Below are 1,153,433 nucleotides of genomic sequence, written 5' to 3'. Positions count from 1 at the left end.
TTAAAATTCGCAATTGCTTCTTGATTACTCCCACCAAACGCTGCACACCTCCGGAGTCAACTTCTTAGGCCCATTTGTTCTACATGTTGGCCATCTGAGTCGCGTCCCGAGTTATTTTTCCATTTTTCTTAAATTTCCGCTTCATTATTGCCCAAAATCTTGGAAAATTTAGCCAAAACTGTACGGGACCTTTATGGGCTTTAATGGAAGTTAGCACGCGGTTTTTGAACCATTCTTCCTGGTATAGCTTCGAGTCCATCGTCTTATTCGTCACTAATACTTTGGTCTTTGCTCTGCAGCTGCATATCCCTTGCCGAGTCATCAGTTTTTTTGGCAAATTTGTCGATAAAGGCAAGCTTAAACTTCACAGGAACATTTTGGTGTAGGTTTCATCGTCGATGAGTAGGCATCCTTGGTACTTCGTCTAAACTTGCTGGTTCAATTTCCAAGCTCTCAACAACTTTTGGTTCAGCTTGCGGTCATATGCCCCATTACGACGCTTACTTTGAGGCACTCGATCCACGCTCTTTCGCTTCTTGAAACGTTTGATGTGATTCCGGGTTCTAACTGGACAGAACAGTCATGTACCCAGAGGGGAGGGGGGGGGAGGTGCGAGGGGCCCTGGCCTCTCCCGAAATCAAAAACATATAATTATTCAGAATGTCTCAGATATTTGTGACAGAAAAGACAGTAAACGTAATGAAATGTAATACAATATCAGTTCCAGTGAAAAGTTTAAAGTGTATGTGAAAAACAGCCGTAAAAAGCACATCGAGAATACATAAGCAATCTTCAGTAACATTATTTTTTAATCTTTAGTCCCCTCCCGAAATGAAATCCTGGGTACGGGCCTGGGGCAGAACGTTAATACTATAACACATTTCATTTGAATGTAATATGAGCCTTTAACACTAAATCTCTCACACACCCCAGACCACACGCACTTAACAAAAACCCATAAAGAACACTTCTACTAAAAACCTAGAAACCTACATAAAATAAAAACATTACCTACATGAAGGCAACTAAAATATCAACACTTGCACGTTCCGGTGACCCAGCGAAAAAACGCCGTGGTCATAAAATTCGACTACAGAAACAAGGAAGCATCAAGTTTCAAATCGTCATGTCATTGAAGTTAACAGAAAACAAAACCACAACAGCCTGTGTCACTTCCCTCTTCTTCACGTCCCTCATGTCCTACAATCGATACAAGTCAACACGACCTAGAATAACAGTAACTCAAGAACACACACTAACACTAACTCAAACCGACACTCACGAGAATAACCCAACATGCTATCGCCCTCTCCTCTCCGTATCATACCCGCTCACGCTCATCAAGAAGCTTTACTCACTCTCTTACCCACAAATTATACAATGGCCGACACGATACAACGAGTCCCATTGGTTAAACCCGATTTACATTGCGCGTTCTAACTCTTCCTTCCGGATTGTCAGTGATTTCAATTGTAAAAACTAATTAGCTAGGCTAGGAGAGAATAGACTATATAAGTTAACGAACTGATAAAAATAAAGCAATCTTAATCTCAACTTTAATCAATTCTCATGAATCTAAGTTAGTGAAAATCGATTCAGTAATCTCTGAGAAAATGAAATGTGCTCCGTTTTAAGAATTTCATAAATCGAAACAGTTTTAGAGGAATTCATAGTTTCAACAAATTTAGAGGAATTCATTGTTTCTCTGCACCTTCGAACTCATCACCCCGTAATTCCAGAACAGGAAGTCGGACTCCGATAAAATAAGTCCTTTTATTTGAATCGGAGCTTCCGGAGAAAACGGCACTACCGGAACTGGAATCCGAAGACCAGTGTATCAGAAATCGTTCAAAATTTACCGGTCTCTTTTGAGATTGTAAGATCTTTCATTTGATTTTACGCTTATGGAAATCGGTTCAGCCATCTTTGAGAAATCGGAGTGCGTTCCAATTAAAAGTGTTCGATCACTATTTCCGAAACTGTCGAAACCGAAAACCGGGTTCAATACATATCACCCTGTTCAGGAAATTCAAGATATCTTTAAGAAACACACGGGCTGAAAAGTCCTGGGCCTACTATCAACTATCTTGAGAAAGGAAATACCATTAACAGTGAATATATAGCATTATTGAAGCGTTTAATACTCAAACTCTCGGGTAGGGATTTTCAACGAATTTATTTTTTCAAAAAATCATAACTCTTGATACCGTTGATCAATTTCGATGCGTCCAGTGTCAAAAAAACTAGATTTTCTTCTAGTCCATGCTGACTCATACGGAACCGCAGCGGTCCAAAAGTTCCAGAGTTATTCCAGTTCTGCCGTTAGAAGTATGTTATGAAGGTGGCAAAAAGTAGTTGATCAAACAGCTCTAAGTGGAAAGTATTTTGAATTTACATCAAAATCTCGAAAATATGCAGATCAACTAAACTGGAATTCCCAAATTAGTTTTGAAAGTCTTTTAAGAACTTGAAAAGTCCTGAGATGAAATGCCATGTCAAATTTTATTCTATGGCACAATTCTATGGAACCACAATCAGGCCCGTACCCAGGATTTCATTTCGGGAGGGGCCCAAAGATTAAAAAATTATGTTACTGAAGATTGCTTATGTACCTAATTTTCGGTGTGCCTTTTACGGGTGTTTTTAACAGACACTTTAAACTTTTCCAATGGAACTGATATTGTTTTACATTTCATTACGTTTACTGTCTTGTTAATTCTGTAACACATGTCTGAGACCATCTGAATAATTATATATCTGTTTTTGATTTCGGGAGGGGCCAGGGCCCCTCGGGCCCCCCCTCTGGGTACGTGACTGACCACAATCCGGATTTACCGGAATTGGATATTGCATTTTATGAGCTCTAGTAAGTCCTTCACATTTTATACAATTTCCGTATTAATCCCATACTTATATAAAATGTTATGTATCAAAAACTTCTAACGGCAGAACAGACATACCCCAACGCGATCTGGAATAAATCCGGTGTTTTTGGACCGCTGCGGTTCCGTATGAGTCAGCTTGGACTAGAAGAAAATCTAGTTTTTTTTACACTGGACGCATGAAAATTGGTCAACTGTATCAAGAGTTATGATTCGATGAAAATCCCTACTCGAGCGATTGAGTGTTAAAGACTAAAATTGTAAAGAAATGGCAAAGAAAAAAGTTTGTTTTATCAAGACAACGTACCGTGTCACAAGTCAATCAAAACAATGGCAAAACTACATGAATTGAACTTCGAATTGCTCCCACATCCATCGTATTCGCCAAAAAATGCTCGCCGGTAGGAAATTTCGCTGAAACTGAGGCCTATTTTGAGGCAAAAGATAAATCGTTTAAAAAAAGTGGTGTTGAAATGTTAAAGCGGCGCTGGAACGATTGCGTTGCTTTTAATGAAAATTACGTTGATGAATAAAGTTAATTTTGAACCAAAAAAATCGTGTTCCCTTTGTTAGGTCCGGAACTTTTGAGCCCATGTGGTAATAGTACTTTTTTTAACCTAAGTTGTGAAAATCAGTGCATTAATCTTTAAAAAACGCTTGTGACAGATATTCAGAAACTTTGTAGCCATTTGAATCTAAGGTTGTGAAAATCAGCCATATTATTTGTTACACATACACTCACAAACCGAGTTTCACAAGCTTATGCCGTTTTTCATTGAAAAACACTGGTGGAGTGGATTGCTCTGATTTTGCACTTTCGAGCTTGCATTTCTGTTCGACGGTGTTTCATTGCCATTTCTGCTCGAAAGTGCAAAATCAGAGCAATCCACGCCACCAGTGTTTTTCAATGAAAAACGCCATTAGATTCAAATGGAAGGTCATACGATATCATACGGAACTCCTAAATTTTGTCCGGATCATTGAAAAAAAACACCCGGGTTGGTTGTACTGTTGACGTAGCACCAAATACACATAAAAATACCCCTAGGTCCCATAAAAAAGAATGGCTATTGAACGAACAAGCCCACTGTTCTACTCAGCTTTGACAAGTGAGTGTTTTTAGAAAAAAAATTGCTTTGACAAGTGAGTGTTTTTAGAAAGAAATTTTCTCACATCGAGCGTGTTAACAGAATGTGCGAGAAATTCTCACATAGAGACTGACTAAATATGAAAGCATCAGTCGAAAAGGTGAGTGGATTCAATATTTATGAGGTAAAATCGATCTATTTCATGATTTAATACCGTATGCTATCAAAATTTTCGCAACCAAAGTTTTTTTTCGTCATTTTCAAAATGTCTACCGATTTCGGTTACCCCCAGGGTGTTCAGTTACCGGTACCCCATTTTTTTAGATAAATCGCGAAAAATGGTCTGTGATATCAAATTTTTTAGTTATCATGTAAACCTTTTTTCGTCTAAAGGCTCCTTACAGACTTTTGAAACTTCGATTGTTTGCAGACATTCGTCAGAAATTACAGACTTTTGAAAATAAGCGCGATCTTTTCGTTTTTGCTAGCTAAACTTATTCTATTACCTGACATCTCGGGTGATATGCAACACGTGGACAACTTGACGGCTTCAAAACATCCGTCATATAAGTAAAAACTTTGGTTCTCTGGTTCTGTTAGCCATGGTGACTTCATAAAAATCGTCCAAGTCAAGGAAAATGTACTTTAATGTACTGAATAATGCCATTAAACGTTGCTTAGTAGATAAGAAGCCAATAAATTCAACTGCAGTAACGTATTCAATGCTGCGAACCCGGTGGAAGACCGGCCAAATCAAGACCAAAGGCGCGACCATCCAAATCAACGGCCAAGAGAGCCAAGGCGAACTGACCATCAGACAATGAAGACTTTTGTCCAAAACGCCTCCGAAAAGAATAAATTACGTTTTTTCTTTGAAAATTTGCAGTTTTTTTCTTATATTTTTCCATTTTCAGTTAAATTTCTTGGGGTGTCGGTAACCAAACATCTATTTTGGAATGGCCAAAATTCATCACTTTACTAAATTGATAATAAAGTTTTTCAATCGCTTGAAACAACTAAGTTTCTTATTCAGTTGTTAGCTAGGGACTTCAGCTTTCCATTGAAGTATAAATGTCCGCATAATGTGCACTTAGTCAGAATTTATAAGCTTAAAAGAAAAGGGTGCCGGTAACCGAACACTCTCCCCTATATACTCTTTAAAATAAAAAAAAATTTAAAACCGGTCTTTTAATTAAAGTTAAGATTGAGATATGGAACCAGAAATTCTCAAATATGATTTACAAATGATTGAATTTCGTTAAGTAGGAATATAACCTTTTTTAGTAAAATTGATCCATTCAAATAAAAATACCTCAGCATCAGATAAAGCCTTTGGCAAAGAGCTATCATACACTTGATCAGTTTTCGAACCTGTTATTCCAATTTTTCACGAGAGAATTTCAAATTCAATTGTTTCTGAAGCAGCTTCCTTCACCCGATTACTAGCAACGGTAATTTTCAAAATATAAAACAATGTCTAAGGAAAGGCATCGATTTATTTATTTCCTTCAGCGTCACTCTGGTTTTAGACACATTAGTTATGGGTTCGTATTTTCCTTCGGGTTTCTTAAGCCTAGTGAACTGGCAATCGGAGTAAAGCTATTTTCTACAGTGTAAAAAAAAGCAAAATAGGCAGACAAAACTCCGATATTAATAAATTTTGTTATTCAGAAGTAAAACAATTGTAATAAGTGAAAATGCTTCACCTGGAAGAGATCGATTATTTCCACTAACTTTTGGCAACACTTATGGCAAGAAACACATGCTCATAGCACAGAAATGCAAAGTGCTTACTAGGTTATCGATGTTAAGAAAGTCCGATTTCAATATTCTTTAGGAAAACCTCACTTATTACCACGTCGTCTGGTTTGTCGAAATAAACCATAGCTAGTATTTTTTAGCTTACTTCTTCTTCAGTGATCAACGACCTACTCCGACAAAGCTTTTTACATCTGCTAATACGATAGCTATCGACAAGTGAAACCTGAGGATTTTGCTAGGGTAAAAGCTCGAACATCGTACACAAACTTCCGATTGTGTGAATAATTGGATGTAACGTTTTGGGTAACTTCTGAGCGGGATCGACAATTAGATGCTGGTAAATGATGTTTGAAATCGATTCAAAATCAAAGATGGCGGCAGGAAGTAGGGCGCCAGTCCAAGTCAATTGTTAGTTTGAACCTTGACCTAGAAGAAGTCATTAGATAAAAAAAATAGCAACATACAGAATTTTGATGGCTCTTTTTTGTGAAGGGTTTTCTTTTTACGCGATTTCCTTCGTAGCTTTTTCACAAATGGGCTGTACTAACAGCTACAAAAATAGGCACATACAATGTTCTGATGTCGATTATTTCATTTCGGATTTGCATATCACAACGAAAGAAACAATTTGAAATTATTTTGAAGCTGTACGAGATTCATTTCGGCTTCCAGAAGGGCCAAATTGTGAAATTTTTCACGATAATAAACACTGCTCGGATTACTTTTCTCGAACGCTAAGCAGCCAAATGGTGGCTTTATTTGCACTCATTTGGTGCGAATTTTGCACCGCGAAAAGTGTGTCCGAATCAGTAGTTCAATTACTTTTTATTTTCATATTTATTGGATGCGGGTGCGACCAATTAATGTTCAAAAGATGGCCATAGCAACTTTAGGTAAACATTGTTGCTAAGTTTACCATGTCACAGTTGAAGAGAAGAATAGGCTATACTAAAAAAACAATCACTTCATAGTTACGTGAAAAGTTATACGAACAAAACCGGCATTGTTGACATATTATTTTAAATAAAAATCACAACTCTTCTGCATTGTAGTAAAAAATTTCAATTTAGAAAGGTTTCTCGTGAATTTTCAAACTACTTACACTTTTAGGACTCACTGTTCGCCATTTTCAAAATCGAATTTTTCACTCTGAAAATTCACGTGGATTGTTTGAAGTTTGGCGATTCACGTAAACCGTATGTGATGATTCTATTCATGTTCGCATAACGCATAACATTCGGAGTAACAAATACCTGAGGGTATATGTTACTAAGTTAAACCTCGCGAGACGTCAGACAACATATCCAAAGTCAACGAATAATCGGTTTCCAAGTAATTTTGATATACACATTGGTACAAAAAAAAACGAAGTACTCTAAAGACTGTCCCAGAAAGTATGGACGCAACCAAAAACCGCTGCCATCTCGCAATGGTTCAGAATCTGTCAATTTTTATGGCTGCGTCCTATTGTTTACACTCTTCTCTAACCACTTGTGCAGTTGTTCATTCGTTTTCATTAGTTTATTTCGAATTGCGTGGACTTTCAGCAGAACAATGTCGAAAAATTGTGTACAAATGGTGCACAGAACGCAAACTGTCACTGAGAAAGATAGTGAAAATGGAAGGAGTAAGTGAAAAAGCCGTGCGAAATACAATCAGGAAGTTCGGGGAGGATAACACCTTTGAGAATAAACCGAAAACTGGTCGAAAAAAAGGTACTGCTAACCCTCAGTTGGATAAACGTATACTGAAGGCGTTCGAGCAAAAGAAAAAGGTTTCAGTTCGGGATGTAGCCAAAAAAGTGGGCACTTCGAAGTCAAATGTTCTTCGTGCTAAAGAACGTTTGAATCTTCGAACCTATAAGAAGCAGAAACAACCAAAACGTAGTCCGAAACGAGAAGCATCGATCAGGCCGAGGGTTCGAAAGCTGTACAATACGATTCTTGCTGGAAATTTGAACTGCATAATCATGGACGACGAAACCTACGTGAAACTCGATTACAAATCCTTGCTGGGACCACAATATTTTACGGTGCGAGAAGGGCAAGTGTTGAACCAGTCCGAGACTTCGATTGAAGTCGAAAAATTTGGTAAGATAGCTATGGTCTGGCAAGCAAATTTGTAGCTGCGGTAAGATTTCGAAACCCTTCAAAGAACAGTGAAATATACATCAAGGAATGTTTACAAAAACGACTTCTACCCATGATTCGAAGCTATAAGGATCGTGTTGTCTTCTGGCCAGATCTTGCTTCTTGCCACTACTCAAAATCAACGGTAGAATGGTATACTACCAAAAATGTCACTTTCGTCCCAAAAGACATGAATCCACCAAATTGCTCACAACTTTGACCAATTGAGGAATTTTGGGCATTAACTAAGGCACGTCTTAGGAAACATGTCTCGGCAGCCGAATCCATTCAACAGTTCGAAAAAGATTGGAAAAATGTGTCAAAACTTGTCGCCAAGAAATCAAAGCGCGTCCATACTTTCTGGGACAGTCTTTAGCATCATACGAACTCCATCAGCAATAATTTTTATTACAATTTACAATTACAATTACAATTACAATTACAATTCAACATAATCAAGTGCCCTAGAACCGCACAACACATAACGATAACGATTCAATTCTAACAGAAGCATCATTTCACTGGACATTCGATCCTATGAACTTGAAATAAGATTACAGATTACAGAATCGGTCCCAGCAGCAGCCGTAACATACGTCGCATCAAATCCCGTTATTTCCAGTAAGCCCTTTCAAATGTAGATCATTTCACACCGGTTTGTTGTGCAAACAGTCAGCGCATCATCGGTGCCATCGGAACCGGTTCAATCCTGGAAAGTAGATTTGCTTACCGAATGATCTGCCACACGAGCGGACAACTGTTTTGTTTATACGATCCGGATCGAATGCATGATTCGAGCACGAGCCCTTTAACTGATAAGGGGTGGCCAACAGTTTTCACCAACTCATTGTTGTCCATTGCTTTGACGCCGGTAGTTGCTAGGACCGGGAGAAAAAGCGTCAATAACTGATCGACTGATTGAAGCTTCGAACCGGTATAGGCAGGCTTATAATCTAATAGTGTTTTTGATTTTCACGCTTTGTTCAGTTTTGCCAGTTGGTTGTTTTCAATTTAACTTCGCTACCGTTAAATGATGAAGATTAAATTTCTTTCAGAAGTGTACTACACAAATTTGATCCACGAAATCATTGGCTTTTGTTGTTCAATTATGAGAAAGGACATTGGGACGACGACGACGACGACATTCTCGTGAACTTGAATAGCGTGTAAGTGGCGGTTATCTTATATGGTAGAGAAATAGAATGATAGTAGAAAAGTTGAAAGCAGTTTGGAGAATGCGAATATTTTTATTTTTACAATCCTCGCGGTGTTTACGTACAAATTCAAAATAGGTCGAAAGAGTTCAATCGCTGGCACTCACAAAAAAAGCTGATATTCTCCTGTAAATCAATCGACGGAACGCCGAAGCAAAATATTAGGTAATCTGTTCTATTCGACCGAGTGTATCAATGTGCACGCTTGTCTGTTTACGCTTGTCCCGTCCGACTTCCGACGGGTCCGGTGTCTGGTGAAAGCATAATACGGGTGCTCGCCCTGCACAACCCTCGGTGAGACGAAATTGATAAGGTGTATTATATTACAATTATGTTTGCCCCGAGAAGCTATATAAATGATGGCCTTTCGGTAGGTTAGCAGATCAGTCGACGGGCAAGTTTTCAATCGCGAGGATCATATTCGGTGAAGTGCCGCAGACAGTGACGGAAGAGTGACACCGGAGCTCAAGCCCAGTAGTTTAGAAGAAAATGAGTGCTCAGAGTGATGCAACGCAAGCCAAAGCAAATGGACATGTTAGTATCGAAGGGGATCCCGGATTAGGGTTAAATAAGTAAGGCAGAAAAGTGAGGAATTATGCGCAAATAGTTAAGAAAAAAATATGCTTCTCCGGTGTTTTGTGCAATTCGATTATCCTTCGGGAATCTGGTGTTCCTTGAATTTTAGTTGTGTTTAACTCGTGTCCTAGCGATGGTTATTTAACAGAAGTCGTAGTTTTCAAAAAAAAAAATTCTAATTTGATTTATTTTATCGAAGTATAAGCTAAAGTTTATACTTCGCTTGTGGTTAGTGTCGATAGTGGTTCCTATGTGGCTAAAAACAGCACCAAATTCAGCTGTACCGGTAGTATAAAGTTACAATTGTTTAGCGAACGATGCACTGTTTATAGGAAATTGTTTTTTTGTACTCCGCCTTCAGCAAAATTAAATTTAAATTATTGGTTTTGTTGTTCCATTGGTTGCCGGTGAACTTTCTCTGGATCCGACTTCCGGATCCGAAACAACTGAATTAGATGAGTTGATACATCTTAAAATACTGAACTGCATTCCATGTGACAGGGACCAAAATTAGTCTCAATATTCTGCCAATTGATTGTTCTTATTACCTGATTCTCTAACAAACTTCCTTTTTTCATTCATAGTTCACGTAAGAGATGAATCTGTGAAGATCTCCGCTGCTTACGAAAAGAGCATTATTAGCACCATTAGATGGATTAAATCAAGCTGTTTTAACTGGATCTCGTCATAACCTTTTCCTTGGATGTGCCGCTCCTGAAGCTCCTCACCCGATTTTCGTCACACTAGAACCCGCCACTTTCTGTTATACACAACGAATCTCGATTCGTCCATTCAGAGAACTGAATTTGAGAGCTCTACGGGTTTATCAGCATCCTAAGCAAACTTAAGTATTTTGGCTTAGTTTGCCCTGCTGGTACGATGGAGCTTCATTCCCTTTACTACGGGACGACGATGAACATTTAAACCATAAACTAATAACTGCAGGTTTTTTATTAAAATCGTCGAGTTCTTCCTAACATCGCGCATAATTGAGCATTTTCAGGGTAGCGAAATAGTAGCGCGCATGCACGGAATGCATAAGAACGCAGGATCGAGTCCTGTCTCTGAGCGTATCTTTTTCTAAAATATCATCTTTTATGTTTCCACTCAGTCATTGCAAAAACTGGATAAAGAAACAAATCGTTCTGCATCCCCGAAAGAATGCCGAACGATCTGCAGGTGTCAAAATGAACAGTTAATAAAACCTCCAACCCCCGAAAGGAATTGGAGATATTACAAAAGCGACACCATTCTGCATTCCCGGAAGAATGAAGAGTGATTCGCAGTATGTATGAACAGAAGTCAATTCGGTACCCCTTAAGGGATGCCAAACAATCTGCTAAAGCCTTTTAAAGTCAATACAGAAAAAATTCGTTCACTCCAGGAAGATCGATGAATTTCTCTGAGTATAGCTCCTTACCACATTGGATGAGAAACGATAGAATATCCTTTAATTTTAGCTCCGCATACATAGACTCAACCATGTATGGACCAAAAACCCGGATACGTAGTTGCGTTAATGCGGAAAAGTTACACATCAAATGATATGAAGTATCGTGATTGCGTTCAGAGATGTCTATCTCCTCTGTGTGACGAAGAGCAAGTATAATTTCTCCCCTCGCACTGACAACATCAACGAGAGTCTTTCTCCTTCACACATATACATCACTGTTATATAAAGTGTGTACGCATCATGAGAGCGAATGTTTATTTTTTTTTTAACTCGAGCACTGGTTCACACTAAATTACTAGAGCAGAGCTCTGAAATTCTCTGAGGTGGATGAAGATATTTTCTCCGAAGTCTACACGCCGGTTGAGGACTCTGGTATACGGTTCGCATAAGAGAAGCGTGGGGCACCAGGTCGTCATCTGATTGATGTCTTTGACAACCTTTCCCATTGCCTTGAGTCTCCTCTTCATGATTGCCCAGTATTTCTCAACTGGGGGCAGTTGGGTGGGTTAAGGTTTTTCGGAACAAACTGGATCTCTTTCTCTGCATACCATTCTTGAACGACTTTGCTGTAATGACAGCTTGCCAAATCTGGCCAACACATTACGGGATAATCGTGGGATCAAATGAACGGCAAAATTCGTTTTTGGAGACACTCTTTTTGGTACAGTTTCGATGTCATTGTCTTATTTGTAACGAAAACTTTCGTTTTTTTGCCACAGCTGCAAATGCCCTGCCAAATCATAAATTTTCTTGCAAATTTGTCGGCAAAAACAAATTTAAATTTGGCTGGAACATCCCCTCGAGTCGTTGCCAGGTAAAATTTTTGACCTTGGATTTGCCCGAAGTCAGCCTTGACATAGGTTTCATCGTCCATTAGAAGACACCCGTCGAACTTGGTCAGCACCTGGTCATATAGTTTCCGAGCACGAATTTTTACCACACTATTCTGTTTTATGGTCCGATTTGGCTGTTTGCTATATCGATACGACTTGATTCCTTCCCGGAGTCGAGTTCCCCTCACGGTACTATGGGCAGAACCGAATTTTCTGGCCAAATCACGGTCCGACAGATTAGGATTCCTCTTATTCGTCTTCAAAATTTTACCACTCAGTTTCCGGTTGACAGTTCCACTCCGACGATTGGCTTGAGGCTTCCGAATCGTCGTCAATGTTTCCTAATACCGTTTGATAACGCGCCATACGGTATTTCTGGGCAATTTCAGCTGTTTTGCTAGCCTAGATGCAGACCACAATGGATTTTGCAAATAACAGTGCAAAATTTTTGTCCCTTTTTCGGCTTCCATGTTGATTGTTTACAAAGTACAGTCCATTTGCGGAATGTCAAAAATCATACGTGAAGCTGACAAAATTCCCGACAAGAACTTCAAAATCCGTCCACCAGGAGCGCAATATGAGCAAAAGTTTGTTCCAATTCTAAATGAAGCTTTATCCCGCATAGCGTTTTGGCTACCTGGGCAGCCATGAAGACCAGACGGCTACTAAAATTGATTCAGTGATGGTTGTCAAATCCAATTTGACAAAACAAAGTCGCCTATATCTAAGTTAGCCGAACGTTTTCATCTTCTCACCTTCGCTAAAAATGTCAAAGATTTCAATGTGGATAAATCCTGGTGGATACGGTTGTATCGTTTGAGTTGTATATCTGGCAACGGTGAGGTAGTCGGTCACCAGAATGTCTGCCAGCCATATTTTCCCAGCTGGCAGCGTTTAGTCAGCCATCTGGCAGCCATGCGTATGCAGGTATTAGTAATAATTAAAAATAAACTCATTCATTATGAATGATAAAAATGAAAGCGCATTTTTTACTTACTGTAAAAACCTAAAAGTTGCAAATAAAATCTACTATATTCATCGAAGTAATTTTAATGTTGATTGTAAAGCAGGTTTTAAATTTTTTTTTGAATTTTGAATCATTTCGGAATAGGTTTAACGAAGGGGTATGCTGGTTCTTCATTTTTCATGTTATAAAACCTTATAAAAAACTGTTCACTTGGCAGCAATATGATCTTATAATGGTTTTCAGAAGGCTTTTGTAGAGTTTTCAGTTTCAATGCAAGAATTATGGTGTAACACTCAAGCTACAACTTTTTACTTGAAAATGTTACTTGAGATTAATTTACAGCAAAATGAAATTAAATATGTTCGTCTTCATAGTGTTTGCTAAAAAATTGGCGGGGCAACAATTTTTGAGTTCGCCTCGGGCGCCAGAAATGCTCACTACGGCAAAGCACTATTGAAATTAACAATTTTCAAAAGATGATTCGAAAAACAAAATATGCAATATCAAACTACATTGTTACCGACGATATTGACAACACTTATTCTACCACCCCGCAGTAATATTAATTTCAACAAACTTACTCAATTTCAACCAATCACGAGCTGGTCCGAAACTGGTTCGGAAAGTGGATTAACAATTGCCAGGTCCTGTCCTAGGCCATGGCAACAGCTCATCAACATAGACGGGTATGTAATACCTGACATTGTTAAGCTCAACGCACTGGGCTTTGTTATTTTCCTGCTCGAACATGACTGGCTAGCTACGATTCGTGTTCTTTCAAAAACTGCACGTAGATTGAGCCATCCCATTTGTTCAACTGTAGTTCTTAGTTCAGCATGCTTTTTTGTCTTCAATTCTGTTTACTGAATATTAAATACTGCACTGAATGGAGTCAATAACAATTGCCATTGGTCAAAACTTTGCTTTTTGTACTTGCGGCTAGTGCATCTCAAGATCCACTTATTGTTCAGAGTACTCTATTGTTCACTACGCTGTATTGAATTTTGTTTATATCACCAGGACTGCAGCTGCACATCTTCTTCAATCAAGCGTAAGCGAGCTTGAACCCCGCAGTTTTATTAAAAGTTATACCCTACGGCATCCTTCCCGCAAGAGAAAAGACCATTTTTTCCAATCTGCTTTTTTCGTTAGATTAAGAATTTGTTTTTTTATTCATCTGCTGATTTCTATTTTACTGTTTCAATATATTCAAATAAATAATTAGCTGGTCGTTTCAACAAAACACTTCATGTAACATACAATAAACGAAATTTCTTGTTTATACTTCAAACTACATTAAACAACGACATCAACTACTAGTGAGAACATAAAAATCCCCAGTTTAGAGGTGCAACAACCACTCACATTCTCTTAGCTGATTTTACTTTTCGTAGAATGTGAGCCGATGTTATTGTCACTGGAAACTGACTACCCGCTATATTACGAAAAACAGTTTCCGACGTGTTGATTGATTCACTTTTTCTTATCCTATAGCTCAACGGATCCGGTGGTCACACGGGCGACCTGAAAATAGCCATTATCGGACAGAGCAACTTTGCCGCGGAGGTGCTGGAAGTGCTGCTCGAACATCATCACATCGTGGTAGGAGTTTTCACGATCGCCGACAAGGGAAATCGGGAGGACATCTTAGCCACGACCGCTCGCCAGTATGGTATTCCGGTGTTCAAAATCTCCGCCTGGCGACGGAAAGGCGTTCCGATTCCGGAGGTTCTCGACAAGTATCGATCGGTGGGCGCTAACTTGAATGTCCTTCCGTTCTGCAGTCAGTTCATTCCGATGGAAGTGATCGACGGTGCAAAACTTGGAAGCATTTGTTATCATCCTTCGATATTGCCCCGACACCGTGGAGCGAGTGCTATTTCGTGGACCTTGATTGAAGGAGACAATACGGCCGGATTCTCGATCTTCTGGGCCGACGATGGACTGGATACGGGACCGGTTTTACTGCAGAGACAATGCCCTGTGTTTGGTGAGGATACTCTGGATTCGCTGTACAAAAGATTCCTTTATCCAGAAGGAGTGACTGCTATGGCCGAGGCAGTGGATATGATCGCCGAAGGAACAGCACCGAAGATACCTCAAACAGAGATCGGTGCCACATACGATCCGGCTCTGTTCCGAGAAGAGAATCAATATATCAACTTGAATCAGTCGGCAGAGCGAATCTTCAACTTTATCAGAGGATTGGATTCGGTTCCCGGAGCGTTGGCAGTTATCGAGGGAGAAGATGGAGTTGAGAGTCCTGTTCGTTTGTATGGTGCCTCAATGAGCGCCCCGGTGGTGCTGGACAATGCAAAACCAATTCGTTTCAAGGGAGCTGCTGGGGATGCATTCGTAGATCGAGACGGGATTTTCTTAACCGGAACCGACGGTCGATTAGTTAAGGTAAAACGGCTGAAAAAAGGCAGCAAGATGATTCAGGCCAGCCAATGGTTCTCACAAGCCGGGAAGAAAGTGGTCCCGCTAGTGCTGGATGAGCGAGAACTGGAGATGGAAAGTGTTCTAAGAAATATATGGAAAGCAATTCTGAAAGTGGAGATCGAGCCAGATACTGACTTCTTTGCATGTGGAGCGGGATCAATGGACGTAGTACGACTAGTGGAAGAGGTAAAGGATGCTCTTGAAGTTCCACTGGAGAATGAAAATGTTTTCATGGCTCCGGCGTACGCCGAATTCTTGAATGAGGTCGTTACCAGATCACGTAGTGGAACTAGCGATGCTGGAACGGGACCCGAATACGAAGCAGTTGTGATACGCGAGAACAAGAAGGTAATTTCTGTTCCCACTCAGATGTTTGTCAACGGACAGTTCATTGATGCAAAGAATCGTAAAACTTTGGATATCGTAAATCCGACGACGGAAGAAATCATCTGCAAGGTAGCAAATGCATCCCCCGAAGACGTGGACTATGCAGTAAACTGCGCTTACCAAGCATTCAAGGGGGTGTGGAGTCAGGTTTCAGCTAGGGAGCGAGGACAGCTGATGTACAAACTGGCTGACCTGATGGAACAGTACAAAGAGGAGCTAGCAACCGTGGAATCGGTGGATTCAGGAGCAGTCTATACGCTGGCCTTAAAAACCCACATCGGCATGTCGATCGATGCATGGCGCTATTACGCGGGATGGACGGATAAGATCGAAGGTTCAACGATTCCGGTCAATCCGGCTAAACCGAACCATGTATTGACCTTCACCAAGCGGGAACCAATAGGTGTTTGTGGATTGATTACTCCTTGGAACTATCCGTTGATGATGTTGTCATGGAAGATGTCTGCTTGCATAGCGGCCGGAAACACGGTCATAATTAAACCGGCCCAAGTTTGTCCTTTGACGGCTCTGAAGTTTGCCGAACTGACCGTCAAAGCTGGATTCCCACCCGGAGTTATCAATGTAGTAACCGGGAGTGGATCGGTAACGGGTCAAGCCATATCTGAGCACCCTCTGGTACGCAAACTTGGTTTCACCGGGTCTACTCCAATCGGAAAGGTTATTATGACATCCTGTGCAGCATCCAACATGAAGAAGTGCTCGATGGAACTCGGTGGAAAAAGTCCATTGATTATATTTGCCGACTGCGACCTCGATAGGGCCGTTCGACTCGGAATGTCCTCAGTGTTTTTCAACAAAGGAGAAAATTGTATTGCCGCTGGACGGTTGTTCGTGGAGGATAAAATTCACGACGAATTTGTACGCAAGGTAGTCAAAAATATTAAAACCATGACGATTGGGGACCCGCTGAATCGAGCGACAGCACATGGACCCCAGAATCATAAGGCACATCTGGATAAATTGGTGTCGTACTGTGAAACTGGAGTGATGGAAGGTGCCAAGCTGGTCATTGGCGGTAAACGAGTTCCGAACAGGAAAGGGTTCTTCTTCGAACCGACCGTATTCACCGACGTGGAAGATCGCATGTTCATAGCGCAGGAAGAATCCTTTGGACCGATAATGATCATTTCCAAGTTCCACAGCAGCGATTTTGATGCCTTGGTGCAAAGGGCTAACAACACTGAGTTCGGATTGGCAAGTGGAGTTTTCACGAAAGACATCCAAAAGGCTTTGCTATTTGCGGAGAAGGTCGAAGCCGGAACAGTATTCGTGAATACGTACAATAAGACCGATGTCGCGGCGCCGTTCGGAGGCTTCAAACAAAGTGGCTTCGGAAAGGATTTAGGTAAGATTGAAAGTGTTTCGACTGGGGCAATAAATAAGTTGTTATTTTATTTTTCTGTTTTCAGGCAAAGAAGCTTTGAACGAATATCTCAAAACTAAATGTGTTACAGTGGAGTACTAGAGCACATCCTGTGGATTGTGTAGACTATACCAAATCTGGAGAGAGGCTTTAAAGTATGTGTTTGAGAAACGTGCTTATTAATTACGATAAAACATTACTTATTATAATAAAAATAACGATATTTTTAAATTATCAGCTCATTTAATAGAAAATCATTCTCTCGTTTATTCCACATCACTAGCAGCATCGCTTCCTGACTTCAAATATGCAGGTTTCGATTCCGCGTCTTCCAAATCCAGTGTACTGGAAACCGGATTGCCAACTTTAGTGTCAGTACTTTTGCTATCTTCGTGATTTTCGACTTCTTCCCAAGCCGTAGTTTTATCGAATACTTCAGCTGAATTAATTTTAATACTTTCCTCAGCTTCAATAATTTCTATTTCATTGGAATAGGATTCTTCACCGTTGGTACAAATGCTCGCTTTGCCGCTTAACTCAAGATATTCGTCGAACATCTGGTTCGATAAACGACGCTCCAATTTCTCACGTATCTTATCAAGGTTGACTACTGTGCTGGTTTGCTCTTGGTGCATGTTGTGACATTGAATAAACTGTCTGAACTTCTGTATTATCGGGTGTGCATTTAGGTTGATATTCTTTCGGAAATCTTCAATATCGTCGAACCGTTTCCAATACTGATCAACGCCAACAGTGAAGCACCCAACATCCGATGGGTTATCCGAAAGTTCACCAGCCGCTTCCGTCACTATATTGTAGAGTTCTTCTTCGGTCAGTTGATCAATTTCTTCTTGAATTTCTAGAAATTTTCGATAAACCGGATCCAAGGTTAACACATTATTCATGGTTGGCTTCAATTCGGCTTCTACAAAAGGAACCGGTTTTGGAGCCGCCAGAAGTTCCAGAAGTGTATGATCTGGTCGCATAAGTGTTGTGGGCTCATCTTCACTAGAATCTTCCGAGGCAGATTCGTACGAATCACTGGTCTCAGAAATAGACTTGCTGGAGGATGAATCGTTAGCAGCATGGATTATTCTATCGATGACTTGGTTAACTTTGACCGTATGGTCATCCACATCTGTGTTTTTTTTCAATTCAGCTACCGTAGATGAAATGCGTACCGGATCCTCGACAAGATCTCCCTTTTCCTCGCAAGAATTGTCTACGGCAACTTCAAACGGACAGCCAATCTCATTATTTTCGATATTCTGATGAACAACTGTTTCTTCAACACTTATCTGACTGCCACTGTTTGGGATAATTGCTTCAATGTTGTGAAAGTTAGTGCCCTCATCAATACTCAGAATGAGCTCATCGATTTTTTGTACCTTCGCACTTATTTGTCCATAGTCCTCCATGATGTTTTCAAGCTGCTCGTGAATTTCATCAATTTGCGAATTATAACGATCCCTCTGGGCGGCTACTCTGTCAATCAAACCCTGAAGTTTTTCCTGGTCCTTTCGAATAACTTCCATTCTGTAATTACTAAAGTCATACTTCGTTCCACAGATTGAAAACTGTTGTTGCTCTAGATTCATAGCAACAGTTGAGTGTTGTTGGAGTAACCGATCAATGAGTTTTTCTTTCGATTCCGCTACTTCCTTCCGAGCTTGTGCGATTTTTGACTCATTAGAGTTTTTCTCCATGGCCTTGAAAACACCTTCATACACAAGTGGCTTCGTACGATCAGGCGAAGCTAACCGAGATCGAATTACTTCCGAGTCATCTTCCTGTTCCTCAGGCTTAGGATCCAAGATATTTACGGAACGGAAAAATTTCTTATAATCATCAATGTAATCAGCAATTGATTTCTCTTTTTCTAAAGATTTCGGAAAGCAATTCACTGGTTCTTCGTCTTCTGAATCCGTAGAAGAAATAGACGGATCGGATTGGAAATTTATTGCTAGTTTGCGGTTCTTTTTCGGTATTATCTTGTCGTACATGTCGTTGCTGTCGGAGGACTCTGCATCCGACGAGTTATTATCCTTTTGTTCTACATTCTTATTTGAAACGCTAGACGATTTCGAGTCCGACTCATCAATGTTTGAGTTTCCGGTGTTTTCAAGAGCAGATGGCTGTGTATCACCATAACTAATTAGCTCCCCTTCTTTGGATTCCATGGAGATCGAGATTTCCACATCGTTTTGGATAACCACATTCAAAGTATCATCTTCCAGGTCAGCTTTCTTTACATTGCTTTTCTTTTGTTCCGCAGGTGAGAGAACTTCTTCTGAATCTTGACTCATTTCAATTACTGAGGAAATAGTATCGTTTTCGAATACACACTGAGAGACTACAGGGCCTTCTGATGGTTCCTCAGCAATCAATGATCGCAAAGGTTTAATCAACTCCAACGGATGTCTTTTTTGAACATATTCCTCCTTTTCAACATTATAGTCGTCTGAATCAATTTCCTCGATTAGTTTCTTCTCCTTTTTGCGTTGGAAATTATTCTGATCCGATACAAACTGATCTTTTGATGCACTGCCACTCACATCTGCCGTAGTTACATCACCACCGAATTCACTAGTCAGTAGCGGATCTTTTTTCGGGGCGAATCGTTGAAAGATACTAGTCGAACCGGCGGCACTTGGTTGTTCGCAAAGTAAACGATCCACCTCATCCCATGCTTGTTCGTTAGTTTTTTCGTTGATTTCCAGCATCGTTTCGGAGTCCTCACCGGGTTTGCAAGAATTGTCATTCTCTTCTTCGTCGCTACTCGTTTTCAGCTTAAATATTAATTTTAGATTAATTGCAGTTACTTTGAATAAATTGTTATTTCAAATAACTCACCAGTTCTGGTTCACCATCACCCCGATGTCGCAAACGGAGTGTAGCTAGAAAAATATAAAGAAATATTGAATGAAGATACAAATTATGGCGAATGTCGAGATGTTTCAATAGGGTTTACTCTACTATCTGAAAGATGTTCTGAAAATGTAAAGTGACGTCTCGGCTCAGTATTATTTGCAAATTATCATGAATTGGTTAACTCCAGAGCAACGCTTTCAAATCGTGGAAATTTATTTTCAAAATCAGTGTTCAATTAAAACTGTTTATAGAGTACTTCGTGAATTTTATGGTGCACATAATCGTCCGTCTGAGACCACCACACAGTGGTTTGAATCGACAAAGACGTGAACTTAATTCTCTAGCTGCTAAAACGTTGATCCGATATACATAGTTTCTTTAGAGAACTCATTCACAAAACTATACCTCGTCTTTTGATCACAATAAAAAATGTGCAAAGCCTACTACGATAAAAGGTCATTTCAACAACTTTTTTCCCTTAAGAGACAGAAAAAAGATGTCTTCTACAAAGTTTTAGAACTTCTAACGAGAAAAAACTTTGCCGAAAAAGCTATAGGTCTAACACATATAGTTTCGGATATATGAAGCATTTTCGTTTGAAAACCACTTAAAATCACTTTTTTGTACATAACTTTTTTCGCAATTATTTTCAGTGTCTACTATGTTCGAGACAATTACTAAAACCGTAAAATTACACATATTTGTTTTCAAGACTGTGCACGGTTTAGACGTACCATTACCAGTACGCCCAAAAACATAGTTTAAATTTAAGTCTTTTGAGATTAATTTTTATGTGTTGAAATGTGTAAGTGTAGCCTGCTTGAAAGGCTGAATCCTTTTTGTAAAATCATGTCATTCTACGAAATACGTTCTTATGAATTAAGCCATACACTGAAAAAAAATAAGAAATTCACACGATTTCTAAATAAATAGTACTATGAAATGGACATCAGTTGAATAAAAAATTCGATTCAAAACCATTCTCGATGTAAAACTAAATTGGAATACATTAATTTCAATGAATATGATCGTTTATTTATATTGACGATTGGTTTTACTTTTAAAGTATATTGAAAAATGAAGCACAGTGAAGTAACTTTATATTAAATTTCCTGCTCCAAATATGCACTGTTGGTGTTGGTGAGAGCAGCACTGCATATTATTTTTAAGAACACAAAAGATTTGGTTGATAATACAAATGCTGGAGCATTTGGTCAATGATAATATAACGTTACATACAGGCGTACACGGTATCAAATCAAATTATGTAAATTATGAGTCTAGACATTTTTTAAAAAGAGAAATGCCTGAACTCGAGTATAAAAACGTGCACAGACTAAGAATCAAGAATAATAATTAACAAAAAAAGATTGTTTGGTTTTAGGGAATTTGTAACTAATCCGTTGCCTTACTGCAATTCTATTACATTTTCTACTGAAGTCGGTTATATCTTGCGATTTTTTTTGTGATAACGGTCAATAAGACACCTATCAACATTCACTTTGAAGAGGAATTCCGAAAGACTCGGTACTCGCTGAGAGTAAGTCATAATAATAAGCTACAGTGAAAAGTCTTCTTATTCGTCTGGTGTTAAAACTAATGCTCTATTTTTTTATACCTCGACTGCAATTTCTTGCACAAGTTATTGCCTGAAGGTAACTTATCGGTCGATATCACAAATAACGCGTGATATGAAGGCCACGCTACGAAATTCGTAGACCAGACGATGATTATGACTTCAGCTTATTCAATGCAGTGAGCATATCAGCGTTGGTGAACTGGATGTTATTAAGGCTTAGTACATCACAAGAAACATCTCTTAGACCGGTCTCCACCTGTGCTGAAGTAGACGGAACAGTTTCAAAAACACTTGAAAAGTGTTTAGCGAACAGCTTGCAGATTTCACCAGACAAACTTGAACTTTCATTCCCAAGAGTCATTATGGAAGGAAGACCTTTCTCCTTGCGCTTGTTATTCACAAAAGACCAGAAACGTTTTGGGTTTTTTGAGTAGTCAATGAAGATTTAGGGTTTTTTGCACATTTCACTACATTACTCCGGAACCGTAGGTTGAATCTTGATGAAATTCAATGGCAGTCAATGAGCCAATTCGACCATTTATTTTAATCTAAGTTTATGGAAATCGGTTTTTTATAAGAGATACTCTCATTAAGGCCTATTTGCGTACAAGCTTTACGTGGTCGATTGAGCTGAGTTTTCAGCTATTTTTTTTTGTATTGCATCTCGTTGTCAACCTTTTTCTAGGGGGAGAGGAGCTTCCATTTCTCTCCTGCGAGGATTGAGGGGCAGTTTGTTCGTGGTTCGTCTCGTCATCCATTGCCGTGGTATTGTTGTTGATTTCGTTGCTAGTTGTTGTAGATGCGCCTTGTTGTACATTGTTTGCAGTTGCTGGTTGGTTGGATGGTAAGCTGTTAACTGCAGCTGGTGTACTTTGTTCTATAGGGGTTACGTTGGATGGTTTCGTCGAAGGGGATACTTCACTGTCGTTGATGACTGTCACGGGTGTACTGGGGTTGCTTGGGGTTGGTGTGAAGGAAGCACCGTTGTCCTTTGGTGTGCTTGTCTCCTTGTCCAGTTTATCATATGGCTTACCGTAATGAACAGCTTTTTGGCAATATTGACATTGGTAGCCATCTGATTGTCATAGGTAACAAGTGATTTGCACGGGATTCTTGTATCCTGACCGAAAGTTACATAAGAAGGTATAGTCCTTTTCAAGCGCATGCGTAACAAACATACGCCATGTAGAATACCGGGGAAAAAGTTCTTCCACTTTTCTTTTTCGATAGAGAGAATCTCTCCGTATTGGGGCATAGTTTTACGAATATAAGGATCGATGACGCTTGAGGGAAGATTATGCACACGCACTTCTATAGCACTATCTTCCATATACGAGGTCTGTTCAAAAAAGTTCCCGGAATTTTTTAATTGCGCGCGTCTGGAGAGTCCGGTGGTCAATTTTTTTTTTATTGTGTTGGTACATATGTCCCTAATGTATGGTGAAATTTTCAGCTGTATTCTTGTAGCGGCTGGTGTAGACGTGTTTTTTTGAGCTCGGCGATTTTTGTTTGTTTAAACAATTGAAGAATTGAAGAGTCAAAGAATTTGTATTAAATTTTGCGTGAAAAATGAAATAAAGTGTAACCAAGTGTGCGAAATGTTACAGAGAGCCTACGGTGAGTCTGCTATGAAAAAAACAAGTGTTTACGAGTGGTATAAGCGTTTCCAAGATAGCCGCGAAGACGTTGAAGACGACGAACGCTCCGGTCGACCCAGCAGGTCAATAATCGATGAAAATGTGGGAAAAGTGGAAAAAATGATTATGGATGATCGCCGAATCACTATTAGGGAAGTTGCTGATGAAGTTGGCATATCAGTTGGCTCATGCCATCATATTTTTTTCAAATGTTTTGGGCATGGAACGAGTGGCAGCAAAATTCGTTCCAAAACTGCTGAATTTTGATCAAAAAAACAAACGCTTTTTTGGATAAAAACAAGACTTCAATCATGCCCCAACCTCCTTATTCACCAGATATCGCTCCGTGTGATTTTTTCCTGTTCCCAAAGTTGAAGAGACCCATGAAAGGACAGCGTTTTTCATCGATTGAAGAGATAAAGGCAGAATCGCTGAGAGTGCTACAGAGCATTACAAAAAGTGACTATCAGGGGTGTTTCGAAGACTGGAAAAAACGCTGGCATAAGTGTATTATATCTAGGGGGGGTTTACTTTGAAGGGGACCATATAGATGTAGATGAATAAATAAATATTTTTTAGAAAAATGAGAATTCCGGGTACTTTTTGAACAGACCTCGTATACTGGAATGTTGTTCTCGTGCTCCACATAATGCTCCACATAATGCACATTTTTATTTACTCTTGCGAATTGAATTGCATCCAACTCTTTGTAAAACTGGATGTAAACAACATTATTTGTCTTATTGCATTGAAGTAAATGCACACGTTCAATGTCAAGATGCACTTGCTCCTTAAGCAAACCTTCAAGTTCTCGTATCGAAGGTCGAATTTTGCACTGCCTGAAGTCAACAATAATTGTTTTCTTTCGTGTCGGCGGTAGCTTCTGTTCGTTTGGTTCACTCATTTCGAGGCCGTTCTATTCTTCACTACACAATACTGTACTTGGTTTCTTCCGTACCGAACGTAAGCGGTTTTGTTTTATCGACTGACTTGGATGAGATGTGAGAGCGAACTGGTGGAAATCGGTTTACTGATCTCTGAGAAAATTGAAAGCACGAGACCAGCCATCTTCGAGAAAATAGAATGCACATTTCCGTTATGAAAGTTGTTTATTTTTAAGAGGAATAGGATTTGAATTTAAGAAAATTGATAAAATCTTTGTTGGAATCGATAGAACGATCAATATAATTTAATGTTTGAAGATGATTTCATGCAAATGTTGGTCGTGGCTCCGGTTTAGATGACCCATGCACATGGTCCAATTTCGGCACACTTTTTTCAATATATCGGCCGGTATTTGACATATGACAAATTCGCTAAATCACACGATCTAGACGGCTAATTGATGGGCCCAAAACGTGAGATAAACTGTTCACCGAAGGTGGCTCTCAATTTGGTCATTGTTTCGCGTACCGTGTGGGATGTGGCACCGTCTTGTCGAAACCACATGTCAGGCACGTCCAATTGTTCCATTTTGGGCAAAAGCAATCGTCAATCATCACACGGTAGAACTCGCCATTCACAGTAACGTTCCGCCCATCGTCGCCTTTGAAGATGTAAGGCCCGATGATGCCACCGGCTCATATTCCACGCCGAAAAATGATTTTTTTGGGATGCATTGCAATGCTTTTGGCTGGTCTTCACTCCGGATGCGGCAATTTTTATTTGTTGACGAGTCCATTCAACCAAAAATGATCTTCGTCTCTGAACGCAGTTTTTCAATAAAAAAGAAGATAACCGAGCACGAATTTTGATAGTAAAATTCAATAATTTGCAAGCGTTCGTTCGTTCGTAAGTCGATTGATGATTAAATTATAGACAAAACTGAATAAGTTTGATAATGACACAAGACACGATTTACGCAGATCTGTCAAAATCAGTGTTGCCAAAAAATATCAGCTAAAAAAATCACCCTTTATACTTTTAATTTATGGTTTGAAATGTTAAACACACGCCATCCTGTAATTCTGGAACCGGAAGCCGGATCCGATAAAATACAGAGCAGTCTATGGGACTGTAAGACCAGAGCTGCAAACTGTCAGTCATGTCAGATGACCTTGACAGACTGACTAAAATCATCGTCAACTGTAATCGGTACGGTCAATGTGTCTGTCAAATGAGATACTCGATAGTTCTATGACCAAGTCGAAGTATACTCAGTCAAAGACAGACGACTTTTTTGTTTTCTCTCTCATTCTCATATTCCCTGTTGAAGTAAAAAAATTCCATGAGAGTACTAACATAAACATAAATTGATACAGTTCATTGTTCTTTGCAAAAAATCATAGGACTTCGGAGTTTATTGGTGTAAATGAATATAATTCAATGTTTATGCTGTTTGATTAATATTTAGTCACATCGTAATCAAGCAGTGACAGGAGAAATGAAAATAATATCAATCGCATCGGCAATCAATGAGCGTCCTGGTGAGTTATCAAGAGAATTTAAGTTATGACTCCGGGTCTAAATAAAACTTATAAAACTAAAGTTATGACAGATCGGCTCTCAGACGCTCAATATATGATGATTGGTAGAGACCATTCATTGGAGCCTAAGTTTGAAGAAATCGGAGCAGGCGTCCCTAAGAAAATGTGGTGAGTTTCGTTTTTAAGTTTTTGTCGATTATTTTCGGCACTTCCCGAACCGGGAGCTACGCGCCGTTATATCCGATATAATATGATATAACTTTTTGCCTGCAATTAACAGAACAAGCACAATATAATGACTATATGACATACTCTTGAAATTGTAATTTTTGTGCCTTATGACCCAGTAATCCCAAAGCCGGAAATCGTATCAAGATAAAATTCAATAATACTCTATGGGATCTCAAGAAAATCAAGTGCATATTTTTAGTGCATATACACACAGAAATTTTACGATATATAGAGTATGAAACTCGTTCTTTTACAATCTACAATGCTCTAACTACTAGCCCCATTCATAATCAATCACTTCTTATAAATATTGTCATGTATCAAATTAGCTCGAATGGCACTTGTTTGTCGTTGAAAATTTGTTCGTGAAGTCCAATCACTTACAAGAAGTCAAGCACCGAGTCTCACAATTTTTCTTGAATTAAAATAAACATTTACCGTTGATGCTTCGGCGAATCTTCTTCTGCTCATCCCGTTTCCATCGTTGATGTTCCTTCCGTTCTGCGTCATAACCACCGCGTTTCCTACAATTTAACAAAATTAGAAGCATCCAATAGCACCAGGATTAATTGGAATAATCATATGCTATAATGTCGTTTGATAAAAATATAATTAAGTGAATTGTTAGAATTTTTTTCAATCAAATCACAATCAAATAAATATTAATCGATTGCTTTTAACTCGGCAAAAATTTGGTTGCAGAAAAAAACAACAGAAATCAAATATCCAACTTTAAGAAGTTCTGTTGGATATTTTTTTTTAAATTTTAGTGTATCATCGGTGGCTTGTACCAAACGCCATTATATCATATGGTAGCATTTTCGTAGAGTAACAATTACTAACCATGCTACGGCACAGGCTCGGTCACGATCCATTACTGGACGAGAATCTAGATAGGTTAGCGATTTCTGAAATGACAACAGTGTTAACAGTTTCATATCTTCCCACATGAAAAAAAACTCACACATTCCAGAATCAACGTCTTTCGGTAGGATGGAATGTCGTTTACAACGGGATTCCCGGTCATGGTTAGAACACGGAGCTCCTTCATGTCACCTAAAATCTTCAAAGCAAAGCATACATTATTTGTCATTGTCAAACCTGTAACAGAAAACAATAACAACCTTTACAACGGCAATATCTTCAATTCGGTTATGAGAAATATCCAGCACTGAAATAAAGTCACAATAGCGTAACTGCTCAAGACTATCCGCAGTTTTCAAATAGTTATGCGATATGTTTAGCGTGTTGAGAACGGGAAGTATTTCTGGATGCATAACAAAATTAGTAATATGAACATTACTGGCTTTTTGAATATTTACCGTGACCGCAATTCTCAATCTTGTTGATGTGATTATGGGACAAATTGAGAGTATCCAGTTTTTTGCAGTTATGTAAATTTTCCATTTTCTAGAAAGATGTTTGAGTTCAAATTCAAAATTCCACCCCCGGATGGTGACAACAAACTTACGGTGATGAGATTATTCTGCAGATATAAACATTTCAGTTCAGTCTGAGCCTCCAACCCACTGATGGCCGAAATCGCGTTGCACTCCAACCACAGACACTTGAGACCGACATACTCTTCAAGCGATTCTATTGCGTTGTATCCTGAGTTGGTGGTGAAAATTTAACATCTCTTGATACGTCATCAATGGTTCTATCGATTACTCACCTGAATAATGCAAATATAGGATATCGTTCAGACGAGGCGTGACGTAAAGCTTATTTTTCTTGCACGAATCAACAATGGACTTTTTGGTCATTCTGATGGGAAGAAATCCGATTTCAATCAACATTTCAAATAAAACATTTATCGACTTACCTCCTAGGACCAAAAGAATCCTCAACGCACTCGCGAACCATTTTCAAGGCCGATGGTAAAAATCTATCCCAAGCTTCTCGGCCGCCACGTAATGTCTTATTTACTGAAATGGAAAATAACAAATCCGTCCGTTGTCATGAGCAACCCCCTCGGTCTATGATTCTATGAGGCACGTGCTGCCATGCGAAAAAACATGCGTTATAGCTATGTTGGCGCCAATCAGCGACATTGTGGATACAGTAACGGTGGTTACGATCAAAGTGGCAAGCTTGAATCGACGAACCGAAAAAAGCTGCCATCACCTTAAAAGCTTCCGTATCACAAACGACGGAGCTTAATTTGCTTTGAGACGGAATTCGAAGAAGCGTTACTCGTATTGAATGGATTGTTAGATGCGATTTCATTTTTTAAGAAGAAAGAAAAACAAATATTTGGTTCAGGTTTTGTCCAAGAACCGACAAAAATCAAAATAAACTCAAACGGGTACATGAAATTTTCGAAATCGAAAAAATAATTTTGATGCCAAAAGGCTTAGAATTGCATGAAACGTCGAGATTTAATGTCATCTCGAAAAAAATTTTTTTTTTAGGCAGCGCTAGTGAGCATATAGAGTTTTAAGCTTTTATAACTAATAATGAGAATGGTTTTGAAGACTGATGTCTTCGACATAGCTTGTGGCAGAGGTGGAAATAAGCCCATTTTGCGCACGAAAATGTGAATCTAGATTTCCGATTGTGAATCAAAAAACCGAACACCGTGAATTAAAAAATTGCGCAACAAAACTAAAATTGAAATTATTTTCTAAATTGTGGAAACTGTATGTTACACAGAGTTGCATCAGACCTTATGCATGCCGCTCTCTTTTTATTGTGCTTAGACAAATTTGTTCTCTTTCTTAGAAGACAACCAACGCAAGCGAAGAACTTTAGCTGCTCTCTCAAAAACTCGTTCAAGCATTTATGTACCGCGGCAGAAATGAATGTACAACGCTTCGTACGTTCTCAGCGCATGTAACCAAGAACGAGGTTCGAGTGCTCCAGTTATATGAGAGTAAGCAACGCAACCTGTGCTAAATAACTCTCCGATAAGTCCCCGATCACAATATAACATTTATACAATTTTGTAAGAATAATAAACCCTACATATTTTGAAAGTTGTGATCTATGATACTTGTTTAATTACTTTGCTTGGCGTACGACACAATTGTTAATAATTAGGTTTGTGAAAGCGGGAAAAAGTATCTGTGACTATTCAATCATTCTAAAGCTTTTTTTTTATCTACTTCTTGAAAATCCTGGTGCGATCTTACCCAACATCACCTTAAAATTCATTCAAAATTGTTTGCATGGTCATACATTAAACCCATTTAAATATCATCTTGAATTAAATATAGTAATCATGTTAGTAATTTTATTCATATTAAACTACTTTTAAAGCCTGATAACATCAATAATTGGAGTAATTTTTTACAATTTTATGAATAGTGATTCCGAAAAATATTTGAATAGACATATATTATCGAAGATAGAAACATCTGATTTCTATACAATTAGATTAAAATGAAAGGTTCGTCATCAATATTCAGTATTCAAAAATCTTTTAGATCTCAAACAACATGTAGGTTAAATAGTGGGTTGCAAGCACAACTGTTTAATTAATACAGCAAACGACTTTGAATCGTTTGCGAAATATATATATTGGTCTAAAACTCTAAAATGGAACTGGTATTGATCAATTTTCACGAATTTTGATTCAAAAGAAAGTTATTATGAATAGAATTTCATTGAGATCCAACTTCCGATTCTGCAATTCCTGAAATATGAGGTTTTTAACCTTATGCTCATTAACCTCTCCGGATCAGAACAACTCCGCCAATAAAATTGAAATTGGCATATAAATGAACACAAAAAGGTTATAAATCTTCAAAAATGCTCTCATAACAGTTCGGCTGAAAAGTTCGTATCGTTTAATAGAAACACACATTTTTTTGCCAAAATTCGTTTTTATTATTCAACATAATTGCCATCAGAGGCGATACAGCGATTATAGCGATCTTCCAACTTTTCGATACCATTTTTTAGTACGATTTGTCCTTTGCCTCAAAATAGGCCTCAGTTTCAGCGATTACCTCTTCATTGCTTCTAATTTTTTGTCGACTTACTTTACTATGGGGCGCCTTTTCAAAATTACCCGTATGGAAGAATGGGCAGAACTTAATCGTGAATATCTCGACTTGTATTAATGGTAGCAACATAATTCTTTCACCATTTCATCAAAAATATGATCAGGAATTTAGGATAATATTTTGAACAATGTGAGATAACTACAAACAACTCAAAAATTAAGTTTTCTCAAAATTTGAAAATAATGCGGAAAACTCTTTACTTTCGCTTGGATTTTTCGCGCAAGGACGACGATTTTGAGGCAGTCAGGCACATATCTTCAACTGAATGCGTATAAAAGGGAAACCGTGGTCGAAAATCGATCATTTCTTTTCGTGCGTTCGGTGGAAGCAGACGTCGTGGGAGTTGAACCATCAACCAGCTGCGACGGAGAGCGCACCTATTGCGTGGTTAAAACCTCAAACGCTCAGGTAGCAACTCTCATTTGCTTTTCGGTAGTCGTAACGAGAAGTTCAAATTTCAGATATTAGTTCCGCAATATAGGTTTAGTATTCAGAGCCTGCGTGCTGAAACTGTATTCCGGAACTAATTTCAGTTTCGAAATTGCAGTTCTAGAATTCAAACTGGATTCTGAGTCTGTTATTGGTTCTAAATTTAGTTCTTGAACTCAGGGTCCAGTTCTTTATTCAAGACTTCTTCTATTCGGTTCTTTTTAGAACCATAATAATACTCGTAAAGAATTATGCGGAGATTTACTTTACTGTACTTTATACAACTCATTCTGGTAGTCATGGCGGTCTTCAAGTTTCAGAGCTTAGTTCCGGAATATGGGTTTAGAATTCAGAGTCTGCGTGCTGAATTAACTCAACTCGTCACTCTTCATCACGAACGCTTTCATAAAAAGTTCTTTTCAGAGCCACCATTTTTTATTATAACTATACTGCTTATTTCATAATATTTAATTGCGTTTCAGAATGTTTAATGTAACTAATATGTAATTTAGTCTAGGCGCATCGTTTAAATTTCTAGTAATGAAAGAGCACAGATAAAAATATTTTGTGAATTTACATCTATTTTCATGCACATATTTAGAGCAGGTAATTAAACATAAAGTTACTGTACAATTCTGTAGGTTTCAATAGAATTTAATCGCAAACTAAGCGTTAATTGAAAGATACAGTTATATTCATTGAAAATTCAACGCAATCCAATTTAGTTTTGCATCGATGAAGGTTTTCAATCAAAATCTCGATTCAACACATGTCTATTACATGTTACTAATGATTTACATGTCGTGTAAATTTCATTATTTTTTTCTGTGAGGGGAAAGTTGCACAATTCAAACAATCGATCAATTACCAATTCGAATTCGGAAGCATAAATAAAGCGTGTCATATTCGTATTCACGACATCCAGTTATGTCTCTGACATTACACACCCGTACTTTTTTTTACCAGCGAGCATTCTCTTGATGTCTGAGAACAGGAAAAAGTCACTGGGGGCCAAATCTGGAGAATACGGTGGATGAGGGAGCAATTCGAAGCCCAATTCGTTCAATTTCAGCATGGTTTTTCGTTGTTGTTTTTGATCGATTGTGAGCTCCCGCGGTACCCATTTTGCACAAAGCTTTCTCATATCCAAATATTCGTGAATAATATGTCCAACACGTTCCTTTGATATCTTTAGGGTGTCAGCTATCTCGATCAACTTCACTTTACGGTCATTGAAAATCATTTTGTGAATTTTTTTCACGTTTTCATCGGTAACAGCCTCTTTTGGACGTCCACTGCGTTCATCGTCTTCGGTGCTCATATAACCAGTACGAAATTTTGCAAACCACTTACGAATTGTTGCTTCGCCCGGTGCAGAGTCTGGATAACACTCATCAAGCCATTTTTTGGTATCGGCGGCACTTTTTTTCATCAAAAAGTAGTGTTTCATCAACACACGAAATTCCTTTTTTTCCATTTTTTTCACAATAACAAAAGTAGCTTCACTCAAAATGCAATATCTCACAAACTAATAATCAGACAGCTGTCAAATTCATACACGTATCTTTTGAAGGTTGGTACTAACTGAAAATGGTATGGATTTAATTCTAGTGGCGCCCTCTCATAGAAACGATACGAACTTTTCAGCCGATCTGTTACATACATTTAAAATTACCATCTATGTCTAATAAATAAACAGAATCAGGAATATTATCAAAAATTATTGCGAGTTTGATTTTTATGCACATTTGATAGAACATTTTGTTGAGAATCTACGAATAGTTTAGGCATCATTTTGTCAAATTTTTGCATTTAATTAGAAAGCAAAACCCATATGTAGAAGATCATGCAGTTGAATTCTTGAATTTTACAGGCAATGAAACTGTTAACTTCGAAGACACTCTTGAATCAGGGCTGGAAAAATCAAGAACAAAATATCAACAAACCGTAATCACTAGCGAAGATGATCGCTTGTGATCTTTTCCAATGAAGGTCACTAACGATCTGATCTTGTTAAGATCAGTTGATCAGTGATTTTTGGATCACATCGATCAAAATCAATATTGATCTTCCATCATACAAAATCGGTAGTGATTTTGAGCTACTATTACCACTGATTCCTGTAAGATCAAATCACTGGACGATTCGATCAGCTCCGAGCATTGTAGAAGAAAATCACATATGAGCAAGATCAGACATGAGTGCCGATTGATTTACGTCTAAAATCGTTGAAGGGTGTGAAAATTAGTGACAACAGTAATCCTACAGGAATTTTTAACTAAGGATAACGCGTGTCAATGAGGCTTTTTAAAATCGTGGAAATTTGTTTGTTTTTTTTTTATCTTTGGAAAGTTTAGTAGTGGGTGATAAGGAATATTAAAGGAGCATGTGCATCAATGATTTTTGTCAATTTTTATGCATAAGGCTCAGTTTGTAACTTTCAGGAATGCTCTTTCAACAGTCCTTATCGCCAGAGTTGGGAAAAATACCGGTTTGATTACGGCACGTTTACGTTTCAACATATGTTCTCGTTTGATACAAACCGTGTTTAATTTCGCCACCTATTGTTTAATTCGCAATAAAATGAATACTAGTCGAAGAGAAAAGAATGCTAGATGTAGGTTTAATGAAAATAATCAGTTTGGATCGCACTCACATTGATAATGTAAATTTTACAGTTCTCAGTGCGCAATGCAAAATTAGTAAAAAATATACCGCACCAAATAGTGATAGCGGCAAAAAACTTTGTTTTACTCCCAGCTGGTTAATGCTGATGATAATGTTCATGCAGTATTTAGATTAAACCCAATAAAATGCTATTTGACATGAATTTGATTTTTAGAAGTAACAGGAGCGCATCATTTGGCGCAGCGTTTGAATTGGCGTAGCAATCTTCTGCATTCCTGTTACTTTTGTGTAGGATATTCAAGCTAAATAGAGTAATATTAATCAGTTGCATGGAACGCTTTGTGATTGGATTTTTCTTATCATTATAATTATTATTCATTGCAGCATGTATACATTAGCAGAACGGGTAATGTGGCAACTGTGCCGCTGGAGCAACAGAAGACGGTCAATTCTGAATGGTACACAACCGTCTGTTTGCTAGGGATGGTACTCGGAAGGTCAAGTATCGATACCTAGGGTATCGGGATACCCAAATTTTGGGTATCGATACATGGTATCAAAAGGCGATAAAGTATCGATACCTGTAAGTATCAATTGATACTTACGCAGCAATCATTTCGAAATAAAATAAAATTGTCCACTGTGGCATTATTTTATGATGTACAGAAAGGTTTCTCCATAAATTTGTTGTGCCACTAGTATACGCATATTTCTTGCCACATAGATTGCACTTCGCCTTTCGTAACTTTTGGTCCACGTCAAAGAATTTGCGCAAGCCACTGTTGGAGTGTTGGAGCCATCATGATTTCACATTTCACTTTTTTTCTCAAAAATTTTCATGTACTAACCCTTATGTCAGTACACGAATACTACACTAAAAGCCAATTCCTATTGAACATTTATTAGTTTTGTTGGTTTGTGTAAAAAGCACATATTTTGTTTCTATTTCTTCGGCTCATCAGTGCTAAGCTTGCGGTTTAAATTGAACTACTAGGTGCAAGATGACCGTTCAATTTGAACTGCTTTAAGCACTGATGAGCCGAAGGCAAAACGCAAAGAAATAGAAATAATTGCTATTGCTATTACGACGGGACCAGGGACGGACGGAACGGAAGCGCCAGGCTCGCGCATGTATTGGTATGACGTGGACTAGCCGTCGTTGAAATTCGTACTCGACAATCTCGCGTCGTCCCACAGGCGCACTGAGAGAGAGTGCAATGTGTGAGAAAAATTGAAATGATTGAATTCTCTGAGAGTATGGCCTTTATGTGTGTATTTTGTTGATAGCTTTCGCTCATTTCATTCTCTTTCAGTGCACTTGTGGGACGAAGCGAGATTGTCGAGAACGAATTTACACGACGGTTAGTCTATGTCATACCAATCTATGCACGAGCCTGGCGCTTCGTCGAATCCGAAGAAAAAAAAAAGTTCCATTGGGGACGGGTATAGCGGGATGGGTTAATCGATGTCTTTCACGCAGCTCACCTGGGTTTGATTCCTAACCCCGCACATAGCCTTAGAAAGTTTTTCTGGCCCGAAGAGACGAATGACCTTAAGGTTGAAGTCTCTATAATTGAAACAAAAAAAAATCCGTCGTAATGGGAATTGACTTTAATCTGTTCCGATACTGTAAGTATCGAGACCAAAAGTATCGATACTAACGGTATCGCTCTGATGCGATATCGATACCAAAAATACCCGATTCTTGAAACAAAGTATCGATACCTCAAAGTATCGACTCGGTATCGGACATCCCTACTGTTTGCGTGTAGTCTTTGGAGAAATTCGCACAATGAACAAGAGAAGACGAATCATCCTCCATCATGACAATGCGAACTCTCACACATCAGCTCAAACCAGCGCCTTTTTAACGGCCAAAACGTCGAATTGATGGGTCGTCCACCGTACAGCCCTGACTTCTCACCCATTGATTACTTTTTATTCCCGCATAACAAGAAAATATTGCGTGGTCAACGATTTTCGACGCTAGAACGTTGGAGTATTCAAAAACCATGTTTTTAAGGTACCATCTTCACAGTGGCAAAAATGCTTTTCTGATTGGTTCGAATGCATGCAGAAGTGTATCTCGATCATCATGGAAAAGCTTTGAAAATACAATAAAGCCAATGCTTAAAATCATGGTCAAATATTAGATTACATTGATCGTTATATCGATCCCAATAAAGATTTCATCGAATTTTGTGTTTATTTTTTTGAAAATCAGATCCTATACCTCTAAAAAGATCACCCTTTATTATCATTTTTGGAATTCCACAAAACTTTTGCCTCGTAAGCCTTAAGAAAGTGAACAGCAAAACGATATCATTATGCGACTTCAATTTAAAAATTGATGAGAAATTAATCAAATTAAGATTACAATCTGATCTGATGCTATGATAATAAGTTTTCAATTTGTTCTCGTTTTGATGTTTGACTTTGCTCGGACATGCCGCTTCATCATACAACAGATTGAATCACTTAAACTGAATGTGTTTACCTAAATATTTCACTTCACTGCAGTTCCGCTATATCTGAGTACGTTCAAAGTGACTCCCTTATTAAAAATAGGTGCCATGCCATTAATCAACGCTGGCAAAGCCAACACGCCAAATGAATATAAATGGGCTTGGTACGTCGCTTGGCATCCTTTGGGACGACAGATAAGTAATGGCAACAGGAAATTAGTAGGCTTATGGTACTATCTAGATCAACCTGTGAAGCGAAAGGAAAGAAAAACTAAAATGAACAGACGATTGTCAGGATGTTCGATGGAAATTGTGCTTAATAGCGTTTTCATGACCGACAACGGGAATGTCGCATCTGAGAACAATAATTGGAAAAAAATATTGATTCGTTTGAAAAACTACCCAATCGTGTCTGGGATTGAAAAAAAAACTTCTAACCAATGGCAAAATACAAAGTGGAGAATTCACTGTTACACCCAAACCTCGGTTTACGTAATAATCGGGACTACGTAAATCGAATTATGACGTATTAAAAGTTTACGTTATGTGGAATTTTCAACGTAAAAAAAGTTTTCCTTATGTATATGTATTATTAGATATGTATAATATACACCGAAACCTCCATTTACGAATTGAACGGGAGTTCGTAAATGGAGGTAGTTCGTAACAAAAGTTTACGTTATTTGGGATTTGGTTCGTAAAAAAAGTTTACGTTATTTGGAATTTACTTCGTAAAAAAAGTTTTGTGTAATGAACGTGGAAACCCCCAATCACATGGTCATTTTCGGAACGGATGTGATAAGTGGGTGCAAGAAAATGATGTTTGGGGTCGGTTCAAAATCCAAGATGGCGACTTCCGGTTTATCGATATTCCTTAAACATTCTTACAATGTGAGTATTTTCGAACCGGAAGTGATGAATAGATGACGGAAAACGATGTTTGAAGTAGTTCGGAAATCCAAGATGACGACTTCTGGTTTGTCGATATTCTTGAAATTCAGAACCACCTCAAACACCGTTTTCCGACATCTACTCATCAATCCCGTTTTGAAAATATCCATATTGTAAGGGTTTTCATAGAATATCAATAAACCGGAAGACGCCATCTTGGAATTCAGAACCACCTCAAACATCGTTTTCCGACATCTACTCATCAAACCCGTTCCGAAAATACCCATATTGTAGTAATTTCCATGGTATATAAAAGAGACGGAAACGATTTTCATTGTATGCAAAAACATCTTTTTACGAAGTAGGTTCGTAAATAAAGATTACGTTATTTGGGATTTTTGTCGTAAAAAGTGTTACGTAAAAAGAGGTAACGTAAAAAAAGTTTACGTTAACGGAGGTTCGGGTGTAATACTTAATTGAACATTTGGAAGAAAAATTAAGAAGTTTACAACCATTTTTAAAACCCTAAAAAATTTCGTGAAACGAATTTTAAAGTTTTAAAAATTGCTCTCAGTAGTCTCTGTAGTATAAAAAAGAACAGAGCATTGGCAGTGCAACGTAAACTTAACTCAATTCCCCATGAGATACCAAAACCCCAAAGCTATTTTAATGTTGTTTGACCTAATGTTAAAAGCTTAAGTTCAATGTGTATCGTTGATTATTATTGACAAAATATCGTTTATTGTGACAAAGAAAATAAATGAGAAAATAAAACTTGACACATGGAAGCGATATTGTAGTCTCAGCTGCTTCTCTACGATATGAAGCCTCAACTATTAAAGATAACGAAGAATTCATTCCGATTGAACAAGGCGGATAATAACCGCAAATGGACATAAATCACGACGGGTGTCAGAAAACAATAAAAAAAGAACCAACGAACAATCAGCATACTGTTGGTGGTTCACACTGCCCTAGTTCACCGGTAATTGACACTCAACTAACAGTTTGTTTTTCCCCCTGTAGTTATTGTAAAACTACCGCTATTAATTTGACGATAATTGATCACATGACTGCGTGCACCGGTCCGGAGCAAGCGATCGATGGCGACATTGTATATTGTACTTTCCATACATTGTTCAGCGCGCCCTTCCTCCTGTAGGCTAGCTGATCTCGTTTCGCAAATTACTGTTTTCAAGGGTTGCCTCTGGTCCATTTCCATTCAGTTCAACCTCCAATCGATTCATACGCTAATTGATACTCTACAATGATGACGTAGGTAAATGCAGTTGAAGATCAATTAACATTCGGTGCAGTAAGTTATGAAATAACAGCGAACAGATATTTTCTGTAGAACGGAAGACATGTACTAACTTATTCGATCCGACGCATTCTGGGTGCATAGAATGTTTATCTCATTTGCACAACTGCCAATTGTATGGAAACAACACCAACAAACTGGAACAATTTCCAGACAAACTTCAAAAAAAAATTTACATCATCACATTGAATGACGGTTAGAAATTACATATCACCCTGTAACTTCGGAACCGGAAGTCGGATCCAAAAGAAATCCGAAAACAACCTATCAAACCACAAGCCTTATCGTTTGAATCTATTGTCGTTTTCGCTTGAGAAAACTGAAATTGACCCAGGGTAGTTTCATCAAACAAACACTTTTCACGTGAAGTCCAATTCACCAGTTCATTTCTCGAAATAATATTCTTGTTGAAATGTTCTTTCAATAAGTCGAATGTTTCGGCCGCAGTATGGCAAGTGGAACCATCCTGTTGCAACCACATTTCGTCCATATCCATATATCGAAGATATGGCAACAAAAAGGCATTGATCATAGTTCTGTACCGATTTCCATTTACGGTAACGCGTTGTCCTTCCTAATTTTTAATGAGTAAGGACCGATGATTCCACCAGCCCATTCGCGACCTAGAAGGAACGGTGCTGTTATCTATGAAAGTTTAATCTGTGTGTGAAGTGAATGTAAACAAAGCAGCGTATTTTATCACTGAAGTTAAATTATTTAATTCTCTGTTTTCTAATTTGATGTTTTGTGCGTTGAAGTACGAAATTGTTTAAATGATTCTTTTTTAGCCATTAACAGATCGGCTGAAAAGTTCGTAGCGTTTCTATGAGAGGGCGCCACTAGAATTAAATCCATACCATTTTCAGTTAGTACCAACCTTCAAAAGATACGTGTATAAATTTGATTATTAGTTTGTGAGATATTGCATTTTGAGTGAAGTTACTTTTGTTATTGTGAAAAAAATGGAAAAAAAAGGAATTTCGTGTGTTGATGAAACACTACTTTTTGATGAAAAAAAGTTCCGCCGATACCAAAAAACGGCTTGATGAGTGTTATCCAGACTCTGCACCGGGCGAAGCAACAATTCGTAAGTGGTTTGCAAAATTTCGTACTGGTCATATGAGCACCGAAGACGATGAACGCAGTGGACGTCCAAAAGAGGCTGTTACCGATGAAAACGTGAAAAAAATCCACAAAATGATTTTCAATGACCGTAAAGTGAAGTTGATCGAGATAGCTGACACCCTAAAGATATCAAAGGAACGTGTTGGACATATTATTCACGAATATTTGGATATGAGAAAGCTTTGTGCAAAATGGGTGCCGCGTGAGCTCACAATCGATCAAAAACAACAACGAATTGATGATTCTGAGCAGTGTTTGGAGCTGTTATATCGAAATAAAACCGATTTTTTTCGTCGATATATAACAATGGACGAAACATGGCTCCATCACTTCACTCCGGAGTCCAATAGACAGTCAGCTGAGTGGACTGCACGCGATGAACCGAACCCAAAGCGTGGAAAGACTCAACAATCGGCCGGTAAGGTTATGACGTCTGTATTTTGGGATTCGCATGGTATAATTTTCATCGACTACCTTGAAAAGGGAAAAACCATCAACAGTGACTATTATATAGCGTTATTAGAGCGTTTGAAGGACGAAATTTCAAAAAAACGGCCTCATTTGAAGAAGAAAAAAGTTTTGTTTCATCAAGACAATGCACCGTGTCTCAAGTCGATGAAAACCATGCTGAAATTGAACGAATTGGGCTTCGAATTGCTCCCTCATCCACCGTATTCTCCAGATTTGGCCCCCAGTGACTTTTTCCTGTTCTCAGACCTCAAGAGAATGCTCGCTGGTAAAAAATTTAGAAGCAATGAAGAGGTAATCGCTGAAACTGAGGGCTATTTTGAGGCTAAGGACAAATCGTACTACAAAAATGGTATCGAAAAGTTGGAAGATCGCTATAATCGCTGTATCGCCTCTGATGGCAATTATGTTGAATAATAAAAACGAATTTTGGGAAAAAAAATGTGTGTTTCTATTACACGATACGAACTTTTCAACCGAACTGTTACAACATATTGTGCGGTGTATCGTAGCTGGTATTTCGGCAGTATAAAGCGGAAAAAATTTCTCTTCTGGCACTAGTAATCTGAATAGGTAAGAAAATATTTGATTTTTTTGACAAAACAACTATTCTTAGTTAATCTAATGCAGCAAACCAGTGCATTACAATACAGAAGAAGGTAATTGAGAATAATTAAAGAAAATTTTTTTCCGAATATTGTAGATCATGGATCTGAAAAGTTGCTCGAATGGGCTTGCAAAAACATTTCCTGACAGTGTTTGTTATGCTGATAAGAACAACAAATGCAAATTGTTGAGCCAAATTGTATGTTATGATTGCTAAAAATAAGGTATCGACCGGGTATATCGATTTCATCATGTGAAATGAAATAAACGATGCACAAACAAACGTGAAATAAACGATGCATAACATAGATTGAACGACTCAGATACGATCCAACGAAAACTGCTAGGCAATAAATTTCGTTCTCCCAAGTAAGTTTCAATTATTGTTCTAACTCAAATTCAGGCAACTGTTCGTTTTCTGTTCCCAGGTGTGAACCGTAAAACTAAATGAGTAATTCTGAGGACTGCTTCTGTACCCGTTGCATTTATCGATTATCGTTCAATGCGTGCCGCCAATTTGTTTACTTATGTATTTATTAAATATCTGACAATAAAATATACTTAATGAATAAATCCCAAATGTCCTCAAGCCTGATGTTATCGGTTCGGAATATCTTAACGCCGTTCGTTGTAATCTCGTTGGATGTCAATCATTCTATAGAGTCGAGTTTCTGAAACATATAAAATGTTAAGAATTTTGTGATCTTAAATACGGATATTAAAAAAAACCCCTAATAAATGAATCAAAACAGCCATCACATGTTTGCATGTTTATTTACTTGCTTTGAAAGAACATGAAAGTAACCAAGCAGAAAGCTCACTTCTAGTGCAAACTTTTATTGCGTGCGGCTCGATAGTTGGAGAGAAGGACTGTAGACAAGTCGAAAATAAGACAAATCCATCGTTGTAGATCTCTTCTACTCCAACTAACTTAACGGTTTACTCCGGCAGCGTAGATGAAAGCATCCGACAAGTTCATCAACATAGTGCACGTATCACCTTTTGAAGGCTCCTAAAGGTGAATCGAAAAATGCTTTATTATCACATTTCAAATGAACACTTCGACGAAAAATTTGCACCACAAATAGAAAACATGCAGTTTTAATGCAATTCAAAGAATTTTAAAAAATAGCAGTAGATTTTCATTCATAAATATTGTTCGGAAATTATATTTACTTTTTCTCACATACCGATCACTTGTTTTCTACAAGAGAAAATAGACATCACTCAAAGCGATTATTTCCAATTTATTTACTGAATTAGTATCTTCAAAGTTTTTGAGAAACACTAGTACTTACCATTGCAACCAGCAAAACTAAAATCGAAGAAAACGGTACGTTTGAAAATTTATCACTTTTTACTTTTGCTTGTTTACTTCCACTTCACACACATAAGCTCTCAAACTCAACTTCGTAGTCGCGGATAGACCGCACCAAACAGTATTTTTATCAGGGTGCATTCTTGGACGGCGTGTGGAATATCTTTGCTACAAATACGGCAATTTTGGAAATTACGTTCTTCATGGAAGTCTCACACGGACGATTTTTGTGCACCATAAAATTCACGAAGTGCTCTATAAACAATTTTTAGTGAACACTGATTTTGTAAATAAATTTCCATGATTTAGAAACATTGTCCTGAAGTTAACCTATTCATGATGATTTGCCAAACAATACTGTGTAGAGACGTCACTTTACACTGTCAAAAAACTTTAGGACTTTACACTGTCAAAAAACTTTAGGACTTATTGAAAAAACAAACCTCCTACAAAAAACAATGACAGTAGTACACACCTAGAAAAAATCAGGTAAATTTTCGGCTTCTGAAATCGACACCGAAACCTGATCCGATCCTGAGTCGGACAGGTATAGGAAAAGATATGATTGTCGGGTTCCAGTCGGGTATGGGTACTGATTGTTTCATTTTCAATCGGATTCTGGTTAAAAAATTTGGTCTGGTTTCGGGTTTTTTCGAGTTTCGAAACTTTTTTCGGGTTCGGGTTGGGTACGGGAAAAAATTCTAATTTCCATTTTATTGGGTACGAGTCGTGTTCAAGTTTTGGAAAATCAATCTTTGGTTCGAGTTGCGTTCGGGTAAATGTTTTTTATTTTCGTTCTGGTACGGGTCGAGTTCGGGTTTGAAGAATTGCTTACCCGACCATCTTTACAAGCGTCAAAAATGGTTTGTTTACAGCAATTTAACAGGGACGGCAAGTTACACAGATTTTTGTATCGTGCATGTAAACCGTCCCGAGTTGGCGTTTCAATGCATAGGGCGCTGGTCTTACAAACCAGTTGTCGTATGTTCGAGCCCCGACCTGGAAGGATTCGTAGTGTCAGTAGAATCATAGCACCAGCCATGCAATGGTTTTGTACACTCTGAATCGGCTGTGAAGTCTGTTGAAACAGAAGGTCAAATTCCACTACAGGAATGTTATTCCAAGGCTTTGATTGATGTAAACTTCACAAATACATAGTCCTAACAAAATGCTGAGCATTGAATAAGTTATCGAAATATATACATAAATAGACGAAGATTTCAACGACGTTGAAATTCAATTCGACGATTGTCAGATCGACTTCAAGTAAAACCAACGGCTTAAATAATTAAAATAGATTTTTTCCCATAATAATATTTTTACCTCAAAAATAACAATATGATTCCTAAATATATCCAAACATTTAGTATTTTTAAAACTACATGTGATTGTAATTCGCTTTGATTCTTAATGTATTTATTCAAAGTCATTATGTCATTATTACGATTGTTGGAAAGGCGGAGTATTTTACCCTATTACATAATGTGCACCTATAACTTCTGACTAAGTGCACATTATGCAGACATCTATACATCAATGGAAAACTAAAGTCCCTAGCTAACAACTGAACAAGAAACTAATGCCGTTTTTCATTTAAAAATACTGGTGGCGTGGATTGCTCTGATTTTGCACTTTCGAGCAGAAATGCAATATTTTGACGGTGTTTAATTGCCAGTTCTGCTCGAAAGTGCAAAATCAGAGCAATGATTGAAAAAACTTTATTATAACTTTAGTAAAGTAATAAATTTTGGTCATTTCAAAAAAAGGTGTTCGTTTACCGGCACCCCAGGAAATTTCGCTAAAAATGGAAAAATATAAGTAAAAACGTGATTAATCCACCTAGCAGTGAGATGATACCTTTTTTTTATCAATCCGCATGTGTTTTTTGCATGGATATTCTTAGGTTTTTTAGTTCTCATGACATTATTTTAATTATCGTCGTTTTAAACAATTTGAGATTTTAATCACTCATTACCCTGTAATGTCGACCCGCAAATCGTATCGAATTTCAACCTTAACGTGTGACAATCGATTGAACATTCCATGAGATGTCGAAGTAATTTCCACTTCAGAGTTTTTCGTTATTATTTATGGTACTTCCAGAGCCGGTATTCAGTAACTAGCATAACCCAAAATGATTCATATGGCCATAAATTAATACGCCCAACAATTTACATCTTCTATATCGGTATGAATTTTAAAAACTCATCATCTGTAATTCCAGAATCGGATAAAATTCACCAATTTTGTATGGGAACTTAAGTTCCTCAATTAGTTTTTGTTTTTGAAGTTCGATTTGGCCTTTTTGAGAAAATGATTGAGCTTAGAGAAACGGTTCGATACTGGAACCGGAATTCTAGAATCGGTGTAGCCGAAATCAGTTTAATTCACCTGAGGAGTGTGTAGACATCTTTGAGAAATTGTGGTGCGAAAATATTTGGGGGTACATTCCGAATCCAAAAACGAATACCACTTAAACTGAAATAAATTTATTTGGTAATCGACTATCCAAATCTCCAAACCCGATAAACCTGATTAATTTATGTGAAATGGACATTTTTTTACTAATCACCCTGTATCTCCTAAACCAGAAGGTGGCTGCTGCCATCGCCTAGCTTACATGCCATACTCGAAGGATTTTGTTGCCAAAAACGAACCATGCTAAAATCGGTCCGAGGCAAATTGTCATGAAAAAGGATGATGTACACAGTCTTTTTGTTACTTAGAAACAATTGTATGTAACAGTATAAAAAATCGTGTTTCACGTTGCTCCCAAGCATTGCTTTGTCATACAGCGCTCAAAACTCCTACTGCTGGAATAGAGGGAAAAGTCGCTTATACAAAAATGTCGATATCTCCGTTGAAAATGGACGGATTTAATCAATCTATGGCTTGTTGGATAGCTATTACCGTGTGGAAGTATAGAAACATATTCTGTTTCCAAGGTCAAGTGTGACAGATACTGTCAAAAAACTAAAAATTTTGACATAAAACTTCATATACTTCAAAAAGTAAACATCCGATCTCAAAACCATTCAATAGCGTTCTGGGTGACGTAGAGTCCTTTAATTTGCGACTAGATCAAAATCAGTCCAGTCATCTCGGAGATTTCGACCTCTTAGTTGACAACACACATACAGACACACACATACACACACGGACATTTGTTCAGTTCGTCGAGCTGAATCGATTGGTATATGACATTCGGCCCTTCGGGCCTCGGAAAATTTTTCTAAAGTTTGAGCGAATTCTATACCTATTTTTTATATATATAAAAAAGGTAAAACTTCAATTATTCAAAGAAAAAACGAAATTTATTCTTTACGGAAGCGTTTTGGACAAAAGTCTTCATTGTCTGATGGTGACTTCGCCTAGGCTCTCTTGGCCAATGATTTGGATGATGGTGCCTTTGGTGTTGATTAGACCGGTCCTCCACCGGCTTCGCGGGATTTAATACGTTGCTGCAGTCGAATTCATTGGCTTCTTATCCACTAAGCAACATTTTATGGCATTAATCAGAGCATTAAAGTTCATTTTCATTGACTTGGACGATTTGTTTGAAGTCGCATGACTAACAGAGCCAGAGAACCAAAGTTTTTACTTATATGACGGATGTATTGAAGCCGTCAAGTTGTCCACGAGTTGCATATCACCCGAGATGCCAGGTAATACAACAAGTTAAGCTAGCAAAAACGAAAAGATCGCACCAAACAGTCGAAATCAGTTCAAAAGTCTGTAAAAAGTCTTTAGACGAAAAAAGGGTTACATGATAACTAAGAAATTGACAATTTTTCGCGATTTGTAGAAAAAATTGGGTACCGGTAACTGAACACCTTGGGGTGCCGTTAACCGAAATCGGTAGACATTTTGAAAATTACTAAAAAAACAAATTTGGTTGGGAAAATTTTGATAGTATCCGGTATTAAATCACGAAATGGATCGATTTCACCTCATAAATATTCAATCCACTTACCTTTCCGATTGATGCTTTTCAATTTATGATACTTTAAAAAATGCCATAAAAAAGTAAATCTACATTGCACCTTAAAGCTCTTAGGTTAATAAGAATACTTATGCCTATGAATTGTATAGAAAACAAAGCAGCCAGTCGTGGAATTTTACTAAACCAATTATTTAGGCTGTGAACCATTTCGCGGTTAATTTTAACTTTTGGTGAAAATCTGACACTCGAGTGGTTAATTTGATGTTGTCAAAAATAACCCTGCTCGAGAGCATGGTTATTTTTGACAGATCGATAGTTATTTTCCAACAATGAAAAAAATCTCGCAATGAAAATTCTAATACTAATTCTTTAGTTGAAATTATTTCCAGTGGAAAATAAACCCAAATAACTTTCCGTCCGTCAAATTTTGAAATGGGCCACAGTTTTAGTCAAATTTAACTACTCGACACCAAATAACCACTCGAGTGTCAGATTTTAACCAAAAGTTAAAATTAACCGTGAAATGGTTCACAGCCTTAGTATTTTTTCTGATTTTTGGTATGTATGGCATGTCCATTTTAATTTATAAAATAAACCCCCACACATCAATGACTACGGGCGACTCGAAAACAGTCTCTTTCGTCGTCAATATGAGAAAGTTGAAAAATTGATTCGGTTACATAACTTCTTCCCATACATCAGGATCATGGCATGCCAGTGCAAAGAAGAACAAAGACCGTGGCTTCGCACAGCGTTTCGCCAGAAGAACCCTTCAGAAGAGCGACGGAAACGGCGAAAAATTATTTATGAAACAGCACGGCTGCCTTTTGTGAAGGACCTTCAAATTGAGCATTAATTATGAAATACGGCTTTCCGTACGACACCAATCGGATTCCCGCTGGTTGCATCGAACACGAACGAACGGAAAAAGCTGTATTTATTCAAACCTTCTATGTTGCTGTTGTTGTTGTTGTTGTTGTTGTTATTGTTGTTACTGGTGTTGTTTTGAATTGTGGTTTTCCCTGAGACACTCCCCCCGGTCCGCCTTGCTATGAGCCTATGTTTGTCCTCCAGAAGTCGGGATAAGGACGTGAGCAAATGGCACAAACTCACCGTCGCCCAACTAACGGCCGCAGTAACAGCTGAGGTATGACGTAATGAATTTTCTTGCGAGAACCTGCTGGAGAGCGCGTGGACCTCGTCGAGAGGAGAATGGATGGATGAAAATTTGAAAAAGATGACGATCAATTTGTTACACAATCAAATCTACTGGAAACGTTCTCATTCGACAGCATGGAAATCTCACTGGAATGCGCTCACGAGTGAAAACTGAGTGGGAGAGGAATGTGTTTCGTGTAGGAAAACTAGTTCTTTCGACAGGCGATGAAAACTTGATACTTCGGAGAGCCTCACTTGCATAGAGAAGTCGGTTCTATGTGGTCATAGTAAACGCGGTTATCCTTTCTTGTGCGTTCTTCAGTGGTTCAGTGATTCTGGTGAAAAATTTTGCTACCCATCATAACTCGTATGCATTTGATTCACTTTTCTTCGTTGTCCTAAACAATTTTGTTCGTCTTCTGGAAGGTTCCAACCGTGAAAGGTTGACTACAGCATGATGCAACAAATCGGTTAAGGGTGAAGAAAAGTGTATAGCACGATTGATTTTTTCCCTTTTCCTTCTGGTTATCAACAACAGAAATCAATTACGTTTCGCAAAATTTTCACCCGAATGATCCGAGCAAGTGGAAGAAGAAGGGGACCATTGGACTAGCAGTGCTCGTCGTGAAACAAAAAAATAGCTCCCCGCTGAGGAACAGAACACCCGAGAACAGATTAGAAAACAGGATCGAGGACACACGCGCTATCCCACAAACCCGACCGACAGTCTACTTCACCGCACGGATCACCAGGGGACTCCACGGAAATTTAACTTTCCTTCCATCACGGTGTTAGTATCCGCAGCGTCGATCGAAGTGAAGGCGCATGCGGTCTGATCAGTTTTGCGCGAATTGTCACGAAAAGCCAGTAACGAAAATTCACCCATTCCCAAGTCCCGCACACGGGTTTCTCGATATACTCGCCTTCCAGTACGTGTATGCAGTGATGGTTCTCCGCTCCGCTCTCTTCCACGAGCGCGTGATTTCCAGACCAGGAAGCACGAGAGTGCACAGTAGGCTAGTGTGTGTTGTGGTTGTGGTTAAAACAGTTCGGATGCAACTCCGTGCAACTTTCGCAAAGTGATGTGAGTGGAACGAGTTCGGGAGTTTTGCAGGCGGTAATCAATGTCATGAAGAGTAGCTCAGATTTTGTTTCACCATTCGTTATTCATTTTCCCGATTATATTATTTTATGGATTGAATTGATAAGGAAATTATCGAATCAACACGGCCAGACGACATGAAATATATCTTCAAAAATTGGGAAATTTAATTTCAAAATAACAACAACATCAATTAGTCTCTAATGTATTGTTATTCAAGAAAAGTTTACTCAAATAAGTTTCAAACGCTCATTGAAAGTGCATGAATTATAAAATCAGTGGAAGTAAAATGTTTTTATGGAGACATCAACTCATACACAATATACCCAAAATGATGTTTCCGATGATCTATCTATATTGGGAATCAAACAACATCTGTCGCCTATAATTTAGCAATATTTATTAAAACATTAGGAATTAATTAAAAACGTAGCGTATTATTCGTTCGATTCGTTCAAAAGTCTCTAACTTTCTATGCTTTTCTGGTCAGGACCGCCGAGAGAAAATACGAGCCTGGGGAATCAAATTTCATTTGATTTTAGGGTAAACAACATGAAACATCTTACTACGTCCGATGCTCCAGAACCTGAGGACCATCTGAGTAAATTCTGATACTATGGAAATGCTTAAGAGATGTTCCAAGATCCAAGAACTACTTGGAACATTGTCCTTAGGGACTACACTGTGTCACAGCAAGAATTACAACGGCTAATGCAATTTTTATTCGTGGTTCATACTTTTAGAACCACACATTGTGTACTTGTTTATTTATAGCTGCTCCAGGTATGTTCTCAGTAGTCCAACAACTTCAGTGAACACAGGTTTTAAGATCTATCTACACGAGCAATCAACGGCTTATGAATAAATTTGCGATACTGTTCATTGTCGGCCCAGGTTGGCGGTTCAATGCATAGGACACTGGTATTAAAGCCAGTTGTCGTATGTTCCAGTCCCAACCTGGAAGGATTCACAGTGTCAGTAGGATCGTAGTACTAGCCATGCAATGATTCTGTACGCTAAGAATCGGCTGTGAAGTCTGTTGAAACAGAAAGGCCAAATTGCACAACTAGAATGTTATGCCAAGACTTTACTTGCTCGTTGTCGTAGAGCTACATATTGCTTACTTGGGTATTTTGATCTTTTCTCGGTACATTCTCAGTCGTCCAAGAACTTCAGTGAAAACAGGTCTTAAGATTTACACGGGCATTCAGCAATTTATGTTCATTCAGCATTTTAGTTCAATGCTGTTCATAATCGTAGAGCTACATACTGCTTACTTGGGTCTTTTGATCTTTTCTCGCATGTGGTATCACGAATATGGACCGACAACGGTAAGTTCGCTACTGCCGTTATTTTTAGGACCTGAACTTCAGGTAGTTTTTGGATGGCCTAGAGCAATCACAATTACTTTATTGATCGAATATGGATCTAGAACGATAAGTTCGTTACTGCACTTTGTTACACAGGTAGATCTTAAGGCCTGAAATCCAAGCAGTTTTTGGATGAACCAGCACTTTCTCATAATTCGTCACAATGATTCCATAAATTGATCTAGACCCAACGAGTGTGGAACACAATCAAGAAACTTGCTAAAGTCATCGGTTACATTGGTAGACCTTAAGGCCTGTTCCGAGGAGGTTTTGAATGAGCGAGTTCTTCTACAGATCTTATCACAATTTTCTGTAAATAGTCCCATGAGTACATACCACACTCAATAGTCATATAAAAGTCATCCGTTGAGTGATTATATAAAATATCTGTTCTCAAGAGAATTCTGGGATGCCCAAGATCTTATTTAGATACTTCGAAACTAAACAATCTATCAGGTGTACAACTTTGCTTCCGCCGTTTTCCGATAGGTGGCTGTACCGGTTGAGGCTGGTTAAAATACATAGATGATAATGCCTTTAAAGTGAGTGTGCACAGTGCCTAACAAATTGTCATCGTCGTTTCAGTGACAGTTGTTCTTGTTTTCGTATCATTCACGCTCGAAAATGTCTGTTTATGTGCCCAATTCTCGCCATTTGCGGGAAGTTTTACTTTTCTGTTACAATTCGAAAAAAATGCAACTGAAGCGCATCGAATGCTTTCAGAAACTTACGGTGATGCTGCTCTGAGTAAAAGAACGTGTCGGGAGTGGTTTCAATGTTTTAAAAATGGTGATTTCGATGTCGAAAACAAACATGATGATGGAAGAGAAAAAACCTTCAAAGATGAATAACAATTTACTACGAGCTCTTAAAACCGGGTGAAACCATCACAGGAGATCGCTACCGAACGCAACTGATGCGCCTTAGTCGCGCGCTAAAAAAAAAGCGGCCACAGTATCAAGAGCGACATGGCAAAGTCATCCTCCAACACGACAATGCTCGGCCTCACGTCGCAAAAGTGGTCAAAAAGTACCTGGAAACGCTGAAATGGGAAGTCTTGTCCCGCCCGCCGTATTCCCCAGATGTCGCCCCTTCTGACTTCCACCTATTCCGTTCGACGGCACACCGTCTGGCAGATCAACATTTTCAATCCTTCGAAGAGTTGGAAAAACGGATTGGATAAGGAGACGCTAGCGACGGACTCCTTTTTTCGAGCCGGGATCCGAAAATTTCCGGAAAGATGAGAGAAAGTTGTCGCTAGCGACGGACAATACTATGAATAATACATCTGTAAGCACTTTTTCGCAATAAAGCTTTAAATTTTGGACAAAACGGCGGAAGCAAAGTTGTACACTTAATAGTACTATACATTTCACAATATTCAATTCCCTGAAGCATGGTAGATAGTTTTGCATATGTATATAAATTTAAATTTTCACCATTTTGCAAATTCGCGTAAATTAAGTTCGCACAAATTGAGGTTTTAGTGTATTATGAACTACAAATAAAAAATTTCTTAAAATTTTGTGGACATATCAAATTAAAGGTTTTTCAAGGTTGCGAACGTTCCTCATTAAATTCCGTACAGACGACAAGTTTTGACACATTTTTCCAATCTTTTTCGAACTAAGATGTGCCTTCGTTAAGTCCCAAAATTCCATAATTGGTCGAAGTTGTGGGCAATTTGGTGGATTCGTGTCTTTTGGGACGAAAGTGACATTTTTGGTAGTTTATCATTCTACCGTTGATTTCGAGTAGTGGCAAGAAGCAAGATCTAGCCAGAAGACAACAGGATCCTTGTGGCTTCGAATCATGGGTAGAAGTCGTTTTTGTATACATTACTTGATGTATATTTCGCTGTTCATTGAAGCAGTGGTGATGAAGGGTTTCGAAATCTTACCGCAGCTACAAATTGCTTGCCAGACCATAGCTTTCTTACCAAATTGTTCGACTTCAATCGATGTCTCGGACTGGTTTAACACTTGCCCTTCTCGCACCGTATAATATTGTGGTCCCGGCAAGGATTTGTAATCGAGTATCACGTAGGTTTCGTCGTCCATAATTGTGCAGTTCAAATTTCCAGCAAGAATCGTATTGTACAGCTTTCGTACCCTTTGGTTCGGTTCGGTTTTGGTTGTTTCTGCTTCTTGTAGGTTCGAAGATTCAAACGTTCTTTAGCACGAAGAACATTGGACTTCGAAGTGCCCACTTTTTTGGCCACATACCGAACTGAAACCTCCTTCTTTTGTTCGAACGCCTTCAGTATACGTTTATCCAACTGAGGGTTAGCAGGGTCTTTTTTTCGACCCGTTTTCGGTTTATCCTCACCGAACTTCCTGATTGCATTTGGCACGGCTTTTTCACTTACTCCTTCCATTTTTGCTATCTTTCTCAGTGACAGTCCGCGTTCTGTGCACCATTTATACACAATTTTTTGACGTTGTTCTACTGAAAGTCCACGCATTTCGAAACAAACTAATGAAAACGAATAAACAACTGCACAAGTGGATAGAGAAGAGTGTAAACAACAGGACGCAGCCATAAAAATTGACAGATTCTGAACCATTGCGAAATGGCAGCGGTTTTTGCTTGCGTCCATACTTTCTGGAACAGTCTTCATGTTTTTTTACCTTTTTTTATATATATAAAAAATAGGTATAGAATTCGCTCAAACTTTCGAAAAATTTTCCGAGGCCCGGAGGGCCGAATGTCATATACCAATCGATTCAGCTCGACGAACTGAGCAAATGTCTGTGTGTGTGTGTATGTGTGTGTGTCTGTATGTGTGTTGTCAACTAAGAGGTCGAGATCTCAGAGATGGCTGGACCGATTTTGATCAAACTAGTCGCAAATGAAAGGTCTCCCCGTCACCCAGAACGCTATTGAATGGTTTTGAGATCGGATGTTTACTTTTTGAGTTATACGAAGTTTTATGTCAAAATTTTCAGTTTTTTGACAGTATCTGTCACAATTGACCTTGAAAACAGAATATGTTTTCAGACTTAGATTCCGCACGGTAATAGCTATCCAACAAGCCATAGATTGTTAAATCCGTCCATTTTTAACGGAGATATCGAATTTTTTGTGTAAGCGACTTTTCCCCCATATTCCAGCAGTAGAAGTTCTGAGCGCTGTATGGCAAAGAAAGGCTTGGGAGCAACGTAAAACACGATTTTTTATACTGTTACATACAATAGTTTCTAAGTATCAAAAAGACTGTGAACAGCATTATTTTTCATGACATTTTGTCTCGGACCAATTTTAGCACGGTTCGTTTTTGGCAACATAATCGTTCGAATATGACATATTGGAAAGATGGCAGTACTTCCGAATTCTGAACAATTTCATAATTATATTGATTTAAACTGCTTACAGCAATAAATGCTGGAAGAACAAAACACCCATATACCATTTGAATCAGCTCGTCGAGATCAGCAAATGCGTATGTGACAAATAATTTCACTCAATTTTTTACCTTTTTTTCGAAGATGACTCAACCGTTTTCTACAAACTCAGATTCATATGAAAATTCGTATGCTCCTAAACAAGGTTCCTGAATTATGTTTGGATCCGACTTCTGGTTCCGGAACTACAGGATGATATGTGAAAAGAAATTAAAATTGTATAACTCATTTTCCTCGTAGATGGCTGAACCGATCTAAGATTCAAATGATATCTAAGAATCATCTAAGATTTGCTGATTTGAATAGTCGACAACCAAATAAACTTATTTCAGTTTTAGTGGTATTCAGTTTTCGATTCGGAAGGCACCTAACAATTTAACTCGTACTACGATATCTCAAAGATGTCTATACTTTCGGAAGGCACCTAACAATTCAACTCGTACTACGATTTCTCAAAGATGTCTATACTGATTTTTAAACATATTGAAACAAATGTAAACTAATCAGGTGAATTTGTCTGACTTCGGCTACACCGATTTTCGAATTCCGGCTCCAGTATCGAATCGTTTCTCAAAGCTCAATCGTTTTCTCAAATAAAGCCAAATCGAATTTCAGAAAAAAATTCAAATTAAAATAAACTTATAGTCCCACACAAAATTAATTAATTTTATTCAATGCTGACTTCCGTTTCTGGAATTACAGGAGGATGAATTTTTAAAATTCAAACCGATATAGAAGATGATAATCCCGAAAAGCTTGAAAGTTGGACTCAAAACTATTGCAATTTATTCGTCATATGGCCATACGAATCGGTTTGGTTTATGCTGGTTCCTGAATACCGGCTCTGGAAGTACCTTAAACTACCGTAAATTCTAAAGTGGAACTCACTTCGACATATCATGAAAAGTTTAATCGATTGTAACCTTTTTAAATAGAGTAATGAGTGATTAAAATGTTAAATTGCAGCTTAAAACGACGGTCATTAAAATAATGTCATGAAAACCGAAGAATATTCATGAAAAAAACACATGCGGATTGATAAAAAAAGGTATCATCTCACTGATAGGTGGATTAAGCACGTTTTTATTTATAATATTTTTAATTATGAAGAATAAAAAACAATGTTAGATATTCGAGTTTCGGTGCCCGAGGGAATTCTCTCCTTTCCACGGCTTTGTTTCTGGTACATCTAATTAGGTTGATGGTGACATTTATATCAACGTGTAGTGAAAATAGGTTTTGATTGTATGATAGCATATCCGTCTTTGCAGCTACATTTATTTCCGTGACCTTCTCCAGCCAATTTCTACAAATTTACGTCATTTACTGGTTACATCCTTGTTCGATTGCACTCGTACTTGGCCGTGGTCATTCAAGTAAAGGCTGTTTTAAAAAGTGATCACCAGGTAGCAATTCTCCTGTAGAGGCACTTTAAGAAGCTCAGTATGGGAGTTATGGGTTCTTGCGTTAGAGCTTCCATACAACGTTGATTTTTAACGGATTTCTACTTGTATGCTTTACACAGCGGAATGTTATTTACATCCTTCTTCAGTGTATCGGTTTGATAAGTTTATTGAAAGAATGCTGCAGTGAAGTGACTTTGTGAGAGTGTAATGACGTGACATAGTGGAATTCAACGGTACAACAACAGTACTTTTTTTCCTTTTTTATTTATCACTTCTGGTCAGTCAGTTGTGGGCAGAATGTGACAATTTCTAGTAACTTCACTTTTGTCGGTTCGGATAGTAAATGGCAAACGACCTTTGCCTTTACTTTCTGACATATCAGAGACTCGGATGACTCGTATCGCTAAGATGCCTAAGTTTGACTCCTCTGGTAGAAGGCAAAAGTTTAGCTACGAGAAACCTTCTGCTTACTTAAAATGACCCTTGTCACGTCTCACTTTTCCGCACTTTATTCTTCACATCCTTGCTCTTCCTTGAGTATTATGGCTTTATAATTTCATATTCTTTCTCTTCTTATAATCTCTAGTTAGTTTGATATCGTTAAAAAACCGGAAAAACAACAACAGTACTATTAGTGATAATAATCTAATAACAGCTCAAACAGAAATTTAGTGAATTTTTATTAGCTTGGATGTCTGTTCTCTGTGCCTCAGGGTAGTCCTCTTAGATCGTTCTTCTTTTTAATTTATCTAAACGATTTAAATTTTTCGATAGAATGCATGAAGCTATTTTTCGCGGACGATTTTAAGCTGTTCAACATCATTGAAAACACTGAAGACTGCATATTTTTGCCAATGCAATTAAACAACCTTTCAAACTGGTGTGAAGTCAACAAGACGATACTAAACCTCTGTTATCTCATTCAGTCGCAAACGCTCGACCGTGAACCTCGATTATAATATCTCAAATACAGTTTAAGATCGAAGATCGTCAGTCATGGATCAAGGAGTTTTATTAGATTCTAAATTGACTTTCAAGGAGCACAGAGAATTCATTATTTCTAAAGTTTCTAGTCTTCCTGGGTTCAGTTTTCGTATTTCCAAGAACTTTGACGGTATTTACTGTCTGAAAGCACTCTAATGTAGCTTGATACGATTGACTTTAAAGTATGCATCTGTCGTTTGGTCAGCATTTTACCTGGAAGTCTCGGGCCTAACAAAGAGAACAGAATTTTTTGGTTCAAAATTAACTTTATTCATCAAGAGCAACTTCCAGCGCTGCTCTAACATTTCAATACCACTTTTGTAGAACGATTCATCTTTTCCTCAAAATAGGCCTCAGTTTCAGCGAAATTTCTTATCGACGAGCATTTGTTTCAGGTCCGCGAACAACCAGTAGTCGCTGGGAACCAAATCTGGCGAATTCGGTGAATGTGAGAGCAATTCGAAGTTCAATTCTTGTAGTTTTGCCGATTGACTTGTGACACGGTGTGTTGTCTTGATGGAACAATTTTTATTCCATTGCCAAATGCGGTCGTTTCTTTGCTATTTCAGCCTTCAAACGCTCCAATAACGCTATATAATATTCACTGTTAATAGTATTGCCTTTATCAAGATAGTCGATAGATATTACAACATGCACATCCCCAAATACCGAGTCCATAACCTTTTCAGTCGATTGTTGTGCGTTTGGGCGCTTTGGGCGTGGTTAACCAGTTACTGTCGACCCTGATGACTACCGTTTTGATTCCGAAGTTTCATCCATTATTACATATCGACGCAAAAATTTCGGTTTGTTACGTTTAAATATGGCCAAATAATTCTCAGAATCATCAACACTTTCTCGTTTTTGGTAAACAGTGAGCAAACGCGACTCTCACTTTGAACAGAGCTTCCTCATAGTCAAATGATCAGTGAAAGATAAAGTCAACACGTTCTTTTGATAACTTTACGGTGCCAGCTAACTCACGTTACTTTACTTTTCGATCATTCAAAACGATTTTGTGGATTTTATTCATGTTTGCTGGTATTACCGCTTCATTTGGACGTCCAATCCGTTCTGCATCATCGGTGTCTCGACGACCACGTTTGAAGTCAGCAAATCAACGTTTTATTGTTGTTTCTGATGAAGCGAAGTCTTCATAATACGTTTCAAGCCATTGTTTTGCTTTTTTTCCCATCAAGAAGCAGTGTAAAATTAAAACGCGAAATTGTTTTTGATCCGTTGTTCTGAAAATAACAAAAGTAGCGTCACTCTTAGCACAATAACTCAGAAAGTAATGAATAGAATATTAACTGAAAAAGGGGACTACAATAAAACTAGCGCCATCTATGTGTTAGGCCAGGGACTTTTCAGCCCATGTATTATATGTACAATGTGTGATTTTATCGGGTTGTCATCTTCAGTATTTGGAGTGCAGACTCTTCACAGGATTACTCAACTGTAACTAGAACTGCCCACTAAACATTATGAATCGCCAACCCTAGCTTCCCAGTACCACCGTTAGGTATCAATTCGGAGAGGAAGTCAATCGGAGCTCGGAGCTATCGATAAGTCACGTAGCAATCTACTCGTCTAGCCCTCGACAAAGGATCTAGATTACACCGGCGGAAAGTTTCCCAACGAAGAAAGCTTTCCCGACACCAAATCTCGCGTTACACCACGCGGGATACCCAAAGAAGTTCCGAGGTGATTCCGGTGATTGGAACATGGCTTCCGGTTCACTGGCACCCGACGACTCGACTTCGGTGCTGTGACTACTACCCGGCAGGTCCCTAACGAAAGATCTAACCTACACCAACGAAAAGTTCCCCGACGAAGGAAGTTCTCCTAGAATCGACGCTTACGATAACCGTGAACGAATCGACCGGAAAGATGCCTGAATCGATCCAGTGATTCCGGTTGAAGGAAGGCTTCCGGTTCAATGGTACTCCGACTTTCCTAACCGAAACTACGTCTACTCGTCTAGTCCCCGACGGAGGACTACACCGACGGAGAGCTACCCGACGAAGGAAGTTCTCCCGAACCAACGCTCATTCGTTGCAGTATACCCGCAATCAGGAATGTCACGGTCGACACTGCGTCCCAATTCTCGGCTCGGTGGACTTATTCTGTCGTCAACATTTTGTCTGGAGAGCCAGGACAGGTAGGGGATGTCGCGTGGCCAAACCTGTGCTGGTACCACCTGAACCAACCGGGGTGTATGAGGAATTGTGTCAGGGCGAAGTTCACTTCGCCGGGGGATTTATCGACCCTTCCGGAGACGATTGCAATGAGTCGATGTGTCCACCTGCCATTGGTTGAACTGTCCCACTTCCACTGCCACTCGCGTAGATAGGCAGCTTTGAAGGTCTTACGCATGCTTCGTCTCCAGTAACCGTACGGTACGTGTTGATTACGCTGAGACACATCAGTCGATGCATGCTCTCAAGCATCTGTACGTTCTACTCCACGTTGAGAGCCGAGGACCGTACCGGGCTGCCGTAACTTCCTGTTCCAATTTTCGACTATTAACCACAATTATTTCGGTTTTGAGGTACGCAAGTTGCAGTTTCTTGCTACGCAGTCAGTCCTCCGCAATACCAACCGAAAGTGATGCACTCAGGTTGACCTCCTCGATGAATTCTCCGTACACTGTCAGTGTGACATCTTCCGCAAAATTGACTATCTTGAAGCCTGGTGGGAACCTCAACCGCAGTACGCTGTCATACATGAGGGGGCCCAGGACGGATTCCTCTGGTACTCTAACCGTGATGGGGTGCTGCATGTGCTTTTCTCGGTTTCGTAGAGCAACACTCGGTTTTGGAAGTAACTTTTCAGGATGTTTCCCAATGTTCATGAACGTACGCTCGTCCAGACATCTTCAGTATTACCTTCTGCGTTTGTAGGGTGGCTCCATGACAGCAATCTATGCATTTAATGACTGTAACAATCTTCGATTTCAAAGACCTCTTTCTGTTCTTTGTTCCTTCTCAAAGAGAAAGTCTCATAGTGGAAATGAACGAATTGGATGCTACCGGGTATTGGTGGCAAATTTGGAAGAGAAAAACGCCTTTCAATTAAATGAACAAAGTACTGATAAATTTGAATTGAAAGCATCGCTTAGTGTTGCCCCTTTCTTGAATGATACTTATACAAAAAAAACCAAAGACACTAATAAGCCACGCTCTCAAATCTTCTTGGAATTTTATCCAATCTACTTTACTCGAAGTGGCGAAAACTATTTAAAAATATTAGACAATGTACCTTTTACGTTTCGCGTACAAGTACGATAGAATCACTACCAACGCTATAATAATGGCATTGAAAACCTAACACAATGTCGTCGTTGCCAAGGCTTTGGACATGAATAAAAAAAATTGTCATACGCTGCGTGAGTTGTAGTTATTCGCAATGAAACGATGTCTGTCGAATTAATTTTGTTGTTGTGATAGAAATTATACATCCAATTACTTGTCACATTTCGACGGACAAAAAAGAAATTTGATGCTTAGATAACAATGTTCCAATGTAGAATCATTAAATTTAGTGAAACATACCTAAAATTCAGTAAACCTGCTGTCAGGCCGTGCTCATGTGGCACCAGTTGGTTCTAATGTACTTTTTACCAAGCATTTTTTGTTGAATGGCGTTTTGCTAACAATATTATATTGAATTAAAATTTTAACAACGAATCATTCAAATGAATTTAATTGGAATACTCGAGCGCACAAGAATTTCTTAATTTTTAGAAATATTTACAAAATTCATATTGCCATTGTGGTTGGAACATTTCTTAAGGTAATTCACAAATTGAAAAAAACAAGTCTACGAACTTAGGTGGTTAATTGATTTACTGTTATGGTGGTTGTCTAACTTCAAATTAAGAATCGAATTTTACTTTGACATTTTTATTGCTGCGATAAATTTAGCTTTCCATTGTGCTGATGAGTGAATAAATTTCTTTGAAGATAATTTTCAAAGACTCACAAAGTATTGATCTAAATTGCTCATACTAAGAGATCTAAGATGATAAGCCTACCTCATGAAATAACCGACAAGGTAATCGGAATGGGCGACTACTCCAGCAGGTGTCAAAAGACTACGACTGATCTCATGAGATGGTTGAGTATTTTTTTTAATCTGACTTCCAGATTCGGGTCAAAGAATGCGACAAAAGTCATTCAATCATATGAATGACAAGTGAATTGAGGGAATTCGAATAAATGACAATCAATTTGTTGTTCTAATTGGTTGTTGATCTATTAAACTCATTTCGCCTTTCCCTATTCCTTGTTGTTAATGTGGTAGAGTACCATGATCAAAAAAGGATCGGAATTTTCATTTTAAAATTCCCGCGCTTGTCCAATCGGTAAACTTTTATTCTCTCAACGTTGGCAACACTTTTATACACATTCTGTCAAATTTTGACGCATATCGTACGATTAGTTTTTGTTTGGTGTCTATACAAAGAAGTTGAAAAATTTTCGTGTGGCGATTTTTATAATGGATGAAAATTTAGAACAACGTGCGTGCATCAAATTTTGTGTTGCAAATGGATTTAAGTGTTCCGAATCGTTGAAAATGTTAGAAAAGGCCTTTGGTGAATCGTGTCTAGGAGGCATACGAGTGGTATAAACGCTTCAAAGGTGGTCGTACAAGCTTGGATCATGATGAGATCCCTGGCCGCCCAACAACATCTGTTACTGAAGAAAACATTGAATCGGCGAAGCAACCCGTGTTGAAAAATCGTTCTGTACCGATTAGAGAGATTGCTGTGTTGTTGGGCATCTCTTATGGATCAGCCGAACACATTTTAACAGATGTTTTGGGTTTGAAACGCGTCGCTTCTCGGCTGGTGCCAAAAAAGCTGAATTTCATTCAAAAACAGCGTCGTGTTGATGTGGCCAAAGAGATGATTTCCAACGCAGATAGTTACCTCACATTCATCGAATGCATCATAACTGGTGATGAGGTGTGGATCTTTGAATATGACGTCGAAACCGCACAACAGTCGACCGAATGGCGCTTCAAAGGCGAGCCGAAACCATCTATTATAAAAATCGCCACACGAAAATTTTTCAACTTCTTTGTATAGACGCCAAACAAAAACTAATCGTACGATATGCGTCAAAATTTGATAGAATGTGTATAAAAGTGTTGCCAATGTTGAGAGAATAAAAGTTTACCGATTGGACAAGCGCGGGAATTTTAAAAGGAAAATTCCGGTTCTTTTTTGTAGGAAGTAGGAAGAGATACCGCACTTTTCTTTAAATTAAAATAAACAGGCCGTAACAAACCGTTGCAATGTAAATAGTACAAAAAAAATCAATGATAATTATATTAAATTATTAGCCACAAAAAAAGTTTTTGTTTTGGGAGAGATTTCGCTTTGCAGGGTGATATACCACTCGTGAACAGAGCTGCCAACTATATTTTTTTGAATATCTGTATTTGGCGGAAAAATCAATCTGTACAACATCTTTCTCCTCGATAAATGTATTAAGAGCGGACTGGTTTTGAGATTTGAGAACAAAAAAAGGGCCGAACAACCTGGTTCACCACTGTGGAACCAAACACAAAAATTCAAAATCGGTATTTATCTGTACCAAAAATGAAATATCGGTATTTTAAGAAAGCATATCTGTATTACTGTATCGAGTCCAAAAATCGGTATGGTTGGCAGCGCTGCTTGTGATTTAATTCGAGATGGGTAAGGCAAGAAGAATGCACTCCTTCTTGGTTAAAAAATATGACAGTGTATGTATTTTTGTTGTTCGTGAACCATTTTCAAAGAATAATAAAAATGTCTACTGTCGTTCTTCGACCCATTTTACTATTTTCGGGTGACCACATTAGCTTCGGGTAAGCATTCTGCATGCCGTAAATAAGAAACAAAACATTTTTCTGTCAATTGTTTTATTATTTGATGCATTTCACGTCATGCGTTTCTGATTCAAGTCATTCCAAATGTTTTTGTTCAATACCATATTTTTGTCGTGAATACGACTTACTTTACTATGGGGTGCCTTTTCAAAATTAGCCATATGGAAGAATGGGCAGAACTTTATCGTAAATATCTCGACTTGTAAAAAAGGGCAGCAACATAATTCTTCTTCTTCATTTTACCATTTCATCAAAAATATGATCAGGAATTTAGGATAATATTTTGAACATTGTGAGATAACCACAAACAACTCAAAAATTAAGTTTTCTAAAACTTTGAAAACAACGCGGAAAACTCTTTACTTTCGCTTGGCTTTTTCGCGCAAGGACGACGATTTTGAGGTAGTCAGGCACATATCTTCATCTGAATGCGTATAAAAGGGGAACCGTGGGCAAAAATCGATCATTTCTTTTTGTGTGTTGGTTGGAAGCAGACGTCGTGAGAAAGATTTATCATTTGCTTTCCGGTCGTCGAGCGATATCATCAACCAACAGCGATGCCAACCCTACGGATTTATCCGTAGATCTACGGATTTCAGTGGTTTCTACGGATCTACGGATGAGCCTTTTAAAATCTACGGATTTTTCCTTATCTCTCCGGAAATTTTCAGATTTCGCATCATTTCTCCAGATATCTACGGAGAATTATAAAATCGCGCACTTTTTTCTGATAACGGCCAATAAATCTGTCAACATTCACTTAAAAGAAAGATTTTGAATGATTCGATGCTCACTAAGAGTCATTCATAGCATTAATTAAAACGAAAATGTTTTATCTTTCGTCTGATGTTAAAATCAATACTTCAAAATTCCTCAATTAAAGTTCATCTATTCGTCACCGATCACTCATTTTTGGAATCCGGTGTTTATGGCTTAAAGCTTCAAGCTGTTAATTTTAAATTTACGAGTATAGGTACACTTGAAACTGAATCTACGGATTTTACTGCAGGGAAAGTTAGTACAGGGTGGCAAGTGACCGGGAAAATCGGGAAAACCGGGAAAAAGTCGGGAATTTGGTTTTACCGGGAAAAACCGGGAAAAAGTCGGGAATTTTAGTGCAAATCCGGGAAAAAATATACTAGTCCTAATCTTAGTAACGATTTTCAGCATCATGATTTTCCTGATACAACAAATGAAAAGATGAAGGCCATTTTGTGTTTGAGCTAGGAGTTCAGTACAAGTTTGGAAACTTCTTATTTTTCCTCACAGGTTCAATCCATTGAAAATGGTGCCAACACCTCAGCAATTTTAATTCAAAAAGCGATTTCTTAGTTGGCATCAATAACAGCACAATGAATGCCCATAATGAAAAATAAGGATAATTTGGATACTTCTGCTGGATTTCTATTAAATCTCGACAAATATTAGAAAAGATTCCAAGTGCAAATGACAGTTTCTCTTTGTTTATTTTCTCTTTCAATTATTACTGTATTTTCCAACATTTTATTAACAGCAGATCGAAAGTTGATAGTTTCAGTCGTTCTTCTATGCAAAGTGTAAGATAGTATGATTGCCTATAGGACCATAATAATCGAAAGAAAGAGCAAAGAAAGAGGAACTGTCATTTGCACTTAGGACCTTTTCTAGTGTTTTTCTTCAAATTTCAGAATAAGTATGCATAATGGTAAAAGTAACATCAAGTAACATGTTTGATAATTTTTTTAAGAAATCTTAGGAGCCGTGTTTTTAGTTGCCAGCCAATAATTTCCCTAATTTCACTCAAATTTGTCTCAGTAATGTAAAATTGTGACAATACTTGTTTAGTAATCTTGGTATTGATTTCAATTGTATTCACAAAATCGACAGAGCTGTCGACTTTCATTTTATCCACCGTTTACAAGGAGTATTTGATTTCCTTCTTTGACAGTCGATGATAGGAGAATCAAATTTAGATCATCTCAGTCACTAGAGGCAAAGATGGTTGTTGTTTTTCCAAAGTGACAAGCGTACATTTTAGGAATTCTAGAAGGATTTTGTTCTCTCGCCAAAATCCAACTCTGAAAGAATATGTTGTTAGCAATGGTCTGTCGTCCTCATGTACACCTCGTGCACTGCACAACTGGTCAAATAGGCTCTATGAGAACTTGTATGCACACATTCAGGAGAGGCTTCAGTGGCTTATGCTTATGACAATTGAAAACAAATTGCTGTCTCAGTTGCATCGTCGAAACGGTTCTGATATCATACCGTATAAGCAGTGCACAACCCGTATATTTTGTCACGAGACGCCACTGGTTGTTAGAAGTAATCGGGTTTGAGGGAGGAGTGTTGTGCTTTAGTTCATTCATTTTTAATTTTCAACCCTATATTATACCAAACTAAAAAATATTGGAATAATTAGAGATGGTCAGTCCCCGTACGGTCCAACAGAACTAGTTTTCCTCGAAGATTGAGTAAACTGGAGTTCTTTATTGAAGAATGATAGCTCCCTGTTCTTCTCAATAGAATAGTCTTTCTAAACGTTTGTTGGTTTGAGTAATCTGGTAGAATTTCGCGAACTTTGAAAATGTATACAAAAGAGAATGATTATTGGTAGAACGAATGCAAAAAGACTTTATTATTATTGAATCTGTTAACTACAAAATATAATTTATAGCTCTCATATTATTTTCGAAGAAACATACAAAGTTTCAGAAAAACGAAAGAACGGTTTAATAGAACTAATTCTTTCGGTACAACTATCAAGATTTCAACAGTTATTTGAAATTAACGGTTTCTAGAATACACTCCTAACTTGTATAAGTTTTAAGAAGGACTGATTTTCCAGATAGCCTTCAAAAGACTGATTCAGTGGTAGTCTTGAAAAAAATTGAATAGTTCGTTTAGACAAACTGTGGATGAGAGTTTTAATCGTAGTTCCAAGGAGATAACCGAAAAATACTTATTTCTCAATGTTTTTTTGGACATGTTAAAAAACCGGGAATTTTTAGTCTCGCGCACCGAGAAAACCGGGAAAAAACAGGGAAATTGAAATCGCTAATTCACTTGCCACCCTGTTAGTATCACTGTCAACTAACAGCGACGCAGAGTGCACCTTCTGCGTGGTTAAAACCTCGCTCAGGCTGCAACTCTCATTCGCTTTCCAGTCATCAAGCCGAGACTTTGAGTCTGCTCTTAGTTCTAAATTTAGTTCTTGAACTCAGGTCCAGTTCCTTATTCCAGATTTCTTCTGTTCGATGCTGCTTAGAATCATAATAATACTCCCAAAGAATTATGTGACATTTTACTGCAACCCATTTTGGTAGTCGTGGCGAGAAATCGTCTTCAAGCTTCAGAGCTTAGTTCCGGAATATGGGTTTAGAATTCAGAGCCTGCGTGCTGAACTGGATTCTGGAAAAAGATTCCGGAACTGATTTCAGTTTCGAAATTGTAGTCTACTAAAATCCAACTGAATTCTGAGTCTGTTCTAAGTTCAAATTGTAATGTAATATTCAAATTAAATGTTGGATTGATTTATATACGTATGAACAAGAAATTTCCATCATGCAAGAACTTTTTTTACGCGATTATTGTTAATTAAATCTAAAATTGGGTTATTGCAAATCAAACGCGCAACAAAAAGGAGCGCAAATTGAGATTTTAGTGTACCGGAAATAATGTCAAAAGTTCCAAAACGGAACACACTTCATTTTCTCAGAAACTGCTGAACAGATTTTCACAAGCTTAGATCTAAATGAATTGTTGTATGGTCCCGTGAGCTGCTATTGAATTTAGTCCACATCCGACTTCCAGTTCCGGAACTACAGGGGAAGTGTGTTTGAAATTTCAGATCGTCATTTAGAGTGAACCTGATTTTATTTGTAATTTATGCTAGTTTACGTCCCAGCGACCATTTCCGTTTCTATACCATGAACAGTTTTTGTGGTAAAAAAAATGAGCACTTCGAAGTCAAACGTTCTTCGTGCTAAAGAACGTTTGAATCTTCGAACCTATAAGAAGCAGAAACAACCAAAACATAGTCCGAAACAAGAAGCATCGATCAGGCCGAGGGTTCGAAAGCTGTACAATACGATTCTTGCTGGAAATTTGAACTGCATAATCATGGACCACGAAACCTACGTGAAACTATTATTATATTATTAAATATTATACGGTGCGAGAAGGGCAAGTGTTAAACCATTCCGAGACATCGATTGAAGTCGAAAAATTTGGTAAGAAAGCTATGGTCTGGCAAGCAGTTTGTAGCTGCGGTAAGATTTCGAAACCCTTCATCACCACTGCTTCAATGAACAGCGAAATATACATCAATGAATGTTTACAAAAACGACTTCTACCCATGATTCGAAGCCACAAGGATCCTGTTGTCTTCTGGCTAGGTCTTGCTTCTTGCCACTACTCGAAATCAACAGTAGAATCGTGTCAAAACTTGTCGCCAAGAAGTCTGTACGGAATTTAATGAGGAACGTTCGTAAAAAGGTGCGCCAGCTAGTCTACAATGGCTAAGTAGCGAATGTTCAGAATAATATTCTGTTGTTGTAGTCTAATATTATCAGTATATCGAATAAAATTTAAATATCTAACACTTGTGAATTATTTTTTTTTTTTTTTTTTTACTTTTTTATTTATGACTTCTGGTCAGTCAGTAATTTTTACTTTTTCGGTTTTTATAACGATATCAAACTAACTGGAGATTATAAGAGGAGAAAGAATATGAAATCATAGAGCCATAGTACTCAAGGAAGAGCAAGGATGTGAAGAATAAAGTGCGGAAAAGTGAGACGTGACAAGGGTCATTTAAGTAAGCAGAAGGCTTCTCGTATCTAAACTTTTACCTGCTTACTTAAATGACCCTTGTCACGTCTCACTTTTCCGCACTTTATTCTTCACATCCTTGCTCTTCCTTGAGTACTATGGCTCTATGATTTCATATTCTTTCTCCTCTTATAATCTCCAGTTAGTTTGATATCGTTATAAAAACCGAAAAACTTGTGAATTATTTATAGCGAAATCAAAGTGCGTCCATACTTTCTGGAACAGTCTTTATCACAGTAATTTTCATGATAATATGTGTAATATGAGAAAGGCGTGGATTCCTAATCAACTTAGCATATCAAAACTATTTCTCTTTTTGATACTTGTAAGAAAATTTTGTTATTTTATCTACTAACGAGACCAGACTTATATCAGCAGTTGTTACAAAAACAGCTTTTTGTTATAAACTTGTTACGTCTTGATGATCGGGTTAAACAGGTTTTCATCTGCCGTTTTTCACTGAAAAGCACTGGTGCCGTGGATTGCTCTGATTTAGCACTTTCGAGCAGAAATGCAAAATTCTGACGGTGTTTCATTGCGATTTCTGTTCGAAAGTGCAAAACCAGAGCAATCCACGCCACTAGTGTTTTTCAATGAAAAACGCCAATTGAAAACCACTGGTACCTTGGACTGCTTTGGTTTAGAACAAACGGGTAATCTTCTGCAAAACCTGAGCAATCCACGAAACCAGTGTTTTTAAACGAAAAGCGCTATACGACTTCAATAAACGCAACGCCTGCATCGAATACGGTTGAGTTTTTCGTCCGGAGTCTATGTTCCGGGGTTTTAGCTACGGGTTCACGAATGCCAATAAACTGTGGAATGCCATTATGAGTAATGGTTTTCTAAAAGCTGGAAAATGTTCACCAAATTACCCAGCCCATATTTGTTCGTATAGATGAGTAATAGCCTCTTTGGTCGCTTCTTACTCCGTTTCTCAATTGCGGAAACCCCGAAAGATATGGCCGTGTGAGATAGGTTCGTATGAAAAGATTAATATCGTAATGCTATAGAATTTTATCCGAATTTACGGGTTTGTGATATAATATTTATACAGAAAAAAAAAACTTGTATCTAGCACTACAAATACTGGAACCAAAAATGATGAATATATTCCGTTTCCACCAAGCATCGGAATAAAGTTATTTACCCAGCAGCATCGATCCTAGAAACGGGAGCAGTAATCACTCATCAGCCAATCCGATGTTTTCATAAACCCATTTAAAACAGTGCAATTATTCTGATTGAATTAATACTATCGAAATTCTTATCTTTCTCACCACCCACCGCTAGACGCCTTCTTTCTCTCTCAGTGTGAACTGCAATAAAGTTGGCACAGAAAAATTTTCATCTCTTATTTTTTTCTCTCGCTCTCTCTCTTTCTTTCATTCTCGCTCTGGTTACCAATATACTACTCTCAACTCTCGACCGAAGGCATGCTAGCATTGCTAGATTGATTGAGGGGGGAGCACAATCATCCCCACGTTGGGAGTACGCTCGCACTCGAATTCGCCAGTTTAGCACCAGCCATCGGTTGGTGAAGCTTGTCCAGTAGCTGACTGGCTGGAAAGAGAAATCCGAGAGAACCGAAGAGTGGAAAATCTGATCGCTAAACTAAGGACTTGTCGCATACTTTCGCTCGTTAGTCCAGTGGAGTTCGTGCTGTGCCGTGCTGAAGAGCAGACCTGGAATCGCGAAGGCTCTGTGAAGTTATAACGCAAGGACAGGTGAATGTTGGGGGTGCTGGAAGGTGGTTGGGTTGGAAAATTTAGTTTGCTGAAGTGCTCTAATTATAACGGGAAACTGCCGAGTGAAGCAAAGGATTACGACACTAAGCTAGAGAGCTGCGGTGTTATGTGAATAAGCGAAAAAAATATTATATATATTAAGCGGATGCACGGGTAATTAAGGACACTGAAAAAGTGAGAAGGAAAATTCGCTGGAATGCATGGCAGGTGATTGCGAGGAATGTGTGAGTGATTTGGATGATTTCGGAGTGAGCGGTATGAGAACCTTTTTGACCCACGTTACTGGAGAGTATCTTTGTGAAGAATTTTCGTTACTGGCAGATTGTTACATAAAAAGTTGAAAGCGGAAAATCGAACAGAATTCGAGCGCACGAGTGTCAAATTTCACAGCTGTGTTCAGATTCATGATCTTAGGGAAGATTTTGTTGGTTTCTATTTGCAGTATCGGATGCTGGTTTTGGTAAGGAAGTGAACAGTGGGAATTGGTGGACAGTGGTCACATAACAAACCGGACCCGAAGATTTCACGCGTTCGGTAATAGCCCTGCACAGGGAACGGTTGTCTTCTCGCCTTGCACCTTAGTCCAGGAAGGATTTGCCAGCTTGAAAGGGCATCATCATGGCCGATAAAAAAGTAGCGGAACAATACTATGCCCCACCCGAAAAACTGGGCAAATGGGAAGGATTCAGTAAATTCATCTGGAATGGCGAGACCAGCCAGTGTCTTGGCCGAACTGGATCCAGTTGGGGTAAGTACTAACTGATCAAATAATACAAATTTTCCTCCGATACGGATTGGGAATCTAATTGTCCTTCTGGTACTGGAATTCGGCCATCTTGTTTTTCTTACCCCTCTTTTGAGGGATGCGCTCTCTTACGTTATTTTTCTCTCTCTCTTCATACCATTCGACATTTAGGTTAAGGCAATCAGCTATCGAATATCCTTGAACCACGCTCTCACAGCATAGGTTTTCTCTCGCATCCGTTCGACTTCACTCTACTTGCTGTCAGATCCCTTCTAGAGAAACCACCGTATGCGAATACACCGATTACATAAATTATTCGATTTATTTAGATTGTTATCACGGAAATTGGATCCCGCTTTCCATTTTGTGGAGCATCAATTTATTCCAAAGAATGTGTTTTTAACATAATTCTCCTTATGTTGACGGTTTTGTTGATGCAAATTTGTGCAAGTGAAATGATGAAAAAGGCATTTACCGCAGCCAAAAATCAATACAGTGCTTAAACTCACTGCTCATTAATAACTGCAGATACTCATCGAGTTTCTTTCCATTATGGAACAATCTCAATTGGCCTTCGAAAGACAAATTTCCACCAGCCTTGCGAATGCATCATCCCGAAAAAAAATACCGATTCAAAAGGAAAACAATTTTCCAGTTATATAACCCCAGTGTCTCCGATTTTTACCACACACTTTGGGGCAAACATCCTGGATCAGTGGGTTGGGAAAAAATTCGAAGCACTAGACAACTATTCTACCACACCACCGTTAGATTGAGACTTTTAGGCCATCCCTTTGTCTCGGTGGGTGGCCCTTCCCAGCAGCTAGTAGACAGAAGCAAAACTGCAGTTGATTTTTTTCTTCTTTTGTTTCGTTTTGTACTCGCCTGTTCTGCCCGCTGTTCGATGCGCTAATGGCATTAGAGCACGCGTCCATCAACAGGAAACTGCAGCTCTGTGTAGAGCTTTGTGAACTTGGACATATGTTTGGAGTGGCGAGGGCGAGAGCGGAACTGAAACTAGAATGACAGGTCGAAGAAAATTTTTTCCCGTTTCGAAGGGTGTATCGATTTTTGTGTCGTTTTCGGAACAGCGTGGTATAAATATTTAGTGGGGGGGAGTATTTCTCGTTTCCTCGCCCAGATTGCTTCCTTCTTCGATGTTTTCGCCTGGTGCCACTCCATTGTGCACTGTTATATAACCAGCAGGACTAGCTGCGGTGAAAAGAAACAGCAATTCCGGCAGCTGATATGGGAATGGTATTGGCACGGGGGAAACTATTATTTTCATCCACTAGACTGTAAGGTCTAGTTTTTATGGCCTGAATAAAGTCCGACTGAATGGTTTGCCCGGTGGGGTTGATCTAGGAAATGGGACAACAATGATGGAAGCGAAGTAATTTGCTGGTACAACGAATTTCACGAGCCATATGTTTGGTAAGTCAGGATTGAAACAGTTGAATGACCAATTTGTGGACAAGATAAAACGTTTTAATTTACCAAAACTAGGATCACATATAGACAATGTAGTTTTCTTGAATTTTCTACAGTTTATAAGCCTAACATCTTTTACCGACGGATAATTTTTAAGACCTCTTCGATAATTCTAAAGCCCATTGGTAGCTCTCGTTCCCTGCATTTACAATACTGTTGTTTACTGAAACTGGCCAACGCAAGAGAAACTCGAGAAACTATTCAATTTATCATTGCACTCGTAGTTCGTCATCTATTCAACTGCTTCGGGGAAGTGGTAGCCATCGTTGTTAAACATAACCTAACTGAGTTTATGTTTCAGACCATTTTATTCATTCGCTGCTTCCAAATATTTCGTACTATTTATTCAGATTGATGGACCCTACTAGACGAAAGTTTTTTGTCCCTTATAGACGAAAATTTTTATACCCTGAAAATGACGAAATGAATTTTCGAAACGTTGGCCAGTAACGCTAAATTAATATTTGACGAATGATTAAATTGACCGTATTTATGCATTTATTTTATTTCATTCTCATTTTTATGTCCATCGGATACAAAAATTAAAATGGACAGGATGCGAAAAAGCCCATGTAAGTTGACCATTAATACACGGATTCTAGTCCATTTCCGGGACCATGGTTAAGAAATCATAAAAACATGTCTTCTCATTAGATTATACCCATTACTGAAAATTTTACGAGCAAAATGATTCACATTGTGAATAATAACTCATCTTCCATAAAAATTTTCATGATTTTAATCATTTTTCTCATATCATTAATAATAGGCACGATCTCAGGAGAAGACATGTTTCGTGATTTTCATAATTTCTGGATCATGGTAGTGGCAATGAATTTTTATTCATGTAGTCATTATGAATAACACCGTAAAATAAATACTTCAAGGACAACAGATCGTTTAATTTTTCCAAAACTACTAGATGTTTCTCCGAACTCGAACTAACCGAATTTGATTTTAGAACGATTAACGGGGGGAAGACAGATTGGAAAATTGACATGTGAATTCAATTACGTAATGAAAACCGCGACAATTTTACGGCAGAGACGGATTCTTCTAATCAATTGGGCTATCACTTCATGTATTTTCATATGCAGGGTAGTTTCAGTGGTAAAACAATTTCCCCGGCTTGGAGTTAGTCATGGGTTCGGGTCCCATCTCTGCGGTAACATTTTCGTAGTTGTCATTACATAATTGCATTCGCATGTCAATTTTCCTATCTGTTTTCCTGATCATATTTACTTTTTAACTTATCACTTAATAAATGACTCTTTTCCTAGAGCATGGAAATCTTCATTTCTTGTAACAATATTTAAATCTGGTGCAAAATCTAACATTCGGAACTACCATGGAATAGCCATTATCTCATGCATTCCAGAATTGTAAACGAAAAACTTTTACATCAACTTAAAAATGTAATAACAAACAAACAACATGACTTTTTTAAAGGCCGCTCAACTACAACAAATCTCTTAGAATTTATGACATTCACTCTGAATGCAATGGACGCCGGCAACTACGTAGAAACTCTTTACACTGACTTTAGCAAAGCCTTCGATCGTATTGACATACCATTACTTCTACACAAACTACAAAAATATTGCATAAAACATACTCTTCTGGAATGGCTCAAATCATACTTAACGAATCGTGTACAGGTAGTCCGCTTCCAAAATATTCTGTCTGAACCAATTAATGTAACTTCTGGCGTACCTCAGGGTTCTCACTTAGGGCCTCTCCTTTTCATTTTACATATAAACGACATTTCCTTCATACTCAAAAATCTGAAAGTGCTTATATATGCAGACAACATGAAACTCTTCATGGAAATTAAAAATATCAGCGACGCTGTAATATTCTAGAACGAAATCAATCTATTCCACATTTGGTGCTGCAAAAGTCTACTCCAACTCAATGTAAAAAAATGTAACTCAATAACTTTCAGTAGGAAAAATGAAACTATATCCACAAACATACATCTATAAAATCAACTTGTAGAAAAATGTAAAATTGTAAGAGATTTAGGCGTAATCTTAGACTCCAAGCTCACATTTGTGGAACACTACAGTACACCCATACACAATTAAATTATTATACACTACATATGTCAGACCTATTTTGGAATATTGCAGCCTAGTATGGAATCCATACAATATTATTCACGAAGAACGCATCGAATCTACTCAAAAACAATTTCTTTTATATGCACTTCGTAAATTAAACTGGACAGCATTTCCTCTACCATCATATGAAACACGCTGCATGCTCATTAATATTCAAACACTTAAAGAACGCCGCGACCTTGCAATGCCGTTTTTTATCAGCGACATTATTTCTCAATGCATTCAATCACCTTCTTTATTATCGCAACTAAATTTTTTATACACCTAGCCGTCAATTACGAACCAGGAAATTATTTTTAGAAAGAAACACTAGAACAAATTATGCAAAATATAGCCCAATCAATCGTATAATGCGCCACTACAATCAATATTGCGAACATCTTGACCTTGGTATGTCCAAAAATGAAATGAAAGCACATCTTAGTCGTAGAAATAATGCGTAGTATCTAAGTAAATATTGTAAACCATTTATATGTAGTCTACATTTGCTTGACGAAATAAATAAATAAAAAAAAAACTAGCCCAAGACGGCTCTACGTCTGAACCAGGATACTGAACCTGGAATTCTGAACCTTGATACTGGATCTGAAACAGAGTTCAGTACCTGGATAATTGATCTAAATTCTGGAGTAAGACCTTGATTCTGAATGCAAGACATGAATTTTACACCAGCATACTGAATCTGAACTTTGAATCTGTATCAGAATTTGGCCATGACCTGCATTCTGCTCTTTAATTCTAGACCTGGATTTCGGTCCTAAATTCTGAATCTGTATTCTTACCTCGAATTCTGGATCTGTATTCCTAGCCTGGATTCTACAGGGTCCGCCATGTAACTTTTTTTTAAACATGCTTTTAAACACAAACGTTTCATCCGATTTCAAAATTTATTTTTTCATATTAAAGTACAATCCTTCCGGTTAATTGTGGAATATAATTTCATTCAAATGGCTGCCTCGGCTGGCCTTGCAGCCATACGGTCCAGTTTTTAGTACATTTTCGATTGGATGCAGCTTTATTTCAGCTATGGCTGCACGAATGTTGTCCTTCAAGGCTTGAATTGTCTCTGGCTTGTCCACATAACACTTATCTTTGACAGCCTCCCAAAGATAATAGTCTAACGGCGACAAATCACAGCTCCGAGGCGGCCAAACGACATCCGAATTTCAACTGATAATTCGATCTTCGAAGACTGTGCGCAGAAGATCGATCGTAGCGTTGGCTGTGTGGCACGGAGCGCCGTCTTGTTGGAACCAAATGGTGTCCAAGTCTTCCTCTTCAAGTAACGGGAAGAACCAATCGCTAATCATGGCCCGGTAGCGCTCGCCATTGACCGTGGCGACGGCTCCTGCCTCATTTTCGAAGAAAAATGGCCCAATGATGCCGCCAGACCAAAATCCGTACCAAACAATCACTGCATGCATCGGCTTCTCCATGATAAAGTGCGGGTTTCCCGTCCTCCAAATGCGACAATTTTGCTTATTAGCATACCAGCCGAGATGAAAATGTGCCTCATCCGAGAAGATGAAAAATCGACGTCTTCTTCAAGCTGATTTTCAAAGTAAAACTGCACTATTTTCACGCGTTCCTCAAGCGTATACACAACCATTTACGTTCAGCGGAAGGATAAAACTAAGTTTCTGTCAAATCAGAAGTGACATTAAGGTCAATGTCGAAATAACTGCTAGTTAAAAAAAAAGTTTGATGGCGGACCTTGTAGAACTGAGTTGAAAATGAATTCTTGAATTCAATTCTGTACCTGCATTCTGAATCTGGATAATTGAACTGAACTCTGGACCTGGACCTGGATTCTGAAATTTCAAACTAAATTTTGCACCTGCTTTCTGGAACCGAACCTAGAAATCTAGAATAAAAATTCTGAGCCATAGTCTGAATTTTGTTATTCTTAACTTGAATTCTAGCTCTGGTTTCTAGCATTGAATTCTGGATTCTGAGCCTGAATTATTAGCCAACATTCTTAACCCGAATTCCAAACATGGATATTGGAACAGGAATATGTTAATGGATCTTAGAACCGTATTCTGGACCTGGATTCCGGAGCTGAATTCTAAACCTGCATGTTCAATAATGGGAATCAAATGGAATAGAATTTTAAACCTGAGTTTTGAACCCGTAAAGGAGTTCTGTACCTGGATAATTGATCTAAAAACTGGAGTAGGACTTCGATTCTGAATACAGAACCTGTATTTTACATCTGAATTTTGGATCTGAACTTCGAATATGGATCAGAATTCTGTGTCATGACCTGCATCCTGCATTCTGAACCTGAATAAATAATTTTGACATCGTACTTTAAACGACGGTGTTAATTTTTCTTGAATCCGAAGAATTTTTGGTAGGAGCATAGGATCTTTCATTTGAACCTAAGATTGGGAATATCGGTTCTGCCATCTCTGAGAAAAGTAAGTGAGATATTGTTTTCGAGTATATGACTATACTTACTCTTACTCTTTCAGTCGTAGACCACGAGGGTCTCTGCTGTATACAGGAGGCGTCTCCATTCAACTCGGTTCATGGCTGTTCGCCGCCAGCCTTGGTAGCAGCGAAGGGTCCGCAGGTCGTCCTCAATTTGATCGATCCATCTTGCCCGCTGCGCGCCTCTTCTTCTTATACCGGTCGGATCATTATCGAGAATCATTTTAACCGGGTTGTTCTCCGACATTCTAACAACATGCCCGGCCCACCGTAACCGCCCGACCTTGGCTGTTTGGACGAGGGTTGGTCCTCCCAGCAACTGGTGCAGTTCATGGTTCATTCGCCTTCTCCACGTACCGTCTTTCATCCGAACTCCGCCGAAGATGGATTTTTGGTATTTTTCGGTCTGTTGGTCAGGTGATCTCCAGGTAGCTTTGTGGATATCCTTGCGGGGAAAGAAGGTGCTTCTGACTACCATTCCTTGGGAGGCAGCAAAGTTGACACACCGTTGGCCGTTGTATTGGATGCGGCATGCAGGCTGTTCGGCCTAATTACCGGTCGGTACATGGCCTCCCTTCCTATCTGGGCATTCATGTCACCGATGACAATTTTGACATCTCTGCGTGGGCAGCCGTCATAGGTTTGTTCCAGCTGCACGTAGAATGCTTCTTTCTCGTCATCGGGTCTCCCTTCATGTGGGCAGTGCACGTTAATGATGCTATAATTGAAAACACGGCCTTTAATTCTCATCTTACACATCACTCGCTGACGCATCTTGCCCAGCACTATAAAGCCAGTTCCCAGCTCGTTCGTTGTGCCACAGCTTTGGTAGAAGGTAGCCGCTCGATGTCCGCTTTTCCACACCTTCTGTCCCATCCAACAAAGCTCCTGCAGCGCTACGACGTCGAAGTTGCGAGGATTCAGTTCGTCGTATATTATCCTGTCGCAGCCCGCGAAACCTAGCGACTTGCAGTTCCATGTTCCAAGTTTCCAATCGTAGTCCTTATTTCGTTGCGTGGGTCTATGCCGATTGTTCCGGGTCGTATTCTCTCCTGTATTATTCTTAATAGATGTTTTACGAGCGGCTTATTAGGCCTACGCCAACCCCCTGTTTCGCCGGAGGATCATCGTGCTTGCTCTGTTTAACGTCCCAACTAGCACTAGAACGATCCCGTTGGTGGGGTTGCCACCTTGGATTTAGCTGGACGGGATACAGCATTTCATACTCAGCCGCTGGATACCAGAACAGACGTTATTTGAAACCGCTCCTAACATGGAGTACAGACGCTCCGACATCCTCTAAAGAGGACCCCCTTCCCTGTCAGCATACGACCAAGATCCCACCGGGGTTGGTTACCCGATCTTTCCTATGGTTGCTCGTACCCCAGCCGGCACCGCGGGAGGTAGGGATAGGAGTTAATGTTATCTAAATAACATTAACGCAAGTAATATTTCGGAAAGAAATACTATTTTGTAATTCAAGGTTTAGTTTCTTTATCATTGTTTTCATTACGTATGTAATGCTGTGTTTCTGCCACTGGTATGATCATATTCTCGTGTCTGCTAGTTTTGCGTTCATTTCAAACGAATAAATTTTGCACAATTTTTTTGAATGTTTTGATTTTTTTTTTTCATTGTTTTTCTATAACTAAAAAAATCTGCACATACTGACCTGAAAATTCACGAGGCAGCCAAAACTATGCGTACTAGTCAGAAAACTACAAGGATCAGCCTCATGGGGTTGTTCGAGCTATTGATGTGGAACAAGGCAACTAAAATTTCTAATGATCGACACTTTCAATTAATCGTCACACTTTTGAATCCGCAAATGCACGAGAATCTGCTTAGATTGATCTTTATTAGGAACTAACACCGAACACGCGAACCCAGAATATAGACTCTATTTGTCGTAATTTGTATTTGTTTTATAGCCGACGAAGCATACCAATTAAAGCTACAAATCGTTTCATGGCACTTTTTGCCTTGCTGTGTAGCAATAACCTACCTCCAGCATGCTACACGTAGGACTGAAACGTTAGCTAAAATTTTGCTTATATTTATAGCTTCGCGTGTTTCCAACCAGCGATGCCCTACGGATTTAGCCGTAGATCTACGGGTTCTTGCCTTTTCTACGGACCTCTTGAAATCTACGGATTTTGCAGTATTTCTTCAGGTATCCACTGGAAATAATGAAATCTCGCTTTTTTTTCTTCTGAAAACAGCCAATGATCCATCTGTCGAGTTTCACTTTAAAGAAATATTCTGGAAGACGGCGCTAGCGAAATTTTCGTTTTGTTGATTTCAATACTCCAGAAATTACTCTTCAAAGTTTACGGGCAGGGTTAAATAAACGACATAATAATATTAATTTTATGCAAATATAGCAGTTTGAGTACACCTAAAATCCAATCTACGGATTCCACCTCAGGGAAAAATGGCATCACTGCTTCCAACAGCTTCGCTTTTGCATCGATTGACCAATCAGAGCGATGCTTTCACTTTGATATATCGCTTACTCCTTCAAAACCGTCGACTATGGCAGGGATATCCGGTATGCCGGAGATTTTTTGCAGACAAAATAGGTGTCTAGCTATTAATCAACATTTCAATGATATACAATTAAAAATACATGGCTATGAACATTCAAATCAATACGTAGAAATATTTCCAATCAAATGGTGACATAATATTAATAATTGATACAAAATTGACTGAGCTGTGATTGTTCAAAACCTGACCACATCTCTACGTGTATTTTTCTTGAGTTTCTAATTTGCACCCCTATATAGAAAACAAAAATATGTTCCACATTAAAATTATTTTTTACAGCAAGTCTCTCTATTCAGCTTATCATTTTTTGTCTTGTGAAGAACAACATTTGATAACTTTTTGATTAGTTGCACAATTGTTACTCCCATTTAACAAGTAGATGTGAAAATTTTTGCCGAACTTCTTTAACAGCTAGTGAAACATGAGCAAGTTGGTGATTAGCTGCACAATTGTTTCAGATGTACTTAAAGTTGTTCTACAGTTATTTTTTCGGTAGTATTGTGAAACTTAACAGTGATAAGTTGCATAACCGATTTAAATGTATTTAAAATATTTCGGAACATATCTAACAAAAATAACAATTCAAAAACAGCTGTAGAACATCTTGAAATTTCGATATGTTATATTGGATACTTGGGTAAGTGTATGACCTTCAGCCAATACAAAATAGGCTTTTAAATATAGTAGCTGGGGATCCAACAACAGTGACATTCAGATACTTCTGAATATCAACAAAATCCAAACAAAACTATTTCTTGTTTAGAAAGATTTTTCAGAAATAAATGTATGAACCGATTCTTACCAAATTGTTTGTGCTTCAGTAGAATTATAAAAACATCGTTGAATCAATCTGCTATCTACTACTATGGACACTTTTCTCTTATCATTGGACTGGATGTCTCTACTATCAAACAGCGATTGTAATTCTGCAGTATCGACTTGGGCACACATTATTTTATACGCCATTGACCAGTACATACCGAAAAAGACACAACGTGAAGCACTGCATCCCCCTTGGTCGAATTCCACCCTGAAAGGCTTTAAATGTGCTAAGCGATCCACTTTGAAAAAGTTGACCAAAAATTGTTCACTCCATCTCAGATCGCACTATTCGTATCTAAATCATCGCTATAAACGGTTGAATAAGACTCTCTACCAAGCATATCAACATCGGATACAGAGTAGTCTTAGGACAAACCCAAAAAGTTTTTGGCACTACGTTAATGAACAGTGTAAAGAAACGGGATTCCCAACTCACATGTCACTCGATGGTGTTCAAGGAACATCATTTGTGATCTCTTCCGCAAGCACTTCAGCAGTGTTTTCTCTGTCGAACGTCTAAAGGATGAACAGACCGCCGAAGCATCCCGTAACGTTCCTCTGCTTACTCCCATAGGTCCTCATCCCAATATTACGACGGCTGTAGTGAGCAAAGCATGTTTTAAGCTGAAATCATCTTTCAGTGTGGGTCCAGACTGCAGCATTCCATCTGTTTTACTGAAAAAATGTTCTAGCAGTCTGCTAGTTCCATTATCGATATTATTTAACAACTCCTTAAAAGAAGGAATTTTCCCCGACTTATGGAAAGAATCATACAGTTTTTAAAAAAGGACACAGAAACGAAATTTCCAATTACCGAGGAATAGCGGCGTTATGTGCAGTATCTAAATTATTCGAACGGATTGTCTTGGACTTTATTACGCATAACTGCTCAAATTATATATCCGAGAGCCAACACGGTTTTATGCCGAAACGATCTACATCTACAAATGTTGTATCATATACTTCGTTTATCATTCAATCCTTACAAGCACGACTACAAGTAGATGCCATATACACCGATTTCTCTGCGGCTTTTGATAAGATAAATCATCAGATTACCATTTCCAAATTAAGTAGACTTGGTTTTAATGGCTCTTTTCTGAGCTGGCTTAGCTAATACCTAATAGGGCGCAAAATGTCAGTGAAAATTGGTGACTGCTTTACATCACCGTTTGCTGTCAGCTCCGGATTTCCACAGGGTAGTCATCTTGGACCATTCATATTTTTGCTCTACTTAAAAGATTTAAGTACTTTGCTGAAATGCAGGAAATTATCCTTTGCTGACGATTTCAAACTCTTCCATTTAATCAAAAATACCAATGATGCTATATTTCTGCAGTCACAAAGGGACATCTTTACAAATTGGTGCAGAGTAAATTGAATGACTAAAAACGCCTCGAAATGTTCAATTATGTAGTTCACACGAAAACACTCAGTGGTAAAATTCGACTACTCTATTTCACAAACCGTTCTTAAAAGAGAATCGTTCGTTAAAGACTTAGGAGTTATCCTGGATTCAAAAATGAACTTCAAGCAGCATGTGGATTACACAATCAACAAAGCTTCTAAGTTACTCGGATTTATTTTTCGTGTTACGAGATGCTTCGAGAATATACATTGCCTAAAAGCGCTATATTGGGCTATAGTTCGTTCTACACTCGAATACGCAGCTGTTGTTTGGTCACCTTATTATCAAAATGATATTCAGCGTATAGAAGCCATCCAACATAAATTCATTCGTTTCGCGCTTCGCAAACTTCCTTGGAGAGATCCTCTAAATCTTCCGACTTACTCAGACCGTTGCAAGTTCATAGGTCTCGATCTATTTTCTGTTCGTAGAGACGTGTTTAAGGCAACTTTCGTCGCAGATCTGCTTCAATCTCGAATTGATTGTTCTGAACTCTTACGCTTACGAAGTCTAGTCAATAGTCGCCGTCGTGTTCTTCGAACTTTTCTCCGTCTTCCTTCCGCTAGAACCAATTACGGTCACAACGAGCCTTTCGTTAGTATGTACCGTCTATTTAATCGTTGCTCAAATGCTTTCGATTTTCACTTAACTCATAACAGCATAAAGAATTTGTTTCTAAGATTTTTGTCTCACTAGCTATTAGTATTGTATTAGTATTAGTATTAGAGATAAGAATGGTGCTGTGTGTAGTAGTAACCAAGGTAATTTAAGGAAATGTATAATTTGGATAATTATAATCTGTTGGTACAAAAGATGAGAGGTTTTATGCCTGCTGGAGAGTGAGCTAAAATTTGGTGATGCTCAGCTCCAGTGGGCTTTTCCCTGCTCCAAATAAACAAACAAATAAACAAACAAACAAAATTGTCATCGAAATAGAATATAAATTGTTTCGAAATTCTTAAGAGGGGTGTTGTATGTTATGGCAGGAATACTCAATACTTTTGCCATTACTTTTTACTACATTAGCACATTCCTAACCATGCATACACTAATAGCAATTCTACAATCAGCAACAACCGTCCAAAGTACCTAGAAACAGCATCATCCAAGCAACGAAATCGCATATTGTCATATATTTACATATTCGTAACATGTTTTCCTTCATGTGAAGTAATCGAACACAAATAGTCTACGTCAGCAGAAAACACGCACATTTCGAGTAACGGTCGGTCGGTCGTCAACTCGTCAATCGACCGTCAGCAATATTTAAATGAGTAATCCATGTCTTTTCACATCAACAGCAACTCAGCAAGTGCTGCGAGACGCAACTGTTCCAATATTAAATTGAGCAATATTGCGAAATTCAACTCCTCTTCAGAGTAAAAAAAAACCTGATCGCTAAGGAGTTCATTGAACAAATTGAAAAACACATGTATAGAAAATAACTCGTTAAAAATTCGACTCATTTAGCACGATGTGTTGTGCCGATAAGGAAGTCGCACGCGATGCGGGATGTTGACTCACCATAACGCAACGGGTTCAAATTTTGCTGTTATAGAATTTTCGATGGGTGTATTTCGTTAGCAACCGAAACGCAGATTTATATTCACATAGTCGGCCATGCGCGGAGAAATTTGGTTTGAATTTTAGAATAGATAAAAACTGTAGCTACTCATAGTCATTAATTATACTCTCCGTATTTCATCTTGATAACCATTCCCATATGTAATGGTGCAATGAAATTGATTGTATAAGCTCATGTTAAACCTTTAGTCAAAGATCAGATATCAACTACCACAAATCTAATCTTGCCATATCGTCAACGACTCTTTATGATACAATATTTACTATAGGAATGGTGACTGGCACACGATACGGTAATAAACATAATTGATCAAAGTTATTGGAACCAGAATGCTTTACAACTTAAGAAATAAATTATTATAGCTGATGTTGTTACTGAATTCTGTTGGATTTGCAACAATTTAAAAAAAATGATTTTGATGTACAAGAAAGGTTGCACTTCGCCGGATGTCAATTAAAGTGATCGACATTTCCGTAAATACTAACATGTATCCACTTATTTTTTCAAACGGGACACAAATTGCAAAAATTTTCGACCGTCCCTTTGCGACATTCAAACACTATCCAGCGCGCGTGCGTTTTTGCTATAAATAACTCAAACTGCTTTTCGAAACCACCCACTACAGTTGACGTTGGATTCAGTTGCGATTTAATATTCGTTTCCAATCGTCAGGAAGTAAATGTGAGTTTTATGACCGAACCTGCCTGAATTCGCCTTCAGAACTGAATAGCATACTGCATTCTTTGGTCGGTGGCAAGACTGAGCTTAAGCTTAGCGATTCAACTGCAGCTGTAAATGATATTGATTAAGGATATTCATTCAATATATAGCTTTGGAATACGATGAGCAAAATAATTGATACCAATGGACTGTTGTTGAAAACAATCTAAAACTGCTATAAAGGTAACCTTGACAGAACCTAACCTACACAGTAAAAATATCTGCAAATTAAATGTAAGCAAAGTCTTGTCATTACATTCCTTTTGTGGAATTTGGCCTTTCTGTGCCTTTCTTACTGACACTATGAATTCTTCCAGGTCGGGGCTCGAACATATGACAACTAGCTTGTAAGACCAGCGCCGTATGCATTGAACTGCCAACCCGGGTGACACAAATTAAATGTAACGGAATCTCAATGCTGACTTAAACAGTGAAGACGGAAATGAGTATTAGATTTAATTTTTCATTAAATGTAAAATAAATTTCCGAAAATCTATTCACATAATAATATTATGTTTGTTTCCTATCAATTTTCTGTGCAGCGTGCGCTTTGAAATAGATAAAACTCATTTTTCTGTCTATCAACTGAATTTTCTGTCATGATCGATTGATATTCGCATGTTTACCACGGTGTTTTCACTTACACTTTTAAACAGCTCATTATGAATTTATATATACACACTAAAAACATTGAATTTCACAAGTGACTTAATCCCTCATACGATGTAATTCATAAAGACCTAATTCATCAAATGACGGAAAATTTCATTTTTAATGCATTAATGCTAAATGAGTATGGATTTTACTGGTTTCGACTGTAAGTTGCATTCTGCTAGCAGATGTGTGCTTCTGTAGATCAGTCGATTAACAGATGTACTTTGTGACCCAATGACTGTCGGTTCCAGTCGCGGCGGTCGCTATCAGAATTCTTTTTTTTTTTATTTCAATGAGTTCATGTCATGGAATTTTAGACATAATATTGAATGTTCTTCTACGTAAATTTGCCTGAACTGCGACGCTCCATTTATGTGCATCTAATAAGATGTAAAATCACAGAGTTTTTTTCGAAGTGTGCACTATTTACCTAACTAGCAGAGATGTGCCTTTGTGGCTCAATGGATACAAGAACGCTCTTTGTGATCAAATGATTTTTGCTTCATTTTTTCCCAGTCGTTACCAATCATTTCAATTTTAGCCTTTTTCTATAGAAAGGTATTAAAATTACTGGAAAACCCGACTTTCGAACGGAGCCTTAGAGACCCATAGTGTTATATCTCATTCGACTCAGCTCGACGAAATAAATGTCTGAATGTCTCTGTGTGTATGTATGTGTGCGCACCATTCAACAATTTTTTTCGCACTCGCACTGGTTCCAGAGGTATAATGGTATAAGTGATGTAACTGACAAAATGCGTTAGTTTTTCGCGCTCAATTTTAACGAAGATGGTTCAACCAATTTCAACAAACTTAGGCTCGTTCGGAAGCTACATTTTTTTAAATCTGAAAATAATGCAGCGTAACGAAACGATATTTCAGCTGAACCAATTTTGATAAAGTATCTTTGAGAAATGGTTCAAAACCAATTGACCTAGATAAAATCTTGTGAATTTACATCTTCTGAAACCGGCACATTCAAGCCCCAAAAATGATTCATTTTTACAGTGGATCTCACACATATTTAATGCATTTCGACATATTTTTAAGTGCTCAAACATGGTAGTTTACACGCTTGCTCGAAAGGCTGGGTATGTTTGATACAGTTCCATACTTTGGTGAAATTGAGTGCACTTCTTTGTCACATACACATTTTGCGTTTGACAGCTATCAGTGGTTTGTTTTCATGTTCATTCTGTATCATTCCATCCTGTTCCATGTTATTCTTGTATCATTCCATTAGGTTTTGCACGAACATAACATAATCTCACAAAATTAATCAATTTTGACAGCTATTAGAGGTTTGTTTATGTGCTCATTGCTTCATTCTAATTTGAATACGTGTTAATAGATTTGTAAACAAACCACTGATAGCTGTCAAAAGGTGAACTTGATTCATCGGCAGTTCATTGGTAGTTCATTCGAGTGGTCGTCGTGCAAAACCTAATTAGATTTTACACGATGACGACTCAAATGAACTGCCGATGAATCAAGTTCATCTTTGACAGCTGCCATGTGTTTGTTTTGTGTTGCAACTACAAATTAAAAGTAGAAAAATGATTTAAAAGTTGAAAAATGCTAAAGTGCCTGATAGAAACGTGTTCAAATCAAATTTATTTTTGACACAGTGTGTTTGTTTTGATTTGCGACTGCAAATTAATAAATGAAACATGACGAAAAAGTGCCTGTTGAAAACGTGTTCCACAGTGAAAAGAACTAAACAGATTGCCCTGTATGTGTTTCCAGCATCAAGGAGCGATTCATGTATGAATCTGTTGAGTGTGAGGCGACTTGCAATTCAAACCATGAACCTCTGATGAACTTTTTAACTGTGAACAAATACACGTCAACTGTCACTCTGTTCACTCTGTTCATTTTGTGAGGTTATGTCATGTTCGTGCAAAACCTAATGGCATGTTCGTGTAAAACCTAATTAGATTTGTTATCGTCACAAATGAACAAGAAATCATCCTTGACAGTTCAACGGTACTGTTTACAAACAAGCTTAAACAAAATCGAGAAACACATCTCAAACAATCATCTTTACACTTCACAACTAGCCACTGTTATTTAATAAATCTCTGAAATGAACCGTATCGAATCGTTAACAAATGTTCTGAAACTTTATTTAGGTAATATGAACCGTGAACGGTCTCATCCGTTTGTCAACAGACAAACATAAAAAAAAGTCTGTTTACAAACAGCAACGCTGAGCTTTCAAAATGTGTTCATCCGATTAAGGTTAGCATTGACGGTAAAAAACTGAATTGTTAAAGCAGAAGTGACATTTAACTCCGTTGCATTTCTTCTCGAAACTGTGTGGACGTATTTCAAAAAAATTCTATCCATCAGTTTTATATCGCACGGTAAAGAGTGCACGTGAGCTTGTAGAAGCGATCATGCTCTAACACTTCAAGCATTGATTTGTTTTAGTCTTATTAAAGTGTAGAGCCGACTTTAGCCAGTTTTAAATTTGATCAGATTGGGGAAATGGCATGCAACTAGAACTATGTAATTAAAACCGCGAGAAAGCTACCGGAGAGACGGGACTTGAGCCAGTAGCTAGCTCCTATCCGGGGGAAATGTTTTGCTAATTAAACTACCCTGCATATGAAAACACATGAAGAAACACCCTAATTGACTAGAAGAACCGAGCATGCTTCGCTATTCGTAAGACATCACTGCGGTAGTGAGAGATGCGGAATCTCTATCGTCATATGAGGGAATATTGTATAATATTCTTATACAGAAAATAAAAACTATCTCTAAATCTAGTAGTGAATAGTAGAATAATTTGAACACTTTAAATTTTTATACCATTATATTCCACTAAATTAATTTTTTTTCAACGCCACTACAGCTTCACAAAAGTTACTAAACTTTCACAAAAGTAGAGTTATATTGCAAATACGCGTATTGTGGAATGTTATTTATAAAAGTGTTCAAAAACTATGCTACAAATATTTCTCAATCATCAATCAGAATAAAAAGTAAAATTACATTTGTTAGCACTTAAAATGTCCGAGTCTGACGTTGAATCACGGTTCCGGAATCGAAAATGTGCTTGATTGCTTCTATTTGTGTGGATTTCGAAGAGGATGAAAAAGCTCGGTTTCTATGAGCCAACTATTCAGTGAAATCATCCTCAAATGACATCTGTTAGTCATTGAATTGTGAGTTCGTTATAACATTTATATGATATCCGATAGGGTTCGATTATAATAACGTGGCGCATGAGTTTGCGCGAGCGTGTTTGAATTGAATGCCACAAACCTATTAAAACAATAATTAATAAAATTCCCTGCCACGATCGCAGTAGTCTTTTCGTTGGGCCAGCACTGTCGCCAGTTGTGTCCGTCCCAGTGAACAGGGGAATTTATTTTTCTTTTTTCAAGTAATCAAGTACCTCATACAGACAGAAGTGTAATCTCCGCCAGGTCGGGTAATTCTATTTGTTAACAATTGATGATTTTCTGGTCGTGATAAAATTTGCAAGCCGGTTTTTACCAGAGAGGCCACTCATGAAATCGTTTTTCATTCACCAGCAGAACGCGCTGTCGATGACATATGACACTTCGTCTGGCCTGACGAGTCAGTTATCGGTCTGTCGTTCGAATCTCCAGCTGAATGCTTTCTCGGCGGCGACTGGCCTTAATTAATTCAATGGAGAAACAATCAATATGTATTAATGTCAATTGGAATAGGTATAAACATGCCCATTGGTGCAATTTTATTCTGTGTTCTGCAAAAACTTCTATCAAAGCAGATTTAAAAAAATAAATAAGGAGCCGTCATTGACTATTAGCATAAGTCAGTAAAATGATGAAAAAAGTTAATGCTCGACCGATCGAGTCCAGCAGCAGCCACATTTTGGTGCCATTGAGAAAGTTATAGCAATGTCAGTTTGCTTAATTATCCTCAATGATGATGATGATGATGGGCGGTGATGTTTTATAAATAGAGTCACGACTGTGTCTTGCTACGATACTGAACATTTTCTTTCAGCACGATCCTAGTACAGTCGAATATTGCTCACACATTTGTGACACGTGGCGACTGCCATTTGTTTGATTTATTACGTTGAGGGATACACTTTTCACCTTACGGAACAGTTGTTGTACGGTACGAGGTATTCAGACACCTTCCGGAGTGGTTCCACTCATTGTATAGGCAAATTCATTTCTATACTAGATGAATACATTATTTGAACTGGTGCAGTGGTAGAATTCCTACATTGTATTATTTTTTACAGCTTTTGTGGTAGGATTGTTTGTTTTGAAAACACATTGCTCAAGTAGTTGATGATATTTTAGGGATTGAAAACAAGTGAGCAATTCTAGGAATGGGTAGACGAAAAAGTGACAAAATCAGAATCGACCTTCTCCGATTTGGATGAAACTTTGCACATGGCTTCAGTATAGCAAACCATAAGTTTTGAACCGATGGAGAGGTCAATCCGACCTACGACTGATTTTTAAAAAAGGGTGTATGTATTTTTGCATTTTACAAAAATTGCCTTTTTCAAATCGTTGTAACTCGGAAACCGTTAATTGTACAAAAAGTTGTAAAAGTCCAGGAAGAAGTTGTAGAGAATCGATTGGGCACTCTAAAAAAAATATACACTAAAAAAATGATTTTTTTTCTCAATAATTTCAAAATGAATCAAAAAAATTAAATTAAAAAAAAATCAGGGTTTCGATTTTTTTTCGTTAATTTTTATTTTAAAGCTCTTTCTAAAACCTACAGATTGATGGCTATCCCATCCGTGCCTTTGGAAAAATGAAAAAGTTGCAGCTAAAACAATTTACAGATATATTCGAAATTTCAAGTTCTCGTTGAAAAATAATCATTTAAACAGTGGAATATTATTCTACAGGTTAAAGGCAATAAATTTGTTCATGATATCCTTTCTTCTAAAAGTAGCATTTCTTGAGATACTTGGATATTTAATTATAAAACCATTTTTATATTTTCATGAATTGTTTATTTGCTTGCTATAACTATAATTATTACATGTACATGATTAATTCTTAATTATATTTAAGGTTTTAGTTTTTTTTAAAAATTGTATGAGTACTACGTGCATCGTCATTCGAGTACAGTCTTGTGACGATTGTGGTTTATGAAATCGGAACGAAAGAATGGTATTTCTGTGTGCCTGGAATCATTTCGGTATCCTTAAAAACACTACTCCACTCGGTCACACCCCGTTCATATTCTTCTTGTGACACGTAACAAAAAGACATGGTCGTGAATGCATCTCGACGTCTCTGCTCTGCCCATTCATATAATTGTTTTGCAGTTGTGATTGGGTGTTTATGTAGTTTAGCCAAGCTTTCACGTCGTGCCATTCGCTTCAAATTACCCGCGAGTGCATCACATGGTCCTTTACCATGAGAAGTTGCAAAAAAAATGCCACTCAGCATCAATGTTATACATTGATTTAAATTTACAGAGACACACGCAATTTTTTTCTGTTTTTGTACTGCGCGGCAGCTCCGTCAGACATAAATATTGCTTCTTTAATTTGAATTTTGTCTTTCAAAAATGACATTAAGTGTGAAATAACCACTTGAACCGCGATGCTATCGTGTTTAAGCACTTCTGAAATCACAATGACACTTAAATGTTTAAGCTCTTCTGATTCTCTATAATAAATTTCAAACGGATGAATGGTTGCTTGATCATTGCTCCAATAGTGGCTTTGAACAGCATCCTGAAGCACAAATGAAAAATTTTCTGAAAAATCATAAATTAGATTTTGTCTTTTTAAGAAAACAGATTGATGATTTTTATTAAAATCACGAGTCACAAGTTTTTCTAATTTTTCGCAAAAATATGCTGCAAATTCTTCTACTGGTTTGACAAATTTCTCTAGATCACATCTGTCAGTAGAAACCCATTGTTCAAATCTTATCTCAGTCAAATCACGTTTCTCGAAATTGTCTAAAACGCTGCTCTCCAGATCTTGTGTCGCTGGATAACTTTTGCATTCACGGAAGTAGCAGGATTTTTTTGATTTTGATTTTTTTTAAATAATAATTCTTAAAATCATATTTGAAATATTTTTTAACAGTATGAATCATTAATGAAACATTCTCATGGATTGTGCAAACACATATGTTATGTGAACCAGAACTTCCAAGCAACTTGCAGTGTTTTTGTCTTAATGCTGCAAATAAACTAAATCCAATATTTCGATCTGGAAATTTCTCCATATAACCCAAATAAATTTCTTTCAATGATGAATAAAGCAATCGTTTTTGTTTGCGTTCACACTTACCATTCATTTTGACTGTGACGCAATCTCTTGTTCCCGGCATTACTCTGCTGACGTCATCGCTGTTGAAATATTGAAGCACCTCGTTTTCTATCGTTTCGTTTCTGCTGCGTCCCGTTTGTTTCTTGGCTTTTTTTCGTCCGCTGATTCTCTTGCCTTCGACACAATGGCCCTTTTTACCGTTCTCACTTCCACTTTCACATTCACTTCACTTACATGTCACTTCACTTGATTTTCCCTATTACCAGTATCACGCATAGTGAAGTGATCACTGTAATGGAAAAAACTTATTTTTTCAACAAAATGTTGGTGGCGGGATGTTCATAATGACATCAAGTTCATCCAAGTAATTACTTTTGTCTCTGACGCGATTTCCGTAATAAGAACCTACATTCACTTCACCCAATTTTCACCGTGAAGTGATACCGATAATAAGGGTCAATGTATTTGTTTGCCTTGAATTGGGTGGCTATTTTCTCCTTTGACCACGAGATTGGCAAGACTGACAACAAACGCACTTTTTCATTCCTAGTGCAATCAGGCTTAGCAAACTGCTCTATCATTTTAGTAATCACTTCATCCAACTCTGCTGCTTTCGTTTTGAGTAATTCTGGATCTTCTTCATCCGCCGGGAACCCGAATATTTGGTTTTTGATACCTCTTGAAATATCCAAATATTTTTCTTCGGCGTTCTTCGTTGATATCGGGGACACGTTGATTCCTGCGATGCCCTTGTTGAAGAGTTCAATGTTGTGTGCTCTTGAATACTCCGCCGCGACTGATGCTTCAGAAGATACTGAGTTGATTGAAGCTGCTGAAGGTACTTCCTCTAAATCGTATTGCAATGTGGATGGTTGTGGTTCCATTGTTGACTGCCATTCTGTTTCCGACGTATGACTCTCCTTATAAGCCCGCCTACGACAGCGTTCACAAATGCTTAACGTGGTATTCAATTTAACCTTGCACTTTTGAACTTCTAATTTTCCAATTATGGTTTCGGTTAATTGGAAAAATTTTTCGGAACACACAAAACCAGGAAAAGGTTTACAACACTTTGGGAAAACCATATTGTAGTATTGTAACTGTTTCGAAAGAGATTTGTTAAAAACTGATGTCTGCTCTAAGATGCATAGCTAATTATATGTGAAACAGGTAGAATTTAGGTAAGCAATTCGCCGGTACGTACGTTGGTTGTAAACAATAGGTAGTCAACTGGCACACCTCTTTGATTCTACATGTGTTTATTCGTTTTGACGTAGTTACGTTAGTTCTACTGTTTAAATGATTATCTTTCAACGAGAACTTGAAATTTCGATTATATCTGTAAATTGTTCATTTTTCAAAAGGCACGGTTTTTTCTCAGTGTATATTTTTTTAGAGTGCCCAATCGATTCCCTACAGCTTCTTCCTGAACGCCATTTTTGTACAATTAACGGTTTCCGAGTTATAACGATTTGAAAAAGGCAATTTTTGTGAAATGCAAAAATACATACGCCCTTTTTAAAAATCAGTCGTGAGTCGAATTGACCTCCATCGGTTCAAAACTTATGGTTTGCCATACTGAAGCCATGTGCAAAATTTCATCCAAATCGGAGATGGTCGAGTCTGATGATGTGCTAAACATTTCTGGAATTGCTCAATTGTGTGTTAAATGACAAACAAGAAAATAATTCGTATATTCAAAATGCATGAGTAAGTTGAAAAATTGACGTAATTGAATGAAGTAAAATTTCGCGGTCACAACAGACTCACCTGGAACTTTTTCGATTGGATTCTGGCAAAGCATAGAAATAACTTTCTTATAGACTACTGGGAATTTTCTAGGAAGCTCTTCAGCAAACTTATGTCGTTTTCGCTTGATACCAAACCAAACCCAGTTTCCGCCCTAACTGCTGTCAAACCGTTTGTTTGAAGCTAGTTTCGAATCTAGTTTCAACGTTGTTGAACTGAAAATCGACTCGGTTTCCAACCTATTTTTATATATGAGGTTTGTACAAACCCCCGTTGCTAAGCGCGAAGCCAACACAGTTTCGTGAGAAGTGTTTGTTTGATGAAACCGCCCCGCCCCAAAATTCAACGATGTTAACCTGTTAACCGATCGAAGCGCCGTCTGCATGTGATTGTCGGTGTTATCGGATTTCTATGGAATGTGTGAAAGTTTACAAGCCGATCGTGTCATTCAGACTGAAGGTCTAGGGTTGGTCTGCAGCGGACCCATTCGCAAGAGTTTTTATTTTATTTTCATTAGTCGTGTTTCATCTCGTGTTGCTGACAGCAGAGCGAGCAGGAGAAAAGGGATACTGCTGAGATCGTTCCTTGGAGATATTTTATATTTTTCTTACTTATTATATTTATTCTGAGTATCGAAAATCAGGTTTTGTTGAGATCATATTGTTTACCAAAACATATTCGGAACTCTTTCCCTCTCTACTAACAAATCTCCTATCCCGTGATGTTCGTGGAGATACAGTGGTACCTGCGGTCTCTAGAAACAACGAGTATCTGACTAACATTCCTTCCTTTCCCTCAGTAGCACAGCCTTTGGTCGTAGCCAGCGTCGTTATTGATCATTTAATAAAAAGTTAGGAGTGAATGGGTATGTAAAGAGAAAATGATTTGCTTCTCCCAAGCTTCATTTTCTTGGTACATTTCCACTCAATCAGTCAATCACAAAGTGCAACTACGGGCGATCTAGTTCAGCTCAGCTCAAGTTTGCTCATCACGAAATCGTTTTATTATCCCGCCACTTTATATTATTCATTGAATCAACCCCAATTGGTGTGCGAATATGTCACACTCTTATTTTACAACACCTAATCCACAAAACTGAAAGCCCGATTTATTTATTTATCCTCGGTAGATCCGACGAGAGGAAATAACAAATCTAATACATTTACTACCGGTTTAAAACAAGGAAATTAACAATAAATTCAATAACATCGAAAATGTAGCATCCGAACGTTTCCACTAGCAATTGCATTACATAATCTCGGGCAAAAAAAACTCAATTTCCCTTCAAGTGCACAATCGTGACGAGCTAACTGTTCCTCCCAGCTATGAGTAAAATGCACCCATGCAAAGACTCTATGGACATTTGGAACTGGCTTTTGAAAAGATGTAGCAATCTATAGCAGTGGTAAGCCGGTGGTTTCTGTTTCGTCATGTGATCCTGGAATCTGTTTTTTTTTTTGTGCTGAAAGGAAAACCAATGCTCTCATACATGCATATTTGTGCGCCACCACTTCACATACACTATACAAACAAATTCCGGAAGTTGAAGGTGGTACATGGCCGTTCTTGCGCATGCATATACCGTTCTACATTGCACGGCTTCCCATCCTGCGAGGAATCAGAACCATGTTTCGCCCTTTGCTCTTTTTCACTCACATTTGCCTACAAAAGCTTATGGAGGTTGGTAATCTGAGTAACCTCACCCCCACCATGTCATAAGTTTCATGTCATCTACGTAGTACAAAGCTCTTTCAGAATATTAGTTCTGAAATAGACAAACATAGAGGTTGATGGTCCTCCTTGCGGTACTTGACGAGTGTATCGTACGGTACTCGCTTTCTAGTCCACGAAACCACTTTCTGACGCTTATGTATAGGCATTCTGATTTGCTGCTATGCAAACCGTCTTCAAGTTGGGCCGATACTCTGTTGGGGGATATCGAAAGACAAAAGCATGAGGTATGTACAAATTTAGCACACCAAACTCTGCTTTAGGAATATTATTTTCAGCTTCATGATTTTGGACCACTATACTCTGTGTTGACGAAAGCAAAACAATGTATGTATCAGAAATAGTAATTTCGGCTGCGAAATGTTCGGAAACTTCTAGTGTACGAGCCCCTTGTTTGCTTTTGATCGTCTTTTCACATCCCGGAACCCGCGAACTTTGTATTTTCTGAATTAGGTTGGTTAAAAAGTTGGCACAACCAATTGAACAATCCAATCAGCGTGGTCACCACGAGATAGCGTTATGGTGATTGTTTTGACATATCCCATGCATTTAGAAAAATGTTTGACGAATTTTTCAATTTACTTGAGTTTGAAAGAATGCAGATGGCAAAACCTTACAAATATGGGTAAGAAAAACAATTATTCACGTGTTGTCATCAAACATATGATTTCAAATTGTCCTATACTCTTGACAATCTCGGATGAAATTTGAAATTTTCAGTTCACATACAGATTTGATTTAGATGATAAAACATGAGTAAATAGAGTAGTCATAAAACTTTTGATCATAATTTATCAATTAATCTCAAAATCCAACCCAAAAAAACAAAGAATATCCCAGATATGAAAACAGTAATCAACCTCACTTCTTCGAATTTGGTATTTCATGTTACGATTTCTCCATAAATATCAATCAAACATACCACGAAAAGTTACTGAATCATTAATGATCGATTTTTTACCAAATTTTCAGACGTTTTTGTATGTTAGTATGTTGATGACGTGTTTTGTGATCAAATGTTTATCGGTGCGAGTCGGGCTGTTGCTATCGATTTTTTGTTTTTTATTTCATTCAATTTGAAACCATGTTATTTTTAAATTACGTAATTTTACTTGTTCCTGAAGATGTGCATCTTATAAGATGTAAAATCGCAAGTTTTTTTTCGAAGTGTGTGGATATCGTAGATCTCTTTTCACTTAGACTCGCACTCCAGCGAGAGTTGTAAGGCAAATTATTCACTAACCGTTTTTTCGCGCATTGATTCGTTGTTGAGAAGTCATCGTACTCAGAAGTGTCGTGGTGAATTCTTCCGCCTTGTTAGTCTCGCACTCATCTCTGTTCAGATGGTTGGAACTGTTATTACCTGTCTTGATCCGGGTCAACTTAAGTCTATCATAATTGCAGAATATTATTTGTTCACGATAATGAGAATGCTAGCAGTTGATCAAACAGACTTACCTCAAATCAAGTGATATTTTGAGTATATATTTTATGTCGGGCAATTGATCAAGTTCAAAGATCAAATGGCTGTGACTTTTGGTTTCGGAGATATGATTCTATTAGTGACGTAACCGACAAAAAGCGTTGTATTTATACGCGCTCAATTTTCTCAGAGATGGCTGAATCGATTTTAACAAACTTATGCTCGTTTAAAAGCTACTGTCGGGTCATTGATCATGTTCAAAGATCGGCTGTGATTATTTGTTCCAGAGATATGATGGTATAAGTGACGTAACCGACAAAACACGTTGATTTTTACCGCTCTTATTTTGAGATCACCTCTAATTTCGTAAAGTGACCACCGGAAATCTTCTCTGGAATATTTCATCAGAAAATAACTACGTAGTGCCAAGCGAAAATGTAATACGTAAATGACAGTTGTGTAGCCGTATTTCGGTGAAAGTTAACAAATATTTAGAAATTTTGGCAAACGCATTTGCAATTACTTACAGTGAGTTCCTCAGAGATGGCGTAACCGATTTTCACAAACTTTGGTTCAAATAAAAGATCCCATGGTCCCATACAAAACTTCTGAATTTCATCCGGATCCGACTTCCGGTTCCGGAATTACCGGGTGAAGAGTGTTGAAAGTGTGTATACCGTCACCTAAACTGCCCATACTTTCATTATCAGTCCCACATGGAGGATCGACGAGATATAGACCACGGAAGCAACGGCAATAGTGGTTACAAACTCTAAAATAGAACTAACTCACTCACTAATTTCTCTGCAATGGATGACCGTTTTTTACAAACTTAGGTTCAAATGAAAGGTCTTATGATTCCATACGGAACTTCTGATTCTGTCTTCCGTTTCCGGAGTTACAAGGTGATGAGTGTTCAAATTTTCGAACCGTCCTATAAAGCGTGCGTAAATGCCGTGGTACAGAAAAAAAACCACACCGCCTCAACGAACAAAGCACACTGTGAGCAGTGTTCGATTTTGTATACGCTGTAAAGGAAACGAAAACCAATAACGAAGTTCGGGTTTAAAAACACAAGCAAATCCATCGGCACCGAGCACACATGAGCCCGAATTTTCAACCGTTCTGAAAAATTCAGGATTACGATGTAGACATGAATGCCTCTTACCGGTGTGTGATTTTGATTGAACACGGTGCTGATGTTTCATAACCACCTCACGAGATGTGCGATCAAAAGAAAGAGAGAATTTCAATGGATTCAAGTATGTTTGAAACGACATTTTCATCGGAAATGTATGCTTAGCGATCTATACAAAATGTTTACAGCTGGTAGTACACACTTTAAAAAAAAAACCCTGTGATTTTACATCTTATTAGATGCACATAAATGGAGCGTCGTAGTTCACGCAAATTTACGTCGAAGAACATTTAATATTGTGTCTAAAACTCCATGCATGAATTCGTTGAAGTAAAAAAAGAATACTGATAGCAACCGCCGCGACTTGAACCGAGAATCATTGGATCGCAAGTACGTCTGTTAATCGACTGAGCCACAGAAGCATACATCTGCTTCGTTGGTAAAAGGTACATTTAAATTCATACAGTCGCACCTGCTAGCAGAATGCAAGTTACAGTCGAAACCAGTAAAATTCAAGCTATTCTAACATTAAGTCATTACAAATAAAATTTTACGTCATTTGACAAATTAGGTATTTATGAATTACATCGTATGAGGAATTAAGTCACCTGTAAAATTCAAAATTTTTTAGAGTGTACATACAGTAATACCGTACCGGTGGTGTAGTGATATCGATGAAAGCCGTAAATAATATTTACATCCATGCTGTGGCCAAAATTGATTAAAAATCCAATCTCAAAGCAAGTTTCATGTAACTCATTCAAATATAATATCCTTTCTAGCATGAATTTCATATACAAAAGTAATATAAGTGCAGGATTTAGCTTGATTTGACTGTTTTCGAATAATTGGTTCAATTGAAATAGAGCATTATAGGTAAGCCAAACAACTTTGATTAAAGAAAAGACTTTGTCTCTATAATTAATATTCATAATGAATTTTTTTTTTAGTTGTTATTGGAAATGACACAAATTCCATAAACTAACCCGAAAATTTCTCTAGCATGCAGATTTTATTAGCTTATAGCCAAATCAACTAACTGTGACTGAACCGATCGAACTTTGATTCAAATAAATATCTTATTACCCTATTGAATGAGGCTGAATTGTATCCGGTTCCGACTTTCAGGGTGATGAAAGCTAAAAATGTCTAACTTTTATATAGTTTACGACACAAAAAAGTAGGAAATTTTTGCAACAGTTTGTAAAACTATTTGAACTTGTAGGCCTGGCTATTTAATGGCCCTAATAACTCCGGAAACAGTTATTTAAAATGTCCAATATAAAACTAGCATCGATTTCTCGTGGAACGGTTGTGAGAATTACATTACCATTACACCACTAGGTGGATTGTAACAGGTTTTGTGTTACGAAATGCTAAATCTTGGTGTTATTGCAAGAAATATTGGCCATCAGGATTACAATATTCCAGTATATTATCCAATCAACATACTAAAAAATGTGTCACTTTTATCAATACATTTTCGTTTTATATGTATTATAAGTTCAATTTTTGCTCTCTTCAGATCAACCGGAACTCACCTACCGGAATGACCAATTCTTAGTCAAAATTGTTCTTAGTCAAAATTGTTTACAAAAATTTTCTAACTGGTCATAAACCAAGACCTACTGTGATCCTCAGTTTGTTTTCTACGAAATGGGCATTTTAAAAATCAAAGATGTACAAAGTTTAGACTTTTGTTTCCATTTATTTTCAAAAGATGACTCCACCGGTAGATGTCGCCCAAGTAGCAAATGTAACTTATTGAAATTTCAAGAGGTTCTACAATTGTTTTACAATTGTTTTTTATGTTAGATAAGTTGAAAAAGATTTTCAAATATATTAAAATCGTTTGTGCAACTTATCACTATTAAGTTTTACAATACTACCCAAAAAATCACTATAGAACAATTTAAGGTTCATCTGAAACAATTGTGCAGCAAATCACCAACTTGCCCACGTTGCACTAACAGTTATAGAAGCTCTTCAAAAATTTTCACATCGTCATGTAAAAACGAAGTAACTAAAACAATTGTTCAACTGACTGTCATAATTGTATCCGATTAAATATATGCCGAAATGGTTGTTTATCTCTTGTGAAGAAAAAAATAGTGAATATATACTCTCCGCAAGGCAAAAAATGGCAAGCCGCACCACAAAAGTCGAGTTCACTAAGATGAATGACTAAACTGTATTGTTGTTCAAGTCAATTTTAGTTTGATAAAAATAAAAACAACTATTTTTTTAAAAATATAAACAAAATTTTTTTATTATTTATATTTTTGTTTATATTTTCTTTTTTCAGGTGAAATAAATCATTACGTTGGGTGAACCATTTTCTTTTCAACACACTGTTATCCTCGATGCCATATTGGAAAATATTGAAAAAAAAAATTCATTTCAAGATTTTTCAGATTAATTGAAACATCAATATGATTAAAATGGTCTGAAAAGGTGTATGAATGAAAAAAAATTGAAAAGAATAGATTGTTATTTTCATAGAAACTGATGTGCAATCATCAAAACACATACATTTAAAGGCGCTTGAAAATTTCAGGCGTACAAAGACATGTTTCACCATAAAAATGCAGTTCGTTGTCGATTTTCTATTTACTAAAACATAATAGATAAATTCTACAATATGTAGTATTACCATTTATTTATGTGCAGAATATTTTTAAAGTTCCATGTTTGTGTTACGAGCAGTTGTCAAATGTGAAACTTAATTATTAGAGATTATGTTCGCTTTTTTTTGTAAACATCAATTCAATTCTTGTTTACATTACGTAGTAGTTTCCATGAGTTTCACAATTGTTTTTTCGCTGATTTAATTTCTGCATTTGTAATGGGATCGATGCATGAGTTTTTGTATCAGTTGCACAATAATTGTGAATAAATGTTCGTAACAACGGAAGAACTTAAAGATATGTTGCACAACAAAGAAAAATTGCGCTTTTTCCATAGCACAACAGTAACAAGAATAGTAATATTTATAAACTTATTTGATAAATTGCACAATCAGTACAAAAATACAGGACAGTAACTTAACGTGCTACTTGGGCGGGCACAAGTGTCAGATTTCATGTGTGGTATTAGAAGCCAATGTCATCAATAGGGTTTGACATGACTCATAACTGACCAAGTTGTATATCAATTGAGTAGATATTGGTGACATTTCTTACTCAAGATCTCACTGAAACTTTGCATTATTTTTTGACAAACACTGCTATGATAACTGTCATCCGAAAGTAATAATGGCCAATACAATGAAGCAATGACCTAAATTGTTCGAATTTTCAAAAGACATGATACGCAGTCGTCTGATAAAAGATTTTATTAGGCTCGCTATCGTTGGATGCGAAAGGTCTTTCCTCTTCCTCGCTGTAAGAGTGTTTTTTCCCCCAGGGGTTTTCCATGGCGGTACCCTCCCACATTTGAGAATGAAGCTGCTAGATGACAGCTCACACTTAACACACACGTCAACCCATTCATTTCGATATCGGAGATGCCCTCCAGTCTGACGAGATCAAGCAAGGAAAGAAACGGGAAAAAGGTTATGTTTACTGAACTGAATCAAATGATTCGCTGCCATCGTCGTGAGCATCCCGGAGTGTCCAGTAGCCCGGAGGAATCACATCCCGGGTAGTGACAACACATGGGAACGCAGAACGAGCAAATGAGCCACTTTAGACACTTGAGTAATCTAATTAATGTTGCATAGTGACACTTTCGTTATGTCGGCACTGGAACTAGCGGACAGGGAGCGTGTGCGAGGAAGATAAATTGCTTCGACTAGGTGACGAAGGAAAATTATGTTGGCTTAACTGGTACGCTTTTTAAGAATAAATAGGTAATATGAGGGTCTGCAAGTCCTGTTCGTAAAGTTTTAATGGGATGGTGATCAGTGCAGAGCAAGCTGAACAGCGAAAAGAGAATCGTAATTACCACTGTCGTAATATGAAATGACGCACAAACATCATCGACGTATTTTAATTGACAGGAGAAATGTCAAATTCGTGCGCGCCAAAATAGCAGCACTACACACCCATACAACTGACATGATGTGTTGAATGTGATGCCGTGCGATGGCGTTGTTGAACTGATTGTTATTTCACTCCAAGCTGACAGGGTCTCATTTCGAGCATATTTTAAATCGTAATAGGATATTCAACAAAAATACGAAATAAGATATTAACGCCGATAAAGCAGAATTTCATAATCCTTTTCGTTCGATACATCGAAAAATACTTTTTTATTTATTCCGTTAAGTTCCAAATCATTTTTACGGACGTCGGTGAAATTTTACTGCCTTCTAAACAGCTGAACATTCAGTAATCAGTTCAGTAAAAGTTTCATTTGCTGAATGATCGGTAGAGTTACACGGAATTTCGATCTGTCATAATTCTACTGACTTCTTCATCATTCAATACCGACATTCGGAGAAATTTACGAAACAACCCTCAAATATTTAACCGTCTTGACCTGTGAAGTAAAAGAGAAATCAGAAATAAAAATTTGTCGAAAACCCCACATTATCAGATCCGAATCGATTCCGAATCAATTCCGAATCGGCGAGAAATTTTCATTCGGAATTCCATGTGGAAATCATGTGGAATTCCGAATCAATTCCAACTCCAGTGCAACAACCGATTCCGAATGAATTTCGCCTATAACCGGTTGTTTCGGAAATCTGTCGGAATTGAGTGAGAAGATGCGGACTGAATTGTCAATTTGTCTTCTTCTTCTTTCCCAATTTTGCATGTTTTCGTGCTGATTTTCAGTTTAAATTGAAATGAAAATATTACATAGCTGAATATACACATTTAAATCTTAATGTTTTTCGGATACACATAACTAGTAAATAACCAGTTCTTCTTAGAATTCCAACATAAACGGTTGAAATTCGCAGGAAATTAATAAAACGACCTACATTAGTCAGCATCATCCATTCCTCTAGCTGGACTGTAATGAAATGGCTTAAGTCGCCTAAATTTTACACTAACACATTCATAAAATGAGCGAATATTCAATGACATTTATAATGTCACTGTCAATCGGGTTGATCGAGCAGCCAATTCAGGCGAAAATTCTAGCACTGAACCGATCGAGCATTCAAAAAACATGCAGTCGAGTAAGAATTTATTGCGCATCCCGTCATTTCGATAATGTGGGAATGTGCCGAAGTTAGGCCGAAGTGTCCCACATTAGATTTTTTATCGTGACGTCACAAATGAACAAAGATTTATTCTTGACAATTCAGCGGTACTGTTCACAAACAAGCTTAAACAAAAATCGAAGTACACATCTTAAACAATCGTCTATACTCTTTGCAACAAGTCACTTTTATTTAATAAATCTCAAAATCAAACCGTATCCAATCGTGAACAAATGTTTTAATACTCTATTTAGGTGATATGCACCGTAAAAGGTCTCATCCATTTCGTCAACAAACAAACAAAAAAATGTCTGTTTACAAACAGTACCGCTGAACTGTCAAAACGTGTTCATCCGATTGAGGTTAGCAGTGACGGTAAAAAACCTAATTATCGAAATGACGGAATGAGAAATGAATTCTTACTCGACTGTTCAACTTTTCAGTGTTAGAGTTTTCGCCTGAGTTGGGTGCTCGATCAATCCGATTAACAGTGACATTATTAATGTCATTGAGTTTTCGCTCCTTTTATAAATGTGTTAGTGAAAAGTTTGGTGATTTACGCCATTTCATTACACACCAGCTAGAGGAATGGATGATTCTGTACAGAAAAAAATGTGAATTTCACAGGTGACATAATTCATAACTTCTTAATTTTCCAAATGATGCAATATTCCACTTGCAAAGAACTTCACACGATCCGAGTGTAATTTGCACTCGGCTACTGAGTGCCGGTGTATGCTGAAATTCTAAGATAACTAGTTATTTACTAGTTCTGTATATCCGGAAAAAATGAAGATTAAATTTAAATTTATCAATCATATAAAGTTTGACAGTTCATTCCGCATCTTCTCAATCAATTCCGATAAATTTCCGAACCAGTCGGTTGGAGACGAAATTCATTCGGAATCGGTTGTTGCACTAGAGTTGGAATTCATTCGAAATCCCTTATGATTTCCACATGGAATTCCGACTGAAAATTTCTTGCCTATTAGGAATTAATTCGGATCTGATAATGTGGGCAGTCTTGTATGGCTAAAATCCGGCAAAATTAGACCCGTAATAACCGCTAGGCGAAATTCTCTGCCGGAAACGATTGTTGCATTGTTTCCAGACTCTTGCCGGAATTCTGCCAATATTCCGGCAAAACATTTTTTTTTTCAGACCCTTCCAGGCGTCTGGAGGGAAATGGGCCAGGCACATGCCAGCAGGTTGTACTACTTCCGATATTTTCATTTGGTTTCAAAGCCCTAAACGAAAAAATACTCATCTTCATTATACATTTCCAAATTAATTTCAGATTTAATTAGCAGATAGCGAAATCAGGAATGCATTCATTTATGAGAAATTACGCACTTCAACGGAAAAAATTCGGTGTTTAGTTGTTTAATGTCTTTGCTTAGTTGAGAGCGGAATGGGAATTTAGTTATTAATTATACGTTATTTAGTTAGTAATTATACGAGAGGACTTTTGTATTGTGAATTGCATAATAAACTGGCTCAGTAACCTAACCCACCTAGCACAATATCCACCAGTTAGCAAAGAAAGAACTACACGGAAAAGCCAGCGATCGCAAAACAACTAAAATATTAGTTGTTTTCCTGATTTTGATTGATTAAAGTTTGGTACAACTAATCGGCTATTGTTTTAACTAATCTGTCATTTTTGATTTATGGTGCTGGCAGCTTAGCAACGACACCCAACAAAGAATCGCCCCACAAACAAGTAATGAAACGTTTCAGTTGAGCAATGCCTAGCACCCTGAGCGAACAATGAAACGTTTCAATGAGGTGTCACTCGTGCAATTGAGCAAAGACACAATCCCAGCAACGTTACTTGTATGCATGAAAGCAAAAAAATGTCTCAGTTCTTTCTACCAATTATTCAGTTATTTTAACTTAAGACGCCAATTGCAATGAATATTTTTTACTGTTAGCCTCTTCGGGGGCAGCTAATCGTTCACTGCTTGAACAACGAAATTTTACCTAATTAACTGCTTATATCTTTATCACTAAAATCACAAAGGATATAGAAATGCACCAAAAGATTACAATTCTCAAAAGGAAACTCACCAGAAAAATGGTCACAGGGAATTTGGAAAATTTTTCTTCACTTGCAGAATGGCTCCCAGGTAAACCTAATGCTACAGATACACTTTCAAGAAAATACAAATAGTGCCACTTCACTTTGGGAGCAAATTATTAAGCGTTAAGCGGTTTTAATAACATTGACATGAACTGTCCTAGAATACATTACTCTCAGATGAAATAAAATCATTTATACTGTAGGAATATCTATTTAAAACATGGAAAACTTGTTTTGCAATTAACTGATATATTCTTCTGCATACTTTCACTTACATAAAACGACCACAACGTAACTAACATAAATGACGTTCATTTACCATTGAAAATTTTCAATATGAACCGCTTCTGGTGAAATGAAGAGGTTTTTTGTTCTGCGTTTTGCTGTCTTCGTTCTCCGCCAAGTGACAGCATTTGAATACAACATTTTCGGTTACCTGAATGGTTATGTCAAAATCAACAGATATGTTAGTTAAATCAACAACATTTTAGTTGAAACAACCAGGGCGTGAAACAACAATTGCAATATTGCAATTTTGTGATCTGCGGGTTCTCCGTGTACACACTTAATTATTTTTATCGAACTCAGTAATATTTTTACCGACTTTTTCTCAGCTGAACGAACCGCAATCAGTTCAGTAATTTATTTATTGACGAACGTTCCGTAAAACTGAAGTTTGTTCGAACTGTCATTTTTCACTATACTGATCAGTAATTTGTGATGAGGGTTCGGTAATATTGTATTGTTTTGTCAGCACGGGAAGATAACCGAACGTGTTCTCAAAAACAACCAATTAGTTCAGTTATTCGTACAGTTCAGAACAGTATGAAATTGATATTGAATATTTACTTCAATGTTTGAAATTTCGGAAAACACACACCGAAACAATTGAAATTCAAATGCATTTTGTTATTTATTTATTATATAAACATTTTTCTATAAAATTAAATCCAAACTTCGTCGAAAACATTCCCCAGTTGTTGTAATCGTTCCGATTCCAAACAGATTATCTGCAAGGTGGCTTTTACAGTGATCGCGCCAACAAATAGCTTCACCACCAGTTTTATAAATTACATTCGAAAATCTGGATTTATTTCGGGAAACGGGTCATCAACCTGAAATAACACAGATGTAATATAAATTTAAATATAATTTATATTTATATTAATAGTGATTGCGGATATGTAAAGAGACATGTCGTCCAAGCCTTTCTACATAACCGAAAACTGACTTCCGACAGAAAAAAAAACAAGTGATTGCATCCATTTATTGTTAAGATAAAATGTTGTAGAAAGAATTATATTACTTACTGAATGCATCCAGACATTGAATTTGCTCAAAGCTCCAATTTACTCACTTTGCTAAAATTCAACTAAAATACAAAATGGCGTGCTAGGTATTCCCGTATATCAATGGAACTCGGTAATTTTTACCAAACGATTCGTTGAAAGTTGATAAACTGCTGATCGTTCCGTACTATTTCTGTCAAATTTACCGAATTATTTCAAAGTGCAACCTCTTCGACAACAGAGTTTCGGGAAAAAATTATGCGGAATACGTCAATTTTTATAAGAATAGCGGACAATTCGGTTCTTTAGCTCAAAGTGATGATTTTTTCCGCAAAAACAGTACCGAACTGAAAATCCGAAAATAAGTTTGTATGTGATAATTTCAATAATAATGCTGGTTGCAGGAATTACATCTATTTCAATTAAATATTAGCATCACGTTGCGCTAAATGAAAATGAAAGTAATGGGAGAAAATTATAACAAAACAACAAATTGAATTGATTATTTCAAGGTCGAAATTTCAATGGAAAAAAATCCATAATCAGTTCTTTGGTATCGATTACCTGGTTCTTAAAAGAATGGATTAGTTCAATCTCTTCGATATGTGCAATTTTGATGGCATTTCCGTCTAATGCGTCTTTTCATTCCCAGGTCTTTGCTAAATTCCATTTTATCCATGAAAGTTTCGGTTCCTGTCGAATAACGATGATGCTTCTCGTTACTATGGCTAGCAACTAACTTGACTCGTTACCTTTTGTTATGTTCTTGCATTGTAAAATACTGTTCTTAATTGTTTATTGAACAATCCAATCAGCGTGGTCACCACGAGATAGAGTTATGGTGATTGTTTTGACATATCCCATGCATTAAGAAAAATTTTTGACGATTTTTTCAATTTACTTGAGTTTGAAAGAATGCAGATGGCAAAACCTCACAAATATGGGTAAGAAAAACGATTATTCACGTGTTGTCATCAAACATATGATTTCAAATTGTCCTATACTCTTGACAATCTCGGATGAAATTTGAAATTTTCAGTTCACATACAGATTTGATTTAGGTGATAAAACATGAGTAAATAAACTAGTCATAAAACTTTTGATCATAATTTATCAATGAATCTCAAAATCCAACCCAAAAAACAAAGAATATCCCAGATATGAAAACAGTACCCAACCTCACTTCTTCGAATTTGGTATTTCATGTTACGATTTCTCCATAAATATCAATCAAACATACCACGGGATGTTACTGAATCTTTAATGATCGATTTTTTACCAAATTTTCTCACGTTTTTGTATGTTAGTATTCGATTCATAAGAAAAAAAAAATAAAAACCCTGCATTTTTTTCGAATCTTTAAGCAAAATCTGAAAATTATCACCATCGCTTAGTTCAAAGCTCGCCACTCGTGCAGCGCAGCGATCGCAAAAAGAGTTGGTTGGATTCTTCAATATATCATTCATTGTTTGTTGTCATGTTTTCTGTGAAAATGCAGCTGTTTTCATTCAATTGAATAGTTCCACATCAAATAGGCAGCATCACAAGTGGCCTCCAGATACCGGTTATGATTTTTCTTCTAATTTCCTGACAAATTGAAACCCATTAATCTTTGCTTTCTTCACCTTTATTTACAGCGAAAATTCTCTTATTCTACTTCGTCTTCTATGCGATACTGATCGGATTTTTCGTAGCCATGCTGGCGGTGTTTTGGCAGACGCTCGATATGAAAATGCCCAAATACCAGCTCACCGAGTCACTAATAGGGTCGAATCCAGGTAGGTGTAAATATCAGTAAGTGTAAATATTAAAGCTATCATTAATAGATGAGATGAGATTGATTTTATTCTATGAAAACTTCGTTTTTTTTGTTTGTGTTGTCTTATCGACAGGCTAGGATCATAGTTGATCCATCCCACCGCAAACTGCTTTACACATGGTCTGTCGAAAACAAATTTCAGATATCTTGACAAAAGTTTTAACATGACATAACAATGGGTCAAAATCTATTTTCATTATTAAAAAAACAAGACTCTTTGCAAGCGTATGAGTAATGTCAACAATGTGTGCGAAAAATCAAATACCCACGCTTTTTTTCCTGATTTTAATCAATAAAAAACAAACAAATCAGTTCATTCTGCTTAGAATTGTAATTCCAGAAAAGCGAAAATCTTAGTCTAAAACTTTTCCGTTTTTCTGAAAACTGCTCGAAAAAAGTTATTTCGGTTCCAACTTACTTCCACTAACACATTTGATTAGCAACTATTATTTTTCCGGAGAACTGCTTTTTTAACAAGCATTGAAGCAGTGTAGCTAACTTTTTTATTAGGGAATTAAGGCTTACATTTTGCATAGAATGTAAGAAATTTACCATCAATCCTTGGTGAAAATTGATTGAAATTATAGCAAACTGATTGAAATTTTAGTGTGCCGTCACTCGCATACAAATACAAATTCAAGCGGTGCCAGAATTTTTATTTTGTATATCTCTGATTTTAATTTCCTATACTTCCTTGCAAAAAACAGGAATTTAAGTATCATTTTGCTCGAATTATTAGTTTTTGCAACAATTACGAAAGCACATGAATTTGATTCTAATTAAAAGTATCGTTAATAAATCATTCCAATCGATGGCGTAGTATCTGAACTCGAACTTCTATTTGCAGGTCTGGGCTTCCGGCCTATGCCCAAGGAAGATAATGTAGAGAGTACACTGATTTGGTATAAATCATCCGACAAAGGAAACATTGAAGCTTGGACCAAACAGATTGACGAGTTTCTGGAACGTATGTATCTGTGCTTTTTTCAATATGACATTGCAGAAGAATGGTTCAAATATCTTCATTTTTCCAATAGCATACCTAACTGAAGAGGACAATCGCGTTGATTGCTCGTTCGATAGCCAACCGCCAACCGGTAAGGTCTGCAAAGTTCCAATGAATGAATGGGGTCCCTGTACTAAGGCGAACCGATTCAACTTCAAGAAGAAGAGCCCTTGCATATTCCTGAAACTGAACAAAGTAAGTTTTCTCCGGGGGTGTTAAAAAACATTTGCTCAGTTAACGTTGTTCTTAAATTCAAGATCTTTAATTGGATCCCTGATATGTATAACACCACCGAACATCTGCCGGAAAGCATGCCTGACGATCTCAAAGAACATATCGGATCGGAGCTTGGCCGTGGTGACAAAAACGTAAGTTAGAAACCTTCGATTGGCCCGGGTGTGCTCCAGCGACTGATTTCCTCTCATTGCAGGCCAACATTGTTTGGGTATCATGCGCCGGTGAAAACCCCGCCGACAACGAACACATCGGCCCAATAAATTACATTCCGCGTCGAGGATTCCCCGGATATTATTTCCCATTCAAGAACATTGATGGCTACCTGCCACCGATTGTCGCGGTGCACTTCGAGAGCCCCAAAAGTAAGAATTGATTGTATATTTCATTGACACTCGCTTAAACCTATTAGGTTTCACAAGATGACATCTCGAATGAACTCGTAATGAATAAAGTTCATGTTTGGCATGTACGGGTGGTTTGTTTACATTTTCATTAACACGTATTAGGTTTTTTACTGTTACTGCTAACCTCAAATACAATAATAATACAAATTAGAATGAACCTGTAAACAAGCCACCGTCAGCTTAAAATGATGTTCATTCACCGAATTTTGTGAGGTTATTATTTGACACGTAAGCCAAATTCATCTTTGACAGCTATCGGTGGTTTGTTTAAACTGGAATGACAAGAAACACAACGGAATGACACAAGACTAACATGGAACGGAATGAACATGCAAACAAACCACTGATAGCTGTCAAACGATGTTCATTCAGTTTATTTTGTAAGGTTATGTCGTTTTCATGCAAAACCAAATTAGGTTTTTTATCATGACATCAAAAATGAACAAGCGTTTATTGTTGACATTTCAGCAGTGCTGTCTCCATGTAAGGATTGTATTGAAAATAAGCTATCCACACATTTTTCTTTCGAATTATGATAAAAAAAGATATTTTATTCAAACTAAAAATTGATCCTTTATTGTACGAGGTTAAACTTGAGCATAATGAAAACCGGATGAAATTTAAGTTATTCCTTCACGAATTTTCGAACTTTTGATCGAACGCTCTTCATCAAGTTCCGGACAAGTGTTGCATCGCATTTTTTGGACGCTTGAGCCCAAATTTTTTTGAACTCCTGCATGTTCCCAGCTGCCTTACCAGTCTTCTTGAAGACGCTCTTCACGATTGCCCAGTAACGGGTCGAAGCTGAGGGCAATTTGATGGATTGATATTTTTCCCAACGAAATTTATACCCTTTTCCGCAAGCCAATTGATAGTGGTTTTGGCATAGTGAGCCGACGCTAAATCCGGTCAAAACAGTGGAGGTGTACTATGCTTCTTATATAAAGGCAGCAATCTCTTCTGGAGACACTCAGATCGATAGGTTTCTGCATTTATAGTTCCGGTAGTGTAAAAATTGGTTGACTTCAAACCACAGGAACATATTGCTTGCCATACCAGTACCTTTCGACCGAATTTCTTCACTTGAATCGACCTGTCCGCATAGCTCACATCCTCCCCAACGACGACATTAAAGTATTGTGGACCTGGAAGGGTTTTTGAGTCCTCGTTTACATAAGTCTCATCGTCCATTAAAACGCATGCATCCGGACACTGCAAAAGACGCGAATACAATTTCCGGGCCCTTGTTGCTGCTCGCTTCTTTTGTTCTACACTTTGTTTCGAGATTTTCTGCTTCTTGTAGGTCTTCAGGTGATTTCGCCTCTTGATTCGCTGGATCATTCCGACACTCGTTCCTGCTTTTTTGGCCAAATCACGTATTGACATTGATTTGTTCTTCATGATTAGAGATACGACTTTCTTGTCCAGTTTCGGGTTGGAAGAGCCGGGTTTTCTGCCTCTTCCTGTTAGCTCATCCAAAGAATAGTGTTCCCCAAACTTATTAATGATGGTTTTAACACTGGAATGATGAATTCAAAGCCGCTTCTCTAATTTTTGCATAGTAATATCACTTAGCCATTTATCCAGAATCTTAATTTTCACTACCTTTTCAATACGCGACATTTTGATAACGCAGAATTTCAACCGCACAAACAAGTAAACAAACGAAAGCTGATAGCCAAACGCACAGCTTGCTGTGATCTGAGCATAAAAAACCATCACAAATACATGCGTACAACATAAATGTATGTGGATAGCTTATTTTTGATACACTCCTTACTTTGCCTTTTGTCTGTCTTATGCTAAACCAAGTTGCCTTGTTAGTATGTAAACAGTACTGCTGAGTTGTCAAATAAATTGAGGTTAGCAGTGACAGTAAAACAATCTACTGGTAGCTTTGAAATGACGTTCATCCTGTTCATTTTGTGAGGTTAGGTAATGTTCGTGTATAACCTAATTGCTTCCGTTGCAGCTGGTGTTCTCATCAACATCGAATGCAAAGCCTGGGCTCGCAACATCCATTTCGACCGAGCGGACCGAAGAGGGTCCGTCCACTTCGAGCTGATGGTTGACTAAGAGTCGCGGCCATCGTCCCTAATAGCAGCTGGCAAGAGCAAAGCAGGTCGTAGAAGATGAGTAAAGGTGCAGGCGAAACAACACAAAACCTGGGCAAACAGAAAATCGAACAACAAAAGCAGCAGAAGAATTACCGAGACACTCCCGCAGCAGAAAGAACAATGACTGCAATTAACAACATGGGGAGCAGATACATTTAAACGATTATTAATTGATGAATATTGATTGAGCGTAATTTAAGAATGTGAATGTGTCATAAAGAAGGAGTAAAAAATCGGAAAAGTGAACTCTACAAAGCATGAAAACAAATTTAGGTGCGATCAATAATTAATTTAAATTAAAACATAAATTAAACAACGTAGACACTAAACAAGAACTAAGAGAAAAAAAGCGCGAAACATCATCTCGTTTAGGACGGAAATAATAAATAAATAACTAATTAATACACAAAACCAATTGACACATGTACAGCTCTTAAGTGTATACTCATAACAAAAATCGCGAAACAAAATATCCCAAAACCATAACGAATTACTAATCAAAACGATTAGCTCAGACAAACAATGACAGAATATTTCAGAGAAACAGTGTTTGGAATGATATGATGGAACCATTGACTGAGAAGCTGAATAGAAACTACTGCAAAGAATATAAATACACTTTGACATGCAAACTGACGGTCAGACGGACGTTGACGAATTCTTCTAAATAAATAAGGCTAGCGATGGCAGGTGTACTCGTTTCGGAAGTATTTTAGAGGTGGTTTGAAAACGCTGAATCAGTTTGTTTTCGAATCCAGAACTGTGTACAAACGTGAGAATTTAAACAAAACCAAAAAAAACAAATCGGTGTAAAGATCGGCAAGCTCGAAAGTAGGATGAGAAAATATAGTTTTGTTTTTGTATAATTCCCACAAAATGATGTCAAGCTTTTATAGTGATTTAGCAAAATAAAAGTCAACAACATGCTAGCCGTAAAAGAATATCGATATATTTGTGATGCGGGCGAAATCGGATATACATATAAAATGAATAGTTTGTTTCTCAGTTTCATATTGCAAAATGTCAATACATTATAATATGAAGAAGTAAAAATCACAAATGTATCTTCGCGAAATATCAACAAAGCAACGGCTAATACACGAATCTTATAGGAGTAACAATTGATCTAGCAGGTGAATAGTTGCTAACTAGAGAGAGAGAGATAATTAATAACTAGTGCAAACAAGCAGTCAAAAAATCATCTGAATCAGAAACACGTTTAAGGGCCTCTTTCTATTCTTACACTCACTGCCCAACAAAAAATAAACATAAAAAAATGCCCAAGTAAAGACATGTTCATGACCTTACTGTAAAAAGTAAAATTGACTTAACAAATGAGCAGAATTAAGAGTGGAAATAAAACAAATAAAAAAAATATAATTTGATGTAATTTAAATTTAGGATGCAAAATCGGATGCATAAAAAAGTAAACAAATAAACTTGATCGTGTAATTAGGTACTTCGTCTTTAATAAAAAAAAATCTTAGATTTGAGCAAATGAGTGTCACACGACCGGGGGTTGTTCGTTTTCAGGTGGTAGACCCGCTTGGTTTCAAGTGGTCCGTCATTCTGGAAAGGATTCAAACCCGGTCACAGCATGGAGCACAACGTGTTGTCTCCTGCACGCCTCCAAGTGGTCGTCATTATATGGTGTCCAGAGAAGCTGACTCGAGCATGTGAACGAATCTCAGAGGCAAAACTATTTAGTTTGCAAATAAAAAACAGTTGTTAAAGGTATTATTAAAAGCATATTGGAGAAAATTGATAGGAAAAATTGACAAAACAAATACATTACAAGTTGAGCCTCGTATTAATAACACCTAGCGAAAACAGAAAGTGGGCGGAATAAGAAACACAAGAAAAAACATCAAACAAAACAAAAACAAAGCTATAATTGAATGTTATTAATAGTGCACCCTGGCATTCTGAATGTGTTGACCTGATTCTGTTCATTTGCAACGTTCGCTTCCGTCTCGTTTTCTACCAAGAATTAAGATGACGTTAAGGCATACTTCATGGCAATTGGTGTATAGTTAACTGTTTCCACTTTAAGTCAGATAAAAATTCAGTCACTCATTGTTGTTCTCCTATTTTCACTATTTATTTATTAGTAACGACTTAATTATTCGTGATCGACAAATATAAATTAAACTGTTCCTTCATATGTTTATATTTTACCAGATATCAGTTTTTGCTTGGGTAACGTGTTCATATATCGAATACTGCAAAGAAACAATTTAATAAAGTTGATGAATCTGTTTATGTAACACATAGAATAACTGTAATGAACGAATAACTAAACGATAGTAAAAACACACAGCAAAAATGAGAGAAAACAATAGAATACCACACCGTGGTATCCTTACTTTTTGAGCTTAGGCTGAATAGTTTTATATGAACTTAGTAAATATTTTTAAAATAAACGAAGTAATCTATTGAGAAGGAGAACTTTATTTTAGTGAAATAATGAGTTGTTTGGATTATATTGAGGATGCTACCGAAAATAACATTTATTACAAGTGGTATATAAAATTAATTGTGGCTAAATTAATAGAACTATTTTATGTTATTTCTACATTTACCGCTGAAATAAAACGTGTTTAAATAGCTGAAAATGTGTTACAAACTGGAAAGTATACATATAGTAATGACAGCTCGAAAAAACATTAAACAGTGAAACTGATTGTTACATTTAAACTACAGTAGAGATAAAGCAGATTATTATGCTCCCGTATAGAACATGCAACAGCTACACTACTTAAAAAAAATCCAGTTAAGGCAAAGGAATCAGATAGAGTTTTACTTAGCAGGTCGCAGGGTAGCGTCGCTTAACAGGCAAACCACAATATGCAAAAAAATAAAAGCATTTAAAGGGGTTCTTAACGCATAACATAGTTTCATTCACCTACAACAACAAGCTATTAAAAAAAAAACACCCACCACATACACACGATTACAGCTAAACGTAAAATATGGAAAATATGAAGAAAAACATACTAAAAAATAAACAAAAACAAGCAACAATGTAAAGTTATTATATCTTTTTAATGAAAAATTATTGAAATAAAAATCGAAAAATCTATAGATACGATTTCTTAGTTTGATTGATAGTTGCTGCGAAATCAATTCAGTCTTTGAGTTAGTGTTCCTACAACCAGAAATCAGTAGAGAGAGCAAAAGATATACAGGCTCACATATGAACTGTGTGTAAAATTCCCACTTAGAAAAAAACGTTCAACGGTGGTCCTTCATTGGTCCAATACGTTGGATCATTGGTCCAATGAAAGTCCAATCAATCGTTCAACGGGAGGCCAACACGGGTCCTTCGTTTGCCGATTTTAAAACAGACCGTTGAACCGAATGATTTCTGAAGTTTTCTCCACTTATTTGTTTAAACTAACAATACATACCTGCACAATACTTCTACTTCACGTAGAATAACAACAAATTTTCTTTCTATGTAAAGGTAACACTTAATTTTCACACTATTTTTGCAAGAGAAAAAACAACAACAAACCGTTCCAGCAAATTGAACGAATATTTCGTGCAATATGTCGTTCAACAAGCGCTCAAAAATCAACAAAATTGAACGGTCTGCTGAGAGGGTTTGCTCATTCAGCGTGGCGAACACTTGCAGATGTCACCACAATCGGCACGGATTCATTTTAATCAGATGTTTGTTTTGAAGAAAACGTTTAGTTGAAACAGCTTAATAAAATTTTTCTAAAACACTCAATTTTGGGTAATTAATTCTTGCAGCTTTATTAACTAAAGTATTCAACATATTCTATTTGAGAAAAATAATAACATACATAAGTATCCAAAGATTCGGTGCTATTCTCAACCAACATAATCAATATTCTCGTCCATATCACACTTCGTGATTTCAGGCTTTGTCTTTGTATCATCCAGTGATTGTTAAATGTACTCGTATACTTTCCGCATTGACAGGACTTAAGAACAAATTGAACTTAAATCCTATTTAAATTAATAATTTTGAAAATATGACCCGAAAAATAAAATATTCAATATCAAGCTACATTGTTACCGACGATACTGACAACACTTTTTCTACTACCCTGCACTAATATTGATTTCAACAACTTGTACTTACTAATGTCAATTTCAACCAATCACGAGCTGGTCCGAAATTGGTCCTAAAAGTGGATTAACAATTGTCAGGTCCTGTCCTAGCTGTTGGTTAAAATGACGAATTTATTTTTGTTTTATTCCGATCGAATTCTCGTGTAATTTATGCGAAATGGAAAAAAAGTTACCTTTAACACTTGAGGAAACCGTGCGATAAGTGTTTAAATTGTTGTAGTTTGAATATTTCTGTAACAGGCAGGATGATTTTGTTATCGTTCCGGATGATCGCGGCGAATAATCGAGTAGGTGGCAGTAGTGTGTCCAACGTATAGCAAATCTGGAAACACTATTGCCGCCTACTCGATTACTCTTGTACTACCACGATAAAGTGCGTTTCTTGCACTACCACGGAAAAGTTTTCTTGCATTAACACGAACAAGTGCGCATTATTGGGACAATTGAAGGCCGATATCACCGCGAAACGGCCTCCCATGTAGCGAGTAGAAAAATCGTGTTGTCAAATAAATGTACACAAGAGAATTGCAACAAAGACTAAAATCAACGATTTAAGGTGGAAATTTCTTCCCCGTCCACTTTATTCGCCTAATTCGACTCCCTCGCGTAATTATGTGTTTTGCATTATGTGTATTTAGCAAATATTTCAGAAAAATTACATTTCCGGCAGGATCAAAAAGTTGGAAAACACTGGAATAAATGCATTGGCCTAACAATTCACTGAAAAGCTTTTGTTTTTATTTCCGAATCGCAGACAAGCCCTTTCATTTGAATTTTAGTTATTGAAAACTGGTTTAACTATCTCTGACAAATCGATGAGAGTTTCTTCTTGGAGTTTTCTATTTCTGCTTCTGAACCCGAATCCGCAAACCGGCGCAGTCTACGTAAGTTTGTATGGCCATCAATTAGCAAGACCAAAAAATTTGCAAAAAAAAATAATAGTTTTAAGGTTAAAACCTTTATAATTGAAACAAAATACAATCGAGATCACCCGATCTGACCCCAACAGGTTTTTTTGTTGGGCTATTTGAAATCGATGGTATACGCTGATAACCCAAGAACCATAGTTCAACTCAAAGGCAACATCCGACGTGAAATCGCCGCCATATCGACCAATACATTGGCCAAATCGATGGAAAACGCCGAAAAAGCGATTTTGGATGCTTTCTGACAATGTTTCCATAATGTTCAGCATCTATTTGATTTTAATATCAGCAAGTAACTACACACTTATAGTCAAATATGTCAATGTCTAATCACAACAATAATACATAATACATAAAACTGGTTTCAAATTGTAAGCACTTATAATCCTGTATCTCCGGAATTGGAAGCCGGAATCAGGAAAAATTGAATAGAAATAAAAGAAAAACTTAAACCTTTCTTTTGAATCTCATCTTTTATTTGTGAAAATCCTGTTCTTTGAGCAATCGATGTGAGTTCCGTTTTGAAGGCTTAAACTGCTATTTCTGATACTTTCCAATGATATGTTAAAAACTCTGTAAGCCCAAAACTGGAAGCTGAATTCGGACAAAATTCAATTGAAACAAATGGATCTATAAGATCATTATTTAGAATCGGTTCTACCTTTTCAAAGAATATTGATAACACACTATTTTCAATTTTGGTACCAAGCACCCAGTTATTCCAGAACTGTATGTCGGATCAGAATTTCATTACCAGCAGACGATGGAATCACAAGACCTATCATTTGAATCTAATGTCGTTTTCGCTTGATGAAAATGGTTTGAATGGCCTTATTTTGGCACTGAATTTCACCTTAACGCCTGTTCATACCAAACATTTTATAAAACTCCAATTTCGAATTATGTACACACTTATTTTCGGATTTTCAGTTCGGTAATGTTTTTGCGGAAAAAATCATCACTTTGATCTAAATAACCGAATTTTCCGCTATTCTCATAATTATTGACGTATTCCGCATAATTTTTCCCGAAATTCGGTTGTCTGAAATACATGTACCGAAAACTTGGTAATTATGTACCGAGCAGTTTGCACTTTGAAATAATTCGTTAAATTTGACAGAAATAATACGGAACGATCAGCAGTTTATCAACTTTTAACGAATCGTTCGGTAAAAATTGCTGAATCTAACTGTTATACGTAAACATCTAGTACGCCATTTTGTATTTGTATTTTGTAGTTGAATTTTAGCAAAATGAGTAAATTGGAGTTAATTTTGAACAAAGTTCAATGTCTTTATGCTTCGTTATTCGTACTGTTCAGTAAGTAATATAATTCTTTCTACAACATGTCATCTTAACAATAACTATAAAAACTAAAGTGTTTAACTATAAAAGCCACATTGCAGATAAACTGTTTGGAATCGGAACGCTTACAACAACTGGGAATGTTTTCGACGAAGTTTGGATTTTATTTTATAGAAAAATATTCATATATAAAATAAATAACAAAATGCATTTGAATTTCAATTGTTTTGGTGTGTGTTATCCGAAATTCCAAACATTAAAGTAAATATCCAATATTGATTTTATACTGTACTGAACTGTACGAATAACTGAGCTAATTGGTTGTTTTTGAGAATACGTTCGGTTATCTTTCCGTGCAGAATAAACAGTATAATATTACCGAATCCTCATCACAAATTACTGATCAGTATAGTGAAAACTGACAGCTCGAACAAACTTCAGTTTTACGGAACGTTCGTCAATAAATAAATTACTGAACTGATTGCGGTACGTTCAGCTGAGTAAAAGTCGGTAAAATATTACTGAGTTCGGTAAAGGAAATTAAGTGTGTATGGTTATCTCATACTATTGAATATTTTATCATTAATTGCTGACCATATTTTCTATGATATGGAGAAAAAATTATGTTGCTGCTTTAAACACAACAAGAGATATTCGCAATTAAGTTCCACCCATTCTTGTACAGGGTAAATTTTGAAAAGACACCCCACAGTAAAGCAAATCGTATTAACGACAAAAATGGGAGCTTCTAACAATAAACTCGTGTAGACGAATACCACAAATTAACGACACTAGATATTGAAAAACGTCCAAGAATATGGTTTGGATTTTATGGAATAGCTTATTACATTGGTCAAATGATATTTTAACATGCGGTAAGTTAGAAACGGCAACAATTTGAATTGACAGAGCGGTGAACGACCGAAAAGGTTAAAGCCGGAGTAGAATAGACGACATGAAAGAAAAATTAACAGAAGAGAACTGGTCACACTGTATTAAAGTTCATTCTAAAGCTGTCAACAATTTATGCGCTGTCATCAGCTGATATCGTTTTTTGGCTGCGTTCGGTTGATTGTTCGTGAGATTGCAACCTGGTGAGTGTGGACTTGTTTCATTTGTTATTCCACTTCTCACCAACGTCGCTTGCGGTTTCATGGAAGGAAGAAGAGAGAAGGTGAATAAATCCTTCTTGTTCTAGTATAAACAGCACATCAGTTAGTTCTCACATCATAATTCAGTACTCAGTGAGAAGACGGTGTGGAAACTGATCTGATAGCTGCGTATTTTATTGGTGCTTTGTACTGCATATATTTAAAGCCAGTACAAGGAGGCGTTTATTAGCTGCTTCCAATCTTCCAGGAGATCGGTCTTATCGCAGTGAAGTGTACATAAGTTACTGTAATCACCACTAATCAAAATGAAGGCGTTCGCAAAATGTACGCTACTGCTGATGGCAGGACTAATTTTATGCAGTGGTAAGTACCATGATTTGGTTGTTCTTGTTGTGTAATATTGTATTTTGACTCAATGATTGTCTGATGCTTCGATTTAAAATTCTTGAGACTAGATTGTTTTCAGTAATTTACTGACCTCGAACAGCTTTACGTTCGAGACCCTTGACAAACTGTAAAGGTTATACTAATTTTCTAATATGGCTTCCACCCGTATGAATAATACCTATCAGTCAGAAGAGAACAAAGAGCTTTGATAACTCAATATTTACGCTTTACAGATTTTATGATGTACGTAGTTGACATGAAGTTTTGAGAGCTTATGAAAATTGATTACAACGCGAAAATCCTTGTAGACCGGTTTCAGTTTAGCAAAAAAAAAATGAAACAAATTGTATTCTCAGTAACAAAAAATTTGATTTACTCGCATGAACAGTGAAACATGGTGATGCATGATTGTTGAGATTAAAATTACATAGCCTCAGCTGTTATTGAAATATGGAAAAAAATCGAAACTTGAAGAACGCAACTCGTGAATCATTGTTCGTCATATTATGAGAATGTATTTATTCGTATATTTGCTTTTGACATTGAAAGTGCTGCCAGAATATTTGAAAATTTCAAGTTGTGATTGAAAATATACAAACATACAGTAAAAAATTTAATAGTACCAATAACCAATTACTCGACTTCCAATCAATGAATTGTGATAAAATCAAGTACGATATATTTGCTTCGGCTCTAAGAAGCAATATCGTAGGAAAAAGTAGTTCGAAAAATGCCCAATACTGCTGTTATAGCGACGCGAAAACTCGAAGCCAATGCATCCTAATTCCATCTTACTCTTGAAGTCAATATCTTAGACGCTCAGCGGGTCGTGGTTGAAAAATTCACTGCTCCGAAAGAATCTTCCATTCTAAAACTTTGCCAGGATTGAGTCAAATCCTAAGGCTTTTTTTCAACAACAAACATTAGGCCCCAGTTTGATTTTTTTTATATTTGGTAATAAATTTTTAACTTTCCATTCAACAAACAATAAAGTTGTCTTTTGTGTAATCGCTTATACGAAAGCTAAGGAAAAGATGCACATTTCATGTCTTGGACGAATTTTTGTATTTTTATTAGATTGTTCAGTATAATCATTTCTCGAAAATTTCACATATCATATTGAAATAAAAAAATACGTATCGAATATTTTTGAGTTCTCAACCGAAAAGAAATAGTTATATGGAAAAAATTGTGTAGAATGCTTCGATTTATTATTCAAACAGTTTTATAATTTTGTTAATTGTTCTCTACGCACTCTCTACAGGAGATATGAACTGATGTGCGTAGTGAAATTGGAAACTATTGTTTCTATTGATTGCAATTTATACGTCGAAAAAAAAAATAAACCCCGGTTTATTGAAACTAAGAGATAATATACTATAAACGGTAGTCTTGTTCTCACGTTCTCCAGCATTGGCTTTCTCGTGCGAACGGGCGCAATATTTATGTTTCGCTGTGTTTATGACCCTTCATTGCTGTGAGCTTAAACTTGCTGACGTTGTTATCTTTGTATCCTACTTTGCTCCTGCTTGATGAGAGAAGATAGAGCAAGTGTGAAGTTTATTCACTCCGTGATATGACGAGTAAAGATAAACATCTTCCAAAGTTTAGAAAGCGATTCATGCTGCTGAAGCTGGAACTAAAAATATGTGACAAACAAGCTGGGTGAACTGAGCTGAGACTAGTCTTATCAGCGAATGAGTCCCCTCGCTTTGAGTTCAACCGATATTTCTAATAAGTGCTGTGATAGGCTTTAATTGACCATTCTTTTTTTTCAATTTCATTTCATTCCTCAGCCCAAATTCCTGATACGGCCGGTTCGGGCCCTCATGAATCCACCACCACTGAAAAGCACCGGAATACAACCTCAGCATCAACGACGACTACGACTACTAGTACATCTACAACAACAACTACTACAACCCCGGCACCAACGACTACGAGTACAGCCAAACCGACCACAACACCGGCACCTACAACTACTGCAGCACCACCAACAACAACTACCGCTGCTCCTTCAACAACACCCGCACCCGCTCCCGGACCTATGCCAGAGTCCGAAGTAGGTACCTGGGTTTACACCAACGCCACCACCAACAGGACCTGTATATTGACGCAAATGGCACTGCAGCTCAACGTTACCTATTTGAATACCAGTAAGTAACCCACACGGTTTTGTACGTTTTCGTTTTCAATTCGGCTGTATCTTGAAGTTCAATTTGAATCTCGTGTAGAAGTAAAAAAATACCCGGTGCTCAATTCCAATTGTTGTAGCATGGTGCTGGGCAATTCTTGCATTACAATTTGACCATTTTATTGTATGAAGGACCAAAAACGGAATGGGTTTGACCAGTTACAAAGTTCATACTAATTGTCTCGCAACCATTACTATTCTTAAAATCAAATGTAAACGATAAAAAACTTCGAAGAAATTCTGAAGTTAGACTTGCCGTGGATACTCATCATTTTCCCGATGGGAGAAATATTAAAACATGAAAACATTCAATTTCGTCTGAGTGTAATAAACAATTCCAGAGTGTAATAAACAAATTCACTCATGGCGTTTTCGTTTTTAATTTGCAATACACCGGTGCAGTGCTACACTGATGTCGTTTTCGTTTTTAAATTGCACTACACTGGTGTAGCGAAAGCTGCACTGAAACCGTTCGTTTTTACCAATTGCACTACACCAGTGCTACACTTTTTCTGCAACGATACCACTGGTGTAGCACTCATCAAAAGTTTGGTGTAGCTCTGTGCAATGGAATCGTTTATTGTAGTCAATGGTTACTGTTTATGTTTTCGTCATTTTTGTTCGTTTATTCATGCCTCAGTGTAGCACTGCACCGGTGTAGTGCAAATTAAAAACGAAAACGCCATGAGACATCAATAAACGAACACAAATGACGATAACATAAACAGTAACCATTGACTACAATAAACGATTCCATTGCACAGAGCTACACCAAACTTTTGATGAGTGCTAAACCAGTGGTATCGGTGCAGAAAAAGTGTAGCACTGGTGTAGTGCAATTGGTAAAAACGAACGGTTTCAGTGCAGTTTTCGCTACACCAGTGTAGTGCAATTTAAAAACGAAAACGACATTAGAAAAATCTAGCCTACTTGTTTCATAATACATCACTCAATAAGACGTGTAACTAAACAAGAAAAATACTTGTTTTTGCCGAGGTTTTTGCCCAAAATCGATTATATTAATAAATGCAACACAATTATTCCAACGCTTCTTCAATTTCTCGATACCGTGCTTGTAGAAAGATTTGTGATGAATTTCTTAACGGCGAGCATTTTTAGATCTGCGAATAGTCTGTATTCACTGGGGGCCAAATCTGAACTATACGGTGGATGTGAAAGTAATTCGAAGTTTTATTCGTTCATCGTTGCCTTCGACTTGTGTTATGCCATTGGATGCTTCGATTCACCGACTGCAGGCTACTGCAGTGATGATGATGATCGTTTCGATTCCGCAGTAATTTTATGGATCCATATTTCATCCATTGTAACATATCGACGCAAAAGACATGATTCAAAACTTGTAAACACGGCCAAACACTGCTCTGAATTATCAACACGATATCTTTATGGCCTCGGTTATCTCATGCAAGTTCAATTTACAATTAGATCTAACCAATTCGTAGAATTTTTTTATGTTTTCTGCAGTACGATTAGAACATTCACCATCATCGATGTCTGTTCCATCACGTTTAAATTTAGCAAACCAATAAACAAATAGTTCTTTCCGATGTTGCAGAGCCCGGATTCTGTACATTTTTCATTTATTTGATGTGAATACGCCTTACTTCACTATAGGGCATCTTTTTAAAAATCGCTCTTTGGTAGAATGAATAGATCTTAATCGTGAATATCTCAAGTTGTTCTCAACTGAATTCAGTTGAGAACCTAGATTCGGTCCGACTGAATTATGAACTTTATTTGATGTTCAGAATCTAGTTCCAGAAAAAAAGGTAAAAACTAAGACTTTGGAACTGAATTCTTATTTCAGATTCGTGGACTAGATTGTATGAACTCTTGAATAGATTTTGGACTCGAATCCAGTTCTTCAATTCAGGTTCGGAATTCGAGTTCTGAATTCAGTTTTAGAAAAAAAATTCACAACCTTGATTCTGAAAATGAGTTCAGTTCTAAAATTCTAGAGCTAATTTCATGAGCTGAATTCTTGTTCAGGATTCCAAACCTGCATTTTGCAACTGAATTCTGAGGTTTGAATGCAGCTCCAGAATTCAGTCCTGTTCCAGGATGTGAATAAATGGCAAAAAGTGCTCAACAGTTGTAAACATCGGTTGAATTCTGCAAATCGGCTCTTTTTAGAACCATTAAAATACTCCCAAAGCGCTATGCGAAGTTTTTCTACGCTGAGTATTTAAACTTAAATAAAACACATGCCAAATTATAAAAGGGTCATTTTTTTTATTTGGTAGATAATTTCATGGCATTTTACATTTAAGTATGATTTCGGGCATACGGCCGCCACGACAATTTTTCACTAAAGTCATTCTGAAGGTCCAATTTTCGATCAATTGTCAAGCGTATTTGATGACGAATTTCAGCTATGTCACATTGAATATTGAATTTCAGAGCATCAATCGTTAATGGTTTATACATATAAACCAATGACTTCACGTATCCCTACAAAAAATAATCGAGTGCCGTTAAATCACACGAACGCGGATGCCAATTCACCGGTCCATTTATCCAAATAATGTAATCGTTGAAATGTTTTATCAATAAGTCGATAGTTTCGGCTGCAGTACGACAAGTGGCACCATCTTGTTGGAACCACATTTCGTTCACATCCATATCTTTAATATTTGACAACAAAAATTCCTTGATCATGGTTCTGTATCGATTTCCATTTACGGTAACGCGTCATCCTTCCTCATTTTTGAAGAAATAAGGACCGATGATTCCACCAGCTCATAGACCGCATCAAACGGTACCTTAAACACATGGGCTGAAAACTCCCGGGCCTAACAAACAGAACACGATTTTTTTGGTTCAAAGTTAACTTTATTCATCAACGTAATCTCAATCAAGAGCAACGCAATCATATACCAATACCAATACCACTTTTGAAGAACGATTTATCTTTTGCCTCTAATTAGGTCTATGTTTAAGTGATATCCTCTTTATTCGTGAGAAATTTCTTACCGGCGAGCATTTTTTTCTGGTCTGCGAACAGCCAGTAGTCACTGGGAGCCAAATCTGGCGAATACGGTGGATGTGGGAGCAATTCGAAGTTCAGTTCCTGTAGTTTTGCCATTGTTTTGATTGACTTGTGACACGGTGCGTTGTCTCGATGAAACAATTTTTTTCGTTTGCCATATGCGTCGTTTCTTTGCAATTTCAGCAATCAAACGTTCCAATAATACTATATAATATTATTTAGTATTATTGGAACGTTTGGTATTTCCTTTCTCAACATAAAAACACACATCTCAAAATACCGAGGCCATATCCTTTCCAGTCGATTATTTGGACGAGGTTCACCAGTTGCTGTCCACTCAGATGACGATCGTTTTCATTCCGGAGTGAAGTGATGAATCCATGTTTCATCCATTGTCACATATCTCGGCAAAAATTCTGGTTTATTACGTTTAAACATGGCCATACACTGCTCAGAATCAACGTTGTACACCTTTTTAGTAGAAGAATTCAACATTTTCTTGTATTTTATGACAATATGTTCACAAATGTGTAGCGCTTTTGAACTACTCATCTTTCTGGATCATTACAAGATGTAAATATTTTTCTAGTTGATACCGAGCATTAGAATAATACACCAATCTTCATAAGTTTGCTGACCTAAAAAACTTTTGTGATAGAGCTGCTATTTTCTAGAACAGCTTTCATTGACAATGACACTTAAGTTCAACAGATAGTAATCAACATATTCAAAACATCCGAACATTTTCTTCATTTTGAATCAATGAACGTAAACGGGAAGACGATGAAATGCACCTAAGTGCTGCAATTATTTCGAACAGCACTGTATTCTCTCTCTCGATCTGTTTTTCGTTGGCAGTGACGGAAAATAACGTCCATATGGTTTTCTATTTTCAGTGAAATAATCTTATAAATGAAGTAATTTACAAAATGTGTGGCTCGTTCGATTTAGACAATTTTGGGCTTGTTCGAAATCCTCGAATCAAGTATAAAACGGCCTTGGTGTGCACTTCCGGTATTGAAAATATAACCGAATAAGTGGCTTAACCGATAATCTGCACGCTTTTCTATCTGCTCACTTCATATCGACATGCTGCAACGAGTGCTGTGATCAAATGTTTAATTGCTGATTGCGATCCAGACTGATTTCACGAGCATGCGTGTGTGTATTAAGAAAAGGACTTAATAAACGAAAACTAACACCACGTAACATAGTTATCGATCGCAGAGAACCCCCCAAGTTTGTTTTGGAAATTTGCGACCGGTTGGTTTGAATAACAACATCAAACGTCGAGACTCCTTTAGCAGACTTTCGCCAAGGGGAAACAAAGTTTCACTTTGTTTATATGCAATCCGGGTGCGATAAGGAATGGGTGATATATTAGAATGAACTGCAAACAAAAATATGCATACGACAGCGAATTGACTCATCACTTGCATGTACGTGCTCGAAGGGAGGATGTTTCATCATTTATCGTTAGTTTTTTTTCTGGGAAGAAGTAACACCGTTTACTGATATGCCCCATGTGAGTACTAGGCTTAAAGTGCCTCTGTAATACATAGAATAATATGCAGTGGAGTGGATTTCCGGGCGAAACTTTGGCACTACATTTCATTCCGTGCGGCCTTATTTGATACGGATCCTGAGCTTCCGGCGTTCGCCAGATTTACAAATTGTTGGGTTAGCTAGTACTGAAGTAATGGGAACCAAAGATAATTTAGTAAAGTAACGTATTAATAGAAGCACAAGTACAGTATTTTTCCATTCATTGTTCTTTATTACACTATATCTGTATTCAACAATTTCGTTTCTTGAAACCCAAATGGTAATGTAGGGCTTAAAGGTTTGTAAACGGAGAAAGAGGTTGTTTACAAGGTTGACCTTGTAACCGAACGTTGATGATGATTTCCTATCGATTTTATCGTTGAAATCATCAGAAAAAAATGTGAATAATCCACCTAGCAGTGAGATGATACCTTTTTTTTATCAATCCGCATGTGTTTTTGCATGGATATTCTTAGGTATTTTAGTTCTCATGACATTATTTTAATTATCGTCGTTTTAAACGGCAAATTGAGATTTTAATCACTCATTACACTGAAATGTCGATACTGCAAATCGAATCGAATTTCAATCTTAACGTGTGATAATCGATTGAACATTCCATGAGATGTCGAAGTAAGTTCCACTTTAGAGTTTTTCGTCATTATTTATGGAACTTCCAGAGCCGGTATTCAGGAACTAGCATAACCCAAAATGATTCGAATGGCCATAAATTAATGCGCCAAATAATTTACATCTTCTATATCGGTATGAATTTCAAAAACTCATCATCTGTAATTCCAGAATCGGATAAAATTCACCAATTTTGTCCTTTAACTTGAATTTTTGTTTTTGTAATTTGATTTGGCTTTTTAAGAAAATGAATGAGCTTTGAGAAACGATTCGATACTGGAACCGGAATTCTAAAATCGGCGTAGCCGAAATCAGTGAAATACACCTGAGGAGTGTGTAGACATCTTTGAGAAATTGTAGTGCGAATTAAAATTTGGAGGTACATTCCGACTCCAAAAACTAATACCGTTTAAACTGAAATAGATTCATTTGGTGATCGACTATCCAAATCTGCAAACCCGATAAACCTGATTAATTTATGTGAAATGGACATTTTTATACTAATCACCCTGTATCTCCTAAACCGGAAGTTGGATCTGACTGAAAAACAAGATGTTTCATAGAATCTTAAAACTTTTCATGTGAAACTTAGATGATTCTTAGATTTCATTTGAATCTTAGATCGGTTCAGCCATCTACTAGAAAAATGAGTTACACAGTTTTATTTTCGTTTCACATATCATCCTGTAGTTCCGGAACCAGAAGTCGGAACCAAACATAATTCAGGAACCTTGTTTGGGAGTATACTACTTTTCATATGAATCTGAGTTTGTAGAAAACGGTTTAGCCATCTCCGAGAAAATTGAGTGAAATTATTTGTCACGCACGCATTTGCTGATCTCGATGAACTGAGTCGTATGCAGCGATGCCAGATAGTAGTAGTGTCATTTCCGTAGATTGGAATTTAGCTCGGAAGCTCTCTCATCTTTTTTTTTGCTCGTCAGACAAAACAAGTTTCCGTAGTTCTCCGTTGATGAATTAAAATTTCCGTAGATTTCCGTAGAAAAAATCCAATTTCCGTAGATTTTGTCTACGGATCCGTAGATCCGTAGAAAATGTTCGAATCCGTAGATCTACGGAGATTTCCGTAGATCTGACATCGCTGGTCGTTTGGTATATGGGTGTTATTAGATTTTTTATCGTGACGTCACAAATGAACAAAGATTCATCCTTGACAGTTCAGCGGTACTGTTTACTAACAAGCTTAAACAAAAATCGTGATACACATCTTAAACAATCGTCTATACACTTTGCAAATAATCACTTTTATTTAATAAATCTTAAAATCAAACCGTATCCAATCGTGAACAAATGTTTTAATACTCTATTTAGGTGATATACACCGTAAAAGGTCTCATATATTTTGTCAACAGACAAACAAAAAAAAGTCTGTTTACCAACAGTACCGCTGAACTGTCAAAATGTGTTCATCCGATTGAGGTTAGCAGTGACGGTAAAAAACCTAATGTTCTTTCAGCATTTTATTGCTGTAAGTAGTTTAAATCAATATAATTATGGAATTGCTTTCAACTCGAAAATGCTAAAATCGGTCCGAGGCAAATTGTCATGAAAAAGGACACGATCTTTTTGGTACTTATGTCGTTTTTCATTGAGAACACTCGTGGAGTGTTTTGCTCGATTAGTGCACTTTTCGTGCTTTTCGGGGCAATTCGCGGGCAACTATTTTGCACCCGTTTTCTTTTCAGAGCAGCAAGCGTGCAAACCAAACTTTACAAAACCGTTTCATTGATCAACTGTCAGGGCAAAACACTGGCACCGAGCGAGTGGAATCAATGAAAAACGACATTAGAAACAATTGTATGTAACAGTATAAAAATTCGTGTTTCACGTTGCTCGATTTTCACAAACTTAGGTTCAAATGAAAGGTCCTGGGGTCCCATGTATAATTCCTGAATTTCATGCGGATCCAACTTCCGGATCCGGAAATATAGGGTAAAGTGTGTTAAAAATTGTATCACTTAAAATGGGGAAAAACCTTAAAAAAAATTCTAAATCGACCTCAAATCTTTTCCAATTGATAGTTTTTATCAGTAAGGAGTGTATCGAAAATTAGCTATCCACATACATTCGTGTTGTACGCAGGTATTTGTGATGTTTGTTTATGTTCAGATCACAGCATGCTGTGTGTTTGGCTGTTAGCTTTCGTATATTTACTTGTTTGTGCGGTTGAAATTCCGCGTTTTCAAAATGTCAATACGCGAAATGAAAATTAAGGTTCTGGACACATGGCTAAGTGAGAAGGGTATTACTATGCGAAAATTGGCGAAGCGGTTTGAAATTCATCATACCAGTGTTAAAACCATCATTAATAAGTTTGGAGAACACTATTCTTTGGATGAGCTACCAGGAAGAGGCAGAAAATCCGGTTCTTCCAACCCGAAACTGGACCAGAAACTGGACTGGTATCTCGAATCATGAATAACAAATCAATGTCAATACGCGATTTGGCCAAAAAAGAAGGAACGAGTGTCGGAATGATCCAGCGTATCAAGAGGCGAAATCACCTGAAGACCTACAGGAAGCAGAAAATCTCGAAAGAAAGTTTAGAACAGAAGAAGCGAGCAGTAACAAGGGCCCAGAAATTATATTCGCGTCCTTTGCAGTGTCCGGATGCATGCGTTTTGATGGACGATGAGACTTATGTAAAGTAGGACTAAAAACCCTTCCAGGTCCACAATACTTTACTGTCGTCGTTGGGGAGGATGTGAGTGATGCGGACAGGTCGATTCAAGTGGAGAAATTCGGTCGAAAGGTACTGGTATGGCAAGCAATATATTCCTGTGGTTTGAAGTCAACCATTTTTTACACTACCGGAACTATAAATGCAGAAATCTATCGATCTGAGTGTCTCCAGAAGAGATTGCTGCCTTTATATAAGAAGCATAGTACACCTCCACTGTTTTGGCCGGATTTAGCATCGGGTCACGATGCCAAAACCACACTCAATTGGCAAGTTCTGAATTCAGTTTTTGATCTCGATGAATTCGATTTGCGAATTTGGTTCGGAAACTCAAAAACTGAAACTGAATTCTGCACCTGGATTCTGGAACTGAGTGCTTGAATTCTGAAACTGGATCTCACACGTCAACTGATTTTTGAACCTAAGTTCTGGAACAAAAATACAAAAATCTAAATTGGTTCAGTTCCAAAATTCTGTTTCTGTTCCCAAATAAAGTTCCAGAATTCCAAGACCTGTCCAAAATATTATTCCAGAGTCCCGATCCAGAATTCAAATCCGATTCCTGGATTCAGTTCTATAATCCAGATACAAAATTTAGTTTCAGTTTGGACCTGGAAGTTCTAGATCATGAATCAGGAACTGAACACGGTCCAGATATATGGTGATTTCTGGCCCGACTGCTCTTTCTCATGTGTAGTAAATGCACTCGCCGGTGCGCAACATCGAAGAAATTGAACAATCTTTCTGAGTCGTATTTACGTTATTCGGGTATGTCTCTGATATTACTCATCTGCATTTTTAGTCAACCCAATTCTTGAACTAATCAGGGGCTCTACACGGAAGTAATTTGGAATCTTTGTTTAATGAGTTAGTTACAATATATAGTTATAGTTATAGCCCATAAATTGGTAAATGATAATAAATCCCACGCATTCTATTGGATGACATATGCTGATTTCCCATTTACTTTGTTTTTTGTTTCCAGCTGGCAACGCAACACACGCGTTGTACAACGTACCGAAAGATGCCCGAGTTGTCAATGGATCCTGTGACTCCGAATCGCAGTACATCCTGCTGGCTTGGAATCCCATTTCCTTGGCTTCCAGTACACTGAACGTGTCCTTTAGCTTGAATGTCACCGAACACGAGTTCACCCTTTCCAGGCTGACTTTCAACCTCGTCATCTTTGGCAGCTCGTTCCCGAACGCTAAAGGTATACTCTAAAGCTTGAAACACCGTCAAATTGCACATTCGGATTTTACCCTTTTAACCATTACTACATTCTAGATAACCAAACGATCACCCTGGTCAACGAACAGCCAATGTTCAAGACACCGATGGATATGTCCTACCATTGCAACCGTGCCCAAAAACTTAACCTCACTTCGGTTGACCCGGCGGGATTAAACTCGACGGTCACCGTGTCGAAGCTGCAGGTCGAAGCGTTCCACAACAAGGCCAATGCCAAGTTCTCGATCGCTAAGGATTGCGATGCGATGGACACGCCGGACATTGTTCCGATTGCCGTCGGAATTTCGTTGATTTTGCTCATCGTGATCGTTCTGATTGCTTACCTGGCCGGTCGTCGTAGCACCCGATCTCGAGGTTATGTGAGCATGTAAATCTTTCCGGTCAACGCTATCCTGCTCGACTGTCAATCTTAAGCTGCTAAAATTGATGCCATCTCGCCGTTTTCTTTCTTTAGTCCTTTTGTTTTGAAAGCAATCGCTCGTTAACATCGGCGAAAAATTAACGTCTTTCTGCAGAAGAAATGTTATGAAATGAAATGAATTCGTTTTTTTTTTCTCTATGGTTAAATTCTATAACAAGCAGCAAACACGTCCGGTGTTACAGCATTCTCCAATATCCAGGATAGTTAGTTGTATTGAAATCTTATTCTACCGCAGTACGAAGAGAGAACATTATTCTTGCATTAAACACAACATTCTAATGTTTCACTTTCGAGTTCCATTGCATCAAGAGAAAAACTACAAACCAAAAAAAAAAGAATTAAGTATAGGTAAAACGAATGACAGAAGGATTGAGGGTTTAGGAACAAAAAAAAAATACAATTAGAACGACAAACCAATAAAAATCTGTTTATAAAATACTTTCCTGTAGTTGAATAGTGTAATTTTTATGATCAATAAAGAGCAACAAAAAGTCTATTGGTAAAACGTAGAATAACTGCCCATTCGATTCGTCTTAAAGCACATGCGCCGAAGAGAATTAGCTTAAAAGGCAACCTGCCGACAGAAGGCCAACCGCTGCCACAATCTCTCTGCGATGATGGAAGCCGTTACGTTTATTTTTAGATCCACTAGACTTGGCTACGCATTTTCCATTTTCCTAGTGTCAACCATAGAAGTAACAGCGGCGATAGGTGGAAGTGTTTTTCCTGAATGGAAAAGTGTGTTTTTCTGAAGCAATCAAAAACATCGATCAACATTTTACATACATTGTAAGTAGTTCTTTGGGAACAGTTACATGACAAAAAGAACAAATTTAAAACGTTTTCCGGATTAGAAAAGTGAGAATCCTACCTCGTGTTGCAATTTTCACTCATTGTATTGCAGCACAATTTCACCGGAGGAGGTTTGTCTGCTAGAACGCGATTGTATTAGTGCAGTGACGAAGAATGAAGTGTAGTGTGTGAATGTTTTGTTGTTTCTTCTTCATTTAATGTTTTATTTCTTCATCGTAATTCAAACTTAAGCTTACATTTCATCCGTACTTTCTTTAATTACTGGTTCCTAACTAATCGCATCAGTTTATTTCAAAGAATCGATTTTTTTAATAGATTTGTTTTAGGACCTCTGAATTCTCGGTGATGATACGGGAAGCTACGAGGTGAAATTGTGAAGGATATTGAAAATATTATTTCCCATTGTTTGAGACCGGACCTCTTTTCAAAGTTTTTATTTATGCTCATTTGCCGTAGGCTACAAGTTGACCGTTTATACGTGCATAAACGTGCTTAATCCATCTAGCAGTGTGAGGATACCTTTTTTTTGTCGGTGCACAGGTTTTCTGCATCAATAATCGTTTTTCCCTCGAACCGTGCTAAAATAAATCGAGCCAAAATACTACGCTGAAGAGTACTGTATTCAATGTTTCAATCACTCAGAAATGATTGTATTGTAAATTGTGTCTAATTTTGATTCCAAGCAAGTGTCACTTCATCGTTCTTCGTTCAACACTCCAACTATTAGAATATGATGAAAAAAGCGCCTCGAGACTGGTGTATCTTTTAGTTCGGACTTTGCTCTCCAAAATGGCCCAAAGAGATTCGATTCAAATGAAGTCAAGGCAAAAGGTGGTCATATCGAGCAAAAGTGAATTGATTCTGAATTTTGTATTATTTTTACACATTTTGTACTTTGAATTAAGTAAAAGTAATTTTCCAAACTGAATTTATGGCCTTTTTAATTGGTTACACTTCGAGTGCCGGACCCTGTACTTCTCACTTAACATAATTAAAACCACAAAATTTATATTGAAAACATGTATGATTGGTGGTTTATGGTTTCAAAACCAGATCTAGAAACGGCAATGAAAAACGACGTATACCCAACTAACCAAAAGTTCGGATGAAAGGGACTGATTTGGCTTAAGCAGCTCTCAAAGTTAATCAATAGCATTCTAAGCAACCCATTTTTTAAGTAATTATCCACACTTGAAAGTTCGCGCGACGCAGCGGAACGAACTTCTAAGCTGCTTCTAGAATACATTGTTCAGCTTCTATGCAGCGAAAAAGTTCACGCGGAATTTGTTCTGTACTTTCAAGTTGCTAAAAGTACCACGTGCACTCTTAAGCAGCGAGAAAGTTCACGAGGAACTTGATCTGTACTTTCAAGTTCTCAAAAGTTCCGCGTGTACTTTTAAGCAGCAAGAAAGTGGACTTTTTAAGTAATTGTGGAACTTCTGGTTGCTTGGGTTCTTGCATCTTTAAATTCGATAAGAATGATCGTGATCGCAACTCAAACCATGAGTTATGTTCGAAGAGCTTATGATACTAAAATGGCAACCTCATTTTAGTCTCTGTCTAACATATCGTCTCCGTTTAACAAAATTAAATACTAAACTAATTTTAAACATTTCTATTTTTTTCAATGTTGAATCGTTGTTCACATTATTAAAGGCAGTATTCATAATTTTCTTAATATCCGAGCTCATTTTCAATTCTGATATTTATTTGTATTTTTGAGAAAAAACAAAATATACAATTTCGGATTTATTGATTTCCAGTCCCTATCGATTGTTGCACTTGAGTCAGAGTCCAGTTAGAAATCGTAATGAATTTCATATCAAATTACGGACTATTCAATTGGATACAATTCCTTATCGATTGAGATTGGTGAAAAACTGCCCGAAGAACTGCACGTAATTGATGCCCCTAACAAAATTCAGAGTTACTACTGGCATCACTTGAAGTTCATTTCTGTTTTTAGCATTGTAGGCGGCTCTATCGAATCAAAACAGAAATTCATTTTTTGTTTTCGTGCTTTGTTTTGACAGAAATAAGGAAGCCGCACGATAAGTTCAGCTGTAGTTAGTAGTGTAAATCGGTAAATATTTTACAAATTTATCGAATCAATTCGTTTCAAATGCTATCGAAAGATTTCCTAACGAAATGCAGTGAATCGTGAGGCTAGGCGAGTGTTAAAAATGTGGCAATTTTGAATATTGTTATTCAAATATGTCTAAAACTTTTCGTATTTGGTCATAGTTTTCCGGCATGATTCGAAATGTCAATTACTGAGTGGGAATTAATTTTACCATATAAATATATATGCCGGGTGTTGAGGCGGCCTCCACTACATGTGTCTATAAATCTTGCGATATATGAGGCAAACATCCAATATTCCCCCACCTTCTACAGAACAGTATAGCACTAATCCAAGCTTTTGCGGTATCGATTTAATAAAAACGGAGGCTAATAAGGGTTTTTTCTTTGTCTAGTTTAATTTTGTGACTCCAGAAACAGAAGCAGCAGAAATATGGAAGCAGCTAGCAGTACCGATCGGCATCCGGCAGAGCTGAAGAAACAGATGCGTGAGGACAAACAGCGTGAAGCCAAGATCCAGGAACAGGTATCAATGTTACTCGTTTAATTATTAGATGCTAGATTTAACACCAAGATAGCTCTAGATATTTAGATTTAACATTATAATTGAAGTGTACGTAATTAATGCAATTACCTTATTCACCAGCTGAACAAACAACTAAACGGCTTATCGCTGGAGGAGAAGTTCAACCTCGTCCACAAACGGTTAATCGATGCAGAGAAAGAAAACAAGAGACTGACCACGCTGCACAAGCAGTACGAACGAAGTCTGGAAGCAAGCAAAAAGGAACGCGAGAGTATGATTCTGGAGCATAGCAAAGTGGCCATGACCAAGAGCAAACTGGAACAGCTGTGCAGGGAACTGCAAAAGCAGAACCGGATGATCAAAGACGAAAGCATGACAAAGATCAAGGAAGAGGAAGAGAAACGCAAGGAAACACAGGCCAAGTTTCAAAAGTCGCTGAACGAGATACAGTCCGTTATGAACGAAAATAACGAGAAAAATCTTCAGTTGAAGGAAGACAACATGGAAATGGCTAAGAAGTATGTTTGGGGAATGAGAATAATAGGCCATCAGTTTAATGAAAAACTTTAATTCTCAGATTCAAATTTATCCTTGAACAGTACGAGTTGCGGGATCAGCAAATGGACAAAATGAACAAGCAGATGGATTTGGTGACTCAGTTGAACGAAGCAAAACTTGCAAAGGCTCAAATGGAAGCCAGTGCCGAGAAGGAGAAATTTTTAGCGTAAGTTTATGCTTTATTGCAGAAGAATATCGATTTACTCTTGTACATAAATAATTCCAGAGAGAAAGAAATTATTATCACTGAGCTGACGAAGGTACGAAAACAGCTGCAAGATTTGCAAATGGTTGAAGTCCACCTGAGAGAACAAGTTAATATGTATTCCGATAAATATGGGGAGTTCCAGGATTCGTTGAAGAAAAGCCACAACATTTTTGTCGGGTATAAGGGTGACATGGAAAAGGTAACGTAGCAAAATTGTTTCAAAGAACAACTAAAAATAGTGCATTCTGTTTTACATAGATGTCGAAAAAAATTAAAAGTTTAGAAAAAGAAACATCTACTTGGAAGTCCAAATGGGAGCGCAGCAATGCCGCACTGCTTGAGCTTGCTTCGGAAAAGCAGATTCGCGATGAGCACATCATGAAAACGGCCCGGCAGTTATTCCAGTTGCAGAAATTGTGCCGGACGCTGCAAAATGAACGGACCGCATACTTTGGGGCACTGAAAGAGAATAACATTGAAGTGCCGGAAATTGTCGAAGTTCCCTGTCAAATGCCAGAACCGGAGCCAGTTGCGGCACCCTCTAAGAAGGAAAATGATCGATTGGAGATAATGACAAAAAATTGCTCAGCCTTGAAGGAAAACTTGGCTGCCCTCCAAGGACAGTTGAGCGCCATTCAGTCACAAGCTCCTGAAGCGAAAGCTTCACAAAATGGAGAGCTAATGACCGGCTCGAAACCTACATCTGACACCAATGGTCAGCAGCAGCAGCAACAACAAGGTAAAAAGAACAAAAAAGATAGGAAGGGAAAAAATGTGGCAACCTCGAAAAAATCTCTGATAAATGAAGAGAAACCGGAAGAGAAGCAAACCGTTGTGGTGAGCGAAGAAAAGGCGGCTGAGGAAAAGCCAGCGGAGAATGGTGTTGCTTTAACCAGTAACGAAGACACCCTCCAAGTAGATAAAAAGACGGAAGAAAATGAGGAACCATTGGAGGTGAATTCTCCGGAACCGGAAAATGAAAAGCACTCAGAAACACAAGAAGAGGAAAAGACTGTTGTTCCCGCCGTTGAGGAAGTGACTGTTAGTACGGAAGCAGTGTTATCAGTAGACACTGCGGAGGTACTTCAACAGACAGTCACAACAATTGCGACGTAGACAATCAACATCATACCAGCCAGACTGTGTTGTGGTTTAGGTTCGATTATTTATTTTGTTTTTTAAATTTGTGTATTTGTTTTCACGACATCATCTTCACGGTTTCGCAGTAGCCTTGTGAAGTAAGAAGCTTTCATTATCACCAACAGAAAAAAAATTCTTCGTTTGTGTAAGTTTCTATTTCGAAGTAACTCGTCCACGTTTTATTCTCCGATCATTCAGATATTATCCAATACATACAAAGATTTATTGATAAAAATCAATTCGATTTGTTTATTTTCTATTTATTACATCCTCAAACAAACTTTCTTTAACATTCTCACTGCTATCGCTCTAGTTCCCCCTGAGCGGTTAGTGGATGAAATCGAAATAGTCACATAATTTGGATGGGGATATGGAGAATTCAAGCAAGAAGTTCTATGTGTTGAGGGGAAGAAATCAATGTTTACATTTCTCTTATCGTATTGTCCCACAGCTTGGATTCATCTTCCTGTTCTGGAATTACAGAGTGACGAATATTAATATCTTCAAGTTCAAAAATGTGGTTTCATAAGTGACGATGCAAAAAGAAGTAAATATGTTTAAACTATTCAGTAAGCTCTTCTTGTTTGCTAATTATTTGTCTAACGAATTAAATTCAAATATAACGAATTCGGAAGCACCAGAAAGAGCGATTAAAATTTTTCAAAATATCACACACATCGATTTCTCAGAGATGACTGAATCGATTTTAATATACTTATATTCAAATAAATAGTCTCAGTCCTAGTCCCATATGATTTTATTTATTCCATCGAGATCCAGCTTTCGGGTTTGGAAATGCAGGAAGACCATTGCTTGAACATTTCAATTCATCATCAGAAGAATCGATGAACAACAGGAACCAACGGTTGCGGTCTAATACTTCAAAATTGAGCTTACATAGATTTCCCAGAGATGACTAGGACAATTTTCATGAATGAAAGAATAAATTCAGGTGAAAGGGCCTAAGGTTTCATAGATTTGTATGCTGTTCAAGCCAAATCTGAATTCCAGTTCCGGAACAGGGTACAAGGAGCCCGGTACCTCTGCTTTAAAAATGCCCTCTCAGCAGGCCATTCAATTTTGTTGGTCTTTGAGCGCTTTTTGAACGACATATTGCACGGAATATTCGTTCAATTTGCTGGAACGGTTTGTTGTTGTTTTTTCTCTTGCAAAAATAGTGTGAAAATTAAGTATTACCTTTACATAGAAAGAAAATTTTTTGTTATTCTACGTGAAGTAGAAGTATCGTGCGGGTATGTATTGTTAGTTTAAACAAATAAGTGGAAAAAACTTCAGAAATTCTGCAGTAAAACTAGTCCAACGGGGCTCCAACTCCTCATGTTAAAAATGGCTCAACAATGGACCTCTGTCTGCCGGGTTTGTTGAACGAAAAAAATGGCATTCGGTTCAACGGTCTGTTTCAAAATCGGCAAAAGAAAGTTCCGGTTTGGCCTCTCGTTGAACGATTGATTGGACTTTCATTGGACCAATAATCCAACGTATTGGACCAATGAAGGACCACCGTTAAACGTTTTTTTCTAAGAGGGTGATTTGAAAGCAAATCGGGTGGAAATTTTGATTAATATGTAAGACACGCGAAAAGCGCGAGAATCAAGTTTCTTGGGATATGGGATCTGATCGAAATTATAATCAAATAATTTACTTATTCCAAGCAGAAAATAGACAATAACTCTAAAAACAGTCTCTCGTAAATCGGCTGGCACTTGTTGAAGTCAAGAATGTCTGATCCAATAATGACGTCTCACGGACGGAGATGTGTTTCGAAAACTCGAGTAGATATCCCTGAAGGGAATGAGAGGCATCATGGCATTTGATAACTTCACTACAGAGCTATTGGGTAGCCCTTGACGATGATATAATATGACGTCTGCCTGTCGCAGCACTAAATTTAGTGCCAGAATTTGTGCACCCAGTTCCGGTCGGCGCAAATCCATAACGAACTTTGTAACATTAACTTGATGTATCTTCCAAATTTAAATTCGTTCCAGTACATGATCAACTGTTAAACCTGGTTCTGTTAAAGGATAATTCTGTAATTCGGAGTGAATAAAAATGTTCAATACTATCTAAAAGGTTACTTTCAAACTGCTTACAGTGTCGTAAAATTTCAAACTTTTCTGGAGCACGTTCTGGAGACGATCACTGATTGGAATATTTCGCACAGAATTAGCCATATTGTGTCTGCAATCTATCGTCTTCAAATTTTGTATTTTATCTCTATCTTCTTCAGAATAATGAATGCGCTAATGACACAACTGTTTCAAAATTTCCTTAAATGGTTTGTTTATTTTTTATGGGGCTCCTTAGTAACTAGTTCGTAGCAACTAAAACAGTGTTGTTCAAGATGATTATTTATATCATTATCAAGGGGTCGCTGTATTTGTGATAATCGCTCATGAACACGATTTATTCTGATTTTTCTTCAGAGTGCCTGGTCATGTCGTCGGAGAAACTCTCATTGGTTTATGTCTTACCTTACCAAACAGCTATAGGCCTGGGGTGTCCTTTGCTGTATCAAGCATACGACTCCACATAACCCGGTCCATGGCTACTCGTCGCCAGCCACTCAAGGCACGGATGCTTCTGAGATCACCCTCCGCTTGATCGATCCACCTTGCTCGCTGCGCTCCTCTTCTTCTTGTACCAGTCGGATTAGATTCAAGAACCATTTTCACTGGGCTGTCGTCCGACATCCTTATGACATACCCAGCCCATCGTAGACGTCCGATTTTAGCTGTCCGTACGATGGGTGGTTCTCCTAGCAGCTGTTGCAATTCGTGATTCATACGCCGTGTCCACGTTCCATCTTCCAACAATTGGTCTAATGAACGTTTTGTAAATGGTCAATTTCGTGCGGTGGCGTACTTTTCTCAATAGAAAGGGTTTTTCTGAGTCCAAAGTACGCACGGTTCCCTGCCAAAATACGTCTATGAATTTCTCTGCTGGTGTCATTATCGGCGGTCAATCAATCGTCTATCAATATTCGTGGTGGGAGGCGTAGTGTTTCTTCTCTAGAACCTCTTCCTCTCATGTATTTTGTTTTCGACGCATTTATGGCCAATCCGATACGCCTAGCTTCAGCTTTCAGTCCGACGTAGGTTTCCATTATCTTCTCAAGGTTACGTGTCACAATATCAATATCGTCAGCGAAGCCAAAAAGTTTTGCGGACTTTCGGAAGATCGTGCCACTCGTGTCGATCCTCGCTCTTCGAATCACACCTTCCAGGGCAATATTGAACAAGATACAATAGTCCATCACCTTGCCGTAGTCCTCTCCGAGATTCGAAGGGACTCGAGAGCGTCCCAGATACTCGGACGTAGCACATCACTCTATCCATCGTTGCTTTGACCAATCGCGTCAGTTTATCCGGGAAACCGGGATTGTGTCGAATGCCGCTTTAAAGTCAATGAGTAGGGATACGTGGGTACGTTGTATTCACGACACTTCTGGAGTACTTGTCTTATCGCGAATATGTGATCCGTAGTGGCGCGGGCTCCAGTAAATTCCGCTTGGAACGGCCCTACGAATTCCTTAGCTATTGGTGATAGACGACGGCAAAGGATTTGGGAGAGTACCTTGTAGGCGGCGTTCAGCAATGTGATTGCGTGGTAATTGCAACAATCTAGCCTATCGCCCTTTTTGTAGACGGGACATACCACTCCATCCATCCATTCCTGTGGTAGAATCTACTCCTCTCAAATCCTAGAAATCATCCAGTGCAGCGCTCTAGCCAGTGCCTCTCCTCCATGTTTGAGCAGCTCGCCTGGTAACTGGTCATTGCCCGCGGCTTTGTTGTTCCCCAGCTTGCCGATCTCCTCACTTATCTCCGACAGATCAGGTGCTGGGAATCTGTCGTCGGCTGAGCGTGCACCCAGATTGATTCCTGTGTCGTTCTCTGTATCCTATGCTTCGCCATTCAGATGCTCGTCATAGTACTGCTTACACCCGTCGATCCTCTCACGTTCGTTCGTGAGAAGGTTACCACTGGTATCTCTGTACATTTCGGCCTGTGGTGTGAAGCCTCTACGTGACCGGTTCACTTTCTCATAGAACTTCCATGTGTCATTTGCGCGGTACAGCTGTTCCATCGCTTCGCGATCTTGGTCTTTCTGGTGGCGCTTTTTCTTCCGGAAACCCGTATTCTGTCTGTTCCGCGCCTGTATGTATCGTTCTTCTTCCGCCCTTGCGCGGTGTTGCAGCATCCTCGCCCTTGCTGCATTCTTCTCTTCGACCAACTGCTGACATTCGCCGTCAAACCAGTCATTTCCTCGATTCGATAACCTCGTACCTAGAACGGTTGCAGCAGTGCTACTCTCGGCGGACCTTATGTTACTCCAGCCGTCTTCAAGAGTCGCCGCGCCAAGCTGCTCTTCCGTTGGTAGCACTTGCGCCAGTTGTTGCGCGTATTCCTCTGCAGTACGAACGCTACGTAGCTGCTCGAGATTGAGTCCCGGCGTTCCTGTGCGACGAGTCTTGTGCACCGTCGATAGTTTTGAGCGCATACAAACCGCGACAAGGCAGTGCCGATTATTCCGAGTCGTATTTCTTTCTTGATCGTACGTAACATGTGTTTTCCGGGCGGCTTGTTAGGCCTGCACCAACCTCCTGTCTCGCCGGAGGGCCATCGTGTCAGCACTGTTTAGAGTCCCACTCTGACACAAGGACGGTAATCAGTCGCTCCTAACATGAAAAACAGACGCTGTTTCGAGCCGCCCCAACATGGGGAACAAACGCTCGGGTAGGCTCGCGAGAAGGCCCCTTCCCTGTCAGCATACGACCAAGGTCCCACCGGGGTTGGTTACCCGATCTTTCCTATGGTTACTCGTACCCCAGCCGGCACCGCGGAGAGGTAGGGATAGGAGTTACTGGACAAGAGGCTAAAAACCACATTGAGGCCTGAATTGCGCATTGGCCAGTCGTTTACCAACCAATCATTGGTTTATGTGACCTTATGAAATGTTGACGTCGATGTATGTCAGAGTGAGTGCGATACGATCGGTCAGTAGTCGCTTCGCAACGCATCGAGTTCACTCCGACATACTTGTCATTTTTCTGCTGAACTTGAGTGGACGGAGCTCTGTCGCGCGATGATGATGTGATGTGTTGTCGCAAAACTTTCGAGTTAAAACCACAAAAAAACAGTAAATATTTTCAGTTAGATCCTTTTGTCGTAGGACTTTAAATTTTATATTGCCACATATCGTAATCTCAAATCTACGGGCTTGGCGACTAGATTTTACGGGTACCAACCAATAATTGAAACCTCAATTGATTTGCAAAATGTTGTCGACGAGACAAACTCACTCATAGTGGCAGCAGACTTGTCCATTTCGGATTGTTTGATTTGAGGTTGGGCTATAAACAATGAAGCGGACAGGCCACCCGAATGAAAGTTTATGTTCAAATGACAGCATAAGAAAAGTGTGCGCTTCCTTTCTAGGGACAGCTATCAGCTATGCCGTGAGTTTTGGATCAATCGGATACCGGAATGATTCTACAACCCCTCATATCAAATCAAATTCGATCGCTTTATTTATGTTTTTAAATACCATTCATTCTACAGCGGTTAAGAGAAAACCCCAATTTTGAACACATGCTATTATTATTCGCCATCTGTTGCAGGCATTGTTCAAACGTAGATCTACCGATTCCGACTAAATATCAAACTTGTTAGATTTATGCTATTGTATGTACAAGTTTTAGGCATTTAATCGAACCTCTCTAAATCTAAATGTAGCGCTTCGTTAGACAATCTACAATCAAACCAATCAATTACGCATTGAACGCAAGGGCAAATTTGAATAAAGGTTGATTCGAGCGCACTAGGTGTTCTAATTCAAAGGATTCCCCTGTATATGTAAGCTAGCTCAAACGTAAAAACTACTTTCTACTTTCTATGTTGCCGTATCCGTCAGGCTTACGGGTGTTTTCGGTATACAAATTCGATTCGTTAGAGACGTTCGTCAATTTCTTACTCGTCGATATGCGGTTATAGAACTTTCGTCTAACTATGGGTGCTGAATCAACAAGCAATTCAGAGTTGTTCACACAGGAGTGTAGAAAGCAATCCACAGCTAACTGGCTATCGAATATCAATGCTACGAGCTACGGAATATTTTAGGCTGAAATTGACGGTTATACATAAGCTACTACTGTAACTAGAAAATTTCACATTAGCTTTCATACTACTAACTCTACAAAATGTGTTCTATTATATGGAGAAACACCGTCTGTTGTTTTATTTCGTTAGAATTTATTTTCTCTGTTGATTGAAATTTGGGATTCATCGTGGTTTGCACAACTCCGGCTCTTCAAACGCGGGTCGGTGGTGTTCCCAGATAGGGGATGCGCTTCGGGCTGGGCGTGTTGGTTATCCACTGCCGGCGTGGAATCTGCTGACAGTCGGAATAGGAACGATCTGAACAAAGCAACAAAAAAAAAACGAATTAGTTTTGTTCGGAGTTTTTTTTGTTCTTCAGAATTGTGAATCTCACCTCTAAACTTCATTCCCTGGGATTCGCTAATGATGGCAGCCAGTGCCGGATGTTGGTAACGCTCGCGGGATGCCGCCGTTCCATTGCCATTGATGCTACTGATGCTGTTTCCGTTGTAGTGATGCCCATTGTTGTTGTTCAGCCCGTTGATGTGATGCTGTTGTTGTTGTTGTTGATGTTGTTGATGTAGCAACAACTGATGATGCAGTTGGTGGATGTTTCCATTGCTACCGATATTTCCCTGCTGTAGGTGAGCGTGATGTCCATTGGTGATGTGATTGTTGTTATTATTGTTGTTGTTATATTTGCTCTGCTCGAAAAGTTCGGCTCGGATCGAACGGATTGAGTTCTTGTTTTCCTCTGCGTTGTTCCGGGCGCGTAAAATTTTCTGTTCCTGTACGCTGTATCTACGAAAAAATACAAGGTTATCTGAAAAACGCATTCAAGACATTGGCAGGACTTCTTTACCTTGATCCGTAGCTGTTCGTGTTGTTGTTGTTATTATTGTTGTTAAGGAAACCGTGACGGATGCTGTTCGCCGGTGAGACTAGCGTTCCTCGAGAAGAGCTGATTCCGGTATCAGTTGTTTTGTCCTTGTTCAAGCTTTGGTTATGATGATTGTAGGCCGCAACTAGATACATATTGTCCCGACAGCTGGATGGACGGTGAGTTGAGGGCGGTGTGTCGAGGCCACTATCACAGGCGGAGTAATCCAAATCAGTGAGCACTAGCGGGATTCAGCGGGATTTACTTTTTTTCGATGTTCTAAAACTACAAAATGATACTCACGTGAATGTCTCTTGGCGTCGTTTCCGGCCGGTCCCAACGGGCGTCGATAAAGGTCATCATTGTCTCTGTAGCGTCCCCCACGACGCAGTTCCACTTCTTCATCTTCGTCGTTGATGATGTAGGTGCTGTTACCGTTGATGAAATTATCGGACAGTTTCTTAAGTGGCGAGTACGGGAATCCATTGTAGATGCTTCCACTATGGCTGCTGTAGCCGTTGCTGGAATTTCCCAAATGGTTGTGTCTCACGTTCGGAACCTTCTTCGGAGTGGAATGGTTCGTCAGCATTCCATTTGCCAGACCGTTCTCATTTATGGCACTCAGGTCCGGTACCGAGTCCGAGTGCAGGAAGTGCAAGTGGTTCAGATTGGTAGATGTTTTGTGATGTCGTGACATCAGCCAATCCTCGATGGCTCCCGAGTAGGTTCCTCCCAGGCCCAGATGATTGCTCTGCAGTGAGGCATGCGATACCGGAGCAGCCAGCGACGCACGTGAACGTGGTCCTTGCGTTAGCCGCAGGGCACGACGACGCTCCTTGCTGCTCAGGGTACATTCCTCCAGTAGCTCGAACCAATCTTCCAGACCCTGATCGCAGCGCAATAACACGCGACCTTCTCGCGAGCCAAGAAGCAAGCCGATTGCGCTGTATGATCGTCGGTTCAACCACTCGACCTTCTCTACATCTACCAATTTAATCTGGAATAAAAAAAAACAAGAAAACAAAAACGTGGGTGGGTAATGTCACAGACATAACTGGAGGACGTGAAAACGATTGAAACTAATATGATTCTTTCGTATTTCCGAATATCAACAAATATAGATTTTACAGGTGACAGAGTTCTACAAACGATACAATTCACAACTACTTAATTTTACAAATGACGCAATATTCCACTCTCACAGAATTTTACATGCTCCGATTGTACTCTGCACTTGGCTACCAAGTGCCGCTGTATAGATTTATATGTATCAATAATTCAATGAACAGATATGAGCCCTGTGGTTCAGTCGAGTAACCGATGTGCTTGTGATTTAATGTTTCTCAGTTCAAGTCGCGCTGCTTCTTTCGATGTTTTGTTTTTTTTTTTCATTTCATTCGAATTCAAGCCATGTAATTTTCAAATCACAGAATAATAAATATTCTTGAATATAAATTTGTGTGAAATATGACGCTCCATTTATGTGTGTGGCTGCTCGGCCATTCATGGAAGTTGACCATCAATGTCAACTTCCCTCTCTGAGCAGCCTAGATAGCCGTGTAGTGTCGGTAGCGGTTTCCCAACTGGCTAACTGTTGTAGACAGTGGCCGATCATTGTAACCGGAGGAATTAGCACCAAATAAAACGTACACTTTTTACGGAACAATAACTCGTGTCTCTGCTTTATTGCGTAGTTGATTTATCTCTATGTTTGCATGCAAGAGTGGGAAGTTTTGACAGGTGCCAAGATGCATTAGAAAAGGTAATCACAAAAGTGGTAAATTTATAACAGCTCTTCCCCCCTAGCAATTGAAATCTGAAGTAAACGTATCAAATTACAAATCAAGCCTTCTCGGTGGTCTGATGATTCTACCCGATCTTCTTGGAGAATGGTCGTTAATTGGTACAGCAGGATTCTCCAGAACAGTTCTCGATACAGGGAAATTCTCAGCAACCTGGTTCTTCTTATCCTTAACGGGCAACGATCGTACAGTAGGTATATCTTTACTGGATGAAGGTACACAGGGCGTCACATACTCCGTAGAAGCAACATTCAGATTTTCGGCTTCGGGTCCTGTACTGTCGTCTTCAGGAACAATTATATCGTACACGGTTCGGTTTGTAGTTAAATTCGGACTAACCTCTCGCAGCTGGTCGATGTGTCGCTTCCACGTTCGGCAATCGTCCAGTTCAATATTGTAATGCAGCTCACCAAGTTTTTCAGTGACCACTCCGTACTTCCATTTAGTTTTGTCCACATAATCTCGCGCTGCAACTCTCGTCCCCTCAGGAAGACAACGAACTTTTCCTTCAACGTCCTTCGAAACAGCCGCAGTATTTGGAATCGTCAAATCAAGACGAGAACGAATTTGTCGGTTGAAAAGCATCACCGATGGTGATTTCCCGGTCGCAGGATGTACTGTTTTCCTGTAACTCAAAAGAATATTGCATAGCTCGGCGTGCATCATAGTTTTATCGCATCGTAGACTCTTAAGTTTTGCCTTAAGGGTTTGAATAAACCGTTCAGCTTGCCATTTGTCGCAGGATGATAGGGCGCACCCATCTTGTGGTAGACTCCATTTATTTTGAGGAAACGTTGGAACTCATCCGATGTAAATTGCACTCCGTGATCGCTGACTAAAATAGATGGTATTCCGTACGTAGCAAAGTATTCCCAACAAATTTGAATAATCGTCGCAGTTGTGATGTTATTCAGGATTCGAACTTCCGGCCATTTTGAATATGCGTCTACCAGTACAATGAAATAGGTGTTCATGAACGATCCAGCAAAATCGACGTGAACTCTCTTGAACGGTTGTCTTGCAACCTTCCAACAGTGTGTCGGTACTTTGGCGGGTTCAGCCCTAGTGGACTGACAGTAACTACGACTTCCGGTGAAACCCTCAACGAGTGAACACGTCGTATCGTGTTAGTGCGGTGAAAATTCGAGTATTTCGCGAGAAAGAAAGGATTTTCATCCGTACTTCGGTGACTCCACGTTGTCACATAGCGAGGGTTTCACTTGTAGTCCAGTGAAAGGAAAGTCCATTGGACTATAAACGAAAGCTAACTGGCAATATAGCTAAATCGCTGTGCCATCAATCGGCGTCATCTCAAGTGAGGTGACGCCACCAGAAGTGAAGAAGAAGAAGAAGACAGTAACTACAATTTCGCACCATATTCTCTATGTCTTTATCGACTCCTTCCCACCAAACGTATCCCCGAGCCAGAGATTTCAGTCGGCATGTTCCGAAATGCGTGGAATGTAATTCAGCAAGAACCTTTCCTCGCAGACTTGGTTGAACGTAGACTCGTATTCCTCGCATGAAACAGTTCTGTTGAAGCGTAAACTTTTCTTGATCAACTCCGAAACGATCTTTTGGTTCAACGGTTCGGCCACTCCGCAAACCTTGAACCAAAACTTTCACATTCTGATCCGTAGAAGTGGCTTTCGATAATTCCTCTATGGTCAGCGGTAGCGTCTCGATTATGTTGAATTCAAGTAGATCAGATTCTTCCACTATATTTTTAGGAACTTGTTGTTTCAGCGGTAATCGTGAAAACGCATCAACATTGCAGTGCTTACTCGTCGGCCTGAGCTGTATGCTGTTATTAATAGACTGTAAGAATGTTGCATAATGTTGCATCCTTAGCGCAGACATCTTTGGCAATCCTTTTGTATCAGAAAAGATCTGCTTTAACGGTTCGTTATCCGTAATCAGCGTGAATCTTCTCCCGTACAGGTACTGATAAAATTTTCGTACACCGAAAATTATCGCGTATGCCTCTCGATCGACTTGTTTGTAGGCTTGCTGTGTAGCATTCAGTGTTTGAAAAGCGTATTGGATAGGGCTCTCCGAACCATCCTCGTACATATGGCTTAGTACAGCACCGACCCCGTATGGCGATGCGTCTGTAGCCAGTACTAGCGGCAACGTTGTATCGTAGTGAACCAGAAATTTGTCCGACTGCATTTCTTGCTTAACCTTGTTAAACGCTTCCTCGCATTGCTTCGTCCAAACAAAAGGCACAGTATTCTTCAGAAGATTGTTGAGGGGGTATAACATTGTACTTAGATTCGGAAAGAATCTACCGTAGTAGTTCACTAACCCTACGAATGATCGTACTTGATCCTTATTTTCCGGAACCGGCATGTTCTGGACAGCATCAATTTTCTTTTTGACTTTATGAATCCCCTCCTTGTTGATTAGGTGCCCACAGTATTTCGTTCGCAAAGAACTGGCATTTGTCCAAATTTATTCGCATGTTGTATGAACTCAGCCGCTTCAAAACATCTTGAAGTCTTTGTAAATGCTCAGTATCATTCGAACCGGTGACACGTATATCGTCCAAGAAAACCGTAACGCCAGGTATCCCATTCAGTACTTGTTCCATCAAACGTTGCCAAATGGCAGGGGCCGCCGCAATTCCATACATCAACCGTGTAGGCCGATACAAACCCTTATGTGTGTTCAAGGTTAGTATCTCTTGATCATCCTTTTCGATCTTCAGTTGTAGATAGGCCTGACTAAAATCGATCTTCGTAAACTTTTTGCCACCAGCTACGTTGACAAAGAGTTCCTCAATCGTCGGCAATGGATGATCGTCGACTTTCAGATTCGGATTGACCGAGATCTTATAGTCGCCGCATAGCCTCACTTTATTATTAGATTTCATCACTGGATCAATGGGCGTTGCCCACGCACTATGGTTTACTTTCTGTAACACACCATTTTGCTTCAAATAGTCAAGTTCATCCTCAACAGCACTTCGTATCGGAAATGGTACTGGTCGTGCTTTGGTGTACACAGGATTCGTAGTAGAAGTGAGTACCAGCTTCGCAGATAATCCACGGATTCTTCCAATCGACGGGTCATACAAATTCGCATATCATTCAACTAACGATTTCACAGCTGCAGGCGTAACACTCGGTAAAACAGCAGCAGCACAGACTGTATGTACACCGGCATAAGCAATATTCTGCATCTCTCGCATCCACTGGCGTCCCAACAACGGATGTTTCTTCACATTTGAAACGTGACTCGGCAATGAATAAATTTACCGCAGTACTCTGCTCTTACATTCAGCATTCCGTCGATATTGATTCGTGTATTACAGAAGCTAACGAGTTCCAAGTTTGATGGTAGCAATTTGTCGGCAGCAAAATATTTCTTCTTGTCCTCCCTACTAACAATCGTAACAGGAGCTCCAGTATCGACCTCGAATCGGATGACAGTATTGTTGACATTCATTTCCAACCAAAATTTGGAGGCATATGACTTGCCGTTTCCCTCCATCTTGCATACTTCATCCAACGTAATAACTTCATTCGTACACTGGCTATCATTAGAATCAGTATCGTCCAGTAAGTGAGCTTCATGTTTCTTTTCCTTTGTTGCCTTTAGACACACTTTCTGTAGGTGTCCTTTCATTTTGCAGAAGTGACAAACAGTCGTAATTTGCGGACACTCGTTTGCGAAATGAGCAGTGTTCCCGCAACGATAGCATCCTTTTTTATTCGACTCGACGCTTTCATTGTATTTCGCATTTGTATAAGATTTTTTTACCTTCGTTTTTGTACCGCTTCTAGACGATTCCATCAGATTAACATCCGGTTTCCCTTGTTTCGACTGAATCTCTCTACCACCCTTTGATGACAGTTCCATCGAAACAGCAATTTCTCGAGCTCGATCGAGGGTTAAATTACGAACTTCCAGCAGTCGAGATTGTATTGCTCTGTCCTTCAATCCGAATACCAACTGATTTCGCAAGGCCGTATTGAGGATATTCCCCAAAATTGCAAGTGATAGCGAGCTTCCGTAATGCTATCAAATACTCATCGATGGTTTCTTCCGGACGGTCATCTCCTTGCTTTCTTCTTTTGAAGCGAAAATTTTCCAGTATCTCCAAGGGCTCTGGGTTGAAGTCAGTCTCTTCCTCCCGTACTCCGAACAAAACAAAAGCACCTTCCAGCCGCTCCACCATCTCGACCATTTCATCCGGTGTCGGTCGAATGAGTCGAATGTAAATGATGATTGCATAGCAGCAGGAAAACCCGGAACATCTTCAGAACCGTTCGCAGTCGCCATCCTCGTCGTCAATTTAACTGTTGTAGACAGTGGCCGATATTTGTAACCTGTGCACCAAATAAAACTAGTACACTTTTTACGGAACAATAACTCGTGTCTCTGCTTTATTGCGTAGTTTATATATCTCTATGTTTGCATGCAAGGGTGGGAAGTTTTGACAGGCGCCAAGATGCATTAGAAAATGTAATCACAAAAGTGGTAAATTTATAACACTAACAATAACACTACGGTTCACCTGTACCGTTGGTATAAGTCCACTAAACAGGTAAGCCGTGTGGCATCCGGCAGAATTAGTTTCTACCAAGAATTGATCCACTGGTTTCCTGTTCCATGTCGTAAAAGGCCACAAAAATAGGAACTAACCACTCCTAAGTCAAGGTGTATTTCCGTGCCGATGACTGAATGGCTGCAGGAGCTTAAACAAAGCAGACGTGAACGGAATATCTTGGGGGTTTCCCTTACTGTGTTAAGCGAAGCTCTGGCACTGTGAACGACTTCTTTCTTCGCAACTCGTGGGATTTAAATAATAAAAACATTTGAAAAAATCCTTACATGGTTCGCTATAGGCGATTATAAGCCAATATATTTGGTTTCTTCTAGTTGTTGTACGATAAGTGCTGGAGATGGAGGCCCTTATTACCGTTCTCACTTCCACTTTCACATTCACTTCACTTACATGTCACTTCACTTGATTTTACCTATTACCAGTATCACGCATTGTGAAGTGATCGCTGTGGTGGGAAAAACAACTTTTTTCAACAAAATTTTAATGGCGTGATATTCATAATGACATCAAGTTCATTCAAGTAATTACTTTTGTCTTTGAAGCGACTTCCGTGATAAGGACCTACAATCACTTCACTTGATTTCCACCATGAAGTGATATTAATAATAAGGGTCACAGTCACTTCACTTTGTTTTCACCGTGTAGTGACACCGGTAATAAGGGCCGGAGTGTTCATTACTCTAATTGATAATGGTTAGAGTAGCACAAATCAATCCCCAGTGTAAACTTCTGCAAGAAGGTAAAGCTTCTATAGCTTTGGTTCAAGAACCATATTTCCAAAAGGGAAACTTCTACGTTGAAAAAATTGTTAAACACAGTCTTTGTTACCTTCAACAAGACCGGTATGACTAATCCACGTGAAGTGCCTCGAGCATGCATACTTGCAAATAGTTCTCTCGATGTTTCTCTCATATCGGATCTCACAACTCGGGATATTTGTGCTTTCACAGTTGGTATGACTATTGATGGCATAGACAGGAAATATGTCTATTGTTCGGCATATTTGCCGCATAACCAACCTTCGCCAAGCGATGACTTCAAAAAGGTTGTATCATACTGCTGCAAAAGTGATTTACCGTTTATAATCGGCAGTGACATAAATGCTCACCATATCATTTGGGGCAGCACAGATATAAATTTGAGAGGCTCTGATAGGATGGAATTTGTGAGCAGTACAAACCTGCACATAGTCAATGCAGGAAACCGTCCAACTTTTGCGAGATCTGGAAGAGAGGAGGTTTTGGACGTAACTCTCTGCTCTGATAGAATTGCGCATGAGTTGGTGAATTGGCTCGTCTCCGATGAGCTCGAACCTTCGTTGTCTGATCAAATCGTCAAATACAGATCAGACCAGGTTTGAATAGACCAGAAAAGCTTCCTGATGTCACGTGCGGGTGCTGGGAATCGAGCCCAGGTAAACTGCGTGAAAGACGACCACCTAAATCGTCCCGTTTTGCCTAAGGGCACAAAGTAATTTGCTACAAAAATCGCATTCTACGTAAAGAAATCCTGTTGGGACACCAAGTAGCATTCCCTTTCATAGAACGTACGCAGATTGTCATAACCAGCGGTAAAATTGAACGGGTGCCAATCTGATTTGAGTATTACTTCCTCGTCTTCTACGACGCTAAACGAACGGAACCATCCGAGCCTTGGTTGTTTCACGTTCGAAAAGGCACGATGCATGTCGATAACAGCGAGTAAACCGATTTCACCCGACCCCGAATGGAGCACCAGATGCATCAAGTGATGCATGCGCATTGGATCATCGGTTGGAAATTTGATTCAATCATCCACTTTTTCCTCTGCGCTTCGTTCCGACGAACGATGGTTGCAAAATATGTCCTAGCCCACAAATGCTTCTGTTATTGCCTGAGATGATCTATTTTGCCGGATTCGGAATCCTCGGTGGCTTTTTCGGGAAGTAGGACTGCAGTACCATCACTTTTCATTTGCACACATTCATCCGGTAGCGAAATGGTTCAATTTCTCTGCAAATAAATGACACTTAATTACCCGGATTGCCATCCTGAAGCCGTAGCGGTGGTGGTGATGGTGGTGGCGTAGTGTAAATTAGGATAGAATCGTAATTAGCCCAACTGGCAGAGAGCTTAATAAATTCATTAATTAGCTGTAGGCATCCAGGCAAGAAGGGCACCCGGCAATCGTACAATGTTACGATGGCTTTCACAAAGGTCGTCAGAGTAAGGCTCCGTGATGAATGGTTATCGTTAGCCACCGAAAGGAAAATTTCATCAAGTGAAAACATTTTTCGTCTAATTCGTGCCTCTTCGTTTCCTACCCTACAAAGAGATAGCGGAGAACGGAAATCCTTTTCACATTGTTGTGAATGACTGATTGGTGATTGACTTCATCGGAAACAAGCGGCGTTTAATTCGATTCAATTAATCGGCGAATTGTTAATTAAAACACAATTGATGAAACTGTTAACGTTCATGGATAGATGGTATCAATTAATAGAAACAATGAAGAAATTTGTTCTCTGCTACTGGTTCCGTATTTTCCGTATGGCAAAGGATTAGGAGTGGAAGCTTTTGGCTGCCAATCACACGAGTAAAGTAGCTTTAGGAAGCCAAACTCCGAAACTACTCACAAGGTACGATGCGTTTCCTTTGTCGCAGGACTCTCAACCCCATTGTATTACCAGCTGCATATGAGAGTTCTCGGGAAACAGCATTTTCACAGCCGACGTTTGCCGAACAATCGTCCAACCATGCGACGCAATGTTTGAGATGGAGACTAAGGTTCAGAATCATATTGATTCTTCGACGCCGGGAATGGGCGTCGATCCGTTTGGACTTGGTCGGATAGACTTCAATCGTTTGTAGAATTATTCCACGTCAAAACGCTGCCATTCGAGCCAAAAAGGAAACCACAAGCACCAGGCTGTCAGTTCATCAATGTTTTTTCTCCCCTGTATCGTTGCCTGTTGTACGTTGACAGCCTTACCACGAAAAGGGCTCCTGGAACGGACCGCACATAGAGGCACACGAGCTTAAACGATTTTCTATTCTGCTGCCGGCGGCGTCGATTGGAAGTACGCATTTTTGCGGCCGGATTCCTTCAATCCAGGCCTGCTAACAACCGAGGAAATCAGCGGGGCTGCATTTAGGTCTTGCTTTGGGAAAAGTGGTGAATAAACGACGTAGGTGACGACGACGACGACGACGACATCGGCAATATCGGCTGGAAAATGCAATTAAGCCAACTTTAGCGCCCGGTTTCTAGGATCGAGGCATCCACAAAAGAGTTCCGGTCGTTCCGCCAGCGACGACGGCTGCGGCATCAATATGTTTGTTCAGCGAGCTGAATATAAATTGGTTTTAATTGATTCGCCTGGAACGGCTTGCAGGGAGGCCGTCGTCTGTCGGCGACTAGATGCGATTCGCGCTGTTGACGTTGAGATTCGAGAGGTTTTCCTTTTCCGCTATGGATGATTGCTATGATGGATACAAAAAAAAAACTGAGATGGAATGCCCAGCCGGGTGCCGAAGCTCGCCTACTACGACCGATTAGAGCAAATGTTCTAAGTTCTACCTGACCGAATCAAACCTTTCTGTCCGTTCAGAACAGCTACTAATACAAGTAAAATAAATGGTGATTTCCATTTTCGAAACTGTCTCAGAAAAAGAAAGTTTTAATGCATCTAGTGTTCATTGCAAATTGCTATTTCATCTCAGTTCCAATTTCCATCTCATTCCTTCACCACATAACTTTGAACATTAATCATATCTTTAAACGTACCTGAACAAAACTGTGGAACGTTTTAAAACATTTCTTCTAGGTTTTGCCACACTTTCCAATTGAAAAAAAATAGTTAAAAAACCTTCAACGATCGCTTTTTTCATTTAAAATAAACTCACTTATTGATTTAGGAACCACTTTCGTCTGAAGTTTTACAATTCATCATGTTTCTGTATATTTACTAATCGATTCGTCTCGAAACATGATCACTATTTCACATAATTACACAACTATTCAATGTTGGATGACTTTATAGTTAGTAATGTTCACTTTCCACTTGTTTATTCGACGATTAAAGACTTCTGAACTTACCTGATATAATGCACTCTCGATGCTTACATTTCTATTTTAACATAATTTTTCCACTTACCTTGAAGATAAATTGACCCATATCGGAAATTTTCTCCGATGCCGAACCAGACGCTCGCTTGAAACAGTTGAGATAGTCACGCGTCAGAATGAAATATCTGCCAATAAAGCCAAAACAATTCGTTAGAAAACAGTGATAAAGACTCGAAGCTACGGCTAACCTTTCCTTCCATCTGGAGAACAATCGGTCCCGTTGCTGCCAAAGTAAACCTCGTTTGATCGGTCCGGTCATTTGAGCCACGGGGATGCGCCCAATCAGCAAGGATTTCTGGATTAAGAAAAGAGAACAAGAAGAACAAAATGTGTTGATAAATATCACATTGAGGATTGTATAATCATATTCATTTATTTGAATAAACTGCTCATTATTTATTTGCAAAATGTTCAATACGATATTGATTCAGTTTCAATGTTTCAAGAACAACTAGCTGATTTACGCGGCGTTGCTCAAAAATGTTTCATGAAGGCGAGGCCGAAAAAAATTCTAGAAATTGTCCTCCCCATTGATACTCTGATATTGTAATGAAACACAACTTAGGCGACAACCCGATTGAACAATACTCTGTTCATGTTCAGATTGCGAATGATCAACGTCCCATCTCAGATCTCACAATAATCACACTTTCCATGTTCGGGCGACTTGCTACACTCCCTCACCCTCAAAATTGCCTTATAATCTATTTTGATTAAACTTCCGTTTTGTCAGTGAACTTACTACAGATCTGTATCTGTGCTCTTCAAAATATATCGATTCCCACCTTTGGTACATGTGCCGAACTTGGTGGCGATTCGTTTAGTTGTTTCGTAGTTATGCTGAGACTTAAATACACTCGCGTTCATAGGAGAATGAAGACTATTTTCCCTTAGTTCTTTGAATTCCCCGGTAAAATAAAACCAGATGTTTTGAAATTATTTAAAGAAAATTGCGTTGTATTCAAATTGACAAAGCAATACTATCTACTACGACCTTGAAATTCTTGCCACTCTTTTGTTTTACAAAAAATGGGCGATAAAAATTTATTGACAGAAACCCCTCCTTCTAGTCTAAATGTCGATTATCTTTAAATTATATAAATTACGTCATTGACCCCCTCAGATGTCCTAATGATCATCTCTGAAGAGCAAGAAGTAGTTGTACCAAAGTGAATAGCAATCCGTTCAGTAGTTCCGGTGTTTTGCGTTAGGATTTGGAAAATGTTTGCATGGTCTTCAAAAATTATCGATTCTCGTCAAATTTTATGAATTTTTTTATGACTCCGCTTGTTAATGACACTTGCTACACTCCCTCCCCTATAAAAATACCTTTATGACTATTTCTGAAGAGCAAAAAATACCTGTGCCAAGTTTTATAGCAATTCGTGCAGTAGTTCTTGAGTTATGTCGTTACAAACATTACACTCTCTTTTTAGAGGCACTTACTACACCCTCCCCCTCACGAATATACTTATAATCATATCTAAGTTGTGCAAAAAGTATCTGTGGTCTTCAAAAAGTACCGATTCTGATCAAATTAGATAAATTTTTTGATTACCCCCTTTGTCAAGGATACTTGCTACGCTCCCTCCCCCCATAAAAATATTCATCTAACCATCTTTGAAAAGCAAGAAGTAACTTTGCCAAGGTTGATAGCAATCCGTTAAGTAGTTACGGAGTTATGCCACTACAAACATTACATCCCCCTTTTAAAAGGCACTTGCCACATCCACCCCCCATATAATCATATCTATATCGATTTTCGTCAAGTTATATGAATTTTTTCATGAAAAAAAATTATAAAAATCGCCACACGAAAATTTGTGAACTTCTTTGTATAGACGCCAAACAAAAACTAATCGTGCGATATGCGTCAAAATTTGACAGAATGTGTATAAACGTGTTGCCAACGTTGAGAGAATAAAAGTTTACCGATTGGACAAGCGCGAGAATTTTAAAATGAAAATTCCGGTTCTTTTTTTATCATAAGGTATGAGGCGTTCCACGCAAAATCAGCCGTCCAAAATTTTTTTTCAACATTTTTCGGTAAAGAACTCGAGAATATTCGATACGTATTTTTTATTTCAATTTTGAGATATGATTTTTTGAAGTTTTGTGTTTACAAAAAAAACAGCCTTTTTTCAACAGCCTATACTGTAAAATTTAATAAAGATACAAACATTCTTCCAAGACATGAAATGTGCGCTTTTTCCTTAGCTTTCAAATAAGTGATTCCATAAAACAACCTTTAAAGCTAGTTTCATGAAAAAAGTTTAAAATTAATAAACAAATAAAAAAAATTCAACTCAATCTTGGAAAAGTTTCAGAGTGGAAAGATTAATACTAAGACAATCATTTGCGATATCATACATTTGATAGGTAGGAAACACCTAACGACTAATTGTTTATTTTAAGTGTCACCAATCAATTAAATTCCGCATAAAAAAGATGATAAAATCTATCGTTTTTTTACTGTAAAATTAATCAGAACACTTGTAATTTACAATTGTTTTTGTTTTGTCTTAGATTCGTCAGTGCATTGCAGTTTATGTGTAACTGTTATGCCACTTCTTTACTGATGTGCTGAACGAAAACGTTGTGTTCGGCTTACACTGGCCTATTCAGGTAGTGGTCATTCTGGGGTTATCCTATGTTTGTGCTTAGCACACATAACCTTGTTAACTTTTCTTTACGTTTCGTCTTAGACTTCAGTGCAGAACAAAAAATGTTTTGCAGGTAGTATTAACTTTACGCCTGCTTAACGATTTATGCTGAACAGCTAGGTGGCATAACCGTTCAACATAAACTGATTTTGCTTGTAGCCAAAACTAACCCAGTTCCAACCCTAACTGCTGTCAAATTCATACATTTGACAGCAGTTGAGGTCAAAACTAGGTTGAGTTTTGCTTCAAGCGAAAACGCCATAAGACAAAACGTAAAGAAAAGTAAAAAGGGTTATGTGCCCTAAGCACAAACATGGAATAACCCCTAAATGGCAACTTGTGACTTATTCTGGAATAGTAGGTATAGAATTTTACCTTAAGTTTTTTCATTATGAAGTCATTTGACTTTTTAGAAAAAGTTTATAAGTTTCACGCATTCTTGTAAAAAGCTTCAACAAAAATATTATCATTTGAAGATAATCCGTACTATGACCGGACACTTTCGCGATTCCCATCAGACAACCCAATTAACTTTCCTCCAGAAGTTAATCTTTCCAACGCTTCCTCGTTTGCTTTCTTGTTTTCCCAAACGGACAGGATGCTGCAGCATGTTGGTTAGCATCGTGATTATTTTTCCTTGCCTCTTTGTCGGCACGGGAGGACAAACAAAAACAACGCTAACGATAAAACTAATAATTATCTGGGAAATCCCTTTGGTGCGTCGTCCTCCGTTCATCCAATAACGAAAATGGGATCCACGAGCCGCAACGACGGAAACGATTACCGACAACGTCTCTCATCTGTAAAAGTGTAACGTACCGAAAATTATTAAAGATCCAATCGCTATCGTTTGCCATCCGAAGCCATCAGCGTAGTCATGGTTTCTGGAAAGTTCTGTGATCACATCCCTAAGATAATAATGGATAAGAGGAAATAAATCCTTCTTTAGTTCGTCGATAACCGGAGCCGGAACGGGAGCAAATAATACTTCCCCGATTGCATGTGCAATAAAATGTTTTGCAAGAGATGTTTGCCAACGGCCCCGGGGAAAAGTGACTTGCCTGGTCGCATACCATCCCTATTAACTACTACTACTACTACTACTATCTATCTATCTATCTATACAAAGTTCTTACGTGATGTATTCGAAGCTTTGAAAATGTCGTTTATTTTTCCGCTTGGACGAAATTGGTTTTCCATGACATGAAAGGAAATTTGTTATTTTTTTTCTCTGCCTCGCCAAAGTCCTTCAATGGAAACCACTGATTGCCTGATCCCGCCCAGCCATACTGCTTCCACAAGTTGCCACATTCAATTGCTAAAATGTTTTCCTTTGGCCAAGGCTTTCCTATGGTATAAATTCTAAAATTAGACCCGCTACTTTTTTTCCCCGGTGGCAGCGCGGTCCATTAGCACGAATGGAACAACATCAGACACTGGCTCGTTCGGCGTGGCTTGAGGGCTTAAGCGAAGTGTTGTTCATATAACACTCGACTCGGCGAGAACTGAAGAGGAAATCAAGATCCTAAACTTTGCAGCCCATCTTCCGTCCGAGAGGCCGGGGCCGGATCTAGACTGGCAATATTTTATGTAAAGCACCCAAGCTTTGAGTCCCCCGCGGCAGGCAGATGCACGCAAAAGAAAGGGACAAAAGCTCCGGAAGGTTGCTTCCTTGGTTTGCGGCGGAATAGCGGTTGGTGTAAAAGCGGTTCAGCCATCAGCTGTTCCACTCAGTCCAGCACCATTTTATTGTTGCTCGCTTGGGCGCCAACACAACGTTTCGGGACGGCGCCGAGATTGTAGAACATTAGCACATTTCTCATTCTCAGCTAGCCAACCGTTCGTTGCAGGACCACGCGAATGGATGGGGAGGAGAAGGGGGTCAAGTCCCTTGTAATTGAGGGTACTGATTTTAGAGGGTGCTCGCTGTTGTAGCCGTCGTCGTCGTCGTCTCGAAAAGGAGTACTCCATTCTTTATCGTGATAACGGGGACTGAGTTTTTACGAAGGTTGATGAAGGAGATGGTGTTCAGTTTATTAGAAGCATAAGTTGCTGGTTTGCTTTGAAGTCGTGTAAAAAGTTTTAAAATACTGTTTACTGCCACTTTAAAGGTGCTATGATAAATTTGTGTTAAAGAGAGAATGGTTTTTTATCACGCCATCGTAAATTTTACCAGGAAATGTTCCAAGCTAGATCTGCTAACAGCTGAGGAGTTGGTGAGGTATTTTTCATTTACCGGATTTAGGATTGATAAAATGATAAAAGAAATCTGATGAACTATGGAATTTCGAACACTCATCAGAAGTTTGGCCAACTAAGCGAAAACGAGAACACTGCGTTGTTCGCAAAACATAAGCTTAAGGAGCGTACACGGGCAAAATTCCGATTCTAAAAATGAGCAAAACGAGTCATGATTTGTGGAAAATAAAATAGTTTCATGTTATGATAATACATCATGATTAAAACTTCTCGGATCATGATCTATTTGGACTGATTTCGCTGAAATTTAAACGTAACGCACTTGACGTTGTTGGGTATAACTTCAGGCGTGTTTCTGCTACGATGGTAATTTTTGCAACATAAATTCAGGCGTTATGTGTGATTTTTGCAACGTTAATTTTTGCAACATACATTCAGTGAAAAGCACGACAACAAATAAAATATTATGTTTTTGAAAAACGACGACGCCTATAATAACGTGTTTACTTGGGTTCATTGCTTCAGTTTTGATTTTGTGTTTCAGAATTTAAACACTTAAATGAACTACATAAAAAACACGTGTGAATCGAACTTCTTAAAAAAAACTCTATGTCGAGTTCTTGCAAAAAAAAAACGTCTTATTTATAATATTTAGGTAAATCAATACAGCTTGTTTCGTTATATCTATGAAACAAATTAATCAAAGTGGTTGAACAAAATATTTTTCTGATTTTCGTTACATGGTTTTCCAAATTCACAATCGAATTTATTTTTTGGTTTACGCTCTCGGAATATTATTTTTAGCTCGGAATATTAGGTTTAGCTCTCGGAATATTATTCTAGCAACAACGCTCACATCAAATATGTAAGAATACATTCAAACAAAATGTAATGTTGATGTTTGTCAAATGAATAGCGTAGCCGTGCTTAGTTTCTTATGATGTCAATTTTCGGTTCATTATCATTATTTTAATGTTATGTTTAATTCTCTATCAGCCGGTGGGTAAAACAACACGATTATTAAATGAACATGCTTAATCAAATAACCATTTTCAGCAGGGCTTAGTAGTCAATATCTGCTTTTTGCTTTAACATTAATCTATTAAGCAATCTATCACATCACTTGAGGCAGAAGGTTCAAAGTGATATCCGGATAGAAAATTAGAGTTACGAGCTTTGAAAGAAATGCATTCTTCAAGTAACGCATTTTCGAACCATGATTAATTTTCATGGCAGAAGAGTTATTGCTCATGGTTTCATGATAAGTTAAAATGATTGTTTTCATGATCTTCTAATCATGACAGCAGTAACGGATTTCTTTCCGTGTATCGAAAATAAGCTATCCACATACATTTGTGTTGTACGCATGTATTTGTGATGGTTCTTTATGCTCAGATCACAGCATGCTGTGCGTTTGGCTATCAGCTTTCGATTCTTTACTTGTTTGTGCGGTTTAAATTCTGCGTTTTCAAAATGTCGCGTATTGAAAAGGTAGTGAACATTAAGGTTCTGGACACATGGCTAAGTGAGAAGGGTATTACTATGCGAACATTAGCGAAGCGGTTTGGAATTCATCATGCCAGTGTTAAAACCATCATCAATAAGTTTGGGGAACACTACTCATTGGATGAGCTACCAGGAAGAAGCTGAAAATCCAGTTCTTCCAATCCGAAACTGGGCCAGAAACTGGTATCTTTAATCATGAAGAACTAATCAATGTCAATACGTGATTTGGCCAAAAAAGCAGGAACGAGTGTCGGAATGATCCAGCGTATCAACAGGCGAAATCACCTGAAGACCTACAAGAAGCAGAAAATCTCGACACAAAGTGTAGAACAGAAGAAGCGAGCAGCAACAAGGGCCCGGAAAATGTATTCGCGTCTTTTGCAGTGTCCGGATGCATGCGTTTTGATGGACAATGAGACTTATGTGAAGGAGGACTCAAAACCCGTTCAGATACACAATACTTTGCTGTCGTCGTTGGGGAGGATGTGAGCGATGCGGACAGGTCGATTCAAGTGGCAGCTTCGACCCATCGAACGTAACTGGACAATCGTGAAGAGGGTCTTCAAGAAGACTGGTAAGGCAGCTGGGAACATGCAGGAGTTCAAAAAAATTTGGTTTTATTCATGTCTGACGGAGCTGCCTCGCAGTACAAAAACTTAAAAAAAATTGCAAGTCTCTGTAAATTTAAATCAATGTATAACAATGATGCTGAGTAGCATTTTTTTGCAACTTCTCATGGTAAAGGACCATGTGATGCACTCGGGGGGGACTGGGCAGAGCAGAGAAGTCGAAATGCATTCACGACCATGTCTTTTTGTTACGTGTCACAAGAAGAATATGAACGGGGTGTGACCGAGTGGAGTAGTATTTATAAGGATACCAAAACGATTCCAGGCACACAGAAATACCATTCTTTCGTTCCGATTTCAGAAACCACAATCGTCACAAGACTGTATTCCAATGACGATGCACGTAGTACTCATACAATTTTCAAAAACTTAAAACCTTAAATATAATTAAGAATTATTCATGTACATGTAATAATTGTAGATATAGCAAGCAAATAAACAATTCATGGAAATATAAAAAATGGTGTTATAATTACATATCCAAGTATCTCAAGAACAGCTACTTTTAGAAGAAAGGATATCATGAACAAATTTATTGCCTTTAACCTGTAGAATAATATTCTACTGTTTAAATGATTATCTTTCAACGAGAACTTGAAATTTCGAATATATCTGTAAATTGTTTTAGCTGTAACTTTTTCATTTTTCAAAAGGCATCAATCTGTAGGTTTTAATAAAAGCTTTAAAAAAAATTATCCAAAAAATCGAAATCCTGATTTATTTTTAATTTGATTTTTTTGGTTCATTTTGAAATAATTGAGAAAAAAATCCAATTTTTTTCAGTGTATATTTTTTTAGAGTGCCCTATTAATTCCCTACTGGACACCATTTTTGTACGATGAACGGTTTCCGAATTAAAACGAGACCCGTAAACTGTTTAAGCTGTAATTGCTTCATTTTTCAAAACGCACGGATGGGATAGCCATCAATCTGTAGGTTTTGATAACAGCTTTAAAATAAAAATTATCAAAAAAATTAAAACAATGCTTTTTGCCTTTCTCATATAGAAAGGTTATGCAATCACTGTGAAAACCGACTTTTGAACCGAGGCCCGGAGGGCCGAGTATCATATACCATTCGACTCAGTTCGTCGAGTACGCAAAATTTCTGTGTGTGTGTGTGTATGTGTGTGTGTATATGTGCGTATGTGTGTATGTAACGTTTTTTTGCACTAACTTTTCTCGGAGATGGCTGAACCGATTTTCACAAACTTAGATTCAAATGAAAGGTCTTGTGGTCCCATACAAAATTCCTGAATATTATTTGGATCCGACTTCCGGTTCCGGAATTATGGGGTAAAATGTGCAAAAAATTGTGAAAATAAGTGCACTAACTTTTCTCAGAGATGGCTGAATCGATTTTCACAAACTTAGATTCAAATAAAAGGTCTTGAGGTCCCATACAAAATTCCAGAATATTATTTGGATCCGACTTCCGGTTCGAGAGTTATGGGGTAAAATGTGCAAAAAAAAAAAATATGTGTTTTAACTTTTCTCATAGATGACGCGACCGATTTTCACAAACTTAGGTTCAAATGAAAGGTCTGGTGGTCCCATACAAAATTCCTGAATATTGTTTGGATCCGACTTCCGGTTCCGGAGTTATGGGGTAAAATGTGCAAAAAATTGTGAAAATAAGTGCACTAACTTTTCTCAGAGATGGCTGAATCGATTTTCACAAACTTAGATTCAAATGAAAGGTCTTGAGGTCCCATACAAAATTCCTGAATATTATTTGGATCCGACTTCCGGTTCGAGAGTTATGGGGTAAAATGTGCAAAAAAAAAAAAAAATAAAATATGTGTTTTAACTTTTCTCATAGATGACGCGACCGATTTTCACAAACTTAGGTTCAAATGAAAGGTCCTATGGTCCGATGCGTTATTCCTGAATTTCATGCGGATCCGACTTCCGAATCCGGAAATATAGGGTAAAGTGTGTTAAAAATTGTACACCATCACTGAAAATGGGGTAAAACCTTAAATTTTTTTTTAAATCGACCTCAAATCTTTTCCAATTTGATGGTTTTTATCAGTAGACGGTCAAACAAACCGATTTCGGTTATTCTTTTAAGAATCGAAGGAAAAATTTTTTTTTCGCCTTTTTGCCTTTCTCATATAGAAAGGTTATGCAATCACTGTGAAAACCGACTTTTGAACCGAGGCCCGGAGGGCCGAGTGTCATATACCATTCGACTCAGTTCGTCGAGTACGCAAAATGTCTGTGTGTGTGTATGTGTGTATGTGCGTATGTGTGTATGTAAAGTTTTTTGCATTAACTTTTCTCGGAGATGGCTGAACCGATTTTCACAAACTCAGATTCAAATGAAAGGTTTCGTGATCCCATACAAAATTCCTGAATTAATATTCGCATCCGACTTTTAAGAATCGAAGCAAAATAATTTTGAAGAATTTCACAGTATTATATATGATAGTATGATTGATATGAGAAAGGAATCATTACACCACTAGGTGGATTAAAACATGTTTTTTTATTTAACTTTTTCGGAATATTTTGTAATTATTGAGAAAAAAAATCAAAATTTTTTTTCAGTGTATATTTTTTTTCGAGTGCCCCATCGATTCCCTACAACTTCTTCCTGAACGCCATTTTTGTACAATTAACGGTTTCTGAGTTACAACGATTTGAAATCGTGGCAATTTTGGTGAAATGCAAAAATACATACGCCCTTTTTTAAAATCAGTCGTGAGTCGGATTGACCTCTCCATGGGTTCAAAACTTATGGTTTGCCATACTGAAGCCATGTTCAAAGTTTTATCCAAATCGGAGAATGTCGAGTCTGATGATCTGCTAAGCATTTCTGGAATCAATCGCTCAGCAGTTTCAACAAGTCTGTCCTTTTTAGGTTTTCAATGGATTGTTTTGCTTTGACACTTCTCATGAGTTTTTGGCTTATAACCAACCAATTTCATTGTTGTTTTCTTTGTGCTGTCCTTCAGCAATGATGGTGATAGATATATAGAAACAATTTTTTTGATTTTAATTACAAAATTAGTTGTCAATGAGAATTTCGTGTTGAATTGAAATATTGCTGGTTTGTGTCCAGGATATTCGCCAACTTAACACATTCTCTAAAAATAAGAGTTTTTTTCAGCAAAGTAATTTTAACTAATTTTATAGTTATTTTTGAAATTTTAACAGAAATTTTAACTAATTTTATAGTTATTTTGGAAATTTTGTTGTTAAAATCACTAATTCAAAAACAGTAATCCGAATTAGGCGCAAAGCTAATTTTGGTCGTTCCGTGTGGAAATTTTGAATAGAAAAATTTAGTAAAACAAATAAAAATGTTTATTTTACTAAACTAAACATGATGCGGCAGGGTTCGGTAGGGTGCGATATCGTCGGAACGACAGAAGTGAGCTGTAATATAGAACATGTAAATACTAGTACTACAAAACTTATTGAAAAATCGGTTGCCTCGGGAAAAAAGGGGGCCACTTCAGAAATTTTTACTCATATATAAAGAAGGTTAGGTAAGTTTGTTTGTTTGTAACGGCATAACTCCTGAACTACACACAGCGGATTGCTATCAAACTTGACACAAATAACAGATCGGCTGAAAAATTCGTATCGTTTCTATGAGAGGGCGCCACTAGAATTAAATCCATACCATTTTCAGTTAGTACCAACCTTCAAAAGATACGTGTATAAATTTGACAGCTGTCTTATTATTAGTTTGTGAGATATTGCATTTTGAGTGAAGCTACTTTTGTTATTGTGAAAAAAAATGAAAAAAAGGAATACTTTTTGATGTAAAAAAGTGCCGCCGATACCAAAAAATGGCTTGATGAGTGTTATCCAGACTCTGCACCGGGCGAAGCAACAATTCGTAAGTGGTTTGCAAAATTTCGTACTGGTCATATGAGCACCGAAGACGATGAACGCAGTGGACGTCCAAAAGAGGCTGTTACCGATGAAAACGTGAAAAAAATCCACAAAATGATTTTCAATGACCGTAAAGTGAAGTTGATCGAGATAGCTGACACCCTAAAGATATCAATGGAACGTGTTGGACATATTATTCACGAATATTTGGATATGAGATAGCTTTGTGCTAAATGGGTGCCGCGTGAGCTCACAATCGATCAAAAACAACAACGAATTGATGATTCTGAGCAGTGTTTGGAGCTGTTATATCGAAATAAAACCGATTTTTTTCGTCGATATATAACAATGGACGAAACATGGCTCCATCACTTCACTCCGGAGTCCAATCGACAGTCAGCTGAGTGGACTGTACGCGATGAACCGAACCCAAAGCGTGGAAAGACTCAACAATCGGTCGGTAATGTTATGGCGTCTGTATTTTGGGATTCGCATGGTATAATTTTCATCGACTACCTTGAAAAGGGAAAAACCATCAACAGTGACTATTATATAGCGTTATTAGAGCGTTTGAAGGACGAAATTTCAGAAAAACGGCCTCATTTGAAGAAGAAAAAAGTTTTGTTTCATCAAGACAATGCACCGTGTCACAAGTCGATGAGAACCATGCTGAAATTGAACGCTGTATCGCCTCTGATGGCAATTATGTTGAATTATAAAAACGAATTTTGGCAAAAAAAAGTGTGTTTCTATTAAACGATACGAACTTTTCAGCCGAACTGTTACTTATTGGTCATTAGGGTATTTTTATGGGAAAGGATGCTTAGCAAGTGTTCTGAACAGGGGAGGTCATGAAAAAAATTATCAAATTTGACGAGGATCGATGCTTTTAGAAGACCATAGAAACATAGATATACCCTAAGATATGATTATAAGGGTATTCGTGGGGGTGGGTGTAGTAAGCGCCTTTGAAAGGGGGGTGTAATGTTTGTAACGGCATAAAGACTGTCCCAGAAAGTATGGAATCAACCAAAAACCGCTCACTAATAGTACTGTTGTTGTACCGTTGAATTCCACTATGTTATATCACGTCATTACACTCTCACAAAGTCACTATTTTCACAGTCACTATTTTTCCGAAAGTGTATAAAACGTTATAATACAGATACGTATTTCGGAGTGCTATTTGCATCCTTCTTCAGTGTATCGGTTTTATAAGTTTATTGAAAGAAAGCTGCAATGAAGTTCCTTTTATACAAACGTAAGTAGGTAGAAACGTAAGTAGGTAAACCACAAAATGAAAGGTAAAAACAGGTAACAGAAAACTGGAAGAGTTGAGTAGAAAATGTTGAGAATAATATTCTGTTGTTGTAGTCTAATATTACCAGTATATCGAATAAAATTTGAATATCTAACACTTGTGAATTATTCACAGCGAAATCAAAGTGCGTCCATACTTTCTGGGACAGTCTTTAACTTCGAGACTACTAAACAGATTGCTATCAAACTTGACACAGATACTTCTTACTCTTCAGAGATAGTTGTAGGCGTATTTTTATTAACAAAACATATCACCGAGTTCAACGTGTTCAACATAGTACCAAACAAGGTAGTAACTGTGAAAATTTTGAAACAAAATTCCTTGAAACGCTTTTTATCGTTAATCGATTCCGAACCTTTCTTTATCAATAGTAATAATCATATTTTAATTACAAGATAATCGATTATTTGTAAAAATCTATCATTTTTCACTACACTAGGTCTACTGCAGCAACCCTTGAAATCAATGGAGATTGAGTTGGATCGTGAAAGCTGAAAACCTAAAATCGCCGAGGGATATTGGCTGCATTGGCAGCATATTTTTTAAACATGAAACGAATACCGACCCCACGTAAAGAAACAAAATATACTCACATTTCATTATCACTTAATTGTCAGTGATAACAGCACTGATGAAGAAATATTTCAAATTGAGTGATAAGAGCAAACAGATCATCATCCTTGGTGCCAGTTTCTGCTGTACAAAATACAATCTACTTGGTAATTTAGTAAGAGATTAGTCCAAAATCGGTGTGGTGTTATTTTAAGCGTTTGAGAAGATCGTCTGTGTAGCTGCTGATAATATAAATGCAAATTTTTTCCTCAACCATTGTGTTGAAGCTCTCGTGCTGCTTAACGTCGAAGGAACGCACATTCAGTCAACAGGCTGCCGGTGAGTAAGGTGAAAATTATTCAGTGCCAAACTTTCACTGTTTGCTCATTTTTGTTAGCTAATCAAACCAGCATTCTCCGGCCTACTACAAAGCATTGAATGAAAATCAACACCTCATTTTGTTTCGCAATGTTTGATATTGAATAAGTGAGACGTTTCGTCTACGACTCGTCAGGGCATAACAGTTTAAAGTGTGCTGCCGGTGCTATTGATCGAGCCAAAGTGACTCCACAAAACTTTTAGATTTGGCACTTGCACTAGGCATCATACATCAACATATAACACAAATGACTAATACTCAAAACGGAACAGTGAACGGCGAAACAATCGTGGACTTCGCTTCTCTCGGTAAGTTGGATCAACTTCCTTTGGTTTTTGGTAATCTTTCTTATTCTGTGTTGGATTTGTCTTCAGATTCCAAAGTACAACAACTGGTCAATGCTGCCATTCAGGTGCGCTGCAATGCGTACTGTCCGTATAGTAATTTTGCAGTGGGAGCAGCCCTCAGGACGACTACCGGAGAGGTCTTTACCGGGTGCAACGTAGAGAATGGGGCGTTCGGGCCGACCGTTTGTGCCGAACGAACTGCTATATGCAAAGCCGTCAGTGAAGGATTTCGCCAGTACGAAGCTATAGCGGTAGTTGCTTACCAGGAGACACAATTCACCAGCCCCTGCGGAACGTGCCGGCAGACTTTGTCCGAGTTTTGTGATCCGGATTTTCCTGTGTACATTGCAAAACCAGCGGCCGCTCGTGTTATGGTAACGTCACTGTATACCTTGTTGCCGCACGCATTTTCATCATCCTTTCTGAAGAAGTGAATGACCCGGTGGCAATTATGGGTCAGAAAGGGTTCAATTAGGGTTGTAGAATTAATGTATAATCCAGCGTAATCTTTTTTTCGACAAAGTGATCCTTTCGGCTGAATGGCTTTCGGCGAAACGACTTTCGACGAAATAACCATTTTCATCAACGACTGTCGATCACAGTTATTATATATCTTTATTGACTACTTCGACCAAAGGTTCTCGATTACTTCCACAAATTACACAGATGAACTTGATGAATCGTACAGCAATATGCGATTCCAAAGAAAAAACCTTCCTTCTGTTTCGAATGATCGGTAAATTTTTCAACTGAAACTTTCGGTAACCATAAGTAAGCATCTTGTAAGTTTTCACTAAACGATTAGTTGCGTACAAACTGTTTCACACACATTTTGTTCAGTAAATCTGCATATCAATAGAGTACGGTAAAATAAAACATGTCGTAGTCAATTTAAAATTATTTTCTTACTACCGAATGTCTGTAAATTCGATAACAATAATAACAATTAACTGTCAAACCGACTTTGTAACAATTGTAACAATTAACCGACAATTACTTTGTAAATTTAAAAAAACTTGAAGTTTGGGAAAATTTCTTACTTAGGTTTTATAGAATATATAATCAAGCGAAAGCGTTTTGACGTTGTTAGTTTGATAGAGAAATTGTTGCTAGTAAATTCGACTGTATTTCATATAATTGAATAGTTCTTGTTCATTTGGTCTCATCATCTGTGTTCGCTGAAAATTATATTAGAGCGATGGTATTGTGTTATTTGAGCGACAAACCAATACTAATTCTGCACTTCAACTGCAAATTTGCTACACTTGTGACCGCTTCATTATTGTTTTACGATTCGCTATAATGGAAGATGAAAAAAAAACAGCTGTTCGTTTGGAATGACAGCTCCCAGTTCCAAACGAGCAAACGACCTGTCAATTCAATGTAAAGCCAATGGAATGTTTTGAATTGTTGCCAAACTTACGGATGAGATGTCGTCACTCTGGTTATAGGCACTCTAGTTTCAGCCTTAGCCGTGGTAATAAGGAGCTTTTTTTTTCGCAAATCAAAGTTATTTACATCTGCGCAAATTGGCATAATGAATTGAATGGAATGGGTGTAAAATCGTACCTTTTTAATAAACTTGCTTCCGAATCTAACATCTGATGATGGCTTGGCGGTGCAAGTTCAGCAGTTGACAAAGTTAGTTGAAACCTTGAGTGATAAAGTAGATCGTTGCATTTCGAATACTGATAAATCTAACCAGTAGCGTATCTAGGGGGAAGGGACACTCGCCCCGGACCCAACGTTTTTTAGGGGAAACGTAGGGGAAATTCAGTTTTTTTTGCTCACTAAACCAACGATGGGGGCGGGAAATCTTATTTTGCCCCGGATGCCAAATTTCCTCGGTACGCCACTGAATCTAACTCGTCGAAGAATGTATGGCCAAAAGTCGGCTTTGAACACCGCCGTCGCAATGAAGGGCAACCGATACGAACATCTTCGGATTGTGGAACAAGTTCTATTGACCTTAGTGACTTGTATTTACCCATATTGAAACCACCGATACATACACCGAAGTTTTGGCTCTACTTATCCGATTTTCATCTTCTTGTTAGTGCTGAGTATATGCAAACAGTCGTTTCCCGATGCCTGAAATCAAACACAAAGTTTGACATTTTCAGTTTGGAAACCAAAAGATTCACATTTAAAAAATCGGTCGTTTGTGTCCTTCAAAGTTGGACTAGATCCGTCGATGAAAGATCTTACGTTTGAGCCATCCACTAGGCCTGATGGGATATTGTTGGGAATTAGAAATTTACATTTTTTTCACCTGAAAAATATAAATTTTAATGTGGCAACCCTGCACGCTATACGAAATCGAACAAAGCACGCGGCGAACGGAGCAAAGTCGCACGTACCGTCGCGTAAGGGATGGTGGGGCAAGTGTGCCATGCTATGAATTTTCGTATTTCTACAATAAATTAACGCTTGATTTTGATTATTGATGCGTCTATGAAGTACTTTCAGGGGTACCCTCGACATCCCAACATTATTGATAAATAAAACAATACGGTAATCGATACATGTAATTTTCGGATGCTTGTTGAGCAGCTCAATATTTTCAGTGCGGGGCATAAGTGCCCTCTATGTGGGGCAGAACCGCCATCCTTAGATTTAGGTACTCTACTGTACTGCTTTCCTGAATACAACCAATAAGATTCACGTTTATTTTAGATATTAAATGTATTAAAAAATCATCATTAATTTCTCTAATGTTTTACGCGGCAAATCGAATTCTTCAGCCGCCTTTCGAATTGTTGAGCCACCACCGTGCAAGGACTGGATTGCAGCAAGCAAGGTTGTGTTTGACAACTTTTTACACGAAAAGACCCTCTTGTATGTCCGTACCATCGTTCACAACCTGCTTTTAGTTGTTTGTTTACATTTAAGGTTTCAACACTGATCGACTTTGAGGTTAGGTTTGTTCATCATCTGTTATGACACATCTACCCCATAGCAATATGGCGAACTTCCCCCGTTATGAACCGCTTGCAAATTCATTGTACTATGTTACTAAAAAATCAATTATCGATATTCAATTTTTAACAAATATTCAACTAAAAGGTATACCAATGATCTGACTATAAAATGAAACCCTGGTAAATAGAGAACAATTGAAAAACTCTTATTTTATACCATCTCGTTTTTATATTATCTGTGTGCTAATTACAAGATTTGGTTTGTTTGGATTTCACGACCAAATAAATAAATGAGTTGTCTCAGAAGCAATATGAAATTATTTCGTGGATATTCAATGAACAAACCCAAATGTGTATATTTATGATAAATGCTCATTCTATGCGAAAATGATGGGGGTGGCACGCTTGCCCCTCTGGCAGTCTTGCCCCACCTTCCCTTACTAGTTTTGCATAGTCGTTTTGAATGACGATTTGAATGTTTTGACACTCATCGCCCTATAACTTCGGAACCGGAAGTCGGATCAGGATGAAATTGCACAGTATAACTAAAGGCAATGAGAGCTTAAATTTGAAATATTATATGTGAAAATCGGTTTAACCGTTGCTGAGAAATCGAAGTCAGTTCCGTTTTTGGAGGTACTTTTGGAAGCGGAAACCGAGTTTTATATATTCTCTAGCCAACTAGATAAATTTAGCAGTCAATTTAATAATAATGTGCACCTCGTTTCGCCATCGTTTGTGAAAAAGTGCCCATGAAATTGTAAATTTTCACTAATTGCACTGCAATACCGGAACCGGGAGTGAGATCTGGATAAACTTTTCGGGGACTATTAAAAGAATTTTAAAACCTTTTATTTGCTTCTTAGTTTGTGAAAAAATTGATTGCGCATTATTAAATAAATTTGCACATATTTCCTTGTAATTCCGGAGCCGGAAGTCGGATCCAAATGAAATTCAAGAAAATTGTATGAGGCCATAAGACCTTTCATTTGAATCTAAGTTTGTGAAAATCGGTTTAGCCATCTCTGAGAAAATTGAGCGACATTATTTGTCACACACACACTTACATAAAAACACAGACATTTTGTGATCTTGACGAACTGAGTCGAATGTTATATGCCACTCGGCCCTCCGGCCCTCGGTTGTTAAGTCGGTTTTCACAGCGATCGTATAGCCTTTCTATATGAGAAAGGCAAAAAAACCCAGAGACAAAGAGTAATACATTCCATCTGTAATATTGCCAGAGCCTCTTGTAAACGATTCAACGCATTTTAAATCCAACAGTTTATTTGCGACTCTCAAGCAACGACTTTCCACAGGGGAAATTACGACCAAAATTAAGTTTTGACGATAAAGATGTGCATGACTGTGTTTATTACATTGGCTAGTACACTGAAGTCTTTTTTTATGCGAATTTACGTACCGCATAAAAAACCGCATAACTCTGAAAATTCGCATAGAAAAAACCGCATAACTCTGAAACTTCGCATAAAAAAACCGCATAACTCTGAAACTTCGCATAAAAAAAGATCGCATAAAAAAGACCTCAGTGTATTTGGTTCTATGATTGTTAAAAAAAACTCTCAAGTCCTCTCACCCAGTAATAACAAAGCGATATCTAAATCTGGATTCTGGTCCTGAACACTGAATAAGAATTCTAAACTATCAAACAAGGATCAGAATACCTCAGTTCGCTTTCACATCTCATCCAAGTCAGTCGATATAACAAAACCGCTTACGTTCGGGACAGAAGAAACCAAGTACAGTATTGTGTAGTGAACAATAGAACGACCTCGAAATGAGTGAACCAAACGAACAAAAGCTACCGCCGACAAGAAAGAATACAATTATTGTTGACTTCAGGCAGTGCAAAATTCGAACTTCGATACGAGAACTTGAAGGTTTGCTTAAGGAGCAAATGCATCTTGACATTAAACGTGTGCATTTACTTCAATGCAATAAGACGAATAATGTTGTTTACATCCAGTTTTATAAAGAGTTGGATGCAATTCAATTCGCAAAAGACAATAACAATGTGCACTATGTGCAGCACGAGAACATTAGATACAACATTCCAGTATATATGGATGATAGTGCTATAGAAGAGCGTGTACATGATCTTCCCTCAAGCATCATCGATTCATATATTCGCAAAACTATGTCCCAATACGGAGAGATTCTCTCTATCGAAAAAGAAAAGTGGAAGAACTTTTTCCCCGGTATTCTAAATGGCGTATGTTTGTTACGCATGCGCTTGAAAAGGCCTATACCTTCTTATGTAACTTTCGGTCAGGATACAAGAATCCCGTGCAAATCACTTGTTACCTATGGCAATCAGATGGCTACCAATGTCAATATTGCCAAAAAGCTGTTCATTACGGTAAGCCATGTGATAAACTGGACAAGGAGACAAGCACACCAAAGAACAACGGTGCTTCCTTCACACCATCCCCAAGCAACCCCAGTACACTCGTGACAGCCACCAACAACAATGAAGCATCCCCTTCAACGAAACCATCAGTATCCCCTATAGAACAAAGTACACCAACTGCAGTTAATAACTTACCCTCCAACCAACCAGCAACAGCAACCAATGTACAACAAGGCGCATCTACAGAAACTCTCAACGAGCCCAAGACTACGATCAACCAGGAAAACGAAAAGAAAACGGAAATCATACACAACACCGACGATGAAGCAATGGATGATGAGATAAGCCGCGGACGAAGTGACCCCCGATCCTCGTTGGATGTAAATGTAACTCATCTCCCCCTAGAAAAAGGGTGACAACGAGATCCAATAGCAAAAAAAAATTTAAGTAACAAAACTGTAAGCCAATCGGCCACGTAAAGCTTTTACGCAAAAAGGCCAGAAAAAATATTTTATTATAAAAAAAGGATCAGAATACTGAATCTGAACCTGGATTCTTGAAAGAGATTCTTTCAACCTTGAATGCAGATTTTAGCACTTTTATTCCGAGCATGGATCTGGATTCTAGACCTGGAGTTAGATTGAGAATATTAACTCCTGACAGAGACCTTAATCGAGATCCTGGAACTGGATTCTGCGCAAGAATTCTGTTTTCTGAACTTCTGACAGAGTTTCCGAAACTAAACTTTGAACCTATTTTGCACTTGCACTGTGAGCTTGAATTGGATTCTGGGCCTGAAGTCTCAAGGATTCCTCTATTCTACACTTGAACCTAAATTATTGACAGAGATTCTAAACCTAGACCAGGATTCTGAACCAGGGCCCTGGAGTTGGTTATCCGACAAGGTTTCTGGATCTGAATACTGAATTTGATTTTTAACCAGATTTTTGAAGATTTTTACTCAAAAAATTTGACAGAGATACCGGAAATTCACCATAATCGTGAACCTGGAACTTGATATTAATTTTGGATTTTGAACCTGAAGCTGGATACGGAAACATAACTTTGGACTTGGATTCTGGGCCAAAATGTTCAAGCATGATTAAGGACCTGGATCTGAGTTCCGGACCTACATTCTGACCTTGGATCCTGATTCTTTATTCTGAACCTGATACAGAATGTTTAATCTGGACCTGAATTCTGTACATGAATTCTAAGCCAAGGATCTGAGTTCCAGACCAGAATTCCGTACTATAATTGCAACTCAAAACCTGGACCTGAATTGAGTAACTAGACCTAACCTCTGAACACGAAATTTGTGATCTGAGTGCAGAATCTGAATTCTGAACCTAAAATCAGGACTTCTATTTAGGACCGGAATTCTGGATATGAATTTCTGAAATTTGGACTTAAATTCTGGATCAAAGTTCTTGATTTTTCACCTGAACCTGAATTCTGCATCTGGATTCTGGAATTTAATTTTCAACTTAGATTTGTACTTTGGTTCTGGGCCAGAATTCTGACCCCGGATCAGCTCCTGGCAGAGTTTTTGAACCTAAAACTAAATCCGGAACCTTTACTCTTCACCTGAATTCTGGACTTCTCGTGTGTTTTGGACATGAGTTCTGATCCCAGGCCTAGATTCTAGGTCTGAATTTCTGACATAAATTTTAGATCTGAACCTAAATTATGAACCGGGAAGCAGGATTTTGGACCTGAATTCCGAACATGAATTTGAATTCTAGATCTGACCTCAGGATTCTGAACAAGATTTTGGACTTGAATTCTGAAAATCATTCTGACCATCCGGATTCTGAACCTGAACCTGATTTTTTTTTTCTGTATGAATTGAATTTGGAATATAGACATGATATGAATCACTAATGAAACATTGAAACTATTTACACTCATTTATATTTGACCAATTCTTGGTCGTAACAGCACTTAAATTTTTATCTTCTTACTTTCGTTTTCTTTCTCACAAATCTCACAAGAATTGAATGATGCACTAGTCACATCATTTCTGCAACTGATAGATTGGAATGGAATTGTTTTTCGCAATGATTTTTTTCCCACATGCCTATATAAACTTGTCATAAATACTCTGAAAGATTTTTTTGAATATCGAATGTTGAAAATGAGCTAATGCCCACTGAAGGGCTGTAGGAACCAGTTTGGGAATCACTGCTCTAGGGTTTCCACCAAAGGGGAGTATTTTGATTGTTTAAATATTTCTAGATCTGATGCTTTCTTGCGCAGAATCCTACCGGTGATGATGGTCACCATTGGGTATACTACCAAAACGTATGTGGACTTCGTAGTAAAATTGACGAGCTCTACTGCGATATGCTTAAGTGCAACTATGACGTTATAATACTTATTGAGACGGGGATTGATGCAGCTACAAATTCAGCATCACTGTTTGGAAGCATCTATAACGTATATCGCTGTGACCGAAACAAAAACACTAGTAACAAATCTACTTTCGGTGGAGTTTTGATCGCTATGCATATACCCAGCTAGAACGTGTACTCTTCGAGGCGACTAAATGCTATATATCGAAAGATCAGCATGGATTCATGCCAAAGCGTTCAGTGACAACGAATCTTCACTTCTACTTGTTTTAAATATTTGGAACTCGAATCTCAGATCGACACAATATATACTGATCTAAAAACAGCTTTTGATTCGATCAACCACGAAATTCTCATAGTCAAGCTATCCAAGCTTGGAATATCTGAAACGGGAGCGGGTCATTGCGCCGAAAGCCATTTCGCCGAAAGTCATTTCGCCGAATGCCATTTCGCCGAAAGTCATTTCGCCGAATAGGTCATTTCGCCGAAAGTCGTTTCGCCGAAAGGGTCATTTCGCCGAAAGGGTCATTTCGCCGAAAGGGAAATTTCGAATACATCAAATTAATTTTTATGCCTCCTGTGTAACTGATGTGGCGCAGCCACATAACCGAAGCCAAGATGACTCGGCGGCATAAAGCCGCCGAGGCGACGCCGGCTGAGTTGGCCGCCGACCCGCCGTCGGAAGCGGCGGCCTCTTGCATACAAACCTGTAACCGCCTCGTTTGCCCGGTCTACTCAAAGCTAGGTTTCTTTGCTTTAGTTAGGTCCGAACGAGCGGTAGCGAGGTCGGACAGCACACGAATCAAATCGATGTGGCGAAGCCGCATTAAATATTTTTTTTATTTAGTACACGGAAAATACCACATACATTTGCTTGGTAGATACCTATGGAATTGCTTTGATGATTGGTAGTCAACAAGTTTCTTTGGGAACTCCGTTCTGAGGTTCATGAATCAATCTTTATTCAATTGTAGGTCAACGAAACAGGCGTTAGCGTTATTATCTTTAATTTGTCTTTATTTTAAATCGATTCTCATTTCAATTTTAAGAAATTTGTAGGTATCGGCGAAATGACCCTTTCGGCGAAATGACCCTTTCGGCGAAGTGGCCCATTCGGCGAAATGACATTCGGCGAAGTGGCCCATTCGGCGAAATGACATTCGGCGAAATGACCCTTTCGGCGAAATGACTTTCGGCGAAACGGCTTTCGGCGAAATGGCTTTCGGCGACATGACCCTGATCCATCTGAAACAATTGGTTGCAATCTCACTTGACGGATAGGACCCTCCGTGTTAAGCTCGACGCGATAACATCTTCGCTTTTCACGAACTCATCTGGTGTACCACAAGGTAGTAACCTAGGCCCATTGTTAGTTATATTGTATTTCAACGATGTGATGCTACTACTTGTGCCTGGTTGTAGGATTGCATACACCGTTGATTTGAAACTGTACTTTGTCGTAAGTACCACCGACGATTGAATTCGTCTCCAGTCTACTTTGGACCTCTTTGTAGATTGGTGTCATCGGGATAAGCTAACTGTTAGTGTTTTGAAATGTACAGTTGAGTCGTTTCACCGTTGGGTCTAAATGATGAAAAAAAAATCATCATTTTTGAGAATGTTTTACAGAATTGTCGTGCAACAAACAAACAAAATCAAATGTATTGCATGATAAAAAGCATCACTCGAACAACATTTTGTAATTTTTTCGTCGAAAAATATTGAGAAATAAGTCGGTGAAGAGGTATTTTTGAGAACGCTTCTTAACAATCATGATTTGCGTTGTCCACTGTATCTTTGCGCAGACTAATCAGAAGTGAACAAATCAAAGCAGCATAGTTAGAGTAGAAGTTTTTCTAGACCCCAATGTTTTCTGTTTTTTTTTTAATTTTTTTGATTTTTAGTGGTTGTTCAAAGTGAAAACTACGATTTTGCACGAAAAAATCCACCATTTTGTAGCTGTAAATCGTCATTTAAAAACTACTGCACCAATATTTTTCAAATTTTGCACACACTTTCTACTTGTAAAATACCAGACTCCAACGTTTTCCTTTTTGTTATTTGTTACTTTGAGGAGGTTTCACAGTTCCAAAATAGCGGAATTTTTCGTGCAAAATCGTAGTTTTGACAGAAACTAAAAAAATTACTAAATGTTGTTCAAATGATACTTTGTATTATGCAAAACGTTTGAATTTATTTCGTTGAACAATAGTTCTGCAAAAATCGCAAAAATGATGTTTTTTCATCATTTAGACCCTTAATGAAAAAGAACTATCTATGATTATCATCATAAAACAACTTTGAACTGAATCCTTGAAATGCTTGTATGTAAATGGAAACTCCATTATGCACACTACCCCATTTTCAAGGCGTACACTATTGAAGTGATCCTTTCAAATCAAGTTGAATGTGCAAATCCATCAACAATTAATCGAGATACAAGCGCTTCAAATTAGGTCCAAAAAATCTATGTCCTGTTAGTTACCGGAGAATCAAAATCAACTGCTAATTGGTACTCAATATACTCAAGTGAACACATAGTATAGTGTATACTCATTAACACACAACATACTTACAAAAGCGAATACCCAGCGACCGGATGAATGTAACTTTCAGTTTTGTCATCCACTCACCAGCCAAGAACTACTTGCCTCGCTAACAGCCAAGCGTCAACTGACAAGATATGTATAGGTGCATTTATTTATAAATTCCTTTTTGTGCGATAGTTCGTACTGCAAATCGACCGAGAGGATGACATCATTTTGGTAAGTTATGATTGGCTCGAGAAAACATAGGTCAATCTGAACCGATTGTTCAATGGTATGCTATTGAAATACTTAAACGACGCTACCTCATAAGTTTAAGTTAAATTTTTTCGAATCGATTGGTAGTTAAATTAAATAAATTCATCAACAAATGGCTGAGTTATACGCGTTCAAAATTATGACAGAAAACGGTTACGCGGTTAGCCTTCGTGAATTAAAACTACATAAAATTGGTCTACAATCCCCACAGGTAATACTTATCAAAAACCACGTATACGGGATGAGAGTTCATCAGTTCACGTTTCTGCACTTAGCAGAGGTCCCCGAAACGGGACGAATTAACTAATCAAACGAATAAACACTAACCACGGGAAACCGATAACGTTATCACCCTCGCGTAACCGTGTATAGTTAGCAGCAGGAGGTTACAACCCATCCCACAAAGCGATGAGAGGATGAGGCGGGATGATCCTGTGCGATTTCCTGTTCCCATCATAACATTGATTTTCGCTGACACTCGCTTACTTATTATTGTTTTGGCGTAGTTCAGTAAATTTAGTTGTCGATGCTACCCAAACTACGGCCTAGTCCATCATTACCCCGCTCTCCTTCATACACACACATACAGTCGCTTCGAACCGTTCGAGAGGAGGCTAATCTTATTAATACATTTGTCTCGGAACGTGACATGGCCGGATATGGAGCGTACATACAGTTCAGTTGGGTTCATTTAATCCGTCGAAGACGTATAGTCACTCCAACATTCAACCGATTCGGATCCGCCTTGGACGGAAACAGTCGCACCCAACTCGACGGTAGCGCATTTATAATAACACGGTGAATTTCGCGTTTCCTCTGCGTGACCTGTTTTCGGAATTCAATCATTTTTCCGCCATCGGGTCGTGGGTGCCCAACCGAATTTGCGAGAGTGTAACTTTCTGTGTAAACATCAATGTCGTTCGGCGTAATTATTGCTGGAGCTTCGCACTCCTGCTACCGACCATGGAGAAATGGGTAATTATTCTGTGAAGCTGTTCGGATGATTGAAGTTGTTCGAGCTGACGGATTCCTAATAGAGCGTAGCGTTGGTTTCGGGAGGGTGTTCGAATCGGTTCACTTGCAATGATTTCAGGATCGGTTGCGAATTGCAATGTAAGAATTTGGCAATTTGGGAATTAGAATTTAGTTTTCTTGGTTTCAGTAGTCGTACGCTTTATGAAAGTGAGATAATAAACAAACATTTTAATGGGACGCATGGTGTTCATCGAACCTGGTTCAATAAATAGTTATTGTAAATAACATTATCGTAAGTGTCGATCGAACCATCGATTCGATTCACTTTCCAATAACAACGACTATTTCATTGTCTTTCCTTAAGATGAAAATAACATACAAGATTTATTCCTGGTCATTATTGTGGTCCACAAGGAGCTCCACCAACCGCCACGCAATGAAGATGTGAATCAGATAATCGTTCGTTAAGGGACCGAGCATGGTTAGCAATTTATCTGCTACCGTTTTCAGCATCTATATTAACATCACCACCACCATCATCATCATCGACGTCCTCAGACAGAGCTAGCAACAGGGTCTGAATGTCGATACCTTTAAAACTTGAGAACGTACGTGCTTTGGTTTAAAAAAAATCCAAAGCAATTTGTCCGCTCCCTTGTTTTTTGGACGAACTTCCGAGCGACATTTGGTCACATTTTAGGATCATTGTATTTTGCGACTTGGAAAAGAATTCAATATCGCATTAATCGCAGAAAATTTGTTTCAAGTAGCAACGACTGAATAATTTTGAGAATAATTAGAATTTTTACAATAGTGCAACGAATTGTTCCCATAAGAGTCTAGCCAGTCACGTACCCAGAGGAGGGGCCAGAAACGAAAAAAAAAGTTTGAGAAATATTATGGGGCTTTTGATCCTGTAGATTACACTGTAATATAGAGGTTTTGATAGTTACGTGATGGTCCAAACTCCACTGCCAATAAAGCACGCAGTGGCAGAATAGTGCCAAAACCGCATAAAATGGAGGGTGGAACCGGGGTAAAATAAATGACAATAATAATAATACATAAAATACATTGGATAGTAGTTTAGTTTTTGAAGCTTTATACGTTAGGTACTATTGAAGTTTTTTTTTCGTTCCGATTATAAAGTTTTTAATCCTTAAGGTCATTGGACTCTTCGGGCTAGAACAACTTTCTGACTATGTGCGGGGTTGGGAATCGAACCCAGGCTACCCGTTCCCTAATATGGAAAAATGTTCCATTTTGACGAAGCGTTTCACTCGACATCGACATCGTGAGATGGGAAGCGTCACGTTAAGGTAAAGAAGCTAGAAAGCGTTGCATACGATAATTTTCTTAAATTGCGGGTTACAAATCATATGAGTTGTTTTGTGGAAATAATGAATGTTAAAAACCGTTATAAGGATTAGATTCTTGCGGTAAACGAGTTACGGTGCGTTACTTTTTTGTAAATTATAGGCGTTACGAAGCGTTACATGCGTTACATTTGTGAGTTTTGGCATTACGAAACGTTACATGCGTTTAGGTTTTGAGCGTTACATGCGTTACTTTTTATGAGTAATAGACGTTACAATGCGTTTCAAGCGTTACTCGTTTATAAGTTACAAGCGTTTTTCGTTTGTAAGTTACTAGCGTTTCGATGCGTTACTTTTTAGTGAATCATAGACGTTACGAAGCGTTACATGCGTTACTTTTATGTATGTTACAGGTTTTGCGAACTGTTACATGCGTTTTTTTGTAAGTTATGTAGCGCGTTATGGAGCGTTACAAGCGTCACTTTTTTGTCAATCATAGGCGCTATGAAGTGTTACATGCGGTACTTTTAAGTATGTTACACGCGTTACGAAGTGTTACATGCGTTACTTTTTAGTGGTCTATAGGCGTAACGAAGTGTTACGGTGCGTCAATTTTTGTGAATTAAAGGCGTTACGAAGCGTTACATGCGATACTTTTTTGTGAGTCATGACGTTACGAAACGTTAGAAGCGTTACTTTTTTGTGAATTTTGGGCGTAATGAAGCGTCACATGCGTTACTTTTTTGTAAGTTAAAGGTGGTACGAAGCGTTACAAGCGTCACACGCATTACTTTTTATAAGTTTTAGGCGTTACGAAGCGTCACATTACTTTTTTGTAGGTTATTGGCGTTACGAAATGATACATGCGTTACTTTTTTGTGAATCATAGGCGTTATGAAGCGTTACTATTAAATATGTTATAGGCGTTATGCAGCGTTACTTTTTTGTAATCTAATGGCGCTACGAAGCGTTATATGCTTTATCATTGTGTAAGTTATAGGCGTTACGAAGCGTTACATGCTTTAGTTTTTTGTGAGTTATGACGTTACGGAGCGTTACAAGCGTTACATGTATTACTTTTTATAAGTTTTGAGCGTAACGAAGCGTTACATGTGTCACATTACTTTTTTGTAGGTTATTGGCGTTACGAAGCGTTACATGCGTTACTTTTTTTGTAGGTTATTGGCGTTACGAAGCGATGCATGCGTTACTTTTTTGTTAATCATAGGCGTTATGAAGCGTTACTATTAAATATGTTATAGGCGTTATGGAGCGTTACTTTTTTGTAATCCAAAGGCGCTACGAAACGTTGTATACTTTATCATTTAGTAAGTTATAGGCGTTACGAAGCGTTACATGGATTAGTTTTTTGTGAGTTATGACGTTACGGAGCGTTACAAGCGTTACATGCATTACTTTTTATAAGTTTAGAGCGTAACGAAGCGTTACATGCGTTACTTTTTTGTAAGTTATTGACATCACGAAGCGTCACATGCGTTACTTTTCTGTGAATTATGACGTTAAGAAGCCTTACAAGCGTTACATGCATTACTTTTCATAAATTTTTGAGCATTACGAAGCTTTAAATGCGTGACTTTTTTGTAAGTTATAGGCGTCACGAAGCGTTACATGCGTTACTTTTTGTGAGTTATGACGTTATGGAGCATTACAAGCATTACATCCATTAATTTTTATAAGTTTTGAGCGCTACGAAGCGTGACATGCGTTGCTTTTTTGTGAGCTATAGGTGTTACGAAGCATCACATTACATTGAATTACCCTTTTTTAATTTACAGGCGTTACAAACAGGTACATGAGTAAATTTGTTTGAATGTTTTAGGTGTTACAAAACGTTACATGTGTTACATTTTTAAAAGGTACAAGCGTTACGAAGAGTTTCATCCATTACTCTTTTGTAAGTTTTGTGTGTTACGAAGCGTTATATGTGTTACTTGATGTAAGCTATAGGTGTTACAAAGCGTTACAAGTATTTTGGCATCCTAATTTCAACATATTGAAGTCACTTTTTCGCAAAATCTACTGGAAATGTCAAAATTATGAAATGATTAGAAATTATCCAACAACAACATGGAATTCACTGATCAAAATTAGCACGATGGCGTATCTTATCGAAATGAAAACTTGTATCTACATTTGGAAGGAAATAATTGTTCTATATTATATCCATGAAGGAACCATTGCTTTACAAGAACCAACGGTTTCAATATTTTAAATGTTACCGACAGCCACGTACCCAGAGTTTGAGAAATATTATGGGGCTGTCGATCCTGTAGATTGTACCGTGAGATAGAGGTTTTGAGAGTTCGGTGATGGTCAAAACTCCACAGCCGATAAAGCACGCAGCGGCAGATTTTACGAAGCTGAACAGAGTCAAAACCACATAAAATGGAGAATGAAACCGGGGTAGAACTAATAGTAATAATAATACATAAAATTGTACTGGACGATCGGAAAGAGAAAATGCGTGAGCATGCCTTAGTTAAGCAAGACTCGACAGATGAGAAAGATATCCCGCACATACTTATTTAGCGCTAGAAAGGAAAACGCAAGCGCACTTCGAGTACATGTTCGGCTAAAACCATTATTATTATACGCCAGAGAACAGAATGATTACCATAAATTTCAATGATTGGACAAAAATTTTCACTTTTCATTGAATACTTTTCATTTGATAATGAAATTTTAAAGCAATGAACATATATAAAAAAAATCTCTTGCAAATCCAAGCAAGTGGTAAGATAACTCCTTTCTCCTGCAAACAAATAGTCTCATTTTTTACATTGAGTTAATTTTTGACAAAAATTTTTTCGGGTCCATTGATTGGAGTATTTCAATCAAGCCTACTTCAGTCATAATGTCGCATATTTGGTAACATTCGCAAAAACGAAATACATTTGAGTTTGATGAAAAGAATACGAATTGGGAAAAGAGCTAATCATCGGTTACTTTACTAATACGATTATACCTTCGGTACAAAAGGATTGGTCATGAGCATTGTGAACATATCAAATGAGCTAATAGTAGCTCAGAAATATGTCTAAGATTTTCAAAATCATTTCAGGTATATACGAAACAAGTGCAGTGTACTGTACTGTAGTCTTTTTCTATGCAGGAGATACGTACCTCACAAACAAAAAATCGCTTTTGCACTATGGGTACTGGACAAATAGACCGAAAATTCGTTTTTTACCACAAAATTGTGTTCACTGACGAGACACACTTTTGGCTCAATGGGGTTTTGAGCAAACAAAATGGTCTTTTCTGAAGCGAAAGCAATCCTCACGCAGTTGCTACAGAATGGTCTCACATGAAGAGAAAAGTATCCATTTACACGATGATACACCGGCACTCTAGAGCATCACAACTTTATTCCAACTGAACGATTAGAAGCTTCAATTGCTATTCCATCCACCTTTTTTGCTCGATTTGGCTCCTTCGGACTTTTATCGGTTCCCAAACCTCAGAAGATGGCTCATTAATGGGAAGTTTAGATCGTGTGTGGAAATTATCGACGCCGCGGCGGAGTATTTCGCAACATCCAATAATAATAAAGTCGCTCGAAGAAGTGTATCGAGCACATGAGAAATAGAAAGTTATTTTCTATCCCACCACGCACTTCCATTTCGCTACCTTGGGCTATGGTGGATATACTAAATGGAATGAGAAATTCCGGGCCTAACAAAGAAAAAGTAGATTTTTCACCGTGAAAAATTTTTTATTCTTCAGTATAATCTTCATCTAGGGCGATACACTTGACCAATCGGCCCTCCAACATTGCGATGCCCTTTGAAAAAAAAAACAAGTTTGTCAAGGCCTTCCGAATAGGCTTCCGTTTCTGCAATGACCTTAGGATTCGACGAAATTTTTTTTTCCTGCAGAAACCTTTTCAGGTTTGGAAAAAGATAATAGTCGCTGAGGGCCAGGACTGGAGAATACGGGCGATGGTGGCCCAACCCGTACCGCAAATCATTCAATTTTACCGGAAATTTTTATCAAGACACGAAACTCGTCTCTCAGGCAAAGGCAAAAGTATCAGTAGCATATTTACACTTTTCCTAGTTATCCGTTAGTTATACGCTTTTTCTCGAACATTATAATACCTATTTGCGGCTCTCATCCACCTAAATCCTCCGTCTCCCACGGGAATAGTTCACCGTGCAATGTCATAGTTTCCGTCGAGAACCAGCCGAGGCAATCGTTCACACGACAGGCGCAAACTGCGAAAGCGCACATAATTTATGCGTTTTCCTTGACTCGCCGAGAACTGCTTCTCCGACTGAAATGGATATTCGGTGGTTGACTGTCACCCGAAAATAGTACGAACTTTGTGTCCCTGCCGGATGCGGCGGCAGCGGTTGTTCTTCTCTGATGAGATTTTCTCCTTTCTGGGGCGCTGTCGTGGCGAAAACCATCCGGAATCGGTTCGCATTCTTGCACGTCTGGGGTTTTAGGGTTAATCAGGATTGATGTACCAGGTTAAAGCTTCATCACCGAAATGTGAAAAGGATGAGCATGAAAGTAACGAGTGTAAGGAAACTTGCTTACCATGCTTGTTTGTTTCCGGTAAAGTCTGAGGTAGTACAGCGACAGAGCTAATCTAATCTATCCTCACAAACAAACTCGTAACTAACACGGAGAATTGGATATTATTCTAACAAAATACGTTTTCTATCTTACGATTGGTCACCGATAATTTTGTGATAAAATCAAACGACTCTCATAATCGTGAAAATTTCAACGAATCTCGTGGCAACCGAAAGCAATTACCTTGTTAATCATCACCGTCAAGTGCCACTAGCAGGTAACATAAATGTACATTGCATGTTGATCGAACCCGATATGCATATTAATATGCCCCACGATGGATGTCGCATGGCGTCGCATTAAACCTGTTACGTTTGGCCTAACTACAATATTGAATATTGAAAACTTGTTTCACTTCATCAATAAAGTTCCTGTTTACAAATCGAATTGTTTTGAATCCAATCAAATACATACGCTTATTCACGGTTTGTAAACAGTCCAAGGGGGAGTACTTCTCATTACCTGAAAGAAAGAAAAAAAACAAAGCAAGCCGTTAGAAAATGTAGCTTTTCCGAAAAGAAGATACAGTAGATACTAGCGCGGTTCAAAGAGAGAAGAGAGAGAGAAGTTAAATCAGTTTTAATTCTTATTCTAGTCACGCAGCTTTGGTTTGACTCAAATCAAGCAATTTACTTTCGTTTCGCTTTCTTCTCTGGTGGAGGAGCCAAGGAACAGAAATAATCTGATTGTTTTCACTTTTACGGCGATACGACCGTGAACAAAATGTGATAGGCATTTTCAGTTACATTGCGGATAACGGTTGAAAAGATTCGTTGAATATCTTTTATCATTAACGGATTTGTTTAATGTGTAATCTTGACAACGATCGATCAGATGAGCGTGGCAATACTTCAACAGGGGTGGAACTAAGCGAAGTTTTTGATTCACAGTACAAATAAAAATAGTTAGTAGGGTAAGGGCTCCCTATTTCATCCCATTTGTAAGAACGTCGCCTCAAAACCCTTCTATGTAGCCACTAAAATCTCTAACTTTTTCATATTATTACTTCATTCGCCTTGCTCCACGTTGAGAATTGATTCACATTTCTTGAAAATTTAACTAATATTCATGAAACAGCTAAAACACTTATAATGTGTTCACTACTCTGCTCCTAATTTCATTTCAATGGATTTTTTATCCATCCTATCGTTGGTCCTTTATTCATCCTATAAATTAGTAATGGCGACAGCAATCAAAACAAAATATTCCACTATTACACTCTCAGGTTCAAAATGTCAGAATTCTCCTTAAAAACGGCCTAATGCCAACTATGAGACAACACACGATATTTTTAGAATTAGTTTGAAATAATTTCAACGTTTAAAAATTTTTCGGTCGTTTCCGTTACCTTCCGCTTGGAATTGAAAATTTCATTGCAAAGTTTATTTGGTGAACTTTAAATAAAACGAAAAACGGATTTCTTACTATTCAGGCCTTCCAAAACAAAATGCAGAGTCAGAGATGCCATTTATACAAATTTATCTGTATTGTATAGAATTTTGCGTTCGCATACTGATTTAAATCAGATTACAGATTTTACATTTAAAATATGTATTATATTTGTACAGGTGAGAAGTAAAAAATTAGACTTTCCTCTCTGAGTATCTATTAGTATTTGATTGCAGTGATTCTTTAAAAGTTTATTAATCAACGGACAAATCACATGTTAAAGTGAAAATCTTTTATGCAGATAGTTGATTATGATTAACACCATTTTTTTAGTGAAAACAGATAGAGAAGATATAGACTTTTAGTAATTCTAATTTCTATGAAAATATCTGGCATCTCTGTGCACAACCGATGAAACACACACACTTCACAGCGTTATGTTGACGTATAGCGGAATGAAACCAGTGCTACTAGATTTGCCACAATGGTTATTTCAATAGTATTTAACACGCTTTTTCTGGTAATATTTGAAGCCGAAACAGTTTTATTGAAATATTAATATCAATAATATAAATAAACTAATGTCACGGATACCAAAAACATACTTTTTGGTGATAATTTAAAGAAGAAAAACAATTTTTGTTTTGTAACATTATGAGTTAACTTGGCAACTTTGCGAAACCAAATGTGATGAAAACAAAGCACAATCAAGTGAACTAAGTGAAAAAATCTCATCTCATAGTTTTGAAGACTTTTATTACTTGACGGGTAATTTTTGAAGTTTTTAATCGTTAACTAAACAAGTGGCAAGTGAACATTACTAATTATGAAGCCATCCAGCATTCAATGGTAGTGTAATTTTGCGAAATAGTGATCATGTTTTGAGACGAATCGATTAGTAGATAATCAGAAACATGACGAACTGTTAATCTTGAGACAAAAATGTGTCCTAAATTGAAAAGTGAGTTTATTTTAAATGAAAAAAACGATCACCGAAAAATTTAAAACCATTTTTTTCAATGGGAAAGTGTGACAATAGCTTTTATAATCGTTATAAAACATTTCACAGTTTGGTTCAGGTAGGTTGTAAAATATTATTCGTGTTCAATGCAATGAGATGACGGGATGAGATGGAAATAGGAGCTCAGATGAAATAGGGAGCCGTTACCCTATAATGAATTCTGCTGCCAATGATTTTTGATAAGATAAATTTTAATATTACTACACCAACTCAAACGCACCATTGAAATGCTGCGCTCCAGTTACTTCTTTAAATTAAATTCATGTCAAATAAAGTTTCATTGGGTTTAATCTAGATAATGCATGAACATCATCAGCATCAACCAGCTGGAAGTGAAACAAAGTCTTTTGTCGCTTTAATCAATATTTGGCGGTTTGATTTTACTAATTTTGAATTGCGTATTGATATTGCGCAGCAAAAACTGTAAAATTAACATTCATCGAGCATTCATTTCCTTTCATCTGGTATTCATTTTATTGCAATTAATCAACAGGTTGCGAAATCGAATACGGTTTGCATCAAAGGAGAACATGTGTTGAAACTTCGTAAACCGTGCCGTAACGAAACCTCTGGTGATAAATACTGTTAAAGGAGCATTCTTGAAAGTTACAAATTGTCAATTTTCCCCAATTTGAGCACTCTCATGCATATAAATTGATAAAAATCATTGATGTACAAACTCCTTCAATATTTCCTTATCACCCATCACTAAACTTCCCAAAGATGCACAATTTGCAATTTTCCACGATTTTAAAAGCTCAATTGACACGCGTTATTCTTAGTTAAAAATTACTGTAGGATCACTGTTGTTACTAATTTTCGCGCCCCTCATTGGGATCAACGATTTTAGATGTAATCCAGTAATTTGATCTTACAGGAATCAGTGAAAATAGTAGCTCAAAATAGTTTGCTTTATTAATAGTCCACTATTTAACCTACATGTACACATCTAAAAGATTTTTTCGTGTACTGGATATTGATGACAAACCTTTCATTTTAATCTAATTGTATAGAATTCAGATATTTTTATCTGGTCGAATTAAGTTCGATAATATGTGCCTATAAAAATATTTTTCGGAATCAAAATTCATAAAAGTTTGAAAAATTACTTCAATTATCTATATTTTCAGGTTTAAAAAGTAGTTTAATATAATTAAAGTTACTAACGTGATTACTATATTTAATTCTAGATCATATTTGGATGATTTTTATGTACCACGCAAACAATTTAAAAAAAAATTTAAGGTGGTGTTGAGCAAAATCGCATCAGAATTTTCAAGAAGTAGATAAAAAAAATTAGAATGATTGAATAGTTACTGATATTTTTCTCCGCTTCAGAAAACCTTATTATTAGCAATTGTGCCGTACGCCAAAGAAAATAATTAAGTAAGTCTCAGAAAACACAACTGCCAAAAATGAAGGGTTTAATATTATTACAAAATATTATATGAATATTATATTGTGATCGGGGACTTGTCGGAAAGTTAATTAGCACAAGTTGCTACACCTATTCTCATGCGAATGGAGCACTCGAACTCCGTTCTTGGTTAAACGCGCTGAGAACGAGCGAAGCGTTGTACATCCATTTCTGCCTCGGTTCATAAACGCGCGAATGAGTTTTTGAGCGCAGCTAATGCTCTTCGCCTGTGCATGGTTGTCTTTTGAGAATGAGAACAAATTTGTCTCCCAATAAAAAGAGCGCGTACGGATAAAGGTCTGCTGCTACTCTGTGTAATATACACTTCCCACAATTAAAACAAACTAATCGCCATTTTAGTTACCAAATTTTTAATTCACGGTGTTCGGTTTTCTGATTCACAATCGGAAATCTTGATTCACATTTTCCTGCGCAAAATGGGCTTATTTCCACCTCTGCTTCAACCTAAGTTCCACAGTTGTCTATGATAATCTTAGAAAAAAATGTAAATTCAAACATGCCGCAATTTCTTTGGTGAAAATCTTTTAAATTTTATAATATGCTGTAAACGATTAATATTTACATGCTTTTGTATGTTAATTTGAGTAAATCGTGTCATTCTTTTTAGGTGCATCTATTGAAACAAAATTTTTTTCATTGTGCTTATGCATATTCGATCAAAACTTTGAAAATATTGAAATGGTATGACTAATCCACGTGAAATGCCTTGGGCATGCATAGTTGGAAATAGTGCTGTCTATGTATCACTTACATATGAACTCACAACTCGTGATAATTTTGTTGTCACAGCTACACTGACTATTGATGACACTGACAAAAATATTTGCCGTATAACCAACATTCGTCGAGCGATGACTTCTAAAAGGTTGAGTCATACTGCTGCAAATGTAGAATTCCACTGACTTTTAATCGGCAGTGATGTATATGATCACCATATCATTTGAGGCAGTTCAGATATAAATTCAGGAGGCTCAGAGCTGATGAAGTTTGTGAGCAGTACAATTCAGTGCACATGTAAACAGTACAGCAATATTTGTGAAATCTGAAAGAGAAGAGGTTTGGGACGTAACTCTCTGCCTCGCATGAACTGATCAATTGGGTCGTCCTCGATGAGCTCGTACATTCGTTATATAATCGTAAGTATATCGTTTTAGATCACTTGTATGAAAATTGCTTTACTCTCCATTATTTTTATTTTTTGGTTTAGTCCATTATTTTTAAGCTGCTCGTTCAGTTCTGATCCTTTTAAATTTATATCAAAATTCTCACTAGTCGTCGGTCAAAAAGCCTACGGTCTGACGTAGAAAAAAACATGGATCGAAAACGATACGTTCGTTACTGCACTTTGTTACACAGGTAGATCTTAAGGCATGAACTTCAAGTAGTTTTTGGATGAACCAGCACACTAAGATTTAATTCCTTTGTTCGGTTATATTTTTGACGAGAAATTTCGGTAATCTATAGACAGGCCTGTACCCAGGATTTCGTTTCGGGAGGGGCCCTAAGAGTAAAAATTATGTCACTGAGGGTTGCTCATACAAACTTACTCTGACTATACAGGTTTCGGTATCAGGTCCCGGGAGTAGCTGTCTAAAATTCCAAAACGAAACTCACATCGATTTCTCAAAGATGACTCGAGGTTTGGAAATAGTTCGAAGAGGGCAAATCAGGTGAACAAGGTGGATGGGCAAGTAACCGGAGCCCTAAACCGTTGATTATAACCATAGTAGCGATACTCATGTATTTCATGAAGGCCCTTTCACAGCGATTTCGGTCTTTAATCACACAATTAATGCACGCTAATACTTGGATTGCATTGTCGAGTAATCATTTTGTTCTCTAGCGTATATTAATGAATCCATCCAAACATGTACTTGAAGTGCACTTGCGTTCGTCTATTTAGTCCTAAATAAGTATATGCGGGATCCAGCGGCAGGATAACTTCCTCATCTGCAGAATCTTGCCCAATGGTAAGTTCGCGCACTTTCTCTTTCCGGTCATCCAGTACAATTTAGTGTCTTTTTATTTATTGTCCTTTATTGTGCCCTGGATTTAATCTCCATTTAATTTAGTTTTGACTCTGTTCGCATCATTCATTATTATTCTGATTTCGGGAATGGCTAGGGCCTCTCGGGCCCCCCTTTGGGTACGTGACTGTCTATAGAAATGACTGATATTTCGGTACATAAGTTTTATTTTACAATAATTATGCAAATTTTTACCGGAAGATCAGTTTTACGTAAATTTTCATTAAAGAACTTGGTAAATAGATAAACAATTCATACGGTAAATCTGAATAGTCGCCGAGTACGGTAATAACCGTATTGTCAGTATGGTAAAATTATCTTCCAATAACCGAACTTATGTGAAAACTAACTGTCAAATAGTTATTGAAATTTTCAGTAAGTATATTTAAATTAACCAAACGAAAAAAATTTGAAGAGTTCATCGAATGGATTGAGGTACAGGTGCTAGAGTTTTTAAAACATTAAAACCACTAGAAGCTTTTTGTTTACTTATAGGTAGAAAATAAGTTTGTATCACTTGTAGACTTGCTGCCTACACAAATCGTTCGAGGGTAATTTCTGGTGGACTCGACGGATTGTGCAGTGTTTTGGAAGGCGCTCATAATTCCGGTCAGCCGGAACATTTTACTCTTTTTTCCGTAGAATAAAACCATATCCACAACAGGTTGGAATTTTCTTCATTCGTTTTTGTGAATTTGTGTTGTATTTTGAGATCTGAAAATCCAGAATTTTAACCAAAGGAATACAAACAAACAAACAAAAAATTACCGAACAATCAGTTAGATCCATTTGGTTTACAGTTTACGGTAGTGTTTGACAGTTCAGCAATTACCGAACGATCGGTAATCAATTTGATTGTCGAACTGATTACCGAACGTTCAGCTGTTGAAAATTCTGTAAAAAAAATACCGAATTCTGCGAAATTGCATTGCACCGTGGACGGGTATAGCGTGATGGGTTAGTCGATGCTTTTCACGCAACCCACCTGGGTTCGATCCCCAACCCCGCACATAGGATCAGAAGGCTTTTCTGACCCAAAGAGACGAATGACAAGCCCTGAGTTTTTTCTTAAATCAAGCAATAATCACAGTACCGAACTGAATGGCTTGGAATCATCTACTTTTAAACCATCTTATAAACAGAAATTCTAAGCTCAGACTTAAGAAAAAAATATTAATTTATGAACAGATTTTTAGACCAGCCATGCTTCATACGGTACCAATTTGGTCAAATTGTCCTCTACCAGTAAGAAAATTTTTAAAAGGATTCAGAGTAAAAATTTAAAAATAATTTGGACACCCGGGTTTACTACAAATGAGTTACACAAACTCACAAGTATAGAATTAAAGTAGTATAATTAGATGTAATGTCACATAATATCATGAGCAAATTCCGAAAAAAATCGATACAATCATCAATTAAATCGATTCGCTCTATGTATTTGTTAGTAAGTCAATTTGTAAGTTCCTTTCTCCTGTCACATATTACAAGTAGGTTTACAATTTTTCCTTAAAAAATCACGGAATTGCGGAAGCAATTGATGTCTTAATGGTATTAACCAAATCAAGTATATAATGTGCACTTACATCCTAGCAAATTAAATTTAATTCATATTGCAATTGCTTCAAATTTCGATTTTATTCATCAACTGAAAAGCAATATATTTGTTCCAACGCCGTTTCAGCATTTTTTTCTTCACTTTTATATTAAAGTCTCTGCGATGACCTTATAATTCGATGCAAATCTCTTTCCAGCAAACTACTTTTTCAAATCTGAAAACCAGAAACTAGTCGCTGGGGACTAAATCTGGTGAATGCGGTGGATGTGGTAGCAATTCGGGTTTTAATGCATGGAATGTAGCCATCGTAACGATTTTCATAATTAATAATTTCCATTTGATATTCTTACGATATCAGCTTTCTCCTGGAACTTAACATGTCTATTTTCTATAAGTTCTTTCCATACTTTTTAAGGTGATTTCTAATAGTACCAGAGCATTTCTAATATTCCAAAAATAGTGTAACTGAAAGCAGAATAACTAACCTACTGATGAATCGAATATCATGGGATTTTGACAGAAGGATGTCTCTATTGAACGTTGGAAAGATTTTTGGTGAAGGACTGTAGTTGAAAAAAATGCAACACTTTCTTTATGAATGGGTTAAAATTGATTGTAATGTTTACTTGGGCAAATTTTCGTTAAAATCTGTAAAGTAGTTTACTGTCCGTGTTGTCTTTCCTCCGACCCCATGAAGGTAAAATATGAGAGACCACTTTTTGTATGCGTGCATGCAAGAAGCATTTCACGTGTACTTGTTATGTCATTTTTGTTGAAAACTGCAACTACCTTCTGACTCTTTCGGAATATACCCAAGTAGCAATCCGCAACTAGTTCAGATACGACTAAGTCCAAACTATGATGTAACAAGGGCATGAATATGTTTTTTTTATGTTATACTGGTTAAAACAAGGTGACAGCAGTGTTTCTTTATAACATAAACATCGATCTAACTATCATTTGTAAGTTATCGTTACTTGATTCTAACATATCTTTTATCATAGCTATGCTTTTAACTACTAGTTTATTTTCCGTTGCCAAACCATTATAAATACGTAAACTTCTATGTAAATCGTTACTGTGAATAGCAATAACATAGATATTATAAGATTATAACATACAATTTCTGCATTGACTCAGATAGCTATCGGTAGGGTTTCCCAACGTAATAATAACGAAAATGCAACCTGAAAAACTTTTGTTGGTTTGAATATGGCGATCACACTATGGAGTCGCAAGAAGTGTATGGAACTTAAATAAAACCAGGATAAAACTTTTTTCAAAACTACTTTTTGACGAAAATAATGAAAGGCAGAATAGTCATTTTAGTTCTATGCACTATCATAAACATGAATAAAATAATAAAGGATTTGAACATCGATTGTGATAATATTATAATTTCTCATGATACATAAATTTAAAAAAAATCAGAAGCAACAATCTGAACAAGGTTACTTCGTTGTTTATTTTTCATATTTTCATAAACAGATTTTAATTGAAGGCGCCTAAAAAAACAGTTCAATAAAATTGAATTTCGCTCGATAGTTTTAAAATCGTTGTGAAATGTGTACCTCCTATCAAATTTGTGATTTCAAGTACTTTAATGTTTTTTTTATTGTTGATAGAAAAGCATTCTGGAATTATTCAATATTTAAAATGTCGATGGTGACTAAGTTTCAACTAGTTTACTTGAAAACAAGTTATGTTCAAGTTATGGAAAGATAAGTTATTTCAGTATGGCATTGCAACGTAACGACAACTTATTTCTAGTCGATTTAGAAACTTGTAGAAACTGCGCTTTTTGAGTCACGCAAGTGGTTAGATGTTAGTAACAATCACTAATCACTACACGGAACGACCGAAATCAGCATTTTCGCGAAAAAATTAGTTGATTTGCTGATTTTAGTTAGTTATTTTTTGAGACAACTAAAAAAATCTTACTTTTGCTAATTTAGATTTTTTATTCTCATTCCCTTAATAATAATAAAATATTTGTTGAAATGACTATTTTTTTAGTTGAATTCACAAATTAAACGTACTGTCATTTCTTAGCTAAGGCACATTTCATTTCCATTCAACTAATTTTTTAGTTGAATTGAAGAAATAAAATGTTGTTTTCAACCAATATGAATGGTTGAATTGGCTTCTGCAATCTGCAGCTATATGGCGCCCTGTCACCGAAACGGTAACACTACTGACTACTAGCCACTAGATGGCACACTACTGCCGAAAAAATTTCAGACGCGGTTGTCTTTTCTATATTGGCAGGTATAAATACGATGTTGTATTGGAGAAAAAGACATAAACGAAACATAAACATCTTTTTGAATTTTTTTTCTTCTAAATCACTGTTTTATTCATTCTCACTGAAAACTTTGAGCACTCGGAAAACAAAAAACGAATACAAGTAGTACACCGGACGGCGCAGCTCGGAAGGTTTGAAGATACAAAAAAACTTCAACACAATTAGAGTGAAACATTCGAAATTCACTTCACTGTTCCGCGTAAAAACATTATTACGCACAATCGCTTTAAGTGCGCACAAATTCTGAATAAATACGATTTCCTCTAACAGTTTACGACATTTTTACATATCGGTATAGAAATTTAACTAAAGATATATCGAACACATGCGAAAAACATCAAAACAATTTTCAAGCAGTTTCAATAAGACTGTCCTTTTTAATGGATTGTTTTGCTTTGACACTTCTCATGAGTTTTTGGCTAATAAACTTGTTAATAATACCCATTTCAGTTTTGTTTTCTTTGTGCTGTCCTTCAGTAATGATGGTGATAGATAAATAGAAACAAATTTTCTGATTTTAATAACAAAATTAGTTGTCAATGAGAATTTCGTGTTGGATTGAAATATTGCTGGTTTGTGTCCAGGATATTCACCAACTAAACACATTCTCTAAAAATAAGAGTTTTTTCAGCAAAGTAAATTCTCAATTTTAACTAATTTTATAGTTATTTTGGAAATTTTGTTGTTAAAATCAACTAATTCAAAAACAGTAATACGAATTAGGCGCAGAGCTAATTTCGGTCGTTCCGTGTAGAAGTTGTATCTTATTTCAGAAGGTGAACTAGATTCTTAGTTGTGTTTCTGTTTCAAAACTGACCAGATTTACCAAAATATAAAGTATAAAATGAAATCTGTTGGTGAACCTTTTCCGATACAAATGATCAATCAAATATTTGCGCCCTGCTTTTTTCAATTCTGCAGTACCTCTAGTGGTCAGCTTTGTTGCTATTTTGATAACGAATTGTTACTAAAGTTTTCCTCTTTTAGAAGTAAATGTTTTGTTACCATTCATTAAGATTTGGAACGTTTCCGTAAGAGGAAAGCTATTGTTCGGAAGAATCACAAATAGCGTCGTAGTGGAAATTACGATCGGCACTATACTGGAAGGTTTGATGACAATTATAGTATAGGATAATGGGCTAAATTAAAAATTCAAAGAGAAAGAAACATATCGCGACACTAAACAGCCAAAAAAATTCCCTAACGGATACAAATTCATTTTCACCGACTGATATGGTCACTTGAAAATTCCTGATTCGGCAAGCCATTTGAATCCACGAACAAAAACACAATTTTTTTTCTATAAATGAGACTTTGTTTAGGGAAATGCATCAGAAGAGCTGTATAAACAAAAATATAATTCTGCAAACCGAACAAACGCACTGTAAAGTTTTTATATTGCTCTATTTCTTTGGTTTTTCTTCGACAAGTAACTACTAATAGAAGCTAAAGATATAAAAATGAAGGGTGGATGGATATATTCGATGGAATCAGTTAAAAGAACTGAAATGTATTCTACCTTCTATTCGTGCGGGTCGAGTTTAAAGCACAAGTTAACGAACATGACCAAGAAGCTGGTACAGTTCTCACTACACTATGCTACTAGCACCGACACTGACAGAATCATCCCATGGATTGGAGAGGGTTTGTAAATTCGAGTCCTGCCTCTTGAGCATGCTATTTGGCATGTATTCCAAACTGTATTTTGTTGGGTGGCATCCAACTACTATAAGTATATAACGATTTCACGTCTACATGAATGATTTTTTTTTTCATTTTTATAAATTCTCATAAATGGTGGATTGACTGATTCAATTTACCTAAAATTCAACAAAAAAAAATTTCTAGTCAAACAATCTATTCTCTTGAATTCCATATGCTTAAGACAACTGCAAGCAATTAAAATTTGGTACCAGTTATCCGCACGACTGCTTCGAACAGACGGCTTTCATCCGGCTTCCTTGTAAACTTCGAGGTAATTGGTACGAACATCACGCCCCAACATCCGTTTCCTGAAACGCCTATTGCACTCAAATCGCTACTTTCACTGTTAATCCCAAATGCCATCTTTCAGATAAAACCGATGAATGATGCTACCCGCGTGGACTCACTCGTGCTCCTTCATAAGATCATCATCATCATCATTACTACCATCATCAGCAGCACCGTTGCCATCACGGATGGTAGTGTCGTAATATCTAAGGACATCATTTCGTGTTCGAGCATGTCTAGTCGAACGTCCGTGCCGTCCGAAAGGGCTCTTTGATCTCCGAACTTAGTTTGTGTTTGCATGCAAAAGGCTTCACTGCAAGATAAAAAGACGAGGTAGAGCGTCTCGAGAGATTTTCTCAGCCAGTACGGAACAAACAAACGAGCGAAACAGAAGCAAAATTCAATAAACATACCATTGCTGGCAGAAGTGGCTGGGAAAAAAATGTAGTCCAAATTTTTCTTTCAAGAAAAGTTAAACACCGAAACAAAAAAAAATCTGTTTGAAATAAGATCAAAAAAATTATCGCCATCATTTTGCAGCTTTAAAACCCAGTTCCAACTCAGTTCCTGGCAACACTGGAACCGACCGCTCTACTGCTTACATCTTCAGCGCTTCCTAGCGCGCCGCACAAAACGAAAGAATGCAATTTAGTTTGCCGATAACATTACGTAACCTTATCAGTAGCCAATAGTTGCACTGGGACAGGAAAAATTCGTCTCGAGTCTATTCTTTTCGCCAAAGTAGGGACGTTCAACTGGCTGATTTTCAGTTGCGCGACAACGGTTTTGCTCCTTTTTTCATTCTTTCATCCTGAGGTATGGAACGGTTTTGTGCTGCGCTTGACTTCATGTACGAAAAATGTACGAAAATCCCATAGTGCCAATTGTGAATGCCGGATGTGCCAACCGACAAGGAACGATATGGAAACAGAACGGACATTTGTTCAGGACCGATTACATTTACGTAATCAAATATTCACGATAATCACTCCAAAGCGACACACCGTAAATGGTAATCAGATGCCATAGTCAGGATGTGATCTGTGGCCTTGAATGGAAAGAACCAATCCTTTTGGAATTTGTTTTTTTTTCGATGTGTTTCAATGAATATAGAAAGGATCCACATGGTAAAGAGGAAAATTTGCGGTGAACGGAATTTGAGATCTCTGGAAAAAAAACAGAAAAAGTTATTGATGAAATCTCTTATAATGTCGTCATGAATACGGTCCTTCTCTGTGTGATGATTGTAAATAGAGCAGATTACTTTACTCTATTTATCCATCTTTTCATGCTCTTTTCTTTTTCAACTTTTTACGAAGTTTACGTTTTACTTTTTCTTCTAAGCAAATTAAACTAATTAGCCTTGATCTTTAGTTCCAACTGACTTCGTAGTAGATTTGTGACATGTGCTGGGTGCAGCGATTCGAGATCTGGCACTCCGAATCTGTCTAGATCGAGGCTCAAACATACGATATCTGAATTGCGAAAAAAGCTATTTAAATTCTGAGCCGCCGACTTCTTGTCTTTATTTTCATTTTACTATGTTTACTCTGTTTGATAATCACTATATTGATTCGTTGCTATTTACTTGTATTATTCTTTACTCTCTTCATTCTTTAATAGTTTCTTATCAATAGGTTACCTGTTTATTATACACTTTTTATTCTGATAACTTTTGAATCTTTACTACCTTTATACTTTTTTTCTTGTATTTTTCCGTTTATGCTAAATGAAATATTTTGTTTGCACTTCACTTGCCTTTTCGATTTATTGGTAACTCTTGATACTTTATTCTAATTACTCCATATCACGTTTATTGATCGTTCGAGTTAGTTATTATTATTATTCAGTCGTTTACTCTGCACTTTTCATTTATCGTATTGAAATCTGTTCACTTATTATTCTATACACTCAAGCCACAGACTAACAGACAGGACATTCAAATTAGAGTCTTTAATCATTTTAACGGTCATTTCGAATATTCCTCTATTTGGGGCAGTACTCACATCTGTCATGATGACGCCACGTTACCCTATCAAAAACATCCTGTCTGTCATCTAGACTGTGTTTATTTTTTCATTTACCAACAGAGTTGCCCTTCATACAGAATTACCTGTAATGTATTGATTTGCATACGTCCATGCGAATTTCATGCAGGATACAGATTTAATACATATTGTCAAAACTATATACAGAATTGTGCCTACTTCACATCCTTCAACGCAATACAAAATCGAACCCGTTTTGTTACAACATCTACTTATTTCTGGTCTGCCACCACTTAATTTCGGGAGAAAACTACCAACACAATAAAAAATTGTCTAGATGAACAACGTTGAGTCAAATAAATGGTTACCTTCCAACATCGCGAAAAAGTTAAATATATTATCAACGTAATCCAATAATTTATTGTGATGATTCATTTTTAAATATTTTGATTAAATCAGGCATCCCTGCAAGCAGCTGATCGGTGTTGACAAACGAGGGGAAACCAACTAGTAAAAAAACTTTTACATAACACAAGGGGTGTACAGATAGTAAATAGTTCGCGCAGTACAATATAGGTGGAACTAGTGCATCAGGAAAAATTATTTTTATAAGAATTTACTCATACTGTCATGTCTGTTAGTCTGTGCTCAAGCTTCCTTTTACTAACTAAAGCAAGGGTTCGCAAATAGAATTAGTTCGTAAAACAAAGTTTACGTTGTTTGGACTTTAGTTCATGGAAAAAGTTTTGTGTGACGCAAGTTGTAAAATCTTTTCATATAGATTGGATGTGAGCTGCAGGTGTCGGAATATGATGTTCAAAATTCAAGATGGCGACTTCCGGTTTATTGATATTCCTAGAAAACTCTCACAGTTGGCATTTTTTTGGAAAGTGAATATACATATTTTGGGAATTTGGCGAAGGAAAACAGTGTGTTTTAGTTCAACTGGCTCCTTTCCATCCATATGAAAATAAAACCCGTTCTGAAAATACCAATGTTGCAATGGTTTGTTGCAATGGACTTTGAAAAGACCTAGACTTTCGTTTTACGCCATCCACTCATCAAACCCACTCCGCAAATATTTTGTTTAGAGGATTTTCATGCAACATCAATAAACCGGAGATCGTCATCTTGAATTTTGAAACGACCTGAAACATCGTTTTTCGGTATAACCTGATCAAATTCGTTAGGGGGCTCCGAAGCTCCGATCAAAAGTCGGCTTCTCCAATAGTTCTATTACCTATCAACAGAGAAAGGCAAAAAGATTACGTTATTTGGTATTGGGTTTGTAAAAAAAGATATGTAAATCGTCCGGTAATTGCGGAACTAGAAGTTGGATTCGGATGAAATTTGACAATAGTTTTTGAGACAAAGTGAGGTTTAATTTAAACTAAGATTTGTGGAAATCGGCTCAAGCATCGCTGAGAAATCGAAGTGAGCTCTATTATTGGAGTACTTTCGATTCTTCCGGAACAGGAAAAGGGGGGTGGGGGGTCAGAAAATAATTTCTGCAAACTAGAAGAATTTATCAGAGAGTTTCAAGGGATTTCTATCTGTTTTTGACCATCGGTCGTGAAAAAATACTCATGAAATTGGTAATGTTCCACTTATCACGCTTCAGTTCCGGAACCGGAAGTCGGATCTGGATAAAATGTTCTGTAAATTTTTAAGAAACTATAAGACCGTTCATTTGAATCTAAGTTTGTGAAAATCGGTTTCGCAATCTCTGAAAAAGGAGTGCATATTTTTTCCATTTCATTTTCCACTACGTACCTACTGACACTAAGAATTATATCAGGTCGGGACTCGAGCATACGACAACTGGCTTGTAAGACCAGCGCCCTATGCATTGAACTGCCATCCATTAATGATGTGACAATACGACGAATTAATAGTACCTATTGATACCAAGGTTGAAAGATAGAAATTTGTATAAGAAAACTTATTAAAGTCTGTCCCAGAAAGTATGGATACACTTCGATTTCGCTGTAAATAATTCACAAGTGTTAGATATTCAAATTTTATTCGATATACTGATAATATTAGACTACAACAACAGAATATTATTCTCAACATTTGCTACTTAGCCATTGTAGACTAGCTGGCGCACCTTCTTGCGAACGTCCCTCATTGAATTTCGTACAGACTTCTTGGCGACAAGTTTTGACACTTTTTTTCCAATTTTTTTTCTAACTGTTGTATGGTTTTGGCTGCCGAGACCTGTTTCCTAAGATGTGCGTTCGTTAATGCCCGAAATTGCTCAATTGGTCGAAGTTGTGGACAATTTGGTGGATTCATGTCTTTTAGGACGAAAGTGACATTTTTGGTAGTATACCATTCTACCGTTGATTTCGAGTAGTGGCAAGAAGCAAGATCTAGCCAGAAGACAACAGGATACTTGTGGCTTCGAATCATGGGTAGAAGTCGTTTTTGTAAACATTCCTTGATGTATATTTCGCTGTTCATTGAAGCAGTGGTGATGAAGTGTTTCGAAATCTTACCGCAGCTACAAATTGCTTGCCAGACCATAGCTTTCTTACCAAATTTTTCGGCTTCAATCGATGTCTCGGACTGGTTTAACACTTGCCCTTCTCGTACCGTATAATATTATGGTCCCGGCAAGGATTTGTAATCGAGTTTCACGTAGGTTTCGTCGTCCATGATTATGCAGTTCAAATTTCCAGCAAGAATCGTATTGTACAGCTTTCGAAGCCTCGGCCTGATCGATGCTTCTTATTTCGGACTACGTTTTAGTTGTTTCTGCTTCTTATAGGTTCGAAGATTCAAGCCCACTTTTTTGGCCACATCCTGAACTGAAACCTCCTTCTTTTGTTCGAACGCCTTCAGTATACGTTTATCCAACGAATAAACAACTGCACAAGTGGTAAGAGAAAAGTGTAAACAACAGGACGCAGCCATAAAAATTGACAGATTCTGAACCATTGCGAAATGGCAGCGGTTTTTGGTTGCGTCCATACTTTCTGGGACAGTATTAATGATTTTCAAAATGACTCTTCCGTCATTCATTCAAGTTCAGAAATCCTACTGATTAGAAATTAGTTCTTTAGCTTTTTTACGTTTTCTTTTCGACTCATCTTTGCGTTATCATTCATGTTCAACTGATAATGCCACCGCGCTGTTCAACACAAGCCGTTAAGTAGATGTGAATTTAATTCTATATGTAAAAAGCAGGGTGGCAAGTGAATTAGCGATTTCAATTTCCCGGTTTTTCCCCGGTTTTCCCGGTGCGCGAGACTAAAAATTCCCGGTTTTTCGAACAGGTTCAAATAGCCTATGTTCAGTTTTTTTAAATATTTCTTTCATTCAAGCTTTAAGTTGAAATCCCATGTTCAAAAAACATCGAGAGTTTAGAAATAAGAATTTTTTGGGTATCTGCTTGGAACTACGACCAAAAATCTCATCCACAGTTTGTCCAAACGTTCATACTAACAGTACCATCCAGCCCAATGTATCTCATCTTTATTTTGTCTTTTACTTCGTCAGTAACTTCGATTGAAACAAGAAACATATCTGGCCAACGGTGATGAAAGTGATCAGTCTTGCATTTCACTAAGGAATGAAGCATCAAAACTCTTGGAATTTTCTTGAAAAAACAACACATTTTATTTAAACTTCTTGCTTTTTCCAATAATGCTTTTTAGCGCAGCTTTCACATCATATTCGATTAATGGTAATGTTCTGTTGTTTTCCAGAAACATCATCAGTTATTTTAAAGCCTAATGATGAAGAGTTAAATTTAAAGTCTTACAATTAAAATTCAAATAATTATTTTTCAAACTATTCAATCTTTTTCAAGACTACAACTGAATCAGTCTTTTTAAGGCTATCTGGAAAATCAGTCCTTCTTAAAACTTATGCAAGTTAGGGGTATATTCTAGAAATGGCAAAACCACTCATTTCAAAGGACTCTTGAAAACTTAATAGTTGTACCGAAAGAATTAGTTCTACTGAACCGTTCTTTCGTTTTCCTGAAACTTTGTATGTTTCTTCGAAAATAATATGAGAGCTACAAATTATATTTTGTAGTAAACAGATTCAATAATAGTGAGTGCTTTCTGCATGTGTTCTACCAATAATCATTCTCTTATGTATACATTCTCAAAATTCGCGAACTACCAGATTCCTCAAACCAGCAAACGTTCCGAAAGACGCAACTTATTTGTATACATACTCGAAGAACTCGATTACTTTCATTTCTATTGAGAAGAATAGAGAGCTATCATAAAGAACTCCAGTTCACTCAATCTTCGAGGAGAACTAGTTCTTTTGGACCGTTCACGGACTGATCATCTCTAGTGTATTCAAATACTATTTTAGCCTGGTATAGTGTGGGAACCAGTACAAGGTTAAAAATTAAAAATGAATGAACTAAAGAACAACAACCCTCGCGCAAACCCGATTCCTGCTTATATGGTATGATATCAGAAGCGTTTCGACGTTACAACTGAAACAGCAATATGTTTTCAACTGCCATAAGCATAAGCCACCGAAGCCTCTCCTGAATGTGTGCATACAAGTTCTTAGAGACCCTTTTTGACCGGTTGTGCAGTACACGAGGTGCACATGAGGACGAGACGCCACTGCTAACAACATATACGATATTCTTTCAGAGTTGGGTTTTGGCGAGAGAACAAAATTCTTCTAGAAATCTTAAAATGTACGCTTATCACTTTGGAAAAACAACAACAATCTATGCCTCTAGTGACTAAGATGATCTAAATTTGATTCTTCTATCATCAACAATCTTCGACTGCTCCTTCGTCGACATCAATATACTCATCATAGCTGATAATCTTCGAAAAAAATTAAACAGAAACCAATTTCAGCTGTCAAAGAAGGAAATCAAATACTCCTTGCAAACGGTGGTTAAAATGAAAGTCGGTTTGTCGATTTTGTGAATCCTATTGAAATCAATACTAAGATTACTAAACAAGTATTGTCACAATTTGACATTACTAAGACAAATTTTGGTGAAATTAAGGGAATCATTAGCTGGAAACTAAAAACACGGCTCCTAAGAATTCTTAAAACATTTATTAAACATGTTACCTGATGTTACTTTTGCCATTATGCAAACTTATTCTGAAATTTAAGACAAACACTAGAAAATGTCCTAAATGCAAATGACAGTTCCTCTTACTTTTTCTTTTTTTAGATTATTACGGTCCTATCGGCAATCCTTCTATTTTACACTATGCATAGAATAACAACTGAAACTATCAACTTTCGATCTGCTGTTGAAAAAATGTTGGAAAATACAAGAATACGCCGTAATAATTAAAAGAGAAAATAAACATAGAGAAACTGTCATTTGCACTTGGGACCTTTTCTAATATTTATCGAGATTCAATAGAAATCCAGCAGAAACATCCAAAATATCCTTATTTTTCATTATGAGCATTCATTGTGCTGTTATTGATGACAACTAAGAAAGCTCTTATTGATTTAAAATTGCTGTTAAATCCATACAAAAACAGTTGAGACATGAGATGTTGGCCCCATTTTCAATGGATTGTGCACCATTGAACCTGATGTTTTAAAACTTATACTGAACTTCTAGTTCAAACACAAAATTGCCTCCATCTCTTCATTTATTGTATCAGGAAAATCATGATGCTGAAAATAGTTACTAAGATTCAGACTAGTAAATTTTTCCCGGATTTGCACTAAAATTCCCGACTTTTTCCCGGTAAAACCCAATTCCCGACTTTTTGCCGGTTTTCCCGATTTTCCCGATTTTCCCGGTCACTTGCCACCCTGAAAAAGCAAAGTCTTGGCATTACATTCCTTTTGTGGAATTAGGCCTTTCTGTTTCAACAGAGTTCGCAGCCGATTCTTATTGTACATAATCATTGCATGGCTAGTACTATGGATCCTACTGACACTAAGAATCCTTCCAGGTCGGGGCTCGAACATACGTCAACTGGCTTGTAAGATCAGCGTCCTATGCATTTAATCACCAACCCGAGCCTATTTCTATATGTAAAACAAATATTTTACAACCCAGGTAACCAATAAGCACATACTAATGTCGCATTATAACAGCAAATAATCGTAGGCGAAATGTACACAGCAAAAAATTAAAATTAAAAATTAAATTTACGGGTGATGCAAATCCATACAGAATGGTTATTAATGTCAGATATGTTTGACAACTGATTTTACATGTTTTTGTAACAAATGTGAAAATCCTTCATATTACTGCTTGTGAAACTAAATCAAAAACCTAAAAGGGTTAAGTTCCACATCGGTTTATTTGACTGATTCTACAATAAGTTCATTTGAGCAGTGTTATTTTCGGTTTCTACTTAACAAATATTACTGCTATGAAACATGTCAAACAAGAAACTTGATGCACATCATTCAAGCAAACTGCGCTTTTTCAATCGCACAATCGTTGCAAGAAGAGTGGAGAAAAACAATGCTAGAACAATGTTTGCCACTTGAGAATGCTTATTTAGGACTAGTATGCATTCTGAAAGCTGAATTTGGATTGATTTACAAAAGATGATCTTTCAGTTTACAGATATAGAGCTACAAGAATTTTGGTGCTCATAAAAGGCTATTTTGTTGCCATTATTAGTGCTCACTGGTTACTTGGGAAATGACGATTTTCTGGTCGTCAACATATTGAAGTTATTCAGGGTTTTTGGGACTACCAATCCACTGATGATTCGAAGGCGGAACGGAAAAAGAAAACCTGTTTCAATCTACCTAGGGGTGTGATGATGTCTATCTCACATTATTCATATTTTCATCACCGTGTAATTTCGGAGCCGGAAGTCGGATGTAGATAAAATTCTCGAGTTTTGTATAAGACCATAGTCCCTGTTTTTTATATCATTTATTTTACCCCAGCTTTAATTATTTTGGTCATTCACCGGGGAGCATAGTCCTTCTCATTCAAAACTAAGTTTATGAAAATCGGCACAGCCATCTCTGAGGAAAGTGAGAGCACAAAAATGTTACTTACACTGAGGTCTCTTTCTACGCGGGGGATACGTACCGCGTAAAAGAAACGCGCAAAACAAAAAACCGCGTAATTTCGGAAATCCGCGTAGAAAAAATCCGCAAAATGGAAGAACTTTTTTCAACGGTTTGTTTTAGTCTCTGTTAAAACGTAGAGCCGTCTTGAGCTAGTTTTAATATGATCAATACCTAACGAAGAAACAGATTGGAAAACTGACATATGAACACAATAATGTAATGAAAACCGCGAAAATGTTTCCGCAGAGACTGGACTCGAAAGTGCGGCAAGAATAGACTCGTGATCATTGTATGTGTTTCTGTTGAATTTGTTTTCGTCGATACAGGACTGTAAGTGAATACCGTGGTGGCTAAGTACAGCGAAGCATGCTTAGTTTCGTCCAATCAATTGGACTTTCTCTTCATGTGTTTTCACATGCAGGTTAGTTTAATTGGTAAAACAATTTCCCCGGTTAGGAGTTAGCTACGGGTTCGAGTCCCGTCTCTGCGGTAACATTTTCGCGGTTTTCATTATATCATTGTGTTCATATGTCAGTTTTTCAATCTGTTTCCCCGTTAGATACTTATCATATTAGAACTGTTTTGTTGATGCCAGAAGGTCATTTGGCATAATACCGTTTAGCATAACGCTGTTTGGCATAATGGTTATTTGGCATAACAGTCATTTGGCATAATGCCATTTATCATGTAAATTTTTAATCGAATGCAAATTCAAACGCTGTATGATATTCACTGTTAATAGTATTTTCTTCCTCAAGATAGATAGATATTACATCACGCACATCCCAAAATACCGAGGCCATATCCTTTCCAGCCGATTGTTGTGCTTTCGGGCGCTTCGGACGAGGTTCACCAGTTGCTGTCCACTCAGATGACGATCGTTTTGATTCCGGAGTGAAGTGATAAATCCATGTTTCATCCATTGTCACATATCGACGCAGAAATTTCGGTTTTTACTTTTAAACATGGCCAAACCCTGCCCAGAATCATCAACACGTTCTCGTTTTTAGTCAAAAGTGATCAAACGCGGTCCCTACTTTTTTTGAAATAACTATTTGTTAGAATATGAGTTAAAATTAAATTATTAAGATTTAAATTGGGTGTTCAGCAACAAGTGGTGACTTTTCAGCCCTATTATATATATGTTAGTGCTGAAAAGTCACCACTTGTGGCTGAACACCCGGCCCCTACTTCGAACAGAGCTCATGCAACATAAATCCAACACGTTCTTTTGATATCATTACGATGTCAGTTAACTCACGGAACTTCACTTTTCGATCACGATAAGCGATTTTGTGGATTTTTTTTATGTATTCTGGTGTTACCACCTCATTTCGAGTTCCACTGCGTTCTGCATCATCGGTATTTCTACGACCATCTTCAAACGTTTTATTGTTGTTTCTGATGGAGGGGAGTCTCCATAACACTTTTCAAGCTATTGCTTCGCTTGAACGGTATTTTTTCCCATCAAGAAGCAGGGTAAAATTAAAACACGAAATTTTTTTCGATCCATTGTCCTGAAAATGACAAATGTAGCGTCACTCTTAGCACAATGACTTACAAACTAATGAATAGAATATCATGAAATTTTAACAGCTGTCTTTTAAAGGTCAGTATTAACTGAAAAAAGGTAGGTGGTTACGATCGTTCTCGTTAATCTGACGGCTTTTCGTCCGGATCTTCGCTTCCGATCTACATACAGGCAGACGTTCTTCGAACCATTTTATGATACCAGACACCGTGGGATTCGCGATTCCCAACTGTTTTTTTTCCGATGGTGCGACAGATCCTTTTGAAAACTTCCATTTTGAAAATTTTCGTTCGACTAACTGATCAAATGATAGAGCAATTTGAATGTGTATGGATCTTAAACGGTACACCCTTTATCAGATCCAAAAAAATAAGAATTTTGCTTATAATGCAACTTCTCATAAAACACTATTCATAAAAACGTAATTCGTGAAATGACTGGAATTTTACAAAAATTACTGAAATCTTTAGTATTTGTCGGTATTTAAACTTCATTTTTTAATTTTTTATCTAAATCGAAATTCATGAATCGTCTGTTAAAATGCGTACTTTTACGAAACTGGAAAGAAGGTGGTATTAGGCAGAGGGGCAGAGTGCCATCTTACCCTTTATAATTGGAAATGTCATATTGGATGATAACAAATCTTCAAGATACCAGAAACAGAAGACAATCATGGCATATCGAACGGCTTCAGGCTGAATTTCGCTTCGTGGCTCGCAAGTCAATTATAGTCACGCATTATTTCCCCGTGACAATCCGTTAGACTGGACACAGAATGAGTCGATTTATATCGAACATCTCTCAGCAGTTCCATAGACATATAATTAGATCATAAATCGGTTGAACAACAAGCGAATAACATGAATCCTCCTTGTCGTGTATGTAGTCTAACGAAATGATGAATACAGGATAAGTTCGCTATTGAAGCCGAACGACTTCCGGGCGAATATGTCAACGAACCTACACAAACTCACAAACACGTGTAAATTATTCAAAATATCGAACTCCGAATACCGAACAACACTAATCAAGCTACCTTTCAGTTTTGCTAGTTAGTTTGCGGTAATAGAGAGTTTACCAACTTCCCCGGTCTGCTTCCGGAACTGAATGAGCAGCACAGGACGAGCTAAACGTAAGAAGATTATACCAATTTGTGGCCGTTATGTATTCATGGGACCTTCGCTGGTAGAATGCAAGACAAATAATAAAACTAAGACGCAGAGTGGCTGCTTCTTGGGCGGACAACAAACCAATAATTGCTTCAAGATCCTTCGGAACTGTTCCTCTCCCAATAGATCCCTTGCTGATAATGTCACGTGTGCCAAGGGGTGAATGAATGAGCCCACCACGAGCTGATTGTTTGGGGCTGCCACTCCCCAGCAATCGGAGAAAACATCGGGCTTAAGTAGGTCAATAAATTTTCATTCATTCATTCATTCGCTGAATTCAACCCGCATCCTTTGCTTGTATACCTGGAAAACATCGCAGCAACCTTTGGCAAGCGAGCGACAAAAAAAAAACAAAACACAGCTTGATTGTAATCTACTTTTCCGGCGACCGGGTTCTTGTCCAGACAGAAGTCAGTAGATTTTCCGGTTGTTCCGAGTAGAAGTTCATTTTCGGCTGCAGTTTAAAGCTGCTTATCACGGGTGGCTTTTGTACTGATGAATAAGCTAGTTTTTCCTTTGAATTCACCAGAACAATACCAGAAGCTAATTTGATACTGCTTTTGTCAATAATTTGCCTCAAGAGAAATTGAAGAACGGCTTTGTTCTATTCTCGGTTTCGTTTAATTCTTCTGGATTTATTGTTTCGAACTAAATAGGATTGTGCTTTTGTTGAAACATGCACCTAGCGAACTGAAAAACTGTCGTTCGAAAAACTAACCGTTAAGAAGTTTAGCATGAATTGTGTTTTTAACATCGGACTACGTACGTCTCTATTTTTCTTGTTGCGAATTCAAAAGACGGAAAATGAAACCCCACTAAAATTGTTCGGGCTTTGAACGTCTACAGCTAGGCATATTATAAACAGATTTTCAATATCATTACGCTAACTATTTGAAAATATTTCTACCCATCGAGTGGATGAAGGTAGATAAGAGACACTGCTCGAGTAATTATACAAATTTCAATAATAAATCATTGAAAATACGAGAAATTTTCCATTCCAATCGATGAGTAGAAATATTTTCAAGCAATAGATGGATGCAATAAAATTACTAATCGATATAAAATTGACAAGGGTGTAGGTGTTCAAAACCTCACACCGCCGTAAACAATCATTTGACAATGAATTAAGAACGTGACGGTATAATGAGTGATGAATGATAACAATAAATCTGTAATGATACCTTTCTCATATAACCCATATGGGACTCTTAAAAACACTTTTCTTTGGATCTTGAATAAGAACAAGAAAGTTTTTTAGGCATAAACTAGCAGAAACTTTTCAATTTGTAAATAGTTTTGAGCCCGCAGTTCAATTGATTGGGCGCTGAAATTACAAGCCAGTTGTCGTTTGTTCGAGCCCCGAACTGGAATGTATGTAACAATAATATGCATATCGATTTTTTCGGAGACAGCAGAATCGATTTTCACAAACCTAATTTTAAATTAAAGGCCCTATAAAGACTGTCCCAGAAAGTATGGACGCAACCAAAAACCGCTGCCATTTCGCAATGGTTCAGAATCTGTCAATTTTTATGGCTGCGTCCTGTTATTTACACTCTTCTCTAACCACTTGTGCAGTTGTTTATTCGTTTTCATTAGTTTGTTTCGAAATGCGTGGACTTTCAGCAGAACAACGTCGAAAAATTGTGTACAAATGGTGCACAGAACGCGGACTGTCACTGAGAAAGATAGCAAAAATGGAAGGAGTAAGTGAAAAAGCTGTGCGAAATGCAATCAGGAAGTTCGGTAAGGATAACACCTTTGAGGATAAACCGAAAACGGGTCGAAAAAAAGGTCCTGCTTACCCTCAGTTGGATAAACGTATACTGAAGGCGTTCGAGCAAAAGAAGAAGGTTTCAGTTCGGGATGTGGCCAAAAAAGTGAGCACTTCGAAGTCAAATGTTTTTCGTGCTAAAGAACGCTTGAATCTTCGAGCCTATAAGAAGCAGAAACAACTAAAACGTAGTCCGAAACAAGAAGCAACGATCAGGCCGAGGGTTCGAAAGCTGTACGATACGATTCTTGCTGGAAATTTGAACTGCATAATCATGGACGACGAAACCTACGTGAAGCTCGATTACAAATCCTTGCCGGGACCACAATATTATACGGTGCGAGAAGTGTTAAACCAGTCCGAGACATCGATTGAAGTCGAAAAATTTGGTAAGAAAGCTATAGTCTGGCAAGCAATTTGTAGCTGCGGAAAGATTTCGAAACTTTCATTTGAACCTAAGTTTGTGAAAATCGGTCGCGCCATCTATGAGAAAAGTTAGAACACATATTTTCATTTTTTTGCACATTTTACCCCATAAAGTTAGGGCAAAAAAACGTTACATACATACATACGCACATACACACACACATACACACACACAGACATTTTGCGTACTCGACGAACTGAGTCGAATGGTATATGACACTCGGCCCTCCGGGCCTCGGTCCAAAAGTCGGTTTTCACAGTGATTGCATAACCTTTCTATATGAGAAAGGCAAAAAGCACCTATATGTTTCAATTATTGTCTCCGATGATCAGTGATTAATAGAGTCAATTGTGTCAAAGATCTTGACGTTCTTCTCGACGAACAACTGAATTACAAGCAGCATATTTCGTACATTGTGGCAAAGGTTTTTCCTTGTTTAGGATTTGTCATGAGAACCGCTAAGCACTTCACCCTCATTTTCATAATGGAGCTTTAAGACTTGAATCAATACATCGCAGATTTGTTCGTTTCGCTCTTCCAGGGTTGTTACGAAAAATTTCAAAATCAAAACGCGCGAAATCCGCGCGAAGTCGAAAACTAAAACGCGCGATACTCGAGTGAAGCGTTAGACAACTATTTTTATGCAGGTGATACTTTACGCAGTACTTGAAAATTCGCTTAAATATAATTTAAAAATCTGCATAAATTTGTCATATGAACACAATAAATAAGTCCGCATACAGCACGTAACTTCGAGAAACCCCATGAAAACGATTTTATTTTTATTCTCCATCTTTTTCGATGCCCTTAGTTAAGGAGCAAGATATTTTGCAAGCGTATGAGTAATACTACGTTCACACCTGCAGAAAATAACATGTTTTAACGATAGTAATATAAAGTTAAAACCGCACTGTTCACACATATGACATATGACATATGACTTGGTCTTGAGTTTGTTTAGAAACAAACTGCAAAAGTGCCTACGTCGCAGGTAAGAAAGAAAAAAGTATTTTGACAACATCCGGAAAATAAGAAATATACCAGGTACTTCTCCTAGCTATAAAAGATATGTTCGTTTCACACTTATTGGCAACGTTTCGAAGATTTATTGCTTCAAAACGTTGGCCATTTAAGAGAAATAAATATTTTTGAGCAGCAAATGACCAAAAAAGTCATCTTTTAATTCAAAAACAAAAGTGGTTGTACCAGTCTCCGTTGATAGGTCATTTTTCCAAAAATCTGTATTCGGTGCAAAAATCTTTCTGTACCATATCGGTATCAGAATCTCTTCTACATAAGTAGTAGAAAATGTCACCAAGAGGTGAGCAAAAAAAGGTTCCACCACAAACCTTTGCTCATGTCTATTCAAGCTAAAAACCAAAATCGGTACTTATCTGAATGATCCGTGAAATATCGGTATTTTGGGAGTACATATCTGTATTGCGGTATAGAGGTCAAAAATCTGTATAAATACCGAGAAATCGGTATACCTGGCAACGTTGGTATCAGTTTTCGGTTTTGTTTTATTATGATTACATGGCTACTTTGATGGAAAACTGCTGTTGTTGAACAGCTTGTCAATTGACATAGTCGAAAAGTGAAGGAAAATGCTAGCTGGGTTGTGCTTTACTGACAATTATATCATGTTATTTCGAGAAAACATGTTTTAATGTGACGTTTCTAAATATGAAATAACGCAAAAGTAAAACATGTTATTTCGCTCAAAACATAAAATCAGAGTTAAAACTTGTTTTAACTCATAGTGTGAACATAGTATAATGTCAACAATATGTGCGTAAAAACAAGTTCCGGCGCTTCTTTTCCTGATTTTAATCAATGAATCTTTCATATGGTTGAAAAATAAACCAATCAAATCAGTTCATTCTGCCTAAAATTGCAATTCAAGAAAAGTGTCTTAGTCTAGAACTCTTCGGTTTTTCTTAAAACTGCTCGAGAAAAATTATCTCAGTTTCAGCTTGCTTCCACTGACACATTTGATTAGCAACAAACACATTCCTATATGGATTTACTCTTGCAGAAATTTTTTTCGTAGCCTCTATAAGTAAACCCGTAAAATAGGAACCTTTAAATTAACATGCGAAAGTCAATGGAAATGGCATGTTGTCGTAAAACTATTTATTTTTCCGGAAATTTTTTAGTTTTGTTTATTTTGTGTAGCGCAATCTAATACAAATGCTTTGAAGCAGTGTTGCCAACTATTTTTATTAGGGAATTAAAATCTACATTCATAAAATGTAACCATTTTTCTATCAAACGTTGGTGAAAAATTGTTTAATACAAAATGTCAGGCTTAACATTCATTTGAAAATAATTTATTCTGCAAGTCACTTTAATAAACTCGCTGCACTGCATATATCAATCTATGACAAACGTACTGAATAAAATGTACGTAATAAACAAATTACCAACACAAGATAACTTGGTTTACTTAGAGTGACTATAATCAGAGTGGCGACAGCTGTTCGTTTGGAATGACAGCTCCTAGTTCCAAACGAGCAAACGACCTGTCAATTCAATGTAAAGCTAATGGAATGTTTTGAATTGTTGCCAAAATTACGGATGAGATGTCGTCACTCTGGTTATAGGCACTCTAGGTTTACTCTTGATCCTTAATTAATACTCTCTGATGTACGGAAAATGTTACGCTAAAAATAAAAATGCTTACAATTGTGATTTTGAAAGAAGTGAAACAGATTTCATCGAAGATATTTTTTTGCTTCGACATCTTTTTGCTCGGCAAACATTTCCTTCTTGGTAAGAAGAATTTTAAGGTAGACCACATCAGGATGATCTGATTCACTCTTTTTAATTTCAGTTTCAATTATAATAGCGCCTTCTTCTGTTGTCAGATTTTACTCTGAATGTCTTTCTTTTCCTCCTCATATTTTATTCTTTTATTTGGATCAGTGAAAAGCCCAGTGGAATTAGTTTCTGTCAAGCTTGTTCTCCAGCAGGCATAAAACCTCGTCATCTTTTGCATCAAGAGATCAAAATCATCGAAATGATACATTTCCTTAAATCTAGTGCTTCTATAGTAACTAAATCTAATGAGACAGTAACATAAGAAACGATTTCTTGATAACATTACTTGATAAATGAAAGTCGAAATAATTGAAACATTTGTTAAATAAGCGGCACATGCTAGCAATGAGCTCGTTATATCCATAATTAGTTCTAACATAGGGAATCCGAAGAAAAAAATAGGAAAACTACGACGTTGAATGTCAAATTGTAACAATTGAAAGCTATATGTGCTCTTTAAAATTTAACTTGGTTTCCAGAACACCCAGGTCCTTAACAGACGATGCGCGTTCGAGAACAGTTTGTGGCATATTACAGTCGAACTTGAATACAGACTTTTTGCTACAAAAAGAGAAGACGGAGCATTTAGTGGCATTTAAACCATTTTGAAAAATGAAATACGAAAGCCATCGGCGAACGATAGTTTCATACACTTGATCGAAAAATTTAGATCGTTGAGATACAATAAAATTATGAACGGTCCAAGGTGACTTCCTTGAGGAACTCCAGATATAACAGCACATGGTGAGGTTGTACAGGCTCCTATTTTCACTATGATCAGTGAAAATAGGAGCCAGTTAGATATGATCGAAGCCAATTAAAAAATTATCCCTTTAATCTCAGTCTACTTAACTAGGAAATCGTTATGTGATGCTTGATTTCGTCGTACTCAGCAGGGAATGTTGAAAACTTTGGCATGGATCCAAACTGAGTCTCTGATATGTAGTATGTAGTCAGAGCAACTATGTGTTATAAAATCCAGAGCTATAATTTCAAACAGCTTCGATACAGCGCACAAAGCAACAATTCCAAGGTAGTTGGATACTATTCCCTTGTTCACATAGGATTTCTTCCATATTTCAGAAAAAATCCAGAACGCAAAGAACAATTGAAAATGTTGGATAGTGGAACTGACAAACTGTTAGAACACTTTCTTATCATCACGGATGGAATCCCAGAACTTCTTCGTTTCTTTTATTTTTCGTAAGCATGTCGTGTAAATTTAGCTTTAAGCATGCGATTTTTATCATACACAAAACTTGTTACCATATTATTGAAGAATCGCATTCCATTTATTACATTCATTGCATTATTGAATGTATTATTACTAAGACGATATCTTCCATCTGATATCAATATCCTTGAGCGCAAAATGTTGAATTAGCAACTTGTATCACTCGAGATCGAAAAGCATAAAATCGAAATTTTGTCCACTGAAGAAAACATTGGCTAGAACCGCCTTCTACTAAATTTTAGTTTTATCAAGGTGAAAATTCGGCCATCTCGACCAATTGCTGAAACGTTCGCCCAACTTTAATTTTCTAGGGTTTCATAAAACACACAAGCTTCAAAAGTTTGCAAAGAATTTTGTGGAATGAACCTTTAATGGAGTATCTATAGGATTCGATTTCCATTTTCCTCGTAGCAGAATAAACGCGATTTTTTTTAAATATTCTTAGAAATAATCATTAGGACTTTAGTTTGTCTATTGATTAAAATATAAATAAATAAATAAATGATAATAAATAAACTAAGATTTATTGTGCACGAAAAGCAATAGGTTTCATTGGAATTTCGTTGATTCTTTGCATTCAACGATAAATACTAAATAACCTATACGATATTGATAAGCCTCTCTGATCTTCATTACCAACAAATTAAACGGCCCATTTCAGGGCATCTAAATTTCTCAAAGAATTATTTTAGAAAGTGCACAAAAAAGACTGTCTTAAAATTCGAAAAGAAAATTAATAGCGATTTTGACAATCGTCCTACGTCAACAGTTCGTTCCATCCCATAGGGCTGTCGTTCGAAGTTTTCAAAGAAAATAATCCGCAACATTATCTAATTTGCAACATTATCTGACTTGTTCAAATACAAACAGCCACCCGCGCGCGACCACTGGTAATACGAAGATAATCAGCTTATTAGCAAACATTATGAATTTCATAAATTCGCCTCGTTCTTGGTAGCCTTGGTCTGATTCGGATTCCGTTCATTTCCAACTGTGAATGAATCGATGCGATGTGGGCCAGGCGCCACAATGACTGTAAAAATAAACCCACCGACCGACCGACCAACCGGTGGGCGGGAGGTGGTGACTGCAGCGGCGACGGTTTTGCGACGCACGTCGGATGGTGGCTGTTAGTAGAGGTAATTTAACGCGCGCCGCCGTTCAGCGGCTCCGGAAGCCCCATATAGCCCCAACAGGATGCCGGCATAGAACACCGGCGGTTTTATTGAAATAAACACGAACGTACAATTCTGCCTCAATAGGTTTATTTTATCCCTCTCCTAATTCCGTTTACTGGTGTTCGTTGGGGGATTTTTTTTTCGTTTGCTGGTTACCTCAAATCCAACTGTAGGTGCTGCTACATGTGTCCCAGGTGGATTGGGGAGAATTGACGAGAGGAATAGGATTTTTTTTGTTTCGTTGGCTTACGGAATTCCTTTTATTTTTTTCGCCATTTGTTGAACTTTTCTCCGTTGGGCTGGTTTTTCCTTCAAGTCAGTACCCCACAAAACCCCGCTCCGGTTGTTCTCGCCTTCAAACTGTCAGGTTCTCGTGCCGAAAGGAAATTCGTTTAGTTTTCATTGCCTTGCTCACATTTTTCCGGTTAAACAAAAGTGCCGGTGGTTTGTTACGTGCTGTTTTTCCCTTGTCGGTAGGAAATTGCGAATTGTCTGTCGGTTAATGAAATAAAGCGATGATGGCAGTGTTTAGTTGTTCGCTTTGACTGGTTTCAATTCCACTGCAGCGTATTCTAAAGTTTCCAAAAGTTTTTCCGCAAACGATATGCTAATTTGAATCCGGTCCTGTAATGACTAGTATCGAAGAAATTGATTTCGATCAGATTTTCAATCCAGTGTTTATTTTTCAGACATAAGATTACCAACAATGCAATTCTAGAATCGCTTGCTCATCGCATCCAAGATCGCATCACAAATGCAGCTGCTGTTCCTTCCCATTCTCACCGCCCCAACTGGAAACGATGCAGGATCCTACCGAGAAATGTATTCACTCTTCCCGATCCGAAGGGGCCGGAGCCAAAACCGAATGAATCGAGCTGATGTTGTTTTACCAGAAAATATTCAAATTCATGTGCTTTTTCAGTTGATGGTTTTCCCAGAAGGGCCGGAGTCTTTGCCATTTTCAAAGGACTGCATCCACTTGAGCAGCCCAGAAATTGTTTAGTTTTATGCTTGAAAGTTTCGTTTACCCCGGGCACTGCAAAGCCAGCAGAATGAATTGAATAAAAATGCAATCAAAGTTTTGCTCCTCCTGCTTTCGGAAGGGGAGGGGGGCAGTCAGTCCCCCCCCCCCCTTTTAAAGATGATGGCGAAGTCAAATGCAAATGCACCGTAAAGGATTACGACGAACTGCTTGTAGTTTTCCAGTAGATATTGGTAGGAGGCGTTGAAATGATTCCTGCAAAACTCGGTAGCGATTCTTTTATGTTAAATATTGCTATCGGATCCAGTGCCAGTGAGGTGAGTGTAGCTTACATTTTCGATTTTGCACTGCTGCATTCCCCGGTTTTATGCTATTAGTTTAAAAATAAAATATATCACGAACAACGTAACCGCAAAAGTTTTACAGCGGAAAATTCCCATCGATTTAATATCACCAAACGTCACAAACGCACGCATATCTAGCATTTTTTTTACCACGCTAAAGCTTAACCGACGTGTATCAATCCGCCTACCAATTCAGTTGTCCAGTTGTCGGAAATAATTATAATTGATTCGATTACCGTGATCCGCACTCAGAAATCCTATTTGATGCTCTGTAGCTCAGTACGAACGGGTATGGAAATGATAACAGGGCAACAACAACGAAAAAAATCCCCTGTCAATTAACATTTCTGTTCTTTTCGGTTTTGCTGGTGAGTTATTTTGGAAGCTGTCATCGGTGACCATCAACACTACACACTACCAGTAGGTAGTTCTACCATCATTGGTGAGGCCCGAGCTTGTTAAAACTGTGCAATGCGAAAAAATCGGAATTGTTTGAATTTCATATCTGAATATATCTAGCAGGGTCACAATGAGCAAAATGTTAAGCCGGGTAAGCTCATGTAAAATCTGTCCCCAAAGGGAATTCGTATTCGTATTCATTATACAATATTTAAAAGAGTTTGAACTGGAGACAATTGTTTCCAAAATTTCAACACTTATATTGATGGAGTCAGTGCAGTTTTATTGGTTTTAATTTTAAATTGATCGTTGAAGCAACCGCTCGACCGAAAAAAATTGATAAAAACAGGGCTGGTTTAGACATTGCAAAGAAGGTTTACATTTGTGCCTTTCTCTATAGAAAGGTATTAGAATTGCTGGAAAAACCGACTTCTGAACGGAGCCTCGGAGACCCATAGTGTTATATACCATTCGACTCAGTTCGACGAGATCGGAAAATGTCTGTGTGTGTGCGTGTGTGTGCAATTTTTGAAGATATTTATACGCGCTCAATTTGCTCCAAGATGGCTGAACCGATTTTAACAAACTTATGCTCGTTTGAAAGCTACTGTCGGGGCATTGACCGAGTTCAAAGATCAAATGGCTGTGACTTTTGGTTCCGGAGATATGATGGTATAAGTGACGTAACCGACAAAACACATTGATTTTTACCGCTCTTATACATATAAGGGTGCCAATATTTTGGGATCACCTCTAATTTCGTAAAGCGCTAGTGCCAACAAGTTTAAGCACCTCGAAAAATGTCCTCATGCAAAGGGAGTATATGAAATTTCCGAAATCGAAAATTTTTTTTGATGCCAAAAATCTTAAAATTGCATGAAACGTCGAGATTTAGTGTTATCTCAAAACAATTTTTTTTTTTGAAAATATCGACTTTCTGAGACTACCAGAAAGTCGATATTTTCAAAAAAAAAACTCGAGATGACACTAAATTTCGACGTTTCATGGAATTCTAAGACCTTTGGCATCAAAAATTCGATTTCGAAAAGAGATTTTTAAAGATATATGAAAATTCCACTAAATGGACTAAGAAGGGTTTTTTTTAGATTAGCATCACTCTTCTCATACAAATAGGCAACGCAAATGTCAAGCACTAGTTTGGAAAAATGATGCTGAATGTGTGACATAAACACTGAAGCATGCTTTTGTGAACTACTTGAATCAATCTGAATCAATTGGTGTCAAAATTGGTATCCGAAATGATATAATAAAAGTATGAAATATATTTTCATGAGACTGTTATTAGAGAAGAGAAGGCATTATCACACCACTAGGTGAATTAAGAAGGGTTTTTTAAAGATTCTTTTTAAGATGTACTTCTTGCACTCAACTAACATCAAATTTTTCAAAAATATTTTTACCACTCTGGATTTTTAAGTTAAAAATAAATATTTTTTTACTAGTTAATTTTTTTTAATGTGGAAAAACCGCAATTTTTCAACTTTTCTTGAAAAAATTACATTCAACTATGCGTCTCCATTCAAGTTATGCTAGAAGGAAACGCATGGTACATTACTACTAAGAACTAAGCGTCTTGATTTCCTTCTAATGGAGCTCCAATGGAAACGCATGATTGAATGTTATTTTTTTAGAAAAAAATCCCACGGAAACCGAAGCACTTTGACGTGATCAAAAATAATTTATTCGTTACTAAGAGAAAGGTAAAATCCAGAGTGGTACCAAAATTGGGAAAATAGGTTTCAATATTTTAAAGTATTTTTCAATGCAAGAAACACATGTCCATTTTTATGTCTGCGTCCTGTTGTTTACACTCTTCTCTAACCACTTGTGCAGTTGTTTATTCGTTTTCATTAGTTTGTTTCGAAATGCGTGGACTTTCAGCAGAACAACGTCGAAAAATTGTGTACAAATGGTGCACAGAACGCGGACTGTCACTGAGAAAGATAGCAAAAATGGAAGGAGTAAGTGAAAAAGCCGTGCGAAATGAAATCAGGAAGTTCGGTGAGAATAACACCTTTGAGGATAAACCGAGAACGGATCGAAAAAAAGGTCCTGCTAACCCTCAGTTGGATAAATGTATACTGAAGGTTTTCGAGCAAAAGAAGGAGGTTTCAGTTCCGGATGTGGCCAAAAAAGTGAGTACATCGAAGTCAAATGTTCTTCGTGCTAAAGAACGTTTGAATCTTCGAACCTATAAGAAGCAGAAACAAGCAAAACGTAGTCCGAAACAAGAAGCATCGATCAGGCCGAGGGTTCGAAAGCTGTACAATACGATTCTTGCTGGAAATTTGAACTGCATAATCATGGACGACGAAACCTACGTGAAACTCGATTACAAATCCTTGCCGGGACCACAATATTATACGGTGTGAGAAGGGCAAGTGTTAAACCAGTCCGAGACATCGATTGAAGTCGAAAAATTTGGTTAGAAAGCTATGGTCTGGCAAGCAATTTGTAGCTGCGGAAAGATTTCGAAACCCTTCGTCACCACTGCTTCAATGAACAGCGAAATATACATCAAGAAATGTTTACAAAAACGACTTCTACCCATGATTCGAAGCCACAAGGATCCTGTTGTCTTTTGGCCAGATCTTGCTTCTTGCCACTACTCGAAATCAACGGTAGAATGGTATATTACCAAAAAATGTCACTTTCGACCCAAAAGACATGAATCTACCAAATTGCCCACAACTTCGACCAATTGAGGAATTTTGGGCATTAACGAAGGCACATCTTAGAAACCATGTTTTGGCAGCCGAAACCATTCAACAGTTCGAAAAAGATTGGAAAAAAGTGTCAAAACTTGTCGCCAAGAAGTCTGTACGGAATTTAATGAGGAACGTTCGCAAGAAGGTGCGCCAGCTAGTCTACAATGGCTAAGTAGCAAATGTTGAGAATAATATTCTGTTGTTGTAGTCTAATATTATCAGTATATCGAATAAAATTTGAATGTCTAACACTTGTGAATTATTTACAGCGAAATCAAAGTGCGTCCATACTTTCTGGGACAGTCATTACATTTGGGATATTGGTGTAATTTCGTCGATGATAAAACAAATCCAAATCAAGACAATATTCGGCGTTAGTTTCTAATCAAGATCAATCTCAGCAGACTCTCGTTCAATTGCAGATTCAAAAGTGTGACGATAGATTGAACTGTTTGATTGTAGATCATTAGAAATTTTGGTTGCCTTGTTCCACATCAATGGCTCGAACAACCCGATGGGGCTGATCTTTGTAGTCTTTTTTGAATAAAAATGCGTATAATTATAACCTTGTTTTATTAGAGGATGCCCTAGGCAGTTAACCTGGTAACTGATGTTAGGAATCTTCAATTTTTACTTAGGCATAATCTTGCTCTTAGCTCAGCAACAATATTCTCGAACCTAAATTGTCGAATTTTAGCTTGCTGTGGAAATTCGTAGCATTCTAATCATTTAATTTCAAAGTTCTGCCTGTTGGGGGGCATCGATCTTTTCCACTCTATTATTCACCGGGTTGAGAATATTCGAAACTGTTTAAACCAAAATTGGATAATGGAGCTGAATCTACAGTGCATGACGTTTGTTTTTTTTCCAAACATCAAAAGATTTAATTGCATTTCACGAAAAAACCCATCCTCAGTTGAAAGAATTTTCCCGTTTTTTTTTGCTGAACCCCCATCAACTGATATTTTCCAATTCAAATGTATGTCAACATAGCTTCCATACCGTGGAACGATTAGATTTATGTTTCATATGAATCAAGTTGCCATACAATGACCGAAGCTTTTCAGTGAATTGCATGTGATCGAGCAGCGGAAGTCTGTTACTACCGGTCATAACTTCATTTTGTTAAGCTAATAAAATCCTTTTCACAAGCACTCGCAAAAAGTGACTTTTTTTTGTCCCATCCAAATTTGATTTGCCGCGCACCCACGCTAGTTCAAACGGTTGGCAGAATGCAAGAACATGTAAACATACAGAGTGGCTCCCTCCCTCGGAACCTGGGTGGGAACAATTTTCGAAATTACTAAGCAAATACCCGCCGAAACACGGAATACAGGCAGAATGTTGTTTACTCCGAACGTTCGTTCCGTCATGTGGCATATGTCATTTCGCGACTGGAGAGCTTCCCTGCTCTCTTCTCGGTCCCTGCCGGGCCAGGTCACCGAGCCGCGGGGTGGATGGTTTTTGAATTATGTTCTGAGCATACAATGTGTTTAAATTTGCCAGAAGAGTTTGCCGGAGACAAGTTGCGGCAATCGGATTGCGTCATAATCCCAAACCGGACCGCAACGGTGAACAGTGCGGGTGTGTTTCCGCGGAGTAAAAGTGCGCTGGGGGCTCAGTTTCGGATGAGTTAATGCAAAGCGAATAAACAAACTCAAATACAAGGTTGAAAGCAGGGAATACATCATGATGAATGGGTTTCACTAAGGCATATATAATCCTGTTATTATCAGTTGCATTGAGGTGGGATTCGGCTGGTTTACAAATACGATTTATTAATACAAAAGCAAATTTTAATTCTAATAATAGTCAGCTGAATTTATCTAATTAATCCAACAACTTTGTAAATATGAAACGAATTTGCGCTCTATCAACCAGATCAGGTAAGTAGATTTCACTGTTTCGACATCGATTGAGTAAACGAAGCAAACCTACATTTTTTTTTCTCACGTATGCGCCAAACCCTTAAGCAGCTGACGCGACGGTAGGTGCTGTAACCGGTTCGAAATCGTTGCAATAATCGGATCGTTCAGCTCAACTAAATCGTCAAGCAGCTTCAATGCAATCACCGCCGACTGCACGCGGCCGCTGATGGTGGGAAAATGCAAAGAAAAAATCTTCACCTTGCCGATCACTTTATACATTGCTTTATACAACTACCAACGCATCGGTGCGGAGTGGAAAAAATAGTATCAGCAAAACGATTACATTTCACCATTAGATAGCAGCCAGAATGTTTCTGGAAAAATTTCAGTAAATCGAAAACAGAAATTTTTCAAGATAAAAAAAATTAAGCCTTTGAAACAATAGCTAGATGCCAGAAGAGCTGACCGCATCGTTGGGCGTGACACTAGAAGCCATACGTCTCTAACGAGTCTAAAATTACTGAAATCGGATCAGTCTTAACCGAGAAAATTGAGCGGTAATAAGTTTTACCGTTTACGGCACTTATACCGTTGTATCTTCCGAACCAGAAGAGATCACAGTTTCAACTTTGACCTGGATCAATAATAGAAGCTTTCAAATGAGCCTAAACATGTCTTAATCGACTTAGCCATTTCGGAGCAAAGTGAGCGGTATGAAAAAAGTACGTTTTTTCGAATGCGTTATTTATGCCATTATATCTCTAGAACAAGAAGTGTCACTCAACTTCGAACTTGATCAACGACTTTATAGTTGCTTCAAAACGAGCCACAGCTTGTCGAAATCGAAAGACATAGCTACTTCGAATAGACCATTGTGGAAAAAAGCGTTTTGTCGGTTACGATTCATAACCATCATATTTCCGAAACCATCCTAAGCTTATTAGAATCGATTCAAACATCTCCGAGAACATTGAGCAGTAAAACATTCTTTGCAAGTTTCTCAAACACACACATACATACATATAAAGGCGAAAACATTTCATCCAATCGAACTCACTGCTTTAAAGTGTGAGGTCCGTGTAGAAAAATAATCGCAAAACTGAAGAAATTTTTTTATGCCAAATATATGTTATATGGTGATATGTGGAAAATTACCAATTTCGTTAGTATTTTTTCATGAACGATGCACAAAAACAGGTACAAATCACATAAATTTGTCTGATAAATTCTTCTGGTTTGCAGAGTTTGTGCGCATGTAAACTTAATTCGGCCCTACTGCTATCCCCTTTTTCTGTTCCGGAAGCGCCGAAAGTGGTGAAGAAAAATTCCAAAAATATAATTCACTTCAATTTCTCTGCGATACTTGAACCGATTTTCACGAATCTTGTTAGAAATTAAAGCTCATATTACCTCTAAAGCTACTGTGAAATGTCATCCGGATCCGACTTCCGGTACAACACCTGTAGGTGGTAGTACGGTGGAAGAAGATATTGGTAAAAGACGGTGCTGCGGTTGATAAAAATTTTAACTATTTTATGATAAGTGCGACCGAGGAAATAAAAGAATGTAAAGCCGGGGTAAAATAAAGGATATAAAAAAATAAAAGAATGCCATTGAATTGAATTTTATTTAAATAATAATAATAATAATAATAATAATAATAATAATAATAATAATAATAATAATAATAATAATAATAATAATAATAATAATAATAATAATAATAATAATAGTAGTAATAATAATAATAATAATAATAGTAATAATAACAATAATAATAATCGCACTACATGTTTTATGCTGCTGATTGATGCTGCTTAACTTGAGTTACATATGCAGAAGTAACAGAAAAGCAGGTTCCTTTCGTTTGTTGAATTTCGTTTCATTGATTTGATCCAAATAGAGCATGAGATAGTAAGTCTAGGTTTAACTAGGTTCAAAACTGTTACAATTTTTAGGTCATATATTTAGGGCAAACGAACCAACTTCGACTATTCCGTTCATCTGAACCTGTTTCGGAAGAATCGGAAATGGTGATTAAAAGCTGCAAAAAGGATCTCACTCACTTTTTTTGGAGATGGCCAAATCGATTTTCACAACCTTACAGGCCAAAGGAAAAGTCTTGCAGTTTCATAGAGAATTCCTAAATTTCTACTTCCTAAGCTACTTCCGATTTCGGAACTACAGAGTAAACAGGAGTTGTAGAGTTTGTGAGATTGAGTCCAACCAAATTTTCCCATTTATATTCAATGAACAGTTGTTTTTGAGAATTCCTCAATAATATTTATGATGTTATGAATAATATGAGAAAGGCATCATTACACCACTAGATGGATGAAAACAGGTTTATTTTATAGAAATTAATGAAAATATTCAAAACCTAAAGCTTTATAATCATTGGAATTTACATATATCCATTTTGAAATATTGAAACTGCAAAATATCAATGCTAAAAAAGGAAATTAAATCTTGTTCGCGACAAAACCTGAACAGATTTTATTTGGAATAACACAAACTTGCTACTTATTCAGTCCAAGATGCATTTTGTATTCATTTAAATGTGCATTATTAGTAATCTTAAAACTAATTATAGTTACTTAATTAGACTGCATGCAGCAACTACAAACTTTTGAGTTTACTCCCGCCATTGGGGTCTGTGCAGACTTCTCTGTAACCGATCTAGCTGCGTTCCTCGAAGATTTTCGAAATTTTTTCTATAGTTGTAGCTCGTTGTTTATAATGAGAGAGTTCTCTTTTCACGAGAACCCAATACCGCTCGATAGCTCGCAACTCTGGGCAGATTCACCTCTTTCGGTACTAGATGGACTCCTTTCCATTCCATCTTTGACGTAGGGACAAGATGCTAAATAAGATCAGAATAGCGAGGGAGCGTCATGGCTGCGTGGAAACGGTAATAATCGCTTCTTTCTTTTCGCAATATTTTATTGTGTTCCGTTAGTGTTGAAGCTTTAGCTTGCTCGACCACAGCTGCATATTACCTGCCAAACATCCTGCCTCGTACTCCATTGCCGCATCGATGAAATTGTTTCCGTCTTCTTTTCATTGCTAGTTGCTGTAGTGCACTTGTTGTATATTGGTTGCAATTGTTGGTTGGTTGGAGGGTAAGTTGTTAACTGTATCTGGTGTACTTTGTTCTATAGGGGATGATGATGGATTCGTTGAAGGGTTGGTGGCTTCACTGTTGTTGGTGACTGTCACAGGTGTACTGGGGTTGCTTGGAGTTTATGTGAAGGAAGCACCGTTGTCCTTTGGTATAGTTGTCTCCTTGTCCGGTTTATCACATGGTTTACCGTAGTGAACAGCTTTTTGGCAATATTGACATGTGGCCATCTGATTGTCATAGGTAACAAGTGTTTTGCACGGGATTCTTGTATTCTCCTCCTCAAGCGCATGCGTAAAAAACGTACGCCATTTAGAATACCGGGGAAAAAGTTCTTCCACTTTTCTTTTTCGATAGAGAGAATCTCACGCACTTATATAGCAATATCTTCCATATATACTGGGATGTTGTACTTAATGTTCTCGTGCTCCACATAATGCACATTATTATTGTCTTTTGCGAATTGAATTGCATCCAACTCTTTATAAAACTGGATGTAAACAACATTCTTTGTCTTATTGCATAGAAATAAATGCACACGTTTAATGTCAAGATGCATTTGCTCCTTAAGCAAACCTTCAAGTTCTCGTATCGAAGGTCGAATTTTGCACTGAAGTCAACAATAATTGTATTCTTTCGTACCGGCGGTAGCTTTTGTTCGTTTGGTTCACTCATTTCGAGGTCGTTCTATTGTTCACTACACAATACTGTACTTGGTTTCTTCTGTCCCGAACGTAAGCGGTTTTGTTTTATCGAATGACTTGGATGAGATGTGAAAGCGAACTGAAATTTTTGGTTGTTGTTTAAAGTGAAAACTACGATTTTTCACAAAAAAATTCGCCATTTTGTAGCTGTTAAACCTCCCCAAAGTAACAAACAACGAAAAGGAAAACGTTGGGGTCTGGTTTTTTATATGTAGAAAATGTGTGCAAAAATTGAAAAAACTTGGTGCAGTAATTTTTGAATGACGATGGACACGGGCTTTCAAAACCAGATTTCGAGAAAAGTGCGTTTAAAGTTTTTTGTCTATAAAATTAATGGTAACAATTAATTACTCCAGTGAGCCCATAGGGTCTAAAATTTTCAAAAAATCATATTTTTTCTTTTGTAATTTATTATAATGAAACATTTCAAGAAAGTTTTGAAGTCAATCGAAGTAGAAATCTTGGGCCTGAGCGACAAGCTTTTGCTTCTTCGCAGAATCAGATAGCCATAGGTAAAGGTCCATAACTTCCAGAGTTTCGTTCCAATAGGCTTGAAAATTTCACAGAATATTCTTGAAATGTTTTACTATAAGGCATTATAAAGCAAAAAATAATAAATGATTTTTCAAAAGTGTTAGACCCTACCCGCCCCTTAAAGCCGTTCAGCTTTTATGTTTCGCTACAATAAGTACCGAAAGATCTGGTCTGTACTGCAATATTTGCTTCGCAATCACGTCTTCACCTTCATGTACGAATACACACAAAAAAGTCTTTGTAATAACTATTACTGCATTTGCTTACAACCAGTGTTGGGAAAAAATCAAAAGTGCGAGAATCGCGAAATTTGTCGTGAGCGATTTTCAGACAAAAAAAAATCATCGATCAGAAAACTCATTGTAGAAAAGTTCACTTCTGATTTGTAAAATTTAAATTATAGATATTCACTCACTAAGCTTGGACAAAAAGTATCTATAATTCCTTACAAATGGTATTAAAAGTACTATTCACTTATTTAATGATATGATATGAACTTCACAAACTAAATATTTTTAGTGAGCATCTTACAAGCCAGTAGTAATTGCATTTAAAAAAAGATTTTGTTTGAATATTATTCAGTAAATGTAAACTAGTGTAATCATGTCAAAACTGTTGATCTGTAACAAAGAATGAACAATTTCGCAACAGGTGAGAATATCAACTAGAGGATCATTTTGGTTATAAAATGAATGACTAAATTGATCGTCATGCACAAATATGTCTCCGTCATATTAGTCAAACAAAATACTCATGGTTCATAAGCACACATAGTTGGTATATGTTTTACTAGCGAACAAAACAAAACGTAAGCCCACTGCACTCAACCACTGAAAATATTCCGTATTTCTTTGTATCGGCTCTACACGATACGCTTTGTGCGATGAATCGTTCAATTCATGCGGTTGGAACTTTGCGCACCTTATTTTGGCACTGAATTTCACCTTAATGCTCGTTCATACCAAACATTTAAGAAAATTTCAAGTTTGAGTTAGTTGTGGTTATCTCATACTACTAAAAATTGTATCATAAATTGCTGACTATATTTCCGATGATATGGGGAAAAAGTAATGTTGTCTTGTACTGGGTAAGTTATGAAAAATCACCTCATAAATAACTTCTGACACTAATTCGGGCTCATTTTTGACACCAATTAATTAAAATTGATTCGACTAGTTCACAAAAGCATGCTTCAGTGTTTATGTCCCATAATCGGCATCATGGCTCAAACCAAGCGCTTGACATTTGCGTTGCCTATTCATATGAGAAGAGTGATCCCATGAGTCCCAGAAAAATGATATTTTCCAAAAATCTTCGACAAACTTGCACTGTAAAATACAACGCGTTTTGTCGGTTACAACACTTATATCATTATATCCCCGAACCAAAAGTCACAGCCATTTGATCTTCGAACTTGATCAATGGCCCGAGAGTAGCTTTTAAACGAGCCTAAGTTTGTTGAAATCGATTCAGCCATCTCTGAGAAAATTTAGCGGGTAAAATATTTTCGAAAAGTGCACACACAATAACGTTTTCCTATCTCGTCGAACTGAGTCGAATGGTATATAACACTCCGAGACTCCGTTCGAAAGTCGGTTTTTCCAGCAATTCTAATACAAAAGACAGCTGATTAAAAAATATTACATTGTTCTATGTAAGCTAAATTCTGCGCTCCTGTTATTTCTATAAATTAAATTCATGCTATAAGCAGCGTTTTGTTAGGATTAATATAAATAGTGCAATGTAATCAATAAGTTGCAGTTAAAGTAATCTTTCGTCGCTATAATCCTTTTTTGGAAAAAATATTGAATAATTATTATGGCTTGATGAGAAGATAAAATGATTGGTTTCATGAATTTTTAATCATGACAATAGAAACGAATTTTTTTCGTGTGTAGGAAACCCTATACATAAATTTCTCGACGTTTGACAAGCAGGAATGATGATGATGGTCCCACCTCATACCCCTACAAAGGTGTGAGCAGAACGAGTTATCTAAATGATAATTAATATTTTTGCACATATCTTAACCAGTAAACAAAAGAAAACGATCTGATTAATCTAGCAGGTATAGATTCTTCTTCAAAAGAACGACTGACCACAAAATAACATTCAAATATCTCGGATTTACTATTCAGGGTTAATCAAAAAAATTTCCAACCCGGGAAGATCCTTGATCACATCAGGAATCGAACTTGATCACATCAGGAAGGAACTAACGAACGTATGAAATCATACCAAAATCTTAGATGCGACTTTCGGTTTACGGCTATTTTTTTGAGATCCTTACTGTATGTATGACCAGTAATTCACTATCCCTGTTTCCCTGCAGTGAGTCTACGTGGTTGATGGATTTTTTTTCCTGGATCTAATACCCATCATTTCAGGCACTAGTCTCGGACTATTTCATGAAGCTTTAAAACTTCTTCGCACGGAGAAGAATATTGACAAAATACTTCCGTGACATAAATTCTAGTTGCAACGGACAAACCGGGAACAAAAATCTATAGCAAAAAAAAAACAAATGACAGAAACGTGCTACCGGAAGGGCATATCAACTGACAGCGCAGGAGCTGTCAGGAATTTACACCAGGAATCTCATTCATCTTCCGGGGAGATTTCTCACGCGAATGGATTTTCGTGAAATTTTCTATCTCCTTTGGCCCGTGCTTCAGTGTGGATCCCGGAAAGGAATCAACCCTTACAGCGACGACGGTGGAAAAGAATGCCAATGAAATTGTAGGTGAAACTCGTACGTAGCTACGTGATGCATCGCTTCGGACCAACTGAACTGAACTCAGCTGCTGGCGTATATCTCAATCTAGTCCGGCAAGCCTGGACTGGACTGCATCTGATGCAACGAATTTACGATCCCGGGTATAGCAGTTTTATGGCGATCCGGTTTACGAGAGCAAATTTAAGGCGGCAAAATTGTGAGACATGTTTCATGGCAAAACTATATTTATGTGAGAGGAAAGCAAAAAACATGCAGATGTTTTGGACTATCTTGTTTTATGATTGAATAACAAATAAAACAGGTTATAATCATCACATCAGTGCAGAACTACTTTTTCCTGTCGGTGCGTGTGTTCATCGCAAGCCTGTCTATCCTGTATCCTGGTAGTAGGAAACGATCGAAGCAAATAATTCGCTATTTGTTGAACTTGTATCGTGAACTGGTTGACAAACGCAAAAAGTGAGCAAACTTCTCGATAAGTGTCCTATTAAGAAGAACTTTTCTATGGCTGTGATTTACCGCTTATGGTAAAAAATGCCGTTAGTTCCAGGAATAGCTTCAGGAAAAAACTTCCCTCCGATCGACTCTAGATCTTTTTCCCTAGACTAATTGAATAGACTCTCAAGCCTTTTAAGATGCCAAAACAAATAACAAATGCTTCCTTTGTTGCTGATTAACATCTGCTTCCGAGCAACACAAATTATGACAGTTGCAATACTTATCATGCACCATATCACTTCGAATCAAATGAAGAGTTCTGATGATGATGTTCGATGCTCAATTCTCCGAAGGAAAATTTTCACCCATTAGCATGCTAATGACGCATACACAAAGCGATGATAGATGGCAAATCGGTATGAAATGTGAACGTTGAAAGTTTGGAATCAATTATGCGTCATCTTGCGTTGATGGCGATGATCCCGAACGAGCAATTGCTAGTGAAGTTTTTGACAGAATGATTCAACCGTTGTTAAGTTTTTAGCATAAATTTTGATTTATTTTTTCGTGCTACGACCTTCTGAGTTTCCACTCAATTCATTTTTAGATGCATATTTTTAATAGCACTAACTACTGGCGATACAATTGAAAAGAGTTTCTTTGTGGCACATCAAATAAAAAATAGTGATGTAGTATCGAATGCTTGAGACGTTCGTAAGTACTGATAATACCATATCATTCGCACTTCGTTCAGAGTTTGAAGTAACTAACCAAGAATCCGGGAGGTCAACGGTGTGTGGGAGATACGCATTGTTTTATCTTAGTGAACCGATTCTTTGCATAAAAATTGTTCAGAAAATCGGTAACCTACTAATTAGTCAAGAGTTGTGGCTCTCAAATAAGATCTGATTTCCCAATGCAATGGGATCTTTACATCACCTGCTTGGTATGTGATCCTACTTACGAAGCTCAAGCATCACCCGAAAACTTCAATTTTTAGTCAAAATGCGTAGTACTTTATTTCGACTAAGTAACTTAAAAACTATTTTCATGTCAACATTTTCTCGAAAATCATATCAAAAAAATTAGGCTACACTGACAGAGATTTTTTTAATAATAAAGTTTGTTCTCAAGTCTTTCTGTATAAATCGTTATACTAAATGCTAAAACTAGCTTGGGTCGGCTTCTTTTTTAAGCGATGTAGTTAAACGGACATTTCTCTCAGCATTACTCTCTCTAAATGATATTAACCGTATTTTTCCACCGGAAAAACAATTCAATATTGAAATCCCACTGTTATTGTTCTGGTAGTTTTTTCGGAAACGATCAACACACCATAATTTTTAATAAAGAAATTTCGACGGTCAGTCGGTGTTGAACAGCCGTTCGCACCGCACGCGTATAGCTGTTGGCTTCTGGAAATTTTTTCTGGCTACCTAGAGTTTCATTGATTGAAGGCTTCAGTCTTTTTCAAGGCTACCTGAATCACTAACAGTCTTTTTAAAGACTAACAATTAGTCAGCCTTTCTCAAGGCTATACAAAGAGTTATACCCTAATATAACCAGTCTTTTTCAAGACTAAGAAATTAGTTAATTTAATTTCAAATTTCATTCATTTCAAAAATGCCTGCGTCCAACCGGAAAGGCAACAAGCCTAAGGCTAAAAATAATTCAATACGGAATAAATCACAATCCGTTATTCAACATTTTTCTAATAACATTCACGATCTTATAGAATCTGAATGTAAAAATAAGAGACAACGGACGGAATTCCCTTCCGTTGATTCTATGCCGTCTAACAATATTTACGAGATTCTTCCTGAGTCCGATTGTAGCGACATAGAAGAAAATTCTTCAAAAATTCCCAAAATGGACGCTTGTCATTCTGGGAAGAAACATCAATCTATGCCACCAATGACGGTGATGATTTCCGACTTCAAAGCATTCCGTACTGAGCTTTCTACTTTTCTCCCAGAACTAAAAGTCTCATTTCAAATCGGACGAAGAGGAGAATGTCGAGTCTTGGTTGATGGATTGGAATATTACGAACGTCTTATTCGATATTTGTCCGAGAAACTTCATAAATTTTATTCATATGATATCAAATCAGACAGACCCTTCAAGGCTGTCTTGAAAGGCTTATCAAATGATCAAAGTACCGATGAAATTGAAAATGAACTAAAAGAATTGCTTGGTTTTGCCCCTTCCCAAATAATACTTATAAAAAAAAAGAGCGAATGGTACTTCTAAACCACGCTCTGGAATTTCCCATGAACTTTATCTAATACACTTCAATCGAAGTGAAGTAAACAATTTGAAAACTTTAGAAAAAGTACGTTTCATTTCCCACATTAAAATTCATTGGGAACATTATAAACGGCATAATGGTATTGCAAACTTAACGCAATGTCGTCGTTGCCAAGGCTTCGGCCATGGAACCAAAAATTGTCATATGGATATACGGTGCTTGAATTGTGGTAAATCGCATTCGAAAGACATTTGTCCAATGAATGAAACCACTGATAAATTTTCATGTTCAAATTGCGATGGAAATCATAAATCCAATTATTTGAAATGTCCTGTCAGGGAAAAAAATTAAACGCTCGTTCGCTTAGACAACAAGTCAAATCAACGACCTTAAATTTACAGAACATACCTGAAAAACAAAAAACCGTTTCAAATGCCACGCCTAATTCTTCTCAGGCACTTATTTCTTCGAATTTAAAACATAAAACAGGTACACCTTCCAATTCGTCGTCTAACGAAAACAATTTATTGACAGGTAGATCGACCTCGTCATCATCTTCTTCTAGTGACAGTTACGCTTTGGTAACATGTAGACAAATACCTCTTAATTCTTCTAATGTAAATAATCAAAACACAGGACCGCCTTGCAGTTCATCTTCTAACGAAAACAATTTATTAATAGGTAGATCGGCCAAATCATCTTCTTCTAATGGCAGTTCTAATGGCAGTCTATCTACTAATATTCTTTCAATGCCATTCGCTTCTTCAAATGAAGTCGATTTAGGCGATATAACTGAAAATAAAATGATCTGCCTACAAGATCAACTTTTTCAAATGATCATCCGAATGAATTCGACTTCATCACTTTTTGAAGCATTTCAAATCGGATGGCAATTTGCAAATAATATTATAATTAATTTAAAATTTAACAGTGATGTCAAATAATTATTTGAATATTTTAATTTGGAATGCTCGATCTTTAAAATCGAGTGAAGATGAATTTTATAATTTTCTCAAAGTTCACAAAATTCATATTGCCATTGTGACTGAAACTTTTCTTAAACAAAATGTCAAATTGAAAAGTAATCCACATTATGTGGCTCATCGATTTGACAGGTTTACTGGAATGGGTGGTGGAGTTGCCATTTTTATCCAACGGCAAATTAAACATCGAATTTTACCTTCTTTCAATACTAAAGTTATTGAAAGCTTGGGAATCGAAGTTGAAACCATTCATGGAATTTATTTCATCGCTGGAGCATATTTGCCATTCCAATGCACCGGCGAACAATTAAATTTCTTTAAAGGCGATTTGCAAAAACTCACAAGATATCGACCGAAATTTTTCGTAATAGGGGACTTAAATGCTAAGCATGTCCAGTGGAATTGTAGGCAAAATAACAGTAATGGTAAAATACTTCATAATCAACTCTCAGCTGGTTACTTCACAGTTCTTCATCCCAGTAATCCTACTTGTTTCTCTTCCATGAAAAACCCGTCTACAATTGATCTGGTTCTAACGGATCAAAGTCACATTTGTAGTGAACCAATTACACATGCTGACTTTGACTCAGATCATCTTCCTGTAACATTCAGACTTTCCAACGAAGCTATAATTAATCCAATTAGTTCTATATTCAACTATCATAGAGCTAATTGGTTGGATTACAGATCTCACATTGAAAATCATGTGGATCATGAAACTATTTTAGAAAATTCTGCGGACATCGACACAGCAATTGATAATTTGAATCATTAGATTATCGAAGCTAGAAATCTTTCAGTTCCCAAAGCTCCAACTAAATTAAATTCTCCTATCATCGATGACAATCTTCAACTGCTCATTCGGTTGAAGAATGTTCGTCGACGACAATATCAACGTTCTCGTGATCCTGCTATGAAAAACATAGTTAAGGATTTACAAAAAGAAATTAAACATAGATTTACTCTTTTGCGAAATGAAAATTTCGCTAAAGAAGTTGAACAAATTAAACCATATTCTAAACCTTTTTGGAAACTTTCTAAGGTTCTTAAGAAACCTCAGAAACCAATTCCTGCTCTCAAAGATGGAAATCAAGTACTTCTTACAAATGGCGAAAAAGCTCAAAAACTTGCTCAGCAGTTCGAGAGTGTCCACAATTTTAATTTGAACGTTGTGAGTCCTATTGAAAATGAAGTCTCACTGAAATATGAGCATATTTCAACCCAAGTGTTATCACAAGATGACATTATTGAGACGAATTTTGATGAAATTAAATCAATTATTAGGAAACTTAAAAACATGAAGGCTCCGGGTAATGATGGAATTTTGAATATTCTTATTAAAAATCTTCCCGATGTTGCCTTGAGACTCCTGGTTAAAATTTTCAACAAGTGTTTTTCATTAGCTTACTTCCCAAAAAGATGGAAAAAAACGCTAAAGTAATTCCTATCCTCAAACCTGATAAAAACCCAGCAGAAACATCAAGTTATCGACCAATTAGCTTACTTTCTTCTATTAGTACACTTTTTGAAAAAATCATCTTGTTGAGAATGATGACTCATATAAATGAGAATTTATTTTTTTTGCCAGAGCAGTTTGGATTTTGTCCTGAACATTCAACTGCTCATCAACTTGTCAGAGTAACGAACATAATAAAAGCAAATAAATCTTCTGGGTTATCGACTGGAGTTGCTCTTCTAGACATAGAAAAAGCATTCGACAGTGTCTGGAACAAAGGTTTAATAGCAAAAATGTCTGATTTCCTATTTATTTGAATATAAATGATTCAAAATTATTTAATTGATCGTACTCTTCAGGTTAACTATCAGAATTGTAAATCTGAATTGCTACCCGTACGAGCCGTTGTTCCGCAGGGTTCGAGCCTAGCTCCAAGCTTGTATAATATTTTCACTTCTGATCTTTCAAATCTACCCGTTGGTTGTCAGAAATCGCTATCCTGTGACGACACAAGTCTGTTAGCCATAGGTAGAAATCTAAGAGTGATCTGCAGTCGCCTACAAAGAAGTTTAAATATTTTCAGTGATTATCTGTCAAAATGGAAAATTAAACCAAATGCAGCAAAAACGCAATTGATTATCTTTCCTCATAAGCCAAGAGCTTCTTTTCTTAAACCAAACAATAATCACATTCTCAAATTGAATGGCTTGGAATTGACATGGTCTGATCAAACAAAATACAAACTCAAACAAAATAGGTTTAACGTATGACAAAAAAACTCACTTTCAAGGATCACATTGAAGGAAACCAGGCAAAGTGTAATAAATATATTAAATGTTTATATCCTCTTATAAACAGAAATTCTAAGCTCTGTCTAAAAAACAAATCGTTAATTTATAAACAAATTTTCAGACCAGCCATGCTTTATGCAGTGCCAATTTGGTCAAGTTGTTGTTCCACCAGGAAGAAAACGCTTCAAAGGATTCAGAATAAAATTCTGAAAATGATTTTGAAGCGTCCTCCCTGGTTTAGTACAAATGAGTTACACAGACTCACAAATATAGAACCATTAGATGTAATGTCACATAATGTTATAAGCAAATTCCGACAAAAATCGATGCAATCTTCAATTGAATCGATTCGCTCTCTGTATTGGTTAGTAAGTTAGTATAGAAGTTCTTTTTCCCCATTACACAATACGAGTAGGTTTAGAATTTTCCCCTACACAAAAATCTCAGAATTGCGGAAGCAGATGATGTCTTCATGGTAATAACCAAATCACATATATAATAAAGCTGAAAAGTCACCACTTGTGTCTGAACACCCAATTTAAATCATAATAATTCAATTTTATCTCATATTCCAATTAATAGTTATTAAAAAAAAAGAGATGACCCCAAAATTTTGTGCTGTTTTAGTGACCGGTTTGTCTGTTTACCTTCATTTTGACAGACTTGATCTATACTTTGTATCCAGGACAATTACATGGTTCGTTCTTCAGTCAGATACGACAATATTGGCCAGTCATAGTTCAGCTAGTCATAGCTCACCTTCAATCCGTTGAATTTGAAATACACTACCGCTTACCTGAAAAGAGGAAACAAATGATCAGAATTAATATCGGATTAATACGCATTCAAAATATGAAGTTTGCTTTAAAAGAAAGCATCAGTCAGATAGATATTAGCATCTCCCGTATGCGACATGATCGTACTGCCGGAGATTTATGGTGCAAATATAAATTTATCAAAATTAAAATTCATCAATTTAACAATGATATCTCGCTATCCCGTAAGAAAATAAACCATTGATTTTACAGCATAAACAATTGATTCACAATTAGATTTTTTGGTTACAATACATTTTATTGTATCTTGACAAGATTTTTTTCGTTTCCAACGATTCAATATATTGTTTCTTCGATTCTACAATTGAATTTATTATACACGTGGTGTTTCAAACAATATACAAACTGTGAAAACCAACTTTTGAGCCGAGGCCCGGGTAGTCAAGAATACCATTCGACTCAGCTCGACGAACAAATGTCTGTGTGTGTATGTGTGTATGTATGTGTGTATGTGACAAATACTGTCACTCGATTTTCTCAGAGATGGCTAAACCGATTTTCACAAACTCAGATTCAAATGAAAGGTGTTCTAAATTTTCATCCATTATCGCCACACGAAAATTTTTCAACTTCTTTGTATAGACGCCAAACAAAAACTAATCGTACGATATGCGTCAAAATTTGACAGAATTTGTATAAAAGTGTTGCCAACGTTGAGAGAATAAAAGTTTACCGATTGGACAAGCGCGGGAATTTTAAAATGAAAATTCCGGTTCTTTTTTGATCATAAGGTATACCGAAAATACATGAACGAGAACCTATACTTGTGATGTGGTGTGAAGTTAAGCCACCATCTGTTGAAGGTCTTGCCAGTGGATGCGGGTAGACTTACAGTAGCCCCGATATGGTTCACCCATTCACCTTTTTACTATAGCTGTTATCGAAAAGCGAACAAAAAGGGTTGGGCGGATATGTCAGCAGAGTCACTTACACGTATTCCGCGGGAATGAAAGCTGCTCTTCCAACCATAATATCCAATGCATGGGTGAAGCATATCGCTTTACATGCTTGAACCCGCCTGATGGTTTGTTTGAGAAGGGCGCGTCAGGCTCATGTGAAAGCTTCAGAAGGAAACAAGATTCCTTCAAGTGACTTGGGCTGGCTATCCACAATCCCTCGTCCAGTCATCAATTCGTCCGATGCCCTTATGCTCCCTCCCATTACGTTCCCATGATAAATGCTTTATATCAATATAATACAATACAATGTAATACAATATGATAAAACCTAATTGATTATGATGTACTAAAATATATGATAAAGTAATGAAATTCAATATGATATAATAAATAATATTATATAATAATATAATATAACACAACATAATAAAACATATTTCAATAATATACAATATAATATAATACAATATAATATAATATAATAAAATATAATTTAACATGATATAATGCAACACATTATCATATCCTCTGAAATATAATGTGATATAATATGGTACAATTTAATATAATACAACATAACATAACATAAAATAACAGTATACTGTATTATTATGTAACGTTTACATTAAATTTTGAAAGCACACATTTCTGTGTCGGAAGAGTATTACTTTCATCAAGTAAATAATATGTAACGATATCACCAGTATCGTACTTCCAGTACGTTTGCCAAAGTTGCCATCAGTCCTATTAATACCGACCGAGAATTTGCTACTGAAATCTGCATCTATATGGCGCAGCTATAATTTTTAACACGGTATTGGCTACCCGGCACTAGATGGCGCACTACTACCGAAACGGAATATGCACTCGAGATGGTCTTCTCTAATTTAGTAGGTAGAATACGATAGTGTCTTTCCTTGCTGTATTAACAAAAAAAAAGAAAAACAAACAAAAATGAATCCTAGACATTTTGCCATCTGCGCGGCGATTCTTCTAGTCACTATCCGCTTTGCTCAACTAAAATCCTCGAACACTCGGAATGCAAGACCGAGTACATGTAGAATTCCGGATGGAGTAGCCCAAACATAACACGCAATGAAACAACAAGGAGCAACCGCCCACTATTCTTTGCAATCTGCATGAACTAGAATCTATACTTGCCTCTAAACTCAGGCATACATATTGTTAGTGTGCTAGTCAATACATACACATATAACCTTATGTTAGTCAATTCTCGGTTGATTTTCCATTAGGGCGTATAAGCAAGTGGCAGTTTCTCTTTAATCACTCTCTCTTTCGATAGTTGTGATGTGATTAAAAAGATTTTCTTTGATATCACTATTCTGTTTAAAAGTCGAAAGTTTCGGGTATCATTTCATGCAAAGAGTTGAGTGATAAACGTGGAAACCGCTTGGTAATCAATAGAAGAGAAAGTAAACAAAGAGAAACTGTCACTTGCTTATACGTCCTTTTGAAAAATTAACCGAGAATTATAAATACACATGGTTCATGGTTCTAGTGTAATAGTAATCAATAGCAATAAAGATTGAATTAGGACATATTCAAATTGTGAAATATTCACAAACCCATTACGAATCAATAAGAGTATCTTTTACAAGCCAAAAAAACGTGTTTTAAGCTCACTGCACTCAATCACTGAAAATATTCCTGGTTTCTATGTGTCGGTTTTACCTGGTATGCGTATTTCACCCTGATTGCTTTCTTCTTCTAAAATATTTGCAAATGTCATTTGGTTTTTCGGGATAAATTATTCAAAAAAGGTATTTTTTCGTGATTTTTTTTTAAAAATAATCTAATTTTCTACCGACGGCATAAGGATCGTGAACTATTTTTCGAATTCATACCATTACCAATGTGCGACTGGTAAAATTCTGCGGTCATTGTTCACAACATCAAACTGAACGGAATGGGAGAAAAATGGAAACCTGATCTGGATTAAGACGTAATTCTAAATTTAAAATTTGCCAATTTCATGGAGTTACTTGAAGGTTCAATATAACAAACTGCCAAATTTATTTGGTGTTTTAATTAACACCGATGCCTCTCACAACACTGCGGAAAGAAAACGCAGCATTATATGAACGTCGATGAATCAAAGTCCAAATGAAGGTGTAACCAATGGGTTATTTGCAGACATAAAAAGAACTCCACTGGAGACCACCCAGCTCACCAGCAACACCCAAGAATCAACTGGCAGATTAAATCCCATAATAATTCTTCCACAGGCCACATTCTTCCGTACAGTCGTTTGAAGTCGGTGCCAGCAGATCCTCTCTATCGCGTGTTGACTTTACACCGATGTTGTCGTAGGTATGTATCCTACATACAAATTACGACGAGCGAGTGTTTGCCCGGTTTTTACGACCTGGAGTGCAATAAATTTTCGCCAACAACACCAAACATTTAACCTTGCCGTCGCCTGTACTAACCCGACAGTCAATCAATGGGTGGCTTTGGTTGGTTCACACCCGCAACGGATGCGTGTTCTGTGCGTGGGTGGGTGGGCTGTTGTTGGTCTTTCTTGTTTGGCATCGTTTTTCGGTGCTCATACGTTATGGCGGCTTATCAAATACACTCGTTCAGGTGGCGTCTCCGTGTCATAATGCGGAAGCGACACTCTTTTAGCAAACAAAAAGATTCATTGCAGTACCCGTTTTTTTTGGTTCGAAATTTTTACGGGTACGGTCTAATGGCAAGAGTTGAGTCTAACAATCGCTGCAGCTTGTTGTTACACCTGAGTTTCTCGAATTCATTTCAGAAAACGACTGCAAACATGCCCATCGCAATCGCTGAAGCGGGTGTTAATTTTTATGACACCATCATTATTATTGTCTGACCCAAATCCACCGCTGCCAGTCTCTCTATTTCTCTCGGTGCGGTTCCGCGGTGTCGACAGCACGTGGTCCTCCGAAGGGATTAGATCATCATCATCACCATCATCATCATCATCATCCAGCAGCAGAAGCACCGTGTTTGCCATCTCCGTTAGCCGTCGTACATTGTTACATTACTGCGGTGACGTATGATTATGCGGGTGCCGTATATGAGATACCAACCACATGGCGTGAGTTCGGTAAGATTAGCCAGCTTCTAGTCGGGGTCATCAAATCGCTACACACATTCAACCAGGCCAACCAGCACACCGACCGCACGCACCGCAATTCAAAGTCGTGGGATAAATGTGTCACGAAGGATTAGGACTGTTTTGCAAACGGAACCGAATCACGGCCTGAGAAATGGATGTTGGTATGACAAATGGGTCCAATGCTGATGACATGCGAACAAGTTTTCTTGTTCCCTGAAATGGACTCATCAAGCGACAGTTGTTTGATGGGATTTCACTCAACGACAACGGAGTTTGGTTCTCGAAATGAAGATGAGAATTTCGTTGTTTTGAAAGAAACGGTATTTTGATGATTTATTGTGAGCTTGGACCGAAAAATACTAAGTGGTATTTTATGAGTACATAGGAAGCACAAATTAGAGCTTGATCGAAAAATATGTGGTCCCTGTGGTTGTTTTGACAAAGAAGAATTGTGTCATTTTAAACATATTCAGCATAACGCATCAAGTCGTCATCAAAACGCATCGAAAACTAGAACTGTTAAGCATTGACAAGTCGATGACGAAACGTGAAGAAAACGAAGTATGTCATTATGCTAAGTAAGATTCAGTTCAGATAATCCATCCATTTGTAGAACATTGCAACCACAGAATTGTGTGTACCTAACGTTCTCCACACAGGACAACGACAATGACAACGAAGAATGCAACATCAAGAACATACACGAGCAAACACATGAGTCACTCCACGAGGATTGTAGAAGAGTTTTTGAAGGCAACAGTCAAAACGTATTCTATGGGTTCGTCAAATGGTAAGAGAACTAAGTGCTCATAAGTTCCTATTATATGTCTCCTCGTGTGTCATTTGGGCGATTAAACGGAGTCGACTGGGTACTATCGCCTTCTATGTTAGTAGCAGATTGAGAGGGTGCAAATACCCGATCAACAGAGCATAACAGGATTCTATCAAAATTATATGTGATCTTAATATTTATATCTCATTATGTTATAAATATGATTCCAAATCAGAAGCGAATATTCAGATTTTATTAAGATTATAGCAAGTCCAGATATTATATTAGGGGAGGTATATTTCAGGTTAAACTATACTAGAGAATTGAAAAAAAAGAGTTCAAGCACTTTTGTCGCTCATGTTTTTGACTTTCAACCCGAAAAATGCTATGATTCAATATAGAGCAGTAACAAACATTTTTTTCTCCAATTTCACGTACCTGAAGATGCTTTTAAAAACAATAATTTGATATTTGATTTTGAAATGGCAGCCTAAATTTTAAATTTGAGAACGTTCCTAAGTAATTCTTAGTTAAATCGTGTAAAGTTTTTATTCAAATATTAATTTTAAATCGAAAATAAATATTTTTCAAGATGATTTTGCGCTTTTTCTCTTATGAACAAAGAAAGGTAAAGCAAAAGCTTTAAAACTCGACTAATAAATATTGGAAATAGTGATATAGCATTCGACTCAGTTCATTGAATCCGCAATGTTTCCTAAGAGATGATTTTCACAAGCTTGGAATAAAATGAATGCTTAAACTCTTCAATTTTATCGGTGGCCGATTTTTGTTTCCGAAAACACAGAGTGTTAAAAATTTCAAAACGTCTTCAAAAGTGACGCTGCAATAAACGGAAAACAAAATCTGAACTGGGCTCAAAAAAAAAATCTAAACTCAGCTCAATACTTTCTTACTCTTTTAGGTGCAGATTGAAAATAGCGACTTTAGTTTAACGGACCCCGGATGTACTGAAAATAGAGAAAAAAATCTTAAAAAATTCTTATCGATTTATGTTTAGTTCTTGCTGTACTTTATATTATGTTGATCTAATGATTTTTTACGTAGTTCTAAATAAAAAACTTTGTTAATATTACATTGAAAAATGTTCACTAGTGGCGCTGATGATATCATCATGGCCTAACACAAACTAAAGTAATATTGAATCACTTTCACAAGTTTTGGATCAAAAAAAGTTGGTTAGGTCATCAATTAATAAGTTCTACGAATTGCAGATATCGAATTTTGCCCGTTGTCATCTATATCATTGCATGAACATTTTTACATTCATGAATCAGACAAAAACGATTTATTGCACCATAAATGATTTGATTTGAAAAGTTCAATCTATCCATATCTGATAAATTTATGATAGTCTCATTTCGTAGTATTTTGATTACTTCCAATCCGGAACCATGAGCTGGGATTCGAAATTTGCAATGTAGAGTTTAAAGCAACCGACCCGCATTATGAGACATTCTATTTGAATCATTTTTCTGTGAGTCAATCTAGGTAGATATCTAACAATCAAACCGGAATAAAAGTTCAATTTCGATGCTGTTTGAATATTACTTCGGCGGGGCTTCTGGCAGCGGATATCGCAAACTAATCTGACTAATAGGTAATTGATTGATCATCAATCATAAAAACATGCTAATCGAATCGATATTATATACACTTCTTCAGATTTTGCTCTGTCTTTCCAACGAATTTTTTATTCTAATCTAAATTTAAGAAATTCGATTCAGCCTTCTCCGAGAAAATTAAGTGCATATTTCAATCAAATGCCCGCCAATCGACATACATACACGTACAGATAATTCACTACTTCAATTGATCGAGCGAACAGATTCAAATTGAAAGTCGGCCCTCCTGGTACAAAGAAGAAAAAACTGAAAAACTATCATTCATTAGCTAATCTCTTCAGATTCTATAAGATAGTTTTGTTTCACTGAATTTAATCATTTCCGTTCATTTACAACTATAATTCAGTACCAAAAAAAAAAAGCTTGCTCATAGTTCTAAAATAGCCCCTTTGTCATTCATATGTCGGTTGGAAGGAAACGACGAAAGAGGTGGGGAGCAATATAGACTTACACTAGTTATTATATGATGCCAATATATCCTTCCAACCTCAGTTGGTTCTCATGCCCCGATGCAATCGTAGCGTATGATGGCAACTCAAAACTTCCCGGTTCGAAACCAGTCGCTTAACTGTTCATGTTTTTTTTATCGCAAATCAAATCGCCTAAAGGTAAGCAATTTTATCTTACTTCGCGAAATATATTTTAAAATTTACACGATAGAGCCTTTTCCCCCAAAAAATGGGTAATAACAGCTGAAAAGTCGTACTAAATTTGTAACAAATTTAGATATAATATTGATATTTACATATCAAGGTTTGTAATAATTTTGTTATTACCTAGGTTAAATTGAGTTATAATTTTTGTTATTTTAACCATTAACGAGGCCAAAATTATGACTAATTTAGATAGAAAAAATGAAACAACCCCAGATACAATTTTGTTATCCCTTGTTGATCGGGTAGTGATGTATTTTTTACTCGATCAATCAAAATAATCGATTAAAAGGCTACAGTAATCGAGTATTTGAAATCGATTAACGACATTGCCACTAATCGAACTAATTGATTAATAGCAATCAATTAATCTAAATTTTTTATCAGTTAGGCTGGGAACCATTTCGCGGTTAATTTGAACTTTTGGTTGAAATCTGACACTTGAGTGGTTATTTTGATGTTGTCAAAAATAACTTTGTTCGAGAGCATGGATATTTTTGACAGATCGATGGTTATTTTCCTACACTGAAAAAAATCAACCAAAAGTTAAAGTTAACCGCGAAATGGTTCACAGCCTTAGTAGATAACGTTTAGCCTTAGGCTGCAGACATAGTGGGCGCGACAAGCGAAGCCGAGCTGGTGACTAACATTGGCAAATCAAAAGCGAGAATGATACTAGTAGTTAATTAAAAGGACTCTTTTAGTGTACAAGTGAGAAATCAGCTCAACCTTCACTCGGACAGGGCCCCTTCGTTTTGCTGTAAGTACATTTCCTGCTTTGGTCAGCACCAAGCTCGGCTCAGCTTCTCGCGCTCACTCTTTCTGAGCTTAAGGCTAAACGTTATCTACTAAGGCTGTGAACCATTTCGCGGTTAACTTAAACTTTTGTTTGATTTTTTTCAGTGTAGGAAATTAACCATCGATCTGTAAAAAATAACCATGCTCTCGAACAAATTTATTTTTGACAACATCGAAATAACCACTCAAGTGTCAGATTTAAAACCAAAAGTTCAAATTAACCGCGAAATGGTTCACAGCCTAACTGATATAAATCTCGATTAATTGATTGCTATTAATCGAGTCGTTAATCGATTACAAATACTCGATTACTGTAGTCTTTAAATTGATTATTTTGATTAATCGAGTAAAAAAATACATCTCTATTTGCACCCTATGTTGCTATGATGAGAGTTGCAGTTTCATCTGTCATAATTCAAGGAAATGCGAATTTCAATTTAATTAATGATTTTTGATCCATTCTGCCCACGGTTACAATGTTCATACATTTTTCCATCCGTTTGATCATAGATATTATTAAATTGGCTAGACATTTCAACCACATTTTCTCATATTTTTCTTACTGTATGATACACTAATGGTAAAGATTTGATATTCAGCACAGATTTTTATTTGGCAGCTCTGATTCTGTTTAGAATAATATGATCGATTAATTGCATTAATCGATCAATGCTTAATTGCATTAATCAATGCTTAATTGCATTAATCGATCAATGCTTAATAGTAATCGATTACACTGATCGACTCCTCTATTATTAATCGAATACCTAATAATCGATTAATACGAAAAATCAGACATCACTAGGTACAAATTGGTTGGTAAAGCTTGCTTCATTCAGAATTGGAACAAACTTTTGCTCATATTGTGGCGCTCCTGGTGGACGGATTTGGAAGTTCTTGGCACCCAGTGTCGGGAATTTTGTCAGCTTCACGTATGATTTTTGACATTCCGCAAATCGACTATACTTTGTAAACAATCAACATGGAAGCCGAAAGAAGGAAAAAAATTGTGCACAGTTATTTGGAAAATCCATTGTGGTCTGCATCTAGGCTAGCTAAACAGCTGAAATTGCCCAGAAATACCGTAAGGAAACATTGACGACGATTCGGAAGCCTCAAGCCAATCGTCGGAGTGGAACTGTCGACCGAAAACTGCGTGGTAAGATTTTGAAGACGATTAAGAGGAATCCTAATCTGTCGGACCGTGATTTGACTAGAAAATTCGGTGCTGCCCATAGTACCGTGAGAAGAACTCTACTCCGGGAAGGAATCAAGTCGTATCGAGCTAGCTGTTCCAGTTTATTGAGCTAGATTAAAATTGTTAGTATATGTAGCTAAGAATTAAATTCAGGCAGTTGGAACTGTTATACGCTTATCGATTAAGAAAAAAAATGGAACATCTCTAGTTTAATCACCTACACTGATTAGATGATAATAGTGGTATGAGATCAATAACGAACGTATAGAAAGGGAGAGATAATAGATTATAACCGATTCATCTAGTTTTAGTAAGCAATCGATCTCCAGCAAATACACTTGGTGTTAGCATGTACAAATTCATACGGTGTATTCTTGCGTTAAATAAAATATTTGCTGTTTCGGTACGACGATTTCGTTACACTTTCTTTGTTCTGCACTGTATATCCCAATTTGGGGAAACTATCAATTACAATTGTGAAGTGGATATATAAACGGAATTGAAGGCTTTAGACAAAGTTAGTTGTGGGAAGGAATACGCTATCAGACTGATAGACAACATCAGAATTGGAATATCCCTTGGAATATCGGCTCAAGGAATTTCGCTCAATACACGAACCACAAGAAACACTAGCAAACAGTCAAATCGGACCATAAAACAGAATAGTGTGGTCAAAATTCGTGCTCGGAAACTATATGACCAGGTGCTGACCAAGTTCGACGGGTGTCTTCTGATGGACGATGAAACCTATGTCAAGGCTGACTTCGGGCAAATCCCAGGACAAAAATTTTACTTGACAACGGCTCGGGGGGATGTTCCAGCCAAATTTAAATTTGTTTTTACCGACAAATTTGCAAGAAAATGTATGATTTGGCAAGGCATTTGCAGTTGTGGCAAAAAAACGAAAGTTTTCGTTACAAATAAGACAATGACATCGGAACTATACCAAAAACAGTGTCTCCAAAAGCGAATTTTGCCGTTCATTCGATCCCACGATCATCCCGTAATATTTTGGCCAGATTTGGCAAGCTGTCATTACAGCAAAGTCGTTCAAGAATGGTATGCAGAGAAAGAGGTCCAGTTTTTTCCGAAAAACCTTAACCCACTCAACTGTCCCCAGTTCCGCCTTATTGAGAAATACTGGGCAATCATGAAGAGGAGACTCAAGGCAAAGTTAAAGGTTGTCAAAGACATCAATCAGATGACGACCTGGTGGAATAAGGTAGCTAAAACGATGGACGAAGAAGGTGTGCGCCGCTTAATGAGCCGTGTTACAGGAAAAAATCGAGAATTCCATCGAAACCGTGACGGATAATTTTATCAGTACTTTTTCTTAAAAGTATGAAGAAAACGCTACATTTACATACATCATTCATGGATTAACATTTTTCATCTCATTCTTAAATAATTTAACGTATAAAGCAAAATACGGAAGTGAGGTCGATGGATACCGTTGAAAAGAAATAAGACATTGGGCACAAATGTTTGTTTATGCAAAACAGAAGAACATAAACATCATAGTATAATATAGATTGATTGCCATTTACAAGGGATCGAAAGTTTTTCTGTGTTGTTTGAATCCATTTGATGCAAACGTTGCATTGAGGCGGGGCTGTTCGTTGGAACCGGCAACATCGGAACACGATTTGCTCTGTATACGAAGTGGGTCATCAGAATTCGATTGAGTTAACATCTCCCAGAGTCCTGGACTAAAGTAAGTTGCATGCATAAACAGAACCTATTTAAAAAAGGCCACAAGACAGTGGGGCTTGGGATTGGTTAAACACACACGCACTCAATGTATTCCATTCACATGATTATCCAAGTAAAGATTTTTTTCCGATTGCAGTTTTCAAGCCTCCTAAGTAACAATTATTGTTATTGCAGTTAATTTGTTTGCAACAAAAAATATGAGTGATTGTTCCTTTCATCTAACCTCTTAAAGACTGTCCCAGAAAGTGTGGACGCAACCAAAAACCGCTGCCATTTCGCAATAGTTCAGAATCTGTCAATTTTTATGGCTGCGTCCTGTTGTTTACACTCTTGTCTAACCACTTGTGCAGTTTTCATTAGTTTGTTTCGAAATGCGTGGACTTTCAGCAGAACAACGTCGAAAAATTGTGTACAAATGGTGCACAAATCGCGGACTGTCACTGAGAAAGATAGCAAAAATGGAAGGAGTAAGTGAAAAAGCCGTGCGAAATGCAATCAGGAAGTTTGGTGAGGATAAACCGAAAACGGGTCGAAAAATTTTTTTTCGCAAAACTGCTGTGTGTGTCTGCTGAGTGTGTAAGTGCTAAAAATAAGATCCTAATTTTCTTGGAAACAGTTGAATATAATTTTACAAATATATATTAAGTATTGCCTTTCCATAGAATGCTTTTGAAGATTATCTGGATCTGACTTCCGGTTCCGGAGTAACAGAATAATAAGTGCAAAGCATTGCAAAAACCATGCACCATGCAATTTTCTTGGATATAGCAGAACCGATCTTTACAAACTCAGATTCGAAAGAAAGGCCTTACAACCCCATAGACAGCTATTTTATATCATCCGGGTCTGATTTTCGGTAACGAAATTACAGCGTGAAGTGAGTTTAAATTCTCAGCCAAAACGATTCGTTTGGTCAGTAATTAATATAATCTACAAATTGAACGAGTTATGAGCCAAATATTGAAAAAAAATCCGTTTTTTTGCATTATTTCTTTAAATGGCGGGTGGGAATTTCACACACACACACACACACACACACACACACACACACACACACACACACACACACACACACACACACACACACACACACACACACACACACACACACACACACACACACACACACACACACACACACACACACACACACACACACACACACACACACACACACACACACACACACACACACACACACACACACACACACACACACACACACACACACACACACACACACACACACACATACACTTCACCCTGTATTTTCGGAATCGGAAGCCGAATCTGGACAAAATTTTACACCGACTTATGAAAAAACAAAACATTTTATTTTAATCAAAGTTTGCGAAAATCGGCAGAGTTGTTTCCGACAAATTGTTGTGATTTCCGGTTTGGAGCACACGATCACTTCCGGTACCGGAGAAGATGATCTGGTATATCTAAAATCAATGCATTTGATCATCAACTAACATGATCTGCCTAATTGAATAATTATATGGTTAGTTGGAAGTATTTGACTCGATTTTTCAGAGACATGTCTAGAAATACGGTCACGAAATTGACATTTTTATACTTATCAAACCGTAGTTCTGGAACCGGAAGTCATATTAAGATGAAACTCTATTGAGTTTTAAGGGATTGTGTTTGTACATTTTACCTCTTTACTCCGGAACCTGTATTCAGATGAGTATGAAATTTAAAAGTAGGCTTTGGGAATATAGGGACTCTCATTCGAATCTAATGGCGTTTTTCATTGAGAAACACTGGTGGCGTGGATTGCTCTGGTTTTGCACTTTCGAGCAGAAATGGCATTAAATACCGTCAAAATATTGCATTTCTGCTCGAAAGTGCAAAATCATAGCAATCCACGCCACCAGTGTTGTTCAATGAAAAACGGCATAAGTTGAAAAAAAATCGGTTAAGCGGAGAGAAAATAAAGGTCTGAGGCCAATGTGTTTTAGGGTGTTTTAGAGGACTATTTTTACGCTTCAAATCTGATTTTCTCAGTAACGATGACGAATATCAACAAACCCAACTGACAATCTCTTAGAAAATTAGTTTAGATTATTCTGTGAAAATTTAAGAGTGATTCATTGACTTTAGCGGTCGGGGAAGTCTTTTTTCTGAAGGAAGAATTGCATTGCTGAAAACGCCGTCTTTCAACTTGCTCATTAAATATCTCGCCTTCAAAAGCATATATCCAAAATCTATCTTGAAAATGTCTAGATAATTTGATTTAGATGCAACTAGTGCATAAAAACATAGGTGTTGTCGCGGTAAAAATGAAGTGAATGTTATGTTTTTGGAGGTAAGTCGATTTCTATGCACGCGCCATTTTTTTCTGCTCCAGTTTCCTGGTAACGTAATGAAAAATGAGACAGAAATAAAATCGGCTCAGCGAGGCTGCCAAACATACGGTAGCTTTATTGGATGGAGACACATTTTATGCTTGTATATGTCAATACCATTCGACCGATTGATGTAGTCAAACTTGTAACCGAAAATATTGAAACTTTCCTGGCCACTCGACCCATCGCGGGTCGTTTTGATCGTATGCGAGAGAGCATGAAGAGAAATGTAATACGCAGAGCGTGACACGTGCACGGAACGACCGAAATTAGCTCTGCGCCTAATTCGTATTACTGTTTTTGAATTAGTTGATTCTAACAACAAAATTTCCAAAATAACTATAAAATTAGTTAAAATGTAGAATTTACTGTGCTGAAAAAAACTCTTATTTTTAGAGAATGTGTTTAGTTGGCGAATATTCTGGACACAAACCAGCAATATTTCAATCCAACACGAAATTCTCATTGACAACTAATTTCGTTATTAAAATCAGAAACTTTGATTCTATTTATCTATCACCGTCATTACTGAAGGACAGCAGTGTCAAAGCAAAACAATCCATTAAAAAGCTAAAAGGGACAGTCTTGTTGAAACTGCTCGCAAATTGTTTAGATGTTTTTCGCATGTGTTACGATATATCCCTATATAATTTTCTAAACCGATATGTAAAAATGACGTAAACTGTTAGTGGAAAGTGTATTTATTCAGAATTTGTGCGCACTTGAAGCGATTGTGCGTAATAATGTTTTTACGCGGAACAGTGATGTGAATTTCGAATGTTTCACTCTAATTATGATGAAGGTTTTTTGTATCTTCAAACCTTCCGAGCTGCGCCGTCCGGTGTACTATTTGTATTCGGTTTTTGTTTTCCGAGTGCTCAAAGTTTTCAGTGAGAATGAAGAAACAGTGATTTAGAAGAAAAAAAATTCAAAAAGATGTTTACGTTTCGTTTATGTCTTTTTCTCCAACACAACATCGTATTTATACCTGCCAATATAGAAAAGACAACCGCGTCTGAATTTTTTTCGGCAGTAGTGTGCCATCTAGTGGCTAGTAGTCATTAAGGTGTTACCGTTTCGGTGACAGGGCGCCATATAGCTGCAGATTGCAGAAGCCAATTCAACCATTCATATTGGTTGAAAACAACATTATATTTCTTTAATTCAACTAAAAAATTAGTTGACTGGATATGAAGTGTGCCTTAGCTAAGAAATGACAGTACGTTTAATTTGTGAATTCAACTAAAAAAAATAGTCATTTCAACAAATATTTTATTATTATTAAGGGAATGAGAATAAAAAATCTAAATCAGCAAAAGTAAGATTTTTTTAGTTGTCTCAAAAAAAAAACTAACTAAAATCAGCAAATCAACTAAATTTTTCGCGAAAATGCTGATTTCGGTCGTTCCGTGTGGTTGATTCAAAACTTATACGTGACCTACTGGCCACAGCCCTTAAGGTCTGAGAACAGTGTGATTTAGGACGTTTTAGAGGGCTATTTTCACGCTTCAAATCTGATTTTCTCAGAAACGTTGACGAATATCAAAACTGACCCAACTGACAATCTCTTAGAAAATTAGTTAAGATTATTCTGTGAAAATTTCAGAATGATTTATTGACTTTTGCGGTCGGGACAGTTTTTTTTCTGAAGGAAGAATAGCATAGCTGAAAACGGCAATTTTCAATTAGTTCGCCTTCAAAAGCATGGATCAAAAATCTATCCTGACAATGGCTAGATAATTCAATTAAGATGCGATTAGTGCATAAAAACATATATGTTTTCGCGATGAAAATTAAGTGTAAATTATTTTTGTGGAGGTAAGTCGATTTCTATGTCGGCGCCATTTTAGTTCCCTGGTAACGTAACGAAACATGAGAGAGAAATAAAATCGGCTCAAAAAGGCTGCCAAACAAGCGACTGCTTTCTTGGATTTTATGTGATGTAGTAAAACTTGTAACTAAAAATATCAGAACTTTTTTGACCACCCGGCCACATCGAGAGTCATTTTACTCATTTGCGAGAGAGCATGGAGAGAAATAGAATACGCACAGCGAGCCACGTGGTTTTACGCAACCTACTGGCCTCAGCCCAGTGCAATTTTTCTTTTTCATTTTTGCACCGGAAGTTCGATCTGGATAAAATTTAATAGTAGGCTATGAGACCAAGCTGTCATTTGAATGTATCTTTGTGAAAAACGGTCCAATCATCTCCGAACAAACATATACATTTTGCGTACTCGACGAACTGAGTCCAGTGATTATGATACTCGGCCCTACGGACCTCGGTTCAAAAGTTAGGGTTCACAGTGATTGAATGATTTTTGTTACGAGAAAAATAAATAGGCACATTAGCATTTTAATAATCAAGAGATTGAACAGAAAAAAAAAAATTCACTTGAAATTTGATACGCTTTAATCCGATAGAAAAAAAAATAAATGGGTCAAGCGAAAAATTCAATGTATGAAATAGTAACGGTACTTCCGGCAGCCGACTTTCCGGAGTTTTACGAATTTTAGAAAATAGTCGTTTCAAATAGTACATATTGACTCAAAACCCTATATAAATTTCTACGCACTCTCGGTAGCCGGCTACCCAGAGCAATAAACACATAATGATAATATTAGAATATTTACTAACAAACTATCGCCTACTGTAATGCGTGTGGAAATGCACAGAATTACTCGGTTTCTAGTGCATCGAACTAATAAAAATAATTTATAAATAATACTTAAACCCTACATTTATAATTTATAAATAATACTTAAACCCTACATTCGGAAGTGGCCGGCGTCGATATTGACCAACATGTAGGAATCAATGCAAATTACACATTTTGTTATTCCCAAGGCGGTCTCTAATGCTAATGATAAAGAACAGTTGAATAACTAACAGGGAGACAAATTCTAAAACTACATTAGGTAGCATAAGTCAGTTAACTACTTGGCAAGTCACATTGCACGATGTATTGTGCTCTAACTCAGCTATCTGACGATTGTTCGTGTTTTTTCCAAATCACAAATGACAGTTTTAAAAACAAGTACGGGTTTGATAGTACCAAGCATCTTCCAATGAAATAAGGAAAGAACAACCAACTTTTTTAGTTGTATTGAGATCACCGGGTTTTCCGTGTTAGTATTGAAAATCTGATCAATAGTAGTCTCTAGGATTCAAAGTTCATCCGACATAAAATCGTAGAACTGTCAAAAGCATCGATGTTAAAAATTACCATTCGTTGCAAAAGCCTAACCAGCTGTAGATCTGGACTTATTTTTTCAAACCATTTTGTCATAAGCATCGAAATTAACCTCTAAGACACAAGCTTCTGAGGACAATAAAATCATTGCTGAAAATTTTCTTAGAAATCTCGGTATTGTCCGGATGACAGCAAAAACTTCGAAGCGTAAGACTGAGAAAAAGCTGTTAAGCTCCACTGTTAATCCCTACCAGCCCAAAAAGTGCAATTAATGTTGGCATCCACAATCTGTTCTGCATAGAAATTTTTGGCACAAATGAGCCGTAAAAATGTAACTGCGGTTCCTTTCGTATCGTGTCTGACTTTCACAGTGCTGCTCTGGGAATTTGCACCAAAAGTGACCGTCTGCAAATTTGAATCCAATTTAATACCTTTGCGCTTTTGACTGACGGGTCCGGCCGGCAAGGATAAACCCCATTTGTGCTAATGATCTTTTATTAGTCCAATTAGAATCTTCGACTTTGATGTATTGGATTACTAATTTTCATAATGTGAAAATTTGCATCCAGTGAGCTAGAACAAAGCCACCAACAATCAAATGCTCGCCGTTCGAAGCTTTCCGTGTTGGGGTTGCACAATATTTGCAGTTGAATTTGCATGAAAATTGCCTCAAGGTTTAAACCATCGTATGCCGGTTGCGTGTTTTACAATCAATATTTAACGAGTAGCACTGGGCAGAATCGGTCGGTGGCCCACAAAGCCGAACCCTTCTTACTGACCGATTCGTGCCTTTTTTTCTTCTTCGCTACCTCCCCGGTCAACCGTCAGCCAAGTGCCACACAATACAAGGGGAGAAACTCCATGTGTGGAACTGTCGAATGAATAACTGATCTTGATACGAGTTGGTGTATGATTTTATGCCGCGGGGGGAGTAATTTATAATGCATGCGATATGTTTATTTCTATTTTTAGATTTTGCTAATCATCGAGGGTAAATATGACGTAACACGGAGTTTTCCTTTATTATCGGAGCAAAATTTATTCGGAGGCTTTAAATTTGATGACATTTGACGTTTAATTTAGCTTATCATAGTCAAGTGCTTACAATTTTAGCACCATGTTCATCGATGATAGAAAGGAAAAGCAAAGTTAGATGAGTATTTTTGAGACAGTGTTTTCAGTGCGTAATTTTACATCTTATTAGATGCACATATATGAAACGTTGCAATTCACACAAATTTACGTGAAAGAACATTCAATATTGTTTCTTAGATTCCATTACATGAAATTTATTGACATAAAAAAAATGAATACTGATTGAGACCGCCGCGCGACTTGAACCGATAATCCGTTAATCCGTACGTCCGTTAATCGACTGAGCCACAGAAACCACATATCTGCTTGGCCGGTAAAAGGTGCATTCAAATGCATGCAGTTGCACTTATTAGAAGACTAAATCTAACATTAAGTCATTACAAATGAAATTTTCCGTCATTTGACAAATTATATGAGGGATTAAGTCACCTGTAAAATTGAAAAATTGAAATTTGGTGTTTAGACAAACTCGATTCAATATTTTTTTTTAAATAACTATTTATTGGAATATGAGTTAAAATTAAATTATTAAGATTTAAATTGGGTGTTCAGCCACAAGTGGTGACTTTTCAGCCCTATTGTATATATGATTTGGTTGTTACCATGAGGACATCATTTGCTTCCGCAATTCAGAAGTTTTTGTGTAGGGAAAATTCTAAACCTACTTGTATTGTGTAATGGGGAAAAGGAACTTATATACTAACTTACTAACTAATACAGAGAGCGAATCGATTCAATTGAAGATTGCATCGATTTTTGTCGGAATTTGCTTATAATATAATGTGACATTACATCTAATGGTTCTATATTTGTGAGTCTGTGTAACTCATTTGTACTAAACCAGGGAGGACGCTTCAAAATTTTCTTCCTGGTGGAACAACAACTTGACCAAATTGGTACTGCATAAAGCATGGCTGGTCTGAAAATTTGTTTATAAATTAATAATTTGTTTTTTAGACAAAGCTTAGAATTTCTGTTTATAAGAGGATATAAACATTTAATATATTTATTACACTTTGCCTGGATTCCTTCAATGTGATCCTTGAAAGTGAGTTTTTTTTTCATACGTTAAACCTAAGTACTTAGCTTGATCAGACCATGTCAATTCCAAGCCATTCAATTTGACAATGTGATTATTGTTTGGTTTAAGAAAAGAAGCTCTTGGCTTATGAGGAAAGATAATCAATTGCGTTTTTGCTGCATTTCGTTTAATTTTCCATTTTGACAGATAATCACTGAAAATATTTAAACTTCTTTGTAGGCGACTGCAGATCACTCTTAGATTTTTACCTGTGGCTAACAGACTTGTGTCGTCACAGAATAGCGATTTTTGACAACCAACGGGTAGATTTGAAAGATCAGAAGTGAAAATATTATACAAGCTTGGAGCTACGCTCGAACCCTGCGGAACAACGGCTCGTACGGGTAGCAATTCAGATTTACAATTCTGATAGTTAACCTGAAGAGTACGATCAATTAAATAATTTTGAATCATTTATATTCAAATAAATAGGAAATCAGACATTTTTGCTATTAAACCTTTGTTCCAGACACTGTCGAATGCTTTTTCTATGTCTAGAAGAGCAACTCCAGTCGATAACCCAGAAGATTTATTTGCTTTTATTATGTTCGTTACTCTGACAAGTTGATGAGCAGTTGAATGTTCAGGACAAAATCCAAACTGCTCTGGCAAAAAAAAATAAATTCTCATTTATATGAGACATCATTCTCAACAAGATAATTTTTTCAAAAAGTTTACTGATAGAAGAAAGTAAGCTGATTGGTCGATAACTTGATGTTTCTGCTGGGTTTTTATCAGGTTTGAGGATAGGAATTACTTTAGCGTTTTTTTCCATCTTTTTGGGAAGTAAGCTAATGAAAAACACTTGTTGAAAATTTTAACCAGGAGTCTCAAGGCAACATCGGGAAGATTTTTAATAAGAATATTTAAAATTCCATCATTACCCGGAGCCTTCATGTTTTTAAGTTTCCTAATAATTGATTTAATTTCATCAAAATTCGTCTCAATAATGTCATCTTGTGATAACACTTGAGTTGAAATATGCTCATATTTCAGTGAGACTTCATTTTCAACAGGACTCACAACGTTCAAATTAAAATTGTAGATACTCTCGAATTGCTGAGCAAATCTTTGAACTTTTTCGCCATTTGTAAAAAGTATTTGATTTCCTTCCTTGAGAGCAGGAATTGGATTCTGAGGTTTCCTAAGAGCTTTAGAAAGTTTTCAGAAAGGTTTAGAATATGGTTTAATTTATTCAACTTCTTTAGCGAAATTTTCATTTCGCAAAAGAGTAAATCTATGTTTAATTTCTTTTTGTAAATCCTTAACTATGTTTTTCATAGCAGGATCACGAGAACGTTGATATTGTCGTCGACGAACATTCTTCAACCGAATGAGCAGTTGAAGATTGTCATCGATGATAGGAGAATTTAATTTAGTTTGAGCTTTGAGAACTAAAAGATTTCTAGCTTCGATAATCTAATGATTCAAATTATCAATTGCTGTGTCGATGTCCGCAGAATTTTCTAAAATAGTTTCATGATCCACATGATTTTCAATGTGAGATCTGTAATCCAACCAATTAGCTCTATGATAGTTGAATATAGAACTAATTGGATTAATTATAGCTTCGTTGAAAAGTCTGAATGTTACAGGAAGATGATCTGAGTCAAAGTCAGCATGCGTAATCGGTTCACTACAAATGTGACTTTGATCTGTTAGAACCAGATCAATTGTAGACGGGTTTTCACGGAAGAGAAACAAGTCGGATTACTGGGATGAAGAACTGTGAAGTAACCAGCTGAGAGTTGATTATGAAGTATTTTACCATTACTGTTATTTTGCCTACAATTCCACTGGACATGCTTAGCATTTAAGTCCCCTATTACGAAAAATTTCGATCGATATCTTGTAAGTTTTTGCAAATCGCCTTTAAAGAAATTTAATTGTTCGCCGGTGCATTGGAATGGCAAATATGCTCCAGCGAAGAAATAAATTCCATGAATGGTTTCAACTTCTATTCCCAAGCTTTCAATAAATTTAGTATTGAAAGACGGTAAAATTCGATGTTTAATTTACCGTTGGACGAAAATGGCAACTCCACCACCCATTCCAGTAAACCTGTCAAATCGATGAACCACATAATGTGGATTACTTTTCTTTTTACCCCGGCTTTAACCGTTTTGGTCGTTCACCGGGTAGGATTACTTTTCAATTTGACATTTGGTTTAAGAAAAGTTTCTGTCACAATGGCAATATGAATTTTGTGAACTTTGAGAAAATTATAAAATTCATCTTCACTCGATTTTAAAGATCGAGCATTCCTATTTAAAATATTCAAATAATTATTTAGCGTCACTGTTAAATTTAAAATTCATTATAATATTATTTGCAAATTGCCATCCGATTTGAAATGCTTCAAAAAGTGATGAAGTCGAATTCATTCGAATGATCATTTCCCTGACAGGACATTTTGATTCGAATGATTTATTCCCTGACAGGATATTTCAAATAATTGGATTTATGATTTCCATCGGAATTTGAACATGAAAATTTATCTGTGGTTTCATTCATTGGACATACGTCTTTCGAATGCGATTTATCCATATGACAATTTTTGGTTCCATGGCCGAAGCCTTGGCAACGACGACATTGCGTTAAGTTTGCAATACGATTATGCCGTTTATAATGTTCCCAATGAATTTCAATGTGGGAAATGAAACGTACTTTTTCTAAAGTCTTCAAATTGTTTACGTCACTTCGATTGAAGTGTATTAGGTAAAGTTCATGGGAAATTACAGAGCGTGGTTTAGAAGTACCATTCGCTCTTTTTTTCATAAATATTACTTGGGAAGGGGCAAAACCAAGCAATTCTTCAAGTTCATTTTTAATTTCATCAGTACTTTGATCATTTGACAATCCTTTCAAGACCTTTAAGGGTCTGTCTGATTTGATATCATATGAATAAAATCTATGAAGTTTCTCGGACAAATATCGTTCAAAAATAGACGTTCGTAATCTTCCAATCCATCAACCAAGACTCGACATTCTCCTCTTCGTCCGATTTGAAATGAGACTTTTACTTCCGGGAGAAAAGTAGAAAGCTCAGTACGGAATGCTTTGAAGTCGGAAATCATCACCGTCACTGATGGCATAGATAGATGTTTCTTCCCAGAACGACAAGCGTCCATTTTGGGAGTTTTTGAAGAATTTTCTTCTATGTCGCTACAATCGGATTCAGGAAGAATCTCGTAAATATTGTTAGACGGCATAGAATCAACGGAAGGGAAATCCGTCCGTTGTCTTTTATTTTTACATTCAGATTCTATAAGATCGTGAATGTTATTAGAAAAATGTTGAATAACGGATTGTGATTTATTCCGTATTGAATTATTTTTAGCCTTAGGCTTGTTGCCTTTCCGGTTGGACGCAGGCATTTTTGAAATGAATGACATTTTAAATTAAATTAACTAGGCTAAATTAGTCTTCGATTAGACTCCTAGCTAGCCTTGAAAAAGGCTGATTAATTTCTTAGTCACTCTAATATCACTCTTTGTATAGCCTTGAGAAAGGCTGACTAATTGTTAGTCTTTAAAAAGACTGTTAGTGATAGTGATAGTTAGTGATCCATCCATTTCGTCCCCTGCTGAGTTCCAATATTTATTCGAACAAACGCTAAAACTACGAGCTAAGCAGCCTCGGTCCGATTCAGTACACACCCCTCGAATGTTGACTCTGACCAAAGCAGCCAAAGTTTCGATTCGTCTATCTTTCTGCATGTGACTCCGGGGCTTCTGACTAATGTCACTCGAAAGTGATGAAACAAGATTTTGCTTTTTCGATGCGGATTGACTGGAAGGGAAGCTTCCGCCGGGGCATATTCAGTTAGTTTCAAACAATATTCCCTACAGCTCCGACAAATCAGATAACAGTTGGAGCTGTCTCTGTGATATTTCGGTTGGATTGATGGACTTGGCTGTTGTTTAAGAATTGTTTCTCATAGAGGCTACGCCATCGCGACACAGTTTCCGGTGAAGAGCAAGTAAGCAATCCTTTAACAATAGATCGATTAGAATGCTATATGGTAATTTTCTGTCTAATTTATGTGCATTTTCAGCTTCTTCAAACGGCTATTAGAAACTACGAATAGAATCGAGTACAGGTGAGTTGAATGAAAGAACCCATCAAATATCCAAGCCTGTTTCGACCTGCGTCAAATTTTACTGTACAGGACCATTACTCTACACTAAGCTACACTCCACCACAGGACCATTAAGCTACACTCCTATGGACTCTAAAAATCCTGGCAAGCCGGGGTTTGTCGAAATAAAAACTGACTTATCTGGTTTGGCCTCTGCCTTCCCCAGTCACCGTCTCTGGCAAAATAAACTGCATAATCTAGTTAAATTATCCAACCTTTCCTCGGCCAGAGCGTTGAGTGCAATTTTCCACCGGCACTGAATCATCGCGAAACGCAAAATTTATCTCGAACGCAGGGAGCTTCGTTTCATAAATCAACGAAACATTAAACATTGTATCCACCGTTTCGATTCAAATCCGCATTGGCGAATGTCAAGTTCAGTGAATTTATGCGGCATTTAAGCTTGCATTTTCCAGTCGGTACCGGCCGCGCCGGGGAACCGGGCGAAACCCAGAAGAAGAAGAACAAGAAGACGAAAGCGAATTGCACTGCCCGGGAGAGCTTGAGAGAGAGAGAGAAGAAGGATACACCGTTGTAGCTAAGGAACCAACGGAATACGATTCATAAAACAGCAGACGGAAGCAAAAAATGACAAAACCAAATAAGGAAACTGTTTGTTTCACGGTTTATTATTTGCCATTGCCGTTGCTATTTTCCTCATCCCATCGGTAGTGCATCGTAAAACGCAGTCTGACCGTAAGTTGTATGGTTAAATGTTGCAATTGTTTAGTTGCAGTTCGACTATTTATGAGATCATTACTTTCAGCGAATAAATTTTGTCATTGACAGCAAGCGTCATAACGTGGAATGTTTCGTGAGTGCAAATTAGCAAGTGTCCGGAAATATCGGTTTCTAGGAAAGTGCTTAAATCTTCGGTGACGTTTTGTTTTCCACTGATGGCAGTACTGCAAAACGTGAGACCGCACTACTTCACTGGCGAAGGAATTGAGTAAAATTACAGCTTTATGTTTTGTAAGACCAATACTGTCGGACCAACGTGCCCGAACTGATGTCGTACTGAATCGTTGACAGAGCAAATTTACTCTTCGGCAATCTTTGAACTGTAGAAAGAAGGAGAGTACACGATTCCTACCGTCGTCATGTGTTTGGATACTTTTGTTACGTTGCTGATTGGCCGTGTCGTGCACTAGAGCTCGACATCTCCCGTTGTCTTCTTTTGAGAACATACAAACAATTATTGTTTGCAATTCGCTCGGTACCTGAAGTCGGGGCCACTTGCAACATGCATAGCACATGTGATGAACCGGAAGAACCGGTTTTTCGTCTTGATGTGACCCCAAAGGCTCGCGGAGAACTGACACAGAGAGAAAAAAAAGCAATTCAATTCGGGAAGTGGATTTTTTTTTCTCCTGTAAGCACAAGCACCAATTTATGCATGGAACAATTTTCCAAATTAAACCGGCAGATGTGGAGTCCACCCGAATCGTCATCATCGGTTGAGCCGGGGAGTTGTCGTTGTCGTGTTAGCATCAGCTGTTGAATCAGCATGTTTCGTACAGTTTGCAAGACTAATTATTATTGACCGGAGCATGCGAACACGGTACGAAGTGCTCCTGCTGGGCAAACCTGTTTGCCGGCTTTCGGTAATTGATAATTTAAAATTTTACGTTCGATCGCTTTCCATTCAAGTAATAATCCTGCTTCGTTTAATATGGGTAATTATCGGTCGCTGGCTGCCTGGCAGATGCGACACATGCTAAGAATGATAGTTGGATAGATTGAGAGCTAATGGCTGCGATTGATGTTACGACCAGCAGTTTGTTTCAGTATGAGTTCAGTCTCATAACAAAAAACAAGCGCATCTGTCAGAAAAAAACTCGCAAAAAGCAAAAAGCATGCTTTTACTACAAGCATTGTCCATAACGTTCTTAGATTTTTCGATACACGTTTGATAGCAGAACCACCAGAAGGACGCGAAGGTGAAAAAAATATTGCAGAAGAGTCAAACATTTCGGTACGTACTATGGCTAGATAAATAAAAATGTCTTCAACTTTCATACGTACAAGCTTCCCCGGTGAACGACCAAAATGGTTAAAGCCGGAGTAAAATAAATGATATAAAATATACTTCAAAGCATTGGTAAGAGTTTCAGTGCAAGGTTTGCCGTAGTGTGTAGGTTGTTCACAAAACTGACATGCAACCAGTTGATTATCATACGTAATCAGCGTTTTACACGGATGTATCCCGTCTTGATCACAAATTATGTAAGATGGAATTGCTTTTCGTAGTTGCATACGGACCACTCGCACGCCATTCCGGATAACCGGAAAAAAAACTCCGCCATACTTCTCATTCGATGGAAAGAACTTCACCGTACTGCGACATACTTTCCCGAACGAACTGATCGCTGGTCTGCGGGGGAAGGTCATGCACGCGTACTTCTATGGCATTGTCCACCATGTACACAGGGATTTTATACTTAACATTGTCATGATCAACACTGTGCACCCCGTTATTAACCGAAGCAAATGCAATTGCATCTCTTTCACGTTTGAACATAATGTACACACAGTTAGACGCCTTGTTGAATTGAATCTCACTTACATCATTAACGTTTAGATGCATTCGTTCCTTAAGTAAGATTTCAATTTCGGTTGCTGATGGTCTAACTTTGCAGCGCTTGAAATCAATACAAAATTGAATTTGTTCGTCGACCAATTATCGACTGTGTCGGATAAGATGCGAGCACGAACTGAGCCGGTAAGATATGAAGTCGTTCAAGAAGAAAACTGTACCGAACCGTAATGATATACAGAATGTGACGACTCAAACCCGGACTCGCAAGTTGTATCACGAATATTTGATGAAGTGGATAATGGACGATAAAACTCGAAGTAGCTTTCCGGAATGTCTTTCTATAGAGCCATGCAACGGAATGGCGTAAAGTAGCATTTCAGGACGTAAGAAAAAAACAATTTTCCCTAAAAAATATTTAATTTGTAGCTACGGTCGAGTAAGCCAAAGCTTCATCACTATCTGAAACGATAAACAAGGAAATATTCCGTAAAGATGGCTCTCGCTATTTCTAGTCTGATTTGGCATCTTGCCACTAGGCAAAAGATGCTTTGGAATTTTATATAGCAAATGGAGTCCATATTGTACCGAAAGAGGCGAATCCATCCAACTGCCTGGAGTCGCGATCTATCGAGCGGTATTGGGTTCTCGTGAAGAGAGAACTCTCTCAATGTAAACAACAAGCTACAACTATAGAAACATTTCGAAAATCTTGGACAAAAGCAGCTATTTAAATCGGTTGCGGTGAAGTCTGAACACAACTTACTGAATGGAGTAAACCTAATAATTCCTAATTTCTTCATACAGCCTAATTAAGTAACTGCCATTTGTTTTAAAATGACTAATAATGCACAATTAGATGAATAGAAATGCATCCTGCATTGAACTAACAGTAAATTTATTTTATTTCAAATTTAATCTTTTAAGATTTCGTCGCGAACAAGCATTATTCAATCAAAAAACTTTTTTTGTAATTTTCTTCGGAAAAGAAAATTTATTCATACTTCTTTAACATTATGAAGCATCATTTAAAGAATATTTAAGGAGTGTAGCGAAAATAAACTATCCACATACATTTGTGATGTACGCATGTATTTGTGATGGTTTTTTATGTTCATAACACAGCATGCTGTGTGTTTGGCTGCCAGCATTCGTTTGTTTACTTGTTTGTGCGGTTGAAATTCTGCGTTTTCAAAATGTCGCGTATTGAAAAGGAAGTGAAAATTAAGGTCCTGTACGCATGGCTAAGTGAGAAGGGTATTGTAATGCGAAAATTAGCGAAGCGGTTTGGAATTCATCATGCCAGTGTTAAAACCATCAATAATAAATTTGGGGAACACTATTCTTTGGATGAGCTACCAGAAAGAGGCAGAAAACCCGGATCTTCCAACCCGAAACTGGACCAGAAAGTGGTATCTCTAATCATGAAGAACAAATCAATGTCAATACTTGATTTGGTAAAAAAAGCAGGAACGAGCGTCGGAATGATCCAGCGTATCAAGAGACGAAATCACCTGAAGACCTTAAAGAAGCAGAAAATCTCGAAACAAGGTGTAGAACAAAAGAAGCGAGCAGCAACAAAGGCCCGGAAATTGTATTCGCGTCTTTTGCAGTGTCCGGATGCATGCGTTTTGATGGACGAAGAGACTTATGTAAGGGAGGACTCAAAAACTCTTCCAGGTCCACAATACTTTACGTTAGGGAGGATGTGAACGATGCGGACAGGTCGATTCAAGTGGAGAAATTCTGGAATCCCGGATCATCTACGCTCGACGGAAATCCCAAAAATATTTTCAAGTAAGCTCAGGCATATTGATTCTGAGAAAATGTTTTACACGGACGGATCACGAATTGAAGAAGCGACAGGGTTTGGTATGTTCAACAATAATGTTTCGGCCTCATTTAGGCTTCAAGAACCTGCATCTGTTTATATAGCAGAGCTAGCAGCAGTTCATTATAGTTTGAGTGTAATCGTCACATTATCTCCAAACCATTATTTCCTCTACACAGATAGTCTGAGTGCAATTGAAGCAATTCGCTCAAACGCTGCTGGCAAAAATGAACCTTTTTTTTGGGCAAAATAAAACAGTGCCTGAACGATATATTGAACAATAATTATCTAATCACTATAGTCTGGGACCCGGCTCATTGCTCCATTCCTGGCAATGAAAGAGCCGATATTTTAGCCAAATGTGGTGATATTGAGGGTGAAATTTATGAGAGACCGATTGCTTTCAACGAATTCTATAGCTCGTCTCGCCAAAGAACACTTGCCAGCTGGCAAGCTTCTTAGGATAAAGATGATCTGGGTCGGTGGATGCACTCAATTATTCCTAAAATATCGACAAAGGCATGGTTCAGGGGACTGGATGTGAGTAGGGATTTCATCCAGACTCCTGCCCAATCACTACACGTTAGACGCACATCTCCTTCGAATTGGGCTCTCCGAGACTAATCATTGTGCTTGTGGCGAAGGTTATCGGGATATTGATCATGTCGTTTGGACATGGGTGGAGTATCGTGATGTCAGATCTCAACTAATAAATTCTTTGCGTACCCAAGGTAGACTATCCAATGTCACAGTTCAAGACATTCTTGCTTGTCGTGACCTTCCATACATGAAACTTCTATATCATTTCATGAAGAAAATTGGAGTTTCAATTTAATAAAGGCCCCTTTTAAGACTTAGCCAGCTGCGTCCATAAGTTCAACCAGGTTAGAATAGAAATTATGTAATGATAGATCTCGAAATAGTTTATGAAATTATCAACAAAATGTCTGAAAATAACAGCTTATTTTATAATTTCTAGAAGTTAATCGTTTGGTTCAAATAATATTTCCGAGTAGATTTTATAATTAATGACGAATTACCTAAGATGATATTTAAGTAATAAGAGGAATATGTTTTAATAAATTCAAATCGTTGTGACTATTTTAGAATTAAATTAGGATAAGAATTTTATGTAAAAGTGATGCTACGACGAAGAAAAACTTATGTAAACTGCCTTAAGAAACAAACGTATTTATGAAAAAAAAAGTTCTTTAATTTACGAGTTATTTATCCTCCTAGGTGGGTTTCAAAATATTATTTGATTTTTTAACAGTTACTGGCATATTTAAGGAAAAATCGCGATTTTACTTTAGAATTTGGGCCAATTTTGAGGTGAAAAACTACCATAACTTGGAAATGGAAAAATTTCAAAAACGTGGGTGGGGGAGACATTTTATACCAAGAAAAGAATCGGTTCAGTAGACTTTGCAGGATAAATTGAAAATAAGAGGATTCAACAAAACATTTTTTTGAATCTGCTCGACATTGCTTGTTTAAATGTAGAAACTCGAAATTAATGAGAATATTTAGAAGAAGCATTTTCTCAGATTTATAATAACTGATCGGATTCATCAACTCATAGAGTTGTAGTGAATTGTAAATAGAATTACTGCACAAATATGTCTTCCTCATAACAGATCGGCTGAAAAGTTCGTATCGTTTCTATGAGAGGGCGCCACTAGAATTAAATCCATACCATTTTCAGTTAGTACCAACCTTCAAAAGATACGTGTATAAATTTGACAGCTGTCTGATTATTAGTTTGTGAAATATTGCATTTTGAGTGAAGCTACTTTTGTTATTGTGAAAAAAAATGGAAAAAAAAGGAATTTCGTGTGTTGATGAAACACTACTTTTTGATGAAAAAAAGTGCCGCCGATACCAAAAAATGGCTTGATGAGTGTTATCCAGACTCTGCAACGGGCGAAGCAACGATTCGTAAGTGGTTTGCAAAATTTCGTACTGGTCTTATGAGCACCGGAGACGATGAACGCAGTGGACGTCCAAAAGAGGCTGTTACCGATGAAAACGTGATAAAAATCCACAAAATGATTTTCAATGACCGTAAAGTGAAGTTGATCGAGATAGCTGACACCCTAAAGATATCAAAGGAACGTGTTGGACATATTATTTACGAATATTTGGATATGAGAAAGCTTTGTGCAAAATGGGTGCCGCGTGAGCTCACAATCGATCAAAAACAACAACGAATTGATGATTCTGAGCAGTGTTTGGAGCTGTTATATCAAAATAAAACCGATTTTTTTCGTCGATATATAACAATGGACGAAACATGGCTCCATCACTTCACTCCGGAGTCCAATCGACAGTCAGCTGAGTGGACTGCACGCGATGAACCGAACCCAAAGCGTGGAAAGACTCAACAATCGGCCGGTAAGGTTATGGCGTCTGTATTTTGGGATTCGCATGGTATAATTTTCATCGACTACCTTGAAAAGGGAAAAACCATCAGCAGTGACTATTATATAGCGTTATTAGAGCGTTTGAAGGACGAAATTTAAAAAAAAACGGCCTCATTTGAAGAAAAAAAAAGTTTTGTTTCATCAAGACAATGCACCGTGTCACAAGTCGATGAAAACCATGCTGAAATTGAACGAATTGCGCTTCGAATTGCTCCCTCATCCACCGTATTCACCAGATTTGGCCCCCAGTGACTTTTTCCTGTTCTCAGACCTCAAGAGAATGCTCGCTGGTAAAAAATTAGAAGCAATGAAGAGGTAATCGCTGAAACTGAGGCCTATTTTGAGGCAAAGGACAAATCGTACTACAAAAATGGTATCGAAAAGTTGGAAGATCGCTATAATCGCTGTATCGCCTCTGATGGCAATTATGTTGAATAATAAAAACGAATTTTGACAAAAAAATGTGTGTTTATATTAAACGATACGAACTTTTCAGCCGACCTGTTATTAGTCAATTCAAACTATTCATGGTTTAGAACCATCCATAGTTAGTATCTACTTTACTAGCGAACAAAACGTGTCGAAAGCCCACTGAACTAAATTACTGAAAATGTTCCGTATTTCTATGTGTCGGTTTTACTCGATACGCTGCTTTGATGATTCATTAACGTCTTGTGTTTGGAATATTGCGCGCCTTAATTTGGCACTGCATTTCACCTCGTTGCTCGTTCATAACAAACTTTTCAGAAAACTTCAATCCTAAATTATTTTTGAATATCTCATACTACTGAAAATTTTATCATAAATTGCTGAACATATTTCCGATGGTATGGAGAATAAATTATGTTGTTGCATTAAATACAAGAAAAGAAAGTCACGATTGAATTCTACCTATTCTTGTACAGGGTAAATTTTAAAAATGTGACCCATAGTAAAATAAAACTCGTGTAGTTTCGCAAAAAAAAAACATTCACACGCTTTCTGAGAATATCAAGGATTCATTTACACGGTTTTGCTTTCATTTTGGTATAACTCAACAATTACAATTATTGATGATGATTGTTTGAGGCCTCCAATAATATTTTCATCATGAGCCATGTGAAAAATAAGGATATTTGAAAAAAAAAAAACTGAAAATGACATGCGAATGCAACTTAGTGATGAAAAACGCGAAAATGTTACCACAGAGACGGGACTCGAACCCATAGCTAACTCCCAACCGGGGAAATTGTTTTGCCAATGAAACTATCCTGCATATGAAACCACATGGAGAGACAGCCCAATTGACTAGAAGAACCAAGCATGCTTCGCTTTACTTGGCCACCATCGCATTGAATTATAGTCCCATCTCTATGGAAGCGTTTTCAGCGTTTTCGATTTGCATCCCAAGTAGCCATCATTATTTTTGTATTGTATTTCATAGCTCTTCTAAAAACGATTGTGCGATTGGCAAAGTTCACTTTGCTTGTAAGAAGTGCAACAAATTTTTTGTTTGTTATGTTTTACAGCAGTACCAAATACAAATAATTTGTATTTGGCAATGTTATTTGTTAAGTGGTTTCACAAGTAGGAAAAAAAAGAAAAGAAAAAACACATTTGTTATAAACACGTGATAAATCAATCACAGATAGAACTACAGTCAATTTACTTATTGAAATTAGGAACTACAGTCAATTTACTTATTGAAACACCTCAACATATTTCAACTATACAAATATCACCGTGATTTATTATCTTTAATCCATCCTTAAAATCACAGTACTTCGATATTTTCTTCATGTCCTTTATGTATAGAACAAATAATAGAGGTTCTATTATACCTCCTCGAACAACTCGAAATTTAGATTGTTTGGCTACAGATATCAAAGATTTTCACTTAGTTCGTTGGTAAGAGGTTTTTTTCTGCGAAAATAGTATTCTGAATTTATACAAAATATAAGTAAAAGAAAAATCGACAGTTGGCAGATGATCAAGGTAATTGAATTTTCATTACCCTCAAGGATAACGAAAAATTTTAATACTACTTTTCTTTCGTAATGACTATTAGGTAGCAGTAGAAAAAAAAAACAAAGTAAAATAGACACGATGCGACTTACTGCTGGTAGAAAATTCGTTAACACGTTCCCACTTCTTATGGTAGCGTGGGAAGAAAGATGGTGCTCCTCCAGCTGCCCGGCAATAATTGTCTGATTTACGAGTGGTTTTCCTCATCCGCAGCCTTCCGGTTCGAGAGAGAGAAAGAGAGAGAGAAAAAAGGACGGTCGGTGGGAGCTCAACGGGTTCGATTTGGGACCACGGGTGCCGCCGCTGCCGGACAGCGTAGAACTCGCAAATTATTGCTGCATTGAGTTTCCAATGATCCGGGAAAAATTCTCCGCTTCTTAAATGCCATCCTAGACGTTCGCCAGATGCTTTCTCTTGTGTTTTCCTCTGCAATGAACAGCTTGACTAGCTGATAATAAAAATTGAGTGCTATTTAATGTTGGCAATTTATCTCTAGCCGGTCGGATGTACGCCATTCTCGGGGTTTAGCTTTTGGTTCCGAGTCCGGAGAACTCCGGAGTGGGAGGGATGGAACTGTTTTGCCTCCTCTTTCTTCATCAGCAGTAACAATAGCGTGCGGGAGTGAGAGACCGGCCGAAAGAAGGAAACGTGATGAAGATACTTTGCGTCGTCCCGACTGAAGAATTGCACCGGGTACGTGACCGTGAGTTATACGATGATTTTGCGGAAGTGATCATTGCGCAATGAGGATCTTTCTTCACCGGTGGTTGTCTGCAGCGGAAATGGTGAGTTTTAATCTCTGCCGTTCGGTGTGGTAAGGTTAGTTAAAACAGAAAGATAAAAGAAATGATTGATGTGAAATCGTGAACCGACGTGCGGACTAGCTTGAGAACCGAGAGGGCTACTGAACTAAACCTGGTAATTCTTTGAACACGATATCGTATTCGACCTTACGGTGGCACGACTTGGGATGACCGCTAGCCATGCGATTACCGCACTGATTGATTTGATCGATTTTTGTCGTTAAGCTAAAGCTGGTAATCACGCGAGAGATGATCGAATGGAATAACTGAATTGAGCAAGAAATGAATCTATTACAATTAGGTAATGATCGATATAACGAATTACCTCATTAGAAGGCTTACACGCGATTCCGTTAGTCGAAAAACGCCGAAGAAACCTGATTTGAGCATTAACCCATTTCGTTAATTAGAAAATAGAACGATATTTTGAGAGCGTAAAAGACCGTTCTTAAATCCTTATTTCAAATAAAAAAATTGGAGAGTAAGTGCAAATTTTTAACATCTTGCCCCGGAAATAGCTATAATTCTACTGTGAATGTTATTGATAAGATCAATGTTTCGACGGAAAGGCGTTGCTTGGAATTTTTGTGAATTAGAAGTTTTCACTTTTTGTGTTTTTCGTTTCGTTTAAGACTCATCAGTGCATAGCGGTTCATGCTGAACTGCAATGTCATTCAACTATTGAACATAAACCGCTAAGCAGACGTAAATTTGTCCTGAGACTTCTAAGACACATGAGTTCTATCGAAGTATAGTGTTTTTACTGATGAAGTCCCAAACGTAAACAGGTTTACGACATACTGGTCGTGGCAGTTCTACATAAACTGCTATGCACTGATGAGTCAATGACGAAACGAACCTAGATAAGAACGGTTGATTTATTTTCTTAATTTGGCATGAGGTCGTCATAAATTTGGTTAAACTTTTATTAGTGTCCACATAGAGAAAGACTGGAAAACGACTCTTGAATGAAATAGCAAAACTGAAAACTAAGCAAGAGATGAGATTCAAATCAACAATTTTCTCCAAATTATTCTGCCAATTGAACTACTGTTTACGTGAGGTGAAACATAACTCAGAGGAAAAGCCCGATCGGTTCTCCGGATAATTTAAATACTACATGAAATTCGACGTAATTTTACTATGGAGCGCTTCATTTTTTAAATTGGCGGTGCAAAATGAAAACTCGTTTAAACAATTTAGTTCCAGGATTCATTCCTAGAATCCAAGTCCTTAGAAATCAGTTCCAGAATCCAGTACTAAAATGCAGCACCAGAAATTGGTTCCAGTGTCCCGTTTCAGAGTTCAGTTCTAAGATTCGATTCCATAATTCAGTTCCAGAATGTATTTCCAGAATCCACGTCCAGAATTCAGTACTAAAAATCAGGTCCCGAATAAATTCCCAGAATCCAGGCCCTAAGTCCAGTTCCAGAAATTACTTCCAGAGCTCAGTTTCGGAATCCATTACTAAACTCCAGGACCAGGAATTAGTTCCTGTTCCAGAATCCTGTACCAAAATTCTGTTTCGGAATGCGGTTTCAAAAACCGGTTCCCGGATTTCTTCCCAGAATCCAGGTACAAATTCAGCTCCAGTTCCAGAATCCAGATCTTTAGTTTTGGTCCTTGCTACTGGCATTGTATTTAAGAACTGGATATAACATTTGAATATACTCAAGTCCTTAAGAATTCATGAAACGGCGAATTCTGAAATTATTTTGAAAAAAAATCGGTAAAATATCGACTGAGTGAAATTTCCAAAATTGGGAAAAAAAATTTTATGCAAAAGTTTTTAGAAATACAATGCTTAAAAAAATATTTTTTGAGAAATATCGAAAATTTTCTCAAAAGTTCACTTCACATGAAAAATCGCATCGCTTTGAAAATTCGCATAAAAAAGGCTGCATGAAAAAAATGCAAAAAAAAGTGACTTGAGTGTATTGAATCTGAATTTTGGACCTGAATGCTGGAACCGAATCCTACAAGTGAATTCAGGTCTTCACACTCACAGGTTTGTGCTCCAAAGTTCCTATTTCATGCCTCCATGAGATAGCCTATGCATTAAATATGTGTTATATCAACTGTAAAACTGAGTCATTCTTGATGCCCGAATATGCCCATCTAAGAAGATGTAAATTTACACACGATGGGACATTGTGCATTACATTATCTGAAAATCAGAAGTTTATTTTTTTAATTATTAGTATCGTAAGTTACAAAACTACCAAGTTTTTTTTAAATAGCAGAAATCAACTGTGTACGAAATTCTCGTTTTGTGTCAGATATATGCCGCTAGCTTCTATCGATATCAAAGGAATTCTATGAAATTTTTTTGTAAGTTGAGAATGCGTCCCAAATATGGAACATCATGCAATCGGTGAAAAATATACATTAAAACGTTTTGTAGATTTTTTTTAATGTGTGTCCCATATTTGGGAATCAATGCAATTAAGGGTAAACCGATTTCAACAGACTTAGGCTCGTTTGAAAGCTAGTACTGGGCCATTGATCAAGTTCGAAGATTAAATGACTGCGACTTTTGGTTCCAGAGATATGATGATATAAGTGACGTTAATGACAAAAAGCTTTGTTTTCTTACCGCGCAAGTTTCTCCGAGATGGCTGAACCAATTTAAATAAGCCTAAGCCCGTTCGAAAACTATTGTTAGGCCATTGATTGATTGATCGAATATCAAGTGGCTGTGGTTTCTGATTCCGGATTTTAACAAACGATATTTTCATGAGACTGTTTCGAAGAAAGAGAAAGGCAAAATCACACCACTAGGTGGATTAAGAAGGATTTTTTTATAAAAACTGTCTGTCACATTACTTTCGTTATTCAAATATTCATAGTATTTAAATTCTCATCCTTAAAGAACTCTGCGTATGATATAACCAATGAAAATATTATCAGTAAAAGTATCTCTTTAGATACAAATAATAACGAAACTCAGAAACAATAACTCTGTCAAAATGTATATTTGGCTAGTCTTGAAAAGTAAGGGTCTGGATACGAAGTAAGAAGTAGGACATGGGATAAAAACTTTAGTGTTGGTATGATAAAAAAGTTCAATGTATATATGAAACTGAAGAATCGAAAGTATTCCTTTAATGTTTGAATCCATTTGATGCAAACTCTGCTTTCAGGCGGGGCTGTTCGATAGAACGGTTATCTCGGAATACGATTTGCTCTTCATACAAAAGTAATCATCGAAATTCCATTCTGCTTATACCTATATGAGACCTGAACTTAAGTTATTTGAATGTACATTGAAGTCTTTTTATGTGCATTTTCAAAATTATGAGGATTTTATGCGAATTTTCTAAATTATGCAATTTTTAATTGCAAGTTCTACGGTTTTTACTTGCAAGCTTTCGAAGTTCAAGACGCAAGTGTTGTCTTAGAAATGCACGAAGCATTTCGGGTAGATCGGGAGTAATCTCTAAAAAATGTTTAAGTCAACCATCTGGAACTCTTAAAAATTTCGGTTTCAGTTTTATTTTGTCCCCATAATTCTGAAACATCAAGATCCAGAACTTGTTACAAGAATCCATTGCTAGAATACAGTTTCAGTCCCAGAAAGTTCAGAACTCTAAAACCTGAAAGTTCAGAACTCTAGAATCTGAAAATGAAATTCTAGAAGCTGAATTCTGAAGCTGAATTTTGGAACTGAATTCTGGATCTGAATTTTGAGTGTATATTGCAGACAGGAATGTTGGAGTTCAATTCAGGTCGAGTGTTCAACTCAGGAATTACAGTTCAGAATTTAGATATAGAATTCAGTTTCAGAGGTGTGTTCTGGAATTATTTTTGAAATCCAGGTCTCAATTTCTGAGCCAAGACTCTGAACCGGAATTCAGACCAGAATCCAGGTCCAGAGTTCAGTTGAAGAAACCAAGTCTTAAAGTCTGAACCAGAATTTGAAAAATGTATTCTAACTCTAGATTTTGACCTAAACCGAGGTACCAAGTCCTAGAACTGAATCCAGAAACCTGCATTTTGAACCTAAGTTCGTGACCGAAATTTAGGATCTAAAATTCGGATTGAGTCCAGAATCAAGATCCAGAATTCAGTACCAAACTCCATGTGCGAAATTCAGTTCTACTTTCCGCAGTCAGATCCAGGATTCTAGATCAGAAATGTAGAACTGGACTGAATTCTGTACCTAGATTCTGGATCCGAATTTTAAAAATGAGTTTCGAACCGCCATTATGGAACTAAGATTCAGGCTCAGATCAGAATCCAGGTTGAGTGTTCTGTACCGAGATTCGGGTGTATAATTCAGATCCAGAATTTCAGAATTCAGAGCTCAGTTCCGGAATCTAAGTTTCGAGTTCTAGAACTGCATTCCTAGATTAAGGAACTGAAGTTCAGGTTCGGACCAGAATGAACCAGATATAGAACTCAACTCAAATTACAGAATTCTGGTTATGAATTGTACCTGAATTTAAGGTTTAAGGTAAAATATTCAATTTCAGAATCCTCAAATTCGGCTCTAGAATCCAGAAGCAGAATTTAGTTCCCGTTTTTAGTTCAAGGACTCAGGTCCAGAATCCAGCTCCAGAACTTAGTATGAATGGAGTTTCACAATGCATGTACTGAATTCAAGCCCCTAATTCTGTAACTAAAACTGTGTTCAAGAACTGGATTACGGAACTGAATTGAAAGGAACTTGAAACCTTAAACTGCGTTTTGATACTTGATTCTGGACCTGTATTTCCATGGGTTCCTATGGAACCAGAAATGGGTTCTGGACCAAAATTTTTAAATTGAATTCTGAACCAGAGTTCTGGAACTAGAATTAAAGTTCATCTTAAAATCCAGGTCCAGAATTCAGAAGATTCTATCCTAAATTCGAGGTAAAGAAATTCCAGAATTAAATTTTAGTTCTAGAATTCTGGACTTGAGCACTGGAACTGGATTCCGGCAATGCAGTCCGGCACTGAATTTTGGACCTTGATTCTGGACTTAACTTCTTGATGGTGGACTCAACCTCGCGACTCTAAACTCAACCTCGTGATTCTGGACTGAACCTCTTGATTCTGGACTCAACCTTTTGATTCTGGACTCCAACTCCTGATTGTGGACTCAACTTCTTGATTTTGGACTCAACCTTTTGATTCTGGACTGAACCTCTTGATTCTGGACTCCACCTCGTGATTCTAGACTCCAACTCTTGATTGTGGACTCAACCTTTTGATTCTGGACTCAACCTCTTGATCTGGACTGGACTCAACCTCTCGTGATTCTGGACTCCAACTCTTGATTGTGTACTCAACCTCTTGATTTTGGACTGAACGTCTTGATTCTGGATTCATACTCTTGATTCTGGACTCCAACTCCTGATTGTGGACTCAAATTCTTGATTTTGGACTCAACCTTTTGATTCTGGACTCAACCTCGTGATTCTGGACTGAACCTCTTGATTCTGGACTCAACCTCGTGATTCTGGACTGAACCTCTTAATTCGGGACTCCAACTCTTGATTCTGGACTCAACCTCGTGATTCTGGACTAAACCTCGTGATTCTGGACTGAACCTCTTGATTCTGGACTCTACCTCGTGATACTAGACTCCAACTCTTGATTGTGGACTCAACCTTTTGATTCTGGACTCAACCTCGTGATTCTGGACTGGACTCAACCTCTCTTGATTCTGGACTCCAACTCTTGATTGTGTACTCAACCTCCTGATTCTGGACTGAACCTCTTGATTCTGGACTCAACCTCGTGATTCTGGACTCAACTCCTGATTATGGACTCAACTTCTTGATTTTGGACTCAACCTCTTGATTCTGGATTCATACTCTTGATTCTGGACTCCAACTCCTGATTATGGACTCAACTTCTTGATTTTGGACTCAACCTTTTGATTCTGGACTCAACCTCGTGATTCTGGACTGAACCTCTTGATTCTGGACTCAACCTCGTGATTCTGGACTCAACCTCGTGATTCTGGACTGAACCTCTTAATTCGGGACTCCAACTCTTGATTGTGGACTCAACCTCGTGATTCTGGACTGAACCTCGTGATTCTGGACTGAACCTCTTGATTCTGGACTCCACCTCGTGATTCTAGACTCCAACTCTTGATTGTGGACTCAACCTCTTGATCTGGACTGGACTCAACCTCTCGTGATTCTGGACTCCAACTCTCGATTGTGTACTCAACCTCTTGATTCTGGACTGAACCTCTTGATTCTGGATTCATACTCTTGAATCTGGGCTCCAACTCCTGATTGTGGACTCAACTTCTTGATTTTGGACTCAACCTTTTGATTCTGGACTCAACCTCGTGATTCTGGACTGAGCCTCTTGATTCTGGACTCCACCTCGTGATTCTAGACTCCAACTCTTGATTGTGGACTCAACCTTTTGATTCTGGACTCAACCTCTTGATCTGGACTGGACTCAACCTCTCGTGAATCTGGACTCCAACTCTTGATTGTGTACTCAACCTCTTGATTCTGGACTGAACCTCTTGATTCTGGATTCATACTCTTGATTCTGGACTCCAACTCCTGATTGTGGACTCAACTTCTTGATTTTGGACTCAACCTTTTGATTCTGGACTCAAACTCGTGATTCTGGACTGAACCTCTTAATTCGGGACTCCAACTCTTGATTGTGGACTCAACCTCGTGATTCTGGACTGAACCTCTTGATTCTGGACTCCACCTCGTGATTCTAGACTCCAACTCTTGATTGTGGACTCAACCTTTTGATTCTGGACTCAACCTCTTGATCTGGACTGCACTCAACCTCTCGTGATTCTGGACTCCAACTCTCGATTGTGTACTCAACCTCTTGATTCTGGACTGAACCTCTTGATTCTGGATTCATACTCTTGATTCTGGACTCCAACTCCTGATTGTGGACTCAACTTCTTGATTTTGGACTCAACCTTTTGATTCTGGACTCAACCTCGTGATTCTGGACTGAGCCTCTTGATTCTGGACTCCACCTCGTGATTCTAGACTCCAACTCTTGATTGTGGACTCAACCTTTTGATTCTGGACTCAACCTCTTGATCTGGACTGGACTCAACCTCTCGTGAATCTGGACTCCAACTCTTGATTGTGTACTCAACCTCTTGATTCTGGACTCAACCTTTTGAGTCTGGACTCCAACTCCTGATTGTGGACTCAACTTCTTGATTTTGGACTGAACCTTTTGATTCTGGACTGAACCTCTTGATTTTGGACTCCACCTCGTGATTCTAGACTCCAACTCCGGATTGTGGACTCAACCTTTTGATTCTGGACTCAACCTCTTGATCTGGACTGGACTCAACCTCGTGATTCTGGACTCCAACTCCTGATTGTGGACTCAACTTCTTGATTTTGGACTCAACCTCGTGATTCTGGACTCAACCTCGTGATTCTGGACTGAACCTCTTGATTTTGGACTCCACCTCGTGATTCTAGACTCCAACTCCGGATTGTGGACTCAACCTTTTGATTCTGGACTCAACCTCTTGATCTGGACTGGACTCAACCTCGTGATTCTGGACTCCAACTCTTGATTGTGTACTCAACCTCTTGATTTTGGACTGAACCTCTTGATTCTGGATTCATACTCTTGATTCTGGACTCCAACTCCTGATTGTGGACTCAACTTCTTTATTTTGGACTCAACCTTTTGATTCTGGACTCAACCTCGTGATTCTGGACTGAGCCTCTTGATTCTGGACTCAACCTCGTGATTCTGGACTGAATCTCTTAATTCGGGACTCCAACTCTTGATTCTGGACTCAACCTCGTGATTCTGGACTAAACCTCGTGATTCTGGACTGAACCTCTTGATTCTGGACTCTACCTCGTGATACTAAACTCCAACTCCGGATTGTGGACTCAACCTTTTGATTCTGGACTCAACCTCTTGATCTGGACTGGACTCAACCTCTCTTGATTCTGGACTCCAACTCTTGATTGTGTACTCAACCTCTTGATTCTGGACTGAACCTCTTGATTCTGGACTCCAACTCCTGATTGTGGACTCAACTTCTTGATTTTGGACTCAACCTTTTGATTCTGGACTGAACCTCTTGATTCTGGACTCCATCTCGTGATTCTAGACTCCAACTCTTGATTGTGGACTCAACCTTTTGATTCTGGACTCAACCTCTTGATCTGGACTGAACTCAACCTCGTGATTCTAGACTCCAACTCCGGATTGTGGACTGAACCTCGTGATTCTGGACTGAACCTCTTGATTTTGGACTCCACCTCGTGATTCTAGACTCCAACTCCGGATTGTGGACTCAACCTTTTGATTCTGGACTCAACCTCTTGATCTGGACTGGACTCAACCTCGTGATTCTGGACTCCAACTCCTGATTGTGGACTCAACTTCTTGATTTTGGACTCAACCTCGTGATTCTGGACTCAACCTCGTGATTCTGGACTCCACCTCTTGATTCTGGACTCAACCTCGTGATTCTGGACTGAACCTCGTGATTCTGGACTGAACCTCTTGATTTTGGACTCCACCTCGTGATTCTAGACTCCAACTCCGGATTGTGGACTCAACCTTTTGATTCTGGACTCAACCTCTTGATCTGGACTGGACTCAACCTCGTGATTCTGGACTCCAACTCTTGATTGTGTACTCAACCTCTTGATTTTGGACTGAACCTCTTGATTCTGGATTCATACTCTTGATTCTGGACTCCAACTCCTGATTGTGGACTCAACTTCTTGATTTTGGACTCAACCTTTTGATTCTGGACTCAACCTCGTGATTCTGGACTGAGCCTCTTGATTCCGGACTCAACCTCGTGATTCTGGACTGAATCTCTTAATTCGGGACTCCAACTCTTGATTCTGGACTGAACCTCTTGATTCTGGATTCATACTCTTGATTCTGGACTCCAACTCCTGATTGTGGACTCAACTTCTTGATTTTGGACTCAACCTTTTGATTCTGGACTCAACCTCGTGATTCTGGACTGAGCCTCTTGATTCTGGACTCAACCTCGTGATTCTGGACTGAACCTCTTAATTCGGGACTCCAACTCTTGATTCTGGACTCAACCTCGTGATTCTGGACTAAACCTCGTGATTCTGGACTGAACCTCTTGATTCTGGACTCTACCTCGTGATACTAAACTCCAACTCCGGATTGTGGACTCAACCTTTTGATTCTGGACTCAACCTCGTGATTCTGGACTGGACTCAACCTCTCTTGATTCTGGACTCCAACTCTTGATTGTGTACTCAACCTCTTGATTCTGGACTGAACCTCTTGATTCTGGATTCATACTCTTGATTCTGGACTCCAACTCCTGATTGTGGACTCAACTTCTTGATTTTGGACTCAACCTTTTGATTCTGGACTCAACCTCGTGATTCTGGACTGAACCTCCTGATTCTGGACTCAACCTCGTGATTCTGGACTCAACCTCGTGATTCTGGACTGAATCTCTTAATTCGGGACTCCAACTCTTGATTGTGGACTCAACCTCGTGATTCTGGACTGAACCTCGTGATTCTGGACTGAACCTCTTGATTCTGGACTCCACCTCGTGATTCTAGACTCCAACTCTTGATTGTGGACTCAACCTTTTGATTCTGGACTCAACCTCTTGATCTGGACTGGACTCAACCTCTCGTGATTCTGGACTCCAACTCTCGATTGTGTACTCAACCTCTTGATTCTGGACTGAACCTCTTGATTCTGGATTCATACTCTTGATTCTGGACTCCAACTCCTGATTGTGGACTCAACTTCTTGATTTTGGACTCAACCTTTTGATTCTGGACTCAACCTCGTGATCTTGGACTCAACCTTTTGATTCCCAACCTTTTCATTCTGGATTCAACCTAAATTTTAGCTCCAAAATATACGGTCCAGAATTCAGGTTCAAGAATCATTTTCTGAATTCAGTTGTAGAACTCAACGGTTCCTAAGTTCAGGTATATAGGGGCCTATTCTAGGGTTAGAATACAGTTACCAAATTCTGATTCGCAATTCAGCTCCAGTTCCCCAATTCTAGGTCCAGAATTCATGTATAGAATCCAGTTACAGAATATTAGGTCTGTTCTACAATATCAGGTTCTGTTCCTGAATCAAGGTTCAGATCTAGGTCTTGGGTCTTAGCTTGGGCCTAGACTTACTATATTTTTAGTCCAGATCTTGAACCTACCACATTACTGATCCACTGGACCTTGAAGTTGCAGATCATAAGCCTTTAGTAACATGATAAAACCAGATCCAGTTCCGGGAACTTAAACCTGAATCTCGACCTGGACTCAGACCAGTAATACGATATGTTCTGGTCAAAATGATATTCCGAGTATACGAGTAATATACGAGTACATTCAAAGAGTTTAACCAATCCTTTTTATTCGTGTTCACGTCATCCGGTTATGTCTCTGACATTACCCACCCACTTTTTCAATTCCACTTGGTGTGTCGTTGATACACAATGAAAACAATAAAGGTTCGAGAACAGATCCTTGTGTTGCGATATGGATAAAATCAATGCGAATTATTAACACATTCTGGTGATTTCTTAATCATAAAATAAAATCAGTGGAACTGCAAAAAAAAATAAAATCGACAATACATTTCAGTTAGTACTCGAGATACTCATTATAATCAAACGATGTCATCTAAAACTGGAAAAAATGACTGCACTGAAAACAAATAAGGTGTCTCTCTCAAAACTTCCACACTATCTCCTAAGAAGAAAGAAAGACCGGAACACGCATCCAATGACAGATTGAGATCTAACCTGACCTTGATTTTGAACATATGTGCGCCGCCTCATTATTTTTCTCATTATTCCTATCGTCATCATCATCATCATCGTCAGGAAAACATCTTCATTCGCCTGCAGGGGAGACGACATGCAAAACGCGTATGACTATTATTGTCTCGGGTTCGGTAGCAGGGAAGTCAACGCCGAAATCCACACGAACTGTCTCGTCAATCGGTGTTGTACACACCCTCCCCACCCCTTGTGCACCAATTGCCAGTCATTATTTCAACCGACCTAGCACCGGTCGGACCGGGCCGGGCCATACCGGGATACGCTACGAAATTGTTTTCCTGATAGCATCAGCCGCCTATTTTCGCAGGCATGACTCAGCCCGGAGTTTCGATCGCCCGGTATGAGATTGCTGCTCCGTTGGAGACTGGTTCTAGCAGATTCGGTGTTTTCATTACGATTAGAATGCAGGTAAGGTAAACCCTGCCTAGGGTACCGGAAGGAAACTACAGTCGCCCGGATCGCTGCGAAAGCAATTTCACCTGACACGGTGCCAAAGAAATCAACCCACTCCCCTCCCCTCCTGCCACTACCCCGATCGACTACTCAACAAGACTGCTCGGGTATTACTTTTGTTATGCAAAACGAACGAAATAAATGCGAATGCAAAACAGAAGTGAATCAAAACATGTGAACATGTGGAAACCCGAAGTTACCGAATGCGATGTAGACAACTTTTAATATTGAATATGAACTGTATGTTGTCGGTTCCTGGCGAGGACGACGACGGTGAAGGTGAAAGACGGAGGGAAATCTACTTATATGGTAAGCTTTTCTGCAACATTAGGACTTGCAAAATTGCAAACCTTCGGAATAACGGGCTGTAATATCCTTTCTAAAGTTGGCTAACCGACGAAACGGAAGTTGTTCTTCCCATTCCACCACGTTCCCGTTCGGTTATGACGAGGGAAAGACCCGGTCTTAGAGTAGTGAGAGAAATGTTAAATCGATCGGATTCGGAGGTAGGTAATGTTGACTGGAAAGTTGTTCTGTGATTGTTCGAGTATTATATTTGGATGGTTTTACCTCAGGGGAAGTGTGTAAAGCTGATTGGTTTGACGAGTTGATTGAAGGGTTTTTAATGAAATGTGGATTTAAAAGAGAAGGAGTGGAACTTTCAATTCATTTGTGCCTTGTGGAAACCCGTTTTAAACATTAGCCCACTCTGAGAAATTAAACTTAAAACTTGAAGGAAACAGTTTCTTTTCTCAAGCTTACCAGAGTTTGAAAAAATCTTGCAACTCATCAAAGGCGCATACTTGATATTTTACCTGAGTATGTAGTTAAGATGTGAAGACTTCTTCTTGGTCCTTCACATGTGAAGTATTGGTTCTTCACATTGCTGTCATACCTTCGAAGCCAGAACTCATTTTTGAATGAAATTTGATGACGATTTAAAAATATAAGGACCGATTCAAAATTTCAAAAGTAGTAGGGCACAAATGCTCTAGCTATCAAAATCAAGTTCGAGTTCATCTCAATGAAAGATGTCACAGATTCGAAAAAAAAATTTAAAAATTCGAGATAACAGCAAATTTCGGCAATTCACGCATTTCTAGGACATGTTGCCAGAGATGTCCATCTCCTCTGTATGACGAAGAGCAAGTATAATTTCTCTGTTATATAAAGTGTGCACGCATCATGAGAGCGAGTGTTTATTTTTGTTTTCAACTCTAGCATTAGATCACATTAAATTGCTAGAGCAGAGCTCTGAAATTCTCTGAGGTGGATGAAGATATTTTCTCCGAAGTGTGCACGCCGGTGAGACGCTGGTGTACAGTTCGCATAAGAGAAGCGTGGGGCGCGCATATTCAGCAAAAGTACAATTTATCGTTAAAGTTTAGTTTTTCCTTGTTGCGAAAAAGATTGTCATAGTAAGCCCATCGTTACCTTCTATAAAATTAAAAATTAATTCACAGAAGTGTTCGCTCACTAGCACGCACCCGTGTATTCAGACGAGAGAGCGCATGAGAGCGATTTATGCGAAGAGAAGGTGTTTCACGCGCGCCAGCTGCTTTAACCACAAGCACACACTCAAATTCTGTCTATTCGACACTGAGAAGAAGTGCGCTTTCCTCTTTGTGCGATGTTTCGCTTTTTGCATCCCCTGTGTAGACAAGAATCTGACACCAGCGTGTATCACTCTGGTGAAATACAATCACTGCATGTTGGAATCATAAAAATGATTCTAAGTCGGAAATTCTAGTACGCAGTTTTTTTTTCTTTGGAGGAACAGGGAGGCTCATGATAAAATTTATCTAATTTGACAAGAATCGATACGTTTTAAATACCACAGGTTCTTTCTTCACAACTTAGATATGATTATAAGGGTACTTGTGGGGAGTGGACGTGTTAAGTGCCTCTAAAAAGTGATGTTTGTAATGGCAAAACTTCGGAACTACTGAACGGATTGCTATCAAACTTGGCAATAATACTTCTTGCACAGAGATGATCAGTAAAACATTTTCAGAGAGTGTGTAGTAAGAGTCTTTGACATGGGGGAGAGGGTAATGACGAAATTTATCTAATTTAAAGAGAATCAATACTTTTTGAAGATCATCCATTCTTTTTGAAAAACTCGAATATTTTCTAAAGGGTATTGGTGGGAGGTGGATATAATGAGTGCCATTAAAAATGGAAGTTTAATGTGAAGCGGATAGATACAGCACTGATATTTTTTTCACTTCAGATGTCCCTAAGGTCGATGTCAGAGTGAGCACGGAATGCGGACCAAAGCGAAGCGATTCATGAAGAACTGTGAAGTAACCAGCTGAGAGTTTATTATGAAGTATTTTACCATTACTGTTATTTTACCTACAATTCCACTGGACATGCTTAGCATTTAAGTCCCCTATTACGAAAAATTTCGGTCGATATCTTGTGAGTTTTTGCAAATCGCCTTTAAAAAAATTTAATTGTTCGCCGGTGCATTGGAATGGCAAATATGCTCCAGCGATGAAATAAATTCCATGAATGGTTTCAACTTCGTTTCCCAAGCTTTCAATAACTTTAGTATTGAAAGAAGGTAAAATGCGATGTTTAATTTGCCGTTGGACAAAAATGGCAACTCCACCACCCATTCCAGTAAACCTGTCAAATCGATGAACCACATAATGTGGATTACTTTTCAATTTGACATTTGGTTTAAGAAAAGTTTCTGTCACAATGGCAATATGAATTTTGTGAACTTTGAGCAAATTATAAAATTCATCTTCACTCGATTTTAAAGATCGAGCATTCCAATTTAAAATATTCAAATAATTATTTAACATCACTGTTAAATTTTAAATTCATTATAATATTATTTGCAAATTACCATCCGATTTGAAATGCTTCAAAAAGTGATGAAGTCGAATTCATTCGGATGATCATTTGAAAAAGTTGATCTTGTAGGTAGATCATTTTATTTTCAGTTATATCGCCTAAATCGACTTCGTTTAAAGAAGCGAATGGCATTGAAGGAATATTGGTAGGTAGACTAGTGTATTTGCCATTAGAAGAAGATGATTTGGCCGATCTACCTATTAATAAATTGTTTTCGTTAGAAGATGAACTGCAAGGCGTTCCTGTGCATTGATTATTTACATTAGAAGAATTAAGTGGTAGATTTCTACCTGTTATACTAGCGTAACTGACATTAGAAGAAGATGATGACGAGGTCGATCTACCTGTCAATAAATTGTTTTCGTTAGACAACGAATTGGTGGCATTTGAAACGGTTTTTTGATTTTCAGGTATGTTCTGTAAATTTAAGGTCGTTGATTTGACTTGTTGTCTAAGCGAACGAGCGTTTACATTTTTTCCCCTGACAGGACATTTCAAATATTTGGATTTATGATTTCCATCGCCATTTGAACATGAAAATTTATCAGTGGTTTCATTCATTGGACAAACGTCTTTCGAATGCGATATACCACAATTCAAACATCGTATATCCATATTACAATTATTGGTTCCATGGCCGTTTGCAATACCATTATGCCGTTTTTAATGTTCCCGAAGAATTTTAATGTGGGAAATAAAACGTACTTTTGCTAAAGTTTTCAAATTGTTTACATCACTTCGATTGAAGTGTATCTATTAAGTAAAGTTCATGGGAAATTCCAGAGCATGGTTTAGAAGTACCATTCGCTCTTTTTTTTCATAAGTATTACTTGGGAAGGGGCAAAACCTACCAATTCTTTTAGTTCATTATCAATTTCATCAGTACTTTGATCATTTGATAAGCCTTTCAAGACAGCCTTTCAAGATAGGCCCGGGTTGGTGGTTCAATGCATAGGGCGCTGGTCTTACAAGCCAGTTGTCGTATGTTCGGGCCCCGACCTGGAAGGATTCTTAGTGTCAGTAGGATTCATAGTACTAGCCATGCAATGATTCTGTACACTAAGAATCGGCTGCGAAGTCTGTTGAAACAGAAAGGCCAAATTCCACAAAAGGAATGTAATGCCAGGACTTTGCTTTGCTTCAAGACAGCCTTGAAGGGCCTGTCTGATTTGATATCATATGAATAAAATTTATGAAGTTTCTCGGACAAATATCGGATAAGACGTTCGTAATCTTCCAATCCATCAACCAAGACTCGACATTCTCCTCTTCGTCCGATTTGATATGAGACTTTTACTTCCGGGAGAAAAGTAGAAAGCTCAGTACGGAATGCTTTGAAGTCGGAAATCATCACCGTCACTGGTGGCATAGATTGATGTTTCTTCCCAGAACGACAAGCGTCCATTTTGGGAATTTTTGAAGAATTTTCTTCTATGTCGCTACAATCGGATTCAGGAAGAATCTCGTAAATATTGTTAGACGGCATAGAATCAACGGAAGGGAAATCCGTCCGTTGTCTTTTATTTTTACATTCAGATTCTATAAGATCGTGAATGTTATTAAAAAATATTGAATAACGGATTGTGATTTATTCCGTATTGAATTATTTTTAGCCATAGGCTTGTTGCCTTTCCGGTTGGACGCAGGCATTTTTGAAATGAATGAAATTTGAAATTAAATTAACTAGGCTAAATTGGTCTTCGATTAGACTCCTAGTTTGGAAAAGTCTTGATAAAGACTGATTTTGTGGTAGTCTTAATAAAGACTGATTATTTCGAAGAATAGTTCTTTGAATAGCTAGCCTTAAAATTTTCTTAGTCTTGGAAAAGACTGATTATATTAGAATATCACTCTTTGTATAGCCTTGAGAAAGGCTGACTAATTGTTAGTCTTTAAAAAGACTGTTAGTGAATCAGGTAGCCTTGATAAAGACTGAAGCCTTCAATCAATGAAACTCTAGGTAGCCAGAAAAAATTTCCAGGAGCCAAGAGCTATAAGCGTGCGACTGGGTGGCTATTTTATATCCGTAATGTATTACAACCTCCATAATTTCAAACTGTTTCTCAACCAGATATATTTCGTTGAAAGAAAATAATAACTGCTCTCTGTTTTGTGAACCAAAGAGCACCTATTCTAAAAGCCAGTGCTGACCGTACAGAACATAAAAAATAGTTGAAGCTCATTAGACTAGTCATAAAAGATACGGTAAATGCCGTGTATCTGATCGATTTTCCTTACCATCTCTAGCGCACAATGTTTCACAGCCGTACTCTCTGTTGCAATCAAGAATCAGGCAGAACTTCGCCAACAATCTAACATTACCTTAATGATAATCAACCGTGGAATCAGTTCCGTAGAGGTGCGCAATGGACCTAACAATCCAAAACCTGTAAACCGATTGACCGTAACAAATTCACTAAAGAAAAAAAAAACACGGTCTCTACTTCTTTTTTTTTCTCGTCCATACCTGCGCCGCTTTCATGGTGATCACTCGAGCGGTCGTCCGCTGGAAAAGCCGAAACCATCGTTGTCTGCCTTTGGTCATCGGTCAGCGATGCACTTCAATTCCCAGTATCAGTAGAAACAACCACAACCACTGGTCGGCGGTCGGGGTTTGCACTATAATCTGCCGGTCATCAGGTCCGATTAGAGAGCTAATTGTTTCACCTTGAGTGGAACGATTTAATTTTACTTTTGACCATTTTTTTTTTTCTCGAACCACGCTTCATTGGAAGTCTACAGCGAGCATGAATCGTTGAACTTTCGACGCTTGAACGCGATTGATTTCAAAGGTCAATCAAAATCTTCCCAGCGATTCAAGTCGATGGTTTGGTCGTTTGAACATCCGAACGCATAACAATCTTTCATCACTACCGTAAACAAGAGACGTGATTTACATGCTAATCGTCGTTCGTTCGGTTAGAGGAAGTCGGGATGATTAATCAGTCGGTTCCCGTCTCAGCATCGTTCCCTCGGGTCGATGCTACACACTTGAGATGGTAGATAGCTACAGTCTAGAACGGGATTTCCACTGACTGCCGTCAATCGTCAAACAATCTATGCATCGTAAGTCTACTTTACCAGAAAAAAACACACAATTCTTTAGAATCGCTTCGCCGGAAAACTACTACTACTACAACTAACTGCCATAACATAATTATAATGCACCCGGCGAAAGGCAGAAAAGTGATTTCGTCACTTGCACTGTACCGTTTGATACGCGCACCGACGACGACGACGGCGACTCCCTCGGGTCTGGTCGGTCGCTTTTCTGCGAGCTTGCTCGTGATACGTCCTGCGTCGTCCGATAGAAACTGAAAGCGAAAACGGGTCGGACCACTTGTTATCAACTTCCTTCCCGGCCGATGCGGTCGGGACGGGCGGGGTTTTTGACAGATGCGACGTACGTAGATGCATAACAATTTCCAGTTGAATTCACTTTTCGCTTTGTGCGTGTATGGTTAAAGGAATTACATATGAAGAATTAGGTGCACTGCTCTTACATATGTTCGATGCTGCTGCTGCTGCCTGTGCCCCGGTGGTCTTTGGCCGAGAGGCGATAAAGTGACGACAAGTAATAGTGTGCGGACTGAATAGAATAATTTTTCTTCGGCTGGTGAAACGAATTGATTGTATAATGAAGGAGAAATATATGCACATCCGTTTCTTCGTAATTTCTAACTGATTTCGCTGGGTCTTTATTCTCTCCGGCGGCATACAGATTCGTATGCCGGTTTAAAAGCTTCAAAGAAATTTGGTACAATATACAAAAGACTTCTTCACACTCTGCATTTGAATTTTAAATAAACGGCAAAAGACGCTTGTTTTAGGCATTCTTCGATGTAAACTTGACATGTCTTCCGCGAGGTTGTGACCGTTTTCAGGCCACAACTGAAAATGGCTTGCCAAATTTGATTGCTAGTAAATCCCCACGATCATTCGCGATGTTGAAATTTCGACCGGTAAGTTGCTTACAATCGATTTTGACTTAAAATCGGGTTCGACTTGACCGTGCCCCACCAATTTGCTACATCCCTGATTCCATTGTTTTTTGTATCAGGTGTACAACTTTGCTTCCGCCGTTTTCCGATAGGTGGCTGTACCGGCTGAGGCTGGTAAAAATACATAGATGATAATGCCTTTAAAGTGAGTGTGTACAGTGCCTAACGAATTGTCATCGCCGTTTCAGTGACAGTTGTTCTTGTTTTCGTATTATTCTCGCTCGAAAATGTCTGTTTATGTGCCCAATTCTCGCCATTTGCGGGAAGTTTTACTTTTCTGTTACAATTCGAAAAAAATGCAGCTGAAGCGCATCGAATGCTCTCAGAAACTTACGGTGATGCTGCTCTGAGTAAAAGAACGTGTCGGGAGTGGTTTCAACGTTTTAAAAATGGTGATTTCGATGTCGAACACAAACATGGTGGTGGAAGAGATAAAACCTTCAATTTGGTGGGATCAGCTCGGTGTGATTTACTACGAGCTCTTAAAACCGGGTGAAACCATCACAGGAGATCGCTACCGAACGCAACTTAGTCGCGCGCTAGAAGAAAAGTGGCCACAAAATCAAGAGCGACATGACAAAGTCATCCTCCAACACGACAATGCTCGGCCTCACGTCACAAAAGTGGTCAAAAACTACCTGGAAACGCTGAAATGGGAAGTCTTGTCCCACCCGCCGTATTCCCCAGAATTCCCTATTCCGTTCGATGGCACACGGTCTGGCAGATAAACATTTTCAATCCTTCGAAGAGTTGGAAAAATGGATTGCTTCATGGATAGCGTCAAAAGAGGACTCCTTTTTTCGAGCCGAGATCCGAAAATTACCGGAAAGATGGGAGAAAGTTGTCGCTAGTGACAGACGATACTTTGAATAATACATCTGTAAGCACTTTTTCGCAATAAAGTTTTTAATTTTGGGAAAAACGGCGGAAGGAAAGTTGTTCCTGATAGATCCGCTGATTCCTTTCCATACACCGTGTTTCATTTTTTTTTGTTATTTTCGGCATCTTGGAACAATATTTTTGACGTGAATACATCTTTATTTACCCCACCTTTTCAAAATTTCAAAATTCTTCGACTTTTGCCCGGAGAATCCTCAGATCACAAAATTACAAAATTGCAATTGTTGTTTCACTCCCTGGTTGTTTCAACTAAAATGTTGTTGATTTAACTAACATATCTGTTGTTTATGCCACAGCCATTCAGGTAAACGAAATTGCTGTATTCAAATGCTGTCACTTGGCGGAGAATGAAGACAGTAAAACGCAGAACAAAACTTCTCTGCATTTCAGCAGAAACGTTTCATTTTGGAAATTTTCAATGTCAAATGAACGTCATTTATGCCAGTTATGTAGTGGCCGTTTCATGTAAGGAGTGTATCGAAAATAAGCTATCCACATACCTTTGTGTTGTACGCATGTATTTGTGATCGTTTTTTATGCTCAGATCACAGCATGCTGTGCGTTTGGCTGTCAGCTTTCGTTTGTTTACCTGTTTGTGCGGTTGAAATTCTGCGTTTTCAAAATGTCGCGTATTGAAAAGCAAGTGAAAATTAAGTTTCTGGACACATGGCTAAGTGAGAAGGGTATTACTATGCGAAAATTAGCAAAGCGGTTTGAAATTCATCATGCCAATGTTGGAACCATCATTAATAAGTTTGGGGAACACTATTATTTGGATGAGCTACCAGGAAGAGGCAGAAAACCCGGTTCTTCCAAGCCGAAACTGGACCAGAAAGTGGTATCTCTAATCATGAAGAACAAATCAATGTCAATACGTGATTTGGCCAAAAAGCAGGAACGAGTGTCGGAATGATCCAGCCTATCAAGAGGCGAAATCACCTGAAGACCTACAAGAAGCAGAAAATCTCGAAACAAAGTGTAGAACAAAAATTGTAATTGTATTCGCGTCTTGTGCAGTGTCCGGATGCATGCGTCCACAATACTTTACTGTCGTCGTTGGGGAGGATGTGAGCGATGCGGACAGGTCGATTCAAGTGGAGAACTTCGGTCGAAAGGTACTGGTATGTCAAGCAATATGTTCCTGTGGTTTGAATTCAACCATTTTTTACACTGCCAGAACTATAAATGCAGAAATTTATCGATCCGAGTGTCTCCAGAAGAGATTGCTGCCTTTATATAAGAAGCATAGTACACCTCCACTGTTTTGGCCGGCTTTAGCGTCGGCTCACTATGCCAAAACCACTATCAATTGGCTTGCGGAAAAGGGTATAAATTTCGTTGAGAAGAATATCAATCCACCAAATCGCCCTCAGCTTCGACTAATCGAACGTTACTGGGCAATCGTGAAGAGGGTCTTCAAGAAGACTGGTAAGGCAGCTGGGAACATGCAGGAGTTCAAAAAAATTTGGGCTCAAGCGTCCAAAAAATGCGATGCAATACTTGTCCGGAACTTGGTGAGGAGCGTTCGATCAAAAGTTAGAAAATCCGTGAAGGAATAACTTAAATTTCATCCGGTTTTCATTATGCTCAAGTTTAACCTCGTACAATAAAGGATCAATTTTTAGTTTGAATAAAATATCGTTTTTTATTATAATTTGAAAGAAAAATTTGTGGATAGCTTATTTTCGATACACTCCTTAATTGAAAGTATGCAGAAGAATATAAGAGTTAATTGTAAAACAAGTTTTCCATGTACTGAATGAATATTCCTGCCGTATAAATGTTTTTATTTCATCTGCTTATCAGCAACATTCTTGAAAACGGAACCAAACAAGCTCTACCAGTGAGCCATTCTTCAAGTAGAGGAAAAAATTCTTAATACCCTGTGAACATTCTGCTGGTGAATTCCCTCTTAGAAATTGTAATCTTTTGTTGCATTTCTATATCGTATATGAGTTTAGTGATAAAGCTACAGCAGCTATTTAGACAAAACTTCGATGTTCAAGCTGCCCTCCCAAAAGACTAGCCGTAAAAAATATTTATTGCAATAGACGTCTCAAGTTCAAATAACTGAATAGTTGGTTGTTGTTCCGGGTTGGCGGTTCAATGCATAGGACGATGGTCTTACAAGCTAGTTGTCGTATGTTCGAGCCCCTACCTGGAAGGATTCTTAGTGTCAATAGGATCCATAGTGCTAGCCATGCAATGATTCTGTACACTAAGAATCGGCTGCGAAGTCTGTTGAAACAGAAAGGCCAAATTCCACAAAAGGAATGTAATGCCAAGACTTTGCTTGGTTAAAACAACTGAGACTTTTTCTGCTTTCATGCATGCAGGTAACTTTGCTGGGATTGTGACTTTGTTCAGTTGCACGAATGACACCTAATTGAAACGTTTCGTTTTCCCTTTAGGGTGTATGTCATTGATCAACTGTAACGTTTCATTACTCGTTTGTGGTGCATGTCTTTACTGGGTGTCATTGCTAAACTGCCGGCACGATGAATCAAAAATGACAGTTTAGTGAAAGCAACAATCTAAAACTGAAATAAAATATGTGCTTTTCTGTACAAACCCAAAAAACCCCTAAATGTTCACACTCTGTGGCGACCAGTAGTCAGTCGTCACTCGTTTTTGTTCTAGCCATCAGAAAGGATTTAGCATCTCGGTGCAATATCCAAAAAGTCGTTACATAAATAGTGTAAACTTTGCGTCTGCTTAGCGGTTCAAATTGAACTGTTAGGCGGAGATGGCAGTTCAATTTGAACTGCTTTAAGCACTGATGAGCCGAAGGCGAAACGTGAAGAAAGCTGAACAATCTATTAGTTGTACCAAATTTTAACCAATCAAATTCAGAAAAACAACTAATATATCAGTTGTTTGGCGATCGTTGGCTTTCCCGTGTGAAAGAGTTGGTAGAACTCTCGAGTTCAATTTTCAACAGTTCGAGATAATCACATATAATCCGAAAAATGAGTTTTCTCAAGCTTTTTGAAACTATTGTATTTTTCGCAGTCCCGGACGACAGTTTTAAGGTTGACAGAGGCATTTGGATTTGATTGGATTTGAATTTCCAAAACTCAATTCAGAACCACGGTTCCAGTCCATCTGAATTATGAACTTAATTCAAGGTTTCGAGTTTAGTTTTTTGAGTTCTGAATTTCAGAATTTAGTTCCAGAATACAGGTTCAAAAGCTAAAAGTAAGACTCTGGAAATGAATCCTAATCCTGGATTCTGGAACTCGATTTTTGAAACAGGTTTTTTTTTACTAGACTTTGGAACCGAGTTTAGTGCTTCAATTTAAGTTTGCAATTCGATTCCAGTACTTTGATTGAAGGAATTCAGCTTCAAAATTCTGGAACAAAAAGTCAAGATATTAATTTTAGAGCTGAATTCTGAAACAAAATTTTAGATCTGAAGGCCGAAGCTAAATTATCAGTTGCAGAATTTACTTCCTAAATTCAAGTCCAGAGCTTGGAACCTGAATCTAGCCAATCTGAATTCTGCACTTAATTCAAGGTTTCGAGTTTAGTTTTTTAAGTTCAGTTTCAGAATTAAGTTCCAGAAAATAGGTTCAAACTAAGACTCTGGAAATGAATCCTAATTCTGGATTCTGGAACTCGATTTTTGAAACAGGTTTCTTTGACTAGATTTTGGAACTGATTTTAGTGCTTTAACTTAAGTTTGGAATTCGATTCCAGTAATTTGATTGAAGGAATTTAAATTCAGAATTCTGGAACAAAATTCAAGATATGAATTTTAGATCTGGAATCTGAAACAAAATTTTAGATCTAAACACTGAATCTAAATTTTGGAACTAACTTCTGAACCAGAATTTAAGACCCTTAATTCTGCTGCAGAGTTTACTTCTTAAATTCAAGTCCAGAGCTTACATACTGAAATTGTGTTCTAAAACAAGAGTTTGGAACTTGAATTCAGTTCCTTAATTCAAGTTCAGAATTCAGTTCGAGAGTTAAATTCGGAATCTGAATTGGAAAATGCGTTCAGTTCCAGAATTTGAGAACTAAATTCATAAGCTGAATTATTGGCCTGAATTTTGTAACTAAATTTGGAACCGCTTCTAAGTTCTTGAATTCAGTTCCAATTCCTAAATCCTGGTCCAGAATTTAGGTTCTGGTTTAGATAAATAAATGACCGTCAAGTATTATCGATTCCCATAAGGAGTGTATCGAAAATAAGCTATCAACAATTCTTTCAAATTACGATAAAAACGAAATTGATCCTTTATTGTATGAGGTTAAACTTGAGCATAATGAAAACCGGATGAAATTTATGTTATTCCTTCATGAATTTTCGAACTTTTGATCGAACGCTCTTCATCAAGTTCCGGATAAGTGTTGCATCGCATTTTTTGGACGCTTGAGCCCAAATTTTTTTGAACTCCTGCATGTTCCCAGCTGCCTAACCAGTCTTCTTGAAGACCCTCTTCACGATTGCCCAGTAACATCCGATGGGTCGAAGCTGAGGGCAATTTGTTGGATTGATATTTTTCTAAACAAAATGTTTATACCCTTTTCCGCAAGCCAATTAAGAGTGGTTTTGGCATAGTGAGCCGACGCTAAAGCCGGCCAAAACAGTGGAGGTGTATTATGCTTCTCATATAAAGGCAGCAATCTCTTCTGGAGACACTCAGATCGATAGATTTCTGCATTTATAGTTCCGATAGTGTAAAAAATGGTTGACTTCAAACCGCAGGAACATATTGCTTGCCATACCAGTACCTTTCGACCGAATTTCTCCACTTGAATCGACCTGTCCGCATCGCTCACGTCCTCCCCAACGATGACAGTAAAGTATTGTGGACCTCGAAGGGTTTTTGAGTCCTCCTTTACATAAATCTCATCGTCCATCAAAACGCATGCATTCGGACACTGCAAAAGACGCGAATCCAACTTTCAGGCCCTTGTTGTTGCTTGCTTCTTCTGTTCTACACTTTGTTTCGAGATTTTCTGCTTCTTGTAGGTCTTAATTTTCACTTCCTTTTCAATACGCGACACAACAAGTAAACAAACGAAAGTTGACAGCCAAACGCACAGCATGCTGTGATATGAGCATAAAAAACCATCACAAATACATGCGTACAACACAAATGTATGTGGATAGGTTATTTTCGATACACTCCTTAGTTAGTCAGCCTTTACATATTTTGTATAACGCATATTTCTTATTAGAATATGAACTAATTTTATATTACTCAGAATTATTTTTCTAATTCAGTCAAAAATGGTAACTTTTCAGTCGAACTATTCACATGAGCCTTCATATTTTTTGTCTGGATAGTATGACACCTGCCAAACATATTAAATTTTTATCAAGTAATTGCAAAAACAACATCATATTTTTTCATCGTGTTAGAAATGCCAAATCTCGTAACAGAAAGTAATGAACGCATTAAATTTTCATTTTCATTTGAAGAAAAGAACTGCAGAGTTGCATCGAATACCCAATGAAGCATATGATGATCAAACTCTATAAGAAGCAACCCACAAATGAAGGTTTAAATGGTTCAGAGATATTAAGAAATGAAGATCGTTGAAGACTATCAAAAATTTTGAATAAGCCGAATCACAAGCAATATTGGATGAAGATGATGCCCTTCAGTCGAAAGCGAATGGCAGCAATGCAGAATATGGCACAACAAACAATTTCTGGCCTTCTAAAAGCCATGAAAAAACTCTAAAAGTATGCAAATGGGTGCCACATAAATTGAATGATAGACTAATGGAAAAAAGCTTCTGAAATTTTCCCAAAATAAAACGAATGGAAATCAGTTTTGCATCGAATTGTCACCGGCTATGAAAAATAGATTTAATTCAAGAATCCTAAATGGATAAAAGCTACAGATATCAAATGATCATTTTGAACTATGAATTGATTGAGAATCGACCAGAATGGTTCAGAAGACACGGCAAAGTAATTTGGTTACATGATTATGCACCTGCAGAAAAAGCAAAACCGGCTCAGAATACAATAAAAGCGCCATATTCACCAATCTTGGCCCCTTCCGATTACCATTTGTTTTCATCGATGGCTCTCGCATTGACTGAGTAGCATTCCGATCCCTACGAAGAAGTCGAAAATTGGGTGTCTGTTCGATTTGCTTCATAAAACGAACATTTATTTTGGCGTGGCATCCATAAATTGCCGTACACGAGGCGTGTAGAAAGCAATGGTCACGCTCATTTCATACGGATATACCTGCTTCTAATTTGTTTTGAATGAATATTGCTCTTGCAATATAAATTAAACTTTAATTAAGTTGAGTGCTCAGTCACCATAGTACTAGCCATGCAATGATTCTGTACACTAAGAACCGGCTGCGAAGTCTGTTGAAACAGAGAGGCCAAATTCCTCAAAATGAATGTAATGCCAAGACTTTGCTTTGCTCAGTCACAAGCCCTATTATATAACACATGGGCTGAAAAGTCCAGGGCCTAACACATAGATGGCGCTAGTTTTATTGTAGTCACCTTTTTTCAGTTAATACTAACCTTTAAAAGGCAGCCTTTTGTTATTTTCAGAACTATTGATCTACAACATTTTCGCGTTTGAATTTTAAACAGCTTGTTGATGGGCAAAATACCGTTCAAGCAAAGCAATGGCTTGAAAGGTGTTATGGAGACTCCGCTTCATATGACGCAGCAAAAAAACGTTTGTTTGCTAACTTTAAACGTGATCTTGAATGATTGAAAAGTGAAGTTGCATGAGTAAGCTGACATCGTAAAGATATGAGAAAGCTCTGTTCAAAGTGGGTGTCGCTTTTGCTCACTGTTGGCCAAAAACGAGAACGTGTTGATGATTCTGAGCAGTGTTTGGCCATGTATAAACGTAACAAACCGGAATTTTTGTGTCGATATGTGACAATGGATGAAAAATGAATTCATCTCTTCACTCCGGAATCAAAACGATCGTCATCTGAGTGAACAGCAACTGGTTAATGTCGTCCAAAGCGCTCGAAAGCACAACGATCGGCTGGAAAAGTTATGGCCTCGGTATTTTGGGATGTGCGTGATGTTATATTCATCGACTATCTTGAGAAAGGACCATTAACTAGACTAGACTAGAGCGCTTGAATGCTGAAATTGCAAAGAAATGACTGCATATGGCAAAGGGAAAAAATTATTTCATCAAGGCAACGCACCGTGTCACAAGTCAAATCAAAAGCTATTCGTAGCTCTGAAAAAAAGTGCTCGCCGGTAAGAAATTTCGGACGAATAAAAAGGCTATCGCTGAAACTGAGGCCTATTTTTTGGCAAAAGATAAATCGTTTTACAAAATTGATATTGAAATGTTAGAGCGGTGCTGGAATGATCGGGTTGCTCTTGATGGAGATTACGTTGATGAATAAAGTTAATTTTGAACTAAAAAAATCGTGTTTTCTTTGTTAGCCACGGGACTTTTCAGCCTATGTGTTACATGATTTGGATATTACAATTAGGACATCATTTGCTTCAGGGGAAAGGAACTTATAAACTAACTTAACTCTTCGACGAACATTTTTTAACCGACTGAACAGCTGAAGATTGGCGATTCGATGATAGGAGAATTGAATTCAGTTTGAGTTCAGGAGACTGAAAGACTCCCAGCTTCGATTATGTAATGATTCAAGTGATCTATTGCTGCATCGAAATCAGCGGAATTTTTTTAAAGCAATTCATTGATTGACATGATTTTCATTGCGTGATCTATTGATTCTATCCAAATTGCTCTACGATAGTTGAGTATGGAACTAATTGGAATAATTATTGATTCATTTTTATGTTAGAACCACATCAATTGTAGATGGGTTTCTCACGGAAAAGAAACAAGTTGGACTATTGGGAGATAACCAGCAGAGAGTTGATTATTTGCCCATTCCGATCAGATTGTCCACATTTCCAGTGAACATGTTTTGCATTATGAGAACATTAGATCGATATCTTGTAAGTTTTTACAAATCGCCTTTAAAGAAATTCTGTTGTTCATCAGCGCAATCGGAATCGTTAATATGCTCCAGAGATAAAATAGATTCCATAGATGGTTTCCATTTTTTATTCCAAGGCAAAATTAGATGTTTGATTTGACGTTGGAATGAAATGAAAACTCTCCCGCCTATTCCAGTAAACCTGTCGAATCGATTAACTTCATAAGTTGCTGGGTTGCTTTTCAAGCTTGGTTTAGTCCTAGAAGCTGAGAAAACATCCATTATTGAGAAACGCAAAAGCACTTTTGTCCGGTAATTGCTTCATGAATCTTCAGAGAAAAATATCAATTTATTTAGAAAAATGTACCAAACAAACTGACATTTCTCTTTTGAGTTTCCGCTCAACGACAGCGAAGAAAACTGCTTTTGCGTTTTGCAACAATGTCCGTTTTTTTAAATGGTAAATTGCCCCCTAATATCATTCGCATCATTTTCATAAGAATTATTTGGAGAGGAGGAAAACCAAGCAATTCTTCGAATTTGACGATAATTTCATCTGTAATCTGATCATTTGCTAATTCTTTGAGGACAACGATGTACCATGGTCAGTTGGAGTTTTCGTCATTCGAACAAATTTTTTATGAAGCTTATCTGACAAATATCGAATAAATTTACCACCGGAAGGAACGACGAAATGATTTAAAATGACAGAGATTGTTGTTTCTCGACAGGCGTCTATTTTAGAAATTTTAGAACAGTTCTATGCTGTGCCGCTACAATCCGATTCTGAAAAAGTATCGTAAATGTTTGTTAGAAGAAATTGGATTAATGTTTCTACTGTATTATTTTATTCTTAATTTTTTGGTAGAACCTAGGCCTTTTTTTGAAGAATATTAATGAACTAGGCTAAATTGAATTTCCAAATAGCCTTCACAAAAACTGATTTTATGGTGGTCTTAAAAAGACTATTCAGCTCGAAAAATAACTATTTTGTCTTAGAAATGCTCGCTTTATTCATTTTTGTATTGAAAAATATATATATTCGATATCAAGCCTTAAAAAGGCTGATTGATTATTACAGTCTTTAAAAATCATGAAGCAACTCTAGGTAGTCAGAAAAGTTTTCGATCGTACAGATAAAATGAAACATTCATTTTTTTTTCATTTGAGTCGTCACAATTAGCATTGCTCTGATTTACAACTGCTTAGTTGAACTCGGAACTATTAGCCATTGTTGGCTATAGTTCATGGATTCCTTCTATTCGCATCCCAGCCAAAATAAAAAAAGAAAAACGATTCCCAGATTCTCTTTCCAGCAAAATTATGAAAATTGTGCGTGTCGCTAATGAACATGCCTTAATGGACACAACGTTATCAAAGGTCATTTAGTGTGAAACATCCGAAAACTTCGGCTCGTTGGTCCCTTTTTTTTGTTTAGGGCACGGCACGATGATTGATAACGGTCGGCTTTACCTTGAATGTATCTAAATCTATTTAAAGTTAGCATGCGGACAGAGTTGAACAAATCATGCCAAGCCATTGACCCAAACAGCCCATACCGCACTTTGAATCTCCGCCGGAGCAGTGCAGTGTGACCGTTGGGTTGCATGCTCGAACGGTTACCTGCAAGGTGTGCATCCAGCCGGAAGGTTTGGTTCTGCTGCCAAGTGAATGGATCTTCAACTTGTCATCCACGCTTGAATGGCGTCGTTTGAAACCACAGTCAATAGTAATTGTTGTTTCCGCCGTTGCTCTTTACTCTGTGCAAACAAACGGATTCAGATACCTACGATTCTATAATCGCACCACCCACCAAGGTCAGATTTAATGGTTCCATTAACGGTTTCATGTCCCGAAAGGATAAGTAAATAGCCGGCCGATCCCAGAACCTTTTACGAGTCTTTTTTTGTTGTGACATAATTCAATTGAAAGTTTTCTGGCTATGAATCCCGGAGGTTTACTCTCCATCCCTGACCGCCCAAGTTTGCTTTCCAATTGCGCAAATACGCGTACATTTGTATAATACCTTTCCCAACAATTTCCCTTTCCCTTGTGAAATTACAACGTTGAATGGATCATTACTTTGCTCGCCGACTTTCCGTTTATTTTCTCGCCTAGATTCCGCTTGTGAGTGCAAACCTTAAAGTTTGCGTAGCATCATTTTCCCTTGTAATTGGTAATATAGACCTACACATATCGAGAATGTGCTAATGGACAGTTCCTGTTAGGGGAAAGGTACGCGTTCCTCTCCCTTCGAACACCCACACAGGTAAGAATGGAATCCGAACAATTCATGACCGTTTTCATAATCAATCTGCGGGGCCCAGAGGTGCACTTCAAAAAAAAAAAAAAGGTTAACATGGTAATTTCCTGGATAATGGAAGAAATCAATAACCCATCAGTGATCGAAAATTCGTAGCAGCTCCAATTCCGTATTTTGCCCTTTTCACACGTCCGTCCAAAAATGACCTTCGGCATTGATTATGGGAGCCGATGATTCGAATCAGATGGTAATCAATTACAACTCGATCATCAAACTGTTACACGTTTATAATCGTGAAGTTTTTGTAGTAGCAAGTGCTGATATAAGTCTGGTCTCGTTAGTAGTTGAAATATCAAAATTTTCTAATAAGTATCAAAAAGAGAAATAGTTTAAATACGATATCTTGATCCGGATGTCAACTAATCTCGCTGAGGACTAGGCTCTGCGTTCATTTCAAACTCAAAGTATTTTAAATATTCGATTTACGTCACTCGTTTTAAGAATAAAATTCGAAAAAAACGTATTTTTTACGATCAGTTTCCGGAAAACACCGTTTGGACTCGATTATGAATCCAAAAAAAAAACAAAAAAAAAGTCCTCAAACGTTGATTTACGGCACCTGGTAGATGGTGGTTTTCAAAGAATATCGAAGAACGGGATGTCACCATCTTCGATTTTAGTAGGGGAAAATGGGGAATTTCGAATAATATCAGTGCTTACAGATGTATTATTCAAAGTATTGTCCGTCGCTAGCGACAACTTTCTCCCATCTTTCCGGCAATTTTCGAATCCCGGCTCCAAAAAAGGAGCCCTCTTTTGACGATATCCATGAAGCAATCGATTCTTCCAACTATTCGAAAGATTGAAAATGTTGATCTGCCCGGTCGAGCATTGTCGTGTTGGAGGATGACTTTGTCATGTCGCTCTTGATATTGTGGCCGCTTTTCTTTTAGCATGCGACTAAAGCGCATCAGTTGCGTTCGGTAGCGATGGTTTTCTGCATTTAGGATTATCGTATCGAACCCACTTTTCATCACCGGTTACGATTCGATGTAAAAACCCCTTACGATTTTGTCTTTGAAGCAGTTGCTCACATACAAACAGACGGCGTTCGATGTCCCTCGGTTTCAACTCGTACGGCACCCAGTTTCCTTTTTGCTGAATCATGCCCAGGGCCTTGAGACGTTTTGAAATGGCTTGCTGACTCACTCCCAACGATTCGGCAAGATCTTCTTGGGGTTTTCACGAATCTTCATCAAGCAATGCTTCTAGTTATTCATCTTTGAAGGTTTTTTCTCTTCCACCACCATGTTTGTCATCGCATCGAAATCACCATTTTTAAAAAGTTGAAACCACTCCCGACACGTTCTTTTACTCAGAGCAGCATCACCGTAAGTTTCTGAGAGCATTCGATTCGCATCAGCTGCATTTTTTTCGAATTGTAACAGAAAAGTAAAACTTCCCGCAAATGGCGAGAATTGGGCACATAATCAGACATTTTCCAGCGTGAATAATACGAAAACAAGAACAACTATCACTGAAACGGCGATGACAATTCGTTAGGCACTGTACACACTCACTTTAAAGGCATTATCATCTATGTATTTTTACCAGCCTCAGCCGGTACAGCCACCTATCGGAAAACGGCGGAAGCAAGGTTGTACACCTGATACTCTGATTCGAACTCATAAGTCATCCGAAATGCGTAATTTTTCAAACTTGTAACAATAAGAATTAAACTAGAAGTAAAATGCTACGTTTTATGATAAGCCGAATTAAAAAATTCGAGTTTATTTCAAAGTTATAAGTATTATAATATATATTCAATTTTTTCCTTTGACAAAATCGTGGGGAATTTATCAAATTTTGCAAATTGAGACAAATATTGATACAAAACATTTTTTTTTATCTACGTAACGCAAAATACATGATTTTTATGAAAAAAATTAAAAAAACTAAAAGGATCAGCCCCATGGGTTGTTCGAGCCATTGATGTTGAACAAGGCTACCAAAATTTCTAATGATCTACAATCAAACAGTTCAATCAATCGTCACATTTTTGAATCCGCAATTGCACGAGAGTCTGTTTAGATTGATCATGATTAGGAATCAACGCCGAACAGCTTCAAATCGTTTTATGGCACTTTTTGTCGTGCTGTCTAGCACCAACCTACCTTTAGCATGCTACGCGTAGGACTGAAACATTAGCTATAATTTCGCTTCTATTTATAGATTCGCGTGCTTCCAACAGCTTCGCTTTTGCATCGATTGACCAATCAGAGCGATGTTTTCCTTTTGATATATCGCTTACTCTTTCAAAACCGTCGTCTATAACAGGGAAATCCGGTATGCCGGAGATTTTTAGCAGACAAACAGGACACGAATCTTAGAAATATTTTCAATCAAATGATGAAATAATATTAATAATTGATACAAAATAGACTGAGTTGTAAGTGTTTAAAACTTGACCACATTTCTACGTGTATTTTTCCTTGAGTTTCTGATTTGCATCCCTAGATAAAAAATAAAGATGTGTTCCACATCAAAATATGGATGTTATTTAGTCATGAATACGCCTTTTCAAAATTTATTATGCACAAGAGTGGGTAGAACTTAATCGCGAATATTTCTGGTTTTATTCAACGCAGCAACATAATTATTTCTCCATATCATCGGGAACATGTTCAGTAATTTATGATAAAATTTTCAGTAGTATGAGACAATCACAAATAACTACAAATTGAAATTTTCTTGAATGTTTGGTATGAACAAATATTGAGGTGAAATTCAGTGCCAAAGTAAGGCGCTCAAAATTTCAACCGCATGAATTGAACGAATCATCGCACAAAGCGTATCGTGCAAAACCGACACATAGAAATACGGAATATGTTACCATTATATAAGTGACGCATTGATAGTTTACAAAATTCACACAATCAATCAACAGTTTTAGTCGTATTCACGTCATCCAGTTATGTCTCTAACATTACCCTCCCGTCTTTTCTTCAAAGCTGCTGTTTTCGATTGATCATGTTTTGCTACGCACCGCGGTATATTGGCGATAAATTGCCTGACAAAACATTTAAAAAACGTGAAACTAATCACAATACTATTTTTTTCGATAATTAATTGTTTTTTTTTGCATGGAAAATCATTCAGAATACATACAATTTTCAACAAAGTGCTACAGTTTTAGACATGAAGCGAGTTTGAAATAAGGTGTACTGAAATTCTACTCTACTGAAAAAGTAGGCAATATTTTACTTTACTGTTTTTTTTAACTCGTTGATATAATGAGTTTTATTTGTCTCAGGATGGGTACAAAATTGGAGAGGATTGGAATTCTGTGAAATATTTGCTCGGGAATTCTCAACTTCTTGGACCCTTCTTTAAAGGAAAGCCAGTGACAAGATGACTAACCGATGGTCAAAATTTCAGATTTCAATCAATCTAGCTGGACACGTAGACATTGTCACATGACTCTCCGTGGATTCTTTCATTTTACCTAAATTGATCTAGGCTGTTTATTTGAAAAAGGGCCAAACTGTTTGAAAAAGGCGTTTTTTTTCTAACGGAGATAATCGAAAAGAAAACAGACCATACAAAAAAAGTATTGCATGGGTGAGTTTAACATAATTGATACAAATTTTGATAAAAAGTTTTGAAAAAATTCAAACTGAGTTCTGCACCGCAAAAAAAAACGATCTCGAAAACCAAAACTTGATACATAAAAAAAACATTTTTTGATTTTGGAAGAATTTTTTTCTCAAGATAGGCAGTTCCTTTCCAGCAGTCTGTTTATTACAAGATGGACACTTTTAAATAAAACCAAATCTTATTTAATCCATCTAGTGATGCGATGATGCCTTTCTCATATTACTTTTATTTTCAAAAATATTACTGATTCCTCACAAAACTTTTCATTGCATTTTTAATAGAAACAAGAATAAAGCCAGTTTCGTTTATTGAAATGTTTGACTACTATTTCCGGTACTTTCCAAAATGGGAATCAGGAACCCATATAGCCAAAATAGGTTCGTTTGAGCAGTAACTAAAATAAACTACAATTTGAAACAGATTTTAGCCAAATTCAAATGAAATGAATGTCATTCCGGAAACGAAAACCGGATTCGGATGAAATTCAATAGCAGCTCATTGGACCAAAATTTAGAACAATCTTTCCGCTCTAAACGAACGACGTTAGTTCGGAAAGGCACAAATCTCCGAATAATTATGCCACTTTAGCGATTTAGTTCTGATTCCTGAAACGTACTACTGTATACGATTTTGAAGACACTTTACCCTGTGGCTCCGGAACCGGAAGTCGGATTCGAATGAAATTCAACGGCAATCTATGAAACCGTAAGACCTTTCATTTGAGTCAAAGTTTGTGAAAATCGGTTGCGGTATCTCAGCGAAAAATAAGTGAGTTCCGTTTTTAGTGTGATCTTGACCACTTTTTCGGTACTTTCGGAACCGGGAACCGGAGATAAGTGCACATTATTTACTTTTTTTTTGGTTTTGAAACAAAAGAAAAATGACAAATCCAGCTAAAGTCGGTTACGTGACTTGTACCATTATATCTCCGAAACCGGAAGTGACAACCATTTGACCATTGAAAACTACCATTGAGCGATGATCAATGGCTCAATAGTAGCTTTCGAACGAGCCTAAGCTTGTTAAAATCGGTTCAGCCATATGAATATTTTTTCTCACATCAACACACAGGGGTCGGATAAAGGGATTAAAGCAATTTCGCTGAAAGCTATTCCGACGAAAGCCATTTCACCGAAAGTCATTTCGCCGAATGACATTTTGCCGAATGACAACTCGCCGAATCGTACAATTAATTGGAATTTATTTAAAATAAACACAAAAGACTGATAATAGTGTTTGCGCCCGTTCTTTTGATTGCATTTCTGGAATATGTGATATATAAAATAATGGAAAAATTCATTTTCTTGCGTTTAATTCAGACTTTCCAGATTAACTTTTGAATTAAATACGTCTTACTTCAATACGGGGAAACTTTTCAAAATTCGACCCTGTGGAAGAATGGGTAGAACTTAATTGTGAATATCTCGAGTTGTACAAAACGCATAATCATAATTCTTTTGCCATGCCATCAGAAATATGATCAGCAATTTATGATCGAATGTTCAACAGAGTTAGATAACCATAAATAACAGAAAAATTTAGTTTTCACAAACTCTGCAAACAATGAGGAAAATTCATCACGCTTTCTTACCTTTTTATAATTTAGTTTCAGAATTTAGTTTCAGAACACAGATTCAAAAGTTAAAACTAGGACTCCGGAACTGAATTCTAATTCAAGATTTTGGAACTATATTCTCTTGACTAGATCTAGGACCTGAATATAGTGCCGTGACTAGATTTTGGAAAAGATTTCTGATTCAGGAATTCAACTTCAAGGCATGAATTTTAGATCTGGCTTCTGAACCATATTTTAATTCCTGAATTCAGTTTCAGAATTTAGTTCCTTAATTCAGTTTCAGAATTCATTTTCAGAACCAGCATGCAGGAGTTGGATTCGGAACTTGCGTTATGAAACTGAATTCAGCTTCATAGTTCAGTTTCTAAATTCCAGTTCTATAATTGAATTAGGAAAATGAGTTCAGTTCCAGAATTCTAGAACTTGAATTAATGAACTCTGCATTTAGTTTTTTAATTCGGTTCCAATGGGTTCTGGTTCAAGTGCACATAAACAACGGTAAAAAGTACTCAACAGTTGTAAACATCTGATAAATTTCGCAAATCGATTATTTACATTCGAAAGTGTGAAATTAGCATGAAAGTTTCACTATCTTTACGTTTCGTCTTAGACTCGTCAGTGCAGAGCAGTTCAAATTAAACTGCTTAATGCGAACTTAAACAGTTCAATTTGAACCGCTAAGCAGACGTAAAGTTATTGCTATTTACATCACACTTGTAATAAGCACCGAAGTGCTAAGTCTTTTCTGACGTGCCGAATGAAAACAAGTTTTGACTAATACTGGCCGATTCAGATGGTTATGTGCCCTAGCACAAAATAAGGTTAACCCCTAAATGACCATCTAATCCAACGACCCTTTTGGCGAAGCGACTTTCGGCGAAAGGACTTTCGGTAAATGGCTTTCGTCGAAAAAATCCGCTCCCGGATAAAGCGTGATGCCTTTCGCGCATATAGCATATTTCTGTCTCTAAGTGGCGAATAACCTTAAGGTTTCAAACTCTATGATCGAAAACAAAAAAAAAAAATCTCACACACATTTTTCGATCTCGTCGATCTGAGTCGAATGGTATATAATACTAGAAGTCTCCAGAGATCTGATCGAACGTCGGTTTCTCTAACCATTCTTAGCCTTTTCTAACGTGAAAAGCTAAAAGGATTTCCAAGAAAAATTATTCTTGATCTATTTTTAGTGTATTTTTATCGAAAACTAAACTAAACTGATGATTGAAATCATCCAAATATCCAATGAAACATAACACTAGTTCACAAAAAAAATCTACCTTGCGGAAAAATGTGTTATAATATAAGGTAACAGGATAAGGTATAAAGTATAAGGAAACATTGACGACGATTCGGAAGCCTCAAGCCGATCGTCGGAGTCGAACTGACGACCGGAAATTGCGTGGTAAGATTTTGAAGACGATTAAGAGGAATTCTAATCTGTTGGCCAGAAAGTTCGGTGCTGCCCATAGTACCGTGAGGAGAACTCGACTCCGGGAAGGAATCAAGTCGTATCGAGCTAGCAAACAGCCAAATCGGACCATAAAACTGGTTAGTGTGGTCAAAATTCGTGCTCGGAAACTTTATGACCAGGTGCTGACCAAGTTCGACGGGTGTCTTCTGATGGAAGATGAAACCTATGTCAAGGCTGACTTCGGGCAAATCCCAGGTCAAAAATTTTACTTGGCAACGACTCGGGGGGATGTTCCAACCAAATTTAAATTTGTTTTTGCCGACAAATTTGCAAGAAAATTTATGATTTGGCAGGGCATTTGCAGCTGTGGTAAAAAACGAAAGTTTTCGTTATAAATAAGACAATGACATCGGAACTATACCAAAAAGAGTGTCTCCAAAAACGAATTTTGCCGTTCATTCGATCCCACGGCCATCCTGTTGGCCAGGATACCAGATCATTTTTTTAAAAATCTATGATGAAGCCAAAAACCTGTCTGTGAAAATCTGTGCCCGTTTCCCGAACCATAATAGCAGATCGAAATCAATTTGGTGAGCAAAAAAAAAGGTCTCACTTCCAACACGCTCTGTACCTTTTTCCTCTACCGCTCTGTACTTTTTGGTGCTAAACTGTACTCGATTTCAAAAATCTGTGATTTATTCCAGAATCTGTGATCATTTTCAAAAATCTATGTCATTTTTAAAGCAGAAAATTGGCAATCTGTGAAACACAGATTAATCTGTGAACCTGACATCCCTGGTCATTACAGCAAAGTCGTTCAAGAATGGTATGCAGAGAAAGGGGTCCAGTTTGTTCCGAAAAACCTTAACCCACACAACTGCTCCCAGTTCCGCCCTATTGAGAAATACTGGGTAATCATGAAGAGGAGACTCAAGGCAAAGGGAGAGGTTGTCAAAGACATCAATCAGATGACGACCTGGTGGAATAAGATAGCTAAAACGATGGACGAAACAGGTGTGCGTCGCCTAATAAGCCGTGTTACAGGAAAAATTCGAGAATTCCTTCGAAACCGTGACGAATAATTTCATCGGTATTTTTTCTTAAACGTATCAAGAAAACGCTACATTTGTATAAAAAAAGATCTTGAATTCAATAATAAATAACTGAAATACAGACAATTGTCTTTGTTCCAATTCTATCTGAAGCAAGCTTTACCACAAGGCAGCTGTTTAGGATCGTTGCTTTTCCGCACTTACATTATTGAACTGAAGCTATTATCTCTTCAGAGATATTGTCTTCTACACGATTGCTCGTTGAGGACTCTACACAATTTTATCCCGTCCGTTATGAGAGAATCTAGATTTGATACTGAATTATTTATTAAAACAAAATTCATAAAATATGACAAAATATGGTTGAAGGAAGAATAATTTAAGTGACGAGGAATTTCTCATAGCTTGACATTCGTATTCAACGTATGCAACGAATCAGAAATGGTGTGTCATATATTATTAAATTGGGTTGACCCTTGTTTTTCTTCGGAGATTATTTCTCGGTACGCGGGCGTAAAGTCTCCGAAAGTGTTTTTTAGCAACGCCCCAGTATTACATTCCGATGTGAAAATTGTTTCCTTCTGTTTCAAAAGACTTCGCTACCGATTCTTCTAAACATTCTTCTAGCTCGGCCTTCGAATGTAAGGCATTGGGCTTATTACTACTCGGACTAGTTTCAGTTTTCTACAGCGAAAAAAAACAAAACAGAAGTCCGCCTGTCTACTTATGATTATGAATCCAAGCCACTAATCGCAATAATCAACCATATGCGGTCATGACTTTCTCGCCATTTAATAAGGTAAATGATACGGCAATTAATTAGGGGACTCCGGAAAGGATACCGGTTCCTACGGAGAATTGCTAATTTATCCCAAACCGTCAGAGATAATCGAGAGGCAGTGAACGGAATTTTCGGTCCCTGATTCAATATGCACCTGGCCGATGAACCCACAAAAAAAACCATCGCTAATTGTTTCTTAATTTTGTAACCGAGTGCAGACACCGGAATTAGAAATTTAAATTCGGTCATTCGAACATTTCAATGTTAGTTTCGTTGATTTCAAGCCAGCACCGCGCACGATTTAATGTGTTTCTATTTAAAATTCAATTAGTGGAATGGAACTGGAGAACACGGTCGCATCGCGTCAGTTTGTTAGGTCATCCTAGGCAATGTGGTAATGATTATCCGAATGATTAAAAACTGACTCATCACCGTCGTCATCCGTGACGGACACTCAGTAGCGGGTCAAATTTTATAAACCTCACCCGACTGGACCACCAACGCCACAGAGAAATATTTATTTGAAACTGGCGAAATGACTATGCGAATTGATGCAAGCAAGCTTCCGGCGCGGGAATTCCAAACGGAGGATTAACATCTCGGAGAGTGCTTGAAAGTGCCTTACGAAAAGAAAATATTTACACCACTCCGACTATGAGTCACCGGAGGGTAACCGCAAAGGTGTGCGCGTGTTTGTGTGTGTGTCGGTGTGGTAATTACTCACCTTTCGCTGAGAGTGATAATCACCCTCGGAGGAGAATATTTGAGCTGATTGTTTACCAGCCCAAATGTGTGAAATTGAAATGTTTCTTCAGTTGGAAAACGAGACATGGTTATCGTTATCACTGGATGAGATTATATCATGTGGTCATCTGTTGTTGTTCGGTGAGTTTCGTTACCTGGAATGGAAAGAGAATGGGAAAATGGTGCATTAGTATGTTGGAACATTCCGTGAATGATTAATCGTGTTGCATTTTTCATGAGACGAAGTTATTATATGGTGCGATTTTTATCACGCAAATAAATCGTTTGGGATCGTAATATACGAGCATTATATACTCAGCCAGAGTGCGATTGCTGTTCCAACTTGCACACTTTAAGTGGTCGGTTCAACATTCGTTATTTAAATTTAAATTGTTTAGCATCGATTTCAACTCGGCTTTTATCTATAATCTGAATCTCATTTATCTTTAGTCTTACTTTAGTGGTTCATTTACTACTAAACATAAACATATCCTGCAAGAATGATTTTTGGTTTAAAGTCAAGGTACCCGGCCCGTGTTGTTTCCTAATCATTATACTTTTAATGGGTGTAACATGGAATTCATAAGTCAGCCTCATAGGATAGAAACAGTTCATCAGTAAGTTTATTATTGCTACAGTAAGATCTTTAACATTAGATTGCCCAAGGAAATCATTTTAATAGCTTTTCTATTCCAATTAGAAAATCGCGTTCTAGCAGTGATATTCCAATCCAGTTGTAGAATTTTTTGCCTTTCTCTATAGAAAGGTATTAGAATTGCTGGAAAAACCGACTTTCGAACGGAGCCTCGGAGACCCATAGTGTTATATACCATTCGACTCAGTTCGTCGAGATCGGAAAATGTCTGTGTGTGTGTATGTGTGTGTGTGTGCACTTTTCGAAGATATTTGAACGGGCTCAATTTTCTCGGAGATGGCTGAACCGATTTGAGCAAACTTTGGCTCGTTTGAAATTTTCATATTTTTTCTAAGTCTTAAAAAGTCGACTTTTTCAAAAAAAAATTTTTTCGAGATGACACTAATTCTCGACGTTTCAGGCAATTCTAAGCCGTATGGCATCAAAATTTTTTTTTTCGATTTCATGTACTCCCCCCTATGGTGATGTTTGAAGATATATGAAAATTCCACTAAGTGGACTAAGAAGGCTTTTTTAGATTACCATCACTGATTACAAATAGGCAACGCAAATGTCAAGCACTAGTTTGGAAAAATGATGCTGACTGTGTGACATAAACACTGAAGCATTCTTTTGTGAACTACTCGAATCAATCTGAATCAATTGGTGACAAAATTAGTATCCAAAATTATTTAATAAATGTATGAAACATATTTTCATGAGACTGTTATGAAAGAAAAGAAAGGCATTATCACACCACTAGGTGGATTAAGAAGGTTTTTCTGATAAATACGTTTACTTCATAGGCAATATACATAAGTTTTACTTCGCCGTGGCATCCACAATACAAAGTACTTTAAACCTAATACATTTTGAATATCATATTAGTATGTTGGTATTCATTAGTTAATCACTTTTATTCAATATAAGATAGCTGGCTATTGGTTAAACTCATGGAAGAGCAAAAAGTCTAACATAAAATAAAATTTAAATTGGAACTCCAATGGATTTAATGAAATGATAAAGAAGTTTCATGTATGTAAGGTCACGAAAAGCAAGAATGTCGCGAACTGGGACATTGGATAGTCTACCTTGAGTACGCAAGGAATTTATTAGTTGAGATCTGACATCACGATACTCCACGCATGTCCAAACGACATGGTAAACATCGCGATAACCTTCGCCACAAGCACAATGATTAGTATCGGAAAGTCCAATTCGAAGGAGATGTGCTCCTAACATGTAGTGATTGGACATGAGTCTGGACATCATACGAATGAAATCCCTACTCACATCCAGTCCCCTGAACCATGCCTTAGTCGATCCACCGACCCAGATCATCTTTATCCCAAGAAACTTGCTGCTAACTCTGCTATATAAACAGATGCAGGTTCTTGAAGCCTAAATGAAGCGGAAACATTATTGTTGAATATACCAAACCCAGCAGCCTCTTCAATTCGTGATCCGTCCGTGTAAAACATTTTCTCAGAGTCAATATGCCTGAACTTACTTGTAAATATTTTTGGGATTTCCATCGAACGTATGTGTTCCGGGATTCCACACACTTCGCGCTGCATGGATGTGTCGAAAAAAAAGTTTAGTCAGGGTCATTTAGGAGGCTGTCACGGATTGGAATATATTTTGAAGGTTGATTTCCTGTGACATATGGTTAAAATATACTGTCATGAATTTTGTTTGAGAATGAAGCTCCCGCCAGAATTTCAAAACTCATTGTATGTGTCGAGTGCATGCAGCCTAAAGGAATTCGCAAACAACGATACTGAATTCGCTCCAGTTTGATAAAATGAGAGTTTGCAGCGGAACGAAAACAAACGCATCCGTATTCCATCACTGAGAGTATCGTTGTCTGATACAATTTTATTAGATCTTCCGGATGAGCACCCCACCAAGATTCTGTTATTGTTCGAAGAAAATTTACTCTTTGTTGGCATTTTGTTATCAGATACCTAATGTGTCCTTCCCAAGTGCATTTGGAATCAAACCACACCCCGAGGTATATGAAAATCAAAACCTGTTGGATTCTTTCCATCATATGAAGCTGAAGCTGCGCGGGATCATGCTTTCTTGAAAAGACGACCAGCTCTGTTTTCTCCGTAAAGAATTCGATACCCAGATGAACAGCCCAAACGGACAATTTATTTAAGGTATCTTGCAATGGTTTTTGCAGATCAATAGCTTTGGATCCAGTAACTGAAACCACGCCATCATCTGCCAATTGCCTCAATGTACATGGGGTTACGAGACAGCTGTCAATGTCGTTTACATAGAAATTATACAGGAGCGGACTGAAGCATGAGCCTTGCGGTACCTAATTCTGATTATTGTCAAATCGCCATGTGAAAAATACATACACTTCTCTGACAAAAGGTTGTGCTCAGTTCGGGTTTACATCTCATCCAAGTCAGTCGATAAAACGAAACCGCTTACGCTGGGGATAGAAGAAACCAAGTACAGTATTGTGTAGTGAACAATAGACCTCGAAAATGAGTGAACCAAACGAACAAAAGCTACCGTCGGTACGAAAGAACTCAATTATTGTTGACTTCAGAAAGTGCAAAATTCGACCTTCGATACGAGAACTTGAAGGTTTGCTTAAGGAGCAAATGCATCTTGACATTAAACGTGTGCATTTACTTCAATGCAATAAGACCAATAATGTTGTTTATATCCAGTTCTATAAAGAGTTGGATGCAATTCAATTCGCAAAAGACAATAACAATGTGCACTATGTGGACGGAAACATTAAGTACAACATTCCAGTATATATGGAAGATAGTGCTATAGAAGTGCGTGTGCATGATCTTCCCTCAAGCGTCATCGATCCTTATATTCGCAAAACTATGTCCCAATACGGAGAGATTCTATCTATCGAAAAAGAGAAGTGGAAGAATTTTTTCCCCGGTATTCTAAATGGCGTACGTTTGTTACGCATGCGCTTGAGGAGGCCTATACCTTCTTATGTGACATTCGGTCAGGATACAAGAATACCGTGCAAATCACTTGTTACCTATGACAATCAGATGGCTACATGTCAATATTGCCGAAAAGCTGTTCACTACGGTAAGCCATGTGATAAACCGGACAAGGAGACAACTATACCAAAGGACAACGGTGCATCCTTCACATCAACCCCAAGCAAGCCCAGTACACCTGTGACAGCCGCCAACAACAATGAAGCATCCCCTTCAACGAAACCATCCAACGTATCCCCTATAAAACAAAGTACACCAGCTGCAATTAACAGCTTACCATCGAACCAACCAGACAACTGCAAACAATGTACAACAAGGCGCATCTACAGCAACTAGCAACGAAATCAACAACAATACCACGGCAATGGATGACGAGACGAACCACGAACAAACTGCCCCTCAATCCTCGCAGGAGGAAAATGGAAGCTCCTCTCCCCCTAGAAAAAGGGTGACAACGAGATCCAATACAAAAAAAAATTTCTCTAAAAACTCAGCTAAATCGGGCACGTAAAGCTTGTACGCAAATAGGCCTGAATAAAATATCTTTTGAAGAAAAAAAAAAAGGTTGTGCAAATAATTATTTATAACCGCTGGGAGTCCATGTTGGTGGAGCTTGTCTGAAAGAACATCAACGGATGCCATTTGTTGCTTTTGAGCGAAGGCAATTTGGATGTCAGACGAAAGTAATGCAAGGCAATCATTCGTCCCTTTATTTCTACGGAAACCAAACTGAGTATCTGACAACAAACCGTTCGTCTCGACCCAAGTGTCGAGACGTCGTAGAATCATTTTTTCGAACAATTTTCTGATGCAGAGCAACATTGCAATGGCTCTATACGAGTTGTGATTGGAAGCTGGTTTCCCCGGTTTTAGAATGGCGATAACTTTCACTTGCCTCCAGTCAGGTGGAACAATATTTTGCTCAAGAAACTTGTTGAACAATTCCAACAAACGTCTTTTTGCGAGGTCGGGCAGATTCTTCACCAAGTTGAATTTAATTCTGTCCAACCCAGGAGCGTTATTGTTACAAGACATGAGTGCTATGAAAAATTCCATCATTGAAAATGGGCTATCAATGGAATCATCATTTGGAGAAGAATTCCTAATAATGCTATGCGTAGGAACAGAATCTGGACAAACTTTCCTCGCAATCAAATATCCATCGATTATACTGTTGAAGTGATCAAATAAATGACAGCTAACTTACAACGTTAGTGAAGAAAGTAAGAAAAATTGAAGAACACGAAATATTATCACAAAATTTACTTGCCAAACATTTCTAAATAAACTAGTACTGTTCAACTAGAAACAATACCATCACAAATATTTATTTTCTATATTGCCAAGGACACTAAAAATACAACGTATCTTTTTCGAACTGCAACGTCGTGACACAAGTATGAAACAAGTCCGCATTTATGATCGGCATCTCAAGATTGTGTTTATTTAATTTCGTCTTTTGTCGGTGATAGCGTAGCTCCTAGGTGGTACGATAGCAAACAGACATAGAACATTGTTTGTGCCTGAATGTGAGCATGTGTGAACATACACACACATACACATATCAGATAGAGAATTTCAATTCTAAAGCATGGATCCTGGATAAGGTAAAATGAATTTTCCCACTCAAGGACTAGGACTTATCGGATGATTACCTAGTTAGCAGAATCTGCCGCACGTGATTTCTCATCCATATAGGAAATTTATGATAAACTAAATTACAAACGAAATCCATCCGTTGACGAAGCAATTCAGCCCGCAACAAGCGACGAACCTTCCCCCTGTTCGGTAGCTACTTGTCAAAACACCACATGTCACCGTAGATTAATTTCATTATCCGTCATTACCACCCACCGAAATTCAATATTGCAGCTTCTTCAAACGGTGCCACCGTCACCCTTCTATTTCGACCTGGAAAGGTTCCGATGGAGATGAGAGAACGCACCCCGTCAACCCCGGAAAACAGCCACCCGCATACAAAATTATGCGTCACGTACAACTGCTTGAAGAGAGCGAGGGAGAAAAAAAAACACGACGTGAGGATGGCTAAGATAGATCCATCGCATGATTATTGCCCTCCAGGCAGCGAAAACGCCACACCATCTTCCGAGTTGTTGTCCAACCGAAACGAGGAAAATTTCTTTGCACTTTGCCTGTGTCACGAACCGGCGTTGGCCTTCTCCGGTTTCCATCGGAGCAAACGGGCTACAAAATGACGAAACTCCCGCTTCGCACACATTTGTCTTCTTCTCGGTACTCTCCGGGGACCGACAGACTACCGGATGCGGAAGGGCCGCAAAAATAACGAGTAGTGGGAAAGAAAAACGCACTCTTCGTATCGTTTTGCTTTGCGGCACTCAGAAAAATGAGAGTGTCTTTTTCTAACTAGTTTTTTTCCGGAAAAAATTGAAAGTAGAGAAATGTGAAATCGGATTTTTTTGTTGAGTTCTATGCTCAAAGTACTGTTTGTTATATTTTATTTTAATGATGGATTTCTGGTAAATTTGTTTCTCGACGTTTAGAATGTTTTTCCTTCATTTTTTTTGTATTCGTTCGATAATCGTATGGCTCTGAATGTGAAGGAATAACGTTTTGACGAAAAGCCAATTGAACAACGAGTCGTCTTAGAATTTCAAAAACACAAGCTACCCGTTCACAAATATGAGAGTTTTTGAAAATAGTTGACGACTTTCAAAGTATACATATATTCAAATATTTTTCCCATTATATTTTTCTATTTCTGTTCTTGTTTTTAAATTCTTTTCAATATTACACTTTATTTTTTCAGTGCTTATCTTAATATTCTTCTTCAATCTAATGCTTTGGATTTTATCTGCCTTCTCACATCTTCACACGCTATCACATCTTGTCCAATATTTCGCACAATTTCCTAGATTTACACTGCCTCAGAGAAACTCAGTACATAAAGTCAGAAATCTATTATTGAAACGTTAGATTTGCATACGTATAAATTAGTTTTATAATTATAAATTATTTCGGATTCAGAATTTTGAATCCGCGATCCAAACCTCAGTTTCCAACTCTCGAATATCCTGATTTACATCACGAATTTCAAATAACAAATCCAGATTCACGCAACGCGTATTGAGAATTCCATCGAACTGCAACATTACAAATCACTAATCAGTTCTCAATTCATAATTCTCAATTTTCAATCCTCATATCTCAATTTTCCATTCTCGATTTATAATCCTCGATCCTTAGTTCTCAAGTCTGAATTCTCAACTTCCAATTTTCTGTTTTCAATTATCAATTCTTCATTCTCTGTTCAAAATTTTCAATTCTCAACTCTTAATTCTCAATCCTCAATTTTCGATACTCAATTCCTAATCCTTAATCATTCATTCTGAAGTCTGAATTTTCAATTATCAATTTTCTATTAATTCTCCATTCTCGCTTCAAAATTCTCAATTCTCAATACTTATCTATCAATTATCTATTTCCATTCTCAATTCTTAATCCTCAGTTGTCAAGTCTGAATTCTTTATTCTCAATTCTTATCTCTCAATTCTCAATCAAAAATCTGAATTTTGAAATACTCAATTTTCATTTCTCATTTTTCAATTCTCAATTCTCAATTCTGGATGACTATTCCACTTTTTTATTCTCAATACCTAATCCTTAATCTTCGGTTCTAAAGTGTGAATTTTGAATTCTTAACTCTCAATTGTTTATTCTCTATTTTCTATTTTCTATTCTCAAGTATCAATTCTTCATTCTCTGGTCAAAATTCTCAGTTCTCAACTCTATTTCAATTATCCACAATCTTCAGTTCTCAAGTCTGAATTCTGAATTCTCAGTTCTAAATTTCCAATTTTCTATTCTCTGTTTAGAATTCTTAGTCCTCAATTCTCCCTTTTCAAATTTCAATTTTTTATTCTCGATTTCTAATCCTCAATCTTCAATTTTCAAGTCAGAAAATATCAATTTCCTACTCTCAATTCTTAATTTTCAATTTTTAATTCTCGATTATCAATTTTTAAGTCTCATTTCTTATTTCTCAATTCTTCATTCCAAATTTTCAATTATCTATTCTCAATTCATAATCTTCAATCCTCCATTTTCAATTTTTAATTGTCAATTATCAATTTTCAATTCTCAATGTTCAATTCTCAATTCTCAATTCCGGATTCTGAATTCTCAATTTACAATTTACAATTCTCAATCATCAACTTTTTATTCTTCATTCTTGATTTACAATTTTTAATTCTCTATTATTAATTTTCAATTTCCTATTCTCAATTCCTAATTTTCAATCCACCATTCTCTACCTGAATTCTCGATTTTCTATTCTCAATTCTCAATTTTTAATTTTCAGTTTTTTATTCTCGATTACCAATGCTCTATTTTTTTCTCAAAATTCTCAATTCTCGTAATATGAAGGGAAAAAAATTTAAATTTTTCGATTCTCATTTCTCAATTCTTAATTCTAAATTTTCAATTTTCTATTCTCAATTTGGAACCTTCAATCCTCCTTTCTCAAGTCTGAATTCTCATTTTTCATTTTTTCATTTCTCATTTCTCATTTGTAGACATGACAAATGAGAAATGAAAATTGACAAGTGAGAAATGATAAATGAGAAATGAGAAATGAGAAGTGAGAAATGAGAAATGAGAAATGAGAAATGAGAAATGAGAAATGAGAAATGAGTAATGAGAAATGAGAAATGAGAAATGAGAAATGAGAAATGAGAAATGAGAAATGAGAAATGAGAAATGAGAAATGAGAAATGAGAAATGAGAAATGAGAAATGAGAAATGAGAAATGAGAAATGAGAAATGAGAAATGAGAAATGAGAAATTTTTTTTTTTTATTCAATAATATAGTATAATATTAAGGCACACTGCTTAAGCTCTAAGATGCCAAGGGTATTTACTAATCTTAATTATCGTCTAACTTAAAACTAGAGTAGTATCATTATGTAATATAGTATCTGGCGATCGGTAGTGGCCGGTGAATTGAATTTAGGAGGAGACGATTCCAGATGGCGATGGTAATTTTCTATGTTGGCCGCATTCTTCGGTCCGTGAGGGTCCGCGGGAAATACCCCCAGGCTACGAAGGCCCGGCGGGTGGCCCGCATGCTGGTCATTGACTGGAGCGGTCTTCCGGTGATGGTGATGTTACGGAAGAGAATGAAAAAAAGAAGTAAATATTGTGGGAAACGGGGTAAAAAAAAGGGTGTGGGAACAAAATGTTTGAAAACGACAGAGATCTAATTAGTTGCCATCGAGATGGTGAAAAAACAGGGAAAGGGGAACGAAAAAGTTAGTGACAAAAAAAAAAGATCTTGTTAATTCCAATGAAGATGGTGGACAGGGACGGGGATCGAGAGAATCGGGCGGATGTTAGTGTCGAACCTGTAGGTGGAGATTATATTTTCTGAGCGAGGAATAACACATTACACTTGTATATCAATGTGTTTAAGGTACTGGTATATGAGAAGCATATATGAACTATCCCGACTCGCCAACACATCCCGAACCGGCACCTCAGGCGGTCTACCTCGGGCCCTGAGGGATTCCAGTAGCTTCGACCTGGCGTCACGATACTCTACGCACGACCACACGACATGCTCGATGTCCTGATAACCGTCGCCACAGGTGCAGAGCCCGTTCTCCACGATCCCGATACGCCGGAGATGTGCGTTGAATGTATAGTGATTTGACATGAGCCGTGACATAACGCGAATGAAATCACGACTCATGTTCATCCCCTTGAACCAAGGTTTCGTTGATACCTTAGGTATAATGGAGTGTAGCCATCGTCCCAGTTCGTCATTCGTCCATGAAGTTTGCCAACTTTCGAGAGTTTTCTGACGAGAAATACTGAAAAATTCATTGAAGCAGATTGGTCTTTCATAAATATCACCTTCCAATGCGCCCACTTTAGCCAATAAGTCTGCCTTTTCATTGCCCGGAATGGAACAATGCGAAGGGACCCAGACTAACGATATTGAATAAGACCGTTCAGATAAAGTTCTCAAATGTTCCCGTATTTTCCCCAGGAAATATGGGGGATACTTTCCTGGCTTCATTGCCCGGAGAGCTTCTATTGAACTTAGACTGTCCGTGACAATGAAGTAATGGTCTTTGGGCATGGTTTCAATGATCTCGAGGGTGTACTGAATAGCAGCTAATTCTGCGACGTAAACTGAAGCCGGATCACTGAGTTTGTAAGAAGCGGTGATGTTTTGATTGAAGATGCCGAAGCCTGTGGACTCGTTGATGTTTGATCCGTCAGTGTAAAACACCTTTTCACAGTTGACTGTTCTAAATTTATTATAAAAAATATTTGGGGCCACTTGTGGGCGCACGTGATCCGGAATTCCACGAATTTCTTCTCTCATGGATGTGTCGAAAAACACAGTAGAATCAGAAGTATCCAAGAAATGAGCACGGTTGGAAACAAACGAAGAAGGATTAATATTCTGAGCCATGTAATCAAAATACAAGGACATAAAACGGGTTTGAGAGTTAAGCTCAACTAACCTTTCGAAGTTTTCAATCACCAGAGGATTCAAAATGTCGCATCGAATGAGTAAACGATATGAGAGATCCCAGAACCGGTTTTTCAGTGGAAGAACGCCCGCCAGCACTTCGAGGCTCATCGTATGAGTCGATTGCATGCAACCCAAGGCAATACGCAAACAACGATACTGAATTCTTTCCAGTTTAATGAAATGGGTGTTCGCGGCGGATCGGAAGCAGAAGCATCCATATTCCATTACAGACAATATCGTTGTTTGGTAAAGCCTGATCAGGTCTCCTGGGTGGGCACCCCACCAAGTTCCGGTTATTGTGCGAAGAAAATTGATTCTCTGCTGGTATTTTTGTTTCAGATACCTAATGTGACATCCCCAGGTGCCTTTGGAGTCGAACCAGACCCCGAGATATTTAAATGTGAAGGCCTGAGCTATGGTTTCACCCCCTAGTTGAAGCTGTAATTGTGCTGGTTCTCGCTTCCTCGAAAATACAACCAGCTCAGTTTTCTCCGTAGAGAACTCGATACCCATTTGAAGAGCCCATGATGATAAGTTGTCGAGAGTATCTTGTAATGGTCCTTGGAGATCGGCAGCTTTGGGTCCTATAACGCTGTCGTCGGCAAGTTGTTTTAGCGTGCAAGATGTGTTGATACATTCATCGATATCACTTACGTAAAAATTGTATAAAAGGGGGCTTAAGCATGAGCCCTGAGGAAGACCCATGTAGCTGAATCGTATTGTCGACAAATCACCATGCGCAAAGTACATGTGTTTCTCAGACAATAGATTATGTAAAAAGTTGTTCAAAACTGGCGAAAGACCATGCTGATGCAACTTCTCAGATAGGATATTTATAGAAACTGAGTCAAAAGCCCCCTTAATGTCTAGGAAAACTGACGCCATTTGTTCTTTACGAGCAAATGCCATTTGAATTTCTGTTGAGAGCAACGCAAGACAATCGTTCGTTCCTTTGCCCCTGCGGAAACCAAATTGTGTATCTGAAAGTAAACCATTAGTTTCGACCCAATTGTCTAGACGAAACAGAATCATTTTTTCGAACAATTTCCGGATACAGGAAAGCATAGCAATCGGCCGATACGAATTGTGATCGGAGGCTGGTTTCCCTGGTTTTTTAATGGCGATAACTCTGACTTGTCTCCAGTCGTGTGGGACAATATTACCCGTGAGGAACATGTTGAATAAATTCAGCAAGCGCCTTTTGGCGGGGTCAGGCAGATTTTTCAACAAGTTGAATTTTATTCTGTCTAATCCCGGGGCTTTATTGTTACATGACAAAAGTGCAAGTGAGAGCTACCATCGAAAACGGTGATTCGTTTGTATTTGGTGTCGCGGCGCGGGTGATCTTCTGTTCCGGAACAGAGTCTGGGCATACTTTTTTAGCGAAATCGAATATCCAGCGGTTGGAGTATTCCTCGCTTTCATTCGTGGTGTTATGATTGCGCATTCGTCGGGCTGTGTTCCAAAGAGTGCTCATAGATGTTTCTTTCGTTAAGCCGTCTATAAACCGACGCCAGTAACCGCGTTTCTTGGCTCTAATCAAGTTCTTAGTTTTAACGTCTAACGCCGCGTAATTCCGGTAATTATCAGGTGTTCCATTTTTTCTGAATTTTTTATACGCGGAGGCTCTCTCCGCGTTTAAATTTGTGCACTCTTTGTCCCACCACGGGTTGGGAGGACGGATGTTAGTTTTTGCGCCGGGTACACGTTTCGTCTGAGCTTGAATCGCAGTATCGAGAATAAAGCCAGCCAAAAACGTGTACTCTTCCTCCGGAGGAAGTTGTTGAGTTCTTTCAAGTTTCTCAGATATCGAGGTCGCATAGCTATTCCAATCAATATTTCGTGTGAGGTCATACGAAACATTGATTGTCTTCGATGGTTTTAAGCCGCTGGTGATTGATATTACGATCGGTAGATGATCACTACCGTGGGGATCAGGAATTACCTCCCACGTGCAATCCAACCGTAGCGATGTCGAGCAAAGGGATAAATCCAGCGCACTTGGTCTTGCTGGTGGTGCAGGAATCCGTGTCATTTCTCCCGTATTCAAGATTGTCATATTGAAGTTGTCGCAAATATCATGGATCATAGCTGATCTGTTATCGTCGTGAAGACAGCCCCATCCCGTACCGTGTGAGTTAAAGTCTCCTAAAACCAACGTCGGTGCGGGAAGGAGCTCTATGATATTACTGAGCCGCCGATGCCCAACCAAGGCTCTATGGGGAATGTAGATGGAAGCAATACAAAGGGCCTTACCTTTGATTGTAACATGACATGCGACAACTTCAATACCTGGTATCGAGGGGAGGTTAATTCGATAAAAAGAATAGCACTTTTTGATCCCTAAAAGTACTCCTCCATAGGGATCATCGCACAATGCAAATGCGTCACATTTCAGATTATTTACTAGAAATTTAAAAGAATCTATTTTTGGGATGATACTTCTGCAATTCCACTGTAAAACAGTGATTAGATCCGTGACCTCGTTGGCATGAAAGCAATTAAAATGCTTATAAGAGGGTCTGAAATATTGAAAGTTGTAAAAATCCAGTCCACAACATCAGAGAACTTGATAAGTCCAGCACCTAGTTGGTTCTCTGGTAGATTTTCTGGGACGCTTGGGGATTTTGTAGTCCCGGGAAGTCGTGGGAATTCCATCTCGGAATTGAGTTTTCCGAGACCAGGAGCTTTTTGCTTCGGTGTTGTGTCCCGATTCCCGTTAGCTGTAACTTTTCGTAGCCCTTCGGAAGACACCTTCGAACCCTTACTAGGTAGCTTATGAGAGGATTTATTTATTCTTTTCCTACAGCTATGAGGGACCGCCGAAGATGGACCTTCCAAAAGGTCGTCAGAATCGCTCTCGTCAGTTGACAAGCAGGCATATGGGTTCGTTGTCTGTTTAGGAGGGGTGGCACTTTTAAGCATCTCTGCGAAAGAACGCTTGGAGTGCTCCTTTAGGGAACGCTTCATTCGATCACCTCGCAGTTTGTAAGCGGGACAATCAGAGAGGTCATGCGGACCCTCCTTACAGTAGAGACACTTTTCAGCATCCTTACCGCAAGAGCCGTCCGCATGAGCTTCCCCACAGTTAGCACAACGTGGCTTATTGCTGCAATGGGTAGCTGTATGCCCCAGTTGTTTGCAATTAGTACAGTTCATTACTCGGGGTACGAATAGGCGAACAGGCAAACGAACCCGGTCCAAGAGGATGTAGTTGGGCAAAGCAGAACCGGCGAAGGTCACACGATAAGAGTCTGATTGGGGATAGGACTTTGTTCCATCCCCGGCGATCGATACTGAATGCAATCGCTTGCAATCCAGTATCTTGACATTCTTAAGTGAGGGGTCTTTAAAACAACCCGCCCCGTACTTAAGAACGTCCTCGCAAGTCAAACTCGAATCGGTGACCACACCGTCGATTTCTACTTCGCGAGCTGGCACGTAGACGCGGTACTCCCGCGTAAAAGGATCATTTTGAACGAGCTCATTAGCCTGTTTTGAACTGGTAAACAGGACCCTGAGCTTGTCTGGACGTATCTTATCAAAACTTTTTATAGTATTGTATCGCGAGGACAGGTCCCGCGATATTTTTAAAATATTTAATTTTTTTTTCTTTCGATTTGGTCCGGAAATAGACCGCATAAGGACCGGCCGGTAGTGCGAGCCCATCCGGATAGCTCTTTATGCGAGACTTTTTATAGTCAAGGGAAGTCTCCATTTGATCATCGGGAACGGGGGGGTCAGAATTTAGACTAGACATGTTGCGGAGCTACCTCCGCACAGAAATAAGTGAATCGGGGAGAAATAGAACAGTCGAATGCAGGAAGGAAAAAAAACTAAATAATGATACTTAACTTAAATCCAACGGGGGCCACCAAGGCCTAGCCCTCGTCGATCGGCGTATCGCCGCTGCGATGGTGTGCAAAAAACCTCCGAGAGGAAAAAGCACACTCTTTTTTAAGCCGCACAGTGATATCACGTACACCGCTGGGCCTGTTTTGATCGATCGAACAATCACCGGCTAACGGTACTGTTTCGATCGTCCGGTCACTTTATCACACACGGCACTGGTTTTCAACGCTTTCGCAGTAAACACAAAGCACGTCCGTTCACTCGGAAGGTTGAAACGGCAATGAGAAATGAGAAATGAGAAATGAGAAATGAGAAATGAGAAATGAGAAATGAGAAATGAGAAATGAGAAATGAGAAATGAGAAATGAGAAATGAGAAATGAGAAATGAGAAATGAGAAATGAGAAATGAGAAATGAGAAATGAGAAATGAGAAATGAGAAGTGAGAAATGAGAAATGAGAAATGAGAAATGTGAAATGAGAAATGAGAAATGAGAAATGAGAAATGAGAAATGAGAAATGAGAAATGAGAAATGAGAAATGAGAAATGAGAAATGAGAAATGAGAAATGAGAAATGAGAAATGAGAAATGAGAAATGAGAAATGAGAAATGAGAAATGAGATATGAGAAATGAGAAATGAGAAATGAGAAATGAGAAATGAGAAATGAGAAATGAGAAATGAGAAATGAGAAATGAGAAATGAGAAATGAGAAATGAGAAATGAGAAATGAGAAATGAGATATGAGAAATGAGAAATGAGAAATGCGAAATTTCACATTTCCCAGTCTTTATTTTCTATTCTCTGTTCTCTATACTCTAATCTTTATTCTCTATTCTCTATTCTCTATTCTCTATTCTCTATTTTCTATTCTCTATTCCCTATTCTCTATTCTCTATTCTCTATTCTCTATTCTCTATTCTCTATTCTCTATTCTCTATTCTCTATTCTCTATTCTCTATTCTCTATTCTCTATTCTCTATTCTCTATTCTCTATTCTCTATTCTCTATTCTCTATTCTCTATTCTCTATTCTCTATTCTCTATTCTCTATTCTCTATTCTCTATTCTCTATTCTCTATTCTCTATTCTCTATTCTCTATTCTCTATTCTCTATTCTCTATTCTCTATTCTCTATTCTCTATTCTCTATTCTCTATTCTCTATTCTCTATTCTCTATTCTCTATTCTCTATTCTCTATTCTCTATTCTCTATTCTCTATTCTCTTCTCTGTTCTCTATTCTCTATTCTCTATTCTCTATTCTCTATTCTCTATTCTCTATTCTCTATTCTCTATTCTTTATTCTCTATTCTCTATTCTCTATTCTCTATTCTCTATTCTATATTCTCTATTCTCTAATCGCTATTCTCTATTCCCTATTCTCTATTCTCTATTCTCTATTCTCTATTCTCTATTCTCTATTCTCTATTCTCTATTCTCTATTCTCTATTCTCTATTCTCTATTCTCTATTCTCTATTCTCTATTATCTATTCTCTATTCTCTATTCTCTATTCTCTATTCTCTATTCTCTATTCTCTATTCTCTATTCTCTATTCTCTATTCTCTATTCTCTATTCTCTATTCTCTATTCTCTATTCTCTATTCTCTATTCTCTATTCTCTATTCTTTATTCTCTATTCTCTATTCTTTATTCTCTATTATCTATTCTCTATTCTCTTTTTTCAATTTTCAATTCTTAGTTTTCAATTTTTAATTCTCGATTATCAATATTCAATTATCAATTCTCAATTTTCAATTCTCAATTTTCAAATCTCACTTTCAATTCTCAACTTGTAATTCTCATTATTATTAATTCTCAACTCTTAATCGTCAATCCCCAGTTTTCTATCCTAATCCTCGATTCTCAAGGCAACATTTTCAATTCTCATTTCTCTATTCTCAATTTTCAATCTTCTTTTCTCAATTCCTAATCTTCAATCTTCCATTCTCAAGTCTGATTTTTCAATTCTCTCGATTCTCCAAACGGTGCTTTGCTTCATTTGGATGATTCTTATATTGTGATTCTTCGCTTCTTCAGGGTAGCTCAATGGTAGAGCTGTTCCATTGGTTGAAGAAACAAAAAAAATACTCGATTTTGTGTTTTTTAAACCCAATTTTTCAATCAGTTCGATCAATCTTTCTGGGAATCAATGAGAAAATTCTAAACATTTCATTTAAACTTGTGTGACATATAAAAAACTACATCGAAAATACAACACCTCCATCTTTGAGTGTCACTCACTGTTTTGCCCCGAACGCGCGAGCATTTCGCTACACCCGTTTGATCTCGACGCGACGTCTGCTAAAACGATGCTCCTTTATCATGTTATCTCTCCCAGGGACTACTGCCAAGAGCGGCTTTGTGACCTGCCTATCTCACATGCTGCTGTTAGCAACTTTACGTCTTGTTGATCATCCATCGCTCACATCGGGCAAGGCTCGCTTCGGAGCCTGGCACTGGCTGGCAGGATAAACCGAGCCCGACGGCTCAGCCATGTTCAAACCGGAAGGGAAAAAACCAAATGAATGGCGTACAACCAAGCACCGGTTTTTGACGAATCGAGTATTTTTCGTTTCCTTCTTCGGCAAATGCAAACCCAGAAGGATAAAGTCTATGACGAAAACGTGAATTTCATCCCGCAGACTTTCAATGGGAGAAGAACAGTAAGCCAAGAAAAAACATGCACACACACACAAGGAAAAGGAACACCTACAAGCTGAAACGTGAGCTGGGACATTAAATAGTGCGGCCGTATTCTGGCAAGGATTTGCCGAGCCTTCTTTGCTTCTGATGCTGCTGCTGCTGGTGCAAATCGAAAGGCACACAAAAGACAAGGATTGTGATAGTTGCAAAATGCGTTTGAAAAGCAAAATGATGCCTTCGATTATTCTGAGGACTGTTCCTTGTTGAAAGATGAATTTCGTGATCCTTCAGCGGCGCTGCAAATCCTTTTTCACACCCACTATCGCGTTAGTCAAATGTCCGGAAAATTTGAGTGTCTGCTATTTGCTCGACTCGTACTTAGTAGGTCCCTTTTCTTTCGATGGAATCCACGTTCACGGACAGACAGCGGCTTCGCACAACAAAACAGATGGGCAAAATTCCGCACGTGCCATCCGAATTTTTGCCTGAATTTCCGACCGTTCATCACCGTGTAACATACAACTATATCAATAACAAACTTTGCTTACATCACATCACATTCGAAAGGGCATTTCGGAGCGCAGCAGCCCGTGAACAATTAGCTGGGTGGATCAAAATTTCCACTTATCTTCTGACCTGGCGGCCGCCGTCGTTTGCAATCGAATCAACGCCTGCCTTGTGTCTTGCATTTAATTTTTTTTTGTTTTCATGTTCGCTTACCACATCAAACGTCAAATCCGTTAAAGAGCCGACTTTTTTTTTCTTAGCCAACCGAAAAGGCAAGTGTTTTCCGTTCCGTTGACGCCCGCGTAAGCATCTTCTCTGTCATGACGTATGAGCGCCTACCGCACACACACATACACACACCTCCCGGAATCTCCAGCAGAAATTGATCCACATTCGCCGTGAATTTAAAACGGCAGGCGTTGGCGGTTTCGTTCGGTGCACGAAGAAGCAAACAACTTTCGCTTTTTAATCGCCCAAACAGCGAACAGAAAGAAAACCGCATGTTTTCCATTTTCGGCAAATTGCCAAAATAAACAAAGGGGCATCTTTCGGGGCCAATTATGGTTAATAAACTGTGGCTTTTAATTATGATGTTTTACTTTTACTCGAATTTTTTCCTTTTCTGTGGTCTCTGGTTCGGAAGGGTGGCGGCGGGTGGACCCAGCGTGCGCCATCTGTTGGAGGCTTCGGGTGTTGTATTTTTTCTTCCTTTCCTTGACTGCTAAATGGATATGCACTCTATGTGGCACCCACCGCCCAGACAAGTGCTTCCGGCCATCAGTGCACTTCCTGTGGGCCAAAAGCTTTTCGGGCAGCAATCAATATCCGCTTTATTACTGTTTGCAACCATTGAATTTTCCGTCCGATTCGGGATGTTGCTATTGATTTCAAACAGTAGAAAGCAGAATCGGAATGCAATTAGCGGACACAAAGCAAAGTTAGTCATTTTTTTAATAGGCGCAAACTAGGTATTATTTCAGAGGGTTCAATTAGGAGTTAAGTTAAGTTTCGAACTATATTCATTAACCATTTTCGTAAAAAAATAGTTTATTTCAATTCATTCTAATTCACATCAAAATGCCAATACACCGAAACCAACATCTATAGTACGAAGTATTCAATGTACGTAACTCTTTTCTAGCGCCAAATTCTAAATAACGGAATTCATTTTTATGATTTTATTCCAAATACCGTAAGAACTTCGTAAAAAATCTTTTCGAATCAATATAGTGGTTTTCTACGAATATCGACAAATCGAAAGCCGCCATTTTGGATTTGAAACGACTTCAAAGATCGATTTAGTCATCAAATCTGCTCGGTGGGAAGGGGTACATCGTAAAGGGTTCGATTCCTAATCCCGCACATAGGGTAAGGAAACTTTTCTGGCCCTAAGATGCGAATGACCTCAAGGTTAAAATCTCTATAATCTAAACAAAAAGAATCTATCTATGCCAGTGTTGAATAAATATCTATACCAGTTTTATTCAGGCCTATTTGCGTACAAGCTTTACGTGGCCGATTTAGCTGAGTTTTTAGATACAATTTTTTTTGTATTGGATCTCGTTGTCACCCTTTTTTTAGGGGGAGAGGAGCTTCCATTTTCCTCCTACGAGGATTGAGGCGCAGTTTGTTCGTGGTTCGTCTCGTCATCCATTGCCGTAGTATTGTTGTTGATTTCGTTGCTAGTTGCTGTAGATGCGCCTTGTTGTACATTGTTTGCAGTTGTCTGGTTGGTTCGATGGTAAGCTGTTAATTGCAGCTGGTGTACTTTGTTCTATAGGTGATACGTTGGATGGTTTCGTTGAAGGGGATGCTTCACTGTTGTTGGTGACTGTCACAGGTGTACTGGGGTTACTTGGGGTTGATGTGAAGGAAGCACCGTTGTCCTTTGGTATAGTTGTCTCCTTGTCCGGTTTATCACATGGCTTACAGTAGTGAACAGCTTTTTGGCAATATTGACATGTGGCCATCTGATTGTCATAGGTAACAAGTGGTTTGCACGGTATTCTTGTATCCTGACCGAATGTCACATAAGAAGGTATAGGCCTCCTCAAGCGCATGCGTAACAAACGTACGCCATTTAGAATACCGGAGAAAAAATTCTTCCACTTTTCTTTTTCGATAGAGAGAACCTCTTCGTATTGGGACATGGTTTTGCGAATATAAAGATCGATGACGCTTGAGAGAAGATCATGCACACGCACTTCTATAGCACTATCTTCCATATATACTGGAATGTTGTACTTGATATTTTCATGCTCCACATAGTGCACATTATTATTGTCTTTAGCGAATTGAATTGCATCCAAATGTATTTAGAACGTTAAAAATAAACTAATGTTTGAAATGCTTTGATTTCGAAGTGAAATAGTGAATAGCAAAAAGTTAATTTCTTCTAGCGGTTAATTTGAGTTGAATTAATCCGAATAATTTCAGGTATGAAATTTTGCGTTTTTGGAGAATGACACGTAAAATATAGCCAGGGTGGCAAGTGAATTAGCGATTTGAATTTTCCGTTTTTCTTTCGGTTTTCCCGGTGCGCGAGTTTAAAAGTTCCCGGTTTTTTTTTAACAGACCCAAAAAACCTATGTTCAGTGTTTTGTAAATATTTCTCTCATTCAAGGTTTAAATTGAAATCCCATGTCCAAAAAAACATCGAGAGTTGAGAAATAAGTATCTTCTTGGAACTACGATTAAAAATCTCATCCACAGTTTGTCCAAACGTTCATCTTCTGAACTAACAGTACTATCCAGCCCAATGTATTTCATTTTTATTTTGTCGTTTACTTCGCCAGTAACTTCGATGTAAGAATAGGATTAAAACAAGAAACATATCTGGCCAACGGTGATGAAAGTGATCAGTCATGCATTTGACGAAGGAATGAAGCATCAAAATTCTTGCAATTTCCTTGAAAAACCAACACATTTTATCTTAACTTCTTGCTTTTTCTAATAATGATCTTAAGCGCAGCATACACATCATATTCGATTATTGATGGTGTTTCCAAAAATATCATCAGTTATTTTAAAGTTTAAGTTATTTGGAAAATCAGTCCTTCTTTAAACTTAAGCAAGTTAGAAGCGTATTCTAGAAATGGCCAAAACCCGTTCATTTCAAAGAACTGTTGAAAACATAATAGTTGTAAAGAAAAAATTAGTTCTATTGAACCGTTCTTTCGTTTTTCTGAAACTTAGTATGTTTCTTCGAAAATATTATGAGGGCTACAAATTATATTTTGTAGTAAAGAGATTTAATAATAGTGAGTGCTTTTTGCATGTGATCTACCAATAAAGACTGTCCCAGAAAGTATGGACGCACTTTGATTTCGCTGTAAATAATTCACAAGTGTTAGATATTCAAATTTTTTTTCGATATACTGATAATACTAGACAACAACAACAGAATATTATTCTCAACATTTGCTACTTAGCCATTGTAGACTAGTTGGCGCACCTTCTTGCGAACGTTCCTCATTAAATTCCGTACATAGTTCTTGGCGACAAGTTTTGACACTTTTTTTCCAATTTTTTTTCTAACTGTTGTATGGTTTTGGCTGCCGAGACATGTTTCCTAAGATGTGCCTTCGTTAATGCCAAAAATTCCTCAATTGGTCGAAGTTGTGGGCAATTTGGTGGATTCATGTCTTTTGGGACGAAAGTGACATTTTTGGTAGTATACTATTCTACCGTTGATTTCGAGTAGTGGCAAGAAGCAAGATCTGGTCAGAAGACAACAGGATCCTTGTGTTTTCGAATCATGGGTAGAAGTCGTTTTTGTAAACATTCCTTGTTGTATATTTCGCTGTTCATTGAAGCAGTGGTGATAAAGAGTTTCGAAATCTTACCGCAGCTACAAATTGCTTGCCACACCATAGCTTTCTTACCAAATTTTTCGACTTCAATCGATGTATCGGACTGGTTTAACACTTGTCCTTCTCGCACCGTATAATATTGTGGTCCCGGCAAGGATTTGTAATCGAGTTTCCCGTAGGTTTCGTCGTCCATGATTATGCAGTTCAAACTTCCAGCAAGAATCGTATTGTACAGCTTTCGAACCCTCGGCCTGATCGATGCTTCTTGTTTCGGACTACGTTTTGGTTGTTTCTGCTTCTTATTGGTTCGAAGATTCAAACGTTCTTTAGCACGAAGAACATTTGACTTTTTTGGCCACATCCCGAACTGAAACCTCCTTCTTTTGCTCGAACACCTTCAGTATACGTTTATCCAACTGAGGGTTAGCAAGACCTTTTTTTCGACTCGTTTTCTGTTTATCCTCAAAGGTGTTATCCTCACCGAACTTCCTGATTGCATTTTGCACGGCTTTTTCACTTACTCATTCCATTTTTGCTATCTTTCTCAGTGACAGTCCGCGTTCTGTGCACCATTTGTATACCAATTTTCGACGTTGTTCTGCTGAAAGTCCACGCATTTCGAAACAAACTAATGAAAACGAATAAACAACTGCACAAGTGGTTAGAGAAGAGGATGCAGCCATAAAAATTGACAGATTCTGAACCATTGCGAAATAGCAGCGGTTTTTGGTTGCGTCCATACTTTCTGGGACATTCTTTATGTCTGAAATTACACTGAGGTTGTTTTTACGCGGCTTTTTTACGCAGTTTTCAGAAGTTTCGCGGTTTTTTATGCGAATTTTCCAAGCTATGCGATTTGATTGATTTGTTTTAGAAAAGTACGAGGCGTCGAAATCTGGTGTTATCTTGAAATTTTATTTTTAAGTCAACTCTCTGACACACCGAGATTACACCAGATCTGGACGTTTCATGCATTTCTAAGACATTTAGCCCAAAAAAAAAGTTCTAGATTTCGGAGATCTCAATTTTTTTCTAAATCCTGATGACGATTTTTTTCAAAATCTCGATCAAACCAGATCTCGATGTCTCATGATTTTTTTAAGACATTTGGCAACAACAAAAATTTTCTATCATTTTCTATCGTTTTTTTCGCGGATTTCCGAAGTTAGGTGGTTTTTTCACGCGTTTTTGTCTGTATATAAGCCGAATCCAAATATGAACTGAAATTGTATGATCAACATATTTTCCACGCAAGATTCCAACATAAAGACTGCCCCAGAAAGTATGGACGCAACCAAAAACCGCTGCCATTTCGCAATGGTTCAGAATCTGTCAATTTGTATGGCTGCGTCCTGTTGTTTACACTCTTCTCTAACCACTTGTGCTGTTGTTTATTAGTTTTCATTCGTTTGTTTCGAAATGCGTCGACTTTCAGCAGAACAACGTTGAAAAATTGTGGTGCACAGAACGCGAACTGTCACTGAGAAAGATAGCTAAAATGGAAGGAGTAATTGAAAAAGCCGTGCGAAATGCAATCAGGAAGTTCGGTGAGGATAACACCTTCGAGGATAAACCGAAAACGGGTCGAAAAAACGGTCTTGCTAACCCTCAGTTGGATAAACGTATACTGAAGGCGTTCGAGCAAAAGAAAGAGGCTTCAGTTTGGGATGTGGGCGAAAAGTGGACACTTCGAAGTCAAATGTTCTTCGTGCTAAAGAACGTTTGAATCTTCGAACCTATAAGAAGCAGAAACAACCAAAACGTAGTCCGAAACAAGAAGCATCGATCAGGCCGAGGGTTCGAAAGCTGTACAATACGATTCTTGCTGGAAATTTGAACTGAATAATCATGGCCGACGAAACCTACCTGCGAGAAGGGCGAGTGTTAAACCAGTCCGAGACATCGATTGAAGTCGAAAAATTTGCTAAGAAAACTATGGTCTGGCAAGCAATTTGTAGCTGCGGTAAGATTTCGAAACCCTTCATCACCACTGCTACAATGAACAGCGAAATATACATCAAGGAATGTTTACAAAAACGACTTCTACCCATGATTCGAAGCCACAAGGATCCTGTTGTCTTCTGGCTAGATCTTGCTTCTTGCCACTACTCGAAATCAACGGTAGAATAGTATACTACCAAAAATGTCACTTTCGTCCCAAAAGACATGAATGTACCAAATTGTTCACAACTTCGACCAATTGAGGAATTTTGGGCATTAACGAAGGCACAAGATTCTAAAAAAGTGTCAAAGCTTGTCGCCAGGAAGTCTGTACGGAATTTAATGAGGCACGTTCGCAAGAAGGTGCGCCAGCTAGTCTACAATGGCTAAGTAGCAAATGTTGCGAATAATATTCTGTTGTTGTAGTCAAATATTATCAGTATATCGAATAAAATTTGAATATCTAACACTTGTGAATTATTTACAGCGAAATCAAAGTGCGTTCATACTTTCTGGGACAGTCTTTATTTAGAACGTTAAAGTCAAACTAATATTTGAAATGCTTTGATTTCGAAATGAAATAGTGAATAGCCAAAAGCGAATTTTCTTCTAGAGGTTATTTTGAATTCAATTATTCGGAATAATTTCAGGTATGAAATTCTACATTTTTGAGGAACGACAAGTAAAATATGGTGTTTATCAAACAGTTCCATCGTGATGGAAAATCGAAAAGTGAAGTTGCTGACTTCGTTAAAACAGCAAAATGAAGTGTATTCACAATTTTGCATAAGCACTTAAAAATGGAAAATATGATTGCAAAGTGGGTGCCGCGTTTTCACACAACAGATCTCAAACAATTGATCGTTATGATGGCTAAATTCTATGAACTGAAACTCTAATTGCTACCGCATCCCCCAATTTCACCAGATGTAGCTCCAAGTGACTATTAAACCAGAAGCTTGAAGATTTGCTGCAAATGAAGAGCTTAATGCTGAGACTGAAGCATTTTTTAGGTTAGCAAGACATTGTGGTATAAAAGTTGTGTAGAAATGTATGAAATTGTATTGCTCTTTAAAGAGAATACATTGATTCGACATTTGCATAATGATTTCCATACATGATAGATAATTATCGTAAAAAAAAACATGACGAACAAATTGTTGTTAGTTCAGCACGAAACGCACGATCCGAAACAATTAAAAAACAATTAAAACCATTATAAATCGACTGCCTACATTGCCCTGCAGTTTTCTACGGGCAAAACTTCAACAGTCAACGAAAGTGTAGCCTTTCGGAACCCAGGCCAGGCAGTCGAAAAAATAACGCAATCCTGCTGTCAACCTCAGCCCGGGACCGCTCGCTCCGTAGGTTGTGAGATCCATTCCCGGTGCATACCAAGCTACCTGCGTGCCAAGTGGATAGGTACGACTACAAATGAAATATTTAAGTTCATTAATAATTCATCACGGATGCATGCTAGTTGCGAAACAGCATAAATCATACTCCATTATGGAGCGACTCCCGGGTTTAGGGCCGGTCTAGAGGTCCAGCATGTTTACATGATTGCTTGGTATGCAGTCGAGCAGACAAAACGGTAAGCACGAACCAACGACGACAAGGCCGTACCGTTCTGGTCCATAGACGAACCCCCGAACCCCACCCTGGACACCGACAGGCAGAGTAAATGTTCTGTTAGAATTCATAGTCTACTAGGTCCACTCGTTGCAAATCGTTGTGTCATGTCTTATGGTACTATGCATGTACTTCACACCTCGTACACAAAATCTCTCGGTTGACTGGAATGAAAAACTTTGCGATGCGTCAAGTTCCTGTTGGTTAGGTGGTCAAAAAATTTTTTTAGAAGTCAGACTATTGGACGGCAGTCAATTTTCTTTGGGTAAAATTTGACCATTAAAAGAGGAAATAACGCAACCTTCAAAATCGACACATCGGTCAGAGACCTTTTTTCTTGAGTCCAACCAGCGTACAGCAATTGAATTTTAGAAATACGAAGAAAAAAAAACATCGTGCCTTGTTTTGAGCTCGAACACAAATCCTCATCACTCAGTCAATGTTCTGTCACGCCTGAAGCATACGGGCGCTCGATGGTCATCAAAGCTGCTGCTCGGTTGTTAAAAGTCTCCAAGTGGGATTTGAGATCGCCGACGGGTCGTTGCCAATGTATAAACGTAAACAATAAGATTCTTTGGGTGCTGCTGTTTCGTTTTCGCTTTATCTCGTTTCGTTTTGTTCTCGCACCGAGCGTTATTTCAGCTGGTAACATATGGTAAATTGTTTATATTGTCGGATGAATTGGAGGTTTATTGTATGCTTGTTTTCTTTTCAGTTTTACTGGAACTCACGAAAGGTCGGCTATGCAAGGCACTTTCAGAAGATAAGTGGTGAGCTCACCGGCATCGACAGAGTTGAACACTTGGCTTCGGGAAAATTGAAAAAATCATTAACAAAACCCTTAATTCAACGCGGAAAAAATCCTATTGCATTCCAAAATTCTAATTCAATTTTATTTTCTATACTTCAAGTCATTAACTACATAATTTACCATTAGAATTCATTCATTTAAACTGTTGATCGAGCTACTGATTGATCAAACTTTAAGACCATTTAATCGATCAACCTGGGCTGACATTATGCATCTCGAATCGAGTTGCTCGAAACGATTATTTTTGAAGTCGATTCGACTGAACTGAGGCATTACGTATCGCTTTCGACCTCGTGATCGAGATCCTAACAATGTGGTACTAGATTTCGACTGACGCTGCTCGAACTGTCATAACCAAAGATGCCATTTATACAGATTTATCTGTATTATACAGATTTTTACATGCGCATACAGATTTAATACAGAGTACAAATTTCTTACAGATTTCTTAAATTTAATACAGATTTATACAGATTTCACCATAAGTATTAAGGAAAAAATTAAACTATCTATTAGTATTTGAGCTATCTATTAGTATTTGATTGCAATGACGAGATAAACGTTTAGGAATCAACGTACAAATCACTTTTTAAAAAATATATATTTTTGTGCAGATATTCAATGAAGAACACTGTAATCCATTTATATTAATATTTGTAACTAAATTGAACTTAAAAGTTAGACAAGTCTTGGCATCATGAAACATTATTGCCAGACTGACAGTTGTATTACCTGACTCGACGTTGCATATTGGGTTTTGGAAATCCATCTCAACTTATGAAGTGAACATTTTCAAATTAGACAAGTATATGGCACCATAATTCAATTGTTGTTGATAGGAAAAAACTATAAAATTTCGTCGATGAATATTATATAAGATATGAAATTTAATCTACCACTCTATAACCATAATCTATTGGAATAACACCTTTTAACATAATTGTGATGTAGAAATGTCATTTTACTAGCGAATACAGATAAACACAGATATTTTATACGAATCAATACAGATTTTCTATGAAAATATCTGGCATCTCTGGTCATAACATACATAGGTAAACAAACCCATATACATTGAACCATGAAAAAAATAAAACTGAATTACTGTTCGAGTATTTTCGATTACATTTATTCAGTTCAAGTACTGAAAAGAAGCAAACTGTTTGTAATACTGCGGTTTTAAGTTGCCGCACGAAATTAACATGAACACATTTCTGAAAATTTAATTCAAGAAGCAGATTCGTTTCCACTCCATTTGAAAACGTAAAGAATTTTTTCAAGCGTGTTCTTGTACACAATTTATCGATGATCTTTTGAAATTATAATAAAAAATATTCTGTATTTTTCATGTATTGTTTCAAGTCTAATACAATTTACGTCATCCATATGTGTAGTTTTAATCAAAGGCTTTTAGGTTTTGCAGCTTTCTTTGTAGTATTTTATCATATTTATTAGGAGATATTGCTTTAGCTAATATACCAGGAGCAACCCATTCTTTGTAGTCTTCATAATCTATTTAGGTACTAATGAAGAGTCAAATACACGCTAATAGCACGAGATTGTGATGCTTTTGGCATATTCTAAATACTTTCAAGGTGTTTGGACAAATTTTTCAATTTACTTGAGTTAGATATATGGGTAAAAACATTATTTGCTCATTGTTATCGAGCGAATAAGCTTTTTCCTACAATCCGTTTGAGCGACGTTTTCATTCCACAGGATTCAGAAATTTTATTACAAACTACAGTTACTGGGCATAGGTTAGTTTCGACTTACTTTTGTTATTTTAAGTAACAACCACGCAGCTTTCAATTAATATGCTTTCTAAACAGTTCGACTTGTACATAATGTGCCAAACAGACAAAATATATATATATAACGATATACAAAACAATGCATTAAAATAAAGATTATCAATACTAATATGTTTATGAAAATCTAAGATATTATCGATAACTACCTAAATAAAATAGAAACGTATTCGAAAACTTATAGTCGATAGTAATAAGGCTTTCGACCATTTCTTTTCGAGTTCAGTCGTTTACGAGCTCGATTGTTTTGGTTCTATAATGCCAAAACTTCTCGATAATCTAATACTTCTTCGAGTGAAGTCGAACGAAGCTCGATGATCGACTTCGAATCGAGAACCATAATACGAAACGTGGTCGATTCGATAAAATTTCAGTCGAATCGAGATACATAATGCCACCCCTGTACTTTCACGATAATGTACAACTCTTCGATTAGTTTACGTGGCTAAAAGCAATTTTTTGATATTTTCTAAGTCAACAATTTCTACATCACTTAAGTCCAATAACTATCGCTGATTTAGCGGCCTTTCCGAGCCGATTGATTCTCTCTCAGGTCCGGTGACGAATATAAAAAAAAACAACTGACAATTTCTTCGAAATTAGTTTCGATTCTTCTGCTGAAAATTTAGAATGCACTTCATTGACTTTAGCGATCGGGAAAGTCTTTTTTATGCAGACAAATTCGCATCTAAAGCGTAAATCAGCTTGATCACTGATATTGATTTTGATATTGAATATCTCACCTTCAAAAGCATGGATCAAAAATCTATCGTGTCTAGATGATTTAATTTAGATGCGATTAGTGCATAAAAACATATATGTTGTCGCGATAAAAATGAAGTGAATGTTATTTTTGTGAAGGTAAGTCGATTTCTATGGCGGCGCCATTTCTTCTGCTCCAGTTTTCTGCTAACGTAACGGAACATGAGAGAGAAATAAAATCGGCTCGGAAAGGCTGCTAAACAAGCGGTAGCTTTATTGGATTTTATGTGATGTAGTAAAACTTGTAACCGAAAATATCAAAACTTGTTTGGCCACCCGGCCACATCGAGAGTCATTTTGCACATTTGCGAGAAAGCATGGAGAGAAATGTGATACGCAGAGCGAGCCACGTGGTTATACGCGACCTACTGACCTCAGCCCTTAATATATCTAGCACCACTGCTGATATTTGACTTTCTTTCATTATGCTATAATGGTTTAGTCTTCACGATAGTTACTCAGCTTAGTATGAATATTCATTCTAAATGCCAAGCCACATCACTGTGAAATCCGATTTTTGATCCGAGACCGGAGGGTCGAATGTCATATACCGTTCGATTGTGTGTGTGTGTGTGTGTGTGTGTGTGTGTGAGTGTGTGTGTCTGTAACAAAAATATGCACTCACTTTTCTCGGACATGGCTGAACCGATTTTCACTAACTCAGACTCAAATGAAAGGTTTTATAGTTCCATAGTCTGTTATTGAATTCATCGCGTTCCAACTTCCGGTTCCTGAGTTTTAGTGTAATATTTGAAAATTAAGGAAAAAAATACACTCAATTTTTTCGGAAATGGCATCACCGATTTTCACAAACTAAGACTCGAACGAAAGTTGTTGAAGTTATTTAAAAATTTCTAGAACATTTCTTCCGGATCCGACTTCCTGTTTTTGAGCTAGAGCTTCAATTTTATGAGCATGACGAACGAGGAGAAAAACGAGAATAAATCCCACAAAACTGACTGATAAATTCTTCTAGCTTGCAGAAATTGTTAGTTTGTTAGCATATAAACTTAATTCGGCAGTACTGGTCCCCTATTTTCCTGTTCCGGAAGCACCGAAAGTTGTGTAAAACAACTCCAAAAGTAGAACTCACTTCGATTTCTCAGCAATTCTTGAACCAGTTTTCACAAGTTTTGATTTAAATTAAAGCTCATGTTGTCTGTACTGTGAAATTTCACTCGGATCAGGCTTCCGGTTCCGCTATTACAGGGCGATAAGTGTAATAAAGCTTTCAAACCACCATATAAAATGACGATACAAAGCCGGTACGTACGTTCTGACAAGGAAGAAGAAAACAAAACGCGCCTTTACGAACGATGCACACAGCGTACTTTGCTCAATTTCGTACACGCCATAAAGAAATCGAAAACCAACACCGAAGCTGATTGCTTACTCACATTTGAAATTAAAAACATTATGGTCCCAGACAAAGCTACAGAGTTTCATCTGGACACAACTTCTGGTTTCGGAATCACAAGATGAAGAATTTTAAACATTTTATACCGCCACTTTAAGTGGCGAAGAATAGAATATAGAAAGATTTATAAACTGAACTCGACACTATTCCAACCGTTAGTCAGTGTTAGTAGATGGCCTATATAATTAATTCTGGATTACGAATTCCGATTCCGAAAGCACCGAAAATAGTGTTCAAATACTTTAAAATCAAATTTACTCAAATTATTTTCTCAGAGATGGTTAAGCGTTAAAAACTACTTACCACAACCTAAAGCGAAGAAATGAAAGGGGGAAAATTATTTTTAACTATTTTCAAAACTGTTTCAATTTGGGGGGTCCTATTTGTTGCTGGTCCTACAAACCAACTTCGACTATTCCAGTTTTAAAATTAGATATCAGAGGTCCACTAGGAGATTGATAGTACCTATTAGCTCTCTCCGGACAATACCAGCCTAGATGCCGTGTGGAATCCGGCGGAAAAAAATGAATCAAGAATAGATCCACTGGGTTCCTGCTTCCAGGTCGTAAAAGGTGACAATTGCAGGAGTTTCTTTTTCCTTTTCAACGTTTCACTTCTGATTACTCTATTTTACTAAATTATCTCTTCATTCAACCTATTAATTTCCATCTAGCTTCAGAGAAAAGTTTCATTTGGAATGTTTTCTTCTTCCATGTTACTGATTGCCTTTCAGGATTATAAATTGAATGATAAAAAACAGCTATTGCGCAAATTCGTTGATATTACATAGTTAATAACAGAGATAACATATATCGGTATATTGAATGCATATAAAAGAAATACACTGAAGTCTTTTTTCATGCGAGTTTAGGTACCGCATAAAAAACGCATAAAAAATCGTATAACTCTTAAAATTCGCATAACTCTGAAACATCGCATAAAAAACCGCTTAACTCTGAAACTTTGCATAAAAAAACCGCAGAAAGGAAACCGCATAACTCTGAAAATTCGCATAAAAAACCTCATAATTCTGAAAATTCACCTAAAAAAGTCGCATAAAAAAACGCATAAAAAAAGACCTTAGTGTACTTGATATTAATATTTCAAACAATAAATTTATATTTTTCTCGGTAGCCGGCTGCCCAGATCAACCAATATAATCAATTAATAATTTAAATGAATAATTAAAATAATGAATCGGAAATAATAAAGAATCAAGACGCGTGAGAAATCTGTTGACCTCTATTTGGTAATTTAAAATGATTTTATAACAACTGGTTAGAATATGAATCAAGACTTCTCGGGACTTCAATACAGGATATTGTTGAAACGTTCACCCGGGGAGCCAGTGGGTTTAGTGGTGCATCCGAGCAGCTTGAAATCGGAACATACTGAATCGCGCGCGAATAATACCAATACTGAATTTTTACTAACAAATATCCTTCGCCCGTGGCACTTGTGGAGTGCGCAGTAGTATATAAGGCCTCTAGTAACAACAAGTGTTGGACTAACATCCCTTCCCATTCCTTAGACGATCTACGTTCGGGCCTGGCCGACGCCGGTACTGATCAATGAATGCTGGGATTACCAGAAGATGTACATTGAAGGATGATTTACCAGTCCCAAGTCGGATCATCTAGAAACTCCCTGTACAATTTCAGCTAATCCCGATCAGTAACGGAGTTGCAACCAGGGGTGGTCGCTCAAGCTCAAGCTCCAGCTCTCAAAATTAGATATCGGAAGTATTAGAAATAGTGGTCGAAAACTGCAAAAACGGATATACCTTACATTTCTTCTAGATGACCAAATCGAATTTCACAAACTTATATATCTAAAAAAAAAGGATATTTTTTCCAAAGTTTGAGCGAATTCTATACTTTATTTTCATTTATATATGAAAAGGTAAAAATCATACCCAAAATTGCATGCATAAAATTCTGTTCTTATGGCTATAAGCAGTTTGAATCGAGTTATAAATATGTCTTAAATTCAACAATACTGTCATCTTTCTAATATGACTATTAGTCGAACGATTAAGTTGTCGAAAACAAACCGTGTTGAAATCGAAACTTTGCAAAATATCATGAAGAAGGCTTTTGTACACAGTTTTCTAAGTGCTTAACAATCGCATACAACAACAATAAAAGTCTTGTTTAGCTTTGCTTCCTAACTCCTAATACTAAGATAGTGAAAAATTGTCGCTTGCACAAGGATAGTTAAAATGAACGGGTTTCAAATATCTATAACTTGTTGGATTCGTATTATCGTGAATGGGGTGATGGTCAATTGTGAGTAATATTGTCAAAAAACTACAAATTACGATTGTTCCTTCGAGAAATATCTCTTTTTTCATCTTTTTTAAAATCTGAGAGCAGTAAATAGCCATTGAGGGCTGAATGTGGCTAATATGATGGATGTGATAACAATTCTATTTTCAATTCCTGGAATTCAGCCATCGTAACGATCGACTCGTGACCAGGGCTTGTATTGTGAATTCTCAAACGAATGAAGCAACAAAAAACACCTACTGTGAACACTTTTCTTTGCATAACTAAATGAGAGACCTATGTTAGAGAGAAACTGGATGCGTGAGAGTCTGAGTGAGAGTACTGAGCAGAACAGGGGTGGCATTATGTATCTCGATTCGACTAAAATTTTGTCGAATCGACCACATTTCGTATTATGGTTCTCGATTCGAAGTCGATCATCGAGCTTCGTTCGACTTCACTCGAAGAAGTACTAGATTATCGAGAAGTTTTGGCATTATGGAACCAAAACAATCGAGCTCGTAAACGACTCGAAGTTTTCGAATACGTTTCTTTTTTATTTATAAATTTATCGATAACTGATAACATCTTAGATTCTTATAAACATATTAGTATTGATAATCTTTATTCTAATGCATTGTTTTGTATTTCATTATATATGAAAAAAAACCATTTTGGCCTTCTTAACAGCAATTATATGCAAGCTATCTGATATCATATACCAATCAGAAATGAAGGAGAATTGCTGTCAAATTGTTGATTTTTTTTTCCTTTACGATTCGCCTTCGGTTCATCAGTACTTTAGCAGTTCTAATTTTTTTTTTTCGCCTCGAACAGTCATCGGGCGCGGTTCGCTTTTTCGAGCGCTCCGCAAGTAATTTATATTTATTTATTTTTTGACGCGTAGTCTACGTCGCGCGCGGGCTTTTTTTTATAGCCTTTCGGACAAATTCTATCTAGAATAATGAAGTGCGGTGTAAAATCGTGTGTTAATATTGACGATCGCTTCCTTTGGAAATGCGAATTCTGTGAAAAATCGTACCATTCAGCCTGCATCGGCGTGCAGCGGCATCAAGAAAATTTTATTCTGGCATTTATGGTACCAGTGTGTGCCGACTGTCAACATTTAATAAGGACAGGAGCTGAAACTCGAAAGCTACTTCATCAACAGGAGCAACTTCTTAAGTACACAAAAAATCAAACGGAAACGTATCACCGGACCACTGCAGACATGAAAACCCATTACCTGGAAATATTCGACAGTGTCGAGCGCTTGCTCATCGACGTGAAGCAGTCATTGTCCAGTATCAGCAGAAACGACCACAACATTTGCGGTAAAGTAGGTCAGCGCATGCAGTCATTCGAGGCCTCGTTACACAGTGCCATAAAAAACGTTAGCGATTTTAGTAAAGTAAATGACCAGCACATCCAGGAAATGAGCGAACGGCTTCTTCGCCTCGAAGAAAAATTCTTACGACCTACCAAATCTGAAGTCCCTGCAATAATACCTAACACTATTCTGGAAGAATTGAGAGATGAAGTCAAAGCAATATCGACTTCAATCTCCAGTATCGGAACCAAAGACCAAAATACCAAACCTAAGTCTCTAGCTGAAGAACTCAAGGAGAAGGAAAATCAAACATGCGACAGTGGCTGGCGCTTCATTGGAAGTAAAAAAATCTGGAAACGAGACTGGAGTGTGTATGATAAAAAACAGCGCACTCGACGGCTGCAAGAAAAACAAGCAGAAAAAGCAAACCTCAGACGAAAACAACGGAAGCGGAAACAACAAAATAATACAAATTACAGTATACGCAGTAAAAACAACAACTACACCAACAACAGCAAACACGACAACAACAACAACAGCAACAACAACAGCAGCAGCAGCAACAACAACAACAACAACAGCAGCAACAACAACAACAACGACAATAATGTGCACTACAACAGCAACTTGAACACTAACAGTAACAATACCTGCCACAACAATAACAATAATGTGTCATTACAATATACCTTACCCTTGGACAAAGACTTACTAGCAGCTGCACGGGTTCAATTCTCCGGGAATCCAGGTGCAGATATTGCCTCAAAATTCATAAATTTTCAAAAAGGTGAAACAATCAACCCTTACAAAGGAACAAGAAGTATTCAAAACAACACTACTCCGGTCTTAGGAAGTAATGACATCAAAGCTGCCCCACCCACATCTGCAATATCACAGAACATAAATACGTCTGCAATATCACAGGACATGAATACAGACAGCCAATTCGAAATTGATCCAATGCGTCCTCCCATTGTACGTCTTACTTCACAATCTGCAAATGGCGACGAACGCTTCTTGAAAGCAAGACTTCGTGACCCGAAAATAATGCACGTCGTCCGTCTGTATTTGTCATACATGAAAAATCAACAACCTACAGTATGCATCGAGGGTATGACACCAACTAGTATAAAAATGCTATTAGCATCAGAAGGCCTTCCAACAACACCTGACCACCTCCTACGAATCTTCATCGAAGTGCATCAGGAATATGGAATGGAACCTAAGGAAGCGCAGGCCGACCTGGACTCTTATGGGAAATTTTTGACAAGTGAACACATCCGCCGACTCCAACTAATCCGGGAAGCCGAACACAATTTTACAAGGCCGAATTTTCGGAAATAACGACGCCCTTTGACGAAGGAATAGACACCGAAATTAGTAATGTAAGTATTCCAGAATTCTCAAAAACTTCTTCGCTTCATAGACAAAATGTGACTGAAATTTTGGTCTATTGCCAAAATTTCAACCGCATGAAAAGCCCGGCCAAAATGAAAGAAATTCATCAAAATTTAATAACCTCCTCTTTCGACGTAATCCTTGGAACTGAAAGCAGCTGGGATGAAAGTGTTAGAAGCGAAGAAGTATTTGGAAATAATTTTAACGTATTCCGGCACGACCGAAATTTATCTCTCTGTCAGAAAAAATCTGGAGGTGGAGTCCTCATAGCCATAAACTCTTGCTTTACTTCTGAAGAAATTATTACTCCTAAATATAAAGAATTTGAGCATGTATGGGCCAAAGTCTCAATATTGGGAGAAGAACATATTTACTGCTCTGTCTACTTCCCACCCGAAAATGCGAACAAATTCTCTTTTGAATTTTTCTTTCAATCTTTAGACACAATTATTTCGAATATGGAACCTGAAGTAAAGCTTCATATTTTTGGCGACTTCAATCAACGTAATGCGGACTTCATTTCTGACATTGAAAATGAATCAATCTTACTTCCAGTCGTAGGAGAAAACCCAACATTGCATTACTTTTTCGACAAAATTTCTAATTTTGGCCTACATCAAGTAAACTCCGTAAAAAATCAACAAAACGCATATTTAGACCTTCTTTTCACAAATTGCACAGAAGACTTTTGTGTGAATGCATCAAACCTGCCATTATGGAAAAATGAAGCATTTCACACTGCAATTGAATATTCATTATTTACACACAATGCATCCCTTCCCTACGACTTGGAATATGAGGAAGTGCCGGAATACAATAAAATTGACTTTGAAGAAGTCAAGTGTAGACTAAGTATAATAAATTGGCGGAACATACTGAGTACAGAAGGAAATGTCGACGTCGAAATAAACAAATTCTATCACATTATAAACAAAATATTATCCGAAACTTTGCCCATGAAAAGAAGAAGAAAAAATCATAACAGCAAATTACCTGTATGGTTCAATTCACAACTAAAACATTTGAAAAATAGGAAACAAAAAGCGCACAAAACTTACAAACAAGAAAAAAGTGACGCCCATCTTCAAAATTACTTAAATCTATGCAATCAACTCAAAATAGCCATTAACACAGCACACGAAGAATACAACCGCAAAATTGAAAACGAAATAAAGACTTGCCCTAAGAACTTTTTTAACTACACGAAAACTAAACTAAAAAGCAACAATTTTCCATCTCAAATGCACCTCGACGAACATGTAGGGAAAAATAGTACAGAAATCTGCAATCACTTTGCAAATTTTTTCCAAGAAGTATATACATCTTATTCAGAAACTGACCGTGACCGTGAATACTTCTCTTTCATACCTGCATTTTCCAACTCTATCTCTGTAAACTATCTATCAGAACATGATATTTCGACAGCACTGAAAAACTTAGACGCCTCAAAAGGGCCTGGACCTGACAGCATACCACCAATATTTTTAAAAAATCTTGCTGAAGAACTTACACTACCACTACAACTACTTTTTAACTTATCACTTAATAAATGTACTTTCCCTAAAGCATGGAAATCTTCCTTTCTTGTACCAATATTTAAATCTGGTGCAAAATCTAACATTCGGAACTACCGTGGAATAGCAATTATCTCATGCATTCCAAAATTATTTGAAAAAATTGTAAACGAAAAACTTTTTCATCAACTTAAAAATGTAATAACAAACAAACAACATGGCTTTTTTAAAGGCCGCTCAACTACAACAAATCTCTTAGAATTTATGACATTCACACTGAATGCAATGGACGCTGGCAACTACGTAGAAACTCTTTACACTGACTTTAGCAAAGCCTTCGACCGTATTGACATACCTTTACTTCTACACAAACTACAAAAATATGGCATAAAACATACTCTTCTTGAATGGCTCAAATCATACTTAACGAATCGTGTACAGGTAGTCCGCTTCCAAAACATACTGTCTGAACCAATTAATGTAACTTCTGGCGTACCTCAGGGTTCTCACTTAGGGCCTCTCCTTTTCATTTTACATATAAACGACATTTCCTTCATACTAAAAAATCTGAAAGTGCTTATATATGCAGACGACATGAAACTCTTCATGGAAATTAAAAATATCAACGACGCTGTAATATTCCAGAACGAAATCAATCTATTCCACATTTGGTGCTGCAAAAGTCTACTCCAACTCAATGTAAAAAAATGTAACTCAATAACTTTCAGTAGGAAAAATGAAACTATACCTATAAACATACATCTAGGAAATCAACTTGTAGAAAAATGTAAAATTGTAAGAGATTTAGGCGTAATCTTAGACTCCAAGCTCACTTTTGTGGAACACTACAATACCATAATCAATAAAGCTAATAGCATGCTGGGCTTTATTAAACGCTTCAGTCATAACTTTCAGGATCCATACACAATTAAATTATTATACACTACATATGTCAGACCTATTTTGGAATATTGCAGCCTAGTATGGAATCCATACAATATTATTCACGAAGAACGCATCGAATCTATTCAAAAACAATTTCTTTTATGTGCACTTCGTAAATTAAACTGGACAGCATTTCCTCTACCATCATATGAAGCACGCTGCATGCTTATCAATATACAAACACTTAAAGAACGCCGCGACTTTGCAATGCTTTATTTTATCAGCGACATTATTTCTCAACGCATTCAATCAGCTCCATTATTATCGCAATTAAATTTTTATATACCTAGCCGCCAACTACGTTCCAGGAAATTATTTTTAGAAAAACAAGCTAGAACAAATTATGCAAAATACAGTCCAGTCAATCGAATAATGCGCCATTACAATCAATACTGCGAACATCTTGACCTTACTATGTCAAAAAATCAAATCAAATCTAAGCTTTGTCGTAGAAATAATGTGTAGTATGTAAGTGAACATTGTAAACAATTTATATGTAGTCTACATTTGCTTGACGAAATAAATAAACATAAACATAAACAATTGAATTGCCATTGCCACCTAGCAGTTCAAATTAAACCACTGGGCACAGTTTACTCGTTGAAATAACCACCATTAGAAATGATAATGTAATAATCTGAAAGTGTTACCTAAGCAGTAAAACTTTCCGTCTGATTGGCTATTTATTTTAAATTACTAGGTGACAATGGCAGTTAAATTTGAACTGATGAGCCGAAAGCGAAACGTGAAGAAAATGAAAATGAAAATGAGTGTACCCAACAACCCCCTGAATGTTGAATTTATCGCTTCTACCTCCCATAGATAATAATTTTGAAATTTATAATTCTGCCGACTTGTTTGTGAAGCTAAATTCCTTCGAAAATTCAAAACATAATATAATAAGTTCAAATTAGGCATGCTTGAACAAAAAAAGGAATAAAGAGCCAGCGTGCAAATCCTCATCACGAACTCCTATCTCTTATAACAGCATCATTTTCCGGTTCTTGTCGGCAAACTTATGCGTTCACTTTCCCCAGTTTCTAATCTCCTACATCGTTCCAGCGAACGGAAGTAAAAGTCCACTCGCGCAGGACACAACTGGCGATGCCCAGCTGTATGGAAAAAGTTTCGTTTTTTTTATTATTCAAAAAATTGAGTTAACCAACTTCGAACTTACGGACGGACGGTCATCAACCGTCGGCAGCGGCCGAGTCATCGTCATCGAGATTTAGGAGGTTACACATTCAGGTATGTCGTCGCCATCGCATCGCATCGCGTCGGTCGGTCGGTCGTTTCGCTCGGTGGTTGTTTCGCAATTTTCTACCACCGCCCATTCTTAAGCCCAAACACACAGCATCAGTGTGATGGGAAAGTTGCTCGAAATTCCACCAGACCACCACCACCCATTATTTTCCATGCAGGCAGCGAAATGTTACATGACCGACTAAACAAAACAAAAAAAAAGTTCGCCGAAACAGTGAACAACAAGAAGAAGTGCCACGAGCGAGTTTGGAAACTATTTTTTTTTCGTTTCTGCTACCCAGTTTCTCAAGCAAACGAATTGGTGGTCGGTGAGTTTGGAAAAAAGATGCCACAGGCTGCTGCGCCTTTGGTGGCTCTCTCGGTCGGGTTGCAACAAAGGCTTTTAAGTGAAAATGGCTGTAAAACATGTGTTGCGATGTTGGTAAATGTGTGCGCTTCTTTTTTTCTTCCACCGCCCCTGCAATCGGTTCCACTTATCGCCGACTGTCGAGACCTCCTGTCTCACCCACCATCCTCGCATGAAATTTCACAGGGGGTCACACTATGTACTGACTGTGCTGCCCGATGCGTCGGGGTTCACAGGGTACGGATTACGTTCTGTTTTTTTTTTTGCTGTTGTTATCTTTCTCGCGTGCCCACCGCGATCCCACTCGTCGTTATTCGTGTGGTCGAAGAGGCGATGAAAAGTTGTTTAGGTGAACCGTCACTAATTTGAGAGATTTATCGGGAAAAGTTGAGTTGAGCGGATTTAATTGCTTCAAATATGGTGTTCCAATCGAGTTCGTTTGTTTGATTGGAACGAAGCGTTTTTGCGTTCGATCGAAGCGGTTTTCCGAGCGTCGGTTGGTTGAATTGGTGATAAATGTGCGTTACACGCTGTTGAATGAATGAATGGAATTCAATCAACTGGTTTGTTTTGTTGCACTGATGAGGGTCCACAATACACACATTCGAGTTGGATAATACGACACGAAATTGTCTCCCGATCGATGGGATATTCAAAGAAATATACGTAACAATACACGAAACGTAACGTTGTTTACCAGAGTTACAAAAAACATTGGTTTTATAATTACTTATTTAATAACATTGAAGAGTTTTTTATGCAAGATTAGTTTCCGATATGGTCGACGGAAGATGAAATAACTAAGTGTTCACAAGTTCCTATCTCATGCCTCCCGGGCGTTCTAATGTTATAATTTTGTTTTAATTATTCAATTAATGTTCGCTAACATTTTCGGTTTGTTTAATCAGAATAATCGTCGTATCGATTTATTTATTTCGTCAACCAAATGTAGACTACATATGAATGGTTTACAATATTTACTTAGATACTACGCATTATTTCTTCGACTAAGCTGGAATTTCATTTCATTTTCGGACATACCAAGGTCAAGATGTTCGCAATATTGATTGTAGTGGCGCATTATTCGATTGATTGGGCTATATTTTGCATAATTTGTTCTAATGTTTCTTTCTAAAAATAATTTCCTGGTTCGTAATTGATGGTTGGGTGTATAAAAATTTAGTTGCGATAATAAAGAAGGTGATTGAATGCGTTGATAAATAATGTCGCTTATAAAATAAAGCATTGCAAGGTCGCGGCGTTCTTTAAGTGTTTGAATATTGATGAGCATGCAGCGTGCTTCATATGATGGTAGAGGAAATGCTGTCCAGTTGATTTTCGAAGTGCACATAAACGAAATTGTTTTTGAATAGATTCGATGCGTTCTTCGTGAATAATATTGTATGGATTCCATACTAGGCTGCAATATTCCAAAATAGGTCTGACATCTGTAGTGTATAATAATTTAATTGTGTATGGGTCCTGAAAGTTATGACTGAAGCGTTTAAGAAAGCCCAGCATGCTATTAGCTTTATTTATTATGGTATTGTAGTGTTCCACAAAAGTGAGCTTGGAGTCTAAGATTACGCCTAAATCTCGTACAATTTTGCATTATTTTACATTGAGTTGGAGTAGACTTTTGCAACACCAAATGTGGAATAGATTGATTTCGTTCTGGAATATTACAGTGTCGTTGATATTTTTAATTTCCATGAAAAGTTCCATGTCGTCTGCATATATATGCACTTTTAGATTTTTGAGTATGAAGGAAATGTCGTTTATATGTAAAATGAAAAGGAGAGGCCCTAAGTGAGAACCCTGAGGTACGCCAGAAGTTACATTAATTGGTTAAAATTGTTAAAATTACTTTTTGTTGGATTACTTCTATATGGGTTTATGGTTTCGCCCTTTTGAAAGTTTACAAATGTAGAGACCATAGTAGCACTTGGAGGTCCAGAGAATTGAGTTCGTGCTGCTGCCAGTAATTCCTTATCGGAAGGCAATTTTTGTTTAGTAGGTGCCAAAGAATTTCCGGAGTTATGGCTTCTGCTGTTTTACTTGTTACTCAATGGTCAATTTTCCGTGCGTATTTGTTGCTGTCGTTTACGTTGTTTCCGCCTTCGAATTGCATTTTCAGCTTGTTTTTCTTGAAGACAGCGAGTTCTTTGTTTTGCGTCGTATTGTCTCCAGTCGCATTTCCATATTTTTTTGCTGCCGATAAAGCGCCAGCCTGAGGTGAGTTCCGAGTCAGCTTTTTCTTCTGGTGAAGGTTACAAGTGTCTTTTTTTTCTATTGGTTTTAGTGATTTGTTTGCTTCCGATTCTTCAGCTAGAGTTTTAGACTTTACAAACTCCCTGAAAACGTACAAGAAACAGAAGGTGCCGAAAAAGTCCCTGGTACAGCAAGTTCAGGCCAAAACAAGAGCGCGAAAATTGTATAACCGGATTCTACAGAATAAAGACGGATGCATCCTGATCGACGACGAAACCTACACCAAGGAAGACTCTCGAACGCTGCCGGACCGCAATATTATATGAAATTGGTGTACCAGGACCTGGACGACGCTGACACCACGGTGGCGATGTAAAAGTTTTGGGCAGAAGGTGTTGGTCTGGCAAGCAATTTGTACCTGTGGTTTGCGGTCGTCGATTTTCTTCACGAAGGGCACAATTACCGCCAAGGTGTACGAGGAAGAATGTTTGAAGAAGAGAATGCTGCCACTGTACAGAAAGCATAAGGCTCCTCCTCTCTTCTGGTCGGATTTGGCTTCAGCCCACTACGCCAATTCCGTTCTTCAGTGGTTGTCAAAAAATAATGTACAATTCGTGGACCCACCGAACTGCCCGGATCTTCGGCCAATTGAAAGGTATTGGGCAATTGTCAAGCGGCACTTTCGGAAGAAAGGTACTGTATCCCAAAACATGCAGGAGTTCAACAAAAAAACTGGACAGCTGCCACCAGGAAAGTCACAAAAGTAACTGTGTAGAATTTAATGAAGAATGTCAAGTCCAAAGTGCGAGCGTTTCACAGAAACTAGGATTTTTTTCAATATAATCAGTGAAATGCATAAAAATGTATTTTTTCTACAATATATCGAAAACTGATGTCAAAATATGTTCGCTTTTTTATTCAATAATCAATGTTGCTAACTACTTTTCGATACACTCCTTAAGCTGTCCTTTGCTGATGATTTCAAGCTATACCACCAGATTAAATCTCAAGAAGACACAATATTTCTACAATCACAACTTTATTCATTCGCCAATTGGTGTCAAATAAACAAAATGGCTTTAAACGCCTAACAATGCTCTGTAATTTCCTTCTCTCGCAAACACCCGTTTATAAGATATGAGTACAACATTACGGGAAACGTGATGTCTCAGAAGCAGTTTTCATAGCCGATTTGTTAAAATCACGTATCGATTGTCCCGAACTCTTACAATTATTTAATCTCGACATTCATCGTCGTAGTCTGCGTTATCACCCCTTTTTAAGATTACCTTCCACCAGAACAAACTATGGATTCAATGAACCATTTACTAACAGTATGTGTCGTTTATTAACTTATATAAAGTCTACGATTTTCATGTATCTCGAATTGTAATCAAACGATTGTTTCTTAGTCACTTATCATGATAGTTTTAGAATCAAAGATTGGTACAAAGATGAGGAGGTTTTATGCCTGCTGGAGGCAGAGGTTTAAAAATTCTCAACTCCAGCGGTTTTTTTCCTGCTCCACATACATGCATACATACATTATTGTATTTTCGCTCAACCCCCATCCCGTCTCTCCACCATCTTCATTGGAAACTAACTAGATTCACCAGCCGAAATTAACCCGGTCGTCTCTTCTTCTTTCTCTCTGTCTTCCACCATGCATTCTTCGATCACTAATTAGATCTACATGCTGATTCTAAGCCCGTCGTTTTCTCTGCTTTCCACCATCTTTTTGGCCACTAATTAGATCTTCATGCCGATTCTAACACAGTTGCTAGCCCACGCTCTTCTACCACCTTCTCCACCAACCCTTGTTTACTATTCCCACTTTTTTCTTCTCTCTCACCTTTTAAGCAGTACTATTACTGCCATGTAAGGCTTGGTGTCATCAACTAGTTATAGGGTTATAGATTTAGTTTCAATTTGTTAGTTTTAAATGTTAGTTTCAATTGTTAGTGTTAAGTCCAAATGTATCTGTTAGATCATTGTAATCTGTTGATATAAATAATGAGAGGGTTTTATGCCTGCTGGAGAAAGAGATTACCAATTTTCATCTCCATCGGGTTTTTCTCTGCTCCAAAATATAATAAAAAAGAAAATAAAATAAAACCGGCAACACGGGACATACAGTAGGCTAAAAATAAATAAATAAATTCGACCAAGATCTCGCTATTGTCTGTGATACTAAGCAAAAATCTCTTGAAAATTTCCCTGATATATATCTCAGAAACGGTGGGTTCGATCGATTTGGTATCTCCTGCAATGTTTCAGCTAATTATAAGGACTATGCAAACAAATTTAGTACCGTTGAAAAATATTTTCAATTTTTTGTTTATTTCAAAAATAACATTTAAGATTCAAATAGTAAACAAAATTGAATTTAATTTTTTTGCTATTTTCCCATATATTTTAGCTGAAGGCCAAATTGAAAAACTGTCAAATTTTTAGCAGGTAGAAAGAATACTTGAAAAAGTTTCAAAATAATGTAATTTTTTTAGCTCATGAAAAAATATGTGTATATTTTTCAATAAAACTCTATGAAAGAACGCTAAATTTCCTAAAAACAAGATGTTTATAAAATTTTTGCTATATGCTACCGCTCTCGAAATACAGCGATTTGTACAAAAAAAATCGGGAATTTTTTTTCTGAAACGATTTTGGATGATCTTTGAATCTTTTTCTACAGAAGCAAATTACAAAATCAAGAAAAATAAAATTGTAGGAACAGTAAAAATATTACAACAGGCTTACCCTAAGAAAATAACAGATATAAATCATAGAACTGGGAAACATATTTTCTGATCCTTTACTAGAAATATATATTAACTTCCTCGCATATTTTTTACATTTTAGTATTAGAAAAAAACCCTGATTATAGTATGAATACTAGCTTTTGCTTAACAATTAATCTACTGTTTCAAGAAAATTGGCTGCTATGTTAACAACATTCAAAGTGCATCAAATATCGTTACAAAAATACAAATTTCCCGAAATTTAGTTTTCAATCCGCTGTATCTCGAGAACGGTAGCATATAGTAAAACTGATTATTATTTTTTATAGGACATTTGGCGTTCGTCATAATTTTTTTTTCATTTCATGATTTTCAACATTTACATTATTTTGAAACTTTTCCAAATATTATTTCCCCATGCTGAAAATTTGACAGTATTTTATTTTGTACTTTTATCAAACATTAAAAAAAAATGAGATATTTTCATTTTAAATATTACTTTTAAAATAAAAAGATATTCAATTTTGTTTCAACGGTACTAAATTTGTTTGCCTAGTCCTTATAATTAGCTGAAAAATTGCTGAAAGTACCATATCGATCGAACCCACCGTTTTTGGGGTATATATTATTAAAAATTTTCAAGAGATACTGGCTTAGTCCCTTCTCAAAAGTAAGGCTAGAGTAGAAATGGCGAACTGATGATAAAAATTGTTTTGTTTGGCCATAAATAACGCTTTTGCAAAATTTGAGCCAAATAAAAAAAATACAACAATGAAATTTCATTAAAAAATGCGTTGAATTTTGTCTGTAGACGGTCGAGTCTCGTCTTGAGTAAAAAAAAAATTGAAATTTTTCCATGAGTACAGATCGGATATGGATTTCAGAATTAGCGTATCAAATAGTCGGATTTAGTTTCCCGAAACCAGTGTTGCAAAAATATCAAATGTCATCGCTAAAAAAATCATGCCCGATTTTTAGCATCGATTATTACTATCCAGAAAATCAACGATGATTATGATCACTCTAAGAGAGTATGGACAAAATTTCATTCCGTTCAATTTTATTATAGTGACGTTCCATAAACTAACACGTGCTAATGAAAAGATGATCATTCAAAATCATTCTCACGGTCATCAGCCATGCAGCAATTTTCACTGAAAATGGTAATATTCAAAAAGGTGAGTGATGTATTGAAAATCAATTTCAAATTATTCTCAATATACCATGCTGTGATTAAAACAATTATAATGACTGGAATAAAACTCCAATAACAAAGCATGCTTCATGCAGCAGTTTTAAAAATATTAACACTATTTATTCAAATTTTACACAGAGAAGTAACAGGAACGCAGGACTTCTAGAGCGAACACAAACAAGCATTCAAACCAGGCCGGTTGAAGGGCACTCGACCAAGTGCTATCGTAGCCAACATGGCTTCTCAGTTTCTAGAAAACGTCAAATGGCGAAAAAATCTTCCACTCACGTCTTCCTTACATGTTTTAGACGAGATTCATGAAAAATAAAATCACAATCTGCGGTTTATATTGAACAGCGAAGTGATATTAACAGCTCAGTACAAACTACTATTACACTGATAAGTCGAAGATAAAACATTAAATAAATAAAAATACACTGAAAACTTTTTTTATGAAACTTTTTTAATGTGAATTTTCCAAGTCATGCATTTTTACCAAGTATACCGGTATAATGTGTTTATTTTTGTTGTTAACATGAAACACTAATTCCAAATAGCAAAATAAAAACATTTTATTCAATGCTTTCTACCCATCTTGACCACCTTTCAGGCAATTTATGGATACCACGCCAATTTTTTTAAGCAAAACTACACGGAAAGATCGAAATCAGCATGTTGGCGAAAAAATTAGTTGATTTTCTGACTTTTGTTAGTTATTTTGTGAGACAACTAAAAAAATCTTACTTTTGCTAAATTGGTTTTTTTAATTCTCATTCCCTTAATAATAATAAAATATTTGTTGAAATGGCTATTTTTTTAGTTGAATTCATCAATTCAACGTGCTGTCATTTCTCAGCTAAGGCACACTTCATTTCTATTCAACTAGTTTTTTAGTTGAATTAAAGAAATAAAACGTTGTTTTCAACCAACATAAATGGTTGAATTGGCTTTTACAATGTGCAGCTATATGGCGCACTGTCACCGAAAAAACGTTTACACCGTAATGACTACTAGCCACTAGATTGCACACTACTATCGAAAGAAAAATCAGTCGTGGTTGTCTTTTCTATATTGGCAGGCATAAATACAATGTTGTATTTGAGAAAAAGACATAAACTTCTTTTTTGAAAATTTCTCTTCTAAATCGCTGTTTTCTTCATTCGACTTCGCGAAATCGACTTTCTCACTGAAAACTTTGAGCACTCGGAAAACAAAAACCGAATACAAGTAGTACACCGGACGGCGTAGCCCGGAAGGTTGGAATATACAAAAAACATCATTTGACATATACAATTAAAGTGCAACATTCGAAACTCACTTCACTGTTCCGCGTGAAAACATTATTACGCACAATCGCTTCAAATGCGCACAAATTTACATATCGGCTTAGAAACTTATATATGGATATATCGTAACACATGCGAAAACATCAAAACAATTTGCAAGTAGTTTCAACAAGACTGTCCTTTTTAGCTTTTTGCTGGATTGTTTTGCTTTGAAACTTCTCATGAGTTTTTGGCTAATAAACTTGGTTATGAAACCAATTTCATTTTTGTTTTCTTTGTGGTGTCCTTCAAATGATGATGATAGATAAATAGAAACAAATTTTCTGATTTAAATAACAAAATTAGTTGTCAATGAGAATTTCGTGTTGGATTGGAATATTGCTGGTTTTTGTCCAGGATATTCGCCAACTAAACACATTCTCTAAAAATAAGAGTTTTTTCCAGCAAAGTAAATTCTCAATTTTAACTAATTTCATAGTCATTTTGGAAATTTTGTTGTTAAAATGAACTAAATCAAAAACAGTAATACGAATTAGGCGCAGAGCTAATTTCGGTCGTTCCGTATATTAAACACCCAACACCCAACTTCTTCGTTGGAATCGAAGTGCTGCTCAGCCGATAAGCATGAATGATAGTCGGAAGGGGCTAAGTGTGGTGATAACGGCGGGTTGGGTAGCAGTTACTCCTGGCCTATTCTAGTTGTATTTTTCGATCAATTCATGGTTCAAATTGATCATTGGTTGTCTGTAGAGATTAGTAATAACAATTTCAGAAGTTTAGTTTTCCTGTAAACACTGTCAACTGTCTCCAGTTTTCGTGCATACTTCCAAGCACCAGCAAGTTCAAGGTCAAATCTATACCGAACCGTAATAATATACAGCAGGTGATGGCTAAAACCTGGACTCGCAAGTTGTATCGCGAATATTATTGGAGAAATTTTCCTGTGTGATGATGGACGATTAAACTTAAGTACTAGAAGACTTTGAGCAGCTTCCCGGAATATATTTTTACCATGAAACAGAACGGTGTTGAGGAGCATCACAGGACGAAGAAAAAGGCCAACTCTCCCGAAAAATGTTTGGTTTGGCAGGCAATATGCAACTGTGACTAACCAAGCCAAAGCTTCATCTCTACCGGAACGGCAAACAAGGAAATATACAGTGAAGGATGCCAGAAGCGATTGTTATTATTCCTACGCGGCCTAGACACTCTCTCGCTATTCTGGCGAGATTTTGCATCTTGTCACCACGCCAAAGATGTTTTGGAATGGTATAAAGCGAATGGAGTCTATGTTGCACCGAAAGAGGCGAAACCACCTAACTGCCCGAAGTAGCGACCTATCGGTCGGTATTGGGCTCTCGTGAAGAGAAAACTCTCTGAATATAAACAGTAAGCTACAACTATAGAAAAATTTCGAAACATCTAGAACAAAAGCAGTTAAATCGGTTGCAGAGAAGTCTGCATAAAAGCTTATGGCTGGAGTAAACTCAAAGGTTCGTAGTTTCTTTATGCAGCCTAATTAAGGAAATGTAATTTGTGTTAGTATAACTAATAATGCAAAACTCTTCTATTTTCGCTATTTCAATCCGAGTAAAGTAAAATATAATAAAAGTAAAGTAGAATCTAATAAATTGTAAAATCGATTACGTATATTCCAATTTTGTGAAATACACCCCCTAATACAAACTAAGCTTCTAGTTTCATTTGCTTGTCACTCCCCAAATCCATAGAAATTTTCACACTGACAGTATTATGACAAATAAAGCTTTCGAATTCTCCGTTTCGCAGGCGCCAGAACTTTTGTCACATAATCCGAAGCGGCCTAGTCCTGCCATTCGCTTTCAGCAGAACCAACAATTACAGGTACCACATTTTACAGTAGTTTATGGACATCCTACGGTCGTCGTCGTTCTAAAGAGTGTCCACCAAAAAACAGCATCCGTACCAGCAGCAGCAAATGGTTTCCGTCAAGGACCATGTGGAACCAACGGGCGGTAGAAGGTACTTTCCTGTGTCGCGAAATTCGCTGTTCAGAACTCCGGAGGCTTATGCACACTTTCAGTTCCCAACTTGCGAACCGGGACCGTTTGGGGGGAGGAAGGGAACGATAAACAGGATGTGTCACTTGATTCAGTTTGCGTTCTTACCACATCCGGTTGCAAACAGAGCTGTTGCCGTACGGTTTGCTAGCCGCTGGCAAATGAATGGTGTCCTGGTCCAGAAATCTCTCTCTCGAAAGATTATGTTGGTCGTTCCGGTTACCAACTGTAACGAAAATGTACACTGGCCTACACACAGAAACACATACACACACAGCCTCCCATGGACATCGTCACGTTTTTCCACTTCCGTGTGTCGAAAGCTGGTAAAAATTTGATAAGGAAGCCGGAAAAGGCGAATCGCATCTGGCTGCCGGTAACTTGGTTCACTCCCATATGGCTTGGGTTGGGGGCGTTGAGTTGTTAAATAGGATTGAAAACTCAATTTCAAACCGTCTGTACGGGAGCTATTCGGTGTTTTCCGTTTATTTCGATTTCAGAACCAAACTGCAATGGGCATTAGGAAACTTGATCAGAAAATCGTTTACGGCGAGCTTAAAATTGTATATTTTATGAGAATCTCTCGGTTGACAGCAAAATCATTGCTTAAGGCACAAATAAACAGTCTTAAACAACAATTGAGTATCAATTTACTATTGACTGTTCGTAACTAAATCCACTTTCTCTTAGGAGCAAGAAATAATCCTACACTCTAAAAAATTTTGAAGTTTACAGATGATTTAATTCCTCATACGATGTAATTCATAAAGACCTAATTTGTCAAATGACGGAAAATTTTATTTATAATGACTTAATGTTAGAATAGCTTGAATTTTACTGGTTTCGACCTGTAACTTGCATTCTGCTAGCATGTGCGACTGTATGAATTTAAATGCTTCTTTTACCAGCCAAGCAGATGCATACTTCTGTGGCTCAGTCGATTAACAGACGTACTTGCAATCCAATGATTCTTGGTTTAAGTCGCGGCGGTTGCTATCAGTATTCTTTTTTTATTTCAACGAATTTCATGCATGGAGTTTTAGACACAATATTAAATGTTCTTCGACGTAAATTTGCGTGAACTGCGACGCTCCATTTATGTGCATCTAATAAGATGTAAAATCACAGGGTTTTTTTAAGTGTGGAGATTTTGGTTGGTGTGTAATATTTTGTTGGTTATTGGCCGGTAATTGTTGTTGAAATTTTCTTAAAAAGATTACGACCTAGAATAAATTGGACAACGTTTAACTTTCTGACAATCCGAGCCAGTCCATTTGTCAAATCTATTTTACTAAAATTTTTTTTTGAGCATAGCATTTACAAGTAAAAAATTCTGTTTCAATGCTCCTAGCGGTTTAATGACGCATTTCGCATAACCCCTAATATGAAAAATTGGTGCGAGTAAATTTTCCGATTTTTTGACAATCATTTCCGGTATCGAAATTATTTGTATAGCCATCAGCTAACAAGACTGACACAATTGGGACATGATGGAAAAAATTTGCATAGTTAAGGCATGAAATTTTTAACACTTCACTAATTTCCGGTATTACTGGAATCGAAACCGGGGACCGGCATACAGTGAACCGAAATTTAAAAACCTATTCTTAAGCCGCCTAGTGATGTGATAATGTGTGAATTTGGACCTTGTTTTTTAAAACTCAATGGTAGCTTTCAAACAAGTCTAATCTTGTTGAAATCAGCCATCTCCGAGAAAATTGAGCGACAAGAAAAGTGCAAACACCCACACACACATACCCACACAGATAATTACCGATGCCGTCGAGCTGAGTCGAATGGTATATAACACTAGATGAAAAGTCGGGTTCTCCCACCCCGTTGGCACGATTTCCATTGCATTGAACTTCGGTGCAACATAAGTTCGTTGCAAATAGCAATGGCTTCGGTAGCACCGAAAGAATTTAACTGATTTGCAAGAATATAAACAAATTACACTAAGGTCTTTTTTATGCGGTCTTTGTTTATGCGACTTTTTAGGCTAAGTTTAAGAGTTATGCGGTTTTGTATGCGAACTTTCAGAGTTATGCGGTTTTTTAATGCGAATTTTCAAAGCTATGGAAGTTTTGTTGGGTTTTCATGCGAATTTTTTAAGTCTTGTGATTTTTTAAGCAAATTATCAGTCTATGACTTTTTAAGTGATTTTCTGAATAATTCTTTTTTTAAGCGAATTTTCAGAGTTATGCGGTTTTTTTAATGCGAATTTTCAGAGTTATGCGATTTTTTCAGATTTATGGAAGTTTTGTTGGTTTTTTATGCGAATTTTTTAAGTCTTGTGATTTTTTAAGCAAATAATCAGTCTATGACTTTCGATTTTTAAGAGTTATGCGGTTTTTTATGCGACTTTTTTTAAGCGAAGTTTCAGAGTTATGCGTTTTTTTATGCGAATTTTCAAAGTTATGCGACTTTTTTATGCGAATTTTCAGAGTCATGCGACTTTTTTATGCGATTTTTTCAGAGTTATGTAAGTTTTGTTGGTTTTTCATGCGAATTTTTAAAGTCTTGTGATTTTTTGGGCAAATTATCAGTCTATGACTTCTTAAGGGATTTTCTGAATAATTCTTTTTTTTATGCGAATTTTCAGAGTTATGCGGTTTTTATGCGATTTTTTTTATGCGAATTTTCAGAGTTATGCGACTTTTTTTATGCGAATTTTCAGAGTCATGCGACTTTTTTTATGCGATTTTTTCAGAGTTATGGAAGTTTTTTTGGTTTTTCATGCGAATTTTTTAAGTCTTGTGATTTTTTATGCAAATTATCAGTCTATTACTTTTTAAGGGATTTTCTGAATAATTCTTTTTTTATGCGAATTTTAAGAGTTATGCGGTTTTTTTATGCGATTTTTTCAGAGTTAAGGAAGTTTTGTTGGTTTTTCATGCGAAGTTTTTAAGTCTTGTGACTTTCTAAGTAAATCATCAGTCTATGACTTTTTATGCGATTTTCTGAATAATTCTTTTTTTTATGCGAATTTTCAGAGTTATGCGACTTTTTTTATGCAATTTTTTCAGAATTAAGGAAGTTCTGTTGGTTTTTTATGTGAATTTTTTAAGTCTTGTGATTTTTTAAGCAAATTAACAATCTATGACTTTCGAATTTTCAGAGTTATGCGGTTTTCATGCGACTTTTTTTATGAGATTTTTCAGAGTTATGCGACATTTTTTATGCGATTTTTTCAGAGTTAAGGAAGTGTTGTTAGTTTTTCATGTGAATTTTTAAGTCTTGTGATTTTTATTCAAATCATCAGTCTATGACTTTTTAAGTGATTTTCTGAATAATTCTTTTTTTATGCGAATTTTCAGAGATATGCGGTTTTTTGCGAATTTTCAGAGTTTTGCGCTTTTTTTTATGCGGTACGTAAACTCGCATAAAAAAACTTCGGTATATAACAAACAGAATTCCATTCCTTATTTGAAAGAAAGTCAAACCAACGGTTGTATAGAGGACACATAGCTAAAATTATATTTAGATCAAGTTCAACAAGATATTGACAGGTTTGGTTTGTGTTTACATTGTAAAATTAATATGAAAATTCATTCGTTTTTAAATTTCCTGTTTCAGATTGGGACATTTATGATTTTCAATATCAGACAAAAATTCATTTCCATAATCATATACTGTGCGCATCAAAATGGTATAAACGTAGCTTAACATATTGTTGACAACAACGCCATCACAACAAAGAGCGTTGGCTGCAGGAACCTCCATTCATAGGAGAGAGTCGGGTTTTCCAGCAATTCTGTTACCTTTCTATATACGGTCAAATTCCGTACTGACTTTCACAGATTTTTAAGATTTTAGGTGTCTTCGAACAATTTCTTTCATTTAGTCCTCAAGATATACTTATTTTTTCATGAAAAAACCTTTTTTCATCCACTTAGTGGTGCCCTTCTCATATTAGTTATATTTTCAAAAATTTCACTAGAAGATTTTGTCAAGAAAAAAAGAGTTTTTTTCAAGCTTGAATGAAATTAGAAACTAATTCTGTTTTGTAAACAGTTATGTGAAGTTAATGAGAATTTTTCTTTATTTTGCATCGTCGCACTAAATGACGGTTTGAAATTTTACACACACTTCACCCTGTAGTTCCGGAACCGGAAGTCGGATCCGGATGAAATTTAGCAGTAATCTATGAGACTATAGGATCTTCAATTTGAGCCTAAATTTGTAGAAATCGGTCAGGCCGAGCTGAGAAAAATGAGTGACATACATACATACATACATACACACACACACACACACACACACACACACACACACACACACACACACACACACACACACACACACACACACACACACACACACACACACACACACATACATTGCTCAGCTCGATTAACTGTGTAGAATTGTAAAGGGTGATTTTTTAAGAGCTTGAGAACTTTTTTAAACAATAAAACGCATAAAATTTGCAAAATCTCATCGGTTCTTTATTTTAAACGTTAGATTGGTACATGACATTTACTTTTTGAAGATAATTTCATTTAAATGTTGACCGCGGCTGCGTCTTAGGTGGTCCATTCGGAAAGTCCAATTTTGGGCAACTTTTTCGAGCATTTCGGCCGGAATAGCCCGAATTTCTTCGGAAATGTTGTCTTCCAAAGCTGGAATAGTTACTGGCTTATTTCTGTAGACTTTAGACTTGACGTAGCCCCACAAAAAATAGTCTAAAGGCGTCAAATCGCATGATCTTGGTGGCCAACTTACCGGTCCATTTCTTGAGATGAATTGTTCTCCGAAGTTTTCCCTCAAAATGGCCATAGAATCGCGAGCTGTGTGGCATGTAGCGCCATCTTGTTGAAACCACATGTCAACCAAGTTCAGTTCTTCCATTTTTGGCAACGAAAAGTTTGTTAGCATCGAACGATAGCGATCGCCATTCACTGTAACGTTGCGTCCAACAGCATCTTTGAAAAAATACGGTCCAATGATTCCACCAGCGTACAAACCACACCAAACAGTGCATTTTTCGGGATGCATGGGCAGTTCTTGAACGGCTTCTGGTTGCTCTTCACTCCAAATGCGGCAATTTTGCTTATTTACGTAGCCATTCAACCAGAAATGAGCCTCATCGCTGAACAAAATTTGTCGATAAAAAAGCGGATTTTCCGAATGGACCACCTAAGACGCAGCCGCGGTCAACATTTAAATGAAATTATCTTCAAAAAGTAAATGTCATGTACCAATCTAACGTTTAAAATAAAGAACCGATGAGATTTTGCAAATTTTATGCGTTTCATTGTTTAAAAAAGTTCTCAAGCTCTTAAAAAATCACCCTTTATAGTACGCATGGCCTTACCATTGGTCCATGTTTCAAGTGTTAGCGTAAACTTTCTATATGAGAAAGACAATAAGTATACTTTTATTGAATGGAATCGTTATCATGATTTTGTGATACGTAATAATTAAACAGAATATCAAGGATGGTAAACACTACAAAGGTTCCATCTGCTAATGACGGTTTATCTATATTAACTTTTCTTGCAATTATTTTAGTGTAATTCTTTATGTTTTCTAAAATGTCTTCTGATAAAATGGAAAAATGGTGGCCTCGGTCATCATGTAAGATAGGTCATCATGTAAGATATAGTAAGAAAAGAAATGAATTACATTATAATACGCTACCTCTAAACAAAAAAGAGCTGTCATTTTCAGATTTGGTTTAATAACTTTTTCATTTCATTGCTCTTCAATTTATTATCATTTTAATATAAAGATTTTAAGGATAAACAGATTTTCTCCTGAAAAATATAGATTTAAATGTATCAACTCTGCACGCTATACGAAATTGAACAAAGCACGCTGTGTGCTTCGTTTGCAAAGGCGGTGGTGTTTTCTTCTTCTGTACCAACACGTTGGATGAAAGTGTACCGTATCTTTTAAGACCACGAGAGCTCTAATTTGAGTGAAGATTTGTAAAAATCGGTTTCACCGTTGCTGAAAAATCGAAGTGAGTTCCGTTTTGGAGCTTTTCTTCACCGCTATCGGTGCTTTCGGAAGCGGAAACCGGGATCTAATAGTCTCAAAGTAGGTTTATATATCCGTCAATCAACAAGATCTGCCAACCTGATGAATTTCCCAGAAAGTTTTATAAAAATTTGCTCCTCATTTCGCAATCACTTGTAAAAAAATACTCATGAAATTAAAAGTTCTCACTTATCGCACTGCAATACCGGAACCGGAAGTCGGATCCGGATAGACTTTTCGGGGACTTTTTCAAAACCTTTTATTTGCATCCACGTTTGTGAAAATCGGCTGAGAAAATTTCCGAGAAAATTGGGTGCGAGTTTTCTCATAGGTTTGCACATATTACCATGTAGTTCCGGAACTGGAAGTCGGATCGGTATAAAATTCAATAGCAAGATACGGGACCATAAGGCCTTTCATTTGAATCTGATTTTGTGAAAATCGGTTCAGACATCTCCGAGAAAATTGAATGACATTATTTGTCACATACAAAACAAATGAAAATGAAATAAAAATTTCGAAATCGAAAAAAAAATTCACTTTGATTTGCAGAAATGTTGGAACGCAATATATATCAGAAATTTTGAAATTTCCGAACTTCTACCGATTTTTTGAGATTTTACGGAAAACCTAAAACAAAAAAAAGCTAATTTTAGTAGTTATCAATTGCGTTTGGGTTGTGCATAAAAATTGGTTAGATTTTTTGTCCAACACAAAAACATAATTATTTTTAGAGTTTAGGTATATTTACCAAAATGTTGTAATTTTTGTTCATAATAAATTTCCAACTAAAATAATAAAAAAATATATGTCATGAAATTTCGAAGTTTTGATTTGTTTTATTTTTTGCAAAATATTCCCAATAATAGAAATTCTCTGTATTCGTACCAAATTTCTTGAGATTCTTTGAACAGATATATAATTTTGATCATCAATACATTGTTTCTGGTAATGATTCCAATCTTTTGAATCAAAAAAATGTACATGTCATCGCTTTAATTTTTGAGTTATATACAAACATGTAAAAAAAAATGAAAAATTTATATATATATATATATATATATATATATATATATATATATATATATATATATATATATATATATATATATATATATATATATATATATATATATATATATATATATACATATATAAATTCATCGATTTCTTAATGTTTTCTTTTGATTGTGCAAGAATGGTAGTTGAGCGAAAATTGTAGCTGGTATCACTAGCAATCGAATGATGTGTAAAAATATATAAGTCATCGCTTTGAATTTCGAGATATTCACGATCATTGTAAAAAGTCTCATCTTTTCTTAGGTCATCTATCTACAGTTTTCATTATAACTTTGGGAAGACAACCCTATTTGTAGTTTTTTTCAGTGCATTTTATTTGTGGAAGTAGTACCTTTCCAATGGTGAACAAATTTTGAAGATCGGTTGACTAACAACAAAGTTATGACTCGGTAAAGTTGAAGTATTCATGCGACGTTTATTCCAAAAGAAAGAAAATTGGAAAGCAGATAGGGCATATTGGGCGCGTGAAAAAAAACTTGGAACGGGAGAAATCAAATTTTCATTGGTTTTCCATTACCAATCGTCTGCTACAAAGTTTTGGAATCAATATACGAACTTCACAAAATTCGTGGATGTAAAATTTATTGAGATTCGTTGAAAAACAGCTGAGCTATGACAGCTCAAAGTTACCGTTCCAACTTTTTTTTAGGCTTGGTATATGGAGTGTTAATAATGTACGTTTTTCCTAAGAAAATGGTCAAGAAATCACTCTTTATTTCGTTGTCACTGCACCAATCATTATCAGACTGTAATTTTTTAAGGGCCGTGAGATACTCAGAGTACGAAGTGGAGCGAAGAAATGTAGAAAAATTCTCTCGCGGTTAATGCATAGATAGACTCGAGTTCTTGTAGCATCTTCTATCGGATTGAGAAAGGTTGTATACAATATAGATAAATATCGAGCAGCTTCTGTCAAATTTTCGGCAATCACCAACACTGGTTGTATTTTTCCGATTGATTGAACTTAGTTGCGAGTCATTTGGTTCGCTTTCAGTAGATGTGTTGCCGACATTTAAGCTGTCATGAATTTTGGTGATTTATGCCGATAGTCATTTGATTCTATTCGCCTTTTCACCGGAAGTGAAACGTACACGGATCCCGCATTTCGAATGTTTTAATTATCGAATGTACAAACAATTGTTCTGGTAGTGGCAGTAGCATCAATTGGATGTGCAGTCGAATAACAATTTACGCTTAAGTTAGAAAATCAAATTGATCAATTCCGACAACTTTCACGACAACCACACATTCACAGTGCTAGTGTTTTGTTCGACCTAACAAAGCCGACCGATTGGAAAACCTTAAATTGATGCACTCCGCCGGCAAATTGTTGATTGGCACACGCTGGCTTTCGGGTAAATCGCGAAAACGAAAACGAAAACCAACTTCCAACCGGGCCGAAGATTCGGAAATAATAGATTAGATCCATCGGATTTCGTCGCCACCGCCAGCGTCTCACCATCGGCCCCATCGCCGGCCCTGGCTGAGTGACCGGGGCGCGAAATGTAAACCGCCAATCACAGAAGTGCGACCGCGCGCGGCTGAAACACAATCGATGCGCCCCGTGATTGGGCCGAAATTTGTTCCGATATATGGGAAAGTCAGACAGCCGCAAAACAATAATGGGGTGTGAGGCCGGTCTGTGCATCGATTCACGTTGATTGGCGGAAAGCAAACGGGAGAAAAGTGTTGATGGAACCGATTACGAAATTGGCGGTTCGGTGTGAAACTTTGTAATTTTTTCAAGAGGTGAAATTGATACGCGTCAGCATCGGTCCGAATTGCCCTTTTTTGCAACCCGAATGTCGGCAACGTTGTTGTCGGAGGAGATCGTCCCAACCGTTGCACAGTGGGGAAAAATGGACCAAAAACGCGACGATTTTTTTGGAGGCATGATACAGCTGACCACAAAGCACTTTTTTGGTGTAAAATGGTCAGTAAAATCGATTCCATGTATTTAGAAGGACCGCACGAAACGCTATCATGTTCATTTTACCCCAAGTTCCCTTTTGATACTGCATTGTATTCAAGCTTAACTATATAACATGAAACCGAAGAACTTGCAGAAGAGCGAATAGAGAGTTTCCGATGTAAAAAAGTCTAACAAATCGATTGCATATAGTTTTATTGACAGCAGAAAACTCGTTGCACCGTTTTACCCCATTTCTTTTCTAGTTATAATATTCAGTTGAATTATGATCTACAATCCAAAAGCAGATCCAATGCGATCTATCAATATTGGTTCATAATACGTGCAAAACATCTGTGATCCAATAAAACACAATGGGAATGACAGTACTAGTCCGTTTAACCCGTTTTACCCCAATTTATTTCATAAGTCGTATTTCTGGTTAAACTTTCTTTCGCATACCGAAAGCTTCTTTCGAAAGGTCTTTCTTCGTAATATCAATCGATTTTCATCAACCGCAATCAGCCTGCTTTCGGTATGCGAAAGAAAGTTTAACCAGAAATACGACTTATGAAATAAATTGGGGTAAAACGGATTAAACAGGCTAGTACAGTCTTTCCTTTGTGTTGAATTGGATAACAGATGTTTTGCACGTAATATGAACCAATATTGGTAGGTCATATTGGATCTGCTTCGGGATTTTAAATCTGAATTCAACATAAAATTATATTAGTGGGAAAATTGGGGTAAAACGATGTAGCACGTAGCATGCGATCATGAACATCATCTGTGAATTATTATTTGAGGTTATATGCGAAACATAGAACTGTCTTGTTGAACCAAAATTGGTCCAAACACCGATCAGTAAAACATTTTTTTCTGTAAATTCATGGAAAAAGATGACTGGGGGTAAAACAGAATACAGTTGTTTGCACAGAATACAGTTGTTATTAAAAACAATCCATTTATCTAACTTATGAGCATGTCAGGAATACCTTCCGATTGGTTGAATTGAATTTTTTCCTGAGTTTCACAGTTAGTTTTCAAAGTAAAGTCAGAAAAAAGAGGAATTGGAGCAAAACGGGCATGATAGTGAATTTTGCGGATCTTCTAACTATCATAAATCGATTCTACAGAAAAATTTGCATAAGAAATACTCATTTTGAAAATATTTGCTTATGTTTTTATGAAATTATTAAGCAAAGTCGCGTTTTTGATCGTTTTTTCCCCACTGTGCGTTGCCCCCTGGTCCAAATAATCGGATGGTGCTGTGCTCCGTAATTGAGTTCTTGATTTGCTGACGCAAATTTTCTCACCTAATCCGGAAATCAATCCTGACTTTTTCGATTAGTTCGGCTGGTGTCGGCGTATGCTCGGCGTAACGAACAGGCCGAAATTGGAATGCGACACGAACGGCGGCAGAGAATCCTCCATGTTTCCTAATAGGTGTCATTTGCCTCTTCGATTGCTTGCTTTGCACCGGTGAGGCATGGAAATTGCGGAGTAAATCTTTGCTCATTTTTTCCAATCGTATTTACGCCCAACCAACGTATCCGACAGTACGCACATATGCTGTGGCATTGGTGTTCCGTTCGCAGAAACCTGGTGGGGAAATAAACGATGATACAGAAAGAAAAAGAACAGAACAGAATTCACATTATCACAGAAATTGGTTGCCATTCAATAACGTCACGACCGGAGGAAGTCGTGAATATTTTAAAATCACGATTGCCGTAGTCTAGCAGGTGTCGAGAATCGCAAGACCGGGTCCCCTCATCCCTGCTAGGCAAGTTTCCGGTGATGAAAATAAAAAAGAGACATGATGTGATGGGTGCGTGTTTGGCTACGTCACCCCTTTCTACACGGGGTCCGATGAGAATTTCAACAGCAAAAAATAATTGGAGCTCCGAGAGCAGTCACGTTACCGGTATTATTCAATTGCGTCGATTTAAAATTTCTCGAATGATAATGTTTGAGTTTTTTTTGTCTTAATTATTATTGCTGATGGGAAATGACTGAAATAAAGGTGTTTTAAACAAGCAAAATGTATGCTGGTTTGACAAGACAGTTTGAAATATCGTATTCAAGGTGCCTAAGACATCACGTTCCGATCGCAAAAGGACCAGATTGTGGTCATAGTAGCCCTTTTTTTAATTAAGATGGCATATAAGAAGAGCAAATTCAAAAATTAGCAAGAGACAACGTTGCAAAATCAGGATGGACTCTTTCCGCTTTTAATGAAACTTACACGGGCGGAGTCCACAGGTGTCAATTGCTTGCCATACGTAAGAGATCAAAAGTCATGCTGTAATGTTTGAATCCATTTGATGCGAACATCGCACTGAGGAGAGGTTGGGCAGTGGAACGATGGACTCGGAACACGATTTGCTCTGTATTCTAAATGAGTCTGAATCAATGTGAATCCAGATATGGTTATTATATTGAATTTCCCTGTCACAAGTGCCAGAAGTCTTTCGGCGCATTACCCATTGACGTCTTACTATACTATGAGGCGTCGTTTCAAAATTCTCTCTGTTTAAAAAATTCACTCCGTACAAACTTAATTATAAATATCTTTTATTGTTTTTAAGGCAGCCACATAATTGTTTCTCCATCGGAAGTTTGATTAGAAATTTAAGTTAATTAAAGAAATTTAAGTTAAAGTTCTCTGCTCTTTGTTTGGTATGAACCAGTATTGAGGTGAAATGTAGTGCCAAAAAAGTACGCAAAATTTAAACCGCATGAATTGAACGAATCATCGCACAAAACGTATCGTGCACAACCGCCACATGGTAAGCGAAATATTTTCAGTGATTGAGTGCAGTGCGCTTACGCCTCGTTCTGTTCGCTAGTAAAACAGTTACTTACTGAAGACTGTCCCAGGAAGTAACAGATCGGCTGAAAAGTTCGTATCGTTTCTATGAGAGGGCGCCACTAGAGTTAAATCCATACCATTTTCAGTTAGTACCAACCTTCAAAAGATACGTGTATAAATTTGACAGCTGTCTGATTATTAGTTTGTGAGATATTGCATTTTGAGTGAAGCTACTTTTGTTATTGTGAAAAAAATGGAAAAAAAGGAATTTCGTGTGTTGATGAAACACTACTTTTTGATGAAAAAAAGTGCCGCCGATACCAAAAAATGGCTTGATGAGTGTTATCCAGACTCTGCACCGGGCGAAGCAACAATTCGTAAGTGGTTTGCAAAATTTCGTACTGGTCATATGAGCACCGAAGACGATGAACGCAGTGGACGTCCAAAAGAGGCTGTTATCGATGAAAACGTGAAAAAAAATCCACAAAATGATTTTCAATGACCGTAAAGTGAAGTTGATCGAGATAGCTGACACCCTAAAAATATCAAAGGAACGTGTTGGACATATTATTCACGAATATTTGGATATGAGAAAGCTTTGTGCAAAATGGGTGCCGCGTGAGCTCACAATCGATCAAAAACAACAACGAATTGATGATTCTGAGCAGTGTTTGGAGCTGTTATATCAAATAAAACCGATTTTTTTCGTCGATATATAACAATGGACGAAACATGGCTCCATCACTTCACTCCGGAGTGCAATCGACAGTCAGCTTAGTAGACTGCACGCGATGAACCAAACCCAAAGCGTGGAAAGACTCAACAATCGGCCGGTAAGGTTATGGCGTCTGTATTTTGGGATTCGCATGGTATAATTTTCATCGACTACCTTGAAAAGGGAAAAACCATCAACAGTGACTATTATATAGCGTTATTAGAGCGTTTGAAGGACGAAATTTAAAAAAACGGCCTCATTTGAAGAAGAAAAAAGTTTTGTTTCATCTAGACAATGCACCGTGTCACAAGTCGATGAAAACCATGCTGAAATTGAACGAATTGGGCTTCGAATTGCTCCCTCATCCACCGTATTCTCCAGATTTGGCTCCCAGTGACTTTTTCCTGTTCTCAGACCTCAAGAGAATGCTCGCTGGTAAAAAAATTAGAAGCAATGAAGAGGTCATCGCTGAAACTGAGGCCTATTTTGAGCAAAGGACAAATCGTACTACAAAAATGGTATCGAAAAGTTAGAAGATCGCTATAATCGCTGTATCGCCTCTGATGGCGATTATGTTGAATAATAAAAACGAATTTTTGCAAAAAAATGTGTGTTTCTATTAAACGATACGAACTTTTCAGCCGAACGGTTATGGACGCAACCAAAAACCGCTACCATTTCGCAATGGTTCAGAATCTGTTAATTTTTATGGCTGCGTCCTGTTGTTTACACTCATCTCTAACCACTTGTGCTGTTGTTTATTCGTTTTCATTAGTTTGCTTCGAAATGCGTGGACTTTCAGCAGAACAACGTCGAAAAATAGTGTACAAACGCGGACTGTCTCTGAGAAAGATAGCAAAAATGGAAAAAGTAAGTGAGTAAGTAAGTAAGTGTCAGGTTGGATTATCTGTAAATCCGGGCAAAACATCAAATGGTGCTTTTCACTCATCGTAGGATAATTACAGGAGCTCGTCCGTTGCAGTCTTTGGTTCAGAGGTCACTGTGGTCGATCAAGTTAAATACGTCGGGGTTATTCTTGTCTCAAAACTGAATTGGTCTGCTCACATTGACTTCAGGATTGAAAGGTTTGCATGGCTTTCGGCCAATGCAGACGAGCTTTTGGAAAATCATGGGGACTCAAACCCAGATATATTCATTGGATCTACACAACTATTGTTAGACCAATTTTAGCATATGGATGTCTTGTATGGTGGCAGAAAGGAGAAGTCGCGACAGTTCAGTCAAAGCTAAATCATCTCCAAAGGATGGTCCTAATGGCGATGACAGGAGCATTCACGACAACTCCTAATGCTGCTCTAGAGGCGCTACTGTGCATTAAACCACTACATGTGTTCCTAAAACAAGAAGCATTATCTTGTGCATACCGTCTTAAGGTTACAGGGCTTTGGAACAGTAACCCATTTGATTATGCTACCAGCACACTCGCTTGTGGTCTCAAATGGTTACGTGGGATGAGTATTTACTCGCTCCTAGTGACCTAACTCTCACATGCAGTTTTCCTTTTAAAACATTCATTCAATGTGAGCTATCCTCTTCGTTAGGAATGGTTGTCTGGTTGTCTGGAACGACAACTTGATGAACACATAGTTTGTTTTACGGACGGTTCTCTGTTGAATGGTCGTGCTGGTGCTGATGTCTACTGTCGTGAAATGAGGCTGGAGCAGTCTCATTCACTTGGTAGATACTGTACTGTGTTCCAAGCAGAAATCTACGCAATTCTGTGTGGAGTACAATCGGCACTTCAGCAGAGGATCTGTGGTAAACGTATTTATTTTTGTTCCGACAGTCAGGCAGCCTTAAAAGCACTCAGTTCGAATGACTCACGGTCGAATCTAGTGATCGCATGTCGAACTCAAATTGAAGACCTCAGCATTTCAAATGCTGTTTACTTCTTATGGGTACCCGGCCATTCTGGTATTACTGGAAATGAATGGGCTGATGAGTTGGCTAGAGCTGGTGCAACGAATGATTTCGTTGGTCCTGAACCAGCTTTACCACTTTCAACTAGTTGGATAAAGCACAAGATACGTTCTTGGGCTGCATCCAAACATGCCAGCTACTGGCGCAGCTTGCAAACTTGCGCTCAGACAAAAGCATTTCTACCAGATTTAAATCTGAAAATGTCAAAGTGTCTACTGCATTTCTCCAAGTATCATTGAAGTATTCTGGTCGGAGCTCTGACTGGACATTGCAAACTCAATTATCACATGGCTACTATTCAACGTGCTGAGTATTATTCGTGTGATTTGTGTAAATGCGATTATGGTACTTCATATCATCTGATATGTAACTGTCCCGCATTGACGCAGCTACGTATCCGGGTTTTTGGTTCTCCATACATGGTTGAGTCTGTGTATGCGGAGCTAAAATTGAAGGATATTCTCTCGTTTCTCACCCAATGTGGTAAGGAGCTATAGTCAGAAGGGTTTATCGTTATTCCTGGATTGAATGAATCCCTTCTGTATTCACCTTAAATAGGTTTTAGCAGATTGTTTGGCATCCTTTGGGGGGTACCGAATTTACTTCTGCTCGTACATACTGCGAGTCGTTCTGCATTCTTCCGAGAGTGCAGAATGGTGTCGCTTTTGTAAGATCTCTAAATCCTCTCGGGGGTTGGAGGTTTTATTAACAGCAGACTGTTCGGGACCTCGTAGAGGTTCAGAATTTCCTTCTGCTTCCACTAAATGTGATCCTCAGCAGATTGTTCAGCATCCCTTAGGGGTGCAGAATTTACTTCTGCTTTTATGTGTTTTTGTGTCGTCAATTTTTCCCATCCTCCTAGTCCAACCCTTACCATTTCCTTTCAATCCTTCCCTCTTATATATCGGGAAAATGATGCTAAAAACAAATTGATGGCAAGGCACAAATCTCCAAATATCAAGGGGAACGTGCCATTTGAGCCAATTTGTTCTGATTCCTGATTCCTGAACCACTTGTGCTGTTGTTTATTCGTTTTCATTAGTTTGCTTCGAAATGCGTGGACTTTCAGCAGGACAACGTCGAAAAATAGTGTACAAACGCGGACTGTCTCTGAGAAAGATAGCAAAAATGGAAAAAGTAAGTGAAAAAGCCGTGCGAAATGCAATCAGGAAGTTCGGTGAGGATAACACCTTTGAGGATAAACCGAAAACGGGTCGAAAAAAAGGTCCTGCTAACCCTCAGTTGGATAAACGTATACCGAAGGCGTTCGAGCAAAAGAAGGAGGTTTCAGTTCGGGATGTGGCCAAAAAAGTGGGCACTTCGAAGTCAAATGTTCTTCGTGCTAAAGAACGTTTGAATCTTCGAACCTATAAGAAGCAGAAACATCCAAAACGTAATCCGAAACAAGAAGCATCGATCAGGCCGAGCGTTCGAAAGCTGTACAATACGATCCTTGCTTGAAATTTGAACTGCATAATGATGGACGACGAAACCTCGATTACAAATCCTTCCCAGGACCACAATATTATACGGTGCGAGAAGAGCAAGTGTTAAACCAGTTCAAAACATCGATTGAAGTCGAAAATTTTGGTAAGAAAGCTATGGTCTGGCAAGCATTTCAAACCCTTCATCACCACTGCTTCAATGAACAGCGAAATATACATCAAGGCCTGTTCACAAAAACGACTTCTACCCATGATTCGAAGCCACAAGGATCCTGTTGTCTTCTGGCCAGATCTTACTTCTTGCCACTACTCGAAATCAACGGTAGAATGGCATACTACCAAAAATGTCATTTTCGTCCCAAAAGACATGAATCCACCAAATTGCCCACAACTTCGACCAATTGAGGAATTTTGGCCATTAACGAAGGCACATCTTAGGAAACATGTCTTGGTAGCCGAAGCCATTCAACAGTTCGAAAAAGATTGGAAAAAAGTGTCAAAACTTGTCGCCAAGAAGTCAGTGCGGAATTTAATGAGGAAGGTGCGCCAGCTAGTCTACAATGGCTAAGTAGCAAATGTTGAGAATAATATTCTGTTATTGTAGTCTAATATTATCAGTATATCGAATTTTGAATATCTAACACTTGTGAATTATTTACAGCGAAATCAAAGTGCGTCCATATTTTCTGGGACAGTCTTTATTGTGGTATTCTATTCAAAAAATTTCTCTTCGATTTCCGAAAGAAACCAAGAGATTGTTTGTACATTATCTAGTATTACATACAGAATGAAACACGTACAAACTCTACTAGTTTTTATTCAAATTTTGAAAATTTTATACAATTTTTCCATCGCACTCCAAATGACGATTTAAATGTTTGTTGTATCCGAAAATATGCAGTAATTTTTGGTATGATCATAAGATCTAACCTTCCATTTGACCCTAAGATTGGGAATAACGGTTTTGAGTCCAGTTTAGGAAATTTTTTACGTTTTTTGTTTCGCCGGTGAGTGAGTGAGACTCATTTTTGTATATGACCACTATTTCCGGTACTTCCGGAACCGGGAACCAGGATAACCGGAATCGGTTTGTTTAGTGGCCTACTGATAATGACTATCGATTTGTGTAGTTTTGACACCAGTTTAGAAAACTTTTTTACGTTTTTTGTTTCGCCGGTTTAAGTGACGGTGTACAATATTGAACACACTTTACCTTATAACTCCGGAACCGGAAGTCGGATCCGGATGAAATTCAGGAATTCCGTATGTTAGGTTAAAAGTTTGGCCCTTTTCAAAAGGTATTCTAGCCTCTTCTTTGTGACAAAGTCTACAGATTTAGATAGTGCCATTCAAATCTGAAAGGGGGTGTTGGCAACAGTTGTACGAGTTGGGGCGAAATTCGTTAATAACAGAATTTATTGATATAATATAATTAATATTTTCGCAAAAGTTTCATTCAAGGCTATATATGAAAAACAACCTTTGACATTTAAAAAAAAGAAAAAAAATGCATCAAACATTTACAAGACTTCCAATTCTTGATCCAAAATATGATTTTTCAAATTAGAAGCCTTCTTTGCCACTTTGTATAGAAGCTCACCATTCACGACTCCATTTTGTAACCTTTCCATCACTCATGACAGAAGATCGATAAACTAGACAAAAATTTTGATGAATTTTGGCGGCTGAAGATCCTTTTGCACACACAAATCTTATTACAGTGGGAACTTCACAGCTGACGGGATCAACGAAAATCGCGGGCATTGTTCACTGTACGCACAGATAGGTAAATGACTAGGTAATCAGTTATGAGGTGTGATACTTTACCTATATAAAAGGTGCATTGTCACTTATAAGACATTTTTTCATTAATGTTATTCCGAAACCGAAAGCCGGATCCGAACAAAAATCAATGCCTGACTATGGGCCCTTAGGACCTTTCAGTTTGTTTAAGTTTGTGAAAACTGGTTCAATCATCTAGGAGAACTCGATGAGGCCGCTACTTTCAGTGTTTCCAAAATCGAAAACTGCTAGACAGTATAGCCGATATACAGAACAAAAAAATTTACTGTTCAATGTTAAAGAAATGGCTTCTTTTTACATTGTTATTAATAAAAATATACATTTGATATTACTGTTTTTCACACTCTTAAACCTGACCCACTTTTTACTATAAGTCTAATAAAAAATAACAGACTATGGGATCAAAAGCTTTTTCATTTAGATCTTTAGTTTACTAAAATCACTGACTCCAAATACACAGACTTTTAGCAATTTCCACAAACTGAGTCAAATGAATAACTAAAACTAAAAAAAAACATTCTGCAAGTAGCAGAAACCTGACGTCTGCTTAGCGACTCATGTTGAACTGCTAAGTGGCATAACAATTCGACATGGATTGTTATGCTCTGACGAGTTGAAGACGAAACGTAAGATTAATTCATCTTTTTCGATAAAAAGTGTACAAATCTTCCAACAATATGATTTCGAATAGAAACCGAACAAAGTTTTGTAGATTCAGGTTGATGACAAATGTGTCAGGTGTATGTTTGTTTGGGAATAGCAAAAAGCTCCCGTTGAGACACTATTGCTGATAAAAATCAAATTGTTGGTGGCACCATTGGTTACGGAAACCCACATGAACACAAGTTTATCGGAGGTTTCTGGTTTTATATTGGCGCTTTTGATATAGAACACTTCTCAATTTAATACGGTTCAAATACCTGAACGTTTCGAAGTGATATCAATCAGCACATATTTGCTCTTAACGCGTTAACTTCTCTAACATTTCAATACCTTTCTTGTAAAACGATATATCGTTTGCCTCGAAATAAGGGTTTGTTTCAACGATAATTTCTTAATTGAAGAATAATCTCTTTTCTTGAAGCATTTTTCGAGGCCTGCAAACATATAGTGGTTACTGAGGGCCAGATCCCGTGAATGTGGTGGGAGCGTCGGCAACTCGAATCCCAATTCAAGTAATTATCACTGTCGTTTTTGGTTCACGTGAGCAAACGTGGTACCCACATTGATGGCAGCTATCTAAAGTAATTTTGATTTACGATTTACAAAAAAAATTGTTTTTACGATTTGAAAGAAAGATTTGTTCAGCATCTTCAGCACCAGTTCGAGCACGTGTAAATTCACCAAACCTAAACCAAATGGTGCAGATTCCCCGTAGCACTTTCCAAGCCATTGCTGAGCTTGCACTATGATTTTTGGTTCATCAAAAAACCATGATAAATTAACATATGCATTTATTTCGAATCCATTGTTTTGAGAATATCGTAACTAGCGTCACTTAAATCACGGTAACTCGCGTACCAAACATTAGAATGTCATAAACTTTTGACAGGTATCTTTCGAAAGTTGGTACTCATAAAAATAATACGGAAATTTGGTTGGAAATGCCAATGTTATGTGCTTGCTTTCGATAGCATTTTTCTACTCATTCAGGGATTGGTGCTTAGGGCACATGACCGTTTTGTGTTTTCTTCACGTTTCGTCTTTGACTCATCAGTGCATAACAGCTTCTAGTGAACTGTCATGCCACCTAGCAGTCCAACATAAACCGCTAAACAGTCGCTTTCTTCCGGCTCAATTTCCACCTGAATCACAAGTCCAACGTTTGCTTTTGATAATAATAGCAATTTTGTCACGAATCGGATTGTATAACGATCAATTTTTTATTCACTTGTGAAAATTGATGTAAAAATATAAGAAGGAAAAAGCACCGAAATTTGAGAATTAAATCCTAGTCGTTGGTGTCCAGCTAACCTTCAATAGGCGCCAGGGCGGATGTTTTTATTCCACCGTCGGAATCAAGGCTCAGAATGAAATAAAATGCCACCCCAAAAACGGATTCACCCACTGAAACCGCACACCCAAACCTCCGTCGCCCGTCGAGAAGCAAAATGCGGAATATGACGACGATAACGATGAATATTTGAGCGTATGATCAAGCGGACGAAAAAGGATGCTCCGTTCTATGAATGGTGCGTTTTTATTCCGTTTTCCGTTCTGATATCGATCCTTTTGTTCCATTCATTTTCATTTTTTTTTGCTGTCCGTCCTCTTCCCATATGCTTCAATCCGGAATAACATCATGTATAGAGACATGAATCGAGAATGAGCGAAAAAAAAAGTTCAATCAAATTTTCGGATCACTGGTAATTGTGGTGGTGAAAATGGCTGACGCTTCGAACGGGGAAGTTTGATTTAAATTTTAATATTTAGCCGCGTTCCGCCGTTGAGACTTTCGAGAGTGCTTGCAAAACCGACGATGGAGATAACAGGCAACAACAACAACAACCACAAAATTGCACTCCCAGTATTGTGTGCTTGCGTCAGTGCCGTGTACGAGTTCAGCTCGAAACGAATGCTGAAACCAGGGGGTAATTGCGAGATGACTCTTATCTAAATCTAAACATCATTACAGAGCGTATCCAAAGCAAGACAAACGGGCCCACATCGTAGTGAGATAGAAAAAAAAAGATTGCTCCATTTTATTGGTACAGTACAGTTGAAACACGTGGTTCGTTATTTGGAACAGTTATTTGTTTTTGTTTATCTCGTTACGATTAGGAGCTAACTGTCGTAGAAGATTGCGCAAACACTAAGGGAGAATGTATGTCATGTAATTTTCCACGCGGGTATTATTTTCAACGGCTTCGTTCATTCTGATTGTGAACTCTTAATGATTGGGACTTTAATTGCAATGGAGTATCGATGAATTTTCAAATTCTGAATCGATGTCGGAAAATCATTTGCTTTGTCAGTGCCTTCGATTGAGTGTAACTTCTAACTACTGAAGGATTAACGTATTTGGATTATTGATTGCCATACACATTGAAATTGAATTGAATTGTTTATATTTCAATATACTTCAGTCGTAAAACTAAACATTAATTAAAATCTGCAGTCATGTTCATTGAAAAATCAATGCACTCTAATTTAGTTTTACTTTGATGATGGTTTTCAACAGAATTTTCGATTCAACTGAAATTGATTTACATGTGTAAATTTAATCATATTTTTTCTGTGCATTCTGGCCAGGTTTTACGTGAATATCTAGATTAGTTTATTGGTCAAAAAGGCGCCCATTTTTCTCGTTCGGGACATCATTACAGTGAGAAGCAAATAAATAAAACAATGGCTGAAAGAAGCTGTTTCATGCAAGGCAAACGAGAAGAGATTGTACCCCGATGCAAGTATTACATATGTGATATTCAAGTATTTGATACACAACTTTGTTTTTCGTCGTTTTTCAAAAGATGTCTCTAGAGGTAAGTGAATCATTTTCAAGCGACCGCTTCAAGACCATAAGAATGGATCAAAAGTAAGGACATTGAGGTTCGTAGGTCGTTGAACCAAAATATTTCGACAACCAAACTGAATATTCATGGTCGCCCACTACATTTGTGGAGACCGACTAATTACAATGAGCTACAGGAACCAAGTGAATCAAACTAAGTTAATTGACACCGAACGCAATAGATGCGTTGCAGCCGTGCAGTGGAGGCTTAATATAAAACACTAGCAAACGAAAACTTTAACGTTATGGTTAATTGGGATTGTGATGATAATTGCTATTCGACGTTTCGGTCTTTGGTGTAGGCCTTTTTCATGAAAAACTTGGATTTTTTTGTATTACATTAGACGAATGCCGCACTAAATCATATTTGGAGTTGGCAGCACCGTTTCAGATTTTAATGATACATTCTGTGCTCGGGAAATTTGTCACAAAGAGCAATTTTTTTCTAATGGCTAATGGAATAATGATAAATTCTACGAAAAAGTTTTGTGTAAGTGATTTTCACAAAATTAGTCAAGCCAAGATTTTAATAAAACTTAGTTCCAAGATAGGCAATTATGCTCCCTACCAACCATTCATACATGGCAAGATGGGTAGTATAAAGGGAAAAAAAGTTTTTCTAGCAAAAATTATTTTTTATCCAAACTGATTTTTTATTCAGAGCCTCAACAAAAAAAACACCATTTTCAACTTCAATTAAATATTGTCCCATGGTAGGTAATTATGTTCCTTTCCATCCGTCCATGTATTGTAGGACGGGCATTTATATGAAAAAAGGTCTTCTAACTACACACTTAAAAAAAGCCCTGCGATTTTACATCTTATTAGATGCATATAAATGGAGCGTCGCAGTTCACGCAAATTTTAGTCGAAGAACATTAAATATTGTGTCCAAAACTCCTTGACATGAAATTCATTGAATTAAAAGGAAGAATACTGATATCAACTACCGCGACTTGAACCGAGAATCATTGGATCGCATTTACGTATGTTAATCGACTGAGCCACAGAAGCATGCATCTGCTTGGCTGTTAAAGGGTGCATTTAAATTTATACAGTCGAGCCTGCTAACAGAACGCAAGTTACAGTCGAAACCAGTAAAATTCAAGCTCATCTTATATTAAGTCATTACAAATAAAATTTTCCGTAATTTGACAAATTGAGTCTTATTAAATTACATCGTATGAGGGATTAGGTCACCTGTAAAATTCACAATTTTTTGGAGTGTAGAGCTGTTTCTAGTTCATAAATGATACTTTTTGCGAATATCGCGTAACTCGCAATAGGGTGCCTCAAAGACCATCCGAGGCTGCTCTGCAGCACTTTTCTTCAAATGAAAACAAAAATAAACTAATGCTTTCCGTAAGTCATGACTTTCTGGTACAAAAACATTTTTAGCACGAAGTAAAAATATGCTGTTGTTCATACCGAAACGTAATAATTATTTTATTTCACGTGTTAAAAAAAAGTTTTTATCCAAAATAGTATCAGAAAATGGCGATCTTGTTGCTCCAACAAACATATTATGGGTTATCACGGAAAATAATGAGATCTTTATCGAATTTTTTAAATTCATTTTAAGACTCCATGATTGTATTATATAACTGGAATTTGTATCTAAAAAGAGCTTAATGATAAAAGTTATAATGACTCTATTTGAATGCCAAAAGAAAGGCATTAAGAGACGACTAGGTGATTACTATGCGGTTTTGCCTTTCTCATAAAGAAAGGTAATGCAATCACTTTGAAAACCTATTTTTTGACCGAGGCCCGAAGTGCCAAGTGCCATATACCATTTGACTCAGTTCGTCGAGTACGCAAAATTTCTGTGTGTGTGAATGGGTGTGTATGTGCGTATGTGTGTATGAAACGGTTTTTGTACTCACTTTTCTCGGAGATAGCTGAACCGATTATCATGAACTTGATTTCAAATTAAAGGTCTTGTAGCCCCATACAAAGCTCATGAATTTTATCCGAATCCGACTTCCGCTTCCGGATTTACAGGGTGATATGTGCAACAAATGAAAATAAGTGCACTAACTTTTCTCAGAGACGGCTGAACCGATTCTTACAAACTTGGACTCAAATGGAAAGTCTCATAAAAGGTTCCTGAATTTTATTTGATTCCACCTTTTGGTGCCGAAATTACAGGATGCTTAGTGTAAAAATAAAAATTTCAAATTACTTTTCTCAGAGATGGCGCGACCGTTTCTAACAAACTTAAGTTCAAATAGAAGGCCTCTTGATCCCATATGAAACTTACAAATTTCATCCGGATCCGACTACTGGTTTCGGCATTATAGGCAGAACAAAAAAACGTAAAAAATAAACAAGCAAACAAACCGATTCCGACTATCTTGATTCCCGGTTTCTGGTCCCGGAAGCACCGGAAATAGTGGTTATATATTCCAAATAAGATCTGACTCACTTTTCTCAAAGATGGTGTGACTACTTTCAACAAACTTAGATTCAAATGAAAGGTTTCGTGGTCCCATATAAGACTCTAAAATTTTGTCCGGATCCGACTTCCGGCTCTGGAATTATGGGGTAAAGTGTGTTATAGATGTTGCATCTTCACTTAAACAGGTGAAACAAAAAACTAAATCGGCCTCTGAAATACTAAAGCAATTATCAGTCAACTAACGACGGGAGAAAATAGTCATATTACTCAAAAACGGATTAAAAATTAAACATATTCTTTGGATTCAACCAAAACTAACACCGTCGTTTAAACTACAATGCAAAAATCGTACAAAAACATAAAAATTAAAAAAAAAACTAGAATCTATTTGGTTTCTTTCAAGAATCAAAAAAAAAACAAATTGAAAAGAATACCACAGCATTATATATGAGAATATGATTGACATGAGAAAGGCATCATTACACCACTAGGTGGATTAACGCAGTTTTTTTATGAATTTGGGATAGTATATGTCGTTCTTTGAGTCCATGCGGGGAATGAGCTACCTTTCGATAAAAATGATACGAATCCCTATGAGGCCCTTCGAATTCGATTTAGAAAACCAAGTGATAGTCGGATGGTGCCAAGTCGAAACTATAAGGCGGACGACGTGGCCAAGCATTCTTCCAGGGAAGCATAATGGTGTCGCTTTTGTAAAATCTCTAAGATTTCTCGGGGGCTGAGGGTTTTATTAAATGTGCATATTGGCACCCGCAGTTCATTCAGCATCCTTTCGTGAATGCAGAACAATTTATTTCGTTTGGTTTTGTTCAGTTTTCCCACCTCACCCACTTCACGTTTCCCTTTCACGCTTCTTTTATCCTTCCCTTCCCATCAGGAAAATGATGGGAAGCCACGGGTTAGGCTCCACATAACTAGGGGAAAGTGTCACTTGAGCAAATTTGTTCTGATCTCCGAAACCGATCGTAAGTTCCACTATGGTACTTATCGTGTTTGTTCAGAACAATAGTAAATTCATTCAAGCTCAAGTACTTTCGCTATTTTGGAATCTAATCCCGTGGGACTTTCAATGTGGATGTGAAAAATAATGTATGTAAAAACGTTGTGAAACCTAATCGAATTGTAACAAAACTTCTATCACTGAAAGAAGAGCACTTCCCAATAGAATCTGATGACATTTGAACAGCGGATTTGAAGTTAATTGAGCTTCAGGAGAATTGTTTTAAAACGAAAAACTACCATCGGCCTTATTGTGATGATTTCGGACTAATGTCGAAAAAGCAGTCGAAATAGAAAGCATTATCCTGCAACAGAATGAATTACGATCTCACTGTCTCTGGAAGCTACATAAAAATTGAAAATCCCCTGAAGCTTGGAACGAACTTCAAAACGTCCCTAAGTCTTGATTTTTTTTCTCTCCCATGCCTCATTATCGATTATTTTCAGATTCCCAAGCATCAACCCCCTGGAGAAGTATCTGCCAACCTGAGCCCCATCGAACATCAAACATCCAACCTGTCCCCGAGTGCAACTTAAAGCTTACATTCCGAGCGCAAGAACGGCAAAAGCTGATGCTATTAAGTGCAAATCCACTTTGCGGTGATTCTCCGAACCGGAATCCACCTACAACCAACCAACCAACCAACCCATTCACAGGCTCTGAACCGTCGGGATGTCGACCGAGCAGCATAGACAAAGACATATGCCAGCCAGCAGCAAATTGAGGTGAGGTACACACATCTCTTCAGGGATAAATGCATGCTTGCTGGCATTCCCTCACCGGGTTCAGTTCCGTTCGGTTCGGTTCTGTTCGGTATATATATTGCATTAACGATAAAAACCATTCATTTCACTCACGGTTTCACTTGAACGGTTTTGCCTAGTTAGCAAATTTTTTCCTGTCATTGCTGCTGTACGGCTGCTTTACGGTTGTTACCGAAGTACCAAGGCACTTACCAGTGCAGCAATTAAAAATCTGCAAGATTTTTCAGTATCAACTCACTTGAGCCTCAACCGAATAAGGATTTTAATTCGATCAAATGAAAAAAAAATTGACATCAAATTAACGGAAAAAATCCCGGACTAGTGAAAGAAGGAAATCATTTGGATTAATTTTCCTGCAAATTGATTGATACTGGCCGGATGTTCAATCCGTTGGAACGAGTCCGACAGCAAACAGCTTAATTTACTGCGGACGTTAACGATCGAATAAACTTTATGATTGAAAAATATAAAAATGAATTTATTCCCGAAGCTAAATCCAATCATTCACAGCGAATACATTCGCCACTCACACAGACCATTGCTTGCAACAACAGAAAACATCGGCAACTCCGACAATCAGAGGAAGCAAACGATTGAGTGCAATCAAGCTGGATTGAGTTATATATATTTTTACTTCTTGGATCACCCCGTCCGTCATCCACCCGAATCCAAATCGGCGGAAGAGCCCTTCCCTCGGATGCTGAAAACTCACCAAGAAAGTATCAATTCGTGCTATACAGCGAGATATCAATGTTTTCCAAGTCGTTTAACGTGAATATTTCGCACCAATCAACCAACGATGAAGGTGCTTTTCGTTTCTTTTTTTTTTGCTGGGCACCGAGTATCGTTTTCTTTTTACAGGTGGATAAGTGGTTTATCCTGTATTTTTTTCTGTTCAAGTTCCACCAGAAGGAGAAGGAATTTTAAACTTCGGTTTTATCTAGAACTCATGACGGGGTGGAACACGTAGGAAAGGGACACAATTTTGAATTGAGGATTTGGGATTAGGGGAATCTTATTTTAAAATCTTTCCAGAAAAATAAATTGACGACGGAAGCCAGGGACTCTTCGGGGAATGTCTGTCAAGCTTTAAGATGGCTGAGCTTCTTATATTTCGTAATCTGTTCTAAATAAATAAATTAAACATGGACCAGAGGAAAACAAAAGAAAAGTAATCGAAAAAGTAATTGAAAGCCGATGTGTTCATACATAACAAAATCGCTAAAGAGGAACATGGTTTTGGTAAATAATATTCCTTCTAAAAACAAACCCAATGTTATACGTCTTGTTTTTGATCGTGTAATTGCAGAAAAATTAAAATTCTCAACCGAAGGGTATTTTCGAAAACTCATCTGTACAATTTTGAACATGCACTTTGCGAGGCACCTGTTACCGAAGATAACACAAAAAGGTGAACAATTCGTTGCTAATTAGTTGCAAACTAGTTACGGTAGTTTCGAATTTGTTGTTTAATTTTTTTTATTTTTTTTTTTAGTGCTTCGCTAAGTTCATATGAAGTTAACGAAGCACCCCTCCCAAATAAGCTTGAAAGCAAATCCAAACCCAATGGATAGTTTGTTGCTAATACGGTTACGGTAATTTTGATTTGCTGCTCATTTTTTATGTGGAACACATCTTTATTTTCTATATAGGGGTGCAAATCAGAAACTTAAGGAAAAATACACGTAGAAATGTGGTCAGGTTTCAAGCACTTACAGCTCAGTATATTTTGTATCAATTATTAGTATTATTTCATTATTTGATTGGAAATATTTTTAAGTTTCGATTTGAATGTATCAAGCCACGTATTTTCAATTATAAATGATTGAAATTTTGATTAGTAGCGAGCAGTGTCCTATTTTGTAAAAATCTCCGGCATATCGGATTTCCCTGCCATAGACGACGGTTTTGAAGGAGTGAGCGATATATCAAAAGGAAAGCATCGCTCTGATTGGTCAATCGATGCAAAAGCAAAGCTGTTGAAAGCACGCGAATCTATCAATAGAAGCGGAATTATAGCTAACGTTTCAGTCCTACTTGTAGCATGCTAGAGGTAGGTTGTTGCTAGACAGCAAGACAAAAGGTTCCATAAAACGTTTTGAAGCTTTAATTCGTATGCTTTGATCTTGTGTCATGCAAGCTCGGATGAAATTCCATGTTATATCGTTTCGCCTGAAAAATTGACAACTACTCAGGGATAAATTTTAAGTGCTGAAGATTAATTTCTAATTTATATAAGATGAACTCGATTGATAATGAGAAAAAGTTTATCGCTTCAAACGAAATCGCAGAATGGTAGAGAAACATAACGCTATAAGAATAACTGCTTGCACTCAAAACTTGAACACAAGCTTGGCGAAGAGTAGCTTAAATATCAAAATCGTATCGCAAGTATGTACAAAGATATAATTGCATACATTTGGGATATTGGTGTAATTTCGTCGGCTATAAAACAAACAATGTTTGGTGTTGGTTCCTAATCAAGTTCAATCTAAGCAGACTCTCGTGCAATTTCGGATTCAAAAGTGTGACGATTGATTGAACTGTTTGATTGTAGATCATTAGAAATGTTGGTTCCCTTTTTCCACATCAATGGCTCGAACAACCCCATGGGGCTGATCCTTGTAGATTTTTAATTTTCTTTGAGTACTTACATGAAGTTAACGAAGTACTCGAAAGAAAAATTAAGCAACAAATTCAAAACCACCGTAACTAATCAACAACTAATGAGCAACAAATATCCACTGCTTTCAAGCTTATTTAGGAGAGGTGCTTAGTAAACATCATATGAACCTAGGAAACTACTCAAAAATTTTATTAAAAAAATAAAAACCAATTCAATATTTCCGTTGCTTCATTAACATACTTCATTAGCCTAATAAGAACTTAGTTCATAATTTCATTGGCCCGGGTTGGCGGTTCAATGCATAGGACACTGGTCTTACAAGCCAGTTCTGGAAGGATTCTTAGTGTCAGTAGGATCGTAGCACCAGCCATGCAATGATTCTGTACACTCTGAATCGGCTGGGAAGTCTGTTGAAACAGACAGGTCAAATTCCACAAAAGGAATGTAATGCCAAGACTTTTTTTCATAATTTCATATGAACTTAGTTCATAACTTCATAAAAACATAACAAAGTACTTAATATTCACTGGGTTTCTAGTTGTTTTCAAGCTTATTTAAGAGAGCTGCTTCGTGAGCTTCATATGAACTTAGCGAAGTAGACGAAGAAAAAAAATTGAGCTACAAATTCAAAACCACCGTAACTAATTAGCAACTAATAAGTAACAAATTATCCACTGGATTTTTAATTATTTTCAAGCTTATTTAGGAGGAACACTCCGTTAACTTCATATAAACTTAGCGAAGTACTCAGAAAATAAAAAATAAATTGCGTTGCGAAGCGTTGTGACGATGATCTTGGTGGATTGCACACTGATATCATCATGTAGTTACCAATAAGAGTTGTTTAGAAAATGGTATAGGGAATTCATACCATTCCAACTTAAATTGAACATTTCAACAGCCACCTTTGTCGACGGCCCCATTCCAATGTTCACAGAGATACAGGATACAGGATAAGGAAGAAAGGAAATGTTGATGCTGCACCTACTTTTCGGAAGGACTCATCATTCTCATCATCCATAGGTTCAAATAATAAAATATAAATTTTTCAACAAATTCACCATTTTCACATCTAATTAGCAACCACCTACCCACTGGGTTTTGATTTGTTGTCAAGCTCATTTAGGAAGAGTGCTTCGATAACTTCATATGAACTTAGCGACGTACCCGAATAAATAAAAAAAAATTAAGTAACAAATTCAAAATTCCCTAACTAATTAGCAACTAATAAGCAACAAATTATCCAGCGGATTTCGATTTGTTTTCAAGTTTATTAGGAGGAGTTCTTCGTTAACTTCATACGAACTTCTTAAAGTACTCAAAATAAATTAACAACAAATTCAAAATTACCGTTACTAATTTGCAACAAATTACGAATAATTGTTTTTGTTTTGTTTCAATTATAGAGGCTTTAACATTAATGTCATTCGCCTCTTCGGGCCAGAAAAACTTGCTGACCCTATGTGCGGGGTTGGGAATCGAACCCAGGCGGGCTGCGTGAAAGGCATCGACTTACCCATCACGCTATACCCGTCCCCCAGCGAACGAATAATTTATTTACCTATTTATCTTCGGCAAGAGGTGCCTCGCACAGTTGTGCATGTGCATTAGCAGTTTATGCATTCGTTAGGTACGACAGTAAAGAAGTTGCTCTTCGATGCAACACAAGTTGTTTGTGAATAGTATGAACTCTACGTTTGCATTGAACCGCGATTAGCAGCTCAACATAACCTGCTAATGCATTGATGAACCGAAGACGAAACGTAAAAATCTAGTAAAGTTATCTACTGAAATACGCTTCCGTGTTTCTGAGGTTGCTGCGAACGTCACGCGAAATGTCAAGACGTCCTGTGTGCGCTAGTTTTTATCACAGAGAACAGACATTCAAGCTAGTACAAACTTTTCAAAAGAGTTGAGTAAAGCAAACAAGTAAAAATCCGCTAAAAATCACCGTTGCGTACGACTTTGAACGCATGAATTGTCCTTGTAGGAAAGCTCGAACGCAAGAGCCCATAAAGGATTACTGGGCTGCTCGAAGCGCCTCTACAGGAGAATTGCTACTTCTCGGTTAATTTTTCAAAAGGGCGTATAAGCAAGTGACAGTTTCTCTTTGTTTACTTTCTCTTTTATTAATTACCAAGCGGTTTCCTCGTTTATCACTCAACTCTTTGCATGAAATGATACCCGAAACTTTCGACTTTCAAACAGAATAGTGATATCAAAGAAAATCTTTTTAATCACATCACAATAATCGAAAGAGAGAGAAAGATTAAAGAGAAACTGTCACTTGCTTATACGCCCTAATGAAAAATCAACCGAGACTTGATGATTGCTTTTTGAGACAACCGTTAAATTTCTTACACACATTGAAATTTCGACTTAGATGTCTGTTCTCTGTGTTTTTATGTATTATTTCCTAAATGTTTTGAAACCAGTCCGATGGGTGCTTCCATTATTCATCTTAAAGTTTGCTTATTTAAGCAGCTCGTCAACAGCAGAGATAATTTATTAATGCCCACGGCTATTTTTATCCCTTAACTTATGGATTTTTTTCTCGTATCTTCGATAGATTTGGTGCTGAGAAACGTGAGCCGTGAGCCCTCATTGATTTCGGTGTTATTTTCTATATCTAAACACAAAATTTTTGCAACCAAGTCAGGTGTATGAATAATTAAATAATATTTCTTATATTTATATACCTACTTTTTAACAATAATAAAAACACTACTTTACAGTTTTCCTCGAAAAAGGTCATCAAAAACGGGTGAAACGTCGGGCAATTTAAGAATTAAATCGTGATTTGGGACTGAGAAAGCCGTCAATACTTATATAAACTCATCTTCCAGTCGTTACAACCATCATACATAACCTCAATATGTATGAATAAGTTCGTGCCGTTTTCTAACATATTGCGTAACTTGATTTTTATTCCAGTATTGGGAAGCTACTGTCATACAGTTCCATATGAAGAAAACAGCCGCCGAAAATCAAAGTATTTTGGTTTTGGTTTATAGCGACCATGCACTAGCTGAGCGAACGTGTCGAAGAGGTTTTCACGGTTTAAAATTGGCAATTTTGATTTTGCAACGAAGAACGAGCCGGAACACCTCCAAACATTGTAAATTGAGAATTAGAGGAATTGCTCGATCAAGACCCATCGCAAACGCAAGATGAACATTGAGTCACTCAATCAGCCATTTGTCAACGTTAAAAAGCAATGGAAATGATCCGAAAGGTAGACAATTGGGGGCCGTATGAATTGAAGCCAAGGGACGCCGTTCTGTTCATTCTCCTATGAACAACGGCACAAAAGAAAAAATTTTTTACTCTTCCTCCGTTTCTCCACCATCTCGATGTCAACTAATTAGATCTTTGCCGTTTTTAGTCATTCGTTCCCATAACCCCCTTTTCACCCCGTTTTCCACAAAATTGCTTCTCTGTACTTCTTTCATTCTCTTAGGCAACATCATCGCCCACGGAAATACTGCTCCAGTCGATGACTAACATGCGGGCCACCCGCCGGGACCTGAGAGTGTTTCCCGCGGACCAATTGAAACGTATAATCGTCATCTGGAAGACACTAGTGTCATATTTAATTCACCGACCATTGCCGATCGCCAGCTGCAGACTGAATCTGCCAGAATCGACCATTGCGACCGGAATTCGCCACTACCCTAATGATAATACCCTAGTTTTAAGATAGTCGTTAATTAAAATTAGAAAATGACCTTGGCGTCTTAGAACTTAAGCAGTGTGTTCTTAAATATGTTACTATTGAATAAAAAAAAGATTTTTTGCATCGAATTGTCACTGGCAATGAAATATGGGTTCCTTGTGAGAATCAGAATCGTCGGACAACGCCGTTCAGAAAATTCATGGCGTGAAGAATTATGAAGGAATATCGATAAACCGGAGGCCGCTATTTAAGAATTCGAAACGACATCAAACATCGTTTTCCGGTATCGATTCACTAAACCCCTTCATGCTGGCCAGTGAATTACCGATTTCAATATCCAGGTTTTTTCCCGGTTTTTCCTGGTTCACCGGATAAAAATTTTCGGTTTTTAGAATAGGCCCAAATCGGTTTTGTTTAAATAATGCTAATTCGTTTGCAAACACGTTTGTTCAATGAACGAAACCCTAAGAAGAATTCATGCTCTGATTGTGACAATATCCATAAATTCGATTATTGACAAAGTCATGTCCCACAGGAGTGCAGGGCTATCTGTTTCGTTGTTCAATATGTTGGCGATCAACATATGACGGGTTCACGTCGAATGCCAAGAATGTCGAATCCAATCAATTATCCACGGTATTCGTACCTAGGTAGCTCGTAAGGATTATTTCAAGGTAGCTGTTGAACAGCAAATCGAACGAATATGCGCTGTATTGATTCTACTCGGTGGGCGCCATTGAAATAACATGGGTTCCATATAGTGAAGCAGTGCTCGAGCAAATGCAAATGATGAGCAAATAAATCACATTAAATTTTCTAAAACGCATAAGATATCGATCTTTTTTCTTTTAATGGGGTTCTAAATGCTTAGCATCTCTCGTGGAACAACCAGAAAAATGATCAGAAAATACGAGTTCTTCACAATGAACTCTTCGCTGATTCCTAACCAGTTTTATTTCTAAATAGCCCAACTAGTTTGTCTTCTAAAGACTATCCCAGAGAGTATGGACGCAACCAAAAACCGCTGCCATTTCGCAATGGTGCAGAATCTGCTTATCTAACCACTTGTGCAGTTGTTTATTCGTTTTCATTAGTTTGTTTCGAAATGCACGGACTTTCAGCAGAACAACGTCGAAAATTTGTGTACAAATGGTGCACAGAACGCGGACTGTCACTGAGAAATATAGCAAAAATGGAAGGAGTATGTGAAAAAGCCGTGCGAAATGCAATCAGGAAGTTCGGTGAGGATAAAACCTTTGAGGATAAACCGAAAACAAAAAAAGGTCCTGCTAACCCTCAGTTGGAGAAACGTATACTGAAGGCGTTCGAGCAAAAGAAGCAGGTTTCAGTTCGGGATGTGGCCAAAAAAGTGTGCACTTCGAAGTCAAATGTGCTTCATACTGAAGAACGTTTGAATCTTCGAACCTATAAGAAGCAGAAACAACCAGAACGTAGTCCGAACCAAGAAGCATCGATCAGGCCGAGGGTTCGAAAGCTGTACAATACGATACTTGCTGGAAATTTGAACTGCATAATCATGGACGACGAAATCTACGTGAAACTCGATTACAAATCCTTGCCGGGACCACAATATTATACGGTGCGAGAAGGGCAAGTGTTAAACCAGTCCGAGACATCGATTGAAGTCGAAAAATTTGGTAAGAGAGCTATGGTCTGGCAAGCAGTTTGTAGCTGCGGTAAGATTTCGAAACCCTTCATCACCACTGCTTCAATGAACAGCGAAATATACATCAAGGAGTGTTTACAAAAACGACTTCTACCCATGATTCGAAGCCACAAGGATCCTGTTGTCCTCTGGCAAGATCTTGCTTCTTGCCACTACTCGAAATCAACGATAGAATGGTATACTATCAAAAATGTCACTTTCGTCCCAAAAGACATGAATCCACCAAATTGCCCACAACTTCGACCAATTGAGGAATTTTGGGCATTAATGAAGGCACATCTTAGGAGTCATGTCTTGGCAGCCGAAACCATTCAACAGTTCGAAATAGATTGGAAAAAAGTGTCAAAACTTGTCGCCAAGAAGTCTGTACGGAATTTAATGAGGAACGTTCGCAAGAAGGTGCGCCAGCTAGTCTACAATGGCTAAGCAGCAAATGTTGAGAATAATATTCTGTTGTTGTAGTCAAATATTATCAGTGTATCGAATAAGATTTGAATATATAATTGAATGTGAATTATCAGCGAAATCAAAGTGCGTCCATACTTTCTGGGACAGTCTTTATGTTGAGGAATAAAAAAGATTCTTACACAAGGAATGATGTTTCGTAGTTAGTTCCTGGAGTTCAAAGTCGGACCGCTGTTTCTACGGTCTTATTTTCTGCTTTTGAATATGCACCCCAGTATAGAAAACAAAAATGTAATCCTACGTCAAAACGATAAACGATATGTAATCCTACGTCAGAAGTTTTTTTGCCTTTCTCATATAGAAAGGTTATGCAATCACTTGAAAAACCGACTAGTGAAAATTGGCCCGGAGGGCCAAGTGTCATATACCATTCGACTCAGTTCATCGAGCTAAGCAATGTCTGTGTGTGTATGGATGTGTGTGTGTATGTGTCAAATAATCTCACTAGGTTTTCTCGGAGATGGCTGAACCGATTATGACAAACTTAAATTCAAATGAAAGGTCTCGTGGTTCCATACGGAATTCCTGAATTTCATCCGGATCCGACTTCCGGTTCCGGAGTTATAGGGTAAAGTGTATTACATATTGTACACCGTCACTTAAACCGGCGAAACAAAAAACGTAAAAAAAATTCTAAACTGGTCCCAAAACTACACAAATCGATAACTATTATAAGTGGGCAACTAAACAAACCGATTCCGGCTATCCTGGTTCCCAGTATCCGGTTCCGGAAGTACCGGAAATAGTGGTCATATATACCAAAATGGATCTCACTCACTTTTCTCAACGATGGTTTGACCGATTTCCACAAACTTAGATTCAAATGAAAGGTCTTGTGGTCCCATACGGAATTCCTGAATTTCATCCGGATCCGACTTCCGGTTCCGGAGTTATAGGGTAAAGAGTGTTCAATATTGTACATTGTCACTTAAAATATTTTCGGATGCAACAAACATTTAAATCGTAATTTAGAGTGCGTACTAGTAGAGTTTGTATGTCATGTTAGTTGGTGGCCGTACGAACCGACTTTGATTATACCGGTTCTCGGGTTCCGGTGCCAGAAGTGCATATAATAGTGAACCCATTTCGTTTTCTCAAAGATGACTTACGCAATCAAAACAATGTTTTATTCTGTATGTTATGCATAAACAATCTCTTGGTTTCTTTCAAAAATCGAAGAGAAAAATTTTGAATAGAATACTACAATATTATATACATGAGAAAGGCATCATTACACCACTAGGTGGATTAAAACAGGTTTTTTTATGTGAATATATAGAACGGAAAGGTGAGATGTGAAGGTTAATTTGAGCAAACAAAAATTTTTAAGTAACTTAATTTTTCCTTTTACCAGAAGACTAGAAAGTGTCAAATTCTGGTAACTTTACCGGTACGGATAGTAAATGGTAGAAGACCTTTATCGGTACATTCCGGCATACCAGAGACTCGAGTGATTTGCATTGATGAGTTACTTAAGCTCGACTCCTATGGTAAAAAGTAAAAGTTACGTTACTAAAGGATTTCTGCTTGCTCAAGTGACCCCTGTTACGTCTCGCCTCTCTGTTGTAAATTTTCTCATCCTTCCTTTATTATTCTGAGTTTCAAATATTCTAATTATGAATAATACTAACATTACCATTGTTTATCGATCGAAATTTCAGGTAGGTAATTACCCACCTTTGGAATTTTCGGGTGGGTAGTAGTACCCACCATACCTTTCACCGGCCCTGTGTATTTTTACTTACTACAATCTTAATACAAGTTTATATGAGATATGAATACAAAGATCAGATATAATTTTAAAAGCTCTGTTGATCGGGTTAGTATAATTCTCAAATTTGGAGTTTAGGGCATAAATTGTTTTCAGTTTTGCTGTAGGGAAAAACTTTGAGAATCGTTTAAAAGCTGGTATTTGGTTTTTGTGAATGATTTGCTCTGCTCGGCATTTGCCAAACGTGCGAATTATAGTGGACAATAAAGTATTTGCCATCATATTCTTTACCACGAGTCAGAGTCGTCCTATCTATCCTATGGTAAAGAGCAAACAATGGATTTTTTCTTTTATATTTTGTGTAAATTTGTCCTGTATTGGATTTGAACAAAAAAACAGAACGTAGCATTTATAGATGTATTAAATAACAAAAGTAAAAACTTTTCGATATCCAAGCATAGTCTGATCTGAAAAACTAACCGCGCAAACAAGATTGTAAATCACATTTTCACCTGATAACACCACCGTCAAGTCTGAACTATGAGTTAAACAAAAAACAACTACACTCAGACGAGTTAGTCGCAGTAGAATAGAAATTTTAATAAAAACTACAGCAATAAAACATACCGTGTGGAACAGAGGCCCTTTGTACAACGAATAATAACCATTATTTCATCCAACTCATCTCACCTGTAACGAAAGCATAGAGAAACATAGATTAAATTAGTAATTTAGAGAGAGAAAAAAAAACCGGTGGCACTGCTGAATACACGAAGTAATGACGTTCAAATCGAAAGACATTAGTTTGCGTTTCCCACCGGCACCACCAGCACCGTGATTATCCGCGTGGCAAACGATGCGATGCAATCCGTCACCGTCGTTCGCTCATCGCTCTCTGCTCCGATGGTGCCGGTGGACCATCGAACCACCGGGGATGGGATAGATGTCTAATTAGGAAACAATTTTCAACAATTATAATATTTTTTATTGCAGCAGAAAACATAACATGACTGTTAACTGAATAAACATACCGTCGTCGCTGTTTTTCGTTGTCATTGTCGCGGCGGAGTACAACATTCAAAGTCAAAGAAGGCAGCAAGAAAACAGTTGCACATAAGCATGCAGCATAGCGCGCGTTGCATAAACAATGAGTACAACGAAACAAAACGCTGCTGATGCCTATGCCTTACTCTTTCCAAATGCGGAGCCCCCGGTTCAGGAAGTGCACTTGTACGTCCTTCCCAAGCAGCAGCAGTAATAGCAGCATTGTTTTATGAGAAGCTACTACTTCGGTTGGCCCCCTTCGCCTGCCTGCCTGCCTGCTGCTGGCATATGTGCCATACGGTTATCCGTTTATGCTAGCGCTGTATCTCTCCTACCTTCCGCCCGTAATACCAGCTACTAGGAAGATCCGTTGATGTACAAAAAAAACACATTGTAGGAAAGCCGAACGAAAGGCGGGAAAATATGTTTTCTTTGCTTGTTTTATGAAACAATAAGTAGTACAATAATGTTTGCCATGAAAGAAGAAAATTGCCCTCGGTAAATGGCAGAGATTGGTTTTGGTTTCGGACCGACCCGGGAAGTGCCTCCCCACCAAAGAAACAGAGTTCAACGATGCAGGAGTTCAGGTGATTGCTTCTGTGTTCCGTGGAGAACAAATTTGTATTGGAGAGATACAGCCTCCATGAAAGTGGAGCATGATTAATAATAAGCTATTCAATTGTCAGAGTTTTGTAATTTACGCGTTATTTGATCATTATTTAGTTTATACATGCTAACTCCATTCCCCCGGACTACGATAGGTGTTATCTCGTGTTCCGCGTTCGCCATACTATCCAGCAGCCCCGCCTTAAAGCAATGTTTGCATCAAGTGGATTCAAGTAAGACCATCGATATTTTATTTCATTTTCAAATTGAGCTGATGATATAATTTGATTGAAATAATACTTTGCTAGTCAACAATAATGCTAGTGTTTCACAGACGCAATTTTCGAATTCCATCTCGAAAAAAAACGAGAGGTCTTGGGAGGTGATCCAAGTTTGAAACCAATTTTCAATTCATGTGAAAGCAGCAAACATGCCAGATCGTGCTACATCCGTCAGAACAACCAGTAATCAGAAAGAGCAATATCCAGAGAGAACGGCGGATGCGGTAAAATATCCCACTTGAGCGTTTCCAAATATTTTTCACGACTTTTACGATATGACCCCGAGCGTTGTCATGCAGGAGAATAACTCACGTCTTCGCTAGTATTCCGGCTGTTCTGCTCGTAATGCTGGGCTCAAACGCATCAATTGCAGCCTATACCGTTCGCCCGTTATAGTATCGCCTGGTTAGGCAGCTCATAGTTAACAACACCTTTTCGGTCCCACCAAATGCACAACATGACCTTCGAACCATGAATATGAGCTTTGGTGTTGAGGTCGATGGCAACAATTGACCAAATACGGTAGTATTTTTTCTTCTTAGGATTATCGTAGAATATCGATTTTACATCCCCATTTACAAATCGATGTGAAAACCCCTTTCTTTGTTGCCTTTGAATCTGCTGCTCGCAAGTGAAAATCCTCTCTCAATATCTCACGGTTTCAGTTCATAATTCACCCAACTGCCTTGCTTTTGAATTATTACCATGGATTTTAATCGTACAGAAATCGCTTGTTGATGTTGTTGTTGACTTACAATGATTCAGCAAGCTCCTCTTGTGTTTGATTCGTATCTTCATCAAATAATGCCTCCAACTATTTGTGTTCTATTTTTTATTTTCCTGACCGAGGCCTGTCTTCAACGCTGAAAGTTCCATTCTTGAAACGTCGAAACCATTTCCTACATGGTTTATCAGTTGTAGCATTATCTCCATAAACATGCACACACATTTGATCGCGTTTTGTGAAAAAAAAAATGATGCCACATGTCAAAAAATCAGTAGTGAAAAGTTCTCCAGCGAACATTCTTAAAAACGCTCGCACATTGAATATATCTGATATGATTCGCGAACAGAAGATTTTTGGGAAATGAATTTCCATAGCCGTTATATAGTAACACTTTTTGCAGGATACATGATAAATAAATTCGCCGGTGAACAAAATCTGGACCTTTCTGAAAATGTTCAGTGTGCGTACGGTTGCGGATAAGTAGATCAATAGTGGTGATGTTTTTGAAATTTATTCGGCAATACCGTGGAGGTGGAGTAATATCATTAATAAAAGCAGCAAGTGCTGTGATTAATAATGGTTATAATGATAATATAAACATTATTGAAAAACAATTGCGAAGCCTGTTATGCAGCCGATTAAAAAATATTAGCCAATTTAGCTTGAATTCGTACGCAGAAGTAACAGGAGCGCAGGCTATCGCTACGCCATTTCAAGCACTGCGCCTGCTGTGTGTTTGAGACAGGCACAATTCTGCACTCCTGTTACTTCTATAGATCAAATTCTTACTAAATGCCGTTTTTTTGGGTTTAATCTAAATGTGTAGTGCAATGTAATTAATCAGCTTGAATTAAAAAAGTGTATCGTCGCCATAGTCACTGTTTGGAATGTGGCAAAAATATATTGTTATTCATACTGACCACTCAATTTATTATTAAAAAAAAATTATTGATAAAATATAATAATCAAATCTTGCAAAAATCACTTCGGTGTCGAACTGAAGCGTAGAGAGAATTCAGCATCGAAATATCATCGGATACTCTTCTCCCTTTCGACTATGTCTTTAGCGATATTGCTGTGGGTGAAAATTTGTCGCTGACACAAAAAATCACTTGTGAACTTCAAGGTTTAGACTTTGTGGTTCATGAATTAATATCTCGCAAGTGTTTTTTTCAGTCCGTGATTTTTTATTTAGAAAATCTCTTGAACTGATTTTTTTACGATAATAATGATAAAAATAGTGATAATGAAATGAATTTTTTCTAATCATGATTTCCCCAACACTGATGGCGACTCGACGGATGAGATGACTATTGGTACAGTAGCCCTCGAAAATAAATGGTCGAAACTTTCACAGCGGAAAGGTTTGCTGTGTCCATCAGCAAGTAAATCATTTGTGCAATTTCTTTTTTGCGCCGCTCGTCTCTCACGAGAGGTGATCGTTTTCATTGCAATTCGGTTGGTTATCTCAATTCGAGAAAATGTGCTCGATTATCAAGTGCTGCATAATCTTGATCAGCAGCACATGTCATCACCAACAAACTAAACTAACAAATTAAACGGTCCTTATTAGGGCTTTCAAAATTCTTAAGAAATTTATATTTTGCATAGATGCAAAATATATGTAATTTTGGTAATAATTCTGTAGTTCTAGTCATACAGTTCGAACAATCCCATAGAGTTGTCCCGTGTGGATTATTAAAAAAAATTGTAACCGTTTTACTCATGATATGAGGAAAAAGAAAGGTGCGTCGCCAAAAAAAAACAATTCAAAACATTTTTTTTACTTTCTCATATAGGAAGGCTATACAATCACTGCTAAAACCGACTTTTGTACCGAGGCCCGGAGGGCCGAATGTCATATACCATTCGACTCAGCTCGACGAACTGAGCAAATGTCTGTGTGTGTGTTCGCGTGTGTGTGTGTGTGTGTGTGTGTGTGTGTGTGTGTGTGTGTGTGTGTGTGTGTGTGTGACAAACATTGTCACTCACTTTTCTCGGAGATGGCTTAACCGATTTTCACAAACTTAGATTCAAATGAAAGGCCCTACGGTCCCATACAAAGTGTCAGAATTCTATTTGGATCCGAATTATAGGGTGATATGCATAAAAAATGTGAAAATAATGTAATAAAAATGAGAAAATAATGTCACTCACTTTTCTCGTTGATGGCTAATCCGATTTTCTCAAACTTAGACTCTAATGAAAGGATTCATGGTCACGGTTCCATACAAAGTTCCTGAATTCATTTGGATCCGACTTCTGGTACCGGAATTACAGGGTGATATGCACCAAAAATGGGAAAATAACGTCACTCACTTTTCTCAGAGATGGCTGAACCGATTTTCCCAAACTTAGATTCAAATGAAAGGTCTTGTGGTCCCATATAAAATTCCTGCATATTACTTGGATCCGACTTCCGGTTCCGGACTTATGGGGTGTAATGTGCAAAACATTGTGAAAATAAGTACACTAACTTTGCTCAGATATGGCTGAACCGATTTTCACAAACTTAGATTCAAATGAAAGGTCTTGTGGTCCCATACAAAATTCCTGAATTTCATGCGAAACCGACATCCGGATCAGGAAATATAGGGTAAAGTGAATTGAAAATTGTATACCATCACTGAAAATGGGGAAAAACCTTAAAAAAATTTCTAAATCGACCTCAAATCATTTTCTAATTGATAGTTTTTATCAGTAGACGGTCAAACAAACCGATTTCAGTTATTATTTTAAGAATCGAAGAAAATTATTTTGAAGAATACCACAGTGTTATATATGATAGTATGATTGATATTAGAAAGGCTTCATTACAGGTGGATTAAAACAGGTTTTTTTCTTGTCCTAAAACTTGAATCTTTTGATGTTTGAAAATGGAACTTTGCGTGACTCTTTTTTGCTTCTTTTCGATAAAACAAAGTGAAAATTACCGGTTGTGCAGTGTTCATTAGAGAGTTAGTGTCTTCTCTTAAACTGCTAGTGTAGTTGCTTAGCGGTTCAAGATGAGCTGCTATGTAGTTATAGCAGTTTAATGTGCACTGCTATGTATTGAAAATTCTGAGACGAAAAGTATGGGCAGTGAAATACAAACAAAACCTTTTTTTTTAGCGTAATCACAGTTTTGATTGCATTAAAAATTTCAAAATAATATCTTATTTGATTTTCCAATAAAATTTCATAAAAATTTCTGTCATATTTTCGAAAAATTGCTATCAATACCGAAACCGGAACTAAGTTCCAGATTTGCCAATCACATCTTTCCCATGACATCTCACTCGCCGTTGGCCGTTGAATTCTTTTACATTGCAGTTCATCAGAAGAACGTTGAACTTCCAGTTTTCTCCCACATCTGTTTGCCATTCCCGGGACAGTGGCAAATAAAAGAAACGCATAGCGATTCATCAAAACGATGATCGTTGGCTGGCTGTTTTGAGTTGTCCCCGGGTTTCGCAAAAGCTTCCTTCGGAACGGTTCTCGAAACGAGTGCCCTAAGAGGACCCGAATGGTAGGTACTAAAGAACGCATTTCATGCAAATGCCACTTCACTGTGTCACATCTTCCGCTGTCACCCAAGAGGCACAAAGCAATGCGTATGGAAGGCAATAATAAGCCGACAGCCGTTATCTGGAAGCAGGCGCTCGGAGAGTCAGTGCGGCGAGAGTCACATCGTTTACGAGCAATGTTGACATTAGAATGCATAATGCGAAAGAATAGCATCAAGGTTCAACCATTGGATGGGCATGCCCTTGCCGGATGTCGGAACGGCAGTGGGTCCGTTCTTTGGGCCAAGATGTTTTCCAACCGAGTGAACTATGTATTACGCCCTGTGTGTTACGGCGTTCAATTTTCTCACACAAAGAACACGGAAAAACTTTTACGCCTAGTAGCTTTTCACGCTTCGGAGACTAGCGCGTTTCGTAATTCCACAATTGTCACCGTTCCGTTCGTTGTTGCTCATCATCGTCGTAAAGTTTCTGATGGTCCGTGAATAAATAGCATTGACCTTCGGATCCGGGCCGCATAGCGCAAATGGAACCGGAGACCGTGTGAACTGGCAAAACGCCGGCACAGTTATAACGAACTTTCAGCTGGAATCCGTCAACTCGAGTTTACCTGGAACTCCGGCACAAGTCTAGTTTGTTTATGTAGTGTTAATTGTGAAGTAGAACCGGGCCGGGCGAGGTTGGAACGGTAGTTACGTATAACGAATGATCGGACATGAAAAAAAAACAGATTCTCCGCAAAGGCTGATGGTTCCACAATAAATTCGAATATAATTACCGTTGTTTTCGTCGCCCGCAGCTACCACGGGAGTCACCGGGATCCGGAACAGCTGAAACCTAGCGTTGTGACGAGCTGATGAGAAAAACCTGCCGAGCCAGAATAACTTTGCCGGTGCACGAATATTATCACGGAGAGACATATTCTTAATTAAACTTTGCTCGTTGTTTGTCACATTTTATCTACTAGCTCGAAAGTTTTGTGCAAATTGGAGGGAAAGTTGACGAGTGGGATTCATTATCTTTTCAGGGTGCAAATACAAGACCGGCTTGTTCAAGGGTTCTAGAGAGATGTTTGATTACCAGCCGATCGTGGCGGTTGGCAGTCTGTTTATTTGAGATATTGATATTCAGTGGTTTTTTTTTTTTCATAAATACGTTTATTTCATAGGCAATATACATAAGTTTTTCTTCGCCGTGGCATCTACAATACATAGTACTTTAAACCTAATACATTTCGAATATCCTATTAGTATGTTGGTATTCATTAGTTAATCTAAACACTGTTTTTATCAAGCGAGTTGCTATTATAAATTACATTAAATGAAATACATTTATTTTGTACATGATCTTATAACTATTTCAGGTTTGTTTGTATCAGTTCATCACTTTTATTTAATATAAGATAGCTGGCTATTGGTTGAGCTCATGGAAGAGAAAACAATCTAACATAAAATAAAATTTAAATTGGAACTCCAATGGACTTAATGAAATAATAAAGAAGTTTCATGTAAGGAACGTCACGACAAGCAAGAATGTCGCGAACTGGGACATTGGATAGTCTACCTTGGGTACGCAAGGAATTTATTAGTTGAGATCTGACATCACGATACTCCACGCATGTCCAAACAACATGGTCAATATCGCGGTAACCTTCGCCACAAGCACAATGATTAGTCTCGGAAAGTCCAATTCGAAGGAGATGTGCATCTAACGTGTAGTGATTGGACATGAGTCTGGACATCACACGAATGAAATCTCTACTCACATCCAGTCCCCTGAACCATGCCTTTGTCGATATTTTAGGAATAATTGAGTGCATCCACCGACCCAGATCATCTTTATCCCAAGAAGCTTGCCAGCTGGCAAGTGTTCTTTGGCGAGACGCGCTATAGAATTCATTGAAAGCAATTGGTCTCTCATAAATTTCACCCTCAATAGCACCACGTTTGGCTAAAATATCGGCTCTTTCATTGCCTGGAATGGAGCAATGAGCCGGAACCCAAACTATTGTGATTTGATAATTATTATTCAATATGACGTTCAGGCACTGTTTTATTTTGCCCAAGAAAAAAGGTTCATTTTTGCCAGCAGCCTTTGAGCGAATGGCTTCAATTGCACTCAGACTATCTGTGAAAAGAAAATAATGGTTTGGAGATAATGTGACGATTATACTCAAACTATAATGAACTGCTGCTAACTCTGCTATATAAACAGATGCAGGTTCTTGAAGCCTAAAGGAGACCGAAACATTATTGTTGAACATACCAAACCCTGTCGCTTCTTCAATTCGCGATCCGTCCGTGTAAAACATTTTCTCAGAGTCGATATGCCTGAACTTACTTGTAAATATTTTTGGGATTTCCAACGAGCGTAGGTGTTCCGGAATTCCACGCACTTCGCGCTGCATGGATGTGTCGAAAAATAAAGTTGAGTCAGGGACATTTAGGAGGCTGACACGGATAGGAATATATCTTGAAGGGTTGATTTCCTGTGACATATGGTTAAAATATACAGTCATGAATCTTGTTTGAGATTGAAGCTCAACTAGCCTTTCGAAGTTATTAATAACTAGGGGATTCAGTACCTCGCATCTTATTAGCAGTCGCGACGAAAGCTCCCAAAAACGATCCTTCAATGGAAGAACTCCCGCCAGAACTTCAAGACTCATTGTATGTGTCGAATGCATGCAGCCTAAAGCAATTCGCAAACAACGATATTGAATTCGCTCTAATTTGATAATATGAGAGTTTGCAGCGGAACGAAAGCAAACGCATCCATATTCCATCACTGAAAGTATCGTTGTCTGATACAATTTTATTAGATCTTCCGGATGAGCACCCCACCAAGATCCGGTTATTGTTCGAAGAAAATTTACTCTTTGTTGGCATTTTGTTATCAGAAACCTAATGTGTCCTCCCCACGTGCATTTGGAATCAAACCACACCCCGAGGTATTTGAAAGTCAAAACCTGTTGGATCATTCTTCCCATCATATGGAGCTGAAGCTGCGCGGGATCATGCTTTCTTGAAAAGACGACTAACTCTGTTTTCTCCGCAGAGAATTCGATACCAAGATGAACAGCCCAATCGGACAAGTTATCTAAGGTATCTTGCAATGGTTTATGCAGATCAATAGCTTTGGGTCCAGTAACTGAAACTACGCCATCATCTGCCAATTGTCTTAGTGTACATGGGGATACTAGACAGCTGTCAATGTCATTTACGTAAAAATTATAGAGGAGCGGACTGAGGCAAGAGCCTTGCGGTAGACCCATGTAGCTAATTCTGAATGTTACCAAATCGCCATGTGAAAAATGCATGCGTTTCTCTGACAAAAGGTTGTGCAAATAATTATTTATAACCGCTGGGAGTCCATGTTGGTGAAGCTTGTCTGAAAGAACATCAATGGAAACTGAATCAAATGCTCCTTTAATGTCTAAAAATACAGATGCCATTTGTTGCTTTTGAGCGAAGGCAATTTGGATGTCAGACGAAAGTAATGCAAGGCAATCATTCGTCCCTTTATTTCTACGGAAGCCAAACTGAGTATCTGACAACAAACCGTTCGTCTCGACCCAAGTGTCGAGACGTCGTAGAATAATTTTTTCGAACAATTTTCTGATGCAGGACAACATCGCGATGGGTCTATATGAGTTGTGATTGGAAGCTGGTTTCCCCGGCTTTTGAATGGCGATAACTTTCACTTGCCTCCAGTCAGGTGGAACAATATTTTGCTCAAGAAGCTTGTTGAACAATTCCAACAAACGTCTTTTTGCGAGGTCGGGCAGATTCTTCACCAAGTTGAATTTAATTCTGTCCAACCCAGGAGCGTTATTGTTACAAGACATGAGTGCTATGGAAAATTCCATCATAGAAAAGGGGCTATCAATGGAACCATTATTTGAAAAAGATTCCCTAATAATGCTATGCGTAGGAACAGAATCTGGACAAACTTTCCTCGCAAAATCAAATATCCATCGGTTCGAGTATTCCTCACTCTCATTTCCTACGTTACGATTCCTCATTCGTCTGGCCGTATTCCAAAGAGTGCTCATTGAGGTTTCTCTTGACAAACCTTCGACAAAATGTCTCCAATAGCTACATTTCTTGGCCCGAAGTATGCTCTTGTACTTGGTTTCTAAAGTCAAGAATTTTTCAAAATTCTGAGGAGTTCCTCCTCCTCGTTTTAAAAACATCTTGAAGGCATTTTGTTTCGCGTGCTTAGCATCTGAGCACTCTTTGTCCCACCAAGGGTTTGGAGGCCTTCTGTTAGACGATGGACCAAGAAATCGTTTGGTTTGGGCTTGTTCTGCGGCCTCCAGAATCGAACAAACGAGGAAGTCATATTCTTCAAGTGGGGGGAGCTCTTCCATTGAAGTTAAGGCACTTGAAATATTACTTTGGTATTTAATCCAGTCAATATTTTTTGTCAAATCATATGGAATATTAACTGAATTAGCAATGCCTTTGTTACTGCTAATTGAGATGATGATTGGTAAATGATCGCTACCGTGTAAATCAGGAAATACTTTCCAGGTGCAATCTAGTCGAATTGAAGTCGAGCAAAGAGATAAATCTAATGCACTTGGACGTGCAGGAGGTCTTGGGATCCGTGTCATGCTACCCATATTTAGTACCGTCATGCTAAAATTGTCGCAAATATTATATATTAAGGATGATCTGCTATCATTGTAAACGGAACCCCACATCATTCCGTGCGAATTGAAATCTCCTAAAATCAAACGTGGAGCAGGAAGGGCTTCGACAATTTCATTAAGCTGTCGTTGTCCAACTTGAGCTCTTGGAGGAATATATACTGAAGCAATGCAAATGTCCTTTCCTTTAATGTTTATTTGACAAGCAACAACTTCTATACTAGAAGTCGAAGGAATATTTAATCTATAAAAGGAATAACATTTCTTAATTCCTAAAAGCACTCCACCATACGGAGAGTCTCTATCGAGACGTATAATGTTAAAGTCATTAAAACTTAAGGCTATGTTTGATGTAAGCCATGTTTCGCACAAAGTAAATACATCACATTTTTGACTATGCAACAAAACTTTAAATGAATCAAGTTTTGGCATGATGCTTCGACAATTCCACTGCAGGACAGTGATTGAATCATTTGCGGCGGATGATAAATTATCCATCAAATGATACAAAACCTGAAAGAACTGGCCATTGAGCTGATAACTGTTTCAAAAAAGTTCTAGCTATTGGAAGGAATGCCGTTATGATAGTCTTTAGAGGTTCAGAAATATTGAATGCTGCGAAAATCCATTCTACAATTTCCGAAAACTTAAGTAATCCTGTTGGTGAATGTGAAACGGAGCCCACTGGATTATTGTCTTTCCTTGAGCTAGTTTCTGGATTGGTTTGTGAATTTGACAAACCAGGAGGCACAGTTTTTGGTTTTAAATTTGGCTTTTTAGCTTTAACACGGGGATCTTTTTTTGAAGATGTAATTTTAGGTGTCTTTTTAGGTATTTTGTGGTTTGTTAATCTCCTCTTAACAGACCCTTGAGGAGTGACAAACGAGGTATCTTCACTATTTCCGTCGGAGTCAGATTCCTCTGGCTCCATAAGATTTGAAAAACCGTTTTCGGTTTCCAAGGGGGAGACATGTATGACCGTTTTAAGCATTTCTGCATATGTGCGCTTAGACCGTGCTTTTAAAGAAAGCTTCATTTTGTCTTTACGCAACTTAAATGCAGCGCATACTGAAAGATCATCATGAGGTCTCTCCCCACAATAAACACATTTTTCAACATTTTTATCGCAAAGATTATCCTTATGAGGCCCTTGACATTTGATACATTTGGACTTTTTACTACAGTAAGTAGCTGTATGCCCGAATTTTTTACAGTTCGTGCAATTCATAACATGCGGTACGAAAAGCCGAACAGGAAGACGAATTTTATCGATATAGACATGGCTAGGCAACGCAGATCCGGCAAATGTTACACGAAACGAATCTGAGGGACGATACGACTTTTTTCCATCGACAATAGATGCTGAGTACAATTGCTTGCACTCGAGTATCTTAACTCCCTCAAGCATGGAGTTTTTAAAACGACCAACTCCATTTTTAAGTAAATCATCGGCCGTCAGACTTGCTTCAGTCACGACACCGTCAATTTCCACCTCCTTCGATGGAATGTAAACTCGATATTCAACAGAAAATAATTTACAGGTTACAATTTCGTTCGCCTGTTTCAAGTCATTGACAACAACTCGAATTTTATCTCTATTAACTTTACATATTTCTTTAACTTCAGAGAAATGTGATGTCAAATCCTTGGTAATTTGCATCAAATTTAAAATCTTTTCTTTTTTTCGAAGATAGACTATCCATGGCCCAGTGGTACCCTGTGGATAATGTTTAGCCCTCGGAGTATTTAAACTCTTACTAGTCTCCGGAATCGGATTCGGATGATCTTCCATGAGATCATCCATTACATTAAATTTTTTTGTAAATTAATAATACCAAAATAAAAACTTATGTTTAGTAAAATTTCAGATATAAGAAATAAAAAATAAATTAAATTAAATCTACCTTGTAGCTGATGTCTCTGTTCCTTTATCGTGAAGAACGACGTGAAGCTCTTCCAACGATTTCCAATTGGCAGTCTTCTGCTGTTTCCAATTGGCAGTCTTCTGTCGTTTACTGCTATCTCAGTTGCTCTGCCGTCGTTGTGAACACCACTGCACTTGCTGTGCTGCCTGTACCTGACCCCAGGTACAGTGCTTTTGCTCTTGGTGGCGATCAAATGCGATGCTTGCAGTGTAGCACCTCGCGATATATGCCGTCTCTTTTGATCCTACGCAGCGTACAAATTCTGGTACCTGGTAGATCAGCACTGGGTTGCTTTAGCACCTTTGTGCCTTTGCACCCCTTCGTCTTCGCACCTTTATGCGATGGCACCTCTGTGACTCGTCACTTCTATGCTCTCGCACCTCTGTGTTTCTACACCTCTGTGCGTATGAACGGGATGGCCTTCGTTGCTAGCTTTCCAGTCGGGAAACGCCCCGAATATTACGTTTGCTATGGGCAGTTTAACTACCTGAAGCTTAGAATTGTCTCGGTATCAGCCGTTAACTCACGAGCCAGTACAATCGAAACACAACCTCTTCGCTTGAATGGTTTTTACTGAATCGATATTCAGTGGTGTTAGTGATAATTTGATAAGATTCGCTACACTGGCTAGATTTGGCATCTTTTCACTACAAACAGAAGGTCGAATTTCACGGCTTTGCTTTTAAACCTTAGCATTGGAGCAGTAGACCTTTTGATATTCCTAATGTTTATTATGGAAATTGTCACCAGAGCAGGGAATTGGACAGGAAAGCTACGTTTATTTATTTACTCGTATGAAGCTAAAGCTATCAAAGTAACTTTGCCAAAAAAATTCGGATTGTCAAAAAACCCCACTGGTTTACGTACCTTGAAAATAAACAAGACCAACAGTTTTTTTTGTTTTCAAAAATTAGATACCATGGATAAATCGATTGAGAAAGATGCTATTTTTCAAAGAGCATTGCGAAACCTGTTAATTTTCTTTTGAAAATTAAGTACAGAATAGAAAATTCTTGAAATAAGATTTTGTAAGTTTAAGCTGATTCTAGTAGAATTATATTGTAAGATATACTTCTAGAGCAGATTAATTTCACTCCATTCGGAATTAAATTATTTGGATGAAGGTCGCTTCGCGGAAAATCATTTCATCGAAAATAATGTTGTCGAATGAGTCTTTTCGCGAAATGCATTCAGTTATAAGTAATTTTTTTAAATTCTTTTATCTGCATGATTTTTTCAAATCTACATGCATTTGAAGACATGTGACATAAAAAAAAAATATACCAAGAACCTCGAAGATTCGCATAAAACCGTACAACCGAAAATTCGCATTCAGAAAAATATAAGTATGAATTCTTTCAGCGTAGGTCCATGAATTCGCGATATAGGCTCTTATTTTGTTATTGTCATACCGAGTGAAAGTGATTTATGATTGTATCAAACAATACACGATAGTGAACTAAGTTGAGTTTTGTTTGTCATTCTAATACGAGACCATGAAAGAGAGGTAGGCGATAGAAAAGTCGATCTGCTTTTTCGCGGCCTTGCATCAGAAAAGTTTCCTAACTTGTTTTCCATATTCGGCTCTCAAACGGTCTTTTTCAGGGACCCTGTGAGTTAAACTGAACGCTATGAGGACCCCGAAAGTAACGAAAGAACGTATTTAGAAATATAGGAATATATAGTAAATACACACATCATGATTATATATAACAGGAAATAAATGATTAGTTCAAGAATCCCAAGTAGTTGACATAAGGAGTGTATCGATAAGTAGTTAGCAACATTCAAACAGTTATTGCTCTGAAATGACTTAATTTTTTGCAGCGTGTTATGCAGTGACATGTTTGTTTACATGTCAATAACAGCTGCGCAATCGATTGGTTTCGGTACGGTTTATCGTTTCAATGATGAGTCGAATTGATCCGGAAACGCGAAAGAAAATTCTGCACACTTGGTGCTCAGAAAGTGGTGTCACGTACAATGAAATTGCAAAAACGGGTGAAAGTGCACCACACCAGTGTCAAAAATATTAACGGGAAGTTCGGTAAGACCCTTTCCATGAAGGATTTGCCCAGATCCGGTAGGAAAACGGGTCCCAGCCGGCCCGGCCGGGACTTAAAAGTGGTTGAGTACATCAGGAAAAACCCATCGGCGTCGACGCGGGATTTGACCAAGCATTTCAACACCAGCATCGGGATGATTCAACGGATCAAAGTTCGGAACTCTCTGAAAACCTACAAGAAACAGAAGGTGCCGAAAAAGTCCCTGGTACAGCAAGTTCAGACCAAAACAAGAGCGCGAAAATTGTATAACCGGATTCTACAGAATAAAGACGGATGCATCCTGATCGACGACGAAACCTACACCAAGGAAGACTCTCGAGCGCTGCCGAACCGCAATATTATACGAAATTGGTGTACCAGGACCTGGACGACGCTGACACCACGGTGGCGATGTAAAAGTTTTGGGCAGAAGGTGTTGGTCTGGCAAGCAATTTGTACCTGTGGTTTGCAGTCGTCGATTTTCTTCACGAAGGGCACAATTACCGCCAAGGTGTACGAGGAAGAATGTTTGAAGAAGAGAATGCTGCCACTGTACAGAAAGCATCAGGCTCCTCCTCTCTTCTGGCCGGATTTGGCTTCAGCCCACTACGCCAACTCTATTCTACAGCGGTTGTCAAAAAATAATGTACAATTCGTGGAATAGGACATCAACCCACCGAACTGCCCGGATCTTCGGCCAATTGAAAGGTATTGGGCAATTGTCAAGCGGCACTTCCGGAAGGAAGGTACAGTGTCCCAAAACATGCAGGAGTTGAAAAAAACTGGACAGCTGCCACCAGGAAAGTCACAAAAGTAACTGTGCAGAATTTAATGAAGAATGTCAAGTCCAAAGTGCGAGTGTTTCACAGAAACTAAGATTTTCTTCAATATAATAAGTGAAATGCATAAAAATGTAATTTTTCTACAATATATCTAAAACTGATGTCAAAATATGTTTCTTTCGCTTTTTTATTCAAAAATCAATGTTGCTAACTACTTTTCGATACACTCCTTATGTAAAGTTGCAGTGAAATGCGTAGTAGAATCTGTAAACCTTTAAGGTAGCTGATAACAAACGTAAACTTTACACTATCACTTCGTAAAAATCCATCAGGTTTCTTGACTGCTTCATAGCTTTAATTTAGTGAAGTTCAACTGTTGAAAGGATGTAACTTGGCATTCAATTTTTGATGCACGTGTACATGTATAATAATAAAATATAAAACTAAATTCGATATTGAAATCCATTTTGAATTCAAAATATTGAATAAAGTTAAATAATTTCCAATATGTTTTCAAAACAAAAATTTCTAGTCTGGAAAGTTTTTCTCATATTGACAACAAAAACTCCTAATTTATCAAAAGTTCTTCCAATAAAAATTTCACAAAATTTATATATCTAATATTCTACAACAATGAAATCAACTATCAAATTCAACAGTTCGGTTTTACATCTCATCCAAGTCAGTCGATAAAACAAAACCGCTTCCGTTCGAGACAGAAGAAACCAAGTACAGTATTGTGTAGTGAACAATAGAATGACCTCGAAATGAGTGAACCAAACGAACAAAAGCTACCGCCAACACGAAAGAATACAATTGTTGACTTCAGGCAGTGAAAAATTCGACCTTCGATAAGAGAACTTGAAGGTTTGCTTAAGGGGCTGTCCATAAAAGACGTCACGCCGCAAGGGGGAGGGGGGTGTTTCATAAAACGTGACCTTTTGTGACAGGGGGGAGGGGGGGAGGTTTTTGGAATGTGACGTCCAATATTTTCAATGAGCACATTTTTGAAATACCTAATTATATTACTGCTTTGCCCTATTCCCTGAAAAAATCTCAAAATAAACGTTTACATTCTATAGGAAAACGTGTATTTGTTGATGTAGAAGCTTCTTCTTGTAAATTCGAAAATGAGTGATGCAGGAAATCATTTCTGTTGTGATCAGCAAAAGTGCACGGAGGAGCGAGTAAATTAGCGAAATTAATAAATTTTGCTTAATATGAGTAAAAAAGAAAAAGATGCCTTCAAACGGTTTAACTTAAGTTATGCACTGACAATTTTTTCAGTAATTTGATTTTCTAGCGTTGATAATAGTATATCATAAGAATTTCTCTTATCTGATTCTGATGCAGTTTATTCAATTGTACTCCATTTGAAAAAGGGCGGGAGATCAACGATTTCAGGCGTAGATAATGTCATGTCTTGCCTTGATCATATGTGATTTTCCTCCACCAACATCAAAGCTTATCGAATCATCCAATGATTGAACTTACATAAATCAAGAATCATTTTAGCTCAAAATCATCACCCATTGTGTGACAGAAGATTAGTACCGATATTGATCGATGTGATTTAAATTTCACTGATCAACTGATAATGAAAAGATTCTCCGGCAGTGATCTCGTTTTGATGAGGTTTGGTCTTTATTTTCTCAGCCCTGTATGCTACACTAAGGAAATATTATTTTTTACCTAAAGCAATAATATATCTGTGTACCCCTAGGAAGAATAAAACAGATGATCTAAATGTTTCATCAATTCCAACCAAATACTTTTGTTAATTTATATAATTGATATTAATAAAATAATTTCGATGATTTTGTAGTTTTAGGGATATTTTTTAATCTAATGACAGCATGTAATAAATCGATTTTTCCCTCATATTTGTATGGTTTGTCATACATACTGAGAATGTATTGAGATGAATTTTATTTATTTTGAATTCGTAACATGTGACATAGGGGGGTGGGGGGTCTTTGCTTCTGTGACAATTTGTGACAAAGGGGGGATGGGGAGTCAAAAATCGTCAAAAAAAGCGTGACGTCTTTTATGGACAGCCCCTAAGGAGCAAATGCATCTTGACATTAAACGTGTGCATTTACTTCAATGCAATAAGACCAATAATGTTGTTTATATCCAGTTCTATAAAGAGTTGGGAGCAATTCAATTCGCTAAGGACAATAATAATGTGCACTATGTGGAGCATGAAAATATCAAGTATAACATTCCAGTATATATGGAAGATAGTGCTATAGAAGTGCGTGTGCATGATCTTCCCTCAAGTGTCACCGATTCATATATTCGCAAAACAATGTCCCAATACGGAGAGATTCTCTCTATCGAAAAAGAAAAGTGGAAGAATTTTTTCCCCGGTATTCTAAATGGTGTACGTTTATTACGCATACACTTGAAGAAGGCTATACCTTCTTATGTAATCTTCTGTCAGGATACAAGAATTCCGTGCAAATCACTTGTTACCTATGACAATCAAATGGCCACATGTCAATATTGCCAAAAAGCTGTTCACTACGGTAAGCCATGTGATAAACTGGACATGGAGACAACCACACCAAAGGACAACGGTGCACAGTGGTTCAAAAGCGCAAATTCACGCTCTTAATTGATAACTGATAGGAACGTGCTTTTTGAGGTACAGTATCTTCAGCAAAGTTGCTCAGAATGATAGACGCCATCTTTTGGAAAATTTTATTTATGTGATTAATCCCCCTAAACGTGAGATAAATATATTATTTTAGTGCAGAGCCCACATAGGGGCTAAGTTACTTCGACAAAGTTGTTTAGAAAGTTATTTCAAACAAATTTGCTGAAGGTACTATTCCTGCAACTCGAGTGTAATTCATGATATAATGTATTTTCTGAAAAAAAAAACTGTCCTGAAACCAGTTTTTGTAAGAAAACATATATATTTCAAATTAATATGAGTTTCTAATGCTATACAAAGTTTTTCATCATTAAAAACTAAACAACTTTCTCAAACATACTATGTTGCTATCATTTCAGTTTAATGAAATAGGGCCATTTTTCATGTTTTTTTACATAATTCCAACTTGTCTATCATCAAAAAATGAAAGAAACTTCTTAATAATTGTGAACAGTACAATATAGCAATCGTTCATCGATGTCCACTCCAATTGATGAATAGAGTTTATTTATCCGCAGAGCTTTTCTATAGAAAAACTAACCAAAAAATGACATAACGTAATTCGACATTGCCTTTTTTTTCAAAGTTTTTTGCTTCTTATCTCACTTTCAAACAACGCCTGAAAGTTACTTTCAAAAAAACGTCTGTAATGATTACTAAACTTATCTATTTGTAGACTTCGATCTCCATAAAAATCTATTATTGGGAGAGTTGCCATGGTAACGAATATATACTGAAATCTGATCTGATATACAATGAACCTTATCATTGCAAATGTCAAGGACAAGGATATTTGAAAAGATCGAAGACGAGTAATTCAACCACGGTATGAAAGCTCTTTTTAAGTAGTTTGATATGTAAGTAATCTTATCTGCACCTTTCTGCGCCTTTTGATGATAGACAAGTTCAAATTTGTAAAAAAATAACATGGAAAATGGCTGTATTTCATTAAACTGAAATGATAGCAGCATAGTACGTTTGAGAAAGTTGTGTAGTTTTTAATGATGAAAAACTTTGTATAACATTAGAAACTCATATAAATTGGAAATATATATGTTTTCATACAAAAACTGGTTTCATGACACCCTTTTCAGGAAATACATTATATCATGAATTATACTCAAGTTACGGAAACAGTACCTTCAGCAAATTTGTTTGAAATAACTTTCTAAATAACTTGTCGAAGTAACTTAGTCCCTATGTGGGCTCTGAACTATTATAATATATTTATCTCACTTTTAGTGGGATTAATCACATAAATAAAATTTTCCAAAAGATGGCATCTATCATTCTGAGCAACTTTGCTGAAGACACTGTACCTAAAAAACCACGTTCCTATCAGTTATCAATTAAGAGCGTGAAATTGCGCTTTTGAACCACTGTGCGGTGCTTCCTTCACACCAACCCTAAGCAACCCCAGTACGCCTATGACAGTCACCAACAACGGTGAAGCATCATCTTCAACGAAACCATCCAACGTATCCCCTATAGAACAAAGTACACCAGCTGCAGTTAACAACTTACCATCCGACCAACCAGCAACTACAAACAATATACAACAAAGCGCATCTCCAGCAACCAGCAACGAAATCAACAACAATACCACCGATGCGGCAATGAATGTAGAGACGAACCGCGAACAAACTGCCCCTCAATCCTCGCAGGAGGAAAATGGAAGCTCCTCTCCCCCTAGAAAAAGGGTGACAACGAGATCCAATACAAAAAAAATTATTCAAAAAATCGGCTCAATCGGCCACGCAAAGCTTGTACGCAAATAGGCCTGAATAAAATTATCTTTTAAATAAAAAAAAAAATATTCTGTGAAACTAGCGTATACGGGTTTTAGTTTTTTCCCTCTTAGACGATCGAACATTGAAACTGCGGTAGAAACACTTACACATTTGACAACTTGAAACTATGTAGTGTAAAGTAGCTGAATCTTTGGTACACGAATTCTTGTTGAATATTTAGTTACTGTTGTCGAACTTATCATTGAAACCGTCTTCCATCATCTACCCATCCGACTTTAACCGACGGACCAGTCAGCTCAACTACCAACCAATTAGTTAAGGTCATCAGTGCCGCTGGCCACAAAACCGCAGGCGCAAATTGGACGTGGGCGCAATTTACCGCAATAAAGTGCAACTGACTACACACATTGTGCTAATAAACGTGTTTTTCCCTGCTGCTTCTACGTCTACTTCTTCTTCATTTGCTTTGCTGATCCCTCCTCTACTGGAAACTACTGCATATTCTAATTCATTAATGGCCAAAGTACGCACCACTATAACTGACTCGGCGGCAAGTAACTACGGCACACATGCGCTTTTTGCCGGCAAATTAATTCCTGCGGTTGCATTTATCGAAACGAGCCAACCGAGCCAAAGTACCCAACCGACACCCGACAACTATTTTATCTATGCTAATTCAGAGAAACAATTAGAATACTGATTGCGTTTACTGTTCACTTGAGGTGGAAAAAATCGATCCCTCCGTCGCCCTTTTGAATGGAAATCTGTCGCGGTCGGTTTCCATGTCTAAACGATTCATTAATTCCCTGTATGCTTGAGAAAATAGATTGTTTGCTGAGTAAAGTTGAGAAAAAAATAATTTCCATTGTATAAGTGTGTTAACTTAATTATATTTCATTACTTTACGAAAAAAAAATAAGCAGATTTTTTTATGTTGTGTTTCGATTTTGATTCATCAATGCATAGCTGTTCAAAATGAGCTACTAGTGCTACTTAGCAGTTCAACTTGAAATTCATGATTCATACTCATATAAACTTGCTTGGTTTCCGACTAGATTAATTCATTCGTTGAAACTGATTGAACTAGAAACATTAGAGACAATTGAAACGTTAGGGAAAAGCCACTCACTTAGCGATTAATGCATTGAAATGTTCAAAGGAATCATCGGACATACAAATTCCACAAAGCAGCACCGAAGTTGAGAAGCTGGTCTCTCTGTCTGCAGATTCCTTGAAGCACACCATCGCACCATATCTCGAAATCACCTTTCAATACTCGATTTGGCATGGCCTTCTGCGTCCATTGTTAGTCCATAATGGAGTCAAAATAGAATCCAGCCAAGCCCATTGAACGCGAAACGCATTCATCATTCGATGACTCTTCGGCGACTGTGTGCATCGTGCCAACCGACGCACAACATTGATCAGCAGCTCATTGACTATTCTGCTCGGCAAGTTCGATTATGATTACAGCTTCGACGTCCGGCACAGAAGCAAAACGAGGGTAGGGCCCAGCAGCAGCGGCAGATAATGGATGCAAATTTTGCACCGCATGACCACCATGGCTACTACTGTCTTCGGTGACATCCGGAGTCTTGTTCCCGCTCCGGTGTATTTTGCCTCAGTGTTAGATGGGAAGCCGCGCCGATTAGCCGCTATCAAGAAGAACCCGACGATGGGGATGGGTATTTCCATAGAACCTCATTAGGTTAGCACTTTCAAGGACTTCGTACGGCCGTTTTCCACTCCACGTTATGCCACGCCAGCGACGGAGGGCGCGACGTTGGTGACGATGGCACTCCGTTGGCCCTATTTAGCCCGACGAAGGTGGAATGCCAGAGGCCACCAACTGTAAGTCGAACAATTTCCATAATTTAGCCGGTTGACACTCTTGACAGTATTTTAATTGAATTACTACCGCATCATCTCAGTGCTTGTTGCGGGCTGAAGGCGGAACGATCCGTATTAAAGTAACAACGCCATCCGTGCTGCCATTGCGAATAGCAGCAGCAGATGACTAATAACTTGAAGATTCGTCTGGCTTTGCTGATGCTGCTACTAGCTATTACTGGAAGCTCGTATGACAGACACTCAATAACTCGTGCCGGGTTCGCAGTTCAATGGTGTCTTTGCAGATGCGGTCGCTCCCCGTCCCCGGTCGTCGTTGTCATTCCCCCCCGTGTTGTCACGTAGCAAATATGGCGATTTCCATTAAAAAGCTTATGCCGTCACCCTTTTTCAAGTGAGGTTTTGACTCTCCGATCACCGTCGGATGGATGAGCAAGTGAATGAATCGACTGGCATTGGCACGGTGCCGTGGTTGGTTTGGAGTAGTGGCACACATATTTGCAAGTGAAATTGGCATCCGTCGGTGGCCCCGGGTGTGAGTAATTCAGTCATCGTCATCTGTGCTATCAGGGTTTTTTGCTATTTTCTCAAATCACCTTGTGTAAATATTGAATATATTTTTTCCGTATTAAACAGCAAAATGTTGAAAACTTTCACACTAAAAAGTAGGTTTGAACGTGACCACTGGAGCAAATTATTGAGATTCGATTGAACAAAAGTAGTTGTGCAATATTCATTCAAGTCCGTTTTGATATTGATACACTTTTTTTCCTATTGTGAAAGTGCAAAGTAATTCAGAGATTTTCGGTTTTCATCCAGTTGGCGCCGAATTTGTGTACACGATTTACTTGCATGCAAATATCATCATAGCGCTAGGTTTTGTCTTCCGACATAAAAAGTAACGGTCCTTGCGTGCAACAGTCCAGCAGTATGATAAAACAGTCAAAGAGGAATACAGTACACTAGGTATCCTTTTACGCGGGGGATACGTACCGCGTAAAAAAAACCGGGCCATAGAAACTTTACTTTGAAAATCCGCGTTGGGAAAACCAGCAAAACTAAAGAATTTTTGATGTGGAACACATCTTTATTTTCTATATAGGGGTGCAAATCAGAAACTCAAGAAACAATACACGTAGAAATGTGGTCTGGTTTTAAACACTTACAGCTCAGTCTATTTTGTATCAATTATTAATATTATTTCATCATTTGATTGGAAATATTTCTAAGTTTCGATTTGAATGTATCAATCCATGTAATCCTACGCGTAGCATGTCAGAGGTAGGTTGTTGCTAGACAGCAAGACAAAAAGTGCCATAAAACGATTTGAAGCTTTAATTGGTATGCTCTGATCAGATGCTCGGATGAAATTCCATGTTATGTCGTTTCGCCTGAGAAATTGACAACTACCCAGGGTAAATTTTGAGTGCTTAAGATCAATTTCTAGTTTATATAAGATGAACTCGATTGATAATCAGAAAAAGTTTATCGCTTCAACCGAAATCGCAGAATGGTAGATGCCAAACCAAAGGGGTCGAGTGTAAGCATCTCATTCATGCAAATCACTCGAGTCTCTAGTATGCCGGAAAGTACCGAAAAAGGTCTTTTACCATTTACTATACGAACAGGTAAAAGAAAAGTTACCAGAAGTTGTCAGTTTCTACTTAGGACAGCATTCTTATACACATTGAGTTCTTCACTGTATGGATATTTTTCTCAATCTCTATACAGCTTGTTGAACATTAGAATGAAAGGTTTGTTCGAACTATTGCTTATGCCCCCAGAGTCACAGCGTGCTGGCTGTTTAGCCTAGGTTGTAAGCGGTATTCAGTAGCGCTGCACTCGCCGCTACCTGATGGAAACCCATCATGCTATTTTTACTTTTTCACTATTAGAGATAGTGAAGAATTAATTGTGTACGAGAATGCAGCCGCAAGTAGAAAGTAACAACTTCTGATAACTATTCTTTTGTCAGTTTGGATAGTAAGTGGTAAAAGACCTCTTTCGGTACTTTCCGGCATACCACAGACTCGAGTGGTTTGCATTGATGAGATGCTTAAGTTCAACTCCTCTTGCGAAAGTTAAGTTAGTAAAAGATTTCAGTTTGCTAAAATCAACCTTGTCACATCTCGCCTTTCCATTCTTTATCTTCACATAAATGAAATTCGAAACCTTTTGACGATAGGATTTCTATACCGGGGTACAAATTCAAAATATAGAAGTAAAACCATATAGACAGTGGTTAGGTTTTGAACATCTACAACTCAACCACGTACAATGTCTAATTCTCCCTGTTTTTCAAACCATTGTCATTCCTCTAATTGGTATGACGGTAATGTACATAAGTTCTCGGTTTCCATATGATTTCTGCTCTTCAATGAGTGCGATCGCATTTGAGAAAATTACTCACAGAAAACCAAATTCAGTGTCGAATCGACTTGCACTCTGTGCGGTTCGATACTGCCGTAGAGAAGGTTGCTTCCACATCGTCCAAAAAGTTCAGGAACTAACTAGGAAAACAACATTTCTTGAGCAAAATTTCTTTATTTATTACCTAAATTTTTTAGGCTTCAGTCTCTCAGATCATCGAATGACAAGTAGTCGCTGGGGGCTAGGTTATTGAGAATATGGTGGGTGAAGAAACAGATTGGTGCCCAATACGTTCAATTTGGCCATTATTTTCATTGACTTGTGGCACGATGCATTGTCTTGGTTAACGATATTTTTTCTGCTTCATATGAGGCCGTTTTTTACGATTCCATACTTCAAACGCATTAATAACTAACGCATTAATAACTATAAACTTTTGTTGGTACTTTCTTTTCAAGATAGTCGACGTTAATTATACCTCGAGCATCTAAAAACTGACGCCATACTTATTGCAGCTACCTGTTGCGTTTTCCCCGTCTAAATGTTGAAACAACTCCAGAGAAAAAAGATAGATCCATGTTTCGTCCACTGTTTCATACCAACGCAAGAAATCCTTTTTATTGCGACTAAACAGTGCCGACCAGCTCTCTGGATTATTGATGCATTGTTGCTTTTGATAGATTGTGAGCGAACTATTTGTAAAAGATTTTTTTCATGCCCAGATTTTCGCATACGATCATAAAAGCCTTTCCAGTTCAGTCGGACTTTGATTTTGTGTTCATCCATAACGATTATCAAAACTTGCTCACATTTTTCCGGATTACTGTTTAATTTGGTCACGTTAAAATCCGAAAAACAAAATATCGAAAACGTTTCAAGCTTCGAATTTACGCGTCTCATGCAAAGTTATATCGAAATAAAATGTTATTTGAAAATCGACTAAATAATACTTCAAAATAGTGGGTCGTTCTCCCTGGTACGAAAAATTACCCTCCTGGGCTTAACATGTTTCACCGGCTCTGCACAGTAGTATAATAATTTAATTGGATTTTCGCGAGAGGTGATTTTTATCAATCAAATTTTAGTACTAAAGATTAGAAAGAACATAAAAACCTGTTTTAATCCACCTTAACACTATAAAAATAGCAGCTTGCATTCAAAACTCGAACACAAGCTTGGCGAAGAGAAGCTAAAATATTAAAATCCGCATCGCAAGTATATACAAAGATATAGTTGCATACATTTGGGATATTGGTGTAATTTCGTCGGCTATAAAACAATACAAATCAAGAAAACTCTCGTGCAATAACGAATTCAAAAGTGTGACGATTGATTGAACTGTTTGATTGTAGATCATTAGAAATTTTGGTTGCATTGTTCCACATTGTTGTAAAACAACAATTTTTATCGACTTTGGATCTTAGAGAATTTGAGAGCGCGTAACTTCAGAAATCCGTGTAGAAAAAAAAGGAAAATTGAAAAAAAAGTATGGGTGTGTAATGTCAAAGACATAACTGGATGTCGTGAATACGAATATGACACGCTTTATTTATGCTTCCGAATTCGAATTGGTAGTTCATCGATTGTTTGAATTGTGCAACTTTCTCCTCTTTCATTACTAGAAATTTAAACGATGCGCCTAGACTAAATTACAGATTAGTTACATTAAACATTCTGAAACGCAATTAAATATTATGAAATAAGCAGTATAGTTCTTTATAATAAAAAAATGGTGGCTCTGAAAAGAAATTTTTATGAAAGCGTTCGTGATGAAGAATGACGATTTGAGTTAGTTCAGCACGCAGATTCTGAATTCTAAACCCAACTCTAAAACTTGAAGACGATTTTTCGCCATGACTACCAGTATGGGTTTTATAAAGTACAGTAAAGTAAATTTCCGCATAATTCTTTAGGAGTATTATTATGGTTTTAAAAAGAACCGAATAGAAGAAGTCTGGAATAAAGAACTGGATCCTGAGTTCAAGAACTAAATTTAGAACCAATAACAGACTCAGAATCCAGTTTCAATTCTAGAACTGCAATTTCGAAACTCAAATTAGTTCCGGAATACAGTTCCAGAATCCAGTTTCAGCACGCAGGCTCTGAAATCTAAACCTATATTGCGGAACTAAAATCTGAACATTAAACGTTACGACTACCGAAAACCAAATGATGGCAGGTGCTCTCTACGTCGCTGTTCCCGCGATAGCAGTCTTCTCGCCTTGAAGGCCAGCAAGCGAATGAGAGTTGCGACCTGAGCGTTTGATGTTTTAACCACGCAGAAGGTGCACTTTCCGTCGCTGCTGGTTGAAGGTTTAACTCCCACGACGTCCTCTTCCATCGAACGCACGAAAAGAAATGATCGATTTTCACCACGGTTTCCCTTTTGTACGCATTCAGTCGAAGATATGTGCCTGACTACCTCAAAATCGTCGTCCTTGCGCGAAAAACCCAAGCGAAAGTAAAGAGTTTTCCGCATTATTTTGAAATTTTGAGAAAACTTAATTTTTGAGTTGTTTGTGGTTATCTCACACTGTTCAAAATATTATCCTAAATTCCTGATCATATTTTTGATGAAATGGTGAAAGAATTATGTTGCTGCCATTAATACAAGTCGAGATATTCACGATTAAGTTCTGCCCATTTTTCCATATGGCTAATTTTGAAAAGGCACCCCATAGTAAAGTAAGTCGTATTCACGACAAAAATTCTGAAGCCAAATGTCTTAAAAATGCATGAAACATCCAGATCTGATTCTCAAAATATTTGTTTTGAAAAAATTTGACTTCGGTACTTTGAGATTTCCGAAATCTTAAATTTTTTTATACCAAATGTCTTAGAAATGCATAAATATTTTTAAAAAATCGAAAATTGTCGAAAGTGTCAGAGTTAACTAAAAATAAATCGGGATAACATCAGGACTCGACGTTTCAAGCATTTCTAAAACAAATCAAAAAACCACGCATCTTCGGGAATCAGCGGAAAAAACTGCGTAACTTCGGAAATACGCGTAAAAAATCGCATCAAAAAACCGCGTGAAAAGACCTCTTTGTAGTACAGTAATTCAGTAATACAATAATATAGTACAACAGTAAAACAGTAAAGCAGAAAAACAGTTAAACAGTAAAACAGTAAAACAGTAAAAGTAAAATATTTGGTATGAACTAGCATTAAGGTGAAATTCAGTGCAAAAATAAGGCGTGCAAAATTCCAAACACAGGAATTGAACCAATCATCGCACAAAACATATCACGCAAAACCGGCTCATAGAAATATTGATTATTTTCAGTGATAAAGTGCTGTGGTTTCACGATCCGTTTTGTTCACTAGTAAAACAAATACTAACTATGGATGGTTATAAACCATGAGTATTTTGTTTAATACGACCAATTTAATCATTCAATTAATAACCAAAATGCTCTTATAATTTATTCTCGCCTGTAGCGAAATTGTTCATTCTTTGTTACACAACAAAATCTTTGACAAGAGCTTTAATCTACTCATTTGTGATTCATGAGCGAGAGATGTGCGTTAGAGTATCAATATTTTAGGGTCATTTCTAATTTCGTTGAGCGGTAGTGCTGACAATTTAAGCACATCTATACAAATCCCTATGCAAAGTTTCAGTTAAATCGTCAAGATATTGTGCGATCGAAAACTTTTTTTAATATCGACTCCGAAAAAGATTTGTGACTTCCGAAATAGAAATTTTTATTTCATTGTCGAATGTCTTAGAATTACATCCAATTCCTAAGACATTTGATATAAAAAATCTCAAAATCTCAGATTCGACATTTATTAAAAAAATTATCGATATAGCACAAAATCCTGACGTTTCATGTAATTCTAAGACATTGGGCATAAAAATATTTCGGAAATCTCAAAGTTCGAGACGAATTAAAAAAAATCAAGATGACACTAGATCTCGACGTTTCCGACAATTTTTGGCATTTGGCAGCAAAAAATTTTTTTTTCTGTTTCAGAAATCTCAAAATTTTTCTTAGTCGCAGAAAGTCGATTTTTTCAAAAAATTATGTTATGTTGAATTCGCTCATATTAATGACAAAAATTTCCGAAGTGTGGAAAAGCATGTCAGTATTTGTATTATTTTTTAAGTTTACTCTCAGACACTGAATATTTTTTAAGATTAAAAAAAAACAAGTTTAATAATTTGAGCAGAAACAAAACTTAACAGAAAAAGGAATACTGCAATAAACTTCTACGCCAGAACTCTAATGAAACTCTTAACTCTTACAGGAAAATGAAAAAAATGTAGGGGCAGTAAATTGAATGCCAAACATATAGATATGAAGAAAACGATTTCAAGATTAACAGTACAATGCGGAAGAAAGAAAAATAATATGAGATAATAAAGTCAAAACTAAAAATTAATACACAAAGAGAAAAATATCCATTTAATCAAGTATGGGAAAATATGTATTTACAGAAATTGTTAAAAATGTCACATTCAAAGAGTAAACAATAATCGGAAAATGAAACTAGGTAAACAAAGTAGCTTTTCGCGTGATGTCCAGACTCATGTCCAATCACTACACGTTAGATGCACATCTCCTTCGAATTGGACTCTCCGAGACTAATCATTGTGCTTGTGGCGAAAGTTATCGGGATATTGATCATGTCGTTTGGACATGCGTGGAGTAACGTGATGTCAGATCTCAACTAACAATTTATTTGTGTATCCAATAATAAGTGACGAAATACCTATTATAATGTTTAAAAATTAAGAAGAACATGTTTTATTAAATTCAAATTGTTGTGACTATACTAAAATTACGAGGTCTGTTCAAAAAGTACCCGGAATTCTCATTTATCTAAAAAAAATATTTATCTATTCGTCTACATCCCTTCAAAGTAATCCCCCCTAGATATAATACACTTATGCCAGCGTTTTTCCAGTCTTCGAAACACCCCTGATAGTCACTTTTTGTAATGCTCTGTAGCACTCTCAGCGGTTCTGCCTTTATCTCTTCAATCGATGAAAAACGCTGTCCTTTCATGGGTCTCTTCAACTTTGGGAACAGGAAAAAATCACACGGAGCGATATCTGGTGAATAAGGAGGTTGGGGCATGATTAAAGTCTTGTTTTTAGCCAAAAAATCACGAATAAGCAACGATGAATTTTGCTGCCACTCGTTTCATGCCCAAAACATTTGAAAAAATATGATGGCATGAGCCAACTGATATGCCAACTTCATCAGCAACTTCTATAATAATGATTCGGCGATCATCCATTATCATTTTTTCCACTTTTCCCACATTTTCATCGATTATTGACGTGCTGGGTCGACCGGAGCGTTCGTCGTCTTCAACGTCTTCGCGGCCATCTTGGAAACGCTTATACCACTCGTAAACACTTGTTTTTTTTCATAGCAGACTAACCGTAGGCTCTCTGTAACATTTCGCACACTTGGTTACACTTTATTTCATTTTTCACGCAAAATTTAATACAAATTCTTCAATTCTTCCATTGTTTAAACTAACAAAAATCGCCGAGCTAAAAAAAACACGTCTACACCAGCCGCTACAAGACAGAATGTAAACAATGAATACAGCTGAAAATTTCACCATACATTAGGGACATATGTACCAACACAATAAAAAAAAATTTTGACCACCGGACTCTCCAGACGCGCACAATTAAAAAATTCCGGGAACTTTTTGAACAGACCTCGTATATTAGGATAAGAATTCTATGTAAAATCGATGCTACGTCGAAGAAAAACATATATAAACTGACTTAAGAAAAAAACGTACTTAAGGAAAAAAATAGCCAAGAGATTTTAGTGAAATAATTAGGAGTCCTGAACTGCGTATGTGCCCAAAGCAGTCGTCAGAATCGTAATGAAGGAAGAAGGGATGATAGTAGTATAGTCAAACTACTTAAAGAAACGAGAGCATGTGGTCTAACGCGGTTTCGAGTTGACGAAAAAAGGGGACCATCAAGATTCCGGAAGGATGAACGCAAGAGCTGGACAATCAGGATAGACAAATAATCATGGAGACCTATATCCTCTAGTAGAAACTGAAATAAAGGTGACATGCACCATCCGAAAAAAAGGATAAAATAAAAGAGTAGTATCACAGTCGGCACCATTAAAAACGATTTTCTGGAGTAGTTGGGCATTATCATAACAAAGCATTACCTCATTCTTACTAATTTGAAACCGTCCAAATCAACTGAGAATCGTAAATATGAGATTTTATTTCCCCGAAACCAGCACAACGTGAGAAAAAGCAACAAAACCAATAAGGGCCGTAAAACAGAAGAATTCTACACATTAAAGACTGTCCCAGAAAGTATGGACGCAACCAAAAACCGCTGCTATTTCGCAATGGTTCAGAATCTGTCAATTTTTATGGCTGCGTCCTGTTGTTTACACTCTTCTCTAACCACTTGTGCAGTTGTTTATTCGGTTTCATTACTTTGTTTCGAAATGCGTGGACTTTCAGCAGAACAACGAAGAAAAATTGTGTACAAATGGTGCACAGAACGCGGACTGTCACTGAGAAAGATAGCAAAAATGGAAGGAGTATGTGAAAAAGCCGTGCGAAATGCAATCAGGAAGTTCGGTGAGGATAACACCTTAGAGAATAAACCGAAAACGGGTCGAAAATAGGTCCCGCAAACCCTCAGTTGGATAAACGTATACTGAAGGCGTTCGAGCAAAAGAAGGTGGTTTCAGTTCGGGATGTGGCCAAAAAAGTGGACACTTCGAAGTCAAATGTTCTTCGTGCTAAAGAACGTTTGAATCTTCGAACCTATAAGAAGCAGAAACAACCAAAACGTAGTCCGAAACAAGAAGCATCGATCAGGCCGAGGGTTCGAAAGCTGTACAATACGATTCTTGCTGGAAGTTTGAACTGCATAATCATGGACGACGAAACCTACGTGAAACTCGATTACAAATCCTTGCCGGGACCACAATATTATACGGTGCGAGAAGGGCAAGTGTTAAACCAGTCCGAGACATCGATTGAAGTCGAAAAATTTGGTAAGAAAGCTATGGTCTGGCAAGCAATTTGTAGTTGCGGTAAGATTTCTAAACCCTTCATCACCACTGCTTCAATGAACAGCGAAATATACATCAAGGAATGTTTACAAAAACGACTTCTACCCATGATTCGAAGCAACAAGGATTCTGTTGTCTTCTGGCTAGATCTTGCTTCTTGCCACTACTCGAAACCAAAGGTAGAATGGTATACTACCAAAAATGTCACTTTCGTCCCAAACGACATGAATCCACCAAATTGCCCACAACTTCGACCAATTGAGGAATTTTGGGCATTAACGAAGGCACATCTTAGGAAACATGTCTCGGCAGCCAAAACCATTCAACAGTTCGAAAATGATTGGAAAAAAGTTTCAAAACTTGTCGCCAAGAAGTCTGTACGGAATTTAATGAGGAACGTTCGCAAGAAGTGGCGCATTGTAGCTAGTCTACAATGGCTAAGTAGCAAATGTTGAGAATAATATTCTGTTGTTGTAGTCTAATATTATCAGTATATCGAATAAAATTTGAATGTCTAACACTTGTGAATTATTTACAGCGAAATCAAAGTGCGTCCATACTTTCTGGGACAGTCTTTAGGTGAAAATATGAGCACCATTTGAGGAACCTTCAATCATTTTGAGATCTTATCAAGGAACAAGGAAGACAACAAATATTACTAAAACTCATGGTATAAGACAATAAAACGCTGAACCCAGATCAATATGAAGAGCAAAAAAAAGGAAGAAAAGGAAACGGGGCCCGGAGTCCAATACTTGCAGCCGAATGATTATACCCAGATAATAATGGAAGATGGAAGCAGCTCATGGAACGGTATTCGGAAGAGAGCTGAGGACAAACGCTATGGATCGTAAGGTTAGAGAAAACTAATGAACATATGCATTAATACATAATGAACACATAAAAATCGCTGCTATGTTTAGCAGATTTAGAAATTCAAACTAGATAACGAAAAAACGAAACAATGTAATGGCCTCAGAAAGTAGATACAGGATTCAAACAGCATACCCATTTTATTTGCCACCCGTGCAATCAACTTGATGATAACTCTTCTATGCATCATCAATCTTAGTAAGTAAAGGGGCATGCAACGCCCTTAACTTTACCTCAAGATAGTTTGAATATCCATTCTTATCAATATTTTAGTATCTTCTAAAATTATAATCAAACCGTAATCAACTTTGGACCAGTATTTGAGCCTTGATAGAAAGTATGAATGAATTATTGTAAAAAGTATTAATGTGTTTACGGAAGGTCCGGATCCCACGGGAAATAGTTAGGTTTCAACAAGTGAAGTGCGGAAAGTTTAAAAATACCGAAGCCAGGAAAGAATAGTTAGAGTCAATAAGGGGAAGAATGTCCAAAACGTAAAATTAAGAATAATATAGTGCAGTTGAAAGTGAATGTTTCGTTCCTATTTTAAAGAAATTTATGATTTTATATTCCTAGTTACCGGAACTCGCCGCGAAGACTACGCAACAGCTCTCGACGTTTCATGCATTTGTTAGACTCAAGTCCCAAAGTCGATTTGACACGGTTATTGCACACGTTTTCGTGCGGTAGGTATTTTCAAGATTTCGTTTGAACTCGAGAAATGTAACCTTCTGGTGCTGTAAATCTAAAGTTTCAGTAAAAGTAGTGTAATTTCAATAACGTTAGATATTTTCCGTGTCATCTGATAGAACTTAATTCGTATAATAAATAGTTCCCGCATCATTTTTGATTTTTTAATGTTCTTCCTACATATAATTCTCGAAATACTAGACATCTTCATAAATCAAGTATTTCGATCGAATAAACTAGTTTGTAAGACGTTTTGTAGCATATGCGAAACACTTAGAGGACTGTTTATAGAAACTCCACTCAAATCTAATAGAATAGATTACAACACCTCGAGTTCCGGTGGTTTCGGAAACTTTCTTCTTCGGTTGATCTCCGGCATTACCATGGCCAAACAACAGCTCGCGTGCGCTATCAACGAGTTTCCAAAAACAGCAATACGTGCTAAACATTCGCCCACCGGGTGTCGTAAAATTAAGTTCCTAAAATCAACGAAGATATTTCCCATACCGATTGTTGTCTTCTCGCCGCCATGTATGCTAATAATAATTCACCGAACATGTTGACAATCACTTAATTGCGTATCTGATCGAGAAACTACCATCTGAACCGCTGTTTGGCCGTGTCCTCCCACATATTCCTCACTGTTCGCAGGCCTGGGTTCGTGTTTGTGTGTGTATGTGTTGGTTGCGAAAAATAATTCGTTTCTCACGCGCTTCTTCGATTGCATTGCCTCTCTGGGTGAGCCATTTTAATCTCAATATCTGACTTGACCCACACTCCCCTGCAACGTGGAACAACAACGGGGTTCTTCACGGTGTCCGATGCGGTCGATTGCCCCATTGACGGAGCAACGCTCGCCACTAAATTAGCATCAAGTAGAGATGTTTGAATGCGATTGAATTGCCTTGTTGAAACTGCTGTATATTTATTATAATAACAACTTTTGGAACCAATTGGCCTGGGAGTGTTAGGTGAGCGCCATTTACCTACCACATCTTCATCTGCATGATCGTTGTTGACCTTGAACGAGCGAAAAACAGACCCACCGCAGCCGTTGGGGGAACCAACGACCTCCAGACGAATTGTTACCGGCCGGAAAGCTCCGAAGAGAGCGTTTCAAGAGAAAATGAAACAAAAAAATAGCAACCATTCGAAACATCATTTTACGAAGCATCCAAAAGGGACGAAAGCGAAATTGCGTGCAAACGGAACACGGGCGAAATTCGGCGCCGGCTGCTATCAATCACGTCCGGCATGCCGGACGCAATTGAGCTGAAAAGTTTTCTGATTCTATTTCGTATTCAGGTAAGGAATACTAGAAAAAAATACGAAGCTCTGATTTCGGAAAATGATTGGCTCCCACCGGCTTAGTATGTTGCTAGACTGAGACATAATCAATACTCACTAAATGTGGGGGAGCTTGTTAACCCTTATGCACTCGAATGGGTACCCGGGTACCTTTTCGAATTTCAAAATAAGAAATTTCTGAGTTAGGTTTAAACTAAGATTCTGCAATTCGGTCAATTCCAAGAACTAGTTGGACCATAACTTCTCATGCTTTGACTTTTCATTTTACAGTAAGGGGGGTCGAATGGGGGGGCTCAAATTTTTTTTATTACGTAAACACCCGAATGGGTACCCGGGTACCCACAAATAAAAATGCTTGTAACTAAGGCAAATTCCATCCGATTTGAATTTTTTCAGTACGGGTAAATTCAGAAATTTATCCACTTTTCGATGGCCGTGTATATTGCTGTAGTAGGTTCTTCTGGTTCCCGTTAATCCGGATTTCCGTAGAATGTTCCGACACTTGTGTTTTCCACCATAAATGTCATTTACTAATTTGAAACTTTTCCAAACCAGCTATTTGAGAAAGGCCGTACCAAAATGAAACATATGTAGAATACACAACGCTGCCAACTGTTGCAGGACATCTCACTTATACATATTTACATCGCCTGAGGCCGAGGGGCACGCAGACCGAATTGATTACATGTTCAATTTCAAAATTTATTGTTTTTGTTACATTTTCATTACACTCCTTATATTTTTATTACCTGAAATTTACTACTGCTTTCACTAATTTTGATTGCATTTAATTACATTGCATACATAACACAAAATTTGGTATTGCGTGCTCCTCGCAATAGGCCTGAAGTACATAATAATTTTCAAACTGAAGATAAGAAAGTGAAGTATATAAGGGAACATACATAAAGTACGTCACGCGTTTAGGGGGGAGAGGTTTCAAAAATACGTGACAATACATGGTGAAAAGATTGAGAAATGCTCGACAAAGGGGGAAAGGAGTGGTAGAAAAATTCAAAATTTTATGTTACGTACATAACGGATGCCCCCTGAAATATATAAACATAACAACTCAGCATAGCACTTGATTTCATATAGCAATTCTTAGATAAGATTACAAAAATACGTGAAATCCGTGTATAAATGCCTCGATGTCGGAACTCATTTAGGATATCCGGGTTCCTGGGAACCAGGAGCACCATGTCCATCTTTATGGGTACCAATCCCAAAGAGCTTAAGTTCCTGAATCCAACAGTGCTAAAATTACTTTAATCGGTTGAAAAATGCTCAACTCACAGCGATTTAAAAAAATGGGTACCCGGGTACCCATTCGGGTGGTTAAAGGTGTTTTTTTTTTCGAGTGCACAACGGTTAAGAAAGTTGTATCATGGCGCTCGTATAATTTTTTTATAACACAATCGACACTTGGTTTAGTCTGCGAATCCTTCAGGAGTTTTGGCGGTTTTATATTGCAGTTTTAGTTCTAACAATATGAAACAAACTGGAAACAATTTATTAAAGAAAGATTACTGCAAAGTAATAGTGCTCAAGTTTTGGTAAAGAGGTGCAAATGAACAATAAAATTCAAATTTTTATCCGAATATCACCAAATTTTCAGGGAGTAAAATTTATTTCACCTTTATATCCGAATGCACGAACCATGTTCTTCACTCCAACCATACGCTTCTTCACCACCTTAAAATCGACAGTTTTTATTAATATTTATCCATGCTTTCTTCTTTTCTTCTGCATTCTCCCCACTACTACTGGGTTGTTTTAGAAGGTCTTTCCTTCATAATGACCCAATATTTTTTTCAATTATGCGCAGTTCAGATTGCTCGAGAAAAATTTGACAACATTCGCCTTCTACCACTTCAGCACGGTCTTCATGTAGTGGTATGATGCCAAATCTATCCAAAATATCGTCGAACCGTCGTAAACCTTCGGCAGTAGGGGAAGTCGATTTTGGGCATACTCTAAGAAATACAACTGTTCATTCGGGGTGCTTGCGGTAAATCCCCTTTCCGTTTGAAATGTCCCATCCATGCTCTTTGTGAAGGTTCTAGTTTACCTGACGGCATTTTTTTCCCGACCATCGCTTCCGATCAATAGTCAGAGGTTTTTCAAATCATTTTATAATACCAGGGCCCTCCGGACCTCAGTTCAAAAGTCTACATAAGAAATGACCTAAACTGTCCACCATTAAAAAATTCTGGGAGCTAATTAATTTATTTTTCATTACAATGTTTATAGAGAATTATTTTATTGGCAACCTAGCAGTGAGATGATACCTTTTTTATCAATCCGCATGTGTTTTTGCATGAATATTCGTCGGTGCTTTAGTTCTCATGACATTATTTTAATGACCGTCGTTTTAAGCGGCAATTTGAGATTTTAATCACTCATTACTCTGTAATGTCGAAACTGAAAATCGGATCGAATTTGAATCTAAAAGTGTAACAATCGATTAAGCATTCTGTGATATGTCGGAGTAATTTCCAATTTAGAGTTTAGGATAATTTAAGGTACTTCCAGAGCCGGTATTCAGGAACCAGGATAACCCAAACCGATTCGTATGGCCATATGACGAATAAATTGCAGTAGTTATAAATCCAATTTTAAAGCTTTTCGGTATTGTCATATTCTATATCACTTTTATTTAAAAAAATTCATCATCCTACAATTCCAGAATCGGAAGTCAGAATTGGATAAAAATGGATTTATTTTAATTTGAACTTTTGATTCTGAAATTCGATTTGGTTTTTTTATGAGAAAACGATTGAGCTTTGAGAAACGATTCAATACTGGAACCGGAATTCGAAATTCGGTGTAGCCGAAGTCAGACAAATTCACCTGAGTAGCTGTATAGTTTACATTGGTTTCAAAATGTTTGAAAATCAATGTAGACATCTTTTAGGAATCGTAGTGCGAATTAAATTTTTGGGTGCCTTCCGAAACGAAAACTGAATACAACCAAAAATGAAATAAGTTTTTTTGTTTATCGACTATCCAAATCTGCAAACCCGATAAACCTGATTAATTTATGTGAAATAGACATTTTTATACTAATCACCCTGTATCTCCGAAACCGGAAATTGGATCTGACTGAAAAACAAGATGTTTTATAGAATCTTAAAACTTTTCATTTGAATCTTAGATGATTCTTAGATTTCATTTGAATCTTAGATCGGTTCAGCCATCTACGAGGAAAATAAGTTACACAATTTTAATTTCGTTTCACATATCATCCTGTAGTTCCGGAACCAGAGATCGGAACCAAACATAATTCAGGAACCTTGTTTGGGAGTATACGACTTTTCATATGAATCGGAGTTTGTAGAAAACGGTTGAGTCATCTCCGAAAAAAAATGAGTGAAATTATTGGTCACACACGCACTTGCTGATCTCGACGAACTGAGTCGAATGGTATATTGTCCAGAATTTATTGCTGTAAGTAGTTTAAATCAATATAATTATGGAATTGCTTTCGACTCGAAAATTCTGCCATCATCTGGTTTACATATGTCATATTCGAACGATTGTGTTGCCAAAAACGAACCGTGCTAAAATCGGTCCGAGGCAAAATACCATGCTGTACACAGTCTTTTGGGTACTTAGAACCAATTGTATGTAACAGTATAAAAAATCGTGTTTTATGTTGCTCCCAAGCATTTCTTTGCCAGACAGCGCTCAAAACTTCTACTGCTGGAATAGGGGAATAAGTCGCTTATACAAAAATTTCGATATATCCGTTAAAAATAGACGGATTTTAACAATCTATGGCTTGTTGGATAGGTATTACCGTGCGGAATATGAAAATATATTCTGTTTTCAAGGTCAATTGTGACAGATACTGTCAAAAAACTGAAAATTTTGACATAAAACCTCATATAACTCAAAAAGTAAACATTCGATCTCAAAACCATTCAACAGCGTTCAGGGTGACGGGGAGACCTTTCATTTGCGACTAGTTTGATCAAAATCGGTCCAGCCATCTCTGAGATCTCGACCTCTTAGTTGACAACACATATACAGACACACACACACGGACATTTGCTCAGTTCGTCGAGCTGAATCGATTGGTATATGACATTCGGCCCTCTGGGCCTCGGAAAATTTTTCTAAAGTTTGAGCGAATTCTATACCTATTTTTTATATTTATGAAAAAAGGTAAAAAGAGTTGCGAGCTGAGCGTTTGAAGTTTTAACCACGCAGAAGGTGCACTTTCCGTCGCTGCTGGTTGAAGGTTTAACTCCCACGACGTCTGCTTCCCTTTTATAACGTTCAGTTGAAGATATGTGCCTGACTACCTCAAAATCGCGAAAAACCCAAGCAAAAGTAAAGAGTTTTCCGTGTTATAAAATTTTGAGAAAACCTAATTTTTGAGTTGTTTGTGGTTATCTCACAATGTTCAAAATATTATCCTAAATTCCTGATCATATTTTTGATGAAATGGTGAAAAAATTGTGTTGCTGCCCTTAATACAAGTCGAGATATTCACGATTAAGTTCTGCCCATTCTTCCACTTGGCTAATTTTGAAAAGGCACCCCATAGTAAAGTAAGTCGTATTCACGACAAAATCCTATTTATTACTTTAAACATAACCAAACACTGCTCTGAATCATCAGCATGTTGTTAGTTTTGATCTACTGTGAGTATACATACTGCCTTCCGATATCTTTACGGCCTCAGCTATCTCACGCAATTTTAAATTTACGATTAGATATAACCAATTTGTGGATTTTTCTATGTTTTCTCGAGTAACCACCTCAATTGGCCGACCAGAGCGTGTCATCGGGGCCTGTACGACCACGTTGAAACACGGTTCACCAAAAACAAATGGTTCTTTTCGATGAAACAGAGTCATGAAAACACTTTTGAAGCAATTGCTGAGCTTGTGCAGTATTTTTTTTTTCATCATGAACTCAAGATAAATTAACAAATAGCTTCATTTAAATGGCTGCCACTTTAATCTGACTAATCGATATGTCATGAAATTTTACACGTAGTCTTTTGAAAGTTGGTACTTCATAAACGTCAAATGGATTTGACAATGACAGCGCTATCTGTCAGTCGGTCGCATCACTTATTGAGTGATGTATTACCAAGAAAACAATTCAGATTACTGACTGAACATGTAGCAAGAATGCCGGAAGTGAGAATGATCGAGAGGTTGTAGGCTTCAACGGAAGTGCAAAGAAGCTTACCCCATGATCGAACGAGTCTTGTAAATATAAACTTTATTCGGTCACTTTCCAGAATGTCGGAATGTGTAGCGTCAAAGCCAGTAGGTAACCTCATAGTTATACTTCTGTCAGACTAGAAGCACTGTCTGAATCCATTATCAAACCTGGCAATCTGATATAATATTAACAATAATTTCGCACGTTTGTATGCATTTCATTAATTAACATGCAAAACATTCTTCGAAGCATAATTCTATCGAAAGAAAATCGGTATCGATAGATGTCAATCTCAAATTTTCTACGATTGTCAGATATGGAAAATAAACACTGCGCAATCGGTACAGCATGAATCGTAATACGTGGTTTGGCGGGACCACATTTTGAGTCAGCATTTTCGTTTGTGCATTATTCCACTAACCAGCGAATTGCCAACCAGATTCAGGTTGCTGCAGGTATTTCGAAACACGTAGCTAGTCTAATATATGCGGGAATAGAAAATCCGAGAGTAGGTACCTTTCTTACTGCAGATCGGTCCTATCGAGTTCGCCTTGCGGGGAATGGAACCAAGCTGGAATGCATTACGGTGTTACCGCACCGGTATTGACATCGATACAACCAACCAGCATCCCGCAAATGCGTTCTGGAAATTTGATATTCAAACGTGGAATCGTGGCATCAGATCGGTAACGATTTAGTGCATCCTCGCACGGGTGCTGCCACTTGTCACCGTTGTTTGTTTATTCAGAAGACACGCGATTTAGAATGTAGAAAAAGGAGTGCCCTATTAACTTACAAGCGGTTTAGATAACGACTGTCATAACTTTGCGGTTTTGTCTGGTATTGTCTGTATCGAAAAGGTTACATATCATTCAGCAGCGTTTTGAGCGTCGTGACATGAATTTCTAGAAAGCTTCTTCTGACTCACAGTAAAAAAACAAAAAAAAACATTTCATTGGACATGCCGACAATTTGAATTCTCAATAAACGCCTAAATCGAGCCCAATGCATACCACAATTCCGTTTTGTTTCGGTGTATAGCGCGAGCATGGGATAAGGACCAATTGGCATTTTTTCCAATTTACATTCATTTTTACTTACTGAATAACGTGATTGAATTTTTTTCCTGTCCGATGTGTCTCAACTCTTTCGTGTTGGTATCGCGTTCCCGGACTAAAGGGCCACGATTTCACCAGAAAGGAAAATGGCCTATCATTAACATACAAATTTGAATCGTAACTCGTGGGGACCTGTGGAATACACGACGGTCCTGTTTTGCTTCATCCTTCCTGGAAGAACCCTGGAAGTGGTTTTGCTTGCAGAGGTTTTCTTCGATCGCGATGTGTTGCTGTCATTGCCTGGAGGACCAAAAGGCAACTCAAGGCAGTTTTCGCTCTCTCGCTCTCTCGCTCTCTCTCTCTTTTACATACACACACACGCGAAGACGCACATCCAGAAGAAAGAAAAAGAGGAAAGTAATAACAAACCTCATTTATATTCCACAGCGTCTAGACATAAATCGGTTTCGCCGCATTAAGACAGTGTACTTTCCGTCCTTGTCCGCTGTTGTGGTTGTATTTTTTTTTTGTTTTGGTTACTGGTGCTTTTGCACAGGAACGAAACAAATTCCCATTCAGGAATGTGTTGGAGAACCCTCGAAGCGGCCCGGCGTGACTCCCCGTAGGGAGTAGGGCCTCTGCCCGATGGTATTAGCGAGGCAGAAATGATGATTCAGTGTACTTAGATGTTTGGTTCGGTCCCAAGAAGCGTCCCGTTTTGACCCTGGTAAATTTTTCTGTGTTCTCCGTTTTATTTTTCGCCGAAAACGGTTTTCTAAACAACCTTCAACTCTGCTTAGCTTCTAGATAATACTGTATCTATTCAGCAATTTAATTTGTGGTAAAGCATTCAAAGCTGTGAATGAACTAAAGACTGTTCCAGAAGTATGGACGCAACCAAAAACCGCTGTCATTTCGCAAAGGTTCAGAATCTGTCCATTTTTATGGCTGCGTCCTGTTGTTTACACTCTTCTCTAACCACTTGTGCAGTTGTTTATTCGTTTTCATTAGTTTGTTTCGAAATGCGTGGACTTTTAGCAGAACAACGTCGAGAAAATTGTGTACAAATGGTGCACAGAACGCGGACTGTCACTGAGAAAGATAGCAAAAATAGAAAGAGTAAGTGAAAAAGCCGTACGAAATGCAATCAGGAAGTTCGGTGAGGATAACACCCTTGAGGATAAACCGAAAACGGGTTGAAAAAAGGTTCTGCTAACCCTCAGTTGAATAAACGTATACTGAAGGTGTTCGAGCAAAAGAAGAAGATTTCAGTTCGGGATGTGGCCAAAAAATGGGCACTTCGAAGTCAAATGTTCTTCGTGCTAAAGAACGTTTGAATCCTCGAACCTATAAGAAGCAGAAACAACCAAAACGTAGTCCGAAACAAGAAGCATCGATCAGGCCGAGGGTTCGAAAGCTGTACAATACGATTCTTACTGGAAATATGAACTGCATAATCATGGACGACGAAACCTACGTGAAACTCAATTACAAATCCTTACCGGGATCACAATACTATACGGTGCGAAAAGGCCAAGTGTTAAACCAGTCCGAAACATCGATTGAAGTTTCGACAAATTTGGTAAGAGAGCTATGGTCTGGCAAGAAATTTGTAGCAGCGGTAAGATTTCGAAACCCTTCATCACAACTGCTTCAATGAACAGCGAAATATACATCAAGGAATGTTTACAAAAACGACTTCTACCCATGATTCGAAGCCACAAGGATTCTGTTGTCTTCTCGCAAGATCTTGCTTCTTGCCACTACTCGAAATCAACGGTAGAATGGTATACTACCAAAAATGTCACTTTCGTCCCAAAAGACATGAATCCACCAAATTGCCCACAACTTCGACCAATTGAGGAATTTTGGGCATTAACGAAGGCACATCTTAGGAAACATGTCTCGGCAGTCGAAACTATTCATCAGTTTGAAAAAGATTGTAAAAAAGTGTCAAAACTTGTCGCCAAGAAGTCTGTACGGAATTTAGTGAGGAACGTTCGCAAGAAGGTGCGCCAGCTAGTCCACAATGGCTAAGTAGCAAATGTTGAGAATAATATGCTGTTGTTGTAGTCTAATATTATCAGTATATCGAATAAAATTGATATATCTAACACTTGTGAATTATTTACAGCGAAATCAAAGTGCGTCCATACTTTCTGGGACAGTCTTTATTTTGACACTTTTCAATGAAATTAGATGTAAATTTTATTAATAATGTGTACACGTCCACAAAGTTTCATTCAAATCTGAGCAAATTCTGCCAACTGCGAATATAATTTAACGCGAAATTCGTCATATTTAAGTCAATTATAATATGATTAATTATCAACAAACGACTTTATCCAAAAAAAAATCAAGTAATTACATACATATTTCCATGCGTATGGAAGTTAATCTTCATGTTCTGAAACTCCCTCCGAAAGAAATTTCTGTGTACGCGCCTGTCGGTAACCAAAGATATTTGATGATTAGTTCTTCGAAGAAAACAATACTAAAATGTTTGCAAAATGAAAACGAACTTGATCTCGAAGCCTGCAGTATGCTATTTAGAAAGCTTGATGTGTTCTGTCCAACCGAAGCATACGTGTTTTATTGTAGGTGATATAAATGTCCCAATAAATCTCATCAATAACAACGTTGTGTCGAGATATATGACTTTGCTAGAATCCTATGACTTTTCGTGTACAAATTGTTTTACAACCAGACCAATTAGCGACAACATACTTGATCATATTCTACGCAAACTTGATGACACTAACCGGATTCGTAACGACACAATATATAATGAGTTAAGTGACCACTCTCTAATCTTAACGACCTTCAAATTATTTGTTGAGAGGGAACCAGTGACCCTAACGAAAAAAATTGTTAACAATCGTCAATTGAATCAAGAGTTCTTCAATTTTATTAATAGTATCGATTTCATAGACGACGTTGAAACTGTTCTACAAAATATAGTGCATGTGTATAACTCCCTACTTGAAAAACATACGAGAATAATTTCAAAAACAGTTAAAATGAAAGGTTCTCATTGTCCATGGATGAATTTTGGTCTATGGACACTGGTAAAAATTAAACGTAATTATCTCCATCGTGTTAAAGCAAACCCACAGGACCAACACCTTAAACAAATGCTATTACATATATCTAAAAAGATCGATATCGTGAAAAGGAATAGCAAGAAAGCATATTATGAAAACCTTCTTACAAAAACACCTCATTCAAAATTCTGGAGAAATCTTGAAAATACATTCGGAATAACAAAAAAAAGTTACAAGATAAATTTGATTCACAATGGTAACAAAGTTAATGTAAACTCTGAAGTTTGTGAGATATTCAACAAATTTTTCTCCAATGTCGGCCAAGAATTAGCTGAAAATATTCGTATAAAGCCAACTGTTTGTACCACTGATAATGTTCGTCGTGTTAGTGACTCTATATTCCTACGTCCGCCATCTTCTAGCGAAGTCATTCTACTGATGCAAAATTTGGACAATAGAAAGAGCAGTGGCCCCGACAACATCCCTGCAAGTGTGCTAAAAAGTAACCCTGTTATATTCGCTAGAATTCTCTCTCAATGTTTCAATGCAATTGTTCAGACTGGCTATTACCCTGACTGCCTCAAAGTGGCTAAAGTTATTCCTGTTTACAAGTCTGGTGATCGTTATGATTGTAATAATTATCGTCCTATATCGACTCTGTCTGTCTTCAACAAAATCTTCGAAAAACTATTGGTTAACTAGCTGACCCGTCGAACTTCGTCTCGCCAGAAGAATTGTCAAAAGACTAAGTGGTCAACGTTTCTCTCCATTATTTTTCTGATTACTTAACTTACAATCAACGGAATTCGACACACACTCGCTTTAGCTCAAAAAGAAGAAATATCACCAAAGATTATTGTGAAAATATGTAACACCTTTGTTAAGCGAAAATTGAACAAATGCACAGATATCTATTCTGAACAGTCCGTTTTAAGGAATTACTCATACGTGAATGTTCACCCGACAGAACAAACTTCAAAGCAGTATCTATACACAAAAAATTTCTAATTTTGTGTTCGGTAATAGTTTTTCCGGCAACGATCTGTAAAATATTATTTTTACTGAAAGATACGTAAAATTTATCCAACTTACGGTCATCTGTCAAAGAACTACTGAATATCGGAAAATCCTATGTAAAAGTTACGATTATTTATTATTTACTGACACGGTCTGTGAACTCTGAAATGTCATTTCTCTTGACGAACTCAGTAAAAGTTTTACCAATATCCGGAAAATTACTAAAAAATAATGAAGAATTTCAGTAATCATCACTAAACATTCAGTAGAAATAAAGATCTGTCAAAAAACATAATTTTCGGACGTAAAGGTGTGAAAATTTCTAGATTTGTAAAGAAAAAAATAGTCGTGCGAATTGATTGCTTGCGAAAAATAGATAATACTGATTCCTAGCGGTAATTTTTCATTTAGTGAATATATTCAAAAAGCCTTCTACAACTTATCATTTCTGCTCTCTAAAAATATGAAGGGTGATCCCATATTCTACTGAATTGCATCCGAAAGATATTTGATCATTTTATTTGAAAAAATATTTCTGAAGAGCAAATGTAATTCAATTCATTCATCACACGCAAATAAATAAATTAATCGGATGAAAATATGTTTTGAAAACAAAAATGCTCATTCCTTTCCTAGATCTCTAATACAATTTACCAAAAACAGTAATACTTTACGGGTCAAGACGTTTACATATTTTTAGGATTGTTTCATGATTTTTGCCGAACGTCGGTATTGAATGATGAAGAAGTCATTAGAATTATGACAGATCGAAGTTCATTGGAACTATACGGATCATTCAGCAAATAAAACTTTTACCGAACAAATTATCGAATGTCCAGCTGTTTGAAAGTCAGTAAAACTGTACCGACATCCGTAAAAATAATTCGGTGTGTACAGCTTTTAAGCAGCGAGAAATTTTTCTCAAAATCTATTCTGTACGTTCAAGTTATCAAAAAGTACCATGCGTACTTTAGAGCTCTAATGAAGTGGATATTTTCAGGTACTGTGGAACTTTTGATTGCTTGGAGACGACGCTTAAATTGTAATTTGATATTGATCTTACCAGTTTGAACATTCTTCACAGAATATGCAACATGAAATGACAGTCTCAATTCATTATGATAATTATCTTGAACATTGATATCTGATAGCCACCAGAGATGGCATTTCACCAGAGTGATACACGCTAGAGTCAGATTTTTGCCACACCGAGGATGCAAAAAACGAAGCACCGCACAAAGAGGAAAGCGCACTTCTTCTCAGTGTCGAATAGACAGCATTTGAGTGTGTGCTTGTGGTTAAAGCAGCTGGCGCGAGTGAAACACATTCTCTTCGCATGAATCGCTCACACGCGCTCTCGTCTAAATACACCCAAGTGACCACTGGCGCGTGATGGTGAGCGAACACTTTTGTGAACTTAATAGAGAGTAGATCTGCTATGAAAAATTTGCAAGGAAAATCGAAAATTTTACGATAAATTGTTTTATTTTGCTGATTTTGCGTGTCCACGCTTCATCTACGAAAACCATACAGCAGAGTGCTCACCGGCGTGTACACCTCTGTGAAAGTATCTGCATCCACCTCAGAGAATTTATTAGCTAATGCTCTAGCACTTTGGTGCGATTCAGTGGAAGAGGTAAAAGGAAATAAACAAACGCACTCATGATGCGTGCACACTTTACACAACAGTGGTGTATAAATGTGAAAGAGAAGAGCTCTCGTTGAAGTTGTCAGTGCGAGGGGAGAAATTTTGCTTGCTCTTCGTCACACAGAGGAGATAGACATCTCTGATAGCCACTTACTGTGTGCGCATAGTCTAATCTAAATCATTAGAAAGAGAAATGCAAGGAAAATCTCTTAGATTGACTACACAAAGCATCTCGTTGCGCTCCAAACAATTTTTTCAACGATCTAGTATTCTTCCATCCGACTCTTTTTCTTAATTTTTCTGATTACTTAACCTACAATCAATAGAATTCGACACACATTCGCTTTAGCCCAAAAAAGAAATATCACCAAAAATTAATGTGAAAATGTGAAACACTTCTGTTAAGCAAAAATTTATCAAATGCATAGATTGTAATCTCATCCTTTGAGTCAATTCTCTGAACAGAGAGCAGTTCCTTGCACAGCTTTAAGGCAGCGGGAAAGTTTTCTCAGAACTTATTCTGTATGTTTAAGTTGCCAAAAAGTGCCACGCAAACTTTAGAGCTCTAATAAAGTGGATATTTTTCATGTACTGTGGACCTTTGGTTGCTTAGAGAGGCTTAGTATACTCTAAATCATTAGAAAACAAACTGCACGGAAAATCTCTTAGCTTGACCTAAACGCTTCTACAGCACAAACTTTGCATTGATTTATTCAAAAATTTACTGATTTGTTAGGCCGGGATGGCCAATATTTATCATTAATCACAATTCATCAACAGGTAAATGATATCAGAACTTTTTCTGCTGCATACAGCGGTTTTCTAGAAAACAGTCATATGCATTCCGTCATTGAGTCATTTGTCAAGTTTTAATACCCAATTAAGCACGTGCACGGAACCACCCGCGATCCCATTTCAACCAGAATATTAGTTGATTTTCTGAATTCGATTGGTTAAAATTTGGTACAACTAATCGATTGTTGTTTTAACTAAACTGTCATTTTTGTTTTTCGATTAGCAGAAACGATGGTTGAAACAACTAATTTAACTGTTTGAAAAAAAATGCTGTCAATTAGTGAGGACACATACCTTTCAATTTAAACAAATATTTTAGTTGAAATAACTGGTGTTGTTATTGAAACAAAATTCTGTTAGTTGAAAAATAAATCGGTTTTATTTGTTTTAGACATTGCAAATAGTTGAATCAATTCGAACAATGTTATTGATTTGCGAAAATTTTAGTCAATTTATATGACACTTTGACACTTTGGATCACAGTATCCTCTTGGACAAACTTCAGTGCTACGGCATCAGGGGTATCGCGAACTCTATTATCAGTAGCTACTTGACAAACAGAAAACAATTCGTGTCCATCGAGGGCGAGTGTAGCAATCTTGCTACCATAAACATTGGAGTGCCACAGGGTAGCAATATAGGACCACTATTATTTCTTTTGTATATTAATGATATAGGTAACCTGCAACTCTCAGGGACTCCGCGGTTATTTGCCGACGACACAGCTCTATTTTATCCTAACAATGACATCAATGCTATTATAAACTCAATGGAGAGCGATTTAAGTATTTTAGATCAATATTTTAGTGCAAATTTATTGTCCTTAAATCTTATAAAAACTAAATATATGATTTTCCGGTCCATAAGAAAATTAATACCAATCCATCGTCATCCTAAATTGGGACATTATATTATTGAAAAAGTGAACTGTTTCAAATATTTGGGTGTATATTTTGACCCCACGTTAACTTGGTTTCACCATATTAAATCTATTGAAAAACATGTGGCATCCTACTGCGGTATTTTGTGGAGGGTCAAGTCATATGTTCCTAAGCGTGCACTTCTAAACTTTTATTTTTCTTACATCCATTCACAGCTCATTTATTTGGTATCGGTGTGGGGTCGCGCCGCTAGCTCTCATCTAAAAAAATTTAAACTCTACAAAACAGGTGTCTCAAAATCATCTTCAATAAACCCCTACTGTTTTCAGTCTTATTGTTATACTCCGATAATACCCATAACATTTTACCTCTAGCATACTTATGTGATATTCAAACATTACTATTCGTTCATGATTTCCTACACAACACCTCAACTCACCATGATTTACAATTTCCAACTTTAACTCACTCTCGAACTACACGTCGTAGTAACAACCTGCTTCGCGTTCGAGCAGTCACAAACATTGGTCAAAGAAGAATTCTTTTTGTTGGTCCAATAAAATATGACGCACTTCCACTTGATGTTCAAAGAACATCCAGCAGTGCCTTATTCAGGGCTATACTGCCCATACTTGCATATCAGTCTCATATGAAAAATCGGCATGTCGAGAAAAAGACGATTAAAATTTTATTTCCGATTTTTTGATTTATTGTGCTACCTAATGTTAAACCATGGTATTATTATGAAATATCGGTAATACACCTTTCCCATTTCCAATATTGCCACAAATGAAATTATTGAAATTTGCACTGAATGGGACTGATATGCGAGTATTTTGCATATGGGACAGACATGAGTTGATATTTTTTTCACATTTTACTGAACAAACCCTCAATTTTTATTGCAATTTCCGGAAGTATATTGAGGATAGATTTCATTCCTCAAGCTAACTCAAAATTGGCGAAAATCGATATGGGACTGATATGCGAGTATGGGCAGTATACTGAAGTATCATTTTAAGCATAGACTGAACGATATATTTAATTAATGTAGTTCCTTAATGTATTAATGTATTCATTGTTTTAAAAACTGTCAACAGTAATTCATTCTGGTATAAATTTTTTTTTAGTTAGCCTTCATCATTGTGGATCCCTTAAAAGGAAATCAATTCCACTGGGATTCCGCAATATTTATTAATAATGTTTAATTGCACATCATGAAAATACAAACATCTCAGCGTTTCTAATTATATTCATTGTAACGTAAGACTTTCTTTTAGTATTATTTTGCCAGATGTTTTTTTGAGCTGAGATTAGTTTGCTTCCACTACCAGGGTGCTTAACAAATTGAAGCTCTTTGGTGTGGGGGAGTGTGGTGGGCAAAAAGTTTCTGTAGTTTTCAACATTACTTCGCAAACATTATATTTAGAAAATTATCAAAAAATTTCTGTATCAGACGGTTGGTATAAGAATATGATGTAAGCACGTTATATCCATTAAATTTGTTATACTTTTCTTCAGCAATCTTTTCATGAAACCAATAAAAGCTAAGTGAAATAAGAAAAAATGTTCATTATGATCGATTCCAATTTTAATCCTCATTCAGCTCACTCAAATGCTCATGCTGACAGCTCATTCTTTTCCCTTCGTTAACACCGAAGATAGCTCACTGGTATGGGCAATTATTATTGTCACTCAAAAAACCGGGCGCTTTAAAATGGCAGAGGAGCTTCTCCTCTGCACCAAAACTTCGAATATCGGCAAGCGAAACCCTTGCAGAAACACCCCTTAGAGCACGTTTCCAGGTATGTCGTTCGCAAATTTTGACAGCAAAATGTAATTTCCACAAATGAAAACGTCCGTCGTCTGGTCCTCGTTGGAGGCGGTAATTTCGATTGCAAACCCGGTCGATTCACCCGTCATCCATCGTTTGCCGCCCAACGCCAAACGAAATGCAGAACTGTGCATTTTTTTCGGTTTGGTTCTTCTGGAACGTAACCTTCATTCGGGGCCTTCGTGTGGCCAAGTCGAAATGATATGTTTGCGTCGCGTTTTTTTTTTTTGCTTCGGGGTCATACCGGAGCAGGAATGTTCCGGTGCGAAGGCGGTCACGGTGATGACACCATCGCACTGCAGCAGACTGGCTCGGAACCTGGCAGCTAGCTGTTATCATCCTCCAAATAGCGCAGTCTCTGAAAAGTACACAAAATTCGCCGAAAGCAAGATAGCTTATCGGATGAATGGAATGGTTCATAACTCCGAGGAGGAAATGCCATCATATATCGGCCGAGAAGTGTGCCCTCGGAAGGTGTCCGGTTGCGCTCGCTTGTTTTGTCATATCATTCCGTTCGTTAGCTGATAAGCGAACGGTGATTAACGAGGGATAAACACCGGAGTCGGATCTTTTTTTTTGTTGCGGTCATTAGCTGTCTGGTATTATTCTCAGAAATAAATATTGGTTGACTAGAGTTTAAATAATCTGAACAATGTTAGCTCAGATTACCGATCCGTCCGTAGTGATAAGAAACTATTCGATGGTGTCTGCTAAAACCAAACCAGACATCAGCTGAGAAGGTGACGCAATTTCTTCAACTGAAGTAATCGTGCAAAAAAAAACCAACTTCATATTAAGCTCTCCTTAAACTTATGTAAATTCAGCCCGTATCAAATATTTGTAATCGGATCGAGCGCAATTACACACTGGTTTTGCTTATTAGCTGGCAGCTGGAGTCTACATTTTTACTTCACAGTTTGTTTATTTTTTTCTTTTTTGCCCGATACCTCATCGAGCCAGAGCAAGAAGCCTGTTTTGCAACAAAAAAAATAAGTCGTCGTCATCGTCTAATTGTTTTTTGCTCGAGCATCAGACAATTCCAGTTTTCTGCTACATGGCGGCGAATGTCCGTTTTTCCACGCAAAGTCGGAAAGAGTGAAAGTCTATCCATCTGTTAAACCTGCCTTGTCATCGTCATCATAATCATCATCATCATCGGACTTAGTAGTAAATAAAGACATGTGTTCAGAAATATAATTTCCGCGTGTCGTCTTCTATTTAACTCGTCGTGTATTTATCTAGTATATTAACCTACCTCGAACAGCAGGATTAAACTCCGTGAGGATGTCGATGTGTCGGTCCAGAAGAAAGTGAACAGGTCTCAGCTTTTCTTGCCCCACAATGACGACGACGGCGGCGGAAAGCTTGTTCTGCAACTGGTCTTGCTCGGTGCATCGGTTCCTTATAAAGGGAAAAAAATCCAATCAAGTAAAAGTTGCACTCGAACTGGCATGGCGATGTCTAAATCCAAGGCGCACGGAAGTTAGCGATGAATAAAGAAAAAAAAAAGTGTCAATTTCTTAGAATCTTCCGAGAGAATGGACGGGTTCGTGCTACCTGGGCTTGATTAACAGGTAACGACGGTTCCTTACCGAAGGTGGCTGAAGGCAGAAGTAGAATGTGAAGGAAAACGAAGCAAGAAACGGTCTCTTTGTTTCGTTACGGCATGAATCGAAGCTAGCATCGGTGCAGGAAGGAATGTGCGATGGCGTTCGGTTGTCTGTGAACTTATTCCCATGCATCGGCGGAACCTGACAGGTCCGACGATGAAAGGTTTCCCGTTCTTGCCATGCAACGCGAGATGCAGATGGTTTCGGAGATGCTCGGGTTGCTCGCTATAATGGAAAACGAACCAACCATGATTGAACATTCCACCGGAGGTGTCAATTGAAATTTGTTTTGAATTAAAGGATTTACTGGGAGAAAAGTGGCTCGTTTTATTGGCGGTGTTCCTTTTCCTACACTTCTACGAATGAATCCATTCATCTATCCATGACAAAATAAGCCAACTGTTTTGAGTACTACATTTGCTTCAAGCAATTACAGTCCGGTGCAGAAAATTACCCATCAAAATTTGCTTTAACCAAAACGACTTTTACTTTGACATTAATTTTGTTTATTAAAGACAAATTTGTCACTTGAAGCGCGCACGACACTCATGTCGGCATGTTGCTATGTAGCATCAATTGCATTTGATTTTTAATTCATCTTGGCTTCAGTTCCAATATAATTTAGTCTAATGGAATTCGTGAAAAAACATGGAATTTCATCCGAGCTTGCATGACACAAGATCAAAGCATACGAATTCAGTTCGGTTTTACATCTCATCCAAGTCAGTCGATAAAACAAAACCGCTTACGTTCGAGACAGAAAAAACCAAGTACAGTATTGTGTAGTGAACAATAGACCTCGAAATGAGTGAACCAAACGAACAAAAGCTACCGCCGATACGAAAGAATACAATTGTTGTTGACTTCAGGCAGTGCAAAATTCGACCTTCGATACGAGAACTTGAAGGTTTGCTTAAAGAGCAAATGCATCTTGACATTAAACGTGTGCATTTACTTCAATGCAATAAGACGAATAATGTTGTTTTTTTCCAGTTCTATAAAGAGTTGGATGCAATTCAATTCGCTAAAGACAATAACAATCAGCATTATGTGGAGAAAGAGAACATTAAGTCCAACATTCCAGTATATATGGATGATAGTGCTATAGAAGTGCGTGTGCATGATCTTCCCTCAAGCGTCACCGATTCTTATATTCGCAAAATTATGTCCCAATACGGAGAGATTCTATCTATCGAAAAAGAAAAGTGGACGATTTTTATACCTTCTTATGTGATTTTCGGTCAAGATACAAGAATTCCGTGCAAATCGCTTGTTACCTATGACAATCAGATGGCCACATGTCAATATTGCCAAAAAGCTGTTCACTACGGTGAACCATGTGATAAACTGGACAAGGATACCCCAGTACACCTGTGACAACGAATCCATCATCATCCCCTATAGAACAAAAAACACCGGCTGCAGTTATCAACTTACCCTTCAACCAACCAGCAATTGCAACCAATGTACAACAAGGTGCATCTACAGCAATTAGCAACGAAAAGAAGACGGAAATCGACAACAATACCATCGGTGCGGCAATGGATGACGAGACGAACCACGAACGAAGTGCCCCTCAATCCTCGCAGGAGGGAAATGGAAGCTCATCTCCCCCTAGTTTTCTAGGGTGACAACGAGATCCAACTCAAAAAAAAAATATTTAAAAAATCGGCTCAATCGGCCACGTAAAGCTTGTACGCAAATATGACTGAATAAAAAATATCTTTTAATTAAAAAAAAGCATACGAATTAAAGCTTCAAAAAGTTTTATGGCACTTTTTGTCTTGCTGTCTAGCAACAACCTACCTCTAGCATGCTACGCGTAGGACTGAAACGTTGGCTTTAATTTTGCTTCTAGTTATAGATTCGTGTGCTTCCAACAACTTCGCTTTTGCATTGATTGACCAATCAGAGCGATGCTTTCCCTTTGATATATCGCCTATCCCTTTGAAACCATCGTCTGTGGCAGGGAAATCCGATATGCCGGAGATTTTTAGCAGACAAAACAGGACACAGCTCGCTACTATAAAAAATGTCAATCATTTATAATTGAAAATACGTGTCTTGATACATTCAAATCGAATCTTGGAAATATTTCCAATCAAATAATGAAATAATATTAATAATTGATACAAAATATACTGAGCTGTAAGTGTTTAAAACCTGACTACATTTCTACGTGTAGTTTTCCACGAGTTTCTGATTTGCACCCCTATATAGAAAATAAAGATGCGTTCCACATCAAAACTTTCCTCTGGTTGATGACTTGCTTCCAGTTTATACAAATGTTAGCTCGTCGTTTAGTCGTTTTGTGTGATAAAACCGATTTACGGTAAGTGCACCAAACTATTTTCATTTTAATTTGAGTTTCTTCTTCGACTCATCAGTGCATTATCCGTTTATGTTGAGCTGCTAGTGTGACTGACGTGGAGTTCTGAACTACTAATGCACCGATGAGTAGGAGACGACGAAGCTTCACGACCAGTTAGCCGACCACTTGGTCTCGTGGGAAATAAGTAAAAAAACTGCACATCGGAGCTATTCGAAATAGTAGAGTTGAATTTAAAGTCCACTCAAAGGTTTATGTTAAACTGCTAAGCCACACTGGCAGATCAACAGCCAATGCACTAGTAAGTATAAGACGAAACATGAATAAAAGTGCAATACTGGATTGAATTAATTACATAATTAATAGTGAGAAGAAAATATTTCTCAGGACGATACGCTTCGAAAGGAATATACAAACAAAATACTGAAATCAGAAATAACAGAGAAACCTGAACACATTTCATATGAAAAATTTTGGATCTAGGATCCGGTTCATTATGTTAAACGTATTTGAAACTTGTTAAATTTGTTTGAAACATGTTAATCATGTTTAAAACTAGTTACAATTTTTTAAAACTGCTTAATTTTGTTTAAAAATTGTTAAACTTGTTAAACTTGTTGAAAACTCGTTAAACTTTTTTAAAACTCGGTAAACTTGTCTAAAGCACGTTAAACTTATTCAAAACTTGTGGAACTTGTTTAAAATTCGTAGAATTTGTTACAATTTTTTTAGAAATCTTGAAACTTGCTAAACTTGTTGAACTTGTTCAAAACTTGTGGAACTTGTGAAACTTGTTACACTAGTTTAAAACTTGATAAAATTGTTTAAAACTTGATTAGAACTTGTTCAACATTTGTCTAAAAACTTGTTTAAAGCTTGTTCAAAACTAGTTTAAAAATTGATTAAAATTTGTTTAAAATATGTTTAAAATTGGTTTAAAACTTGTTAAACTTGTTTAAACTTTCTATCTTGTTTAAAATTTGTTACACTAATCAAACTTGTATGAAACATATCAAACTGGTTTAAAGTTTATTAAACTTGTTTAAGACTCGGTAAACTAGTTAAACTTGTTTAAAATTTGTAAAACTTTTTTAAATCTTGTGAAACTTGTTTCAAAAATGATAAACCTGTTCAAAACTAGTTTAAAACGTGATTCAAACTTATTGAACTTATTTAAAACTTGTGAAACGTGTTAAAAAAAATTATAAACTTGTTGAAAACTTAATTGAAACATATTTAAAATATTATTAAAAATTTGTTTAAAATATTTTTTAAAATTTTTCAAACTTGTTTAACTTGGTGAACTTGTTTAACTTGGTGAACTTGTTTAACTTGTTTAACTTGTTTAACTTGTTTAACTTGTTTAACTTGTTCAACTTGTTTAACTTGTTAAACTTGTTTAACTTGTTTAACTTGTTTAACTTGTTTAACTTGTTTAGCTTGTTTAACTTGTTTAACTTGTTTAACTTGTTTAACTTGTTTAACTTGTTTAACTTGTTTAACTTGTTTAACTTGTTTAACTTGTTTAACTTGTTCAATTTGTTCAACTTGTTCAACTTGTTCAACTTGTTCAACTTGTTCAACTTGTTCAACTTGTTCAACTTGTTCAACTTGTTCAACTTGTTCAACTTGTTCAACTTGTTCAACTTGTTCAACTTGTTCAACTTGTTCAACTTGTTCAACTTGTTCAACTTGTTCAACTTGTTCAACTTGTTCAACTTGTTCAACTTGTTCAACTTGTTCAACTTGTTCAACTTGTTCAACTTGTTCAACTTGTTCAACTTGTTCAACTTGTTCAACTTGTTCAACTTGTTCAACTTGTTCAACTTGTTCAACTTGTTTAACTTGTTTAACTTGTTTAACTTGTTTAACTTGTTTAACTTGTTTAACTTGTTTAACTTGTTTAACTTGTTTAACTTGTTTAACTTGTTTAACTTGTTTAACTTGTTTAACTTGTTTAACTTGTTTAACTTGTTTAACTTGTTTAACTTGTTTAACTTGTTTAACTTGTTTAACTTGTTTAACTTGTTTAACTTGTTTAACTTGTTTAACTTGTTTAACTTGTTTAACTTGTTTAACTTGTTTAACTTGTTTAACTTGTTTAACTTGTTTAACTTGTTTAACTTGTTTAACTTGTTTAACTTGTTTAACTTGTTTAACTTGTTTAACTTGTTTAACTTGTTTGACTTGTTTAACTTGTTTAACTTGTTTAACTTGTTTAACTTGTTTAACTTGTTTAACTTGTTTAACTTGTTTAACTTGTTTAACTTGTTTAACTTGTTTAACTTGTTTAACTTGTTTAACTTGTTTAACTTGTTTAACTTGTTTAACTTGTTTAACTTGTTTAACTTGTTTAACTTGTTTAACTTGTTTAACTTGTTTAACTTGTTTAACTTGTTTAACTTGTTTAACTTGTTTAACTTGTTTAACTTGTTTAACTTGTTTAACTTGTTTAACTTGTTTAACTTGTTTAACTTGTTTAACTTGTTTAACTTGTTTAACTTGTTTAACTTGTTTAACTTGTTTAACTTGTTTAACTTGTTTAACTTGTTTAACTTGTTTAACTTGTTTAACTTGTTTAACTTGTTTAGCTTGTTCAACTAGTTTAACTTGTTTAACTTGTTTAACTTGTTTAACTTGTTTAACTTGTTTAACTTGTTTAACTTGTTTAACTTGTTTAACTTGTTCAACTGGTTTAACTTGTTTAACTTGTTTAACTTGTTTATCTTGTTTATCTTGTTTAACTTGTTTAACTTGTTTAACTTGTTGAACTTGTTGAACTTGTTTAACTTGTTTAACTTGTTTAACTTGTTTAACTTGTTTAACTTGTTTAACTTGTTTAACTTGTTTAACTTGTTTAACTTGTTTAACTTGTTTAACTTGTTTAACTTGTTTAACTTGTTTAACTTGTTTAACTTGTTTAACTTGTTTAACTTGTTTAACTTGTTTAACTTGTTTAACTTGTTTAACTTGTTTAACTTGTTTAACTTGTTTAACTTGTTTAACTTGTTTAACTTGTTTAACTTGTTTAACTTGTTTAACTTGTTTAACTTGTTTAACTTGTTTAACTTGTTTAACTTGTTTAACTTGTTTAACTTGTTTAACTTGTTCAACTGGTTTAACTTGTTTAACTTGTTTAACTTGTTTAACTTGTTTAACTTGTTTAACTTGTTGAACTTGTTGAACTTGTTGAACTTGTTTAACTTGTTTAACTTGTTTAACTTGTTCAACTTGTTTAACTTGTTTAACTTGTTTAACTTGTTTAACTTGTTTAACTTGTTTAACTTGTTTAACTTGTTTAACTTGTTTAACTTGTTTAACTTGTTTAACTTGTTTAACTTGTTTAACTTGTTTAACTTGTTTAACTTGTTTAACTTGTTTAACTTGTTTAACTTGTTTAACTTGTTTAACTTGTTTAACTTGTTTAACTTGTTTAACTTGTTTAACTTGTTTAACTTGTTTAACTTGTTTAACTTGTTTAACTTGTTTAACTTGTTTAACTTGTTTAACTTGTTCAACTTGTTTAACTTGTTTAACTTGTTTAACTTGTTTAACTTGTTTAACTTGTTTAACTTGTTTAACTTGTTTAACTTGTTTAACTTGTTTAACTTGTTTAACTTGTTTAACTTGTTTAACTTGTTTAACTTGTTTAACTTGTTTAACTTGTTTAACTTGTTTAACTTGTTTAACTTGTTTAACTTGTTTAACTTGTTTAACTTGTTTAACTTGTTTAACTTGTTTAACTTGTGTAACGTCTGAACTGCTAACGATGATTCAAAGACGAAACGAATATGAAAGTCAAAATATTTATGTGCCCATTGCGCAAATCCATTTTATTATATCAAACGCCTAAATGATTACAAACTGTACGACAAGTAAGCCCAAAACTTGTTCTCATTAGAAAAAATAATAAAAAATTGCACATCTTAGCTATTCGAAATAGTGGAGTTGAGTTTTAGGTCGACTTAGCAGTTTATGTTGAACTGCTAAGTCACATCAGCAGTTCAATATGGGCTGCCAATGCACTGATAAGACGAAGACGAAACATAAATAAAAGTGCAAAGCTGGATTGGTTTAATTACATAATTTCCAGTGAAAACAAAATATTACTTAGGACGATAAATTAAAACTAATTAGACACGAAATCCTTTTCAAAAACCAAACTTTTTTAGATTGTAGTTCATGATACGCTTGGAAATACCTTTACAAACAAACTACCAAAATCAAAAATGACTGAAAAGCCCGAACATATTCCATATGAAAAGTGTTGGATTTAGGAGCAGGTTCGTGCGTTTTGCCTTTCTCTATAGAAATTTTAATATAGGATAGAATTGCTGGAAAACCGACTCTTGATTGGAGCCTCGGAAACCCCTAGTAATCTTCGACTTAGCTCAACGAAAACGGAAAATGTCCGAGAAAAATTATTCTCAAAATTTTCGCTCCGCTCAATTTTGCCTGATCGTCGAACCGTTTCCAACAAGGTTAACCTCATTCGAATGCTACTCTTAGGCTGTAGATTAAATTCAAAGATCGAACAGTTGCCGTTCTGGTTCTGGTTTTGGTTCTGTCACAATATTTTAACATATCATCTTTATCAATTTTCTTTACATTTCCTCTTTGACTCGTCATTGCATAACAGTACTGGTATGCCACCTAGCAGTCAAACAAAAAATGCTAAGCAGACGAAAAGTTGCAAGCTTTTCCAGAACACCTTTTATTTTGCACCGAAGTTAAACTTGTTAAATTTGTTTAACTTGTTTCAGTTGTAAAACTTGTTAAACTTGTTAAAAATTTCATAAACGTGTTTGAAACTTGTTTCAAAATTGTTTAAAGCTATTTTTCCAAAATCCTGTTTAAAAATCAGATAAAAACTTGTTTGAATCTTGTTTAAAACTTGATAAACTTATTAGAACCTGTTTAAACTTATTTGAAACATGATAAACTTGTTTAAAACATGGTAAGCTTGTTTAAATCAAGTTAAACGTGTTTAAAACAAACTTAACCAGTTTTAAACACGTTTAACTTTAAAAATTGTATAACTTATTAAAAACCCGTTAAATTTGTTCAAAACTCGTTAAACTTGTTTAAATCATGTTGAACTTGTTTAAAACTTATATAAAACTTGTTTAATATTTGTAAAACTTGTAGAACTTTTTTAAATCTTGCTAAATTTGTTTGAAATTTATTAAACGTGTTTTAAACTATTAAGCTATTTTTTTTATAAGACTTGTGATATTTGTTTAAAACTTGTTACACTTGTTTGTAACTTGATAAACTTGTTAAATTTGTTTAAAACTTTTTATTTTATTTAAGACTTGCTATACTAATTAAACTTGTTAAACTTGTTTAAAACTTGTGAAAACTGCTTAAAAATGATAAATTAGTTCAAAACTTGTTGAAAATATGATTAAAACTTGTTTAAAACTTGTAAAAAACTTATTTAAAACTTGTTTAAAATTTATTTAAAACTAGTCAAAAATTTGTTTAAAAATTGTTTAAAATTGTTGAAGATTAGTTTAAAATCTGTCACAAATTTGTTAAACTTGTTCAAATCTTTTCATCTTGTTTAAAATTTGTTAACTTGTCTAACTTGTTTAACTTGTTTAACTTGTTCAACTTGTTTAACTTGTTCAACTTGTTCAACTTGTTCAACTTGTTCAACTTGTTCAACTTGTTCAACTTGTTCAACTTGTTCAACTTGTTCAACTTGTTCAACTTGTTCAACTTGTTCAACTTGTTCAACTTGTTCAACTTGTTCAACTTGTTCAACTTGTTCAACTTGTTCAACTTGTTCAACTTGTTCAACTTGTTCAACTTGTTCAACTTGTTCAACTTGTTCAACTTGTTCAACTTGTTCAACTTGTTCAACTTGTTCAACTTGTTCAACTTGTTCAACTTGTTCAACTTGTTCAACTTGTTCAACTTGTTCAACTTGTTCAACTTGTTCAACTTGTTCAACTTGTTCAACTTGTTCAACTTGTTCAACTTGTTCAACTTGTTCAACTTGTTCAACTTGTTCAACTTGTTCAACTTGTTCAACTTGTTCAACTTGTTCAACTTGTTCAACTTGTTCAACTTGTTCAACTTGTTCAACTTGTTCAACTTGTTCAACTTGTTCAACTTGTTCAACTTGTTCAACTTGTTCAACTTGTTCAACTTGTTCAACTTGTTCAACTTGTTCAACTTGTTCAACTTGTTCAACTTGTTCAACTTGTTCAACTTGTTCGACTTGTTTAACTTGTTTAACTTGTTTAACTTGTTTAACTTGTTTAACTTGTTTAACTTGTTTAACTTGTTTAACTTGTTTGTTGAACTTGTTGAAAACAACTGGTTTAACTTGTTTAACTTGTTTAACTTGTTTAACTTGTTTAACTTGTTGAACTTGTTGAACTTGTTGAACTTGTTGAACTTGTTGAACTTGTTGAACTTGTTTAACTTGTTTAACTTGTTTAACTTGTTTAACTTGTTTAACTTGTTTAACTTGTTTAACTTGTTTAACTTGTTTAACTTGTTTAACTTGTTTAACTTGTTTAACTTGTTTAACTTGTTTAACTTTTAATCTTGTTAAACGCTGATCTTGTTAACACGTTGACTGCCAACTACGAGATAACTCGTATATTCCGTTCTTTGCTAGGACGGCGACTACGAGTTATCTCGTACCGTGTTTACTTGCCATTTTCGCGTAGCTACGCTTAAACTCGTAGCATAGCAGTGCTAATATGGATTTCTGTTACATAAGCCAACTACGAGATAATTCGTAAGCCTATTTTTTTTTTTAAAATACATTTTCTATGCTTTTTGATGATTACTATGTAATATAATTATAGTCTTTAATAATATAAAATGATTAAATGCAATTGGCTTTTTTGACCGGAATTCTGAGAATGGTCGTGGCAGTCAACGTGTTAAACTTGTTAAATTGGTTTTCTTGTTAAACTGACCTTAACTTGTTAAGCTGGTTTTAACTTTTTAAACTGGTTTTAACTTGTTAAACTGGTTTTAGTTTGTTAAACTGGTTGTTGTTAAAATGATTTCAACTTGTTGAACTGCTAGATTTCCGCTGGTTAAATTGGTTTCAACTTGTTAAACTTGTTTAACTCGTTAAACTTACTTTACTTATTTTACTTGCTTCATTGTGTTCAATTTTCAGTTGATCAACTTGCTTTCAATTTTTGTATTTTTCTAGTATTATAGGATTTATTGATCGATTTAAATCAAAAACTTTTTCGCCAATTCCATCGCCATTCAGAAGTTTCCGCTCTATTCTAAAGTAGCTCGAATCAAGAGAACTACAAAATCCAGCTGAAAAGTTTTCTGATACAAAACAAATGTCCAGAATTTGATAGCAGAAACGGAAAAATCTAGGACCGACTTTGGTTTCGAATTGGATAAAACTTTGCACACGTCTTCTGTATGGCATGGGTACGAAGTTAAATTTTTAACAAAATTTTATTTAAAAAAGGTCTAAATGTTTGAAAAGATTGTTCAAGAAGAGAGTTTGTCGGAATGGATTTGACACAGTAAACACTGAGGAAAAAAAGCTGAACACTTATTTGACCATTTGAAAAGGCTTAAAAAATGCAAGATACTGAAAAGACGTTATTTATAATTTTATATAAAAGGGTAATTTTGTACTACTAGAAAAAAAAACTATTTTCTTCATTTAACTTCTTCGATACTTTTTTTTATCAAAATAACTACCATTTGAAGAAAGAGCATGCAAAAATTACATCCGTCTTTTTTAAAAGTCCGTTTTGAGCCGAAAAGAACTTTTCATTCGTGCAAAATAAATGGTTTGTCACACTGAAAAAGTCGAGTTTAATCCGAATAAGAATGTGTGTGAAGACGGTTAACGGTTGTTACCTATCCTTAGAATTATTCATTAAGTTCCAGTGCTCATCGGGGTTTCGCCGAATCTTCCTTGCAATCGTCACCGTTTACCTTTTCATCACCGTCAGCAGGATTCATGGATAAGATACTGACTTCCATGGCCAGTTGGCGGCAAGGATAGAACACAAATGAATAATGGACTCGTTTATGAAGATGTGACGATGTCTACCCCAGTCAAGACGAGGACAATGATAAAGTTGACGACACTCGTCCTACGATTTCGTGGAATTGAGCTTGAGCTCACTACTGGCAAGGAACTCGTTTGCCTCATCTCAGTGCCCTTACGAGTGGGGCGACGCATAGGGCAAAGCCAAGACATTCAAGGCATCATTACACCCACCAGCAGCATCCGCTGGCTTCGATGACAAGCGAACTGAGTAAATATGGGCGATAAAAATGATTAATTAGTGTGTCGTTCATTCGTCCGCTCATTGATTCTAATTTATTTATAATCCACTTCACGGTCATTAAACTTTGCGCGGGGGTGACTTTGCAAAGGGACAAGTCGGTCGAAAGGACGGAGGACACCACAACCGTCGAGATTCAAAGCTAGAATTTATGACCGACGGAAATTACTGACTGGTCATTAAACATGAAAGTAAAAGTCTCTCTTCCTCGGAATAGAAACAACTTTGTGACTTTGTGCTCCAGTTTATGTTGGAGGGAAAACCGTTATTTTGTGGGAACAAAAGGACTCTTCTCTAGGTCAGGCGACGGAAACAATGATGATAAAGCGATAAAATTGAGTGGTAAGCAACGTCCTGTCCTGTGGTGGGAGATTCTTCTATTCTGTAAGCAACCCGAGAACGAACATTTAGTGGGTGATTTTAGGAACTGAAATAATAGTACTCGAAGCAAGCAGTGGCTGGCACGTTTCAGATTCCATGCCGTTTCAGGGTTTTCGCAAGTCACTGATACCGAATGGACGTGAATGTACTCCAACCACAGAAGACACCAGTTCCTTGGTTCAAAAGGAAAAAAATTACCACCTCACCGTTGGTTGAAAATCCATTCAGTTAACCTCAACCCAACTCCATTCACGCGAATCGCTTTCCTAAAAAAAAAGCAAACAAACGCACCTATTCGTACAGACACTAATTGAATTAGACAACTACACCAAATACCAAACATGGACGGTTTGTTGCATTCGGGCAAGACGGGATGTTAGTCGGTAATCGCACTTCGCGGCCACCCACTGAGCCTAGAGAGCATGCCGGCAAGTTGGTGGTTTTTGCGACCAACTTTTCATTTAGGATGCCAATCGTTTCTGACAGTGGTGAACAACAATGGAATGTTGTAGCCTGTTGGTGTTCACCATTGCCAATGACCATGACCACAAGTTCGGTTCAGTGAATCGGTAGGTTGCCGGACAGGCCACTAGCGAAAGTTCGTAACCGTCCGGTGTGTCGCATCTTCGGTCGACTTGTCACGCCCCGGTGATTTAGTGGCATCGGATGAAAGAAAAAAAAAGGCAATACCTCTTACCAGATAATGAGCTGGTTACGGCACGGCTACGGTTGAAATGGTTGTGCGATGCTGGTGAGGATCATTAAAAATTATGATCTTACACCCTAACATACTTTAAACCGAACCGATGGACAACCGTTTGTTTGACTGTAAAGCAGTAGGGCGGACTTGGTTGAACATTTCCGAAAGCCTGTTATGGCCGTTGGCTTGAAGGGGCAGGTTTTTACGACTGCCATGATTTGCTTCGAGGAATTAAACTAATTTAAATTGTGTGTTCCGCGGCCTCCGAAAAACTAGGTGATCTTTAAGAGGAGCGCATCGTTTAAAGAAATTGTTTCAGAACAGTTGAATTCCCTTGACACTTTGCAACCTGAATTTCGCTAGTGCTCGCCGCACGTCTAACCTCTATTGTCTCTTCGTTTACATAGATGTGCAACATGACGTTACCTAGGTTACCAAAAAGACTCGATATTTACAGTAAAACAGCCTCTCAAGTCTAACTCCAAATAAGCTTTTCTATGATAAATCGATCGTTTTGAATGATCGAAAAGTGAAGTTGCGTTCAAAGTGAATGCAGCGTTTGCTCACTGTTGATCAAAAACGAGAACGTGTTGATAATTCTGAGCACTGTTTGGCCAAGTTTCAACAGGAACAAACCGAAATTTTGCTTCGATATGTGACAATGGATAAAACATGGATCCATCACTTCACTCCGGAATCAAATCGATCGTCATCTGAGTGGACAGCAACTGATGAACCTCGTACAAAGCGCCCGAAAATTATGGCCTCGGTATTTTGGGATATGCGTGGGTATCGACTATCTTGAGAAAGGAAATACCATTAACATCAATTATTACGTAGCGTTATTGGAGTGTTTGAAGGCTGAATTTGAAAAGAAACAACCGCATATGGCAAAGGCTAAAATTTTGTTTCATCAAGACAACGCACCGTGTTACAAGTCAATCAAAACAATGGCAAAACTACATGAAATGAACTTCGAATTGCCCCCACATTCACCATATTTCCCAGGTTTGGCTCCCAGCGACTAATGACTGTTCGCAGACCAAAAAAAAAAGTGCCCACCGGTAAGAAATTTCGCATGAATGAAGAGGTTATCGCTCAAAATTAGGCAAAAGATTAAACGTTCTACAAAAGTGGTATTGAAATGTTATCTTGGTAACATAACTCTCATAAGTGACGTAAACGACCGCTCAATTTTCTCGGATAAGGGTGAACCGATTTGAATTATTTTTAGTCTCGTTCGAGACTAAAATTTGGTTGTGGAACGAGTTCGAAAATCATATGACTAACACTTCAACAAGAAGTTGTTACAAAGAGGGAGGACAGTGCGCGTCTCGGCGCTGAATACCACCGCTCGAGCTCCCAGGCGGCTTTTTCTCGAAACAACAATTTTTCAATTGGATGTTACTCGTATTCTCAAACTATTACACTGAACCAAACATGAACCAACCGGCACGTGATTAATCCACCTCGCAGTGAGATGATACCTTTTTTATCAATCCGCATGTGTTTTTTGCATGGATATTCTTAGGTGTTTTAGTTCTCATGACATTATTTTAATTATCGTCGTTTAAAAAGACAAATTGGGATTTTAATCACTCATTACCCTGTAATGTCGAAATTGCAAATCGTATCGAATTTCAATCTTAACGTGTCGCAATCGATTGAACATTCCATGAGATGTCGAAGTAAGTTCCACTTTAGAGTTTTTCGTCATTATTTATGGTACTTCCAGAGCCGCTATTCAGGAACTAGCATAACCCAAAATGACTCGAATGGCCATAAATTATTACGCCAAACAATTTACATCTTCTATATCGGTATTAATTTTAAAAACTCATCATCTGTAATTCCAGAATCGGATAAAATTCATCTTTTTTGTATGGCACCTTAAAGCCTTCGATTTGAATTTTTGTTTTTGAAGTTCGATTTGGACTTTTTTGAGAAAATGATCGAGCTTTGAGAAACGATTCGATACTGGAACCGGAATTCTAAAATCGGTGTAGCCGAAATCAGTTAAATTCACCTGAGGAGTGTGTACACATCTTTGAGAAATTGTAGAGCGAATTAAAATTTGGGTGTACATTCCGAATCCAAAAACGAATACCGCTTAAACTGGAATAAATTTATTTGGTAATCGACTATCCAAAACTGCAAACCCGATAAACCCCATTAATTTATGTGAAATTGACATTTTTACACTAATCACCCTGTATCTCCTAAACCAGAAGTCGGATCTGACTAAAAAGTAAGATCAATCAATCAGCAATCAGAAGTCGGATCCAAACGTAATTCAGGAACCTTGTTTGGGAGTATACTACTTTTCATGTGAATCTGAGTTTGTAGAAAACGGTTTAGTCGTCTCCGAGAAAATTGAGCGAAATGATTTGTCACACACGCATTTGCTGATCTCGACGAACTGAGTCGTATGGTATATGGAAAGTATGTTCTTCCAGCATTTATTGCTGTAAGTAGTTTAAATCAATATAATTATGGAATTACTTTCGACTCTAAAATGCTGCCATCTTTGCCATCATCTGGTTTACATATGCCATATTCGAACGATTATGTTGCCAAAAACGAACCGTGCTAAAATCGGTCTAAGGAAAATTGTCATGAAAAAGGATGCTGTACACAGTCTTTTTGGTACTTAGAAACAATTGTATGTAACAGTATAAAAAATCGTGTTTTACAATCTATGGCTTGTTGGATTGCTATTATCGTGTGGAATCTAAGTAAAGAAACATATTTTGTTTTCAAGGTCAAGTGTGACAGATACTGTCAAAAACTAAAAATTTTGACATAAAACTATAACTCGTATAACTCAAAAAGTAAAGATCCGATCCCAAAACCATTGAATAGCGTTCTGGATGACAGGGAGACTTGCAACTAGTTTCATCAAAATCGGTCCAGCCATCTCTGAGATTCGACCTCGAAGTTGACAACACACACACACACACACACACACACACACACACACACACGCACACACACGCACACACACACACACACGCACGGACATTTGTTCAGTTCGTCGATATATATGTACCAAATTATTTGTAAAACGTTTAATTATGAAATATTTATAAACAGTGAATAAATTTTTTTTTAAAACAAGTTCGGTTTTTAGAGGAACCTGACCATAATGTAACGAGATACAACAATAACATTATTTTCCTTTTGCTATTTCTTCGTCACTGCTAAGTAGTGGCGAGGTACCAAATCGTCCCAAAGCTAAGTGATTCGAAAATGCTTATGCTTAAAAAGTGGCACAAGACGGTTTGCCTTTCTCATATAGAAAGGCTATACAATCACTGTAAAAACCGACTTTTGAACCGAAGGGTCGAATGTCATATACCATTCGACTCAGCTCGACGAACTGAGCAGATATCTCTGTGTGTGTGAATGTTTGTGTATGTGACAAATATTGTCACTCAGTTTTCTCGGAAATAGATGAGACGATTTTCACAAACTTAGATTCAAATGAAAGGTCTCATGGTCCCATACAAAGTTCCTTAATTTCATTTTGATCCGACTTCCGGTTCCGGAATTACAGGGTGATATGCACCAATCAGGAATCAGGAATCAGAACAAATTGGCTCAAATGGCGCGTTCCCCTTGATATTTGGAGATTTGTGCCTTGCCATCAATTTGTTTTTAGCATCATTTTCCCGATATATAAGAGGGAAGGATTGAAAGAAAATGGTAAGGGTTGGACTAGGAGGATGGGAAAAATTGACGACACAAAAACACAAAAAAAACAGAAGTAAATTCTGCACCCCTAAGGGATGCTGAACAATCTGCTGGGGATCACATTTAGTGGAAGCAGAAGTAAATTCTGAACCTCTACGAGGTCCTGAACATTCTGCTCTTAATAAAACCTTCAACTCCCGAGAGGATTTAGAGATCTTACAAAAGCGACACCATTCTGCACTCCCGGAAGAATGCAGAACGATTCGCAGTATGTACGAGCAGAAGTAAATTGGGTGCCCCCTAAAGGATGCCAAACAATCTGCTAAACCCTATTTAAGGTGAATACAGAAATGATTCATTCACTCCAGGAAGAACGATTAACCTTTCTGACTATAGCTCCTTACCACATTGGGTAAAAAACGAGAGAATATCCTTCAATTTTAGCTCCGCATACACAGTCTCAACCATGTATGGAGAACCAAAACCCCGGATACGTAGCTGCCTCAATGCGGGACAGTTACATATCAGATGATATGAAGTACCATAATCGCATTCACACAAATCACACGAAAAATACTCAGCACGTTGAATAGTAGCCATGTGATAATTGAGTTTGCAATGTCCAGTCAGAGCTCTGACCAGAATACTGCAATGATGCTTGGAAAAATGCAGTAGACACTTTGACATTTTCAGATTTAAATCGGGTAGAAATGCTTTTGTCTGAGCGCAAGTTTGCAAGCTGCGCCAGTAGCTGGCATGTTTGGATGCAGCCCAAAAACGAATCTTGTGCTTTTCCAACTAGTTGAAAATGGTAAAGCTGGTTCAGGACCAACGAAATCATTCGTTGCACCAGCTCTAGCCAACTCATCAGCCCATTCATTTCCAGTAATACCCGAATGGCCGGGTACCCATAAGAAGTAAACAGCATTTGAAATGCTGAGGTCTTCAATTTGAGTTCGACATGCGATCACTAGATTCGACCGTGAGTCATTCGAAGTGAGTGCTTTTAAGGCTGCCTGACTGACGGAACAAAAAATAAATTCGTTTACCACAGATTCTCTGCTGAAGTGCCGATTGTACTCCACACAGAATCGCGTAGATTTCTGCTTGGAACACAGTACAGTATCTACCAAGTGAATAAGACTGCTCCAGCCTCATTTCACGACAGTAGACACCAGCACCAGCACGACCATTCAACAGAGAACCGTCCGTATAACAAACTATGTGTTCATGAAGTTGTCGTTCCAGACAACCATTCCTCACGAAGAGGATAGCTCACATTGAATGTTTTGACAGGAAAACTGCATGTGAGAGTTAGGTCACTAGGAGCGAGTAAATACTAAGTTTCAAGAATACTATGTTCTTAAGCTACCTCTTTATATTGGTTAGTGTTTTTTTTTTTGGCTAGTTTGCAGACCATGAGAGTCTGTAACCAAATAAACCATTGAAAACCCCGTAAATGATTTGCTGAATTTTATCCAAGTCCGACAACCGGTTTATTTTTTTCCAAAATTCAAATCGCCATAGAGAATCTTAAGAACCGATTGTCACTATGCCGCTATACAGCTTTCGGTTCCGGAAGAACCGACAATAATAACCAAATGTGAAAAAATGGAGCTCACTTCACTTTCCTACATATGATTGAATTAGATTTTTTTTAGCCATTGTAGACTAGCTGACGCACCATCTTGCGAACGTTCCTCATTAAATTCCGTACAGACTTCTTGGCGACAAGTTTTGACACCTTTTTTCCAATCTTTTTCCAACTGTTGAATGGTTTCGGCTGCCGAGACATGTTTCCTAAGATGTGCCCTCGTTAATGCCCAAAATTCCTCAATTGGTCGAAGTTGTGGGCAATTTGGTGGATTCATGTCTTTTGGGACGAAAGTGACATTTTTGGTAGTATACCATTCTACCGTTGATTTCGAGTAGTGGCAAGAAGCAAGATCTGGCCAGAAGACAACAGGATCCTTGCGGCTTTGAATCATCGGTAGAAGTCGTTTTTGTAAACATTCCTTGATGTATATTTCGCTGTTCATTGAAGCAGTGGTGATGAAGGGTCTCGAAATCTTACCGCAGCTACAAATTGCTTGCCAGACCATAGCTTTCTTACCAAATTTATCGACTTCAATCGATGTCTCGGACTGGTTTAACACTTACCCCTCTCGCACCGTATAATATTGTGTTCCCGGCAAGGATTTATAATCGAGTATCACGTAGGTTTCGTCGTCCATGATCATGCAGTTCAAATTTCCAGCAAGAATCGTATTGTACAGCTTTCGAACCCTCGGCCTGATCGGTGCTTCTTGTTTCGGACTACGTTTTAGTTGTTTCTGCTTCTTATAGGTTCGAAGATTCAAACGTTATTTAGCACGAAGAACATTTGACTTCAAAGTGCCCACTTTTTTGGCCACATCCCGAACTGAAACCTCCTTCTTTTGCTCGAACGCCTTCAATATACGTTTATCCAACTGAGGGTTAGCAGGACCTTTTTTTCAACCCGTTTTCGGCTTATCCTCAAAGGTGTTATCCTCATCGAACTTCCTGATTGCATTTCGCACGGCTTTTTCATTAACTCCTTCCATTTTTGCTATCTTTCTTAGTGACAGTCCGCGTTCTGTGCACCATTTGTACACAATATTTCGACGTTATTCTGCTGAAAGTCCACGCATTTCGAAACAAACTAATGAAAACGAATAAACAACTGCACAAGTGGTTAGAGAAGAGTGTAAACAACAGGACGCAGCCATAAAAATTGACAGATTCTGAACCATTGCGAAATGGCAGCGGTTTTTGGTTGCGTCCGTACTTTCTGGGACAGTCTTTAAATCATGTTATGTATCGGTTCCCAATAATTGGCATCCATCCGGATCAGCGTTTCTGAACACGTTCAAGTCTAAGGCTCCACGATATTTGATACGGACACCAGATTACTGAAGCATTTTCCAGAATCGGGTGGACGAGTGAGCGATACAAAGCCTTCAAGCAAAGCGGCAGTTCTTTGAAGCGCGGCAGTTCTTTGAAGTTTTTGGCAATTTTAGAGATAAATCGCAGCTAACGTGAACCTTTCGAAATAACTAGCGATCGTTGGACATCGAACGTCAGTTTGGCATCCACTTGTACACCAAGACCACACACCTGAGTCATGCGAATTGTTCCATGAATGTCGAGACTAATAGGACATTCGATTACATTGCTAATAAGTTTATTTTCCTTGCACCAATTTGCAAACATTGTTAGCAAATCTTGCAGTCGTTGGCAATCACTCAACACTAGGAACAGTGAGATACAGTTTTAAATCATCTGCGTAGATTCATTTACAACCAGATCCCAAGAGCAATGCAACATCGTTGAAAAATACTACAAATAGCAAGGGTCCTAAGTTACTACCTGGCGGAAAACTTGATTTATTGAAAGAATTCGGACGACGCAACGTTTTTGATTTGTACACGCAGTTGTCCATCGGAAAAATATTAGTTCAGCCAAGTGTTTCGTCTTCTTCATTTGAAACTACGCTACGAAATCGCGGTGCTCTCATAAGCTCTGTAAAATAGATGAATATTTCTTTAGCGTTTTTTCGTTTTCGATTCACTCGAGATGCTGCATCCCTACTAGTATATGATAATTTACATAAATTGTTTACTATTTTCTATTCGAATTCGGAAATTCTTTTCAGTTCGTTAATTACTTTTGAATCTGCACTTACGCTTCTAAGAAACTGGAGGTACTGAAGGTATCCAAGCACCAAGAATTAGATACATAAAGAAGTTAGATGTTTAATGTTCGATCAGGGTTCCTCCGAAAACGAAATCCTGGGTACGGGCCTGCTTGTGTGGTATAACCGTTTCATCGTCATGGAGAACGAAACATAGGTTCGGCTGAGCTATAATACCTAACCACTTAATAGTATAATACAAGGGTTATTGAGAGTATAAGGCGATGGTCTCACGAGCCAGGACAAGTTTTTTTGCTTTTATGTGCTGAGGACGTATTCAAATAAATTCTACAAACACTCAATCGGAAAATTATAACCGAATGCTAAATATATCTCCAATCTAGAACTGCGTAATATCATTGTTCTTTTGTCTACCAATGAGACAAGACTTATTGAAATTAGTAGCCTATATCTAAGATTTCGATCCGAATTTATCATTTATTTCTTATCGGGCTAAACGTTTTCAGCTTTGTGTCGTTATTCATCCGAATTATGCATTCGTTTTTCAAAATAAAAAATAAGCAACAGCAAATCCAATATCGGAAACAAAGTTGTACTCTAGTGCAACATCTGTACAGAGATCCCCCTTCTCTTCCCATCCTGCTCAGTCAGTAGCTTATTACCTTAGGATCCAGCAGTACTCGTTCCAGACTGTCCTCCCGCTGGGTGCTGCTGCTTCCGTTTGCACCGGCCGCCTCCTGACGAAGCCGAGCTCTTTCGACACGAGCCAACGTTGGGCTATCCATAATGGATGGTGTTCTGCTCGGTGGACCGGAGCTCGTTTCCGGTTGATTCACCGGAGGCATGTTGGCCCCTTTAAACGACACTTTGAGGCTGTTTTAATTTCTTCTCCCTCACTCGCACAGACTCCACCAGACCACCCGCACACTAACCCCAAATCGGAACACACAGCAATTTATCTCACTTGGCCCCCGAAGGCTTTTCAGTGAGTCAACCAGTAGCCAAACCCTTACTCGATAAATCTTAATTAAAGCTACCGGGAATACTTCGTGCACTGGTTTTTGAGGTTTCGATTATTGCTTTATTGCCCAGTAGCTGTTAGTGCCTACACAATGAAAAAAAAAAACGCACACACACACACAAATAAAAGCGCGCGCGGTCGCTTACTTCGCCACAGAAAGCTTCCTTCTTTTTTTCTTCCTTTTTCGTTTTCTTCGATACTATCTCTTCTTTTGCGACTTGCAACAAATTTCTATAGACATGAAAAATTACTACAAATCAACTCTTTCCCATCACCTGCAGTAGCAGCACAAATTGCGTACTCATTCGCAACCACATACGCGAATCTCGAACCAGAAACGCATCTAGCCCAGTTGAAGTGTTTGCAGCAGTAGCCCGTAACTACGTCGGTACCTAATCTTTCACTTTTCCTTTCCTATGGCTTCGGTTTCAACACTTTTCCAAACCTGCTGCTGCTGCTGCTGCTGTAGCTCTATCATCTGATCGGTAAGGCTGATTGTGGGCAACCGCAACTGAAAACCGGCACCTCGGTGTGTGATTTATTTTCTGTTTTCTGTTACATATTTTCCATTAACCACTTTGGCCACGTCCCGTGACAGAACCGCCGTACCGCCGCTTGAGCTCTTATCTCTCAATCGAATTTCCACACCACACCGTTGTTATTCAATAACACCATCCGTGCGGCACCGGCTAATCGCTAGGCCGCGCCAGAAACTGGCCAGAACCAGTACAGCCCAATCGGTTTTCCACCGGTTTAAGTTTTCCACGCGCGTCGTCTCCCCGTCGGATTCCGTTTGTTTTTCCCTTTGGGAGTATTCGGATGTGATTCGGTGCCGGCCTCAGAGCGCTGCAATTTTGCGATTATTGTTCGTGGCCGAGTCGATGTCGGAGTTCTTCAGAAAATGACTCGCAGCTTGCAGCTGAAATGGAAGACGAAGAAGAAAGTTTAATGATGGTGAGAAATCGGATGCGATGGCGGAAAGTGGGTTAGAAAAATTGCCATACATCGTGAACTGTTACGATTGAATGGGTGCGCAGGTTATTTTCGGTAAGAGTAGGTCACCATTGTGAAGTTATTTTTACAATTATAAAGATTTTCTTTGATCTATTCGAGACATTGCAACAAATGCTGAAATATTCTCAGATTTGAGATTTTATTTATTGTTCATAAAACAAGTCAAAAAAATTCAAAGAAATTTGCGAAATAACACCCAGATCAGTGGAGTTGAGAAAGACGTAGTCCTACGTCAAAAATTTCCAGAAATAGGAAAAACAATTTGGTTTGTAGCCATCTCTTAGGATTTTTTTCATTTCTGTTACTTCGTTCATCTGTCTTTTTCCAATCTTTTTTCCACTGGATACTCATAGAAAACTATAAAACGTTCATGACAACTGATACGTCATAACCAACCAAGTTAACGATAAAACGTTATACACACGTTATGCGCAATTTGAATATTACTGCCATTTATCGAAATTTTCATTATTTGTTCAAATTATGTTTCCGAGTTCGTTCTTTTTACTTCCGAAGTTGATTTTGTCATTTTGATTATAATTGCATTTTTTCTTTATTTAATCATATTTTAACAAGCTGAGAGAATTTAAAGCAGTTGAAACAGCAGTTTAAAGCAGTTGAAAATTGAAACTGGTTAACATTTTAAAAAAATTCAAGTTGGAAATCTTCACATTTTTGTTCTATTTTTTACGTTTGCTGTTAATTAATTTTACTCTGATTTTATTCACTCATCTGTTGCGTAGGTTTTAATATTTTCAAAATTTTTATCAAATTTGTCATGTCTCTATTATTTAGCCTATATTTTACTATAATTTAATAATTGGTTTTTTCCGATTGTTTTAATTTTTTTTTCAATTTTCCCATTTGAATCATTTTGTTAGGTATCCAAATTTTAAATGCTACAAATTAAAAAAAAAAATATGTAGAAAAAGTAAAGTATGAAAAATATGTAAAATAAGTAAAAAATGCAAAAACTGCAAAACATGAACAAAATTAATAATGTAAAAATGTAGAAAACGTAAGAAATATAAAATAATGTAAAACTTCAAAACATGTAAAAAATATATATATGTAAAAAATGTAAGAAATGTAAAAAATTTAAAAAATGTGAAAAAGGTACAAAATTTAAAATATGTAAAAATGCAAAAACTGTAAAAAATGTAAACAATGTATAAAATGTAAAAAAAAGGTAAGAAATGTAATAACGTAAAAACGTAAAGAAATTATTAAATAATATAAAAAAACCATATCAAAAATATTAATAATGTAAAAATGTAAAAAATGTGAAATATGTAGAAATGTGGAAAATGTAAAATAATGCAAAAATGAAAAAGTGAAATAGCCTAAAAACTGTAATATATGTGAAAAATGTTCAAAAATATAAAAAATGTAACAAATGTAAATAATGTAAAAAATCTAAAATATGTAAAGAATGTACAAAAATCTAAAAAATGTAAAATAATCTATGTAAAATAATGTTAAAAATTTAAAATAGGTAAAAAATGTTATAATCTAAACATGTTAAAAATGTTAAAAATGTTAAAAATGTTAAAAATGTTAAAAATGTTAAAAATGTTAAAAATGTTAAAAATGTTAAAATTGTTAGAAATGTTAAAAATGTTAAAAATGTTAAAAATGTTAAAAATGTTAAAAATGATAAAAGTGTTAAAAATGTTAGAAATGTTAAAAATGTTAAAAATGTTAAAAATGTTAAAAATGTTAAAAATGTTAAAAATGTTAAAAATGTTAAAAATGTTAAAAATGTTAAAAATGTTAAAAATGTTAAAAATGTTAAAAATGTTAAAAATGTTAAAAATGTTAAAAATGTTAAAAATGTTAAAAATGTTAAAAATGTTAAAAATGTTAAAAATGTTAAAAATGTTAAAACTGTCAAAAATGTTATAAATGTTAAAAATGTTAAAAATGTTAAAAATGTTAAAAATGTTAAAAATGTTAAAAATGTTAAAAATGTTAAAAATGTTAAAAATGTTAAAAATGTTAAAAATGTTAAAAATGTTAAAAATGTTAAAAATGTTAAAAATGTTAAAAATGTTAAAAATGTTAAAAATGTTAAAAATGTTAAAAATGTTAAAAATGTTAAAAATGTTAAAAATGTTAAAAATGTTAAAAATGTTAAAAATGTTAAAAATGTTAAAAATGTTAAAAATGTTAAAAATGTTAAAAATGTTAAAAATGTTAAAAATGTTAAAAATGTTAAAAATGTTAAAAATGTTAAAAATGTTAAAAATGTTAAAAATGTTAAAAATGTTAAAAATGTTAAAAATGTTAAAAATGTTAAAAATGTTAAAAATGTTAAAAATGTTAAAAATGTTAAAAATGTTAAAAATGTTAAAAATGTTAAAAATGTTGAAAATGTTAAAAATGTTAAAAATGTTAAAAATGTTAAAAATGTTCAAAATGTTCAAAATGTTAAAAATGTTAAAAATGTTAAAAATGTTAAAAATGTTAAAAATGTTAAAAATGTTAAAATGTTAAAAATGTTAAAATGTTAAAAATGTTAAAATGTTAAAAATGTTAAAAATGTTAAAAATGTTAAAAATGTTAAAAATGTTAAAAATGTTAAAAATGTTAAAAATGTTAAAAATGTTAAAAATGTTAAAAATGTTAAAAATGTTAAAAATGTTAAAAATGTTAAAAATGTTAAAAATGTTAAAAATGTTAAAAATGTTAAAAATGTTAAAAATGTTAAAAATGTTAAAAATGTTAAAAATGTTAAAAATGTTAAAAATGTTAAAAATGTTAAAAATGTTAAAAATGTTAAAAATGTTAAAAATGTTAAAAATGTTAAAAATGTTAAAAATGTTAAAAATGTTAAAAATGTTAAAAATGTTAAAAATGTTAAAAATGTTAAAAATGTTAAAAATGTTAAAAATGTTAAAAATGTTAAAAATGTTAAAAATGTTAAAAATGTTAAAAATGTTAAAAATGTTAAAAATGTTAAAAATGTTAAAAATGTTAAAAATGTTAAAAATGTTAAAAATGTTAAAAATGTTAAAAATGTTAAAAATGTTAAAAATGTTAAAAATGTTAAAAATGTAAAAATGTTAAAAATGTTAAAAATGTTAAAAATGTTAAAAATGTTAAAAATGTTAAAAATGTTAAAAATGTTAAAAATGTTAAAAATGTTAAAAATGTTAAAAATGTTAAAAATGTTAAAAATGCTAAAAATGTTAAAAATGTTAAAAATGTTAAAAATGTTAAAAATGTTAGAGATGTTAAAGATGTTTTCAAAATGTTTTCAAAATGTTTTCAAAATGTTTTCAAAATGTTTTCAAAATGTTTTTAAAATGTTTTCAAAATGTTTTCAAAATGTTTTCAAAATGTTTTCAAAATGTTTTCAAAATGTTTTCAAAATGTTTTCAAAATGTTTTCGAAGTGTTTTCAAAATGTTTTCAAAATGTTTTCAAAATGTTTTCAACCAGTTTTCAAAATGTTTTCAAAATGTTTTCAAAATGTTTTCAAAATGTTTTCAAAATGTTTTCAAAATGTTTTCAAAATGTTTTCAAAATGTTTTCAAAATGTTTTCAAGATGTTTTCAAAATGTTTTCAAAATGTTTTCAAAATGTTTTCAAAATCTTTTCAAAATGTTTTCAAAATGTTTTCAAAATGTTTTCAAAATGTTGTTGTTATGCTGGTAAGTGCCTACTGTATTACCAGTTTTTCTTCTGTTATATTTCCAAACATTTCTATATTTTTAGTTTTTAGATAAATGTCTATTTGAAATCATTTCATTCATAATTTTAAGAGTTGAATCTGTTTTTGTCATCATTTTTGTGTACGAGAATGAAACAGTGAAATTAAACTTAAAACTTTGAGTCAGGACACAAGCCTGAAAAACTTCTCCAATTCTTCGTGAAACTACTCTGCCAAAGAGCTACCAGAGAGATTTCCATTCTAAACGGCAAAGAGACAAAATAAATTGCAGAAAATCAAATCGATAATTGTGTATAGTTGTAAATTACGTTTGGTATGCGAGGTCTCTCAGTAAGTGAATATTTTATTGGTTTGGATTGTAGAGGTTTCAACCTTGTTTCGTCATTCGTTCGGTGTGATCGAAGGTAGGAAATCTCGTTCGGCACTTTTGTGAGGGGTTCCTGAGTGATCTCAAATAGGCTGCATGATATACATTTACTTGCCTATTACATTACACAAGCCTTCGATAAGAAAAAATAAGCGTGTAGTGTGCTATTTTATTAGTTTGGATCTTTTGAGAAGTGTTTCTCACATCTCAAGAGTAGCTTAACGGCAGAGCAGTTCCACCGGTTGAAAATTTATAGTTCTCAAAAGGATTTTTTAATACCTTTTCTGAAAGTTCATCGTTTGAAAAATTGAGTTGAGACATAAAAAAAATCTTACGTGGCAAGCAATCTGTAACTGCGGTTTGAAATGCTTGTTACAATGTTTATAAGTGATTATAAGCCGAACAGTGATCCTATTTTCTAACTCGTCATCACCGCATACTTTGAAACAAACAACAGCGCGAAAACTAAGTGTCGGCTTGATTGCAAAGTAATAAAGATCAGTCCGATTAGGATAGTAAAAAAAAATGGAAGCTTGAAGATGCACAGGGGAACGTGAGTGAATAACGAAAAGAAAAGGAAGTGGCGAGAATAGCAGCCAAAATAATAAAAATACAATGAATTACGACGCAAAATAGTTTTAAATTCAATAAAAAAAACAAATAAATTTATTGCCATAAACTAAAAATTAATTTATGATCAAATTTTCCCGTTAACACCCGCCGGTTGGTGCTGCAGTGCCCCGGCGTCTGAGCTTCGAAAAAATGCATCCGTTAGTGGGCTAGTTTTTATCGACTAGAGTCAAGATGACGACGGCCAGATACGGAGACCATTTATGTTTCATCTGCGGCACTTGGCGAACTCTCATGATGATGATGATGACGATGGTTTTATTTTTTTCACGCGCCGTTCGTGTATTAGTTCGAATCATGAAATTTGACGGAAACATGAATGCTGCAACAAACAAGCACGGCAAGCAAGAAGTGTGGGAATAATCCGCTTCAAGTCGCAGCCTCTCGCCGACCGCGAAACGTTCGTCACATGGAACACGAGCGAACACGTTTGAGTTGACTTGAGTTCTCTATATGTGTTTAGCAGAGGTGGCATTAGGCAAATTACGATGCTCATTCCAACGCTCCTCGTCGGTAGCGAGATAGTTATAATTGGATGGTTGGTGGAAACTCGGGGGCTCTGAACGAGTTACAGTTTACACAACGATAGCCGAGAATGGCCCCGCTGCTGCTGCTGCTGCTGCTGTTGCAGTTGGATTAATTTGGTTTAATTTACACTACATTCTTTCGTTCCCGGGCTAGAGCTATACGGTTTCTTGAAGTGCAGGTTGCGGCCTGCCGTCGCTACTTGTTGGAGTAGATTTTTATTAAGTGCTTCGAAATTATGAGCTGCGATTAATTATGGTGGCCGTTAGAAACGTCAGCGGCTCTCGGAGGATGGAATCTAGGTTTCGATTGAAATGAGTGGTAAATAAAATTTCTACGCTTTAATTTTTTCTTCCATTCTTAATAAAAACTGTTCAGGAGCCTGTAGAAAATATTCTACAGTAATTAAAATAAACGAAAATTCTATGCAAACCAGTCGTAACAAGAGGGTATCTTTGTTTTAGTTATCAGAAAATTGTCTGTTTAAAATAAACAGCAAGAAGGCATGGAATAGATCAATACCATTAAACGATAGGAAACTGCTGTACAAAGTCACACAGCAGAACAAAAAGTTTCAGGGTTATGTACGAGATACGACCGATCATAATGACATTAAACATGCAATTTTAAAATTTAATTTTTTCAAAACATTCAAACAATTGTGAAACACTATCTTTGATTCTAAAGCTAATTTCAGGAAGTTAACTTTTTCAATTACTAATGTATCATGGTTAAGTGCTTGATTTTTAAAGTACCTTAAAACATCAAATGTCAAATCCTATTTGACAACCCAGTCGCCATCTTAGGTTTGAAAATTGCTCAAAACATTACTTTTTGACATCAACTCGCCATACCCGTTCCATAAATAATAATATTGTAAGCATTTGCTTTAACCTCAATAAAGTGAAAGGCGCCAATTTGGGTTCAACAGTGACTTGAAGGGTCAATGTTTAAAACCTTCTTGTCGAACCCATTTCAAAATACGCATGTGTAGAGATTTGAAAAAAAATATCGACAACATACACTTATCAAGCTGTTTGACATAATAAAGGGTGATTTTTTAAGAGCTTGAGAACTTTTTTAAACAATAAAACGCATAAAATTTGCAAAATCTCATCGGTTCTTTATTTTAAACGTTAGATTGGTACATGACATTTACTTTTTGAAGATAATTTCATTTAAATGTTGACCGCGGCTGCGTCTTAGGTGGTCCATTCGGAAAATCCGCTTTTTTATCGACAAATTTTGTTCAGCGATGAGGCTCATTTCTGGTTGAATGGCTACGTAAATAAGCAAAATTGCCGCATTTGGAGTGAAGAGCAACCAGAAGCCGTTCAAGAACTGCCCATGCATCCCGAAAAATGCACTGTTTGGTGTGGTTTGTACGCTGGTGGAATCATTGGACCGTATTTTTTCAAAGATGCTGTTGGACGCAACGTTACAGTGAATGGCGATCGCTATCGTTCGATGCTAACAAACTTTTTGTTGCCAAAAATGAAAGAACTGAACTTGGTTGACATGTGGTTTCAACAAGATGGCGCTACATGCCACACAGCTCGCGATTCTATGGCCATTTTGAGGGAAAACTTCGGAGAACAATTCATCTCAAGAAATGGACCGGTAAGTTGGCCACCAAGATCATGCGATTTGACGCCTTTAGACTATTTTTTGTGGGGCTACGTCAAGTCTAAAGTCTACAGAAATAAGCCAGTAACTATTCCAGCTTTGGAAGACAACATTTCCGAAGAAATTCGGGCTATTCCGGCCGAAATGCTCGAAAAAGTTGCCCAAAATTGGACTTTCCGAATGGACCACCTAAGACGCAGCCGCGGTCAACATTTAAATGAAATTATCTTCAAAAAGTAAATGTCATGTACCAATCTAACGTTTAAAATAAAGAACCGATGAGATTTTGCAAATTTTATGCGTTTTATTGTTTAAAAAAGTTCTCAAGCTCTTAAAAAATCACCCTTTACTATAACAATTATTTAATTAGGTTACATGACTATTGTTAAGTTCAATAATAGTAGCTTATGCAGCTTATGCAGAAAGATAGTTCATAGTGTGCTGCCACATTTCATGAAAAACAAGTTTTTCATTATCTTCCTAACACAACTTTGAACTGAATTCATTTGCGAGTCACCGTATCGCTCGTAAATGGAAATTCCATTATGCACACGACCCCGGGTTGGCGGTTCAATGCATAGGACGCTGGTCTCACAAGCCAGTTGTCGACATTGCCGTTTCAACCTTCCGAGTGAACGGACGTGCTTAGTGTTTACTGCGAAAGCGTTGAAAACCAGTGCCGTGTGTGATAAAGTGACCGGACGATCAAAACTATATCGCTATTGTGTAATAGACAATAGTGCTTTTTCCTGTGAGAGGTTTTATGCACATTATATACTGAAGCAGTGTATTGTTGTGAGCGGACGATCGAAACAGTACCGTTAGCCGGTGATTGTTCGATCGATCAAAACAGGCCCAGCGGTGTACGTGATATCACTGTGCGGATTAAAAAAGAGTGTGCTTTTTCCTCTCGGAGGTTTTTTGCACACCATCGCAGCGGCGATACGCCGATCGACGAGGGCTAGGTCTTGGTGGCCCCCGTTGGATTTAAGTTAAGTATCATTATTTAGTTTTTTTTTTCCTTCCTGCATTCGACTGTTCTATTTCTCCCCGATTCACTTATTTCTGTGCGGAGGTAGCTCCGCAACATGTCTAGTCTAAATTCTGACCCCCCCGTTCCCGATGATCAAATGGAGACTTCCCTTGACTATAAAAAGTCTCGCATAAAGAGCTATCCGGATGGGCTCGCACTACCGGCCGGTCCTTATGCGGTCTATTTCCGGACCAAATCGAAAGAAAAAAAATTAAATATTTTAAAAATATCACGGGACCTGTCCTCGCGATACAATACTATAAAAAGTTTTGATAAGATACGTCCAGACAAGCTCAGGGTCCTGTTTACCAGTTCAAAACAGGCTAATGAGCTCGTTCAAAATGATCCTTTTACGCGGGAGTACCGCGTCTACGTGCCAGCTCGCGAAGTAGAAATCGACGGTGTGGTCACCGATTCGAGTTTGACTTGCGAGGACGTTCTTAAGTACGGGGCGGGCTGTTTTAAAGACCCCTCACTTAAGAATGTCAAGATACTGGATTGCAAGCGATTGCATTCAGTATCGATCGCCGGGGATGGAACAAAGTCCTATCCCCAATCAGACTCTTATCGTGTGACCTTCGCCGGTTCTGCTTTGCCCAACTACATCCTCTTGGACCGGGTTCGTTTGCCTGTTCGCCTATTCGTACCCCGAGTAATGAACTGTACTAATTGCAAACAACTGGGGCATACAGCTACCCATTGCAGCAATAAGCCACGTTGTGCTAACTGTGGGGAAGCTCATGCGGACGGCTCTTGCGGTAAGGATGCTGAAAAGTGTCTCTACTGTAAGGAGGGTCCGCATGACCTCTCTGATTGTCCCGCGTACAAACTGCGAGGTGATCGAATGAAGCGTTCCCTAAAGGAGCACTCCAAGCGTTCTTTCGCCGAGATGCTTAAGAGTGCCACCCCTCCTAAACAGGCAACGAATCCATATGCCTGCTTGTCAACTGACGAGAGCGATTCTGACGACCCTTTGGAAGGTCCATCTTCGGCGGTCCCTCATAGCTGTAGGAAAAGAATAAATAAATCCTCTCATAAGCTACCTAGTAAGGGTTCGAAGGTGTCTTCCGAAGGGCTTCGAAAAGTTACTGCTAACGGGAATCGGGACACAACACCGAAGCAAAAAGCTCCTGGTCTCGGAAAACTCAATTCCGAGATGGAATTCCCACGACTTCCCGGGACTACAAAATCCCCAAGCGTCCCAGAAAATCTACCAGAGAACCAACTAGGTGCTGGACTTATCAAGTTCTCTGATGTTGTGGACTGGATTTTTACAACTTTCAATATTTCAGACCCTCTTAGAAGCATTTTAATTGCTTTCATGCCAACAGTAAAAACATATTTGAAGCAGTTGACTGCAAATTGGCCCCTTCTCTCAGCGATTGTATCCTTCGATGGCTAAATCATCCACCGAGGTCACGGATCTAATCACTGTTTTACAGTGGAATTGCAGAAGTATCATCCCAAAAATAGATTCTTTTAAATTTCTAGTAAATAATCTGAAATGTGACGCATTTGCATTGTGCGAAACATGGCTAACTTCTGAAATATCCTTAAACTTCCACGATTTTAACATTATTCGCCTGGATCGAGATGACCCCTATGGAGGAGTACTTTTAGGGATCAAAAAGTGCTATTCTTTTTATCGAATTAACCTCCCCTCGATACCAGGTATTGAAGTTGTCGCATGTCATGTTACAATCAAAGGTAAGGACCTTTGTATTGCTTCCATCTACATTCCCCCTAGAGCCTTGGTTGGGCATCGGCGGCTCAGTAATATCATAGAGCTCCTTCCCGCACCGACGTTGGTTTTAGGAGACTTTAACTCACACGATACGGGATGGGGCTGTCTTCACGACGATAACAGATCAGCTATGATCCATGATATTTGCGACAACTTCAATATGACAATCTTGAATACGGGAGAAATGACACGGATTCCTGCACCACCAGCAAGACCAAGTGCGCTGGATTTATCCCTTTGCTCGACATCGCTACGGTTGGATTGCACGTGGGAGGTAATTCCTGATCCCCACGGTAGTGATCATCTACCGATCGTAATATCAATCACCAGCGGCTTAAAACCATCGAAGACAATCAATGTTTCGTATGACCTCACACGAAATATTGATTGGAATAGCTATGCGACCGCGATATCTGAGAAACTTGAAAGAACTCAACAACTTCCTCCGGAGGAAGAGTACACGTTTTTGGCTGGCTTGATTCTCGATACTGCGATTCAAGCTCAGACGAAACGTGTACCCGGCGCAAAAACTAACATCCGTCCTCCCAACCCGTGGTGGGACAAAGAGTGCACAAATTTAAACGCGGAGAGAGCCTCCGCGTATAAAAAATTCAGAAAAAATGGAACACCTGATAATTACCGGAATTACGCGGCGTTAGACGTTAAAACTAAGAACTTGATTAGAGCCAAGAAACGCGGTTACTGGCGTCGGTTTATAGACGGCTTAACGAAAGAAACATCTATGAGCACTCTTTGGAACACAGCCCGACGAATGCGCAATCATAACACCACGAATGAAAGCGAGGAATACTCCAACCGCTGGATATTCGATTTCGCTAAAAAAGTATGCCCAGACTCTGTTCCGGAACAGAAGATCACCCGCGCCGCGACACCAAATACAAACGAATCACCGTTTTCGATGGTAGAGCTTTCACTTGCACTTTTGTCATGTAACAATAAAGCCCCGGGATTAGACAAAATAAAATTCAACTTGTTGAAAAATCTGCCTGACCCCGCCAAAAGGCGCTTGCTGAATTTATTCAACAAGTTCCTCACGAGTAATATTGTCCCACACGACTGGAGACAAGTCAGAGTTATCGCCATTCAAAAACCAGGGAAACCAGCCTCCGATCACAATTCGTATCGGCCGATTGCTATGCTTTCCTGTATCCGGAAATTGTTCGAAAAAATGATTCTTTTTCGTCTAGACAATTGGGTCGAAACTAATGGTTTACTTTCAGATACACAATTTGGTTTCCGCAGGGGCAAAGGAACGAACGATTGTCTTGCGTTGCTCTCAACAGAAATTCAAATGGCATTTGCTCGTAAAGAACAAATGGCGTCAGTTTTCCTAGACATTAAGGGGGCTTTTGACTCAGTTTCTATAAATATCCTATCTGAGAAGTTGCATCAGCATGGTCTTTCGCCAGTTTTGAACAACTTTTTACATAATCTATTGTCTGAGAAACACATGTACTTTGCGCATGGTGATTTGTCGACAATACGATTCAGCTACATGGGTCTTCCTCAGGGCTCATGCTTAAGCCCCCTTTTATACAATTTTTACGTAAGTAATATCGATGAATTTATCAACACATCTTGCACGCTAAGACAACTTGCCGACGACAGCGTTGTGTCTATTATAGGACCCAAAGCTGCCGATCTCCAAGGACCATTACAAGATACTCTCGACAACTTATCATCATGGGCTCTTCAAATGGGTATCGAGTTCTCTACGGAGAAAACTGAGCTGGTTGTATTTTCGAGGAAGCGAGAACCAGCACAATTACAGCTTCAACTAGGGGGTGAAACCATAGCTCAGGCCTTCACATTTAAATATCTCGGGGTCTGGTTCGACTCCAAAGGCAACTGGGGATGTCACATTAGGTATCTGAAACAAAAATGCCAGCAGAGAATCAACTTTCTTCGTACAATAACCGGATCATGGTGGGGTGCCCACCCAGGAGACCTGATCAGGTTGTATCAAACAACGATATTGTCCGTGATGGAATACGGATGCTTCTGCTTCCGATCAGTGGCGAACACTCATTTCATCAAGCTGGAAAGAATTCAGTATCGTTGTTTGCGTATTGCGTTGGGTTGCATGCAATCGACTCATACGATGAGCCTCGAAGTGCTGGCGGGCGTTCTTCCACTGAAAAACCGGTTCTGGGATCTCTCATATCGTTTGCTCATTCGATGCGACATTTTGAATCCTCTGGTGATTGAAAACTTCGAAAGGTTAGTTGAGCTTAACTCTCAAACCCGTTTTATGTCCTTGTATTTTGATTACATGGCTCAGAATATTAATCCTTCTTCGTTTGTTTCCAACCGTGCTCATTTCTTGGATACTTCTGATTGTACTGTGTTTTTCGACACATCCATGAGAGAAGAAATTCGTGGAATTCCGGATCACGTGCGCCCTCAAGTGGCCCCAAATATTTTTTATAATAAATTTAGAACAGTCAACTGTGAAAAGGTGTTTTACACTGACGGATCAAACATCAACGAGTCCACAGGCTTCGGCATCTTCAATCAAAACATCACCGCTTCTTACAAACTCAGTGATCCGGCTTCAGTTTACGTCGCAGAATTAGCTGCTATTCAGTACACCCTCGAGATCATTGAAACCATGCCCAAAGACCATTACTTCATTGTCACGGACAGTCTAAGTTCAATAGAAGCTCTCCGGGCAATGAAGCCAGGAAAGTATCCCCCATATTTCCTGGGGAAAATACGGGAACATTTGAGAACTTTATCTGAACGGTCTTATTTAATATCGTTAGTCTGGGTCCCTTCGCATTGTTCCATTCCGGGCAATGAAAAGGCAGACTTATTGGCTAAAGTGGGCGCATTGGAAGGTGATATTTATGAAAGACCAATCTGCTTCAATGAATTTTTCAGTATTTCTCGTCAGAAAACTCTCGAAAGTTGGCAAACTTCATGGACGAATGACGAACTGGGACGATGGCTACACTCCATTATCCCTAAGGTATCGACGAAACCTTGGTTCAAGGGGATGAACATGAGTCGTGATTTCATTCGCGTTATGTCACGGCTCATGTCAAATCACTATACATTCAACGCACATCTCCGGCGTATCGGGATCGTGGAGAACGGGCTCTGCACCTGTGGCGACGGTTATCAGGACATCGAGCATGTCGTGTGGTCGTGCGTAGAGTATCGTGACGCCAGGTCGAAGCTACTGGAATCCCTCAGGGCCCGAGGTAGACCGCCTGAGGTGCCGGTTCGGGATGTGTTGGCGAGTCGGGATAGTTCATATATGCTTCTCATATACCAGTACCTTAAACACATTGATATACAAGTGTAATGTGTTATTCCTCGCTCAGAAAATATAATCTCCACCTACAGGTCCGACACTAACATCCGCCCGATTCTCTCGATCCCCGTCCCTGTTCACCATCTTCATTGGAATTAACAAGATCTTTTTTTTTGTCACTAACTTTTTCGTTCCCCTTTCCCTGTTTTTTCACCATCTCGATGGCAACTAATTAGATCTCTGTCGTTTTCAAACATTTTGTTCCCACACCCCTTTTTACCCCGTTTCCCACCATATTTACTTCTTTTTTTCATTCTCTTCCGTAACATCACCATCACCGGAAGACCGCTCCAGTCAATGACCAGCATGCGGGCCACCCGCCGGGCCTTCGTAGCCTGGGGGTGTTTCCCGCGGACCCTCACGGACCGAAGAATGCGGCCAACATAGAAAATTACCATCGCCATCTGGAATCATCTCATCCTAAATTCAATTCACCGGCCACTACCGATCGCCAGATACTATATTACATAATGATACTACTCTAGTTTTAAGTTAGACGATAATTAAGATTAGTAAATACCCTTGGCATCTTAGAGCTTAAGCAGTGTGCCTTAATATTATATTATACTATTGAATAAAAAAAAAAAAGCCAGTTGTCGTATGTTCGAGCCCCGACCTGGAAGGATTCGTAGTGTCTGTAGGATTCATAGTACTAGCCATGCAATGATTCTGTACGCTAAGAATCGGCTACGAAGTCTGTTGAAACAGAAAGGCCAAATTCCACAAAAGGAATGTAATGCCAAGACTTTGCTTTGACACGACCCCGTCGACAAATCAATCCACTTTTTATGCATACAATATTGAAATAATGCTTACGAAACAAGTTAAATGTGGTAAATCCATCAACAAATCACCGAGATACAAGCGCTTTAAATTAGGTTCTCAAAATGTATCTGGGAACGTTCTAAATTGTCTGTTAGTTAAATCCGGAGAATCAAAATCAACAGCTAATTGAAACTCAATATACCCAAGCGACTACGATGTGGAGCAGATAGATCCAACATCGTCAACTTTTAGCAAATGAATGTAACTTTCATTTTTGTCATCCACTCTCAAATCAAAAAACTTGCCTCGATCACAGTCCGAAACAGCGATGCCAGATCGTGCGCGCTGATTTTTCGTTTTCTTCGAGGTAAAAAAATCTTGTTTTATCCATCTAGTGGTGTAATGATGCCTTTCTCATATTACTTATATTTTCAAAAATATCACTGGAAGATTCTGTCAAGATTTTCATTTTCAATCTTGAATAAAAGAAGAAACTTTGGGTATGAACTAACATAACATTTTCAATTTGTAAACATTTATGTCAAGTTAATTAGAATATTTTTTTATTTCGCATCGTCGCACTAAATGATTAAACACACTACACCCTATAGATCTGGAACCGGAGTTCGGACTCGGATGAAATTAAACAGCAACCTATGAGACTATAGGAACTTTTATTTGAGCCTAAGTTTGCGGAAATCGATCAAATCATCTCTCGTTTTAGAGTTTTTTACCGCTATTTCCGGTACTTCTGAAAACAGTATAGCCGAAATCGGTTCGTTTAGTAAATGACTAATATAGCCTACAAATTGAATCAGTTTTGAGCCAAATCTAGAAGAATGTTACCCTTTTTCGCATCGTCGCTCTAATTGACGGTGTGCAATTTTAAACAGATTTCACCCGATGAAAGCATGATGAAATTCAATAACAACCTAATGCACCATGAGAATTTTTATTTTATGAGTGACATTATTTGACACATACTCACACACATACATTGCACAGCTCGATGAACTGTGTCGAATGGTATAGAACACTTAGGCATGGGGTCGAATGGTATAGAACACTTGTTCTCCTGAAACCCTGCACACTTTACGAGATTGAACAGAGCACGCTGCGAACGGATCAAAGCCGGTAGTGTTTTCTTCTTCTTTAGTATCAGCACTAGTACATGTTTTGCATCGTCATTTTGAAGGACGATTTGAATGTTCGGCACTCATCGCCCTATAATTTCGGAAGTCGAATCTGTATATTCACTAACTAACATGTATTTTGTATATTCACTAACTAACAAGATCTGCCAACTATATGAATTTAGCAGTAAGTTTTATCAAAATGTGCACCTCGTTTTACCATCGCTTGTGAAAATTTTCACTAACCGCACTGTAATACCGGAATCGGATCAACTTTTCATGAACTGTTAAAAAATTTTAAGACCTTTTATTTGCTTCTTAGTTTGTGAAAATCGATTTAGACATTTCCGAGAAAATTGAATGCGATTTTTTTCATAAAGTTGCACATATTACCTTGTATTTCTGGAACTGGGAGTCGGATCGAAATGAAATTCAGGAAAATTTCTTGAGACCCAAAGATCTTTCATTTGAATCTGAGTTTGTGAAAATCGGTTCAGCCAGTGACATTATTTGTAATTTAGCCAGTGACATTATTTACGATTTACCGGATTGATTCTATATTTGAAGCCTTACTCTTCGCAAAACCTTCAAGCTAAACCCATAAGCTTTCGATTTATATTGAAATCTTTTAAGAAATTGCAGTAATTGCTGTGTTATAATCAAAAGAAGAAGTAAACAAATTTGCCGTTACGCTCTTTTGTCGTGAGACTATCGAACTGATGGCAAATAAGACCAATGTGCCAATGAGTTCACAAGGTTTGGGTGCATTCTGAAAGTTCAACAGTTAGTTAGTTCAACTGAATTCAACTTGCTCAGGTTTTCAATGATTTAACCCAGAGAAATTTATCGGCCGGAATCGATCCGATTGTCGAACCGATTGATCACGTTCTTCTACCATCATTTGTGATAGTTCGTACGGTTGAGAGCATGACATCATTATGGCCTGCTGTGATTGGTTCGTGGAAACATAGGCAGATTTTAACCAACTTTTCAATGTTAACTATCCTATTGAAATACTGAAGTGGTGTAAACATAAATGTTTAGGTAAATTTTTTTCGGATCGATTGGTAGTTAAATTATTTAAATCCATAAACAAATGACTGAGTTATAAGCATTCAAAATTTTGAAAGAAAAAGGTTACGCAGCTAGATTTGTATGACTCCGTATAGTAAAGATTCAGACATATTTAATGCCAAAATTTTTTTTCCATATGAAAATATTTAACCGGACAACATAAAATGAATATTCTTACAAGAAAAGTTGCACATTTTTGAGTTCATTATTTTAGTAGAACATTTTGTCATGAAGAAAACTGATTTAGAAGAGTTATACTTAAAATTGTTATTTGGAAAAGAACCCTAATCTAGTATATATAAATCGTCCTAAAATGAGATCGCATTGTGATACACCTAAAAGAATAATTAAAGTATAGCTACGTGAACAATTAGGTGAATATTTTCCACCTTACTTTTCACATAGTTTCTAATGGATTGACGTTTTTTAGCGGTTTTATGGTGGACGGCTAGGTGGCATAACAGTTATGCACTGACATAAACTATTATGCACTGACGAGTCTAAGACAGTATAAGCGTCACATAAATAGTGTGGACTTTGCGTCTGCTTAGCGGTTTAAATTGAACTGTTAGGCGGAGATGGCGGTTCAATTTGAGCTGCTTTAAGCACTGATGAGCCGAAGGCGAAACGCGAAGAAATCGATTCTAAGACGAAACGTAAAGAAAACTAAACAATGATAATAATAAATTTTGTAGTAGGTAATATTCGAGACATAACCGCGAGATTGACGTAGCACGGCACTCATTAGATCTTTGTAAAATGGTTTGGATTCTGAATAAAACGAAGGTTACCTTGTTTCCAACTTTCAACACAGTTTACAATTATTTCCCCGAGCCAAATTCCGAACAAATCGGCGCACAAAGTAAATCTGTCACTTGCTTGTGTGCCCTTCCCGAGTCGTGGCACCCATGAAGTTGGACGTTTTATGTATTAGTTGATTGTAAAAAAGATTTTTTTATAAAATCAAATTAAAAAAGATTTTTTTATAAAATCAAATTAAGGTATATGAGGAAATCCAATTAATTCTTTGCTTGATTCTATGTAGAGACACTGAGAATGGTTAGGATATAAATGATATGACCGTAGTTGCGGATTATAACACTATCATTAAGGCGATTTATACAAGTATTCTATCTGTTGTGTTCATACTTTGATGAATTTTTCGCACTTGTTAGAAGTGAAAGCCGTACTGCGAACGGATCGAACGATGAACATAATAGATCAAAAAATCGAAATCGTTCGTTTTTTTCTGGCGCAGAAGACTTCACCTTTTCTGTCTGTCCTGCTGCAGAACTGCACACAGTGCGAATCGATTCAATACTAAAGTAATTTTTGTGACGGGTTTTCTTTTAACGTGATTTCGTTTGCACATTTTTCCAAAAAAAAAACCTTTCTAACGGCTATAAATATAATAACATACAGGATTTTGAGGTTGATTATTTTATTTCGGATTATCATTTTCCATTTTTCGGTCGATTAAATGTATTGTTCTGTTACTCGCACACAAACACGCACAAGCTGAATGATGTAATCGCGGTATTCATTTTAGGCTTTCAGTAGAGGGTATTTTCTATGATATTGAATGCTGTTCGAATCATTTTTCTCGGATGCGAAGCCTTCAAATGCTGGCTTTATTTGCACTCGTTTGGTGTGAATTCCGCACTGCGAAAAGTACTCAAAGCTGATGAAATTATTCTAATTTTGCACTAAACTGATGATTTTTCCCTTCGATATGCAAAAAAGTAATCTTAATAGTTCTTTAGATAACATTTAGAGCCATTAGAACGGCTGATTTTGTGTAATGTTCCCCATCGGCGTCCACTTTCCGGTGTCTTTTCTCCAACGACCAGCAGCTGGATGACGCAAACACTTTTGTTTGAAGCAAAACTCACACTGCGAACGTCCAACAGCAAATATGCTCACAGAAGAACTAGTTATTGTTGTTCTGCGTTTAGGCTTGAGGAACGGAACCTCACATTCGCCATTGACTGAAGCACCAGTTGAATAATGCCGGGTGTAGTTTCACTGTCTTGACGTAGATGGCAGCCTGCGCACTCGGTATGTCTCCGTTTGTGAATTATCATTGACGCAAACTAGCAAACGTCCAACGGGGTTATTTATAAATTCGGTTGATTTTTATGTTTTGTGTTTGGACCTATTGTCACACTATTGTAAAATGTTTATGTGATAAACATGCACACTAAGAACAGTTTACATCTTTATAGATGCACATAAATGGAGCGTCGCGATAAAGATAAGTCATATCAGTAATTTCACAGTTAATGTAGCATAAGCTTACATCGATATAGACGCGAAGTTTATTTTTACATGTTTGTAGATGTAATATTGTGTCATCACCGAAGAAATTATGGCATGTTTAAATTTACGTCAAGTGTAAATTTCATTTTTTTCTAAGAGTGTGGCATTAACAAGAATCTTACACCTTCTTCCATTCGTTTCGAGAAAGGAACGTGATGTGAAATTTTGAAGATGCAATCAGGCGAGTATAGTAAAGAAAGACGTAGTCCAACATAAATGATGGATACAATAGATGAGTAAAGACTTCAACGTTTTTGAAAATAATATTTGGAATCAACTTAGTAACACATTTAGTGGCAGAATTCCTCCTGAATAATTATACCAACCGCTCAAAGGGTCACACGAACCTGTAATGAAGAATGGCTGAAGCGCCTTTTTGTTTGACGTTTTCCCCGGATCACTCCTTAAATGAGAATAAGAATAATAAACAAATAAATTTTATTAAGCTCATAGAGTTCTGATGCTGCCATCTAGTGAGAACTTTTTGAAACATAATAATAATATGAAATTTTTTTACAGATGACATTTTCATAACACTGATGGTCGATAAGGGCCCCCGAATTGAGGTCCGATTAAGGTAAAATTTTACACATCTAATTTTTTTCTTGTTGATTGACACAAGATAGAGGATTGAAGTCAGAATTGGCATCAACGGGAAACAGTGTTGGTGATTGCCGATAATTTGATAGAAGCTGCTCGATATTTATCTATATTGTATACAACATTTTCAATCCGGTAGAAGATGCTACAAGAACTCGTGTCTCTCAATGCATGAATCGTGAGAAAAATTTTCTACATTTCTTCGCTCCACTTCATACTCTGAGTATTGCACGGCCCTTAAAAAATTTTCAGTCTGGTAATGATCAGTGCTGTGTGGAATTCACCAAGAGAGAATCGCAAGTTGACAATTATTGCAGACAATCGAATCGATTATTCGACTTGATGATTCTCATACTAGGTTGCAATATTTCAAAACCCTTGTGTGGAGCGTTCACATACATTTTCATGGACACAACTTACACAAAGGTTATATGCACATAGTTAGAGTAAGCGGCAATAGTAAAATGATTATATCGTAATTATCAACTGCCCATATAGAATCGGATCGCGCACCGAGAATAAGCGACCGTTTGTTGCTTCAGAGAGAATCCCCACAGAAGCGTGCTAACGCGTGATGCTCAGACAGGTCATCAAAAGAAATTCGCTCTCGCATTAGTGTCCATTCTATGTTGAATGAACCATACCGGTTTTTTTGTTGCTGCGATGATATCCGTCTCTCTTTGATGGCACTGATTGAATCGTGTGAAGAGTTGCTAGAGAGCGTTTTTGATACGATAAAAGCCATCCTTGGCAAATGCTGATTCGCGATAACAAAAAAAAATGTTGAAGCGACGAAAACTTCAAATTTACCGTCCAAAATTGAACAATGTCAACCGATCAAAGCGCCATCTGCATATCATTGTCGGTGTTATCAGGTTTATATGGAATGCGTGAAATTTTACAAGTCAATCGTGTAATTCAAACTGCAGGAAACCCATCCGCAAGTATTCGTTTTAATTTTTTTTTTCAGTAGTGGTATGTCTTCTGGCGTTGTTTACAGCAATTCAAATAGGAGAAACAGGATTCTGGTGAGATCGTTCCTTAGAGATATTTCACATTTTTCTCATTTACAATGCCTTATTATATTTTTCCTTACTAAAAATCGGGCTAGACTGAACTCCGCCGATATTATTCGGGGAACGTTTGACCAATGGATCTTTTTTCCTTCGGGTTAAACGCTAGCCGGCTACCCTGAGCTGATTATAGCTGAATAAAGTATTGTTCTATCTCGTTCAGATTTTAAGATAATTTTTTAAGCTATGATTTATTTTAAGGCCATCCTAAAACCACTATAACCAAAAACAAAGTTGTTTATTTGGTCAACTAATGTCTCGAAGATACCGAATCTCTAAGTCCAAAGATGAAAGCGAAAACAATTGTTTCCTGCTAAATTAGCTAATAGTTTTCCTATAAATATGAAGTGAATGGTGGAGCTAATCGAATCTCTAATACACCTTCAGTCAACAAATGTTAAGTCAAACTCCTGAGCGTTACAAAATGGATACCAAACCAACCTTTTAGGATAGCGTGTTGTATCATGCCGTGCCTATGCCATTTCGAAAAGAAAAACATAATCAAATTAAAAAAAACCGACACTGGGGTAACACCATCAACCAGGGTTGTTGAAATTAGGTAAACCTTTTTCCAACCCAACCCAATCCCAGCCCAGTTACACCTGATACTAAAGTGCACCGTCACAATGCAACACAGTGCCAAGGCGCGTGATGTTATCTCGCAATTTTCCGTTGGTCACGGTTAGCCAGCTCACAAATGAACAGCGCCAACGCGATGAAATCAAACCAAAATCATCACTTATTTATGAAAGTAAAAAAATAAACCTATCCAACACACTTCCTCACTGCGCACTGCGGATTGGGTGAACGACGAAAAAAAAAGTTTACCAAACGAACTGGAACTGATATGAAGCAACTTCAAAGAAATCAGCGCAAAAAGTTTCGAAAATGTTGCACAGCGAAAAGCTGTCAGTTTTAGAATCTATCAATTCGCGGGTTATCGAAAAGAAACCGAATGCGCGAAAGGAATTCACTGATAGTTTTGTTTTTCCCTTTTGGCCATGATCATCATCACAGCATCAATTGTAAGAGGAAACCGTTAAGTGTGTTGTGTTCGAAGTTTTCACCTCTCTCCACCGCTTCTTTATTACTATTGTTGTGGTCAACGGACCTTCTTCTTTCCGCTTGGTCCAAGCAAAAAAGTAAACACCGTTCGGACGAGAAGTTTTTTTCCGTCGCTCAATTCATCTCATTTCTCATCTCAGTCGATGGTTGTGTTTTTCTCCTTCCGACTCGTTCGAGTTCTGATGATATCAACCAAGTTTGAACTCGAACCATACGCCGGCTACTTTCCTTCCTCCCACCAGGTTGAGTGTTCCGAAGATAGTTCGAGTCGACCAGCGAAATCAGGGAGATACACTGTGAAGATGTTTCGTTTTCTAAGCAAGTTCTTACCGAGATCAAGCAGAGCACAGCAGTTCTTTGTAAGCACATCGGAACCGATAAATCAAATCGATCAGTTATGGTGTTGGGTTGTGTTGTGAAGTTTTGTTTTGGATTCTTCTCGCTTGCTTCAGTCGTTTCCCAGCGTTTCCCGGCTCGACGAATCGCATTCGCTAGGAAGCACCTTCAATCGACCGCGGCACTGGGAGGTTGGTTAAACGGCGCGACTCTGCCGGTAATACGGCCAAGATGGCACTGACACTGACGGTAGAAGTGCTAGAAAGGTGCCATTAAACGAACTGTGTGTGCAAGTCGGAAAATGAATTGACCCACTTAAGCCATTTGCTTTCGAAGAAAAACTTTTGCTGCTGCTACTGTTGCTGAAATTGATGGTAAGCGAAAGATGCTAAATGAAAATGGAAACAGAGAAAAAACAAAACAATGAAAAACCGGGTCACCTGAGATCGGATTAGTCAATCGGAGCTTGGTTTGGACTGTCATTGTTGTGGTCGGAGAGAGGTATTCGTAAAAAATAGCATAGTTTGTTTGAATCTGTCAAGACTTATGGCAGTTTATGATGGGGAGTGTATTTTTACAGTGTAGAACTATCGAAAGGCTCTGATCCGGATTGCTTAGTTCAAGTGTCTTGAGTATATCACCATACGATTCAATTCATCAAGAATAGCTAAATAGAAGGAAAAGTTCGATTCAGTCACAATAGAGTAATTTCAGAAATGTGTAACAGGTCTTAAGATTTCACACACGAATCCGACCCAAGACTGACTTTTAAAAACGGCGAATAATTTTTTGACGTTTTTTGGCGCCTCTTCGAAATTCGCCCTGTAAATAATGGGTAGAACTTATTCGTGAATATCTCGAGTTGTACTAAACGCAACAGCATAATTCATCGTGCATGCCATCAGGAATAGGATCAGCAACCAGAAGTTAATCAAACAAATAGCACAAATAAACACGCACATATCAGTCCTGATTTCCAATTGGACCAGTAAAAAAGGTAAACTATAGTCGAAACAACAGATTATCAGTAATCGCATCCAGCTTCTGAAAATTGGATCTGGATTCGGGAACTGAATTTTGGATTTGATTCAGGAGCCAAGTTCAAAAACTGAGTTCTGAACATAATTTCAGGTTTAGAATTTAGATCCAGAATACAGATTCGGAAATCATTAAAAAAGGGACTGGAGTCAGTCCGCTAGGAGATTGATAGCACCTCTTATCTACCTCCTTAGGTACCTCCGGACAATACCAGCCTAGATGCCGGGCGGAGTCCGGCGGGCTAAAAAATGACTCTAGAACAGATCCACTGGGTTCCTGCTTCCATGTTGTAAAAGGCGACAATTGCAGGAGTTTCATTTTCCTTCCAGTTATCAGATTTTTTCAATGTTTCATATTTGATTACTCTATTTTACTGAATTATCTCTTCATTCGACTTATCAATTTTCAGATAGCTTCGGAGAAAAGTTTGATTTTGTATGTTTTCTTCTTCCATGTTTTTTTTTATTCAATAATATAATATAATATTAGATACACTGCTTAAGCTCTAAGATGACAAGGGTATTTACTAATCTTAATTATCGTCTAACTTAAAACTAGAATAGTGTCATTATATAATGTAGTATCGGGGTCGCGGATTCTCGAGAATCCAGCTTTCAGCTGGCGATTTCTTCCATGTTATTGTTTGTCTTTCAAGATTATAAATTAAATGATAAAATTAAACTATTGCAAAATATTACAATGTTAATAATAGAGATAACATATATTGAATAAATAGTAGGAAAATATTTGTTTGTTTGATAAATTAATAAGCCGGCAGCTCAGATCAACCAATATAACCAATTAATCATTTAAATGAATAAATAAATAAAATAATAAAGTGGAGATAATATATAATCAACACGCGCGTGAAATCTGTGGACCTATGTTTGGTGACTTAAAATGATTTTTTTTAAATAACTTTTCATTAGAATATGAGTTAAAATTAAATTATTAAGATTTAAATTGGGTGTTCAGCCACAAGTGGTGACTTTTCAGCCCTATTATATACATGATTTGGTTATTACCACGAAGACATCATTTGCTTCCGCAATTCTGAGATTTTTGTGTAGGGAAAATTCTACTTGTGTTGTGTAATGGGGAAAAGGAACTTATATACTAACTTACTAACTAATACAGAGAGCGAATCGATTCAATTGAAGATTGCATCGATTTTTGTCGGAATTTGCTTATAATATTATGTGACATTACATCTAATTGTTCTATATTTGTAAGTCTGTGTAACTCATTTGTACTAAACCAGGGAGGACGCTTCAAAATCATTTTCAGAATTTTATTCTGAATCCTTTGAAGCGTTTTCTTCCTGGCGGAACAACAACTTGACCAAATTGGTACTGCATAAAGCATGGCTGGTCTGAAAATTTGTTTATAAATTAACAACTTGGTGTTTAGACAGAGCTTAGAATTTCTGTTTATAAGAGGATATAAACATTTAATATATTTATTACACTTTGCCTGGATTCCTTCAATGTGATCCTTGAAAGTGAGTTTTTTGTCATACGTTAAACCTAAGTATTTTGTTTGATCAGACCATGTCAATTCCAAGCCATTCAATTTGAGAATGTGATTATTGTTTGGTTTAAGAAAAGAAGCTCTTGGCTTGTGAGGAAAGATAATTAATTGCGTTTTTGCTGCATTTGGTTTAATTTTCCATTTTGACAGATAATCACTGAAAATATTTAAACTTCTTTGTAGGCGACTGCAGATCACTCTTAGATTTCTACCTGTGGCTAACAGACTTGTGTCGTCACAGAATAGCGATTTCTGACAACCAACGGGTAGATTTGGAAGATCAGAAGTGAAAATATTATACAAGATTGGAACTACACTCGAACCCTGCGGAACACCGGCTCGTACGGGTAGCAATTCAGATTTACAGTTCTGATAGCTAACCTGAAGAGTACGATCAGTTAAATAATTTTGAATCATTTTGATCAAATAAATAGGAAACTGGAAATCAGACATTTTTGCTATTAAACCTTTGTGCCAAACACTGTCGAATGCTTTTTCTATGTCTAGAAGAGCAACTCCAGTGGATAACCCAGAAGATTTATTTGATTTTATCATGTTCGTTACTCTGACAAGTTGATGAGTAGTTGAACGTTCATGACGAAATCCAAACTGCTCTGGTAAAAAAATTGAATTCTCATTTATATGAGACATCATTCTCAACAAGATAATTTTTTCAAAAAGTTTACTGATAGAAGAAAGTAAGCTAATTGGTCGATAACTTGATGTTTCTGCTGGGTTTTTATCAGGTTTGAGGATAGGAATTACTTTAGCGTTTTTCCATCTTTTTGGGAAGTAAGCTAATGAAAAACACTTGTTGAAAATTTTAACCAGGAGTCTCAAGGCAACATCGGGAAGATTTTTAATAAGAATATTAAAAATTCCATCATTACCAGGAGCCTTCATGTTTTTAAGTTTCCTAATAATTGACTTAATTTCATCAAAATTCGTCTCAATAATGTCATCTTGTAACAACACTTGGAATGAAATATGATCATATTTCAGTGAGACTTCATTTTCAATAGGACTCACAACGTTCAAATTAAAATTGTGGACACTCTCGAACTGCTGAGCAAGTTTTTGAGCTTTTTGCCATTTGTAAGAAGTATTTGATTTCCTTCCTTGAGAGCAGGAATTGGTTTCTGAGGTTTCTTAAGAACCTTAGAAAGTTTCCAGAAAGGTTTAGAATATGGTTTAATTTGTTCAACTTCTTTAGCGGAATTTTCATTTCGCAAAAGAGTAAATCTATGTTTAATTTCTTTTTGTAAATCCTCAACTATGTTTTTCATAGCAGGATCACGAGAACGTTGATATTGTCGTCGACGAACATTCTTCAACCGAATGAGCAGTTGAAGATTGTCATCGATGATAGGAGAATTTAATTTAGTTTGAGCTTTGGAAACTGAAAGATTTCTAGCTTCAATAATATAATGATTCAAATTATCAATTGCTGTGTCGATGTCCGCAGAATTTTCTAAAATAGTTTCATGATCCACATGATTTTCAATGTGAGATCTGTAATCCAACCAATTAGCTCTATGATAGTTGAATATAGAACTAATTGGATTAATTATAGCTTCGTTGGAAAGTCTGAATGTTACCGGAAAATGATCTGAGTCAAAGTCAGCATGTGTAATCGGTTCACTACAAATGTGACTTTGATCCGTTAGAACCAGATCAATTGTAGACGGGGTTTTCACGGAAGAGAAACAAGTCGGATTACTGGGATGAAGAACTGTAAAGTAACCAGCTGAGAGTTGATTATGAAGTATTTTACCATTACTGTTATTTTGCCTACAATTCCACTGGACATGCTTAGCATTTAAGTCCCCTTTTACGAAAAATTTCGGTCGATATCTTGTGAGTTTCTGCAAATCGCCTTTAAAGAAATTTAATTGTTCGCCTGTGCAATGGAATGGCAAATATGCTCCATCGATGAAATAAATTCCATGAATGGTTTCAACTTCAATTTCCAAGCTTTAAATAACTTTAGTATTGAAAGAAGGTAAAATTCGATGTTTAATTTGCCGTTGGACAAAAATGGCAACTCAACCACCCATTCCAAACTGGACTGTCATTATGACTCTTTCAAACCAACTAAAAATTAATAAACCGGAACCAAATAGTTGAGATGTGAATGAACACCTTTGAGGATACACCGAAAACGGGTCGAAAAAAAGGTCCTGCTAATTCTCAGTTGAATAAACGTATACTGAAGGCTTTCGAGCAAAAGAAGGAGGTTTCAGTTCGGGATGTGGCCAAAAAAGTGAGCACTTCGAAGTCAAATGTTCTTCGTGCTAGAGAACGTTTGAATCTTCGAACCTATAAGAAGCAGAAACAAGCAAAACGTAGTCCGAAACAAGAAGCATCAATCAGGCCGAGGGTTCGAAAGCTGTACAATACGATTCTTGCTGGAAATTTGAACTGCATAATCATGGACGACGAAACCTACGTGAAACTCGATTACAAATCCTTGCCGGGACCACAAAATTATACGGTGCGAGAAGAGCAAGTGTTAAACCAGTCCGAGACATCGATTGAAGTCGAAAAATTTGGTAAGAAAGCTATGGTCTGGCAAGCAATTTGTAGCTGCGGTAAGATTTCGAAACTCTTTATCACCACTGCTTCAATGAACAGCGAAATATACATCAAGGAATGTTTACAAAAACGACTTCTACCCATGATTCGAAGCCACAAGGATCCTGTTGTCTTCTGGAAAGATCTTGCTTCTTGCCACTACTCGAAATCAACGGTAGAATGGTATACTACCCAAATTGTCACTTTCGTCCACCAAATTGCTCACAACTTCGACCATTTGAGGAATTTTGAGCATTAACGAAGTAGCAAATGTTGAGAATAATATTCTGTTGTTTGTAGTCTAATATTATAAGTATATCGAATAAAATTTGAATATCTAACACTTGTGAATTATTTACAGCGAAATCAAAGTGCGTCCATGCTTTCTGGGACAGTCTTTACTAACGGCATTAAGGTTGCTACGGACATGTTGCCATCAACGGATACAATAACTTTATGTTCGGAATACGAATCCAGAGTTCGACGTCAACATTTCAAAAGGGCCTAAAAACAATTGAGAGATTCTCTTTGTTTACTTTCTCTTTCGACTATATCTGCGTTATTATGCAAACGTTCGTTACATATTTGGTACTGTTGGAAACATGGGGATATTGTCTTTTATTCTACACGAATACTTTGTAGGTACACGTGAAAATTAAGGAGATATTCACAAAAGAGAAAGTAAACAAAGAGAAACTCTCATTGGTTTATGTGCCCTTATGAAATGTTTACATCGAATTCTGATTCAGGAGTTCAACTTCAGAGCTCGAAGAACTCTGGAACAAAACTCATGATATGAATTTTAGATCTGAAAACTGGAACTAAATATTCTTTTTCTTCTTCTTTCTACTTCGGAGCAAATGTCAGCTCCTAATTGAGGGCCAGTTCCTTTGATCGGAACTAAATTTTAGATCTGAAATCTGGAACCTAAGTTTCGAAACTGATTTCTGAGTCAGAATTTAGTTCTTGAATTCAGCATAGAATTTAATTCTTAGGTTTAATTTCCGAATTCATTTGTTCATTAAAAATCTGAGCTCTTTGCATTTCATGTCTAAATATCTCGAATGAGACAATGAGAAATTTTATTTCTTTTTATTCGCAGAATTATACCGACGAAATAAAAATGTAATGTACGATACAGTTTTAAAAGCGAGTGGCAGGTCGTGTCGTCTATTGTTAAAATGATAATTGTCATCAGAAACTTAAGGCTCTAAAATTATTCAGCATTTAAACCTTTACTTTATAATTCACACCAGGCGCGTAGCCAGAGAAAATTTTCGGGGGGGGTTTTAGAACATGGTGATAAATCAACACATGTACAATTTATATCACAATGTTTCCCATGGGTTATAATTTTTTGTTTCGGGGGGGGTTTGAATCCCTGAAACCCCCCCCTGTATACGCGCCTGATTCACACTATTCAAATTAACAACAAATAAGCGTGTTTTGATTGAGTTTGAAAAAATAATTTGTGAAAGAAGGCGGGTGAGTAATGTCAGAGACATAACTGGATGACGTGAATACAAATAAAACGGATATGCTTTTTCCATAGTTCCGAATATCCATAATCGTACGAACTAGTTGAGAGATTGTGTGAACCGAAATTTTGGATTTTCATCACTTTTCCTGTTACTAAACTCCAAATACTTGAATTTTCAATTCTATAATCTTGGTAATTTCATATTAATTGGATTTCTTGTTAGTATAATGGTTCAATGCTAAATTCATAATATGTTAAAATATGATTTCCCAGAGTTTCAATCTTGAATTATTGTTTTTTCCTCAAATATCTACTTAGGATCTAAAACTTTATGTTACACATGAAACCGAAAACATTCAAATCTTTGTTTCGGTTTTCAAGAGAATTTTTTAGACTTCTTTTCATTGAATATTTAAGTGTTGTAAATGCGGGAAAATAGCAAGTGTGTGTCGGCTGCATCAATTAGAATATTACATTGCAGAACATAGTTCAAATTGAATTAATTTTATAGTAGAGCTAACTTTTACTCAGTTACAACAAGTAAAATTCCATAATACTTTTCTGTGTCCATACCTTCTCGAATACCTTCGGGACCAGGAAGCACCCGTAGAATATATCAACACGTCCTCCAACTCCGCTTGCGAAAATATCACCCACTTCTTCAGTATCAAATTTCAATCGCTTCACCGCACCAGACAAACTAACTTCGGTCCCGTGTGTACAGAAAAGTTGTAAATTGAAACCGTTTCCTCAATGACCGAAACACACACACACAGATACAGTGTAACATTCTTCCTTCAATTATTACAATTAATCAATCAATCGTAATCGATATCACTTTCGATAGCATGATGCCACGGCCGCCCCGGAGAGTGTTTTTTACTTACAAACACACACACTTTTCAGACCACCTCGATTCCACCCCGAACAATTCGGATTGCCATCAAGTCAAACAGCCGCACACTGAAATGGGCACTTCAACAATTAACATATAGTTGCAGCACCGTATTAGCACTTTGTTCTTCGTTTCCTGCGGCTCAGGCAGCGGCACACAATCAATGCAACAGCATAATCTTCCGAAAACTGACTTCTTACTCTTGCTTCGCGCTCACGCTTCGCCCGTTAAGGCATTTATCGGAATGCACTTTTTCCTCACAACAATGCAGGCAGTTTGTCTTCTTGGCGGAATATGCCAGTAGCAAGCGAAAACGCCAAACGCACGACCAAGCGGTCAGAGAGAGCCTGCGGAGTCACGACACCAAATCACGCACCAGATCACCACTGATAACACCGAGATCGAATCCGGAGCATTAAACCCGGAAGGAGCCTAAGGACACGAAAAAAGAACTACTGGCAAATCAAACCTTCCACGCGCACGAGTTGGACCCAACTGAGCCTACTACGTACTGGTGTACTGGCATACAGCCGTGGCTAGACGGTCGGACTGGAATGAAGTGCATCTTCATTCATTCTTCCGCCAGCCGAACGAACTGGTTTGCTAGATCGCCGCACCGAAGCAAAAACCCGAACGATGAACAACAACAACAAACCGAAACAAGCACCGAACCCGAGCCGAGCGACGGCAAATTGTAAACAAACAGCTCATGACAACGCGAATGAACTGGACTGCGAGGTAAAGAAAACGGTAACGGCGTTAGGTTGGCAGCTCTGAAATTGGAATGAATCTATCCGGTTAAAATTGAGCAACTTATTTGCGCGTTGAAGGCGCTCATTGAAATTTACTAAATTCACAACTTTAATTGTGAGCAATCAATAGTGTAAACTGCAATTACGTAACGACCCTCTTAGAAAAAACGTTCAACAGTGGTCTTTCATTGGTCCAATACGTTGGATCATCGGTCCAATGAACGTCCAATCAATCGTTTAACGGGAGGCCAACACGGGACCTTCGTTTGCCGATTTTGAAACAGACCGTTGAACCGAATGCCATTTTTTTAGTTCAACAAACCCGGAAGACAGAGGTCCATTGTTGAGCCATTTTCAATATGAGGAGTTGGAGCCCCGTTGGGCTAGTTTTACTGCACAATTTCCGAAGTTTTGTCCACTTATTTTTTTAAACTGACACTACATACCTGAACAATACTTCTACTTCACGTACACTCAAAAAAATATACACGATATTGATATGTGTCAACATACATGAATACAATAGAAGAAAGTAATTATTATTCATGAGCTCCACACATATTATCGATTTGGTCTACATAATACTTGTTGTATGATTTCAAAATTTACTTTCTATGCAAAGGTATATTCAAAATAATGTCATAAACCTTTAACTTTGAATTGTACCGTTATATAAAATTTATTATTATAATTAATAAATACATGACATCTACTGTCTCAATATCGTATTTGAGGTAGAATGGATGAAATCGATAGCAATAAAAATACTGCGCATGTTGTTTACATCATACATTTAAAATGGCGTTTTTTGAATTCTTTGGCTGCATGCAATACTTTTAAAAGTTGAATCTGTTACAAGATAAGCACTGTCATACATATAGGTTATTACCTATGATTAATGGAAAATGTGTATGATACCGCAATGGAGCGTAATGGAAGATGAAAGTTTAGTTTGAAGGGATGATTCAGTTGGATGACAATAAGTAAACAGTTGTTATGTATTTCAACAAGAATATATTGAAAACAATACAAAAACTACAGTTTCGTGTTCTGAAATATAAATAGTGATTTATAACAAGTGTCGATGTTTTACAGACAAGTTGATCTAAAATCTAAAAACTACCGTTCACAAAGCACAAATTTGTGGGAGGACCGTCAAATTCGTTAACATTAATAATTTTAAAATCTTCAATTTTAGTCAGTGCCTCGTATGCTAGTAAATGTTCCGAAAACCTACCTACTTTCCATATTTGACACGCTATAGATATCTGGTGATTCACTTTCAGTACATTAATTATCTGATACAAATGTATGGTAAGAATTTCAGTAAGTGTAAGCAAAAGTTGGTTTTGTATGACGTACCTCTATAATTTATCCAATCTGATACAAGAATATTGGCATTGATAAATAAAAAATGGATATGGAATAGGTAACTTTTTGAAATACGGTTGTTGAATAAGATTGGAATGTTTGAAATTTCCATCAAAATCTGCGCGGAAAAACAGTTTGTTATGAAGATTGTACACAAATTCTAAACAAGCTTTTAATCCAAGAGAGTAACAAATATTTTTCCTTGAAGTTATAACATGTGAATATTCCTTGAACTGCTTATGTTTCGCTTCGAATCTAAAACACATCATTTTACATGGTGCACCACTCTGCTCTATGACAGTTCCATAGTGTAACGTGGAGGTTCTGATTGAAGTTATGCGTAAAGAGTTTATTATGTTCTGCAGCTAAATATTTAATCTCTTCTATATCGTTTGCATTGAACGAAGAACTAAGTACTTTGTCTGTTAATTGAATGAGTATTTTGCAATAATTCCATATGGCATCATTTTCAGGAAAATAAGGTCCACAAATTAAAGTAAAATAATGTGCAAAACTTTTCATTCCACCAGCTGTTGCCTTGATATGAACAGATTTACATTTATTTTTGGTTAAATAAATCTCTCTAATATCTGGCATTCTGATCAAACTTGCATCGTGTGTTGATTTAGAAAATTCATATTTTCGCGTATTCAATTGTTTTAAAGTAATCCATTTTTTTTTTGTAAATACAATAGTTTAGAATATTTGTTAGTCCGTAATTAGCTATCCCCCCACTGAAAATATCATGCATAGCGTCGACTGAAATGTTTTTACACCGTGAAATGTTGGAAGTTTATTGAAAACAGAATCGTTTTTCAATCCAGTTTGAGATGAATCATTTAGCTCTATATCTGACATATAGTTACGAACATTCCGAGAGTAATTAATATAATCCTTGCAATCATATTGCATCGCATCTTTCGACCTTTTGTAAAAGCGGCAGTAATAGTTAGAGTTGAAGTATTGAAATTGTAACGTGATGTGTATGCCCACAGATAACAGATATACAGGCTCGAACAAAATTTTTCAAAATCCTGTGTAAATTTTAAATTTGCTATACGTTGGAAACACTATTGCCACCTACTCGACTGTTCGCCGCGATCTTTCAAAACGTTCCACTACGTTCCGGAACGATAACAAAATCCTCGTGCCTGATGTAGAAATATTCCAACTACAACAATTTTAACACTTATCACGCGATTTCCCTAAGTGTGAAAGACAATTTTATTTCCATGTCGCATAAATCACACGAGAATTCGATCGGAATAAAACAAAAATAAACTTGTCATTTTAACCAACAGCAAAACAAAAATCTAGCGAGAAGTGAATGTTGCACCCAAAGTTGTGTCTCAAGTGAAAGCGGCACCCAAATAGTGGTGGCACCTCGTGTCGATCGTGGTGACATCTGCAAGTGTTCGCCATGCTGATTGAGCAAATTTTACACACAGTTCATATGTGAGCCTGTATATCTGTTATCTGTGGTATGCCTAAGTTGTCACCTTGGAACATGCAGAGCACGAATCGAATTTTTATAATAACAGGTTCTTGGTTGTACTTTTGTTTCATCTCTTTATACAATTTACCGTTCATGGAACTTGTAATTGAAACTGATTTTTCCAAAATACTTATATAATCGTTGACTTTAACAAAAAAATCATTGTCAGTGAAGATACTCCTAATTTGAAACTCGACTGGCATTATTACAAGATGGTTCACGCTATCATTTAAGTTTGACTGATGCAAACAATTATTCTCTAAGGCTTGATTTTTGTCGATGGTTACAACGGTAGGCTGACGAAAAATATTCATATTGTCAATGTATTTAAAAAATGTATGGTCCGTGTTAACAAAATCAAACGTATTTTTAAGTTTGTTCATACAACGCTTGAAATCAAATGAGGCCTCTGGACCCAATGGTTCAATTGGTATTTGTTCAATCTGACTTGCTATGTTAGAAAAAAGTGCGATTGTAATTTGCTGATTTGATTAACATCTGCTCGCGTTAGATTTGGTCGACTATGTAATTTTAACGTGAAATCACGATCGACATCCGATAATGTGCTTAAGTTAACTCTTTCCGATTCTATAATGTTACGAACATTGTCTTTAAAATTCATCTGAGAGCTTATCGCATATCGTTCATCTACACTTGTTTCATTTTCAATTATATCTTTTTTTAAATTATTTTCTACGATTTTTTTTTAATATAAATAAAGCCTGCTGAATGCTGTTTTAAATATCTCTTGAAAATATAGAACTTGGACAGTACTTGATGACAAGACGGAACGGTACATTTAAATCTGAAATGTTGAGGAGGTTTATGTATCTGTTCCAAGTGTTTTATATAATATAGAACGCCCGAAAACGATTCAGTGCAACTTTCAATAAAACAGGTAAACATGTTAAAACTATTTGGATCTCAAGTCTCGCTTTGTTCGTTGATAGATCTTTGCAATCTAACTATTGATGAATATTCCGCTTCATCTGGAATTTTTATAATACGTTGAACGTAAAAACTGCCAAACCATGCGCGAAACATATAATGAAGCCGTTCGTGCAAAAAAGGAGATTTCAGTTCGGGATGTGGCCAAAAAAGTGGGCACTTCGAAGTCAAATGTTCTTCGTGCTGAAGAACGTTTGAATCTTCGAACCTATAAGAAGCAGAAACAACCAAAACGTAGTCAGAAACAGGAAGCATACAATACGATTCTTGCTGGAAATTTCAACTGCATAATCATGGACGACGAAACCTACATGAAACACGATTACAAATCCTTGCCGAGACCACAATATTATACGGTGCGAGAAGGGCAAGTGTTAAACCAGTCCGAGACATCGATTGAAGTCGAAAATTTTGGTAAGAAAGTTATGGTCTGGCAAGCAATTTGTAGCTGCGGTAAGATTTCGAAACCCTTCATCACTGCTTCAATGAACAGCGAAATATACATCAAGGTATGTTTACAAAAACGACTTCTACCCATAATTCGAAGCCACAAGGATCCTGTTGTCTTCTGGCCAGATCTTTCTTCTTGCCACTACTCGAAATCAACGGTAGAATGGTATACTACCAAAAATGTCACTTTCATCCCAAAAGACATGAATCCACCAAATTGCCCACAACTTCGACCAATTGAGGAATTTTGGGCACTAACGAAGGCACATCTTAGGAAACATATATAGGCAGCCGAAACCATTCAACAGTTCGAAAAAAATGGGAAAAAAGTGTCAAAACTTGTCGCCAAACAGTCTGTACGGAATTTAATGAGGAACGTTCGCAAGAAGGTGCGCCAGCTAGTCTACAATGGCTAACTAGCAAATGTTGAGAATAATATTCTGTTGTTGTAGTCTAATATTATCAGTATATCGAATAAAATTTGAGTATCTAACACTTGTGAATTATTTACAGCGAAATCAAAGTGCGTCCATACTTTCTGGGACAGTCTTTAGTGTGTTTTGGATTTTTTCATTTTGGTTTGAGAAAGCATTCATAGCTGATTCCGTTTTTAGAAAAATCAATTTCTTCCCAGTTTAATCTGCGCTTTTTAAACAGTCTAATCCCAGCTCGAATGCTTACCTTCATCTCTACAGCTCACTTTCAAAACATGACACTAGATCCTACACTTTTGTTTATGTTTTGGTACATTTGATACAACATTCACAGTTAACGAAATGAACGGTTGATGGCTCATTGATTGCGACAGACGTCAAATGTGTTTACAGTTTTTTTAGCAAATCCATCGTGAATTTAAGAATCAAATATTAGAACAATCTTAACATAATTCAATAACAAAAATGAATTTGTTTACTTTTGCCACTTGAGTCGTGGTAAGAATTTCAAATTAAGTTTGGGTTACACCAACCAAGCTATTTTTTTAAATCGACAGTAAAATTCGTTTAGGAGGATTAATTACATAAACCGATTCTTCAGCAACTTTGTTTATGATACTTTACCTCGATAATCACGCTTTTATGGTGTTATGAATTAAGAGTGTGAAACTGGGTTTTTGAACCACTGTGGATTGTAGAAAAATGATGGAGTATTTGTTGAAACTGGAAAAAACAACCTAATATTTCAGTTATTTAAATTTGGGAACTATTTCAGTTATTTAAACTTGGGAATTTCATCCATAAAATTACTTATTTTAAAATAAATGTGCTTCTCCGTATACAGACGGAACTTTTTTGAAACAACGAGAATCTATTTGATTAGAATTAAAATTGTGAACAAAATAAACGAAAAAACTATTAGCCCAAACCAATTTTATTGTTCGAAACTAAAAATTCATTTCACACGGAATAGCCCACAATCACAAAAACTAAAATAATTGTTGTTTTTCGGAATTTGGTTCGTTAAAAATTGGGTACAACTAAAGGGATTTTTATTTTTCTTAATTTTCAATTATGATCATCATCGTTCTCGTTAATGACATCCACACCAATCGAGCAATAACACACATCACAAACGGTTGATGAAACGCTTCAATAAGGTGTCAGTGCTACAACTTAATAATGACATAATCCCTACCTGTATTCAAGAATGTGAAAAGTTGACCAGAAATAGAATTGAATTGCTAAGTTATCACTTGACTATGCCCATAACTCTCGATCCCCGGAATCTCTTTTCAAAGTAAATTTTGGAAGCTGTTATACAATCCTTAGAGAAAAGTCCGCTCGCAGGCAATAAAACTGAATTGTTTTCGTGTCACCACGCTAGTTATTCCATTTTTCAGAAAAAAAGGCGAGTGGGTAATGTCAGAGACATAACTGGATGTCGTGAATACGAAAACTTAACCTTAACACTTCCGAATATCAATTAGTTGATCAATTGTATGAATTATGCAAGCATTCCCCTTTTCCACATTTTTCGCAAAAACAAAGAAGGCTTCACTTAATCTCGATTACTGTGAATTTCACACAGCGAAAAGTGCAAAAATCTAACCAAACTGTTCTAGATTTGCACTAAACTGAGGATAATTTCCTTCGATTTGCGAGCAAGAAATCCTAATAGTTCTTTAGAAAAATTTTAGAACCATTTGAACGGCTGATTTGGTGTAATGCTCTCCACCGTTGCTTTTTTATCCATGCAAATGACTGGCAGCGAAATTAGCTTTGCAAACGGCACAAAATACATCTGCTCGCATTGGTGATAGAATCCAAACTGATTCAATTTTTGTTAGAAGCTTTCTTTTTACGTGATTTCGTTTGTAGCTTTTTCACTAATGGGTCCTAACGGCTATAAAAATAGCCGCATACAGAATTTTAATGTCGATAATTTCATTTCGGATTTGCATAATTTATTGAAAGAAACTATCAGGATGCTGTAGGGATTCGTTTCTAGCATTCAGAAGGACCAAATTGAGGAACTCACTACGATATTCACCACTTTTCGGAACATTTTTCTCGAACGATTTGTTGTACAGCAGCAGATATTTTGTTCTCTTCCTCTGAACGCATTCTGATTGGCTGGTGTTGACATGGGTCAAATGAGATGGGTTTTCAATAGTGTACTATTGAAATACTACAATGCTTTTGCTATACACGTTTAAGTTGAAAAATTTCGATTCTATTGGTAGTTAGATTATATAAATCCTTCCACAGATCACTGAGCTATGAGCTTTCAAAATACGAGAAAGGCAAACGCGCCTTATGAATTAACCTCTTTGATACTCGTTTATACCAAACATTTCAGAGAAGTTTAATTTTAAACTATTTGGGATTATGTCACACAACTGAAAATTTTATCCTAAAATTGTGATCATATTTCCGATGTCATGTAGCAAAAATTATGTTGATTCGTTAGTTACAACAAGAGATATTCACGATCAAAAACTTATCACTCTCTCAGAGGGTAAATTTTGAAAAGGCACCCCATAGTAAAGTAAGTCGTATTCACGACAAAAATTGTCTTTAGCTGAATGAAATGGACCGTGAAGTTATATCATTGCGTATCAATTATATCTTGGTTGACACAGCATTTTCATTGCGACGATGTTGCCAAGGAAAGTGCTATTGCAAGTAGTGAGAAATCTTCACCTTTGACTTCTAGAACGACAATCAAAATCAAACAATTGCCGTTTTCCGACCGCACGGATGAAATAAAAACCGGATAAACACTGACTGGCCACGTCGGCACCATCATAATCGGATTCGAAGCGAACCAGTAACGCAATCGAAACCTGGCCCATTGCCAACTTTTGTTGGCACTGAACTTGAGCTGGAAAATTATTACCCCTTTTTTATTGTTTTTATCGTGAGTGCACGATGGTGCATCTTCAAATTTCACTTTTCTCTTCGATTTCTGTTTGTTTCTCCGCACCTCGCCACTGACCGGGGAGCGTGACGGTGCCAATGTAGGGTATGCCATTGAATTGTTGGGATTAATGGCGTCACGAGCGATTCGAGGTTTCTGGCGAACTCAAAATCAATTGAGGGCACGTTGCCAACATGATTTTTTAATTTCTGTCGAGGACAAGCGGAGCACGAAAAAAGCAAATACGAAAACAATTATCATATTTAGATTCATGGTCAAACTTCAACCAAGAAAAAAGCTTGATTTTCGGAGTAAATTATTTCCAGAATACATTAGTTCTAGTTAGCAAATCGTGCCTAGACTGCTGCAAATATTTTTAGCTCTTACTGATTAAGCTTAGAGTAAGCTAGAGCTTGATTCCAATTCTCTATTCACAAATTGCTTGCACTTAGCTGTATTTCGTGTAACTACCAGTAAAATTCAACAAGTGTGAAAATCACCGCTCCAACACACTTGACATGAAAAGTGCTCATCACACAAGCTGCGGAAAGTGCAATGTTTAAATATCTCTGAAGACGATGCAGGTTCAAGTTGTGTTCAAGCGATGTACGCCGTGACTGTTTTCACACATCTGTTGATCGCTTGAGGATGCAATCCGATAGCTTCCTCCCATCCTTACCAATCATGCTCACTAAGATTATTTTCGATTTTGACCCGCTCGTTTTTGATACCATTTAGAGAAGTCACCGATAACAGATATACTGGCTCATACAAAATATTTCAAATCCTGTGAAAATGTCAAATTTGCTATACGTTGGAAACACTACTGCCATCTACTCGACTATTCGCCGGGATCTTTCAAAACGTTCCACTACGTTCCGGAACGATAACAGAACCCTCCTGCCTGTTACATCAATATTCGAACTATAACAATTTTAACCCTTATCCCACGGTTTCCCTAAGTGTTAGAGACAAATTTATTTCCATGTCGCATAAATCACACGAGAATTCGATCGGAATAAAGCTATAATAAAATTGCCATTTTAACCAACAGCAAAACAAAAATCGAGCGTGAAAAGAATGTTGCACCCAAAATTGTACCTCATGTGAAAGCGGCACCCAAATCGTGGTTACACCTCGTGTCGATCATGGTGACATCTGCAAATGGAAAGAATATATTGACATCGTTTTTCTCAGTTACTGAATAAGCTTTCTATATAAGAAAAAGACGAGTTGGTAATATCAGAGACACAACTGGATTAACGTGAATACGAATAATTTCTTCTAATTTAATGCAGATGTAATAAGCAATAAAATATCTGATACCAATTGCATATTCTGGGGTCAACAAAATGCATTCAAACCAATGAACATACTGCATTTTTCTCGAACGTAAAGCGACATAGTTTATTTGCACTCGTTTGTTTTGAAGTTTGCAGTTCTCTTTAGCTCTTTTGTAAACATTTATAGAGTTAATTTGAAGAATTTTCAACGTCGTTGTTCACCTTTCGGTGTATTTTGCTCCAATGCAAAAAAAAACATCAGCTGAATGCTGATGTAAGTGTCCATCTTTAAAACGAAACTCACTCTGCGAACTGCGCACAAAATAAATCCCGCCGTAATTTTTCTCTCTCCGGAGAGAACTGCGTGAACTACCAACGGCTTACAAATCCAAGTGCAAAAAAACGATTTGCCAATATCAAAGAAAGAAACTATTGTAATAATTCTCTGCGAAAAATGGCGAAGACTCTGAAAAGAACTGGTTAATTAATTCACTTCGATGCTCCACAATATTGATGTCATTTACATCATACAACATAGGAACAGAAGAATTCTCCATTCGGAACTAAAATCTAAAGCTGAATGTTTGAGTCTGGAACTGGATTCTGAATCTGGAACTATGAACTTGAAACCGTGGCTATATTCAGAAGCTTAACTCTTGACACTGGAATTGGATTCTGTAACTGAACTCTGCACCCTAGGACAGGACCAGACAGCTGGCTTCTTTTTCCAGAAAAATATTTCTCTTCTTATTCCGGTTGCTCCCTGCTGTAAATAATAAATGCCTCGGGATCACTGTTGCCAGTAGAGATAATTAGTCATTCTGAAAACTTTCTCCCCTTATAACATGCAATTATTTATCATTTGAAAACACTTAGACAAATGTTATATCGGTCAAAAATATAGCTCTGGATTCATTTTGATCAGATGTTTGTTTTGAAGAAAACGTTTAGTTGAAACAGCTTAATAAAATTTTTCTAAAACACTAAATTTTGGGTAATTAATTTTTGCAGCTTTATTAACTAAAGTAGGTATTCAACATATTGTATTTGAGAAAAATAATAAAATACAGAAGTATCCAAAGATTCGGTGCTATTCTCAACCAACATAATCTATATTCTCGTCCATATCACACTTCGTGATTTGAGGCTTTCTCTTTGTATCATCCAGTGATTGTTAAATGTACTCGTATACTTTCCGCATTGACAGGACTTAAAAACAAATTGAACTTAAATCCTATTGAAATTAATAATTTTGATAAGATGACCCGAAAAATAAAATATCCAATATCAAGCTACATTGTTACCGACGATACTTACAACACTTTTTCTGCCACCCTGCAGTAATATTGATTTCAACAACTTGTACTTGCTTATGTCAATTCCAACCAATCACGAGCTGGTCCGAAATTGGTCCTAAAAGTGGATTAACAATTGTCAGGTCCTGTCCTAGTCTGCACCAACTGATATGAGGTTCTAAATATCCGCTTGCCTTACTTCCTGCTCAGTCAACTGCGCAAATTAGAATGAACGAAATATATAAACGCCAGGTTTCTGTCGGCTGCCGGAATTTCACTATTAGGTTTTTTATCGTGACGACACAAATGAACAAGTATCCTTGACAGTTCAGCGGTACTGTTTACAAACAAACTTAAACAAAATCGAGGAACACATCTCAAACAATCATCTTTACACTTCACAACTAGCAACTTTTATTTAATAAACCTCTGGAACGAACCGTATCGAATCGTCAACAAATGTTTTGAAACTCGACTTAGGTGATATGGACCGTGAACTAGAGATGGGAAACTTATCGATATTTATCGATAATATCGATATTACCACGATATCGACGATATCGATAATTCAGAGCATTGACAAAAAATATCGATATTCGATATTGCAACCATGGAGTTAAGTAAAATTATAATTTCATATTATTACTTCGCGCGTGTAGTTTTTATCTAATATTAGATGTTCAGGCTATGTTAAAAAATACGTAAATTAAATCCTACCTAAAATCAAAGACATCATATTAACTAGATATTCAGCTCTCACATTTCACGAACAAATCATTGGCAACATCCTTTTTAGCGAGCATGGCACCCTCAGGCGAGTCCGCATTGAATCTCATACATAGAAGTAGAAGAGAGAAATGTCAAATTCGTTTGGCGCACACGAATAATACGCGCCCATACAATTGACATGATATGTTGAATGTGATGCCGTGCATGGCGTTACTGGACTGAAGATTAATTTCGCTCCAAGCTGACACGGTCTGCTAAAATTTACTTCCTGCATGCAACTCTTCTAAGTATTTTGTTGGCAGCGTGTATGCTAAGTATTGAGCAAGCACCAGAGAAAACAGATATTTTCTCTTATTGGGAAAATTACACAGAAATTGAACGTTATCATCCGTTTGTCAACAGAAAAACAAAAAAAAAGTCTGTCTAGTCTGTCTACAAACAGTACCGCTGAATTGTCAAAATGTGTTCATCCGATTGAGGTTAGCAGTGACGGTAAAAAACCTAATTGCCCAACTTTTCCGGATTTCTGCCTGAATACCGAAAACTATTTCTAGCAGACACAGTCGGTTATCTGGTGGGAAACCTGTCACCCGATCCAGCGGGATCAGAATCAGAAGCGAATCAATCCCACATTATCAGATCCGAATCAATTCCGAATCGGCTAGAAATTTTCATTCGGAATTCCACGTGGAAATCATAATGAAATACGAATAAATTCTAACTCCAGTGCAACAATTAATTCCAAATGAATTTCGCCTCCAACCGGTTGGTTCAGGAATCTATCGGAATTAAGTGTGATTTCATAAAACCCTCACAGCAGGCCGTTCAATTTTGTTGATTTTTGAGCGCTTGTTGAACGATATATTGCACGAAATATTCGTTCAATTTGCTGGAACGGTTTGTTGTTGTTTTTTCTCTTGCAAAAATAGTGTGAAAATTAAGTGTTACCTTTCCATAGAAAGAAAATTTGTTGTTATTCTACGTGAAGTAGAAGTATTGTGCAGGTATGTATTGTTAGTTTAAACAAATAAGTAGAAAAAACTTCAGAAATTCTGCAGTAAAACTAGTCCAACGGGGCTCCAACTCCTCATGTTAAAAATGGCTCAACAATGGACCTCTGTCTGCCGGGTTTGTTGAACGAAAAAAATGGCATTCGGTTCAACGGTCTGTTTCAAAATCGGCAAACGAAGGTCCCGTGTTGGCCTCCCGTTGAACGATTGATTGGACTTTCATTGGACCAATGGTCCAACGTATTGGACCAATGAAGGACCACCGTTGAACGTTTTTTTCTAAGTGGGAATGAACGAAATTTCAATGACATTTATAATGTCACCATAAATCGGGTTGATCAATCACTCAGAAACGAGCAGTCAATTAAGGATTCATTGCTCATTCCGTCATTTCAATAATATGGGATCACTTTTTTTGTTCTTGTTTAGCTACTCTCCCCTTAAATCGTCTGGAGCTTGAATCGGATTTAGATTTCATCAACAGGAAATTTTTCGAATTCTGAATTGAATATAAACCGGGTTCACGTCAATTCGGTAGTACCACGACACAAGGGCCTAACTGCATATGACAGTTTACCTTTGTTTACTTGTTTACTCAAGATTTACCGGATTGGTTTTATACTTGGCGACATACTCTTCGCAAATCATTCAAATTTAAACCACAAGCTTTCGATTTATATTGGAAACTTTCAAGAAATTGCAAGAATGGCTTCGTAATAATCACCATCACTTGTGCCATATACATATTACACTTGTTGCGTTTGGACAGCGCATCGCATGTAAAGCGGACGCAATATGAAGATCATAATGATATAGTATTTTTGCTTCATGGCAATGTTTCGAAAGTTGTAAAAGTTTTTTTTTAATCACTACAATGAAATGCTCTGCCTCAGTCGCCATTTTTATCAAATACAATCCATGGCGCATAGCTTGTCAAGTCAGTTTCAAAAACTACGACACCACCAAAAATTGGATCGATTTATTCGAAAATCTGAGGAAAAGGAATTTTTCAAACGTGCTATCCGAGTCGGTACCAACGGTACTGTAATCATACTCTCACAAAAATTCATGAAATTTAGTCAAAAAAATGCTACTAGTTTATTTATTATTTATAAATAGATTTATATAACGACCTTTTTTATATTTATATGTTATGTGTGTTATAAATATTCTGATTTTATTTATCATATAGCCGTTTATTTAAATTTTACTCACACCGACTTCATTTACAAAAGTCTAGTCCTTGATTCTGTGATATTTATTGTCGACCCCGCAAATAATTGAAAATAACCTTTAAGGTACAGAAATGTACAGGATCGCATAGTGGTTTTTGGAAAGTAGAGAAAAAATGCTCTAAAATCAAATACTATTGAACAGTGGCACCTCTTTCCTACCTGTCCAGAACTCTAATCGCAAAACATCATCATTGCGTCATATATTTTGTGTGGAAGAATGAAAAGAAAGTTTACAATACCCTATCTTTGAGAGGATATGGAGTTATTATATCTTATTCAAAAATTTTTATACTTCAAACTGTAATCTTTTACTTATCTGAGAATTCAAAAAAAAATAATCCAGTGCAGAAAAAAAATTTTTTTTTGTCGTGAATACGACTTACTTTACTATGGGGTGCCTTTTCAAAATTAGCCATATGGAAGAATGGGCAGAACTTAATCGTGATTATCTCCACTTGTATTAATGGTAGCAACATAATTCTTTCACCATTTCATCAAAAATATGATCAGGAATTTAGAATAATATTTTGAACAGTGTGAGATAACCACAAACAACTAGAAAATTGAGTTTTCTCAAAATTTTAAAATAATGCGGAAAACTCTTTACTTTCGCTTGGGTTTTTCGCGCAAGGACGACGATTTTGAGGTAGTCAGGCACATATCTTCAACTGAATGCGTATAAAAGGGGAACCGTGGTCGAAAATCGATCATTTCTTTTCGTGCGTTCGATGGTAGCAGACGTCGTGGGAGTTAAACCATCAACCAGCAGCGACGGAGAGACCATCTTCTGCGTGGTTAAAACTTCAAACGCTCAGGTCGCAACTCTCATTTGCTTTTCGGTAGTCGTAACGAGGTTTAGAATTCAGAGCCTGCGTGCTGAAACTGGATTCTGGAACTGTATTCCGGAACTAATTTGAGTTTCGAAATTGCAGTTCTAGAATTGAAACTGGATTCTGAGTCTGTTATTGGTTCTAAATTTAGTTCTTGAACTCAGGATGCAGTTCTTTATTCCAGACTTCTTCTATTCGGTTCTTTTAGAACCATAATAATACTCCTAAAGAATCATGCGGAAATTTACTTTACTGTACTCTATACAACCCATTCTGGTAGTCATGGTGAAGAATCGTCTTCAAGTTTTAGAGCTTAGTTCTGGAATATGGGTTTAGAATTCAGAGTCTGCGTGCTGAACTAGCTCAACTCGTCACTCTTCATCACGAACGCTTTCATAAAAAGTTCTTTTCAGAGCCACCATTTTTTTATTATAATGAACTATACTGCTTATTTCATAATATTTAATTGCCTTTCAGAATGTATAATCTAACTAATTTGTAATTTAGTCTAGGCGCATCGTTTAAATTTCTAGTAATGAAAGAGGGGAAAGTTGCACAATTCAAACAATCGATCAACTACCAATTCGAATTCGGAAGCATAAATAAAGCGTGTCATATTCGTATTCACGACATCCAGTTATGTCACTGACATTACACACCCGTACTTTTTGGATTTCTGCCGTCTTGGCATCACTGTGCGGTGGTTTGTTTATAGATTAAAAGTTCATCAGAGGTTCATCGTTTGAATTTAAGAATTAGGTTTTGCACGAACATAACATAACCTCACAAAAATTAACAAAATGAATCAATTTTGACAGCTATCAGTGGTTTGTTTGTGTTCATTGCGTTCATTCTAATTTGAATTAGGTTTTTTATCGTGACAACACAAATGAACAAGTATTCATCCTTGACAGTTCAGCGGTACTGTTTACAAACAAGCTTAAACAAAAATCGAAGAGCACATCTAAAACAATCAGCTTTACACTTTGCAACTAGTCACTTTTATTTAATAAATATTAAAAACGAACCGTATTCAATCGTGAACAAATGTTTTAAAACCTTTTTTAGACTATACGGACCGTAAATGGTCTCATCCAATTTGTCAATAAACAAACAAAAGAAATTTCTGTTTACAAACAGTACTGCTGGACTGCCAAAAAGTGTTCATCCGATTGAGGTTAGCAGTGACGGTGAAAAACCTAATACGTGTTAACAGATATGTAAACAAACCACTGATAGCTGTCAAAAAGTGAACTTGATTCATCGGCAGTTCAAATTAGAATGAACGCAATGAACACATAAACAAACCACTGATAGCTGTCAAAACTGATTCATTTTTGTGAGGTTATGTTATGTTCGTGCAAAACCTAATTGTAATTCGTCTCACAGTAAACAGATTTATACAAATATCGTTCCTTGATGCTGGAAACGCATACAGAGCAATCTTTTCACTGTGGAACACGTTTCTAACAGGCACCTTTTCGTCATTTTTCAATTTTTAATTTGCAGTCGCAAAACAAAATAAACTACCGGCAGCTGTCAAAGATGAACTTGATTCATCGGCATTTGTGTCGTCATCGTGTAAAACTTCATAGTAACGACACATCAGCTGTTTTTCAAAGGAAGGCGAATCTAACATTGACAGTAAATGGAGAAAAACATCGATGAATGTTTCGACTTTGTTTTCAAATCGTATTTAGAAATTATCGTATATTCTCCGATCAATTTATGATTAGTCGATGAATTGTTAGTTTATCTTCAAAAGGCATGCAAATTGCCCTCATCATAAAAAGAGTTTCGCCCTTTTTCCCATAAATCAACATAAAAAGAGTTTCGCCCTTTTTTCGATTTGTTTACTTTTATGCTTCCTGTGTGAATTATAAAGATACGCCCTTGCGCGTAATTCGTGAAATTGGCTGGTTCCAGCGACAAAGATAAATCTGCGGGCAATTGTCTCGTCTCATGTACTATCTCCAGTAGTTGCTTCAATATCCTACGATTTTGCCTAAAATTTTGGATTCTATAAAAATCTCAATCTTTGTAATCTAAAGAACTATAAAGGGCGAAACTGTCATTTCATTTGTTTACGTAAGATTCACCCTCCGTGTTCCATGCCAACAAACAGGGCGATATTTCAATTGCTAGTAAGGAAGGGCGAAACTATTTATTTTCTTTATGTTAGATGGTTTTTGAACCTCTCACTACTGGAAATAGTCAATGAGACGATAAAATGACCTGCAGATTTTTCTTAGTCACGAAAACAAACCAATTTCACGAAAAATGCGCAAGGACGTAACTGCATAATGTGAAAAAAAAGCATAAAAGTAAACAAATCGAAAATGGGCGAAACTCTCTTTATGTTGATTTATTCAGTAGATATAGAATGGAAGTGGTAAAATTTGCATGCCTTTTAAAGATAAACCAACAGTTCATCAGCTAATCAAAAATTGATCTGAGACAATCCTTTTAGCGTGTATGCTAGAAAATAATCTCTCAGAGACTGAATACTTTCTCCAATGAGATTTTCCATTTTAATTTACATTTAGTAAAACTAAAGTCATATCACGCATCGGATGTTGAATTTACATATAGTGCCAAAAGTACTTAATTAGAAGCATATAAAAATACAAGTATTCTATCGTTGCACATTTAATGAACGTTCAAAAGGGGAAAACCAATAAGAAATGATTTGGTTGTAAGCAAGACTGAAAGATTCGCCCATTTGATTATGGTTACTCTCGAATGTCATAAGTTTCGATCCACTTTTTATTGCCTGTACATCATTTTGGGTTACACCACCCTATCGCACGCCCCCAAAGTTGTGTCAAATCCTTAAAAGGAGAAGTAAACTTCTATTGCAAATTGAAATATTGCAAGAGTTAGTTTGTCATCGATGCGACAAAGAAATGGCTAAACTATTTTCAGGTTGGAAACTGATCGGCTCGCCTTCTTCAGACTGTGGCTGTTTATTTCCGGACCGGGCTTGTGTTGTTTGTTTTACTTCTGATTGCTTTCGCTACTGACTGTTGCCGGTGGCCACGGTGAGGTGTGAAATAGACGGCGAACTCTAATGAAAATACCATTTCTGCGAAAAGTCTGGCTGCCAATGGACCGAGTGGTTCTACTGAATGTTAGAGTGCCTATAACCAGAGTGACGACATCTCATCTGTAATGTTGGCAACATTCCAATACATTCTATCCGAAATGTTACAGTTCTGTAAGCTGTCATTCCAAATGAACAGCTGTCGTCACTCTGGTTATAGGCACTTTTGCTGAAAGGAAGGGATGCGAACTCACATGAAAACTCAGACAGAAGGTGAGAGTCAATTCTATTGATTATTGAAGCGCAATCATTCCTCTAGTTTGAGCTTCCAATTGTACTCAACTTCAATTGTACTCCAATTCTTAAGCTTGTTACTGTGAAAACTGAATGAAAAGTGAAATGTTAACAGCAAAGCAAATTCTTATATACACTCATGATGAACTTTTACATATTTTGAAATGAAAATTCAGAGCAATTGCGACGCTCTTTTTATGTACATCTAACGAGACGTAAATTTACATGACTTTTTTGTTTTGTGTAGGAAATGACAGGTTGGTTGTTCGTTTGGAATGACACTGACAGATAATATTTACTTTGAAAAGATAAATAAAAGTACAAAATCAGTTCATTCTTTTCATGTTAAATAATTTACCTCGAGCTAATGATGTTATGAATCACCAATATTGCCATCATAATATATTAATAACACCATGAGCAATGAATGAATAACAAAATGGAAATTGAACTCGCAAACAAAAAGCATCCCATTACATCGTTTACATTCACGCCGAGGCTATTACACAAACATAAACGCGGCTAAAGAAGAAGAAAAATCAATTCAAGCTCATTAAAAACCCATCCAGGCCGTTTATTTGGAAACAAACGAAAGCGGCAACAAAACGAGCGAAACGAGTAAACACCACACACAAGCGAATGCAATATTTATTCCAATGCCAACAAACGGATTGGTTGCATCGTTTTGTGGAAGGCATTCCGAATCACCCGGTTCCGGACTCGGATGCACCATTCGCATAAAATAAACAATCCCGCATATGAAATGTGCTTCTGAATGAGTTGTGAGTCAAGATTTTCCGAGATGTACGAGGGTATATACATACTTCTGGTGGTTGGGGAAAACAAAATCCAAGAAAAGGCGTCCTCCGTTGAAGCATAAGCGGTCGAAATGAATCCTTTACCGTGAATCGTTTCGGTACAGATTTGTTTTTGCGTTCGTTCATTGGTAATTGCCTGTTTATTTTCACTATTTCCTTTTGGCTCTGAAAGTATGCCCGCTTGGGCACTAATTTGTGGTTTGTTTATTTGTTATGACTTATGATTAAAAATTTTGCATGCACGGAGCATACCACGTGGAAATTATGCTTTTTTATTCCCTCTAAAATTTGTGTAAATTCAAAGTAATTTTCCGTCAATGGACGAAAACAATCTTCCGTAGGGGTATTCTTCTTGGCATTATCTCAGGCAGGAAACAACTCCTCCTGACCAAACCAACAAGTCTTCCTCGACAGAAAACGATAAAACACTCATGAAACATTCATTCTCATCAGTCTCGCACGTACGGTCGGGATGTGCAGGCAAGAAGTTTAACAACTTGCGCCTTACAGCCCGTTCGTCACTTCTCAAGAATGCCGGTCAGAAAGAGAACATAAAACATGTGAAAAATGTGTCCAATTTGCTGAATAAAAGTATTTTTATTCAGCGGCACAAAACTTCATCAGAACTCAATTACCCACCGGAGCAAGAGTTTGAGGGTGTATGATTTATGTCTGCTCAGTTATGCTGGCTGCTTTTGTTGCCCGCGCCGAGTTTGAAAGGATGAATTATGTATTAGAGTACTAAAATGTTTCATTCGCCTTGCCTTGTTCACGCAATTGTTGTGCACTTAAAGTGGTTTCGGGGGAAAAAGAATGGCTAAGAAAGATTGCGGCAGTTTGTCTTTTAGGTATAAAACAAATAAACCTATATTGGCATAAAAGTTCATAAGACAACCAAAATCAGAAATCCATCGGATGTTAGGAAGCATCAACCCCCCAATAAAATTTTTTCACATGTAAAGTTTAAAGAAATGATGAAACTTTTGTCCGGGAATCAATTCAGGCAGCGATATTATCATTTATGAGAAGGTATTTGTAACTACTATACGTCGGAACCGGATTGTTCATCTCGCGGACATAACCACAATGAGTTTAGTAAAAGAAAATCTACCAGTTTAAATTGTTTTAAAACCAGGTTAAAGTTTCCGTAGCACATTTAAGTAATCATTCGTATGACGATTTTGTGGTATCCTGAGTTTTGTGATACCTACAATGAGATTGACTAGTTTGATTTTAGTGTGTAAGCGGTCTGAACGGCAGTAACCCACTTGTACGCGGCGGGCAGATTACCCCCCCCCAGACGGCTGGCTATGTCTGCCAGCCATTTTTGCCGGAATTCTCCCAGAATTCCCGCAAAAGTCTGGCAACAATGCAACAACCGTTACCGGCAGAGAATTTCGCCTAGCGGTTATTAACGGTTCTTTTCTGTCGGATTCTTGCCATACAAGATTGGCAGAACCGTTTGGAATAGGTTCTACATTTTAAGCGCCTTGGTTTTATTTTTTCAATAAAAGATACATATGAAAGGCAATGAGTTATTGCCCTTCATATATACTAATCATGGAAAATGTTACTGTCAATAACATTATTTTCTCACTACCAAACATACCCATGTTTCAATCTCATTTACCTCGTCTCAAGATTCGTTTTTTACCTTTTTTTATATATATAAAAAATAGGTATAGAATTCGCTCAAACTTTAGAAAATTTTTCCGAGGCCCGGAGGGCTGAATGACATATACCAATCGATTCAGCTCGACGAACTGAGCAAATGTCTGTGTGTGTGTCTGTATGTGTGTTGTCAACTAAGAGGTCGAGATCTCAGAGATGGCTAGACCGATTTTGATCAAACTAGTCGCAAATGAAAGGTCTCCCCGTCACCCAAAACGCTATTGAATGGTTTTGAGATCGGATGTTCACTTTTTGAGTTATACGAAGTTTTATGTCAAAATTTTCAGTTTTTTGACAGTGTCTGTCACAATTGACCTTGAAAACAGAATATGTTTTCAGACTTAGATTCTGCACGGTAATACCTATCCAACAAGCCATAGATTGTTAAAATCCATCCATTTTCAACGGAGATATCGAAATTTTTATGTAAACGACTTTTCCCCTTATTCCAGCAGTAGAAGTTTTGAGCGCTGTATGACAAAGAAATGCTTGGGAGCAACGGAAAACACGATTTTTTATACTGTAACATACAATCGTTTCTAAGTACCAAAAAGACTGTGTACAGCATCCTTTTTCATGACAATTTGCCTTGGACCGATTTTAGCACGGTTCGTTTTTGGCAACATAATCGTTCGAATATGGCATATGTAAACCAGATGATATCAACATTTTCGAGTTGAAAGTAATTCCATAATTATATTGATTTAAATTACTTACAGCAATAAATGCTGGAAGAACATAACATCCATATACCATACGACTCAGTTCCTCGAGATCAGCAAATGCGTGTGTGAAAAATAATTTCACTCAATTTTCTCGGAGATGGCTAAACCGTTTTCTACAAACTCAGATTCATATGAAAAGTAGTATACTCCCAAACAAGATTCCTGAATTACGTTTGGATCCGACTTCTGATTGCGGAACCACAGGATGATATATGAAACGAAATTAAAATTATCATTTTTCTCGTAGATGGCTGAACCGATCTAAGATTCAAATGAAATCTAAGAATCATCTATGATTCAAATGAGAGGTCTTAAAATCCTATAAAATTTAGTCAGATCCGATTTCTGGTTTAGGAGATACAGGGTGTTTAGTATAAAAATATCCATTTCACATAAATTAATCAGGTTTATCGGGTTTGCTGATTTGGATAGTCGCTTACGAAATAAATTTATTTCAGTTTAAGCGGTATTCAGTTATCGATTCGGATTGTACCCCCAAATTTTAATTCGCACTACAATTTCTTAAAGATGTCTACACACTCCTCGGGTAAATTGAACTGATTTCGGCTACACCGATTTTAGAACTCCGGTTCCAGTATCGAATCGTTTCTCAAAGCTCAATCATTTTTTCAAAAATGCCAAATTGAACTTCAAAAACTAAAAATCAAATTAAAGGACTTAAGGTCCCATACAAAATTGGTGAATTTTATCCGATTCTGGAATTACAGTTGATGAGTTTTTAAAATTCATACCGATATAGAAGATGTAAATTTTTTGGCGTATTAATTAATGGCCATTCGAATCATTTTGAGTTATGCTAGTTCCTGAATACCGGCTCTGGAAGTACCAACAATGAAGACGAAAAACTCTAAAGTGGAACTAACTTCGACATCTCATGGAATGTTCAATCGATTGTCGCACGTTAAGATTGAAATTCGATACGATTTGCAGTTTCGACATTACAGTGTAATGAGTGATTAAAATCTCAATTTGCCGTTTAAAACGACGATATTTAAAATCATGTCATGAGAACTAAAACACCTAAGAATATCCATGCAAAAAACACACGCGGATTGATAAAAAAAAAGGTATCATCTCACTGCTAGGTGGATTAAACGCGTTTTGTACGTACATGCGGGATCGACGAATATCAAATGAAGTCGATCAAAAAAAAGAAAAAAGAAAGAGGAGGAAAATAAACAAGACACATACGGCGAGATAATGACGCCTGGAAAATTAATAAGATAATTTCGCCTGGAAAATTTTGACAGCAGCTGGAATGCAGCCAGCCTTCTGACGGTTGCCAGAATTCCTCACAAGCGGGAAGAGGAAGACAGAGTAAGAGAGTGGAGGTTTTTTGCGATGAGTGCTTGAACCTACAGACTCTCATAGTAACAGACTGGCGGATACAAAAGTGGCAAATATGACAACAATATTATGTTGGTTAATCGACGGGCAACACTGTGAAATGTGCAAGCTGGTGAGCAAATTTGTTATTTATTTACATTTGGCTCACCGTACCGCAACTGAGACTTTCTAAGCCGGTACTTAAATTTCACGATGGCTATTGTTATACACCCTCACTTAACATAACTCAAAATTGAGTGACACGCCACTCAAATTTACAAAAAGTGCACGTACTCTAAACTTGAGTTACCACCTATCTACTCATTTTTGAGTTAAGAGACGGAGCCTTCAAAATTTGAGTATTTTTTACTCAAAATATGGAAAAAATACTAAATTTCTGTTTGAGCTGTTAGTAGAATGTTCTCACTAATAGCACTGTTGTTGTACCGTTGAAATCCACTATGTTATATCACGTCATTACACTCTCACAAAGTCACTATTTTCACAGTCACTATTTTTCCGAAAGTGTATCAAAAGTTATAATACAGATACGTATTTCGGAATGCTATTCTTATAAAACCGATACACTGAAGAAGGATGCAAATAGCATTCCGAAATACGTATCTGTATTATAACGTTTGATACACTTTCGGAAAAATAGTGACTGTGAAAATAGTGACTTTGTGAGAGTGTAATGACGTGATATAACATAGTGGATTTCAACGGTACAACAACAGTGCTATTAGTGGAACAAATAGTTTGTTCAAAACTTGAGTTCCTTACACTCAAAACAAAGACATTCTTCTTTCTTTTTAATGGAAAGCCCTGAAGAGTGATTCAAAACCGTTTCCTTTTGACCGGTTTGGAGTCGAAATTGAACGATATTGATATTGGTTTTGGTTTCAAAAACCAGATCTAGAAACGGCAATGAAAAACGTCATATACTTGCATCATCAAATTCGATAAGAATATTCCGATAAAGAAAACGCCCTGAACTGCTAGAAGTATTTTTTTCACACAAATGTTTGAAAACTCAACGCTTACTCTATTGTATGAATAAATGAGAGAGAACTCATGGCCTGAGTTCAAAGAGCGTGTAGTGATAATGAAAACTGTATGCCAAAAATCGCTCATTCAAGTACTGTTGTTGAATCGGTACCTATAGATGTAACGAAGGCGCACATTGAGCCTGTCAAGCAGAACGACAGATGTTTGATTGCGAAAAGATTGAAAAGTACTAGAAACTATACGTATAGTGAAATACGAAAACTAATATTTCTATTTCACAGGGAAGTTTCAAAATTGATATATGAGAACGAAGACTTAAAAAAAACTACAGATTACTAAATCTGACTCCATGCTAACAAAACTGCAAAAAAAAACTCTGGTAGAAGATTAATATGCATTGATAATGACTGGATAAAAGAAAAACCGCGGAGATGGTCTAATCGAAGCATAATGGAAGGATTACAGACCAGATTTTATTGTGGATACCTAGCTTACGAGATAGAGAGAAAAAAGGCGGGTGGGTAATGTCAGAGACATAATTGGATGTCGTCAATACGAAAACAACTGACATGTTCTTGAACACTTCCGAATATCAATTAGTTGATCAATTGTATGAATTATGCAAGCATTCCTCTTTTCCACATTTTTCGCAAAAACAAAGAAGGCTTCACTTGATCTAGATTACTGTGAATTTCGCACAGCGAAAAGTGCAAAAATCAAATCAAACAGTTCTAGATTTGCACTAAACTGAGGATATTTCCCTTCGATTTGCGAGCAAGAAATCCTAATAGCTCTTTAGAAAACTTTTAGAGCCGTAATGCACTACACCGTTGCTTTTTCACTAATGCAAATGACTGGCAGCTGTGATGTAATCGTTCTTGTCCGAAGCGAAACTAGTTTTGCAAACGACACAAAATACGTAAACATATCGAATAACTTGAAATTAACGTGTTCTAAAAAGTTTGTTAAATAAAGAAGTTAAAAATTTAATTATTTCATTCATTCCTACCTGCGTAGTTGACTCGTTCAGTTCAGATCAGAATCCAACCATAGAGTTCGGTTCTGAAATTCAGTTTCACTATTCAATACCTGATATTTTTTTCATTTCCAGAAGCCAGATCTAAAATTCGATTCCTCGTTCAGAATCAAGTACCATAACTCTGGAGATGAAACCGAATTTCAGAACTTGATTCTAGGCCGGGATTTTGGAACCGAATGCTGGATCTGAGATCAGGATTTATTCGAGACCTTGACTTCCCAAGTAACATTTTTAATATTATTAAATACTTGTAGCTGTCTTCAATGCTACATAATAAATCTTGCAATAAAACTTTAAACTCCACGAAAGCCTGCTGAAAACCTCTATAAGAGCATGTTCCTGCAAAGTGGACCATTCTTCATAAGGTTTATAAATCAAAATGAAGAATCAGCATAAACCTGCTTTAAAACTTCAAATTCAAGAAAATTTTGAAACCAGCTTTACGATCCACATTAAATTTCTTTGGATGGAATGAATTCCGCTATGAATAAATTGTCGTTTTGATTATATTTTTCTTGACTATGTGTGTCATGTCTACTTTGAATGCAATCAGTAAGAATATATTATATTTTAATTACGAGTTTGAGACCTTTTCCGAACGTAAAAACTTCATGCGCTTTTATTTTTATCGTGAATGTAAGGATAAAAATAAGAATTATAACTAATCGCCTTGGAATAAATGCGGTTTTTGCGAAAGTCTCCATGATTTATGAAAATTATTTTTTGTGATTCATCGTCATTTTTGTATAAAACTATTCTGTGGCGATAAAACTTGTGCATACGATCTGAAAATGAATCATGAAAGTCCAACATATTTCCTCGTTTTTGCATTTCGAAGTTTATTTGATGTCAATAAATGCTACGGTATAGAACATCATAATGGCGGCCATGAAATTTTTTTAATGCAAATTACACTTAACCTAAGAAGCAATAAATCAAATAGCCTACAACTAATGTGTCATAAATGTACTTTAGAACCCTCAAATTTACTCTGAGTGAAATTGTCATAGAACGCACACTCAAACACACAAAACTAGATTTATGAAAGAATTTAACTGACAATAATGTTTTAAAGAAAATGTTTGAAAGCAATATTGAGAGTGTTTGCATGGTTTTATTCTAGTACACATTGTTTTATTTTTATTTTATTTTTAGTGTAGGTAAAGGGTTTTATAGAAGCTTAGAAAACTATGATATTATTGGTTAAAAGAGACACTTATTATAGTTGTCATAAAACAGGTAGTGATTTAAAAATCAATTACAAAACTCCTATAAATTATAATCAAAACCATAAGGCATTCGAATTGTTACTTGGGTTTGGATCTGAATTTTGAAACTGAATTCTGTAACAAAAATAAAGGTTCAGACTAGAACTCAGTTCAGAAATTCCTGACTGGAATTCAGACTAGAAGATAGTTTTGAACCAGAAATTCTGAAAATTCAGACAAAAATCCAGGAACATAACTCAGATCCAAAATTAAGTTGTATTTCATTGATTCAGTTCTAAACTGCATTCCAGGGTCCAGGTTCAGAGTTCTAGATCAGAATGCAAGTATAGAGATTGGTTCCAAAGTTCAGTTCCACAATTCTAGTAGTGTAACTGAATTCAGGAACTAGATCCGGAAGATTTTTTAACTAAATTTCGAATTTCCCGAGCTGAATTCTGTATCCGAATTTGAGAGCGGAATTCTGTAACTAAAATTCAGCTACAGATCAGAACCCAGGTCCAGACTTCAGTACTAGAAGTCAGGGGTGGAATCATGTAAGGTGATAAGTAGGGATGTCGTAATAATGATCGATTAATCGAGGAATAATGATCGATTAATCGAGTAATCGATTAATAACCCAGATAATCGAGTAATATTTAATCGAATAGCTTAAAACTAATATTCGATTATTGAGCTAATCGAATAATTAAAAAAATCCCATAGTAATAATCAAATGAATAATCGAGTAATCGATTAATAACCCAGATAATCGAATAAATTTCAATCGATTAGTTTCAAAATTATACTCGATTATTGAATAATCGAGTAATTCGACATTTCCGACATCCCTAGTGATAAGTGACTATCACCTCCTGGTGATAAAGAGGTGATCACCAGAATGTTTGGAATCACCGAAGGTGATCACTTTTACTAACACTGATAAGGGTGATTGAGCCAACTTCACTCCATTTATCATCTGTCAAGAAACGTCAATTTTCCAGGAGTAAAATATGAATGTGGCGTATACCGTTGATATTAGGAGGAGTCACATATGAAAGTGGCGTATACCCAAATAATATTTTAAAATCTAAATTTTTGTTCCTATAGTTTTCAATCTTTTTCATTAATTCGAGTCATGTTTATCAATGATGATTTGTATGGATCGAAGGGTAACGTTGAAAATAATTACCTCGCGAGTATGGCAAACTGCGCACAAACAAATAAAAAATTCACTTGAGGGTTTAATTTAGTGCCGATTTTTATTTTTCAATGGAAATCAACCCCAATGATATTCCTTCAAATAATAATTACAACATAAATGAATTGATTTAATTGATAAATACTACCGTTCATTCTATGAATTCTTTACACTATACAAACTAAGTTACTTTTCATTTTGGTAATTAATTTTGACACAATATCAGTACGAATTTTATTAAAAAATTATCCTCCGACCAATTTTGGTAGGTTAGGTAGGTAGGCTTAAAATTCACCTAACGGACAATAATTTATAAAGCCATTTCTCAAAAAATCAAATCACTACCAAAAGTGATAACTAAATTGCTATTTTGACATGAAGGTGATTAAATCGTGGTGACTATCACCATACGTAATGCCAACATTTGATAGTGATGTTAGCCTTTCAGCAGTGGTGACAGAACTTGGTGATTATCACTTCACATGATTCCAAATTTTCTTAAGTGATAATCACTTGGTGATAATCACCTTACGTGATTCCACCCCAGGTTTAGAACTCAGAGCCGAACAAGAATCCCGGCTAATTCTAGTATTCGGATCAAAAAATCCGTTTTTTGAATTTCATTAAAAGAATTCAGAATCGTTAACGTCAAAGAAACTGAACGATCCATTTTATTCGTATTCACTTCATTCAGGTGTGTCTCTGATATTACCCACCCGCCTTTTCAATCATCAATCTTAATCTAGTCTCTCTAAACCGTATAATCTTAACCGAGCAATTAGAAATGAACAGGTTAAATGAGAATACTAATTTTACGAAACTAGTGTTAAATTATAAGAAAAAAAACAGAACTGTTTATCGATCAATATCCATGAATGGAAATTTGTCTCTGTAAATCCCATACTTCAAGAATCCCCAGATTTCTGAAAAACATATACGTGTGTATCCTCATGAAGAAAAGCGACTGCTAATATTTCACTTGGAATTGCTTCAAATCATTCAGATGGAAGAATTTTCCCTACGGCTGGGACATTCTGAAGCTACATCCTTAAACATGCTGGAAAAGGAACGCTTAGAAACCCATCAAAGATACGGCACACTTCGATCGCACAAATGCCATGTAGCGGTATCTCGTCAAACAGCCATCAATTTGTGCGATGAAGGATGAAACTACATGAAAGCAGAAGGAAGAACCGCAGGAAGCAATTACAATTTTATATCCTGCTTGCCGAAGCTAGCTATCGTATCGAGTCATAACGGAATGTCTGAGAAGTCCCTGAGAAGTTGCACTGCCGAAGTACGACAAGACAATGAAAGCCGGGCGAGATCGAAAACGGCGATAGCGATGGTGATGACGGCGGCGGCGGTAAAAAGTGATTAATTTGGTGCTCGATAAAAATAACAATTATAATAATCGTGTTTTTATTACTTTTAGCTTTAAACAAAATAATTCTATTTTTTTGATTTACCTCTATTGACAGATGCAGAGTGCGATGAACGGATCTGATTTTGTAATAAAAATTAATTCTCGTAGCTGTTTATGAGTTAGTACTGTCGCATCCAATCTATATTATTTGCACAGTGAAAATATTTCTCCACTACATCCTTCACCATGATGCAAAAGGAATGGCGAGCCTGATAGGACATGGTACAAACGAGAGAAAGCGAAGCCACGGAATGATTTTTGTTGGCCGACTTTTCCGTTCTTATCAGCGTCTGGAAATCCTGGCGCCACAGTAATGGCATGTTGTTGGAATTATTTGTCTGAAAAAAGTAATTCCAATCTATTGTGTTATGAACTGTATCAACAAGCAGAAAACTTTATTTGTTTGTTATCTTGATTTATGTATCAATAGTATCATGAGGGGGCTGTTGGTGAATAGTTCTGTTTGGATGATAATACAGTCTCGAAGGTTGAGATTTTGTCAATTCTGATAGTGCTATTGGTAATGGCTAGGCTGTACTACTTGCAATCCACTTTCACTTATGCAAACTAGAAAATTTCATTAGTATCATCAAGCCCCGTTCGATGACGTTAGATACGAGGATCTGCGAAGGAGCGGTACCGTGAAAATCGGCAATCAATCACGTTCCAGAGTGGATTTTTCCTACTTCTGTCTGTCTATCTGTCTGTCCGGTCATAGCACTTTCACGGTCCTTGACACCAAAGTTGAGAGCCGCATTCTGATGTAGCTTTACACACAAAAACTTGCGAGACTATAGTACGGATTAATGTCAAACTTTTACTTGTTTGAGTTATTCGTTTTGAATGCGTCATGCATTTTCTGACAGTTAGTCCAGATACCTATTTGCTAGCTTACCATTCAACCTCTAAATGCATTTTTAGACAATTTCCGGAAAAATGAAACCAATTGTCGAAACCATTGAACTACAAAACTCTCAATGTCAAAGCAACAACCAAAAACTTGGAACGGAGTAAGTAAATAACTTTGGCGTGCTTACAGTCATATCGGGGCATTTATCCATTGAACGACCGTAAGACATAATCACCTCCCTCGATAGCAGTAATCAACATTGTTCAGTACTGATTTAATTAACCAATAACAACACGAGAAGTGGCTATAAAACTCAGCGAACCGTACGAACGACTCATTCCAACTTTCGGTTGGAAGCGTTTTTCCCTCGGCTAACTCAGAATAATCGGCTTCCCATTGAGCGCAGGATTGTAGCAGCCAGCAGTAGTGTGATGGTGATGGAGCTCGCCGAAGGAAGAAAAAAGTGTGAAAACTTTTCTGTAACCCAACCACATCGTAAGCCGTCCGCTGTGAGCTTTCACCCCGCTTTGCTCAGCTGAAACTCTGAAACTAAAACAATCAGTCCGTGTAGCCTCCCGGAGAATTTATCACAGGTTAACTAGTCGTTTAGGCTTTTGATTAGTGCTAAGTGCACATAACCAATTTACTTTTAGACTCATCCGAAAGTCTGAACCTAGTCAATCTATGCCGAAATTTGACTCGAAATTTATGATTTCCAAATTGATTCCTAATCAGGTACAATATAGCTGATTCCAAGTCAGATCCGTTTGCATGACAAAAATTCCACTGGAACAGAAACTCAAATAAACACAAGGCGAAAACGATTGTTACATTGTTGCCCAACTCTTGCCGGAGTTTAGACAGAAAGCTGGCAGCTATAACCAGTATTCTGACAGAATATCTGTCCACCACATGCAAGTACCCGCATTGACTTGGCTGCCAATAGACAAAAAATAATGTCTGGTAGCCATTGTGGGTCCGACTGTCTCACCTTTGACATGTGTGTCCACCAGGATTTCGCCTCATCGGTTCTGAGGGAGACCCCATATTATCGAAATGACGAAATGAGCGATGAACTCTTAATCGACTGCTCGTTTCTGGGTGCTCGACCAACTCGATTGGCAGTGACATTATAAATGTCATTGATATTTCGCTCATTTTATGAATGTGTTAGTGTAAAAGTTAGGCGACTTCCCGCTTGTGAGAAACTCTGACAGCTGACAGAAGCCTGGCAAGATTCAGGCAACTCTCAAAATTTTGCAGGCGAAATTGTGTCATTCTCTCGCCACGTGACGTCTTGTAAAATCGCTCTTGCTTCTTTTTTTCTGTTCGACTTCATTTGATATTAGTCACTCGTGCATGTACATCCAATATTGAAGTGAGACCAGGTAAATAAAATGGAAATATTGGTATATTAAGGCTGTGAACCATTTCGCGATTAATTTTAACTTTTGGTTAAAATCTGACACTCGAGCGGTTAATTCGATGTTGTCAAAATTAACCCTGCTCGAGAGCATGGTTATTTTTGACAGATCAATAGTTATTTTCCGACACTGAAAAAAATCTTGCAATGAAAATTCTAATATTAATTCTTTAGTTAAAATTATTTCCAGTGGAAAAAAAACCCGAATAACTTTCCGTCCGTCAAATTTTGAAATGGGCCACAGTTTTAGTTAAATTTAACTACTCGACACAAAATAACCACTCAAGTGTCAGATTTTAACCAAAAGTTAAAATTAACCGCGAAATGGTTCACAGCCTAAGAGAGGAAGCATTACATATCATGTTTGGTAGTGCAAAAGCTCTGCTATTACTCTTCATTCAAACTAATGAAATGAAAGGAATAAAACCAAATGTGCTAAAAATTAAGAACCGATTCAAAACGGTTTTGCCCTTTTTGTATGGCAAAACTCCGGCAGAAGTAGAACCGTTAATAACCGCTAGGTGAAATTCTATGGTTGTTACATTGTTGCCAGAATCTTGCCGGAATTTTACCAGCATTATGGCAAAACCTTCTGGCAGACGCTGCCAGACGTCTGAGGGGAAATCTGCCAGGCAGATGCAAGCGGGTTACGCCATTTCATTACACTCCAGCTAGAGCAGGCCTTTTTGTTGATTTCCAGTGAATTTCAACAGTTAATGCTGGAATTCTAAGAAGAACTGGTTATTTACTAGTTCTGTATTTTTGAAAAACTTTATTATTTAAATTTATATTTAGTTATGTAATTTTTTATTTAGAAATAAACTGAAAATCAACACTGAAACGGCAATATCGGGAAAGAATAATAAGAAAACGAATTGTCAATTCAGTCCGCATCTTATCACTCAATTCCGATAGATTTCCGAACCAACCGGTCGGAGGCGAAATTCATTCGGAATCGGTTGTTGTGCTGAATTTCGCATTGATTCGGATTTCATACTGAATTCCACATGGAATTCTGAATGAAAATTTTTAACCCTCTTGGGTTTGATTCGGAATTCATAAACTTATAATGTGAGACATGGCTGACACCCATGGCACATTATCAGATCGGAATGAAATTCGAATCAAGTCCGAGCACAGACTAACAGACAGGACACTCAAATTAGATTCTTCAATCATTTTAACGGTCATTTCGAATATTCCTTTAGTTAGGATAGTACACGCATATGTCATGATGTCGCCACGTTACCCTATCAAAAACATCCTGTCTGTCATCTAGACTGTGTTTATTTTTTTCATTTACCAACAGAGTTGCCATTCATACAGAATTACCTGTAATGTATTGATTTGTATACGTCCATGCGAATTTCATGCAGGATACAGATTTAATACATATTTCCAAAACTATATACATAATTGTGCCTACTTCTCATCCTCCAACGCAATACAAAATCGAACCCGTTTTGTTACAATATTTACTTGCTTCTGGTCTGCCGCCACTTAATTTCGGGTGAAAACTACCAACACAATAAAAAATAGTCTAGATGAACAACGTTAAGTCAAATAAATGGTTACCTTCTAACATCGCGAAAAAGTTAAATATATTATCAACGTAATCCAATAATTTATTGTGACGATTCTGATCAAATATTTTGATGAAATCAGGCATCCTTGCAAGCAGCTGATCGGTGTTGACAAACGAGGGGAAACCAACTAGTAAAAAAACTTTTACATAACACAAGGGGTGTACAGATAGTAAATAGTTCGCGCAGTACAATATAGGTGGAACTAGTGCATCAGGAAAAATTATTTTTATAAGAATTTACTCATACTGTCATGTCTGTTAGTCTGTGGTCCGAGTAAGCGAAAAACTTTCATTCGGAATTCCATGTGAAACTCAATATGAATTCCGAATCAATGCGGGCTCCAGTGCAACAACTGATTCCGAATGAATTTCGCCTGCAATCGATTGGTAAGGAAGTCTGTCGGAATTAGATGAGAATAAGCGAACTAAATTGCCAATTCATTTTTTTTTTAATTTTCTCCGATTTTTCCCGCTTTCGTGCTGATTTTTAGTTAAAATTCAATATTTAGTTGAATAACTTAATATAAGAAAATAAATCTTCATGTTCTTCGGATATATAGAACTAGTCAATGATCAGTTCTTCCTAGAATTTCAGCAAAAACTGTTGAAGAGTACAGACCAACAAGAAGGTCTACATTAGTCAGCATCGTCCATTCTTCTAACTGAAGTACACTTTTACACTAACGCATTCATAAAGTGAGTGAAAATTTAATTATATTTTTTATAAAACCCTCTGAACAAGCGGTTCTATTTTGTTGGTCGTTGAGCGCTTGTTGAACGAGATACTGCACGAAATATTCGTTCAGTATGCTGGGTCGGTTTGTTGTTTTTTCTCTTGCAGAAATAGTGTCAAAATTAGGTGTTACCTTTATATAGAAAAAAAATTTGTTGTTATTTTACGTAAAGTAGAAGATTTGTACAAATATGTAGCGTTAGTTAAAAAAAAATAAGTGGAAAAAACTTCAGAAATTCTCCAGTAAAACTAGTCCAACGGGGCTCCAACTCCTCATATTAAAAATGGCTCAACAATGGACCTCTGTCTGCCGGGTTTGTTGAACGAAAAAAAAAATGACATTCGGTACAACGGTCTGTTCCAAAATCGCAAATGAAGGTCCCGTGTTGGCCTCCCGTGGAACGATTGATTGGACGTTTATTGGCTCGAGAAACGAGCAGTCGATTTATTACTCAGTCCGTTTCTTAGACAACCCGCATTGGCTTGGCTGCCAGACGGCTAGCTAACGGCTGCCAGTGGTCAAAATCAAAATATTGCTGACAGCCATTCTGGTATTCGGCTGTCTCATCGCTGCCAGACCTCAAACGATACAACCGTTTCCACCAGGATTTTGCCTCATCGGTTCTGAGGAATTCCGGTTGCCACACTGCTGGCAGCCAAAGTGACCAGGACCTGCATGTAAAAATGTGCGGGATTTCCCAAAAATAAAGGAAATTGATTTCGGATAGAAAAAAATGATTCACTTTTTGTATCAATATTTCATTTATTTGTAGTTGGGTTTTGGCCAGTATTTTAACGTATATATTATGGATCAACTAACCTTTATCCTACAAAAAACTAAAATGCTATGAACAAAATAATCGGTAAAAATGCACGGGATTCAAGAGTTCAAGAGTTCAAGAGTTCAAGAGTTCAAGAGTTCAAGAGTTCAGCAGTTCAAGAGTTCAAGAGTTTAAGAGCTCAAAAGTTCAAGAGTTCAAAAGTTTAAGAGCTCAAAAGTTCAAGAGTTAAAGAGTTCAAGAGTTCAAAAGTTGAAGAGTTCAAAAGTTCAATAGTTCAAGAGTTCAAGAGTTTAAGAGCTCAAGAGTTCAAGAATTTAAGACCTCAAGAGTTCAAGAGCTCAAGAGTTTAAGAGCTCAAGAGTTTAAGAGTTTAAGAGTTCAAGAGTTCAAGAGTTTAAGAGCCCAAGAGTTCGAGAGTTCAAGAGTTCAAGAGGTTAAGAGCTCGAAAGTTTAAGAGCTCAAAAGTTCAAGAGTTTAAGAACCTATGGTATGTAAATATTTGGAATATTATAAATGTGAGTAATTGGAATTGCATACAAACACATAAATCGAAGAAAATGTACCAAAAATAAACCTTTAAATTATTTCGAAAGAAATCATTTTACTCTTGAAAACAACACAAAATGGATGATTTTAACACACTACAGCGTTAGTTGAAATTATAATCATTTTAAGTTGTTATCTTCTCATTTATTTTAACTGTCAAGTTTATTTATACAAAGCACTACAAATATACGTTTATTTTAAACTGATTTTGCAAGTTGAAGTAACTATGACTTTGTATGTCGAGAAATTAACAGGAACGGAGAAGAGGGGCTGGGGTCCACTAGGAGATTGATAGTACCTATTAGCTCTCTCCGGACAGTACCCAGCCTAGATGCCGTGTGTAATCCGGCGGAAAAAAATGAACCAAGAATAAATCTACTGGGTTCCTGCTTCCATGTCGTAAAAGGCGACAATTGCAGGAGTTTTTTTTTCTTTTCAGTTATCAGATATTTTCAATGTTTCACTTCTGATTACTCTATTTTACTATTACCTACTATTACTTTACTTACTATTACCTCTTCATTCAACCTATCAATTTCCGTCTAGCTTCGGAGAAAAGTTTTATTTGGAATGTTTTCTTCTTCCATGTCATTGATTGTCTTTCAGGATTATAAATTGAATGATGAAAATCAACTATTGCGCAAATCCGTTGATATTACAAAGTTAATAACAGAGATAACATATATCGGTATATTGAATACATAGTAGTAACCACCTAGTGGTGTAATGATGCCTTTCTTATATTACTTATTACATCATAAATATAACCGTGAAATTCGCAAAAACAACTGTTTATTGAATAGGAATAGGATAATTTGTTCGGATCTAATCTCACAAACTCTATAAATCCTGTTTAACCTGTAGTTCCGGAACCGAAAGTAGTATCCACAACAAATTAAGGGATTCCGTATGAAACTGTAAGACTTTTCTTTTGAACCTATAAGTTTGTGAAAATCTATTCGGCCATCTCCAAGAAAAGTGAGTGAGATCCTTTTTGCAGTTTCTAATCACTATTTCCAATTCTCCCGAAACCGGATTCAGATGAACGGAATAGCCGAAGTTGGTTCGTTTGCTACCAACAAATATGACCTACAAATTGGAACAGTTTTGAACGTAGTTGAACTTATACCACAGACTAACAGACATGACAGTATGAGTTAATTATTATAAAAATCATTTTTAGTGATGCACTAGTTCCACCTATATTGTACTGCGCGAACTATTTACTATCGGTACACCCCTTGTGTTACGTAAAAGTTTTTTTACTAGTTGGTTTCCCCTCGTTTGTCAACACCGATCAGCTGCTTGCAGGGTTGCCAGATTTCATCAAAATATTTGATAATGAATCGTCACAATAAATTATTGGATTACGTTGATAATATATTTAACTTTTTTAGCGATGTTGGTAGGTAAACATTTATTTTACTCAACGTTGTTCATCTAGACTATTTTTGATTGTGTTGGTAATTTTCACCCGAAATTAAGTGACGGCAGACCAGAAAAAAGTAGATATTGTAACAAAACGGGTTCGATTTTGTATTGCGTTGTAGGATGAGAAGTAGGCTGGATATATGTAATTAATCTGTATCCTGCATGAAATTCGCATGGAGGTATACAAATCAATACAGTACAGGTAATTCTGTATGAATGGCAACTCGGTTGGTAAATGAAAAAAATAAACACAGTCAAGATGACAGACAGGATGTATTTGATAGGGTAACGTGGCGCCATCATGAAACATGTGAGTACTGTCCCAAATAAAGGAATATTCGAAATGACCGTTAAAATGATTGAAGAATCTAATTTGAGTGTCCTGTCTGTTAGTCTGTGCTTATACTTACTATCACATGCTCTATTTCGTTTAAACCAATTAAACTAAATCTAACGAAACGAACCTGCGTTTCTGTTACTACTGCGTGCTAAACAGCATGAATCAGCAGCATGAAACATGTAGTAGGATTGTTATTATTATTATTGACATCACTACACAACGTGTACGAAATAGAACAAAGCACGCCTTGTTCGTTTTGTGTTTTCTTCTTCTTTCGGTGTTGTACATATTGTCACTCTATATGGCGATTTGAAAACTTTGACACTCATCGCCCTGCATCTGCGGAACCGGAAGTCGGATCCGGATGAAATTTCATAGTAGGTTTAAAAACGGTATGAACTTTAATTCAAATCAAGATTTGTCAAAATCGGTTCAAGCATCGCAGAGAAATCGAAGTGAATTTAGTTTAAGGAGTTTTTCTTCTCCACTTTCGGTGCTCTCGGAACAGGAAAAGAGGGGACCAGTAGCGCCGATTTAAGTTTTTATGCCCACAAACTAACAAGCTCTGCAAACTAGAAGAATTTATCAGACAGTATTATGGGATTTGTACCTGTTTTTAACCATCGTTCGTGGAAAAATACTAATAAAATTGGTAATTTTCCACTTATCACGCTTTAGTTCCGGAACTGGAAATCGGATCAAGATAAAATGTTCCACAAATTTTTAGGATATTATAAGACCTTTCATTTGAATCTAAGTTTGCAAAAATCGGTTGAGTTGTTCCAGAGATAATTGAGTGTAAACTTTTCCTCAAATTTTCACATATTACCATATAACTCCGGAACCGGAAGTCACATTCAAACGAAATTCAATAGCAAGCTATGGGACCATAATACCTTTTATTTGAATCTTAGTTTGTGAAAATCGGTTCAGCCATCTCTGAAAAAAGTGAGTGCATATTTTTTTCACTTTTTTGGTACATATCATCCTATATCTCCGGAACTGGAATTCGGATCGGAATGAAATTCAATGGCAGGCTATGGGACTATGAGACCTTTCATTTGAATCTTTGTTTGTGAAAATCGGTTTGGCCATCTCTGAGAAAAGTGAGTGCATATTTTTGTTACATACACACACACATACACACACACACACACACACAGACATTTGCTCAGTTCGTCGAGCTGAGTCGAATGGTATATGACATTCGGCCCTCCGGGCCTCGGTTAGAAAGTCGATTTTCACAGTGATTGCATAGCCTTTCCACAGATAACAGATATACAGGCTCATATATGAACCACAGACTAACAGACATGACAGTATGAGTAAATTCTTATAAAAAATAATTTTTCGTGATGCACTAGCTCCACCTATATTGTACTGCGCGAACTATTTACTATCTGTACACCCCTTGTGTTATGTAAAAGTTTTTTTACTAGTTGGTTTCCCCTCGTTTGTCAACACCGATCAGCTGCTTGCAAGGATGCCTGATTTCATCAAAATATTTGATCAGAATCGTCACAATAAATTATTGGATTACGTTGATAATATATTTAACTTTTTCGCGATGTTGGAAGGTAACCATTTATTTGACTCAACGTTGTTCATCTAGACTATTTTTTATTGTGTTGGTAGTTTTCACCCGAAATTAAGTGGCGGCAGACCAGAAGCAAGTAAATAATGTACCAAAACGGGTTCGATTTTGTCTTGCGTTGGAGGATGAGAAGTAGGCACAATTATGTAAATAGTTTTGGCAATATGTATTAAATCTGTATCCTGCATGAAATTCGCATGGACGTATACAAATCAATACATTACAGGTAATTCTGCATGAATGGCCACTCTGTTGGTAAATGAAAAAAAAACACAGTCTAGATGACAGACAGGATGTTTTTGATAGGGTAACGTGGCGCCATCATGACACATGTGAGCACTGTCCCAAATAAAGAAATATTCGAAATGACCGTTAAAATGATTGAAGAATCTAATTTGAGTGTCCTGTCTGTTAGTCTGTGTATGAACTGTGTGTAAAATTTGCTCAATCAGCATGGCGAACACTTGCAGATGTCACCACGATCGACACGAGGTGCCACCGCTATTTTGGTGCCGCTTTCACTTAAGACACAACTTTGGGTGCAACCAAAGACATCATATTAACAAGATATCCAGTTCTCACATTTCCCGAACAAATCATTGACAACATCCTTTTTGCGAGCATGGTGCCGTCAGGTGAATCCGCATTGAATCTCTTGCATATTAGTAGGGGAGAGAACTGTCAAACTCGTACGCACCAAAATAGCAGCACTATCCATACAATTGACATGATATGTTGAATGTGATGCCGTACGATGGCGTTGCTGAACTGAAGATTGATTTCGCTGACAGGGTCTGGGTGCAACATTCACTTCTCGCTAGATTTTTGTTTTGCTGTTGGTTAAAATGACAAGTTTATTTTTGTTTTATTCCGATCGGATTCTCGAGTGATGTATGCGCCATGGTAATAAATTGTCTTTAACACTTAGGGAAATCGTGTGATAAGTGTTAAAATTGTTGTAGTTGGAATACTTCTACAACTGGCAGGAGGATTTTGTTATCGTTCCGGAACGTAGTGGAACGTTTTGAAAGATCGCGGCGAACAGTCGAGTAGGTGGCAGTAGTGTTTCCAACGTATAGCAAATTTGAAATTTACACAGAATTTTGAAAAATTTTGTTCGAGCCTGTATATCTGTTATCTGTGGCCTTTCTATATGAGAAAGGCAAAACCACTTGATATTAACATTTCAAACAATAAATTTATATTTTTCTCGGCAGTCGGCTGCCCAGATCAACCAATGTAACCAATTATTAATTTTAATAAATAATTAAAATAATGAAGCGGAAATAATACAGAATCAAGACGCGCGTGAAATCTATTGACCTTTATTTGGTGATTTAAAATGATTTTATAAGAACTGTTTAGAATGTATCATTTGGATGGTTGTAATCTGTTGATGCTAAAGATGAGGAGGTTTTATGCCTGTTGGAGAGCAAGTTTGACAGAAACTAACTCCACCGGGCTTTTCCCTGCTCCAAATATACAAATAAACAATGCAATAAATCAACTATTTTGTCTAAATCCTATTCACTCGTTCATTTTGTATCACGTAATTTCGTTTATGAAAAATAGGGTAGTTTTTATTCTTTACGCGATAGTATTGCAAATTTTTCTTCAGTTTCCTCGAATAAGAGCTGTGAATCAAGACTTTCCGGGACTTTAATATAGGATATTGTTGGAACGTTCACTCGGGAAGTCAGTGAGTTTAGTGATGCATCCGAGCATTTTGAAACCGGAACATAGTGAGTCGCGCGCGAATAATTCCAATACTGAAATTTTTACTAACAAATATCCTTCTCCCGTGACACTTGTGGAGTGCGCAGTAGTATATACGGCCTCTAGTAACAACAAGTGTTGGACTAACATCCCTTCCCATTCCTTAGACGATCTACGTTCGGGCCTGGCCGGCGCCGGTACTGATCAATGAATGCTGGGATTACCAGAAGATGTACATTGAAGGATGATTTACCAGTCCCAGGTCGGATCATCTAGAAACTCCCTGTACAATTTCAGCTATTCCCGATCAGTAACGGAGTAGCAACCAGGGGTGGTCGCTCAAGCTCAAGCTCAAGCTCAAGAAATTAACAAGAACGGAGAAGTTAAATTTTTGTTAGTTTTATCAAAATAAATATTGAAACAAATTAATTCACATCAAATATTTAGTTTTATTGTTTCAAGCAACAATATTTACTATATTAAACAAAATATTCTTTTATCACTATTTTTATATAATAACTCGTTGCGTGAAACCCAAATTTTGTTACATTTACAATATTTTTCTCTGCGTGTAGATACAATACTCTCCTACATTATCGAAATGACGGAATGCGCAATGAATTCTTACTCGAGTGCATGATTTTTCAGTGCTCGATCGGTTCAGTGCAAGAATTTTCGCCTGAGTTGGATGCTTGATCCTAAGACAAGACCTAACAACTGGCTTCTTATTCTTCCTCCCGAATCATCCTTCTCGTCATTCTCGCCCTGTGGAATAAATAAAGGGTGATTTTTTAAGAGCTTGAGAACTTTTTTAAACAATAAAACGCATAAAATTTGCAAAATCTCATCGGTTCTTTATTTTAAACGTTAGATTGGTACATGACATTTACTTTTTGAAGATAATTTCATTTAAATGTTGACCGCGGCTGCGTCTTAGGTGGTCCATTCGGAAAATCCGCTTTTTTATCGACAAATTTTGTTCAGCGATGAGGCTCATTTCTGGTTGAATGGCTACGTAAATAAGCAAAATTGCCGCATTTGGAGTGAAGAGCAACCAGAAGCCGTTCAAGAACTGCCCATGCATCCCGAAAAATGCACTGTTTGGTGTGGTTTGTACGCTGGTGGAATCATTGGACCGTATTTTTTCAAAGATGCTGTTGGACGCAACGTTACAGTGAATGGCGATCGCTATCGTTCGATGCTAACAAGCTTTTTGTTGCCAAAAATGGAAGAACTGAACTTGGTAGACATGTGGTTTCAACAAGATGGCGCTACATGCCACACAGCTCGCGATTCTATGGCCATTTTGAGGGAAAACTTCGGAGAACAATTCATCTCAAGAAATGGACCGGTAAGTTGGCCACCAAGATCATGCGATTTGACGCCTTTAGACTATTTTTTGTGGGGCTACGTCAAGTCTAAAGTCTACAGAAATAAGCCAGTAACTATTCCAGCTTTGGAAGACAACATTTCCGAAGAAATTCGGGCTATTCCGGCCGAAATGCTCGAAAAAGTTGCCCAAAATTGGACTTTCCGAATGGACCACCTAAGACGCAGCCGCGGTCAACATTTAAATGAAATTATCTTCAAAAAGTAAATGTCATGTACCAATCTAACGTTTAAAATAAAGAACCGATGAGATTTTGCAAATTTTATGCGTTTTATTGTTTAAAAAAGTTCTCAAGCTCTTAAAAAATCACCCTTTACCAACGATTCGGCTACAGTGTAGCCATATTTACAGATTTTTTAATAACTTTATTCTAAGAATGAAATATTTATTAAATTTAAATATTTAGACTCGGTTTTTGATTTGAAATAAAAATGAAAAATGTTTTGCTGAATGCATTTTTGCCTTTCTCTATAGAAAGGTATTAGAATTGCTGGAAAAACCGACTTTCGAACGGAGCCTCGGAGACCCATAGTGTTACATACCATTCGACTCAGTTCGTCGAGATAGGAAAATGTCTGTGTGTGTGTATGTATGTGCACTTTTCGAAGATATTTGAACGCGCTCAATTTTCTCAGAGATGGCTGATCCGATTTTAACAAACTTGGGCTCGTTTGAAAGCTACTGTCGGGCCGTTGATCAAGTTCGAAGATCAAATGGTTGTGACTTTTGGTTCCAGATATATGATGGTATAAGTGACGTAACCGACAAAACACGTTGATTTTTACCGCACTTATATATATAAGGGTGCCAAAATTTTGGGATCAACTCTATTTTCGTAAAGTTCTAGTGCTCAAAAGTTTAAGCACCTCGAAAAAAACCTTCATGCAAAATTTGACCTAAATCGGACATGCTTAAGGGGTGCTGCCCGGTGGTAAAAGTTTGACAATTTTCGATCTTGAAAAAGCACCATAGGGGGGAGTACATGAAATTTCCAAAATCGAAAATTTTTTTTGATGCCAAAACTCTTAAAACTGCATAAAACATCGAAATTTAGTGTCATCTCAAAAAAAATTTTTTTTGAAAAAATCAATTTTCTGGGACTTAGAAAAATTTTCATATATTTTCTAAGTCCCAAAAAGTAGACTTTTTCAAAAAAAAATTTTTTCGAGATGACACTAAATCTCGACGTTTCATGCAATTCTAAGCCTTTTGGCATCAAAATTTTTTTTTCGATTTCGAAAATTTCATGTACTCCCCCCTATGGTGATTTTTCAAGATATATGAAAATTCCACTAAGTGGATTAAGAAGGGTTTTGCCTTTCTCTATAGAAAGGTATTAGAATTTTTTAGATTAGCATCACTGATTACAAATAGGCAACGCAAATGTCAAGCACTAGTTTGGAAAAATGATGCTGACTGTGTGACATAAACACTGAAGCATGCTTTTGTGAACTACTCGAATCAATCTGAATCAATTGGTGTCAAAATTAGTATCCAAAATTATTTAATAAAAGTATGAAACATATTTTCATGAGCCTGTTATGAAAGAAGAGAAAGGCATTATCACACCACTAGGTGGATTAAGAAGGGTTTTATTATTTATTAATGCTTAAAACAATTAATTGAGCGTTGATGACAAAACACGAAATATCTCAAGTTGAACGCGAAATTTAATCCATTGTTGACGGATTACCGAATCTTTAAGAAACCGGAAAAAGACAAGATTGGATAGAAATACTTAGTGTGACCAAAGTATGGAACACAACAGTTCATTCTTCTCGTAAAACTAATTTAACAAATCGTTTCTGGTTACAATTTAATTCACTAAAACGAAAAACGGCTTGATGCTGATTTTAATTACACGATGCTGCCACTATAAACATTTATTACAAATAAGATTAAAAAAAAGTGAAACATTCTCTGAAAATATTTTTGGTGAGTTAAAATTATACATTTGAACTGACTTTCTTTATACTTGGCATCATTGCTCGCGTATCCTGCAAAAGTTTTTTCTTTTCACAATGTGCTGGTAGCAACATCAAAATCAGCCAATCAGAAACTGGTCCATTTTGGAACAAAAGCAGCCCCCCAGTTGTCAGGTCTTGTCTGAGGCTTGATCAACCCGATTGACATTATAAATGTTATTGAATATTCGATCATTTTATGAATGTGTTAGTGTGAAATTTAGGCGCCTTAAGCCCTTTCACTACACTCCAGCTAGAGGAATGGATGATGCTGACCAAGGTAGGCCGTTTTGTTAATTTCCAGCGAATTTCAACAGTTTATGTTGGAATTCTAAGAAGAACTGGTTATTTACTATAGTTCTGTATATCCGAAAAACATGAAGATTTAAATTTGTATATTCAGTTATGTAATGTTTTCGTTTAAAAATAAACTGAAAATCAGCACGAAAACGTGCAAAATCGGGAAAGAAGACGAATGACAATTCAGTCCGCATCTTCTTACTCAATTCCGACAAATTTCCGAATCAACCGGTTGTAGGCGAAATTCATCCGGAATCGGTTATTGCACTGGAGTTGGAATTGATTCGGATTTACACATGATTTCCACATGGAATTCCGAATGAAAATTTCTCGCCGATTCGGAGTTGATTCGGATCTGCTAATGTGGGCTGTTTTGACTCGCAGAAGCGTTACTGCCAGACCACTGCCTCATTTAAAATCGGTCGTTTGAGGCTTTAGTCTGGCAAAGGTAAGGTAACCGGACACCAGAATGGCTGCCAGTCATATTTTTCTCACTGGCTGTCATTTCGCATCATTCTGACAGTTACGCTAATGCAAGAATGACGAATTGACTGCAGAGATGCCATTTATACAGATTTATCTGTATTATACAGATTTTCACACACGCATATACAGAATACAGATTTTATTCAGATTTTGTAAATTTAATACGGATTTCCCAAGAAGCAAAAAAAAAGCTTTTTCGTATGAGCAATCTATTAGTATTTGATTGCAGTGACGAGAAGCAAAGTCTTGGCATTACATTCCTTTTGTGAAATTTCTGTTCCAACAGACAGATGGAAAAAATTATTGCTCATTGAATCTACCATTCTACTGCCATAATGTGTTGGAATAATATCTTTTAACATCATTTTATTGTTGAAATTTAATTTTATCAGTGAATTTAGATAAATACAGATTTTGTGTACAGCGTAATACAGATTTCCTTTGAAAATATCTGGCATCTCTGATTAACAGTCATCACCTAACAACACATTTTGCAATTTTGATACCCCGATTCGAGTGACATATGACACTTGACCCTCTGGACTTCGCTACAAAAGGTCCGGTTTTTACGGTGTTTGCATAGCCTTTTTGTTCAAGAAAAACAAAATTGTATTGAAGCAAATTAAAATCAAACAGAGAGCGATTTCGATTGTATTGTTGAACCTACTGTTGAATGACCAACGTGTCCCATATTATTATAATAAAATATTTCATGTAGCAAAACTGTCATCACTACCAACCGGAATAAAATATTTTACTGCGGAAAAGTCCATCCCCTTGCATTTGCATCAAAGTTTCCCGTATTAATTATAATACTATTTGCCTCCATCGAGTGAAAATAAATATGCATGGCTAATTACATAATTGAATAATTGAGTATTTCGATTGCATCTAGACCGGCGCCCGCCTGTTTTTCAATGCAAATGCAATGCGATCAGGTGGGCGGATACCAGTTTGCGTTTTACGGTTCATGGCAATTGACCAATTGTGACTAGACGTTCCGAATTTATTTAGTGTATCGATCAGAACCAAGCTTTTTCTTTCCCGCACGGAGTTTTGGCTACCTTGGTAGCTATGGGCACCATACGGCTGCCAGGACCGATTCAATGACGGCTGTCAATCTATGGCGAATGTTCATTAGTAGTGGGAGCGCATTTCACCTGTTCTTCATCGAGATTGTTTTTGAGACAAATACGAAACTGTATAATTATTGAAAATGTTGTACCGATTCAAATCCGTTCTGATGCCCAGTAAACTCGGTTGAAATATGATTCGGAATTCAGTATTCAAATGAATCTCGAATCAGATTCAACAACCAATTCCGAATCGATCAGAATCGGGTTTTGCTTCTGATTTGGAATTCACTTGGAAAACATACTGAATTAAGAATCAAATTCCAGACGAGTTTGTCAGGATCATTAATAACCGATAGGCAAAATTCTCTACCGGGAACAGTTGTTGTATTGTAGCCAGATATTTGACCAAATTCTGTCAGAAAACGATTTTTGGCGGACGCATCCTGTCGACTGAATGAGAGTTTACCAACCATGTATCGAGATTTTAACAACTTTAAACATTTTACTCTGAATGCCGGTGAAGAACATTGCCAGTCTTTTGTGAATATTTTTCAATCTTGTAGTTTTTTCGATGAATATCTAAATTGTCATCCCTTCTCTTCCGAAAATGTATTTGTTAAATTCGGAAAAAATTACTTTTCTTCGTTGCACTGGACTGTCCAGCGAATTGCAAGTTAGTGCTAAAACGATAACGTTTTACAGATCGAAACCGCAAAAATAATTACGGAGCAGTTTAGATAATAATGAGTGCACATCAATGAATAATACCACCACAGAAAACAAATTTACATGTTCATATATGAACTGAATAAAGTTGCCTTCAACACTCAGGGAAATCGTGTGATAAGTAGGTTTTGCACGAACATGACATAACCTCACAAAAATGAACGAAATGAATTAATTTTGACAGCTATCAGTGGTTTGTTTACAGTTGACAAGTTCATCGGAAGTTCATCGTTTGATTTCGAATTTTGCACGCTGCCTTACATGAAACGAAGGATTATCAAATTTAGCGATATGGATGCAGTTGAAAGCAAGCAAAATCACAAACTATCCGCATACGCACACGGATTGTCCCCCGCTGACAGAGCGAACAGAAACCTGCACTCAGTCTGAGGGCTTCAATCCGCTTCTTTCTCTTTTTTCATTTAACCTATTCATAAAGAAATTTCTGCTTGGTAGTGGAAACGCAAACAGAGCAATTTTTTTAGTCCCTTTTACCGAGGAACACGATTTCAACAAACACTTTTTGGTCATTTCCTAACTTTGAATCTTCATCTGAAAATCAAAACAAACCACTGATAGCTGTCAAAAGGTGAACTTGATTCATCGGCAGTTCATTGGTGTGTGTTAAAATTTGGGTAGTTGGAATATTTCTATAATAGGCAGGAGAATTTGGTTACCGTTCGGAACGATAGCTTCTTTTACTTTCGTCTGGTTAGCGTTACCTCACTTGAGATGACGCCAATTGATGGCACAGCAACTTAGGCTATATTACCAGTTAATTTTCGTTTATAGTTGACGCTCGTAACCGTACTGTATTTTACAGTATTGTACTGTATTTTTGACTCAAATACTGCGTACTATTTTTTCCCCTTAAATGTATGTACTGTATTCAAATTTGTACTGTATTTTCCGATCAAAATGTACTGTATTTTTCATATCAAAAGATTTCGATTCAGCGTAATACAAAACGTCAGGCAACTTCCCCACTTGTACGCGGCGAGAACATTTTACCCTTGATGGCTGGTTATGTCTGTTAGCCATATTTGCCTAAATTCTGCCAGAATTCGACATTTTGACAGCAGCCGGAATGCAGTCAGCCTTATGACGGTTGCCAGAATTCCTCACAAGCGGGACATAGCGAATATAAATAGGAGAGATTGGGGCTAAAATTTCCAAAAAGCAAAGCCTTGATATTACATTCCTGTAGTGGAATTTGACCTTCTGTTTCAACAGACTTCGCAGCCGATTCAAAGTGTACAGAACCATTGCATGGCTAGTGCTACGGTTCTACTGACACTACGAATCCTTCCAGGTCGGGGCTCGAACATACGACAACTGGTTTGTAAGACCAGCGCCCTATGCATTGAACCACCAACCCGGGACTATTTCCACGAGTCGGAAATGGCCACTCGCAATTATTCGAACACTAAATGTCACATCCCGTCGGCTGAGCCGTTTATTCGTGGGTCCGGGCATTAGATACAATTGGCTTATGTTTATTTGACATGTCATTCACTCATTTGAGCCTCAGTAGTCGGTGAGTGCGAAAGTGTTGATTTTTCCGCCAAAAGTAAAATTTTCTTGTTCAAATCATGTTTAATGAGTGTTCTTAGCTAATTATGTTATGACCTCGCAAAATCGAAACAAAGGGGTGAGGCGAAAATGGCCAATAGACTCAGTCTGAGTAGTAAATTTATAATGTTTTTGCCTTTCTCATATAGAAAGGTTATGCAATGACTTGAAAAACCGACTAGTGAAATTTGACCCGGAGGGCCAAGTGTCATATACCATTCGACTCAATTCATCGAGCTGAGCAATGTCTCTCTCTCTCTCTCTCTCTCTCTCCTCTCCTCTCTCTTTCTCTCTCTCTCTCTGTGTGTGTGTGTATGTGTCAAATAATCTCACTAGGTTTTCTCGGAGATGGCTGAACCGATTTTGACAAATGATTCAAATGAAAGGTCTTGCAGTCTCATACGGAATTCCTGAATTTTATCCGGATCTGACTTCCGCTTCCGGACTTATAGGGTAAAGTGTGTTCAATATTGTACACCGTCACTTAAACTGGCGGAACAAAAACCGTAAAAAATGCTATAAACTGGACTCTAAACCGTTATTCCCAATCTTAGGGTCAATTGAAAGGTCTTATGGTCCTACCAAAAATTACTGCATATTTTCGGATGCAACAAACATTTAAATCGTTATTTAGAGTGCGTACTAGTAGAGTTTGTATGTCATGTTTGTTGGTGGCCGTACGAACCGACTTTGATTATACCGGTTCTCGGGTTCCGGTGCCAGAAGAACATATAATAGTGAACCCATTCAGTTTTCTTAAGGATGACCCAACTAACCAAAAGTTCGGATAAAAGGGACTGATTTGGCTTAAGCAGCTCTCAAAGTTAATCAATAGCATTCTAAGCAGCCCATTTTTTAAGTAATTATCCACACTTGAAAGTTCACGCGACGCAGCGGAACGATCCCTTAAGCTGCTTCTAGAATACATTGTTCAGCTTCTATGCAGCGAAAAAGTTCACGCGGAACTTGTTCTGTACTTTCAAGTTGCTAAAAGTATCATGTGTACTCTTAAGCAGCGAGAAAGTTCACGCGGAACTTGTTCTGTACTTCGAACTGTCAAAAATTGCCACGTGTTTTCTTAAGCAGCTAGAAAGTTCACGCGGAACTTGATCTGTACTTTCAAGTTCTCAAAAGCTCCGCGTGTACTTTTAAGCAGCAAGAAAGTGGACTTTTTAAGTAATTGTGGAACTTCTGGTTGCTTGGGGACCTACGCAATCAAAGCATTGTTTTATTCTGTATGTTATACTAGTTAATGCACAAACAATTTCTTGGTTTCTTTCAAAAATCGAAGAGAAAAATTTTGAATAGAATACCACAATATTATATGTACATGAGAAAGGCATCATTACACCACTAGGTGGATTAAAACAGGTTTTTTAAACTAACACTACATACCTGTACAATTCTTCTACTTCACGTAGAATAACAACTAATCTTTTTTCCATATGAAGGTAACACCTAATTTTCACACTATTTTTGCAAGAAAAAAAAACAAAAACAAACCGTTCCAGTAAACTGAACGAGTATTTCGTGCAATATGTCTTGGAATGTCGTAATATTGATCGAATAATCGATTAATAATCCAGATAATCGAATAAATTTCAATCGATTAGTTTCAAAATTATACTCGATAAAATCAAAATAGAACGGCCTGCTGAGAGGATCTCTTTTCAATAGCTGCCCTTACACGTGACAATACCCACTTAGAAAAAAACGTTCAACGGTGGTCCTTCATTGGTCCAATACGTTGGATCATTGGTCCAATGAAAGTCCAATCAATCGTTCAACGGGTGGCCAACACGGGTCCTTCGTTTGCCGATTTTGAAACAGACCGTTGAACCGAATGCCATTTTTTTCGTTCAAGAAACGCGGCAGACAGAGGTCCATTGTTGAGCCATTTTTAACATGAGGAGTTGGAGCCCCGTTGGACTAGTTTTACTGCAGAATTTCTGAAGTTTTCTCCACTTATTTGTTTAAACTAACAATACATACCTCCACAATACTTCTACTTCACGTAGAATAACAACAAATTTTCTTTCTATGTAAAGGTAACACTTAATTTTCACACTATTTTTGCAAGAGAAAAAACAACAACAAACCGTTCCAGCAAATTGAACGAATATTTCGTGCAATATGTCGTTCAACAAGCGCTCAAAAATCAACAAAATTGAACGGTCTGCTGAGAGGGTATTATTGTCAATCCAAAGTATTGTCAATACCATCAATCCAATTGGTTTGATAACTAGAGTCGGAGTTTTTCGAGAAATTCAAGTGTTTGGTGCTTTAAATATTGCAAATGAATATTAAAATATTGAGAGAAGAGGCCATTGCACATATTTAACAGTTTCTCTCTGGAGAGAAAGTATTGTCGGATTGATGGGCAGTTTTGATTTTTTGACAATATTATCGTCAATCCAATGAAGTTTCCATTACACGATCAAAAGTATTGTCAATACTCCTTGTATTGACAATAATATTGTCTCGTGTAAGGGCTGCTAATGGACTACAAGCGAAAATATAACTGTGTGGCTACGTCAAGTCGCCAAAGTACGGATAAAAATTCTTTCTTTCTTGCAAAATACTCGAATTTTCACCGCACTAACACGATACAACGTACTCTCCCGTTGGGAGATTCATCGGAAGTCCTTTAAATTGCTTGCAACGAGTAGTTCCGTCGCACGTGGCATGAATGAAACAAGGTAAATTTCGCGCGTTCTCGTTTAACATGACATTCATGATGAAAGTTCATCTGCACCATGTTGAATGAATTTTGAGCTACATCGTTAATGCTGTCAACTTGACAGAACTCAGGATTTACTGTCAAACAAAACAGCCTGTCGGTGCTGTTCTGAACAACACAAGTGAAAAAGTCGTGTGGTTTTCGAAATACCGCAAATTTTCATTCATTACCAACTAATAGCAACCAATTTTCTAAACTAACGTACGCTGCCGGGCACGATCGCTGTACGATGGACCCATTCAGCTCGTGGCTTAATGACAAACTGCGTGCGTTCAACACCGACGAAGGAATTTTCGGTTCCTACATTACGGGCATCCTGGAGGGTGACGAGAACAACGAAGAAAAGATCGAAGCTCTCGAAGGCATCCTGGCGGAGATCATTGTCAGTGTGTGAAGCCACCGGTACGATGCGAAATGTTAGTCTAATGAATTTTATTTTACTCCAACGTAGGATACTGACACAAATTCATTCATCAAAGAAATCCTGGACAAGTGGAAAAGATATCACTCCTCCACGGAACCATTGGCTACTGGACCGAGTTTGAAGCTTGATGTCGACGAACAACTGGCAAAGTTGCTAGAAAATCAAAAACTAGCCAAAAAAGTCGAACGGGAGTATACCGATGAGGAACGACGAATTAAGCAGCAAATTCTGTCGCAATACAGTCAGGTTCGTTGTTCGCGGGTTGAAGTTGATTTCCAGTTTTCTTGTACTGTTTGTGATTTTAGCTCTCTGAAAGCGATCACGAAGATGCGGACGTCGATCCGGGGCCCAGTGGAGCGACCGGTGGATCATCTTCCGATGGTGGGTTGATTCGAAATACCAACGCCTCCGATGTGGCCGCCCTGGTGCGGGAAAAGCGCGAACAAGCCAAACTGGAGAGCCAACAGAAGAAGGAAAAGGACAGACAGGATCGCGAAAAGCAGAAACAACTGCGCGAAGAAAAGAAGGAAAAACGTAAAACCGTCAAGGGGGAACGGCGCCGGTAGCGCCCTTGAATGAAGGAACCGTAAATTTCGGAAGTTAAAAGTAAGCATGTTGTCATTTTTCTCTGTCATCTATTGTATTAAACCTGCAAAGCCACCATCACGAGTGCTCAAGGGTACGAACCGAGGCCAGGTTGGCTATACCAACAAGCTTCGGTTTTGCTTTGAATGATAGTTTGCAGTCAGTCACGTTGAAAAAAGGTCTGTTTTATTTGATGTTTTGATAATTTCCTATCACAAGTCCTTGCTGAATTAGTAATTGTAGAAATACCAAAAACTAGGCGGTATCGGGAACCCTCTTGCGAGTTCGCCAAAATAAGCGTAATCCGGTGAATACTCCTCGTAAGCAGGATAGTATTCCTGGTCGTAGTAATCGTCGTACAATTCCGAAGTTCTTGGGTGGAGGAATCTTAAAATGGTTTGCATAGTAGATGATAACAGGTATTTTTCAGATTCTGAAAAGAAATCGACAGTTATATTCAGGTGTTGATCAGTAAAATCACTTCATACCTGTTCTTGTGGCAGCCGATTCCGCCCGTCGGTTGGCCAGACAGATCATCAAAATGATCCCGAATTTAACGTTCATAGTCGCGCGGAGCTTTGGATATCAATGTGTCGATTGTTGAATGCCTCTTTTACGAATAAATTGTTTTGTGACATGAACTCATTAAAATGTAATTTGGCACTTGAAAACCATTCTCGCTCAATTGAAGGTGGGATTCGTTCTACATTTTATACGCAGATAAAGAATTGTTAAAATGAAATGAATTTCAGTTTTATTTTCAATTTTTGTTGTTTTACTTGAAACCTTCAGTTTGGGTGAAGCCTTTGGAGTATCAGCGCTTTGCCATGCGCTGCCGATATCTAAGGATATATTTTGTTATTTAAATGGCAAAAAAGCGAACATTTATCTATCTTACGTTTCGTCTACGTGTTTTCAGTGCATAGCAATTCAAATGAAACTGCTGCTGCAACTTAGCAGTTCAGCATGAATTGCTAAGGAGACATCAAGTTAACGGTGTTCGAGTTTTCTAATTTTGATAATTGCATCAAGGCGCAATTAAATTTTTGCAGTCTCGGATGAATTAACATGACTAACTCACTCGACGCTGGCATATAGTGGCCAGAGCTAATGAAAGTTATTTTCATTGACTCAAAATCGACAAAAATGACGAGAAATTACTGTCACTCTCAGCTTCGCTTGCAAACTATGAGAACGAAATCCATGTCCAGTTAATGACATAAGCGGGACAGTAGTTTCAAAATTATGTTTTTTCTTTCATTTGCCCTTTCAGTCATTTGCAGTTTTCAGTGAAAAACCCATAGTATGCAGTGTCGATATTCAACCGAAGATTTGAGAATTGAAAATGACAGAAAAAGGTTTCACAATAACTTTTACCTGTTGGCGTTCGAATTTGTAGTAGTTTCGGTTTCCAAAGAAGTTCTCGGATGTAATTACTTCGATTTGTCATATTTTAGTCACTATTTATAACCAATGGTCACAGATTTTCAATACATCGATGAAAGAACGAGAATTGAAATTCTACTGATGTTCCCTGAAGACGATAATTTGGTTTCGTCTTGTCATAGAGGAAAGAGTGACGTTCGCAATTATCCTCTTTCATTTTTTCAACGAGAAACGAAAATGCTGCGTCTCTCTTCGTTTGTTCTGGTGTCGGTCATTTACGAATGAGACAGTAAAATATTGAAAATGAGGCTGTTAGATTGGATTCTTTCACTGAGAATGCGTGACAATTTTAAGCTCTGATAGTGGCCGCAACAGATATGAAGTAAAGCATATAGTTTAGCATAAATTATATTCTTTGTTTCTGCAATCTAGTAAAACTAGTAGATATGCAATATTTTATTGAAACAAAAGTAATCAAATTCAAAATACGTGCTCTGCGAAAAGTTTCCGACCTGTCGAATATTTCTTGATGCAGCTAAAAGTTGAATAGGGCTTAACTAGACCTATTGATGTACGGCGAGATTCTATCCATCGCGAGGGAACCTTTCTCCTGACGTACCGTCTGCGTTTGGAGAGGTCCATTCCTTCTTATTTGGTTCTCAAAAGCGGAAACCTTCAATGCAAATCACTGATTACATACAAAAATCAACTGACTGCATGACAGTACTGTCAAAAATCAATCTACTTTGGCACTACATGGAATGAAGAGTCACGGGTTTCCCACAGAAAAGATGTGAATAGTTTCGAACCGTGTATATTTTTGTTGAGCTTTTTGCAAGCCTCTAGATGGCCCAGTACCAATTTTCATGACAATTTATCCATTAGTGTTTGAATAACAGATGATCGTGTCAGACGAGCTCTAGTTTGCATTAAGCTGTGGAAAAAGACGCACCAGCGCATTCATGCATAAAAGCAACGATGAAATTGAATGATTTGCGGTACGGATTGCTCCACCATCCCCCCGTATTCTCTTGACCTTGTCCCCAGCGACTATTACTTATTTCCAAACGTGAAAAGGTTTTTCCAGGGAAAGAAATTTTCGTCGAATACTGAGCTCATTGCAGAAACGTAAGCCTATTTGGAAGGCCTTGACATTTTTTTTTTCAAAGGGCATCAAAATGTTAGAGAACCGATGGGTCAAGTGTATCGCGCTGTAGATTGAAATTATACTGAAGAATTAAAAAGTTTGCACGTTAAAAATCGACTTTTTCTTTGTTAGGACCGGGACAAATTTCATGTAGTAGACCTAGCGAGATATCAGAATCGTTCGCCAGATTTGGCTCCCAGCGACTACTGGCTGTTCGCAGACCTGGAAAAAATTCTCGCCGGTAAGAAATTTCACTCGAATGAAGAGGTTATCGCTGAAACTGAGGCCTATTTTGAGGCAAAAGTTAAATCGTTTCTACAAAAGTGGTATTGAAATGCTAGAGCGGTGCTAAAATGATTGCGTTACTCTTGATGGAGATTACGTTGATGAATAAAGTTAATTTTGAACCAAAAAACTCGTGTTCTCTTTGTTAGGCCCGGGACTTTCCAGCCCATGTGTTATAAGGGATAAAACTGTGGCTTAATTTGTGTCCTATGCGATGATGAGATTCCATTCTTTTCATATAATGAGAGGTTTGGTGGAGCTTCGATTCTGATGTTCGAAGTGTTGTGAATGCGCTTTGCTGAACCGATTTCTTCCTATGTCCTGATGAGGCATTCCTGTAGGGATTCGTTTCTAGCATTCACAAGGACCAAATTGAGGAACTCACTGCGATATTCACCATTTTTCGGAACATTTTTCCCGGACGATTTGTTGTACAGCAGCAGATATTTTGTTCTCTTCCTTAGAACGCGTTCTGATTGGCTGGTGTTGACATGGAGCAAATGAGACAGGTTTTTCAATAGTGTACTATTGAAATACTTCAATGCTTTTGCTATACACGTTTAAATTGAAAAATTTCGATTCTATTGGTAGTTAGATTATATAAATCCTTCCACAGATCACTGAGCTATGAGCTTTCAAAATACGAGAAAGGCAAACGCGCCATATGAATTATCCTCTTTGATACTCGTTTATACAAAACATTTCAGAAAAGTTTAATTTTGAACTATTTGAGATTATGTCATACAACTGAAAATTTTATCATAAAATTGTGATCATATTTCCGATGGCATGTCGCAAGAATTATGTTGATTCATTAGATACAACAATAGATATTCACGATCAAAAACTTATCACTCTCTCAGAGGGTAAATTTTGAAAAGGCACCCCATAGTAAAGTAAGTCGTATTCACGACAAAAGATGGGTGGGTAATGTCAGAGACATAACTGGATATCGTGAATACGAAAACAACTGACATGTTCCTTAACATCCGAATATCAATTAGTTGATCAATTGTATGAATTATGCAAGCATTCCCCTTTTCCACATTTTTCGCAAAAACAAAGAAGGCTTCACTTGATCTAGATTACTGTGAATTTCACACAGCGAAAAGTGCAAAAATCAAATCAAACAGTTCTGGATTTGCACTAAACTGAGGATATTTCTCTTCGATTTGCGAGCAAGAAATCCTAATAGTTCTTTAGAAAACTTTTAGAGCCATTAGAAAGGCTGATTTTGTGTAATGCTCTCCAGCGTTGCTTTTTCACCAATGCAAATGTCTGGTAGCTGTGACGTAATCGCTCTTGTCGGAAGCGAAACTAGCTTTTTCACTAATGGGCGGTCCTAACGGCTATAAAAATAGCAGCATACAGAATTTTAATTTCGATATTTCATTTCGGATTTGCATTTTTAATGAAAGAAACTATCCGGATGCTGTACGGGATTCATTCCTGCCTTTCAGAAGGACCAAATTGTGGAACTCACTACGATATTAAACACTGTTCGGAACATTTTCTCGAACGATTTGTTGTACAGCAGCAGATATTTTGTTCTCTTCCTCAGAACGCGTTCTGATTAGCTGGTGTTGACATGGGTCAAATGAGACAGGTTTTTCAATAGTGTACTATTGAAATACTTCAATGCTTTTTCTTTACTCGCTTAAGTTGAAAAATTTCGATTCTATTGGTAGTTAGATTATATAAATCCTTTCACAGATCACTAAGCTATGAGCTTTAAAAATACGAGAAAGGCAAACGCGCCTTATGAATTATCCTCTTTGATACTCGTTTATACCAAACATTTCAGAAAAGTTTAATTTTGAATTATTTGAGATTATGTCACAACTGAATATTTTATCATAAAATTGTGATCATATTTCCGATGGCATGTAGCAAAAATTATGTTGATTCGTTAGATACAACAAGAGATATTCACGATCAAAAACTTATCACTCTCTCAGAGGGTAAATTTTGAAAAGGCACCCCATAGTAAAGTAAGTCGTATTCACGACAAAAGTTGATCGTTTCAACCGAAATCGCAGAATGGTAGAGAAACTTAACGCTATAAAAATAACAGCTTGCATACAAAACTTGAATACAAGCTTGGCGAAGAGAAGCTTCAATATCGATATCCGTATCGCAAGTATGTACAAAGATATAATTGCATACATTTGGGATAATGATGTAATTTCGTCGGCTATAAAACAAATACAAATTAAGACAAACAATGTTCGGTGTTGGTTCATAATCAAGATCAATTTAAGCAGACTCTGGTGCAATTGCGGATTTAAAAGTGTGACGATTGATTGAACTGTTTGATCGTAGATCATTAGAAATTTTGATTGCCTTGTTCCACATCAATGGCTGCGAACAACCCCATGGGGCTGATCCTTGTAGTTTTTTTCAAAGAGCATCAAATGTTGGAGTATCAATGGGTTAAGTGTATCGCTGTAGATTGAGATTATACTGAAGAATCTAAACGTTTTCACGGTAAAAAATCGACTTTTTCTTTGTTAGGCCCGGGACTTCTCTTTCCATGTAGTAGACCTTGCGAGGCAACAGACAGTAGAAAACCGAAATCTTTTCTATTTCGGCTCCAAATAACCCCAGTGCTTTTGTGATCACAGAGAGCCGAGGAAAGTCGCGCGACTAGCGAATCCTGGATCGCTGGATGCTGAAGAGATCGCCAATTCAACTGATAACGCAGTCTACAACAACAACGAAAGCAGCAAAAGTGACGACAAATCAATGGACCCCTGAACCAAAGTTTCGTCGATATCTTGGGGACAATAAAGTCTAGCCATCGGAATCTAATGTGACATCTCCAGGTGCCTTTCGAGTGGAACCAGTTACCAGTTACGAACCTTAGTTGAAGCTTCAGTTTTGTTGGTTTACGCTTCCTTGCAAATACAACCGGCTCATTTTGCTTTGCAGAGAACTCGATACCCATGTGATGAGCCCATGTGGCCAAGTTGTCTAGGGTATCTTGTAACGGCCCTTGCAGACATTCAGCTTTGGGTGCTACAACAGACACAACGCTGTCATCGGCAAGCTGTCTTATCGTGCAAGATATGTTGATACATTTATGAATGTCGTTTACGTAAAAAATGTATAAAAGATGTCGTAATGTCTGTTTTTCCTACAGTGGACTGTATAATAAGTTATTCAAAATGAAATGGCGAAAGACCAACCTGATGCAACTTTTCAGATAGAATACCTATAGAAATGGAATCATAAACCACCTTGATATCTAAGAAAACTGATGGCATTTACGAGCAACTACAAGATTCGTTCAATTTGATGAATTCCTAAATGTAGCATTAACAGCCCACGTAAAAAGTTTGAGTGCAAAGTTTAAAAAAAAATTTCCAAATAACAAAACACAGTTCGAGAAAACGTCAAGGTTTCGAGCACGGTTTGCTGCCTTGAGGTCTGTATAAATTGTATCAACCTGTGCTCCATCTTCCATACACTGCGACGTTAATTACGTTCGTAGCAATTGATCTACCATGGAAAAGTTTCAAAGTTGATCTGTCGATATGTATATTTTGTTGGTGATTAAATGTAATGTAATTCCTGTACCCAGTAGTAACATATAATAATATTCCTTTCATTTCCCTTTTAGGTACATTACAAAATCAACGAAATTATTCAATCAACATATGAAGAATGATGAAGGCACAGGACAACTTACTTGAATATGAAATGGAAAGGTTGAGAACAGAAAATTTTAATTCCCATTTCAATACACCAAAATGTCTAAAGTCAGTCAAATTCTCATATTTCAGGAAGTTTGCAGCTATCAACAGTGGTGAGTAGTTTTATTTTGTATTTAACTTCTAGTATGTGATGATTTTTTCATTTTCTTTCGATTGCTATACTCATGTTTAGTTTAGTTATTGCGTATCAAAACACCATGAACGCTCAAGTGACGAATTAGTGATCATGAACTTAATTCAACTCTCCATCCAGTATCCAGCAGGCTGGAAATAGACTGATAGTGTAGAAAATGAAAAATTACTATGAGACGGAAGTCGAACCCGCATATTTCCCCTGTCAGAAGTAAATATTTTATCAATTAAACCAAACTGAATGTGACGAAACATCTCAGAAATCTACCGCGGTGGAGGAATTGCGTTTGGAGAGTTCCCTTGTGAAAGAAAAACACGCAGGTAAGACTGAAAATTATAACTAGAGAAAGTCTAAACTCGTAACAGGTTTTGTACAGTTGAATTGCTCTCAAAAGGATGCTTTTGATGTTCAGAGTAAATTTCAACTTACTGCTTCGTAAATTTTCATTTTCTACTGTTTTCTGTCGGATCTAATGAGAAGATTGATTATGAAGGGATAAAGAAGGTATGCCAGAGATTCTTCAGATTCAGATTGACTTCTGAATATTTGATACTAGAGATCGAATTAGTTGATTGATTGTGTGAATTGTGCACGCCTTCAGTTCTTCCCATTCAGAATTATAACGGTGCACCTACACTAAAGTACGACTTATTCACGTTAAACATATTCTAACAGCATTTCAATGGAAAAAGGCGGGTGGGTAATGTCAGAGACATAACTGGATGTCGTGAATACGAAAACAAATGACATGTTCCTTAACACTTCCGAATATCAATTAGTTGATCAATTGTATGAATTATGCAAGCATTCCCCTTTTTCACATTTTTCGCAAAAACAAAGAAGGCTTCACTTCATCTCGATTACTGTGAATTTCACACGGCGAAAAGTGCACAAATCTAATCAAACTGTTCTACATTTGCACTAAACTGAGGATATTTTCTTTCGATTTGCGAACAACACATCCTGATAGTTCTTCAGAAAACTTTTAGAGCCATTAGAATGGCTGATTTTTTATAATGCTCTCCAACGTTGCTTTTTCATCAATCGAAATGACTGGCAGCTGTGACGTAATCGCTTTTGTCGAAAGCGAAACTAGCTTTGCAAACGACACAAAACACATCTGCTCGCAGTGGCGATAGAATCCAAACTGATTCAATTTTTGTGGAGATTTCCTTTTATGTGATTTCGTTTGTAGCTTTTTCACTAATGGGCGGTCCTAACGGCTATAAAAATAGCCGCATACAGAATTTTTATGTCGATTATTTCATTTCGGATTTGCATAATTTATTGAAAAAGTACGGGTGTGTAATGTCAGAGACATAACTGGATGTCGTGAATACGAATATGACACACTTTATTTATGCTTCCGAATTCGAATTGGCAGTTCATCGATTGTTTGAATTGTGCAACTTTCCCCTCTTTCATTACTAGAAATTTAAACGATGCGCCTAGACTAAATTACAGATTAGTTACATTAAACATTCTGAAACGCACTTAAATACTATGAAAAAAGCAGTATAGTTCTTTATAATAAAAAAATGGTGACGATTTGAGTTAGTTCAGCACGCAGACTCTGAATTCTAAACCCATATTCCAGAACTAAGCTCTAAAACATGAAGACGATTTTTCGCCATGACTACCAGAATGGGTTTTATAGAGTACAGTAAAGTAAATTTCCGCATAATTCTTTAGGAGTATTATTATGGTTCTAAAAAGAACCGAATAGAAGAAGTCTGGAATAAAGAACTGGATCCTGAGTTCAAGAACTAAATTTAGAACCAATAACAGACTCAGAATCCAGTTTCAATTCTAGAATTGCAATTTCGAAACTCAAATTAGTTCCGGAATACAGTTTCAGCACGCAGGCTCTGAATTCTAAACCTATATTGCGGAACTAAAATCTGAAAATTGAACTTCTCGTTACGACTACCGAAAACCAAATGATGGCAGGTGCTCTCTCCGTCGCTGATGGTTTAACTCCCGCGATGGCAGTCTGCTCGCCTTGAAGGTCAGCAAGCGAATGAAAGTTGCTACCTGAGCGTTTGTGCTTTTAACCACGCAGAAGGCGCTCTCTCCTTCGCTGCTGGTTGATGGTTTAACTCTCGCGATGGCAGTCTGCTCGCCTTGAAAGCCAGCAAACGAATGAAAGCTGCTACCTGAGCGTTTGAGGTTTTAACCACGCAAAAGGCGCTCTCTCCGTCGCTGCTGGTTGATGGTTTAACTCTCGCGATGGCAGTCTGCTCGCCTTGAAGGCCAGCAAGCGAATGAAAGTTGCTACCTGAGCGTTTGAGGTTTTAACCACGCAAAAGGCGCTCTCTCCGTCGCTGCTGGTTGATGGTTTAACTCTCGCGATGGCAGTCTGCTCGCCTTGAAGGCCAGCAAGCGAATGAAAGTTGCTACCTGAGCGTTTGAGGTTTTAACCACGCAAAAGGCGCTCTCTCCGTCGCTGCTGGTTGATGGCTTAACTACCACGACGTCTGCTCCCATCGAACGCACGAAAAGAAATGATCGATTTTCACCACGGTTCCCCTTTTATACGCATTCAGTTGAAGATATGTGCCTGACTATCTCAAAATCGTCGTCCTTGCGCGAAAAACCCAAGCGAAAGTAAAAAGTTTTCCGCGTTGTTTTCAAATTTTAAGAAAACTTAATTTTTGAGTTGTTTGTGGTTATCGCACACTGTTCAAAATATTATCCTGAATTCCTGATCATATGGTGGTGAAATGGTGAAAGAATTATGTTGCTACCATTAATACAAGTCGAGATATTCACGATTAAGTTCTGCCCATTCTTCCATATGGCTAATTTTGAAAAGGCACCCCATAGTAAAGTAAGTCGTATTCACGACAAAAAAACTATCAATATGCTGTAGGGATTCATTTCCAGCATTCAGAAGGGTCAAATTGCGTAATTCTCTACGATATTGAACTCTGGAACATTTTTCGCAAAAAAGGCTTCACTTGATCTCGATTACTGTGAATTTCACACAGCGAAAAGTGCACAAATCTAACCGAATTGTTCTGGATTTGCACTAAACTGAGGATAATTACCTGAGATTTGCGAAAAACAAATCCTAATAGTTCTTTAAAAAAACCTGTTTTAATCCACCTAGTGGTGTAATGATGCCTTTCTCATATCAATCAAAATATCATATATAATACTGTGGTATTCTTCAAAATTATTTTTCTTCGATTCTTAAAAGAATAATCGAAATAGATTTGTTTGACCGTCTACTGATAAAAACTATCAATTGGAAAAGATTTGAGGTCCATTTAGAAAACTTTTTACGGTTTTTTGCTCTTTTCAGTGATGGTATAAAATTTTTAACACACTTTACCCTATATTTCCGGATCCGGAAGTCGGATCCTGATGAAATTCAGGAATTACGTATGGGACCACAGGACCTTTCATTTGAACCTAAGTTTGTGAAAATCGGTCGCGCCATCTATGAGAAAAGTAAGAACACATATTTTCATTTTTTTGCACATTTTACCCCATAAAGTTAGGGCAAAAAACGTTACATACACACATACACACACACAAACACACACACAGACATTTTGCGTACTCGACGAACTGAGTCGAATGGTATATGACACTCGGCCCTCCGGGCCTCGGTTCAAAAGTCGGTTTTCACAGTGATTGCATAACCTTTCTATATGAGAAAGGCAAAAATTTAGAGCCATTAGAACGGCTGGTATTGTGCAATGCTCTCCACCGTTGTTTTTTCCCAATGCTAATGACTGGCAGCTGTGACGTAATCGCTCTTGTCGAAAGCGTGCAGACGACACAAAACACATCTGCTCGCAGTGGCGATTGAATCCAAACTGATTGAATTTTTGTTAAGAGATTTCCTTTTATGTGATTTCGTTTGTAGCTTTTTCACTAATGGGCGGTCCTAACGGCTATAAAAATAGCCGCATACAGAATTTTATTGTCGATTATTTCATTTCGAATTTGCATAATTTATTGAAAGAAACTATCAATATGCTGTAGGGATTCGTTTCTAGCATTCACAAGGACCAAATTGAGGAACTCACTGCGATATTCACCACTTTTCGGAACATTTTTCCCGGACGATTTGTTGTACAGCAGCAGATATTTTGTTCTCTTCCTTAGAACGCGTTCTGATTGGCTGGTGTTGACATGGAGCAAATGAGACAGGTTTTTCAATAGTGTACTATTGAAATACTTCAATGCTTTTGCTATACACGTTTAAATTGAAAAAAAAGAATACAGTTTGAAATGTTTAAAAATAATATCGATAAAACCGGAAGTATCCATTTTTAATGTTGAAACGATCTCAAATGTCATTTTCCGGCATATTTGATTCAATTTTTATTCAAAAATGTAATTCTATTGTAATGGCTTTCAGAAATGTCAAAATGCCGGTTCAGTCACCATCGTGGACATTAAAAAAGGCGGGTGGGTAATGTCAGAGACATAACTGGATGTCGTGAATACGAAAACAACTGACATGTTCCTTAACACTTCCGAATATCAATTGTATGAATTATGCACGCATTCCCCTTTTTCACATTTTTCGCAAAAACAAAGAAAGCTTCACTTGATCTCGATTACTGTGAATTTCACACAGCGAAAAGTGCACAAATCTAAGCAAACTGTTCTTGATTTGTAGTAAACTGAGGATATTTCCCTACGATTTGCAAACAACAAATCCTAATAGTTCTTTAGAAAACTTTTAGAGCCATTAGAACGGCTGATATTGTGCAATGCTCTCCACCGTTGTTTTTTTTTCCCAATGCTAATGACTGGCAGCTGTGACGAATTCGCTCTTGTCGAAAGCGAAACTAGCTGTGCAGACGACACAAAACACATCTGCTCATAGGGGCGATAGAATCCAAACTGATTCAATTTTTGTTAAGAGATTTCCTTTTATGTGATTTCGTTTGTAGCTTTTTCACTAATGGGCGGTCCTAACGGCTATAAAAATAGCCGCATTCAGAATTTTAATGTTGATTATTTCATTTCGGATTTGCATAATTTATTGAAAGAAACTATCAATATGCTGAAGGGACTCGTTTCTAGCATTCAGAAAAGTCAAATTGCGTAATTCTCTACTACATTAAACTCTGGAACATTTTTCGCAAAAACAAAGAAAGCTTCACTTGATCTCGATTACTGTGAGTTTCACACAGCGAAAAGTGCACAAATCTAAGCAAACTGTTCTTGATTTGCCGTAAACTGAGGATATTTCCCTACGATTTGCGAACAACAAATCCTAATAGTTCTTTAGAAAACTTTTAGAGCCATTAGAACGGCTGATATTGTGCAATGCTCTCCATCGTTGTTTTTTTCCCAATGCTAATGACTGGCAGCTGTGACGTAATCGCTCTTGTCGAAAGCGTGCAGACGACACAAAACACATCTGCTCGCAGTGGCGATACAATCCAAACTGATTCAAGTTTTGTTGAGAGGCTTGTTTCTACCTGATTTCGTTTGTAGCTTTTTCACTAATGGGCGATCCTACAGAATTTTAATGTCGATTATTTCATTTCGGATTTGCATATTTTATTGAAAGAAACTATCAATATGCTGAAGGGACTCGTTTCTAGCATTCACAAGGACCAAATTGAGGAACTCACTGCGATATTCACCACTTTTCGGAACATTTTTCCCGGACGATTTGTTGTACAGCAGCAGATATTTTGTTCTCTTCCTTAGAACGCGTTCTGATTCTTATCACTCTCTCAGAGGGTAAATTTTGAAAAGGCACCCCATAGTAAAGTAAGTCGCCAGCAAACGAATGAGAGATGCGACCTGAGCGTTTGAGGTTGTAACCACGCAGAAGGTGCATTCTCTCTCGCTGCTGGTGGAAAGTTTAACTCCCACTGCTGCTGCTGGCTGGTCCTCGCGCCTCGATGGCCAGCAAGCGAATGAGAGATGCGACCTGAGCGTTTGAGGTTTTTATTAACCACGCAGAAGGTGCATTCTCTCTCGCTGCTGGTGGAAAGTTTAACTCCCGCTGCTGCAGCTGGCTGGTCCTCGCGCCTCGATGGCCAGCAAGCGAATGAGAGATGCGACCTGAGCGTTTGAGGTTTTTATTAACCACGCAGAAGGTGCATTCTCTCTCGCTGCTGGTGGAAAGTTTAACTCCCGCTGCTGCTGCTGGCTGGTCCTCGCGCCTCGATGGCCAGCAAGCGAATGAGAGATGCGGTGCATTCTCTCTCGCTGCTGGTTGATGATTCCACTCCCACGACGTCTGCTGCCATCGAACGCACAAGAAGAAATGATCGATTTTCGCATTTTTTTTTTTTTTTTTTTTGCATAAATATCTGTTTATTAATCTTATTTTTGTGTATTACATCAACATTTTACAGTACAAGTGTTTTGAACCTTTGGCCTTTCATCTTTGTTGTTCATACGATTCGTTATTAATATTAAATGTTTTAGTTACTCTTGTTTTACATACTAATGTTTAATCATAATATTTATTTTAATTATTTATAAAATAAAATGTCTACCTACTTATAACTATCCTTAACCTAATACGTACAAATTTTGAATTATTTGTATTTCAGAGATTGAGCACCTCTCTTCAAATTTCGTGCAGTATTGTTCGAATTTTTGTTCTAGTATATCCAGTGAGGCCATCTCATGTACTTCACTAGTTCTTGTCCAAGGGGGTAGATTTAGAATCATCTTTAAGATCTTACTTTGAATGCGCTGAAGCCTAAGTTTGTGTGTTCGTGCACAGCCCCGCCAAACAGGGACTGCGTATTCAATTGCGGGGTAGATGATTTGTTTATAGACAGCCATCTGATTCTTCAGGCATAGTTTAGATGTTCTACAAATCAGCGGATACAGAGACCTAATGAGTATGCTGCATTTTTGAACGATTTTGTCAACATGTGACCTGAATATCAGATGTCTGTCAAAGGTGAGTCCTAGATAGATAACTTCATCGGACCATTGAATGACCTCATCACCGAATCGTATTCTGCATTCGTCTGATGGAACAAGTTTTGGAGATCTTGAATGTGGAAACAAGATGACCTGAGTTTTTGCTGCATTGATCACAATTTTCCAGCTTGTAAAATATTCCGTTAAAGTGTCCAGACCTGTCTGTAGTTTATTCTTCAGAGCATTAATGACACGACCTTTGTAAAGAATGGCAGTATCATCAGCAAATTGTGACAGAACACCACCACCTGGAAGAGGTGGGATGTCTGATGTGAAAATGTTGTATAGAATGGGACCTAGGATACTTCCCTGGGGTACACCAGCAGGAATAGTAAATCTTTCTGAAAGTGCATTATTCAGAGAAACCTGGAATGCTCTATCTGCAAGATAATTTTTGATAATTTTAATAAGATACATGGGAAAATTATACCGATGCAGTTTGAACACCAGTCCATCGTGCCACACATTATCGAATGCCTTTTCAATATCCAATATTGCCATGGCAGTCGTTTTGGACACTGATTTGTTTTGCTGGATGACGTTGTTAACCCTTGTGAGTTGGTGGATGGTGGATCTTCCTTTCCGGAACCCAAACTGTTCTTCCAGAAATATATCCTGTTCATCTGCGAAAGCAAGAATTCGCCTTTGTATTGACTTTTCAAACAGCTTGGATAGGGCAGAGAGTAAGCTGATGGGCCGATAGCTCTTGGAAAAGGAAGGATCTTTCCCCGGTTTCAAAACTGGGATAACTTTAGCTAACTTCCACATTGAAGGAAAGTAACCAAGTTCCCAGCACCTGTTAAAAATTTTAGCTAATGGCGTTTTCGTTTTTAATTTGCACTACACCGGTGCAGTGCTACACTGAGGCATGAATAAACGAACAAAAATGACGAAAACATAAACAGTAACCATTGACTACAATTAACGATTCCATTGCACAGAGCTACACCAAACTTTTGATGAGTGCTACACCAGTGGTATCGGTGCAGAAAAAGTGTAGCACTGGTGTAGTGCAATTGGTAAAAACGAACGGTTTAGGTGCAGCTTTCGCTACACCGGTGTAGTGCAATTTAAAAACGAAAACGACATAAGAAGACAAATGAGCGAATACTCAAATGTTTCAGCTCAATGTTGAATGTGTTGTCGAAACCGGGGGCCTTCATATTTTTGGATTTTTTCACAAAAGCCATCAGCTCATTCGCATTGACTCTACTTTCCTCAGGTATCAAGCTGTCTGATTGGTCAACCTCAGCTACGCTATCCGCAACGGCTCTTTCATATGGACTAACAATGTTAAGTCCTAAATTGTGAGAACACACAAACTGCTGGCCTAGCGCATTTGCCTTCTCTACTGGTGTGATTAAAGGTATTCCTTCAGCTGCGTCCTGGGGTGACATCAGAGGAGGAATAGGCTTCGTTTTTTTCTTAAGCACCTTCGTTAAGGACCAGAAGGGCTTTGAATGTGGGAGAATTTCTCGAAGCTTTTGCTGGAAGTTCCTGTTGCGAAACTCAGATATCCGTTCCTGGATTATCCTAGTTAAGTTGTTATAAGTAGTCTTCCTATCTAGGATGCCAGTTCGTTGATACTGCCTCCGGTAGATATTCCGAAGTCGGATGAGTTTCTTGGTGACACTGTCGATTTGAAGAGAGGAACTCGGCATATGTTGTACTGGAACCGTCCTATCACGAGCGACTGTGATTGAATGCTGGAAGGAAGATAGGGCTGCATCGATTTCCATCGGGGAATCAAGTGGCAAATCGATATTAATAAGTTGGTCGGCGATATGTTGAAATTGGACCCAATCGGTGCGATAATAGTTCCTCCGAGGTTGAATAGGCACTGTTTCTGGTGAAGATCCCAACGTCAATATTACTGGAAAGTGGTCGGAAGAGAGCTCGTTGAAGACAACCGGAGAGCTGTCTATGGCGATGTTGCTGATGAATATATCCAAAATGGAATGAACTCCCGATCTGGAAAGTCGCGTTGGTTGATCCGGAGCGAAGATGTTGTATTGTCCAGCTTCGTAATCTTCGGCAAGTACGAATCCGTTTCGATTCTGTCTTCTGTTTCCCCACAGCTCATGCCGTGCGTTCAGGTCGCCAGCAATGATGAATTTGTTCTGTCGTCGAGTGAGCTGAGCTAGATCTCGCTTCAATGATGCACACGTACCATCTCGAAGATTGGTTTGTTTGGGGCAGTACGCTGCAATGATGATGATGGGTCCCATCGTCGTTGTAATCTCAATTCCGATGGCTTCTATGAGTTGCAATTTAAAGGCTGACAGAAGCCTGTGCTGAATGGATCGTTTAACGGCAATGGCAACTCCCCCTCCTCTGGTAGTTGTCCTGTCGAGCCTGTGAATCCTGTAATTGGAAATAAAAATAGAAATTTCAGGTTTAAGATGAGTTTCAGTTAAAATAGCAATATCGGCATTCTTCTCTTGAAGAAAGTCGGACAATTCAGCAGTTTTGCTCCTGAGTGAGCAAGCATTCCAATTTACTATAACCAACTCATTATATTGCATATTCGATGATGAATTTGCCTAAGGCGTTGATTTGATCTAACCGCGTTCTGCAGTTTCGTAGTTTTGTTGTCATTGTTTCAAAAATGACGATCAGTTGTTCAGCAGAGAATAAATCACCAGAGTCATCCTTTGCTTGTGGTTGATTATTGCCCCATCCAGGAGGGATTCTTGAGGAAGATTCTTTTTGAGATCCAGCGGCTGAAGTCTTTGGATTGCTGCGAGGAAGTGGCGGCAAATTCGGAATATCCCTCTTCGGTGGGAGCCGTGGGAAATTAATTTCATCCTTCTGTGGAACATTCTTGCGCGTTGATTGTTTACGGGACGCCTGTTGTCGAATTTTTGTGAACTCAGCACGTTTGGGACACGATTTGCTAGTAGATGGATGGTCGCCATCACAGTTCACACATTTTACAGCGATGTCATCTAGTAAGCAATCGTTGGTATTGTGTGGTTCGGCACATTTCCCGCACCGACTTTTCATGTGGCAATTCCTCGCTCCATGGCCATAGTTCAAACAGTTCGTGCACTGTGTGACATCCCGATGTACCGGTTTATACTTTTGCCATTCGATGATTATGTGAAATAACGATTTAATCGTTTTCAGTTGACTCATGGTGATGGAGCCCTTCTCCAGATGAATCAGGTACAGTTGATCTCTGAACTTTTTGTCCGTATTATGTCGCTTCATTTTAAATACCATCAAAGGCTTTAGTCCAGCCTCCGACAGTGCCTGCTTTAGTTCGGCTTCCATCATGTCGGGTAGTCCTCGAAGTACAACCTTCATAGGTTTGTTGGCGGCAATATCGTGTGTGAAGTATTCCTGCTTCAGATAGCATTCCACTCCTTTGTAGTGGTTCAAAGCCGGAACAGTTATTTTGTAGCCTTCAGTACATAAACGGATTGTTGCCTGTAGTCCTTTGCTGATCAGTGTGTTGAAATCCGAACGTAGAGTTGGTGGGAAGCCCTTCAGGTAGAAAGGCGGCATTTTTTCCTTCTTCTGCAGTTCCTCTTCGACATCTACTGGCAGATCAGCATATTGGTTTTTACTCAGCAAACGGTCGTTTACCTGTACATCACTTGGCTTCAGACGCTTAGCATCCTTTGGATCCTTCTCGGATCTATGGCGGTTTTTACCCATAGCTTGGGTAGGTAGACAACTGCGAATAAAAAAATAAAACAAAATCGAAATTAGTCGTAGTAGGTTATTCGTCTATCCACATCGAGTGTTAGATGACGAATGGAGATCGATTTTCGACCACGGTTCCCCTTTTATACGCATTCAGTTGAAGATATGTGCCTGACTATCTCAAAATCGTCGTCCTTGCGCGAAAAACCCAAGCGAAAGTAAAAAGTTTTCCGCGTTGTTTTCAAATTTTAAGAAAACTTAATTTTTGAGTTGTTTGTGGTTATCGCACACTGTTCAAAATATTATCCTGAATTCCTGATCATATTTTTGATGAAATGGTGAAAGAATTATGTTGCTACCATTAATACAAGTCGAGATATTCGCGATTAAGTTCTGCCCATTCTTCCATATGGCTAATTTTGAAAAGGCGCCCCATAGTAAAGTAAGTCGTATTCACGACAAAAAGTACGGGTGTGTAATGTCAGAGACATAACTGGATGTCGTGAATACGAATATGACACGCTTTATTTATGCTTCCGAATTCGAATTGGTAGTTCATCGATTGTTTGAATTGTGCAACTTTCCCCTCTTTCATTACTAGAAATTTAAACGATGCGCCTAGACTAAATTACAGATTAGTTACATTAAACATTCTGAAACGCAATTAAATATTATGAAATAAGCAGTATAGTTCTTTATAATAAAAAATGGTGACGATTTGAGTTAGTTCAGCACGCAGACTCTGAATTCTAAACCCATATTCCAGAACTAAGCTCTAAAACATGAAGACGGTTTTTCGCCATGACTACCAGAATGGGTTTTATAGAGTACAGTAAAGTAAATTTCCGCATAATTCTTTAGGAGTATTATTATGGTTCTAAAAGAACCGAATAGAAGAAGTCTGGAGTAAAGAACTGGATCCTGAGTTCAAGAACTAAATTTAGAACCAATAACAGACTCAGAATCCAGTTTCAATTCTAGAATTGCAATTTCGAAACTCAAATTAGTTCCGGAATACAGTTCCAGAATCCAGTTTTAGCACGCAGGCTCTGAATTCTAAACCTATAGTGCGGAACTAAAATCTGAAAATTGAACTTATCGTTACGACTACCGAAAACCAAATGATGGCAGGTGCTCTCTCTGTCGCTGCTGGTTTAACTCCCGCGATGGCAGTCTTCTCGCCTTGATGGCCAGCAAGCGAATGAGAGTTGCGACCTGAGCGTTTGAGGTTTTAACCACGCAGAAGGCGCTCTCTCCGTCGCTGCTGGTTGAAGGTTTAACTCCCACGACGTCTGCTTCCATCGAACGCACGAAAAGAAATGATCGATTTTCACCACGGTTCCCCTTTTATACGCATTCAGTTGAAGATATGTGCCTGACTACCTCAAAATCGTCGTCCTTGCGCGAAAAACCCAAGCGAAAGTAAGGTGTTTTCCGCGTTGTTTTCAAATTTTAAGAAAACTTAATTTTTGAGTTGTTTGTGGTTATCTCACACTGTTCAAAATATTATCCTAAATTCCTGATCATATTTTTGATGAAATAGTGAAAGAATTATGTTGCTACCATTAATACAAGTCGAGATATTCACGATTAAGTTCTGCCCATTCTTCCATATGGCTAATTTTGAAAAGGCACCCCATAGTAAAGTAAGTCGTATTCACGACAAAATTTCGATTCTATTGGTAGTTAGATTATATAAATCCTTCCACAGATCACTGAGCTATGAGCTTTCAAAATACGAGAAAGGCAAACGCGCCATATGAATTATCCTCTTTGATACTCGTTTATACAAAACATTTCAGAAAAGTTTAATTTTGAACTATTTGAGATTATGTCACACAACTGAAAATTTTATCATAAAATTGTGATCATATTTCCGATGGCATGTCGCAAGAATTATGTTGATTCATTAGATACAACAATAGATATTCACGATCAAAAACTTATCACTCTCTCAGAGGGTAAATTTTGAAAAGGCACCCCATAGTAAAGTAAGTCGTATTCACGACAAAATTCAGTCATTTGTTGAATGGGTTTGCATAACTTAACTACCAATCGATTCGAAAATATTTAACTTACCAACGTCGTTTTAAGTATTTCAATATTATACCATTGGAAAATCTGTTTGAATTGACCTAAGTTTCAACGAGTCAATCACAGCAGGCAATAATAATGTCATCTCGACCGTACAAACTATCGCACGAAGCAGAATCTATAAATATATGCCCCGCACATTTTTTTCTCGGTCAATTCCTGGCTATAAAATAGCCAGGCAGGAAGTTTGACTAGTGAGTGAATAACGAAACTAAAAGTTACTTCCGGATAGTCACTTTTTTGAATACCAATTAGTTGATGATTTGTATTTTCCGGTAATTATCAGGCCATTTCAGAAATATCGACGATAGAGGTGTTTGTTTCTCGGTGATTTGTTGATGGATTTGCCAAATTAAACAAAAACACTAAACTACCTATTATTATTAAACTAAACCTTTATCATGTAACACAATTGACATGATCTGATCAAGCAAAATATGTATTTTGGTCCAATGCTTGATAAAAATATTGCACATAGAAAGAATTTAGAATAACAGGAATAAAACTCTAGAAAAGACTCAGAATAAAATTGAAAAGGTTATCTTAAAGTGGCCTCTCAAGTTGATAATGACGGTTCTAAAGGTTGTAATATTACACGAAAAGCTGCATATTCTACTCAATACGTTGTTTCGATGTAATAAAGTATGATATATTTTTCAATATTTCTCTAAAACAGAAAATTATTGTATTTGATGTTCTGTACGTCTAAATTATTCTAAATTTCAATAGATAATCACATCGAGATTGTTACAATTCTTTTTTGCTGTGTATGATCTTTTTACTAAATCAGTTGTTGACATTTTAATTTTATTTCAAATGATGTTAAGAATATAATCAATCGTGTGAAAAATTTCAATAGGCAAACTAACGATCTGATTTTTCGATTCTTAAAAGTGCACATACCTTACCTTACCTTTACATTTAGCACAACTTCCGACTAGAAGCACCGTTTACTGACACCCCTCGTTTCGCACAAACTTTTCCCCGCAGCTGTCAAATCAATGACACAATCTTCGTCTCCGCCCCCGCATACACTGCATACAGTGCCTAGTAGCTCGAAGTCGGCCATGTTGGTCCGCTATTTCCTGAGCGCCCATCGTCCGTCGCGCTCGGATGTGTTGGTGGCGGCGGCGGCGGCGGGCGAACTGAGCTTCTTTCCAATACATGCATGCGTTGTGTAAGTGCTCACCACCAGAATGAAGCCCCACTCGCCGGAGAAGAAGGTTTACGTCTATCCGTACACGGGTTCTTCTGTCGCCGATTGCTACTAGCCTCTGTACCTATACCATGCTAGACTAGAAACGCAATTTTCTGCTCGGTTCGATATCAGCTCCTGTGGCGAAAGTGAGGACTGCTATCGTTACGTATTCGCGTTCGGATGTGCTGGAGGCAAGTGACTCCAAACCGGGAATCGGCCGAAGTGCGATATCGATCGATAAAAATTGTTCCGCGACAGTTCGCGTGATCGGTGCGTGTAATTTGTTCGATCCAAAATAAGCATTGGTTATTTTTTACTTCTGCTATTCATTCTTAGGCAGACTATTCTGGTGAGGTAGCAAAGTACTGCCAAGGGTGTCAAAGTCGAAGTCTGGTATGTGAGAGGGTGGGTAGAAGGGCAGTGTTATTTTTTTTGGTGGTGATGTGTTGGAAAAGCGGTTCTTTGGCCAAGGGACGAACTACTCTAGTGGATAGATCGTGCGAAAGGGGAAGTGGTGTGTGGGGGCAGAAAACTACGACCTAAAGTCGATTGATTTTTCCTCTTTAGTGGAGTAGTGTGCGATGTAAAAATATTTTGGATTTTCACGGCACCAGATCAGTGTGGTGAGCAAGTGCGCCCCACTCCGCTTGGCACGGCTGCCTGTGCCTGTGTTGTGTAGGTATGTGCTTGTGTAGCGAGCGCAGCGTTGCCAGTCTGTGTCGCACTTGCGGATATGGTGAATGGTGAATTTAGCGATACGTGCTTTTGTGATGAATTTTTCGACGGATTCCGTCGTTCGATGGAATGTTGATGTGAACCTAAAATACAGGATTGAATCACCGGAATATCACTGGGTTCTTCGCCTCCCGATAGCACCTTATGCCTGAAGGTCGTTAAATTGTGGGTTGAATTCATTAAAACGTAATGACAGATTTTGCTCTTCATTACCGAAACGAGTTATCTGTTGTCCGGAATCTACGATCCTGATTTTTAGACTATAAACAAGAAACATCAAATTATAATGTAGTTTCTCTGAATCAACACATTTTAAAGAACTGCATTTGAGATCATTTTTAGTTTATGTGGTCAAAATATACTACTTTTCAAAATGTTTCGGTTATAGAGGATGTATTTCTACGCCTTTTGGAACTGAACTGCTTTATAACCCCACTAACGGAAGTTTTAAATCGAATTCAAATAATCTACATGAAAGCCAATACGATGAACCACCAGTCAAATAATTAAAGTCCGAAGCATTTATTCTTGTGAAATTTAAAATGCTTCAAAGATGTTTAAAGTTGAAGCTTTTGTGGGTAAATGTGTTACTCGACAAAAATGCAACAGACAAAAATAATTACCAGAAAAATCAAATTTAGTCGAATATTTTCGGAACTCTCAGGGGGTAACGATACCAATGAAATCCTGTTTTCCGGAGCTTGCTCTACATAATCGTTTAGAATTTTTCCATTGAGGCAAGCTCTGGAGAGTAAGGATTTGTCTTCTTCAGCAAAAAAAACAACTCAGTTGGTATCGCACCACTTCATCATCTGCTTCGCGTGTTGGCACGATGTTAAATCCTGCCAAAATAGACCCTGATGAAGGCCGGCAGGCGCTGTTGGAGGAATTCACGCTCCCATAGATCGCATGCCTCATTAAAGATCTCTTGCCAAATTTATCGACCTTTTTGTTTTGTATATCATTTATTTATACCCGACTTTCACTCAACTGTGGTCGTTCACCGGATATCGACATCAAGTCTACGAAAAACGGCAGACAAGGCGCTGCTTGGCGTCCGATACAATGTTCGACTGGACGTCCATTACAATGCATTTCAGCTGCACCAACCACTCGCGGTACAGGTTACCGGTTCTTAATTTTGAAGATAAGAATTTCAATCCGCTTCATTTTCTGCTTTACGCACCTGGTGCAAAAATGAACCTTCCAGGCCACGTACCGAATGGAGAGGTTCTGATAGCACTTGATGCCATCGGAAATATGATCACATTTTTATGATAAAATTTTCAGTTGTGTGACATAATCTCAAATAATTCAAAATTAAACTTTTCTGAAATGTTTGGTATAAACGCTTATTAAAGAGGATAATTAATAAGGCGCGTTTGCCTTTCTTGTATTTTGAAAGCTCATAGTTCTGTGATCTGTGAAAGGATTTAAATAATCTAACTACCTATAGAATCAACATTTTTCAACTTAAACGTGTATAGCAACAGCATTGAAGTATTTCAATAGTACACTATTGAAAAACCTGTCTCATTTGACCCATGTCAACACCAGCCAATCAGAACGCGTTCTGAGGAAGAGAACAAAACATCTGCTGCTGTAAAACAAATCGTTCGAGAGTCCTTCTGAAAGGCAGAAATGAATCCCGTACAGTATCCTGATAGATTCTTTCAATGAATTGCAAATCCAAAATGAAATAATCGACATTGAAATTCTATATGCTGCTATTTTTTTAGCTGTTAGGACCAAACATTAGTGAAAAAGCTACAAACAAAATCACGTAAAAAGAAACCTCTTAAGAAAAATTGGATCAGTTTGGATTCTATCACCACTGCGAGCAGATGTATTTTATGTCGTTTGCAAATCTAGTTTCGCTTCCGACAAGAGCGATTACGTCACAGCTGCCAATCATTTGCATTGGCGAAAAAACAACGATGGAGAGCATTACACAAAATCAGCCGTTCTAATGGCTCCAAAAGTTTTCTCAACAACTATTAGGATTTCTTGCTCGCAAATCGAAGGTAAAAAACCTCAGTTTAGTGCAAATCTAGAACTGTTTTATTATATTTGTGCACTTTTCGCTATGTAAAATTCACAGTAATGGAGATCAAGTGATGCCTTCTTTATTTTTGCGAAAATTGTGAAAAAGGGGAATGCTTGCATAATTCATATAATTGATCAACTAATTGATATTCGGAAGTGTTAAAGAACATGTCAGTTGTTTTCGTATTCACGACATCCAGTTATGTCTGACATTACACATCCGTCTTTTTTCCGCTGTCAACACTGTATCTTCTGGGTCTTCTTGAACAACTTTACCGCACGGGACACGGCCAAATGGTCGATTCCCAATTGTTTCACGGTTCATTTGTTTGATTGCCCGGATTTTTCCACGATCGCGCTTTGAAACCATCTCGATATTCACTTGACAGGTGGTGACGAAACTCTGTAAATGTAAACATTACACTCTAAACTAGTTTTACTCAAAATTTTATGAATTTCGACCCACACGGAGAACCACTTAATCATAAAATCGCAGTTAATGATATTTGCGATAGTTGATTCAACAAATATTTTTTTATTCAAAGCATATGGTTTTTGATTTGCATATTTTAAAGTAGTTGAAAAAGGCGGGTGGGTTAGGTAACATACATAACTGGAGGACATGAATATGAAAAAATAACTGATAAGCTTCTTTCACACTTCCGAATATAGCTAATCTGTATTAGTAGATTGTGTGAATTTTGCGATCTTTATTGCTTGTTACACTGCATCTATACTATGAATACCAGAATTGTAACGCTGCATCTATACTATGTATAGTACGACTTATTGGCTACAAACATCATACAAATAAATAACACAGAATAAAAACAGTTATTTTTTGTAGATTTAGATTCCCAGTAGGGATAAAACTCCGCATAATCCATTGTGAATATTTTGATGGTTCTAACTGACCCAATTATTACAACTATTGAGTTTATCTACACCAAAAAAAAATTCTGGGTGAGGACTGAATTCTGGAACTGGATTTACGAACTAAATTAAAAATCTGGGACAGGCTCGGAATTGGTACGGAATCCAGATCAAGAATTAAACTAAATTCAAATTAAACTTATAAACGTTGTTCTAGAATTGTAAAAATGAACACATTCTCAGAATCCGAATTTAGTTCTACAACTGAAACCAAAGCTTGAATTCCGAACCTAAATAAAGAATTCAGTTCAAAAATCTAGCTCCAGAGTCCACTTCCGAATTTAAATCCAGCATGCAGATTCTTAACACTGGAATGAATTGTGAAACTGAATTTAGGAGTTGATTTCTGAATTTAGGAACTAAATTCTGGTTCGAAATGCAGTTCTAAAACTCAGGTTTGGAGTTAAGATCTAACAATTAGTTCCAGAGCCCAGATGTAAAATTCAAACCTTGAATTTTATTCATGAATTCTGAGGTTGAAATCCTAAACCAGAATTCTGGATTTGAATTAAATTCAGAAACTAAATTCAGTTCCAGAGTCATAGTTTTCAATTCTTAACCTGTAATCTGGAAGTAAATTCAGAAACTGAAGCAAGCGGGATGAGTGTTTTTCAATGTTTCTCAAAAATTTGAAATATCCAAATTTTTGAGCTATTTATGGTTATCTCACACTGTTAAAAGTTTTATACAATTTAGGAAAGCCATCCCATAGTAAAGTAGGACGTATTCACATCAAAATGCGTTGTTTTGGATGCTGTCAAATTACGGAGACAGCAGAAAGTAAACCATTGATTTGGTTAAAATCTGTTTGCGTTGCTTTAGAATGTCTATAAAAAACGACATCAATGGTTATAACCGTCTCATTTCACAACAAACAGAAAATTTTGTTTCAATAACAACGTCGATTGTTGCTACTAAAATATTTGTTCTGAATTGTAAGATATGTGTCGAGACTAACTGACAGCAAAGACATCATATTATCCAGATATCGCAAGCAACATACTTTCTTGCGAGCGTGGCGCCCTCATGGGAATCCACATCGAATCTCGTACCAAGAAGTCAAATTCGTGCGCACCAAAATAGCAGCACTGCGCACTCATACAGTTGACAAGATATCGATAGTCCCACGATAAAAGGGCCAAACTGCGAATGACAGTTTCTCTTTGTTTACTTTTTCTGCCACTATTTACCGAATTCGCAATACTTTCAAGTTATAACCGCAAGCACTCGATTTATATCGGAAACTGAAGGAATTTCAGTAATGGCTCCGTAATAATCAAAAAGAAAGTAAACGAAGAAAGGCTCTCATTTGCAGTTAGGACCTTTGGTCGTGGGACTATCGAGTTGTTCAATGTGATGCCGTGCGATGGCGTAACTGAACTGAAGTTTGGTTTCTATCCAAGCGGACAGGCTTGTTTTTCAACCGAAAATTTAGTTGTTTCACCAATCGTTTCTTCTAATTGAAAAAATAAAAATTAAATTCACAAAAACAACTAATATTCTAGTAGAATCGGGATCGCGGGTGGTTCCGTGCATGCAATGAAATTCTAATAACAAAAGAATGTGTTACATTTTATTCAAGTCTCAAACAAAAATGTTTGTACAGCAACATGGCTATTGACATTCGTGTTCAAGGCAGACATAGAATCAGAACTAATTGGCTCAAGTAGCACTTTCCCCGTAGTTATTGAATGTTTATTTAGTAACAAATTATATTGCCGGGAATAAATAAATGATATACAATACAATAAAAAATATTAATTGTTCCAACTTTATTGCGACGGATTACGTTTAACTGATTCAAGAAATTGTTTTGAATACAAAAGTTGAAGGTTATGTGTGTCAAATTAACACCGAAGGTACCTTTAGAGGGGGATCGAAGTCGGTATCACGCTAGTTTTCGAAGTCGATCATTTAAAATCAGGTGGTCATGATTATGACTTCATTTGCGGAATGCCGAAGTAATAATGAACGATCTTTTGATGAGCATTTGATCCAAGAAGCGCTAATGATCAAATAAACAAACAGTTTTCACTTTTCGTTTATCAATCGAAAGCCTTCATTTCGTGTTGCATTCCGGCACTGTATAATCTGCCATCGTATCGCTGCCAACACTGCCCATATCACCGTCAGTTTGATGCTTGATTTTTCCATTTCAGCCGACGACAAGTTTACCGTCTCTTGAGAGGAGAAGATAGGACTGAATGTTGTGACAAACAGTAGTAGGAGCAGCAGCAGCAGCAGCAGCAACAGCAAAAAGCAGTGTTGTACGTCTTTTTCGCTAAGCTTAAACTAAAGTGCGAGTGCGGATTATTTGAGTACTTTCTCAACCTTGGATTGAGCTACGACAAATCTGCCAGTTTTTTTGATTTTGTTTTTTTGTTGTTCGTTTCTTACACATCTCTCCGATGTCGTGAGACTAACGGAGCCGAGTGGGGTATGAAACAAGAAGGAAAATAAAACAACGCAAATCGCAAAACCCTTGAAAACCAAACAAAAGGATCTAAGTGGAATTCCTCCAACGAACCAGTGCCCGTAGTGCGAGTAGTGACAAGTGTGTTTACCGAGCTCCAATTGGAAAAAGAAAAGATAATTTAAGTGCCCCTTTTTTTTCTCTGCCGAAAGAGCAGAGGAAGAAAATATCGAAAAAAATAAATAGTGATCAAATTGTGCAACTCCAGTTGGTGAATGGTGAAGAAGATACTGTTTCTGTTCGGTGGCCGAATACGGATTCCCTCAACTTTTCCTGTGGAGTAGCATGCAAAAAAACCGTAAAGGTACGTTTCTAACAACCATTGGGGCAAATAGTTTCGGGGGTCTTGTATGTGGTACCGAAAGTCGAGAGTGAGAAACGAAAAAAAAAATTGGTCAATGTTATGTTATTTTCATTTTCCTCCAACGTCGTCGTTCACAACTACACGCTTGTGCTATGATGAACGGCAAGTACGCGCTTTAGCCGTAGCCGGACGTATGTGTGCGTGCGTGCTGCCGTGAGGGGAAATCACTTGAATTCACCTCACGGGTGTAGCCAAGGTTGCCAGCTTGCCTGGTTTTTGACGAGCTGATGCACCAACCGAGATATAGACATAGGATGACGGTGTGTGATCACATGACACATACTGGCATCAGTGGGCAAAACAAAAACGGACTGGTTATCCTTGGGGATAAATTTTACGGCTGTGAGGAACATTGTCAAGGAAATAATCGTAGAAGGAAATGTTTTTAATTTAATTTAAAAGTACTGCAAGAAATTTGAATGTCGATTTCGAACCACTAGTAAAGCCTTTATTTCCGAATCTTGTATTGAGAAGTCGTTAAGGGAAAGCTGAAACAGCATTTTATAACATTGAAAGTCACCGGTTTTGGACAGTTTTCGAAGGTTGAATCCTTGCTAAATATAGATTTTACCATTGGCACAATACGAAAATAATTCCAACAATAACTGTGCAGTTTGCCAAAAGTGAAAGTTGACAAGCATATTTTTCAAATTAAATCAGAATATTTCAAATCAAAATAACCTCAAAAATCTCGGATCATTGGATCTCGTCGTTTCCCCTTTTTGTTCGGAGAGAGGAGTTTTCATTCTATCCAGTGAAGGTTGGGGGTCAATCGGTTCATTAAACGCGTTTTTGTTCGTTAATTTGTTGAACTTCTATGCCATGAACCTTCACATACAGTAAATTATGTTGTATCACACGTTGTCATGTTTGATATTTAGCGCGATGAATTTTTCTAGGCAAAACCTAGAATAAATGTTTTAAAGCGTTCCACAGTTTTGTTCAGGTACATATAAAGATATGATTAATGTTCAAAGTTATGAGGTGAAGGAATGAGATGGAAATTAGAGCTGAGATGCAAAAGGGAGCCCTTACCCTATTTACAGTATGAGATATTCACGATCATGTTTTGGTTTGAATACATTTTCAAACGGCACCCTTTACTAAAGTAAGGAGTCTACACGTCTAAAATTGAATGTATACTACGCTGTTAGTTTTGTTCGATTGAATTCATATAACTTCTTCGAACCTAAGGGTATTTTCCCCACGAAGAAATCAGTTTCAGGTAGCGAAGCGAGTAGTTGCTTATAGTAGAAGCGTCGTTTTTTTTCTCTATGCGCTCTGCTCTATGCTTCTATCATCCGGACCGTAAGCTGTCCATGACAGTACCGAGCGAGACGCTAAAAGGAACCTTAAAAACTGCTTACTGCTCACCCCTTAAAGTTGATTTTCTTGTTTAGAGCTGGCAAACAAATTGAATGCATTACAAAAGTATTATACATTTTCAAAAAGTATCACCAGTACCAATCATTTTCAAGTTGCATCTTTCCTCGAGGGAAGCTTGTATGCGTTTTTCAAGAAATATTTTTAGGAAATTACCATAATTTTTTATGAATAACACTAACATAAATATAGGAACTTTAGTTTGTTGATCTTTTCAGACCATTCTGGTCATTCTACAGTGAAGAAAGCATTTCTTCCCGGTTCAACAGTTACTTTTGTTCCTATTGAACAGACCAAGAACAGTTAAGAAGGCAGTCGAAAATTCGACATCAGGTGAGACTTATTATGCGAACGGTGAAAACTTTGACTTAGACCGGTATTACAATTGCAACAGATGCTAGTATCCAACCGGAGCTTGTGCACAACAAAACTTTTACTACCCCATAAAAGTTAATGAATTCTCGACCAGATTTAAAGGTAAGATGAAAAATGACGATCATTAGAAACTCCTTTAGAAGGTTCGCTGGTCGTCACGTAAATTTTCTACTGGAAAACGTGGTAAAATTTGGTCTCACTGATAAGCCAGTGACCTGGGAGTAAATTACTAGGAATCGAGAATCAAAATTGAAAATGTTCGGAATTTACAAGCTAAGCCAGAAAAAAAATTAGAGGGTTGTATTCAAGACACGACCGAGCACAACGACATTAAAAATGGAACGTTTCTAGGGTCTTTATAATTGATACAAAGATAAAGATGATAATGATGATGATACACTAGACTAAAAACATATTCAGTTGACTAATTACAAACTTGCTCTAGTTTAAGCGCTCAGATTGGTAGCGAATGATAAAATTGACAATTAGATTCTTTCTTGATAATTGATTATATTCAATTTTGATCCCTTTCTTCAAATTTTTTCATTGTTAAGTTTTGAATAACGTCCTTTAACTAGAAGTCGATTATGATGAATTCAATGTTACTTGAAAGCTAAATTTTAGATACAAACAACCTAAAGATTTAAGTCTGAACAAATGAAACTATTTTATTTTATGATAATAATTTTCGAGAAACGTACAAACTTATTAATTTTATAAACAGTTAATCGATCCAAGAGAAGATTTTATTTATTTTAACGAAAAATGTTGTACCAGTAAACTCAGTAATAGTGTAATTTTATTAATCCTTCTTCAAAATCGTCGATAATCTTCGGAAAGTGTCGGTAAATAATATGGCAACAATACGAGGAAGAAAACATGTGAAACAGTTCGCATAAAATATTTAGTTACTTACATTGATTCTCGCTTTGGCATATTAGGAATATACTGAATGGATACGCAACAAAATTCCGAAATTTTGTTCATATTTTAACTTGATGAACACATGAATGAACATTGTCATAGTTGCAACGCGTGTAGCCATCAGACGCTTATTGTTTTGAAGCAAATAATAATTGAACTGAAACTGGCGGTTATCCTAATTCTACGAGGGTTCCTATTCAAACGATACATGTAAAATCGCAGGTAAATTTACCTTGAGTTTATCTTTGATATTATATGATATTGCATCTAATTGCACTGTATATGTGAGCCTGTGGAACTCATTTATACTACTAAACCGAGGAGGCCATAATGGAACAACAAATTGTCACGTTTTGTTCGTATGGGAATGGAGATTTAAGTATGCAAACCTTTAAGTATACAAATTTGTCATCCGTTGACAAATTAAAATATTTTCAAGCTTACAATATCGAAGCTTTGGAATCATTTAAATGAGGAAAATCCATAAACAAATCATCGAGGAACAAGAGCTGCAAATTAGATCCGAAAAATCTATCGCCGATAATTCTGATGATAACTATCATCAGATAACCAAAATAAAATACTCAATTCAAACCAATTTTTCAATGGTATGCAATTGAAATATTCAAATGACGTTATCTCATAAGTTTAAGTTAAATGTTTCCGAATCGATTGGTTGTTGAAGTATATAAATCCATCAACAAATGACTGAGTTATAAGCGTTCGAAATTATGACAGAAAAATGTTACGCGATTTGTTTTGCATGTTTTAAATTGACACCCAGTCTCGGGAAGCGAAGCGTAATGCATTTTTAATGGCAAAATCGACCAAAAATTTGCTAAATACATGGATATTTCAAATGAATCGGTAACCACGCTCATTCGGTTCTTCAATAGCTAGATGATATACATATAAGGTACTCAAGCGAACACGGTGTTGCGCGGACAACAGAAAATTTCACCAACACATAATGCAAAAGCGACAATCCAGCAAGTGAACGCATATAATATCCAGTCATCAGCTCACTGGACAAGCTACTTGTTTCATTCACAGTCAAACATCAACTAGGCAAAGCAATATTGTGCAGCCTATATTTATAGATTTCTCTTCATACTACGCATCACGATGCGGTGTTTTTTATGCATGACGCAAAGCCTCCTATGCCGAACAAGACGTTGACGTCATTTTGTACAGCTGGGATTGGTGGATGAAAACATAGGTTGATACTAACCATTTTTTCAATAGTATGCTATTGAAATACTGAAACGACGTTGCCATATATGTTTAAGTTAAAAGTTTCCGAATCGATTGGTTGTTAAATTATATCAATCCATCAACAAATGACTGAGTTATTACCGTTCAAAATTATGACAAAAAAAGGTTATGCGGCTATTTTTGAAACTTTTAATTGACACCCGGCCCCGTATAGCGAAGAGTAAGGCATTTTTAATGCCAAAACTGACAGAGAAAGATGTTCGTACCGGATAAAAGAAATTGGCGAATTTCTCGAAACATGGAAGTCGCCTCTATTGCGTCTGGAAGTAGAAAACATTTTCATCGTCACCTTGAACGAATCTTCTAAATTTTTCGACGCAAATGTTGAGAAAGTGTGCACCATTGTGGAGAGCAAATTCGTAGGACAGTTCCTCGAAAGTTCCGTTATGCTAAACATTTTTGAGTGGATTTATCTCGAATGCGAAAAAGCTGTTCAATCTGCACCTATTGCATTACTAACCTAGGTCCTTATCCTGGATTCTTATACCTGAACTTGGATTTTGAACCTACAGTTGGGGTTTGAGGCCTGGGAATCAAGGCCTGACTTCTGGAGCTGAATTCTGCACCTGGACAAAAAATCTGATTTCATAACAAGTGCTAATATAATTTTGGTCTCCTTAGAAATAGCCTAGATATGATATATTGATCGTAAAAACACAAACCGGAAGTCGTCATTTCATAAAATTTATGTTTAGGTATTGTAACAATATATCTCGTACAATTAAAATCGTATAAACAACAATTTTCTCATACAATTTTTATTTTATTTAATGCTGAGAGTCGAAAGCAACAATATCATCGGGTTTCAAAACTTGAACACATGTTTTTAGCCTAAAAGAATCCCAAAATGTTACGATGCTTATAGGGTACGAAATTCAATCCTATTTCTTTTTTAATGTGTGCGCTTCGTTCAATGTTTTCGTGGTAGTCCATAGTTACTATATGATTGCCTAATTGCCATCGGTAAAAAAGCATTTATTTTGTGCACGCTTTCGATTTGAGATACACACAAAAACACGTTTTCGGTCTTCTAAGAATCTAGCTGGATAATTTAATTGTCCAGGGAATCTTTTCTTCGCGTTGGTGGCCGGCTTTCGCATCAGTTGTGATCGTTGATCCGATTTTGTTCAAGGTGACGATGAAAATGTTTTCTACTTCCAGACGCAATAGAGGCGACTTCCATGTTTCGAGAAATTCGCCAATTTCTTTTATCCGGTACGAACATCTTTCTCTGTCAGTTTTTTTTCTGGCTTAGTTTGTAAATTCCGAACATTTTCAATTTTGATTCTCGATTCCTAGTAATTTACTCCCAGGTCACTGGCTTATCAGTGAGACCAAATTTTACCAATTCTGAATCTGGAACTGAATTAGTGATGAGGGAGCAAAATCTGGATCCATTCTGAATATAAATTCTGAACCAGAATTCTGGTCCTAACATTATTGAGCTGTATCTGGGCTCAGGACCCGGAATTCTGGACAGAAGTTACTTATCTGGACTACGGACTGAGTTCTGAACCTGTTTTCTAGACCTAAATTCGTTACCTGGATTATTGACTGGTCGTTCTAAACCTGTATTTTACCTCTGAATTCTGGAATCTGCACTTCGAATTGGATGATGGACCAGAATTTCAGTTTTGACCATGAATTCTACGTCTGCACTTGAATTTTGAACCAGGATTCTTTAGATCCGGACCTGAATTCCGTACATATTCTTGACTACAGGCTGTATTCTGAACATGAATTTCTGGGCTTAAATTCTGGACCTGAATTCTAGACCTGTACCTGGATTCTGAACCTCTATTTCGACCTCCTCTCGATCTTTATGTAGAGCAAACTCGCACAAAAAAAAAACTAAGCTTGAAACCTAGTCGAAAGCCTAGCCTCGGAAGAATCGTTCATAGTTCCGTAATGTTGAATGGGTTCAGGACCTGCTATGTCGCGGTTTCTGACCCAAAAATGCAAGCAACGGACCAGTATTCCATCACTGATATCATGATACATGGATTCTACATATCGACTTGGATTATGGACCTGAAATTGGGTTTGGGACTTGGAAATCTAGGGTTGGTTAATGAAGCTAAATTCTAGACCATTCAGTATGCATTTCAACTTGAATTTATTGACCAGGGCCTGGATTCTGGGCCTGAATTCTGGAAATTCTGAGCTTATATTCTTAACCCTAATGCTTGACGTAGAATTGGATTCTACATCTTCACTTGAATCTCCTTCCGATGTTCGTGAAGAGAAAAAGTGTTGCAAACCCTATTCACAATTTGAAGCAGATATCTCCGGAAATTGGGAAGATTTGGTGCTCTCTCCCAACTAGCTACGTTGAAAACCTCGTTGAAAGCATGCCTCGGAAGATCGTTTAAGTTCTTCATTGTTATACACTGTTGAGTACATTTACGGCGAATGCAACAGGGTATTTGTCTTACAAGCCAGTTGACGTATGTTCGAGTCCCGACATGGAAGGATTCATAGTGTGAGTAGGATCGTAGTACTAGCCATCCAATGATTCTGTACGCTAAGAATCGGCTGCGAAGTCTGTTGAAACAGAAAGGCCAAATTTCACAAAAGGAATGTAATGCCAAGACTTTGCAACAGAGTATTTGGAGCTGGACTTACCGGTCTTACCATGGATGCTAGACTGTGATTCAGGATTCTGGATTTGTACATTAATTCAGGATCTGGAACTGAATTCTGGACCTGAATTCTGCACCCCATTTCCAGCCGGTTATTCTGGCTTTGAATTCTAGATTGGGACTGAGTTCTGAGCCCGAATATTCCACCAAAATGCTGGGCTTGAATATTAGATATTGATTTCAATTCTGGGCTTGGCTACAGCACTTCAATTTGGATTATGGACCTGGAATGCTTGACATGAATTTTGGTCCTAAATTCTAGACGGAGACCTGGATTCTGGACTTGAATGCAGAGCTTGGGCCTAGATCTGGTATTTGTACCAGGACCTGAATTCTGAAACTAAATTCTTGACCTGGATTTTGGAACTGAACCAAAATTCAGAACCTGGATTCTGAACCTCGACTAGGAACATGGAACTGAATTTCGGTCTTAAATGTAGACCTGCACCTGAATTTTGGACTTGAATTCTGGACATGGATCTATATTCTGGGTCGGGGTTTTGTATCTGAATTCTACACCTAGATCTGGGCCTCGAATGGGATTAGGGATCTGAAAGTCTGGACCTGAATTCGAGATCAGGATCTACATTTTTAACTGAATTCTGAACTTAAATTCTGAATCGGGGGTTTGAAGCAGAATTCTGGTCCTAAGATGAATTAAAGACCTAAGATCTAAGACCTGGGTTCAGGACCTAGAATTTTGGAACTGGATTCTGGACCTGAATTCCTGATTTGCTTTTTAGACTGAGCTCTAAACCAGATTGCTACACCTAAATTGTTAACCTGGATTCTTGACAGAATTTTCTGGACATGAATTTCGAATCTGTATGAGTTCTAAACTTGGAATCTGCACTTCGTCCTGAATCATGGGTCAGGGAATCTGGACCTGAGTTTTGGTCCTGGATTGTAGGCCTGAACTTGAATTCTGAACCGGGACCCTCTAGACCTAGTCCTAGGTCTGAATCTAGATTCTAAACCTAATTTCAGGACCTGGATTCTGAACTTCTATTTGAGTAATAGTGATGGGCGAACGCTCACAAGCCGTTCATTTGAATGCAATGAGCGAACGAACCACGGCTCTTCAAAATTGAAACACACATCTTCAACATTGAACCGTGGCTCTCAAGAAGAGGCTTGGCTCTCAACATTAAACGATAGCCAAGCTACTAACCGTGGTTCATCTGTGCTGCCGCCCAAATTTGACAACCGTGGTTCGTGCAGTCTGAGTTACCGCGGCTCTCAAAAAGAGCCATGTCACTCAGCAATAAAATATTGGCCTTCTAACGACAGTTCAACATGTGGATTGCGTTGTTGTTCGAACGATGATGTTTTCTAATGATGCTGTCAAAAATACATACGAACATTTATTCTCCTGTGAATTTTCGAAGGACATTCTGTTGGAGTAGAAGAAGAAACATAGCTTTTTTCCAATTGGAATTTCAACTAATTTATTTCGCTTCCGTTGTGAAACACAACGTTAGATCGCCCATACCACTCATGTATTTCTGTGGCTCTCACGCTCACTCTCTTGAACCGCTTCTCCACATTGACGTTTATTGAGAAAAAGCCAATGAGCCGGCTCTTACGAAAGAGCGTTCGGTTCAGAGCCGCTCATTGAAATGAGCCGTATTGCCCTTCACTTAATAAGTAATAGACCTGAAATTCTGGGCGTGAACCTAAATCTAGAATTTCCGACTTGGATTCTAGATTCTAGACTAGGATTCTGGACCTGAATTCTAAACATAAATTCAGTACCCGGATTCTGTACCAGAAATCCAGAATCTGGACCTAGATTCTGTACCTCAACTAGAACTATGGATCTGAATCCTTGACCGGGACCTGAACTCGGAACCATGATCCAAACATTGGAACTGAATCTGAACTTAAACTATGTACCTGGATTTTGAACCAGAATTCAGGTCCTGTATTTGGATTCAAAACCGGAAGTCTTGACCTGGATTTTGGATTGAATTTTAAAACTGATTCCTAGGTTCCCGACCTAGATTCTTGACTGGGCTTTTGGATCTGAATTCTGAACCAGTATTTTGCACCTGAGCTCCGGACTGGATTCCGAATTTAAATTTGAAACCTTAAGCCTGAATCTGAACGAACGGGATCAGGATCTAGATTCTGAATCGGAATTCTAGACCTGAATTTTGAATCAATCTTTTTCATCTCAGTTCTGAACTTGAGATCTGGACCTGAATTTTCAATCTGGAGCTGGATTCTAAAAAATTGTATTCTAAATCCGGATTCTATAGTTGGGTTCTGAATCTGGCATTCTGGTCCTGAATTCAGAACTTAATTAATGGGCTTGGAATTTAGTTTCAAAAGTCATACTAGAATTTAGTTTCATAGTACGGATCTAAAAGCTAGAACTAGGACTCTGGAGCTAAATCATAATTCTAAATTCTGCAAAAGTGAAATGACAGTTGTATAATGAAAAACTACGTACACAAAAAACGGTTGATCGAGATGTTAATCCTTCTTTCTGTAGAATTTGTGAAGTTTCTGTGGTTTCGTACGCTATCCCCTCGTGGTGACGAATCTCCAACTTCTCTAGAAATCGCCGATACCATTTGTTGTCGTTTTAGTTTCGAAGAGTCTCCACTTAACTAGAGCCCAATACTTCTCTATTGGGCGCAGTTCTGGATAGTTTGGTGGATTGGCTTTTTTTTTGGCACGTATTCGACCTCTTGTACGTTATAACATTCCAGAACGAATTTCGTATAGTGATAAGAAGCCAATTCATGCCAAAACAGAGCTGGACAGTCATGGCTTCTGCTAAATGATAGCAAATCACTTTCGCAGACATTCTTTTTCGTACACATCATTAGCGATAGAGCCGATAGAAACGGAACTTTTCGATTTTCGACCTCAACTACAAAAGGCTTACCAAATTCAGATTCAGAACCTGCTTGCTGGAATTGAATTCGGAGCTTGGGATTTTGAAACTGAATTTCAGTTCCTTGATTTAGTTTTAGAGTTAACCTGAAAAATTTCCGGAATTCTAGAACTGCATTCATGAAATGAATTCTTGATTTGGATTCCGAACCTTAATTTTGCCAATCAATTCCAAATCAGTCTAAAGTTTATAAAGTAGTTCTTGAATTCAGTTCCGATTCCGGAATCCTGGTCCATAATGCAAGTTCTGGTGTAGATACATAAATGATGGTAGAAAGTACTTAACAGTGGTAAACATCGGACAAATTTCACAAATCGGTTCTTTTTAGAACCATCAGAATATTCCCACAAAAACTGAGTACGTAAATCTACAAAATAAACAATTACATTATTGATTGTTGTATTTGTTATTCTTATTTGTTCAACTTGTTTTGTTCTTCAACTTTTTTTTTTTGTAGGAAAGAATATGTTAGTCGTCAATAAGTCATATTTTAGTATTGATCACACAATCAATCAACTATTGCGAACTTAAATGTTGAAAAAGTTTGTCAGTTTTACTCGAATTCACGGCCTCCAGTTATATCTGTGACATTACCCACCCGCCTATTTTTTTCGCAATAATCGTTATCACCATCTTGTCCATTTGTCGGGAGCGCAGTTTTCGATGTGTTCCAGCCTCAACCTTCCGATCCGGAGTCAACGGCACTGGTAAACTGATTTGCAAACACGATACTTTTCGGTAGTTTTAGTTTCTCGACAAGATCGCGTAACGATAAGACTGGGTCTGGGTCATATTATTGACTGAAACAAGAACGTAAACATGTTGTAGCGCGAGTGCTACGTTCCAGCGATCCGTGAAATAATTCAATATCTACACTGAAATGAAAATATTGGAAATTCGACGTGGATACCCGAATAAAAAATATTGAAGAAAAACAATACGATTTGTTGTTACAAAACCTTCCCCAATTTGGCTTTGACCATTGAAAAATATTTTAATGTATTGTAATACACCATTTAATCAATTGTGAACAAGCTTTTTACAATAGAATGTATAGGTTGTTAAGTATCGTAACAATTCAAATCATAAAATTTGTTCATACATGTTTTCTTGGAAAACAATCAAATGTACAGTTTGCATATTGTTTGAAACAATACATTCATTTGTGAATCGTAGAAACAATATATTGAATCGTTGGAAACGAAAAAAATCTTGTTTGGATACAATAAAATGTATTGTAACCCATAGATCTAATTGTAAATCAATTGTTTATGCTCTAAAATCAATGGTTTATTTTTTTACGGGTAGCCTTTTCGTTTTTAATTTAAACTTTTTTAGAGGAAATACTTACGACTTACTTTACTATGGGGCAATATTTACCCTCTAATGGAGTGCTTGATCGTGATCGTTGTTTGATCTAACGTATCAGCTTAATTTTTGCTACATGTCATCGGAACTATGATCATCAATTTATGATAACATTTTCAGATGTATGATATAATCACATATAATTTGTCAGGTTCAGAGAACAGTTCCAGTTGCAGTATCAAGTATGCAGTTCAGTATTGAATCAATTGCGGGAAGTGCGCAGAGCCAGTTTCTCTTCAAAGAAGATCGATTGCGTCATCTTGCTGCTGGTTGTTCGCATTGGAGCAGAATACAACAAAAAGTGGATAACGATGGGGAACATTATGAAAAATCAGCCCTTCTAATGACTTCAAATGTTATCTAAAGACTTCTAATGATTGCTTCCTTGAAAATCGGAGATAAAAGTCATCAGTTTAATGCCAAGCTAGAATAATTTGATTAGATTTGTTCACTTTTCGCAGTGCAAAATTCGCACCAAACGAGTGCGAATAAAGCCAGCATTTGACTGCTTCGCGTTTGAGTAAAATGTTCCGAACAGTGTTTAAATTTCACAATTTGGCCCTTCTGAATTCCAGAAATGAATCCCGTACAACTGTCTGATAGTTTCTTTCACTGAAATATGCTAATCCGAAATGAAATAATCGATATGAACATTCTGTATGTCGCTATTTCCGAAGTATGGAGAAGTATGTCAGTTTTATTCGTATTCACGTCATCCAGTTGAGGAGTGTATCGAAAAGTAGTTAGTAACATTGATTATTGAATAAAAAAGGCGGGTGGGTAATGTCAGAGACATAACTGGATGTCGTGAATACGAAAACAACTGACATGTTCCTTAACACTTCCGAATATCAATTGTATGAATTATGCACGCATTCCCCTTTTTCACATTTTTCGCAAAAACAAAGAAAGCTTCACTTGATCTCGATTACTGTGAATTTCACACAGCGAAAAGTGCACAAATCTAAGCAAACTATTCTTGATTTGCAGTAAACTGAGGATATTTCCCTACGATTTGCAAACAACAAATCCTAATAGTTCTTTAGAAAACTTTTAGAGCCATTAGAACGGCTGATATTGTGCAATGCTCTCCACCGTTGTTTTTTTTCCAATGCTAATGACTGGCAGCTGTGACGTAATCGCTCTTGTCGAAAGCGTGCAGACGACACAAAACACATCTGCTCGCAGTGGCGATTGAATCCAAACTGATTGAATTTTTGTTAAGAGATTTCCTTTTATGTGATTTCGTTTGTAGCTTTTTCACTAATGGGCGGTCCTAACGTCTATAAAAATAGCCGCATACAGAATTTTATTGTCGATTATTTCATTTCGGATTTGCATAATTTATTGAAAGAAATTATCAATATGCTGTAGGGATTCGGTTCTAGCATTCACAAGGACCAAATTGAGGAACTCAATTTGGTCCGTCGCTGCTGGTTGATGATTCCACTCCCACGACGTCTGCTTCCATCGAACGCACGAAAAGAAATGATCGATTTTCGACCACGGTTCCCCTTTTATACGCATTCAGTTGAATATATGTGCCTGACTACCTCAAAATCGTCGTCCTTGCGCGAAAAACCCAAGCGAAAGTAAGGTGTTTTCCGCGTTGTTTTCAAATTTTAAGAAAACTTAATTTTTGAGTTGTTTGTGGTTATCGCACACTGTTCAAAATATTATCCTGAATTCCTGATCATATTTTTGATGAAATGTTGAAAGAATTATGTTGCTACCATTAATACAAGTCGAGATATTCACGATTAAGTTCTGCCCATTCTTCCATATGGCTAATTTTGAAAAGGCGCCCCATAGTAAAGTAAGTCGTATTCACGACAAAAGCGAAAAAAAAAAAACATTTTGATATCAGTTTTCGATATATTGTAGAAAAATTACATTTTTATGCATTTCACTGATTATATTGCAGAAAATCCAAGTTTCTGTGAAACACTCGCACTTTGGACTTGACATTCTTCATTAAATTCTGCACAGTTACTTTTGTGACTTTCCTGGTGGCAGCTGTCCAGTTTTTTTTAACTTCTGCATGTTTTGGGACACTGTACCTTACTTCCGAAAGTGCCGCTTGACAATTGCCCAATACCTTTCAATTTGCCGAAGATCCGGGCAGTTCGGTGGGTTGATGTCCTTTCCCACGAATTGTACATTATTTTTTGACAACCACTGTAGAACGGAGCTGGCGTAGTGGGCTGAAGCCAAATCCGGCCAGAAGAGAGGAGGAGCCTTACGCCTTCTGTACAGTGGCAGCATTCTCTTCTTCAAACATTCTTCCTCGTACACCTTGGCGTTAATTGTGCCCTTCGTGAAGAAAATCGACGACCGCAAACAACAGGTACAAATTGCTTGCCAGACCAACACCTTCTTCCCAAACTTTTCCATCGCCATCGTGGTGTCAGCGTCGTCCAGGTCCTGGTACACCGATTTCGTATAATATTGCGGTCCGGGCAGCGCTCGAGAGTCTTCCTTGGCGTAGATTTCGTCGTCGATCAGGATGCATCCGTCTTTATTCTGTAGAATCTGGTTATACAGTTTTCGCGCTCTTGTTTTGGCCTGAACTTGCTGTACCAGGGACTTTTTCGGCACCTTCTGTTTCTTGAACGTTTTCAGGGAGTTCCGAACTTTGATCCGTTGAATCATTCCGATGCTGGTGTTGAACTGCTTGGCCAAATCCCGCCTCGACGCCGATGGGTTTTTCCTGATGTACTCAACCATTTTTAAGTCCCGGCCGGGCTGGCTGGGACTCGTTTTCCTACCGGATCGGGGCAAATCCTTCATGGAAAGGGTCTTACCGAACTTCTCGATAATATTTTTGCAATTTCTTTAACGTGACACCACTTTCTGAGCACCAAGTGTGCAGAATTTTCTTTCGCGTTTCCGGATCAATTCGACTCATCATTGAAACGATAAACCGTACCGAAACTAATCGATTACGCTGCTGTTATTGACATGTAAACAAACATGTCACCGCAAAACACGCTGCAAAAAATTAAGCCATTTCAGAGTAATAACTGTTTGAATGTTGCTAACTACTTATCGATACACTCCTTACGTCTGTGACATTACTCACCCGTCTTTTCATTACTCCGCATGTATTTTCTCATTTATAATTTTTAGGCAGTTGTACTTAGTACAAATAATTTGTTCCAGTTGTCTTACTTCCGAGACTAAGAGCTCCACTTTCATGCTATTCAAATCCAACTGTCAGTGACCAGTTGTCCAGTAGCTCAAAAACAAAACCAATAGTTATGTGAGAACGTAATCTACGACATCGCAAAATATAAAACTAAGCGGCCTTTAATCAACTGACAACTCTCGCGGTGGTAACTCGCAGGGGAATCGCTAGCCGTCATCGACCAAAGCAGTAAGCGATGAAAATATTATCGTCTAGACAACAGTGGACAACACTCGCGAGTGACTGACGGGCCGTGGGTTCATTCAATCAGCATGCCATGATGCCGATTACGAGTACCTCGATATCTCACGTAACGCTGTGGCTGTGGTGGTGGTAGTAAGTAGTGTGGTGAAATTTCGCTCGGGTCTCCATCTTTCGTACGCTACGATAGACCCAGACGTTTGGCTCCACCGTCGTGATTGCAACTAGTTTTGCGTAATGGTACGGTGAAGTGACGGTTCTCCGATGATCGAATTCCAACAGGTTTCTCCACTGACCGGATTCCAAAATCGATACCAGAGAGCTGATTCGGAAGAAAATCTTTTGTTCCTATTGTTTTCCTCCAATGCCTTGAATGAAGAAGCCACACAAACATTGGAAGCGAACTGGTTGGAGAAAAATTGCAGACATATTTATTTCCACTTAAAAGTGTTACGTAATTTATTTAACTGCACACCAACACCACTCCAGTCGCATGGTGTACTACACAGCTCGAAGCGTGGCGAAATGTTTGTACACAAATGCGCTGGTGGCACTCACCAATACAGCCCCGCCTATCGCGCCCGAGCGTCGTGGGTGTGAGCGCGCGGAGTGGAGGTGCTCGGATTGAATGAGAGCGCATCCGTCACCAGTTTTAGTATTGAGGTAGTTTGTTTTGAAATCGCTGTTCGACGGTGAAACGAAATGCGAATGTCCAATTCGGTAAGCCAACGTTCGCCAACGTCAGCCAGCACCATTCCGGAACCGTTCGATGGCAGTACCCGAGTGCCAGCGGAAACGTTGTCCGCACCTGACCAAATATGGCGCACACCGGAGTGTAATGAGGTCAATGTCTACTAAGCCACGCCGCTCGGATATGGAAGATGAGTGAAGCTTCTGAGAGTGATCGTAGAACTGTGCGCGATCTGCAATGTCGCTACTATTTTCGGAAGGGACCCTCGGAACAAGCAACAAGTGATCATCGGTGCCATCGGTCTTTCGTTCGACAAATGACAATCGGTAGGACTGGAAATGGATTGAGCTGACGACAGCTGAGTAATGTTTGCCCCCCCCCCCCCCAGTTGAGTTACGAAACTGGCAGATTCAAAAGCTTATTCACAAAGAGAACAACGGCAAGGTGGCCTCTCGTGAAGGAAGCGATTGCATTGGACTGGTTGCTTGCTGAAAGGTGGCTTTTATTTATTTCCTTATAGTGTTCGAATGAATCAGGCGACAATGGCGGATTTCATCGGTGGTAAACTTTCAACGTCAGCTACCACTTAACGTAGTTCAGTCGAACACCGAACAAGAGAATTCATTATATTAGAAAAAAAATTAAGTAATACCAGGTTACTTAAAAAATGCTAATTATTTCAAAAAATTCTTGTAAATTCCAAACTATCACATCTTTGGATATAAATTAGCTCTCAAAACTTGCTCGATCTTTTGCAACGTTTTGTTTTGTTTTGCCATTAATTCAGGTCCAACTGCTCTTCTGCTGCTGATGATAGAAGAACCTTCCTCGAACAGGCGGTCGAATGAATTTATAATTAATTGATTAAGGAAACAATACAATATAAAGAGCTGTGTGCGACCGAAGAGGAATAAATCATCGTCGTCTCCGTTTCTTCTTCGGGCAAGCCTTTCGGCTCGGCCATTTCGAGCACCAGCCCACGTGGTGGTGGATGTTCGTTACTTTCGGCTTTCGGTGCTGCTACTCCTAGAGTCGAAGCAAATCGCTCAAACCGGGATCGATCGGTAGTTATGATCAATGAGCCATTCATTTCTAGCAAGATATTCACTAATTGGTTCGTATCTAGCTACGCCCATCAATAAGTGGTTCATTTGCAGGAAACTTACTTGCGAGACAACCTAATTATGAACTTGAACGATTTCCTTGTAATTAGGTGTTTCGTATCTTCATTATGTAAAGGAATTTGTTTTTCACATTGGACAATTTAGGATGTTGACTGATGCACGAAATTAAAATACCATACCTTTTCCCAATCAATTTGAAGCAGAAAACAAAATCGGGTGGGTAATGCCAGAGGCATAACCGGATGGCGTGAACTCGAACGAAATGAATCGCTTAAGTTTTTCAATGTTAAACACCTGAACAGTGTTACATTTGTTTCGAATGCGAAGGAGCAGTTGGATCTGGGTTTACCACAATACTGGTCGAATTGTAGATAAAAATCGCGATCCAGGGACTGATTTTACCAAACTATTGGACTTGGATCCGTAATAATATGAGACCAACTCCGGTTCCAGTTCCAGAATCTGGATCAGTAACATAGTAGTTCCAAGATCAGGATCCAGGTTCAGATCCTTGGATAGATTCGCTACAAGAACCTGAATTCTGAACCAGGCTTGTGGACTTAGAATATGGAACGGAAATTTAGATCTGGATTCTGAAACCAAATTCCTGGATCTAGCTTTTGGAACTGAGTCTAGAACTTAATATTACATCTTAGCTCTAAACCTGAACTCTAGAACCGTATTCTGGAGCTGAATTTTGGATCTAAATTCTGGAAATCCAGCTCCAAGATTCAGTTTCAGAATTCTGGTTAAAAATGCCAACCAGAATTCTGAAACTGAATCTGGGAGCTGGATTCTGTAACCAAATTTTTCAACTGAACTCTAGACCTGAATTGTGGAACTAAATTTTGCAATTGAATTTTAAACCTGAACTTTACGACTATGAAATATTATGAAACAAGATTTTGGAACTGAATTCTTGACCTGGACTCAGTAACTAAATTTTGGTTCTAAACTCTGAGACTTAATTCGGATACTACTAATACATGAAATTTCCGAAACCGAAAAAAAAATTTTGATGCCAAAAGGCTTAGAATTGCATGAAACGTCGAGATTTAGTGTCATCTCGAAAAAAATTTTTTTTGAAAAAATCGACTTTTTAGGACTTAGAAAAAATATCAGTCCCAGAACGTAGATTAAAAAAAAATTTTTTTTAGAGGACACTAAATCTCGACGTTTCATGCAGTTTTAAGAGTTTCGGCATCAAAAAAAAAAATGATCGATTTTGGAAATTTCTTGTACTCCCCCCTCTATGGTGCTTTTTCAAGATCGAAAATTTTCAAAACCTTAATCGCCGGGCAGCACCCCTTACGCATGTCCGCTTTAGCTCAAATTTTTCATGAGGACATTTTTCGAGGAGCTTAAACTTTTGAACAATAGCGCTTTACGAAATTAGAGGTGATCCCAAAATAAGAGTGGTAAAAATCAACGTGTTTTGTCGGTTACGTCACTTACCTTATGATCAAAAAAGAACCGGAATTTTCATTTTAGAATTCCCGCGCTTGTCCAATCAGTAAACTTTTATTCTCTCAACGTTGGCAACACTTTTATACACATTCTGTCAAATTTTGACGCATATCGTACGATTAGTTTTTGTTTGGCGTCTATACAAAGAAGTTGAAAAATTTTCGTGTGGCGATTTTTATAATGGATGAAAATTTAGAACAACGTGCGTGCGTCAAATTTTGTGTTGCAAATGGATTTAAGTGTTCCGAAACGTTGAAAATGTTAGAAAAGGCCTTTGGTGAATCGTGTCTAGGAAAAACACAGGCATACGAGTGGTATAAACGCTTCAAAGGTGGTCGTACAAGCTTGGATCATGATGAGATCCCTGGCCGCCCAACAACATCTGTTACTGATGAAAACATTGAATCGGCGAAGCAAATCGTGTTGCAAAATCGTTCTGTACCGATTAGAGAGATTGCTGTGTTGTTGGGCATCTCTTATGGATCAGCCGAACACATTTTTACTGATGTTTTGGGTTTGAAACGCGTCGCTTCTCGGCTGGTGCCAAAAAGCGATAATGCGCCGGTTCACACAGCGTTGGTTGTGTCGCAGTTTTTGGCCAAAAACTCAACCAATATCATCAACCAAGCACCGTACTCTCCAGATATGGCCCCGTGTGACTTTTTCCTCTTCCCCAGACTCAAATTGCCATTGCGGGGAACGCGTTTTGAGACCATAGAGACCATAAAAGAGAATTCGCTGCGTGAACTAAAGGCCATACCTTCGGCGGCCTATAAAACTTGAATGGAAAATTGGATCAAGCGTTGGCATGCATGTATTGCCGCAGGAGGAGAGTACTTTGGAGACGATAATAAACAAATTTATTAAAAATTGAAATTTTGCGTTTTACCTTTTTTTATATATATAAAAAATAGGTATAGAATTCGCTCAAACTTTCGAAAAATTTTCCGAGGCCCGTAGGGCCGAATGTCATATACCAATCGATTCAGCTCGACGAACTGAGCAAATGTCTGTCTGTGTGTGTGTATGTGTGTGTGTCTGTATGTGTGTTGTCAACTAAGAGGTCGAGATCTCAGAGATGGCTGGACCGATTTTGATCAAACTAGTCGCAAATAAAAGGTCTCCCCGTCACCCAAAACGCTATTGAATGGTTTTGAGATAGGATGTTTATTTTTTGAGTTATACGGAGTTTTATGTCAAAGTTTTCAGTTTTTTGACAGTATCTGTCACAATTGACCTTGAAAACAGAATATGTTTTTAGACTTAGATTCCGCACGGTAATAGCTATCCAACAAGCCATAGTTTGTTAAAATCCGTCCATTTTTAACGGAGATATCAATATTTTTGTGTAAACGACTTTTCCCCCTATTCGATCGGTAGGAATTTTGACCGCTGACTGACAAAGAAATGCTTGGGAGCAACGGAAAACACGATTTTTATACTGTGACATACAATTGTTTCTAAGTGCCCAAAAGACTGTGTACAGCATCCTTTTTCATGACAATTTGTCGTGGACCGATTTTAGCACGGTTCGTTTTTGGCAACATAATCGTTCGAATATGGCATTTATAAACCAGATGATATCAGCATTTTCGAGTTGAAAGTAATTCTATAATTATATTGTTTTAAACTACTTACAGCAATAAGTGCTGGAAGAACAAAACTTCCATATACCATACGACTCAGTTCGTCGAGATTAGCAAATGCGTGTGTGACAAATAATTTCACTCAATTTTCTCGGAGATGGCTAAACCGTTTTCTACAAACTCAGATTCATATAAAACCTAGTATACTTCCAAATTTGGATCCGACTTCTGATTTCGGAACCACAGTGAAACATGTGAAACGAAATTAAAATAATGCAATTCATTTTTTTCGTAGATGGCTGAACCGATCTAAGATTCAAATGAAATCTAAGAATCATCTATGATTCAAATGAGAGGTCTTGAAATCCTATAAAATTTAGTCAGATCCGATTTCTGGTTTAGGAGATACAGGGTGATTAGTATAAAAATGTCCATTTCACATAAATTAATCAGGTTTATCGGGTTTGCAAATTTGGATAGTCGATTACCAAATAAATTTATTTCAGTTTAAGCGGTATTCTTTTTCGGATTCGGAATGTACACCCAAATTTTAATTCGCACTACAATTTCTCAAAGATGTCTACACACTCCTCAGGTGAATTTATCTGATTTCGGCTACATCGATTCTAGAATTCCGGTTCCAGTATCGAATCGTTTCTCAAAGCTCAATCATTTTCTCAAAATTTCTCGATCATTTTCGCCAAATTGAACATCAAAAACAAAAATTCAGGTCCCATGCAAAATACAAATCCGGACTTAAGGTCCCATACAAAATTGGTGAATGTTATCCGATTCTGGAATTACAGATGATGAGTTTTTAAAATTCATACCGATATAGAAAATGTAAATTGTTTGGCGATATAGAAAATGTAAATACCGGCTCTGGAAGTACCATAAATCATGACGAAAAACTCTAAAGTGGAACTTACTTCGACATCTCATAGAATGTTCAATTGATTGTCATACGTTAAGGTGGATACGATTTGCAGTTTCGGCATTACCGGGTAATGAGTGATTAAAATCTCAGTTTGCCGTTTGAAACGACGATAATTAAAATAATGTCATGAGAACTGAAACACCTAAGAATATCCATGCAAAAAAACACATGCGGATTGATAAAAAAAAGGTATCATCTCACTGCTAGGTGGATTAATCACGTTTTTTAATAAAATTCCGGTTCTTTTTTTATCATAAGGTATACCACTATATCTCTGGAACCAAAAGTCACAGCCATTTGATCTTTGAACTTAAAGGTTTGTTAAAATCGGTTCAGCCATCTCTGAGAAAATTGAGCGCGTAAAAATACAACGCTTTTTGTCGGTCACGTCACTTATACAATCTTATCTCCGGAACCAAAAGTCACAGCCGTTTGATCTGTAAACTTGATCAATGGCCCGATAGTAGCTTTCAAACGAGCCCAAGTTTGTTGAAATCGGTTCAGCCATCTTTGAGAAAATTGAGTGCGTAAAAATACAACGCTTTTTGTCGGTTACGTCACTTATATAATCATATCTCCGGAACCAAAAGTCACAGCCATTTGATCTTTGAGCATGATCAATGGCCCGATAGTAGCTTTCAAACGAGCCCAAGTTTGTTAAAATCGGTTTAGCCATATCTGAGAAAATCGAGCGCGTAAAAATACAACGCTTTTTGTCGGTCAGGTCGCTTATACAATCTTATCTCCGGAACCAAAAGTCACAGCCATTTGATCTTTGAACTTGATCAATTGCCCAATAGTAGCTTTCAAACGAGTCCAAGTTTGTTAAAATCGGTTCAGCCATCTCTGAGAAACTTGAGCGCGTTCAAATATATTTTAAAAGTGCACACACACACATATACACACCGACATTTTTCGATCTCGTCGAACTGAGCCGAATGGTATATAACACTATGGGTCTCCGAGGCTCCGTTCAAAAGTCGGTTTTTCCAGCAATTCTAATACCTTGCTATAGATAAAGGCAAACAGTTTCTAATTTTATTCAAGCGTAAAAAATTTTTTTTCTTGACAGATTCTCCTAGTGATATTTTTGAAAATATAAGTAATATGAAAAAGGCATTATCACACCACTAGGTGAATTAAAAGTACGGGTGTATAATGTAAGAGACATAACTGGATGTCGTGAATACGAATAAAACTGACACTCTTTCTTTATACTTCCGAATGTCAATTAGTTGATCGATTGTGTGAATTGTGCAAACTTTCCCCTTTTTCACTTCTAGAATTGGAAACAATACACCTAAACTAAAGTACAGATTAGTCACATTAAACATTTTGACATACAATTAAATATTACGAAATAACCAGTATAGTTCTTTATGATAAAATAATGGTGGTTTAAAAAAGGAACGGATGTGTAATGTCACAGACATAATGTCGTAAATACGAATATAACTAAAACTTTTTCTTCTTACTTTCGAATATCAATTAGTTGATCACTTGTATTAATTATGCTAGTTTTCCCCTTTTTCACTACTAATATTTGAAACTATGCACCTAAACTGAGGCGGTGCTATTCATTTTATATAGCAAATTAATAGAAAGTTCCTACAACAGCTACGAACTCCAACTGGTTGTAAAAAGGACCGTATATAGTACAGTAAAGTAAAATTTCGCATAGTTCTTTGGGAATATGTCATTGGTTCTAAAAAGAATCGACTCGAAGAATTCAGGAATTAGGGACTGGACCTGAGTTCAAGAACTACATTAAGAACTTAGAACAGGCTCAGAATTCAATTGCAATTTAGTTTTTGAACTAGTTTTGAAACTGAATTCAGTTCCGGAATCCAGTTCCAACAATTCTGAATTCTAAACCTGTATTCTGGAACTAAGTTCCTGAAACATAATTTTGAAACTAAATTCTCCTCCCGACGATTGAAAACCAAATTAAAGCACGACCTGAGCGTTTCACGCTTTATACTTGGTTTGTTCATACTGATGTTGGTGGAAGAAATGAATGATTTTCAATCAAAGTTTACCTTTTATACTCGTCCAGTAAATAATCGAAACTGATATGTACTTGACTACCTCAAAACCGTCGTCCGGGTGCAAAAAAGGCAAGCAAGCGTGATGAATTTTCCTCATTATTTCCAAAAATTTTAGAAAACTTTGTTTATCAATTATTTATGGTTTTCTCACGCTGTTGAAAATTTAATTACAAATTCCTGATCATATTTCCGATAGCTTGTAGAAAAAATTATATTGTTGTGTAAAGTACATCAAGAGATATTTGCAATAAAGTTCTGCCCATTCTTGCACAGGGTAAATTTTGAAAAGGTGCCTCATAGTAAAGTAAGTCGTATTCACGACAAAAACGGTTTCTCAGGTACTTCTACGTTGTGGAGATCGTACTTCTCTTTTTGCAGTTTCAGAACATTAGTGAGTTTACTTGCGGGATGTATGTTCTCTAAGAACCAATCGATTTTTTTCTTGCTATGAAGGCACATCCCGAGTGATGCATTTCTCAGAACGAATCCAACTCTGAAGTTTCATCGGGGATCTCACTCTCTGAGTGAACGCTGTAAGTAGAATGTAAACTGAGTGAAGCAGAAATAATCAGCAGAATCAGCAGAACTCTGGAGTGCACACAACTCTTTCCCGTGTAAGAGGAGTCGTGTTAATGTTTATGCTAGATGTTGCTTAACTACAACAATAAAAAAAGAAACAACATCAAAACTGCATACCACAACTTGATTCATTTTGAATTATGATACCTAAGTAAAATGTGCTCTTCTCGGTTTTGCTATTTAAACCGACGAAGTTCCGGACTCCGGGTTTGTGATGACAAAAAATTACAACGACCGCATGGTTTTTAATATTTTAATGAGCCACGATAATCAAATATTCTCATCGGTAGAAGTTTTGAATGCGGAACGAAGAAAATTAAACAAGCTCACACACCAACGCACCGTTTGAAGTCGAACATTCGCTGACTTTGACTGTGACGAGCTAGGAATTGAAGGCAAATGGGCGAAGGCGAAAATATCACCCAAAAAAAAACAAACAAACAGAAACAAATTCAAATTCTGTGCAAGTGAGTCACTTATTGTGTATGTTCTGTTCAAATAAAAAATAAAACAGTTTGCTTGACGCTGATTTCATTAGCTTTTCTTCGTTGAGCGTGTAATCGATGCCATTTGTTGTGCCTAAATGGTAGGTAGGTGGTAGGTGGTCCTTGATTGTCTCGGCTCAAGTCCATCAAAACCAAATCATAGGATTATAATAGCATATCGTCAGCTCCCATGTACAGAACGATTATGATGAGCCCTGGAGGCCCTCCTGGTGTGAGGGTTGTTTATCGGCCCGCGTTTCAGCGAATCGACCCTAAGATATTTCTTCAACAACAGACGTAAAATCGTCCGAAAATCAGCGAACAATGTGATTACGGCCCGTCGTAATGTCAGCCATTACACTAACCGGGCTATCAACTCTCCTCCCCTGCTGGGGGAACGGTTTTGCGGCTTATCGTCACCAGAAGAAGAAAGCTCCAATCTGGCAATTTGTATCCAGTGAACAACATTAAACGCAGCGATTCCGCGGTAAACCGTCACAGAAATGATCTAATGAAATATAAAAATGAAACAATCTCTGGTTTCGACCAGGTCCCAGGCACTATGCTGCGGCGGTGGCGGCGGCAACGACGACGACGACGACGACGACGACGGTGATGACGACGCTGACGATGGCGTTGAAAGAGGAACGTCGTCGTCCGAAAGGCAAGAGAGCGCAACAGTTCGATCGGATCAAAGTCAAAATAAATAACATTTTCGCTAATAGTCTGCCGAAAACGGTTTCGGCCGGTGGTCGTCGATTGGGCGCACGGTGGGCGTCTCCCGTGAGGAGTGTCGTCGAACGGAACGGACGGCAACGCAAAACGTCGTGGGGCGCGACGGAATAATTTCGAATATTATTTTTTGACTGTGTGCTGATTCTCGGCGATGTTTTTTTTATGTTTGTGATTCGTTTCGTTTTGTTCCTACCAAACTTTTTTTTTCTAACGTTGTTGTTTCGCGAATTGTTCCCAAGAGCGGTCGATTTTCATTTTACTATTCACAGGCAATGGGAATGTAATAATGTAATTTGTTCTAGACGCTTTTATGTCTTCGTTTGCAACAAATTTGGGCCCTTTTGTTGAGCAGGACTCATTCCACTGATAGCTAGAATCGCGCCATAAATTAATGGAAATGTTTTTCTCATTCAAGTTTTCAGCTGCCGCGCGCCGGTGGTCTAATTAGCGGTTTTTTTTTGCGTTGAAATGATCCTCCAAGGATCGATGTTAGGTGAAACCGCGTCTGACTTTGTTGCATCAGCTGTCAAACCCGAAACTACCGATGCTTTTATGAATAAATTAGTGCACTAAAAATGGCGAAAAAATGACAGCGGCATCGCTTTAGGATATAACTTCCAGTTGGTCCATTAGCAGCAGTCAGGCACGTGTCTGCCGCTGGTGTCAAAACTAAAAAAATATGAAAAACGATCGATTTTTTTTCGCTGTCGGTATCGCTGATACGACGCCAAGTTTTTCAATTAGTAACTCCTACCATAATAAATCTTAAAATCACACCCCGTTGCCTTTGGGGAATGCATCATCTGTCGTGAATGCACACTGGCTGGCCGGGGTTGAGGACGGAGATAATAATCAATTTCTTATCGAGTTGGAGCTAATTGGCTTTCGGGAAGTCTGTGTGTGTCTGTGGTCGTGTATTGGGACTCGATTCGATTTGACGGCTCATGGGTGATTTCTCGGGCTCGTCGACTTTAGCCTACAGCGGAAATGCTGGTTTCGTAGCCTCGGTGAATTTTGTTATGATTTATTAGCAGATTAAAGTTTGTTTATGAGCAACCTAATCGGACTCGATCGATTCCTACTTCGAAGTGAGTCAGTTGGGGAGCTTATCGAAGCGATGATAAATTCGAAATGATCACAGCCTGAATTGCAAACTCGATTGGTTATTCTAAAATTGTTTTAATTCACGCTTAGTTCTAAGATATTTCTTATTTTTTCCATTCAGTTTTGTGGCGAATAAGGAGTGTAACGAAAATAAGCTATCCACAAATTTTTCTTTCAAATTATGATGAAAAACGATATTATATTCAAACTAAAAATTGTTCCTTTATTGTACGAGGTTAAACTTGAGCATAATGAAAACCAGATAAAATTTAAGTTATTCCTTCATCGTGTTGCATCGCATTTTTTGGACGCTTGAGCCCAAATGTTTTTGAACTCCTTCATGTTCCCAGCTGCCTTGCTAGTCTTCTTGAAGAACCTCTTCACGATTGTCCAGTAACGTTCGATGGGTCGATGCTGAGGACAATTTGGTGGATTGATATTTTCCTCAACGAAATTTATACCCTTTTCCGCAAGCCAATTGAGAATGGTTTTGGCATAGTAAGCGGACGCTAAATCCGGCCAAAACAGTGGAGAGGTACTATGCTTCTTATATAGAGGCAGCAATCTCTTCTGGAGACACTCGGATCGATAGATTTCTGCGTTTATAGTTCCGGTAGTGTAAAAAATGGTTCACTTCAAACCACAGGAACATACGAGGTCTGTTCAAAAAAGTACCCGGAATTATCATTTTTCTAAAAAAATATTTATTTATTCGTCTACATCTATATGGTCCCCTTCAAAGTAATCCCCCCTAGATATAATACACTTATGCCAGCGTTTTTTCCAGTCTTCGAAACACCCCTAATAGTCACTTTTTGCAATGCTCTGTAGCACTCTCAGCGATTCTGCCTTTATCTCTTCAATCGATGAAAAACGCTGTCCTTTCATGGGTCTCTTCAACTTTGGGAACAGGAAAAAATCACACGGAGCGATATCTGGTGAATAAGGAGGTTGGGGCATAATTAAAGTCTTGTTTTTAGCCAAAAAATCACGAATAAGCAACGATGAATTGGAACGAATTTTGCTGCCACTCGTTTCATGCCCAAAACATTTGAAAAAATATGATGGCATGAGCCAACTGATATGCCAACTTCATCAGCAACTTCTCTAATAGTGATTCGGCGATCATCCATAATCATTTTTTCCACTTTTCCCACATTTTCATCGATTATTGTGGGTCGACCGGAGCGTTCGTCGTCTTCAACGTCTTCGCGGCCATCTTGGAAACGCTTATACCACTCGTAAACACTTGTTTTTTTCATAGCAGACTCACCGTAGGCTCTCTGTAACATTTCGCACACTTGGTTAGACTTTATTTCATTTTTAACGCAAAATTTAATACAAATTCTTTGACTCTTCAATTCTTCCATTGTTTAAACTAACAAAAATCGCCGACCTCAAAAAAACACGTCTACACCAGCCGCTACAAGACAGAATGTAAACAATGAATACAGCTGAAAATTTCACCATACATTAGGGACATATGTACCAACACAATAAAAAAAAAATTTGACCACCGGACTCTCCAGACGCGCGCAATTAAAAAATTCCGGGAACTTTTTGAACATACCTCGTATTGCTTGCCATACCAATACTTTTCGACCGAATTTCTCCACTTGAATCGATCTGTCCGCATCGCTCACATCCGCCCCAGCGACGACAGAAAAGCATTGCACAGTGGTTTACAATGGCCGCACGAATCGCAATTCTGCTCGTTTTACCCCAAATGTACAGCAGTTTCGGGGTTTCCTAAAACATTCGCTCTGTAACTTGAAAAGTAGTCGAGTGCGGTATTCTGGAATAACCTACTTTCATGTTTTAGTGGCTATTTTACCCCATTTCCTCCATTTCATGAGATCTTTACTGTAAATCGTCCTTAAATCTTGGTAAAATTTCTTGCAAGTTTGCTAAATCTAGCTTATCTTATGTAAAAAAGTCTGGAGAATCGAATGGAAGAATCAACGCTGGCCGCACGAAACGTTTTGATGACTATTTTACCCCATTTCCTCCATTTTATGGTATTTTTTTGTAAATCGGTTATAAATCATGGTAAAACTTATTGGAAGTATACTAAATCTAGCTTATCTTATAGGAAAAAGTCTGTAGAATCGAATGGAGGAACCTACACTGGCCGCACAAAACGTTTTGATGACTATTTTACCGAGATTGAAGGACGATTTACAATAAGATATCATGAAATGGAGAAATGAGGTAAAAGAGCCACCAAAACGTTTCGTACGGCCAGTAGGGATGTCCGGTACCGAGTCGATAGTTTCGACCCACAAGTGCACTGAAAGAGAGTGAAATGAGCGAAGACCATCAACAATACACACACATAAAGGCCATACTCTCAGAGGATTCAATCATTTCAATTTTTCACACTCATTGCACTTCTCTCTGTGTGCCTGTGAGACGACGCGAGATTGTCGAGTACGAATTTCAACGACGGCTAGTCCACGTCATACCAATACATGTGAGAGCCTAGTGCTTTCGCTCCGTCCTTCCCTGGTCTCGTCGTAATAGCAATAGGAATTGTTTCTATTTCGGTTCATCAGTGCTTAAATCAGTTCAAATTGAACTGCCATCTCGCGCATAGTAGTTCAATTTAAACCGCAAGCTTAGCACTGATGAGCCGAAGAAATAAAAACAAAATATGTGCTTTTTACACAAACCAACAAAACTCCTAAATGTTCAATTGGTTTTTAGTGTAGTATCCGTGTATCGACATAAAGGTTATGACATAAAATTTTCGAGGAAAATAAGTGAAATGTGAAATCATCATGGCTTCAACACAAAGTGGCTTGCGGAATTTCTTTGAGTGGACCACAAAAGTCACGAAAGGCGAAATGCAATCTGTGTGGCAAGAAATATGCGTATACTAGTGGCACAACAAATTTATGGAAAACCTTTCTGTACATCATAAAATAATGCCACAGTCGAAAATTTTATTCTATTTCGAAATGATTACTGCATAAGTATCAATTGATACTTACAGGTATCGATATTTTAATGCCTTTTGATATCTTGTATCGATACCCAAAATTTTGGTATCCCGATACCCTAGGTATCAATACTTTAACTTCCGAGTACCATTCCTAGCGGCCAGTATAAGTTCTGGCATTCGATTCTACAGACATTTTTACATAAGATAAGCTAGATTTAGTAAACTTCCAATAAATTTTACCATGATTTAAGACCGATTTACAATAATATACCATAAAATGGAGAAAATGGGGTAAAATAGTCATCAAAACGTTTCGTGCGGCCAGTGTAGGTTCTTCCATTCGATTTTCCAGACTTTTTCACATAATATAAGATAGTTTTCGCATGCTTTCAACGTGGTTCGCTTAAGACTTAAGGGTGATTTAGATCAAAATTTCACATATCGGAGGAATTCTGGTAAAATAGCCACCAAAACGTTTCGTGCGGCCAGTATAACTTCTGGCATTTGATTCTACAGACTTTTTTACATAAGATAAGCTAGATTTAGTAAACTTCTAATAAGTTTTACCGAGATTTAAGGACGATTTACAATAAGATATCATGAAATGGAGGAAATGGGGTAAAATAGTCACCAGAACGTTTCGTGCGGTCAGTGTACACTCTTCCATTCGATTCTCCAGACATTTTTACATAAGATCAAGCTATTTCAGTAGACAGAATTCGATTTCTTTTCAAGTTACAGAACAAATACTACAGAAAACCCTAAACTGTTGGGCATTTGGGGCAAAACGAGCAGGATGGCGAATCGTGCGGCAATTTAAAACCATTCCATTGAATTTCTTGGATTTTTTTTTTACATAAGAAACACACTTGTTTGTTGCCTTTTTTCATGGTTCCCGATTTCTTTGCGGGTTTCCTGGGTTTTTGCTCCACTGTGCGTTGCACAGTGATGCCAAGGTGGAAGAAATCCAAAAAATAAATGTATTTTTTTCCTGCACTATATTATTTTTTTTGAATTCTCAGATAAGCGAAGGATTACAGTTTATAGTATAAAAGTTTTTGAATAAGAAATAATCTCTCAATATCCTCTCAAAGATAGGGTATTACAAACTTTCTTTTCATCCTTCCATACGAAATATATGGCGCAATGATGATGTTTTGCGATTAGAGTTCTATATAGGTAGGAATGGGCTGTCACTGTTCAATAGTATTTGATTTTATAGCATTTTTTCTCTACTTTTCAAAAACCACTATGCGATCCTGCACATCTCTGCACTCTAAAGGTTATTTTCGATTGTTGGCGGGGTCGACAATAAAAATCACAAAGACAAGGGCTATACTTTTGTAAATAAAGTCGGTGCGAGTAAAATTTAAATAAACGGCTATATGATAAATAAAATCAGGACATTTATAACATACTTAACATAAAACACCTATATAAATGTCGTTATATAAATCTATTTATAATATCAGGCGTTGGAATAAATTAGTAGCGTATTTTCTGCTAAGTTTCATGATTTTTAGTCAGAGTATCTTTGCAGTACCGTTTTTCAAAGTATAGTCCATGGATATATACCACTTTCTGTCATCTTTCTGGTAAGACTTGGATGCCACGTTTGAAAAATTTCTTTTCCTCAGATTCGACAAATGAATCGATCCCATTTTTGGTGGTGTCGTAGTTTTTGAAACTGACCTGATAAGTTATGCGCCATGGATTGGAGCAAATGGCAACCGTATTTAACAATGTCTGATAAAAAATTACAAAATAAAAGCTTTTACAACTTTCGAAACATGGAGTCTTGCATTGTCATGAAGCAAAAATACTATGCCATGAACATCTTCATATTGAGTTCGTTTTTCATGCAATGCTCTGTCCAAACGCAGCAAGTGTAATATGTATATGGAACCACTGATGGTGTCTCCAAATTTGAGTAGCTCATAATATATAGCGCCCTGTTGATTCCACCACATGCACTTTTTCGGAACTTTCTTGTAGTCCATATAAAAATTCCCAAATTTGAACCACGGAATCCACTTTATGCATGTTTGTTCAGCGTCATTTTTTCGTCATTTTTCATTTTACATAGTTTAATAAGATACTTTAACATAATAAAAACCCACTATTATTAGTAAAGCGGTAATATTCAACCAAATTTTATTTGGTACTTGTGTTTGTGTTCTTTCATAAATTCGAAAAACTTAAAAAATGCAAAATGCAGAGCATTTTCCGAAACTTAATATTTTTGTTAAAAACAGAAAAAAAAGCATTTTTTTATTGTTACTCTTCCATCTTTAATCATAGTGCAATAAACTACATCAGTTGTATGTTACAACATATCAGAAAATAAAAATATTAAGACAAGCCCTTCTGGAGAAAATTGATGTTTTCAAGATATAAGGAAATAGTTTTTTTTCTCAGTGTATTCATTTTCCAACCTGTGTGGAAAATGAATACACTGAGAAAAAAAAACTATTTCCTTATATCTTGAAAACATCAATTTTCTCCAGAAGGGCTTGTCTTAACATTTTTATTTTCTGATATGTTGTAACATACAACTGATGTAGTTTATTGCACTATGATCATTATTTGAAACAGTAATCCTCCTAATTAATCACGAAATAAATAAAAATACACAATTTAATTCATTCAAAAAGTCGCCATTTTCCGGTTTATAGCGATAGATTTATAGATGGAAATATATTTAGAGACCTCAAATTATCAAAAAATCATCCAGCTGACGTTTATCGACGTATTTATGGTTTTTGCCAACTTTTGTATGGAGTGGCATCACTGTGCGTTGGTTTGCTGACTTCAAACGTGGTCGTAGAGACACCGATGATACAGAACGCAGTGGACGTCCAAATGAGGCGGTAACACCAGAAAACAAAAAAATCTACACAAAATCGTTTTGATTTATCAAAAAGTGAAGTTGCGAGAGTTAGCTGACGTCGTACAGATATCAAAAGAACGTGTTGGCTTTATATTGCATGAGCATTTGACTATGAGAAACTTTTGTTCAAAGTAGGTGCCGCGTTTGCTCACTGTTGACCGAAAACGAAAACATGTTGATGATTGTGAGCAGTGTTTGGCCATGTTTAAACGTAACAAACCGGATTTTGGCGTCGATATGTGACAAGGGATGAAACATGGATTCATCATTTAACTCCGGAATCAACAGCAACTGGTGAGCCTCGTCCAAAGCGCCCGAAAGCACAACAACTGGTTGAAAAGGCTGTGGCCTCAAAATTTAAGGATGTGCGTGGTGTAATATTTATCAACTATCTTGAGAAAAGAAATATCATTAACAATGAATATTATGTAGCGTTATTGGAGCGTTTGAAGGCTGACATTGCAAAAAAACCGTGTCACAAGTCAATCAAAACAATGGCAAAACTACATGAATTGAACTCCTATTTGCTCCCACATCCGCCGTATTCGCCATAATTGGATCCCATCGACTACTGGCTGTTCGCAGAAATGAAGAAAATTCTCGCCGGTAAGAAATTTTGCGCGAATGAAGAGGTTATCGGTGAGAACCAGACCTGTTTTGTGGAAAATGATAAATCGTTCTACAAAAGTGGTAAATTATTTGAAACATTTAAGAAGTCTTTGAATTATAAATATGTTTTGCCTTTCTCTATAGAAAGGTATTAGAATTGCTGGAAAAACCGACTTTCGAACGGAGCCTCGGAGACCCATAGTGTTATATACCATTCGACTCAGCTCGACGAGATCGGAAAATGTCTGTGTGTGTGTGTGTGTGTGTGTGTGTGTGTGTGTGTGTGTGTGTGTGTGTGTGTATGTGTGTATGTGTGTGCACTTTTCGAAGATATTTGAACGCGCTCAATTTTCTTAGAGATGGCTCAACCGATTTTAACAAACTTGGGCTCGTTTGAAAGCTACTATCGGGGCATTGATCAAGTTCGATAATAAAATGGCTGTGACTTTTGGTTCCGGAGATATGATTGTATAAGTGACGTAACCGACAAAAAGCGTTGTATTTGAACGCGCTCAATTTTCTCAGAGATGGCTGATCCGATTTTAACAAACTTGGGCTCGTTTGAAAGCTACTGTCGGGCCGTTGATCAAGTTCGAAGATCAAATGGTTGTGACTTTTGGTTCCAGATATATGATGGTATAAGTGACGTAACCGACAAAACACGTTGATTTTTACCGCTCTTGTATATAAGGGTGCCAAAATTTTGGGATCAACTCTATTTTCGTAAAGTTCTAGTGCTCAAAAGTTTAAGCACCTCGAAAAAAGCCTTCATGCAAAATTTGACCTAAATTGGACATGCTTAAGGGGTGCTGCCCGGTGGTAAAGGTTTGACAATTATCGATCTTGAAAAAGCACCATAGGGGGGAGTACATGAAATTTCCAAAATCGAAAATTTTTTTTGATGCCAAAACTCTTAAAACTGCATAAAACATCGAAATTTAGTGTCATCTCAAAAAAAATTTTTTTTGAAAAAATCAACTTTCTGGGATTTTCATATTTTTTCTAAGTCCCAAAAAGTCGATTTTTTCAAAAAAAATTTTTTTCGAGATGACACTAAATCTCGACGTTTCATGCAATTCTAAGCCTTTTGGCATCAAAAATTTTTTTTCGATTTCGAAAATTTCATGTTCTCCCCCCTATGGTGATTTTTCAAGATATATGAAAATTCCACTAAGTGGACTGAGAAGGCTTTTTTTAGATTAGCATCACTGTTCTCATACAAATAGGCAACGCAAATGTCAAGCACTAGTTTGGAAAAATGATGCTGACTGTGTGACATAAACACTGAAGCATGCTTTTGTGAACTACTCGAATCAATCTGAATCAATTGGTGTCAAAATTGGTATCCGAAATTATTTAATATAAGTATGAAATATATTTTCATGAGACTTTTATAAAAAAAGAGAAAGGCATTATCACACCACTAGGTGGATTAAGAAGGGTTTTTTTATTCAATTTACTTACTCTCCCTTTAATAAAAAACAAAACAAAAATTTTTTTTTCGGAACTAACGTTCAGCAAAATAAACTGAAACGTTTTGCATAATACAAAGCATCATTCGAACAACATTTTGTAATTTTTGTCGTGAAAAAATGTTGAGAAATTGGTCGGTGAAGAGGTATTTTTGAGAACGCTTCTTCAAAATCATGGTTGTTTACTGTATCTCAGCGCAGACTAATCAGAAATCAACAAATCAAAGCGGAATAGATAGAGTAGATTTTTTTTTCCTAGATCCCAACGTTTCTGTTTGATTTTTTTCAAATTTGTTTCGATCTTGTGGTGGTTGTTTAAAGTCAAATTTTGATTTTTCACGATAAAATCCGCCATTTAGTAGCTGCAAAACCTTCCCAAAATAATAAATAACGAAAAAGAAAACTTTGGGGTCTGGTATTTTACATGTAGAAAGTGTGTGCAAAATTTGAAAAAAAAAATAGGGGGAATAGTTTTTGAATTACGATGGTGTCCATCGTGCCCTGATTTCATCATAGTTTGTCTGAGTAATGTTTTCGTGATACAATACTGTATTTTGCTCATATTAGTGTAAGATATTGATTACAACAGGACTCACAAAATTGAGAAAGTCGTCGACTCAATCATGTAATGATTTAAGCAATCTACTACTGTATCGATATTGGCCGAATTTACCAACACAATTCCAGGGTTTACATTGTTTCCGGTATGAGATCTGTATTCTAGACGATTAGTTCTAAGGTGGCAGAATATAGAATTAATTGAATTGATTATTTCTTTATTTGAAATCCTGCATATTATTAGTAGATGATCTTAATCAAATTCTGTTGGAGTAATCCGCTCACTACAAATGTTACATTAATCCGCTAGATCGAGATCTATCGTGGAAGGGTTTCTCATAGAAGTTGAACTAGTTGGGCTATTTGGAAATAAAACTGGTTGAAAATCAGCGAAGAGTTTGTCATAAGGAATTCGTACTTTCAGATCATTTTTCTGGTTTTTCCACGAGAGATGCCAGGCATTTAGAACCCCATTAATTTTATTTGGGTCAAAAATACAGTACAATACTGTAAAATACAGTACAGATACGAGCGTTAGCCGTGTCAGTAGCTTCCAGCAGAGTATTTACTGTTGTATGTGCTACTATGAATAGTTGGCTAACGCCATCTTTCGTGAAACGCCAGGAAATCTTTCCAACACCAGGTGAATTATTTGAAACATTTAAGAAACATTTTTATGAATTTATAAATTTTTTGTTTTGTTCCAACAGTTTTAACAACAACACTAGTTTGGCGCTTTAAGTTTAACTGCTAAATCTGAGATTCAATTTAAACTGCCTGGCATTATTGAGTCGAAGACAAAACATAGCAAAAAAGAAAATACTTAAATGCACTTCAGCAAAAAATAACGATTATAATTAACCGGAAGAAAACCAAAATAATATTCATAAGCTCCTAATCAGCCCTTTTGAATGCATCTAATTTCTTTCGAGACATGCCAAACTGCCAAAATAATGCACACCGCTATTCGTCCGTGTTTTTCTTCGATTCCGAAACAAACAAATCCCGGTGTCGTACATTCATCCGACCGCACACTGTCTAGCATTATGCATTATGGAACTAAGAAGAAGTTGATCTGCTCCACGGTGGGTGAGTGCTCCCGTTCTCTGACCTTATCCCGGCGGATGGCAAAACGTGCAATGGTTGGTTCAGGAAAAACCGACACCGCCGGTTTGCGTTTAGTTTATTAGTGTGATCATCGCACTCCGATCGCCCATAATCCTCGAACCATTGGGTAGAGCAGGAGCGAAAGATAGAGAGAGAGAGAGTGAGAGCAGTACCTTGAATTAAGCTCCAGCCCCAGACTAGACCGAGAGGGGCAATACAAAACGCGACTTCCACTCACACTTCATCAGCCGCTCCGTTTCGGTTTGGTTTGGGAACTGGCTTCGGCGCTGCGTTCGTTCTCGAATGATGAAGATGGACGGATTCGGGTGGAACTTCTTCTCGTCGCACGTTGCACGGTTTGCTCACAGTTTTGTGGCCCAATCCATCGACCTTGCTTAGGTCCTTAACACGATTTTTTTGTTCCTTCTACCGTTCGCACCGTGTGCTGCTGCTGTTGCTCCACTCGCTCCGTAACTGAATATTATGTAGGTACTAACCTAACTTCCTATCGGAGAAGGACTGCCGCCTTGTTTTGAGAGTGACTGAGATGAATTGGCTTCGACGTTGCACAACAGGTTCGACGGATGAAATCGGTGTGTGAGCTTTGTTCGGAAATCCTGAACTAATATTTTACACGCAGGTAATTAGTGGGATCTCCGTTTGACCGTGAGGTTTTCAAGTCTGAAAGCCTAATGATTAAAAGTCAACCGTTCGACTTCGAGATTTTGTTTAAACATTCGATTTTTATTGATCCGATTGAATTCAACGATCTGTCACCGTCGTCGTCGTCGTCGTGTTCGCGGATGAACTGCGAAACGGTGTTGGTGCATTTGCTCGTGTTGTTTTTTTCTTCTTCGAATCAAGAAACTGCCTTTCCCTTCCAGTACTTACTGGTATTGGGAGGTTAATCATATGTTTTGTAAATTTTGCAGTTTTATTCAAATTCCCTGCAGGAAAACCGAAGATCCCGTAGCAAACAAAACAACAACCATTTTCCCTTTCCATCTCGGAACTAAACTTCTTCTGACTAATTCAGTCCGTATGCTCTGTGTCCATCTTCATTAGAGAGGAAGCAGAGAAGTTTTACCACTAGTGCGATTTACCTCCGTTCGGCGATACACTCACACATACACATACACACACACACACACACACTCACAAACCTAAACTGAATGAAGCTGTTCCAGTACCAAAACATAACATTTTCAAGTAAAGTTAATTACTTTGCTGTTCTGCCTCAGTAATCAAGATTGAGAAGGTAGATTCTCGATCCGATCCGAGTGTCTTGTGCCGGACGAGATGCGCTGACTGTGGTGAACAAGAATTGCTCTGTTGCTGTTATTGTTATTATTATTATTATTGTTATTAGGTATAAACACGGGAATAAATGGACGGAAACGAACGGTTCTGATCGTTGGTGAAGGGGTCCGGCGGTGGTGGCGACGCTGGTTGTTTAAAAACATTGTTTCGGTAGATTCATTTACTCATGCCCAGCTGACTGTGAGCCACATGTTGCTCGGGAGTGTGTTTTGTAAAATGATAATCTTTGCTGTCTAAGCACCGAGCAACGAAAATAGCCGGTTGATTGACATCAGCAAAAAAAAAACAGAAAAGAAACTGGTTGAACATGATTGCTGCTAAGTAATTCTTCGTTTGATTTGGTAAATTGACTGGGCTCTTCGTTGTATTTATTGAAGGTTTCACCCCACTGTGGACAATCCGTTTGACTTTGGTGGTGGGTCTGTTTTGGAAGACACGAAACTGTCAGATTCTAGATCATATTCCAATTTAAAACACGTAAAAATCGACGATGAACGCAGTGGACATCCAAAAGAGGCTGTTACCGATGAAAACGTGAAAAAATCCACAAAATGATTTTCAATTACCGTAAAGTGAAGTTGATCGAGATAGCTGACCCCCTAAAGATATCGAAGGAACGTGTTGGACATATTATTCACGAATATTTGGATATGAGAAAGCTTTGTGCAAAATGGGTGCCGCGTGAGCTCACAATCGATCAAAAACAACAACAAATTGATGATTCTGAGCAGCGTTTGGAGCTGTTATATCGAAATAAAACCGATTTTTTTCGTCGATATATAACAATGGACGAAACATGGCTCCATCACTTCACTCCGGAGTCCAATCGACAGTCAGCTGAGTGGACTGCACGCGATGAACCGAACCCAAAGCGTGGAAAGACTCAACAATCGGCCAGCAAGGTTATGGCGTCTGTATTTTGGGATTCGCATGGTATAATTTTCATCGACTACCTTGAAATGGGAAAAACCATCAACAGTGACTATTATATAGCGTTATTAGAGCGTTTGAAGGACGAAATTTCAAAAAAACGGCCTCATTTGAAGAAGAAAAAAGTTTTGTTTCATCAAGACAATGCACCGTGTCACAAGTCGATGAAAACCATGCTGAAATTGAACGAATTGGGCTTCGAATTGCTCCCTCATCCACCGTATTCTCCAGATTTGCCCCCCAGTGACTTTTTCCTGTTCTCAGATCTCAAGAGAATGCTCGCTGATAAAAAAAATTAGAAGCAATGAAGAGGTAATCGCTGAAACTGAGGCCTATTTTGAGGCAAAGGACAAACCGTACTACAAAAATGGTATCGAAAAGTTGGAAGATCGCTATAATCGCTGTATCGCCTCTGATGGCAATTATGTTGAATATTAAAAACGAATTTTTTTTCCGGTTATATAATGTTAAAAGTGACGTAAACGTCAAAACTGATTATCGCTAAATTTTATCAATAATTTTAGGCTCGTTAGGTGAGTTTATTTCGTCGGTCGCATCGAAATTCCATGCTTCGTGATGTATTTGAAATTTTTTCAGTAATACCGTCGTGGTGAAGTAATATCATCAATTAAAACAGCTAACAATATTACCATACATGCTGCGATGAATAATAATTATAATGAAAAGAAACACATGTCCAATCATAAAGTGTGCTCCACAGTTGATTAATATTACCCTATTTAGTTACATTTAGTTATTTAGAATACACAGAAGTAACAGGAGCGCAGGATTCTACGCCAATTCAATCGCACCATTCAAACGCTGCGCCAAATGCTGTGCTCCTGTTACTTCTATAAATCAAACTCATGTCAAATGGCGTTTTATTGGGTTTAATCTAAATAGTGCATGAACATCATCATCAGCATCAACCAACTGGAAGTAAAACAAAGTCTTTTGTCGCTAGAATCACCATTTGGTGTGGTATGTTTGGAGCATTGAAAGTTACAAATTGCCTGTTTTCCCCAATTTGAGCACCCTTATGCATATGAATCTTAGTTAAAAATTACTGTTACTAATTTTTTTTAAATTCCTCATCGGGATCAAAAATTTTAGACGTAAATCATTCGGCACTCATGTCCGATCTTGCTCATATGTGATTTTCTTCCACCAAGCTCAAAGCTAATCGAATCCTCCAACGATTTGATTTTACAGGAATCAGAGATATTAGTAACTTAAAATCACTACCGATCCTAAAAGGATTAGATCAGTAGTGATCTTTATAGGAAAAGATCACAAGCGATCATCTTCGCTAGTGATAATTATTCGATTTTTATCGTTTATTTTATTATTTTATCTTGATTTTTCCAGAGTGTCTTCGAATTTAACAGTTTCACTGCCTGTAAAGTTCAAGAATTCAACTACAGGATCTTTTACATATAGGTATCACTTTCTAATTAGATGCAATAATTTTAAAATATTTTGCCTAAACTATTGGTAGATTCTCAGCAAAACGTTCTATCAAATGAGCATAAAAATCGAACTCGCCATATTCCCATATTTTTTAAATATAATCCTGATTCTGTTTATATATTCGACATAGAAGGTAATTTGAAATGTATGTGTGAGATCAGTTTTTAAGATTTATATCCTTTTTTGTGTTTTCATTTATAAGCCAGTTTTAATTTTTCTGTAGGAGTTTTTCTGATCTGGAGACTTTAAAATCCTCATAATTCTGGAATTTCAGAATCGGAAGCTGGATCTGAGTGAAATTTAATAAAAAATAAACTTGTTTTGAATCTAAGTTCGTGAAAATCGATCGATACCAATTCCATTTTGGAAATATAGGACACTATAATTTTAGATTCTTAAAACGCGATTCAAATGAGCGACCACAAAAAAAAATTTCTGCTGCCTAATACACATATTCAAGTTAACATGAATAGACATGAATGAAACATTAATTTCCAAAGTTTTTTTTATCAAATAATCAACTGATACTGTTTGAAGCGTAGCAGATTTCAAATAGTGTATTATATGTACCACAAGTTGTTTTAAATTTAAACAAAATTTGAATACTGGATATTGATGACGAAACTTTCATTTTAATTTAGTTGTATAGAAATCAGATATTTTTTCTTGACGAATTAATATAGGCCTATTAAAATATTTTTCGGAATCAAAATTCAAAAAAGTGTAAAAAATTACTCCAATTATCGATATTATCAGGTTTGAAAAGTAGTTTAATGTAATTAAAATGAATACTATATTTTATTCTAGATCATATTTGAGTGGTTTTTATGTATTTGCGTGCTCAAACAATTTTAAATAAATTTTAAGGTGGTGTTGAGCAAGATCGCACTAGGATTTTCAAAAGGTAGATAAAAAAGCTTCAGAATGATTGAATAGTTACAGATACTTTTCCCTACTTCTGAAAACTTAATTATCAACAATTGTGCCGTACGCCAAGGAAAGTAATTAAACAAGTCTCAGAAAACACAACTGTCCAAAAACTGTACGATTTATTGTTATCGGAGTGAGTGCGATTTTAGTTTTGTTACCCAATTTTATAATTCTCGGTGTTCGGTTTTTTGATTCACAATCGGAAATCTTGATTCACATTTTCGTGCGCAAAATGGGCTTATTTCCACCTCTGGGTTAAAGGTCTCTTTAACTTTTATTGAACTTTTAAGTTGAGTATTGAAAAAAGTTTCCAGCGTATTATAAAAGATGGCGCCACCGGTAACTTTAGGACAGCGGCGTCATATTGAAAACGACCAACAACTATATTCGTGAATTTCTATCGTTGTTTATTACTTTTTGCGAAAACAAATATGGAAAGTAGTTTTTGCGAAAAAAAATGAGTAAATTCGAACAACTCAAAAGTGACGATTTTGTCGTCGAAGAAAAGAAGCTTCCCGGACGGACCTGACTCTAAAGACGACTTCCAAATGCAAAATAAGCTTATCCGTGTTTTTTTATTGTCTCAGAAAGTATGGACGCACTTTGATTTCGCTGTAAATAATTCACAAGTGTTAGTTATTCAAATTTTATTAGATATACTGATAATATTCGACTACAACAACAGAATATTATTCTCAACATTTGCTATTTAGCCACTGTAGACTAGCTGGCGCACCTTCTTGCGAACGTTCCTCATTAAATTCCGTACGGACATCTTGGCGACAAGTTTTGACACTTTTTTCCAATCTTTTTCGAACTGTTGAATGGTTTCGACTGTCTGCCTGAGACATGTTTCCTAAGATGTGCCTTCGTTAATGCCCAAAATTCCTCAATTGGTCGAAGTTGTGGGCAATTTGGTGGATTCATGTCTTTTGGGACGAAAGTGACATTTTTGGTAGTATACCATTCTACCGTTGATTTCGAATAGTGGCAAGAAGCCAGATCTTGCCAGAAGACAACAGGACCCCTGTGGGTTCGAATCATGGGTAGAAGTCGTTTTTGTAAACATTCCTTGATGTATATTTCGCTGTTCATTGAATCAGTGGTGATGAAGGGTTTCGAAATCTTACCGCAGCTACAAATTGCTTGCCAGACCTTAGCTTTCTTACCAAATTTTTCGACTTCAATCAATGTCTCGGACTGGTTTAACACTTGCCCTTCTCGCACCGTATAATATTGTGGTCTCGGCAAGGATTTGTAATCGAGTTTCACGTAGGTTTCGTCGTCTATGATTATGCAATTCAAATTTCCAGCAAGAATCGTTTTGTACAGCTTTCGAACCCTCGGCCTGATCGATGCTTCTTGTTTCGGACTACGTTTTGGTTGTTTCTGCTTCTTATAGGTTCGAAGATTCAAACGTTCTTTAGCACGAAGAACATTTGACTTCGAAGTGCCCACTTTTTTGGCCACATCCCGAACTGAAACCACCTTCTTTTGTTCGAACGCCTTCAGTATACGTTTATCCAACTGAGGGTTAGCAGAACCTTTTTCGACCCATTTTCGGTTTATCCTCAAAGGTGTTATCCTCACCGAACTTCCAGATTGCATTTCGCACGGCTTTTTCACTTACTCCTTCCATTATTTTTGCTATCTTTCTCGGTGACAGTCCGCGTTCTGTGCACCATTTGTACACAATTTTTCGACGTTGTACTGCTGAAAGTCCACGCACTTCGAAACAAACTAATGAAAACGAATAAACAACTGCACAAGTGGTAGGAGAAGAGTGTAAACAACAGGACGCAGCAATAAAAATTGACAGATTCTAAATCATTGCGAAATGGCAGCGGTTTTTGTTTGCGTCCATACTTTCTGGGAAAGTCTTTAGTTCCTTTCAGTCAAATATTGAGATGTATGAAATATTGAAATATATGAGCAATTGTACGACTTGTGTTACGATTTGATTTATGTAATGATTTCCTCTAGGTCCAGGCTCAAACTTACAAATGACTTTGACTGACGCCCTTCTTCGAGAACGTAACCAACGTTTTTTTGAGGACTCCAAAGCCACTAACGGTTAGGACCCCGAAAGTAGCATAATGTAGTTATTTAGAAAGCTGTCTTAAATCGCCGCTCTACTTGCTAGAATACAAACTCAATCTTTTGAAACCAAATGGACCTTTTCAGCACTACAAAATCTTAAACGATATCAAATCAATTAATATTTCTACACATCTCAAAGTTTTTTCTTAAAGCCAGTCTTCACGAACCTTAGGTTTGTGGGACGACTAATGGTGCATCATAAAACTCGGTGGATTGAGTTAATTTATAACGATGTGGGGGTTTCTTTTTTTTTTGAGTTTATTTTCTGTACTTCCAACTCCAACACTGATTGTTCAATCTTGAATTAAAGGTTTACAAATGATATAATTGATTTGCTACGGATTTTTTCAAATCGAAAAACAGTGAAAGTGAATCATTTTGGAAAGACCTGCGAACTAGAAAAGCTAGAGTCTTTCGTTTGCTTTTATCGTTCGGAAACTTGCATCCCATTTCCACCCGACTTACACAACGTTCTGAAAACTACATTAGATCATTGCAGTGAGTAAACTTTCCGAGAACGCACATTAACTCACCCCGCCAGATAAGTCTTCGAACCAATCAGTATTGATTTGAGCCCTTTAAAGGCCACACTAGAGTAGCACTGAATGAGTTTCGTCGTAGCAAGAAGGTAGGCTGGCTGGCTGACTGGCTGAAAATGTTGGAATTCACCGCACCGCAAACCGAGCCGATCCGCAACCGATCCTTCGATCACGCTAAGCCCCACACAGTTCGGAGCCAACACGAGAGATAGAGATAATAAGCCACTTGAGTGATTTCGTAATTACACAGTCGAGCAGATAACGACTAGCGAGAACGTGTTCAATGTAAAAGGGGGGAGGTGGTGGATTTGCGGGGACCCGGGTCCACACCGAATGTGGCGCAATGCAATTTCGATGCAACACACGCACACTGACAGCGCGACACGGGGAAAGATTAGAAAGCCGGTGCAGAAAATCATTCTACGGTGCAACATTTGGGCCAACTATTTTGACATGTGATATTTTCCTAATTACCTGTTGTCATCAGAATAGTCCTTATTTGTTTTATTTGCAATTGCCATCAATTTCTCGTTTGAATAAATTAGCCAACCTTGATTTTCAGTTGCTTCAAGCAGAACCTTTCAATAGAAGGTCCTTCTTGTTTATTTCATTAGAAAGTTTCTGTCTTAGACAGGATCATTGCAGGATACAAAACTGCAACACGGTCAATCTGGGATGGATCTGGGATACGTTGCGTAATTCTTACAACACACACTCGGGTGCACAGCATAATGAAGCAAATTACAAATGCCTCCTCGTCTCATGCCTGGATCGTCTCCGTAAGGATTGTTTTTGAACTGTTATTCCCGTAAGCTGCAGCGAGCCAGAGACGTGTGCATGTGTGCAAAACCTACTGCTACTACTGCAGGAGAAATCTTCGGCAAATCCTTACCCATGACGTAACCGAAGTCTTTCATAATCAGCCTTTCTGTGAACTGTTCCTAAACAGACTTCCTGCTAGTCCCAACTCGACTGAAGTTGTTCTGAAAGCCAGCAGCTAGCAGCGAAGTCCCGGCCAGAATGTAATTGGATGAGGAAGAAATGAGCTGTAATGAGATCTCTTCAGGGTAGATTTCTGAGAAGAAATAATACCGGATAGTTATCTCCTTTCAGAAACCACACTCTCAAGTTAATGGTCTGCAATTGCAAGCTGCCAATTTGCATCGATGATTTGGGGAAAAATACTGCTGCTTGGTTTTCCACAAACGCGTTCAAGTGCACGCATTTGCACTGGTAAATTAAATAGACTAATTGTAGTTCTCATTGAGTCTGCACAGAAACGAAAGTTGCGTGTCTTGCTTCACTTGTTCGGCTTGTGGTTGAGTTTTGTTTTTGACATTTCCAGACGATGAATTTCCTGAATAAAACCTTCTGTCGAATCCAATGATCTTTTTTTAGTGCCAGATTCCCAAGCTCAGCCGGCTCCGACCAAGATCTCGAGCAACTAGAACAGAGCCCTTTTTTACCGCGCAATAAGCAAAGTGAATGCAAGCATGAAAAAAATAATATAAAATGATTGCATTTATTGAGCCATCGTATCCAGCATTAGGTGGCGAATATTTGCTTGTTAGTAGCTAAGCTTTGGAATCGTTACAATCAACGAGCACAGTACGTACTGGAGAAGAATTGAAGATTTTTCTACGATGTTTTTACGGTCGGATAGCGCCAACAAAGATGTTCATCTTGCCGTGAATAATCGTTTCGAGGGAGGATTTGGTTTTGCGAACTGGCGATACCGATTATAGTAGGTGTAGGTTTTGGTGGGCATTTGTTTGTATTTTTTTTTGTTACCTAATTTCGTCAGGTAGCAGTCACTCATTCCTGAACATGATTCATTCAGAATGCAATCAAGTATCACCCTATTGTGAGAACAAAAGTCATTGATCAACGGTACAAAACTAAAAAGTGGTTTGCAAACAGTATTAACTATACGTCTGTTCCATGACTTAAATGTAAACCTGCTAGGTTGCACAGTAATTCAACTTATTGGAATGGCAAATATGCTCCAGCGATGAAATAAATTCCATGAATGGTTTCAACTTCGATTCCCAAGCTTTCAATAACTTTAGTATTGAATGAAGGTAAAATTCGATGTTTAATTTGCCGTTGGACAAAAATGGCAACTCCACCACCCATTCCAGTAAACCTGTCAAATCGATGAACCACAAAATGTGGATTACTTTTCAATTTGACATTTGAGAAAATTATAAAATTCATCTTCACTCGATTTCAAAGATCGAGCATTCCAATTTAAAATATTCAAATAATTATTTAACATCACTGTTAAATTTCAAATTCATTATAATATTATTTGCAAATTGCCATCCGATTTGAAATGCTTCAAAAAGTGATGAAGTCGAATTCATTCGGATGATCATTTGAAAAAGTTGATCTTGTAGGTAGATCATTTTATTTTCAGTTATATCGCCTAAATCAACTTCATTTAAAGAAGCGAATGGCATTGAAGGAATATTTGTAGGTGCCTTTAGAAGAAGCTGATATGGCCGATCTATCTATTAATAAATTGTTTTCGTTAGAAGATGAACTGCAAGGCGGTCCTGTGTTTTGATTATTTACATTAGAAGAATTAAGAGGTATTTGTCTACCTGTTACCAAAGCGTAACTGTCATTAGAAGAAGATGATGACGAGGTCGATCTACCTGTCAATAAATTGTTTTCGTTAGAAGACGAATTGGAAGGCGTACCTTTTTTGCCTTTTTCATATAGAAAGGTTATGGAATCACTTGAAAAACAGACTAGTGAAAATTGGCCCGGGCCAAGTGTCATATACCATTCGACTCAGTTCATCGAGCTGAGCAATGTCTGTGTGTGTGTGTGTGTGTGTGTATGTATGTGTGCGTGTATGTGTATGTGTCAAATAATCTCACTAGGTTTTCTCGGAGATGGCTGAACCGATTTCGACAAACTAGGATTCAAATTAAAGGTCTTGTGGTCCCATACGGAATTCCTGAATTTCATCCGGATCCGACTTGCGGTTCCGGAATTATAGGGTAAAGTGTGTTCAATATTGTACACCGTCACTTAAACCGGCGAAACAAAAATCGTGAAAATTTTTCTAAACTGATCTCAAAACTACACAAATCCGATAGTCATTATCAGTAGGCAACTAAACAAACTGATTCCGGCTATCCTGGTTCCCGGTATCTGGTTCCGGAAGTACCAGAAATAGTGGTCATATATACCAAAATGGATCTCACTCACTTTTCTCAGCGATGGTTTGACAGATTTCCACAAACTTAGATTCAAATGAAAGGTCTTCCGGTCCCATATGAAATTCCTGAATTTCATCTGGATCCGACTTCCGGTTCCGGAATTATAGGGTAAAGTGTTTTCAATACTGTACACCGTCACTTAAACCGGCGAAACAAAAAACGTGAAAATTTTTCTAAACTGGTCTTAAAACTACACAAATCGATAGTCATTATCAGTAGGCAACTAAACAAACCGATTCAAATGAAAGGTCTTCCGGTATGAAATTCCTGAATTTCATCTGGATCCGACTTCCGGTTCCGGAGTTATAGGGTGCGTACTAAAAGAGTTTGTGTGTCATGTTAGTTGGTGGCCGTACGAACCGACTTCCATTATACCGGTTCTCGGGTTCCGGTGCCGGAAGTGCATATAATAGTGAACCCATTTCGTTCTCTTAAGGATGGCTTACGCAATCAAAGCACTGTTCTATTCTGTATGTTATGCATAAACAATCACTTGGTTTCTTTCAAAAATCGAAGAGAAAATTTTAAAATAGAATACCACAATATGATATGTACATGAGAAAGGCATCATTACACCACTAGGTGGATTAAAACAGGTTTTTGTTTTAAATTCGAAGAAACAAGTGCCTTAGAAAAAATAGGCGTGGCATTTGTAACGTTTTATTTTTTTATTTTTAGGTATGTTCTGTAAATTTAAGGTCGTTGATTTGACTTATTGTCTACGCGAACGAGCGTTTAAAACTTTTCCCTGACAGGACATTTCAAATAATTGGATTTATGATTTCCATCGCAATTTGAACATGAAAATTTATCAGTGGTTTCATTCATTGGACAAACGTCTTTCGAATGCGATTTACCACAATTCAAACACCGTATATCCATATGACAATTTTTGGTTCCATGGTCGAAGCCTTGGCAACGACGACATTGCGTTAAGTTTGCAATACCATTATGCCGTTTATAATGTTTCCAATGAATTTTAATATGGAAAATGAAACGTACTTTTTCTAAAGTTTTCAAATTGTTTACATCACTTCGATTGAAGTGTATTAGGTAAAGTTCATGGGAAATTCCAGAGCGTGGTTTACCATTCGCTCTTTTTTTCATAAGTAGATTTATTTTTGCTACTGCTTGTTGTAGATGACAGCTCGCCTTCCTTGGGACTACAACAAAACCGTCGTCCGGGTGCGAAAAAGGCAAGCAAGCGAAATAAGTTTTCCTCATCGTTCCCAAAATCTCACACTGTTCAAAATTTAAAATTAAATTGCTGATCATATTTCTGATGACACGGAAAAAGTATCATATCAAAGCGTTTAGTGAAAAATATATGTTTCTAAAAATTAATTCCGCTCTGACTAAACAATGCGCATCTTCTACGCATTGTTGGAAACTCTAATATTAGGTTCTGGTTGATTTGTATTTACAATGGCGGTTTTGAAATCGTGTTTTGTAATATTTCACCATCAAAGATGGATGAAATTTTGTTTATTTGTTTTCAATATTATGTGCAATTCATATTTAGAAATATTTTACCCCTGATTTTTTTTATTACCGCAGGTGAGTGTGACGAGTCAATCGCACGAACCAGCCGTCATAGTTTCAACCCAGAACTATTTTGCAAGTCAATTGATCGGTTAACCTGTACTTGATTTACTGTAGATAGAAGCACTTATTCAAGTGCTTTTCTGGTTCCGTTGTGTTTTAGTTCCGAGCCCGACAGATCGCTATTAACAGATGATTAGTCCGACGTAATTATCTAGCGGCTTCGTAGCAGCACTGTAACGGCAAAGGCGTACACAACTTCCCCGAATAAAATCGTTGCGTGCCTCGGCACAGGCGAGTTCCACTGTTTGCTCATACGATACTTGGTAGCTTTTGCAGGGAGCCCAACTTGAGACTTCAACCGCACCGCACCGTCGTCATCGCAACTGCAACCACCACCACCACCACGAATGTTGTGTTATGTTAACACCGGCCTTGAATTTAACAACTACATTGTTCTGTGCGATTTTCGTTGCTTAATGTTTCTAATAGTATGTTTAATTCCTAAAATGGTATTGATTGCCTGTGTATGATCGTCGTTTTGAGTCGACGGTCGTCGGGTTTCGTTGTTTGGAGGAAGGAGGTGGAAGCACATTACCTCCAGCACGCATGAATAGACCGTATGGGATCGTGAGCGCTAGCGCCTAGACACAAACGGTTCGATCTGAGAAGTGGAACCGAAAAATACCTCACCCCCAATGCCAGAGGGGGTTGATGAGATTAGAGAGAAAGAGACAAAGCAGAGAGAGAGAGAGAGTCCGAGCGAGCGAACGAAAGGATAGAGTGAGCGAATAGAATCCAAATGGATTTGTAATGCAATCAATCAATCGGTAACTGGCACACACAAGGAAACCGAACCTGGAACCCATTAAGGGTGTCATGAACATACAGCCGCACGTATGCCGAAGGTCTTGTCGTGAGTGCACGTGCGCCCCTGGTGGGACAAATGCTGATGTACATCCTCTGTTTGGCGCCCCATGTGGTCTTCGCATGGTCCCCCGACGGGAAGTGTGCACTCGCCGGGGAAGTTCCCATTTCCCTCCCACCGGATGTTCAGAGAAAGAGAGAGAGAGCCTGAAGGACAGGCAGCCAACCACTTAGGAAACCAAAATCTACATCGACATCGAGCAGCAAGGCCATTCCGATAAATCAGCGGGGCTGCCGGAACACGTTCAGTTACTAAGAGGAAATTATCGAGCAGAAATTGGAATTCCGCAGTAACCGTAAGAAATCGATAGACCACCACCCCCACCAACCAACATTAAACCGGTCGCTTCCGTCCGTCTGAGTGTTTGAAACAGATCTTTCCTTTCCGAAATGCACGCTAGTTCTGGTGCTCCGTTGTTTTGAATGACCTATATACAAGATAAATAGACTCGCTTGTTGATTTACGCGCCACCCGTTCCGCCTGCATATCTGCATCAGCGCAACACGTCGCGGCTCTTTTCAATTTTTACTCTTCTCCCAGTTTCATTATAATTTTTTTCTTCTGTTTTCGTTGCATCTGCTTTGTTTTTCAATCTTCAGCCAACTGTTGATAGAGTGCACTTGAGAAAATGAATTGTTGCAATTTGTCATAAAACTAATGGGATTGTTTTTTGTTTCTCGTTTTTTCCTGCAGGTACGTACCATATTGCAACCAACCAACCAACCACCACTCAGCCTCCCCACTTCAGCAGGGATGACGATGATGGTGATGGTGGCGGCGGTATTCAAAGCGGTTTGTTTGTGTTTCTGCAGCACGTACCAACTTTTGCTGCTGGCCGGTCGTCGGATTGAAATCCAAATGCAATTAGGTTGTATCATTCGTCACTGCACCGCCGCAGTGCACCGAACAGGCACTCCATTCTTCCTGCACTGCACTGATGGAAGCCAACGCCAACGCCGGTGGTAATCTGATTATTCGGCAACCAATTGGAATAGTCAGGGCTGAACTGTCAATGAGATAGATGCTGTGAGCAAGCAAGCAAGCATTCCACAAACTGGATTACAATCGCAGGGTTTTGTTTATTTGCACGCTTTTGTTGTTCTAAAATTGTGACAGATGCGAAACTGTTTATTGTACAGTTTGTTCCAGCATCCATCGATGGATTTATCATCATATTAAATGTGATGAGTTACGTCTTTAGTATGGCAAACCATTAAAAAAGTCGAACACTTTTTCAAGATATCTTTGGGGCATTCCACGCAAAATCAGCCACCCAAATTTTTTGTTTTCATCTAACTATTTTTTTCGGTAAAGAACTCGAAAATATTCGACACGTATTTTTTATTTCAATATGGTACGTGGAATATTCGTGATATGATTGTTTGAAATTTCGCGTTTTCATAAAAAGACCCTTTTGCAACAGTCTATACTGTAAAATCTAATAAAGATACAAAAATTCATCCAAGACATGAAATGTGCGTCTTTTCCTTAGCTTTCAAATAAGCTATTCCATAAAACAATCTTTAAAGTTAATATAATGAAAAAAGTTAAAACATTAACATTAACTCATAAACAAATAGAAAAAAATTCAAACTTGGGCCTCAAGATATAAATCGTGAACCAATAAACTCATCAATAGTGTAATTTTATTGATCCTTCGTTAAAAAGTGTCAACAATCTTCGACAAGTGACTGAAAATACTATGGCTACAATACCAGGAAGAAAACATGTGAAACTTTTAAAGCGTTTTATTCTTGGTGGGACAACAACTTGTTCAAATTGATACTGCATAACGATTTCCATTGCATTCTTTTTGTTACACTTAGTCAGGATTCCTTCTATGAGGTTCCTGGAAGTAAGATTAGACTAAAATATTATGATTTATAAGACTAAATCAATTTCTAACTATTGAATTAGGTTACACGATTGTTGTTTGGTTCAACAGTAGGGTCTGAGGGTTCATGCTGAGAGATGGTTTATTGTGTTTAGCCACACTTAAAGTGCTTAAAATAATTCTAAATTGGCCTGTTAACTACCGGTGAATCAAAATAAACAGCTAGCTGGTGTTCAATATACTCAAGTGAATACGGCATCAACACATAGGGGATGTCGAATTTTCGAATTATTCGATCATCATTTTTCGAACTATTCGATTATATTTTAATCGATTTACCGAGTCATTAATCGATTACTCGATTATTTATTCGAGTATTGTTTTTGAATTTTTCAAATTATTCGATTAGTTTAATAATCGAATATTAGTTTCAAACTAATCGATTGATATTACTCGATAATTTGAGTTATTAATCGATTACTCGATCGATATTACAACATCCCTATCAACACACCGCAGACATACAAAAGCGACCATCCAGCGAGCGAATGGATGTAACTCTCAATTTCGTCATCCGCTCACTACTCAAACACCTTCCACGCTGGCAATTTGAGTCTGGGGAAGAGGAAAAAGTCATACGGGGCCATATCTGGAGAGTACGGTGCTTGGTTAATGATATTGGTTGAGTTTTTGGCCAAAAACTGCGACACAACCAACGCTGTTTTTGAATGAAATTCAGCGTTTTTGGCACCAGCCGAGAAGCGACGCGTTTCAAACCCAAAACATCAGTTAAAATGTGTTCGGCTGATCCATAAGAGATGCCCAACAACACAGCAATCTCTCTAATTGGAACGATTTTGCAACACGATTTGCTTCGCCGATTCAATGTTTTCTTCAGTAACAGATGTTGGTGGGCGGACAGGGATCTCATCATGATCCAAGCTTGTACGACCACCTTTGAAGCGTTTATACCACTCGTATGCCTGTGTTTTTCCTAGACACGATTCACCAAAGGCATTTTCTAACATTTTCAACGTTCCGAAACACATAAATCCATTTGCAACACAAAATTTGATGCACGCACGTTGTTCTAAATTTTCATCCATTATAAAAATCGCCACACGAAAAATTTTCAACTTCTTTGTATAGACGCCAAACAAAATCGTACGATATGCGTCAAAATTTGACAGAATGTGTATAAAAGTGTTTCCTGCGTTGAGAGAATAAAAGTTTACCGATTGGACAAGCGCGGGAATTTTAAAATGAAAATTCCGGTTCTTTTTTGATCATAAGGTATTTATAGATTCTTTTTTGTGCGATAGTTCATACTGCGCAAATCGGACGCGAGGATAACATCATTATGGCAAACTGTGATTGGCTCGTGCAAACATAAGTCAATTCAAACCAATTTTTCAGTGGAATACTATTGAAATAATGAAACGACGTTTCCATACATATTTAAGTTCAGTGTTTCCGAATCGATTGATTGTTAATTTATCCCTCACTTATTCGTTAGTTATTATCGTTCAAATTTATGATGAAAATAGCCGTTCGTTCAAATTTATGATGAAATCAGCGCAATTGTTTGCATTCCATGTCTTAATATCTCGAAAACGGTTACTTCTAGAACGAAGGTTGAACTATTGCTTTTTATGTGTAGAATGATATTCTATTGTTTGAAGTTGAAGTTAAAGCCGGAAAAATGCCTAAACATTATTCCAACTGTAACTTCCTAACTTCTTGATTGACACTAATCAAATTAACTACGAATGTGGATTTTCAGTTCAAAATATAATTATTTTAAAAAAACTGTAGAAGTTTTTTTCCAAAGTGGGTTATTGTTTCTTGTTTCTTGTTTCTTGTTTCTTGTTTCTTGTTTCTTGTTTCTTGTTTCTTGTTTCTTGTTTCTTGTTTCTTGTTTCTTGTTTCTTGTTTCTTGTTTCTTGTTTCTTGTTTCTTGTTTCTTGTTTCTTGTTTCTTGTTTCTTGTTTCTTGTTTCTTGTTTCTTGTTTCTTGTTTCTTGTTTCTTGTTTCTTGTTTCTTGTTTCTTGTTTCTTGTTTCTTGTTTCTTGTTTCTTGTTTCTTGTTTCTTGTTTCTTGTTTCTTGTTTCTTGTTTCTTGTTTCTTGTTTCTTGTTTCTTGTTTCTTGTTTCTTGTTTCTTGTTTCTTGTTTCTTGTTTCTTGTTTCTTGTTTCTTGTTTCTTGTTTCTTGTTTCTTGTTTCTTGTTTCTTGTTTCTTGTTTCTTGGTTCTTGTTTCTTGTTTCTTGGTTCTTGGTTCTTGGTTCTTGGTTCTTGGTTCTTGGTTCTTGGTTCTTGGTTCTTGGTTCTTATTTCTTATTTCTTGTTTCTTGTTTCTTGTTTCTTGTTTTGTTGTTTCTTGTTTCTTGTTTTGTTGTTTCTTGTTTCTTGTTTTTTGTTCTACGCTGGATAGTAATTGGAGTACCTCTTTACCAAGTTAACATGTTAAAGGATGCCATCGAGATTCGAGTCCTGACACGAATGCGCATCCAGGCTTCAACGTTTTCCTTATGTTTACTTTATAAAACTGTCATTAACCCACATATGAACTATTTTTTTCGAACATGTCACTAATCGTACAACAAACCCCGATGCTTGACCAACGTAATTGCAATTGTCCTGGTAGCAGTTTGCTACGCCGTTAGTGTGTAGTTGATCGTCTTCCCAACACAATTAGCGAGTAGTGCAAATACAATCTGTCAGTAAATTATTAGCTGACCACCCGAACACACTGGCCCCGATCTGCTACTGGCCGTTCGTCACACTTACAGAAAAACAGATGACACCACACGGCGTTAGACGGTGCAGAATGTAGGGTAAACAAAAGGCAGGCAATAGCAACAACAGCAGCATAATGTAATTCATTTTCTATTATTTTCCTTAACTAGATTTGTGGCCATACTTCTGGGCAGAGACCGCGGACTACAGAGTGTCGTCCTACAGCTATTAGTTTCCCGTATCCCAGTGCGCTCCGAATCAGGCGCACTCTGATGAATTTTTGTACTACTTGATAACGTATGACAGATGAGACAGACTCATAGAAACAATACGGCGTCCTAATAGGCTTCCGCTGCGGGCAGATTCGGCTTTAACACTGTGTACGGAATCAAATTGTACCAAGTGCTTTCAAATGGTCGTCACTTTCTACCTATTTGGGTATTTTCAATTAAAGTTTTGAGTGAAACTAGTTCAATGTGTAATGTTTGCATTGTGCCACAGTAGCAGAGATGCCAGGTTCATAGATTAAATTAAAGATCGTCAATATGCTGCACAAATTTAAAAAATGAAACAGATATTCACAGATTTCCGAACAGAGGGCTAGAAAGTGCCGAGACCTTTTTCTCGTTCGCGAAAATGGTCCCGATCTGCAATGTTCTTTTGGAAAGTAGACATAGATTTTATGAAGACTGATTTGTGGATCGAACCCAGATTAAAAAAAACATACCTGGCATCTTCGCACAGTAGAAGTTGCGTTGGATGGAAAAGGAAAAATAGCAACGATATAAATTAATTGTACGTGCGCACCTTAAGAATCCGGATCATTCAAAGTTCGACATCGACTGTTGGCTAGGAAATGTATAATCTACGGTATCTCGTATTTTAAATCAGTAGATTGGAAGAAAAAAATGATCTCCGTAAAGTGAAAAGAATCACAAGCGGAAAGTTCAAGCTTTCAATAGGAATCCAAACAGTTCTGTTAGAGATGTGACGAAAAAAATGCATCCTTACTCAAGTAAAACTTTCGTGCAAAACGCAAAAAACGTAAAGGATTATACACGTAAAAAGTTCAAGAAGGCATCGAATCGCAATGAACGGCAAAATACTGTGAGAAATGTGTATGTGTCAAAAAATCTCACTAGGTTATCTCGGAGATGGCTGAACCGATTTTGACAAACATAGATTCAAATGAAAGGTCTCGTGGTCCCATACGGAATTCCTGAATTTCATCCGGATCTGACTTCCGGCTCCGGAGTTATGGGGTAAAGTGTGTTCAATATTGTACACCGACACTTAAACCGGCGAAACAAAATAAAGTAGGCAACTAAACAAACCGATTCCGGCTATCCTGGTTCCCGGTATCCGGTTCCGAAAGTACCGGAAATAGTGCTCATATATACCAAAATGGGTCTCACTCACTTTTCTCAGTGATGATTTGACCGATTTCCACAAACTTAGATTCAAATGAAAGGTCTTCCGGTCCCATACGGAATTCCTGAATTTCATCCGAGTCCGACTTCCGGTTCCGGAATTATAGGGTAAAGTGTGTTAAATATTGTACACCGTCACTTAAACCGGCGAAACAAAAGACGAAAAAAATTTCCAAACTGATCTCAAAACTACACAAATCGATAGTCATTATCCGTAGGCAACTAAACAAACCGATTCTGGCTATCCTGCTTCCCAGTTTCCAGTTCCGGAAGTACCGGAAATAGTGGTCATATATACCAAAAAGGATCTCACTCACTTTTCTCAGCGATGATTTGACCGATTTCCACAAACTCAGATTCAAATGAAAGGTCTTTCGGTCCCATACTGATTTCCTGAATTCATCCGGATCCGACTTAAACCGGCGAAACAAAAAACGTAATAAATTTTCTAAACTGGTCTCAAAACTACACAAATCGATAGTCGTTATCAGTAGGCAACTAATCAAACCGATTCCGGCTATCCTGGTTCCCGGTATCCGGTTTCGGAAGTATCGGAAATAGTGGTCATATATACCAAAATGGATCTCACTCACTTTTCTCAGCGATGGTTTACCCGATTTCCACAAACTTAGATTCAAATGAACGGTCTTACGATCCCATACGGAATTCCTGAATTTCATCCGGATCCGACTTCCAGTTCCGGAGTTATAGGGTAAAGTGTGTTCAATATTGTACACCGTCACTTAAACCGGCGAAACAAAAGACGTAAAAAAATTTCTAAACTGGTCTCAAAACTACACAAATCGATAGTCATTATCAGTAGGCAACTAAACAAACCGATTCCGGCTATCCTAGTTCCCGGTATCCGGTTCCGGAAGTACCGGAAATAGTTTTCATATATACCAAAATGGATCTCACTCATTTTTCTCAGTGATGATTTGACCGATTTCCACGAACTAAGATTCAAATGAAAGGTCTTCCGGTCCCATACGGATTTCCTGAATTTCATCCGGATCCGACTTCCGGTTCCGGAGTTATAGGGTAAAGAATGTAAATATTGTACACCGTCACTTAAAATATTTTCGGATGCAACAAACATTTAAATCGTAATTTAGAGTGCGTACTAGTAGAGTTTGTGTGTCATGTTAGTTAGTGGCCGTAGTGAACCCACTTCGTTCTCTTAAGGATGACTTACGCAATCAAAGCACTGTTTTATTCTGTATGTTATGCACAAACAATCTCTTGCTTTCTTTCAAAAATCGAAGAGAAAAATCTTGAACAGAATACCACAAAATTATATGTACATGAGAAAGGCATAATTACACCACTAGGTGGATTAAAACAGGTTTTTTTTAAATTGCTGGTTCTGCTAGTCATGCAGGGATTTTGGTTATAAATAGCGGGTTCGTGCTAAGCTGTTTTTTATGTTACGTTCTTGACACTACTCAACAGTTCAACATAAACCACTAAGCAAACGAAGGTCTTCTATCACAAAGCCCTTTCCCAATGGTGTGTTTTTATTTTTGTTTTGATTTTAGATGTTTTAACCTAAAGGTCATTCGCCTCTGCGGTGCAGGAAATTTTCCTGACGCTATGTGCGGGGCTGAGAATCGATCCCAGGCAGGCTGCATGAAAACCACGCTATTCCCGTCCCCTTTGGTGCACTTGTGAACCACTTAACTCTGCTTTCCTTGACAGCGAATGACTCCTCTTGGAATGACGGCCCCAGTTCAGGGCTAAACAGGTGCGATGATAACGACGTGGAACATGGTAAATGGTCAAATGGAAAAATCGCAACAACCGTAATACTCGCGAACCACTACCACTGTTGGAATGGGAGAGGGATGGTGAGGGAAAATCGGGAAACACGCACGATTGCGACTGTCTGCTTAGGAGCAAGCAGGTGGCATATCTTATCAGCCTGAAGGTCACCGGCAGTACCTGCAGCCAACAGCCTTTCGAAGGTATCTGGATGACGACGACGACGTGTGCCAATTAGTTGGCACCAGGAAAAATTAGAACGAGGAAGTGGGACGTGGCTGTGACTCCGATTTTTTTTCTTTTTGCACAAAGCGGCGGCTAGACTGATTTTTCATGGTCAGTGATTTGAGGTAATTTGTTCTATTCGATGTGTTTCTTTGGTGCTTGTTCGCATTAGCCGCTCTCTGACTCATACTGGAATCAGTATATCTCTAAGAAAAGTAAATGCATCGACAGATCTTCAAAATTCGTATTTGTATTTGCGGTTCGTGAAATACAAACACACTAATCATCAAACAAACAAACTATCATAAGTTTTCACTCGAATCGCCCAATTTATTCCCAATGAAATTACCTGGTCTGGCAGCGTTTGCTCGGTACACCGTTTCCTCACCTTTCTCTGCTTGCAGTATTTTTTTTTCGATTGCATCCCCCAACCACATGCTGGTTGGTTGGTCCCCGGTACTAATGAGCCGCACCGCATTTCCCTTTTATTAGCCACCAACCACAAAAAAAACACACACACGCACACATCTGTCCGCGGAGAGTTTTCCTTTGCACCGCCCCCACCAACCGGAAAAACCAGCCGCGTCAGTCAGTTAGTCAGTTTGTCAGTCGGCCGGCCGATCGGAAACAGAGCCCTGCCTCCGTGGTAGGCTTTTCGAACGGCGTAAACGCGGCGGTTCAGTAGTAGGATAGCAGCAATAGTTAGCTGGCTGATTCGGAAAAAAATTGTACATACATAAATTCATTCGCACGCAACCGCGCTTTCGTTTGTTGTCTCGCACTTTTGTTATTACTCGGCACACTCATTCCCCTTGACATACATTCGGTTGTGCGGCTGTGGGAGGAAGCAGCAGCAGCAGCATCGGGGGAGAAGGGGAGGGCTATGGTGGGTATTGGTGCACTCTATGACCAAACAAATGCCTTTCGGTGGTGGTTAGCGTTTTTTTTTTCGCTGCGTGTTGATGTGCTTTACCTGACTCTCTTCAAATAGCACTTTCGACTTGCAAACGTTGTGAATTGCGACGGCTGTATTAACTCTAAACTACTGTATGGGAACTGCGCTGACTGTACTCGTACTGCACCGAAAAAAAAAGATTACAAGACTGTTTTTATTGCGAACACATTCCACTGTTTGGGATGATTCCGAGGTTTAGCTTTTAACTCGGTGGCATTGGTCTAGTCAGACTGTTTTTTTTGTCTACAGACAGCGTGAATTTGGTTTCTGGATTTCTATGACCTCTGTGTCTCAAACTATACGCTGTGGTCCATCAGTTAGATGAATCAAAATGCTTACCACATCTTTGAAAGGTAGATGCAAGCTGTAACAGGACAAAATCCTTCAAGTTTCGTCTTCAACTCTTCAAGGTTGAGCAGTTCAAAATGAACGAACGAATGCAACTTTGCAATTCAACTTGGCCAAACTTTTTCAACGAATTGTGTTCAAATAGTTATTGTCGAAAAATGACAAATCCTACAAAAAGTGTTAGTCAAATATTCGAATAAAAATACTGATGATATCGGTTCCTACACTGAAAAAATTGACTTTAAAAATCTAAAAACGATTTTCGAAAAAGAAATCATTTCCGATTTTAATGAAATTTTGTCCCAAGATCATGTTCCTCATCAACCGTTCATACATTGCAAGATGGGCAATTTTAGAGAAAAACCGGTTTTAATCCACCTAGTGGTGTAATGATGCCTTTCTCATATTAGAGGAGAGTGTTCGGTTACCGGCACCCTTTTCTTTCAAGCTTATAACTTCTGACTAAGTGCACATTATGCGAATATATAGACATCAATGGAAAGCTAAAGTCCCTAGCTAACAACTGAATAAGAAACTAGAACTGATTTAATCGATTGAAAAAACTTTATTATTAATTTAGTAAAGTGATAAATTTTGGCTATTTCATAAAAGGTGTTCGATTACCGGCACCCCAAGAAATTTCGCTAAAAATGGAAAAATATAAGTAAAAACTGCAGTTATTCAAAGAAAAAAACGGAATTTATTCTTTTCGGAGGCGTTTTGGACAAAAGTCTTCATTGTCTGATGGTGACTTCGCCTTGGCTCTCTTGGCCAATGATTTGGATGGTGGCGCCTTTGGTGTTGAATGGACCAATCTTCCGCCGGCTTCGCGGGATTGAATACGTTGCTGCAGTCGAATTTTTTGGCTTCTTATCCACTGAGCAACGTTTCAATGGCATTAATCAGTGCATTAAAGTTCATTTTCCTTGACTTGGACGATTTGTTTGAAGTCGCCATGACTAACAGAACCAGAGAGCAAAAGTTTTCACTTATATGACGGATGTATTGAAGCCGTCAGGTTGTCCACGTGTTGCATATCACCCAAGATGTTGATTTTCACGTAATTAAAATTTGTTTTGAGCGCAGCAAAAAGTACAATCGTCTGTTTGCTTTGGTATTCGGCACAAAAAGAACGTGCTGCTATTACACACACACACACACACACACACACATTTGTCGAATTGACGCTATCTGCTTTCTGTCAAAAGTTACGGTGGGGTGCCGGCAACCGAACATCTTCCCCTATGAGTAGGGGAATAAATATTACTATGGAACTCGCAGAAACAACTGTTCATTGAATAGAAATAGAAAAGTTTGTTCGGACTTAATCTAACAAAATCAACAGATCCTTTTTACCCCGTAGTTCCGGAACCGGATGTAGTATCTACAACAAATTTAGGAATTCCGAATGAAACTGTAGGACTTTTCCTTTGAATCTATAAGTTTGTGAAAATCGATTTGGCTATTTTGAATGAAAGATATTTTTTGCAGTTTTTGATCACTATTTACAATACTTCCGAAACCGGATTCAGATGACCGGAATAACCGAAGTTGGTTCGTTTGCCAGCAACAAACATTGCGGTTTAATCCCTTTCTCAGAATTCCTCGTGCTAGAACTAACTATGGCTTTAATGAACCGTTTTCGAGTATGTGTCGCGTATTCAATACTTGCTGAATGAATTTGATTTAAATTTATCTCGTAACACCATTAAAACCCGTTATATCCGAATCTTTTCCCGCTAGTTTTTATTTAGATAATTAGACGATATCAATAGTTGTTAGTTAACTTTGTAGTTTGAATAAGAATAATTTAAGATTTCGTTATGTATCATTTGGACATATGTTATCTATTGATACAACGATGAGAAAGTTTTATGCCTGCTGGAGAAGGAGAACAAAAATCTCAGCTCCAGCGGGCTTTTCTCTTGCTCCGGAAAAAAAAAATAAAATAAACAAATATGACCTACAAATTGGAACAGCTTTGAACCTAGTTAAAATCTAGACTTACTATCTCATGCTCTATTTCGATTAAACCAGTTAAACGAAATCTAACAAACGATGCGAACCTGAGTTTCTGTTACTTTTGCATATGTAAGTCGAGCTAAACAGCATGAATCAGAAGCATAAAACATGTAGTAGAATTATTATTATTATTATTATTATTATTATTATTATTTTGGGGGTTACCCAAATTTTTTGCTACGGCACATAATCGTTTTTATTATTTTTACGTTTCGTCTTTGACTCATCATATGTTCTGTAAGTAGGCAGAAACTTTACGTCTGCTTAGCGGTTCAAACTGAACTACCGAGTTTAGCACTAAACAGTTTAATTTGAACTTCTCTGCACCCATGAGTCAAAGACGAAACGTAAAAATAATAAAGTTGGGGACGGGTATAGCGTGATGGGTAAGTCGATGCCCTTTCACGCAGACCACTTGGGTTCGATTCCCATCCCCGCACAAAGGGTCAGAAAATTTTTCTGGCCCGAAGAGGTTAATGACCTTAAGGTTAAAACCTCTATAATCGAAACAAAAAAAAAATAATAATAAATTATTATTATTATTATTATTATTATTGACATCACTACACTACCGGCACGGTATTACTGCACTACCGGCGGTGAAAATTGCATGTTTTTTCAAATAAACTTCAATTCATTGACATTCTTTTTTTTTGTATGTCATTTAATTTACACCGGCTATACATTCTTTTATTCTTCCGGTCGCACTTATCATAGAATAGCTAAAACTTTTATCAACAGCAGCACCGTCTTTTACCAATATCACACACTAGTAGCAGACATCCGTAACCGTTTTCGTTTTCTTTATAGTGTGTACGAAATAGAACAAAGCACGCATAGTTCGTTTTGTGTTTTCTTCTTCCACCGTTCCACCACGTACCGGTGTTGTATATATTGTCATTTTATATGGCGGTTTGAATGCTTTGACAATCATCGCCCTGTAACTTCCGAAGAAATTCGGAGGTCGGATTCGAATGAAATTACACAGTAGCTTTAAAGATAATATAACACTTTCGGTGCTTCCGGAACAGGAAAAAGGGGGACCAGTAGTGCCGAATTGAGTTTTCATGCCCACAAACGACAAAGCTCTGCAAACTAGAAGAATCGATTCGCTTTCACATCTCATTCAAGTCAGTCGATCAAACAAAACCGCTTACGTTCGGGACAGACGAAACCAAGTACAGTATTGTGTAGTGAGCAAAAGAACGACCTCGAAATGAGTGAAACAAACGAACAAAAGCTACCGCCGACACGAAAGAATTCAATCGTTGTTGACTTCAGGCAGTGCAAAATTCGACCTTCGACACGAGAACTTGAAGGTTTGCTTAGGGAGCAAATGCATCTTGACATAAAACGTGTGCATTTACTTCAATGCAATAAGACAAATAATGTTGTTTACATCCAGTTTTATAAAGAGTTGGATGCAAATCAATTCGCAAATGACAATAATAATGTGCACTATGTGGAGCACGAGAACATTAAGTACAACATTCCAGTATATGTGGAAGATAGTGCTATAGAAGTGCATGATCTTCCCTCAAGCGTCACCGATTGATATATTCGCAAAACTATGTCCCAATAGGGAGAGGTTCTCTCTATCGAAAAAGAAAAGTGGAAGAATTTTTTTCCCTGGTATTCTAAATGGCGTACGTTTATTACGCATACACTTGAAGAAGGCTATACCTTCTTATGTGATTTTCGGTCAAGATACAAAAATTCCGTGCAAATCACTTGTTACCTATGACAATCAGATGGCTACATGTCAATATTGCCAAACAGCTGTTCACTACGGTAAGCCATGTGATAAACTGGACAAGGAGACAACTACACCAAAGGACAACGGTGCTTCCTTCACACCAACCCAAAGCAACCCCAGTACACCTGTGACAGCTACCAACAATAATGAAGCATCCCCTTCAACGAATAAACCATCATCCTCCCCTATAGAACAAAGTGCACCAGCTGCAGTTAACAACTTACCGTCCAACCAACCAGCAATTGCAACCAATGTACAACAAGGTTCATCTACAGCAACTAGCGACGAAAAGAAGACGGAAATCGACAATAATACCATCGATGCGGCAATGGATGACGAGACGAACCACGAACGAAGTGCCCCTCAATCCTCGCAGGGGGGAAATGGAAGCTACTTCCCACCTAGAAAAAGGGTGACAACGAGATCCAATACAAAAAAATTTTTAGCTAAAAACTCAGCTCAATCGGCCACGTTAAGCTTGTACGCAAATAGGCCTGAATAAAAATATCTTTTAAATAAGTAAAAAAAACTAAAAGAATTTATCCGACAGTTTTATGGGATTTGTACGTGTTATTGACCATCGTTAGTAAAAAATACACATGAAATTGGTTTTTTTTCACTAATCACACTTTAGTTCCTGAACAGGGAGTCGGATCCGGATAAAATGTTCTACAAATTTTTAGGAAACTATAAAACATTTCTTTTGAATCTTAGTTTGTGAAAATCGGTTAAGCAGTTTCCGAGAAAATAGAGTGCACATTTTTTCTCTAATTTTCTCATATTACCAAGCAACTCCGGAACCGGAACTCGGATCCAAATGAAATTCAATAGCAGGCTATGAGACCATATGCCCTTTTCATTTAAATCTAAGTTTGTGAAAATCGGTTCAGCCATCTCCGAGAAAAGTGAGGGCATATTTTTGTTACATACATATACACATACATTCGCACAGACATGTTCTTAGTTCGTCGAGCTGAGTCGAATTGTATATGACATTCGGACTTCCGGGTCTCGATTAAAAAGTCAGTTTTTCACAGTGATATAGGAAAGGCAACAAATTTCTAACAAAAAATTTTTTTTTATATCCAAACTGATTTTTTTCTACTCAAAGCTAGGTTTCTTTGCTTTAGTTAGATCCGAACGAGCGGGAGCGAGTTCGGACAGCACACGAATCAAATCGATGTGGCGAAGCCGCATGAGGTATTTTTCATTTAGTAAACGGAAAATACCACATACATTTGCTTGGTAGATACACCTATGCAATTGGTTTGATGCTTAGTGACTAATAGTCAACAAGTTTCCTTGGTAACTCCGTCCTGATGTGCATGAATCAATCTTTATTAAGAAGTACATTTGTAGGTAAAAAAATCGGACGTTAACGTATTATCACTCATTTGTGTTTATTTTAAATCAATTCCAATTATAATATTAGGACAATTGCAGGAATCGACGAAATGACCCTTTCGGCGAAATGGCTTTCGGTGAAATGACATTCAGCGAAACGGCTTTCGGCGAAATAACCCTGATCCGTAGTATCAGTGCTGGATGAGAAAAAGTTTTTGTTAGATAAACTGTTTTCCTTTAACAATGCCCATCTTGCAACATTAGGAAGGTTGATTGGGAAAATAATTACCTACTTTGGGACAACATATAATTGGATTCGAAATCGGCGATTTTTTTGGAAATCGATTTAAAATTTTGAAAATGGTTTATTTTTAGGGTTGGATTTGAATAGATGAATTTCGCGACAAATCGTGTTCGGATTTGGCAGATCTGAATGAAACTTTCTCGACATACAGACTACTGCTACAAAAAGCCACTTTTCTTACTATTTTTTTTCCAAATTTATCTAGACTGTCTTTTGAAAAGTGTTTGACTTTTTTTCAAAAAAAAAAAATATAGTCGAAAAATGACAAATTCTATAATAAATTGTTGTGCTAGTGATATTCACAAAATTAGTTGAATTTTCGATCGAAAAAATTATATATCGAATCTTACACTGATTAAATCGATTATTAAAATTTGAAGTCCAATTAGAAAATCGCCATACTTGGTTTGAGTGAAATTGTCCAACATAGATAATGATGTTCCCTGTCAACCTTACATTTGTAACAAGATAAGCATTTTTAAGGGAAAAAGTTTTTCTAACAAGCTATTTTCTTATTCTGCACTGATACTTTCTGCGAATATCAAGAAACTAGCAATTAGGTATTCAGTATAACTTTCTCATAAACTGAGTTTCATTGGACTCTTGCATGAAAATGACTTTCAGTATAGTTTAGTTTTCTATAAAAAGACACTGAAAAAAAATCAGCTTGGACAAGAAATAGTTTTAAAATGCCCATCTTGCAGTTTATTATCGGAACGTAATCACCTATCTTGGGACAACATTTTATCAAAATCAAAAAATTTTTTTTTGTAGATCGGATTTAAAGTTAATTTGTTCGGTGTAGGACTCGATAAGGTATTCTTTCAGTATTTTTATTCGAACATTTGACTGATTTTGTGAAAACGAAATTCGTCACATCTCGTCTCTGCAGTAAGCTATTCGCAGTTTTTCTGTTTTTTAGTTTTATTCGTCAGTCGTTGTTCCGTTTTGTTTGTCTCGTTAGACAAAAACGAAATCTTTTTATTTAAAACTCGTTATTAAAACCAACGTGTGTGGCAATATGCAGTAGCAGAGCTTAATTATCAAGAGAAAAACCCCTTCTTAATCCACCTAGTGGTGTGATAATGCCTTTCTCTTCTTTCATAACAGTCTCATGAAAATATATTTCATACTTTTATTCAATAATTTCGGATACTAATTTTGACACCAATTGATTCAGATTGATTCGAGTAGTTCACAAAAGCATGCTTCAGTGTTTATGTCACACAGTCAGCATCAGTTTTCCAAACTAGTGCTTACATTTGCGTTGCCTATTTGTGTGAGAAAAGTAATGCTAATCTAAAAAAAACCCTTCTTAGTCCACTAAGTGGAATTTTCATATATCTTGAAAAAGCACCATAGGGAGGAGTACATGACATTTCCGAAATCGAAAAAAAAATTTGATGCCAAAAGGCTTAGAATTGCATGAAACGTCGAGATTTGGTGTCATCTCGAAAAAAATTTTTTTTTGAAAAAATCGACTTTTTGGTTCTTAGAAAAATATCAAAATTCCCAGAAAGTTGATTTTTTCAAAAAAACATTTTTTTTTAGGTGACACTAAATTTCGATGTTTCATGCAGTTTTAAGAGTTTCGGCATCAAAAAAATATTTCGATTTTGGAAATTTCATGTACTCCCCCCTATGGTGCTTTTTCAAGATCGAAAATTTTCAAACCTTAACCGCCGGGCAGCACCACTAACGCATGTCCGATTTAGCCCAAATTTCGCATGAGGGCTTTTTTCGAGGTGCTTAAACTTTTGAGCACTAGAGCTTGACGAAAATAGAGGTGATCCCAAAATTTTGGCACCCTTATATATATAAAAATGGTAAAAATCAACGTGGTTTGTCGGTTACGTCACTTATACTATTATATCTCCGGAACAAAAAGTCACAGCCATTTGATTTTCGAACTTGATCAATAACCTAAGATTAGCTTTCAAACGGGCCTAGACTTGTTAAAATCAGCTCAGCCATCTCGGAGATACTTGCGCGGTAAAAAAAACACGTTTTGTCGATTACGTCATTTATACCATCATATCTCCGGAACCGAAAGTCATAGCCATTTGATCTTCGAACTTGATCAATGGCCCGACAGTACCTTTCAAACGAGCCTAAGTTTGTTACATTCGGTTCATCAATCTCTGAGTAAATTGAGCGTTAAAAATAGCTTCGAAAAGTGCACACACATACACACACGCATACACACACAGACATTTTCCGATCTCGTCGAACTGAGTCGAATGGTATATAACACTATGGGTCTCCGAGGCTCCGTTCGAAAGTCGGTTTTTCCAGCAATTCTAATACCTTTCTATAGAGAAAGGCAAAAACTCGAACTTGTTCACGGGGTAAAATTCAAAGTTGAGAGCAAAAATATGCGGTAATATCATGACCATGACATGACCAGATTAACGTGAATACGAATAGCATTGGTTCGCTGAAACTCAAACTGTGCCCTTATAAAGCCTGATATCAACTGCGGCGAATGTATTCGTTGTCACCAGCAGCTGGATGACGCAATTGCTCTTGCAGAAGCGAAACTGGCTCTGTGAACGCCCCACAGCAGAACTGCTCGAAGTGCCGATTGATTCCATACTGAACCAATTATTGTTAGGAGCGTTCTTTTTGCGTGATTTCGTTTGTAGCGTTTTCACGTCTCAACGGCCACAAAAATAGCAACTTACAGAATTTTTATGACGGTAAATGCGGTACAGGATTCATTTCTGGCATTCAGAAGGGCCAAATTGTGGAATTCTCTACGATATTCAACTTTATTCAGAGCATTCTTCTCGAACGCTTGCACAAGACTTATCAACTTATTCTTGATTTACACTGAACTGACGATTTTTATCTTCGATTTGCAAAAAAGTAATCTTTATAGTTCTTTAGATTAGAATTATAAAAGTGCAATTTTTTTTGCAATAAAAATATAGTTGAAAAATGGCAAATCCTACAACAAATTGTTGTGCTAGTGATATTAACAAAATTAGTTAAATTTTCCAATACAAATACTGAAAAAATCGATCCTAAAATTTGAAGTCCAATTTAAAAATTACCATTCTTGGTTTGAATGAAATTGTCCCAACAAAGATAATGATGATCCCAGTCAGCCTTTCATACTTCTTTTTCATAGATTTTTTATGGGAAAAAGTTTTCCTAACAACATTTTTTTCTGACACTTTCTGCCAATGTCGGGGAACTAGCAATGGAGTATTCGGTGTAATTTTCTCACAAATTGAGTATCACATTGGACTATTACAACGACTAATGACTGTCAGTTTAGTTTAGTTTGCCATGAAACGACAAAGTTAGAAAAATTAGTTAGGTGGGTAATGTCAGAGACATAACTGGATGCCGTGAATACGAAAACAACTGACATGTACCTTAACACTTTTGAATATCAATTAGGTGATCAATTGTATGAATTATGCATTCCCTTTTTTCACATTTTTCGTGAAAACAAAGAAGGCTTCACTTGATCTCGATTACTGTGACTTTCACACAGCGAAAAGTGCACAAATCTAATCAAACTGTTCTAGATTTGCGCGACAGACCTCATGAAGTCTGCTGTTTGATAAACTGCCCTTTCACTACCAGAAGCAGATTGTTACGAAAAATCAAACCGCAATTGTTTTTAACGGATTATTAATTTTTAGTTGGTTTGACGTAAAGTCGCCATAACAGAGTTCAGGTTTCGAAATGACTTATGTTTAATAAAACTATATGTGAATTATTCCTTAAAACTTTGCATGGAACAACTTACTAGAAATTTTGATTTGTGCAAAGCAATCAATTCAAAAGAAACTCATGATGCGAAAATTTTGAATAAAGAATGACTAAATTCAGAGAAGTTTTTAAACACTTAAAATATATTTTCATTCAAATCATAATAATGTCCTTTGCGTTATGGAATCAATGTGTTTGAGACTGAATACAAGGTAGTACAATTTCGCATAATTTCGAAAGTCTAATTAACATTGGGACACTGTGAGCTTCGCTGGAGCATGACATAGCAAAGCGAGAGAGATGGCATTTTTGTTTTTTTTCTGCAAGTATAATGTTTTGAAAATAACATTGAACAGTAATTTACGATAAGATTCTATACTTACTTCAACCTAAAACTCTGTTAATTATTGTTATTACCTGTGATGATGGCTTATGTTTTTTTCGTCATTATCCCAGTTGATCGGACATGAATAAATTCGACGGAATCGACGAGGAAACGGATCGATTATTCATCAATCGCCCTTTTATAGTCAACAGTCTTGTACTCTGTCATACTCATACTCGAATGCTGCCATTTGCTAAAATCATCCATGATTCACCTTCCATGGTCTGTCGAGTTTGCTCTCGAGCGCATTGTGTATGTATGGAAAGGTTTGATGTTCGTGTTCCTGCCACAAAACAGTTTCAGTTTTGGAAGGCGCTTCACTCAAAAACGGAAGCCACGCTTAGAACAGGTTTTCAATTGGCTTTCAGCCGTCATCCGTCGTTTGGCATCGCCAGCGACCTGTGGAATAAAGACATTCTCCCGCGATTGATCCGCTGACCGCCCGCCCGCCCCTTCCGTTTGTTCGTCCGTTCGCTCGTACCATCCATTCATCGATCCTTCCGTCTATCAATCGATCCATCCATCCATCAGCAGCTGGTGATCGAGCTTGTGTGTGCGCACATCATTGTCGTACAGTAAACTAACACGAAGTGTTTAGTGGCAGACAAAAAAAGGGTTCTTCTATTGAACCACCTCGGAGCCACTTGTCCTCTCGCCGTCCGGACTTCGAGAAAGGGACGGAGGAACATCGTTGCAGAGCTTCTGTTGTTTGTCGGTTGTGATTGTGGCCGTTGATGATGCTTAGACAAATTCATTGAAACCCAATGGCCGTTTTGAAAAGGTGCCGAGTGTGGAGCGAAGCACACATTCGAACACAAACACACACACACACAGACCCCGACACACAGGAGATGAAAGATTTGATTCAATTTCCTTTGCGATCCTTGAGCTGGGTTTCGCAGAATTACTCCCGCTGTTGAGTCGGGCTTCGGTTGGGAAGAAAAAAAAAACGGTTGAACTCGGTGCGGCGGTGGGTGGAGCTGCATTCAGGTGAGTTTCGATTCACGTACATACTCTTAATCTATTCGCTGCTTACCGGTGATGCTGAGACTAGAGTCATTTTCGATGTTTCAGAGCTTGTTTTTCCGCCCGACGACGATGGGTCGTCGAGCTGCTAGATTGGTTTCGACTGGGCTGCAGCTTCAGTCATCATATTTGTTTACACTATAAAAATACCACCTTCACCGTATGTTGACTAGTTTTATTATTTGTAATTGTAATACAGCGCCTATTTAAAAAAAAAACACTGTAATTTAACAACTTGTTAGATGCACATAAATGGAGCGTCGCAGTTCACGCAAATTCACGTGGAAGAACATTTAATATTGTGTCTAAAAATCCGTGAGCACTTTATTTTATCTTTCGTGTTTCCGATTTTTGCGCTTGGATGTTTTTATCCGGATTTTGCCTTTATGGAACTTTTTGTCTTGCTGTCTAGCAACAACCTACCTCTAGCATGCTACGCGTAGGACTGAACCGTTGGCTATAATTTCGTTTCTATTTATAGATTCGCGTGCTTCCAACAGCTTCGCTTTTGCATCGATTGACCAATCAGAGTAATGCTTTCCTATTGATATATCGCTTACCCCTTCAAAACCGTCGTCTATGGCAGGGAAATCCGATATGCCGGAGATTTTTAGCAGACAAAAATGGACACTGCTCGCTACTAATCAAAATTTCAATCATTAATAATCGAAAATACGTGGCTTGATAAATTTAAATCGAAACTTAGAAATAGAGCTGTAAGTGTTCAAAATCTGATCACATTTCTACGTGTATTTTTCCTTCGGTTTCTGATTTGCACCCCTATATAGAAAATAAAGATGTGTTCCACATAAAAAAAAAAAATTAAACGCGTTTTTTTGAAAACTAATTTGTCGAAGTCCGTGAACACGATCCTGCACGGAAAGACCGAAATCAGCATTTTGGCGAAAAAATTAGTTGATTTTCTGATTTTAGTTAGTTATTTTTTGAGACAACTAAAAAAATCTTACTTTTGCTAATTTAGATTTTTTAATTCTAATCCCCTTAATAATAATAAAATATTTGTTGAAATGGCTATTTTTTTTAGTTGAATTCACCAATTAAACGTGCTGTCATTTCTTAGCTAAGGCACGCTTCATATCCATTCAACTAATTTTTTAATTGAATTAGAGAAATAAAACGTTGTTTTCAACCAACATAAATGGTTGAATTGGTTTCTGCCATTTGCAGCTATATGGCGCTCTGTCACCGAAAAAATGTTAACACCGTAATGACTACTAGCCACTAGATGGCACACGACTACCGAAAAAAATTTCGGTCACGATTATCTTTTCTATATTGGCACGTATAAATACGATGTTGTATTAGAAAAAAAAAAGACATAAGCGAAACATAAACTTCTTTTTGAAAATTTTTCTTCTCAATTGCTGTTTTGTTCATTCGACTTCGCGAAATTGACTATCTCACTGAAAACTTTGAGCACTCGGAAACAAAAACCGAATACAAGTAGTACACCGGACAGCGTAGCCGAGAAGGTTGGAAGATACAAAAAACATCATTTGACATATACAATTAGAGTGCAAAATTCGAAACTCACTTCACTGTTCCCCGTAAAAACATTATTACGCACAATCGCTTTAAATGCGCACAAATTCTGAATAAATACACTTTCCACTAATAGTTCACGTCATTTTTACATATCGGTTTAGAAATTTATATATGGATATATCGTAACACATGCGTAAAACATCTAAACAATTTGCAAGCAGTTTCAACAAGACTGTCCCTTTTAGCTTTGTAATGGATTGTTTTGCTTTGACACTTCTCATGAGTTTTTAGCTAATAAACTTGGTTAAAAACCAATTCCATTTTTGTTTTCTTTGTCCTGTCCTTCAGTAATGATGGTGATAGATAAATAGAAACAAATTTTCTGATTTTAATAACAAAATTTGTTGTCAATGAGAATTTCGTACTGGATTGAAATATTGCTGGTTTGTGTCCAGAATATTCGCCAACTAAACAGATTCTCTAAAAATAAGAGTTTTTTTCAGCAAAGTAAATTCTCAATTTTAACTAATTTCATAGTTATTTTGGAAATTTTGTTGTTAAAATCAACTAATTCAAAAACAGTAATTCGAATTAGGCGCAGAGCTAATTTCGGTCGTTCCGTGTGCAAAAACTGCTGAACCGATTTTTTTCAAACTTGCACCAATCTTTCTTGGTATAAAATGCCTCCCCCCTACATATTTGAAATTTTTCCATTGTCATATTGTGGTAGTTTTCACGTCAAAATTGGCGCAAAATTTAGCGTAAGATCGCGTTTTTTGCTTAAATATGCCGAACTGTTGAAAAATCAAAATTGAATATCTTGAGAACGACGGAGGGGTTAGAAAAATAACTCGTACTTTAAGTAAATTTATGAACATTTTTGATTTCAGATAATTCTACGCCAAGTTATCGTGTTCACCGCGTAACGTGAGGTTTTGGAGAATGCTCTGTTACCGCCTTATTTTTCAATATTAACATACGGAAATTTAACTGAATATTCTTCAAATGATGCTTTATAATGTAACAGAAGTGTGTATAAATTTGCTTAGGTTGTTTCCTCCGTAAAAAAAAATCCAAAAAAAGTGTTTTTGATTCAAATTATCACTTACTTCTCGCTTAAATCGCGTCCGCGTCCACGTCAAAGAGTAAATTATTTGTCATAATGCAGACGTGTGCAAAGTTTTTTTCGAATTGGAATACGGTAAGTTTGATTGTCAGCTACACATTTCTGGAAATGCTCAACGCTAGAATCTGGGAACCTTCTACATTTGGATGGAAACGCTTTGCTAATTGAGCTACCCTGGACATGGAGAGACTCCCATCTCCAGGGTAGTTATAGTTGGTGCGAAATCTCGCAATTGAAATTAACTGCATCATTTTTTTTTTGCCCATTATGGGTGCCGCTCGCAAACCACAGTGCGTTGTTCGCCCGTTAGCCAATCAATCAAGCACCAATAAATCGCAACTCAATTAACTCGACTGCGTGTCCGTTAGAACTTCACCTTCAGCAACGTCGTACGATGAAAAGACGCTCCGAGACTGGAGACAAAGAAACCGGCACGCAACAAGACACTGGATCACGCTTCGTGTTCGAGCCCACACTCAACAAACAGATCCTGGCAAGTTGTTTTCGCTTTCCATTCGCCACACCGTTGCGGTTTTATCGAGCCAATTCCGACGACGACGACGCAGGATGGGGGTTTCCTTTGAATCGTATTTGGTTGATTGAAGCCATGAAACTTTTCTAACCACCCGTCAGGACCAGTGATTCTATTGCCACTGCTTTCGATTCTTTCCATCGAGGCCTTTGTCATATTGCTGTCGATAAGGTTTCGCAAATTGCCGGGAAGGTGTAATTAATCAGTACGATAGAATGGCCTCTAATGGATGTAACCCTCACAATTAATTGAAATTGCTCTCACTGGGCTCTAATCGGTTGCATCTCAATTGTTCTGGAAGGTGTTTCGGAAACTGGTGCGGATCCGATTCCATGAAATTATCACACGGCACGGCGCGTCTATCCTTTGATTTGCTCTGTAATTAATTTCTAGTGGAAAAACATCACACGCCTGCCCGGCAGCTTGTAACAACATCGCAAAATCCGTTCCGAATCTGACAGTATATCATAAACAGCCACTCATGTTCGTAATTGCCCATGTCATCTTCATCAAAGTAAATCATTAATTCCACACACACCCACCATCGGCCCTAGCGAAGTCGAATGACGGTTCGAGCGCACAGACACCGGCAGATCGTGGCAGCTCCAGCAAAGCACAGCCGTACTAGCATTTAATAGCTTTCTAATCTTTCGCAATTCCAGAGCCGGGGTCGGATCAGGGAGGCTGAAGGATGGGACGAAGAAAGTCGAATGGAACGAATCTCTTCGGTGTATAAACAACTGGAGTTGATTACCGATCGGAGCATCTCTTCAAGCGCTCCGTTGCTCCGTTTCTCGGTTCACTCCATTCCGGCAGAAACTTTAGCCATCACCCGTCGACATCATCGTTCCTCCTATTCTGACCGGGTGAACACGAAACAACCAAAACTTCTCAACTCTTTAGCGATCGCAATAAAAAATAATGACTTTTATTGTTGTGACAATAAAACCTGTTGCGGTTACCCAACTTCATCGTTCCGCCGCCGCCCCTCCCGTTCGGTCTACTAAAATGAAATCATACTTGTACTTCAGCTCAAAACCAGTAGACTATCTATTTAGAAGCCATCAAATTAGTTTACGTTTCAACTGGGGAGCGACGCAAGGTGTAAGGGTGGTCAGCGGGTGGTTTTGAAGATTTTTGACGAGCTTCCATTCGGAATTAGTACTGACAGAAACAGAAACAGTAACCCCTCGCACCAGGTACAAGTGTAACAACAACAACAACGGCCACTAATCGGATGATGCCATCGCCGTTGAGCATTCGTTCAAAGCCTACTACTGCTACTAGCCTCTAACATCGACACAGCGAATGCATAAGGTGAAATAGAGAGGGGGCGTGGTCGTGAAGAAACAACGCATGCACCTCAGCCTCAGACGACGCGTATGCCACCAACCAACCAACCAGCCAGCAGGGGAGCGGTGTCCACTTTCCAACGGATAAAGTTTTACTTCGCTAGCGCATGTTCACTACTTTTAGTTTTATTACATCCCCCCACCACCCCCCACGACCGCTCTCGGAGAGGTACAATACTGCGGTTGTAAAATGGTACGACGGAATTAGCTAGTGTTTATGACGACGGTGACGACGGCGATGACGATAGCGTAGCAAGGAGCTACGCTGGCTTCGGTTGGTTGATCCGGACTTGGTTTGGTTTGATTAATATTTACTTTGGTCCCTTTGGTGTGCAGGTGTATCGTGATTGAGCTAAGCGATGTATGTTTTTCATAAATCAAGTATCCATTTTATTATTAGCACATACTGTAGGAAATTATCACATAAATCTCAAGCAGCGTTTTTTTTTTGTTGTTGTTGCTTGTGGTGTTCTTATAAGTGCTGAAGTTTTTAATAGCTTTGCTGAATCAGCGTTGAAAACGTTTGCTATCATGTGAAATAACTGTATCAGTAACCTAGCCAGAAAACCAGTTTGACCTGGAGGGTCATATGCTGTGAGTTGAACTGGATCTGCGAAGCGATTGATTGTACGCTTTTCTCACCGAAACATTCGATTACGTCAATAATACGTTCAATTCGCCATGCGATTTTAAGGCTCCTCATGCACTTAACAACGGAGTTGGAAAATTTTCGACTGCACTTTCATTTCTTTCGGAAATTCTACTGCACTCCAAGACACTTTTCCAGCATTTACAACAGGGTGGCAAGTGACCGGGAAAACCGGGAAAAAGTCGGGAATTTGATTTCACCGGGAAAAAACGGGAAAAAGTCGGGAATTGTAGTGAAAAACCGGGAAAATTATTTTGAATAAGTATTCAACACACTTGCAAAATTTATGGCAAAATCTCAGGGTAACATAGGGAAAATTTTTAATAAAATTATTGAACATTTTTAGGAGCCTTCATGTTTTTAAGTTTCATCATAATTTGTCTCAGTAATGTCATCTTTAGGCAATACTTGTGTTATGCTTATATTTCTGTGAGATGTCAAAAGGACTCGCAAGATTGGAAGAGTTGTCGACTTTGATCTTATTCACCGTTTACAGGAGGTATTTGAGTTCCTTTTTGAGAGTTGAAACTGATTTCTGAGGACTAGAATCTTAGAAAGATTTAGAAAATGGATTGATTTGTTCAGTGAATCTATGTTTAATTTTCTTTTAAAGGTCCTCAACTATTCCATAGTAGTATCACAAGAACGTTGATATTGATGTAGATAAAGGTGAATTGAATTTAGTTTGAGCTTTTGGAACTTCAATAAGGTAGTGATTTTAATTATATACGGCCATATCTATTTTTCCCAAAACAATTTCAGGGTTTACATTCGATAGTATTCTAGTCGATTAGTTCTAAGCTGGCAAAATGTATAACTAATAGAGCTAATCATTGCTTAATTTGAGACCCTGAATGTTATTGATTGCTTTGCTAGAATCAGATGAATTGCAGAAAAATTTCTCATATAGATAAATTAGTTGAGCTATTGGAAATAAAACTGGTTTAAAACCAGCGAAGAGTTTATCATGAAGAACTCGGTAATTTGAAGGGGAAAAAGCTTGCTTTTACCCCCAAATTTATGCTAGGTGCACATTATCATTTTCTTAAGTTTACGTTTGTGTAATAAAAAAGTGTCTTGCAAATAGCATTAACGTTACGTCTGCTCAGCGGATTATGTTGATCCGGGGGTTTGCGTCAGCATAATCTGCTGACGCACTGATGAGTCGAAGACGAAACGTAAACTTAAGAAAATGGTTATGTGCACCTAGCATTAATTTGGGGGTAAAAGCAAGCTTTTTCCCCTTCAAATTACCACAATCTGTACGGCCAGTAAGCCGAAACTTGTTTCGTTCGAGACGTCAGTTTAGACGTTACACTCCTTTGTGTTAAAAAAAAATGAAGAACTCGTTCTTTCTGATTACTCTGCGAGCATTTAGAATCCTATTAGGAAAAGCAGATCGATATACACTGAAGTCTTTTTTTATGCGAATTTACGTACCGCATAAAAAAAACCGCATAACTCTGAAACTTCGCATTAAAAAAAACCGCATAACTCTGAAAATTCGCATAAAAAAAGTCGCGTAAAAAAATCGCATAAAAAAGACCGCATAAAAAAGACCTCAGTGTATTGTGCATTTTAACTGCTATCATTTGATTTATTTGCCCATCAACGCATTGAAATCGTAAACATTGTTTATTGACTAACAGATACATTAGAAAAAATTTGTGTTTTAAAAGAGCAAGTCGTGGCAGCCGAACGGTTTTGCGAAATCTTCTAATACACACATCTAATACATCTAATGATTTTAATTTCAATTCTATTACATGAAAATTTAAAATTTTTGGTCTGACAGGACTTTGTTAATAATTGGTTTTATGGTTTTCATCACAATCACAGGATGATAATTCATCTGATGGTATCGTTCATTGAACAGATGTGCTTGCAAGCGACATACTTTAAACAGTATATGTCCATATAACAATTTATTGTACCATGGCCGAAGCCCTGGCAATGACGATATTATGTTAGATTCGCTGTGCCATCATCAGTGTTTGTTATTGCCGATAATTTGGCAGAAAGTGGCTCGATATTGCTCTACATTGTATACAACATTTTCAATCTGGTAGAAGATGCTACAAGAACTCGATGTCTCTCAATGCATGAACCGTGAGAGAATTCACTCCACTTCATACTCTGAGTATTTCGCAGCCCTTAATCAAATATGTACAGTCCGGCAACGATCGGCGCGGTGAGGAATTTACCAAGAGAGAATCGCAAGTTGATAATCATTGCAGATAATTCGACTTGATTCTCATACTAGGTCACAATATACAATATTTCAAAACCCTGGTCTGGAGCATTCGCAGCTATTTTCATAGATACAACTTATACAAAGGTTATATGCACATAGTTAGAATAAGCGGCAATAGTAAAATGATTCTGTCGCAATTATCCACTGCCCGTATAGAATCGGATCGCAAAACGAGAATAAGCAACCGTTTGTTGCTTCAGAGAGAATCCCCACAGCAGCGAGCTAACCTTTGATTCTCAGACAGGTCATCGAGAGAAATTCGCTTTCGCACTGGTGTCCATACTATGTTATATGAACCATGACGGTGTTTTGTTGCTGAGATGATATCCGTCTCTCTTTTAAGACACTGATTGAATCATGTGAAGAGTTGCTAGCGAGCGTTCAATAAGGTAGTGATTTCCACTTTCACTTCCGGAAGGAGCGAAGAAAAAAAATGTACAAAATGATTTGAAGTTGCAAGCATAGATTGTTGTTGTTTTTTCTGAGTGGCAAGCGTCCGTTTCTGGGATTGTTGTTCCTTATTGATTTATTTTCAGTCATATGTATACCAAAAAATAATAAAAACAGTCATGTGCACTTGGAAGAAATCGGTTACGTGTAACCAAAACCCCTTAATGACTTGAAAAAGGCTTTATACTTTTCTTATATGCACATGTTATAATGAATATTTTCTATTTATACATCGACATGCCTGGAAAGTATGAGAAACCTTAATTAGCGGGCCTATTACAATGATCCTTTTTGGACATGGGATATCTGTTTAAAGTTTGAATTAAAAAATATTTAAAAAAAACTAAACATGAGCGATTTGAGCCTATTCCAAAAACCGGGAATTTTTATCTCAAAAAACCGGAAAAACCGGGAAATTGAAATCGGCAATTCACTTGCCACCCTGTTACAACTTCCGCCTAAGAATTTCCCACAATATCTCATCATTACATCATGGTGAAGTGTTGCTCGACTTTAGTGGCAGATAGCCAAATCTAGCTTCAAGATTTCAGGTGCATCAAAGAATGTCAGAATGCGTATCTTTTTCAGTCACTTATAGAAATCCAATCGAAACAAAAACTTGAATTTTTTAATAAGCAGCTGCAAATCGCTAGCCGAATCAGATTTTTATTTTAGCACCACCGGATCAGTGCTGTAGCAGTTTAATGTAAACTGCCATCCCCACCTAACAGTTCAATTTAAACTGCTAAGCAGGCACAAGGTTCACTCTATTTTAGTGACGACTTTTAGGCTGTTACTTACGGTTACGGTGATATAATGGTATAAGTGACGCAAACGTTAAAACGCATTACCGCACAATTCTGTCAGGTATGGACTAACTGATATCAATAATTTTAGAATCTAAAATTGAGCTGTGAATCGATTTCGAAGATCATAAGGCTGACACGTCAAGTTTCGGAGATATAAACGTATAAAGACTGTCCCAGAAAGTACGAACGCACTTTGATTTCGCTGTAAATAATTCACAAGTGTTAGATATTCAAATTTTATTCGATATACTAATCATATTAGACTACAACAACAGAATATTTTTCTCAACATTTGCTACTTAGCCATTGTAGTCTAGCTGGCGCACCTTCTTGCGAACGTTCCTCATTAAATTCCGTACAGACTTCTTGGCGACAAGTTTTGACACTTTTTCCAATCTGTTTTCGAACTGTTGAATGGTTTCGGCTGCCGTTAATGTCCAAAATTCCTCAATTGGTCGAAATTGTGGGCAATTTGGTGGATTCATGTCTTTTGGGACGAAAGTGACATTTTTGGTTGTATACCATTCTACCGTTGATTTCGAGTAGTGGCAAGAAGCAAAATCTGGCCTGAAGACAACAGGATCCTTGTGGCTTCGAATCATGGGTAGAAGTCGTTTTTGTAAACATTCCTTGATGTATATTTTGCTTACCGCGTTTCGAAATCTTACCGCAGCTATAAATTGCTTGCCAGACCACAGCTTTCTTACCAAATTTTTCGACTTCAATCGATGTCTCGGACTGGTTTAACACTTGCCCTCCTCGCACCGTATAATATTGTGGTCCCGGCAAGGATTTGTAATCGAGTTTCACGTAGGTTTCGTCGTCCATGATTATGCAGTTCAAATTTCCAGCAAGAATCGTATTGTACAGCTTTCGAACCCTCGGCCTGATCGATGCTTCTTGTTTCGGACTACGTTTTGGTTGTTTCTGCTCCTTATAGATTCGAAGATTCAAACGTTCTTTAGCACGAAGAACATTTGACTTCGAAGTGCCCACTTTTTTGGCCACATCCCGAACTGAAACCTCCTTCTTTTGCTCGAACGCCTTCAGTATACGTTTATCCAACTGAGGGTTAGCAGGACCTCTTTTTTCGATCCGTTTTCGGTTTATCCTCAAAGGTGTTATCCTCACCGAACTTCCTGATTGCATTTCGCACGGCTTTTTCACTTACTCCTTCCATTTTTGCTATCTTTCTCAGTGACAGTCCGCGTTCTGTGCACATTTGTACACAATTTTTCGACGTTGTTCTGCTGAAAGTCCACGCATTTCGAAACAAACTAATGAAAACGAATAAACAACTGCACAAGTTTCAAAATCAACAAATTATAATACGTTCAACTATATCAGGTGTTGTTTTGATTCAGTAGTCATTTGCCTGTCTGTGGGTATAGTAAAAAATGTCAGCGGTAATCATTGTGCTCGTTATTTATGAAGTTTGCACTGTAATAGGAATTTTGTTCGCCAAAGGTTCTTCAGCTGCTGAAGTTTATCGAGAATTATGCCTAGTTTATGATCCTAATGCAATAAGTTAGTGTCGCGAGTTGATCAAAGGACGAACAAATGCTCACGACGAAGAGCGGAATGGTAGGCCCAGTATTCAAACCGATGGCATTGTTTCTCTGGTGGACCTAATCCAGAACCGAGTATCATTGTTAGAGAATGTATAGGTATCTGTAATTGTAAAATATCGGGTCAGTGAATTAGCTTTCATCGTTTTACATTAATTTTGCTTTGCTGTATTTCAACCCCTTTTCAATTGAATATTTGAAAACTAAAATCTTTTGGCTAGAAAAATTCGTCCATTTCTTTTACCAGTGATCGTGCAGTTTTCGGAGTTCGGTTTCATAACCAAAAATAGCCACAATATCACTAGCTCATCTGCCAGAAAAGGAAAATTGTCTACCTCATCAACCGTCAGCACACTCGGTGATGACTTTTGCAAAAAAAAGCTCAATCTTTCATTTCACGTTCACTCTCACACACGAACACACCCACCGTAAACCGCCCGCCTGACGTAGGTTTACCGTGGCTTGACGTGCACCACCAAGGAAGGAACAGAAACATTTGAAAACCACAAACAAAAAACAGATGATGGTGATTATGAAAATAGTTGTTAAACAAACTGACTGACTGACTGACTGACTGGCTGACATTTTTTTCTGCTGCTTCGTATCTCTTCTGCTCAACTACGGAGCGAGACTACCCCCATGCTGACGCACGGGCTCTCCCCCCCATCGACGCACCCCTCCCACAATGCTTTCATGCAGGGGGAGCTTTTTTCGCTGCGAATCGTTGTAAAACACTACGAAGAGAAAAAAAACTCAGTACAAATGGCATTCTTTGCCGACTCCAAGCTCGGTAGTTTAGTTGCACGCTGTCTTGTAGCTGCCTCAGTTAATGAAATAATTGGAGATTTAATTATTATAGCCCCAGTGAAAATGCGAATGCAAGCCCTCCTTATCGTCACCTCTGTACCGCCGCCCACCACCACGCACCACAAGCATCCGGTGGACTCTGCCCGACGGAGAAACCAGTCTCGGTCCATGCCCAGAATATGGTGCAACTCGGTTTTTTTGTCCTTCGCTCGGGTTTATTACGTGTCTCTGGGATTTCATTGCACTGGAGATTTAGTTTTTTGCTGTCAACTATGCTCAACAACTGATTATCTAGAAGGCGATCTGTAAATGCAGTTTACAATACCATTCAAGTTGATGATCAACTTCCACTTGGGAACGAAGAAACTTAGTATTTTTTTTATTTAAACGACAATGGATTGAATTTATGCTAAGATTGCTGCACGAGGAAGTTGCTGGGCTCTTGCTGTTCTAAGTTTACTGTTGTGTATTTTAGGCACGGATATCTAATGCCTTTATTGTATCTTTCTATTTTCAGGTAGGTTCAACGGCGTAAAAAATCACAAAACACGGACTGAAGGTTACTCCTTGAACCTGATTGTAAAACACAATTCACGAAGTAAGTTAAAAATTAAATCAAACCCGCACACAGCAAATTTTGATTTCAGTTTCAAAACTAATTTTCGCACCCGAGGTCTATAGTTTGTATCTGATTTAGTAAGGGAAAACTTACTTTTTACAAAAAAAAACTACAAGGATCAGCCCCATGGAGTTGTTCGAGCCATTGATGTGGAACAAGGCAATCAAAATTTCTAATGTTCTATAATCAATTAGTTCAACCAATCTTCACACTTTTGAATTCGCAAATGCACGAGAGTCACGAGAGATTGATCTTCATTAGGAACCAAAAGCAACACGCGAACACAGAATATAGACTCTATTTGTCGTGATTTGTATTTGTTTTATAGCCGACGATATTACATCAATAGCCCAAAGGTATGCAATGTTTGTACACGCTTGCGATACGGATATCGATATTTAAGCTTCTCTTGGCCAAGCTTGTGTTCAAGTTTTGTATGCAAGCAGTTATTTTTATAGCGTTTCTCTACCATTACTGCCATTCTGCGATTTCGGTTGAAGCGATAAACTTTTTCTCATTATCAATCGAGTTCATCTTGTATAAATTGGAAACTAATCTTATGCACTCAAAATTTACCCTGGGGTAGTTGTCAATTTCTCAGGCGAAACGACATAACATGGGATTTCATCCAATCATTCCTGAAACAAGATCAGAGCATAGCAATTAAAGCTTCAAATCGTTTTATGGGACTTTTTGTCTTGCTGTTTATCAACAACCTACCTCTAGCAAGCTACGTGTAGGACTGAAACGTTAGCTATAATTTTGCTTATATTTATAGCTTCGCGTGCTTCCAACAGCTTCGCTTTTGCATCGATTGACCAATCAGAGCGCTGCTTTCCCTTTGATATATCGCTCACTCCTTCAAAACCGTCGACTATGGCAGGGAAATCCAGTATGCCGGAGATTTTTTGCAGACAAAATAGGACACTGCTAGCTATTAATCAACATTTCGATGATATACAATTAAAATACATGGCTATGAATATTCAAATCAATACGTAGAATTATTTCCAACCAAATGGTGACATAATATTAATAATTGATACAAAATTGACTGAGATGTAATTGTTCAAAACCTGACCACATTTCGACGTGTATTTTTCTTGAGTTTCTAATTTGCACTCCTATATAGAAAACAAAAATGTGTTCCACATTAAAAAATCGCCTGGATATCATCCTACAGACTCTAAAAATCAGTGCATTTGTTTTTTTCGTAGGACATTTAACAAGGAAGAAAACCTTCTAAGACCGTAAAACAATCCGACCTTTGTAGAAAAAACTATAAGGATCAGCCTCATAGGGTTGTTCGAGCTATTGATGTGGAACAAGTTAACCGAAATTTCTAATGATCTACAATCAAACAGTTCAATCAATCGTCACACTTTTAAATCCACAATTGCTCGAGAGTGTGCTTAGATTGATCATGATTTGGGGACCAACACCGAACATTGTTTGTTTTATAGCCGACGAAATTACACCAATATCCCAAATGTATGCAATTATTTCTTTGCACATACTTGCGATACGATTTTGATATTTAAGCTTCTCTTCGCCAAGCTTGTGTTCAAGTTTTGTATGCAAGCAGTTATTTTTGTAGCACTAAGCTTCTCTACCATTCTGCGATTTCTGTTAGAGCGATGAACTTTTACTCATTATCAATCAAGTTCATCTTATGTAAATTAGAAATTAATCTTAAGCACTCAAAATTTTTCCTAGGGTAGTTGTCAATTTCTCAGGCGAAACGACATAACCTGGAATTTTATCCGATCGTGCATGACACAAGCATACCAATTAAAGCTTCAAATCGTTTTATGGCACTTTTTGTCTTGCTGTCTAGCAACAACCTACCTCTAGCATGCTACGCGTAGGACTGAAACATTAGCTATAATTTCACTTCTTTTTATAGAATCGCGTGCTTCCAATAGCTTCGCTTTTGCATCGATTGGCCCTTTGATACATCGCTTGCTCCTTCAAAACCTTCGTCTATGGCAGGGAAATTCGATACGCCGGAGATTTCTAGCAGACAAAAAAGGACACTGCTTGCTACTAATCAAAATTTCAATTATTTTTAATTGAAAATACGTGGCCTAATACATTCAAATCGAATCAAAGAAATATTTCCAATCAAATAATGTAATAATATTAATAATTGATACAAAATATACTGAGCTGTAAGTGTTTAAAACCTGACCACATTTGTACGTGTATTTTTCCTTGAGTTTCTGATTTGCACCCCTATATAGAGAATAAGGATGTGTTCCACATCAAAAATTATTAAAGAAAAACCGACACAAGGTCCAAACGAATGCTCAATACTTAATATGTCTACGTAGTTCTGAAAAATCTTATGATTTTACATCTTGTAAGATGCACATAAATAGTGCGTCGTTTTTCACACAAATTTATATTCAAGAACACGTAAAATTGTGTAATTTGAAAATTATATGGCTTGAAATCGAATGAAATAAAAAACAAAAAATCGATAGTAACGGCGCGACTTGAACCGGGAAACATTAGATCACAAAGCACGCCAGTTTATCGACTGAGCCATAGAGGCACATCTGCTTGATGAATAATTGATACGTACAAATCCATACAGTGGTAATTGGTAGTTGAATGCAGTCTACACTTGGAGCCTTCAAAATTTTGTACGATTGGCATATTGCGTCATTTGACAAGTTGAGTAGTTATGAATAGTATCGTCACCTATAAAATTCAGTGTGCTTGAGTGTGTGCGTTTAAACTATCCCAAGCCCAACTGTCTGGTAGTGGTTTACAGAAAAAGTATGTTTCCATGTGTTTTGTTTATACATGCAAATAACGTTTGTCCAGGACTCAGTAAGGTGTTGACTCAATCGAATTCCGAGGTCACCGTTCCATCGACCAGCCCCGCCTAAATGAAATGTTTGCATCAAATGGATTCAAACATTACAGAAAGACAGACTTTCGATACCTTGCAATTTGCAAGCAATCGATGCTTATTTAGTATATGTTTTTCAATTTGGTATAAACAATTAACATTTTCTAATCTTACCAGTACTCGAGTTTGCATTCAATGTTTCATTTTTTACCGTATCGAAACCTTCCAAACCGTCAGTCTTCTGAATCAGTCAATTACACCCTTGGAACATAGTATGAGATTGAACACTTCCGAATATTTTGTCTATAGACGCTAATGCATAAAACACTACAAATAAGAACAGAATTGATTTTTATACAAAAAAAGTTATTCTTACTTATAATACGTATTTTGCTTTATGCGACAAATTATATAAGAATGATATGCAAAATACCATCTTATGCACTGCAAGGGATGCTTCCGACGGTTTTCATGAGAACAAGTTAACAATTTTAAGTCACATTAAGGGTTTTAATACACTTCAGCAATAGGACGTTAAGGCGCGTTTCAAATGAATTATTACAAACAAACAAATTCGCATTCTCTCAGTCCGCTACTAATACAGAAGGTGATAGCACCCAAACGGCGCTGTTCTATTGACTAAATGTCATCATAAACACACAAGGAGGCATGAGATAGAACTTGTAAGCTCTTAGTTATCTCAGCTTGCGACAACCAAGAACTTTTTATCCGTTTAGGATTCTTAAAATGAATCCATTTTTCATCGTTAGTAACAGTTCGATGCAAAACTGATTTACTTTCGTGTCTTTGAAGCGAAATTAAAAAAAAATCATGTGGCATCCATTTTCCACTCGTATGGACATTTAACATGGCTGTCAAACGCTTTGTACTATGAGTATTATCTTCATCCGATACTTCTTTCAATTCGACCTCTTCAAACTACTTCTTTTGAAGGTCTTCCACGTTCTTCATTTCTCACATCAAAATCATTAACTTTGGACCATTTAAACCATCTTTTGAATGTTGCTTCTGATAAAGAAACATCACTAGAAGATTCTGTCACGATTTTTTCTTTCAAACCTGAATGAAATCCAAAGCTTTCTTTGGGTATAAACTACCAGAACCTTTTTAATTTGTAAACAGTTATGTCAAGTTCAAATAGATTCAAATGTGTCAACCATGCACGCTATACAAAATTGAACAAAGCACGCTGTGTGCTAGGCGGTGGTGTTTCCTTCTTCCATACCAGCACAAGCCGATGCGTACTGGTATTGCATCTTTTTGTATGACATTTTGAAAGTTTTGACACTCAGCGCCCTATAATTTCGTAACCGGAAGTCAAAAACCGGAAGTCATATCTGGATGAAATTGCACAATATCTTTTAAGACAATGAGAGCTTTAATTTGTTCAAACGTCGTTGATAAATCGAGCCGTTTTTGGAGTTTTTTCTGTACTATTATCGGTGTTTTCGGAAGCGGAAACCGGGGACTAGTAGTCCCAAGGTAGATTTATATGTCGTAAGGTCGGCCAACTAGATGAATTTACCAGTAAGTTTTATAAAAATTGGACCCCGTTTCGCCATCACTTGTGAAAAATTACTCATGAAAATGAAAATTTTTCACTAATCGCGCTGTAATACCGGAACTGGAAATTGGATCTGGATCAACTTTTCGGGGACATTCTAAAGAATTTCAAGACCTTTTATTTGCTTCTTAGTTTGTTAAGAATTTTCTGAAAAAATTTAGTGGACATTTTTTCATAGATTTGCACATATTACCTTGTAATTCCGGAACCGAAAGTCGGATAAAGATGAAATTGGATAGCAAGCTATGGGACCATAAGACATTCAGCCTTCCGTTCAAAAGTCGGTTTCCTCAGTGATTACATAGCCTTTCCATATGAGAAAGGTAAAACTGGTGCTTTCCGAAAATCATTGCTTTCTGGTCCGAGATTTGAGTCATTTAGTCCGTGGTGACCAAGTACAGCGAAGCATGCTTGGGTTCGTCTAATCAATTGGATTTACTCTTCATATGTTTTCATATGCAGGGTAGTTTAATTGGTAAAACTATCTCCCCGGTTAGGAGTTAGTTACGGGTTCAAGTTCCGTCTCTGCGGTAACATTTTCGCGGTTTTACATAATTGAATTCACATGTCAATTTTCCAATCAGTTTTCTCCGGTAGATACTGATCATATTTAACATTTGGTATTACTGTAAAATTTAAAATCTAGAGTAGTACAAAAATCGAAAGTGTGAAAAAAATGTTTCGAAAGTTTTAATGTTTTAATGCAAGAAATACATTTTCAAAAAATTTGCAATGATTAAAACATTCCCGATATTTTTTTTCAATTTTTCTGATGCAACGGTAGATTCAAAAATCAAATAAAATTTTGTGATGGAAAATTGTCTCCAGTAAACCTCTTTCAAATACGGTATAACAGTATCAATTCATTTCATTTCATATGTTTGTCCGGCTGTAACCTTCGAAAAGTGTCAAATTTTTGAGATCCGGATGAAAAGTCTTTAATGTCTTTTTCATCTTCGCTCATGTTTTTTGATTGCAATTTTTTGGATCAAAATGAATATTAAATTCACTAAAGATTTCTTTATAGATTGGATCAAATCGATGAGAATAGGATTAACAAATGTTTTGTAATTAGTTCAATTATTGAGCTGGTGAACGAACGATAAACTGTTGGAACTTCGGTAAATATTTGACGAGTTCTGGAAAACTTTAGGCAAAATTTTTGCAAACATGAATGACGGATGTTTGCAAAACTTTTACTTAAAGTTCATCCAAAACTTTACTTAAAGTCACATCCAAAGAGCCGCATGTTGCCAACCCCTGATCTAGGCCAAAATGAGTTATAATGTTTGTTATTTTACCTATCAACGGGACCAAGATTGTGAATAATTTAGCTTAGACTTGCTTTACTTCGGGGCGCCTTTTCAAAATTTACAAGAATGAGTTTAACTCAATCGTGAAAATCTCTTGTTGTACTCAACGTAACAAAATAATGTATTCTACAAGCTATCGGACATATGATCAGGAATTGGTGATTAAATTTTCAACAGGGTGAGATAACCATAAATAACTCAGAAACGTTTTCTTAAATTTTTGGAAATAATTAGGAAAACTGCATGAATTCTGGAACTAGATTTCATTGCTCAATTCAGTTTCGGAATTCAAATTGAGAATTCAGTTCTAGAACTAAATAACAACTGAATTTTGAGCCTGTTTTGGTTCTTGAACTCAGATCCAATTGCTGAATTCTATAAATCGGTTCTTTTTAGAACTATTAATATTTTTCCAAAGAACTATACGAAGTTTTCCTACTATGCAAATCCATCACAGCGATTGGTTCAGGTTCAGAGCTCAGTTCCAGTTCCGCACGGAAAAGCCAGCAATCGCAAAACAACTAAAATATTAGTTGTTTTTCTGATTTTGATTGGTTAAAATTTGGTACAACTAATCGACTGTTGTTTTAACTAATCTGTCATTTTTTATTTATCGTGCTGGCAGCTTAGCAACGACACCCAACAAGTAATGAAACGTTTCAGTAGAGCAATGCCAAACACCCTGAGCGAACAATGAAACGTTTCAATGAGATGTCACTCGTGCAATTGAGCAAAGACACAATCCCAGCAAAGTTACTTGTATGCATGAAAGCAAAACAATGTCTCAGTTGTTTCAACCAATTATTTACTATTTGAACTTAAAACGCCAATTGCAATAAATATTTTTTACTGTTAGCCTCTTCGGGTAGCAGCTAATCGTTCACTGCTTGAACAACGAAATTTCACCTAATTAACTGCTTATATCTTTATCACTAAACTCACAAAGGATATAGAAATGCACCAAGAGATTAAAATTCTCAAAAGGGAACTCATCAGGAAAACGGCCACAGGAAATTAGGAAATTATCCCTTCACTTGCAGAATGGCTCGCTGGTAAACCTAATGCTACAGATACACTTTCAAGAAAATACAAATAGTACTCCTTCACTTTAGCAGCAAATTTTTAAGCGTTAAGCGGTTTTAATAACATTGACATGAACTGTCCTAGAATACATTACTTTCGAATTAAATTAAAAAATTTATACTGTAAGAATATCTATTTAACACATGAAAAACTTGTTTCACAATTAACTGTTATATTCTTCTGCATACTTTCACTTACATAAAACGACCACTACGTAACTAACATAAATGACGTTCATTTACCATTAAAAATTTTCAATATGAAACGTTTCTAGTGAAATGAAGAGATTTTTTGGCTGTCTTCGTTCTCCGCCAAGTGACAGCATGTGAATACAACAATTTCGGTTACCTGAATGGTTATGACAAAACGTGATTAATCCACCTAGCAGTGAGATGATACCTTTTTTTTATCAGTTTTAGTTTAGAGTTTACGGTTATTTACGGTACTTCCAGAGCTGGTATTCAGGAACCAGCATAACCCAAAACCATTCGTATGGCAAAAACAAAATATGACGAAATTGCAATAGTTTTCAGTCCAACTTTGAAGCTTTTTAGAATTGTCTCTGTCGGCTTGAATTTTAAAAACTCATCACCCTGTAATTCCAGAATCGGAAATCAGAATCGGATAAAATTCATTAATTTTGCATGGGACCATAAATCCTTTAATTTGAATTTTTGTTTTTGAAATTCATTTTTTTGAGAAAACGATTGGATACTGGAACCGGAATTCAAAATCAGTGTAGCCGAAGTCAGTTAAATTCACCTGAGGAGTTTTTTATTTACATTTGATTCAAAACGTTTGAAAATCAGTGCAGACTGACTAAAAAGCAAGATGTTTTATAGAATCTTAAGACCCTTCATTTAAATCTTAGATGGTTCTTAGCTTTTATTTGAATCTTACACAGATAAAAATATGGAGCAGGCAATTGAATGGAAATTTACATTACAAAACGAAGCGGTTTGTAAATATACAGTCTTGTTCAATGAAAAACTAAATGAATTTTAATGTAATTTTACATCAATCATGGTTTTAAATCAGATTTTCGTTTCAACTGATGTCTATTTCACAGTGCTATCGGTTTACATGTCGTGTAAGTTTAATCTTCTCTTTCTGTGTAGATCGGTTCAGCCATCTATGAGAAAAATGAGTTACACTGTTTTGATTTCGTTTGACATATCATCCAGTAGCTCAGGAACCAGAAGTCGGATCCAGACGTAATTCAGGAACATTGTTAGGAAGCACTTCTCGTATGAAAATGTAGAAAATGGTTGAGTCATCTCCAAGAAAATTGAGTGAAATTTTTATCTACACAAGCATTTGCTGATTTCGACGAACTGATTCGAATGGTATATTGGTGTCATGTTCTTCCAGCATTCATCACTGTCAGTAGTTTAAATCAATATAATTATGCAATTGTTTTTAACTCGAAAATGCTGCCATCTTGGCCATCATCTGATTTACATATGTCCTATTCGAACGATTATGTTGCCAAAAACGAACCGTGCTAAAATCGGTCCGAGGCAAACTGTCATTAAAAAGGATGCTGTACACAGTCTTAGTGGTACTTAGAAACAATCGTATGTAACAGTATAAAAAATCGTGTTTCACGTTGCTCTCAAGCATTGCATTATCAAATAGCGCTCAAAATTCCTACTACTTGAATAAGGGGAAAAGTGCTCAGTTCGTCGAGCTGAATCGATTGGTATATGACACTCGGCCTCGGAAAATTTTTCTAAAATTTGAGCGAATTCTATACCTATTTTTTATATTTATAAAAAAAGGTAAAACCAACAGATATGTTAGTTAAATCAACAATATTTTAGTTAAAACAACCAGGGCGTGAAACAACAATTGCAATATTGTAATTTTGTGATCTGCGGGTTCTCCGTGCGGTCTCCAGAAATCAGTTCCGCAGTGAATCAATGTCGAGACATTCGCAGATCCAGTTTCCCTTTTAAAGAAGATCTATTGTGTCATCCTGCTGCTGGTCGTTTGCGTTAGAGCAAAATACGATGAAAAGTGGACAACAATGGGGAACGTTATGCAAAATCAGCCCTTCTAATGGCACCAAATGTTTTTTAAAGAACTATAAAGATTGCTCCTTTGCAAAACGGAGATAAAAAATCATCAGTTTAGTGCAAATCTAGAATAACTTGATAAGTTTTGAGCAATTTTCGCAGTGCAAGATTCGCACCAAACGAGTGCAAATTAGACAAGCATTTGACTGCTTCGCATTCGAGAAAAATGCATAACATACACCAACTCTATTCGAGGCATGATAAAAGTCAACTGGGACGATCTGGTGAGAAAATTCTCACGCCTAATCTGGTTTCATTCTATGCGCACACTGTCACTTTTTCAAAAAGTTGCATTACTAAACACATTCATAACAGCGAGAATATGGTATGTAGCATCTACCGTACCCCCGTCAAGCATCCATATAGCAAAATTAACCTCTACAATGGGTAATTTCCTATGGCGAGGAATCTCAGCTAGAGTACCAATACAACAACTAGCACGAGATCGAACGCAAGGTGGACTTAAATTGCAACTACCCCTCTTGAAATGCAAGGCGCTTCTGATAAACCGACATACACAAGAAAAAGAATCAATTCCGTACTACAAATCATTAATCTTCCAAAACAACCCAATCCCAATAATTCTCCCCACAAACTGCCCTTGTTTAAAAATAATACATTTGAATTTCCCACTTCTACCTGAACAACTTCAACAAAATCCTTCGTCCGATCTAATCCACCGTTTCTACACACAAAGCACCGAACAACCCAGGATAGAACGAGAGAACCCATCTCGAGATTGGCATAAGGCGTGGAGCAATATCCACAGAGCAAAAGGACTAACAACGCAGCAGCGAAGCGACCTTTTTCTTTTTGTAAATGGAAAAACCGAACATAGACGACTTTTACATACGATGCGGCGCGTCGATGGCGAGAATTGTTTACACTGCAACGCGCCAGTGGAAACACTACAGCACAAGTTTAGTGAATGCCCGAGAGTTGTACCTGCCTGGCAATTTTTACAACGACAAATCTCATCGCGTTATGGATGGAGGCGATTAGAATTCGAGCACTTCATGATACCAGAATTGAATGGAATACGTACAGTTACGAAATCTAAAGTTCTAAAATTATTTGCAATTTATTTACATTTTGTGAACAAAACAGATACTTTAATTAACATTAATGAATTGGAATTCTACCTAAAATATGAACTATAATATGTAAATAGTATTTTAAGCAATAAACAGACAAAATATTATTCAAAAAAAAAAAAAAAAAAAAAAAAAACAGTGTTTAATATCATAGAGAATTCCACAATTTGGTCCTTCTGAATGTCAGAAATGGATCACGTACAGCATTTTGATAGTTTTTCTTTTACTGCAATATGCAAATCCGAAATGAAATAATCGACATCAAAATTCTGTATATTGCTATTTTCTTTACAATCGTTTGTTCCGCGTTATTCAATTGTGTGGTAGAAAATATTTCTCGTTAATAAGTTAATCTTTAGTATAAATGCACCGTTACAATTCTGGAAGCCGAGCAGTAAAAGTTGCGAAACTCACAAAATCATATAATACGAACAACTGTCGTTTTTATTCGTATTCGCGTCCTCCAGTTATGTCTGTGACATTACTTACCCGCTTTTTATTCTCCCTCTTTTGATCGAGGATGTTGCAATGTTGTTGATAGATCTATGTCTATGAAATAGATTTTTTCGTCAAATGTCTAAAAAAGCTGTGAAACTTGCCTAAGGAATCATAATTGAACTATTTAATAGACTCAAACAAATTCCTCCCTCAACCGGCTGTCAAAGGGCCGAACTTTGATTGGATGGAAAACATAATTCAATTAGTGCGCGGGAACCGTTCCACACATCGATCGGTAAAAGGTGTGTGCCATTCATAAGCTAAAAGTATCCATTAGGTCCGTGCGAGTGAAAGAGCCTGAGGAGTTATCGGAGGTTCGAGGGTAATTTCAAATCAGGAATTAAAACGCTTTAAATTTTAATTATCGTTTCATAAAGCGAGATAAAAATGCAGGCCAAAAATGGCGCTTAAGGGGGCTGATGCACCGCGTCATCCTAACATCCATAACGCGACTGCACCCGATAGCAGTAGAAGCACCTTAAAAAAAGGTATGAAAACTTGAGTTGATTAGCTACGAACTGAACTGTTTTTCGCTGCGGTGGTGAGTGAAGAAAATGCGCATCATTTTTGGCGAATGATTTCTTCTTCACTCCCAGCCCCAGTTCGGTTGCCGGTTTGTCGATAAATCGCTCATTAGAGGTATTATTTCCAGCTGGAGCAGTAGTAATCCTCACCTCCCACTGGAAAGGTATCACGGGACAGTGTAATGATTTTGGTTTGTCTAGGACGATTGGCGTTACTCCTGGACACTTTTCTTGGGAACCTACAAACAATCAAAACAAAATCTCGCACGGAACTCAGTTTCTGTTCGAATGCCAACTCTTCCGAGTGCGAATGCGGTGGTGTTGGTGACGAATTCGCACACATTCGGCGGTGATGCTGACAAAAACAGACGACAACGACGACGATGGTCGAAGCAGTAGAGAAATTTGCATTTTGACGCATGTCCAGTTTGCAGTGCATGGAAACACAAATTGTGTTGTATACATCGCGCGAAGGAGCGCAACGACGACGATTATGACTACATACTGGAGGCCACTCGCCTCGTGAAACCTTGGTGAGTGGACTGAGTCTTAGTCACTCACCAAGACTGACTGACTGACTGACATCGCGATATGTATGTTGTCATCGATTCCGCTTAATTGAAAGTGCCACCGAGTATTATACATTCGGGTTGAGCTTGTCGAGACACGAATATAACCCCGTCTGATAGAGACGAGAGATCATCTTTTACCATATTTTCTAATTATTTCAAGACAACTGTCAACCCCAATATCGGCCGGTTATAAATAAAGAGTTTCCCTCTGTCGAAGTGACGCACAAGCTTTGCTCCACTGAAAAGTGTGTGTGTTTTTTTTCGGGCCACACAATTAGCATCTTTTTTTTGTTTGTTTCGGGGACAGCTCCCCGATAGCGACACCAGGTGAAACCGAAATCGTTTCAGGTTTTAAATCATTCATTCGTTCATTCATACTGCAATCGTGCGCAACCACAACACACCGCTGCGGAATCGAATCGTATTCCTACTACCTGAAAGTGAAGACATAATTAGAAATTTCACAATCAAAACACGGCTGTGCTAAACGACGACCACAAGAGTGCCTTTGAGATCCGCAACTACCAATCAGCCGGCCTGACGATCATCAGCAAACATGGCTGTTTGCTGTGAGACCCCTTCCACCGAGTGCTGTGAGTGCTGGTTGTTTTCGATTCATCGTTCGCATGGGCACTCAGCACTCCGCTCAACTGCCGGTGAGTGCCCGTGGGTTGATTGGTTGGTTGGTTAGTATGGGATTTGAAAAGTGCTGACGCTTTTGGATTTTGTTGATTGCACGCGGCTAAAAATACTTGGAATACTACTTGCGGCGGTGCTGTTGTGTGCGGCACTAGCAGTTCGCGGTGGGGCTGACTGTGTGCGAATTTGATACCGCTTCTTCTAGCCGGGTGCGGTACTTATGTGCTAGTCGCGTTGGTTAAGTATCAGTTTACTATCAAGCAATTGATGAGAGAGAGAGAGAGAGAGAAAGGAAAAAAAACGAATGGCAACAATTTTATTGTGGCCCTTCGTCGAACAGTTGTTGTGACAAACAAGCGACAAATATTGGTTGTACCAGGTTTCGGTGATCTTGAAGTTCGGAAAATAACCGGAGCTGATTTTTTTTAATTTGTTTTGTTTTGAAAACTGTTCCAACATTGGTATTGAAATGTATAACTTTACCGTACGAAAATCTAGAATCTGATGTCACAATTATTTTGAACGTTCATAGTTGTGATATTCGTGGATGGAATTTTGTCTTCTAACCGCAGTTCAATCTGATCTGGAAGGGCTCCTCGATTACTCACATTCAGCGGTGAGTGCAAGGTCTAATCCGCAGCCAAAAACCTCTGGCAGATTCTTTACTGAGCCTCAAACAGATCATTTTACGCTTGCTACATGCCCAGCCTTCTGATGTCGGCATAGTTGTACACCTGGTACTGCTCGTGATTCATTTGCCTACGCCATTATCCACTTTACCATCGAATATTGGGCTCAGAATTTTTCGCTCAAATACGCGGAGTTCGCAAAAATTTACTTTTCGAAAGAATCGTTTAAATTTAAGATTCCTTTTTTTCATTCAATAATATAATTTTTAAGGTTAAGATTCCTTTGATTGAAACGATATCGGCTTAGTATCAATTTGGAACCGCGTAGGTTGTTACTTATGTATTTACCCTTGGCAACACTAAACGTTGCCCGGTGGATTTGACTTTTCCAACATAAAGTGTGACATTTTTAACCATTATCATGTTCAGAACATTCTGTCATTTAAGCGCTATTTGTTTCGTTTACAGTGAGCTGCAAATTTTACCTCAGCAAAAAAAAACCGGAATTGAATCGTGAACATTTTGGTGCAATGATTTATCACGATCTTACGTCGATTGTCAAGACAAGAGTGCTTCAATCGACATAATTCGACTTTTGGCAGTATAGCACCATCCCATGCGACAGTAAAAAAACTGACATAACGAATTCATTTGTGATCGTAGTTTGCTTGCCGATGAATTCCAAGAAGGTCGTCCAAAATCAGTTGTTTTGCCAGAAAACATCGAAGCTGTGAAAACTCTGGTAATGGAGGATCGCTAAGTGTCGTACCGTGAAATGGAGGCAGCCTTGGGTATTAGTATGAAAAGCTTATATGTTATTTTGCATGAATATTTAATTGTGAAAAAAATTCCCCACGTTGGTTTCCACATAGTTTGCTGTTTTCATTTTTAGGCTAAATTCATAAGAAACAACCCTCATATAAGGCTAATGAGGAACGAATTTACATCCACTTCATGTCAAATAGTTATTTTTCGGGGGGTGCCGTAATAACACCAAACGTTGTCGTGATGAAAAAAATAGGATACGTGACTCATGTCTCGGGTTGATGCACAGTGCACTGAAACTGATAAGAAGACTGTCAAAAGTCTGTACTGACTTTCACTGATTTTTAGGAGCTTAGGCATCTTCGTACAAATTTCACAAGATTATATAACGTTTCTTTGGAAATAAACATCCTACTTTGATTGAGGTGATAGTATCAATGTCGAATGAAAAATAATTTTTTTCACTATCTTTACGTTTCGTCTTAGACTCGTCAGTGCAGAGCAGTTCAAATTGAACTGCTTACTGCGAACTTAAACAGTTCAATTTGAACCGCTAAGCAGACGTAAAGTTATTGCTATTTGCAACACACTTGTAATAAGCACCGAAGTGCTAAGTCTTTCCTGACGTGCCGAAGTTTCGGCTAATACTGGCCGATTCAGATGGTCATTCATGGGTTAACTGTTTAAGTTCGCAGTAAGCAGTTCAATTTGAACTGCTCTGCACTGACGAGTCTAAGACGAAACGTAAAGATAGTGAAATTAGTTATGTGCCCTAGCACAAAATAAGGTTAACCCATAAATTAATAATGTTTTTACTAAACGATTTGTTTACTAATTAATTTTTAGGATACACATATTTTCAGTATCTTTGCTGAACATATTAATTCTGCAAAAATTGATTTTTTTAGATATATTCGCATCACTTTAAAAACAGTTTTTCTGGTTTCATTTCGTAGAATCAATCTTTATCACCTAGGTATCTTTTTCAAAGTGCAAGATACCATTAAAACCAATAACTCACTCAATCTTTGATTTTAATAAGAATATCAAACCACAAATGTTGCAATAAAAAAACTGTTTTAATTCACCTAGTGGTGTAACGATGACTTTCTCACATTATTCATTATTTCCTACACTCGAAGAAAAAAAGAAACTTACACTTGTCGTAAATTTAACCACACCGAATTGTTTTCGGGTGTTGACAGAATATTACATCTATTAGCATGTGAAAATAATTTTTGCGTCTGTTTCGATGTCAATTTCAGCTATACTATCAGTAAAGTTAATGATACGATTCATTTTAACATGTTTTGAATTGTAAATTTAAGTGAGTTTTCCGAAATTTTCTGCGCCTTCAATTAAAATGGTGGTTTGAAATGTATGGCCATGAAATTATATGACCTACAAATTGAAACAGTTTTGATTGCAACTTATTTAATTTTGAAAACTTGTCATCTTGTAAGGTTAGAACCGGAAGACGGACTTGATTTTTTTATGGGTCTATCAGACCTGTTTAGTTTGATTTTATGAAAATCTGATATGAGTTTATTTAACTCATTTTTAATTTTATTCTATTTGTTTATTTGGGAGCAGGGAAAAGCCTTCTGGAGATGAAATTTTAAATCTCTTTCTCCAAAAGGCATAAAACCTCCTCTTCTTTTCTTCCAACAGATTATAATATCCAAATGGTACAATATAAAGCTTAAACTTTAGGATTCAACTAAATTACATTACAAATTAGCTGTATAGTATTTGCTTGTAGAATTGTCCTAGCTCTACAACTAGATAGATAGGGAATCACGGAACAATCGCGACACATAGTACTAGAAAAATGCTCATTATACCCGTAGTTGGTTCTAGCAGCGGGAAAGTTTACTGAGATTAAACGATATATATATATATATAGTTTACTGAGTTTAAGTTTAAAGAAAATCTATTATCCATTTGAATTTTACTTATGCAAAAACAATACTCTTTAAATTGACATTTTTACTCTAAGCAGCCTAACTCCGGAACCGGAAGTTGGATCTGAATAAAAGTCGGGATAGTCTTATGGTACCAGAAGACCTCTCAGTTAAATCTAAGATGGTAAAAATCGAAATAAGCTATTATTACTTTGATTTTCTTGGCTCATATCATCCTGTAATCCACGAGCCGGAAGTCGGATCAAAATGAAATTCAGGAACTTTCCATTGGACCATAAGACCTTTCATTTGAATTTAAGTTTGTAAAGATCGGTTCAGCCATCTCCGAAAAAAGTGAATGGCATTATTTTAACATATTTGGAGAATATCATCTAATCATTGAATCTAAGTTTTTGAAATTCGGTTTAGCTATCTTCGAGAAAATTGTGTGATATTGTCATTGTTTTGGTGCATATCACCCTGTAATTCCGGAACAGGAAGTCGGATCCAAATTAAATTCAAGAACTTTGTATAAGATGATTCGTTTGAATTTAAGTTTCTGAAAATCGGTTTAGCCATTTTTGGAAAAAGTTAGTGATATTTTAACTTTTTTGGTGAATATCACTCCTATCTTCCAGTAATTTGATTGTCAACTTTTGTCTCTCTCACACACACGGAGATTTCCTCGGTTCGGCGAGCTGAATCGAATGGTATTATGACATTTGACCCTCCGGGCTTCGGTTGAAATGTTGCTTTTTACAGTGATTGCATAGCATTTCTATATAAGAAAGGTAAAAATATAAATACACTTGTTTCGGTTAACTTCTCAACTATTTTAAAAGTGTTCAACATTTTTTTCAGTGTACATGGCGGTGTACATAAAATTTTCGAAATCGAAAAAAAAATTTTGATGCCAAAAAATGCATAAAACGTTGAGATTTAGTGACATCTCGAAAAAAAATTTTTTTTTTAGATCGACTTTTTGAGACTTAGAAAGTCAATTTTGTCGAAATTTTTTTTTAAATAACACTAAATCTCGACGTTTCATGCAATTTTAAGATTTTTGGACTCACAAAAATTTTTAAATTCGGAAATTTCATGTGCTTTTTCAAGATGGTACTTTATCAAGATCGTAAATTTTCAAACCTTAACCGCCGGGCAGCATCCCTTACGCATGTCCGATTTAACTCAAATTTTTCATGAGGAATTTTTTTCGAGGTGCTTAAACTTTTGAACAGTAGCGCTTTACGAAATTAGAGGTGTTCCAAAATATTGGCACCCTTGTATACATTAGAGTGGTAAAAAACAACGTGTTTGGTCGGTTACGTCACTTATACCATTATATCTCCGGAATCAAAAGTCACAGCCATTTGATCTTCGAACTTGATCAATAGCCCGACAGTACCTTTCAAACGAGCATAGATTGTTGGAATCGGTTCCGCCATCTCTGAGAAAATTGAGCGCGTAAAAATACAACGCGCTTTGTCGGTTACGTCACTTATACAATCATATCTCCAGAACCAAAAGTCTCAGCCATTTGATCTTTGAACTTGAACAATGGCCCGACAGTAGCTTTCAAACGAGCACATCTCTGAGAAAATTGAGCGCGTAGAAATATCTTCGAAAAGTCAAGAATCTGTCAACTTTTATGGCTGCGTCCTGTTGTTTACACTCTTCTCTAACCACTTGTGCAGTTGTTTATTCGTTTTTATTAGTTTGTTTCGAAATGCGTGGACTTTCAGCAGAACATCGTCGAAAAATTGTGTACAAATGGTGCACAGAACGCGGACTGCCACTGAGAAAGATAGCAAAAATGGAAGGAGTAAGTAAAAAGCCGTGCGAAATGCAATCAGGAAGTTCGGTGAGGATAACACCTTTGAGGATAAACCGAAAACGGGTCGAAAAAAAGGTCCTGCTAACCCTCAGTTGGATAAACGTATACCGAATGCGTTCGAGCAAAAGAAGGAGGTTTCAGTTCGGGATGTGGCCAAAAAAAAGTGGGCACTTCGAAGTCAAATGTTCTTCGTGCTAAAGAACGTTTGAATCTTCGAATCTATAAGAAGCAGCAACAACCAAAACCAGTCACGTACCCAGAGGGGGGGGGGGCGGAATAAAAAAAACAGATATATAATTATTTAGAAGAACTCAGACATGTGTTACAAAAATAACAAGACAGTACACGTATAGAAATGTAATACATTAACAGTTCCAGTGAAAAAGTTTTAAGTGTCTGTTAAAAGACCCGTAAAAGGAACACCGAAAATTATGTACATCAGCAATCTTCAGTAACATTAGTTTTTTTATCTTTGGGCCCCTCCCGAAACGATATCCTGGGTACCCAAGTAACAATTTTTGTTACGCTAGCTTGTTTGTGACTAGTTTGCAACCAGATATTTGAGTGATTGTTACTAACATCTAACCACTTGCATGACTCAAAAAGCGCAGTTTCTACTAGTTTCTATGTCGGTTAAAAATAAGTTGTCGTTACGTTGTAATGCCATACTGAAAGAACTTATCTTTTCATAACTTGAAAATAACTTGTTTTCAAGTAAACTAGTTGAAATTTAGTCACAATCGACATTATAAACATTGAATGAATACAGAACACTTTTCTATCATCAATAAAAAAGCAGAAGAGTACTTTAAATCACAAACTTGATACAAGGTACAAATTTCACGACGATTTTGAAACTGTCGAGCGGAATTAAATTTTACTTAACTGTTTTTTATGCGCCTTCAATCAAAATCTGTTTATAAAGCTATAAAAAATAAACAGCAAAATAACACTATGTTCATAATGCTCAAAATTATTCCAAGTAGAGTGATTTCTCATCATTTTAAATCCATATATCATGAGAATTATAATATTATCACAATCGATGTTCAATCCTTATATTATTTTCTTCGTGTTTATGACAGTGCATAGAACAAAAATGACTATTCTGCCTTTCACTATTTTCGGCAAAAAGTAGTTTTAAAACAAGTAATATCCTGGTTTTATTTATGTTTCATACACTTCTTGAGACTCCATATTGTGTTCACCATATTCAAGCCAACAAAGGTTGTTTTGTTTGCATTTTCGTTATCATAACGTTGGAAAAACCTACCGATAACTATCTGAATCAATGAAGAAATTATATGTTATAATCTTATAATATCTAAGTTATTACTACATCAATTCACAGTAACGATTTACATATACGCTTATGTATTTAAAATGGTTTCGCAACGGAAAATAAACCTTTTTTCAACTAGTACCTAAAAGCATAGCTGTGATTAAAGATATGTTAGAATCAAGTAACGATAACTTACAAATGATAGCTAGTTCAATGTTTACGTTATAAAGAAACACTGCAGTCACCTTGTTTTAATCAGTATAACATAAAAACATGTTCGTGCTCTTGTTGCAACATAGTTTGGACTTTGTCGTATCAGAACTAGTTGCGGATTGCTACTTGGGTACGGGCCTGACTTAAACGTAGTCCGAAAAAAGAAGCATCGATCAGGTCGAGGGTTCGAAAGCTGTACAATACGATTCTTGCAGGAAATTTGAACTGCATAACCATGGACGACGAAACCTACGTGAAACTCGATTACAAATCCTTGCCGGGACCACAATATTATACGGTACGAGAAGGGCAAGTGTTAAACCAGTCCGAGACATCGATTGAAGTCGAAAAATTCGGTAAGAAAGCTATGGTCTGGCAAGCAATTTGTTGCTGCGGTAAGATTTCGAAACCCTTCATCACCACTGCTTCAATGAACAGCGAAATATACATCAAGGAATGTTTACAAAAACGACTTCTACCCATGATTCGAAGCCACAAGGATCCTGTTGTCTTCTGGCCAGATCTTGCTTCTTGCCACTACTCGAATTCAAAGGTAGAATGGTATACTACCAAAAATGTCACTTTCGTCCTAAAAGTCATGAATCCACCAAATTGCCCATAACTTCGACCAATTGAGGAATTTCGGGCATTAACGAAGACACATCTTAGGAAACATGTCTCGGCAGCCGAAACTTTTCAACAGTTCGAAAAAGATTGGAAAAAAGTGTCAAAACTTGTCGCCAAGAAGTCTGTACGGAATTTAATGAGGAACGTGACATGACATACTGTTGTATAATTTAAAACTGTCAAAAATAAAACTCGATCTTGACGATCTCAACGGAAAGATTTAAAATCTGTTCTATATATTTCTGTAAATGTGTTGGTGTTGTGCCTATTCACTTCACTGTTTCAAATCAGAAACAAACAAACTAAATTAACTAAACTAAATTAACAATATGAATATTTTTACAGATCATAGTGAGCTGGAGTGCAGTGTATTATTCAGTGCAAATCATTTATCGCTTATATTGATAAATTCTGAAATAGTTATTTTCATAGCGTTTCTCTACCATTACTATCCTTCTGCGATTTTGGTTGAAGCGATAAACTTTATCTCATCATCAATCGAGTTCATCTTATATAAATTAGAAATTAATCGTATGCACTCAAAATTTTCCCCCATAACATGGAATTTCATTCAATCTTGCATGACAAAAGATCAAAGCATACGAATTAAAGCTTCAAATCGTTTTATGGCACTTTTTGTCTTGCTGTCTAGCAACAACATACCTCTAGCATGCTACGCGTAGGACTGAAACATTAGCTATAATTTCACTTCTATTTATAGATTCGCGTGCTTCCAACAGCTTCGCTTTTGCATCGATTGGCCAATCAGAGCGATGCTTTCCCTTTGATATATCGTTTACCCCTTCAAAACCGTCGTCTATGGCAGGGAAATCTGGTATGCTTCAGATTTTTTGCAGACAATCTGCTAGCTATTAATCAACATTTCAATGATATATAATTAAAAATACATGGCTATGAACATTCAAATCGATACGTAAGAAATATTTCCAATCAAATGGTGACATAATATTAATAATTGATACAAAATTGACTGAGCTGTAATTGTTCAAAACCTGACCACATTTCTACGTGTATTTTTCTTGAGTTTCTAGTTTGCATCCGTATATAGAAAACAAAAATGTGTTCCACATTAAAAGTTTTAAAAAATACCTCCTCCAACATTTTTGAAAACGTGGTCTTAGAAATGCATAAAAGAAGTTTTAAATAAAACAGTTTCAAAATTATCTGTTTTTGAATTACTTTTGTCAACAATTTCGGTTCGAAATGTGCCATTTGAATACATCTGCCACGAAAAAAAATTGTTTTAATCTATATATATAAAAAAGCAGAGATCATTCTTTGTAATCGCATCACGTAAGAACGGATGGACGGATTGAGATGCTTTTTTTTTGTTTGATCAGTTTTTACCCCCACCGGGTTCGTACATCAAAAAAATTAGGAAAACTTACCGGAAAAGTGGGAAAAACCAATAAAGTTATTTTGTATGGACAATGGAATTTTCCACTGAAAAAGTCGCCAATGATTGCTAGATCATTGATAGGTGTTTGGCGCATAACGAGTTGCATAAGTGTTTGGCCGTCGAAGAAAGGAATACTAGATCGTCGAAAGAATCTTTTGGCGCGCAACGAGTAGATTTGGGTGGAGATTTTACATGCATGATTGATTCGTCATTTGGAAACACGTGTTTAATAGGGTATCAAAATCATTACTTGCCAAATGACTGTTTTAGCTATACCGTAAACAGAAGCACAAGTTCTAATGTCATTTACCAGTAGATGTAGTTAGATGAATTATGTTGGCCATCGTGGCCGTGAGTTGAACAAATCAAATAATGTAACGATTTTTTTACGTATCAATGATAGGATTCTGCTGTTGAAATAATGAGTTCAGATGAAAATATTTTCCTTGCATTTAGCATGCTGACGTTTGTTCAGCCGATTCGAGTGAGTTTTCAAGAGTGGTTTACTTCAAAACGGATGGTATTGATGACATTTGTAAGCTGCTTAAACCAAATCATTTCATTTTCCCAACTTTGGATTATTTGACGAATTACCATATGCGAATCGTGAATATCATATCTGAAGGAGATTGCGTGGCATGTAAGAGCCATTAGTTGTGAGATCTGCTGTTTTATACATTGGCTTTAACGATAAGAAGAATACTGGTATAATCACTCCTCATGTTCACTCCGCTAGAACAGAATATTGATTCTCAGGACTGAATACTAAGCAAACCGATGTGGTGGCTCGACGAATGAGAGGCCTTTTGATACAATTCTTGAACGAATATAGCGTTCATGTCAAAGTTAATGGACACAATATTTAATAAAAGGGTAATTTGAACTTTCGAATGTCCAAGTATTTTTCATTTTATCGCTAATTCGTTAATCGAAAATTGATCCTGTCATTATCCTGCTACGAATATTCATCAAACACGACTAAGTAATATCACTAGCGGTGAAGTAGGTTATGGACAACCGTTCAAAATTAGTTTATTACTTTCGATAATCCCTAAGGATTTGCTATTAAATTTTAAACGTCTTTAGTACATGCTTATCTTGGTCATCTCTTTTTCATCCATCTGTTAATTTATTTATTTGTTTATTTAGAAGCAAGGGAAAAGCCTGGTAGAGCTGAGATTTTGGTTCTCCTTCTCTAGCAGGCATAAAACCTTCTCATCTTTTGTATCAACAAATAACATTTGACCAAATGATACATAACGAAATCTTTAGTTACCCTTATTTAAACTACAAAGCTAACAATGGCGTTACGAGATAAATTGAAATTAAATCCATCAGAACAAGTATTGAATACGCGACATATACAGGGTCCGGCACTCGAAGTGTAACCAACTTCAGACCGCTCGCGCAGCTGACGCACGGGCATCAGCTCTCTAGAAATTTGCTAAATGACAGTTCGGAGTTGTATTGTTTACAAGCGCAAGAAAGCATTTTGCCAAAAGTGAACGCGAAAAAAAAATCTTGAGAGAGCGAAGGAGTTGCTTCGTTTGGCCGAAAGCGGTTAATTTCCGAACATTGTATTTTCTGACGAGAAATTTTTTCCAATTGAGCAATTCGTAAACTCTCAAAACGATAGGGTTTACTTGACCGACCGTTCATACGAGAATTTGAGTCATCGATTGGCCACCAGGAGGCAGCACCCGCAACAGATAATGGTTTGGGCCGCTGTAACCGCAGATAGGCGCTCTCCAATCGTTTTCATCGAGCCTGGCGTCAAGGTAAATGCGACATATTATCGGGAAAGTATTCTGGAGGTTGCTTTGAAGCCGTGGGCAGACAAACATTTCGGTGGCAGACCATGGACGTTTCAGCAGGACTCGGCACCGTCTCACAAAGCTCGAGTGAACCATAAATGGCTGAAAAACAACGTTCCGAACTTCATCACGTTCACACAATGGCTCTCGAATTCACCAGATGCGGATCCAATGGATTATTCTCTTTGGGCCATTTTGGAGAGCAAAGTCCGAACTAAAAGATACACCAGTCTCGAGGCGCTGAAAAAAGTTATTGTCCGCGAGTGGGCCAAAATACACCTGCAAGTCACATTCGGGCAGCTTGCGATTCGTTTTTTGACCGTCTCAAGGCCATGGTCAAGGCAAAAGGATGTCATATCGAGCAAAAGAGAATTGATTCTGAATTTTGTATTATTTTTACACATTTTGTACTTTGAATTAAGTAAAAGTAATTTTCCAAACTGAATTTATGGCCTTTTTAATTGGTTACACTTCGAGTGCCGGACCCTGTACTCGAAAACGGTTCAATGAACCCATAGTTAGTTCTAGCACGAGGAATTCTGAGAAAGGGATTAAACCGCAAATTACGCCGAAGAATGTCAAAACTTAGCTGTTGTAGGAGATCTGCACTATCAATTCGAGATTGGAAGAGGTCCGCGACGAAAACAGCTTTTTGTGTATCACGGCGGACAGATAGCAAATCGAAGTGTATGTCTACAACGATTTTCGTAGCTTGGAAGATTAAATGGATCTCTCCAGGGCAGGCAACGCAAAGCAAAACGAATGAACTTGCACTGAACAGTTTCAATGCGTAGCTTATCTGTTTGATAATATGGTGCCCAAACAACAACAGCATACTCGCGAACTAGAGCGCAATATAACGATTTCAGGCAGTATATGTTATTGAAATTTTTTGAGATGCGAAAGATGAATCCTAGCATCTTTAATGCTTTAGAGAGGGTATATTCTATGTGATCTTTGAAACTAAGTTTTGAATCCAATAACACTCCTAGATCCTTAATTGATGTCTCCCGTTTTAGTACAGCTTGCGAAATAGTGTAATCATACATGATCGTGGTTCGTTTACGAGAGAAGGAGATAACGAAGCATTTGAAGGCGTTGATAACCATTCTGTTGACGTTGCACCAGTTAGAAAATACCTCCAACTGTAACTGCAAGAAATTTGAGTCTTTCAGATCTTTGATAAGATGAAACAGCTTGAAATCGTCGACGAATGATAACTTCATACATTGCAATGCGAAATTCAGATCATTTATGTATAGCAAAAATATGAATGGTCCTAGATGGCTTCCCTGAGGAACGCCAGAGCTCACGATGAATGATGGAGTAACGCAGTCGCTAAATTTCACGGTCGTACTACGACCAGTCAGATATGATTTAATCCAATCCATCATCCCACATGTCAAATCTTTAGTTTGAGAGAGATCTACAATCTCTGTTTAATACACTGACTCGAAGGATGAGATGGCAAATGGTGTATTTGTTTAGTTTTTGCGTAACAAAAGCATTGAACATATCTACAATAATTCTTGATGATATTTCTTCTTCGGGACGAAGTTATTGTGTTGTATATGCATTTGTCGTAATTCGTTTATTGTAAGCCAAGTAATCAGTAAAATAATGGAAAGAAACATTAACGTTTGGCAACTCTGCTGTTCGAAAACACAAATTAAAAAAATAATTTCAGGCGAGACGAAGTTCGACGGGTCAGCTAGTCAACTATAAAAATGTTCAAAAATTTGGTGGAAATTAAAAAAGTGTAGAGCAAAAAGACTGATTTTTCTAGGAACACCCTGAATTGCTTGATAAAAATAACTGTACTTCTGAAACCGCTAGAGATACAACAATGACGTCTTCAGCAAAGCTGTTTGGTACAAGTCGTTCTTCGACTTTGCAGAGGAAAGCAAACCTTTATCTCAACACGTTCGGGGAATAATTTTGGGCTTCACCCTACTAATAGGAGCCACCCTAACATCTTCAAAGAATGCTTCTTTGGCACTGATTATTTGTCCTGAAGACATCTAAAGTATAAGGCTAGGGCCACAAACATTTCTGTCTCCCTAAATTGTGGACCGGGATGGTGTAATTGACATGTAAAGCAAGAGTTTCATGTCGCCTTATTCGAACGCACTAATTTTAATCAGTGTAATTCAAAACAAACGGTTCCTAGTTTAAACGTGGAGAATTTCGCTACATACATACCAGTGTTTGGCATTAATGCTTCTATTACCGTCATTCGATCAAGGCCCTGGGTGTAAGTGAAGCCGTTTCTCCTCTGTCCTTCAGTCTCATCCACCACACAGTTACGAATGCGAAGTTACCACTTGTTTTTTCGCGTGCAAAACCTAGACCGAGCCATTTTCCCCGCATCTAATATCCTATTTAGCAAGGTCTCGAGAAAGTAGGTCTAGGTGGGTAGACCTTCAAAACCCCCGCGCTCGACTGGCAGCCCTAAACGCGCTGATACTCTGTTTGGGAACCGTCATGCGAGAAGCGCGCCTATAGAATACCGAATATCAAGTCTCTCATTTTCACCCGCATGAATTCGTGCATGAGTGCGATCACTCACACTCGGATGAGTTCATTGTGCTCCCACCTCCCACTCGTTCGTTCGTTCGTTCGTTCGTTCGTTCGTTCGTTCGTTCATTCACTCTCGATCACCTACCGTCTCGTCACTCTCACAAAACCCGAGCGGTAGCCCTCCGCTCCTGCGTCCGTCGTTCGTCATCGGTTCGTACCGCACGCAACCATCTTTGCGCTGAGCTCCTGCCCGAGCTCAGTTTGAGTCCGTACGTCATGTGAATCGGTCGGTCGGTTGCCAGCGGGAGCAGTAGAACCGGTGTACCCCCACGATAATACGTTTCCAAGATTGTACCGTTTCCGTACAGAAGACCGTACTGTTTGTTTCCGGGCCTCGTACTGAAGAAACTATGTCCGGTCGTGTTGCCGCGTCTTCGCGGGGACCAGACACCAGTGGAGTCTTCCGCCAACGGAGTATCGCCAGCCTCGGTTCCTCGCGGTCGCGACGCGTCAAACCGTCGATTCCTGTTCGGTCGTACTGATGAGTGAACGGACCGTTTTCTTGTTTTCTTCTTCCTTCGAGAGTGGTTTCGGGTTGTTGATTTGTTACGTTACGCGTTACGTTAGCAATTATTGTTGAAAGTGATTTTGTTTTTATGTGACTGCGGGAGAATTGTCCTCCCTGCTCGATTAGAGCAAAAATAAAAGGAAACAGCAGCAAAACGAACGACAGTCGCTGCTAGTTAGTAGAAGGGAAGCGAAAAATATTTCAAAACTTGTTCTTGTGGCCACCACCACCATCATCATCATCATCGCCAGTTTTGTGCTGCCGTGTGTTGTGAAGTGGCCAGCAGGCAGCCAGGCAAGCAAGCAACACGGGCAGGGCAGTAGTGCGCGCGTCACGAAGACCCCAGAAAACGAGTCTGGTTGGTGGTCGCCACTAACTAAAGCCTGTTTGTGTGGATGTGGATGGAAGTGCTGCGTTTTTGTGTAAAGGTATGAGATTATGTGGCAACAAACAGCAGAAGCAACAGCCGGAATATGGTGCTGCTGTCAAGGATTGTGCAATGATCGAATGCAACTTGTTCCGGAGGAAGGCTTCAAGAATTTACCGCTGCTGTAGCGGAATGTGCGCTGATGAGCAAGTAAGCACATAGTAAGTACACACACAGTGAGAGTGAACGGGTGAGAGACAGTGGTGGAAAAAGCAAAGAAAAATAAAAGCGAGAAGCACAATCTACGCAAGCAGTGCGTCTCTTCCGTTTCCAGCGTACCGAAGAGGAAGGGAAACCCGTGTGAAGTGTGTTGAGCAACAACAGATAGAGAGAGAGGAAGCAACAAAAAAAAGGTGTCTATAATTACCTGTTACAACGGTTATAAATTACAGAATGCTGGTTGGGAACAGTGATAAGCGGATTTGGAAGCAGTTTTCGATGGTCCAAGTAGGCTAGCAAAAACATTACCAGTCTTCTGTGTCTTCTGGAACTCAAAAAACAAAAAAAAAAAGAATCGCTATCGGATCGAAGAAACGGAGAAGAACAACCAGGAAGATAAGATTCGGCCTTTCGGTCGGTCACACAATCCACGGGCAGGCAGTGTTCGATGAAACCAACTTTACAACTTGACATTATCAGCGAACGAACGAGTTGTGGTTGTGGCCGATAAGCCTCCTCCTCCTCCTACTCCTCCCCGTCTAGTTACACGAATGTGTTTCTGTGTATCCCACGGCGAGTGTCAAGTGAGGAAATAATTTTGTCGGCAAAACGGATTTCATCATTTTTCTCCCTTCTGTAGTCTGCCTAACAGTACCGAATAATGATTGCCATTTGTCATTCAACAAAATAAGAAGGTAAAAAGATCCATATTTTGCACATATGCGCGCGACCACAGGAAATTCCGTGCAACAGTGAAAGAAGTGCATTACCAATAGAAAGAAGAAAAAAAATTTCTCTACCAACCGCTAAGAAGAGCCGCTTCGAAAGGAGAAAAAAAAGTGTGCTAAGTGATTTGAAAAGGGAAAAAAAGAAAAGAAATGAAAACCGATAATAATGCATCAGCGGGGCTGAGTGATTATTAATTATAGTCGAAGAAGAAAGAGAAAATACGCCGAAGTGAAGAGAAAGAAGCAGAAGAAGAAGCAGCAGCAGCAGCAAAAGTGTTGTGTGCTATATCGACCCGAATGAAGTGAGTGAAATAAGAGCAAATATTGAATCGGAGCATAAAAGGGAAGCAAACGAAACTTGCCAAAGGAAAAAAAATATAAAGGAATAGTCTCCTTCCTCGTAGCGAAAAGGAATACCCCTCCGACGGTGTTGATAATTATTATTATAGTTGTTGTTGTTATAACCGTGATTGTGTATGTGCCGTGTGTTCAGTGTTTGATTCTGGTTCCTAAAGACATTCTGGTGTGCGGTGCCGTGGTGCCATTTCGGAATCGAGATTAGGTGTCAGTTGGTCTTTTCTCTTTTAATTTTGCTTGCTCGGGTTCTAATGAATCAATCTTTTCTCCGGCTGGAAAGTGTCTGAACAGTGCCTCAAAATTTGGGATTACTCGCTAGAATCGGTTAGTACGTTTTTATTTGTATGTTTAAGATTTCGTTCTGTTTTCAGCTTCGACGTTCGTTCGGATCAATGACGGGAGGGGAAGGACGGTAGTGTTTGTTGTCGTTCGATGGTTTTGTTTACTCGGGACGGGACCTCTGGAACGAGATTGCGAGATGAGTGTGCCGGTAGAAGCACCACGCTCATATCGTTTCTATGTTTGTTTTCTTTCAAACTGTCATTTGAAGCCATTTGTTAAATTATGGCAATCTGTGCACGTATCAACAACCAAAAGCCAATCAGTAAATGTTTATCAGAAGGGAGAGGAAGAAAAGCTAAGCTGATAGGACAACAATGTCTAAAAGCGTTTCGAGAAGACAAAAAGTTTGAGGCAGATCCAGGACTAAGTTTCTTCATCAAGACAGCAGTCGAAAAATAGGACACTTTCATTTGTTCCTGGGAGTAAAAATTGTTGAATCAGGTTGAGTCAGGTTGTGCTTTGTTGGATGCGCATTAACAAAGCGTCGCAATTTACCTAAATTTACAAGCCAAATATTGTAACTGTATATGTTGTAAGAGCAAATTCAGCAGCTGCAAGATTCATATAGGTGGTCTATAATGTAAATGAAACTGAAACAAACGTATCCCCAGCAATCCGTTTTAGTTTTATTTATTCGACCAGTTCTACTGTCAAATATAAAACTGGTCTACTATGCCGTTCTATTTTTTCTAAATTTGAAACACAGATAAAACGCTGCTGGGGCTGCCAGATTATTTTGTTATAATTTCTAGATTTAAATTTTAAAACTGACATAAATTATGCATCTAGAACTAGAACACTCCTGAATGTGCCCTAAGTATTGTCACAGCCGAATTTGTCATCGAGAAATACTCCAAATGTAGTTAAAAAAGGAGATCAACTTTCTCCGTGCCTTTGCCTGCTATTGAATTTAACTCGGATCCGACTTCCGGTTCCAAAGTATCGAAGTAAAATATGCTTATGTCGTTTTCATTTAAAAAACTAACCCAGGGTAGCTTGCTTCAAACAAACACTACCCATTTCGCACTTAGCAATGAAGGTGTAAGCAAACCCGATATAAGAATCAGGTTCAAAATCGACTCGAGGACTACATGGAATGAGAAGTCCCGGGCCTAACAAAGAAAAAGTCAATTTTTTACCGTGAAAACTTTTGTATTCTTCAGTACAATCTCCATCTAAAGCGATACACTTGACCCATTGGTCCTCCAACATTTTGATGCCCTTTGTAAAAAAAAAAAAACGACAAGGATCAGCCCCATGGGGTTATTCGAGCCATTGATGTGGAACAAGGCAACCAACGTTTCTAATGATCGACATTTATCAATTAATCGTCACACTTTTGAATCCGCAAATGCACGAGAGTCTGCTTAGATTGATCTTTATTAGGAACTTCAACGCCGAACACGCGAACCCAGAATATAGACTCTATTTGTCGTGATTTGTATTTGTTTTGTAGCCGACGAAATTACATCAATAGCCCAAATGTATGCAATTATATGTTTGCAAATGCTTGCGATACGGATATCGATTTTTTAGTTAGCTTCTGTTCGCTAAGCTTGTGTTCAAGTTTTGTATGCAAGCAGCTATTTAAATTACTACCATTCTGCGATTTCGATTGAAGCGATAAACTTTTCTCATTATCAATCGAGTTCATTGTATATAAATTAGAAAATAATCTTATGCACACAAAATTTACCCTAGAGTAGTTGTCAATTTCTCAGGCGAAACGACATAACGTGGAATTTCATTCATACCAATTAAAGCTTCAAATCGTTTTATGGCACTTTTTGTATTGCTGTCTAGCAACAACCTACCTCTAGCATGCTACGCGTAGGACTGAAACGTTAGCTTTAATTTCACTTCTACCTATTTATAGAATCGCGTGCTTCCAACAGCTTCGCTTTTGCATCGATTGACCAATCAGAGCGATGCTTTTCCTTTGATATATCGCTTACTCCTTCAAAACCGTCGTCTGTGGCAGGGAAATCCAGTATGTTGGAGATTTTTTTGCAGACAAACTGCTAGCTATTAATCAACATGTCAATGATATACAATAAAATCAATAAAATCAATACGTAGAAATATTTCAAATCAAATGGTGACATAATATTAATAGTTGATACAAAGTTGACTGAGCTATAATTGTTCAAAACCTGACCACATATCTGCGTGTATTTTTTTGAGCTTCTAATTAGCACCCCTATATAGAAAACAAAAATGTGTTCCACATTAAAAAGATTTGTCAAAGCCTTCAAAATAGGCTTCGATTTCTGGAATGACCCCGCAGCATTCGACGAAAAGTTCTTTCCCTGTGGAAACCTTTTCAGATTTGGAAATTGATAATTGCCACTGGGGGGCCAGGTCTGGAGAGTACGGGGGATGGTGGACCAATCCGTACCGCAAATCATTTAATTTCATCGTTGCTGTTTTATCCTGACACGAAACTCGTCTTTTTCCATAGTTTGATCATAACTAGAACTCGCCTGACACACGATCAGCTGTTATTCAAACACTAGTGAATAGATTGTCATGAAATTTGGTATTGGGCCATCTAGAGGTTTGTTCTCAACGAAAATATACACGGTTCAAAACTATTCTTCGTCTTTTCTGTGCGAGGCCCGGAACTTTTCATTCCATGTAGAATCAGTTCTATAACATTGAAACTAAGCTCGAAACTGGCTTGAAACAAAAAGTTTGACAGCAGTCTGAGTGGAAACTGGGTTTGGTTTGGCGTCAAGCAAAGCGAAACTAAAAAAAGTGCATTCGATTCTCCCACTAAACCGATTTCCCTAAACTAATATACAAACGGAAGGTCTCAATAGCGTGATATTGAACTTTTTACAGATCTTACGTCCGGTTCCTGAGTAACGGAATAAACCGTTCAAAAGATTTCAAGAAACGTAGCTTGGAACAAAAATTATTATAATCCCTTAACCTACTATTAGTTTTTGACCAGATCCGACTTTTGGTTCCGGAGTAACGGGAAAAACTGTGCAATTAAATTTGTAAAAAGTGCCAACGAACTTCCCGTTCTCAGATATCGATGCGCTAATATTTATAAACTAAAATTCACTTGATTTTCTCAAAAACCGCTGGACCATGAATTGAACTATGTCCAGATCTGACTTCCGGTTCCGGAGTAACAAGATAAAAAGTGTAAAAAATGGAATAATGTGTATTAGATTTTCTCAGAATCCGCTGGAACAATTTTAGCATATTAAAATTCATGTGGAAGGCCCTATAGTCACATAGCCTGGTATTGAGTTTTACACGGGTCCAACTTCCGGCTTCGAATTAAGGGTTAAATTGCAAAAAAAAAAAAGAAAGAAGTTCCTTAGACAACGCTGAACTGATTTTTACATTTTTTTTTATTGAAATGGAAATTCTAATGATAAGATGAAATATGTAAAAAAAAATTAAAGAAGTGCTATCGATCTTCTCGAAAACCACTAGAACAATTTTTTCAAACGAACGGTTCTATAGTCACATAGCCTGCAATTGAATTTTATTCGAATCCGAGCTCCGGTTCCGAATGAACAGAGTTAAATTTACAAAAACGAAAAAAGTGCACTCTAGTTTTTCAGCGACCACTGATCCGATTCTTACAAGCTTCGATAGAATTCGATAGTCTAGTATTAAATTTTATTCGGATCGGGCTTCTGGTTCCGGAGTAACGAGGTGCAATGTGTATACAATTAGCACTAGATTTTCTCGCAAACTGCTGGAAAAATGTTATGGCTCCTTAGTCTATTATTGCATTTTATCCTAATCCGACTTCCGGTTCCGGTTTAAGAACGCTTTTCTCAGAGCTGGACCGATTATTACAATCTTTTAAACAAACAAACTCTAATGGTAACATAGCCTACTATTAAATATTATTCGGATCCGTCATTCGGTTGCGGAGTAATGAGATGATATGTGTAAAAAAATATTTTCAAACGAACACTTCTATAGTGACATAGCCTACAATTGAGTTTCAGTCGGATTAAAACAAGAACTCTCGAATTTCTCAGAGACCGGTGAACATATTTTTACAAACTTCGATTGAAATGTAAACTCTTATGGCCACAAAGCCTACCATTAGTTTTTTTTTCTGAATCCGAAATTCGGTTTCGGAGTAACGTGGTAAAATGTGCGAACAAAAAGAAAAACGTCCCTTCGATTTTCTCGAAAACCGGTTGGAACATTTTTTTTTGATAACTAGGATTCAAAGGTATGGTCTTCTAATCACACAGCCTACTATTAAATTTTATCTGGATCTGATTTGCGGCTTCGGATTATTAGAATGATTGTATAAAAGAATGAAAATAAAGTGCACTCGTTTTTCTCAGACAGAGTTGTACCGATTATGGTAAAATTTGTTTGAAATGTAAGGTTTGATGGTATCTCATAGTCGAATTTGACTTCCGATGCCGGAGTAAGAGGTTAAATTTGTACAAAAAAAAAATCATTTATTTTTTTCTTTGTATTTTCTTATTGTAAAACATTTCAAGAATATTCTGTGAAATTTTCAAGTCTATCGGAACAAAGCTCAGCAAGTTATGGGCCTTCATCTTTGTTCATCTCATACTGCGAAGAAGTAAGAGCTCGGCACACAGGCCCACGATTTCTGCTTCGATTGACTTAATAACTTGACCAAATATTCCTGAAATGTTGCATTATAACAAATTATAAAAGAAAAAATATGATTTTTTGAAAATGTTAGACCCTACGGGCTCCCTTTAGTAATAAATTGTTTCCATTGATTTAAGGACAAAACGCATTTTCCTCGAAAGCAGGTTTTGAAAGTCCGTGTCCATCGTCATTCAAAAACTACTGAACCAATTTTTTTCAAATTTTGCACACACTTTCTACATATAAAAAACCAGACCCCGACGTTTTCTTTTTCGTCGTTTGTTACTTTGGGGAGGTTTTGCAGCTTCAAAACGGCGGATTTTTTCGTGAAGAATCGTAGTTTTCACTTTGAACAACCACCAAAAATTAAAAAAAAAATTAAAAAATCAAACAGAAACGTTGAGATCTAGAAAAACTTCTACTCTAACTACGCTGCTTCTGATTAGTCTGCACTGAGATACAGTGGACATCGCAAATCATGATTTTCAAGAAGCGTCCTCAAAAATTACTTACTAGATTTTTCAGAGACTGCTAATCCGATTTCTACAAACTTCGATACAAATGAAAACTCTTACGGTCACATAGTCTAGTATTAAATTTTATTCGGATCGAATTTCTGGTTCCAGAGTAACGAGGTGAAATGTGTATACAAATAGCACTAGTTTTTTTCGAAAACCGCTCGGAAAATCTACTGTTGAATGTTATCCCAATCCAACATCCGGTTCCGGATTAAGAGTACAATTTGTTAAAAAAGGAAAAAAATACACTCGCATTTCTCAGAGACCCGGAGGGTGTGTGTATGTGTGTTTGTATGTAACAAAAATATGCACTCACTTTTCTCGGAGGTGGCTGGACCGATTTTCACAAATTTAGATTCAAATGAAAGGTATTATGGTCCTATAGCCTGCTATTGAATATCATTTAGACCCGACTTCCGTTTTCGAAGTTACAGGGTAATATAAGAAAATTAAATAAAAAATGAGCTCTCATATTTTCTCGCAAATGGCTAAACCGATTTCCACAAACTAAAATTCAAATGAAAGGTCTTATTATTTTTTTTAAAAAAATTCAGAACATTTCATCCGGATCAGACTTTTGGTTTCGTAACTACAGCATGGTGGATATAAACTTTATTCGGCACTACTGATTCTCTATTTCCGGGAGCACCGAAAATAGTGTAGAAAACTGCAAATGTAGCATTCATCTCGATTTCTCAGCGATGTTTGAACCGATTTTCAAATCGCCATATAGAATTACAATATGTACAACACCGGTACGTGTAACGTGGAAGAAGAAAACACAACACGAACGATGCGTGCTTTGTTCTATTTCTTATACGCTATAAAGGAAACGAAACGGTTACGAATGTCTGTCTACTGATGTGTGATTTGGGTAAAACAGGGTGCTGCGGTTGAGAACAATTTTAGCTTTTTTATGATAAGCTCGACCGAAAGAATCAAAGAATGAAATAGAGCTTGAGAGATAAGTTAACCAACTGGGATTTTAGCACAGTCTTTGTCTCTATAATCAATGTTCATAATAGAATATAATAATAATACGGAATTTTTGCTCTTCTCATACGGAAAAGTTATACTCTCACTGTGAAAACCGATCTTTACATCGAGACCTGAACGGCCGAGTGTCATATACCATTCGAATCAGTACTCAGAATTGAGTACGCAAAATGTCTGTGTGTGTAGAACTTTTCTCGGAAATGGCTAAACAGATTTTTGAAACTTTGGATTCAAATAAAAGTCTTAAAATACCATAGGAAATTTAAGAATTTCAAATTCACCCTACTTCCGGTTCCGGAATTATAGGGTGATTAGTGTATCTGACTTTTGTTTTTCAATTTCGGATTACTTTAAAACTGAACCAATTTGTTGGTAGTCATACGGACCAACTTCGGCTTTTCCGGTCCTCGAAATCCGGTTTCGGAAATATTCGAAATAGTGATCAAAAATTGCAAAAAGGAGGATTCTTCCAGTTTCATACGGGATTCCTGAATTGGTTGTAGATACTACTTTCGGTTCTGGAACTAATGGATAAACAGTATTTGTAGGTTTTGCTAGATTATGTCCGATCCAACTTTCCTGTTTCTATTTCAATCAACAGTTGTTGTTAGAATTCCTCAGCAATATTTATGATGTTATGAGTGATATGCGAAAGGCATCATTACACCACTTGGTGAACTAAAACAAGTTTTTTCCCATTCAATCAATACTGAATTGTGACCGATAAAGTTCTGATGAAATAATGATAAATAAATTTTACTACCCAAAACCTAGCCTCATGTCCTGAGGAACAGAATGTATTTTCGATCAAATTGTGTGATCTGTTTAGATTTCAGTAGACCTTTTTTTGCGAAACACCTAGTACTTTCAGTGCATGATCAAGGTGAATCTTCCCAAGTTCAATTTAACAACTATTGCAAGATAGTGAAATGAAATGTGTAATTGTGAACAATGAGTCCAAGTGACCCCGTCTATAATGTAGTTCATGTGATCGACAGGCACTTGATTTCGTGAGGATTCAAGTGGAAAAAATAAGATCGACCTATTTAACATTCGAATTTGAATGTATTTTTCGAGGTGAATTTTACGCAGCTGTAAAAGCACAGTCTTGGTTTTACGTTCATTTTGGGAACTTTAACCATTCCGTTTCAACAGACTTTGTATACGAACAACATTACAACGGCTGGTGCTACGAATAAAAACATCCCGGTCGCGATTCAATCGTGAAATCGTATATCGTCATGGCCAGTGTATTCCAAAATATCCAATCAGAAAAGAGATACAGTAAATCTCAAATGTCTTTACTGGACGATCGATAAGAGTGAAAATTTACTCATGCGGTACCGAAAGCCCTAAATAACAACTATCATCTGTTGACGTTCAATAAGCCGTTACTCAGTTTCGTTCTTCCGGCACTTCAGTAAAGTCGTGGCACTTCGATGCAAAGAGTGTTTTGCAAATAGCATTAACTTTACGTCTGCTTAGCGGTTTATGTTGAACCGATAGGTGTCGTTAGCAGTTCAATACTACCTTATAATGCATTGATGCGCTGAATTTCTACTTTCAAAATTAACTTATAAAAACTTATGTTTTTAATTTATTGAAAGATGGCTCTTTGGTCAAGTATTGCTTTTGCGTTAAAGGCCGACGTTTCGATGGGATAATTTTTCATCTTCAGGGCAACTATAAAATTTTACATACACTAAATAGCCACCATTTTCCAAAAAGTAACTGAATCGGCAGCAAGGAATAGTAATTAGAGAAGATCAAGCTTCACTGCAGAATGCATCACAATGGTTTTGATTGGAACTTTTCCATTTTCTTACTACGGTAGGCATGATATAGGAACTTGTAAACATTTCAGTTGCAGGCCAAGCCAGGCCTACTGTTTCTTCTCCATGCTAATGCAGTCCAATTCCGAAAGTAAACAAATGAAAAGCTAACTACTTTCCGAGGCAGGGCACTCGATGAAGATCATTTACACCATGCACAATCAAAATCGTCTTGCGATAGATTTTCACAATACGAATAACAATTAAGATTTAGAATCAATTATTCCTTTTTTATTCGGTCAAACACAACCAAACCAAGCACGTGAATCCAGTCTCATCACCCTCCTGTCCTGTCCTTTCCTATTCCTTTTTCATTCCCTGGAAACCCGTCTGCATCAGCAAGCAGCCGAACTCACACTGTTAACTCGCAAAACCGGCGAGTCGATGCGCGATAGATGATCGCACGATGTTCGTGATCATCTGCGCGTCCCTGTCTGCTATAGGGTTACCAATTTCCTGTCTGAGCTTAGAATGTTCCGACCCGTTCATTAGAGTGCTGGCTGCATCCTTCTGGCGGTGTTCTGCGAAATAACAACATTTGCCCTCAATTCCATCGGAGGAGCCGTCTGGCTGAGCCGAATTTTGAATTTTTTTGTTGTGCTGTTGGTTGCCACTGCTAATATTCACGTTTCAGCGATGCATTTTCGGGCCCACCTCCTTCCGCCGAGTGTGTGTGTCTCGCCGCGCGTCAGTGGATTCTTATTTCACTTTTGTTGTGTTCCTCAATCATCGCTAAACCTATATCGACCGTTGCCGCCGTCGCCAACCGCCGTTTCCAGCAGCCGCCGCCGCCGCCACCGCCGACGGTTTGGTTCGATGCGGTTTTATAGCTGACACGGTGGAATGACCTTCCTTCAACCCAGCCCAGAACGTTTTCGGGTTGCGATCTGTTGCGATCAGCGTTTCGTCGGACGGGCAGGTTTAGACGAACCCTGGCTACGCGACATCTCATCACAGAACTGCAAACGTAGAAGAATGAATATCGAGCTGCAAGACAAAAAAAAATTATATCCTCTGAACAAAGACGCCCAAAAAATTCGCTGGGAACAGGATTGGGTTGTTGTTGTTTTTTTCTCTCTCTCGCTCATTTATGGTTTTGGAAGAAGGTCTATTCAGACGTTTTAGTTCGAGCCAAGGCAAGGTTTCTTGCAGGTGATGGACTTCCTGTTCGGCACTACACGACGGTGAGCGGTACCAGAATGGTGGTAGAACTCTAATCTGCTATATTGAATGACATTTTGAAATTTCATTCTAATTTTGCAGTGCACCAACAATTTTAGAGGCTAGACGGCTCAGAAAATCGTCTCGTAGCACCTAATGACAAAATGTGGAACTGTTCAAGGTCGGTATGTTTGCCTCATTGCTCTCTGAACCATGTTCCTTAGGTTTTTGTGTAGAGAATATGATGATACGTGACGTTAGAGTCACACTCGGTATGACGAGAATCAGTTCTCTAGAATGCGTCCCTCGCTAAAATTAGTAGCATAATCTGGAAATGGGAGAGGTATGTATGAGGAGCAAAAAAACTGCATGCAATTGGATTATTCGATGAAATTATTTCAGTGCGAAACATCAAATTGCTTGCCAAATTAAATATTTCTATTGAAATATTTCATTTTCAGCTGTTCTATAACGTAGACAAATTTGTTTGCTGCCGAAAAATTATTCGACGGTTTTATAATTTGATCAGTATCTAACAGATTGAAAAAATGACATGCGAATAGAACTATAATATGAAAACCGCGAAAAAGCTATTACATAGACGGGACTCGAACCCGTAGCTAGCTCCTAATCGAGGAAGTTGTTTTGTCAATTAAACTACTCTGCATGTGAGAAATGTGACTAGAAGGACTGAGCATGCTCAGGACGTCTTAACAAGACTAAAACAAATCATATTCTACAGTGTTCCTTAAGGGCTGAGGACAGTACCGTAAAGTGGTAGGTTTTTTGCTATTTTCCCGTTTCAAATTAAATTTTCTTGAAAACGGTGCAGAATATAGAAAAACCCACCTGACAATGTCTTCGAAATTTAGTTGAGAATATTCGGTGAAATTTTTAGAATTTTTTTATTTAGTTTAGCGGTCGTGTTGTATTTTTTTCTGACTGAAGAACTGCTGAAAATTGGAACGCTTGGAAATGCATACCTCTACTTTTTCATCGAATATCTCGGCTTTGAAGGCTTGTATCATAAATCTACCGTGACAAAGTCTAGATAATTTAGTTTAGATGCGATTAGTACATAAAAACATATATGTTATCGCGATAAAAATAAAGTCTTGTATTTTTCTGTGAAACAAAGTCAGTTTCAATGCAGCCGCCATTTTTTTCGCTTTTGATAAAACTTCTCATCAAAATAATAAAATGTATGCTGCCAACCCGGTACAGTTTGCTCATATACGAGAGAGTACAAGAGAAATACGATGCGCAAAGGGAATTGAGCGAGCCACGTGGTCGATTTAAAACTCAACACGTGACCCTCTGTCCTCAGACCTTAAGCACTGTTCGGAACATTTTTCTCGAACGATTTGTTGTACAGCAGCAGATATTTTGTTCTCTTCCTCAGAACGCGTTCTGATTGGCTGGTGTTGACATGGGTCAAATGAGACAGGTTTAGCAATAGTGTACTATTGAAATACTTCAAATCTGTTGCTATACACGTTTAAGTTGAAAAAAATTTCGATTTTATTGGTAGTTAGATTATATAAATCCTTTCACAGATCACTGAGCTATGAGCTTTAAAAATACGAGAAAGGCAAACGCGTCTTATGAATTATTCTCTTTGATACTCGTTCATACCAAACATTTCAGAAAAGTATAATTTTGAATTATTTGAGATTATGTCACACAACTGAAAATTTTATCAGAAAATTGTGATCATATTTCCGATGACATGTAGCAAAAATTATGTTGATTCGATAGATACAGCAAGAGATATTCATGATCAAAAACTTATCATTCTCTCAAAGGGTAAATTTTGAAAAGGCGCCCCATAGTAAAGTAAGTCGTATTCACGACAAAAGAAACTGTAACTAATCGATTTTGCGACTTTGGGATCGCGTAACTTCAGAAGTCCGAAATACCAGTAAAACTAAAGAATTTTTTTTATGCCAAATGTCTGACAAATGCATGAATCGTCCAGAGTTGATAAAATAACAGAAAAAAAATTCTGAAAAAAATCGGCTGGGATTTTGGAAATCCGCGTGAAAAAAGTCACGTAAAAATCGCATAGAAAACCGCGTAAAAAAGATCTCAGTTTAGTTCCAGTTATCCAGTCAAAACAAGCAACTGTCCTCGAGAAAAATTTTATTTTTCATAAAATCCAAATTTAAAGGCATCTAACCGATGGATCACTAAAACGCTTGAAATCGCAAATCCAATTGTGTCTCGTGTAATAAAATCCTTCAAGGAGCACCTGAGTGTCCGAAGGAAGAAAGGGAGTGATCGTAAAAGTAGTCTAATGGCACAGAAAAATGACCAGAAACGTAGTGTAAATATTTGAAGAGCTAGCTCACCAAATCATGTAGCATCGCGACTTACGCCAAGGCCGATATATTTCATTGCCAAGACTACGTTCGATGCTCCGGACGATGTTCGAAAGAAGCAATTATTGAAATTATCATACCCAGAAGTCTCTGATCTGGCAGGCAATTTGCGGATGTGGTAAAACGAGCGCTCCCTTCATCGCTCACCGAACAATCAACGCGATTGCGATTCAAACGGGAGAGTCCCTCAAGAGGCGTCTTTTGCCATTCATCCGGAATCCGAAACGATGAACTTTGTTTTGGTTAGATTTAGCATCCTGCCACTGCACTCGAAACGTGTTAGACTGGTACCGAGTCAATGGAGTTTATTTTGTGATATAAAGTTCACCAGAACATATCATAACTGACCAATTCTAAACAATTGTGAAGACGGAACTTCACAAACATCCCCAAACTATTAAAACTGGGTTGTAGTAGAAAAAATTGATAAAAACTACTGAAAACACTTGAAGACTTGGTTGCGCAATATTTGATGGGTTGAGTGAAAAGGAAGTTGCCGGCATTGGCATTCAGGACGGGAGACGAAATTTGTTATTCATATCTCATTAATAGTTTTTCATTCCCTGATTCAGTTTTGGTGAGTAAATATGTGTGTGTGCTAATTTTATCGAATACACTTCGTAATATATTTAATTCGGCTAAAAGTCCTAATCGGTGATATGGCGTCCATCGAAATTAAATTGGCACCGTTTTGGATAACTAAAAAGAAGTCGCAATCAAACACGGAGTCAAAGTTCTCTGCTAGAACCATTTGCTTTTGTTTTGAACTTGGGATTTTTGGAGCAGATCCATTTTAATCCGCTGACAACATTAAATGTCTGGTATCGACAAGCGAACGAAATTTCATATGTTTTTACGTTCTTCTATCCGGCTGTCGTTCAACTCACGTGGTACCCATCTACTCACAATTAGAGTTTTTCCGCCATTCGCTGCTGATCGTGTCTCTGAGTATTGAATATTTCTATTGCAAGTCTGGTGGGAGACTCTCCTGGTATTCAGAAATTTTGGATATACAAATGCAAATACATTTACAAAATTTGTCCAGTAAATTTAAATCACGTAACGTAACGTGAAGGCGTTCTTGATATAAGTAATTTCATGTTATTAATATAAAAACTAATGATCTGGCAAGCAATTCGTAGTTGTTTTTAAATTCAACTTAAAAATTATCCTGTTATACAATGGCTGCTCGAAATTGTAAGCCTAATAAAGAAGTATTTCCACCTGAAACAAAAGCATGGGTTGCGAAAGGTTAGCATTATCGGCTGAAATAACTCGAAAATAATTTCAAAAACAAAATACAGTCTGATAGCGTAGCCATGTAATACTCTCGCTCTATCTCTCTTTCTATCTGTCTATGTGCCTGTTGTTAAAAATAGAATCAACAAAGTTCGAGCAAACGGAAAAGCACCTCTCTCAAGGTCAGCCGAAAAAAAACCAAACACTAATTTAAATTGTAACCTCTCTTCACACCACCACCACCGGAGTAAATAAATAAGTTGATTAAATTATACCCCCGTTCGCGGCGCAGTATTTAGCGACGGGTAGCAAAACCAAAAATTGAAATTCGCGCGAAATTTAAAACTGTTTAGCATTAAGGCAAGAATCACCTGCTGGGGATTTCAATAGAATGGTTGGCCCATTGAAGGGGTCAACTTGGAATTCTGACCTTCGAATTCAAAGTTGGATATTCTGTCAGTTTTAACAACTTTCCGTTTCATTTGAACACGACATCTTCCCAGTTCAGGTTAAGTTTGAGATCGTTGACTGACGCACAAACCTCGGTCGGTAGTCACGTGAAACTGTCCTGTTCGGGCTATGGTCGTGATCGAAATGACTTTGAAGTGATTAATGGTCGATAGGCAGAGCCGAACGTTTACATTTCCAATGATGGATTCAAGCATCATATTGTCCCTGTAAAGTGTCAAAGTAAGTGCCATTAAAATGTGTGGCAACAGTGCTTATCGCGAATCGCTGCGGTGTTGAATTAGAACCGATTAGGCGAGTTGTTTCCGTTTCTCGCTGAAGTATCTGCGGTTCTAGCGTTATCAGCCCGGTGGTTTCGGAGCTAAAGCGGACGCGTTAGCGAATTAATAGAACTGTGTTTGTGAGACAAGAATACTGGCATGGTATCAGTTTGCTGTTCGATTCCACGACGGTGACAGTTACCAACAAGTAGAACTGGTTTCAGTAGTGTAGTTATGAGATGGTAAAAACTATTTTAAATGTTTTTTTTTACTATTGTGATTTTTTGGATTCGAAAATTGCATTAATAATGGCCCACCGACATCATGAGGTTCTATTTTTTTCATTAAAACCCGTTTTTAAATAATGTAATTTAGGTCTTTCGGTCTTACTTCTGTTCGACGAGAACACCTTTTTCAGGTCAAAATGAAATAATTGCACTTCGTTGACATACGGTTTGAACAAACCGATGTCACATGTCTTCCGGCACCCGAAACCATACACCAGTCGAAAAGCGAACCTTGGAGAGCAATCAAGGAAGGCACTCTATGAAACGCTAGAAAAAATGGATAATTTTCACTGTTTTATTGTACAGAATAAAAAAAAAGCTTCGAAAATTCCGTTTCAAAAATCTTTTGAACTTGAGAGAAAGATACGATTTAAATTAAAAAAAACTGATTGGCGGATAAATTGAACATCTTCTTGAGCTGGTTGTTAAAAGTTTGTCTTCTCGTTCACAAGATGTCGTTCGTAGTTGAAGTCTGATGCATAGAAATGTTATGTCAAATTATCTTGAGATTAGTCTTAAATGGTTAAGTCTAGAAAACTGAATGAATGTTCAAAATTTGACAACATATAATTACATAAACTGGTACATTTTTTCACACATTTTCGAAATAAAAGCACTTCTGTGTTCGAATTCTTACAAAATAAGCATACATCCGCGACGAATTCTCAAAATTATTTGGTCTTAGAAAAACGCATTTCAAAGGCAGGGCTAAGCGCGAATAGTTTCAAAGAATTCGAAGCCCGACTTTCAAACGTTATCCAATCCATATTGTCTTGGAAGCTTACGCTGTCATGCGTCGTTGATCATTGAATACCGACCGTAATGTGAGAAAAATATGCCAACGTTGAAGCACTTAAATCTTCCATATCCTGACTTTAAAGTACTTTCAATATCAGCGAGGTTTTACAAGCTGGGTGTCGTATGTTCGAGGTTCGAGCTCGAGAAAGGACTCTCAGTATCTGTAGGATCGTAGCTCTAGTTATGCAACGGTTCTGTACACTGTACACTACAGTTCCGCTATACTCCAAAAAAAATTGAATTTTACAGGTGACTTAATCCGTCATACGATGTAATTCATAAAGATCTAATTTGTCAAATGACGGAAAATTTTATTTGTGATGACCTAATGTTAGATGAGTTTGAATTTTACTGATTTCGACTGTAACTTGCGTTCTGCTAGCAGGTGCGACTGTATGAATTTTAATGCACCTTTTACCAGTCAAGCAGATGCATGCTTCTGTGGCTCAGTCGATTAACAGACGTACTTGTGATCAAATGATTCTTGGTTCAAATCGCGGCGGTTGCTATCAGTATTCTATTTTTTTTATTTCAATGAATTTCATGTAATGGAATTTTAGACACAATATTAAACGTTTTTCCACGTAAATTTGCGTGAGCTGCGACGCTCCATTTATGTGCATCTAGTAAGATGTAAAATCACAGGATTTTTTAAAGTGTGTACCCAGATTTTACAAAAGGATGATTTTTTTGCTGATATCTTTTTGGCAACACTGTTTTTGACAGATAACGTGTGAATCGTGTCCTGTTTTATTGTTAAACTTGTTCAGTTTGATCTAAAATTTAATCATGAATCGTCGTTTGGTCTATAAATTAAACATAATTCAGCGCTGGCAAAGTTGAAGGACGATCCACTTTTCTATCGAAAAATTGTGCTCTGCGACGAAGCTCATTTCTGGTTTCGAGTTACATAAACTTTCCCGAGTAAAGGTAGGGTTTCTCCTGAAAAATCACGTTTTTTGTTCTAACTTTTTTGTGAAACGTTCTACGGACAGTTGTTTTTTAAGGTATTTTTAAAACTAATTTAAATTAGATAGAAAAATAACACCCTTCCAATTTTCTCCTTAATTTTTACTTACATTATCACCTTTCAGAAACCGCATAGGATACATTTTTATCGATCTGGTATCTAATGAATATTGATATTTGAAGATCGACTAGTTTTTGATGAAAAAACAATCCTAACTTTTTCTGGTAGCTCATATGAAAAAGCTTGGTTGAGCAAAATTGTTCGCAATGATTAGTTCAACAACTCTTCGGAAGACAACTTTTCCGAAGAACGTTTCACAAAAAGGTTAGAACCAAAAAAGGGATTTTTCAGGAGCCACCCTACTTTTACTCGGGAAAATTGATGTAACTCGATCAAATGAAAAGCTAGAGAGGTGCTTTTTTCAGCAAAATTTTCTACAACTTTATTGTACAACAAAATCATTTTTGAGTTCAGTTAAGAAAGTTATATTTCAGATTACAATCTAAACGAGGACCACCCTAGTAACTTTTTTATCAAAAGGAGCACCATTTAGTTACAAACAAGTTTTGTGAAGACACCAACTACAAAAAAACTAATATTTAATAGTGAAAATATTTTTGTCACGCTAATTTCCCGTTTAGGATTATAGTGCAATGCATCCCAAAAAAGTCACTGTTTGGTGTGGATTATGGGCCGGTGGCATTCTTCGAGAAATACCGGCCGATATGTTGGAGAGAGAGAGAGTGTGTGCCAAAATCATCTTAAAACAAGAAAGTATATTGATCGTACTATCGATAGCTATGAAGATTTCATAAATTTTCTTCAATTTTTCGTGTTTTGTTTCTGAAAATCAAATCATATACCTTTTAAAATAAATCAGTCTTTATTTCTGAATCCCGGAACTAACTAAAAAAACATAGATTTTGGCCAAACTGAACTTTATTCATCAATATAGTATTCTTCAAAAGCAACACAATCAGTCAACTAAACTTGCGTCATTAAAATCAATAAAATTTTTTTTCGAAATCGCCATCTATGTGTCAGTCTCGAAACTTTCATCCACGTGCTACATTAAAAGCCAATTCCGACATCTATCGAAGCCAGTGTTGGTGATTGCGAAAAATTTGACGAAAGCTGCTCGATATTTATCTATATTGTATACAACATTTTCAATCCGGTAGAAGATGCTACAAGAACTCGAGTCTCTCAATGCATGAAGCGCGAGAGAATTTGTCTACATTTCTTCTCTACACTTCATACTCTGAGTATTTCACGGCCCTTAACAAAAATTTACAGTCTGGTAATGCTTGATGCTGTGTGAAATTTCCCAAGAGAGAATCGCAAGTTTACAATTATCGCAGAAAATCGAATTGATGATTCGACTTGATGATTCTCATACTAGGTTGCAATATTTCATAACCCTTGTGTGGAGCATTCACTGACATTCTCATAGACACAACTTCTACAAAGGTTATGTGCACATAGTTAGAATAATTCTATCGCAATTATGCACTGCCCATACAGAATCGGATCGCGAAACGAGAATAAGCGACCGTTTGTTGCTTCAGAGAGAATCCCCACAGCAGCGAGCTAACCTTTAATTCTCAGACAGGTCTTCGAGAGAAATTCGCTTTCCCACTGGTGTCTATTCTATGTTGATTGAACCATGCCGGTTTTTTTTTGTTGCTGCGATGATATCCGTCTCTCTTTGATGGTACTGATTGAATCGTGTGAAGAGTTGCTAATGAGCGTTCTTTGATACGCCATCCTTGATCGAAGCAAAAAAGACAAGTTCCATTTTGGAATAAGTACCGAGACTTCGATATATGTTTACAATATTTCACACCAAGTTGATCTTGTTATAAAGAAACACCTAGTAGTTCGAGTGCATGATAATTATGAAATGATGAACACGATTTGCAACTATAATTGTGTCGTGGGATTAACATCACAATTTTAGTATGATTATTCTTTGCATACTTTTTTCCATTCTCTGTAGAAAAGGTGTAGTATTGCTGGAATAACCGAGTTCTGATTGGAGATCCTAGTGTTATATACCAACTCAGCGCGACTAGGACGTAAAAGGGGTGTATGTGCACCTTTCAATGAATTTTTTTCCGCTACTGACTCTATGAATCCTTCCGGGTCGAGGCTCGAACATATGACAACTGGCTTGTAAGACCAGCGTACTACTCATTGAACCGCCACCCGAAAAGGAAAGGGCAAAGTATTTCTCTGTTTTTCATTGCATTGAGTATAATAATTTCCTAATTAAATTCTGGTGGGCCTTTGGTATTTCTAATTTGCGTTGAGAGCTTCATATCGTCTTCATATACAAGCTCTTTTTGATGTCATGCAAGAAATGTCGTTTACATGCATGATGAACGGCAAGGGGCCCAAATGAGCACCTCGAGGAATTCCAAATGTTACCAGAATCAGTTCCGGTACTAACTTTACGTTTCCTCTTTTTTGGATTTGAGCCGTCAGGTTGCGGTTGCAGTTCCACATAAACTGCTACGCACTGATGAGTCAAAGACGAAACGTCAAAAAATTACTTTAATATGGGTATGTGCGCCTAGCATAAATTTAGTGGGAAAGGGGTTTGCATAGTAGCAATGTTGATATTCAGTCAAATGCTTTACTGGAGGCAGTATGTATGGTAGTATCGAGTATCGAGCCTCGAACATAAGGGTTTTTGCCGGATTAACAATGAATGTTACACATTCTGAAATATCTTTAAAAAAGACATGTTCTACCAGTGTTATTAGAATTGGTAGTTACCAAAAAAAAGGCGGGTGAGTAATGTCAGAGACATAACTGGATGTCGTGAATACGAAAAAACTGACACGCTCCCATCACTTTTCCGAATATCAGTTAGTTGATTGATTGTATGAATTGTGCAAGCTTTCCTCTTTTTCACTAATAGAATTTAAAGCGATACACCTATATTAAAGTACAGATTAGTTATATTAAATAGCTACTATTCTACAACTATATATTCCAAACTTGAAACAATTCCTTTTTAATTTGCTAATATAGGAGGCTAGGTACGACAAATTTGTAGTTTATTTTTATTGAAGCTATGAAGTTCGAAGATATCTGATTCTTCTCGAAATTTCAGTACGAGACAATTGCAATGGCCTGGTCTGAAATGTATCTACGATATTCGGTATGCAAGAGTGATTCTAATAATAATAATAATAATGATAATAATTATAATAATAATAATAATAATAATAATAGTAGTAATAATAATAATAATAATAATAATAATAATAATGATAATGATAATACAGATTAATCTGTATATATGGCAACCCTGTTTCGCATGGCATATTTTCACACGACCCCATACTAGTATAAAGATGTGTTCAACATTCGCTTTCGCATTGCCGTTCGTACTTGAATGAGTTAGTGACGGTACAAATCTGCCATCTTTTCGGTGCCATCGTGCTGACGGTGTCTCGTACGTTCAGAGTAGCTGCTTTAACTTAAATGACGCTATTTCTCACATCGCATTTCCTTTTATACGTGCTAGTGGTAGCGGTGGACGGACGTCCCCTTTGTTAGAATTCCTTTCCTATACGCAGAACGGGAAACAGTGAAACGATATAAAAGAGAGAGTTAGCAGAGCGGCAGCCAGTAATACTGAATTGGTCGTCGAGCTGTTAACAGCATATTGTAGGATTTTTATGCAGAAACACGCACACAAGAGGAACAGTTAAGGGCAAGGCAAAGTCCCGCTCAAACCGTGCTGATCTGAAGTGCCCAGTTGGCTGGTAACGCTGCTCGTGACAAAAAGAAAACGAAAATCATCCCTCGCCATCTGCAGCTGGCCATCCGTTGAAAACCCCGTCCTTTTCAGGACGACCACATCACTGTGATAAAGAAATATTTAGAATAGCTTTAAGTTTAGCCAGTTCTGATACGCCTGGAAAGTAGAATGCGCAAATCAAGTGGAAACATTTGTTCTAACAATTTTTGTTTTCGGCCGCATACTAAAGTAATCGCGACAAAAATACATATTGATCTGTGGCAACTCTGTTTCGAACGGCATATTTGTAAACTAGTATAAAGATGTGTTCAAAATCATCACTTTCGCTTTCGCATTGCCGTTCGTAATTGAATGTGTCAGTGACGGTGCAAATTATTTTAACTCCCATCTTGATGAATCTTTTGGTAGGAAATATTGAGATCTGAGATGATTCTCCTGTGTGTCTTGTTTCGGCAATGGGCCTTGCTGGACTTTTTGGCTGCCTTTTTCGGTGTCATTGTGCTGACGGTGTCTCGTGCATTCATATCGGGAAACAATGAGACGACAGGTCCTCGATGTTGCTGTCGTGTGTCTTGTTTCGGGAAGAGTTGCTCAGCAAATGGTAGGAAAAATGAACCATTCAACTTTTATATGGACGCTCTTGTATAGATGCAGACATCTCGCGTTCTAATTGGCTGGTGCTGTCATGGGTTAAATCAAACAGGTTTTTCAATAGTGTACTATTGAAAAACTTCAATATTGTTGCAATACACGTTCAAGTTGAAAATTTTCGATTCTATTGGTAGTTAGATTATATAAATCCTTCTACAGATCACTGAGCTATGAGCTTTCAAAATACGAGAAAGGCAAACGCGCCTTATGAATTATCTTCTTTGATACTCGTTTATACCAAACATTTCAAAAAAGTTTAATTTTGAACTATTTGAGAATATGTCACACAACTGAAAGTTTTATCATAAAATTGTGATCATATTTCCGATGACATGTAGCAAGAATTATGTTGATTCATTAGATATAACAGGAGATATTCACGATCAAAAACTTATCACTCTCTCAGAGGGTAAATTTTGAAAAGGCGCCCCATAGTAAAGTAAGTCGTATTCACGACAAAACCTAAACATACCAGAGTAGCTTAGTTCGTGGAGCATCTTCACGGTAAGGAGTAGTTTACAGGTTACAGGTTTTCTGCTGTGCGGGATTTTTCTAGACATTTTATTTTTTCTCTGTCTTACTAATCTATTCTTGTTCATGGCAGCTTTACAAATCCAAAATAAATCATTGAACGTGTTATTCAATTTTAGACCACTATTTCCGGTGCTTCTGGAACTGAAAACCGGGAACAGGGATAGCCGGACGGAATCGGTAAATTTGGTCTTCTACTGACAATGACTACCAATTGCAACAGTTTTGACCCCAGTTTAGAATTTTTTCTACGTTTTTGGCTTCGCCGATTTAAGCGACTGTAAACAATTTTGTTCACTCTTCACTCTGTACCTGCGGAACCGGAAGTCGGATCTAGATTAAATTAAGGAGTTTTTTATGAATCCATAAGACCGTTCATTTAAACCTTTGTTTTGTAAAAATCTATCTCTCGCTATCTCTGAGGAAAGTAACTAAGTAGTCCGGAACCGGAGCTCCGATTTAAATAAAGGTCAGGAATTCCTGAGGAGTTTCTTGTGTCAGACCTTCCGTTTGACTCTAAGTTTGCTAAAAAAGGTTCAGCTGCCTCTTAGAAAATTACGTTTACAAAAATATTACATACATAGACACGCATGCGTTACAAATATTACATACATACACACATTTTGCGAACTGAGTCGAATGGTATATGACACTCAAGCCTTCAGGCCTCATTTAAAGCTTGATCAAAGATGGTCCCAGAAAGTATGAACGCACTTTGATTTCGCTGTAAGTAATTCACAAGTGTTAGATATTCAAATTTTATTCGATATACTGATAATATTAGACTACAACAGCAGAATATAGTTCTCAACATTTGCTACTTAGCCATTGTAGACTAGCTGGCGCACCTTCTTGCGAACGTTCCTCAATAAATTCCGTGTTGACGACAAGTTTTGACACTTTTTTCCAATCTTTTTCGAACTGTTGAATGGTTTCGGCTACCGAGACATGTTTCCTAAGATGTGCCTTCGTTAATGCCCAAAATTCCTTAATTGGTCGAAGTTGTGGGCAATTTGGTGGATTCATGTCTTTTGGGACGAAAGTGACATTTTTGGTAGTATACCATTCTAGCGTTGATTTCGAGTAGTGGCAAGAAGCAAGATCTTACCAGAAGACAACAAGATCCTTGTGGCTTCGAATCATGGGTAGAAGTCGTTTTTGTAAACATTCCTTGATGTATATTTCGCTGTTCATTGAAGCAGTGGTGATGAAGGATTTCGAAATCTTACCGCAGCTACAAATTGCTTGCCAGACCATAGCTTTCTTACCAAATTTTTCCACTTCAATCGATGTTTCGGACTGGTTTAACACCGGCAAGGATTTGTAATCGAGTTTCACGTAGGTTTCGTCGTCCATGATTATGCAGTTCAAATTTCCAACAAGAACCGTATTGTACAGCTTTCGAAGATTCTTATAGGTTCGAAGATTCAAACGTTCTTTAGCACGAAAAACATTTGACTTCGAAGTGCCCACTTTTTTGGCCACATCCCCAACTGAAGCCTCCTTCTTTTGCTCGAACGTCTTCAGTATTCGTTTACCTAACTGAGGGTTAGCAGGACCTTTTTTTCGACCCATTTTCGGTTTATCCTCAAAGGTGTTATCCTCACCGAACTTCCTGATTGCATTTCGTACGGCTTTTTCACTTAATCCTTCCATTTTTGCTATCTTTCTCAGTGACAGTCCGCGTTCTGTGCACCATTTGTACACAATTTTACGACGTTGTTCTGCTGAAAGTCCACGCATATCGAAACAAACTAATGAAAACGAATAAACAACTGCACAAGTGGTTAGAGAAGAGTGTAAACAACAAAACGCAGCTATAAAAATTGACAGATTCTGAACCACTGCGAAATGGCAGCGGTTTTTGGTTGCGTCCATACTTTCTGGGACAGTCTTCAAGTAACGAACATTTTGTGTAATAACGCAGATATAGTCGAAAGAGCAAGTAAACAAAGAGAATCTGTCAATTGTTTTTATGCCCTTTTGAAATGTTGATGTCGAATTTTCTTTTTTTACATTTGTAAGCGGTCGATCGATCTCGGTATGGTCCGATTGTGTCCAACTTTTAAGCGGGGGTACGTAACTCATCATCCAACACCTAGGGATTATTTAAATTTTATCAAATTTTGATATTATACCTCATGTTGTCGAAGGAAAAATCACCGTTGAATCGAGACAGTGAACCGATTCACAAGCCGATGGCAACGATGGATAAGTTGAACGAATTACACTTCGAATCGCTTCCTCAACCCCCGTATGGTTCAGTTCTGACTCTCAGTGATTACTAGTTATTAGCTGATTTGTCTCCCAGCACGACATCGAGAAGTTAGAGAAGCGCTGGAATGATTTGCTCTCTAAGGGGATTAAATTGATGAATAAAATCGATATTTTGCAAAAAAAAGTCACTATATAAGTCTAGTACAGAAGGTTTTTAAAATATGTCCTGTCTACTTTCTTGAAACGGAAAAATTTACGTTAATGAGAAATAGACGCTCAAATTGATTGCCAAAATTTCGTGAGAAGAAATTTACATTCCTTCGTGCTCGACCAACCAACACCAGCACCGTTGGTTCCGATTAAACCCTTTTTTCGACAACTTCACCGTAGATAATCTCCAGTGGACAAATTACCTCCGCTGCATGGTTTCTAGTTTAAACTTCCCACCGCCCAGCTCAGCAGCCTTGGGTCCAGCCGTTACTGAATGGAACATGATATATTACGACAAGTTCCGCAGGCACCAATAACTCTCGGCAAACAAAAGCATCGAGCGGAGTGGAACAAAATATGAAGAGCAAAAGTGCAGCAAAAAAAACATCATCCTTCTGCAAAGAATACGTAAGACGGGGTGTAGCTGATTGCAATTTTTATTCATTTTCCAAGCTGTGACAATAGCACCGGGAAGAAGAGGTGGCAGCATCGGCAGCATTTGCTTCTTCGGATAAAAAAACAGCACCACTCCAAGGCCGGTTCGTCATGCGGCCAAGATGATGCATGTAATAATCCGGAATTATTCGGGGAAGATCGTTTCGTCGGCGACATTTGCTCAGTCAGTTTGCTCATAACGCATTTATCACTGAGCGCCTTGCAGTTCCCCGGTACGGTTACTTGTGCAGAATCCTAGAGCACTGGATGGTTGAAAATTATTTCGAAGGAAAATGAAGAGAAAAAAAAACCGACACACCATGCCGGGGCATTCCTACTTCATGGCACAGAGCACCGTTATCAGCTACCCATCTAGAATCGTCCGTCTAGCGTCTACGTATCAGCAAGTAGCCATCATCCGTTTGCCTGCCTGCCTGCCAGCCGGAGAGCCGAGTGCCAGCTACATCTCATGCAATTTCATGAATCCGCTAGAAAAGACCGGTTTCGTTTCTTGAACAGCATCATCTCCGGCAGCATCAGGTTTTTATTTTCCTCTCGTGTTCTTCTCGCCTGCCTCCAATGTTTCTTGATTCTTGCAGAAAAGAAGGAAAAAAAACGAGGGGATTCCACCCGTTCCCCACAATTTCTCATCCATCAGCAATAGAGGTTTAAGTTATGTGCTGTAAAGCCTCCTCTGCAGACGTCCGCCGATGCCCGGTGTCTGCGCTTGCCTCGTACCGAATCCAAGCCAAAAGCCATGTCCGAGCCGAAACTCAAACCACCCCACCCCTTAAGAACTAAGAAGCCCAACCAAACTCGGAACATACAACTGTGCGCCAACACAAACACCGGAGCGATTGAGCCTATTATGTTGGACCATGTGTTGTATGACCGTGTGCGCTGCTTTTCCTGCTGCTGCTGCTATAGGTTTGCGCGGATGATTGAGTTTTCTCGAAATGGAAATAAGCATAATTGTACTACTACTCGACCGGACTTTGTTGTTGTAGATGGTCATCCAACCGGGACCGGCGGAGCGAAGTGGACGGGTGGGGACCGGTAGACGGCGAAGAAGACGACGATTCAGCGGATAATGAGAAATCTCCATTCGTTTGTAATCTTAGAACGGTTCAATTTAAACGTTAGTTTGGTAATTGCTTTTTGCTTTGTGCTACGATTTGTAGTTTTCGGATGAATTGATCTGTTTTGTTTTATTTTTTTCGAGCATAGATCGATCGTTCATAGGCGACTGTTCGGCCTTACAAACTTCTCACGAATCGTCGGTATGAAACGTCGACAGAAGAATCATGATGTGAAATATTGTTTTCAAATGTATCTCGACTATGAAGTAGTGAAGAATGACATCGAAATTTGCATATAAAATACCTATTTCTTCCTTCTAATTTAAACACTTTATAAGACTACATCTACGTTCTTAAGACCGTGCAAACAGAGGTGAGATTTTGAACATCTATATCACAACCATTTTTCAACAGTTTTCTAATTGGATTATACCTTCTGCTTGGAAACATTTCTACGCATCGATTCGAGTAGATATGAGGTACTATGTATTTTAGATAATCGGTGATGGAAATTTCAATTAAAAACGAGCGATGTCTAGTTTTTCCTAGTTTCCAAGCCATTATCGCATGGTTTCCCCTGACCAAGACAACAGTTTCTATCCAAGGGTTCACGGTTTTCATTCAAATTCTGCTCTTCAATGTAAATCGCACGCATAGAACAAGAATCAGTATCGAACCGACTTGAGTTCAATAATACCGTAAAGAAAAATTGCTGTGCACATCAGCAAGTGAACCTTCTGCGGGTTTATTCTATGCGCCGTTCGCCTCACGTAAGAGAAAACGATGGTCATAGGAATTCGGTTATCTATTGTGTGTGTTCGCATTTAAATATTATTTAAATATTTTCAGGGCATCCAAAATTCTCAAAGAATTTTACATAAAGACTGTCCCAAAAAGTATGGACGCACTTTGATTTCACTGTAAATAATTCACAAGTGTTAGATATTCAAATATTATTCGATATATTGACTACAACAACAGAATATTATTCCCAACATTTGCTACTTAGCCATTGTAGACTAGCTGGCGCACCTTCTTGCGAACGATCCTTATTAAATTCCGTACATACTTCTTGGCGACAAGTTTCGACACTTTTTTCCAATCTTTTTCGAACTGTTCAACGGTTTCGTTAATGCCCAAACTTCCTCAATTGGTCGAAGTTGTGGGCAATTTGGTGGATTCATGTCTTTTGGGGCGAAAGTGACATTTTTGGTAGTATACCATTCTACCGTTGATTTCGAGTAGTGGCAAGAAGCAAGACCTGGCCAGAAGACAACAGGATCCTTGTGGCTTCGAATCATGGGTAGAAGTCGTTTTTGTAAACATTCCTTGATGTATATTTCGCTATTCATTGAAGCAGTGGTGATGAAGGGTTTCGAAATCTTACCGCAGCTACAAATTGCTTGCCAGACCATAGCTTTCCTACCAAATTTTTCGACTTCAATCGATGTCTCGGACTGGTTTCACACTTGCACTTCTCGCACCGTATAATATTGTGGTCCCGGCAAGGATTTGTAATCGAGTTTCACGTAGGTTTCGTCGTCCATGATTATGCAGCTCAAATTTCCAGCAAGAATCGTATTGTACAGCTTTCGAACCCTCGGCCTGATCGATGCTTCTTGTTTCGGACTACGTTTCGGTTGTTTCTACTTCATATAGGTTCGAAGATTCAAACGTTCTTTAGCACGAAGAACATTTGACTTCGAAGTGCCCACTTTTTTGGCCACATCCCGAACTGAAACCTCCTTCTTTTGCACGGACGCCTTCAGTATACGTTTATCCAACTGAGGATTAGCAGGACCTTTTTTTCGACCCGTTTTCGGTTTATCCTCACCGATCTTCCTGATTGCATTTCGCACGGCTTTTTCACTTACTCCTTCCATTTTTGCTATCTTTCTCAGTGACAGTCAGCGTTCTGTGCACCATTTGTACACAATTTTTCGACGTTGTTGTGCTGAAAGTCCACGCATTTCGAAACTAATTAATGAAAACGAATAAACAACTGCACAAGTGGTTAGAGAAGAGTGTAAACAACAGGGCGCAGCCGTAAAAATTGACAGATTCTGAACCATTGCGAAATGGCAGCGGTTTTTGGTTGCGTCCATACTTTCTGGGACAGTCTTCAGTAGACCAATAATTTCGATATCATTTCTAGATAATTACAGTAAAAATCGTATGTACCGCTTCAGACATAAAGGACTATATAGGAAAGCAGGGCCAATGCAGGTACAATACGAGATTCTCCATAGTTTCACTTTGTTAAAGACAATTCAAACACAGAAGCAGTTTTCAGGTTAGTGTCCTGTCCCGCAATTTGTTAATTATTTTGCTCACTCCGTATTGAACCGAATGTTGGGTAATTTCTGGATATGGAAATGCAAGTTTTTCGAAAAAATGTATGACAAAGAAGAGCATTTTCAGAAATACAATGAGGAGAAGGTGATAAATGAGACTCCGATTTGGATCATACTTCGCATACGTCTTGAGTATGGAAAACTTAATTTTCGAAAAGGACAAATTTATTTTTGTATGTATTTTCTTCAAGTCGTTGTGGTTCGGATACTGTCAATTTGATCAAAAAAAGATGTCCGAAAAGTAACAGTAAATTAATTGGACGCTTTAAAATGCACTAAAAAACAATACTGAATACTTTTTGCTTTTCTCATATAGAAATCACTGTGAAAACCGACTTTTAAACGGAGGTCCGGAGGACCGAAAGTCATGTACCATTCGACTCAGCTCGACTAACTGAGCAAATTTCTGTGTGTATGTGAAAAATAACGTCACTCGATTTTCTCACAGATGGCAGAAACGATTTCTACAAACTCAGATTCAAATGAAAGGTCTCATGGTCCCATAGATCGCTATTGAATTTTATCCCGATCCGACTTCCGGTTACGGAATTACAGGGTGGTATGCACAAAAAAAAAGAAAAAAATTGTAACTCACTCAGAGATGGCGTGACCGATTTTCACAAAATTAGATTCAAACGAAAAGTCTTATGGTCCCCTAGCTCGCTATTGAATTCTTTCTTCATCCGATTTCTGGTTTCGGAATTACAAGGTAATATGTGCAAATATACGAGAAAATGCGCACTCAATTTTCTCGGAAATTTCTTAACCAATTTTTACAAACTAAGACACAAATAAAAGGACCTAAAATTCTTCAAAAAGTTGAAAAAGTTCATCCAGATCCGGCTTTCGGTTCCGGTATTACAGTGCGATAAGTGAAAAATTTTCAGTTTCATGAGGATTTTTTTTCAAACGTGATGGCGAAACGTGATGCAAATTTGCAAATTAATCTATTTGACAGATCTAGTTAGTTATTTGATATATACATCTAATTTGAGACTACTAGTTCCCGGTTTCCGCTTCCGAACGCACCGGTAATAGTGAGGAAATGTTTCCAAAACGGAACTCACTTTGATTTCGCAGCAACGGTTAAACCGATTTTCACTACTTTAGATTCAAATTAAAACTCTCGGTGCCTTAAAAGATATTCGTCAATTTCATCCAGATCCGTCTTCCGGTTCCGAAATTATAGGGCAATGAGTATCAAAACTTTCAAACTGTCATAAAAATGATGCAAAATCGGTACGCATCGGTACGTGCTGGTAAAAAAAAAATCTTGACGGAAGAAGAAAACGCCACCACCAACCACACAGCGTGCTTTGTCCAATTCTGTATTGCGTGCAGGGCTACCACATTCAAAGCTATATTAGCTTGACATAACTGTTAAAATTGAAAAGGTTATGGTTGTTTATACCCAAAGAAAGTGTTTGATTTTATTCAAGCATGAAAAAAAAATCTTGACAGAATCTTTTAGTGATATATTTGAAAATATGAGTAATATGAGAAAGGCATCATTACACCACTTGGTGGATTAAAAAGGGTTTTTAACAATTGAAAAAGTGATCGCAGAAATAAGCGCCTTCATACGCTTTTACATTATTTTCATTTGAAATTTGGTATGAAATGCACCATTTGCGATTAGTGCATTTTACCTTTTATATAGCGGAAAGGGGGAAAGAGCAGGGTATGCTTTATTTCTCTTCTGCCTTATGGTGCCAGCTACTGGAAAAAAGTGGAATTTTGCCCACGCCGCTTCGTCAATTTTCTTGTAGTAGTAGGGGAGGGTGCTCCTAAACCGCCATAGTAAGGTAATGTCTCTCGAAAAAATATGGAACCGTATTTCCCCCTTGCCTAAACAGCAGTTTTTCTTTGTTTCTCTAAAAATGTTGGTTATTTGTTTGCGATTCATCATCATTATTGAAATTCATCCGGATCCGACTTCCGGATTTAAATGTGATCAGTACTAACCAGGGAAACAGATTGAAAAATTATAAATAAATACCGCGAAAAAGCCACCGCAGAGACGGGACTCGAACTCGTAATTAGCTCCTATCCGGGGAAATCGTTTTGCACATTAAACTACCGAACATGTAAAACAAACGAAGAAACAGCAAGCGGATTTTTCAAGACTGGTTAGCTGAAGTCCAAATACATTGATTTAGTGATATAGTAAAAAAAGTGATAATGTTTTCCAAATCGGAAACCACACCAATTTCTCAGAAACGGCTGGAGTAATTTTCACGAACTTAGATTCAAATGTAAGGTATTATGAGCTTGAGCGACCACCCCTGGTTGCTACTCCGTTACTGATCGGGATTAGCTGAAATTGTACAGGGAATTTATAGATGATCCGACCTGGGACTGGTAAATCATCCTTCAGTGTACATCTTCTGGTAACCCCAGAGCTCATTAATCAGTACCGGCGCCGGCTAGGCCCGAACGTAGATCGTCTAAGGAATGGGAATGTTAGTCCAACACTGGTTGTTACTAGAAGTCGTATATACTACTGCACACTCCACAAGTGTCACGGGAGAAGGATATTTATGAGAGAAAATTTTTTTTTTTTTTTTATTCAAGAATATAATGTTTAAGGCACACTGCTTAAGCTCTAAGATGCCAAGGGCTTTTACTAATTTTAATTTACGACTAACTTAAAACTAGGGTTGTATCATTGAGTAATGTCATATTTGGGTCGCAATGGTTGACTTTGGCAGATCCAGCCTTCAGCTGGTGATCGGCAGTGGCCGGTCGAGAGAAAATTTTAGTAATGGTAGTATTCGCGCGCGACTAGATATGTTCCGGTTTCAAGATGCTCGGATGCTTACTAAACTAAACTTACTGACTTCGCGAGTGAACGTTTTAACAATATCCGATACTGAAGTTCCGGGAAGTCTTAATTCATAGATATTGTTCAAGGAAACTAAAGAAAATTTAGAAATACTATCGCGTAACGAAGGAAAACTTCTCTATTTTACCTTTTTTTTTATATATATAAAAAATAGGTATAGAATTCGCTCAAACTTTCGAAAATTTTTCCGAGGCCCGGAGAGCTGAATGACATATACCAATCGATTCAGCTCGACGAACTGAGCAAATGTCTGTGTGTGTGTGTGTGTGTATGTGTGTGTGTCTGTATGTGTGTTGTCAACTAAGAGGTCGAGATCTCAGAGATGGCTGGACCGATTTTGATCAAACTAGTCGCAAATGAAAGGTCTTCCCGTCACCCAAAACGCTATTGAATGGTTTTGAGATCTGATGTTTACTTTTTGAGTTATTCGAAGTTTTATGTCAAAATTTTCAGTTTTTTGACAGTATCTGTCACAATTGACCTTGAAAACAGAATATGTTTTCAGACTTAGATTCCGCACGATAATACCTATTCAACAAGCCATAGATTGTTAAAATCTGTCCATTTTTAACGGAGATATCAATATTTTTGTGTAAACGACTTTTCCCCTTATTCCAGCAGTAGAAGTTTTGAGCACTGTATGACAAAGAAATGCTTGGGAGCAACGGAAAACACGATTTTTATACTGTGACATACAATTGTTTCTAAGTGCCCAAAAGACTGTGTACAGCATCCTTTTTCATGACAATTTGCCTTGGACCGATTTTAGCACGGTTCGTTTTTGGCAACATAATCGTTCGAATATGGCATTTATAAATCAGATGATATCAGCATTTTCGAGTTGAAAGTAATTCCATAATTACTTTGATTTAAACTACTTACAGCAATAAAAGCTGGAAGAACATAACTTCCATATACCATACGACTCAGTTCGTCGAGATCAGCAAATGCGTGTGTGACAAATAATTTCACTCAAATTTTTCGGAGATGGCTAAACCGTTTTCTACAAACTCAGATTCATATGAAACCTAGTATACTTCCAAATTTGGATCCGACTTCTGATTTCGGAACCACAGTGAAACATGTGAAACGAAATTAAAATAATGCAATTCATTTTTTTCGTAGATGGCTGAACCGATCTAAGATTCAAATGAAATCTAAGAATCATCTATGATTCAAATGAGAGGTCTTAAAATCCTATAAAAATTAGTCAGATCCGATTTCTGGTTTAGGGGATACAGGGTGTTTAGTATAAAAATGTCCATTTCACATAAATTAATCAGGTTTATCGGGTTTGCAAATTTGGATAGTCGATTACCAAATAAATTTATTTTAGTTTAGGCGGTATTCTTTTTTGGATTCGTAATGTACCCCCAAATTTTAATTCGCACTACAATTTCTCAAAGATGTCTACACACTCCTCAGGTGAATTGATCTGATTTCGGCTACACCGATCTTAGAACTCCGGATCCAGTTCCGAATCGTTTCTCAAAGTTTAATCATTTTTTCAAAAAGGCCAAATCGAACTTCAAAAACAAAAATTCAAATTAAAGGACTTAAGGCCCCATACAAAATTGGTGAATTTTATCCGATTCTGGAATTACAGATGATGAATTTTTAAAATTCATACCGATAAAGAAGATGTAAATTGTTTGGCGTATTAATTTATGGCCATTCGAATCATTTTGGGTTATGCTAGTTCCTGAATACCAGCTCTGGAAGTACCATAAATAATGACGAAAAACTCTAAAGTGGAACTTACTTCGACATCTCATGGAATGTTCAATCGAATGTCACACGTTAAGATTGAAATTCGATACGATTTGCAGATTCGAAATTACAGGGTAATGAGTGATTAAAATCTCAATTTGCCGTTTGAAACGACGATAATTAAAATAATGTCATGAGAACTAAAACACCTAAAAATATCCATGCAAAAAAACACATGCGGATTGATAAAAAAAGGTATCATCTCACTGCTAGGTGGATTAATCACGTTTTTCTAAATGGATTTACCTGCTATAAAATGAACGAGTGAATCCTCTTTATTATTTTAATAATTTATTTAAATGGTTAATTGATTATACTGGTTGATCTGGGCAGCCGGCTACCGAGAAAAAAATATTATTTTTTTATCAAACAAACAAGTATTTTTCATACTATTTATTCAATGTACAGATATACGTTATCTCTGCTATGTTTGCTAGTTGAATTGTATCATGCAATTTATAATCTTGAGAGACAAGCATGGAAAAAGAAAAAAGTTCCAAATAATTTTTTTTCACCGAAGCTAGTCGGAAATTGAAAAGTTGAATAAAGAGGTAATTTAGTAAAATAATCAGATGTGAAACGTTAAAAATTCTGATAACTAAAAGGAAGAAGAAACTCCTGCCATTGTCGCTTTTTACGACATGGAAGCAGGAACTCAGTGGATCTATTCTTGGTATTAGTGGTGATGTTTTTTCCGCCGGACTCCACACGGCATCTAGGTTGGTACAGTCCGGAAAAAGGTAATAGGTACTATCTACTACAATCTTGTAGTAAACTCCGGACCTATTCGAATTTGGGTCAAATATTTTAATAAATTGAAATGGTTATGCTAGTTTATGCCCATATAATCTTTCTTGTTCCAATTGGATAATACCAAAAAAATTGTTTTTTTGAACAATCCCTTAGTAATATTAATGAAAATATGAGTGACGTGGAAAAATATAAGACTGTTATTTTTTCAAATTGTCAAATAATTCCGAATATTTTTTCTATCGTCCTCGGAACGAATGTTGGTTCATGTTGAATAGCTTTGGAGCACTAACAATTCAGATTTCAACTGCTAAGGAGTGTATCGAAAATAAGCCATCCACATGTACATTTGTGTTGTACGCATGTATTTGTGATGGTTTTTTATGCTCAGATCAAAGCATGCTGTGCGTTTGGCTGTCAGCTTTCGTTTGTTTACTTGTTTGTGCGGTTGAAATTCTGCGTTTTCAAAATGTCGCATATTGAAAAGAAAATGAAAATTAAGGTTCTGAACACATGGCTAAGTGAGCAGGGTGTAACTATGCGAAAATTAGCGAAGCAGTTTGGAATTCAGCATGCCAGTGTTAAAAGCATCATTAGTAAGTTTGGGGAACACTATTCTGTGGATGAGCTACCAGGAAGAGGCAGAAACCCCGGTTCTTCCCAGCCGAAACTGGACCAGAAAGTGGTATCTTTAATCATGAAGAACAAATCAATGTCAATACGTCACTTGTCCAAAAAAGCAGAAAATCTCGAAACAAAGTGTATAAGAAGCAAGCAGAAACAAAGGCCCGGTCGAATCAAGTGGAGAAATTCGGTCGAAAGGTACTGGTATGGCAAGCAATATGTTCCTGTGGTTTGAAGTCAACCATTTTTTACACTACCGAAACTATAAATGCAGAAATCTATCGATCTGAGTGTCTCCAAAAGAGATTGCTGCCTTTATATAAGAAGCATAGTACACCTACACTGTTTTGGCCGGATTCAGCGTCGACTAACTATACCAAAACCACTCTCAATTGGCTTGCGGAAAAGGGTATAAATTTTGTTGAGAAAAATATCAATCCACCAAATTGCCCTCAGCTTCGAACCATCGAACGTTACTGGACAATCGTGAAGAGGGTGTTCAAGAAGACTGGTAAGGCAGCTGGGAACAAGCAGGAGTTCAAAAAAATTTGGGCTCAAGCGTCCAAAAAATGATGCAACACTCCGGAACTTGATGAAGAGCGTTCGATCAAAAGTTCGAAGCTCAAGTTTATCCTCGTATTTTTAGTTTGAATGAAATATCATTTTTATCATAATTTGAAAGAAAAATTTGCGGATAGCTTCTTTTCGATACACTCCTAATGCACTGACAAATCTAAGAAGAATGGGTTTCAAATATATGGAATGCGTAGAATATTTGAAATAGATCATCTGATCGCGATCCTACAATAAATTACAAATTCTGATTCTAGTCGAACATCGATAGTAAATAGTGTTCGCGGTTGATACAATGGACTGGGGCATTAAACTATCTTACCTTACGGGAGCCCTCGGACCCGGGGTAGCATTGTTGAAAGCTTCGCTCTTGCGATAGCTCTCGACTGGAATGCAGCGCAGCGCTGCCTGGAAGCAAAATAATTCCAGCGACAAAAACACATAAATTAAACTGCATCACTCACCGACACAAAACAAAAAAGAGCAATGACACTCCAGAAATTCCTTTCGTCGTCACCTCAACGGAATATATATATGCTAGAATGTTGTTGTCCTCTCCCGGCCCAGCTACAGCTACGCGTTTTATTGAGGCGGCCGTTGGGTAATACATCTCTAATTGCTCCAACGCCATCATCGTTTGGTTGATCGGTTGATTTTCAATTGTCAGTTTTGTGACTTCGTGGAACGTTCCGAATACGGCTGGACAGGCATGGAAGATGGCTACTTACGCTTTTGACAAGACCCAGGTGTGGCGGCAAGGGGCGTCAAGGATGAGTAGTAGTTACTTGCAGTTGGTAGGCAAACAGACGAGTAAATCCATGCTGAAAAGACCATTATTACTGCAGGCGATAAAGTTTGTCCTGCTCCTAGCCTGTGGTTGGCGTGGGGATGGCAGTAGTTTTGCTGGTTGTCTAGAATTTTACTGAGCGCGAACGGGCGGGAAACATTTATTTCATACGTGTGAACAGAAAAGGCTGCTTGCGGCTGGTGGATTAGTCGTAAGACTATAACGGACACATACACACATACCCATGTGCCGTGTGGCTTCATGTGTGTTGTTGAATCCGCACAAATACAACCCTAGAAACGACCCACCGAATACATCGTGAATAGTTTTATAAGCCTTCGCCGGTGGAATGTTTTCTTTCCGTATTATACTGTATCATTTGTGCAGCAAAGCACACGGCGCACTGCCATCTCAAGAAGGTTTTCTTGGCTGGTTGGTTGGTTGATTGCTTGCTTGAGTGGGGCGGTGGCAAGGAAATAAGATGTGTTCTATTCAGTTGCTGAAATCGCAAAAACCTCATCGGAAACTGACCAGTTTGGTCGAACAAAAAGTACGTACACACTGAGATACCGAGGGGATGAATGGATGGATGGATGGACGGTTGGATAGCTAGATGGATATCTACGGGTTGTAATAATTCATAGTAAAATGAGGGAAGTCTGAAATGAACGGGCAAGACGGCGGTCAGCGTGTTGGGCTATGGAAAATAGCTGTATATAAAACTCGCTGGAAACGGTTTTTGTTGCATTAAAGCACTCCCATATGTGAGTGCGCGATGGCGAAGTTACCGACGACTAGAGAACCGTGCCCATCGTCGGGGCGATTTACTTGCTAGGCTGGGAACTCACTGGCTCGGGGCAGGAAGGGAGGATGAAAGATGTTGCTTGAAGATGGCTAATGAATAATAATATAGATGTCGGTTTAAATCTGTTCTCTACTTTGTAAGCGCAAATACAATTTCATACTTTATGGATAAATTGGAGATCTCAGGCTTAGTCTTACTCCTCACTGGAAGATTAATTGAGTGGAGCTATTTTGTTAAGCTCGTCAAAGTTAAATGGTCAAAGTGGTGGTATGATCGTAGCATTTTGTTATAAGTTTTTGTTCGTGAAGCATTCCGTACTTTCAAGTCAACTAACTTGGTGGCTCAGAAGGTTCTTGTCTCTTAGGGTGGAATTATTTGCAATTATTTAACCTCTTTTTTTGGTGCAGAAGTATTGTTCAGGATAGGTCAACCGGCAGTTCCTACGACAGTAACAAAACTAAAATTAATGCGTTTGTTCCGAGCATTGAAACACAAGATTTGATTTTAAGCAAAGAACATGGATTTAATTTTTCCCTCCCGTGGTTGATGGGCTTGACGGTATTGCAAACATCATCTGATACAATCAATTACAGTTAGAATTTAATATAGATATATGTTACAGTTTTAGCCTAATTATTGAATTTAATGAACGAAATACGGAACGACTTGAATAAGATGTTGATTGCATTACGCTCCAAACATCCGGAGTTTGTAGAGGCCGGTAGGGCTTAACTGTTTTATGTTTCATTTTCATACTACCGGCCCTTATTACCAGTGTAATGTGGAAATTAAATGGAGTGAACGTATCCCAATTGGGTTTCACACGATGACTCCAAACGTGTACCATGGAATACTGTGGAATGAGATAGAATATTGTAGAATAACATAAAATAATACAAAATGAACAAATGAGCAAACCACTGATAGCTGTCAAACGATGTTCATCCAGTTCATTTCGTGAGGTTGTGTAGTTTTCATGTGAGACCTGATGGGTGAGATGATCTGTGAGTGAAGTGTAAGAGAAAATGTATGCAAGAATAGTGATAAAGGCCACCGTTTCAGCTCAGGACTAACGATCGACCAATAGGAGAGATAAAAATAGGGTAACGGTACCCTCATTTATCTCAGTTCCATTAGTCATCTCATATACGAACACCATTAGGGGCTGTCCATAAAAGACATCACGCCACAAGCGGGAGGGGGTGTTTCACAAAACGTGACCTTTTGTGACAGGGGGAAGGGGGGAGGGTTGTTGGAATGTGACGTCCAATATTCTCAATGAGCGCATTTTGAAATACCTAATTATATTAATTATTATTATTATTATTTCCTGAAAAAAACTCCACAATAAATGTTCACATTCTATAGGATGTAAAAGCTTCTTCTTGTCAATTTGGAAATAAATGATGTAAAAATTCATTTCTGTTGTGATCAGCAACAGTGCACTGAGGAACGAGTAAATTAGCGAAATTAATAAATTTTGCTTAATATGAGTAAAAAAAGATGCCTTCAAACGGTTTAACTTAGGTTATGCACTGACAATTTTAGTCAATGTATATGAGTTTGGGTGCACTAATCGCTTGGAATTATGGATTTTTTAACTTTCGGAAATCTAATGATAGGTAGTAAGCAGATGCGGAATATGAACCACACAAAGAACGAATTTCAAAAAGTTTGTTTGGTCGGGCGCATCGGAATTTCATGCTTCTTGATGCATTTAAAATACCAGCAATACCATGTTGGCGGAGTAATATCAATAAAATCAGCAAATAACATTAACATACCTTATGATCAAAAAAGAACCGGAATTTTCATTTTAAAATTCCCGCGCTTGTCCAATCGGTAAACTTTTATTCTCTCAACGTTGGCAACAATTTTATACACATTCTGTCAAATTTTAACGCATATCGTACGATTAGTTTTTGTTTAGCGTCTATACAAAGAAGTTGAAAAATTTTTGTGTGGCGATTTTTATAATGGATGAAAATTTAGAACAACGGCTCGCCTTCGAAGCGCCATTCGGTCGATTGTTGTGCAATTTCGACGTCATATTCATAGATCCACACCTCATCACCAGTTATGATTCATTCGATGAATGTGGGGTCACCATCTGCGTTGGAAATCATCTCTTTGGCCACATCAACACGACGCGGTTTTTGAATGAATATTCAGCTTTTTTGGCACCAGCCGAGAAGCGACGTGTTTCAAACCCAAAACATCAGTTAAAAGGTGTTCGGCTGATCCATAAGAGATGTCCAACAACACAGCAATCTCTCTAATCGGTACAGAACGATTTTGCAACACGATTTGCTTCGCCGATTCAATGTTTTCTTCAGTAACAGATGTTGTTTGGGCGGCCAGGGATCTCATCATGATCCAAGCTTGTACGACCACCTTTGAAGCGTTTATACCACTCGTATGCCTGTGTTTTTCCTAGACACGATTCACCAAAGGCCTTTTCTAACATTTTCAACGTTTCGGAACACTTAAATCCATTTGCAACACAAAATTTGATGCACGCACGTAGTTCTAAATTTTCATCCATTATAAAAATCGCCACACGAAAATTTTTCAACTTCTTTGTATAGACACCAAACAAAAACTAATCGTACGATATGCGTCAAAATTTGACAGAATGTGTATAAAAGTGTTGCCAACGTTGAGAGAAAAAGTTTACCGATTGGACAAGCGCGGGAATTTTAAAATGAAAATTCCGGTTCTTTTTGCCTTTCTCATATAGAAAGGTTATGCAATCACTGTGAAAACCGACTTTTGAACCAAGGCCCGGAGGGCCGAGTGTCATATACCATTCGACTCAGTTCGTCGAGTACGCAAAATGTCTGTGTGTGTGTGTGTATGTGTGTGTGTGTGTGTGTGTGTGTGTGTGTGTGTGTGTGTGTGTGTGTGTGTGTGTGTGTGTGTGTGTGTGTGTGTGTGTATGTGCGTATGTGTGTATGTAACGTTTTTTTTGCACTAACTTTTCTCGGAGATGGCTGAACCGATTTTCACAAACTTAGATTCAAATGAAAGGTCTTGTGATCCCATAAAAAATTCCTGAATATTATTTGGATCCGACTTCCGGTTCCGGAATTATGGGGTAAAATGTGCAAAAAATTGTGAAAATAAGTGCACTAACTTTTCTCAGAGATGGCTGAACCGATTTTCACAAACCTAGGTTCAAATGAAATGTCTTGAGGTGCCATAAAAAATTCCTGAATATTATTTGGATCCGACTTCCGGTTCGGGAGTTATGGGGTAAAATGTGCAAAAAAAAAGAAAATATGTGTTCTAATTTTTCTCATAGATGGCGCGACCGATTTTCACAAACTTAGATTCAAATGAAAGGTCCTGTGGTCCTATGCGTAATTCCTGAATTTCATGCGGATCCGACTTCCGGATCCGGAAATATAGGGTGAAGTGTGTTAAAAATTGTATACCATCACTGAAAATGGGGAAAAATCTTTAAAAAAATTCTAAATCGACCTCAAATCTTTTCCAATTGATTGTTTTTATCAGTAGACGGTCAAACAAACCGATTTCGGTTATTCTTTCAAGAATCGCAGAGAATTATTTTGAAGAATACCACAGTATTATATATGATAGTATGATTGATATGAGAAAGGCATCATTACACCACTAGGTGCATTAAAACAGGTTTTTGATCATAAGGTGTATGCATGTTCAATCATAAAGCATGTCATGCAGCTGATTAATTTAACCTGTTTAGCTTGAATATCATAAAGACTGTCCCAGAAAGTATGGACGCACTTTGATTTCGCTGTAAATAATTCACAAATGTTAGATATTCAAATTTTATTCGATACACTGATAATATTAGACTACAACAACAAAATATTATTCTCAACATTTGCTACTTAGCCATTGTAGACTAGCTGGCGCACCTTCTTGCGAACGTTCCACATTAAATTCCGTACAGACTTCTTGGCGACAAGTTTTGACACTTTTTTCCGATCTTTTTCGAACTGTTGAATGGTTTCGGCTGCCGAGACATGTTCCCTAAGATGTGCCTTCGTTAATGCCCAAAATTCCTCAATTGGTCGAAGTTGTGGGCAATTTGGTGGATTCATGTCTTTTGGGACGAAAGTGACATTTTTGGTAGTATACCATTCTACCGTTCATTTCGAGTAGTGGCAAAAAGCAAGATCTGTCCAGTAGACAACAGGATCCTTTGTGGCTTCGAATCGTGGGTAGAAGTCGTTTTTGTAAACATTCCTTAATGTATATTTCGCTGTTCATTGAAGCAATGTTGATGAAGGGTTTCGAAATCTTACCGTAGCTTCAAATTGCTTGCCAGACCATAGCTTTCTTACCAAATTTTTCGACTTCAATCGATGTCTCGGACTGGTTTAACACTTGCCCTTCTCGCACCGTATACTATTGTGGTTCCGGCAAAGATTTGTAATCGAGTTTCACGTAGGTTTCGTCGTCCATGATTATGCAGCTCAAATTTCCAGCAAGAATCGTATTGTACAGCTTTCGAACCCTCGGCCTGATCGATGCATCTTGTTTCGGACTACGTTTTGGTTGTTTCTGCTTCTTATAGGTTCGAAGATTCAAATGTTCTTTAGCACGAAGAACATTTGACTTCGAAGTGCCCACTTTTTTGGCCACATCCCAAACTGAAACCTCCTTCTTTTGCTCGAACGTTTTCAGTATACGTTTATCCAACTGAGGGTTAGCAGGAGCTTTTTTTCGACCCATTTTCGGTTTCTCCTCAAAGCTGTTATCCTCACCGAACTTCCTGATTGCATTTCGCACGGCTTTTTCACTTACGCCTTCCATTTTTGCTATTTTCTCAGTGACAGTCCGCGTCCTGTGCACCATTTGTACACAATTTTCGACGTTGTTCTGCTGATAGTCCACGCATTTCGAAACAAACTAATGAAAACGAATAAACAACTGCACAAGTGGATAGAGAAGAGTGTAAACAACAGGACGTAGCCATGAAAATTGACAGATTCTGAACCATTGCGAAATGGCAGCGGTTTTTTATTGCGTCCATACTTTTTGGGACAGTCTTTACCTCTGATTAGGTGCACATAAATGGAGCGTCGCAGTTCACGCAAATTAACGTGGAAGAACACTTAATATTGTGTCTAAAATTCCATGACATGAAATTCATTGAAATAAAAAAAACGAATACTGTTAGCGACCACCGCGGCTTGAACCGAGAATCATTGGATCGCAAGTACGTCTGTTAATCGACTGAGCCACAGAAGCACACATTTGCTTGGCTGGTAAAAGGTGCATTTTAATTCATTCAGTCGCACCTGCCAGCAGAATGTTAGTTACAGCCGAAACCAGTAAAATTCAAACTAATATAACGTTAAGTCGTTACAAATGAAAGTTTCGGTCATTTGGAAAATTAGTGTTAATCGATGTCGATAAAAACATTCATTTAACGTTTTTAACATCCGGCGGTCTGACTTCTCATTAAACTGTTAAATAAAAATATCTCTAATCCAAACGAAGTCTAATAGATTTCTTTCCTGTTCCATTTTTTTTACAGGTGGCTGGCGTATCAGCGACCACGGAGCGATTAACTGCTCCCCCGGCGCCTCCTCAGGGCCACTCGCCCCTCCAACTGTTAGATGAGCCTCACATGTCCATTGCTGCGGCTGAAAATGCAGGGTAAGTAAGCAGGCAAATAACCTCAACGCACTCAACGTTCGCAATTCCGCGCTCCCCAAAACCGCGGGAATCAAGTGGGAATTGGGCTCGCGGGGTTCCAACCTAGCAGTAGCCCAACGACGGGCAATGACGGGCGGATAATTAACAAAGTATGGCACTTAATTTCAATCAGAGTAACGTTTTGGTTTCGTTGTGATTATCGGATTTATGGTGCGGCACAAAGTGATGCTTTCCTCCCATGCCGCGAGTCAGTGAGTGAGTGAGTGAGTCTGCAATCATCACCAATTAAGTTACTGGCCGTCGGTTCCACTGGACACTGGATACGAGCTCTTGCGTACCACACCGAGAGAGAGAGAGAAAGACAATGCACGCGCGGCATTTTGATTGCGGATTTACGATGCAAACTCAAATTGATGCTATATTGCATATAAATTTCTGCAAATGGACGGACGCCGGCTAACCAACCGCGACCGTCTCGAATCTCTCCAAAGTGGTGAAGTGGGTGTTTTTTTGTTCATGAAGGGAGCTGATTTACCGGACGGTATTTACTGCCAATCGGTCAGGTTTCAGTGAATCACAATAGATGTGAAGTTCGAGTCCAACAATTATCTAGAAATGCCTCATGCGTGTTTTGTGAATCCATGCAATTACTCCGCCTATCCGATGGTAGTTCAAGAATATATCGATAAATCTATTGCCAGCGAGTACAGAAAGATCTCGCCTCCTGTTGATGGCATCACAACAATCGGCGAAGTTTTCTCATTTCTCGGTACGTTCATCCTTCTAAATTTAGCGTTTCTGCCATCTCTCCGCCATGAAACGAACGACTGTTTTGCAGTACCGTGCAAAGGAAATATATATATTTTTCTCAGCTTCGAACGAAAGAAATAAAAACGATATTCTGTTTCGCTTTCCCCTTCGATCTCCTCCACCATCCCGCTATCGTCCTCAGTTTCCGGCTGATGATGGCAAATGCTGATGTCCCCTTCGTGCTTCGAGATGGGGTCGCACCGAACGAACCCCGGTGGGACGCAGGGATGCCGCGTTTCGTACGGTACAAAACGACCGTGTATTTGCTAACAATAAATGCCAACAAATCAATTTATTTTGACGATGACCTGCCTCAACTCAATTATCATTCTCGATGCTCTCACTCACGGGGCCGTCGTCTGGGCGAGTTTCTGTGTTTGTCTCCTCGATGATGATGGTGGTGGTGGTGGTGGGACGTTCAGAGTTAATGCAATACTCGTTCCATACCGTCGTTGCTGGTCACTGGTTGGTTTCAGTGACCATCTGATCGGTCGGAGTGGCTCACAGTGGCTCCCAGTACACAACATTCGGATGTCAGAGTCTCCGTATGTGCGCTGTCAATGTGCACATACGACAACGACGACGACGACGCTTCGATGCCAGTGCCGATGCACTATGCACAATCATTGCAACTGTGAAATGAACAACCCCCCCCCCCCCCCTCCGGCTCATTAAAACTCGACTTCCAACACTGTCTTGGCCAACATTTGACGATTCTGTCGTAATCGCTTCTCTGCTGATGATATGGCACAGTACACTGTGTGTGCTCGTAGTGATGTCGTCATCCGTTGTAAGCGCCAAACTTCGGTTACAACGGACGGGGGTGGGGTGGGCACTGGCTGGAATCGTAACAACAATGAACATCAGTCTGGATGCCGTCCAGACGTGTCATTCGATGGTGGTGGCGGCGGCGGCGACGATTAAGTGTCAGGACAACACTTGGAGGCGTGCATTGTTTTTCACTCTCGGACCGGTCAGTGTCAATTTTCCAGCCTCGTTATGCAAATTAAGAGACATGGCGTGGGAAAACTTGTACTATGAAGCTGTGTTAACTGGTTTGCATTCTCGCACTATAATAGTAGTGACTTCCGGAAAGCTTTCTCTTTCAACATATTGACCAAACTTTCAGGGTGATGCTGCATTAAAAAAAATTCGATTCTGCACGATTTTTGTTGTCGTGAACACGACTTAACACATGGGCTGGAAAGTACCGGGCCTATCAAAGAGAACACGATTGTTTTGGTTTAAAATTAACAGTCATTCCCACGTCGCTCTAACATTTTAATACCACTTTTGAAGAACGATTTATCTTTTGTCTCGAAACAATCCTCAGTTCCAGCGATGACCTCTTCATTCGTGCGAAATCTCTTATCGGCGAGCATTTTTTCAGGTCTGCGAACAGCCAGTAGTCGCTGGGAGCCGAATCTGGCGAATACGTTGGATGTGGGAGCAATCCATAGCTCAATTCATGTAGTTTTGCCACTGTTTTGATTGACTTGTAACACGGTGCGTTATCTTGATGAAACAAATTTTTTGTCGTGAATACGACTTACTTTAAAGACTGTCCAGAAAGTATAGACGCAACCATAAAACCGCTGCCATTTTGCAATGGTTCAGAATCTGTCAATTTTTACGGCTGCGTCCTGTTGTATACACTCTTTTCTAACCACTTGTGCAGTTGTTTATTCGTTTTCATTAGTTTGTTTCGAAAGGCGTGGACTCTCAGCAGAACAACGTCGAAAAATTGTGTACAAATGGTGCACAGAACGCGGACTGTCACTGAGAAAGATAGCAAAATTGGAAGGAGTACGTGAAAAAGCCGTGCGAAATGCAATCAGGAAGTTCGGTGAGGATAAACCGAAAACGGGTCGAAAAAAAGCTCCTGCTAATCCTCAGTTGGATAAACGTATACTGAAGGCGTTCGAGCAAAAGAAGGAGGTTTCAGTTCGGGATGTGGCCAAAAAAGTGGACACTTCGAAGTCAAATGTTCTTCGTGCTAAAGAACATTTGAATCTTCGAACCTATAAGAAGCAGAAACAACCAAAACGTAGTCCGAAACAAGATGCATCGATCAGGCCGAGGGTTCGAAAGCTGTACAATACGATTCTTGCTGGAAATTTGAACTGCATAATCATGGACGACGAAACCTACGTGAAACTCGATTACAAATCCTTGCCGGGACCACAATATTATACGCTGCGAGAAGGGCAAGTGTTGAACCAGTCCGAGACATCGATTGAAGTAGAAAAATCAGGTAAGAAAGCTATGGTCTGGCATGTAATTTGTAGCTGCGGTGAGATTTCGAAATCCTTCATCACCACTGCTTCAATGAACAGCGAAATACAGTACTCATCAAGGAATGTTTACAAAAACGACTTCTACCCATGATTCGAAGCCACAAGGATGCTGTTGTCTTCTGGCAAGATCTTGCTTCTTGCCACTACTCGAAATCAACGGTAGAATGGTGTACTACCAAAAATGTCACTTTCGTCCCAAAAGACATGAATCCACCAAATTGCCCATAACTTCGACCAATTGAGGAATTTTGGGCATTAACGAAGGCACATCTTAGGGAACATGTCTCGGCAGCCGAAACCATTCAACAGTTCGAAAAAGATTGGAAAAAAGTGTCAAAACGTGTCGCCAAGAAGTCTGTATGGAATTTAATGAGGAACGTTCGCAAGAAGGTGCGCCAGCTAGTCTACGATGGCTAAGTAGCAGATGTTGAGAATACTATTCTGTTGTAGTCTAATATTATCAGTATATCGAATAAAATTTGAATATCTAACACTTGTGAATTATTTACAGCGAAATCAAAGTGCGTCCATACTTTCTGGGACAGACTTTATTAACATTCAACCAAGTTTTCCTGCGTGATAATGAACGATGAAACTTATGTGCTGAAAGGCTTTAAACAGCTTCCCTGTCTTTTTGTACTGCCATGCAACGCAAAAAATATTCAATTTTTCAGGCAATATGCAGATCTGGACGCGTTAGCCAAACTTTTATCACTACCGGAACGGCAAACAAACTAGTATACCGTGAGGAACGCCTACAGAAGCGATTGTTGCCTTTCCTACGCAGTCGTGACGTTTCCTCGCCATTCTGGTTTGATTTGGCATCTTGTCACTACGCCGAATATGTTTTGGAATAGTATGAATCGAATGAAGTGCATGTTATACCGAAAGAGGCGAATTTACCTATCGAATGGTATTAGGCTCTAGTGTACAGAGAACTCTCTCAATATAAAAAAACAAGTTACAACTATACAAACACTTCAAAAATCTTGTACAAAAGCAGCTAAATCGGTTTCAGAGAAGAGAGAAAACCCCGAGTCTAATTTTGACATTTACAAAAAAATCTTGCGTTTGATAAGCCATCTGTACGAGCGATAAAATCTACCAACAATTCATTTCAAAGCAAAGCTTCGGTATAACATTGCTTTTGTGGACTTTAACCTTCTGTTTGAACTGACTTCAAAGCCGATTCATCGCGTACAGAATCATTGCATGGCAGGTGCAGTGATTCTACTGACACTAAGAATCCTTCCAGGTTGAGGCTCGCACATACGAAAGCTGGCTGATAAGATCAGTACCCTATGCATTAAACTAACGAGTCGGGACATTAATTTCAATCGGGAATATTACAAGTGCCACTTTTAAATAAGCATTCTCTAACCACCTTATTTTGGTACGATTTGTCATCTTGCCACTACTCAACAGTGACGAACAAATGGTACGAGAAAAATAATGTCGTACAACAATGATTTTGCAAACAGTCTAGAGCTCCAACCGATCGAACAATTCGGGGCATTAATGATGGTTGAAAAATGAGAGAAGAATTCAAAATTTCAAGCAAAACAATAGCTCACATCCAGTTGAAGATACGAAAGTTCAAAGGGCGAGAAGGTGAAATTTCAATATATTCTTGCAAATTGACGGATTTTTTTTGTTTCTTTTAAACCTATAACGTTTGTGTGATGATACATTCCAAATTATTTTTGGTGACTCGACTAGTTTTTATCAAAAGAAAAAAAAACAATAGAAACTGCACAGCCCCAATAGCATAGACCCGCTTTACTGTAACTAATAATTAATTAAATGCACAACTAAATTTAAAAAAAAATATCTTAGATTGAACCAACAACAAATTTGTTTTATTCCAAAGTTAATCGATCCAGATTTTGTCGCGAACATGCCCTAAACTTCTGATGAAAAAAAAAGTCATTCACAAAAATGGACCATGATTCTACACATGAGATGCAATAAATTTACTTATAGTGACCTTCCTCCTGAAAGGTTTGGAAGCCCTTTCCGGAGATGTTTAGAATTTCGAAGAACACAGCTATTTAAAAAATACAGAGGAATAGAACCATTTTTTATTGTTTCAATTACTATTTTTCGACAGAAACTTGAATTTTGAAAACCACCTAGAAGCTATTTCAGCTGGAATTTCTGTATTTTTTAATTCACAATTATCAAATTAACAATGAATTATTCGTAATTTAACTAATTTGAGATGATTTTTATTTCCTTGAACAAGAGTTTGATTTTTTTTTCAGTGTATGCTATTTTTAGAGTGATCGATCGATTCCCCAAAACTTCTTTTCCGACACCATTTTTGTACAAATAACAGTTTCCGAACTACACCGATTAGAAGAGAAAGGGCACAGCTCAGCAGAAATTCGAGTTCTTTTCTAAATATTTCGAAATTGACTACTTCTAGGAGAAAGGTAACTTGGATGTTAAGTTGCAGTGAATTTGTTGTGTTTGTAAAATCATTTTCCGATGGTTAATTGATTATTTTTCATCAAAAACTTGAATTCTTGTAAATTGCTAAACATTGTTTCAGCTGATTTTAATTGTAATTTGATTTTTCATTCTTGAAAAATCGTTCGGTTTTTTTTTCCAGTGTATATTGCTTTAGAGTCCCAGATTGATTTCATAGAAGTTTTTCTTAGATTTTCTTTCTAATTTTTCTACCACCAGTTTCTCAGTTCAAACGAACCCGGGTTGGCGGTTCAATGCATACGGCGCCGGTCTTACAAGTCAGTTGTCATATGTTCGAGCCCCGACCTAGAAGGATTCATAGTTTCAGTAGGATCGTAGTACTATTCATGCAATGGTTCTGTTCGCTAAGAATCGGCTGCGAAGTCTGTTGATACAGAAAGGCCAAATTCCACCAAAGGAATGTAATGCCAAGACTTTACTTCGGTTCAGCTTTGGCCATCTTTTCGGCTGCCAATTACTGAAATGTCTCTTATGTTAAAATGTGAGGTGGCGTTAACAGTTCAAGACAAACTGCTAGTACACTGATGAGTCGAAGAAGAAGTGCAAAAATAGGATGCACTAAGCACAAATCGGTATCCAAACCTCTAATTCACGAAAAAAAAGAAGTTTAGTTACGAGAAGCTTTCTGCTTACTGAAATAACCTTTGTCACGTCTCACCTTTATGCACTTTAGCTTCACATCCTTGCTCTTTTTTAAGTGCTATGGCTGTATAGTTTTCATATTTCTCCTGCGCTTATAATCTTTAGTAAGCTTGATATCGCTGAAAAACTCAAAAAAATGAAAAGAGATATTTTGTTGGATAAGAACTAGTCGAGTCACCAAAGTATTTTGGAATGTTATTGGAGCGTTATAGGTTTAAAAGAAACCAAACAACAATATTTTCTCAACAATTTCTTTCATAATTGTACAAGCACATATTAAAATTTCGCCCTTTGAACTTTTGTATCTTTGACTTAATTTGAGTTTTTGTTTTGCCGGGAATTTTGAACTCTTCTTTCATTTTTCAACCATCATTAATGCCCCGAATTTTCCGAGCGGTTTTAGCTCTGGACAAAAGGATTTGCAGGATCATTGTGCTACGACATTATGTTTCTCGTTTCATTTTTTCGTCACTGTTGTGTAGTGGCAAGATGGCAAATCGTACCAAAATAAAGTGGTTAGAGAATGCTACTTTAAAAGTGGCCTTATGTGCTTCTGAAGGTACTCTTTGATGTAAATTTTACTATTAATATTTCCGATTGAAATTAATGTCCCGGCTCGGCGGTTTATTGCATAGGGCACTGGTCTTACCAGCCAGCTGTCGTATGTTCGATCCCCGGCCTGGAAGGATTCTTAGTGTCAGTAGAATCGTTGCAGCAGTCATGTAATGATTCTGTAGGCTATGAATCGGCTTCAAAGTCTGTTGAAATTAAAGGTTAAAGTCCACAAGTCCAAAGATGAATTGACGGTTGATTTTACTACACGTACAGATGGCTTGCAAAACGCGAGATTTTTTTTGTAAATGTCAAAATTATGTAATTTTTTGTAAATGTCAAAATTATGCAACCTGTACGTTTGATTCACAATTAATCGAATAGCTTTCGGGTCCGACTTTTCGCTTTTTCAAACACCCTATCAATTCGGTAAGGATTCTTCTGGGCTTGTAATGAACTTTTACTGACTAGTCTAAAGACGCTGGAGAATACTTCACGCTGAGGGATGAAATCCCCCATTCGAATTGAAACGAATCGAATCAAATCCATTCCCTTCTCACCGGTCCCGTTCCGGCCACTATTCCTGTTCGTTTTGAAGAGGCCATCATAATCAGTGCAATCAATTAGCGAAAAATAACAACATGCACAACAGACCTTCGAAGTGCACTGCAGGACAACGGCCAGCAGTTGAAGGTGGTAGGGGAGGGCGGCGGCAGTTGGTTGATGGAAAAAGTGACCGGCAGAACAAACGCTTTTACGCTCCGCTCATGCAGTAAACAATTTTCCTATTCAACTGGAAGGGACTTGTGTTGCAGCCAGCAGCAGCAGAAGCAGCGGTGTAGTTTTATGCATGAGGGATAAAAATGAGTGAAAAATCGATACTGTACCGATCGGTCTGAGGTTACGGATGCGTTTTTCCGCCCGGTCCGACTAGCGGATGATGGAAAATTTTTGTATCAGCATGCACTTTTTTATTCCTAAAGTAGACGGTAGTCACAATTTCAACGCTGGGTTCTTCTGTCTCGTAACTGATGCAAATGCTTCTTTGCTTCAGGACAAAAGTCTTCGACAGAATGGTTAGCGAAATATTGAAAATGTAAAACGATAAAACGGAATGAAATGCACAACCTGTGGATCTGAAAGGTTCAGATCATACGTCTAATAATCTGGAAAACCGAAATCCATGGCAAAGGTTGCCAAATAAAATTAAATATCAGAACATGAGTCCTATCAAAATGCCTTAAACTGATTCTTGGAATGAATATCCGAATTTTGGGTGGGATTATGTGTTGAAATTCTCCAGCTTCAGTGTGAAATTTAGAACTAAAAATTTTAAAGCTATCATTTAAAAAATCTTTTCAAAACTGACAGAATGATTTTTCTAATCAAAACAATGTATTACTAATGGAAAATTTTTAATTAATCCACCTGGTGATGTGATAATACTTTTCTCTTATCATTCAAACAGTCTCTTTTCGTTAGGATAATTTCTGATATGAATTTAGGCTGTTTTTTTAAAACAAATTCGTTCAGACTCGGTTAATTCAGAAAAGCGAGACCCAACCAAAAAGTATCAGCAAAAAACATTTGAACTTGATCATTGGTTACTTTCTGGAAAAAGTGCGTATCGTCGGTTACGCCACTTATACCATTATATCTCTGGAAACAGAAAAGACAACGAACTGATATTCGAATTTGATCAGCAACCTAACAGTAGTTTTCAGATAAGCCTAAGCTTGTTAAAATAATAAAATTAAGCGGAGAGATGCGTTTTGTCGGTTACGTCACTTATACCAATATATCTTCGGAATCGGAACTGATAGCCACTTGATCGTCGAACTTGATTCACAATCCAAAAGTGTCTTTCAAATGAGCCTAAGCTTTAAAACATCGGTTTAGCCGTATCCAAGAAAATAGATCGGAGAGAAAAGCCTGTTTTAATCCACCTAGTGGTGTAACGATACCTTTCTCATATCTATCATACTATCATATATAATACTGTGGAATTTTTCAAAATAATTCTCTTCGATTCTTGAAAGAATGAAAATTATCATTTCCACAATTTCTTTTGAGCCTAAGTTTGTGAAAATCGGTCAAACCATCGCTGAGAAAAGTGAGTGAGATCCATTTGGGAAAATATGATCACTATTTGCGGTGCCTCCGGAAATACACTAAACACCCTGTAATTCCGGAACCGAAAGTCGAATCCAGATGAAATTTAGAATATTTTTTTATGGGACCATAAGACCTTTCATTTGAATGTGATTTTGTGAAAATCGATAAGGTCATCTCCGAGAAAAGTTAGTATTTATGTTTTCGTTTTTTTCCCCTCAATTCTGGAACCGGAAGTCTGATTCGGATAAAATTCAGGCATTTCGTATGGGACCGTAAGACCTTTTTTTAATTTAAATTTTTGAAAATCGGTTTAGCCATCTCCGAGAAAAGTTAGTGCAAAAAAAACGTTACACACACAGACATTTTGCGTATACTATGATGTTTTTTTCACGCGGTTTTTTATGCGTTTTTTTAAGTGGATTACCGAAGTTGCGTGGTTTTTACGAGGATTTTCAAAGTTATCCGGTTTTCTTGTTTTGTCTTAGAAATACATGAAACGTAGCGGAATGGTTTTGTCCCGAAATTTTTTTAAGTCAAAGTTTTAACTTTAGACATTTAGCACATTTTTGATTTGAAAAAAAAATTTTTTTTTGTTCTTAGATTACACCAAATATCGGCGTTTCAGGTATTTCTAATACATTTTGCATCAGAAAAAACATTTTTTTTGCAATTTTGGGTATCTCAAAATTTGGAAATTTTCAATATTCTCAAAAAGTCCCTAAGTAGATTTTTTTAAATTTTTTTTTCTGAGATTGCACCAGATCTGGACGTTTCATACATTTCTATGATATTTGGCATAAAAATAATTGTTCAGTCTTGCGGATTTTACTGCGTGGTTTCCCGAAGCAACATGAAACGGTCTCAAATTCTCCAATTCCAAACGTTTTTTTTACAAAAATTTTATTTTTATATGACACAATATTCTATCGTTTCATGTATTTTTCCGACATTTCTCGGTTGATTTTTCAGAAGGCCGTTAGAGCAAGTGACAGTTTCTTTTTGTTCACTCTCTCTTTCGATTATTGTGATGTGTGATGATCTTTTTGTGTGAGAAAAATGCGTTTTGTCGGTTACGCCACTTAAACAGCTAATTCTTCAGAACCGAAAGTGTCAGACAATTGATCTTCGAACTCGATTCACAGCTCAATACCAGCTTTCAAACGAGCTTAAGTTTGTAGAAATCAGCTCATCTTTTCCCCAGAAAATTGAACGGAGAGAAAAAAATTAGTTTTGTCGGTTACGTCTTTTATACCATTAAATCTCCAAAATCGGAAGTGACAGCTACTTGATCTTCGAAATTATTTCACAACCTAATAGTAGCATTCAAACGAGACTAAACCTGCTGAAATTGGTGAAGCCATCTCGCAGAAAAATGAGCGGAGAGAAAAAAATGCCTTTTGTAGGTTACGGCACTTAAACAATTAAATCTCTGGAATAGGAAATGTTAGCCAATTTATCTTTGAACTTGATTCACAGCCCAATAGCAGTTTTCGAACGAGCTTAAGCTTGTCAAAATCGGTTCATCTTTTTTTCCAGAAAATTGAACGGAGAAAAAAAAAAGAGTTTTGTCGTTTACGTCACTTATACCATTAAATCTCCGGAACCGGAAGTGACAGCCACTTGATATTCGAACTTGATTCACAGCCCAATAGCAGTTTTTAAACAAGCTTAAGCTTGTTAAAATCGTTTCATCTATTTACGAGAAAATTGAGCAGAGAAAAATAATGCGTTTTGTCGGTTACGTCACTTACATAATTAATTCTCCGGAATCGGAAGTGACAGCTACTTGATCTTCAAAATTTTTTCACAACCAAATAACAGCTTTCAAACCAGCCCAAGCCTGCTGAAATTTTTGAGACCATCTCGCAGAAAATTGAGCGGACAGAAAAAATGCGTTTTGTCGGGTACGCCATTTATACAAGTATTTAGCCAATTGATCTTCGAACTCGATTCACAGCTCAATAGCAGCTTTCAAATGAGCTTAAGTTTGTAGAAATTAGCTCATCTATTTCCGAGAAAATTGAACTGGGAGAAAAAAAAGAGTTTTGGCGGTCCCGCCATTTATACCATTAAATCTCCAAAATCGGAAGTGACAGCTAGTTGATCTTCGAAATTATTTCACAACCTAATAGTAGCATCCAAACGAGACTAAACGTGCTGAAATAGGTTAAGCCATCTTGCAGAAAATTGAGCAGAGAGAAAAAATGCGTTTTGTCAATTACGTCATTTATACAAGTAAATCTCCGGAACCGGAAGTGACAGCAAATTGATCTTTGAACTTGATTAACAGCCCAATGGCAGCTTTTGAAGGAGCTTAAGCTTGTAAAAATCGTTTCATCTATTTCCGAGAAAATTGAACGGAGAGAAAAAGTGAGTTTTGTCGGTTACGTCACTTATACCATTAATTATCCGAAACCGGCAGGTACAGCCACTGGATCTTCGAAATTATTTTGAAGCTTTCAAACGAGCCTGAGCTTGCAGAAATCGTTTTAGCCATCTCGCAGAAAATTGAGCGGAGGGTAAAGAAGTACATGAAATCGAAAAAAATCTTTTTGTTGATGCCAGAAGTCTTATAATTGCGTGATACGTCGAGGTTGAGAGTCGTATCGAAAAATTTTTTTTGAAAAAATCGATTTTCTGGGACTTAAGATTTAGAGATTTCAAAATCGAAAAAAAAAAATTCGGGTCTTAGGATTATATGAAACGTCGAGATTTAGTTCCATGCCGAAAAAACATTTTCTTGATAAAATCGACTTTCTGAGACTAAAAATTAAAGACTCTCCCAGAAAGTATGGACGCAACCAAAAACCACTGCCATTTCGCAATGGTTCAGAATCTGTCAATTTTTATGGCTTCGTCCTGTTGTTTATACTCTTCTCTAACCACTTGTGCAGTTGTTTATTCGTTTTTATTAGTTTGTTTCGAAATGCGTGGACTTTCATCAGAACGCGGACTGTCACTGAGAAAGATAGCAAAATTGAAGGAGTAAGTGAAAAAGCCGTGCGAAATGCAATCAGTAAGTTCGGTGAGGATAACACCTTTGAGGATAAACCGAAAACGGGTCGAAAAAAGGTCCTGCTAACCCTCAGTTGAAGAAACGTATACTGAAGGCGTTCGAGCAAAAGAAGGCGGTTTCAATTCGGGATGTGGTCAAAAAAGTGGGCACTTCGAAGTCAAATGTTCTTCGGGTTAAAGAACGTTTGAATCTTCGAACCTATAAGAAGCAGAAACCACTAAAACGTAGTCCGAAACAAGAAGCATCGATCAGGCTGAGGGTTCGAAAGCTGTACAATACGATTCTTGCTGGAAATTTGAACTCGATTACAAATTCTTGCCGGGGCCACAATATTATACGGTGCGAGAAAGGCAAGTGTTAAACCAGTCCGAGACATCGATTGTCGAAAAAATTGGTAAGAAAGCTAAGGTCTGGCAAGCAATTTGTAGCTGCGGTAAGATTTCGAAACCCTTCATCACCACTGCTGCAATGAACAGCGAAATATACATCAAGGAATGTTTACTAAAACCACTTCTACCCATGATTCGAAGCCACAAGGATCCTGTTGTCTTCCGGCCAGATATTGCTTCTTGCCACTACTCGAAATAAACGGTAGAATGGTATACTTCCAATAATGTCACTTTCGTCCCAAAAGACATGAATCCACCAAATTGCCAACAACTTCAACCAAGGAACCAAGGAGGAATTTTGGGCATTAACGAAGGCACATCTTAGGAAACATGTCTCGGCAGCCAAAACCATTCAACAGTTCGAAAAAGATTGGAAAAAAGTGTCAAAACTTGTCGCCAAGAAGTCTGTACGGAATTTAATGAGGAACGTTCGCAAGCAGGTGCGCCAGCTAGTCGACAATGGCTAAGTAGCAAATGTTGAGAATAATATTCTGTTGTTGTAGTCTAATATTATCAATATATCGGAGAATATTTGAATATCTAACACTTGTGAATTATTTACAGCGAAATCAAAGTGCGTCCATACTTTCTGGGACAGTCTTTAGATATTTAGATTTCAGAAATCGAAAATTAAGTTTGGTGCTAAATGTCTTAGAATGGTATAAAACGTGGAGATTTGGTGTAATCTTAACAAAAATCATGCAAGTCTTGAAATTGCAATTGAAAAAAATCGATTTCGTAAATTTAAAAATTACAGTTAAGGTCCCATAAAGTCGGTATAATAAACTACAACTTTTTTTTCGAGATGATACCTAATCTCGATGGTTTCATGCAGCTTTAAGACTTTTGGCATAAAAAAATCGATTTCGTGGATTTGTTTTCTTATCTATCGTAAAGAGATTTATGATTTGTTGCGTCTTTTTCCCACCTAATTATTTTAAATGAAAGAGAACTTATGCTAACATTTATGTCCATACAACTACTAGTCATTTTTTTTTCGCGTTTCGTCTTCGACTCATTAGTACAGTAGCTGTTCATTTCGTGCTGTTACAGCCACTTTGTAGTTCGTCACAGTAGCAACAACAAATCTCCAATCTGTAATTCGAACAAAATTGATAAAAAAAAGTATCTTCTAAAGCGATTTGAATCCACACCAAAAATGTAATGAAACTGATGGAAAGTTTCTTTTTATTTCTATACTATATTTGTTAAATGGAAATCCTGTATCTCCATCGATTTTGTTGGAACACAGCGAGATCAGCACAGAGGGTTAAAATGGTTGTCCCAAATCCTCGCACTCCTGGTACAGCGACCTTGAATACTGATCAAGCCGGCAAGACATCAGGATATGCTTATCGCGAAGCTTAGTTGGATTGCAAGGGGTCGAGAAAAACCGAATATTATTTCCTTGCAAGTAAATTTACGAGCTTAGTGAAAATATAATCGTTATTTGCGACATTTCGGAGCCAGTGGGCGATGGCGAATACCGTCGGGTAGCTGCTCCGATACAGATGATAAACAGCGCCTGGAACGGACGCCCTTCGCATAATTTTCTGCTGATAATACCCACCACCATGAGCAACAGCAGCTTGCCATTTCTCGTTAATGATTTTGTTTCATTAGTCCATGGAATTAGAGCTAATTAAAATTTATGTGCCGACATTACTTCCACCTTCGGCGCGGTAGCAGATTTCGCCCATGGGGGACCGAAACAAGAATTGCAGCGCATTACCAGCTCCTTCGTAGTCGTCATCTTCGCCATTACCAGCGCAATGAGTTCCATAACTACAGCAGACAAAAAGTGCAAAAGATGTCCATCCTGAGCTTTTGCACAGCTCTCACAGCACAAAGAAACTGTTAACGATTGGTCGGCTCTCGTTGTCCCTTGTGGCACCAGTATTGAGGACCTGTAGCAGGAATAAACCATTTGTCCTGCTGAAAGACAGCTCCGACCTCGACCAAACTAAATAGAACCGAACATTGACACTCCGGTGACAGCGGTGAGGCAACAGAAATCTGACGAGTGCTGTGAAAGTGAAAAATATTATCCGGTGACGGGAGAAAGGTCAGTTATACAACTTCCTTTCAATTTGACGAACTGTAATTGAATTGAGTCGAGAAGAATGACTTCACTCACAGTTTTGGTTGGGGTGGGGGTGGAGGGAAGAGTTGTTTTGGCAGTCGGTACGCAACAACAAAACAAAATCTCACCGTAGGTTGCTACAAAAATAAATTTTAAGAATAATAGCGGATTCAGATGATAAATATTTATAATCGATTTTATTGGGGATTTTGAATTGTAATTATTCGCGAATTTCAACGTTTCGAAAACAAAACTTGAACTTCTTCAGGGTCGATATTAATTTATTTATTTATTTCTTATTGGGTACATCGGACATGTGTCTAAATGAACCGACAGAGTGGGAAAAAGCCTATATGAGTTGAACAAATTTCATGCCATTCTCCGACAGGCGCAAAATCCACTATCTTTTAAACAACAAACACAAAACAAAAAGTAATTACAATGCGTCAAGTGAAATAAATTAACACATAGAAAAAACAGTCCTTATAATATAGTTCGTTTCATTTTTTCTGCGAAGCGACGGGAAGGCTCATCAAACTCAAAAAATCTTTCAACAGAAATAAAAGCTCGTGTGCACGCAGTTATAGGTTCGTTACTTCCAAATAAAGTCCTGTGAAATCCGTTTTGAAGTAGAGTCGTATATCGCAATGATCTGCTTGGTACTCGAAAACTAATTTTGCTACGCAATTCTGGAGCATCGATCTCCCCGTTTATTAATTTCGCAATGGTCAATGCGTGTTGAATTTTTCTTCGGCGCTGTAAAGTATCGATTCCCAATAATTGGCATCTGTCCGGGTATGATGGCTAGTTTACAGGATCTCTCCAAGGCAAATGTCGTAATGCCATGCGAACAAAACGTTTCTGAACACGTTCAAGTCTAAGGCTCCACGATATTTGATACGGACACCAGATTACTGAAGCATTTTCCAGAATCGGGCGGACGAGTGAGCAATATAAAGCTTTCAAGCAAAGCGGATCTTTGAAGTCTTTAACAATTTTAGAGATGAATCCCAGCTGACGGGAAGCTTTCGAAATAACTAGCGACCGTTGGACATCGAACGTCAATTTGGCATGTACAACAAGATCACACACCTGAGTCACTCAAGATAAAATTGTTCCATCAATGTTATAGTCGAATATAATGGGACGTAGAATCCGATGAAATGTGATAACTTGGCATTTGGTTACATTCATAATGAGTTTATTTTCCTTGCACCAATTTGCGAACCTTGTAAGCAAATCTTGCCAACGATTTGCTAATAATCATCTGCGTAGATTAATTTACAACCAGATCCCAAGAGTAATGCAACGTCGTTGAAAAATACTGCAAATAGCAAGGGTCCCAAGTTGCTACCTTGCGGAACACCTGATTTATTCGAGAATTCGAACGACGCAACGATTGATTTTTACACGCAGTTGTCTATCGGAAAGATATGAGTTCAGCCAAGACACGAGTTGCGATGATAAACCGAGATAATCGAGATAATTTACACAACAGTATTCGATGATCCATCTTGTCAAACGCATCTTTTATATCGGTGTAGAAAACATTCATTTGTGCTTTTGCCTCCATACTAGAAATACATTCAGACGTTAAGGTTAACAAATTCGTTGTAACTGATCTACCAGGCATAAATCCGTGTTGATCAAATGAATTGTAGTTCTTTGCACGATCTAAAATAGCACCACTCACAATTACGAGTAGATTAGTTAGTGTGTTATTACGGTGATGCTACTATTGAAAATCAGAAACAATGGGAAAACCCTTTTTTAATCCATCTAGTGGTGTAATGATGCCTTTCTCATATTACTCATAACATCATAAATATTACTGTGGAATTTTCAACACCAACTGTTCATTGAATAGAAATAGGAATACTGTTTATCCTGCAGTTCTGGATCTACTTCCAGTCCACAATAAATTTCCGTATGAGACTGTAAGACTTTTTCTTTGAACCTATAAGTTTGTGAAAATCGATTTGAATCTTAAAGAAAAGTGAGTGAGATCCTTTTTTGAAGTTTATGATCATTATTTCTAATACTTTCTAAATCGGATACAGATGACCGGAATAGCCGGAATATTTTGACATCAGTTTTCGATATATTGTAGAAAAATTACATTTTTATGCATTTCACTGATTATATTGAAGAGAATCCTAGTTTCTGTGAAACGCTCGCACTTTGGACTTGACATTCTTCATGAAATTCTGCACAGTTACTTTTGTGACTTTGCTGGTGGCAGCTGTCCAGTTTTTTTTTTGAACTCCTGCATGTTTTGTGACACTGTACCTTCCTCTTGAAAGTGCCGCTTGACAATTGCCCATTACCTTTCAATTGGCCGAAGATACGGGCTGGTGATATTCAATATAATTGGTGATATATTGTAACCGAATTTAAAACTAATCTTAATATGTCATGCTGTGATTTAAAACAATTTTAAATGTGATACAATAACAGAAACCAATCACAAAGCTTGTTTAATGCAGCAGTTTCCAAGATATTAACACTATTTATTTGAATTTTATATAGAGAAGTAACAGGAGCGCAGGACTTGTTTAGAGCGAAGACAAACAAATCGGGCTCAAACGTTGCGCAAAACCCTGCACTCCTGTTGCATTTATAAATCAAAATCAATGTTCATAGTGTTTTTTTTAGCTGTATTTGCATTGCGTATTATACTTCCAACATCTGAATATCATCATCTGCTAGTGACAATCGCGGAATGGCTGATAATCGTGTGAATAATCATTCATAATCATGTGTTTTGATTTTTTGGAAAACTGCCTACTTTTAAATTCATAACTTGGTAACCACTAAACCGATTGTTTAAATTTTCGGATAAGTTTTCTAGAAATGTCAATAGTTTCTAGAAAAAAAAGTAGCGTAGAATAAGTTGAAGTTCTGGGATTGAAAATGCTTGTTGTATATATATATTTTAGCGGTTCTTAGTTCCGTTTTGGTCATCAGTTAGGCTGACGAATCCTAAGACCTGTATTCCCAGTAGTTTTTGGATAAACTAGCACAGCCTCATAGCTCATAACAATGATCCCATTTATTAAAAGTCGTGCCACGAGTCATCAAGAAACTCGCCAATTCACAGTGGTCCGAAACCGGAAATTAGCGTCGCAAAAATATTTTCACTATTAAATATTTGTTTTTTGTAGTTGGTGTCTTCACAAAAGTTGTTTGTAATCAAATGGCGCTCCTTTTGATGAAAAATGTTACTAAGGTGGTCCTCATTTAGATTGAAATCTGAAATCTAACTTTCTTAATTGAACTCAAAAATAATTTTGTTGTACAATAAAGTTGCAGGAAATTTTATTTTGAGCAGCTTTGCTGAAAAAAGCACCTCTCTAGCTTTTCATTTGATCAAGTTACATTATTTTCCCAAATAAAAGTAGGGTGGCTCCTGAAAATTCACTTATTTTTTGTTCTAACTCAACCAAGCTTTTTCATATGAGCTACCAGTAAAAAGTTATGAGTTTCATCAAAAACTAGTCAAACTTCAAATATCAATATTTATCAGATGCCAGATCGATAAAAATGTATCCTATGCGGTTCCTGAAAGGTCATAATGTAAGTAAAAGTTTAAGAGAAAATTGGAAGGGTGTTACTTTTTTAACTAATTTAAATTAGTTTTAAAAATACCTTCAAAAAACTCAAAAACATTTCAAGACTCTTAAACGCCTTAACGTATCGACATACTTCCTTCGGCAAAATGATAGTATCTGAAGACAACTTTACCGTAGAACGTTTCACAAAAAAGTTAGAACAAAAAAAGTGAATTTTCAGGAGCCACCCTACTTTTATTCGGAAAAATTGATGTAACTCGATCAAATGAAAAGCTAGAGAGGTGCTTTTTTCAGCGAAGTTGCTCAAAATAAAATTTCCTACAACTTTATTGTACAACAAAACCATTTTTGAGTTCAATTAAGAAAGTTAGATTTCAGATTTCAATCTAAATGAGGACCACCTTAGTAACATTTTTCATCAAAAGAAGCGCCATTTGATTACAAACAACTTTTGTGAAGACACCAACTGCAAAAAACTAATATTTAATAGTGAAAATATTTTTGTCCCGCTAATTTCCCGTTTTCGATCATAGTGCAATGTCATCGTTTACGGTGGTAGATTTTAGACCTATATTCTAAAAAGTTTTTGAATGAGAAAAAACTTCCACAAACATCAGGTATGTCAATTTTCCATGAATACATACAGCACTCGGGTTCGGGTTCGGGTCGGGTTTCGAGAACGAATTCCCGAAACACATAGTATTGTGTCATAGTTTTGAGAAAATGGGAAAACTGATTGGGACTCCCAAAATCGATTGTTTTGGGGACTACAATTTAGGTTTTAGTTTAGGTTATTTTTAGTTTTTTCGAATATCAACGTTTCGAAAATGAGAGTTTAGACTTCTCCAGGGTTTATTATGATTTATTTGCAATTTAGCTTCTGAAAACACTTCAACCACGGTGTTCGTAAACAAGTTGTGTCGAATGCTGTTTGCAACGCGATTCTCACTACCCGAAGGCACTCGTAATTAGCATATTTGTGATGAATCCAATCGTATCGAAAGTAAGATCAATCCAATCAATTAAACCAACATCGTCCACGGGCCCAGTATCATGTTTTCGTTTCTAGCTTGCCAGTACCGTGTTCGAGAAACTATGTTACGAGTTAAAACGGCTTCAATGGTGCTTATCGCGTTCGAGCAGCCCATTTCGAGCATCATAACACACATACGAGTCCCGCCCGTTAAGCCAACCGACCGGAACCACCACACGAAAAGCCTCTACCATAAACTAGCGGACTGGACCGCGGTATGCAATTATGCCTTATCGAATTACATAAAACCAAAAAACCTTCGTGCGCGAAAGTGAATTCGGTCTTGCTCCGATGATAATGAAAATCTTCCTTTTTTTCTGCACCATTCCATCGCCTCGTTACTGGTCAGGTTTTCTCTTTCCCTCTCGAGTCGTCTTGCCTGCCATCATCATCATCATCCCGGTGGTGAAAGGATCCTCCTCATTGCGGACCGAGTTGGTTCACGTAAACACAACGCTGCACGATGAATTCTGACTTTGAATAATTACTTTTACCGCACTTGGATCCTTCGAAAAATTAAACGTTGCCAATGAAAACAGCCAACCAAAACACGTGCACACCGCTATTTGCTGCTTGCGTTCACAGACGCATAAATCATGTGACAATTTGAAATAAATCTAAATCCATATTCAAGTCTCGACACAAAAAAAATAAAAAACGCGCACACGTTTCGGTACTCCATAGCAGGCCGAAATAAAGTGCCTCGGGGTTTATTACCTGGAATAAAGAGGCCCGGAATCCGAATGTCCGCTTGGAACACATTCCTCCTAAACCCCCATCGTGGCATCGTTGAATTGATCTTGATAGCCGCCCGGTAATAGAGTGACTAGGCAGCATAAAATTCGGTTTATTTGTTCTATAATTCAATCTAAATTAGGCTAATCCAATGCCTAGCTAGCTCCAAGTTCCATTGTTTGAGTGCCCATTCAGTGGTAGGTTACTTCCTTCTTCAACGGTTGGTTGGTGCTACGATTGAAATCGAAACACAATAGGTTTGATTGAAAAGTGAGCTGATTCTATCGAAATTTTATTTTGTCATTTTTGCGTGCAATTTTCATATGAATATGGGAGAATCGTGATAACGAACCGGGAATGCTAATGAGTCGTTTTTTTTTCGTTTGGTTTTGTTTTTCGGTGCCAACTTGATCGAATTCGCTACGGGAAACCGTCGTCCATTCGCATTAGCACTGCTGCTATCTACGATCTGGTGAAGCTTCGTTGGCATGCCACAATCGGTGGCTCAACGTTTCAAGGATTTGTTGTTAAGTAATTCAAATCGATATGACCGTCATCGAGTCCATGAACAGACGAAATTTGTTTCGCCAAGTAATGCTCGGAAAGAGACAACATGCTGCGTGCCAATGGGAAACAATTGATCGTCGGAAAATGAGGGAATTTTGCAATTCATCTAACGATGTCAGCTGCTCAGAATTGCGTAGATTATCTATTGTTTAGTTGAAATAAGGTATTACGGCGCATATTCGAAAAGTAAGGGCCGTTTTGTCATAATCATATGAAATACCTAGTGCGTTTTATTTCCCTACCTTTCCTGCTTCATTTTTTTTCACATATTCGTCGTTCACTTCAAAGCAGTTTTCTTTCCACTGTGCCAACTTCTGTAACCTTTCTTCATAGAAGTTAATAATTGTGCAGACAGTAGTACCTGCCATACAAGTATATCCATCAGCCAGGACACAAATCTTCAATGTGAAACGATCATATCACAGTTTCCCACGCAGGAAACAATTTCATCGGTTTGCATACAGGGCCTAAAACTCTCCTCTTCAGCATGTACAAATCAATGAGTTTCAGCAGCCAAAGCTTCTTTTTCGTACAAAAATCTCATTACAATATTAACTTCCAATCTGGCGGAAACAATTATTATCACAGCTATTGTTTACTGTACGCACAGACGGGTAAATGACTACTGAATGAAAACACTTGAATTAAAAAGCACAAGGTTAAACATATTAGGGCATGTTGTTTGTGTTTTAAATATGAGCGAACGGCCCTTTCGGAAAATGTGTCATAGTCCGTTAAAATCCGACCGAGTTCAATTTCTCGTTAAACTAAAGACTGTCCCAGAAAGTATGGACGCAACCAAAAACCGCTGCCATTTCGCAATGGTTCAGAATCTGTCAATTTTTATGGCTGCGTCCTGTTGTTTACACTCTTCTCTAACCACTTGTGCAGTTGTTTATTCGTTTTCATTAGCTTGTTTCGAAATGCGTGGACTTTCAGCAGAACAACGTCGAAAAATTGTGTACAAATCGTGCACAGAACGCGGACTGTCACTGAGAAAGATAGCAAAAATGGAAGGAGTAAGTGAAAAAGCCGTGCGAAATGCGATCAGGAAGTTCGGTTGAGGATAAACCGAAAACGGGTCGAAAAAAAAGGTCCTGCTAACCCTCAGTTGGATAAACGTATACTGAAGGCGTTCGAGCAAAAGAAGGAGGTTTCAGTTCGGGATGTGGCCAAAAAAGTGGGCACTTCGAAGTCAAATGTTCTTCGTGCTAAAGAACGTTTGAAACTTCGAACCTATAAGAAGCAGAAACAACCAAAACGTAGTCCGAAACAAGAAGCATCGATCAGGCCGAGGGTTCGAAAGCTGTACAATACGATTCTTGCTGGAAATTTGAACTGCATAATCATGGACGACAAGACCTACGTGAAACTCGAGACCACAATATTATACGGTGCGAGAAGGGCAATTGTTAAACCAGTACGAAACATCGATTGAAGTCGAAAAATTTGGTAAGAAAGATATGGTCTGGCAAGCAATTTGTAGCTGCGGTAAGATTTCGAAACCCTTCATAACCACTACTTCAATGAACAGCGAAATATACATCAAGGAATGTTTACAAAAACGACTTCTACCCATGATTCGAACCCACATAGATCCTGTTGTTTTCTGGCCAGATCTTGCTTCTTGCCACTACTCGAAATCAACGGTAGAATGGTATACTACCAAAAATGTCACTTTCGTCCGAAAAGACATAAATCCACCAAATTGCCCACAACTTCGACCAATTGAGGAATTTCGGGCATTAACAAAGGCACATCTTAGGAAACATGTCTCGGCAGCCGAAACTTTTCAACAGTTCGAAAAAGATTGGAAAAAAGTGTCAAAACTTGTCGCCAAGAAGTCTGTACGGAATTTAATGAGGAAAGTTCGCAAGCAGGTGCGCCAGCTAGTCTTTAATGGCTAAGTAGCAAATGTTGAGAATAATATTCTGTTGTTGTAGTCTAATATTATCAGTATATCGAATAAAATTTGAATATCTAACACTTGTGAATTATTTACAGCGAAATAAAAGTGCGTCCATACTTTCTGGGACAGTCTTTAATAACCAAATCGTCAATAGATCGTGTGACGAAAGTTTGAATTTTTCATGATGTTGGTCAAAATGTCCCGAATTCTTTTTGTCGTGAATACGACTGACCTCACTATGGGGCGCCTTTTCAGAATTGATACTATACAAGAATGGGTAGAATTTAATCGCTTAACATGTCTTGTTGTTGTGTTTCGCAACACAACCAGTCATGTCCATCTCCTCTGTGTGTCGAAGAGCAAGCAAAATATCTCCCCTCGCACTGACAACTTCAACGAGAGCTCTTCTCTTTCACATTTATACACCACTGTTGTATAAAGTGTGCACGCATCATGAGTGCGTTTGTTTATTTTCTTTTACCTCTTCCACTGAATCGCACTAAAGTGCTAGAGCATTAGCTAATAAATTCTCTGAGTTGGATGCAGATACTTTCACAGAGGTGTACACGCCGGTGAGCACTCTGCTTTATGGTTTGCGTAAAAGAAGCGTGGACACGCAAAATCAGCAAATAAAAACAATTTATCGTAAAATTTTCGGTTTTCCTTGAAAATTTTTCATCGCAAGGCCAGATCTACTCTCTATTAATTGAAGTTCACAGAATTGTTCGCTCACCATCACGCGCCAGTGGTCACTTGGGTGTATTTAGACGAGAGCGCGTGTGAGCGATTCATGCGAAGAGAATGTGTTTCACTCGCGCCAGTTGCTTTAACCACAAGCACACACTCAAATGCTGTCTATTCGACACTGAGAAGAAGTGCGCTTTCCTTTTTGTGCGATGCTTCGTTTTCTGCATCCTCGGTTAGGACAAGAATCTGACGCCAGCGTGTATCACTCTGGTGAAATGCCATCTCTGTTTTCAACCACAAGAATTAAACGAATCATCGCACATAGCGTATCGTGCAGAACCGACACATAGAAATACGGAATGTTTTGAGATGCTAACTAGGCATGAGTATTTTTAATTGACTAATATGATGGAAACACTGTTGTGCATGTTGTTTAAGACGGTCAATTTCGTCATTCAATTTATAACCAAACTGCTCTTATAATTGATTTTCTTGCTTATAGCGAAATATGGTTATTCTTTGTTACATGACAACAGTTCGCCTAGCTGATTCCCACTTCTCTGTCAACTAAAAAAAGAAAAAAATAGTTTGAATTTTTTTTATTTGTTTGTTAATTTTTAACGTTTTTCAATAAATAAACTATAAAGGTTATTTTATGGAATAGATTGTTTGAAAGTCAAGCAAAATACGCGCATTTCATGTCTTGGTTAAATTTTTGCATCTTCGTTAGATTTTACAGTATAGGCTGTTGAAAAAAAAAAATTTTTGGTAAACGCGAAACTTCAAAAATCATATCTCGAAAATTCCACGTATCATATTGAAATACTATATACTATTTCTTCACGCTTGGCGAGAGGATATCAATAATTTATGTTTAAGAATTCTTAAATTCAGTTTGTGGATATTCTTTCAAATCGTTTTACAATTTGTATTTTCGAGACGCGTTTGACAAGTAAGGTATTGAAAATAATATCATATTGATATCAAACTTAAATTTAGGAATCCTAAAGACTGTCCCAGAAAGTATGGACGCACTTTGATTTCGCTGTAAATAATTCACGAGTGTTAGATATTCAAATTTTATTCGATATACTGATTATATTAGACTACAACAACAGAATATTATTCTCAAAATTTGCTACTTAGCCATTGTAGACTAGCTGGCGCTCCTCCTTGCGAGCGTTCCTCATTAAATTCCGTACAGACTTCTTGGCGACAAGTTTTGACACTTTTTTCCAATCTTTTTCGAACTGTTGAATAGTTTCGGCTGCCGAGGCATGTTTCCTGTACTTTCGTTAATGCCCGCAATTCCTCAATTGGTCGAAGTTGTGGGCAATTTGGTAGATTCATGTCTTTTGGGACGAAAGTGACAGTAGTATACCATTCTACCGTTGATTTCGAGTAGTGGCAAGAAGCAAGAACTGACCAGAAGACAAAAGGATCCTTATGGATTCGAATCATGGGTAGAAGTCGTTTTTGTAAACATTCCTTGATGTGTACTGTATTTCGCTGTTCATTGAAGCAGTGGTGATGAAGGGTTTCGAAATCTTACCGCAGCTACAAATTGTTTGCCAGATCATAGCTTTCTTACCAAATTTTTCGACTTCAATCGATGTCTCGGACTGGTTTAACACTTGCCCTTCTCGCACCGTATAACCGGCAAGGATTTGTAATCGAGTTTCACGTAGGTTTCATCGTCCATGATTATGCAGTTCAAATTTCCAGCATGAATTGTACAGCTTTCGAACCCTCGGCCTGATCGATGCTTCTTGTTTCGGACTACGTTTTGGTTGTTTCTGCTTCTTATAGGTTCGAAGATTCAAACGTTCTTTAGCACGTAGAACATTTGACTTCGAAGTGACCACTTTTTTGATCACATCCCGAACCGAAATCCAACTCCAACTGAGGGTTAGTAGGACCTTTTTTTCGACCCGTTTTCGGTTTATCCTCAAATATGTTATCCTCACCGAACTTCCTGATTGCATTTCGCACGTCTTTTTCACTTACTCCTTCCATTTTTGCTATCTTTCTCAGTGACAGTCCGCGTTCTGTGCACCATTTGTACACAATTTTTCGGCGTTGTTCTGCTGAAAGTCCACGCATTTCGAAACAAACTATTGAAAACTAATAATCAACTGCACAAGTGGTTAGAGAAGAGTGTAAACAACAGGACGCAGCCATAAAAATTGACAGATTCTGAACCATTGCGAAATGGCAGCGGTTTTTGGTTGCGTCCATACTTTCTGGGACAGTCTTTAGATGGCTAAAAACGAATCGTTGTGGCTTTTTAAATTCATTAATGAATTCTAATATTGCATTTTTGATTTAAACGGTGTTGTCCCTTACACAACCTCGTACTGTTATTATTATTTTTGCTTTCGTGTGTTCCGCCTTATAGTCGTACCGTTAAAATTCTGCAAGTGAAGCATTGAAAACGCACGCAATTAATCAACTAGTACGTACGATCGATATGGATATTCGAAAGTGTGGAAAAAGTATGCCAGTTTTATTCGTATTTACGTCATCCAGTTATGTTTCTTACATTACCCTCTCGGTTTTTTCTTCCAAATTTCGAGTGTATTCATCAATGCACAGTGGTCCGGATCCACAATTTAGGGGGACAAAAACATTTGTGGCTTAGCCTTATACTTTAGAGCTATGATGTCTTCAGAACAAATGATCAGTGAAAGATAAGCCATATTTTGAATCATATTGTATTAGGGTGGTTCTTATTATTATGGTGATCCAAAAATTATTTTCCGTATGTGTTGAGATAGAGGAATGCACCCTTCAGCAAAATTGTAGGAAAACTTATATCAAGCAACTTTGCCAAAGACACTATTGTAGTATCTCTAACGGTTTTAGTGTTACAGCTATTTTAATAGAGCAACTTAGGGTGTTCCTAAAAAAATCAGATTTTTTGCTCTAGCTTTCTTATTTTTCGCTTCTCGTTTTTGGTGTCTTTGAAGATCTTTTAGAGTTTATTGAAACCAATTTTTTGATGACTAGCGCATTCATGTAGCGTTTTCTGAACCGAAGTTATGAGCAGAAGTAGTTCAAAAACAGATCATTTTTAAACTGCTATATCTAACATTGGAGCAGATGAAACAAAAATCTGTTTCTTTCATTTGATAGAAAATACTTTTGATCATGTTTATGAAGAAAATGGCGGAGGAGATATTTTTTTAAATTTTTTAAATTGTGTTCAAACATTGGGTTTTTTCATTGAAAAATGCTCTTTCATGTAAGACATTTATTAGTTATTTATATTAAAATAAGGTATTGCTGTCTTCTAGCGTGTTAAAACTAATTTCCTGAGCGCTTGCATATGTACCAAGCTTGAGAGTGTGTGCCTGTTATGTCGTCTAATACTTGATCTGTTTTTGAACTAGTTCTGCTCATAACTTCGGTTCAGAAAACGCTACATGAATGCGCTAGTCATCAAAAAATTGGTTTCAATAAACTCTAAAAGATCTCCAAAGACACGAAAAACGAGAAGCAAAAAATAAGAAAGCTAGAGCAAAAAATCTGATTTTTTTAGGAACACCCTAAGTTGCTCTATTAAAATAGCTGTAACACTAAAACCGTTAGAGATACTACAATAGTGTCTTTGGCAAAGTTGCTTGATATAAGTTTTCCTACAATTTTGCTGAAGGGTGCATTCCTCTATCTCAACACATACGGAAAATAATTTTTGGATCACCATAATAATAAGAACCACCCTAATACAATATGCTTCAAAATATGGCTTATCTTTCACTGATCATTTGTTCTGAAGACATTATAGCCCTAAAGTATAAGGCTAAGCCACAAATGTTTTTGTCCCCCTAAAGTGTGGATCCGGACCACTGTCCAATGTATTCTCCTTGAGTAGCCATAAAGTTGTTCCAAACAATTTTACAACTCATTTTTCAGTACAATTGCTCCTTAGCCTCAAAAAACGCTTCAGTCTCAGCGATGAAGCTTTTATTTTTAATCTGAGAACAGTAAATAGTCACTGTGGGTTAAATCTGCCGAATATGGTGGATGTGGTAGCAATTTTAATGTCAATTCGTGGTATTCAACCAAAATATAACCTTTATGTCTTTCTCTATAGAAAAGTATTAGAATTGCTGGAAAAACCGACTTTCGAACGGAGCCTCGGAAACCCATAATGTTCGACGAGATCAATTGGCTGTGACTTTTGGTTCCGGAGATATGATTGTTTGAGTGACGTAACCGACAAAACGTGTTGTATTTTTACGCGCTCAATTTTCTCAGAGATGGTTGAACCGATTGTAACAGACCTATGCTCGTTTGAAAGCTACTATCAGGCCATTGAAAAAGTTCGAAGATCAAATGACTGTGACTTCTGGTTCCGAAGATATGATGGTATAAATGACGTAACTGACAAAATTTGTTGTTTTTTTACCGCGCATGTTTCATGTTTAACGAGACTAGGCTCGTTTGAAAACTATTTTTAGGCCATTTATCAAGTTCGAATATCAAATGACTGCGACTTCTATTTCCGGACATATGATGGAATAAGTGACTTAACCGACAAAAACACGTTGTTTTTTATCGCTCTAATGTATATAAGGGTGCCAATATTTTGGGATCACCTCTAATTTCGTAAAGCGCTAGTGCTCAAAAGTTTAAGCACCTCGTAAAAAGTTTTCATGCAAAATTTGAGCTAAATCGGATATGGGTAAGGGGTGCTGCCCAGCGGTTACAGTTTGAAAATGTTCGATCTTAAAAAATCACCATAGGGGTAAGTACATGAAATTTACGAAATCGAAATTAATTTTTGATGCCACGATTAAATTCAGCATACCAGTCAATAATGCTGCTCCCACAGTATTAGTTTTGTCTTAATAACTCGGAACTCTTGTTTTTCTCCAGTCGTTATTTCAAGTTTATTTTGGTGTTCGTTTCATATTAATTTTCTAGAGTTATGAAGACGTTTTTTATATATTCTGTACCAATCCTTCGTTTTTCTAAATTCTGGTAAAATACAGCTGATAAATTCACAATCCTGTTAATGGGGCAAAATGACTCGAATTGTGGCAATATGCTTTGAAATTCACTTTAAAAAATTATTCATAAGTTATCATTTTAAAAAAAACAATAGTAAACAAACCTACATCTGTAGTATTTCTTCCGCGAAATGATTAAAACTGTTTTTATTTAAAGATGAAAGCGTTTACAAGAAATGATGATGACTGAAGATAGTCATGCATGAAACTTTCATGTTTTATTTTTCTTTAATTAAGATATAGAAAACCTTTCTTTAAAGGGTGTGTATTACCTCATCTTCCCCATCTTGAATAGACAAAAGAAGGAAAGAACAGGAAAATAATTTTGACACTTGTGAGAATAATTGGAGTTTTAACTAGAGCTGGGTTGAAGTATTTCATCGGTTCAGACATCTGCCAGAATGTGGAGTGTTTAGTTTTACAAACTTTTTGCACATACTACTCTGTTACTCTGAAACCGGAAGTCGAATCCCGATAAAATTTAAAAATCTTCTATGAGAAACTGTGACCTTCCATATGAATCTTATGTTGTGAATGTCGGCTCAGCCATCTCCTAGGAAATTAAGTGCGTAATTCCGGAACCGAAAGCCCGATCCGGATAAAACTCAACAGCGTCCTATGGGACCAATACATGGACTGAAAAGTTCCGGCCCTAACAGAGAGAACACGATTTTTTGGGTTCAAAAATAAATTTATTCATAAACGTAATCTCCATCAAGAACAACGCAATCATTCCAGCGCCGATCTAACCTTTCGAAACGACTTTTGTAGAACGATTTATTTTGTTTTTTTTAATTACTATTTATTGGAATATGAGTTAAAATTAAATTATTAAGATTTAAATTGGGTGTTTAGCCACAAGTGGTGACTTGTCAGCCCTATTATATACATGATTTGGTTATTACCATGAAGACATCATTTGCTTCCGCAATTCTGTGATTGCCTCAAAATAGGCCTCAGTTTCAGCGATAACCTCTCCATTCGTGTGAAGTTTCTTACCGGCGAGCATTTTTTTTCAGGTCTGCGAACAGCCAGTAGTCGCTGGGAGCCAAATCTGTCGAATACGGTGGATGTGGGAACAATTGGAAGTTCAATTCATGTACTTTGCCATTGTTTTGATTGACTTGTGACACGGTGCGTTGTCTTGATGTAACAAATTTCTTTTCTTTGCCGCATAGGTCGTTGCTTTTCAATGTCAGACTTCAAACGCTCCAATAACGCTACGTAATATTCACTGTTAATGCTATTTCGATAAATATTAAACCACATACATCCCAAAATACCGAGACCCCAACCTCTCCAGCCGATTGTTGTGCTTTCGGTCGCTTTGGACGAGGTTCACCAGTTGCTGTCCACTCAGACGACGATCGTTTTGATTCCGGAGTGAAGTGATGAATCCATGTTTCATCCATTGGCACATACCGACGCAAAAATTCCTTTTTTTTACGTTGAAACATGGCTGAACACTGCTCAGAATCATCAGCACGTTCTCATTTTTGATCAACAGTGAGCAAACGTGGCTCCCACTTTGAACAGAGCTTTCTGATAGTCAAACGCTCATGCCATATAAAGCCAACACTTTTCTGCTCATGTGTTATTCTCTATGTTTCGTCTTCGACTCATCAGTACAGAGAAGTTTAAATGAACGCTACTTGCGACCACAGGTTTTGGAGTTTGGCAAGAAAGCCGTTCTTGTGCTTTGGTCACATAACCGATTTCACTATTCTTCACGTTGGATCAGGGTCATTTCGCCGAAAGCCATTTCGCCGAAAGCCGTTTCGCCGAAAGTCATTTCGCCGAATGTCATTTCGCCGAATGGGTCACTTCGCCGAATGCCATTTCGCCGAAAGCCATTTCGCCGAAAGGGTCATTTCGCCGAAAGGGTCATTTCGCCGAAAGGGTCATTTCGCCGAATCCTGAAATCGTCTTGAAATTGTAATTAGAATAAATTTAAATTAAAGACAAACGAAAGATGATAGCGTTAACGCCCGTTTTGTTGACCTACCATTGTACTTCTTGAATAAAGATTGATTCATGACCCTCAGAAAGTAGTTCCCAAGAAAACTTGTTGATTATTAGCTAATAAGCACCAAAGCAATTGCATAGGTGTATCTACCAGGCAAATGTGGGTGGTATTCTCCGTTTATTAAGTGAAAATGAAAAAATATCTAATGCTGCTACGCCACATCGTTTTGGTTCATGTGCTGTCCGACCTCGCTACCGCTCGTTCGGACCTAACTAAAGCAAAGAAACCTAGCTTTGAGTAGACCGGGCAAACGAGGGCGGTTACAGGTTTGTATGCAAGAGGCCGCCGCTTTCGACGGCGGGTCGGCGGCCGACTCAGCTGGCGTCGGCTCGGCGGCTTTGTGCCGCTGAGCCATCTTGGCTTCGGTTATGTGGCTGCGCCACATCAGTTATACAGGAGACATAACATGCAGGAGATATGACCCATACGGCGAAATTACCCTTTCGGCAAAATGACCCTTTCGGCGAAATGACCCTTTCGGCGAAATGACCCTTTCGGCGAAATGACCCTTTCGGCGAAACGACTTTTGGCGAAATGACCTATTCGGCGAAATGACTTTCGGCGCAATGGCATTCGGCGAAACGACTTTCGGCGAAATGGCTTTCGGCGATATGACCCGCTCCCCTTCACGTTTCGTCTTCGACTTATCAGTGCAGAGCAGTTCAAATTGCATAGTGCAAACTTAGTGTTATATGGTACTTCAAGACGTTTTATTTGAATCTTAGTTTTAAAAAAACCGGCACTGCCATCTTCGAGAAAAATGAGGATTTTCTCAAACCATTGGTACTGTAAATACCAATCATTACAGAAAGAAATAGATGAAATTGAATCAAGCGTTGTTCGGAAAACAGCAAGAATGTACCTTATAATCAAAAAAGAACCGGAGCTTTATTAAAAAACGCATCAGTTAATGTGTTCGGCTGATCCAAAAGAGATGCCCAACAACACAGCAATCTCTCTAATCGGTACAGAACGATTTTGCAACACGATTTGCTGCGCCGATTCAATGTTTTCTTCAGTAACAGATGTTGTTGGGCGGCCAGGGATCTCATCATGATCCAAGCTTGTACGACCACCTTTGAAGCGTTTATACCACTCGTATGCCTGTGTTTTTCCTAGACACGATTCACCAAAGGCCTTTTCTAACATTTTCAACGTTTCGGAACACTTAAATCTATTTGCAACACAAAATTTCATGCACGCACGTTGTTCTAAATTTTCATCCATTATAAAAATCGCCACACGAAAATTTTTCAACTTCTTTGTATAGACGCCAAACAATAACTAATCGTACGATATGCGTCAAAATTTGACAGAATGTGTATAAAAGTGTTGCCAACGTTGAGAGAATAAAAGTTTACCGATGGGACAAGCGCGGGAATTTTAAAATGAAAATTCCGGTTCTTTTTTGATCATAAGGTATCACAATAAATGAGAAAATCATTTTGCAGCATGACAACGCCCCCCGCACACACAGCGAAGGCGATCAGAAGCATCGTTTCTGAACTCGAATGCGAACTTTTGCCTCATGCGTAATATTCCTCGGAATTAGCCCCTTCCGACTATCCTTTGTTTTCATCGATGTATTACGTGTGAAAAATTTGGCTTTACGACTGAGCCGCTTTTAAAGATGAACGGTTCTTTTGACGTGGTATTCGTAAGTTGGTGGAAAGATGAAAAAAACTAATTTTTGAATAAAGTATCTTGAACGTTTTACTTACAATCAACATGATTTTCATTTAGAAAACCGAACATTTTTTACCTTGAATCATTTGCAAGATGTAGAACTTCAAGCCACGCCCTATCAATCTGGGATTTCACTTTATTGATCTGCTTGTTACTAACCGCCAGTATTACGGATTGTTCTGTCTTCTCTTCACCTGTGAACTATCAATGATTTCTCGTTAAATTGGTCGACAATTTATCCAACTAATGGTAATGATTGCGAAGAACGCTTCGAGGTGGTTGCTGCCGGTCGCTTAGACTCATCTGAAATTAATTGTGTTTGCTAATTGCTCGGCAATTAGCAAATGTTCGAATCATTCTGCAAAGCATTCAATCGGTGCTAATCGAAACCATGACAGCAAGAATGCTCATTCCGTATTTGGTCCTAAGATCAATACGTCTTGTTTACCTGATTTCTAAGGAAACAACATAATTAATTGCGTTTTAATATAACACTTCGTTTGGAGAATGCAAATTGAATCCACCCAGTCCTTTGCCTAACGGAACAATGGGTAGCTACAGGCGATTCACGCAATCGTCATTATTCCATCTAATTCATTAGGAGGGCAGTGAAGATGGAGAATAAAAATAGCCCGTCTTCTGAATATGGAAACCCACTCTGCCACGTGCATTCTTGCAACCAGAGGCCGCTCGAAAGCCTTGAATCGGTCTCCACTTGCAGAGCTAGGCAACGAGGTAGAACGGGAAAAAAACCGAAGAAATAAAAAAAAACGCAATATCGAAAACAGGCCTTTGCAATCGTCCGGAGTGCCCACCCGTCGGCCAGCCTCCCCCGTCCCCGCAGTCTCAAGCAATATCAGGAGATGAAAGATGCGCCCATGTCAACCGTTGCCATTGACTCTGCTCCCACTCTGCTCGAAACTATTCTAACGGGCCGCCAACATCAACATCTAGTGCGTGATGTTTTCAGCGAAACATGACTGTTCATTAATTCGTCGGATATTCGTGAATAGGATGTTGATGGTGCGGTGTGTTGTTTTTCTTGTGTCCACTGCCTATTGACAAACGGAGATGATGATTGCCACCCGAGAAGCTGAGGTTGTTGTACGTCAAAGTCCTGTCCTAATCGCACTCGGGTGGGCCTTGCGGGTGATAGCAGCAGCTGGAAACTTCTCCCGATATCGGATCATTGACACCTCCTGATGGCCTGCGTGTGTCAACTGCACTCGGTGCTGGCTTGACCCGATCGAAGGTCGCGAAAGATTGATTTCACGTGGACCAAGTGGAGCTTTGGCCTGTGAAATGTTGCCCGTTAAGTTGGTAACAAAAGGAGATTTAAATTGAGGCAACATTCGAGGGTAAAACGGTAATGATTTCCCATGCCAAACTGTAATGAAAAGTCGTTCGAAAAAACGACTTCCTTCTACCATCGATAAAACGAGTGAAAAGTTCTTCGATTATGTCGGCTCTCAGGTGTAAAATCAACGTCCAAAATGCTCATATCAGCAACACGTTCCATACTCAATCGTGTCAAATACTGCTGACATGCTGACAGCGAAAAAAAAACAATGAACAGACACAATCTCGTTCCGGAAAACTTTCAGCAGTTTCCGAGCCGATGGGCTTCTTCTGTCTACAACAGAATTGTGCTATATCCATCCCGTCGGTACGGTTCATGAAAGGAGACCCCCGGAGATCCACCGGACCGAACCGTGACCGGCGGGGAGGTGAAACGAAACACACCAGGAAACCTGGGCAATAAAATCACTCGAGAAGCGGAAAGATAAAAATCTACCAGACATGAGCGAAATTAGATAAATGGCAACTCTAGCGCAAACTATAATCACTCGAAGCTAAATTGTAACCTACACACGACGTCCCCGCGCGCACCTTAGCCACCATCGGTGTCGCAGCACTGTGGGAAAAGGGCACCGTTGGTGGTGGGTAGAAATCAAGGCAATGTTTTTTTTCTCTGGCTAAGTGGTTAGAGAGTGAAAATTGCAATCGATTTTGTGAACCAGTTTAAGATAAAAGAAAACCAGAATAACACTTTATTAAATAAATTTCATCATTTTAAACCAGTTGACAGCTGGACCTGGATCACATAATCGATCTAGACTGATTGCTATAAATTTCAATTTCAGTAGTATTAGAAGCTGGTGGAAGCTGGTATAAAATAATTTCAATTGCCTTTCGTTCTGTAAGATTTCCTGCAAGACTACTATTCGGTAATTTATTTTTTGGAGGAAACCCTATGGTAATCATTAGACATAATCGATGACCGGACGATCAGTTATTCGCAAGTTTTATTACAGAATTCTGTAAATAAATATGCAATTCATACGGTAAATCTTAATAAACGCAGAGTAGGTTTAAAAATCATACCACCCTTCTTCACCAAGTTGAATTTGATTCTGTCTAGCCCCGGGGCATGATTGTTACATGACAAGAGCGCAAGTCAGAACTCTACCATTGGAAGCGGTGTTCCGTTCCTGTTTGATGACACGACGCGGGTGATCTTCTGTTCCGGAACAAAATCAGCTAAATTTTTTTTTAGCGAAATCGAATATCCAACGGTTAGAATATTCCTCAATTTCGTTACGGTTGCGCATTAGTCGGGCCGTATTCCAAAGAGTGTTCATTGATGTTTCTCTCGATAATCCTACGTCTACGAATCGACGTCAATAACCACGCTCCAATCAAGCGATTAATTTTAACATCTAATGCCGTGTAGTTTCTATTACTGTGAGGTGTTTTGTTTTTTTCTAAACTCGATAAATGGTGAAGCACTTTGCGCGTTTTATTCAGAGCACTCCTTGTCCCACCACGGATTGTGAGGACGGATGTTAGTTTTCGGGCTGGGTACACGTTTCTGAGTCTGAGCTTGAGTTGCGGTGTCGAGAAGCAAGCCAGCCAAAAACGTGTACTCTTCCTCCGGGGGAAGTTCTTATGGTGTTTCTAGTATCTCAGCAAACGAATTTGCATAGTATTTCCAATCAATATGGTAAAACAGTTATTAAAATTTTCAGTGAGTGTCTTTGGATTTATCAAACGAAAATAAATCTTGAGTGGTTCGTCGAATGGATTAAGGTACAGGTGTATATATTTTTGAGAGCATTAGAATTCCTCGATGCTATTTGTAGGTAGAAATAATTTCATATCCCCTATGTCCATTTGATAATTCTAATCCAATTGAACAACATAAATAAATTTAAAATTTGTGTTGTTTTGTGAAGTTCGATAACCCATTGAAATCCGTAGTTTAAAAAAAATAAGAAAAAATAAAAATGGGGGTATAATGTCAGAGCCGTAACTGGATGACGTAAATACGAATAAATCTCATACATGTCTATGAACTTTTACCAAAGATTTCACGGAACGACCAAAATTAGCTCTGCGCCCAATTCGTATTACTGACACAAACCGGAAAAATTTCAATCCAATACAAAATTCTCATTGGCAACTAATTTTATGATTGAAATCAAAGAATTCGACTCCATCCATCTGTCACCAGCACTGCTGAAAAACAGCATGAAGAAAACAAAAATGAATTTATTTTATTACACAAGCTTATTAGCCAAAAACTCATGAGAAGTATCAAAGCAAAACAATCCATTAAGAAAACTGAAAAGGAAGCTGCGCAATCGATTGGTTTCGGTACGGTTTATCGCTTCAATGATGAGTCGAATTGATCCGGAAACGCGAAAGAAAATTCAGCAAACTTGGTGCTCAGAAAGTGGTCTCACGTTCAACGAAATTGCAAAACGGGTGAAAGTGCACCACACCAGTGTCAAAAATATTATCGAGAATTTCGGTAAGACCCTATCCATGAAGGATTTGCCCCGATCCGGTAGGAAAACGGGTCCCAGCCAGCCTGGCCGGGACTTGAAAGTGGTTGAGTACGTCAGGAAAAACATATCGGTGTCGACGCGGGATTTGGCCAAGCAGTTCAACACCAGCATCGGGATGATTCAACGGATCAAAGTTAAGAACTCCCTGAAAACGTACAAGAAACAGAAGGTGCCGAAAAAGTCCCTGGTACAGCAAGTTCAGGCTAAAACAAGAGCGCGAAAACTGTATAACCGGATTCTACAGAATAAAGACGGATGCATCCTGATCGACGACGAAACCTACACCAAGGAAGACTCTCGAGCGCTGCCCGGACCGCAATATTATACGAAATCGGTGTACCAGGACCTGGACGACGCTGACACCACGGTGGCGATGGAAAAGTTTGGGCAGAAGGTGTTGGTCTGGCAAGCAATTTGTACCTGTGGTTTGCGGCCGTCGATTTTCTTCACGAAGGGCACAATTAACGCCAAGGTGTACGAGGAAGAATGTTTGAAGAAGAGAATGCTGCCACTGTACAGAAAGCATAAGGCTCCTCCACTCTTCTGGCCGGTTTTGGCTTCAGCCCACTACACCAACTCCGTTCTACAGTGGTTGTCCAAAAAAAATGTACAATTCGTGGAGAAGGACATCAACCCACCGAACTGCCCGGATCTTCGGCCAATCGATAGGTATTGGGCAATTGTCAAGCGGCACTTTCGGAAGGAAAAAAACATGCAGGAGTTAAAACAAACTGGACAGCTGCCACCAGGAAAGTCAGAAAAGTAACTGTGCATAATTTAATGAAGAGTGAGAGTGAGAGAATCGATTTAGTGGAGTCGAAAGCATAAAACAGTGATTCAGAAAAAAAAATGTATGAAAAAGAAGTTTACGTTTCGTTTATGTCTTTTTCCATAAATACAACACGGGAAGTCAACGGCGACTAAAAATTTCTTTTCGGTAGTAGTGTGTCATCTAGTGGCTAATAGTCATTACAGTATTAACGTTTTTTTCGGTGACAGTGCGCCATATAGCTGCAGATTGCAGAAGCCACTTCAACCATTCAAAATGGTTGGGAACAACATTTATTTTGCTAATTTAACTGAAAAATTAGTTGAATGGAAATTGAGTGTGCCTTAGCTGAAAAATGACAGCACGTTTAATAGGTAAATTCAACTAAAAAATAGCCATTTCAACAAGTATTTTATCATTACTAAGGGAATGAGAATTAGAAAATAAAAATTAACCAAAGTTAGATTTTTTAGCTGTCTAAAAAAAACTAACTAAAATCATAATTTCAACTATTTTTTTCGCCAAAATGCTGATTTCGGTCTTTCTGTGTATAAATTGAATGACTAAATTGGATCAGGGTCATTTCTCCGAAAGCCATTTCGCCGAAAGGGTTATTTCGCCGAATGAAATTTCGCCGAATGCCATTTCGCCGAAAGCCATATCGCCGAAAGGGTCATTTCGCCGAATCATGAACCTCAGAAAGTAGTTCCCAAGAAAACTTGTTAACTATTAGCTAGTAAACATCAAAGCAATTGCATAGGTGTATCTACCAGGCAAATGTAGGTGGTATTTTCCGTTTAATTAGTGAAAATGAAAAAAATACTAATGCGGCTACGCCACATCGTTTTAGTTCATGTGCTGTTCGACCTCGCTACCGCTCGTTCGGACCTAACTAAAGCAAAGAAACCTAGCTTTGAGTAGACCGGGCAAACGAGTCGATTACAGGTTTGTATGCAAGAGGCCGCCGCTTCCGACGGCTTCGGTTATGTGGCTGCGCCACATCAGTTATACAGGAGACATAACATGCAGGAGATATGACCCTTACGGCAAAATTACCCTTTCGGCAAAATGACCCTTTCGGCGAGATGACCCTTTCGGCGAAATGACCCTTTCGGCGAAACGACTTTCGGCGAAATGGCATTCGGCGAAACGATTTTCGCCGACTTTTTCCCGACTAAATTGACCGTCTTAAACAACATGCACGAAAATCTCTTCCTCATATTAGTCAATTAAAAATACTAATGGTTTATAATCATCCATAGAGAGTGTCTGCTTTACTCTCGAACAAAACGTGTCGTAAGCCCACTGCACTGAAATAACTGAAAATATATCTTTGTTCGATGATTCGTTCAATCAATGTGTTTGGAAATTTGTGGGCCTTTTTTGGCCCTGAATTTTACCTTAATGTTCGTTCATACCAAACATTTTAGATCACTTCAATTTTGATTTTTTTAATGAAAATTTTATCATAAATTGCTGAACATATTTCTGATGCTATGGAGAAGAAAATATGTTGCTACCCTAAATACAACAAGAGATATTCACGATTAAGTTCTACCCATTCTTGTACAGGGTTAATTTTGAAAAGGCGCTCCATGGTAAAGTAAGTCGTATTCACGACAAAAAACTTCATTAGGCTTACAGATCTATTCGGTAGTTGTTTGACAATTCAACAAAAATTTTATTAACGATCGATCAGTAATTCATTCAACTACCGAACGGTCAGTCGTTCAAAAATTCGGTAAAAAATCACCGAATTCTGCAAAAATTTCGAAGTATGTAAACATACCGAGCCGGTGGTTGACAATATTGGCACGTAGTTAACTGATTTCCGTACATGACCAGCGATGAATACCTTCCGTCCTAATCGAAGACCATGTAAGAAGGATTCGGTTTCCTTAAGCGCATACGCAACCCATTCATATACTGTTTAGGGTTCACGTCTTTTCATTTACATTTCTCGTTTCCGAGTGGTCATGGGCTTATGCTCGACACGGTTTATATTATTGTTTGCTTTAGAGAATATACACACTTAAAACCTATTCTCGAACTCGGCATTATGAAATCGGGTCAGCAATTTCATAAACCCAAACCAGATCGAAAGTAAAAAAACGTTTACCCGTACCCAAACCCGAGAATAATTTTTCTTTCAAACTCGAACCCGACCCGTACCCGTTAAAGAAAAACGTCACCAAACACGAACTGTATAAATTTATTCTTTTCTGTACCCGAACACGAGTAATACTCCTCAGGTTCGGGTCAGGTTTCGAATACAAATACCCGAAACCCGATCATCTCTAATGTCGGATTATATCGGCAACTCAGTATTTTACTATTTGTTCAATAATTCACATGCTTTTATCCGACATTCATTAAAGCGAGATTCTGAAATTTCCGTAAAACGAATTTTGTTTATCCGAAGTTTGGTATAATATTTAGCAGAATTTGTCATTGTGCTAGCTTTTACTGAAACTCATCGAGATACTTGTCATCCAATGTCCAAAAATTTCCAAAGATTGTGTAAAAAGATAAGTGAAATCAAAAACTTTCATAGTTTTTTTTTATATATGTTTTTGATAGAGGCATTGAGTCGTTGACGATTAATACAAACAAATGTTGTTTTAGATCCTTTTCCTCAAACTTAGCTTTTGTGAAAATTATTTCCTACAATAATAAAGCAAAATCCTCTCTGCGCTCGATTACTGATCACGATTCAATCCCTATAGTTTGTGCTGAGCTAACAGCTTTTGTTGGAACAGACAACAAACGGACAATCGGCAGTGCAAATCTCGGAAATTTGTCGATGAGATTCTGCAATAAGTGTTTAAGTGTGTAACGGTATTCTACTCAGAGAGGAATTGTTTGTATAGAAAACTGTTAGTTTCATGTAGCTGAAATTCTTTCACCTTGGGTAATTTCGAGATACATTTGCTTGCTCACCCCACTAGGAACTTACAGTTACCAAATTTAGGATTGTTGAGATTCTCAGTAATAATGTCTTTTGTGGAAATGATTACCGGGCAATTGGCAGTACCGAGATTCAGCAATAAAATTTAAGGGTGCAGCTGCATTCTGCTCAGAGAGGAATTGTATGTATATAAAACTGTTAGTTTCATGCAGTTGTAATTCTTTCATTTTTGGTCATTTCGAGATACATTTGCTCACCTCACTAGGATATTCTTAGTATTTGTTCGTTTTATTGTTGCTACGTCAATAACTTACAGTTACCAAATTTAGCTGTTCATATATTTTTAGAATGTCTGATCGATTCCCTACAACCACTTCTTAGACATAATTTTTTTACAATTTTGGATCTGGTAACATACGGGAATCGAGAGTCAACCTGCCGATATTGTGAAAATCAGCACATTACGGAAACCTTCGTACGAAGGCTGCAAAAATAAACTCAAAACAATAAAAAAAAGTCAGAGGACTACATTTCGATGTAGAATAAAACGTTCGGTTTAAATAGATTGTGCTGCGGATTCGTAAGAGCACGACATTATTTCTACCAGCACATCTAATCATATCTTGAACAAAGATGAATAGTAAAATTCGATGTAATTCTATCTAAACTATCATACAATGCTGACAATAGGACTCAAAACAAAATTTTCTAAGCTATGGTTATTTTTATGAGCATGAACTTAGCGAGGCACCTCTCGCCGATGATAACGCAAATAGGTGAATAATTTGTTGCTTATTTATTGCTAATTAGTTACGATAATTTTGAATTTGTTGCTCAATTTATTTTTAATTTTTTTGAGTACTTCGCTAAGTTCATATGAAGTTTGCGAAGCCCCCTTCCAAATATGCTTCAAAACAAACGAAGCCCAGTGAATAAATTGTTGCTAATTGGTTGCTAATTAGTTTCGATAATTCTGAATTCGTTGCTCAATTATTTTTTAATTTTTTTGAATACTAAGTTCATATAAAGTTCACGAAGCTCCCTTCCAAATATGCTTTAAAACAAATTTTAGCCCAGTGAATAATTTGCTAATTTATTGCTAATTTGTTACGATAATTTCGAATTTGATGCTCAATTTAATTTTTATTTGTTTTAGAACTTCGCTAAGTTCATATGAAGTTAGCGACGTGCTCAAAAAACTAAAAAAATCATTGAGCAACAAATTCAAAATTACTGTAACTAATTAACAACAAATTAAAAACAAATTATTTACTTTGCTTCGATCTGTTTTGAAGCATATTTGAAAGTGTGGCTTCGCTAACTTCATATAAACTTAGCGAAGTACTCAAAAAAATAAAAACAAAAATTAAGCAACATATTCAAAATTACCGTAACTAATAAGCAACAAATTATTCACTGGGCTTCGATCTGTTTTGAAGCATATTTAAAAGGGGGCCTTCGCTAACTTCATATGAACTCAGCGAAGTACTCAACAAAAAATGAAAAATGAATTGAGCAACAAATTCAAAATTACCGTAACTAATAAGCAACAAATTATTCACTGGGCTTCGATCTGTTTTGAAGCATATTTAAAAGGGGGCCTTCGCTAACTTCATATGAACTCAGCGAAGTACTCAACAAAAAATGAAAAATGAATTGAGCAACAAATTCAAAATTATCGTAACTAATTAGCAACAAATTAAAAACAAATTATTCACTGGGCTTCGATCTGTTTTGAAGCATATTTGAAAAGAGGGGCTTCGCTAACTTCATATTAACTCAGCGAATTACTCAAAAAAATTAAAAAATAATTGAGCAACAAATTCAGAATTATCGTATCTAATTAGCAACAAATTATTCACTGGGCTTCGATCTATTTTGAACTTAGCGAAGTACTAAAAAAAATGAATTGAGCAACAAATTCGAAATTATCGTAACTAATTAGCAACAAATTAAAAACAAATTATTCACTAAGCTTCGAACTGATATTAATAATTGATACAAAATTGACTGAGCTGTAATTGTTCAAAACCTGACCACATTTCTACATGTATTTTTCTTGAGTTTCTAGTTTGCACCCCTATATAGAAAACAAAAATGTGTTCCACATTAAAATGAAAAATGAATTGAGCAACAAATTCGAAATTATCGTAACTAATTAGCAACAAATTATTCACGGGGTTACGATTTGTTTTGAAGCATATTTGGAAGGGGGCTTTGCTAACTTCATATGAACTTAGCGAAGTGCTCATAAAAATTTTAGAAAAATTGAGCAACAAATTCAAAATTTCTGTAACTAATTAGTTTATTTGTTGCTAATTAGTTACAGAAATTTTGAATTTGTTGCTCAATTTTTCTAAAATTTTTATGAGCACTTCGCTAAGTTCATATGAACAAATTATTCACCTGTTTGCGTTATCTTTTTTTAACTAAATGGTATTGGTCGATGTCCAAAACCATTAAAATGAAATTCTAAGATCGGTATAATTCATAAACATTGACCAAAGTGTAAGTGCTGGAATGTGACAAAAACTCAACTTGTACTGCTAGGCAAGTTTCACTCGAAGACGAAACGGAAAAACAGTGAAACTATCGATGTTCAAAAAATTTCAACGAAATCAAGTTGATTATATACCAAAAGACTCACTTCGAACTCACGCGAACGTAAATTTCCGTTTTGTCCTCTAAATTCAACATTCAGGTCCAGTGTGCCTGTCTGTACAAGTTTGATTGGAACGCATTTTAGTACACTATGAAATACTTCTACGTCGAAGGAGGGCGTATTCTTAGCTCCAAATTGGTACTAATTGCTAAAGTTTTGATCGCATTAGATACGAATCGGTTCGGTCGTTTGATTAATATTCCGTTTTTTTTCTTCTCTTTTTATTTCAGGTATGTATCCAATAGTCAATGCTGCTACCGTGTACTTTGGAAGCGGAACGTGATCAGTGACAGTGCTTCAGTAAATATTGACCGTAATTTCTGGTGATGTTTGTCTAGGTTTTCGTTAGAAAACGGGTTTCGATTTGTGTCAAATAATCGATTGGTTAGATTAATGAAACTTTTTTGTTAGCCTTTACAAAAATTCAAAAATAGTTGGAATTGGAAAGTTTTGTGGGTTTCTTGGAATAACAGTACTGAAAAACTTATTCCACTTTCTATTCCATTCCTGAGGACAGTTTATAAGCTACAGCTGAAGTGAAAATTCTTCTATAGTTGAACAATAATTTAGTAGCTATAAGCTGAAACCCAAAGCACCTTGCCCTCGGAGCTCAATCATACCTGCATCATTATCATAAATCCGCCCTAAGCATCGATTTCAAGCGAACAGTCGTTCCTCCCGTTTCTTCATTCCCCCCTCCCCACACATACCATCCAGACCGAATCGCCGAACGTCCGAGTCGGGAGAAAAGACCATAAATCTGTCTCTATTATATACGCACAGTTAATTTTAAAACTAGCTGTAATTTATTTGCACAGCGTATACACAAAAAGCTAAAGCACCATTTCTTCTTTCCCCATGTCCCCTCCCAAGGGGCACCAAATGGCTGTCCAAAGCCCGCCCGCCCTCGGGAGGATAGCCCCCCCCCCTGGCTTGGCACACTTAGCGAACCATAAAGTGAATGGCAATAAAATTCATTGAACTTGTCATTCAACACAATGCGCTGTGGGGTTTTCCACTGGCACTAATGGCCGATCTGGCGCGATATTAAAATTTTAGCACAATGCACATTTACTTGCTGCACAGCGCGAGCTATTAGAAGACATCGGCTGACAATGGTGGGTCGCTTAGTCCAACGCCACTGATCTCGGCGACCTAATAAATCCAAATTCATATTTAGTTTAATTTTTTCAAAACATGGATTTGCTACCAAGTTTAAATTACAAAAAAAAATCGTTCAAGTCAAAGGAACATGGAGCCAGTTAATTCTGCGACTGTGATACTGCTCATACGGTACACATGTTGACATGAATCTTTACGGGGTTTCGGCCATTAAATCTAACCAGACAAATACCGAAATCGTGTCTCTAATACAAAAATTGTCTTTCGATTCCGAAACCAAATAGAGATATTGTACAAGAGTCGAGACTGAGACTGCCAGACGTCGGAGAAACAGCGAACACACGCTCCCAAGTGTCATTCCGGTTCAGGGTTGCCAGTTTTTTCAATAAACTTTCAAATTCAGTTTCAATTCTGCACAGCTGAACAAATTTTATAAATTTACTCCCCTTAGTCTTTCTTATGTAGAAAGACTATGCAATCACTGTGGAAACTGACTTTTGAATTTCATCCCGATCCGACTTCCGGTTCCGGAGTTACCAGTTCGGCTGAAAAGTTCGTATCGTTTAATAGAAACACACATTTTTTTGCCAAAATTCGTTTTTATTATTCAACATAATTGCCATCAGAGGCGATACAGCGATTATAGCGATCTTCCAACTTTTCGATACCATTTTTGTAGTACGATTTGTCCTTTGCCTCAAAATAGGCCTCAGTTTCAGTGATTACTTCTTCATTGCTTCTAATTTTTTTTACCAGCGAGCATTCTCTTGAGGTCTGAGAACAGGAAAAAGTCACTGGGGGCCAAATCTGGAGAATACGGTGGATGAGGGACCAATTCGAAGCCCAATTCGTTCAATTTCAGCATGGTTTTCATCGACTTGTGACACGGTGCATTGTCTTGATGAAACAAAACTTTTTTCTTCTTCAAATGAGGCCGCTTTTTTGAAATTTCGTCCTTCAAACGCTCTAATAACGCTATACAATAGTCACTGTTGATGGTTTTTCCCTTTTCAAGGTAGTCGATGAAAATTATACCATGCGAATCCCAAAATACAGACGCCATAACCTTACCGGCCGATTGTTGAGTCTTTCCACGCTTTGGGTTCGGTTCATCACGTGCAGTCCACTCAGCTGACTGTCGATTGGACTCCGGAGTGAAGTGATGGAGCCATGTTTCGTCCATTGTTATATATCGACGAAAAAATCGGATTTATTTCGATATAACAGCTCCAAACACTGCTCAGAATCATCAATTCGTTGTTGTTTTTGATCGATTGTGAGCTCACGCGGCACCCATTTTGCACAAAGCTTTCTCATATCCAAATATTCGTGAATAATATGTCCAACACGTTCCTTTGATATCTTTAGGGTGTCAGCTATCTCGATCAACTTCAATTTACGGTAATTGAAAATCATTTTGTGGATTTTTTTCACGTTTTCATCGGTAACAGCCTCTTTTGGACGTCCACTGCGTTCATCGTCTTCGGTGCTCATATGATCAGTACGAAATTTTGCAAACCACTTACGAATTGTTGCTTCGCCCGGTGCAGAGTCTGGATAACACTCATCAAGCCATTTTTTGGTATCGGCGGCACTTTTTTTCATTAAAAAGTAGTGTTTCATCAACACACGAAATTCCTTTTTTTCCATTTTTTTCACAATAACAAAAGTAAGCTTCACTCAAAATGCAATATCTCACAAACTAATAATCAGACAGCTGTCAAATTTATACACGTATCTTTTGAAGGTTGGTACTAACTGAAAATGGTATGGATTTAATTCTAGTGGCGCCCTCTCATAGAAACGATACGAACTTTTCAGCCGATCTGTTAATATGTGAAACGGTTTAACCGGTTTTCACAAATCTTGATTTGAATTAAAGCTCATATTGTCTTAAAAGTTACAGTGAAATTTCATCTGGATCCGACCTCCGGTTCTGCAGTTACAGGGTGATGAGTGTCTAAATTTTCAAACCGCCCTATCGAATGATAATATGTACATCACCGGTATGTGCAACGTGGAAGAAGAAAACACAAAACGAACAATGCGTGCTTTGTTCGATTTCGAACACGCTATAAAGAAAATGAAACGGTTATGGATGTATGCTACTGGTGTGTGATATTGGTAAAAGACGGTGCTGCGGTTGATAAAAAATTTAGCAATTTTATAATAAATGCCACCGAAAGAACAAAAGAATGTCAATGAAATGAATTTGTTTCTGAAAAAAAATTGCAATTTTCACTACCACTAGAGCAGAAATACCGTACTGGTGGCGTAATGTTGTCAATAAAAATTATAATTCTACTACATGTTTTATGCTACTGGTTCATGCTGTTTAGCTTGACTTACATATGCAAAAGTAACAGAAACGTAGCTTCGCTTCATTTGTTAAATTTCTTTAATTGGTTTAATCGAAATAGAGCATGAGATAGTAAGTCTAGGTTTAACACATGGATCAATAAGTCCCGAGACTAAAGCAGAGATGGCGCTCGTAGTAAACCAGTAACCACGTCTGTCTAGAGTACTAACCTTTGCTTGAAACGGGTCAAAATTTTATGTCGATCCGACCAGAAACAGCTGAGTTATCGAGGTTGGAGTAAAGTCGTTTTGTAGTTTGTTTAAAAAATGGAAAATACCGAGTTTCGTGTTTTGATAAAACATTGTTTTTTAATGGGTAAAAACACCGTGCAAGCGAAACAATGGATTGAAAAATGTTATTCGGACTCTTGTCCATCAAAAGCAACGATTTGTCGGTGGTTCGCCGAGTTTAAACGTGGTCGTACCGACACAAATGACGCGGAACGCTCGGGTAGACCTGTGGAAGCCGTTACACCGGAAAATGTGAGTGAAGTGACAAAAATTATAATGAAAGATCGTAAAGTGAGGCTCCGTGAGATTGCTGAGATGAGACAAATATCATATGGAAGTGTATTTACTATCCTTCATGAAAAATTGAGCATGAAAAAGGTTTTTTCCAAGTGGGTGCCGCGATTGCTTTCGACAATGACAATGCACCCTGTCACAAGTCGAGGAAAACAATGACGAAATTGAACGAATTGGGCTTTGATCTGCTTCTCCACCCCCCATTCTCGCCAGATTTAGCCCCCAGTGACTACTGGCTCTTTGCTGATCTTAAAAAAGTGCTCCAGGGAAAATGATTTGGTTCAAATGAGGAGGTCATCGCTGAAACTGAAGCTTATTTTGAAGCGAAAGATAAATTTTTTTATAAACATGGTATTGAAAAATTGGAAAAACGTTGGAACCATTGTATCACCCTAAAAGGTGATTATGTTGATGAATAAAAAAAAAATTTGCAAAAAAAAAGTTGTTTCCATTGTTAGTCTCGGGACTTATTGATCCATGTGTTAACTAGGTTCAAAACTATTCCAATTTGTAGGTCATATTTGTTGCTGGCATACGAACCAACTTCGGCCTTTTCAAAATTCGTACCATAGTGAAGTAAGACGTATTAGTGGATGTAAATAATAATCATTTATTTGACTTTTGTTGCCTCCCAGAATTCATCGTAAATTGAATAACCGTACCTAGTCACTTGAAGTTTTACTTGCTCAGTTTGTAGTGCCAAGTAGTTTCATAATCTTCCTTGTCTTCACTGTGGGTAGTGAGCAAGTGCGAATGAAAAGGCATAAACATCAACTCGGTAACCAAAACCTGTCTCCGACCATAATGATAAATAGAGGGTGGCGGTTCTCTTTTGAGTTTTCAATTATCACCAGCAAGTTAGAATCGATCATTTCGAATGTTTGAAAAGTATTGAGTTGTGTTTCGAAATATTAAAAATGAAAACTGAAAGAGGGAACAATTAATTTACGTTTATTTTGTAATTGATATTTCAGTTATCATGACTGGTTTACCTTTCATCCATTACCGTGATCCAACTCGAATGTTTACTTGAATCTCACTTGAAGGTCGCTCTCTTACTAAATTGTAAGAGATATTTCGTTACATCTAGAGATAAACTGATGGTAGTTAAACTTAGCTTCGATTGGAAGAGAAGCGAAAGAAGGACGGGATGATTCCCATTCGGTGCGACAGCGAAGGTTGTGTGTTAGAATGTGAAGTTTACTGCAGTAGAGTCATCATCAGTGTGTGCACATATTCGATTTCAATTGAATTGAATGACGCTTCACAGCACTGGTGAGAACCTTCCTGCTACTGCAGCAACCTCCGACTATCTGCTTGGTATAAAGCCTCAAGCGCTCCGGTCTTGCACTCGTTCACATTTCGGATGTCATGGCCTTGAACCACCAGCAGCAGCTACAGATTTTCAGTTATCGCATACATTCTGAACTTAATCACGGGTATAAAATTAAGTTAGAAAATTCAATTTCAGAACTTAGTTTCAAAATATTGGTTCGGAACTTATGGCTAAGACTCTGGAATTGATTCCTACTTCTAGATACTGGAACTAGATTTAGTATCTTAATTTATGTTCGGAATCCGAATCCAGGATTCTGATTCGGAAACTCAATTTAAGAATTCTAGAACTAAATTCATTAGATTACGTTTAGATCTGAATTCTGAAACTAAATTTTTATATCCGAACTACAAACCTGAATTTTGGAACTAACCTCTAAACAATAATTTAACTCTTGAAATCTGTTTTGGAATTTACTTCCTGAATTCAGATTCAGAATTCAGAACCTACATGCAGGAAATAAAGCCGAAACCTGAATACTGTAACTATATTTGTGAACTGATTCCAATTTCTTATGTCAGCTTCGGAATCCATATTATAGAATCATATTCGGAAAATGAGCTCAGTTCCAGAATTCTAGAGCTGAATTCGTAGACTGGAATGATGATCTGGATTCCTAACCTGAGTTTTGCAACTGAATTCTAAGTATGTTCCAGGATCCGAAAGTACTTTTTGAATTCAGTTCCTAAATTTTGGGTGTGAATATAGTTTCTGGTGTAGATAAATAAATGATGATAAAAAGTACTCAACAGTTGTAAACATCGGCTAAAAACTACAAATCGGTTCTTTTTACAACCATTCAAACATTCACCAACAACAATGTCAAGTTTTTCTGTAAATCAACACAAAAAAAACTTTTTTAATCCACCTAGTGGTGCAATGCTGTCTTTCTCATATTATTTATATTTTCAAAAACATCACTAGAAGATCGGTGAGATTTTTTTTCAAACTTGAAAAAAACCAAAAACTTTTTCTGGTATGAAGTACCATCACCTTTTCAATTTGTAAACCGTTTTGTAAAGTTAGTATAGATTTAAAAGTGGCAACCCTGCACGCTATACAAAATTGAACTAAGCACGCTGTGTGCTAGGCGGTGGTGTTTTCTTCTTCCGTACCAGCACGTACCGATTTTGCATCATTTTATATGACAGTTTGGAAGTTTTGATACTTATTCCCCCTTTAATTGTGGAACTCGAAGTCGTATCTGGATCAAATTGTATTTTTTAAGCTTTAATTTGAATCAAAATTTGTGAAAATTGGTTCCACCGTGGCTGAGAAATCGAAGTGAGTTCCGGTTTTGGAGCATTTCTTCACTCTTATCGGTGCTTCCGGAAGCGTAAACCGGGGACTAGTATTCCCAAAGTAGGTTTATATACCCACTATCTAACAAGATCTGCCAACTAAATTTAGTAGTAAGTTAGATGAAACTGTGCACTTGTTTCGCCATCGCTTGTGAAAAAAATACTCTTAAAATTGAAAATTTTCACTGTAATACCAGAACCTGCAGTCGGATCTGGATCAACTTTTCAAGCACTTTTTAAAGAATTTCAAGACATTTTATTTGCATCTTAGTTTGTAAGAATCGGTTGAGAAATTTCCGAGAATATCGAGTGCGTATTTTTTCATAGATTTGCACATATTGCGAATCTATGAAAAAATACGTACTCCGGAACCGGAAGTCGGAAACAGATGAAATTCAATATCGAGGGACCATAAGATTTTTCAACTGAATCTAAGTTTTTGAATTGTGACAATTTTTTTTTAAATTTTTTTTGTGCATATCACGCTGCAATTTCGGAACCGGAAGTCCGATCGGAATAAAATTCAATAGCGATCTATTGGACTATAAAACTTTTCATTTGAATCTGAGTTTGTGAAAATCGGTTCAGTCATCCCCGAGAAAAGTAAGTGAAAATTTTTGTCACGCACACACAGCCAGTTGCTCAGTTTGTCGAACTGAATTGTATGGTAGTCGGTTTTCACAGTGTTTGTATTGTCGTCGTTTTATATGAGAAAGGCTAAAATCGATTTCAATAATAAAAAACCAGTTTACGAAAAATACCCTGTTTGATTTTGTTGAAATTTTGTCCCAAAATAATCTATATTATGTTACCTCCCAATGTTCCTACATTACAAGATGGATACTTTTAAGAAAAAAGAATCATAACTGGAGGACGTGAATACGAATAAAAGTGATAATTCTTTAGAAATATTTTAATGGTTCTAAAAAAACCGATTTGTGAAATTTATCCGATGTTCAATTTTTTTTTATCTACATCAAAACCTGGATATTCAGGAACAGGAACGGAATTAAAAACTGAACTTCGGAACTTGGAACTGGCTCCGAATTCAGTTATAAAATTCAGGTTCGTGTTCCAGACCAAGAATTCCGTTCATGAATTTAGTTTTAGAATTCTAGAACTGAACTCATTTTCCGAATTTAATTCTAGAACTGAATTTTAGAACTTAAATTCCGAACCTGAATTAGTGAATAGAATTTAGTTCCAGATCGCAAGTTCCGATTTCAATTGCATGTAGCTCTCGAATTCTGGAAATGAATTCTGAAACTGACTTCAGGAATCAAATTATGGTTCAGAAATGAGTTCCAAAATTCCGGTTCGGAGTTCAAATCTAAAAATTTGTTTTAGAATCCAAATCTAGAATTCATATCTTAAGTTTCATTCCGGAAATCTGAAGTTGAACTCCTGAATCAGGATTGTGAAGGGCACTGAATTCAATTTCAAAACCTAGTCAAGAAGCAAGTTCTAAATATGGCTTTACAATTTAGAATAAGGATTCAGTTCCAGAGTCTTAGTTTTGACTTTTGATCCTGTATTCTGAAACCAAATTCTAAACCTTAATTTAAATTCAGAATTTAGATGAACCAGAATCTAGGTTCTGAATTCAGTTCGAAAATTCGCACTCGAAGTTGCCAGTACCCTTTCAGATTCGAATGAAAATTTCTGAACTTGTAGCTTTGTCACAAAAAATCTTTTTGCTTTTTTCCTAAATTAATCTAGACTGTCCTTTTACTCCAGTTGTCGTATTAAATTCGTTTTATTTTATTTATTTTATTCAATTCGTTATCAAGAGGTTGTGTCGTTTGAGCCAAATTATTTCATTATCATGAGCATGAACATGATAACGGGAATAGGTGAATAATTTGTTGCTAATTAGTTACGGTTGTTTTGAGTTTGTTGCTCAATATTTTTAAATTTTTTTTAGTGCTTCGCTAAGTTCAGCGAAGCCCCTCTCCCAAATATACTTCAAAACAGATCGAAACCCAGTTAATGACATGTTGCTAATTTGTTGCTAATTAGTTACGGTAATTTTGAATTTGTTGCTCAATTTTTTTGAGTACTTCCCAAAGATCAGATGAAGTTAGCGAAGCCTTTCTCCCAAATATGCTTCAAAACAGATCGAAACCCAGTGAATGATATGTTGCTAATTAGTTACGGTAATTTTGAATTTGGTGCTCAATTTTTCTTTAAATTTTTTTGAGTACTTCGCCAAGTTCATATGAATTTAGCGAAGCACCTCCTCCAAATATGCTTCAAAACAAATCGAAACCCAGTGAATAATTTGTTGCTAATTAGTTACGGTAATTTTGAATTTGTTGCTCAATTTTTTTGAGTACTTCCCAAAGATCACATGAAGTTAGCGAAGCCTTTTTCCCAAATATGCTTCAACACAAATCGAAGCCCAGTGAATAATTTGTTGCTAATTAGTTACGGTAATTTTGAATTTGTTGCTCAATTTCGCTAACTTCATATGAACTTAGCGAAGTACTCAAAAAAAATTAAAAAAAAAGATTGAGCAACAAATTCAAAATTACCTTAACTAATTAGCAACAAATTATTCACCTATTTGCATTACCATCGGCGAGAGGTGCCTCGCTAGGTTCATGGTCATTTCATTATTAAGTACCAGAGAGGAGAATCCATTTCAAAACATAGAAATGGCTCTTTCTTTTTCATATTTCGTCTTCGATTCTTCTTTACATAGCAGCTCAACTTACGCTGCTAGTATTAACAAATTAGCAGTTCATCTAAAGCCGTTAATCAGACTTTAAAGTTAACTCTACTTTAGGAACATATCTTTAACCAATATTGTATCGATTCATAAACTCCAATCTTCGTTAAAATCTTCGAACCCTTAGGCCCTCCGGACGATGTGAATTCATTTTTCTTTTGTATATCATTGAGCAGACAATGATAAATTATGTATGGAACAATAACGTATAATTGCGAGACTGTATGATTTCTTGATTGCTGTTGGGATCTTTGCGCTTGCTCCGTAGTAGTGACGAAACAAGGGGGGATCTCGATACATTTTTGAAAGAGGTAGTTACAAATTTGTAATTGATTAGTAATTTTCAAATTGACAAACATCAATCGACCTCTTGGTAAATAACGGATTCCTTTCGCAGAAATAGTTTTGCTAACGTTTGAGATCAATCAGGACGACTATCGATTTTACCTCACCGAATGTGTTCCTTCCTCAAATCAAGGCCAGTACAAGCCGAACTCGTCCTTTCACTCCAACGGACAAAAAACAAAGTTGTTGGGCTATTCATACGAGAAAAAAAACTATTTTACTGTTTCCCCTGACAGTTTTTTTTGCTTGTTCCGGCGCTTTCTCTGCCGGCCGCTGACTAGCATCGTGCTGAGCTGTTCTCTGTTTGAATGAAGTACACTTTCATGTAACACTTTGGTTCTACCACTTTGTCTAGTGAAGCAATCGGAGAGTAGTGTTCCCTTAGGGCGGCTGTCACACAAACACAACATTTATTTGCTCTGCAATTTCTACTCACCAGAAAAAAAAACTGTAAGAAAGGGCCTGTTCCCAATCGTTATCCCAGAGTATCTCGGTATCAATTTTCACGGGAATCGGGAAAATTTTCAGGCTTCCAAGACCCGAAACCCGAACCACTTTACTTTGTTCCGCAAGTGTTCTATTCAACGCTGAACAGAAGAAGAGTGGAAGAGAGAGAAGAAAAAAAACCTGTTGGCAATGGCGCGCTGGGGCTCTGTAATTAAAAATCAATCATCGGCTTTTAGAGGTGAATTGATTGCCCTCCGCCTCCCTCCGGCCTCCGGTCAATCGTCGTCCGATGTTTCCATTTATTTTCATATTTTTTCGTGTATGTTCTTGGACTGGTGTTGCCATTTGGGATTGTAACACAAAAGAAGGCAAGAAAATGCAAATCACTGCAATTAGACCGGGGTACTTTTGTCGATCGTTGTGAGGAGGTGAGTGTTTGAGTGTGCGTGCGTGTGAGCAAAGCGTTTGAAACGGTGGAATCGAAATCGGAATGTATTTCGAGCAAAAGCCAGAACAGCCAGAATTGAGCCTTCGGATTCAGTTTGAACACAATCCAAGAGATTTCGATTTCTCGGCAGCCCAACCAAACACTCGTTTTCCGGCATCGATGGCGATAACATCACGGACAGACATCGGACAGGAAACATTGCGCTTCGTAGTTCTGGCTTCGAAATGGATTCAAATTATAGGTTTAGGGGATGATGGCAAATGGGTGCAGCGAAGTTGGTGTCCATTTGTTGATCCCCTGAGTTAATGTAATTGAAGACCGATAGCGTTGATGCAGCACTGTGTCACTGTGGTCGTTGTGCTTTTGGATCGGAAATTACGTAGCGTTGGAGCTGGTGAGGACCACTATTTGATGTATTTTTCTTGATAAATCGTATCGTCTGTTAGCACGACATTAAATTTAAATTTTATTGGATATGCTAAGATATTCTAAGATATGCTTAGTTTGGAGTCTGCATATAAACGTTGTGAAAAACGCTAGTTAATTGAAATATATTGTCTTTACGTGTACTCAGGCAAGAAAAACTGAAATTATATTGTATTCAACGCAAAAAAAACAAAGTCTTGGCACTACATTCCTTCCGTGGAATTTGGTTTTTCTGTTTCAACAGACTTCGCAGCCGATTCTTAGCGTACATAATCATTGCATAGCTAGTACTATGGATCCTACTGGCACTAAGAATCCTTCCAGGTCGGGGCTCGAACATACGACAGCTGGCTTGTAAGACCAGCGTCCTATTCATTGTATATGGATTTTAATCCTAATCTGTGCCTGTGTGTAGCCAAGGGTAAACTTGCCAAACAGAGAGTTCATCTCAGTCTCAATATGATCATACGACGTTTACAAGAACAAGCTCTGCTTCATTTTCGTTCTATGAGCTCCAATTCTTAGGTTAATGCACGCCCAAATAACGCAACTATTTGAACGTGAGTTCGAATTAAGCGTGTCGGGTTTAGAAACAGTAGTGTTTGTTTGGCGGAATTTTATTGACAATATGTATAATTTGGGGGACTTTGGCGTGAAGTTATAAAATTTTTTGTCCTGATTGAGCAGAAAATTGACTGAAAAAACCACTTCGGACCTACAATCCTATGCCATTCGTGTATACGCGCTCTCTAGTTCCGCCACCCACGGACCGCATTAGAATTCAGTTTCGAGTCCTGTCTTTGGACGAATCAGACGAAACGTAAATAAAAATCTCAAATTAAATAACTTTGCCGAAGACATAAACTCTCTATCTCATATAATTTAGAAGATATGGATGATGCTAAAGACTGTCCCAGAAAGTATGGACGCACTTTGATTTCGCTGTAAATAATTGACAAGTGTTAGATATTCAAATTTTATTCGATATACTGATAATATTTGACTACAACAACATAATATTATTCTCAACATTTGCTACTTAGCCATTGTAGACTAGCTGGCGCATCTTCTTGCGAACGTTCCTCATTAAATTCCGTACAGACTTCTTGGCGACAAGTTTTGACACTTTTTTCCAATCTTTTCGGCTGCCGAGACATGTTTCCTAAGATGTACCTTCGTTAATGCCCAAAATTCCTAAATTGGTCGAAATTGTGGGAAATTTAGTGGATTCATGTCTTTTGGGACGAAAGTGACATTTTTGGTTGTTTACCATTCTACCGTTGATTTCGAGTAGTGGCAAGAAGCAAGATCTAGCCAGAAGACAACAGGATCCTTGTCAGTTCGCTTTCACATCTCATCCAAGTCAAAACCGATAAAACAAAACCGCTTACGTTTGGGACAGAAGAAACCAAGTACAGTATTGTGTAGTGAACAATAGAACGACCTCGAAATGAGTGAACCAAACGAACAAAAGCTACCACCGACACGCAAGAATACAATTGTTGTTGACTTCAGGCAGTGCAAAATTCGACCTTCGATAACGAACATTAAGTACAACATTCCAGTATATATGGAAGATAGTGCTATAGAAGTGCGTGTGCATGATCTTCCCTCAAGCGTCACCGATTCATATATTCGCAAAACTATGTCCCAATACGGAATAATTCTCTCTATCTAAAAAGAAAAATGGAAGAACTTTTCCCCCGGTATTCTAAATAGCGTACGTTTATTACGCATACACTTGAAGAGGCCTATACCTTCTTATGTGATTTTCGGTCAAGATACAAGAATTCCGTGCAAATCACTTGTTACCTATGACAATCAGATAGCCACATGTCAATATTGCCAAAAAGCTGTTCACTACGGTAAGCCATGTGATAAACTGGACAAGAAGACAACTACACCTAAGGACAACGGTGCTTCCTTCACACCAACCACAAGCAACCCCAGTACACCTGTGACAGCCACCAACAACAATGAAGCATCCCCTTCAACGAATCCATCATCATCCCCTATAGAACAAAGTACACCAGCTGCAGTTAACAACTTACTCTCCAACCAAGAAGCAATTGCAAAGAATGTACAACAAGATGCATATACAGCAACTAGCAACGAAAAGAAGACGGAAATCGACAACAATACCATCGATACGGCAATGGATGACAAGACGAACCACGAACGAAGTGCCCCTCAATCCTCGCAAGAGGGAAATGGAAGCTCCTCTCCCCCTAGAAAAAGGGTGACAATGAGATCCAACTCAAAAAAAAATATTTAAAAAATCGGCTCAATCGGCCACGTAAAGCTTGTACGCAAATAGGCCTGAATAAAAATATCTTTTAAATAAAACAGGATCCTTGTGGCTTCGAATCATGGGTAGAAGTCGTTTTTGTGGACATTCCTTGATGCATATTTCGCTGTTCATTGAAGCAGTGGTGATGAAGGGTTTCGATTACCGCAGCTACAAATTGCTTGCCAGACCATAGCTTTCTTACCAAATTTTTCGACTTCAATCGAAGTCTCGGACTAGTTTAACACTTGCCCTTCTCGCACCGTATAATATTGTGGTCCCGGCAATGCTTTGTAATCGAGTTTCACGTAGGTCGTCCATGATTATGCAGTTCAAATTTTCCAGCAAGAATCGTATTGTACAGCTTTAGAACCCTCGGCCTGATCGATGCTTCTTGTTTCGTACTACGTTTTGGTTGTTTCTGCTTCTTATAGGTTCGAAGATTCAAACGTTCTTTAGCACGAAGAACATTTGACTTCGAAGTGCCCACTTTTTTGGCCACATCCTGAACTGAAACCTCCTTCTTTTACTCGAACGCCTTCAGTATATGTTTATCCAACTGAGGGTTACCAGGACCTTTTTTTCGACCCGTTTTCGGTTTATCCTCAAAGGTGTTATCCTCACCGAACTTCCTGATTGCATTTCGCACGGCTTTTTCACTTACTCATTCCATTTTTGCAATCTTTCTCAGTGACAGTCCGCGTTCTGTGCACCATTTGTACACAATTTTTCGACGTTGTTCTGCTGAAAGTCCACGCATTTCGAAACAAACTAATGAAAACGAATAAACAACTGCACAAGTGGTTAGAGGAGATTGTAAACAACAGGACGCAGCCATAAAAATTGACAGATTCTGAACCATTGCGAAATGGCAGCGGTTTTTGGTTGCATCCATACTTTAAAAAATATTTTACATGACTTTTTTGTGTCTTTACAGTACGTTTTGGTACATAATTTATCACTTAAAAAGAATCTTCATACTAAGCTAAGTAACTATCTCGAAGACATCAAATAACTCAGATCAACCGTTATAGCATATTTAAAGAAAGTCACATCATATTACGATCACTAGAAGCAGTGTCTTCGGAAAAAAGAATACGGTATATGAACGCTTGACTGGTGACTTTAGAGTGCGGTATGTTCTCGTTGCACTATATTCAGCAAATTGTCATGCTGTGGTAATGTCTGCGGAAGTTCTTGTCCATCCAAAACCTCCTTGGAATATAGGCCTAGAGGTTTACCAACGAAGATACTCGTGATATCACATTCAATCAATTGGATCATTGTGATGAGTTATGAGGTAGTGCTTGTTCATCCAAAGACTACTTGGAGTAAAGGTCTTAAGATCTATCAGCGTAGCCAAGCGAACTACCGAGATCCTTGTACACGGTTCATGTTCGTGATACCACATGCAAATCATTTGCTTATTGTGACTATTCTAGGTCAATCAAAAACTACCTGGAGTTCAGGCTTTAAGATCTACCAGCTCAAGGACATGTCTTAATGAACTCTTTTTGTACTCGGTTCATACTCGTGATACCACATGCAATAAATAGGCCTATTGTGAATAAACTGCGCCATAAAAAACTACTTGCAGTTAAGACCGTAAGATCTACCAGAATAACAAGCTGCATTAAAAAACTTCATCTTCACGTTCCATACTCGCGTTTCACTGAAGTCCTTGGATGACTGAAAATTGATCCTGAATAGACAAGTAAGCAATATGGACCTCTACGACTATGAACAGCTTTGAAAAATTATACACTGAGGCCTTTTTTACGCGGTTTTTTACGTGGATTTCTGAAGTTACACGGTTTTCTTTTTTTGTCTTAGAAATGTATGAAACGTCGAGATATGGTGTTATCTCGAAATTTGTTTTTAGTCAACTCTCGGACTCTGCAAATTTTCGATTTTTTCTCAAAAAACCTTTTTTTATCCACCTAGTGGTGTAATGATGCCTTTCTCATATTACTTATGTTCTGACAAGATTTTTTTTTCAAATTTGAATAAAATCAAAAACTTTCTTTGGTAAAAACTATCATCACCTTTTCGATTTGTAAACAGCTATGTTAATTTAATATAGATTTAAATGCGGCAACCCTGTACGCTATACAAAATTGAACAAAGCAAACTGTGTGCTAGGTGGTGGCGTTTTCTACTTCCGTACCAGCACGTACCGATGCGTACCGATTTAGCATCATTTTGTATGACAGTTTGAAAGTGTTGATACTTATTGCCCTATAATTTCGGAACTGGAAGTCGGCTCTGGATGAAATTTCACAGTGTCTCTTAAGACACTCAGAGCTTTATTTTGAATCATGATTTGTGAAAATCGGTTTAACCGTTGCTGAGAAATTGAAGTGAGTTCCGTTTTTTTTAAGCTTTTCATCACTATTATCGGTGCGTTTGGAAGCAGAAATCGGGCATTAGTAGTCCCAAAGTGGATTTATATATCCACCAACTAACAAGGTCTGCTTCCCCCTCCCACGTTTTTTCACCATCTCGATGTCAACTAATTAGATCTTTGTCGTTCTTAGTCATTTTGTTCCCATATCCCCTTTTTACTCTGTTCTCCGTAATATTTACTTCTCTGTATATATTTTTTTTTTTTTCATTTTCCTCCGTAACATCATCATCATTGCCCACGGACGGCCGCTGTAGTCTATGAGATGAATATGGGCCACCCGCCTGGTATTCGTAGCCTGGGGGTGTTCCCCGCGAACCCACACGGACAGAAAAAAGCGGCTAATACCAAGATACTTACCAACGTGTTACATTCAGTACGCCGGCCGGTGCCGATTGCCAGCTGAAGGCGGGATCTGCCAAAGTCATTACATTATCTTAATATACTATCCTAGTTTTAAGTTATTTGTTAATTAAAATTAGAAAAAGCCCTTGGCATCTTAGAGCTTAAGCAGTGTGCCTTAATAAATTATATAATTGAAGAAAAAAAAAACTAACAAGGTCTGTCAACTAGGTGAATTTACCAGTAAATATTATAAAAATGAGCACCTCGTTTCGCCATCGCTTGTGAAAAAATTCACATGAAATTGAAATTTTTTACTAATCGCACTGTAATTCCAGAACCGGAAATCGGATCTGGATCATCTTCTTAACGACTTTTTAAACAATTTCAAGACCTTTCATTCGCATCGCAGTTTGTAAAAAACGGGTCAGAAATTTTCGACAAAATTGAATGCGCCTTTTTTTCATAGATTTGCACATATTGCCTTGTAATTCCGGAACCGGAAGTCGGATCGAGATAAAATTCAATAGCGATATATGGGAATGTAAGACCTTTAATTTGAATTAGTTAGAATCAGTTCGTCGAGCTGAGTCGAATGGTATATGATATTTGGCCCTCCGGGCCTCGGTTCAAAGTTCGGTTTCACAGTGATTGTGATTACACCAGATCTGGACGTTTCATGCATTTCTAAGACGCTTGGCACCAAAAAAATAACGATTCCGGAAATCTCAAAATTTTCCTAATCTATGTTCCTAAGTAGATTTTCTTGAAAAAAAAAATTTTTTTTTTCAACATTACACCAGATCTGGACGTTTCATGAATTTCTCAGATATTGTACATCAGAAATAATTTCTTCCATTTTGCGTTTTTTTTATACGCAGATTTCCGAAGTAACGCGGTCTCAATTTGTCAAGTCCTAGAGTCGATTCTAACAAAAAAAATTGTTGAGTTTGCCAGATCTGGTTATTTCATGCATTTCCAAGATATTTGGCATCAACAAATTTTTTTTCGTTAAGTTTTGACATATTTTTTTACCCGGATTTCCGAAGTTACGCGGATTTTCGAAGTTACGCGTTTTTTTTGAGCGGATTTTACGCGCGATTGCTCGTGTAGATCTTAAGATCTGTTTTCACTGATGTTCTTGGAAGAACCCAAATAGACAAGTAGACAAGTAGCTCTAAAAATATGAACAGCAAACAAACAAAATTCTAAAACAATTCTAAAAATATGAACAGCAAACAAATTTTTGCTGCACGCCATCGGAAATATGATCACAATTTTATGATAAAATTATCAGTTGTGTGACATAATCTCAAATAATTTAAAATTAAACTTTTCTGAAATGTTTGGTATAAACGAGTATCAAAGGGGATAATCCATAAGGCGCGTTTGCCTTGCTCGTATTTTTAAAGCTCATAGCTCAGTGATCTGTGAAAGGATTCATATAATCTAACTACCAATAGAATCGAAATTTTTCAACTTAAACGTGTATTGCAAAAGCATTGAAGTATTTTAATGGTATACTATTGAAAAACTTGTCTCATTTGACCCATGTCAACACCAGCCAATCAGAACGCGTTCTTAGGAAGAGAACAAAATATTTGCTGCTGTACAACGAAACGTTCGAGAAAAATGTTCCGAAAAGTGGTGAATATCGCAGTGAGTTCCTAAATTTGGTCCTTCTGAATGCTAGAAACGAATCCCTACAGCATATTGATAGTGTCTTTCAATAAATTATGCCAATTCGAAATGAAATATTCGACAATAAAATTCTGTATGCGGCTATTTTTATAGCCGTTAGGACCGCCCATTAGTGAAAAAGCTACAAACAAAATCACGTAAAAAGAAAGCTCTTAACAAAAATTGGATCAGTATGGATTCTATCGCCAATGCGAGCAGATGTATTTTGTGTCGTTTGCAAAGCTAGTTTCGCTTCCGACAAGAGCGATTACGTCACAGCTGCCAGTCATTTGCATTGGTGGAAAAACAACGGTAGAGAGCATTACACAAAATCAGCCGTTCTAATGGCTTTAAAAGTTTTCTAAAGAACTATTAGGATTTCTTGCTCGCAAATCGAAGGTAAATATCCTCAGTTTAGTGCAAATCTAGAACTGTTTCATTTGATTTTTGCACTTTTCGCTGTGTGAAATACACAGTAATCTAGCCTTCTTTGTTTTTGCGTAAAATGTGGAAAAGGGGAATGCTTGCATAATTCGTACAATTGATCAACTAATTGATATTCGGAAGTGCTAAGGAACATGTCAGTTGTTTTCGAATTCGCGACATCCAGTTATGTCTCTGACATTACCCACCCGCATTTTTTTGTGTTGGTTACAGCGGCGTTGCGTGACGAAATTTACGAGTTGTGCACTGCTTATGTGGTACAAAATCAGATGTACCAGTTCGATGTAAGTGAAAACTAACGATTGAGGGATGCATATTCGCTTGTGCTGTACGATACAATGAAATAACGATATACTTTTGGATGGAAATTTCACAATAGAAGAACTCGGCGCTCTGACCATCGAGCGAATCTGTCAATAACTTCATCAATAAAACCGCTTCGATGTTGCAACTGAGACAGCAATTTGTTTCCAACTACCATAAGCATAAGCCACTGAAGCCTCTTCTAACGGTGTTCATAAAAGTTCTCACAGAGCCAAACGTGACAGAGACAGAGACCTACACTGAAATGGAATGGAATTGGAAAAAAACCTTTTTTCGCGCAAAAAGTTGGAAGTTTGCGCGTAAAATGAGGGTCCGGTGTATTCTACCCGAAATCTACTGGTGCTGCCATCTTTTGAGAAACTTATTTCCAGACCCAATACAATGTTAGGAATGGTATTTTTTTATGCAACGTTTAAAAAAAACAAGGCTGAAAGATAGGTGTGTGTGTGTATAAAACCCATCCAAAGAGCACATGAATTGCGTTCCCAACGTGGAATCTGTTGACAAAGACAAGACCGAAAAAATCCAGTAAACCAGTCGTGGGTTCTTTTACTTCAGACTATCTTTATTACTAGTTGCTTTGACGCTCCGGTAATGGTATCTAGTTGTTGTTGGTACATAGGTTCATAATTTTTTTTCTTCTTGTTTTTACTAGGTCCTCTTCAGTTCAGTTCAAGTTCAGTATAATCGCCATCGTCGTCGTGTCGTCGTCAGATTGCCGTACAAGAAATCAGATTAAACGATTCCGCTCACAAAACTAGTTAAGTTGGTTGGCATTTTACGACACATTAACCGGTAGATCTTTATTCAGCACCGTTGCGTGTTTCGAAATTGAAAAGTTACGAGCAGTAAAATATTCCGTCACACCCTTGCCGAGTCTCGGGAACCGACTGCGCGCCCGTAGAATAAAACAACCGTAAACCGGCACGGAATCAATGTCGAGTATGGCATGGCATTTTCTCCGGAATTAGCCAATACCTCTCAGTAGCGTGTATTTCCAGGGAGCATGATTCACCACCACTACTCACTACGAACATTGTACGATCGGCACTGAACCAGTAGTTTATCATCACTTGTCACTTAAATTACCCTGGTACATCCTCCGGCGAACCCAATAAAGGAAGTACGCACAGTTAATAACACTTATTGCCTCGAATAAACAGCACTTCACTCGAACCGCTGCCCGTGCCCATTAGCCTTAAACAAAAGTAATTAAAGTCTTCTCAATAAAAATGAATCCATCGCAAGCGGTCACATTAATTATTCGCCAGAAATGCGAAATATGTCAACCAGTTTTCTCGTGCGTCGTCGTCGTCGTCGTGTTCTTCCCGGCGTTCTGCCACCGGACCCGGCTTACCACGGAGATGGCGGCGGTTGAGGGATAAACCAGCATAAAACTCATTACTCTCCGTTCGCTGGTATAACTTACCGAGTGCCGGATTCAAGCCAAGCTGCTAAGCCGAAACCCAGTCTATGGGGCACACGCGATGCATCGAAATGCATGTGCATCATCAAGATTAGACTGATTTATTGCACAAAGTGCTCTTTCTCTCCGGGTTCTCCTGCTGCTGAGATTTATGGCACTACTCTGGTACGTTGCCAGACTGGTCCTCCGGGAGGAATAGAAGAAAAACAAACACAACCCCGGCTAACGCCGAGAGAACCTGCACAATTTAATCAACACTTGGAAATTAAAAACCCACCCTGGTGAACACCCACATCCCCCCTACCCACCCCCCCGGTCGAATATTTTTCTGGTCTGGTCGAGAAACAGTTTCGGCAAATTTATAGTCCTAAGCTTAACTCATACGGATCTCCAGATATACCATACCTCGTGTGTGTGTGCAAGTCAAGTCAAGTCAAGGGGCTACTCGATCGCGTACCGCGAGAATCAACTGTCCGTGCCTAGCTGCTCACATAAATTTCATTTTCATTCAATGTTACAACATTGACCTGATTAACCAATCATTCGAATCACGACAACGCACGACGGTGCCGACAAACACGCAAACTGCAGCAGCAGCAGCATTCATCCGGACGGTCGGTACTCACCAACACTGGCACAACCGACGACATCGCATCAGAGCGGTGCAGTGCGTCAGAGAGCAAATGCGCACTACAGAACTGATGATCTGCGTACGATACGATAAACTATTGCAATGTGGCGCATTGCGCGTGGGGAAGGGGTGCGGCTTGAGGGTTGCAGGAACTGAGGTACCTCATCAGTCTGGTGGCAGTCTCGTCTGGTGCAGTCTTCGCCACAGTCAACCAACCACAGAAGCAAACAGCACCGAACCATTGTGCATGGCTGCAACTTGTTGTCATTTCTTCAGGATCACCTCCGGCTTCCGGACCAACCAACAAGTTCGAACATACGCGTGCTGCTTATCATCGAACGGTGATCTGTCACGCTCGGTGCATGTAATGCATGCTGGTACTACCTTGCCGGGTTTGATTGCAACCAACGCGATTAGGATCTATACCAGGAGAGTGCAATTTTTCGTTCCACTCAATAATGACAAGTGCGGCTACAAAGTACCGTTCATAATTGGGGGGTAACTGGCTTTCTATTCATTCACATTTTTTTGTTGTATACATTTTCTACCCCTGTGCATATAATTCGTCATTACAAATTGCCATACAGAATAATAAAACGCTTCCCATGGATTCCACTACTATCATTTGTCGAAAGTATATATAGCTAGTATAAAAAAATGCTTTTGGGTCCAAAAGTCTAGAAAGTTCCAGCATTTTTCCTCCTGCTGAGGCTTCTTGGTAAAGTATTGTTTCGGATCAAATTCCGGAGAAAGAGTTCTGCATTGATTGGTTAACTCACTATTTTCCCTAAGGGTTTTGACCGGAAACGTAACTAATGGCTAACCGTTGTCGTGATGAAAAATTACGGAATCGTGTTTTGTCTTATATTTCGTGTTGGTCTCCCTTCAATGTTCACTTCAGATGAATTAGAGCTGTCCCAGGAATTGATAACAAGTTACCACACTCCACACAGCCCGATTTGGATGTAGCTTTGCACTAGGGATGGTACTCGGAAGGCAAAGTATCGATACCTAGGGTATCGGGATACCGAATTTTTTGGGAATCGATACAAGGTATCAAAAGGCAATAAAGTGTCGATACCTGTAAGTATCAATTGATACTTGCACAGCAATCATTTCAAAATAAAATAAATAAATGAATACTCATTTTATGGTCCACGTCGAAGATTATTCGCACACCACTTTGTGTTGGAGCCATGATGATTTCACATTTCACATATTTTCTCAAAAATTTTCATGGCATAACCTTTATGTCGATACATGAATGGAAGCACCAAGCTCGCGCATGTATTGGTATGACGTGGACTAGCCGTCGTTGAAATTCGTTCTCGACAATCTCGCGTCGTCCCACAGGCGCACAGAAAGAGAGTGCAACGAGTTTGAAAAATTGAAATGATTGAATCCTTAGTGAGTATGGCCTTTATGTGCGTGTTTTCTCTCATTGCACTCTCTTTTAGTGCTGCACCTGTGGGACGAAGCGAAATTGTCGAGAACGAATTTCAACGACGGCTAGTCCACGTCATACCAATACATGCGCAAGCCTGGTGCTTCAGTTCGGGTTTACATCTCATCCAAGTCAGTCGATAAAACAAAACCGCTTACGCTGGGGACAGAAGAAACCAAGTACAGTATTGTGTAGTGAACAATAGACCTCGAAAATGAGTGAACCAAACGAACAAAAGCTACCGCCGGTACGAAAGAATACAATTGTTGTTGACTTCAGACAGTGCAAAATTCGACCTTCGATACGAGAACTTGAAGGTTTGCTCAAGGAGCAAATGCATCTTGACATTAAACGTGTGCATTTACTTCAATACAATAAGACTAATAATGTTGTTTATATCCAGTTCTATAAAGAGTTGAATGCAATTGCATTCGCTAAAGACAATAATAAAGTGCATGAAAATATCAAGTACAACATTCCAGTATATATGGAAGATAGTGCTATAAATAGTGCGTGTGCATGATCTTCCCTCAAGCGTCATCGATCCTTATATTCGCCATACTGTCCCAATACGGAGAGATTCTCTCTATCGAAAAAGAAAAGTGGAAATTTTTTCCCCGGTATTCTAAATGGCGTACGTTTGTTACGCATGGGCTTGAGGAGGCCTATACCTTCTTATGTGACATTCGGTCAGGATACAAGAATACCGTGCAAATCACTTGTTACCTATGACAATCAGATGGCCACATGTCAATATTGCCAAAAAGCTGTTCACTACGGTAAGCCATGTGATAAACCGGACAAGGAGACAACTATACCAAAGGACAACGGTGCTTCCTTCACACCAACCCCAAGCAACCCCAGTACACCTGTGACAGTCACCAACAACAGGGAAGTATCCCCTTCAACGAAACCATCCAACGTAACCCCTATAGAACAAAGTACACCAGCTGCAGTTAACAGCTTACCATCCAACCAACTAGCAACTGCAAACAATGTACAACAAGATGCATCTACAGCAACTAGCAACGAAATCAACAACAATACCACGGCAATGGATGACGAGACGAACCACGAACAAACTGCCCCTCAATCCTCCCAGGAGGAAAATGGAAGCTCTTCTCCCCCTAGAAAAAGGGTGACAACGAGATCCAATACAAAAAAAAATTACCTAAAACCTCAGCTAAATCGGCCACGTAAAGCTTGTACGCAAATAGGCCTGAATAAAATATCTTTTAAATAAACAAAAGCCTGGCGCTTCATCGAAGTCGAAGAAAAAAAAGAGATGTGGGTTATGTCAGCAACATCATCCGGTTATAAATGAATACGAATAAAATTATTTCTTCTGAAACTCAATTTTGATGCTAGACTCTGGAACTGAATTTTGATACTAAGTCCAAGAATTGAATTCTGAATTTAGATTGTTGAACTGATCACTGAAGCTGAGATCTATAACTGAATTCGAGACCAGGATTCTCCGATAGTCCGATGCAGGATTCAATTTTCAAAGTCGGATCCATAATTTAGCTTCGAAACTGAGTTGTATAATCCAGATCCGGAATATAGTTCAGAGATCTTCAGAATCTAGTCTTTGAATTCAGTTACACTTCTAGAATTGTAAAAGTGAGTTTTGCATCCTAATTCTAGACCAGTATTTTCTAACTGAAACTAGGTTCTGGAAAGCATTTTAGGAAAGAATTCTGGAAAAAAGCTGAGTTTTAGATCTGAATTTGATCCAGATTTCCGGGCTGCAGCTCCAGAACTTGAGGTTCAGAACTCAATTTCCGAATTCTGAACTTGAATTATAAGTCTGAATTCTGGATAGGAGCTTTGCAATTGTATTCTGGTCTGAACCTCAATTTCAAAATTCATATTCAAGTCCAAAAATTTCTTTTCCAAATTTTAGCTCCAGCCAGAGTCTAGAGCCAAAACCAAGATCCTGATCTATGTTCCAGATTTCGTGTTCATAAACCAGGCTTAGAATAAAATTCTTAAATTTGTTCCAAGTTCCAGAATTCTGGATTTCAGTTCTGGCCCTGGATTCCGGACGAGGAACTGAATATTAGATATGAAATATGAAAATGAAAAATAAAATCTGGTATTGGATTTTGAAACCAAATATCAGAACTGAACTCTAGAATTGGATTCTTGACCTGGATTCCGATCTGAACTGAATGAAACAACTACGCAGGCTAGAATAAAAGAAGCATCAAATTTTTACCTTTTTCACTTACCAAATATGATATTTGAATATCGAGTTATTTGTGGTTATATTACTGAAAATTTTATCCCAAATTGCTGATCATATCTCCGATAACGTGTAAAAAAATTATGAAGATGCGTTCAATAAAACACGAAATATTCACGATAAAAACCACTCTTCCAGATGGTAAATTTTGAAAAGGCGCCCCATAGTAAAGTAAGACGTATTCACGTCAAAAAATGTTCCATCTGTGACGGGTAAAGCGTGATGGATTAGTCGATGTCTTTTACTCAGCCCACCTGGGTTCGATTCTCAACCCCGCACTTTTACTTAGAAAGTTTTTCTGATAAGAAGTGGCAAATGACCTTAAGGTTAAAGCCTCTATAATTGAAACAAAAAAACATTTTCCGTAGGAATGCGAATTGACTTCTGTTGCGATACTGTAAGTATCGAGACCTAAATTATCGATACTAACAGTATCGCTCTGATGTAATATCGATACCAAAAATACCCGATTCTTGAAAGAAAGTATCGATACTTCAAAGTATCGACTCGGTATCGGACATCCCTACTTTGCACACGTCTTCCGTATAGCAAATCATTTATTCTGCACGGATTGAAAGACCAATTAAAGTTGATGTTTAAGAAAGTTTTGTATGTACTTTTTTTTAAATCGTTGTAACTCGGAAACTGTTACTGTTACAATACGTAGAAAAATAGGTTAATCGTACATATTTCTGGATGTAAACAAAATGAAGTACATGGTATCTTAGAGTTGGAAAGATTATTCCAATCTTTTACATATTAGACATGAATTCTTCATCATTTACATATTAGGCATCAATTACTTCATTTCAATTACAATCAAAAATATGAGCGCCGGGGTAAAATATAGTAGAGTGGCCAAAATACCGCCGTTACATTATATAAATGTATTAAAACCAACATTTGATGTTAATTAAAAACACTGAGGTCTTTTTTACGCGGTTCCTAAAGTTTTTTTTTCCACGCGGATTTCGGAAGCTACGTGATTTTTTTACGTAGATTTCCATAGTTATGCGGTTTCCTTGTTTTGTGCTAGTAATGCATGAAACGTCGAGATCTAATCCCAAAATCCCAAAACTCCTGACACTTAGAAAATTTTTGATTTTTTTTAAAATATTTTTTTTACATTTCTCTTATTTGAGATCTCGACTTCTTTCTAAGGCATTTGTCATAAAAAATTTCTTTTTCGATTTCGGAAATCTCAAAGTTGCAAAGTCGATTTTGTCCCAAAAAATTTTTTTTAGATTTTTTAGATTATTACGTTTTTTTATACGCGGATTTCCGAAGTTACGCGGTTATTTCTTACGCTTACGTATCCCCCGCACAAAAGAGACTCCAGTGTGCAGCTAAAAGATTCAGATGAAATATAGTTATTCTAGCTGTTGCTTGTCCATCGCCGAACAAAATTTAATATACTTTTTTTCCAAATTGAAATATTACGGTTTGACTATGAATCGTGAAAAAGCGTTCAACTTTTTCCTTTCCCATATAGACAGATTACGCAATCACTATGATAACCAGCGTTGCCAGATTTTTCTCGCTTCGCCAGACACTCTAACTAATCAGATCTTTTACCAGATTTTACAAATTTTACCAGATTTTACAAGTTTCCCCAGATTTTGTCAGATCTCAACAGATCTTTACACGGTTTTGGCCTCTAACCAAGGGTAATGCACATAGTTAGAATAAGCAGCAATAGTAAAATGATTCTATCGCAATTATTCACTGCCCGTATAGAATCGGATCGCAAAACGAGAATAAGCGACCATTTGTTGCGTCAGAGAGAATCCCCGGAGCAGCGTGCTAACCCGTGATGCATAGACGGGTCATCGAGAGAAGTTCGCTCTCGCACTGGTGTTCATTCTATGTAGAATGAACCATGACGGTTTTTTGTTGCTGAGATGATATCCGTCTCTCTTTGATGGCAATGATTGAATTGTGTGAAGAGTTGCTAGTGAGCGTTCTTTGATACGATAAAAGCCATCCTTGGCCATCATGCCGTTTATAACCAAACGAACTGAGATTTCCACTTTTACTTTCGGCAAGAGCAAAGAAAGCTCTGTGCAAAATGATGGTGCAAAGTGGTGTAATGATGCCTTTCTTATATCAATCATACTATCATATAAAATACTGTGGTATTCTTCAAAATAATGTTGAAATCGGTTTGTTTGACCGTCTACTGATAAAAACTATCAATTGAAAAAGATGTGAGGTCGATTTAGATTTTTTTAAAGGTTTTTCCCCATTTTAAATGATGGTATACAATTTTTAACACACTTTACCCTATATCTCCGGATCCGGAAGTCGGATCCTCATGAAATTCAGGAATTATGCAAGAGACCACAGGACCTATCATTTGAACCAAAGTTTGTGAAAATCGGTTCAGCCATCTCACATATATCACCATGTAGCTCCGGAACCGGAAGTCGGATCCAAATGAAATTCAGGAACTTTTATGGGGCTATAAGACCTTTCATTTGAATCTAAGTTTGTGAAAATCGGTTAAGCCATCTCCGAGAAAAGTGAGTGACAATAGTTGTCACAAACACACATACACACACACACACACACACACACACACACACACACACACACACACACACACACACACACACAGAGAGAGAGAGAGAGAGAGAGAGAGAGAGAGAGAGAGAGAGAGAGAGAGAGAGAGAGAGAGAGAGAGAGAGAGAGAGAGAGATTCGCTCACTTCGTCGAGCTGAGTCGGTTCAAAAGTCGGTTTTTGCAGTGATTGTTTAGCCTTTCTATATGAGAAAGAAGAAAACAGGGAAAACCGGGAAATTGGAATCGGCAATTCACTTGCGACCCTGAGTACAGCTCAGGGTGGCGGAAATGGTAACGCGTATGCGCGGATTTCATAAAAACGTAGGTTCGAGTCCTGTCTCTGAGCGTATCTTTTTCCAAACTTTTCTGAAATTTTCTCATTCGTTTGGGTTCTTCACTCAGCCATTGCAAAGATTGACTTTTCGTCAAGTATGTTATAACATTGATAATGGCCTAAATCGGAAATATGCTCAATGTTTAATCTGATTCGATAAGTGTGGGTAATTAATACTGTATAGTAGCCGTTCCCAATTTAAAACATGATCAATGTTACAACTTACTTATCGTAAAATAGCTGTCATCGGTTTTATCCTAAAGATCAAGGAATATTTCTTCGAAACGTCGGTGACAAATCTAAAGCAAAATATGATCAAAAAGCTGGGTTTCAATAAATTATAAAATGAAGGGCTTTGTGTCCAGTTTTTCTTCATAAAAACGTTCGGGTTTTGAAGCAATATGCATCCGCCATTCTTCACCGAAGCATCTATATGTCATACGAAAATAACTTATTATCAATCCAAACGGTAAAACATATTAAAAAAGAACTGACGAAACGACTATCAGAAATGAAATTTCCTCGAAAAGAATACCGCAGAGACCGGACTCGACCCCGTAATTTTTTCTATTCGGGGTGGTCGCTCATTAAAAATATTTTTATTTATTTTTTTCATTATCCTTTCTTATATTAATTCATAGCCGTTTTCAACAATTTCTATGTTGTAGTATAAATTTAATCTAGCTCTATCTATTCTTGAATAATATATCAATATGTTTAGTGTTTATTAATAAATCTTCTCAAGGCAAAATATAAAGTCTTTGACTCGTCAGTGCATAATAGTTTAAAATCTGCTGTTAACTAGGGAATTATTTTGCGGCTTTTCATTAGGACCCCTGGAGAAGACGCAACCAATTGCGTCGAAACCTTGACTGATGAAACTAAAATATTTGTAAATCGATTTGCGGTCACACCAATAGCAAAAGGAAAAAAAACCGGTGTATTATTTTTCTATGGAGAACAATTGTACCAAATGTTACGAATTTCTGAGAATTCGTATATCTTTTCCTCATAGAATTTCTGAATCAGTACTCGAACGGTCATCGCTCGCCAAAAATTGCTCTTCAAAGTAGATCTTGACAAACGGTTTATTGACCGTTATCAGAAGAAAAATATAGAATGAATAGAACATGCGGTTGGTGAGATCGTAATAGGCCATGCCAAGTAGATTTCATTTTGACAATTTTATCACCTACATCATGGCCGGCCATTGTTCAACATCAATTCGTCGATACTGTTTTGCCGATACAAAACTGTCTCTCCCGGCAATGCCGAACGATGACCTAAGCGTATCCGTAACCGAAGGACCCGATCCACTGCCGAACTGTGATCGTGGCACCGCTCCGAATTACTCACAACTGATGGATCACACCTTGGGGGTTGTATTTTCCTGCTTCAACAACGAGCGACAGGTGCCCTTCGATCTGAACACCGAACAGCTGCAGTGGGCAATGAAGTTTATCGAAGGACATCACCGTCCGGACTCGCTGGAACTGGACTGCATGATCTCGTACCTGCGCCAGGTGTCAATTGTGCTAAACACCGAAGAATCCCAGTGTCGATCCGAAGAGAAGAACGGAGCGACGATGATTGCTGCTGAGGGATCTGCTGTGGCACCTGACGAAATCATCGCAGCGTCTTTTGAACGCACACTTGACGAATCGCTGGCAGCGTTGGAACTGTGGCGAGCGGAACAATTGACGGCAATCGATCGTGACTACGAAAACCTGCTGGCAATTGAGAAACTGCTACTCGAATGGGACGACAAGTGAGAAGAAGAAGAAGAGGAAAAAGATGAAGATAGAATGGAACTGATGAGTGGGGTGTTTGTTGAACTAATTGTACACAAATCTTACGATCGATTGTTAGAATAAAGCCAATGCCGATTGGTTCTGCTGTTGTGTGGGGTCTGTCGTGAGTTCATCAATCAGCGTTTTATGTTCCCGCATCTCCTCCGTTATGGAGGTGGTTTGTTTATGGGTTGGCTTCCGTTTCGGTTACCGCCAGATACATAAAAGCACCCACGAAACCGATAGCCATAACTCTCGGGCAAAAAAAGAGGCGAAGCAGTTCAATGGTCACGGATCATCGAGAGCACCGACAAATCCTTTCAGCACTCGCCAACGCACACGCTCAATTCGTCCGAATCGTAAAACATCGCTTAAAAACATATAAAAATGTCAGCATACCACATCATAAAACACCATTATAATTAGTTAAAGTCAGTCATTCGTTTCAATACTGTGTTCCCTCGTCTTCTGGAGCGCATCTGGCGTGGGGTTTCTTGGGCCGGAGGCAAACTTTTCCGTTGGTTTGCTGCGTTCATGTTTCGGTGGTGGTGAATGCGATCGGGGGCTCGGGTGCGGCCTTCCTTACGCGTCATGAACTTCTGGAGATCTTCATTTCTTACATTTACTTCCAGCTTCGGTTTATTCGACAGCAGCACCAGCAGCAGACGATTTGAGTAATAGGCCGTTTCTTCACCGTTGAACGATTGCACGCTGGATGAAATGGAATAGATGGCACATCCAGATGGGTGTGTGTGTGCAGAGAAACCGTGGACGGACGAGGAAATAGGGGGAAATTTTAAGCATGCTGCTCACGAGTGCTGGAACAAAGTAATGAAAAGCATAAACACAAACATAAGTTTTAATTGAAAACATAAACATGTCGAAGTCGGGGAAGTCGTTTTTTTTTTGGTGCGGGTAGGAGTCAGGAGCACGGAGGAGGTTGGGATGGTTATAGCTGAGAAGCTGTTTCGGAAGTCCAGTGGTTTGGGAAATATGTTTTCCGGAGGGCTGATGGTTGTGCTTGGGCTCGAACAGTACTTATTTAAATAGTTCATATGTTGTTTGTTTTTCGGGAGCAATTAGTCGAATTTGCGGTGTCGGTTAAAAAATCAGTTATTTTTACGCAGGATAAGAGCGTTCAAATTGACACAATTAAAAATTTCCAGTATCGATTACAAGATAATCACCCCTCTTATGAATTTTAATCGGATCGGAATAATTCGATCGAAATGCAGATTGGTGAGTGAGAAAACAATAAAATTGATGAGTTCACAGTTTTTCAAATACCTATTTTAATGTGTCCAAATTGATATCTCAGTTTCCTTTCATGTCTCGTTCAATACAGTCTTATGCCGTTTTCGTTTGATGCCAAACCGCCAAACCTAACCCAGTTCCCACCCTAACTGCTGTCAAACCGTTTGTTTGAAGCTAGTTTTGAACCTAGTTTTAACGTTGTTGAACTGAAAATCGAGTCAGTTTCGAACCTGGATGTTATATCAGGTTTGCTCAAACCCCCGTTGCTAAGTGCGAGGTCAACACATTTTCGTGAAAAGTGTTTGTTTGATGAAACTACCCTGGGTCAGATTCAGTTTTCTCAAGCGAAAACGACATTAGATCATATTTAGTCTAGACGGCAACATCAAATAATAATGCCCTTAGAGATAATTTTCTGGGAAAAATGAAGATATAATTTTTCTTAAAAACAAACGACGCTGGTTTCAGTGTTTCCGCGATCGCCATTCAGGTGTTATGTTGGTCAATTTACAATAATCAACATTGTAGCTTTGATGAAACTGCGAAAAATGTCAGATGTTCCATTAGAAGAATGATCAATAAAACCGAATGAAATCCTGATTTTCATAAAAATTGAGTTGTAATCCTAGCATATAAGTGCTTTAACGAATGGTTATGGGTTATTTTATTGTATTGAACGACTTTTCTCAGTCTAAAAAGTAAGGCAGACGATTTGCTTTTAAATTTTCCCGACGTTGCGGCCGTTTTTGATAGCCTTTTTCAAGGAAAATTAGTCTTGTCGTCTTTGTCAATAAACGAGACCGACAAAGACGACAAGATTAATTTTCCTTTGAAAAAGGCCATCAAAAACGGCCGAAACGTCGGGCAAATTTAATGACAAATCATCTGCCTTACTTTTTAGACTGAGAAAAGCCGTTCAATACAATAATGTAATCCTAGTACCATAGCAAATAATTATTGAAATAAAGTTCAAGAAATCTTTACATAAAACTTCTAGGAACTAAATGAGTACATTAACCCAATTGCACCAAAGTTACACTAACGCCTGATTAAAACTTTTTATCATTTCCCACAAAACTCGTTTTAGCAAATCTAACACTAGTCGTTTCGGTACATGTTTTTATGTGGGAAACTGACGTAAAAAAGTATTCTATAACACATGGGCTGAAAAGTCCCGGACCTAAAAAAAAGTGCGGGTGTGTAATGTCAGAGACATAACTGGATGTCTTGAAAACGAATAAAATTGATACTCTTTCGTAATACTTCGGAATATAAATTAGTTGATCGATTGTGTGTATTGTGCAAGCTTTCCCATTTTTCACTTGTAGAACTTATAACAATACACCTAAACTAAAGTACAGATTAGTTACATTAAACATTCTGTCAAACAACTAAATAATACGAAATAACAGTACAGTTCTCTATGATAAAATAATCCTGGTTCTGAAAAAAAAACTTATGAAGGCGTTCGTAATGGAGAGTGACGAGTTGAGTTCGAATCTATTCTGAGTCGGTGCTATGCAGCATTTTATTTAGCAAATCAGCAGAAAGTTCTACTATAAACTACATCTGGTTTAAAAATGGGCCGTATACAGAATAGTGCAGGAAAATTTTGCATATTTTGTTGGGTATTCCATTATGGTTTTAAATAGCACCATACAGAATTTTGATGTCGATTATTTCATTTTGGATTAGAATATTTCAGTGAAAGAAACTATCAAAAGGCAATACGGGATTAATTTCTGGCATTAATAAGGGCCAAATTATGCACTCCTCTAAGATATTAAACACTGTTCCGAATTTTGCATAATGTTTCCCATTGTTGACCATTTTTCGTTGTATTTTGCTCCAATGCAAACGACCAGCAGCAGGATGATGCAATCGATCTCCTTTGAAGGGAAACTGGCTCTACGACCTTTGTATCACGCAAAAGGTCTGCTCTCATTACTGACGGCTGCTGCTCCCGACGATCGAAGTCCAAATGAAAGTACGACCTGAGCGCAGAGATGTCTATCTCCTCTGTGTGACGAAGAGCAAGCAAAATTTCTCCCCTCGCACTGACAACTTCAACGAGAGCTCTTCTCTTTCACATTTATACACCACTGTTGTGTAAAGTGTGCACGCATCATGAGTGCGTTTGTGTATTTCCTTTTACCTCTTCCACTGAATCGCACCAAAGTGCTAGAGCATTAGCTAATAAATTCTCTGAGGTGAATGCAGATACTTTCACAGAGGTGTACACGCCGGTGAGCACTCTGCTGTATGGTTTTCGTAGATGAAGCGTGGACACGCAAAATCAGCAAAATAAAACAATTTATCGTAAAATTTTCGGTTTTCCTTGCAAATTTTTCATAGCAAGGCCAGATCTACTCTCTATTAATTGAAGTTCACATAAGTGTTCGCTCACCATCACGCGCCAGTGGTCACTTGGGTGTATTTAGACGAGAGCGCGTGTGAGCGATTCATGCGAAGAGAATGTGTTTCACTCGCGCCAGCTGCTTTAACCACAAGCACACACTCAAATGCTGTCTATTCGACACTGAGAAGAAGTGCGCTTTCCTCTTTGTGCGGTGCTTCGTTTTTGGCATCCTCGGTGTGGCAAAAATCTGACTCTAGCGTGTATCACTCTGGTGAAATGCCATCTCTGCCTGAGCGTTTCACGTTTGATATTTGGTTTGTTCTTACTGATGTTGGTGAGAGAACCTCACCTCGACATCCAGTTCCGTCTGAACTGAAAACGAAATGAACGATTTTCAATCAAAGTTTACCTTTTATACTCGTCCAGTAAATAGAAGGAATATAAGATATATGATGGACTACCTCAAAACCGTCGTCCGGGTGTAAAAGAGGTGAGTAAGCATGATGAATTTTTCTCGTTCCTTTGTACTCTAACAATTTAAGATTATCCTACGCTGTTGAAAATTTAATCACAAATTTCTGATCATATTTCCAATAGCTTGTAGAAAAAATTATGTTGTTGGGTTAAGTACATCAAGAGATATTCGCGATAAAGTTCTACCCATTCTTGTACAGGGTACACTTCGAAAAGGCGCCCCATAGTAAAGAACACGTTTTTTTTGTTTTGGTTCAAAATTAACTTTATTCATCAACGTAATCTCCATCAAGAGTAACGCAATCATTCCAGCACCGCTCTAACACTTTAATACCACTTTTGTAGAACGAGTTATCTTTCGTCTCAAAATAGACTTCAGTTTCAGCGATAACGTCTTCATTCGTGCGAAATTGCTTACCCCGATGAGCATTTTACCAGGTCGGTAAACAGCCAGTAGTCGCTGGGAGCCAAATCTAACGAATACGGTGAATGTGGGAGCAATTCAATTCATGTAGTTTAATTCATGTGCGTTGTCTTGATGGAACAAATTTGTTTTCTTTCCGGTAATTTCTTTCTAATTTCACCCTCCAGTAACGCTATATAATAATCACTATTATTGCTATTTCCTTTCTAAAGATACCGATGCCATAAGCTTTCCAGCCGATTGTTGTGCTTTCGGGCACTTTGGACGAGGTTCACCAGTTGCTGTCCACTCAGATGACGATCGTTTTGATTCCGGAGTGAAGTGATGAATCCATGTTTCATCCATTGTCACATATCGACGCCAAAATTCCATTTTGTTACGTTTAAACATACAAACTTAAGCTAACACGTTCTGTTGATATCTTTACAATGTCAGTTAACTCACGCAACTTCACTTTTCGATCATTCAAAATGATTTTTTGTTTTTTTTAAATGTTTTCTGGTGTTACCGCCTCATTTGGACGTCCACTGCGTTCTGCATCATCGGTGTTTCTACGACTACGTTTGAAGTCAGCAAACTAACGTTTTATTGTTGTTTCTGATGAAGCGGAATCTTCATAACGCTTTTCAATCCATTGCTTCGCTTGAACGGTATTTTTTCTCATCAAGAAGCAGTGTAAAATCAAAACACGAAATTGTTTTAGATCTTTTGTTTTGAAAATAACAGAAGTAGCGTCACTCTTAGCATAATAACTCACAAACTTATTAATAGAATATATATTTTTATATATTACTTATTTTATATTTTTAGTTATTGTCTCATACATAGTAAGCATAGGAAACAGATTCAAAACCTAGTTATGTATAAAAATTGGATTTTAAGGACTTTCAAACGAAAATGCCATATATCCGAAACTTTTTGTTTAAGGCCTATAGTGTTTTCAGCTATGTTTTTTTCTCGTTAGAAGTTCTAAAACTTTGTAGAAGACTCGTTTCTTTATCTCTTGAAGGAAAAACCTTTTCTAATCCAGCTAGTGGTGTAATGGTGCCTTTCTCATATTACTTATGTTTTGAAAAACATCACTAGAAAATTCTGTCAAGAAAACTCAAAATTTTCTTTGGTATAAACTACCATCATCTTTTCAATTTGTAAACAGTTATGTCAAGTTAATTGGGATTTGAATGTGGCAACCCGCATCCTATGCAAAATTGAACAAAGCACGCTGTGTGCTAGGCGGTGGCGTTTTCTTCTTCCGTACCAGCGCACGTACCGATGCGTACCGATTTAGCATCATTTTGTATGACAGTTTGAAAGTTTTGATACTCATTGCCCTATAATTTCGGAACCGGAAGATGGATCGCGATGAAAGTGTACAGTATTTTTCAAGACAATGAGAGCACCGACAATAGTGAAGAAAATCTCCAAGACCGGAACTCACCTCGATTTTTCAGCAACGGTTGAACCTATTTTCACGAATCATGATTAAATCATGATTCGTGAAAATAGGTTCAACCGTTGCTGAGAAATCGAGGTGAGTTCCGGTCTTGGAGATTTTCTTCACTATTGTCGGTGTTTTCGGAAGCGGACACCGGGCACTAGTCGTCCCAATGTAGATTTATATATCCACCAAATAGCAAGGTCTGCCAACTAGATAAATTTACCAGTAAATTTTATAAAAATTTGCTCCTCGTTTCACCATCGCTTGTGAAAAAATACTCATGAAATTGAAAATTTTTACTAATCGCACTGTAATACCGGAACCGAAAGTCGGATCTAGATCAGCTTTTCAGGGACATTTGAAATAATTTCAAGGCCTTTCATTTGCCTCTTATTTTGTAAAAATCGGTTGGGAAGTTTCCGAGAAAATTGAATGCGCATCTTCTCATAGATTTGCACATATTGGTTTGTAATTCCGGAACCGGAAGTCGGATAAAAATAAAATTCAATATCGATTTATATGACCGTAAGGCTTTTCATTTGAATCTGAGTTTGTGAAAGTCGGTTCAGCCATCTCTAAGAAAATCGAGTGACATTTGCTCAGTTCGTCGAGCTGAGTCGAATGATATGTGACATTCAGCCTTCCGGGCCTCGGTTCAAAAGTCGGTTTCCACTGTGATGGTAAAGCCTTTCTATATGAGAAAGCAAAAACATGTTGAAAAAAATTTAGCATTGAAGGCTTTGCACATTTCTATTCTAATCAAATCACGAGTTATATATCCGTGAATTAATTCTCCGAAAAAACTATGTGTATCGGATCAACGATTTAGTAGCTAGTGAATTAATCACATTTTGGCGTAGGACTACGTCTTTCTTTACTATGCTCACATGGGTAAATTTTCAAAATTGCAAAACACGGAAGTGTAACGAATGTATTCCACATTTGATTGTTGTTAATACCACGTTTATTACGTAAATATTGTTTAAATAGTGAAAAAGTAGGTTCAAACACAAAACATCAAAATCAACCGAATCTATAAATAGAACCTGTTGCACGTTTGCTGGTTTCATTCTATGATCATCCATGAACACATCGAGTAGGCAAACTTCCTTCTACGCCAAGAAAGTGGAGCTACATCCGGTATTATTCAACTGATGCTTCAGTCAATGGCGAATATGACACTCCGTTCCTCAAGCCCAAATGCAGAAAAACAACAACTAGTTGTGTGAACATATCTGTTCTTGGACGATCGCAGTGTGAGTTTCATTTCAAACAAGATCGATTGCGTCATTCAAGTGCTGGTCGTTTGCATTGGAGGAAAAGAAAACGAAAAGTGGACAACGGATTATACAAAACCAGCCGTTACCTAAAGTACTATTAAAATTACTTTTTTTTTGTCAATCGAAGGTAAAAATCATCAGTTTGGTGTAAATCTAGAATGATTTGATTAGATTTGTGCACTTTTCGCAGTGCGAAAGTCGCACCAAACGAGTGCAGGGTTGTTACGGTCGCGCGGATTTCGCGGTTTTCGCGGATCTCGCGATTTTCGCGGATTTAGCGCGGTTTCTGCTCAGATTTTGATGCGATGGCGCGGATTTCGCACGAATTTTAAGAAACAACATTTTACATTTGTGAATCATTTGTTCGAAGAAAAAAAAGTTCCTTATAAATTTTTGAAGCTTGTGAGCTTTAAGAAACCCAACAAAATTAAAGATGAGCGAACGTTTCAGCAATTGGTCCAGCTGGCCGAATTGGTGAATATTCACCTTTATAAAATCAAAATTTACGAGAAGGCGGTACTAGAAAATGTTTTCTGCAGAGGACAAAATTTTGAAATTATAGTTCTGGATTTTATAACACATAGTTGCTCTGACTACATGTCTGAGAGTCAGCTGGATTCAAGCCAAATCGTTCAACTTCCACAAATTAAGTAACCTACACTTCTTTTATCATACCTTCTTCACAAGTATGACTACAAGTAGATTCTATATACCCTGATTTCGCTGCTGCGTTCGACAAAATCATTCATCACATAACGATCTCCAAGTTAAGTAGACTGGGATTGAACGGATCATTTTTTAATTGGCTTCGATCATATCTAACTAGTCATGAAATGCTAGTGAAAATATAAGACTGTACAACCTCATCATTTGCTGTTACTTACTTCCTCAAGGAAGTCACCTTGGACCGTTTGTATTGTATGTCAACGATCTAAATTTTTCGATCAAGTGTATGAAACTATCGTTCGTTTTTTATTTTAAATAATTTAATACAATCTCATCTGCAGCTGCCTAAGAGCTTCTACAAGAACGGTTTAACTAATTGGTGTAACATCAACAAAATGGAAACATACTAAATGCCACTAAATGCTCCGTCAGCTCTTTTTGCGGCAAAAAGTCTGTATTCAAGTTCGACTATAATATTTCACAAACTGTTCTCGAACGCACATCGTCTGTTAAGGACCTGGGTGTTCTTCAGGATTCCAAGTTAAATTTTAAGGAGCGCATAGAGTTTAGTATCACCAAATCCTCTAAACTATTCGGATTTATTTTCCACGTTACTAAAATATTCTCTTTTGTACATGTTTGAAAGCTCCGTATTTCACTTTAGTTCGGTCAACTCTTGAATATCCAACGGATATCCAACGCATTGAAGCGACTGAAAATCGTTCCTCATGTTATTGTCTCATTAGAATTAGTTACTATAGAAGAACAAGATTTACGGGAATGTATCATTTGGATGAGTGTAATCTGTTGATGCAATAGATCAGGAGGTTTTATGCCTGCTGGAGAGCAACGCTGAACAGTCAGCGCAAAGTGGCGTGTTGTATGCGGACTTATTTATTGTGTTTATGTGAGAAACTTATGCAGATTTTTAAATTATATGTAAGTGGATTTTATAGTTCTGCGGAAAGACTCACCTGCATTAAAAATAGTAGTGTAAGACTTCGCACGAATATCGCACGTTTTAGCCTTCCACTTTGCGCAGATTTCGCGCGTCTTAGTTTTCGACTTCGCTCGGATTTCGCGCGTTTTGATTTTGAAATTTTTCGTAACAACCCTGGACGTGCTGTATGCGGACTTATTTATTGTTATGAAAAAACTTATGCAGATTTTTAAATTATATTTAAGTGAATTTTCAAGTACTGCGTAAAGTATCACCTGCATAAAAGTAGTGTTCTAACGCTTCACTCGAATATCGCGCGTTTTAGTTTTCGACTTCGCGCGGATTTCGCACGTTTTGATTTTGAAATTTTTCGTAACAACCCTGCGAGTGCAAACAAAAACCAGCATTCGAGAAAAATGCTCTAAACTTCGTTCAATATCGTAGAAAATACCACCTCCCAAAAGTATTTTTGGAAAAATGTGCAAACGAAATCACGTAAAAAACAAACCCTTCACAAAAATTACTTTAGTATTGAATTGATCCGCACTGTGTGCAGTTCTGCTGCAGGACAGATGGAAAAAGGGGAATCCTTCTGCACCAGGAGAAAACGAACGATTTTGATCTACTAGGTTCATCGTTTGCTTCGTTCGCAGTGCTACTTTAACTTCAAACAAGTGCGGAAAATTCATTAAAGTATGAACACAACGGAGAGAATACATATTTTTAATACCATGTTTTCTGTCAAATGTGCCCAATGCAAAAAATCATATGTTTTTATCATAATCTCGACGTTTCGGACATTTGTAAGAAGCAACAAAAAAAACCGCATAGTTTTGAAAATTGGCATAAAAAAGTTTCCCGCATAAAGTTAGAGTTGAGCGTATTAAGCAAAACTTTTGTGAAAATTGGTCAATTAATTTTTTTTTAATCTTTCCAGTAGGGTTATAAAATGTAGGATCGCTAAAATTGCTATCATCATTCTTGAAACAACATTTTTTTTCTTAAATATCACTAATTTAATAGATATTATTATCAATAGACATACGAACAAAAAATAAACAAACTTATTTAGGCTTTCCGAAATGAATATGCTAAGTCGAGCCTCGTTTTCCTATCCTACACTCCCCTAAAGCACGTAAAGCCAGCGTATTGAGCTACTATGCGAGGTAATACGCATCATGATGCGTGAGTTGTCAGCTGTTTTACGATCCAATGTTTCGGTAACTGGTGTTTTCTTCTCAGGAAATTTGTTTTTTACACTACTGTGTGTGATTATACATGTTTGTAAAATTAAACCTTTCCGAGTTACAGAGAAATTAGATTTGAGTGTCTCCAAACATGTCCAAAACAAATCGAAGCTAGTCGATCCTGGATTAGTTATGTTTTCTGCTCTTGATTTCTGGAATTGTTTCATAAATGTGAGATATTTTTTAAAAACTTCTTAGTTCAGCTCACAGCCGTCTACTGTCAGTTTTTTTTCCTAAAGACTGTCTCAGAAAGTATGAACGCAAACCAAACCGCTGCCATTTCGCAATGATTCAAAATTTGTCAATTTTTATGGCTGCGTCCTGTTGTTTACACTCTTCTCTAACCACTTGTGCAGTAGTTGTTTAACGACTTCTACCCATGATTCGAAGCCACAAGGATCCTGTTGTCTTCTGGCCAGATCTTGCTTCTTGCCACTACTCGAAATCAACGGTAGGATGGTATACTACCAAAAATGTCACTTTCGTCCCAAAAGACATGAATCCACCAAATTGCTCACAACTTCGACCAATTGAGGAATTTTGGGCATTAACGAAGGCACATCTTAGGAAACATGTCTCGGCAGCCGAAACCATTCAACAGTTCGAGAAAGATTGGAATAAAGTGTTAAAACTTGTCGCCAAGAAGTCTGTACGGAATTCAATGAGAATCGTTCGCAAGATGGTGCGCCAGCTAGTCTACCAGGCCCGGTGAAAGAGGTGGGTACGGTGGGTAGCACTTCCAATACTGGGTAATAACCCACTTGAAATTTCGAGCAAAAAACAATTGTAATATTAGTATTATTTGTAATAATAAGAATATTTTTATTGTAATTCGGAATAATAAATAATTCCAAAATTATAGAATGCTAGTTCGCAAGGTATAGTGAGGATGAAAATATATACCGCAGAAAGGTGAGACGTGACAAGGGTCATTTGAGCAAGCAAAAATCTTTTAGTAACTTAACTTTTCCCTTCCAGGAGAGGAGCCGAACTTAAGCATCTCATTAATGCGAATCATTCGAGTCTCTGATATACCGGAAAATACCAATAAAGGTCTTTTACTCTTTACTAGTTGATGTTAATAATACCTTGAACATCTTAAAAACTGATGCCATGATTGTTCCAGCTACCTGTTACGTTTTCAGGTGGTTTTCCCAGTCCCGGATAAAAATAGTGGATCCATGTTTCGTCCACTGTCCACTGTCATTTGGAAATGATATTTTTTAAGCCCAGATTGTCCGAAAAGATCGTAAAAGAATTTCAAGTGCATGTGCTAACCACCTCAGCACATCTAATGTCACAAAATTTTGATTTTGCGTTCATACATCAAAAGCAAAGGCTTGGTATTACATTTCTGTAGTGAAATTTGACCTTCTGTTACACCAGACTTCGCAGCCGATTCTGAGTGTACAGAACCATTGCATGGCTGGTGCTACGATTCTACTGACACTACGAATCCTTCCAGGTCGGGGCTCGAACATACGACAGCTGGTTTGTAAAACCAGTCCTTAGTGCATTGACCCGCCACCCCGGGACTTCATACATTACGATTATCAAAACTGTTTCATTGGGCCACGTTCAAAATCAGAGTACCACAAACCTTTATTTAGAATGGATCCTAGTGGAGAACACACTTATCATTTTTCATAAATTCGTCACAAACTAAACGATCAGTATAACCAAAATTCTCAAAGAAATAATTTTGAAAATTCGCAGACACAAATAAGTTAAAACGGATCACAAAAGACTGCTGCCTCAATATTGAAAAGAAATATTAGAAGTGCTTTTGAAACCAGCTTAAACCTTAGATGCGAAATTTTGTTTCAAAACTTTGTGCCGAAAACTCTTCAAACTTCTAATTTACGCGTTTCATGAAAAGTTTTATAGAAGCAATATTTTATTTGAAAAACGACTTTGCACTTTTTAGGGATAAATATCATTTCAATTAGAATAGAGGAATACATACTTCAAAATAGTGGGTCTTTCTCCCCGGTATGAAAAATTACCCATCTGGGTTTAACATGTTTCACCGGCCCTGTAGTCTACAATGGCTAAGTAGCAAATGTTGAGAATAATATTCTGTTGTTGTAGTCTAATATTATCAGTATATGGAATAAAATTTGAATATCTAACACTTGTGAATTATTTACAGCGAAATCAAAGTGCGTCCATACTTTCTGGTACAGTCTTCAAGCTCAACAGTTCCTATTCTGAGTGGTTTATTTGTCTTCATGTCGTACGATGTAATCGTAGCGCAACAAACGACATTCATGCATGAATTCATAATTTTTGCCAATAATCTATAACCGCGATCTAAACTAATAGTACCCCGCTCAAAGCAAATTGAGTTTTCCCAGAAACACACGAACATTGCCATTCGGAACAAAAAAGAAAAAAACAACGCTGCTGTCGATTCATTGTGAGTAGTTATTAAATCCAAGGATATATTATTCAAACCAATTCAATTACTGTCACTTTGCATCAAATGATACGTCATAAAACTGCATTAAAAAAAGCTTTACCCACGTCCCGGACGGACCTCCTCCGGTCCACAAGCGGAACCTGCCTGGCAATGTTCGGCTCAATGACACCATCCCCATTTTGTATTCGTTGGTTAAAAGTTAGAGACAAAGGAGACAACAGCAGCAAAAGCAACATTCGTTCCTCTCGCACTCGGAAAGTGGTGGTTAGTAAACTGTTGGCAAACGAAAAATGACGTCACAAACTCCAACCTCCTCTCAGCGGCCACGCTTCCGTTCCATTGCCGCTCGACGAAGTCACATGTGATTTGCTTCTTTTTTTCATGCCATACAACAGCGAGCATTCGTCCTCGTCCGTTTGTAGCTACATCATGTTACACATCTGTAGCTTTGTGTTCTTCCTCCTCCTGATGATCCGCTGCATCCTTGCTTCTGCCGGCGCAATGGATAGCTCCCCTTCATCGCACAGAAAGAGCCTGTGTGCTGTTCGTCGTTCTTCCTTTCCATTCTTTTCGGTGTACGAAATCACGTATGCGGCATGATTCACTTTGGAGATGTGTGCAGTGTTCCTTCGTTCGAGGAGATCCCTCTTTTTATTTTTGGCATGGAGCAGAAGTTGAACGGACACCACACCAACGGAACCAACACAGGGAAGACCCGGTGGAGAATGTGGAGTACAGTTGGAATGCTCGAAAGATTATTTTTGAAATGTTTGAATTTTCGGGAACGGAGGATACGATGGATGCAAATGGGAAATGAGCAGTGATGGCATTGAGAATGGAATTCTTTGTTATTTTTCATTTAATAATTATACTATAAATTAATTTCATACTGTTAAGAATTAAATTGGGTTTTCAGTAGCAAGTTATGTCTTTTCAGACCTATTATTTACCACCCCTATTCTGTATTTCGATCGAATCGGATTACTTCGATCGAATGTGAAAATTTCCATTTTGTAATTCGATCGAGTGATGCTTTTGTATGGAAAACTCGAACTCGTTCGAGATGCAGAATGCAAAATGTACATGATTTGGCTATTACCATTTGGACACAACTTTATCCCGATCCGACTGCCGGTTCCGGAATTGCAGGGTATATGCACCAAAAATGTGTAAAAAAATGTAATTAACATTCCTCAGAAATGGCTGAACCGATTTTCACAAACTCATATTCAAATGAAAAGTCTAATGGTCCCTTAGACTACTGTTGAATTTTATCCCGATTCCGGTTCCGGAATTACAAAGTAAAATGTGCAAATCTACGAGAAAATGCGCACTCAATTTTCTCGGAAATTTCCCAACCGATTTTTACAAACTAAACTTAATAAGTGGTCATAAAATTCTTCAAAAAGTCCTCGAAAAGTTGATTCGGATCCGACTAACGGTTTCGGTATCACAGCGCGATAAGTGAAAAATTTACAATTTCATGAATATCATGAATTTCCACAAGCTATAGCGAAACGAAGTGCAAATTTTTATAACGCCTACTGGTAAATTTATCTAGTGGGCAGATCTTGTTAGTTAGTGGCTGTATAAAACTACTTTGGGACTACTAGTACTCGGTTTCCGCTTCCGAAAGCACCGATAATAGTGGAGAAAAGCTTCAATAAGCGGAAATACTTCGATTTCTCAGCAAAGGCTAAACCGATTTTCACGTATCATGATTCAAATTAAAGCACTCATTGTCTCAAGAGATGCTACGCAATTTCATCCAGATTATATAGCGATGAGTGTCAAAACATTGAAACCGTCATACAAAATGACAATGCAAAACCGGTACGCATCGGTATGTGCTGGTACGAAAGATGAAAACACCATTGCCTTAGCATGTTAGTATATAAGTTCCTTATCCCCATTACACAATACAAGTAGGTTTACAATTTTCCCGACACAAAAATTACAACTTTTGGCTGAACACCCTATTTAGATCTCAATAATATAATTTTAACTCATATTCCAATAAATATTTATTTTAAAAAAAAGGCGGGTGGGTAATGTCAGAGACATAACTGGATGTCGTGAATACGAAAACAACTGGCATATTCCTTAACACTTTCGAATATCAATTAGTTGATCAATTGCATGAATTATGCAAGCATTCCCCTTTTTCACTACTAGAATTCGAAACGATGCGCCTAAACTAAAGTTCAGATTTGTTACATTAAACATTCTGAAACACAATTAAATATTATTAAATAACCAGTATGGTTTTTTTCATTATAAAAGAACAGATTAATCTGTATACGTGGCAACCCTGTTTCGCACGGCATATTTCCAAACGACACCCATACAAGTATAAAGATGTGTTCGACATAATTACTTTCATTTTCGCATTGCATGACTCGTAATTGAATGTGTTAGTGACGGTGCAAACTTTTTCTATTTTGATAAATCTTTATGATGCTGAAAAGTGCTTTGAATTGTCACGAGCAACAGGATTTGCATTTAGATCCGAGATGGTTTTTTTGCTTGTACACTGATGACTTCAGCTAGCAGGCTTCTGGTGTGGTTTCGCTGTGTGGTCGGCCCGATGTTACTCTCGTGTGTGTTTTGCTTCTATAACCGTTGCTCACAAATGATAGAAAAAGTGAAAAAATCAGCTTTTATATCGCTGGAGCAGCACATATTTTGTTCTCTTCCTCAGAACGCGTTCTGATTGGCTGATGCTGAAATGGATCAGATGTACTGTTCAATGTTGTTGCAATATACGTTCAAGTTGAAAAATTTTGAATCAATTGGTAGTTAGATTATATAAATCCTTCCACAGATCACTGAGCTCTGAGCTTTCAAAATATGCTAAAGGCCAACAAACGTCAGGTATTTCCCTCTTTGATACTTATTGGTACCAAACATTTCAGAAAAGTTTATTTTGAATTGTTTGAGATTATGTCACACAACTGAAAATTTTATCATAAAATTGTGATCATGTTTCCGATGGCATGTAGCAAAAATTATGTTGATACGTGAGTTACAACAAGTTTACAATTCACAATCAAAAACTTATCACTCTCTCAGGGAGTAAATTTTGAAAAGGCGCCCCATAGTAAGGTAAGTCATATTCACGACCAAACCACTGCCTAGCGCACAGCGTTCTTTGTTCAATTTCGTGCAATCTATATTTTTCAAGAGAAAACTCTGTAAATCTGTATCGTGATAAATCAAGATTCTGTATTGAAAACCTGTATATGAAAATGATGAGAAATTAAAGTGCAACAAAAGGAAAAGTCTTTAAATTGAATCTGAACTTTTATGAAACGTCAAGATCTAATATCATCTCGAAATAAAATTTGAAAAAGTCCCAGAAAAAGTTTCCAATTTTTTTTTCGTCATGACACTAGTTTTCCATGTTTCGGACACATCTGAGATATTTGGCATCAGAAAAACAAATTCGATTTCGGAAACCCCACAATTTTGCTCCTTCCTGATGTCTCGGGTGTAAACAGCACTTTAATGCAATATCCAAACAGTGTCACATAAAATGTGTAAACTTTGAGTCTTCTTAGCGATTTCAATAGAACTGCTAGACGGAGATGACAGTTAAATTTGAACTGCTTCAAGCACGGATGAATCGAAGGCGAAACGTGAAGAAATTTGAAATAAGATGTGTGTTTTTGTGAACAAACTAAAAACTTCTAAATCTTCATATCGATCTATGTCAGGGGTTCCCAAACTATTTTGGGTCAGAGACCCCTTTACTAAAATTAACTTTATTCCTTTGAAAATTCTTTTTATTGCTTTTTTAATATTGATGTAAAATACTTACCAATTTTTGCGGATGGTCAAGTAAACACAACTTTTTTAGCGTAAATATTTCAAATAACAACTTATATCAAACAATAGGGGGACGATTTCTAGACCTCGTCGACCCCCATAGTCAGTTTTTGTTTACGTCGACCCCCGCAAAAAGGATATCGACCCCAAGGGGTCTATATCGACCACTTTGGGAACCCCTGATCTATGTTAACACATGGGCTGTGAAGTCCCGGTCCTGACAAAAAGAACACGATTTTTTTGGTTGAAAATTAGCTTTATTCATCAACGTAATCTCCATCAAGAGCAACGCAATCATTCTAGCACCGCTCTAACATTTCAATACCACCTTTGTAGAACGATTTATTTTGTTTTTTTAAATAACTATTTATTGGAATATGAGTTAAAATTAAATTATTAAGATTTAAACACAGTGGTGACTTTTCAGCCCTATTATATACATGATTTGGTTATTACCATGAAGACATCATTTGCTTCCGCAATTCTGTGATTTTTGTGTAGGGAAAAAGAACGATTTATCTTTTGTCTCATAATAGGCCTCAGTTTCAGCGATAACCTCTTCATTCCTGCGAAATATCTTACCGGCGACCATTTTTTTTTCAGGTCGGCGAACAACCAATAGTCGCTGGGAGCCAAATCTAGCGAATACGGTGGATGTGGGGGCAATTCAAAGTTCAATTCATGTAGTTTTGGCATTTTTTTGATTGACTTGTGACACGGGGCGTTGTCTTGATGAAACAATTTTTTTTTCTTTGCCATATGCGGTCGTTTCTTTGCAATTTCAGTCTTCAAACGCTCCAATAACGCTATATAATATTCACTGTTAAAGGCATTTCCTTTCTCAAGATAGTCGATAAATATTACACCACGCGCATCCCAAAATACCGAGGACGAAATTCACCAGTTGCTATCCACCCAGATGACGATCGTTTTGATTCCGGAGTGAAGTGATGAGTCCATGTTTCATCCATTGTCACATATCGACGCGAAAATTCCGCTTTGTTACGCTTAAACATGGCCAAACACTGCTCAGAATCATCAACACGTTCTCGTTTTTGGTTATCGCGGCATCCATTTTGAACAGAGCTTTCTCTAGTGTTCATGCAATATAAAGCCAACATGTTTTTTGATATTTTTACGATGTCAGCTAACTTTTCGATCTTTTTTACTATTTTGTGGATTTTTTTAAATGTTTTCTGGTATTACTGCATCATCGTTGTCTCTATGATCACGTGTGAACTCAGCAAACCAACGTTTTATTGTTGTTTCTGATGAAGCGGAGTGTTTATAACTCTTTTCAAGCCATTGCTACGCTTGAACAGTAATTTTTACCATCAAAAAGCAGTGTAAAATTAAAACACGAATTTTTTTTTGATCCATTGTTTTGTATAAAACAAAAAGTAGCGTCACTCTTAGCACAATAATTCACAAACTAACGAATAGAATATTATAAAATTTCAACAGCTGTCTTTTAAAGGTTAGTATTAATTGCAAGAAAGGTGAGACTGCAATAAAACTAGCGCCATCAATGTGTTAGCCCATGGGGGACGGGTATAGCGTGATGGGATAGTCGATGCCTATCACGCAGCCTACCTGGGTTCGATTCCCAACCCCGCACATAGGGCCGGAAAGATTTTCTGGTCCGAAGAGGCGAATGACCTTAAGGTGTTAAAACCTCTATAATTGAAACCAATGTGTTAGCCCGTGACTTTTCAGTCCATGAGTTTTCTCTGTTATTGACATTTTATTACAAACGGAATATTTATTTTTAATCTTTTAATTTGACATCTTGAAAGACAAGGAAGATAATAGAAATTTTTTTTTTAAACTGGATAAAAATGGATAACAAATAATTTTGTCGTGAAATTTTGAGTCACAATTTAAAAATAAAAGTTTATTGAATTAAAAGCTAATTTAGTAAAATAGAACAACCAGGAAGCGTTGCTATTTGAAAAAAAGTCTAATTCCAATGTATATCAAACAACTTATAGTAAAGTAATTGGTCAAAACATTTATTTTGAGTGATAGTGCTGCTGTGGCAAATGTTTGTGTGTTAATTAGTGAAAAATGCTGATTCGCAAAACTAAATACTGTTCCAACGATGGAAACTGCGATTTTACCGCCCAAAATTATACGATGTCAACCGATCGAAGCGCCATCTGCATATCATTGGCGGTGTTATCAGATTTATGTGGAATGTGTGAAAATTTACAAGTCCATCGTGTGATTCAAGCTGAAAATCTATAATTGGTCTGCAGCATACCCATCCATGAGTGGATGCTTAATTTACCTTCTTTTTTCAATAGTGGTGTGTCATCTCGCGTTGTTTACAGCAATGCGAATTTGAAAAGCAGGGTACTGGTGGGCTCGTTCATTAGAGATATTTCTTATTTTTCTTAATTACTATTCGTAGCATAGTTCTCCTTACTAAAAAGACTAGACTAAACTTTGTTAGATTATTCGGGGAACGTTTCAGTAATGGATCTATTTTTCTTCGGGTTAAACGCTAAGTTTATGACACGCGCGTGAAGTTTATAACCGTACAGATATTTTTTGCCAAGCCGTGCCTAACTAGATTGTATGTAAATATAGTTGAGACTACGAAGAGGATCCTTTTGGTATTTTATTATTTTGGTAAGGGAGTAGATATCGACATTACTTCGTATCGTGTTAAGCATTGTTGTTCGATTGATGATGATCGAGTGATATCTTGGAAGTTTTACGGCTGTCTATCGAAAAAACAGAACAAAGAATTAAATGTATGAACTCATTGCGAACCTCCCGACAACCGGCTGTCTGGAGTTTTACGAGTTTCGGAGGGAATTTCGTATTTCAGTTGGAAGCAAGTATTAATAGGAACCACGATAAAATCACAGCTTATTCTCGGTAGCCGGCTACCCAGAGCAATAAACACATGATGTTATTGTTCAGAAATGGTAAATTGTCCCTTAAGGGTCCTGCAATATAAGTAAGTACCATGACCTAACTTAGTTTTATTGGGTCCACAAAAAGTGCGTCGCACTTACAGATTTCATGTTCTAAGTCGTACTGAATTTTTACACTTTCGATGGGGACACTTGGATTGTTGTAATCTATAAGGTAAAAGGTGTTTCCATCAAAATATTTCCTAAACTGTAATTCTGTTATTGTTCAGTTTACCACCTACCATTTGAAATTGGATAACTCGAATTTTCAAATATGCAGTGAAATGATTAAAAGTTAAATTTTTATCCTTTATTCAAAGCGAAAAATAAATCGATCGAAAAAAAAACGGCACCACTGTCTCGTCGTCAGCATTGTCCTGTTCGAGTAGGAACCGAAAGCGAAGCAACGAAATAAAAACACTCATTTTAATTCATCTTCCTTCCCCGTGCTCTGCCCGTCCTGTCGGCGAGGTCTCGGTTTTGTTTTTTTTTTCAAAGAGTGCTGCTCCAATGGTCGGTTGATGCCATTTCTGACGGATATCCCCCGCAGCGTTTCAATGTGTTAGGAAACTTCTCTTTTCGCCGGTATTGGTGAGTGAATATTTTGCTGGTGTTTTGACCCAAGCACAGCCAGTCAAACCCGTAACCGGCGAGTTGCGAAGTTTGATGTGTCTGTGTGAGAGTGTATATTTTGCGCAAGCTCACGTAACCACTTTTCGTGGTATTTTGTTTTTTGTTTTCAGTGTATTTTCCTTCCCAGTGCATCCATATTATCAATGCCATTCTCATGTTTTGTTCGTTTAGTTCAAAATTCATTCGCTCTTGCTCGGAAGAAGCCGGCTTCGCCATTCGTCCTCTGCAAGAACCTTGGGAAAGCTCCCATCCGGAATGGAAGTCGTTGCACATATAAAACTTCTACAAAGCAGTTCCACAGTTCTCTCGGTCTCCAATCTTTTCTCTCCCTTTTTTTCTAGCATACCGAGAATGATTACCTCAGCGTTTCGAATCTATTTTCAGCAGCGGAAAAATCGTTTAAATCATCTTTTGTTGGTATTCCCCCGCGTGGACTCGTGCTACTCTCGGTTGCACATTTTGTTTCACCCACGAAAATCTTTTGTCATCAGTGGTGTCACCATGGTAGGATGAAGAATATGAGTTGCAGCAAGGACGACGACGAACGAAGGAGACACCGACACTTTCACCCACCTATCCGCATACTTATGCCGACGGTGGATGCACCCCGGACCAAGTGCAATGCGCGTGACGATTGCAGGGCATTCATGACCTTTCCCATCTTTTAACCGCATTCCCAGTGCCGGTGAACCGCCGATAGTTCCTTCCTACCTACCTACCTACCTACCGTCATTGATTGCTCTTTTGTTTTGGCTTTGCCGGGGAGGAGAGCTCTAATGTCGAACGATTTGGGAGTAAAGTTGTGGACACCCAGGAAACTGGTGGGCGATTAATTTTTTTTTGGTTTTGGTGGATTGTTTATGTTGCTTCGGATGTTCGCTCCCTGGAGGCCATTCGGAAGATTGGTCGTTACTTATTCGTGATCCGAGGAACGAAATGTTTTTTTTCTTCTAAAGCAATTTTGAAACTTCCACCAACTGGCATTAGTTATGTTTGAGCGATATAAACAAGGTTTTCTGTTTGTAGTTAGTGGAAAAACATTCGTCTCTATGGTCACATATTTTAAAAAGTTTCTTGAGGGATGTTTCTTTTGTTTTTTATATGATGTTGATTCTGGAAAAGTGGCCTTTTTCTATAAAAAATAAGAAATATAATCACTCCAAAGCTTGACTTCGAATCGAAGCCGAGAGCGCCGAGTAAAGGTCAATGAAAACAACTGTTTGTAGATATTACTGAAACTATTTTTGCAAAATTTAGATTCTATTCAAATTCAATTCTATCGACAGTCGTTAAATCTTATCCCATTATGGGTTCCGGTTCTGGAGATACAAGTTAATGGATGATGAAAAATTTAAATCCGGTTATTTGTAACCAAACAACCTAGATGCCCAATAGCTGAAAACGACCAGTGCGTCACATGTTGTTTACTTTAGGGACATCATCAGTGAAGATACTGTGCTTCGGTACAAGTTAAAATGGTCAGTATCTAACGAGGAAAACAGATTGAAAAAATGACATGGGAATGGAACTATGTAATGAAAATGTTACCGCAGAGACGGGTCTCGAACCCGTAGCTAGCTCCTAACCGAGGAAATTGTTTTGCCAATTAAACTACACTGCATATGAAAACACATGAAAAGATAACCTAATTAACTAAGAGAACCAAGAATGCTTCGCTTTATTTGGCCGTCATACCATTGAGTTATCAGGTGTACAACTTTGCTTCCGCCGTTTTCCGATAGGTGGCTCTACCGACTGAGGCTGGTCAAAACACATAGATGATAATGCTTTTAAAGTGAGTGTGTACAGTGCCAAACGAATTGTCATCGCCGTTTCAGTGACAGTTGTTCTTGTTTTCGTATTATTCACGCTCGAAAATGTCTGTTTATGTGCCCAATTCTCGCCATTTGCGGGAAGTTTTACTTTTCTGTTACAATTCGAAAAAAATGCAGCTGAATGAAGCGCATCGAATGCTCTCAGAAACTTACGGTGATGCTGCTCTGAGTAAAAGAACGTGTCGGGAGTGGTTTCAAATTTTATAAAAATGGTGATTTCGATGTCGAAGACAAACATGATGGTGGAAGAGAAAAAACCTTCAAAGATGAATAACAATTTACTACGAGCTATTAAAACCCGGTGAAACCATCACAGGAGATCGCTACCGAACGCAACTGATGCACCTTAGCCGCGCGCTAAAAGAAAAGCGGCCACAATATCAAGAGCGACATGACAAAGTCATCCTCCTACACGACAATGCTCGCCCTCACGTCGCAAAAGTGGTCAAAAAGTACCTGGAAACGCGGAAATGGGAAGTCTTGCCCCACCCGTCGTATTCCCCAGATGTCGCCCCTTCTGACTTCCACCTATTCCGTTCGATGGCACACGGCCTGGCAGATCAACATTTGCAATCCTTCGAAGAGTTGGAAAAATGGATTGCTTCATGCATTTTTTCGAGCCGGGATCCGAAAATTTCCAGAAAGATGGGAGAAAGTTGTCGCTAGCGAAGGACAATACTTTGAACAATACATCTGTAAGCATTTTTTCGCAATAAAGCTTTAAATTTTGAAAAAAAAACGGCGGAAGCAAAGTTGTATACCTAATAGAAAAAGAAAAGTTTGTTCGGGCAACAAATCGAAACACCTTGTTGTTCCGGAACCGGAAGCCGAATCCCTATAAGATTCAGTTGCGGCATATGGGACAAAAATACCTTTCATCTTGGAGGAAAAGAGCAGCTAAATCGGTCGTAGAGAAGTCTGCACAGACCCTAATGGCTGGAGTGAACTATTCAGTTCGTAGTTTCTCCATGCAATCTAGCTAAGTAACTGTAATTAGTTTTAAGATGACCGATAATGCACAATGAAATAAATAAAAATGCATCTTGGATTGAAATAACAGCATATTTTTTTTATTCCAAATTTAAACGGTCCAGATTTTGTCGCGAATAACCTTTATTTCGGATACTTCCGGATCGAGAACTGGGATTAACATAACATAACCTACAAATTGAATTAGTTTCGAGTTATATTTATAAGAATTTTTCCCTTTTTTACATCGTCGCTCCATATGACGCTTTGCCATATCTAACACTGTTACTCTGTAACTCCGGAACCGGAGGTCGGATCGGTATAAAGTTCCATAGAGCTTAATGGGAAAGTATGATCCTTATATGGAAAAAAGTTTTTGAAAATTGGTTCCGTCATCTCTGAGAATATCTAGTGCATATTTTTGTCACATACTCACACAGAAGGAGAGAAACAGTGAGAAAGAGAGAGAGAGAGTTTTTTTTCGATCTCGACGAACTAATTCAAATGGTATAATACACTTCGGACCGCGGTACAAAAGTCGGTTTTCTCGGTAATATCATATCCTTTCTAATGACTGTCCCAGAAAGTATAGACGCACTTTGATTTCGCTGTAAATAATTTCCAAGTGTTAGATATTCAAATTTTATTCGATATACTGATAATATTAGACTACAACAACAGAATATTATTCTCAACATTTGCTACTTAGCCATTGTAGACTAGCTGGCGCACCTTCTTACGAAAGTTCCTCATTAAATTCCGTACAGACTTCTTGGCGACAAGTTTTGACACTTTTTTCCAATCTTTTTCGAACTGTTGAATGATTTCGGCTGCCAAACCATTTTTTTTAAGATGTGCCTTCCTCAATTGGTCGTTGCCCAAAATTCCTCAATTGGTCGAAGTTGTGGGCAATTTGGTGGATTCATGTCTTTTGGGACGAAAGTGACATTTTTGGTAGTATACCATTCTACCGTTGATTTCGAGTAGTGGCAAGAAGCAAGATCTAGCCAGAAGACAACACGATCTTTGTGGCTTCGAATCATGGGTAGAAGTCGTTTTTGTGAACATTTCTTAATGTATATTTCGCTGTTCATTGAAGCAGTGGTGATGGAAGGTTTCGAAATCTTACCGCAGCTACAAATTGCTTGCCAGACCATAGCTTTCTTACCAAATTTTTCGACTTCAATCGATGTCTCGGACTGTTTTAACACTTGCCCTTCTCGCACCGTATAATATTGTGGTCTCGGCAAGGATTTGTAATCGAATTTCACGTAGGTTTCGTCGTCCATGATTATGCAGTTCAAATTTCCAGCAAGAATCGTATTGTACAGCTTTCGAACCCTTGGCCTGATCGATGCGTCTTGTTTCGGACTACGTTTTGGTTGTTTTTGCTTCTTATAGGTTCGAAGATTCAAACGTACTTTAGCACGAAGAACATTTGACTTTGAAGTGTCCACTTTTTTGGCCACATCCCGAACTCAAACCTTCTTCTTTTGCTCGAACGCCTTCAGTATACGTTTATCCAACTGAGGGTTAGCAGGATTTTTTTTCGACCCGCTTTCGGTTTATCCTCACCGAACTTCCTGATTGCATTTCGCACGGCTTTTTCACTTAATCTTTCCATTTTTGCTATCTTTCTCAGTGACAGTCCGCGTTCTGTGCACCATTTGTACACAATTTTTCGACGTTGTTCTGCTGAAAGTCCACGCATTTCGAAACAAACTAATGAAAACGAATAAACAACTGCACAAGTGGTTAGAGAAGAGTGTAAACAACAGGACGCAGTCATAAAAATTGACAGATTATGAACCATTGCGAAATGGCAGCGGGTTTTGGTTGCATCCATACTTTCTGGGACTGTCTTTATGTGAGATAGTCAAAACATGTTTTAATCCTTCTAGTGGAGGAATAATGCTTTTCTCATTATCAGTGGGTTGTAAAATTGATGCAAGTTTCGTTTTAGATTTTTTAACTACTATTTTCGAAATCGGAACAGCTAAGTAAATTTTTATGCTTATAAGCTAACCAGGGCTCTGTATTAGATTATTTTCTTATTTATATTTTGAATTTATAATTTTATTTATTAATTTAATTATCATTTATATAAGATTCTTCACAAACTGTGCATCGTCGTTGTAAAAGAAAGCTTGATTTTTTTTAAATTCTGCATCCTTAATTCAGGCTGTTGGATTCGTTAAAGTTTGTATAACAACCTATGGGACCTTGAACCCTAAGCACTCAGCTTACGAAATCCTGCAAGCTCGAAGTGAGCTCTGTTTTTATGAGTTTTGACCACTATTTCGGTATCGGAAACTGGGAACCAGTTTGGTATAGCCAAAGGCGATTCGTTTGGAAATCTACTAGCAAGAACACTATTTCGTAGAGTTTTTACATTTTGCATCGTCTCCTTAATGACAGTTTGATCTTTATTTTTACTCGTTTCTCGGAACCTATTAGACCATATGACTTTTTTCTCTGAGCCTAAGTTTGTGAAAATCGATTCAGCTTTTCCTGTAAAATCGAAGTGAGTTCCGTTAGATTTTGGAGTTTTTGGCCATATTTCCGGTATTTCCGGCATCCGGAAACCTGGAACCGTAAAACACAAAACTGTTTCGTTAGGTCGTGACCTAACAAGACAAGAGATTGAAATTGTTAATTTTTTTTCGTTTTTTGCGTCCTCACTTTAATGATTGAGAATTTATTACAGTCGTCGTTTTATATTTCCTGAATCGGAAGTCGGATACGGATGAAATTTCATAGGAATCTATGAATTCAAAAGATCTTTTATTTGAATCAGTGTTTGTGAAAATTATTCGACCCGTCTTCGATGAATCGAAGTCATCATTTTGGAGTTTTAAATAACTATTTCCAGAACCTGAAACGGGTGCTTTTGAAATGAGTTTTGTTGGTCATCAACTAACAATATCTTCGAATCAAATATTTTGTTCTGGGCAGCCGGCTACCGAGACAAACTCCTCCAAAGCTATCCTAAAATTGATAAGTTGAATGAAGTTGAATGAAGAGATAGTTTAGTAAAGTAGTGTAATCAGATGTAAAACGTTGACAAAATCTGATAACTGAAAGGAAAAAGAAACTCCTGCAATTGTCACCTTTCACGACATCGAAGCAGGAACCCAGTGGATCTATTTTTAGTGAATTTTTTTCCACCGGATCATCACAGGGCTCCGGATCCAGCCTAGAGGTACTGTCCGGAGAAAGATAATAGGTACCACCAATATCCTAGTGGACGCCAGCTCTTATCTGCTTCTGATAGCATGGCCACTTATGGAAAAATGCATTAGAAATAGAAATTTCTGTTCTCATCACCCTGTAGTTTCTCAAGCTAAATCGGTCTGAATCTAAAGTCTACTAATTATATGCTATTATAGTAATTATCTTAGACAAATATATGACTAAAGACCAGTGTTGATGATTGCCAAAAATTTGACAGAAGCTGCTTTATTGCTATCTATATTGTATACAACATTTTCAATCCGGTAGAAGATGCTACTACTTGAGTCTCTCAATGCATGAACCGTGAGAGAATTTTGCTACATTTCTACGCTCCACTTCATTCTCTAAGTATTTCACGCCCTTAAAAAAATTTACAGTCTGATAATTATCGTTGCTGTGTGGAATTTTTCAAGAGAGAACAGCAAGCTGATAATTATCGCAGAAAATCGAATCGATGATTCAACTTGATGGTTCTCATACTAGTTTGCAATATTTCAAAACTCTTGTGTGGAGCATTCACAGACATTTTCATAGACATAACTTATACAAAGGTTATATGCACATAGCTAGAATAAGCGGCAATAGTATAATGATTCTATCGCAATTATCAACTGCCCATGTAGAACCGGATCACGAAACGAGAATAAGCGACCGTTTGTTGCTTCAGAGAGAATCCCCACAGCAGCGTGCTAACCTTTGATGCTCAGAAATGTCATCGAGAGAAATTCGCTCTCACACTGGTGTCGATTGTATGTTAAATGAGCCATGCTGGGTTTTCGATGTTGCGATGATATCCGTCTCTCTTTGATGGGACTGTTTCAATCGTGTGAAGAGTTGCCAGTGATCGTTCTTTGATACGATAATAGCCATCCTTGCTAAAAACTTTATTTCAATCAGTGAATTAATGCTGTTTTTTCTTTTTCTTCCAGGTACGTCTCAAAAATTTTGTCATTGTTATCAAACCTCAAAGTGAGTATGTAATAGAGAAAAAAAAATTAACTCAATAATTTAAATGATAGATTTCATATGATTAGTTGTGTTTTGGTGCCTTTCGTTTCAAATGATTCACGTTGGACTTTTATGCTGTGAAAAGTCCAAGACGAACAGCGAGGAAAATCAAAAATTTATCGTAGTGTTTAGGGAATGACTAATTTTATAGTATTCCAAAAATTTTAAAATGCACAGCCTAGGACCATGCATTCAAATTTTCTAAGATTACAATATTTCCACTGTTACATTGAACAATCTGACGATGTTCTAGTTAGTTCTAGTAAGGCACAAATCTCCAAATATCAAAGGGAACGTGCCATTTGAGCCAATTTGTTCTGATTCTAGTTAGTCTACATTAGTTATACAATATCATACATCATTCTGCTGATATTCAATCTAATGCTCATCTAATGCTCATCACATTAGACCTCGCAAGCGGGCGACTTCGAAAAATATCAATTTGCGTTTTCCCGTTCAACGCAAATGCGGAAAAAAGTACCTCACGTGATTTCCGTTTACGTCAATGCTTTTCAAGCAGCCATGCACTGTGGCAGGCTTGTCTTGTTTTTTTCTTTCTTTTATTTTTCTTTCTTTCGTATGTCAGTCGGATCCGAGAAAGCTAACCGAAAGTACGCTTTTCCGTTGTCATCTCTCAATCGTATTAGAAGTTTAACAAGATCAAACAGTTTCCGCGGCGTCTCAAATGTCGAGCGAGATTGTCTACCTGGTTTGATGCAAAAAAACATTCACAGTTTCCGATTTTCCGATTCCAGGTAGTTGAGGTAGGTGCAATGAACTGCTGCAATGAACCGAAGCCACAAATCTGTTCCTGCGTGGTGCTGTTCTGGAGATTAACGCACGCAAACTCGTGTACGTCCCTTCGAATTTCCGCGACGGAACACAATCAAACTTGGCAGAACTGAGGGGGGCAATAGACGTGTCGGGCGGCCAAACCTGGGGGATGATGCAATCGCTCTTCATTAGTTGATTCACACCTCATCGACACCGCGCGTAGCGTAGGGAGCGTCGCTCCAATATGTAGACATGCGTGCTTAAGCGAAACGATTGCTAACATTTTATTCGAGTGTTTCCCCAATCGTTGCCTTTCTCCTGTTCTCCTGTTGACTAAGGTTCTAAGGGCGGTTATCGCCGGTAAATAATGACGAGGGAAATTCAACGACTTTGTCTTCGATAGTGTGGCAAAGCTGCGAATGAAAGGTTCAGATTGAGTCATTATTCAAATCTTCAGCGACAAGCCGGTGTGGGTATTTTTTGTTATTTGATTACTTGTTTCAAGATTAGATTGACATATTTTAAGGAGCTCGTTTCCTTGAAATTGTACGCCACACCTTACTTCTTACTTCTTACAACAAAAATAGAATTAATACAAACAGATTTGAATGATATATTTCGGATGGTTGAAAATAACCGGCTCATTTGTACCGATGAAGGGGTTGAAGCAAAGTGATGCACTCTCCATATCATTATTTTGAAAAAATGCAAGAATTTGCAATTTAAAGGCCCACTTAGCAATGGAAGTAATAATCATCAATTACACTTGTTTGCTTAGCTTGGTAAACGGCATCGCTATTTTTGGCGTTGATCTCGGATTATTGGAGGGGGATTTTCATCTACTTATTAACACTCCGAACACCAAGGGGGCAAACAAACTGTGTTACGGTATTTCTAGCAAGCACCTCTCGGAATATTCCTCCATGAAACACCCCTGGGATGAAGTGTCAAACGACAACTTAGTTTGATGTCAGCTGCGGTGACGGAGTCAGGTGGCGGGTTATGTTAAGCAGTATTAGCGGAAATGACTTGGCAATTTAGATGAGCTCGCATTGAACTCAGTATTCAGTTTGTAATAATTTAAGCGGTTCATAACTTTGTAAACGGATATATTTGTAAGTACATTTGATTTGTAGTGAATTATTGAACTCTTAAACCTAAATCTCTAGGTATTACTGAAATCGTCGCATTTAGTGCAGGTTTGAGGTTAAGCCACTATTAGGGCAAAAATCATCGTGTTCGTAATATATTTAAGTTAGCGACAAATGTAGGTAAAATTGTAACACAGTTGAATTCGTTCATTAATAAATTTACCAGCTTTTAGCTGCTAATTATCATCACGCTCAAAAGATTCGCTTTTCTACGGTTTGTCTGTAACAAACTGGGAACGCTAATTTTGACTGATCATATCTCAGTCGTTAGTAGTCCGATTTCGAATATTTTTTGATCATTTGATAGATATTTTTTCCATAACTAAAATTAACTGTGACACTATGTTTGCTATGATGAGCGTTGATCTTGAATCAGTGGAAGGGGATTTTCTCTGCCTCTTTAGAGGGAAACAAAATGGTAAGACAATAGGGTTATGATACCGGACAAGTCAAAAGAAAGACTGTCCCAGAAAGTATGGACGCAACCAAAAACCGCTGCCATTTCGCAATGGTTCAGAATCTGTCAATATTCTTGACTGCGTCCTGTTGTTTACCACATAGGATACCGTTTATCGATCTGGCATCTAATGAATATTGATATTTGAAGCTTGACTAGTTTTTGATGACAAAACAATCATAACTTTTTACTGGTAGCTCATATGAAAAAGCTTGGCTGAGCAGAATTGTGCGCAATAATTAGTTCAACAACTCTTCTGAAGATAACTTTTCCGTAGAACGTTTCACAAAACAGTTAGAACAAAAAAAGTGATTTTTCAGGAGCCACCCTACTTTTACTCGGGAAAATTGATGCAACTCGTTTAAATGAAGAGCTAGAGAGGTGCCTTTTTCAACAAAGTGGCCCAAAATATAATTCAATTAAGAAAGTTAGATTTCAGATTTCGATCTTTCATCAAAAGGAGCTCCATTTGATTACAAACAACTTTTGTGAAGACACCAACCACAAAAAACTAATATTTAAAAGTGAAAATATTTTTGTCACGCTAATTTCCCGTTTTGGACCACAGTGCAATGTAACAAGATAATTGAGCCTTTTTAAAGTGATCTGCCCCTTGCCGACAGCAGTCCTACGTCAATCTCGCGGTTATTTCTCTAACATTACCTACTATTAGGTGTACAACTTTGCTTCCGCCGTTTTTTTTTCCAAAATTTGAAGCTTTTTTTCGAAAAAGTGCTTACAGATGCATTATTCAAAGTACTTTCCGTCGCTAGCGACAATTTTCTCCCATCTTTCCGGCAATTTTCGGATCCCGGCTCGAAAAAAGGAGTCTTTTTTCACGCGATCCATGAAGCAATCCATTTTTCCAACTCTTCGAAAGATTGAAAATGTTGATCTGCCATGCCATCGAACGGAATAAGTGGAAGTCAGAAGGGGCGTCATCTGGGGAATACGACGGGTGGGGCAAGACTTCCCATTTCAGCGTTTCCAGGTACTTTTTGACCACTTTTGCGACGTGAGGCCGAGCATTGTCGTGTAGGAGGATGACTTTGTCATGTCGCTCTTGATATTGTCGCCGCTTTTCTTTTAGCGCGCGGCTAAGGCGCTTCAGTTGCGTTCGGTAGCAATCTCCTGTGATGGTTTCACCCGGTTTTAATAGCTCGTAGTAAATTGTTATTCATCTTTGAAGGTTTTTTCTCTTCCACCATCATGTTTGTCTTCGACATCGAAATCACCATTTTTAAAACATTGAAACCACTCCCGATACGTTTTTTTTTCTCAGAGCAGCATCACCGTAAGTTTCTGAGAGCATTCGATGCGCTTCAGCTGCATTTTTTTCGAATTGTAACAGAAAAGTAAAACTTCCCGCGAATGGCGAGAATTGGGCACATAAACAGACATTTTCGAGCCTGAATTATACGAAAACAAGAACAACTGTCACTGAAACGGCGATGACAATTCGTTAGGCACTGTACACACTCACTTTAAAGGCATTATCATCTATGTATTTTTAACAGCCTCAGCCGGTACAGCCACCTATCGGGTAACGGCGGAAGTAAAGTTGTACACCTGATAGAATTTTTTTATGTGGAACTTTCTCTCCATTTGTTCAAATGCATTTGGGAGACTCGTGATTTATTTGCCACAAAAATATGATATTAAAAATTCCGTTTTCACTATTTTAAAACTTTGTGAAACATTATTATTCAGTGGAAACAATTTCTTTAACGGCGAACGACCGAAATAATGATTTCTATAGTATTTTTTAAAGAAACCAATGGAATTCATTCAGTCGCTGATGACGCAAATGATTTGAAATCAATTCCCCACTGGAGCATATTTGTATATATTTTGATAACAGAAGTTTTTGTCCACAAAGCTTAAAATAAGCCGAAGGAAGGCCAAATGGTTCGGATCACGTCATCACGTTATAGCAGCATCCTCAATTAAAAGGTGGTGCACCGCCCGGTTAATTATCTGTTGATTGGATTTAGTTGTTTTAAAACGATGATAGCAAACTAAATTTAATCTTCCTTCAAGCCGAATCTCATTAATCCCCCCACTTTCTCGGTCTGACCGGTGAAAACTGTTTGAATTTTCAAACCCCAATAGCTCATCCTCCCCAGCCAGTAGAACTATAAAAAATAAACAAACAAAAAACAAGTACAAAACCAACTTCGCCAATTTCTGTTGTGTCGCTACGTTAAAAATTTCTCATCACACCACGCGCATTTCTCCTCGCACAGCCAGTCGTTCTGTGCCGCGATGCCAGTCTCCTTCCCCGCGCACTTTTTTGATCAGCTGAAATAAAATAAACATACATTACATACATCTCGCCCTACCGAGGCCAGGCGCTGGTACTTCTGGCACAGGAGTTAGCGTAGGTCATGAACAGGGAAACCGGCAAGCGCGTGCAAGCGAGAGATCCAACCGGTTGTTGGTTTGGAACTGCGCCATGGATGGATCGATCGGCCCCGGTCGACTGGTGGTGAAAGAAGGGTGCAAGCAGGGGCAACAGCAGCAGAAGGCAGAAGGACGAACGGGGAGCGACGGAATCACCAAGAGAGAATCCCCATCGCCCGAGTGAAACAGAGCGAGAGTATGTGTAGCGAGGTATGTACCTACCCCGACAGAGTACATGCATCCGCATCGCATCGCAGCGCGTCCCAGTCCCGGTGTTTTGCTTGCTTTCCTCGTTTTTAAGGCCCTCGGCAACGATACGGTGATGGGCGAGGACTACGACGACGACGACAACGACGACGACGATGATGATGACGACGACGGTATGTATTGAATAATCTTTATGACTGTGCGACCGAATGCCGAGGACATTGAACCCTGGCAGCAGCGGCAGCAGCGTCGTCGATTTCCTTTCGGTTTCCAGAATAAGCAAAACGGCAAATTGCGAGAACGAGCTGTTCTTTATGTGTGTTTTGTTATTGTGGAAACAGGCAGGAAGGCAGGCAGGCAAGAAACGGTTGTCAAATTTGCCGGAGCAGATGCGACACACCGGAGCATTTCGGTTCAATACCGTGAGATGAGCCCACGTCATGGGATGGGAAGCCCAGGGGCTGGGAAAGGGAAAAGTTTTCGGGAAAATGGAAAACAAAAACCAAGTTTGCCGCAAGGTGATTCATTACAAATTTCTGACAAATAATTTGCGATACCGGAGAGTTATTTGCATGTTAATTGAAAGTGTAGCAACGGCAACGAATAACGCAGAGTTAATTATCTTTCTTAAATAGCAATACCAAATACTGTTCAAGTCCTAGCGACTTCTCCTAATTGATGTCAAGAAATTGAGCTTGTACAAAACGCCCATTGAGCTGGTTGCTGAAACTGTGTAGGAAGCTCCAAACAGCTCCTTCAAACATTAACATTTACAAAATGGTAGAAAGTACACTGAACGAATCCGGTACTGTTTCCCTACCAGACACGCATCACACGAACCCACAACTAAAAAGTTGATTCAATCGAGAGAATTGGTTTCGGCCAACCGCGATCCTATCCTAAAGACTGTCCCAGAAAGTATGGACGCAACCCGAAAACGGCTGCCATTTCGCAATGGTTCAGAATCTGTCAATCTTTATGGCTGCGTCCTGTTGTTTACACTCTTCTCTAACCACTTGTGCAGTTGTTTATTCGTTTTCATTATTTTGTTTCGAAATGCGTGGACTTTCAGCAGAACAACGTTGAAAAATTGTGTACAAATGGTGCACAGAACGCGGACTGTCACTGAGAAAGTTGCAAAAATGGAAGGAGTAAGTGAAAAAGCCGTGCGTAATGCAATCAGGAAGTTCGGTGAGGATAAACCGAAAACGGGTCGAAAAAAAGGTCCTGCTAACCCTCAGTTGGATAAACGTATGCTGAAGGCGTTCGAGCAAAACAAGGAGGCTTCAGTTCGGGATGTGGCAAAAAAAAAATGGGCACTTCGAAGTCAAATGTTCTTCGTGCTAAAGAACGTTTGAATCTTCGAACCTATAAGAAGCAGAAACAACCAAAACGTAGTCCGAAACAAGAAGCATCGATCAGGCCGAGGGTCGGAATGCTGTACAATACGGTTCTTGCTCGAAATTTGAACTGCATAATCATGGACGACAAAACCTACCTGAAACTCGATTACAAATCCTTGCCGGGACCACAATATTATGCGGTGCGAGAAGGGCAAGTGTTAAACCAGTTCAAGACATCGATTGAAGTCGAAAAATTTGGTAAGAAAGCTATGGTCTAGCAAGCAACTTGTAGCTACGGTAAGATTTCGAAACCCTTCATCACCACTGCTTCAATGAACAGCGAAATATACATCAAGGAATGTTTACAGAAACGACTTCTACCCAGGATTCGAAGCCACAAGGATCCTGTTGTCTTCTAGACAGATTTTGCTTCTTGCCACTACTCGAAATCAACGGTAGAATGGTATACTACCAAAAATGTCATTTTCGTCCCAAAAGACATGAATCCATCAAATTGCCCACAACTTCGACCAATTGAGGAATTCTGGGCATTAACGAAGGCACATCTTAGGAAACATGTCTCAGCAGCCGAAACCATCGTCAAAACTATTGCGGCAATTTTTTACCGTAACATCACGTTCCAAAAAAACAATGCTGTTTGGTCAATCGTCAAGTTAGAGTCGAAATTCTTGCCAAGTAAAGACAATTTGCAAAAAGTTTGCGATCGCGATAAAATAAATTAAAATTTGGGGATTTCAAGGTGAAAGACTAAGTACGCTCAGCTCAAGCTACACATTTTGAAGATACCGAATCGCAAGGATTGTTAACCGTTAGTTGTCAAGCCATTTCTGATCGGCTACACATCATGGGAAAAATCCAAAAGGTGGGAAAAGTGATTCCTTATTAGCTGAATGAAAAGCGAGAAGAAGTAAAGCAAAAAGTTTTCAGCACCGAATCGTGACGAGAGATGAGGAATGGGTTTATTTTGTGAATTCCTAGCGCAGATAATCACGAGTCGATCTCGTCAAACCATCAACATCAACTGCAAAACCTAATCACTTTGAAAACAAAGCGATGCTGTGCATTTTCAGGATCAAAAAGTTTCTTCTTCTACTAAGAGCTTCCCGAACCAAGGTATACTGTAAATACTAATGCTCGAAAATCGACCAGAATGCCCTACAAGATATTGAGTACGACAACGTCCCCTCGCACACACAGCGGAAGCGACCAAAAACATGATTTTTTAAACTCAGATGGAATCTTTTTCCCCACATACCATCCTACCCTGATTTGGCCCCTTCTGACTATCATTTGTTTTCATCGATGTCTCAAGCACCTGTTGAGCAGCACTTCACTAGTTTCGAAGATATGTAAAATAGCTTCACGACTGGATCACTTCCAAGGGAACTATTTGGAATAAAATTTCTATGGCTAAATAAACAACAAATAGACTCTGTTCTCTCTTGATTGATTTGAACAGGTTGATGTATGAATTCCCCCAGAATTAAACTTTTAAGAGAGTTAGTTGACTTACACATTTAAATTAGATTACCAATCTCGGCAGTTCAAACCTTGGTAGCTGATTTTTTCATTAAAATAACATTTCATCACAGTGGTACTGCTGTCAACATATGTTTATGTCCGCTAATATATCAGAAGAATGAAAATGTTCGGCAGTTCGGCAGTGCAAAATTTACTCAAGCTGCTTATTCCGTTTAAATAAACAGCTTCCATAAGAGGTATACCCTGATTATTTAAAAAACAAAGAGTTATTTATTCTCTGTACGATATTTTGAATAATTTTAAATATTACATTCGGTAAAATGACCCAATCAGCGAAATAGCTTTATTGTCTGTTATTTTAACGATCACGGTAAAATTTAGTTCAAAAAAAGACTATTTTTTAATTCGCCTGTTTGTGCTAGAAAATTTAGAAATTAATCAAATGTTTCAGTTCAGTTTTTTCGACTACTATTTTCGGTATTGGAATGGCCAAGTATATTTGTATGACCATAATCTAAGCAGATCGTTGCATTTGATCAGTTTCAAAGAATTTCTTTCACGTATTTTGCATTGTTACTTCAAATGAAGGCTCAAAATTTTTAAAACTCCGAAACTGGAATTTTCATTCGTTTACCACTATTTCCGGTGTCAAAATCGATTCGTTTGTTCATCAACCAACAATGCCAATATATTGACACAGTTTTTAGCACTGTTCCTATTTTTTGTTTTGCTTTGTCCTCTTAATGAACTTGATATTCAAAAAAAATTTTTTTGCTGAAATTTTGCATGGAGCTTATGGGACCCAAAAGGAATACGAAAAGTTTGGTGGATCTGGAATGAATATTTTGTCTCATCCTAGCCCATTGTTCGTGAAAATGGTTTGAATGGCTACTGGTTTCAACAGGACGGTGCAACATACCCTACAGCTCGACTCAAAATCGATTTGTTTCGGTCATTGTTTCCCGGACGAGTTATATCTAAAATGAGTGATTTTTACTGGCCTCCGAGATCACCCAATTTGACGCTATCAGACTTTTTTTTTGTCAGGCTATTTGAAATCTAAGATATACGCTGATAAGCCAAGAACCATAGCTCAACTCAAAGACAACATACGACGTGAAATCGCCGCCATATCGACCGACACATTTGCCAAAACGATGGGAAACGACGAAAAAAGTTCACATTTTGTACTCAAGGCCAAAGATGGCCATAGACGCGACATCATTTTCTAAAAATAGCTTAACATATCTCTTTGAACCAAAATAACTTATAATAGAAATGAAAATAAATAAAATATATTATTTTCATATATTTCGTCCGAAACAAATGTTTCCTCCAGTTCATTCAGTAATAGCCGTTCAACCGAGAAGGTTGTGTATAGAAGCGTACAGTTTAATAACGCTGGTTAGTTTACACGCGTTAAATACGACAACGGTTGAACTACAGGTAGAGACCTGTTGGCAGCAGCCGTTAAAACGTAAAATCGTGCTGCATAAGAGAGCCCTAGTGCTGGGCCAAGCTGGTGAAGGAAACAACAAAGGGCGTTTCCCAAGCTCTACCCAGGCCACAATATACAGCCACAAGTGCTGAGCAGGAGAGTGCAAAGGCACATTGAAGAAGAAGAGTGCAAAGGCACACAGAAGCAGGAGAGTGCAAAAGCACACCGGTGCGAAGGCACTTCGGTGCAGAAGCATATCGGTGCGGAGCACAAGGAAGAAGGAGACAAGACAACTCGGTCTTTCCACTGTCATACAACACGCAGGTATACACCGGTGACCTGCGCTGGTTACAGCTGGCGAAGACAAAAGTAAATCGGAGATCGAGTGGTGCTGGATGTCAGGTAGCAGTAGCATCACATCCAACAATCAGCAACCAACAAGAACATCTAGAGCAACGAGGATTTACACGGCAGTGCAACGGAGATAGACAACAATTTCAAGGTAGAAGTTTTTTCTTTTCCTTTTAATTGAGTACTGTGTAGTGTTGGTTTCATTTTTTATTTTAAAGTTTGATTAAAAATTTTAATGTAATGGATGAATCCATGGACGTAAATCCTAGCATGAATCCGATACCCCCACGAACGAAAAAATATCAGGAGAGCTCTTCTGGGCCTTGGATAGTCTTTTTTAGACGTATATCAAAGCCATTAAACATTTACCAAATTTCTAAAGGTTTGACATCACGATACTCTTCAATCAAAGAGATCATAAAAGTAAATAACGATAAAATTCGTGTTGTGGTAAATAATTTGAAACACGCGAATGATATTGTCTCTTCGGAACATTTCAATAAAGAGTATAAAGTTTACATACCCTCCAAAGATGTCGAAATTGACGGTGTTGTTACCGAAGCGAGTCTTTCGGTAGATGATTTACTCAAGCATGGTGTTGGTCGTTTCAAGAACTCTATGCTTGAGGGTGTGAAAATACTGGAGTGCAAACAACTGTACTCAGTAGTTTATGAAGAGGGAAAAAAAGTTTATCGCCCATCAGACTCGTTTCGAGTGACATTTGCCGGATCTGCGTTGCCGTCCCATGTCTATGTCGATAAAATTCGCCTCCCTGTTCGGCTTTTTGTTCCAAATGTAATGAATTGTACGAACTGCAAAAAATTCGGACACACAGCTACTTACTGTAGCAATAAACCAAAATGTATTAAGTGTGAAGGACCTCATAAAGATAATGATTGCAACAAGGAAATTGAAAAATGTATTTATTGTGGGGAAAGTCCTCATGAGGATATTTCAGTATGCACTGCATTTAAAGTGCACAAAGACAAAATTAAGCTTTCTTTAAAAGCACGGTCTAAGCGCACATATGCAGAAATGCTTAAAACGGTCATTGATGTCCCCCCTTTGGAAACCGAAAACGGGTTTTCAAATCTAGAGGAAACAGAGGACTCTGAATCTGACGAAAATAGTGAAGGTAATTCGTTTATCACTACCCAAGGGTCAGTTAAGAGAAAGAAGTCTTCTTCCAAATTACCAAAAAAGACACCTAAAGTTTCATCTTCAAAAAAAGATCCCCGTGTTAAACAAAAAAAGTCAAAACCAAAGACTGTGCCTCCTGGTTTGTCAAATTCACAAACCAATCCAGGATCTAGCACAGAAAAAGGTAATAATCCTGTGGGCTCCATTTCACAGCCACCAACAGGATTACTGAAGTTTTCGAAAATTGTTGAATGGATTTTCTCAGCATTCAATATATCTGAACCCTTAAAGACCCTCATAATGGCATTCCTTCCAATAGCTAGAAATTTTTTGAAGCAGTTATCAGCTCAATGGCCAATTGTCTCAGGTTTTGTATCTTTTGATGGATAATTTATCACCCGCCGCAAATGATACAATCACTGTCCTGCAGTGGAATTGTCGAAGCATCATGCCAAAACTTGATTCATTTAAAATTTTATTGCATAGTCAAAAATGTGATGTATTTGCTTTATGCGAAACATGGCTTACTTCAAACATAGCTTTAAATTTTAATGATTTTAACATTATACGTCTCGATAGAGACTCTCCGTATGGTGGAGTGCTTTTGGGAATTAAGAAATGCTGTTCCTTTTATAGATTAAACATCCCTTCAACTTCTAGTATAGAAGTTGTTGCTTGCCAAATAAACATTAAAGGCAAAGATATTTGCATAGCTTCGGTTTATATTCCTCCAAAAGCACAAGTTGGACAGCGACAGCTTAATGAAATGGTTGAAGCCCTTCCTGCTCCACGATTGATTCTGGGGGATTTAAATTCGCACGGAATGATGTGGGGTTCCGTTTACAATGATAGCAGATCATCTTTAATACAAAACATTTGTGACAATTTTAGCATGACGGTATTAAATATGGGTAGCATGACACGGATCCCAAGACCTCCTGCACGCCCAAGTGCATTAGATCTATCTCTTTGCTCAACATCAATTCGACTAGATTGCACCTGGAAAATATTGCCTGATTTACACGGTAGCGATCATTTACCAATCATCATCTCAATTAGCTGTAACAAATGTATTGCTAATTCAGCTAGTATTCCATATGATTTGACAAAAAATATCGACTGGATTAAATACCAAAGTAGAATCTCTAGTATTTTGAATTCAATGGAAGAGCTCCCTCCACTTGAAGAATATGACTTCCTCATTTGTTCGATTCTGGAGGCAGCAGAACAATCCCAAACTAAACGCTTTCCTGGGCCAACGACTAACAGAAGGCCTCCCAACCCCTGGTGGGACAAAGAGTGCTCAGAGGCTAAACTCGCAAAACAAAATGCTTGCAAGACGTTTCTAAAACGGGGAGGAGGAACTCCTCAGAATTTTGAAAAACTTATGGTTTTAGAAACCAAGTACAAGAGCATACTTCGAGCCAAAAAATGTAGCTATTGGAGACATTTTGTCGAAGGTTTGTCAAGAGAAACCTCAATGAGCACTCTTTGGAATACGGCCAGACGAATGAGGAATCGTAACGTGGGCAATGAGAGTGATGAATACTCGAACCGATGGATATTTGACTTTGCTAGGAAAGTTTGCCCAGATTCTGTTCCTACGCAAAGCATTATACGGGAATCTCCTCCAAATAATGGTTTTATTAATAACCCATTTTCAATGATGGAATTTTCTATAGCACTCTTGTCTTGTAACAATAACGCCCCTGGGTTGGACAGAATTAAATTCAACTTGGTGAAGAATCTGCCCGACCTCGCAAAAAGACGTTTGTTGGAATTGTTCAACAAGTTTCTTGAGCAAAATATTGTTCCGCCTGACTGGAGACAAGTGAAAGTTATCGCCATTCAAAAGCCGGGGAAACCAGCTTCCAATCACAACTCATATAGACCCATTGCGATGTTGTCCTGCATCAGAAAATTGTTCGAAAAAATTATTCTACGACGTCTCGACACTTGGGTCGAGACGAACGGTTTGTTGTCAGATACTCAGTTTGGCTTCCGTAGAAATAAAGGGACGAATGATTGCCTTGCATTACTTTCGTCTGACATCCAAATTGCCTTCGCTCAAAAGCAACAAATGGCATCTGTATTTTTAGACATTAAAGGAGCATTTGATTCAGTTTCCATTGATGTTCTTTCAGACAAGCTCCACCAACATGGACTTCCAGCGGTTATAAATAATTATTTGCACAACCTTTTGTCAGAGAAGTGCATGTATTTTTCACATGGCGATTTGGCAACATTCAGAATTAGCTACATGGGTCTCCCGCAAGGCTCATGCCTCAGTCCGCTCCTCTATAATTTTTACGTGAATGACATTGACAGCTGTCTAGTAACCCCATGTACACTAAGGCAATTGGCAGATGATGGCGTGGTTTCAGTTACTGGACCCAAAGCTATTGATCTGCATAAACCATTGCAAGATACCTTAGATAACTTGTCCGATTGGGCTGTTCATCTTGGTATCGAATTCTCTGCGGAGAAAACAGAGTTAGTCGTCTTTTCAAGAAAGCATGATCCCGCGCAGCTTCAGCTCCATATGATGGGAAGAATGATCCAACAGGTTTTAACTTTTAAATACCTCGGGGTGTGGTTCGATTCCAAATGCACGTGGGGAGGACACATTAGGTATCTGATAACGAAATGCCAACAAAGAGTAAATTTTCTTCGAACAATAACAGGATCTTGGTGGGGTTCTCATCCGCAAGATCTAATAAAATTGTATCAAACAACGATACTTTCAGTGATGGAATATGGATACAAATGTTTCCACTTTAAATGGCGCACCCTGTACCAGGCAAATGTTTGCGGTCTTTTCGTAAACTGAGTGCAAATACAAAAATATCTTCTGCAACTTCGGCACATCTTTCTTGTTCGTGTGCTGTTCGATTTCACTACCGATCGTTTGGATCCAACTAAAGCAAGGAAACCAAGCATCGAATAGACCGGGCAAACGAGGCGGTTAAAGGCTTCCGAATTTGCCAGAATTTTATTAGTATTCTTATTAGTAATTTGATGTATTCGAAATCACCCTTTCGGTGAATTGACCCATTTGGTGAAACGACTTTGCATGGAATGGCTTTCGGTGAAATCACCTGCTCCCAAACCGGAAGTCGGACTCGGAAAACATTTCATAGTTGCCTATCAGGCCATATGACTCTTTATTTGAGCTTAAGTTTGTGAAAATTGGTCGAACCGTTGGTCGATTGATCGAATTATGTAGCTCTTTAATAGTTTTTAATCAATAGGTTCCGGTACTCCGGGAACCGATATTTTCGAAATAAATTTGTTTTTTTTTTTTTGTTTCAATTATAGAGGCTTTAACATCTTAGGTCATTCGCCTCTTCGGACCAGAAAATCTTTCTGACCCTATGTGCGGGGTTGGGAATCGAACCCAGGCGGGCTGCGTGAAAGGCATCGACTATCCCATCACGCTACACCCGTCCCCATTAATAAATTTGTTGTTTGGCTATGCAAATAGCAATAAACTGAGGTCTGTTTTTTATTTCGGTTTTTATGCGATTTTTTTGCACGGATTTCCAAAGTTGCACAAGGTTTTTACGCGAATTTTCAAATTAAAATTTTCAAGGCTTTCTTGTTTTGGCTTAGACATGCATTAAACATCGAGATTTGGTGTTATTCCGAATTTTTTTCTTGAGTCAACTCACTGACACTTTCGAAAATTTTCGATTTTTCTCAAAATACTATTTTGTGAGATTACATCAGATCTCAACGCTTCTTGCATTTCAAAGATATAGCATAAAAAAAGTCTTTTATTGCGGTACGTACCCACCCGCATGAAAAAGACCTTAGTTTATTTTGCTTGCCAAATCCGCTTCTTAGCATGGCTACTTGGAAAAAATCTTGTCTTTGACATGTTTGCACTTATCATGTGCGTAGTCCGGAACCGGAAGTCGGATCTGAATGAAGTTAAGAAATTTTCTAAGTAATTCTGAGCCCGTTTATTTGAATTTAAGTTTGTGAAAATCGGATCAGCTATCTCCGAAAAAAGGCAGTGCACATGTTTTCTTGTTTTTATTGCATCAGATCCGGATAAAACTCAGGATTTTCATTTGGGATCACAAGAGCTTTCTCTTAAATCTAAGTGTTGAAATCGATCTAACCATCTTCGAGAAAAGTCAGTGCACAAAATGTTTCATACACACACACATAAATTTGTCGAGATTCGGTAACAATTTTTATAAGACTGCGTTACCATTAGTCATTATCGTTATATGTTTGTTTTTGAAACATTTGTTTATTTGTTAAAATAATTCATGTGACAAATCTGACTTCGCAGCCGATTCTTAGTGTACAGAATCATTACATGGCTAGTACTATGGATCCTACTGACACTAAGAATCCTTCCAGGTCGGGGCTCGAACATACGACAACTGGCTTGTAAGACCAGCGCCCTATGCATTGAACCACCAACCCGGGCCAGAATTTACTTCTACTTCCACTAAATGTTATCCCCAGCAGATTGTTCAGCATCCCTTAGGGGTGCAGAATTTACTTCTGCTTTGTTGTGTTTTTGTGTCGTCAATTTTCCCCATCCTCCTAGCCCAAACCTTACCATTTCCCTTCAATCCTTCCCTCTTATATACTCAAACCTCCGTTTACGTAAACTTTTTTTACGTTACCTCTTTTTACGTAACTGTTTTATGTAATGTAAAATTATATTGGCTATATTTTGCAAATATTATTTAATTTAATTCTCAATTTATTGAGTAACTAAGGTTAAACCGGAAGTCGTCATCTTGGAATTCAAAACCACCTCAAACATCGTTTTCTGACATCTACTCATCAAACCCGTACCGAAAATACTCATATTGGAAGGGTTTCCAAGGAATATCAATAAACCGGAAGTCGTCATCTTGGAAATTGATGCTGACTAGAACATTATTTTCCTGTAAATACTCATAATTTCCGTTCCATAACTATCCAATATACTATACATATCTAATAATACATATACATAAGGAAAACTTTCCTGCTGCTGCTTAGAACATTATTTTCCTGTAAATACTCATAATTTCCGTTCCATAACTATCCAATATACTAACATATCTAATAATACATATACATAAGGAAAACTTTTTTTACGTTGAAAATTACAAATAACGTAAACTTTTTTTACGTCATAATTCGATTTACGTAGTCCCGATTATTACGTAAATGGAGGTTTAGGTGTATATCGGGAAAATAATGCTAAAAACAAATTGATAGAATCTCCAAATATCAAGGGGAACGTGCCATTTGAGCCAATTTGTTCTGATTCCTGATACAGTACCAACTGCCAATTTTATCCTTATTTTTACAGCTTCAAGTCATCAGCGTAAACCAATATGTATCAAACGACAAACAGTAAAACAGCATCGTTGAAGAACAGCACAAACTGTGGTGGGCCAAGGTTACTGCCCTGGGGAATACCCGGTTTATTCGCGAACGGAGAAGACAGAGAAGAAGAGCCAAGAATCTGATGGTTTTTGAGTCAATTTTCAGTTTAAATTTGAATATTGATAAAATAAACAATCTTTGGACAACTATCCAAATCTACCCAATGTGCGTGTTCTATCGTCAAAACCATTCTCTGTTGTGGTTGTGAAACTACGAATATACGTATCGCATGCCGGCACGCCAAAACTCTCAACACAAAGTTGATTGAACACATTACTCGCACCCGGTTGTCGGTTGGTCTGTCGGTCGGTCGATCGGATGAAAATTATGATGCCATTGACTTTTCGGAAGTAATCCTCTTCTGTCATCCTGATTTGTTTCTCACGCTCAAAATTTCCGTTTTCAGAAGTTTTGTCTGCCATGGAAAAACTTTTGCGCACATTGTTGCTCGGTCGGTCGGTCGGTCGGTTGGTGGGGCTTTTGGTTGACGTGCTCCGTCGGAAGCATCAAATGCCACAGCTTCTTGTGTGCGTTTGTACGGGTGTGTGTGTGTTTTGCTCTGTTACACAACAGTCCTGTACTGTACCGAACATCGCTTTCGGGGACAATTCGGAGAAAGATAAATGAAGTGCTTGCCGAAGTGGAAGGCTGAAACGTCAGAACGTCGACGGCAATACATTTTCGTCCTGACGTTTGGATATGTTCTCACGTCTTGCTTTCCATCTCGCCTTGTAAAACAACAACAACAACAACAACAACAAAAAAACACAGCAAAACCATCGCTGATGGGTTGTGTGAAATTTGAAAGTAGAGAAAAAACCTTCAACACGAACACGTAACTGATTAGGGAAAATATTTCTCTCTTTCTCATCCCAGGCAGGTGGAGAGGGACGAGTTGGATTTAGGCAAAAGGATGCTGACGAAAGCAGTCAGAGCCAGCGGAAGAGCCAGCGATTGGTCTTCCAACGGTTTCCGGCGAAACGGCAATGACCGACCTACTGGCGTTTTGCGTTCCGGGAATTATTTATATACTACCGGGACGTATATTTTAAGCTTACGGTCATTGTCCGATAGCCTCCGGAGCGTGGTGTTGCCACAGATAAAATTCGGCACGATCGATTTTTTATTATACCCGAACAATCGTTTTCAAATTTAGAAATCCACACACGTGAAAACATTTCGTACGAACATGACAAAAGACAACAGTCACTATCGCCCCGCTTTCGTGTTCAACACTGAACTCATGTCAATGTCAAACAAAGCCCATCACTCGCCAAAAAACAAAACAAAAAATACATACATCGTTTGTAGTCCTCCTGCAATGGCAGGCATAGAATTTAAAGGAGCATACGACGAAAACACACATCCCCATCCCTGACCGTATCGCTTGGATCGCTCGGTCGCATCTGAAAATGTGCAACACGCCAACGAAAAAGAAAATAATAAAAACATGATCCAACCTGCTTCTGATCCCAAGCAAGACAGCCGGCAGCCATTGAAGCGCGAAGAAACGCGAAGGCCAAGAACTGTAATGTAGAACCACTACACAAACTGCTTTTGCTGCCATCGTTTTTCGGGAGAGAGAGACAGAGAGAGCGAGCGAGTGTGAAGTTTCAAAGATGAGTTCCCCTCGACGGGCATATTGAGAGTGAGTACTGGGACGTAAATTCGCATGAAAATCTAGTTCAATGCCCTGGCCCCGAGTTCTTGATGGGGAACGTACATACCTAGATTCACACTAATCTTCCTCGTGGCTTACTTTCGCTGGGCCTTCGTCCCATCCTTCCCCGGTCGCGTTTCGTTTGCCGAAACTCCGCTTCCGATCGCGTGAGAGTGAGAACTGGCACGCCGGTGGATATTAATCGATATGTGACCGAGCTGAGTTCTCGTATGGTACGGTTTTTCAGTGCTTCATTGCTGCTGAATCAGCGACCGACCGACCGACCGACCGACCGACACGGTCTGTGTTACGACACGAAGTGGCATGACCCACGGTCGGTCGACGGAGTAGTAAAAAACTTTTTCATCACAACGGCGACAACAATGTTGAACATTGTTTTAGATTCATGGTTTATTTATGTAGTTTTTTTCAGTTAATTTAAAATTTATAACTATTCTATGGCACAACTATCCTTTCAGCGTTGTGCTGGCCGATGATGATGTAGACTACCAATCGAACACTGCGGTGTCTCCTTTCGTAGGGGCCATCGAATTGCAGGACAATAACCGCCCGAAAGCGTACAATGATGGTGGATGTTTTGGTATTAGTTTGTCCCGCTCAAATTTTAGCAGTAGACGGGATTGATTTCAAGCCACCTTCTAATTCAACATGAACTGCTAATGCACTGATGAGTCGAAGACGAAACGTGAAACAAATGAAAACAGTCATGTGCGTTTAGTACAATCCGGTACTCTTCAAGGTATTGATTACAATATATTCACAGTCAAAAAATCTTAATTTTGTTTTCGTATGAGACATCAGGTGGGAGAAGCGAAGAATTTGGGACCAAACTTTGACTCTGACAGATAACTTATCCGACAATCAATTTTTTTCATAATTGAAGAATTACATTTAAAGATTTACCGAATTGAGAAACTTATTTCAAAGTCATAGGGAGATAATTTCGAGCCACTTTACAAATTGAGACAATTTGAACAAATATTTATCTTAAACGATCATTAATGACGATTACTTTTAGTTGGTTTGATGTAAATTCGCCATATAACTAAGTTCAATTTTTACAATGACTGAGTGGAAACATATATTGGAGAAGCCAAATGAATGAAAAAACTTAACAGAAAAGATGATTTTTTGGAAAAAGATACGCTCAGAGACAGGACTCGAACCTGCGTTCTTATGCATTTCGTGCATACGTGCATGAACAGAGAAGATGTTTGGGTGTATGGTACCGGTCGAGTGACGGCCAGGACGTAGACCATGTTCGATGTACGTTCTAGCATGCCTAACCGTGTTTTAGAGTTGTGTCTATTACAAGGTTCAGGGTGGCGAAATGGTAGCGCGTATGCACGGAATGCATAAGAACGCAGGTTCGAGTCCTGTCTCTGAGCGTATTTGTTCTCCGAAAAATCATCTTTTCTGTTAAGTTTTTCTTTCTTTTGATTTGATCATTAATGACTTCGTAATGAAAAACCTGTGTAGAGAACCATCCTCCCAGTGGTGATTCTCTTCAAAAAACTTTTCATCGAATCTTGAAAATCTTCGCTTTAAGGGCTGAGGACAGTACCATAAAGTGATAGGTTTTTTGCTATTTTCCCGTTTCAAATTAAATTTTCTTGGAAACGGTGCAGAATATAGAAAAACCCACCTGACAATATCTTCGAAATTTAGTTGAGAATATTCTGTGAAATTTCAGAATGTTTCATTGAGTTTAGCGGTCGTATTGTATTTTTTTCTGACTGGAGAACTGCTGAAAATTGGAACGCTCGGAAATGCATACCTCTACTTGTTCATCGAATATCTCGGCTTTGAAGGATTGTATCATAAATCTACCGTGACAAAGTCTAAATAATTTAGTGTAGATGCGATTAGTACATAAAAACATATATGTTATCGCGATAAAAATAAAGTCTGTTATTTTTCTGTGAAACAAAGTCAGTTTCAATGCATTCGTCATTTTTTTCGCTTTGGTTTCCTGATAGCATTCTGAAAAAGGAGAGAGAAATGAAATTGGCTCGACATGGCTGCCAAACACACAGACATTCAATCTTTATGAAAGTTGAATATTTTTTCATTGTTCGTTGGAATCCATGTAATGTTCAACCCATACGATAGATTAATGTGATAAAACTTCTTATCAAAATAATAAAATGTATGCTGGCAACCCGGTACAGTTTGCTCGTATACGAGAGAGTACAAGAGAAATACGATGCGCAAAGGGAATTGAGCGAGCCACGTGGTCGATTTAAAACTCAACACGCGACCCTCTGTCCTCAGACCTTAAATACCGGTTTGAAATTCTCAACAACACACTAGCCAACGTAGAAAACAACGTGTTTTGTCGCTTACGTCACTTATACCATATATATATTTGCGGAACCGGAAGCGCCAGCCATTTGATCATTGATCTAGATCCACAAATCAATAGTAGCTTCCAGATGAACCTACGTTTGTTGAAATCGGCTCAGTCATCTCTGATCAAATTGTGCGGTAAAAAACAACGCGTTTTGTCGGTTACGTCACTTATACCATTATATCTCCGGAATGGAAAGGTACAGCCGTTCAATGTTCGAACTTGATCAATGGCCCAATAGTAACTTTCAAACGAGCCTAAGTTTGTTAAAATCGATTGATCTATCTTTGGGAAAATTGAGCGGTAAACAAACAACGCGTTTTGTTGGTTACGTCACTTATCTTCGAAGCCGAAAGTGACAGCCATTGACGTTACCAACGTTACCAACGAAACGCACATTTCATCTCTCCACTCAATTTTCTCGAGAGTGGCTGAACCAATTTCAACAAAGTTTAAAAGCTACTTGGTTATTTATCAAATTCTAAGCTCAATGCACCGTCGCATCTGATTCTGTAGATATAATGGTAAAAGTGACGTATTCTACAAAACGCGCATTTTTTTCTCTCTGCTCAGTTTTCTCGGAGAGAGCTAAGTCGATTTCTACAAGGTCGGACTCGTTTGAAAGGTACTTATGGATTGTGAATCAAGTTCGAAGATGATTTTGCTGTTGCTTCTGGTCATTTAATCGTATAAGTAACGTAACTGACAAATCGTATTTTTTCTATCTGGCCAATAATGCAGTTCAGAGGTATTATTGCTTATACTTTTGGTTTCAAAAATGTTGTGGATCTGAATGATTTTTTCATCAGAAGTTATCAGCCCTTATTTGAGTCATTAATTTTCGTAATGAGGATTTCAGAAGACTGTTTTAATTGACATGAGAAAGGCACTATTGAACCACTAGGTGGATTAAAAAATGGTTTTTGATCACAATTTCAAGTACTTTCGGAACCGAGAACTGGAAACCGGTTTAACCAAAATTAGTCCTCAGTTTCCGGTTCCGCGGTGTGTTGATGATGTATCATCAAACAAAACATTTAATCCAAAATCCAAAACAAACGAAGAGAGACGAAGCATTTTCGTCTCTCATAGCAACAGAAGAGAGTACCAATGCCAACGTCACCCGTATCTCTACGACTAGACGAAACCAAAATAAAATCAGTAAAATTTCAGTTCTCATTCTTTCATCGATATAATGAAAATCGATGAATCAAGGTAATTACACTCCAGAATCACTGTGGAAACAAAATCTACTATAAGGAGCGTATCGAAAAGTAGTTAACAACATTGATAATTGAAGAAAAAAGCGAAAAAAACATATTTTAACATCAGTTTTCGATATATTGCAGAAAAATTACATTTTTATGCATTTCACTGATTATATTGAAGAAAATCCTAGTTTCTGTGAAACTCTCACACTTTGGACTTGGCATTCTTCATTAAATTCTGCACAGTTACTTTTGTGACTTTCCTGGTGGCAGCTGTCCAGTTTTTTTTAACTCCTGCATGTTTTGGGACACTGTACCTTCCTTCCGAAAGTGCCGCTTGACAATTGCCCAATACCTTTCAATTGGCCGAAGATCCGGGCAGTTCGGTGGGTTGATGTCCTTTTCCACGAATTGTACATTATTTTTTGACAACCACTGTAGAACGGAGTGGCGTAGTGGGCTGAAGCCAAATCCGGCCAGAAGAGAGGAGGAGCCTTATGCTTTCAGTACAGTGGCAGCATTCTCTCCTTCAAACATTCTTCCTCGTACATCTTGGCGTTAATTGTGCCCTTCGTGAAGAAAATCGACGACCGCAAACCACAGGTACAAATTGCTTGCCAGACCAACACCTTCTGCCCAAACTTTTCCATCGCCACCGTGGTGTCAGCGTCGTCCAGGTCCTGGTACACCGATTTCGTATAATATTGCGTTCCGGACAGCGCTCGAGAGTCTTCCTTGGCGTAGGTTTCGTCGTCGATCAGGATGCATCCGTCTCTTTATTCTGTAGAATCCGGTTATACAGTTTTCGCGCTCTTGTTTTGGCCTGAACTTTCTGTACCAGGGACTTTTTCGGCACCTTCTGTTTCTTGTACGTTTCCAGGGAGTTCCGAACTTTGATCCGTTTAATCATCCCGATGCTGGATCAGTTGAACTCCTTGGCCAAATCCCGCATCGACGCCGATGGGTTTTTCCTGATGTACTCAACCACTTGTAAGTCCCGGCCGGGCTGGCTGGGTCCCGTTTTCCTACCGGATCGGGGCAAATCCTTCATGGAAAAAGTCTTACCGAACTTCTCGATAGTATTTTTGACACTGGTGTGGTGCACTTTCACCCGTTTTGCAATTTCGTTGTACATGACACCACTTTCAAAGCACCAAGTGTGCAGAATTTTCTTTCGCGTTTCTGGATCAATTCGACTCATCATTGAAACGATAAACCGTACCGAAACCAATCGATTGCGCAGCTGTTATTGACATGTAAACAAACATGTCACCGCAAACCCGCTGCAAAAAATTAAGTCATTTCAGAGTAATAACTGTTTGAATGTTGCTAACTACTTATCGATACACTCCTTAGATACTAGTACCAACCGGTAAAAATCATTGTGTTACATCCTCTGTCATTATCGATTCTCAAAGGAAGCTTCGGTTGAATATCGATGCAGCACAGTATGCATTATTTACTGAAAACCGAAAATGACTGAAAGGGTCAACGAAAGAAAGAACACAATTTTGAAACTACTACATTGAGGTTTTTTACGCGGCTTGTTTTGCGTGGTGGAAATCCGCGTAAAGTTATGTCGTTTTTTACGCGAATTTCCGAAGTTACGCGTTTTTTACACGAATTTTCAATTATCCGGTTTTCGTGTATTGTCTTAGAAATGCATGAAACGTCGTGATCTGGTGTTATCCCGATTTGTTTCAAGTTAACTCTTTGACACTTTTTAGATTACACCAGATCTTGACGTTTCATGGATTTACAAGACATTTTACATAACAAAATTGTCTTAAGTTTTTGAACTACTTATCATATTTTGGACTCCCTGTTTGTTAACCTAAGCTACCATTTTTTTCTATCATCTCTTCAACTCTGTTCAGTGAGTAGATTGCCCAATATTTTTCAAATTGAGTACAGCTGGATAGATTGATGCCCTTTTCAAAGAAAAATCCATCCTGTTACCACGGTAGCTATTTCCCGTTGTTGCGACAGCTTTTTAAATCAGGACTAAAACACAAGCCCATTATGAATTTTTAAGTAGGAGACACTCCTACTTGTACATCCAAATAAAATCTTTTTTGTCACGAAAATCAGGGTTCTTGTCAGCAGCTGCAAAAGGCCTGACTAGACCGTAAACTTTTTTTTTGTAAATTTACCAGCAAAAACGAATTTGAACACTGCACAAAATCGACTTTGTCAATAGAAAAAAATATTCAAAATTCAATAATCAAAGTATTAACCATCGCCAGACACTACTTTTTCCCATCTTTCAGTCTATTCTCAAATACTGTTTTCAAGCATTCGAAAGTTGGTTTAACCGCAATCCACGAATCGATCGAGATTTTGACTTCATCTTAATTGGCGAAGTCGACCGAAAAAAAATTGTAATCGAAAGGAGCAACGTCTGGGAACGTCTTACATGAAATTTCCGAAATCGAAAAAAAATTTTTGATGCCAAAAAGCTTAGAATTGCATGAAACGTCGAGATTTAGTGTCATCTCGAGAAAATTTTTTTTTGAAAAATCGACTTTTTGGGACTTTGGGACTTTTTGGGATTTAAATATCAAAATTTCCCAGAAAGTAGATTTTTTCAAAAAAAAATTTTTTAGGTGACACTAAATCTCGACTTTTCTTTCATGAAGTTTTAAGAGTTTCGGCACCAGAAAAAATTTTCGATTTTGGAAATTTCATGTACTCCCCCTTATGGTGCTTTTTCAAGATAAAAAATTTTCAAATCTTAACAGCCGGGCAGCACCACTTACGCATTTCCGATTTAGCTCAAATTTTGCATGAGGACATTTTTCGAGGTACTTAAACTCTTGAGCACTAGCGCTTCACGAAATTAGAGGTGATCCCAAAATATTGGCACCCTTATGTATATAAGAGTGGTAAAAATCAACTTGTTTTGTCGGTTACCTCACTTATACAATCATATCTTCGGAACCAAAAATCACAGCCATTTGATCTTTGAACTAGATCAATGACCCGACAGTAGCTTTCAAACGAGTCTAAGTTTGTTAAAATCGGTTTAGCCATCTCTGAGAAAATTGAGCGCGTAAAAATACAACGCTTTTTGTCGGTTACGTCACTTATACCATCATATCTCTGGAACCAAAAGTCACAGCCATTTGATCTTCGAACTTGATCAATGGCCCGACAGTAGCTTTGAAACGAGCCCAAGTTTGTTAAAATCGGTTCAGTCATCTCTGAGAAAATTTAGCGCGTAAAAATACAACTCTTTTTGTCGGTTACGTCACTTATACAATCATATCTCCGGAACAAAAAGTCACAGTCATTTGATCTTTGAACTTGATCAATGGCCCGACAGTAGCTTTCAAACGAACCCAAGTTTGTTAAAATCGGTTCAGCCATCTCTGAGAAAATTGAGCGCGTAAAAATACAACGCTTTTTGTCGGTTACGTCACTTATACAATCATATCTCCGGAACCAAAAGTCATTTGATCTTCGAACTTGATCAATGGCCCGACAGTAGCTTTCAAACGATCCCAAGTTTCGCTAACAGCTCCAAGTGAAAAATAGGGATCCCAAGTTTGTTAAAATCGGTTTAGCCATCTCTGAGAAAATTGAGCGCGTTCAAATATTTTCCGATCTCGTCGAACTGAGTCGAATGGTATATAACACTATGGGTCTCCGAGGCTCCATTCGAAAGTCGGTTTCTCCAGCAATTCTTATGCCTTTCTATAGAGGAAGCCAGAAAGATTTTTTCAAGGTCTTCAAAATAGACTTCCGTATCTGCAATGACCTCAACTTTGGACGAAAATTTTTTTCTCTGGAGAAACTTTTTCATGCTTGGAAATAGATAATTGTCGCTGAGGGGCAGATCTGGAGAATATGGGGGATGGTGGACCAATCCGTACCGCGAATCATTCAATTTCACCTCTGCTTTTATGCATGGATGATGAAAACTAGAAGCCGTCTGACACGATCAGTTGTTATTCAAACATTAGTGGACAATCTTGTCATGCAATTTGGTATTGGGTCTTCTAGAGGCTTGTTCTCAACAAAAATATACACGGTTCGAAACTATTCACGTCTATTTTGCGTAGACATCTTAAATCATACACACAGACATTTTCCGATCTCGTCGAGCTGAGTTAAATGGTATGTAACAATAAAAAATCAGGTTTTCTCGTAGTTATGCTACCTTTCTGTAGAGAAAGGCTAAAATCTTTAAATAACTGTTGCTTCACAAGATAGAGCGGAAATGAAAAGACCGTTATGTCGAAACTAACTGAATGTTTTGGCAGTTTGTTGGTGAGTCCAAAATTTTTCATCACGACAACGTTCGGTCTTATTGTCCGATGTAGATCACATAAAAAATAGTTATCATTTCATAATTAAAAACGGATTCAAAGTTATTGCAAAACAGTTGATTTACTATAAAATTTCACGTAGTTATCAAATAAATCTCAAATTGGCTGGGATTTTTTTCACATACGTTAAGCTCATGTGTTGACAAAAAACAGCACAATATGCACAAATTCATACTAAGCTGCTTGTGCTTGCTGGTCAATGCCAGGTAGACAATCTTTTCATATCGCATTGCCGTAGTCAATGCGTGGCTACACTCTGAACTCGAGCGTCTCTTATCACTGTGTGTCTTTTCTGTGCACATGAGTTACTGCGCAGATTCCAGAAGAGAAAGAATAGCTCAACTTAGCTCTGGGGTTTGTTGTTTTCTCTATCACGTATGCACAATTCCAGGAGAAGCTTTAGTGGATTATGCTTATGGCAGTGGAAAATAAATTGCTATCTCAGTTGCAACATCGAAGTGTTTTTTTTGTTGAAATTTTTGTCAGCTTAGTTCGACGTGCAGAGCGCAAAATTCTTCTATTTTACCGATGATAGGAAATAAGTTTACTAGAAAATTCCCATCCAAAAGTGCACCGTTATTTCATTGTTTTGAAAAACACAAGTGAATTCAGGATATTCATTCTTCAATCTTTAGTTCTCACCCTCAACGAACTGTTGTTACATCTGATATCATATCACATGAGCAGTGCACAGCCAGTGAAATTCGTTACGAGACGCGACTGTATAATTTCATCACACTTTTGGAATAGTGGTATGGAGCTAAATTCTTCTGGTTTTTCCCTACTCCTGGCATGTGACTTTAATTTTACTTGTATATATTGTTTTGATAGTTGGACCCTTTCATATAATTTTGGTTGAAGTACACAGCAAAAAAAGGTATATTTACGGATGACGCAGTTTATCAAAACGCAGTTTGTAAAATCTGTGTCAAAAATAGCCAGTCTTTCACACAGACGCGTAAACTTATTCTGCACATAAAAATGTGTCTCTATAGAATAGTAATAGAATTGCTGGGAAAAGTTCTTCATAACGAAAGCTTAGTCCTATCGATTTTTCCTTATGAAGACACGACTGAACAGTGCACGACTGTAAATTAAACGAGAAATATAAAAAAGTATCTACCGACTGCAATTCGATCTACCTTCGTACATAAAAAAGGAAAACTAATCAAAATATTATCACCGTTGAACCGGCAAATCCTTTATATAACCATCCTTTGCCTCGTTTTCCTTGTTTCACACAAAGCAATTTGCCCCAGACAAAAGTTCCCAACGACATCGAAAACCCATTCAGTAAACATAAATTTGTTATTACCTAACCGACGACCAGCTCGAAGGCAAGCTCGTATCTCATAGAGGAAGAGGAAACCTCCGGGCCAAAGGCAAGCTGTTGGGACGCGCGGGGTGGAAACGGGAGAGTAAAATCGAAATCACTAAAAATGTACGACATCGTTCAGTTGTAATCGAAAAGCACACAAAGAGCAAACTTTTTACCAGAATTCCTCCTCCTCCGACGACGACGCAGACCCTTTCTTCCACCGAAGGGCTCTCCGCACAATCGTAAACCGAAGATCCTGCTCCGATCCAGTGCCGGTGCCTGTCTGCGGCACATTTAGTGTTCTGTTTGCATCCCTGCCACCTCCCACACCACCCGAGTCACGCGCTTCACGCCGGTTTGCGAATTTCAACACTCGACCAGACAGCCGTTGCCGTAGTCTGCCGAAAAATGAAATCCAGATCCGATACAAGGGGAAACAGTTTTCAACACCAGCCAGTCAGCCAGCACACTGTCTGGCCAAGCTTTTCGATATGTGTGGCGGAGAAAAGTGGAAAACCCGTGTGCAGGTACTCCTCAAATCGAAATCATGAATCCCTGACCTAGACTAATCCCTAGCCGGCTGTGCTCGTCTGGCAGCCGGGTTTTATGTCTCATTTTTCCGAAACATACACCAACACAAGCGCACACCAGGAGGACGCGGCACACGGCAGATGCCATGGTTTTGAGAATTTGGGAAAAGTTATGTTGCACCTTCTGGGGGTACGGTTGAATTGGTAGACTTGCCCGGGAGCAGGGCGTCATCGTCGTCGTCGTCGTCGTCGTCAGCCAGCCAAGCGATATAGCGGTCCTCCAGTTTCGGTTTTTCCTTCGAACGACGATCCGATGTTGTGCGGAGTGAGTGAAGTTTCGAAGGAAAACTGATTGACTTGTGGACATTGAGCGCAGGTGTGGTGAGGAAATGGTGATGACTTGTCACCCGAGGAAAGAAAGAAAATTCGATGCAGGTGAAGAGATCGAAGTCAAGCAGGGTAGGGGCCAAGTGAGTTTCGGTCCGTTGGTCCGCTTTTTGTTGTTGCTGTTGTTTTAGTCTTCTGTTACGCAAAGAAAGTTTCATGTAATCGATTTACAGCTGAGAGGAAAAGGCGAGGAAAATGACTCGAGCGAGAAGTGTTATAAAACCGAAATCGTTTCGAGTGCTGCTGAAAGTGATGCCGGTAATTGGTTTCAATTATGAACTGTTTCGTTGAATTGTGATAGTGATTTTTGAGGTTATGAACAGTGTTTTATGTTTGTTTGATTCGAAAATGGGAAGGCACATTTTATTATAAAACAAACTTAAACAGTAAACATTTAATCCTATTTGATTGGTAGTTGCATTTATCAAAGCATTTAAAGTGCCTATTCCTTCTTACGTCGTATTGAGAAAATGTAAGTAACAGAAGCAATAGTCGTTAGTAACCTATGCGAATCAAGTGGTTCAATTAATTTCCAATCGTCTAAGGGCGAACAAAAATCCAAAACAACTAATACATTGAGTTTCTAATTTTTGTATTTCGTTTTTCGACTTATCGGTGCATTCGAAGTTTTTATAGAACTGCTAACGCCGCCAAATGGTTCAATATGAACCGCTAAGCAGAAACACATTTTGCATCGAAGTGCCATGCCTTCACTGAAGTGCCGAAAAACAGAACTTAGTGACGGCTTTCGAGTCGCCAACATATATTACAGGGTGGGTCATTTAAAGTGGAAACAATGGGCAACCCAATAAATTTTGACATAATTGTCAGATCGACGTAACGCGTTGGAAGTGTCATTCCTAAACTAAATCATGTAACGCAGAATATACCGGAATTTTTGCGTCGATATGTGACAATGGATGAAACATGGATTCATTACTTCACACCGGAATCAAAACGATCGTCATTTGAGTGGATAGCAACTAGTGAACCTCGTCTAAAGCGCCCGAAGACACGAAAATCAGCTGGTAAGGTTATGGCCTCGGTATTTTGGGATATGTGTAATATAATTCGACTATCTTGTGTAATATTGATCGACTATCTTGAGAAAGGAAATACCATTAACAGTGAATATGATATAGCGTTATTGGATCGTTTGAAGGCTAAAATTGCAAAGAAACGAAGCAGAACAATGGCAAAACTACATGATTTAAACTTCGAATTACTCCCACATCCACCGGATTCGCCAGATATGGCTCCCAGCTGTTCGCAGATCTGAAGAAATGCTCGCCGGTAAGAAATTTTGCTCGAATGAAGAGGCTATCGCAGAAACTGAAGCTTATTTTGAGGCAAAAGATAAATCGTTCTACAAAAACACAATTCCAGGAAAAGACGAAAAGTGACATAATCAGAATCGACCTTCACCGATTTTGATGAAACTTTGCACATGGCTTCAGTATGGCAAACCATAAGTTTTGAACCGATGAAGAGGTCAATCCGACCCACGACTGATTTTTAAAAAGGGCGTATGTATTTTTGCATTTCACAAAAAGGGCCTTTTTCAAATCGTTGTAACTCGGAAACCGTTAATTGTACAAAAATGGCGTTCAGGAAGAAATTGTAGGGAATCGATTGGGCACTCTAAAAAAATATGCACTGAAAAAAAAAATTGATTTTCTTCCTCTATAATTACAAAATAATCCGAAAAAGTTAAATTAAAGATAAATCAAGGTTTTAAATTTTTTGTTTTGATAATTTTTATTTTAAAGTTGTTATTAAAACCTACATATTGATGGCTATCCCATCCGTGCCTTTTGAAAAATGAAGAAGTTACAGCTAAAACAGTTTACGGGTGCATGCAAATGATCAAGTTCTTCTCGTTGTAATTCGGAAACCGTTAACCGTACAAAAATGACGTCCAGGAAGAAGTTGTAGGGAATTAATAGGGCACTCTAAAAAAAATATACACTGAAAAAATTTGATTTTTTTGCCTTTCTCGGTTCCGGAGCTACAGGGTGATATGTACCAAAAATGTGAAAATAATGTCACTCACTTTTCTTGGACATGGCAGAACCGATTTTCACAAACTTAGATTCAAATAAAAGGCCCAACAGTCCCATACAAAGTTCCATAATAATATTTGGATCCGACTTCCGGTTTCGGAATTACAGGGTGACATGCATAAAAAATGTGAAAATAATGCAATAAAAATGTGAAAATAATGTCACTCACTTTTCTCGTAGATGGCTAAACCGATTTTCTCAAACTTAGACTCTAATGAAAGGATTCATGGTCACGGTTCCATACAAAGTTCCTGAATTCATTAGCATCCGTATTCCGGTTCCGGAATTACCGGGTGATATGCACCAAAAAGAAGGAAATGATTCATAAAAAATGTGAAAAAATGTCACTCCCTTTGTCGGAGATAGCTTAACCGATTTTCACACACTTCGATTCAAATGAAAGGTCCCACGGTCCCATACAAAATTCCTGAATTTCATTTGGATTCGACTTCCGGTTCCGGAGCTACAGGGTGATATGTATCAAAAATGTGAAAATAATGTCACTCACTTTTCACGGAGATGGCTTAACCGATTTTCACAAACTTAGATTCAAATGAAAGGCCCTACGGTTCCATACAATGTTCCTGAATTCATTTGAATCCGACTTCCGGTACCGGAATTACAGGGTGATATGCATAAAAAATATAAAAATAATGCACTAAAAATGTGAAAATAACTTCACTCACTTTTCTCGGCGATGGCTAAACCGATTTTCTCAAACTCAGATTTAAATAAAAGGTCTCACGGTCCTATACGAAGTTCCTAAATATCATTTAGATCCAAATTCTGATTCCGGAAATACAGAGTGATATGCATAAAAAATGTGAAAAAATACATAAAAAATGTGATAATAATAAATCATGGCTTCTTTTTATCTATTGTATATTTTTGATTTAATTTGTTATGTCATTAGAAACAAATTTTATTATTTTGGTTTTAAATCGCATATCCGATTTTCGGTTTCGAGAAGTTTTTTTTAATACTTGTACATGTCTATTCTAATTTTTTCTACATTCTACATATTGAAAGTGCTCATTTTGTTTTTCGTTATTTTCTATTTTCTATTTTCTATTTTCTATTTTCTATTTTCTATTTTCTATTTTCTATTTTCTATTTTTGATTTTCTATTTTCTATTTTCTATTTTCTATTTTCTATTTTCTATTTTCTATTTTCTATTTTCTATTTTCTATTTTCTATTTTCTATTTTCTATTTTCTATTTTCTATTTTGTATTTTCTATTTTCTATTTTCTATTTTCTATTTTCTATTTTCTATTTTCTATTTTCTATTTTCTATTTTCTATTTTCTATTTTCTTTTTTCTATTTTCTATTTTCTATTTTCTATTTTCTATTTTCTGTTTTCTATTTTCTATTTTCTATTTTCTATTTTTTATTTTCTATTTTCTATTTTCTATTTTCTATTTTCTATTTTCTATTTTCTATTTTCTATTTTCTATTTTCTATTTTCTATTTTCTATTTTCTATTTTCTATTTTCTATTTTCTATTTTCTATTTTCTATTTTCTATTTTCTATTTTCTATTTTCTATTTTCTATTTTCTATTTTCTATTTTCTATTTTCTATTTTCTATTTTCTATTTTCTATTTTCTATTTTCTATTTTCTATTTTCTATTTTCTATTTTCTATTTTCTATTTTCTATTTTCTATTTTCTATTTTCTATTTTCTATTTTCTATTTTCTATTTTCTATTTTCTATTTTCTATTTTCTATTTTCTATTTTCTATTTTCTATTTTCTATTTTCTATTTTCTATTTTCTATTTTCTATTTTCTATTTTCTATTTTCTATTTTCTATTTTCTATTTTCTATTTTCTATTTTCTATTTTCTATTTTCTATTTTCTATTTTCTATTTTCTATTTTCTATTTTCTATTTTCTATTTTCTATTTTCTATTTTCTATTTTCTATTTTCTATTTTCTATTTTCTATTTTCTATTTTCTATTTTCTATTTTCTATTTTCTATTTTCTATTTTCTATTTTCTATTTTCTATTTTCTATTTTCTATTTTCTATTTTCTATTTTCTATTTTCTATTTTCTATTTTCTATTTTCTATTTTCTATTTTCTATTTTCTATTTTCTATTTTCTATTTTCTATTTTCTATTTTCTATTTTCTATTTTCTATTTTCTATTTTCTATTTTCTATTTTCTATTTTCTATTTTCTATTTTCTATTTTCTATTTTCTATTTTCTATTTTCTATTTTCTATTTTCTATTTTCTATTTTCTATTTTGTGTTTTCTATTTTCTGTTTTCCTTTGTTCTTGTTTCTAGTTTCTAGTTTCTAGTTTCTAGTTTCTAGTTTCTAGTTTCTAGTTTCTATTTTCTAGTTTCTAGTTTCTAGTTTCTAATTTCTAGTTTCTATTTCTAGTTTCTAGTCTCGAGTTTCTAGTTTCTAGTTTCTAGTTTCTAGTTTCTAGTTTTTCGTTTCTAGTTTCTAGTTTCTAGTTTCTAGTTTCTAGTTTCTATTTTATAGTTTCTAGTTTCTAGTTTCTAGTTTCTAGTTTCTAGTTTCTAGTTTCTATTTTCTAGTTTCTAGTTTCTAGTTTCTAGTTTCTAGTTTCTAGTTTCTAGTTTCTAGTTTCTAGTTTCTAGTTTCTAGTTTCTAGTTTCTAGTTTCTAGTTTCTAGTTTCTAGTTTCTAGTTTCTAGTTTCTAGTTTCTAGTTTCTAGTTTCTAGTTTCTAGTTTCTAGTTTCTAGTTTCTAGTTTTTAGTTTCTTGTTTTTAGTTTCTAGTTTCTAGTTTCTAGTTTCTAGTTTCTAGTTTCTAGTTTCTAGTTTTCAGTTTCTAGTTTCTATTTTCTATTTTCTAGTTTCTATTTTCTATTGTCTAGTTTCTAGTTGCTAGTTTTTAGTTTTTAGTTTCTAGTTTCTACTAACTAGTTTCTAGTTTCCAAGTCCCGGGTTGACGGTTCAATGCATATGACGCTGGTCTTACAAGCCAGTTGTCGTATGTTCGAGCTCCGACCTGGAAGGATTCTTAGTGTCAGTAGGATCCATAGTACTAGCCATGCAATGATTCTGTACACTAAGAATCGGCTGCGAAGTCTGTTGAAACAGAGAGGCCAAATTCCACCAAAGGAATGTAATGGGTCCACTAGGAGATTGATAGTACCTATTAGCTCTCTCCGGACAGTATCAGCCTAGATGCCGTGTGGAATCCGGCGGAAAAAAATGAACCAAGAATAGATCCACTGGGTTCCTGCTTCCATGTCGTAAAAGGCCATAATTGCAGGAGTTTCTTTTTCCTTTCAGTTATCAGATATTTTCAATGTTTTACTTCTGATTACTCTATTTTACTAAATTATCTCTTCATTCAACCTATCAATTTCCGTCTAACTTCGAAAAAAAGTTTGGAATTTGGAATGTTTTCTTCTTCCATGTTATTGATTGTCAGTCAGGATTATAAATTGAATGATAAATAAATAAATAATCTATAACTATTGCGCAAATCCTTTGATATTACAAAGTTAATAACAGAGATAATATTGAACACGTAGTAAAAAACACTTGATATTAATATTTCAAAAAATAAATTTTCTTGGTAGCCGGCTGCCCAGATCAACCAATATAATGAATTAATAGTTTTAATAAGTAATTACAATAAGAAAGCGGAAATAATAAAGAATAATCAATAATAAACAAAGACGCGCGTTAAATCTGTTGACCTTTATTTGGTGATTTAAAATGATTTTATAACAACTGTTTAGAATATGTCAATGCAATGAATCAACTATTTTGTCTAAATCCTATTCACTCGTTTATTTTGTATCGCGTAATTTCTTATATAAAAATAGGGAAGTTTTCATTCTTTACGCGATAGTATTGCAAATTTTTCTTCAGTTTTCTCGAATAAGAGCTGTGAATCAAGACATACCGGGACTTCAATATAGGATATTGTTGAAACGTTCACTCGGGAAGTCATTGAGTTTAGTGTTACATCCGAGCATCTTGAAACCGGAACATACTGAGTCGTGCGAGAATAATACCAATACTGAAATTTTTACTAACAAATATCCTTCTCCCGTGACACTTGTGGAGTGCGCAGTAGTATATACGGCCTCTAGTAACAACAAGTGTTGGACTAACATCCCTTCCCATTCCTTAGACGATCTACGTTCGGGCCTGGCCGGTGCCGGTACTGATCAATCAATTCTGGGATTACCAGAAGATGTACATTGAAGGATGATTTACCAGTCCCAGGTCGGATCATCTAGAAACTCCCTGTACAATTTCAGCTAATCCCGATCAGTAACGACCAGGGGTGGTCGCTCAAGCTCAAGCTCAAGCTTTAGTTTCTAGTTTCTACCAACTAGTTTCTAGTTTCTACTAACAAGTTTCTAGTTTCTAGTTTCTAATTTCTAGTTTCTAGTTTCTAGTTTCTAGTTTCTACTAACAAGTTTCTAGTTTTTAGTTTCTAATTTCTAGTTTCTAGTTTCTAGTTTCTAGTTTCTAGTTTCTAGTTTCTAGTTTCTAGTTTCTAGTTTCTAGTTTCTAGTTTCTAGTTTCTAGTTTCTAGTTTCTAGTTTCTAGTTTCTAGTTTCTAGTTTCTAGTTTCTAATTTCTAGTTTCTAGTTTCTAGTTTCTTGTTTCTAGTTTCTAGTTTCTTGTTTCTAGTTTCTAGTTTCTAGTTTCTAGTTTCTAGTTTCTAGTTTCTAATTTCTAGTTTCTAGTTTCTATTTTATAGTTTCTAGTTTCTTGTTTCTAGTTTTTAGTTTCTAGTTTCTAGTTTCTAGTTTCTAGTTTTTAGTTTTAAGTTTCTAGTTTCTAGTTTTTAATTTTCTAGTTTCTGGTTTTTAGTTTCTAGTTTCTAATCTCTAGTTTCTAGTTTTTAGTCTCTAGTCTCTAGTTACAAGTTTCTAGTTTTTACTTTTTAGTTTCTAGTTTTTAGTTTCCAGTTTCTATTTTCCAATTTTAACTTTTACGTTTCTAGTTTCTATTTTCTAAATTTCGCTTTAGTGTCAATTCCAGCATCCATAGAGCTCAAAACGGTTAGATCTACGATTCCTTAATTGAGCATTAGTGTCAGTGTCAGTGTCAGTGAACCTAGCGAATTAATTTTCCTTGTGTTGAAAACATTCAATACTACAAACATTTCTAAGCATAACTCTAACGTTTAGATTCCCCTTCAGTTCAAGTCATACAGCTATTTTTCGAACGGTGTCATTGACCGTGGCCCACAACATGCTGTATCTCTCTGTCGACCACAGTCATAAACTGTGAGCGGTATCGTGGGTTGAAAAGAAAAATCGGGTCTTCCAAAGTGCTCTACTGAACCAACGGTCATCCGTAAACATGAACTTTAACCAATAATAAGCGTGCCTGTTAAAGATGTACATAAATCGAAGCTTCATCAACCAGCTTGAACCGGTCAGTTCGGTTAACAGGACACAGGGTGGCACACGGTCACCGAAAGTAGTTCCAAAAGTCACTGAACTGCTACGCTACGTTTGTTTGGGTCCGCTTGGAAAAAGGTAAATCATTTCCCATTTCTCGGGCGGGTCCGGTTGTCGATGCGGGCAATGCGATGGAAATCGAGGAAATTACTACGCCTGTGGATGATGTGGGGCGTGCGTGTGGTGTCTTCCTCCTTCGCGTGGTTTGGGTGGCTCGATACTCGGCAAAGTTTGCCGTAGGCGGTAATCTGGTGGTAAATCATAATTTCGTCCAGCTTATGGAAACAAATTAATGCCTGTTTATTTTTTGCGTAATGCAGAGTTATGACCACGGCGCAATTGATGGCGAAGTATTTTCTGTGACTATAGCGCCTCGATTTCGTCAAATAGAGGCTATAGCAAATTTATTCTTCGTGGCTGTGTAAAATTCGTCTCTTCTCAAGAAGCCGTTGTCGACAAAGCTCTACGTTTCTGAATTTTGATACATCATTTTGATGAGCTTTCAACTGGATTCATTGTAATTTTGAGTTATTCAACCGCCTTTCAGTGAATAGTGGAATAAAACGAATATTTTAGATTGTTTTTAGTACGAATTTGAATTACAAATTTATTGAGATTGATTCGGGTAGATAACAAAAGTATGCTTCAGTGGTTTCGTCATATATTCAGTAACATTTCTTAAACTACATATATTGAAAATAATAAATTTGAATTTTCGGCTCCGGAGATACCATTGATAAATTTCGATGAAATTGTGTGGATAGGAAATAGCACTATTTGTCGGTTGCGTCACTTATACGATTATATCTACAGAACTGAAAGAGTTAGCCATATGATCATCGAACTTGATCAATAATCTAATAATAGCTTTCAAGTGAGCCTGAGCGTGTTGAAATTGGTTCAGTTTTCTCCGAGAAAATTGTGCGTATAGAAAAAAGTGCGGTTTGTCGGTTTCGTCACTTTCACGATTATATCTCCGGAATCGGTAGTGTCAGCCATTTGATTTTTGAATTTGATACGCAATCTAATAGTTGGCTATCAAATGAGTCTAAGCTTGTTGAAATCTGTGAAGCCATCTCCAAGAAAAGTTTTGCACATACACATACACACACAAACATTTTCCGAGCTCATCGAGTTGAATCGAATGGTATATAACACTCGGGGTCTATTCTATTACCTTTCTATAGAGAAAGACAAAAACAACTGCATCCAATTTTTTTCAACACTAACTTCAAAAGCTGTAGCCGGGTAAGCAAGTGAAATCTGCCCCCAAAGAAAATTTATATCGCTATACCACATTTTAAAAAGCTCGGACTAAAAACAAGTGTTCTAAAATTTCAACCCTTTAACTGCCATCATATTGACAGCACTAAGTGGTTCTGTTGATTTCATTTCTATTGTTTATTATATTTTATTTTATTTGAAAAATATTGTCGGGATAGCTTATATTTTTTCTAATTGTAAAAATGTATTTCTTGAATTAAAAACGTTTTTTAATCCACCGACTGGTGTAATGATGCCTTTCTCATATTACGTATATTGTTAAAAACTTCACTAGACGATTCTGTGAAGATTTTTTTTTATTCAAACTTGAATAAAATCAAAAACTTTTTCGGGTATAAATTACTATTTCCTTTGCCATTTGTAAACAGTTATGTCAAGTTAATACAAATTTAAATGTGGCAACCCCGAATTGAACTAAGCACGCTGTGTGCTAGGCGATGGCTTTTTCTTCTCCTTCCGTACCAGCACGTACCGATGCGCACTGATTTTGCATCATTTTGTAATACAGTTTAAAGGTTTGATACTCATTGCCCTACAATTTTGGAACCGGAAGTCGGATCTGGATAAAATATCTTTTGAAATAATGAGAGCTTTAATTTGAATCATGATATATGAAAATTACCGTTTAACCGTTGCTGAGAAATCAAAGTGAGTTCCGTTTTTGAAGCTTTTCTTCACTATTATCGGTGCGTTCAAAAGCGGAAATCGGGGACTAGTAGTTCCAAAGTAGATTGGTATATCCACTAACTAATAAGGTCTGCCAACTGGATGAATTTACCAGTAAATTTTATAAAAATTTGCACTTCGTTTCGCCATCACATTTGAAAAAATTCTCATGAAATTTCATATTTTCCACTTATCGCACTGTAATACCGAAACCAAAAGTTAGATCTGGATCAACTTTTCGGGGACATTTTAAATAATTTAAAACCTTTCGTTTCCATCTTAGTTTGTAAAAATCGGTTGAGAAATTTCCGATAAAATTGAGTACGCATTTTCTCATAGATTTGCACATATTGCCTTGTAATTCCGGAAAATCAAAAATCAATCCAGCCATATGACAGCATATGACTCCGGACCTCGGTTCAAAAGTCGATTTTCACAGTGATTGTATAGCCTTTCTATATGAGAAAAGCAAAAATACGTTAAAATTATGAAACTTATTTTTCCACACTTCCGAATAAGGCAGTTTTTGTTATTTTTTTATGATAAATATTTTTTTCATATGTTAAAGTGCTTCGGTTTCATATTTTTTAATAAAGTGACGACCATAATATAAATTTTCTAAAAATAAATTCACAATCAACCATGCGTTTCTTTTGAAGTTTTTTTAGAAGGATACTTAGTTAATTTTTTTCAAATAACAAGATGGCTTTTTGGTCAATTGGTTTCTCGTAGAAACATTTATTTTTCGTAAACGGCCAACGTTTCGAAGGTTATACCTTCATCTTCAGGTCAAAACGACTACAAATATTTTGTAGTCGTTTTGCTCTGAAGATGATATTGTTGTCGTTTTGCCCTGAAGAGGAAGGTATAGCCTTCGAAACGTTGGCCGTTAACGAAAAGTAAATATTTTGACGAGAAACCAATGGACTGAGAAGTCATCTTTTTATTTGAGACAACATTAATTTGGTCGCAGTCGCATCAAATAAGTTGATTTTTTTCTAGAAAAGCTCAGAAATTGTGACTTTTCACCTTAAAAAAAATACGAAACCGAAGCACTTCACTGGGTCCAAAAATTGTTTTTTGGGAGTGCAAATTAATTCGGTCCGTTTTTTAGGTCAATAATACATTTATGTTATAATAAAAAGCTTTCAAAGATATATCAAAGTATCGTCCTTCGCTATTTACCATTTTTTCCCAGTTCTCAGACAATTTTCGAAGTACATCTCGAAAAAAAGGTCTCGTCTTTTGCGGTGATTCAAGTTCGAAGCCAAGGCGGTTCTAGCAAATGTTTTCTTGAGTGGACAAAATTTTGATTTTATGCTTTCCGATCTCGAGTGGTACAAATTGATGTTTCGGTAGAGCTGTTACCAGTAATTACACAAACTTTTCGATATATGTGATTGCGTTTCCTCATTCTAATGCGGAAATCGAAAGAAATCGCACTCAAAGATACTGATGTCTGATGGAAGATATCGTCAATCAATCATCACATAACGATCTCCAAGCTAAGTAGACTGGGTTTAAATGAATCATTTTGTGAAAAGAAAATAGTAGCCTGTACATCCTCACCATTTGTTGTTACCTGTTGAGTTCCTCAAGGAAGTCACCTTCGACCGTTTATAATTTTATTGTATCTCTACGATCCAAGTTTTTTGATCAAGTGTATGAAACAATCGTTTGCCGATAAGTTTGAAATATTTCATATAATCAAATCTGCAGCTTACTCAGAATTCCTATAAAAACAATTGTGTAATTTAACTAAATGGTGTAACATCAACAAAACTAGTTTTAAATGCCTCTAAATGCTTCGTCACCTCTTTTAGTCACAAAACGTCTGTGTTCAAGTTCGACTATAATATTTTACAAACTGTTCTCAAACGCGCATCGTTTGTCAAGAACCTGAAGAACGGATTGCAAGTTAAATTTGAGGGAGCACATAGAGTTTACTCTCTCTAAATTATCTAGTAGGATTTATATTCCGCGTTACTAAAAAAATTGTTTTGTATTGCGCTAAAAAATTGTTCTGTATTGCGCAAATTTGTCCGATTCGCTCTCCGACGTCTTCCATGAAGAAGTTCTTTGAACTTACCGAGTTGCCAGGACCGCTGCAAACTGATTGGTCTCGATTTATTATCTGTCCGTCACGATGTTTGTAAGGCTAGTTTTGTGGCAGACCTATTCCAGTCACGAATCGATTGCTCTGAGCTATTGCAATTGTTACAATTAGACATTCGACGTCATAATCTTCGATCCTTGGTTTTTCTTCGGATTCCCTATGTTAGAACTAATTATGAATATAACGAGCCCATTGCTAGCATTCGCCGCATATTTAACAAATGTTTCAATTCTTTCGACTTTCATTTATTACGTAATGTTATCAGGAAATCGTTCCTCATGTTATAGTCTGATTAGATTTAGTTACTATAGCAGCACTAGATTTAAGGAAATGTATCATTTAAATGATTTTAATCTGTTGATGCAAAAGATCAGGTGGGTTTATGCCTGCTGGAGAGCAAGTTTGACAAAAACTCCAATGGGCTTTTCCCTACTCCAATTAAAAGAATAAAAGATAAGGAAGAAAGGATTCAGATATTCAGAATAAAATCTGACAACAAGAGAAGGCGCTGTCTCAGAAAACAAAAGCTAATCAGATAAATGATTGAAACTGACATTAAGAAGAGTAAATCGCCTACCCTAAAATTCTTCTTACCGAAAAAGAAAAAGCTTGCCGAGCAAGAAGATGTTGCAGAAAAAAAATTGTCTTCGCTGAAATCTATTTAACTTCTTTCAAAATCATAATTGTAAGAAATTTGATTTTGACTTTAACATCTTCCGTACATCAGAGAGTCTAAAGACTGTCCCAGAAAGTATGGACGCAACCAAAAACCGCTGCCATTTCGCAATGGTTCAGAATCTGTCAATATTTATGGCTGCGTCCTTTTGTTTACACTCTTCTCTAAGCACTTGTGCAGTTGTTTATTCGTTTTCATTAGTTTGTTTCGAAATGCGTGGACTTTCAGCAGAACAACGTCGAAAAATTGTGTACAAATGGTGCACAGAACGGGGACTGTCACTGAGAAAGATAGCAAAAATGGAAGGAGTAAGTGAAAAAGCCGTGCGAAAGTTTGGTGAGGATAAACCGAAAACGGGTCGAAAAAAAGGTCCTGCTAACCCTCAGTTGGATAAACGTATACTGAAAGCGTTCGAGCAAAAGAAGGAGGCTTCAGTTCGGGATGTGGCCAAAAAAGTGGGCACTTCGAAGTCAAATGTTCTTCGTGCTAAAGAACGTTTGAATCTTCGAACCTATAAGAAGCAGAAACAACCAAACGTAGAAACAAGAAGCATCGATCAGGCCGAGGGTTCGAAAGCTGTACAATACGATTCTTGCTGGAAATTTGAACTGCATGGACTCATGGACGACGAAACCTACGTGAAACTCGATTACAAATCCTTGCCAGGACCACAATATTATACGGTGCGAGAAGGGCAAGTGTTAAACCAGTCCGAGACATCGATTGAAGTCGAAAAATTTGGTAAGAAAGCTATGGTCTGGCAAGCAATTCGTAGCTTCGGTAAGATTTCGAAACCCTTCATCACCACTGCTTCAATGAACAGCGAAATATACATCAAGGAATGTTTACAAAAACGACTTCTACTCATCATTCGAAGCCACAAGGATCCTGTTGTCTCCTGGTCGGATCTTGCTTCTTGCCACTACTCGAAATCAACGGTAGAATGGTATACTACCAAAAATGTCACTTTCGTCCCAAAAGACATGAATCCACCAAATTGCCCACAACTTCGACCAATTGAGGAATTTTGGGCATTAACGAAGGTACATCTTAGGAAACATGTCTCGGCAGCCGAAACCATTCAACAGGTCGAAAAAGATTGGAAAAAAGTGTCGAAACTTGTCGCCAAGAAGTATGTACGGAATTTAATGTGGAACGTTCGCAAGAAGGTGCGCCAGCTAGTCTACAATGGCTAAGTAGCAAATGTTGAGAATATTATTCTGTTGTTGTAGTCTAATATTATCAGTATATCGAATAAAATTTGAATATCTAACACTTGTGAATTATTTACAGCGAAATCAAAGTGCGTCCATACTTTCTGGGACAGTCTTTAGTCTAAAATATACTGTTATTTTTTTTAGTATACAGAAAGACGCATTACGCAGAAACGTATTTTTTTAACCTTCATTAACTTTCACGGGAGAAGATGAAATGCTCATGAACATTCCGATCATAAAATCATGTATGGTAATTATGATTTCATGAGAAGAAAACAAGATTGAATTCATGGTTTGCCAATCAAGACCATGGTAATGATTTTCCCCGCAATTCGAACAATCGGACATCCCTAGTTGCCCCGCCCCATTCTCCACAACCTAAGATTCTTCAGCTTCTTCGATTCAAGAGATTATCCATTACGGAATTCATTTAACCGTTATAGCTTATAATGTGAGTAGAATTGGTAAACTTAAGTTCGCCAGGAGCGCTAGATAATCGAACAACAAAGTAGCGTGTGGGTTGGGCAACACTCCACGATTTAGTCTGTTCAGCGAGGAAAGAAACTTCCGAAGGCTACAATCGGATTAAACCGATTCCCGGTGATTGCCAGTAATTCATCCTGTCAGGTAGCTCTTTGTATCAGTTTTCAGTAGAACTTCAACGGTTTATTATCTGTTCCACAATCATCAAACCATCGTCTATAAAACCATCATCATCATCATCATCATCATCATCATCATTATCATCGCCATTGTGGTCGCCGCGTGGTTTCTGGAATATCACTTTTGCTCACCTCGCCTCGCTCGAAGCCAAAATCTAATCTAGAACTATTATATAATTATCGGTTGAAGTAACTATTTATTATATCTTGCCGGTGCCGATTTTTGCCGTTTTCATTTTTTTCTTCTGTTACCAACTAACTTCCCTCCCCGAGGGGCCGTCTTGGAATGCATATTAGAGACCCTCATTTCCAAACTATCAAACATCATCATAATGGATGTCGACGATGGAAGGAAGGCAGCAGAATCCCAGCCAGCCAGTTTTTCTTTCTGATCTTCCACCGGCAATTTCATGTCGAAACCTAACGGTACCCGGCTGGTTGTTGAATGGCGTTATTTGCTGCGGTTGTTGTATGATGGAATCTCGTTGATTCTTGAATAGTTGATTTTTTTTTGCGCTCCACTCTCCTGTGCTTTCGTTACTGCTGCTGCTGTTACTGCCGGGGGTATGGTAATTTTCTCCGTTTTTCTCCTTCACTTTCCCGGAGGCCCCCAGGGGGGGTTTGGTTGATGTTCGTTGTATCCTCCCTCCCCTTCACCATCTTCAATATTGATGGGAGCCCGACGATGTGTGGTCGCGCAGCAGATTTGTGTACAGCAGGGAACAAGCAAACAAGCAACAAAAAATAACTAACATGAATAGAACGGTTTTCTGCAGCATCTTTTCTTCGTTTCGCTGCGCGGGAATTGCACCCCTGAACGGGGCCCCTGCCACCACTTGCCCCCGAAGAGTCGAAGATTGCATTGTTTTGTGCATATTAACCGAACACACACACAGCGAAGCTTTCGTGAGTTCTGCTCTGAGCTAAAAATTTTCTTTTTTTTTGCGTAGAAAAAAAAAACACCAGAGGATTAGCCAAATTAGTAACGCTACTCGCGCTCGTTCGGGTGTGAATTGGTGCTCCGTTGGGAAGCTTATTTGTGTCCCCGTTTGTGGCAAGTTGACTTTGTAATGCAGTCCCGGTGAAGCTGCGGTTTAGAGAAGCGGGGATGGGAAGTGCCAGGTCGTAAAGAAAGCAATCGATTTTATACCAACGGCTTTCACTTAAGTACAATTTTATGCCACATACTCCGATTTATGTAAAAAATATTTTTTTATATTTCTGTCGTAATTTAAGGAAATGTATTATGTGGATAATTATAATCTGTTGGTACAAAAGATGTGAGGTTTTACGCCTGCTGGAGATAGAGTTAAACATTTGATAATATTAGGAGTACAAATTAGATCGGTTCATTTTCAAAAGATGGCTCTGGCTGTTATGAATATTGAGCAGTAACAGCTGATGTCGATTCGATTTCAAGAAGTTAGACTTCTGCCATTCATATTGCTTCGAGTTTTAGAAAAAAAGGCGGGTGGGTAATGTCAGAGACATAACCGAGTGACGTGAATACGAATGCGAAGGATTGTTTACATTCACTTTTGAGTACAAAAATGCTTTGGTTAGTGGAATTAACTAAATCGCTTCAAAAAAAAAATTATTTCCATTCAATTCCACTATAAAATTTTTGCTATTTCGCCATCACTGTCACGAGATAGTAATAGATATAGATAAAGATACTAGTTTTTCGGTGTTCTATTTGCAACTTTTATCAGTGTATCAGTTCCGTTGAGTTAATTTACTTCGCATGCGAAAGAGTAGTTGAATCTGGACCTACCATATTACTGGTCTGAATTCTTAAACTGAATTCTAGACGAATTTAATTTAAAAATCGAGTTCTGTAATTTTACTTTTCATTCTGAAAACGAACACTGGACCTGTATTTTAGAACTGAAATCTGAAATCGAGTTCTGGACTCGCACTCCGGATTCTTGAACTCATTTTTCTATTACTAATTTCTGGAACTGAGTTGAAGGCTTGAATTCCGAACCTGAATTATGGAATCGAATTCTGGACCTGGATTTCCTGGAACTTAAGCCTAAGGCCTAAATTTTGGTACAGGTATCTGATAATCAATTTTGGATCTAAATACTGGATCTGTTTCCTAAATTCTTAGTCTGGCTTCTGGAACTCAAGTTCGGTGCAGACTTCAGAAACTGAGATTTGTGCCTGGATACTGTCGCTGAAAGCTGGAATTGAGTTCCAACCCAGCATCCAGGATCCTAATTCTAGGATAGAACAAAAACCTGGATTCTGGGATCAAATTTGGCACTGATTTTTGGAGCCTGGATTCTGAACCAGAAAATAGAACTTGGATCGAGTTTCTGAAATTGAATTCTGAATCTGGATTCTGGGTCTAGATTCGGTAGCTGAATTTTGAACCTGAATTCTTGCCTTGGTTTCTGCAACAATGTTCTGGGACTGGACTGGAATTCTGGATCTGAATTCGGAAACTAAATTCTTGGGTGGCGAATGGCGCACAAAGCCAAAATGAAATTTACTTCCCCAGCATACTGAAATCTGGAATTGAATGCTTGATTCGGGAGCTGGATTCTATATTTGGAGCTGATTTCTGAACCTGAAACTGTAATTAAATGTATCGAATGTTAACCTTCCATATACATCCAGTGAATAACGCAGAAATGAGATGTCGTTTACTGCCTCAAAACCGTCGTCGCGGGTACGAGAAAGGCAAACAAGCGTCATGAGTACTTAAATACTCGTTGATTCTAAAAATTTCAAAAAACTTCAATTTTAAATTATTTGTGGTTATGTCATACAACCGAAACTTTCTCCATAAATTGTTGATCATATTTCCGATGGCATGTAGGAAGAATTATGTTGATACGTTAAATACAACAAGAGATATTCACGCTCAAAACCTTATCACTCTCCCAGAGGGTAAATTTTAAAAAGGCGTCCCATAATAAAGTAAGACGTATTCACGTCAAAATTGTTTTTCACTGTGTTAATTATGAACAATTATGTGATAACTATGCAGTATTTGCGGGAACTTTAAGTTATCTGTTTTAATTGAAAGAAAAGCCGAAGAGCATCCATTGCTTGTGGATGTTTATGGTGATAATCTTCCAACTGCAAAACCATGTAGGAAATGGTTTCGACGTTTCAAAAATGGAGATTTGGAGCGTTGCAGACAGGCCTCGCTGTGAACAATCAAAACAAATTAGAAAGACAAACAGTTTGATTGCACTACTCGATGAAGATCTGAGTCAAACGAAAGCGGAGATTGCCGAATCGTTGGAAGAGACCCATAAAATCATATCATCATAAAATTGCGATATAGCAGTTATTGATTTTTACGATAGTTGATTTAACTAATTTCTTTTTGATTCAACCAATATGGTTTTTGATTTGCATATATTCAAGTAGTTGAAAAATATGTTGTTTTGAATGCTGCCAAATGCCGGAGAAAGTTGAAAGCAAAACAATAATCGCAATGCAAAACTTTTTTAATTGAAACATCGATGGTTAAAGCGTTTGGTGAAATTGTGTTCATTCGATTTGAGAAATTTATGATAACAAGTGTTTATCTAACAGCGGTGTTGTGATAAAGTTAACCTTGCTTAAGATGAAAAAGATTTGGTGACAAATTGGAAAATGTTAATGAATGATCATCTCGAAATTTTTCAGGTATGCGCAAAAATTTTATGCTTCAAATTCGATCATTGATTTACTTCCAGCAGACTGTTTTACTTCCAGCTGTTTGATACCGATGATGATGTTCATGCATTAGCAATAAAACGCTTTTTGACATGAATTTAATTTATAAAAGTAACAGGAGCGCAGGGTTTCAAAAACACAGAACGCGCTGCGATTGAATGGCGCGTTTGAATTGCCGTCGCAAAATTCCAATTCCCAGCGGTTGATGCACCCAAACTCATATAAATTGACTAAAATTATCAGTGCATAACTTTAGTTCAACCGTTTGAAGTTTGAATCTTTCAATACTCATTTTAGGTAAACTTAATAATTTGGCTAATTTACTCGCCCTTGCGGGCACTTTTGCTGATTAAAAACGTTTTTCTACATCAATCATTTCCGATCGAATCAGAAGTATTTTTTTAGAATTTAGATCTTTATTGATCTCGACTTGACATGATCGTGATCATACAAAAATCAAAATCACTTAGAGATCATATCACTTCTGATTTCGTAATATTTTTTTTTCCTTGGTTGTTAAGATCACTTGAAATCAGCAGTGATCGGTGGTTTTCCCAGCCCTAATGATATGACATGCCAATATAAAATGCTGTTTATATTTACGATATTTTTTTTTTCATAAATACGTTTATTTCATAGGCAATATACATAAGTTTTTCTTCGCCGTGGCATCTACAATACATAGTACTTTAAACCTAATACATTTCGAATATCCTATTAGTATGTTGGTATTCATTAGTTAATCTAAACACTGTTTCTATCAAGCGAGTTGCTATTATAAATTACATTAAATGAAATACATTTATTTTGTACATGATCTTATAACTATTTCAGGTTTGTTTGTATCAGTTCATCACTTTTATTTAATATAAGATAGCTGGCTATTGGTTGAACTCATGGAAGAGAAAACAATCTAACATAAAATAAAATTTAAATTGGAACTCCAATGGACTTAATGAAATAATAAAGAAGTTTCATGTAAGGAACGTCACGACAAGCAAGAATGTCGCGAACTGGGACATTGGATAGTCTACCTTGGGTACGCAAGGAATTTATTAGTTGAGATCTGACATCACGATACTCCACGCATGTCCAAACAACATGGTCAATATCGCGGTAACCTTCGCCACAAGCACAATGATTAGTCTCGGAAAGTCCAATTCGAAGGAGATGTGCATCTAACGTGTAGTGATTGGACATGAGTCTGGACATCACACGAATGAAATCTCTACTCACATCCAATCCCCTGAACCATGCCTTTGTCGATATTTTAGGAATAATTGAGTGCATCCACCGACCCAGATCATCTTTATCCCAAGAAGCTTGCCAGCTGGCAAGTGTTCTTTGGCGAGACGCGCTATAGAATTCATTGAAAGCAATCGGGCTCTCATAAATTTCACCCTCAATAGCACCACGTTTGGCTAAAATATCGGCTCTTTCATTGCCTGGAATGGAGCAATGAGCCGGGACCCAAACTATTGTGATTTGATAATTATTATTCAATATGACGTTCAGGCACTGTTTTATTTTGCCCAAGAAAAAAGGTTCATTTTTGCCAGCAGCCTTTGAGCGAATGGCTTCAATTGCACTCAGACTATCTGTGAAAAGAAAATAATGGTTTGGAGATAATGTGACGATTACACTCAAACTATAATGAACTGCTGCTAACTCTGCTATATAAACAGATGCAGGTTCTTGAAGCCTAAAGGAGACCGAAACATTATTGTTGAACATACCAAACCCTGTCGCTTCTTCAATTCGCGATCCGTCCGTGTAAAACATTTTCTCAGAGTCGATATGCCTGAACTTACTTGTAAATATTTTTGGGATTTCCAACGAGCGTAGGTGTTCCGGAATTCCACGCACTTCGCGCTGCATGGATGTGTCGAAAAATAAAGTTGAGTCAGGGACATTTAGGAGGCTGACACGGATAGGAATATATCTTGAAGGGTTGATTTCCTGTGACATATGGTTAAAATATACAGTCATGAATCTTGTTTGAGATTGAAGCTCAACTAGCCTTTCGAAGTTATTAATAACTAGGGGATTCAGTACCTCGCATCTTATTAGTAGTCGCGACGAAAGCTCCCAAAAACGATCCTTCAATGGAAGAACTCCCGCCAGAACTTCAAGACTCATTGTATGTGTCGAATGCATGCAGCCTAAAGCAATTCGCAAACAACGATATTGAATTCGCTCTAATTTGATAATATGAGAATTTGCAGCGGAACGAAAGCAAACGCATCCATATTCCATCACTGAAAGTATCGTTGTCTGATACAATTTTATTAGATCTTCCGGATGAGCACCCCACCAAGATCCGGTTATTGTTCGAAGAAAATTTACTCTTTGTTGGCATTTTGTTATCAGAAACCTAATGTGTCCTCCCCACGTGCATTTGGAATCAAACCACACCCCGAGGTATTTGAAAGTCAAAACCTGTTGGATCATTCTTCCCATCATATGAAGCTGAAGCTGCGCGGGATCATGCTTTCTTGAAAAGACGACCAGCTCTGTTTTCTCCGCAGAGAATTCGATACCCAGATGGACAGCCCAAACGGACAAGTTATCTAAGGTATCTTGCAATGGTTTTTGCAGATCAATAGCTTTGGGTCCAGTAACTGAAACTACGCCATCATCTGCCAATTGTCTTAGTGTACATGGGGATACTAGACAGCTGTCAATGTCATTCACGTAAAAATTATAGAGGAGCGGACTGAGGCAAGAGCCTTGCGGTAGACCCATGTAGCTAATTCTGAATGTTACCAAATCGCCATGTGAAAAATGCATGCGTTTCTCTGACAAAAGGTTGTGCAAATAATTATTTATAACCGGTGGAAGTCCATGTTGGTGAAGCTTGTCTGAAAGAACATCAATGGAAACTGAATCAAATGCTCCTTTAATGTCTAAAAATACAGATGCCATTTGTTGCTTTTGAGCGAAGGCAATTTGGATGTCAGACGAAAGTAATGCAAGGCAATCATTCGTCCCTTTATTTCTACGGAAGCCAAACTGAGTATCTGACAACAAACCGTTCGTCTCGACCCAAGTGTCGAGACGTCGTAGAATAATTTTTTCGAACAATTTTCTGATGCAGGACAACATCGCGATGGGTCTATATGAGTTGTGATTGGAAGCTGGTTTCCCCGGCTTTTGAATGGCGATAACTTTCACTTGCCTCCAGTCAGGTGGAACAATATTTTGCTCAAGAAGCTTGTTGAACAATTCCAACAAACGTCTTTTTGCGAGGTCGGGCAGATTCTTCACCAAGTTGAATTTAATTCTGTCCAACCCAGGAGCGTTATTGTTACAAGACATGAGTGCTATGGAAAATTCCATCATTGAAAAGGGGCTATCAATGGAACCATTATTTGAAAAAGATTCCCTAACAATGCTATGCGTAGGAACAGAATCTGGACAAACTTTCCTCGCAAAATCAAATATCCATCGGTTCGAGTATTCCTCACTCTCATTTCCTACGTTACGATTCCTCATTCGTCTGGCCGTATTCCAAAGAGTGCTCATTGAGGTTTCTCTTGACAAACCTTCGACAAAATGTCTCCAATAGCTACATTTCTTGGCCCGAAGTATGCTCTTGTACTTGGTTTCTAAAGTCAAGAATTTTTCAAAATTCTGAGGAGTTCCTCCTCCTCGTTTTAAAAACGTCTTGAAGGCATTTTGTTTCGCGTGCTTAGCATCTGAGCACTCTTTGTCCCACCAAGGGTTTGGAGGCCTTCTGTTAGACGATGGACCAAGAAATCGTTTGGTTTGGGCTTGTTCTGCGGCCTCCAGAATCGAACAAACGAGGAAGTCATATTCTTCAAGTGGGGGGAGCTCTTCCATTGAAGTTAAGGCACTTGAAATATTACTTTGGTATTTAATCCAGTCAATATTTTTTGTCAAATCATATGGAATATTAACTGAATTAGCAATGCCTTTGTTACTGCTAATTGAGATGATGATTGGTAAATGATCGCTACCGTGTAAATCAGGAAATACTTTCCAGGTGCAATCTAGTCGAATTGAAGTCGAGCAAAGAGATAAATCTAATGCACTTGGACGTGCAGGAGGTCTTGGGATCCGTGTCATGCTACCCATATTTAGTACCGTCATGCTAAAATTGTCGCAAATATTATATATTAAGGATGATCTGCTATCATTGTAAACGGAACCCCACATCATTCCGTGCGAATTGAAATCTCCTAAAATCAAACGTGGAGCAGGAAGGGCTTCGACAATTTCATTAAGCTGTCGTTGTCCAACTTGAGCTCTTGGAGGAATATATACTGAAGCAATGCAAATGTCCTTTCCTTTAATGTTTATTTGACAAGCAACAACTTCTATACTAGAAGTCGAAGGAATATTTAATCTATAAAAGGAATAACATTTCTTAATTCCTAAAAGCACTCCACCATACGGAGAGTCTCTATCGAGACGTATAATGTTAAAGTCATTAAAATTTAAAGCTATATTTGATGTAAGCCATGTTTCGCACAAAGCAAATACATCACATTTTTGACTATGCAACAAAACTTTAAATGAATCAAGTTTTGGCATGATGCTTCGACAATTCCACTGCAGAACAGTGATTGAATCATTTGCGGCGGATGATAAATTATCCATCAAATGATACAAAACCTGAAAGAACTGGCCATTGAGCTGATAACTGTTTCAAAAAAGTTCTAGCTATTGGAAGGAATGCCGTTATGATAGTCTTTAGAGGTTCAGAAATATTGAATGCTGCGAAAATCCATTCTACAATTTCCGAAAACTTAAGTAATCCTGTTGGTGAATGTGAAACGGAGCCCACTGGATTATTGTCTTTTCTTGAGCTAGTTCCTGGATTGGTTTGTGAATTTGACAAACCAGGAGGCACAGTTTTTGGTCTTAAATTTGGCTTTTTAGCTTTAACACGGGGATCTTTTTTTGAAGATGTAATTTTAGGTGTCTTTTTAGGTATTTTGTGGTTTGTTAATCTCCTCTTAACAGACCCTTGAGGAGTGACAAACGAGGTATCTTCACTATTTCCGTCGGAGTCAGATTCCTCTGGCTCCATAAGATTTGAAAAACCGTTTTCGGTTTCCAAGGGGGAGACATGTATGACCGTTTTAAGCATTTCTGCATATGTGCGCTTAGACCGTGCTTTTAAAGAAAGCTTCATTTTGTCTTTACGCAACTTAAATGCAGCGCATACTGAAAGATCATCATGAGGTCTCTCTCCACAATAAACACATTTTTCAACATCTTTATCGCAAAGATTATCCTTATGAGGCCCTTGACCTTTGATACATTTGGACTTATTACTACAGTAAGTAGCTGTATGCCCGAATTTTTTACAGTTCGTGCAATTCATAACATGCGGTACGAAAAGCCGAACAGGAAGACGAATTTTATCGATATAGACATGGCTAGGCAACGCAGATCCGGCAAATGTTACACGAAACGAATCTGAGGGACGATACGACTTTTTTCCATCAACAATAGATGCTGAGTACAATTGCTTGCACTCGAGTATCTTAACTCCCTCAAGCATGGAGTTTTTAAAACGACCAACTCCATTTTTAAGTAAATCATCGGCCGTCAGACTTGCTTCAGTCACAACACCGTCAATTTCCACCTCCTTCGATGGAATGTAAACTCGATATTCAACAGAAAATAATTTACAGGTTACAATTTCGTTCGCCTGTTTCAAGTCGTTGACAACAACTCGAATTTTATCTCTATTAACTTTACATATTTCTTTAACTTCAGAGAAATGTGATGTCAAATCCTTGGTAATTTGCTTCAAATTTAAAATCTTTTCTTTTTTTCGAAGATAGACTATCCATGGCCCAGTGGTACCCTGTGGATAATGTTTAGCCCTCGGAGTATTTAAACTCTTACTAGTATCCGGAATCGGATTCGGATGATCTTCCATGAGATCATCCATTACATTAAATTTTTTTGTAAATTAATAATACCAAAATAAAAACTTATGTTTAGTAAAATTTCAGACATAAGAAATAAAAAATAAATTAAATTAAATCTACCTTGTAGCTGATGTCTCTGTTCCTTTATCGTGAAGAACGACGTGAAGCTCTTCCAACGATTTCCAATTGGCAGTCTTTTGCTGTTTCCAATTGGCAGTCTTCTGTCGTTTACTGCTATCTCAGTTGCTCTGCCGTCGTTGTGAACACCACTGCACTTGCTGTACCTGACCCCAGGTACAGTGCTTTTGCTCTTGGTGGCGATCAAATGCGATGCTTGCAGTGTAGCACCTCGCGATATATGCCGTCTCTTTTGATCCTACGCAGCGTACAAATTCTGGTACCTGGTAGATCAGCACTGGGTTGCTTTAGCACCTTTGTGCCTTTGCACCCCTTCGTCTTCGCACCTTTATGCGATGGCACCTCTGTGACTCGTCACTTCTATGCTCTCGCACCTCTGTGTTTCTACACCTCTGTGCGTATGAACGGGATGGCCTTCGTTGCTAGCTTTCTAGTCGGGAAACGCCTCGAATATTGCGTTTGCTATGGGCAGTTTAACTACCTGAAGCTTAGAATTGTCTCGGTAGCAGCCGTTAACTCACGAGCCAGTACAATCGAAACACAACCTCTTCGCTTGAATGGTTTTTACTGAATGATTTACGATATTTATTTCGATATTTATTTCATGAATCTCAACATACCGAACTTATTTCAAATAGATCATGACGTGTATCAGTTGGTATATTTTGATTATTTTCGCAAATCAATAACATTGTTCGAGTTGATTCAACTATTTGCAATGTCTAAAACAAATAAAACCTATTTATATTTCAACTAACAGAGTTTTGTTTCAATAACAATACCAGTTATTTCAACTAAAATATATGTTGAAATTGAAAGGTATGTGTCCTCGCTAATTGACAGCATTTTTTTTTCAAACAGTTAAATTAGTTGTTTCAACCATCGTTTCTGCTAATCGAAAAACAAAAATGACAGTTTAGTTAAAACAACAATCGATTAGTTGTACCAAATTTTAACCAATCGAATTCAGAAAATCAACTAATATTCTGGTTGAAATCATGGATCATGGGTGGTTCCGTGTACTATGCAAATCTATCATACCGGATGGTTTAGGTCCAGAGTTCAGTTCCAGTTTCGGTCTCCAGAAATCAGTTCCGCATTGAATCAATGTCGAGACGTTCGCAGAGCCAGTTTCCCTTTGAAAGAAGATCGATTGCGTCATCCTGCTGCTGGTCGTTTGCGTTGGAGCAAGGTACAATGAAAAATTGGACAACGATGGGGAACGTTACTCAAAATCAGCCGTTCTAGTAGCTTCAAATGTTATTTAAAGAACTATAAAGGTTGCTCCTTTGCAAAACGGAGATAAAAAAATAATCAGTTTAGTGCAAATCTAGAATAATTTGAAAAGCTTTGAGCAATTTTCGCAGTGTAAAATTCGCACCAAACGAGTGCAAATTAGACCAGCATTTGACTGCTTCGCATTCGAGAAAAGTGCTCCGAACAGTGTTTAATATCGTAGAGAATTCCACAATCTGGTCCTCTGATTTTCAGAAATGGATCCCGCACAGCATTTTAATAGTTTAGGAATCTTACGAAAAACCAGTGCCTTTCGTGTCATCTTTGAGTACATACCGCCTGAATTAAAATTGCACAAAAGGCCATCAGAACAAAATACAAAATGAATTGAAGCTCATTAGCGTTACACCTAAATTTCTGCCAAAGTTGTTAACATACTATTTTTCACCTGGAGCTGTTAGCGGAATATATTCAATAGTTGCACTATTTATGTACCATTTAATTCCACTATTTCACTGTCACGTTATTACACTCTCACAAAGTCACTATACTTTAGTGAAGCATTACAAACGTTACAATACAGATACGCGTATTTCGGAATGTTATTTACATCCTTATAAAACCGATACACTGAAGAAGGATGTAAATAACATTCCGAAATACGCGTATCTGTATTGTAACGTTTGTTATGCTTCATTAAAGTATAGTGACTTTGTGAGAGTGTAATAACGTGACAGTGAAATAGTGGAATTAAATGGTACATAAATAGTGCAACTATTGTTAACATAGCAATTGAAATCAGAACTATTATTCATGGTGTACTTCCATAGCATGGAAATTCACTGGTTTCCCGAAGTCATGACTCATTTCGTTCATTTATAGACTCGAAATTCTATCAGTGTTGATAAATCGTTCGAGCTTGAACGTAGATTGCCAAAAGTTGCCCTGATTTGATCCAATCACAGTACTGTTACCTTACACCCTTTGCAACGATGAAAAGTTGTTGCCTGAAGGCGTCCCCCCCCCAGTCAAGAGTAAATCTATCAATTTTGTCGTTCCTTCATCGCTCCGAAGTAGAGTCCCGCTCGAGTCCCGACCGAACCAGCCGGTCCTTCGTTGCCACAATAAATAATAAAATTACTCAATTTCCGCGCTTTAATTAATTCTTCTATATTTATAGCGATGTTGACTTTCCACTTCTAACGTTTTTTTTTTATTTCTATTCTCGTTCTTTTTTTACCACAGGTAAGCAAACGATATACACCGGACTGACGAGAATTGTGAATTCTATTCTGGCGCCACGGACTAATTGTGCTGTCCTTCTAATCAGGTGATTCAATAGAACTTTCTGCGGGGTTGATTCGAAAGGGAGCGGTAGCGTCGATGTCCCCGTGTCGATGGGGAGGAGAAAAAAAACATCACAAGGAATGTATGCACATCCACTCATCAGCCGTCAGCCTTGATTTCGGACATTCACGCCACGCGTTATCTGTTACTCTGGTTGGTGTTTTGTTTTGTTTTGTTTCGCAATTGATTGGTCACTCTCGGCAAAGGTGTAATCATTCCAGTTCATGCAAAAGCTGGCGTCAGTTGCAATGCCAAGCGATAAGAACGAAGGCGTTTTAGTATTATGTTTTATTTTCTTCCCCTGGCGGGTTGGCTTAAGCGCCCGTTGTCTAAAATTGGAAAAATTATTTTTACTTCTGACTGGCTGAACTGAAGTAAGTAATCTGTTTTTGAAACCGTCAGATGATTTCATCATAAATTCAACGTTTCGTATCAAACGAAATGCGTGAGCTTAGCGTGGTTGATTGTTTTTTTTTCTGTGCTGAAACGGTATTGTTTGTAGAAGCGATGCAATTAACATTCAAATTCTCTGATGTGCCTTTAGATTTTTTTTATAGCTGTTATTATAAACCTCTCCCAAAATCATATAATTTAATTAGTAGTAGGTCGCTGTTAAAAGCGGCAAGCGGGAACATTTCTCTTGTAAAGTATCTATCGCTAACAATTTTTGTCCTTTTATAAAATATTTTTTAAGAGATAAAGCATCGACGAAACCCAAAGAGATTGAACAGAATATTTTGGGATTAGTATTTCTCAGATTACACTATAAAAAAGAAGTAGGAAATAATGATTACCGAAACTTCACTACCCATGAATTCTGCAGTATCAAAACATTCGGTGCAGTTACACAGGACAATGTAAAAAAATACACGAAATGATAATCCTTCTAGGTCAAAACCCGAACAAACGATGACTTGTAAGACCAGCGTCTTATGCATTGATCCGCCATCCCGGTATGTGGCACATACTGACTACGGGTTAAAAACATGAACGCGAGTGCACTGCGCAAACGTGTTCGTCCGTAATAATGCGCCGTCGACTGGTATTTTAACGTCGATTGGTAATTGATGATGAAATCTTCAGGGAACGGAATAAGGTTCCTGCAATGTACTGAAACAAACTCGAGGTCTCCGCAGCGACCTAGGGAAGCTCAACGGGTTGAAAAGTTAATGGATTCGCACGAATTACTGCACTTTATCGTAGCGCTTGAAGGCCGAAACGGCCTTACATGAAGCGGAAAACACTTTTGCTTTTACAAAACAATGCGCTGTTAGACAATGACTAAAATTAACGATTGAAGTCTACAATTGATTTTCCATCCACCTTATTCGCTCGATTTGGTTTCCTCTGACTATTATCTGTTCATAAACTTCAAAAGATAGCTCCATGAATAGTAAAATTTTGCTTGCACGAAAGTTTTCTTACATATTGCGTGAGAGTTTTCTTACATATTCTCATTCCCAAGCCACCTTGCAGTATTCTGTCTTTTTGTTTTGTTTTCTTTTTACATAAAGACTGTCCCAGAAAGTATGGACGCAACCAAAACCCCTGCCATTTCGCAATGGTTCAGAATCTGTCAATTTTTATGGCTGCATCCTGTTGTTTATACTCTTCTCTAACCACTTGTGCAGTTGTTTATTCGTTTTCATTAGTTTGTTTCGAAATTTCAGCAGAAGCAGAACAACGTCGAAAAATTGTGTACAAATGGTGCACAGAACGGGGACTGTCACTGACAAAGATAGCAAAAATGGAAGGAGTAAGTGAAAAAGCCGTACGAAATGCAATCAGGAAGTTCGGTGAGGATAACACCTTTGAGAATAAACCGAAAACGAGTCGACAAGAGGTCCTGCTAACTCTTAGTTGGATAAACGTATACTGAAGGCGATCGAGCAAAAGAAGGAGGTTTCAGTTCGGGATGTGACCAAAAACGTGGGCACTTCGAAGCCAAATGTTCTTCGTGCTAAAGAACGTTTGAATCTTCGAACCTATAAGAAGCCGAAACAACCAAAACGTAGTCCGAAACAAGAAGCATCGATCAGGCCGAGGGTTCGAAAGCTGTACAATACGATTCTTGCTGGAAATTTGAACTGCATAATCATGGACGACGAAACCTACGTGAAACTCGATTACAAATCCTTGCCGAGACCACAATATTATACGGTGCGAGAAGGGCAAGTGTTAAACCAGTCCGAGACATCGATTGAAGTCGAAAAATTTGGTAAGAAAGCTATGGTCTGGCATTTAAATTTTTTTCAGTGTATAGTTTTTTTTTAGAGTGCCTCATCGATTCCATACAACTTTTTCCTGAACGCCTTTTTTGTACAATTAACGGTTTCCGAGTTACAACGATTTTAAAAAGGCAATTTTTGTGAAATGCAAAAATACATACGCCCTTTTTAAAAATCAGTCGTGAGTCGGATTGACCTTTTAATCGGTTCAAAACTTATGGGTTGCCATACTGAAGCCATGTGCAAAGTTTCATCCAAATCGGAGAAGATCGATTCTGATTTTGTCACTTTTTCGTCTACTCATTCCTGGAATTGCTCAGCTTAGCAAAACCTCTTTAGGTTTAGGTTTTGTTCTGATTATTATCATAAATTAGCACTGAATGCAGCTAAAATGTTCAAAATTCACGAACGAAGTCTTATGAAGTCTTCCGGAGAGAGATATAAATAGCGGTAATTAGGCTCTTCAACAGGACAATGACCCGTAGCATCAAAGCCACCTCTGTTGCGCCTGGATAAAGGAATCTCTCGACGGATGATTTGGCGTTCTTTTCCAATAAGCTACTTGAAACTATTTGCGTACAAGCTTTACGTGGCCGAATCAGCCGAATTTTTAAATAAAGAATTTTTTGACTTGGATCTCGTTGTCACTCACTTGGAGAAGAGATTCCATTCCCCTCCTGCGAGGGTTGAGGGGCACTTTGTTCGTGGCTCGTCTCGTCCTCCATTGCCGCATCGGTGGTTTTGTTGTTGATTTCCGTCTTCTTTTTGTTTTCCTTGTCGTTCGCAGTCTTGAGCTCGTTGCTAGTTGCTGTAGAAGCGCCTTGTTGTACCTTGGTTGCAGTTGTTGGTTGGTTTGATGGTAAAACAGGAGTACTACGCTCACTAGTTTTCGTTGTTGAACGGTTGACCTTGTCTTTGGTTGAAGATGTTCTTTTCGCAGTTTCAGTGCAAGGTTTACCGTAGTGTGCAGGTTGTTCGCAAAACTGACATGTAACCAGCTGATTTTCATAGGTAATCAGCGTTTTACACGGATGTGTCCCACCTTGACCACAAATGATGTAAGATGGAATTGCTCTTCGTAGTTGCATACGTACCACTCGCACGCCATTCCGGATGCCGGGGAAAATATTCCGCCATACTTCTCTTTCGATGGAAAGAACTTCACCGTATTGCGACATGATTTCCCGAACGGACTAATCGGTGGCCTGCGGGGGCACGCGTACTTGTATGGCATTGTCCACCATGTGCACAGGAATTTTGTATTTAATGTTGTCACACTCAACGCTGTGCACCTCGCTGTTAACCGAAGCGAATGCAATTGCATCGCTTTCACGTTTAAACATAATGTACACACAGTTAGACGCCTTGTTGAATTGTTGAGCAGATTTTGATGCGATGGCGCGGATTTCGCGCGATTTGCAAGAAACGTTATTTCAGATTTGTGAATCATTTGTTCGAGAAAAAAAAGTTCGTTACATATTTTTGAATCTTGTGAGTTTTATGAAACCCCAAAAAATTAAAGATGTGGAACGTTTCAGCAATCGAGCCAGCAGGTCGAGCTGACCGAAATGGTGAATTTCCACCTTGATAAAACGAAAGTTTACGAGGATGCGGCTCTAACAGATATTTTCTTCAGTGGGCAAAACTTATTATCCGGGGGACGGGTGTAGCGTAATGGGTAAGTCGATGCCTTTCACGCAGCCCACCTGGGTTCGATTCCCAACCCCGCACATAGGGTCAGAAAGTTTTCTGGCCCGAAGAGGCGAATGACCTTAAGGTTAAAACCTCTAAAAAAAAACTTATTATCCTTAAAGTTTGTTGGTTCCGCTATTAAACTTTTTCAATTGCTCTCTGCGTTCTGAATTTTTTCCTGAAATATGGAAGAAATCCAATGTGTTTCCGATTTACAAAAGTTGGTGGGTAATGTCAGAAACATAACTGGATGACGTGGATATGAAATGACATGGTGTTTCTTCACACTTCAGATATCAAGACTGAAACGGAAGATGATATATTGTGTGAATTTTGCATGCTTCCATTTCTTAATTTCCTGACCAAGAATTGCTATGGAAAAAGTATTAAAAAGTTCTTTACTAATTAAATAAATAATTTACTGAGAGGTGCCACGAGAATGCAATGTCGTTCACTGCATCAAAACCGTCGTCCGAACACGAGAAAGACAAACAAGCCTCATGAGTTTTTATCTTTGATACTCGTTGATACCATATGGCTTCGATCATATCTAACTGGTCGTTAAATGATACGGAAAATTAGAGATCACCATTTACTGTTACCTCTGGAGTTCCTCAAGGAAGTCACACTGGATCTTTTATATTTTTATTGTATCTCAACGATCTAAATTTGTCGATCAAGTGCATGAAACTATCGTTCGTCGATGACCTTCAAATATTTCATATAATCAAATCTGTAGCTGACCCAGAGTACCTACATTAACAGTTAGATAATTTAACTAATTGGTGTAAAATTAACAAAATGGTTTTAAATGCGTTATCTCTTTCAGTCGCAAAAAGTTTGTATTCAAGTTCGACTATAATATTTCATAAACTGTTCTCGAACGGGCATCGTCTGTTAAGGACCTGGGTGTTCTTCGTTCTTCTGGATTCCAAGTTAAATTTCAAGGAGCACAAAGATTTTATTATTTTCAAAGACTCTAAGCTGCTAGGATTTATTTTCCACAAAATTGTGAGCAATTTAATTTTCACTGTTAGTTCTGCGATGCTTACCGCAAAAATAGTGGTGTAAACGCTTCGCTCAAATATCGCGTGTTTTTGTTTTCGACTTCGCGCTTTTTGATTTTGAAATTTTTCGTAACAACCCTGTAAATGTACAAGATCTATTTCAATAGAAACATTACAAGTGCCACGGAACGTGTATAGCGTAATCGGTAAGTCGATGCCTTTCACGCAGCCTACCTGTGTTTGATTCCCAACCCTGCACATAGGGCCAGAAAGGCGAATGACTTTAAGGTTAAAACCTCTACAATCTGATTAAAACAACATTACAAATTACCACAATTGAATTCTTTGTATTATCACGCAATTATTTCATTCATTAAAATGGAGATTTGATCAGAAAGGGTATCCTCAAAAACAAATCCGCATTTTTAACACTCGAATAATTGCTTCGAAGTACGTTAGCAGCTCGGGCAACTTCATATCCCAGCAATCATCCGCATGACTTGAGGCACGTACGATTGGAATAATACTTTTTTAAGCATTTTCTCACTGCCGGCATCCACCCGTTTCTTGATTTGCGTAACTCTTGAGCAATCTTTAGTTGTTGTTGTGTTGTTTTTTTTCCATAAGGTAACGAAATCGAATCAGAACAGAACTCACTCTCTCCGGCAACACATTCGCGAATCTGCAACTCTAGGCAGCCTTGAAATTCTACTCGTCGCTCGTCGTCCACACGGAAGACGGAACCGGTTCATCCTTCGCCCACCACCCATCTCTCCCCAGCACCTAGCAGCAGCAGAACCAGAAGGAAAGTGAGTGGCTATCGGGGTTGTAGTTTGCTTTGATACCGACTACCGTCATTCCGGCAGGATGATGAGAGAAGCTTAGTGGCTGCATTGGGCTATCCATACCTACCTACCTACCGACCGACCTAGCTAACCTCCATCTACCTGAGAACCTCAGGCAGAGCAGGCCGCGCCACGGTGCGAAATATGTGTGACGGTCAATCAACTTTAACCTTACCGAGTGAACGAGTGGAACGCGCTGAGCTGTGTTCTGTGTTCTACTCAACTTGAAACGCTTTCGCGATTTCATTTTTCCTGCTCCGGCTGACGTCGTCGTCTTCGTCTTTCGTTTCCGTCTCTCCCAGCCAACGTCCGTCCAAACTCCCAAGCTGTGAGCAGCCGGTAGTGAAGTCGAGAGTTGCGAAATGGAAAGCAATGGCAATGGATGCAAAATTAATCGTCCTGGGAGTTTAAACCAAAGTAACGTTCTGGGGTAAAAGCGGCGAGCGAATGATACTTGACTAGGAATACGGTTTTCAGTTCTCCGTATTCGTTCCTTGCTTAAGTTGTGCAAATTGGATAAGACAGAGCGTGACGGAGTTGGATTAGGTAAAACCGGGCTTACTTGAGATAATTTTGGGTTGCTGTTTATAAGGAGGCAGGTATCAACGTGGATTGTCCCTGTCGAGGGATATATATTGTTGTCACTTACGACGATTTGCTCCTGGGAAAAGACGAAAATGGGATTATTTTTTGGGATAAAAGTGTCGCTTTTTATGCACCAAGCCGCGTTGGCTGTCGAAAACTGTTTGCTGTTTGGGTGACAAATGGAAACCGGGAACATGGCGAATGCAGCGAAACTGTTTCCTAACCGGAATACGTTGATGTGAAGAAATGGTTCGAACATACATACTATATGGAATGTCCCAGGTCCCTCTCACAGAAAAGACGTAAATAGCTTCGAACCGTGTTTATTTTTGTTGAAAACGACGTGTTTTAGTTTTAATCAAGCACCGGCGCATTCTTGCACAAAAGCAACGGTAAAATTGATTGATCCACCATCCCCCATATTTTCCAGACCTGGCCCCCAGCGACTATTATCTATTTCCAAACCTGAGAAGGTTTCTCTACGGAAAGAAATTTTCGTTGAATGCTGCGGTCATTGCAGAAACGGAAGCCTATTTTGAAGGCCTTGACAAATCTTTTTTTTTGCAATGGGCATCAAAATGTTTGAGGACCGATAGGTCAAGTGTATCACTCTAGATGGAGATTATACTGAAGAATAAAAAGTTCACGGCAAAAAATAGAACGTTTTTCTTTGTTAGCCCCGGGACTTCTCGTTCCATTTGATATGTTTCGAATTGGAAATTGGGAATGGAAGGAATCATGAAGGGTGTACTGTTTAGAACAAACACAAACAAAACTCATCCTCAAAATTCAAAGGGTCACATAAATAGTGTGGACTTTGCGTCTGCTTAGCGATTCAAATTAAACTGTTAGGCGGAGATGGCGGTTCAATTTGAACTGCTTTATTAAGCACTGATGAGCCGAAGGCGAAACGCGAAGAAATCAAAATTCAAGTTTTTATCCGATTATCTTCAAATGTATCAGGTGTACAACTTTGCTTCCGCCGATTTCCGATAGGTGACTGTACCGGCTAAGGGTGGTCAAAATACATAGATGATAATGCCTTTAAAGTGAGTGTGTACAGTGATTAACGAATTGTCATCGTTGTTTCAGTGACAGTTGTTCTTGTTTTCGTCTTATTCACGCTCGAAAATGTCTGTTTATGTGCCTAATTCTCGCCATTTGCGGGAAGTTTTGCTCTTCTGTTACAATTCGAAAAAAATGCAGCTGAAGCGCATCGAATGCTCTCAGAAACTTACTGTGATGCTGCTCTGGGTAAAAGAACGTGTCGGTGGTGTGGTTTCAACGTTTTAAAAATGGTGATTTCGATGTCGAACACAAACATGGTGGTGGAAGAGAAAAAACCATCAAAGATGAACAACTAGAAGCATTGCTTGATGAAGATTCGTGCCAAACCCAAGAAGAGCTTGCCGAATCGTTGGGAGTGAGTCAGCAAGCCATTTCAAAACGTCTCAAGGCCCTGGGCATGATTCAGAAAGAAGGAAACCGGGTGCCGTACGAGTTGAAACCGAGGGACATCGAGCGCCGTCTATTTGTATGTGAGCAACTGCCTCAAAGACAAAATCGTAAGGGGTTTTAACATCGAACCGTAACCGGTAGTGAAAAGTGGATTCGATACGATAATCCTAAACGCAGAAAATCATGGGGGAAGCCCGGGCATGCTACTTCGTCGAAGGCAAAGCCGAAAATTCACGGCACCAAAGTTATGATTTGTATTTGGTGGGATCAGCTCGGTGTGATTTACTACGAGCTCTTAAAACCGGGTGAAACCGTCACCGAAGATCGCTACCGAACGCAACTGATGCGCCTTAGGCGCACGCTAAAAGAAAAGCGGTCACAATATCAAGAGCGACATGAGAAAGTCATCTTTCAACACGACAATGCTCGGCCTCACGTCGAAAAAGTGGTCCAAAAGTACCTGGAAACGTTGAAATGGGAAGTCTTGCCCCACCCGCCTTATTCCCCAGATGTCACCCCTTCTGACTTCCACCTATTCCGTTCGATGGCACACGGCCTGGCAGATCAACATTTTCAATCCTTCAAAGAGTTGGAAAAATGGATTGTTTCAAGGATACCGTCAAAAGAGGACTCCTTTTTTCGAGCCGGGATCCGACAATTGCCGGAAAGATGGGAGAAAGTTGTCGCTAGCGACGGACAATACTTTGAATAATACTTCTGTAAGCATTTTTTCGCAATAAAGCTTTTAATTTTGGAGAAAACGGCGAGAGCAAAGTTGTACACCTGATTAAAGAAAATGATTAAAGCTAGTTTTGGCATCAATCATTTAATTTATTTTACCTTTATGTCCGTATGCACGAACTTTAGCATTAACTCTAGCCAAAACGTTTCAAATTTTCAACATTCCTCACTACTTTAGGTTGTTTTAGAGGGTATTCCTCCATAACGGCCCAGTATTATAGTGGCATGATGCCAGATCCAGCCAGAAAAATTTCGGACCATCATGAGCTTCCACGGGAGAGAAGAGCCGCTTTGGGAGATACTTTTTCAAATACATTTGTACATTTATGGTGCTTGTAGTACGGAAAAAATGTGGCTGAGCTTGCCGGAAGTACAGCGTTACGCAAAGGAACCTGTCAAATTTTGGTTGAATCAAACCATAATTGTTATAGTCACTATATTAACAAAATGATTCGTTAGAATTAGTCGGAATTTATTTATTTTTACAATTACTTTACCTGTTTGTAAGAAATCATTCGAACACTCCAAAAATCATGCACAATAAAAGTAAAAAATGAATGTTCAAAGTCTAGGAAGTGAAAAATTAAGATCAAATCGTACTTTCAATATTTTTGTTTCAATTTTGTTATTAAAACCAACATTTGGCGTTAATGCGATTAGTGCTATTTTGAATTTCGAAGGAGTAATTTCCCAAAACAATACACAGATATTTGAATAACTTCAAACTCTCGATAAGAAATAGTCAGTCTAACACTAAAATATTATTTTATAGTTCCAAAGCAATATTTTTTCACTATCTTTACATTTCGTCTTAGACTCGTCAGTACAGAGCAGTTTAAATTGAACTGCTTAGTGCGAACTTAAAAGTTCAATTTGAACCGCTAAGCAGACGTAAAGTTATTGCTATTTGCAACACACTTGTAATAAGCACCGAAGTGCTAAAAGTCTTTCTTGACGTGCCGAACGAAAACAAATTTCGGCTAATACTGGCCGATTCAGATGGTCATTTAGGGGTTAACCATATTTTGTGCTACGGCACATAACCAATTTCATTATCTTTACGTTTCGTCTTAGACGTTCAAAATAAGGTTAACCCCTAAATGACCATCTGAATCGGCCAGTATTATCCGAAACGTCAGGAAAGACTTTTAGCACTTCGGTGCTTATTACAAGTGTGTTGCAAATAGCAATAACTTTACGTCTGCTTAGCGGTTCAAATTTAACTGTTTAAGTTCGCAGTAAGCAGCTCAATTTGAACTGCTCTGCACTGACGAGTCTAAGACGAAACGTAAAGATAGTGAAATTGGTTATGTGCCCTGGGACAAAATAAGGTTAACCCTTAAAAAAGGTTAAAATTAAATATTTGTCAAAAATCTAGACATTAGATTCGAATAGTAAGAATTGATCCTGGGAATCGAAAATTACTATTTTCATATCAAAGCCATATTGTAAAAGAAGCTTGATTAATTAATATACTTGAAGTTTCGTCGTCGACTCGTCAGTGAAAAACAGTTTATGTGGAACTGTTATGCCACTTAGCAGTTAAACATTAAACATTAAATTTAGCAGAAGGAACCGATTATGTTCTGTTCAATTAAGATGTTTTTTTATGTATTTTACCTGCCGATTTTTTTGATTGTTCGAACGATTTTCCTGGATAGGAAAAGTTTCGGTCTCGAGTCTCGTCTATTGCGGTAACATTTTTGCGAAATTTTCATTTTACATTGGCATTCATCAGTCTTTTGCTAATTTATTTTTTCTCGTGAGATACAGTTAGCGAGCACATTTAGTTTCCTACAGATCTACTTCACTTTTCGACACAATCGTTGTTCACTTGAATGAATATATTTCATACTGCTGGTGAGGAAATTCGTCAGCTAGAGGTCAGTTAATTCACCGAAAGCCGTTTCTTCCATATCTCACTTCGTCCGAAGCTGTTTCACTGAATGGATTATTTTGCCGAAAGTAAATTCATGGAGAATTTAATATATCTTCTATTTAATATATCTTTTCTTTTTAAACTTATAAAATCCATTTTGGTACTGCAAGACACCCTCTCATTACATAAGTCTAGGTTTATTCGTTTTCGTTTTACCCAAAGTTAGATTCCATAGCTCAGTTAAATATGAACGAGCGGTAGCGAGGTAGGGTGCCAAAAATTTACTCATTCGATACATCTATGAAAATTTGGAGATTTAAGAATTGATGAAAAGGTTCTCGACAAAATGGGTCGGGCTCATACACTAACACTAGATCAATAAACCTGGAAAAGTAGAATATTGTTGTTACAACCTAACATTGACTAGAATTTTGATTTAGGAAACATGACTGAAACGTTAAAAAATATACGTAAAACCCCAATGTGTTACCAGCATGGTATGGAAAACGATAAGACACATAAGGAGACAAACAAAGACAAAAACGGAGTTAGTCCTTTGGTACATTCTTAACCGCCATAAACCAATTCTATCGAGTCTTTAGTACAATGCAAAACACGAAGAGTATCATATTGATATTTTATGTATTAATTACCTAACTAGTTAACCAAATGAGTTCCAAGAGATATCGTAATCACTCGAAAACTAATCGTGGTTAAGGTCCCGAGATGATGAATTATTTTCTATTTAATTTCGGCATGAATTTATTCCCCAAATCAATCCTTGAAAACTGATGGCAGAAATTTAACAGCTGAAACATGTCGAGCACGAATTAAGCAGCAGACTTATTTTAATTAATCACCATCCTACGTTTGGCGTGATTCGCCATAATGGTGTTCGGGGTGGAGTATGGAAGCCAAGTTGACTATAATTAGTGGAAGAAAAATCTAACACATGTAGCTGTCACCCTTTGATATGCTTGTATGTTCTTGTGATCTTCGTCGTTTCGACCTTGAAATGATGAATCATAGTCGTGATTTCTTGGAATAACAAGATTTTCTCTCTCTCTCTCTCTCTATCTGTCTCGATTCTTTGTGTTTCTTTGATTGTCCTACACACAAAAGGTTTACAGGCGTTTTGACGTTTTGAGAAGCATCTCTTTGTCTTTTGTTTGTTTTTTTAATGCGCAGAACTATGACGAACAATGGTTCAGTCATGTTTGGCTTAGAAATATTAGATTACAAGGGGCCAATGGAAGGTGTGCAAAATGAGTGATTATCCAGTCTCTAAAAGTGATAAGTACTTAAAAATGTTGCACCTCAAAAAAGTCTTTTTTTTTTTTTTAATTTGAGCTTATTCGGCCAAGGGAACATTACCCAACATGGCGGACAAAGTATAATGATTTTCGAGCTTGAAACATACCTAAAGGGCATGTTTCAAGCATGAAAAGCTTGATGCTTCGTGAGTGCTGGTTAATCCACATAAACCAACGACTTCACGTATACCCACAAAAAAAATATTAGAGTGTCGTCAAGTCACACGAATGCGGAGGCCATTGTTTCGGCCGCAGTATGACAGGTGGCACTATCCTGTTGAAACCACATTTCCTTTACATCCATATCTTGAAGATTTGGCAGCATAAATTCATTGATCATGGTTCTGTATCGATTCCGATTCACGGTAGCGCGTCGTCGTTTTAAAGAAATAAGAACCGTTGACTCCACCAGCCCGTAGATCGCACCAAACAGTACATTTATCGGGATCTCATTTTTGTCGATTGCTAGGCATCCAAAAAAGTGAATGTAGACCGAAATTTGTTAATTACGTTCTCTATGGTGTTCTTAGACGGACGATTATGTGCACCATAGAATTTTTGAAGTGCTCTACAAACAGTGTTAATTGAACACTGATTTTGAAAATAAATTTCCACGATTTGGAATCGTTGTTCTGGAGTTACTGAGTAGAGACGTCACTTTACACTGTCAAAACAACATTCAAACAAAAGAGTAATCCCTATTGAAAAAAAAACAAACATACTAAAAAACACTTTTTATAAGTTGTTTAATATTCTTGGTATTCCATTAGCATAAAAGAGATAACCACATGAAACAGAAGAAGAACATAAGACCTACTTTAAATGAAATATACAGTTTTCTGTCCACCAACTGTTGTAAAATAAAAATCCTAAACTAACCAGGGCATCGTGCCACTTGAGCCAATTTGTTCTTAATCCACTCGGGGGTTAAAGCTAGGAGAGTTCAGTTATCTTCAAGCGAAAACGATGTTTGATACAACTCGTTAAATTTAGCCTGGCACACTTTGATTTAATTTCGCTGTTCAGTATTTTTTTGACGAAAACTTTCGGTAAAAAAATTGTTTTACAGGAATTATGCGAGTTTTTACAGATCGATCAGTTACTCAAACAAAGTTTTTTTTTTAATAATTTTCAAGTTGTACGGTAAATCGAGCGAGTACGGTAAAAATACTACAAACAAATTAAATCACCGAACTTATATAAATTTGATAATCAATGACAATTAAATTTCAAACTTCGACCATTTTGTACGTTTCCTTTTAGATGTATTTCTTGCATTAACAATATTTGGAAAATTTAGGAACATTTTCTCACACTTCCGATTTTGTCCACTCTAATATTTTCAGAATTATATAACTATTTTTTTTAATATGAATGACCACAACAATTCGTTTTGCCTTTCTCTATAGAAAGGTATTAGAATTGCTGGAAAATCCGATTTTGGAACGAAGCCTTGGAGAACGGTTTCATCAAACTTAGGTTCGTTTGAAAACTACTATTGAGACCTTGATCGAGTTCAAAGATCAAATGGCTGTGACTTCTGGTTCCGGAGATATGGCAATATATATGATCGTAAAAGTTACGTAACCGACAAAACGCTTTGTGTTCTTCACGCTCAATTTGTTCAGAGACGGCAGGACCGATTTCAACAAACTACTAGACTCGTTTGGAAACTACTATTGGTTTTTTAAACAGGTTTCAAGTTCGAGCGGCTGTCACTTACGGTTCCGGTGGTATAATTACAAAAGTGACGTAAACATCAAAACTCATTTATTTTATATGCATTAACCGATATCAATAATTTTAGGTTCGTTCGAGATTAGGCAATCGACAAAATATTTTTTTTATCCGTATAAATATTTCAGATAGTGTCCTATGATCCCGTTTAAATGTATTATTGCTGATACTTTTGGTCTGAGATATGTTTCAATGTTAAGCACTGAAGCATACTTTTGTGATCTACCCGAATCAATCTGAATAAATTGGTGTCAAAAATGAACCGAAATTAGTGTCAGGCAATGATTTTAATGAGTTTGTTTTAAAAAAAACTAAAAAAATAGCAATCAACCATGCGTTTCCATTGAAGTTCTAAAGGGTGATTTTTTAAGAGCTTGAGAACTTTTTTAAACAATAAAACGCATAAAATTTGCAAAATCTCATCGGTTCTTTATTTTAAACGTTAGATTGGTACATGACATTTACTTTTTGAAGATAATTTCATTTAAATGTTGACCGCGGCTGCGTCTTAGGTGGTCCATTCGGAAAGTCCAATTTTGGGCAACTTTTTCGAGCATTTCGGCCGGAATAGCCCGAATTTCTTCGGAAATGTTGTCTTCCAAAGCTGGAATAGTTACTGGCTTATTTCTGTAGACTTTAGACTTGACGTAGCCCCACAAAAAATAGTCTAAAGGCGTCAAATCGCATGATCTTGGTGGCCAACTTACCGGTCCATTTCTTGAGATGAATTGTTCTCCGAAGTTTTCCCTCAAAATGGCCATAGAATCGCGAGCTGTGTGGCATGTAGCCCCATCTTGTTGAAACCACATGTCAACCAAGTTCAGTTCTTCCATTTTTGGCAACAAAAAGTTTGTTAGCATCGAACGATAGCGATCGCCATTCACTGTAACGTTGCGTCCAACAGCATCTTTGAAAAAATACGGTCCAATGATTCCACCAGCGTACAAACCACACCAAACAGTGCATTTTTCGGGATGCATGGGCAGTTCTTGAACGGCTTCTGGTTGCTCTTCACTCCAAATGCGGCAATTTTGCTTATTTACGTAGCCATTCAACCAGAAATGAGCCTCATCGCTGAACAAAATTTGTCGATAAAAAAGCGGATTTTCCGAATGGACCACCTAAGACGCAGCCGCGGTCAACATTTAAATGAAATTATCTTCAAAAAGTAAATGTCATGTACCAATCTAACGTTTAAAATAAAGAACCGATGAGATTTTGCAAATTTTATGCGTTTTATTGTTTAAAAAAGTTCTCAAGCTCTTAAAAAATCACCCTTTATAAGAAGGAAGTGCAATGTGTTTAATTCTACTAGTTATGCACCATGCGTTTTACTTCTAATAGAATTTTTTAAACTTTTTGTAGTTTTTTTTTCTAGAAAAACTCAACTATACGTTTGAAAGAAATAAAACCGCCATTTAACGTGTCAGTGAATTATTCATTTATTACTAAAAATCCAGAGTGATACCAACTTCGGAAGTGTGAGAAAAACTTTTAAAAGAGTGAAATTTGAGAGGACCAGTTAAAACGTCTTCAATGTCAGAAGCATATTTCGGTTATATGTCTGAAGTTCATTTACAATTTTCATAATTTTGCACATATTTTTTTTGTAATCTTTTGTACTAAAGTTGAGAAAGTGAACAGAATGGACATTAAATTCACCAAGGCACAGACAAAAGAAAATAAATTATCCTTAAAAATATATCCCCTGACAAATATTCCAATTCTTGGGATTCTTTAAGCTTTAGAAAACGTAGAAGATTAATGTTTAACGATCTGGCATCTTTTGAATATATTCACTATGTTATGATATTAGATGGTTAACTAGTTTTCGATGAAAAAGCAATCATAAATTTTTGAAAGGTAGCTTCAGTATATTGAAAAACTTAGTCGGGAAGAATAGTACACAACAACTCTTTGGTACACGATTTTCTCGTGAAATGGCCGTGATGCAAAAATTTTTAAATTTAATTAAGAATGTTCGAATCTTAACTAAAATTCAAACATGGACCACCTGAATGATCTCTTACATTGAAAAACAAATGCGCCAGTTTAATTCAAACATAAGATAAATATCAGTTTGTTCAGAACATTTTTTTTTAACAAACTGATGTCTTTTTCTTGAAGATTCATCAAGCAACAACGAACAAGTGCTCTTGCGTTTTTCAATAATAGTTGTTTTCTTAAATTCTAGGACTAAACCAAGCTTGAAAAGTAACCCTGCAATTTATGAGGTTAATCGATTCGACAGGTTTACTGGAATGGGCGGTGGAGTTGCCATTTCTGTCCAACGGCAAATAAAACATCGAATTTTGCCTTTCTTCAACATTAAAGTTATCGAAAACTTGGGAATCGAAATTGAAACCATTCATGGAATCTATTTTATCGCTGGACCATATTCACTATTCCACTGCGTTGACTAACAGGAGAATTTCTTCAAATAAAATTTGTTAAAACTCACAAGATATCGATTTAAATATTTCTTAATAGAGGATCTAAATGCAAACCACGTTCAGTGGAAAGGTGGGCAATATAATCGAAATGGAAAAATAATCAACTCTCTGCTGGTTAGTCCAACTTGTTTCTCTTCCGTGAGAAACCCCTCAACAATTTTTCTGGTTCTAACATAACTATGAAGCAATAAAGACTGTCCCAGAAAGTATAGACGCAACCAAAAACCGCTGTCATTTCGCAATGGTTCAAAATCTGTCAATTTTTATTGCTGCGTCCTGCTGTTTACACTCTTCTCTAACCACTTGTGCAGTTGTTTATCCGTTTTCATTAGTTTGTTTCGAAATGCGTGGACTTTCAGCAGCACAACGTCGAAAAATTGTGTACAAATGGTGCACAGAACGCGGACTGTCACTGAGAAAGATAGCAAAAATGGAAGGAGTAAGTGAAAAAGCCGTGCGAAATACAATCAGGAAGTTCGGTGAGGATAACACCTTTGAGGATAAACCGAAAACGGGTCGAAAAAAAGGTCCTGCTATCCCTCAAATGGATAAACGTATACTGAAGGCGTTCGAGCAAAAGAAGGAGGTTACAGTTCGGGATGTGGCCTATAAGAAGCAGAAACAACCAAAACGTAGTCCGAAACAAGAAACATCGATCAGGTCGAGAGTTCGAAAGCTGTACAATACGATTCTGGCTGGAAATTTGAACTGCATAATCATGGATGACGAAACCTACGTGGAACCTTGCCGGGACCACAATATTATACAGTGCGAAAAGGGCAAGTGTTAATCCAGTCCGAGACATCGATTGAAGTCGAAACATTTGGTAAGAAAACTATGGTCTGGCAAGCAATCTGTAGCTGCGGTAAGATTTCGAAACCCTTCATAACCACTGATTCAATGAACAGCGAAATATACATCAAGGAATGTTTACAAAAACGACTTCTACCCATGATTCGAAGCCACAAGGATACTGTTGTCCTCTGGCCAGATCTTGCTTCTTGCCACTACTCGAAATCAAAATATACTACCGTATACTACTACGTATACTACCAAAAATGTCACTTTCGTCCCAAAAGACATGAATCCACCAAATTGTCCACAACTTCGACCAATTGAGGAATTTTGGGCATTAACGAAGGCACATCTTAGGAAACATGTCTCGGCAGCCGAAACCATTCAACAGTTCGAAAAAGATTGGAAAAAAGTGTCAAAACTTGTCGCCAAGAAGTCTGTACGGATTTTTATAAGGAACGTTCGCAAGAAGGTGCGCCAGCAAGTGGCTAAGTAGTAAATGGTGAGAATAATATTCTGTTGTTGTAGTCTAATATCATCAGTATATCGAATAAAATTTGAATATCTAACACTTGTGAATTATTTACAGTGAAATCAAAGTGCCCCCATACTTTCTGGGATAGTCTTTAATTAATCCAATTAGTTCTATATTCAACTATCGTGGTGCAAATTGGATTAAATACGCATTGAAAATTATGTCAATCAATAATTTTTTGTCGTGAATACGATACGACTTACTTTACTATGGGGCACTTTTTCAAAATTTACTCTGTACAAGAGTGGGTAGAACTCAATCGTGAAAATCTCTTGTTGTTCTGAATCCAACAAAATATATTTTTTTCTACAAGCTACCACAAATATGATCAGTAGTTTGTGATTAAATTTTCAACTCACATTTGGATCATATCAGTCCTGATGTTCAACTGGACGAGTATAAAAGGTATTAGACGGAACAGGATGTTGTGATGAGGTTCTTCCACCCACACATTAGTAAAAATAAGTTTCTTTTCAAAGAAGATCGGTCATCCTGTTTCAGGTCGTTTGCATTGAAGCAAAAATATTGGAAAGGCTCTTCTGAATGCCAGAGTTGAGTCCCGTACAGCATTTCGATTGTTTCTTTCACTGAATTATGCCAATCCGAAATGAAATAATCGACATCAAAATTCTGTATTTTTCTATTCTATTTTACTCTCATTTGTTCAACGATTCACATTGCTGCTTACAAACTGCTTCGACTTCCCATGTATTTTGTAACAGCTGCTTGCACTAATTTGGTTTTTATTTTCATGCGAACCTACAAAATTTTAGCTCGAATTGCGAAATGAAAATTTAGAGTGAGTTTTAGACAAGCTTCACTAATTCTACTTTTTCCAACACTCGCTTGAAGAAAGTACCGAAAGTACATTCGATTTTTATCGAACCAATGAAAGTTGTATGACAGTGCCGTTAAAATTGAAAGAGAAACAATGCGAGACGCTCATTTGCTGATGAATTCTATTGATAAAACATCTTCATTTTATTTTGTTTTGACTTCCATATTCTTCCTACTAATCAATTGTTAATTCTCCATCACGCTTTCTCTGTACAATCAATCTCCTATTTTTATTCTCTCCATTACCCGTCTACTGACTCGGTTAGTTAGTCTGAGCATGCTATATCTCGGGAAGAATATTCTATTGTAGCAAATCGTGAGAATCTTCATTTGATCCGAGAACCAAAATCGCCGATTTCGAATGCGACGACGGGACCAGTCTGTCAGAACGGGCGGCATTTTGCCGCGCTCAAAGTGATGCCCACCACCGGATCACTACAGCGGACCATGTTCAAAGACCAAGCCAATAAAAGCTAGTCTCGAGCACCAATTAAGATATGGTTAGATTTGACTCGGTCAATAAATGGCAATAAATGTGCGTATGTGTGTGTGTGTTTATGTATGTGTGCTTCGGCTAGCTTCTGTGTTGGGCGGAAGCTAAATTGCTTGATTATTTTTTTTCTGCCATTTCGGCAAGCTCGATGCTGTTTTATAAATAAAGCCGTTTCTCCACAACCACCGCCCGTTCCGTCGTCGGTAGACTTCATATGTTTAGTTAGCTCTAACCAATCTACCTGCTGACAAAAATGGACAAAAAAAATCAGCAATGTCCGAGCGGTTTCCTTCTCAGAAATCTGTGAATCACGTGTGAATGCGTTCTGGCAGCCGAGAAGGAATTTTCGAGCGTTCAGGAAATGCATCAAACTCCATCGAAATACATACCGTGTCGATGACGAAGATGGTGGCAGAGATGAGGAGAAGTGTCTGTCTCTTCGTTTTCGGGTTCTGGTTCAAACCAAAATACTCAACGTCAGTGGCACCGTCTAGCAGACCAGCGTCGCAGGAATCGCGACTCGAAACTTTATAATGAAGCGATTTATTATGAATCTTTATGAAATAGGCGTGGAACCGTATGCGTTGTAATGCTCGTGGCACCGGATGGAATCAGAATTTAATTCAGATTGCTGGGAACTACCATTTGTTCATTCTAGCAGACTCCCTCTTTTTTCGCGATCCATGCTAAAACTCAGTGACAGTGTTTTTTTTTTCATAAATGCATCCGCCTGAAAGATACCTTAATGAGATTAATTTGAGCGGTTAAGTGGCGTGTCAGAAGACGGAAATATCGCCGGATGAAAGGACATGCTGCTTTAACGAGCGAGTGGCCATTTCGGACGCGAGATTTATGCCGAAAAGCAACACGAATGAGGTAGAGCTTTACACCACTCTTTGCTGTCAGATTACAGACCGATACGCCCTGAATTGTCGAATTGATGCATAAGGTTTTTTTTGTAGCTGCGAAATCTCTGAGTATTTGAAAGGTCTTGCAGTTGTTAAATGATAAATAATCTGGAGTCTTTTCTAGTTGTGAAGACGTGAGAAAATCATAATACCAGAGATCAAAGAGGAAAGTTATCAAAAAATGTACAGAAATAAAGACCCAGAAAGTATGGACGCAACCAAAAACCGCTGCCATTTCGCAATGGTTCAGAATCTGTCAATTTTTATGGCTGCGTCCTGTTGTTTACACTCTTCTCTAACCACTTGTGCAGTTGTTTATTCGTTTTCATTAGTTTGTTTCGAAATGCGTGGACTTTCAGCAGAACAAAGTCGAAAAATTGTGTACAAATGGTGCACAGAACGCGAACTGTCACTGAGAAAGATAGCAAAAATGCAAGGAGTAAGTGAAAAAGCCGTGCGAAATGCAATCAGGAAGTTCGGTGAGGATAACACCTTTGAGGATAAACCGAAAACGGGTCGAAAAAAAGGTCCTGCTAACCCTCAGTTGGATAAACGTATACTGAAGGCGTTCGAGCAAAATAAGGAGGTTTCAGTTCGGGATGTAGCCAAAAAAGTGGGCACTTCGAAGTCAAATGTTCTTCGTGCTAAAAAACGTTTGAATCTTCGAACCTATAAGAAGCAAATACAACCAAAACGTAGTCCGAAACAAGAAGCATCGATCAGGCCTAGGGTTCGAAAGCTGTACAATACGATTCTTGCTGGAAATTTGAACTGCATAATCATGGACGACGAAACCTACGTGAAACTCGATTACAAATCCTTGCCGGGACCACAATATTATACGGTTCGAGAAGGGCAAGTGTTAAACCAGTCCGAGACATCGATTGAAGTCGAAAAATTTGGTAAGAAAGCTAAGGTCTGGCAAGCAATTTGTAGCTGCGGTAAGATTTCGAAACCCTTCATCACCACTGCTTCAATGAACAGCGAAATATACATCAAGGAATGTTTACAAAAACGACTTCTACCCATGATTCGAAGCCACAAGGGTCCTGTTGCCTTCTGGGCAGATCTTGCTTCTTGCCACTACTCAAAATCTACGGTAGAGTGTGGTATACTACCAAAACTGTCACTTTCGTCCCAAAAGACATGAATCCACCAAACGAAGGCACATCTTTGGAACCATGTCTCGGCAGCCGAAACCATTCAACAGTTCGAAAAAGATTGAAAAAAAGTGTCAAAACTTGTCGCCAAGGAGTCTGTACGGAATTTAATGAGGAACGTTCGCAAGAAGGTGCGCCAGCTAGTCTACATTACCTAAATAGCAAATGTTGAGAATAATATTCTGTTGTTGTAGTCTAATGTTATCAGTATATCGAATAAAATTTGAATATCTAACACTTGTGAATTATTTACAGCGAAATCAAAGTGCGTCCATACTTTCTGGGACAGTCTTTAGTATTTTTAGAAAATTGTTTGAAATGAACTTAGTATAAGTCGTTTGGTTTTTTATGGTTCGACTTCGATTCATCAATGCGTCAGCAGTGTATGCTAAACTGCTAACGCCATCTAACGGTTCAACATAAACCGCTGAGCAGACGTATTGTCAATGTTGCTTGCGAAAACATTTATTGCTTCGAATTGCGGTACCAAAATCTCTAAAAAACTACTCTCTTTAAACGACCCGAACGTCGTGACTTATGTTCGTTTTATTTCGGCAAAAATTTTTAAAGACATGGCACTTTGGGGCAGCGGTTTACATTGAATCGTTAGGTGGCGTTAGTAGTTCAGCATACCCTGCTGACGCTCTGATGAGCCGAAGGCAACCCTAAACTTGGAAAAATTCTTAAGTTTCAGTAGGTTTTTAATACTAGCCATGCAAATGTGCTTGTTCTGATTAAACAGTAGGTTAAGTTCCGGGTCGGAATTTGTAACCAGCGCTTGGCTTTATTTTCTGATAACGAAAAAAAACAATCATTGTTTTATACATCTAGGAAGCAATCAAATCAACAAAATACTAAACAGTATTCAAGATAACAAGGAGAGCGAAACGATCGAAACAACAGAAGAAAAAGAGATCGCTGTAATGCAAAAAACCTGTTTTAATCCACCTAGTGGTGTAATGATGCTTTTCTCATATCATACTATCATATATAATACTGTGGTATTCTTCAAAATAATTTTCTTCGATTCTTAAATGAATAACCGAAATCGGTTTGTTTGACCATCTACTGATAAAAACTACCAATTTGAAAAGATTTGAGGTCTTTTCAAGGGTTTTCCCCATTTTCAGTGATGGTATACAATGTTTAACACACTTTATCCTATATTTCCGGATCCGGAAGTCGGATCCGCATGAAATTCAAGAATTACCTATGGGACCACAGGACCTTTCATTTGAACCTAAGTTTGTGAAAATTGGTCGCGCCATCTTTGAGAAAAGTTAGAACACATATTTTCTTTTTTTTGCACATTTTACCCCATAACTCCGGAACCGGAAGTCGGATCCAAATAATATTCAGGAATTTTATATGGGACCACAAGACCTTTCATTTGAATCTTAGTTTGTGAAAATCGATTCAGCCATCTCCGAGAAAGTTAGTGCAAAAAAAACGTTACATACACACATACGCACATACACACACACCTCCGGGCCTCGATTCAAAAGTCGGTTTTCACAGTGATTACATAACCTTTCTATATGAGAAAGGCAATAAAATACTGACTCAATAGCAAAAATATCGAACTATTGGTGAATTGTAGGGGAGTGCGCACCGGGTTGGCGATTCAATGCATAGGGCGCTGGTCTTACAAACCAGTTGTCGTATGGTCGAGCCCCGACCTGGAAGGATTCGTAGTGTCAGTAGAATCGTAGCACTAGCCATGCAATGGTTCTGTACACTCTGAATCGGTTGCGAAGTCTGTTGAAACAGAAGGTCAAATTCCACCACAGGAATGTAATACCAAGGCTTTGCTAGGGGAATGCGCACGTCGCGTTTTTGATCAATTAGTCAAAAACTACACACCAAAAAAATTTGAATTTTCTAGGTAATTTAATCTCTCAGACGAAGTAATTCATAAAGACCTAGTTTGTCAAATGACGGAAAATTTCATTTCTTATGACTTAATGTTAGATTAGCTTGAATTTTACTGGTTTCGATTGTAATTTGCCTTCTGCTAGCAGGTGAGCAATTCCAGGAATGAGTAGATGAAAAAGTGACAAAATCAGAATCAACCTTCTCCGATTTGGATGAAACTTTGCACATGGCTTCAGTATGGCAAACCATAAGTTTTGAACCGATGGAGAGGTCAATCCGACTCATGACTGATTTTTAAAAGGGCGTATGTAGTTTTGCATTTCACCAAAATTGCCTTTTTCAAATCGTTTATTGTACAAAAATGGTGTTCAGGAAGAAGCTGTAGGGAATCGATTGGGCACTCTAAAAAAAAATATACACTCAAAATTTTTTTTGATTTTTTTCTCAATAATTTCAAAATGAACCAAAAAATTTAATAAAAAAAACATCAGGGTTTCAATTTTTTTTGATAATTTTTATTTTAAAGCTCTTAAAAAAACCTACAGATTGATGGCTATCCCATCCATGCCTTTTGAAAAATGAAGAAGTTACAGCTAAAACAATTTACAGATATATTCGAAATTTCAAGTTCTCGTTGAAAGATAATCATTTAAACAGTAGAATATTATTCTACAGGTTGAAGGCAATAAATTTGTTCATGATATTCTTTCTTCTAAAAGTAGCTGTTCTTGAGATACTTGGATATTTAATTATAACACCATTTTTTATATATCCATGAATTGTTTATTTGCTTGATGTATCTACAATTATTTCATGTACATGAATAATTCTTAATTATATTTTTTGTAAGAGCTTTAAAATAAAAATTATCGAAAAAAAACAAAACCCTGATTTTTTGTTTAATTTAATTTTTTTGGTTCATTTTGAAATTATTGAGAAAAAACAAAATTTTTTTTCAGTGTATATTTTTTTAGAGTCCTCTATTGATTCCCTACAACTTCTTCCTGGACGCCATTTTTGTACGACGAACGGTTTCCGAATTACAACGAGACCCGTAAACTGTTTTAGCTGTAACTTCTTCATTTTTCAAAAGGCACGGATGGAACAGCCGTGTAGGCTTTAATAACAGATTTAAAATTTAAATTATCAAAAAAATTAAAACCATTTTTTTAAATTTAACTCTTGGATTATTTTGCAATTATTGATTCCCTACAACTTCTTCCTGAACGCAATTTTTGTATAATTAACAGTTTCCGAGTTACAACGATTTGAAAAAGGCAATTTTGGTGAAATGCAAAAATACATACGCCCTTTTTAAAAATCAGTCGTTAGTCGGATTGACCTCTCCATCGGTTCAAAACTTATGGTTTGCCATACTGAAGCCATGTGCAAAGTTTCATCCAAATCGGAGAAGGTCGAGTCTGATGATCTGCTAAGCATTTCTGGAATTGCTCAGGTGCGACTGTATGAATTTAAATGCACCTTTTACCAGCCAGGCAGATGCATCCCCAGAGGTCCAAGTGTCATATACCATTCGACTCAGTTCATCGAGCTGAGCAATGTCTGTGTGTGTGCGCGTATATGTGTGTGTATGTGTGTGTGAGAGAGAAAGAGTGTGTGTGTGTGTTTATGTCAAATAATCTCACTAGGTTTTTTTTGGAGGTGGCTGAACCGGTTTTGACAAACTTAGATTCAAGATGAAAGGTCTCATGGTCCCATACGGAATTCCTGAATCTCATCCGGATCAAACTTCCGGTTCCGGAGTTATAGGGTAAAGTGTGTTCAATATTGTACACCGTCACTTAAACCGGTGGAACAAAAACCGTAAAATATGTTGTAAACTGGACTCAAAACCGTTATTCCCAGTCTTAGGGTCAAATGAAAGGTCTTAGGTCTTTTAAAACTAAAAAATAGTGTTTGAAGCAAAATTTCACAAAAAAAAATCTGAAAAGGCAACTCAAAATTATAAAACTAGCCGAAATAACCGAAATTTGATATGTCAAGCCATCGTTGAGAAAAGTGAGTTCGATTCTGCAGGGGATCTATTTTTTACTGCATTTTTTCTTTGCCGCCGGATTCACACGGCATCTTGGCTTGTCTTGTTCGGAGAAAGATAATAGATATTATATATCTCCTAGTGGACCCCAGTCCCTCATGTTAAACTTCTGGTGCAACTTCTACATAACCTACATTGCTAACAATTGTGCAGAAGTGCAATGCCTTTTCTGGCCGATCGGGTTCGTTGAGTCTCTATTTTTATCATGATGAATTCCTACTATGCAATGCTCAAAGAATAAACTGTTGTAAAACCCGTCATAAATAAAAAAAAAACTTATCAATTTCCTGTTCCATTTAACTGTCATCAAATCTAATATTTTTTACTGTTCTATTTCGTTTCAGGTAAGCATTGACCTATCAAAAGGCAAATAAAAGCGATGTATCACACCAACAATTCTGGGGACACTACAAAATCTTGTAACGTAAGTCAATTTACTAGCCGATTGACAGTTTTACAGCACCCATCAACTCTAATCACGATTCAAACTCAATATGCAATCAAATCCAACTATGAACGGTTCAATCCGCTGGCCACGGGGCCAGTCCGAGGAGCGGCTGACGTGCTGCAAATTCATTCCCGGTCCCAGCTTATGAAGTGATTCCAGTCCGCTCATAGCCGATGCAAACGGCCCCATTCATTAATTCTGCACGCAAACAAATAGCCATCATATTAACCAACTAACTCGGCAATTCCAATGCTCCGCGGCCCGGAATCTACGAAGCTGGAGTTTCTCAAACGGCAATAAAAATCAATATTCACTTGTTTGTTTCTACTATTTTCTTCGCACTTCGGTCTGCGTGTAGTCGTGTAGTAAAAGGGGGACCGACAATGGTGAGCAGCGGTAGAAAATCCTCACGCCCCATAGATTGGAAAGCAATCCTATACCAATGTAGTACCACCCATACCAAACCCGAATCCGATTCGATTGATCCGGCTTTTAGAACTGTACTGCGGGTGTCTTCTCATGGTGTCCCTGTTTATGCCGTTATTGTTTGTGGGTCCACTTAGGGCAGTCGTATCGTATTATCGTATCGTCTTACTAAATTCATTCATTGTTAGTAGAAATGTACACTGGAACTATTCATCGGTAATGGATGGATGGTGCCTGGGCGCAGACTATTGACCAGAGTAGATTAAGGGGGTGATATTGATAGTGAAAAAAAACTATACTCACTGACACAGATTCACAGCAATTTGGGAACCATTCGACTGGTAGGTAAAATTTTCAAAATTGTGCTCTGTTTCCATGACACAACAATTCTCTTTTTCTGTTTTTTTTCCAGAGAATAGATTCCGTTGAACTATTTATTGTCTTCTATTCAAATAAGCACATTTGCATTGGAATAAATAATAAATTTAACTTGCCGTATTTTGTTTTACGTTAGCTCCGCCCTTTTGTATGTAACTGAGTTGTGATGCTAATATTTACAACCGTCGATTTCCACAGGCTGCATAAGTATTTTATATTGCAGTTTTGTGCAGCGGCAATTCCAGTATCTTACTCAGAATTGCAAAGCGGATTTGAGTTCTCAAGAAACTAGCAAGAAAACTATTTGGTTGGTGCACCGTTTGCCTCAAACGAGTGGTAATTGTTTCCATCAACAGGATCCATTTTAGGATCAACAAATTAATACTGAAGAACTATTTACGATATGTCTTTCCATTCGAATTCTCAAATTCGCTGAAAAAAATTGAGCGTGTCTGTTTGTTTGGTCTTTTACATTCCTCTATCATTAATTGTAAACCGCGTAAAAAAAACATGCAAAAAAAAAACGTAACATTGAAAATCCGCGTAAAAAAACCGCAAAACCGATAACAAATTTTTTTATGCTAAGTGTCTTAGGAATGCATGAAACGTGTAGATCTGGTTTAATCGCAGAATTTTTTTTTAATAAAATCGACCTGGGACTTGAGATTTTCTAAATTGAAATTCTTTTTTCAGAAAAATTGAAAATTTAATGTTATAATGTCAATTTAGAAAAAATCGAGATAACAGCGAATCCCGACATTTCAAGAATTTCTAAGATAAAAGAAGAAAACAGAATAACTTTGAAAATTCGCGTGAAAAAACCGCGTAACTTCGATAATCAGCGTAAAAAAAAACCGCGTAACTTCGGAAAACCGTGTAACAAAAACCGCAAAACTGAAGAAAAAAACTTTTTGATGTCAAATGTCTTATAAATGAAATGTAATCAAACGTCCAGATCTGGTGTAATCTCAGAATTTTTTTTTTGAAAAAAATCGACTTCGGGACTTTGGGACCATAACCCATAACTTCCGAAATCCGCATGGAGATCTCTGAAATTGGAAACAAGAAAGCCGGATAACTTTGGAAATCCGCGTAGAAAAATCGCGTAGCTTCGGAAATCCACGTAATATATTTATATCGTTTGAAGACAACCGCGTAGCTTCGGAAATCCGCGTAAAAAAGTCCTCTGTGTATTCAGATAAAAAATCAACAAAAGAAAACGAAAAAAAATTAAAATCAAATGCAAGGATAAACGATAAAAATGGTTTCTCCAACATGGAAGAGCTTGATTTCTTTAAAAAAAAAATTATCGGTCATTTTGGTCAATTATCATTCTTGACAAATTCCCATTCAGCTTCTTGTTGAAAATTTTAATTCAACTTTAAATCGCAGTACGATGTTGATGACAGCTATTGACAATCAAAGAAATATTTCCTCCACTGACCAAACTGCCAAACTTTTCTCTTTGGAAACTTTTACCAACCGCCGTGACAGCCTGCTAGAAATATTAATTCTCAAAAATGCCAAGCTCCCAAGCATTTCTGGGTGGACTTGTGCGCGTTTAGTGGAGTGGAATTCTTTCCTATATCGATACCGAGACCGGCGGTTGGTGCGAGCATGATTCATGTTGGTTCGTTTTCCATTCGGTAAACGATTGGCATTCCGGATTTTTTAACCATAAATATGATGTACCTCTTTTATTTACGTTTCGTCTTAGACTCGTCAGTGCAGCTCTGCAGCTCTGCACTGACGAGTCTAAGACGAAACGTAAAGGAAAGTAAAAACGGTTATGTGCCCAAAGCACAAAAATAATATAACCCCTAAATGATGATGTACCTGTTTTAGTAGAAGTTAGTAATTTTTTTACAACAAGTTTCAAATCAGAACATCTAGCTTATTGCAAATCCAGTGCTGATTAAGGCCACTATTCATGATGAGGAGTCAGACATTAGTTGAGTCATTCGTTGGCGATTTGAAATGAAATGCTATTAAATACCGCAAACTTCTCCAATCCCGAAAAATCGTTCTGCCAATTAAATTATGCTGGATGTGATGAAACAAACCTCAGGCAATCTTATAGAGCAGAGTCACATACATGTTTAAACTGTGATCTAATTTCGCACGCAAACACCACACAAACCGTTTGCCAACTTCAAGAAAGAAAAGCGAATGGCATTGAAGGAATATTGGTAAGTAACATAGATGTCTACCTGTTACACCAGTATAACTGCCATTAGAAGAAAATGATTTGGCCGATCTACCTATTAATAAATTGTTTTCGTTAGAAGATGAACTGGAAGGCGTTCCTGTGTTTTGATTATTTACATTAGAAGAATTAAGAGGTATTTGTCTACCTGTTACCAAAGCATAACTGTCATTAGAAGAAGATGACGACGAGGTCGATCTACCTGTCAATAAATTGTTTTCGTTAGAAGGTATGTTCTGTAAATTAAAGGGCGTTGATTTGACTTGTTGTGTAAGCGAACGAGCGTTTAAAATTTTTTCCCGGATAGGACATTCTAAATAATTGGATTTATGATTTTTATCGCAATTTGAACATGAAAATTTATCAGTGGATTCACCACAATTCAAACACCGTATATCCATATGACAATTTTTGGTTCCATGGCCGAAGCCTTGGCAACGACGACATTGCGTCAAGTTTGCAATACGATTATGCCGTTTATAATGTTCCCAATGAATTTTAATGTGGGAAATGAAACGTACTTTTTCTAAAGTTTTCAAATTGTTTACATCACTTCGATTGAAGTGTATTAGGTAAAGTTCATGGGAAATTCCAGAGCGTGGTTTAGAAGTACCATTCGCTCTTTTTTTTCATAAGTATTACTTGGGAAGGACCAAGCAATTCTTTTAGTTCATTTTTAATTTCGTCAGTACTTTGATTTGTTATTTGATTAGCCTTTCAAAACAGCCTTGAAGGGTCTGTCTGATTTTATATCATATGAATAAAATTTATGAAGTTACTCGGACAAATATCGGATAAGACGTTCGAAATCTTCCAATCCATCAACCAAGACTCGACATTCTCCTCTTCGTCCGATTTGAAATGAGACTTTTACTTCCGGGAGAAACGTAGAAAGCTCAGTACGGAATGCTTTGAAGTCGGAAATCATCACCGTCACTGGTGACATAGATTGATGTTTCTTCCCAGAACGACAAGCGTCCATTTTGGGAAATGTTGAAGAATTTTCTTCTATGTCGCTACAATCGGATTCAGGAAGAATCTCGTAAATATTGCTAGACGGCATAGAATCAACGGAAGGGAAATCCGTCCGTTGTCTTTTATTTTTACATTCAGATTCTATAAGATCGTGAATGTTATTAGAAAAAATGTTGAATAACGGATTGTGATTTATTCCGTATTGAATTATTTTTAGCCTTAGGCTTGTTGCCTTTCCGATTGGACGCAGGCATTTTTGAAATGAATGAAATTTGAAATTAAATTAACTAGGCTAAATTAGTCTTCGATTAGACTCCCAGTTTGGAAAAGTCTTGATAAAGACTGATTTTGTGGTAGCCTTAATAGAGACTGATTAGTTCGAAGAATAGTTCTTTGAATAGCTAGCCTTAAAAAAAGCTGCTTAATTTATTAACAGTTCGGCTGAAAAGTTCGTATCGTTTAATAGAAACACACATTTTTTTTGCCAAAATTCGTTTTTATTATTCAACATAATTGCCATCAGAGGCGATACAGCGATTATAGCGATCTTCAAACTTTTCGATACCATTTTTGTAGTACGATTTGTCCTTTGCCTCAAAATAGGCCTCAGTTTCAGCGATTACCTCTTCATTGCTTCTAAATTTTTTACCAGCGAGCATTCTCTTGAGGTCTGAGTACAGGAAAAAGTCACTGGGGGCCAAATCTGGAGAATACGGTGGATGAGGGAGCAATTCGAAGCCCACTTCGTTCAATTTCAGCATAGTTTTCATCGACTTGTGACACGGTGCATTGTCTTGATGAAACAAAACTTTTTTCTTCTTCAAATGAGGCCGTTTTTTTTTTAATTTCGTCCTTCAAACGCTCTAATAACGCTATATAATAGTCACTGTTGATGGTTTTTCCCTTTTCAAGGTAGTCGATGAAAATTATACCATGCGAATCCCCAAATCCAGACACCATAACCTTACCGGCCGATTGTTGAGTCTTTCCACGCTTTGGGTTCGGTTCATCGCGTGCAGTCCACTCAGCTGACTGTCGATTGGACTCCGGAGTGAAGTGATGGAGCCATGTTTCGTCCATTGTTATATATCGACGAAAAAAATCGGTTTTATTTCGATATAACAGCTCCAAACACTGCTCAGAATCATCAATTCGTTGTTGTTTTTGATCGATTGTGAGCTCACGCGGCACCCATTTTGCACAAAGCTTTCTCATATCCAAATATTCGTGAATAATATGTCCAACACGCTCCTTTGATATTTTTAGGGTGTCAGCTATCTCGATCAACTTCACTTTACGGTCATTGAAAATCATTTTGTGGATTTTTTCACGTTTTCATCGGTAACAGCCTCTTTTGGACGTCCACTGCGTTCATCGTCTTCGGTGCGCATATGACCAGTACGAAATTTTGCAAACCACTTACGAATTGTTGCTTCGCCCGGTGCAGAGTCTGGACAACACTCATCAAGCCATTTTTTGGTATCGGCGGCACTTTTTTTCATCAAAAAGTATTCCTTTTTTTCATTTTTTTTTCACAATAACAAAAGTAGCTTCACTCAAAATGCAATATCTCACAAACTAATAATCAGACAGCTGTCAAATTTATACACGTATCTTTTGAAGGATGGTACTAACTAAAAATGGTATGGATTTAATTCTAGTGGCGCCCTCGCATAGAAACGATACGAACTTTTCAGCCGATCTGTTAGTCTTGAAAAGACTAGTTATATTAGAATATCACTCTTTGTATAGCCTTGAGAAAGGCTGACTAATTGTTAGCCTTGGAAAACACTGTTAGTGACGTGCGGTGCGAACGACTGTTCAACACCGACTGAAGAAGCGATTGTTATAATTCCTACACAGCCATGACGCTCCCTCGTTATTTTGGTCTAATTTAGCAGCTTGTCACTAGGCCAAAGGCGTTTTGGAATGGTATAGAGCGAATGGAGTACTGTCTCAATATGAACAACAACAACTTTTGGGGAAATTTTGAAAATATTGTACAATCGCAGCAAAATCGGCTGCAGAGAAGTCTGCACAGACCTCAAGGGCTGTAGTAAACTCAAAAGTTCGTAGTTTGTCCTGGCAGCCTAATTAAGTAACTCTAATTGGTGTGTGTATAATTAAATTTACAAAAAAAATCGTCTCGGATTTAACTAACAGCAAATTTGTTTTATTACAAATTTAATCAGTCCAGATTTTGTAGCCAATAAGGTTTTGAAAAGTGAAGCAGTTATCTTGGAAACTTTTAAGAATTGGTATTCTCGTACAGCAAGCTACGCTGACTGCACCGTTTATTAGTTGAAATTGATATTAATTAATTGAAATAAGTACTTGTTCCTTCAAGTGGAACAGGTTGTACCATAAAAAATATTCCTGAAAATGCATTAGTTTTAATAGTATAGTATATTGATAAACGTCTTAGAGCACATTGCATGTACGGTTTTGCAATATTCGAATATTTGGACTCTCAGAAAATAACACTCAGCTACGAAGAAACCAATTACCCAAGAAAAGAACCAACACAGGCGTCAAGATTCTGAAAAAGAAGGTGGCGAGTTGTTTCTTGCTAAAGGCGAAAAATAATAAATAAACTTCTGTCATAATGAGTTATAGTATGATTTACTGGGCTTCCTTTAACAAAAGGCGTGGCACAGATTTGCTACCTCGTTCTACTTGGTAAAGCTACTGAGACCACTAGTTAGTAACCAATCGATATCAGATGTTTCTGGTTGATTTTTTATTTCGGCATATCTCAAGTGCGTTTTTAGCTCTGATTACTGACGGTGGAAAAACTACAAAAAAAAACTGCGAATTTCTTCGTTTGGAAACCAACGCGATAGAATGCAGAAGTGAAACTGTGAAATCCATTGGCTTTATCCAGTCATCTTTCGAATAGCCAATAAATAACGAATGCTCCTTGAAACTCCAATAAATCTCGGCTATAAATCTTTCGTAGAGCACCATTTTATCCCTTTTATGTGCGCTCCATGACATAGAGAAAGAGAGAGTGAGAGCGAGGTTACACAATTGTTCCAATTTGAAGCTTTCGATAGCAGAGCAGTAGTGGAAAGCAAGGATCAGTTTCCGCCCACTACACGGAGAATAGATAGCCTGAACTAATGTAGTGTCACCCAGATGAACTAAGCCACCCAGCATGCGGGATTAATTTATGTCAGATGAAATTTACACAGGACAGTGACTGCACGCGAATTGAACGCGTAGTTCTTTGTTACCGACAGGAAACGAACCACGGCTGATATGTCCTTCGGGTGAACTTTGCCTCAAAAAAAAAAAAGCTCCTGGTAGTGACTAACTCGAAAATTGCTGCCGGGCCATTGTCGGAAATGTTACCGGATATAAATCCAATTATACAGAGATCTTAATAGATCTACAGCTGCCTCACAGCATAGAATTAACGTCATCGCCCGCCCGCTCGCCCGTCAACTTCGGTCACATTGATTGAAAATAGCTTGTGCTTCCCACGTCGTCAGTCGGTTCCAAACAAATCAATATTTCACCACGCGCAAGCAAAACAAGCTCTCCGACCCATTAACTAACGCAGGTTACCACAATAATAAGTGTGACCGATAAGAATCTTTGTTGTTACTGGTGTTATTGCTTGGTGTTTTGTGTCAGCGCATTCGTTTAGTCCCCCAGAGAGCCCCAACCGACCGAATGGCCCGGGTAGCGCTCCCAACACCGACGACGGACGCACCAAAGGTAAACACAAACGGGCCGCTTAGAGTAGTGAGTGATGATGAGTCAATGGAACTACATTCTATCGACGCCACCGCCTCGTGTTCTCATTGTTCTCGGGAGCGGCTAACGCCCCGGAGCCAACCGGGGCGACGGCACACACACACACACACAACATGTTTGACTGCCTAATGAGGTCGAGTTTGTTGTACGTGCCTGTGCCGAAGTGGATTAATTTACTGTTTGCGATGAAATTGAGCCGAAAGATTCAAAACGATTATTTGCTCTTTTTCATACTAAAGGATTTTTTTCATTTGCAGTTATTTGTTTTCGTTTGTTTGCTTTTAATCATGAACGATATTGATATTTTACAACACATTGCAGTTTTTTTGTTATTTTTTTGTTGTTGTTTTTTTTAGTTCAATTGTAGCAAATAATATGTGTTGTTTTACTTTTAAAATTCACACAACATTTTCCAGAAGGGGACGAGTATATCAACCTTCAACTCCAACCATAATTTCAGCAAGTTTTGCTCTTTCCAGAGGAAAATTCTGAAGTACTTAATTGAACAAGACCGTCCTTAATTGAATAACGTGGTTGATCGAATCTTCCATGAACCGAAATATTGTTGCTTCATACACATGTGTATATCAACTATTTCAAAAGATTTCTTAAAATAGCCAGTAATGACGTTCAGTAATTTTTTACAATATATTCATTCAAGTCCATGTTGTCAGTTGATTTTATCTAGAAAACCATAAACCTAACCCGGAATTGTAAGCAAAGCACCATTAAGAAAACCCACGACTGACGGCTTTAATCTAACATTAGCTAACAACCTTGTTGCATCGTGAAAAATGACGAAACTTGCATTAGGTACCTTCCGACTTCCGACAACTTTGAAGGAAGAAATGATTAAACTTTGCAAATAATTGCGATTCACACGGAAGTGTGCCATAAGAAGCGTCTTTTGCCATACATGAGAACCCACTCTGTTTTGGCGTGATTTAGCATCCTGTCACTACGGTTGAAACCCGAGCCAAAGGAGTGAATTTTGTGGCAAAAGATATGAACCCACCAAATTCACCGCACCTTCGCTCAATTAAAAAACTTTTTTGCAAATATCAAGATGGAATTACGTGAACAATTAATTCATGACAATTATTTGTATGCAAGATTCCGGGAATAAGGGCACATCGGCTTTTCTGCACGAACGCAATTCTGAGTTCTCTTTTCACGCGGAGGCTACGTAACGCGTAGTAAAAAACCGTGGAAAAAAATATAGAACTTAAGAATTTTTTTTATGCCAAATATCTTAGGAATGCATGAAACGTCCAGATCTGGTGTAAACTAAAAAAAATGTTTTTTTAATATCGATTTTGGGACTTGCAGAAACTATGAGATTTCCGAAATTGAAAAAATAATTTTATGCCATATGTCTTCACAATGCATGAAACGTTGAGATATGTGTAATTTCAATTTAGTAATTTTTGGTAAAAAAACGACTTGGGGACTTGAAACCGCTTAACTTGGTAAGAACGTAGGAATATTAAACCACGTATCTTAGGAAATCCGCATAGAGGAAAAACAGCAAAATTGAAAAAAAAATTTCTGTCAAATATCTTAGAAACGTCCAGATCTGGGGTAATTTCAGCAAAAACAAATTGAAAAAAATTTGACTCTGGGACTTTGAAATTTCAGAAACCGAGAACTTTTTTCGATGCCAAATGTCTTAGAAATGCATGAAATGTCGAGATCTGGTGTGATCAAAAAAATTAAAAAGTCTCAGAAACTACTTAAAAATATTTCGGGATAACACCAGATCTCGACGTTTCGTGTATTTCTAAGACAAAACAAACCGGAAAGCTTTGAAAATTCACCCAAAGTGTAGGGCTTGTTTGCATAGCCCCCCAAAAAGTAATACGAGGGAGTCAGATCACACGATCACGGCCAATTAGCAGGGCCAAAACGTGGGATGACACTCTTCAGAATTCACTCTGTATACCATTAATAACATTAAATTTTCTAAAATAATTGGTATGAACGAGCATTAAGGTGAAATTCAGTGCCAACGATACATCGAAATGTGTAATATTTTCAGCGATTGAGGGCAGTGGGCTTACGACAGGTTTTGTTTGCTAATTAAACAGATACTAATTATGTATGGTTGTCAACCATGAGTATTTTCGATTGAATAATATGAGGGAGACACATTTGTGCATATTGTTTAAGACGGTCAATTTATAACCTAACTGCTGTTTTATTTGATATTGTCGCATATAGCGAAATTGTTCATTCTTTGGTACAGACCCAAATTTTTGGCATATTGACAAAACTTCACCTAGCTGATTCCAACTGTGAACCATTTTATAAATGAACTAATTAATATTCAATCAAGATCTTTTTTATTAGCATTACAACTAGCTTGTAAGAAGTTCCCTAAAAACATCTAATAGTAAGAATTGGATTATTCATAACAATACATTTCTTTTTCATGAATTGGTGAGCTTGATCAGTTATCATGTCCCGGGTTGGCGGTTCAGTGCATAGGACGCTGGTCTTACAAGCCAGTTGTCGTATGTTCGAGCCCCGACATAAACATCAAGCTACAACTACAGAAAAATTGAGCAAAAGCAGCTCAATCGGTTGCCGAGAAGTCTACACAGACCATAATGGCTTCCTAAACATACGTCTGTTTCTTATTTATGTTGGAAAACTTCTTAACAAAACTTGTTATTGTATTTTCTCCAATGGCAGAGTCTGAAAGTTCTGAAGATAGGTATTACCTAAACCTCGCACTGTTTTTGTTTTACTAGTTGACTTCCTAAATATACGTTTAATGATAGTGTTTGGATTTTCTACTGAACGATATTGCACTTTTTTACGTTGAGTTCAAGTAAACTTTTGCTGCACCATGTGCTAAATAAATCAATTTCGTTGTGGAATATTTCTGCATCAATGCCGTTTCTTATTTTCATATACAGCTTCAGGTCGTCTGCATAAATGAGAACTTTTACATGCTTAAGTAAAAAGGAAATGTCATTTACATACAAACTAAAAAGGAGAGGGCCTAAGTGGGAACCTTGTGGAACACCAGAAGTAACATGGATTGGCTCAGAAAATTTATTTTTGAAAGCGAACAACTTGTTTGCGATTCGAGAGGTATGATTTGAGTCATTTAAGAAAGTTTGGATCCACACCATTTTTTTAAGTTTTATTAATGGCAACGATATGTCTATGCGGTCAAATGCTTTATTGAAATGTTTTTTACACGGTTACCATTATCCATTGAATTTAGAGTGCACGTAACAAATTCTAGTAAATTAGATGCAGTCGAACGGTCTTTGAAAAAGCCATGTTGATCATTTTTTTAAAGATTTTTTACCTACCGAAAAAAATTATCATTGCTATTTTTTCGAATAATTTGGGAATACACGAGCTGATAGCAACTTCACCATAGTTCCGAATGTGTGATTTAGCATCAGATTTAAAGATTGGTACTAAATACGATTACTTCCAATTTCTGGAAATGATGCATATTTTATATACATGTTGACAATTCTGCAATTTTTTTTTTAAACACCAGAACAATACCGTCAGGCTCTGGCCCTTTTGATGGGTCCTGATTTATAACATCAAAATATCTTCGTTCGAAATTTCGATTGGAGATCCGGAAGAATAAATGAGAAGTATTCACGGTCACAACCACTTTCAGTATGTGTAAAATATACTTCAAGGAAAAAAATGAGGAACAAGTTACAAATTTCATCACTAGTTTTACCAACCTAACTATCATAATGTATGCGTGAATTTCTGATGGACTATTCAATTTTGTTTTGACGCAATTGAAAAAAAAATGCTGGACAGCTCTTGATCTCGTTTTCAATTTTCTGATTGTAATTTACGTGGGCGCTGGTAATTGCTGGTTCTTTGCAGATATTGAGATAGTTTTGTAGACTATTCACACTATAAAAATTTGAATTTTACACGTGACTTAATTCCTCATACGCACTTAAAAAACCCTGTGATTTTACATCTTTTTTAATGCACATAAATCGAGCGTAGCAGTTTATACAAATTCACGTGGAAGAACATTTAATATTGTGTCCAAAACTCCATGGAATGAAATTCAATGAAATAAAAACGAGAATACAGATAGCAACCTACGCGACTTGAACCGAGAATCATTGAATCGCAAGTACGTCTGTTAATCGACTGAGCCACAGAAGCATACATCTCCTTGGATGGTAATAGGTGCATTTAAATTCATGCAGTCGCACCTACTAACAGAATGCAAGTTACAGTCGAAACCAGTAAAATTTAAGGTAATCTAACATTAAGTCATTACAAATGAAATTTTCCGTCATGAGGGATTAAGTCATCTGTAAAATTATTTTTTTTTTCGTCTAAAAGACCTAATTTTTTGTGGTAAAGACCTAATTTCATTTGGACTGACTTAATGTTAGATTAGCTTGAATTTTACTGGTTTCGACTATAACTTGTATTCTGCTAGCAGGTGCGACTGCATGAATTTAAATGCACCTATTACCATCCAAGGAGATGTATGCTTCTGTGGCTCAGTCGATTAACAGACGTACTTGCGATACAATGATTCTCGGTTCAAGTCGTGGCGTTTGCTATCAGTATTTCTTTTTTTTTCCAACGAATTTCATGCCATGGAATTTTAGACACAATATTAAATGTTCTTCAACGTAAATTTGTGTGAACTGCGATGCTCCATATATGTGCATCTAATAAGATGTAAAATCACAGGTTTTTTTAAATGTGTTGATCTCTTTTGTATATTTTGTGTGCTTTCTGTTTTCTGTTCTTTAAGTTTTTCAGTTGCGGGTTAAACCATCATGGCAGTTTACTATCATGGTATTTTCTTCTTCTTTTCATAGGAATAGTTCCAGAGATTGAATTGATTGATATTGAATAGAATATTTCAAAATTTTGTTCAACATTTCTCTCAATACTAAGTAAATTTTGCCATATTAATATAATTTTTCCGATTTATAGTTCGTAGCCTAGGCTTGATTTTTTCAAAATCTGTTTTATGCCTTTCTCATATAGAGAGGCTATGCAATCACTGTGAAAACCCACGTTTTAACCGAGTGTCATTCGACTCAACTCGACGAACTGAACAAATGTCTGTGCGTGTGTGTGTGTAACAAAAATGTGCACTCTTATTTCTCGGAGATGGCCGGACTGATTTTCACAAACTTAGATTCAAATGAACGGTCTTTGTGAAATGGTGTGTGTGCGTGTGTGTGTGTGTGAGTGTGTGTGTGTGTATGTGTATGGGTTTGTATGTGTGTGTGTTTGTGTGTGTGTGTGTGTGCATGGGTATATGTGCATGTGTGTATGTGCCTATGTATGTAAGTTACATTATTTTTCACTCGTTTTTCTCGGAGATGGTCGAACCGATTTTCATAAACTTAGATTCAAATGAAAGGTATAATTATCTCATACAATTTTCTTGAATTTTATTCCGATCCGACTGCGATTGCTCCAATTTCAAATTATTTCCTAACTTTTTCTGGCGCAACTGTTTTTATCAAACTTAAGTTCAAAAAAAAGGTATTGTGATCCAATACAAAACTTTCAAATTTCATCCGGTTCCTTAATAATAGGGTAAAATGTGTTTTGTACTCTCACTTAAAGCGGCGATACAAGAAACATAGAAAAAAATTAAATTGGCCTATGCACTACTGAAGCCATTAAAGACTGTCCCAGAAAGTATGGACGCAACCAAAAACCGCTGCCATTTCGCAATGGTTCAGAATCTGTCAATTTTTATGGCTGCGTCCTGTTGTTTACACTTTTCTCTAACCACTTGTGCAGTAGTTTATTCGTTTTCATTAGTTTGTTTCGAAATGCGTGGACTTTCAGTAGAACAACGTCGAAAAATTGTGTACAAATGGTGCACAGAACGCGGACTGTCACCGAGAAAGATAGCAAAAATGGAAGGAGTACGTGAAAAAGCCGTGCGAAATGCAATCAGGAAGTTCAGTGAGGATAAAACCTTTGAGGATAAACCGAAAACGGGTCCTGCTAACTCTCAGTTGGATAAACGTATACTGAAGGCGAGCAAAAGAAGGAGGTTTCAGTTCGGGATGTGGTCAAAAAAGTGTGTACTTCGAAGTCAAATGTTCTTCGTGCTAAAGAACGTTTGAATCTTCGAACCTATAAGAAGCAGAAACAACCAAAACGAAGTCCGAAACAAGAAGCATAGATCAGGCCGAGGGTTCGGAAGTTGTACAATACGATTCTTGCTGGAAATTTGAACTGCATGGACTCATGGACGACGAAACCTACGTGAAACTCGCTTACAAATCCTTGCCGGGACCACAATATTATACGGTGCGAGAAGGGCAAGTGTTAAACCAGTCCGAGACATCGATTGAAGTCGAAAAATTTGGTAAGAAAGCTATGGTCTGGCAAGCAATTTGTAGCTGCGGTAACATTTCGAAACCCCTCATCACCACTGCTTCAATGAACAGCGAAATATACATCAAGGAGTGTTTACAAAAACGACTTCTACCCATGATTCGAAGCCACAAGGATCCTGTTGTTTTCTGGCGAGATCTTGTTTCTTGCCACTACTCGAAACCAACGGTAGATTAGTATACTACCAAAAATGTCACTTTCGTCCCAAAAGACATGAATCCACCAAATTGCCCATAACTTCGACCAATTGAGGATTTTTGGGCATTAACGAAGGCACATCTTAGGGAACATGTCTCGGCAGCCGAAACTATTCAACAGTTCGAAAAAGATCGGAAAAAAGTGTCAAAACTTGTCGCCAAGAAGTCTGTACGGAATTTAATGAGGAACGTTCACAAGAAGGTGCGCCAGCTAGTCTACAATGGCTAAGTAGCAAATGTTGAGAATAATATTCTGTTGTTGTAGTCTAATATTATCAGTATATCGAATAAAATTTGAATATCTACTTGTGAATTATTTACAGCGAAATCAAAGTGCTTTTCTGGGACAGTCTTTATTAGTGGGCAGCCATACAAACCGATTCCGGCTCTTCTGGTTACCGGTTTTCGGCTTTATTTGTCCATAGTGGTGTCAATGATTCACTCACGCAAAAGACTTCAATGTAGTTTGTGAATAGAAGATCTAAGTCTATTTTTGACAGAATTAACTTAGTGTAGACCAAAAAGAGAAACTTTGTCAAATAAAAAAGGAAAGGGTTTCATTCTCATCGAAGATTGGAAGTCAGAAGATAGATTCGTTTTCGCTGTCTATGATAAAATCTACATTTCGTTGGTTGAAGTCATCATAAATGTGAAACTTCGTTTCCAGATTCATTTCGGAGGTGATAATTTGTTCAGTTTGGTAAAATAGTTCAAATGAATTTCTATCCCTGTCAGTGATCACGAAACTTCACTGCTTGGCGTCGGACGGATCAAAGTTATAAAATTATTCAAAACTTCAAACACAGCAAAGCCATTAAAAGATCTCTTTCTAGAGCAAATGCTGTCTAGTCGTCCATACACGAGCACACCCCCGTACGTGACTTGGGTGCGATGATCGTGTCATCGCATAGCGCACACACCCGCCGCCCGTTCGTATTTACATAAACTCAATCACCGGGCATTGAAATTGCTGTTGAAAATTCAAAAAAAAAAAACAAGAACCTTTCGTTTAGAGCTGAACGTCGTGTGGAAAGTGTACTAATTTTTGCACCGTTATTCACTGCCTTACGCATCGAAAGTTCGACATTCATAGACGCGCCTGAAACCAAAAAAAAAAAAAGAAATAGGTGCAAATGTAGGCTAACGTGATTCATACCTCCTGGTAGCGATACCTGATTAGAATCCACCACCAGCAGCAGCAGTCAAAACCGAACCGAAACTCAGTAACACAGCCGTCGAAAAGTTCAGCTGTCAAACTCGTTCACTCACGTGGCTGGGCAGTTGTTTGTTGCCTTAGCTTCTAACAACTGAATTCATCAGCAGTCAACAACAACAACAGTGGCAATCATTCAAGTGTGTGAAAAAAGTGTGGTAGGAAAAAAACACCCAACCACTCTACTGTACCTTCGTCAGTGCCGGCCGCCATTTCAGCAATCTCACAAAAAAAGAGAAACTGCGTAATAGCATAATTTATAGCCAAGCCCTGTGTTACGATCGGTGTTCGAAGTGTTGCCCATTACCTGACTTTCTGGTAGTCAGCGATGGTATGGAATTGTATGTCGGTGCCAGTTTTAAGTAGGTGGAAACATCCCGAATTCGATTTAGAATCTGTTGGGTTGTTTTGTTGTTGCACGTGTACAAATGGGCGAAATAATCACGAGCTTTGATTCACGGTAGAATAGCAATCGGAAGAGAAACCGTACTGCCACGACGGATGGCAAGAATAACTCACGTCACGTCACATCACAATACGGTCTCTAACTTGCCTACATGCACGCGCGATGATGGATTTGTTAGCTTCCTGGTGGCCGACCTACGCAAATAAAACTAAATTTGGATGATGCGTTTCTAAGTCGGAGAACTCCTCCCACATTCTCCACCCCCGCCGCCTGGCACTGCTTTGTTCGCCAATTTGAAAGGAATTGCATTACAATGTTCGGTAGTTTTTTTTCGAATTAAGGTGCAACCGAATCCGTCCAAAGATTTCCGTCTATAACGTAAGTGTTATGAAATCACAGAAAAAAAATGACTTCATTTTGTAGAATGGCAGAATGGTGGAAGGTTGCGACATTTTCCTGTATTGAAATCGCATTTCGCGCCCTCTTTTTTCGATAAACGAACCGAACCCGTTGTTGGTACCCAAAAGCTATCCCGCCGCTGCTGCGCTGCCTGGATGAGCGGAATTCATCATCATTCATGATGAGCACCCAATTTAGGTTCTTAAAACTGCTATTTCCGGAATAATTTCCAACCGGGGCGGATGTACCGAAATTGGAGTCAGCTCAGCAGCATTACAAATAATTATGAATTCAATTTTCAATTTTAATGCTACTTTTGAAATAGGGATTGATATTCATTTGAATGGTGCTTCTCTGTCATTCAAAAAAAAAAGTTCGGTTTTCTAGTAATTCTATTACCTTTATATAGGAAACGGCAATACAAAAATAGCTCAAATACTGAAAAGACATGTTGTGAACTTCTATTGTTCTGTTTTTTGATGTCATATATTTAATCATTTTCTTTCGGTGATGTTTTTGATCAATTGTCAATCACAATTAAACGTTTGTTGAAATCTACTTACAGTCTGTTCCACGAATACAAAAGTCGTGAACATTTTGAAACCAATAAAAGTATTTATTTAAATCTTTTCTTTTATTGTGCAATACGATGGAAAAGGTCAGGTGCAATTAATTGCGTTGTTCGATCTTCTGGGTCCCATAGGAACTAAAGACTGTCCCAGAAAGTATGGACGCACTTTGATTTCGCTGTAAATAATTCATAAGTGTTAGATACTGAAATTTTATTCGATATACTGATAATATTAGACTACAACAACAGAATATTATTCTCAAAATTTGCTACTTAGCCATTGTAGACTAGCTGGCGCTCCTCCTTGCGAGCGTTCCTCATTAAATTCCGTACAGACTTCTTGGCGACAAGTTTTGACACTTTTTTCCAATCTTTTTCGAACTGTTGAATGGTTTCGGCTGCCGAGACATGTTTCCTAAGATGTGCCTTCGTTAATGCCCAGAATTCCTCAATTGGTCGAAGTTGTGGGCAATTTGGTGGATTCATGTCTTTTGGGACGAAAGTGACATTTTTGGTAGTATACCATTCTACCGTTGATTTCGAGTAGTGGCAAGAAGCAAGATCTGGCCAGAAGACAACAGGATCCTTGTGGCTTCGAATCATGGGTAGAAGTCGTTTTTGTAAACATTCCTTGATGTATATTTCGCTGTTCATTGAAGCAGTGGTGATGAAGGGTTTCGAAATCTTACCGCAGCTACAAGTTGCTTGCCAGACCATAGCTTTCTTACCAAATTTTTCGACTTCAATCGATGTCTCGGACTGGTTTAACACTTGCCCTTCTCGCACCGTATAATATTGTGGTCCCGGCAAGGATTTGTAATCGAGTTTCACGTAGGTTCCGTCGTCCATGGTTATGCAGTTCAAATTTTCAGCAAGAATCGTATTGTACAGCTTTCGAACCCTCGGTCTGATGGATGCTTCTTGTTTCGGACTACGTTTTGGTTGTTTCTGCTTCTTATAGGTCCGAAGATTCAAACGTTCTTTAGCACGAAGAACATTTGACTTCGAAGTGCCCTGAACTGAAATCTCCTACTTTTTCTCGAACGTCTTCAGTATACGTTTTTCCAACTGAGGGTTAGCAGGACCTTTTTTTTGACCCGTTTTCGATTTATCCTCATAGGTGTTATCCTCACCGAACTTCCTGATTGCATTTCGCATGGCTTTTTCACTTACTCCTTCCATTTTTGCTATCTTTCTCAGTGACAGTCCGCGTTCTGTGCACCATTTGTACACAATTTTTCGACGTTGTTCTGCTGAAAGTCCACGCATTTCGAAACAAACTAATGGAAACGAATAAACAACTGCACAAGTGGTTAGAGAAGAGTGTAAATAACAGGACGCAGCCATAAAAGTTGACAGATTTTGAACCATTGCGAAATGGCAGCGGTTTTTGTTTGCGTCCATACTTTCTGGGACAGTCTTTAGCAACATTTTTGTTCGATCGATGAAACTATTGCTTAGCTTTTCTCTTTAGAAAGGTATTAAAATTGATGGAAAACCCGACTTTCAAAGGGAGCCTCGAGGACTCATGTTATTATATACCAATCGACTCAGGTTGACGCTGTTTGTTTTTTTACCGCTCAATTTTCTCGGAGATGGCCTAACCCGATTTTAACACGTCTAGGCTCATTTGAAAGCTACTAGTGAATTGTGGATCAAGTTCGAAGATCAAATGGCTGGGACTTCCGGAGATATACTAGTAAAAATGACGTAAGCGACAAATCACGTTTTCTTTTTCACCGCTCAATTTCATCAGAAATGGCTGAACCGATTTCCTCGATCTTAGGTTCGTTCTAAAGCTACCGTTGAATTGACAATCAAGTTCAAAGTCAATCAAATGGCTGGTACTTCCGGTTTCGGAGTTTATTTGTTTAATTGTTTATTTGGAGCTAAGCATCACCAAATTTTAGACTCTCTCTCCAGTAGGCATAAAACCTCTCATCTTTTGTACCAACAGATTATAATTATCCAAAATTTCCTTTAATTACATTGGTTACAACTCCACACAGAAACCATTCCTCTCTCTAATACTAATACTAATACAATACTGATAACTAGAGTGACAAATATTTTAGAAACAAATTCTTCATGGTGTTATGAGTTAAGCGAAAATCGAATACATTTGAGCAATGATTGAATAGACGGCACATACTGACGAAAGGCTCGTTGTGACCGTAATTGGTTCTAGCGGAAGGAGTACGGATAAAAGTATGAGCTCGAAGGGATCAGGGTCATTACGCCGAAAGCCGTTTTGCCGAAAGCCATTTCGCCGAAACGGTTTTTGCGCCGAATGCTATTTCGCCGAAAGCCACTTCGCCGAAAGAGTCATTTCGCCGAATCCTGAAATCGTCCTAAAATCGTAATTGGAATTGATTTAAAATAAAGACAAATGAAAGATGATAGCGTTAACGCCCGTTTTGTTGACCTACAATTGTACTTCTTGAATGAAAATTGATTCTTGTACCCTCGAGTTACCCAGAAAACTTGTTGACTATTAGCTACCAAGCATCAAAGCAATTGAGTAGATGTATCTACCAGGCTAATGTATGTGGTATATTGCGACTTTCGGCGAAACGACTTTTTTAAAATATCTTTTTTTTGAGCTCTCATTCATTCGTTTTCCTCTCTGTTTTATCCGTATTTAAGTCCACAGAAGCGAAACTAAAATTTCACTGACACACTGACCGTACAACACCCATGTTCCATCTGGTTACCTTCATGGTTGAGTTTCATCATATCCAGAGTAGTTCAATTGGCAAAATGATTTCCTCGGGAAGAAATAGTGTTGGGAAAAAAACAAAATTTCGAAAATTTTCACAAGTGATTTTCACGTTCACTAGCGAGCATTCTGCTCAATGATATTCAAGAAAAAAGTTTGCACACTGAATATTCTCGAACAGAAGATTTTCGGGAAATAAATTTTCATAGCCGTTGTATCTCAATCCTTGGCAGAATACATGATGTGGTCCCATACAAAATTCCTGAATACTTTTTGGATTTAGATTTCGGAATTATGGGGTAAAATGTGCAGAAAAATAAAAATAAATGCGCTAACTTTTCTCAGAGATGGCTGAATCGATTTTTACAAAATCGGGCTCCAAGTGAAAGGCCTTATGATATCATAGTAAATTCCTCACATTCATCTTGATCCGACTACCGGTTCCGGAATTACGGGGTGATTAGTGTAGAAATTTCAATTTCAAATTAATGACTCACTTTTCTCGGAGAGGGCGTGACCGATTTTCACAAACTTAGACTAAAATGAATGGTCTTATGGTCCTATACAAAACTTCTGCGTTTCATCTGGATTTGATCTCCGGTTCCGGAATTACAGGATAAAAAGCGTTGAACATTTCAAGCAGTTATATAGAGCTGTGATGCAAAACACGGAATGATGAGGTTGCGGGGACTCAAATCAGTTCCAATCGATAGGCCTTGTCAGTTAACGGTCAACCGAATCCATTCCGGCTATATCAGTTCCTAGTTTCTGGTTTCGAAGGGCCGGTAACAAACTCTAAAATGGAACGAACTCCCTTTTCTCGATGGCGATGGCTTATGGGCTTATGATTCCATACATAACTCCTGAATTTTTGTCTGGATCTGACTTCCGTTTACGGAAATCCGAAGTACTTGCGGTAGTACGAAAGAAGAAAACACAACACCGCCTCCACGAACGAAGCACGCTGTGTGTGTGGTGTTCGATTTCGTACACGCGATAAAGAAAACGGAAACCAACACCGAAGCTCGATTCTGAAAACACAAGCGACTCCATCGGCACCGAGCACACATGAGTCCGAGTTTTCAATCGTTTTGAAGAAAACAGAATCACGGCACAGGCACGAATGTCTGTCACCAGTGTGTGATTTTTTTTCATATAGTTGACGATACAAAAAAGTACGAAATTTCCGAAACAAATTGTAAAACTATTCGAACCCGTAGACCTAATGGGCTAACTAATGGCCCTAAAAACTTACGGCAAATTCCGGAAACAGTTATTCAAAATGTCCAATATGAAACTTGGATCGATTTCTCGTGAATTGTTAATGAGAAAGGCACCATTTCACCACTGGTGGATTAAAAAAGGTTTTTTTTTTCATGGTATACAGAATCAGAAAATTGCGCTTCTGTTTTTTTCGCAAATTACGATTTTTTCGAATTTGATAGTATTCTTTCCCAAAGAACTGTATCTTTCTCAGAATAGTAGGTAATCAGAACCTGAAACACCTGTATTTCATTGAACTTTCTGCTCATAGTACTGCTACTTTGTCAAACACAAAGTTTTAAGCAGCTTACAGTGCCGCATCAGGGATATTGCCCTCGCGCAGTTGATTTCACATTTCATTTCCAGGCATTCCATCGCATGCAATTTTAATAACGTCATATTCAGTTTCGATTAAAAATTCCACCCCAAGCAAGATGTGCTCAGAATATCGTTTGTCAGTCGGTCGGTTCGTTCGGCTGTGCATGTGTGTGTGTGTGGGTATGTAAGAGCTGCAAGAATTTCCTCTCGATTGTGCGAATCCTGCTACCGAACGGAAATAGCAATCCAAATAAAATTGCATATCTGAGTCGACTTTTCTCGAATTCACTTCCTCACTGCCAGCATCCAGCACTTTTCACTGTCAATAGCAAAGGGGTAGAAACGTGACGCTGCAGCTTTTCTCCCCATAAACACACACACACACACACACACACGCGGAAAGCTACCGGTCAGGAAATCAGCAAATCAGGAGAGAAACCATCAGTAAGGGTGCGGAGAGAGGCAGAAATCGCTTATGAACACATCCGCTTAGCTTTCGCCTGATGGTCGGAATAAATTTCCTTAACTCCGGTTCGTGCCTTCGTGTCTCGGCTGGGGAAACGAAAAGTGCAGATTCCTCCGGTGTGCGTGTAATTCGACGGTTTTCATGAGTTTCCCATTTCCGACCACCGACAAACAACTGTTGACGCGGATTGAAGTTGATTCGGTCTGTGGTGCTAAAAACACTTCAAGTGTTTGTTCGCTTGGAAATATGCCCGGTCGTTTGATCGGAATTTGCTGCATTTTTTCGGGAGGAAATTTTACGTTACTCTACCAAGTATGAAGCAAGGAAATAGGAAAAGTCACACTCCCCAGCAGTTGTCTTACACATTTAATTAAATTTGAAACCTTTTTTCGACATACCATGCATACTAACGATTTTTTTTGTTCTCTCGTTTTCGCTTACAGGTACGTACTCAGGTTTTAGCTACTGATACATCAAAGTGATTTAGGCGAAGGATGTCAGAGAGATTCGAGAACGAATATACCGCAAACTATATAACAAAACATCTCACTAAGGTACAAGGTTGGACTATTGACGTAAAAGGAACACTTAACTACAAATAGAAATTGTTTTTATTAATTGAGTAGAAGACTTGATTAATCGACCGTTGAAAAAGTAATCAATCAAATTGTGATCGATTGCTTACAAACATCAGTCACTACTAGGCATCATTACGATGATGTGCTGTTGAATCATTTAAAAAAAAGCAAAGTTGTAAATTAGTCGTTATTTCATGAACAACTTATGACGTAAGAGCGGTGTAACTAAGAGAAATTTTGTTTCGGTTATCAACATGGAAAATGGGGATGCTTGATTTTCTAAAATTGTAAACTTCCTCTAAAGAGATTTTAAAAGAGTTGTTTTTGAAAATGTAAAAAACTGTTTCAATCCATGTATTAGTGTAATGATGTTTTTTTCATTGACGTTTGTATGAGAAAACGATTCAGCTTCCGTTTCGCTGGTGCTGATTGGCTGAAAAAGAAAGGTGCACAGGCTAACAGTTGCCACAAGGATTAGTACTGAGCGCACTTACCACAGTTTAAGTAAGATTCTGCAGATGAAAAAGATTTTCGCTGAATGCCGCGGATGCATATTCAGAACTGAAAAAACGAACGCGAGTGCACTTCGGAAGCGTGTTTGGCTGTGCTGGTGCATCTTCGGTTTGACTTTTGTTGTAGGTTGGTTATTGTTGACGAAACCTAAGGAATGTATCGAAAATAAGCTATCCACAAATTTTTCTTTCAAATTATAATAAAGAACGATATTTTATTCAAACTAAAATTGATCCTTTATTGTACGAGGTTAAACTTGAGCATAATGAAAACCGGATGAAATTTATGTTATTCCTTCACGAATTTTTGAACTTTAGATCGAACGCTCTTTATCAAGTTCCGGACAAGTGTTGCATCGCATTTTTTGGACGCTTGAGCCCAAATTTTTTTGAACTCCTGCATGTTCCCAGCGGCCTTGCCAGTCTTCTTGAATAAAGTCCCTCTTCACGATTACCCAGTAACGTTCGATGGGTCGAAGCTCAGGGCAATTTGGTGGATTGATATTTTTCTCAATGAAATTTATACCCTTTTCCGCAAGCCAATTGAGATTGGTTTTTGCATAGTGAGCCGACGCTAAATCCGACCAAAACAATGGAGTTGTATTATGCTTCTTATGTAAAGGCAGCAATCTTTCCTGGAGACACTCAGATCGATAGATTTCTGCATTTATAGTTCCGTTAGTGTAAAAAATGGTTGACTTCAAACCACAGGAACATATTGCTTGCCATACCAGTACCTTTCGACCGAATTTCTCCACTTGAATCGACTTGTGCGCATCGCTCACATCCTCCCCAATGACGATAGTAAAGCATTATGGACCTGGAAGGGTTTTTGAGTCCTCCTTTACATAAGTCTCATCGTCCATTAAAACGCATGCATCCGGACACAAAAGACGCGAATACAATTTATTTATTTATTTATTCGTGAAACAAATGTAGACTACAGAGAAAAAAAAAGTTACAATGGTTTCTTATATGCTATACATTATTTCTACGATTTGTTTTCAAATTTTTCCTTTATTTGTTTCCTGGACATAGTTAGATCGATTTTTTGGCAGTTTTCGTTATAAAAGCGCATCATTTGATTAACAGGATTATTTTTGGCATAATTTTTTTTATTTTTTTTCAAACGAAAATGTCAATTAATTTTGCCAACGCTTAAAGATAACGAGATTGATCCGAAAAGGTAGGCAATTGAGTGCCGTAGGAATTGAAACCAAGGGACGTTGAATGCCGTTTCATCACTGCTTCAATGGCACAAAAGAAAAGCTAATCAGTTTTTTTTTCAAGACTACCACAACTCAGCCTTTTTCAAGCAAAGCAAAGTCTTGGCATTACATTCCTTTTGTGGAATTTGGCCTTTCTATTTCAACAGACTTCGCAGCCGATTCTTAGTGTACAGAATCATTGCATGGCTAGTACTATGGATCCTACTGACACTAAGAATCCTTCCAGGTCGGGCCACTAAACTAAACCACACTGCTGAGTATTTTTCAGTTCTATCTCCCAATAGTCTAACTTGTTTATCTTCCGTGAGAAACCTCTTTATAATTGATCTGGTTCTAACAGATCAAAATCACATTTGCAATATGTTGAATAGTCACAACTTGAGACTGAACACCTAAATTGAATCTTAACAATTTAAATTTAATTCATATTGCAATAAACAATACTAAAAAAATGGTTTTCAAAGTTTTACTCTGTATATGGCGAGATCGACCAAGTGAAAGGATTTTAATCAATGGTGATAGACTTTCTCATCTCAAAAACCGTTTTGTTGTTCATAATGTTGTCTCATTCAATGAAAACTGTTCGTTGATATTGTTGTACCGACTGAAAGCGATTTATGATAGTATTGAATGGAACACGAAAATGTTCTAACGTGCATAACGTAACGTGAGTATGCGCTCTTAGTATCAACAAACCCTAGCGAAAAATATGTTTTATTTAAAATTTTAAATCGTTCTAATTAAAAGCATTAATTACCTACACCTACACAATGCATCAGTGACATAAAAGCAGCGGTTAGTTAATCAGCATTCCAGTTTAGTGTTAGAAAACACCTGTTGCTTCTCCTTCTAATGTAGCCAATTGTAAGTTGTTTGCTTGCGGTCGACTTTGAGTAGAAAATAGCCTGTTGAAAATATCGATCATATTTTTCCGCCAGACCCGCGCTTCCAAATCGTTCCCTGTGGGTGAAAAACAATTGGCGAGAAATTGGAAACTACTTGACTATTTACACACTGCTTCGAACTTGCGCCGGGTGTGTAGCTGTGTAATAAAGTTGACCGCGAAAAATAGTTTATGACGATGATGCTGTTGAGCGTTCAACGAGAAAAGCGTCATCAAAACAATATTAAACTGGTTTAATGGTTTTCCAAAGACGACGACGCTAGTGCAACATTGTATTCAACCGGCAGAAACGTGCTAGCTTCAGCAAACATAAAACCACGGCTAGACAATTCAATCGTACGAAAGCAGAACTTGAAAATCGTTCCTCAGGGTTAGCAATTGGTTCCGAATGGAAAAAAAACATAAACATCGTGTGCTTTATTGGTTGTTATTGAATCATGGATGCTGCTATCTTCACTGTAGCTATTATACTGATGTTCAATATTGTTGCTTTTTATAGACCGTCATTTTGAACGCTTCCAAACAAACATAGACAAAACAGATAATTCTTTTCTATGTGATGTCTTTTGGATTCATAATTAATGCGACTCTTAGATAATGTTCCTTGAGGGCTTCGTGGTAAAGGAATAAGGGTAGTAAATTACGGTGATTGTTGAGACAGACTGAGTAAGCGTTCCGCGAAAAAAATGGAAAAGTGATTTCATAATATGAACTGGTTAAGCAAAGATTCCTAAAAAAAATGTTCTGAAAAATTCTACATAAAACTCATGAATGATTCTGAGAATTTCTACCTTATACCGAAAAATAACATTTCCATGATTTCCATGAGTTTCGCGCCTGCTACCGATAACAGCCATCAATAGCTAGCGTTACTAACATTGTTTGGCAGACTTCATCAACCAAGTGGTTTCGGATAGATGTACAGCTATTCCAAAGAACTTCTTTGTTGTAAGGGGTTCGCTTTCATTAATAGTCACGAACAGATTTGCAGTTCCGCAGGGTGGTAATTTGGGACGGCTAGTATTCTTTACTTATTTTAATGGCCTCATAATGATAGTGTGAAGTTAGTTAATGTCGTTGATCTAAAACTGCATTTTACTGGCCGATAGACGAAGATTTTCATGCATATCGTATTCATTCATTGCTCGTTCGTAAAGTAGCGTTGTGGGAAAAAAGTAAAATTGAAAGTGTTACCTACTCAACATAACCGATTAGTCTATTATACGAAGCATATTATAAAATATAAGGATTAGCAAGTCTTTTTTTATGCGCATAAAAAAAGACCTTAGCAAGTCTTTTTTTATGCGAGTTTACGTACCGCATAAAAAAAACCGCATAACTCTGAAAAATCGCATGAAAAAACCGCATAATTCTAAAACTGCATAAAAAAGTTGCATAAAAAACCGCATAACTCTGAAAATTCGCACAAAAAAACCGCATAACTCTGAAAATTCGCATAAAAAACCGCATAACTCTGAAAATTCGCATAAAAACCGCATAACTCTGAAACTTTGCATAAAAAAGTCGCATAAAAAAACCTCAGTTTACGTACCGTATAAAAAGTGTATAGCATCCAACATTGGGAAATTCGTCGGCCAGGGCAGTTATCATCAACCAATTATCATATTGGGTCTAGCACTCGGCTCCTGGTCAGGAACACTTCTTTATAAATTTTGGGATTCCACAACACAAACCGTTCCTTCACTCATAACAGTGGGTCCTTGAATTAGGCATAACTCGCGATAAATTTCGGTAGCTGAAGATTAATTTATACACAAAGCCCCTTTCAAAGAGCGAAATGACAATTAACCTCGTCGTTGGTGACATTGTTTACTGCGCGCACAGATAGGCAAATGACCACTGAATCCAGATCAGATATCTACAAATTTGAGCGTTTTATGACTATTTAATTCTAAAATTTAAGTTCACGGTCTTTATTTTTCAAATATGCCTCAGAAATGTTATAATATTCTTTGGATTGATTCACTTGTCAACCGATGTTTGATGCAAACAGAGATGATCAAAAAAAGCTGATTTCGAAGTTTGAAGCTCCACTGAGACCGTCGATAATTGCTATGGAAGCAAACATTAGAATTGCTTTTTTCTTTCGGACATAATTATCCAATATTGTCTATCATGATTCCAGTAATCAGCGCTGCGACGATCAATTCTTACCGTCAAAATGTTTGAAAAAAAATACCAATCTCAGTAAACGTTTCATCTGACATCGGTGTAATTCTGTTTATATTTGCTGGAACATGTATCAAATAAATCCAACAAATAATATTGGGACCGGAATCAATTTATGAATTCGTAATAAAACAAAACTACCGTCTTATGAACTCAATAAAGACTGTCCCCGAAAGTATGGACGCAACCAAAAACCGCTGCCATTTCGCAATGGTTCAGAATCTGTCAATTTTTATGGCTGCGTCCTGTTGTTTACACTCTTCCCTAACCACTTGTGCAGTTGTTTATTCGTTTTCATGAGTTTGTTTCAAAATGCGTGAACTTTCAGCAGAACAACGTCGAAAAATTGTGTACAAATTTTTTTGTATTTTTTTTTATTTTATTTTTTTAGGAGCAAGGGAAAAGCCCGCTGGAGCTGAGATTTTTGTTCTCCTTCTCCAGCAGGCATAAAACCTTCTCATCTTTGTATCAACAGATAACATTTGTCCAACTGATACATAACGAAATCTTAAATTACCCTTATTTAAACTACAAAGCTAACTAACAACTATTGATATCGTCTAATTATCTAAATAAAACTAGCAGGAAAAGATTCGGAGATAACGGGTTTTAATGGTGTTACGAGATAAATTTAAATCAAATTCATCAGAGCAAGTATTGAATACGCGACACATACTCGAAAACGGTTTATTAAAGCCATAGGTAGTTCTAGCACGAGGAATTCTGAGAAAGGGATTAAACCGCAAATTACGCCGATGAATGTCAAAATTTTGCTGTTGTAGGAGATCTGCACAATCAATTCGAGATTGTATGAGGTCCGCGACGAAAACAGCTTTCAGTGTATCACGGCGGACAGATAGCAAATCGAGGTGTACGAGCCTACATCGATTTCAATTTCAATGGCTCTCTTCAGGGCAGGCGACGCAAAGCAAAACGAATGAATTTGCGCTGAACAGTTTCAATGCGCAGCTTATCAGTTTGGTAATATGGTGCCCAAACAACAACAGCATACTCCAGTGTAGAACGAACTAGAGCGCAATATAACGATTTCAGGCAGTATATGTTATTGAAATTCTTTGAGATGCGAAAGATGAAACCTAGCATCTTGAATGCCTTAGAGAGGGTATATTCTATATGACCTTTGAAACTAAGTTTTGAATCCAATAACACGCCTAGATCCTTAATTGATGTCTCCCGTTTTAGTACAGCTTGCGAAATAGTGTAATCGTACGTGATCGTGGTTCGTTTACGAGAGAAGGAGTTAACGGAACATTTAGAGGCGTTCAGGACCATTCTGTTGACGTTGTTGGAAAATACATCCAGCTGTGACTGCAAGAAATTTGAGTCTTTCAGATCTTTGATGAGATGAAACAGCTGAAATCGTCGGCGAATAATAGTTTCATACATTGCAAAGCAAAATTCAGATCATTTAGATATAGCAGAAATATGAATGGTCCTAGATGGCTTCCCTGAAGAACGTCAGAGCTCACGATGAATGATGTAGTAACACAGTCGCCAATTTTCACGGTCATACTACGACCAGTCAGATATGATTCCATCCAATTGAGAAAAGTGCAGCTAAATCCAAGCCTGTCGAGCTTTGCAATTGCAATTTGATGTTTAATCTTGTCGAATGCAGCACAGAACGCAGACTGTCACTGAGAAAGATAGCAAAAATGGAAGAAGTAAGTTAAAAATCCGTGCGTAATGCAATCAGGAAGTTCGGTGAGGATAACACCTTGGAGGATAAACCGAAAATGGGTCGAAAAAAAGGTTCTGCTAACCCTCAGTTGGATAAACGTATACCGAAGGCGTTCGAGCAAAAAAAAGAGGTTTCAGTTCGGGATGTGGCTAAAAAAGTGCTAAAGAACGTTTGAATCTTCAAACCTATAAGAAGCAGAAACAACCAAAACGTAGTCCGAAACGAGAAGCATCGATCAGGCCGAGGGTTCGAAAGCTGTACAATATGATTCTTGCTGGAAATTTGAACTGCATAATCGTGGACGAAAAAACCTACGTGAAACTCGATTACAAATCCTTGCCGGGACCATAATATTATACGGTGCGAGAAGGGCAAGTGTTAAATTAGTCCGAGACATCGATTGAAGTCGAAAAATTTGGTATGAAAGCTATGGTCTGGCAAGCAATTTGTAGCTGCAGTAAGATTTTGAAATTCTTCATCACCAGCTGCTTCAATGAACAGCGAAATATACATCAAGAAATGTTTACAAAAACGACTTCTATCCATGATTCGAAACCACAAGGATCTTGCTTCTTGTCACTACTCGAAATCAACGGTAGAATGGTATACTACCAAAAATGTCACTTTCGTCTCAAAAGACATGAATCCACCAAATTGACCACAACTTCGACCAATTGAGGAATTTTGGGCATTAACGAAGGCACATCTTAGGAAACATGTCTCGGCAGTCGAAACCATACAACAGTTCGAAAAAGATTGGAAAAAAGTGTCAAAACTTGTCGGCAAGAAGTCTGTACGGAATTTAATGAGGAACGTTCGCAAGAAGGTGCGCCAGCTAGCCTACAATGGCTAAGTAGCAAATGTTGAGAATAATATTCTGTTGTTGTAGTCTAATATGATTAGTATATCGAATAAAATTTGAATATCTAACACTTGTGAATTATTTACAGCGAAATCAAAGTGCGTCCACGCTTTCTGGGACAGTCTTCAGCACAACAATTTTTTATGTTATTTTTCGCCTATATATTTTTGCAAAAAAATAGGTAAAAATACAAAATCAGTTTTGCCTTTCTCATATTTTTTGATAATCGATTACGAATCTTCAAAGTATATTTTTTCTTAGTGTAGCATTGGATAAGAATGTTTTTTTTTTAAATATTTTTATTTAAATTTGACTGGTTTTGTGGATATCCCCACTAGTAAACACGAGGTTTTTTAATAAATAACACGGCCAACCCCATACCTCTTATGTTACTTTTCTAAATAACCTGTCATCTGTGGAATAGTCTTATGAGTCGTTGACCTTCCGTAAAGTAGGTGAATCACTTTTTTACACTTTTCCATATCTTTTACCCTTCCCTGTGAACAATGGGAATTTCACCGGCCGACAATTGTCATCAAACGTTTGATTTGGATTATTATAAATAAAACTTGTGTAAATAAGATTTTAAAGTTTCTCTGAATTCACCCTACTTGGAATTCCATAATCAATATAATCAGTATCTTTTGTCATCTTTTTCACTAACGAATGCAGAAACATTTGCCTGCTCACAAACTTATCATTTCGAACAGTCGCACGGATGGGACTTCATCTTCAGATGCGTAGCTGATCATCTTGAACATCTAGCTGGTAAAACAGTTTCCCGCTTCCTAGTTATAATTGCACTATAAAATTCACGCGCCACCTTGCGCTATCGCGAATTGTTATCGAGCTTCCATCTGACACTAAAACAACAGCCTTCAACAGCAATTATGTATTGTTTGGTGTCGGAAATTGGAATCGTTTTCCGATTCGAGATTGAACCCGACTCGGGAATATAGATAAAAGCGCCTAAACCTGACATCGACTGTTGAGGGTTTCCCCTTTTTGCCGGAAGTTGATTTCCTTCCTCAAATTAGATACTCCAAGCATGATTAGATATGGGAAACTTTGACGATTCTGTCTGAAATCGAATTCATTCCGAGTTATCAGACGTTTCCTGTGAGGGGGAAGGACCGAAGTTTTCCCATAAAAGTTTATCGTCCTTGCAGTCCTAAATTCGCATTTCGTTGCATTTGGCTGCTAATTTTGAATAATATATCAAACAATTTTCGCTGTTCCAAGAATCGTTCGATCCAATCGGGTTTTCCGTACCATACATCGTACATTACACGTTCTCAAGGTACCACAATTTCACACAAGACCCCACTTCCCACGGTGACGGTACGCCAAAGTACCGTTCTCGAGTTGCTGTTGCGAGTATCGTTTGCCATTCTCCCCTCGTCAAACACGTCAAAACTTCGTCAACGAAACCCGACGAGCGTTGCTCGGTGCCCGGACAGAATAATGAAATGATTTTAATGGAATAATTAATGAATAATCTTGCACAATTATGCTCGGTAAATTCATGTGGGGACGTGACTTTGTGCCGCTACGGCACACACACACACTCCTGCACCGATGAAGTGGAGAGAAAGTACCTTCTACATGGGAAAGTCTGTTGTCAAAGTTTTTCTACATCCCGTCGCTCCGATCCGACCCGGCTCCGAATCAAGGGAAGAACCATGAATGCATTGCAAAGGGGGGAAGCCTTGTGATGTTGGGGATGTATGGCCGTGTTGTTTGCTAACATGTGTTTATAAATTTTAATATCACATGTTTCATTAAAATGCGACTGATGTTGCAGCTGCATAGTTTGCATTCTTTCGTTGGCCTGGTCTGAAGAGGGTTTTACTCTAAGCAGCTTTTTACCCTTTTTCGATTATTACTTCCTTGGGAACGAGGTTAATTTGTTCATGTTTTTTTGCGAAGGTCCGGAACATCTTATAGTGCGGGGGTGGTGGTAAGAAGATTTGATATCGCTGGGTTGTGCAAAGCTTGGTACTTATTGGTGTCCAGTAATGCTTTATCAAAAGAGCATTAACTTGACGAAGCACATATCACCGATGATAACGCAAATAGGTGGAAAATTTGTTGTTAATGAGTTACTAATTAGTTACAGTAATTTCGAATTTGTTGCTCAGTTTATTCGCTAAGTACATAAAAAGCTAACGAAGCTCTCCTACTTAAGCTTAAAAAACAAACGAAACCCAATTGATAATTTGTTGCTGATTAGTCACGGTAATTTTGATTTTGTCGCTCAATATGTTTTTTTAGTACTTCGCTAAGTTTGCAACAAATTATCCACTGGGAACTTAGCGAAGTACTCAAAAAAAAAAAAACTGATCAGAAAATTTAAAATTACCGTAACTAATTAGCAACTAATTATCAATAACTTGTTTAGTAATGGTGCTTCGTTAATTTAATATAAGCTTAGCGAAGTACTTGAAAAAATTATTAAGTAACTAATTCAAAACCACTGTAACTTATTTAGGAGGAGTGCTTCGTTAACTTCATATGAACTTCAAGCTCATATGAACTTCAAGTTCAAAACAAAACTGAGCGAGAAAATTTTTAATTACCGTAACTAATTAGCAACTAATTAATAACAACTTATTTAGAAAGGGTGCTAAGTTTACTTCATATGAACGTAACGAAGCAGTCGACAAAATAATTGAGCAACAAATTCAAAACCACTGCAACTAATTAGCAACAAACCATCCACTGGGTTTCGATTTGTTTTCAAGCCTATTTCGGGCGAGTGCTTCGTTAACTTCATTCGAATTTAGCGAAGTACTAAAAAAAATTAAGCAATAATTTCGAAATTATCGTAACTAGTTAGCAACAAAATATTCACCTATTGGCGTTATCATCTCTTTTTCATGTTTAATTAGGTGCTGGAAGTTTACCCATTAAATTGGCTTTCCAAAAGAAAAAGAAAACATGTTCAAAGGTTTTTATCTATAAAATCGAAGGTAACAATTTATTTTTCTGTGGACCCTTTGGGTCTAACAATTTCATTATATTTTTCTTTGTATTTTTTATAATAAAACAACTCAAGAATGTTTTTTCAGGTTTTAAGCCAATCGATGCAGAAATCTTGGGCCTATACGCCTACCTCTTGCTTTTTCGCAGTATGAGACAGGTAATGATAAAGATCTATATTTTCCAGAGTTTTGTTCCGATAGGTTTGAGCATTTCACAGAATATTCTTGAAATGTTTTAGTAAAAGAAAATCAAGTGTTCTTGCACGCAAATTAGAGAAAAGCTGGATGTTAGTAAAAACTAATACAATATAATATAAACAATGACCGTAATGGTTGAAATCGGGGTAAAATATAACATTGATATTAATAATAATTGAAAGATTGCTCTTTTTTTTACTATACCTTGGACTTTTGTTTAATAAATCTTTTTATACTTTATTTGTTTAAAAGTTCTTACACTAACTAAACGAAAAATTTTCTTTGTTTTCATTGCAGGTATGTACTCAAAAGGACATGAACTTTGTCGTCGTGTAAGTAGAATATATCAGGAAAATAAAATAATAATATGGGTTGCAAAATGCAAAGAGTGTGCAAATTTGGCAAACTTTTGAAAACTCTAACCAGCAGTATGAAAATCTACTAATGAAGGGCAATTGCACTTATCGATATTAGACGAGTGCCCAGTTAAAAATGCTACATTTTGAATTCAGTACGGACGTACTGACCTTTGACTCATTTCTGTTGCTACCAACTTCCGACCAATACCATGTGAGCCAGTAAATAATACGAGATGTTTTCCAGATATGTCTCTGCCAGCAACGTCGCAACTATTGCGTTATTTTGCCATCATTTTTTCATCATTTACGGGAAGTTTTGGCTCATTACAGTGTTTTAGAAACTGTGCTGCTTAATCTCATCGAATTCTTGTTGAAACTTACAAGGAACGTGTTTTGTTGTGGACGGTAAATGCCCCCAAATTTGGAATTTGTTCCCTTATTCAGGAAAACAAAGACGTAGTCCTACGTCAAAATTTGAAGATGCCGAATTGCGTGCATTGTCGAATGAAAACAGTAGCCTAACTCAAAACAAATGGTTTAGAGTTTAAACGTTAGTTGCCAAGCCATTTCTGATCATCTACATGTCATGAGAAAGATCCAGAAGGTGCGAAAATGGGTTCCCTGTGAGCTGAATGATAGACAGCAGAAGAAGCGAAATACGGTGTGTGAAATATTGTCGGCATGAAACAAAGATATTTCTTTACTTTTCGTTTATGACAGTTTATGTTGAACTGTTATACTATCTAGCAGTTCAACATAAACTGCATAGCAGACGTAAAGCTAGAACCCTACTTGGAACTTTATTAGATTACACCAAAGCGCAATGGTTGTGCTGACGTGGTGAACGGAAATTGGTTTTTGGCTTATACTGATCGATTTAGTTATGGTCATATAAGGCACATAACCGATTTGGGTCAAAATTCATAAAATCGCCCATGACTATTTTTATGTTTTATTCAAGTGTTGATAATTTGGTTCTATTTAGTCATTAAAATTACTTTCCAAAAGAACCGTTGAACAAAAAAAATCTTTTTCAAAAAGCTACTGTAAAATAAATGTTTTTGTCACATTTTTAACGAAATTTTTTTGAACTTAAACATATTAAAATGGAAGTTTCATTGCTTCAGATCATACAATGAACTTAAACCTATTGTGCAAAATTTTTTTTTCATTATTATTTCAAACAGTTTTTGAAAAATGGTTGATTTTTTCCAAACCTTGAAAAATCTTGAAAAAGTATCATAATACAATAAAACATCGTAGAATTTGTTGAAAAAATCGTAGGCAATTATTTTAAAACTTATGACGGAATGTATCGCTTGCGGCATGGTATTTTCACACGCACCGTGTACGGTGAAGCGCGCATTCGTCAACGCACATGAAATTTACCAATGGACGTTTTCAAATTATATAGAATAATAACGAAAACAATTTTTTTCTTATTTTTTATACAATATATTTAAGGTTTTTTTTTGCGATCAGTGAAAGATTTTGTTGAAAATGTGACGAAAAATGTCATTTCACAATAACTTAATGTTCAAATTTACTAATGTCTTTTATAACGCGGTTTTTATGCTGTTTTAAGCAACTTTTTCAGGCGGATTTCCTTAGTTATGCTGTTTTTTTGTTTTGTCTTGGAAATAAACGGATCATTTTTAAGTCTTTCCGATTTATTTTTTCAAAAAATATTGACATGCATTTTTAAAACATTCGGCATAAAAAAATCCATTTCAGGAATCTTACAGTTGATTTTTTCTAACAAATCTTTGTCGAGATAACACCAGATCTCGATAATCAATGAGATTTCGAAGATATTTGGTAACAAAAAAATTGCGTTACCTTCAGTGTAGAACTAAATGATCAACACTCGACTTCAGTGTAGAACTAAATGATCAACACTCGACTTAAAAATCAAAATAGTCTTTTTTCAGGGCGGTTGAGCGAATTCTGACCCATTTAATAGTAACGATAGCGTAAAGAAATAATACCTCTAAACGATAAAATAATCGGCTTCCTGCACCGGATCGTGTGTGACGGGAGATAAGAAATGGATTTATTTTGAGAATCTCAGGCGCAGAAAAATGTGTCGAGTACTACGAGCTTCTAAAACCAATACAAACGCGCAAAAAAAAATGCTGATCACTACCGACAGCACATGCTGAAACTGAATCAAGTATTACTCGAAAAATGAACAAATTTGTTTAACAATATATCAGAGCAGCACTACAACGCTCCCGCACACACACATCCGCGCATACACCGGAGGTGATCAAAAATATCATTCTTGAACTGATATGGGATCATTTGTACCACCCGCTATACTACCCAGGTTTGGCCCTTTCAGATTATCATTTGTTTTCATGGGAAGTCCCAGGCCTAACGAAAAAAGTCGATTTCTTACCGTGAAAACTTTTTCATTCTTCAGTATAATCTCCATCTCGAGCGATACACTTGACCCATCGAAACTCCAACATTTTGATGCCCTTTGAAAAAAAAGAATTTTCAAGGTCTTCAAAATAGGCTTCCGTTTCTGCAATAACCTCAGCATTTGACGAAAATTTCTTCCCTTGGAGAAACTTTTTCAGATTTGGAAATCGATAATAGTCGCTGGGGGCCAGGTCTGGCGAATACGGGGGATGGTGGACCAATTTTTAGCGCAAAACATTCAATCATTCGCCGTTGCTTTTATGCATAAATGTGTTGGTGCGTCTGTTTTCATAGCTTGATGAAAACAGGAGCTTGTCTGACACGATCAGCTTTTATTCTAACACTGGTGGATAGATTGTCGTGAAACTTGGTATTGGGTCATCTAGAGGCTTATTCTCAACCAAAATATACACGGTTCGAAGCTATTCGCCTCTTTCTGTGAGAGGCCCGGGACTTCCTATTTCATGTAGTAGTTAGAATAATGTGAAAAAATGGGTTCACGACTGTATCGCTGCTTTCGACGTGCTTTTTCAGAAAATCTTCAAACATTAAACTACATTGATCGTTCTATCGATTCAATCAATTTTCTCAATTTTTTTGTGTTTATTTTTTGACAATCAAATCTCAAAGACTGTCCCAGAAAGTATGGACGCAACCAAAAACCGGTGCCATTTCGCAGAATCTGTCAATTTTTATGGCCGCGTTCTGTTGTTTACACTCTTCTCTAACCACTTGTGCAGTTGTTTATTCGTTTTCATTAGTTTTTTTTCGAAATGCGTGGACTTTCAGCAGAACAACGTCGAAAAATTGTGTACAAATGGTGCACAGAACGCGGACTGTCACTGAGAAAGATAGCAAAAATGGAAGGAGTAAGTGAAAAAGCCGTGCGAAATGCAATCAGGAAGTTTGGTGAGGATAACACCTTTGAGGATAAACCGAAAACGGGTCGAAAAAAGGTCCTGCTAGCCCTCAGTTGGATAAACGAAAAATCAGAAGGCGTTCGAGCAAAAGAAGGAGGTTTCAGTTCGGGATGTGGCCAAAAAAGTGGGCACTTCGAAGTCAAATGTTCTTCGTGCTAAAGAACGTTTGAATCTTCGAACCTATGAAAAGCAAAAACAACCAAAACGTAGTCCGAAACAAGAAGCATCGATCAGGCCGAGGGTTCGAAAGCTGTACAATACGATTCTTGCTGGAAATTTGAACTCCATAATCATGGACGACGAAACCTACGTGAAACTCGATTACAAATCCTTGACGGGACCACAATATTATACGGTGCGAGAAGGGCAAGTGTTAAACCAGTCCGAGACATCGATTGAAGTCGAAAAATTTGGTAAGAAAGCTATGATCTGGCAAGCAATTTGTAGCTGCGGTACGATTTCGAAACCCTTCATCACCATTGCTTCAATGAACAGCGAAATATACATCAAGAAATGTTTACCTATGATTCGAAGCCATAAGGATCCTGTTGTCTTCTGGCCAGATCTTGCTTCTTGCCACTACTCGAAAACAACGGTAGAATGGTATGCTACCAAAAATGTCACTTTCGTCCCAAAAGACATGAATCCAAATTTTGGGAATTACCGAGGGCACATCTTAAGAAACATGTCTCGGCAGCCGAAACCATTCAACAGTTCGAAAAAGATTGGAAAAAAGTGTCAAAACTTGTCGCCAAGAAGTCTGTACGGAATGGAAAGAGGAACGTTCGTAAGAAGATGCGCCAGCTAGTCTACAATGGCTAAGTAGCAAATGTTGAGAATAATATTCTGTTGTGGTAGTCTAATATTATCAGTATATCGAATAAAATTTGAATATCTAACACTTGTGAATTATTTACAACGAAATCAAAGTGCGTCCATACTATCTGGAACTGTCTTTATAAGTCTTAAAAATCACTTTTTATATTTCAATCGCACCCCGGCCAAGTCATCTCCCAAGCATTTTCCAACCTGTTTTTTATTTGGATGCTGATAAAAAAGTAAAATCTAAGTTCATGACGACTTTACGAGTAAAATGAAATAAATCAAGATTCGCAAGGTTATTGAAGCCGCACACCATCTCTGGAAAAGGGACAAGTGGGGTGATGACAGGGTACGGTTGTGAATGCTACTTGCGATGTGATGCCACCTAGCTGTAACAATAAATATTCACGATTTGTGTTTTAGTCTTTGTTATGACGTTGAGTCGTCTTGAGCTTGTTTTTAATATGATCAGTATCTAACGGGGAAAACAGATTAGAAAACTGACATGCGAATACAATAGTGTAATGAGAACCGCGAAAATGTTATCGCAGAGACGGGACTCGAACCTAGCGAAGCATGTGTCTCTGCGATAACATTTCCGCGGTTGTCATTACATTATTTTATTCGCATGTCAGTTTTTTAATCTGTTTTCCCCGTTAGATATTGATCGTATTTAATAAATATTCAATTTCATCGAACGTGTACAAGTAAAGAAGCTGTGATATCGTTTTTTTTTCTCAGAAAATAATCTTTTCACACATGTCCAAAGTAGCTCAATGGTGCAGCATTTCCCCGGATTTTTGTTTCTAGAGAATATTTTAGCGCAATGGTTTTTTTTTCATTTTTGTTTGGATTTAGTGTACTGTTTTTTAAATGACCTACTAACTATTTTAATAGTTAGTTGAGTAGAATGCTTCGTTAAGTAGTCGTCTACGGAAACCTACAGAAACATTAATCCTAGTGGAGTTACACTGGCAATTCACAGCACACTTCAAACTGGAATCTTGTTACACAGATAATAATGTCACCAAAAACAGTTCGAATTCCACATTCCACGGCTAATCTTTACGAGCTCAGGATCCCAATCGCGTGCCACATGACTCACGCTGATACGTAGTCGACCTATGGCAAACAAGTTATGTGAATGGGTGTCACTAATTTCACTTTCAGCTTTAATACCATTGCCTCGAAGCAAAGCAGCGACTGAGATAACTCTTGATAATGGATCATCGTTGACTTCACCAGCAAACGCACTCTCTCACACATACACACATCCACATGCTATAATTCTCCTATTATACCATCAGTCGAGTCCGTATCTCAACCGGTCTCGAAGGTGCGGCAGGATGACCACCCGAAAGGAAAGTGCAAGTGACTTTGATTAATCCAAATTAGGTTGTTGTGGGAAGGAGAAAGAGTTGTTCGCTCGTGAAGCTCGGTCGTCTTACCTTCAACATTCCGGTCCGGTTCGAGTAATGCGGAATTTCGAACTGAATGTCGCTTAATGATTAATACAGACCATTCGACCAACAGTAGAGTATGCACTTCAAGACTTGAAGTCTGCCAAAACCATTTGAATTTCTGTATTCGTTGTTGAGAATTCATTAGCTAAAATGAGTGTTGAACCTCTTTTCTTCAATACTAGGACCAGACCAAAGAAAGGCAAACATCTTTTTCATGGGTCAAATTTAAGCTTTTGAAGACTTGACGAGTTTGAAAGTGAAATTCGTAGCAACAGCCGTAACCGGTGTGGAAGGTTACGCAAGGTATCTGTGTATAAAATTATAACGAAAATGTGGTGAAAACGAAAGCTCTGAAGTAAGGTGCCGGTTTTACGAAAAAGTCGGATGTACAATTGACGAAACCGGCAGATGGAAAGAGAGCAGAGAGAGAAAGAGAGAGACAGGGAGGGCTAGAGTTTACTTTTGGTTCCGGCAGTGAAGCAATGCGCGATAGGGGCCCGATCGGAATTTTTGAGCGTGATAAAATAAGTAGCACAAGTCCGAGCATGCGCGCGCGTTCGTTCGTTCCGTGACGACATGCTGGGAAATGATAGTAGTGTCTTCGCACCGACCCGACCGGCAACGACACGTCACGTTGTTCAACGCTGATGTAACAGGTGGATTAGTATGTTTTTATAGCGATGTTGCCGAAAGTTATTGTATGATGTTTTTTGCCTTTCTCATATAGAAAGGTTATGCAATCACTTGAAAAACCGACTAGAGAAAATTGGCCCGGAGGGCCAAGTGTCATATACCATTCGACTCAGTTCATCGAGCTGAGCAATGTCTGTGTGTGTGTGTGTGTGTGTGTATGTATGTGTGTGTGTGTGTATGTGTCAAATAATCTCACTAGGTTTTCTCGGAGATTGCTGAACCGATTTTGACAAACTAGGATTCAAATGAAAGGTCTCGTGGTCCCATACGGAATTCCTGAATTTCATCCGGATCCGACTTCCGGTTCCGGAATTATAGGGTAAAGTGTGTTCAATATTGTACACCGTCACTTTAACCGGCGAAACAAAAAACGTGAAAATTTTTCTAAACTGGTCTCAAAACTACACAAATCGATAGTCATTATCAGTAGGCAACTAAACAAACCGATTCCGGCTATCCTGGCTCCCGGTATCCGGTTCCGGAAGTACCGGAAATAGTGGTCATATATACCAAAATGGATCTCACTCACTTTTCTCAGCGATGGTTTGACCGATTTTCACAAACTTAGATTCAAATGAAAGGTCTCCCGGTCCCACACGGAATTTCTGAATTTCATCCGGATCCGACTTCCGGTTCCGAAATTATAGGGTAAAGTGTGTTCAATATTGTACACCGTCACATAAACCGGCGAAACAAAAAACGTGAAAATTTTTCTAAACTGGTCTCAAAACTACACAAATCGATAGTTATTATCATTAGGCAACTAAACAAACCGATTCCGGCTATCCTGGTTCCCGGTATCCGGTTCCGGAAGTACCGGAAATAGTGGTCATATATACCAAAATGGATCTCACTCACTTTTCTCAGCGATGGTTTGACCGATTTCCACAAACTTAGATTCAAATTAAAGGTCTCGTGGTCCCATACGAAATTCCTGAATTTCATCCGGATCCGACTTCCGGTTCCGGAATTATAGGGTAAAGTGTGTTCAATATTGTACACCGTCACTTAAACCGGCGAAGCAAAAAACGTAAAAAATTTTCTAAACTGGTCTCAAAACTACACAAATCGATAGTCATTATCAGTAGGCAACTAATCAAACCGATTCCGGCTATCCTGGTTCCTGGTATCCGGTTCCGGAAGTACCAGAAATAGTGGTCATATATACCAAAATGGATCTCACTCACTTTTCTCAGCGATGGTTTGACCGATTTTCACAAACTTAGATTCAAATGAAAGGTCTTCCGGTCCCATACGAAATTCCTGAATTTCATCCGGATCCGACTTCCGGTTCCGAAATTATAGGGTAAAGTGTGTTCAATATTGTACACCGTCACTTAAACCGGCGAAACAAAAAACGTAAAAGATGTTCTAAACTGGTCTCAAAACTACACAAATCGATAGTCATTATCAGTAGGCAACTAATCAAACCGATTCCGGCTATCCTGGTTCCTGGTATCCGGTTCCGGAAGTACCGGAAATAGTGGTCATATATACCAAAATGGATCTCACTCACTTTTCTCAGCGATGGTTTGACCGATTTTCACAAACTTAGATTCAAATGAAAGGTCTCCCGGTCCCATACGGAATTTCTGAATTTCATCCGGATCCGACTTCCGGTTCCGAAATTATAGGGTAAAGTGTGTTCAATATTGTACACCGTCACTTTAACCGGCGAAACAAAAAACGTGAAAATTTTTCTAAACTGGTCTCAAAACTACACAAATCGATAGTCATTATCAGTAGGCAACTAAACAAACCGATTCCGGCTATCCTGGTTCCCGGTATCCGGTTCCGGAAGTACCGGAAATAGTGGTCATATATACCAAAATGGATCTCACTCACTTTTCTCAGCGATGGTTTGACCGATTTCCACAAACTTAGATTCAAATGAAAGGTCTCGTGGTCCCATACGAAATTCCTGAATTTCATCCGGATCCGACTTCCGGTTCCGGAATTATAGGGTAAAGTGTGTTCAATATTGTACACCGTCACTTTAACCGGCGAAACAAAAAACGTGAAAATTTTTCTAAACTGGTCTCAAAACTACACAAATCGATAGTCATTATCAGTAGGCAACTAAACAAACCGATTCCGGCTATCCTGGTTCCCGGTATCCGGTTCCGGAAGTACCGGAAATAGTGGTCATATATACCAAAATGGTTCTCACTCACTTTTCTCAGCGATGGTTTGACCGATTTCCACAAACTTAGATTCAAATGAAAGGTCTCGTGGTCCCATACGAAATTCCTGAATTTCATCCGGATCCGACTTCCGGTTCCGGAATTATAGGGTAAAGTGTGTTCAATATTGTACACCGTCACTTTAACCGGCGAAACAAAAAACGTGAAAATTTTTCTAAACTGGTCTCAAAACTACACAAATCGATAGTCATTATCAGTAGGCAACTAAACAAACCGATTCCGGCTATCCTGGTTCCCGGTATCCGGTTCCGGAAGTACCGGAAATAGTGGTCATATATACCAAAATGGTTCTCACTCACTTTTCTCAGCGATGGTTTGACCGATTTCCACAAACTTAGATTCAAATGAAAGGTCTCGTGGTCCCATACGAAATTCCTGAATTTCATCCGGATCCGACTTCCGGTTCCGGAATTATAGGGTAAAGTGTGTTCAATATTGTACACCGTCACTTTAACCGGCGAAACAAAAAACGTGAAAATTTTTCTAAACTGGTCTCAAAACTACACAAATCGATAGTCATTATCAGTAGGCAACTAAACAAACCGATTCCGGCTATCCTGGTTCCCGGTATCCGGTTCCGGAAGTACCGGAAATAGTGGTCATATATACCAAAATGGTTCTCACTCACTTTTCTCAGCGATGGTTTGACCGATTTTCACAAACTTAGATTCAAATGAAAGGTCTCCCGGTCCCATACGGAATTCCTGAATTTCATCCGGATTCGACTTCCGGTTCCGAAATCATAGGGTAAAGTGTGTTCAATATTGTACACCGTCACTTTAACCGGCGAAGCAAAAAACGTGAAAATTTTTCTAAACTGGTCTCAAAACTACACAAATCGATAGTCATTATCAGTAGGCAACTAATCAAACCGATTCCGGCTATCCTGGTTCCTGGTATCCGGTTCCGGAAGTACCGGAAATAGTGGTCATATATACCAAAATGGATCTCACTCACTTTTCTCAGCGATGGTTTGACCGATTTTCACAAACTTAGATTCAAATGAAAGGTCTCCCGGTCCCATACGGAATTTCTGAATTTCATCCGGATCCGACTTCCGGTTCCGAAATTATAGGGTAAAGTGTGTTCAATATTGTACACCGTCACTTTAACCGGCGAAACAAAAAACGTGAAAATTTTTCTAAACTGGTCTCAAAACTACACAAATCGATAGTCATTATCAGTAGGCAACTAAACAAACCGATTCCGGCTATCCTGGCTCCCGGTATCCGGTTCCGGAAGTACCGGAAATAGTGGTCATATATACCAAAATGGTTCTCACTCACTTTTCTCAGCGATGGTTTGACCGATTTTCACAAACTTAGATTCAAATGAAAGGTCTTCTGGTCCCATACGGAATTCCTGAATTTCATCCGGATCCGACTTCCGAATCCGGAGTTATAGAGTGCGTACTAGAAGAGTTTGTGTGTCATGTTAGTTGGTTGCCGTACGAACCGACTTTGTCTATACCGTTTCTCGAGTTCCGGTGCCGGAAGTGCATATAATAGTGAACCCATTTCGTTCTCTTAAGGATGGCTTACGCAATCAAAGCACTGTTTTATTCTGTATGTTATGCATAAACAATCACTTGGTTTCTTTCAAAAATCGAAGAGAAAATTTTTGAATAGAATACCACAATATTATATGTACATGAGAAAGGCATCATTACACCACTAGGTGGATTAAGACAGGTTTTTTCTGTTGGCTTTGCTGCCTTTCAGGAAAGTTACATCATTTTATAACTTAGCAAATTACAGAAAGATGAATTATTTATTTCTTCGGTATGAATTCTTAAGCTTCGAATGGGAACATCACTGAGAATCGTTTTGTGGTGTCTGCATTATTTGGCTTATTGACAACACTAAAAGCAGGTGCTTTGAAATAACAGTCACTTGTTGGTTCAACAACTTAACTCAATTCAAAGGCCATTCTGAAATCGAATCTCTTTCGAAATCGGCAGCGGATATTGACGAGAGACGAGACATCTGTTATAGACAATTAGTCGTTATGTGTTTTCAAGCTAGTCTGGGATTATTTTGTTATTTCAAGAGACTATATCTGCGTTAGTATATAATTGTTCGTTACATTTCTGTTTCTGTTAGAAAAATATAAATATTGTCTTCCATTCTACATGAATAAAATATTTTGTATTTAAACGTGAAGCAGTTATTAACAGAAGAGAAAGTAAACAAAAAAAACTCCCAAAGAATAGATTGAAGAACTTCTTCTCCGCGCATGGAAAATACGCGCTCCGCAACAATGGCTCTCGTACACACCACGCTGCGAGTCATTCGTTCGTCTAAAACAATCGCTAACCCGCAAATTTGTCAACGGATTCAAATTCTGCGGTGTTTAATTGTATTATGATATTTTTTCTCTATTTCTCAAAAGAACTAGAACATGGCAAAATCAATTCTTTATAAAACTAGAATAAAATAAGTTCAAGTTAATTGATTGACGTCCAAGTTTTATTCAAATAGGGTAAGGACTCCCTATTTCATCTCATTTGTTAGGATGTTACCTTTTAAAACCTGATGTAGCCACTAAAATCACTACGATTTTTTCATATTTCTGCTTAATTCGCCTTGCCCCACATGGAGAATTGATTCACATTCCTTGGAAATTAAAATAATTTTCAAAAATCAGCTAAAAACACTTCTGATATGTTCACTACTTTGCTCCTAATTCCATCTCAATGGATTTTTATCCATCCTATCGTTGATCCTTTATTCATCCTATAAAATAGCAATGGCGACAGCAATCAAAACAAAATATTCCACTATTACACTCTCATGTTCAAAAGGTCAGAATTCTTTTTAAAAACGGCCTAATGCCAACTATGAGACAACATACGATATTTTTAGAACCAGTTTGAAATCATTTCAACGTTTAAAATTTTTTCAGTCGTTTCCGTTACCTTTCGCTTTAAATTTAAAATTTTTCTGTAAAGTTAATTTGGTGAACTTTAAATAAAAACTAAAATGTAATTGTTACTATTTATTCATTAGCCCTTCTTAAAACAAAGTGTAAAGCCATTTATACAGATTTATCTGTACTGTATAGATTTTTGCGTTCGCATACTGATTTAAATCAGAGTACAGATTTTATACAGATTTCCTAAATGTAATACAGATTTGTACAGGTTCAAAAAAATTGAGAAGTAAAAAATTGGACTTTCCTCTCTGAGTATCTATTAGTAGTTGATTGCAGTAATTCTTTAAAAGTTCAGTAATGAACGGACAAATCGCACGTTAAAATGGAAATCTACGCAGATATGAAGAATTATCTTTTAACAGCATTTTACTAATGAAAACAGATAGAGCAGATATAGACCTTTTATGCAAAGCAATACATATTTTCTATGAAAATATCTGGCATCTCTGTGCACAGCCGATGAAACACACACACTTAACAGCGTTAGGTTGACATACAGCGGAAGGAAACCAGTGCTACTAGATTGGCCACAATGGTTATTTCATTAGTATTTAACAAGCTCTTTCTGGTAATATTCGAAGCCGAAATAGTTTTATTGTAATATAAATATCAATAATATAATTAAACTAATGTCACGGATACCATAAAAAACTTGTTGATAATAATTTGAAGAAGAAAAACAATTTTGTTTAGTAACATTATGAGAAAACCTGGCAACTTTGCGAAACCAAATGAGATGAAAACAAAGCGCAATCAAGTGAACTAAGTGAAAAACTTTCATCTCATATTTTTGAAGACTTTTATTGCTTGTCGGCTAGTTTTTGAAGTCCCAGCATTCAATAGTAGTGTAAATGTGCGAAACAGTGATCATGTTTTGAGACGAATCGTTTAGTAGATATTCAGAAACATGCCGAACTGTAAATCTTAAGACGAAAATGTGTTCTAAATCGAAAAGTGAGTTTTGTTTTGAACTCACTCTTCTCATACAAAAAAGGGGGGGGGGGGTTTGTTACATGAAATTTTCGAAATCGAAATAAAATTTTTGATGCCAAATGGCTTAGAATTGCATGAAACGTCGAGATTTAGTGTCATCTCGAAAAAAAATTTTTTTTTTAAACGACTTTTTGGGATTTTGGAAAATCCCAGAAAGTTGATTTTTTCAAAAAAAAAAATTTTTTGAGATAACACTAAATTTTGATGTTTCATGCAGTTTTAAGAGTTTCGGCATCAAAAAGAGAGAGAGGGAGAGAGAGAGACATTTTCCGATCTCGTCGAACTGAGTCGAATGGTATATAACACTATGGGTCTCCGAGGATCCGTTCGAAAGTCGGTATTTCCAGCAATTCTAATACCTTTCTATTGAGAAAGGCAAAACGATCACCGAAGAATTGAAAACCTTTTCTTCCAATGGAAAAGTGTGACAATAGGTTAAATATTCATTTTTAAACATTTCACTGTTTGGTTCAGGTACGTTGTAAGATATTATTCATGTTCGAGGTAATAAGGTGAAGGGATGAGATGGAAATAGGAGCTCAGGTGAAATAGGGAGCCCTTACCCTATGTTCATTTGTCAAAGAATGGTATGGTTTTGTTGAAAGGTGAGAAAATTTTTTTTTTATTATAGAGGTTTTAACCTTGAGGTCATTCGCCTCTTCCGACCAGCAACACTTTCTGATCCTATGTGCAGGGTTGGGAATCGAACACAGGCGGGCTGCGTACAAGACATAGATTAACCCATCACATTATACACGTCCCTTTGAAAATATTTCATTTTACAATAATTTTTTTTTTGATCTGCGAAAATCATTAATTTTTGAACATAAAATAGTCAATATTTGTACTATAAAATTATTATCAAAACCAACACTTGATGCTAAGATGATTAAAACCTTTTCAAAACTGGAGCAATTACAGCTAAACAAATACTTCTAATGCTTGTGGAAAAATAATCGTTCAACCACTAGAACCACGATTTTAATCGAATTGTGGCGGGATGGGAAAGCAACCAGAAGGCTCATAGTGATATTTCTCCTAGAATCAGCTGTTCTCGAAATAAAGGGTGATTTTTGCTGGTATCTTTATGGCAACACTGTTTTTGACAGATCACGTGTGAATCGTGTCTTGTGTCACTGTCAAACTTGTTCAGTTTGGTCTATAATTTAATCATAAATCGACTTACGAACGAACAACGCTTGCAAATTATTGAATTTTTATATCAAAATTCATGCTCGGTTAATAAAGTACATCGCGCTCGTTCGCAGTAATTTGGCCTCTGTTACTCTACGGCGTGAAAAATTTTGCGAAAGGATTTGGGTGTAAAACCTTATGAGATACAGCTGGTGAAAAAATTAATACCACAAGACCTCCGACAACGTCAAATATTTGGTGAATGGGTGATGGCAAAGTTAGACCAGCAAGAAGCATTGCAAGAGCTATCAATGCATCCCAAAAAGTCACTCTTTGGTGTGGATTATGGCCGATGCCATCATCGGGCCGTACTATGAAACGTTACTATGAATGGCTAGCGCTACCGATGATAGACATTTTTTTTGCCCACAATGGAAGAATTGGACATGTCTGACATGTAGTTTCAACAAGACGGTGCCACATCCCAAACGGCACGTGAAACCAAGGATGGCTTTTATCGTATCAAAGAACGCTCACTAGCAACTCTTCACACGATTCTATCAGAGAGACGGATACAACAGACACAGCAACAAGAAACCGGTTTTTTTTTTATTTAAAAGATAATTTTTATTCAGGCCTATTTGCGTACAAGCTTTACGTGGCCGATTGAGCCGATTTTTTAAATAATTTTTTTTTAGTTGGATCTCGTTGTCACCCTTTTTCTAGGGGAAGAGAAGCTTCCTCTTCCCTCCTGCGAGGATTGAGGGGCACTTCGTCATCCATTGCCGCATCGATGGTATTGTTGTCGATTTCCGTCTTCTTTTCGTTGCTAGTTGCTGTAGATGCACCTTGTTGTACATTGGTTGCAATTGCTGATTGGTTGGAGGGTAAGTTGTTAACTGCAGCTGTTGTACTTTGTGCTATAGGGGATGATGATGGATTCGTTGAAGGGGATGCTTTATTATTGGTGGCTGTTACAGGTGTACTGGGGTTGGTTGGGGTTGTTGTGAAGGAAGCACCGTTGTACTTTGGTGTAGTTGTCTCCTTGTCCAGGTTATAACATGGCTTACCGTAGTGAACAGCTTTTTGGCAATATTGACATGTGGCCATCTGATTGTCATAGTTAACAAGTGATTTGCACGGAATTTTTGTATCTTGACCGAAAATCACATAAGAAGGTATAGGCCTCTTCAAGTGTATGCGTAATAAACGTACGCCACTTAGAATCCCGTTGAAAAAAATCTTCCACTTTTCTTTTTCGATGGAGCGAATCTCTCCGTATTGGGACATAGTTTTGCGAATATATGAATCGGTGAAGCTTGAGGAAAGATCATGCACACGCACTTCTTCCATATAAACTGAAATGTTGTACTTAATGTTCTCATGCTCCACATAGTGCGCATTGTTATTGTCTTTTGCGAATTGAATTGCATCCAACTCTTTATAAAACTGGATATAAACAACATTATTCATCTTATTACATTGAAGTAAATGCATACGTTTAATGTCAAGATGCATTTGCTCCTTAAGCAAACCTTCAAGTTCTCGTATCGAGGGTCGAATTTTGCACTACCTGAAGTTAACGACAATTGTATTCTTTCGTGTCGGCGGTAGCTTTTGTTCGTTTGGATCACTCATTTCGAGGTCGTTCTATTGTTCACTACACAATACTGTACTTGGTTCCTTCTGTCCCGAACGTAAGCGGTTTTGTTTTATCGACTGACTTTGATGAGATGTGAAACCGAACTGTGAGTATTGCCTTTGGACACGGCGCAAATCACTGCAAATACAATTTATACCAATGATTGCAGACTAGTAATAATACACAAAAACCTTTTTTAATCCACCTAGTGGTGTAATGATACCTTTCTCATATTTCTTATATTTTTAAAAATATCACTAGAAGATTCTGTGAAGAATTTTTTTTTCAATCTTGAATAAAATAAGAAACTTTCTTTGGGTATAAACTAATATTAACCTTTTCAATTTGTAAACTGTTATGTCAAGTTAATAAGTTTTTTTTTAAATTTTGCACAGTCGCACTAAATGATTAAACTCACATCTACCCTATAGTTCTGGAACCGCAAGTCGGACCCGGGTGAAATTGAACAGCAACCTATGAAACTATGGGGACTTTTATTTGAGCCTGTTTGTGGAAATCGATCGAATCATCTCCAAGAAAATTCAGTTTTTTACCACTTTTCCGGTACTTCTGGAACCAATATAGCCAAAGTCGGTTCGTTTAGTAAGTAACTATTATAGCCTACAAATTGATTCAGTTTTAAGCCAAATCTAGAAGAGTTTTTGCATAGTCGCTCTAAATGACGATGTGAAATTCAATAGCAACCTATGAGACTACGAGATTTTTTATTTTATGAGTGACATTATTTGACACATACTCACACACATACATTGCTCAGCTCGATAAACTGTGTCGAATGATATAGAACGTTTAGCCCTCTGGGCCAATTTTCACTAATCAATTTTTCAAGTAGTTGAATAAACTTTCTATATGGGATAAGTGTACTTTTATAGAAAATCATCGTTATCATGATCTTGTAATAACACTAGCAAGTACACGGAGAACCCTCCGATCATAAAATTGCGATATTGCAACTTTTGATTTTTGCGATAGTTGATTCAACTAATTTCTTTTTGATTCAACCAATATGGTTTTTGACTTGCGTATATTCAAGTAGTTGAAAAATGTGTTGTTTTGAATGCTGTCAAATGCCGGAGACAGTTGAAAGCAAATCAAGAATTGCAATGGAAAATCAACATTTTTTAGTTGAAATCTGTTCGCGTCGCTTCAAATTGTCAATGAAAACAACATCGATGGTTAAAGCGTTTCGGAAAATTGTGTTCATTCGATTTGAAGAAATTTATGATTCCATGACAAGTGTTTATCGAACAGCGGTGTTGCGATAAAGTTAACCTTGTTTCAGTTGAAAAAAGTTTGGTGACAAATTAGAAAACGTTTACGGATTTGGTTCTACAAAAATCGTTCAAAAATCAAAATCACTCATAGGTCAGATCAGTTGTGATCTCGTAACGATGATTTATTCCTTGGTTAAGATCACTTGTGATGGAATCAGTAGTGATTTCAGTGATCTTAAGATCAGCAGTGATCGGTGGTTTTCCCAGCCCTGTTAATAACTAATGATATTACTTGTCAATATAAAATAATGTTTATATTGGAACAACGATACTTATTTCAAATAGATCATGACGTATATCAGTAAGTATATTTTGATTATTATCGCAAATCAATAACATTGTTTGAGTTGATTCAACTAATTGCAATGTCGAAAACAACTAAAACCGATTTGTTTTTCAACTAACAGAGTTTGGTTTCAATAACAATACCAGTTATTTCAACTAAAATATATGTTGAAATTGAAAGGTATGTGTCCTCGCTAATTGACAGCATTTTTTTTTTCAAACAGTTAAATTAGTTGTTTCAACCATCGTTTCTGCTAATCGAAAAACAAAAATGAAAGTTTAGTTAAAACAACAATCGATTAATTGTACCAAATTTTAACCAATCGAATTCAGAAAATCAACTAATATTCTGGTTGAAATGGGATCGCGGGTGGTTCCGTGTAGGTACAAATTGAATAAAAGTATTAGAAATTTACGTTTTTTTTTTCACCTGAAAAATATAAACTTTCATGTGGCAACCCTGCACGCTATACGAAATTGAACAAAGCACGCTGCGAACGGAGCAAAGCCGCACGTACCGACGCGTACCGGTCTTGCATCGTCATTTTGAATAATGATTTGAATGTTTCGACACTCATCGCCCTATATTTTCGAAACCGGAAGTCAAATCTGGATAAAATTGCTCAGTATCTTTTAAGACAGTGAGAGATTTAATTTGAATCATGATTCGTGAAAATCGGCTTAACCGCGGCTGAGAAATCGAAGAGAGTTCCGTTTTTGAAGCTTTTTTTTTCACTATTATCGGTGCTTCCGGAAGCGGAAATCAGGGACTAGTAGTCTCAAAGTAGTTTTATATATTCACTAACTAACAAGATCTGTCAACTAGATGAATTCAACAGCAAAGTTTTATGAAAATTTGCACCTCGTTTCGCCATCGCTTGTGAAAAAATACTGATGAAATTAAAAATTTTCTTTAATCGTGCTGTAATACCGGAACCGGAAGTCGGGAAGTCCTGTGACCATTTGAAGAATTTTAAGACCTTCAAATGGTCACATTTTATTCGCTTCTTAGTTTGTGAAAATTGGTTGGCGCATTTTTTGATAAATTTACACATATTTCCTTGTAATTCCAGAACTGGAAATCAGATCCAAATGAAATTCAAGAAAATTGTATGAGGCCATAAGACCTTTCATTTGAATCTAAGTTTGTGAAAATCGGTTTAGCCATCTCTGAGAAAATTGAGTGACATTATTTGTGACATACACACATACACTCAGACATTTTGTGATCTCGACGAACTGAATCGAATGATATATGACAATTCAAGACAATTTTCGGAGATTGAAAAATCTTAATCCAACAGTTTATTGACATTTGAAGACACTATTCCATTAACTCGTGTCTCGTGCCTTTTGCTGATATCAAAAATCCGAAACTCTACAATCACAACTCCTGTACTTGATTCGCAGCTATCGTATTTTAACTCTGCCAGCAAATAGTCTGTGAAATTCAAAACTTCTCAGTATCAAACGTGGTACCACCGAGCGATTAACACAACATTGTTATTAAATATTATAATTGCTGGCGGTACCCACGGGGGTCACATTAGCAGACACACACGGAGTTGTGTACTATCTTGACAGGTACCAGCCACCAGCATTCGGTAGGCCGAGACTGACGGTCGCTTTGCGCTGTCTGTTTCTCGTTCTGTTTGTCAGTGCAAGTGAAACCATCACACGTACGGTTAATCTACTACCTGACAAAACCAGCCAGCAGCTGGGTGTTGTGCAAGAGGCAGTTCGAATCCACGGACCGCCCGGAGGTGCTTTGATGCGTTACCGGGCGGGGGCTACGTCAATTGAAATTGTTCACGAAATAATAAAAAAAAAACGACTGAACAATTTGCAGTGTATGCTCGTGCGTGTGCGTGTGTGTGCCGTTGTTTTATTATCATCTATGAAAACACATGTACTACATTAAAAAAAAAAAAAACTCTAATAACACGCTATTAAAACAAAACAAGCGAAGATCAAATTAAAATTTTGGAAAACTGGCATCGGGTTGGAAATTTTATCATGTCCAGATGGCGAAAATTTGAAAATTGCGTGCGACACGTGTGCCGTGTCGAGAGATTACTCTGTGGAAAAAAGATCAACAAAATAAATGAAATACAAATAAAGCATCGGAAAACCGCTGGAAACCGTCGGAAGCCACCGCTTGGACAATTTTTCGGCTGTTGACGATGGTGTCGGTGCCAGCAGTTTTTTTTTTGTTGTTGTTGGTTTCTCGCACATTGCGTCTCATTTCCAATCCGCCAAATTAAGTCGCGTAGGTCGCGGTGGCGATGGTGTTTCAATTATTTTTTTGTTGGTGTTGTTGTTTCTGTTGCTTTTGCTGGTGATGTTGGTACGAAATAAAAAGTGCTACGAAAATCGGGTCAATGATGAACGCGCAGCTCACCGCGCGCACACACCAACCGCCGCCGAAAAGTGGGTCACATACAGTGTATGCAATTTTCGCTTTGTCGATTGTTTGCTGCTGTTCGATGAGTGTGCGTGTGTATGTGTGAGTGTGTGTGCGCGGTGAAGGTTTGCACGTTTCTGCGCGTATTTTTCACGATCACGGCTATAATCTGACTGCCAGTTGGTTCGTTCCAGACGCTGATCTAAGCGACTGAGATCCGGTAGAAGGCGAAGAAAGGTGTGTTCACGTACTGAGCTGCGCCGAATGAGTGAGAGTGAGTGAAAGACTACATCAGTATGGGGAAAACGTTGGTCGTACTGACCATATGGTAGTACGACGAGACGCATTCGTTCGGACACTAACAGAAACCAAGGCCATCTCAGAAATGTACGAATGTGGAGTTGTCATCTAATTTGGCTTGCCGGAGGTTAAGTTAAGTTTTATGCTTTAACCTTTTAGACTCTTTTTTAGTAGGAACATGGAAACCAAAATTTCTAATGATCTACAATCAAACAGTTCAATTAATCGTCACACATTTGAATTCGCAAATGCACGAGAGTCTGCTTAGATTGATCTTTATTGGGAACCAAAACCGAACACGCGAACCCAGAATATAGACTCTATTTGTCGTGATTTGTATTTGTTTTGTAGCCGACGAACTTACATCAATAGCCCAAATGTATGCAATTATATGTTTGTACACGCTTGCGATACGGATATCGATATTTAAGCTTCTGTTCGCCAATTTTGTATCCAAGTTTTGTATGCAAGTAGTTATTTTTATAGCGTTAAGTTTCTATACCATTCTGCGATTTCGGTTGAAGCGATAAACTTTTTCTCATTATCAATCGAGTTCATCTTATATAAATTAGAAATTAATCTTAAGCACTCAACATTTACCCTGGGGTAGTTGTCAATTTCTCAGGCGAAATGACATAACATGGAATTTCATCCGAGCTTGCATGACACAAGATCAGAGCATACCAATTAAAGCTTCAAATCGTTTTAAGGCACTTTTTGTATTGCTGTCTAGCAACAACCTACCTCTAGCACGCTACGCGTAGGACTGAAACATTAGCTATAATTTTGCTTCTATTTATAGATTCGCGTGCTTCCAACAGCTTCGCTTTTGCATCGATTAACCAATCAAGGCGATGCTTTTCCTTTGATATATCGCTTACCTCTTCATAACCGTCGTCTATGGCAGGGAAATCCGATATGCCGGAGATTTTTAGCAGACAAAATAGGACACTACTCGCTACTAATCAAAATTTCAATAATTTATAATTGAAAATACGTGGCTTGATAAATTCAAATCTAATCTTAGAAATATTTCCAATCAAATGATGAAATAATATTAATAATTGATACAAAATATACTGAGCTGAGTGTTTAAAACCTGACCACATTTCTACAGGGTCCGGCACTCGAAATGTAACCAATTAAAAAGGCCATAAATTCAGTTTGGAAAATTACTTTTACTTAATTCAAAGTACAAAATGTGTAAAAATAATACAAAATTCAGAATCAATTCACTTTTGCTCGATATGACCACCTTTTGCCTTGACTATGGCCTTTAGACGGTCAAAAAACGAATCGCAAGCTGCCCGAATGTGACTTGCAAGTGTATTTTGGCCCACTCGCGGACAATAACTTTTTTCAGCGCCTTGAGACTGGTGTATCTTTTAGTTCGGACTTTGCTCTCCAAAATGGCCCAAAGAGAATAATCCATTGGATTCGCATCTGGTGAATTCGAGAGCCATTGTGTGGACGTGATGAAGTTCGGAACGTTGTTTTTCAGCCATTCTTGGTTCACTCGAGCTTTGTGAGACGGTGCCGAGTCCTGCTGAAACGTCCATGGTCTGCCACCGAAATGTTTGTCTGCCCACGGCTTCAAAGCAACCTCCAGAATACTTTCCCGATAATACGTCGCATTTACCTTGACGACAGGCTCGAAGGTCTGAAGTTACAGACCTGGTTACACTTCGAGTGCCGGACCCTGTACGTATATTTTTCCTTGAGTTTCTAATTTTCACCCCTATATAGAAAATAAAGATGTGTTTCACATCAAAAACCGAACTAAGATTTTGCAATGCAAGAATCGTATAAATTATTTTTTGTGGTAAGAATCGGACAGAAAAACTTTGAATGCAAAAACCGGACAAAAACTCAACCGATTCTTTCGCAACAAATGCAAAATCCGTGTCCGGTTTTTGTTTTCAATGTTTTTATCCGATTTTTGCCTTCAAAATACTTAACGGGGGGTTTTTCAAACTATGTTGCTTTTATCCGATTTTTGCTTTCAATCGTTCATTTGTGAAAAATATAAAAATTACAAAACTGAAGCTTCATATTTGCAGAACAAATCTATATAGAATTAGCAAACAAATAGTTTCGTATTATTTGAATTTCTTATTTGAGTAACTGTAATAACTGAGCTCGGTCCATTGTGTACTCGAAATTTAAAGCTTTATCGACAAATATGTTTACGAATTAAATACGCTAAGGTCTTTTTCTATCCGATTTTTTCATCCGTTTTTTTACGCAGATTCCCGAAGCTAGGCGGGTTTTTTCACGCATTTTTCCAAATTATTCGGTTTTTTTGCTTTGTCTTAGAAATGCATGAAACGTTAAGGTGGTCTGGTGTTATCCCGGTTTATTTTAATTCAACCATCTGACACTTCAAAAAATTATCGATATTTTTCAAGAAAATTTCTTCAAATTTCACCAGATCTCGACGTTCCATGCATTTCTAAGTAATTTGGCATCAAAAAAAATTTTTTTTCTGGTATTACACCATATCTGGACGTTTCATTCATTTCTTAGACATTTGAAATAAAAACAATTTCTTTAGTTTTTCAAATTTTTTCTATGCCGATTTCTGAAGTTGCGGTCCCAGTGACCCAGTCGAATTTTGTAAAAAAAAATTCTGAGATTACACCAGATCTTCACGTTTCGTGCATTTCTAAGTCATTTGGCATCAACAAAAATTTTCGATTTCGGAAATCTTTCCAAGTCTTAAAGTCGATTTAAAAAAAATTACTAATATTACACCAGATCTGGACATTTCGTGGATTTCTAAGACATTTGGTATCAAACAATAAACATCTTAAATTTTGCGGATTTCCGAAGTAACGCGTTTTTTTTGGCGATTTTTTACGTAGTACGTATCCCCCCGGGTAAAAAGAAACCTCAGTGTATTCAAAGTCGTTTGGGTTTGGTCGCAATCCACGAACCGATCCATTTTTTGATTTCATCATAATAGGAGAAGTGCTGGTTAGCCAGGCCAAGCTGCATCGATCGAAACAAGTAGTAATCGGAAAGGGCAATGCGGGCTATACGGTGGGTGCGGAAGAATGGCTTTTATCGTATCAAAGAACGTTCTCTAGCAACTCTACACACGATTCATTCAGTGCCATCGAAAAGAGACGGACATCATCTCAGCAACAAAAAACCGGTATGGTTCATTCAACATAGAATGAACACCAGTGCGAGAGCGATCTGCTCTCGATGACCCATCTGAGCATCACGGGTTAGCACGCTGCTGTGGAGATTCGCTCTGAAGCAACAAACGGTCGTTCATTCTTGTTTTGCGATTCGATTCTATACTGGCTGCGGATACTTGATATATAATTATTTTACTATTGCCGCTTATTCTAACTATGTGCATATAACCTTTGTATAAGTTGTGTCTATGAAAATGTCTGTGAATGATCCACACAAGAGTTTTGAAATATTGTAACCTGGTATGAGAATCATTAAGTCGATTCGATTTTCTGCGATGATTGTGAAATTGCGATTCTCTCTTGATAAACTCCACACAGCGCCGATCATAGCAAAACTGTTTCTATTTTGGTAAGGGCCGTGAAAGCTCATAATATACTACAACCAGCTGGTCTCAACATATACAGAGCATAACCTTCAGGTCATGAATATTATGAACGGCCGTCGATGATGATGATGTATGGCCGGGAGTATCCATACTTTGCGCGACGTTTTGGATTATCGTAGAAGAGCCACCTTTCATCGCCACAGTAACACAGTTCGAAACGGTATTCGACGTCCCTTGACTTCATTTCGTGTGGTACCCAATTGCTTATCTCTCGGATCATTCTTACCTTCCGATCAAAATTTACCTGGACTGGTCCATTTGAATCGTGCGCGTAAACCCAATCGGTAACTTTTCTTTCCTAGGTTGGTACAATCTTCTTTAGACATTCCTGTTAAGTTTGATATAACCATTTGTGTTGTTTGGCAGCTGTTTGCTTACGACACGAAAAATTTGTTTGGCTATTTTTTCTATGGGAAAAAAATTTGCGCTTGAAATGTTGTGTTTTAATTTGTATTTCGGCGACGGAATCATTAAAAATGTTGCAGAAGTGTTTTGGGGAGTCTACTCTATCGAGAACACAAGTGTTTGAGTAGCAAAAAGCATTCATGCTGCTCACCTGTCCACCTCTGTTAACGACTATAACATCGAAAAAGTGAAGAAAATTGTACTTCAGAATCGTCGTGTTATCATTAGAGAGATAGCAGAAGATCTTGGCATCTCTTATGGATCGACACAGCACATGTTGGTTAATGTTTTGGGTATGAAACGCTCAACCACCGTATTCGCCAGATTTGGCCCCCTGTGATTTTTTTTTCTATTTTTAAAACTAAAATATGCACTTCGAGAAACGCGCCATGACTCGATCGAGGACATAAAAAGTAATTCGCTGAAAGAACTGAAGGCCATCCCGGGCGTGACCTATGGCAAGTGTATGGAAAATTTGTTTGACCGCTGGAATCCCTGTATTGGTTAAAGAGGAGTTTATTTTGAAGGCAATAATTAAGAAATATACTAAAATCTTAAAAAAATTGTTTTTTTATTCAGTCCAAGTCAATTTTGATCAAAAGATATTGCTTTTTAATGTTGGCAAATGTATGGTTGAATAGATCCGAGTGATATTGATTTTGCCACGGGTCTTGATCGAACAATTTCTTCAATTTTTCATTTTCAAACTTTTTGTGCAAACCACTTCCGACACGTTCGCTCAACTAGAGCACGTCTACCTTACACTTCCTCAAAATTCCGACGACTTTCGGCGGCTGCTTTCTTCATACTGAAATAACGTAGAAGAACTCCCAGTAAAAACACTTAATTAGCCACCAAACTCAACATTTTCATAATATAGAAAGTATTCAATGATTCGTTTTAGTCTTGTTAAAACGTAGAGCCGTCTGGAGCTATTTTTTTTTAAATTTGATCAGTATCTAACACTAAAACACATTAGAAAAACTACATGCGAATTCAACTATGTAATGAAAACCGCGAAACTGTTACCGAAGAGACGAGAGATTGTTTTACCATTGAACCCTACATATAAAAACCTGTTTTAATCCACCTAGTGGTGTAATGATGCCTTTCTCATATCAATCATACTATCGTATATAATAATGTGGTATTCTTCAAAATAATTTTCTTCGATTTTTAAAAGAGTTACCGAAATTGGTTTGTTTGACCGTCTACTGATGAAAACTATCAATTGGAAAAGAATTGAGGTCGATTTAGAAAACTTTTTACGGTTTTTCGCTCTTTTCAGTGATGGTATAGAATTTTTAACACACTCTACCCTATATTTCCGGATCCGGAAGTCGGATCCGGATGAAATTCAGGAATTACGTATGGGACCACAGGACCTTTCATTAGAATCTAAGTTTGTGAAAATCGGTCGCGCCATCTATGAGAAAAGTTAGAACATATATTTTGATTTTTTTGCACATTTCACCCAATTACTCCGAAACCGGAAGTCGGATCAAAATAATATTCAGGAATTTTGTATGAGATCACAAGACCTTTGATTTGAATCTAAGTTTGTGAAAATCGGTTCAGCCATCTCCGAGAAAAGTTAGTGCACTTATTCTCACAATTTTTTGCACATTTTACCCCATAATTCCGGAACCGGAAGTCGGATCCAAATAATATTCAGGAATTTTGTATGAAACCACGAGACCTTTCATTCAGTTTGTAAAAATCGGTTCAGCCATCTCCGAGAAAAGTTAGTGCAAAAAAACGTTACATACACACCTACGCACATACACACACACAGACATTTTGCGTACTCGACGAACTGAGTCGAATGGTATATGACACTCGACTCTCCGGGGCTCGGTTCAAAAGTCGGTTTTCACAGTGATTGCATAACCTTTCTATACTAGAAAGGCAAAACACAAAAAGAGACAGTCTAATTGACTAGAAGAACCGAGCATGCTTCGTTTTACTCGGCCGCCACAGCATTCAATTATAGTCCTATCTCTATGGGAACCCGTCCACCAGAAAACACATACAACGTTGAACCGCAAGTCTATCGTTACTCTCTGCTTTGCCGTCAGACGCTGATTTGAGATTTTGGTTTTTTTTTCTTTTGCTGTCTATGCAGCTACACATTTTCGCGGTTTTCATTATATAGTTGCATTCGCATGTTATTTTTCCAATCTGTTTTTTTATTAGATACGGATTAAATTTATAAAAAGTATTATTGTTTACACTTTAGCTAACAGACACATACTGCTTCTGAAACTGTATGACAGTAACTTTCCAACGAAATAAAAATCACGCCATCTGTTAGGAAATGGCTTGAGCTTATTTACACACTTTTTTTTTCGGAACTAACTTTTCATATGATTATTTAGAGGTATGGCTATAAATAACTGATTTAATAGACATGATCATTTTCAATGGCGCACAGTTATAGTCGTATTGACAATACAATTGCCTTCCATGGTTCTCAACCCATAAGTTAGAAAGTTAGAAAGTACATCATACACCAAAAGTAAATGACAACAGAATTCAAACTGGTATAATCTAAAAAAAGAAAATAGGCACAATGTGGTGGGTAGGACGCCCAGCCTATCTGGGTTCTATTCCCAACAGTACATAAATGTTAGGTAGTTTATTCCGACCCGAGATGCGAATGACAGAAGAGTTAAAACTCTTATTCAGTGTTGACAGTACCCTTCCAGATTTTAGTGTAACTTTTCGGTCACGTAGACTTTGGCCCCAAAAGTCACTCTGCAGGCAAAGTTTTTTGCCAACATTGATCTAGATTGTCTTTTGAAAAGGGCTAAACTTTTTGTTTTAATTAACGTATAGTTGAAAAATGAATCATACAAAAACGAGCCGTACTAGTACACGGAAAATTTCTGTATGTGTGCAACTTTTAACGATTTTTTGTCGTGCTCAACTCTCTCGAAGATGGCTAAACCGATTTCAACAAACTTAGGCTCGTTGTAAAGCTTCTATTAGGCCCTTGAAGATCGAATGGGTGTGACTTTTGGCTCGAGAGATATAATGGTATACGTGACAGTTTTGGGAAAATCATGATCAGAAATAGTTCATTTCACTTTCACTCGTGAAAAATCAGTTCAAGAGTAAAAAAAAACTCAGTAACTGATCACTTCCGATATTTTCATTCATGAAACAAGCATCCACATAACTCTGAACCTTGAAGTTCACAAGTGATTTTTTGTGTCAGCGAAACTTGATGACGAATTTTATTATTATATTTTCATCAATAAAAAAAATCTCCGCTAAATAAATCCACAATTGAACCGCCACTGAGAAAAAAATGACTGTGTTATTTTCGATGCACGTAGCGTGGTTAATATGAACACACATATTTTTGCGACATTCCAAATAGTGATAATTCAGCGACGAAAGACTGGTTTTAATTTAGCTGGCTGATTACACTACTATTTAGATTAAACCTAATAAAACACTATTTAGAATGAATTTGATTCATAGAAGTAACAGGAGCGCAGCATCGTCAGCAAGTCTCAAACACACAGCAGGCGCAATGTTTGAATGGCGTATTGGAATTGGCATAGCGGTAGTCTGCGCTCCTGTTACTTCTGTGTACTTTCTCATCGAGCAGAATGTTCGCTAGTGAACTTTTCATAGCGAATTTTTTTGCCATGTGAAATCAGTTTCAGTGAGATTCACGTTGTCGAAAAATCAGTACTGCACTTTTCTGTAGTGATTTTTGTGGTCGATGATTTTTTTTTTGTCTAGAAATCACTTGTGAAAAATTTCTGTCGCGATTTTCGAAATTTTAATTTTTTCCCACCACTGCACTGATAAGTGACGTAACCCACAAAACGCATTGTGTTTTTTTTGCCGTCAATTTTGATGAAGAGGGCTGAACCAATATCAACTACCTTAGGTTCGTTTGGAAATTACTATTACTGCTAAAATTTAGAGTTTCGGAAATATAATCGTTAAAGTGACGTAATTGACAAAATAGTGACCTATGCTCAAATTCAAATGTATTATTACCGATACGCTTGGTATGAGAAATATTTCAGAATATGTAACGTAAACGCTGGTGCATGCTTTTGTGAACTACCCGAATCAATCTGAATAAATTAGAGTCATAAATAAGTCCAAATTAGTGTCAGAAATTATTTTAATAAGACTATATTATTATTATTATGGCAACAGTTAATTTAAGTTTTCATTTTTGATATCTGAGAACAACCTGTGTAGTCCACATCGACCGTGTAGATAACATCTCCCGTTTTTTTTTTCGATGCAGAATGCACAAAAGTTGTCCGATGCGCTGGTGGCAAAATCCGACCATGACTGCGCCTGACCAAAGATTCATCAGCTGGTTGAAGGCCACGGGTTGACCGTTTCAAGGTTCGCTTCGAACGAACCTGAAATGACTCATTATTATAGTAATTTTGTCAGTTCCGAAGAATGGCAGCCGTCTTTAGCCGTTCCGTCCGTACCGCAGTTCCCTTCAACCATGACCAGAGGCAGGCATCGGAGGAGTGAATAAATCATAACCCGCAAAACCGAACGAAGCTACTCAAAAGCACTATACGTGACTAGATGTGTCACACGGGCTGCCACCTCACCGCCAATTACTCGAGTTCCTGGCCGCCGAACGCTACATCGAGTGGCGTTTATTTTCTACTTCTTCTTCTATTTATTCGTGCCAGTTTGTGCTGATGCTGGTTGGTTGACTGCTAAACTACTTAATTAACAAACGCCATTCAGCTGCCAACCAACAATACGAAAAATTGATAGTAGATAAGTTAATCATACGCCTGCTGGAGTGCTTGTAGTTATCCCCACCCCCCCTCCCTCCTCTACCATCACCGTCGTCGCGATACCACCCAAAACCTTGACACCGCGCCGACTCAAAACGGTGTGAACTTCAAATCACGCGCGCTTCCGAATGGTTGCGGACCAGAAATTTGTTCGGCCAACGTGGCATGCAAAAATCTAATGACAGAACTTGCCGACTCATTGGGCTGAGTGTTCTCTGCAGCGCTTGAAATGTCCGATTGATACAAGCGTCCAAGTTCAACTTGACTGGTCAAATTGCCTGGGCGGTAGTTTGTTAACTCAAAAAAAAAGCTTTTAATTCCGCACCGTAGCTGGTAGGTAGAGCATTCCGGTCTTACAGTCTAGATCAGGCGTGAACTTGACTTCGAAAAACAAAACCGGAATGTAGTTTTGGAGGGGGTGTTATTCAACGTCGCTCGTACGAGGTAAAGCAGCGAACAGAGTGTGTATGTGTGTGAGTAGTGTACAGTTACCATTACCAGTTTTTTTTATTCGTTTCGTCGAAATGGATCAGTTTCAGTTCGGTACCGAATCTTACTGAGGCGTATGATACAAACAGTAAGTAGAGTTTTTTTTCTAATGTCACGCCTCTGATGGTGTTTCTGTGGCAGCACTCTAGCAGGCTGAATGCTGTCAGGTATGTTTTGGAAAAATATGACGCATTGGGTAAATTGCAATTTTGCAAAAAAAGCTAATAGCTGTTGGATTTGGTGTTGGTCTTATCTACCGGATGATCAAATAACTTTTGTCTATTGTAGTCACGTGATTCAAACGTTGATTCAACTGTAGGATTGATTTTTTTCATCTTGTTTTGAAACGATTCCATCTGTGATTGTAACTTTTTTTTTTAATAAAAGATCAATTTGTTGCCTCTGCCTTTACTTCGTTCTCAAAAAGCGATAGCGTCTCGCTATCTATAAAGAACGTTTTTCGTCTCATGGCGCATACTCCATGATTCATTCTTCATGATCTATCATTCAAGACTCGAAACTCGAATTTAAAAACTCAAAACTCAAGCCTTAAGGCTCAAAATTCAAACTCCAAACTCAAGACACGAGTATCAATATTCAAAAATCAAGAATCATAGCTCAAGACTCAAAACTCAAGACTCGAAGACGGATATGAGATTCTAGATTCAATACTTAATGCTCAGGATTCCATACAGTATATCCTAGAAATATTTTAAAGTTTTGAAGTTTAAAGTTTAGATTGCAATCAAGGTTTCTGCCTTTGTTAATTTGTTGGCGAATTAAGTTTTATGCCTGTTGGAGAAAGAAATTAGAAAAGTTCAGCTCCAGTAGGCGTTTGTCTTCTCCCAATAAAAAGATAAGGATTTGATAAGCTTCACGACTTTAGACTCGAAACTAAGGAAGATTCGACAAACAAAATTCAAAACTCGTGACTTGAGAGTTGAGACTCGAGAAACTGAATATTCAAGACTGGAATGAAAACTCAAAGTACAAAATCTGGATTTAAATCTCATAGGCCAAGACTGAATACGGTAGATTCAAGACATAAGAATCAAAACTCAAAATTAAAATTCATTAATCAAAACTTACGACTCAATACTCAGGATTCAAGAGATTCTCAAACAGTTGTAACAGAAACAATTTTTATTGGACCTGTTTGATTTAAGCAAATATACGAACGTTCAACAGAGCTATATCTTTCTTTCTTTTTTGACTGAATAAATGATGACTGTTTTTGGTCATTTGTTGCTTTTAAAATATTTATCTCACATTACGGCCGTGGAATAAATATTTTATAAGCAAAAAATGACCAGAAAAAAACAACTTTTAATTCAATTAACAGAAGTGGTCGCGTCCGTTCTCAGTAAAATTTCTCTTTTTCTATAAAAAAAGGATTATGGATAAACCATAATTCATTCTTTGTGATTTAGATTGATGACTCAAAACTCGAGTTCAAACACTCGAAACCCAAGACTTAAAGCCAAGACTCAAAGCAAATCAAGATTAAATACTCATAGCTCAAGACTCAATATTTCATATAGTATTTTATAGCGATATATAGTAAGGTTTGAAGTTTAGATAGCAATAAACTTATATACCTCTGTTGGTGAAAAAAGTGAGGAGGTTTTATGCCTATTGGAGAAAGAAATGAGAAAAGTCAAGCTCCAGTTCCGTTCTCCCAATAAACTAATAACGAGTTAATCAGACTCAAGACTTGAAACTCGAAGCTCTTTTTTCGACACTCAAAACTCAAGACTCGTGACTTGAGCGAGAATCCAGACTCGAAACTAAGGATTCAAAACTCGAGACACAATACCCAAGACTCAAACATCAAAACTAAAAGTTCATACCCACGACTTATGATTCAAGACTCAACACTCAATATTCAGGACACAAGACTCAAGATTGAAGACTTAATACTCAAGACTCAAATTAAAGACTCGTGAATCAAGACTCAAGACGCAAGACTCAAAACTCAAGACTCAAAACTCAAGACTCAAGACTCAAGACTCATGACTCATGACTCATGATTCATGACTCACGTCTAAAGACTAAAAACTAAACACTCAAGACTAAAGACTAAAGACTAAAGACTAAAGACTAAAGACTAAAGACTAAAGACTAAAGACTAAAGAATGAAGACTAAAAACTAAAGACTAAAGACTAAAGACTAAAGACTAAAGACTAAAGACTAAAGACTAAAGACTAAAGACTAAAGACTAAAGACTAAAGACTAAAGACTAAAGACTAAAGACTAAAGACTAAAGACTAAAGACTAAAGACTAAAGACTAAAGACTAAAGACTAAAGACTAAAGACTAAAGACTAAAGACTAAAGACTAAAGACTAAAGACTAAAGACTAAAGACTAAAGACTAAAGACTAAAGACTAAAGACTAAAGACTAAAGACTAAAGACTAAAGACTAAAGACTAAAGACTAAAGACTAAAGACTAAAGACTAAAGACTAAAGACTAAAGACTAAAGACTAAAGACTAAAGACTAAAGACTAAAGACTAAAGACTAAAGACTAAAGACTAAAGACTAAAGACTAAAGACTAAAGACTAAAGACTAAAGACTAAAGACTAAAGACTAAAGACTAAAGACTAAAGACTAAAGACTAAAGACTAAAGACTAAAGACTAAAGACTAAAGACTAAAGACTAAAGACTAAAGACTAAAGACTAAAGACTAAAGACTAAAGACTAAAGACTAAAGACTAAAGACTAAAGACTAAAGACTAAAGACTAAAGACTAAAGACTAAAGACTAAAGACTAAAGACTAAAGACTAAAGACTAAAGACTAAAGACTAAAGACTAAAGACTAAAGACTAAAGACTAAAGACTAAAGACTAAAGACTAAAGACTAAAGACTAAAGACTAAAGACTAAAGACTAAAGACTAAAGACTAAAGACTAAAGACTAAAGACTAAAGACTAAAGACTAAAGACTAAAGACTAAAGACTAAAGACTAAAGACTAAAGACTAAAGACTAAAGACTAAAGACTAAAGACTAAAGACTAAAGACTAAAGACTAAAGACTAAAGACTAAAGACTAAAGACTAAAGACTAAAGACTAAAGACTAAAGACTAAAGACTAAAGACTAAAGACTAAAGACTAAAGACTAAAGACTAAAGACTAAAGACTAAAGACTAAAGACTAAAGACTAAAGACTAAAGACTAAAGACTAAAGACTAAAGACTAAAGACTAAAGACTAAAGACTAAAGACTAAAGACTTAAGACTAAAGACTAAAGACTAAAGACTAAAGACTAAAGACTAAAGACTAAGGACTAAAGACTAAAGACTAAAGACTAAAGACTAAAGACTAAAGACTAAAGACTGAAGACTAAAGACTAAAGACTAAAGACTCAAGACTCAAGACTCAAGACTCAAACTCAAGACTCAAGACTCAAGACTCAGGACTCAGGACTCATGACTCATGATTCATGACTCAATACTTGAGACTCGAGATTCGAGAGTTAAGACTCAGGCACTAGACTTACGATTTAAGACATGAGATTCAAGACTCAATATTTACAGCTCAAGGCCCAAGAATTAACTAAATTTCTGTTTGAGCTGTTAGTAGAATGTTGTCACCAAGAGTTAAGCCTCAAAACTTAGGGCGCAATGCTCAAGACTCAAACTCCTAAAATCGAGGTTCGGACCCAAGACTCCAAACTCCAGACTTTAGCTTCCAGACTCAAGAACACCTTTTCGTGTTTCATGATTCCAGGTATATGATTTATGATTAACTAATTACGATTCATAATTTCATTATTTATTACACCATGATTCCTGATTCCTGATTCATGATTCATGATTCATAATTCGTTATTAATGACTTCTGTGAACAATTTGATAATAATTCACAATCCAATTTTCTTAGCGAATTCTGTGGAACTGCGAAGTAGCGTGGTAGCTTAACATAAACTGCTAACGCATTAATGAGTCGAAGACGGAAAGTTTTTTTTAGTTTATGCAAACCGTTAACCTCTTTTCGGCTTGAATTTTTGGTACCTTATCTGTCTATTATTCTTAACACACAACGAGTAAAACCACCCAACAGCAAGACAGTTTCGTTCAATAAGCTAAAATTAAGTAATGTGCCTTTAACCTAAAATTGAGTCCATACGGCCCAACCGTTGAGTAGATGTAACTAACTTTTCAGTATATTTTTGCAAATGCATAATGGAAACTACCTAAAACAACTTTACCTAAAATAAGGTTACTAAATTGAATTCCGTAGTTTGGTAGAAAGTACTTAAAATTAAGTAGTTTTGCGATTCTATGTATGGTTCTGTTTCAGCATTCGACTGGGCTACTTTCTGACATGATAACAAAATCCTTTGCATAGACTCCGGACGGTTTAAAATTAGTATTTTATAGGAATGACCCTTTCCCAGAGTCCTGGGTTTCAATTGATTTTCAAATTTGGATTCAAGATATACGATGTCATTATTGGATTCTAGAATTTTATATAATCAAGACTAATAACGCTGGTTTATCTCATTGTTTTCATCTTTCATCTCATGTATGGAGGCTACTATTAAGAATCCTAATGTGGCTTATACCCATCAATTAGTATTATTGTTCTCAGAGGAGCCTCTTTCGTGTAAATCAAAAAATAATTTTTTTCTCGACCTTTTCAAGGGTAGGCAATTAAAAACGAGTGCCAAGAAATTAAACTCAATTTGGTGTGTTCACTGTACCCATGCCATCGATAGAGCTGTGCAATCAAATCGTTTCGGATGAAAACGTTTTCCGAGTTCGAAGAAGAAAAAAAACAGTATTCAAAAATGACATCCTGTCATCACCAGCGCGCGAGCGGCTGAAACTGGTTTTCGACCGTTTCATCATGAAATACTTCCCCGGAGCATAGCAATGAGCTTCTACAACATTATGCAGAATCAAAAGTGGGGAGGAAAAAAAACAACAAAAGTTGCATATCAAAAAGCATCCCGATTGACGACAGCAGCCTTCAGCTTTCTGCCGGTCGACGAATCACAGCGCCTCGATGCACTCACCCGGATGATAATGACGACAACGATTATGACGGTCGGCTTCGGGATGGAGAGTGAATGTGTGTTCGAAAGGAAAAATAAATAAAAAAAAGAAAGTATAGTTTTTCGGTCGTTTCGTTGTGCTCTTCGGTGGACGACCAACAAATGCAAAAAAGCCACACATACCAGAGTCGGACTTTTGCCAACCTGAAACGACTTTTGGTAAAACTGTAAACGGTAAACTTTGAATTATCGCATCGAGCAGAGCAGTCGAATTTGTAGTGAAGACTTTAATAAGCACAGGCCAAATCTAAATGGAGAAAACGTCAATCATTTATGCAACATTACTCGAGAGCGGAGGAGCATCATTTTTATTTATTCATTTTTTTTCTCGTTCCTGGAGGGCAATCAAACAGCACTTTTCTGCCTCAGCACAGCTCCAACCGGCCGAAAATTAGAATCACTTCAAAAGTCACAAACTGGATGAAGTCATATTCAACATAGACTAATGAGTTACCAAATCGGTACTGGCAGGCCGAGTAAATGATGATGATGATGATGATGATGATGATGATGCTCTGTTGCATAATCTGTGTGCACTGAAGATGATGTGACTGCGGGGTAAATTTTCGTCATCACTGAATCTTTTGTTACCCGTGCTGAATTAATATTTTTTTTAATTGCTATCCGAGTCGACCGACCGGCACAGTCAAAGCGAAGGAACACCTGAGAGAAGAAAAAAATGATGCTTTTTAAAGTGTTGCGTTGTATTCTTCAGCGGAACGATTATTCCGATGAACGACGATTGTCGGAGGATTGGCGGTTGATGGCGGCCTTGAGAGTGTTTGGAATACCGCGTTTATTCTTTGTTCGCGCTCAAAACAGCGGTTCACTAGTTGGATCAAAAACTGCCAAGACACTCCTCCTCCTTCTCCTACTCCTCGAGAAGTGGGTCAGACTTTCACTATCAAGTTGTTTATGCTGTCGTTAAATTTTCAGTACCGGTGTTATTTTAAACCATTGACCGAGTAGATAAATTTACACCGAACGTGTAGAGCGTCGACGGGATGACTTTCGATTTTGAATTTCGTGTGAGGATAACGAAGTATTCCGAGCGAGGTCAATTTTCATTACCAACCGCTTAGCGGCAGGAAAACAACCGCGCATATACACAGATGCATATGTTGGTGAATAATATTGCTGACATTTACTGCGGTTTCTGGTTGTGTGAACCATTGGCGGTAGATCCGACTGGTCTGAGTAATACCGAGCAGGTGGGGGGAGCAGTGAAATATGAATCATTAGGCCAACTTTAGCTCTAGTTGTAGGACTACGATTTACGATTCGTTTTCGTAAAACTGTTTTTTTTATTTCCTGCTTAGGTTTAAATTATTGTTGGCTATTAACTGGTTGCCGCCCATAAGTGCTTTTTCGTGCAATACGAGATCCTGTTTCTCCAATCTTATGACGATGTCATCATCATTCGATTCTTCTGGAAGCTCGATCAGTCTGAGCAAGTGTACTTCATTTGCTTTGTTATGACATAAAATTGCTATTATATTAGTTTGCCTTGTCATTAATATCCTACGAAAAACAGTTTGAGAATATAATACCAGTACATTCCAATTAATGGAACTGCTCTACTATTGAGCTACTCTGAAGATGCAAGAAAGTTACCTGATGAAACGAAGTGGCACTGCATAGTGGCTGAAAACCATTTTCATATTTTTCCTTGGATTCCCATTCCAAAGAAAAAATATTTGTTTGTTATTCTGTATTTTCATATTTTTCTCAGGTTTCCCATCCCAAGGAACAAGTTTTGTTTGTTATTCTGTATTTTCATATTTTTCCTAGGCCTCCCATTTTAAGGAGCAATTTTTGTTTGTTATTCTGTATTTTCATCTTTTTCCTAGGCTTCCCATCCCAAGGAACAATTTTTGTTTGTTATTCTGTATCTTCATTTTTTTCCTAGGTTTTCCATCCCAAAGAAACAATTTTTGTTTGTTATTCTGTATTTTCATATTTTTCCTAGTCTTCCTATCCCAAGGAACAATTTTTGTTTGTTATTCTGTATCTTCATTTTTTTCCTTGGCTTTCCATTCCAAGGAACAATTTTTGTATGTTATTCTGTATTTTCATTTTTGCCTTTCTCATATAGAAAAATTATGCAATCACTTGAAAAACCGAGTAGTGAAAATTGGCCAGGAGGGCCAAGTGTCATATACCATTCGACTCAGTTCATCGAGCTGAGCAATGTCTGTGTGTGTGTGTGTGTGTGTGTGTGTGTGTGTGTGTGTGTGTGTGTGTGTGTGTGTGTGTGTGTATGTATGTGTGTATGTGTGTGTGTCAAATAATCTCACTAGGTTTTCTCGGAGCTGGCTTAACCGATTTTAACAAACTTAGATTCAAATGAAAGGTCTCGTGGTCCCATACGGAATTCCTGAATATCATCCGGGTCCGACTTCCGGTTCCGGAGTTATAGGGTAAAGTGTGTTCAAAATTGTACACCGCCATTTAAACCGGCGAAACAAAAAATGTAAAAAAATTCCTAAACTGGTCTCAAAACTACAGAAATCGATAGTCATTATCAGTAGGCAACTAAACAAACCGATTCCGGCTATCCTGGCTCCCGGTATCCGGTTCCGGATGTAACGGAAATAGTGGTCATAAATACCAAAATAGATCTCACTCACTTTTCTCAGCGATGGTTTGACCAATTTCCACAAATTAAGATTCAAATGAAAGGTCTCGTGGTCCCATACGGAATTCCTGAATTTCATCCGGATCCGACTTCCGGTTCCGCAGTTATAGGGTAAAGTGTGTTCAATATTGTACACCGTCACTTAAACCGGCGAAACAACATTGCAAACAAACATTTAAATCGTAATTTAGAGTGCGTGCTAGTAGAGTTTGTATGTCATGTTAGTTGGTGGCCGTCGAACCGACTTTAATTATACCGGTTCTCGGGTTCCGGTGCCGGAAGTGCATATAATAGTGAACCCACTTCGTTTTCTTAAGGATGACCTACACGAGCAAAGCACTGTTTTATTCTGTATGTTATGCACAAACAATCTCTTGGTTTCTTTCAAAAATCGAAGAGAAAAATTTTGAATAGAATACCACAATGTTATATGTACATGAGAAAGGCATCACTACACCACTAGGTGGATTAAAACAGGTTTTTCCTAGGCTTCCCATCCCAAGGAACAATTTTTGTTTGTTTTTCTGTATTTTCATATTCTTCCTAGTCTTCCCATCCCAAGGAACAATTTTTGTTTGTTATTCTGTATTTTCATATTTTTTCTTTTCTTTCCATTCCAAAGAACAATTTTTGTTTTTTATTCTGTATTCTCAAATTTTTCGTAGTCTTCCCATCCCAAGGAACAATTTTTGTTTGTTATTCTGTATTTTCATATTCTTCCTAGTCTTCCCATCCCAAGGAACAATTTTTGTTTGTTATTCTGTATTTTCATAATTTTTCTTGGCTTTCCATTCCAAAGAACAATTTTTGTTCGTTATTCTGTATTTTCATAATTTTCCTAGTCTTCCCATCCCAAGGAACAATTTTTGTTTGTTATTCTGTATCTTCATTTTTTTCCTTGGCTTTCCATTTCAAAGAACAATTTTTGTTTGTTATTCTGTATTTTCATATTTTTCTTAGGCTTCCCATCCCAAGGAACAACTTTTATTTGTTATTCTGTATTTTCATATTTTTCCTAGGCTTCCCATCCCAAGGACCAATTTTTGTTTGTTATTCTGTATCTTCATTTTTTTCCATGGCTTTCTATTTCAAAGAACAATTTTTGTTTGTTATTCTGTATTTTCATATTTTTCCTAGTCTTCCCATCCCAAGGAACAATTTTTGTTTATTATTCTGTATCTTCATTTTTTTCCTTGGCTTTCCATTCCAAAGAACAATTTTTGTTTGTTATTCTGTATCTTCATTTTTTTCCTTGGCTTTCCATTCCAAAGAAACAATTTTTTTTGTTATTCTATATTTTCATATTTTTCCTTGGCTTTCCATTCCAAAGAAGAATTTTTGGTTGTTATTCTGTATTTTCATATTTTTCTTAGGCTTCCCATCCCAAGGAACGATTTTTGTTTGTTATTCTGTATTTTAATATTTTTCCTAGGCCTCCCATTTCAAGTAACAATTTTTGTTACGTCAGCTCATTTGTGACTAGCTTGCAACAAGAAATTTGAGTGATTCTTACTAACATCTAACCACTTGCGTGACTCAAAAATCGCAGTTTCTACAAGTGACTAGCAACATATTAGAATTCGGTTTAAAATAAGTTGTCGTTACGTTGCAGTGTCATGGTGAAACAACTTATTTTTACATAACTTTGAAATAACTTGTTTTCAAGTAAACTAGTTGAAACTTAATCACAAACGATAATGCTTTTCTATCTACAATAAAAGAGCAGCATAGTAATTTATTATTATTTTATTCTCAACCGAGCATATATTATAATAAAAGTCATTGTATATAATATGTCCAAGCGAATGTGAGATTGTTAGAAATTTAGTTCAAATTGGTGAAAAATTGAAAATGTTAACTGAATGCACTTGAACCTATGATCCAATCATCTTGAACTTTGGAGATTATGTGATATAACGTATCCCAAGTAGCAATTCGCAACTAGTTCTGATACGACTAAAGACTGTCCCAGAAAGTATGGACGCACTTTGATTTCGCTGTAAATAATTAACCAATGTTAGATATTCAAATTTTATTCGATATACTGATGATATTAGACTACAACAACAGAATATTATTCTCAATATTTGCTACTTAGCCATTGTAGACTAGCTGGCGCACCTTCCTGCGAACGTTTCTCATTAAATTCCGAACAGACTTCTTGGCGACACTTTTTTCCAATCTTGTTCAAACTGTTGAATGGTTTCGGGTGCCGAGACATGTTTCCTAATATGCGCCTTTGTTAATGCCTAAAATTCCTCAATTGGTCGGATTCATGGTGGATTCATGCCTTTTGGGACGAAAGTGACATTTTTGGTAGTTTACCATTCTACCGTTGATTTCGAGTAGTGACAAGAAGAAAGATCTGGCCGGAAGACAACAGGATCCTTGTGGCTTCGAATCATGGGTACAAGTCGTTTTTGTAAACATTCCTTGATGTATATTTCGCTGTTCATTGAAGCAGTGGTGACGAAGGGTTTCGAAATCTTACCGTAGCTACAAATTGCTTGCTAGACCAAAGCTTTCTTACCAAATTTTTCCACTTCAATCGATATCTAGGACTGGTTTAACACTTACCCTTCTCTAACCGTATAATATTGTGGTCCCGGCAAGGATTTGTAATCGAGTTTCACGTAGGTTTCGTCGTCCATGATTATGCAGTTCAAATGTCCAGCAAGAATCGTATTGTACAGCTTTCGAACCCTCGGCCTGATCGATGCATCTTGTTTTGGACTACGTTTTGGTTGTTTCTGCTTCTTTTAGGTTCGAAGATTCAAACGTTCTTTAACACGAAGAATATTTGATTTCGAAGTGCCCACTTTTTTAATCACATCCCGAACTGAAACCTCCTTCTTTTGCTCGAACGCCTTCAGTTTACGTTTATCCAACTGAGGGTTAGCAGGACCTTTTTTTCGACCCGTTTTCGGTTTATCCTCAAAGGTGTTATCCTCACCAAACTTCCTGATTGCATTTCGCACGGCTTCTTCACTTACTCCTTCCATTTTTCTATCTTTCTCAGTGACAGTCCGCGTTCTGTGCGCCATATTTGTATACAATTTTTCGACGCTGTTCTGCTGAAAGTCCACGCATTTCGAAACAAACTAATGAAAACGGAAAAACAACTGCACAAGTGGTTAGAGAAGAGTGTAAACAACAGGATGCAGCCATAAAAATTGACAGATTCTGAACCATTGCGAAATGGCAGCGGTTTTTGTTTGCGTCCATACATTCTGGGACAGTCTTTAGCAACATTTTTGCTTGATCGATGAAACTATTGCTTAGCTTTTCTTTTTAGAAAGGTATTAGAATTGATGGAAAACCCGACTTTCAAAGGGAGCCTCGAGGACTCATGTTATTATATACCAATCGACTCAGGTTGACGCTGCTTGTTTTTTTACCGCTCAATTTTCTCGGAGATGGCCTAACCCGATTTTAACACGTCTAGGCTCATTTGAAAGCTACTATTGAATTGTGGATCAAGTTCGAAAATCAAATGGCTGGGACTTCCGGAGATATAAGAGTAAAAATGACGTAAGCGTCATATCACGGTTTCTTTTTTACCACTCAATTTCCTCAGAAATGGCTGAACCGATTTCATCGAGCTTAGGTTCGTTCTAAAGCTGCCGTTGAATTGTGAATCAAGTTCGAAGATCACATGACTGGTACTTCCGGTTTCGGAGTTTATTTGTTTATTTAGAACTAAACAACACCAAATTTTTAGCTCTTTTTCTCCAGTAGGCATAAAACCTCTCATCTTTTGTACCAACAGATTATGATTATCCAAATGATAAATTTCCTTTAATTACATAGGTTACAACTCCACACAGAAACCATTCCTATCTCTAATACTAATACTAATAACTAGAGTGACAAAAATTTTACAAACAAATTCTTTATGGTGTTATGAGTTAAGCGAAAATCGAATACATTTGAGCAATGATTAAATAGACGGCACATACTGACGTAAGGCTCGTTGTGACCGTAATTGGTTCTAGCGGAAGAAAAACGGATAACCGACTTCTAGCTTGCAAGAAACCTGCGACATGTTTAGGAAAAAATTCTCTGGGTTTTTTTCTAGAGATATTTTAACAGCGGATCAAATCTCCCAGGCAGCACGGAACGTTCCTGTTTTGAGTCAGTCATTGAATTTCATCAATGTTGATATTAGCTCTGTACAAAAGGCTATCGTTAAAATTTTTTTTTTTTTTTTTTTCCATAAATACGTTTATTTCATAGGCAATATACATAAGTTTTTCTTCGCCGTGGCATCTACAATACATAGTACTTTAAACCTAATACATTTCGAATATCCTATTAGTATGTTGGTATTCATTAGTTAATCTAAACACTGTTTTTATCAAGCGAGTTGCTATTATAAATTACATTAAATGAAATACATTTATTTTGTACATGATCTTATAACTATTTCAGGTTTGTTTGTATCAGTTCATCACTTTTATTTAATATAAGATAGCTGGCTATTGGTTGAGCTCATGGAAGAGAAAACAATCTAACATAAAATAAAATTTAAATTGGAACTCCAATGGACTTAATGAAGTTTCATGTAAGGAACGTCACGACAAGCAAGAATGTCGCGAACTGGGACATTGGATAGTCTACCTTGGGTACGCAAGGAATTTATTAGTTGAGATCTGACATCACGATACTCCACGCATGTCCAAACAACATGGTCAATATCGCGGTAACCTTCGCCACAAGCACAATGATTAGTCTCGGAAAGTCCAATTCGAAGGAGATGTGCATCTAACGTGTAGTGATTGGACATGAGTCTGGACATCACACGAATGAAATCTCTACTCACATCCAGTCCCCTGAACCATGCCTTTGTCGATATTTTAGGAATAATTGAGTGCATCCACCGACCCAGATCATCTTTATCCCAAGAAGCTTGCCAGCTGGCAAGTGTTCTTTGGCGAGACGGGCTATAGAATTCATTGAAAGCAATTGGTCTCTCATAAATTTCACCCTCAATAGCACCACGTTTGGCTAAAATATCGGCTCTTTCATTGCCTGGAATGGAGCAATGAGCCGGAACCCAAACTATTGTGATTTGATAATTATTATTCAATATGACGTTCAGGCACTGTTTTATTTTGCCCAAGAAAAAAGGTTCATTTTTGCCAGCAGCCTTTGAGCGAATGGCTTCAATTGCACTCAGACTATCTGTGAAAAGAAAATAATGGTTTGGAGATAATGTGACGATTATACTCAAACTATAATGAACTGCTGCTAACTCTGCTATATAAACAGATGCAGGTTCTTGAAGCCTAAAGGAGACCGAAACATTATTGTTGAACATACCAAACCCTGTCGCTTCTTCAATTCGCGATCCGTCCGTGTAAAACATTTTCTCAGAGTCGATATGCCTGAACTTACTTGTAAATATTTTTGGGATTTCCAACGAGCGTAGGTGTTCCGGAATTCCACGCACTTCGCGCTGCATGGATGTGTCGAAAAATAAAGTTGAGTCAGGGACATTTAGGAGGCTGACACGGATAGGAATATATCTTGAAGGGTTGATTTCCTGTGACATATGGTTAAAATATACAGTCATGAATCTTGTTTGAGATTGAAGCTCAACTAGCCTTTCGAAGTTATTAATAACTAGGGGATTCAGTACCTCGCATCTTATTAGCAGTCGCGACGAAAGCTCCCAAAAACGATCCTTCAATGGAAGAACTCCCGCCAGAACTTCAAGACTCATTGTATGTGTCGAATGCATGCAGCCTAAAGCAATTCGCAAACAACGATATTGAATTCGCTCTAATTTGATAATATGAGAGTTTGCAGCGGAACGAAAGCAAACGCATCCATATTCCATCACTGAAAGTATCGTTGTCTGATACAATTTTATTAGATCTTCCGGATGAGCACCCCACCAAGATCCGGTTATTGTTCGAAGAAAATTTACTCTTTGTTGGCATTTTGTTATCAGAAACCTAATGTGTCCTCCCCACGTGCATTTGGAATCAAACCACACCCCGAGGTATTTGAAAGTCAATACCTGTTGGATCATTCTTCCCATCATATGGAGCTGAAGCTGCGCGGGATCATGCTTTCTTGAAAAGACGACTAACTCTGTTTTCTCCGCAGAGAATTCGATACCAAGATGAACAGCCCAATCGGACAAGTTATCTAAGGTATCTTGCAATGGTTTATGCAGATCAATAGCTTTGGGTCCAGTAACTGAAACTACGCCATCATCTGCCAATTGTCTTAGTGTACATGGGGATACTAGACAGCTGTCAATGTCATTTACGTAAAAATTATAGAGGAGCGGACTGAGGCAAGAGCCTTGCGGTAGACCCATGTAGCTAATTCTGAATGTTACCAAATCGCCATGTGAAAAATGCATGCGTTTCTCTGACAAAAGGTTGTGCAAATAATTATTTATAACCGCTGGGAGTCCATGTTGGTGAAGCTTGTCTGAAAGAACATCAATGGAAACTGAATCAAATGCTCCTTTAATGTCTAAAAATACAGATGCCATTTGTTGCTTTTGAGCGAAGGCAATTTGGATGTCAGACGAAAGTAATGCAAGGCAATCATTCGTCCCTTTATTTCTACGGAAGCCAAACTGAGTATCTGACAACAAACCGTTCGTCTCGACCCAAGTGTCGAGACGTCGTAGAATAATTTTTTCGAACAATTTTCTGATGCAGGACAACATCGCGATGGGTCTATATGAGTTGTGATTGGAAGCTGGTTTCCCCGGCTTTTGAATGGCGATAACTTTCACTTGCCTCCAGTCAGGTGGAACAATATTTTGCTCAAGAAGCTTGTTGAACAATTCCAACAAACGTCTTTTTGCGAGGTCGGGCAGATTCTTCACCAAGTTGAATTTAATTCTGTCCAACCCAGGAGCGTTATTGTTACAAGACATGAGTGCTATGGAAAATTCCATCATAGAAAAGGGGCTATCAATGGAACCATTATTTGAAAAAGATTCCCTAATAATGCTATGCGTAGGAACAGAATCTGGACAAACTTTCCTCGCAAAATCAAATATCCATCGGTTCGAGTATTCCTCACTCTCATTTCCTACGTTACGATTCCTCATTCGTCTGGCCGTATTCCAAAGAGTGCTCATTGAGGTTTCTCTTGACAAACCTTCGACAAAATGTCTCCAATAGCTACATTTCTTGGCCCGAAGTATGCTCTTGTACTTGGTTTCTAAAGTCAAGAATTTTTCAAAATTCTGAGGAGTTCCTCCTCCTCGTTTTAAAAACGTCTTGAAGGCATTTTGTTTCGCGTGCTTAGCATCTGAGCACTCTTTGTCCCACCAAGGGTTTGGAGGCCTTCTGTTAGACGATGGACCAAGAAATCGTTTGGTTTGGGCTTGTTCTGCGGCCTCCAGAATCGAACAAACGAGGAAGTCATATTCTTCAAGTGGGGGGAGCTCTTCCATTGAAGTTAAGGCACTTGAAATATTACTTTGGTATTTAATCCAGTCAATATTTTTTGTCAAATCATATGGAATATTAACTGAATTAGCAATGCCTTTGTTACTGCTAATTGAGATGATGATTGGTAAATGATCGCTACCGTGTAAATCAGGAAATACTTTCCAGGTGCAATCTAGTCGAATTGAAGTCGAGCAAAGAGATAAATCTAATGCACTTGGACGTGCAGGAGGTCTTGGGATCCGTGTCATGCTACCCATATTTAGTACCGTCATGCTAAAATTGTCGCAAATATTATATATTAAGGATGATCTGCTATCATTGTAAACGGAACCCCACATCATTCCGTGCGAATTGAAATCTCCTAAAATCAAACGTGGAGCAGGAAGGGCTTCGACAATTTCATTAAGCTGTCGTTGTCCAACTTGAGCTCTTGGAGGAATATATACTGAAGCAATGCAAATGTCCTTTCCTTTAATGTTTATTTGACAAGCAACAACTTCTAGAAGTCGAAGGAATATTTAATCTATAAAAGGAATAACATTTCTTAATTCCTAAAAGCACTCCACCATACGGAGAGTCTCTATCGAGACGTATAATGTTAAAGTCATTAAAACTTAAGGCTATGTTTGATGTAAGCCATGTTTCGCACAAAGTAAATACATCACATTTTTGACTATGTAACAAAACTTTAAATGAATCAAGTTTTGGCATGATGCTTCGACAATTCCACTGCAGGACAGTGATTGAATCATTTGCGGCGGATGATAAATTATCCATCAAATGATACAAAACCTGAAAGAACTGGCCATTGAGCTGATAACTGTTTCAAAAAAGTTCTAGCTATTGGAAGGAATGCCGTTATGATAGTCTTTAGAGGTTCAGAAATATTGAATGCTGCGAAAATCCATTCTACAATTTCCGAAAACTTAAGTAATCCTGTTGGTGAATGTGAAACGGAGCCCACTGGATTATTGTCTTTCCTTGAGCTAGTTTCTGGATTGGTTTGTGAATTTGACAAACCAGGAGGCACAGTTTTTGGTTTTAAATTTGGCTTTTTAGCTTTAACACGGGGATCTTTTTTTGAAGATGTAATTTTAGGTGTCTTTTTAGGTATTTTGTGGTTTGTTAATCTCCTCTTAACAGACCCTTGAGGAGTGACAAACGAGGTATCTTCACTATTTCCGTCGGAGTCAGATTCCTCTGGCTCCATAAGATTTGAAAAACCGTTTTCGGTTTCCAAGGGGGAGACATGTATGACCGTTTTAAGCATTTCTGCATATGTGCGCTTAGACCGTGCTTTTAAAGAAAGCTTCATTTTGTCTTTACGCAACTTAAATGCAGCGCATACTGAAAGATCATCATGAGGTCTCTCCCCACAATAAACACATTTTTCAACATTTTTATCGCAAAGATTATCCTTATGAGGCCCTTGACATTTGATACATTTGGACTTATTACTACAGTAAGTAGCTGTATGCCCGAATTTTTTACAGTTCGTGCAATTCATAACATGCGGTACGAAAAGCCGAACAGGAAGACGAATTTTATCGATATAGACATGGCTAGGCAACGCAGATCCGGCAAATGTTACACGAAACGAATCTGAGGGACGATACGACTTTTTTCCATCGACAATAGATGCTGAGTACAATTGCTTGCACTCGAGTATCTTAACTCCCTCAAGCATGGAGTTTTTAAAACGACCAACTCCATTTTTAAGTAAATCATCGGCCGTCAGACTTGCTTCAGTCACGACACCGTCAATTTCCACCTCCTTCGATGGAATGTAAACTCGATATTCAACAGAAAATAATTTACAGGTTACAATTTCGTTCGCCTGTTTCAAGTCATTGACAACAACTCGAATTTTATCTCTATTAACTTTACATATTTCTTTAACTTCAGAGAAATGTGATGTCAAATCCTTGGTAATTTGCATCAAATTTAAAATCTTTTCTTTTTTTCGAAGATAGACTATCCATGGCCCAGTGGTACCCTGTGGATAATGTTTAGCCCTCGGAGTATTTAAACTCTTACTAGTATCCGGAATCGGATTCGGATGATCTTCCATAAGATCATCCATTACATTAAATTTTTTTGTAAATTAATAATACCAAAATAAAAACTTATGTTTAGTAAAATTTCAGATATAAGAAATAAAAAATAAATTAAATTAAATCTACCTTGTAGCTGATGTCTCTGTTCCTTTATCGTGAAGAACGACGTGAAGCTCTTCCAACGATTTCCAATTGGCAGTCTTCTGCTGTTTCCAATTGGCAGTCTTCTGTCGTTTACTGCTATCTCAGTTGCTCTGCCGTCGTTGTGAACACCACTGCACTTGCTGTGCTGCCTGTACCTGACCCCAGGTACAGTGCTTTTGCTCTTGGTGGCGATCAAATGCGATGCTTGCAGTGTAGCACCTCGCGATATATGCCGTCTCTTTTGATCCTACGCAGCGTACAAATTCTGGTACCTGGTAGATCAGCACTGGGTTGCTTTAGCACCTTTGTGCCTTTGCGCCCCTTCGTCTTCGCACCTTTATGCGATGGCACCTCTGTGACTCGTCACTTCTATGCTCTCGCACCTCTGTGTTTCTACACCTCTGTGCGTATGAACGGGATGGCCTTCGTTGCTAGCTTTCCAGTCGGGAAACGCCCCGAATATTACGTTTGCTATGGGCAGTTTAACTACCTGAAGCTTAGAATTGTCTCGGTATCAGCCGTTAACTCACGAGCCAGTACAATCGAAACACAACCTCTTCGCTTGAATGGTTTTTACTGAATGGCTATCGTTAAAATGATGTCTTCATATTCTCCTGGACCCGATGGCATCCCCGCTGTCGTCTTGAAGAAATGTTCCAGTGGTATTTGCAACACCCTTATGTCAACTGTTTCAACAGTCACTCACGACTGGAGTATTTCCTGTTATCAGGAAATCTTCTTATATGTTCCCAGTGTACAAAAAAGGAGACAGGAAGGATATCGACAACTATCGCGGCATTACCTTACTTAGTGCAATTCCTAAGTTGTTCGAACTGGTTGTTCTGGAACCCATGTTCAATCACTGTAAGCAATACATCGTAGAAACTCAGCACAGATTCATGCCGAAACGCTCAACCGCAACTAATCTATTAAGCTTAACGACGTTTATAGCAGATACTATGTCAAATGGTCTTCAAACAGACGTTTTATATACGGACCTCTCCGCTGATTTTGACAAAATAAATCACGCTATTACTATCGTCAAATTGGACCGACTGGGTTTCGGTTCCTGTATTCTTCAGTGGACTAAATCGTATCGCTGCAATCAACGGTTGGCGGTTAAGATCGATGATAATGTATCTAATTATTTTTTGCTTTTCCGGGTATTCCACAAGGCAGTCATCTCGGACCACTTATTTTCCTCCTGTACTTCAACGACGTGAACTTTTTACTGAGTGTCCCACGATTATCATTTGCTGACGACCTTAAGCTATTTAAAATTATTAAGAAAACAGAGAATGTCATTTCCCTCCAGAGTCAACTCGAAAATTTTTCAGAGTTGTGCGAGATCAACCGAATGACATTAAATATCAGTAAATGCTCGATTATCACGTTCACACGGAAAAGAACACCTATACGTTTCGACTATTGTTTCCGAGGATCTACGATAGATAGAGTCACATGTGCCAAGGATCTTGGGGTTTTTGCAAGCAACATATTTCGTACATTGTTGCAAAAGCTTCACGTTGCCTGGGATTTGTCATGAGAACTGCCAAGCACTTCACAGATATCTACTGTTTGAAGTCTCTCTACTGCTCGCTTGTGCGTTCAACGCTCGAATATTGTTCGGCGGTATGGAACCCGCTTTACCATAATGGAAATCTCAGAATCGAATCAATACAGCGCAGATTTGTTCGTTTCGCTCTTCGCCAGTTACCATGGAATAACCCTCATCAGTTGCCAAGTTATGAAAACCGCGGACTGCTTATCGGACTCGATACACTGAAGGTGCGACGTGATCTGTCCCGTGAGCATTGCTAATCGCCGACGTTTTGTTGAACAATGTCGATTGTTCAGCACTTCTTTGTCAAATAAACATAAATGTTTGCGCACGAGCTCTTCGCAACAACTACCTCCTCAGAATGTCTTTACGCCGCACTAATTATGGAAAAATTGGATTGCAACGTTCTTTCAATGCTGTTTCGACGGGATTCGATTTCCATGTCCCGCGCAGTCGAATTAAAACTAGTTTTTTAAATATACTTAGAAATAATCATTAGGATCATATTTTGTCTGTTGATTATGTATATTAGTTAAATAAATAAAAGAGTGTGAAAGCTACGATACTTTATTTTGAAGTAAAACATGACCTTCTGTTGCAACAGATTTCGCAAGATTCATCAGAGCTTATGACTAATGCATGACTAGTGCCACGATTCAACTGATACAAAAAATCCTGCAGGTCGGGGTTAGAACGTAAACTCTCCAAACCATCGACTCGGGTTGTTGCAAACAATCGTTGATTGAATCAAACCAGAAAATTTCAAGTTCTGAAAATTTTATTAGCACTGATCTGGCGATAACTAATCTTGTTTTGTTTTTGCACCATCACGATTACTAAAACAATCGAACGAACTCTGCCCGTTCTTATCGACTGACCACTTGATTGTCACCGAGCACTGCACACATACACAAGTGTAGACCACGTCCGACCCGGTAGTCGACGTACGCTCGGTGCAAGTTGCAGTATATTTTCCTTCGCCGTGCATCACCAGTCAGACCATGACGCCGACGACTGTGGCGATGGCGACGCCGACGACGACGACGACGACGTCAACGAAGACAAGTTGCACGCTTCATCCGTTCGGGTTGAGAGGGGAGGGCGCTGCTTACAACAGCGTGCACCAATTGGCTCTGACCTACTGACACCGTTTTTCGGCGTTGTTTGGTTTGACGTTTCACTTACTCACCTAAGAGCAGCACAATTACCGGCAAAATTCTGCATAGCTTTGCACACATTCATCATTTGATGTACCTTGCAGAGTGTGTGTGTGTGTGCTTTTTTCACTTACGCCGTACTTTTCTTTGTTGTTCGATAGGTGGCACTCGCTGTCCTGTCCGCCCAATGTCGACAGGTATCCTAAACAGAATGAATGGAACGAAAGATGGGTGTTCTGATAAAAAAAAATGTTCGTGCCGAAGGATCCAACGTTGCCAATCAAGATTTTCTGTAGTGAGTTATTTGCCAATGAAACTAGAAAAAAAACCTGATAAGCCCAAAACATTGTGCGATGGCGTCCAAAAATATCTGCCTAAAACCCCCTTCCCAACCCAGGCCCGGAACTGAGCGAGACACGAAGCTAAAAACAGAAACAACCACCATTTGGCGATTGGCAATTGACTGAATTTTTCGCTCCATCGACCGCCGGTCTCGGTATGACTCGGACGAACTTGACCTAAATTCGTCGGTTGGTTCGCGAAATACAAAAAATAAACAACAACAAACAGAATCAGCAGTGAACGGAGCGAATTTTTGGCGACTAGACACCAGAAGGCAGAGAGTTTTCAAAACAAATGACTCCCCCCTCCCCTCTCCGGACCGGATTTGGCTTCATACCTGAATACCTTGCAACAGCAGATTGCATACTTTAGAGGAGCAGAGCTGATGCCGGGTGACGAATTCTGTCGGGTTAAAACGTGCGACTGGGCAGGCACTCAGATGTGCCACTCAGCGCCTACGGAATGCAAGCGATTTTGACCTTTCTCAGTGGAAATGCGTGCTATTTCACCATGTTATGTGGAATGAATGAATAACGTTTGCTGTTGCTGCATCATCGTGAACATGTTTTTTCCGGAATCCATATTTGCTACTCGGTGTGCCCGGAGTTGGTAGGGGTGTGATATTCAATTGATTGGCTTTTGATCAGTTGCTAGAGTGGTTTAGTGATCGATCGAGTGATTTTGAGTGGTTTTAACCGTTCTATTGTTTCAAGTGTTTCGGGAGAGTATTTACCAAGGGAACATTGCACTGTAAGTGGTATTTTAGAAGCTGAATTTACTCGTAGAGGCGGGTACGTGAAAAACAGATTTTCTTTTATTTTATTTGATTTTAGTATACGCAAAAGTATCTTGGACCATCCGTGTATGTTTCGAGACTACGGGATTCCGTATGTGGTGTGTGTTTCAAGATCCAAATATTACCTGGAATATTGTCTGTAAGATCGACACAGCACTGCTCCCCAGCCCAAACTGCAACAGTTAATGTATATATTTTGTTAGCTGTTCATAGATTTGGAAATTCATACCGCTAACTTGTTTATTTTGATCGGTTCCACGGATGTTCTCCGTCGTCCAAGAACTTCACCGAAAGCAGGTCTGAAATCATTGGGTTATATAAATTTTTCTTCAACTCTATTGAGGTGTTTTTAAACTGCATGGATACCGGCTTCCAGCTAAGTACACAGGACTATTTTCTTACTTTTACGTTACGTCTTCGAATCATCAGTGGATTAGCAGCTCATTTTGAGCTGCTAACGCCACTAGGCAGTTCAACGTAATCCGCTAAGCCGACGTAAAGTTGATGCTATTTGCAAAACATTTTGCTCCGCAGTGCCATATCTTTACTGATGTGCCGAAAGAACGAACCTTGGTGGTGGCTTGCTGGCCGTGATTTTTGAGAATTTTTTCAGAGTTATTGTGCAACAAAGTAAGTTCAAATTTTCTTTCAGGATAAAGCATCATTCGAACAACATTTTGTAATTTTTTCGTGGAAAAATATTGAGAAATAAGTCAGTAAATCAGTGAAGAGGCATTTTTGAGAACGCTTTTTAAAAATCATGATTTGCGGTGTCCGCCGTATCTCAGCGCAGACTAATAAGAAGTCAACAATTCAAAGCAGCATAGATAGAGTAGATGTTTTTCTAGACCCCAACGTTTCTGTTTGATTTTTGTTTAATTTTTTGAATTTTTGGTGGTTGTTCAAAGTGAAAACTATTATTTTTCACGAAAAAATTCGCCATTTTGTAGCTGTAAACCTCCCCAAAATAACAAACAGAGAAAAGGAAAACGTTGGGGTCTGGTTTTTTATATGCAGAAAGTGTGTGCAGAATTTGAAAACAATTGGTTCAGTAAAGACTGTCCCAGAAAGTATGGACGCAACCAAAAACCACTGCCATTTCGCAATGGTTCAGAATCTGTCAATTTTTATGGCTGCGTCCTGTTGTTTACACTCTTCTCTAACCACTGCTGTTTATTCGTTTTCATTAGTTTGTTTCGAAATGCGTGGACTTTCAGCAAAACAACGTCGAAAAATTGTGTACAAATGGTGAACAGAACGCGGACTGTCACTGAGAAAGATAGCAAAAATGGAAGAAGTAAGTGAAAAAGCCGTGCGAAATGCAATCAGGAAGTTCGGTGAGGATAACACCTTTGAAAATAAACCAAAAACGGGTCGAAAAAAAGGTCCTGCTAACCCTCAGTTGGATAAACGTATACTGAAGGCGTTCGAGCAAAAGAAGGCGGTTTCAGTTCGGGATGTGGCCAAAAAAGTGGGCACTTCGAAGTCAAATGTTCTTCGTGCTAAAGAACGTATGAATCTTCGAACCTATAAGAAGCAGAAACAACCAAAACGTAGTCCGAAACAAGAAGCATCGATCAGGCCGAGGGTTCAAAAGCTGTACAATACGATTCTTGCTGGACATTTGAACTGCATAATCATGGACGACGAAACCTACGTGAAACTCGATTACAAATCCTTGCCGGGACCATCATATTATACCGTGCGAGAAGGGTAAGTGTTAAACCAGTCCGAGACCTCGATTGAAGTCGAAAAATTTGGTAAGAAAGCTATGGTCTGACAAGCAATTTGTAACTGCGGTAAGATTTCGAAACCCTTCATCACCATTGCTTCAATGAACAGCGAAATACAGTACACATCAAGAAATGTTTACAAAAACGACTTCTACCCATGATTCGAAGCCACAAGGATCCTGTTGTCTTCCGGCCAGATCTTTCTTCTTGTCACTACTCGAAATCAACGGTAGAATGGTAAACTACCAAAAATGTCACTTTCGTCCCAAAAGACATGAATCCACCAAATTGCCCACAACTTCGACCAATTGAGGAATTTTGGGCATTACCGAAGGCCCATCTTAGGAAACATGTCTCGGCAGCCGAAACCATTCAACAGTTCAAAAAAGATTTGAAAAAAGTGTCAAATCTTGTCGCCAAGAAGTCTGTTCGGAATTTAATGAGGAACGTTCGTTCAATTGTTGCTAATGCGGGCCCACGTATAGAGAGCTTAGTCGATGGGATGTGGACATTTAGTGGTCGAATGATTACGAGTCGTCATTTTCTTCACCCCGTGGCCATTGTCGCCCCGGGCTCCCCTACCAAGAAATTCATTGCAAACAGATTTTATTGGGGGGGCTTCCCCTGTAAACTGGGCATTTCATTGCTTCATTTCGAGCGTGGTTTCAATTCACCTAGTGATGTGATGATGCCTTTCTCATCGTTAACATTTCATGAGAAATCAATGCAAGTTTCATATTGGAGTGTTTGACAATCTGTTTCCAGAGCCGGAACTCGGAAACCGTCATAGTCGTAAAGATTTTTTACGGCCACGAATAGCTAGGCCTATAAGTTGAAATAGATTTAAAATCTTTGAAACTACTAACGTACTTATCTGCGTCGTAAATTATATGACGATTTAACAATTTATCATGAATTTTAAATTCGAAGTTCTATCACCATATTCGCCTGATTTGGCTCCCAGCGATTATTTTTGTGAAAATCGTTTCGTTTGAGAAAATTATTTAACATTTTTTGTAACGTACAAGCAAACATACATACACACACAGACATTTTGCGATCTTGACGATCTGAGTCGTTGCAATTTTTCAACGTTGCGCAAAAGACAGATGTTACTGATGATGTGCAATACATTCGAACTGAAAAAATCAGGAAGAAGGTTCCAAAAATCTATGCTGACTGATTTAAGAGATTTTGGTATTTAGTGGAAAGTCCCAGTATCAGAAATAAGAAGTAAATATTCAAAACTCCAAACATCATTTTCCATTTATATAAAGTACACTTATAAATTTGTTGGCTTTAGAGATTTATAGTGTTTTATGCCTTTCGACTCAACTCGCTTCTGTTCGTTACAAAGCTGCTACTGATTCTTGGATCGAATTGCTGGAACTCCCGATTCCGGAGGTATGTAGCGAAGAAGCGACAAAAAATGTAGCCAAGAGTAGATTCACTAGGCTTCGGCTTCCATGGTGTAAAAAGTCATAATTGTAGAAGCTTCTCATTTCCTCACTAAATTTCTGTTTGAGCTGTTAGTAGAATGTTCTCACTAATAGTACTGTTGTTGTACCGTTGAATTCCATTTCCATTTGTTGTACCGTTGAATTCTCATTTCCTATTTTCAGTTACCAGTTTTTTTTTCTAAGTAGAGACTCTTTTGAGTTTCTAGACTCAACTCATACGCGTGGTGAGCCAAATTTGTACGCGTCCCGATTTTATCGATAATCGAGCACACATATTTTCTTTCTATATAAGCTGTTTTAATGCTTTGTTTAGTGTGTATGATTAACTGAGGATCTGATCCTTCTGATGGCCCAGTCTGAATCCTTTTTGTTTCAGATGTCTTGGTTGTGGTAAATATTTTCAGTTGAAATAAGTGAAACTGTCTGGGCGTATACTGTGATAACCGGGTTTGAGGTAGAAGATCAGTGCGGAACACGTTTAGAATTTGTCTTGGAACTGTTAGGATGAGAGTAGTTGCAAACCATAATGTTTCACAAACCGAGGATCACTCAACTATAGCGACAATTGTTCGCACCAATCGGTTTGTTGGAACAAAAAAAATTAAATAATATAATTGAACAAGTTTACTATCGTCTTCTTTCATTATCGTCATTGCGCCACAGTTTAGTACTAATATTCCGTCAAAAAAAAATAGTTCCATATTTCTCTTTCGGTAACCGGCTGCCTAGAGATTAAGAAAAAAATGTTAACTTTAAAAACAACATTTCATTAAAACTGTATAATTGCTGATCGATTATCACAAATCTGGCCTCTATTATAAATAAAGTGTCATTTTCATTTTTGTGTATGGTTCTTATAAAGTGATTGTCCTTGATATTGCGTTTAGAGGTACGATTGGGGATTTTGTTGGCTTCAAGCCCTGAGAATTTGAATTTTGCCTGTTACAAATCGAAATATTACATCATTGAATAGAAAATGTCACGAAGCTAGGCGTTGTGGCGAATCGCTTTTTTTCAAATATTTTTATGTTTTATTATCATGCATTTGGTTCAACATGCAATTCCAACTGGTTTCTGATCAATCACGGGAAACTCACGGGCAGTCAACTGAGCTAAGTGAAGCTAAGCATGTTCCGAATCAGTTGTCAATGATCACCATGTCCAGTTCCACCAGAAGCAATTTTAGTTGTACGTTTTCTGGCAATTCCAATCATTTTATTTGTCTTCTTTTTGTCATGTTGTTGGTTGCACTTCGGTTGATGAGTGCCTTTTTATGGCAAACCACACGAGAAGCACGAAAAATCAAGCACTTCGCGTTGTCTCGGCGAAGCGCGGCGATCACGACGGTTGTGGTGATTATGATAATTTAAATAATTGCCGAGTTTTAAACGCCATCAACGGTCCATTCCCGACAGTTTCCGGGTATAATTTGAGCTTGCTTGAAAAAAAAATCAGAAATCACTTGGTACACTTGGTAGCATATGATTCATCACAATGATTGCACAAAGATTGGAACATTCAAACGAAATAATAGTTGTTGACCGGTGCTAATTACTTTCTGGCGGCTACAGCCGGATTTTTTGGTGCAATTCACCTACTTACTGATTCATCTTTGCTAGCGCTGATGTAGAAAATATCGATTACTTACAGAAGATTTCTTTTCTTTCCTCGCGCAGGCTTGGCCCATGTGAACTTCCATTGCCGGACCAGTGGCTCGTCCATACACAGCTCCTACAATCGTCACAATCGTCACAATCGTCACAACAATATTCATCGTCATCGCAAGGCCAAAGTTTGGGTTTGGCTGGACTGTCAACACTGCCGTTACAACAATCTCATCACCATCATCAGCAGCAGCAGCAGCAACATTCCAACAGTACCCAACAGCAGCAGCAGCAGCATCCGCATCAGCAACAGTCTTCAGGTCAGCAAACACCGTCTGCATCACCGCAGCAGCATCTGCAGTCGAAAATAATGAACGCCGTGGTTCCGGCCGTGTCGGTTCCGGCAGCAACCAAAAAAATTCGTAGAAAGCCTGATACTAAGGTGAGTACTGACGGTAGAATTTCTAACCAACCGATTCGTTAATGTTTATCCTTTGCTTTACAGCCACAATCACAAATCAACAAGTGCAACAACGAGAAACGTCGCCGGGAATTGGAGAATGAGTACATCGAACAGCTCGGCGAGTTTCTGCAGATCAACAAGCGGGATATGACCGCATGCAAGCCGGACAAGGCAGCGATACTCAGTGAAGTCGTGCGAACGGTGAGTTATTTTCCCCCTATTTCCATGAAAGGTGCTTTTGATCCGCATTTATAATGCTATCATTTGCATTGCGTTTAAATACAGGTTCCACTGAGGATCGACCACAGTATTTCCGAAACTTTTCTGTCTAACAACAATTCACATTTCATAGTCAGACATTTTCAATAATGGCTTCTGTACGAAACTCAGAAGATTCTTACAGATTATCTTTTGAATATTTTTCGGCATTCGTGTAACATGCGCAGGGTGCCGAGGTCCGCTTCACTACCTCAAGAAACTTCATAATAGGAAAACAGCATATCTAAAGTAATTCGATTTTTTCTTCAAGTAAACTCTACTGTGCAGAACGATATACAAAACTACAAAACTACAAAACAACAAAACAACAAAACAGCAAAACAACAAAACTACAAAACTACAAAACAACAAAACTACAAAACTACAAAACTACAAAACTACAAAACTACAAAACTCTAAAACTACAAAACTATAAAACTACAGAACTACAAAATTACAAAACTACAAAACTACAAAATTACAAAACTACAAAACTACAAAACTACAAAACTACAAAACTACAAAACTACAAAACTACAAAACTACAAAATTACAAAACTACAAAACAACAAAACTGCAAAACTATAAAATTACAAAACTACAAAACTACAAAATTACAAAACTACAAAAATACAAAACTACAAAACAACAAAACAACAAAACAGCAAAACAACAAAACTACAAAACTACAAAACTACAAAACTACAAAACTACAAAACTACAAAACTACAAAACTACAAAACTACAAAACTACAAAACTACAACACTTCAAAACTATAAAACTATAAAACTAAAGAACTACAAAACTACAAAATTACAAAACTACAAAACTACAAAATTACAAAACTACAAAACTACAAAACTACAAAACTACAAAACTACAAAACTACAAAACTACAAAACTACAAAACTACAAAATTACAAAATTACAAAATTACAAAATTACAAAATTACAAAATTACAAAATTACAAAATTACAAAATTACAAAATTACAAAATTACAAAATTACAAAATTACAAAATTACAAAATTACAAAATTACAAAATTACAAAATTACAAAATTACAAAATTACAAAATTACAAAATTACAAAATTACAAAATTACAAAATTACAAAATTACAAAATTACAAAATTACAAAATTACAAAATTACAAAATTACAAAATTACAAAATTACAAAATTACAAAATTACAAAATTACAAAATTACAAAATTACAAAATTACAAAATTACAAAATTACAAAATTACAAAATTACAAAATTACAAAATTACAAAATTACAAAATTACAAAATTACAAAATTACAAAATTACAAAATTACAAAATTACAAAATTACAAAATTACAAAATTACAAAATTACAAAATTACAAAATTACAAAATTACAAAATTACAAAATTACAAAATTACAAAATTACAAAATTACAAAATTACAAAATTACAAAATTACAAAATTACAAAATTACAAAATTACAAAATTACAAAATTACAAAATTACAAAATTACAAAATTACAAAATTACAAAATTACAAAATTACAAAATTACAAAATTACAAAATTACAAAATTACAAAATTACAAAATTACAAAATTACAAAATTACAAAATTACAAAATTACAAAATTACAAAACTACAAAATTACTAAACTACAAAACAACAAAACTGCAAAACTATAAAATTACAAAACTACAAAACTACAAAACTACAAAATTACAAAACAACAAAACTACAAAACAACAAAATTACAATACTATAAAACAACAAAATTACAAAATTACAAAACTACAAAACTGTTAAACTACAGAATTACAAAATTACAAAACTAAAAAATTACAAAACTACAAAACTATAAAATTACAAAACTACAAAACTACAGAACTAGAAAAATACAAAACTACAAAATTATAAAACTACAAAACTATTAAACTACGAAACTACAAAACTACAAAACTACAAAACTATAAAACTATAAAACTAAAGAACTACAAAATTACAAAACTACAAAACTACAAAACAACAAAACTACAAAATTACAAAACTACAAAAAAAATTACAAAACTACAAAACTACAAAACTACAAAACAACAAAACTACATACTACAAAATACGACAATACGAAACTGAGAGTATGAGAAATACGAACATTAAAAAATACGAAAATATGAAAATATGAAAATATGAAAATATGTAAATATGAAAATATGTAAATATGAAAATATGAAAATATGAAAATATGAAAATATGAAAATATGAAAATATGAAAATATGAAAATATGAAAATATGAAAATATGAAAATATGAAAATATGAAAATATGAAAATATGAAAATATGAAAATATGAAAATATGAAAATATGAAAATATGAAAATATGAAAATATGAAAATATGAAAATATGAAAATATGAAAATATGAAAATATGAAAATATGAAAATATGAAAATATGAAAATATGAAAATATGAAAATATGAAAATATGAAAATATGAAAATATGAAAATATGAAAATATGAAAATATGAAAATATGAAAATATGAAAATATGAAAATATGAAAATATGAAAATATGAAAATATGAAAATATGAAAATATGAAAATATGAAAATATGAAAATATGAAAATATGAAAATATGAAAATATGAAAATATGAAAATATGAAAATATGAAAATATGAAAATATGAAAATATGAAAATATGAAAATATGAAAATATGAAAATATGAAAATATGAAAATATGAAAATATGAAAATATGAAAATATGAAAATATGAAAATATGAAAATATGAAAATATGAAAATATGAAAATATGAAAATATGAAAATATGAAAATATGAAAATATGAAAATATGAAAATATGAAAATATGAAAATATGAAAATATGAAAATATGAAAATATGAAAATATGAAAATATGAAAATATGAAAATATGAAAATATGAAAATATGAAAATATGAAAATATGAAAATATGAAAATATGAAAATATGAAAATATGAAAATATGAAAATATGAAAATATGAAAATATGAAAATATGAAAATATGAAAATATGAAAATAGGAAAATAGGAAAATAGGAAAATAGGAAAATAGGAAAATAGGAAAATAGGAAAATAGGAAAATAGGAAAATAGGAAAATAGGAAAATAGGAAAATAGGAAAATAGGAAAATAGGAAAATAGGAAAATAGGAAAATAGGAAAATAGGCAAATAGGAAAATAGGAAAATAGGAAAATAGGAAAATAGGAAAATAGGAAAATAGGAAAATAGGAAAATAGGAAAATAGGAAAATAGGAAAATAGGAAAATAGGAAAATAGGAAAATAGGAAAATAGGAAAATAGGAAAATAGGAAAATAGGAAAATAGGAAAATAGGAAAATAGGAAAATAGGAAAATAGGAAAATAGGAAAATAGGAAAATAGGAAAATAGGAAAATAGGAAAATAGGAAAATAGGAAAATAGGAAAATAGGAAAATAGGAAAATAGGAAAATAGGAAAATAGGAAAATAGGAAAATAGGAAAATAGGAAAATAGGAAAATAGGAAAATAGGAAAATAGGAAAATAGGAAAATAGGAAAATAGGAAAATAGGAAAATAGGAAAATAGGAAAATAGGAAAATAGGAAAATAGGAAAATAGGAAAATAGGAAAATAGGAAAATAGGAAAATAGGAAAATAGGAAAATAGGAAAATAGGAAAATAGGAAAATAGGAAAATTGGAAAATTGGAAAATTGGAAAATTGGAAAATTGGAAAATTGGAAAATTGGAAAATTGGAAAATTGGAAAATTGGAAAATTGGAAAATTGGAAAATTGGAAAATTGGAAAATTGGAAAATTGGAAAATTGGAAAATTGGAAAATTGGAAAATTGGAAAATTGGAAAATTGGAAAATTGGAAAATTGGAAAATAGGAAAATAGGAAAATAGGAAAATAGGAAAATAGGAAAATAGGAAAATAGGAAAATAGGAAAATAGGAAAATAGGAAAATAGGAAAATAGGAAAATAGGAAAATAGGAAAATAGGAAAATAGGAAAATAGGAAAATAGGAAAATAGGAAAATAGGAAAATTAGAAAATAGGAAAATAGGAAAATAGAAAAATATGAAAATAGAAAAATATGAAAATATGAAAATATGAAAATATGAAAATATGAAAATATGAAAATATGAAAATATGAAAATATGAAAATATGAAAATATGAAAATATGAAAATATGAAAATATGAAAATATGAAAATATGAAAATATGAAAATATGAAAATATGAAAATATGAAAATATGAAAATATGAAAATATGAAAATATGAAAATATGAAAATATGAAAATATGAAAATATGAAAATATGAAAATATGAAAATATGAAAATATGAAAATATGAAAATATGAAAATATGAAAATATGAAAATATGAAAATATGAAAATATGAAAATATGAAAATATGAAAATATGAAAATATGAAAATATGAAAATATGAAAATATGAAAATATGAAAATATGAAAATATGAAAATATGAAAATATGAAAATATGAAAATATGAAAATATGAAAATATGAAAATATGAAAATATGAAAATATGAAAATATGAAAATATGAAAATATGAAAACATGAAAACATGAAAACATGAAAACATGAAAACATGAAAACATGAAAACATGAAAATATGAAAATATGAAAATATGAAAATATGAAAATATGAAAATATGAAAATATGAAAATATGAAAATATGAAAATATGAAAATATGAAAATATGAAAATATGAAAATATGAAAATATGAAAATATGAAAATATGAAAATATGAAAATATGAAAATATGAAAATATGAAAATATGAAAATATGAAAATATGAAAATATGAAAATATGAAAATATGAAAATATGAAAATATGAAAATATGAAAATATGAAAATATGAAAATATGAAAATATGAAAATATGAAAATATGAAAATATGAAAATATGAAAATATGAAAATATGAAAATATGAAAATATGAAAATATGAAAATATGAAAATATGAAAATATGAAAATATGAAAATATGAAAATATGAAAATATGAAAATATGAAAATATGAAAATATGAAAATATGAAAATATGAAAATATGAAAATATGAAAATATGAAAATATGAAAATATGAAAATATGAAAATATGAAAATATGAAAATATGAAAATATGAAAATATGAAAATATGAAAATATGAAAATATGAAAATATGAAAATATGAAAATATGAAAATATGAAAATATGAAAATATGAAAATATGAAAATATGAAAATATGAAAATATGAAAATATGAAAATATGAAAATATGAAAATATGAAAATATGAAAATATGAAAATATGAAAATATGAAAATATGAAAATATGAAAATATGAAAATATGAAAATATGAAAATATGAAAATATGAAAATATGAAAATATGAAAATATGAAAATATGAAAATATGAAAATATGAAAATATGAAAATATGAAAATATGAAAATATGAAAATATGAAAATATGAAAATATGAAAATATGAAAATATGAAAATATGAAAATATGAAAATATGAAAATATGAAAATATGAAAATATGAAAATATGAAAATATGAAAATATGAAAATATGAAAATATGAAAATATGAAAATATGAAAATATGAAAATATGAAAATATGAAAATATGAAAATATGAAAATATGAAAATATGAAAATATGAAAATATGAAAATATGAAAATATGAAAATATGAAAATATGAAAATATGAAAATATGAAAATATGAAAATATGAAAATATGAAAATATGAAAATATGAAAATATGAAAATATGAAAATATGAAAATATGAAAATATGAAAATATGAAAATATGAAAATATGAAAATATGAAAATATGAAAATATGAAAGTATGAAAATATGAAAATATGAAAATATGAAAATATGAAAATATGAAAATATGAAAATATGAAAATATGAAAATATGAAAATATGAAAATATGAAAATATGAAAATATGAAAATATGAAAATATGAAAATATGAAAATATGAAAATATGAAAATATGAAAATATGAAAATATGAAAATATGAAAATATGAAAATATGAAAATATGAAAATATGAAAATATGAAAATATGAAAATATGAAAATATGAAAATATGAAAATATGAAAATATGAAAATATGAAAATATGAAAATATGAAAATATGAAAATATGAAAATATGAAAATATGAAAATATGAAAATATGAAAATATGAAAATATGAAAATATGAAAATATGAAAATATGAAAATATGAAAATATGAAAATATGAAAATATGAAAATATGAAAATATGAAAATATGAAAATATGAAAATATGAAAATATGAAAATATGAAAATATGAAAATATGAAAATATGAAAATATGAAAATATGAAAATATGAAAATATGAAAATATGAAAATATGAAAATATGAAAATATGAAAATATGGAAATATGGAAATATGAAAATGAAGTATGAAGTATGAGGTATGAAATATAAAATACATAATACGAAATGCGTTATCCGTAATGCGAAATACGGAATTCGAAATTTTAAATATAAAATGCTAAATACGAATTACGCAATACAAAATACGAAATACAAATTACGACTTACGAAAAAAAAATCGAATCAGCTTAAAAAAAAAACAAATAACTTTGAAAATGTGAAAAAACCGAATTAGGCTGTAGAAAATTCGAGATATAAGATACGAAATACACAAAAAAAAGAAACGAACAACTGATTGCATCGGGTTAGATAAATGAAGCAAACGAAAGTATATCAGAAATAAATAAAAATGAAAAACGAGACATGAACGGATCGAAACGAGAAGTGGAAAGAATCATTTCAGAGAACTAATCTTATTAAGTACCCGTGCTTCACGGCAGAAAGGGAGCAAACAGAATCTCAATTATTTCCGGCTTATGAAGTATAAAAACGAAGAAATGAGTGTTCAATGACTGTGTATTAGGGTGCCAAAATTTTGGTTGGTTATCTCTAATGTCGTAAAGCGGTAGTCCAAAAATCCCTAAGCGAAATCAGATATGAGTAAGTGGTGCCGCTCGGTGGTTAAAGTTTGAAAAGTTTTGATTTGAAAAATCAGGATGTCAGATCAAATGTCTTAGAATTGCATGAAACGTCGAGATCTTGTGGCATCTCGATCCGTTTTTTTTTAAATCGTCTCTCATCCCAGAAAAATTTGGATTTTTTTATGCAATGTCAAATGTCTTAGAATTTCATGTTTTGAGATGTGCGTTATGTAATATTTATCGACTATCTTGAGAAAGGGAATACCAATTATATTATATAGCGTTATTGCAGCGTTTGAAGGCTAAAAATGCGAAGAAACGACGGCATATGGCAAAGCAAAAAAAAATGGTTTCATCAAGATAACGCACCGTGTCACAAGGCAATCAAAATTCGAACTTCTCCCACATCCACCGTATTCGCCAGATTTGGCTCCCAGTGACTACTGGCTGTTCGCAGATCTGAAAAAAAAATGCTCGCCGATAAGAAATTTTGTACGAATGAAGAGGTTATCGCTATTTTGAGGCAAAAGATAAATCGTTCTACAAAAGTTGTATTTAAATGTTAGAGCGGCGCTGGAATGATTGCGTTGCTTTTGATGGAGATTACGTTGATGAATGAAGGTAATTTTGTACTAAAAAAATCGTGTTCGTATCGGCCGTGCAAAGTCTGAGGATGTACGGAGTTCTGCATTGTTGGGTTGCTGTCTGAGTTGTGTTTCTTCGCATTCGGATTGATATTTCTACGATTCTGTCAAGTATTGACAAATTGCTGCTTTGATTGGTGCAGTCTTCCAGAAAATCTGTAGTCCGCTCGCAAACAAATAACAGACTCTACTTCCAGAAAATCTCAATCTCAATCCGTACGTCATCATCATCTTATCAAAGAAAGACTACAAAAGTAAACATAACCAGCAAACTCACGTGCTTTAGGAGAGTTGAATAACCGTCGTTATTTAAAACTACAACGCATTAGTCTTGAATTAGCACCGAGCCGAGATCATCATGTTCGCGCGGATGATCGACGGAGAGGAAAAAACGAAGGAAAACTTGAGCAAATATTTGTCATTAAAAGAGAAGAAAAAAATAATCGACGTTCGTCAAAAGCAGCGATTTATAGCACGGAGATCTTAGATACGACTGATCTATTTCGAGCGAACGGACCCCGTTAAAGAAACTCGCTGTTCAAATTTCACTTTCATCGCCTGATCGAGTTGTCGTAACTTATCATGAGATGATGATGACGATGACCATGATAATTGACTGCTGTGGCAGAAAAAAAGAGTCACCCATTCCTGGTTTCGTTACGACTGATCGAAACCCGTTCCATTTCCACTTTGGTAGCGTCACCTAAAATGTAGAACAGTAGGTGGTTCCGTGCGTCGTGATCGGAACTGGATCGAGTTCAATAAGTCAGTCGCCATTACCTCGACCGTAGTATGATTGATGGTAATTTTTAGCTTGGACATGTGTTCCGGCGTACACTTCGAAGTGCTAATGCGATTTTTTTTCCTCTCTCGAAAGTCCCGGGACGGGAGGTTTGTTCGTGATCCGCATCGATCCGGATTGTAGGAAGGATCTGGGAGAAAGGCAGCATCATGAACTAAATTCAAAAAAAATGTGTTCAAATCATTTAGATCTACTGAATCGTAGTTGAAATGATTTTCGTATCACATTTTTTTGTTGGTGATGATTCATGCCACAGGAATGTTTCCATCAACGGAGCTGTTTACATCGAAGCTCGGAACAAAAAGGCACGGTTAGCGAATTGTGGAACCTCGGACAGGCTGCCGAACGTGCACTTTCAGTTTAGACCGATGAATACACACCACAACCGGCTTCTCTTGTTTTTTTTATTACAATCCTGGTACATCAGCATCATCTCTGAGCTGTATCGGATGCACTTCAATGATAACGATGATGATGATGATTGTTTTCATTTCATGGCTGAGGTTACAAGCGAACAAACTGCACTCGTTTACAGAAACCAGACATCGTCGCGGATGATGGCCGGTTGGTTGTTGGTTGGCGCGGCTAGTCGCGATCGACGGTAAACCCGCCAGGCCTGCCCGCGTCTGCTGCCAAGACAGAGACCGGCGCGGAGGTGGCCGATCGGGCGGGCGGGCGTTCAAAGTGGCGTTTATTGAAAGTGAAACGTACAACTTTATTACGATGTTATGAAAACAGTTTCACTAGCGCAGAAAATGGTGTAATCGGATGGATTTGAACTACACACTTGGGTGATGAGCTGAACAAGATGTAGTTGTAGCACAAGTGAAACAAAAAAGTGGGCGGGGATGCGCTATTTATAACGATTAGTTGGCTTTTGAGAAACGGATCTACGCATATGAAAGCAGACGGTATAGTTGTGAGCTTTGGAAAAGTGATTAGTCTTGTTGTTTGCACGAGACTCATAACAGCCTAATTCGTGCAACTAACGTGACAAACCTCGACAGCCGGTTATGACAGCGAAATATGCTTGGAAAGGCTGTTTGTATATATTTTTCGTCTTAATATTGACTCGATGTTTAGCTATTTCAGTAGCAGGCACGTACTTGGATCCCGTTGAAAATGTCATTAATTGTTTGAAGCCTTAACGAACTATGAATAAGTAACTGACCCGCCATGTTTAAACCATAATATTTCTGAAAGATTCAACAAAACCTCCACCTCTTCATATACTGAAATCAATAAGTGGTCAATCGATAAGATTATTCGGATCAAGCACATTCTTTTTTTTTTGCTGTTCCTATCTCTTCAAAGAAATGCTTGGTGTGCTTATCAATGTTTCACTTGTCTGTTAGTGAAGTTAAGAAAATGATCTATGGATAGAGTGCCTGGAATGTATATATCTATACCTAATGGGAACATATTTTGCAACGTAAGTGGAATCAGGATTATTTTCTCTTGGGAATAAAGCTTGCTTCATTTAGAATTGGAACAAACTTTTGCTCATATTGTGGCGCTCCTGGTGGACGGATTTGGAAGCTCTTGGCGCCCACGTGTCGGGAATTTTGTCAGCTTCACGTATGATTTTTGACATTCCGAAAATCGACTGTACTTTGTAAACAATCAACATGGAAGCCGAAAGAAGGAAAAAAAAATTGTGCACAGTTATTTGGAAAATCCATTGTGGTCTGCATCTAGGCTAGCTAAACAGCTGAAATTGCCCAGAAATACCGTATGGCGCGTTATCAAACGGTATAAGAAATTATTGACGACGATTCGGAAGCCTCAAGCCGATCGTCGGAGTCGAACTGACGACCGGAAATTGCGTGGTAAGATTTTGAAGACGATTAAGCGGAATCCTAATCTGTCGGACCGTGATTTGGTCAGAAAATTCGGTGCTGCCCATAGTACCGTGAGAAGAACTCGACTCCGGGAAGGAATCAAGTCGTATCGAGCTAGCAAACAGCCAAATCGGACCATGAAACAGAATAGTGTGGTCAAAATTCGTGCTCGGAAACTATATGACCAGGTGCTGACCAAGTTCAACGGGTGTCTTCTGATGGACGATGAAACCTGTGTCAAGGCTGACTTCGGTCAAATCCCAGGTCAAAAATTTTACTTGGCAACGGCTCGGGGGGATGTTCCAGCCAAATTTAAATTTGTTTTTGCCGACAAATTTGCAAGAAAATTTATGATTTGGCCGGGCATTTGCAGCTGCGGCAAAAAACGAAAGTTTTCGTTACAAATAAGACAAATGACATCGGAACTATACCAAAAAGAGTGTCTCCAAAAACGAATTTTACCGTTCATTCGATCCCACGACCATTCTGCAATGTTTTGGCCAGATTTGGCAAGCTGTCATTACAGCAAAGCCGTTTAAGAATGGTATGCAGAGAAAGTGGTCCAGTTTGTTCCGAAAAACCTTAACCCACTCAACTGCCCCCAGTTCCGCCCTATTGAGAAATACTGGGCAATCATGAAGAGGAGACCCAAGGCAAAGGGAAACGTTGTCAAAGACATCAATCAGATGACGACCTGGTGGAATAAGATAGCTAAAACGATGGACGAAGAAGGTGTGCGCCGCCTACTGAGCCGTGTTACAGGAAAAATTCGAGAATTCCTTCAAAACCGTGACGAATAATTTTATCCGTATTTTTTCTTAAAAGTATGAAGAAAACGCTACATTTGTATAAAAAAAGATCTTGAATACAATAATAAATAACTGAAATACAGGCAATTGTCTTTGTTCCAATTCTATTTGAAGCAAGCTTTAATTAGGAAATTGTTATTGAAAACTCCGCAGCCGGCTGATATGTAATTCATCAGTGTCTATCAATTCACCCTTATCAGAGTATTGTTATATCTGACTAATAATTTTCTAACAAGTTTGGAATCGTTTTGAACTTTGCTGTTGCCTAGGTTGACGGTTTAGAAGGGAACGCCAGATATTGTATTGTTCGTTATCGCAGATTATGCACGAATACGGTTTTCCGGATAAACTGACGTGATTGGTCAAAGCAACGATGGATAGAGTGATGTGCTACGTTCGAGTATCTGGGACGCTCTCGATTCCCTTCGAATCTCGGAGAGGGCTACGGCAAAGTGATGGACTCTCTTGTATCTTCTTCAATATTGCCTTGTACAACCTTTTTGGCTTTGCTAACGATATTGATAGTGTGACATGCAACCTTGAGAAGATGACGGAAACCTACATCGGACTGAAAGTTGAAGCTAGGCGTATCGGACTGGTCATAAATGCGTCAAAAACAAAATACATGAGAGGAAGAGGCTCTAGAGAAAAAACACTACGCCTCCCACCACGAATATTGATAGACGGTGACGATTTCGAGGTGGTTGACGAGTTCGTGTATTTGGGCTCACTGGTGACCGCCGACAATGACACCAGCAGAGAAATTCAGAGACGTATTTTGGCAGGAAATCGTGCGCCATTTGGACTCAGAAAACCCCTTCGATCGAGTGAAGTACGCCACCGCCTGCAAAACGCTCATTAGACCGATTGTTTTCTATGGCCACGAGACCTGGACTATGTTGGCAGAGGACCAACACGCCCTCAGTGTTTTCGAAAGAAAGGTACTGAGGACCTTTGATGGCGGAGTGCAGAAGGAAGACGGAACGTGGAGACGACGTATGAATCACGAATTGCAACAGCTGCAGGGACTGGGCATGTCATAAGGATGTCGGACGACAGCCCAGTGAAAAGGGTTCATGAATCTAATCCGACTGGAACAAGAAGAAGAGAGGCGCAGCGAGCAAGTGGAGGGTGATATCCGAAGCACCCGTGCCTTGAGTAGCTGACGACGAGCAACCATGGTCCGAGTTTTGTGGAGACGTATGCTTGATACAGCGAAGGACACCCCAGGACCAGAGCTTCAAGCCATTGACATTTTAGCAGTGCCACTGTATCCGGTTTATAAAAAATGGTGACAAGTGTAACGTCGTTAATTACCGATGAATCACATCGCTGGGTGTTGAATCTATGATCTTCGAATCAATCATCAATACTACTCTATTGTCTGACCTTAAGGCTGCTTTCGACTCTGTGAACCACGAATTTTCGCTAACCAAGCTGAGCAAACTAAGATGCACGAGCAGATTTTGTCAATGGCTCCGAACATATCTCGTTAACCGTAAAGTTGTCGTACAAATTTTAAATACTGTATCTGAATCCTTTGCAGGCATCTCAGGAGTTCCTCAGGGAAGTACTCTAGGACCACTTCTTTTTTCGTTGTTTGTGAACGATGCTGCATTTGTCTTGGGGCATGGTGGTCAATTTTTTTTTGCTGACGATTTGAAAATTTTTCTCATTATTCGCAAAGAATTTCCGTGAGTTGCAACATCTTGTTAATATGTTTTACGAATGGTGTATAAGAAACCAAATGAATCTCTGTGCTTCGAAATGTTCCGTCATTAGCTATCATCGTACGTGAAGCATGTTTAATTTTAATTACACCGTCGCTGACACTCAGCAGCAACGCGTTGATCACGTCAAAGATCTAGGTGTCATTCTGGATGAAAAACTAACGTACACCCGCCATCTTCCAGCAATGATTGACAAAGCAAATCACTTAGTTGGATGTATATTTAAAATCTCGAGTGAATTGCGTGACCCACTTTGTTTAAAATCGCTATATTGCTCATTGGTTCGTTCACAGCTGGAATTTGCAAATGTTGTTTGTTGTCCATACAACTCAAAGGATGGAAGCTGTGCAACGTAAATTCGTGCGTTATACTTTACGGGAACTACTGTGGAGTAACCCGTTGAGCCTTCCATCATACGAAAATCGTTGTCAAATATTGGGGATTAAATCTTTAGCAGATCGTCGACGGCTTGTCAAGCCACTTTTGTATCTAAGTTACTACTGGCTGAATATGATGTTCCGGAACTTCTATCACAGAGTAATCTGTATGTTCCAGCACGTGTTCCAAGCCCGTTTTTTACAATGACTCGCCGTTTCATCGATTTCAGTGATGTGTTGGATTTCATTATGACCCCTTTACAGTTTCATCATCGGTTGCTATAAAATTAGATTTTTTATTAATATTTTTATTAGTTTTATTAGTTTAGTTCATTAAGACTTGTTGTCAGATGAGCATGATCCTAATAAATTAATAAATAAAAAAAAGTAATTCACTGTACTTTAAGAAAAAAAAAAATCAATACAATCATTTCTCTTCGTTTCTAATGAAAATTTCCACTTTTTTCCTGATTCCTTCCATCACACGTTGCACACCTCCGGAGCCCACTTCCTTGGCACATTTGTTCCACATTTTGGTCATCTGAGCCGCGTCCCGAGTTGTTTTTCCACTTTTCTTTAGCTTAAGCGCTTCATTGTTGCGCAAAATCTCTCGACGGGTCGGAACTGCGGGCAAATGGGTGCATTTATGCTTGTATCGATTAATTCTATCGATTATCGCGATACTACTGGATGACATCCCGGCTGTAGTGGCAACTCTCCAAATCAAGCCAAAACTTTACGAGCTTCAATGGAATCTTTACGAGCTTCAATGAAAGTTAGTACGCGGTTTTTGAGGCATTCTTCCTTCTACAGCTTTGGTATTTGCTCCGCAGCTACATATCCCTTGCCAAATCATCGATTTTGTTTTGGCAAGTTTTTTCATAAAGGCAAACTTAAACTTCGCAGGAACGTCTCCTCGTGCCGTCGCCGTGTAGATTTGTTGGCCAGGAAGCTGTCACTAATCCATTTCGAAGTGGGTTTTATTGTCGATGAGCAAGATCCAACTTCCGGTTCAGGAATTACAGGGTGATATGCATCAAAAAATGTGAAAATAATGTCACTCACATTTCTCGGAGATGACTGAACCTACTTTCACCATCTTGGATTCTACTGGAAGGTCTTAAGATGTCATAAGAATATTCCAATTTTCAGTTGAAGGTAGGGTGCTTAGTGTAAAAGTGTCAATTTCAAGAATTTTTTTATAAGCCTCCTCTTTATATTGGCTAGTAAATTTCTCTAGTTTGCAGACAATGAAAGTCTGTAACCAAATAAACCGTCGATAGTCCCATAAATGAATTGCTGAATTTTATCCAAGTCTGACTACCGGTACATTTTTTTCCAAAATTCAATTCATCTTCATAGAAAATCGAAAAAAAAATTGAAGATTATAAAGGGTGATTTTTTAAGAGCTTGAGAACTTTTTTAAACAATAAAACGCATAAAATTTGCAAAATCTCATCGGTTCTTTATTTTAAACGTTAGATTGGTACATGACATTTACTTTTTGAAGATAATTTCATTTAAATGTTGACCGCGGCTGCGTCTTAGGTGGTCCATTCGGAAAGTCCAATTTTGGGCAACTTTTTCGAGCATTTCGGCCGGAATAGCCCGAATTTCTTCGGAAATGTTGTCTTCCAAAGCTGGAATAGTTACTGGCTTATTTCTGTAGACTTTAGACTTGACGTAGCCCCACAAAAAATAGTCTAAAGGCGTCAAATCGCATGATCTTGGTGGCCAACTTACCGGTCCATTTCTTGAGATGAATTGTTCTCCGAAGTTTTCCCTCAAAATGGCCATAGAATCGCGAGCTGTGTGGCATGTAGCGCCATCTTGTTGAAACCACATGTCAACCAAGTTCAGTTCTTCCATTTTTGGCAACAAAAAGTTTGTTAGCATCGAACGATAGCGATCGCCATTCACTGTAACGTTGCGTCCAACAGCATCTTTGAAAAAATACGGTCCAATGATTCCACCAGCGTACAAACCACACCAAACAGTGCATTTTTCGGGATGCATGGGCAGTTCTTGAACGGCTTCTGGTTGCTCTTCACTCCAAATGCGGCAATTTTGCTTATTTACGTAGCCATTCAACCAGAAATGAGCCTCATCGCTGAACAAAATTTGTCGATAAAAAAGCGGACTTTCCGAATGGACCACCTAAGACGCAGCCGCGGTCAACATTTAAATGAAATTATCTTCAAAAAGTAAATGTCATGTACCAATCTAACGTTTAAAATAAAGAACCGATGAGATTTTGCAAATTTTATGCGTTTTATTGTTTAAAAAAGTTCTCAAGCTCTTAAAAAATCACCCTTTATTAGTGTAAGATAGAATGAACCAAAGCCTATAGTTCCGGAACCGGAAGTAAGATCCGCAACAAACTCAGGAATTCCCCACGAGACCGTAAGACATTCAATTTTTTTTCAAACTTGAATAAAATCAAAAACTTTGTTTGGGTATAAACTACCATGACCTTTTCAATTTGTAAACATTTATGTCAAGTTTATATAGATTAAAATGTGGCAACCCTGCACACTACACAAAATTGAGCAAAGTACGCTGTGTGGCGGTAGTGTTTTTTTTTCTTCCGTACCAGCACATACCGATGCTGAAAACCGAAGTGAGTTCCGTTTTTAAAGCTTTTCTCCACTATTACCAGAGCGTTCGAACCGGAACCGGAAACTATTAGTCCAAAAGTAGATTTTTTTATCCTCTTACTAACAAGGTCTTCAAATTAGATGAATTTACCGGTAAGTTTTATATCAATTTCGGTTCCCCATCGCTTTTGAAACAATATTTACGAAAATAAAAATTTTTCACTAATCGCGCTATAATACCGAAATTCGGATCTCGATAAACTTTTCGAAGACTTTTGAAAGAATTTCAAGGCCTTTTATTTGCATCTAGGTTTGAAAAAATCAGTCAAGAAATTTCCGAGCAGATCGAGTACGCATTTTCTCGCATACACATATTGCCTTGTAATTCCGGATCCAGAAGTCGGATCTGGATAAAATTCAATAGCGAGCTATGACGACCATAAGACCTTTCATTTGAATCTGAGTTTGTGAAAATCGGTTCAGCCATCTCTGAGAAAATCGATTCAGGATTTTCAGACATTATTTATCACATACACAAATAAACACACACAGACATGTTGTGATCTCGAGGAAGTAAGTCGAATGGTATATGACACTCGGCCTCTGAGCCTCCGTGCAAAAGTCGGTTTTCACAGTGATTGGCAAAAATACCGTTTGTATCGACTTTAAACGGGTTCATTTTCAATCTTCGGTAATAGAAAATGAATCTTTGCTTACGAGCAAATACCTCTCGATTAAAACAGGTACATTTTCAATGACGTACGTTTGTTACGCTTGCGCCTAAAGGAGGCTATGTCTTCTTATGTGATTTTCGGTCAGGACACAAGTATTCCATGTAAATCATTCGTCACCTACGACCATCAGCTAGCTACAGAAAGCTGCTCACTACGGCAGGCCTTGCGAAAAACTGGCCAAGAAGATTTCTACTACTGGACAAAAAATAGTAAAATTTTGTTCATTATTTAAAAATTCTTTATTTATTCTTCTAAATTTTTTTCGTCCCTCAAAGTAATCCCCCCCGGCCCCAATACACTTGGGCCATCGTTTTTTCCAATCCTCGAAACAGTTGTTAAAGTCAATTTCCGGAACAGCCTTCAGTGCGCGTAGTGATTAATGTTTTTCACTTCAATTGACTCAAAACGGTTTCCCCGGAGCGGTCGTTTGAGTTTACTGAGAAGTCACACGGAGCTAAATCGGGTAAATACGGTGGTTGCGGAACGATATTGGTTGAAATTTTGGCGAAAAAATTACGAAGTATCAATGCAGTATGCGACGGTTCATTTTTGGTGGTGCAAAAACCAAGAGTTATCGGCCCATAATTTCGGCCTCTTATTACAAATAGCTTCGCACAAATGACGCGTAACACGCAAATAGACAGTTATTGACAGTTTGGTCGGTCAAAAGGAATTTGGAGTGCATATATTAATGAAACATTAATAATATTTTGACGTGACACTTAGCACAGATGTTACTGACAGTCAAAAATATTTCGACCAACCTAGAAAAAAGGTTTTCGTGCGAAATATAATTCAAAAGTCTTACTACTTTTTTCCCACAGTAGTAGTATAGTCAGGAACAATGAACCAATCCCAGTACTTCGAAGCCAGAACTTAACAACAATCAACGAAATCTTCATCTGAAACCAATATAAAACAAGGTACGATTGCTTCAGCTAACAACGAATTTGAACGACCGGAAAAAACAATCATAAGACAAGAAACCCGTACAACAATGTTTCCAACAACAACAGCGATGTCAAATTACGGTGAAGGCGGTAATAGCTGACCATTGGGCCTCATGAAAAAGGATACAACGAGATCCAGTATATAAAAAATAGAACTGTTTTTAATTATTGTGTGGCTTAAGGGCTATATTTTCATAGCGTTACTTTAGTGGAATAAACTATATGTTTTCTGAGCGGCACTAGTTGATAGGGATGTCCGATACCGAGTCAATACTTTGAGGTATCGATACTTTTTTTTCAAGAATCGAGTATTTTTGGTATCGATATAGCATCAGAACGATACTGTTAGTATCGATACTTTTGGTCTCGATACTTATAGTATCGCAACGGATAAAAAAAGTTCCCATTACGACGTATGTTTTTTTACAGAGGCTTTAACCTTAAGGTCATTCGCCTCTTCGGGCCAGAAAAACTTTCTAAGACTATGTTCAGGGTTGGGAATCGAACCCAGGTGGGCTGCGTGAAAGGCATCGACTAACCCATCCCGCTATACCGTCCCTAATTGAACTTTTTTTTTCTTCGGATTTGACAAAGCGCCAGCTTCGTGCATGGATTGGTATGACGTAGACTAGCCGTTGTTGAAATTTGTTCTGGACAATCTCGCTTCTTGCACTGAAAGAAAGTGAAGTGAGTGAAAACCATCCACAAAACAGGCACATAAAGGCCATACTCTCAGAGGATTCAAACATTTCAATATTTCACACTCATTGCACTCTCTCTCTCAGTGCGCCTGTGGAACGACGCGAGATTGTCGAGTACGAATTTCAACGAGCGCTAGTCCACGTCATACCAATACATGCGCGAGCCTGGTGCTTCCGTTCCGTCCGTCCCTGGTCCCGTGGTAATAATAATAGTAGTTCAATTTTAACCGCAAAATTAGCACTGACGAGCCGAAGAAAAAGAATATGTGCTTCTGCCCAAACCAACGAAACTCCTAAATGTTCAATAGGAATTGGCTTTTAGTGTAGTATCCGTGTATCGACATAAAGGCTATGATATGAAATTTTTTGAGAAAATAAGTGAAATGTGAAATTCTTTGAAGTGGACCAAAAGTCACGAAAGGCGAGGTGCAATCTATGTGGCAAGAAATATGCGTATACTAGTTTCACAACAAATTTATGGAAAAACCTGCTGCTGCTCAAGTATCAATTGATACTTACAGGTATCAATACTTTATTGCCTTTTGATACCATGTATCGATACCCAAAATTTTAGTATCCCGATACCCTAGGTATCGATACTTTACCTTCCGAGTACCATCCCTACTAGTTGAACTGCTAGTGGAAGGGGCCGTTCAGTTTGTCACTAAAAGCCCCTTAATGTTGATGAAAATGAGCCATAGAAAAATGGTTTGATATAAGATAAAAAACGAAATAAAAATTTTTCTGCAGTTAAATTGGTCATTGAAAATATGGACAAAAATTGCCGATTTTAATGGGTTTACCAAAGATAAATAATAAAGACATGTACGTGCTTATAAATATTTTAAAAAAATGTGGTTCGTTCCCGGTACCTTCTGAAATAACCGCACTCACCGCTTGGTGGAGCGCGAGATTAATTGCATTGTTATCATTTCGACCAAAGTGTGCCATAAAATCTCAATATATACAAATGAGCTACCGAATCGAAAGGGTTCTCACATTTGCATTATGAATGTATGATGGGAACTCAGCAGTGCAACCAATGTATCACCATTGGTGCCAGTTTCACGGAGGACCGTAGATGTGCGCCAAAAAAAGATCGTGACTGTCATGTCTGGAAATTCGTTTGTGGGTTTACCTTCACCCGCACTGACGAAACTACCCATGCAGCATCAATCATAGTAACCCATGAGTCAACAGACAAAATTTGATAGCTCTATCAATTGAACTGTAACAGTGATGGCAAAAACAGTGAAGAAACTCCATCCAGAAGTGTGCGCGTTCGAAGAACGGCACCCCGTCGTGTCGAAGATGGACATCGTGCGGCACTTTGTGGACGCCGGATACGCCCGTTCCGGCATTTACAAAATCTTGGCCCACAATCAGAGCATCGAAAGAAAGTCCGGTTTCGACCGGCAGACAACCCTGAGCGACGAGAAGCTCCAAAGAGTACGAAATGCCTGCCGGAAGTAGCGTCGCTTATCAAGAAACACCATAAGGGTTAGAACGCGGTGTTTTGGTCGGATCTGGTGTCGGCCCACTACTTGAAGCGATCGTTGGAGGAGAAAGAGCTGCTGAATACTGATGTGGCACCCAAGTCGGCGAACTCGTCCAACGTCCCCCAGCTGCGTCCCACCCATAATTTCTGGGTCTACCTTAAGCGTAAAATCTACCTCAACAATTTTACCACAGAAACTGAGGAGGAATTGATAAATAAAACGAATAAAGAACTCAAAAACACAATGTTTTCGTCCGCCATGGCAAATGTTCCGTCTAACTGCCGGAAAGCCGCTCGCAAGGGCGTAGAATTTTTTCGCAAGTAAGCTTTAATAATTATTTCCATTGTAAATTTTTCAAAATCGATTAGCTTTTTTTATCACCATCCGAAAGAAAGTTCATTTTTCAATGCAAACGTTATTTTGATAGAATACCATAATCCCTATCTTAAATAGTAAATCAGTGTGTTGCCTAGAGAAGCTGACCAAATTCGCATATCGGAAGAATTTTAGAACTTTTACAAACCGTACACAGTGTGCATGTACTGTGTGCTATGATGTTTTGGGTAGATTACCCTCACCTAATGGCAACGCGGTTCTACGGATCACAGTAGGTTTCAGGTTAAAGCTTTCTTTCGTTTTCAATCCGATTTTACGTTCGTTTTGGATAACGAATTTATTCAATTTCTGAAACCCTCACATTCGCCTCAATATTATACCGTTCTTCATCACTTTGCAAACTCACTTTAATCAAAGTAATAGTTCTGAACCATAGATAAAAATCATCTCAACAATTTTTTTTTCCCTGTCATTTCAGTTTCGTCGCTTGCTGGAGCAAGGAAACCGCGATCTAACCGGATCGAACCGTTGCTCGAAGTGTTCGCCCGATTGCAGCGACTCCTGCAAGCTGCACCCGGTTCAGCAGGGTGAAGTTTCCTCCACGGAACCGCCACTGCCGGAACCGTCCGCCAACGGGCACTCGCCGGAGAAGTCGGCCTACTTCGAAGCGGTCCAGCATTACATCTCCAACGTGGGCTGGGCGCTGCTCGAAATCAACTCGGAGGGTGTCATCGAATGTGCCACCGAGAACGTACTGGACGTGCTGCACTACTCGCGTACCGAACTGCACGGACAGTCCATTTATTCGTACCTGCATACTGGTGATCATTCAAAGCTGAGTCCTATTTTAAATAAGAATTCGTTTGAACTGAACTGGGATCAAGATGAGGTGAGAGTTGAGCTTTTTTGTTTCCGTTTTTTGGGTGATTGATATTCACTGTCAATTTCCGCTGAATTAACCGTAGATGTTTTATCAGACACCAAAGCGAACGATTCGGACGAAGATTCGCTGGCTGCTGAAAGCGCCGGAGAGTGCCAACGATACGATCGAGCAGAAACAGCAACGCCAGGACAAGTACAAGGATCTGCTAATCATCTCCGCTCCCGTCAAAGATGACACCGACACCGAGTCGTCGTCGGTGCTTTGCCTAATTACACTACCAGAGGACGACCACCAGGGCGCCATCGAGAGCCACACTATGCCACAGACGCTGGATGAGCAACTGACGCTCAAGCTGGATATGAGTGGTGCCGTTATAGGTAAGTCTCGGAGTTTCGCATCAAACAATTCCGTCCTGACGATGGTTTTTTTTGTTTTCCTTGTAGATTTGGACGCAGCGACGCTTAGAAAACAATTCGCAGGATACCTAACCAAAGAGACTGTACGGTCAATCCACGATCTCTGTCACTTTCAGGATCGGCCTCGTTTGAACGAGCACCTCAACAATGTGATGAACGCGAACGGTACCGCTCAAATTTCGTCGTACCGATTGCGTCTCGGCGGACCAGACGTGTACGTACACGTCAAGGCCCAGACGAGATTATTTCGCAACAACAAACCAAATGAACCGGATTTCATAATGGCCATCCATACGATTCTGACCGATAGTGAGGTAGCCATGGTGGAAAGTGGACTGGCAAGCGGGAATAATCCGTCATCGTCGTCATCGTCTGGTTTGGCCATGCCAAGCACCAGCAGTAGTGGCAACACCGGTGGCAGTACCGCACGTCAACTACAACAAATTACGCAGGGAGTTAGTAACATGGGCGGACCGTTGATGTCCAGTATACTGAACGGAGGTGGAGCTAGTGGGGGGACTGGTCCAGCTGGTTCCGGTGGATCCGGTGGTCTTCAGGGTGTCCTAGCTTCGGTTGTATCGCCGCGGAGCAATCCGAACTCCTCGCTGCTGCAATCAGATAGTTCAAACTTTTTCAATTCGGATTTTGAATTCGAGTTTCCACATTCCACATTTGACATGGAGTCGGTCGGTGTTGGCTGGGATTCAAGGCCTGACTCGCGAACGAGTGTGACTCCGGTCAGTACGCCTCGGCCCCCGTCGGTAACGGCGTTCAGTCCTGCAGCAGCTCCCATGTGCCCCTCCCCACTCACTCCATACCATGGTGGAAGTGCCGGTGGACAGCCGTCTCCTTCGAACAACAATAACAACAACAGTATGACGAATAACAATACCGGTCCGTTCGGAGGAAATTTTCCATTTCCGTTTGATGACAAGGAGAAAATTCAGGAACAGATTCATCAACAGCAGCAGCAACAACAACAACAACAGCACCAACAACAGCAGCAGCAGCAGCAACAACAACAGCATCAACTACAACAGCATCAGCAGCAACCACAACAACAGATGGCCTCACACGACTCAGAGCGGTTACGTAATCTACTGACAACCAAACGATCTCACTCAAATGCCTCGTCCTCGTCTGGTTTGGATATGGATCATGACCACCGGAACCCGAATCGGATTCTAAAGGTAGGTGAAAGCTACGAGTATGGTTTCGATTACCGCAACGATTTCTCGGTGTCGAGAGATTGGGAATTGACATATAACTGCGAAGAACTGTTCTAGAAAGTATAGTGCAAGTTAGGGTAATCTTTCTAAAGTAGAAAAAAAAGAATTCATCTCAACATATTGAAATTTAAACCAAAATCAAACACATTGAATTGTTCCTGTAAACTCGAAACTTACGGTAGTTTCATCCAATACGAACGAATGTCATTGAATTCGGGAAAATCTAATCACCGATGGAACTCGAAGATTTTAACAAAAACTTTAAATTGGATATCAATATCAAATCAGATTAAACCCGAGAATTAAAAGAAAGCTTAAAGAACAGGTTCTTAGAGGAATTATCTTTTTAAAAACAAACAAACTAAAGTGTTGTTGTATAAAAATTCAACTTCATTGTATGGAATCAATCCTTTTTGAAAACGGAAGCGACTAATTTGTGTTGTTTTAAATTCATAGATGGCTTTTTGGTTAATTGGTTTCTCGTCGAAACCTTTATTTTGCGTAAGATTATGCCGCTCGTTTTGCTCTGGAAATGAAGGAATAACCTTTGAAACGTTGACCATTTTAAATAAGCACGAGCCGTTTTCTAACAGGTGGCGTGACTTGGCTTCTTATTACAATTATTTACCTTTACAAATAGGGTAACAGTACCCCCCCCCCCATTCGTCTCAGCTCCAGTAGTCTTCTCATATGCGAAAATCATCAGTTAGAGCGAGATCTTCTGTCTCTGTTCGATAGATTGACTTTAAGATGAAGAGTTCTCGCGTCCCTGTAAAAGCAGTATTGCACAATTTTCGAACTATTTTTCAGCAGTATGGCTTCTTAGAGCCAAAGCAAAGAAATTATATTCGATTTTATCACAACTCGTTGATTAAAAGTCGAGTAATCGGTAAAACATCGGTGGGGAATCTACTTTTGAGATGACTGAGCATCATTCGAACAACATTTTGTAATTTTGTCTATAAAATCAATGGAAATAATTAATTGCTCCAGGGAACCCTTAGCGTCTCACATTTTCAAAAAATCATTTTTTTAATGATTTATTATAACGAAACATTTCAAGAATGTTTTGTCAAGTTTTGAAGTCAATCGAAGTAGAAATCTTGGGCCTGTGCGCCGAGCTCTTGCTTCTTCGTAGAATGAGATTGCCATAGATAAAGGTCCATAACTTCCAGAGTTTCGTTCCAATAGGCTTGAAAATTTCACAGAATATTCTTGAAATGTTTTACTATCAGAAAATAGAAAGCAATTCATAAATGATTTTTCAAAAGTGTTAGACCCTACCCGCGTTAAAGTCAGGTCTAAATAAAGAATATGAAACTTCGAATTTTGTGGCAAATGAAGTGTTTCTACTGAAAGTTATTTCTATATGATGAAAACAGCCGCTGAAAGTCGTTGCATTTTGAAGTAAATGTGTCGGAAGTAGTTTCCCCGATTCAAAAGTGGCAATTTTAACGAAAACAAGGAACAAGCTGGATCGTCACCAAAGATGAAGACTTGTTGCAATCGCAAGGAAATCTTGCGAAATCACTCAGAGTTACTCAGTCATTAATTTGCTAATGATTAGGATCAATGGGAATGACCCGGAAGGTCGGCAATTTAGTGCCGTATAATTTCAAACCAAAGGATGTCGAAGGCCGTTTCTATACGTGCGAACAACTACCACAATTGTTACTGGCGATGGAAAATGGCACTCCGGCCATCTATCATCAACGACGCCTGAAGTTTCTGATCTGTAAGGAGTGTATCGAACATAAGCTATCCACAAATTTTTCTTTCAAATTATGATAAAAAACGATATTTTATTCAAACTAAAAATTGATCCTTTATTGTACGAGGTTAAACTTGAGCATAAAGAAAACCGGATGAAATTTAAGTTATATCTTCACGAGTTTTCGAACTTTTGATTGAACGCTCTTCATCAAGTTCCGGACAAGTGTTACATCGTATTTTTTGGGCGCCTAAGCCCAAATTTTTTTGAGATCCTGTATGTTCCCAGCTGCCTTACCAGTCTTCTTGAAGATTCTCTTCACGATTGCCCAGTAACGTTCGATTGGTCGAAGCTGAGGGCAATTTGGTGGATTGATATTTTTCTCAATGAAATTTATACCCTTTTCCGCACGCCAATTGAGAGTGGTTTTGGCATAGTGAGCCGACGCCAAATCCAGCCAAAACGGTGGAGGTGTACTACGCTTCTTATATAAAGGCAGCAATCTCTTCTGGAAACACTCAGATGGATAGATTTCCGCATTTATAGTTCCGGTAGTGTAAAAAATTGTTGACTTCGAACCACAGGAACATATTGCTTGCCATACCAGTACCTTTTGGCCGAATTTCTCCACTTGAATCGACCTGTCCGCATCGCTCACATCCTCCTCAACGTCGACAGTAAAGTATTGTGGACCTGAAAGGGGTTTTGAGTCCTCCTTTACATAAGGCTCATCGTCCATCAAAACGCATGCATCCGGACCCTGCAAAAGACGCGAATACAATTTCCGGGCCCTTGGTGCTGCTTGCTTCTTCTGTTTTACACGTTTGTTCCGAGATTTTCTGCTTCTTGTAGGTCTTGTAGGTGATTTCGCCTCTTGATACGCTGGACTATTCCGACACTCGTTCCTGCAAAATCACGTATTGACATAGATTTATTCTTCATGATCAGAGATACCACTTTCTGGTCCAGTTTCGGGTTGGAAGAACCGGGTTTTCTGCCTCTTCCTGGTAGTTCATCCTAAGAATAATGTTCCCCAAACTTATTAATTATGTTTTTAACACTGGCATGATGAATTCCAAACCGCATCGCCAACTTTCGCATAGTAATACCCTTCTCACTTAGCCATGTGTCCAGAACTTTAATTTCCACTTCCTTTTCAATACGCGACATTTTGAAAACGCAGAATTTCAACCGCACAAACAAGTAAAGAATCGAAAGCTGACAGCTCAACGCAGAGTATGCTGCGATCTGAGCATAAAAAACCATCACAAATACATGCGTACAGGACAAATGTATGTGGATAGCTTATTTTCGATACACTCCTTAAATGGAGTGACCAGCTGAGTGTGTTTCGATTCGTTTGAGTCGTACATTGTAAGGAAATTTTTTATAGGGACTCAATTTTTGAGCACTACGGCTTCACGAAATCAGAGATGACCTCATTTTAGTGGCGTTTAGTAAAATGTTAAAATAATATCATAAAGATATCAAATGTAAGGGAAGAGAAATTCGCGATTTTAACGGCAGAAAAGGTGATAAACTCAGGATCGACCTGCTTCGATTTGGATAAAATTTGGCACATGTCTTGAGTATAGCAAACCAATTCAATTCAAGGTTGGTTCAAATCGTAACTTGGAACTGATTACTTCTACCATAAAAGTATCTAAGCAGAAGTTGTAGGGAATCAATTGGAAACTCTAAAAATGCACCGAAAAAATGAAATACTTTTTATGGAAAATTAGAAAACCTAGAATATGATGATTTTTTACCCATTTCTTTCAAAGAATCAAACGATTTGCAATTCTAATATAAAGGTAATTTCGCCGATTCCGGGTCTGGTACCGGCATAGTTAATCAAATAATCTTAACTAGGAACACACAGCCATCCAATGTATAGATAGAACTAGAAATAAGTACTCCAAATCTCACTAATCGGAAATTCGATCACTACTTTCCTCACTAAACTCTACTTTCCTAATTTTCCTGTAGCTTTTTGATTGTAAATATTTATGTGATCTGAACTCTGAAACGCATTCTACGCTTCATCCTGTCGACCCCCGCCTACTTGTGTTCGGCCCACGTTTGCTGACTTGAACAAAATTTTGTATATTTTTTTAGGGCTTACTAAATTGCGAAGAAGATAAGGATAGTAACGGAAATAAGTTAAGCACTACTGCGGCTCTTTCACAACGTTTACCTCAGTCGGTTAGAGTCCACCAGTCGTCGCATGGTGGTGGTGGTAGTAGTGGTGGCTTAGGGGGCAGCCGCCCGGGCGGCACAGAACTCAAATCTGGTAGCAATAACATGCTATTGCAGGTACGCGTATTTTCACTCACTAACTTTCTTCTACTCTCTCTGTCTCTCTCTCTCTCTCTCTATCTATCCTCTTTTGACACAGTTTCTTTTAAACTTTCTAGTAGACTGTCTAATACAAGTTTTACATATCTGTTTACCAACACTTGTTCTATTTCTAGTCTGTTTTCCAAGTATAATTTGTTCTTTGGTTAGTCTCGAGCCCCCTGTAGCTGGTACTTTCACTTGTGTGCACATTTTTTGTTCACATTTGGGGTGCACTTTTTTTTTAGTACGTTGTTTGATTTGTCAAACGATTTGGTTTAGCATCCTGCTTTGTTTACTGACCGAGTGACACAGTTCGAGTTTGAAAATGAGTTCATCCCGCTCTGATCCCGCCTTTGAAAATCTAATATTTTTCCGTTTTTTTTTGCCCTGCAGCTACTCAACGAGAAAAGTGACGACGATGATCCGGAAGCGCGGAAACGGCCGAGTGAACTGATGCGACAGTTACAGAAAGTTAAAGTAAGTGACTTTTGGATTGACGTGACAAGAGAAAAAAAACCACTACATCAACTTTTTTCCAAATCCGTTTAGGATGAACCGAAGGAGCACCCGGCCCCGCTCAACAACGAGGAACTAATCCAGATGCTTCGATTGCAGGGAAACGATCGCAAGCGACCCTCGAACGAACCGGATGAGGGTGGTGCCGCGAAACGCCCCGATGATAAACCGTCCAAACTGCGCGAGAAGAACAAAATGCTAGCCTCGCTGTTGGCCAATCCGGCCAAGGCTCCAACACCGTTACTGCCCGGTCACCTGCCTCTGAACCGCATCATCCCCGATATACCCATCTCCAATGTGGCCCGGCAGATGGCCAGTGTCACCAGTTCGACACCTCCGAATCAGAGCATCAACAACAACAACAACCTGACAACCAACAACAATAATCTGAAACAAGTACAACAGATTAACCATCAGCTGCGGATGCATCAACAGCAGCACATGCGCAAATCAGCTATGCCTTCACAATCACAACAGCCACCTACTTCATCCGATATCTACCTCAGCCACCAACAGCAGCAGCAGGCGCTACTACAGCAGCAACTGGTTGCTTCCCAGCAGCGTCAGCAAAATTTCTCCCCAGCGATTCAAGACTCGGGCATCGGTTCGGTCGGTAGTGGTCCGTTCGCGACATCCTCGTCGGCCACTTCAACCACCAATCAACCGACACCCGAGTGGGATCCGGAGCTAAACGAAATACTTAACCACGTAATCGATATCGCTCCCGAGGGTAACTTTGGCGAAAGCGAACTCAATAGTCTTTTAGGTGCGCTTCCGGCTTGACGGACGCTATCAAATCTAACGCTAACGAATACTCTAACGCTCATTGCAGGTATAAGTTCCATCGAGTCATCCACATCAACCACTCCATCCCAATCGAGTCAGCAGGACATCCAGGAAAAGCTAGCGATTAACGCAATCCAGAAATCCCTGATGCAGATTGAAAACGTCACCTCACCAATGCAGTACAGTGGAAGTCCACCGGCGTATCCGATGCACGGTATGGGCCCCGGAGGTTCTCCGGCAGGCGCCATGGGTCCACAGCAACAGCAGCAACAACAACAACAACAGCAGCAAGGTCCCGGTACACCGACATCTTCCAATCCGCCGAACTTTACCCCGCCTCCAGTATACACACCGCGCATGCGTCTGTCCGGACCGGGACCGGGACCGGGTGGTGTCGGACAGATGGGTAACGGTGCACCCGGAGCGAATGCGCTTGCCATTCAGAAGTTGCAGAACCATCACCAACAGCAGAACCGGTTGCACCAGGAACAGCAACGACAGCGGCTTTTGCAGCAGCAGAAGCAACAGCAGATGGTCGTCCCTGTCAATGCGACCGCCAATGCCGACATAAACCGTAAGTGAACTTTTGTCCTATAGTGTCTGTTATTACTGATCAAAAATTTCGAAAAAAAAGAGTGTATGTTTTTATACCAAGAAGGTAAAATCTTTGAATTTGGCTTTCCCTGCATGTCCAATTTAAAAGAGTCATACATCCAATAGACACCACTCATTAATTGCTGGGAAGCTGTATTTATCGCCCCAAGCTGAGTAGTACATAACAAAACGGTTCTTTTTTGCTTTATATTCCGGGTAAACAACGATTCGAAATCCCTTATTGTAAGACTCTGGACGAGCGTTCTGGCTTCAAGTTTCAGTGTTTATCACTTACCCATGGTACGCTAATAATGCTCAAGTCTCCCTCTTCTTGATCGATCAACCATGCTTTTTCAATCGAATCTTATACTAGAGCCATTTTTACTAGGCTGTTTCGTTTTGTCGATAGTTAACAACTTCGTGTGGTTTTTCTGAGTTCAAATTATGCACGATTTTCAAATCGAGTTCGCCTCTGTGTTTCTCTTTTGCTATCATTGTTGATGGTTACCAGTAAGTATACGAATTCGTCAGTCACCTTTCTAGCATCTGTTTCTCTCATGTGTCTTGTTCGTTGATGCATTTAATGCCCGTCCTGTTCGGTCTAGTTTCGACCTCCAGGCCGATGTATGTTTCCATCATCGTGTCAAAGTAACGTTTCCCAATATCAAGTGATTGTTCTTAAATTTACGACACGACGACATGATCAGTCAGTCCGGAGAAATATCGGCACAAAATTTGTTCGTTATATCTCATAACGTTCGTTCGTTATATATATTATTATCGATTGTGTCGTATGCCGCTTTAAAGTCAATGAATAGGTTGTATTCACGACACTTCTGGAGTACTTGTCTTATCGCGAATATGTAAATCCCGCTTGGTACGCCCCTACGAAGCCATTGCCATTGGCGATAGACGACGGCAAAGGATTTTGGAGAGTACTTTGTAGGTGGCGTTCAGCAATGTGAGTGCACGGTAATTGCAACGAACTAGCTTATCGCCTTTTTTGTAAACTGGACATACCATTCCATCCATCCATATCTATGGTAGAATTTCCTCCTCCCAAATCTTAGAAATCAGTGCCAGTGCCTCTCCTCCATGTTCGAGCAGCTCGCCTGGTAACTGGTCATTGCCCGCGGCTTTGTTGTTCCTCAGCTTGCCGATCTCTTATCAGTTATCTCCGACAGATCAGGTGCTGGGGATCTGTCGTCGGCTGAGCGTGCACCCAGATTGATTCTTGCGTTTTTCTCTGTATCTTGTGCCTCGCCATTCAGATGCTCGTTATACTACTGCTTCCACCTGTTGATCACCTCACGTTCGTTCATGAGAAGATTACCACTGATATCTCGGCCTGTGGCGTGTAGCCTCTACGTGAGCAATTCACCTTCTCATAGAACTTCCGTGTGTCATTTGCGCGTTACAGCTGTCAATAGCTTCGCGATTTTGGTCTTCCTGGTGGCGCTTTTTCCTCCGGAAAACCGTGTTCTCTCTGTTTCGCGCCTGTCTGTATAGTACAAATCGCTCTTGCTTCAAAGACTAGTTTACCACAAAATTACAAATCTGTGACATGGTAATGAGTTTTTTTTTCGATTAGGGCTTTGAAAACAAATGAAAATAACGGAATTAGTATAACCATAGCAACGTCAAATAAAGTTGCCAATTAAGAATGTATCCGATGATTCCTACCTGTCAAGACTGAATGAAAGAAAGGGCTAGCCCGACGACACGACCGACGACACGACCTGCCACTCGACTATCAAAACTGTATCGCAAATCTAACTACCCCTCAGTAACTGGTAATGTCAAAACGAAATCGCTTGAAAAAATGTTGGAACTGGCAACACAAGTTGGAAAATTATTGATTTTGAAAAACAGTTACCAGTAGCCTTGGTAACTACATATGGAATATAAACAAAAAAAAAAATTCTCACTTAAAACCAAACCACTGAATGTAGTTGGCCCGCTGGCAGGTATTAAATTTATTCATGTTTGAGTCATTTTTGCACAATTTTGATTTAATTTGTTTTCTTCGTTTCTAGTTTTTTCCATAAGGTTTGTAATCAACTGTGAAAAAGAAGCACCCACTGATTAACTTGTTGGTGTCATCTGTATTTGGATGTGATAAAGGACAGTTTGTTTATATACATTAAAACAGAAAATGACATTGACCTAGATATTGGCAATCATTCAAAGCTGTTTGGTGCCTCTGCAGTACTCAAAATGAAGGTGGCGCGTAGCTGTTTATGAAGATTGATGGTGTTATACTTTGCATGTAATATTTTAACACATGATTTTCATATACATATTCAACAGATTGAACAGTTTATCGAATGTGTGAATAAAGTTTATGAAAAATAGATGACAGAAAAAATGTTCAAGTATAATTTTCGACTTTAATTATTCCATCATAATTATAAAATATGATGACTGTAATAATTCAGTTGAAAAAAAAAATTAAAATAAAAGTATTGAATAAATTTTTTACTGTAGACTACGATTTAACCGATATAATCAACTGCGCAACCGGTTGAATGTATTATATAAAATTGAGTATATAAAGGTTAAATGTGATAGCTTATTAAATTCTACACAATAAACGGAGCGATCGTATTTTCTGTTCGGATGATACAGTTAATGCTAACTGTTTTATTTAATAATTGGGGGGGGGGGGCAAAGACAGGTTAAGTTGGGGGGAGTAGGGTGTTTACAGTGGTACATTACAATTTACAATTTTGTATACATTTCATGAGGGGTATTCTTGTAGTTCGGTCCTGGTCGGTTTCCGCTTCGGCCGCGGGGAGGTCCTGGTCGGCATTCCAGTGGGACATCAGCTGACGGATGGTCCGTAAGGGTGGTGTCCTGTATCGGATGGGTGTAGTTCGGTCGCCGGGTTCCGGTTGGCGAGGCTGTATTGTTGGAGGTTGGTGCCGTGGTCAACATTCCGGGGGGTCCTCCCCCGCGGATGGCACACAGTGATGCGCTGAATCTCGGGCGATTGTGGGTGTCAGTGCTGTGGTTGTTGGTGAAGAGCCGCGGGTGCTCGCGGGACGATAACATCGTTCTGCTGGTGGTGAGGCGGCTGCCGGGAGGTCCGATGAAACGAAGACCGGCGGGCAGTGAGGCCGTGGCCGTGCATTGGTAACCTAAATTATGTATATCTAAACTATTTATCTACCATCTGGTTTAAATTTACAAATAACTGTTCTTAGGAAACGATTAGAAAGATGTTGTATCTCCTTCTTCAGAAGCATTTTCGAAGGCGGCGAAAGAGTGTTAACTGCAAATAATAGAAAAATAATATTTTATAATAAAATTAAAGCACTCACCTGCACTCAACTTTATCATAATTTTCATTGATGATGATCCACATTATTCAATATCTCTCCGGAATTCACTTAATTAGAGGAAAAGACACAAAAATTCTAAACGGTGGAATTATTCCACAACTATTTCAAACTCTTTGTTTATTTATTGTGTTGCTCCTTGGTAACTAGAGCATAGCAACTTAAACAGTGTTGCCCGAATAGTTAGTTTTTGTCATTTTCAAGGGGTCGCTATATTTATGGTAACTGGTGGTAAATCGCTCACGAACACTTTTTATTCCGATTTTTCTTCGGAGTGTCTGGTCGTGTCGTCGACACGACCTTCCACTCGTCTATCAAAACTGTGGGCATTATTACCGTTCTCACTCCACTTTCACATTCACTTCACTTACATGTCACTTCACTTGATTTTACCTATTACCGGTATCACGCATAGTGAAGTGATCACTGTGGTGGAAAAAAACTAATTTTTTCAACAAAATGTTGGTGGCGTGATGTTCATAATGACATCAAGTTCATTCAAGTAATTACTTTTGTCTCAGAAGTGACTTTCGTAATAAGGACCTACATTCACTTCACTTGATTTCCACCGTGAAGTGATACCCATAATAAGGGTAACAGTCACTCCACTTGGTTTTCACCGTGTAGTGACACCGGTAATAAGGGCCTGTATCGCAAATTTTAGTACCCCTCAGTAACTCGTAATGTCAAAACGAAAACACTAATAAAAATGTTAAAACTGACAACACAAGTTGATTATTCATTTAATTTTTTAACAACTGCCATGGTTACTATTTATTGAAGGAGTGTAGAATGCAAATAAATGTGAAATGATGACATGGGGGCGCCAGCAAGGTGGAATTGGAAGCGTATATGATGAGAACAGATATTGTACTGTTGCAGAGATATCCCAGCGCTTGATCGGATCAAAGATCATGAAGAAAACGGGAATATTCTGAACAGTATTACATGAATGATATGGCCAGACTAATAGTGATATATTTAATCTGAACATGGATGTAAATTTCGGAATAAATTCAACTTTGTAACTAACGAGTGAATATACATTCCCACTTTCATATTTATTCGTGGGTTTTCAAAAAATTTGAATATTTTTGGCATGATAATACTAAAAGAAAACTAGTTATTTTATGTTAAGTATTGAAACAAAAAAGAATACGTTTTATTACATGTTTAATGGGTTATTAACAGTATTAGGAAAATGGCCATTTGTTGCACAATGCAAAAGCTAATGCCGTTGAGCATAACTTCAAAATAGTAATATCAGTTTGGTTCGTACATCTTTTTTAATAAACTGATGACTTTTCTCAAGCATTCATAGGCCTTAAGTCAGTCGTAATTTTGAGAAACACATTATGTGTGTCTACCCAAGCCGTTTATTGAGTACAGTAACAGTAACTATCCGTTAACATACTGCTTATGAGATATGGGAGGACGAAACGAAATGAGCAAAGCGTATTCTGATGCTATTCCTTTCTTTCGACCTGGTCGTCAATTTTGTACACTGGATCGGTTTCGCTTCGTCGTTGTGCAGCCTTAAGATTGAGAAACAAATTAAAAAAATATACTGATAGTTTTTTGTTGTACCTGTAGTAAACCTTTGAATATCCAGCTTTCAGCTTAGTAAGTGAACTTTTCGGTTCCTAAGGACCGGTCAACTTTTTTCCCTTTTTTACGTCGAAAAATAAGTTGTAAAAATATTCCACAAATTGTACTGGTCGATTGATTTGAAATCCTGATAGCTACTTTCTCCCAAGTACAAGTCACTGCAGTGTACTATTAGGGAGCTCCCCTAACTGGTGCGACAGAAGTAGCATTCGTGAAATAAACTGGTTAGTTGTACTTTTTATTCAACCATAGTCAAGGCTTAACATACCTGATACAAGACCTTTCCCATATTCCGGGATCTCTTTTTCAGACTATTTGTTTATTTAGTCTAGGATGCCTTGGTAACTAGCTCGTAGCAACTTAAACAGTGTTGCCTGATAAAATTATTTTCACCGTTATCAAGGGGTCGCTAAATTAATGGTTACTGACGGTAAATCGTCAACGAACAATTTTAATGGTAATTTTTCTTCGGAGTGTCTGGTCGTGTCGTCGGCTAGGCTAAACTGATCATTCATTGAACCAAATAATAGCGATGTGTTTGTATGGGACCTAGAAGTATTGGGATTTGTGTTTTTTGCGACCATCAATTGTCTAAAACAAAGATAAACTCAAGATCGAATAGTCTGCGATTTCTTATGTAAAATTTGAATAGGATCCCTCAATGAGCTCGGTCCACTGTCAGTTTCAGTATTTTGAAGCAAAACAACAAGCGTCTGATCGCTAGATGCGTCGTAACTATGACAATGATTGTTTATGTTTGGAAAAATAATACATTACAATATGAACGAAACTGAACAATTTTGCATTATATCCAGTGATTATTACAATAAGAAAGTAAAAACTACTTAGAACCATTGCCTAGAATTTATTTAGTTTGTTATTGCCTCATTCCATGAAGCATTAAAGTCAGTTGTGGAATGAAATCATTATGTGCTGTATGTAAACAAATATTTGATTCCTTTCTAACTTGTATTGTTTCCATGGCATTTTGTCGGAACTAGTCGACGCTTATTAACGGAGGGTTAATAAAATTACATTATTACTGAACCAACTGGTTCACGATTACTGGCCCAACACTTTTCAATGAATCGTATGGGACATTGTAATCTTGAGTTTATCTTTGGTCTAAAATATATAGTCTTATCTACTCGAATCGGTTGATGCATAGAAATATTTCCATATATTTGTTGTTGTATTCCTTTTATGGAGTTTGACTTTCCTTTTATGGATTTCAACAGACAGGTGTAATGATATCGATAATCTGTTTAAAATTGATTAAGCTGTAGATGTTCAAAACCCGACCACTTTTTGTGGTTTGGTTTTATTCTCCGTGTTATGAAGTCGCATCTCTATATCGAAAAAAAGGATGTAGTCCCACGTCAAAAAAATCATAACAAATTGCCATGACTTGAACCATGAATGAATGAATGACCATGAATTTTTCAATCATACCCATGATAAAACGGATTTTTTTACCTCGTTCGAAGACGTAGGACGAATCCTTTGTCCCTCCCTTCGGAGACCTCTCTTCACCTCTCTCATTTTCGATATATTAATCGATCTGATGTCTACAGCTATTCTACAGCTTTCCGATCCCCTTGTACGGTCTCTGCAATGCTATTTATTGATGGTCTTGTTTTCGGCCCATGATCCATTTTCAAAAGTCGCTCAAGTGACTCTTTGTGATGCGCGTATTCCTCGGTAGTACGTTATCTTAGGAGAATGTCGGAGCGCCTGTACTCCATGTTAAGAGCGGCTTCAAACAGCGTCTGTTCTGGTATCCAGCGGCTGAGTATGAAATGTTGTATCATGTCAAGCTAAATTCATGGTGGCAATCTCATCCTAGTGCTAGTTGGGACGTTAAACAGAGCAAGAACGATGATGCTCCGGCGAGACAGAGGGTTGGCGTAGGTCTAATAAGCCATCCGTAAAATATTTATTGCGAATAATACAGGAGAGATTACGAGCCGGAACAATCGGCATAGACCCACCCGACGAAATAAGGACTAGGATTGGAAACTTGGAACATGGAACTGCAAGTCGCTAGGTTTCGCCGGCTGCGACAGGATAATATACAACGAATTAAATCCTCGAAACTTCGACGTCGTTAAGGTAGGGATGGCAAAAACACGGATCCGTTCTGCACGGTACTCACCTTCACTCGTGAGCACACCACCAGGAGTATTGAATGCTGCGCTTCGTGCCCGTGTTGAAAAACAAACACCGAACGCAGTAGAAACAACGGTGATTGGATTTTCTGACAGTACTGAGGTCGAGTGTTCCTGACTTCGGCAAACACCGAAGCCGAGTGTTTCCGATTTTGCCTTATACGTTGCTTGTACTAAAGCGCCTATAGTGCCACGGTATGACGAAAAATGCGTTTGAATGATTAATTCTTTTTTCATCTATTCGCGTCTGATTGAATTCAATTGATTGACAATATAACCAACGCATAGGTGCTCTTTGGTGCCTTCGCGAAATTCAAAACACTCGGATCCGGTGTTTAACGAAACTGAAAACACGCGGTTTCGGTGTATGCCGAAGCTTGAAAGGCCAGTGCCGAAAATAAAACAGCGCCACGAGCACCGTGGCTTCGGATATTGCGTTTCGTGTTTCTCTTTGTGCACTGGCACGCAATGGCATTCTCAATACACGCGGTGGCGGTGGGTATATGAAGCATGCAGTTCAGTACAGTGTTTGGACATGCCTGCGTTAGGGACGTTTTTTCAATTGCAGCATCACTAACGTGCACTGCCCACACGAAAGGAGACCCGATGATGTTCTACGTGCAACTGGAACAAGCCTATGACGGCTGCCCACGCAGGGACGTAAAAATTGTCATCGGTGACATGAATGCCCAGGTAGGAAGCGAGGCAATGTACCGACCGGTAATCTGGCCGAACAGCCTGCATGCCGCATCGAATAACAACGGCCAACGGTGTGTCAACTTTGCGGCCTCCCGAGGAATGGTAGTCAGAAGCACCTTCTTTCCTCGCAAGGATATCCACAAAGCTGCCTGGAGATTACCTGACCAACAGACCGAAAACCAAATCGACCACGTTTTGATCGACGGAAACTTTTTCTCGGACATCAACAATGTTCGCACCTACCGCAGTGCGAATATAGATTCGAACCACTACTTGGTTGCAGTATGCATGCGCTCAAAACTTTCGACAGTGGGTACCAAACGTCGAATCCGAACATCGCCGTTTAACATCGAGCGGATCCGGGATGCTGGAGTAGCTCAAAATTGCACGCAGCAGTTGGCAGTGGCACTAACAATGGAAGAGCAGCTTGGTGCAGCTACTCTTGAAGATAGCTGGAGAGACATCCATTCTGTAATAGTCAGCAACGCTAGATACGGCGGCTCCGAACATAAGGAACGACTGGTTCGACGACGAATGTGAACAGTTACCCGGGTAGAAGTGATTTGCAAACCAATACCAAATTCTGTCATTAAAATCAAACATCTCAATGGTAGAAATTAACATTATTTAGTTTGAAATAAGAGTTAAAATATCAAAAATCATAACAAAGTCTGCATGAGAAAATAGCAACAAAATAAAAAATTCTGTCATTGTAATATCAAACCAAGAACAAAATATTTATAGAAGATGAATTTGTTCATTATTTTATATTCTAGCATTTAGAATAGAGTAATATCTTAAGTATTTCTCTTATCAAATTCTGATGCAGTTTATTAAATGGTATTTTATTTGAAGATAAAACTACTGGGTCAATTTAGTTAATGAAATTGAAATAGTTCATCAATAACGAAATAAGATATTATAACTAATTTTGATGTTGAACAGATATTGTACAATGTCTTGATCCCTTGATGAAATATCACGAGAATATCAAGTATCACTCTGACAACACAGAGACATCAAGCCAAGATATGATGGTAAAATTTGTTATTATTTTGACCTTTGTTTACTATTTACACCTACCCGGGTAGTGGCCGAGAAGAATGCAGCTTGGGCGAGCAAGCTGCAACATCGGACGAGAGCAAACGAGGAGTGATAAAGACACGCGCGGAACAGATTAAACTCGGTATCCCGTAGGAAAAAGCGCAAGACGCTTCGATCGAGCAAAATTCGCCGTCGTACGAAGTTAGCTATCTACAAAACGCTGATTAGACCGGTTATCCTCAACGAGCACGAGTCCTGGAAAATGCTTGCGGAGGATCAACGCGCACTGGGTGTTTTTAAACGGAAGGTGTTGCGAACCATCTTTGGCGGAGTGCGGATGAAAGACGGTACGTGGAGAAGGCGAATGAACCATGAACTGCACCAGTTGCTGGGAGGACCAGCCTTCGTCCAAACGGCCAAGGTCGGGTGTTAGAATGTCGGAGAACAACCCGGTTAAAATGATCCTCGATAATGATCCGACCAGTATAAGAAGAAGAGGTGCGCAACGGGCAAGATGGATCGATCAAATTGAGGACGACCTGCGGCCCCTCCGCAGCTACCGAGGCTGGCGGCGAACAGCCATGAATCGAGTTGAATGGAGACGCCTTCTGTATACAGCGGAGACTCGCGTGGTCTACGACTGAAAGAATGAGAATGTACGTTATTGAGCGACTCGAAATCGACTGTTTTTCTATGAGATTTGTAAGGCCTCTACCCATCCCGAGTTTTGCTCTTGGGCCCTACGATGGGTCTTCTTTGCAGTTTGTCATCCCTGTCTGCTACAGGTATTCAATGACGCCTACTGTAGGGTCAAATCAAATGACATTGTCGTTATTCGATTGTTCGCCTACTACGTATACAAGTTGACGTTTGTGTGGACAAGAATTTTATGTATATTTTTTAACTTCATCTAGTTTCATGTTTTCATTTTCTTTCGTTCACAGTTGGATTAACACCGGGCATGCAGAACATCGAATCGCTGCTGAATAACACCGTGGCCCCGAACGTTTCGCTGACCCGTGCGAACAGTGTCGTGCCGGATCCCCAGCTCAGTCCCGGTTTTTCGCCGGGGCAATTGATGCAACAGCAGTTGAGTCCAAACCAACGAACTCAGCTCAGTCCACAGCAGGCAGGTTGGTATTATGGCATGTGCCTCGCTTCCGTTTCCCAGCGCACCGAACTGACAAGCGAATCGTTATAGCTTTTCAAGGTAACCCGTTCAACAATAATCCGGTCCATCGGATGTCACCGCAACAGCAGCAGCAAATGGTCGCTAGTTTCCAGCATAGTAATTCCGGAAACCAGCAACTTTCGCCTCGACAGCCTCCCTTCAGCAGTGCCCAACAGGTGACACAATCCAACCCAGTTGCCATTCAGCAGCAGCAACAGCAGCAGCAGCAATGGCAGCAGAGTGCAAACGCCCGCCTTTCAATCCAGCAGCAAAATCCAATGCTCAATGCTCAACTATCGGTAAGATTTGTTTGCTGGAAATTGAATTGCTTATTAATATTAATATTAACTGGTTTTTGTAGACGGTGCCAGGATTCAATCCAAATGCAGCCAACCGACAGTTCGTGGCACCTCAAAGACAGCGTTCGCTGAATTCTCCCGGAACACCGCGACAAGGTTCGTTCGGTGCAACAGTAGATGGAGGATTTCCCGGTCCACCGAGTCCCTCACAAGCCAATACCTCATCAGGGCCTAACTTCGGTAATCCCGTCTATGCTAGCCAACAAATGAGACTCCAAAGACAGGGAAGTGTTCCTCCGCAGGCCACCCAGCATTTGCCAGGTGAGTTGTTTGACACCGTCCGAGCCGATAATCCTAATACAGATGCTTCCAATCCACGCTTCTGGGAATGATAATCCGCAACCGATTAGCTTAACTGAATGATGTTGAACGGAGGTTTCCCGCGAAACCTTCAAACCACGTACAAATTGGCCAAATTTTGCAAATTTTATTTCAAACACTGTGGGTACGCGTGTCCCACCTTTTGTCGATCGTTTCACCATTGTTTTAGGGAGAACATTGAGTGCGTTTCAGTAGTCACACACTTTACACATCCCTCCCATCGATGGGAAGGGGAAAATTATTCACAAAGACACATCTAAGGTCTAAACCGGCTGTTTCCCACTACACAGGATCGCCACGTCCCTCGTACGGTGGACATGGACCCGGTCCGGACGCTAGTGGCTATGGGATGATGTTCAACAATGCCGCCATGCAGCAGCACTCTGCAGGCTCACCAGGCGATTTCTTCAATCGCAGTCAAACTGGTAAGCAGCACCCCACCCAACGGAACACAAAACACATCACACACACACAAGAAATTCGCACACGCACACATCTATAGAAATCCCATCAGAGACCCAAACGCATATCATTTCGTGTTTATACGTTGTTGCTCGAGCCCACCGATTGCACTGTTCCATAGTCCATCAAAAATGCATTGACAGATTTGCTCTATACGAAATTCGTCATTCATCCAATCATCTCCACCAAATATGAACACAAAAACAAACTACTACTCTGTATATGTGCTGTACCTCCTTCTCTGTTTATATGTGTTTCTGTTAACCTTCCCTCCCCACCTCGTTTGTTGTGCTGAGGGTACACCCGACGGTGACCTGCTTTTTGGGTGCACAAGAAAAGGAACATAGGGAACAATTTGGCCGTCGCATCCCCTGTGCATTCTATATCCATCATGTTGGGGATTTCAAAATTGTCAGGAACTAACTACTGCTTTTGTATATAAACACATCCATTCTTCCATCTTCACCCGTTTCTACTGCCTTCTCTAACCCATCCGCCTGTAAATAAGTGACCATTGATTCATCCATTGGCGGTTTGCTCCTCTGAGCTATGGAAATTTTGTGCACAGCTAGAAGAAAACCCCCGACTTTTGCTCTTGTTTCAGGTGCCAACGGTGGGCTGAACTCGTCGGAACTGGTTCGGCAGGAGCTCAGGGCGGTGGTTAGTGGAAGAGCACAGAACGCAGCAAGTGGCGGTGTTGGCGGAACGGGCGGCCTGCGAACACCGCAAAGTCCGATTGGAATGTCGCCTATGGTAACCGCCGGCGGTGGTGGTGGTGGTGGGGGCATACAGGGACCTGGAAGTGCACACAGTGGGGCCGGAACCGTCGGTAACAACAATGGTTCCGTACTCAGTCCCGGCATGGGAAGCATAACAGGAAGTTTAGTTAGTAGTGGTGGCGGTGTTGGTGGTGGTGGTGGCAGCGGAGGTGGAGCAGGAGGAGGAGGAGGTGGAGGTGGAGCAAATGGAAGCAATTCTGGCAACACGGACGGTATGCAGACATCACAGTTACCAGGTACGTCATCGTTACTCAACACACCAGGCGACATGGATCCGTCAATGCTATTCAATTTTCACCTCGCGCCGAAAGGTTAGTGTTTGTTAGTCGTCATCAAAAAAATAAACCCACGACTCTGTTGTGCAACAACACACTTGAAAACTACTCTCACCCAACAAAACTGTACACTGAAAATCACCCACCCACCTTTACTAACAGGCCAAAAACGCAATCGGACCTACAAACCGATTCTCCAGATATGCACCCACTAACCGTTTAATCCCTAATTTGGTGTTTTCTTTCTCTTCTTTCTTCCTCTCCGTTTCTCGACTTTGTTCGCTACCGTGTTCCCTCCGAACACAACACGGAATTCAAATAACAAAAAAAAAAATTTCACAAACGAAATCCCACTCGCGTATTTTAGTGGATATTGGCGGAACCGTTCTAGATAGTAAATTAGTAACCTCTAACCAATGGCCGTCGGTAGCCGACGAAAATGACAACCCTATTAAGAGGGTAAGAAATTGGCAATTCATGAACCGCACCCAAATCGCTACACCCCCCTCCCCCCCTCACATCAATTAGTGTGTCACGAAATTTGCTCGAATTTGTGCTCCTGAATCATATTCCCCTTCCCGCAGTAGTGTTATGTTTTCCGTTTTTCGAAATAAACTGTATTTCGGGTGGGTCCAAATCTCGATTGAGATGTTAGTATAAGGAGCTGAGCTGACCGTGGAAAAGTGGTTATTGCTCCGAAAGGTGTCGCCAGGACAAAAATCGATTTTGGAGATACGATGAAATTCTTCTAGAAGTAACCATTCTCGTGATATTTAGACACGAAATTTTAGGAACTCAGTTTTTTGTTAAGTAATGCCGTTAAACGTGATTTTATGCAAAGAAGAACAGTTATTTTATTTTCTAAATCAATCCTATTGGTCAAAGTAGTGATAGCCAAAAACACGCATACGGAGTCTGAAGCACACGCTCGTGTGCCGTGTTGCTACTAGATCGAGAGTCGTATGCTTCGAAGAACCAGCTCGCCATGCTGGCTCATCTGCTGGCTCATGAGCTGGAATGGGGAGCTAGCTCGTGAGCTAACTCATGTGCTAGCTCACGTGCTGAGTTGAGTGTCCGTGTTTTTTAATTTAATAATATAATATAACTAGCTGAATTACCCGGCGTTGCTCGGAAATGTTTCGTGAAGGCAAGGCCGCAAAACGATTCTAAAAATTGTCCTGCCTATCGAAATACTCTGAATGTAGCTAAACCCCGCAATCCGATTGAACAATACTCCGTACATGTTCAGATTACGCACGGGCAGTGTCCCATCTCAGATCACAGCAATTTGACAGCATTCTCGTCAAATCGGGTCAGTTTTTATATTTTTGGTGAAATCCGATCAATTTTACCTTACATTTCGCATGTTTGGGCCACTTGCTACACTCCCTATCTCCTGAAATAACATAATAATCTCCTTTGATACAAAAATAATATCTGTATTTGTCAAGAAACATCATTTCTCGTCTAATAAATTTTATACTGAGCTTCCCTTTTCAGTGAACTTACTACAACTCTCCTCCATGAGTTTTCTTATATTCACCTCTAAGTAGTGTAGAAAGTATCTGAGCTCGTCATAAAGTATCGATTCACACCTTTGGTACATTTTGCGTTGCATTCAAATTAACAATAGCAATACTTTCTAGCACGACCTTGAAATTCCCTCTCTAGTTTTACAAAAAATGGCTGATGAAAATTGGTGTTCAAAACCCCCTCCTTGCCGTCTAAATCAGCCAAGCCGCCCCCTCCCCCTCTTGATTTTCGACAAATAAGAAAAAAAAAATCACAATAAACACCCCTTTTTAGAGGTACTTTCTACAAATTTCCTTCTTTTGATCACCTTTGCAATGAATATCTAAACTCGTGGAGAAAAATAAAAAAATACCTTTATAACCTCTGAATTGCAAAAGTACCTGTACCAAGTTTGGGAATAATTAAATGAGTTGTTATATCGATCCTCTTTACTTTGTTATAAATATCTGTGCCTGTTAGAAAATGTCTATTTTTGAAAAATTCGAAACATTTTGCCTCCAATTCCCCCTGTTAGGAATCGTTCACTACACTTCCCTCCTTTAAATATCCTTATAGCAACATATCAGCAGCAATAATAGCTTGAGCCAAGTTAGGTGTGAGGTGTGGTAATCTATTGAGTTGTTTCGGAGTTAACAACCACCCTCTCTCCCTCCTTAAAAATGCTCTTAGGTTCAACTGAAGTGCAAATAATATCTGTACTGTATCGTTTTTTTGAAAATTCAATCGACTTTACATTGAACCTTCTTTTTTAGAGAACTCATTATATCAACTCCCCTCAAATACCCTTAAGACTATATTTGAGTTTTTCGAAAAGTATAGATGGTCATCAAAAATTATCGATTCTCTTTATAATATACAAAAATGATAATTTCCCTCTTCCATGTTAAAGGCACTTGCTACACACTCTCCCCCCTGAAAATGTTCAGCAAGAAGTATCTGTAGCAAGTTTGATAGCAATCCGTTCAGTAGTTTCAGAGTTATGCCGTTACAAATATGACCCCTACCTCCCCCCTTATTAAAGGCACTGGTTACATTCACCCTACATATAGTCATATCTAAGGTATGCAAAATGTCTCTATGGTCTTAAAAACGTATCAATTCTCGTCAAGTTCTATGAATTTTTCATGACTCCCCAATGCTATTGACACTTGCTACGCTCCCTCCTCCCATAAAAATACGCTTATGACCATCTCTGAGAAACAAGAAGTACATGTGCCAAGTTTGATAGCAATCCGTTCAGTAGTTTCGGAATTATGCCCCCCCCCCCATGTTTATGACAATTGCTACGCTCCCTCCCCTATAATAAGTTGGAAGCTGATGAAAGTTGTTCCCAACTAGGTGGTGAAGAGTGAAACGAATGAATCTCCGTTGTATCGATTCAATTCTAGAGGGTGTTTTTGAGGAGCTTGCAAATTTCAAATTTAAAAACAAACTCATTCCAAATTATGAAATGGCCAAATTCTTTTTTATTTGGTAAATAATTTCTTGGTATTAAGCATTTAAAAATGATTTCGGGCATCCTGGAGGTCCAATCTTCGATCACTTTTTCAAGCATTTGAGGGCGCATTTCAGCAATGACAGGTTGGATATTGGTTTCCGACGCATCAATCGTTGCACCATCCTTTTAAACCACATTTCGTCCACATCCATATTTTAAAGATTTGGCAACAAAAATTGATTGATCATGGTTCTGTATCGATTTCCATTCACGGTAACGCGTCGTCCTACCTCATTTTTAAAGAAATAAGAACCGATGATTTCACCAACCCATTGACCGCACCAAACAGTACATTTATCGGGACCTGATTCTTGTCGATAGCTTGGCATCCAAAAGAGTGAATTCACAGAAAAAAATTCTGAATTTTACAGGTGACAGAATTCTACAAACGATACAATTCACCACTACTTAATTTTTCAAATGACGCAATGTTCCACTCGAAGAGAATTTTACATGCTCCGAATGTAATTTGCACTCGGCTACCAAGTGCCGCTGTATGGATTTATATGTATCAATTATTCAATGAAAAGATATGAGCTCTGCGGTTCAGTCGAGTAACCGATGTGCTTGTGATCTAATGTTTCTCGGTTCAAGTCTCGCAACTGCTAACGATCATTTGTTTTTTATTTCGTTCGAATTCAAGCCATATAATTTTTAAATCACACCATTTTACATGTTCTTGAATAAAAATTTGTGTGAAATTCGACGCTCCATTTATGTGCATCTTGAAAGATGTAAAATCACAATCATTTTTTCGAACTGTGTGTAGACCGACATTTGGTAACTACGTTCTTTATGGTGGTCTCAGACGGTCTCAGATTTTGTGTGCACTATAAAATTCACGAAGTGCTCTATAAACAGTTTTCATTGAACACTAATTTTGAAAATACATTTCCAGAAGGGTGTTATTTTTTTAACTTATTTCAATTAGTTTTGAAAATACCTTCAAAAAACTCAAAAACATTGAGTTTTTTGAAGGTATTTTTAAAACTAACAAAAAACAAAAACATTGAGTTTTTTAAAGGTATTTTTAAAACTAATTGAAATAAGTTAAAAAAATAACACCCTTCTAATTTTCTCTCAAATTTTTGCTTATATTATGACTTTTTAGGAACCGCATAGGGTCAATTTTTATCGATCTGGCATATAATGAATATTGATATTTAAAGCTTGACTAGTTTTTGATGAAAAAACAATCATAACTTTTTACTGGTAGCTCATATGAAAAAGCTTTGGTTGAGCCAAATTGTGCGCAATGATTAGTTCAACAACTCTTCTAAAGACAACTTTTCGATAGAACGTTTCACAAAAAAGTTAGAATAAAAAAAGTGATTTTTTGGGAATCATCCTACTTTTACTCGAGAAAATTTATGTAACTCGATCGAATAAAGAGCTAGAGAGGTGCTTTTTTCAACAAAGTTTCTCAAAATAAATTTTTCTATAACTTTATTGTACAACGAATTCTTTTTTGAGCTCAATTAAGAAAGTTAGATTTCGGATTTCAATCTAAATAAGGACCACCCTAGTAACTTTTTCCATCAAAAGGAGCGCCATTTGATTACAAACAACTTTTGTGAAGACACCAACTACAAAAAACTAATATTTAATTGTGAAAATATTTTTGTCACGCTAATTTCCCGTTTCGGACCACTGTGCATTGGATCTCGTTGTCGCCCTTTTTCTAGGGGGAAAGGAGCTTCAATTTTTATCTTACGATGATTGAGGGGCACTTTGTTCGTGGCTCGTCTCGTCATCCATTGCCGCATCGGTGGTATCGTTGCTGGTTTCCGTTTTTTCTTCGTTTCCCTTGTAATTCGCAGTATTGGGCTCATCGTTAGTTGCTGTAGACGCGCCTTGTTGTACGTTTGTTGCAGTTACTGGTTAAAACTGGATAAAAATGGTGAAACAGAAGTACTGCGCTTACATGTTGCCGTTGTTGAGCGGTTTTCCTTGTTTTTGTTTGAAGATGTCCTTTTCGCAGTTTCCGTGCAATGTTTGCCGTAGTGTGCAGGTTGTTCTCAAAACTGACATGTAACCAGTTGATTTTCATACGTAATCAGCGTTTTACACGGATGTATCCCGTGTTGATCACAAATGATGTAAGATGGAATTGCTTTACGTAGATGCATACGTACCATTCGTACGCCATTCCGGATACCCGGAAAAAAATTCCGCCATACTTCTCTTTCGATGGAAAGAACTTCAACGTACTGCTACATACTTTCCCGAACGAACTGATCGCTGGTCTGCGGGGAAGGTCATGCACGCGTACTTCTATGGCATTGTCCACCATGTACACCGGGATTTCATATTTAACATTGTCATGATAAACACTGTGCACCCCGTTTTTAACCGAAGCAAATGTAATTGCATATCTTTCGCGTTTGAACACAATGTACACACAGTTGGACGGCTTGTTGAATTGAATTTCACTTACATCATTAACGTTTAGATGCATTAAGCAAGATTTCAATTTCGGTTGCTGCTGGTCTAACTTTGCAGCGCTTGAAATCAATACAAATTGAATTTGGTCTTGTAGGCCAAGTTTCAGGCTTTGTTAAATCGTATTTGCCCATTTCATACACTCTATTGTTCAATGCACTGTATTGTCTGTCGTCTCGACCGTAGGAAATTTTCGACTGTGTCGGATGAGATGCGAGCACGAACTGAATAATAACTTATTTTGATGCTAAGCAGTAATAGTACATTATTTTACTTTTGCTTTCGTTAGCACCGCCTTTTACCAAGTAGATATTTCGTGACGCAAATTTTTAAAGAGAGCTTTTTCGCGCTGCCAAGGGTGAAACGACGACGCTGTATGCGGTTCTGTGGAGGAACGATTCTATTACCTTGCTGAGGATTGTAGGGCGGATCAGTGGATGGGCTTAGTCTACCTTCGATAAAACAACACCTATTTGATCAATGTGCTTTGTGTGTGTGACGTTCTCGCCGAACCACTGTGGCCCGAAACGGAAATTTATCTAGATAAAAATATTTTCGCTTTGAAGTATCATTTTATACACACCACTACTAATGCGCAACAGACAGAGAAAAAAGTTGGAAATGCATGAAATAGTTAAAAATAATCGCCCAGAGGAAGGACTCGAACCTTCACCCTTTTCCTTTCCGGGGAGACGCACGGCCAACTAAGAAGAGGGGAGGTTCGAGCCCTTCCTCTGGGCGATACCTTCTCGCAAAATTTTCATTATTCGCTGTTTCATGCATTTTCAACTTTTCTCTCTGTCTGTTGCGCATTAGTAGAGATGTGTAGAAATTGAGCTTATGTTTCAGCACAAACTCCAAAATACTTTAACATACAAGGTGAGATGAAAAAACTGCAACAAAGTAAAACGCCATAATTTTTTCATTTTTTTTTAAATTTTATTGAATGAAAGCAAAAAATGTCGGAAATAACATCAAATTTGAGAATCGGTTTAGATTTGTTCGAATTGGCCACCTTTGGCACGAACTATGGCCTTCAAACGGCCAATGAAACCATCACACGCTGCCCGAAAGTGGCTCTGCGGTATTTTGTCCCATTCTCGGCGAAGCGCTTGCTTGAGATGATCGACACTTTGGTATTTTTTAGTGCCAACCTTGCTTTCCAAAATACCCCAGGCACAATAGTCCAACGGATTGGCATCCGGAGATTTTGGTGGCCATTGTGCGGTGGAAATGAAGCGAGGAACCTCATTTCTTAACCATTCTTGGGTGGCGCGTGCTGAGTGCGATGGTGCTGAGTCCTGTTGGAATGTCCAAGGTCTGCGGCCGAAATGTTTGCGTGCCCAGTGCTTCAGAACTCCCTCCAAAATATTTTCGCGATAGATTTGCGCATTTATTTTGACCCCACGGTCGATGAATACGAGCGGCGAGCGACCATCGGCTGTTATGGCGGCCCACACCATCACCATGGCCGGCTTTTGAGTTCTGGTGGCCAACCGAAGTTGCAAATTTTCAGCTGACCTCTCTGGCAAGTAAACACGATCATTTTGTTTGTTTACAAACTGCTGGATAACGAATGGTTTCTCACCGGAGAAAACCAAATTCGGCAGTTCACCACTTTCGGCCAAGCGAAGCAACTCTTTAGCTTTTTCGAGTCTAACTTTTTTTTGCGCATCAGTAAGATCTTGCACTTTTTGGAACTTCAATGGCTTTAGTCCAAGCTCATTTTTCAATATTTGCCGAATGGCATATTGCGATATGTTCAGCTCACGAGCCATTTTTCGGCCACTGCGACGCGGATTTCGTTCAATTCGCTTCTTCACTTTTCGAACCATTTCTGCCGATGTTGCTGTTTTTTTTCGTCCATTTCCTTGACGTCGGGCTACGCTACCAGTATCACGGTAACGAGCGATGGTACGAGACACAAAAGGTTTATTCACTTTTAAATGCTGGAGGGCTCTAACGATAGCCACTTGTGGTTTTCCAGCCAAATGCAAAGCAATCACACTATCACACTTGAATTCCATCACAAATAACTTTTTTTCTGAAAAATTCCCACCAAAATGCTTTTGTGCGCTTGTAAATAATATAATGAGCTGTCACTAGAATAAATCTGACAGCTGTGGGACGAGCGGTTTAGAAATGACAGCAGTCTGAAGTTGGTTGCAGTTTTTTCATCTCACCTTGTATTATTCGTTGGTGGTTTGTATAATAAATTAATTCAAATTAATTCCGAAAAAAATCTGCTTTCGGCTGTAGCCCGGAATTACCGAAACGTTGCTCGCAGTGGCGTCTCGTCCCGAAGTGCACCTCGTGCACTGCACAACCGGTCGAATTGAAGGGATGAGCTGCGTTCCCAACCCAATCCAAATTCAATTAATTTTTTGAGATCTTTATTCATTCGATGAAATCCGGTTATATCGCACCGAAATTGTGTGTATTTACACGCATCTCATATACAACAGACAAAAAATTTCAAGTATCTGTTGTCGCTGTGTTAGTGTATTTTCCGTGCACATGAGTTACTGCACAGATTCAAGAAGAGGAAGAATTACTTAGATCTGCTTTGAGATTTGTTTGCTTAATAAAAAATCCCACCCGAAAGTATATCGTTATCTCAATGTATTGAAAAACACAAGCGAATCTCTATTCCTCAATCTTTAATTTTCACTTACAACGAACTGTTACATCTGATTTTGTACCACATAAGCAGTGCACAACTAGTCAATTTTGTCACGAGACGCCACTGGTTGCTCGGAAATGCTTCGTGAAGGCCAGACTGCAAAACGATTCTAGAAATTGTCCTGTGCATCGAAATACTCTGAACGGAGTGAAACACCACATAAAATCTCATAACAATCATAATTTTCACGGCGTTCTCGTCAAATCGGGCCAGTTTTGTGTTTTTCGTGGAATCCTACCAATTTTACCTTACACTTCCCATGTTTGGGGACCTTGCTAAACTTCCTCTCCCTTAAAATAATTTAATAATCTCCTTTGATATAAAAGTGGTAAGTGGTATTTGTTACGAACCATCGCTTCTCGGTGAATAAATTTTATATTGAAATCACCATTTTTAGTGAGCTAACTTAAGCTCTCCTCTATGGTTACTCTTATAAATACCTATGAGTAGTGTAGAATGTATCTGTGCTCTTAAAAAATATCGATTTCCACCTTCGATACATGTGCCAAACTTGATGGCGATTCGTTTAATTGTTTCGTAGTTATGCTGAAACTTACATACACTACCGTTCATAGGCAGATAAAGATTAGATTTTGCCGTAGTTTATTTAATTCGCCGGCAAAATGGAACCAGATCTTTTGATATTTAAAAAAAAAATGCGTTGCATTCAAATTAACATTAGCAATACTATTTAGAACGTTTTACACAAAATGGGATAAAAAAAATATTTTCAATACCCCCTGCTTCAAGTCTAAATCGGGGGAACCCCTTGTTTTTCAACAAATAATATAAATTTTACCCTTTTTAGAACTCTCCAACCCCCCCCCCCCCTCTCCCCACCGTCCTTGGATGAGACCCTTAATTTATTCACCCTCTCCCTCGCTCCTCTGAAAAATGGTCTCAAAATTATCTAAAGAGCAAATAATATCTGTACTTAGCAAGAAGTATCGTTTTTTTGGAAAATTATATCACCCCTTCGCAAATACTCTCAAGACCATATTTGAGTTTTTCAAATGTACTTATGATTATCACTGAAGAGCAAAAAGTACCTGTGCCAAGTTTGGTGGCAATCCGTTCTTAGTTTCGGAGTTATGTCGTTAAATGAATTACATCGCTCCTTTCAGAGGCCCTTACTACATCCACCCCACACAAATACCCTTATAATCATATCTAAGTTGTGCAAAACGAATCTATGGTTTTCAAAAAATATCGATTCTCGTTAAATTACCGAAGATACCCAGTGAATTTTATCGAGTCGCACATGGCCAATTATTGAAGGATTATTTGAAACGAAAAATTATACAATGCCTAGAGACCAGTTAAGATAATTGTAAAACTTTATGAAAATCTTCGACTACGTGAACTGATTTTTGCTTGTTTCATAAGTTCTAAACTAATGAAACTCTAAGCGCTTTTTCCGCAGTGTATAATAATTAAATTCATGAATGTTTTTTCGTATTTTTCGTATACACTGCATCGGTGTGCATAACAGAGACGTCAAATTGCTCAATATGCAAGCGAGTGGCGATATTCAAATTTCCATTCACGTTGCTTGTTTTCGAAAAAAATCAACACGCTGGTCTTTAAAAAAAAAAACAACAACAAAATAATCTCCTGTTGCCGTAATGTATTAGGTGTACAACTTTGCTTCCTCCGTTCTTTTCCAAAATTTAAAGCTTTATTGCGAAAAAATGCTTACAGATGTATTATTCAAAGTATTGTCCGTCGCTAGCGACAACTTTCTCCCATCTTTCCGGCAATTTTCGGATCCCGGCTCGAAAAAAGGAGTCCTTTTTGACGCTATCCATCCAACTCTTCGAAGGATTGAAAATGTTGATCTGCCAGGCCGTGTGCCATCGAACGGAATAGGTGGAAATCAGAAGGGGAGACATCTGGGGAATACGGCGGGTGGGGCGAGACTTCCCATTTCAGCGTTTCCAGGTACTTTTTGACCACTTTTGCGACGTGAGGCCGAGCATTGTCGTGTTGGAGGATGACTTTGTCATGTCGCTCTTGATACTGTGGCCGCTTTTCTTTTAGCGCGCGACTAAGGCGCATCAGTTGCGTTCGGTAGCGATCTCCTATGATGGTTTCACCCGGTTTTAAGAGCTCGTAGTAAATTGTTATTCATCTTTAAAGGTTTTTTTTCTCTTCTACCACCATGTTTGTCTTCGACATCGAAATCACCATTTTTAAAACGTTGAAACCACTCCTAACACGTTCTTTTACTCAGAGCAGCATCTCCGTAAGTTTCTGAAAGCATTCGATGCGCTTCAGTTGCATTTTTTTCGAATTGTGACAGAAAAGTAAAACTTCCCGCAAATGGCGAGAATTGGGCACATAAACAGACATTTTCGAGCGTGAATAATACGAAAACAAGAAAAACTATCACTGAAACGGCGATGACAATTCGTTAGGCACTGTACACACTCACTTTAAAGGCATTATCATCTATGTATTTTAACCAGCCTCAGCCGGTACAGCCACCTGTCGGAAAACGGCGGAAGCAAAGTTGTACACCTGATACTTTAGGATACCAATATTTAGTGGCCATCCCTTATTTCGTAAAGTGGTAGTGTTCAAAAGTTAAGGCACCTCTGAAGCGTCAAAATTTAAACTAAATCGTATACGGCACTTATCGGTCCCACCCGGCGATCAAAGATTGAAAAGTTTCGATCTTGAAAAATCACCATTGGAAATTTTTCGAGTCCATGAGTCAATTTTTTTCAAAACTATTTTTCTTTTGATGTTTCATGAAATTCTAAGACGTTTGACATCAACAAAAAGTGCCAAAGTCGATTTTTTCAAAAAAAATTTTTGGAGATATTTAGCATAGAAATTATTTTTTCGATTACGGAAATCTTAAAAGTCAATTATTTTTTCAGCTAGATCTCGACGTTTCATGAAATTCTATATCAAAACAAAATGAAGGTGCTTAAACTTCGAACGCCTTGGTCTTTGCTCCGCAGCTGCATATTCCCCACCAAATCGTCAGTTTTTGGTAAATTTGTCTTTCGATTCACGCTCATTCGTTCCCTGAAACGTTTGAGCACATCGTACACGATTGGTTTAACGATTTTCAACGTTTTTGAAATTTTATTTGCGATTCACGTTGGATTATCAAAGTGGGTGTGCTCTCCTCGCGGCTTCTATCTGGAATAACTTTTGACTCATTCACAATCGTAAACAAATCGCTCAAAACATTCTTTTTAAAGCAACGACAGATCTCGACGTTTCGTGAGTATCTAAAACTAGACAGTAAAAACTGCAAAACTTCGAAAATTCGCATGAAAACTTTGAGAATTCTTATGAAGTACCGCATAACTTTGAAAGTTTAAATGAAAAAAATCGCGCAAAAAAACGTTTAAAAACGCACAAAAAGATGCCGCAACCCATCCCGAACGAATTCGGATAGGATTCACTTCACTGGTCGAGTAGGGCTAAACTTTTCTAGGTAGGGTAAAGTGTTATAATATGCCCCTCTTAAGAAAACATTGAGATATTTCCAAGTGTATTGATATATTTTCCTCGAGAATGTAAGTATTTCATTGCAATACGGATGAGGAACATAATTTTCAATGACTCCAATAGAAAAGATGAGAATTGATTGATATAACCACATTTTCCTAAGCGGCCTCATTCTTAGTTTTTTTCGCTCGCCTCAGACATAATGCCCCAGCAGCCGTAAAATATGTCTAACAACAAATCAGTGGCATGACACACAACAAAAGACATTTCATCCCACAACAATGATGCATTATGCTTCTTGAAATGTCCATAAAGTTATTGTTTTGAGATAATCAGTATGTCAAAGAAATGGCGGATATAACATCTATTTAGTCGAAGCAAAACTTTACATCGAAAAGCTGCTAAATGAAATTTTTAGTTTTTTCATACTTTCCTGCAAACGACAACCACCAAACTTGCATAGCAGAAAGATCCTACGAAAAGATAGTGTTAGTGATAAAACTTTAGTTCAGAAAAGTCTTTAATGCTTAAGAAAGGAAAGGGGGCATTTTGGCTAGCAGGGGCGCTTTATAAGACTTTCCCCTACATCGATTGGGTCTGGGCTTAAGTCCAGGGTTGCATATAAAGATTTGAGTTAATTTACCTGAAGGGCTCGAGTCAGGTGCCATCTCAACGGCATATGACACTGAAACCAACCACCCGCTTCTATCTTCTTCATCTACGTTAACTTATTTGCCAATCTTAATTTTCTCGCTGTTTCATTTGTTCATCTCTATCTTGATCTGTTCCTCGTTGGGTAGTGATAAAAAGTAAAACTAATCATTAAAGTTATTTTTTCACGTCAAAAAAAAATAATTTGTTTACTGTCAAATACTAGGTGTCATCATTCACAATCAAGCACCTCATCTAAACGAACCGTACCCCTTATTTCTTTCTTGTCCCGTCTATCCACCGATCGCTCATCGTCAAACGTCAAGCGCCTTTAGCAAACCGATCTAATGAGTTTTTCTTGTTCTATTTTTGTTTTCGTTTCAGAATTCTTCGGAGGAAATACGAGTCGGTGACCCGAAAAATTCGTCCCTCCTTCTGCAAAAACTTCTATCGGATTAAAGTGATAAATTTATTTAGCTTTGTTTTGTAAATTTAGTCCAGTTGTTTTGTTTTTTCGTTTTGTTTTATTTTACGACAAATTAAAAAAAAAGAAAAAAAAACATTGAAATTGTACATTTACGTACACACAGTCTAGTTGTGTTACAATTTGATTTGGCATATTACAGAAAAGAAAAAAAAATGAATAAATATTCAAAAAAAAAAACCACACAAGTTAAAAACGGAAACAACAAAACAGAAATGATAAGCGATGTGATGTTCACTGTGGGGTAGAACCAGGAACCATAAATAACAACCTGAAATGAAAGTATATGAACATAATGAGGAGACAAAAAAAAACAGAATGGTACCGCGCTGTAAATATTAGTTATTGTAAAGTGTAATCCAAGTATATAATTTAAAGTATATATATACAGAAGTAAAGTTGATCTAAGGTTTAAACAAATAAGTAAATGAAAAATGCTAAAGTAAAAATACAAAACAAAGTAAGGAAAATAGAAATACCTCTAAAGTTAGTTCAAACTAATAAAAGGAAAAAACGAAAGTGTTAAACAAAAAAAAAAACATGTATCTAAATTAACCAAAAAATCAACAAACAATGAACGGTTGGAACATTGAAACCAGCAAGAGACGAATCAAATACTAGTTCGAAAGCAAAAAACAAATAGAAACAAACAGACAAGACTAGTTGCATATTCGATGATAGAAAGTTATTCACTCGTTGAGGACGTAGAAAATCTAGAGGACAGTAAATTCAGGCGAGACCAAGCAGATCTCGATCCCAAAGACTTGCGAGCATGCAAAACAAAACAAAACAAAACAAAAAATAACGAAAACAAACAAACGAACATTTGAAAACACCCATCAATCAACGGTTTCGCATTTATTACAAGAAATTGAACCAGAAAAATCAATGTTGCAGCAAAATGTCACAAACTTGTTAATGTGTAGAAGAGCACGAGTTAAAAGCAAACGATAGGATTGATAGGATTTTCCATCTCTTCTCAGCCAACGGTCCTTCCCAAAAGACAGGGATGGAAAGTTAGAAAAAAGAGAAAGAAATAGAGAGTTAGAGAGAGAGAGAGAGATCACCTTCACAACGCCACCTGTCTGACCCCTCGCTGTTTGAGTTAGTTTCCGTGCTTCGGTGCCCTACGTAGCTACAATGCGAGAGCGATCGAGATATAGCGAATTAGTCACTGCGGAGCAACTGTGTGACAGTTGGAACTCGTCACTGTTGGGCAAATTGAGAAAAAAAAATGCACACCCGAAATCCGGGAGCCGATTCTCTACAGGAAGGAATAAACAAACTAACAAAAAAAAAAAGCAGATACCGAACGAGGACCGTGTGCTGTGATAATTATTTTCTTTTTTGAGAGATTGCGACCTCGATCGGTTATCTGCTGCTGCGACGAGGAATGACTGCTCAAATCACATCCACCATACACTAGTACTAGTGGCTCGCAGACTTGGGGAGGGGCAATTAAGGTGTCACCCATGAAAAACAATTGAAGAAAAATCAACAGCAGCGAAAAAACGTAAAAAAAAAAACATTGGACTCAGTCCGAGTGAAGCGCGAGAGAAGGGTAATCAATGAGAGCGTAAGCTTAGGGAGTTAGGAGAAAATAAAGTGAAACTACGTAGGTACCTCTTATCCATGCAAATACTATTTATCAGGAGAAAAGTGTTTGAAATTAACTAACAAGGGTGTAATTTTTTTTGTAGATTTTTTCACTAGCATCATTACTTGTGTGTTTGAGGCTAGCACAACACACGAAGCCGAGATGCTCTCAGATCATTTAAGTGAAACTATCAGTTTAAGAGTATTGGCGAATTGCTTAACTTTGCAAACTGTTTCGTGACAGCTCACTCACACATACACAAACACAAACACACATACATACATCCATACATACATACATACATACATGAAAAAGGCTTTTTCTCTCATACACACACACACTCTATTGTATATTTTGTATTCAAATTGTAAAGTTACTTGGAAGCTACTAGAAGTCAGATAAAGTTCGCTGAAAGCGGTAAACAAACGGCAAACACGCGCGCGCGCGGACAGAGCAAAAGGATACATACTATTAAAATACACGATCCGTTTGCTGCGTGTGCTTCTAATTTAATTTGCATACTACACAAAATGGAATAAACGGAAGCGGAAGACGTGGTGTGGAATGGACGCGTAAGTAAGGCGGGGTGGGGGCCGAGCGTTCGAGATGTGTCCACCCAGCATTCGGTACTTCGGTTAATTTGACGGGCAGTTTTTCAAAATTAGATCACATCAGGGCACCACCACGCGTTGGATCCTCTCCACCCCCCCCAAACACCTACACCCACACACACACACAGTTTATTTTTAACCACTTAATGTTAATTGGAAGCTTCCCGCTCCTCTTTTGATTTTATTATTAATCCATACGCGTACACGATACATGATAATTTAATTTTTATTATTATTGCTATTATACATTTACATGTTGAGGTTAGTTTTATTTTGTGTTTTATGCAAAAAAGATGGCGAAATATATTTTTGTTATAATATTAATAATAAAAATATCCAATCGTTTGTTTTATTTAGTTGCTTCAGTTTATTGATTTGAAAGAAAAGGCAGTACTTTTTTTTATTAATTCAGTTGGTTTTGTTCTGACCGATTTTAGAAAAATATTATTTCGGTGGTCGTTGGAAGCGGCTTTCTAAGAAGACCAAACTTCATCAATATCATCTCACTATAAGAGACTTTTTCGATTTGAAGGGCGACTGGCATTTTTTTATTTTAACAATATATTTAATAAGGCACGCTGCCTTAGCTCTAAGATGACGAGGGCATTTCTTAATAGTACTTTAGACTAGGATAATTTCTTGAATTATAACATTGTATATTTGGTTCACGTTGTTGTGTGCTGATCGCCGAAACTCTGGAGGATCCAGTATCCAATTGGTGGTCGGCAATAGCTGTTCCTGTGGGTCCGCGGGAAACACCCCCAAGCTACGAAGACCCGGCATGTTGGTCATCGACTGGAGCGGCTTTCCGTGGACGATGATGATGATGATGATGATGTTGCCGAAGAGAATTAAAGAAACATAGAGAAGTAAATGTTGTAGAAAACGATGTGAAACAAGGGGGTATGGGAACGAAAGGGCGACTTGGATGATGCAAGGATTTCATTTACCGCCATTTGCTTCTTTACATCTCGTCTTCGATTCGTTAGTAAATTAAGATCTCATGCATAACAACTGGAAGCCTCACACAGACGTAAAGTGTGAATCTACTTGAGAAAAACTTTGTAATTATGCCTTTATAGACAACGAAAGTAAATTTCTACTTATTTGACGAGTTTGAACCATTTGTTCCGAGTTTTTCCAAACAAAAATTGAAATCTGGTATTTCATATGCAGAAAATTTGAAAATCTGGTGGAATCTACAAAATCTGGCTAAAGATCTGATGAGATAAATCTGGAACATTGGCAACTCTATTTCTGGTGCCTTTAACATTTTTTGTCGTGAATACGACTTACTTTACTATGGGGTGCCTTTTCAAAATTAACCATATGGAAGAATGGGCAGAACTTAATCGTGAATATCTCGACTTGTATTAATGGTAGCAACATAATTCTTTCACCATTTCATCAAAAATATGATCAGGAATTTAGGGTAATATTTTGAACAGTGTGCGATAACCACAAACAACTCAAAAATTAAGTTTTCCTAAAATTTGAAAACAACGCGGAAAACTATTTACTTTCGCTTGGGTTTTTCGCGCAAGGACGACGATTTTGAGGTAGTCAGACACATATCTTCAACTGAACGTTATAAAAGGGGAACCGTGGTCGAAAATTGATCATTTCTTCTTGTGCGTTGGATGAAAGCAGACGTCGGGGCGAGAAGATTCATTCAAACAGCGGCATCGGAGAGCGCCCTTTCCGCGTGGTTAAACCCCTCAAACGCTCAGGTGGTAGTTCTCATTTGCCTTCCGGTCGTCAAGGCGAGAAGACGCATTAAACCAGTTTCGCATCATTTGGCACTGCGAGCGAATGTGTCGGTTTGTACGGAAAGCTAGTTTCAATTCAAGCAAGAACGATTGCATCAGCTGCCGATGGTTTGCATTGGAGAGAAAGAAAAGAAGAAACGAAAAGTGAACAACATTATATAAAATCAGCTATTCTAATGCCTCTTAATGTTATCTAAAGGACTATTAAGATTACTCCTTCGCAAATCGAAGGTAGAAATCATCAATTTAGTGAAATAATTTGATTTGCTTCGTGCACTTTTCGCTGTGCGAAAATCGTTCGAGATAAATGTTCCGAACTGTGCTAAATATCGTACACGGAAAGAAATCCGTTACTGCTGTTATGATTAGAAAATCATGAAACCAATCCTTTTAACTTATGAAATCATGAGCAATAACTCTTCTCCCACGAAAATTAATCATGGTTCGAAAATGCGTTACTTGAAGAATGCACATAACGCCTGAATTTATGTTGCAAAAATTACCATCGTTGCAGAAACACGCCTGAAGTTATACCCAACAACTTCAAGTGCGTTAGGTTTAAATTTCATAAAAATCAGTCCGAATGGATCATGATCCGAAAAATTTTAATCATGGTGTATTATCATAACATGAAAATATATTATTTTCCCCAAAATCATGACTCGTTTTGCTCATTTCTAGAATCGGAATTTTGCCCATGTAGAGAATTCCATAATTTGGTCCTTCTAAAAGGCAGAAATGAATCCTGTACATCATCTTGATAGTTTCTTTCAATGAAATATGCAAATCCGGAATGAGATAATCGACGTCAAAAGTTGTTTCACAATTCACACAATCGATCAGCTATCCATTCGAATTCGAAAGTATAAAGAAATCGTGCCATTTTTATTCGTATTCACGACATCCAGTTATGTCTCTGACATTACACACCCGTACTTTTTTAATCTCAATAAAAATGGCTCAAACATCTTCTTACCAAAATTAAACTGGTTATCGATTTTAATGTGGAACACATTTTTGTTTTCTATATAGGGGTGCAAATTAGAAACTCAAGAAAAATGCACGTAGAAATCGATTTCCCTGCCATAGTCGACGGTTTTGAAGGAGTATGCGATGTATCAAAGGGAAAGCATCGCTCTGATTGGTCAATCGATGCAAAAGCGAATCTGTTGGAAGCACACGAAGCTATAAATATAAGCAAAATTATAGCTAACGTTTCAGTCCTACGCGTAGCATGGTAGAGGTAGGTTGTTGCTAGAAAGCAAGACAAAAAGTGCCATAAAACGATTTGAAGCTTCAATTGGTATGCGCTGATCTTGTGTCATGCAAGATCGGATGAAATTCCATGTTATGTCGTTTTCGCCTGAGAAATTGACAACTACCCCAGTGTAAATTTTGAGTGCATAAGATTAATTTCTAATTTATATACGACTAGCTGACCCGTCGGACTTCGTCTCGCACAAAAATTATTTGGTCAAATTTATGTTTTCGGACAGCAGAATTGTCAAACGACTAAGCGGCTAACATTATTTTTCTGATTACTTAAACTACAATCAACGGAATTCGACACACATCCGCTTTATCCTAAAACCAAAATATCACCAAAAATTAATGTTAATATGTGAAATACTTTTGTTAAGCAAAAATTGAACAAATGTACAGATTATCATCTCATCATTTGAATCAAAACACTGAACAGAGATTCCTCCATAATGACTTCGACATAAAGGATATAAGGTGCAACTTTTTTTCCGGATGTGATTCTTACTTTCGATAATCGATAAATAACCAGAATTTTGTATTGATAAACTTAACACAATGTTGAAGAGTTTCTCTTCTAGAGTTGTTCATTCGGTAGGTTAAAATATGTTTACAAATTGTATTTAGTCTAAGTAACAAAAGTTCGTAAAAAAAGATTTGGTTTAAGCAGCATTCCAAACAATCCGTTTTTAAGGATTTACTTATACTTGAATGTTCACCCGACGCAACAGAAAAAACTTTGAAGCATTTAAAGCACTAAGACAGTGAGAAAGTTTTCTCAGAACTTGTTCTGTACGTTCAAATTGCCAAAAAGTGCTCCAGAGCTCTAATAAAGTGGATATTTTTCAGGCACTGTGGAACTTTTGATTACATGGAGAATTTTATATTGATCTTACCAATTTGAACATTCTTCATAGAATATGGAATATAAAATGGCAGTCCCAATCCATTGTAGTAATCATCTTGAACATTGATCTAATTGCCATTTATTATGAGCGTGTAGTGTAATCTAAATCATTCGATAACGCTTCTACAGCACAATATTTTCATTGATTCATACAAAAATTTTCTGATTTGTTAAACTCACGCTCACAATGACCAATATTATTTATCTGACTCCATTATTCACAATCCATCTTTTTCTTCTACCTACAGCGGTATTTCTAGAACAGTTATACGGATTCCGCCAGTCATTTATGTCGTTTTCGCTTGATGCCAAACCTAACCCAGTTTCCACCCTAACTGCTGTCAAACCGTTTGTTTGAAGCTAGTTTCGAACCTAGTTTTAACGTTGGTGAACTGAAAATCGAGACAATTTCGAACCTGGTTGTTATATCAGGTTTGCTCAAACCCCCGTTGCTAAGTGCGAAGTCGACACAGTTTCGTGAAAAGTGTTTGTTTGATGAAACCAATATTTTTCTGATTACTTAACCTACAATAAACGGAATTCGATACACATTCGCTTTAACCGAGTCACACGTACTTTAGAGCTCTAATAAAGTGGATATTTTTAGGTCCTAAGGAACTTTTGGTGACTTGGAGAGACGACGCTAACATTATAAGTTGATATCTTACCAATTTGAATATTCTTCTCAGTAAGAATGTCTTTTATAGTATTAAAGCACGCTCTCTAGCAACTCTTCACACGATTCTATCAGTGCCATCAAAAGGAGACGGATATCATCTCAGCAACGAAAAACCGGCATGGTTAATTTAACATAGAATGGACACCAGTGCGAGAGCGAATTTCTCTCGATAACTCGTTCTCTTGGTGAATTCCACACAGCGCCGATCATTGAATAACTGTATCTATTTTGGTAAGGACCGTGAAATACTCAGAATATGAGGTGGAGCGAAGAAATGTAGAAAAATTCTCTCACGATTCACGCATCGAGAGGTAGCGAGTTCTTGTAGCATCATCTACCAGATTGCCGAAGTTGTATACAATGTAGAGAAATATCGAACCGCTCTTTGACAAAATATCGGCAATCACCAACACTGCTTCTCAGAATATGAAATAGTCTCAATCCATTTTGAATATTGATATCTAATTGCCACTTATTATGTGAGCTTCGAGTAATCCAAACCATTCAAAAGCAAAAAGCAAGGAAAATCTCTTAGTTTGACCTTAGCACTTCTACAGCACAATCTTTTCATTGATTCACAATGACCAATATTATTCCATTACACGCAATCCATCAACTGGTTAACGATATCAGAAATTTTAGTACTGCCTACAGAGATATTTCTAGAACAGTGCATTCCACCAGTCATTTATGTCGTTTTCGCTTGATGCCAAACCTAACCCAGTTTTCACCCTAACTTCTGTCAAACCGTTTGTTCGAAGCTAGTTTTGAACCTAGTTTCAACGTTGTTGAACTGAAAATCGAGTCAGTTTTGAACCCGGTTTTTACAACAGGTTTTCTCAAACCAGCGTTGCTAAGTGCGAAGTCAACACAGTTTCGTGAAAAGCGTTTGTTTGATGGAACTACCTTGGGTCAGTTTCAGTTTTCTCAAGCGAAAACGACATTATTAAGCAATAATTTTGATACCCAATTAAGCACGTGGCTGGATCAAGTATGCATGTGAAATCTCCACACAAAACAACTCGTTGCGCGCCAAACAATTTTTTTCAACGATCTAGTATTCCTTCCTTCGACAGTCGATTACTTATGCAACTCGTTATGCGCCAAACACCAATCGATGATCTAGCAATCATCGGTGACTTTTTCAGTGGAAAATTCCATTGTCCATACAAAACAACTTCATGGATTTTTCCCACTTTTCCGGAAAGTTAGGGGGTAAAACCTGATCAATCATAAAAAGAATCATGTAAATCCGTCCATCCGGTCTTACGTGATGCGATTACAAAGAATGATCTCTTCATTTTTATATATATAGATGAACTCGTAGAATGGTAGTAATGGTTGAGAAACGCTATAAAAATAACTGCTTGCATACAAAACTTGAACACAAGCTTGGTGAAGAGAAGCTTAAATATCGATATCCGTATCGCAAGCATGTACAAACATATAATTGCATACATTTGGGCTATTGATGTAATTTCGTCGGCTACATAACAAATACAAATCACGACAAATAGAGTCTATATTCTGGGTTCGCGTGTTCGGTTTTGGTTCCTAATCAAGATCAATCTAGGCAGACTCTCGTGCATTTGCGGACTCAAAAGTGTGACGATAAATTGAAAATGTCGATCATTAGAAATTTTGGTTGCCTTGTTCCACATCAATGGCTCGAACAACCCCATGGGGATGTGACCAAAAAACTACAAGGATCAGGGTTTTTGGCCACATCCCGTACTGAAACCTCCTTCTTTTGCTCGAACGCCTTCAGAATACGTTTATCCAACTGAGAGATAGCAGGACCTTTTTTTCGACCCGTTTTCGGTTTATCTTCACCGAACTTGCTGATTGCATTTCGCACGGCTTTTTCACGTACTCCTTCCATTTTTGCTATCTTTCTCAGTGACAGTCCGCGTTCTGTGCACCATTTTTACACAATTTTCCGACGTTGTTCTGCTGAAAGCCCACGCATTTCGAAACAAACTAATGCCAACGCATAAACAACAGCACAAGTGGTTAGAGAAGAGTGTAAACAACAGGACGCAGCCATAAAAATTTACAGATTCTGAACCATTGCGAAAAGGCAGCGGTTTTTGGTTGCGTCCATACTTTCTGGGACAGTCTTTAAATATATCGCCTAGATCAGTGACTCTTAAACTGGTCCCTACAGTCAACTAGTTGGCATTTGCTCATTTTCAGTGGGTACTAAACTCAACATTGTTAACAGGTGGGCAATGAGTCGCAAATAGTGGGCTTTGATGCCTAAACAAAGTTTCTGAGAAAGCCGCCGAGTAAAATGTTTTCATGACAAGTTTATATAGACATGTCAATTTCTGTCAAGAATTCAGACCCAGGTCCAGATTTCAAATGAAGAGTCGAGTTCAGGTTCAAAAACATCAGGAACAGGATCCAAAGTCAGAATGCAAGTCTACAACTCAGATCCAGAAACCAGGTCCTTAATCATGCTTCAAAATTTCGGCCCAGAATCCCAGTCCAGAGTTATGTTGCTGAATCTAAAATCAGTATCAAGTTCCAGGCTCACGAATATGGTGCATTCCCAGCATCTCAGTCAATTTTTTTTAGTAAAAATCTTGTTTAGAATCCTGCTCCAGAGTTAGACCCAAAACCTTCACCGAGAGTTAAAGCTAAAAATCAGGTTCAGATCTAGAATCCAAATCCATGCTCATTATCAAGTGTAGATTTCTGCCCAAAGTTAAGAATCTCTGTCAGGATTCTGGTTCAAAGACCATGTCCAGATTTAGTATTCAGATCCAGAAACCTTGTAGGATATCCAAATCCAGGGTTCTGGTTCCGAATCCTGGTCTAGGTTTAGAATTTCGGCTCAGGTTTTGAGGAATCCTTGAGAACTCAGATCCAGAATCCAATCCAGGCTCACAGTCCAAGTGCAAAATAGGTTCAAAGGTTAGAAGTTCAGAGAACAGAATTCTGGCGAAGAATCCAGGTCCATAATATAGGTTAAGGTCATTGTCAGGAGTTCAGATTCACAATCTAACTCCACGTCTGGAATCCAGATCCATGTTTCGAATATAAGTACTGAATTCTGTTTCAAGTTCATAATCCATATTCGGATAAAGAATATCTTCCAAGAATTTAAGTTCAGATTCCGTATTCCAATCCAGAAACCTTGTTCGATAGTTCAGAAACAGAATCTAGATCTAGATATCGCTTAGTAACTACTGGGTGAGAGGACTTGGGAGTTTTTCTAACAATCATAGAACCAAATACTAACAAATGTAATAAACACACTCATGCATACATCTGTATCAAGAAAACTTATTTTTTGTCGTAATTTCCCCTGTGCAGAGTCGTCACTTGAGAGTCGCAAATAAACTGTTTGACCTCAAATAAACTGTTTGTTTTAAAATATTTTCGTTTTTGTCTCTCACACAAGAAGTAAAACACGTAAAGTAAACACGCTTAATGCAGAACTTTTCTCCAGTAACGCAACAAAAAGACGGTCTGAAATTATGACTGATAAAATGGGAATAATAAAATCCAAAAACTGGCGTCATAAGCTTTCAGAGACAGTTATAAATCCATCCACACTCTCCTTACCTAACAGCTATTGGCCTGGGGTGTCCTTTGCTGTATCAAGAATACGTCTCCACATAACTCGGTCCATGGCTGCTCGTCGCCAGCCACTCAAGGCACGGATGCTTCTGAGATCACCCTCCACTTGATCGATCCACCTTGCTCGCTGCGCTCCTCTTCTTCTTGTACCAGTCGGATTAGATTCAAGAACCATTTTCACTGGGCTGTCGTCCGACATCCTTATGACATACCCAGCCCATCGTAGACGTCCGATTTTAGATGTCCGTACGATAGGTGGTTCTCCTAGCAGCTGTTGCAATTCATACGCCGTCTCCACGTTCCGTCTTCCATCTGCACTCCGCCATAGATGGTCCTCAGCACCTTTTTTCGAAAACACTGAGGGCGCGTTGGTCCTCTGCCAGCATAGTCCAGGTCTCGTGGCCATGGAGAACAACCGGTCTAATGAGCGTTTTGTAGATGGTCAATTTCGTGCGTTGGCGTACTTTTCTCGATCGAAGGGTTTTTCTGAGTCCAAAGTACGCACGATTCCCGAAATACGTCTATGAATTTCTCTGCTGGTGTCATTATCGGCGGTCACCTGTGAGCCCAAAATACACGAACTCATAAACCACCTCGATTTCGTAACCGTCTATCAATATTCGTGGTGGGAGGCGTAGTGTTTCTTCTCTAGAGCCTCTTCCTCTCATGTATTTCGTTTTCGACGCATTTATGGCCAGTCCGATACGCCTAGCTTCAGCTTTCAGCCCGATGTAGGTTTCCGTCATCTTCTCAAGGTTACGTGTTACAATATCAATATCGTCAGCGAAGCCAAAAAGTTGTACGGACTTTCGGAAGATCGTGCCACTCGTGTCGAACCTCGCTCTTCGAATCACACCTTCCAGGGCAATATTGAACAAGATACAAGAAAGTCCATCACTTTGACGTAGCCCTCTCCGAGATTCGAAGGGACTCTGAGAGCGTCCCAGATACTCGGACGTAGCACATCACTCTATCCATCGTTGCTTTGACCAATCGCGTCAGTTTATCCGGGAAACCGTATTCGTGCATTATCTGCCATAGCTGTTCTCGATCGATTGTGTCGTATGCCGCTTTGAAGTCAATGAATAGGTGATGCGTGGGTACGTTGTATTCACGAGTACTTGTATTATCGCGAATATGTGATCCGTAGTGGCGCGGGCTCCAGTAAATCCCGCTTGGTATGGCCCTACGTATTCCTTAGCTATTGGTGATAGACGACGGCAAAGGATTTGGAAGAGTACCTTGTAGACGGCGTTGAGCAATGTGATTGCGCGGTAATTGCAACAGTCGAGCTTATCGCCCTTTTTGTAGATGGGACATACCACTCCATCCAGAATCTCCTCCTCCCAAATCTTATAAATCATCCAGTGCAGCGCTCTAACCAGTGCCTCTCCTCCATGTTTGAGCATCTCGCCTGGTAACTGGTCATTGCCCGCGGCTTTGTTGTTCCTCAGCTTGTCGATCTCCTCAGTTATCTCCGACAGATCAGGGGCTGGGAATCTGTCGTCGGCTGAGCGTGCACCCAGATTGATTCCTGTGCTTCGCCATTCAGATGCTCGTCATAGTACTGCTTCCACCTGTCGACCACCTCACGTTCGTTCGTGAGAAGGTTACCACTGGTATCTCTGCACATTTCGGCCTGTGGCGTGAAGCCTCTACGTGAGCGGTTCACCTTCTCACAGAACTTCCGTGTGTCATTTGCGCGATACAGCTGTTCCATCGCTGTATCTTGTATCGCTGATCTTGGTCTTCCTGGTGGCACTTTTTCTTCTGGAAAATCGTGTTCTGTCTGTTCCGCGCCTGTCTGTATCGTTCCTCGTTCGCTCTAGTGCGGTGTTGCAGCATCCTCGCCCTTGCTGCATTCTTCTCTTCAACCAACTGCTGACATTCGCCGTCAAACCAGTAATTTCCTCGATTCGATAACCTCGTACCTAGAACGGTTGCAGCAGTGCTACTCATGGCGAACCTTATGTTCCTCCAGCTGTCTTCAAGAGTCGCCGCGCCAAGCTGCTCTTCCGTTGGTAGCACTAGCTCCAGTTGTTGCGCGTATTCCTCTGCAGTACGAATGCTACGTAGCTGCTCGAGATTGAGTCCCGGCGTTCCTGTGCGACGAATATTGTGCACCGTCGATAGTTTTGAGCGCATACAAACCGCGACAAGGTAGTGGTCAGAATCAATATTGGCACTGCGGTAGGTGCGGACATTTATGACGTCGGAGAAGTATCGCCCGCCGATGAGAACGTGGTCGATTTGATTTTCCGTATGTTGGTCAGGTGATTTCCAGGTGGCTTTGTGAATATCTTTGCGGGGGAAGAAGGTGCTTCGAACTACCATTCCTCGGGAGGCTGCAAAGTTTACGCATCGTTGACCGTTGTCGTTTGTTACCGCGTGCAGGCTCTCCAGCCCGATCACGGGCCTGTACATTGCCTCCCGGCCTACCTGAGCATTCATGTCACCGATGACGAGTTTTACATCCCGCCGTGGGCAGCTGTCGTAGGTTCGTTCCAGCTGCGCGTAGAATGCTTCCTTCTCGTCATCGGGTCTCGTCTCATGTGGGCAGTGCACGTTGATGATGCTGTAATTGAAGAAACGGCTCTTGATCTTCAATACGCACATTCTATCACTGATTGGCTGCCGCCCAATCACGCGCTGGCGCATCTTGCCCAACACTACGAATCCCGTTCCTAGAACGTTGGTTGTGCCACAGCTCTGGTAGAAGGTAGCCGCTCGATGCCCACTTTTCCACACTTTCTGTCCCGTCCAACAAAGTTCCTGCAGTGCTACGACATCGAAGCCGAGGGTTAGAAGCTCATCATGCAGCATTCGGTCGTATCCTGGGAAGCCAACCGATTTGCAGTTCCATGTGCCAAGCTTCCAATCGTAGTCCTTAGTTCGTCGCGTAGGTCTTTGCCGATTATTCCGAGTCGTATTTCTTACTTGATTGTTCGTAACTTCCTTTTTCCGGGCGGCTTGTTAGGCTTGCATCAATCTCCTGTCTCGCCGGAGGGCCATCGTGTCAGCACTGTTTAGAGTCCCACACTGACACAAGGACGGTAATCAGCCGCTTTTAACATGGAGAACAGACGATCGGGTAGGCTCGCTCTCTGTAAAGAGAAGGCAAGCCCCCCCCTTCCCTGTCAGCATACGACCAAGGTCCCACCGGGGTTGGTTACCCGATCTTTCCTATGGTTACTCGTACCCCCGCCGGCACCACGGAGTGGTAGGGATAGGAGTTACTGGACAAGAGGCTAAGAACCACATTGAGGCCTGAATTGCGCATTGTCCAGTCGTTTACCAACCATCCATCCATCCATCCACATCCACAATCTTTAATCCGGGGAAATCATTCTGCCAACTGAACTACTGTGGATGTTATGATACAAAACTCAGAAGACTTCCCGCTAGAATAGAACTTGGTATTTGATCTGACTGTGCACGGTCGGTTAAGTTCCCATTTTAGTTGATTCCCTGTGATCCAATTTCGCAGTCAGAAAGTTGCTTAGTTTGAACGATATGGTCTTGAAGCAAATTTTTGTTTGTATCATATCTATCTATTTTATAAATATATAAATCTCGAGTTATCTGCAAAAATGTTGATTGTCGCAGAATTTCAATAAAGTTTTTCTACGCATTAGAACGAATAATATATTTGACATGGGCATTCAACCAATAAAGTTTGGGAACCACTGGCCTAGATTATGCTGGTTCTGAAACAATGGGTAAGTACTCCAACGACGAACCAATAGTAAGAATAATTTATTGAGTGTTCCTCGAAGTGAGAGTTATTGATGTCAATCATCCTTGGAAAGTCATTCCATTGTGCTGTAAGAAATAGAATTTGTTTATTTTATTTCGTATGAAATTTTTTAAACGTTTTTCTTTTCACTTTCACATTTAGATTCGCTGTATTCTAATCTACTTGACCTAAATCAACATGTAACTTACCCTTGAAGATCTAACGAACAACTAAGTGAATGTAACCTGAGCAGATGTAAAAAATATTTTTTCCATATATACACACTCGCCACAACCGAACATAAAAACTAGATTAATACCTACAAACGTAAACAAAAAGAATACACCACAAAAAAAAACAACAATGAAAATAGGGAAAACTGTTATCCTCAGAAGTTAGCTACCGACTACACAGAGATACCGAAAATCCAGATACGCTGAAACGTTTAAAAAAGAAAAACGAAACAACCAGTTACAGATAGAAGAAAATATAAAGAAAATAGCAGAAATTAAACATTCATGTTTGCTAAATAACCTAAAAAGGCACCGGAGAGGTTCTATTTTTGTACCAGCATAAATTTATCGAATAAGAGTGCAAGCTTATTATTACAATAATGCCGAATCAGCAGCAGACAGTTTACAGATGGTATACCGGTTGAATTTTTGTCATTTTGTAAGCAACAACAAAAAAACACACACAATTAAATCCTTTAGAATACTATAAAGAACAACCATTCACTAGAAATACGTATTGTTAAAACGTAAAGTTCAAATCCTTATCAAATATAGTAATCACAAACCAAAAATAAAATTAAAAAAAACAAGAAGAAGAAACAACTAATAAATATCGTATTATGACAGCGTCCGGCTGTCGCTCGGGGTTACCAGTCAGTGGGCGGATGTAGCTGACACCACGTACAACAGTGACAACAGAAAACGTAAAAGAACACTGCCCGTAAGAATAGTACGCATCCATTGCTGCGCACACACGAACGATCATTTTTAGCAGTGGCAGTACTAGTGTTTTTGTTTTTCATTAGATCCTCTCGAAATTACCTGAAAAAAAAATCGATCCAAAAACAAAAAAAAATCTCATTTTTAAACACTATGAATTGGCTTCCTCTTGATTTTAGTAGATTTATAACCGCACAAAAATTATAAGGAATCAAATTTTTAGTGTGTACTAAATGAAAGTGAATTTTGACAGCTCGAACTTCTTGGTCGTTTTCAGAACATAGCTAAGAAATGATTAGTTTTTAATTGGCACCCAACAACCAAAATAAGTCCTTCCGTCTGCTGTTCTGTTTACGAATCCAAACTGATATGATTAGTGAACCATTCATGTTCAATGTGCAAACCGACGACGATACAAACTTTTGAGTTCAAATCACCTAGATATTTACTCTCTCGTATATATGAATGTGGAAGTGTAATCATTGTTCTAAAACACAAAAGAACCTCTAGCCGAGCAGAACAAACAAACAAACAAAACAAAAAAAAGAATGTCGATATAAACTGTTGACCAGAATTGGGATCACTCTGAGATTTTATTTTCACTCATGCTAACCAGTCTGAATCGGGAAAATGATGAATATATATATAAAAAAATCCAAATGTACAGCACAATGTATAATATACAATGCAGAAGCTGTATATAGAAGCAGAAATAAAAAAAAACGCAGTTCCGGTCACCCTATCCAAAAGGAAAAACCCTGCAAAATGGACTAGCGAAAATGTTTTTGTTTCTTTTTTTCTTCTCTTAAGCTAAACAATTGGATATTTAGGATTAGACATGAAAAAAAACTAGTAAAAAGTTGTAATTTACGTACTAATCGGCTAAGCAAACCAACCTAAAATCGATCTATTGGACATTAAAAATGCACGGTGATTGTTGCCTAAAACTTATTTTAAACGAAACAGAAATTTTGAAAAAGTCACCAGCATTGGCAAATGTTTTTTCTAGGAATCAAAGTGAACAAAAAGTCTGTAAAATGTGTTATTGTTTCAATGTAAAATTTGAGCAAAATTTACAAGGTGTAATCAAAGTCAAGTGCAATTTTGTCAGAACAAAAAAAACTGTTTTTATCTAATCAAAATTAAGCATAATTGGATATTTTAACCCAACAAAAAAAAAAAAGAAACGGACTAGCAACTAGGTAAATCAAAATTTATTCCCACTGAATTGTACATACAAACTAACAAACTAACTAACTAACTAAAAAATCATGATTTTTGCCGGGCTTTGTGGTGTTACCAGCGGCACGTCCGGTTCGGTGTTTTGAGAACACTTTTGTATACGAACGATATTTTGCTCGGCTCGGCAAGTTGGCTAGGGTGACCAGGGCTGACAAATGTGCAGTAATGGTGGGCTGTGTACTAACAGTAGAAATTAATGTGTAATGTTTCTGTACATAGTGGACATGGAGGGAAAAGGGTGAAAAATAAAAAAAATGAAAACCACGCTCGTTATCATCGTTATACAAAACAGACTACGTTTTTCTTTTTCTGTTAAACACTGCAAGCGACACTCGTCTGAAAATCTGTTACCATAACACATATTGAACACAATTTATTTACTCAACTGCACTCCGGAAGATAAAATGAATTAAAAGAGGAAAAAAAATGCCGAAACTAAGCATGCGTTGTGTTTTCTTTCTTATTTCACAAGCGGAAAATAAGTTCGTTTTCCACAAACCAGTGATTCAACGGTAGAACATTCTTACACAAAAGCGCAGAACAGAAGTATATTTTATGCACGCGGAAAAATAATTGATTGCAAATCCACAAAACGGTAGTGCTGAAAACAAACAACACAAATGTAAGAATAAATTCACACAAATAGTACTAGATGTGTAAGTATATATACACATTATTATACTTAAAAATAATCTGAACTTCATTATACCGATATAACTGCAGTATATTTAAAAGTAAACATGAACACAGCATTGTAATTAATATTGAACTATTATATATTTGATTCAAAACTGATGAAATAAATCGTAATACAAGAGATTTTGTTTGTTATTAGTTCATTTCAGAGATCATCCTTCATACAACCAAAGATAAACTCAAGATAGAGTCGACGACACGATCAGACACTCCGGGTAAAAATCTGCATTCAAAGTGATCGTTAAGGGCATATTCAGTAGTATACTAGTTCTAGATGCATAATTTATGCCAGTTACAAAATTAAAATCTGGATTCTATAACAAGAAAAACTGGCAGCCCCAGCAGTGTTTTTTTTTCCCATAAATACGTTTATTTCTTAAGGCAGTTTACATAAGTTTTTCTTCGCCGTAGCATCACTTTTACATAATATTCTTATCCTAATTTAATTCTAACATAGTAACAACGTTTTGCATTTATTAAAACATATTCTCTTATAGCTTAAATATCATCTTAGGTAACTCGTCATTAATTATGAAATCTACTCGGAAATATTATTTGAACCAAACGATTAACTTCTATAAATTATAAAATAAGCTGTTATTTTCAGACATTTTGTTGATAATTTCATAAACTGTTTCGAGTTTGTTTGTATCATTACATAATTTTTATTCTAATTTAGCTATTGGTTGAACTCATGGACGCAGCTGGGATCAGAACTAAGTCTTAAAAGGGGCCTTTATTAAATTGAAATACCAATTTTCTTTATGAAATGATAAATAAGTTTCATGTATGAAAGGTCACGACAAGCAAGAATGTCTCGAACTGGGATATTGGATAGTCTACCTTGGGTACGCAAAGAATTTATTAGTTGAGATCTGACATCACGATACTCCACCCATGTCCAAACGACATGATCAATATCGCGATAGCCTTCGCCACAAGCACAATGATTAGTTTCGGAAAGTCCAATTCGAAGGAGATGTGCATCTAACGTGTAGTGATTGGACATGAGTCTGGACATCACACGAATGAAATCCCTACTCACATCCAGTCCCCTGAACCATGCCTTTGTCGATATTTTCGGAATAATAGAGTGCATCCACCGACCCAGATCATCTCTATCCCAAGATGCTTGCCAGCTGGCAAGTGTTCTTTGGCGAGACGAACTATAGAATTCGTTGAAAGCAATCGGTCGCTCATAAATTTCACCCTCAATAGCACCACGTTTGGCTAAATTATCGGCTCTTTCATTGCCTGGAATGGAGCAATGAGCCGGGACCCAAACTATAGTGATTAGATAATTATTATTCAATATGTGGTTCAGACACTGTTTTATTTTACCCAAGAAAAACGGTTCATTTTTGCCAGCAGCGATTGAGCGAATGGCTTCAATTGCACTCAGACTATCTGTGAAGAGGAAATAATAGTTTGGAGATAATGTGACGATTACACTCAAACTATAATGAACTGCTGCTAGCTCTGCTATATAAACAGATGCAGGTTCTTGAAGCCTAAATGAGGCCGAAACATTATTGTTGAACATACCAAACCCTGTCGCTTCTTCAATTCGCGATCCGTCCGTGTAAAACATTTTCTCAGAGTCAATATGCCTGAACTTACTTGAAAATATTTTTGGGATTTCCGTCGAGCGTAGATGATCCGGGATTCCACGCACTTCACGCTGCATGGATGTATCGAAAAATAAAGTTGAGTCAGGGGCACTTAGGATGCTGACACGGATAGGAATATATCTTGAAGGGTTGATTTCCTGTGACATATGGTTAAAATATACTGTCATAAATTTTGTTTGAGATCGAAGCTCGACTAGTCGTTCGAAATTATTGATTACCATGGGATTCAGCACCTCACATCTTATTAGCAGGCGTGATGAAAGCTCCCAAAATCGATCTTTTAATGGAAGAACTCCCGCCAGAACTTCAAGACTCATTGTATGTGTCGAGTGCATGCAGCCTAAGGCAATTCGCAAACAACGGTACTGAATTCGCTCAAGTTTGATAATATGAGAGTTTGCAGCGGAACGAAAACAAACGCATCCATATTCCATCACTGAAAGTATCGTTGTTTGATACAATTTTATTAGATCTTGCGGATGAGAACCCCACCAAGATCCTGTTATTGTTCGAAGAAAATTTACTCTTTGTTGGCATTTCGTTATCAGATACCTAATGTGTCCTCCCCACGTGCATTTGGAATCGAACCACACCCCGAGGTATTTAAAAGTTAAAACCTGTTGGATCATTCTTCCCATCATATGGAGCTGAAGCTGCGCGGGATCATGCTTTCTTGAAAAGACGACTAACTCTGTTTTCTCCGCAGAGAATTCGATACCAAGATGAACAGCCCAAACGGACAAGTTATCTAAGGTATCTTGCAATGGTTTATGCAGATCAATAGCTTTGGGTCCAGTAACTGAAACCACGCCATCATCTGCCAATTGCCTTAGTGTACATGGGGTTACTAGACAGCTGTCAATGTCATTCACGTAAAAATTATAGAGGAGCGGACTGAGGCATGAGCCTTGCGGGAGACCCATGTAGCTAATTCTGAATATTGCCAAATCGCCATGTGAAAAATACATGCACTTCTCTGACAAAAGGTTGTGCAAATAATTATTTATAACCGCTGGAAGTCCATGTTGGTGGAGCTTATCTGAAAGAACATCAATGGAAACTGAATCAAATGCTCCTTTAATGTCTAAAAATACAGATGCCATTTGTTGCTTTTGGGCGAAGGCAATTTGGATGTCAGACGAAAGTAATGCAAGGCAATCATTCGTCCCTTTATTTCCACGGAAGCCAAACTGAGTATCTGACAACAAACCGTTCGTCTCGACCCAAGTGTCGAGACGTCGTAGAATAATTTTTTCGAACAATTTTCTGATGCAGGACAACATCGCAATGGGTCTATATGAGTTGTGATTGGAAGCTGGTTTCCCCGGCTTTTGAATGGCGATAACTTTCACTTGTCTCCAGTCAGGCGGAACAATATTTTGCTCAAGAAACTTGTTGAACAATTCCAACAAACGTCTTTTTGCGAGGTCGGGCAGATTCTTCACCAAGCTGAATTTAATTCTGTCCAACCCAGGGGCGTTATTGTTACAAGACAAGAGTGCTATAGAAAATTCCATCATTGAAAATGGGTTATTAATAAAACCATTATTTGGAGGAGATTCCCGTATAATGATTTGCGTAGGAACAGAATCTGGGCAAACTTTCCTAGCAAAGTCAAATATCCATCGGTTCGAGTATTCATCACTCTCATTGCCCACGTTACGATTCCTCATTCGTCTGGCCGTATTCCAAAGAGTGCTCATTGAGGTTTCTCTTGACAAACCTTCGACAAAATGTCTCCAATAGCTACATTTTTTGGCTTGAAGTATGCTCTTGTACTTGTAAGTTTTTCAAAATTCTGAGGAGTTCCTCCTCCCCGTTTTAGAAACGTCTTGCAAGCATTTTGTTTTGCGAGTTTAGCCTCTGAGCACTCTTTGTCCCACCAGGGGTTGGGAGGCCTTCTGTTAGTCGTTGGCCCAGGAAAGCGTTTAGTTTGGGATTGTTCTGCTGCCTCCAGAATCGAACAAATGAGGAAGTCATATTCTTCAAGTGGAGGGAGCTCTTCAATTGAATTCAAAATACTAGAGATTCTATTTTGGTATTTAATCCAGTCGATATTTTTTGTCAAATCATATGGAATACTAGCTGAATTAGCAATACATTTGTTACAGCTAATTGAGATGATGATTGGTAAATGATCGCTACCGTGTAAATCAGGCAATATTTTCCAGGTGCAATCTAGTCGAATTGAAGTCGAGCAAAGAGATAGATCTAATGCACTTGGGCGTGCAGGAGGTCTTGGGATCCGTGTCATGCTACCCATATTTAATACCGTCATGCTAAAATTGTCACAAATGTTTTGTATTAAAGATGATCTGCTATCATTGTAAACGGAACCCCACATCATTCCGTGCGAATTTAAATCCCCCAGAATCAATCGTGGAGCAGGAAGGGCTTCAACCATTTCATTAAGCTGTCGCTGTCCAACTTGTGCTTTTGGAGGAATATAAACCGAAGCTATGCAAATATCTTTGCCTTTAATGTTTATTTGGCAAGCAACAACTTCTATACTAGAAGTTGAAGGGATGTTTAATCTATAAAAGGAATAGCATTTCTTAATTCCCAAAAGCACTCCACCATACGGAGAGTCTCTATCGAGACGTATAATGTTAAAATCATTAAAATTTAAAGCTATGTTTGAAGTAAGCCATGTTTCGCATAAAGCAAATACATCACATTTTTGACTATGCAATAAAATTTTAAATGAATCAAGTTTTGGCATGATGCTTCGACAATTCCACTGCAGGACAGTGATTGTATCATTTGCGGCGGGTGATAAATTATCCATCAAAAGATACAAAACCTGAGACAATTGGCCATTGAGCTGATAACTGCTTCAAAAAATTTCTAGCTATTGGAAGGAATGCCATTATGAGGGTCTTTAAGGGTTCAGATATATTGAATGCTGAGAAAATCCATTCAACAATTTCCGAAAACTTCAGTAATCCTGTTGGTGGCTGTGAAATGGAGCCCCCTGGATTATTACCTTCTTCTGTGCTAGATCCTGGATTGGTTTGTGAATTTGACAAACCAGGAGGCACAGTCTTTGGTTTTGACTTTTTTTGTTTAACACGGGGATCTTTTTTTGAAGATGAAACTTTAGGTGTCTTTTTTGGTAATTTGGATAAAGGCTTCTTTCTCTTAACTGACCCTTGGGTAGTGATAAACGAATTACCTTCACTATTTTCGTCAGAGTCAGAGTCCTCTGGTTCCTCTAGATTTGAAAACCCGTTTTCGGTTTCCAAAGGGGGGACATCAATGACCGTTTTAAGCATTTCTGCATATGTGCGCTTAGACCGTGCTTTTAAAGAAAGCTTAATTTTGTCTTTGTGCACTTTAAATGCAGTGCATACTGAAATATCCTCATGAGGACTTTCCCCACAATAAATACATTTTTCAATTTCCTTGTTGCAATCATTATCTTTATGAGGTCCTTCACACTTAATACATTTTGGTTTATTGCTACAGTAAGTAGCTGTGTGTCCGAATTTTTTGCAGTTCGTACAATTCATTACATTTGGAACAAAAAGCCGAACAGAGAGGCGAATTTTATCGACATAGACATGGGACGGCAACGCAGATCCGCCAAATGTCACTCGAAACGAGTCTGATGGGCGATAAACTTTTTTTCCCTCTTCATAAACTACTGAGTACAGTTGTTTGCACTCCAGTATTTTCACACCCTCAAGCATAGAGTTCTTGAAACGACCAACACCATGCTTGAGTAAATCATCTACCGAAAGACTCGCTTCGGTAACAACACCGTCAATTTCGACATCTTTGGAGGGTATGTAAACTTTATACTCTTTAATGAAATGTTCCGAAGAGACAATATCATTCGCGTGTTTCAAATTATTTACCACAACACGAATTTTATCGTTATTTACTTTTATGATCTCTTTGATTGAAGAGTATCGTGATGTCAAACCTTTAGAAATTTGGTAAATGTTTAATGGCTTTGATATACGTCTGAAAAAGACTATCCAAGGCCCAGAAGAGCTCTCCTGATATTTTTTCGTTCGTGGGGGTATAGGATTCATGCTAGGATTTACGTCCATGGATCATCACATTAAAATTTTTAATCAAACTTTAAAATAAAAAATGAAACCAACACTACACAGTACTCAATCAAAAGGAAAAGAAAAAACTTCTACCTTGAAATTGTTGTCTATCTCCGTTGCACTGCCGTGTAGATCCTCGTTGTTCTAGATGTTCTTGTTGGATGTATCTGGACGTTGATACAATGCTGAAGCTCACTGTAGCGATAGAATACGATGTGATGCTACTGCTACCTGACATCCAGCACCACTCGATTTCCGATTTACTTTTGTCTTCGCCAGCTGTAACCAGCGCAGGTCACCGGTGTATACCTGCGTGTTGTATGGCAGTGGAAAGACCGAGTTGTCTTGTCTCCTTCTTCCTTGTGCTCCGCACCGATATGCTTCTGCACCGAAGTGCCTTCGCACCGGTGTGCTTTTGCACTCTCCTGCTTCTGTGTGCCTTTGCACTCTTCTTCTTCAATGTGTCTTTGCACTCTCCTGCTCAGCACTTGTGGCTGTATATTGTGGCCTGGGTAGAGCTTGGGAAACACCCTTTGTTGTTTCCTTCACCAGCTTGGCCCAGCACTAGGGCTCTCTTATGCAGCACGATTTTACGTTTTAACGGCTGCTGCCAACAGGTCTCTACCTGTAGTTCAACCGTTGTCGTATTTAACGCGTGTAAACTAACCAGCGTTATTAAACTGTACGCTTCTATACACAACCTTCTCGGTTGAACGGCTATTACTGAAATGAGCAGTGTTTTACTCGTGTTTCAAATATACAAAAAATAGAACGGCATCGTAAACCAGTTTTAAATTTGACAGAAGAACTGGTCGAATAAATAAAACTAGAACGGCTTGCTGGGGATACGTTTGTTCCAGTTTCTGTTCTATTTTAGATCTTCCATATAGAACTTCTAGCTGCTGAATTTGCTCTAACGATTTACCGTCAGTTACCAAAAAATGAGCTACCCCTTGATGAAATTAATCCTCTCGGGTAACACCGTTCTGGTTGTTCGCAAGTTACTAAGGAGCTTGAAAATAAACAAACATTTTGAAAACGCTGCATACGTATGAACAACACAAATTAAAAATGTGAAACAATTTGTATACACTAAGGTCTCTTTTTACACGTTTTTTTTTCGCACGGTTTTTTTTATACACGGCTTTTTTACACGGATTCCGCAATTAACACGGTTTTCGCAATTAATACGGTTTCTGATGAGAATTTAAAAAGAACTGTCATTTGTTTTTTTTTTGAGAAAAATTATAAAAAAAGGAACAGGTTGTCTGTGAGAAAACGATTATGAGAGTTAATTTGAAGTTTGAAAGTGAACTAAAATCATTCAACGCTCGTATCCGTACTGTGTTTTACAGTATTGTACTGTATTTTCGACTCAAATACTGTGTACTGTTTTTTATCCTCAAATCTACTGTATTTTAATTTGTACTGTATCTTTACAATGAAATATACTGTATTTTTCACACTAAAATTTAATACAGAATTTTAAATCTTCAACGCATCGAATTTCGATATGTGGCAGTACAAGAACAGTAACAACACGTAGCGAATGTGAATGAGAACACAACAACAACACACACAATTTTGTCGTGAATACGATTTACTTTACTGTGGGGTTCCTTTTCAAAATTAGCCAAGTGGAAGAATGGGCAGAACTTAATCGTGAATATCTCGACTTGTATTAACGGTAGCAACATAATTCTTTCACCATTTCATCAAAAATATGATCAGGAAGCTAGAATAATATTTTGAACAGCGTGAGATAACCACAAACAACTCAAAAATTAAGTTTTCTCAAAATTTGAAAACTACGCGGAAAACTCTTTACTTTCGCTTGGGTTTTTCGCGCAAGGACGACGATTTTGAGGTAGTCAGGCACATATCTTCAACTGACTGATTATAAAAGGGGAACCGTGGTCGAAAATCGATCAATTCTTCTTGTGCGTTGGGTGGCAGCGGACGACGTGGGAATGATTTAATCAACCAGCAGCTTCGGAGAGTGCACCTTCTGCGTGGTGTGCAAATCTAAGATAATTTGATCAGTTTTTTGCAATTTTCACAGTTCTAAATTCGCAACAGTGTTTAAAATCGTTTATATCCAATCAGTGTTTAATATCTTAGAAAATTATACAATTTGGCTCTTCTGGGATGTCAGAAATTAATCCGGTAGAGCATTTTGATAGTATCTTTTACTAAAATATTGAAATCCGAAATGAAATAATCGACATCAAAATTCTTTAAGGTGTCATTTAGAACCACAATTTTATACCCGAAGAATTATGCGAAATTTCACTTCTCTATACTGTATACGGCCCATTTTTCAAACAGTTGTAGTTTGTAGTAATCTTTCTGCAGATTTGCTATATAAAAAGCATAGCACCCGCTCAGAAGCCATTCGTTTCGAATTTGGCTGTCGTTGTCATCGTGTTAATTAGGGTGCGATCGAGGAATCTCCAAGCGAAATACTAAGCTCGTCACCGCAAGCGGAAGAAGTAGAGACTCCAACAGAACACATGTCAATATCGCACCCACGGACAACAGGTCAGCCTGGAATTAGAAGCCGGAAGTCAGCGGTATCCATCGGAAGTCAATGGTATTCATCGGAATTTGAACTCAACTCGTCACTCTCCATCACGAACGCCTTCGCAAAAGGTTCTTTTCAGAACAACCATTATTTATCACAAGGAACAATACTGGTTATTTCGTAATATTTGTGTGTCAGAGTGTTAAATGTAACTAATCTGTACTGTAGTTTAGGTGTATGATTTCCAATTCTAGTAGTGTAAAAAGGCAAAACTTGCACAATTCACACTATCGATCAACTAATTTATATTCGGATCGGAAGTATAAAGTAAAAGTGTCAGTTTCATTCGTATTCACGACATCCAGTTATGTCTCTGACATTACACACCTGTACTTTTTTCACTACAAAGTTCACTTCACTATGGGTGATACTATGGTAATAGGTAAAATCAAGTGAAGTGGAAGTGGAAGTGAGAACGATAATAAAGATCAGCCCCATGTGGTTGATGTCAATTTCTTAGGCGAAACGACATAACATGGAATTTCATCCGAACTCGTTTGACACAAGATCAGAGCATACCAATTAAAGTTTCAAATCGTTTATGGCACTTTCTGCCTTGCTGTCTAGCAACAACCTACCTCTAGCATGTTACGCGTAGGACTGAAACGTTAGCTATAATTTTGCTTCTATTTATAGATTCGCGTGCTTCCAACAGCTTCGCTTTTGCATCTATTGACCAATCAGAGCGATGCTTTCCCTTTGATATATCGCTTACTCCTTCAAAACCGTCGTCTATGGCAGGGAAATCCGATATGCCAGAGATTTTTAGCAGACAAAATAGGACACTACTCGCTACTAATCAAAATTTCAATCATTTATAATTGAAAATACGTGGCTTGATACATTCAAATCGAATCTTAGAAATATTTCCAATCAAATCTATCTATCTATATATATAAAAATGCAGAGATCATCCTTTGTAGTCGCATCACGTGAGAACGGATGGACGGATTTACATGATTCTTTTTTTGTTTGAACAGTTTTTACCCCTACCGGGTTCGTACATAAAAAAAATTAGGAAAATTTGCCGGAAATGTGGGAAAAATCCAAAAAGTTGTTCTGTATGGACAATGGAATTTTCCACTGAAAAAGGCGCCAATGATTGCTAGATCTACGATTGATGTTTGGCGCGTAACGAGTTGCAAAAGTGCTTGGCCGTCGAAGGAAAAAATACTACATCGTTGAAAAATTTGTTTGGCGCGCAACGAGATGTTTTGTGTGGAGATTTCACATGCATACGTGATTAATTTGGTATCAAAATTATTGCTTGGTAAATAAATTAATGACAGAATGCATATGACTGTATGACCTGCAGGTAGAAGAAAAGTTCTGATATCGATTACCAGTTGAAGAATTGAATAATATTGAGTTTGAAAAATTTGAAAATTATTGAATGAATCAATGAAAGGATTGTGCTGTAGAAGCGCTCAGATCAAACTAAGGGATCTTCCTTGCATTCTACTTTCGAATGTTTTAGATTACACTAAGCACACATAATAAGTGACAATTAGATTAATGTTCAAGATGATTACCATAATGGATTGAGACTGCCATTTTTTATTTCATATTATGTGAAGAATGTTAAAATTGGTAAGATAAACATCAAATTAAAATTTAAGTGTCGTCTCTCCAAGCAACCAAAAGTTCCACAGTACCTGAAAAGTATCGACTTTATTAGAGCCTTAATGTACGCGTGGTACTTTTTAGCAACTAGAACGTACAGAAAATGTTTCCAGAAAAGTTTCTCGCTGCTTTAAAGCTGTACAAGGAACTTCTGCAAAGTTTGTTCTGTTGCGTCGGGTGAACATTCAAGTTTGAGTAATTCCTTAAAAACGGACTGCTGGGAATGTTTTGTATGCTACTTAAGCCAAATCCTTTTTTACGTACTTTTGGTTACCTGGGCTAAAAACAAATTGTAAATATATCCTACTCTACCGAATGAACAACTCTGGAAGAGAAACTCTGCAACATTGTGTTAAGTTTATCAATCCAACATTATGGTTAGTGAGCTTTTTTATCGATTACCGGAAGTAAGAGTCACATAAAACGTGGCACCTTATATCCATTCCGTCGAAGCTGTTAGAGAAGGATCTCTGCTCAGTTCAATGACTCAAAGGATGAGATGACAATATGTGCATTTGCTCATTTTTAATGTAAGTATATCACATTTTCACATAAATTTTTTGTGATACTCCTTTTTTGAGCTAAAGCGTGTGTATGTCACATTCCATTGATTGTAGGTTAGGTAATCAGAAAAACAATGGAGACATACGTGAAGCACTTAATCGTTTGACAATTATGCTGTCCGAAAACATAAATTCGAACAAAAACTTTTTGGGCGAGACGAAGTTCGACGGGTCAGCTAGTCTATATATCTATCTATATGTATAAAAATGCAGAGATCATTCTTTGTAATCGCATCACGTAAGAACGGATGGACGGATTTACATGATTCTTTTTCTGTTTGATCAGTTTTTACCCTCACCGGGTTCGTACATCAAAAAAATTAGAAAAACTTGCCGGGAAAGTGGGAAAAATCCATAAAGTTGTTTTGTATGAACAATGGAATTTTCCGTTGAAAAAGTTATCTATCTATTACTAGATCATCGATAGGTGTTTGGCGCATAACGAGTTGCATAAGTGTTTGGCCGTCGAAGAAAGGAATACTAGATCGTTGAAAGAATCTTTTGGCGCGCAACGAGTAGTTTTGTGTGGAGAATTCACATGCATACTTGATTCATGTTATTTGTCATTTCGAGTCACGTGCTTAATTGGATATTTCTATTATTGCTTCAAAAACCGGAATGCATATGACTGTTCTAGAAAACCGCTGTAGGCAGGAGAAAAAGTTCTGATTTCGTTTACCAGTTGTTGGATTGTGTGTAGTGGAGTTAGATAAATAATATTGGTCATCGTGAGCGCGAGTTTAACAAATCAGAAAATTTTTGATTGAATCAATAAAGAGATTGTTCTGTAGAAGCGCTAATATCAAACTAATAGATTTTCCTTGCTTTCTAATGATTTAGCGCACATAATAAGTGGCCATTAGATATCAATGTTGAATATGATGGATTATCATAATGGATTTATACTGCCATTTTATATTTTATATTCTGGGAAGAATGTTCAAATTGGCAAGATCAATATCAAATTAAAATTTAAGCGACGCCTCTCTAAGCAACCAAAAGTTCCACAGTACCTGACAGGCCCGTGTGGGGTTTCAAGAGAGGGTTCAAGGGAGGGTTCAAAAGAAGGGGGCAGGTGTTCAAGAGGGGGGTGGGGAAGGAGTGTGAATGTAGTTGATAAAACCCCTAAAAAACCCCCCTGCGCACGGGCCTGGTACCTGAACAATACAACGCGTGGCAACTTGAATATACAGAATAAGTTCTGAGAAAGCTTTCTCGCTGCTTAAAAACTGTACAAGGTACTGCTTCAAAGTTTATTCTGTTGCGTCGGGTGAACGTTCAAATATGAGTAATTCCTTAAAACGGACTGTTCAGAATGCTTTGTTTGCTTTGCATATATATGTTAAGTTTATCAATACAAAATTCTGGTTAGTGAGCTTTTTTTGTCCATTACCGAAAGCAAGAATCACATCTGGAAGAGAAAGCGTGACACCTTACATCCATTATGTCGAACCATTAGAGAGAGATTCTTTATTGACTCAAAGGATGGGATGATAATCTGTGCATTTGCTTAAGTTTTTGCTTAACAGAAGTATTTTACATTTTCACATTAATTTTTGGTGATATTGCTTTTCTTAGCTAAAGCGAATGTGTGTCGAATTCCGTTGGTTGTAGATTAAGTAATCAGAAGAATAATGGAGATAAACGTTAACTACTTAGTCGTTTACCATTTCTGCTGTCCGAAAACATAAATTTGTACAAATAATTTTTGGAGAGACGAAGTTCGACGGGTCAGCTAGTAATGGAATAATATTAATAATTGATACAAAATATACTGAGCTGTGAATGTTTAAAACCTGACCACATTTCTACGTGTATTTTTCCTTGAGTTTCTGATTTGCATCCCTATATAGAAAATAAATATGTGTTCCACAGAAAACAACAACAAACTGAACAAGTATTTCGTTCAACAAACGCTCAACAAGATCTACACCCCTATTCTGCATTTCGTTCGAATCGGATTGTTTTGATCGAATACGAAATTTTGCATTCCGTAGCTCGATCGAGTTCGAGTTTTTTATACAAAAACATCACTCGATCGAATTACAGAATGCAAATTTTTACATTTGTTCGACAAAATCCGATTCGATCGAAATACAGAATAGGGGTGTTAATCACATTCTCAGTGGGTAAGTCTTAAGGGATCGATACTGGATGACGACACAAATATGCACAGTAGATCTATCTTTCGATTTTTCAACTGAAAAAAAAAACGTTTTATTATAATAATTAAAGAAAAACACAGACGTCAGTATAATTAATCAGTTTTATTTTCGCTTTTCACTTACATTCTGGAGACTATGCGGTCACTCACGTTTTATGCATTACAAACTTGCATGTTTATATAATGGGTATAATAATTCGCAAATCTTGCTTTCTATTTGTATTCCAACTTCCGTTGCTCAGTACCAAAACTATGCCTAGCCTGATAATGACAGTAGAAACTACACTGCGCGCGGATTGTTGGTTGATTGATTTTCCTCCTTCCTTCAAACGGCATAGCAATTGCTGAATTGCGAGAACAAGTTAATGGAAAAAGAGAATTGATGTTTCACTCGCTACGTTGAATATCGGATTTTTATGGACTTCCAACAAGCCTTCATTTTACATAGTAAAAGTGTTCCACGTTGTATTGCCTATCAGTTTGTTTTTTTTTTTCATTTGTTTGTTTGTTGTTACTTGTTTATTAGTTAATTCATTATCATTATAGGTATAGATGCACATGAAAGTTAACTATAAAAATGTAACAGAAATTTTTTCTTTGTCTACAGACTGCTAATAAAAACGCTCGGCAAACGGAAAACAGATCAACAAAACCACGTCTCACTTCGCGGGGAACAAATTTCGGCTATATTAAGTTCATCTCTTCCTCTCTCTCTCACTTTCTTTTTTCTACTAGAATAGTAGAAAACAACTCTATTCGTGCTAAGAATGTAATGTAATGTTTTTTTGTTTGCGTTTCATCACGACCGCAGAACATTGTATATTAATTCCTACCGAACTAACAGAACCAATTATAGTAATAATAATAATAATAATAATAATAATCAAACAAAATGATAGTTTCATGTAATGAAGAAAGAAACAGATTAAAAACGGAAGCTGTGGATGCTCTAAGGCGTAGCAACTTAGGGAAACAACATCACGAAATTTTTTTGTTAACGGAAAACGACCATTCCAGCCGATGCCGTCGGTTTATAATCCTAGAAACTATTTTCTGAAAATAGTATTTTAAATGCATTGTTCTGTATGTCTGTTTTATCGTAGTTTACAATTATCTTAAAGCATAAAGATAAAGAATTGGGCGCCGGTGGCGCTGCCAGTTGTCAACGTTGAAACTATACCTTCAATTACCGAAGACACCTACACTATGTTAAGCGGAGATCAGAACCAAACACTTGCTCTTGCTAGCTTGCTAGGGATGTCTATGTACAATGCTTCGATTGGTTTCGAACTGAACGAATAATGATTATTATATTATAGTTGAGGTATATTATTTCTTTATTGTTTGTATCTACTGCCTTACTGGAGCGTGATTCTCTTGTTTTTTTTTCTGTATAATATGTATTGTAAGAAAACATAATGGCGGCGTGACTGTACAGTGCTGCCACTCCGATTCCCTGATTATGGTTTAGAATATTACTGCTTCACTGGTTTTGTTTTGTTTTTTTGTTTGTGTGTCTGTTTTTGTGGGGTTATTTGCTGCGGTTCCCATTTCGATTGTGGTTTTCGTTTTACTTGATTTGATGGCAGTGGGTGTAGTGGTATTATTCCTGCTTGCAAATGTTTCCATTCGTTTTTCTAGTAACTTACATTTTGCTTCAATTTTATTACCAACACAAACAGTGAAACTGAATTGTTTTTTTTTCTTGGGTTTCGGAAAGCAATCCCTTACTTGCTACTTATTTCGTTTTTCTCTAGAAAAGTGGTTTAATTTTTTGTTCTCTTACAGCTAAAGTTTAATTTTGGGCTTTACAGTCTATCTTTTTCGCTTTTCCTACCTTCCCTGCCTGTTGCCTTTCTCCTTTCGCTAGATAAAAAAAACTAGTCTTTTTACATGGCCATCGAATTTCAATTTTTTGTTTTTTGCTTGTTTTTGTTTGTTGTTTCTGGATTCACTGCCATTTGCTATCCAAATGATAGAATTACTCATAAAATATAGCTTGTCTCTGCCCCCGATCTCAACTTAACTGGTTATACTTTTCCACTCGTTACCGTTAGCACACTAAACTATTTCTTGATTACTAGAATTTTTTGACATTTCAACAGTCTTAATATTTCCTTTGTCCAAAAAAACATCCCCCTTCCTATTTCCTTGCTCTGTATCTCCCTCCGTTCGGTTGATGATCCCAACAGATTCGCATCCCGATCAGAACTCGCTTATCCACTGTAATGACTGATTAACCTGAGACAGTCTTGTTGATGATAGTATGTGTATGTGAACGTGTTCGTATGTAAGTGGTTGTGTGTATGTGTGTGTGTATATTCTTAACTCTGACTCGCTAAATACTACTGCATTTGTTGTATGTAGATAAATATTATCTTCTAAAAATCGTCACCATTAATTTAACTATCCACTAATAAGTCTGCTATTTTAGTTTTGCCGACTACGCGAAGATCGGGCAACTATTATATTTTACAGAAACTGCAATCGCAGAAATTACTGTCTTTTTGCTGGAGAACCGTTTGTTTTTTTTTGTATGTAGCGAATTAGCGTTTGAAAAGCGTGATCTGTCCTTATTTTGTTTTCGAAAATATATTTCAATAGGTTAACCGTACTCATATTCAACTGAGCTCTGCTATTTATTCTGTGTTTGAGTCTCTCACTCAATAATAACTAAGCGATATCTAGATCTGTATTATGGCCCTGGACACTGGATCTGGCTACCAAACAAGGTTTCTGGATCAGAATACTGAATCTGAACCTGCATTAAGATTCTTCAGCCGGATATGGATGAACTTGAAGCAGAATTCAGTACTTGGATTCGGAAAATGGACCTGGATCGAGATTGTGAACCTGAACTCCTGACAGAGACCTTAACCTAGATTCTGAACCTGAGCCTGAATTCGAAACATTGGCTTGGACTTGGACTCTGGATCAGGATTTTGGTTTCCGAACTTTTGACAGAGTTTCTGAAACTAAACTTTGAACCTAAAATAGACTGTGGACGTGAGTTCTGTGCCTGGATTCTTAACCAGTATTTTTCCCTTGGACTGTGAATTTGCACTGTATTCTGGACCTGAGTTCTTTAGGATTCCTCAATTCTAAACTCGAACCTGACTTATTGACAGAGATTCTAAACCTAGACCAGAATTCTGAATCCCAAGGCCCGACAAGTTTTCTGGATCTTAATACTGAATCAGGACATTTGGGTTTGACCCAAAATTCTGACAGAAGAATTCTGAACCTGAAGCATAAATCTGCACTTGGATTCTGAGCATGGATTCGCATTTTGGACCTGAACCTAGTTTCTTGACTTGAACTACTGACGTAGATTTTGAGTCTAAATCTGAAGCAAGATTCTGGCCCTGGATTCAAGACTCTGATAATTTGACAGAGATCCGTGACATACATTGAAATCGTGAACCTGGAACTTGATCCAGATTTTGGATTCTGAACCTGAGCCTGGATTCAGAAACAGAACTCTGGGCTTGGAATCTAGGTCCAAATTTTGTAGCATGATTAAGCACTTTAATTCTGGAGCTGAGTTATGTACATGAATTCTGATCTTGGATCGGTATTCTGACCATGAACCAGTATTCTCTGTTTGGATTCAGAACCTGGACCTGAATGGAGTAAACTTGGCCTAACCTCTGAATATGAATTTGAGACTTGAGTGCAGAATCTGAATTCTGAACCTAAATACGGGACTTCGATTCCGGACCAGAATTCTTAGTCTGGACCTGGATTCTAAAACGAGATGCTGGACCACAACCCTTGACCTATGAATATAAATTCTGAACTTGGACCCAGATTCTGGACCAAAATTCTTGACAGAGTTTTCACCTGAACCTGGATTTTGGATCTGGATTCTAGAAAATAATTCTCAATCTGGACTTGGACATTGAATCTGGGCCAGAATCCTGATACCGGAATTGGATTCAGGACCGGAACTCCTGACAGAGTTTTGGGATCCGAAACCAGACCCAGAACCTTGACTCCTCACCTGAATTCTGGACCTAGTTTCAGAACATAAATCTGGATTCCTGAGTGGAAATCGTGATCCGAATTCCGGGTCTGAGTTCTAGGCTTGAACTCCTGACAGGAATTCATCGATTTCCATGATCTGAATTCTGAACTGACTGCAGTTTTGGTCATGGATTCTTATCCCAGACCTAGATTCTGGATCCGAATTCCTAGAGAAATTTCTATGAACCTAAATTCTGATACAGGAAGCAGGATGTTTGACCTTAGTTCGTGATTCGAACAAGATTTTGAGTTCGAGTTCTGAAAATTCAACAGAGATCCGAGCCATACATCTGAATCATGAACGGGGACCTGGATTCTAATTCTGAACCTGTACCTGAATTTTTTTTCTGTATTTGTATAGATTGAATTTGGAAAAAAGACATGATTTGATTTTCTAATGAAACATTTAAACTTTTTCCACTCATTCTTATTTGACCAATTTTTAGCCGTAACACCACTTGAGCTTTCATCTTTTCACTTCCATTTTCTTACTCACAAATCTCACAAGAATTGTATATAGATTGGCTTGATTCTGGATTGTATTTCGATTTGATATTATACTTCAAGAACAGCCTGTTCATGGAGGATCGTGTTTTAGAATATGTTGTTCGACATTTGCGTGAAAATGAAGATGGGAATTCAGCAGCGCTGCCAGTTTTATGAAGATTGTTACTGTCTAGTCTATATATTCGTTTATACTTCTGACTGCGTTTATGCTTCAAATGCGAATGCGAAACGTCTTACACTAACTCAATATTAGGTTAGTTGAATATATTAAACTACTTCTAAATTCAATTACAAAGAGCCATGGAATGTGATGCGAGATTTTTCGATATCATTATACCATATTTCGACTCGATTTGTTATTTATATACAAACAAACACCGTCATAGTTAGTGGCTTGACATTTACTGTTTCGGTTCAACTAATCATTGAACTGCTGCTGATGATGAACCGAGTTCATCGAGAGATTTAATTTGGATGGGTCATGAAAAATCATACTCCATTCCATTTTTTGAATTTATCTTTGGATGTATGATCATTGTTACCTTTCCAATCGAAGAAAGATTGAAAAAGAAGAATAAGAAGAAAAAGAAGTCGGTCACTTTCGGTGCAACTGTGTATAACATTTGCATTTAAAAAAACGAACAAAAATTGCCGATTTTTCATGACTTCACCTTCACCCGCACTGACGAGACCACAGACTAACAGACGGGACACTTAAATTGGATACTTTAATCATTTTAACGGTCTTTTGTTGGGACAGTACTCGCATATATCATGATGGCGCCACGTTATCCTATCAAAAACAATCAGTCTGTCATCTAGACTATGTTTAATTTTTTCATTTACCAACAGAGTAACCCAACTAGTAAAAAAACTTTTACGTAACACAAGGGGTGAACGATAGTAAATAGTTCGCGCAGTTCAATATAGGTGGAACTAGTGTCCCAGTGTGTCTGTTAGTCTGTGACGAAACTACCCATGCATCCTCAATCATAGTAACCCATGAGTCAACAGACAAAATTTGACAGCTCTATCAGTCGAACTATAACCAAAGATAAACTCAAGATTACAATGTCTTATACGATCCATCGAAACATCAAAGATAAACTCAAGATAGAGTGGTCTGCGATTTCTCAGGTATCATTTGAATAGGACCCCCCCCCCCCCCTTGATAAGCTCTGTTCACTGTCAGCTTCCGTCTTTTGAAGCAAAACATCAAGCGTCTGATCGCTACATACGTCGTAACTATGGCAATGCTTGTTTATGTTTGAAAAAATATCAAGTTACAGTATGAGCGACATTGAGCTATTCTACTGCTTATTCAGTAACTCCTCAAATTAAAAAGTAAAAATTACTTAGAATTATAACTAAATTTTATTTAGTTTGTTATTGTCTCATTTCACGAAGCATTAAAGCCATCTGAAGCAAGAAATCATTATGTGCTGAGTATAAACATATGCTTGTTTTCTTTCTAACTTGTATTGTTTCCATAGCATTTTGCCGGAGCTAGTTGACGCTAATTAACGAAGGGTCAATAAAATTACATTAATACTAAGTTCACTGGTTCACGATTACGATTACCCAAACATTATTCAATGGATCATATGGGACATTGTAATCTTTAGAAAAATATCGGATCAGTAATCGTGAACCAGTGAACTTAGTAATAGTGTAATTTTGTAGACCCTTCGTTAATAAGCGTCGTTAAACATTTGAAAATGACGATAAAATACCATAGTAACAATACAAGTTTGGAAGTAAATCTACATAACATAACAACATAATATTTTGTTACTTCCATTCACATTAATGATTCGTAAGATAGGATTATAATGAATTAAATATATTCTTAGTAATAATTTAATTGATTTTTCAAGTTTCAAGATCCTCTCGATATGCAGCAAAATACCGCGATTTCTTTCATATTGCAACTTAAGATTAATTCTACATAAACAAACATTGTCATAGCTACGACGCATGTAACGATTCGACGCTTGTTGTTTTGTTTCAAACAATAATTGAACTGCAACTGACGGTCAACCGAAATCATCGAGGGGTCCTATTTGAATGGTACATGAGAAATGATAGCTTATTTCATCTTAAGTTTATCTTTGCCATAACCGTGATGGCAAAAACAGTGTAGAAATTTTGTCTGTAAATCTGCAGACATTGTTTGTTGCCGGCTTTTCTCGCAGACTTATGAAAATCGAGTTTTTCGCAGACTTTCGTCAAAATTTACAGACTTTTGAAATTGCTTGCGACGTTTTTTTTTGCTCGCCAAGTCAGTTCAGCGTATCATACTTTATAGAGAAATTGCTGACTGCAGACATTTTTTCGGATTTACTGACTTTTGCAATCCTGTCTGAAGATATTTGAAATTGTTACCTGACATCTCTGTGCGGTACCCAAGCCAGAGTAGATTGTTTTGCAAGTAAGCTAAAATAATTACATTCCATGGGAAATTTATCAAAAGCAATTATCCGTGTTAGCCTTTGATTTTATCACCATTCGGAAAAAGTTCATTTTTATATGCAAACGTTCAGTAAGCAAACTGTTCCAGAATAATTGATTAAGTCGTAAGAGAGAAAGCACGTCTTTCTAGAGTACTAACCTTTGCTTGAAACGGGTCAAAATTTTAAGTCGATCCGACCAGAAACAGCTGAGTTATCGAGGTTGAAGTAAAGTCGTTTTGTAGTTTGTTTAAAAAATGAAAAAAAAAAAACCGAGTTTCGTGTTTTGATAAAACATTGTTTTTTAAAGGGTAAAAACACCGTGCAAGCAAAACAATGGATTGAAAAATGTTATTCGGACTCTTGTCCATCAAAAGCAACGATTTGTCGGTGGTTCGCCGAGTTTAAACGTGGTCGTACCGACACAAATGACGCGGAACGCTCGGGTAGACCTGTGGAAGCCGTTACACCGGAAAATGTGAGTGAAGTGACAAAAATTATAATGAAAAATCGTGAAGTGAAGCTCCGTGAGATTGCTGAGATGACAAAGATATCATATGGAAGTGTATTTACTATCCTTCATGAAAAATTGAGCATAAAAAAGGTTTTTTCCAAGTGGGTGCCGCGATTGCTTTCGATGGAACAAAAACAGCAACGAGTCACCCTGCCACAAGTCGATGAAAACAATGACGAAATTGAAAGAATTGAGCTTTGATCTGCTTCCCCACCCCCCATACTCGCCAGTTTTAGCCCCCAGTGACTACTGGCTCTTTGCTGACCTTAAAAAAATGCTCCAGGGAAAAAGATTTGGCTCAAATGAGGAGGTCATCGCTGAAACTGAAGTATTGAAAAATTGGAAAAACGTTGGAACCATTGTATCACTCTAAAAGGTGATTATGTTGATGAATAAAAAAAATTTTGCAAAAAAATGTTGTTTCCATTGTTAGTCTCGGGACTTTTTGATCCATGTGTTACAAAGGAAGATTTAAAAAAATAGATTGTGTACCGTGTGTTTATTTGTTTGCTCATACTGCAGTTCACTGGCAAGTATTGTTTTATGTAAGTTGAAGCAATAAAACCGAATTAATCTTGCGCACTAGTTGTGAAGAGGTAAAATTGTTTTCCCTTCCAGTTAAAATTCATATGATCCAACAACAGAGAACGCGCACAAAAGGTATGATTTCGTCAAAAGTCTCCTGCGGACCTACAATCTGTAATCATAAACATGAGGACCTGTGTTCAAAACTTGTTTACGATGGCACTTTTAACTAATTTAGAATTTCATTCTACTCAGAATTCTCAACGATTCAACTACACGCAACCAAACGGTCTCTCCCGACAAAACGAACTTACGGTATCTCTTTCATCGGCATGTTTCGACTATGGCCATTTGATTAGTTTTTTTTGTCTCTTTTTTTCAGAATATCTTATTTTTCATCGATTCCTGGTTCCTGGATTTGACTCCGTTCACTCGTACGACGCCTTGGCGTACTGGATGACCGAGCTCATCCGCACAACCGGTGGCGACGACGATGCCGGGGCGGCGACGGCGGGATTATTCACGTCCGGTGGCTGTCTTACCGAAACCGTTGGCACCAGACCCGTGTCCCGTTGTTGGTCAATGCCGCTGCGAACCGGTTGATCCTTGAAGTACAGTCGTCGCTTCCGTGGTGGCAGCGTGTTGTTATCGCGATTGGCCATTAATACTGAATCGGATTCGGGTGACGACGAACGATCCGGCGATTCCGGAGACGATCGGGGCGGTGTCAGCAGATTCTCGGTGCCAGCGATCGCTGCCTCAACCTGGCGCACGATGTCGCTGGATGATCTGTGTGTGTAAATAGATGGAGAGGAAACATTAATTTTGTTATTTCTAAAGCGTACCGAAAACGCGTCTAAACTTACCGGAACTCGGTAACCTGTGAAGCCGGCGCAAAGTAACCATGGTTTTTCATGACGGCCATCGGTTCGAATTTGAGGGTGTTTGAACTGACCGGAACTTGGTGCTGATGATGTGACTCTGGAAGTTGCTGGTGCTGAAGCAGATGAGACTGGGGCTGTTGTTGTTGTTGTTGCTGTTGCTGTTGATGTTGCATAATAATGTCAACCACTGGTGACTGCATGGATGATGGCGACAACCGACCAGCGGTTGAGGTCAGCAATTGTTGGTGATGTTGCTGTTGATGCTGCGTCATTGTGAACGCCAGCGGCGGAGGAGATGGTGTTTTATTGCTTTGAATTTCGGTTGCGGCAGCGGCGATAGATGCTGCCGCTAGCAAAGCCGGATTTACGCCGGACTGCACGCCATAACTTCGTAGAACTGATTGCTCGAACTGCGAGTAGTAGTGAATGTTGTCTGGGAAACGGTTCATTTTGTTCCCACTGGTGCCATCATCGCCCGGTTCCTGAGTATCAAGTCGTGGCGTGGCGGACAGATTCTCCTCCAGTTCCATCGGTTGTTCTGCCATCAGGCTGTTGGGTGCCTCTAGATTACTTGAACTCGATGAATAATCCGGACTACTTCGGCTAGATCCGGCACTCAGAGAAGTACTCACGGTAGCCTTGTTATCATTGTCTTCCTCTTCGGCAGTCCCCTTTGCGTGCCCTTTGATGTGCGCTTCCATCTCTTTCTTGCTTTTGAAAGTCTCATCGCAAATCGTGCACTTGTAGCACTTCGATCCATAATGTTGTACCCTGTGCAACTTCAACACGTGGTTGTAGCCAAAGTCACGGAAGCAAATATCACAATGGTATGGTTTTTCGCCGGTGTGTGTCCGTGAATGTACCTTCAACTGTTTCGAGCACGTAAAGCCCTTGCCGCATCCTTCCACGGGACATTTGTAGGGTTTCTCACCTGGAAATAGAAAAAAAAATTGAAACGAATCATTTAGGATATCTGCCAGCGATACCGATCCTAGTCCGGCGATTGACTTACCCGTATGTGTTCGCATATGAATGACTAGTTGGCCAGACTGGATGAACGTCTTGCCACATACGCTACACTTGTGCGGTCGTTCCCCGGTGTGAATCCGCATGTGCCGATGCAGTTTGCCACTGTGCTCGAAGGCCCGATCGCAGATCTCGCACTTATACGGCCGTTCCTTGGTGTGAATTCGTCGGTGAACCTGCAGATTTTCCTTCACGCTGAACATTTTGTGACAGAAGTCACATTCGAACGGACGCTCACCGGTGTGTGTTCGATAGTGTCGCACCAGTCGAGCCGGAACGGCAAACGTTTTCTTGCACACATCGCACTGGTACGGATCGGCTGAAGCGACCGTTCCTTGGATAGCCATTGAGGCCGCATTCATGTTTTTGGTACTGACCATCTTACCCTCGCTCAGAACAATCTGCTGCTGCTGCTGCTGTTGCTTGGCATGCGACTTCATGTGACTCGTGTGAGCACTTTTGCTTCCGAAGTTAATGTTGCATTGTTCACATCGGAACTTTGCGGAGTTGCCAACCGACTGCTGGGGCATTGCAACCATCGTGGACTGAAAATTACCGTAGCCTACCGGCAGGGAGGTCAGTTTATTGCTATTGCTTCCGCTGGGTTGTGCCGAAGGCGAAGGACCAGCCAACAGCGCTGATTGGTGTTCGTTTAAATTATTACTACTACTACTACTACTGCTACTGCTACTACTTAGATTGACGACCTGTTGCTGGTACTGTATCCTTTGCTGTTGGAGTTGTTGCTGCTGCAGATGTTGTTGTTGTTGTTGTTGTTGTTGTTGGCTTTGATCGTTACTTCGATCGTTGGTCGCATTGTTGGGGAAGCATAGCTGAGATAATGTATTGCTATCAGCCTGCTGCATTAGCAGCGGCAGTCCGGTGTAGTAAACCATTTTGCGGAGATCTAGAACGGAAGGATAGAGAATTTTTACATTAGTTTTAGAACACCTCAGAGGTTTATATACAATAGTGATCGAAGCGCCCACCAGTGGGCGTCACACCATATTAAGTGGGCGATAACATTCGAATGGATGACAATACAGTTTAACAGTGTTTATATACTTTAGAAGTTGTTTATCTGGTCGAACAAAGGCAAAACCGTGCTCGAAATTTTTGTTAAAACTATTTTAACCCTTAAACACTAAGATTATTATCAATAACCCGATTTGCGATTAAAAATTCCTACATTAATTTTTTGCTACCGATTTCAACATTTCGGCGTTTTTGAATAGTATCGGACTGTTGGTTTCAGAAAAAATTGAGCTTAATTTGTTTTTTTTATGAGAAATGCAAAAAAAACAACGCCGAAAATCAAGCAAACATTTTGCACTGATGACTATTTTGAAAATAAACAATCTTTTTAAAAAACTTTCCGCTGATACCCGAATTTTTACTGTCTTTCTGCTTTGAGTGCAAATTTGGAAGAGACGAGATGAAAAACGCCGGAAAAACAGTATATAAAGAGCAATAAAATCAATAAATATACACGGGCGAAACTCCGATTATATGAATGAGCCAAACGAGTCATGATTTGGGGAAAAGAGTGTACACCATGATTAAAAGTTCTTGGTAGAGATGGTCGAACCCGAAACAAATCCGACCCGTACCTGTTGAAAATGAAAAAATCGGCACCCGTGTCCGACCCGACCCGAACAATGATATTTTTTGTCGTGAATACGACTTACTTTACTATGGGCTGCCTTTTCAAAATTAGCCATATGGAGCCACATAATTCTTTCACTATTTCATCAAAAATATGATCAGGAATTTAGGATAATATTTTGAACAGTGTGAGATAACCACAAACAACTAAAAAATTAGGTTTTCTCGAAATTTGAAAACAACGCGGAAAACTCTTTACTTTTGCTTGGGTTTTTCGTGCAAGGACGACGATTTTGAGGTAGTCAGGCACATATCTGTATAAAATGTTCAAAACGACGTATGTAACAATGAGAGATTCTCTTTGTTTACTTTCTCTTTTGATTATTACGGCACTCTTAGCAATCCTTCTCTCCAATTATTTACCGATAATAATAACTAAAGCTAGCATCTTTTAATCTGCTCTGGAGAAATTACCGAAAAAAGCAGGAATATTTCGCAATAATCGAAAGAGAAAGTAAACAAAGAGAATCTCTAATTGTTACATACGTCGTTTTGAACATTTTATACAGATATCTTCAACTGACTGCGTATAAAAGGGTAAGCGTGGTCGAAAATCGATCCTTTTTTCTTGTGCGATGGGTGGAAGCAGACGTCGTGGGAATGATTTAATCAACCAGCAGTTTCGAAAAGTGCACCTTCTGCGTGGTTAAAAACCTCAAACGCTCAGGTCGCAACTCTCATTTGGACTTCAGTCGTCCAGTGGAGCAGTTGGCAATGAAAGCAAACCTTTTGCGTGGTATAAAGCCTTAAACGCTTAGGTCGTACTTTCATTTGAACTTCAATCGTCAGGTGGAGCAGTCGTCAATAATGAGAGCAGACCATTTGCGTTGTATCAAACCTCAAACGCTCAGGTCATGCTCTCATTTGGACTTCGGTCGTCAGGTGGAGCAGTCGTCAGGTCGCAGAGACAGTTTCCCTTCGAAGAAGATCGATTACATCATCCTGTTGGTGGCCGTTTGCATTGAAGCAAAATACAACGGAAAATGGTCAACAATGTGGAACATTCTGCAAAATCAGCCCTTCTAATGGCTCTAAATGATACCTGAAGAACTAAAAAGATTGCTTCTTTGTGAATCGAAAATTAAAATAACCAGTGTAGTGCAAATTTAAGATAATTTGATCAGTTTTGTGTCATTTTCACAGTTCTAAATTCATTTATATCTAAACAGTGTTTAATATCTTAGAAAATTATACAATCTGGCTCTTCTGGGATGCCAGAAATTAATCCCGTACAGCATTTTGATAGTATCTCTTACTAAAATATTGAAATCCGAAATGAAATAATCGACATCAAAATTCTCTAACCTGCCATTTAGAACCATAATTTTATACCCAAAGAATTATGCGAAATTTTACTTCACTATACTGTATTGTTACGACCCATTTTTCTAACAGTTGTAGTTTGTAGTAAACAGTGTGTTCCTGCTACAATGATGATCTTTGTGACATAAATTCAGGCATTATGTGTTTAATCGCTGGTCAAGTCAGTTCGACTTTCATCTAACCCGTGACACTATCAGGAGATTATTTCCTTGAACACTCTCTCTTCAAAAATTCACCTTTAGTTTAAGGAATTTAGTTATGTAGTTATAATAGTTAACAACATGGAATGTATCATTTGGATATTCTGTAATCTGTTGGTACAAAAGATGAGGAGGTTTTATGCCTACTGGAGACATAGTGATAGATTGATAATAACTTAAAGACTGTCCCAGAAAGTATGGCCGCACTTTGATTTCGCTGTAAATAATTCACAAATGTTAGATATTCAAATTTTATTCGATATACTGATAATATTAGCCTACAACAACAGAATATTATTCTCAACATTTGCTACTTAGCCATTGTAGACTAGCTGGCGCACCTTCTTGTGAACGTTCCTCATTAAAATTTGTACAGACTTCTTGGCGACAAGTTTTGACACTTTTTTCCAATCTTTTTCGAACTGTTGAATGGTTCCGGCTGCCGAGACATGTTTCCTAGGACCATAGCTTTCTTACCAAATTTTTAGACTTCAATCGATGTCTCGGACTGATTTAACACTTGCCCTTCTCGCACCGTATAATATTGTGGTCCCGGCAAGGATTTGTAGTCGAGTTTCACGTAGGTTTCGTCGTCCATGATTATGCAGTTCAAATTTCCAGCAAGAATCGTATTGTACAGCTTTCGAATCCTCGGCCTGATCGATGCTTCTTGTTTCGGACTACGTTTTTTTGTTTCTGCTTCTTATGGGTTCGAAAATTCAAATGTTCTTTAGCACAAAGAACATTAGACTTCGATCCCAATCCCATTTGTACACAATTTTTCGACGTTGTTCTCCTGAAAGTCCACGCATTTCGAAACAAACTAATGAAACCGAATAAACAACTGCACAAGTGATTAGAGAAGAGTGTAAACAACAGGAGGCAGCCATAAAAATTGACAGATTCTGAACCATTGCGAAATAGGCAGTGGTTTTTGGTTGCGTCCATACTTTCTGGGACAGTCTTTATCTCCAGTGGGCTTTTCCCTGCTCCAAATGATGTGTTGTGATGATCGCATTTTTGACGCGGTTCGTTCATTTTAATTTTTTTTTTCATATTGACTTACCGTATGTCTTAAATGTTAAGCCCATAGCGAATGTCTTTTGAAGATTAATTTAATTTATTTAATCTGAACCTTTTTGATTTTCAATCGAAATATTGAAATTTTTGAAGAGCAAGAACGCTTAAAATAACGTATTCTCCAAGCAATTTTGCGTTAATTGGCCCAAAGTTAATTTCGCATTTGGAAATTTACTTGAACAAAATGCACGAAAAAAATGTGTGAATAATGGTTATTACCATCAAGACATCATTTGCATCATTGAACTTTGTGTCGAAGTCTTACACAATCTTAATGTTATAAACCGCGGAATGAATTTTCATTTATTTAAATTGCGTAAACCCAATATTTTTTTAAATTATTTAGTTGGATCTATATAACCTGTGTTATTATATCAATGAAACAAATTCAAGAAAGTGGATTAACAGGAAAATTTCTCTTAGTCTCATTGCATGGTGTTCCAAATTGTTTAAGCTGCAACAGGAAATCCAAATATATGAGAATATATTCAGTTATATTCATATAAAATGTAACGCTGATGGTTGCAAAATGAAAGGTGGTGCCGTGCTGAGTCCGTTCATTATCATTTATGATGTCACCAAAGTAGCAAATGTAACTTATTGAACTTTCAAGATGTTTTACAATTGATTTAGAAATGTTATTTATGTTAGATATGTTTAGAAATATATATTAAAATTGGTTGTGCAGCTTATCACTGTTTAGTTTCACAATACTACCGAAAAAATCACTGTAGAACAACTTTAAGTATATCTAAAACTATCTGAAATCTAAACAATCTAAAACTAAACTAAAGTAGTAATCATTTCAACGTTTTAAAAATTTTCAGTCGTTTCCGTTACCTTTCGCTGTAAATGTAAAATTTTATTGCAAAGTTAATTTGGTGAGCTTTATATAAAAATAAAACCGAAATGGTTACTATTAAGGCATTAGCCCTTCTTAAAACAAAATGTAGAGTCAAAAGTCAAAGTCTTGGCATTACATTCCTTTTGTGGAATTTGGCCTTTCTGTTTCAACAGACTTCGCAGCCGATTCTTAGTGTACAGAATCATTGCATGGTTAGTACTATTGATCCTACTGACACTAAGAATCCTTCCAGGTCGGGGCTCGAGCATACAACAACTGGCTTGTAAGACCAGCGTCCTATGCATTGAATCGCCAACCCGGGACGAATGCAGAGTCAGAGATGCCATTTATACAGATTTATCTGTATTGTATAGATTTTTGCGTTCGCATACTGATTGAAATCAATATATAGATTTTATACAGATTTCCCAAATTTAATACATATTTGTACAGGTTCATAAAAAGTGAGAGATAAAAAAATAAAACTTTTCTCTCTGAGTATCTATTAGTATTTGATTGCAGTAAATCTTTAAAAGTTTATAATTCAATGGACAAATCACATGCTAACGTTGAAATCTTTCATGCAGATAATTGATTATGCGTTATGTTGACGTATAGCGGAATGAAACCAGTGCTACTAGATTTGCCACAATGGTTATTTCAATAGTATTTAACACGCTCTTTCTGGTATTATTCGAAGCCGAAACAGTTTAATTGAAATATTAATATCAATAATATAATTAAACTAATATCACGGACACCAAAAACATACTTTTTGATGATAATTTGAAGAAGAAAAACAATTTTTGTTTTGTAACATTATGAGATAATTTGGCAACTTTGCGAAACCAAATGAGATGAAAACAAAGCGCAATCAAGTGAACCAAGTGAAAAACTTTCATCTCATATTTTTGAAGACTTTTAATGCTTGTCGGGTAATTTTTGAAGTTTTTAATCGTTAACTAAACAAGTGGCAAGTGAACATTACTAATTATGAAGTCATCCAGCATTCAATGGTAGTGTAATTGCGCGAAATAGTGATCATGTTTTGAGACAAATCGATTAGTAGATAATCAGAAACATGACGAACTGTAAATCTTGAGACGAAAATGTGTCCTAAGTTGAAAAGTGAGTTTATTTTATATGAAAAAACGATCACCGAAGAATTTAAAACCACTTCTTTCAATGGGAAAGTGTGACAATAGCTTTTATAATCATTTTAAAACATGTCACAGTTAGGATCAGATAGGTTGTAAAATATTATTCATGTTCAAAGTAATGAGGTGACGGGATGAGATGGAAATAGGAGCTCAGAAGAAATAGGGAGCCGATACCCTACATATTAACATAGGGTATAGTAAAACTTCACCGAATTTGTGTTAGCCTGCTTCTCAATTGAATTGTTTCGATCTGTTTTGGGTTGATTTGGTATCTTGCTAAAAAGACCATAACAGTTCGGCTGAAAAGTTCGTATCGTTTAATAGAAACACACATTTTTTTGCCAAAGTTCGTTTTTATTATTCAACATAATTGCCATCAGAGGCGATACAGCGATTATAGCGATCTTCCAACTTTTCGATACCATTTTTGTAGTACGATTTGTCCTTTGCCTCAGTTTCAGCGATTTGGGTTCGGTTCATCGCGTGCAGTCCACTCAGCTGACTGTCGATTGGACTCCGGAGTGAAGTGATGGAGCCATGTTTCGTCCATTGTTATATATCGACGAAAAAAATCGGTTTCATTTCGATATAACAGCTCCAAACACTGCTCAGAATCATCAATTCGTTGTTGTTTTTGATCGATTGTGAGCTCACGCGGCACCCATTTTGCACAAAGCTTTCTCATATCCAAATATTGGTGAATAATATGTCCAATACATTCCTTTGATATCTTTAGGGTGTCAGCTATCTCGATCAACTTCACTTTACGGTCATTGAAAATCATTTTGTGGATTTTTTTTCACGTTTTCATCGGTAACAGCCTCTTTTGGACGTCCACTGCGTTCATCGACTCTCATAGAAACGATACGAACTTTTCAGCCGATCTGTTAGAGTGGTACGCCGCGAATACCGTCTTGGTGGTGTCCAGAGACATGAATCTCTCCCAACACGTTAGAGATTAGCAAATATTTTGCCATCGTCAGTTGTCAGTGTGGTTCAGTTCACGGGAAACTAGCGTACCCGAATAACCCGACGGATATTGGTCGGGTTCGAGTTCAGAAAAAAACTATGTTTGTCGAGTTCGGTTCGAGTGCGGGTGACGATTTTCCGCATTCCTAACGGGTACGGGTCTGGTTTGAGTTCAAAAATTTTGTTGGGTTTCGAGTATTCGTGATACCCGTGAACAATAAAGAAATTTTTGATTCTGATTCTGAGAAAGACTACCAGTTGTAAACCAAATATATTCCTGTTTTCAATTCAACGAAAAAATATACTGTTGTTTTTCGCAAACTTATCCAAAGGTCTTCACAAGTTCTAACGAGTTCAAACTCCAAAATCTCCAGCTCAATATTGTTTGATCCCACATTTCACAGAAGTCAGATTCGCCTAAATGCCCGACACCAAGTTCGTCACCAATGGCTTATCGTGCTCTTCCTTCAACTTTGTGGTAAACGTGATCCTGTAAGACTCGGCTACCTTCAACAACAACAACAACAACAAAAGAAACGGACGCGCGCGTCTGGCAACAATAAATAGTAAAGTAAACGAGCACTTCAGAGCAATTGGCATCGACTGACGATTAGTTGCGCATGTGTCGGATTTTGGTTGTGGAATGATAACGAAAACGGAGGAACGCCGTGGAGAAAAGAAGAAAGGCAACGGCCCGACCATCGTCAGGTGACTTTAACGACCTACCGAACGAGAAACCTTGTTTTAACGGTACAGATTGGGCCATTTAATCAGTTGCCCTCGTCTCGGGATGAGCGCGTGCTCCGTGACCGGTTGTGTGGTTTTGATAAGACGGGTATATTTTGGCATTGATTTGTTTACATAATTAAACAGCTCGGGTAGGTCGGGCAAGAATTAGGAATTGTTATTGGTTAGTTTTTCTGTTGTTGTTATTGCTCTGTTTGGTAGGTGGACAGACCTAGATCAGTTTCGGAAAAATACCTTTATTACTTTGGTAGTAATAAAAGGCAGAGAAGTGTAGGTCGATCGGCATTTTTGAGTGATCTTCACTATATTCTAGCAAAATAACAGGTTTTTCTGTTCTACCAAATCGAATACACAGCATTGATCACATGCGGTCGTATTACCACTATCTTTAGAACGGAGCCTTAGTTGGAAAATTGGAGTTTGTGAATTAAACGTTCTTCTTCATATTGGCCAAATTCAACTAAAACTATCAAATTACGATTAATTTCATCTAGAACACTAGCCAGTCGTATCTATGAGGTAGGCTTGGAATTTAGTTTAATTCACTGGCAGATGTTCAATAATTCGGTCTATGACTTAATTTGCACGAACTTTTCTTGCAAAGTCTGTGTGTTAGGCTTTGCATATTTTCCGATATTTCTGACTATTCAAGAGTTCTTAACTTTTGAGCAAAGTTTATAGGTTTTTCTTCGAATAATGTTAACCGTGTTTCGGCAAAAAAAAAAACATTTTGCATCGATCGAAACAAGTGCTAGTCGGATGGCAGTTAAGACAGTATTCATTATCTATTGTAATCTACAAATCCACAACGTTTTCCATCTGTGGCCAAGAGTTGTCGTGATGAAAGATTACGAACTGATATCATCTTCGGGTCGTGATTCCCAAAATGTTCGCTTTGCTTTGACGATTCCTGCATTTTACTCCAAATGAAAAAAATATGTGACACCGATAGAAATGCACAAATATAGTTGAGATTTGTTCTTTCTTTCTAAATGACACATAAAATCTGACATTTATGTCCGAAAAGTAACGTTTGCGTATAGTTCATACTGGTTGCGAAGTCTATTAAGAACAGAACAGCACTGATTTTGTTTTTGGTAACGTTTTAACTTTTTTCGGCTTTTAATTGGGCTACTCGTACTATTAAACTTGTGAATTACTCTGAAGATGCCCAATATACCACACATCGAGAAAAGGTGCTACCGCGGTAGTAGCAAAATGGGAGGGAGCGAGCGAGAAAGGGCACAATGACCAGAATTAAATAGCCTGCGCTAACCAGCCGCCCGGAAAACACTCGTTACGAACAATCTAGCTAGAAAGGTAAACGTACCAGTAAAGTTAAAACTTACTTTTTAATTTTTCTCTACAATTTACAATTTGATTCCAATTTAGCAAACTTTATACCATTGAAGAGAGAGAAAAATTATCTGTTCTTTTGGAATACTTGCCGGTAGGTTGACAATATTTAAAATACACTCGAAAACGACCGAAAGTAGAGGATTTTAAGTCCACTTCGTTTTAAAATCACTGAATTCTAAAAAAATAGAAAATACTGCTTTTAAAAAAAATCATTTTTTTTGTTATTTTGAAAATTAAATAAAAATACTAAATTTCTAAAACAGTGTCCCCTTCTTTCTCATAGCCCCAGTATTTATCTGTCGAAGAAACTAATTCAATAAATAAACCTTTTTTTGATACATTTTGTTTGGAAAATTTAAAGGAATTTTTGCTTAAGGTCTTCTCAAGCTCTTTTTCAAATTTCTAAAAAGTCGTTAATTGCTTGTACGTCAAGTTTTGGTTTTAACATGAAATTTAAAATTAATATATTGAAAATTCTTTTTATAATTTTATTTTTCTAGTTATTTTCTAAATCTACACTTTCTCGTTTTCAGAGCACGCAATTGATAATTTGTCATGCTGAAAACACGTATGGAATTCCATCCAAATAGAAGTACGTGAAGTTTAATGACGTACTACCAATTTCTAGAATTGCACAAAGGGGAAGAAGACTGATAAATGAAAACAACAGGAATGAAAAATTTACAAACAAATGATTCCAGAGACGGAACTACAACTCGCTAGTTTCTCCGATCATTCTGCCAATAGATCTCAATCTCAAATCAACGTCCGAAGGCAAAGTAGTACAACGAATCAAACATGTTCGGTTTCTTCTAGCCAGTTAGGCTATTTCTGCATGCGTTTTCACATGCAGGGTAGTTCAATTGGTAAAACAAGTTCCCCGGATAGGTGCTAGCTACGGGTTCGAGTCCCGTCTCTGCGGTAACTTTTTCGCGGTTTTCATTACATAGTTGTAGTCGTTGATTCAAAGATCCTTGAAAGTGACGTTAGGTAAAGACTGTCCCAGACTGCCGAAGATGCTTTTACCAGGTTAGCTGGTAACTTCGGATCCTATTTTGGCACGCACAGTCATCCAAAAAGTTAGAGACGTTCGTAGGATATATGATAAATTGCTATCCACTGTTGTCTAGTGTTTCATTTTCAATATTAATGATATGAGCCTTGTAACTACGGGTTCAAAATCAATCGTTTAATCTTTTTGATAACAAATTGATTTAAATTGTTCTGTGAAAAATTTATTTTCGGCTGTAGTTATTTATGCATCACTTTTTCGAAAAGGTAATGCTTCAGATGCTTGAAGGGCTCATTTGAAACCATCATTTTATTGAAATGTCACCTTCAATCTGTTATGGCGTTTAAGAATTATTTGATTCTTTTTTATTTTTTAAAGACATTTCTAATACTAATTTGAATGAGTTATAAAATATAAAGACTGTCCCAGAAAGTATGGACGCACTTTGATTTCGCTGTAAATAATTCACAAGTGTTAGATATTCAAATTTAATTTGATATACTGATAATATTTGACTACAACAACAGAATATTATTCTCAACATTTGCTACTTAGCCATTGTAGACTAGCTTGCGCACATTCTTGCGAACGTTCCTCATTAAATTCCGTACAGACTTCATGGCGACAAGTTTTGACACTTTTTTCTAATCTTTTTCGAACTGTTGAATGGTTTCGGCTGCCGAGACATGTTTCCTAAGATGTGCCTTCGTTAATGTTCAAAATTCCTCAATTGGTCGAAGTTGTGGGCAATTCATATCTTTTGGGACGAAAGTGACATTTTTGGTAGTATACCATTCTACCGTTGATTTCGAATAGTGGCAAGAAGCAAGATCTGGCCAGAAGACAACAGGATCCTTGTGGCTTCGAATCATGGGTAGAAGTCGTTTTTGTAAACATTCCTTAATGTAAAGTTCGCTGTTCATTAAAGCAGTGGTGATGAAGGGTTTCGAAATCTTACCGCAGCTAGAAATTGCTTGCCAGACCATAGCTCTCTTACTAAATTTTGCGATTTCAATCGATGTCTCGGACTGGTTTAACACCTGCCCTTCTCGCACCTTATAATATTGTGGTTCCGGCAAGGATTTGTAATCGAGTTTCACGTAGGTTTCGTCGTCCATGATAATGCAGTTCCCATTTCCAGCAAGAATCGTATTGTACAGCTTTCGAACCCTCGGCCTGATCGATGCTTCTTGTTTCGGACTACGTTTTGGTTGTTTCTGCTTCTTATAGGTTCGAAGATTCAAACGTTCTTTAGCACGAAGAACATTTGACTTCGAAGTGCCCAATTTTTTGGCCACATCCCGAACTGAAACCACCTTCTTTTGCTCGAACGCCTTCAGTATACGTTTATCCAACTGAGGGTTAGCAGGACCTTTTTTCGACCCGTTTTCGGTTTATCCTCAAAGGTGTTATCCTCACCGAACTTCCTGACTGCATTTCGCACGGCTTTTTCACTTACTCTTTCCATTTTTGCTATCTTTCTCAGTGACAGTCCGCGTTCTGTGCACCATTGGTACACAATTTTTCGACGTTGTTCTGCTGAAAGTCCACGCATTTCGAAACAAACTAATGAAAACGAATAAACAACTGCACAAGTGGTTAGAGAAGAGTGTAAACAACTGGACGCAGCTATAAAAACTGACAGATTCTGAACCATTGCGAAATGGCAGCGGGTTTTGGTTGCGTCCATACTTTCTGGGACAGTCTTTAGTGCATAGTGGTAAAATAGGCAAATGTTTAAAGCAAACGTTGTTTCAAAGTGGCAGAAAAGGTTTTTTTACTATAAAAAAAAACAACCGTTCGTGGACATACGATTTTCAGACGAGGAACGATAAGATATTTCTCTTGAAAAAGACCTTAACCAATATTTTTTTTTATTCTGTCATTAGGGTGATTATTTTTTTGTTAGATTCAAATAAAAGTTACTATGGTCCCATAGCTTGCTATTGAATTTCATTTGAATGTGACTTCCGGTTCCGGAGTTATATGGTAATATGTGAAAATTTGAGAAAAAGTTTACACTCAATTATCTCTGGAACAACTCAACCGATTCCGGTTCCAGAACTAAAGCGAGATAAGTGGAAAATTATTAATTTTATTAGTATTTTTCCACGAACGATGGTTAAAAACAGGTACAAATCCCATAAAACTGTCTGATAAATTCTTCTAGTTTGCAGAGCTTTTAGGTTTGTAGGCATGAAAACTTAATTCGGCACTACTGGTCCCCTCTTTTCCTGTTCCAAGAGCACCGAAAGTGGAGAAGAAAAACTCCTAAAACTAAATTCACTTCGATTTCTCTGCGATGCTTGAACCGATTTCCACAAATCTTGATTTGAATTAAGTATAGGTTTAACTACTTTCAAAACTGTTCCAATTTGTAGGTCATATTTGTTGGTAGCAAACGAACCAACTTCGGCTATTCCGTTCATCTGAATCCGGTTTCGGAAGAATTGGAAATAGTGATTAAAAACTGCAAAAAGGATCTCACTCACTTTTGTTGGAGATGGCCAAATCGATTTTCACAAACTTATAGGTTCAAAAGAAAAGTCTTACAGTTTCATACGGAATTCCTTATTTTTGTGGATACTACTTTTGGGTCCGGAACTACAGGGTAAGCAATATTTATAGAGTTTGTGAGATAAGGTCCGAACGAATTTTCCTATTTCTATTCAATAAACAGTTGTTTTTGCGAATTTCACGATTATATTTATGATGTAATGAGTAATATGAGGAAGGCATCATTACACCACTAGGTGGATTAAAATAGGTTTTTTTTCTTTAAAAAAGATGTTGATTAATTTATAACTTTTGGAGAACTCGACCGATTCCGCTAACCTGTGGATATTTGGTCAAGAAATGTTTGCAGTTTTTGCGAAAAGTATGTGAATATTACAAAGTTGGAATTTTGTGTTTTAGAACGTCATTTGTTAACCCTTTAACACGGTTTTCATGGTCGGTAGACAAATGGGTACTATGTAATTTTAACAGATCGGCTGAAAAGTTCGTATCGTTTCTATGAGAGGGCGCCACTAGAATTAAATCCATACCATTTCCAGTTAGTACCAACCTTCAAAAGATACGTGTATAAATTTGACAGCTATTTGATTATTAGTTTGTGAGATATTGCATTTTGAGTGAAGCTACTTTTGTTATTGTGAAAAAAGGAATTTCGTGTGTTGATGAAACACTACTTTTTGATGAAAAAAAAGTGCCGCCGATACCAAAAAATGGCTTGATGAGTGTTATCCAGACTCTGCACCGGGCGAAGCAACAATTCGTAAGTGGTTTGCAAAATTTCGTACTTGTCATATGAGCACCGAAGACGATGAACGCAGTGGACGTCCAAAAGAGACTGTTACCGATGAAAACGTGAAAAAAATCCACAAAATGATTTTCAATGACCGTAAAGTGAAGTTGATCGAGATAGCTGACACCCTAAAGATATCAAAGGAACGTGTTGGACATATTATTCACGAATATTTGGATATGAGAAAGCTTTGTGCAAAATGGGTGCCGCGTGAGCTCACAATCGATCAAAAACAACAACGAATTGATGATTCTGAGCAGTGTTTGGAGCTGTTATATCGAAATGAAACCGATTTTTTTCGTCGATATATAACAATGGACGAAACATGGCTCCATCACTTCACTCCGGAGTCCAATCGACAGTCAGCTGAGTGGACTGCACGCGATGAACCGAACCCAAAGCGTGGAAAGACTCAACAATCGGCCGGTAAGGTTATGGCGTCTGTATTTTGGGATTCGCATGGTATAATTTTCATCGACTACCTTGAAAAGGGAAAAACCATCAACAGTGATCAGTTATATAGCGTTATTAGAGCGTTTGAAGGACGAAATTTCAAAAAAACGGCCCCATTTGAAGAAGAAAAAAGTTTTGTTTCATCAAGATAATGCACCGTGTCACAAGTCGATGAAAACCATGCTGAAATTGAACGAAATGGGCTTCGAATTGCTCCCTCATCCACCGTATTCTCCAGATTTGGCCCCCAGTGACTTTTTCCTGTTCTCAGACCTCAAGAGAATGCTCGCTGGTAAAAATTTAGAAGCAATGAAGAGGTAGTCTCTGAAACTGAGGCCTATTTTGAGGCAAAGGACAAATCGTACTACAAAAATGGTATCGAAAAGTTGGAAGATCGCTATAATCGCTGTATCGCCTCTGATGGCAATTATGTTGAATAATAAAAACGAATTTTGGCAAAAAAATGTGTGTTTCTATTAAACGATACGAACTTTTCAGCCGAACTGTTATACTTTTCTTTGGAAGCTCAATCATTTTTACATAACATGTCTAAAAATTAGCGGAATCAATCGAGTGGCTCAAAAGTTATAAATTTATAAATTAATAAAATCGAAAATACACAAAACTAAGAAAACTTGAAATTCAAAAACAAATTATAACTCAAAAATAAAAACAAAACATAAATCGTCAAGTTTTGGATATGTTTCAGCTCTTAGAAAAAATGCTAGGTAATATTCACATAACTTTTCACGTAACTACGATTATCTTTTTGAGTGTACGACCGATTGAACAAATATGGTCGACCGTACAAGTCATGGCTTACTATGCACAGATGATTAAAAACGAAACTCATCATTATTGTTTTCATTTTATCTGTCTGTTTTGGAATAAGTTTATCGAAAAAAAAAATCGTCAGAAATTTCAGAAAACAATTTCCCATGTATAGGATAAATTTTGAAATATTAAAATAAGGAGAAGCTTCCGCTGATTAGCCAACGAAGCTAGCTACGTGCAAAAATGGTTGAATTACCTTCAGCAGGCACTTCCTTGATTTCCGTACCGGATTTGGAAAGAATGTCCTTAATCCAGTCTTGTTTATCCCATAGATCCATTTTTGGTAATGAATGTAACACTATTTCGTTAGAATTTTTTTACGCTCCCACTTTCTCTTAAAATCAGACTATTCGATTTCCTTAATTAAATTCACTGAATATAGAACACACACAATTTCAATTGACTATCTATTATTTTTATGCTAAATTCCGCTCGCTACTGTTGATAACACTCATAACTCTTCTGCTCTACATCATCTCGCAATGATCGTGCTTATCCCGCACTGGTATCCAATAAATTCTGTTGTTCCCCTCGATGCTTTGATATGATAACCCGTTTTCTTTTTTTCCACCCTGCACATAGAACACTTTCCACTGGTGACGAGAAGCAGGGAAGGGGGACCCGGCCGCTCTCCCTAAACTTCCAAAACTTGCACCAAAAATGATTGATCCCACTTGAGTTCTTTCCTTTCGTGTTTCCGCGTTAGCATCGCGCGACGTTCTGCAAAAGACTGACTGACTGTGTTCGCGATCCACCACTTGCCTCCGAGTTATCGTCCCACAACGCCCGGCGAGCTTCAAAACACATACACACACACACCAGTAGGCAGCAGAACCCGCGACGTTTTATGCTGCTTCCCGGTAGTGACATCACATCGCTATCTCAAGCGTCCGAGGGTGTCTGTGTGTGTGGATGGGTGTTCGAGTGCGTATGCGGTGTGCGTTTGCTATGTAAATTGATAGGGTGGAAAAACATCGAAAAAACTGCGAATCCAATGCGTGTGCGCGTGCGTGCGTCAGTTGTATTTCACGCACCTTATGTCTGTGAAGGTTTATCCGATGCCAGAACGGCCGCCAGTGATTCAAAGCTTGTTCGAACAAAGTGCGTAATACCCCACCGACCACACCCGCCTCTCCCTCCCCCCTCCCACAAGGTGGTGACTGCTAGAAGAAGAGAAAAACCACACGCACTAACGCACCGCATCTACTTCCTATTTTTCCACCCCACTACCCAGTCATCTATCACCCGGTCCCACCCACAAGCGCCTTCTTCTGTGTGGAGAACTACGAGCCTACTACAATAGGTCGAATTTATATTTACTTTGCTATCCATACACGTTTATTTTCGTTTCTACAACGCGTTGACGGGTCGAGTGAAGAAACACAAGAAGAGGAAAAAAAACACGCTCAGCCAGTCATTTTTGCGTTAGGTCAGGATTAGTTCCACCGTACCCACCCACCACCTTCCGGTTGCGAAGGAACGTTTTTTACCTCCGTTTGTTTGTGACTTTGGTGGCTCCACTGTCTGTGCTGGGCAACATCAATAACAACAACAACAACAACAACCGGTTCGCTGTCACAGCAAATTAAAACATTAGAACTGTGCATTGATCAGCAACTTTTGCGCGAACGCTTCTTCAACGACCGCATCGCGGCGAATCGGCCGATCTAGCAACCGTTGTTTTTTTCTACGGTTGAACCTGCATTGGATAGCAGGCGGCAGATCGTGCTGCGCGTGTTTTTGAACAATTTTTTTTGCTACTCTTCTTCATCTTCCTAACTTTTGCTGGGTCCGTGTCGGTCGGTAGGCAAAATTCCGCCGGTCACCTACCGGACGGAGGCGGCAAAAACTCGTGCTATCTAGACGGTATCAAACTATTATGTACTTACTTTCGAGTAGTGCTATTTTTGTTGATTTATTTCAATCCTTGATTTGTTGTTGTTTTGAGAGAAATTGGTATCAATTACCGACACGCGCAACACTCTCATCTTCAGTGCTTCTACGGCCCATGGTTTTTCCTCTTTACCCTATGGTTCTCATTTCGATACGATGGTCTCGCTGATTAGCAAATTATTTTGTTGTGTTTATTTTTTTCTGAAATGACTTCAAACTTTTCGGGAGGCATGTGACTGTGCTCAAATATTTGTGTGTGTTTTTGTTTCGCGCTAATAAGTGGCGCGAAAGGTCAAATTGGCCAGAAATAGTCTGTTGTCTGATATAATTAGCTATTTTTGGACCTTTTATTGGGCTTTGCTTAACGTGGTTAGGGTGCTAATGTTTTAGTTCATTTAGATGTAATTCGATTATAACACTAGTGCCAATGACGCAAATAGATAATGACATGCAGGAAAATAAGTGGAAGTAATTAATTAGGTAAATCTAGGGGATAGGCAAATCATTATTAGCCAATCAAAGCAGATGCAGGAAGAGTTTCTTGTTTATTTATATTATTTTGCTTATTATTGCTTCCTCAAGCACCGTTTTATCGAAAGTCACTTTAAGGGGGGATTAAAAGATAATTTGAATCTAAAAACGGAGAAACAGCTTAAGCAAACTCACTGAACCTTTTTACATTATAAAGCATCATTTAAAGAATATTTAGTTAAATTTCCGTATTATAATATTGAAAAATTAGACGATAACAGAGCATTCCCCGAAACCTCTTTTGACAATCATGTTGCACGGTGAACATGGTAACTCGGCGTAGAATTATCTGAAATCAAAAATATTCCTAAATTTACTGAAAGTACGTGCTATTTCTCCCCCCTCAGTCGTTATTATTTTAATTTTTTTGATTGATCGTGACATAGCAAAACACGTGATCTTACGCTAAACTTTCCGCCAATTTTAAGGTGAAAAACTACCATAATATGAAAATGTAAAAATTTCAAAAACGTAAAGAGAAGGCATTTTATTCCAAGAAGGTATGTTCCAAGTTAAAATATTATAAAATTACTCCACAAGCACTTTAAAGTAACTCTAAAATGACACTAGAATAACTCTGAAACGACTCTTGAGTGACTATGAAATGACTCTAATATGACTCTTAAATGATTTTAAAATAATTCTATAATGGCTCTAAAATAACTTCAAAATGATTCTAAAATGATTCTGAAATCACTTAAAATGGCTTAAAAATGACTTTAAGGTAACTCTAAAATAATAACTCCGAAACGACTCTTAAGTGACTAAAAAATGACTGTTGAATGATTTCAAAATAATTCTAAAATTACTCTAAAATAACTATAAAATAATTCTGAAATTACTCTGAAATGATTTAAAAATGATTCAAAAATGACTCCATAATAACTCTAAAATGACTCGGAAATTACTTTTGAAATACTCTAAAGGCACTATAAAATGACTCTAAATTGATTTGAAAATGATTTTAAAATGTCTACATAATGACTCAAAATGACTTCAAAATGATTCTAAAATGCCTCTAAAATGACTCCAAAATGATTCTAAAATGATTTAAACATTACTATAAAATTACTCACAAATGGTTCTGAAATTACTCTAAAATAACTTTAAAAAGATTAAAATATTCTAAAATTACTCTAAAAAGACTTCGAAATGACCTTAAAGTAACTCTAGAACAACTCTGAAACGACTCTTAAGTGACTAAAAAAGGACTGTTGAATAATTTTAAAATAATACTAAAAGTACTCTATAACAACAATAAAATGATTCTGAATTACTCTGAAACGACTTCAAAATGACTCAAAAATGACTCTAGAATAACTCTAAAATGACTCTGAAATGACTTTTGAATGAATCTAAAGTGATTATAAAACGATTCTAAAATAACTTGAGAATGATTTTAAAATGTCTACAGAATGACTCTAAAATGGCTCTAAAATAACTTCAATATGATTCTAAAAAGATTTAAACATTACTATAAAATTACTCAAAAATGGTTCTAATATTACTCTAAAATGCCTTCGGAATGACTTTAAAGTAACTTTAGAATATCTCTGAAACGACTCTTAAGTGACTAAAAAATGACTCTTAAATGATTTTAAAATAATTCTAAAAGTACTCTAAAATAACTATAAAATGATTCTAAATTACTCTGAAACGACTTCAAAATGGCTCAAAAACTCTAGAATAACTTTAGAATGACTTGGAAATGATTTTTAAAATACTCTAAAATGATTTTAAAATGATTTAAACATTTCTATAAAATTACTCAAAAATGGTTCTGAAATTACTCTAAAATGACTTTAAAATGATTAAAATATTCGAAAATTACTCTAAAAAGACTTCGAAATGACTTTAAAGTAACTTTAAAATGACTCTAGAATAACTCTGAAACGACTCTTAAGTGACTAAAAAAGGACTGTTGAATAATTTTAAAATAATGCCAAAAGTACTCTAAAATAACTATAAAATGATTCTGAAATGACTTAAAAATGATTCCACAATGACTCTAGAATAACTCTAGAATGACTTGGAAATGACTTTCGAAGGACTCTAAAGTGACTATAAAACGATTCTAAAATGACTCTTAAATGATTTTAAAATAATTCCAAAAGTTCTCTAAAATAACTATAAAATGATTCTGAATTACTCTGAAACGACTTCAAAAAGACTCAAAAATGACTCTAGAATAACTCTAAAATGACTCGGAAATGACTTTTAAATTACTCTAAAGTGACTATAAAACATCTCTAAAATGACTTAAAAATTATTTTAAAATGTCTTCAGAATGACTATAAAAAGGCTCTAAAATGACTTCAAAATGATTTAAACATTACCATAAAATTACTCAAAAATGGTTCTGAAATTACTCTAAAATACCTTTAAAATGACTAAAATATTCTAATATTACTCTAAAATGACTTCGAAATGACTTTAAAGTAACTTTAGAATAACTCTGAAACGACTCTTAAGTGACTAAAAAATTACTCTAAAATGACTCTTAAATGATTTTAAAATAATTCTAAAAGTACTCTACAATAACTATAAAATGATTCTAAATTACTCTGAAACGACTTCAAAATGACTCTAGAATAATTCTAAAATGACTCGGAAATGACTTTTAAATGACTTTAAAGTGACTATAAAACGACACTAAAATGACTTGAAAATGATTTTAAATGTCTATAGAATGACTCTAAAATGGCTCTTAAATGACCTTAAAAAATGACTTAAAAATGCCTCAAATATTCTAAAATTACTCTACAATGACTTAAAAGTAACTGTAGAATGATTCTAGAATAACTCTGAAACGACTCTTGAGTGACTATGAAATGACTCTAATATGACTCTTAAATGATTTTAAAATAATACTAAAAGTACTCTAAAATAACTATAAAATGATACTAAATTACTCTGAAATGATTTCAAAATTACTCTAAAATGACTAAAATATTATAAAATTACTCTACAATAACTTAAAGTAACTCTAAAATGACTCTAGATTAACTCTGAAACGATTCTTGAGTGACTATGAAATGACTCTAATATGACTATTGAATGATTTTAAAATAATTCTAAAATGACTTCAAAATGATTTTAGAATGGTTTGAACATTACTATAAAATTACTCAAAAATGGTTCTGAAATAACTCTAAAATGACTTTGAAATGATTAAAATATTCTAAAATTACTCTAAAAAGATTTCGAGATGACTTTGAAGTAACTCTAAAAGGACTCTAAAATGACTGTTGAATAATTTTAAAATAATACTAAAAGTACACTAAAATAACTATAAAATGATTCTGAAATTTTTCTGAAATGACTTAAAAATGATTCCAAAATGACTCTAGAATAACTCTAAAATGACTCGGAAATGACTTTTAAAGGACTCTGAAGTGACTATAAAACGACTCTAAAATGATTCTTGAATGATTTTAAAATGATTTAAACATTACTATAAAATACTCAAAATGGTTCTGATATTACTCTAAAATGCCTTTAAAATGACTAAAATATTCTAATATTACTCTAAAATGACTTCGAAATGACTTTAAAGTAACTTTAGAATAACTCTGAAATGGCTCTTAAGTGACTAAAAAATGGCTCTAATATGACTCTTAAATGATTTTAAAATAATTCTAAAAGTACTCTAAATAACTATAAAATGATTCTAAATTACTCTGAAATGACTTCAAAATTACTCAAAAATGACTCTAGAATAACTCGGAAATGACTTTTAAATTATTTTAAAGTGACTATAAAATGACGAAAATTATTTTAAAATGTCAATAGAATGACACTAAAATGGTTCTAAAATGACTTTAAAATAAAACTACTCAGATAAGGTTCTGAAATTACTCTAAAATTACTTAAAAATGATTAAAACATTCTAAAATTACTCTACAATGACTTTAAAGTAACTCTAAAATGACTCTAGAATAACTCTGAAACGACTCTTGAGTGACTATGAAATGACTCTAATATGACTCTTAAATAATTTTAAAATAATTCTAAAATAACTCTAAAATGACTTCAAAATGATTCTAAAATGATTTAAACATTAATATAAAATAACTCAAAAATGGTTCTGGAATTACTCTAAAATGACTTTAAAATGATTAAAATATTCTAAAATTACTATAAAATGACTTTGAAATGACTTTGAAGTAACTCTAAAATAACTCTAGAATAACTCTGAAACGACTCTTAAGTGACTAAAAAAGGACAGTTGAATGATTTTAAAATAATTTTAAAAGCACTCTAAAATAACTATAAAATGATTCTGAAATTACTCTGAAACGACTTAAAAATGATTCAAAAATGACTCTATAATAACTCTAGAATGATTCGGATATGACTCTAAAGTGACTACAAAACGATTCTAGAATGACTCTAAAATGACTTTAAAATGACTCTGAAATGACACAAAACGATGCAAAACTGCCACAAACAATGACATAAATGACAAAAAATTACAAAAACGAATAATTGACAGAAAGACTTTCTAATCTTTTTCCACGCTATTTTTCATACATAAAAACCGCCTTTTTGATTCATTTTTTATAATTCTTCGTTTTCAATGCGATTTTTCAAAGTTATGCGGATTTATTATAAAGATTATTATATAACTTTGAAAACTTTTTACTTTTACTTGTTTTGTCTTAGAAATAAAAAAAAAGTTGACTTGAAAAATTTTATGTTGACTTTGAGAATTAACTCCAAATCTCGAAGCTAAATGAATTTTTAACACATCCGGTTTCCTTATATTTACGGTTTTCACGTGAATTTTAACAGCTATGGGGCTTTTTATGCTAATTTTCGAAGTTAGCAACTTATCTTAAGACTTAATTTCAAAAGATTACAAAAATGACATAACCACCGAGAAAGTGAAATCGTACCTAATGACTAAGCATTCAACTTCCGCAAGTTTATTAACTTGCGTTATTGAAACTAACTAAATTTTTAACATAATAAATGCATTCCAATTGAACAAAAATTTCGTAAGAGTGATAAAAGCAGCATCATTATATTGGAAATTGATTCAGAATATATATTATTACGAAATATCTTTTGCTGACAGTGCGTGTTTCATTCAGATACCAGCAAAACTTTCCCGAGGATTATACTAGATAACGCGTCTGAAAAGCCCAATCCCGGAACAGGTCGCTCAAAAACAGATAATACCAGACCCGAATCGAATGGGATTAGACGAAAACATGTTGCAACTCAGCCTTATCAAGTTTCTGTATCCATGGATCCGGTCCAGGTGAACTTCTAACAATGCGCTAAAAATAACAACTGCAAGGAAAATCCAATCAAAATTCTTAAATTTGCATGTTTACGGTCCGACGCAGTATAATCGCAAATATGTTAAGCTCACAAATTATTTTAGTAAACAGACTGATGAAAATCGTCTCCCGAGAGTCGTACAGTATGCCACATAAGGATGCGAAATGAAACGCAATTTTTTTAGGATTAAACATTTTTTTCCCATCTTGTAGTAAACTTTAAAATTTTCATTGATCAACTATTTTTTAATTGCTTGACATTTATTAAACAAAGGACCTTATTCTTTGATAAACCTCAATGACAGTTCTTTCAGTCAGTCAGTTTTTCATGTGAAGAACAACCAACACCACGAAAAGTTGAGCCTGATATGATAATCTTCGCACGCGCGCGCATTCAACCGCGATGTGCATCGACGGGTTCAGATGATAAAAAAAATACAAAAAAAAATTAAAAGAGCATTCGAATGATCAACAATACTACGCTTCACAGGTCTTCAGAAAACCCGAAAGAAGGGAACAACGAATAAAAACAAAAACAGATTCACGCGCAAGCCGAATTTGGTCGAAATGTTGTGCCGTACCTCATTTACAGTCACAATCCCAGCAGTCTACGACGAATCGCTCGCTATTGCCGCCGCTCGCTATACTGAAGATTCGATTGGTTGAGTCGGCACGGGACGGGACGGGACGGGAAATCCCCGCAATGGCAGAGTCGCCCGTATCAAATTGCCATCGAAGCAGGCATACATTGTTTGGATTTATTGTTTGGTAGCCAAAAACCGGATTCATATTATTAGATACCAACCTAAAACATTACACAAACGGGTGTGGCATAACGAGATTATTTGGAATTTTTCCAGGATGAAATATGGATGGCGGTGATCTTTCAGCGATGGCGACCGAGTCATGGAATGAGGCAATAATTAATTTGAGAAAATCCTGACGCTGTGTAATATGCACATGACTACGATGTTTTACTATTGTTTGGGAGAAATATTTCACAGGCATCTGCGATTTGAAATGACCGTGAAATTATATTTATTATGCTAACATTATTTTTCTGTATCGTGCACCGCTAAATTAAAAGTGAAAAACCAAAGAATTGTTCTAACTCGGCAGCTCATAAGAAAATATAGATTTATTGATGAATCATAGAATTCCGCAATAATTAAACACTTAGTTCTTTGTTCTGTTACTTCTGTAACAGCACCTATTTGTTAATGAATAATTTCTAAAATTTATAGAAGAAAGAGTAGCAAAATTAGAATGAACTTACACCGATTCCGATGAAACTTTGTTCATGTTTTCAGTACCATTTGTATTGCACGGTAATTCTGCTCAAGGCTGATTCAATAAATTGCGAAAGTATCTTTTCATGAACATTTCTTCAAATAATTTTGTAACTCAAATTGTAATTAGAATAAAACCTAAGGTCGAATAAATTAGAAATCGATTAGGCAGCCCAAAAAAGACGGATGGGCATTGTCAGCGACATTAGTGTACGACGTGGATACGAATGAAACTGACATGCGTTTCCACACGTCGTAAAATTGTTCTTTAGTTTGAGCGAATTCTGTACCTATTTATCATGAAAAAGTTAAACTAACAAAATAGAAATACATTTATGTCGAATCGTACCAAAAAATTTTAATAATTACATTTTTTATGATACTGTAAGTAAAATGATTTTTTTTTTTTCATAAATACGTTTATTTCTTAAGGCAGTTTACATAAGTTTTTCTTCGCCGTAGCATCACTTTTACATAATATTCTTATCCTAATTTAATTCTAACATAGTAACAACGTTTTGCATTTATTAAAACATATTCTCTTATTACTTAAATATCATCTTAGGTAACTCGTCATTAATTATGAAATCTACTCGGAAATATTATTTGAACCAAACGATTAACTTCTATAAATTATAAAATAAGCTGTTATTTTCAGACATTTTGTTAATAATTTCATAAACTGTTTCGAGTTTGTTTGTATCATTACATTATTTTTATTCTAATTTAGCTATTGGTTGAACTCATGGACGCAGCTGGGATCAGAACTAAGTCTTGAAAGGGGCCTTTATTAAATTGAAACTCCAGTTTTCTTTATGAAATGATAAATAAGTTTCATGTATGAAAGGTCACGACAAGCAAGAATGTCTCGAACTGGGATATTGGATAGTCTACCTTGGGTACTCAAAGAATTTATTAGTTGAGATCTGACATCACGATACTCCACGCATGTCCAAACGACATGATCAATATCTCGATAACCTTCGCCACAAGCACAATGATTAGTCTCGGAGAGCCCAATTCGAAGGAGATGTGCATCTAACGTGTAGTGATTGGACATGAGTCTGGACATCACACGAATGAAATCTCTACTCACATCCAGTCCCCTGAACCATGCCTTTGTCGATATTTTCGGAATAATTGAGTGCATCCACCGACCCAGATCATCTTTATCCCAAGAAGCTTGCCAGCTGGCAAGTGTTCTTTGGCGAGACGAGCTATAGAATTCGTTGAAAGCAATTGGTCTCTCATAAATTTCACCCTCAATAGCACCACGTTTGGCTAAAATATCGGCTCTTTCTTTGCCAGGAATGGAGCAATGAGCCGGGACCCAGACTATAGTGATTAGATAATTATTGTTCAATATGTCGTTCAGGCACTGTTTTATTTTGCCCAGGAAAAACGGTTCAGTCTTGCCAGTCATGTTTGAGCGAATGGCTTCAATTGCACTCAGACTATCTGTGAAGAGGAAATAATGGTTTGGAATTAATGTGACGATTACACTCAAACTATAATGAACTGCTGCTAGCTCTGCTATATAAACAGATGCAGGTTCTTGAAGCCTAAATGAGGCCGAAACATTATTGTTGAACATACCAAACCCTATCGCTTCTTCAATTCGCGATCCGTCCGTGTAAAACATTTTCTCAGAGTCAATATGCCTGAACTTACTTGAAAATATTTTTGGGATTTCCGTCGAACGTAGATGATCCGGGATTCCACGCACTTCGCGCTGCATGGATGTATCGAAAAATAAAGTTGAGTCAGGGACATTTAGGAGGCTGACACGGATAGGAATATATCTTGAAGGGTTGATTTCCTGTGACATATGGTTAAAATATACTGTCATGAATTTTGTTTGAGATCGAAGCTCGACTAGTCGTTCGAAATTATTAATTACCATGGGATTCAGCACCTCACATCTTATTAGCAGGCGTGATGAAAGCTCCCAAAATCGATCTTTTAATGGAAGAACTCCCGCCAGAACTTCAAGACTCATTGTATGTGTCGAATGCATGCAGCCTAAGGCAATTCGCAAACAACGGTACTGAATTCGCTCAAGTTTGATAAAATGAGAGTTTGCAGCGGAACGAAAACAAACGCATCCATATTCCATCACTGAAAGTATCGTTGTTTGATACAATTTTATTAGATCTTGCGGATGAGAACCCCACCAAGATCCTGTTATTGTTCGAAGAAAATTTACTCTTTGTTGGCATTTTGTTATCAGAAACCTAATGTGTCCTCCCCACGTGCATTTGGAATCGAACCACACCCCGAGGTATTTAAAAGTTAAAACCTGTTGGATCATTCTTCCCATCATATGGAGCTGAAGCTGCGCGGGATCATGCTTTCTTGAAAAGACGACTAACTCTGTTTTCTCCGCAGAGAATTCGATACCAAGATGAACAGCCCAATCGGACAAGTTATCTAAGGTATCTTGCAATGGTTTATGCAGATCAATAGCTTTGGGTCCAGTAACTGAAACCACGCCATCATCTGCCAATTGTCTTAGTGTACATGGGGTTACTAGACAGCTGTCAATGTCATTCACGTAAAAATTATAGAGGAGCGGACTGAGGCATGAGCCTTGCGGGAGACCCATGTAACTATTTCTGAGTGTTGCCAAATCGCCATGTGAAAAATGCATGTGTTTCTCTGACAAAAGGTTGTGCAAATAATTATTTATAACCGCTGGGAGTCCATTTTGGTGAAGCTTGTCTGAAAGAACATCAATGGAAACTGAATCAAATGCTCCTTTAATGTCTAAAAATACAGATGCCATTTGTTGCTTTTGAGCGAAGGCAATTTGGATGTCAGACGAAAGTAATGCAAGGCAATCATTCGTCCCTTTATTTCCACGGAAGCCAAACTGAGTATCTGACAACAAACCGTTCGTCTCGACCCAAGTGTCGAGACGTCGTAGAATAATTTTTTCGAACAATTTTCTGATGCAGGACAACATCGCAATGGGTCTATATGAGTTGTGATTGGAAGCTGGTTTCCCCGGCTTTTGAATGGCGATAACTTTCACTTGTCTCCAGTCAGGTGGAACAATATTTTGCTCAAGAAACTTGTTGAACAATTCCAACAAACGTCTTTTTGCGAGGTTGGGCAGATTCTTCACCAAGTTGAATTTAATTCTGTCCAACCCTGGAGCGTTATTGTTACAAGACAAGAGTGCTATAGAAAATTCCATCATTGAAAATGGGTTATTAATAAAACCATTATTTGGAGGAGATTCCCGTATAATGCTCTGCGTAGGAACAGAATCTGGGCAAACTTTCCTAGCAAAGTCAAATATCCATCGGTTCAAGTATTCATCACTCTCATTGCCCACGTTACGATTCCTCATTCGTCTGGCCGTGTTCCAAAGAGTGCTCATTGAGGTATCTCTTGACAAACCTTCGACAAAATGTCTCCAATAGCTACATTTTTTGGCTCGAAGTATGCTGTTGTACTTGGTTTCTAAAACCATAAGTTTTTCAAAATTCTGAGGAGTTCCTCCTCCCCGTTTTAGAAACGTCTTGCAAGCATTTTGTTTTGCGAGTTTAGCCTCTGAGCACTCTTTGTCCCACCAGGGGTTGGGAGGCCTTCTGTTAGTCGTTGGCCCAGGAAAGCGTTTAGTTTGGGATTGTTCTGCTGCCTCCAGAATCGAACAAATGAGGAAGTCATATTCTTCAAGTGGAGGGAGCTCTTCCATTGAATTCAAAATACTAGAGATACTACTTTGGTATTTAATCCAGTCGATATTTTTTGTCAAATCATATGGAATACTAGCGGAAGTAGCAATGCAATTGCTACTGCTAATTGAGATGATGATTGGTAAATGATCGCTACCGTGTAAATCAGGCAGTATTTTCCAGGTGCAATCTAGTCGAATTGATGTTGAGCAAAGAGATAGATCTAATGCACTTGGGCGTGCCGGAGATCTTGGGATCCGTGTCATGCTACCCATATTTAATACCGTCATGCTAAAATTGTCACAAATGTTTTGTATTAAAGATGATCTGCTATCATTGTAAACGGAACCCCACATAATACCGTGCGAATTTAAATCCCCCAGAATCAATCGTGGTGCAGGAAGGGCTTCAACCATTTCATTAAGCTGTTGCTGTCCAACTTGTGCTTTTGGAGGAATATAAACCGAAGCTATGCAAATATCTTTGCCTTTAATGTTTATTTGGCAAGCAACAACTTCTATACTAGAAGTTGAAGGGATGTTTAATCTATAAAAGGAATAGCATTTCTTAATTCCCAAAAGCACTCCACCATACGGAGAGTCTCTATCGAGACGTATAATGTTAAAATCATTAAAATTTAAAGCTATGTTTGAAGTAAGCCATGTTTCGCATAAAGCAAATACATCACATTTTTGACTATGCAATAATATTTTAAATGAATCAAGTTTTGGCATGATGCTTCGACAATTCCACTGCAGGACAGTGATTGTATCATTTGCGACGGGTGATAAATTATCCATCAAAAGATACAAAACCTGAGACAATTGGCCATTGAGCTGATAACTGCTTCAAAAAGGTTCTAGCTATTGGAAGGAATGCCATTATGAGGGTCTTTAAGGGTTCAGATATATTGAATGCTGAGAAAATCCATTCAACAATTTCCGAAAACTTCAGTAATCCTGTTGGTGGCTGTGAAATGGAGCCCACTGGATTATTATCTTTTTCTGTACTAGATCCTGGATTGGTTTGTGAATTTGACAAACCAGGAGGCACAGTCTTTGGTTTTGACTTTTTTTGTTTAACACGGGGATCTTTTTTTGAAGATGAAATTTTAGGTGTCTTTTTTGGTAATTTGGAGGAAGACTTCTTTCTCTTAACTGACCCTTGGGTAGTGATAAACGAATTACCTTCACTATTTTCGTCAGAGTCAGAGTCCTCTGGTTCCTCTAGATTTGAAACCCCGTTTTCGGTTTCCAAAGGGGGGACATCAATGACCGTTTTAAGCATTTCTGCATATGTGCGCTTAGACCGTGCTTTTAAAGAAAGCTTAATTTTGTCTTTGTGCACTTTAAATGCAGTGCATACTGAAATATCATCATGAGGACTATTCCCACAATAAATACATTTTTCAATTTCCTTGTTGCAATCATTATCTTTATGAGGCCCTTCACACTTAATACATTTTGGTTTATTACTACAGTAAGTAGCTGTGTGGCCGAATTTTTTGCAGTTCGTACAATTCATTACATTTGGAACAAAAAGCCGAACAGGGAGGCGAATTTTATCGACATAGACATGGGACGGCAACGCAGACCCGGCAAATGTCACTCGAAACGAGTCTGATGGGCGATAAACTTTTTTTTCCTCTTCATGAACTACTGAGTACAGTTGTTTGCACTCCAGTATTTTCACACCCTCAAGCATAGAGTTCTTGAAACGACCAACACCATGCTTGAGTAAATCATCTACCGAAAGACTCGCTTCGGTAACAACACCGTCAATTTCGACATCTTTGGAGGGTATGTAAACTTTATACTCTTTATTGAAATGTTCCGAAGAGACAATATAATTCTCGTGTTTCAAATTATTTACCACAACACGAATTTTATCGTTATTTACTTTTATGATCTCTTTGATTGAAGAGTATCGTGATGTCAAACCTTTATTAATTTGAAAAATGTTTAATGGCTTTGATATACGTCTAAAAAAGACTATCCAAGGCCCAGAAGAGCTCTCCTGATATTTTTTCGTTCGTGGGGGTATCGGATTCATGCTAGGATTTACGTCCATGGATTCATCCATTACATTAAAATTTTTAACTAAACTTTAAATAAAATTTGAAACCAACACTACACAGTACTCAATCAAAAGGAAAAGAAAAAACTTCTACCTTGAAATTGTTGTCTATCTCCGTTGCACTGCCGTGTAGATCCTCGTTGCTCTAGATGTTCTTGTTGGATGTATCTGGACGTTGATACAATGCTGAAGCTCACTGTAGCGATAGAATATGATGTGATGCTACTGCTACCTGACATCCAGCACCACTCGAATTCCGATTTGCTTTCGTCTTCGCCAGCTGTAACCAGCGCAGGTCACCGGTGTATACCTGCTTGTTGTATGGCAGTGGAAAGACCGAGTTGTCTTGTCTCCTTCTTCCTAGTGCTCCGCACCGATATGCTTCTGCACCGAAGTGCCTTCGCACCGGTGTGCCTTTGCACTCTCCTGCTTCTATGTGCCTTTGCACTCTTCCTCTTCGATGTGCCTTTGCACTCTCCTGCTCAGCACTTGTGGCTGTATATTGCGGCCTGGGTAGAGTTTGGGAAACGCCCTTTGTTGTTTCCTTCACCAGCTTGGCCCAGCACTAGGGCTCTCTTATGCAGCACGACTATACGTTTTAACGGCTGCTGCCAACAGGTCTCTACCTGTAGTTCAACCGTTGTCGTATTTAACGCGTGTAAACCAACCAGCGTTATTAAACTGTACGCTTCTATACACAACCTTCTCGGTTGAACGGCTATTACTGAATGAAGTAAAATGATGGCGACGACCAAAGTATAATATGTAGAAAAAAAATCAAATGAAACCAGATATTTTCAATTTATAACACAAAATGTTCGTATTTTTGTATTTTCAGAGGTACCTTTTAGGAAGAGGCAAAACATATTTGGTAAATTGTTGTATCTGAAACATATAGCAATGTATAAGTCATGCAGTATAAACATAAGGAATAAACAAACTTTCTAAAAATCTGCTCGGTTTTTACTCGAAATTCATAAAAATAATGAATAAAAAGCATTTAATGAGATTCATAATAACTGATAACATTCCGTATTTCTAGGTGTCAGTTCGACGTCAACGTTTCAAAAGGGCCTAAAAACAATTGACAGATTCTCTTTGTTTACTTTCTCTTTCGACTATATCTGCGTTATTATACAAACGTTCGTTACATATTTGGTACTGTTGGAAACATGGCGATATTGTCTTTCATTCTACATGAATACTTTGTAGGTACACGTGAAAATTAAGGAGATATTCACAAAAGAGAAAGTAAACAAAGAGAAACTCTCATTGGTTTATGTGCCCTTATGAAATGTTGACATCGAGTTTTGCACGATACGCTTTGTGCGACGATTCGTTCAATTCGTGTGTTTGGAATTTTGCGCGCCTTATTTGAAAATAAACAAACATTTAAGATAACTTCGATTTTAGGGGGTTTTTTTGGATATCTTATACTACTAAAAATTTTGTCATAAATTGCTGAGCATATTCCCGATGGTATGGAAAAGAAATTATGTTGCTACCTTACATGCATCAAAAGATATTCACGGTTAAGTTCTACTCTCTAATGTACAGGATAAATTTTGAAATGGCGCCTCATAGTAAAGTAACTCGTATTCACGACAAAAACTTATGCACTGAAAAAAGTTGAATACTTTTTCAAAGTAGAATAAATTAAATCAAATAAAAATGCACTCCAAAATTTTGGTACCTCGTTATTTTTTTTTTTTTGTTGGCGTGAATACGTCTAAGAATAGAAGAAACTATTTCAAAAAAAAATTCGTCTTTGTACTCAACGCTACAACATAAATTTTGCTTCAAATCATCGGAAATATGTTCAATAATTCATGATGAAATTTTCAATACTACGCACAGCAAAAAAAAAACTGAAATACATACAGGTGACGCAAGTCCACATATGACTACATTCACGAGAACGTATAATGGCTGAATTTTACGCGCAAATGATTTGAATATGAGTCAAACATATCTTCACACTTCGAAAAAAAAACCTTGTGGTTGTACATCTTATTAGATGCACATAAACGAACCATGGCAGTTTACGCAATTTAATCACGTGATCTAATGATTGTCGGTTCAAGTTGCGGCGGTTGTTATCAGTATTTTTTTTTTTTTCATTTCAATTAATTACATGTCATGGAATTTAAGACACAATATTGAATGTTCATATTGTGTCCTAAATTCCATGACATGTAATTAATTGCAATAAAAAAATGAAGGCTGAGTGCGACCGCCGCCGACTTGAACCGAGAATCATTGGATCGCAAAGTACGTCTGTTAATCGACTGAAGTCACAGTCACAGAAGCACACATCTGCTTGGTTGGTAAAATGTGCATTTAAATGCATACAGTCGCACCTGCTAGCAGAATGCAAGTTACAGCCGAAACCAGTAAAATTCATGCTTATCTAACATTAAGTCTGTTCGGTACTACCGAAGTGTGCCCCCTCGACGATGAGAGAACGACACCACTACAAACGCGAGTGTTACCAACAATATTTTTTTTTTGTTTTTGTATCCGGCTGAGACTTTCTTGAATAAAAGCACACTTTTCCATATCTGAAGAACATAAAATTGGTCTAAATCGAACCGGATTTTGATTGCTCCACGAAAAGTATTCCCGCGTACAAGTTCGAACGTGTTCGGTATTGTTCATTCGGATGTACAAAAATGTGACGCGTATTTGTTTTATTCCCGTAAAGTTGAACTATCACGTTACTGTAAAATGTCAGTAGAACATTCATTGGTGCCAAGAGACGGTGTAGGTGAAAAAATAATATTGAAGATGATGCAGATAGCAGTCAATCCGAAGATGACGAATCTTTTAGAGGGTTCTCAGATACAGAGCCACAAGCTGTTGCAGAGCCGAAGGAATTAACAGTTATTTTTCGTCAGCGAGAACAAGTGAAACAACGAATTTTCAGCATCCAGCGGACCATGCTTAATCAAGGACAACCATCTGTAGCACTATTAACGGTTATGCAGCACAAATTATCTGCTGCTTATCAGGAATACAATAGTTTTCACAGCAAAGTAATGGCGCTCATTTCAGATACGGCCATCGATCGACAGGCGCAAGTATATCAAGAATTCGAGGATCTCTTTGATCTCGTATCAACTAATGTGGAGGAATTATTATTGGTGGCGAAGGACCGATCAACTACGGCAACTAATACAAGTCCCCAACTTATCATCCAACAACAACCCTTAAAAGCTCCTATTCCAACATTTGATGGCAGCTACGCTGCTTGGCCAAAGTTCAAGGCCATATTTTTGGATATAATGGCAAACTCAGGAGATACAGATGCTATGAAACTATATCATCTCGAGAAGGCTCTAGTCGGGGAAGCTGCCGGAGTCCTTGATGCGAAGGTGTTAAGTGATGGAAACTATCAGCATGCTTGGTCCATTCTCAACGAGCGATTCGAAAATATACGTGTAATCGTTGAAAACCACTTCCAAAGTTTATTATCGCTCAAGGTAATGACATCTGAATCACATAAAGAGTTGCGATCATTGGTGAACGATGTTACCCGCCATGTAGAGAGCTTACGTTATCTTAAGCAGGAAATTTCTGGAGTGTCTGAACACATGATCGTGTTCTTGATTGCAAATTCCCTTGATAAGTCAACACGAAAAGCCTGGGAGTCAACACAAAGAAAAGGCGAACTTCCAAAATACGAACCAACTATTAACTTTCTAATGTCCCGAGCCCAAATTCTGGAAAATTGTGATATTGCGTTCCAGCTGCAAGCCCCATCGATGAGCAAGCCCAAGCTAACCACTTTGATTCCGAGAGTAATTCAGAAAAGCCATGCAGCCGCAGCTAATTCAACGACATTTGAAACAATTTGCGATTTTTGCGGTGAATCCCATCGAAACTTTCAGTGCTCAATATTTTTAAATTTATCTACCACACAAAAGAGAGAGAAGGTACGATCTGCTGGACTTTGTTACAATTGCCTACGAAAAGGTCATATCACCAGAACGTGTTCTTCTCCGAAATCATGTCGCAAGTGTGAAGCCCGCCATCACACTTTGTTGCATGAAGATGTAGCCGTAGTGTCTGAACGAGAATTCCAACCTGAGTCATCAGTGATAACCAATGCATCCATGTTGCAGCCGGTGCCCTCCGATGAAACGAAGATTCCTGATCCAGTAAACAACCAAGTGTTCACATCCTGTTCAAGTTACTTTACTAGCAACACAAGGACAGTTCTGCTGCTTACCGCTGTAGTAGAAGCTTTTGACACGACTGGCCAACTTCATTCATGTCGCGTTCTTCTCGATAGCGGCTCCCAAGTCAACTTTATTACAGAACAAATGACCAATAGGTTAGGTCTCAAGAAGCATCGCGTCAACATTCCCATAACTGGCATAAATGAGTTGCGAAGCCACGCCCGTGATAAAGTCCTGGTAAAGTTTCGATCCAGGGTATCGAAATTCTCCTGTTCCTTAGAGTGCCTGGTCACACCCAAAGTGACTGGAAAAATCCCGAACACCAAGATCAACGTTAGTGATTGGTGTATTCCTGATGGAGTTGTCCTGGCCGATCCGGCATTCCACACACCTGATAAGATGGATATGCTAATTGGAGGAGAGCTATTTTTCGACATTATGAAGGCGAAAAGCATGGCTTTAGCTGATAATCTGCCGCAGTTGAGAAAAACATACCTAGGATGGATCGTTGCTGGTGTCTTCAAAGAACCACACGCCACTCATATACAACCTCAGTATTCCAACGTAGTTTCCATCGAAGAAGTCGAAACAATGATGCAACAGTTTTGGAAAATCGAGGAATTGCCCTACATTCCCAAATTATCCGTAGATGAAATTGCCTGCAAATCTCACTTCCTTTCCACATATAAACGTAATACGATAGGCAGGTTCGTGGTTCAACAGCCATTCAAAGAGTCCCTTACCATGTTAGATGATTGTCGAGATGTAGCACTAAAGAGGTTCCTGATGTTAGAAAAAAGATTGTTGCGCAATCCTGAGCTCCAAACACAGTATATTGAATTTATAAGAGAGTATGAACTACTTGGTCATTGTCATCAGGTTATTGAAGCAGATGATCCATCCAACCAACAGAATTTTTACATGCCGCATCATGCCGTTTTGCGACCTTTCAACTCAAGCACGAAATGCCGCGTTGTGTTCGATGCTAGCGCTAAAGCATCCCCTTCCAATTTGGCTTTAAATGATGTACTTCTCATTGGACCTGTTGTACAAAGTGATCTGTACTCAATTATGCTCCGCTTCCGAACTTTTAAGATCGCATTTACGGCAGATATTGCTAAGATGTACCGGCAAATTCTAATGGTGCCTAAACATCAACACTACCAGCGCATATTCTGGCGAGAAAAACCATCTCATCCGCTGCGGGTACTTGAACTTGACACGGTCACTTACGGTACAGCGCCGGCCCCCTACCAAGCAACACGATGTCTTATGCAGCTCGCAGAAGAAGAAAAGGAGGCCTACCCAATTGCAGCAGAAATCATTAAAAACAAGGTATATATGGACGATATAATAGCGGGCGCTGATACAGTCTCCGAGGCTATCGAAGCTCAACAACAATTGAAGCAGTTACTGGCTCGTGGTTGTTTCCCCATTCATAAGTAGTGCTCAAACTCATTAGATTTTATGAATCATTTATCACTGGAAGATTGTGAGACACAAGAGCCACTGAATGAATTCGGAGCAAGTAAGGTCGTCAAGGTTCTAGGTTTGCTTTGGGATCCAATCACAGATACGTTACTTCTCGCTAATCAAATCAAAAAACCTGCAAATGACGTTGTTACCAAGCGAATAATTTACTCCGAAGTAGCCAAATATTATGACCCTCTTGGGCTATACTCACCTGCCATTGTTCTTGCCAAACTACAAGCACAACGCTTGTGGAAACATAAAACAGACTGGGATGAACCGATCGACGAGGAGTATGCCCGACAATGGTTAGAACTGCAACGTTCTTTGTCAATACTCAATCAGATGCAAGTACCCAGATGTGTTGTTCATAATAATGTAATAGCTTATGAGTTGCACGGATTCTGCGACGCCTCCGCTGTAGCGTATGGCGCTTGTGCTTACATACGAAGCATATTTCACGACGGTACGGCTAAAATGCTCTTACTGACGAGCAAGTCAAGGCTCCTCTACACGACTTATCCATTCCACGAAAGGAGTTATGCGGTTCCTTACTTCTGACACGCTTAATTAAAAAGGTAAATGCTGAACTGAAAATGTCAATAAAAGGGGTTGTGTTATGGTGTGACAGTACGATTGTGTTAGCCTGGATCAGGAAACCACTTAATGAACTCGAATTATTTGTTCGCAATCGTGTAGCTGTAATACGAAATGAAACCGATGGATGTATTTGGCAGTACATCTGTTCCGATAAGAATCCTGCGGATATAGTGTCCCGCGGCCAGATACCAGAGATGTTGGAAATAAATAAACTCTGGTGAAACGGTCCTGAATTTCTTGCTAATGCAAATTATAAGATTTTACCAGCACCAATCGTACCGGATGAGAATTTACCTGAAACGAAACTAGTTCTGGCCGCATCAACGAGTAAATTTGAGCCACTCCCAATCTTCTCTCGATCTAGTAGCTTCTGTAAGGTTCAAAGAATCATTGGATATGTTTTGCGTTTTTTCGAAAATTGTCGGAAGAAATCAGTTGATCGTGTACATAGTCGCACTCTTACTGTTTCTGAGCTGCGACGCTCGAAGAAATCAATATTCAAAGTTATTCAGTTGATTCACCTGGGAGACGAAATTCAACGTGTACTTTGCAAGAAGACTTGTAGAACGATTGGAAATCTTCGTCCAATTTTACACGATGGTCTGCTTCGAGTAGGAGGCCGGCTTGATCGCTCACATTTGCCATTTGACAGCCGTCATTATATTACCAAACAAGGATCCACTGGTGCGAGAGATGATTCGAGAAATGCACATCCAAATGCTTCACATCGGCCAAAGTGGATTAATAAGCGCTTTACGACAACGATATTGGTTATTGAAACCCCGATCTACTGTTAGACAGATTACCAGACAATGCATAAGATGTTTTCGATGCCGACCATCTGACACAACGCAACTGATGGGTAACCTTCCATCAGTCAGAGTTGTCCCATCTCCACCCTTTGCAATAACTGGTGTTGATTATGCAGGACCCTTTTGGGTCAAACAAGGAACTTGACGACCCGCACTGGTTAAGGCTTATATAGCCGTTTTTGTTTGTATGGCCACAAAGGCTATCCATCTAGAAGCAGTATCCGACCTAAGTACTGACGCTTTTCTGGCATCATTAAGGAGATTTGTTAGTCGTAGAGGATGTATTCAGCAGCTTCATTCCGACAATGCCACCAATTTCAAGGGAGGCCAGCACGAATTGCATGAACTGTACAAACAGCTTCACCACCAACAAACTCTCCAGGGAATTGAAAATTTCTGTAACGTTCGAGAAATTGAGTGGCATTTCATACCACCTGACGCCCCTGAATTTGGAGGACTCTGGGAAGCGGCAGTGAAGTCCGCTAAGACGCACCTAAAACGTATCGTGGGAAATGTTAAATTGAATTTCGAGGAGTTTTCGACCGTACTAACGGAAATTGAAGCTGTACTAAATTCACGTCCCTTGTTCTCTGTGTCCAACGATCCTTCTGATCCGTTAGTTATTACCCCAGCACACTATTTAATCGGCCGTCCTCTCACTGCTTTGGCTGAACCGTCATTAGAAGATTTGAATGCAACTAGATTGAGTCGATGGCAGCATTTGCAGCTCATGCGTGAACAGTTTTGGCGGTCCTGGAAACGAGATTACCTTAATACACTGCAACCTCGGAAGAAAAATTTACGTACTATGTCAAACATACGGGTCGGTATGGTCGTACTCCTCCATGACAGAATGTTGCCTTCGCTTCATTGGAAACTTGGACGGATTACAGCGGTGTATCCAGGTGAAGACAGGTTGGTGCGATCCGTTGATGTATTTGCTGATGGTTCCACTTATCGTCGCTCAATCAGCAAAATTTCTGTTTTGCCGATTGAGGACAATCATCCGGAGTTATTGCCACTACCACCTGTTGAGTGAGCTCAACGGGGGGAGGATGTTCGGTACTACCGAAGTGTGCCCCCTCGACGATGAGAGAACGACACCACTGCAAACGCGAGTGTTACCAACAATATTTTTTGTTTGTTTTTGTATCCGGCTGAGACTTTCTTGAATAAAAGCACACTTTTCCATATCTGAAGAACAAAGTCATTACAAATGAAATTTTCCGTCAGTTGACTAATTAGATCTTTACGAACTACATCGTATGAGGGATTAAGTCATCTGTAAAATTCAATTTTTTTTGTGTTCTGCTTTCGAACAGGAGTGTAAATTCGCTTACTTTAGCACTAAAGAATGTGTCTTCGGTTCACCAGTGTAATAGTTAATTATGTTGTCATCTCGGGGATCAGCATAATCCGCTGAGCAGACATAAAGTTAATGCATTTGGCAAATAACTTATTTACACCGAAAGCAATGTCTAAACTGATCGGTCAAATTGTAGTAATTTGAGAGATAGATTATTACCCCCTAAATTTATGCTAAGTTTTAGCAGTTCATTATAAACTACTAACGCATGATGATGAGTCAAAGACGCAACATAGAAAACAAATCAAATTGCTTTCTTCACTTTTTACGTTTCGCCTTCACTTCATCAGTGCGTAAGCACTTCATGTTGAACTGCTGACACCACCTTACGGTTCAACATAAACTGCTTAAAAAATGAAAATAGTTAAAGCTTGCTTCATTTAGAATTGGAACAAACTTTTGCTCATATTGTGGCGCTCCTGGTGGCTTTGGTAGCTCTTGGCGCCCACGTGTCGGGAATTTTGTCAGCTTCACGTATGATTTTTGACATTCCGCAAATGAACTGTACATTGTAAACAATCAACATGGGAGCCGAAAGAATGGAAAAAAAGGTGCACAGTTATTTGGAAAATCCATTGTGGTCTGCATCTAGGCTAGCTAAACAGCTGAAATTGCAAAGAAATACCGTATGGAGCGTTATCAAACGGTATAAGGAAACATTGACGACGATTCGGAAGTCTCAAGCCAATCGTCAGAGGGGAACTGTCGACCGGAAACTGCGTGGTAAAATTTTGAAGAAGATTAAGAGGAATCCTAATCTGTCGGACCGTGATTTACAGCAAAGTCGTTCAAGAATGGTATGCAGAAAAAGGGGTCCAGTTCGTTCCGAAATACCTTAGCCCACCTAACTGCCCCCAGTTCCGCCTTATTGAGAAATACTGGGCAATCATAGAGAGGAGACTCAAGACAAAGGGAAATGTTGTCAAAGACATCAATCAGATGACGACCTGGTTGAATAAGATAGCTAAACCGATGGACGAAGAAGGTGTGCGCCGCCTAATGAGCCGTGTTACAGGAAAAATTCGAAAATTCCTTCGAAACCGTGACGAATAATTTTATCCGTATTTTTTCTTAAAAGTATAAAGAAAACGCTACATTGGTATAAAAAAGATCTTGAATTCAATAATAAATCACTGAGATACAGGCAGTTGTCTTTGTTCCAATTCTATCTGAAGCAAGCTTTATGTGCACTTAGCAAAAAACCGGTATCCATGCGGTACCAAACAATAAACCTGTTTTAATCCACCTAGTGGTGTAATGATGCCTTTCTCATATCAATCATACTATCATATATAATACTGTGGTATTCTTCAAAATTATTTTTCTTCGATTCTTAAAAGAATAACCGAAATAGATTTGTTTGACCGTCTACTGATAAAAACTATCAATTGGAAAAGATTTGAGGTCGATTTAGAAAACTTTTTACGGTTTTTCGCTATTTTCAGTGATGGTATAAATTATTTAACACACTTTACCCTATATTTCCGGATCCGGAGGTCGGATCCTGATGAAATTTAGGAATTACGTATGGGACCTTAGGACCTTTCATTTGAACCTAAGTTGTGAAAATCGGTCGCGCCATCTATGAGAAAAGTTAGAACACATATTTTCTTTTTTTTGCACATTTTACCCCATAACTCCCGAAACGGAAGTCGGATTCAAATAATATTCAGGAATTTTTTATGGGACCTTAAGACCTTTCATTTGAATCTAAGTTTGTGAAAGTCGGTTCAGCCATCTCTGAGAAAAGTTAGTGCACTTATTTTCACAATTTTTTGCACATTTTACCCCATAATTCCGGAACCGGAAGTCGGATCCAAATAATATTCAGGAATTTTGTACAAGACCTTTCATTTGAATCTAAGTTTGTGAAAATCGGTTCAGCCATCTCCGAGAAAAGTTAGTGCAAAAAAACGTTACATACACACATACGCACATACACACACACATACACACACAGACATTTTGCGTACTCGACGAACTGAGTCGAATGGTATATGACACTCGGCCCTCCGGGCCTCGGTTCAAAAGTCGGTTTTCACAGTGTTTGCATAACCTTTGTATATGAGAAAGACAAAACTCTAAACAAATAAACATAAATTTAGGAATTAAATTTGATCAGTATCTAACGGGGAAATCAGTTTGAAAAAATAACATGTGAATGCAATTATGCAATGAAAATCGTGAAAATTTTACCGCATAGACGGGACTCGAACCCGTAGCTAACTACTAACCAAGGAAATTGTTTTGCCAATTGAAAACACATGCTTCGCTGTACTTGGCCACCACAGCATTTATTTATAGTCCTACTTCTATGGAAACACATCCAACAAGAAACAACACACACGCACATCACGCGGCTATCGTAGTTTAATTGGCAAAACGATTTCCCCGGTTAGGAGCTAGCTAATGGGTTCGAGTCCCGTTTCTGTGGCAACATTTTCGCGGTTTTCATTACATAACTGCATTCGCATGTCATTTGTCCAATCTGTTTTCCCCGTTAGGTACTGATCAAATTTAAAACTAGCTCAAGACGTCTTTACGTCCTAACAAGACTAAAACAATCCTTGAACATGTCATTTCCGCGTTTCCTACTGAATAAATAGAAATTTACGTTTCATTCGATCTAGCTTCAAAAGCACATCATTTCGGTTGGTTCTGGTTCCAGAATTTGGTTTTAGAATCCGTGTCCAGAATCCAGCTTGGGGAACGAGAATAGCGTGATGCCTTTCACGCAATTCATCTGAGTTCGAATCCCAATCCCCGCGCAGAGGGTCATACAGTGTTTCTGACCCGAGAGGCGAATGACCTTAAGGTTAAAACCTCTATTATCGAGACAAAACAAAACAAAAAAATCCAGCTACCGAACCTTGAGATTTTATCTAATCCGGTTCTTTTTCGATCCAGTAAACAAATTCCAAACAAATAACTGTAATATGTTCTTATTGAAAGTGGCAATTGCATATTTTACCTACTTACTTTTGTACGTTTTATTCGTATTCACGTCATCCAGTTATATTTCTGACATAACCCTCCCGTCTTTTTCTGATGGATTGTCTATCCTTAAAAACATCACGTGAAATAAAAAAAAATCAATACATTCGCCTAAATATAGGCAATAACTTTTGTGTCCATTTTAAGATAGTCAAGATTTCCAGTCGATTTTAAGTTAACTATCTCAATTAATCTAAATAGTTTTTAGTCCTGCTTCTGGTGTGTCGTTTCTTTTTCAAAAAAATATCATTTCTGTTAATTCTCATTCATTTTGTTTCGCAATCTCTTCTTTCCACTCAGTCATTACAAAAAACTGAGTATAGACACAGCGAATTCACGTCAAATCAACTGAAAAACAATATCTTTTTTGAGCATTGATGTGTTTTTTTTTTGGATTGTACAAAAAACACATATTTAAATTCGACTTTCTTCACATTTCGCATTCAATTTGAACCGGTTTAAAGCATTGATGAGCCGAAGGTGAAACGTAAAGAAAGTCTACCTTTTTTAAGATAATTGATTTTTACGTTTCATTTTCGAAATCGAAGCATACAACCGATTTTTGCGAGAAAGTATATTTCTTTCACAAGCCTTTAAACCTAAAACATTGCCGAAGACACCAAATCAATAGGATAAACCGTTTCTGAGATAGATGATTTCAAAAATTGCAAGGATTTTTTGCTTTGACCCTTCTTAACAATGGTCAAATTTGTAAACTGATCTCGCGAATTTTTCATTTTACCACTTTTCATTCAAAATTTGTGTTAAATTAAAAAATACGACAAAAAAAATCACCCTGTTTGTACGATTTTACTCTAGGTTTGTGTTATGACACTGAAAATTATCACGATATTACTGTGTTTGATTCTCCACCATTACCAACCAGAAACAGACCGAAGGAAAAGATAGATTAATGAACCAGCAAAAAAAAAATTGGGTTCAAGTATTGCTCAGAGACAGATCTCGAAACTATAACCTTCTTTTTACCGTGAGAATGCTCTACCAACGAAGCCATTCTGGTCAATGGGAGAACACATTCCAGAAAGCAACCCGATTAAATAGCGCTATACACGTACACCCCGGATGATATCTTATATTGTATCTTTGTCTGCTGGTTGGACTCATTTCTCAAATCCCGCTCTGAGTATTCCGCCCACTTACTTTTCTCACTCTGTCGTTCGTCGGGTAAGACTGTTTGATAGTTTTTTTTAAATATTTATTTTTTCTTGTGTCCAGGGTAAGCGAATTCCTGTTTAAGTTTTTTTTTGTATTTTCATCGGTCTGGCTTTTTGTTTACACGTTATTAAAAATAGCATATGAAATTGAATTATATTGAATTTTCGGATTGTAAATTAGTGATTACTTGTCTTCCTTGGTTTCGTGAAATAAAAACGGTCAAGTTCGAATCTATTGCTTCTTATTGGAGAGTTTACGATATTGAACAACTTTCGATTCTCCTGAACAAATTTGCAAATTATGATTTTTTTGTTTCGACTTATTCGAGGCAACTCTGAAAATTTGCTTTGAATTCCATGCTAAATTTAGGCTGTTTTAAATACTTGCCTATACATTCAGGGACATTTCTCTATAAATTCAGATACTTTAATATTGAATATAAAATTACGTCGTATTTCTTTTTTTTTTAATCCATCTCAACAGAACATTTAGTTAATAGTTCAATAATTACAGAAATCATTTTATTATCATTGCATTTTTGCTGAAAGAAACTTTATTTTGAGGTGGCATTAGCAGTCAACATAATCTGCTAATGCACTGATGAGCTGAATGCGAAACGTAAAATAATCAAAACAGTCATGTGCACTTCTGCACAAATCGTTACCCACGAGGTACCAAAACCAAAATGACTAAAATATGTTTGCGGCCATAAAGTCGTAAATTCGTTTTCGCCTGGGATGTCAGGATAGACATAGCACTTCGGTGTAAATAAGTGCGTTGTAAATAGCAATGACTTTACGTCTGCTTAGCGGATTATGTTGATCCGCGAGGTGGCATTAGCAGTCAACATAATCTGCTAATGCACTGATGAGCTGAATGCGAAACGTAAAATAATCAAAACAGTCATGTGCACTTCTGCACAAATCGGTACCCACGAGGTACCAAAACCAAAATGACTAAAATATGTTTGCGGCCATAAAGTCGTAAATTCGTTTTCGCCTGGGACGTCAGGATAGACATAGCACTTCGGTGTAAATAAGTGCGTTGTAAATAGCAATGACTTTACGTCTGCTTAGCGGATTATGTTGATCCGCGAGGTGGCATTAGCAGTCAACATAATCTGCTAATGCACTGATGAGCTGAATGCGAAACGTAAAATAATCAAAACAGTCATGTGCACTTCTGCACAAATCGGTACCCACGAGGTACCAAAACCAAAATGACTAAAATTTATTTTGAAATTTTTGAAAAAAGATTATCATTAACGAATGTCTCACAAGATTACACACTTAAATTGAATTACTGATCTCAGCTGATTTTTTTCAGTTGAAATAACGTTTCATCACAGCAGCACCTTAATCTATTGCTGTCAACGAATATTTATTTGTGTTGATATATCAACAGATTAAAAATATTCGGTAGTACAGCTGTTCGAAACTCGTCAAACGATGCTAACAATTACCGAACGAATTTTAGTGTGTAATAATTCATCAATCACGCGAAATTTGATTATTATTTCGTTTGATTATCAAGTTCATAGTTCCAAGTGCATCGAAAACTGGATCAATCGTGCTTCAAAAGCGCAGCATACATCTGGAATTGCTGTGCAGCATCATCCCGAATCCGAAGCCGAACGATTTGTCCCTTTCGGTCTTTTTTCGGCCCGACCAGACGAACCGAATACAACAGCCGAAGTTTCGCCGATCGCCCGAAACGACCGTCTCACCCATACTGCGCCAAGCACGACCACGGTTTTCAATGTGTTGGTCGGTCGACCTACTGTAGGTGTAGTGGAAAATCGAAACCAAATAAAAAACAACTTCGCTGCCAAACGAACGAAAAGGGAAACGAAGAACACGAAAACAACGCTGCCGGTCGAAATGTTGTGCCGTACCTCCACGTGCGAACGAAATTTCTCATTCTCCTTTCGGCTACGACTGGCTGGGTTGTTTGCATTCATCATTGCCACCCACCACCCATCGCCTTACCGCTACCAACTACACCGACTGTTGGTTGCTGAACGAGGCATCGTTCCCCCTCTGGCACTCCGGTGACTACATATTTCGACCGTTTGTTTGCTGCCCCCGCTCGATGCTAACGTTGCCGGACTGAGGAGTCGTGTAGTTCGACAGAACGTTTGCTCACTCACCCATTGTCCCTTCGCACGGCAGCATGCCTACTACGATCGCATCGGTCGGTCGAGCAAACTGTAACAAGCCGCATTGGGTTGGTAGGCAGGCTATGTGTCAGACCAAGCAGAGCTGTTCCTCAATATGCTGCGTAGTTGCTTTTTTTTGTTGTCGCTCCTTCATTTGGGTTTGGTTGGGCTCGGCGGAAGCAGAGTTGGCGGGCGATTTTTGGACGGTTGTCGGTAGGTGGCAGGCAGGTACCAACGGATGGGAACAGAATGCAAGATTACCGACCTCGTCAAGTTAAGTCTCGGTAGGCTGTGTGGCGTGAAATGGCATAACCATGGCGTATCGTTCGTACCCGACGAAGGGAACACTGCGCGTGCAGTGATAATAATTTTTTTTCCGGTTACTCTTATTTTCGTCATTTGATATCGATTTGATTTTAGGCTACACTGGAGGCAGGCATTGTCTCCGGTTTGAGCTGTACTGTTTGCTTTCGAAATAAATTAACTATTGGTTCACCCTCATTAATAATTATAATTCAAAATTTAGTGACACACCACTCAATTTCATTTAAAAAAAAACAAGTAAAAACAAGTTTAAACTTGTTTTAACTAGCATCTACTCATTTTTGACCTAAGGGGCGAAGCAATGAAAATTTGTGTATTTTTACTCAAAATAAAAATAACATATTTTTTAAAAACTCTTGAAAATGATACAAAGTTAGTCCCGAAGGCACACGGAACCGAGAAGTTTGTAGAAAAAAAGAGAGAACGATTTCCAAGCAGAATTAGTCACGAATAAAAACGTTGTTCGGGTTTTCTCGAAACCACGTTTCTTCAACGGGGTGCCACTCGTATTCTAAAACTTTTGCACGTATCAACATGAACCAAATGGCATTTTACTCGTTCGATATCTCTGTATGGTCGGAACTACAATCAAAAATATTCATCAATAGTTAAAAAAAATATTGACAAATATTATTGTTTTTTCTCGGTGGAAATTTTTCATTCTAATTCCGACCATAGCCAATTCGATACAGAATATGAAACTGTTTAGCTTTTTGCTTTCCAATGATTGGTTTCCAAGAAATGATGACACCCACCAAAAAATCGAACGAGCTTCCGCAGTGGATTTCACTTTGATTTGTGAGACTTGATCTCAGCTGATTTTTTTCAGTTGATATATGACTGATCCTATTTTCACATAGATTTAAATGGAATCACTGAATAAATTAATTTGAATTCCATTTCCGGATCCGGAGTTAAAAGACGAGAAGAACTAAGAATTTCAAACTTCAAGCTCCATTTAATATTACATCTGCCTACCGGTAGTAGGTGAACTACTAAGTTAAACTAGCAGATCAATTTGAACCGCTCACGCTCTGATAAGTCTAGAACGAAATGTTTGAAAAAGTTAGTAATGAACTCAATCAATCAATGAACAAGAGGTTGGTATAAGATATATTTCTAATGAACATTTATCAATGCAATGATGGAATTCAACGTTTAGTGGGAAAAAGAACTTTTTGTATTTTTTTGCAATATTTGCTTTTTTTTTGTTATTTTAGCGTTTTTTTAAATATAATTTTTATTTTCCTTTTTTGGTTAATTTTTCGATTTTCCTCTTGTTGCTATTTTTGCAAATTTTAGTTATTTTTCAAATGTTTGCTGTTTTGGCTATTATTGCAATTTCTTTTCTAATTTCTCTATGTTTTGCTATTATTGCAATGATTGCTATTATTTTATTTTTGCTATACTTTGCTATTTTCGCAGTTTTTGATATGTTGCAATTTTTTGCTATTTTAGTTATTTGTGCTATTTTTAAATCTGTTTTGTTACTCTTGTTTTTTTGCTATTTCTGCAATTATTACTATTTTTGATTTTTTTAAATATTTTTGCTATCTTAACATTTTCTGTACATTTTGCTTTTATTGCTATTTATACATTTTCTGCAATTTTTTTGGTGTTTGTTGCTATTTTTATTATTTCTGCTAATTATATTTTTTACATTTATGCTATTTTTATTATTTTTACTATTTCTACTATTTTTACTATTTTTTACTATTTTTACTATTTTTGCTATTTTTACTATTTTTGCTATTTCTACTATTACTTGTTATTTTTTATATTATTGCTATTACTGCTATTATTGCTATTATTGCTATTATTGCTATTATTGCTATTATTTGCTATTATTGCTATTATTGCTATTATTGCTATTATTGCTATTATTGCTATTATTGCTATTATTGCTATTATTGCTATTATTGCTATTACTGCTATTACTGCTATTATTGCTATTATTGCTATTATTGCTATTATTTCTATTATTGCTATTATTGCTATTATTGCTATTATTGCTATTATTGCTATTATTGCTATTATTGCTATTATTGCTATTATTGCTATTATTGCTATTATTGCTATTATTGCTATTATTGCTATTATTGCTATTATTGCTATTATTGCTATTATTGCTATTATTGCTATTATTGCTATTATTGCTATTATTGCTATTATTGCTATTATTGCTATTATTGCTATTATTGCTATTATTGCTATTATTGCTATTATTGCTATTATTGCTATTATTGCTATTATTGCTATTATTGCTATTATTGCTATTATTGCTATTATTGCTATTATTGCTATTATTGCTATTATTGCTATTATTGCTATTATTGCTATTATTGCTATTATTGCTATTATTGCTATTATTGCTATTATTGCTATTATTGCTATTATTGCTATTATTGCTATTATTGCTATTATTGCTATTATTGCTATTATTGCTATTATTGCTATTATTGCTATTATTGCTATTATTTCTATTGTATCTATTTTTTCGATTACTTTTATTATATCTAATATGTCTATTATTTCTATTATTACTACTATTGTTATTATTGCTGCTATTGTTATTATTGTTATTATTGCCATCATTTCCATTATTGTTATTTTACTCCTTGTTGCAGTTTTTGACTATTTTGTTCATAAATGTTATTATTGTTATTATTGCTATTTTTACAATATTTAAAATTTTTAGGGGAAAGTAGGGAATTTCGAGCCGATCAGAAGGATTTTGTAGTCCCTGCGATCATGTGATTTCTTAAACTCCAAAAGTTTTTTTTGTGTTTTTAAAACTACATTGGGCTTCCAAAACTTTGGCGTAAAACCAAACAGGTTTATAACTTTGGAACGGATCAGGGTCATTTCGCCGAAGAAGTCATTTCGCTGAAAGCCATTTCGCCGAAAGGGTTATTTCGGCGAGTTCTTCATTAGTCTTAATATCGTGATTGTTGACCTACAATCGTACTCCTGAAATGATCCAGAGACTTGAATAATTTTTGTAGGTTTATTTATGATCCTCAGAATGAAATTCCCAAAAAAACTTGTTGATTTTATTAGTATATCTACCAGGCAATTGTTTGCGGTATTTTTCGGTAACTGAGTGTAGATGAAAAAATATCTAATGCGGCTTCGCCACATCGTTTTGTTCGTATGCTATCCGACCTCGCTACCGCTCGTTCGAACCTAACTGATGCAAAGAAACCTAGTTCTTAGTAGACCGGGAAAACGAGGACGAGGTTACAGGTTTGTATGCAAGAGGCCGCCGCCATTTTGGCTTCGGTTATGTGGCTGCGTCACATCAATTATTCAGGATACATATAAACAAATAGATAATTTTGATGAATAACTAGAATTTGCAGTTTCCTAATAAATTATGTTATGTATTCAAAATTACCCTTTCGGCGAAATATCCCTTTCGCCGAAACGACTTTCGGCTAAATGGGATTCGGCTAAACGACTTTCGGCGAAATGACCCGCTCCCCTTTGAAATCATTCTGAAAAAAATTTTTGAATGACATTCTATTTTTTGACTCTTGGTTGGCTATTTTGTAGAAAATATTTTGTGGGCAATTTTATGTTCCAAAGCGATTTTTAATGCCAAAAAACCATAAATTATCAACATCAAAATAATTAGGTGATTACATTCAAGCTTTGTTGAATTTTTTGTTTAATAATTTATTGCCGTTTTACATTGCAAAACTTGATTACTCAGAAAGTGCGGGTCTGAAAAATTTGTCATTAAAATCTTATGTTTGTTTTTCATTATGAAGTCATAAACTAATGTTTTACACAAATATTTGTTAAAATTGACTCAATTTCCAAAGTTGTTTGAAACTCAACACGACAAAATTGAATATATTTTTGAAATCCTTATAGCTTTGAAATAAATCCGAAATCCTAAAACGTGGAATTTCAATTTTAGCAAAGTGAGTTCAATACGATGATTAGAAAGCTGATATATCAAATTAGATTGGTGATTATGTGTGAAGATTTTTCTGACGATAATGTCCAATACTCAGTAACGAGACTGAGTATTGGACCACACAGCGGCCGTGCAAAGTCTAAACATGTACGGAGGTTCTGTTCGATTAGATTGATTCCTGAGTTGTGCTGCGATTTTCCCAGATAAGCGAAATTTGTGGGCTTGGCTCCCAGTTAAGCGCACCTTAGTTCAAAATCAGTGCTAATTTATACCCAAATTTTAACTTCAATTTAAAGTTTATTGAAACTGATCGTGTTTTCGTATTGTGTCAGGATAATTTTTCTCAAGATGTAGGTAGAGATTGGTTTGATATCTCACATATTAACCCAATTACTTCGACAATCATTTCGACAGAACCGAGTAAACCTTGGATGGTCATTTCAAGAGTATAAAAACTCGAAAGCAAACGGTGGTTCAACGTTCCACTTGACTTATGCATAATCACACGTGTGTGTACTTGAGAAATTAAAACAACAAATATCCTCTTACCCTTCCAGTCTGCTTACCATCGCAAAAACAACAAACAAAAAACACGCGGTCAGTGACCAGCAATAATTTATCTTTCCAGCAGATTCGGATTGGTTGTGCCTACCCCGAATTGGTACCTCTCGCAAACCATGACCAGTCAAAAGTACTCAACACTCAGCACATTTCTCCTGTACATAATATGGCTGCGCAGGAAGGCTAACCGCAGAAAACCGGCCAAACTATTCCTATCCGCTTCAGGGCAAGCTCCGGTGCAAAACGCGAAGAAAAAAAAACATTAATCCAAAAATAGTCTCAAATCGCTCAGCCATTAGACGGCGAACTGACCCATCTTAACTGAAATCACTTTGATTGAGGAAAAGAAACCCCCTCTTCTCTACAGAAAAAAAAAAAGCATTGGCGAATAAACGGCCTGCAACATACCTGAGCACAAAGCCACAAACACAGCGACAGGCTCGATAGGATGGCCGTGTAAACGCAGGCCGAAAATTTGGTAACGCAAGAAAAATGAACCAAAAAAAAACAGCCGAATCGACTCGCGACATACGAAGTGGTCAACATGAAATAACATTAGGTAGGCTTGCAGACTGCTCCCCGGCACCCGGCTGGTTCGGCCATTTTGGACGAATGGTGTAACCAAGGTGGAACGGCGTTGGTTTGGACTCTGACTGGCAGAATTAAATTAAAGGTATATTTTTTTTGGGTTTTGAATTGATCGTGTTTATTTTTTGTTGATCATATTTAGAAACAGTCGTCAGTGTAGTCGTCTTTATCAGGTGAGTTTTAGTCGTCATTTCAGTGGTTTTTGTTGCACATTGAATTTTGAGTAAGAACAAAAACATTTTGTTTGGGCATACGCTAGTCTAACCTTTTTAAATTTATAAACAGTTTTGAGATAAGTTAATGCGAATTCTTCGTTTTTTCATTCTCGCTCTATATGACGAACTCACATTTCAAACACACTTCACCCTGTTTTTCCGGAACCGGAATTCGGATCCGAACAAAAGTCAATAGCAGTCATTTGAGTTTAAGTTTGCTAAATTCTACTCAGCCATCCCTGAGAAAATGAAGACAACTCCATTTTTGAGTTTTTGACTGCTATTTCCGGTACTTTCGGAACCGGGAACTAGGAACCGGTATAGCTGAAATCGGTTCGTTTGGTCAGTAACTAGCATAACCTACAAATTAAAACAGTTTTAAGCCAAATTTTGATGTATTTTTCGATTTTTGTATTATGTTTATCCTTTTTTTTCGTCAATATATTGTGCCAACGAATATTAGGACACTGTGGATCCAGATAAAGAAATAATGGACAACAAATTTTTGCTAATTATTGATTTTGTTCAATTTTTTCAACTCGAACTTTAGAGATAACGCAAAATTTCATGCCAAAGACAAAATTTAGCTACATTTGTCAGATTTTGTGATACTTCGTTACAAATCGCATCGTTTTTCACGTAGGACTACGTCGTCCCAGGTTGGCGGTTCAATGCATAAGGCACTGGCCTTACAAACCAGCTGTCGTATGTTCGAGCCCCGACTTGGAAGGATTCGTAGTGTCGGTAGAATCGTAGCACCAGCCATGCAATGGTTCTGTACACTCTGAATCGGCTGCGAAGTCTGTTGAAATAGAAGGTCCAATTCCACCACAGGAATGTAATACCAAGGCTTTGCTTTACGTCTTTCTGTACTATACTAATCAGGATGCACTTGACAATATTTCATCAAGTGAGAGTGTGACGATTTCATCTTCAGATTTGATTTCGTTATATTTTTTTATAACTTTCTCTAATTGTTTTACTACATAGAAGCTAAAAGGTTGTCAGATCATTGTTGATATCACGGTTATTACGTAAGCAAATAATGAAATAGCTAAAAAGTAGGTCTTAACACAAAATATAACATTTAACGAGTCTGTACATACAACCTCCTGAACTTTTACTAGCTTCATTTTATGGTCGATTACGAAGGGTTTCACTTCGAGTATAAAAACCGCCATAAATGTCAAGGTAGTCAAAACTCAAACTATTTCCAGAATTTTTTTTAATGGTTCTTTATGTCCAGAGAAAATGTAATGAAAAACTCTGTTCGTTATTTTTTTTTGACGTCGTTAGGTTCGTCTATTTCCGAAAATGAGAACACAATTTGTTATTTATTATTTTTATTATTATTATTATTATTATTATTATAATTATTATAATTATTATTATTATTATTATTATAATTATTATTATTATTATTATTATTAATAATATTATTATTATTATTATTATTATTATTATTATTATTATTATTATTATTATTATTATTATTATTATTATTATTATTATTATTATTATTATTATTAATATTATTATTATTATTATTATTATTATTATTATTATTATTATTATTATTATTATTATTATTATTATTATTATTATATACAGTTTTGGCACGCCGTCAATGCTTGCTTGTCATAGCGCGCGCGCTCTGAACTTTACCTGGTGTTTTCCGAGTAATTCGCGATCGCCGCGGTACATAAGTACACATATCAGCGAGTGAGGTGACAAAGAAGACGCCAACAGTGAAAGTCCGGTGCAAATCGGTGAAAAAACGGCTTAAAACAGTGAATTTGTTTTCTCTCAACGTGCTCCCGAAAGAAACAATAACAATAGTCGGCTAGCTGGCTGTTTGTTTTCATTCACCACTCCGGTGGCGTGGGTCGCGGTGGGCCCAAACAAAGATTTCGTCGGATAATAATAAGTGCTAAAAAGTTTTGGAAAAGTGAAATTTCGGAAAATTTCAAAGGTGCTCGATTCGTATCCAGGGAACACTACAGTGTGTCCCGTAAGTGTGTTAACACAGTGCGGTGCAAATTTTTTTGAACACCTACAGTGAAAAGGTAGGATATCGGTTTTTCAGCCACTAATAGGCTATTTGGGGTAGGTAACGGGTGACCGTTACCACCTAAAACATGGCGGACGACCCGGGAGGGTCAGTCGGGCCTAGATTACCGACCTACATGGACCCGACGAATAAATTCGGTGAGTTGACATTCCTTCAGCTGACGGGAAAGGATGGTGTTTCACTTCCGAAAAATCCCTTCATCATCGGGAAATCGGTGGAAAACTTTGTCGGTGGACCAATCGAAAGCGCTAAATCCGAGGATCAGGGAAAGAAATACCTTCTGAAGATTCGCAACCCTGCCCAGGTTGCCAAGCTGCTAACACTAACCAAGCTGTTCGATGGAACTGAAGTTGAAGTAGCCCCTCATCCACACCTGAACGTAAGTTGATGTGTCATTTCCTGCTACGACATTATCGAAATGGACGAAAAAGACATTTTGACTGAAATGCTGAAGGAAAGCGTTGTCCGTGTGCAGCGAATCACCAGGAAAGAAGGTGAAAAGAGAGTTAATACACCCGCGCTGATCCTAACGTTCTCCAAAACCACGTACCCGGAGTACCTCAAGATCGGTTTGCTGCGTATTCCCACCCGGCCATATTTCCCGAATCCTATGTTGTGCTATAACTGCTTCAGCTACGGCCACACCCGTGTCCGTTGCCCTGGGCCACAACGCTGTTTTAACTGCTCTGGCGATTATCACGGAGAAGAGGAGTGCAACGAGGCTTCCCAATGCAGAAATTGTAAGGGTGATCACCGTCCTACCAGTCGACAGTGCCCTGTTTACAAGAAGGAGGTCGAAGTCATTAAAATTAAGGTCCGCGATAACGTGTCTTTCCCAGAGGCTAGGAAACGTACTGAGCTACAGACAGGTGGAAGCTATGCCCAAGCGGCATCGCGATTTAGCGAATTTGAAAAAAAGATTGCGGGAACTTGAAGCGACCGTGAAGGCAAAGGACGAGGACATAGCCAAACTGCGCGAAGAAATCAAGCAGAAAGACGAAAAAATTAACAGTGTGAACAATCTCAACCAACTGCTGAAACAGAAGATTTCTGATGAACGATCGCGCAGCGCAAGCCGTGGAAGTCAACATCACAGCCAAAGACCAGTACCAGCACCGACGTGGTCGAATCCGGTCACTCGATCAAGTAGCCACTCTCCAGCCGTTCAGGAACCGAAGCGAGGCCCTGGCCGCCCCCGAAAGTACGACAAATCGGTCATATCGCCTGACCCTAGCCCGCCCCCGAAGAAAACTGCTGTCACTACACCCGATCCCATGATGATGGACTGTGTCAGCTATGAAGTGGAGATACCGGCCACACCCCCCAGTCAGTATCTTCGATAATTCCGCCACTCAACAACGTTTGGACCACCATGACGACCCTAGCACGAACACGGACAACGAGATTTATCGGTTCGGAAGCGGAGAAAGTGTAGTACACCCTCCGACGCAAGTGCAGCAGGTTGAAGGAGTCGCCCGGGACGTCTTACCCCAACCCGTTGATGACGAATTCACCTCTGCAGCCGATCACACCACCGAAACATCTACGATACCGGAATCCTGGGATAGACGGCAGGGAGAAGGGATTGCCCTTCTTTGCCCTGGCCGCCGCCCTACGCAACCAACAATCAACCCTCTCATCGAAACCAACAGCCGAGAAACCAGCGAATCTACAAAAAGTCTTTCCCCAGTGCCGGCTGTTGCCGGTAATTCTGGAAGTAATCGTGTGGTGATGTTGGCAACGGCTGGCACTGTGGGGCAAAGCGTCCCACAGGTCAGTATTCCTATTCCCAAGATTCAAACCGATACTGCTGCGCCCGTTGTTTCAGGCGACAACACGAATATTCCAGTTCTCTCGCCTGGCGAAGGCCCATCAAGATCCCGCACGACGTATATTACACAAAGCGCTTCCCCGGTGCCGGCTGTTGTCGGTAGTGGAAAATCTAGTGTAATGGTTTCGACAGCGGCTGGCACTGTGGGGCAAAGCGTCTCACAGGCAAGTCTCTCCACGAACCGATTACCAGCAGCGGTTACTGCGGCATCTCCCTCTTTTCCAGCCGACTCATCTGCTGGAAGATCCACCATCAGTTCCGGTACGAACAGCTCCTCCGGCAGCTGCTTCGCACTCCAATGGAACCTGCGCGGCCTTAAGGGCAAACATCAGCGAACTGAAGCTCCTCATCGCCAACCTCGAACCTTACGTCATTGCACTTCAAGAGACGAAGGTTAATCAAACGGTCATACCTCCAAACTTCGTTGGCAGGAACTACACGCTACTGTTGGAGTCAAACAGCACCCATTACTGGTAACATGGGGTAGGCCTTGCTATCCGAGAAAGTATACCGTTCGAGCGTCAGCAAATCAACACCTCCCTCCATCTAGTCGCTGCGCGTATCTATGCGCCGGTGCAGGTAACTGTTGTGTCTATCTACATTCCGCCTAGTTCAGCCCAATATCAAACCGCTTTGAGCGAGCTCCTCGATAAACTGGATGGCCCGGTTATATTTCTGGGTGACTTCAACGCACATCACCTTGCGTGGGGGTCATCATCATCGAACGCGCTTGGCCGATTCATAGCTGACACGACATTAGACAGGAATCTTGTGATTCTCAACAGTGGCTCTCCCACACGCATCGACCCGGCCACTGGTCATACTTCGGCAATCGACGTTACCTTCTGCTCTAAGAGTCTGGCTCCCAAGTTTACATGGCGAACTCTTTCGGACACCCACAACAGTGACCACTTCCCGATAACGGTGACCATACCTGGATGGTCTAGCACGCGAACCGTGCGACGGAAATGGCTCTATGACCGCGCCGACTGGTCGCTGTATGAACAAATCACCGCTGAGACAATCTGCCCAGACGTCGAGTGGAATGTTGACAGCTTCACGGAGAAGTTGATAGCAGCAGCTAACACTTCCATACCACGCACCAGCGGCCGAGTTGGACCAAAAGCGGTACCATGGTGGTGCCCAGAAGCGAAGACTGCCATCCGACAGCGACGAAAGTGCTTGCGGGCCTTACGGCGCCTGCAGAGATTCGATCCAGATCAACCCGCAGCGTTGGCTAGTTTTCAGGAAGCTAGAGCAGCAGCACGAAAGGCGATTAAAGAGGCAAAGGAACATTCGTGGGAGAATTTCGTAGCAACAATCTCTCCGGACAGCTCGACGACAAAACTATGGCAGACGGTGAACTGTTTGCGTGGCAGCCGCAACAACGCACCATAGTAGTCAAGGGAGCGGATGGTTTCATAGACAATCCCGAAGAAGCAGCGGAAGAACTGGCCAGTCACTACAGCGAGAGATCAGCGACCTCCAGCTACCCTCCATCTTTCCAGATGGCGAAGGCAAGAGCGGAACGAGAGTCCATAGATTTTTCGCCCAATACCGAGGATGTATACAACACCGACATCACCCTGAACGAATTTCTGTGGACTCTCGACAAAGGACGAGGTGCCTCTACAGGACCCGACATGATAGGGTATCCTCTGCTTCAACGCCTGCCCCTGTCCGTGAAAGTGACGCTCCTCGAGCTGCTCAATAAAATCTGGAGTAACGGAGACTTTCCCGCTAGCTGGCGGAATGCCATCGTCGTTCCCATCCCAAAACCTAATTGTCACGATACCGGGCCTGCTGCCTTTCGGCCAATCTCGCTCACCAGCTGCATGGCAAAGCTGCTAGAGCGGATCATCAACCGTCGCCTAATTACTGAGCTAGAGTTGAATGGTCGGCTCGACAAACGCCAACACGCGTTTCGTCCCGGACGGGGCACGGATACGTACTTTGCTGAGCTGGAGAAATCGCTTCCAACCGCAGACGAGCACTGTCTGATAGCTTCACTGGACCTGTCGAAAGCATACGATACTACCTGGCGACATGGAATAGTTCGCACATTGAAAAAATGGCGAATACGTGGTCGAATGCTCAACATCATACAGAGCTTCCTCTCCGAGCGAACATTCCAGGTGTCCGTAGGGAGACACTTATCTCGCGAACATCCGCTGGAAAACGGAGTACCTCAAGGCTCGGTCCTCTCTGTGACCCTGTTTCTCGTCGCTATGCAGCCGATATTCCAAGTGATACCGAAAGGAGTTGACATACTCCTATACGCGGACGACATCCTCCTCGCTGTGCGAGGCGCCAGAAGTGACGGGTTATACCGTAAACTGCAGGCCGCCGTCAAGGCTGCCGATCACTGGACGAAAAGCGTCGGTTTCGCCATGTCGGCAACAAAGTCCTTCATTTTTTACTGCAGCCCGAATATACGGAATGAACCTACAGGAGACATCACCATCGATCAGACTCCCATTCCGACGACCAACCAGCTGAGGATTCTGGGTGTAACCTTGGACCGAACCCTCACCTTCAGACCTCACTGCAAGTTGACGAAAAAAGCTTGCGAGTCTCGGTTACGGATTCTTCGGATGATCGGTGCCCAACACTCACGTGGCAATCGAACATCTCTGCTGCAGGTTGGATCAGCCTTAGTCACCTCGAAGTTGCTGTATGGGATAGGACTTGTCAGTCGAGGAGGATCGCCGAATTTGCAGACTCTTGCCCCTGCTTACAACAAAATGGTCCGGTTTGCTTCCGGAGCCTTTGTTACCAGTCCAATAGTCTCGATCATGGCCGAGGCAGGGACCCTACCCTTCGAATTACTTGCAGCTCAAGCCACAGTGCGAACAGCCATCCGAATATATTCGCATAACCGGAATAACGGTACCCTTCCTCTGATCCAGCGAGCATCAGACCGGCTGGAAGAACTAACCGGTTTACCTCTTCCTGTTGTCGGCCAACTCACACGGCAGAGTAGTCGTGCATGGAACGCACGAATACCGGCGATTGTGTGGGAGGTGAAGGAAAATGTTCGCGCAGGAGATCCACCTCAGAAAGTTCATCCGATCTTTCGGCAAGTACTCGACACTCGTTTCCGCCATTCGACCGTCATCTATACTGACGGATCCAAGTGTGAAGACACGGTAGGGGCAGCATTCTACAACGTCGGGATAGCCCAGAAATACAGTCTTCCGAAAGAATGCAGTGTCTTCTCAGCAGAGGCATACGCCATTAAAATGGCACTCTCTATACCGAATGTTCGCAACGAAGTGGTGATCATGACCGATTCGGCTAGCTGTCTCCTGGCCTTAGAAGCAGGACATTCTCGCCACCCGTGGATACAAGAGATCGAACAAATAGTGCGAAACAAATCCGTTCGTTTCTGCTGGATTCCGGGGCATACTGGCATCAGCGGAAACACGGAGGCAGACCGATTGGCTAACGAGGGCAAAACACAACCTGTCACCAATATCCCAATTCCAGCGGAAGATGCTGCAAGGGCAGCAAAGCAGGCGATTCGCCTCCGATGGGAGAGGCAGTGGTTTGAAGCGAGAGACGTGAAGCTGAGGGAGGTCAAACGCGACACGCTTAGGTGGACCGATCGCGGCAGCCCTGCTGAACAGCGTCAACTTACACGGCTGAGGATTGGCCATACACGGCTGACCCACACCTTCTTGCTGAAAAAAGAAGAACCGCCGAACTGCGAATGTTGCGGTGTAGAGCTGACGGTGCGGCATATTATCCTCGAATGTAGGAAGTACGATGGAGAGCGAAGAAAATACAACATCGGCAGCAGTCTATATGAAGCTCTGGGAAACACCGATGAACAAGCAATCCAGTTGCTAAACTTCCTACGTGAAACAAAATTAAACAACAAATTGTAGATCAAAAGTGGCTGGAACAGTTTCGATTAAAGAGGCTAAGGGGAAAAATTAAATCAGAAATACAGAGATGAAGTCTAGATGATGATTAAGTTGAGAAGAAGAAAAAGAAAGTCAAAATGTATACGGAAATGTAAACGAAATGAAGGGGAGATGATAAAAGTAAATTGAAGATGATGATCAAGTTGAAAAAGAAGAAGAAAGTGAAAATGCATACGGAAATATAAACGAGACGAAGCGGAGAAGATTAAAATTAAACTCAAGATGAAGAAGAAAAATTAAAGGAAGAAGAAGAAAGTAAAAATGTATAAAAGTAGAGGAAAATAGGTAGATACGAAACGAAGAAAATGAAAGTAAAAGTGATTAAAACTTGCGCTGTAGCATAAACAAACAATAACACACTCACACACAACACCACATACACAAAAACACCCTTCTCTGACACGAATGCACGGCAAACACCGTGTAAAATGTCAATAATAAAAGGAAAAAAAAATTATTATATAGGAAAAATTGAGAAATAATGGCCAAAAAGTTTTAGTATTTCAGACTAGGGGTAAAAATATTTAAAATTAAATTTTAAAGTAATCACAAAAATATTTTTATTATTCTGTCGATTTCGAATGTCTTTTTAGTTTATTCGAGTTTTATACAAGAGAGACTCGTTTGTTACAGATTTCTTATTTTACAATAATACCAACAGCTTTTTTACTCTCATTAAAATTTGAGAATGGCCTATACAGAAAGAAAAAAAAAGAAAATTACACGACATTCAAATCTATAGTAATAAGAAATAGACATCAATTGAATCGAAAGTTTGATTGAAAACCATCATCGATGAAAAATTAAATTGGATTACATTGGTTTTTCAATCAATATAACTGTATCTTTCAATTAACGCTTAGTTTTGCGTTCATATTATATCGAAACGTACAGAACTGCAAAGTAACTTTGCCTTATGATCAAAAAAGAACCGGAATTTTATTAAAAAACGCAAAATTTCCATTTTTAATAAATTTCTTTATTATCGCCTTCAAAGTACTCTCCTCCTGCGGCAATACATGCATGCCAACGCTTGATCCAATTTTCCATACAAGTTTTATAGGCCGCCGAAGGTATGGCCTTTAGTTCACGCAGCGAATTCGCGTTCCCCGCAATGGCAATTCGAGTCTGGGGAAGAGGAAAAAGTCGCACGGGGCCATATCTGGAGAGTCAGTGCTTGGTTGATGATATTGGTTGAGTTTTTGGCCAAAAATCATCTCTTTGGCCACATCAACACGACGCTGTTTTTGAATGAAATTAAGCTTTTTTGGCACCAGCCGAGAAGCTACGCGTTTCAAACCCAAAACATCAGTTAAAATGTGTTCGGCTGATTCATAAGACATGCCCAACAACACAGCAATCTCTCTAATCGGTACAGAACGATTTTGCAACACGATTTGCTTCGCCGATTCAATGTTTTCTTCAGTAACAGATGTTGTTGAGCGGCCAGAGATCTCATCATGATCCAAGCTTGTACGACCACCTTTGAAGCGTTTATACCACTCGTATGCCTGTGTTTTTCCTAGACACGATTCACCAAAGGCCTTTTCTAACATTTTCAACGTTTCGGAACACTTAAATCCCTTTGGAACACAAAATTTGATGCACGCACGTTGTTCTGAATTTTCATCCATTATAAAAATCGCCACACGAAAATTTTTCAATTTCTTTGTTTAGACGCCAAACAAAAACTAATCGTACGATATGCGTCAAAATGACAGAATGTGTATAAAAGTGTTGCCAATGTTGAGAGAATAAAGGTTTACCGATTGGACAAGCACGGGAATTTTAAAATGAAAATTCCGGTTTTTTTTTATTATAAGGTATGCTTAATTTCCTGCTCCAAATATGAGCATTAAAATAGATGTAAATTCATAAAATATTTTTATCTGTGTAACTCCTTTTGTATCCACAGAAACTGGATTAAGTGAAAAATATTATTGTGTTCTTTGAACAATCTAAATCCGAATAGTGTTCATCAAGCTTCAGCTTGGTATTATGATTTTATATATTAGAAATTTTTCGTTTCTATATCTGGGTCATTTAAAAAACACATTTGAAAATTTCCCAAAAACTTGATGGTTTTGAAAAATGAAAACTTTTTTATCAATTCGATTTTTATCTCGATCTGTTGTGCAATAAACTTCATTAGTTATAACATATCAAAATATAAACAGGTGACTGAGTAATAATAGAGACATAACCGGTAACGAACTTCAAAACATCCTACACGACTCGCATAGTCTGAAGTCACCAAAATGAACTTAATCCAATTGTTCTTGAATGATGGTTTTATTTGCACTAGTTTGGTGCAAAGTTCGCACTGCGAACGGTTCACCGAACTAATTGTTTTCTCTTTCCATTTGCAGATTTCAACAGTTGAATAATTCTTATATACATTTACAGCCAGTCCTTAAAAGGACAAAGGCTATAGCAGGATAACCATATGAAATCTGCCCCCAAAGGGAATTCATATTGTTATACCACATTCGAAAGGTCATAGACTGGAAACAATTTTCTCAAAGTTTCAACCCTTTAACTGCCATATTGACGGAGCTAGGGTGGTTCTATTGATTTTTATTTTATTTGATTTTTGAAGAAACTGCTTCTCCGAAAAATTTGAAAAAAATCAGGCATGTTTAAGGCATTATGGGGATGCTTCACAATTTTTTTCAAAATTTTTGAAGATGTATTTCTTTTATTAAAAAATACTAGAAAATTTTGAAACATATTTTTTCCCTCTTCCAATTTTTGCACCACCCTGGATTTTTTAGTGATAAATAAAGAATTTTTGGACATGTTAAAATGGTATGTTTTCATATTTTTTAAAAATGTGGACGACCAAAATATTTAATTTTTTCTAAAAAATCAACAACAGTCGACCATGCGTTCCCATCATATTCTGAGAAAAGGAAACGCATGGTGCTTTATCTTAGCAGTTTCTAGTAGTAGTCGACCATGCGTTCCCATAAAGTTCTCTTAAAAGGGAAACGCATGGTGCTTTGTTCTAGTAGTTTATGATGCAACTCAAGCGCAGGGCTTAGAAATCAAAGTAACGAAAAGAAGGAAATGAGTATCAACCTTTGCATAATACATACACGATCATACTTCGGGTACAACCTAGAAAGCTACAAAGCAAGAACTTACTGGTATGTGGTTTATATATGAATGGTAGTAATATATGAACGTTGCGAGTATCACACATATGCAGTTCGGTTACGGCAGTCAAGAACTAGAGCGAGTGACTGTATATAATTCGATGATTCGATAGTGTTTCATGAAAAGGTCAAATCGATTTGCACTGTTGGGTCTCGTACAACGCGGTTTTCTTTTTGCCAGCTCTGTACATTTCACTAAATACATAGCGAGTTGAAACAGCAGTGAATATAATTTTTTCTTTTTTATATTGGTGTCAAACAAAAGTGGCCACTGATGAAGGTTGGAATTGATTTCTTAGAATTGTTTTTCCATAAATACGTTTATTTCTTAAGGCAATTTACATAAGTTGTTCTTCGCCGTAGCATCACTTTTACATAGAATTCTTATCATAATATAATACTAATATAGTCACATCAATTTGAGTTTAATAAAGCATATGAACGATGAACTGCTACAAATTTTAAAATAAGCTGAAATTTTTATACATTTTGTGGTTGATTTCATAACCCACTTGGAGATTTTTTTTATCGGCACATCATTTTTAATAAAATTTTGCTATTGGATGAACTAATGGACGCAGTAGGAGTCAGAACTAAGACTCAAAAGGGTCAATTATTAAATTGAAACTTCAATTGTCTTTATGAAATGATTAAGAAGTTTCATGTAAGAAAGGTCACTAAAAAATTTCTGTAAATTATTGACTGTATTTTTCATTTAAATAGGAAATGGGATAAAAATGTTATAAAAATACATTGCTGTTTCAATGCACACATTTTCTTTCTGATTCTTTTCGTTCATTCTATAGAATTATCATCGTCATTTGGTAGCTGTTCTGATTTAAGCATTTCTGACAATATTTTCGCCGGTCTCACAATTCTGGATAAAAACCGAGCATAAGGAAAGGTAGTGAATAATGGCGGCCTCGTGTGAACAGCAACCAACAGTTCTATTGCCAAAAACGCATTCACAGCAACGGCGCTGGATTCCCAAATATCCAGTCGAATTTGTAGTGTACTCGATATAGTACTTGTAAGCTTTTAAAAATGAGACTTATTACCGGCCTGAATAGCTTGTTTGTGATCTGTGTGTCTCAATTGGGTCATCTCGTGATAAAGCTTTAAATCCGAAATTACTTGGCAGAACATCCTTTTCAAAAGCTTCTATTCCAGAGCTACGATATTCCGATACTTGTTGCTCTCGTTCTCGGATTGATAATATTATCTTGTTAGAACTTCCCGTTCGCAATTTGAACAAAATTATTAAACCTGTAAAAACCTGGAAGCGTTCCTCTGAGAATGAAAATCACTTACTGAGTTAATTATGAATTCTCAGATATTTTCTGGAAAATATGGAGCTTTCTACACAATATACCCAAAAATTAAAGAGATCGATTCAGCGAATCAAGTTTTTTAATAGACATGGTCGATAAATGCTTGATTTGAAATTATGCAAAAGTTATAACTCAAAAATGAAAAATAACGCATCACTATTTTTTATATCTGTTGTTGTTTTAAATTTTCGAATAAATAAAAAAAATATACAGCGCTCTCAGTCTACAAACCATGAAAACCATCATAAAGATATTCGATTGAAGTTTTCAAACACAAAACTCCAACTTTATCTTTATTATACATTTTTCCAGAAAACTGTTCACATCCCTCGATAACATATCTTTATGATAACTTTTGACACTGTAATGAAATTTTCATTCTTTCTTTCATTATTCTTTCTTTACATCCATCAGCAACACGTAAAAAACTGACACTCGCTCTAGTTCTTGACTGCCGTAACCGAACTGCATATGTGTGATACTCGCAACGTTCATATATTACTACCATTCATATATAAACCACATACCAGTAAGTTCTCGCTTTGTAGCTTTCTAGGTTGTACCCGAAGTATGATCGTGTATGTATTATGCAAAGGTTGATACTCATTTCCTTCTTTTCGTTACTTTGATTTCTAAGCTCTGCGCTTGAGTTGCATCATAAACTACTAGAACAAAGCACCATGCGTTTCCGTTTTAAGAGAACTTTATGGGAACGCATGGTCGACTACTACTAGAAACTGCTAAGATAAAGCACCATGCGTTTCCTTTTCTCAGAATATGATGGGAACGCATGGTCGACTGTTGTTGATTTTTTAGAAAAAATTAAATATTTTGGTCGTCCACATTTTTAAAAAATATGAAAACATACCATTTTAACATGTCCAAAAATTCTTTATTTATCACTAAAAAATCCAGGGTGGTGCAAAAATTGGAAGAGGGAAAAAATATGTTTCAAAATTTTCTAGTATTTTTTAATAAAAGAAATACATCTTCAAAAATTTTGAAAAAAATTGTGAAGCATCCCCATAATGCCTTAAACATGCCTGATTTTTTTCAAATTTTTCGGAGAAGCAGTTTCTTCAAAAATCAAATAAAATAAAAATCAATAGAACCACCCTAGCTCCGTCAATATGGCAGTTAAAGGGTTGAAACTTTGAGAAAATTGTTTCCAGTCTATGACCTTTCGAATGTGGTATAACAATATGAATTCCCTTTGGGGGCAGATTTCATATGGTTATCCTGCTATAGCCTTTGCTCGGTATTTTGCACAAATGCTCAAATTTGCTCGGTATTTTGCTCAAATGGTAACGGCAAGCAGCTAAATGCTGATATAGTAGCCATTGTTGGATGCGAAACACACAGTGCGCGAACGGTGCACCAAATAAATCCTGCCGTAATTTTTTCCACACCCGGCATCATTGTTCCTCTTTGATACTCGTTAATACCATATATTTCAGGAAACTTCAATTTTCAATTATTTGTGGATGTGTCATACAACTGACAATTTTATCATAAATTAATTATCATATTTCCGATGACATGTAGCAAAACTTATGTTGCTACGTTAGGTACAACAAGAGATATTCATTATTAAAAACTCATCACTCGTCCAGAGGCAAAATTTTGAAAAGTTGCCTCATAGTAAAGTAAGACGTATTCACGTCAAAATAATTAAATTTTCAAAACAAAATAGAAACAACATTTTTCTACAGTATGTATGAATATTCCACATAGTTCCAATAATTGCTTGAAACATTACAGAAGATAACAAATCAATCGATCAAACCGTTTCAGGAAATTTTTAAGAAATTTTCGCTAAGGCCTTTCGCTAAAAATAATGCTAGAAGAGTCAAATAACACATTACAAATTTTGAAACAAATTTATCGAAATTATTCGATTATATATTTGTATAAGAACGTTGGAAAAATTCCTTGTGTTATTTATAGGTATTATTCCAACCTCAATCTTAAAGAATTCAACATCTGAAGATACTGAAGACGGGTATAGCGTGATGCGCAAGTCGATGCCTTTAACTCAGTCCACCAGGGGTTGATTTCCAACCTCTGCATAAAGACTGTCTCAGAATGTATGGACGCAACCAAAAACCGCTGCCATTTCGCAATGTTTCAGAATCTGTTAATTTTTATGGCTGCGTCCTGTTGTTTACACTCTCTTCTAACCACTTGTGCAGTTGTTTATTCGTTTTCATTAGTTTGTTTCGAAATGCGTGGACTTTCAGCAGAACAACGTCGAAAAATTGTGTACAAATGGTGCACAGAACGCGGACTGTCACCGAGAAAGATAGCAAAAATAGAAGGAGTAAGTGAAAAAGCCGTGCGAAATGCAATCTGGAAGTTCGGTGAGGATAACACCTTTGAGGATAAACCGAAAATGGGTCGAAAAAAGGTCGTGCTGACCCTCAGTTTGATAAACGTATACTGAAGGCGTTCGAGCAAAAGAAGGAGGTTTCAGTTCAGGATGTGGCCAAAAAACTGGGCACTTCGAAGTGAAATGTTCTTCGTGCTAAAGAACGTTTGAATCTTCGAACCTATAAGAAGCAGAAACAATTAAAACATAGTCGATCGGGCCGAGGGTTCGAAAGCTGTACAATACGATTCTTGCTGGAAATTTGACCTGCCTAATCATGGACGACGAAACCTACGTGAAACTCGATTACAAATCCTTGCCGGGACCACAATATTATACGGTGCGAGAAGGGCAAGTGTTAAACCAGTCCGAGACATCGATTGAAGTCGAAAAATTTGGTGAGAAAGCTATGGTCTGGCAAGCAATTTGTAGCTGCGGTAAGATTTCGAAACCATTCATCATCACTGCTTCCATGAACAGCGAATTATACATCAAGGAATGTTTACAAAAACGACTTCTACCCATGATTCGAAGCCACAAGGATCCTGTTGTCTTCTGGCCAGATCTTGCCACTACTCGAAATTAACGGTAGAATGGTATACAACCAAAAATATCGTCCCAAAAGACATGAATCCTCCAAATTGCCCACAACTTCGACCAATTGAGGAATTTTGGGCATTAACGAAGGCCCATCTCGGCACCCGAAACCATTCAACAGTTCGAAAAAGATTGGAAAAAAGTGTCAAAACTTGTTGCCAAGAAGTCTGTACGGAATTTAATGAGGAACGTTCGCAAGAAGGTGTGTCAGCTAGTCTACAATGGCTAAGTAGCAAATGTTGAGAATAATATTCTGTTGTGTTAGTCTAATATTATCAGTATATCGAATAAAATTTGAATATCTAACACTTGGGAATTATTTACAGCGAAATCAAAGTGCGTCCATACTTTCTGGAACAGTCTTTAAATGGACATTTAAATGGTTTTAATCATGTGTGGCAGAAAAGGCATGATAAGCATGATTTGGGTTCATGTTCACGTCGGTCTTGACTGAATCGTTTTCAATTGCCACGTTACGAGAATTGCTGTGCCTTCATAAACTTACCGACTCTGTATAAAAAAGAGTACCTATTCAACTCTAATGAAAGTCAATGAAGAAACATAACCATGTATCATTGTTCAATGAAGAAACATTACCAGAGAGAGATTTTGAGCACTCAAAATACTGTATTTCTGGAACCAGAAATTCGTGAAATAGACCCAGTAATATCTGAGAAATCTGTGTGAGCTCCATTCCGACGTTTTCGATCACTGTTTTCGGTGCTTCCGGAATTGGTAAAGTCGACCGGCCTTTCCCGAAACGAAATCCTTGCACGGAAAGACCGAAATCAGCATGTTGGCGAAAAAATTAGTTGATTTTCTGGTTTTAGCTAGTTATTTTTTGAGACAACTAAAAAAATCTTACTTTTGCTAATTTAGATTTTCTAATTCTAGTTCCCTTAATAATAATAAAATATTTGTTGAAATGGCTATTTTTTTAGTTGAATTCACCAATTAAACGTGCTGTCATTTCTTAGCTAAGGCACACTTCATATCCATTCAACTAATTTTTTAGTTGAATTAGATAATTAAAACGTTGTTTTCAACCAAAATAAATGATTGAATTGGTTTCTGCAATTCGCAGCTATATGGCGCTCTGTCACCGAAAAAACGTTAACACCGTAATGACTACTAGCCACTAGATGGCACACTACTATCGAAAAAAATTTCGTCACGGTTTTCTTTTATATATGGGCAGGTATAAATACGATGTTGTATTGGAGAAAGAGACATAAGCGAAACTTATTTTTGAATATTTTACTTCTAAATCGCTGTTTTCATCATTCGACTTCGTGAAATCGACTTTGAGCACTCGGAAAACAAAAACTTAATACAAGTAGTACACCGGACGGCGTAGCCCAGAATGTTAGAAGATACAAAAAAACATCATTTGACGTGTACAATTAGAGTGCAACATTCGAAACTCACTTCACTGTTCCGCGTAAAAACATTATTACTCACAATCGCTTCAAATGCGCACAAATTCTGAATAAATACACTTTCCACTAACAGTTTACGTTATTTTTACATATCGGTTTAGAAATTTATATGTGGATATATCGTAACACATGCGAAAAACATCTAAACAATTTGCAAGCAGTTTCAACAAGACTGTCCCTTTTAGCATTTTAATGGATTTTTTTGCTTTGATACTTCTCATGAGTTTTTGGCTAATAAACTTGTTAATAAAACCAATTTCAATTTTGTTTTCTTTGTGCTGTCCTTCAGTAATGACGGTGAAAGATAAATAGAAACAAATTTTCTGATTTTAATAACGAAATTAGTTGTCAACGAGAATTTCGTGTTGGATTGAAATATTGCTGGTTTGTGTCCAGAATATTCGCCAACTAAACACATTCTCTAAAAATAAGAGATTTTTTCAGCAAAGTAAATTCTCAATTTTAACTAATTTTACAGTTATTTTTAAAATTTTGTTGTTAAAATCAACTAATTCAAAAACAGTAATACGAATTAGGCGCAGAGCTAATTTCGGTCGTTCCGTGTGGGCACCAACAAGGAAAAGTTTACGATAAGTCCGCCAAATAATTCAAGGCATGAAATTACAGTTTTGCGCCACTGTGCGATGGTGTAGTATCGAGATAGAGTTGAGACCATTCCGCCAAATCAAACATTATTCTAAAACTTTGCATCTGTTACCAACGGATAAATCTTTCCGGTGCAACCTCGCTACCGTTCGTTCGGATTAAACAAAGCCCTACCAATCTAGTTTTGAGTTATCTGGAAGAAACGAGTAAACCTAAACAGATGTGGGATGATTCGAGCCGTTTTTTGTTTCCGTACAATAAAACAGAGGAAAAATGACAAATGCTAGTGTCTCATAGAGTGTACCCTCAATGTGCAGAAGGTCCATGCTTTTCTCCTGAAAATTTATCGAGTGGGATAAATTGGTTAATCAACGCATCGATTGAGTGGTTGAAACGGTTCAGAAATGGTTAAGTTTTTTGAAGACGAAAAATTGTCAACCAAGCTGAAAGAGAATAACAAAGTCAAGAATCGATTGTGAGTCACTACTATTGATGCCACGTCCCAAACCCGCGATCATTATCTTAGCTCCGTCTAATTCTGGATCGCCATCGACGTGATTCACGACTTCACATGCAGCGTTAGCAGTTTGCAAAAAAAAAACATGACCATCACAACAACCACATTCGGCAACGAATGAGAAGTAAACGAAACACGCCTTTTCACAATCTACCCGAAACAAAAAATAAATAAATAAATAATATAAAACACCCGTCTCGCAATGGCCTGACTTTTGGATGACCTCTAAACTTGAATGAGGTATAATTATACCAAAGTCAGCAGGCATGCAAGCAAAGCAAGCCAGCCAGCCAACCAGCAAAACAGACAGGAATTTGAAGCAGCGCACATGCAAGGAAAAACACACATCAACCGACACAAGCAGCAAAAAAAATTTTTTTTTCCGATGCCTTCTTCCCCAACGCACCGACCACAACCACACACAATATGAAAAATTGTGAGCTGCCAAATTTTGCACAACCGCCTGAAGTGGAAAGTTGTTTCAGCATAATCTAACTATCTTTGGGCATCGACGATAACGTTTCGAGGGGTTTCATGGGTTCCGTTCTGCCTGATTCTTCGTACAGAATATAACGAGGTTCTGAAATCGAACAAAAAAAAATTGCATTGCGTCTTGAATTGATCGTTGATTCAAGGAACGTCAACCAAAATATGCTAATGCCGTTTATTTTGGATAATCAAACCCTGAAAGTTTTTTTTTTGCTCAATCTGAATTTAAATATGAAATTTTACTTCACCCACCACCTCACAGTAATCTGGGGGCTTTACTGCGTTAGCCTTGAAAGTGGCTACTTTCAGAAGCCGGTTGAATGAATTCCAAACTTGTGAAAAATACCCCATCCTATCAGTCAGTACAACGGAGGCTGCCATCATCATCGAGTTTACTGCCATAGCAATAGCATGTTAGCTGGCAACATTCACTTTTATACGTTGATAGTAGCCTTAAAGTGCATTCTTAATAGGTTGAACAGCAGCATTTAACGGGAAAAATGAAAGTTGTTTTATTTGACCGGTCCAGTTGACAGCCTTCAACGTTTAAAGAAAAAATGTGACGGCGTGATTTTGCAGATTGGTGCAGAAAAAAAACCGCAATTTTCCAGTATTTTTTTGGAACATCCAAAAACTCTAGCGTTAAGCTCTACTATTTTTCGATCCGCTCGACACGGTCTATATACCTAATAAAGCTAACAAGCTCCAATTTAAACATACTTCAAGTGGCATATATCACATGCAAAACGCCATCAAGCCCCACCCCACGAACTCCGGAGTGTGGTAAATTCGCAGTTGCGCCCGGTAGCCACTAGCCTTTCTGTACTAGGACTTTAAATGCACCAGGAATGAGGAATGATGGGAATGAGCGGACGCGAGCATCGGTGCAACGCAAACGCAGTACTGCACTTTTTTTGTGGTTGCATTTTCCAACTATCCCACTCCAAGGGGACTTCAACGCGAGTGCAGTTTGCAAACTGAATGCACCTCTTCCGATGATGCCGATGTATGGTGCCGTGATAAACTCCCACCGAGATGGGCCTAGGATTAAAATTGACCAAAAATACGGCCCACACCAGCGCCACCATCAATCGGCAGGAAACCAACCGGATAAGGAAGCATAGCTCTCATTTTTTCGCAGAGAGATAGGTCACGACAATTCGACAGACCGAGGAACGGTGATGACGGCGCGCTGGTGGTGATGACGAAGCCAGAGCGATCTGCTGCTTGCATTTAGACCTGATTCTCAGGCCTGATGATGACGATGATGATGCTGCTGATGATTCTGTTGAAACAAATACCAACGTCAGTACCGCCAACGGAAGTACAGTTTTGACAAAATCGGGAAGCCGCAGGAACGGCACAAGCTAGACGGAATCAAAGCCTGAGTGATACTTTTGCGGATGTGTTGGTGTATGTTAGTGCCTGGTATGAGGATCCGGACGGCGTCCATAAATTACGAGCACGGATTGATTGTTTAATCAAGGTTACACTCTAGATAAGGCCCAGAAAATATCGCACCTTTAAAAAATGTTAATTATTGCCCTCGACTGATGAGGAAAATTACTTCATGTTCATACTATGTCCTTTATGTGAACTCGAAAAGAGTAATAATCACGATATACTGATGAAAATCGATTGAGTGTGTCTGTTGTTTTTCATAATTATTCAAGAAGAGCTTCTCCTGCAAACAGGGTTTTTTCGTTCCTGTATTCCGAGCGTGGATTGAAAAAAAAATGGGTTACCTTATCTTCGAATTTTATGCACGGAACGCCCGAAATTAGCTCTACGCCTAATTCGTATTACTGTTTTTGAATTAGTTGATTTTAACAACAAAATTTTAAAAATAACTATAAAATTAGTTAAAATTGAGAATTTACTTTGCTGAAAAAAACTCTTATTTTTAGAGAATGTGTTTAGTTGACGAATATCCTGGACACAAACCAACAATATTTCAATCCAACACGAAATTCTCATTGACAACTAATTTTGTTTTTAAAATCAGAAAATTTGTTATTATTTATCCATCACCGCCATTACTGAAGGATAGCACAAAGAAAAAAAATGAAATGGGTATTATTAACAAGTTTATTAGCCAAAATCTCATGAGAAGTGTTAAAGCAAAACGAACCATTAAAAAGCTAAAAAGGACAGTCTTGTTGAAACTGCTTGCGAATTGTTTTGACGTTTTTCGCATGTGTTACGATATATCGATATAAATTTCTAAACCGAGTTGTAAAAATGACGTAAACTCTTAGTGAAAAGTGCATTTATTGAGAATTTGTGCGCATTTGAAACGATTGTGCGTAATAATGTTTTTACGCGGAACAGTGAAGTATGTTTCGAATGTTGCACTCTAATTGTTTATGTCAAATGATGTTTTTTGTATCTTCCAACCTTCCGGGCTACGCCGTCCGGTATACTACTTGTATTAGGTTTTTGTTTTCCGAGTGCTCAAAGTTTCCAGTGAGAGAGTCGATTTCGCGAAATCGAATGAAGAAAACAGCGATTTAGAAGAAAAATTTCAAAAAGAAGTTCATGTTTCGTTTATGTCTTTTTCTCCATCGTATTTATACCATTATCCAATACAACATCGTATTTATACCTGCCAATATAGAAAATACAATCGCGACTGAAATTTTTTTCGGTAGTAGTGTGCCATCTAGTGGCTAGTAGTCATTACGGCGCTAACGTTTTTTCGGTGACAGAGCGCCATATAGCTGCAAATTGCAGAAACCAATTCGATCATTCATGTTGGTTGAAAACAACGTTTTATTTCTCTAATTCCACTAAAAAATTAGATGAATGGGAATGAAGTGTGCCTTAGCTAAGAAATGACAGCACGTTCAATTGGTGAATTCAACTAAAAAAATAGCTATTTCAACAAATATTTTATTATTATTAAGGGAATTAGAATTAAAAAATCTAAATCAGCAAAAGTAAGATTTTTTTAGTTGTCTCAAAAAATAACTAACTAAAATCAGAAAATCAACTAATTTTTTCGCCAAAATGCTAATTTCGGTCTTTCCGTGTGTGATTGTTAGTTCATAGGCTTTTGATAACTAGGGTAAGGGCTCCCTATTTCATCTCATTTGTAAGGACGTCGCCTTCAAACCCCGATTTAGCCACTAAAATCACTATAACTATTTCATATTACTGCTTCATTCGCCTTGCTCCACGTTGACAATTGATTCACATTGCTTGAAAATTTAACTAATATGTGTTCAATTAAACATTCGTCAAACATATCGTCTCATGTTAATGGGGGCAAAATGACTCGAATTGTGTGAGGTTTCGCTTACAAAATTTAATCATAAGTTATCACTGTAATGAATAATAGTAAACAAACCAACAACCGGAAAGTATTTTTTCCACGAAAAGACTGATTTTTATGAAGGTGCATTTTACCCTGTTGTTGATGAGCGTTTTGCCCAGTTGTTGTGATGAGTTTTGACCCGTTGTTAAAGATTATTATATAGCAATGTTTAAATTAGAGATGGGCAAAACAGTTCATTTTAAAGAACCGTTCAGTGATGCAGAGTTCTTTTGAAATAACTAGTTCTCAAGAGTCGTTCGTACATTTGTTCTTTTCATAGTTGGTTTGTTTGTGCAAAGACTTGGTTTGGTAAGATTAAACGAGCAAAAAGGACAAAGGTCCCATGAATTTGAACTGATCTTTCATGATGAAGCTTTCTTATTACAGAACTACCTTTCTCGAGTTATGTGAAGACAAAAAAAGGTCCCATTATTTTGAACTCGAAAAAAAACTATTGCTCATTCATTCTTTCACGAGAACTAGTTCTTTTGAACCGTTGGCGAACGAATTGCCCATCTATAGTTCAGATACCTATGACTTCGCGTAATTTAAAATGTATATTTTCATGTTTTTCACAATCGAGCGTAGCGCACATTTCAAAGTACAATTTTTAGGAATATTTAAAAAAGGAGATGTTTCATGTATTTCCCCATGCATTCTGCGAGTATTTGCTGCTTTTTAGACTCAACTTGTACAATACCTTATGAACAGTGTTAAGGTTCGTGCATTTGGATATGATATTGAAATTGAATAAAACAAATATTGAAAAAATTAAATAACATTTTTGATTTGATTTCCTGAAAGTTTAGAGATGATCGATTGAGTGGGTAAATTTTGCCGAATATTTTCTGGTGATGCAATTTACATTCGACCAAACTTCATTCCTTTCATGTACAATAAATGCAGACATTCTACAACGGATTATGTCACGGTTTGTTGTTTTGACTTGCATTCTTGGTACTCGATATTCATTGTTTTTTTTTTTTTTTTTTGAAAAAATAACACACTTCATTTAAGAAATGCTTACATCTCTATTTAGACATCTTGCTGAATGATTTTTGACGTATCAATTTACTGTGCACGGTAAGGGTCGCCAAAAGGTGATATACCTAGGTGCTCACAAGTTCCTACCTCATGTCTGCCCGTGTGTCTATGATTACATTTGGTTATAAGAAGATTAGCTATTAGAACGGCGTCGACTGGATGCTACCACTTTCGGCGTTAGTAGCAGAATGAGAGGGTGCGAATTAGTTTGTGTGTAATAATTCATTTGAAACGCAAAAATTATTGCAAATCCTTCGAATAGGTCAAGTATTTTGACTTGACGTCCTATTGCTGAAGTGTATTCAAACCCTAATGTGACTCAACTTGTTTTTATGAAAACCGTCTGCTTGTTAAATTAGCATTTTGCAAATTATACTTAAATCATTTGACGCATAAAGTAAAATACGTCTTATAAGTAAGAATATTTTTTGTGTATAAATAATAACTCTATTCTTATTACTAGTGTTTTATGCAGGAGCGTCTATAGAAAAAATATTCAGAAGTGTGCAGTTTCATACTATGTTCCAAGGGTGTAATTGGCTGGTTCAGAAGAGTGAAGGTTTGGATATGATTGGTAAGTAACAGGTATACGAGGCAAACTGGAGCATTGGTGTGATCCGAATATGTTCATTATTTATACAAAACTGAACAACATAATTTAAATATGCGTCGATTGCTTACCAATTGCAAGGGATCGCAAGTCTTTCTGTAACATTTGAATCCATTTGATGCAAACATGTCATTTAGGCGGGGCTCGGGTCACGATTTACTCTGTATACTAAATGGGTCATCCGAATTCGAACACCTCCCCGAGTCCTGGACTAAAGTGATTTGCATGTATAAACAAAACACATGGAAACATGTTTTTTTCTGTAAACCGCTGCCCGACAGTACACGTACATCACATACATCAGTTTACTGTTCACTTTGAGAGCAATTTTGCGAACATTTTCAAAATAGTAACATTTTTTATCTCGAGAGTGAGTTACTGTTATGTTTTTTTCGAATTGTATGAGATTCGTCAAAGCGATTCATATCGGCATATAATGTATTTGATAAAACTTTGCACACATCATCAGTATGACAAACCTTTTGTTTTGCAAGGATGGAGAGACCAATTCGACTCAAGACTAACTGTTGGAAAGTGCGAATGTGTTTTTTGGTTGCTCTTTTTTCAAATCGTTGTAACAGTTAATTGCATACAAATTAGTGTCCAAAAATAAGTTGCAGGTATTCGATTTGGCACTCTTTAACAAATATACAGTGTAAAAACATTGCACGTTGTTTGAATATTGTTTTCTATAATTAGAAAACTCAGTAAAAAAATTAGCAAACTATACAAATTGCAATACAATATTTTTGTTTCAAACTAGTTTGTTAAACACAACACTGACGTTAGTGCGATTAGATTTCTATATAGTGATCAATCGATTTCGCACAACTGTTTGTAAAGTACTGTGCAAGCTCAACAATGACTTCAAAGGATTCTGTTTCATCGAAAATAGCCATTTGTTATTGGTTTGCCGAATATAAAAGTCATAAAGACACCACGGTAAACGTTCTGGTGGTTTGATTGAGGTGGTTACTCCGGAAAACATGAAAAAGTTTATTCATTGAATTGATTATATTTAATTGTAAATTGAAATTGTGTGAGATAGCTGAGTCCGTGAAGATATTAGAATTATGTATAAACATTTGACCATGAGGAAGCTCTATTCAAAGTGGGTTTACTCACAATCGATCTAAAACAACAACGCTTTTATGATTCGGAGCAGTGTTTGGCTAGGTTTACAAGTAAATCAGATTTGTAGCATCAATATGTGACAATGGATGAAACATTGATCCATTACCTCACTTTGGAATTGAAACGATCATCATCTGAGTGGACTCTGACGTCTGAAGCGTCTAAAGGTACAACCTTGGCTAGGAAGATTGTGGCTGCAGTATGTTGGAATGCTCATGGTATAATATACATCGACTAACTTGGAAAAGAATAACCTATGCATAGCGATTACTATATAGCGTTGTTGGATTGTTTACATGCAAAAATAAAAGAAAAGCAACCTCAGATGTCGAAGAAAAAACCACTGTTTCGTCAAGACATTTCATCAATTCACAAGTCGATGATAACGATGGATAAATTGAACAAATTACACTTCGAATTACTTCCTCAACCACCGTATAAACCAGATCTGGCCCACAGTGACTACTGGGCATTCGCTGATATCTAAAAATTGCTCGCCAGTAAGAAATTCAACTCAACTGAAGAAGTAATTGCTGAATGGGAAGCCTATTTTGAGGCTTATTTATTTTTGCAAAAAATGTGTAGTTCTTAGATAGTCAAACTTAAGAGGTGTGTTAAATACTAAAACGAATATGGATTATAAAAGTGTTAAAAAGTTGAAATAAATTTTAATCGATTACAATAAACTATTTATAGTTTGGTTTTTATCAAACATTCCTGAAACGTTCTCAGTGAACACACCAACCGCCAATAGAACAGAACCCGCTGGGCACGAGGGATGCTGATTGTAACAAAGGCAGTAAAAGAAAATCGACGCGTCAATATCAAGACGACACCGACTTTCGCGACCGGTGGATTCTCTTTGTTCGATTCGAATCCCCGTTCCTGGAAGGACCATAGAGCGACCCCATATCCCATCACCATCACGCTTCCAGATGGCGCAGCGTTGGCGCACTCGAACTCCGCTCCGACATTTTGTGTGCGTGTGTGGATGGAGTCGCAACAAAAAAAAATCGATTCTCTCCTCTTCCCAGGCGTGTAGTATTATTCTCTTGGTTCTTGGACAAACGATATTCAAGGTTAACCGAGGGGTGCCCCATCCGTGCCGTGTGCGCCTATCGAATACTGAACTGTGAAAAAAAATATATGGAAGCATCTCCTTCGATGGGCAGCGAATATTCGGCGAAGGTTGCCGAAATGGCGTGTTCGTTATTGAACTGAATTTTTCGACGTTTGGCATTGACATAATTTTGATAAGTTAGGAAAATTTTGGTTTTGTAAGAAAGTAGGAAAAAAAACTTACCTTCAACTCAAATGAGATAACATTCGCGAATTATTGTATGGGTGTTTCGCACGGCAAAATGTTGTCCGTTTCCTTGAGAATGCCAAAACACCGCAAGAGCGAGCAATTGCCGCTTGTTTGCGCTAGTATTAACTTACAACCGATGTAGCAAAAACCGAAAAACACCTCTAAAACACACACGGTCAGCACAGAAGAAACAAAAAAATATTTGCAACCGTCTCGAAACTAACACTCACTTGAGACCGCGACGTTGGTCATAGATGAGATGATCGCCAAAATAGAGTTATTTTTAATGCTTCGCCTTGGCCTGTTCATTCACTTTCGCTGATTACGCTGATTCCTTATCTTGCAATTGTAACAATTTTTTTTCCCTTTCAAACCATTAGTAAAAACATCCACCACATACACTCGAATGCGAAGTGCCAACAGTGCAGATAATATGACGACAGGCAAATAATAATCAACTAACTAAGCGACTATCTCATGTATCAAAAAAACACATCACTATAGACATTATTGACCTAGGCTTTTCTTATAAATTTGAGATTGCTGTGTGTTAGCCGCGTCGCGTCCAACCGACCCACCGTTTGCCGTTTGTCGTTTGCCCATTCCCGGATTGCCTGGCAAATGGCACAGCGTGAATCACTTCTTGCCCGACGCACTGCTGCTGTACTGTTTTAACGAAGTGACGCTCCGATCCACCTCGCTCGGATATGTAATGTCTGTCTTCCTATTGATCAGCGACCGAAAAAATCCATCCTTACCAAACAGTATTATATTCCAGGATCTTCAACATTCACAAAAAAACAATCAAACAACTGTGTAACTTATCCACGTTCGATCGGGAGTACGCAGTTCAGAGATCTATCCTCCAGACCCGGTGGATGGTTTCTGCTGTCGTTTCGATTCGTTGCACCGCTGCTGCACTGTACTTGCAATTGCAACACTTTCAACTTGTACCACCAAACTCGCAAAGAAAAGTATCTCTCTCGCAGATGCCACAGCTACTGGCTACTGGCTGCTGGTGCTGCTACTGTCAGTGACTTTCAGCCAAAAACTATAAACGTGTACTCGAGGACTGGCGCTGGGGCTTGTTGGTACAGAAAATGATAAATTTCCGCGCAACCAAATCCGCACAACGCCTGCTGCTCTTTCTCCCGTTTATCGCCGTCGTAGTAGTCGTCAGTTTGCTATTTGCTGCTGCACTCATCAGGGACCCAGTAAGGCAGCATGGATGAAGCGGGCGGGTGGGATCACCGGTGGCAATTACGGGGAGGACCCTCAGCCAACGGACGTAACATGCTCAAGCTCGGGTTCACACACAGTGAAACGAGGGGACATCGGCGATGAACAACGACAACGACGACGACGAAGACGACGGCAGCAGCCACTGCCGCTGGGACGGGGTTAACATCCACTGTATGCCGAACCGTGAACACAACAATCCCCGAAAGTATACCTGATGGGGGCTTGGGTTGGTAGAGAGTTTGGGTGGTGGCTGGCCACGGAGCAGCACGGGGTGGACGCGCGCTGGTTTACACTGTGCAAGAAATTTTCTAGGGCACGTGGAGGCACGGCACAACATTTCAACCGGGCTTGCGGTGGCAACTGGCACGTAGCTTGTCGGTGTGACGTCATGCCGTCATGCGCGGAATGTTGGCATCGCGGAAGAGAACGGAACGGGTGAACAGAATGAAATGGAAACCGAACGCCGCCCGGTTAGTGGTGGTGGTGTGTTTACGAACCGATGCAACTTTGCGCTGCACGAAGCGAGATCGTAGCGAGAAAGCTTTGCGGCAAGTTTAGTGGTTCGGAACTGTACCGATAGTCCGGAGAAGCATATTACCCGAACGATTTAGAATACCGTCAGGAACGTTCCGTAAAAAAATAAACCATTGATTCACAATTAGATCTGTGAGTTAAAGACTGTCCCAGAAAGTATGGACGCACTTTGATTTCACTGTAAATAATTCACAAGAGTTAGATATTCAAATTTTATTCGATATACTGATAATATTGGACTACAACAACAGAATATTATTCTCAACACTTGCTACTTAGCCATTGTAGACTATCTGGCGCCCCTTCTTGCGAACGTTCCTCGTTAAATTCCGTACAGACTTCATGGCGACAAGTTTTGACACTTTTTTTCCTATCTTTTTCGAACTGTTGAATGGTTTCGGCTGCCGAGACATGTTTCCTAAGATGTGCCTTCGTTAATGCCCAAAATTCCTCAATTGGTCGAAGCTGTGGGCAATTTGGTGGATACATGTCTTTTGGGACGAAAGTGACATTTTTGGTAGTATACCATTCTACCGTTGATTTCGAGTAGTGGTAAGAAGCAAGATTTGGCCAGAAAATAACGGGATCCTTGTGGCTTCGAATCATGAGTAGAAGTCGTTTTTGTAAACATTCCTTGATGTTTATTTCGCTGTTCATTGAAGCAGTGGTGATAAAGGGTTTCGAAATCTTACCGCAGCTACAAATTGCTTGCCAGACCATAGCTTTCTTACCAAATTTTTCGACTTCTATCGATGTCTCGGACTGGTTTAACACTTGCCCTTCTCGCACCGTATAATATTGTGGTCCCGGCAAGGTTCCTTCGTCCATGATTATGAAGTTCAAATTTCCAGCAAGAATCGTATTGTACAGCTTTCGAACCCTCGGCCTGATCGATGCTTGTCGTTTCGGACTACGTTTTGGTTGTTTCTGCTTGCTATAGGTTCGAAGATTCAAACGTTCTTTAGCACGAAGAACATTTGACTTCGAAGTGCCCACTTTTTTGGCCACATCCCGAACTGAAACCTCCTTCTTTTGTTCGAACGCCTTCAGTAAACGTTTATCCAACTGAGGGTTAGCAGGACCTTTTTTTCGACCCGTTTTCGGTTTATCCTCGAAGGTGTTATCCTCACCGAACTTCCTGATTGCATTTCGCACGGCTTTTTCAATTACTCCTTCCATTTTTGCTATCTTTCTCGGTGACAGTCCGCGTTCTGTGCACCATTTGTACACAATTTTTCGACGTTGTTCTGCTGAAAGTCCACGCATTTCGAAACAAACTAATGAAAACGAATAAACAACTGCACAAGTGATTAGAGAAGAGTGTAAACAACAGGATGCAGCCATCAAAATTGACAGATTCTGATCCATTGCGAAATGGCAGTGGTTTTTGGTTGCGTCCATACATTGTGGGACAGTCTTTACAATACATTTTATTGTATCTTGACAAGATTTTTCTCATTTCCAACGATTAAATATTTTGTTTCTACGATTCTACAATTGAATTTATTGTACACGTGGTGTTTCAAACAATACGCAAACTGTACATTTGATTGTTTTCCAAGAAAACATGTATGAGAAAATGTTATGACTTGAGAACGATACTTAACATTCTATACATTCTATTTTAAAAAACATGTTCACAACTAATTGAATAGTGTATAACAATACATTAAAATATTTTTCAATGGTCAAAGCAGAACTGTGGAAGGTTTTGTAACAGCAAATCGTATTGTTTTTCTACAATATTTTTCATTTTGGGTAGCGTCTCTAGTAATGTTCGTATCCGTACTGTATTTTACAGTATTTTCGATATCCAAAGGTAGTATTTAAAAACTCTTCTTAATCCACCTAGTGGTGTGATAATGCCTTTCTCTTCTTTCATAACAGTCTCATGAAAATATATTTCTTTTATTAATTTTTATTACTATTTTTATTACTTTTATTATGTTTTATTACTATTACTATATTACTATATTTTATTACTTTTTAATTATTTTCGGATACTAATTTTGATACCAATTGATTCAGATTGATTCGAGTAATTCACAAAAGCATGCTTCAGTGTTTATGTCACACACAATCAGCATCATTTTTCCAAACTAGTGTTTGACATTTGCGTTGCCTATTTGTATGAAAACAGTGATGCTAATCTAAAAAAACCCTTCTCAGTCCACTTAGTGGAATTTTCATATATCTTGAAAATTCACCATAGGGGGGAGTACATGAAATTTTCGAAATCGAAAAAAAATTTTTGATGCCAAAAGGCTTAGAATTGCATGAAACATCAAGATTTAGTGTCATCTCGAAAAAAAATTTTTTTGAAAATATCGACTTTTTGGGACTCCCAGTCCCAGAAAGTTGATTTTTTCAAAAAAAATTTTTTTGGGATGACACTAAATTTCGATGTTTTATGCAGTTTTAAGAGTTTCGGCATCAAAAAAAAATGTTCGATTTTGGAAATTTCATGGTGCTTTTTCAAGATCGAAAATTATCAAACCATGTCCGCATGTCACGCATGTCCGATTTAGGTCAAATTTTGCATGAAGGCTTTTATCGAGGTGCTTAAACTTTTGAGCACTAGAGCTTAACGAAAATAGAGGTGATCCCAAAATTTTGGCACGATTATATATATAAGAGCAATAAAAATCAATGTGTTTTGTCGGTTACGTCACTTATACCATCATATATCTGGAACCAAAAGTCACAACCATTTGATTTTCAAACTTGATCAATGGCCCGACAGTAGCTTTCAAACGAGCCCAAGTTTGTTAAAATCGGTTCAGCCATCTCTGAGAAAATTGAGCGCGTTCAAATATCTTCGGAAAGTGCACACACACACATACATTTTCCGATCTCGTCGAACTGAGTCGAATGGTATATAACACTATGGGTCTCCAAGGTTCCGTTCGAAAGTCGGTTTTTCCAGCAATTCTAATACCTTTCTATAGAGAAAGGCAAAAATATTGTATTTTAACACTCCTAATACCAAGCCTCAAAAAAAGTTGGAACGGTAACTTTGAGCTATCATAGCTCAGTTGTTACTTGACCAATTTCGATAAATTTTACACCCAAGAATTTTGTGAAGTTTGTAGATTATTTTAAGTATGTCATTATTGGCGATCGCTCAGAAAAAACTAATGAAAATCTGATTTTTCCTGTTCCAAGTTTTTTTTCAAGCTCGAAATACGCCCTATCTGCATTCATGCGGCACCTGCATCGCGAATAGAATATTGAGAACTTCAACTTTACCGAGTCATAACATTGTTGTTAGTCAACCGATTTTCGAAATTTGTTCACCAGTGGAAAGGTACTACTTCCAGAAATAAAATGCACTGAAAAAAAAATAGGGTTGTCTACCCAAAGTAATAATGAAAACTTTAGACATATGACCTTTTTTTTCATTCGATTGCTAGTGATACCAGCTACAATTTTCGCTCAACTACCATTTCTGCACAATCAAAAGAAAACTTTAAAAAATCGATGAATTTATAAATATATATGAATTTTTCATTTTTTTCATATGTTTGTATATAACTCAAAAATTAAAGCGATGACATGTACATTTTTCTACTTCAAAATATTGGAATTATTACCAGAAACAATGTATTGATTAACAAAATTATATATCCGTTTAAAGAATCTCAAGAAATTTGGTACAAATTCAGAGAATTTTTATTATTGGGAAAATTTTGCCAAGCAAAATCAAAACAAAACTTTTAAATTATATGACATATATTTTTTCATTATTTTAGTTGGAAATTTATTATGAAGAAAATTTATAAAAAAACTGAAACCTGGATTTCACTGACAGTCTTAAAAATTCTGGTAAATATACCTAAACTCTAAAAATAATTATATTTTTGTATTGCACAAAAGATCTAAACAATTTTTATGCACAACCCAAACGCAATTGATAACTACTAAAATTTTGATTTTGTTTTAGGTTTGCCGTAGAATCTCAATAAATCGGTAGAAGATCGGAAATTTTAAAATTTCCGAATTAAATTGCATTGCACAGTGGTCCGGATCCACAATTTAGGGGGACAAAAACATTTGTGGCTTAACCTTATACTTTAGAGCTATGATGTCTTCAAAACAAATGATCAGTGAAAGATAAACCATATTTTTATGTACATAGTATTAGCAAAGCAAAGTCTTGGCATTACATTCCTTTTGTGGAATTTGGCCTTTCTGTTTCAAC

The 1,153,433-nt window shown here is 37.7% G+C and overlaps 12 protein-coding genes across 23 annotated transcripts; 9 read left to right on the top strand and 3 right to left on the bottom strand.

Annotated features, from left to right (window-relative positions):
* Positions 1-9,443: 9,443 nt before the first annotated feature.
* On the top strand, positions 9,444-17,347 carry LOC131430582 (cytosolic 10-formyltetrahydrofolate dehydrogenase). Its single transcript, XM_058595662.1, has 3 exons — positions 9,444-9,608; positions 14,398-17,098; positions 17,163-17,347. Exons 1-3 carry the CDS (start codon positions 9,564-9,566, stop codon positions 17,216-17,218), a joined length of 2,802 nt encoding a protein of 933 aa, XP_058451645.1. The 5' UTR covers positions 9,444-9,563; the 3' UTR covers positions 17,219-17,347.
* On the bottom strand, positions 17,347-27,799 carry LOC131430581 (dynein axonemal assembly factor 1 homolog). 2 transcript variants are annotated; one of them, XM_058595660.1, is made up of 10 exons: positions 27,686-27,799; positions 27,536-27,627; positions 27,332-27,471; positions 27,183-27,270; positions 26,985-27,127; positions 26,825-26,923; positions 26,704-26,768; positions 26,299-26,384; positions 19,970-20,013; positions 17,347-19,905 (listed from the first exon to the last, which is right to left on the bottom strand). In XM_058595660.1, exons 1-10 carry the CDS (start codon positions 27,724-27,726, stop codon positions 17,383-17,385), a joined length of 3,321 nt encoding a protein of 1,106 aa, XP_058451643.1. In that variant the 5' UTR covers positions 27,727-27,799; the 3' UTR covers positions 17,347-17,382. The 2 variants fall into 2 exon arrangements, with proteins under 2 accessions (XP_058451643.1, XP_058451644.1); XM_058595661.1 differs by having other exon boundaries at positions 26,985-27,031.
* Positions 27,800-46,429: 18,630 nt separating this feature from the next.
* LOC131430580 (sodium/potassium-transporting ATPase subunit beta-2) lies at positions 46,430-110,966 on the top strand. Of its 4 annotated transcripts, none has more exons than XM_058595658.1 (9): positions 46,430-46,560; positions 46,761-47,012; positions 67,371-67,676; positions 103,930-104,070; positions 104,959-105,078; positions 105,149-105,312; positions 105,375-105,485; positions 105,548-105,716; positions 107,731-110,966. In XM_058595658.1, the coding sequence occupies exons 3-9, from the start codon at positions 67,547-67,549 to the stop codon at positions 107,832-107,834; spliced, it is 939 nt and encodes a 312-aa protein (XP_058451641.1). In that variant the 5' UTR covers positions 46,430-46,560; positions 46,761-47,012; positions 67,371-67,546; the 3' UTR covers positions 107,835-110,966. The 4 variants fall into 4 exon arrangements, with proteins under 4 accessions (XP_058451641.1, XP_058451638.1, XP_058451639.1 ...); XM_058595655.1 differs by having other exon boundaries at positions 46,441-46,589; XM_058595656.1 differs by lacking the exons at positions 46,430-46,560; positions 46,761-47,012 and adding an exon at positions 66,715-66,907.
* A 4,471-nt stretch (positions 110,967-115,437) lies between these two features.
* On the top strand, positions 115,438-127,957 carry LOC131430579 (lysosome-associated membrane glycoprotein 1-like). Its single transcript, XM_058595654.1, has 4 exons — positions 115,438-115,685; positions 117,506-117,865; positions 126,775-127,002; positions 127,077-127,957. The coding sequence occupies exons 1-4, from the start codon at positions 115,628-115,630 to the stop codon at positions 127,409-127,411; spliced, it is 981 nt and encodes a 326-aa protein (XP_058451637.1). The 5' UTR covers positions 115,438-115,627; the 3' UTR covers positions 127,412-127,957.
* Positions 127,958-128,087: 130 nt separating this feature from the next.
* LOC131430577 (gamma-taxilin) lies at positions 128,088-133,027 on the top strand. Of its 3 annotated transcripts, none has more exons than XM_058595651.1 (6): positions 128,088-128,250; positions 130,752-130,882; positions 131,003-131,400; positions 131,460-131,606; positions 131,667-131,847; positions 131,907-133,027. In XM_058595651.1, the coding sequence occupies exons 2-6, from the start codon at positions 130,790-130,792 to the stop codon at positions 132,762-132,764; spliced, it is 1,677 nt and encodes a 558-aa protein (XP_058451634.1). In that variant the 5' UTR covers positions 128,088-128,250; positions 130,752-130,789; the 3' UTR covers positions 132,765-133,027. The 3 variants fall into 3 exon arrangements, with proteins under 3 accessions (XP_058451634.1, XP_058451635.1, XP_058451636.1); XM_058595652.1 differs by lacking the exon at positions 128,088-128,250 and adding an exon at positions 130,285-130,357; XM_058595653.1 differs by lacking the exon at positions 128,088-128,250 and adding an exon at positions 130,308-130,444.
* Positions 133,028-138,319: 5,292 nt separating this feature from the next.
* LOC131430575 (putative uncharacterized protein DDB_G0277255) lies at positions 138,320-487,813 on the bottom strand. 2 transcript variants are annotated; one of them, XM_058595648.1, is made up of 8 exons: positions 486,957-487,813; positions 457,084-458,361; positions 150,461-150,567; positions 150,301-150,397; positions 140,094-140,787; positions 139,773-140,031; positions 139,305-139,711; positions 138,320-139,228 (listed from the first exon to the last, which is right to left on the bottom strand). In XM_058595648.1, the coding sequence occupies exons 2-8, from the start codon at positions 457,264-457,266 to the stop codon at positions 139,122-139,124; spliced, it is 1,854 nt and encodes a 617-aa protein (XP_058451631.1). In that variant the 5' UTR covers positions 457,267-458,361; positions 486,957-487,813; the 3' UTR covers positions 138,320-139,121. The 2 variants fall into 2 exon arrangements, with proteins under 2 accessions (XP_058451631.1, XP_058451632.1); XM_058595649.1 differs by lacking the exons at positions 457,084-458,361; positions 486,957-487,813 and adding an exon at positions 280,903-281,203.
* Positions 163,331-164,697, top strand: LOC131430576 (cytidine deaminase-like). Its single transcript, XM_058595650.1, has 2 exons — positions 163,331-163,677; positions 163,744-164,697. The coding sequence occupies exons 1-2, from the start codon at positions 163,617-163,619 to the stop codon at positions 164,148-164,150; spliced, it is 468 nt and encodes a 155-aa protein (XP_058451633.1). The 5' UTR covers positions 163,331-163,616; the 3' UTR covers positions 164,151-164,697.
* Positions 487,814-537,153: 49,340 nt separating the features above from the next.
* On the top strand, positions 537,154-538,262 carry LOC131427248 (coiled-coil domain-containing protein 43). Of its 2 annotated transcripts, none has more exons than XM_058590260.1 (3): positions 537,154-537,446; positions 537,516-537,734; positions 537,794-538,262. In XM_058590260.1, the coding sequence occupies exons 1-3, from the start codon at positions 537,294-537,296 to the stop codon at positions 538,052-538,054; spliced, it is 633 nt and encodes a 210-aa protein (XP_058446243.1). In that variant the 5' UTR covers positions 537,154-537,293; the 3' UTR covers positions 538,055-538,262. The 2 variants fall into 2 exon arrangements, with proteins under 2 accessions (XP_058446243.1, XP_058446244.1); XM_058590261.1 differs by having other exon boundaries at positions 537,154-537,450.
* A 20,359-nt stretch (positions 538,263-558,621) lies between these two features.
* On the top strand, positions 558,622-1,034,588 carry LOC131430572 (nuclear receptor coactivator 2). Of its 3 annotated transcripts, none has more exons than XM_058595643.1 (20): positions 558,622-559,000; positions 564,481-565,098; positions 712,567-712,688; positions 864,673-864,757; positions 977,882-978,251; positions 978,315-978,473; positions 999,046-999,456; positions 999,545-999,827; positions 999,894-1,001,056; positions 1,004,925-1,005,122; positions 1,005,540-1,005,623; positions 1,005,696-1,006,428; positions 1,006,495-1,007,022; positions 1,016,847-1,017,035; positions 1,017,104-1,017,372; positions 1,017,435-1,017,693; positions 1,018,044-1,018,178; positions 1,018,820-1,019,305; positions 1,019,637-1,019,728; positions 1,031,929-1,034,588. In XM_058595643.1, exons 3-20 carry the CDS (start codon positions 712,649-712,651, stop codon positions 1,032,001-1,032,003), a joined length of 5,559 nt encoding a protein of 1,852 aa, XP_058451626.1. In that variant the 5' UTR covers positions 558,622-559,000; positions 564,481-565,098; positions 712,567-712,648; the 3' UTR covers positions 1,032,004-1,034,588. The 3 variants fall into 3 exon arrangements, with proteins under 3 accessions (XP_058451626.1, XP_058451625.1, XP_058451627.1); XM_058595642.1 differs by having other exon boundaries at positions 999,533-999,827; XM_058595644.1 differs by lacking the exon at positions 1,004,925-1,005,122 and having other exon boundaries at positions 999,533-999,827.
* A 27,188-nt stretch (positions 1,034,589-1,061,776) lies between these two features.
* On the bottom strand, positions 1,061,777-1,148,603 carry LOC131430569 (Krueppel homolog 1). 2 transcript variants are annotated; one of them, XM_058595639.1, is made up of 4 exons: positions 1,147,451-1,148,603; positions 1,071,611-1,072,531; positions 1,070,581-1,071,529; positions 1,061,777-1,070,503 (listed from the first exon to the last, which is right to left on the bottom strand). In XM_058595639.1, the coding sequence occupies exons 2-4, from the start codon at positions 1,072,518-1,072,520 to the stop codon at positions 1,070,143-1,070,145; spliced, it is 2,220 nt and encodes a 739-aa protein (XP_058451622.1). In that variant the 5' UTR covers positions 1,072,521-1,072,531; positions 1,147,451-1,148,603; the 3' UTR covers positions 1,061,777-1,070,142. The 2 variants fall into 2 exon arrangements, with proteins under 2 accessions (XP_058451622.1, XP_058451621.1); XM_058595638.1 differs by lacking the exon at positions 1,147,451-1,148,603 and adding an exon at positions 1,086,774-1,087,432.
* Positions 1,104,277-1,106,964, top strand: LOC131429270 (uncharacterized). Its single transcript, XM_058593321.1, has one exon. It carries the CDS (start codon positions 1,104,277-1,104,279, stop codon positions 1,106,962-1,106,964), a length of 2,688 nt encoding a protein of 895 aa, XP_058449304.1.
* Positions 1,124,197-1,129,499, top strand: LOC131429269 (uncharacterized). The gene is made up of 7 exons (XM_058593320.1): positions 1,124,197-1,124,347; positions 1,124,412-1,124,518; positions 1,124,618-1,125,108; positions 1,125,164-1,125,773; positions 1,125,835-1,126,082; positions 1,126,221-1,126,893; positions 1,126,944-1,129,499. The coding sequence occupies exons 1-7, from the start codon at positions 1,124,197-1,124,199 to the stop codon at positions 1,129,497-1,129,499; spliced, it is 4,836 nt and encodes a 1,611-aa protein (XP_058449303.1).
* Positions 1,148,604-1,153,433: the final 4,830 nt, after the last annotated feature.

The sequence above is a fragment of the Malaya genurostris genome, chromosome 2 (assembly GCF_030247185.1).
Source record: "Malaya genurostris strain Urasoe2022 chromosome 2, Malgen_1.1, whole genome shotgun sequence".
In the NCBI taxonomy this organism is placed as follows: domain Eukaryota; kingdom Metazoa; phylum Arthropoda; class Insecta; order Diptera; family Culicidae; genus Malaya; species Malaya genurostris.
The sequence above is the reverse complement of the archived record's forward strand: the minus strand, read 5'-3'. Positions and strand labels throughout refer to the sequence as shown.

Coding starts and splice junctions, on each gene's coding strand:
- LOC131427248 (XM_058590260.1), top strand. CDS start 537,294: ATGGACCCATTCAGCTCGTGGCTTAATGACAAACTGCGTGCGTTCAAC. Junction 537,447..537,515: donor GCATCCTGGCGGAGATCATT/GTCAGTGTGTGA, acceptor ACTCCAACGTAG/GATACTGACACAAATTCATT. Junction 537,735..537,793: donor TTCTGTCGCAATACAGTCAG/GTTCGTTGTTCG, acceptor TTGTGATTTTAG/CTCTCTGAAAGCGATCACGA.
- LOC131429270 (XM_058593321.1), top strand. CDS start 1,104,277: ATGCTTAATCAAGGACAACCATCTGTAGCACTATTAACGGTTATGCAG.
- LOC131430576 (XM_058595650.1), top strand. CDS start 163,617: ATGACTAATACTCAAAACGGAACAGTGAACGGCGAAACAATCGTGGAC. Junction 163,678..163,743: donor CGTGGACTTCGCTTCTCTCG/GTAAGTTGGATC, acceptor ATTTGTCTTCAG/ATTCCAAAGTACAACAACTG.
- LOC131430569 (XM_058595638.1), bottom strand. CDS start 1,086,855: ATGGATCTATGGGATAAACAAGACTGGATTAAGGACATTCTTTCCAAA. Junction 1,071,530..1,071,610: donor TCATATGCGAACACATACGG/GTAAGTCAATCG, acceptor TTCTATTTCCAG/GTGAGAAACCCTACAAATGT. Junction 1,070,504..1,070,580: donor TCACAGGTTACCGAGTTCCG/GTAAGTTTAGAC, acceptor TTACACACACAG/ATCATCCAGCGACATCGTGC.
- LOC131430582 (XM_058595662.1), top strand. CDS start 9,564: ATGAGTGCTCAGAGTGATGCAACGCAAGCCAAAGCAAATGGACAT. Junction 9,609..14,397: donor AAGCCAAAGCAAATGGACAT/GTTAGTATCGAA, acceptor CTTATCCTATAG/CTCAACGGATCCGGTGGTCA. Junction 17,099..17,162: donor TGGCTTCGGAAAGGATTTAG/GTAAGATTGAAA, acceptor TTCTGTTTTCAG/GCAAAGAAGCTTTGAACGAA.
- LOC131430575 (XM_058595648.1), bottom strand. CDS start 457,266: ATGCCTCCGGTGAATCAACCGGAAACGAGCTCCGGTCCACCGAGCAGA. Junction 140,788..150,300: donor TGGGTCAATTTATCTTCAAG/GTAAGTGGAAAA, acceptor TTTTTATTCCAG/ATTAAATTGGTAGATGTAGA. Junction 140,032..140,093: donor CGACGCCAAGAGACATTCAC/GTGAGTATCATT, acceptor GAATCCCGCTAG/TGCTCACTGATTTGGATTAC.
- LOC131430580 (XM_058595658.1), top strand. CDS start 67,547: ATGGCCGATAAAAAAGTAGCGGAACAATACTATGCCCCACCCGAAAAA. Junction 104,071..104,958: donor ACTAATAGGGTCGAATCCAG/GTAGGTGTAAAT, acceptor TTCTATTTGCAG/GTCTGGGCTTCCGGCCTATG. Junction 105,717..107,730: donor GCACTTCGAGAGCCCCAAAA/GTAAGAATTGAT, acceptor CTTCCGTTGCAG/CTGGTGTTCTCATCAACATC.
- LOC131430572 (XM_058595642.1), top strand. CDS start 712,649: ATGAGCCTCACATGTCCATTGCTGCGGCTGAAAATGCAGG. Junction 1,005,123..1,005,539: donor GCAATAACATGCTATTGCAG/GTACGCGTATTT, acceptor TTTGCCCTGCAG/CTACTCAACGAGAAAAGTGA. Junction 1,019,729..1,031,928: donor ATGACAACCCTATTAAGAGG/GTAAGAAATTGG, acceptor TTTTCGTTTCAG/AATTCTTCGGAGGAAATACG.
- LOC131429269 (XM_058593320.1), top strand. CDS start 1,124,197: ATGGACGAAAAAGACATTTTGACTGAAATGCTGAAGGAAAGCGTTGTC. Junction 1,125,109..1,125,163: donor CCGGCCACACCCCCCAGTCA/GTATCTTCGATA, acceptor TGACGACCCTAG/CACGAACACGGACAACGAGA. Junction 1,125,774..1,125,834: donor TGGGGCAAAGCGTCTCACAG/GCAAGTCTCTCC, acceptor CCTCTTTTCCAG/CCGACTCATCTGCTGGAAGA.
- LOC131430579 (XM_058595654.1), top strand. CDS start 115,628: ATGAAGGCGTTCGCAAAATGTACGCTACTGCTGATGGCAGGACTAATT. Junction 115,686..117,505: donor AGGACTAATTTTATGCAGTG/GTAAGTACCATG, acceptor TTCATTCCTCAG/CCCAAATTCCTGATACGGCC. Junction 127,003..127,076: donor CTCGTTCCCGAACGCTAAAG/GTATACTCTAAA, acceptor ACTACATTCTAG/ATAACCAAACGATCACCCTG.
- LOC131430577 (XM_058595651.1), top strand. CDS start 130,790: ATGGAAGCAGCTAGCAGTACCGATCGGCATCCGGCAGAGCTGAAGAAA. Junction 131,607..131,666: donor GAGAAGGAGAAATTTTTAGC/GTAAGTTTATGC, acceptor AAATAATTCCAG/AGAGAAAGAAATTATTATCA. Junction 131,848..131,906: donor ATAAGGGTGACATGGAAAAG/GTAACGTAGCAA, acceptor TGTTTTACATAG/ATGTCGAAAAAAATTAAAAG.
- LOC131430581 (XM_058595660.1), bottom strand. CDS start 27,726: ATGGTTCGCGAGTGCGTTGAGGATTCTTTTGGTCCTAGGAG. Junction 27,628..27,685: donor GATTCTTTTGGTCCTAGGAG/GTAAGTCGATAA, acceptor TCTTCCCATCAG/AATGACCAAAAAGTCCATTG. Junction 27,128..27,182: donor GATTGAGAATTGCGGTCACG/GTAAATATTCAA, acceptor TTATGCATCCAG/AAATACTTCCCGTTCTCAAC.